At 45.1% G+C, this 1153433-nt stretch overlaps 1 protein-coding gene, 1 non-coding gene and 1 pseudogene across 9 annotated transcripts; 1 reads left to right on the forward strand and 2 right to left on the reverse strand.

The window, feature by feature from the left end:
* Window positions 1–26957: 26957 nt before the first annotated feature.
* On the reverse strand, window positions 26958–905259 carry PTK2 (protein tyrosine kinase 2). Of its 8 annotated transcripts, XM_086966267.1 has the most exons (35): window positions 806422–806677; window positions 756395–756421; window positions 623068–623294; window positions 596479–596645; window positions 551967–552054; window positions 495010–495089; window positions 465663–465725; window positions 453229–453283; window positions 426837–426977; window positions 426387–426464; window positions 395232–395339; window positions 388600–388717; window positions 386793–386861; window positions 383479–383509; window positions 373166–373221; window positions 322457–322474; window positions 317593–317649; window positions 312060–312080; window positions 309879–309976; window positions 286109–286193; window positions 282772–282872; window positions 273812–273927; window positions 271501–271601; window positions 269206–269295; window positions 264566–264770; window positions 186024–186135; window positions 180023–180109; window positions 179167–179304; window positions 175619–175750; window positions 157845–157907; window positions 147108–147147; window positions 143116–143222; window positions 59924–60079; window positions 43243–43323; window positions 26958–28175 (listed from the first exon to the last, which is right to left on the reverse strand). In XM_086966267.1, the coding sequence occupies exons 1-35, from the start codon at window positions 806528–806530 to the stop codon at window positions 27963–27965; spliced, it is 3438 nt and encodes a 1145-aa protein (XP_086822393.1). In that variant the 5' UTR covers window positions 806531–806677; the 3' UTR covers window positions 26958–27962. The 8 variants fall into 8 exon arrangements, with proteins under 8 accessions (XP_086822393.1, XP_086822398.1, XP_086822396.1 ...); XM_086966272.1 differs by lacking the exons at window positions 756395–756421; window positions 806422–806677 and adding an exon at window positions 730605–730810 and having other exon boundaries at window positions 312060–312092; XM_086966270.1 differs by lacking the exons at window positions 312060–312080; window positions 386793–386861; window positions 806422–806677 and adding an exon at window positions 905034–905227.
* LOC147724743 (18S ribosomal RNA) lies at window positions 54773–56597 on the forward strand. The gene has a single exon (XR_015295498.1). It is a non-coding gene; the product is annotated as an 18S ribosomal RNA (ribosomal RNA).
* Window positions 747590–747939, reverse strand: LOC147724744 (protein S100-A4 pseudogene; annotated as a pseudogene).
* Window positions 905260–1153433: the final 248174 nt, after the last annotated feature.

Here is a 1153433-nt window from a genome sequence, read left to right on the forward strand (position 1 = left end):
GAGGGTGAGGCTGAGGTGTTGAGGGTGAGTGAGGGTGAGTGAGGGTGAGTGAGGGGTTGAGGGTGAAGGGTTGAGGGGGTGAGGGTGAGGGGTTGAGGGTGAGTGAGGGTGAGGGGTTGAGGGTGAGTGAGGGTGAGGCGTTGAGGGTGAGTGAGGGTGAGGGTGAGTGTGGGTGAGGGTGAGTGAGGGTGAGGGGGTGAGGGGTTGAGGGGGTGAGGGGTTGAGGGGTTGAGGGTGAGTGAGGGTGAGGCATTGAGGGTGAGTGAGGGTGAGGTGTTGAGGGTGAGTGAAGGTGAGGGTGAGTGAGGGTGAGGGGTTGAGGGTGAGTGAGGGTGAGGGTAGGTGAGGGGTTGAGGGTGAGTGAGGGTGAGGGTGAGTGAGGGTGATGCTGAGGGGTTGAGGGTGAGTGAGGGTGAGTGAGGGTGAGTGAGGGGTTGAGGGTGAAGGGTTGAGGGTAGGTGAGGGTGAGTGTGAGGGGTTGAGGGTGAGTGAGGGTGAGGCGTTGAGGGTGAGTGAGGGTGAGGGTGAGTGTTGGTGAGTGAGGGTGAGGGGTTGAGGGTGAGTGAGGGTGAGTGTGGGTGAGTGAGGGTGAGTGAGGGTGAGTGAGGGTGAGGGGTTGAGGGTGAGTGAGGGTGAGGGTGAGTGAGTGTGAGGGGTTGAGGGTGAGTGAGGGTGAGGCTGAGGTGTTGAGGGTGAGTGAGGGTGCGTGAGGGTGAGTGAGAGTGAGGGTGAGTGAGGGGTTGAGGGTGAAGGGTTGAGGGTGAGGGGTTGAGGGTGAGGGGTTGAGGATGAGTGAGGGTGAGGGGTTGAGGGTGAGTGAGGGTGAGGGTGAGTGACGGTGAGGCGTTGAGGGTGAGCGAGGGTGAGGGTGTTGAGGGTGGGTGAGGGCGAGGGTGTAAGGGTGAGTGAAGGGGTGTGAGGGTGAGGGTGTGTGAGGGTGTGTGCGGTTGAGGGCATGTGAGGGTGAGGGTGTGAGTGTTGTGAGGGGTGAGGGTAAGTGAGGGGGTGATGGTGTGTGAGGGTGAGGGAATGAGGGTGTGAGGGTGAGGGTGAGTGAGGGTGGGTGAGGGTGTGAGGCTTATTGAGAATGTGTGTGGGTGTGTGAGGATGTGTGAGTGTGTGAGGGCGGGTGTGTGTGAGGGTGGGGGTGTGTGAGGGTGGGGGCATGTGAGGGTGTGTGGTTGAGGTCATGAGGGTGAGTGAGGGTGTGTGAGGGTGTGAGTGTGAGTGAGGATGTGTGAGGTTGAGGGTGTGAAGGTGTGTGAGGGAGGGTGGGGGTGGGTGAGGGTGTGTGAGTGTGAGGGTGTGTGAGGGTGTGTGTGTGAGGGTTAGTGAGGGTGAGTGTGTTGTAAGGGTGGGGGGGTGAGGGTGGGTGTGAGTGTGAGTGAGGGTGTGTGAGGGTGAGGGTGTGTGAGGGTGTTTGTGTGTTGTGTATTTGTGTGATTGTGGTGTGTGTGCTTGTGTGTGTGTGTAGTTGTTGGTGTATCTTTGTTGTATGATATGTTTTGGAAATGTTAAATAGCAGAAGTGTGACTGTCCCATAATTATATTAACGTATTTAAGTTATTGCGTTCTAGTTTTTTTTGGAATCCCGTACTATTTTGATTGACGTCCGTGTCAGCCAATGAGATTTCAAAATCCTCTCACGTTGCGTAACAATTTACTCGCGTCTAATTGGAAATCCCCATATTGTTGAAAGCGGGTCCCTTGTAAGGAGTGTTGGCTTCGTTGTCTGTTCCGTGCATCGTTCGACAGGTAAGTTGTTTTTTGTTGTTTGTTTTGTGTGTGTATAGTGTTATGAATTATTCGATTTGTTGTTTCCTATTAGTTTTATTGGCATAGTAGTGTCTTTGTTTTGCAACGAAGGATGTTTATTTTGAATTGTCGGCTCTTTATGTATGTAATGCATTGTATCCTATTGTTCAGATTTAATTTTTAAAATGTTTGCTTTTGGTTAGTAGTTGTGTTAACAATTAGAGCAGTGTTTTTTTGTGTGTAATTGTGTAGTATGTTGTATATCTGCGTGAATATTTTATATTGTTTCAACTCTACGTTCTGTTATTTCAGTTATTATTAAATGTATGTTTGTATAGCTTTTTATTTTGATGTGTATGTAAATTTCGTGCTTTGGTTTGTGATACTTCCTCTTCGTTAATAATCAATGCAATGTCTCCGCTTTGTGTTACGATGTATTTTTAAAGCAATATTGTCTTCTTATATATGCTTTCTCCATGTTGCTATCAGAATTCTGACTTATGTCCACATTACTGTAGAGTAGCGATTTTTTTTTTGTATATTTGATGTAATTTCGTGTGAATAAATGCTCGTGTTATATGCGTTCGGCTTTTTGTGTAACTCTTGACAATTGTGTTTAATCCGTCCCATTCCCCGGGTGAATAATGCTTATTTATTCCCCCAATAAAAAGTAGACTGTTTCACATTTGTGTTTGTACATCCTCGTCCTCGCTTCCTGACAGATATTTTTTGTTGTTTTGTTGGTGTTATATTGTCCGAATCATTTTTGTTTTGTGACCTGAAACCTGATAAACATCCTTGCATGCTGTAGCTCACATTTGGGAAGTAGATTTTGTGTGTAACGTATCTGATGCACGACTCCGTTGACCCCCTTTGTTTTTAATTTCGTCCTAAAATTTGTTTATGTCTCAGAAAAGGGCATAAAATTTATCAATTTGTTAAATGCACAATCATTTTTTTTAATAGGGTGGAATAGGAGGCTATTTTTTGAGTCTTTACTTATATTGTGTTATGTTTAGTTTAATTTGATTGTTTATTTGGCTGGTGGATTAGGATGGCGTATTTTTCCTTTGGATTTTGTTTTCTAGGATGTATTTCTGTTGCGTATCTTGAGGGTGTATTTGGAGGGTGAATTCGGCTGTTAGTTTATTAGGGTGGATTAGGACTCTGGATTTCTATGTTGGAGTTAGAGTGTGGATTAGGATGGTTTATTTCTATTCTTCCTTTGGATGCTGTATTTGTGTGTGTGTGTGTGTGTGAGGGTGAGTGAGGGTGTGTGAAGCTGAGGGTGTGTGACGGTGTGTGAGGGTGTGTGAGCGTCAGTGAGTGTGTTTGCTGCATGTCTGATGCTTGTGGATGTCTGATGCTTGTGGATGTCTGTTGCTTGTGGTTGTCTGTTGCTTGTGGATGTCTGTTCCTTGTGGATGTCTGTTGCTTGTGGATGTCTGTTGCTTGTGGATGTCTGTTGCTTGTGGATGTCTGTTGCTTGTGGATGTCTGTTGCTTGTGGATGTCTGTTGCTTGTGGATGTCTGTTGCTTGTGGATGTCTGTTGCTTGTGGATGTCTGCTGCTTGTGATGCTTGTGGATGTCTGACGCTTGTGGATGCCTGCCGCTTGTGGATGTCTGATGCTTGTGGATGTCTGCTGCTTGTGGATGTCTGATACTTGTGGATGTCTGATGCTTGTGGATGTCTGATGCTTGTGGATGTCTGATGCTTGTGGATGTCTGATGCTTGTGGATGTCTGATGCTTGTGATGCTTGTGTATGTCTGATGCTTGTGATGCTTGTGGATGTGTGATGCTTGTGGATGTCTGTTGCTTGTGTATGTCTGTTGCTTGTGTATGTCTGTTGCTTGTGTATGTCTGTTGCTTGTGTATGTCTGTTGCTTGTGTATGTCTGTTGCTTGTGTATGTCTGTTGCTTGTGGATGTCTGATGCTTGTGGATGTCTGATGCTTGTGGATGTCTGATGCTTGTGGATGTCTGATGCTTGTGGATGTCTGATGCTTGTGGATGTCTGATGCTTGTGATGCTTGTGGATGTCTGTTGCTTGTGGATGTCTGTTGCTTGTGGATGTCTGATGCTTGTGGATGGATGTCTGTTGCTTGTGGATGTCTGATGCTTGTGGATGTCTGATGCTTGTGGATGTCTGATGCTTGTGGATGTCTGATGCTTGTGGATGTCTGATGCTTGTGGATGTCTGATGCTTGTGGATGTCTGATGCTTGTGGATGTCTGTTGCTTGTGGATGTCTGTTGCTTGTGGATGTCTGTTGCTTGTGGATGCCTGATGCTTGTGGATGTCTGATGCTTGTGGATGTCTGACGCTTGTGGATGTCTGCTGCTTGTGATCCTTGTGGATGTCTGATGCTTGTGGATGTCTGATGCTTGTGGATGTCTGATGCTTGCGATGCTTGTGTATGTCTGATGCTTGTGGATGTCTGATGCTTGTGGATGTCTGATGCCTCTGTGCCTAACAAAATGAATGTGTGCCCTTGTATAACGTAACTGGTGCTATGTAAAGCACTGCGATACTACGTTGAGTGCAGGTCTATTTGGCGCTATATCAACTGTGATTCTGGGCAAATCAATTAATCTCCCCGTGCCTAACAAAATGAATGTGTGCCCTTGTGTGATGCAAATTACATATGCTGCGCTAAAATTAGCAAAATAAATATGCTGAAGATACTGCATGTGACATGTATTGCGTAAAAAGCGCTCAACTTCAGCCTTGAAAAGCCAGTTTCAGTCTCAGTAATGTTGCCAAAAAGCCTCTTGTGATTCTGGGAAAATTACTTAATCTCTTCGTGCCTAACGAAATGAATGTGTAGTTAACACCACCTTCCCAGTATAGAAAAATACATTATGTGAAAGCATTGGCTATCGTACTTTCAAACAGCAAGCTTTTATAAAAACTTTTACATAGAGCAGGTTTAAACTTTAGTTCTCGCGCCGACGGCACACTTTTATAAAGACTTCACATGAAGCATCTTTAAGTTCTCTTTTTACATTTTGATTAAATCGTGACACTTTATTTGCTTAAGGCGAATAAGCTGAACATTTGCTAACTGTTCCTAAACTGAAAGCAGACATGGTGGCGCCTGCTAAGTATCTTCTAAAGTGTCCCTGTGATTTGTAACAGTTTTTAATCTAATGAAAGACGAAACCGTGTTAATGGCTGTAGGGTGGGGGAAAGGATGTCTTGAAGTGCCTAAATGCAAGCAAATGGCTCTAGGCTGGGGGAAGGGTCTGCTGGACTAAACTGCGTAGGTGTAAGCAAAGCGAACAAATACAAAGGCGAAATGGGATAGGGAATACGTACAAATCTGCTGTACTGATGCAAACATAGTTTAGGGTAGGTGAGCTAGCGAAGGACTCGGTAACATTGGTTACAAAGTCGCAACATAAAATAACAAGACGGAGGGAAGAGAGAGAAGGGGAGGGGGGAGGAGAAATGCAACACGGCGGGCAGGGGAGGGGGCGGAGCGGGTGCCTGGAGTGCGAGGGGTTTTAACATATGGCTGGGGAGTTGCAAAGACCGTAACACGGAGGGGGAGGGGGGAGGAGAGTAGGGGAGGCACGGCCTAGCGGCCGTGCAATCAAGAAGTGAGGGGGCGGAGCTGGGGGAGGCAGTGAGAGAGAGAGTAGGCAAGGCAGGCGGCTGGGGGCATGTGCAGGCGCTTTTAAGCTCAATGCGCATGCGCATTGAGCTTAAATTTCTCGTGCACTGCAAGGAATCGCCACGATTCCTTGCAAGTTGGTTCAAGAGTGGATAAGCCCCCATAGTCTCGCAAGCTCGATGCGCATGCGCATCGACAGGCGAGACCTAAAAACGGAGTGTGAAAGTGACGTCGATTTTCGAGGGCAATCTCCCTAAGAAAAAAGACCTTTTGTTTGGAGAAAACTTGGCTGACATCTTTGAATGGGAGCGTGTAGTAATGCTTTTAATGCTATTTATTAAAGTGCCTCTTTAGTAATGTTAGAATTGTTGTAGGTCATGCATAGAATGTGTGTATGTCACTATGCTTGTGTATGGAGTGCTGGTCAGTCTGGAGTTCGTTTACAAGCTGGCAGCACCTTTTTATCTGTACTGCATATCTTGAGGAATAAAGAAGATTAAATACCAAACTTAATGAGTATTCTTTCACTACAAATTTGGCGACGAGGGAAACCGGCAATTTTATCAAGAAATTGAGATCCTGTTTCATTCAACTCTACAATTGCCTTCCTGGATTCAAGAAAACTCTTCGTTTCAAAGAAAACCATTAGTTTCTCTTCAAAACAGCTGTGCCTCTAATGCGGTGAGACTTTCATTTATCATTTCCCAAAAAAAAATGAAGAAAACCACTTTGGTTAACTTCCTACCGATTCTGCATCTTTCAAACGCCACCGTTTTACAAACCGCTACAGCGGGTTAGCTCCTGCTCCAGCGAGTTTGAACGTCGCGGCATCTTGCAGAACCTTCCTTTGTCATCACGCGTCAGTGCGCTGCTCATCACTGCTACTTGCGCACTGAATTGTGGGTACTTGCGCATTGAATTGTGGGTACGACCCCACGTAAGGTCACGTCGGCGGCCATTTTGGATTGGTTTTATGCCGATTTTTCTTCATTTTCATCGCGTTTCACTTCAAGTTGAATCTGGACACTGGCAATTGCTGTTTTCTGGTATTTATAAACAATTATCAATATTATTTATTTTACAATATCAAAATTAAAGGAAGGTGCTGCCTGCAATATTTTTTTTTTTCTCGGTCCTCAATAAGATAAAACAGATATACATTGATATATATATATTTTTTTTCTTGGCTTGTGTCATTATGCCTGACACTAACAGTGCAACTTCTTCTGGTGAAAAGCCAGTACATGGCTTGAACTTAAATGCTCCAAGAGAGTTTTTAGTTGTTCCTGGTGACCTCCTGTTGCTTGGTTAGATTGGAAAGAATATTTTTTTAACTATGTTGCAAATCTTGAGGATGTTAGTGGACCTTTCACTCCTGAAAGAAAAAAAAGGATTTTATTATTAGGTCTTGGCCTTGAAGGATCAAGAATCTACAATCAATTGGACAAGACTGATAGATCTTCTGGTGACATTGATGTTTTCAATTCAGCACTTTTGGATATCGATGATTATTTCTCTCCTTGTGTTTGCATTGCTGTCACCAGACATTCTTTCTTTCAACGTAAGCAAGAGAAATCCGAATCAGTTGAGGATTACGTTTCCGCACTTAGAAAATTAGCTGTTAAGTGCAAATTTGCTCAACTTCATGATGATCTTATTCGAGATCAAATTGTTATGTACACTAAAACTAAAACCATTCAGAATAAGTTATGGGTTGAAGGTAATGGAACTTTGAAAGAAATTATCGCCATGGTAGAAAAAGCCGAACTCTCAGAACGTTGCGCAAAAGCTTCTCTTTCCAAAGAAAAAAAGGAAACTGAAATTGTAAACAAAATTTCTGAAGGGAAATCTTTTACTAGAAATAACAAAGATTTCAGGTCTACTAATTCTAAAAAAGAAAATTTTGACTATAAGAAAACTTCTGAACCTGTGTGTTATAGATGTGGCAGTCATTCTCACCTTGCTCATTATCCTAAGTGTCCTGCTAGGAACACTAAATTTCTGAACTGTGGGGTTATGGGGCATTTTGCTAAGGTCTGTAAAAGAAAAGCCTTTAAAAATTCAAAAGGTAAGATTGCTTGCATTCAAGAGGTAGCACAGGAATGTACCTCATCTTCTGATGAAGAAGTTCTACTTGTACAAAATGTAGTTAAGAAAAAAGTAGTAATGAACATTTCTGATATTGACTCTAGTAAACCCTTATGCCACGTCTCATTAGGTGGAGTCATGACGCAACTGGCTGCAGATTCTGGATCACCCTATACAATTGTGAACAAGAATGTTTGGGATCAGAAATTTGTTAACCAAATTGGAAGTTGGTTAGAACCTTCTGATATCTCACCTGTTAGTTATACCGACAACACAATTGAGATTTTAGGGTTCAGACTATTAATTTTCAAGTTTAAAGGTATGCATGCCACTTGCAAGCTGTATGTTTCGAAGGATGGTCCTTCAGTGTTAGGTTGGAGGGATCAGAAAAGTCTACACATAATTTTAGATCCCAACAGTAAGGAACAAGTTTTAATTTCTTGCATAAGTGAAGACACCAAGAAATGGGTTATTGATGAGTTTCCTTCTGTATTTACTGGCACTATTGGCAAGCTGAAAGGTTTTACACATCAAATCAGGCTTAAAGACAATGCTATTCCAAAAATTCACAAAGCCAGGAATATTCCTCTCATCATTAGGGATGAGGTTAAATCCGAACTGGATAAATTGTTAAATGCTAATATAATTGAGACTGTTGAGGCAGCTGAATGGGTTTCGCCATTGGTCGTCGCACGCAAGGCCAATGGCAAGGCTCGTTTATGTGTGGATTTGAGATATTTGAATAGTCAAATTTTGGTGGATCAATATCCACTTCCACGCATTGACGAAATGTTGTCCTTAACCAAAGATGCAAAAGTATTTTCCACTTTGGACCTATCAGCAGCTTATCATCAGGTTGTTCTTGACCCAGATAGTAGACATCTAACATCATTTGCTACCCCATTTGGATGTTTTCGATTTAAAAGAATGCCGTTTGGCTTAGCCTCTGCTGCGGCAGTATTTCAGAGACTAATGACCAATCTTTTTGGAAACATCAAAGGGGTAATCTTTTTCCAAGATGATATTTTAATCATGGGAAAAGATAAAGATCATCATGACAATCTCTTGAGAAAAGTTCTTAAGGTTTTAGCTGATAATGGTTTGGTTGGAGAGCTCAGCAAGTGTAAATTTTCAAAGAGCTCTGTTACTTACTTAGGTCATGAAATTTGTGATGAAGGTATAAGACCTAAAGAACAAGTTACTTACCTTCGGTAACGATATATCTGTAAGAAACATTAGTTAGTGTTAGATTCCTTACCTTAGAATATCCCCAGGCGTCAGTCTGGATCCGGAAACTTTTGCGTAGCAGTACCCTTGCGCGTCGGTAGGCGTCGTCTGCAGGCGTCTCCTGCGGCTCCGCGTCCGTCGTTGGCGTCGTGCGCCGTGATGACGTCGCTGGAGTATATAGACGCCGCCTCCGCGCGCTGACGTCAGTTCTTTGTACACAGCTTTTCCGCGCCAGAAGACGCAGAGCCATGAGAGAACCAACACTGGTGCCTTTTGAAACTAGGGCCCTGAAAGGGATGACCTTAACCCTAGGTATCAGTTCGCAGAACGGGGAGGATGGGTGGGTTCGGTAAGGAATCTAACACTAACTAATGTTTCTTACAGATATATCGTTACCGAAGGTAAGTAACTTGTTCATCTGAAAGAAACACGTTAGTGTTAGATTCCTTACCTTAGAATAGATACCCCAGCAATACCAACCCCGGTGGTGGGTCTGCGAACCAATACATTCCTACACCAGAAAGTCCTGGAGGACAGAACGGCCAAAGAAGCCATCCCTCCGGACTTGACTGTCCAGGCAGTAGTGCCTCGCAAAGGTGTGCAGCGAGGCCCACGTAGCCACTAGGCAAATGTCCTGCAAGGGGACTCCCCGGCCCAGGGCAGTAGTAGCCGCCGTGGCCCGAGTGGAATGGGCCCTCAGCCCAACAGGAGGCTCCTTCCGAGCCAAAGAGTAGCACGCTTTGATGCAGAGAACGACCCACCGTGAGATGGTCCGTTTATGTACCGCCCGTCCCTTCTTCGCACCCACGTAGCCAACAAACAGTTAGTCATCCACCCGGAACTGGCGTGTGCGATCCATGTAAAATGAAAGCGCACGTTTTGGGTCCAGACGATGGAGCCGCTCTTCATCCTTTGAAGGATGCGGAGGCGGGAAGAAGGAAGGGAGGGTGATGGACTGCCCGATATGGAAAGCAGAAACTACTTTGGGCAGGAAAGAAGGTCTAGTCCTCAGAACCACCTTGTCAGGATGGATGGACAAGAAAGGAGGTTTGACAGAAAGAGCCTGGAGCTCACTCACCCTCCTGGCAGAGGTGATGGCAACCAGGAAAGCCGTCTTTAAAGTCAGGAGACGGAGAGGGCAAGAATGAAGGGGCTCAAAGGGAGCACACATTAAAAAGGTTAGAACCAGGTTCAAGTCCCACTGAGGCATCACAAACGGAACAGGTGGATACATGTGTGTGATGCCCTTCAAGAATCTCGTTACAATCGGGGACTTGAACAAAGAAGGCTGATCAGGAAGCCTAAGAAAGGCTGAAAGGGCAGAAAGGTAGCCCTTGATAGTGCCCAGAGCAGAGCCCTGCTGGGCAAGAGAGAGAAGGAACAGAAGAACCTCGGAGAGAGGGGCAGAAAGAGGATCCACAGCCTTTGCTGTGCACCATGCCACAAACTTGTTCCACCGACAGGCGTATACCGATTTCGTGGAGGGACGCCTGGCTGCCAGAATTACATTACAGACTTCAGGAGGCAAGTCAAATGGCCTCAACTGCCGCCGCTCAATCTCCAAGCATGGAGGTGGAGACTGGACAGGTTCGGGTGGAGGACCGTCCCCTGTTGCTGCGACAGAAGGTCCTCCTGAAGAGGCAGGCGGATCGGGGGACCGACTGACATGCTGAGTAGCTCGGGATACCAGTACCTTCGAGCCCAGTCCGGAGCCACAAGGATAACTTGGGCCCGGTCGCGCCTGATCTTCTTCAGCACTCTGGGCAGAAGTGGTATAGGCGGAAAGGCGTATAACAGACCGCAACTCCACTCGCGCCGAAAGGCGTCGCCGTGCGAGTGCCGTCTTGGAAACTCCAACGCGCAGAACTGATGACATTGCGCGTTCTCTTCTGTGGCGAATAGATCTAACCAAGGCTCTCCCCATTTCCGAAAGAGGCCTTGCGCCACGTCCGAGTTCAGACGCCATTCGTGATCCATCGAGCACCGACGGCTGAGTTCGTCCGCCCTGGCGTTCAGAGAACCTGCCAGGTGTTGAACCGTCAGAGTCACACCCTGACGTTCCAGCCACTGCCAGAGGCGCAGAGCCTCCTGGCAAAGGGTCCACGACCCCACCCCGCCTTGTTTGTTGCAGTACCACATGGCGGTGGTGTTGTCCGTGAACACCTGCACTACACTCCCGTTGACAAAGGGGAGGAATGCCTTCAGTGCTAGACGAATCGCCCGTAGCTCCAACAGGTTGATATGGAGCCGGGACTCCGCCGGAGACCAGATGCCTCTGATCTCCGCCTCTCCCAAGTGGCCCCCCCAGCCCTGGAGGGACGCGTCCGTCACGACAACGTGCTCCGGTTGGGGAAGAGAGAGGGACTTGCCCCTGACCCAATCGCGGTCCGTAAGCCACCACTGCAGTTGTCTCGCAGTGCCCTCCGAGATCAAGACGTGGTCGGACAAGTTGCCCTGATGCTGGGCCCACTGAAACTTCAGGTCCCACTGCAGAGCCCGCATCCGCCACCGGGCGTGATGCACCAGAAGGATGCAGGAAGCCTTCAGCCCCAGCAGCCGCAGCGTCAACCTGACCGAAACCCGGGATAGCGGCTGAAAGATGGGAATCAACGCCTGAATATCCCGGATCCGCCGTTCCGGAGGATAAACCCGAAACTGCGCCGAGTCCAGAACCGCTCCGATGAAAAGGAGCTTCTGAGAGGGACACAGGTGTGATTTCGGCACATTGATGGACAACCCCAGGTCGTGCAAGAGGTCTGCCGTCATCTGGAGGTGGTGGACGACTGTCTGGGGCGAGCCCGCCTTCAACAACCAGTCGTCTAGGTAGGGGAAGACTGAAACCCCTAACCTGCGCAGATGGGCTGCGACCACCGCCAACACCTTTGTGAACACCCGTGGGGCGCTGGTAAGGCCGAAGGCGAGCACGATAAACTGAAAGTGCTCCTGGCCTACCGTGAACCGCAGGTAACGCCGGTGGGCCGGCAGGACGGGGATGTGAAAATACGCATCCTGCAAGTCCAACGCTACCATCCAGTCTTGCGGGTCTAGGGCAGCCAAGACCTGAGCCAAAGTCAACATCTTGAACTTCTCCTTCCGGAGGAAGCCGTTGACGTTCCTTAGATCCAAGATAGGACGTAGGCCCCCTTTGTCCTTCTTGGGTACCAGAAAGTAGTGGGAATAGCAACCACGTCCTACTTCTGGCCCAGGAACGCGCTCGATGGCCCCCTTGGCCAAGAGGGCCGTAACTTCCCCCTGCAGAAGTTGCAAGTGGTCTCCCGACACACGGTGGTTCTGCGGTGGCATGGCTGGAGGAGGCGTCTCGAAGGGGAGGGAGTAGCCCCTTCGGACGATTTGCAGCACCCACCTGTCCGATGTGATCGTGCGCCAGCGGGCGTGGTGATGGCGAACCCTGCCACCCACTGGCGTCACGTGGGCCTGAAAGCACGGACTAGGAGGATTTGGAGGCAGATGCTGCGGGGGGGGATGTGGTCTGACCCCGCCGCTGTCCCCGACCGCCTCCACGGCGGTTTCCACGGCCGCCACCGCGTTGAAGTGATTGCTGCGGTGCGTGGCTGGCAGCACGTGTGGGGGCGCCCCTTCCGTGGCCACGAAAGGAGCGAAACGAACCCGTTTGCTGGCGCTGGGTCGAGAGACCCAAGGACTTTGCCGTGACCCTGGAGTCCCTGAAGCGTTCCAGCGCGTGGTCCGCCTTGTCACCAAACAGATGACAGCCATCGAACGGCATGTCCATCAATGTGTTTTGGACATCTGCCGAGAAGTTGGCGGATCTCAACCAGGCGTGGCGACGAATCGCCACCGTCGTGGACATCGCTCTGCCTAGCGAGTCGGTCGTATCGAGACCACATCGAATAGAATATCTAGCTGCATCTCGGCCTTCAGCAACAGCTTTGCCGAGTTTAGCCCGCACCTCCATGGGGCATTCTGGCAGCAGTTCCGCGACCGTGTCCCACACAGAGTGGGTGTAGCGGCCCAAGAGGCAAGCGGTGTTGCAAGACCGCAGTCCTAAACTCAGGGACGAGAAGACCTTCTTGCCATATAGGTCATACCTCTTGGATTCCCGATCGGGCGGAGCCGACGGGAATGCGGACTGGGAGGTAGAGGCCTGAATCACCAGGCTCTCAGGGGTGGGGTGGGTGGACAGGAACTTGGGGTCGTCCGGACAAGGACGGTGGCGTCTGGCCACGTTCCGATCAACAGGCGCACCTGAAGAGGGCCTGGACCAAGTGCCCAACAGAACGTCTGATAAGGCTTCGTTAAACGGCAGCAGAGGCTCCTGTGGGCATGACCGCGGTTTGAAGACCTCAGTGAGGATGTTAGGCCTCACGGCCGCGACGGGGAGCTCAAGGTTCAAGGCCTTGGCAGTCCTCATCAACACCACTGAATAGGCAGCTCCCTCCTCCGACGCCACGGAAGGAGGAGAGATAAAACCAGGGTTAGGAGAGTCATCCAAACCACTGGCGCCCCCCAAATCACCTGTCCAGTCCATGTCATACTGACACTCACGTGACAGAGGGTCCTCAGACCCCTCCCAGCCCTCACCGTACTCTACATCATCACCATAGTCGGTGTCAACCATGTAGACCGGCTCCACGGGGTCGACAGGCCCCATCGGCGTCGATCCCGGCGTCGGGCGACGCCGGTCCGGCTCCGCGTCCGGATTCGGTGAGGGTATGGGGACGGTGCCGCCCGGAGCCGGCGCCGGAGCCCCAGTGCCGCCCGAAGCCGGCGTCATGCGGAGGCGGCGCCGGGGGCAACCCCGATGGAATCGGCGCCGGATTGGATGGACGTCCATCCGGCGTCGACCCCGAAGGCCCTAGCGGCGCCGGGATCGGCGCCGCCGGAGTCGGAGCATCCGACGGCGTCGAGGTAGGGTCAGCTGAACCGCTAGGGCCCCCGGACGGGTTCACTGGGCCCGTAGGGGCCGTGGAACCCGCCGGAGGAGATAGGGCCCTCATGGCCATGAGGAACGCCTCTATCTCCTCAGGCGTCGCACCTTGCCCAGGGACCTGAGGGTATGGGGCAGGCCGCGCCGGCGACTCTCGTGGAACCGCGGGGTTGGGGTCACCCGAACCCCCGGCCGCATCGCGCGAGCGTCGGGGGGAGTCGGGGGTACGATGACGACGCCCCGACTTCTTGTGTTTCTTACCTGATGAACTCGACGAGTGATGTCGACTTCGGGAGCGCCCGGCGCGGCTCCGCGACCGCTCCCTCGAACGCTCCCTGGACCTCCGGCCGGACCGCGACCTCTCTCGACGCGGGGCCGACACCCGGAGCTCGAGCAGCTTGCGGGACCGCTCCCGCCTAGCCTTGCTAGTCAGAGCCCGGCAATCGACGCAGGAGTCGACGTCGTGGTCGGGGCCCAGGCACCGGAGACAGAGTCGGTGATGGTCCGTGACCGACATCGTGCGGTCACAACCGTCACAGTGTTTGAAACCGGGCATCCTACCAGGCACAAAAGATAGAAATAAGTTTGAAATAACTTGGTCAAAAGACCGGGTACCGCTCTTCAGATCTGCGTCCACTGGCGCGGAAAAAAGAAGAACTGACGTCAGCGCGCGGAGGCGGCGTCTATATACTCCAGCGACGTCATCACGGCGCACAACGCCAACGACGGACGCGGAGCCGCAGGAGACGCCTGCAGACGACGCCTACCGACGCGCAAGGGTACTGCTACGCAAAAGTTTCCGGATCCAGACTGACGCCTGGGGATATTCTAAGGTAAGGAATCTAACACTAACGTGTTTCTTTCAGATACAAAGTTAGTTGAAGCTATAGTGAATTCACCTGAACCTAAATCCAAGGATGAACTTAGATCATTTCTTGGCTTAGCTGAATTTTACTCTAAATTTGTTAATCAATTTTCACAGAAAACATTTCACATGCGTGTTCTTATGAAGAACAAATCACCTTTTGTTTGGGATGAGAAATGTAGTGCTGCATTTAAAGAAATCAAATATGCCATAGTGAATGCACCTATGCTACAAGGTTTTGACCCGTCCGCCAAAACTTATTTGACCACTGACGCTAGTGGAGTTGGTTTGGGTAGTGTCCTCTCACAGATTTCTCAACAAGGTGATGAAGTAGTTATAGCTTTCGCTTCCCGATCTTTGTCACCTTGTGAGGAAAAGTACTCTGTGATCGAGCGCGAGACTCTTGCTGTTGTATGGGCAATGGAGCATTTTCGTAAATTTATTTGGGGTAAACAATTTATGTTACGTTCAGACCATAAACCTCTGACCAAACTTCTCACTACGGAAGGTTTGTCCAGAGCTTCAGCCAGGATTGCTCGTTTATCCATGAGACTCCAAGATTTCATTTACACTATTCAATATGTTCCTGGTGCAAAGAATGTGGTCGCTGATTTCTTAAGTAGATTACCCTTACCCATGAAGGAAATTGATTTGAACTCTTGGAATGATTGTTGCGTTGCAGGAATTTTTTCTGATCCTCATGGCTTGTCAAAGGATGAGTGGGATTCAGTTTCTGGCAAAGATGGGGTTCTTGAAACAATTAAAATAAAAGTCAACCAAGGTTGGTTTGTCTTAGCTAAAACTGACAGTCAATTGAAGCCATTCTGGGAGGTCAAAGATGAGCTCAGTGTTGACGGTGATTTCTTATGTCATGGTGACAAACTCGTACCACCGTTAGGAGTACGCCAAAAGATTATCTCTTTGGGCCATGAGGGACATCCTGGAATATCCAGGACAAAAAGAATTATAAAAGCCTTGTACTGGTGGCCTGGCATTGATTTGGAGATCGAAAGGTCTGTTCGAGACTGTGTGCAATGTGAATGTTCTGATAAAAGTCAAAAAACGCTTAATCCCCCAATGTCCTCTCTTAGGTGTCCCAAATTACCCTGGGAGAAATTAGCATTAGATATTATGGGACCTATTGTGTGGCAAGATGATTCTATCAAGTTCATCTTAGTCTTAGTAGATCTATTCTCTAGATGGATCGAATTGAAAGTAGTTAACAGAGTCAACACTGAAACTGTTATATCATTTTTGGATGAGTGTTTTATCAGAGAAGGTCTTCCTGCTTCTATTCTAACTGACAACGGCGTTCAGTTCAAATCTGATACCATGAGGGTCTTTATGGAATCATCTGGTATCAAGCAAAGATTTTCTGCTGTTTATCACCCCCAAGGCAATTCTGTTGTAGAGAGGGTCAACAGAGTTATTAAAGGAACCTTACAATTAGCCAACAAGAACAGAAAAAATTGGTATGGCGAACTTGACAAAATGTTATGGTCTTATAGAATCACTATTCATGAAACGTGTGGTGAAAGTCCATTTGGTTTAATGAGAGGCAGATTTCCGTATTCCAAATTAAATCCTGTGTGGATGGGGAGAAGCAAAGAGTGTGCTTGGAATTCTGACAATGTCACAGAGAATATTTGCAAATCTCAGGAGAAGAGCAAAGTGTATTATGATAAAAAACATGGCACTAGGGATACTTACGTTGAAGTTGGTCAATTGGTTAGAGTTAAATCTTCCAAGAAAATTGGGAAGTTACAACCTCGATTTTCAGATCCCAAGACGATTACTAAAGGAATGCGTAATACCGTCTTGTTAGATGATGGTTCCATTCATCACATGAGTAAGATTGCTTTTGCCAGAGGGTCTGATCTTTGTAAAAACAAGAAGGGGGATGTGGGTGATGTTGGTGACTTTTGGTGGTTGACTCCAGTTGTGTCCTTGGATTCCAGCACAGATCCTTCTGATGGAGACAATATTGTTAGTCAGTCTTCAACTCCATTGCCTGGATCTGAGTCTTTGGTCGAAGAACCTCAGAACGCTGGTAAAGAGCCTTGTCCTTTGCCATCTTCTTCTCAAATTCAATGTGATCCCAATCCTTCTGTCGCTGAGAGTTTGCAACCTCTTGTTCTTACCAGAAGTGGTAGAAGTGTTGTTACTCCAAGATTTTTAAATGATTTTGTCTGTAAATAATTCCTTTTGTTGATTTTTTTTTTTTTAATTATTTTAGGAGGAGGATGTGTAGTAATGCTTTTAATGCTATTTATTAAAGTGCCTCTTTAGTAATGTTAGAATTGTTGTAGGTCATGCATAGAATGTGTGTATGTCACTATGCTTGTGTATGGAGTGCTGGTCAGTCTGGAGTTCGTTTACAAGCTGGCAGCACCTTTTTATCTGTACTGCATATCTTGAGGAATAAAGAAGATTAAATACCAAACTTAATGAGTATTCTTTCACTACAGAGCGTTTCCAAAAAGAAAAAAACAAGCGAGATTGGCAACAGAAAGTGACTCGATTGTTTGTTGGCGGCCATTTTGAGTTGGGAAAAAAGGAAACAAGCTCGACCTGTCAAAGAAACAAGCGCTTTGGTTTCGGGGCGGCCAAGAAGCTCAATTTTCTTTGAAAACAAGACTGAATATTGGTGAAGGATTAGTGGCGGCCATCTTGGATTTTTTTTTCTTCTCCCGTTTTTTTTCTTCTTTCGGTTTTTTTGGATTTCGAGAAGACTACAACGTGTGGAGCGGCGGTTTGGCATTGACATTGAAGGAGCTCCAATTCTTCTGGTAAAAGAGAACTGTGTGATCTGTTCTACATTAAAAAAAAAACGAGTGAGCATGGGAGGAAGAGCAATGTCGGAGGAGCTTGATGGAGAAGAGTAAGTGTCACACACTTGAAGCAGTGACTGGAAAGGAGGATCGGAATCGATTCTTTTAGTCCTACATTGACATCTTGAAGCCTGTCAACGGTGATGGGCACACCTTAAAGAGGGAAGGGAGGTGGAACATTGTTTTTAAAGGAACAAAAGTGAATAAAGTTAGAGTGTGTTAAGTGGTATAGGGGCAGCAAGATGCAAAATGTAACTGCACCCCCTTTCTTTCTAGTGGAACCTGGTGAACCACTTATTAGGTGGAAAAAATGGAAGAAAATTTTCGAAAATTACGCGAGGGTGTGTGGTGCGAATTTGAGTGGTGAGAGGAAACATGCCTTATTGATGCATTGTTTGGGCGGAGAAGGCCAAGAGATTTTAGAGACTCTTCCAGTTATTCCACAAGCAGAACAAAGAGGGTTGAAGGAGTATGAGGTATGTGCTAGGCAGTTAGATTTACATTATCTTCCTAAAGTGAGTACCATCATGGAAAGGTATTATTTTGGGTTACGAGAGCAAGGCAAGGAAGAGAGTGTTGAAGAGTACATTACTGCACTAAGAAAGTTGGCATCTAGTTGCAAGTTTGGGGGTTTGGTGGAAGAACGAATTAGGGATCAGTTTGTTTTGAGATGTGTGAGTGATAAAATAAGGGAAGAGTTGTGGCTAAAGGATGAACCTGCTCTAGAAGAGGTGGTAGGTATTGCAAAAAGAGTTGAACACATGTTAAAATGCGTTGGAGAACTGAGCAAGGAGAAAAAGGAAGAAAAGCCAGGTAGTTCTTCAACACAAGAGGTGGTGTGTCAGGCTGTAAAGAGAGATGAAGAGCAAAAGAAAAAAGAAGTGTGCGAGGGTGAAAAGTTGAAAAGGGAGGTTGAAGGTAGTATTCCTAAAACACAGTCAAGTAAAACATTCACTACACCTTTTCAAGGAACTTGTTATAGATGTGGGAAATATGGGCATATGGCAAATGCGAGAGAGTGTCCTGCCCTTAAGTTCAATTGTAATGTGTGTGGTAGAAAAGGACACCTTGGAAGAAATTGCAGAACAAGAGTTGGGAGAGATACGAGGACTGAGACTAGGTTGGTTAGTTTTCAGATTAATGATGGTGTGATAGAACATCTTTCTGATTTTGTGTTGATTGGGGAAGCAAGGGTGTTGATGAAATTTGATTCTTGCTCACATGTTACTTTCATTTCAAACGATGTGTTTGAAAATGTATTTGGAAAAAGAAAATCTTTGTGTAAACCTGATATTAGACCAACAGGTTATCAGGAACACCCCATAAAAATAATGGGTTATTTTTTTGACTGCATTGAATATAAGGGGAGGTATGCTGAAGCAAAAATTTATGTGGTAAACAGAGGTGACAACTTGTTGAGTTGGACTCATCAGGCAAGATTGGGTGTGAGTCTCAATCCTAATGCACATCCAGTTATTCAAGTGCAGGCTGTAGACAATGGTGAGAACAAGTTCGTAAAGAATTTTAAAGAGTTGTTCAGTGAAAAACTAGGATGTATAAAGGGCTACAATCACAACATCAAACTGAAGGTGGGTGCTGTGCCTGTTGTTGCTAAAGTAAGGCGTATTCCAATATGTGTGAAGGATGCTGTAGGTAAAGAGATTGAAAAGTTGTTGTCGGCTGGGGTCATACAACCAGTGGAAGCTACTGAATGGCTCGCACCAATTGTGGTCGCGAGGAAGCCTAATAATGAGAGTCGGCTGTGTGTTGACCTCCAAGCCTTAAATAAAGAGGTCATAGTTGACAAGTACCCTTTGCCAAACATAGAGGAGTTGGTTTCTTCACTAGATGGAGCATGCTATTTTACTACCTTGGATATGGCTTCGGCCTATCACCAGGTTCGGCTAAAAGAAGAGTGTCAAGAGCTTACTAGTTTTATCATACCAATGGGCGCATTCAAGTTTTTAAGAATGCCCTTTGGTCTGGTCTCGGCAGCCTCGGTATTCCAGAGAATCATGGAAGATCTGTTCAAAGGAATACCGGGAGTAAGATGTTATCAGGACAATGTTCTTATCTCTGGTAAGGATGAACAAGAACATGATGAGAGAGTTTGTCTGGTGTTGAAGAAGATGATGGATGTTGGATTAACTCTGCGTCAGAGCAAGTGCAAGTTTGGAGTCAATGAGCTGGATTATTTGGGCCACCACATTTCAAGGAAGGGCATTTGTCCAAAGAAGGATCTTGTTGAAACAATTGAAAAGTTGAAGGAGCCATGTTCAAAAGAAGAGGTGTCATCATTTTTGGGGATGGCAGAATTCTATAATAAGTTTGTCAGAAATTTCGCTGATAAGACTGTTAATCTTAGGAAAATCATGTGTAAAGGTTCTGTATTCAATTGGTCTGAGGAGTGTAGCAGAGAGTTTGATCAGGTGAAGATGGATCTGAGGAATGCACCAAATTTGCAGGCATTTGTTCCAGGGGATCCGAAGTTTATTGTAACTGATGCTAGCTGTAAGGGTCTGGGTGCTTTGTTGTTACAGGTGAGGAGAGACAAAGAGGTCCTAATAGCTTGTGCTTCGAGGTGCTTGAAGGGGGCGGAGTTGAATTACTCTGTCATAGAGAAAGAGGCACTGGGTATATATTGGGCTGTGAATAAATTCAGGAAGTTTGTTTGGGGTTCCTTCTTTACCGTAAGATCTGATCACAAGCCGCTAAAGGAGGTGTTTGAAAAGAAGGGGCTAGACTCAATCTCAGCGAGAATTAGAAGATGGGTAATTTCTTTGCAGGAGTTTGTCTTCAAGTTTGAATATATTCCAGGAAAAACTAATGTCTCGGCTGATTGTTTGTCTAGGCTGGTGGATGTTGTAGAGAGTGGTGAGGAAACTTTGGATGATGATTTGGAGGCTCAGTTAAAGGTGTGTGACGTTACTTTGGGAGCGGTGAAGGAGGATGCGTGGAGAGAAGAGCTGAGTAAGGATGAAGATTTAAAGGAAGTCATTAAGTTGTTGGAAGGTGGAGAGTCTCGAAAATTAAAGAAACCTTGGTCTTTGATTGCTGATGAGTTGGCAGTGGTGGATGGTTTACTCATGAGAGGTACTAGGCTAGTTCCTCCTGTTAATCTCAGGAGTGTTTTGGTGGACATGTCTCATGAGGGGCACTTGGGTATCTCAAAAACGAAAGAACGTATACGAATGGACTTCTGGTGGCCTGGTATTGATTTGTTGGTGGAACGTACCGTTAGGGATTGCTCTTCTTGTCAGGCCAGTGATAAAGTTTTGAGGACAAGATTTTCTCCAATGGTTTGCAGGAGATTGCCTAGGTCCCCATGGGATGAAATTGCAGTTGATATTGTGGGACCTTTACATGGTGAGCATCAAACTCCATTTATGTTGGTTTTATTGGATTTGTATTCTAGGTGGGTTGAGGTTAGCTTGGTAAGGGAGATTACAAGTGAGTCTGTTATTTCCTTTTTAGAGTCTGTGTTTAAACGGGAGAGTTTCCCGAACTCCATTCTGTCTGACAACGGGCCTCAATTTTGTTCAGGGAAAGTTGAGGAGTATTTCAGTAGGTGTGGCATAATTCACAAGAAGATTTCTTTGTATCATTCTGAGGCAAATGGTGCTTTGGAAAGACTCAACAAAACTTTGAAGGAGAGCATTCAGTTGGCAAGGGTTAACAATTTAGACTGGAGAAAGGAGTTACAGAACAGAATTTCAGCTTATCGTTTCTCTCCCCCACTCTACCACAGGAAAAAATCAGTTTGAGCTTTTCAAGGGAAGAGCTCCTAACACTTATTTATGTCCTGCTTGGATGGTTGCAGACAAGGGGGTAAAAAATAATGATCTGGGTGCTTGGAGAGAAAGGAAATTGAGTCTACAAAGGAAAAGGAAAATATATGTAGACAGGAGAAATTCTGCAAAAGATTCCAAATTCATGGTGGGGGAGGTAGTAAAGATTAGGGCTCCTGTGGGCTGTCAAAACTGGTCGAAGTTCTCTGTTCCCAGAACCATTGTGAAAATTTTCAAAAATGCTGTAAAGACGGAGGATGGTCGTATCTGGAACAATAGTCGTGTTTCTCACTTTGGGGAAAAGAGAAATGTGATGACTTTGTTATTGCTCCTGACCTGGGCTCTAAATATTCTCATAAGGGTGTGAGAGTACGCAGGCCTCCTGTTCACTTGCGTGATTATGTCTAGGTAATTTCTTCTTTGTTTTTCCTTTTCATTTTGTTGCCTATTTCATTGCTGGACATGTAAACCTGTTTGGTGGTTAAGAGGGAGAAGTGTAATGACCTGTCTTCCTGGGTGTGCTGGTTCCATGTTGGAACCTAGAGCTTGGAACCATGTTACACCAATGTTCCTAGTCTTGTAAATTCCATATGTGTCAGTTGCCAGCTGACTGTTGGTTGGGGCTGAATAAATATTACTTGATGAACACATCCTGTGGAAATCCTACTTTATTACAGTTCTCACTTCATTTTGCTAAGAATCCTCAGGATTAATGGGATTGGAAGACAAGAGTAAGCAGAGATCCCTTACCATCCTATAGAAAATACATTCCCTCACGATCTCGGTTGTGGAACTCAATTTGCATAAAGCCAGCATTTTCTATTCTGACAAGTCGCAAACAGGTTGGTCTAGACTTGGTTTACCCCCCAAAGATGGAAGACATTGTCCAGGACATCTTATTTACACTTCCACTCGTGGCAGCTGTTCCTGCTAAAGTGTCTGCTAAAATCTTTTGTATCCCTGGGATGTGCTCTGATTTTAACTGCACCTGATGTTTCAGCAGTTGTCTACCTCCAAATCTTATGGGCTTCTTGAGACAGCGGTTTAGATCTTGTGTCGCCCTGCTTGTTGATAAAGGGCATGATGGTGGTACTGTCTTAACTTATTAGCACTGACACTACCTTGATTCGGGGTGGGGTGTAGTCTCAACGTGACTGCCTTAATTTGTGGTGATGTTGAAGGTAAACACCCCATCCTTCTAGGGAGGCATTGGTTGTCACTACAAAATTGGAGGCTTGAGGCAGGAAGTTCAAACCTATGGAAAGATGTTAGGCTTGAGTCCACCAAGGGAGACTTCTTCATGGTCGTAGTGATCTGGATGATGTCCTCAAAATAGCTGCGAGTAGGGAGCCATTATTTGTCCAATTCTTCTTTCAGAATTCACATTTGGAGCCTGCAAAATGCTACCAGAGAAATGCAAGATGACATTATGCCTAGAAGGAATTTGAATAGGCGAACTGCAATGGATTACTTTAAATCAATTTTTATGCTAATAGCCTTACCCTTGTTCATCTGTCTTCTGTGAGATAGGTTTTGTCCTGAATGGTGTCTAGGATGGCTCCCAAAAACTTTATGAATTTTGATGCATGAATCAACTATTTTTGAGGGCTAAAAGTTAAGACTACGTTTCTGAATAGAGATAGACAGACTGTTGTCTCCTTGACCGCTTCCTGGCATGTAGGGGCTTTTATTAAACAGTTGTTAAAATATGGAACTATTTGTAAGCTGCCAGTGGAGCTAGACATTTTGTAAAAATGCAGGGGCCGATTTGAGTTCAAATAGGAAGACTTTGAACCGATAATGAATGCCTGCTACCCTTATTCTAAAGAATTGTCGATGCTCTCCACTCTATTTGCCTGGTAAATTCTTCAATGTGTATGTGACGTACCCTTACCAATTGTTATGTTGTTTAAGAAAATCAATAAAAACTAGTTATCAAAAAAGAATTATTGATGCTTTGGGTAAATGAGAATGTGAGAATAAGCATCCTGAAGGTTGAGGGTCGTCTTGTAGTCTTTGTGGCTCAGAAGCAGGAGGATGTTTTGGACAGCAACCATACGGATTGTTAGTTTAAAATAGATATTTGTTTAACTTCCTTAGGTTTAAAATGGGCCTCCATTCTCCAGTCTTTTTCTTGATCAAGAAGTGGGAATAAAACCCTTTTCCCTTCTAATTGAAGGATTCTTTTTCTATGGCACCCTTCTTGAGCATGGGAAACATTTCCCTATGCATATGTGTAAGATGGAGAGGGGATCACTGGCGGAGGAGGCGTATGAGATGGTCAATTTGTTAATTCCAATGTATGGCCATCGGAAAATAGATCTAAAACTCATTTGTCCATTATGATGAACTTCCAATGAGCCAAATAGATTGCTATTCCGCCCCCAATTGCTTCTGGAACAAACCTGTAACAGGCAAGTTTATCCTGTCACTGCTTCCTACATGTGTCTCTCTTCCCTAGGAAGTTTGCTTCCTCCTTGCAGTTTGTTTGTTGTAGCCGCTGATGGTGGTTGCCTGTACTGCTGTTGAGGGTACTACGGTCTGTATTGTTTCTGAAAGGGCTGGCACTGTTGAAATCGATAAGGTTGGATCATCCTCTGTAGGAGAACATAATCCCGCCTCTTGCCCTTCAAAATGACATTTGCCTCTTTTGCAGCAAACCTACCGATTTTGCGGTGTCCATTCTTAATGATTGTAGCGCCTTATTAATGTGTCTTCCATATAACGCCTCGACATCAAAAGGCAGGTCTAAATTCTTACTCTGGACTTCAGGTCTGAAGGAAATAGCTTTTAGCCATGCCAGTCTGCAGAGGGCAGCAGCATTTGCCAAATGCTGAAAGCCTGTGTAAGCGATATCCAGTGCACAATCATTTTCCGAAGAGGCTTATTCGCCTTCTTGTAGAATCCTTCTTGCTTCTGTCTTTACATCCTCTGGTAACCGATCTATGTAATGAGCAATATCTGACGACATTTGCCGGTCGGATCTGCTAAGGATCGCCTGAGAATTGTCCGTTCTAAACATAGTAGTTGCAATTGAGGAAAAACGCTTTCCTATGTTATCCAGGTGTTTACCCTCTCTATACTGCGGTGTTGATATAGGCGTTGATGAGTTCTTGGAGCGGCACAGAGTTGCTTGAACCTGGTTTAGGATGTCCTATTAAACATGCTGCTGAATGTTCTGGCACCTTACATTATTTTTATCTAATTAGCTAGGACTGCAGAACATGTTGCTTGATTATTCATAATTCTCACAATTTCCTCCCAGATATAGTCTACATCCGGGAGAGCTCTAATGGGTATTCTAGCCAGCTCTTTAAAATCCTAAAGAAAGCAATCTGATTGCTTCACTGGTATTGGCAACTCAAATCTTTTTGCTGCTCACTCCATCCGAGTATGGAAATTCTTAATATTACCAGGAGGGGAGTCCACTGGATGAGGAGCTGGCAGTGAAGGAGTCTATAGCAGGTAATCGTCTCATTCAATAGATGCACTATGGTCGTCTGATACTTCGTCTTCTCGGTCCTCATCAGAGGACATTACACCATCAGGAACTGCAATGCTTGAAGCCAGCATTCTTTTTGGTGTATGCAAAGCCAGGAAACGATGCCATCAAGGAGGGGGTCTGTCGAAGAGCCAGGTTTTGAGGTTTCTTGCGAAGATTGGGAGCGATGTTGTCTGTCTGAGGTGGAGCGGAAGGGCGTTCCATGCTTTGGCCGCGAGGAAGGAGAAGGAGCGGCCTCCCAATCTGGTCTTTCTGGTGCGGGGGACCACGGCGTAGGAAAGCTGGGCTGATCGTAGGGTCCTTTGGGGTGCGTGGAATTTGAGTCGGCTGTTCAGGTATGCTGGTCCGGTGCCGTGGAGGGCCTTGTGTGCGTGGGTGAGCATCTTAAAGGTGATTCTCGCCTCGACGGGGAGCCAGTGGAGTGTGCGCAGGTGCTGGGAGATGTGGCAGTGTTTTGGCAGGTTGAGGACCAGTCTTGCGGCGGCGTTCTGGATCTTCTGTAGCTTGCGGATGAGGTTTTTGTTTATTACTGCGTAGAGTGCGTTGCCGTAGTCGAGTCTGCTGGTGACCAGGGCGTGAGTGACTGTCTTTCGGTGTTCGAGGGGGATCCATTTGAAGGTCTTACGAAGGAGGCGGAGGGTGTGGAAGCACGAAGATGAGACAGAGTTGATCTGGCAGTCCATTTTGAGCTTGGAGTCCAGGATGATTCCCAGGTTGCGTGCGTGGTCTGTGGGGGTTGGCGGGTTTCCGAGGGCGGTGGGCCACCAGGTGTCGCTCCAGGCGTCGGGGTTTGGGCCCATGATGAGTACTTCTGTTTTGTTGGTGTTTAGTTGTAGGCAGCTGTTTTTCATCCATTTGGCGACGGCTTCCATGCCTTCTCGAAAGTTGCGTCTGGCGGTGTTGGGCTCGTTGGATAGGGAGAGAATGAGCTGGGTGTCGTCTGCGTATGACACGATGTTGAGTCCGTAGGTTCTGACGATGGGGGCAAGTGGAGCCATGTAGACGTTGAAGAGCGTCGGGCTGAGGGAGGAGCCCTGGGGGACTCCGCAGGTGGTAGGTGTGGGGTCCGAGAGGAAAGGGGGAAGTCTGAGCCGCTGCGTCCTGCCGGAGAGGAAGGTTGATGAAGGCCTTGTTGGCATGATCAGTGTCTTCATCATCGACAGTGTTAAATCTATTGCCATCGATGGAGATGTTGACAGTTTTCTCGTCGACAATTCCCTGTAGGCCGGGAGATTGTAGGTGGCATGACCGACTATGTTGTCATCACAATCAACAGTGTTGTCGTCGACAGGGCGAATTTCATCAAAAGAGCTGCCTTTGTCGACAGTGTTGTCGTTGATGACAGTTATTCGCTTTACAGTGGATTTCTCTGTTGACGGCACTGAGGAGGGCTTTATGAACTGTAACAACAACCACGGAGAAGGTTTTTGTAGGCTCTGATTTCTTCAGAAAGAGACCGGTCTATGGTCTTCTGTTACGTGTTTGAAGCCATAACATCAGCCTCTTCTCTATCTTTAAATTTGTTTGAGGAAAAAGTACAGCAAGTCTTACAGTCTTTTACCCCATGAAAAGGGTGTAGGCAGTAAATGGAGTCCTGAAAGTGCAGCCTCTTCTTGTAACACGTCCCACAAGATCTGAAAAGAAATATTTTGCTTGAATCTGACATTTTATTTAGTCGGGTTCAAATATCAGATGAAGTCCCTTTAAGAAATATAGTAGTAAATCTATTTTTTATTTGAAAATTCTGGATAAATGAGCAGGGCTCGGGGAGAGTCTCGTCACACGACGTTCTGTAGAAATCGGAGGTAGTAAAGTATCTGTGAAAGTGTTCTTTGGGGTGTTGTTGCCTGATTTGCTGGAGTTTGGTTCTTTTATAATAATGGAGATCAGTTACTGAAGTGAATGTTTTTTTTAGCCCTTCTGGACTATGTATGACATATACTGCTTTTAAATGTACTGTAGGACTCCCACTTTGACAACGGGGAATGATTCAAGCATGTGAATCTATGCAAGATTCAATACGAAGAATTAAATGTTCCCGTGCCCTATTGCAACCTCCTCTACTCTTTTGGCAGCAAACATCCCCAAATCCAGAAAAATGCACAGTACGAAGATCACTGGATACTTTCATTTCCGTTTGTCGGTAACATGAACAAGGGTCTAAAGGAGTAGAGAAAAACAATGAAAAAAAAGTGAAAGTTTTGAGGTAGACAATGACATATCACGGAGAGTTCAAAAGTGAGAAGAAATTGGAAAGAGCAGTGGATCCAACTAGACTAAGTTGGTTGTGAACACAGCTTATATTGTTAGTATTCCTGGCAAATCCTGTAGGTGGAAGCAAATCCCAACTGAAAGGCAAATATATTACTCCAAGATCATTCACTGGTAACACCTTTTTAATAGGTCATAGTAACTGTACAATTCATTATATTCTTCCTGAGAATAATTTATATCCCCCCAACAAACTAAAGGGAGCATTTTTTAACAAATGTGCAATGGAAAATGAAATGTGTGCGGGGTAGGAAAGAAGCACCGCTTTGCTTTTGTACTTGCAGGAAAGAGAGACTTAGATAGGTTAGGAAAGTACTGACATTTTAAAATATTCAACATGGCTTTAATCTTTGTTTATAAATTATATAAAAATGGGAAACATATTGTTACAGAAGTTCATTTCTAAATGCTGTGTTCCACTGCTTGGAGATGAAGCAGAAGTTCCGCTGCCGGAGGAAATAACATGTCCATCTGTACAAAAAAACCTGTCATGTTATTCTTGCGGAAAAGGATGCAGAAGGGTTTCAGTCATGTTCTACCGCTAGTATCCAATTAAATGCTTCACATATCCACATGAAAGGTAAAAGATGAAAAAACCTTTAGTTTTTAAATGTCTTAAGTCTTGAAAATATAGCTTTTTATGTTCTTTCTCTGTAAATTGTGATTAGCATATTGTGACTTAAGTGTTGCAGAAATACAAAAATTCCAGTCTTGACAGTTTCTTGTAGTGTGTGGGCAAGAATTCTCAGCCCTTAGGTGTCCCCGAATTCTCCATACCCCAATACTTTCACTGTCTGCTGCACACGAGAATTTTGGCTCTGTGGTTTCATGGCAGGACTTCTGCGTTCTTGATGCCAAAATAACTGGTTTCCATGATCTGTGTGTGTTTTATACAATCGTTGCTCTTTCACAATGCCTTGTATGGGATATCGAACCATCCCATAACTCTAAAACGAGAGAGGTACGAATATGCTGCCAGTCGTGGCTATCGGACCAGATGTCCCCAGATATCCAGGACTATTTAGACATAATCCTCGCTGCTGGTAGGAGGCTGGATGTCATCCTCGAAGAATGTGCTTCCGTAAAAGATTTACAAGTCAGTCACAAATGTCTTAATGCGGCCTTGAATGTCCAATCATTTTCAACCTGGCCTGATCAATGACATCTAGCAGGTTTTTGGCATCCACAGCCAAAGCGTGAGCCGCAGTCAGCATTTGCTTCTTGTACTCTTGCTGGAGGCTGGTCATTACGTATTGCTGTGCGAGTTTCATTTTGTTGATCAGTTCCGCCAAGTCAGAGTTCAACAGTTTTTGTGCCATCTCAATCTGTAAGAAAAAAAGGCTCAGTGAGTTATGTTTACATAGAAAGAACTTTTTTGAGATGCATACTTAACATCCAGAATTTATCTGGTATAACAAAAAGAAGAAAACAAGGAGCCGGAAATATCCTGCCCATCCATCTAAGAATCAAGACAGACTTTATAAGGTTTTACAGGCTCACCTCCTATATTTCTGCAGAAGGCCAAGCTCCCTGGCTCTTACCCTGCTCATTCTGGAATGCCCACCCTCATCTCCAGACCAAACTGGTGGGCCAGGTACCCATGAGTGGATAAGAAAACAAGTTACTTACCTGTAACTGTAGTTCTCCAGTACTGGAAGCTTGAATAGATTCACATGCCTGAATCATTCCTCATCGTCGAGATGGGAGACTCCGGTACATAAAAAAGCAATACTTAGTAGTATAGCAAACTGAAAAGAGGCCTAGGCCCATTTCCCTTTTGCAACCCATAACCTTTGTTATGTAAAAGAGACCAAACTTTTCCCTGAACCAATCAGAGCTCCTCACCCTCTAGAACCCTCCTGAGAGAACCTTCTACTCCTCAGATTTTCGTGCACTTGTGCATAAAAACACTCTTTGTGCTAAATCTAAGGTAAGCCTCTTAGGGGAGGAGGGTGGGTCGCATGTAAATCTATGAAAGCTACCTAAACTGTAGAAGTACAGGTACAGGTAACTTGTTTTCTTACTCCAGTGTTGGAGCTTTCATAGATTCACATGCCTGAATCAGAATAGCGAGCAGTAGCATAAAGCAAATTTTTTATATATACATATATAGTTACTTAATATAGCATCATTCTGTACATAGTTATTTTAGAATTCTGCTTATAAAAATTATAATCACTTTAAGTAAACATAACAATAGAAAATATGTGCACTTGTAATAAAGACAAAAGGATGGAGGGATTCAAAGAGGGCTCACCGTTACTGGATAATATTCCTCAGCACCGCTTCTCCAACCGCCACATCAGTTTTTTACGGCTGCTTGCAGGCAGTAGTGCCTGGTGAATGTGTGCGTAGAACTCCAGGTCGCTGCCCTGAAGATATCCTGGATAGGCACTCCTGCAAATAACGCAGTGGAGGTGGACACAGCTCTGGTTGCAAGAGCCCAAACTCGCGCGTTCAGAGGTTTCCCAGCAGCTTGGTGACAATATACTATAGCACTGGAAATCCACCTGGCAATCCCACGTTTCAATAAAGGGAAGCCCTTCCTGGGTGCGCTGAAAGCGAGAAAAAGCTGTGAAGGCTTGCGAAAGTTTTTAGTCTTTTGCAAATAGAATTTGAGACATCGCTGGACGTCCAGCGAATGTAGAACTCTTTCCGCTGCTGTTGTTGGTTGTGGAAAGAAATGTTTTAAAACTAATGGCTCATTAAAATGAGTCAGTTGGTACTTTTGGGATACATTTCGGATTAGTTCTGAGAATCATCCTGTCCTCTTTAATTGCAGAAAGGGGTCTTGAATTGTGAGAGCCTGCAATTCCCCCACTCTTCTGGCCGAAGTTCGAGCGATGAGAAGAGCCACCTTCCACAATAGGAATTTGAGATCTGCCCTGTGTATAGGTTCGAAGGGCTGTTTCATTAATTGTGAAACGACTACGTTCAAATGCCAAAGAGGTGGCGGCGGCTTTATTGGAGGAAAAACTCTGAATAATCCCTTCATGAATTGTTTAACAATTCTTGCCGACCTTAAGGATGGTCCCGAAGCAGTCCTTCTGTAGCGTGATTGAACGTTACTTCTTCGACACCAGAGACAAAATCTCTTCCACTTCATTTTGTAGGTTTTGTTCATACTATCCGCCCTGGCCTTGGAGAGGATATCTTTACATTCTTCTGAGATGTTTAGATGCTGAAATTCACTGTGATCAGGAGATAGGCCGCTAAGCGCAAGGATCTCAGGTCCGGATGGAGCACTTGTCCCTAAGACATCGTCAGAAGCGATGGTATTGGTTGGAGGCGAATCGGATGTACCACCGAACGCAGAAGAAGCTCTGTGAACCAGTGTTGTCTGGGCCACCATGGGGACATTACGATTAGTCTGCACGGTTTTCTTGATCTTCACAAGCACTCGTGGCAACAGGGGAATTAGAGGAAAGGCGTAGGCAAAGACGCCTGACCATGCCATAGAAAACGCATTCCCCCAAGATCCCCGTTGGGGAAGCCAGCTTGCGAAGGACCGGCATTTCCTGTTCTCCGCTGCTGCGACAAGGTCTACTGCCGGTTCTCCCCATCTTTGAAAAATGTTGTTCAGGACTCCTTGATCCAACTCCCACTAGTGGCAGGACGATTTGAGCCTGTTGAGAGTATCCTCTTTGATGTTTTGATCCCCTAGGAGATGTTCCGCTGTTATGGATATCCTGTGCCGTAGCGCCCATTCCCATATGTCCTGAGCTTCCTGAGAGAGGGAGAGTGATCTTGTTCCTCCCTGCTTGTTTAAGTAGTGCATTGCAGTTGTGTTGTCCGTTCTTATCAACACAGATGATCCTCTTATGCTTGGCAGGAAAGCTAGCAATGCGAAGAGTACCACTCTGAGTTCTAGTAAGTTTATGTGCAGTTGCTGTTCGTGCAACTTCCAGCAACCGTTGACTTGAAGGTCTTGAAGGAACGCTCCCCATCCTTCTAGGGACGCATCTGTTGTCACTATCAATGGAGCTGGAATTGTGAGGAATGAAAGACCCTGCAAGACATTGCGTTTCCGGGTCCACCATGTTGATGCCTGAACCATGAACGGAGTAACTTGGACAAAACCGTCGAAGGATCCCTCCGCTTGACGCCATTGCAGAGCCAGTTGCTTTTGCAACGGACGCATTCTTAACCTGCAGTGAGGTACAAGGGGAATGCAAGATGACATTGTTCCCAGTAATGACTTGTACTTGCATACTGAAAACACTTTCTGTTTGTAAAATCTTTGAAGAGAGAAACAATTTTTTTAAGCTGCCTTTCTTTGGAGGGGAACGCCTTGTTTCTGTCTGTATCCAGTATTGGCCCCAAAAAAGTGATGCTTTTCGTTGGCTGAAGGGATGACTTCTCTTTGTGTAGAGTCAGACCTAGCCTGACAAACAACTGCATGCAAGCCTCTGTTGATGCTTGGGCTAACGCGGCTGATGGTGCCTTGACTAGCCAGTCGTCGAGGTAGGGAAATACTTGGTGTTTCTGTCTTCTTAGAACCGCAGCCACTGGAGCCAGGCATTTTGTAAAAATTCTTGGGGCTGATTTCAGGCCGTAGGGCAGTACCTATAATTGTTAATGTTCTCCGGCTACCCTGAACCGAAGGTACTGCCTGTGTGAAGGATGGTTGGGGATATGAAAGTATGCATCCTGTAGGTCTAGTGTGGTCATATGGTCTCCTGGATTCAACAGTAGAAGGATGTCTTGCAGAGAAACTATCCTGAAAGATTGCTTTTTGAGATAGGTGTTTAGGAATCTGAGGTCCAGAATTGGCCGACATTTAAGGATGCTTTTCTTGACGAGAAAAAAGCTAGAGTAAAACCCCCTTCCCCTCTGGGAGTTCGGTACCAGTTCTATTGCTCCCGTTCGGAGCATTGCACAAATCTCCTCTCGCATTTGCTGTAAATGCTTGCATTTCTGATGTATCGGCAGTGTACGAGTGGGTTTCTGTAGAAATTCTAGAGTGTGGCCGAATTGAATAATGTTAAGGACCCATTGGTCCGTAGTTATCTGTTACCAATTTTGAAAATAATGAGCAATCTTTCCACCCAGGGGAACATGTGATCTCAGAGAAATCCGTGTAGCCGGAATTAGAAGGTTGTCATTGTCGTCGGGTGTTGCCTTTCCCCTGACGACCTCCTTTACCTCTCGGAGTCAATTTTGTGTAGCCTCCTGACTGGCGCTGTGTATACTGCTGAGATGAAGTGAAGTAAGAGGAAAACGACCCTGTTGGAATCCTCCCCTGTAAGATGATTGCCCTCTACCTTTAGAGCCTCGAAAAGGAGCTTTCCTGTATTGTAGAGTTCCCAATGACGTAGCCGTATCCGTATCTTTTCTGATACTCTGCAGTGCATCATCTATATGCGTGCCAAATAGATCTTAACTGTTGAAAGGAAGGTCCAAGATTTTATTCTGGGCTTTCGGTCTAAATGCTGTTGCACTCAACCATCCTTACTTTCTAGGGCCGGAGGCAGGATGTTCTCCTTGAACACCTCGAAGTTGTGGAATGCACTTCCTCTACAACTCCGGTCCAACTCGAACCTGCTCTCATTCCGCAAACAGCTGAAAACCCTACTGTTTGCTAAATCCACCGAGTTCTAATCTCTTCTGCACCGCCCATCTCTGTCTACTTACTCAGCGCTTGGACGCCCTTGGGCAGCAATCGCGCTTTACAAGTCCATATACAATACAATACAGTACTGCAGCTCCTCCAGAGATCTGAATGCCGTGGTTGCTATGTCCATAGCGCAATCTATGACTTTGGCTGAAGTCCTCTCCCCTTCTTGCAGAATATTCCTGAATACTTTTCTCTTCTTCTCCGCTAATTGATCCAAGTAAGGTAAAAGGTCACACCACATTTGCCTATCGTACCACCCTAGAATGGACAGGGCATTCACAGCTCTCACTAATAGGGCCGACATAGAGGAAAATCTCTTCCCCACATTGTCCAGCCTTCTACCCTCCCTGTCCGGAGGTGCCATAATAGGAGCTGACTAACAAGGAAGATGGTAGAATAGTCATCTTTTCCTGCTGTTCCTGGCGATATTGTAGCTGAGGACGCTCTTGAAATTTATATTCATCTGATACCTCCTCTTGGTACTTCACCTGCAACTGAGACGGGCTACTAGCATAATCAAAAGGTCGGCCATCAGCTTCGTCCCCTTCTGAATCTACTTCCTCCAGAAGGTGAGATGGTACTAGAGGGGACACCTTACTTGGAGAGGTAAGTTCTGGCGTAATTGTCCTTTTCCAGGCCAAAAACTTTTTTTCTGGGATTTTTTACCTCGTTGACGAGCCAGTCGACGAGATCATAGTCGTCGACGCTACCGTCGACGTTGTCGTTACCGTCGTCGACGATCCCATTGTCACTGCCGCCGTCGTCGACGATCCCGTAGACGACGTGGTTGTAGTCGTAGCTGTAGACGCCTTTGTCGTCGCTGAACTGATACGGTCATCGACGGTGGTACTGTCGACGGTGATAAAGCTCTAGAAACAGCTTTTACCTCAGGTTTCTTCGACAACGACTATTTTCTTAGTCGACGCTCCCGTCGACGACGCAGATTTCTCCACTTTCTCCTCAGAAGGTGTGGAGGATGGCTTCTTGACAGAAATTTTGACCTGGGAAGGGGAGATTTTGAGGGCTCTGAATGAGTTTTCATGGTATATTTAACCCCCGAAGCATGACCCTTCTCCTTTTCTTTGTCTGAAGGTGATTTTGAGCACTGAAGACCCTGGGGTGGTCTTTTTAAGGGCCTTCTCAGGTCTTTTCCCTGAGGTATGAGTATGAGGAGATCTGCTCCTTTTCTGAGATCTCCTGGAAGAAGAGAACTCCTCCTCACTGTCACTGGATAAGATCTCCTTCCTAGCTTTCACCTTTTGAAACCAGAGTAGAAGCCTTCCTACACTGTCCCTCAAAGTTTTATTGGAAAAGGTACGACATACCTTGCAATCCTTTGCCAATCCTTTGCCTGATGGTCTGGATAAAGGCAGTAGATGCAGTCTTTAAAGGGGCGTCTGTATAAAGCCTTTTCTTAGAGCAGGAGGCACAAGCTCTAAAAAATAATTTTTTCTCCTTGTCAGCCATGGTAGAAGAAGGAGAAACAGTCTGAAGAATTCCAAATAATTAAATCTGGAGAAGGAAAAACACTCTGGTCTAATATCAATTGAATATACTGAAGAGTTTGAGCAGCGCTCATAGGAGACTCCCTAGCACAACGTGCAGTAGAAAATCTGAGGAGCAGAAGGTTCTCTCGGGAGGGTTCTAGAGGGTGAGGAGCTCTGATTGGTTCAGGGAAATGTTTGGTTTCTTTTACATAACAAGGGTTATGGGTTGCAAAAGGGAAATGGGCCTAGGCCTCTTTTCAGTTTTCTATACTACTAAGCATTGCTTTTTAATGTACCGGAGACTCCTGTCTCGACGACGGGGAATGATTCAGGCATGTGAATCTATGAAAGCTCCAATACTGGAGTAATGAGTGGGTAGTGCATTACCAGAAGGGCCTGTTAAAAGGCTTGTCAATAGACCCTCGTCACTCCAAAGGCACTATACAGTCTGTTACATTCTCATCTCACTCTCTCTGTCATTAAAGTCCTGCCTAACTTATGCTCTGAGGAAATTCTGAGTTGCTAGCTGGGGTGTGTAGAATAATGTAAGAAATCAAATTATTAGACTAGCTGGTAAACACCCTAAGGTATAGGATGGAGGCTAGGGAAGTTGGAGGAGAACCATTACAATCCCTACTTTCCTGCTTGCTAGAGTAAGGCTGTCACAGAAGTCCTATTCCTTGAGAGTGGAATCAAGAAGCAAAAGTAACTAAGGACCAGTAGCTGTACATCAATGATAAGCAAATGAACAGCCTTATGTTGTAAATCAAACATTCAGAAAGAATAGGCTAGGACCTTGAAAACAAGGAGATCATATGTGTAGTGAGTAAATTCATAAAACACAAAATAAATTAACCAGAGTTGGCTACAAGATGCTTGGCACTATTACTCACAAAGGTGGTGTAATCCAATCAATCTAAAATGAGGTATTTCAGTAGGAGGAGATGAACGTCTTTAATCCCTTCCTGAACAAAAGGCATATAAGCAAATTACATATCACTTAGATGGCTACCAACTTGATTACATGGATCAAAAACTGAAAGCAATAAGTGATAAACACGAGTCTAAACTTAGGAGGAATTGATCAGTTTCCTGTATGGGTTGCTCCAATGAATTCATAAGTGACATTTTATAGGAGCTGGTGGTTAAGGAATGCACTTATGTAGATGAAACGAAGTTCCACCATAGGGCTGAAATAGCAGAGTAAGCATAGAATACGAGGGATAATTCAAAAAGATGAAAGAGTTGACTAGCACAGGGCAACTAACATTGAATGGAACCAGGAGCAAAGTCAGGTATTTGTTGCACAGAGCAAAGTATTAGATGAGGTTGTAGAACTCACCACACTGCAGAGGGTTCTTTTGTGTCTTCAAATCAATTGAACGCCAAGTGACTAAACAGTAGGACAAGGTCCAACAATCAACTGCTCTTGGACACAACTATAATGGCAGCTTGGTAAATCCTTCACAATAAAATGAATTAAGTCATCTGCTCTTTGAATTTGCTCCCAATGCACCGTTACTTGGGATGCGAGAACGCTGTAGAGATCACAGTAGAGGAATGCACTGTCAAAACCTGGCACCAATGCTGGAATCAATACCAGAAGAATATAGCACGGACTGACAAAAAGTCACATTCTCTGGGTGCTGGCATGTATCTCCTGTACATTATGCAGTTCACAGCTGAGTGCTTCACTAAAGGGCAACAAAGGATTCAATGACTATGCGGATGTCTGGAGGACATAGGTCAGAATGTTTGCTCTGGTTTCCAAGGCAGGGAGAGGGCACTTCAGCACTTCATCTGAGTCGTGAAGACAACGTAAAAAAGCCACCTCCAGGGGGACACTTCATTTCTGTTTTGGAGAAAGAGTTCAGACCACTTACATTTAGCAGTACTAAGTACACCACTGTCAGAAGTAAAGGAAGGAAGCAAATTGGTTCCTTAACGACAGTCATCAGTATCAAGCTGTACCCTCTCTTGTACCTGAAGGAAATCTGATTCAGAGCTGAAAATATCATGCAGTCTGCCAATAGCATTTGGGGTGAAGAGGTGTCTCCCTGTGTTTCTCTATTTCCTCTTGAAAAACTTAGGCAAAGGTGAGCAACGGCATGTGGAAGGAGCGCTCAACCTGGAATGATCATCGTTGGGAGGGCCATAAAAAAAGTTTGGCATTGCGTTTTTTATGGCTTTGAGGTGAATGAGGCTGCACTGCTCTTGGGACCCTGAGTTATGCCTTTAACCTAGGCACCACAAGCAGACCTCACGGGGTTTGAATTGGACATTTACCCATAACAGTTGGTCATGAACACTGACTTCTTGGGAGGTGACATTCCCAAAGGACTGAAAAGGAACACATTTTGTGAGACCTCTGAATTTCCAGCAAAGTGATCAAAAGATTCAGAGAAAAGCTCCTGATCTGCATTGAAGAGTGCAGAATAAAAAGGAACTGATGTCAGAGCATTGGACAGGGTTCTTGCTATATGGCTCTAGTGACATCCTTCTGGCATCACTTCCAGTGCCGTGATGAAGCCAGCACACTGGAAGCGAAGGGGAGCTATTGACATTTTCAGGATCAGGTAGAAGCATTCATCAGATGGGCCTGAATGTGGCAAAACAACAGCTAACACATTTGACAGAGTCCAAACAGATAATCTGTCAGCTCAAGCTAGGTGCAATGCTCTCAATGGGTTGACATAATATTTTCTAAAATACTACTTGTTGAGGTCACATCTCACTCTTGAACTATTTTGTCTATCAATGCTTGCAAACTTTGCCAAATGTGGAAATCTAAGGTGGAATAATTGACTGTCGCTGGTGAATCAATGTGTTATGTTAAACACAAAGTCACTTGCTTAATCCACATGAAGGCTTACTCTAAATTGGAAAGTAAGCATCCTTGTTGTTCCAGTACAGAACATGGGATATACATCTTCTTTTATGACTCTCTACAAACAAACATTTTAACATTCCTAAGTGAGCAGATCTTTCAATGTCATAGTATTGGGCCTGCAATAAATTCGAGTAAGGCACCAATCTTTTTATGTGGGAGTGAAAGGAGGGTCTTCCTCAGCTCCAGCACCGATTACTCTTTGCTGTAATGTGGCTAATGCTGACAGTGGTTGATCCTCATCAGCCTCGTTTTCTTTAGCTCTGTAGACAACATATGGCTACAGAGGCTTGATTTTATAAAAATATGGAGTCTAGCATGCACTCTATGGCTGGCCGCTGCATGGACAGCAATGCCTCGATAATTCAGGTTCAAATAAGAAAACCCACAGGTGAGCGATTTTCCACGGACCCTATGCACATAGAAAGCATTCCATTACTTTATTTGCCTAGCTATACACAGCACCTCTTCTGTCATGGTGCAAGTGAGGAATGCATTCAGTTATTTCCACATGGGGCAGAGTCCCATGGATTCTCTTTTTGAACTAGCTCCCCAGTCCACCACTCAACTTCTCACTCCAGCACACTTAAAAACACACTTCCTACTTTAGTGTAGTTGTGCCTTAATTTAAAAAAACTTAACGTCTGTTCCCAATCTCATTCCCAATGGAACTAACCCCTAACTAGACAATAGACATTGTGGTTCTGCCCCTCCCAGAATCATTCACATATTTATCAGTCCTCACTCCTTCAATTTAATTCCTCATTCCCACTGAAACCATTTTTCGTTCACGGACTAGCCCATCTTCCTTATTCAGTTTAATTTCACATCCTTGCTTGAAAACGTGTAATGTATCATGAATACAATAGCTATTTTTGCCCCACAGGCCCATTTATGGACATAAAATGGAACCTTCTTTGGTCAGAAAGGTATTTGCTCAAATGGCCTTTCCAGGACATTGGGATCATAGACCGAATGTCCTGCAGTCTTCACTCCTGAGGAAATCCATGAAACCGTACCATATTCAGAATGTCTCAGATGAAAGGGATTGACTGCAAATGAGTCATGTGCTTCTTCGGCACATTGATAGTGAACCTAAATTATATGAGGAGGTTCACCGTCATCTGGAAGTGGTTGACGATTTCCTGAGACGAAACTGGCTTCAACAGTCAGTCATCGAGGTAGTGGAAGACTAGTACTCTAAACCTTCAAAGGTTTTCGGCGACCAATTGCATCACTTTCATGAACACCTGAGGGGCACTTGGGAAACCAAAAGGGAGTATTGCAAACTAAAAATGCTGCTGGCCCATTGTGAATAGCAGGTAGCACCTGTCAGCCTACAGGACGAAGATATGAAAAAAAGCATCCTGCAGGTCCAATGCCACCATCCAGTCACCCTGATCTACGGGACACAGGACCCGGGCTAGTTTAAACATCTTGATTTTGTCCTTTAGCAGGAAGGTGTTGAGATGGTGGAGATCTCAAATAGGGTGAAAGCTCCTTCCGTCTTTGGGACCAGGAAGTGGCAAGCCCCTTTGACCAAAAGGGCCTGCAGTTCCTGCTGCAAGACACACAACTAGCCCTTCGCCAGCCACCTATATGGTGGTGGAAGGTGCACTGGGGTGAAAAGAAACAGAAGGGCATAGCCCTGATGTACAATTTGGAAGACCCACTCGTTAGAGCTGGTAGCTCACCACCCCTGGGGGTGGCTGTGTCCTGGCAAAGACACCGTAAACATGTTTTGATATTGCTGGTGGTGCAGGGCACTGGGCTGCACAGTGCTTTTGATGTCCTGGGCATTGTTGTGATGAGCTGTGATCTTGGCACGAAAAGAAGCACGTGCCTGATGTTGGCAAAACTGAAAACCCAAGGCACATCCTCAGAGGGGGTTAAAAAGCTGTTTGAATTGTCTGATGGTAGCAGCCATAGCATTGGAATGTGCGCTTCTTATACCATTCCAGGTCTGAATCCACTTTTTCCACAAAAAAACGAGAGCCATCAAATGGCATGTCCTTTAAGGATATCTGACGTACGCAAGAAGTGATATACGCAATGCTTGAATTAATCTCAGCCACTGGTAATTACTCGGGCTGCATCCCAATCCATCATTATTTCGCACACAATGCCAACCACGGTTTGAACCCAGCCATATGCAAATCAGTCTTGACCCTGCTCCAATGGTAACAGTTCACTCTGAATTTCCAGGCCAGGTCCTCCCTGAATCGAACATAAACAACCCAGGCCCTGTTTCACCCTAGTTAGGGTTGGTTCCAGTAACACAAGGTGCAATTAACCAACGTATTGACATAAACATGCCACTTAGAGTGGCATACTATAGTATAAAAAAAGTGATGGATGAAATGCCTGAATGGACCTTAGCCACCAGCAATTATTCAGGGCCGCATTCCAGTTCGTTATTTTGCACACAGTGCCACCTCAGTTTGGACCCAGCCATATGAAAATCAGTCCTGGCCCAGCTTTAATACTATCAGTCCAGCCCAAACTGCCAGGCCATATGGTGGGGCCTAAAATGATTATTTCAAGTATTTCTCCCATCACTTTTTTGCATACTTTAAGGATATCTGTACATCCCTGGAGAAGCCCGTAGACCTTATCCAGGCATGGAGCTGAAGCGCCACACTTGTACCCATTTCCTGATCTAAGTAGTCCGTCTTGTCCAAGCTAGAGCGAATTGCAAATTTAGCTGTGTCGCAGCGATCTTGGATAGCTTTGGAAGAGACGCTCTAAGGTCGTCCGGAACTGCAGGTGAAATGTGAGCTACTGTGTCCCATCGGGCATTAAATTGGAAACCTAAAAGACAGCTGCTGCTTCCAGACCATAGAGCAGGGATTGTAGATGAGAAGATACACTTGCCAAAGGTCTCTATCCTTTTAGACTCCAAATCATGCGGGTGGCGGTGAAGGCATTAGGATTAACCTTACTTGTGGACTCCTGCACAACCAACTTCTGGTGTGCGATGTTAAGTGAGGAAGTCATGGTCACCTGGTGCCATTTGCTGGTGCTGAGCGACCTTACTGACTGGCAGTTTAAAAATGGTTTCACCCAGGTGCTCAAGATGGCCTCTGTGAGGGCTTCACTGAATGGCAACAGAGGTCTGTAGATGTTTGGCCCGACTGGAGTAACTGCGTCAGAACATTTGTTGTCACCTCCATAGCGGGTTGTAAGGTCTTGTACTTCTGCATAACAAAAGAAAAGTAGGTCCTTTCTTCCATGGCAGGGCCCAGAGAAAAAACAGGCCATTGTCTGGCAAAGTATTCACGTGACTTATCTTGTAGTACCAATGATCCTCATTATGTTTGGGACAAAATCACCTTACTTACCAAAATTATCGTTATCAGAGTCAGCGCCAAAAAGATTGTGCAATGTCTGTGCCTTACCGCATTGTAAGGGCGAAGTAACAAAATCAGAAGGATTAAGGACTGGCTGCGCTCTGGTGGGATCAGGACGTGGCATTGGTCAAGGAGGGTTCTGCCCAGAGAGCACAGGTTGCATATCCTCCTTTGGTGCAGAAGGCATCGGTGTTGAAGGGAACTGGCGCAGCAGGTTGCACCGGAACTAAGGCTGGCACCTTAGTTGGTGCTGAACGGAGGAGGGCTAGAGGGGCACAGGCAGCACTGAGGGCAAACCTGCCAACAAAAGTCTGACTGGAGGTCCCTGTGCATCATCGAGGCCTGAAGGCATGCCAGAGGGAACCTGTAAATTGGCAGAAAAGCCCAGTAGCTTTTCTATAGGCCTCCACTTACTATGACTTCACCAACCCCAAAAACATAGGGTGCATCGGGACTAGACTATGGTTCCGCTCCAATGCAGAGCAGGAGCAAGACCGGGTTGTTTCTATATGCCCTTGTGTCCTTTTTGGAGTTGAAGATTGGCAGGAATGGGCAGGTTTTTATATTTCTTTTTAGATTTGACCGAAGACTTTGGTCATGACGACCTGCTATGGGAAAAGGACTTCCTTTCAACTTCAACCAGTCACGGCGTGGAGCCTTCTGGTATTTGGTGACAAACAGCTTTGCCTTGTGCTCCCGTATGGCCTTCAGATTCATCTGGGTGCAGTCATCACAGGCTCTGGCCTCCGAACCCAGGCACCAACGGGACACTTCGTAAGGGTCTGTCATACACGTGTTTGCGATAGTCCTTACATGGCTGGAACCACGTTGTCTTAGTGGGTGATATTTCCCATGCACACTGGTACAATTTTACTGAAAAAGGACTGGAAAAGACCAAGGGTAACCCCGGATCTGCGCCAGCAGGCACAGAAAGAAAGCAACTGACATAATTCCGCAAGAGTGGTGGAGGAAAACTGCTTAGGGAATATTCACAACCTGTGATTAGATCCATTAATCAGAATTGTATTTCTTTAGGCTCTTATCTACATTGTCATTTCAGCCTCTTCTAATGGTTTGGCTAAAAGTGTCTGGGAAAACTCCTATTACTTTCTGGACTGCATATGTCTCATTTTCCATTTCCTTTTAACTCAGGATTATGTATGTCTTTCCTCAATGCTTTGGAGAAAGGGAAGAACAGTCTATATTTTCATAGGTTTTGGAGGTTGCCACTGTAGTCTTGGTTCTATCAGCAGCAGATTAACTGGTGTATTATAACAAATTTCCATAGTCCTTGCACACATTTAGCATTTTAGAGTTTAATACAGTGTGGATGTCTACCACAGGGAATATGACCACGTGTAAACCCTTCATATACATGCACCATTTAACAAAATAAAAATCCAAAGAAAAGAGGTGAACAAGTAAAAGAAACAGAAAATCCCAAAACATGTAACTCACATTTTACTCTAGGAAATGTGGATCCACTGGATATGTTTTCTTGAATGTAAATTGACATTCATACCCTGCCAACTTAGGGTGAACAAAGCAAACACAAGGATTAAACCCAGATCTGTGACTGGGGGTGAGTGTCTGAAAAGGTTTGGCGCTCCATCCATCATCTCCTTGTGTTTGCTTTGTTCGCCCTAAGTTGGCTTGGTACTTTGCTCACTTTGCCACCGGTCCCAGGATGCTTGTTTTCGGTCCAGGAAAGACCTGGCTTGGCAGTTCGGGCTGGACTGTTCTCATGAGGAACAGGGTCAAGACTGATTTGCATATGGCTGTGTCTGGACAGGGGTGGCTAAGTGACCTAAAGAACGATGATGGATTCAACCTAGATTTGTGACTGGGAGTGAGTGTCTGAAATGTTTCAGCTCTACGTCCATCATCTCTTTGTGTTTGCAAGGTACAAACAGTCACATAAACCAGAGTACTGAAGGGAATAACTCATTTAATCATATCCAAAAGTCACTTAAAGACTACTAATACAGGGACAGCCTGCCTCCAAATAATGAATCAGCTTTGGTCTAGTGCTGAAATAACCTCAGAAGACAGATCCCCCCCCAAACTCAGTCACAACTACTCAAGTGGGCTTGTGGAAGAATCTCAGCCACTTTAAACGTACTCACGACCAATTTAAACATGCCCAATACAGAGTATCATCAAAGGTTGAGATAATCGTGAGAGGCAGATCCCACCAAGGTCCAGCACAACTAAACTAGACTGGAGGATCACACTTGTATAGTCAATTTAAATATGACCAAAGCCAGCTTAAATAAGCCCTGTAGAGGCAAAGCAGCCTAGAACTGATGAATAATATGTACCCATGGTCTAGGATAATGGCTGAAAAGCAATCAATATACTTGTTTAAGATTCTGAATCTAATTGTTTAACTCGTTTCATCTTTGACTAGCATAGCAGTTGGGGGACTCCAAAGGCATGCCATGTCCTCCCTATCAGACAACATGTAGTCTATTTCTCCACAGAAGCATTCAAGCTCAGGAAAACCTCCCTTCCAGCCACTGCACCAGGCAACCAATCCACAGCTGAGTTCCTAACCTTGTTCACCCCAATGAAACTATGCACATAGACCTGCTTTGCATTTGCTACAACTAATTCTAAAGGTGTTTTGTGATGAAGGTTTTCAGATTTGACACATTGTTTATAATAAACAGAAGAAGCATCTAGGACATGCAACAACATTGGATGCCATCATTTACACAAAATGCAGTACTATGCTATTGCCAGAATGACCAAAAATAAAACAATTAATTTGTACAAATGCAGGATTGTTATCACCTAAGTTGATTGGAAGGTACGTTAAAATCAGTTTTAGGCACATTAGTTTAGCGAACACCATTGTATCTCAAAGACTCAGACTACGATAATAACAGCCCTGCAGTGCTAAATTAATTGCAGATACTGCTCTGATTGAGAATGTATTTCTCAGCAGTACAATTATCCTTTTATAAGATATAACCTAAGATTTTAGTAGTGCAGTCTACACCATTTTACATACTATGCACATAAGAAGCAAGTAACATTACACTGTACCTCTCTGTGAGTGCTTGCAGGTAGAACTGGAATGGTTTCATCTACTGTTGCCAATAATGTTCTTAGTGCCAAACCAACACCCTGTGGGAAAGATTTACAATGAAATCAGAATTTATTAACAAATGCATCTTTCTGTGTAACCGTGAATGCTTTAAAATCCTAACGGAAATATCCCTGACTTTCTAATTTCAGACTGCTATTGAACAGTGAGAACACTATAATGAATTAAACAAATGAAAATGGTCAGTCTTTTCACTGTTACTGAATATCTGAAGCCCCTGTACAGCTCTCAGGGATCCAGTACTTATTTTGGGTCCCTTCATATTTGATTCCAAATATCATTTAACTTCTGCGATGTAAGGAATTGTAACACATTCAACACTTCCACTGTTGCTTCACTGCCCAATGCACCAGTCAGTTAACCTTCACTGAATATGCGAGGAAAAATAAAAGTAGGAATAATAACCAGCTTAGCCGACTGACTTCAAGGTCAAAAATGTTACTACAACATTGGAGTGTCAGTATTGTAAGCCACTCTGCTAGGCCTTTCAATTTATATGTGTTATGAGAATCCAAAGCAAACAAACACTAGTAGGTATGGACTGCAACCTAATACACCTGCGCCCATACTACTTTTAGGGCGCACTGTCCTGGTTTGGGCCATGGTGCAACTTTAAGCGGGAGCGCCAGAGGCAAAGAGGGACAGTTAGCCCAATTAAGGCTTTTCTTATGACAACAGTCTATCGATTTGTCAACATAAATTAGGTTTACACTGCACTTTTTACATACTGAACACAGTGAAAAGTTTGGGTGAAATACGGAGTGAAAAATAAATGTAAACATGCACTATGGCATGTGCTCGAATGTATAGAAGGAAACTTGGATACTCTGCATGGGACTGTGGTAGAGAAAGCTAAACAGCTTTCTAGTGTTGCCAAGGGGGTGGATAATTGCATTTAAATACATGTGATGGCAGGAGAGGAAAGGTATTTTTTCAAGTTTACCATTCACTGAGCTTTGGTGAGGGATACATTTCAAGTGTTTTTCACGTTTAAACAGTAGGGTTGAGTTGTGTTCCTTGACAAAGTGGGTTCCAAGATGGCGTGTATGAAGTCTTTGGTTTGATGAGACGTTTGTGAAGTGGGAAGATAGAGTAGCAGTTGAGAGAGTTGAGCTTCTCATATGCTGTTTTCTAATCTGCTTGATTTTATAGTGAACGAGTGTTCCAAATGCTGCTAGGTTTCTGGGAGATTTGTTTTTTGGGGGATTCAGGGTGAGAGAGCTCCTTTATTACTTGAAAGATTTTTGATATTTATAAAACATGTTTTGACACGTTACTGTGCCAACACAAATCACAAGTTTGTGGTAACGTAAGGGAGTGACAAACATACAGTACTGTATGCAGGATTTACAAACATTACGGCACAGTTAAAAGAAACATCTAACAATTGGGACAGATTCGGAAGTCAGCCATAAATTAGTAACGTGTGTCATCATAGTTTAAGTGGATTATTCAAAAAAAAGAAAAAAAAAATATATATATATTTTTTTAGAACAAAGGACGCCGCACCCAGCAACTTCGATTTTAAGATTTATTCAGTGCCCAGTCTGATACACCAACGTGTTTGTCTTGCGGCCTTGCTCACGGTAGGTGGCACTACTTTTTTGCAACTGTTTATACTATTTCCTGTTTGGATCACTCCCATGAATTCTGAGACATGTAGTTCAAATTATTTAAGAACAGATCACCTATGACAGACATTATCCTGTTGTTAAATGAAATAACGCATTGTACTTTGCAATTCACAGTTATTGAAAACAAACATCGTCAAATGGAAAAAAATCAATGTTATATCACTTTTCCTTAGTTTATGTAATTGAAAAGAGAAGGGTCATAATATATTCCTTAGTTGTGTAACTGTGCATCAAAGCTCGTTTATGTATAGTACATGACTTCATTGATTTGATCAGAAAGCAATAATGAATATTTAGGCAATCTGGATATAGTACCCTACCCCGCAACCCATTTTCCGTTTGAGCTTTTGACATACGTTCCCTTTGAACAATGTTATTTTATATTTCAAACAAAGTAGTATCATTCTATTCTAGATGGACATAAAGTTTCTCATCAAAGTTCATGCCTCTCGGGCTTTTTGTCCGTAAACGTATTATATATTTTGATTCCAATTGGCGCAGTTTCTTTTTCTGATCCTCCAGTCTTTTATGTTGTTCTACAGGGTCTATTGCAAAATAGCTCATGTTACGCCAGTCTCCACCTTGACATGTTAAAAGGTGTTTGGCTGTAGCATACGTTAAATCTTTATTCTTTACTCACTTGATGTGTTCCAAGATTAGCTTTTTTAACATACAGATGGTGCTGCCTATATAGAGCATTCCACAGTTGCACTGAATGGCATATACCACGAACTTCGCTGAGCATGTAATTCTTTGATTGATTTGAATCAATCTCCCCTCTGGATCTCTTATATTTCTTTTGTTTACACCAATCTTGAACGCTTTACAAACATTACACTTCTTAAAGCCATTCTGTTGTTCTAGCCAGATTTGTGTTTTTGCTTTTGGACTGAAGTGGCTTTGGACTAGCATTTCCTAGATATATGGTGCTTTTCTGAAGGTAATCTGTGGACTTGTGCCGATGAGTTTCGCAAAATCTTGGTCTTGTTTCAAAAGGGCCCAGTATTTTTGTACACTTGCTATATGATGGAATCAATCTTGGGATGTGTTGATCATTTTCATGGTCGATTTCATTTGACTCTTTCGGTTTTTTAATCAAGATTTCAGTTTGTGTTCTATTTTCAATTTTCTTCATGCATGTTTGTAGTTCTCTTATTTATTTATTTATAGTATTTCTAAAGCGCTCTGCAACCCTACGGATATCCTGGCGCTGCATGAATATAGTTGAAAACGCTGTGCATCCTGAGTAGAAGGTGGTCCTTTGTTTCCGGTCAGTTAAATTTTAGGGAACAGCCATGTTTTTACTTTTTTCCTAAAAGCCATCAGTTCATCTATTTTCCTGATGGCAATAGGCAATCTATTCCACAGCCGGGCTGCCGCTATACTGAAGGCTCTGCCACCATAGGTGGCTTTCCTGATCCTGGGTATGCTAATGAGGTTAGTGAAGGAGGATCGGAGAGTCCGAGTGGGTTCATACCACTTGAATTTGTTTTGTAGTGGTAGGGGACCTATCCCATGCACTGCCTTGAAGACGGTGCATAGGGATTTGAAGAGGATTCTCTGGTGTATAGGCAGCCAGTGTAGTTCTGCCAGTGCAAAAGTAGTGGAGGATCTTCGCCCTCGGGAGAGTGCCATTTTTGCTGCTGCCGCCTGGACGCTCTGAAGTCTGGAAATCAGGTAGGCAGGTGACTCCAGTAACAGGGCATTACAGTAATCCAGGCGGCTGAGAATGGTGCGCCTCACTATGGTGGCTCTAACTTGTACTGGTAATGCAAATGCTACTTACCAGTATGCATCTGTTCTTGGCATGTAGGGCTGCTGATATTCATATCTGTGCATAGATCGCCACCTAGTGTTGGGTCCGGATGATTGCACATTGTTGTCCTGGAAGAGTCTTCGAAGTATCACGAGATAGGTGGCTCCTCCCCTGGACTACAGTGCGCATGGGCATCGCCTCCATCCCCAGATTGTTTTTAGCCATTGGCAGAGATGGAGTGAAGAATGTAAGTGATGACCATGCTATGAGCATATTGTATGTAAATGAATGAATCCTGCAGCTGCTACAGGCGCCGGGGAGGAGGGTGGGCGATATGAATATCAGCAGCCCTACATGCCAAGAACAGATGCATACTGGTAAGTAGCATTTGCAGTTCGAGGCATGTGGGCTGCTGAATTCATATCTGTGCATAGAATACATAGCAGTCCCTCCATTAACGGCGGCCGCCCGTGCCAGCTGCAGCAGTCTGAAAAAGCGTTTTTAGAACAGCCTGACCAACAGCTGCCTGTTGTTTGGAATGCACGTCTACACAGTAGTGTTTAGTGAAAGTATGTGTGGTAGACCATGTGGCTGCTCTACAGATATCCTCTAAGGGAATGTTACCTAGGAAAGCCATAGAGGCCCCCAACTTCCTGGTGGAGTGGGCCCTCGGTGGGATAGTGAGAGTGCGCTTAGCTTTAGCGTAACAGATCTGAATGCACTTCACTATCCACCTAGCAATCCCTGCTTTAGAGATAGCGTTTCCCTTGTGGTGAGTGGCAAAAGCAACAAAAAGCTGCTTGGTTTTGCGAAAATCTTTGGTTCTGTCTACATAATACATCAAGGCCCTTTTAACATCAAGAGTGTGGAGCATGCGCTCCGCCAGCGTCTCTGGGTTTTGGAAAAACACCGGCAATTCGATAGTCTGGTTTAAGTGGAATTGGGATACCACTTTGGGTAAGAATTTAGGGTTAGTGCGGAGCACCACCCTGTTAGCATGTACCTGGAAGAAAGGTTCTTGGATGGTGAGCGCCTGCAGCTCGCTAACCCTCCGTAGCGAAGTAATTGCTACTAAGAACGCAACCTTCCAAGTCAGAAACTGAAGCTCACAAGAGTGCAGTGGCTCAAAGGGAGGACCCATCAGCCTTGTAAGAACCACATTGAGGTTCCATTCTGGAGCTGGTGGGGTCCTTGGTGGAATGACCCTCTTGAGTCCTTCCAGAAAGGCCTTGATAGCAGGGACCCTGAAGAGTGACAGGTGTTGTCTACTCTGGAGGTAAGCTGCCATAGCAGACAGGTGAATGCGGATGGAAGAGTATGCCAGATTGCATTGATACAGGTGGAAAAGATAGCAAATGATGTTTTGAATGGAAGCATCTAGCGGGTCAATATTGTGGTTGGCACAGTAGATGACAAACCTCTTCCATTTAGCCGCATAACAAGCTCTGGTAGTGGGCTTCCTTGCCTCCCGAATGATGTTCATGCAATCGGGAGGAAGATTGAGGTAGCCAAACTCTAGGACTTCAGGAGCCAGATCGCCAGGTTGAGCTGTTGCGGATCCGGGTGCTGAATGTCGCCATGGCTCTGCGTCAGAAGGCTGGGAGTGAGATGAAGCCTTTGATGCGGCACCACGGACAGTTCGAGAAACGTGGTGTACCATGGTTGGCGAGCCCACGTTGGAGCAACCAGGATGAGAGTCATCGAGTGCTGCCTGAGTTTGCGTGCCACCAGCGGTATCAGAGGTGCTGGGGGAAAAGCGTACGCAAATCTGCCTGACCAGTTCATCCACATCGCATTGCCCTGTGATTGGGGGTGTGGGAATCTGGCGGCGAAGCTTTGGCATTTTGCGTTCTCCTTTGTGGCGAGCAGGTCTATCTCTGGATGACCCCACCTTTGGAAGTACGGTTGGAGTACTGATGGATGTATCTCCCACTCGTGCATCTGATGGCTGTGCCTGCTGAGCAGATCCGCCATTTGATTGTCCTTGCCCGGGAGATGCTCTGCCATGAGGAAGATGTTCCTCTGAATGGCCCACTTCCACATGCTCTGAGCCAGATGAGACAGCTGTGGAGAGTGTGTGCCTCCCTGCTTCTGAATATAGTACATGGCCGTCATGTTGTCCGTCCGGATCAACACGACTTTGTTGCACAGATGTACTTTGAACGCCTTTAAGGCCATGAAGATTGCCATCAGTTCCAACACATTGATGTGCATCTTCCTTTGCTGTAGTGTCCATAGTCCCTGCACAGTGTAATGGAGTACATGCGCTCCCCATCCCTGGAGAGAGGCGTCCGTCGTCAGGATAATCTGTGGGACAGGCTCTTGGAATGGTCGGCCCTTGCAAAGGTTGTGTGGATTCCACCAATGCAGAGAGTTGTATGCCCGACCGCTCACCAACACTAGGTCTGTCAGTTGCCCATGAGCCTGAGTCCACTGACGTGCTAAGCACTCCTGAAGCGGACGCATATGTAGTCTCGCGTGCGGGACAATGGAGATGCAGGAGGCCATCATGCCTATCAACTGCATGAACACCCTCGCCGGAAGCGAGTGTTGGGGTCTGAATCGTTGGATCAGCGCCTGGATACTGGCGATTCTCACTGAATTCGGCTGCGCGGTGGCTGCCAGAGTGTCGATTGTCGCGCCCAGGTACTGTCGCACGTGGGCGGGCTGGAGATGGGACTTCGGGTAGTTCAGAGAGAATCCCAGATCGTGCAGGAGATGAATGGTGCGTGACACGTGGTCGACGCACTGCTGTTCTGTTCTTGCCTGAATGAGCCAGTCGTCCAGGTAGGGAAAGACGTGGACGTGCTGGCGACGGAGATGCGCCGCCACGGTTGCTAGGCACTTGGTAAACACTCTCGGTGCCGTGGTGACCCCGAACGGCAGAACCTTGAACTGGTAATGCTGGTCTAAGATCGTGAATCTGAGGTACTTCCTGTGGGAAGGATGCAGGGGAATATGAAAATAGGCATCTTTCAGATCCAGCGTAGCCAGGAAGTCCCCCTGTTGAAGCAGGGGAAGCACCTGCTGCAACGTGAGCATATGGAAGTGCTCCGAGAGGATGTACCAGTTCAGGGGCCTGAGGTCCAGGATAGGCCTGAGGGATCCGTCCTTCTTGGGGATCAGAAAATACAGGGAGTAAACCCCTGTTCCCCGCTCTTGTACTGGAACGAGCTCTATCGCCCCTTTTTGCAGCATGACTAGAACTTCTTGCTGCAACAAGGTCAAGTGCTCGCCTGACATAGGACGGCTCCTTGGGGGTATGTCCGGTGGAATGGACGTAAGCTCTAGACAGTACCCGTACTGGATAATAGACCTCACCCACCTGTCCGTGGTGATGGACTTCCACGCCGGCAGGAACTGCTGGAGCCTCCCCCCGACCGGTGTTGCATGGCCGGGGGGCAGTGACAAGACGTCACTGTTTGTTGGTGGCGGTGGACCTGGAGCTATTGTTGCCACGTCCCCTGCCCTTGACATTATTGCCTCTGTAACCACCTCTATTTTTGTTGTTATACGAGGCTTGGGTGTTAGTCTTGTAATATTGTGTGGACTGGGATGCTTGTCCTCTTGAGGTGCCTCTGGAGTTTGAGCAGCGAAAGGAACCACTCCGAAACTGCTGACTTTGTAAAGCCCCCATGGACTTGGCAGTTTCCGTATCTTTTTTCATTTTCTCCAGGGTGGCATCCACCTCAGGGCCAAACAGATGGTCAGGATTCACTGTCTGATTCAGTATAGTGGTTTGGATGTCGGGTTTGAACCCCGAAATTCTAAGCCAAGCATGGCGTCTAAGCAGCACACTAGTATTGATAGCCCTGGAGGCTGTGTCTGCCACATCCAACGCACATTTGATGGATGCATTCGTAATGAGTTTACCCTCCTGAATCAGCATTTCCCCCGCCTCCTTGTATTGGTCAGGCAAGTGTTGCAGTATGGCCTCTAACGTGTCATAATGGGCCCTATCATAACGTGCAAGCAAGGCTTGGGTGTTAGATATTCTCCAGATATTAGCTGCCTGTGCAGCAATCCGTTTGCCTGAGGCCTCGAAGATCTTGGACTCTTTGTCTGGGGGAGGAGCGTCACCAGTAGTTTGAGAGTTCGCCCTCTTCCGAGCATTGGAAACGACCAGGGAGTCCAATGGCAAGTGTCCCTTGATATATGTCGGATCCGTGGGCGCTGCCTTATATTTCCTGTCGATGCGCGGGTTGACCACACGCGCTCGGGTGGGCTCTTTGAAGACCTCCGTTGCATGTTTAAGCACCCCCTTCAGCATCGGTAGCGTTTTGACTGACTTTTCGGCTACCGAGAAGGTGTCGAATAAGAAGTCCACATCCACGGGGTCCGAGTGCAGCTCGACGTCGTGGTTAGCAGCAGCCCTCTCTATCAGGGCATTGAAGGCCGCCGAATCCTCTGTCGGGGACGTCTTGGCCGCGAAAAGTTGAGCGTCCTGACCCCCCATGATTAAAGAAGGAAATATTATTGTTGAGACATAATTGATTCATGGTGAGTAGCATGGCAGAGTGTTCTAATTCATTTATATTTCTTTGTCTTAGGAAATATGCACATGCATTTAAGCCCACTGAGTGTTCGGTGGACATGTATAGAGAAACTACGTCGATTGTGGTTAGTAGATAGGACGAATTCCATGATATATTTGAAAGAACACGAAAGAAATCTCCTGTGACTTGAATATACGAATTTAAATTTGTGACCATAGGTGCCAAGTAATGATCAATGTAGGATGAAATATTTCCATAGGCTGAATCACATGAGGACAACATTGGTCTCCCGGGAGGGTTTATCATTGTTTTATGCACTTTTGGCAAAAAATAAATTGTTGGAATAGTAGGATTCTCCTTAAATAAAAATTGACGTTCCTCAGTGTCTAAGAGTTTATGTTCATGCCATTCATTTAGGTTTTTCCGAATTCATCGATCATTTTGTGTATTGGATTTGTTGGTAATTTCCTGTATTTGCTAGGATCGAGGAGTTGACGATATGCCTCTGTTTTATAGTCGTCCACATTTTGTATAACAATGTTACCGCCCTTGTCTGAGGGCTTAATCACTATTTTGGTGTTATTTGCCAATGCCTGGATTGCTTGATTTTCACAGGTTGATAGATAGTCTCTTGTTTTGGTATTTCTCAGTCTCTCCATTTTATCAATTTCATTCATGATAGCTTCTGAGAAGGAGTTTATCTTGTTGCCCGGCGATAGTTGTGGACAGTGATTTCTTTTTTAGTCCACTTCTTTCATGTTGTTTAGTGTGAATCTCTAAGTCTTGAAGTACTGTGATTTCCGTTCTCTCGTCATCTTCCAGCTCATTGGGTAGGTCATATACATTTTTGAGATGGGGTATCTCTTGAATTGTTAGTAATATGGTATCCAAAGGTAAATATATATATATATATATATATATATATATATATATATATATATATATATATATATATATATATATATATATATATATATATATATATATATATATATATATATATATATATATATATATATATATATATATCCACGCTTCCAACATCCACGGATACTTAATCCTTCAAGAACGTAGCACACACAGGGGGTAGTTCCACAAAAAATTTATTGTGGGAACTTTACAGCAACAAGACGCGTTTCGCCTTCGGGCTTTGTCAAATTGTGCAGAGAGCCGAGGCGCCCGTCTGCCTTAAAAGACGTCATACATGATGTAAAGTGCAAAGAAGGACTATGATACATGTGTCAAAGGTGGCCGCCATCTTATGACGGTGTGAATATAACTGAATAGTAATCATACATGCACCTCAGGTTTGAATAACCAAGATATATCGCATGGCCAATGTAAATACATATATACATTTTCAACTACTGTCCATAATCCAAACACAATGTTTATAACGCCCTGGATGGGCTAATATAGTCCAAATACATGCACATAAGTAAAATCACGCCCAGGCATACCTAAAGCACAAACGTCATCACAGAAATCGAGTGCGGAATGGATTATAATACATAGTGCCGAGAGCAGCCGCCCTCTGGTGACATAATCACAATCACAGCATAAGAACACAAGTTATAAATATAACACTTTCATGTGCGCGATAGCGCTCTAAATGAATAAGAATGCATATGTAAAACTCAAATGCTGCTACTACTGTTGCCCATATGACCACACTCAAGTACTAATCACGCCCTGGATGGGCATATTTGAGTTGACAGCTTCAAATATATAGAAATTTCATCTATCAATCAGAATGACACCTATTCATAAGAAATTGTTTCTCATACATAATTTTCATCAAATCAATCATCATATCAGCAAAATTAATAAATACAGGGAAATAGCTCAATGGTACAGTCATTATGTGTAATGTTCTATAGATATCTCGAGATCAGTTCCAACAGTCCTCAGCCCAAATGTACTGATAACTCTTCGTGCATGTTGAGACCGTTAGGATTTTTGCTTTGTAAATCAATTATATACCTGGATTCCAGCCGTCTGAGTTTTAAAAGGCGGTCTCCTGCCCTGATGTTAGCCGGTACACTGTCAAGGCATACATATGATAACAGATCCCTGTTACTTCTGTGCATCCTGTCAAAATGCCTGGCTACAGGGTAGGATTCATCTTTCTTGGCAATAGCACGCATGTGTTCTAAAATTCTTAACTTCACTGCATTAGTTGTACTGCCAATATAATTCAGGCCACAAGGGCAAGTGAGGCAGTAGATGGCATATGGCGTGGAACATGTCAAGAATTTCATTATCCGTTTAGGAGTTGCCAAGCCAGGTACCTTGTAGGTAAGCGTCCGCTTACTAAATTTTCAAGCCTTGCAACAGCCACACGGATAGAAACCACTGAGAACAGGCAATTTCGGGGTTACCGCTGGTGCTTGGCAATAGCTAGAGACCAAATGGTCCCTAAGTGATCTGGCCTTTCTAAAGGTCACTAGGGGATTAGAAGGTAAGTCAGCCTTAATTACATTATCGGTCAATAAGATATTCCAGTTTTTCTTTAATATCTTCTTGACTTGCCCTGCATTCTGAGAGAAAGTAGTGATGAGACGAAAAGACCCATTATTAGCTTTCACTGCCTTTTTAGGCTGTAACAACTAATTTCTTCTCATCTTTTTAGCTCTCTCATAGGGGCGTGCCAGAACACTGTCACTATAACCCCTTATCCTGAATCTCTGCAGGCTGGCGTCGGCCGCCCTCTCGAAATCACCATCATTAGAATTATTCCGTCTTAACCTTAACAGTTCTCCGTAAGGAATGCTGTCAATTAATTGTCGAGGATGACTACTCGTAGCAAAGAGCGTGGAGTTACCCGCAGTTTCTTTTCTATACAATTTGGTCTGCATTTTGCCATCATTGTCTATATATACTGTGAGATCTAAATAATTCACAGAAGTACGACTAATATGACCAGAGAATCTAAGATTCACATCATTTCTGTTCAGAGCATCAACAAAAGTGCTAGCTATTTCTATGGGGCTCTCTAAGATAATGAAAAGATCGTCGATGTAACGATGCCACCCTATAATCCGGTTACTCCACTTGTATGAGCACAACAAAATGTTACTAGAGTTTATGACGTTTAGCCTGAACAACAATATATTTCTTTTCGGCAAACAGTTGTATAAAGAGATGTCCGGAGATGCGATGGGAGCCTGCTCCGCCCCCACCTTTGCGAACTTGTTTGTAGGCTGGTGGGAGGAGCAGGTGGCCTGGAGCAGTGATAATCAGGAGTGGAGTAACCGGATTATAGGGTGGATATACAGAGTATCCACCAAAAAGTGTTATTACTTCTAATGGATACTTCTAACTGGATATTCCTTATCTTTATAATATATACTAAAGCCGTCTGTTCCAAGGCTGTGCCTCGGCCTGCATCTCCATCCCGGGGGAGACGGCTGGGCCCGCCGGTGCCTGTGTGACCGCACCGTTCCCCCACCCCTCCAGTGAGCCCTCCCGTCCAGGCAGGTGGGCTCCTTCCCCTGGCAGGCTCCTGAGAGATGGAGTGTTGCGCGAAGGTTGCCGGTCGGGGAGATAGGCATGTGGCCCCCACTAAGTCATCAGGTGCAGCTACCTGGTGGATCCTGCCAGTAGCATATGCTTGTCTCACAGATTAAGCCATGCACGTGTAAGTATACACGGCCGATACAGTGAAACTGCGACTGGCTCATTAAATCAGTTATGGTTCCTTTGATCGCTCCATCTGTTACTTGGATATCTGTGGTAATTCTAGAGCTAATACATGCCGACTAGCGCTGAACTCCCGGGATGCGTGCATTTATCAGACCAAGACCAATCCAGGCTCGCCCGGCAGCTTTGGTGACTCTAGATAACCTCTGGCCGATCGCACGTCCCCGTGACGGCGACGATACATTCGGATGTCTGTCCTATCAACTTTCCATGGTGCTTTCTGTGCCTACCATGGTGACCACGGGTAACGGGGAATCAGGGTTAGATTACGGAGAGGGAGCGTGAGAAACGGCTACCACATCCAAGGAAGGCATCAGGCGCGTAAATTACCCACTTCCGACTCGGGGAGGTAGTGACGAAAAATAACAATACAGGACTCTTTCGAGGCTCTGTAATTGGAATGAGTACACTTTAAATCCTTTAACGAGGATCCATTGGAGGGCAAGTCTGGTGCCAGCAGCCACGGTAATTCCAGCTCCAATAGCGTATATTAAAGTTGCTGCAGTTATAATGCTCATAGTTGGATCATGGGATCGAGCTGGCGGTCCGCCGTGAGGCGAGCTATCGCCTGTCCCAGCCCCTGCCTTTCGGCGCCCCCTTGATGCTCTTGACTGAGTGTCCTGGAGGTCCGAAGCATTTACTTTGAAAAAATTTGAGTGTTCAAAGCAGGCCGGTCGCCTGAATACTTCAGCTAGGAATAATGGAATAGGACTCCGGTTCTATTTTGTTTGTTTTCGGAACTGGGGCCATGATTAAGAGGGACGGCCTGTGGCATTCGTATTGTGCCGCTAGAGGTTAAATTCTTGGATCGGCGCAAGACGAACCAAAGCAAAAGCGAAAAGCCAAGCGAAAGCCAAGAATGTTTTCATTAATCAAGAACGAAAGTTGGAGGTTCGTAGACTATCAGATACCATCGTAGTTCCGACCATAAACTATGCCGACTAGCGATCCAGAGGCGTTATTACAATGAGCCGCAGAGCAGCTTCCGGGAAACCAAAGTCTTTGGGTTCCGGGGGAGTTGCAAAGCTGAAACTTAAAGGAATTAATGGAAGGGCACCACCAGGAGTCGAGCCTGCGGCTTAATTGGACTCAACACGGGAAACCTCACCCGGCCCAGACACGGAAAGGATTGACAGATTAATAGCTATTTCTCGATTCTGTGGGTGGTGGTGCATGGCCGTTCTTAGTTGGTGGAGCGATTTGTCTGGTTAATTCCGATAACGAACGAGACTCCTCCATGCTAACTAGTTACGCGACCCCCAGCGATCGGCGTCCAACTTCTTGGAGGGACAAGTGGCATTCAGCCACACGAGATCGAGCAATAGCACGTCTGTGATGCCCTTAGATGTCCGGGGCTGCACGCACGCTACACTGAACGGATCAGCGTGTGTCTACCCTTCGCCGACAGGTGCGGGTAACCCACTGAACCCCGTTCATGATAGGGATTGGGGATTGCAATTATTTCCCATGAACGAGGAATTCCCAGTAAGTGCGGTTCATAAGCTCGCGTTGATTAAGTCCCTGCCCTTTGTACACACCGCCCGTCGCTACTACCGATTGGATGGTTTAGTGAGGTCCTCGGATCGGCCCTGCCGGGGTCAGCAACGGCTCTGGCAGAGAGCCGAGAAGATGATCAAACTTGAATATCTAGAGGAAGTAAAAGTCGTAACAAGGTTTCCATAGGTGAACCTGCGGAAGGATCATTAACGGCGGAGGGGCCCGAGTGACCGATGGTGCCAGCCTGAAGCCCTCAGCCGCCTCCTCAAAGCACACACCGTAGGCACAGGGCCTGGACCTGCCCTGGCGTGCCCCAGCTGGCGGAGCGGTCTGCAGCCACATGGGGTGCTTGGGTGAGGAGCGGGACTTGGGAGGGACTCTTCCCCCGGGGAGGGCCTGACCAACGAGTTAGGGACTGCGGATGGGGGGCGGCCCCTGTCCGAGACGGAACCCAAGTTCACCCGGCACGACATACCCTCGGGTGGGGGAGAAACCGAATGGCAGTGCATCCCCAGGCTGGTACCACCCCTCCCTTTAAAGGCCTAGGCGCCGGCTGGGCCCTCCCACGCCTGAGTCCCGGTCCGGCCGGGAGTGGCCTTTCTCATGCGGCAGTGCGGCCTGAAAGAGAAGGGGCCAAGGGCCTGTGAGGGGACCTTTGGCTCCTCTCGGGAGGCGTGTGGGATGGGGAGACACCTGGCTCTTCCCATCCGGCGCCTCCGATCCAGGCGAGGATGGTGATGGGCTAATTGCCAGCCTGCCGGCATGGCTCGGGCCGACTGGCGATGGATGGCTGACGTGCAGGTGGAGCAACCCTCCCTCGTTGCCAGGTACCTGGTTTGACCCGGTCCTGTGTGGCCAGGCCGAGGGGTTTGAAGACTTGTGTAGTCCCTCCCGGTGTCCCCGAGAGGGACCGGCAGTTGCGGGGAAGCACTGCTTCCGTCGCACTGGGAGTCCTCTTCCTCGCCGGTGGGGGGGGGGGTGGGGGGGTTCTCCCTGGCCTGGCTAGGGCTCAGAAGCTGTGACCGGCCCAGGGCTTCATCTCTGTCCGGCAGGCCCCGGGGTGCATGAGCCCCCCGTTCTGCAAGCCATCAGAGGGTCCGGGCGCTGGGGACGGGGGTCCACCGGGTCCTGGTGTGGCTTTCCCCTGCCTGGCTAGGGTTCGGAAGCTGGGACCGGGCCCGGGCCCAGGGTTTGAGCTCCGTCCGGCGGGCCCCGTGGTGCGTAAGCCCCCCGTCCTGCAAGCCATCCGAGGGTCTGAGCGCTGGGGACCCCCCTAAGCTGGGACCGGGCCCGGGGCTTGAGCTCCGTCCGGCGGACCCTGGGGTGCGTGAGCCCCCCATCCTGCAAGCCAGCCGACGGTCCGGGCGCTGGGGACGGGGGTCCACCGGGGCCCGCGGAGGCTCTCCCCAGCCTGGCTAGGGCTCGTAAGCTGGGACCGCCCCAGGGCTTGAGCTCTGTCCGGCAGGCCCCGGCGTGCGTGAGCCCCTCGTCCTGCAAGCCATCAGAGGGTCCGGGCACTGGGGACTGGGGTCCACCGGGTCCCGGGGTGGCTCTCCCCGGACTGGGTAGGGTTCGGAAGCTGGGACCAGGCCCTGGTCCAGGGTGTGAGCTCCGTCCGGCGGGCCCCGTGGTGCGTGACCCCCCCTGTCCTGCAAGCCATCAGAGGGTCCAGGCGCTGGGGAGCCCTCCTAAGCTGGGGCCGGGACCGGGGCTTGAGCTCCGTCCGGCGGGCCCCGGGGTGCGTGAGCCCCCTGTCCTGCAAGCCAGCCGAGGGTCCGGGCGCTGGGGATGGGGGTCCACCGGGACCTCGCTGCTTTCAGAAGCAGGGACTGGGCTGCGGAGCATGGGTGGCTGCCTTCATTCACTACGTTGTCAGAGAGTAGTTTTCTGCCCACCCCTACAAAAGAGCCTGCTCCTCTTAACGCAAGATGGATAGGTGTTTCTCTGATAGTCGTTCTGTTGTGGGCGGAAGATGCAAGGGGTCTAAAAGGAATGGAAGGGCATAGCTTCATTAAACGACCTTAACATCCACTTGCCAGATGTTATTTGTCACCCCACAGGGTAGTCGTGTGTCACTATGTACAAACTAAAGTGGCCTGGAAGCTAATGGCACAGGGGTGGGGGGAATATTAAGTTTGTTGCCCTTTACAGCCTTGGTGTTGCCAGTACATCAGACCTCTGGAGCAGTCTCAATAGGGACAAAACTGTTGTACTGCTTCGCAGGGGTAGTAAGCCCTAAAGAACGCTCATGGCCTGACTTTCCATGATGTGCTCCTGAGCATAATCAGCCTTCTTGCTACAAATCCACAAAACAGAATATCCATCAAGGAGGCTTGCGTGTCTGGCACGGATCTATGGCCACCGTCAAACTGCCTGTTCACCTACAAGCAGGAACAAAGTTTAAACCAAGGTAAAAAAAATAGTTTAAGTAACCTGTTACGAAGAACAAGAGACCATAAGTATAATTTCCTAAAACAACAAGGCTATAGATGGGGAGAAGATTTAGCTTAGAATTTCAAATTACTTTACCACTATTAATTAGTACAAGAAAGCAAACCTTCTTCGTGGCAGAATCTTTAAAAAAATAGTTACTGTTTCAAATGAGGTGCCAGAAACACTGGTGAATTAAATCTTGGCTTCATGTTTAGTGCACAAGTTAGAGAATATATTTCGCCACCTAGGAATCTGAGCACCACAGATTGAAATATTATATTGCACCAAAATAAAATACACTTTCCAACCTTTCCCTCTGAGTAAAGGACTGTCTTGGTTTCATGACAAATAAGAGAGCAGGCATAGAATGACATCTGGTGCCATATGGACGGAATTTAGGGATTACCCATTCCGTATTGCAATTAGGAAATTGCAATTCCCAATGTACAAAAACGTACCAGTGTTAAATAAGGATTCCTAATGGGTCGCAAATCAGGGTACTTATAAATAGGAATGGTGGCCTGCTCGGGTCAGCAGACCATCATGTCTGTGATTGCTTTTTAAATGCAGCCTGTTTTCCGTAAAGGACAACTGGATGCGTTTTAAAAAATAAAATTAAACTTTGTTTCATTTAGTAAGAGTAGGCAGTGGTCCCCTGGACCACTGCCTGCTTTTACAAAAAAATTTGTTTCAACATTCACTACATTTCCGAATTGTTACTACCACTTTTTGAGGTGCGGTAAAAAATAAATGTTTTGCAACCATAATTCGGTTGATAAACATTCATACATAGCACAGCAATTACATTTTTAGAAGGAACATCCTAAACCTGCGCCTTCCAAATACAGAATCATTAAAAACAAATTCTGATTTGGTAACATGTTACCGAATCACACTTTGAAAAAGAATTTCTGTGGTTGGAAAAGGCTCAATTCTGCGAATCATGTAGTTTTCAACCGCAAAAATGCTTTTGTACATATGGCCCTTGGAACTAAAGATAACCACTGAAAACATTACAGTGTATGTACTTTATGAAAAGATCAGCTTCATTGCTCTGAAACCAACCAAAAATATTGTGGAAAACACAACACCATCTCCTTACCTTCACCATTGGTACGTACTCCTCTGGAGGCGCTGGTTGAATCCTACTTGACATTTCAATCACAGCTTTTACCAGCCCCGTCACGTTCTCATACACTTTGTCATTGGTCCGATCCAGGTTTGCAGTAGGTGGAGGGCTAATTTCTTGTGGCTGGATCTAAAAGAATAAATAAGACAGGATGATGATGATGTACAATCCTCTCTTTACAGCAGATATCCCATGGAGCACATTTAATCATTGTACAACAAAGTAAAAAAGAGAATAGAGCAGAAAGGGTAATCACTTGAGCTGTAAGGAACATCTTGTCGAAATTGAATTACACCTTGCAGGAATATCTTAGCACTTGCGGTTTATCTATAAAAAATATAAGAATTCATTTCTTCAGGGAAGTAGAAAACGTTAACTCAATCCTAATTTTCATCATAGACATGCCCTGGATTTGCAAAAACATCAGCTTCGATTGTTTCCCAATATGTAAAAGTAGATAGAGCTGATATGAAGTGCAAATGGCACAAGGCCACTGACTTCGCTAGGACGAACAAACCAAATAAACAATGAATGTATCATTCTGGTTCAAAGTTTATGATCAATTGTAATTGTTGGAAAGTGGGTTATTGGTAGGGGCAAATGTAGGTCTGCCACTGGCAATAAGGCCACTAACACATGATAGGATTTAGCATAGGTCTTAGAAAATTATTCCTATGCTAAACCTTTGGTAACATGGCTGCGAGCAGACAGGCTTACCTTCAAAGACAGGTATGTAAATCATTTATAAACACAATTTCAGTAAATAATTAAGAAACAACACAAAAAAATCCCACACCAATTTATAAAAATAGGTAATATTTTTATCTTTTAATTGACACCAAAACGAAAAAAATCCACTGTAGGGAACCAGAGATATGAATTTATATAAGATTAGTCACTTTCTACTGCTTAGAAACCAACAGTGCCCCTTTTAGTCATTTCGTTTTCTCTGTCAGGGACACTCCTTCATAAATTGTTCTGAAGAATTTTCTCACCACTGCGGTGGGCCACCTTCTTCAGGAAGCGGGATCCAGTTAGAACGCCTTCCTGGAGTTCTGCCTGCAGGTCCAAAGTATCTAACACACAATACAAGGTTCTGGAATCTCCAAGAGGGTCCTTGAAAGTGTGAAACTTCAATTCCGCAATCCAATCCACTGGAACAAAACCCTTACAAATCCACTGGTACTACAGGCTTTGAATTCTTTGTGGGGCTGTCCAGGTGAGCTCTGTTAACCTGTAGCTTGCAGGGAGTAACCGAGTCATTTTGCAGCAAGGTAATCCACAGGGCTGCAGTTTCACTTGGTGCAGTCTTCAGCGGTCAGGCTTTAGCGTTCCTAGCACAGCAAAACCTTTTCAGCAGGGCACTTCTTGCTTCTTTCAGTTTCAAGGTGCAGATCTTGAGGGCTCTGCCCCTCTCAGATACTCATTCAAAATTCTCTGGGTCAAGCACCAGGTCACTTCTGACCAATGAGAGCAGGGCAACTCCTCATCGTTATGACCACATCCTGTAGAGTGTGGCATTATTTGGTCCCAGAGTGCATCATTCTTCCAAATCCATAATGGCTGATTTTCCAGCAAGGAGGTAAGAGCTCGCTAAACACACCCCCTGAGATGGCTTATTTCCATGGACTCTCCCCCTACCATCTGCACATACCTTCCTTAAGCCTAGCCCTGACTCTGGGTCAAGAGTGTCAGAGTGAAACTGAAACCCAGGCCTTCTGTTAAGATGAAATGAGGAAGACTGGAGAAGGTTTCATGGCATTTATTGCAGAGAGAAGAAACTGGCATCCAAGATCCTCGACGATCCGACAGAAACTGCCAAAGATCGAGTCTTGTCAACCTCACATTCTAGATCACAGAACACAGGGCATTCTACAATGAGGTAAGATAGAAGGGCACGAAGACATAGAAGTGAGTATAGATAAGGACTACATACACATCCTCTTCCCTAATGAAAGAACTAGATAAAAAACACATTAAAGCTCAAAAGATAATAAACAGAACTTACTTCTATGAAGTAATATAAACTTGCAAGTAAGAAGGTGGTCTGCAAACCCTGCCGACCAAGTCAGCCGAACCCACAGGTTCCTCAAACCCCAAAATCTCTGGTGGAACCCCAGGGGAGGAACAAGAACCAGAATCCTGAGGAACAACCTCTTGTGGAGCAACACCATGTGGAGCAGAACAAGAACCAGAATAACCACTCATCTCCCTCCCCACAACATCATTGTTTTTATCAGGAATGAACAAAGCACCTGAACATTCATCATCAGAAAAAGTATCCTCACAAGGACCCTCCTTAATCAAATCACCCTTTCTCTGGTAAAGCGCAATCCTACGCAGATTCCATCTGTGACCACCCTCAACCACCACATAATGTTTAGCCACTTTGATAATGCGGCAAGGAGCAGAGAATTTACTCAAACCAGCTCTAACCCTGCCAGATTTAATCTTAATCCAATCACCAACCTGAAACAAAGACGTTTTCAGGAGAAGTGCCATCAGAAGCGACCCAATCTTTAAGCCAAGAAGGAACCAATTTGGAACCAGGTACCCGACCTCTCATGGTGACAAAAGTGGAAACATGAGTAACACTATGTTCAGTGGACCGATAGGCCCACAACATTTCATCAATCAGCTGAATGGGGGACTGCCTGTTAGCAACAGCTAATTGTAAGGTACCCTTGACCAATCTATTGGCCCTCTCAACAATGCCATTACCCATAGGGTTGTACAAAGAAATGCATGAGTGTTTAACACCCCAACGCTCAAGAAAACAGCGCATCTCACCAGACGTCAATTGTGTCCCATTGTCCGTCAACAAAGAATGAGGAACACACTCTTCAAAGAAAATTTTCTCGAAGACATCAATAGTGGACGAGGTGGTAATTTCCCTGACAAATTTCACAATAAGCCAACGAGAATGCACATCCACAATGACGACAGCAAAGCGGAAATTTAAAGTGAGGTCTGACATAGGTCCAATGAAATCCAGACAAATAAGATGCCAGGGTTTACCAGGATCAGGGATGTGACCAAAATTCTTTTGAGCACCAATTCTCAATCTTTTTTCACTCTCTTTGCATAACAAACACCCTTCAACCCAACCACGGATTTGGTCGTCCATGGCAGGCCACCAGAACTCTTGTTTGACTCTTTTTATAGTCATGCCCTGACCAAGATGCCCCTCATGAGCGATCTTGAAAATTTGAAAACGCAAACCAGAAGGAGGGACAAACCTCTCACCACGCAAAATAACCTCCTGACCACACACAGAGAGCTCATCCAGCAGCTTCCAAAACGGCCATAGAGGGATAGAAACCAAACTTTCCCGAACAGCACTATTCCTGATCAGAACAATAACTTGTTTTAGAACTTTGTCATTTTGCATCTCTTTAACCCATTGCTCCATAGAAAAGGTACTGCCAGTAGTCTCAATGATCTCATTCACTCAGGCAACAGCTTCCTCAGATGAAAGTTTATCCATCAAAGCTTTATCAACAACCTCCCAATCCAAAGACAATCTGGATAAACAATCAGCCTGCTATTTCCTCCATCCTTGAATAAATACCACATCATATGAAAATTCCTGCAACCTAGCAGATCCTTTTGCCCGCACCACCAGCTGATAGAATCTTCATTAGGGGTTTATGATCTGTTTTCAAACAAAAACGTAACCCCCACAGATACACTCTAAAGTGCTCAGTACCCCATGCAGCCGCCAGAGCCTCTTTCTCTATAACTGAATAATTCCTTTCAGTTTGTGTCAAAGTCCTTGAAGCGAATGCATTAGTTCTCTCCACCCCCTTTTGAACTTGAGAGAGCACTGCACCTAAACCTGTAAGACTAGCATCAACAGTCAAAATAGTTTTGCAGTTAGAAGTGAAAGGAGCTAAAATCCCAGCATGACAAATCTTCTCCTTTATACTTGAAAATGCTAATTGTTGTTCCTTGGCCTAACAGAATTTAGCACCTTTGCGCAACAAACATTTCAAAGATTCCACAACATCAGCAAAGGATTTCACAAATTTTGAATAATATTCAACTAATCCTAAGAAAGAGAGCAATTGCTCCTTGTCCTTTGGATGAGGAGCATCTCTAATAGCCAACAATAAATCATGCTTGGGAGTAAAAACCCCCACTAGAAACAGTGTAACCAAGATATTCGATTTTCTCAGTCAAAAACTTGCACTTGTCCTTGTTGACTGTCCGACTAATGTGCTCCAAATTCCAAATTACTTGTTTCGCTGTAAGTGCTTTGGAAAAAGGATGGAGCTTAATTTGATGGTATGCACTCCTTAAGTCGATTTTTGAGGAAAATTTGGCATTACCAATTGACTGCAATCATTCGTTAATATTGGGCAAAGGGAAAGTATCCATTACAATATCTCTATTAAGAGATCCTAAATCAATGCAAAATCTCAAACGGCTGTCCGCCTTGAGGGTCAAAACAACCGGAGAAATCCATGTTGACGCTTCAATAGGTTCTATCACACTAGACTTCAAAAGGTCATTCAACAAATCCTTGAGTTTACCTCTAACAGCGAAAGGAACTCATCTGAGTTTGTGTTGAATAGGACATGCATTGGACTTGAGAATGATTTTATGCATATACCCCTTTACACAACCTAATCTATCTTTAAAAACCCTGTGGGCATTTTGAAGAATCTGATCAAGTTGAATATCTTCATCAACAACCATAATTTGGTTAGGTGCCCTGGGATTGATAATGATATTTAGGTCAAACTGGTGCATCCACCCAGGAATGGGAGGACCATCCTTGGATACATACACCTTGCCTTCAACACACCTAGAACCAAATTTTATGAGACCTTTCATGAAGCCTAGAATGTCAATAGGTTGGCCCTGACAACTCACAGGATTAATATCCTTGATAGACAAGGTAATATCATGCCACAATGAGTTAAAAATAGATTCAGGTATGATAGTGAACATAGAACCAGAATCTACCATCAGGGACACATCCTTGCCACACACATTAAAGTTGGCAGAAGGTCTAATAAGTCTCTGAGAATCAACTTCAGAGACCAAACTGAGATCCAAATCTTCACCCAAAGCTAGAATCCTTTTGGTCATATGAAGTTCTTGAACAACATTTACTTTCGATTTAGACTTCAGAGGTTTCTGAACTTTTGCACATACGAGAATAATGGCCCTTACGACCACACTTGTTGCAATTCTGATCTAAAGCATAGCATTTTTTTAAATCAGAGGAATGGAACTGACTACCACAATGAGAACATTCCTCGTTTCTAGATTTGACAATGTTCCCTGAAAAACTCCCTACTCTTCTTTTAGCAACTACATTACCTTCGCAGTCATCTTCAACACTGGTGCTAGCAATTTCATTAGATGACCTGTCTTTTTTGCTTATTTCCTTAATACAAATTTGTGACTTTTCAATGACTTTGGCTAAGTCTATAGCTTCTTTAGTGTGGGGTTCTTCGCAGCCCAAAGTCTCTCCTGAATCTTTTTATTCATACATTGTACAACCAGCTGGTCACGAATTAACTACTCACACATGTTCCCAAACATACATTTCACAGAAAGTTCTCTCAATCTGGAAATAAAATCATCAATACTTTCGTTCTCAAGTTGAGGTTGGGTATACATTTATACCTAGCCATGACAACATTGACTTCTTTAGCAAAACGAACCTCTAATCTCTTAATAGCCTCAAAATATTCATTGTCCATAGGTTGTCCGTTGGGACCCATAGCAACAGGAAGATATTTGAATATACGTTGACCCTCACTCCCCAAAGCGCTCAAAATAAGTGCCTTTTTCCTAGCAGAAGAAAAACAAGCATTGGAAATGCAATAGGGCTCGCATTAGGAAAGTTTGAGCTATTGGTATTATAAATGAATGTTTCTATTTATGCGTTATTTTTTAAAATAGCTAAATTAATAGCTTTGTCATTTACAATGCCAATAGTTATAACTTTCGCAAATGTGACACCTATAGCATTTGTAATGCAACATGTTTTGTATTTACGTGAATTAGATGTATTGATATTACAAATAACAATGGCTTTTAATTTTTTTAAATAATTAATACTTAAATAATGTATTTAATTTGTAATGGCAATAGCTTAAACTTTTGTAAATAACTTTTGTGAAGATTATGTTCAGTGTTTTTTATTGTGACGAAAATCCAAGAACAGAAGTGAAATATTAACATCTTTTTGTGATTTGTAATAAAGCTTGAAACATTGAGAACAGATTTGAACCAGTGATACTGTGGTGGTGCTGAGTGATGCTGTGGTTGCGCTGAGTGATGCTGTGGTGGTGCTGAGTGGTGCTGTGGTTGCGCTGAGTGATAATGTGGTGGTGCTGCTGAGTGATAATGTGGTGGTGCTGCTGAGTGATAATGTGGTGGTGCTGCTGAGTGGCGGTGCTGAGGTGGTGCTGTGGTGGTGCTGTGTGGTGCTGTGGTGGTGCTGAGTGATAATGTGGTGGTGCTGAGTGTGTGAGAGGGTGAGTGAGGATGTGTGAGGGTGAGAGGGTGTGTGAGGGTGAGAGGGTGTGTGAGGGTGAGAGGGGGTGAGAGGGTGTGTGAGGGTGAGAGGGTGTGTGAGGGTGGGAGGGTGTGTGAGGGTGAGAGGGTGTGTGAGGGTGAGAGGGTGTGTGAGGGTCAGAGGGTGTGAGCAGGTGTCTGAGGGTGAGCGGGTGTCTGAGGGTGAGCGGGAGTCTGAGGGTGAGCGGGTGTCTGAGGGTGAGCGGGTGTCTGAGGGTGAGCGGGTGTCTGAGGGTGAGCGGGTGTCTGAGGGTGAGCGGGTGTCTGAGGGTGAGCGGGTGTCTGAGGGTGAGCGGGTGTCTGAGGGTGAGCGGGTGTCTGAGGGTGAGCGGGTGTCTGAGGGTGAGCGGGTGTCTGAGGGTGAGCGGGTGTCTGAGGGTGAGCGGGTGTCTGAGGGTGAGCGGGTGTCAGAGTGAGCGGGTAAGTGAGGGTGAGCGGGTGAGGGTGAGCGGGTAAGTGAGGGTGAGCGGGTAAGTGAGGGTGAGCGGGTAAGTGAGGGTGAGAGGGTGGGTGGGGGTAAGTGAGGGTGAGGGTGGGTGGGGGTAAGTGAGGGTGAGAGGGTGGGCGGGGGTAAGTGAGGGTCAGGGGTGCGAGGGTGGGTGAAGGGGTGTGCAAGTGTGCTGAGTGGTGCTGAGTGATAATGTGGTGGTGCTGAGTGATAATGTGGTGGTGCTGAGGGGGTGAGAGTGTAAGGGTGAGAGTGTGTGTGAGGGTGAGAGGGTGAGTGAGGGTGGGGGTGTAAGGGTGAGGGAGGGTTGGTGAGGGGGTGTGTGAGGGGACGTGGGGGTGTGAGGGTCAGGGTATGTGCGGATGAGGGGGGTTGAGGGTGAGGGGGTTTGAGGGTGAGGGGGTTTGAGGGTGAGGGTGTGTGAGAGTGGGGTGTGCGAGGGTGTGTGAGCGGGGTGAGTGAGGGTGAGGGGGTGAGAGGGTGTGTGATGGTGAGGGTGTGTGAGGGTGAGGGTGTGTGAGGGTGAGAGGGTGTGTGAGGGTTTGGGAGTGTGAGGGTGTGTGAGTGTGAGGGTGTGTGAGTGTGAGGGTGGGTGAGCGGGTGTGAGGGGGTAAGTGAGGGTGAGAGGGTGGGTGGAGGTAAGTGAGGGTGAGAGGGTGGGTGGGGGTAAGTGAGGGTGAGAGGGTGGGAGAGGGTCAGGGGTGCGAAGGGGTGCGAGGGTGTGTGAGGGTGAGGGGGTGTGTGAGAGTGAAGGGGGTGTGAGGGTGAGGGGGGTGAGAGGGGGTGTGAGGGTGAGGGGGGTGAGAGGGGGTGTAAGGGTGAGTGGGGGTGTAAGGGTGAGAGGGGGTGTAAGGGTGAGTGGGGGTGTGAGGGTGAGTGGGGGTGTGAGGGTGAGTGGGGGTGTTTGAGGGTGAGTGAGGGTTGTGCACAGAGGAGACGAGTAGGGTGAAAAACGGAGCCATTGCTGGGACTTTTCTGGTAAAATACTTGATGAGAACCCAGGCCAGTATATTGCTGTCTTCTGCGTGCACGTCTGTGAAGTCTGCGGAGCTCGTACCTTATAGGTGCCCGCTGGACCTGTGTAGGAGGGGTGTAGGGAGTCAGGGAGGGTCGGGCAGACCAGGGAATGAAGGACGAATAAGGAAGCGCTGACACTTGATTAAGAAAGGCTCCATTTGTGCTCCGAGGGTGGGGAGGGCTGGTAATGCGAAGCAGGACGGGGGAAGCTAAATTATAATGCCGAAGCGAAGGTCAGCATTCACCGTCATTATCTTCTGTCCCTACCGTACTGATGTGGACTGCGGACCACTTCGAGTCTCCCTTTCTCCCAATCCCTATTAAAACAAGCTTGTGTCCACTTTGGTCTACTCCGACGAAAACAGTGGAGTTCACTCACTGTTTGGAAAGGAGGGGGAGGGAGGAGTGAAAGGAGGGGGAGGGAGGAGAGAAGGGAGGGAGAGAATAGAGTTGGGTAGAGTGGCGGGGGTAAAGGCAAAACAACGAAAGCAAAACCAGCGCGACATTCATGAAAGAGCACCGTCCTGGGGCTCCAGCCTCGACTGTCTCACAGCAGAGCTGAGGAGTCAAGCGGGTGGAGAGGGAGGGCTGTGCTGGAGCCTGATGACTAATTGGGGGAGAGGAAGGGAGACCAGATAAGATACGCAACAATGAATGTGAAACCAACGCGGCGCTTGTAAAAGGGGCGCAGTGCTGATAAAGTATGTTGACACATTATCCTGCCTGCAATAGTAACGAGAGGTAATATCGTATTTCTCCTGCAAGCTCACGCACTTTAAAGTCACCACATGCCTACCGGTAATAAGGTACATACGGTTGGGGAACGTATGAAGTGAAGAGCTTCTAACAAATGTTTTATGTTTGAGGAAGTGCCATCAGAGAAATGCGTAGAAAGGAGACACGGCCTGGCGGCAGTGAAACTGAAAGCACGGCCGGCCGACGTGAAAAAGCCTTTGATGCAGCAGGGGGCAATTACGGGAAGAGAATGGCTGGGCTGGCGGCACCAAGCTGACGATTTGATGCTGTGCACGCGCATTTTAACTCATTGTGCTTGCACAATGAGTTAAAAAGCACATGCACTGCATGGAATCGCCAGCGGTTAAACTTTAGATAAGCCACTATAGAGCTTCGCCAGCTATGCGCAAGCGCATCAGCAGGCGAGCCCTAATTACCTCCATCCAAAGCTACAATATAATTTTTTTTTTGTAAAATTTTTATTTTGCAAGGTTTTTAAGTAGAAGAAGGGGAGGAAAAAAAGGCAAGAAAAAGAAGGAGAATGAGAATAAAGGAACAGGCGACATTCCGCCATAAATCCCCACACAGGGGGTGCTGGAGAACATTACTGCAAAGAAAAAGACCAAAATTACATCAGAAGGGACGGCAACTAGCGTTGTCAAAAGCAATGCAAGTGTTATTGTTCGCCAAGCTCCATCGATCGGGAGATGCACCCACGTCTCAGCAGCTAGTTCAAGGTTCTCAGAAGTAAGGGGTGTCCCAATCATGATCACAATCATAGAGGAAGGCCGTGCAGTCCGTCTTCATATGCGATTTGTGTCGCAACCAAAAGAAGATCAACAATCCCAACTCAACACCCCACCCACCCCACTTCCCCCCCAGCCCCCGCCCTGTCCCTAGTGGTGGCGACCATCATGCATTCAGAACATCATCATACAGGCAGGCGATTAAATTTGGAAGAGGTGTAGCGCACGAAGAGCTGAGGGGCAAACTGCAGAAGGCAAACCTCGAGACAAAAACCTAACCAAGGGTCCCCAGTTGAAAATGAAGTTTTTAAATTTCCCCATAAAGATATCTGAAAGTCTCTCCATACTCAGTAGTCGCCACAGCCGTGCATGCCATAAAGAAATGGCCGGAGCTGTCGGGCTTTTCCAAGCGGCCGCCAAAGTCAATTTGGCCGCCCCCAGGCATAGCCATATAATGCGTTTATCAGCTCTCGTTTGATGTTCAACCTGCGGATCTTTAAGTCCCAACAGGACAAATTCCATTGAATCCGGGATTGGGTAACCCATCACATCCTTGATGTGGGAGAGGATCTCGGACCAGAATGGCCGGATGGTGGGGCAATCCCACCAGATGTGGCTGAAGTCAACCAACATCCCGCAGCCTCGCCAGCACTTATCCGAGGTCGTTGGAAATATCCGATGTAACTTGGATGGATACAGATACCAATCAAATATAAGCTTCATATGAGCCTCTCTAAGATCTGTGGAATGATTATGTGCCGCCACATCTCGACAGAGGCTCCTCCATTCGTTGTCAGAAATGTCCCTCCCTAATGTAGTCTCCCAGTGGTCCATATAGCGAGGTCGGGGGGACACCGCGGTGTCTAGTAGCAACCCATAAAGGAAGGAGATCGTCCCCTTCATGGTGGACGTGCGAAGAATAAAGGTTTCAAACTTCGTCAATGGTCTAGTAGCGGCATCCACCACCCCAGGTGACGTCGCCCAGTGGAGGAGCTGAAGGTGACGAAAGCACTCAGTAGGCATAACACCATAGTCCCACATACAATTATGGAAGGTAAGAGGCGTTGTACCGTGAAACAGGTGGGTGAGGGCCCTACAACCACCCTCTCTCCAGACACCAAAGGGTCACAATATAATTTTTTAACATACATAACCAATCTTCCCAAATAATTTTAGGAGGACCAGGAGTTGGTAGAAACAAAGGAGGCATGATAACATTTGAATTGGACTCAGCCATTGTGAAATGAAAGGAAAAGAAAAAAAAACAAAATAGGTGTGCAAATCACCGTGAAAGTGTTGCACGAGGATATTATTCAAATCACACTGCAAAGCGTCTCTGTGTTGAAGAACAAAAGTCGGAGAGGAGCCAAAGTGAAAATTGCAAAGCGTCACTGAGTTTGTAGGAGAAACTAAATTTCGAAGAGATAAACAAGTTCAGGATAAAGGTGTGCAGATCACCGTGTAAGTGCTGCACAGGATAACAAAAACAAAAAAAAAGGAGAAATACCTTGTAATTTAAAGCCAAAAACAGAAGAGCTGGAAGAGTTTCAAACGTAGGTCCAACAGGAAACCGCTCCGAAACTCGAGGGAAACTGACAAGAAGGTGGTCTGCGAACCCTGACGACCAAGTCAGCCAAACCCACAGGTTGCTCAAACCCCAAACTCTCTTAACAACTTCCCTCTGCCTTTGAACAGCATAGTTTACGACGCCACCTCCTGGCCTGGCATTCCTACAGACCAGCACACTGCCCTCCCAGCAGAGGAGTTCTTTATCACCTCTTCGAGGCAGCCTGGATAATCCACTTAACTCTAACCAATCAGGGCAGACCACTAAAAGGCTGAATTTGGACTTACAAACAAGAAAGTCTTATAACTTCTTGTATGTACACTTTAGGAGAAACTCAACAATATAATATTGTTGGATTTACTACTACCATTCTGGGAAGTCTTTGAATGGTCCAGCTAGTCCTCTCCTATTAATATTTATTAATCAATAACTTCCTACCATGCTAACCGGGTAAAATGACTTCGGCCAAGTTTCTAGCACCAGGGCTTATGAAAACATATTTTATAAGTATTTCCCTAATCTCTACAGGACCCCCAGCCCCTGTGCAACTAGGGGAGACTTCAGGGGTTCTGAATCTGCAGAAATAATGCAGATCCTCCTTAGCCAGTTCTTCTAGCATCAAATTCAAATTTGAGCAGCTCTTTAATACAATTTGGGGAGTGAAATGTAAAATGTCACTTTACCCAGGCATATAAAAACTCATTTTATAAGGATGTGCCTTATAAATAACTGACCCCTCCCCCCCGGGATACCTTGGGGTGACCCTGGGGGGGGGGGGGGGGGGGGGGGGGGGGGCGTAATATGCAAAAACATGGTAGTCATTTTTAAGGGCCCCTACCCCCAAAGTCGAGCTTGGGCACAATCTAAGGTTTAAAAGCTGTCCTGGCAACCAGTGATGCTTTTAAACTGACCTCAGGCTTTAGCACTGCACACATGCTGGTGCAGAAAATCTGCTGGCCTCTAAACTGACATGCCCCAGAATACTGGAGACTTCTAGGTAGTTTCAATCCCCTGCACTATTACATACTAGGGGCTTATGGGGGTAGGTCATGCCAATTACAGGGGCACCCCACCATACCATAGTGTACCCTAGTGTATGTTGGGTGTCTTAACTGCATTCTAATGTGTTCCTTTTAGCTTGGCACTAGCCCTGGGCCTGGTTAAACAGAGCACAGGGTCAGTCAGAGTCAGTTACCACCAGTTCCAGTCAGGAAAAAGTTGGGGGGTGCCCAGAGCACAGGATGACTTTGCAACAGTAATTCAACACAAACCATCATCACAACTGTCCACATATTGAAAGTAATTCAATTGAATAAATTTAATGAAGAAAAACAAATTACACACTGCTTAGTTTACTATTAAATGAATACATATAGGATCTGGGCAAAACTATCTTTGCCTTTGATTTAACACCTGAATTCTTGCATGCCTGAGATGTATCATCTGTATATGTGTGAAGAACTTAACAAGTCCCAATAACTCAAATGCTATGTTTTCAAACAATAGGAATGGATATTGGTGTAGCAAATAAAGTATGACGATTTGTGAAAACACGACTGTGCCTTTGAAAATGAAAAAGAAATGTTTCTTAACAATATCTATGGATGTATCTAATTGTATGTTTTCTCTGTATAGAATTGTTTGTCCTGATGAAGGTGATATTGCAATACACCGAAACGCTGCGTCGACAACTTTGACAACTCTGAACTTTGTGATTTTTTAATGTTCTATGTGTAGCAGCACATTTTTAAAAAACAACACATACTTTTAAATGTATGGCACTGTACTGATGTTATCTAACATCTATTTTATTGATTTGTAATTGTTCAATTTTTAAACATCAAACAATGTTTTTTTAATTTCTTGTTTTCACTGTGTATTTAACATTGTATACCTTTCTAAGCATTTGGCACTTTGAGTTATGAGGGGAATATACAAGAGGGCTTTTCAAGAGTTGAATATTGGGACTTGTTAAGTTCTTCACTTCTATTCTCCTTGTCCCGAAGTGGATTAATAAGGAGACCTCCCTTTTTCTTTTACTTGTGACTCATCTGTACATGACCTCAGAAAATCATGGGATTACTTGTGGTTTGTATTATGAATCATGTAAAGAGAAAACCCAACATCTGATGAAGAAGTACAACAGACAAAGCTTTAAAAGCCTGGTACTATCTAAAAAAAAACGACAAGTGCAAAAATGAATCAAAATGACAAATACAAGATGAATCAAGAGGTTTAAAGTACATTTTCAGGCAATGCATTTTTAATAGCACACAAAGCTTAAGGCCCAACGCAGAGTCTTTTGGAAGGGCCAAATTTAATCTAAATAGTGTTGCGCCTCCTGATGTTTGAAGAAGAGCACTCAGTTAATACCAGGAGTACGGTACCATTGCTACGACATTTTAAAATTATCACCAACAGATTGATAAAACACCTTACACATGCTGCCTGAAAAATGCTCTATCAGTAGTAAAACAGGTTTAAAATGAAAAGTTTGAACCTCCTGTATCTAAGTCTGGTTTTGCATCAACATGACATGATGCTTTCAGACCTCATCTCATTGAGATAACAAAAGCTTGCTTAAGAAATAGGTCTAAAAGACAAAGGCGACATCCTTTCTAAAGGACTTTTTATGTTTCAAGGTGGGGCTTCTGCACCCTACATTATTTCATAGTTTCACATCTAAAAGGAGTGTTTATGATGTTGATCTATAGACCATCTTTTTTTTAAATATAAATCTTTTTATTTGCATAGAAAGAAACAGAGGTTGTCACTACCAAGGTTACAGACATATCATCAGTAAGTATCAGAATCACAGGGCGTACAGTGTGGCCAAATCGTAATCAAGTTCAGGATGAGTGCTGGATCTCTCTAGTCAGATTGTGGTCAGCTCTTCGTCATGGACAGTACATGGGGGTTCACAAATATTTCCCCTATACTCATTCCAGTTGGACCATTTCGCCAAGACCATCTTAATAACACACCTTTTGTGCTCAACAAACAACTAACTTTTCAGTTGTGTATCTAAAATATTCACTGTTTGTCAGCATCTTGCTAAATATTTAATCTTAAATCTTCTAGATTCTTGGATTTTCATGGTCTAAATTTCTCTATGCTTACTACTTTGCCCTGAAGCGTCATATTTTTAAATTTGAAAACATTTAGCTGAATTTTAGACCCTGTAAAGCAGAGGTGGAGTTTGGCCACAACTAACAGTATTCTAACCAATATAATTTGCAGTAAGATTGAGTAATTTAAATTTTGATTTGTTGCAGTATTTAATTTTTCACTGTAAGGGAACTGCAACAAATGTGATCATACTGCACAGTTTAGACTATGGAAAATGCTATGGGAACTCACTATCTACAGATACATAGAAACATGCTCCACTGAAACACTGGGTATTGAGTTGTGGGGCTTTATGGATCCTATATGGTGGGTCAGCAGGTTGTGGCAGCTCCTGTTCCTCACTGGGGGCGTTGGATTTGCGTGTGGCTGCAGTGACTACAACTGTGGTTTTTACTGGACTACTAGCGGTGCTCCTGCATGATTTCGATGCAGACACCCTATTACCTTTTTAACATTGTTTTTCTTGTTTATGTAAACTTATTTTAAAAACACATCTTACTGCGCACTTACTCCCTCTTGTGTGGCCTCCCCAGCCCCGGTCCATCATGGCTGCTTGTGCCGATTGTGTGGAGGGCGGGCGCCATCTTGGGTGTAGCCTGAAGGCTGCCAGACCGCAGTTAGCGGTCCAGCTGCTCGGGGGTGACTCCCATAAATTGACAGGATTCCCAGTGCTCGCTGTGGGTCAGCAGGCGGTGGCAGCTCCTGTTCCTCACTAGGGGCGTTGGATTTGCGTGTGGCTGCAGTGACTACAACTGTGGTTTTTACTGGACTACTAGCGGTGCTCCTGCATGATTTCGATGCAGACACCCTACTACCCTTTTAACATTGTTTTTCTTGTTTATGTAAACTTATTTTAAAAACACATCTTACTGCGCACTTACTCCCTCTTGTGTGGCCTCCCCAGCCCCGGTCCATCACGGCTGCTTGTGCCGATTGTGTGGAGGGCGGGCGCCATCTTGGGTGTAGCCTGAAGGCTGCCAGACCGCAGTTAGCGGTCCAGCTGCTCAGGGGTGACTCCCATAAATTGACAGGATTCCCAGTGCTCGCTGTGGGTCAGCAGGCGGTGGCAGCTCCTGTTCCTCACTGGGGGCGTTGGATTTGCGTGTGGCTGCAGTGACTACAACTGTGGTTTTTACTGGACTACTAGCGGTGCTCCTGCATGATTTCGATGCAGACACCCTACTACCCTTTTAACATTGTTTTTCTTGTTTATGTAAACTTATTTTAAAAACACATCTTACTGCGCACTTACTCCCTCTTGTGTGGCCTCCCCAGCCCCGGTCCATCACAGCTGCTTGTGCCGATTGTGTTGAGGGCGGGCGCCATCTTGGGTGTAGCCTGAAGGCTGCCAGACCGCAGTTAGCGGTCCAGCTGCTCGGGGGTGACTCCCATAAATTGCGATGTGTCCCCGTGCGCGCAGCGGACGCGTCAAATGCGCGCCGAAGTCGCGCCTGAGTCAAGCCCGTCTGCGCCCGTCCGCGGCCTGACGGGGCTAGGGGCCCGTCCTTATGCCCGTTTCATCTCCTACTCCTCCGAGGGCCTTAAAGCCCTACAAGGTAACTGGTCGCTTCCGACTTCCACCATCAGTACCATCTCCACCCTTGGTCTTACTCCTCCATCTGCGCCGCCCCGCCTTTCCCCTCCTCTCCCCTCTCCTTCCCTGTCCATTATTTTGCTCAACACCAGGTCGGCGGTGAAACACCATCAAGATCTGTTTGTCCTACTTGATTCCCACAAACCGGACATGCTGTTTCTTACCGAGACATGGTTCTGTGAGTCTTCCCTGCCATCCCTCTAAGCTGCCCTCCCCCCTGCGTACGCGGCCCTCCGGGCCGATCGCTCGGCAGACAAGAAAGGGGGTGGCGTGGCGCTCATTGCTAGGTCGGAGTTTAACTTTCAACTCCTCCCCTCCACCACTATCGACTCCACCGAGCACCTCGTGGACCGCTCTTCCACCTTCTCTCCCCCACTCATTTGCTTGTTAACATACCAACCTCCCCAGCCCACTCCTTTGTATTTACCTGCCTTTCAGGACGTACTGGCCACGCTGGCGGTTAATCATGCATCAGTTTTAGTATTAGGTGACTTTAACTACTGGCCTAATGATCCCTTTGAATGCCCAGCCTCCAAGCAATTTACAGAACTACTTCAAGCACTGAACTTTACTCCCCACATTAAAGTCCCGACACATGTACGTGGACACGTGCTAGACCAAGTTTGGTCCCTTAATTATGCCATCTCTTCCATATCAGTGTCCCCATGCCCATGGTCGGATCACGCCCTCATTTCCTTTTCCCGACACCTCGACCCTGTTACTAAGGTCCCGTTGGTAAAAAACACCTGGGCACGGAACTGGAATCGCGCTGATCTTACCTCACTATCATCCTCCCTTTTAAACTCCTCACCTGACCTGGCCGGCTTACCCTCCTCATCACAAGCCATTGTGATTGATACCTGGCTTACGGGAGGCTGTAACACAATAGCCCCCTTGCGCCGGATATCAACCAAAAGACCTAAGGAGGCGAACCAGTGGTTCAACGAAGACCTAAAGGAAAAAAAGTTGTCCCTCCGGCGAGCTGAGAGAAAGGAGTATTGTCCCCTACAGAAAACGCACTACCTCACACTATTGCAGGAGTACAAAAAAGCTATCTTGGAAGCCAAAACTGCCAATTTTTCATCAAAAATTCTAGCGGCAGAGAACAACTCGAGAGAAATCTTCTCCATTGTTCATGATTTAGCCTTCTCAGAGAGGACCATCTCCAAACCCCCTCCTACCCAATCTCTGTGTGACTAACTGAACCACTACTTTCTGGACAAAATTTCCAATATCAAGATTAACATTCCCCCCCCCTCTTCGACTTATGTTGATCCCCTCCCTCCCACTGTCCAATCCTGTCTACTCTCGATTCCCCCTCTCACGGAAGAAGTCTTTTTGGAAATACTCCCTAAAGTTAAGTCAGGTTCCCTTACCGATATCTGTCTGGCCGGTATTCTCCAACGGATCTACTCCGTCTGCACTCAGCCCCCGATCACCTTCCTCAACAGCTCCCTTGCACAAGGGGTTGTAATCCCAGCCCTTAAATCGGCTTCTATTGTGCCTATCTTAAAGAAACCTGGCGCCGATCCATCTATCCCAATTAATTACCGACCCATCTCCTTGCTGCCCTTCCTAGGCAAGGTGCTTGAGCGACACGTCACCTCGGTACTTAGCGCCCATGTGGAAGCTACCGGCGGTTTGGCGTCTTGCCAAGCGGGCTTTCGGCCCAGGCACTCTACTGAGTTCGTCGTGGTGTCGGTCAAGGACAAACTCAGGGAGGGCTTGGACCAGGACAAACATCAGGCTTTGGTGCTCCTCGATCTCTCAGCCGCTTTTGATACGGTGGACCACTCCATCTTGCTTTCACGTATCAGAGCGGCGGGAATCGGGGGCTCAGCCCTGGTCTGGCTTTCGTCCTTCCTGCGGGACCGCACCCAGGCGGTCCGGCTAGGGGATTTCACTGCAACCCCCCTCAAGATCACTTGTGGTGTCCCCCAGGGTTCCTCTCTCTCCCCTCTTTTGTTCAACCTTTATATCTACCCTCTTATTTTCGCGCTCCAGCAGCTGGAGGTCACTGTATACAACTATGCAGATGACCTCCAGCTCGTCTTCAATCTCTCTTCTTCTTCTCACTCTATCTCTAATTTTCAAACCATCATGATCTTCATCAGGGACTGGATGAGCCACAACCATCTGAAGTTGAACCCGGACAAAACCGAGCTGGTCCTCACTGGTGGCTCCTCCAGTCCCTGGACTACTTCTTTCTGGCCCTCTTCCTTAGGTTCCCCGCCCACTCCCTCTCCCACAGTCAAGACCCTAGGCATCAAAATGAATAATCACCTCACCCTTCACTCACAAGTCAGCTCTGTCGTCTCTTCCTGTTTTCTCACTCTTCGCACTATCCGCACTGTCTCCCGCTTTTTCTCCCCCTTGGCACTAAAGTTAATCATGTCTGCCCTTGTGATCTCCCGGCTGGACTATGCCAATGCCCTGTACAACGGCATCCCGGCCTATAGCCTACGAAACCTCCAGCTTGTGCAAAACCAGGCAGCTCGGTTAGTGTACGGCCTTCCCCGTTCCCACCATTCAACGCCACTTCTGAAGGCGCTACACTGGTTGCCTGTCCGGCAATGTTCCCTCTTTAAAACCGGCTGCATGGTCTTTCAAGCACGCCAGGGATCAGCCCCTGCCTTCATCTCTTCCTTGATAAAAGAATATGTCCCCACCAGGGAGCTCCGGTCATCGTCCCAATCCCTCCTACAGGTACCCCGCTTTAGGAGGAAGAAGTGGGGAGGGTCCAATTTCTCATTTCTGGCACCCACCTTTTGGAATTCCCTCCCCGACCATCTACGATCGGCCAAACATTACTCCCTCTTCCGAAAGGACCTGAAAACCTTTTTGTTCAGCCAAGCATTCCCACAGTAAAACCTGTTTTTATCTCTTTGCCTCAGCTCTCCATGCCTCCAAAGCGCCAAGAAACCGTTGGGTGTACGCTGCGCTATATAAATATTTTAAATTCAAATTCAAATTTATATGAACTTATTGCAGACAAAGCAGACATTTTGCAATTTGAGAGTTCCATTCAATGGGGATCTGTTAAAGGAATTAAAAGTCATCACTATTAACCAAGTCCACCTTTTACCATAGGTGCCTCTTCAGTGGGTTTGTGGCTCTAATGCCTAAGATTCACTGGGATTCATGACCGTCTCCAGACAAAACACTGGCCTAATCTGTGCTGCTCATCTCATCTTTAACCAGACAGATAGGAGGATATAATGCCTCAACACGCGACTGTCCTTCTACACCCCCACCCGCCAACTACGATCGTCCAATCAAGCCCTCGCAGCAATTCCGCGCATCCATAGATCCACCATGGGGGGGAAGATCCTTCTCCTACTTAGCGGCCAAGACCTGGAATTCTCTCCCCACCCACCTCCGCCTTACACAGAACCACCTCTCCTTCAGAAAGCAACTAAAAACCTGGATATTCGATAAATAAAGTACGCCCCCTCCCCCAAGCGCCTTGAGGCCCTCTGGGTGAGTAGTGCGCTATACAAATTTTCGAACTTGAACTTTGCAACAGCTAATATGAGCCTGTGGGTGACTTTCAAACCATATTCGTAGGACAGACAGACAGACAGACAGACAGACAGACAGACAGACAGACAGACAGACAGACAGACACACACACACACACACACACCCCTTCTTCCTCGCACCCCCTCATATCTCCCATAAATGCTATGGTCGGGTAAGCTAATTTACCATAACCGGTGCTTCAACCAGGAGAGGGACCACTTAATGGAAATAATGTGTAAATGTACTCTACATATCCCAAAGCAGATTACATGAACTTCAGGTAAGAGCTGAAAATGTGCTCCATCTGTCAAGTGCATGACCAGGGCTCCTACTACCTGGCCATTGCACAATGTTATTTTCTTGGAAGCTTAGTCCACTTCCCCATCTGAAAGTGCACTTAAAATTGGCTGCAGGGCAGTACACGTGCCAGACAAAGGCAACAAATGGAAAAAAGATACATAAGGTATACATTTACTAAATACATGCAGGATTCTAAAATGCACCAAAATTCATCACTTTTCTTGGAGAGGTAGTGTGAGCAGTTAAAAGTATAACACCTTTGCATCTCAGAGGAAAGTTTAATTACACCAACATCCTCTACTAATTCACACGTAAATAAATCTGCAGGTGAATGTCAATTGCATCGAATGGAAGGCCATCTATTTCAGCTGACTTTGTAATGCACACAATTATTTCAGCCTGCTGTCTATTTAACCCTTTCGATGCTGATGACGAGCTCAGCTCGTCATCACCCACGGGTGTCGTGTGCTGATGACGAGCTGAGCTCGTCATGAATAAATGGCATCAAGAGTTTCCCAGCACAGGGGGGGAAAACGCCCAGCAGCCATGTGGTTAAGGAACCAAAGCTGATGCCAACTTGGTTGGCTTTGTATGGTTACAATTACAGTGCTGAGTGTCTCTGTTCATAAATGGCAACTTCATATAACTTACCACGGATGACTCCTGGATATGAAAGAGAGGACTCAAATTAAAATATGACAATCACGGTGGTATGCTAGACAATAAGGATCTTTTAGCTTGAGGTGTGGTCGATGGCCATGTACTTGTCTTTACCCCATTACTCCATCACTCTAATTTCAAGAAACTTGGTTTGATGTCAGAACCCCTTTTTCACAAGACGGGTGCCCAAAGCAGAACTCTGCCAGGCCAAATAAAGTATGTACAATAGAACCACCAAAAGAGGGGCAGAAAGAGGATCAGCAGCCTTTGCTGTGCACCATGCCACAAATCTGTTCCATCTACGGGTGTATATCGTTTTTTTGGAGGGACGTAGGGCTGCCAAGAAGACATTACAGACTTCGGGAGGAAGGTCTAAAGCTGTCAACTGCTGCCGCTCAATCTCTATGCAAGGAGGTGGAGACTAGACAGGTTTGGGTGAAGAGCCGTCCCCTTCTGCTGCGACAGGAGATCCTCCTGAAATTACAGTCTGAACGGAGGCTCGATGGTCATGCTCAGGGGGCTGGAATACCAGACTATTTGTCCCAATCAGGAGCCACAAGAATGACTTGAGCCCAGTCGCGCTTGAGCCTCTTGAGCACTCTGGGCAGAAGTGGCATAGGCGGAAAGGTGTAGAGGAGGCCAACGCGTCACTCCAGATGAAATGCGCCACTGAGCGAGCGCTGCCTTTAAAACTCCAACGCGCAATACTGCCGACATTGCGAATTCTCTTAGAAGGCGAACAGCTCTTACCAAGGGTCTGCCAACCGCTGAAAGAGACCTTCTGCCAACTTCGGAGACGCCATTCGTGATTGACCAGGCACTGACAGCTGAGTTTGTCCGCTCTGGTGTTCAGAGAACCTGCCAGGTGATGAACCAACAGGCATATGTCCTTCTGTGCCAGCCACGTCCAGCGGCAGAGAGCCTCCTGACAAAGGGTATACGACCTTACCCCACCCTGTTTGTTGCAGTACCAGGGAAGGAATGGCTTCAGTTCTGGTCTGATCGCCTGGAGCTTCAAAAGGTTGATATGGAGACCTTACTACGCCCGAGACCAGATGCCTCTGATCTCCGATTCTCCCAGGTGGCAGCCCCATCCCAGGAGTGACACATTCGTCACCACTGTCAGATTTGGTTGGGGAAGGGGGAGGAATCGGTCTCTGACGCAATCTTGGTTCGTCAGCCACCACTGAAGTTGTTGCGCAGTTCCCTCAGATCTGGATGTAGCCGGAAAGATTACCCTGATGTTGCGCCCACTGGAACTTCAGGTCCCACTGCAGAGTCTGCATATGCCATCTGGCATGATTCACCAGTAGAATGCAGGAGGCCATGAGGTCCAGCAGCCTCAGAGTCATTCTCACCGATATCCAGGATAGAGGCTGAAACATCGGCATCATAGCCCGAATATCCCGGACTTATTGTTTAGAGGGTAGATCCGAAACTGCAATGTATCCAGAATCGCTCCGATGAAAGGGAGCGTCTAAGACTGAATCAGGTGTGACTTTGGCACATTGATAGTTAACCCCAGCGAGTGCAGTAGGTCCGCTGTAGTCTCGAGGTAGGGCGAGCCTGCCTTTAACAGCCAGTCGTCGAGATAGGGGAAGACTGGAACCCCTAATCTGCGCAGATGAGCTGCGACCACTGCCATCACTTTCGTGAACACCCGAAGGGCACTGGTAAGGCCAAAGGGAAGCACTGTAAACTGAGAGTGCTCGTGGCCCACCGTGAACTGCAAGTAACGTCTGAGGGCAGACAGGACCGGGATATGGAAATAAGCATTGAGCAAGTCGAATGCTACCATCAGTCTAATGGGTCTAGGGCAGAAAGGAACTGTGCCAAAGTGAGCATTTTGAACTTCTCCTTCCGAAGGAAGAAATTGAGGGTTTGGAGGTCTAGGATATGACGCAGGCCTTTGCCCTTTTTGGGCACCAGAAAGTAGCGAGAACAACCACCACGTCCTACTTCTGGCACAGGGACCCTTTCTTTGGCCCCCTTGGCCAAGAGAGACGTAACTTCCTTGTGAGGTATGCCAAATGATCCTCTGACCTATGGCACGTGTAGGAAGGTGGATACCTGACTATGGTTGCCCCCAACTTTTTGCCTGGTGTTTTGCTGTTTTTTTCGACTTAGTTGACCTGGGACCCTGCTATTCAGGGCCCCAGGCCTACTGCTCTATATGTAAAATGGATTCCATGTACCTTAGGTACATATCCAATTGGTACTGGGCCACCTTATCAGACCCTGTAACTCAGGGCATAGGTGTACCCAGGGCCTACCAGGGGCTGAAGCATGTATTATTCCACCCCTGGCTGGCCATCTAAATCTGACACAACTGGCTGCACGACAGCTGGGGCAAGGTGGTGTAATCACCCTTTGCTTTAGATATAGTATACCTATATCTAACCCTAAAATGGACACACAGATTCCTATCAGTCACTCCTATGGCAGGCCTTGACAATCCTGAAGGCAGAGTGCTTGGAATCGTGTGAGATGGTGCTCTGGCATGAGCTGAGCCCGTTTGCAGCTTGCGGAACCAAGTCCTAATAGCTGTTCCATGATAACGCATACCATATACTCTTAAGTGCATTATAATCCTCGCGGTTAAATGCCAACTCTGGTATCGCTTTATCAAAACATGTCGAGTAAGGTGTCGTACGAATTGGAATACTAACCCCTCGCCAATTCTGGCGACGGGGTTAGCATTCCACCCTTCTAGAGGGACACGACATGTATGTAACTGTGAACCCCGGTTAAAGTTAACTCAAGCCTCAGCATCAAAAAATGGATGCTGCCACCACAGACACAAGTCTGACCCCCTGCAGCTGGGAGTCCTTCCAGCGAGGGGAGCTTGGACAAAGGGTTTCCTGTCAGGGGCGGTGCTAGCACCATCCCAGACAGGGTTTTGAGTATCCTGGGTAGGCAGGGCTTTAGAGGAAGGTGACTGCAAGTGGCACCCCGGTGCTCACTATGCATCTGCCGGCTAGAACCAGTTCCAGGGGCACACCAGCCCCTGAGCTGGGGAAAGTCCGGCATGGGAGAGGGGTGTAACCACCCCCCTTCCTGGTCCCACCCCTAGGGCAGGACCTAGTCGCGTACCCACCCCTTTCTTTAGGATAAAGGCAGGAGCGGGACCCTTCCAAATTAGATCATCTTTGAATCAAGAAACTACTTTCTACGAAAGGAACTCTCGACTCTTCTCAAGATTTCTCCCTTGTGGCTAAGGAGTAGTCACCCTGCATCCGCAGGCACCATCTAAGAACTCTGCGGTTTGCTGCACGTCCTTCCTCCGGAATCCGACCGACCAGCATGACGAGACCCGGCTTCCCTGGCACCTCTGACCTCTACCTACCTCTACAGCTAAGCTGAGAACCGTAGGTGCGACGAGACCTCGAGGGACCGGCCATCATCAGAACTGCACGGCTTCTATCCAGCACGACCGCCGAGGGATCCTCTGGTGAGTGCTTTGGGGTCCGAGAAGCCCCGACCCTGAGCAGCTCCAGCACCGAAGACCAGCCCCCCAGCATCCACGAGATCTGTGTGGGGCCCTTCTGCTTTTTGGCTGCTCACCGCGTTGTCTGGCTACTAGCCCGCTGGCTTGTGGCCTTCCCGACGACGACCAACGACGACAACACTGCTGGTCTGGTTGCTCCAGACTGGCCCTTGCTCCCTCCCAAAAGAGGAGCACCCCGGACCCTCCTGGTCCACTCCAGACGCCATTTTAGGTCCACCGTGTGGGCTTGAATTTGCCAAGACTTGTTGCCCCAATCCTGGGTCCAGCGACGTCGACAGCATCAACCATCGTGGGACAGCTCGCACCTCCATCCTGGTCGCCGACAACGCCTCCTGGTCCGTGAGACTGCAGAGCCCAGCGCCGCCCACTCACCTGGTCGAGGTGACTACCATCCGGTGCCATCCTGGTGCCCATCTGATCACTGGCTAGTGGTTAAGAACTTGGTCCCCTCTGCTTTCAGGTGTCTTCCATCTTCGATCCAGGCTTGGATCCACCGAACAATCTTCACTGGTCGCCTGCCAGCAACTCCTTCTTTCAGGCTCCTGGTTCGTCAACGAGGATTCCCGACGTCTTTTCAGACCTATGCAGCCGCAGCCCCTGGGCTAGGTAACTTCGGCATTTCGGTGCCCCAGCATAGCCTCACTATCCAAGGGTCCAGATCCACTGTCGTTTTCGACCTACCTTGTCGGGCTCGCCCGAGAACACCAACTTTGCTTTTACTAGCCTCCATAGACTTTGTCCCGCATCCCGAGTGAGAGTGCACACTCTGCACCCGAGTCCCCTAGGCCTCCTACTAGTAATCTGAAGGTTCAGTAACGTAGTCCTAGCGATTCCAAAGCCTATTAGTCCAGTACTTACCTGCTAGTAATTTCGCATTCCACTTCCATAGTATATGGTTTTTCGTGCCCCTCGGGCATTTGTGTAAATTGTGCAACTTAAAGTATTTTCGTAAGAGTTTTGTTGTGTGCTTAGTAACCTGTCCTCATAAAGAGTACAGGGCTGTTGTGATCTAAATAAATACACTGTTTATGTTCATAACACTTGTGTGGTGTCCTTTCACTTGGTGTAACAGCTGGCTTAACACGCCCTCTAGAGTATAGCCCGAAGACCGCTCTTGTCCATGCTACTAGGATAGCTCGTCTATCGGTTGACTTACAACCAATCACCATAAGGGTTGTTTGGACTGATACATAGTGGTCACTAGAATAGTGAACACTGAATATCAGGCCAACTTCTCACATTGGTGAGCAGCGGTTGGGATTTGAGCTTGCTGTTGTTTTACCACACGTATCCTAAGAATATCATTGTGAAAGATCACATAAGTATTTAAGGTACATATAACTTAGCTTAGAATACTCTGAGTTCTACTGAACCAGCTGTTGTAGTTCAACAAGGCTTAGCACACCGTGACTACAACTCTTAGCAAGGGATCAGTAGGCAAAACAAATAGTGTAGGTAGGTGCATCACTTACACCACACTAGAAGCAGGTCTAACCACGGAGAGTCTTCAGAGACCCCTCTTGTGGTTGTGGACCCTCCACAGGTCCCTTCCAGATATGCTGCTCTTAGCTTCCAGGAGATGAGACAAATCTGTACATCCAGGAAGATAAAACAGGGTTCTAACCCTACCATTCCTTTTCTGATTGGTCTCTTAGAGACTTATGATGCCAGGAGGTCTGCCAACACAGATCCTTCTCATCCAGATGGGAATCTGCCCCCCTTAGAGGGACCCTTTACTAACCCGGACCACCCCCTCCAGGCAGCAGATGATGCTGAGGAGGAGGATGAAGAGGAGTTATCAGAGGATGAGGCAGACAAAGGTCAGGTAGAAGTCAGTAGACTTACTAGGACCAACTTAAGTAGGCATGAGAATGGACTTGGGGGACCCCCAGGGCCACTCTCAGGCAGACTTAACATTGGGAATGGACGAGATAGATCTCTATCCAGAGGCTCTAACAGATCCATTCGAACCAATGGCTCTCAGACCTCTTCTCATAGAGGGATGTCATCCCCTAAGAGAAGGGAGCATGAAGCTAAGATGAGGGAAGCCAATCTGAGGATTGAAAGGGAAGAACTTGCCCTGGCCAAAGAGAGGCTTGCCTTTACTAGAGAGCAAAAGTTAAGTGGGTTAGATCTCACTGGTGGCAGCATTCTCCCAAGAGAAAAAGACAGGAATTTAGACACTAGACACCTGAGTAAGATAGTGCCCCCCTTTAAACAAGGGGATGACATCCACAAATGGATAACTGCTTTGGAGAGGGCTTGCACTGTACAGTGTGTCCCCCAGGGTCAGAGGGCAGCTATCTTGTGGCTCTCCTTTGAAGGCAAAGGTAGAGATAAGCTCCTCACTACTAGAGTTGAGGATGCTAACAATTACCAAGTCCTGAAGAATACACTGGTTGATGGGTTTGGTTTAACCACTGAACAGTACAGGTTGATGTTCAGAGACACCCAGAAAACTCAGTCCCAGGATTGGGCTGACTTTGTTGATTGTGCCACTAAGGCTTTTGAAGGCTGGCTACTGGGAAGTAAGGTTACTGATTTCAAAGGATTGTATAATCTAATTATGAGAGAGCAAATCTTAAGTAATTGTCAGAACCAGTTATTACACCAGCACCTGGTAGACTCTGATCTGACCTCTCCACAAGAATTGGGTAAGAGGGCAGACAAATGGGTCAGAACCAGGGTCAGGCCTAAGAACCAGGGTGGTGACCAAAAGAAGGAATCAACCAAGCCTCAAGAGAAGGGTGGGAATAAATCTTCTGATCAAACCACAGGGCCCCAAAATTCCTCTGAAAAGGGTGGGTCCCAAACTTCTCCCAAAACCCAAAAGAAACCTTATTGTCATACCTGCAAACAGGTAGGCCATTATAAAAGTGACAGCAGTTGCCCAAAGGCCAACAACAATAAGGAGAACATACCCCCAGGTAATACTCCCAGACCTCCTGTTACCACTAGTGGTAATCCCCCAGGTGGTGGGAGTGGCCCCAAGAATGTAGTGGGCATTACCTTGGGAAACCAGGTGGATTATGGCCTAGCCAGATCCCCCGACACAACTCTTGTCTGTGAGACTGGCATGGGGTTTGCCAACTTCACTACTGGTACCCACATTTTGGGGAAGTATAGACAAGAGCCCTTTATCAATGGTCAGAAAGTTGAGGCATACAGAGACACAGGGGCCAGCATCACCATGGTGATTGACCATCTGGTCCCCTCTGCTCAACTGACCCCTGGTTTCATTTATCAGGTGACAGACGTTCATGGAGTGAAAAGAAGGCATCCCATGGCAGTAGTCGAGCTCAGCTGGGGTAATGTCACAGGGCCCATGAGAGTGGCAGTGACAGACACCCTACCTGTAGATTGCTTACTGGGGAATGACCTAGAACTCTCAGCATGGGCTGAGGTGGAGCAAGAAACCCACTCCAGGATGATAGGCCTACCCAGAAAGGTTAGTGGGCAGTAATAGCTACAGCCCCAGTCCAAGCACCATTCCTCCCTGAAAAGGTTGGAAGAGCAGTGGTAGCCACTGCCCAGGCTCAGACAGACTTTCCAGAACAGGATAGGAGGGCTGTGACAGTCACAGCCCAAACACAAACTGAGTGCCTTCCTGAAAAGGTTGGTAAGGCTTTAATGGTCTCAGTCTCTACTCAAACAGATAGTGGGGTTGTGAAGCCTGAAACAATGGATCACTCCACCCAAACTGAGAGCATTGAGGAGGAAGAAAAGTCTTCCCCCTCCCAGACACTAGGTGAGAGCCAGCCTCCTCAGGGAACTGACTCTACCCCTGGTGAAGGAACTGCCCCAGAGGTAGTCAGGCCTAGCCTGACAGAGCCCCTGATGGCAGTGGACCCTTCCCAGGTGGGACCCAGTCTGGAGCAAGTAGCCTGCACCTCTCTACCCTGCCTCAGTCAGCCCAGGGCTGTGGAGGTCAGGGAGGCCAGTGGTGGACCCCAAAGGGCCCCCTGTCCAAAAGAACTTCCCAATCAACAGATTAGGATCACTGAAGCTAGTAGACCTAGCCAAGTGAAAATAAAACAGACTCCTGAGGGATCCCCCTTAAAAGTAGTTAGGGACCTCCCACAGCTGGACACTGTTGGGCACAGCCAAACATGGGGCCTATAAACCCCAAACCTGACCTGTCCCTCCAGTAAGCCAAACAGAGGGACTCAGCCTCCAGCTTTAGGTAGCCAGAGGTTGACCCTGAGAGCTCATAGCAACTCAGTACTGGAAAGAAAGGCACATATGGTGGATGGTGATTGGAGGAAGTTGAGCCCAACAGTAGTGGAGTCTCACTTCAGTACTCCCTTCCCACACCAGCCTTTTACTTTACCAAAACACACCACAGGTAGTGATTCCCTATGGTGGAGACCCTCAGATACTCTTAGGGTGAGGGGTTGCTTAGTGGACCATGATATAGGGGGTAACCATGCCAGTGCAGGTACCACCTCATATGGCCACTCAGGCAATATAGGCTTACCTGGTCAAGGATAGCCTTATCTCCTTTCGTTTGGGGGGGGAGTTGTGTAGGAAGGTGGATACCTGACTATGGTTGCCCCCAACTTTTTGCCTGGTCTTTTGCTGGTTTTTCGACTTAGTTGACCTGGGACCCTGCTATTCAGGGCCCCAGGCCTACTGCTCTCTCTGTAAAATGGATTCCATGTACCTTAGGTACATATCCAATTGGTACTGGGCCACCTTATCAGACCCTGTAACTCAGGGCATAGGTGTACCCAGGGCCTACCAGGGGCTGAAGCATGTATTATGCCACCCCTGGCTGGCCATCTAAATCTGACACAACTGGCTGCACGACAGCTGGGGCAAGGTGGTGTAATCACCCTTTGCTTTAGATATAGTATACCTATATCTAACCCTAAAATGGACACACAGATTCCTATCAGTCACTCCTATGGCAGGCCTTGACAATCCTGAAGGCAGAGTGCTTGGAATCGTGTGAGATGGTGCTCTGGCATGAGCTGAGCCCGTTTGCAGCTTGCGGAACCAAGTCCTAATAGCTGTTCCATGATAACGCATACCATATACTCTTAAGTGCATTATAATCCTCGCGTTTAAATGCCAACTCTGGTATCGCTTTATCAAAACATGTCGAGTAAGGTGTCATACGAATTGGAATACTAACCCTTCGCCAATTCTGGCGACGGGGTTAGCATTCCACCCTTCTAGAGGGACACGACATGTATGTAACTGTGAACCCCGGTTAAAGTTAAGTCAAGCCTCAGCATCACAAAATGGATGCTGCCACCACAGACACACGTCTGACCCCCTGCAGCTGGGAGTCCTTCCAGCGAGGGGAGCTTGGACAAAGGGTTTCCTGTCAGGGGCGGTGCTAGCACCATCCCAGACAGGGTTTTGTGTATCCTGGGTAGGCAGGGCTTTAGAGGAAGGTGACTGCAAGTGGCACCCCGGTGCTCACTATGCATCTGCCGGCTAGAACCAGTTCCAGGGGCACACCAGCCCCTGAGCTGGGGAAAGTCCGGCATGGGAGAGGGGTGTAACCACCCCCCTTCCTGGTCCCACCCCTAGGGCAGGACCTAGTCGCGTACCCACCCCTTTCTTTAGGATAAAGGCAGGAGCGGGGACCCTTCCAAATTAGATCTTTGAATCAAGAAACTACTTTCTACGAAAGGAACTCTCGACTCTTCTCAAGATTTCTCCCTTGTGGCTAAGGAGTAGTCACCCTGCATCCGCAGGCACCATCTAAGAACTCTGCGGTTTGCTGCACGTCCTTCCTCCGGAATCCGACCGACCAGCACGACGAGACCCGGCTTCCCTGGCACTTCTGACCTCTACCTACCTCTACAGCTAAGCTGAGAACCGTAGGTGCGACGAGACCTCGAGGGAACGGCCATCATCAGAACTGCACGACTTCTATCCAGCACGACCGCCGAGGGATCCTCTGGTGAGTGCTTTGGGGTCCGAGAAGCCCCGACCCTGAGCAGCTCCAGCACCGAAGACCAGCCCCCCAGCATCCACGAGATCTGCGTGGGGCCCTTCTGCTTTTTGGCTGCTCACCGCGTTGTCTGGCTACTAGCCCGCTGGCTTGTGGCCTTCCCGACGACGACCAACGACGACAACACTGCTGGTCTGGTTGCTCCAGACTGGCCCTTGCTCCCTCCCAAAAGAGGAGCACCCCGGACCCTCCTGGTCCACTCCAGACGCCATTTTAGGTCCACCGTGTGGGCTTGAATTTGCCAAGACTTGTTGCCCCAATCCTGGGTCCAGCGACGTCGACAGCATCAACCATCGTGGGACAGCTCGCACCTCCATCCTGGTCGCCGACAACGCCTCCTGGTCCGTGAGACTGCAGAGCCCAGCGTCGCCCACTCACCTGGTCGAGGTGACTACCATCCGGTGCCATCCTGGTGCCCATCTGATCACTGGCTAGTGGTTAAGAACTTGGTCCCCTCTGCTTTCAGGTGTCTTCCATCTTCGATCCAGGCTTGGATCCACCGAACAATCTTCACTGGTCGCCTGCCAGCAACTCCTTCTTTCAGGCTCCTGGTTCGTCAACGAGGATTCCCGACGTCTTTTCAGACCTATGCAGCCGCAGCCCCTGGGCTAGGTAACTTCGGCATTTCGGTGCCCCAGCATAGCCTCACTATCCAAGGGTCCAGATCCACTGTCGTTTTTAACCTACCTTGTCGGGCTCGCCCGAGAACACTAACTTTGCTTTTACTAGCCTCCATAGACTTTGTCCCGCATCCCGCGTGAGAGTGCACACTCTGCACCCGAGTCCCCTAGGCCTCCTACTAGTAATCTGAAGGTTCAGTAACTTAGTCCCAGCGATTCCAAAGCCTATTAGTCCAGTACTTACCTACTAGTAATTTCGCATTCCACTTCCATAGTATATGGTTTTTCGTGCCCCTCGGGCATTTGTGTAAATTGTGCAACTTAAAGTATTTTCGTAAGAGTTTTGTTGTGTGCTTAGTACCCTGTCCTCATAAAGAGTACAGGGCTGTTGTGATCTAAATAAATACACTGTTTATTTTCATAACACTTGTGTGGTGTCCTTTCACTTGGTGTTCAAGGGGTATATGTGATGGTATAACAGCTGGCTTAACACGCCCTCTAGAGTTTAGCCCGAAGACCGCTCTTGTCCATGCTACTAGGATAGCTGGTCTATCGGTTGACTTACAACCAATCACCATAAGGGTTGTTTGGATTGATACATAGTGGTCACTAGAATAGTGAACACTTAATATCAGGCCAACTTCTCACAGCACGGAAATGCGTTAGTGTCACACCTGAAGCGTGATACTTGGCAGGACTGAAGTTCGCCTTGTGGATCGGTTCAAAGGGTGGACCCATCAGTTTGGACAGTACCAAGTTCAGTTCCCAAGGGGGCGAAGGGGGCCGAATTGGAGGATACACCTTGTTAAGGCCCTGAAGGAAGTCCTTCACCACTTTTAACTGAAATAATAAGGGTTGTGAAGGCCAACGCCTATAAGTCGTAATGGCCGCTAGGTGCACCTTAATGGAGGAGAATTTCAAACCTGTTCTTGCAAGGTGAAGCAGATATGGCAAGATTACATGATCTTGTCCCCTGGTGGTACTACAATCATTCTCTACACACCATATATAGAAGTGTTTCCATTTGCATGCATAAGAGTGCCTGGTGGAAGGCCTCTTTGCCTCTTTCAATATAGACATGCAGTCTTGTGACAAACCTAAGTGTCCATACTGGAGGACCTTAGCAGCCATGCTGCCAAGTTCAGTGATGGAAGGTTGGGATGTTGAATCCTCCCGTCCATCTTGGACAGCAGGTCTGGTCTGCACGGCAGCCTCTTGTGTGGCTTCAGTGACATATGCAGAAGATCCGGGTACTACCACTGCCTCGGCCATTCTGGAGTAATCAAAATCATTGTGGTGTCCGAGAGTGAAAGCTTGGTCACCACTTTCGGGATGAGAGGCAGGGGTGGAAAAGCGTACACAAATGCCCCGGACCAGCTGATCAAAAGGGCATTCCCCTTCGATCCTGGCCGTTAGCATCTTGAGGCGATGTCTTGGCATTTTCTGTTTTCTTAGTCAGCAAAAAGGTCTATGCTTGGATGGCCCCAAGCTTGGTAGATGTCGTCGACCACCTCGTCGTTGAGAACCCAATCTTGCTGCTCTGCGAAGTGGCAACAGAGTGTCCACTTGTGAATTCTGCTCTCCCAGCAGATGAACTGCTGTGATGGATAGTTTCCTCCTCAGCAGCCAGTTCCAAAGGAACTGTGCTTTCAATGACAGAGTCCTTGATCGAGTTCCCCCCTGCTTGTTCAGGTAGTACATTGTGGTGGTATTGTCGGTTTGTACTAGGATGAAATTCGCCTGAATAGACGGAAGTAACGCCTTGAGAGCCAGATGCACCGTCCTGAGCTCTAGCATGTTGATATGGTACAACTGCTCTTTCGAGGACCATAGGCCTTGCGCCTGAAGAGTGCCCATGTGGCCTCCCCATTCTGTTAGGGATGTTTTTGTGATCAGAGTCTGAGCAAGAGGAGCTTGATGGAACGGAACTCCTACCTCCAAATTGCGTCTCTTCATCCATCACGGAATCAACGCTTTGGCAGCCTTCGATAGACAGATCTTGTCTTCCCAGCCCGACGACCGCTGATTCCACTGGTCCTGCAGATCCTGCGGTAGAGGACTTATTTTTCATCTGGCATTGGGCACCAGAAAAATGCATGATGCCATCGATCCGAGCACAGATGCTGTTTGTTGCACTGACAACCAGTCGCTTTTGAGAATTTTTCTGCACTTTTGGATGAAGGACAACTAACTGTTTCTTCTCCGAAGGAAACACTTTTCCTTGCTCGGAGTCTATCCGTGCCCCCAAGTAGTGGATAGTTTGAGTGGGTTGCTGCGTCGACTTTTGATAGTTCACCTGTAGCCCCAGCTTTTGACAGAGCTGTAGACACTGTTGGAAAGGATTCTTCACTCCCAGTGGAGTTGGTCCCTTGATCAACCAATCGTCTAGATAAGGGTAGACGAAGATGCCTCTGCGCCTCAGAGCAGCTGCTACCACGCCATGCACTTTGTGAACACCCGGGGAGCTGATTTTAGTCCGAAGGGCAGCACTTTAAATTGATAATGGGATGTTCCGACGACAAATCTCAGATATTGCAGGTAATGTTGATTTATCAGTATATTGAAACAACAAGAGAGGTAGGGATGAAGGAACACTTCTATTGCCCAATTAATAATTCTAGAACAACAAAGGAGTAACAATGAAAGGGGAGAAAACCAACCCAAGATGATCTTGACTCAGGGTGACAATTCTCAATTCATGTAAGGAAAAACAATAGGAAGAAAAGTAAGTAAACAACGTCAGGCTGTATGACTCGATGAAAAATCAACTTTTGTTGAAAAGTAGAACCCCCACTCATCAACATAGTTGCTGACATGTTTCATCATAGGGTTCCACCAAGGAGACCGAATGTCTCCTTGGTGTGCTACCACGCCTGAATACAGCAGAGCTGGTGTGTATAGGACGTGTGAGGTAGTGCTCAAAAGACTAAGTGAGGTTAAAAAATGGCAGACTGAACTCCTAACAACTTTAATGAAGAGCCAGGCCACTATTATTAAAAACAAGTGATTCGGACACTACTGTCTTTAATCTGAGCCAAATGTGTCCTGTGATATCCATAGGTGTACACGTTTCTGCTTATAATTGCCTATTTGGCAAAGCTTTCTTTAGGACCAAAGTTGAAAAATAAAAAATCCCCAGGCGGTCTACGCACCCTAAGGCGTACCCTAACCTTTAGGATGTTTGTGCATGTAGAGGTAAACTCACGGTTTTACCCGATGTAGGTAGTCTCGGAATTCCCAAGGCCTACAGTTCTGAAAGAAAAAAACTCATATTCAAACAGACAGTGAAGGACAAACGATCTTGACATTACTAACACCACATTCAGTTTGTCAAACATATAACGTCCCAACAATCAAACACCCTGGTGTACTTACAAACTCATTTACAGGGTATAGTAGAGCTTTTATTAGGAAAGGCATTTCTTTATGAAAAACCCCCATCTGCCTATTTGGTGGACCAACCTTTAGTCAACCATCATTAGTGTAGTGGAAAATAATCACCCCACAAACCCCCAATATAAACTTGTTGTAGCATTTTCTCTACAACAATGTATCAGGGAAATTTTGGATTGCCTCCTTCACACGGAGACACCAAAAATACGTGGGAAATATTATTCATAATTTGTGCTACTTCCTCTAAAAACAAAATTAAAGAAGGAAAAATACCCCCGTCAAAAGAAGATTATCGCACCGCTCAATCATCATCCGAGCCATCTCCTTGTCGGTGTGCGGCCCAAACAGCGATGACCCGGAAAATGGAAGCTTGACTATTCGGGATTGCGCCTTTGGCTTCAGAGCTGTTAGACAAAGCCATGACGATCTTCCACAAATTCCGTGTGCGTACGAATGTGCAGAGAGCGCAGCCCCATCCGCCGCCGCACTTATTACTTGGTTCGCCACCAAGCTGCCTTCTTGTAGGACTTCCTCGAAGTCCTTCCGGTACTCCTTGTGTAACTTCTCAGAGAACCGCTGTAGTGAATCCCATAATACTCTATCGTACCATCCCAATAGAGCCGAAGCACTTGAGACCCTTAACATGAATGAGGAGGTACCACATACTTTCCTACCCCATGAGTCCTGCTACTTGCTCTCCTTGTCCGGAGGGACTATAGACGAGGAGACAACCAAATGTGTTTTTCTGGCTGCAGCCACAATCACTGAGTCCGGTTTTGGGTCTGACTTTAAGAATTCAGGATCCTCTACCGACGGGCGATATTTCTTGAGAATTCTCGCCTGAGCTGTCTTGAGGGTGGCTGACGTGAGAAAAATGTCCATTACTGGTTTTAGCAAGCCCGGCACCAGAGGCAGTAATGAGCGAGAGGGCACCTTCTGATTCAGAGTTTCAAAGATGACTGAAGTAGTACTCTGTTGGACAGGCATGGGGATGTTTAGTTTGGAAGCCCCCCTGGCCAGAACGTCCTGAAAGGTGCTTACGTCATCCACCGGTGATATCCTCGACGGTGGGCTATCCGTGAGCATGGGTGAATATTCTCTTTTTGAGGAGTACGTTGAGGAGGAAGGAGGAGTTGGGGACCTGTGCCTTCTCCTCTCACTGCGAGATCTTGACCTCCTCCTAGGTGCTGGTACCGGGGAGTGAGTCCTCGCTCTTCCTCTTGGAGGCGACAGCTCTGCGGCCTGAGCTAGCCGAGCCAGGGGAGACCTGTGAGCCAGGCTGGATTCTTTTCTCACCTCCATAGGATGAGTACGATCCACCCAATGATGCAGGGGTTGCAACCATCTGGGGAGAGATGAACAGATGCAGGCCTCTGTGTTCTATCAGGTGACAGTGATGGAAATTTCCTCACCTCCTGGTGAGCTTCTGCAGCCTGATGAGAATCCGAGTGAGGCCCCTGGCTGCTTGAGGATGAGATCACCACCTCCGGAGTACGAGACCTGGAGATGTACCGGTGTGAACCTGCTCTCGACATCGATGAAGGAGATAAAGAGAGAGTCTTGCTGGGGCTGACACAGACAGAGACCTCTGTCTCGACGTTGCTTGTGAAGGGGATCTTTGCTTCGACGCCGATCTGGAATGTGTGTGCCCCATCGTTGACTGTCTAGACTGAAACCTGCGTCTCGAAGTCGACCTCGATCTTATATCGTATGTATTTGCTATGCTGCACACTCGTTTATCCTGGTTATGTTGATTGATCACTAGTGCCACTCCTGCACTCTATAACTTACTGTATGTATATGTTCCTATGTTCCTATGCACACTCTTACATGTGGGCTATGCTGATTGATCAGTAGTAATACTCTTGCACTGTGTAACCTACTGTATGTATGTACTTGTTTTCCCGCACATGTGTACCACTATACTACATTCCCCCATTCCCTCCTAAACCATCTTCGCAACATGGATCCTATCGGCAATCACACATATAAAATCAACTACCCACCGTCACTCACCAAAAAAGCCGCCTAACGCTTTAAACACAACTTCCTGAGGTCACACCCTGAAACGCCCTTTGCTGACACCTACTTTTCACCGGTCAATGGATCCCTGAACACTGATATCCTATTCCATACCACACGCAGAGCGCAATGGAGAAAAGCGTTCTTCACCCTACTCACCGTCTCCTCCACCAGGAAATCCGCTCACAGCCTAACTCTCTCCATCACATCATCCCAACTCTTTCCAGGCAGAGCCACCATCACCATTTACAATAACGGGATTATTCTAGCTCAATCCACAGACAGGAACCTGGAACTGCTAGACAACCTGTTCCCCACCTTCAAAGAGCACCTCTCCCATCCGCGGTCCAACACTCATATCCCCTCCAGTCCCACCGACCATGACCTCACAGCCACATACCCCTCAATGAGGGTCACACCTACCACCCCTGATCGCCCATCTCTCACCCACAACCACTCTATCCCAGTTCAGCACCATGCAGTTGTAACACACGCCTCAAACAAAGACACAGAGCGCTCCCCCACATACTCCACTCACACCCCCACCCCTTTTACCAACCCCCAGACCTCCACACATACCATCAACACTCCTCTCACACCTACAGCGGGCATCATTACTCCGCTCACCCCTAACAGCACAGCTCTCACACACAACACTCCTAACCTAGTCCAGCACCAGGACAACACGCACTGCGACGAATCCCCCCCTTCATCCCTCCCCATTCTCAGTCCCCATTACCCTCTAGCCAAACACACCTCCTCTCTTAATTTAACCCCCCCCTCCCCACAACAGGACCATCCCCTATCCCATTTCCCCTCCTACTCTCAGCCCCCATTACCCTTCCTGCTCCCCAACCACGACTTTCAATCTCCCAGCATACACCCTGACCCCCCCGCCTACCACCAATGCCCTCACTCTTACCACCAACCTCCTCCCTACCTCATCCACACCCCTCCCGCCCAAAACATCTCCCCTCCCTAACACCTTCCCGTACACTAACACAACGCATACCTCCTCGTACACCAGCCCACGCTACCACCTGCACACGAATTCCCTGGTCAACCATTCACCTCCGACTGCCGCCCCCACCTCCACCACCTACCCCACGATGGACATCATCATGGCCACCCTCACTCAGATCAAAGAAGACATACACAACATCAAGGAACTACTCGCCACCCACCCCATGCACCCAGCACCCACCTCCCCTCCCATCTTGTCCCCTTGCCCTCCAGCTGACTCCCCCCACTCAACACGCCCCAAACCGGGCGTCAACTACTGCCCATAGGCGCAGCAACTGCCCCAGTCTCCCTCGTCGCCCCTACAACCCCCCTCACACAACTACACCTCCCCGCCCAACGGGTCCCCCACGCTTCCGACTAACTCTCTCACTCAACTCTCCCCCAACCTGAACTCACTCCCAGCTAGCAATCGCAACAACCGCCCCCGTCGCACCCACAACTCTACTTCTGACCGTGACACTCTCACCCTTCTACGCTCCTACGACCCAGCCCCCCAAAATCACATAACCACCCCACACCTCAACATTCCCACGATACACTCAAATCCCCTTAGACCCCCCACACTAAACAGCAGATTCTCCATCCCCAATAACCTCAGAAAAGTCCCTCTCTCGCTAGAACAATCTACCACCCGCATCACACCTCGTCTCAAATGCACCCTCCTCAACTGTAGATCGGCCTCGAAACACTCTGCCGCAATTGCTGATCTACTCTTATTAACGGACCTTGACCTAATCATCCTGACCGAAACATGGCTAACTGAATCCTCGACACCTATAATGGACATTCTGGTCCCTCCCAACTACCACATTATCAGGCTAGACAGAACAGGCAAATTAGGTGGTGGAATCGCATGCATCTACAGGAATAACCTCTCTGTTCAGAAAGTCAATTCTACTTCCCTACCATCCCAAACAACCTGGGAATACATCTGCCTTGACATTATCAGTGAGGGCAAACCGATATGTTCTCTTCACAGCATCTACCGCTCACCCAGGGACAACTCCAACTCCACCTTTTCTCAACAAATCATGGATATGATCTCAAACAATTCTGGACGGCAGCTCACCCAAATATACCTTGGTGACTTCAACCTCCACTGGAATGATGGCAAGGACGCGGTGGTAAATAGTCTTAAAAACTTCCTCGATGCCCTCAACCTCACCCAAATATGTAACAGCCCGACCCACGAGAAAGGTTCTATCCTCGACCTGGTCATCTCCAAAGAGGAATCCATCCAACTCGACTCCATCCAACCCTGTGACTGGTCAGATCATCACACTGTCACATTCTTCATCAATGAAAAAGTTAACCCGGCTCAAGTATCCAAGCCAAAAGTCTGGAAAAGAGACATGAAAAAACTCAACCCAGACTCTCTGCCCCCTAACAGGTGCAATATCCTACTGCCACCGGCAGGCGATTCGAACGTTCAAACACTGACTGACCAGTATCTCAACGCTATGACCTCCATAATTAAGCTTTGCAGCTAAAAAGAACCTCTACTAAAATCTCCAAACCATGGTACGACGGGAGACTCAATGAAGATAGACGAGACATGCGAATGGCAGAGCGTACCTGGAGATCAGCTCCATCGGCAATGCACCTAAAAGACCTAAAGGAAAAGAGAAACGCCTACTTCAGGAAAATAAAACGCTCAAAATCAGACTTCTTCAGCCTCCAGCTCGACCAAGCAAAAAACCGTCCGAGAAAACTGTTTGAGCTAATCAGATCACAACCCAAGGATCAACCCCAACCACTCATCACTGCGCGTGAGGTGCCTTCCTGTGAAGACTTCGCTGCTTTCTTTTCCCAAAAAACGGACAACATAAAGAGCGACCTCCTTATTGACGCAAGCCTCTACTCCAAACCACAGTGCCTAGCAGCCACTGAACCAAAAAACAATGCCACATGGTCAACCTTTGGCACATACTCAGAAGAAGAAATTGGCAAACTGCTCAGCACCCTGAAACCATCCAATCACCTCACGGACCCCCTTCCTGCTGCAGCAGTTAAAGACTTTACCCCCTTGCTTATCCCTCTCTGGACTAAAATTATCAACAGCTCTCTCCAACAGGGAAGCATACCTGACTCACTAAAAGTTGGTCAGGTCACACCTCTCCTAAAGAAACCTACAGCCGACCCCTCTGATCTCAACAACTACCGTCCCATTACCAACATTCCCACCCTCGCCAAACTGCTGGAAAAATGTGCACAACTACAATTGGCCAAACACATTGATCAATTTGATCTTCTCAACCCGCATCAATCAGGCTTCCGAGCAGGGCACAGTACAGAAACGGCTATGACTCACATAATTGACGACGCACTTCAAATGCTAGACCGGAACGACACCTGCCTCCTCATCCTCCTTGATCTCTCCTCAGCATTTGATACTGTTAAACATGAGAATCTACTAGAGCTCCTAAACACAAGAATGGGCTTATCTGGAACTGTTCTCAAGTGGTTCACCTCCTTTCTTCACAACAGGTCGCAGAAATTCAAGAGCAACAACAGGATGTCCACGCCAATACCCGTAACGCTAGGTGTCCCCCAAGGATCCTCGCTATCCCCAACTCTATTCAACCTAGTCATGGAACCTCTCACCACCTTGCTACAAGCATCCAATGTACACTTTCACATGTACGCAGATGACACCCAACTCTATCTCAAATTACAGTCCCCCAAGGACATCTTGCTCCTGAACTCAACGATCAGATGCACCCAATCCTGGCTGGCCGATAATCATCTCAAACTCAATGCCCTGAAAACAGAATTCCTTCTGATCGCACCTCCAGCGAAGGCCTCCACCACTCAAATTTGGCTTAAAGACCTAACTGCACTCAATGTCCAACCCACCATCGTGGACTCAGAAAAATCCCTAGGCATAACACTCGACACCAATTTGAGCATGCAGCAACATATCAGCAAGGCAACAAAGGGAGCAAACTTCTAGATCAACACTCTGAGGAAACTTAAACCCTTCCTCCCAGCCAAAGACTTCCAAACTGCAGTACAAGCACTAGTCATCCCTCGAATTGAATACGGCAGCATCGCCCTCTGTGGACTCCCCCTAACTACAACCGCACCCCTAAGAGCTTCTCTAAACGCTGCAGCGAGACTCATCACTGGGTCAAAAAAACACTCCCATATTACGCCGGACTTGAGATCCCTGAACTGGCTGCCATTTGAAGCTAGAATACATCTGAAAATCGCCTGCCTGACACACAAGGCGGTACATCTAAACTCACCCAGATACCTCGCTCAGAAACTGACAATCTCTGGAGGAGCTAGAAATACTAGAGGCTCAAACAATCTTCTGTTGAAACCTCGAAGATTCCGGAAGGAAAAAACATATAAGCGCTCCTTCTCGGGAATGGCGCCCAGGATCTGGAACTCTCTCCCGCCCGAAACAAGACTTATCTCTTCCACCACACTCTTTAAAAATGAAGTAAAAGCTATCCTCATGGCTAAATACACCTGAACTACTATCTGTTAGTACTCTGCACCGATCTATACTACTTGTTTGACCCTTTTGATTTTGCATTAACTGCTCTATTACTCACATGTGTGGCCTTGTAGCCACCTATTTGGGCTTAGTTGCCACCTTCTTGTATCATTTGACCTATTGATGTATCTGTTTAACCATGCTCATGTACTTCTCTGTGTAAAGCGCTCTGATATCTGCAAGGATCTTGTCCGCGCTATATAAAACTTTCAAAATAAATAAATAAACATCCTTCGACGGAGTACTGCGCCTCAACTTTGACTGCTGCGCCTTGACGTCGATACTTTTCTCGCTGATGTAGACTCCTGCCTCCACGTCGACCGTGCTCTTTTCGACGGAGGACTGTGCCTCGACATCGACTGATGCCTCGACGGAGACCTCTGCCTCGAGTCCAAGCGCAGACGTCGAGACACAGCCCTGTGCCTCGACGTCGAGAGTCTTTCCTCCGACGGAGACTGGTGCTTCGACATCAATCTTCTTTCCTTCAACGGAGGGCTGTGTCTCGACGTCGACAATGGAACCGACAGAGACAGGTGCCTCAAAGTCGAGTGTCTTGCTGACGTCGATGGAGGGCCCTGCCTTGGCGTCGCCGATAAAATGTCCGACGATCCCTGTCTCGACGGCGATCTACGCTGAGACCTCGAAGAAGTTGACTTACATCTCGGCGTTGATGATCGGTGTCTCGACGTCTACCGTCGGTGAAGAGTCGACAGCGGAGGATCTTCTCTAGACGCCGGACGCTGATCCAACGGCGGCAGGATGTTGGCCTTGGATGTTGAAGAGCGGCCCTCCTGCGGCCGGTCCCTCGACGACAATCCCACAGCCGGGTCCTTCGACGTCGAGCTCGCGCCCTTTTCTTCGACTTCATAGGAGACCTACCTCTTTCTCAGAGGCCATAGATCCTGATTCTCTCCCTGTCTTTGAGAGTTCTTTTCGACAGCTTCCTGTAGTGGACATGAGGAAGGAGAGTAGGAATCATGCAGACAGAGAATACACAACTCATGTGTGTCTGACTTGGCCTTCTTCTAGCCACAGCCAGGGCAAGGGTCGAATAAAGAAGGCATTTTTGACAGAAAAAAAATCACTTGTCTCACAAAAAAATGGGTAAACCTGCACTCCAATGCCAAAAGACGTCGGGTGAGGCCAAGAAAACCCCAAAAAATCAGAGAATTTTAGACTGAAAAGCCTAAAAGTAGAGAGCTGTGACTCCAGGGTCCTGACAGAAGGAGCTGGAAAGAACAACTGACCCAACTGTCACCCCTGAGGCACGATGGGAAGCTAGGGGTCATGGCTGCCTTACAGGCACAGTGACAGTTTTTGTTGAAAATGCTTTCATTTTCCATGCTATTGTTTTACAGTGCAGCCTTTAGGCTAACAATGTCTGCTTATTTGCAGGTTTTTGCTTTTATGAGTGTTTTACTCATTAAAAGACTGAGTTCAAGTACTACTTGCCCTCTTGTGTCTTTATGTATTGGCAAATGCAGTCTTTATATGTGCAATTACATTGTTTAGCCTCCATTGGGGGCTGCATTGGTGTGGGAAAAAATGATATATGTTTGTATATGATATATGTTACATATATGGTTGCCATATATAATTTTTTTTATTATTTACCACACATGGGCGGGAATATTCAGTGCTTATGAATATTGTTGAGGATGTCCTGGAAGAGAACAATGGTTTAACAGCAACATTCTTCAATATCAATTTTTTAACCAATGACTATCAAGATTCCAGCCCTACAGTACAGACCACAATATCATCTTCAAATATAGTTCCCAGCATACTGAGTAGTTTGATAAAGAGCCATACTGGAAAGTGTACTGCAGTAGATCAATCAAGATCAGGACTATGCCTTATCCAGCACATGTACGCCATCATGGGTGCCAGACCTTAGGGAGGGATCTCCAGCCTCAGGTCTATCTGATGAGTAACTATTATGATCTGAACTCCTGTCTCACCTCAGTATTGTTGAGGTCTCCATCTTTATCCTTCTGTCATCTTGCACTGCTATCCGAGTGGACAGCATACCACGCTCCATCAGCGTCTGGGCAACCCTTATCTGTTAGATGTCCAATGTTATTGTTTGCGGTAACTGATCTGAGAAGACACCATGGATTTCTTGGCTGCAGTATTACCCCTCTTGAGCCAGTCCCAAAGAACTGCAGGATGCATAGAGAAATATGATCTCCCATCATGCAGCACCCACAGCTTGGCTGGATAAATCAACATGCACTTCAGTCCCCTAGCTGTCAACTTCCGTTTTACAGAGTTGAACGATTACCGAAAGTCTTTGCACATTTTGCGTGTAACCAGGGAAACTTCTTATGACATGATCCTCGTATCTCTGGTCATCACAGCTAAGTGCATGTTGCTCAATCACATATCTTTCTAGATGTATGCTATGATTGCCCTTGAGTAGGAGCTAGGAGGGGGCACGGGTGCCAGCGCCCCATGAGCTCGTTCTACAACAAAGGAAGTAAAGAAGCCCTCAGGATCCAAAATGCTTCTACTACAATGTTCTAGGAATTGTTCTGTGTGTTTGCGGTCAGCCCGTTCCGGGAATCCAACAAATCTTAGATGATTGTGACAGGATCTCCCCTTCACGGCTTCCAGTTTAGTATTCAGGTGGTGAAACAAGTCCCATATGGAGAGACCCACGGTCGTTAAAGCCTTCATTTCAGTTTTTAGAGCTAGCCCACACTTTTCCGTGACAAGCGAACTTTCAGTAACTTTGGGGAGATCTATGCACAGGATGTGCACTTCAATTCAGACTAAATATATTTTGTTCTCCAGAGTAAGTTGCAATCTTTCTAAAGCACCCAAAACACAAAACGGTATGGTGGCTATGTAGTGCTTTGTTTACATCAGTGTTACATGCACAAATCACGGATACCTAAATTACCAAGATTCTGATGTAGACGGGAGTAACACAAGAGAAGAAGAGAGACCAATCTTTTTTGGACGAAGTCTCTCTTACATAATGGGACATGCTTCATCATAGGCAACCTCTCCCCACCCTGGTAGTACAATACTTCCAGGGTGGACCCAACCTCCTACTGGACCCGATGAAGGGAGGTCTTAGATAAGACATTTTCCTGGACAATATAGTGGGATCCAGATAGAGTTTAAAGTACCTAGAGGTAACCAGATTTTCACCTTTCATAATGGTAACCTCTGGTGCCTTTAAAACAAACTATGTGATGAAATGAGAGCACAATGCCTCCGACAGACTTTCCACCTTCCATTGTCCTATGAGTGGGAAGAGGTTGCCTATGATGAAGCATGTCACATTATATAAACGAGGATTCCTCTCCCAAAAAGATTGGTCATTTAGGTATCAGTAATTTGTACATATAACACTGATGTAAAAAGCATTAGATAACTGCCATACATTTTTGTGTTTTTACCTTGGGAGGACATTTGGTAGCTTATAATCTCCTTCCCCTCTTCTTCTCTGTGTTTTGAGTTCTTTCTAAAGCAGCCAGTACCTACGTACATGTGATGCTGGATAGCTGGGGATCGTCTTGAGACTCCCCCTGCTGTGACACTTACCCACCGGAGAGCGACGCTCTCGCGATATCGGAGAGGGATAAGGACGCCAACAGTTTCTGAAACCGTCCGCCGAGGCTGATCGAGGGGATGAAGCCGAACTTGAGAGACGCGCTGATAGTTGTTTCATCCGGTGCTCCCGCCGCGACTTCGGCTCCAACTGTTGGCACACCTCACAACCAGTGGTGCTGTGATCTTCCCCCAACCACCACATGCAAATGAGGTGAGGGTCTGTCTCGGACATAAGACGCCCACACAATGTGCAAGTCTTGAAGCCCGAAGGCATTTGCACACTCCGGATCTGCGTTACACGCGGAAAAGGAAAAAACTGACGTAGAAGCGCCGGGGTGGGACTAATGTGACTTCGCTGACGTCACGTACGCGGATGATGCCTGGGTGGAGTCGCGTGATGTCGTTCCCCCGGCGCGCAGGATGGTGTGACAAAAAGTTTTCCGGATCCAATCTCATGCCTGGGAATAATTCTATGTTAAGGAATCTGCGGCTAGTAGTCTCTATTAGATCTAGGCATTGTAGTGCTTGTATGGTGCCCAGATAATCTAGAAAAAACACTATGGGCCCGTGGAAATATGAGTATCTTCTATCTGTGGGGTGTTTGTGACACCACAGGTCTGAAAGACCAATCTTAGCAGTAAAGCGCAATAGAGGGGTATCCTGTGGGGCCATCTGTGGTGTTCTGGATCTATCTAAGTCCACCACCAAGACACCGTTCAAGTCACCTCTCCCATTACATGCAGCGTGGAATTGGCTTCCAACAGAATCTCAGTGAGTTTAGTCATTGAGAATGATTGCAGCCTTGAGGGTGCATACACGCTGAGCAGGGTGTCATCAGTCCTTCCTCAGAGCCCTTTCACTCCCACATATCTGATGTAGGGGTCTATCCACTGCTTCACTACCTGAAAAGGGGGGGGAGATTATTTTTAATAAATATAGCCACTTCACTTGAGTCAATAGTACACTGGCTTGTGTCAGCGAAGTACAAGTCACTCTCCCCAGAAATTGACAGTGTCCCCTGGAAGTGAGTTCCATCTAGGAGGATGACATCTGGCTTCAGCCATTTTAAGTACTGGGCCACCAAATCCCTTTTTACTTTGTCAACCAGACTATTATCATTTCATGACAAACCGAGATTAGCTTGGTGTCCAAGGGTTGGTTATATGCCTTGTCAGTGTATAGCTGCTTAATATGTTAATGCGTCCCAGTCTAGGGCTGTATAGCAACCAAAACTTCTGCACTTCCCCTCCCTGAACAATTAGAACCCTAACCCTCAGAAGCAACCCACACCCCTCCACCCACTTCTCCCCATGAAACCCACACGAGTGTGAAAAAATAGAACCGCTCATCAGAGGAGAATGAGAGGTCGGTAGCCCACCATCTGTCCCAGCAACTTAGTTCCGAAAAATATAGTGTTGTAATCTGCTTGGACTTTCCATATATGATAAATATGCTATTTTTGTTTATTACATGTGACAAGACCATGCATTCAGAAGTGGAAGACAATTATTTGTTGATTTTTTTTCCATGCAGGTAAGTATAGAAGAGTTTAAAGGTGATATTCATGTCAGGATTGGCGTGACATGGAGGACCTGCCTAGACGCTGGACTACAACTCCCAGAAGGCTAAGGGAAAACAGCCAGCGCCTACAAGAAGACGCGTTGCACGCTAATCCAGCGGCCGTAATTCAGGATTGAGTGTTAGAGAATTTTCCTATGCGGTTGGAGGTGACCGCTGTGGTCGAGGTGCTCTGGCAGAGCACGTTCGTATCGGACGAAGAAGGACGGTGAGGGCTTCATCAGTCAGGGGGACAGCGGTACAGAAACCGCGGACGTCCTGTTTTCAGATTGAGCGTTTGATTGACACGGCGCAAGAAGCGGCGTGTTCCTCGCCGACACTGATTTGGAAGGAAACTAAGGATCTAGTTTGTAATGGTTTTGGGCAGCAGTCAGGAATCGCGGATACCGGTATCCTGGCTCAGAGACCGTATTCACGATAACAGAGGACAGCAGTGAGGTAACCGTTCTTGACTGTTATTTGAATTAAGGAGCAGCTGGAATTTCGTTTTCTTTTGCATAGATATCCTAATTATAGTGTATTAGGCAAGTGTTGGGTATTCACTCTGATCCTCAGATTCTTTCTGCTAAAAATTTGGATTCAACTGAAAAATCAGTTCTCTTATTTCTTTTGTGTGACATTGGGATTTACTTTTTGATTGATTCATTAATTAGAACCGGTGAGCATTGCAGTTCCTTGTTTGCATGCGTGGTCCAGATAAGGTTCGTGAGAGGTGGAGGTGATGTCTGTAGAGGGTACAAGTGTGTTCTCAAATATATGTCTTAATATATTTGTAAAGGATTATCCAGAGGAAAAACATAGAGTGTTATTTCTGCGCCAACTACAGGAGTTAGTTGGTCAGTCTTTGGATAAGGTATTTACATCCTATTTAGTGAGATCACATGAGAGTAGACACATTTAGGTATATATTGTTGATATATGTTCTTTCTTCTAGGTTTTCATCCTTGCTGTTCCCTCCCTTTCCTATCCCTCACTTGATCGTTTTGATACTCTGAAACATTTTTGTTGGAGTTCGGGGATGTCAAGGGGTGGACCCAATAGTGCATCATCCCTGAGGAGTACAAAAACCTGACAATTCACACCCTATCTTTTGGTTTCTATATTTTTATAAATGATTTTGATCTGGAAGATGGTCATCTTCAACAAACGTTTTGTTTAGCCCAACTATAAACATTTGTTTTCAGCTAACTGCTTGAATTGAGGGTATGTATGTTAGCGACATGTGCGTCACATTCAGTTAGGTAGCCGATTTTCAGCAGGAGATTTCAGGTAGTTGTGTTTGAAAAAAGAGGTTCCAGGTGTGGCGTGCAATTAAGATTGTGGCTGAGCACTGTTCAAGGCCAGTGAGGAGATCAGGTGGTAGGGATACAATAACATGGTAGATAATTATTTAAATTCCAAGGAATCTTGGTATTATGCACCTTCCATACATTTTGTGAATAATCACAGCCTCTTTAGGTAGAGGCAGTACAGTTAATTGTGTAGTCACACAGATGAAGAATAGGGCTAGGCCTGGGGCTTGCATATTTATTTCTCGCCCAGTCTGGGATACAAGCAAGCATTGGCTTTGGGATTGACCTGATTGGAAGGGAGAGAAGGTGTATGTGAGGGTGGATGTAAGGTACTGCAAAGAAAATCAAGTATGTGTAGGCTGGTAGGCACAGTATTAGGTGAGTGGATGTCCAAGACGAGTGGGAACTGGTCAAGGAAAGGAGAAGTAACATGTGCAAGAATGTAACTGTAAACCTGGGGAACTGAACTTTGTAAGGAGAAATGCCCTAAGGAATGGGTGTCAGGAACTGGTGGCTGTGAGGCAGCGATCTACTGTCAAGTACATATCGACAGCACGGTTTTGCATGAAAGGACAAAACAAAAGGACATCTCATGGCATTGGAATCAGGAGTAGGAAGGACGGAAAGTATGGTAAAAGAAAGCCATCTCCCAAATTAAGATGCAGCATTGTGTGAGGAGAGGGGCACTCATTTGCTTAATAGCCAAGTTTAGTGAGTTCAGGGTTGAATAGGAGGATCTGTTGCAGGCAGAAAATGGCCTGCATAAGTTAGTTTAGGGTCCAGAAGATGCTTAGTGCCCGAGCCAGGAACAGGGGAATATCTGGCATGGCATTGATCGGGCCTGTTGGCAGTGCAAGTTCGGCATCCAGTGGAAATGGGAAGGCGAAGTGAGCCTGCACCACCAAAGGTCTGCAGCAATTTATGGTAGAGAAGAACTACAAATTATCTGGTCTCAGCATAGTGGCCACAAGAATCAACAGTAGGGCTAGAAAAGCATCATACCCTTTGGATCTTCTGATTTATAGCCCAAAAAGCGTGGATGTGTTGAGCCCTAAAGTATAGTGACGAGGACAGAAAGGATGACAACACCTAACATTTTAGCATAGGAACTTCCACCATACAGATGTATTCTCATGCTGGTGCTGTGATTTGTAGAAATAGATAGCTAAGCAGGGAAAACTTTCATTAGATGTTTCTTATGGAGAAGGGAACTGATCACAGAATATGCTGTGATGATTTGGGCCTAAAATCGCTGCTTTGTCATGGATACAAACCATCCATTTGATTTCAACCTGAATGCAAGAGAGAGCAAGCTCAGCCTGATCTTAAATAAATGTATTTTCTTTGAATTTTCTGAATGATTTTGGACGGGTGACATAAGCAGGCTAGGATCTAAATAAAATATAACAACAACATGTATGTGGTGTTAAGCTAACTTATGAGTAACGCACATTGAAACTATGATGAATGCTAATAATGGTATACAGACACACACGTAATGTGCTTACCCGCCATGGCTAGTGTTGAACGAAATGAGGGGAGGTTACAGAAATTTACCAGAGGAAAGGGAAAAAAGAAACACAATATTAATAAATCCAGCAAAGAAATGCAACAAAATACTGTGCAGCAACAAGTTAACAAATAAAAGCATACAAAAATAATGCATTCAATTAAAAATGAGCACCTTGGAGTTAGCAATCATACAGTCGGTTATGAAAGCAGAACATATGCCACATGTTCAAAGCACGGACCTACATATACACACACACCTTGGTTTGTCATGCAAGCATACTAACTGTATATGCAAGATCAACTGAAAGCTGCATGCAATGCTTTGAAAACAGGCAAAGTGTGAAAAGTTTAAGGGAGAACGAATTCTTTTTAAATTAGAAAGTAATATGAAGGGAAAATGGCCCCATATTGAGTGTGCTGCCTACGAGGGGAGTGAAATAGTCATTGTTTTCAAATAATTCCTTCACACACTTTTTTTTTTTTTTAAACCTGGCTCATCTCTCCAAGCTATCCAAAAAACCTTGTGTCACGAGGAACACAACTCACTTTGTGTTTGAAAAATAAATTCCTTATAGGAAGTCAAAACCCCAGGCACACTGAGATTTTAAAAACAATATTCAGCTTTCTTGTTCCAACCACTGGCAGTTGTGAGTCAGGGAAAAGTATTTACTTTATTTTCCAGACATGCAAATAAACAGGAAATGCTAAGATGAGATGGCTGCCTTTGAAGGGGATAGGCTGGTTTGCATGTGGAACGTATGGAATATATACAAACAGCATATACAATTTGAAGTTGTCCGAAATAAATCAGCTCAGGTAAACCTTTTGTCAAGAACAACAAGTGAGTTTAATCCATATCTCCATCCAGCCAAGACATGTAGGCAAAGCCACAATAAAGGACCTGACACCAACAAAATATGCTCCTACTTTGCTAGAACTATGCTTGGTGAATACAGCAACATGCTTCACCCCCAGCATCTTTCTAAATACATATCAGTAGAGAATTGTATCAGCCACCATGGCTAAGTACTTAAGGTATGATACAAGCATTCATAATTAGCTTTTCTAAGTTCCACTACCATTCGTTCAATATAGGACAATTACAAAAGTAAAAACTACTGTGAGGGTGGAAACAAAACATGCGAGAATGAATACAGGTGAAAAGCCTTCGGAGCAACACCTGTCCAAAGTGGTTGTTTTTTTTGTCTAGGAGGTAAGATCAAGTAACTAATTTACAGATCGCAGGGCGATGCATATGCCTCTAAAATGTTAGGGAAGCAGTTTTCACTCTGATAGGATGGACAAAATGTCTGGACTGTAATCTGCAGTAAGATGCAGCATCTTATGAAATTCAGCTGCTAGCCTGTTATAACGGAGACACTTTTTGTAATTATTACATGTAAACCTGTAAACCTGTAGACTTGTAGAGCGCGATTGCTGCCCGGAGGCGTCCAAGCGCTAGGGTAACCAGAAACTACCGAAGAGCAGATGAGGAGGAAGCTAGGGATTAGTGGGGGGAATTAAACAGGAAAGTCTTTAATTGTTTACGAAACACAGTGAGGTTGGGATTGGCTCTGAGATGTAGTGGCAGAATGTTCCAGGTTCTGGACGCATTGTAGGCGAACGTCCTTCCGCCTGACCTGGATCTTTTTATTCTTGGCGCCACTGCTAAAAAGGTCTGGCTGGAGCGAAGGCTTCGGTTGGGAATATAGTGAGTAACTAGATCACGTGAAATGCTGGGGCCTGTGTGTCCCAGAATGCTTGGTGGGCTATGCACATAGCTTTAAAAAGGACTCTCTGCCGAATCGGTAGCCAGTGAAGGCTGACCAGACCGGCCCTCACTGATTGTCTCCGAGGGATCTTGAGCAGTAAGCGCGCTGCGCAGTTCTGCACTATCTGCAGTCTGCGCAGAGTGTAATCTGGGGCGCCTAGATAGAGCACATTGTTGAAATCGAGGCGTGAGTGTATGAGGCCTTGTATGGCCACCTGTTTGGCTTCCAGGGGGAGGAGGGGGAAGATTTTATTTAGCATCCTCATGATGCCAAAACAGGTGGCTGATAGTTTTGTGGCTTGAGCGTTGAAGGACAGAGATCTGTCTAGCCACACTCCGAGGCTCTTAATATTGTTCTTGGGGGCTGGGGGGGCCCAGACAAGGAGGCCACAAGGAGGGGGGAGGCCAAGATCTGGGGGGCCTAAGAGCATCAGCTCTGTTTTAACCCCATGATGAAGACATCCAGGTCTTCACCTCCTCTAGGCATACTCTAAGCCCACCTGACGCAGGCCGGGTAGTCTCCTGCGCCAGTGAGACCACCAGCTGCGTGTCGTCCGCATAGGAGATGATCTTAACTCCGAATGGGCGGACGACATCAGCCAGTGGCCTCATATACAGGTTGAAGAGTGCGGGGCTCAGAGAGGAGCCCTGAGGAACTCCGCACTTTAGAGGTCTGCTAGAGGAGACGGACTCACCCTCAAAGACCCTGAAGGATCTGTTCTCCAGAAAGGATTTAAACCATGTCCAGGCTTTGTCCTTGATCCCGGCGCAGGACAAATGGTCCAGTAGGGTGTCATGACTGACCGTGTCAAATGCCGCGCTTAGATCAAGGAGGATCACTGCCACTGATCCTGCTTGATCCAGGATTTTTCTAGCTTCCTCGGTGACCATGAGGAGAGCATCCTCGGTCCCGTGTTTCGGTCTGAAGCCCGTCTGGGTGGGATCTAGTACGTGATGATTTTCCAGGAAGTTCACTAGCTGTTGATTAATATATTTTTCTAAGACCTTACTCACCCATGGGAGCAGGGAGATGGGGCGATAGTTGGCCAAGTCAGACGGGTCTAAATTGGGTTTTTTAAGCAGCGACCTGACCATGGCCTGTTTCCAGACGGTCGGTACAGTGCTGGAGGTGATGGATGCGTTTAGTACCTCCCTAATAATAGGCAGGGTGATCTGAGAAGCAGCCATTATTATGTCTGGTGGAGCAGGATCATCCGGCGATCCGGACTTAACACTGCGCGCTAGTGGTTCAAGGGTGGTAAGGTCTAGGGGGACATGGTGTGTTGAGATAGAGAGTTGGATTGGGTAGATGAGTTTATTTTTTTGGGGGGGGGAAGGCTGAATAGATAGTGTTTACTTTCTGATAAAAGAATTCAGCGACATCATTGCAATGAGTGACGGATTTCTCGACCTGCAATGCAGGAGGGGGGGTTCGTTAACTTTTTAACGATCTGGAAGATCTCCTTAGGTTTGGACTTGGCCTGTAGAATTTTTTCGGCGAAATAGGTGGACTGGGCTGCTTTTATTTGAACTTTGTAGTCTCCGATAGATTCTCGGTAGCGAGTTTTATTGTCTGCTGAGTCATCTAAAAGCCAGCGTCTTTCCGACCTTCTACATAGGCGTTTCTTGTCCCTGAGAGCCTGCGTGTACCAAGGGGCAGTTTTTTGGGAACGCTTCAGCATAGTCTTGCTCATTGGGAGAGTAGCGTCAAGAGTTTAAATGATCCAGTTGGCATAGGCTTGATTTGCTAGGACAGGGTCTTTCTGATCACTGGGTTGAGAGCTGGTGAGTTTGGTAGACCAGTTGTCAACCTCGAGGCGCGACCAGGCTTGCCTGAGCCTTGAGGTAGGGGCGGGTGACGGTGGTTTGAACGAAGTCCAGCTGATGGGGACCAAAAGGTGGTCTGTCCAGGGCAGAGGGATTGGTGAGCCGACTAAGAGGTCGGGGCAGTTGCTGAAGACAGGGTCCAGCAAGTGGCCTTTGGCGTGAGTGGGGGAGGTGACACGTTGGGTGAGTTGCAGGGCCGCTAGATCGTCTGTCAGGGTGGCGGCTGTATGGTCAGAGAGGGAGTCGAAGTGGAAATTGAGATCACCTAGCAAGGTGAAGTTAGAGGTGGTACTGACTCTATCGGCCACACTGGATGGTAATATTTCATGGAACTGCTTGGGGGAGGCCGGGGGGGCGGTAGATAAGAGTACCAGAGAAGCAACTGTTGGGTGAGAGTTCGATATTAAAGCCAAGACTCTCACAGTCCGGGATGGTTTCAAAGGTGATTCGGCAGTGATATTCAGCCGGATTCATGAAAAACGGGATTTGCGATTCTCAAATAGCGAAAAATTGCGATTCGCTATTGAGAAATCGCAAATCGGAATTCATGATGTTTAGCGATAATAAAATGCAATTCGCACGCATGCGCAAATTCCGTTTGCGATTAACGATAATCGCAGAAAAATCGCTATTTTCGGCTAAATCCGTGTCGGGATTGCGATATCGCAAATAGCGATATCGCTAATTGCGAGATCGCAAAATCGCGAGATCGGGAAAACGGGAAGTCGCATTTCGAGCACAGTGATAACATCACAACCAGGAAGCAGCCAGTTCCCACCCCCATTCACCACAGTGAGGCAGACCTCGAGTCAGCAACTGTGAGAGCTCCTGCCATTCTATTTTTGAATCCTACTCTGCAACAACAGTGCTGCCATGTCTGAGGAAGCTGTTCCTGGCCCCAGCAACACCACAGGGCGGAAGAGGAAGCTGAAATTTTCAGAACAGGAGCTGGAGCATTTGATAGAAGGGGTGGTGGCCAACCACTCCAAACAGTTTGGCAAGGACTCCAGGAGGGTGCCGGAGCAGGAAAAAAGGAGGATCTGGCAGGGAATAGCGTTCACCGTGAACTCCGTGGGTGTGGCCGATAAGTCACTGGACGAACTTAAAAAAAGATGGTACGACCTCCGAGGTCGTGCCAAAGAGAAGGTGGCGGAGCGCCTTGGAGAGGCATCGGGCACTGGAGGGGGAGGACCTACAGTCCCTCCAAACACAGCCTTGGAGGACCAAGTGGAAGACACGCTTGAGAGGGAGGCGTGCATTGGATTCACGCGTCTGGACTCATCCCGCCCCACCCAAGACACCCAAGGTAAGTGGCATGCGACTGCGACCCTGTCCCCTATGAATGTCCATGACCATATAGGCTCCCATAATGTTCCATAGTCATGCCATTGTTGCACATCAGGTAATGCCCTGAAGCATTGTGGGACATGTAGTGTGGCCACAGTGTAGTAGTACCACAATGCAGCCAGACAGGTTCCAAAGTATGCAAAGCCATAGCCAGTCAGGGAATGTCACCCAGCATGCATGTAGCAACTGCACGTCTGACAGATACATGCAACTAATGATCGTCCACTTACCCTCACAGGTGGCGCTGAAAGCAGCGACAGCGAAAGGCTGCTAATTGATGAGGAGGCCCATGATGAGGTGCCGCCACAAACACAGGCACCAGCCCCTGCCGCAGCAACAACACCAGCAGCCAGGTCCACCAGCAGTGTGCCCCCTGCGTCTGGCGCACCAACTCCAGCCGCAGCCAGGCCCACAACTAGTGTGCCCCCCGCCGCAGCCACACCAACTCCAGCCGCAGCCAGGCCCACGACTAGTGTGCCCCCCGCCGCAGCAACTCCAGCCGCAGCCAGGCCCACGACTACTGTGCCTCCAGTCCCTGCCGCACCAGCAACGCCTGCTGTGACACCACCAGCAGCTGCTGCTACAACATCAGGGCCTGCGACAGCGGCAACACAGCGGCCAGCCACTGTGTCAGGGCAGCAGAGCAGGCGTGGCAGGTCTCGCCAGAACACCAATGCAGCAATCAGCAGGAGGGGCAATGGACAGCGGCTGGCGCGAATGAGCGTCGAAAGATGCATGCTGCGTATTCATCAGCGGCAGGCACGGCAGCAAGGCGCCATACAGCTACAGCTGTACAATATTGGGCGCAATGTGGCCGGAATGGGGGACCGCATGGACCGCATGACGGCGGCCATGGCAGGTGTGGGAATGGCCCGCATGACTGCAGCCATGGAGGCCAACACTGCAGCGATAACAACTCAGCACAACGCAGCACGCCGGCGCCACCATCAGCTATTGACCCGGCTGGCGGCCTACACCAGGTCCAACTATGTTGTAGGCAATGCAACAGCACAGTTGTCGCGGCAGTCCCTTGCACAGCAGCACCAACTCATCCAGTGCTGTGAGGATGTGACCAGGGTCCTGTAGCACCTGACCACGGCGGTGACAGCACTACACCCTCCTGCTCTACCTGCCACTGTCGGGGGTGATGATGTCAGTGAGGGGATATCGAGCATGAGCAGCCACTCTGCCTCACAAGTCGGGCCACTCAGGCGCAGCACCAGGCCCACGGCAGGTACACGTGCCCCGGAAGAGGATGAGCCTTAGAGGCGCTTGAGTGGTACGCGCAGGAGGCGCAATTGACTACATATGACTATTACAGGCACAGGCTGAGTATAAGCCTGCCCTGTCCTTTCACACAGCAGTATGCAGTAATACTGTTAGCAATGAAGAAAGTTAAAGTTGTACCATTATTGTGAAAGAAACAATTATATTTATTTTTGCAGCACACATTAGCGTTGTGTCATTATTACATTTTGCATGCATTTGAGATTTGTGGGGTGAGGGAAGAGGGTGCACTAGAAACTGTTCACTGTGATGTGGTTGCGACGTCTGTGTCCTTCAGCTGGGTTCTCCCCGCGTGCATGGCGCGCATGTGCAGGTGGCCGGTTGTCCCCTTCAGATTCACTGCCAGAGATGTCGACAGGTATCCGGAGCTTGGTTGCAATGTTATGTAGTATTGCGCAGACAGCCACAATGCGGCAGCACACTGCAGGACTGTAATACATGGCCCCACCTGTCTTGTGCAGTATGCGGAACCTGCTCTTGAGCAGCCCAAATGTCCTTTCTATGCAATTCCTTGTCCGTATGTGTGCAAGATTGTAGCACCGTTGCTGGGGTGTAGCAGGGTTGAGGTATGGGGTGAGGAGGTATTCACGGAGGGCGTAGCCACTGTCACCTGAATGAGAGGAGCAGAGGGTAATTGCCTGTGCTGCGCTGCTACCTAATAGCAATGTGACATTGACGACAAAGTGTACTTACCAAGTAGGTGTCCTTCCCCAAAGTCTCCCCTGGCCAGTCGTGTGTGGAGGCCGCTGTGCCGGAATATGAAGGAGTCATGGCTACTCCCTGGGTACTGGGCCACAATGTCAGTGATGTATGTCTTAGCATTGCAGACCATCTGTATGTTGAGGGAGTGGTAGGACTTGCGATTGCGGAACATATACTCCGTGGCAGCTGGTGGGCAGATGGCGATGTGGGTACAGTCTATGCATCCGAGTACATGTGGAAAATGGGCTACATTGTAGAATTGTAGCTTGGTCAAGTCCAAATCCTGTTGGCTGGTGCGAAATTCGATGTGACGGTGTAGCTGGGTGAGCATAGCGTCAACAAAAGTCTGGAGGCAGCGTGACATGGTGGGCTGGGATATCCCCCCAGCAGCCGCTACTATCCCCTGAAAGCTCCCGGAGGCCAGGAGGTGCAGGCTACACAATACCTGCACATGTGTAGGCACCGCATTGGTACGCCTTGTTGGGTGCTGCATCAGGGGGTCAAGGTCCTGTATTAGCTGCATTATCATTTCCCCATTCAGCCTGTATTTTGCATATATCTGCTCTCTGGTTTGGCCCAGCAAGGTGACCCGCTGGCGGAAAATCCTGTCCTGGATCCTGCGTCTCCTCCGTGCTGCTCGCTGTAGCCTTCGACGCCTGACCACCATGTACATTCTTGGCATTGTGGAACTCCTATGCTGCTGCTGATTGTCCTTATGTGTGATTGGTCAGGCCTGAACCTGTTACTGATTGGCCAACGGTTTTTTAAAAGAAAATTTTTAATGGCTTTTATGGTTACCACCTGCTTTGAGTTGTCCTTAATTTGCGCCACGCAAACTGCGATTTTTGGGTTTTTCGCTATTTTTCATGAATGCCGATTGCGATAGTATAGCGAATTCGCAATTTATTTCGCAGAATCCGTGGATTGTCGCATTTTCCGATTCGCAAATGCTCTCCTACCGGGATTCTGCGAATATAATTGCGAATTCGCTATTATGTGTTTGCGATTTCGCTATTTTCATGTTGAATGCCGATTACGGATATTGCGCCCGCAATTGCATTTTCGCAGCGATTGCGGGCGCAATTTTGCTTCATGAATCAGGCGGATTGTTCCTTGTAGATAATAGCCAGGCCTCCTCCTCTCCCTTTAGGTCGGTCTTGCCGTGTGATTTGGAAGCCAGACGGTAGAGCATCTACTACCGCAGGATCGGAGTCGGAGGTGAGCCAGGTTTTCGTCAGGAACAGTATATCAGGAGTGTATTCCTGTAACAAAAGTGCTATTTCAGCGCTGTGCTTAGGCAGGGAGCGGCAATTTAGTAGGAACATGCGAAAGTCGTGTGTGGCCTCAGGGCTAGGTTTGTGTTTGAGGGGGAGGCGGCAAGTGGGGCAGGTTTGCGGCAGATCCTCGGCTGGATAAATATGCCGGTGCAGACACTGTCAGAGGGCCTTAGTCCATAGAAGGTTTCTATGTTGTAGCATCTGTGCTGTAGTGGCTGAGATGCAGGGGGGGTGGACCAGGGCCCGGACTCGGCGCGGACGAGCGCAGACGAGCTTGCCTTATGCGCACCTTCGCCATGCATTCGTCGCGCCCGCTGCGCTTCCGGAACATGCACGTATTTGTAGGGAGGGAGCAATGCAAGAGGCGTGGCATCGAAGTGGGCGTGTCCCAGTCAGGGAGAGGGAATGAAGTTGGCGGGAAAAGGGCGATTTTGCCCTTACCAGTGCTCGTTTTTCAGCAGGAAAGGGTGCCTGCACACTACAGTGACGTGACAGGGAAGGTGAGTGATTTTAAAAGCAAAGTGAAATTTTTCAGTTTTAAAACAAAGTTATGCTCAGTTTCCTTGCGAGATGTAAGAGCTCTAATAATGCTGCTAACTTTTACACCGGTAGATGATACCCAATAACTATTGACCCCACTCTTTAGCAGAATACATCTGCCTACCAGCATTTAAGTTATTCAATGCAAATAAATCGAAGTGAAGATGAAATAGAAGCTGTTGTTTTTTTCTGTGTTGGTAAAGAGAGACCTCTTTAGACCATGGACCCGTCCACTATTGAAAAGAGATAATTGCCAAATCCTGCCACTTAAATCTTAAAATCCTTTGAGTTCTCTCCATGCTGTCAGAAAACATTAAACACACAGAAAGACTTCTACTATAACACATTCACTGATAGTTGACTATTGCAATTCCCTCTCTGTGGGTCTTCCCAGGATGTGCTGGCTCTCCTTTGGAAGAAACCAGCCCAACCTATTAAAATCATATATATAGGATGTCTTGAATTTTTCCATTAACTCCGATGCCTATATCTTCCGATGTCGTACCCATTAGGCTAATTGGAACAGATCTTAACAGGCTGATCAAAATGGTCTTTATATTTTGACCAAAATACAGATAAATGCTGGCATTTTAGTGATGTGTCGGAATGTATGCATTGCAAGAGCTAGCCTTACAGTTAAATTCTGGATCAGTAGAAACCTAAACAAACATTTTTCAGGCAAGCCCAGATGGCAGGCATTCACAAAGTCGATCCTAAAAAGCATAGAAAATGCAAGTAGCATAACCCAAAACTGAAATAAGATGACATACTTTTCCTGGGTAGTTTAATTTAGTAGGAGCATGCAGACACTACAGCGTTAATTTGTGTTTTGAAGGACAAGTCTTTGACAATCTTAAGGCCCACGTTTTTACCAAATTGTCAGGATTAAGTGGAAACCCAAAGTTTAAATGCCAGAAATGTGTTCCACAAGGAGTCAGGGCCACATATTGAAATTTCTGTTTTGTCCATGTTTATTTTAGCAAGTGTTATCTCATCGAGCTCATCCAACAAGACAGTGCTGAATCTCTTTGCGTAAAAAACTGAGTGTCGTTAGAATACATCATATAGTCCAGGCCAAAGAATTCTATAAGAAGAATCAAAGATCGAACATAAATCTTTAATAAAATTGGGAATAATAAAAAGTCCTGGGGGGACAGAGCATTTCACCTGAATTACTTTAGTTCCATTAGTGGCGATTGGTAACAAGTAACTTCGACTTGCCTGAAACGAGAGAACCAAGCAATGGCAGACTCTGAAAGGTCTACCTCTGCCAAATAGTCAATCATGATAGCACGATCGCCTGTGCTGAATGCTGGAAGTCTAAGAGGATGAGACCTGTTGGATGTCAACTGCCCAGACTCCGCCTTAATTCAAGATGAAGACCAAAGCAGTTTCAGTGCCCATCTGAGGTCTGAACCCCAGTTTGAGACGCATTTAATAGATTATTTTGTACTAAGATGTTGGAAAGCCACCTGGGAAGATATGGCTCCCTTTTTCAGCAAAGGTTTGACTATACTTTCTTTCCATTTTACTACAACCTGGCAAGAATGACAGACTGTCAGCGTCACTATTTCTGCCATGCGAAATTCTGGCAGGACAAATTTCAAGAATGTCTAGACTTAACAGTAGTTGGATTGTATTATCCTCATTAATGGTAGGGATAAGGTCCTCTTCGGAGATCTCGTGCCTTGATTGATATAAGCTGCTGAATGTCACCGACTGCTATATATGAGCGGTCTCATGGGTCAGGTTAACTGTAAAATGCTCAGCTGCTCAAGTTGTGAGGCCTGCACTATATAAATATGTTTAATAAATACAAAAATGGTTTTAACTTCCTCAGAACAAGGATGAAAGTCTAGTTACAGGAGCAGCAGCATATTAAATTATAGTTCTGAATGAGACACATTGGGTGCCAGTGGAGCAGAATCACCTGCTTATTAAGCATTCGAGTCTGTCCATAAAGACTTTTGGTCAAGGAAAAGATATACTCAATGAATTATAGTGGTATAGTAACACTGACAACATCCTTTCCTCTATAGTCTCAATGTTTCCGAATTTCAAAAACGGCTAAGAATGTGAAATAGGGTTAGGTTGGTTAAGGAGAAACACTAAACATTCCATCCCAAAAGAACAGTGTTGCTACTCAAGACCTGGCTTCAAGTCTTAGGTCTTCCAGATAAGTTGCCGTACTTCTAATAATCCTTGCATTTAGCACAAAGTAGTCACTTGTGGTCATTTTACAGTTAACGAAATAGGATTTGTATGATTATTTTTGATTTTCAGAGTTCTTCTGACAACCAAAAAGTAAGATGGTGCAACAAAATCTGAGCCACTAACACCTATTAGAGATGATCTTTTTAAACCTTAGGACATTCCTTTACCACCACCTACAGTCTTCAATCCAAAGGCAAATATTTAACATGTCAACTATTGGTCTCCAGTTACAGGACTCATTAGATGCACAGGACTGAGCTGCAAGTGGACCCCTTAGAATTTAAATGCACTCAGGCACCTGTTCCTTAGGATTTCCTAAGAGACATGTTTGAAGAAAATAGAGGTTCAACCCATGGATTTAATCGTATTGGACATACAGGCTTCACTCAGAGAGGTGTTCATGGCCTCTACATAGAACATCCCCATTGTCTGCATCTGATGACAAATATACAGACTTCACCAAAGGAAAATATCTATATTGCTTGAGATGTTTGCAAGGAAAGTTATGTGCAAAGCAAAACAGGCACCTACGTTTCTTTCCTAGAACCGTGCTACTTAACATTTTTTTTTTTAAACACTGGGACTTATCTGGCTCTCCAGCCCTCTTGACTGCAACATAAGTCTGATGAGTCTATAGTCTTTATCCTTTTCTTTCCCCTGCATCATCCACCATTGTTTACTACACGACCTCCAATGTCATAGATCTCTGTGGCTCTAGTTTCAATTCAGCAAAGTCAATGGGTCACAGTTTCCCAAGCTGTGGGTCACGACCCACTGGTGGGCTGCCAGACGATTTCTGGTGAGTCACAAAAGAGCAATAAATAAAAACATCTTTACAGGTTGTATTTATGCATCAGACAGAGGTCAATGAAAGGCTATGTCTTCAGACAAACTACTTATTCTTTTAAAATGGGGATTGTTTTTTTTACTTTTCTTTCTCTGATTGTAAAGTATACTATGTGACAATCTAACATTGTACATGGAGTGTGAAAGGAAAGGTCGTAGGATGTCATTTGTTGTAACCCAACAAAATGTAAATAGACGTAAAAGAACTGTACGCAAGTCAGAATCTATCAGCAGTTTAAAATAGCAAACATGAAGCACATCATTTGTAATTTTGAAGTGTGATGGTACGTGATGCACACATAATAAATATTAACTGAAACCTGATTCACACACATTTTATTTGGGTGCTATTTTAGTTGTCATTTCAATGGAAAATGTGCTTTCTGTAAATTACAGTGCACTACCCCACAATGCTTTCATATTATATTTGCAATAGGGTGCTCCAAAATGCTCCGCTACATCCATACCACTGGCTTGCAGAATATATTTGCTACACTTTGTGAGAAGATAAGATTTTTCACAATCCCAATGACATCAGTGATGTGACATTTACATTAGCACCCCTACACTGAAAATTGTTCCAGCACCATTTGTGCAGAGACACTTAACTATGTCTTTAAGTTCAGTTTTCAAACAAACCCTTTTCCCAAGCAAGAAACTGGGTGTTCCTTCCAGAACTTTTTCGTGCTGTTTTTTTTAACTTCACAAATCCATTTCAACAGGGAATGTGCTCACTATATGTAATCCTACTCAATCATCCCACTTGTATATGATTTTCACACAAAAACTGATGACGAATATGGTGGGGGCCTAACGGTAAGATCTGCAAACTTTGGATCTGGGGGGTCCAGGTTCGAGGTTTGAGGTTGACACGGGCAAATCACGTAATCTTCCATGCTTAATTAACCTGATGCTGTGTAATGTAATCTGGTGCTCATGTAAGGCGCTCAAATGTCCTTGGGCATCAATATAAATATATATATATATACACTTTTTTTTCACTCGAAAATACACCACTAGCCTTTCCTTTGAATACAAAAATGACTGAGAGGCCTTACCCCAATACTGTGCTGCATAAAGGTTCACTGGTATCAAGATTTTACAGAAACCTTGTGATTTTAGTCAACTTATGTCTAAGACCAGCACCCTGCTCTGAAAAGTGTTCTAAGTCTAGTGCAGTTCATCCTCTGCCACTTTTAAGGCCAGATCAATATCTTGGCCGAGTGTGATAAAGACATGTTGAAGGGCGTGGTCAAGGTCATGACATTTACAAAAAATTGCACTTACGGAAGAACGCAAAAATAAAAAAAGTATGTGTACTGGATTCTGGACTAAAACATTTCAAGCACCACGATAGGCGTCACCAGTGCCATCTTTGATATTAGCGTGGCACTTCTTTAACATTAAGTTAGTCAAAATATGAATAAATTTACAAATTACCAGCAAAAAGAGCGATACGAGAATAAATCTGGAAGAGCAGCACAACTCTAGCACATTAGGGTTAGAATGAAACAAGTAAATGATGGTGAGTTACAAAGGTGACAAACATGGAGTGGGCACTTTGAGATAGAAGGGATGTATATACACCTCTGGTCCTTGGGCGCTGCTCAAGCAGCCTTAGAATATTTTCTAAAACTGGTCATCAAATGGAACTATTTGCAGTGGAAACTGGATGATGTATTTCATTACAGAGGAAATTTAAACTTAAGAAAATATAGGTACATAAAATAGAATCATCTTCCTCTGAAATACAAACACTGGAATCGCCAGAAGGGCATGCAAACTTTTTAGAACATTGCAAATGTAAGTAGGAATATGCTACTTACCAGTATGCATCTGTTTTTGGCATGTAGGGCTGCTGACATTCATATCTGTGCATAGATCGCCGCCTAGTGTTGGGTCCGGATGATTGCACGTTGTAGTCCTGGAAGTATCACGAGATAGGTGGCTCCTGCCTTGGACTACAGTGCGCATGGGCATCCTCTCCATCCTCAGATTGTTTTTCGCCATTGTGGCAGAGATGGAGTATAGTACAGTAAGAGATGTCCATGCGAAGAGTGAATGCTTCGGCTGCGATGGGCAACAGGGAGGTGGGTGGGCGATATGAATGTCAGCAGCCCTACATGCCAAGAACAGATGCATACTGGTAAGTAGCATATTCCGTTCAAGGCATGTGGGCTGCTGAATTCATATCTGTGCATAGAATGTATAGCAGTATCTCCCTTAGCGGTGGCTACCTGTGTCAGTCGCAGCAGTCTGGAAAAAAGTTTTGAGAACAGCCTGTCCTACAGCAGCTTGCTGTTTTGAATGTACATCTACACAATAGTGTTTTGTAAATGTATGTGTGGTTGTCCATGTGGCTGCTTTACAAATTTTGTGTAAAGGAATACTACCCAGGAAAGCCATGGATGCCCCTAGCTTGCGTGTGGAATGCACCCTAGGGGGAACTGTTAAGGTGCGTTTGGCTTTTAAATAACATATTTGGATGCACTTAACGATCCATCCTGCTATACCTGAGAAAGCAACAAACAACTGTTTTGTTTTTCGAAATGCCTTAGTTCTGTCTATATAGTATAGCAGAGCTCTTTTGACATCTAGAGTATGCAAGGCCCTTTCAGCTACTGTCTGTGGATTTTGAAAGAACACTGGCAGTTCTATGGTTTGATTTATGTGGAAATGGGATACCACCTTTGGCATGAATTTAGGGTTTGTTCTGAGAACTACTCTATTTGCGTGTATTTGGATGAATGGCTCTTGAATAGTTAGTGCTTGCAGCTCGCTAACTCTTCGAAGCGAAGTAATGGCAATAAGGAAAGCCACCTTCCAAGTAAGAAATTGTATTTCGCATGAGTGTAGTTGTTCGAAAGGTGGTTCCATAAGTCTGGTTAAAACAACGTTCAGATTCCAGACTGGTGAAGGTGGGTGTCTTTGAGGAATTACGCATTTTAGTCCTTCCATAAACGCCTTAATTGCAGCTAAATGTATTCTGATGGATGAATAGGCTAAATTGCAGCATTGTAGGTGCAAGAGATAGCAAATGATGTTTTGAGTTGAAGCATCAAGTGGGTTTATATCACTGTTACTGCAGTAAATGACAAAACTTTTCCACTTCGCTGCACAACACGCCCTGGTAGTGGGTTTTCTTGCCTCCTTGATAATGTTCATACAGTCTGGAGGCAAGTTTAGGTATCCAAACTCTAGGATTTCAGGAGCCAGTTCGCCAGGTTCAGCTGTTGCAGATCTGGATGTTGGATTTCTCCATGGCTCTGAGTTAGGAGATCTGGTGTGAATCTCAGTCTCTGATGAGGCACCACTGACAGTTCTAGGAACGTTGTGTACCATGGTTGCCTCGCCCATGTGGGAGCAACTAGGATTAGCGTCAGTGAATGTTGACGTAGTTTGCGTGCCACTAGCGGTATTAATGGAGCTGGGGGAAAAGCGTACGCAAATTTGCCTCACCAGTTCATCCATATTGCATTGCCTTGAGACTGTGGATGTGGAACCTGGCGGCAAAGTATTGGCATTTTGCGTGTTCGCTTGTGGCAAACAGATCTATCTCCGGGTGTCCCCACTTCCGGAAGAATGGTTGGAGCACTTTGGGGTGAATCTCCCATTCGTGCATTTGTTGACTGTGCCTGCTGAGCAGGTCGGCTACTTGATTTTCCTTGCTGGGGAGGTGCTCTGCCATGAGAAACATGTTCCTCTGAATGGCCCATTTCCACATTGCTTGAGCTAGGTGCGACAGCTGTGGTGAGTGTGTTCCTCCCTGTTTTTGAATATAATACATAGCTGTCATGTAGTCCGTCCGGATCAACACAGTTTTGTTGCACAAGTGTGTCTTGAACGATTTTAGGGCTAGAAAGATTGCTATCAACTCCAGAAGGTTTATGTGCATCTTCTTTTGTTGTACAGTCCAGAGTCCCTGGACTGTATAATTTAGGACATGGGCTCCCCACCCTAGTAGGGATGCATCCGCGGTTAACAATATTTGTGGGACAGGCTCTTGGAACAGTCGACCTTTGCAAAGGTGTTGTGGATTCCACCAATGCAGAGAGTTGTATGCACGACTGGTCACCAACACTAGGTCCTGTAATTGCCCCTGAGTCCGATTCCACTGCTTTGCTAGGCACTCTTGGAGCGGACGCATATGTAGCCTGGCATGAGGGACTATGAATATGCACAAGGCCATCATGCCTATTAGTTGCATAAACACTCGAGCTGGTAATGAGTGTTGTGGTCTGAACTTTTGGATCAATGTTTACATTCCGTTGATCCCTGCTGCGTTGGGATATGCTTTTGCTGCCAGTGTATCTATTGTTGCTCCCAGGTACAGTGGGAGGGTTGCAGAAGCGATTTTGGGTAGTTCAACGAGAAGCCCAAACTGTGCAGGATATGGATGGTTTTTGACATGTGGTTGGCACACTGCTGGGCCGATGGCGCGTGTATTAGCCAATCGTCCAGATATGGGTACACATGGATGTGTTGCCTTCTGAGATGTGCTGCCACTGTAGCTAGACATTTGGTGAAGACGCGTGGAGCTGTTGTGACACCAAATGGTAGGACTTTGAACTGGTAGTGCTGTCCTTGAATGGTGAACCTGAGATACTTTCTGTGAGCAGGGTGTATTGGTATATGAAAGTATGTGTCTTTGAGGTCCAGAGTTGCTAGGAAGTCTCACTTGCGAAGCAATGGTAAGACTTGCTGGAGAGTGAGCATATGAAAATGCTCCGACAAAATGTACAGGCTGAGGGGCCTGAGGTCCAATATTGGTCTGAGAGACCCGTCCTTCTTTGGAATTAGGAAGTATAGGGAGTATACTCCTGTTCCCTGATGTTGTAGTGGGACTGGTTTTATGGCCCCCTTTTGCAGCATACTGACGACCTCTTGCTGTAGCAATGTTATATGTTCCTGTGACATTGGACGGTGCACGGGTGGTATGTTGGGAGGTGTTGAAGTGAGTTCGAGGCAATAGCCATGTTGGATAATTTGCCTGACCCACTTGTCTGTAGTGATATTTAACCAGACTGGCAGAAATTGTTGTAATCTTCCCCCGACCGGTGTTATATGGTCTGGGGGTAGTGCCAAGAAGTCACTGTTTGGTGTTAGTGGAGGATCTATTTGCATTGCCTCCACGACCCCTTCCTTTGGTGTTATTGCCCCTGTATCCACCCCTGTTGGTGTTTTTGTTGTACGTGGATTGCGTATTGGTTTTGTAGGTGGAGGATTGCTGTAATGTATTACTTCTGTCTCCTCCTCTATAATTGGAGCGACAAAAGGAGCCCCGGTGTTGTTGGGACTGGAGAGCTCCCATGGACTTCGCTGTTTCCGCATCCTTTTTCATTTTGTCCAGAATCGAATCAACTGCTGGACCAAATAAAAAGTCTGGGTTGATGGGCTGATTAAGAATAGTGGATTGGACTTCATTGTTAAAACCTGAAATGTGAAGCCATGCGTGGCGCCTTAGCAGCACGCTTGTATTGATGGATCTGGCAGCTGTATCAGCCGCGTCTAGAGCACATTTAATTGAGGCATTGGTAATGAGCTTCCCTTCTTGTATTAGTTCATCTGCCTGCTGTTTATAAGGGTCAGGTAAGTGTTGGAGAATTTCTTCTAAGCTGTCATAATGCGCCCTGTCATATCTGGCCAGCAAGGCCTGTGTATTGGCAATTCTCCAAGAGTTTGCTGCTTGAGCTGCTACTCTTTTGACTGATGCCTCAAAGATTTTTGACTCTTTGTCTGGAGGAGCAGCCTCTCCGGTAGTTTGGGAGTTAGCCCTCTTACGTGCGTTGGACACCACTAGGGAGTCCAGGGGTAGCTGCCCTTTTATGTATGTAGGATCGATAGGTGCAGCCCTATATTTCTTTTCAATTCTAGGGTTAATGACCCGTGCCCTAGCAGTGTCTTTAAAAATGTTGTGTGCATGTTTTAAGATGCCCTTTAACATGGGGAGTGTTTTTACATGTCTCTCAGATGTTGTGAGTGTATCAAAGAGAAAGTCTTCTTCAATGGCATCAGAGTGCATATCTACGTTATGGTAGGTAGATGCTCTATCAAGTAAGGAATTAAAGGCCACTGTATCTTCAGTGGGTGATGGATTAGATGGGTAAACTGCTGGTTCGGTAATGGGCAGAGTCCCCTCATTATCTGGTTCTCCTCTTGCACCCCATGGCTGTAGGTTGGGGTCTCCAGTTGGGTTTTGTGGATAACCAAACCCCACGTCTGCATCCTGATCTTCATCTGGGTTGTAGTCAGGTGACATTGGGGCATATGGGGTTATAGGCATGGCTGGATTGATAGGTTCAAAAAGGATAGGAGAGGTAGCACAGTCTCGTTTCTTTTTGAGTGGTATTCTAGGAAAGTTTGCTATTGGCAGAGGACTTTTTTTGTGTACACAGTCACTTTGCCAGTTGCTGGGTCAATATACAGCTTTGACTGGTCCTCTGTGGAGGGGTCTGGGTGAATAAGCTCTCCCTCCACAGTCCTTGCCTTTGGTGCTGTAGCCTTTGGTTTTGCAGATTTGGGGTCTGTAGGTTTATTAGGTTCGACCGCTTTTGGTGGTTGGATGGGTTTTTGATGTTTCTCGACACTTTTTGTCGGTTGGATGTCTTTAGCTGGCTTCACCCCCTTTTTTGGACTGAGCGGTTTGGTCGGTTTGACAGTCTCTTTAGGTGTTTTAGGCGTATGTGGTTTTGGCTCAATGCCTTTTTTTTTCGGTTCGAGGGGCTTCGGTTCGACCGATTTGTTTTTGTCCACAGTAGGTTTCACTTTCGGTTCGACGTTAGTTTTGGGCGTCGGTCTTTTACTTTCGTCAATAGTGTTTTTCCCTTTGTCGATATTTGAGGCTTGTTTGCTCGATTCAACGTACTTTTGTTTTGAGGTTGATTCGACGTGCTTTTTCTTTGGCGTCGGATCGACGTGTTTGGGCCACGAAGTGGACTCGAAGGCTTTTGGCTTCGAGCTCGACAGGTTTTGTTTTCGATGTCGACTCGACGGTCTTTGGCCTCGAAGGCTGTGTTTGGACTACAGCTCGAGGACCTTCTGCTTAACTACTTTTGGATCAACGACATTCGGTCCGAAGCGGTGTTGTCGACGAGTTTCGGTTTCAATGGAACCGGTGCCGTATGGCGTGTCTCAGAGAACTTTTCAAATATGTTCTTAGCAGGGCGGTACGGCGGGGCTGTAGAACGAAAGTGTTGATCTTGGCTAAGGCCCACTGGCGATGCCTCAACCGGAGTCTCTGATATTCGTGTAGTGTCTATATGGGGCGGTGTACTCACGGTTCGCCCCTCGTCGTCATCTGAGTCGTCTTTAACAGCTACGATGTAGTCTTGATCGTATTTCTCGAGATCGACGATTTCTTCGTCCTCCTCAAAGTAATTTTCGGACACGTGCTCAGAGTATTGTTCTTCGTCTTGATCCGATTCTTCATCGCTACCTAGTTCTTCCTCATCGTCGAAGATGTTGTCTGGTTCTGGTGCCGACCTCTGCATTTCTAGCCTTGCTGCCCGTCGATTCTGGATAGTTTTTTTCGACCGGAACTGGGCACAAGCTAGGCAACTATCTTCCTTGTGGTCCAGAGATAGGCATTTGTTGCACACGGGATGCTTATCAGTGTGCGGGAACTTCGAGTTGCACTGCGGGCAGTATTTAAATGGACTTCGTTCCATCGACGGTCGGTCCACGTGGTGTCGAGAAGGCCTAACGGCCCGATTCGACGACCGGAGTGCAATAGATGTTACTGAAGTGTCTCGCTACCGAGCACTAAACAATACCGACGGAACCGAAGGCCTTTTGGCCTTTACAGAAAAGTTAGTCAATTCCAAACTTGGAATGTAGGAAAGTACATCCGAACCCAATGGTGCAAAAAAACAATCTGAGGATGGAGAGGATGCCCATGCGCACTGTAGTCCAAGGGAGGAGCCACCTATCTCATGATACTTCAAAGACTCTTCCAGGACAACAACGTGCAATCATCCGGACCCAACACTAGGCGGGGATCTATGCAGAGATATGAATTCAGCAGCCCACATGCCTCGAACATAAATGTTTCGGAAAAAAAAGAAAGGAGTGTGACACCTGGAAAAAAAATGAAAAAGCATATCATGCTCACACATAAATGCATCTTCGAGTACTAAGTGGGAATCAGTAGCTGGCAACCGAACAGGAAAAAATATAAGTCAACTGAGCCATTATTTTTTCCCTCGCAGTATGTCTTTCAGTCTGATGCCACGGACTTCCGATGATTCACATTTGAGATGTCAAAACGCTTTCTGCTAAAATAACGCCATACTGGACCAGTAAGGAGAGCAATTTATATTATTTTCTACACCACTATAGCATTAGTATAATTACTGCTTTGTGCAAAAGGAATGCGTTACTTACCTGTAACTGCAGTTATCCAGTATTGGTATCTTTCAAAGATTCACATGCCTCAATCATTCCCAGACGTCGGAATGGGAGTCCCTGGTACATAAATAAAGTATATATATATATATATATATAGGCAAAGGGCCTCACATTAGTAACATATCCATGTCCTTTTGTAAAAAGGACCAAACTTCGTAGCAGAGCCAATCAGCTATCACCACCCTCTGGAACCTTCCTGGAAGGAGCACTAGTCCCTCAGATTTTCGTAAGCACAGTGATAAGTTGGTGTATTACTGACAGAACGAAGGTGAGCCCTTCCAGGGGAGGTGGGTGGGTTGCATGTGAATCTATAAAAGATACCAATACTGGATGACAGCAGTTACAGGTAAGTAACGCATTCCTTATCCAGTATTAGTGTATCTTTCATAGATTCACATGCCTGAATCAGAGTAGTAAGCAATGATAAGCACATTTCGGATGGTACAGTATCATAAATTCACCAGATGGTAACATATCAATGTGAAAACATAGAAAGTACCAAAATGCAATTAAAGATAATAGTAATGAACATAAGCGAGAAATGTGCGTATACACAAGAGGATGGTGGGATGAAGAGAAAGACTCACCTCTAATGAAATAGACGATGGAGCACTGCTTGTCCCACTGCTGCATCCTTCATGAGTTCTGTATCCAAGCAGTATTGCTTGGTAAATGTATGCGGCGTCTTCCATGTTGCCGCTCTGCAGATGTCTGTAATCGGTACTCCTGCAAGAGCGCAATGGAGGTCGAAATCGCCCTAGTGGAATGAGCTCGATCCTTGGAACGCAGGGCTTGTCCTGCTTGCTGGTGACAGAAAGTAATAGCTGCAGAGATCCATCAAGATATACTTTGTTTAGTTAGTGGAAGACCTTTCCTAGGTCGACTGTAAGCCACAAAGAGTTGGTAGGTTTCGCGAAATGTCTTTGTTCTGTCAATGTAAAATTTAAGGCAGCGTTTAAGATCCAGAGAATGTAGAGTTCTTTCTGCTGCCGTTTGAGGATTTGGAAAGAAGGATCGTAAGACTATAGGCTCATTGAGATGAAAGTCCGAAGGGACTTTAGGCACAAACTTAAGATTTGTTCGTAGTATAACCCTGTCGTGTTTGAATTGAAGGTAAGGGTCTTGAATTGAGAATGCATGAAGCTCACTTACTCGCCTTGACGAGGTAAGGACTAGAAGGAGTGCCGTTTCCCAGGAATGATACTCAAGATCAGCTCTGTGTATCGGCTCAAAAGGGTGTTTCATAAGCTGGGCAAGAACTGTTTTAAGTTGCCAAGTGGGAGGTAAAGTCTTCACATGAGGGAATGTCCTGAATAGGACTTTAATAAACTGTTTAATTAACCTACTAGACCAAAGAGAAGGGCCTGTAGAGGATCTTCTGAAACAAGATATTGCTGCCAGGTGAACTTTAACGGAAGCGTGTGCAAGACCTGAATTCGCCAGATGGAAAAGGTAAGGAAATATTTGTTCTGGAGAAGATGAAAGAGGGTGTATCTTTTTTGACTTGCACCAGATGCAGAACCTTTACCATGTTAAGGAATATGATTTGTTGGTACTGTCGGCTCGAGCCCGAGCCAGAAGTGCCGTGCAGGCCGGAGGAATGTCTAGGTCATGGAATTCTCTGAACTCAGGAGCCGAGCCGATAATTTGAGTGATGCTGGATCCGGATGTTGGACTTGTTGCTGGCTCATTGTGAGAAGAGAGGGAAACGGCTACAATGGGATCGGCGGTTCCAGGCACAGAAGATGAAGCTCCGTGAACATATGCTGGCGCGGCCACGGTGGAGCTATCAAGACGAGAGTGCAAGGTTCCGCTTTCAACTTCCAGAGGACCCTGGAAATCAGGGGAAATGGAGGAAAAGTGTACGCAAAGACATTGAACCATGCGATCGAAAAGACATTCCCTAGCGATCCCTTTTGGGGTCACCAGCTTGCGAAGTATTGGCATTTGGCGTTCTGCTTGGTAGCGAATAGGTCCAGGTGAGGGGTGCCCCATTGGGAGAAAATGCCGTTGAGAGTCCGTTGATTCAACTCCCATTAGTGGCACATTGTCTGTTGTCTGCTTAGCGAGTCTGCGAGGACATTGTCTGTTCCTGGGACGTACTCTGCCTGAAGGGAAATGTTGTGATGAAGTAACCAATTTGAGATTTTTTGTGAATCGTGAGAGAGTGTCAGAGAACGAGTTCCTCCCTGTTTGTTTAGATAGTGCATTGTCGTGGTATTGTCCGTCCACACAAGCACTAGAGAATTTTTGATCCTTGGAAGATGCCAAAAGAGCTAGGTAGACAGCTCACATCTCGTGGAGATTTATGTGAAGTTTCCGCTTGGAAAGGGACCACTTTCCGCTGATCTGGAGTTCCTGGGGGAAAGTTCCCCAACCTTCCAGGGAAGCATCTGTTGTGATGGTATGTGGAGAAGCTGGAAGCAAGAAAGGCAAGCCTTGCAAAAGGTTCTGAGGGCGAATCCACCACCTTAGAGCTTTGACCATGTGAGGGGTCACTCGGATGACGTCGTCGAATGACCCTGTACATTGGACCCATTGAGCAGATAGCGCCTCTTGAAGAGGGAGCATGTGGAGGCGACAGTGTGGAACCAGTAGAATGCAGGAAGACATCATCCTGAGCAGGGATTTGAAGATGCGCACTGTGAGATACTTTTTGGATCTTATGCGATTTGCCAAGGAAACAAACCTGTCTCGCCGCTCTTGTGAGGGGAAAAGCTTTCTTCTGGGTCGTGTCGAGAATAGCGCCCAGGAAAGTTATACGCTGAGAAGGTTGGACGGACTTGTCCTGATTGAGAGTGAGTCTCAAGCGATCGAAAAGCTGTAGACAGGCGTTGGAAGACCTGGTCGCCCCTTCTAGAGAGGGTGCTTTGACAAGCCAGTCGTCTAGATATGGAAAGACTTGATGGTGTTGCTGTTTGAGATATGCGGCCTCCGGAGAAAGGCATTTCATGAAAATGCGTGGCGCCGATTTGAGTCCGAAAGGCAGGACCCGAAATTGGTAGTGCCTGCCCGCCACAGCAAACCTCAGGAACTTCTTGTGATTCCAGTGGATAGGGAGGTGAAAATAGGCATACTGGGGGGAGGAGCCAAGCAGGCATTCGAAATGGCCGCATAGTCGCTCGGCTCCGCGAGCCCTTTCGCCCCACACGTCTATCCTGACGTCTATCCTAAGCCGTGAAGGCATACTTTGCTAGGAGAAGGAAAACGAACACCTACCGTTTGTTCCCGGAGCTCCGGTGTGCAGCGGATCCTGAGAACTGTCCCCGTCTGCTCCGCGGCCTACGCGGTGATGGGACCGGGGCGTTGCCTCGGCGGGGCCTCCGGCCGCGGCGGTAGCATCAACGGCCGTTGCTGACGATAAGGGGCCTGCCGGTGGGTGCCGTTGACGTGAAAGACCGCTTCTGGCGGTGAAGACCCGGTCCGCTGGTCGGCGACCCTCGAGGAGCAGTGGGGTGGCACTGGATCGGAGGGGGCGCTTGACTCCTGCCCCCCTCCCCAAACTTTGTTGCCCGGGCATAACCAAGGTCTGCCCCCGATATTGGCGGGCGACTCCCGGGGCCCGGCCGGGACTTTAGCCTTTTGGTGGCTCTCCTTTCTGGGGCCTGCCCCACAGTTTGTTTGCCCTGGAGACGCATCCCGCGGTGCCCCCGTGGTGAGGCCTAGTCCCTGAGTGTGGAAGAGGGACGGGGCCTGCTGGATCAAGATGGCGGCTGGTGCCCTCCTCTACGACCCGAGTCCAAGTTGGACGGCTGATGTACGGATGGGGCCGGGAGGCTCGCAACACACGAAGGAGTTCATTTCCCGAGACGTGATAGCTGCTTTAACAGTTTTGCACGAAACTATGCTTTGCCATGCTCGAAACTTGGGCGGAAGAATGGACGCCATTGTTGTTTCGCAGTCCTTGGTGGCCACGCCCGATTCCACGGGTCTGCCGGTGAACTTGCTGCTGAGCCCATGGAGGAAGTTTCGGCTCCGCAGGGGCCCCGGGGGACGCTTGAGGATCGGGCTCCCGTGCCCGAGCGGGCCGACTTGATTGCTCGTCTGGATGTCTCTTTGGGACGCTGGTCCAGCTGGCGGCTGGGGGTGGAGTGCTGTTTTTCCTCTCGGACTGGCCTGGTCGTGTCGCAGCGGTGGCTGGACTGTGTGACTTTCCTCTCCTTGATGGCGCTGTTTGTGAGCTTCGGGAGGCTCCCGGGACAGGCGTTGATATTGTCGGATCTTTGCTGTTTATACTTTGATGGGCTTGGATTGTTGTACTCTTCTATGGCTGCGCCCCAGCCGGACTCGCTCATACTGTTTGGACCTTCAAGATTGTGCAATAAATTGATTAATGAGAGGACTTCTGGCGGTGCCACTGCCAGACAGGGTCAGGGATGATGTGTTAATGGTCTATTGGAAATATTATTTACAGACGGTGCAGTGGGTATGTTCGATCGATATTTCATCGTGCTTATGCTCGGGGTTTGTTATTCTCCAGTACAGTATTACTTTCATCCTGGGATTTCCGTTGTGTAGGGGTGAAGGGCGGGGCCGGGCGGCACGATGAGGGCCCTCCTCCGCTTACTTTTTTCGCTTTCTTTCTCTGTCTTTCTATATTTCGGGTCTCTATTAGGGCGACAGGCACGCTGCTGTGGGGGGGGGTGGGGAGGGGGTGGTTTGATCGATATTTGTTTCTATGGCCCTTTAGTCTTTCTTCCTTTTCAGTGTCGTCGTCACTCATGCTCTTTGCGGTATGTTTGGTGTTAAGGGGCGGGAGTTAGACTTGCTACCCGATGGGGCTATGCCTACCTTTCTCCTGCTTTGTATATCTTGCCCCCCCCGATGACTCCTTCATATCACTATTGTTTGCAGATATCCTGATTTGCACATTATTGTGGGACTGTGTATGATTGTGCGACACCTCTTTAGTTTCTTATTTAGAAAATGAACCTCTTCAATCCTGATTTTCAGCTGTTGTGTATGATTACAAGCTACGCACTGTTATTTTCTTATCCCGGGTCTCGAACTGCTATAATTACGTATAGTGCTTGCTTTACTCCCGCTATGTTTAGCGGCCGGCCGGGATGGTTGTAGGCCCATACCTGTAATTGCATATACTACAAATAAAGGTTCAAAAAAAAAAAAAAAAAGAAAGAAAATAGGCATACTGAGGATCTAAGGACACCATGTAGTCGTTTGCGTTGATAAGTTGCAGCACCTCTTGAATGGACACTATGCGAAACGACTGCTTCTTTATAAATTTGCTGAGACTTCTCAAGTCTACTATTGGTCTCCATTTCTTCTCCTTTTTTCGCACCAGGGAGTAAAACCCCTTCCCCCGTTGACAAGGAGGGACTCTTTTTATAGCTCCCTTCCGGAGCATCAGTGAAAGCTCCAGGAGTAGAAGACGTACGTTCTTGTGAAGTATAGGTCGGGGAGGGGTTTGAGGAGGAATTTTTATGAACTCCAGCGAGTGTCCAAATTGAACCAGCTGGAGGACCCACTGGTCTGTTATCTTTTTCCAATTGTGCAGAAAATGAGAAATTCTTCCTCCAACTCTGGAGGGTGGAAAGGAAGTGGAGACCGGTGGCAGTGAAAAGTCATTGTCGCCGAGCAGCGTCTTTCTGTCAACCACCTTTTCCTCGAAAGGAGGACTTAGTGTAAGGCGAATGTTGTCGCTGTTGACGCTGCTGGTACTGTGGCCGATACTGTTGATTGGAAGAGTAGGAAAATCGGTAATGCTGCTAGTCTCCTCTCGTAGAAGACTGTCCCCTTCCTCTTGAGCCACAAAAAGGAGGATTTTTGAATTGAAGGGTACCCAAAGCTCTAGCCGTATTGGCATCGTTTTTTATGCCCTGAAGAGTGTCATCGATGTGTGTGCCAAATAGAAGCGGACCGTCGTAGGGCATATCAAGAACTTTAGTTTGTACTTCCAGTCGGAATGCCGTTGCCTTTAGCCAACCTTGGCGTCGTAGTACCACAGCACCGGCCAGTTGGGGAAAGCCAGTAGAGGCGATATCCATCGCACAATTGATGATCTCGGACGCTGAACGTTCGCCCTCCAGCAAGATCTTTTTTGCTTCTTCCCTTGAATCGTCCGGCAACGCCCCAAGTATGGGGCAATGTCTGCCCACATCTGTCTATTATAGTGTCCTAACAGTGCCAAGGAGTTGGAAGCATGCACGGTTAATGCTGACATGGATGAAAAACGTTTCCCAATATTATCGAGCTGTCTACCTTCCTTAGCTGGAGGAGCGGTCCGCAGTGCGGAAGATTTTTAGATTTCTGCTGAGTGGCCTGTGTGATGACCGAGTCAGGTTTGGGGTGTCTGGACAGGCATGCTGGAGCGGTTCCGGAGCCCTGTATTTCTTGTCCAGCCTAGGTAGCACCGGGGGTAGAGAAGAAGGGTTGTTCATAATCTTTACACCCTGGTCCCCTATGTAATCAATAATAGGTATAGACCTGACAGATTTTTTTGAAAGGTTCCTTAAAGTCATAAAGGAAGAAATCCGGTTGGTGGGAAGGCATAGGTATTTGGAAACTCTGTGCCACTCTCTCTAGGATGTTATGGAAACCCCCAATATCGTCAGGAGGCGAGTCAGCTTGAGTAGGCACCAGGGATGATGGACAGGGAATTACGCAATCATCCCACTCATCATCTGTTTATTGGGAATCTTGAAGTTCCCATTCCTCATGTGGATCCTCCTCCTTGGCATCCGTGGAAGGTGGAGGCTGTGAAGTGGAAGGGCCAGGTTGTAAAATCAGGGGCGAAGGCCGTAGTCTTGGTGGCGGAGAGGTTACTGGAGGAGGTGGAGACGTAGCCGAAGTTGGAAACCTCTGTTTATAATCGGTGATTAGAAATTGGAGGTCAGAAACCAGGGACGCCGGTAGGCAAACCATAGGAGGTGGAGGGAGATGGCACTCTTCAGGATAATCCACCTGGTCCTCCTGTTCTTGATCAGCATAGTCCGAGCTGTTGTGGTACTTGACGTGAAGTTCAGATGGGCTTGTTGCAGTTCTGAACATACTGCCATCGTCAGAATCTTCCTCCTCCACGAGGTGAGTAGGTGGGAAAGGCTGGACCCTACTAGGTGAAGTCAAGGTCGGTGTCAGCGTGCGTTCTGTGTCTTAAGGTGGACATACGCACTATGTATTTGGGTTCTGTTGTAGTCGACGAGCCCGTTGACGGCGAAACGTCGATGGGCACCACCGGTGTTAACGTCGACGGAGCTCCCGTCGACGGAGCTGTTGTCGACGGTGTTGACATTGCCTATGGGGTCCTCAACGACGGTGCCGTCGGAGTTGGAGTCATCGTCGACGATGGGGTAGACGTTGACGGAACAGCTTTCGTCGACGTGGACACGCTCGTCGGTGATCTTAGTGTCGACGCTGGCTATGACGTCGACGATTTCTTTATTTTTATCATCGACGAGATAGACCTACCAGCCGTCGACGATGAAGTTGTCGTCGGCGACGTGGATAAAGTTGAAGACGCTACCGAAGTTGAGACTGTCGTCGTCGGCGAGGTTACAGTCAAAGATGTAGACTGAGCCACGGTTGACGAGGCCATCGTCGATGAGGTGAAAACAGGCTTCTTGAAGGTGTGAAGAGCTTCCTGAGGAGAAACCTTTGCTGGCAGAGTCTTAGAATGCACCTCTGAAGACTTTTTGTGCGTCTTCTTTGGAGGTGGGTGCGATGAAGGTCCTGGAGAGGCCACTCTAGGTCTTTTCTGAGAGGAGTGTGAAGACTTCGAGGAACAATCACTCTCCTAAGAGGACACAGCTGGGTCTTTAAGCCTTTGCAGCCAAATTAAGAGGTGTCCCTCCCGGTCTTTGAGGGGTTTTGAAAAAAAGGTACAGCATACCTTACAGTCCTTTGAAGAGTGATATGGGTAAAGGCAATAGAGACAGTCCTTGTGTTGATCATCCACATGAAGTCTCTTTCTACCATAGGAAGCGCAGGACCTAAAAAGGCCTTTCTTAGGAGTATCTGCCATTAAGAACCTGAGAAATACACACAGATGAAAGAATTTTGAAGAAAAGAGCACTGGAAATCCAGAAACCAAGGAAAGCTGAGCAGAGCTCAGTGGAGACTCCCTTAGAACGACAAGCGGTAGAAAATCTGAGGGACTAGAGCTCCTTCCAGGAAGGTTCCAGAGGGCGGTGATAGCTGATTGGCTCTTCTCCGAAATTTGGTCCTTTTTACAAAAGGACATGGATATGTTAGTCATGTGAGGCCCTTGGCCTATTGCTATATATATGTCTGAGCCATTACTTTATTTATGTACCGGGGACTCCCATCCCGACGACGGGGAATGATTTAGGCATTTGAATCTATGAAAGATACCCTAATACTGGATAAGCTTAGTTTAGTAAAACAACTGTTTTAATTCTCCAATATTCAGACGCTTTGGAAACTTCAAAAGCTACGGAATAGTTTTCTTAAAGAACATATTTTTGCTAAGCATTATGATTGACTCTGGTTAGCCAGGTGCTTGATAGTAGACAGTTTCAAGGTGGAAACAACATCGCTGGAGTGTGTTTTGGAGGCAGAAGGGAAGAAACCATCACCAGCTCAAGAAGTGGGGAACTGCATGTGGCTATTAAAACAGTTGTGTACCCTGCTCCCAGTTCCTCATGTAATTCAAAGGTTAAAACACTGTGGGGAACACAAAATTGTTGTCTTAAAAAAGTATTTTCAACTGTCTGCAACTGTTTCTGATTGGTGTACCCCTAAACCTTACTCCCTTGAATCCCTTTAGAGGTACATTTGACGTGGTAAACCTGCAATAGTTCATTGATGAGTCTTCTGCCCAATCTGGAAGAAAATTTAATAAATGCTGCATTGGACGCCAGCTCAGGGAACAGTCAAACAATATACCCAAGTATGAAATTACCCTGGTCTTGAGGTAATGTGTGACTTCCCAGCATAAAAGATTGCATTAGATTTGTTAAAGTAAACTGATACATCCTGGCCTTCCATGAATGCAGCAAAGGAGTCCAACAGTGCTTGCAGTCCCCTTGCAGTTTTGGCAATTAAAACTGTATCGTCAGCATACAGTAATACAGGCAGTGGACGAGACCCAACCCATGGGCAATCGGCATGAGTGTCTATCAGGGCCTGCTACAGCTTGTTTATGTATAAGGTAATCAAGGAGGGGGTAAAAATACACCCGTCTCACCCCTCTTCCAATGTTAACACCTTAGCTGCGTGTAAACATCCCTCCCCAGTGCTGCGCTGTCCATTGGAACCAGTGCTGAATGGACGTCCAATGGTCGTGCGCAGCACTGGGGAGGTAGCGCTGCTGACGACCGTTGGCCGTCAGCAGCACTTAAGGGGTTAAAACAGGTGCATTTCAAATCTGAAGAATAACGCACCAAACCCACAATATTAGCGAGGAGGTCCCTTAAAAAATAAACAATGTCCCCGTCCACCCCTACAGATAACATACGCTGCCACAATTTGTCTCTGTTAACCCGATCAAAGTCCGAAGTGAGGTTCATAAAAGCTAAATGGATAGAACCTGAGCCGGTAACAGTATGTTTGTTGATGACCAGATATAGAGTCAGACATTGGTCCACTGTCGACCTGCCCGATCGAAGACTATACTGCACTTCAGATAGAATATTGCTTTTCTCCATCCACAACACTAGTCCACGAGTGCCCGTCCCACCACCTTAACCACTGAATCAATCAGTGAGAGGGGCCTATAACATTGGGGGTTGTCCCAGTCACTCTTTTTAAATACAGGTACAATAATAAAGGTAGCCCACGGCTGTGGAGGGCCCACACAACTGCAGCATTTAAAGTTTGGGTCAATACTGGAGCCTAGACTTCTGTCATTATTAAATAGGTCTTGTGGTAGATCATCTGTTCCTGTGCCCTTTTTCTGGGATAAACCTTCTATACCCTTCTTCACTTCATCTAAAGTAAATAGCAGCTTGGAAATCCCATCCTCCTGATTACCTTCATTACCATCGTTGGTGAGGAGAACACTGCTGTACATTCCCTCAAAAACTAAAATCCAGCTATTTTCACTGATGTGAGAGTAAAGAGATGCTATGTCATCAGATGCAAATAGGGGGTTGTTAATAATACTCCAAAATATGTCGCTACTTCTCAGCGGGCTTGCTTCTAGAAAGTTATCTATTGCTTTTTCTCCTAAAGCATTCTTGCGTGTCCCAGTTTCTGCCCTGTACATCTTATGGCAATTCTCTATGAGGGCAGAATCCATGGGATTGGCATTTAAGGCATGTTTAAAATGGTATAACGCTTAGGAACAGATCATATCAAACCATTTAGGTGCCATATTGCCCTGCTAGTGGCGCGGGAACATCCAAGTGAGTGGACATATCGTGAGAGATGAGTTTGCCCACCACCAAGATATCTCTGGGGTTAGAATCACTAGTCAAACAGATTGTAAACTCAGTTTACAGTTAGAAAAATGGGGTTGATTAAAGCTTTCCAGCACTACTTGCGATCATCTGAGCCTTCGCTCCTGACTGGCTACTTCACACATACAATTAATCGCTAGGGGAATGACTCGCACTGCCTCTGATCATTGTATGGATAAGCAAACTGGGCTCCGCAGGATTGAAATATGTCATGTGTTAGGGAAAATGGGTGCTGAAACAAAAATAAAATCAATGATTGTATCGCTCCCTCTGCCTGTAAAGATGAGGCTTCAATCCGGTGCATTAGAAGCAATAAGCTTGTCAAAGGAAAAATTAAGATTAAACGGATTAAGAATCCCATTTAACACTATGCCTTGATGAGAATGTTCCACATGCAAACCCCAGGGAGACATACAATACTGGGTGCTGTTGCCTGCTGCCTGAGGATATTACAGACATCGTGCAACAGGCCTTTGACAATATAAAATTCAGCAACAGAGTTTTCACAGACCCTGCAGAACAGCATAATAATGTTCGGAGAGCGGAAACCCCAGTAGATAGTACTTCAAACCTTCCTTCAACTGCCAGGGATACGAAAATGAGGGTCTACCGGCCTGGGACTCAGTGGCAGGAGCAAAGAAAGACATGTATCCCTCCAGGAAGAAACAGTTGGTAGTAACCCAGGTTTCTTGTAAAGAGATGACCACAAATCTTCTAATAAATTCATCAAGTTATCCTCCTTAAATCTGGTCAAAAGTCCTGCAATGTTCCAGCTTATTAAATTCAGCATCTTGAGATTGGATCCAGCTAAGTCCAAAACAGGGGGTGCAAGTGGAGACAGGAAACCATTGCTTAAAACATCCTGCACTATTAGTCACTCACAAGCATCAAGGGAACTCTAGGGAGCCTATCTATTCGAAATGGCCATCTGGTAGGAAGCTGAAAGCTCACCATGCTGCTCCTGGGCCTGATACTTTGCAGTGTGGAAGGGAGAAGACAGAGCCTCAGGCCTAAAAAAAAGCCCAAAGGGCTAAGATTGCAGTAGAGATGCTGCTGTTATATGCATGCTCAAAGGATGCAAGAACTCTTCCCGCAGCTAAAGGCCTAATAAAATTTATTATCAGGTAGTCCCCCTCAGATACTTTCACGTCTTTTCCAATCCAATTCACCCTCTTTACTGAGTTAATCCATAACATAACGTGTGTATTTGTAAAGCGCACGTTCACCACTACGGGTATCTTGGCACTTGACAACAGATGTTTGTTGTTACCCAACTCAATGGTACTCATTTGATCGACCTCAGATGGATGAAAGGCTGAGTGGACCCACTGGGATTTGAACCTGTGACCATGAGGAATAAACACAGGCCCCTGCATTAGACCCGGCCAATTAATCCATCCACCTTCATGTGCACACAGAGAAGAGTGCATCACCAAACAGTGAGTTACCTTGTTCTTTAGTTGGATATGGTTCTATGAAATAGGAGGTTTAAGCAGGGTCAGATTTCCCAGCACCACAACGTATGGCGTAGCTTCTGGTGGGAGGTTAATGACCACATCTTTGTTAGAATGAAAAAGGAGCGCACATCTTACATTACCAAAGTTCCCTACCATCACTCCCTGCAAGGGATGCTGCAAGTTTTTACTGCCAATGTTGGACCTGCCTGGCCCCTCCGAACTAGGAACAAAAACAGCTTTAGCGCCCACAGCCTGTTGGGGGATTAAATTGTCCTGTAGAGCGGGGACTGACAACAGTGGGGGTTGCAGTGTCGAATCTATGTTGTTGACATATTCTCACCTTATTCCCTGGATCCCACTCCTGACAAAAGAGGTCACAGCCAGGAGGATAGCCACTGGGAGAGAGATGGTTGCTGGTGCTTTGGGAAGTGTCCAGGGCAATTTACAATTGATTCTCTCAGTTTCTATTGCCACCAGCCGGTCAAATATTGGTTGCAATTTGCGGTCCACAGCACCAATACTTTTCTTGAAGAAAGCATCAAATACTAACCCCCTCTAGTCTTTGTCAGACACATCCACCTCCATCGTCTTGGTGGTGGATAATCGGGCGCATAGATTTGGAGCAGGTATCCACCCTCTTTCTTTTCCCTGCATACCAAATACCAGCCATGGAATCCAACAGTATCTCAGGTTCCAAAGGAAGTGGGACTCTGCTAGGCCTCGTTGGAGCTCCAGCAGTAGGCCGAAGTGAGCCGTATGTAAGAATAATCAGCCCCTGATCCAATAAGGAACGGGTCTCCAGTCGTAATCCCAGCTAAGGGTGCAATCGCAATTGCTCTAATTGATGGTAGTGGAGGGATGGGAAGAGATTTCCTTATTGAGAACCACTACAGCACGCTGCAAGAACCCTCCCAGCGATGTAATAGTGTTAGGCTTCGAAGTATCTGCAAGTGCTTTACGTTTTCCTATGCTCAAGGAAAAGTGTCAAAACAAACGCTGGCAGAAAAAAGAAAGAAAAATAAAATAAACAGAGTGCGAGTGTGTGTTGTTTTGGAGGGGTGATCCAGCCCACCCTCCTTCAGGTGATGTCTATGCTCAGGCACGTGCCTGTGGTCTCAGTTGGCGCATAAGAGCAGTGCAGGATTGCTTGCCCCTCCTCTTGGGCAAGCGGGCTCCAGGTTGTTGGAGTCTTTAGGGAAATCATCAAGCGGGTTGAGGGCATCCTGCTCCACGGTTGACACTTAAGCGTGCATCAGGATTGCTGGCCTCTCCTTCTCTGCAAGCGGACTTGTTTGTTAGGGATCCCCAGGAAACGCGGAAAGCAGGTTAAGGGTGTCTTCGCCTTCTAATGAGTTTTTTGTTGATACCTAAAATATTAAGCTGTTGTGTGACTGGGTGGTGTGTACTCCCTGAAGTAAGCCCCACGTATTAGGAGCTTCATCAACTTCTCCATCTCCTTCCAATGAGATTGATTGTCCCTGGAGAGGCAGCCCAGTTACATGCCCCATGCATTGGCCTTTGTTTTCTGGGACCTCTTACTGTGAATGGAGCCCTTTCTTGCTGCAAAAAAAAAAAAAACCTCCAACCCATGGCTGAAGGGAGCTGCTGGAACAAAAGCATAAGCAGGAAATAGGAGTCCAGGTGCATTTAAATGAATTGGCTCTGGAGCAGCATTCTCGACTGTCCATGCCGGATTGCAAGAAAAAACACTCTAAGGTAAAGCTTGTGTGCTGTTGCATTTCGGACAGATGGTGAAGTCTTGTGAATCCAACTTCTTTGACTAAAAACAAGTTGCCAATGTCCAGATCCAACAGACATTTGCAGGAGTATGCAGGGCATGTGTATTTACAGCAGCAAATGGCCCTTAAATAACTTCAAAGCCTGTGATCCAGTATGAAAAAACGCATTATGGTATAGACCCATGTTATTAACAATATACTCAACAAAGAAAAGCAAGACATGACAAATAGGTAAGATTTACCAATATGGGAAATGTCAGACTGTGGTAAAGACAAGGCGAGATTCAATGGAGTTTTCCCAATATCAAATGTCGACAGGAACCCAGTAAAAGGAGGGGCTAATATTTCTAAATCCACATATCTCGCTCAAAGAGGGATTTAGTACAGGTGAGATGCTGAAAACTGACATTTGTTAGGAGTCTGTGTTAAGTGGGCATAAGCAAAACTGAAAGATCTTGAGTGGGGCATCTCATTATCTACATACAACTAATGTACAATTTAATGAAGTTATTGGCCAGCTGACATGTTGGGTGCCTAGCATGCTTGACATAGCCGTGATGTGATTAAGCTACAACATTTGCTATTGTACAGTTTGCATTAACCCCTTCACTGCGGCGGCTATTCCGGCGCAGTGCTAAGGGGGCCGCGCGGCGGTCTCGTGCTCGTGACGGAACCGCTCTGTCACGGCATGCGGGTGAGCTGTGCTTGTGACGGAACGGTTCCGTCACGGCCCCGCCCGCGCTTCAGAACGTCAGCGCAGGCGCGGAATTCGCGCCGCGCAGGCGCGGCGAGCGGGCCATGACGGAACCGTTCCGTCACCAGCACAGCCCACCCGAGGCTCGTGACGGAACGGTTCCGTCACGAGCACGGGAGGGGTTAAAACCCTTCAGGTCCATATCAATTGCAGATTCTTTAACCACGTGTAAATCACGACAGCAATCACTCATTAACGACTGAAGTTTTTTTCTTCTTCGATCATGTAGTTTTCAGGCTATTTTGCCTAATATTTCAGAGACTTGGCTGATATCTCAAAGCTGTTGCCTCCTTCAGCCTTTTTTTTTTTACATGTAAAGAATGCTATACATACGATTCTGAACAAAGCTGTCATCCCTTCGTTGACATATAAATAAATTTACCTTTATTCCTTCATTATAGCCGTCTACTGGATTGTTAAGACTTGCAATGCTACCCAGATGGCTTGGGGCTCCAGGACGAGGTGGTTTCTTTGGTGGAGCTGCATGATCTAGTGAATAAAATGTGTATATGCTCAAACTTGCTCTTCGAGGAAATTAAATAAAATATTTCAGATACAATTCTTCATATGGCAAAAACACAAAAATGACAATACAGCAAACAGATCAATAAAGGATATTGTTTATATTATACCCATATCCCAGTCTAGTTAAGCTTAATGGTCCAGAGAGGTCTCCAACCTTTTGTGTAATAAGAGCTACTTATGTTCAAGAAAAGTCATCCCGAACTACTGTGTTAGGGTAGTGATAGGTAGCACCCCATCCAGACTGTCTGCAGTGATCACACCGGTGTATTAGTCAGGGTTGTCTGCCCTAAAGTAAAACAGCACCATCAATTTTTAATACATTTACATGGGTAATAAAAACCATTCATAGCTACAACCCTCCAGCACCAAAATCATAATATGAGTAATGTTGGACCTATCCGCGGCCTTCGACACGGTCCACCACAAGTTGTTGGTGGACCGGTTGAGGGCCTGTGGAATTCAGGGAAAGGCACTAAAGATCTTACAGGCCTTCCTCTCCAACAGAACTCAGTCGGTGGCCCTGGGAGACTGAATCGCGTCCGTTTGTGTTGCCCTGTGGAGTTCCCCAGGGGTCCTCACTTAGTCCCACCCTTTTTAATGTTTACGTTGCGACCTTTGCCCCGGTGATTCGATCGTTTGGTTTTCACCTTACAGCATATGCGGATGACACACAGATAGTGGTGTCACTACTACCCGGCAACACAGACAGTACAGCAGACAGGTTTAGAGGTTGCATGCATGAGGTGGGCTGCTGGATGGCTCAAAACTGTCTAAAACTCAATTCCACTAAGACAGAAGTGCTGCTCTTTGGTGCCAGGGACAACTTCTGGTCCCCGACATGGTGGCCGGATGAAATGGGACCTCTCCCCTCCCCGGTGGAAAAAGTAAAAAATCTGGGCATACTGGTGGACGACTCTTTGTCCTTCAAACCCCAGATTAATGCACTATCCTCCTCTATGCACTACATCCTCAAAACCATCAGGAAAGTTCTTCCGTATTTGGAGAAGGAGCATAGGAAAACTGTTGTTACTGGTCTAGTCCTTTCAATCTTGGACTATTGTAACAGCCTGATGTTAAATGCCCAGCAGAGCGTTCTTAATAAACTCCAGTTATTGCAAAACGCAGCTGCCTGCCTGATCACCGACACCCCCAAATTTGCATCGGTAGCTCAGGACTTGGTGAACCTTCACTGGTTGCCAATGCGCAAGAGAATTGCTTTTAAAGCACTATGCATGGTCTTCAAGGCCCTACATGACATGGGTCCTAGATACATGAAACTGCTCTTCCGTTGGCATAAACCAGCTAGAACCCTGAGATCTGGGGAACTGGCGCTGGTTACGGTCCCCAGAGTTAAGAGAGCACGCTGGGGAGGCAGGAGCTTCTCCCTCGGGGCGGCAGAGGCTTGGAACAAACTGCCACTCTACCTTAGACAATCCTCGGACCTGATGGCTTTTAGGAAAAAGCTCAAGACCTGGCTCTTTACTCATTAAGCTCTCAGCTACCCACTTACACTGGTTCAATTATGCTAGCGCCAGGACTCCTCCGGGTAACAGAGCGCTCTACAAATGTAAAAAATAAAATAAATAAATAAATAAGTAATACATCTCCCCAACTCAAATAATATCTTTCAACTAACTTTGAAAATTAACCATTTTTCTCCAATCATTATCTTAGGAGTTCTGAAAATATACATATTTTCATCTCAAGTACATGCATTTTAGTATTGGGAAACTAATAATTCAACAATCAAAACTTTCAAATTTAGTAGTCTGGGCCGCACAGTTGAGAGCTACTCACAGGTAGCTGGAGAGCTACTGGTAGCTCATAAGCTACTTGTTGGCGATGCCTGGAGACAATTCATTCTCCTGCTGAGGTAATCAGCTAAGACTAGCGAAACTACACACAGGTTAGTTGTGATATAGAATCTTGCTATACATACAACTTTTAAAATACTGACTTGCATATTCTGGGGAGGATCACAAAACTGGAAAATTCAGACACTATCAGATTTACACAATTCTAGCTATTCCAGAGTATCTCTAAATTCTATTTGGTTATCAAAGGACAAAATTGAACTTTAGAGGGAACCGAAAGAATTGGGCACGGGGAAGGAGTGCATCTCTGTTAGCCAGGAGGTTTTTTTTCCAGTATAGGCTCTAAAAACTCTAAATGGGCCTACAATGCAGGTTTTAAGCTACTCGTAAATCCAAATTGTGCAATGTCTTCACTGGGCCTATAAAACTAAGTAGGCAGATCTTTAGCTGTTGATTAAGTTATATGTTAACTAAGGTTAAGAATCTTGACTTCATCGTCGACAACAACCTCTCTCTTAAGCCTCTGGTGGCTACGGTCACAGCTACCTGCTTCTCTGTTCTCCAATGGCTCACGAAGATGCTCTGGCTAATCCCTCCAGTCATCCAGAGAACAGTGAAGCAGGCTCTGGTGACGTCCAGATTGGACTATGGCAATGCACTATACCTGGGCGCAGACATCATCGATCCGTCTCCTGCAGATCATTCAGAACGCGGCCGCTCGTCTTCTTTTTCCGCTGCCTAGATATGCTTCAGTTTCATTGCTGCTTCACAAACTACAGTGGCTTAGGGTTAATAGGCATATCAAATTAAGGCCTTATGCTATATGTTCCGGGCCAGACATGGCTTGGCCCCTTCATACATTCAAGGCTTGATAAAACCATATGTGACCACCCAACAGTTGAGATCATCCAACCTCTCATTGTTTACAATGCCCAGGTTTTGTCTTGCTCGCATGAAGGGTCGCTTGTTTTCCTACCTGGTCCATAAAATCTGGAATTCCCTCCCGGTTGCTCTTAGGAACTGTCACTCTCTGCTTATCTTTCGCAAGAACCTGAAGACATTGCTTTTTAGCGGTCATGTCTGACTTTCAGCTATACAGGTTGCGGTTAGCTGCCCACATCGGTTCTACTTGCTTCCTTGTCCAGCGCCAGGAGACCCTTTTTGGGTAGTCACGCTCTCTATAAGTTTCCATAATAATAATAACAACAGTATGTCAGAAACACTTAAAAATGAGAAGAGAGGGTGTGCTATGTGCGCCATGTCTCTAATGGAAAATGTTAAATACTGATATGGTAAATAATTATGTGAAGGCTTACACCTGTCAAACAATTTTAAATACCTATGATTGAATAAGCTGGCTTGCTCACCAGTTCCGCAGACCGATCAACTGTCTCCGTTTTAGGCACTGACACTGCTTCTCCTTGTCCTCTTCAATTGGCCAAACTGTTCTTAGGTCCTTGACATAAAGTCCAATATGGCCTACAGGGCCTGTTATTATGCAATGAGAACACTGTCCTTGTTTGTGTCACAGAACATCCTTAAACAGGTGCACCGGGCGCAACCAGGGACAGTGTATCCTCCCCTGTAGTAACCTTAAAGGATGTAGAAGTTTTTTTTGGGGGCGGGGCGGTGTTGGACAACCCAAGATATTGCGTGCAGTGAAAAGAGCAGCAGGCAGATGGCTTCTGCAGGGCACCCATTGCCTTAGCTGTCTCTGTGTCCTTCTTAATTTTTTCCAACAGCCAATGAACTTGTGTTCCAAAGTGGTGCTCACCGTCAAAAGGTTAGCTAAGGAGATGTTGCACCCCTAGTTTGAAACCAGACATGTACAGCAACGTTTATAAGCATAGGACTAGCACAGTGCTATTCATGCCAAGATGTAAAATGACAAAGGACTTTTACCACTCCAGGCACAGTATTACAGCTTTGAACAGGGGTTGCTTATATTCATTTCAGATTGGCTTGGTTGGTATTTTACCAATTCAAAGCTGTAATATTTCTTCATTCTAGCAATGAATGCTCAAGTCTGTCTTACCTGGTTTACCGACTGGCTGGTATATGTGCTGGTTAGCAGTCTGTTAAAAAAATAAACAAAATTACAAAAACTTAAAATCTAAGTCTGATTATTTTAGTCACATGCACCACAATCATGACATTCTAAAATAAACTGGCATGTAGCAATCCTGTTTTATTTATGTGTACTATCAAACCCTTGAAAATGTCCTTGCAAAGTGTTCCAACCACAAACATTCCAAAGCATTTTCTGGCATCCCATCATTCTGAGGCCTTGCGAAGGACACAAAAACAAAGGTCTGTAACTGCATACTGGATCAAACTAGTAATATGACAGAAGCGGGGGTACTTGTAACAAAAAACTGCACTGTTAAGAAAAGACAGTTTTTGGGCGAAGAAAAATGAAAGCTTGGCTCGAATGCCAAATGGTTGGTAGATATTGAAAATTGGCTGGGCATTGATGTGGGTGCTAAATAAACCTAATGGACAATAGAGGAATACATTCTCCTCTTTCTCCATCTCTCTCTGACACTGACACACACACACACACACACACACACACACACAGTTAACCTATGTCGAACAGGCCCCATGCCAAAAGTTGTTGGACAAGAAAACAAGTTACTTACCTGTAACTTTGGTTCCCCAGTATTGGTAACTTTCATAGATTCCCATAGCTTGTATCATTCCCCGTCGACGGAATGGGAATCTCGGTAACAAAAATAACACAGCAGTAGGTACAAAAGAGAAAGAAAAAAGGTCTAGACCTCATTCCCTTTTGTAGCCTATCCGCCTCTTTTTGTAAAAGAGACCAAACTAAGCATCAGCCAATCAGAAGAGCCTCACCCCATAGAACCCTCTTGAAGGAACCTCAGATTTTCGTAGCCGTTGTGTAACAGTAACCACATCTGCTGAAGGCTGAGCTTTCCCCGGGGAGGAAGGTGGGCGCATGGGAATCTATGAAAGTTACCAATACCGGGGAAGCAAAGTTACAGGTAAGTAACTTGTTTTCTTGTCCCAGTAATGGAACTTTCGTAGATTCCCATAGCTTGTATCAGAGTAGCTAACAGTAAGCAATAAAACACATTATGTGACACAAATATGAGAGAACCACATTGATTTACTGAGTACTTTGTGTGGAAAAAACAGTATGTCTAGCTGCGGAAAATCTACACCTAGGATTACTGATGCGCACAGTGTGTAAACATCATAAACCAAAGATTACTTTAAACCGATTGAGAGTGAACAGTACCATTCCCTCCATTTAGACTGGATCTCTCCAAATAATAAGTAGTAACATTTTAACAAAGTAGGCGTGGTTCCTGCAATCATGCAAAGTGTCCTTTCATAGGGGGATATCAGCGATAATACAGGCCAAACAGTTTATGCCTAGAACTATGAAGCAGGTTTTGCAGAGATACTCTCATTGAAGAAGCAGTTACTTTATTTGTCAGAAGCAAGGGAGAGAGGTAAATGGGCCTAAGAAGCAAGACTCAAAGATGTACCTTTATCAAGTGTACTTGTTATGTAGGAATGTATTGGATAGGCACCCAGGATAGGGATTCCATATAAAGGGATAATATGTGCAAAATATCCTTGGTGATCTTTCATGAAGAAAACTAAGAAAAAACATTATGACTCCAGTAGTTGCCAATATTTATAACACTCTTCATAAGTATTTAGGAGAGAAAATCTGCTGGCAGCAGACAGAACCGGCTTCGCTGTTTAAAGATACCTACAAATGTATCTTTTTTTTTTTTTTTTTTGTAAGACGTTTATTTCAAGTTTCAAGTTTAAATGCTTTATTCGACAACATGGTCATAAAAGCTTTCATCCCTATCTAAACATAATAAATACTAATCTAACAATAAAAGACATATTAAATAACATGCAATATTGCTTTGTTGGCGAATAAGTCTTTAAAAAAATGTATCATTAAAAAGAATCATCACAGTCCAATGGAAGTTCATGTAGATCATGGGGGTTTTAAAGTGCGTGTGCGTATTATCCAAGCCCAGCCCAGGAACTTGGCGACTGCTATTACAAGTTGAGGGGCACAGTTTGATTTCAGGACCCTGTAAGCCTCGAGGCACCTCCTTGTGCCCAAGTTTTTGCATGCAGGTTTCAGCCATCTGCTCCTTGGGGCAGCGTATAATGGGCATACGAATAAAAAGTGCAAAGTATCTTCTGCATGGGATTTGCAATAAGAGCATGTGCTAACATTATCGGGGGACCATTTTACAGTAAAGGCGTTTAGGGGTAGGGTGCCAACTCTGAACTGAAAGAACAGTTTCCTATCTAGAGGCTTGGAGATCAAATCCCAGAACAATTCAAACATAGGAAGTGTTTTTATGTCTAAGAACTGGGATGTCAAGGCAGGGGATTGGCTGGAGACCAATATGGCATTATTTATCATTTCCCAATATAGCTTTTTTAATACATTCTTGGAAGGAAAGACATCTGGGTCGGTTTCGGACCACAAGTGTTCGAGGTGCAATTTTTGAAGTAGTTTCCTCACCTCTTTTAACCAAACTACTTTATGAAAGGTATCAGAATTGACAACATCCAATAGGGCAGCGGCATAGTGGCTCAGTTCCGGAGTAGTTTTTATACGCCTCCAATAAAGGAGGGGGCGAAGTCTAATCAAGTCCTCAATCCTTTTTCTCCCCAGATCATAAAGGAGAGGGGTGATGGGAGTACTCTGGGGGACTCCGATTAAGCCTCGGAGAAATTTATTTTCTGCCGCTGATAGAGCATTCAAATTGGTGAAGCCCCAAAGTTCTGACCCATAAAGACATGCACCCAGCACTTTCATGCCATAGATCTCCAATGTTGGCTGGATTGGTTTTGAAAATGAAGTTTTATACTTCTTTGTTATTACCCCTGCCAACTGATTGTATTTTAACATTACAAGGTCCATATGAGATCTCCAATTCATACAAGCATTCATAGAAATGCCTAGATAGGTGAAGGCGTCAACTTCTTCTAAGAAAGCCCCATTGTAGACCATTTTCCCCTTGTATTTCTTAGAGGGATTCAGGTTCATAAATTTTGTTTTAGATGTGTTTATCTCTAAGCCTCGGATCCGGCAGAATTCTCCAAAAGCGTTTAGTGTCTTTTGTAGACCGCTGGGGGTCCGCGAGACCAGCAAGGTGTCATCCGCGAACATAAGTACTGGTACTCGCTTCCCATCCAGTAATGGGGCATCCGTCGGAGTTTGCTTCAGGAAATCCACGATACCGTTTATGTAGAGGGAGAATAACGTGGGAGCAAGGACGCAGCCCTGCCTTACTCCTCTCTCCACAGGAAAGGTTTCCGTGACCTCCCCCTGGGTTCCCCATCTTATCCGGGCATAGTTATTCTCGTGGAGTCTTACAAGCAAGGTTAGTAATTCCGGGCTTATTCCTAGATCCCTTAGAACATCCCAAAGTTTTTGTCGGGGAACTAAATCAAATGCGGCCTTCAGGTCGACAAAAACAGCGAGCAGGGGACCATTTAGCAGGGTGACGTTCTTCCAATAAATAGTTAGAAAATGGAACACTTGATCAACAGAGCTGGTTGAAGGGCGAAATCCAGCTTGGTAAGGCGAAAGGATGTCCTTGTCAACTATCCAGGTTTGTAGCTTCTTTTGAACCAGCCTACCCAAGACGTTTATTAATGCTCAAAGGTACAGTACACATAGCAAAGCCTACAACCCTGCGGGCCGGCTGCAAATGAACGGTAAATCGTGGGGGTGTGGGCCAACCTAAAAAGGGCATGTCACTGCGTCCCTTGTGTCCCCGGTGTGCTAGGACATGGAGAAAATAATCACATTTTCTTAAGTCAAGAAAGGAAATGTCCATAAATGACGCCTTATTTTTTATTTTTTTCTAGAACTGAGCCATGAAATCGGCAAACTAAACAAAACAGTTCGTATCGGTGTGTCCCAATGTTCCTATCGCGGCTTCCCAACCGAAGTCTGTCCCACAGGCACGGTGTTAGTAGGTGCCACCTCTGTACGGTGCGTTGTTTGCCGCTGCCGTTACAGTGCAACTGGAGGTCAGAGGTGTGCGCGCACAAGTGTGCCTGGACTTGGAGTGGGACAGCCCCTGCGGGCCATGGTGTGTCTTCGGTCGCCGGCCTTGTTAGTGGATCATGTGGCATTCAGGTGGAGGAGCCTTGCTGTCGGTGCGGCTACCAGCGTCCACGCCTGCAGTCGCCATCTGTAGTGCCGTCAGCGGCTTCTGCCCACTTCAACACGGGGGGGCAGAGAGGCCACCGTCCGTGAGCAGGGGTCCGATACTACAAACATGTAAACATATATGTGATAGTGGGTGGGAGGGGGGGGGGGGGTGGAGTGTGCTTGCGGGGGCGTTGTCAGCGGCTTTGTGCTTGGGGCGCGCTGCTGGGCAATGGCCGCTGATGGGCGCCTGCGTGGGTGTTAGGTCGTGTCCGAGGTTTACGCGCTGGCTGTTTCTTGTCTGCGTCAGGGGGGGGGGGGGGGGGTGGCGCCGCTTGCGATGATTCCTGCAATACAGCATTAGCCCCTGGGACCCACCTCTGGCCTCACCCAGTCTACGTGAGCCCTCTGACAGTGCCCTCCCCCTTCAGGGACCCCAGGATGCCATCCCAGAGCTGAGCGATCGGGAACTGCCGCAGGCCCGCTATTTCTTCCCGGTGGAGCGCCGTGCCTTCCGCTCCGGCCCAGGTTGTAAAGGAGGCGAACCAGTGTTTTGGGGTGGGTGGTTCCCGCCGCTTCCAGTATCGCGTAATCAGCCGTTTGGCCGTAACGAGGCCCAGATCCCAGAACCGTGCCTGCGTTTTGTTTAGCTTGGTTCTTTTATAGAGGCCGAGGATGCACGCCTCCCACGTGTCCGGCAGGCCCGGGCCCGTGCTGTGATTCAGGAGTGAGGTCACCTCCCCCCAGTACGTGGTCAGGGTTGGGCAGTGCCAAAGCATGTGCAGGATATCTGCGCCTAACAGGTCACATCTGGGACAAACAGCAGTGTCAACTGCAAAGTATCTGTTTATTCTATCTGGCGTTAGGTATGCCTGGTGCAAGATGTATAGTTGGATGACACGGAAGCGGGAGTTGCGGGGGATCTTCACGGGGCTAGCCAGTACTAGGTTCCACTCCTTGTCCGTCCAATCCCTCCCACGGTGCGCTGCCCATTTAGCCCTAATCTGCTGCGTGGGTTTTTGCGTGTGAATAAGAAGCGCCTGCGCCAACCAATGTGTGATGTGCGAGCCTCTGCCCATTACATGTAGATATTGGACCAGGTAGTGCATCGGCGGTTCATCCTGGATGTCACCCCAGGAGTCAGTGTATGCCCGCAGTACCGATGCATGGAGTAGGAACTGCCCGGCCGGGAGTCCCGTGGTGTCAGATAACTCCGCAAATGAGAGCAGGGCTCCGTCAGAATACAGGTCACCCATGGTCTCTACTCCAGCCGTGACCCAGTGGTCCAGATTGCGCTGCGTAATCAACCCGCCCCTCCTGGGGGTGCCCAGCAGGGGGAGGGCAGGAGCATATGGCCTGGTATTGTGCGTCAGCTTCAGGCTGCGGAGAAAACATTTGCGGGCCACGGCCACATGCATGGGCAGGGGACGGGGCCCCTTGGTCAATGGGTGAAACAGGGCGCAGGTCTGGAGATGTGTCCACTGGTAGTCCGCAGTGGCCGTATCGTCCAGATGTGCATCGCTGAGCCAGTACGTCACCCATTGGAGCTGTGCGGCCAGGTAATGCAGCTCCATGTTGGGGACAGCCAGTCCTCCCTCCGCGGTCGGGGAGTACAGTTTGGCCAGCGCCACTCGAGGTCGCCCCGTGTTCCAGATCAAGCCACGGATCATTGATTCCAGATCGCGGAATATCCGCGTGGGGACATACGTGGGGATATTCGCGAAGTAGTATAACAGCCTAGGGAGCGCTATCATTTTAGTAAGAGCGATGCGGCTGGGCACGTTCAGCGGAAGGGTTTTCCAGAAGGACATCTGAGCTCGCAGAGAAGAAATGGCGCGCACCAGGTTGCCCTCTAGTAAGTCCTGTGGGTCTCTATAGATGTGTAGTCCTAGGTATTTAAACGTGGTCGGGTACCAAGCGAGCCTGGCCCCTCCAAGATGCACATCGCATTCCTCCTGATCACGGCTAAACGAGTATGCCCCGGACTTGGCCCAGTTGACCCTGAGGCCCGAGACCTCTGCGAAGGTCTGGAAGACGTCCGATAGCTCGGCTGGCACCGCGGTGAGGTCCCGCACATAAAGCAGCAGGTCGTCTGCGTAGAGTGAGACTATGTGCGTTCCGTCAGCCAATGGGATCCCCCATTCCGCTCCTCTGTCCCGTAGCAGCGCTGCCAGTGGTTCGATGGCTAAGGAGAAGAGGAGGGGGGACAGGGGGCAGCCTTGCCTGGTGCCTCTGCGCACCCCGATCCTCTCCGACAGCAGCCTTCCCGTCCTCACTCGGACACTGGGTCTCTGGTAGAGCAGACCGACCATGTCGGCAAATGCATCTCCCACCTCAAATCTGTCCAGCACGGCTCCCAGGTATGGCCATTCTACCGAATCGAAGGCCTTCTCCAGGTCCAGGACCAGGCACCCCGATCTAGGCCAATGCGTCAGAGCCGCTTCCTGAATCCGGAAGAGGCGGCGTAGATTACGAGACGTGCTCCGCGCCGGCATGAAGCCATTTTGATCGGCGTGTATCAGAGTAGGCGCCTCCAGGGCCAGGCGGCGGGCCAGGAGTGAGGTGAAAATTTTATAATCAGTATTTAGCATGGCCAACGGTCTATAGGACCCCATGAGTGCGCCATCTCTGCCCGGCTTCAGCAGCGAGACCAAGTTTGCCTCGTTAAGCGAGTCTGGGAGCGCTGATTCTTCCATTGCTGTATTGTACAACTTGAGCAACTCCGGAACCAGCGTGTCTGAGCACGCCTTAAAAAATTCGGCGGGCAGTCCATCCGGGCCAGGTGATTTGCCGTTGGACAGTGCGAAGATGGCCTCGCGTATTTCGTCCGCGGAGAACGGCGCCCCCAGGGCGTCCTGTTGGGAGCCTATAAGGGAGGGCAGCGGGATGCCCGACAGGTAGTCTGCTATGTAGGCCGCAGTTACTCTCAGTTGCGACTTATATAGGGCCCGGTAGTGTCCCACAAACGCTTGGTGTATCCTATTTTGGGTGTACACTAGGTCTCCCTCAGCCGTGCGGATGACGGAGACCGGCTCCGTGCGTTCCTCCTGCCTGACTAACCAGGCCAATAGCCTGCCGGGCTTGTCCCCGTGCTGGTGCACTCGCGCCGAATGGGCCGCAAAGTTGACGTGCCGCAGCCGTTCCAGTAGCGTTTCGTGCTCCGCCCGGGCCGCCTGCAGCCGGTCACCTGCACCCTCCACCGCCTCCTGCTCCCCGCCGAGTAGGTCCGCCTCCACCCTGCGCAAGTCCTCCTCCAGCTTCCACCGTATGCTCCCCTGTGTGCTCAAGCAATGTCCCCGTACCACCACCTTGAATGCGTCCCACTCTACTCTCGGGGAGGATGCTGTATCTGAGTTGTCTTCGAAGTATTGCGCTACGCTGGCCTGCAGGGAATCTCTGAAGGGGGCATCTAGCAGTAATGCAGCCTACAAATGTATCTTTATGACCTAAATGTCTGCGTACCACCAAACACCAGACCTTGAACATCTTTAAGTTAACAGTGTAACTAAATAGGGAGCTATCATAAAGAACTTCTGTGAAACCAAAAAATGGTAGAACTTCCATGGACAGAGTTCGACAGAAAGTCGAAGTTTATCAATTAATATACAAGATATATATATATATATATATATATATATATATATATATATATATATATACACATACATATACATATATACACACACACACACATCTCATTCTATTAGGTGGGAAATCCAGCAATATTAATGCGGGTGCATTAGCTAAGTCTGATTATGTAATATGGGGCCTTATTTGCAGCGAGCTCCATCAAAGAGGGCCTAGATGCACCCCGCAATCCAGGAAGGAGTAGAAAGAGCCTTAGTCTCAAAACTCTTCAACAGGTAACATGCCACAGCAGGGTGAAACCCCTTTAAGTAGTGCCCATCCTCATTGCTCTGATGTGCTTTCCTGACAAAGACATGTTAATGGACAGTAGGGTGAAACCCCTGCACCCCATTCCCACAATGCCTTACGTGAAGAACTCAACCGAACCACTATCACAATCCACCCCCTCCAAGAAGACGCAAAGCGGCCAGTCAACATCAACTGAAGGCGCTTCCCTTAGTGGTGAAGTGGCATGTCAGCATTGTGCAAAACACCTTCCTAAACAAACAGCTGGTTGTGACTGTGTACCTTTGTGTATTACTCGTGCATATATTTATGAGTAGGGTAATTGAGAATAAATGTGGTTACTGTCCTTAGCTGATGAGCTAAGAGAGGAAGGCATTTTTTTCATACTCCTGCAGCACTACTGTTCACCCTTTCAATTCACTTCTACTCTAGTGCAAGGGTGCAGAAAGAGCCATCTTAGAAGGAATTAGAACTTCCAAAAGCATAAGAACTGGCTTATGTGGCACTGCAGTTAAGTTAACTTACTGCGGAAAGACCTGGTTTTTAGCTGTGAGCTGCCCTCTTTCCCCTTAGCCTACAATCTCGGTCAGACTCTGCCTCTGCATTCCCTAGTGTTCACTGAACTGTCCAAATCATCAGGAACACTCTGCTGCTTCAGATCAGAAATAGGGTCCTGAGGGTTCGGAAAGCTTAAAACAAACATATAACCTTCATATATCACTTGTGATGGCCCAATAAAACGTTCCTTTCGCCTCTACAGAGTTGATTCATGTTTAGATATACCTATCAAGTATTTTTCTAAATATTTGCTAGATATTTTATGAATGCTAAAATAATATTATATGGACCAGCAGGACATCCTTTTTATGAGAACCATCCTATTTTATATGATTTTCCGGAGACAAGTGAAATTATCAGCTAAATCACACACAATGGCCTACAGATTACACACGTTTTTCCAAACAAAGTATTCATTATGATCCAACATCACAATTATCCAATTGCATATTCATCTGTTTTAGGTCTCTATTAATAATAAAAGAATAACCCAAAGAGTGTCTTTGGTCAGTTGCTTAAAATTCCTTTATCTTCACAGTGATACAGCATCACAAACAGATGAGACACTTGAAAAATCCAAAGAACCGAGTTCTCACAAACATGTACATGCATAACCTTTATTTGCTATAAAACGCTATAATGGAAATAGACTATATATCTCAGCATCCCAGGTTTTATATCTTATGAGAACAGAGGCACAGCAGTGATAAGCAGAATTTCCCAGGAGCACACAATTTCACTAACTGGGGCAGATAGGTCAACCTGTTTGACAGTGAACAGCATCTCCCCTGAATACACCGCTGAATTCATGGACACAGTTGATGTGGTGAAGAGCTGGCGTCGTCATTTGAACAACACACTGACTTTATTAAGAAATTAATTTTCCTTTAATACAAAACACCGATTAATCCAATAGTCCAATTAGTATTTCTACCTGAAATTCAAAACTATAGGCATTTTGTGATTTTCTTGTATGTTTTTCAAAGTGGATTCATTAAAAAGCTACATGTTAAGTGGTGGGCGAACGGTTTGAAGCCCCTTCGACGCGATGCGCTCCAAGTTGTTACTGGATTAAACATCCACCATACACTACCCGTACAACAACATCTTGAGACAACACCACGGGTTAAGAGTTCTTTGGCACCAGTCCCAGCCCCGCTCCCTGTCTGGATGCTTAAGTCCTGGGAAACTGACTTCACCTCCCAGGCAGCCACATTTCACATGGACCATCACAACTGAGAATGTGTTCTAAAAATAAGTTTTAAAAAAACATTCTGAGGAAACCGATCTCATTCAAATATCATTACAAGGCATTCCTTATTCCCATTCTGATTTCATAGTAAAACAAACTTCACCACTTAATAAACAGGGAAGATAACCATTGAAGTCCATTTTATTTGTTTTTTCGAGAACTGTAGTCTTAAATACAAATAGAGTAATGACTGAGATATCACTTATAAAAACATGTACTTGAGCTAATGGCAGCAACAAGAACGAACACGTTTTGCTCGGTCTTTTTTTGTTTTACATTCCATTCATCAGCAAACACACTGAAGAAACCCAGATCCGAGCACAACACAGTAGCTATTTCTCTGTATCACTACTACCGCATTTCCGCACAGAAAAAGTACTACAAACTCCATGTGTGAAGCGGCTCCTGCATACGTTTACAACACTGTGAAGAGGGATCTGAAGGGAGAGAAGGTGAAGCAGTACTAGGAAGAGGCGAGAGAAGGGAGCAGGCACCAGACAAAAGAGAAGGAAAGGGAAATGAGAGCGAGGTAAAATGATTAAGCATAGAATAGGACACAAGAAAGATTGGGAGGCAAGAGCGAAAGTGTTAAAGGCGCGTGCAGGCACCAGAATTAGAGAAAGAAGCGAGAAAAGGGCAAGCAAAGGAAATGTGATGCGAAAAAAAGTGGACTGAGACAGAGGTATTAAAGAGATAGATGAAAAACAGGAGGGAAATGAGGTACGACATTAAGAGGAACGGAAAGCAAAAGAGAAATACACGGAACCTGCAACAGTGGATAAAGAAAAACATAAATACCATACTGATGAGAAGACAGCAGAGAGTACGTGCGGGAGGGAATGAGATTAAAAAAGGCTAATTTTGAGAAGGGGAGAGGTGCAGTAATACAGTGGAATGCGGCATTGGGGTCCACTTACCGGGCCCTGGAGGCCGCCGTCCTCTCGCTCGATGCTGCCTCTCGAGATCCTCCCGTCAGGCTTCTAAAGGAAGACAAAAACGGGGCCGGCGTGAAAACAAAACAAAACAAAACAAAAAAACGAAAACGGCAAACATCAACGCCCCTCAACCCCCGAGCTGTCACAGGTGCAGAGGAATCCGCCCCGTTTCCGACTCCCACCCTCTTCACAGTGGCGCACCCGCGCAATCCCGCGCTGCCCAATACATATATTTAAAAAAAATAAAAAAATAAAAACGCACTCTACCATTTTCATAACACAACATTTGAAATGCTGCATTTGGGCAGCGGACGCGCGGTTCTGTGACTACTTCACAGCGAAACGACCAAACACAGGGTAAAAAAAAAAAAGCGAAATGTTTCCCCGTTTCCTGCTGGGGGACGGCTTAAATGTACTTGGCTGTATCTGCAAAACGGCAAATGGGCCCAATTACTGAGGCGCTCCAAACATTGCACAAGCCTTTCGAGGCAGTAAGCGCGAATGAAGAAATCTGGACACAATATGAGTGCAACGACCAAAATTCATATTTCGCTGCCCTTATGGTGTGCTGGGAAGGGAAACAGAAACGTGATTAATGCTGCCGAAATCCAGAAATGTTTGGAGCAGCGAATGATGCGGTCATTGAGACACTGGGCTGCCACTAATGTTTAGTATTCGCTCCTCGGATGTTCATGCGTCCTTCTGATGAGCCAGGAAAAAGGAATTAGTCATAATTATGTCGCAAAAGAGCACAATTGCTCTGAAACCAAGAGGTCCACTATATTGCAAATTTCTTTCGACCGATCCCGATGACGAAGATCAAAACTGACACGTCAGCCCCAAGGGCTGATGTCGAAATGTTATGCCGTGGAATGCACTTCTTTGGAGGTCACCCTAACACTAAAAGAACATTACAGCAAAAATATGCAGTAATTACAAAAAACAAAAAAACAAAAACATACTAAACCTGCGAGCTGAAAGAAGTGAGTCTGTCCATATGGTAGATGGGATTTCTCCCAACCTAAGGCCCAGTGGTAACCTTCAGGCCTCTAAAAGGATTTAGTATACAATTGTTTTTAGGTACTAAGACTTTCCTCACAGTACAACCCTAAACCCTAGCAAAATTGTATTTTTCTAAATTGTTCCTGATTATAGATTACAATAACACATTTTAAATATCTAAGAAAACACTAGTCTCTTTCCATTATAGGCAGTAATCCAAATCAATGAAGATTCTTGTCAGGTGCGACTACTCACCCATTAGGGTCTCAAGGTGCTAAGTGTGGGGAGAGGGAGAGTTAAAGAGCCAGGTTGAGGTCCTTCCTGATTTGCTGAAGTGATGCTGATTGCCTGAGGTGTAGAGGCAAAGAGTTCCATGACTTCGCAGTGAGGCAAGAGAAGGATCTTCCTCCAGCCGCAGTGTTGCAGATCCGTGGGATGGTGGTCAGGCCAGTTGGGCGGAGCAGAGATGTCTGGTTGGAGCGTAGCAGGAGAGGCGGTGGTTGAGGTATGCAGGTTCGGCATTGTTGAGGGCTTGTAGGCGTGCATGAGGAGATTGAAGGTAACTCTTTTGTTGATAGGAAGCCAGTGAAGGTCTCTCAGATGGTCAGTTATGTGGCTGCGGCATGGGATGTTCAGGATGAGTCTTGCCGAGCTGTTCTGGAAGTTCTGCAGTTCCTTTAGGATTTTCTGGGTGGTCCCGGCATAGTGTGTGTTGTCGTAGTTGAGTCTGCTGCTGACGAACGCATGGGTGACCGTTTTCCTGGACTCAGTGAGATCCACTTGAAGATCTTATGAAGCGGGCAGAGCGTGTGGAAGCAGGAGGAAGAGACAGTTGATTTGGCAGTTCATTGAGAGTGAGGAGCCCATGATGATGCAGAGGTTTCGTGCGTGGTCCATGGGTGTGGGAGGTTCAGAGCCGTGCGGGCCACAAAGATATGTCCCGGGCGGAGCCAAATATGAGGACTTCGGTCTTGTCTAAGTTGAGCTTGAGGCAGCTGTTCTTCAGCCAGGTGGCGACTGCCTTCATCCCGTTGTGGAACTTGCTCTTGGCAGCTGTGGGTTTGTCTGTGAGGAAGATAATTAGCTGGGTGTCGTCAATGTTGAGTCCGTGGCTTCTGGCGATAGCAGCAAGCAGGCCATGTAGATGTTGAAGAGGGTGGGACTCAGGGAGGATCTCTGAGGCACTCCGCAGCTGATCTCTGTGGGATCCGAGTTGAACGGTGGGAGTCTGACACTGTGTTCAGCTGGTGAGGAAGAAGCGGATCCATTCTAGGGATTTGTCACGTCGTGAAGTCTTGCACAGAGGATGTGGTGTGAGACAGTGTCGAAGGTGGCTGAGAAGTACAGGAGGATGAGGGCAGCAGTCTTGCCTCTGTCGAGGAGGGGGCGGATGTCGTCCGTAGCAGCAAGGAGAGCGATCTCAGTGCTTTGGTTGCTTCTGGAGCCCTATTGGGAGTGGCCCAGGATGCAGTTAGTTTCGATGAACTCGGAGAGTTGGCCATTGAAAATGGTAGCTAGGGAGACCATTTTTCTTTTGACTAGAGAAAAATCATGACAAAAGTCTTAAAAATATTTTTTTCAGAAGACTAAAATCGATTAACGAGTTTGAATACTAATTTTTAGGACAAACTAGAGCCTATTTGTAAACATAAAAGCTAAAGAGAACAAAAGTGACCTAGATATGAGCAGAAAGTAATGGTTTCTTATCTGTACTCACAGTTCTCTCAGGGGAATCTCCATTTAAGTCATAAGCACTAAATAGGCCTGCCCACGTGGGGTGGTCAGATCCCTGAACATGGCCGGGACTATTCACTGCTTATTACCATCAATGGAGACTCCCCGGAGAGAGAAGGAATAGCTTCTTAGCTGTAATCCCAGTTCTCTCTCAGGGCAATCTCTACTGAAGCCATAAGCACTGAATAGTCCTGTCCACGTGCAGTGATTCGATCTTCACACACAAACGGGACTATTCAGTGATTATGGCTATCAATGGAGATCCCCTGAGAGAGAATATTAGATTACTTTCCCAGTCTAAGATAACTAACAGCTTTCACCTTACAGGCTGCATCAGAGATGCAAGTGGAGAACTGATACAGAACCAACAAAGAGACCTTTCGTGAAAGTGGTAGTCCCTTACATGCAGCATCAGAGATGTGAGTGGAGAACCAATATAGAACAGACACAGACCTTTTGTGAAAGTGTGATCCCATACAGGCAGTAACAGAGTTGCAAGTGGAGAACAGATCAGCAAATGCTTATGATCGTGCAGGGGTCTGGAACAAGCTCTATTGAACTGCCTCAAACAGAGTAAAATGACTGCAAGCGCAGAATCTATTGTGAGCAGTAATGGATTCTGCAACTGAGAAGTGAAACCAAAGGTCAGATATGCACCCATAGGCCTCCCATAAGCTGCACCACCGTCCTAACGATGATGCACAAGTAACACAAGACTTCCTTGCAGCAGGAACAAACACTACATCAGAAGCACTCAACAGGAAGTGAAGTTGATAGTTTAAGATAACCAATGCTGAAACCTGTTAAGGTCAATCAAAACTTTATACCTTCTTTGCTACCAATAGAGTGTGGCTTGCGTCTCCGGGTTAGGTTACTGGGTATTCAGAACTCTTAAGTGTCCATCCTGGAAATTGAAATAAGCTTCAGTACAATACTTTGGGCTCAAACAATCTCTAGATGCGTGTCTAGGCAGGATAGACACATAAAATCCTTGATAGTGGGTTCCTACAGTGTATGCAAGACTTCAGTTCAAGAGCTGTATTGTTTATTCAGGAGGTTTCCCACAAATAGTGAGGACTACCTTTGCTTGCTTTTATAACGTGTTTTCACCTCTCCAGTACACAACAAACTATTCTTGATGCTTCAAAAACCACTGAAAACAATGGGCCCATATTTTGTACCAATCCTCAGCAAACTAGAAAAATACATCTTAAAGACAAGTACTGGCAGTACCGGGCATTTCCCCGGGAGGGTGGAGGGCCGCTTTTGTTACTAGGGGCTGGTTTTGGGGCAGTGCTGCAGTTTTAAAAGCACTGCAGAATTCCCTGTATATTCATAAGTTTTCAGGCAACGATACAAGTTTCAAGATGACTCTGGTGATTAATGCACTTGCCGATCAGAGTTTAGTCTAGTGGCAACTTTGACTCATCTAAGGTAGTGCAGGGCGTTAATATGCCTGCTGCAAATAGCATGTACTATGCAGATCACAGAACAGTAGTTTATCTGCATAGCTCAGTGTACTGCTGCTTTTGTCAGTTATCCTTTTGTTACTGTGCAATTCATAAATTACAATCGTAATGTAGGTTAGAAATGTATATTTTTGTCCCAGTCTTTCATTATCCTAATTTAGCTAAAACAGGTTTGTTTGGGTAGAAATACATTCTTATCAGTAAGGTCAACCCTAACCACTGTGTTATATTCTGAATCCTAAGTGTGTGCTTCCTCAGACCAAACACTCCTAAAAAATGCCTAACACTATGGATGACATGTGAATCCTACACCTTGTAGTCCCCTTTGCCTTACCAACATTTTCTACACACTAATTTGCACATGTATGATTCTTTGCATGTGTGTGTAATGTAAAGTGCTCCAAAACCCTACACTGGTATGAGGCACTATAGAACAAATGAAATACATCTGAGAGAAGGGATATGGAGAGACGGGAAGCACTGTTGGAGGGTGATAGTGAGGGAATCGGTAAAAGGCCCCAACAAAGATTGTCTATCCTTTGCACTGTAAAATCATCCTTTGCTGTGTTTTAAAAACGAAAACAATTGAATATATAATGAAAAATGTGTTGTAGAATGCAACTTTATCGTAATTTTCCCCCAAATAAATATTTAGGGAGTGAGAACCCCAAAGCACCTTTGTAGTGGTCAGGCTCGCTCGCTAAGCTCCATATGGGGGCTGGTCTGTCAAAATTTGCCATAGTGGCTTTTGGTTCCAAGTACGGCCTAGCTTACAGCTAACACTGGTCACATCTTTTGTATAAGAGGTGCTTTAAAACTGTCGCAAATAGCTATACTATGCTATACTATTTTGATGTTATTTTACTCTGGAAACAAATTTGCTGGCTACACCAAAATAGGCTAAATTAACAGAGAATGAGTCGAGGAATGCGAGGTAGTGAAAAAACGAATCCCCAAGCTTTAGCTAAATATCCATAAAAGTGGAAAAAGAAATGGATAATCAGGATTCCCTCACAGTACGTTTTACTGCTTTCGGTGCTTTCCTTTCACCATTCAAGTCCATTTGTTTACTGGTACAACAGAGTCTGGTTAGCGCATGGGACCCAGGATGCTGTTTCAGAAAGGGATACAATGTGAGCATTCCCATAATCTCCAAAGCATAAGCATGAACAAAGGGCTGACTGAACCCACTGGGGTTCCTGACGAGCAGGGCCAACAGCAATACGTGCTATTCTACAGCTGCAACATTTTCTGCATAATTATTGATTTGCCGCATGTGAAACATAACCCATCATTGTCTGCAAACTATGAAGATTTCAACAAAAAAATGCTTCTAGCTCTAACAGATCAAAAGTTACTAAAACTGCTACCACATGTATTGCAGAGGTGCAGAAGACCTTTTGTCGCAAAGAGGCAGCTTGCATTTCAATCGCTGATTCTTTATATTATGACAACTTGAATAAATTAGGTTCAGAAAAACTTTGTTATATATTGGCCAGGATTGGTGACAAGATATAAATTATGATTTAGGGATTTAGAACAGATATAGCATGTGATTATGTCTTCATTAAAAAGGTCAAACCAGAAACTGTGGTAACCGAAACTATGCAGAGTTGGCCTTGCTTTCCTACACCTAGGCAAAAATAGTGTCTAGGCATTCTTCAATGCTTACAGATGACATCTTTATTACATTTTTTCTGGTGCAGGCCAAAATAAATCAATCCTATGATACATCAGAGATTATTTGGCATAGGGTGTGTATCCTGAAAACATTATCTACACTTGCTGAATGTGTATTTATTAAAACAATGTTAGTTTAACAAAACAATCAGATACAGTAGCTACTGGTTTATGCACTTCAGGTGAATTCAGTCTCTTCTCTCCGAACAACATCTGGCAACCACCACCTGTGCCACTTCAGAGTTTAACACGGACTACTATTAGTCTTTGTATATAAGAGCTGGAAAAGTCTCCACCCAAGTCAACTACAACAAAATCACGAAATGCAATGATAAATCCCATATCACCACATACTCAGAAGAGCACATTTGCTTCTATTAAAATTCTAAAATTGACTTCACACTCCTTACCACGATCCACAAGGGGATACATAGCTATATGAAATCTCCACACATATGGCTGTCACAAGAAACTGAGAACAAGTGAGAAAAGGATGGAATCCAAATGAGTGGTCTTGAAACTACTTAACATATGGAACTCTGTTGGATAAGATGGAAAATATACATAGGTTGATTTACTAGAAACCAAGCACAATGAAGGAAGGATGTTTGGCCCTGAGTGATTGCTAGAGGGTTCAATTCAAGCATTCCACCCATCACCTTGTTGATGTTGCAGTTGCCGCCCCACATTTGTCCCAGCAGTTTGGGAGCAGAACCTTTCCCTGCTGCTCCAAAAGAAGATCCTCCCGTAGCAGTAGCCTGATAGGTGGCAGATGCTCATGTCTAGATGTTTCAGGTACCACACTCTCTTGGCTCAATTTGGAGCCACTAGGCTTGGTCATTCCTGATGCTATTCAGAACTTGGAGCTGCAGTGGCACAGCCAGAAAGGTATACTGGAGTGCCGTGGTCCACTCTTGTCTGAGTGTGTCTTTCTGATAGAGCATTTTTGGGAATTTCAATGCAGAGAAGTTTTGACACAGCACGCTCCTGATGTTGACGAAAAGGTCCATCCAGGGCTCTCCTTATTGTTAGATGATGTCCTGCGCCACCTCGGACACAACCGCCATTTATGATCCACAATGCGCTGCCGTTTGAGCTCGTACGCTCTTTCACTTAAAGATCCCTTAGGTGGTTCTTGATCAGGGAGATACCCTGAGGCTCCAGCCAACTCCATAGCCACAGGGACTCTTTGCACAAGATCCCAGTACGCCCTGCTTATTGGGGTATTACATGGCAGTGATGCTGTCCCTGAGAACCGGCACTGGCATTCCCTTCATGGACGGGCCACCAATGCCAGAAGCAGGGCCCATAGCTACAATATATTTACGTGGAGCTGGGTTACTGTCGGAGACTAGAGTCTTGATTTCCACCTCTCCCAGATGACCTCCCCAGCCCAGCAGTAACACATCAGTCACTATTGTCAGCTCTGGGTGGAGAAGTGAGACGGGTCTGCCAATGGTCAGGTTGTGGTTGAGCAGCTATCACTGCAGATCTTGTGCAGTCTCCTCTGAAACCTGGATGACATCAACCTGTTTCCTTGGTGCTGGTCTCACGAAGACTAAGATTCCACTGTAGAACCTGCATGTGCCACCTGGTGACAAAGACAAGAAGGCTGCCTGTAGCCAGTAAGCCTCAAGGTGCTCTCACCATGATCAAAGCTGAAACATTGAGATCATAGCCGAATGTCCTGTACTCACTGCGAAGGAGGAAAGGTTATGAATTGGCGCATGTCTGATACTGCCTCTGCCAGTGTGGTTGTGGGCCACTAAGGGGAAACTAAAGCAGTTTGGGGGATCGAGAAGAACATTGTTGCTGGTGACCTGCACAATGTCTGCTTGATCCCTGTCCCTGTCCCTATCCATGAAAGGACTGTGATGGCTTTTGGGGAGGTGGTGGGGTCTGCCATTGTCTATCCACCAGCCTTGGAAGGAGCAAAGCTTATCAGTAGGAATAGAAAGGAGAAAGAAACACGCCGCTGCTTTGGTTTCCTTGAAGTGCCCGAGAGCAGAATCAGTCAGTTCACCACATAGGGTGACCCATCAAAAGGCATATCCATAAGGGTTGCCTGCACATCTCCAGAGAAGCCAGTAGATCCCATGACGGCAGAGCACCAGACTAGTGTCCACTGCATGCCCCAAGCAATCAGGAGATTCAAAGCTAGCCATATTACATACTTGGCTGCATCCTGGCCGTCCTGAATGGTTTGAGCCAAAGAGGCTTGAAACTGCTCTGTGACTGCTGGCAATATGTAGCTAGTCATGTCCCAACAGGCAGACAGCATTGACTGACCTCAATGTCAAGCAGTCTGAAAAGAACATTTGTCTCTTGAATACCTCAATCCTTTTCCACTCCCTGTCTGGAGGAGTGGACTGGTGGAAAACTGGACCAGCAAACTCTCAGGAGAAGGATGCTGTGTACGAAAATCTGTCTTGCCAGTTGCCAGTACATGATTTTTAGCCACTTGCTTGTTTACTGGTGGGCAAGTGCAAGGATTAGCCAAAGTACCCATTAGGGTGTCAAGTGAGGGTTTCATTAAATGGAAGTAAGGGTTCAGATGAGCCTGTCCCACAGTGCACAACTTCAGTTAGGACATTTTTCTTGACTTTATCAGAAGGCAGCTGTAGGTCCAGGACCTCAGTCAAAGATCTAATCAGTACAGCAAATATAGCACTCTTCTCCATTAGGGGGAGGAGGGGCAAACTCAACTGTGCCTCAAGGGAAGTATCAAGCCCACTGGCCTTCTGCAAGGCCATAGTTACACTGTAATCATCGTAATGTTGGGGAGGAGGTCTTGGAGATGGAATGGAAGTCAGCACCAGAGCCGTGTGGAACCTGGCTGGGGCCTAGGGGCTCAGATGGTGCAAAGTATGGGTTTATCAGTTGGCTCCTCGATCAGGAGTGAGATAGATTGGCCCTTGGATCCCCTCCCAACTCCCTTTGGACAAAAAGTGGAGGGATGGAGTTGAGTCTCGCTTTGACTTCTTATGCTTCTTCTTTGACTTGGACTATGACTTGCAGGATGGTTTTGACCATGAAGACCGGTTACTGGAACTTCTTCATGAGTGGGAGTGGGTCCTTGCCTTTGTCTTGGAGCAGGACTTACGCAAGGTCCATGACTCCTTTTGGTATTCTGTGACCATATAACTTCGCTTCATTGCCCTGGGTCATATTCGGGTGTATGAGGGCACATTCTTCACACATCTTGGAGTCATGCTCTCGATCCCAAACACCAGAGGCAGACCTCATAAGGATACATCACCTACATCGGTTTCCAACAGTCACAACACGGTTTGAGGCTGTAATCTTTGGTGAAGAAGTAAACTAGGGGGAAAAAAGGTTCTTTAACTGACGCAAAAGAGAGCTGAGCTTCAGATCTGTGTTTGAAGGCACCAAAAGACAGGACTGGACATTGGCGTCCAGGGGTGGAGATTATATGAGGTTCCGCCCTGCCACTTCTGAAACATAATTTGGCAAATGCAGAGTTGCAAAATGCCATTTGGCAGACCACATAAGCACTGCTGTGAAAACTTCCAGATCCTTGGAGAATATAGCGCTTGGAGAATATTCTGAGGAATCTGCTGTCGTAAGTTTCTAACCGAAATTCCACGTTGGTATACTAAGGCCTACCCTCTCAAGCCAGACCATTAGCATTTGTCTAATCTTGTTATGTTACTCTATCCCTCTACCGTCTTCCCTTTGTCTATCTACTGATGCAAAGGAGTCTTTCCATCCTGGAATTCCCCCCGCTACTGTCTCATGCTGGGGGTTTAGAAATAATCTCTTATTCGATGTCAGAGGCACGTGTAACCCACCCCCCCAGAACTAACATTAAGCCTTCAAACGTTCTTAGCAACATTGTTCATGTCCCTGTATTTCCTTCTGCAGAGGGAAGAGACCAGTTCTTGTGGGTATGTTGGGTTAGTTTCCACCAGACTTTGACCACCTCTGGCCATCTCATCATATCATGCTTGGGAATAGCAGAGCTCTAGTTGGGATACTTCAGGGGCGGCGCGGCCCCATCTGAGTCTCCATGGCCGTCACTGCTCCAGCTGCTCGTTTTGACCCATATTCTTCCTGGATATCTTCTCGCAAAGCGGTGGCCAACCTCTGGGTGTTGCAGTTGTTTAAAAGAGTCAACGTAGCACAGCCTGTTCTACATCAGCTTGTTGGCTTGCTAGAACATCCACACAGTGCTTTGTGAAGGTGTGCAGTGTTGACCATGTAGCTGTGTTGCAAATGTCAGCTAGCGGAATGTTGCATGGTAAAGCCATAGAAGCCCCTATTTTACGAGTGGAGTGTGCTCTAGGGGTTGTAGGTAAAGTTATTTTGACTTTAACTTAACAAGTTTGAATGCACTTAACTATCCATCTGATGATTTTGAAATTGAATATAGGATTCTCTTTTTGTGGGGGTTAAAAGGACACAAAAAGTTGTTTTGTTTTCCTAGATGCTTTAGTTCTGTCAATGTAGTACATGACGGCCCTTTTGACATTTAATGTATCGAGAGCCCTTTATGCTACTGAGTCTGGTTGTGGGGAAAAAACTGTCAACTCAATTGATTGGCTGAGATGAAAGTGAGATACTACAGTTGGAAGAAATTCTGGGCTGGTCCGTTGGACCACTCTGTCTCTGTGGAGTTGGAAGAAAGGTTTTCTAAGTTAAGGCCTGGAGCTCATCAACCTGTCTAAGTGATGTGATGGCGATAAGAAATGTCCCCTCCCATGATAGAATTTGAAATTGGTAGTTATGTAGGGGTTCAAATAGGAGACCCATGATTCTTGTGAGAACAATGTTAAGATTTCAGGATGGGGATGGTAGAACTGGAGGTGGAATCACCTTTTTAAGCCCTCTGATAAAGGGTTTAATAACAGGTACTTTGAATAGAGACCGGTGATGTCTATTTTGTGATTAGACAGCTATCGCTGCCAGGTGTAATCGTATGAATATGAAGACAGGTCCAGAGATCTGTAAATACAGTAGATAACAAATAATGTTTTGTACAGTGGCATCAAATGGATTATTTTTTTTATTATGACAGTAACAAACAAATCTTTTCCATATGGCTGCATACCATATCCTTGTGGTGGGTCTATGTGCCTCTTTGAGAACAGTCATCAGGTGGATAAATGAGATATCCGAATGCTATGACCTCAGGAGCCATGTCGCTAGGTTGATTGCTTTTGAATTTGGATGCCTGATTTCCCCATGGTTCTGAGTGAGAAAGTCCGGCCTGATGGGGAGCTTGTTAGGGAACTACTGAGTTATCTAGTAGCGTTGTGTATCGTGACAGGCGGGCCCATGTAGGGGCTACCAGTATGAGTGTGAATGATGTTTGCCTGAGTTTCCGAACCGGGAAGGAGAGGGAGAGATGGAAAAGTGTAGGCAAATATCTCTGCCCAATTAATTCATAGAGCATTGCTCTTGGGTGTGGGAACTTGGAGTCAAAGTCTGGGCATTTTGCGTTGCCTGCGGACAGATCTATTTGTGGAAATCCCCATTTGTGGAAGTAAGGGAGAAGGACTTGGGGGCGGGAGGGGGGGGGGGTGTGGGGGGAGTTCCCATTTGTGGACTTGTTGCTGAGGTCCACAAAATTGTCTCTTCCTGGAAAGTGTTCCAGTAACAGATGCATGTTATGACGTAGAGCCCAGTGCCAATTGGACTGAGATAGGTGTGAGAGCTGTGGAGTGCCACCCAAACCCCCATTTTGTCTGGTCCGTCTAGACTAGAACAACCTTGCCAATGAGGTATAGTAGGAACACTTTCAATGCTAGGTGAACAGCTTGAATTTGTAGGTAGTTGATGTGGAGAGCCTGTTGCTTGGAATCCCAGAGACCATGGGCTGTGAGGTATTTTAAGTGATCATCCTAGCCTGTGAGAGATGGGTCCGTTGTCTGAGTGATTTGGGGAACAGGGTCTAGAAAAGGCCACCCTTTTAACAGGTTTTTGGTGTTCGGCAACTGCAGAGAGTGATGTTTGCAGCTGTATATCAACACTAGATCTTCTAACCCTGTGACTGAGACCTCTGTTGTTCTAGGCCATAGGTACTTGTAAACATTTTCCCAAGGGCTACAAAGGTGGGGGCAGGAAGTTGGTAAAAAGGTGTGTATAGGGGAAGAGAAGCATATATATATATATATCTAGTGGTAGAATTGCACAATGTGAAACCAGAAAACCAGGAATTTATCCCACCTTCCACACATTGCTAAATTGTGTGGTCTGGGGCAATTGTTTTATTCCACTTTCTCCCCTTCTTCTTTTAGTATTACATATAAGAGGACTTCGAAATACAAGACTTCAGTATGTGTGCTGTACAAAACCTTTTCCTGTTTTTTAATCAATAAACTAAAACGTTATTCATGTATAATCGGAACCTGGCCCACCTTAAGAGTGCACATAACTGACTTGCTCTTAGTTTTCTAATGGCATTCTAGTCAGTGCCGGGGTGAATGTTTCTAAATTCATTTAAACTATCACTTAAAATAAAAACTTATCAATTCATTGATTAAGGTTGTGCATGTTACTGAAATACACTTTTTGAATTTTGAAGAGACTGTATCATATTTTATACTTTTGCAGCAGATGGCTTAGAAAATTAACATGTTTCTAAAGTTAATTGGTGCAGGACAACCTAGGTACTTCCTTTCTTTAACTTCAACTAACCTTTAAATAAATGCTGGCCTGTATAAATAAAATCTTTTAATGTTAGTGCTGAGTCGAATGAAAAGCAGCCCAGTGCTGTTGTTAAGGGGGCTGCATGTAATGGTCAGGAGAGCCGCATGCGACCCCCGGGCCTTACTTTGAGTATCACTATGCTAGGCATTCCTGTAAAAAATGCATGTGAAGTTGAGCATGTGGTAGTATTGTAATACAGGAAAATATCATGCCTAAAAGCAGCATGACTGCGAGTTGATTTGAAAATGGATATCAATGTTTGGATATTCTGAATTCCTGTTTTATTGTGATATACTAATCCTAGTTGTGTGTTTAGGATTGCCCCGAGGTACGGTTGGATTTGTTGAAGTTGAAGGTGAGATTTTGTTATACTGACAGTGAAGCCCCGCTGATGAAGTAGATCTATGGTAGCTTGTGGGTGTTGCTGGCACAGATGATTTGTACTGACTTTGATGAGCCAGTTGTCCAGATAAGGGAAAACATGGATGTTTTGTCTGTGCAGATATGCTGTTGCAGCTACTACTACTTCTACTATGCGCTTGGCGAATACCCGTGGTGCAGTAGTGACCCAAAAGGTTAGGACTTTGAATTGGTAGTGCTTACCTGCTTTTACAAATCTCAGGTATTTGCAATGTGCTGGGTGTAATGGAATATGGAAATAGGTAGCCTTTAAATCGAGGGCTGCGAGAAAGTCGGTTTGTTGAAGGAGTCGGATCACATTTTAGAGTGAAACCATATGAAAATGTTGTGACAACATGTAGTGGTTTAGGGGGTTTAGATTTAGAATAGGCTGTAGAGATTTGCCTTTTTCGGGGATTACAAAGTATATGGAGTATACTATTGACCCTTGATGGTGTAGTGGGACGGGTTGTATAGCTCCTTTAAGAAGAGCTTCCACTTCCTGTTTGAGTAGTGTTTTATGTTGTGGTGATAACTTGTTGAGTGCGAGGTGGTATGGTGGAAGGTACGGTAATGAGCCCCAGACAGCAGCCATATTGAATAATGTCCAACAACAACTGGTCTGATTTTATTGACTGCCACATGGGTAGAAAATCCTTTAGACCCTTGGTATTGTTACTCTTGTAGGAGCCCCTGCCGTAACCTCGGGAGGAGGGATACTGACTTTGGCCACGTTGGTACAAGGTGGAGGTTTCTGAACTTATAGTTTTGGAGCCCCTCACTGTAGCTGGAACGGCAAAACAGGTAAAGGAGTTTGAAGGGTCCCCATGGCTTTTACTGTTTCAAAGTACTTTTTAATTTTCTCTAGGTCCTCGTCAACCTGGGGCCCAAAGATTTGTTCCTTATCAAAAGAAACATTTAGGATGCTCTGTTTTACCTCTGGCTTAAAGCCAGAATTACGCAGCCAAGCATGGCGGCAGTGTAGGATGCTTGTATTAATTACTCGCACCACTGTATCGGCAGAGTCTAGGGCACAACCTATATAAGTGTGAGAAATACGTTTTTCCTCGGCGACAAGTTCTTGTCCCCTTTTTCTGTGCTCATCTGCGAGATTTTGGAGGAGCACTCCATCTCATTCCAGTAAGCATGGTCGTGTCTGTCCAGTAATCCCTGTGAGTTGGCAATACAGCAGGGTTTTGCAGATTAGGCCTCTACTCTTTTCCCTGCTGCGTCAATGTGCTTGTTCTCCTTGTTGAGGTAGGGCAGTCTCCCCGCTTGCCTGAGTGTTTGCTCTTTTACAAGCACTGAGGACTACTAGCGAGCCAGGTGGCACTTGTCCTCTGATATAAACAGAATGTGAGTGAGAGGGCTTGGATTTTTTGTTGACCAGGTGTGTTATTATAAGGGCCCAAACAGGGTCTTTCAAAATGTCTGTGTGACGCAGCGTCCCTTTTAACATTGTCAAGTACCCCTATGTGTGGATGATAATGTTTCAAAAAGGAAATCCTCCTTTAGGGGTCTTTGTGCATTGGACGTCATGGAAAGAAGCAGCCTTGTCTAGTAACTCCTGGTATGTGGTGGAATCATCAGGAGGTGAGGGGCACGCTGGATATAAGTCAGGATCAGTGTCCCCATACCCACGGACCACGCCTGCAACCTTGGCATCATACTAAACTCCTCCCTCACCATGACCAGACAGATAAACACAGTCTCCTCCATGTGCTTCAACACCCTTCGCAAGACCTTCAAATGGACTCTCCCCCCCCCCCCCCCCCTACTCGAATCCAGAAAGGCCGTCACCCACGCACTCATAACCAGCAGACTGGATTACTGAAACGCCCTCTAAGCCACAATCAACAAAGCTGTACTTTGCAAACTCCAGACCATCTAGAACACAGCTTCCGGACTTGTCCTCGGCATCCCACTACAAGACCACATCACCCAGCACCTAGGGGACCTCCATTGGCTCCCCGTCAAAAAGTGACCTTCAAGCTGCTCACTCACGCCTACAAATCCCTCCACGACAACGGACCGCGCCCTGGCCGAAACCCCTTGCATTCGCAGAGCCAGAACAGGAGGAAGAGCCTACTCCTAAATTGCAGTCAAGACCTGGAACAAACTCCAGCTCAGCATCAGACAATCCCCAACTCTGCAAGCATTCAGGAAGAGCTTAAAGACCTTGCTCTTTGGATTAGATGGAGCTGCGCAACACCCCCACCTACCCCAGCGCCTTGAGACCGCCCCTGATTGATTGATTGAGTAGATGAACTGGCAAACTTGAGCAGGCCATGGAGAGTCACCCAAGGGTACACTTCCTTGGTGCTCAGCAACAACTAGAGGGAAGGAAAACACCATTACATTTACAATCCTGGCATTGCTCCTCTCAGGAGCGGGGCTGAAAGCTGCTGGCTTTGGGCTCCTTTGGAGCAGTAAGCAGATAAAATGATGAAAAGAAGGTTACTAGTGGACCCTGCATTCTTGCGGAGACATTAAAACCAAAAGATCTGCAGGAACCGTAACTCTTTCTTCGCCGAAGACCTCCTGCATAGAGATTCCCAATATTTATCCACGGGGACAATGTCATGCCAAAATTCTGGCTACTCGAGAGATACACTTATACACAGTGAATTTAAATATCACCAGGGTGTCATGAAAAGATGGGAGGGCTGCAGCATTGTGCACCAAGACTTGATACCCCTGGTCTGCAACTTAGGAATCTGTGGAAGATCTAGCACAGGGAGCATCAAGGTTAGGCGCTACAGAGAAGTTCTATCGTAAGACGACGTTACACACAGTGCACGTATTGTGAAGGGGCATCCTGTGGGTTTACACAGAGTACTGGCACTGATAGTACACATTGATAGCGCTTCCTTCTTGTTGATGGATTCTCCCAGCGCGAGCACACACACACACCAACACACAGACACGAGGAGAAAGGCATCTGCACGCTTCAAGGCTGGTTTCACTGACAGGAAGTTACAATGCTGATAACATGGTGTTTTCCAGGAGCCATATCTGAGTAACTGACAGCATGTACACACACGCAGTCTCACACACACACACGCAGTCTCACACACACACACACACACACACACACACACACACACACGCAGTCTCACACACACGCAGAAGGAGGGAATTGTAAAACTCCAACATCACACCCAAAAGGATTAGGAGACACTGACAATGTACGAACACATACACACACACACACACACAAGCATTTGGAGGCACTGCACTGTTAATGCACGAGCGGGCGTACACACACAAGCATTTAGAGATGTTGGCTGCATAAACCGACATACACACATAAAAGACTAAAGACAATGACAATGTACTAACAGTAAAAAACTGATGACACCCTGGCAATCGTGTACACGCACACACGAGGCACTGACAACACATGCACTCACCTACAAGTAGATTATGAGACACAATGTATGCAAACAAACAAAAATACAAACTTCTAAAATGTCATACACAATTACTAAGAAAATAAGGACAAGCAACAACCATCTAGAACTCAAACAAGCATTTAACACTGCTTTTCCTTAACGTGATTAATTAAAGTAATTTTATAGACGACGCACATTATACGTGTGCTCTGATGACCTTCTTGCAAATAAGCACTTTCCCTGACCACTTCTACAGAACAACAAAAAAGCTTACGTTAACACAATGTTTATTTAGAGCAGAAGTAGTTATAATGGTTGCATATTCTGGGGACAGGAAGTTTCCTTTTCCCCAATACAAGCGAACCCCTGCAGGTCCCAGCATGCACCGCGCTGAAACACGTGTGTGTTTCCACAATCCTTATGAAGTCATGGGCACAATGGATCCCTTTGGCGCGGTCAGTCCTGGTTATCAGGGAATTTTGCTGCAGAAGCATGGTGTTTTAAGAATCTCTGGCTGGTGGTTGTAACCCCCACCCTCTTGAAGTCTCTCTGTGATTCGTTCTATGTTGCACTGTATTTTTACAGGCAGCAAAGGCATGCTGCCGTGGTACTTAAAGATAATGTGAGGCAGGAGTCGCTGATTATAATTAAAAAATGCAAGCACAACATCCATGAAGTGGGCGCTGGGCGTGGCCTAATGCGCCTGGTAGAAACAGGAGACCCTTAGCGATGTGGCTTAAGAAACAGAATTCCCGCCTTTGCGCCAGGGAAACCGGGTTACAGTCTTGGCGAGGACTGTACGAAAAACATGGCAATGGTAAAAAATACATTTAAACTAATAATACATATACTTAAACAATGGGTGAATGTGTATATTACACGACCAAAGAAGAAACCATGCAGAAGAAAAAGAAAACGAGCGGGGAGTGCATGGAACAGGCGGCCTCAGAACGTGTCTGATGAGATGCAAATGCACCATGTGTTTGTTAGGTTGAAAGCCAATGCAGGAGGGAGAAGTGCCCGGAACAGGCATCCTTGGAAGCATTTGATGAGTCCGGGTTGGGGAAGTGCGTAGCTGTCATGCCTGCAACGCCAGCTGGGACAAAAAATTAATTAACAAAAGAGTGCTTGGAAACTGTAAATAAAACTGAGGGACTACTGCAGAAATGAATTTTTTAAAAAGCAATATTTCCAAAAGAAAGTCAAAGGAGCCAATTAAAAAAATTAAAGCCCATATTCTCTATACAGCATGTATAGGAGAGACAGCGCAAGCGCTGCCTAGGCGAGACCTAAAAAATAGGTGCAGCAGGACTGTACGCGTACCTATGATTCACGTTAGATGTGACACTGAGAAGCAAATCCACCCACTGAGTAGATTAATAGACAAAACCAGACATGCTCATACCAAGAATCTTTCTTCTTTTTCCAACCAGCGTTGATCTTCCTCCATTTCTTGTTGTTGCCGTATCAACCTCTCCTCCATTAGATGGGTAGGTAGGACTTGCCCGATGCTCCTCATGTCCAGGCTTCCAGAATCCTAAAGAAAAAGCGAATGTGAATACAAGCGCAACATTTTTTAAAAAACATAGAAATAACAAAACTGTTATTTTGTTTTTTTATACCCTTATTACTGTGGGCGTCTTGCAAGGAGTAAAAATATGATCCATATTGCATGTTAAGAATACTGTATTTTTCAATTACTTTCATTCCAAACTTTAGTATTACATAAATGTCTTGTTGCAAGCATCTTAACCCTAGCTATTAGTCCTGCTTTTAAATACTCCAGTCACAATAGTTTTGGGGGTTTTGCAGCACGCAGGGACTACTGCACCACAAGGCGGATTAATCCTTTTGCCACAGATACCCCATGGCCTGACATACTTTGGTTCTGAAAAATGAGCACCAAGCATACCCTTTCTGCACTGTACTCAGTAGTGAGAAAAGCAGTTCAAGGCTTATCAAGAAGGTAGAGTCGGTGTACGAAATAATTCAAAAACCATACAACAGAACTCAATAATGACTGTTCTAGCTGGTGGTTAATTTTAAGAAAAGGAAAATTACTTTTTTACACCAACTATGTAATACAAGACAAACAGATAATGCAAACACAGGGATCAAACACGGTACTACAGGTAAAGCAATATCGATCAATTGAGACAAATATCAGATGCAGGCTAACAATGGGAAATGCTGGCTGGTTATTGTGACTATAATCCATGGGCCACTGCCTTAAAGGTAAAAAAATAGATCCATTCTCAGTTTTAAGGCACTCATGTCCTCGGGCAGTTAGCATTTACTGCGGAGGTAAAGCGGTCTCCATGAGCAAACACCTTGCTAGATAGGCTGTGAGCAGGTGGCCACATTCTTTCTCACTCATCACTGCCAGTGGAGTTGCAAATCAGGCCCAATTACATATCCCAAACCACATGGTGATGAAAGCCCACCCACAGGTTAGGTGCCTGAGTCGCTGGTGAATTAGTCTGGGGTCCGGGTGGGTCAAAGACACAGCACAAGCGTGACTGCAGGAAGTGGTAAAACATCTTTGTGTTGGAGCAGTGTGACAGTTTCACGAGGGAGGGACAGGACCACTCAAACACTCAGGTAAGCTCCTGCAAAGTTCCTCCTGGTTGGGTGGTCACAAACAACGGTCATGTTTTGGATCTTTGGAGCAGCACACTCGACTCAAACAGGGTAATGCATGAAGACACTCCAGCCATGTCCTGGAATGTCCCTGCAGCCAGTCAGTTTCCTCTTCCTGGTCACATTAGCTGGGCTTCTCTCTGGGCAGACTTCACCCTGCATCCGCCGACCTCGCCCTTGCCACCGTCCCCCGCATCAGGAGAACTACCACTGGTGGCAGATCATTCTCCCACCTCGCCGCAAAGTCCTGGAACACCCTCCCCATCCTCCGACGGCAAACCGAAGAACTACTAACCTTCAGGAGGCTGCTCAATACCTGGCTGCTCGAGCAGTAACACCGCCCCCCCCGCGCCTTGAAACCCTCACGGATAAGTAGCGCGCTTTACAAACGTCTTGACTGATTGATTGTGATTGATTCCTCTCCCCTCTCAGCAGGCCAGGTAGACTTATTTTTAAGACAGACTCAAGGCTCGCCTCCAGCCAAAGTTGCAGACTTTCAGGCGAAATACCTAACCTCAGAGAGTCTAGCTGTTATTATTGACAGATCCTTGGATCTCAAGAGTTTCCATGACACCCTGCAGAGTGTCACCTCTTCATTCAGAGAAAAATCAAGCGAACATTTGAAGATGTTTCAAGCTCTCTCTTACAGTCCTTTTCTGGACAGGGATATGTTGGTTCCCCTTTTCTGGAACTGTTTCACTCAGTTCTTGTATCCCCCTAGAGTAGACATATCATTTGTCTTCAGGTGAATGCCCCACAACAAGGAGTGGGGTGTCTCAAGGAACAGCAACCAAAACAAGAGGAGTGAAGTCCTCAAACACAACAGTTATCTACCTTTTGCACAAGCACCTCAGAGAAACAAAAGGCTCATCCTGGCCTACAAACACGACCACTGTTTTCACTGACCAGTACCCTCCAAATATTCTAATGAAAAAGCTTAGTAAGGTCCAGTCAGGCAGGCCAGTGCTGGAAGGTCAAAGCACCTGAGTTCATTTTAATGTCTGGTGCTTCAGTAAAGCATCAGGAATGTTAAAAAATATACTTTGCTCATTTGGGAGCCAGTTATCCGGCCTCCATCTTGTGCCATGCGTTATGTGAAACACTCCAAAATTGAACTCCGCCCTTGTCCCATAACCACACACTTTATTGCCATACAGATTCATAATACCAGTCACCTGATACTCCTTGCAGACACACCATACACACAGGATTCAGAAATTAGCCCGGTTAAAGCATCTCAGCAGAACTTTGAAGAGCGAAGCTGTAGACTTCCTGCTTGCTACGAGGGACAGGAACAAGGCTTTTCTGGTGATAGAGAGATTAATGGTATTCTGCCACCACAGTTAAGCGTCTGAACCAATACATGATCACTAGTCACATGTAAAAAGAAGCCATACTGGATATGCCCCAAAATAACATCAGAGGCCCTATTTCGGTCTACAGTATCTTTTACACATACAAGGTTTGTGTGGATGCAAGATATTTGTGCGCTAGGCACTAAAAATCAAAATACCATGGATACATGCAGTTTGGCAACTATGGGCAGGCAGCGCCTCAAGTTTGCAAAACGATGCAGAAGATATCCTCTTTCAAATTTGGAAAATGACAGAAATTAGGGACAGTGAAATTAGGGAGAGTGCAACATAACTATTGGACGAAGTGGTATAGCTAGGATTATAATTGTGTTTTAATGATCCACAGCCAACAGCTGAGCAACGAGACGGCATCTCCTAATAGGCATCACTTCTATTAAAGTTAAATTCTGGGGTTCTTGGGAGTTCACTCCCCGTCCCTCCCCAAGAGAGTTGCCTTGCTAATAGACTGCTGCCAATATTCCTATGTGTCAGCTAGTTTATCAGTAATGAAGTTGTACCTAGTAATAACAGCTATTTAATATGATCTGTATGGCTACCATCCGCTTATCAGATATGTATAACAAGATGTACTTGTAAACACACGAGTGTCATATGCATGGCCTTCTTTTGTTATAATCTGGTACAGACTTCAATAGAACATGTTCCAAGAAAAAGAACAAAAATAGTGGTGTTCAAGGAGATTTTGCCTACCCACAACTGGTCCTTGTGCCTTGATCCTGGGATTATATTTCTAAACAAATGTAGCAGGAGTGTATTGTGTAATGTGAAACTTAGACTAATCCTTTTCTAAGTCACACAAACATAAATGTTTTTTTCTATTTTCTTTATTTGCCATATCTTTCAGATTGTGAGATAGTGGCAAGTTTAAGAATGTCAGACAAAGCACAATTTTTCATTCAAAACAATACAGCTAAATATTAACTGAAGCATATGTTACCTCCATGTTGGGTTGCCACATGGAAACTTCCTGAGTCCGATGATAACAAGAATCAATATGATCCATTAGGGATGCCTGACCAGGGTATATGCTTCCAGACATTGCTGGCATTCCATGGGAAACTGGATAGCCAGAGACCTAAACAACAAGAAAATGTAAACATAAAAAAATGTCAATAATAGGACTGTTCGTATGAAAACGTAATGATAGATGCCAACAATGCATCATAGTTAGACGTAAACGTGTCAGATGAACAAGTTACCTACACAAAAAGAAATACGAAGAAAGGACTGGCGCTGGCAAGCCTTGTTCATACAGCAAAGTGGTTGGAAGCTGGCTCATGGATATTAATGAGAGGGCTAGGGTGGGTTGCTATGAGGATTACATTCCAAAGTGGGAAGCCTCACCAAAGAAAGAAGCTTGAACTTTATCAGATCGAACGGAGCAGAACTCTCTTGCTTAAAAGAGACTTTAGAAAACCGGCAACTCTCAGAACCCTACTGCATCACCATTGCATGAAATTGTTTGAGAAAGTGACACCCCGTTATCATGCAGGACACTCCGTTGTTTAGACTGCCACATTCAAGTAGGGGGCAGCGCCTGGCTGAAGTGGGCTCTGACACTACAAAAGTCAGTAGGCAAGCAGTCGGAATTCCACTGAGTGGCTATAGTTTAACTTAAACTTCTATACTATCTGCTAACTGTGAGCTGAAGAGCTTGAAAACAAGGCCCCTAGAAATGTGTGCAAAGGACACAAAGTAAAAAGTGTTTTTCTCTTCTCACACACATGAAGCAGAAACCTCAGAAATCTAAAAAAAGGTTACATAAAAGGATTTTTAAAAAGAGTAATATTTACCTGGTAATGGTTCGGCTGCACAATATGCTGAGGACTGGGATAAAACCCTTCACTGGACCGTGGACTGGGGTAACCTGGTCTACTCGGCTGAAAATGAAAACAGTACTTTAAAGAATGCAGCAAAGGAAAACATCTGAAATAATGCATTGGAAGATGTGTCATAATAACATTCTATTAAGTACATATCAAACTGAGGAACTGGTCCAACATGTCACATGATTTTGTTGTTGATGTCATATCAAAAGTAACAAGTTTTCTTGTTTCAGCATATATCAATTATTTAAATAGCACAAGCAACAAACTCAAATATTTCTTCGTCCTAATAGCAATAATAACCTGTATAATGATAAAACGGGACTGATTTCCTGCCCAGTTTTGAACCTGTGACCAGAGTGGCACAGAGGCTTTTCTTCAGCAACAATGTTACCCACTAGGCACCCTGCCAGCTCTGTGTCCCGCATTTCCTGAGAAGGAATCTGAAGTTCTTTGGGTGTGGGAATAATTACGGTGACTAGAAGAATAGCTAAACGCTCCCATATACTTACTGAAGTTAAATGTGCAATAGATCTGAATGTGAATTTGGGCAGAGGTTTACTCTCTGGCAAGGATAATAGTGTAATAATCGTGAAAATCCATCCAATTTATAAAGATTTAAGGAGGAATGTTTGACAAATAGAAGCAGAGAAATAAGTGTTACCTACACAGAATGCAGTAAAACCTTTGTTATCACGGTATGCTGATAGTTAGCAAACTTTTTGAGTAGCTTCTGCACGGAGTCAGATTAGAAAACTTGGCATTGCTGTAGATGGCAAAGAATACTTGTAAGTCCATTGTAAGAAAATGAAGGGTCTTCATGGTACCAGGAACAGAGTTCAGTACTAAGTCCATTCATTAGTGACATTACACTGGAGGTGGAATGAACACAGGCCTATTTAAAGAAAGTATCAAGAACTTCTAATGACTTTACAAGCGAAGCCTAACACTTTCTGCTTCCATACTCGGAGGAGCGTACAAATTGGTAACCAAGGTTTTTAGATGCCACCAAACAGGACAGTATTCTTGAGGTTACATCATCTCTGGGCCACAAAGTGGTTTGATACTGTAGCAAGACCCCAAAGAAATCAGGACTAGTCGTTAGGTGTAATAAACCGAGCAAAATATAGGACTGAGGAGCAGTTCTAGCAATGTAAAATGCTATCCTCCAACTGAATTGAAGAATTTTACTTGCCAACGTTTTTGTGCTCATTCGCACGTGGCAGGAATCATGTTACTTGAGGTAACATTATAGATAGAAGCGTCCCCTCATTGTATATACACAAAAGGATTCATTTGAATATTACCTTTGGTATTGTGAGAGAAAAGTCGAAGCTCATCGCTTCCATTTGAAATAAGGTTGCGTATTGTCAAGTCACTCAGAGAGTGAATGTTGCATTTTGCTGCGAGCAAAACATTTTATTTGATCAAAACAATTAGGATGAGTTCAGTAAGCAGACTCACCGGTGGTAAATCGTGACTTGTAAATCCATGATAACAAAACACATACAAGTGATATTTTTGTGGTCATTTTCCAGTCTACATAATAGTTATCACCCACTACAAGACATAGCAAGTTAAATCCAGATATAAACCCAAATGTTATCATTCAATCAAGCCATTTCTACAAACTTGACAACACAAAATACTGTGGATGACACAGAAAACAAGCATTTGCAATGCAATAGGTCTCAATTTGAACTATTGGCATTGGGCCGGAACGATTTATGGTTAACAGTTCAGGGAGACTGGGTATAATTTTGGTAACCTAGTGTGCCGGATAAAAGGGTGAGGGAGGTTTACGGTTGAAGACAACGCTCCTTACTATAGTGGGAAGCCGGTACGATTGAGTTTGGCTGCCACATGCCACTCATCACATGAAAGTTGAAGTCCAGTGAGGTGAATGATGACCTCAAGCCCTGATGAAATTGCCGCAAAAAACGAGAGGCAAGAAAACCTGTTGGCCCATCTTTAAATGGTCTATATGTGCAATTCGGTTTTAATTTTGAGTAAGGCTCATGATTTGGAATAAAATTGAAGTTTGGCATATGTGAGCCTTAACTCAATTTTATTTGGGATGAATTGTGTCCTTTCCACATCACGGGGCCTGTTTTAAACATATATATTACAGTCTGCACCTCTTTTTTCTACATTGGACACATTTTTCTGTTTCTTCTTCACTGGTGAGAGATTCCGATGATGAGAAACGTGGAAACTAACCAGTAGCTCCTCTGGTGAAGCGCACATGAGGGACTCTCTCACCTCCACACAATTTTTTGTTTGCTTTCATGCACTTTTTTATAAGGGGGAATGTCTGCAGTGAGGGGACTGGTAAACAATTGTTTTTAGGAATGGTTTTCTGGCAGTTGGGACTGGTAAATTTCCGGTAACCAGCAGAGGGTTTGAGGACATAGAAGTTTTTGTTCCCCCCTCCCAGTGTCATTAAGGAAGCTGTGTAGATTCGGTGCACTTCTTTGTCAGGTCATTGTGATTATTGTGATTGTAAATGACAATGTCTTTTATTAATGTGTTTTGAAAACCTGCATGTGGTGCCTTAACACTCACTTTGTACTTATAGTTGGAAACGTGAGACCTATTGAAGTAAATAGCTTAGAACAAAGCGAGTGTTAAGGCACTGCATGCAGGTTTTCAAAACACAAATAAAAGGCATTATTATGTACAATGTCAATAGCTCAAAGTCTTGCAAATCCAAGCCCTATTGCATTGTAGATGCTGGTTATTTGTGACAACGCATGAGTCTCGCGGCCAGAGCTGCTGACTTTGGAGCTGGAGAACCAGGTTTGAGCCTCGGCATCGGCTCAGCAGCCTGTGATTCTAGACAAATCACTTAATACGACCATGCCTAACAAATAATGAATAAGTCCTTGTGTACGTAACTGGTGCCCATGTAAAGCGATCCAGTACCTTCTGGTCGAGTTTGCGCTATATAAATCTGCAAAAAAAAAGCATCACTTGCAGTATCATACGTATGGCTGCGGAAGATCACTGACCCCCTTTCAAAACACACAAATAATCTGAAAACGTATCAGCTTATCAGCTATGCATATAATTCCTGAACTGTAGGTGTGTTGTTCAAAAGAATACAAATCATTCAACACAAATTGCAGAACAAAACCATGAGCACAATCGTTACTAATGGGAGTGGCTTTTCAGGAGTGCTTTGTGAGAGGCAGACAGCGACGAAGGATCTGCGAGTTAGCGGATAAGAGCGTTCCTCTACTTTTTGTAATAAAGATGGCCATCTTGGAATGCTGATATTTCGCCTTTTGAAACGCGAACAGTTGGTGTCATGAACATTAACTACATTTTGAAACTGGTACCTGAAGATATAAACTTTATATGCAACTAATAAGTGCACCCCGTAATAACAGTACGCATTTGAAGCTCTACATAGTGCTGAACAGTCAGCGAATTTGAATAGCACAGACATTACCCAGAGGTGTCAGAGAGCTACAAAACGCAGTAACAGACTGCATATTAATCAACACTTTAATGAATGGGTGGTGAGGCAGCACGCCGTATCTACATGGGGACCGAGACCACGCGTATGCACGGGAACCAGAGCTACACATGATGGTTCCGGAATTATAGGCTTAATACTGCCCATTGCTCGCAGGCGAAAGGAATATACTACTGAAGAAACTAGTCATCAACACCCTTACAAATTCATTTAAAGGTGAATTGATGGACTATAGTTCTAGATATCATTCTGGATAATATTTTGTACTACAAGTGATTACCATATTATGCCCTGAGGAAGTCATTGGGTGAATACCCTTGACGAAACACGTGTTGGCGTTCTGACGTTTTGGCGTTTTGACGTTTTGGCTGTTGTAAAACTATATCAAGACTGCATTGCTGTTTTTACAAGTCCACGTGATCATCTGGATTGGATAATAAAATAAGGATTTTTTTCACAACTTGGCTATACAGATATGGACAATCATTGTTTGAATGGACATTCTTTGTGAATTTTTCAAGATACGTATATTTGTGCTCAGGGAACTCCACAAAAACTTTTGCATATTAATCAATTTCATCAGCAATAAAAATAAGGTGATGAGATGTGAACAAGTAAGAAGCTAAACAAGATATTGTACAATGTCAAAGGCAAGTAGCAATACAACACAGTATACAAAGGTGGTCAGTCAGAGATTTGAATAGTGCGGACATTACCCGAAGGTGTCAGAGTGCTACAAAACGTCAGTAACAGACAGCATAGTGCGCCGATGCTCGACCTAAAAATTACTAAGGAAATTTAGGTCTAGTGAGCTGTTCCAGTTTTAATGAGACATGAACATGTTTAATTATATCTGTGTATTATATGATGGGCGAAGGTTGGAAAATTGTCCAGGCATATCTAGCATGGCATGAAATCATTCAACAATTTTGGCAACAAGCAAATTGTAGCAGATAGGATTTATAAAGTCGAATTACTTTCATTTTCCGAGAAAAAAAAGTATAGATCTTTATCACATTTGAACTGGAGGGTGCTTTAATGTGCGATTACCTCTGCAAACAACCAAGTTTGATATAATTTCAACCAGCGACCAAACCGAGAAGAAGAGGACACGTTTCATGAAGAAGGGACACCTCTTTCCTATTGGGCATTCTCAAATGCATTTGCAGTTTTCACGAGGCTGCTACCTAAATCCACTGCTCTCCTTGTGAAATATATTTTCTCAAGTTATTCCTGATCCTTCTTTCTTATATTGCAACCTCTTGCCATACAGAACTGTCTATTTAAAGAGCTTTACTCTTTACGGGACACTGATTGCATTTAAGAACATTAATATCTATTCCAGCTCAGTTATTCCTTATTCCCTCTAGTATACACACAAACACATTTCCGTGTCTGCCTTCATTTCTGTCAAGATGGCTTTGTGACTTAACACTCGCTACTGACAGCTGCAGTGATCTGAAGGTCACTAGATCGAATCTGTTCTGTTTAAAGGCAGATTCAACCTTCCATCTTTCCAAGTTTGCATGCAAAAGTCCACTGGAAGAGAAAGACAGTAATAAATAGAAAAGGACAGTGACGGGGGGAGAGAGAAAAGGCGGAGAGAGAAAAGGCAGATAGAGACCATGAGAGAGTAAGAAATTAGACATATGCAGAGAGAGACTCAGAGGACAGAAAGAGTGCAATAACGTTGAAGAGAATGCTGTTGACAAAGGTATAGAGACCAAGAGAGAGGGGCAGAGGCCATGTGATACTGAGGGAGAAAGAAAAAGATAGGTACAAAAAAGAAAGCGAGAGAGGGAACGCGCGAAAAGGCAAACCAGAGAAAGAGTGAAAGAAAAAGAGGCTAATAAGAGACCGTGAAATTGAGAGAGACACAGAGAAAGCAAGCGAGAGGGCTAAAGTCTAGGGTCTGCATCGCTTAACATCACTATTGTATGACAATTGCCTTAAAACGCAAAATTAGGTCCTGTCTGAATCACCGTGCAGTGAGGACACTTGTACAGACTAATATAGTAGACTTAAACTTCCGTGTGAGATTAGCTGTGCAACATTTGTTTACATGGATGGGATAGAACTACCCGAAGTGATGTGATTTCATGGTGTTGGCCTAAACTCAATACAGCTAGTTATAAATAAAATTACAAAAAAATCTCAGCAGGGACCATTAAGTAACTGAGACATCTCAAGGAAACAAAAGCTGCATTATTATTCACCAGAATGTAGTTCTCATATAGTAGACATATACTTAAAAACATCTGTCTACTTAGATAACATTGGTATTTAGTAACAGCATAGAAGTGCCTCCTCTTGGCACAGCAGGAGTAGAGGGTGGATGCAAACCAACTGAAGAGATGGATGGAAATATGAATAAATACAGCAGCACTTGTGGCAGATACAAAGCACTCCCTCACACGTCCTCCATCTTAACTCCAAAAAGGGTTATGCACCCTGTGAAAGCAGGGCAAGTGTGCTATCCCACAGTACCTTGGGAGGCGCTTCTTCAGAGCCACCAGAATCCCAGGACACCGTGATCTGCCGCCTGGATTCCATCCTCATCCTTTCCTCTTGCTGCAGTTTCTCTTCCTCCAGTATAGTGCTGTGAAGACGAAAAAACAGGAATGAGACTGACATCTCTGCAACAGATTTCCATGAGAGGCAACTCTAACAGAATACTTCACCATACCTGCACTATTTATTTATAACGTTTTTTATAGCACGAACAAGACCCATGAGGGTATCGGAGCGCTTTACAAGGGGAGGGATTGGATACATCGCTATAAGACATAAAAAAGTGCATTTACGACATAAAATATAAACATAGAAGAGTATCAAAATCTAGGTGCACGATCTCTTTGGGAGACGAGACGGAGGAGGTCGTGATCAATGAAATAAGAGTTCAACAGGTAAGTTTGATCAATAGGGTGACGACTTTTACTGTGACCATTTAGACATCAGGAACGATTTCACTATGTTTAAGTCTCCGTAATATGCTTAGTTTAAGGAATCGGGAGTGGGACAGAGAGACATGGACCTGGCAAAGGAAACAAACAGTGAAGCAGGACGATATAAACCAAGACACAAAAACACTGCCACTGGGACAGGGAAACACAGACAGGGAGATGAAGCAACAGAGACAGTGCAACAGAAATGCAGAGACACTGGGACAGAGATACTGCAAAACGAGTAGAGGTGGACACCTTCATGGAATCAGAGACAGTAGGACATGGGAAGAAGGAGACAGGAATGCCAAAAATGGGACACGTCACCCAATAATTAAATATGGCATCTTGGCGCAGAAGACTGCCGACCTCAATGTACCGAACTGAAAGATGTGCTTCACAATCACCATGGACCATTAACAATAAACTTTAGAGGAACTGGGGACTGCATAAGGGCTGGGACTTCCCATGCATCCTATGCTAATCAAATGCACATAACAGGTTATTAGATCTTCAAGCACTTCTTTGACATTCTAAGCATCTGGAGGAATTGGCACTAGAGTCATGTTATCCTGCAAATTACTGACGCCTGCCTCCTAAGCAAGGACTTTCAACGGAGAGGGCCTGCTTTCTGTTCTCCTTCTGTCCTCCCCCTCTGACGCATCGTGCATCCTCTATCGCAGTACTTTCAGAATACTGATACTGCTAGACTCTCCACTGACAGAAGTCACCTTGGCACTATTCTGTGGCCTTACTGCACCATATGTTGCAGGAATATCTGGTTCCATAGCTACACGTTTACCTTGATGGCCACGGTAGTTGCTAAAGTGGAAACCTACTCCTTTCATGCATCTCTGTATCGTACTTTAGCATCATTCTGGATTAAGTCTGCGCACTGAAAAACTGTAGTAAATTAATCTGATTTGACCACAGCCTGCTCTGACCACCCTCTCTGCCCCCAACGGGTTTAAAGATTAGTAGAATCGTGCAGTATATAACTTAGGCGGGCGCATCTCTGAAAGAAGGGGAACTCTGGGGATAAGCACAGAGACCGGGTCTGTGGTCAGAGGGATGGAAAGTAGCTGCTATGAGAAAGACTCTGGCGCGTGCCTGAGAGCTCTCCGTGCGCCTCCTAATAATCCACAGATGGAAACAGAGGCAGCTCTGAGCCAATTTTACCGGAGGCGCAACTGCAGATTGAGCAAACCTTTCAAATAAAAACGAAAAGACTATTTGCGCTTCTTTCAAAAGCGAATCATTGGCAAAGCTAATAGGTCTCGCCTTGTGGTCTGAAACGTAGTGAAGTAGTACATGACTTGTGTCACCAAACCAGACACCTTACACAGAGTGTATTTTCTTCAAACGATATATCAGGTTTTAATCACTGAATAAGTTTTACTTTAGAGGGTCGGATATCCCTTTCACGAGGGGAGGGGAGATTAGGAGACTGCACCACTTAGTGAGTAAATGTGGTACGGGCAAGGAAGCAGATATGATCTAGTGGGGCTGGGTGGAGCCGTGATAACTCCTAGAGATCACACAGCTTCGGGTACAGATATGGTGAGGTGGGCTGTTTAAAGCAGTGAAAGTTGGAGGCCACATCGCATAGGGAGCAGTGTCTACTGGGGGTGCGCTGGCTCAGTCAGACCTGCATTCAAGCCTGACTTCCGAAAGTCAATGACTACAGAGAACAGCTTAAAAGTTAAGGACTCGGTGCTGAGAGCTACGGTCTTCCTGCACATCGCAGGTCTGGATTCTCTCCAGACTGACTCAGCCTTCACTCCTCTGAAGTGAGGCCTTTCCTCTGGTCCTGGGGCAGCCTGTGCTTTATTCGTGGTGGGAACTCTCGCACTGTTCTAGGAAACTATTGCACGCCTTCCGCATTTTGCTAAAGAATTTTTGCTTCACTTGCAACGGGAAAAAATATGCAACAAGAAATCACAAGTTCATAAAGGGACAAAAGAATATATTTACTGTTCATACATCAGTGGCGTGCCTGCTGTAGAGAGGGCTCTCACCGCACCCTTGAATCCAGCGCCTAGAGCCCTAGACAGATGTGCGGTCTGCCACGCACAGTCTACAACACACAAAACAGAAGGCGAGAATCCGTGCGAGCGCAGAGATGTAACATGTTGTTCACCCTTTGGTATTACTGCTCGGGGTACAACTTGGCGAATACCGTCTCGAATGCGTGTTCACACCTATTCTCAAAACACACACTTAAGCTTAACTGACAACATCATTTATTATTTGAAGTGAAATGCACAAACATTTCTTTCACCGAGCATGCATTTTGTTCTGGATTCTTTCAATTATAGTCATGGAGTAAAATAAACGGTGTACACTGAAATAGGACTTCACAGCGGAGAATTACGTGCTTTGTTGACAGTTTTATGAATATTCCGAGAGGCAGAACCATCAATCCATCCTGGTCTATGCGTAGGTTGAATAAAAGCTATAATACTCTGCAGATGTCTCTCCTCCGGGAACCTAGCGCCCTTCCGCCCCTCCAGGTGACTCTCTCCCCAACAGCTGTATCCCGTCAGACTTCGCGCCCTTCCTACACCCTCCAGGTGTCCCCTCTCCGGTTATCACCCCTGCCCGACGTGCCGCCGCCTCAGAGCGCCCGCCGCGCCTCCTCCAAACCCGACAATGTGTGCTAAACCCCAGGATCCCCGCCAGTCGCCTCACCCCGCCCCGCCACCCCGAGGAGTCAGAAAGCGCTGGTTACCTTCGAGGCGCCTTCTTGGCCTTGCGTCGAGGAGCCTTGAACCACGCCATGGAGAGGAGCATCGCTCGGTGCGGCCGCGGCGGGATCAGCGCTGCTGGCTGCCGGCTCCGGAGGCGGCCCCTGGATTACTCATGAGAGGCGGAGGCCGCCGGGCGGCTCTGCCTATGATTGACTGCGGAGGGGGCGCACCGTCCCTTCAGTGGCACCGCGGCCTGGCTCCCAGAGCCCGCGTCAAGATGTTTTATTTTCAGACGAGGAACGAGCGAGCGGCTCGCATTCTTGGAGCGGCCTGGCTGACAAGCCTCCCCCTGCAGATGGAAAGCAGAGCCCGCCTGCGTGCGGAGAGGAGAAGCGCAGGCAAAACAGCTCCCGGGGAGCACCTGCACCGCAAGAGCAATGTCGGGAAGTATGCACCGCGCGAGCGAGGCGGCCACTCCGCGCGGCAAAGGCAATAACTATTTAACAGCTTGGTGGTAAAGTGCACTTTACAACAGTCGTTCATAAAAGTACACCGTTCGCACGGCATCTCCGCCCACTGCTGTACCACACTCACGACCCACTACACTCATCTGTGCGTCAGCGTCACATATACGTATCACTCAGCCCCTATGCACTAATCCAAGGGTTTCCAACATAGGTCCAGAAGGAGCTAACCCATATATACCATGGAGCAAGGGGCCACTATTTGCTGGGTCATCTATCCAATGAGTCAGACCACAAGTCCAGGTAACTGTTTACATAGTCTAGGAGTATAACCACATTAAGTAGGCTTCATTTGTTAAAGGGTCAATTTCTTTCAAATGAAAACTCTCACCCACATTTTGTGAAAGGCTGCGCCATAGGATTAGTATTCATCCTAGGTAATTGCAGCTAGGAAGGGTTCAACTGTAGTCCAGGACTGTTAAAAGAAAATACTGGGATTGCAAAAGAGTGAAAAACACGTTATGATACCCACACTGTTTTCATTAGGATACCTTCAACAATATTTAAAACAAAAGTATAGGTGTAGTGCCATCAGAATTGTTCCCGCATACACTGAGTCAACATGTTTCAGCCACATCCAAAACCTCTCGGTGTAAGTGATTTTCATCAGGACAACACAAGTTTTTTTTTAACCTACCCTAAACTCACCCTATCTAGTGCGGTTACATTCCGAATGAAAGTATAGAAAAATGACAAATATTTTACAGGGGAAAAAGTCCTTTTTGTATTTCTATAGTCCTCTTTTCCCTAGATTATAAGGAAGAAAGCCTTCCTGGGATGGAGTTGAGAACTTTATCTGAAGTCAGTCTTTAAGGTACCTTGCCTTCCAGTAACCCATGTCCTTACCCATGGTTCCTGTAACAATCAAGTAAAAGCTCCTCAACTGTGGCTGAGCCCATCCTAGCAACAGTTACATAAGATGAGATACTAACCCAATGAAGAAGCATGCCACAACATGTGAGTGAGGGTTTTTATCTAGAAGAAAAGGGGCATTTTTACCAAATTTAATCTAATTTCTAGACGATGTAAACAGTTTGATGGACTAGTGGTATGATTTTCAGGATAACCAGTGCGTGTGTAAATCAGTTACATTTACACAAAATTAATCATGGTGATATTGGGGGGCGTGGCTTCACTGTGCAGCGAAATGGGCGAACTTCAGCGTGGCTCCGCCGGCCAAGCCTGACAAATCTGGCAAATATCAGATTAAAATGCCGAATGCCAGGGGCTACTCACTGCAGAGGGAGCGGAGACCGACTTAAGGCTCATCGGGGCAGGTCGTTGGGCTGAATTTCCTTGGTGACCGAAGCACTTGTTGAGGGAGATTTTGGGCTGACGAGGGGCCTACGCAGTTAATGCAGCCTGGGAAATGCATGGGAGCTAGCCCTGCAGCACGGTTAGATGAGGTCCGGGACCGGAGAGCAGCCTTGGTGGTGTTGGCTGACCACCCTCCCAGCTGATCAAGGAAGATACGGAGGTGGAGACAGGGTGTACCACTGCCGTTGCGGGGTCCCTGGGGGTGGCCGAGGATCGGGCCGCACCTGAATTCCCTCAGAGACCAAAGAATTCGCTGGAGGAGATCCAGGGCCGACAGGGGATCTATGCGACTAATGCAGCCGGGACTTTGAGTGGGCGTCAGTCCCACAGCACGGTCAGGCGAGGTTCGGGACCGGGAAGCGGCCGAGGATCGGACCACACCTGATTGCATGCGTGAGTGGCTGAACCCTGTTCTCGCCGGAGGCGGCGTTAGAGATCGGACTGCGGAACCAGCCTACAGTTGCAGTCGAGAAGACCAGGCGCCAGGGGTGAGTGCGCATAATTAACATCCTTGCACCTGAGAGACAACATGAGGTAGCGAGGGACCACTGTGGCCCTGGACCCGCTGGGTGTACCGCCATTTTGTGGAGCAGCAGTGCTGCCTGTGGAGACAGCTTGCGCGCTGCTGTGGCTGGACGCCCCGTGCTGGGTGACGGAGACAGAGGAGGGACAGACTGATATGGAGAAGAAAATAAGATACATGGACAAAGCGCTGGCTGTAATCCAACAAAAGAACGAGGATTTGGAGGCGAGATCGAGAAGGAATAACATACGTATAATGGGGATTGCTGAAACAACCAACATCCAGAACATGGAGCAGTATATAGAAACCATGATGAGAGAAATATTCGGGTTTGACTTATCCCAAATGTTCCCTATAGAACGGGCGCACAGATCACTGGGCCCCAGACCACGGCCGGGAGTGCCGTTGAGGCAGATATTGGCGAGAGTACTCAACTACAGGGATCGAGATATAATACTCCGCCTAGCTAGAGAAAAGGGCGCCATCCAATATCAAGGGAATAACATTGCACTGTACCCTAACTTCACGCTGCAAGTACAGGCAGCCCGTAGAGAATTCATTCCGGCAAAGAAAATATTTCAACAACTCGGAACAAAATATGCACTGATCTACCCGGCCAAGCTGCGTATCCAGGGTCATGGCAAACCGACCTTCTTCACGGACGCTAAAGCAGCATTGGCATACGCGAAACAAATGGAGAAGGACCACAAGCAGCAGAAAGCCTCAGGTGACGGACAGTCGGAGGACAGGCTCAGCAACAATGATTGACTGTACATGGACCACAATAAGTGTTGGTAAATTGGGTGGCTTGGCTGAGGTTCAAAGCTCTGAGTGCTGAAGATGCCTGGTAAGATGGGTGCTCGGCTCTCATGTAGAGGTGACATACTGCTTTATATAATTTAATAGTCTCCCTGGCGAAGTATGCAATCTGTCCATGATGGGGGGCCCCAGGGTGATTGAGCGTGTAGCCTATAGCTCGGCCACCCTGCCACAAGTGCAGGGGAGAGTGCCGGCGACCTCACGGGCCCCGCAGGATGTTTCCCTTTCATTGGGTGCCTCCTATAGATGGTTTATTGTTATGGGTACAGGGTGGGGGGCTTACACAGCCTGTTTGGGGGGTTGGTGTGGGTGGGGGGGAGTGATGGGGGGACAGTTGCCTTTTTTCGTATTTCTGAACTACACCGAAATGCACACATTTGCACACATGATGGATGTCTGCCATGTACTGTGATATGCTTCTGTTTGCAGAGGGATGGCGCTTGGTTATATCCGCATGAGTTAACAAACAACACCAAAACGCATCCTGGCAGCAGGTATGCAACAAACCTAGTCTTCTGTGAATAGACATGCCACAACACACTAACACAAACTCACTAACATGCCTTACGTGGAACGTCGGAGGGCTAAATGATCCCAGAAAGACAAGGCTGATCCACTCTTATCTCACACGGCATATGGTGGATATATGTTTCCTACAGGAAACATTTCACAAGCATGTCAGTGGGGATGCTTAGGAACCGAAGATGGGAGGTGGTAGTGGAGGCCGGATATTCCAATTACTCTAGGGGAGTAGCGATACTCATGCCCAGGGGACTACACTTGCGTACACACAACACGGTAGTAGACAGAGAGTAGATACATAATATTGCAGGGTGAGCTATATCATACCCCAGGAGCACTGGTTACCACTTATGGCCCAAACACAGACATTCTGGAATTTTTCCAACATATATGGCAGAAGATACAAGCTTTGGGGAACACTGCGATTCTGTGGGGAGGAGATTTCAACGTGGTCCTGTCGACGCAGGTAGACAGGGCTCATCTCGCGCACATCACTCAAAGGCAGCAGCAATGATACACAACATTATAGAGGATCTCCAGTTAGTAGACTCCTGGAGGGCCCTACACCCATCAGTTTGAGCAGGCACCTGTGTTACACACCATAGGAATGCGTGGTCCTGCCTGGACTACTGGTTGGTCTCTAAGGACCTTCACACCTGGCTGGCGGATGCCACACATCTTTCCCGCACTTTCTCAGATCAAGCGCCTGCCCAGATACGACTGAGCGTGCCTCCCACATACGACCAGCCATTTACATGGAGACTCCCCTCTAGCGCTCTGTTAGACCTAGTTTTACGCGAAGAATTGTGCAATAAGATTACTGAATATTTCACGCTAAACAAAGGCAGGGTAGATTCGCCGGTCAAGCTTTGGGAAGCCTTCAAGGTTGTCACAAGAAGCGACCGCATAGAGCTTAAATCTGGTGTCCTTAAAGATATCCGTAATACATTTAGCAGACTTGAGCGAGAAATTCGAGTTGGAACACTCGCAAATGGTTGGCCCATCCCCTGAGATTACAGCACAGATAAGATCTAAGCTGACAGAGTTCCAGGACGTAGCGGAGAGGGAAACACCATATTTAAATAAGCATGCGCAGGCTAGGCGATACGGGGAGAGTGAGAGACCGGGGAAGACGCTAGCAGGACTACTCAGCACACCTACAGGGTCCAATTACATAACTGAAATACATACGGGCAGTCATGAAATAGTTAGAACAACACCCGACATACTGAGGGAAATGGCCCGGTTTTATAAACAACTATACACCTCCCAAACAGATCCGTCGCAAGCAGACATAGTTGACTATCTGGATGATATATCGCTAGCCTGGTTCAACAATGGTGCCCGGGAGTACATGGAGCTACCAATTACAACAGAAGATGTTAAGCAAGTCATAAATAGCATGCCATCAGACAAAGCCCCCCGGGGCGGACGGCTTAACGGCAGCATTTTATAAAGAATATGCCGATATCCTAGCCCTCAAACTATTACAGGTATACCTGGAAGCAATGGAAACTGGTGTACTCCCTCCGACACTTCGTGAGGCCACCATAATAACCATTTTGAAGCCGGATAAAGATCCAACCAAGCCGGACTCCTACCGCCCGCTATCCCTGATAAACTTGGACTCCAAAATATACGCTAAATTGATAGCGAATAGATTACAGCCAATGCTACCGCAGATAGCGCTGCCAGACCAGTCGGGATTCATACCAGGCCGTTCCACTGCCCACAACCCGAGGACGATTTTTGGTGTACTCCATTACCGTGCCCCCATGTGCAGGCAATGGCGGCACTCTTGGATGCCACAAAAACGTTTGACTCCCTAGAGTGGAGGTTCCTCTTTGTCTTGCTGACACGTCTAGGCCTCATCCCCATATTTATTAAACAAATCCAAATACTATACACAAACCCCACAGCGAGGGTCAAGATCAATGAACAGATATATGAACCCTTCAACATCACTAGAAGAACACGACAGGGCTGCCCACTGTCGCCACTATTTTTTGCTATAGCCACAGAGCCGCTCACGGCCAAGCTCCGACAATACCATACACAGCAAAGAACTCTTAATATCGATGTATGCAGAGGACATGACTATATACCTGACTAACCCTAGAGACAATTTTGACGCAGTAATGAGGGAACTGGTACGATACAGTGGACTGACCGGGATCCCGATTAACTGGAAGAAATCAGTGATGCTGCCGCTCACCGATACCACAGCCCCGTTTGACTCCAAATTCCTGGTACCATGGGCCGATGGGGAGATGAGGTATTTGGGTATTCGAATAAGCAGATCTATGCAGGAAATATGGTTGGCTAACTACGGAAGGGCAATGGACTGGCTGGAGGGCAAGATACCAAGAAGGAAGGGTCTCCCGCTGTCCCTGACAGGGCGTATAGCTATTACAAAAATGGTAATCCTGCCCAAATTTCTATATTTATTCGTGAACAATCCAATGCCGTTAAACGTCCACTTTTTTAAACGGCTACGTTCAAACATATTGGATCTGATATGGGCGGGTAAGCAACCTCGCATCTCTTGGAAAATACGGACGCTGCCTTTCATGCAGGGGGGGTTGGGTGCCCCGGACTTCGAACTGTATGCATTTAGTGCGCAAGCGCAATTGCTGCACTTTTGGCACCACCCTACACCATTCCAACCGCACATGGCGATAGAAATAGACAGAATAGCACCACTTCTGCTTAACACGGCCATATATAAACCATATAAACGTCCACAACAGGAAATAGACACAGTGGAAGTAGTGAGATGGGGGTGGAGGGGCATCGCAAGGAGGGCACGACAAGAGGAGCTGTATGCACCATCTATGCCCATAGGGTATATTCCACTACTGAGCCCCCTACTAGACAAAGCAATTAAAATGAGGGCGAAAATCCACAAACTAGAGAAAGGGAGTGACCTATTTCCGGAGGGCGAATTTCTAACACTAGTGCAGATGTGCGACCCACAGCCACCCACTGCGTCAGACATGCTCTTTTATTAACAGATCAGGGCAGCATGCAGATCCAGGTGAAAGGAGTTTCTGGGCGAGCCGCCTACCCTGCCTGCGCTGGAGAATGTCTTATTGAATCCCTCACCCCGCAAACTCATCACACGCATCTACAGCATCACCCAGGGTGAATCTCCAATTACTTATACTACCTCCAAAGCGGAATGGGAGGGGGATGCTGCGTTAACTATTACTGACAAACAGTGGCAGTTCTGCTGCCCCCAGCTGGAACGCCTTTCACCGAATTATCGATTGAGGCTTATCCACTTTAACTTTCTGCATAGATTATATCGCACACAGTCACAGCTGCATCGCATAGGCCTACACCCAGATGCAGGGTGTTGGAGATGTGGCGCCCAGAACGCCACATTTATTCACCTAGCTTGTGACTGCAGACCCGTAGCGCAATATTGGACAGACGTTTTTAGGCATATAGGGCACATAATAAATACCTCATTACTGGCAGCACCGAGCACTGTTAGGGTACGTGCAGGAAATTCCGACGGAACACGGGAAACTCACGGTCATGATGCTGATATTATCGTAAAGACAGGTGGCAATCCAGAATAAGAAGAAGCAGAATCCTCCTACGATAGCAGACTGGGTTAGGGCTGTCACGTATTGCTAGGACCAATTATCCTTCTTCTGGGACCTGATGCCAAGTAGATCTCGGCCATCAGACATATGGGAACCCTTCGCTAACTGGTTGGGATCGGGCGGAATAGACCTCCAAAGGGACTAGGATAAGGTTGTCGGCTGGGAAGACCCGTCTGGCCGGACACCAATGATAACATGAGTGGAGTTGGGACATGGACGTGCACATTGGTACAGACTGAATGGGTGGCAAACAGTTGACTAAGCGCAGACTAGGGGAGTGTCAGTGGCATGGCAGACTGAAGGTCATATTTGAAGGGGGTTACCTCTTGAGTTGACAGAATGGCATTTGGGAGGAGGGGGGGGGGAATAGTGGTTAAGTTGGTTCTTATGTTTCGATATATTAGAAAGTGCTGCATTTGACTTCTTCAGGTTTGATGTATACTGGTCATAATCCGCTGCCTGCCCTCCGGGATGTTGGCCAAACAAAAGCTGTGTACTCTCCTCCGGAATGACATGCCGCCGGCCTCAGGGTTGTAGGCACATGGCAGTGTAAACTGAGAAGCACACAATAAAGTGTTAAAAAAATCATGAGGATATTCTGAATAGCAGTTATAGCTCCAGCCCTCTGGACCCACAATGAACACCCTTACCCTAGCCTGTCAGAAGCTAGGTCTTTTCTGCTGTACACTGCAAATACTTTGCTTTACCCTAATCCAGATTGAACTAATCACACAATTATTGTAGCACTCACAGTGCTACGAGGCTGCTCCGGTGCACAGACTGGCAGTTCAACTTTGAAATAAGCCCTGGTATGCACACATTTCTTTAACTGAAAGTGACTTTTAAGGTTAGCATGTTCAGTGGGAGGTCGTCCACAGCTGTGACTGAGACACAAGGTGACTGTAAAATGACCACAATTTTCATGGATTGTAAACACTGAATGAAACGCTCAAGTTTGCGCCTACGGGCATAAAGTGTGTCAGTACAGGAATATGCCCAGGAGGCTCATGGCTGTGAATCCCACCCCTTCCAACTCAACCGAATCAATAAGATATGATTTGTATCTAGTCTCCTTGGTTTGGGGAACACACAGGTCATATTTATTAACACAGGTCATACTTATGAACGCAAACATAACATCAAAACACTGTATCATTGTTATTTCAAGATATCATAAAAATAAATCAACATGACATTTTAATCATATCATAGACCATAGCAAATGAGACTCTACTACCCAACAGTTGCATCTTCTTAAATCAACCCAAATTATTTACATCTATATAAAATTTCAGATTGCATGATATGATTACACAGCGCTCAGGCCCATTGTGATCTCTTCTACTTGGTCCATACAAGTGAAACCATCGGCATCCCTGAGGGTGGTCCCCAGGCCCTCTCCAACCAGACCAGCCAGTAAGCTGCTCCTCTTCATCAGGCATCAAGGGGGTATCCCATGCTGTGGACCAGGAGCTGCAGCACCATGCCGTCCGCTGCAGGGTGAAATAGTGAACCTGCATCCCCAACCCAGTGTGACGTCCTTGTAGAAAGAGGCCTGTCTGACCACCAGAGTGATGTCCTAAAGGTAAGCTGCAGAGGTGTGTTAAACTTAAATATTAGCAGTTGGTGTGGCCTGCTACCCCATCTAATCACTACCTCCTGTGCCCAATGCCTAACTCAAGGGTATTGATCGGAGTTTGCGCCATAGAGCTGGCCCCAGCTACTATGGGTTCTATGGCTGCAGGAGGGAGCCAATTTTACCAATATCATATAGCCCTATGCTACCTACAAATGTTTGGGGATGAATTAATATGAAGTGCTGTTGGATCATTCCTAAAGCATGCTATCCGTTGCTGTAAAAATAGTGTTTTTAAGTTTTGTACGTTTTATGCGAGTCTTTGACTAATAAAATTTAGAATGTTTTGGATTTGAAAACTTTGTTGTGTTAGTGTGTTTAATCCCTTGGCTGCTGGGGTAATTTTCCTGCTGTGCTGGGGGGCGCGCACAGCGCCCCGGTGCTCATGACGAGCTGAGGTCGTTATGAGCTACAGTGCTCCTGACGAGCTCAGCTCGTCACAGCCACACCCGTTTCAATAGAACACTCAGCACAGCAGGGGAATTATCCCAGCGTGCGAGCGTTCTAATGGCCATGACGAGCTGAGCTCGTCATCAGCACACGAGCTGAGCTTGTCATCAGCATGGGAGGGGTTAATATTGTTATTGTAGTGGTGCATTAATGTTTTGTTTTCATGAGTTGTTAGGTTATAGTTTTGTTGATGAGTTCTGTGCCTTCTTGTATGTTTGGCACTGGTGTGAGTGACAATGTTTATTGATCAGTTAATTGAAACTTTTTAAAATTAAAAACCAAACCATGACGAAACCAGCTAGCTCAAACCACAGTAAAATGTATCAATCCTGGTCTTCTTACTGCATGTCTCTGGAAACCGTGCTTCCCCTGTCTTATGCTCATTTCCAAGCAAGTCACTTAAAAGTTACTGTATGTTTTCTAGATCCCCAACTCAGTGAGCATGACAATCATGCATGCCCACTGAGGGTTTCTCAGTTTACATGGATTGAGAACCTAGAGCTTGGTTCTGAGGTCAAGGGGGGCATGCCTGATGCATCCCTATTTCACAGAGAGTGGCTACTGCCCTCTCTAACCAGGCTGAGGTAGCTGGATAGTGGTAGCAGCAATAATCTATATTCAGGTATCCTTGTATTTTAAGAAGGTTGGGTTACCAGCACTAACTCTGCTAGGAGGGACCCTCTTCCACTTTTCTGTTGGGGGATTATCAGGCCTCCTGGTCTGGAGTTAATTAAAATGATTCTCTTGGGAATAGCCCGGGTGGGCACAAGGGGAGACAGTATGTCATTCTTTGCATGCCTTGGACACACCATGAACATGCCACAAATGTGCCTCACGACTGAAGGGGCACCCATGATTCAAAAGTAGAAGACCCTTTGATTGGATCAGCCCATCAATCACAGGTGATAAAAGTCTGGCATTAGTTTTTAATTTTTGCTCAAGATTGGTCTATCGCTTACTCGCTTACCCTTGTCGCTGTTGGAAGGGCTAGGGCAACCCTCTACAAAATGATGGCACTCCCCCGCTTTATATATGTTTTACAAAATAAGCCACATATAGCGAACCCGGGATATTTCAAGAAGGTTGCGACTGAACTCTTAGAGGAATATCTGAGTAAAAAAGCAATATCACGAACCTCTCGGAAAATATTAAATAACTCCCCAGACACTTTGGATAAATTTAGAGCCAGATGGGATGGAAGATGTGGGCAGTCTGGACAATGAGGATCGGCTGGAGGCACTGGCGTCCCCCTGAGAAGTGGTGATCCGGTCCCAATTAAGACTGATTCAATTGAAACTACTCCATAGGGCATACCATACACGAGCTACACTAGTTAAAATGAACAGACTTGTCTCTGCACTTTGTCCCAAAAACTGCGGTCAAGAAGGCATCTTTCTACAACTATGGTGGAACTTCCCCAAAATAGGAAAATACTGGAATAAGATTGCCACACAAATGCAACAATTATGCGGCAAAGACCTAGAGATACTACCAAAAAGTGCCTATTAAACGTCTGAGGCAAAACAGACCTCACAATGGGAGAGAAACTTTGGACCACACTAGGCATTATGATAGCTAAGAGCAACATAGCACGCAAATGGGGAGTCGAGTCCAGTCCGATGTTCTATGCGAGCAGAAAGGGTGGTCTATGAGTGTAGGGGGTGCCCACACAAATGAACAAAGATCTGGGGGAAATGGAACAAAAGCAGGGGGATGCCCTGTCAACTAAAGCAAAACACCGGCAAACCCGAAGACACAGCATGGTAACGCTCTGGGGCCGGGGCGAATCCCAGTAACTGAGAAGGGAGGTTTTTTGTGAAAGCAGAAACCTGCATTTGTTTATATATCACAATTGTGAGATAAAAGCCCTGCAATGCATATCTCGTCACTTGTAAGTTAATTTTTTTTATTGAGAAGTTGTCGCTGCCTTAATGGTGTATGGTTTCAAAATAAAAAACGTATTTTAAAAAAAAGATTGATAAAGCAGCCAGCCCACGCCAGGCCCGTCCAAGGAAGCCAGTCAAGGCCCGCGGTGTGAAGGCAAGATAAGAAGCTTGCTCACCGCACCTGAAACTTGAAGTATTTTCTATGACTGATGGATTATGCTGCAAAGGAATTGGCCGGTTTGAGATGGAGGAAGAGCATCTGCAGCATCGGTCAGAGAACCTACTGTTCCTGGGAGGCTTGTGGAGCTGGCGCTTTTAACAAGGAAGTTGCAGACAGCGGCTTAAGATAAGGAAGCTTGCAGAACATCAGCAGAGATAAAGGGAGACAGGGAAGCTTGATCCCAGGCCTTGAAAATGAGATCACTTTTCCCAGACACACCCCCCCCCCCCCCCCCCCCCCCCTGTGCTGTGGGAGCCTGTGTGGTACTTCCAATTACAATCTGCACAGCTGGTGAAGAGTGTCCGGTGTGCCAAGATATCAGGAACCTGTGATCAGCCCAGATGCCAATAGAGCTATGTGCCCGCTCAGGATGGGAGGGCACTTCTGTTTCTTTGGGTGGGAGGTTAAGGGCTGATAAAGAACATTTTACGTCACATCAAATGCTGAAACTGTATAATTTCAATATAAGGATTGGTATCATGGCTTCAGCTAATAAGAGCAACTCTGTGCAACATGGTTTGTAATATGCAATGCCAATTGTCCGTCTGCATATTAACTGTGTTTTATGGTGCTTAGCATCTAGGACCTATAATACTGTTTGGGGTCAGAACTCTGGCCCAGAGGGTTGTAGAGACATCTGGGATTCACTGTTTATCCAAGTTTTATGTGTAGTATAATTTTCTTGTGTATATTAAAGTACTTTTCTTTTTAAAAAGTAAATCACTGACTGGACATTAATTTTTTTTTTTTTTTTTTAAACCTTTATTGGAAAATTAAGGAGATACATGCGCAAGCCCACAACCAACATGGCCGGCCGCAAAGACAGTCATTAAAGACAGGAGAATCGTAGGCAATAGGTCAATATACAAACAGGATAATTCAAAATACACTATAAGGACTGCGGGGTGCGCGACATAGAATATGAGGTTTTCGTTTTTAATTTTAGAAGAAGAGAGGGGGCTGCAACAACAAGGACTGCACACCTTACATAAAGGACAAAAAAGAAACAGGGGGGACGTACCCCATTTACAATCGGAGATAGGCTATGACTCCAGCAACTATACAATCAAAGCAGCCACAGCGACAAGACTAAACGATAGCAACGGTGCAGAAAGCAACTTTACCAAGTCCGATCCCCGAGAGCCCACCCCCAAAAACAGGAAACAAAGGCGTATTGAAATGCCGGAAATAGAAAAAAAAAAAAAAAAAGGTGCGAGACCCAGAGACAGCCAGCCCCACTAAAGAGGAAGACCCTCCCAAAGCCGGAAAAGAGCGATAGGGACCATAGAACAAAACAAACTAAAACAACAACCCCCCCCCCGCACCCGCCACCCTGCACCCCTGTAATGGCTACGGCCTGACCCACTAACAGCGTGCCTGTCGCCCCGGAACTGCCCCACAGAAGGGAAAATATAGAGAATGGAGGAGGAGAGAAGCAGACGCGCTCCCGGGCACCCGGTGCCCCTCGCCGGCAATTAAAACATATAGGTACAAGGGGTCATCATTGAGCAGGGTATACACAGTCGGGACCACTACGAGCGGAGCGTAGGCTGTAGCACGCCGGAAACAGGATTGAGCACAAAACAGTACAGTTTGCCCCCCAAAGCATCAACACCCACTGTAGTAACAACGTCATGAAAGCGGTACCCCTTGCAACCAAAGTCACAAACAAAGATGAAAGCCAACCTATAGCAGTCCCTCGGCCTCTCCCATACATGATATTATATCAGCACAGAATGTGAACTAAAGCAGCAAGAATCAGATCAAAGTAACATGTCGCAAGGGATAGAGTCAAATTGGCGCAGCATCAAATAAGACAACGTATTGCGCAGCCCTCACAGCCCCAGCACAAAGGACGATGACCCAGAGGGGAGACATTTATCCTTGTCCAGTCTTGCTTATAGTACCAGAACAAGCGACAGTACCAATCTCCAGCAAGTGCGACGGGCAAGACCTGGCAGTGAGACAGGCCTTCCACACTCCATGCAACGAAGCAACACAGGAGAACCACAAGTCAATGTCCAAATACGGTAGGAACAGCACCAGGATCTGAAGCAACAGGTCTTTGGAAAAGGGTATAGCGGCCAGGTCAAGGCTAGCGTCTCCAGACTGTCCGGTGCATCCAATAGTACACGTATGGAAAGTCCCAAGGCACAGTGTTCCCGACCCTCCAGCTGCAGTAGTAGGCGCCATCTTGAAGCATCCGGGCGCCAGAGATGGCGTCTCGCTGTGCATGAACGGGTCAGCCGATCTCATTCGCTCCACCGCGAGGGTCATGTAATCCAACTTGCCCCCCAATAATCGGGCGCCCTGCACCAAGGTGTCATGAAGGGCAGCTAGAGAGGCCAGCAAAGCGTCCAGGTGCAAACCAGTTCCGTGCCCCCCGTGTATCATGGTCCCCTTCTCCATAGTAGCACGGATCAGAGCAGGTCCGGTGTGGGGCCGTGGCACAGGCAGCAGGGCAGCGAGCGGTGTAGCTCCCCCGGCAGGGCCACCAAGATCAATCAAAAGGCACCGCTGGAGGCAGTGCAGCTGAAGGGCGGCTCGCAAGAAATTCGGGAGCCTCCCGCCAGAAGCGGGACGGTTAGGGAAACACCTCTCGGCGGAGAGCAAGTGAAAATCGTGTCGCACTATCCGTTTACACGGGGGCACAGTGAGAGTCTCGGTCCCCACACGTAGTAACAGTCCGCCAATATAAGCCTGCCAGAAAAACCGCCGCTACACGCCACCTCAGAGCTGACCGGTCCCTCCAGGCCAACGGCGGCCGTTGTTGTTCACTCGGGGACCAGCCTCACGAACTGGCCGAGTCCCCGGTCTCAGGGCTGCTGCGGGCCGCAAACGTCGCCGACCATATCTCGCCTCCACAAGCAGGCACGAACCTCGGGATTGCGCCCTCGGTGATCGGGCGCTTTCATATCCCCGTACACTCCGTCTTGCCGCGGTAATTCACGCAGGATGTGGTCCCGGGAGGAGATGGTGATCGGAGCCGAGGGACTAGGCGGCCATTGCGGTCGCCGGCTTGGCTCCTCCCCCGACTGGACATTAATTTTATCAGCTGGTAGTATGGTGTGCACTGTATTCCGAATGTCTAACCCCTCTTTGAGTAAGCTTGGACTAATCTGTCTCGCTACCCTGAGAGAGTCAAGTACTGGAGAGGAGTACTTGGTTATTCAGTTTTGAGCCCACTAGTACTGAGGCCCCAGGACACAAGCGGGGAACACTCCAGTCGATGTGATTGAAGCCCATGAACACCCCGAGTGCCCTAGTGCCCAGGAAGCCGGGTCTAACAATCCGTAAAATACAATTTCATTAATCCAGTCAGCCAAAGCCACAGTCAGCCCTCAAAATATTGATTACTGTCTCAGATATTAAGAGATACTCCGTGAGGGCCGCAATTACATCCTTGTTCAGTACGTACAGTGCAATAAAGTGCAAGTGAATGGTTTGGCAAACATGTTGTGATCAAGTATGCCACTGGTCATTCTTTGTCTCCCAATTGACAACGATTTTGAGGTGCTCTCAGGTTAAATGGGCTTGCCAGGCAAATGACTGCACTAATTACTTGAGATTTGCGTTGGTGTGTGTTCATAGATTTTTGGTTGTGGTGTGTTGGTGCACGACTGAGTTAGTGTTCTCTGCTGAGCAGCTGGCTGTTATGTGTATGTGCTGTCTTTGGTGTTGTGTTACTATATCATGCTTTCTATTTTGGTGCTGTTGCATTGGCTCGCGTTACTTTTTTGCTGTGTTGTTTCGGTGTGCTGTGCTTTTCTGGGCTGTGGTGTTGTCTTGATCATATCTTTTTCGTTTTTATGTGTTGTTTTTGAGCTATGTCATTGTGCTACGCTCTTGCTGTGTTATGTTGTCGCTGTGTGGTGTTATTCTGCTGTATCGTGTTGCTGTGTTAGGTTGTGATGGTATGTGTCATTATTTTGTGCTGTTATATTACTGTTTTGTTAGGGATTTTATTGTAATTTGGTGATGTTTTCATGTGTTGTGCTTGTAAACCTCAACTAAATTAGTTGCTTAAACGTGCACTAATACTAGTCTTACAGTACTGCTGTCTGAAACTCACTTTCATCATGTGATGGTAAATGGTGTTTGAGCCAATAACTGCACTATTTACCACCAAGCATAGTGCTTTTCGAAAATGTTTTGAGGTTCTGCCTGTAACGCTAACAAAACAACTGTTCTGGTTTACCAAATTAGTGAAAAAGAGACTGCATTTTAAAATAACTTAGAGAGTAAAGACTCTAATTGCAGAGAGCAATTAATATGCATCAAGTCTCACATATACTGCAGTAAGAGCACTCAGGTAGGTAATACACCCACTGCAGCGATCTGTGTATAATCTACGGATCACAATTTTGAACCATCATAAAATACCAAAGAAGGCTTACACCCCTACTGCTAATCATCGCATGCAACGTGTTCGTTTCATTTCCTACAAAGTCTTCTTATCGGGTAAATGCTTCTTTTGAACAGCATCACATTTGCACAGCATAGTAAAATTTATCAGTAGACATGTAAACAAAGGGCTACGTTTAAATATTTGCAGGTTTCGTCGTAATGTTTTGTTTCTTCTAGCTCAAATCCAGCAATTGTCAAGTGGCAAATCATTGCATTGTGTGTTATTTAAATAGTCATTACCAATTACATTTCCGTTTGGCACAGAGAGCACACGTTGCAACACAGCTCAGATATTCCATGGAATTGGCCATTACCCAACTCACATTACCAACTATAGTAATAAAAATTCCCAGTATATCAGTCATAAAACGCACATGCATACACAGGTCAGAGGCACTGTTTATTTTTGGATCTTAATGTGACACAACACCACTTCTCGTAACACAGTTTACCTCTCCAAGACAACGAACAACCCCCAACCCTAACAAAATACCATAGTCTTTTGCTTCATACACCATCTCACAACTTGCAAGGCATACACCGACCTTTCAGATACAGATATTCGAACTGGTTACACACAAACGCAAACACATACTCCAAGCAATACTAACTTACAAGTACACAAATTATTGACCGCATCTACACTCCAGATAATGCCACTCAAACAAAAAACAGACTACGGTCTGGGAATAAATATCTGATACCAGGGCATGAAAGTATTCACACCCAAAAGCACTGCGAGGCAATACTAATTGCCACACAGCGCCATTCAAATTTCTGTTCGCATAATAAATGAGATGTTCTGTTATTGAGATTTATAACGTGCACGATTACCCCAAGGCGCTAGCTGAAGAGAGCAGCCCCTAAAAGAAAAACAGTTTAAAAAGCCAGCTTTTAAGTTTCTTATGGAGTCTAAGATGATTCATAGTGTGTTGGAGGTCAAGAGCCAGAGAGTTTCAGAGTTCTGCTGATAGGTAGGAGAAAACCATCGCACCAGATCTAGACCTCCTTGGTTGTCCCAACTCAAGCTTGAGTTGGAACACTGTTCTTTTTTCTAACTTCTAACATTCCCCATCACGACTTAACTTCTTGACTCGACTATGGAGAAAGCCTTTACTTGCATCATCCGCACCCGGTCAGGGTGTTTCATGAAAGACTTCACACTTCCACATAAAAAGTCACTGACGCTCACTTGCCAGTGCTTTGTTACCACCACTGCTTTTTTTGTAGCCACAATAACTCATTTCAAAGCCAGCTGTACAGTCCATGGCCTTCTTTTATGCATCCGTAAAGTCAACCAATACTACACATCCCTGAAAATCTTAAGATAGCAACACAAGCCTCATAAGGACTCACACTGTGCACAAGGCAGACAGTTCTATTTGCACGCCACAACACTCACTTATCCCAATATAAGCTATTCATTGCCCATTCTTAAAGTTTTGACCTCCATGGACCCCTACTGAATCTCTACTGACGCCGGGGACCCCTGCCTAAGCAATTTGAATGTCAAAGGAATACTTATAAATACGGAGCATAGTATGCATGACACAGCACACATTTTGAACTATTTTATTTCATTTTAAACCCAGGCAAAAATCGAAACTTAAGGGAAGATGAGAGCTTCTGAAAAATGAGGTTTTCTTTTTAACAGAGGAGGCAATATGCTAGACTCTGGAATATCACTTTTTTGTACTTAATTTAATGCATGCCCTTGTTTTTGGCAGTGCATACCAGTGCTTCCATAGAGTCATCCATACTGGATTCCATTTGCTATATCTGATCGAATTGTTCCTCCGAATCAATATGAAGATACCAACCTAATTTTTTGCTTCCAATATCAAATTCCTTCGTGTTTACAGAACATTTTAAAATGTTGCCTTATGTTCACAGACATTATTAACCTGCTCATATTGCTTCATTTTCTAAGCAGCTGCGGACCCCCTGAGTGGGTGTCACAGACCCGGATTGAAAAATGATGCTACAGATAATCGCCCTGCCTCCGGATTATTGACCATTTAATCAGATGCTTTCCAAATTGTGTTCTTCGTACAGTGGACGTTGCATCTAGCCTCCTGGTGGCAGAATCTATACGTTCAATACACTAGACCAGATAGCATTAAACCCTAATGACTCCATTTTGAGACACGTGTTGTGCACATAATATTAACAGTAAAGCGTATAACGGTAGAACTACAGTGCATCAGAATGTTGCACTTAAATTCCAGCTGCGGCGCACATGGCTTCATTGAATACTGGTATGTGGGATGAACTGGCACAACTGAAAACAAAAGTCAAATATGTTCTAAAAACACCAGCTCAGGCACATTTGTGTTCAAGTAATTAGATTCGTATTTCGCTAACTCAAACAAGGTGAGGCTATTTCTCAGAACAAATAGAAACATAATTAATTCAGCAGTAACAGTCCTGACACAATGTTCAATTGAATTTTACTACCTTGGTGAACATCTTTGACCACAGGGGTCCATTTCCCTTGAAGGCCTGGTGGGTCCAGCAAAAGTCCAGTTGCCACCGGTCTACTACTTTTCGATCTCAACTAAACCAGTGGTTCCCTATGGTGAAGGCTAGTGTTGCCCTTGAGGCGATTAAACTGTACTCCGATGACTCTCCTGGGTCCAGTGGACTCGGTCTCCCATGCTGCATGTCGGCCGTCAGTAGTGGTCAAGAGATTGTGGTCAGGACATGTAACAGTAACAGAATGTCAGCCAATTGACTCTTGGAGTTCCCTTCTTATGTCTGGGGCTCAGGATGACCAAGGACACAGTCTTCTCTAGCTAGCCAAGGAGCAGCAACTGCAGTCCAGTCTTTGGTGCAGCCTCTCTTTGCCAGGTCCAGGGAACAGCAGGACAGTACTTTATCGGTCTTCTCTCCAGTGCAGACGTGAACTGATGACTGGGTGCCATATTTATGCCCAGAAAGTCCTTTCGGAGGATGAGGTGGCAACTAGCCAATGGGCTACTAGGTCCCTTTCTGTCTCATGAGCACTTTCTGCGATAAGTGGCATCTACCGATCACAGAATGCAACGTTCTTCCCACTTCCAAGATGGAAGGCCCTCTTCTCAAGTTTGGTAGCTCACCTTAGAAGTGTGGCTACCTGAGGGCCACACATCTATGTAAAACCTGGTTTGACTACTGTTTTCGCATTTGTCCCTGTCGCCCGCCTGGCTACCAGAACAAAAAACAAAAGGAACCCCTTGTGTGTCCATTATTTGCCCTTCAAAGGCAGCTTCCCATTTAAAGGTCGCTTTTTGAGCTCACACCCCGTGTGGCTTCCTGCCAGGGAACAGTGACATCTCTTCCAAGGCAGCCTAGGGTGACATAATATTAAAAATAGAGGTATGTACTTTTTCGTTAGTTTAAATGGGAAAGTTGAGTTAGCATTTTAAAACCACTTTACCAGTCTGCAGTGGCAGGCTGGGAGACTTATTTTGTCACACTTAAGGTGGCACTGAAAGTGCAGTAGCCCCTGAAGGACACTAACTTACAAGCCCTGGGTACCCCTGGTACCACATACTAAAGACTTAAAAGTTAACTTATGCCAATTGGGAATAAGCCAATCCAACATATATTTTTAGGGATTAGAGGACTGTCACAAAGGTCTGGTTATCACATCTCAGTGCAAAAACCAGCAGCAGCAGTCCAAAACTTTGGGGTTGATCATGCAAAGAGAAGCATTTCCTTACATTACTGAAGACTGGGGTGCGTTTACGCAGTTTCCAGTTTTTGGGTAATCCATTTTCCCCAGTAAACCAGCTCTCAAAAACAAGTTTAATAATAAATCATGGATTTCTTTCCCACTTAATGTCCCCTGTCAGTGGCTGGATTGTAACTGGCTCCATCATGACTTGTAAACCGTTCTTAATGACTTGGGCAGTTTAGCACAGCACATCTAACGCATGCAAAGTAGAATTATAAAATTCAGAAGCCTTTCTTGTGCGGGAAAGAAGGCACAGTCACCCCATGAATCACTCGGCCTTGTCTTTGACACACACACCTAGGCCCAGCTCCTGGGGCGGATGCGCCCATCACATTCTCCACTCCCTGTATTTTTCTTGCCCCCTGTCTGAGGCCCTTCCATTCCGCAGCGCAGTCACTGTTTCACTTCAACTTCTTGCCCTGTGCTGGTCTCCCCCTTTACAAACAGCTCGGCGGCACTGTCCATTCCCGAGAGCCCTCATCTTTTCCTTCCACTCCTTCACTTCTACCCGTCTTCCCTCTCAGACAACCTTCCCACGAGGGGCCACGGAGGTCACTGAGGAGCAGGCCCGGTTCTAGAGGGTGTGCCAGGCCCAACCAAAGAAGATCCTGGGCCACCCAAGGCCATTCAGAAGTGGAAAACCAGGTGTGCATATCTGTGCCAGCTTTCCTGCTGGCCAGCAAACCCGAAAGGCTGCTACAGCTCGAGTGGGACTCTCTGCAAGCCACAGAGTAGGCTGGTCCATTGTCATGGGCAAAATGACAATGGGCCGACGGAGGAGGCACAGCATGGTGCATCTCCACCCATCCCAGGCCCCAGGAGGCGACTTTGATTCCTAGGGGAGCTCCTGATGCTCTTGAGCAGCACAATTAACAAGTCATAGGCGGGGGATGTTGCCTTAAGGCCCTACACCAGGCCTCAAGGATCGTCTAGAAAAGTTACTGGGGGGTTGGCTAGTGCCAGCATTCTTAATTTAAAAACTGTGCAGGGACAAAAGTTTGAGATTGGAAGTTTCATTCTAATGAAATTACATCCATTTATAGATTGGGGAGGGTGCTGTACACAGCTAAGAGTGATGGAACTTCAGGAAAAACTCTAAGGACTGAAATAACTTTACATTTAACCGCGGCAGAAATTCCGCCGCCGAGCGGCGGTTTAGCGGAGTGGGCGCGTCAGCCAACGGACGTTCGAGCACTACAGAGGTGGTGCTTGCGACGGCCGCTGGCCGACAGAAGCATCGAAGGGGTTAAAGACAAGCATTTGTAATGCAATAGGCCTCGCATTTGCGAGAGTTTGAGCTATTGACTTTGTAAATGACACTGCCTTTTATTCATGTGTTTTGAAAACCTACACGCGGTGTGTAAACACGCACTTTGTACTTTGCAGGTTTTCTTTGCTCATAAAAAAAGGCATTGTAATCTACAATGCCATGTTGCATTGTAAATAATATTCTACAAACTATCCTTTCTGTGCCTTCCCTCTGATGCCGTTTTATGACATTCTCTCCGTTTCCACAGCTCCTTGCTGAACTTCCCTCTCTGCATTACTTATACAGTTTAAACAGCAATGTAGTTAAATAAAGCAATGCAGCTGTACATACGCTTTTGGTGTTTGGATCTTTCACCGAAACACCAGGCTGCAGCTAGTGAATAAATAATCCACGGTCCTGGCAAGCGTTTTTGAGTGTGACATCACAAATATCGTCTTAAATAATGGTTCTGATGACAGGCTAGGCTGAGAGAGTAATGCTGGTGAAAATTACAAGCAGCTCTCCCTACAGGGAAATAAAAGGATAACTGGGACTTAATCCTAAATTACATTCAAGTTGCAGATGCCTGGTGCGCAGAATGGCTGCTGTCGTGAAGCTCAGTAAAAGTAGCTGGTCGGGGTTAGCATGAAAAGCACTCTATTGCGTCACCACTTTTTTTATTGTCATTAACATGGTAGTCCCGACTCCTCCATAGAAGAAAGACTGCTGTGCATGGCAATAGCTTAGAGTTGCAAAGCAACTCACCTGACAACTCAATACTAGCAGTTCAAGCATGTTGTTACTTCTTCCACTAAGTGGGAGATGTGAATGCTGGAAGTATTACCACTACAGGGAAGGCTGCCAGGGCTCGAATGGCCATTGTGGAATATCTCAGAAAAAGCTTGCATGGCCTCAAAACAGATGGGATAATACCCCTGGCCAGGTTGAGAAAGGGTTTTCAGCTTGACGGGCAACATGAGATATGGCCTGTATTGTGTGTGTTGGTTACCATAACTAGTGGGTTTCCTTGGTTTTGCACTTTTGTCAAAACCATAACTTCGTTTTTAACTGTGTTTTTAATGAAGATGTGCATAGAAAGAGAGGATAAATAATTGTAAAGCCTGCATTATTTTATTAAGTAAGGGTGGGCAAAGTTGTCAGATGGCTTACTACGCCACATTTTTAAACTTCAGTGCTTTGCAAACTGCAAAGCTGACAATTCTTTTTTTTAAAACATTATAAACTGCAGAGATGTGCTGCAGCAGGAATGTTTCTGCTGTGGCACATGAGCAGAAACAGGCTGCAGCTAATGTATGTGCTGCGTCCCTCCCCTTCCACAAAGCCAGAAGCGAAGCAGATACAGCGAAGTAGGTACCTCGTTGGATGGTGTTTATGGTGTTAGAATGGCAAAAGTTGACAGTGTAAGTATCTAAAATTTAAGATTTCAGGATTACTTTGTACCACTGCCCATTCATCCTCGTGGCCCACCCATCCTTGTTCAAGGCCCTTGTAGTGTTCTTGAAAGATAACTGTGATTAGAACTAAGAATGTGGAATGTAAATAACTCACTCTGATCTAGAATGTAGACAACAGTCACTTGACGGTTGCAGGAGCTGATGTTGGATGGGGTCGTTTAATTAATCAAAAAAGGACTAGCTGGAATGGGGTTGGTATGATATTATATTATAATCATAATAGTGACTCAGTATTGTTTTGTCAGAAGGAGATGGCACCTGTTAGGTGTCTTATGAAAGCCCTCACCCACCAACCTAGTTGGTGGCATGCTTCATCATCGGGCCCACCCAGTGACACCTAGCGTGTCCCGGGTGTGCTACGACGCCTGGCTACAGCGGAGCAGGTATGTCACTGTGTGTGCGGTGAAGGGTGTTAAGTAAGTGAGTTTAAAACGGCTTGGCGGGGGTCCCAGTACCCAAAGGGTAAGAACACTTTATTAAATGGGCCTCCGCCAGCGGTTAAAAATAAGGCAGTAGGACGTTAGAGGCGGGTTACGACCTCCTAAGTCCTTTGATGTGTCAACATGTTTCAGCCAGTGCCTTATCTGTAATCTGGCTTTCTTCAGGACTGATAAAAGTGTGTGTAGTTAAAATTAGGGGATGTGTAGTGCAGGCTATGTGTCTACACGCCCTAAAGTGTATCTAACTGTGAGAGGGGGGATTCCCTTCTCAAGATCACGCTAGTTTTAGGTAGGTATGGCTTCAAGGTTATTGAAGTGGCATGGGGTTGACCAGGATTTCTGGTCAGAGCCGGCGTGGGACCTGTTGTGCCTGTGTTGTGTCGTTACCTGCGTGAAGAAGTTTGACCCCAACACATCAATCTGCATTATTCAGCATTCTTCACCCTAATTTTCCGGCCGATGGGGAGCCTCGGTTGACGTGCCTCACTCAATTTTGGACATTGGAACATCGCGAGTACAGTTTTCTCACGCTGTATGAAGAAGGAAAATTGAAATTGGCCCCGCGTGGAATCCTTGCTCCCTTGAGGATAGCGCAAGCCTCTTTATTGCTGCGTTAGCGCGAGCCTCTTCATTGCTGAGTGGAACCTTCCCTTCATCACGTCCCTGCTCTGTCTCCCCGCTTCATTAAACGTAATGTCAAGACGTAGCGTAGTGGGCATTTTGAAAAAGAAAAAGAAACCCCTGTAGTTTCTTGCTGCCTAGCAAAGCGTATTGCCGGTGATACGCACACCTTCTATTTAAGCGTTTCGCCGAACTTATTTAACTTCTAGATAAAGCAATGGTTTATTTTGATGTGCATTCACGGTGATGCGCACACCTCTATTTGTAGGTGGTTTGCTATTTAATGCACGATTACGGGGATGCGCACACCTTATCTTGACATTCTATAATAATTTCTTTCACCAGACAGCAAAGTATTTATACACAACTGCGCAATGACGGTGATGCGCACACCTCTACGTGCAACAGTGATATGAGCTTTTATGGTAATGCGAACATCATCACGGATTAACTGATATATATATATATATATATATTTGTATTTACAACTGTGCATTTACGGTGATGCGCACACCTTTATCTACAACACTATCTTCGTTTGTTCAATAGTAACCGGGGGGTTCTATGTTTGACTAACGATTGACAATACAGCACATTCAATTCAAATGATCTAGATTTAAAATCCTTTCAACGTTTGTGTTTACTACTTAAGATTTATTACATTGTTTTATTATATCTACATTAAGAATATTTCTTTGCTCTCTTTTGGGTTTAAAAAAAATATATAAATAGTATTTTTTTCCACCATGCAAAATTTTCCTGCTCCGACCTTTTTCTTGTCGTCACCAGGTGAACCCACAATTCCATGGATTATGGGGAAAAGGTATTTAGTCACTACGCTCGTGTTTGTGGAACATCTCTCAGTGCTGAGAGAAAAACTTCTCTCTTAATGCATTGTTTGGGATCTGAGGGGCAAGAGGGCTTTGAGCATCTTCCAGATCTATTGGATAGTGATTCAACGGGTCTCAACGAGTTTGAAATTGCTATAAAAAAACTTGACTTACATTATCTCCTGAAGGTGAGCACAGTCCTTGAAAGGTATCAATTTAGGAGACGCATGCAAAAGAATGAAGAAACCGTTGAACAATATATAACAGAACTACGCAAGTTAGCTTCTACTCGTAATTTTGGTCCTTCATTAGAAGAACGTCTTAGAGATCAAATGATGTTAGGTTGTAATATAGATAAAGCCAGAGACAACTTATGGCAGAAGGATAATCCTTTATTGCATGATGCTGTTACCATAGCAAAAACATATGAACATGCAAAAGTATGTCTTAAAACAATTCGAAAGGATAAAGTCTCTATTGACAAAGGTAACAACTCTAAAATGAAAATATAGTGACAAAGAAAAGAACTTATCAGATATTGCAAAGTCCAAAGGTAATAATTCTTTAGATACATATTCGAAGAGTTTTCAGCCTACTAGATACTCTCAGCCAAATACTTCGAAGAATGTTCAAATTAAATGTTTTAGGTGTGGCAATTCAGGACATGTAGCAAATTCTAAAGATTGTCCTGGGTGGAAAGCTTTATGCAATTCATGTGGTCGAAAAGGTCACTTTACAAGATGTTGTAGATCAAAAAGGGAACAAAAGAAGATTAAAAAAGTGAGTTTATTTGATGGACCGAGTGAAAGTTAAATTTGTCAGGTTAAAGGGTCGGGTGGACACGTAGATGTTTTGATAAATCATGCACCTGTCAAAATGTTATTTGATTCAGGGGTAAAAGTAAAATTAATTCTGAAGAATTTTTTGATCAATATTTATTAGATAAGGTTGCTATAATGAAACCTGACATAAGACCAAGGGGCTACAGTGGAGAAATCATTGATCTGCTAGGCTGGTTCTGGGGGACAATTGACTATAAAGGAAGAATAGTTCCTGGCAAGATATACATTTCGATGAAAGGTGACTCACTGTTGAGTTGGTTTCATCAACGCGATCTGTATGTTCTGTTAGATCCAAATAATAATCCCTCTGTGTCTAAAAGATATGCCATCTGTCAGTCATGTGACACAAGATTGTAAAGACTGGGTGAAAACATTTCCTGGTGTTTTTGATAAGAAATTGGGGTGTCTTAAGAATTAAATGCACCAAATCAAAACTAAACTGGGTTTTCTTCCTAAAGTAGCAAGAGTTTGTGATGGTCCATTGTTGGCAAAAGAAAGTATGAAGGCTGAACTTGACAAATTAAAGACAAATGGGAAAATAGAAGAGGTAGAGGTCGACTGAGTGGCTTTCTCCCATCGTTATGGCCCGGAAGGCCAATGGGGAGGCAAGACGCTGTGTTGACTTGAGGTAATTGAACAAGGCAGTAGTTGTAGATCACTATCCATTACCAAATATCAATGAGATGCTGTGTTCTCTCAATGGGGGTAAACATTTTTCATCTCTTGATCTTTCTTCGGCCTACCATCAGGTCAGATTACATCCCTCTTCTCAAAATTTAACTGCATTTGTTACACCCTATGGTACTTTAAAATTTGTAAGGATGCCTTTTGGCTTAATTTCTGCTGCGTCTGTATTCCAAAGGGTTATGGAACGTGTCTTGAAAGATATCAAGAGTATAAAAATATATCAAGACGATGTTCTTGTTTTCGGTGTGAATTCTGAAGAACATGATAGCAGAATGAGATCAGTTTTGACAAAACTAAATGAAGCTGGTCTAACTTTACGAGCTGATAAATGTAAATTTGATGTACCAGAAATCGAATATTTAGGTGACTTTATCTGAGAGAAAGGAATTAAGCCTAAAGCCTCTTTAGTAGATGCTATTTGTAAACTCAATGCTCCCCAGAGCAAAGAAGAATTTTATCATAAATTTGTACCAAATTTTGCAGGTGTGACTAGGCATCTTCGTGATCTTCTAAAGAAAGGATGTGAATTTGAATAGTCAAATGTTTGTAACAATGAGTTTGAGAATCTCAAGAAATCTCTCAATCGTGCACAAGACCTTAGCAGTTTTGATCCGAGAAGAGATTCATATTTAATGACTGATGCTTGCCCAAAAGGCCTAGGAGTTGTTCTTTTTCAAAAATCAGAAGGGAAAGAAAATGTGGTATTATTTATGTCTAGATCTCTAAGAGTGGCGGAGTTTAACTACTCTGTAGTAGAGAGAGAAGCTTTAGCTATATATTGGTCTATTCGTAAACTGAGAACATTTCTTTGGGGAAGCAAATTTCAGGTCCTAACAGACCATAAACCTTTGAAAGAAGTTTAAAAAAAAAAGGAATTGATTTTGTTTCTCATAGCCACTGCAGGAATTTGATTTTCTTGTTTCTTATCTCCCAGGTACATCTAATATGCTTGCGGATTGTCTATCAAGACTTGGTACTGGACGTGAGGAAAATTTGGAATGTGATTTGTTTGGTGGTGAAGAATTTGAGGAAGAAGTCGATGTCCGTTTAGTAAGTGATGGTATTGTATCTGAAACGGATTATAAGAAAGCTTTGCTTGAAGATGAACTTCTACAGAAGGTCATAACAATGATTTCAGCAGGATGGTGTGACATGAGACAATGTGATGATAACTTGATTGGTTTTTGGCAAGTTAAGGATGATTTATCTATTGCAGATGACATTCTTTTAAAAGACAGCAGAATAATTCCTCTGCGTGCTTTGTGGAATACTTTATTGAAAGCTGCTCATGCCAGTCATACGGGAATTGTAAAAACAAAGGAGAGGTTAAGGGGAGCATATTGGTGGCCTGCTATGGATGTTTGGATTGAAAGGGAGGTAAGAAATTGTTCAGATTGTGCTTGCAGTGATAAGGTACTGAAGTGTAGAAACCAACCCATGGTGGTGAGGGAACAATCTAATGCTCCATGGATTGATATTGCCGTTGATATTTTAGGCCCTATTAAATTGAAGTCACGTGATATGTATGTTTTGGTTTGTCTGGACATGTATTCTCGCTGGCCTGATGTTAAAATCGTAAACTCTATAGAGTCTTCAATTGTGATTCAGTTTCTGGAGAGTCTGTTTGAAAGAGAAGGTTTTCCAGTGTCAGTGCTGTCTGATAATGGTGTACAATTCATCTCTGCTGTGGTTGAGGAGTTTTTGTCATCCAGAGGTATAAAACACAAGAAGGCAGATCTTATCATCCGGAGAGCAATGGAGTTGTGGAAAGGTTTGCGAAGGTGTTAAAGGAGACTCTGCAACAGGGTGTTGCTACTGGCGGAGATTGGGAGTTGGCTATGATGAGAAAAGTTAGGGAATATAGATTCACTCCACACTTATCCAAAGGTGTTTCACCTTTTCGTTTATTTAAAAAAAGGGTAGCCAATGTGGAGGTTTATCCTTCATGGGTCTCTGCCAAAAGATTGTTGGTGGATGAGCACGCTGATAGTGTGACTGGGTGGAAGGAAAGAGAAACCATAATTAAAGAGAAGAGGAGGAAATGGTATGTTCTGAGGAAAGCAGTCAAACACACAAAGGTTTCCGTGGGTGACTGGGTAAAGATAAAATCCTCGTTTGGGAAAGGCAAAGTCTAAATTTAGCATTCCCTTCAGAGTCATTCAAGTTTTCAGAAATGCCGTGAAAATTAGCAATCACAAAGTTTGGAATTTGAACAGAGTGGTTAAATGTCATCCACGAAATGTGTCAAATGATTCTGAGGTGGTTCCATCTCAAAATAATGTTAGACCTCGCAGAGAAATTCAACGTCCTGCTAGATTTCAAGACTATGTCTAGATATTTTCAAGGCTTTATCTGAAAATTATGTTTGTCTTTTATACATAGCACATTTCTCAAATCTTATTCAATGTTTTCCTCACTCTTCTTGGTTTTCTTTAGTTGTTGTTAAGAAGGGAGGTAATGTAGTGTTCTTGAAAGATAACTTTGTGATTAGAACTAAGAATGTGGAATGTAAAAAACTCACTCTGATCTAGAATGTAGGCAACAGTCACTTGACAGTTGTAGGAGCTGATGTTGGATGGGGTTGTTGTCCTCAGACTTCAATAAACGTGATTTGAATTCATCTATTTAGTATCCTGTAATCTACTTCAAGTATAACTGGCATACTACAGCCCTCCCTGAGCAAGAATCCTAGAGCCGGGCCTGCAGAGGAGGGGGAGCTAGAGAGCATGCATGTATCCCGCAGGAGGAACAGCATCCAAACCAAAGGGCGTCTTTATATCACCAGCGAAGTTTGCATTGTGCAGTCAGACTTATCCCACCCGTGTGGCCAATCTCTTTAAAAAAGCAAGCATTGGTAAAACCAGCAGGCCTGCCATCTGAAAGCATGATTTTTTTAAACGAGTTTCAAACATTTAAATGAAACAAAAACTCGGCAAGCAAAAGAAGTATAGAGATAACGGAGTGCTCCAGCAGGCCAAGCACCAAGTTGGACAGATTTTTAGGCAGCTATACACAGCTCATCCAGCAAGAGGTCGTCACTCACATTGAAAGACAGCCAATGGATGAAGGGGGATGACTCCTTGCGCCTGGCTCTATGGTGCGAAGGGAGGAAATAAAATTAGAATAACACCTGAACAGACTTGAGGGTGAAGACAGCACACCAACGGCTCCTCTATGTGTCAATACACATTTTTTTGTGGAAACGCGAGACTAGCGAGTTAGCTACATCTATCTCAAGGCCAGACCTAAAGTTGTTAACACTGATGGATACCTCACTAGCCACTTCACACAGCCTCTGCCTAAAATGTATGCAAAAGGCAGTGCATCGAAGACCGCAAAGGTGCTTATTAAGGCACGCGCTGGGATAACCTGCTCAACATCATCTGCTCTGGTGACCACCGACTAACTTAGGGTGAACTTGTGTGGATGGAGCTGGCAACGCGGGAATCCGTTCTGGAAAGCCTCCATCTGAGGAACTATATTCCCCATCCCCCCGCCCAGTCTTCTTATCTAAATATGCCACTGGTACCTCTGTATACCACTCAATCAGCTATCATCACTGGCTAATCATCCCTCTGTCCCAATGCTGCAGCACAGGAAGTCGCACATTCAGAGCTGTAGTATATGTAAACACCAGCAGTACCATCAAACACCTGTGACTACTACTTTGACAGCACACAAAAATTAACAAAACTATGAGTACATGAGAAAAACCTAGAGCGTCCTATTGCGCGTTGAGAAGAACAATGAAAGCCAAGATGTCCGCCAAACATGCCAGCTGATTACTTTCCCAAGAGAGTGCCCAGGGGTTGTGGGAAAGAGCCTCTCTTCATCAAAAACAGCTTGGCTGCCGCCGTGGAGCCCACCCTGGAACTGTATCATTAAACAAAAAGCATAACTAAATAACCGAGGGGGTAAATCTAATAACCAAATGCAAGTAAATCCGTTTCAAAAGCGCACACAACCTTGTTTTGTCAATGAGAAGAGCAGTCCATATAAGGAGTAAAGACACTCGACGCCATTCGTGAGCTGACCTCTGACAGCTGTTTGGGATCGCTGGGCCAGCTTAATAAATCATAGGTCACAAGTCAGAAAAAGACATATTTTCCCAAAGGAGGGGTATTTTTAGACGGGAAAGCACAAAAACGTAAGCAACAGAAACTGTTCTCTGGCAAAACACAAGCATAGCAGAGACAATCCATCTTAGAAGAATGTTTTATTCCAAGCAGCCAGTAAAAGGTATTAGAGCCAGGAACACAATTAGAAAGACATTTATTATGACAGTTCGATTTTACTAACCAGGAGTTTATGCTTCTTGTGTACCTTGGATCTGGTGTTTATCCAGCAGTGAAATGTGACGCCAGGTATCACAAATCTCTCAAAGTCAGATGACTTGGGCCAGGCTCCGCCAGACATTAGTAATTCTCGCCGTTCGCGTAGCTTGCATCAGAGAGAGAATTCCATCTTTGTCATGGAGACCAGAGGCGCCATTTTGGGAGAATACATCTCTGAATGAGACATAAGATGGGGGAATGTCTTTGGAGCTATCCACTTGGCCAGGACTTCAACTTAGTTCGGAAGAGTCCTTAAACTAAAAGTGACAACCCTAGGAATCCTATTTTTCCTATTTGATGGTAGCACTGGAAGCGATGTCACATATTCTTTCAGCAACATGGCAATTAACATTCAATAAGTGAGATTTGAGGCCTCTTCATCACTGAATGCTTGAAAAAACCATACAACTATGGATTTTCTCGTCCCCGCTATTATTTACTCTGGTCATGGAAACCTTGGTGTGCCAACTCAGGGTTGAGCTTTCAAGCTGGGCGATAGAAGTCAATAGAAGGAAATACCTAATGTCATTGTATGCAGAGAATTAATATGATTTCAACGTACAATCAGGCCTAAGGGTCAATAAACAAAAGGCGCTTATGACTGCGTAATGGGACGTTATCAGTATTTGTTGATTCTTTACGTTAACAGGCACCGGTTTGATTTCACTTTTTCCAACATAACGAGCCTAAAGAAATATGTCTTTAAAAAACATGGATTTTATCTGAACAGCACTCTGTGGCCATACTATTAACTTATTTTTGCCATCACAGTAGAACACCAACTATGTGTAAATAACAGAGCAGACCTCAAAAAGCAGTACACCCCAACTTCTAGTTAATTGTGCTCTTTGGAAAAAGCAACCTTACATGCAGCTACTGCCCTTTAACTCAGTAAACAAGGGCCTGTGCCTCAAATCTCAAAAATAATTCCAATCTAAAAGTAAAGGACAACTCTATACAGTTCTAAATTTCCAAACTAAAAGCTATCTGGCAGGTTTTTATTTTTTCTCTTGGACACGGTCAAATCATTTTGGTGTACAGGTAGTCGCCGAGGGCGAGGTAGTTGGCTGAAAGGTAGAAGCACCTATCAAAGGTGGAAATTCTACTTACTAACGAACTACAGTGTTTACTGCACAGAGTGAGCTGCATACTTATTGACGGTGGTCTAGTGCTTAAGGTGTGAAACATGGAAACGTAGGTTTTAACCACATGCGTGCGGGGGTTATTTTTGCGCTACGCGGCTTTTTTCCAAAAGCCGCGTTACATGACGAGCTCAGCTCGTCATCAGCACACGACCACTGTGGCTGATGACGAGCTGAGCTCGTCATCAGCATCGAAGGGGTTAATTTCAGCAACCCCTGCTAAACCCAATTTCATCGCACTGTGAAATCCAGGGCAAAAAAACATAGCTACATGGGATGTATATATATATATATATATATTTTTAACTAGATTTACTGAATGTTTCAATATACAAACATACTGATCACAGTTACATAAGGAACTAAAACCATCGTCTATACAGTAGGGGTGGACGATAAATTCCACAATGAGATTTTCTCTGACGTGCGACACACCAACGGTAAATTGGCGAGTTAGATTTGGAGCTCTCATGCGCCATTTTCGGTCACTAGGAGATGACCCAGCGAGATGTCCCCGATGCGGAAGGCCACAACCGTTCTTGGTCAGAAAGATGCCACTTGAATAGAAAAATACTCTAGTAGAAAATCATTAGAGTACAAAATCTACTCGAACAGCAGCAAAATCAACTCGAGTAGCATGGCGCGGTGCCATTTGCGCTGATTTTTTAGCACAGAACAAGCTCCTTGGGCTAAAAATCAGCGCAACATGCCTTATTCCGCCTGTTCGCTGAACTCTGCGAATCTCACTGAGTTTTAAAGTAACTGTGCGGAATTCCGGAGTGAAACTTCACGAGTTCAACCCACCCCTACAATACAGTTCAATTATAACAGCTGAGCAGTTGTTTAGTGAGCAACTCTCTCTCAACAATTATACATTGCATGTCCAGCCCTCAACACCCATCAATTTACCCATGCCCCAATAATCTAGTGACAGCAGTTTAAGGGGGGTGTATTATTGGGAGGATAAATAAATAAGCATATCGCCTATTATAGTAGACATTATATGCTAAGAGTGCATGGTCAGGAGAAACACAGTAAGGATTTAAAATGTAATGCAGTGGCTGTGGTTGTCTGTACAAATACAACTTTATTGCACAAGTTACTACTTGCAGAACAATATATCTGTAAGAGACATTAGTTAGTGATAGATTCCTTACCGTAGAATATCCCCAGGCGTCACGCTGGATCCGGAAAGTTTTTCATCAGCAGTACCCCTGCACGTCAGTAGGTGGCGTCTTGCGGCTCCGCATCCGTCGCTGGCGTTGTAGGCGCCGACGTCAGTTCTGTACACAACAGTGCCATGCAAGAAACTGACCACTGGTGCCATGAAGCTAAGGCCCTGAAAAGGATAACCTTAACCCTAGGAATCAGTTTGCAGAACGGGAAGGATGGCTGGGGTGGTAAGGAATCTATCACTAACTAATGTCTCTTACAGATATATTGTTACACAAGTAGTAACTTGTGCATCTGAAAAAGACACGGTAGTGATAGATTTCTTACCTTAGAATAGATATCCCAGCAATACCAACCCCGGTGGTGGGTCTGCGAACAAGATTACATCAGAAAGTCACTGAGAACAATATGGCCAAAGAAGCCATCTCTCCGGACTTGACTGTCAAGGCAATAATGCTTGGTAATCGTGTGCAGCGAGGCCCATATAGCTGCCTGACAAATGTCCTGCAAGGGAACGACAAGTGCCAAGGCAGTAGTGCCCGCCGTTGCCCTGGTAGAGTGGGCACGTAGCCCCACAGGAGGCTCCTTCTTAGCCAATGAATAGCATGCTTTGATGCACAGAACAACCCACCGAGAGAAGACTTGTTTGTGTACGGCCCAACCTTTTTTTGGCGCCCACGTAGCCAACAAAGAGCTGGTCATCTACCCGGAACTGTGTGCGCGCTTCAGATAGAACGAGAGCACACGTTTTGGGTCCAGACGGTGGAGCCTCTCTTCCTCCTTGGAAGGATGCGGAGGCGGAAAGAAGGCAGGCAAAGTGATGGTCTGCCCGATGTGGAATGGCGTGACAACCTTTGGCATGCAAGAAGAACGGGTCCTTAAAACCATCTTGTCCGGATGAATAGAAAGGAAAGGATGTTTAGAAGAAAGGTCTTGGAGCTCACTCACCCTTCTGCAAGAGGTGATAGCTACCAGGAAAGCCGCCTTTAGAGTGAGAAGACGTAACGGACAGTTATGAAAGGGCTTAAAGGCAAAGCACATCAGATAAGTCAAGACAGGATTTAAGTCTGATTGAGGCATTTTAAAAGGCACAGGAGGAAATGTGTGTGTAATGCCTTTGAGGAAGCGATTAACAACCAGGGACTTGAAAAGAGAAGGCTGATCTGGAAGCCGTAGAAAGGCAGAGATGGCCGAAAGATAACCTTTGATATTGCCCAGAGCAGAGCCCTGCTGTGCCAAAGAGAGAAGGAACAGAAGGACCTTAGAAAGAGGGGCAGAAAGGGGATCCACAGCCTTTGCTGTGCACCATGCCTTAAATTTGTTCCACCTGCAGGCGTATACCGTCTTAGTGGAGGGACGCCTGGCTGCCAGAATGACATCACAAACCTTTGGGAGGAAGGTCGAAAGCGGTCAACTGTTGCTACTCAATCTACACGTCTGGAGGTGGAGGCTGGACAGGTTTGGGTGGAGGACCGTCTCCTGCTGCTGCGACAGAAGATCCTCCCGAAGAGGCAGTTGGATCAGGGGATCGATCGCCATGCTGAGTAGCTCGGGATACCAGTATCTTCGTGCCCAATCTGGAGCCAAAAGAATAACTTGGGCCTGGTTGCGCCGTATCTTCTTCAGCACTCTGGGCAGAAGTGGTATAGGCGGAAAGGCATACAACAGACCGCAGCTCCACTCGCGACAAAAAGCATCGCCGAGCGAGTGCTTCCTTGGAAATTCCAATGCGCAGAACCGATGACATTGCGAGTTCTCTTCGGTGGCGAAAAGGTCTAACCAAGGCTCTCCCCATCGCTGAAAGAGACCTTGCGCCACGTCCGAGTTTAGATGCAATTCGTGATCCATCATGCACTGGCGACTGAGTTTGTCCGCCCTGGCGTTCAGGGAACCTGCCAGGTGTTGAACCACCAGGGTGACGCCCTGGTGTTCCAGCCATTGCCAGAGGCACAGAGCCTCCCGACAAAGGGTCCATGACCCCACCCCGCCCTGTTTGTTGCAGTACCACATGGCGGTGGTGTTGTCCGTGAACACCTGCACTACACTTCACCGGACAGAGGGAAGGAATGCCTTCAGTGCAGCTCCAGAAGGTTGATATGGAGCCGGGACTTCGCCGGAGACCAAAGGCCTCTGATCTCCGCCTCTCCCATGTGGCCCCCCAGCCCAGGAGGGACGCCTCAGTCACTACTACGTGCTCCGGTTGGGGTAGGGAGAGGGATCTGCCGTTGACCCAATCGCGGTCCGTTAGCCACAACTGCAAATGTCTCGCAGTGCCCTCCGAGATCAGGATGTGGTCGGACAGGTTGCCCTGATGCTGGGCCCACTGAAACTTCAGGTCTCACTGCAGAGCCCGCATCCGCCACTTGGCGTGATGCACCAGAAGGATGCAGGAGGCCATCAGCCCCAGAAGCTGCAGCGTCAACCTGACCGAGACTTGGGATAAAGGCCGAAAGATCGGAATCAGAGCCTGAATATCCCGAACCCGCTGTACGGGGGGATAAACCCGAAACTGCGCCGAGTCCAGAACCACTCCAATGAAGAGGAGCTTCTGAGAGGGACACAGGTGTGACTTCAGCACATTGATGGAGAACCCCAGCAGGTGCAAGAGGTCGGTCGTAGTCTGGAGGTGGCTGACGACTGTCTGGGGTGAGCCCGCCTTCAACAACCAGTCGTCGAGATAGGGGAAGACTGACACCCCTAATCTGCGCAGAAGGGCTGTGACCACCGCCATCACTTTCGTGTACACCCGAGGGGCCTTGGTAAGGCTGAAGGGGAGCACGGTAAACTGAAAGTGCTCGCGGGGCCCGAAGGCGCCACAGCGGGATCCGACGGAGTAGAGAGCGACCTCATGGCCATGAGGAAGGTATCTATCTCCTCCGGTGTCTCGTTCAGCCCAGGGACCGGCGGGTATGGAGCTGGCAGCGGCGCCTGCGGCTCCAGCGTAGCCGCGTGGGCGATGTCGCCTGAACCCGCTGCTGCATCGCGCGAGCGTCGGGGGGGGGGGGGGGGGGGGGGGGGGGGGGGGGAGGGGGTCGGAAATGCGATGTCGTCTTTTCGACTTCTTGTGCCTCTTACCTGAGGACTTGGAGCCCGACAAATGGTGTCGACTCGCCGCGCTTCGCTGACTGTGGCCCCGCGACGTCCCTAGACCTCCTAGACCTCCTCGACCTGGACCATGAACGGCGCGGGGCTGACTGCCGGAGCACGAGGCACTTACGGGACTGCTCCCGCCTAGCCTTCGACGTCAAGGCCCGGCAGTCGGGGCACGACTTTTCGTCATAGTCGGCCCCAAGGCAATACAGGCACAGGCACCGGCCATGGGGGCCAGTAACCGACATCGGTACAGGGCTTGAACCCAGGCATCCCTACCGGCACCGATAGTCTTACGACTCGAAACAGGATCAAAAAGACCAAAAAAGTTAGTCAAAAAGTGACTAAGAAGTACTACTTTTTCCGGATCTGCGCTTGCTGGGGCAGAAAAAAGAACTAACGTCAGCGCGCTATGGCAGCGTCTAAGTACTCTGACGATGTCATCACGGTGCCAACGACGCCGATCCGCAGACAACGCCTACCGACGCGCAGGGGTACTGCTACGCAAAACTTTCCCGATACAGTCTGACGCCTGGGTATATTCTAAGGTAAGGAATCTAACACTAACCTGTTTCTTTCAGATGTATTTGACAGCAGGCACATTAAGCCTTTATGCTACATTAGGCGTCAAAATTGTCTACACAAACACAGATCTCTTCAGCAAATGCATGAACGACCAGAGTTATCTTACCATGATCAGCCCCAGAAAATTGCTGGGCATGCAAAGATGCTTTACCATGCAAGATATTTCAAAATGCAGTCTTTTTGTGACCAATTAATTAAGCCAGAATAGATTTACTGTCCCGCTTGTCCTTGTCAATGTCTTTGTGCCAAGAGTTTAAAAAAAAAATAGAAATGTGTAATTTTACTGGGACACTTCACTTTTCACAACTCCGCCACTCCAGCCTCCACACCCTTTCCACAGTCACACCCTGACCTCCGATTTAGGGATTTCCGGACAAAACAGTTCTAAGTTCCAGCACGGCTTAACAGGGGGCACCTTGGGTAACGACCTACTCCTAACCTCTGCTGGTCAAACCCAAAACAAAACTTGAAACAGCTTCCTAAGCTTTCCTCCCTGCAACAAGCGTGCCATTGTTTGCCCCGCCAGCGCTGCACATCGGCCTCCTTCGGCGCTGTCTCAGATGTACCATGTTGGCATGGTGCCCTCATTCCACAGGCAGGGGAGAGGCAGGTGGTTCAGGAACAGAGGGCTGCCGGGGATCACTTCAGGTGAAAGGAGGTGGTTGAACACTGCCCCAGCCTGTTACAAGATGCAGCGATACCCACCTCAGTAGATTTACGCCTGCCTCATACCTGATCTTTAACTCTCGCTTAGGGTTTACGCTGGCATTCTGTAGGCTGTAGGTATAAAAAACAGAACGTGCATTTGTAAAGCGCATGTTCACCAAAGTGTATCTTGGCGCTGAATTACAGTTTATTGTTACCCAACTCAACGGTACTCATTTTATCGGCCTCAGAAGGATGAAAGGCTGTGTGAACCCGCTGGGATTTGAACCTGTGACAATGAGGTCGAACAAAGGCCGCTACAGTGAACGGAATAATCCACTAAGCTACCACAACCGACTAAATTGTGCAGTAAAAGCTGAGGCGCCAGGATTGTGAGGGCTCGGCTGCACCCCCATTATTGCTGGCTTTTTACTATCCGGGGGTGGAGTTCTTGCTTGTATTGGGGTCCAGGGCACTCTTGCTAGTGCTGAGTCACTGGCTGTAGGTTTTCAATACTGTGCTTCCCCCAGCGCGTTCGCTTGTTTACACCACAAACACTCAACACAGTGACACCACAAACACTCTTACCGCCGTGAGACCACACACTCAACACAATGAAACAAGCCTACAGGCGCCGGTGGAAAACCTGCAGGACCGGAGTCATAATCTCAACAGGCCCAACTCGGCGGTTCATTCTCTCAATATCAGACACTAAAATGCCATTACCATCTGAGATCCTAACCCTTTAGCGCCAAAAACATCAACAAGGTAGCACAAACGGTTACACAAGAGGGTATTCATTTTGCTTACCACATGCCCCATCAACCTTCCAGCACATATTACAAATACTTGACGGTCACATTATGCTAACATAACTCAATGTAAATCACTTCCACAGACACAACCTAAATACTTAATGAATGATGCAGCGCAGCCTGCGGAGCGTCGCCCCCGGCGCCCTGTGACGCGGTGGGATGGGCGCCGTGCCCTCTCTTGACTCACTGCAGTGCCAGTCCACCCCGGGCTGCGCCATTTCACGCATCCTCAGACGGCCTGGAGTCACCGGCTCCCGGTGGACAGGCGGGGGCAGGCCTTGGTCTCCAGAGGCGAGGCTTCGATATATAGGAGTCATTGCGCAATCATATGCCAGCAAGCAGTCTATCAATATTTGTAATCGAGTACAGTGGGTTAACACGTCCGCAGGAGCCGTGGAGTTTACAGGCCACGCACTGGAATCCCGGGAGGCGCAGGCCTTCATCCTACCAAGTTCGATAAAATAAGCATTAGGCTGTTGCAATCGCGCGTAATCTGGGCAATACACGAACAATTTCTACGAGATCCCATAAGACCAGGCAGGGTAGAAGGAAACAGTGGTGAGTAAATTAAGTTCACTCAAGTACAATTGTATCACACGCATGAGCAGAGATATGGATGAACGCTTGAAACCTATCAGCTAGGCGAGACCCTCATACCGCGCATTATTTTACCTTGAGCACTATTATTCTCAGGCCAGCCTTTCTGAAATACAGCATCGGATACAGCCGAGGATAATACGATTACATATTTTTCGGTGTCCACATTGTTAACTGACATTTGCTCTATTATATTTTTTGTGTTTTGTTGCTTTAATACATGCCACCTGGTTTTAATGTCCCCTAGGGTTTTATTATTTCCTTCGATCGGGCGTATTGGGAAATGCTCACGAGCCCACGGCCTGCTGCAAGTGGGGGAGGTTAAAGCTGGCCTTTGCTCGGATAGCGCTTAAGGCGGAACCAACTTTAATGGGTCTGTGTGTCAAACATTTGCAGGGAAGGGAAAGTTTAAGTTGCGCCATAAAAAGAAAAAAAATGCAAATGTGGATGCCATCAGGCTTCAGAAACGGTTCAAACAAATGTAGTTGGGATAATTCGGAGGGACACTGCTGCAGACGGACCCTGCCCCGCTCTGGAGGTCGCCGCCCTGGGCGTTGGCCCAGATCGCACACGCTGAAGGCCGGCCCAGGCGCCGTAGAAGCGAGGGTTTTGCCGAGTTCGCAAGCGTTCTATCAAAATGACAAAGCAGGTCTGCAGTGCTGGGAGAGCCCCACATGGGGCCTGGTTGAACAGGCAGGCTCAGAAGTTGCACCGAGCTGCCTCTTCTTGGATGCAGGCATGGGCGAGCTGAATGGCTCCTGACGCTGGCTTAGCACGAACCATCATTTTGGATACACTGGTGCGCGGGGATCAGCAGTGTGTTGAGAAGGGGCCGGACTGGTTTCACTTTCTGGGGATCTCACAATCCATCATGAGCCCCTGGTCACTGGAGACCAGCTTCAGAGCAGGCCGCTGCTTTCTCCAGACTGGGCTATAACTGGCAGTCACATTAGCCTCTCAGAGGCTGCGCCCTTAAGAAATATACCTGCACCAGCGTCAGAGATGGAGACCGCTTCAGCGCGTGCTAAGCTGTGCCCTCCTGTTGCATACATTTAACTCGGCCTGTTGCCCGAATGGTACCCAAACCATCTCACTAGGGAGAGATGTCTAGCGTTTACAGTTCTGAGGTCCAGGCCCTTAATGTCCCTGGCTTTCCACTTAGTCTCGGTTGATCCTGGGTAGATCACGTCACAACCGCATGCTTCAATTTTCTCATCTGCCAAAACAGTATTTTTTTTAGACTCATCCTAGATGTCAGTCCAGAGCGCAGCGGGAAACAATGAGTGGACATTTCCGCTTTCGTTTGCTCCGTGAATGCCCAGTGGCAATTACCGACAAAGCAACATTAGAATGCTCTCTGCCCCAATAATCCTAGGCACGGCTTCGCCGTCCACTCGTCATCATTTTACAGATTTCTGAGAAAGGCACTGTCAGAAAAGAGCAGCAGTTTCCAGGGGAAATAAAGCGGGAAACCACAGAATAGTCTGCGAGGAGCAGGGGCGGCGGCATTACATCTCTCAAGCAGGAATGCTAGAGAGAGGAACGGAAAAGCAGGAGGCCCGAGAGCTGCACAAGTAATGTCCAAATGAACATGAAGCCGGGATTCACTGCCCTTAAAAACTATTTCCCACAATGCACGGCAGAGAAAAGGTAGGAGGACTGTGTGCACCTATTGGACAAGCACATATTCAATCAATCAATCATAACATTTGTAGAGCATGCTACATACCTGGGAGGGTTTCAAGGCGCTAAGGGTGGGGGTAGGCAGCTACTGGTCGAACAACCATGTCTTGAGGCGTCTCCTTCAGGTCAGCAGGTCCTGGGTCCTCCGTTGATGGGCGGGGAGGGTGTTCCATGTCTTTGCAGTGAGGTGGGAGAAGGATCTGCCGCGGGTGGTCGTTCGGCAGATGCGGGGGACTGTAGCGAGGTCGGCGGAGCGCAGATGGCGGTTCGGGGTGTTGAAGGACAGCGTTCGTTGAGATATGCTGGTCCGGCGTCGTGGAGTGCTTTGTGAGCGTGGGTTAGGAGTTTGAAAGTGATCCTTTTGTTGACCGGGAGCCAATGCATGTCTCGTAGGTGGGTGGTGATGTGGCTGTGGAGTTCGAGGATGAGGCGTGCAGAGGCATTCTGTATGCGCTGGAGTCTCCTCTGGAGTGTGGCCGAGGTTCCTGCATTGAGTGCGTTGCCGTAGTCCAGCCTGCTGCTGCTATTACCTCTATATGTGTGATGGCGTTGTAGATATACCCTGTGTGAATAACCATAACCGGTAATGAGAAATGGTGAAACTGTGCCGCCAACTAAGCTTGCGGGGTAAGCCTATGGTGCCACAGACACTAAGTCTAGCAGTGCTACAAAATCAGGTGAGCTCCACCGGCAGTGATCACAACTGTACCAGAGAAGGTCCAACTGCACCAAGTAATATGGTCACTGTGCAAGGGAATTAACGACACCAGTCTGGAGAATAAGTTCACCACAGCAGACAATGAGGTCAATTCTATCTGGCAAAAACCGTACCGCATCCCCTCCTGCGTCACTGAACAAAGTAAGGTCAAGTCCATTGGTAGTAACCCAAATGGACCAGAACAAGCATAGCTATGTCAGAGAATACTTCTAAACTGTGCCAGAGATTGGCCAAATTGTGACAACCAATAAACATTTTGCAGGAGAATATGAGAAACTGACATAGAAAAAAGAACCTGCCTCAAAGGATGTGTTCAAATGTATAAAGAATAGCATCAACGTATCTTAAAGAACCCAAAACTGTGCTTATACAACAAACTCAAATGCGCCAGCACAAGAGATCAACTGTACAAGAGAAGAAGCTCAGTCGTGAGAGGATAAACCCACCGTGCCAGACTATACAAGCAGCTGCTCCATGAGCACCTGTGTCAGATAATACAACCAGCTGCACCAAATATTACAATCAGCTGTACGACAGATGATACAACCAGCTGCACCAAATATTACCAGCAGCTGTACGACAAATAATACAACCAGCTGCATCAATTATTACAACCAGCTATATGACAAATGATACAACCAGCTGCACCAAATATTACCACCAGCTGTACGACAGATGATACAACCAGCTGCACCAAATATTACCAGCAGCTGTACGACAAATAATACAACCAGCTGCACCAAATATTACAACCAGCTATATGACAAATGATACAACCAGCTGCATCAAATATTACCACCAGCTGTACGACAGATAATACAACCAACTGCATCAATTATTACCACCTGCTGTACGAAAGGGGATACAACCAACTGCACCAAATATTACAACCAGCTGTACGACAAATGATCCAACCAGCTGCACCAAATATTACCACCAGCTGTATGACAGATAATACAACCAGCTGGACCAAATATTACCACCAGCTGTACGGCATAGGATACAACCAGCTGCACCAAATATAACAACCAGCTGTACGAAAGAATAGGACCATCTGCACCAAATATTACCACCAGCTGTACAACAGATAATACAACCAGCTGTACCAAATATTACAACCAGCTGTTTGACAAATGATACAACCAGCTGCACCAAATATTACCACCGGCTGTACGACAGACAATACAACCAGCTGCACCAAATATTACAACCAGCTATATGACAAATGATACAACCAGCTGCACCAAATATTACCAACAGCTGTACGACAGATAATACAACCAACTGAATCAATTATTACCACCAGCTGTACGACAGAGGATACAACCAGCTGCACCAAATATTACCACCAGCTGTACGACAGATAATACAACCAACTGAATCAATTATTACCACCAGCTGTACGACAGAGGATACAACCAGCTGCACCAAATATTACCACCAACTGTACGACAAATGATACAACCAGCGGCACCAAATATTACCACCAGCTGTACGACAGATAATACAACCAGATGCACCAAATATTACAACCAGCTGTACGACAGATGATACAACCAGCTGCACCAAATATTACCACCAGCTGTACGACAAATGATACAACCAGCGGCACCAAATATTACCACCAGCTGTACGACAGATAATACAACCAGCTGCACCAAATTTACAACCAGCTGTACGACAGATGATACAACCAGCTGCTCCAAATATTACCACCAGCGGTACGACAGATAATACAACCAGCTGCACCAAATATTACCACCAGCTGTACGACAAATGATACAACCAGCGGCACCAAATATTACCACCAGCTGTATGACAGATAATACAACCAGCTGCACAAAATATTACAACCAGCTGTACGACAGATAATACAACCAGCTGCACCAAATTTTACCACCAGCTGTACGACAGATGATACAACCAGCTGCACCAAATATTACAACCAGCTGCACGACAAATGATCCTTTGACTGCGGTACAGGTGTTTTTCAAATAGCTTTAACATGATCTTTGGGTGTAATTCCTTCAGATGAAATGCAATTTCCTAAGTTCTCTACTTTGTCACTTGCAAAACAACATTTCTCTATTCAGAGTGCCAACCCCTTCTTGTGCGAAGCCTCCCAAACGTTCCACAAATTTTTGTTATGTTCCTCCATGTCCTTTCTAAAAACAAACATGTCATCCTGGAAAGTGACAGCTCATTTAATGTTTTAAAGAGTCTCCTTCATAATTCTTTGGATTGCAGTAGCGACGCTGGCTAATTCAAATAACATGTGTTCATACTGAAATAAACCCTCCATGTAATTTAAGTGGTAAGATACTATCTATCTGTAACACTACCGCTAGTGCTGGTGATAAGCACTAGCCAAATCTAAAGTGATGAAAATTGCATCTCCAATAAAAGTGAAACAAGTTCATGGATATTAGGTAAAGGGTGTTGATCAACCCATATTGCCTCATTCAACCTGCGGAAGCCCACCCACAACCTAAGATTAATAGAACAACAGAAGAGGCCCTTTTACATTGTTGGTTTAATGCTGGATGCACTGCCACCCATAAGCGTTTAAAGCTTGCATTAAAATCTACCCCACTATGCACTATGGTTGTTCGTAGAGGTAGATGGGCATAAAAGAACATACCGGAGGCTAGGAAAAAGGAAATAAGAACAAAAGCCTGGGAAGACTTGACAGCCGCTGCCTCCTTAAGGGACAGCACAAAATTCTGTGAGGTAGTAAATCACCTTTTCTGCTCAGATTCTGACACCCCCAAGATTGAAGTTCTGTAGTTCAGTGGGTATCCCATTTTAAAGAAGTTTTCCTAACTAATCAGGAAGGTCGACTCCACATTGCTGATCCACCTGGGCCTGTAGAGTAGGATGTAGCTCAGGCCCCTTTGCTCAGCTCTATTGAATTGAGAGAGGTAGTTTTGTCAATAAACCGTTCAGCCCCTGGACCCTGATGGGGTGCCAGTTGATGTCTTTAGATCAAACATTGGCACTGGCTCCCCGTCAGCAAGAGCATCACGTTCAGACTCCTCACCCACGTACACAAGGCTCTCCACGACTTGGGCCCCAAGTACCTCAACAACCGCCTGACCTTCTACATGCCCACATGCCAGCTACGGTCGACCAGCCTCGCCCTCGCCGCCGTTCCACGCATTCGCAGAGCCACCGCTGGGGGACGATCCTTCTCCTACCTGGCAGCCAAGACATGGAACTCCCTCCCCATCCACCTTCGGCGAACCCAGGACCATCTCTCCTTCAGGAAGCAACTCAAGACCTGGCTTTTTGAGCAGTAACGGACCCCTCCCACCCAGCGCCTTGAGACCCTTACGGGTGAGTAGCGCGCTATACAAATGACATGATTGATTGATTGATTGAAACATATACATTTGGGGTCCGGCGTTAAACGTTTTAAGGTGCTTAGTGGAAGCCCACATACCCAAGTTGTGGCGCTCTGCCACCTCAATTCTCCTTTTCAAAAAAGGAGATAAATCAGACCCGGCCTGCTATAGGCCAATCTCTTTGACTGATGCTACTGCAAAAATCTTGGGGAAGGTAATACTGGCCGCCTAGAAACTTGGGCTACTGAGAATAAAATTTTAACCCCCATTCAGTTTCAATCACAGCAGTTTGGGTTCAGACCGAGCATAGGCACTATAGAGCAATCATTAAACCTGCACCGTATACAACTAGCAAATAAGTAAAGGCAAAAAGGTGCATTGGATTTGGTCAATTGGGTAAAACATTGGGATTTAATGCAGAATACAGGGGTCAAACATGATCTCCTTACCTTAGTAAAACGTCTGCACTACAATTTGAACGTAGCAGTACACTGTGGACCGCAGGGGGAATTAACATCCCAAACATCATCCTTGAGAGGAGCAAGCCTGGGCTGCTTTCTAGTCCTGTTCCTACTATATTTACATGGCATAACTAAACACCTTCCACAGGCTGGGGCGGACGTGCCCACGATAGATGAACGCTCTATCCCCATACTTCTTTATGCAGTTGATGCGGTTCTGATTGCATGCATGCCAATTGGTCTCCAGAAGCTGGTAAATTACTTTATGGAGTACAATGAATGCCTGGATTTCCAAATGTTTCATGCAAAATCTTATTCCATGACATGCAGGTCTATATACACAAAAACAAAGCGCATGAGAATATGGGGGTGGGGGGTCTACACTTACAAAGACAAATCAAGTTTGCTACTTAGGAATAACTTGTAGCTCTACTCTAGATGGAAGGCACATATTCAAACGAAATTCTTATAAATGGGCAGAAATACGGGAGCCATCTTCCGTTTTTCAAGGATTCTAAATCACAGTCCCCTGCCTGAGATGATGGCCTTGCTTAAATCAGAATGTATTACGGCTGCTGTGTGGAAGTTCCAAAATGTGGATAAACTGCATACTGAAAATTGTTTTAATCATAGATCCTGGCAGTGCCAAAATACACTGCCAATTTTATGTACCACAAGAAGCTGGGTATCACGTCTATAGGGGACCAGATATAAAGCACCCCACTCTTGTGGATCAAATGCTGGCTGAATCCTAAGAGCTGGTAGAGTTTATCTCTGACTGCTTAGTCTTAAAAAATGTTAAAAGAATCCTGTGGTTGGTTAATATTAAATCTGTTTTCCTGAAATTGGGCCTTACTGATATGTTCACACATCCCCGGGGCATTAAGGCCGATGCAAAGGCCATTGTGAAATAATTTCATGCAGAGTTTTGTAGGGACAAAAGAATACAGAGCGTGTTCAAAATGAGGTCTGTGGAGTTGTATGCCCATATATCAACGGGCACTAATGGCGAACGTTACGTGATCTGGATTGATAATACATTTCACCGCTAGTTGTTAACATGTTTTAGACATTCTTATTCATTTTAAATTTGCTTTCCCGTCACCATGTACATAGAATTATGAATTACCCCCATGTCATTGCACCAATGTGTCTTCACAGAGCACATGCCACTTCACCTTATTTTGTCCTTTATACTCGAGTCCAAGAGTTGCCTTCCTAGTTCCTGCACTGTGTCCGGCAGGAATTACAATTTGTCTGCCTGCAATGGAGTGCTTACAAAAAATTGTCTCAAAAGACTGGTGCCATGCAGTTCTAAATTTTGTTAAGAGTGCGCTAAATATTCAAAGACGCTATGAGCGGATAACCTTTTAATTTAGCTGTAAACCATATTTTATATGATTACTTTTTATATTCCCTTTGAGTACTATTGTTAGTTACTAACAAATGCTCATGTTTTCGTCCTTTTGAGATAAATCTTTTAAAATGACTATTTTTAAAGAAGTAATATTTTGTCATGTTTTTTTTCTATAGGTTTAATGCTTTCATAGCAAATATGCCGAATAAAGTTGAATTTGACTTGCCTGGCCTTGGCATTTTATGAATGGGCATTTAAACATACTTCGTCATTTTCATATTTTGGGGCAATTGTAGTGGTAACACCCCTTCTTCATAGAAGAGGTGGACCTTGAGCAGACATTGTGCAAGCTTCCCCCAATCAGAGGAGCAGCACTGCACAAGCTTTCTCCATCTCAGGATAGATACAAATTGGGCAGGAGCAGTACTTCCTCAAAGAAGAGATACACAAAGGCAGTAGTAAAGCATACTATCCTGTCTTGCACGTGCATTCTTGCATTCCCAGCAGGCCAGATTCAGCAGGTCAGACTAGTACAAGCTTTCAATGCTCGCAGAACATGCACAGTTAGCATGAGTGGCATGTAGGTCACAGACCGATATCTTGAGCGTGTGCTTAAGTCACTGAGACGAATGTATGATGAATGAGTAAGTTAATAAGTCAGTTCTGATGCCATTCTCATGTGATATTCCACATCTAAAACCTGATGGTCCAGCTGCTGTCGCTCGGTGACAGGTGTTTGTGTTGATTCTTTGGTTTTCTACATATTGAGGACTTGCTGTAACCAGGAGGCCACTGTTTTTGAAGAAGCACACAGTAAGTAACTATGCTTTAAACAGGCACACAGGTGCCAACCTATTTGAAAAAGTTTTGAATGCACGTACCTAAAGCTGTGCAATCCCTGATGGGTGCTGCACCTGATCAAAATATTGAGAGCTGTCAGCGGCCATTTGTACATGTGTGAACGTGTACCCCCAGTGGCGACATCACACTACTGAAGTCTGTTCTTCAATGCAGAGGGCCCTGCAGAGTGAAAGGGGTGCGGGGGTACGAATCCCTCAGACACAGTTGATGTTCGTGGTAATCTGCTCTTCTAAATCAGCACCTATAACAAGAGATGTGCTTAGAAGGATGATTTCTGGCGTGGACAGTAATCCTAATGCGTCGTTATATTGTGTATTCTTGTTTATTGTCACTCATTTAACTTTATAGCATTTGGGCGCTCCCTCGTTCCTTCTGGGGTCTGGTATTTGAAGATCGCACTTTACATTCAAGACAGTGGTCGAGGCGCAATGTTTCAGTTTCTTCCTGGTGGACTTTATTCTTCTGTAGTGAATACATCATCTGACACTCATGTGCTGCTGCGTAAATTTGTTTCATGGCATAACTCTCGATGTACAAACGTACTCAACAATCACCAATGACCACCTACTCTCAGGTTTCAGTTTTGCGTTCTGTCTTTTTGGCTCCTGTGCGCAGCTTAAAAAGGCCAGCACTGAAGAACATGTTACTTACCTGCGGTAACAATATATCTGTCAGAAACATTAGTTAGTGATAGATTCCTTACCTTAGAATTACCCCCAGGCGTCAGACTGGATCCGGAAGCAGTACCCCTGCGCATCGGTAGGCATTGTCATGCAGCTCCAAGTGCGTCGGAGTCGCCGAGATGACGTCGCTGGAGCTATTTAGATGCGCCCACGCGCGCTGATGTCAGTTCTGTACACAACTTTGAGCAAGGAACGCAGAGCAATGCAAGATACTGACCACTGGTGCATTGAAACTAGGGCCCTGAAAGGGATTACCTTAACCCTAGAAATCAGTTCGCAGAACGGGGAAGATGGGTGGGGCGGTAAGGAATCTATCCCTAACTAATGTTTTTTACAGATATATTGTTACCGAAGGTAAGTAACTTGTTCATCTGAAAGAAACACGTTAGTGGTAGATTCCTTACCTTAGAATAGATACCCCAGCAATACCAACCCCGGTAGTGGGTCTGTAAACCAAGATCACACCAGAAAGTCACAGAGAACAGAACGGCTAAAGAAGGCCTCTCTCCTGAATTGACTGTCAAGGCAATAATGCTTAGCAAAAGTGTGCAGCGAGGCCAACATGGCTGCCTGACCGACGTCCTGCAGGGGGACACCACGTCCCAATGCAGTAGTAGCTGCTGTCGCCCTGGTAGGATGGGAGCGCAACCCCACTGGAGGTTCCTTTTTAGCCAGAGAATAACAGGCTTTTTATACACAAGACGACCCAGCGGGAGATAGTACTCTAGTGTACAGCTCGGCCTTTCTTGGCACCTATGAAGCCAACAAAGAGCTGGTCATCCACACAGAACTGTTGTGTGCGATTCAGGTAAAAAGAGTGCGCACCTTTTGGGTCTAGACAGTGGAGCCTCTCTTCCTCTCTGGGAGGGTGTGGGGACGGAAAGAAAGTGGGCAAGGTGATTGTTTGCCTGATGTGGAGTAGAAGTGGTATAGGCGGAAAAGAGTACAGTAGACCGCATCTCCACTCGTGACGAAAAGCGTCACTGAGCGAGTGCTGCCTTGGAAATTCCAATGCGCAGAAGAGATGACATTGCACGTTCTCATTGGTGGTGAATAGATCTAACCAAGGCTATCCCCACTGTTGAAAGAGGCCTTGCACCACTTCTGAGTGAAGACGCCATTTTTTGATCCATCATACACCTGTGGGTGAGTTAGTCAGCCCTGGCTTTCAAAAAACCTGCCAAGTGTTGAAAATACAAGGAAATGCCTTGACGTTCCAGCCATGTCCAGGGACGCAGAGCCTCCTGACATAGGGTCCATGACCCCACGCCGCCCTGATTGTGCAATACCACATGGTGGTGGTGCTGTCTGTTAACACCTGCACTACTCTCCCCCTGACAGAGGGAAGGATTGCCTTCAGTGCAAGTAGGATCGCCCGGAGCTCCAGAAGATTGATACGGAGCCTGGAGTCCGCCGGAGACCAGAGGCGCCTGATCTCCGCCTCTCCCATATGACCACCCCATCCCAGGAGGGACGCATCCATCACCACTGTGTGGTCCAGTTGGGGAAGGGAGAGGGATCTGCCACTGACCCAATGTTGGTCCGTGAGCCAGCACTGCAACTGCGGTGCAGTGCCCTTCGAGAGCTGGACGTACTCGGACAGGTACCCCTGATCTTCTTGAGCACTCTGGGCAGAAGTGGTATAGGCAGAAAGGAGTAGAGGAGGCCAAAGTTCCATTTGAGACGAAAAGCGTCGCTGAGCGAGGGCTGCCTTGAAAACTCCAATGAGCAATACTGTTGACATTGCGAATTCTCTTTGGAGGTGAACAGCTCTAACCAAGGCTCTCCCAACCGCTGAGAGCTTCCACCAAGTCTGGAGATGCCATTTGTGATCGACCAGGCACAGACAGCTGAGTTTTTCCGCTCTGGTGTACAGAGAACCCGCCAGGTGATGAACCACCAGGGATATGTTCTAATGTTCCAGCCACGCCCAGAGGCGGAAAGCCTCCTGACAAAGGGTCTACGAGCCTACCCTGCCCTGTTTGTTGCAGTACCACATGGCGGTAGTGTTTTCCGTGAACAACTGCACTACTTTCCCTTTGAGACAGGGAAGCAATGCCTTCAGTGCTAGCCTGATTGCCTGGAGCTTCAAAAGGTTGATATGGAGACCGGACTATGACGGAGACCAGATGCCTCTGATCTCTGCCTCTCCCAGGTGGCCACCCCATCCCAGGAGTGACACATCTGTCTCCACCGTCAGATGTGGTTGGGGAAGGGGAAGGGATTGGTCTCTGACCCAATCTTAGTTCGCCAGCCACCACTGAAGTTGCTGCGCAGCTCCCTCCAAGTTCTAGACATAGTCGGAAAGATTACCCTGATGTTGCGCCCACTGGAACTTCAGGTCCCACTGCAGAGCCCGCATATGCCATCTTGCATGACTGGTCAGTAGAATGCAGGAGGCCCAGCAGCCTCAAGATCATCCTGACTGAAACCCAGGACAAGGGCCGAAAGATCGGAATCATAGCCTGAATGTCCCAGACTAGCTGCTCGGGAGGATAAACCCGAAACTGCGAGGTGTCCAGAACCGCTCCCACAAAGAGGAGCGTCTTAAAGGGAATCAGGTGCGACTTCGGCACGTTGATGGAGAACCCCAGCAAATGAAGGATGTCAGCTGTACTCTGGAGGTGGGAGACAACTGCCTGGGGCGAGCCCACCTTCAACAGCCAGTCGTCGAGATAGGGGAAGACTGAAACACCTGATCTGCGCAGATGAGCTGTGACCACCGCCATCACTTTCGTGAACACCCAAAGGGCACTAGTAAGGCCAAAAGGGAGCACGGTGAACAGAGAGTGCTCGTGGCCTACTGTGAACCGCAGGTAACGCTGGTGGGCCGGCAGGACAGGGGATATGAAAATAAGCGTCCTGCAAGTCCAACGCTACCAGCCAGTCTTGCGGGTCCAGGGCAGACAAGACCTGAGCAAGTGTGAGCATCTTGAACTTCTCCTTCCGGAGGAAGTGATTGACTTTCCGAAGGTCTAAGATAGGATTCAAGCCCTTGTCCTTCTTTGGACCCAGGAAGTAGAGGGAGTAACAACCACAACCTACTTTTCGCGTCGGAACGCGCTTGATGGCTCCCTTGGCCAAAAGGACCGCAACTTCCTGCTGGAGCAGCTCCTAGTGATCCCCTGACATGCAGTGGTACTGAGGTGGCATGGCTGGAGAGAGGGGGAGGGAGTAGCCCCTTCGAACTATCTAACACCCACCTGTCCGAAGTGATGGTGCGCAAGTGAGGGAGATGATGGCGAATCATGCCACCCACTGGTGTTTGGTGGGCCCGAAACACCTGACTAGGAAGGTTTTGAGGCAGTGGCGGCAGGGGAGGTGGTGGACTGACCCGCCTGCTGGTCCCGTGACCCACCTCTACAGGTCCCAGGTCCACGGCTGCGCTGAGACTGTTGCTGCGTAGGCCTGTGGCTCTGAAACAAACGTGTTTTGGTGCCCCTTCCTTGGCCACGAAAGGAGCGAAAAGAAGAAGGAGTGCGTGTGGCCTAAAAGCTTAAGGACTTGGCCACAGCATGTGAGTCCTTAAAATGCTCCAACGCACAATTTGCCTTGCCGCCAAAAAGGTGAGTGCCATCAAAGTGCATGTCCATCAGAGTGTTCTGGACATCCCCGGAAAAGCCAGTTGTCCTCAGCCAGGCGTGACGGCGTAGCACCACTGCCGTGGAAATCGCCCTGCCCAGCGAGTCGGTGGTGTCAAGGCCACAATGAATTGTCAACTTGGCTGCTTCTCTCCCCTCAGCAATAGCTTGGGAGGGCAGAGTCCTGGCCTCCTCCGGACACTGAGGCAGCACCTGCGCAACCGTGTCCCACACAGAATGGGAATAACGGCCCAAGAGGCATGCGTTGTTCACAGACCGCAGCCGTGAACTGGTGGAAGTAAAGATTTTCTTCCCAAACTGTTTCATTTCTTGGATTCCCTGTCCGGAGGCGCGGAAGGTAATGCGCTTGGGGATGTAGAGGCTTGGACAACCAAGCTCTCAGGGGTAGGGTGTTGGGAGAGGAAAACGGGGTCCCCCGGGTGGGGCGATGGCGTTGGGCCACGTTCTTATCCACAGGAGCCGCTGTGTTGGCCTGGACCAGGTGCCCAAAAGAACGTCCAAAACTGCGCCATTAAAGGGCAACAGCGGCTCTGTAGAGGAAGATGCTGGCCAGAGCACTTCTGTCAGGAGGTTAGTCCTAAACGACCACTGTAGGGATCTCGAGGTGTAGAGCCTCAGCTGCTCTACGCAACACCACAGAATATGTACCACCTTCCTCCGTAGCCACGGTAAACGGAGACAGTGTGCCAGGTTCTGGAGTAAAATCTAAGTCACCGGCATCCTCCAAATCCTCTTCCCAGTCCGGGTCTAACTCGAACTGGGCTGCGAGAGGGTCTTCAGACCCTCCCAGTCCTTCCCAGCCTGCCAAACAGGCGGAAAAGAGGGAGACGCATGGAGAAAGGGATAAAAATTCCTTAACAGCGTCAGAATCTGCATCGATCGATCGATACTGGTCCACCACTGTCTCCACGTCGGGGACGGCGTCGGCCGGGGAGTCGATGGAGGTCGTATGAGGCCAACCGACATTGGCTGGGATCCATGCATGGATCCATGGGGTTCTCTCGGCGTTGAGACCGGAGTTGTTGACGACGTTGGGCCAGGGCTGATGACGCAGAAGAGCGAGGACCCCCAGTCGGTCCCGAGGGGCCTGAAGCCGTGCCCAAATACGCGTGCCATGGCAGACAGGAATTCCTGCAGCTGGGCCGGAGTCGCTGATGGACCCGGAAAGGGCGTGTAGGCCATCGGCAACTGCTTAGGCTCCGCCAGAGCTGCGGGAGTGGGTGGCACCACCCACACCCTCAGCCTCAGCCGTGTCGCGCGACAGGCAAGGGGAAGGTGAAGATCGACAACGCTTTTTCAACTTCTTGTGCTTTGCCTTACCTGACTTTGAGTGTGAAGACTTTGTCGAACGATGGTGATGGCGGCTCCGCGACCAGTCCCTCGACCTTCCACAGGACCGGGACCTTGAACAGCGCCGAGCCGACTCCCAGGCCTCCAGCAAATTTCGGGACGGCTCATGCAAAGTTTTCAGAGCCATACCTCGGCATTCAGGGCACGACCCGAAGTCGTGGTTGCACCCCAGGCAGTAGAGACACTCATGGTGAGGGTCCGTCACCGACATCGTGCGGGGACAAGCAGCGCAAGACTTAAAACCGGGCATCCCTATACACCAGGAGTCAAAGACTCGAATAACAGACAAATGTCCCAAAAAAACTCAGTCAAAAAGTGACTGGGGGTATCGCTCTTTCCAGACCTGGAGCAGAAAAAGAGAGAACAGAACTGGCGTTAGCGCGCGTGGGTGCGTCTAAGTAGCTCCAGTTGACGTCATCTGGGCGACTACGACGCCAACGATGCTCGCTGAGCCGCACGAAGACACCTACCGACGTGCAGGGGTACTGCTGACGAAAACTTTCCGGATCCAGTCTCATGCCTGGGGGTAATTCTAAGGTAAGGAATCGATCACGAACGTGTTTCTTTCAGATTAGTGTCACACATGACGTACTCATGGAGGAGCTATACCTTAACATCGGCCGAACGACGCGGATGTGTTTCGCACCAAATGTAATCCATGACAGACCAGGCTGCAAAGCTGCATTGAGGAGCAGCAGGATTGTCAAATAACTTAAATCATATGTCCGGGCCCGTATGTACTCCTTTCCTTCAAGTATAGGGTGTGTTTTAGGTGCACTTATGGTAACGTTACATGAGGTTCTTGAGAGATACCATTCTATTTGCCCAGTCTGTAGTCCGGCACTGTGGTTGGTTGATACGGAATAAAGACGAGGACACTGCTCCTATCTTAAGAGGTCGAGAAAATGTCCAAATTTGGCAATAACATGCCAGATTATTTAATTGACAATTCAGCAGCCTAGTCCTGCGCGTTCATTACACAATGCATTCGTGAAATAGAGCCTTGGTTCTCTTCAATTGCCCTTTGATTTTCTGACAATAAATTGATATTTGGAAGTTCAAGACTTTTTACCGACATTCCAAAAAGAGCAATCTGCAATCCTTGTGTGCGTGGAGGAGGCGAAGAGCGAGAGGATCGGGTCTGGCAGAGGGACAAGACCATGCCAGGTTTATCCACCATCCTCTTGGCTTGTCTATCATATATGTTCCTCCAATTTTAATGTTTTCGTAGGGATGCTTAAGGCAGGTTCTCGCCCATTGCATGGCCCCAACGGGGACCATTTCTAATATGTATCTAATGAAATTGGGAATAATTGCTTTGTCGAAGAGCCGCTCAAAGTGTCACATGCATGACATTGAAGTGTCACACAAATACAAGTAAACCACAGAAATGTCACTCACAGGCACACTTAAAACTTGGCAGCTATGGGTGAGTAGCATTATTTCGACAAGACTGCACCATTTCAGAGGTGGGGTCGGCTGCCTGCACCCCGTCTATCAAAGCAGAGCACCGTGGCCCAGGTCTTTAGACAGCCTCTGGTCGCGCTGGCACCAGCTGGATGGCAAGGAAGGCAAGGCTGAACTCAAACCGAAAGGAATGTTCAGAGTAAAACCCCTCGTTCTGACTGGCTGACACCCAAGTCTTGCAACAAGAACAGCCTGTGGCGTACACACGAGCAGTTGCCTTGGAAACCTGCGAGCATGGACCTCAAATTCAAGAAAAATATTGCACAACTTCCCTTTAGCAGTACCCTCGGTTTATACTCATTTTGAAAAACAATGTTCTTAACTATTCACGTGTGCAGTGGTTATCAGTGATTTGCTATGCCTTCGGCTCTACTAACAAGCTGCTTCAGAAAACTCCGGATTGCATTTTTTTAATCAAATTCTGCAAACAATCTAAACGCCTGCAGAACAGTCAAGTTGTTATTATCTGGCAGATGTACACTTCCTTTTGCTGAATATGCATAGTGTTCGGTCTTGACTTTTTAAAAAACAGAATAAACTCCCCTGCAAATGCGACAAATTCTGCATATACTGAGTGGCATAGCATAGGCCTGTAGGAAGCTGGCTCCTTATATAGAATACCAAAAAGAGGTATACTGTTCAAAGAGCCCAAGTATTCCCTTACAAGTGGACATGGGCTTGCTCTGACAGCCCCAAGGTGCTCTTCTAGGGGGCAGTGTGGTCGAGCTGCCTTGGGCCTGATCATGCAAGGTTAAAGATCTTCTGCTGCAAGTAACCACAAGCCAGAAGCTCTGCTAAGGGTAATGCTATGACATTACAGCGATGCAGACATTGTGGCTGAATACAGGGAGGCGCTAATGACTTGGTCAGACACCAAAAGGCTTTCAATCAGAACTTCTGTCCTTCTGCAGATCATCAGCAAACAAACACCTGCACTGTCTCCCATAAGACTTAACCAGAACGGCGTTGCAGGGCTGAAATGCTAGCCTTTTTCAAAGCTGCTCACACAGCTCTACACATTTTCTTTACTAAGATATCCCGCCTCTTGCATCACACATTTTCCATACTAAGATATCCTGCCTCTTGCTTCCTCTGTCTGGTGGAATGATTGTCTCCAGGGCCAAAGCATGCCACTTCCTAAGAATTGCGGAGTTTGATTTTGAATCAGTTTTCAGAAACGCAGTCTTGCACTGGTGGTCTACACTTCTTTAGAATCTAGGGGGCTGTTTTTTTTCATTTGCAGGTGTGATAAATGAAGCTTCTTCAACTGCTGCAAATCACGGCATCAAGGAAAGTTATGGTACGGATTACATTCTCTTTTGTAGGGTTTCCATAATTACAGAGATTGAGGATTGTGAGATTTCTAACAGAACGCTGAGTTTTGCCGCATCTCTCAGAAGAACCTCCTTAAATCTTGAGATATTGTTTACAGGGAGAACCTGAAGATGATGTTGGGATGTATGAGTTTGCAGTATACTAGTTATAGTGTGTGACTGAATGCTTGAAGAGGACGACGAAGGTGACCTTCTTTATGAAGATAAACTATCATGGGATGGCGGCTCCACAGCAAGAATAATACCAGATTTTGGAGTATACACAATTCGAGAAGCCTTTGATGTCAAAATGTTTGATGTCAAAGGGTGTGATGCCTTAATCTGGCGTGGTATTGTTTCTTGTGCTGCCTCCTCTCTTGGGCCTCCCTCTAGCCGATCAATGGGTCAATAGCTGTATCCCAGCGGAAGGAACCCCTACACTGGGTCACTGGCTGCTTTGCATCTCCTATGCCAGGGCACCTAACTGGGATAGCTTCTAGATAGTGATAAAGAAGTGGGAAAACACAAAATTCCTGTCAGGGAAAACCTATAATCTCAAAAAGGCATCAAGTGAACACTTTCAGGGAAGGATGTAGAAAAATCTTTAAGAACAAAACTGAATTGTAAAATCCTACAAGTGGTCTCATATCCCAAAATCTAAGCATGATCTGGCAAAAATATAACTGGCGCTCGCCATAAACTGACAGTAAGGGGCACTGCTACACCGTGGACCGAATTAGCAAATCTCAGGCCCATCTCCCTGCTACCGTTTTTAGGAAAACTTACTGAGAAATACATAAACCGACATCTATCCAGCTACATTGAAACAGCTGGCGGCCTAGACTATTCCCAATCTGGTTTCAGGCCGAAACACAGCACAGAGTCCACCCTCCTGTCTGTTACCGACGACCTGCACATGTTCCAGGACAAAGGCTACTCTGTGATCCTAGTGTTACTAGATCTGTCGGCAGCGTTCGATACCGTGTCACACAACATCCTTATTGACCGGTTGTCGAACGTAGGTATTAAGAACAAAGCCCTTGCCTGGCTAAGGAGTTTCCTATCCGATCGCACCCAGACCGTCACCATGGGTGAATATCGTTCAGCGGAGGTAGAGATTTCAAAAGGGGTGCCACAGGGCTCTTGTTTGAGCCCAACACTCTAACATCTACGTGGCACCCCTGGCAAGAGTGATGCGCAAATTTGGTTTTATCCCCGTGTCATATGCGGATGACACGCAGCACCTCTTTCCCTTTCAAAATCTCACCGCTGAACTAAGGAACTCCTTCTCTGCAGGCATGAAAGCCGTTGCACAGTGGATGTCAACCAACTATCTACAGTGCAACGTCAACAAGACGGAAGTCATGCTATTCGGAGAGGCCAAAATACTGTGGACCCCGGATTGGCGGCCATCTGATCTTGGTACTGTCCCAGAGCCTAAACAGGTCGTCAAAAACCTAGGGATCCGCCTCGATCAAGAACTGTCGCTTAAGCAACACAGTAACTTTGTGGCAGGCTCATGATTTCACATCATTAGCATGCTGCGAAAAATCTTTCCCCTGCTACCAGATTCTTTCAGGAAAATCCTAGTGCAGGCCATTATTTTAAGTCGAATTGACTATCGTAACGGCTTGCTTCTCTCCGCCAATGAGGGAGTGTTGGCTAGACTCCAGGTAGCCCAAACCACGGCCGCCTTGTCCTAAATGCCCCTCCAAGAACAGCATCGAAACCACTCCTTAACAAACTGCACTGGCTCTCCATCCGACAAAGGGCAAAATTCAAAATATTCTGTATCATTCACAAAAGCATAAACGGACAAGGCCCTACCTACCTAGAACAGAAATTCACTCCCTACATCCCCTCTAGATCGCTCAGATCCAGGAAAAGTCACTTACTGGTAGTACCTCGTGCCAAAAAAGCCAGGCACGGAGGGAAAGCCTTATCTGTTGCAGGACCCGCACTGTGGAACAGACTCCCTCTGACCCTCAGACTTTGCACTGAACATCTGAAATTCAGAAAACACCTTAAAACCCTGTTGTTTATAAATGAGATCTAGCTCCACCTTTACTCCTTCCTCTGTGGTTGTCAACCGGCCCAAAAGCGCAGAGATACTCCAGTTGGAGTCGATTCCAGCGCTATACAAACTCGCAAATAAATAAATAAATAAATGATGGGATAGGGAAGGGTTTCAACTCTACTTGACTGCTACCTATCTGGCTGCATTTCTCTCAATTTCTGACATGTTTATGAGGAGAATTCAGGAGACGCAAGTTAGGAACAGCGGCGGCTTCTAAGCTAAGGAAGAGGAGCCTTGCCCCACTGCTCTGCAAGCAGTAGTTAAAGGAAAATGATAATAACCAATGTTATTATCATTTTAGTTTTCCATTTCCTGGTGTGGGTGGGGCTGCTCTGCCGACAGAGCAGGGGTCAAGGGAAGGAGTGGATTGCCAACTCAACGTGCGCATGAATGTTTGGACGGGCAAACATTTATGCACACTTTGCCTGTTATCCACCTATGCTCCATTACAGCCGGGGTGAAGAACATGACCAGGCTCCCTTTCCCTCTCGGAGTGCCAAACCACGGCACTCAGACCATTCACAACGCTGCACTGCAGCATTGTGATTGATTTCGAGGAGGCTGGGAGCTTGTGTGGTTCCTGCTGCCGGACTGCAGACAAGAAGACAAGACGAGGATGGAGGAGATGCGGCGGCTGGCCGTAGCCAGGTAAGTGTTTTTTTTCTTTTTCCATTCCTCCCTCCCCCAAACCGGTAGGAGCCGCTCTTGTTTAGGAATATCCCGCAAAGTAGTTTTGACTTTGACATTAAGGTTTTTTAACCTACAATACACAAATTAGAGAACAAAAAAAATGAAATTTGGAAATTGGTTTGGGGCTAGGGTGCAGTAGTTCGTCCTTTACTTATGGCGCTAAAGGTGTATTTGTTTTCTAACATTTATGATTATACATATATTTAAGTATTAAACAAAGGTGGCATGGTCCCTGTGTAGTTATAATTAGGCAAGACAATCCACTGAAAAGCGTTTTTTTGTTTTATTAATAACTTTAGAGTTCATTTGATGATCCTTCATGAAACTTTAAAAAGAAAAAAACCCATCAGATTTAGGTTCAACATGCCAAGTTTTGTGCAGATCCAAAATGGAGGGGAGGGGGGGAGGGGCGAGGGTTTGGAGGTACGGGGGTTCAAAAAAGTGTTGTTTTTTATTTTTAACTTACACCACAGTCCTTGCTCTTCATTACAGGAAAAACACCAATTGAAAGGAATTACACCAATATTTGACATGAAATCAGAACTTTACTCAAATAAGTGTCTTTATTTGGTTAGATGTTATGTTATGTTATGTTACGACTATTTATTGTGCGCACAGATACTCCAGCCAAGGAGCGTCCTGGCGCAGAGACAAGGTAGCACGTAACACAACAAGAGGCTAAAAACAGAAACTAAGAAACAGCTAAAACAAGAAGGTTTTTATAGCCCTCCGAAAGGTCAGAAGGTCCTCCAGCAAGCGGATTTCAACAGGCAAGGAGTTCCATGCTGACGCAGCCATTACCCTAAACGAGCGGCCTCCCATGCGGCTAAGCCTGAATCTGGGAACCACCGCAAGGGCCAGACCCTGAGAGCGAAGGCTACGGGCAGGGACATAAAAAGACAGACAACTCAACAGGATTTCCGGGCCTGTACCTCTCAAGATTTTAAAAGCAAGGCACAAAACCTTGAAGAGGATGCGCTTCCTAACCGGAAGCCAGTGTAGGGAGCGAAGGACACCTGTCACTGAGCAGAATCTGGGCAAGCCAACAATCGCCCGCGCCGCAGCATTCTGAACCCGTTGTAAGCGGGTTAGTTCAGCCTGGTTAGCCCCAGCCAGGAGAGAGCTGGCGTAATCCAGGCGGGAGATGATAGTAGCCTGGATCACCAGCTGCCTGGTCGGGGCATCAAAGAACTTGAGAACAGGTCTCAAGCCCCTCAGGAGACCAAAACAACAGGCCGCGGTTCTTTTAGTATGGCCTACAAAGGAGAGGCCCGCATCCAGCCATACCCCCAGATTTTTCACTTCCGATACCGGGATCGGAGTAGGTCCCAGCTCTAAGGGCCACCAGCGGTCACCCCACAACTCCACTCCCTTCCCGACGACCATCACCTCTGTTTTAGTGGCGTTTAGCTGAAGGCAGTTGCCTGTCAGCCAGCTAGCCACCGCCTTCAGTCCGGACTGAAACCTGGGGGCCTCAATCTCCGCATCCCCGCTGAGAGTAACCGCCAGCTGAGTGTCGTCGGCATATGAGACCAAAGTAAGGCCCCACTGCCTAGCGACGCCAGCGGTCTCACGTAAGATTGAACAACATGGGACTCAGCGAGGACCCTTGCGGAACCCCCATGGCCAGTGGTTGGTAGTTGGACTTGAAGGGAGGGATGGCAACACAGAAGGAGCGGTCATCTAAAAAGGAGCGGAACCATTGCAGCACCCGACCGCCAATGCCAGTCTCCTCAAGCCGACGCAGGAGGATGCTGTGGTCTACCGTATCAAAGGCGGCGCTAAGATCTAACAAAATAAGCGCCGCCGTTTGACCAGCATCCAACCTTGCCCGGAGATGTTCCACCATCACAAGTAACGCAGTTTCCGTACTGTGCCCAGCACGGAATCCGTTTTGTGTGGGGTCGAGGGCATTGGTCCGAGTCAGATGTTCAGACAGGGCCAGGTTGACGTGGGCCTCAGTGATCTTGGCTGGCCAGGGTAACAACGAGATGGGGCGATAGCTTTCAGGCTTGGAGGGGTCCAGGGTGGGCTTTTTAATGATCGGGGACACCACAGCTTGTTTCCACTTAGATGGAACTATTCCCGTTTCCAAGGAGAGGTTGACAAGGGAGCATACAGCTGTACGCCCCATAAAAGCTTGGTCTCGGAAGAGAGCAGGCCTTACTGGATCGGATGGAGACCCAGATTTGACTTGCAGCGCAAGTTTGTCAAAACCATCCAAGGTGAGGGGGGGGGGGAAACAAGCAGTGTAGTCTGATGGTGGAACCCATTAATACTTTCCTCAGTGAACCCTATGCTAGGGAATGTCCTATATATAGCTTGGACCTTCCCCAAAAAGTAAGATGCAAGGGATTCACAATGGGAAAGGGAGCTTACGGTCGTAGATGTTGTCCGCTTCGCCGTGAGATCTTTTACGGCCTTAAAGATAGCTTTTGACGGATTCGGACTGTTCCGGAATTCGGTGGCATAAAAAGCCACACGAGCTCGGCAGATAGCTCGATGGTAGAGCTTAACGGACTTGGCGTATGCAGCTTTTAGATCAGCCCCATAGGTCTTCCTCCAAGCCCTCTCTGCTCGTCTACAGGCACCCTTTAGGGCCCGGAGAGTGCCATCGTACCAGGGACTCGACTCTCTGGGATTGATTTTAGTTGAAACGATAGGTATCAGAGAGTCCAAGGCCCTAGTTATCCATGAACAGAAGAGGTCATACCCCCTTTCCACATCCGTCAAAGGGCCCAGCGGCTCCTCTAATAGAAGACGATGAAAGTCCTCTAACCGAAGCTTTTTCCAAGCCCTCTTCTGAACCCGTCTAGCCGTAGAGATGGAAGGAGTGGCCGAAACAGGGCAGAGGGTGGACACCAAGAAGTGGTCTGTCCATTCCACCGGGGAGACGGAGGTAATTTGAATCCCCGACAGATTGGTAAACAGGGGATCCAGAATATGCCCCCCCAGGTGGGTAGGCTGGGAAACCATCTGGGGAAGTTGAAAGGCCTCCAGGTCAGAAGAGATGGAACGCACTGTCAGGCCAGAGAGGGTGTCGAAATGTAGATTTAGGTCACCCATGATAGAAAAGTTGGCACAGTCGGCGACCAAAGGGCCAACAATATCAGGGAAGGCATTTCTGAACGCCACATCGCTGCCGGGTGGGCGATAAACGACCATCCCGGACAGGGTAAACTCAGGGCTGACAGAGACCTTGAACATGGCACTTTCATGTTTAGGGCACTCCAGACGCAAGGGTAGATAGATTTTACCACTAACGCGATACCCCCACCCCTAGACAGCCTATTCAAGGTGTACATAGAATAGCCGGGTGGGCAGGCTAGATTGGTAATAGCGGTATCAGCGTCCTGAAGCCATGTTTCCGTCATGGCAAATACGTCTGGAGCTTCCTCCTCAATGAGGTCATAGATGTGCTGATAGTGTTTCAGCGCAGACCTGACGTTTAAATTCAGGATCTTCAGAGATGTAAATCAGTTCATAAATTTAGTGTTAGTAAAGTGCTGGAAAGGCATAACATTTATTGGAGATTTCTAGGTGCACCTGTTGGCATCCATGTTGAAGATGCAGGGACCCTTGGCTTATGGCAAGGGGCATCAAGTAAATCATAGAATATAAGTAACCTGTTAAACACTGGGACCTAACAAACAGCCCTCTGTTGCTGGTAGACGCATTACACTTTACTGTTCCTCTTAAGTCAAGTTATTCTGCAAAGTATAGATTTACTAGTCCGGGGAGAGGGTGGGGGGATGGGGTGGGGGGGGGGGGGGGGGGCAGGGGACGTGCAAATAAATACAAATTATCGAACAGTAGGGTGTCAACTATCAGTTTGAGAGAACTAGTGTTAGATCACATAAACCTACTTTGTAACAAGCAACTTCAACAAACATGAACAATTTACTGAAAAGCCTTTGATGAGAGAGAAACCGGTCCCCGGAAGCTTGTCTCCTTCCCAGTATAAGAATTGGCTTGGTAGTTTGGTTTGCCCTGTTCCCATCATGCACTGGGACAGGAACAGACTAATTTGCATATAGCCAGGTTCTGAGCTGGGATGGTGCAGTGAGCTAAAAAACTGTGATGGATCAAGCCCTGATCTCTTGACTGGGTAGGAGTATTCTGCATCATTCAGAAACTCTGCCCATCACCTTTTCCAAAAACGATTTTATCCACACTAAGTGTGGGAGGGTATACTCAGACGTGAGTCCCTTGCCCATTGCACCATCAGAATTCAAGCAAGCCGGGCCGACGACGGCTGAAATGCCAGAAACCGGTCCCCGGAAGCTTGTCTCCTTCCCTGTATAAGAATTGGCTTGGTAGTTTGGTTTGCCCTGTTCCCATCATGCACTGGGACAGGAACAGACTAATTTGCATATAGCCAGGTTCTGAGCAGGGATGGTGCAGTGAGCTAAAAAACTGTGATGGATCAAGCCCTGATCTCTTGACTGGGTAGGAGTATTCTGCATCATTCAGAAACTCTGTCCATCACCTTTTCCAAAAACGATTATGTAGGATACATTCACAGGTAAAATATAACAGGTCAGTATATAAAAATATACAATAATTTTTTCAAACATAGAATTGCTGTTGCTCTTTGCTGCTCCCATACAATTCCTCTATCCTGATTTGTATTTATCCAGTTGCAATATGTTTAAAAGTGCCACTCAACATGGTACCGTACAGTCAGTAACACAATTTTAGCGAAATTTCAGATTCCTATCTAGTCAAGGATTATTTAAATATTCGTAAAGCAGCATGCGTCAAAAACTCCCAGAATGAAACCGGTATCTAAAATTCTTCCTCTCACACTACAATCTGCATTTCTCCTATTAAGACCTTCATTGTGCCCAAAGTGCACATAACACCACAGTGGGGCCTAATGTGGGCCTAAGCACAGGGAACCACTCCAGACCTTTATGCCATTTGATCACATACTCTAAAGTACTGTAATATTTGAATAACTTCTCTTCACAGGTAATGCAGTTCAAGAAGTAGGTTTATTGACCACAAATGATACCATCCATCCAGGCCATCATCAACTGACATCTGGCCCTAACACATGATTACATCATTCAGCTCTAGAATTATATGACATGCTACCATAGAGGTTACCTACATAATCTACTACCATAGAGAGTTATGTAGGATATCACACATCTCTCTTTCTTAATTTGAGAAGAAAAAAACAAATTACAACACCATAATAATATAACTACATAACATTATGACAATTTTTCAATCATAGTCATTTACCACTTTTCAAACATAGTCTTTTAAATGACATGGACGTCTTGTGGATCTAGATCTTCTTAGTTCTCATGAAGATTAATCTAAGTTGGATGTTTTCCCATCTTCTTCAACCAAATCTTCTTGATCCTGACCTCCTTCCACCTTTCCTTTCCTTTTGACCAACACCACTCTATTAAGGTTCCAAACCCGATGGTCCTGAGTTTTAACTGCATTTGTGAAAAGCTTGATGACAACCATGGGATCCATATATTTAGAATTTCAACTAGTGACAATGCCAGAACGTCTAATGCCAACTAAATCACCAAATTCTACTTTAAAGGACTTAACAGCATTCCTTTTATCAAAGTACTTTTTCCTAACTTAGCTTTTTGTATTACCTTATCCAAAACCTCTTTATGATCATATTTTTCTTCTTTACCTTTAGCAAGTGCATATTCGTGAACCCAAAATGGTTCAAGTAAAGTGTTTGGTTCTCTGCCTCTAAAAAGAAAAGGAGTTTTACAAGTTGTAGAGTGTGGAGTAATCCGATATTCCTCAACCTTTTTGGTCACCTCACTACTCCAATCTAATAAATGAGATTTAGCCAAATTTATCGACTCCTTAATCACTCTGTTATATCTCTCCATCATTCCATTCCCTTAGGGATGATAAAGAGAGCTTTTCTTATGTACAATTCCACATGCATTCAAGAATGTTTCCATCTCTTTCGTAACTAATTGCATCCAGTTATCAGACAATACAGTTTTTGGCATGCCTACTCTTGCAAATAATGACCTAAGACATTTAATGATGCTCTTAGATTTGATGCTGGTCAAGAAAAAAACCTCAGGCCACTGAGAAAACAGATCAATGAAAACCAAGATGAAAATGTAAGATTCTTTGAAATGTAAAGGACCTACTAAGTCAAATGCTACATCGACCCATGGACCTTTTGGATGGTTTCTTATTATCATAGGTTGTACTCTAGTCATTCTTATCACTCTTCTTACAAGCATCACAATCACGTATGATTCTTTCAATCATTTTATCCATTCCCGGCCACCAATAAGTATCCTCTCTTTAGTTTTGGTAATTCCAGGGTGACTTTGATGAGCCAAGTGAATTATATCTTTCCTAATATTACAAGGAGGAACAAGTTTGGTACCTCTAAATAGAATGTTCTCATCAACACTCAATTCATCTCTCACACACCAGAAATGTTTAGTATTCTCAGAGTTTTTCTTTACATTATCCCATTTCACCCTAATTAAATCCATGACTTCTTTCATCGTGTTGTCAGATTGAACTTCCTCTATCCAGTTTCCTTTTGAAAGATATTAAAAATCAAGAGCACACACCCTATCATATACGTCATCAAAATCATCCTCAATTTTATACTCAGAAGATATCAGGCGAGACAGTGTATCAGCAATCATATTATTCACCCCAGGAATATACTTGACTTTGAATGAATACTCTTGGAGACTAATAATCCATTTGGTAATCCGACTTGAAATAAGATCCAAACCATTCTTCTCAAAGATCTCTACCAATGGTTTGTGATCTGACCTACCTTCAAATTCAGAGCCCCATAAAAACGTTCTTAGCTTTTTAATAGCCCAATAAATGGCTAAGGATTCACGCTCCACCACAGAATATCGGCTTTCCGTATCCTTCAAACCTCTTGAAAGAAACATCACAGTACTTTCGCCATCAGAATTAATCTGTTGTAATACCGCCCCTAATTCTTTCTCACTAGCATCCGTGGTTAATATGGACTAACACCTAGGATCAAAGCTTTTGAGAAAAGGCGCACAACAAAGTTTATTTTTTACTTCCAAAAATTCATCTTGACACTCCTTTGACCACACAAAACACTTTCCTTTCCTTAATAATGATCTCAAATTAGAGGTCATATCAGAAAATCCCTTTACAAATTTAGCATAATATTCAATCATGCCAAGAAAACTCATAAGCTCTTCCTTGCATGTAGGAGCGGACATTTTTTTTATGACATCAACCAAATCTTCTTTTAGTCTAATACCGTTAGCAGAGATGTTGTGTCCTAAATGATTGAGAGAGATCAGAGCCAAATTTACATTTCTCTAATTTCACAGATAAATTACTGTCACTCAATCTACCTAACACAGATCTGAGGCGCTCATTGTGTTGATCATCATCATCATCACCATATATGAGGACATCATCTTGATAGATGCACACACCTTCCAGGCCTTTCAAAACTCCTTCCATAACACGTTGGAAAACTGAAGAGGCAGAAATTAGCCCAAAAGGCATTCTTTTGAACCTATAAGTACCAAATGGCGTTATAAACGCTGTGAAATCCCTACATGTCTCCTCAAGTTCCACCTGGTGATAGGCTGAGGTCAAGTCTATAGTGCTAAATATCTTTGCCCCACCCAATAACGTTAACAGCTCGCTAATGTTAGGCAACGGATACCTGTCCACAATTACACACTTGTTCAATTGGCGCAAATCAATACATAAACGAAGGTCACCATTTGGTTTGTGTGCAGCGACCACCGGAGCAAGCCATTCTGTTCCTTCCACCTCCTCAATAATCCCACTGTCTTTTAATTTAATGATCTCTTTTTTCATATCATCTTTTACTGCTATAGGTACATTCCTCAGCTTGCAAGAAACCGGTGTAGAATCCTTCTTAAGTTTAATTCTATGTTTATATCCTTTGAGGCACCCTAATTCATTCCTAAAAACCTTAGGAAATTCTTTTTTTGAGAGACTTAGCTAAATCCACACAACACTTTTTCCACCCCTTGACTCATATCTCTCAACAAAATCTGTTGATTAAAGTTCGGGTCTAAATATATTCCCATCTCTCCTTGATGAATCCAGCTGATGATGCTGTCACCCTTCTTTGAAGTGTAAATTTTACCAGAAATCATCCTGTCTTTATATTCTATTAACCCGTAAAAATAACCATGCAGTTTGATCGGCTCACTACCGTACGCTAACGGAATTATATCAGGTTTTAAAATGTTGATCTTTTCTTTTAGCATAGAAATCATTAGAGATGATAGTTATTTTCGCACCTGAATCAAAACACACGGGTGTCACAACCATCCACTTTGATAACATTTCCAGGAAATGGCTTAGATTTTGTAGATGACTCATTGCTCACAACAGACACTATTTGCCCACATTCATACTCTTCCGGGCTGGAGGTACTCTCTTCATCATTGAATACTGCAACCTTTTTTTTACCTTAGGATTCAATTTACTCTTGCAAGCAGAAGAGAAATGACCCTCCTTTTTGCATTTCTTGCAGGTATTTCCCAGAGCAGGACACATCTTATTAGCTAAGTTCCCAATCTTATCACATCTGAAACATTTTAAAACTACATTGCTACCATTATGCTTATCCTTCTTTGCATCCTCTTTTGCGTGAACATTACTTTTACTAGACTGACCCTTTGTCATCCTGTTGCTTTGCCCTATTGCCTTTACTACTTGAACATTATTTTAATTTACATTATTCTTTTTGATAATGGCTACACATTTTAATGAATGTTCAATCCGTTTCGCTGCCACAATAACCTCATATAGAGTTGGCTCATCGCGTAACCATAACTCTTCTCTAATTTTATCCATAGAGCACCCTAATATAAATTGATCACTGTTATGCTCATCCGTTAAACCTTCAAATTTGCATGATGATGCAGTTTCAGTTTCATAAACTTTTATTCGATTATCAATTGTATAATCATAAAAAGTACATACAATAGAAAAGGCTTTTCAGCGCATAAATGAGTTTAAAAAATGAGTCGAGATATAAAAGAACATGCTAAAAATAAAATTTGCAGTTCTGTATGCTTCTAGTTAGCTTTGAATATTTTGACGTATTGTTAAGACTGCTTTAAGAAAAGTCACTATAAGTTTAGCTTCATGTGGCGTGTTCAGAGACTGCAAGAAGAGAAACGGAGAATAGCATTGTCTATGGCCACTGGATCGGAGAAGTGGAATAATCCACGTTTTTCGTGGAAGTTTGTAATATTTGCAAAATAAAACAACGTGGATCGTTGACTGTTGGGAGATTCCATCACATGGACAGTACATCAAATCACGGGACCAAATTTGAGTTTCCGGAAATGAAACTAAACGGAAAAAGATGTTAAAACGAAGTCTTGTTAATCAAAATTTTTCGTGGTTTGATAAGAAATACGTCAAATATGCTTGTATGCCTTTGCCAGATTGTTGTGCCCAGATTTTTTCATTAGATGGTTTTAAGATCTCAGCTTGGTTCCGTAACTCCCTCAAGTGACTCAGACACATTGATTTTAACTGTTTCCTGGAAATGATGATGCTAATCTCCTCAAATCAGTCAAATACGTTTCAATACTTTCATCCTCCTTCTGTACTCTTTTCCCAAAATTGTACCGCTCTAAAATGGTACTAACCTTGGGAAGATAATGTATGTCCAGTTTACGAATGCAAATTTCATATTCATTGAGACCATTAGACTCTGCAGGTAGCAATTCAGGGAGATGGTCAAATACATCCTGCCCTTCAGAGCCTAGACAATGCAGCAAAAGAGCAGTCTTCCTTTCGGGACTCAATGAAGTGCCACAAACCTTGTCATAACGTTCAAATACACCTTTCCATTTTTCCACTTGATGGGAGGATCCCCTGGACTCTCTAAAAAGAAAGGCGCTGCAGTAACGTTCTGCATGTTTAACCGAGATGAAGGAATAATTTCAAGGTATAATAAATATACACCTTATTTAAATTTTATAATGAATATTTTAATAAATATGCACCTTCGTTAAGACTCTAATATCAGAATAAATGTATTTCATACGTATGATTCTGTTAACGAGTAAATATTGCGAGGTAACTATACCACAAATAAATACTGCAAATTAACTATATCACAAATTCCACAGAAAGCAAAATTATAAGATCGTGGCGTTTGTTGAATCAACATAAATACATGTAAAATGTAAAACCTTAAACCATGGAAGCGTGCGAATCGCTGTAAAAGAATACAATTTAATAAAGCAACTCGCACAAGATCTTTCCTCTTCCTCTCTTTTTTTTTTAAATAGGAGAAAGCGTGCAAATTGCTGATAATTAAAACATTGGAAGTCGCTTCAACTTAGATAAGTCACTGTCATAAAGTTATCAAAACGTAGTACATTAAAGGTTACCTCCCAAATTTTAAGCATGTGAGTCGCTGCTGATGTAGTGTACTCACAAAAGTATCTTAAGCGTGCGAGTAGCTGTTGACAAAGTGCTCGCATTTTCCTTTGTTCTGCGAAGATTACTCGAACAGGAAATGCCAAATCCCTGTTGCTCTTGGAAACGCAGTAATTCTCGGTAACACAGTAATGACGGATTACGCTACATCTGAGCCCCAGCAATGATGAAGCCGAACGTTGAAACACTTAACAGCCTCACGCGGAACGACGTAAGCGCAACGTCATGACATGCGCATACCTCAACAGTAAGTAAAAACACAGAGGCGTCAGAAAAAACGTGCGCAGCGTCAACTCACTGAGAGAATGGCACACAGAATGCGGTAAATTTGAATGTTGTTTTATGAATGTTTAAAGTCCGTGCCTGAACTGTATTTTTTAAATGACGCTTCTTCGATACTCCGCTCATCCATTTAATTCAACTTCCAATGTATACTCCGATTATCCACAAAATAATAACACTAGTGCACAATTTCTTGGTTTCTCTCACATGCGAAAAGCAATGAGGCAAAGCACATCGAAACGCTCCCAATCTAATATGTCAATCCATGAAATACATAGTTCCACGCATACATACAGATGAACATGTGCCGAAATTTGCTCCAAACACAATTGAAACTAAGTTTGCCACTGAGTTGAAACGATGATCCTTCCCTTTCCAGAAATAAAAGATAAAATCTCTCACCGCATGAATAATCAGAGTCTTTCAGGTGTTGAGATCCTTTGTAGAGTTGCCGACTACGCCAGTGAAATATTTGAATAACTTCTCTTCACAGGTAATGCAGTTCAAGAAGTAGGTTTATTCACCACAAAGGATCCCATCCATCCAGGCCAACATCAACTGACATCTGGCCCTAACACAGGATTACATCACTCAGCTCTAGAATTATATGACATGCTACCATAGAGGTTACCTACATAATCTACTACCATAGAGAGTTATGTAGGATATCACAAGTACCTCCTTCCAACAGCCTCCTGTGTTCCTTGCTGTTCACGGACCACTTCACACTTGTCTCATACTAAGAAGCTTAGACGCCCCACGGTTTACAGCAGTATACAAAAAGACATAACTTTGGCAGAAGGTGCGTTTGTGCATACCAATTTAGAAAAAGTACTTTAAAAAAGCCATTTGAGGTGGTGTAGGGAAAGGAAAATGCTACTTACCAGTATGTATCTGTTCTTGGCATGTAGAGCTGCAGAGTTACACACTGTGCATAGATGCCACCTAGTGTTGGGCCCGGATGTTTCCAGTTTGTTTTGTTGTAGAAAAGTCTTTGGAAGTCACAGGATAGGCGACTCCTCCTTTGGATGATAGTGCGTATGGGCATCGGCTCCATCCCCAGATTGTTTTTCGCCATTAGGGAAGTGATGGAGTTGTACAAGAAGTAGTGACTTCCATGTGATTTGTATCTAATTAAGATAATACTGGAACAGATACAGGTAGCCGGGGAGGCGGGTGGGCGTGTGTAACTCTGCAGCTCTACATGCCAAAAACGGATGCATACTGGTAAGTAGCATTTTCCGTTCGAGGCATATGAGCTGCAGATTACATACTGCGCATAGATTGTATAGCAGTACCCACACCTAGCGGATACCACGAGCATCTGTTGCAGTAGTTTGAAACAGAGTTTTTAGTACAGCCTGGCCCACAGTGGCTTGTTGTTTAGTTTGCACATCTACACAATAATGTTTTGTGAATGTTTGCGGTGTAAACCATATAGCTGCTTTGCATATATCACCTAGGGGAATGTTCCCTAAGAATGCCATTGAAGCCCCTATTTTCCTTGTAGACTGGGCTTTTGGAGGAATTGTTAACATATGTTTGGCTTTCTGGTAACATATTTGTATGCATTTAACAATCCACCTAGCTATCCCCGATTTTGATATGGGGTTGCCTTTATGTGGTGGTGAAAAAGACACAAAAAATTGTTTAGTTTTACGAAAAGTTTATGTCCTTTCGATGTAGTACAGTAATGCTCTTTTGACGTCTAAGGTGTGTAGAGCTCTTTCTGCGAATGTTTGTGGCTGCGCGAAAAAAACAGGCAGTTCAACAGATTGATTTAGATAAAATGGTGAAATGACTTTTGGAAGGAATTTAGGATTAGTGCGTAGAACCACTTTGTTATGATGCATTTGCAAAAAAGGGTTCTTGAATGGTAAATGCTTGTAGTTCACTGACTCTTCTGAGAGAAGTAATAGCTACTAAGAAAGCTACTTTCCAAGTTAGGAATTGCACTCCGCATTTATGTAATGGTTTAAAGGCAGGTCCCATTAACCGTGTAAGAATAATGTTTAAGTTCCACACTGGTGAAGGTGGAGTTCTGGGAGGGATTATTCTTTTGAGTCCTTCCATGAAAGCTTTTATAGCAGGTACTCTAAACAGAGATAGATGTTGTCTATTTTGTAAATATGCTGCAATGGCAGCAAGGTGTAGTCTGATAGACGTGTAAGCTAAATTACACTTTTGAAGGTGTAATAGGTATCCTATGATGTGTTGAATACACACAGCTAAAGGATTTATGTGGTTGTTTTGACAGTATATTACAAATCATTTCCACTTAGCAGCATAACATGCTCTCATAGTGGAAGTCTGGCTTCTTTAATAACTTTCATGCATTCTGGAGGCAGGTTGAAGTAACCAAACTTAATGACTTCAGGAGCCAGATCGCTAGGTTGAGCTGTGCTGGGTCCGGGTGTCTGATCTCTCCATGGTTCTGTGTTAAGAGATGTGGAGATAGGCTTAGTTTCGGGTGTGGTACCACAGATAGTTGCAGCAGTGTGGTGTACCACGGTTGTCTGGCCCAAGTTGGAGCTACTAGAATGAGTGTTAGGGAATGTTGCTGTAGCTTGCATATCACTAACAGAAGTAGTGGGAGAGGAGGAAAAGCGTAAGCAAATTTTCCAGACCAGTTCATCCATAGTGCATTGCCTTTGGCAGCGGGTGTGGATATCTGGCGGCGAAGTTTGGGCATTTTGCGTTTTCGTGGGTTGCGAAGAGGTCTATCTGAGGTTGTCCCCACATTTGAAAGAACGGTTGAAGAACTTGTGGATGAATTTCCCACTCGTGGATCTGCTGTGTCTATCGACTTACCAGATCTGCCATGGTGTTTTGTACTCCTGGAACGTGTTGGGCTAAGAGGAAGATTTTTAGTGGTAGAGCCCATCTCCATATCTGCTATGCTAACTTAGAAAGCTGCAGAGAGTGTGTTCCCCCTTGTTTGTTTATGTAGTACATGGTTGTCATATTGTCTGTGCGGACTAAGACAGCTTTGCCTGATACTTGTTTTTGGAATGCTTTTAGGGCTAGACAAACAGCTAGTAACCCCAAGTGGCTGATGTGGAGTAACTTTTGTTGCGGTGTCCACCTGCCTTGCATGGTGTGATGCAGTAGGTGAGCTTCCCAGCCGGAGAGCGATGCGTCCGCAGTCAGGATTATCTGAGGAACTGGCTCTATGAACTGTCGGCTCTTTGAAAGGTTTTTGGTGCTCCACCATTGCAGAGAGCGATGAGCCAGACTGTCTACCAACACTAGGTCTGTTAATTGACCACAAGCCTGGTTCCATTGGCATGCTAGGCACTCTTGAAGTGGACGCATTTGCAGTATTGTGTAAGGTAATATAAATATGCAAGATGCCATCATTCCTATGAGCTGCATGAACACTCGAGCTGGAAGCGAGTGTTGCAGTTTGAATTTTGTTTGGAGAGTTTGTACACGTGTTATCCTGTTTGGAGAGGGATAGGCTAGTGTTAGTTGGGTGTTTATTGTAGCGCCGAGGTATGTGTGAAGGTTGCAGATGTGACATGGTGTGATTTACTGTGAATCCCAAGTCGTGAAGCAGTTGAATAGTAGCGTGAGTGTGTTGTACACACTGGCTGTATGAGCTGGCTTTTATGAGCCAGTCGTCTAGGTATGGTAAGACGTGAATATGTTGGCTTCTTAAGTGTGCTGCTACTACTGCTAGGCATTTGGTAAACACCCGTGGCGCTGTTGTAACTTCGAATGGGCGCACTTTGAACTGGTAGTGCTGCCCGTCTAGCACAAATCTGAGATATTTTCTGTGCGCTGTGTGGATGGGAATGTGGAAGTAGGCGTCCTTGAGATCTAGAGAGACAAAGAAGTTGTTTTGTAACAGGAGTGGAAAGACTTGTTGGAGTGTGACCATATGAAAATGACCCGACTGTATGTAAATGTTTAGAGGTCTGAGGTCTAGGATAGGTCTTAGAGACCCGTCCTTCTTTGGGATTAGAAAATATAGGGAGTATACTCCTTTGTTTTGCTGATGCTTTGGGACTATTTCTTTTGCATTTTTCTGCAGGAGGGATATTACTTCCTGTCTGAGCAGTGTTAAATGTTCTTGTGACAATGGATGCTGCTTGAGTGGTATGTTTGGGGGGGGGGTGTATGTTAGTTCTAGACAGTAACCTGATTGAATTATTTGAAGCACCCACCTGTCTGATGTGATGTTTTCCCAGGCTGGTAGGTATTGTTGTAGTCTTCCCCCGACAGGAGTGGAATGGGGCGGGGGAAGGGAAGTCATTGGGCGGGGGTAGAGGCAGAGCGGGAGTTGTTCTTTTTATCTCTGCCTTCATTATTGTTACCCCTGTACCCTCCCCTTTGGTAGCCCTTACTATAGGTGGATTGTGTAGGGGCTTTGTATGAGGTAGAAGGTGTGTCTGAAGAGTAGCCCCTGGTGGCGCCTCCATAAGATGAGCGGCGAAATAAACGTCTGGGAGCCTGCAACTGCAGGGCTCCCATAGATTTGGCTGTATCTGTATCCCTTTTCATGTTTTCAAGTGATACATCTACATTGGGTCCGAATAAGTGTTGCTCATCGAAGGGTTGATTAAGTATAGCACTTTGGACTTCAGGTTTGAACCCTGATATGCGTAGCCAGGCATGTCTACGTAATAAAACACTGGTGTTAACTGCCCTGGAGGCGGTGTCCGCTGCATCAAGTGCACACCGAATAGAGGTGTTTGTAATATTTTTTCCTTCTTGAATAAGCTCATTTGCTCTATCTTTGCATTTATCAGGGAGGTGTCGCATTAGTGATTCTAATTCGTCATAATGTGCCCTGTCATATCTTGCCAATAATGCTTGTGTACTGGCAATACGCCACATGTTTGCTGCTTGAGACGCAGTTATTTTCCCTGATGCGTCAAGTAGCTTAGACTCTTTATCTGGTGGGGGAGCTTCACCTGATGTTTGTGAGTTTGCTCTCTGGCGTGTGTTGGAAACTACAAGTGAGTCTAGTGGTACTGGACCTTTAATATATGATGGGTCTGAAGGGGCAGCTTTATACTTTTTCTCTATTCGAGGGTTAATGACCAGAGTTCTGACTGGGCCCTAGAAGACTTCAGGAGCATGCTTAATCACTCCTTTAAGCATTGGTAAAATGGATAAAGACCTTTATGCACTATCAAAGGTATCCATTAGAAAGTCTTCATCTACAGGGTCTGTATGCATATCTACTCCATGATATTGCGCGGCTCTGTGTATCAACTGATTAAAACCCATAGTGTCTTCTGGTGGGGAAGGCCTTGAGGGGTATATGTCATCTTGAGGGACATTTGGGACGTCTGGGGTGTTATAGTCATCCCACGGGTCAGGTGAGCCTGGAGGAATAGATGGATCATCTATGTTAGCCCCTATATCATCAGAGCTATCATCCCTATTGTCATCGCCTGGTATGATAGAGGATGCAGGGGAATGTTGTGGTAAGGGAGCAGGTGGTGATGGTATATGTGGAGGAGGAGGGGAAGGAAGTCTTAAAGGCGAGGTAGCCATGTCCTTTTTCTTTGAATGAGGAGCTGGCGCTGGTGTATCCAGTGGTCGCTTTTTTTAAGCTAAAGTTAGCTGCCCAGTGATTGGGTCTTTAGCTAGAGTCTTTTTTGCAGGGTCTGGATGAAATAAGTCCTCTGCAGGAGGCCGATCTTTTGGTGAGGAGGGAGGCTCTGGCACTGAAGCGGTTTCTTTTGTTTTTTTGACAATGTCCTTAACCGGAGAAGCAGGAGTCTTTTTCAGCTCCGATGATTTTTTAGGCTCCGGTATATTTTTGAGATCCAATGTTTTTTTTCGGTTCCGTTTTTTTTAATCCAAAGCGGCTTTGCTTGATTCCGACCTGGGTTTCGGTGCCGAAAGAGTAGCGGTAGGCTTCGGCGCCTGTGGTTTGGATGTCGGCGGGGCCGGTGATGTTGTCTTTTTCGGTGCCGGTAGGTGTGTGCCGGCACTGTGGGAAGGCCGACTCGAGCCAGAGTCGCCTGAAGGCTTAGTTAGATTCTTAGCAGGGCCCGAAGGTGGGGCAGTAGAAGCAGCGTGTCATTGTGTGCACCCGAGGGCGTGGGAGTGACCGGGGCCTTTTTTAGATGTGTTGAGGAAGGGTCGGGGTCGACGATCTTACTTACGACCCGCTGTGCTGGAGTGATGTCCTCGACTTCTGAATCTTCTGCCTCGGAGTTGCTGTTGAGGTCGTGTTGTTCTGGGACATCGACTTCTTCAAAGATGTCGTCCGGAATCGGAGCTGAAGATCAAGCCATTGTTCTCCTAGCTCTTTCGTCCCAGATAGCCTTTTTGGAGCGGAAAGAGGCACAAGTGGAACAGACTCTGGTCTCGTGCTCTGGGGAGAGGCAAAGGTTACACACTTCATGAAGGTCGGTGTGGGGAAACTTTGACCCATATTGAGGACACTTTTTAAATGGCGTCCTTTCCATGAGCTGGAGTTGAGGCCTAGTCAGGCCCGAAGGCCGTCGACGATTTTCTATAAGTTGGTGAGGATTGCGCGCTGAAAGAAATCGGTTCCAACACGGTGCGCTGGAAACACATCCGAGCCCGGTGGCGGAAAAAAACAATCTGAGAATGGAGCTGATGCCCTTGCGCAGTATCATCTAAAGGAAGAGTCACCTATCCCGTGACTTTCAAAGACTTTTCTACAACAAAACAAACTGCAAACATCCGGGCCCAACACTAGGTGGCCATATATGCACAGTGTATAATCTGCAGCTCATATGCCTCGAACATATATCTATTACTAAAGTTCCTCTTTAAAACGAACAAAAAATAAATCAAAACACTCCTTACATATATTCGTTTTCCTCTAAGCATTCAATATAAGTGTTACCAAAGACTCGTTGACTGATAGTACTCGAGTGCACCATTCCCCTTACCTAAGTTGTGCTTTCAGCTCTGTAAACCTGGGCCTTCGGCTGGGGTCATAAGCCCAACACTTCGTCATAAGGCTGTAGAGAGTGGGAGGGCAGTTCTGAGGCATTTGTAACCGTTCTCCATTCTCAATTCGACCAATCACATCGTTGTTCTTCACTCCTTGGAAGGGCTTCACACCATACATTAAAATTTCCCACATGCACACACCTTTAGAGAAAGAAAATGCAATTGAGTACAAAGACCACTGAAAGAGCATACACCTTTTAGAAAATCACATTTAACGGGAAAGAATTTGCTCTAACAGCAAGAGTGCATCAGCTGAAAAGAATGCACTTGTGAATCAAACAGGAGCAGTTAACTCCAAAGGAAGGTGCTTTAGGTAAAATAGTCTCAGACATCTCCAACAAAAGGCATTACACAATATGTAAAAACAGAAATAGGGGTGTTAATCCCTTCCCTCCAAAACACTGACTCACTATTGCAAATAGTTCATGGAAAATTCAGTCATGCATACATTTCAGGGAGATGTAGCGGAAGTCACTGGAATAGCCGGTCATGTTACCTGTGCATTCATTTCTCAAATGTGGTTATTTTCTGTATATATATTTATCACATGCTGACCATCCTCCACAGTTAGAAATGAGGCACTGACTACACATAAGAAGCAGCACTCTTTTCTGATTACTTTACACATGTGTACGTGTTATTTTACAATCAATGCTTGCCCCTGCACGCTTTCCATAATTCGCTTGGGCACACAGAAGGCACTGGTCAATGCAAGGTCAATAAATATTCCCCCCATATGCCCTCCTTATTGTATCACTGGCCAATGACTGCCACCTCCCCTGCCTCTACTAAAGGACCAATCTTGCCTCTGTAAACGTCATCTTCAGTGTATTACAAAAAGTGGCAATTTGGTCCAGTAACAAAAGTGTTTGTGGAAACAACATTTGCATGGTGAATAAACCAAGGGTTGTGAGTAGTCCATATTGCTATGTAATGGTAATGTATATACTTATTACCCACTGCCCTCAATAGGTAGTGTGCTTCAGGATTATTTGGAACAGCGGTTTCATCTGACATTTGGCTTCACTGTTGAACTTGTCTTTGGAGCTTTGAGGTATTGGCGATTTAGCACACTGAATACACTTCATTTATACGAAGGGAGACAGAGAGAGCGGCAACAGAGTAAAATACCATGAAACGCTATTACCACCTTAAAGCATCCCAAATCACCATAAGCATACCCTTCTCTTTATTTGAAGGGACGGGGCTTAGTTTAAACGATGCCTGAATTTCCGTGAGTGCTTTGATTAGAGACATTTTGGGGGTGAGTTCTTGCTTGATTCAATAAACACGACAGGTTAGGGGTGAAGCTGGAGGGATGTCCTTTGAGGGTCTGCAGAGATTTTGAAAAGATAGTGGAAGGGGGACATTTGAATTCCTCTTTTTAAAGTGCACAGTAGCTTTTCTTCATACTGGAAAGGGCGGTCTTTGTTCCACGACTATTAATATAGAGCTTGACGTGGGGCCAAGGAGTGTTGTTTGAGGCTAGTCACTCCAGACTGCGGGAAACATCCAACCTACCTTTTAATGGCCCATCTGATGACACAATCGTGTGTGAGCCAAAAGTTAGAATAGAGTTGAAAGTTATATATCAACAGTCACCATCATTAATAACATCTTGGTTTTAAAACCATGTATGCTTAAATTGACATAGAATATAAAAAAATGTTATAATCCATACGGAGAGGACCCAAGTTTGTAGGTGTGCAGAAACTCAAAAGGCTCAGCTATTTTGATACAATCTCAGGATAGTCTTTAAGAGTTCAAGTGAGTGAGATTGGTAAATCGGTTCCGTGCAATGTTGAGTGCAAAATGCAAATTTGTTATCTGACACTATATTTTAGTGCGACATGCGCCATCATATCAATTTTTAAAACAAAGAATATTTCCTGCTAAAACATACTGCAAAAACACAGGTGCCATGAGCAACAACTGCTCAAGATCTGGCAATTCTTCTTGTTACTGCGCGGTCGAGGTAACATTTTTTTGCAGCGGACACCACATAATTGAGGGATGAGGCATTGTGGTGCAATTTCTAAAATTTTGTGAAACAAGTGTATAGTGAAATTCACAAAATTATGTTAGTGTGATTGAAGTATCATACAGTATTTGTCCTGGGTGTCTGCTGGCGAGGTAACAATAGCGTACAGAAGTATTACTTAAACACAACAGATGATAGTACTCTGGATAACTGGCATTTTATCCTATGCAGACTAGGCTCCTTCCCTTGCTCCACCATGTTACAAGACATAAAGGACTGCTAAGGAGAGAAATAAAGTTTAAAAAAAATTCTCAAGTGCAATGTATGCCGACGCGACATGCCCTAAAAAGCAATGCCTCAGCTAGGTTTGGGGAAGAATTACATAGACTTAGGGGGGAAAAACTGGTTTTAGGCAACTTCCTAAAAGAGCGTCTATTACATTGAAATGTGAGGGAGGAAGGCAAGGCATTACAGAGTTTGGCTGCCAGGTGGGAGATGTTCCTGCCTCACCACGTAGCCTTTCTGATCCTAGGGACGGCGACCAGATGAGCATTAGCGGACCTTAACCTCATGCGCGCTAGCGGAATTCCGCTCGCACGCTGAGATTTTTTAAATCGCATGTTACGTGACGAGCTGGGCTCGTCATCAGCGTGCGAGAAGGCTACGCCATGACGAGCCCAGCTCGTCATCAGCGTGGAAGGGGTTAAGTCACGTAGGGGGACATACCAGACATACCTAGTCATGAGTCAATTTCAAATCAAAGGAAAAGGGAGTAAGTGATCTACTTCTCTCACACAAACTTACTAGACATCCTCCTCCTTCTCTTCTCATCCATCCCTCACAAACACAAGGAGCACAGGGCAATTATGAAAGGGCTTTTATGTGATTTCATAGAAAAATTAATTCAAAGAATACCATTTTTGTGAAAGCATTTAATCTAGTTAATCAATATTTTAAAGTTGACTGGCAATTACTATTCGGCAGAAATCAAATCAGAGAAATTACCTTTTACATGTTTTTTTTTAGGAAGATCTAAATGTCATTATTATCTATTTTTTGTGTTCTTGTAACAACCTTTGACTAGTTGCCTTTTTCATTTACCCCACCCTCACATCTTGTCAATGGGTGTCTCTTTTACCTGCCTTTTCTCCTTTCCTTGCTTTTTTTCTCTTCTCATCCCCTCTGATCCCATAACAACTCATTGTTTATGCTTTTTGAGGAGAAGGAAGCCGTTTTTTTAATGCCCCATTATGGACCTGGGTTCCTTCTCCTAACCATTTCTCTAACCTACATCACTCTAGAATTGTTTTCTAACCTTGCTTTAATATTAGAACTATGTTCCATAACCTGGATTCAACCGTGTGGTCCACAATGCTTCTCTTTTAAGAAGGGATTTGCTTTAGTTAATTTTAAATATTTTTTTTTTATGAACTCTTCTTGGTTTCTTTTTTTATGTTAGACCAAAATGTATGTATGTGAATGCTCGACCAAAATGTATGTATAGGAATGTGAATTTCCGCTAAATGGGTTTTCAATTATTCACGTTCTCAGAAGTCGGAAACTTTGTTTCCATGACTGTATAAACCACATTAAAGGAAGAAAATGTTAGTTACTGAAAGTGACTACGACTATCCCTTCATGGATTTCTCAAAATGATTGCCTTTTGACATATTTATCATTAACAGAATGGAACATTTTTATATTTAGACTGTTTAATTGCACTTTTTAGCTTAAGAGTGGGATGACCCACAATATCATTTTGTCACAAAGGCAGCAAATTATATTATTACTAACACGTTATAAATTCTTGTCATAGTTTTTTGTACGGTCTAAAAGTGGACTTTCGAGGGAGTGGTGAGGAGAATACATATGCTGATTGACACACTCAGTATGTAAGTTGCTGAACACACAAGGACTGGATTTTGGCACATGGCAGGAGGCAACACATTTGACCACATAATTAACAGATTTCGGGTTATTTGAAAGGACATGCATGCCCATTTATGCAATGCTATCATTTTCTGTAGAGATCTTCCAAGGAAACCTCAAGTGATTGAACTCCTGAGAGGGTTGGATATGAAGGGGGCATGGACATATGACAAGTGTTCTCGGGATCTATGTATCATCAGCCCACAATGATGCCCAGTTTAATATTTATTCGAATGAGATACGTGCAAGATGGATATACATTCTCCTGCACTCACCACGTAGGAATAAGGATCAACTATACAACTTTAAGGCGAAATAGATGCAGCATTTGCTTCTGGGTTCCAAGTGGGGTGTCTGCCCCAAAACACTGATGACATTGGGGTAGGATACTCTGGTAAGACGTCCACTGAGGTGTAGCAGTGTGAACAGTGTGAGGAGGAGTGTCACCGTACCACATGACAGGGCTTTGTTCTTGAAGGCCTTGATGACTTACCTTAAATGAATCTATAACAAGTATTCTGGTATGCAGGGTGGAGGGATTTTTTTTCTATTGGTTTTTATTTTACTCCAACCCAAGAGACAATTTACTTCAACATACCAAAAAAGGCAATTTTTAAACCAAAAATACATGAAACTTTCGTGAGCACTATATCTGACAAAACTTACCAAACATCCACACATCACTAGCTGAGGTAAAACGTCTAAAGTTGATGGACTCTGGAGCCATCCATTTGATGGGTAATTTCCCCTTGGAAGCTGAAAAAGAAGACATTATGAGCAATGAAGACACTTATTGGTGGAAATTGAATAGCAGCTCTGCACTTCCTGATTATACGTGACAGCACCAATTATAAAAGCGGAAGTGCTGAGATTACTGCAATATTTTGATCTTAAGTCACTTTAAAGGGGATAAAAACCTCATAAGAACCCTTTGTGGTTGCAATCCTGGGCACATCAGAGCATCGGGCTTAAAATGCAAGAAAGCACATCTTGCACCAGTTCTGCTGATATTAATTAAGGACTGAAGCAAACTGACTTTGCGCATTCTTCTGTAAATCTCAGAGAATCATATGAGGAGCAGGGACAACCCTCCCAAATCTTCCAGCACCCAGGCAGCGCCTTACCAGGCTAACGTTTATTACCGCGCCTTTACAACCAGAGAACTGTTCAGACATTATTGACATTTATTTACACCAACAAGAAACATCTATTTGACGCTGGTATACTATATCCAGAAAAATGAGGGCGGCGTCAACTGAGATGAAAAGACGATATCATGAACTGTTCCATTATGAAGTGGCATAATATAGCCGATCTGGAACTTTATTTCTATTGTTTCAGATAGTGACGAATTTGAAAAGAAGGAAGTATCTCAACTTATCACCGTGTGAAATTAATATCTCCACGCACCATGGTAACATTTCAATTCTTTTGCGTTGTGGGTGATGCCATCTCAATTTCTCCTAATTTTATGGAGAATTTTTTTACTTATGTCGCATTATTTATTTATACTCTTACAGAATTTGTAGTGCACCCTTGGTTACACCCTTGTCCTGATGAAGACCCCGATGTAAGGCCTCAAGTACGCCTACTGTCGTAGCGTGGGGTCGAAACGTCGACGGCTACCTTAATTTCATCTCAGTTGACGCCGCCCTCATTTTTCTGGATATAGTATACCAGCGTCAAATAGATGTTTCTTGATAAATAATTGGAAATTCGTGATTCCATACTTTGGCTCAGGGATCTGAAGCCGATTTAGCTTGTAAATAATTTAGGATTTTGAAATATTTGCTTGTCACAACTATTATTATTCCTTATCTATTCCTTTTCTTCTTCACAGCATCATGCTATTTCACTCTTTTCCTTTTTTCTTGGGGCACTGTTATCATAATTTTATATATTGTAGACCTTGCCCATTGTGATTAATTTACAGTGTGTTTGCTTTAATTCTTTTGTTATTGTCGGTGTAAATAAATGTGAATAATGTCTGAACAGTTCACTGGGACCCTCATTTCATATACCATATAGCACCCAGGTCCCTAGTGACTTATTTGGGTAAACCCCCCTCCCCCCCCTTTCTCTTATTTACAACCAGAGAGCCATCTGTCTATGAACTAGCTTTGGCTTCAGTGATTGAGGGTTCTATGAAGAAAAATCAGTGAAATTGAAGACCTGGCTTGAGTGCTCAAGCACCATATTGTGATGACACCATTATTACAATGTCATAGTTTTTAGATGTTATGGGGGCTGTAGTTGCCCAACATTCATAAAATACACACTTCTACCTTGTAGACTACAGAGTATATCACAACGCCCTAGACGACACCCTCAACAAAGACACAAAAGATAAGGGATTTAACAGTAGTAGGCAACGCTCACACCCCCACACATTATCAGGCCCCTGTTCATACAAAACATGGACTGAGCACGGTTAAGCTCTAAAGTCGCTCACTTATAAGTGCAAAGCAGACACTGAATTAAGTGTAGTATAATGTGAATGGACTTGCAGAGACAGACTTCGGCTGAGGTTCACGGCGAAGATCAATGGCATATTTTACACTAAATCTGGAGAAATTGTAATGATTTATGATTTATGCATTTAAATAAGTGAAAGCAAAGGCAAGCAAAAACAATAACCATTATACGCTTTATTAGGTGGGTCTGTACTCTCCAAACAACAAATCTAAACGAATTCACTTCTATGCCTTGGGATGACTCTACTCTTTTGAGAAGACAAATGCTCTACATAAGTTAGGCTAAACACTGTTAAAAGAGAAGACCTAAGAATAAGTACACTTTTATTGTATGCTTTACTATAGATGAGCTACAGTTGAAGTGTTATGCTGGGCCTATACTTTCAATCCGTGTCATGGTATTCATCAGGCCAACAAGACTTAAAAAAAAGAAAAAAGCAAGCAAAAACATGCTACCAGAAAATGCAATTAGAAAAGAATAGGTTACCTTTGTAGTAGGTACTGTCTTCCATATACCGCGACAAACCAAAGTCGCCCAACTTTACGCAGTCCGTGGAAGAAACCAGTACATTTCTAGCAGCAATATCCCTGAAAAACAAATGGCAAATTCTATGCAAGATTGAATACTTCGAGATTCGGGAGTTTATCAAGGTCCATCAAAATATGCGACTGAAACAACACGCCTGAAAAAAGGTTGTGTCTGCTGATGTAATTTAAATACCTGAAATAGGCGTTTCAAGATTAAGAAAGGCTAACATATTCCCCAATGCAAGACACGTTAACATTCATGAAATACAAAACACTCTAAAATATTGATGGCATAGAAAGCAGAGTACTTGGCAGAATTGTGTCAGTATAGTAGCTATCACTTTTCTAGAGGTGGGAGAGTCACAGCCACTGAGCTCATAGGCTCAAATAAACTAAGATTTGGCAAATTCATCTTAATGAAAGTGTGGTCAGCTTTCCTGAAAATGATAAGTAGGGAATTGTAAACTCAATGCTGCAGTGTAATCATCCGTGAAATACCTTGGCCTTGAAAACAGCCAGCTAAAGCTGTCTGCACCAGACACTAACAAGCACTGACAAAGCAAATAGCTCTCACTTTAATAATGAAAGTGTCAAGGTGTTGGCTTTGCCAATGTTTGTCAAGTATTCTTTAAGAAAAGTAAAACAACAACAAATTCAAAATATTGTAGGAAACTAAAACACGGAACAGAATTAACAATGCAGAACAGTTTCAGAATTTAAAGGGAATCTCTTGCTAAGGTCGCATTTACTTCCCATAGGATTCAGCCGTTTGGTCCTCTGTAGTAGCCAAGAGAGCAGGTTTATGGGCTTCAAGGATAAGGGTCATGCAAGTACATCTTTTGCAACAGATGCTAGCTGAGTGAGCGTTGAAAATGGCCCTTACCCTCGGGCCATAAAAAGTTTATGTGCCAAACCTTGTGCTTTCATACAATATGTGGAATGCAGAAGAGGAAATAAAAACATTTGAAGTCAGCTCTTCAGCCTCACTGCAGCATAAATATACCCGCTGTTGTGCTTTTATAGACAAGCTGGGAGGAGAGGGAGCAGTGCAGGGGAAGGCGATAATTAGATGGGCTGAGCAGTACAGAAAAGAGAGAACAGAGCTAGAAAACACATGCACTCCGATTAAGTGCTAAAATCAAAATAATTTTTTTTCCCTAACCCGTGCGGGCGTTCGACGAAGTGGACGGTGATGCGTTGGTCGTGCACAGCACCAGGGAGGTAGTGCTCGCGTCGGCCGACGGGAGCACTTAACGGGCTAAATGTGGTGAAAATAGGAAGGATACATGTCACCAATCAAAAGGATTCTAAAGAGACTATGTTTCGGTAGAGGGACAAACACAAAAAGAGGAGAAGAGGTGGGTAAGCCATTAATTAGAGCAAGCAAATGACAGTGACAAAGTCAACCACTCATAAGCAATGGACGGGATGCAAGTCCACTCTAAGTTCAAAATAGAACTTTCGCAACCAGACAGCTTGTGGTGACTGCAAGGCAAGATTCCTAGAGCACTAGTTGAAATGGCATGTGACCATTCTCTTCAGCCCTCAAAAATCAAAGCTAGCTAGTGCAAGCTGGAGAGGATGCATCGTGGAGTGTGCACTGAAAGACTAAGCTTCTCCTCTCTAATGAAAGAAATAGTAATACCTCGCCTTTGCCCAGTCCTAAGGAGACCTTCCAAAAGAGAAACTAAGAACAGGACAAAGAGTCTAATATGACCAAAAAAAGAAGAAGAATACTTCAAAAATAGGAGATAAAGTGTCCCATTTGATTTAAATTGACTTCATGAAGGGATGCTACATAGCAACCTTTTGGTCCTGATGAAAGCCATCGACACATAGGGCGCAAAGTTGACTGAAACATGTTGACCTGGCTCTTCCAGAGATAGATGTGAGACACACCTAATGCCTCTTTTTCACATCCCACATTTTTTAATCATACCACTACCTTTGATCTTAATAAAGTGAGTCCTTTCTAAAGGTAGGAGGTAGTTTTAAACCTTTTTTTTCTCACCTGGTGGAACCCTTATGGTCTCTGATTCAAGGGACAATCCCTCCTTGTGGAGGATCCAATGATGTAACGATCAGTGGCTAAGTATACCAATGGGAGACATGCCTTTGGCGGAACAACACTGTTGAGAGCCTCACAACAATTTTGGTTTGCCCCTCAGCCCCCCTTCTCAACACAACTCTTCCACGCCTTTTGATTTTATTAATTTTCTTCAGCCACCACCCCTCAACAAAAAGACAGCAATGGTGTAAGCATACTGTACCTATGTACAAATCTCTTGCTCTCCAGGTAGGCGAGCGCCGTGCTGAGCTGGTATGCATACAGAATCAAAGAGGCCAGATCCAAACTGTACTTCCGCACTTGCAGGAATGACCTTAGCTTTTTGGGTAAAGAAAATAAACAAGGTGTCAGATTGCACACACAAGCAAGCAATTCAGTAAGAAACAGCTTTTTTACATCAACCACACAGTTCTGACCAATGCACCTTTCTTTGGCATTTATTTTTTATCCTTTAAAAAATCTGGTTTAAACGCATAATCATACAACAACAACCACTAGCACATAACCTTTCATAGCATAACCATGTCATCATACCTGCACATGTGCATCATATGGAATGCACAGACATCTAACAGAGCAATTACTCTCAGATTGTGCTATTAGTAAGGCGTAGCAAATTCATAATTGTATGGATTCACTACAATTTCAGCTTATAAAAACCCTTGCCTGCATAAAAAACCAATTCAGCTACACGCATATTACAAATATTTTTTTTAAGCAGCATTCCTTTTCCAACATGCTTAAATCAAACGTGGGTGCTGAAAAGTCTTTGAGAATTCGGCCATGAGTCTGCACAACTTATGAGCAATATGAAAAAATATTTACTCTCATCCCGTACTTCCTCAGGACCCAGTTTACAGTCTTTGGTCCGCCTTAGTGACAAAGGATCAACATGAATCAAAGAGGACACCTAAAACCTTTGCCATGCAAGCTGAGGTCAGAGTCACAGAAATTATTGGATATCCTGTAGGAATCAGTAGATGGTCATACCCTCCCTGAAATGATGCAACATCCACGGCAGGCGAGACTGAAACATACCCATTATAAAGGAAACTGAACAGAGTGAGTGAGCTAGTGAAGGAGACATCAAATAGACTCTTATGACAAAACCTCAAGCTTTGTGAGAGAATGGACGGAAAGGGAAATTCATGGGTTCTGTCAGACACAAAAAAAGCTTGGTAACATCAACTGAAGCCCAATAAACAGTTAATGGCTTAAAACAGCATGATGCGGTGTGAGAATGGTGATCCACACTGAATGGAATTAAAGACCAGACAAGTGCTACAGGACAATAATTGCATGGCCTTTTGCTGGAAATCCCAACATACATTTTTTAGGCGAATCGGCTGTCCCTTACCTTATTATTAAAAATAACTTCTGCAAACTTGAAGCTTCCTAGTCCCAGCAGGAGGAATGCTGTTATTTTTCCACCCAATCATATTGTTGGAGAATGTAAGATATCATGGATACATGTCACTTTTTTTCAGCAAAGCGGGAACTATGCTATTTGAGTTCAGAGATAGGATTTAAGATCTCTGCCACATTTAGGTCATACATAAGCAAAGAAATGAACTATTGGAATTTAGAGTTGGTTCAAGGAATGATGCCATCAAAGGCTCCAAACAATTCATTGTCAGAGGTAAAAAAAAAAAAATACATGCCACTAGTGCATTGTGCGTTAGATATTTAATGGGCGATAAAATAAGGGTGTTAAAAGGGCTATAGAATGCAGTATTTAGGAGATTATGCTGAAAGAGATGTGCACTAGGGTGAGTGGAGGATGCCAGAATAGTAAAATGAAAGGGAGCATCGCCTATCTATGCCATGGACAATGACGGAGCAACAGAGACTATTATCGATAAGGAACACATGATCTCAATCTACCATCCCTCCTTTACTGCATATTTGGCTCTTCCCATTTCTTTCACTGCTGTGATGAGAAACCATTCCATGGTCTGATCAAAGCAATTAGTATATATTTTGGGGAAACACACAAAGGCAGCTGCTAGCATCTCTGCGGACTGGCCGCGCCATGTTCTCTGTGGCATCTACCACAGCACAAAGGTTATTAGGGGACACAAAAATCTGCCCTCAAATGCCACAAATGACTTAGTAGGAGGAATTACCTACTGGGTATGTTACAGTAGGGGCCTTCACTGCTACCAAGAAAGGGGAATGGTCCCACTGTTCACTAAAAGGGAAGAAAACTATCTGCATGCCCCTCAACAGTTCAATAACAAGTGGAAACAATGCGTTTTCGTGGTCTCCAATGTTCCAATTGAGTGGCTGGTAATTAAGGTTAGTTTAATAGAGAATTTAATTATGAGCAAAACCACAAAAAGTTGCCTATTTTTATAGATTCATTCCACTGCAATGCATTTACTTGTTTTAATCTTTGCCTGCAGTGTTCTTTTTTAATATAATTTCATCATCTGTTTTCCTATTTGAAGTAGGGTAACCAGATTTAGAAAACCAAAAACTGGGAGATATTGCATAAATAGAATAAGGACTACAATTTTGCATCAACTGAGCGGCAAAGAATGTCAGCGCTTGTCAACATAGAAACACAGTCGAGGTTCTAAGGAAATAAATAAAAAGTCAATTTTTTAACCCACTGTCAAGCATGTTATTTACATTGCTTTCTAGTAAGAGTTGCCAACTACTCATGCTTTGGAACACACAAAAACGAGCCTCCCACTGTTTTAAATGCGCACAAATCTGCCAAATAAGGCCGCATGGTCACCCTAAGCCGAAGTTACTACTTGAATGGCAGACTCTTTAAAATACGAGGTGAAAGCGAGTTCTTTTTTAGGTCGAGCATAGCGCAGTATGCATGCCCTGCTCTAGGAGATGACTTTTTGGAATGGGTCTGCACTTTTGCAACACTCGTGCGTGTGGTGGCATCCACCTTGCGGGAGCGAGCAGCGGCGCGCAGAGGCCATCTGTTTCTAATTCGCGTGGCCGTGTGTGCTTGTTTACATTTGCCTGTCTCGAAAAAAGCGACGGAGAGTTTCACTTTCCCTCTCTGGCCCCTAGCGCATGGTGAGTACTTTATCTCTTTACTTTAATTGTGCCCTGCTCTCGTTGCTTCCCTTTTAGACCCCGCCTGCACCGCTCTCCGAGAAGCAGGACACCTCTTTTGTTCTCCCTTGTGACTGCGAGCTCAAGACTTCAGTTCCCACGCTGCTCTGCTAGGGCCGGGGAAAGCCCTCGGTTTGGGTGCGCTAGTTGCTGATCATGCTCCAAGTTGGGCATTGCGCACTCTCCCACTGGCGCTGTTTGAGTAGTCCCTGAGCCTTCCACTGCGAGGCGCGCTCACCCGTAACATACTAAGTAGACGTCACCTGAGCGCGAGGGAGATTTATTTTAGGGTGTGCAAATAAGACAACTGCTTTATTCTTTTGTCCCGCGGCCGCAGCGGTGAACCTTCAATTAACACCTTTTGGCCCGAGCGGTCCCCAAGGAAGTATGCGGCGCACCTCGGATTTTGCTAGACATAAGGTGACCTTGTATTTTTAGCGGTCAACTAAGGGAGATCACAGGAGATCTCCCACACATGCAGCCCAATCATTATTCCTGCAAGTCCTGCAGCTGCCGTGCGCGCTCGCGGGCAGCTGCACGTGGCTAACTTGCACCTCTGGGATTTTCAGTGTGGGCCCTTCCTCCACCCACCCACCCACTGTGCTGTGGTAATGCCTCTATATGCCGTACCCTGGGGCACTAGGTCTTGCGGATACATGACTGGTGAGTCCTTCACGGAAGCCCCGCGTCATCATTTTGGGACTCAGTAACTACTACAGTCTGTGTAGGAGGCGTCCAGAGGTTTCTGCGGTCTACATGGCGTATTGGGTACCGCAAAGGGTATAATAGAGAGCAAGAGCGCTATGGCCTGTGTTTTTATGGTGATATATGCATTACGATTATTGTGTTCTTTTTCCCTAAACTGCTGCATTGCATGCCCCGATACTATGACACATATCGCTTTGATTCCTGTTCATTCAGGATAATTAGGACCATTTCCGAACCTGCACCGTACTAATAATAATACATGGTGATTTATATGTTTTCTGCTATAACCATACACAAGGTAACAAAAATGCTTATAACGCTTTTTATTATAACTTTGCAACATGCTGCACAACAGCCACACTACTCTACAGCATATCTTAAATACACTGGTAAAGCCAATAGCTCAGACTAAGCACTTTTAAGATCCAAACGGCGAGACCTAATTGCTATGTCAATGCTTGTTTCATCTAGTGTCTGTCACATCACTTTCATCTTAAATAGCCGAAGGGACAGTCCTATCCATCTTTTCCAAACTGCAAACTGATTCCATTCACCAGGTTAGATTCGATTAGATGTGATCGCTGTACTTCTGTTTATTGTCCCAGTAGTGTGGATTTGGTTGCTTCCTGCCTTTAAAATCTTTGCGAGTTGTACACAAGTCAGGTGGCAGAATTATGCGAATCTTATGACTGATCTTAAACCATTTACTGGCATTCAGACGGCGCACCTGCTAGCAGAATAGCAGGTGCGCCGTCTGAATGCCAGTAAATGGTTTAGGATCCGTCATAAGATTCACATAATTCTGCCACCTAGTGGTGAGATCCAGAATTATAATGATCTGAATAACGTTTTATTTTCTTCTGTTTCACATCCACAGAAAAGCAGTAATCACGTGGCAGGGACAGAGCTACTGACAATGTTAACTATATCACTTCAAACGGATTAGCAAAGCTGTGCGCCATCTTGCATGTGCACAGACAGAGGTGGCTTGCAAATGTGTGCAACGAGTGCCATGAGGTAGCTGTACATTGGCTCTGTAAAGTGGTCTTGAAATTGCTTCTGTAAAGATGTCTTGATAGTGAGTCATATCGTGATTGCATTACTCCTCTAAAGCACATCCTTTTGATGCACTGCTTAGCTGTTTAGCAGCTGTGCAAGAATTCCGTTAAAAGCGATGAACAATCCATCAGTATATGCCATATGCAGCCTAGCTTCTGGCTGTGCTTCAAGAGGAAAAGTAGAAATGATTTTGTTTTATTACTATTGACACCACCTCAAAAACAGAATTATCTCTCTTTCCATTTGAATCACATGGAAAATGCACTGGTTTGATCAACAGAAAAATCTATTATTGTTACCGAGGTTCTGAAACAACATTAGTTAAGGTCAATTTACGAATAAAGCCTGATTTTCTCTCAACCTCCTATATTGATATTATCACAGCCAGAAAAGCGCACCCATAACTAATACAGAAACGTTGCATCTGTCTTCTATTCGGGTTCAAATTGTCGAACTATTTGTCAAGTTAAAGAAAACACAAATCTCCACTTTAGCAATGGATAATGGACTGAGGTAGGGACAGTCAGAGGGCTGAGCGAGAAGTTGTTGCTGTGAAGATTTCCTAACTCTCCGAGAACACCCTAGCCAGTAGTGGCTCCTCTGCCAAGGCGGGGGAGCGTCGCCCCACTGCTTTGAAGCAGTGCAAAGGAAAACATAAAATGATAATAACAGAAGTTATCATTTTATTTGTAGAATTCCAGTTGCCAACAGGTTAGGGCGGGCTGGGCTCCATGACGTCGGGAAGAAGGAGTGGCTGCTGCTGCTGCACCTAATGTTCGCATGACTGTTTGGCCGGCTGTCTCGGTCACTGCCTGCGAGGAGAACATGTACATGGTCCCTTTCCCTCTGCTCAGACCAATCACAACGCTATCAGCAGCGTCGTGATTAGTCGGGGGATTCTGGAAGCCTGGGTGCTTCCTGTTCCTACAAGGAGAGGCAATGGCTGGCGACAACAATCAGCAGTCATGTTTTCTTTTTTTCTGTATTTTCTAAACCCCCCCACTTTCCTCTGCCCCCTCCCCCACTACAGAGGACGCTATCCGTGTGTGGACCACTGTTTTCCAGTAGCCATGGCAATAAGCTAGAAGACCATCCTATGGCCTTTGAGTAGGGACGAAGGAACATGTGGTGGACACAGCACAGATCTGTGTGGGAAAGGAATGACTGGAGTCTACTTTGATGCCCAGACTTCTAGATAACGGGATGGACACAGGAGAGGAACCCACATCACCAGGCCACCAGGCAGGGGACCAAGTAAGAGAAGAGGGTCCAAAAAGTAAAAAGTAAAAAAAACAACAACAAAAACATACTTATCCGAGCTAAACAGAAGACAACTGAGATTCATACATTTGTCCCAAAACAGAGACACTACTTTAAATTGTGCTACAGCGTAACATCCCTTTTGGAAAGGGCTATCGTCAGTGTTTGTCATCTGCATAAAATACTATTTAGATGCCACTGATTGCATCAATTTAGCAGGTGGTGTTATGTATACGTTAAAGAGGGCTGGGATAAGTGCCTCCGTAAGGCAGGTCTATAGATCCTGACAGGAAGGGAGATGGAGAAACCGTCTGAAAACTATTAGTTGGGAGGGACAGGAGCTGATCGTAGGTGGCTTCACAGATACCAGAGTGGACAAACAGTCAATCAGTACAGCACATTACACTGCGTTGAAGACTGCGGACAGGACTAGGAAAATAAGGGTGGCCGAAGAGCCTCGGTCCAGACGGGCTTGGATTACTTCTAGATCAGCTGAAAGAGTAGTTTCTGTGCTGTGGTGTTGGCATAAGCTTGACAATGTATGTGTCATCCAGGAAAATATTGATATCCAGATAACTAGATAATAGCCTATTTATTTATTTTTCAAAAATAGTTTGTGGGTAGTGGCAGCTGAACTGCAAGCCTATAGTTCGATACGGTGGTGGGATACGAGGCTGGCTTCTTTAAAAGGATTACATGGGTAGATTTCCAGATCAAGGGGACAAAGGAAAAAGTGCCTGAAAGACTAAGCTGTTGCCTAAGAATGGGACAGATGGATGAATGTCACTTAGCTAAGTTAAAGGGAGGGCAGGGGTTGAAAGAGGAATAGGACTTGCACTTGCAGCAAACATACAGTTAATGAGCAGAGTAGACCGGGCTAGTGCTCTCTATCTGCGGTCACATTTCTGTGAGCAGTCTCTCAGTCCTGCAAGCCCTTGACAGGGTGGTCTTTAACACTTCCAGAAATAAGTATGTGACTAGAACATGCCTTTGCTCACATCCATCTATAAAATGTAAAATAGCCCTTGATTGAGTCTACTCTACATTTATCTTGCCTCCTAATCATGCTGGATCTGTTTGCAGCCTTTGACACCATCAAACATGCTACACTATTTGACCGTCTAAAACTTAGGATGGGCCTCTCCGGCACCGTGCTAAAATGGTTTTCCTCCATCTTACACAACAGATCGCAGTGCATTCTAATCAATCACACTTTTTTCGAGCAGTCTCCGCTATTGCTGGGCATCCCCCAAAGTTCTATCCTCTGCCCGACACTGTTCACCTCTATATGGAGCACCTTTCTGAAGTCCTCAAACTCTCCCACAACTCCTACCATATGTATGCTGACGACACCCAACTCTACATGAGAATAACTTCCAACGAGGACATCCACACCCTTAACATCAATAACAAAAATGCAACAATGGCTAATTTGGAACCACCTCACTCAATGCCCTTAAAACAGACTTCTTATTGCTCCACCCACTACCACTCCTATCGTCAACAACTGGCTCCCTCTTGTCTCTGCCTTGAATTGCACTCCATCGACTGCGCCAAATCCCTAATTATAATACTAGACAAAGTTGTCTCCATGCAAAAACACATCAGAGCCATCACTAGAGGAGCTGACCATCAAGTGCATATCCTTAGGAAACTACAACCTTTCCTCCCCATGGCTGATCTCACAACTGCGACTCATGCACTTGTTCTCTGAAAACTTGACTACAGTAGCACTACGTGGGCCTACCGAAAACTTCACTTGAACCACTCAAGGATACCCTTTATGCTGCAGCTAAGCTCATCACGGGTTAAAAAAAATAAAGTGATACCATCATTCCTGACCTTCGTGTACTGAATTGGCTTCCCTTCGAGGCCAGGATGCATCTCAAAATCGCCTGCATGACTCGATTAACTTTATTCAACCTTAATCATTAAGATCATAAAAGTACAATAGGTCATACATACATATTCAATTATATAACTCATTTCCACAACATATTAATAAATATAGATAGAAACTGAATAAAAAGAAGCTAGGGTTAAAAATATACTATTAAAAGACATCTAAATTCATCTAAACTATAGGAATATATGCAAAGCAGTGCCAACATCAAGTAAAGTGCAAGTTATGGGCGGACCGATCTCCGATTTACTAAGCGCAAACATAGATAGGAAGAGAGAGAAAAACATACATAACTCAAAGCACTGCACCACAATACCTCCTCCTACCTATCCCAGAAACTGTCCATATCGGGAGGAAATAGATCCTCCAAAAGGATGAGCACCTTGCTTCTCAAGCCTCAAAAATCATAGAAAAAGAAAATCTACAATCGTTCCTGGAACGGCCCCAAACATTTGGAACTCTCTACCCACGGAGATCGATGCAACCCATCCACATGCCTCTTCCAGAAAGAAGTAAAAATGTTTCTATCTAACAAATTTCTTTCTCACTTGGACTAGGCCACTGGTACCCCTTCCCCACACTCGCCAAGTATCCTGCCCATCACTACCTGGGGGAAAACTATGCTTCTACTCTCCTCACCCTGCAACTCCCACCCTCTTCTACTAACCTAGCTTTCACATATTCGACTGTATTTTGTTTTATGTACATATTTTATATTGTCACTTTGTATTTGTTATTTACGATTATGTAGCCCGAACAATTGCTGTTATTTTATTTACATTTTCCACAGTACATCGTTTAGTTTTTTTATCCTTATTATGCATTTTTATTTACTCTTTATGTTCCTCGTGTTATCGGTTGTGCTTACTTCGGGTCATGTTCACGCTATATAAATAAAAACACACTTTCAGAGGCGAATGACTTAGTTTCCTATCCTGGCCACAAGGTGGCAGTGTTCGCTTGCGTTTTGGATGCAAAATAAATGTTTAAAAGTATGTTACATGTGTATCCGCCAGTGATTTCTCAGATGTTCATTTGTCCACTTTACAGAGAAAACATTCTTCAGCTATAAAAGCAGCAGTCATCTTTGATCAACACAACAGACCCAATATTCCGCAGTACAGAGCGATGAGCAGGGGCGGCCTCCGTACCTCTCCCAGCGTGCACAGCTCCATGATGATCCACACCGGGTTCTCCGTTATGACACCAATCAGCTTCACGATGTGCGGGTGGTCAAACTGGCGCATGGTCACTGCAGGAGACAAGCACACGTGCTGATTTGTACCACGAAGTGTTTACAAGTTCGAGTGGCATCTCACAGTCATGAAACAGATATCGGGGGCTGCTTTTAAACGTCCTTTATGTGCACTACGTATATTATTCACAAATCTTTCTGTCGGAAGTAAGGTCTTTCTTAAAGGCATAGCCCTCAAGCGGAAAACCTGCGAAAACCTGAGCATTAACTGGGTTGCAGTAAAAGAGAATATATTCAGACTGGGAGGTACAGAAGCAAGATGGCCAGGGGAGACATTAATACTACAATGGCATTAAGCCCGAATGTATACATATTTAAATAGAATTCTCCCGGATCTGTCAGACTAAGTGGCAGAGTGGAAATGGGTGGAGAGGCGAGTGGGGTTGGCTGTGGAATATGGGAGGTGATAGGGTCATCAGCGCTGGGGTGTGTCACTGGGGGAGGTGAGTGGGAGGTTGATGGTGGAGCCTCATTGAGTGAGCTTTATTGGAAAGGTCGCAGGACGACGAATGACTGCTATTTCAGCACAGCTCAGAGAAATCATAGGTGCTAACTTCTTGCTGGCAGACTAAGCTCGATACGCGAATTGTCCAGAACGCCAGGGCCTGCGGCTTGCAAAGGTTACTTGTCAGAGGGTAGGTAGATGTGTCCAGGGGTGCCTAAAGTGGTGTGTGTGGGGATCAGCTAATGACCTCAACTAGGATTTATAGTGAATTTTAAGAACGCACAGTAGACTAGCCCTTCTAGTAGTGAATTTTAAGAATGCAAAAGATGCTGTTTCTGCTGAGAGGATGTTGTAGCTGCTCATTTTAAGAATACACACTCTTCTAGCCCACTAAGAGGCAGCTGCAACAGTTCACTGTGGCTCATAAGTAGCAGACTGATCACAGCCATGACTATCTGGACGGTGGCAGATCGCACGGATGTGCAGCATATGGTATCTGGAGAGAGGATACTAAGGGTTCTTCAAGAGGAGGATGGCGTTTGTGGATCTGAGCGCAAATTTAGCGCCCTGTCCACGTTTCGCTGTACCACACACTCAACTTAGGACACCAAGCACAGACAGCAAGAGTGCACCTAACTATACAAAAAAATGCACTTTGCTTAGCGCATGCATGAACCATGACAGTTTGCATCAGCGCTTAGGAGAGCACATTCACAAAAGCCAATGCTGCAGATGGCAACAGCAGCTTTGTCTCTCACTAGACGTAGACCAGCCTCTGTTTGAAGAGGGGGAGGCACCCCCGGCAGACGGGTGCAGTACATTAATACACCTGCTATTAGAGGTGTGCCTGGGAAGTTCCTGGGACCCCCTTTTGCACCCTGGCAAGTTCCGCCCTCCCTCGAGCACACCCTGACACGGCACCATTTCATATGTGGTGCACAGCCAGTGTGCCTACAAATACCTTCTTTGCGACTGCTTCTCCTTCATAAATGCAGACGCACGGGGCTCCCTCGTTTGCACGGGGCCATACATTGTAGTTGGGGCTGGGGAGTGTGTGTGTGTGTGTGTGGGGGGGGGGGGGGGGGAGACAAGCAGCGGTGGCCCTTGTCTAATATCAAAGAGCCATGGGGATGCAAAAAGCAGCGCAGACGCCCACTGTGCCTCATAGCACTATCCGCAACGTGGCCCCCTGACTGGAAGAGAACGGCGTCAAATAGGCTGCTTGGTTTAATGGAGGGAGGGAAGTATGGTACAGATCAGCGTAAGGAGGGGGTCAGCCTAGGGAAAGAAGGACCATCCAGTGGGATGAAAACTAGAGACAGGAGAGCGAAATGGGAACAAGCAAAAGGTCCAAGTGCTCTTCAAACTTGAAAGGCAATGCCAACAGGGAGGAGTGGAGAGCGTCAGTGATAATGACATCAGCATTCAGGAGCCCTGGGGAGCTCTGAGCATCACCACGAGGCTGAAGGACTGGCGGAAAGTTAGGAAGAGTAGAGTCTAGCACTGGCGGCACGTGTGAGCATGGTGTGGGGCCAACTGCGCTGATGACTAAAGATACAGAACAGCATTCGTGGTGTGCTGCTGCAATAACAGGTGAGGACAGTTTCTGTGAAGTGTAGCGCCCAGAAGTCTGAGTAGAGAGTATTTAGCATGTTGTTTGTAAACGGACAGTGGAAGAGTAGGCTGCACATGATACATATCCGTGGCCAACACATACGCAGTCCTCATATTGCGAGATTAGGAAACAAGGGATGTAAAAAGGAATAGATCACAAAACGAGGCTTGTGAACCTACGCACCTCCCACCCGTCACAACTCCCAACTGCAGATCTGACTCTCCCCTCCCTCACTTGGGAGGGAGATGAACTCCCACCCTACCCGACCCATTTAACAAACCTCTTATACACCCTCAGGAAATGTCCTGGAGCCTTAAATGCAGACAGCACCAAAAAGAACTCATAACCTCTTGCAAACCTTGCTAGATCTGCCCTCTGGGGCAGTTTGTGCTGCGCACCTATATACATTCAAACTAGGGTGACAAGGTGTCCTGCAGCCCCCGGACAGAACCAGGTAGCAGGGTAAGTGTCTGCATCCCTACTCTGCTGCCTTGCCCATCCATACACCGCAGAAGGCATTAAAGATCTGTGGCCAGAGTTTGAGGGCACTTACATCTTACTGGCCTTCCCCTGGACTCAATCACAGGATGGTGGAGGGATAGGGGTTGTTCAGGAAAACATCATTTTGCAGTACTACTGTCAACCAACTTTTAACAGAGGATGGCACCATTTTGAGGCCATATTAATTCTAGAAAAAGAGCCCCAACCAGTTTTTTTCCAATTGCCTTTACGATTTCTTGTGTATTTCTTTACCATATCCCCCTTTGCCTCATAGGTTTTATAAGTAACTTTCAGGAGCTTGAAGTTTACCATTGGAAAAGCAGGACTACACGTCCCAGAATGCAACTAGAACAAAGAGTAACAGAGCAGATCTTTATTATCCTTTCTTTAGGGCTCCCATAAGCCTCTGAAATGTGAAAGTACACAGTCTCCGAAACACTGGTCTTTTTTTGCCTGTGTTAGGTCTAGTTACCACTGGAAGTCTGTAGATGTGCCCGCAGTCCTTTGCTGTGTATTCTGACACTGTAATCCTTTCTATGTCTAGCGTTGGTACCAACTTATAGTCCTATTTCAATGCTACATTACGGTTTTGGGTTTGAAAAAATGGTCACTAAATTCATACATGCAACAAATTTAGCTGAAATGGAGGGCGCGGAGAAAAGTGATACTTACAGGCTTCTTGTAAGAACTTTTCCCTCACACTGTCGGAAGTACAGTTTTTACACGTCTTGATGGCGACAGCCATGGCGGGGTTTTCCTGTACAGCGAAAAGAGACAGTAAATAGGGATCCACATTCGAAGACAGCACAATAAACAGTTCATATGAATGTCGAGCTTCACCCTAGAGAGAGAGACGACTCACTGAAAACGGCATTGTAACCTTCATAAAAAAAAGACTTTTTGCAATTGAAGGAAATGGGGTTGAATACAAATGCACCCCGATTGTTTGTTTAGACCACTTTTCAAAACAGTGTGCTGTGTTAATTATATTTAGAGCAGCATTTTCAGCTAGTAAATACCATCCAGTTGTACCTCAGTGCCTTCACAACCATTCAATTTAGTTGGCACGGAGAAGCCCGCATAGTGAGAATTGCAAATTACTTCCTTTCTTGCCAGATGTGCTTCCCCCGCAGGCAACGTTTTACAATACACAGAAGCGAACATTCACGAGAAAAGGCAGGCATGTGTTCGAACTGGAATGTTACTGTGTCCATACTGTCCACTCTCAGCCTATGAATAGCTTCACAGCACACATTCAGCACGACCCAGGGGGCCTGGTGACTATGAAAGCTATGTTTCTAGGCTGCACGAGCATACACCCTTTGTTGGCACGTGGCTAGGTTCGCCTCATCAGTCCATATGCATCAGTTACATCCTTAATGACTACTAGGGCTTGCCAGTGAGCTTTGTAGTGTTTGTGCCTGTGCTGCACATTAAGAAGTCTTTCTTCTCTTTCTTCTATGTGCAGCTGGCGGCTCAACTAGAGTTGAAGCGACAACAGCAGGGCTCGAGTCGGGGTACCACGCAGGTGGACGGCGTCCCCCCACTTATTTTAATTTATTTTACCAGGTGGACGCCGTCCCCCCTGCAAAGATGCCCTTGCTAAGGAATCGTGTATTCTTGCCATTAACTGCATGCAAAAACTCAACAAATATAAAGACGGGGCGGGAACGCCCTGCGGTCCCACCACTGACTGTTCCCGATAGAAGCTGTAGTTACAAGCATGGTAAGCCCAGGGAAGCTATTCACAAAAAAACGCTACATCCCCTCCCCATCCTCCGCCTGGGAAGGGCTCTTTGAACAGCCTACAGGTACTGCTTTTTACGTTTTTATCTAACTCACTAATGTGACGGGCGTAGGTGAAGTATGTAATGCCATGTTTACAGATGTATATAGGACTGCTCAAATAACATTGCAAGAGTTGATTCTACACCCTGCAAAAAACCCTTGGGTCCACAGTGCTAGGCTGCCTGTGAAATTACAGAAACATCTTTTGTTTTTTATTCTTTTTCAAAATACATTTTCAAATAAAGGCTCTCTTTCTTCAACATATATGTACTGCACTGTAGGACTAATTTACATAGATGTGTTTTCGAAGTGCAGATATGTGTGAAAGGAGTGCTCGAATTTTTATCTTTCGTGACGTCACTTCCGGCCGTGACGTCACGACATGCCTTTGAGCATCCCCCCACTTCTATGTTTTTACATTTCGTGACGTCACTTTCTGTCGTGACGTAACTTCCTGTATTTGAGCGTCCCCCCACTTCTTTATTTAGGATTTGTGCCCTGGACAACAGTCTTTCTTCCATACCCATCGCTGGCAGACTACTATCCAATCATACACTCCCTCTAGGATTCGTGGCAAAGCTGAGGCCTGCACTGAGAAGCTGCACTATGGTCTGAGTTTATAAAGCAGGAGCTTCAGGGTTTCTAGCCACTGACTTGAACTGCCTTGCTCAAACCATTAAGTAATGTTTGCACTCTGCGCCTCTTCTGTCTTGACACACCTAACTTCTGAAACGTCTGCTTGTGCTGGGACTGTAGCATAGGTCAGGTTCTCTACGCTGCTTAGATCCTGCACTCTTTTACAACATCTGCATTCCCCAGTGTCAAAAGACAATCATGTACCTAAAAAGGATTCCCCCCCCCCAAAATGTCAATAATCTGACAGAGAAAGCAGTAACCATGGAAACCTGGACACTTTAGGGGGAAAAAGTTCAAAGCAGTGGAATGTTTGAACTCTTTGCACAAGGAAAAGAAAGGAGTGCAAACAGACTCTCCAAGAATTGAATATTAAGCAATGCTTCAGGATTTCCAAAGGCAAACATCACTATCTGGGTCATGAAACATTAACCACTTGAGCCAATCTAAAAAAGTTCCATGGTTCCATGAGACGTGCGCAACAAAGACGCATTATGGTAAGGTCGACTACTGACAAATTTGTCTGAATGCATAATACAACATGTCAAAATCCCTACCAAATGTGACATCCAAAAAACACATACAAGTCTACAATTACAACAATCAACATACATACACATTTACAATAATGATCAATCAATTACATAAAAAAGAGGTCAGCAAACTTTACATAAGCTAAGACCCATTAATGTAACTTACACAATTTTCGCTTGTCTCAAATGGACACAATAATCTTCCATGATAGTGCTTCTCCTGGTTCAATAGAATCACGAGGGTTCATATGTACATCTTTACAGCGGTGTTTAAGGATATCAGCATCATAAGTATACAAGTCAATCCTTTTTGGTGAAGGAAAGTAACAATGCTATCAACCAGGACCAGGCGAACCTCAGAGACGTGAACCCCGATAAGATGCTCATCACAGAAAGATGCAGAGTTTACCTCTGTGTACTGGTGTGATACCCTTAAAGGGGTCAATAGAGTAAATCGTGCCCAAAGCAGCTACAAATATTGATGCAGAATGACCCTTACATGTGGCCTCAATTGACCCAAACAGAGAGCACTAGCTCCATCCTATTTCGCAGGGTATATAGTAAAATGCCTCAATTGGGTTCAATTTATGAAACTGAAGAGCGTGCAAGGATGAGCTTGTCTTGTAGAACTTAAACCTCTGAACTGCATGACACACGCAGACACACATCAATGCACCATAACCTGTGCAACAGACAATTCAGGCCCCAAAAACCGAGGCCAGGTAACTCCTAGGAATCTTTAATAGGTATTGGCCAACTCTTAGCAAACCATGAATAATGATCATTTCAATGCCCTCCCCAAAGGAACATCAGGTGCACGCTTCCCTCCATCTGGGAACACAACGAGGCTACAATCTCAGCATCTCGATGAATAATCCAATAGACACCAAGTCGCTGATGATCCAATTTCCTACCGCTTCCTAATATTTCCCGAATTCTTCCATTAGAAAATGCAGTTGCAGCATTTTTATTTCCCTGAACAGATGATTAGCCTCATCAGCACTACAAGGAACCACTCTCTCTAAAGTTTACCATTTCTAATTGGATAATTAAACGTGACTAACTAAATGGACAATTTCCATTGAAAAACGAGGATTGTGTTTTGCAGGCTGTGCGCTTTTCCTCGGAACAGCAATAATAGGTAATTGTATTTACGTTTCAGATTACAGCATAAGATCTACAGGCAGAGCAGGGGCAGCAGAACCTTTATACAACAACTGCATGCAGGGAATTTATTTTATACTGTTCGTTTCGACATATATTTTGAAATTTACTAATAGTATAGTGTGCGCTGATTCGTGATACTCATCACAAAATTAGATACCTTAAACAGCTAACAAAATCTTATCACCCGGGTCCCAAAGAGAACGAAATGCATGTTCAAGAGCTGCTAAAAAGCCAAGGGCGTGAAAGACACACTGACCACATGTAAATAACAATAAGATAAAGCAAGGGAAATGAGGAAGTGGACAGTGTTCTGGTTTACATTTGATGGTGTGTTCTAAAACAAGATTAGTAGTCAAAAGCAGAGGCACTTCCCCGCTAAGGCGGAGGGGCGTCGAACCACTGCTTCAAAGTAGGCAAAGAAAACAAAATGATAATAACGGAGCGTTATTTTATTTTTTGGATTGTAGTTGCTGCCAGGTTAGGGTGGGGTGGGGCTGAGCTTCGCGCGTCACAGGGAGAAGGAGTGGTTGCTCTACTCTTGTGTGCATAACTGCTTGGGCTGGCAAACAGTCATGCGCACTTTGCATTTTCTCCACCCAGGTTTCATTACAACCTGGTAGGAGAACACGCCCAGGTTTCCACTCCCTCTCTGAGCGCCGAACCACAGTGCTCAAACCAATCACGACGCTGCCATCAGCAGCGTCATGATTGGTAAGGGGAGTCTGAAAGCTTGGGTGCTTCCTGTTCTTGGTTCCTGAAAGAGGCAACAGCAGCTGGTGACGGTAACTGGCAGGTTAAGTTGTATTTTTTAAATTTATTTCCTACCTCCCCCCACCACCGTCCCCTCCCCCGCCTCAGTCTCCTAACAGCTGTCACTTGCCCAAAAATAAGTGTTCGTGATGCACATTGTTTTTCCATTACCACATCTGCCAGCTTCTTGTAAAATGTCAAAGTTATAAAAAGTCAACATTCGGTAGCGGCCCGTCCTTAAAAGGTGGAGGAGCCATGACCACCCACCTTTTGGCTGACATGAAGAGTGTCTGTCAGGCAGAATAAAGGTCAGCCTGACAGACACTCTTTATGTTCGGGTCAGTCAGTCAGGCACTAAACATGCGCTAAATGCGCAGGCGCATGGCTGCCTGAGCTGGACTTTGCCGGCTTGAAGATGTCACCGCTTCTGTGGGCACGACCTTGTCAGTTTGACAAATCGTTTGGAGGACTTCCCCTTCATAACAAGTGGGAGCGTCACTGATAACTTTGGACCCGGGCGCTTCAGATTTAAGCCCCGAAGTGCCCAGGACAAGTGTCTATCATGGACGCCTCATCACAGAGTGGTATGGGGTCAGCAAGTACCCTATCCCATTGTGTAACAAAGTTGGGACAGCCAACGCCTCTCACTGGCTGACCATACAGGTCGACCAGTGAGATGTGGCGGCAGTCCGAATCCTACAGGAACCTTGAGGCCAAGATCTCTGCTGGAGTGGTAGGTTATTTTTATTGCAATGTTTGAAGAGTGCGGGCATGTGTGTGTATTTGTGAGTGGGTACTGTGAATAGGAGTGAGTGTGCTCGTGAATGGTAGGGTGTATGTGTGCACACTAGTGAATGCATGGGTGTCAGAGTCAGTGTGCATGTAGATGGGTGAGTGTATGTATGTGGCCTACCTGCACCTCCTCCTGCATGAAGGACCAGCCACCACTGCCACGTTTCTGACCTCATACATTATCTTTTTTTTTTTTATTTATTTATACGAAAACACATGAGTCGGTTGAGACAGAAACACAGAGAGAGAGAGAACAAAAAAAACAACAGTGACAGAGGAAAACAATTTGTTCGATCCAGTACATCTCCAACAGTTGACATTTTGCAGCAAAACAATAGAAAACGACATTATAAATTAACAAAGTTATATACGTGACAAACTTAATTAAATCCACCAGGAAATTATACAAAATCAAGATAAGTCCCCCCATTTACATCTCGAGATAGTTTGTAACCAACCCCCAAATCTGTTCCCCAATCTTCTTTCTACGGGAGCTCTTTAAGGCATAGAGACTATGTTCCATATTGTGTATTGAAAAAAAGCGAGCCCGCCAGGCTTCAAAAGCGGGCGGTTCTTGTTGCAACCATGCTGATGCAATACATAGCCTGTACACTGCAGTTACTAAAAAAATAAGTTTAGCATATTTCTTCGAGATACTAGTATTCTCTGTGCCCATTTCAACACCCAGTAATATCTGTGTTACTGTTAATTGTATCGGGCTACCGACTATTGCCGAGACACATTTTTCTATCTGAGACAACACGGGAGCTAACACAGTGCATGTACAAAATATATGGACATCATCCGCTGAGATAACCCCACACCGAAAACATTTACCTATAGCATCACCCGACCATTTAGACACCTTATCTGGGGTATAATATAAATTATAAATTGATTTAAAATGTTGAGCCACCAACTTTGCTGACAAGAATAAATCTTTAGCCATAACTAACGAAGTTTCTATTTGGATGTCCTGTCTGCCTAGTTTAGCACACCATTTAATATTCTGTTGCTCAAGATCATTTTCTTTAGTGTCTAACAAATGTTTATATAGTACTCCGATTCTTACCCCTTTCATAAGAGCTTTTGGCCTGTTGGTGGGCGGTCAGGAAGTTCAATCCTTATCTCTGGGGTAGTCATTTCACTATTCGTACTGATCACAGTCCCCTGGTTTCTATTTTGTCCGGGGAAAAAATTAAGGAGCACACCCCTAGAATTGCGAGACTGTCCACTAAGCTTCTTCAGTATGATTTTAAGGTTGTTTATCTGCCAGGCTCAAAGAATGTCAGAGCCGACTATTTTTCTCGTTTTCCTTTAACTGATAATGACTCTGAGGTTGAAAAAGATGAAGACCTTGAGGATTGTTTTGTTGCGGGTCTGGATCTTGAAGGCATGTGTGCGATCAGTGAGGGTGAGTGGAAAAAAGAGTTGTTGAAGGATGCGGTTCTCCTACAGGTTGTCGACTATCTGAAGTCTGGTTGGCCCAAAGAGAAGAATGTTACTGGGCTTTTCCAAACTTTTGTCAAGGTTGCTGACGAGCTCACTGTTGAAGATGGCATACTCATGCGGTGTGGGAGGCTTATTCCTCCTGAGAGCTTGCGGAAGCGTCTGGTGCACATGAAGGGCATTTAGGGAAGACTTTCACCAAACGTAGGTTGAGAGATGTGTTCTGGTGGCCACAGATGGACGTGTGCGTTGATTCTCTGGTTGACAACTGTGTCATTTGTAAGTCCTCAGATAAAAGTCATAAGGTTAGGTCTCCCCCTATGGAGCCTGTTCAACTTCCGGAAAGGGCGTGGGAAAAGATTGGGGTTGATCTGGTCGGTCCTTTTTATCTTTTACCCTCTTGTTCCCGCTTTGCCATTGTTGCCATTGATTACTACTCCAAATGGCCGGAAATTCGCTTCGTCAGTGAAGCCTCCTCTGCTAGCGTAATTTCTTTTTTGAAAGACATCTTCTTGAGAGAGGGGTTTCCGTCTGTTGTCATGACTGACAATGGTGTCCAATTTGTCAGTTGTGAGTTTGAATCTTTCCTCAAACAAGGTGGTGTGACACATAAGAAAAGTTCCCTTTACCACCCCCAGGCCAATGGTCTCGTTGAGAGGATGAACCGTGTTCTCAACAACTGTATCCAGTGGGCCATTGCTAGCAAGTGTGTGGTTGAGAATGCTGTGCGTTCCATGCTATGGTTTTATCGTACAACAGCTCATTCTTCTACTGGGGTCTCCCCCTTTGAGCTCCTGAGGGGTAGGAAACCCTCCACCAAAATTTGTCCGGGTTGGATGTCCAAGTGGGTAAAAACGAATGTTATGGATGGAGTTGATGTTTTTGTCAGAGACAATGTTTCTGAAGCTCAGAAGAAGCAGAAAACCTATTTTGATGAAAGGAAGAGGTCTGCTGCCCTTGACATCTGTGTTGGTGATGTGGTTCGGATTAAAAATCCTGTCCATGTCACTAAAGGTAGGAGCAAATTCTCTCAACCACTTGTAGTTGACAAGGTCTGTGGAAATGCTGTACGTGTAAATAATAAGGATTGGTGGAACATCTGCAAAATTGTTAAAATTAGTAGTGATGATGCCTACACTGATGTTTCTCAGCCCAATCCCAGCTCTGTTTCAAGTGACAAACGTTTTAGTACTGTTGCTATCAATGATAATGGCAGAAATGTTGTTGATGCTTCTGTTCCAGGACCTCGCAGGAGTCATAGAGTGTGTAAGGTTCCTGCCAGGTTCAGATAACCTTTTGCTTCTGTTTTCTCCTTCACTTCCAGCTGTGTTTTCTTCCTTCTCCTATTCTCGTTCTATTTTTCTGGCTACTTCTCTCCTCTTTTCTCTTGCTTCTTTTGTTCTTTTCTTTTCCTTTCTCCTTTCCTTCTCCTAGTACGAACGCTTCCTCTTTTGTTTTACTGAAAAGAGGATAATGTAGTATTCACTGTTTTGTGCCTTCCTGGCACCTGTAGTTAGAACCCTTGTGTTCTCATGTTCTATGGGTTTGTTGTAGAATGTTGCCTTCTGGCAGTTGATAGCTTTGCCTGCTGCCTGTCGCTGTGCTTCTCCTAAGCTGAATAAACTTGAACTACAAACCAATCCTGTTGTCCATCCAACTTCAATACTACAGTCTTCAATTAAAGAATCCGGTTTGAAATTACCTCCCAAATCCGTTAAATAATTACGAATCTGTAAGTATTTAGCGAAATGGTCTCTAGGGAGAGAATATTGTTCTCGTAATTGTTCAAAAGATTTACAATAACTAGCATCATACAAATCCTCCACCACTCTAATACCTTTCTCCCTGCAATTAAGTACAATTCTATCCCAGATATCTAAGGGTAGGAAAAACGACAATAAAAATGGGGTATACCAAGTTATTTTCCCAAGGCCCAGTAGCCTCCGAACTATATGCCAGACCTTATTTACAGCTGTCATTGTCTTAAAACGAGTACGTTTGTAGTAGCTTTGTTCAAGATACTTAAATAAACAATTCTTGACTTTTACCCCCAGCAGCATTTGATAGATCGATTGAGAATCTGCAGGTCTTGCAGGATCTTTTCCAGTTAGTAAAATTCCTATTCCTTGCAACATACAGGCATAATAATAAAGTGTGAAATCTGGAACCGACCAACCTCCCACCTTTCTTGGGAGAATCATGAAGCGCCTAGCCCTTCTAGCCTTCCCTTCAGACCATATAAAGCGCATACAAACTGTCTGCAGTTGTTCCAAACTGGTCTTCGGGACTTCTAGGGGTATACATCGGAAAAAATATAGAATTTGAGGCAGAATCAGCATTTTTAATAAATTGCAACGACCTACAGGTGTAAACATTCTGCCTGGTCTAGTTTTTTCTTAGCACTAACTAGGAGCTGATCCCAATTAGTTTTAACTAAGGCAGTTGTACTTGCCCGCAGCGTGACTCCCAAATATACCACCTCCTGACAAAGTCTAGCATCAGTGTAGTTTGATATATTTATACTGAGTAACTGGGTTTTTGCTGCGTTTAATTTGTATCCGGATGATTTACCAAATTCTAGGGCCAGATGTTCTATAGCCTGCATTGCCATGATAGGTTTGGACGTGACCACTGCTACGTCGTCAGCATAGGCTAGCACCTTAGCGTGATATATATGTACTTTTAATGGAGTAATGTTAGCATTGGAGTCCAGCATTCTTAAGAAACGCTCAATGTATAGAGCAAATAGTAAGGGGGAGCAGGGACACCCCTGTCTGGTCCCCCTACCTATTTGCACTGCTGCTGATTCCAGGCCCATGGCATTAATCCGGGCTACCGGTTGCTGATACAGAACCTGTATTGATTTGATGAACTCAGGACCGAAACCACGACTCTTCAAGTTATCCCACAGAAAGGGCCAAGCCACACGGTCGAAAGCCTTTTGGGCATCCAATAAAATTAAGCAAAATGGTTCCCTGGTTGCCTTAGCATAATCAAGTAGTGTTATCACTCTTCTAACATGATTAGTTGTACCACGTTGTGGAATAAATCCATGTTGTATTTTGGAAACAAGACCCGAAATAACCCCAGAAAGCCTATTTGCTAAAATCTTCGAATAAATTTTACCGTCTACATTTAGTAGCGATGTAGGGCGATATGACCCCGGTAGATTTGGTGGCTTGCCCTTTTTGTGAAACACCACTATAGTCGCTTCTTGCCAAGTTTTAGGTGCAAATCCTTTCTGTGCTGCGAGCATCGTTGTCAAAAGGTCGTTTTTTAGAAATGCAAACATTTTTTATATTTTTCTAAGGGTAATTTATCTGGGCCAGCAGCCTTGCCCAATGCCAATCCATTTATCGCTGCTTCCAATTCCTCCAGAGTGATAGGCGCATCTAACCTTACCCTATCATCTTCCAGAAGGTCTTTCGTGCAATATTGCCTAATCAATGATGCGGAATTGCCACTATCATACACATCCCCCTGATAAGACCTCATACATTATCAAAGGATTTATACAGTGTCCAAAATCAGGCTGGTTCGATTGCTAATGCCCTCAAAAGATTGTGCCCAAGTCCTTCCTTTCCAAGGGAAAGCAACAGGATCACTAACAGTGTTATTTGACTCTTCTTGACTCTAAAACAAAGTGTGTCTTGACATTGAATCACAAGTCTCACAACTGATGTCCCCCTCGCTTCTCTTACCTCTTTCTCTGTAGGTAGCAATAGCAACACTTTTCTAGATCAGAAACTCTTAAACCCTACATACATGATTTTGACCTCCTCAATCTTCAGGACACCTGCAAGTATTGAACAGTATTACTACCTTTCTTACGTCCCAGTACTGTTAACCCATCTCTTAAGCAAGATGTCTTTCCTTCTACTTTAAAGATTAGTCCGGTTGCTCAACTGCTAAATAATTTTAACTAAACACTTCTGATCTCAGCAGCTTTAGATGAATCAAGACTCTACAGGTTTCAGGTTGAATGATCATAGCAGCTTTCATTAGAGTCATCTCATACAAACCGAGGACCCCTAAGTATTTCTGGCCCTGTTGCAGCATCGAGGATGGACAAATTCCTTTACAGCAAAAATAATGTAATAGCCGTCAGCTATGGTCATTGCACCCCTAGAATGACTGACACATTTGATCAACGTTCTATCCTACACTCTTAAACGAAGCGATCTGGATGGCAGCCTATGTCTTTCAGAGCTTGTCTTTTTTCAAACCATACTCATCCTGTTCTGGTGTCTTCCTCCTATGGAACTCCCTTTAAATCCTCTTTATCTCCATTAATTTTCAACGTTCACACAAACCCAAAAGATTTGGTCGCTGGATGCTGTATTTCCCATCCAGTAACCAGTGAACGCCATTCACCGCCTGAACGGATACTTCTTTTGGACTGAATCGGCAATATCCTCATTTTTTCTGAAAAAATCAATGTTCAGAGAAACTAATTTCCAATTTTCTCTTACGACAAAGTGGTTCTTTCTGTTTAATTTCCATGTCTGATATTTGGTTTGGCTGCACTGCACACAGGCTTCCAGTTAAGAATCTCACACATTCCATTTTCTTCATATAACTACGAAGACTCAATGCACCCAGCCCGGTCTCGATAGAGCAACATCAAACCTTTCTTCCATCCCATCATTTATACAATCTCTAGAAAGGTTGCCTAAGAATGGGAGTAATGCTTTGATTTGCCCAAATTTGCTTTTTTACCACAGCCAGTCTCTTTTTCAGGTCATGGCTGGTCACATTACTTTTAAAAGCCCCATGTCTTTAAAACCTGTTAACATTTCCAAAAGGTGGACAGTCTGTAGGCTCATGCTCCCCTCCAAGCAGGTCAATTATTTGGTTAAATATCACGAGTACTGAGCAAGTTATGTCCATTGCAGCACCACTTCTGTTGTGAAACCTGCACCCGCTTCATCTTCACACGTCCACAAGGCCTTGTGTTACTGGTCTTGGATGCTGTGGTACCACTCTAATTATTAAGATTTCAGGGCAGAGGGCAAAATGACATGTACACAGCTGATTGTTACCTCTTAAAAGAACACTATGAATACACTACACTTTTTTCTGATTTCCTTTGTAAGTTGACTTGACTGGGCCACGCAATGGAATATGACTCAACGGGCTAGCGAAGGGAAACTGATGCTTTCCAGACTGAAAGGGTGAGAAGCTAGAAGGCCACCTGAGGAGCACTGAAAGACATTCATTTGATCTGGTGTTTTCAGTTATTGTGAAGCTGCTGTCTTGTACAATGCTGCAATGGGAGATGCGGATGGGGTTACTGAATGTTCAGAATTGTTCAATATACTGCAGGAGGGGACCCTCAAAGACCTGGGATAATCATGTAGGATGAAATTATGGTGAATTGAAAATCCTGGTCATGCCTAGTAAATTATATATTATTATAGATAGGTTGGGAGCCTGGTTGGCTCTAAATTTCTTGAATTGATTGTTGGGGGCTTCCATTTTGGAATGATTATGGAGCGGTTGCTGCTCTTCCAGGTCTACTATATTTAACAAAATCCAATAGCGCTGTTAAATCACTGCATTCAAGTACATGACGCTATTAAACACGTCTTGTTCCCAGCAGTCTACTTAGCTCCAGACTTGCATGTTTATTGTTATGACACTTTCTTGGTGTCTTTTTGCCTCACAAAAGCTGCATTCATTTATGTTGCTCTAGGTGGACATATTTTGATTTGTGACATCCTTCCTGTTCAGAGGGGATAAGTGTATAATAAAGTACTTCAGTAGTAGTATGAACAAGGCCCGACACAGATACTCAACTGTGTGGCTAATGCTTCTTTATTACAGACCTTCTTGAGTATTTTTGAAGTGGCGTGATACATTTATTTTTCTTAAGTTGTAAACAATCAAAACCAAATTCAAGTCCTCCTCTCCTACTAAAGGTCCTGTGACTCTACCTCCAGAAGAACACATAGACACAACTCTTAATTTGATTCAAAGGTGTTCAAGGTTATTTACAACTCAGGAGTTCTAACCCTTTAGTTATATTTATCTGCGAAAATACTGGTTGGTCACAAAGTACTTTCCACAGCGAAATGTGCTGCTTCTAGTGCTGCAAAGAACGGGTGTTATTGTTACGCACATCATTATTGTTACCCAAATAACTGGGACTCTATTTCTAATTTTCAGGACAACGCAGCAGTATTGGAAAGGAGACCAGTGATTATGAAGTAACTCACCGACCCAGCTAGTGAGCACATAAAGATACCTTATAAGACAATCAAAGATGCAGCAGTACCCAAATAAGTATTGTGTGAGCAAATGTGGGGGACGTTTCGATTAACCTTTACTTGCACCTGTAATGATGAAAATATCCTGAACAAAAAACAACAGGCAATTCTTATAGTAGGAAGCCATTGCCCCAGAAAAAGTCTGAGCACTAACAGCCAACATACAATTATGGCCATCGTTTTTAAAACAAGAATAATTAAATCATTGTAAATAAAAAAAACAAGCTAACGCCCTTAGAGCAGTATTACTTAACAAGGGAATATTATAGCTGAAGATAACAATATCTGGGTACATAATGTCTCCATTCAAAAGAGAAGTAACATGTTGGATGGTCCAGTATTTAGTCATTTTCAAATGTGAGAACGTCAGAAAAAAAGAGTGCCATCACAAGCCAAGATAAGGAAGTATAGTCGAGTCGACCTGCAAGCAGCTCAATTTGAGGCATCTTAGCAAATGGACCACAGGGCACATAACAAGAAGGGGATGAGCCAAGCAAGGCTCAATTCTGGCTTGGACTCGGGATCTGGTCCACCTTTCCTATCCCATGGAAAATGGCATGATGAAACAGAGATGAGTCAATCATTCTAGGCACTACACATCGCCTATTGCAGTAAAAAAAAGCAGAAAGACTGCATACACAAAATCTAAAAATCAGCTTTTCTGTTGTGTGTGTCTGCAATAAATTTCACATGCGTCTCATTGAATGCTGTGGGAAATCAGATTTCCCTTTGTTTTGCTAATTAGCGCAATAACAGTCAATGAGGTGCTGACCTGCCCCATCCTTAATGCCGGTTAACTCAGGGGAAGGCAGTGATATTAACATCAATCAGTCTCTGCCCTACACTACGATTGTTATAAAAAAAGACAATTTGACATATGTGTAAACAGCGGCGGCTCCTCCATTATGGCCTAGGAGTGTCGCCCGGCCTGCTTCAAGTGCAGCAGGCACACACATTAACAAATTGGTAATAAATACCATTTTATTATGTGCTGTGGGCTTGCGCTGTTACAGCACGAGAGCAGGGGCAGCACCGATTAGTGCAATTCCAATCTTACTTCAGCCCTTGCCAGTGTGCATGTCAGATTGGCAGACTGTCTAAAGCAGGCCAATCTGACATGAGCACTTCAGAGCTAGCAATCCCTGGGCTGAAAAACAGGTGAGGGATTGCAGCAGCAGGTCCCCAGTTTCAAAATGAGTGCTGGGTTAGCCTGCTCCAACCAATCCTGGAGCTAGGCTGCAGCTCTACGATTGGTTGGTTTCACTTTGCACAAGGGAGGATGTCCTTCCCTTTCCGCCCCATGTCACAGCCAAGGAAAAAGCCAGGAAAAAGAGAGACGGCAACCATACCCTTTGTGCCAGCAAATGCAACACACATATTGTGAGTTTTTTGGGCATTGCACACCACCATATTTTAATGTTGACGACTGCTACTGTGAATAAATCTAGTCAAATTGAACTAACACGAGATTCCTATGTTTAGTGAGCATGTGTTAAGAAGTAAATACAAAGAATTTTCCACTCGAGCTAATGGCACAGAAAAAGATAATTTTTCTGTGGCTAAAAAGAACAATATGTAATTAGGTAAACTGGATTCAAATCCCAGCTTTCCCACTTGATCAAATTGTTTGATTCTATGGAAATCACATTCATTGTGCCTCATTTTAAATGTGTGGGAAATCGGAGATCAACTTGAAGGAAATCAGTTCAGGATGTACAGTAAATAATGAATTAATGAACCAATACCTAAAGCACACAGCCTCTCCTTGGCGCTTTGAAACAAACAACCTCTATACCCCTGCTTCAGTATGCTAACGCAATAAGACAGGTTTTCAAAAGCTTGCAGAATTGAAGTTTATTATCTCTCATCCGAAGCTGAAAAGGAAGATTGTTCTAGGCTTGAACTGCCAGGAAGGAGTACGAAGAAAGAGCCCCCCCTCTTCATTTGCTTGATTTTTGGGATGCATAACAGCCTGCATTCACAGAGCAAAGATTGAGAGGACAGTAGTGTATGAGTCTATTAGATAACTACCTGGGACCAAGGCCATAAAAGGCTCAATGCGCCAATACCAACATTTTAAACAATATCCTTTTTTTAGGTTTCGCCTGTCGAAAGCTGTGCAAGCAGCGTTTCGCGTAGGCGAAATATTTTGAGTTACAGTATGGCTGTTTGTCCCGCCCCTGTTTGCCATTGGCTAGCTCCATAAATGGAGGCTAGCCATTGGAAAACAGAGGCGTCCGTCATTCTGCGAGGCGACTCGTGGGCGTTCCTGAGATTTTTTTCTCATCCGGCCCCGTTTATCACGTCAGTGCGGCGGTGGGCGGGGTTTATTTTTTTGGTCGTCAAGGTTTGTTTTCGGCGTTTCTCTTAAGATGGCGGCCGGGCAGTAGCTTGTTTGTACAGGTCAAGACATTAATATGTTTGTGCCGTTAACCCGCCCCCCTCCCGCTGTCCGTTTGCCCGTTCCAGACATTATTATGTTCGTGCCGTTAACCCGCCCCCCTCCCGCTGTCCGTTTGCCCGTTCCCGACATTATTATGTTCGTGCCGTTAACCCGCCCTCCTCCCGCTGTCCGTTTTTAATGCTCGTTTGTTGTTGTTGCCATTCTGGTCACTCCCTGATGGGAAGGGGGGTGGCCTCAGGTCCGATTGCGTGAAATGTCGGGGTTTTTTAGCCGGCGAGGTCTTTCAGACCCGAGATGTCACTTCTTGAAAGGACTCTTGGGCACAGGCTTCGAGGTGCGGACCCAGGCCCCCTGCTTGCACGCTTTACGCCGCTTGCGGTCAGCACAGCTGAGCCGCAGATGTAAAAGCAGAGTGTCCAGGGCGGCTTGGGTGCGCACAGGACACGGATTGTAGCTTTGGAGTCTCCGGCATTATGGGACAGACCTTTATGGCTTTTATCGATATCTAGCACTTAATTTATTTGCTCCTTACATGGGAATGTTGTGCGCCGTTTGGTAAATTAAAACAATAATTTCTGAGCACGGATTTCTCTTTCTGGTAAGAACCACGGCTCGGCGCTAAAAGTGAAAGCCGAGCGTGCCCTCTGGAGCTGGGGGCCTGCTCCCCATTACCAGTGACTGCTGGTGAGTGTCGGCTCGTGCTGTAATTGTTGTGCTGGGACAGGCAGCCGCAGGGCAGAGCGGACAGCGTGTGTTTGAGTGGGAGGCGGCGTGTTACGACATGTCGAGCCGAGGACTTCCAGCCTCTAGACAGGAACCCACACTATCAGGGCCCAAAATCAATACGAGCTCCGCCCCTTTCCTCTTGCGAGGCACACACTGGATTGTAAGTTACGCTATATATACACACACACACACACACACACACACACACTCACTCACTCGTTCCTCAGTTAATTTATTTTACATCTTTAAAATATTTTCTCACACTTCTGTCCAACAGTCAGTTTGTCTTAAGCTCTTTCCGCTAACCTTTCTAAACATACCTCAGGTAAGGGGCATATATTGTTTATATACTTGTTTATTACGCTGTTGCTTAGCTGGGCGAGAAAGTGTTTGAGCTCAGGCAGCTGCCAAAAGACAGCTGAACCTCTCTTACGAGACGGCCGTCCAGGGTATTGACTTTGTGTCATTTCGTAATTCGATTAGTCGTCATTGAAGTGCCAGTGCCCTGTTAGCCAGTTGGACACTCAGAAGTGACGTACAGCGGGTTTACGTGGGAGGTAAAGGTAACAACACCACTGCTGCGCTTATGTTAAGAATATTAGCAAGAAAAGACACACTAGTAGCCTGTTTTCCAAGACTCAGTATCGGCACCCTTTGGCCTAGACGCGATGACTCTCTGTGGTTTGCAGTAAGACGTGCTCCACATTACAGGGATTAAGGAAGGCTGCCCGCCTGCTCTGCACAGCCCAGTGCAGGGGTGGAGTTTGCCGTCTTTCATGCAATACATTTATGAGAAAATGAGACCGGGAGCATCAATGTCTATTTAAAGATGAACCAAGCACCGGGTCTCATAGCGCTTACACCCTGCCCACGTGCTTGGGATAACTTTCTAGAAGTGGCTGGGCTGATGGGGCAGAGCGAGGGTGCCCTGTTGCCACCTTAAAGTGACCGAAATGCTAATTGCTCAGCTAAATTCTCGATTTTCATAGCACACAAAATATGTGAAGGTTAAAAAAAAGTCAGACAAGATATAGGCAGCAAGATACAGGCACACCACATTGCGTTCTGCAGGCGTAATAGCTCGTACACTATGGCAGTCTCTGGGTGTGTGTGTGTCTGTGTGTGGCTCTGGGTGTGTGGGTGTGTGTGTGGGGCTCTGGGTGGGTGGGTGTGTGTGTGTGTGGCTCTGGGTGTGTGTGTGGCTCTGGCTCTGGGTGTGTGTGGCTGGTTCTGGGTGTGTGTGTGTGTGTGTGGCTCTGGGTGTGTGTGTGTGGTACTAATTGCTGTCTGCTGAGCTCGTCCGTAGGGTGCAATAGGTCTCACATTTGCGAGAGATTAAGCTAATGGCAATGTAAATGACAATGCCATTTATTTATCTGTTTTCAAAACCAACACATAAATACACATTTTGTCATTTACAATGCCAATAGCTCTAACTTTTCCAAAGGCGAAACCATTGCATTGTAAATGCTTGTTTAACAGGCAGTCAGTGAAGGTCTCAAGATAAGGATGGGTCAGAGAATAAAGAGGAATCTCTTACCACCCCGGATAGCCCTTGAAAGCACCCTGGGCATCGGAGACCTCATTCTCAAAAGATTGGAACAGGTGCATGTTACCCAGGTAGGAGACTATCTTCATATGACTCCACCAAGTGACCAAGGTGACATGTAGATGTTAAATAAAGCAGTGCTCAAAGCAGAGACTTCGGGTACCACGAAATAAAGAGCTCAGGGGGCAAACAAGTGATGAGCAATCCACACTTCCTGACTCCTATTGTCTAAGAAGGATCGAATCCAGGCCAGATCCGACTCCTATATCCTCCAACTTTGTAGAAGAATGCCGCAGACAGATCCAGTAAAATCAAAGCTAGGCTCCATTTACTGAAGTTTATTTATTTAAAAGGTTTTATATAGCGCTGCTAGACCCGGGGGTATCAGAGCGCTTTACAAGAGTTTGAAGGAGGAACAGGAATAACATTTTTTTTCAATAATAAAGCATTCAGACCGTTTAAACTAAAAAGTACAAATTGGTTGATAAAAGTTATGTTAACAGCTATGCAAAAACAAAGCGCTATCTACATACATAATATGGATATAGGTAATCAAAAACTTTAGCGAGTAATAAGTAATTTGGCTTTGGTAGGGGGTGAAAAATAGATAGGGGAGGAAGTATAAATGGAGAGAGACTATGGAAGGGGATAGGTGAGAGTAGGTGAAGGCAAGGAGGGGAATTAGGGGGGAAGGGAGAGAGTAGCACAAGTGAAATATGTAAAGAGGTTAAAGGTAGAGGTGGGAGACAGGAGGACAGTAGAAGGGAACCTGACAGGGGGAAGCAGAGTGAGGAGTCGGAGGCGAGGGTTAAGGACTACAACATTTGTTGAGAAGGTGCAGTTGGAGTTTTTTTTAAGCTGAAGTAGGAGGGGTTACATCGCAGGTCTTTAAGGAGGGCATTCCAGATGTTTGGGGTGTTTCCGGAGAAGGAGCGAGATTGTGTGATTTTCTTTTAAAAAAAAGGAGGGACTAGGAGGAAAGCGTTGGTGCTTCTCATTGGACGGGAGCAGCCCGCTTTGTTGAGTGTATTTGAGCGGTACAGAGGGGTGTTTTGATGAAGGGCTTTGTGAGTAATGCAAGCAATCTTGTAGGAGGATCTGCCTTCGATGTGAAGATATTTGAGTGCTTTAAGGCCAGGGGAGATGTCGTAAAAATGCTTGAAGTCGGTGATAAGCCTGGCTGCTAGGTTGATCACAGATTTGAGTCGGGCTAGGTGAACTTTAGGTGTTCCGGATAGGATAGCTTTATCATAGTTGATTCTCGAGAGGACCAGTGATTGGACAACCGATTTGAAGTCATCAGCAGGAATGAAGAGTTTAATTTTCTTGAGATGACAGAGAGTAAAGAGTGCTCCATTAGCTGAGTTTTTTATGTGGGCATTAAGAGTTAGTCTGTTGTCGATGGTGATACCGAGTGATTTTACTGAGTTGGATAGAGAGAGCGAACAGTTAAGGGCATTAAGGTCGGAGATCTAAGTTTGGATGGGGAGCGGGTTGTTTTTTGGAGAGAAGAGAATGATTTTGTTTTTTTTAGGGTTGAGTTTGAGATGATTGTAGTGGAACCAGGATTGGATCTTAGTCGGGGTGTTGTTAAGGCGCAGAACATCATAGTGGGATTTAATCTTATAGTAAAGTCGAATGTTATGGGCATAGAGGTGGTAGTTGATTACTGCTTGTTTTAATATGAGGATAAGGGGTTTCATAAAGTGGTTGAAGTGAGAGGGAGAGAGAATAGATCCTGAGGGTCACCTAGGGAGACAGTTGTAGGGTTTGACAGGCAGTCATAAAGTTTGATTTGTTGAGTTCTGTGTTGGAGAAAGGAGGCAAGCCATTTGAAGACAGGACCATTGAGGTCAAAGCCAACTTTGAGTGTGTTAAGTAAGGCAGAGTGGTTAACTGTATCAAACGCAGCAGAGGCGCAGAGGAGAATTAGCAGGCAGATTGCTGGTAGTGATAAATGTCATCGACTATATTAAGCATGGCGGTTTCTGTACTACAGCATTTTCTGAAGCCGGATTGTACGGAGTCCAGTAGGTTGAAAGTGTCGATGTGTTTATCCAATTGGAGCAGGGCACATTTTTCAAGGGCTTCAGAGAGAAGGGGAGGTTAGCGATAGGGCGGAGATTGTTTGGGTCGTTAGGGTCAACATTGGGATTTTTGAGAATGGGAGTGATTTGCCCGAGTTGGAGGGAGACAGGGACACACCCCGTGGCCAGAGAGGAATTGATGATAGTAGTCCAATATGGGGAAATGATGTGCTTCAGATCTTGGACAAGGTTAGAAGGGAGAGGGTCTTTAGCGTGAAAATATGGTTTTAGTTTAGCAATGATGTTAAAGACTTCGGGTTCGGTTACGGGGTGGAAGTTATGCCAGGAGGCATTGTTTTTTAGTTGTGAGTTCAGGAGGGGAAGTAACGAGCGGGTGATGGGAGTAATCAGGGGATAGGGTTAATAAGGTGGGAGATTTTGAAGCAATTGGGGGTTTGTTGGGATCTGAGTTTAAAGGATCGATCAATTTTGGCGATTTTTTCTGAGAAGAAGTCAGCAATTTCTTCGCATCTCTCAGTTGAGGCTGTCAGCTTTGGGGGGAGGGGGGGCAGAGGATGTTGAACAGTTCTCTGGGTCTATTTTTGGCCTGATCAAGTTGTGTACGGAAGATGTTTTCAACCAAAGACATTACTTACAGTTTGGCAGACGGGTTACTCCATCACAACTTGGCAGATAAACCGCCTGCCAAATTACAAGTTCATAATAGTCTATGACACTTGTACGGTGGACCGGATATCTTCCACGTTTTGACAGAGTATCCCATTAGCCAAAAGTTAACTACAGCATTTAGTTTAAGTGCCACTCTCTTCATACCTCTAGCTGGCGCAGTCAAAATGATGTACACAATGTGTATGGTACCGTGGAAATAGATACAATCTCACCATCATTTCAAAACAATTGTGGTTTGACCAGTGCTCCATTCACAATTACAATCCGTTACCTAGAGCCACATTCAAGGATTTGGTATCATTTTGTGCTCATTTGTGTTCTCCCTTTCTAACACTAGCCTGTCTACCAAGAGATGAACCTGAATGCTTCACTGATATTGTGAAAAAGTTTGTTTCTGAAGCTTAAAAAACCCAGCCCATAGCTGAAAATGGCCCTCATTTCATAAGCAGCACCTGGCATCTTTGGTAGTCTACATCAAGGAAAACTTGTTTCAAGTCATATTGCATGAACTGTATGGGTTTGACTAAAATAATTTTAACTGATGAATTGGTTTATATGTATAATGAAGAGGAAATAGTAGTAAAAGCAATACCTTTGGTTGAACATTGAACTTGGTTGATTTTGATAACGTGAGTTATTGTGTATTTCGTACAAACCTCGACAACACTTCTGTATTTAACCATAAAGGCTTGCACATTTCTACCACAGGAAAGTTAAGCAAGCTAAAGAATAATGACTTGCAGCACACCTAATATCTCAAACCATGGATCAGTAAGGAAGGATGAATCATTACACCTTTAGCATTGCAGTACCATGGGCATCATATGACCACCAGAATCTGGAGAAAGAAATGTATGACCGTGACTTAGTGAAGCTTGCTCTGCCTTTCTTGCTCATGTGGTTTAACAAAGTCGCTTTGCTGGACCTGTACCTCTGATTTAATTAAGTTTGCTCTGCCTGGCTTGCCTTCTGTCTGCCATTCACAGAGGTTTACTCAGTAGCTGTGATCTACAGAAACTTTCTCTTCCTCTAACATACCTTTGATTTAAAGAAGCCTGCTCGCCCTATTCCCTATGTGTGAATTACTGCAATACCTGTCCCACAATTTAAAAATATACTTTTTCTGCCCTACTATTGTAATATAAAGATACTTGCTCTACTAGTTGGTCACCCATGGTTAGAGAAATGTGCTCTGTCTCTCCTGCACCTGAAGTTCAGAAACACTTGCTGGAAGTGTTTAGAACAGAGAGTGTAGAGTTGAGTGCACTATTTGTCCTGCACTTCTTGTTGAGGAGAGCTTGCTCTGCCTGTCCTGCACTTGAAGGTTAGACGCCTGCTGTATGTATACTGCACAAAAGGTTTAGAGACAAATGCTCTACTTGTCCTGTACTTCTGGTTGAGGGGAGCTTGCGCTGCCTGTTCTGCACTTGTAGTTTAGAGACGCCTTAGGTATATGTCCAGCACAGAGTTTAGAGACTAGGGCTCTACACTTGTCCAGCACCACTGGTGAGGGGTAGCCTGCCAGTCTGTTCTGCCTGTCCAGGACCTATTACTTAATGAACCTTCCTCTTCCTATGGTTAAGGAATGCTTGCTCTGCTATCCCTAGACATAGGGCTAAAGGACTGCTCCGCCTGCACCTTTACTATGGAGAAACTTGTTTTCCCGTATCAACATTGTAGAGTAGCCAGCACTGCTATCCTGTGATCTAGGGAAGCCAAATGTGTCTGTCTTGCACTAACGATACCACAAAGCTTGCGCTCACTGTAGAGCATTCATAGTTTGGAGCAACCTGATCCAGCTTTTCTGTATCTAGAGTTTAGGGAAGTTTCTACTCATATGCTTGTTCACTTTTGCAGCCCATAGTATCTAGAGAAGATAGCTCTGCATTGCAAGCACCTATGGATTATAGAAGCTTGCTGTGACCGCCCTGCACTGATGGCTTAGTGATTTTTAGGGCGCTCTTATGCATGCCCTGCAACTGCAGTTCAAGGAAGCGTGTGCACCTGTCCTGCATCTAGGGAAGAATTCAGCTTATACCCAGTCATTGAGCTGTTTGTGTGCTCCCTATTCTGTGGACAAGAGCCCCCGTCCTCTGCTCAAGAGCTGCACTCCGACAGCTCTGTAACAGGCAATAACAGTGAGGTGTCTTGCTTGAACAGCAGAGTACCAGGAAGGGGCATTGAGCCATCCATCACCATGTTTTTTACTTACTATACTGGATGAGTATGTTACCTCAATAGGTCTTTGGGCTCTGTTTATCATTGTAATGTCCTTGATTACAACTTTATTACTTCATGTTTTTTGCCAGCGCTTCTTTCATTGCTCTCCATCCAGCTCTGCTTACATTCTGCCTCATACAAAGCTACCACCACCTCACTCATACTTCAAAGGGATAGCAGGCAACAACCCTGTCCAGGAGCTTGGGTGAGCTGGCAGTGAGTACACCTAGGAGGACAGCCCATAAGGAGAATAACACGATTTCACGAGATGCCAGAGTATCTGAAGGACCATGGATGGTCAGTTACATGACCTTCAGACCAAGAGGTCTATATGAAATTTTCAGTTTACATTTAAGGCAGGACTCTAGCTATCATATCTGTAGCAGGTGTATTAGCACCATGGCACGGTGGCATGAGGCAAACCGGAATCTCTAAGAATAACAGCCTTTAATTACACTACATTGCAGCTGGGGAGTTGGGTGGTGGGGCATTTTCTTCCCTTGCACTGGGATCTGTGGCGCTTTTTCTACGCATTTGACTGGTATGAGAAAGCAAGATGCAGGAATCGGAAGGGAAGATGCAGTAACAGTAGTCATAACCCAAAGTTTATATTGATTATAAAGTGTGTTAATAGTGGTACATTAGACCACAGCATCAATGAACTCTCTAACCTAATTCTACAGATTTATGTCGAAGGTCACTGAGGAAGGGCGTACCCTATTTCTCATGTTGGAGAGCGGGATCATTAAACCATGTTGGAAGCAATGGCCCAAATTCAAGGAATGGAAAACAATTACTAATTCAATGGACAACATTTCTATTGGGGAAGGCGGACAATAAAGGGGGAGTGAACAATATGGCCCAAAACACTACATACACATATATATATATATATATATATATACACACATATATATATATTCTAACACCAGTAATTGAGTGACCAGAATGTGTGTATATATATATATATATATATATATATATTCTAACACCAGTAACTGAGTGACCAGAGTGTATGTGTGTGTGTATATATATATATATATCCATCCATCCATCCATCACAAAGTAGGCAAGAAGCTGGAGGTAACACTTTCATAGTTATGGGCAGGATTGCACTTACAAGCACAATGAACAATCTACAGGGAGCGGAGGACATTTAAAGTTGTGCAAAACTTTTAAGCACTGCAGAAAATGTTGATCTAAATTACTTCCTCCATTAGGTTTGCTCGTGTGCAGCCGCAGTTATGGTATTCAGAATAATGACAAGGTATTCATTGTTTACAATTAAAACAATGCTCTTGAAACATTTTATTGTGGGTATAAAGGTTCTGCCTTCCTGCTTTATCTTTCATTTTAACCAGCCGTAATGGTACTCGCATTAAATAAAGATAGAAATACAAACACGTATTACATGGAAATACCGCATTTATTGCAATAACACTTACTGGACTCATGTAAACTCCTTGATGTACATCACCAAACTGCCCTTCACCAATGCAGCGGCCGAGTTCGATTCTATCCCTCTGAATTTCATAATCCCTGGCTGTAAAAGTTTTACATTGAACATCAAAACACATTTTAATAACAAGAACCAGCAAAGATGCCATTTTATAAATAAGCATAAGGTCTTACTTACTCTTCATGCAATATTATTTTATTAAGGTCACTTGACATCAACCAAAGTAAATACTTTTGAGAACTTCAAATATGACTGCGAAAAAAACTCAGTGTATGGAAGATGAAACAGGGACATACAGTCTAAGAGGCAACAAATAAAATAGTAAAGCTCTCACACTCTTTCATAACATAACCCACCAGGAACCTATTCATAACCCCTAACATCCCGTCAGGCATCATTCATTGCATATATCTTTTTGAAGAAGAAAGCATTTCTTTGAGTGATCTTCACACTGACATATAATGTATGACACACAACTTACTCAATAGACAATTAATTGGGAATTTAAAAAAAGGAAGCTGTATAGACCCCACTTTTAAATAAAGTGTTCATAAGCCTTTTAACCTCTTGTATGCTTCGGACGGCCCCAGGCCGTCCGATGTCAGGTGGGCGTGTGCTGACGACGACCGTCCGACTCCCGCCCACTCAATAAAACCCCCGCACAGCATGAAAATTCACGCAGCGCAGAAGGGGTTTAGTAACATACTAGTGGGCACTGGCATTAAATGTGTATTTGGAAGCCATCAATCATTTGTAAACTATCATTTCTATTGACTTGTCATTGATATACACGTGATAGAGTATGCCTTACTTATACGGATATAAATAGTTAAAAGTTGCAAACAAAAAGTTTCATTTTTTTGAAGAGCAAGTCCGTAGTCAGTCAAGCTGTGAATTCTACTGTTTGTAAACACTAGGAAGACATGATCAAACCAACTACGTGTATACAACCATAACTTCACCGTAACGTCAGTGCTTCTAAGATATGTGTAAGCTTTTCACTTTAACTAACCCACTGAGAATGCTGAGGTCAGTGCTAGGGATCAACAGCTACTGTTTAAAAGTAATTGAAATAATATCTAGAGATTGCACATGCATGACCCCGTAACCTGTAAGAACCTCATCTTCCACAAAAGAGGTTATCTTGCTGGTTCTTCAACCTACAGATGAAGCAAAGCTGTGAGGGCATGGACAAGGGACGAGTAGATGTGGACAAAGTCTGCCTTCAATACCGGAAAATTACAATTTCCTTTGCCACACTTTTGGATATTGTCTATCCCAACCAGCAAGAACTAAACCAGAGTCAGAATTTATGAGCTGGGGTGAAGGTATTAAATTAAGCCTTTAGGAGGAAAGGTAGCGAAGAACACTCAGCCAACAATGTATCTGCTCTGACCTGAGACAGCCTGAACTTCTAAGTAATCGATGGAGAGTCACATCAGCCAAGTTGAAATAAATACTTCAATTTTGAAGACCGGTAACCTGGAAGTCAGAATTTAAGGTGAGATAAGGAGAGACGCATTCTTAAACTACTTCATGTACTGATCAAGTCTGGGGAGGTCATGCTTTGTTCTTATTGGTCAGTGAAATGAATAGAATATAAATAATGCCCTTCAAACGCCTTCATTTGAGACAGGCCTTATGGCTGCAAGCATCACTAAGAGAACTATGACCTGCTTTCAATTTTGAGCCAGGCACCCAACATGAACCTAGTCTGGTAGTGAAGAAAAATGGGCACTCGCAATCGTCCAGTAAATATGTATTATTTAATAATCAATCAAGACCATTTTGGACAATGACCTGGATGAGAGAAAGAGCTTGTCAGGATTTTACCTAAATGCATAATTTTTGTCTTGCAGTATTAATATCTTGTAGGCATGGAGGGCAAGGATAGAGTAGTATTGCTAGACTTCATAATTTTATTCAGCAGCTTTTGATATGAGTGGTGTTACTTTAGCTATGTAAACACAAGAGTCATGGTGAAGGTAGTGCAGTTCTTTCGAAGGCCACAGCTTCCTCTTTCAAGTCCCCATCAAATATACACATTTACGTAAATAAAATGCAAAAACAAACACTTCTTAAAAGATGAATAAGTCAAAATCCAAAGAAAAAAAGGTGTAGCATTCTGCAAATGACAAACGTAGGTGTTTTGAGGAAATCCTGTTACCTTCTTCTAATCCATAGCTCTCTGCATTGCATTCAGAGGAAAGATAAAACTGACTTTTTAAATCTCAAAAAGAACTTGCTTAATGAAAATAAATTAATTCCAGGATGTGTTAAAACCAAGATACATCAACAATATGACAAAGAATACTATTTTCCAAAAATAGGCTGTACCACCAACTAACCATAAATAGTTACAGCGAAGAAGTGGTTTTACAAGTTACTTACTCTGTAAAAGGAGCTATTATCCAGTGAGTTCTCCTGGCCACTGGTTGCCGCCAGAAGGAAACCATAGCAATTACACAATGTTCACTGGCACCTCATCCACACCCACATGTTTTGGTTCTACGTCATATTACCAAGTGGTGGGCCAAATGTGGGATTTTCCTCTTAAAATATGAATTGTTCTAATGCCTTTAATATAGAAGATGCAAATTGTGTATGTGCTAAAAAGATTTTGAATTATTCACTGATTGACTTGTTGAAGTTTACTCCGAGGCCTACCACTGTGTTGTTAAAATGTCGAGTGGTACTCCACAGGAGAAAGAACAATCGGTGAAGACCAAACAGACAATATGGTCTGTAATAGCTATCGTAAGTAAGTCAATATTTAGTGGCATGTGGGCCAGCTCCGTAATGGCCCAGGTTATACCACCTGCTTATCGGACATATTAAGAGCTACAGTATCTCAGAACCGAAAGCAAAGATCCTAAAAAACACTTGCAAGCCAGAGTACTTTCAAACACCATATGTATGTATTTTTCTTTGATTTTATGGCGCTTCTATGGCCTTCATGAAAGCACTTTACCATTGCAAATGGCACAATAAAGAAATACATAAAGTAGAAAATAAATGGTAGAGCCAGGAGGAAATTGCGAAGGAGGCAGTTACAAAGAAATGAAGTCCTATTTAAAAAAATAAAAATAAAAATGAAGCAGGTTATAAAAGAATGCTTAAAATTTCATAGTCCATACTGTGGTTGCTTATGCTAAAGGACTGTGACTCAAGTGTGGTTGGAGCAGACTGGGAGAGGGAATAATGGGGGGAAGTTATCAGGGAAGGGGAGCTCAAAAGAAACAGTGGAGATTGACAGGCGTCAAAACCAATACTGTTTAAAAAGAAGGCAGTGGGATCACGAGTTACAACACTGACTGTTTACAAATTAATTCAAAAGTAGTCTGTTAAAAGATGTTTTGCAACTGGACAAGCGAAGAACAAAATGCTCTCTTGAAACATATAACTTTTCTAAAGACAGGAAGGAAAAATCCCCAAGTACGTCTATTTAAATTAAACGTAAACCCTCAGTGCACAACATATTTCAACACGTGTCACACTGTAAGAAGGACCCTCTAAGCAGATTTAATAGAAACCAGAGAAACAGCTTTCCATTGCAGCGTTGTGATTGGCTTGGGGAGGGGAGAAAGGCTGCCTGCCTCCTGTTCCTGCGGAGGCAGGAAAGCAGGAGCAGACACAGCAGTGATGACGTGGGACCCGGGAAAGGTACGTTTTATTTTATTATGTACCCCCTCCTCCCTAGGCAACCCCCCCTTCCCTCATGACCACTCGCCTGTACCAAATGCATAGAAGCACAAATGGAAAGAGAATGAATATGCAAGTCTATTTGATTTGTATCGAAAGCCCTCACTCACCAACCTGGTTGGTGACATACTTCATCCTCGGGCCCACCGGGAGAAGCCGAATGCCTCCCCATTGTGCTTCAACACCAGGTTACTGCGGAGCTGGTTACTTGTGAAGATTGTGTAAATGTGATAGGTTATAAATGTACAGATTGTGTCTCACACAAACATTTTTTTATTCGGTGGCCAATCCGACATATTAAAAACGATGTGTTTGGAAATTACGAAATTAATTGTTCGGCTATTTCCACTTAAAGTGGGGTCAACATGTTTCTGCCCTCGGTGTATGATTTACAGGGCATTCGTCAGGACCGTGGGGAGTGTACCTCGGCGGAATGGGCACGCTAAGGCTCACCCTTACCTGAGGACGTGAAAGTTAAAAAGAAGTGTAAAAAGGTGCAACACAACCAACACGTTTATGGGGTAAATTACCTCAAAATAAGAGGAACCTGTTTAGTCTGCAAAAGAAAAATTGACACACATATAAAAAGACAAAACACGTTATTAATTTCAAAGCATCGCTGGTTTGTTGAAATTAAACCATGCTCTACAAAATGTGCTTCTGACTACCAGAAAGGTGGTTGCCAAATGGTAACTGTAATAGTATCTTACAGTGATAGGTGTACTAGCACTGAAGAAGAAGGCTGGTGGGGATACATGCAAACTGTTTCACATAAAGACACCTGCACGCCTATTCTGGCGTTCTAGCGGTAATAGTGTGGGTTGGAGATCAATGGGCCACTATGCAGTGCATGTGGATCAAAGTGACTTTACTATAACCCAGCAAATTCGGTATAATAATTGCAATTAAAAGACTCTCACTTCTAAAGTAAAAGATCCACGCCCCATAGGTCTCGGGAGGGGGGAGGAGGTGAAAATGGCACACCTTGTGGGAGGAAGAGCCACGTACACAGCAGATTGAAAAATGCCCTGTAAATCATACACTGAGGGCAGAAACATGTTGACCCCACTTTAAGTGGAAATAGCCGAACAATTAATTTGGTAATATCCAAACACATCGTTTTTAATATGTCAGATTGACCACCGAATAAAAATCTTTTTGTGTGAGGCACAATCTGTACATTTTTAACCTATCACATTCACACAATCTTCACAAGTAACCAGCTCTGCAGTAACCTGGCATTGAAGCACACCAGGGAGGCATTCGGCTTCTCCCGGTGGGCCAGATAATGAAGCATGTCACCAACCAGGTTGGTGAGTGAGGGCTTTCTATACAAATCAAATAGATTTGCATATTCATTCTCTTTCCATTTGTGCTTCAATGCATTTGATGAATTACACTGTTCTGTTTAATTTGACTTACCTGGGGGACTGAGAGTGTACTCTAGCTTCCCTCCCTCTCTCGTTGATAAGAAACACTCGCCTGTACCACCAACCCCACGCCCGCACCCTAACCCATGAGCCATGCCGGCCGCACCGGTCTGCTTCCAGCCCTGAATTTTTTTTTAGAAAAGGGACCGAGATGTGCATTCTTGAGGACCCGACATTATATCTTCTACTTGCTCCTTGGTTGTATGTTATAAACAAGCACTTTAATGTAAACAATAACCAAAACTGCTTATAAATTACCCAGCCATTGAAGATTTTGTTAGTGTAGAGTAAAACGATACAGAGACCCCAATGATATAATAAAATATGTTATTTTCAATGCAACCTAACCTAATATATCGACCTCAGAAGGTTGAAGGACTGAGCGAGTGCCAAGAGGAATGTCAACAAACTTTGCGAATTGCAAAGTGATCTTTTTTTCGGAGTGTTAATGTTGAAATTTATTTTTTTTGTTTCACTTTTAAAAGTGGGTAAATAAAGCTATAGAATGGGAGTGTTACAACTCTATGGATTGAATCATTTAAAATGATGAATCCCCAAAGTAGTTGGAATAATTTGGATGGAATTGCAATTCGTGTTAAATAGGTCTAAAAGAAAATTGACAATTTTTTTTTATTAACCCTTTCGATGCTGATGACGAGCTCAGCTCGTCATCACCCACGGGTGTCGTGTGCTGATGACGAGCTCAGCTCGTCATGACAGCAGCAAAATGGCAATTTGCAGCACAGCGCAAAAATCACTGCAGCAGCGATGCGGTTAAAGAAAGAAAAGCAAATCATTATGAAAATGTGTGTTTTAATGTGTGGCAGGGATGCTTTTGGCATAGGTGCAGGGGGAACAGCTGCACCGCGACCTAGGAGTATGAAGGGTCCTCTGTACCCCTTTATTTTTCAAGTAAAGCAGAGGATTTACAGACAACCTTTTTTCTTGGTGGTTGTAGTTGTGATTTACACAGCAAGAGGAGTTGCCCTAGAAACGAGTATGAAGGGCACACTGGTTCTCGTCATGTTACAGCAGTTGTTTTGTAACCGCGTTTCCTTGATTCCACAAAGAGCAATAACTGGAGGTAGAAAATGAAAAGATGGACAGGTTTGTGAAGGTAGAAAGAGGTGCAAAAAAAGAGGGAGTATTATGGTGTACATGGTGATGCATGATGGCAAGGATTAAAAGTAACGCATACTTGAGAGGATAAACAAACTGTCACCGGAGTTTAACAGTACGGCGTAAAAGCAGCTAAATAACACACTTTGAAACACTAGCAGCAGAGTGTACCAAGTAAAGAAAACTCACAGACAAGAAAAAGAAATTATGATTACAGTAAATAAGATCACGAATAACAAGCAGTTACGAGAATATACATTGCTGAAGGGCAACAAGCCATAGAAAAATGTCTAAATGTAGGCAAACACACACACAGGGACCACAATAGGAAAGAACAAACATTTCTTCCCACATTTCTGCAGTAAATTTTTTTTGTTTTAGTTTTAAATAAACTCAGGAGCAGCGGTGCGCACCCCTCTCCCTTTAACCCGCATACCCCTCATCATGGATGGTTTTTGCTGGCATTTTTTTATCTGTTCGCAAAACGACCGAAGGAGGCCCTGCCCGAGAAGGAGTTATTTTGGGTGCCCCTGGCCCTTGTTAATCACAAAGGGGGTAAAAGCAGATGGTGCTGTGGTGTCCACGTGACAAAGCAGGTACATAAAGCACGGCGCTCGTCAAACAGGAGCAGCGCTGAGTGAAAATATGTTAAATCTCTTCAAAATAAAAAACAGGTGGGCGTGCTGTGCAGAACAAAAGAAATGCGCGCCCGCCATACTTAAAGAAGATAAAGCACGGCATGCCACTCTGATCATGGGAAACTCAAAGACTTCAGACAGACGACAGCCAAAGTTGCAACCACAGCTACATAAATAAAGAAAATTGTGTGCCAAACATATTGCCGATAGTGAAAGCATTAATGTAGTGAGGCAGTCTCCAAGTAGGGAACAAAATAGGCACAAGGTGGAACAAATGTAAACATTCACCAACAACAGCAAAGGGATTTCGAAAAACAGAGGAAACAACCAATGAAAAGTGCTGGGTGTGTTCAAAGCACATAGAGTGATTACCGCATGTCTCGAAGACCGCGTATGCGAATTGCCTAGGCTCCGCTTAACAAAAAAAAGGCAGGTTCCTCTGATTTCAAAACAAAGCAAAACAAGGGGAAATGCTTGTTCACATCCTCAAGTCATCTCACGCAGGAGGCTTGAGTGAGAAAGGGTAACAACTGGTCAAAAAGTTCGACAACCCTTTGACTCTTACCTTTGCTGGCAAATATTGGTGGAAATAATGTATTAATAGCTCTGCTGCATCACATGATTGATTATTAATAATCTGTAACGTGTGATGCACAAGTATGATGTCGATTTTATTTATTGCTGCAGTGCTATGCCCGATGCAAAAGTAACATTGAAAGTGATTTATAAATGTTAGAAGTTATCGCCTGTATTGTAATCAATACATATTTTATTAAACTGCATACAGAAACATTAGAAGTAGCTTACTTACTGGAGGGCATAGTGTAAGTATCTTCTTCATCTATAATTTCAGCATAGTCATCAGTTTCTGTTGAAAAAATAAAAGAAATGTTAATGGCAGAAAATGCATTATTATTTTGCATCACTGCATTTGCTAGGGTGCTTTTCTTGTGTAGGGAATACGTGTGCACACCTCCCACGTGAATGCATTTTCCATTGGTTGTAATGGAGATGCTTTTCAGTCTTCTCCACTAAAGCCGAGACAGTCTGGCACACTAGTTTGACCAAAATTGATAGATACAAGTGTGCAGAAGAAGCGCAGGGAATAATTATCGAAAACATCCTTGTAGCTAGTATGAAAGGAGGTAGGGCATACAGACTGAATTTGTGACAGTCCTTGCATACTACCTCAATGAACGAATGCAAATTTACGCTAGTGCAGGAAGACAACAAAACTGCTCAAGAGGTGCCTTTACAAACCACAACTGCATTAGGAAATAGTGCTTCGTTATGGTGGCACAGACCTGCCAATGGAATGTTTCTTACTGAGAACTCAACAAAGTGCCCCTAAAAAACTTTCCTTGCTCCATTTCTTAGCTCCTATGGCTGCTTGTGTCCACTACTCCTTCCTTTGGGTCTTTTACATATATCTATATCCTGTTGAAGACCCTTTCATAATGACAGGGTTGAAACGCCAACGGCTATTATATACTTGAACAAAACAACTCTTTGAAATGTGTAGTAAACCTTTTATGGTTACCAATCAGTTTTATCTCTGTGGTATTTGGTACGCACACATTTACATCTCAAGTTAAGCACCATGTGATCCACTATGAGCACTGACCCCTATTTTCCAATTTTGTAGCTATGCATTAAAAAAAAGCAACTTCTGAACCTATCACTAGTTAACTGTTTTATATCATTGGAATTCATTGATTTGGTTGATCACATTTCTTGATCCTACGACTCTTGAAAGTATATATTCAAATAACACCATGATGAACCACTTTTTCAAGGAACAATTTTCACCTAGGGTCCTGTGGTATATTACGCTGCTCTTGCTTTTCTTGTTTATGAAAGCAATAGCCAAGATCATCTTGTGCTTAAAAAAACCTATCCTTGTTGGTAACACATATTACTTCAAAACAAACTGCTAGCCTCTCTACAAGCTGCCCTGTGCTTCCTTGCCTCAGTTAAATATTTAGCAGGAATTTTGCTTCGATCTTTAGCCAGTGTGGTTATCTCATACCAAGGTTTCACCAGTGACCTACATTCCCGAAAATCAACATTCATCAAGGAACGACTGTAAACAATCTTAGAAGACGCCAAAGTTAAAAATAAACACAAATGCTAGCCTATACCACTTTTAATCTATTTAACATTAATCGCCACACCCAGGAAGATAAACATCCTAAAAACATTACTGAAAGCGTTTCAATCGGCACTACAGGAGCCACATTAAAAGTACACTATAAAGACCATATCAAGGCCCAACAACTGAAGAATACACAAAGAAACTCAACAATGGTGGACAACAGGAACCACACCAAAGTACAAAATAATAAGCACCCAAATGGAACTTACTCTAAAGGAAGGCTCTCAAACGGTGCGCAACATCATCCACTACTAAATGGTGCACAATAGGAAGAATCTCAAATGGCTTGCACCATAGGAAGGACTTGAAATGGTGGACAACAGGAATAAACTCAATGGAGCACAACAGGAAGGATCTCGGTACATAAAAGAAAGGTACACAATACTGCACAATAAGTCACACCTTAATAGTGCACTATAAAAACCTTGACAAATCACAAGGGTACACCATACAACTGCCTCAATGGCTCACTACATGAAGAGCTTCAAGGGTGAAATTCACCAGATGTGGCTGGGTCGGACTGACTAGGTCAGTGTTGGTCCCCATCAAGGTGATCACCCCACTTTTCAGGACACCAGCTCTGCATGTCCAATGGCCTTGGCTCCAGGTTCAAATTTCTCCCCAATCGAATTCTAAGCTGCAAATTACAACTGCCCACAAGAAATAGTTCTTCAAGCAAGATCTATCTCTTTCTTACACTCAATCAATCAGTTAAGTCTGCATCCAAAACTCTGCCTCCATCAAGCCACCAGACACAGCTTCAACAAGACAAGCAATGTTCTTGGTGGACACTGAGCTCTTCTCCAGACAACGCACCTGTGAAGAGAGTAATATGCACATCGATACAGTTTTTTGTCACCACCTCAGCCAGTGCCCTTACAAGGATGTTAAAAACCAGGGGTAGTGGTGATTACTCCCTGCTAAACTCCAGGGTCAGGGACAGGATCTTGTGTTGTTGGTCTCGGATAAAGGGATCTAAATCAATGGCACGCTTTGGCAAGGGTCGTGCCATTTTTTGACCATCTATCTCTTGTGATAATACTAGGTGATGGCATACATCAAATGCAGCTAATAGATAACATACTTTTGTCTGATCGTCATCCGTTACCAAAAAACAATTGAGAGATTCACCAGATTAGACTGCAAAACCAGTTTTAAACCACATCTTCTTCAACAGGCACTACCACTGACACCAATGGTGTAGAACACAGACTTGGCTTCATTGTCAAAAGACCCAGTGAGTAATGCATGACCTTTTACTATGATACACTATAGTTGCCAGCTCACTGGCCAGTCAGTGTTCTAATACCCTTTCACTGTTTTCGGGCCTTCTGTGACAAAATGTTTGTTGTAGTTTATAGTGCCGCCTGTAAAGGTATCAACCCCAATGCTATATCCTAAATAAAGGTATTACCAATCGAAAGTTTCAAAAATACAAAATATGGGCTAAAAGCAATTTCACCCATATCTCTATGCATCATGACGGGTATCATATGCATGGTTATAACTCAAACATGTATCTGCTACTAAAGAGCTTATTCGTAGGCTTGGAATTAAAAGTATGATATATTTCTAACTAATGAAATAGATTTCACTTCAATTTCATATGTGGAGGAACAGCCACAATGTGTGTTGAGGTGTTCAATATTTGGTTGGAAAAAGCCTGTCTAGTAGGATAAACTTTGTTTAATTGTTGTAAATGAGTTTACGTTTAGGTTAACCTATGAATACCGTGCACCAATAGTGTTGTAAAGTGATATGCTATAAGAGTGTGGATTTGCCAGATGATGAGTGTTGGGTGAAAGAAAGCCTTTGAAGTTAATCATTGAATTTATAGGTAATGTAGTTTTGAAGAAAACAAGAGCTTCCAAAAACTGATACAAATATACTACTAAAAATTAAGAATCATGTATTCTCTTTGGCTATCAGGCCTGAAAAGAGGGAACCACCTCTAGCCAGCCCTGAAAGTACACCGGGGTAAAAGAAAAAATACATGAGAATCTTTGCCTTGAATATCAGTCAATCCCTTGACACATGCATATTTACCTATCAAAGATTTCCCATTATAGCCAGCCAGTCAGAAGATTTAGGTCCCCATTCCAGACACTACTAGTCACCCTCCAATTCCTGTACATACAATTTGGCAATAGAATTATAAATGACAAAGACTGTGTGCATGGAGGAACTCCCTTCTACCTCATCTTGTGTGGCTTACTTTACATTTCTTAAAAGGCTTCATTTTTACCTCTTTTGAGCTACTATTATTTTCTGCAAAGGCGCTGCTCTTCACTGAATGCATTAACTTCTTGAATCTGTGTCTCTCTTCCAGCCTGGTTGCTAAATGCCTACAAATGGTTCCGCTCCAGTTACCTAAAAGTTACGGGCAGATCCTCACTTCTACCTCAAAGGCTTCACTATTTTCGTACATGAAGATGGCTGTTAAGAATATGGTCAATAATGTTCCAGTTTCGAGCTCAAACCATATTTTCTTCTTTCTTTTTCCAACTATATTGCTTGCCCTGTCTAGTGCTATGAGACAGTTCCATAGTGGTAACAAGCATTCCGCAAAAAAACGAAATAAATTGAAAAATAACAAATATGCTAAAAACGGCATCGTATCAGTGGCTTTGAAATAAGGGGATCATTATGGTAATCAATGGTCAGCTTGGTAGGTAGTTGAGGTGCATGGAACATAATGCAGTTAGCTTGGTAAGATGATGATAAATGTTTTTTTTAAGTAACTCTTCATACTGCACAATCAGGAGGATGGTCAATAACTGGCTTTACTATTACCTAACTGAATAGTATTCAGTCTACTGATCCCAACAGGTGAAAAAGCGGAGTTGCCCAGATCACAGAAGATATCAGCTAAGATCGCGTAACTCATTGACCCATTTCGCTCACAATTTGATGTTGTGGTCATGTACCGTGAATGCACAGCAGAATCTCGGCAAGAAGTTCTAGACAGCATTTCAACAATGGAAACATCCATACACAGACTGGAATGCTTTGCATCAATTTGCTTGTGTACGGAGCCTATCTGTTGACTTTTATGACAAGCTAGAATAGAAAAACTTTTCAACAAGTCTGAAGTGAATTCATATCACCTTACATCCATCCCTACTTCCTTAATTCCCTCCGCTCTCTCAGGTGTTTGCGGTTAACTGTCCTCTTGTGTTAGTTTACTGTTTGTTGGTCTGCTTCTTAGGCAAAGGAGGTTCCAATGATAATGAAAAATAGTTGCACTCAAACTTGCATTCATTAGAAGCTTATATTTTATAGAAAGTGTAAGTCAGCAAAGAGGCAGCAATGATGTTCTATTGGTCTGGCACTGGACAAAGATGCAAACTTACCTGTGTAAACATGAAGGGAGGCAATAACACAGTTTGGTATAGCTATCAGTCCTTCACAAGAATAAACACTTGCAGAAAATAAATTAAGCACATAGATGACAAGCACATTCAAGTTATTAACACAAACATCTGACAAAGCTTCATTATTAAAACACAGATAGCATTACCGTCCCCACTAAATTCATCTGCAGATCCAGGTGGCATGCAAGGAAGGAGCAAGGAAGGAGCAGAGAAGGAGCGGGAGAAGAAAGGAAAAACACAGCATTAATATCAGCAGTACATTATTAATGATACACAGTTCAATATATCCCAAGCTGTAACTGACAATAAATAGAAAAGCAGAGTTTAGGTCCAATGACAAATTACCATCATTGGTATCTTCATACACATGCACATAAATTTGAAGCTTGATTGGTGAGAACATTCTGCCAGAATAATATAATAAATGTTGACTCTTTAATTACGCATTATCAGGGAAGTCCAGCAAAAAGTGTACATGCACCTGCATGCGTCAGTAAATGAAAATTATTACAGAGGGCAACAGCAAGGCATGCACAATCCGCAAAGCAGAGTTGGAAAACACAGTAACAAAACTTGAAGTGTGCAGATAGCAATCACTGGAATATGAATCTCACACACAGAATAGATATTCATTAGTAAGGGATAAGACAAGCACAAATGTAACTGCTCACCAGCTAGTGCCAAAATTTCAACACACTTTGTTGTCCCCGAATCGTCATTTTAGGATACAAGATAGATTCAATGGTGGATCAGACAGGATTGGCAGGAGACACTGGTCGATAGTTTATATGGAGCATTTGGCGCAGTAACTTAAAGTAAGGGGTTCAGGGGTACTTCTGCCACCGACAGCACAACTTTGGTCCAACTTTAACCTTAACATTATATCTCTTTTGGCCACCTTCTTTGTTGAAAATACTCAACATGTGTTTTCACTTCTGCCTCCAGGTATGATGCTAACGAGATAGGCTCCCACTGATGAGTTGATCATAATAAGTGCACAAATATAGGTGCAAAATGTGCACCCTCTATGTTACCTTTCTGTGTCATGCAGTAGTTCGAGGGTGCACAATTTGCAGCAAATTCCGAGTCGCAGACATTAAAATGGAGAATGATATGTAATTGTACATGGTTTTCCTGGTTCTTAAATATGTTGTGCAACTGGCAGGTTTTAACTGAAGCAAACCATGCAAATAAACACCAGGGTTGGGCGCAATTTTTGTACAATTAAAGATCCCATATCAAACACAATTTAGAATTTGCTTTAGTAACAAGATTAGCGAGCGAACAGGTTATGAGGGCCAAGTGTGTACAAGTATATAAAACCTTTCAAGACAGGCCCATAACCAAACAATGATGAACAAATCTTGTCAGGATAATTGATTTATGTTATTATTTTCCCTTTAATTTATTTGCAAACAGTAAATCTGCATAAATATTAACCAGAAAGCACACACAATGAGAAAGCATGATTTGGGATACTGGGATTACATTCTATTCAAATGGAATTCTAGTTCTACTTCTGTAGCTTCTGAGGTGATAAACTCATATGTTAATAAAATAGTAAGAGTAGCAAGGATAAGATAAATGTTGTAACCCAAACTCCCCAAAAGTCAGTAACGCTTACCTGCTAGTTTGGAAATCTGGATGAACAAAAATTTATTTTTAAGTAATTTATTTGTGAATCTCTTTATGCACCAGCCACAGAATGAAGTGATGTACTGAAAAAGGTTTGTGCAGGTTATAGCAGGCTGAGGGTATTGATCCATACTGAGGCGGTTGGGGACTTTATTAAGTAACTGATTTCTTTCTTTTCTGGGATCACAGAACTCAGTGAAAAAATGCCATTTCATTGTTATATCATGAGGAGAGATGATGGCATTTAGCTATTGTACAGCCGCTTCGAGCACAAAGGAGGACGCCTGTACCAAAAGGACTGCAAGTCCCAGGTAGCCTGCTGGTCTCTGCCTGCACCTGAACCGGCTTGCCTGCCTGCTACTATTTAACTGCTTGCAGCTCCCGCGTCGCAGGAGCCGCTTCGAGCACAAAGGAGGACGCCTGTACCAAGAGGGACTGCAAGTCCCAGGGAGTCTGCTGGTCTCTGCCCGCACCTGAACCGGCTTGCCCGCCTGCTACTATTTAACTGCTCGCCGCTCCCGCGTCGCAGGAGCAGCTTCGAGCACAAAGGAGGACGCCTGTACCAAGAGGGACTGCAAGTCCCAGGGAGCCTGCTGGTCTCTGCCCTCCCCTGAACCTGCTTGCCTGATGCTACTATTTAACCGCTCGTCGCTTCCGCTTCGTGGAACGTGCGCGGGCACGCACCGGACGAAGCACGGGCCAAGGGCGGGCCCGTTTGAGCCCATTAGAGACCGGATGAGGAGCGCTGGACCCCCCCCCCCCTCTAAATCCTGCCGCTCGTCAAGGTTAGACCTCATCTGCTTACTGCTGTCGCCCTGAGGGCATTAATATTTTGGGTCTCTTGCTGCTATTATGCCCAGACCACGATGAATATTCGCGAGGGGAAGGGGAGAAGCGTTCTAACTGGTGGAAGTGTTGGCAAGGACTATGGACCAATTTCTAATCGGAGCCAATTTGGTCCTAGCCCACGAAATTGCCATGACTGAGCGACGCCTATCTCTAGATCCTTTGCAGTCAAAACGATCATCACTGGGTGGTTTGATGTCTGCATGCTCACCAGATCGTTGTTTGGTCATAGACACTGACTCACTTGACTTGGCAGGAGGCGTTAGCCAGTCCCTGCACGTGCCGCTGGACACTTTTGCAATAACAGAGGCTTCAATTAGTTCTCCGTCTGTTGAGGTGGTGCATGTGGGCACAGCATGTAGCACATTTTCACGTGTTACTACAAGGTCTGTGCCCAAATCGAATACTCAAATTATGGAACCATCATCAGAGCCAACTACAAAGAGGAAGTGGGGTGGGGGCCCACAAAGGCAAAAAAATGCAAAGAACCAAAAGACTAAAAGAAATGGTAGGACTGTGACTTCAACTCCCCCAATCTTAACAGAGTCTCAATCCGCTATTTCTACCCTAGGTGTTTCAAACATTGACCCAGTAGGTGTTCCCCCGCCTGAAGCCTACGAGGCTCTATGGGTCAAAGTGGGGCTTTAATTTCGGCATCCTTATCCCCAATAGACTGACACTGATCGAGGAAAGACTAACTAATTTTGAAACGCTTGTTGTATCCAACCTTGGTACTATTGAGAACTCTCTGGCAAAAATTAATCGGCCCTCTGAAATTTCAACAAACATGTTGTGCAACCCTATAATCCCTAACCCCCCACCCACTATTCCTTCAACATCTAATTTAATACTTCCATCATCTAGTAGGAATGGTGGGGTTGGCACTGATTCTGATGTTGGTGTAGTGTTCATGGGAGGCTATGTGGGTGAGACAGGGAATAAGTCTAGTGAATTCGCCCAGCTCATTCCGAGTAACCAAAGGGTGGAGGGAAGTTTAACCTGTGTTAGGACAGCAAGTAATATCCTATCAGACCACTCTAATCGTGGTCTAGACAATCAATGTATTACTGTCCCTGGGTCTTCTGGTCGTGATCCCCCAGCAGTGCATTATGGATTGGCCCATAGTTTGGTCGAAAACTAATCTATAGTTTACATCTCCCACTGGCCGCCGCTCCTTTAGTGGTGGTTCTGAGGAATGTACCGACCTTACAAGCTGGGCAGGTGGAATCGACAGATCAGTTAATGACCAAAACAATGCACTGGCTTACTGTACAATTGAAGGAAGTTGGGGTATTTGCAATCAATTGATAATGGCCAGACGCTCATTGTGGTTTGGACACTCCACTAAGGACGGGCGGGGTGATTGTGTGGTTGATAATTTTAACAACGAGCACATGGTTAGGCTTTTATTAGAGCACCTAGGGAGTAGAAATCAAGGGTACCATTTTGAGAAAATTTTCCTCCTGCCTTTACGTTTTTTTTTTTTTAATCGACCCCAATACTATTCCCTGTCAGGAGGGGGGGGTTCGATGTGCACCCTATAGGCCCATAAGCAGACCCTTTGACCTAAACCTAGTCAACAGATTTGCTCCTCTGTCTGGCTTGGATGCTTGTGATTGACTGTTACCTGTAGTTCCACCAGTGACAGAGAACCCTATTATTCAATTCAACGCTTCCCCTGTGGTAGACTCAAGCCCTCAGCAATAACTAGTGGGTCAGTGCACACTAAAGATCTGATACAGAGAGAATGAAGAGAAGGATTACCTCTCAGCACACTAAGTATATTATCATGGAACATTGCTTGACTACTATCGAAGACTAGCTCCTCTTATTGGTCTACTTTTATAGAGACCTATGAGATCATTGCTTTTCAGGACACGTGGTCTTTGAGTACGATTTTTGGGCCTGGTTATTTGGTCTTAGGTAAACCAGCAATTGCAACTTCTAAAGGGCAAACCTCAGAAGGATTAACCATCTGGGTCAGACAGCTGGCGGGTTATCAGGTAGAAGAATTTGGGATTGATAATCCAGACATCCAGGTTATTAAAATAAGCCCCGAATATGAGCCCAACCTTATTTTGATTAATATCTATGAAAGATGGTGGGTGGGAAGGCCTCACCAACCATCTCTAGCCTGGAAACTTATTTTAAATCACTACAAGGGACATGCAATCGGGTTATTGCGGGGGATTTCAACTGCAGGTTCGAGCCACTCGGCATAGAGGACGGAAGTCTTACTAGTGTTATGTTATGTTACGTGAATTTGTACTGCGCACAGCTGCCCCAGCCAAGGGGCGTCCCGGCGCATGTCAAGGTAACACGCAACAACCACAGGAAACACAACAGCTAAAGAGGAGGAACCAAGTTAAAATAAGAGAGTTTTAATAGCCTTACGGAAGGAAAAAAGATCCTCCAACAACCGAATCTCCACCGGGAGGGAATAGTGATTGGATGCTATTTGGGGTGTTCAGTCCTAAATGCTCCCCCAATTAATAAATGGACAGATGCAGCATTTCTTTACTGTTGTGCCATATTAAAAAGATGTTGTCAATATGTCGTTATATTGACAACATCTTTTTAATATGGCACAACAGTAAAGAAATGCTCGAACAGAAAATACTTCAACTTAACACACAGGATGAAAATCTGCAGTTTACTAAGACTATAGAAAACACGAAGATTCCTTTCTTGGACGTTTTAGTAAAAATAGAAGATATGGAAATTCAGACTGAGGTATACCATAAAGTGACAGATAAGAATACAGCTTTGATGTACAACAGTTTTCATCCTAGAAATCTAATCGAAAATTTGCCGTATTCACAGATGTTGAGAGCCAAGAGGATTTGCACGGACACGCAATCACTTGCGCAAAACTTGGAAATCATCACAAACAAATACCTGGATAAAAAATACCCTGAAACACTTTTGGGTGACACTAAACACAAAGTAGCAGAAAAAACCAGGGAATCACTATTAACATCCACAACTAAACCTGAGAAAAAACGCCAAGTCTTTGTATCAAAATATTCTACCAGTTCCCGAGAAATCAAAAAGAGCATTAATCAGCACTGGGACTTGCTCAGCAATGAAAGTGATTTTCAAGGACAATTCAAAGAAAGACCCATTTTTGCGTATAAAAGGTCCAGAAATATCAAAGAACTGCTAAAATCACCAACAAAGAACCCCCAAGAAATTTATCGAGGCACAAGGAAATGTCACAACTGTGTACAGTGCAATAACGTAAAAGTAAGTGACACTGTAAAGCACCCCCACACAGGGGAAACCATTAAAACAAGGCACAATGCAGACTGTAATTCAATGAATCTGATATATGCCATAAAATGCCCCTGCGGGCTTCTGTATATAGGCAAAACAGAACGAAAGATAAAAACACGTATATCAGAACATAAAAGTACTATACGTAATAACAATCCCAATAGCAGTTTGGCAGTACATTGGACCAAAAATAGGCACACTATAGCACAGCTTAAATTCCAGGTGCTCGAGGTAGTTAATTCCACCCCTGGTAAGGATTTGACTAAATCATTACTGCAAAGGGAAGTATTTTGGATAAAGAAACTAGATTCTCAAGATCCGAAAGGGATCAACGACCGAGTAGATTTAGGATGTTATCTGTAATAATTGCTCCATAGTCGCCTGCGTGCGACCTGTGTTCTATATGTAAAGGAAAACACGAGAATGTAATTATGCTGAAATGTCATGAGTTCTAAAATATTTTTTTGCATGGTATTGAATGTTGATATATAATTCATGTAAACCACAACTAACAGCACACACCTTTAAGCTATTCTTTCTTTCTATTTTCAACCCTTATCTATCTTTTAGCAGTTACATACTACTTCTGAAGTTAACTCGCCTGCTTACAAATGGCGGGCGTATACACGCAAGAACCCCGTAGCATAAGCCTGAGTCCGTTTTTAGTATCGGAATAAAATGTACCGCACACGCATGCGTGACCCTGCACCTAGAAGCTAGCACGAACTCCGGCGTCTCCCAGCGGAGTTCCGCGGAGTTATCGGAGTAGTGAAAGGTAAGCTACATCCCTGTAGATGTTAGAGTTTGTATCCTTCTACGGAGCAGTCACTGAACTTTGTCCTCCGTATTTTTTAGCACGAGGATTAATCCGATGAAGCGTCCCATGATGCAACACGGCAATCTCATTAAGACTAACTAGGATCAATACGTAAACACCAAGGTACGACTGGTTTGTAGCACCTCTGTAGTAAGAAGTGTAAGTAACCGTGAAGTGACAACTCAGTGGTATTTTCTGTGCATTTCAGAACCAGCTCAGATACTAGAACGCGCCCAGTGAAGTACTATTGATTCCAGGTTTACATAGAGTTGAGGTTGGTAACAAGAGTGCAAGGGCACATACTTAGTTAAGAGTGTGCGACACGGGTAGTACACATATCCCCCGGGGTTACGAGGGCACAGTGTATGGCATAAGGTTTTCTTTCTTTTTTCACCAGTCACATTAAAATACGACGCAGCAAGTTGTTCTCTTTCCGCCACTTTTAATCTTTCTATTTCTTCACTTCAGTCATTTCTCACAATAATAGCATGCATATAAATAGTTGCACACAGATTTATGTTGTTTAATATTCTTTGACTGCATACTCTACATTGTTGAAGGACCTCAACAAACAATATGAATTATTCTGATTTTTTCTAGATACAGCCCCTGAGGAAGGGCCAAGGGGCCCGAAATGCATAGGGCGTCGAAAGCAAGTTTAAAAATGTTAATGCCACAATTAGAAATGTAAAAATGTAATCCAATGATACTTACAATTGGTTATCAAGTGATATACTTTTTGAAGAAAACAAGTAAATAATAATGAAGGAAACTATGCAATGATTGTTTGGATTATGTAATGAAAACCTTGCCCTTGTTCCAAGACTGCCCCTACTCAAAATCCTAACTATAACACTAAAACACACCAATACTTGCCCTAAAACCTAACCCACGACTATCAATAACCCTAACTTTTGCTCTAGTCTGATAGGAAGTAGTGGTGTTCTCAGAAGCTGTGTTTTCAAACTAGCGCCTTCTCTGTAGTGCCATGTAAATGCAGTGGATTTGAAGTAGTGGAAGCACACATACGATGCGTCCGATTGCCTTGCAAATTCAAATTTGTAATTCTTTTGAGTGTCTGGAACCGGGAATACCATAGAAAAAGACTACTGCCCTAAATGGGAGACCAGCCAATTCGGATTTCCTGAACCAAGCATAATCCATGCCCTCCTTTTAGAAGAAGGTCAAGCTGGCACTTGGTCAATGGGACACTGTTGCACTGTAATGGGAGCTCTTTCTTTTTGTTGGTGAACTTCTCTGAACGTTATTCAATTACACTGAATGGCCACAATTTTTCTTAGAAGCAGATAGTGCCATTAATATACCTTTGAGAGTCCGATGTGTCTTAACCGTAAGTCAAATATAACATGTCTTAAACAAGCCAGGTGCAACAATTCACTCCTCAAAGCATTATTCGTGACTGTCCCAGGCTTGCTCACTAAGACAGCCATGACAAGCACAACAAGAAAATATCAGCTTGTTTCTTGGCAAGCTGCCCACCCACAATCTTAGACAGCTCCTGGGATAGCTCCATGAAGCTATTACTTCTCTTTTTTTTAATTTTTCCTTTGTAGGAATCCGTTGGTTATGACGCATCACACCAGGGGCTGGTCAAGAGCTGCATGTTCTGGTAAATAAATGCAATGTTACTATGCTTCAAAAGTGAAAATATCAAAACTTTCAGCTCCAAATCTTTACCACCAACCAATTAGCATGGAGCAAAAGGAAAATGCTACTTACCAGTAGGCATCTTTTCTTGGCATGTAGGGCTGCAGAACCACACACTGTTGCATTAGATCACCATCTGGTGGTGGGCCCGGATGATTACACTTTGTTGTTGTCTTGGAAGAGTCTTTGTCTGCTAGGTGACTCCTCCCTTAGACCGTAGTGCGCATGGGCATCCACTCCATCCTCAGATTGTTTTCGCCATTGGGCAAATGATGGAGTTGTATCATTACAGATAAGGATGACCATGTATTGTGTATTTAAATAAGATAATACTGGAACAGATATGAGTAGCCGGGGAGGCGTGTGTGGTTCTGCAGCACCTACATGCCAAGAACAGATGCATACTGGTATGTAGCATTTTCCGTTCGAGGCATATGGTCTGCAGACCACACACTATTGCATAGATTGCACAGCAGTTTCTCCCTTAGCGGCGGTCACCCACATCTGTTGCAGTAGTTTGAAATAATGTTTTTAGTACAGCCTGGCCCACACTTGCTTGTTGTTTTGCCTGCACATCTATACAGTGGTGTTTTGTAAATGTGTGCGTAGTAGACCATGTGGCTGCTTTACAGATATCATCTAGTGGCATGTTTCCTAAAAATGCCATAGATGCTCCTATCTTGCGGGTAGAATGAGCCCTAGGAGGGATTGATAGAGTGCGTTTTGCTTTTTGGTAACAAATTTGAATGCACTTAACAATCCATCTGGCAATGCCCGATTTAGAAATAGGATTGCCCTAATGTGGAGGAGAAATGGACACCAACAGTTGTTTACTTTTACGAAAAGGTTTTGTCCTATCAAGGTCGTAGAGAATCACTCTTTTTACATCCTATTTATATAGAGCTCTTTCTACAACCGTTTGTGGTCGTGGAAAAAATACTGGCAACTCAATGGATTGATTGAGATGGAACGGTGAAATGAACTTCGGCAGAAACTTTGGATTTGTCTTGAGAACCACTTTATTATGATGAAGTTGTATAAATGGTTCTTGAATTGTTAATGCCTGTATCTCACTCACTCTTCTTAGTGATGTAACTGCTACTAAAAAAAACAACTTTCCATGTAAGAAACTGTAACTCACACTTATGCAATGGTGCAAAGGGTGGACCCATAAGTCTTCTGAGCACAATATTTAAATTCCATACTGGAGAGGGTGGTATTCTCGGAGGAATTATTCCTTTAAGTCCTTCCGTAAACGCTTTGATGGGAGGTACCCTAAACAATGACAAATGTTGTCTGTTTTGGAGATATGCCGCTATAGCAGCAAGATGTAACCTAATTGAAGAATATGGTAAATTAGATCTTTGTAGATGTAAAAGATAGCATATGATGTTTTGTATGGAAACATCTAAGGGGTTAATGTTGTTATTTGTGCAATAAACAACAAATCTTTTACATTTTGCTGCGTGACATGCACTAGTGGTAGGACGTCTTGCCTCTATAATGACATTCATGCAATCAGGAGGTAAGTTCAGATATCCAAACTCTAAGACCTCAGGAGCCAAATCGCTAGATTGAGCTGCATTGGATCTGGGTGCATAATCTCTCCATGGTTCTGTGTTAGTAGATGTGGGGAGAGTTTTAGTTTGTGATGTGGTACTACAGAGAGCTGCAGTAGCATTGTGTACCATGGCTGTCTCGCCCACGTTGGTGCTATGAGAATCAATGTGAGAGAATGTTGCCTTAGTTTTCGTACCACTAATGGAATTAGTGGGAGAGGTGGAAAAGCGTACGCAAATTTGTTTGACCAGTTCATCCATACCACATTGCCTTTGGATAATGGGTGTGGGTACCTGGCGGCGAAGCTTAGACATTTGAAGTTGCTTTGTGTGGCAAACAGATCTATCTCTGGTTGTCCCCACATTTGAAAAAATGGCTGAAGAACTTGAGGATGAAGCTCCCAATCGTGTATCTGTTGTCTCTGACGACTTAACAGATCTGCCAATTGGTTGTGAACTCCTGGTAGATGTTCTGCTAACAGAAAAATGTTTTGAGGAATGGCCCATCTCCAAATGCTCTGCGCAAGCCAGGAGAGCTGTAGGGAGTGTGTTCCTCCTTGCTTTTGAATGTAATACATTGCTGTCATATTGTCTGTCCGGAATAGTACAGCTTTGTTTGTTATGTAATGTTGGAACGATTTTAGAGCTTGGAAGATTGCTAGTAACTCCAGATAATTTATGTGGAGTACTTTTTGTTTCGTTGTCCACGTACCTTGTACTGTGTGACTTTGTAAGTGCGCTCCCCATCCCGTGAGAGATGCGTCTGTGGTCAGTATTATTTGTGGAACAAGTTCTATAAACGGCCGGCCCTTAGAAAGGTTTTTGTTGTTCCACCATTGCAGAGAGCGATGCATCCGGTCGTCTACCACCACCAGATCTGTTATTTCTTGTTGAGCCTGATTCCACTGACCTGCCAAGCATTCTTGTATGGGGCGCATTTGTAGTCTTGCGTATGGTACTATGAAAATACAAGATGCCATCATTCCTATCAGCTGCATGAACACTCGAGCTTCCAGTGAGTGTTGTGCTTTGAATTTTTTTATGAGATTTTGCATAGCTTGTATTCTCAGTAAGTTGGGGTATGCTATTGTCTTGGAGGTAACTTTTGTGGAACCTAGGTACTGCTGAGATAGGGATAGCTGTAGATGTGATTTCTTTTGATTCACTGTAAACCCCAACCTGTGCAGTAGGCAGATTGGTTGCTGCATGTGCTGTACACATTGGTTGTATGACTTGGATTGTATTAGCCAGTTGTCTAGATATGGAAATACGTGAATATTGTTCCTTCTTAAGTGTGCTGCTACCACTGCTAGACACTTTGTGAATACTCGAGGTGCTGTTGTCACTCCGAAGGGGAGCACCTTGAATTGATAGTGCTGACCTTCTAGCACAAACCTTAGTTACTTTCTGTGAGACTGATGAATGGGAATGTGGAAGTAGGCGTCGTTGAGGTCTAATGTGGCAAGGAAGTCGCCTTTCTCTAGTAACAGTAAAACCTGTTGTAATGTGACCATATGAAAATGGTCTGAATGTATGTACTGGTTTAGGGGTCTTGGATCTAGAATTGGTCTGAGAGACCTGTCCTTTTTTGGTATGAGAAAATAAAGGGAGTAAACCCCTGTGTTTTGATGTTCCTTTGGTACTGGTTCTATTGCATTCTTTTGAAGTAGTGATTCCATCTCTTGCCTTAGTAGTAAGAGGTGTTCTTCTGACATGGGATGTTGTCTGGGTGGTATTGTTGGGGGAGTGGAAGTGAGCTTCAGGCAATAACCTGACTGAATTATTTGTCTCACCCACCTGTCTGTGGTGATGGAGTTCCAGACAGGTAGGAACTGTTGTTATCTTCCCCCGAACGGAGTGGAATGGTCTGGGGGGATGGAAGGGAAGTCACTGCTTGGGAGTAGAGGCGTTGTGATTGTTGTTGCCTCTGCATCTACCCTTATTGTTGTTTCCTCTATACCCTCCTCTATAGTATCCCTTACCGGGCGAGGTTTGGTTGGGCTGTTTGTAAGTAGAGGAGTTGTTGTCAGTTTGAAAACCCTTTGATGCGCCCCTATACGAGGAGCGACAAAAGGAAGGTCTATAAGCTTGTATTTGTAAAGCTCCCATTGATTTTGCGGTATCAGTATCTTTTTTCATCTTTTCTACTGCATTGTCTACATTTGGACCGAAAAGATGTTGTTGGTCAAAAGGCTGGTTTAATATACTGGGCTTGTACTTCTGGTTTGAATCCAGAGATTCTTAGCCATGCATATCTGCGCAACAGTACCCCTGTATTTACTGCTCTAGATGCTGTGTCTGCAGTGTCTAACGCGCATCTTATGGATGTATTAGTTATGACCTTGCCCTCTTGTATCAAGTCAGCAGCCCTAGCCTTATATTGTTCTGGCAGGTAATACATGAGTGTCTCTAACTCATCATAATGAGCTCTGCCATATCTTGCTAACAGAACTTGAGTGTTAGCAATCCTCCATATATTGGCCGCTTGTGAGTGTGCGTTTCCCTGAAGCATCTAAAAGCTTTGATTCTTTGTCAGGGGGTGGAGCATCCCCAGCTGTCTGCAAGTTGGCTCTTTTTCTCGCATTTGACACCACCAGCGAGTCTAGTGGCAACTGTCTCTTAATATATGCAGGATCAGAGAGAGCTGCTTTATATTTCTTTTGCAGTCTGGGGTTAATTACCCTGGCCCTGACTGGGTCTATAAATATTTCTGCTGCGTGTCTTACCACTCCATTAAGTATTGGAAGTGTGGTAGTGGTTTTATGTGATGTTAACAGCGTATCCATAAGAAAATCCTCTTCTATTGGATCTGTATGCAGGTCTACTCCATGGAAAGTAGCTGCTCTATGGATGAGTTGTGTGAACCCAATGGTGTAATCTGGTGGAGATGGCCTAGACGGGTATGCCTCGTCCTGTGGTAGATCTGGTGCATTGTAATCTTCCCATGGGTCACCTGATGACCCAGCCATATCATCTGGGTCATTTATGTCATCCATTTGCTGATAACTCTGTTGTGAGTATGTATCCCCATAGTCCTCCTCCTGTGGTATTATACTATGTGTGCTAGCTGGTGAGTGCACAGGAGAAATATCTGATAGTATTTCTACCTCGGATGGAGGGAGTCTTATAGGGGAAGTTTGAACATGTTTCTTTGGAGGAACAGGAGATGGTTTAGGACAGTCCATTCTCCTCTTTTCAGGCACTGTGTACACCTGTCCAGTCTTTGGATTAATTTTTAGAGTCTTTTGCCTTACGTCAGGCTGGAAAAGCTCTTCTACAGGTAAATCCTTTTTCGGCGCCGATTTTTCTGGTTCGGAACCATCTGGTTTAGGCTTCACAGTGTCTATTACCTTTGGAACAGTTGTTGATTTCGGTTCCGAAGACTTTCCTTGTCTTTTCTTTGGATCTGTACCTTTCAGATCCGATGCTTTGGCTGCCGAGTGCTTAGACTTGTCCGCTTTTGGTGCCGAAGTGTGTTTCGGTATGGAAACCGCTTTCGGGTCGGCTTTTTAAGTTACCGGAGTCGTCTTTGTTTCGGTAACCTTTGGAACCTCTTTCGGTGCCGAACTTGGTTTTGAAATCTCTTTTGGTGCCCAACTTGGCTTCGGTTCGGTAACTCTCGATATCGATAGGTGCTTCGGTGCCGGTGTTGACGTCGGTTTAAGCACTTTCTGCTTTTCAGGACCGACAGATTGACTCGAGCCCGAGTCGACTGGAGGCTTTCTAATACTTTTCGCTGCCGAGCCTGAAGGCGGGGCGCGGAAGGTTTCGATCGGTGTGCACCCAGTCCCAATGGGAGGGGTGGAACCAAAGCTTGTCCCAGTATGGGGGGATGAACAGGGTGGACGCTGTTACTCACGACTCATCTTTGGATCGATCCTCTGCTCCAGAAGCTGCGTCCTCTGCTTCGGAAGCAACGTCTTCTTGCTGTTCTTCAACGTCTACCTCGATCTGTGCCTCGTCTATGATGAGGTCTGGTGTCGACGACAATGACTGCTCCATAGCTCTTCGAGCTCGACGGTCCCCGATTGTTTTCTTGGACCGAAACGAAGCGCAGGCCTCACAGTCTCGACTCTCGTGCTCTGGAGACAAGCACAGGTTGCAAACCTCATGCAGGTCGGTGTAGGGAAACTTGTGTCCACACAAAGGGCACTTCTTGAACGGTGTGCTTTCCATGAGCCAAAGGCCCAATGGCGCAGTTGGGCCCAACGGCCCCAAAGAGCGCTGGAATGGAGAAGTGGATCCTCGCTTAGACGCGGGCGACCGGAATCAATGTCAAAGATGATATTGATGTTGTAGATTGATTATGGATTCAAGAAGAGATCGGTAACGGGACCGAACGATGAACACATCCGAGCCCGATGCGCACTACGATCTAAGGGAGGAGTCACCTAGCAGACAAAGACTCTTCCAAGACAACAACAAAGTGTATTCATACGGGCCCACCACCAGATGGTGATCTAATGCAACAGTGTGTGGTCTGCAGCCCATATGCCTCGAACTGAGCATTACCATTACTGTAGTAGCTCCTCCAGAAAATGACCACTGTGCTGGAATCACGGGTACTTTAGCTGCCCCTCGCCTCTAACCTTTCATCGCCATCTTGTAAAAAGACTGCAGCACATGAAATACTGAGCAATTTGCGAGGAGACGGGTCACAGCCTCTCATTGCCACCCTGTGAACAGTTCCAACTATCCCTGGTTGGCATAGCACAAGTGCAGCAGTCGTGAATATGGGGGTGTACAGGGGCCACACCTTGTCTCTCACACTCACAAGCTCCCCAACTTTGTTGTGCCTAGGAAGGCAAAAATGTGCGACGGATACCCGCAATGCTCTTAGAGCAACACTAGTAGCCAGAAAGGGGCGCAAGGCGCTTAATGGGCAGTTCCACAGAATGTACAGGAGTAAGTCTGAATGTGCACACAGTGGATATGAGCGGATCATGGATGCAAACCAATGGGCCTCACTCTGTAACTTAGCAGACAGGGTGCGGACCTGAACCGTCAGAATGAATTAACACTATGCACTGAGAGGAAAGAGAGAGTGCTGGAGTAGGCTTGGTATCCTACCCTGCACTGAGGACTCAGACTCCTTGAAACTGAGAGGCTTATTCAAGAGAGAAGGAAATTGAGGAAGAATACGGTGAGCTGCCAGTCAAAGACTGAAAAGGTATAGTTGAGAACATAAACAAGCATTGGAAATGCAATAGGTCTCGCATTAGAAAAGTTGGAGCTATTGGTCTTGTAAATGAAAAATATTTTATTTATTTGTTGGTTTTTAAAATAGCTAAATTGATAGCTTTGTCATTTACAATGGCAATAGTTATAACTTTCGCGAATGTGACGCCTATATAATTTGGAATGCAACATGTTTTGTATTTACGTGACTTAGATGGCAGCTCTGGTCGTTAGGCCACATCTTTATAGAGCAGGAGAGTGCAGCAGGGGAGAGAAGCACAGCAATGCAATAGTTCTCGCAATAGGAAAGTTTGAGCTATTGGTATTGTAAAGGACACATTTTTTATTTATGTGCTTGTTTTGAAAATAGCCAAATTAATAGCTTTGTTATTTACAATGCCAATAGTTTTATCTTTCGCAAATGTGACACCTATTGCAACACAATATGTGTTGTAGCACTGAGTGGGGTGAGGGGTGTGAGGGTGAGGAGGTGTGAGGGTGAGGATGAGTGGGTGTGTGAGTGTGTGAGGGTGAGGGTGAGTGAGGGGGTATGAGGGTGTGTGAGGGTGAGTGTGTGAGGCTGAGTGAGGGTGATAGGGTTGTGAGGGGGGGTGAGGGTGTGAGGGTGAGTGAGGGTGTGTGAGGATGAGGGGGTGAGGATGAGTGAGGGTGTGAGGGTGGGTGAGGGTGTGAGGGTGGGTAAGGGTGTGAGGGTGGGTGAGAGGATGTGAGGGTGTGTGATGGTGGAAATGCAATAGGTCTCGCAGTAGAAAAGTTTGATTGAGCCATTAGTATTGTAAATAGCAATTTTTTTTTACATAGATAAATTAATAGCTTTGGCATTTACAATGTTAATAGTTGTAACTTTTGCAAATGTGACATTTATAGCTTTTGTAATGCAATATGTGTTGCATTTCTGTTATAAGAGGTCTATTTCGCGCTATATGAAACTCTGCAAAATAAACTTCACCGTTTTTAGCATTTTGATTATGCCATTTCATGTCTAACTTGAAAGTGCAAAAGGCACGGGGTAATGTGAATTGGAATGTTACTTCTTTTTTCCTCTATTTTGGCAATGAGAGTGACTCCTTAACTCTCATTCTGTGCTTGCCGGCTGCAGAGCACTTCACTCGGTAGTTTGCACAATTAAGTTCTATTACTTTTAGAAGTTACGAGCTGCCCTGCACTTAACGTGCTATGAACCTCGCCCCCAGATTAAGGAAATTCACACAATCAGAATGATTCTGTTAATTGTTAATAGCGGTACTGCACTGTAGGCCGCAGCAGTGTTAAGGCAGTTGCTTGTATTGAGCATACTAGAAAACACTAGTTTGGGCTGTTCTTTGGTAGGTTGTGCGACAATGTGCGCATTTTTTTTTTTGCATTGATACCACGCCGTAGCAAAACCGCTACAGCAGGCAGCTCACCACGAGAGTAGCATCGCATGAAATCTGCGTGCTTACTTGACTCGACTTGACGCCGACTCAGCGCGGCGTTGAGGTAGGCATTGATCAGCACATCATTGACCAAATTTTAGTTGTATGCAAGACTAGTATCTGAGTGGTAGTAATTAATATTATAAAGCACCAGCTACGCTGCTAGCCTGTGTCTAAGAAAGTATCATGGCTGCGTTTTTTGTTCTGTGGCAGATTATGGTATATAAGACTTGTTTTGCAGTACGGCTGCGTTTGTAGTCATGGCGCATTTGTACAGCACTAAGTAAATATTGACAAAGGCTATTTGAACGCTAATGAATTATAATTACAGAATAGCTTATTACTGCAAGAAAATACGTTATTTATTAGCATTTGCTATCGCACTTTGAGGTGGCAAACTTTCATCATAGACAACAGCGCTCAACTTTAAGCTCGGAAAACCTAGTTCGAGTCTGAAGAATGTTGCTAAAAAAGTGTCTTGTAATTTTGGGCAAATTACTTCATTTTCTTGCGCTTAACAAAATCAATGTGTGTCTTTGTGTAACGTAAGTAGTGCTATGTAAAGCGCTCTGAAACCCAGTTCAGTTTGAGTCTCGGTCGCGCAATATAAAAGTCTGCAAAATAAACGTAGTTTCTTGCGTTAATCGCAAGCTTTAATTAGGACTTAACATGAAGTTTTTGGAAAGTTCTTTTACCATAGGCAAGAAAATACGTTATTTATTAGCATTGGCTATCGCACTTTTACGTAGTAAGCTTTCATCATAGACTAAAGCGCTTTATTTTAAGCTTAGGGAACACAGTTCAAGTCTCAGTAATGTCGCCAAAAAGCCTCATGTGATTCTGGCCAAATCGCTTATTCTACCTCTGTCTAACAAAATAAATGTGTGCCTTTATGTAATTTAACTCATTGACCAAATTTTAGTTGTATGCAAGACTACTATCCGAGTGGTATTAATTAATATTATAAAGCACCAGCTACGCTGCTAGCCTGTGTCTAAGAAAGTATCATAGCTGCGTTTTTTGTTCTGAGGCAGATTAAAGTATATAAGACTTGTTTTGCAGTACGGCTGCTTTTGTGGTCATGGCGCATTTGTACGGCACTAAGTAAATATTGACAAAGGCTAATTGAACACTAATGTATTATAATTACCGACCAACTTTCTACTGCAAGAAAATACGTTATTTATTAGCATTTGCTATCGCACTTTTACGTAGTAAGCTTTCATCATAGACTAAAGCGCTTTACTTTAAGGTTAGGGAACACAGTTCGAGTCTCAGTTATGTCGCCAAAAAGCCTCTGTGCCTAACAAAATGAATGTGTGCCCTTGTATAACGTAACTGGTGCTATGTAAAGCACTGCGATACTACGTTGAGTGCAGGTCTATTTGGCGCTATATCAACTGTGATTCTGGGCAAATCAATTAATCTCCCCTTGCCTAACAAAATGAATGTGTGCCCTTGTGTGATGCAAATTACATATGCTGCGCTAAAATTAGCAAAATAAATATGCTGAAGATACTGCATGTGACATGTATTGCGTAAAAAGCGCTCAACTTCAGCCTTGAAAAGCCAGTTTCAGTCTCAGTAATGTTGCCAAAAAGCCTCTTGTGATTCTGGGAAAATTACTTAATCTCTTCGTGCCTAACGAAATGAATGTGTAGTTAACACCACCTTCCCAGTATAGAAAATTACATTATGTGAAAGCATTGGCTATCGTACTTTCAAACAGCAAGCTTTTATAAAAACTTTTACATAGAGCAGTTTTAAAGTTTAGTTCTCGCGCCGATGGCACACTTTTATAAAGACTTCACATGAAGCATCTTTAAGTTCTCTTTTTACATTTTGATTAAATCGTGACACTTTATTTGCTTAAGGCGAATAAGCTGAACATTTGCTACTTGTTCCTAAACTGAAAGCAGACATGGTGGTGCCTGCTAAGTATCTTCTAAAGTGTCCCTGTGATTTGTAACAGTTTTTAATGTAATGAAAGACGAAACCGTGTTAATGGCTGTAGGGTGGGGGAAAGGATGTCTTGAAGTGCCTAAATGCAAGCAAATGGCTCTAGGCTGGGGGAAGGGTCTGCTGGACTAAACTGCGTAGGTGTAAGCAAAGCGAACAAATACAAAGGCGAAATGGGATAGGGAATACGTACAAATATGCTGTACTGATGCAAACATAGTTTAGGGTAGGTGAGCTAGCGAAGGACTCGGGAACATTGGTTACAAAGTCGCAACATAAAATAACAAGACGGAGGGAAGAGAGAGAAGGGGAGGGGGGAGGAGAAATGCGACACGGCGGGCAGGGGAGGGGGCGGAGCGGGGGCCTGGAGTGCGGCTGAGGGAACTGATGTGCACGCGCTTTTAAGCTCAATGCGCATGCGCATTGAGCTTAAAAGTCACGGGCACTGCAAGGAATCGCCACGATTCCTTGCAAGTTGGTTCAAGAGTGGATAAGCCCCCATAGTCTCGCAAGCTCGATGCGCATGCGCATCGACAGGCGAGACCTAAAAACAACTGCAAGCTACTCCTTAAAGAGACAAGCTGCCAATGCATTTGCCTCATGCCAGAGATCCTTACTGACATGTACACAAGACAACTGCATAACGTGAAATTAAACGGATATATACATGACATTAAAATTATAGTTAAAGTTGGATGTGGCCGCTACAAACCACCAAGACAAAAAAGGTCAAAGTTAATATTCATCGGAGAGGTGGGGGAAGCGCTTCACTTCAGACTTGAGATACCTGTTTGAAATTAACTTTCGAGACATGTCCGGAAACCACCTTATCCCACAGAAACGCTTACACCGGACTCGAGGAATGTGACGGTGCACAAGGGGCGCTTTCAGGAGATATTTGGAATCTTGGAACTCGAGTCAAACAACAGTGTGCGCACTGTGCTGCTCCAGAAAAGCGAAAACATTAATTCAACTGGACATGTACTCCGGGCTTCTTACGATTACAGTTTCCTTCCTATGAATTTTTTTTTTCCAAAATAACTAAATATGCATTTTACATGTTATGAAACAAAAAGAATTACTTGAAAGCAATTACTTGCAATCCTTTCAAAGATGGAGACGAATGGTTGGAGGTTAGGGGCAATAAAAGCAGACGAGGCGATGTTGCCTAGTGGCTAGAGCTGCTGACTTTGGACATGGGTAAACTGGGTCGAATCCCTCCCGGCACACCTGCGAACTGCACCACTCTCCCACTGTCCAGGACACAAATTAAACCTCCCCACCTTCTGCCTGCTGCATGATCATGTCTCACTGCTAACACAAACAGCCTGTCCCAGCTTACTTTAATGTTCACTGCTGTTCTACGTCACTTGTATTCTCTCCACGTTTATTTCCAAGAGCAATCACAGTACACAGTGCAGGAAAAAACTGATAAAACCACTGGATAAATAAATAAATAACACAATGAAATGAGCCTTAATAGGAGAACAGCAAAGTTGATTTGAATGGGCTTCTTTGTACTAAAGAAAGAGTTTATAATAAATCGACAGGAGACACTGTAATTTTACATACATCACTGTCCGCTGTCACCTTTGCATCTTAAGTTCACGTAAGGTCATGATGCCCATAAATAGCTGAGTGGGTTCAGCGGTAGCTCACGGGCCTGGGAGTTACAGATTTGAATGTGAGAAGGGTAGATTCTGCTTCTCATCCTTCTGAGCTGAGCACACTGAGTAAGTATCTCGAGTCCGGCAATTATAACTTCAATAATTGAGGCGCCCAGTAAAAACTCAATCTCGGATGTAAAACTCAATTAGATGTATATCACTGGACAGGTTCATCCACAAAAAAGAAAGGCAAAAAAAAAGGTTGGGCACCTCACTCGAGAGTATCCTGAACACGGTGCTTTCTCAGAAGAAACTCTTACAACTGACCTGGTAGGTTAACAGAGGTGATCAACAGGAGTAAACATTGAGGCCAAAATTTTTGGGTGACAGATTACAGGTCTTGCTTTTTATATGCGGTCATTAACATATTTCCACACTTTCTACTTATTTCATTTTAAAGCAGTATTACACATTTTTTTCTCCTGTAGATGAGCAATATGTATGGTATACGAGAAATCATATTTATTACATATTATACGGCATGTATAGTATTTAGGGGTGTGTATCGAATATACGAACAGCTGCAAACTACCATGCTAATATTATAACCTACTCCAAGCACATCTAACCTAAGATCTGTGAAACTTCATCAGGGCTGGACAGGCCCTGTGGGAGACCGGAAACCCCCTGGTAGGCTGAGAACCATCAGGCTTTGTCTAGGGGAGGATCGACGAGAAATCATCACCTGCCCAGCATGCGGGGCACTTAATTTTACATTGGGCAAGTGTACACTCTCCTCTCCAGCCCAATTCTCCTGGAGGTGATCACTCATTCATTGGACTTATTACAAGATGTGGCTGCTACTTCACTCTCAGTATAGCACTGAACTTCTCCTAACCTGCCCTGTACAGTTTCCAGTCCTTCAATATTAGGACCAGTCATTTCCACTGCATATCTGGGCCACCCCTCACTACTAGAACAGAAAGCAACTCTCAATAAAAGCAAAACGCACATCTTCACACTCAAAGGCAAGGGATAAGCATGAAAAAGGCAAGAATAGGAGGTGAACAGACCTCTGCTCCACCACCGCTGAGTGCCTCATCAATGAGTTTGTACTCAACTTTAGACTCTTCGGTTGGCGGTTCATTTATACAATGACACTAACACGAGTCATTCCAAACTCAACACACATACTTCTATTTGTAAACTACCTGTTCTTCCTACAGTCCCATAAACTAAACACCACAACAGTTTCTCTATTACACTTATATATGCAACCAAATGCACTGATCAAGACCTCTCACGTGACTTCACAGAGGATATCACAAATTACATCACCAACATCACTGGTCACATCAATAGGACAATAGTCACACACACAACAGACATTCTATTGAGTAATTTTCTTCTACTGATTACATATAAAGTTAAGCTAGATGCTTCTTCTGGAAATTATACGTACAAACAAAGGTTTACATATGGACACTCTAATGTAATTAATATCCTCTCATGCATTAAATGCAGGCTTAACCCCCTCAGTAGTACTGTCAACATGATGCCGTCACGGATATTTTTAAAAAGTAATGTTGTTGTGGTCACAAAAGCAGCATATATCCTCAAAGACATTAAATGTACACAACTTACATCAACTCAACCTCCAATTCAAGTCTGAAAAGGAATTGGAAGTGGATTTCTAGAGCGCGAAGCTACCCATGGGCGTCCCAGCGCTGGACTCGTCAGATTGTGTTTGTGATCAGACTGACCCAGGGGAACAGCCAAGTTTTCAATAGTTTGCGGAAAGCTAGTAGATTAGTTTCCCTCCGGATGTTGAGGGGTAGGGAGTTCCACAGCCTAGGGGCATTATATGAAAAGAGACGTCACCCTGATCGTGCTCTTTTGATTCTGGGGGCGCTTGCCAGGGAGAGGAGGTCAGATCTTAGCTTCCTGTTGGCTTTGTGTGGTTTGACCAGGGGTCTCAAGATAGGGGGTCCCTTGTTTTGAAGGATTTTGTGAGTGATGCAGAGGGTTTTAAAAGTGATTCTTTCAGATATTGGAAGCCAGTGTAGGGAGTTAAGGGCGGGCTTTGCAGAGCATCGGTGTTTTGTGCCTGTAAGCAGCCTGGCTGCTGCGTTCTGGACATGTTGGAGTTTGTTGATGACCGATTTCGGAGCGTAAAGGTATAGAGCGTTTCCGTAGTCCAGCCTCGACATAATGAGGCCCTGGATGAGGAGTTTCCTGGATTGAGGGGTATGAGGGGGAGGATTTTGTGTGCAGTGCGCAGGGGGCCGAAGCAGGTTCCAGTTGTTTTCCTGGCTTGTGTGTGGAAGTTGAGGTCCTGGTCGAGCCAGACACCTAGGCTCTTTAATTCTTTTTTATGGGGTTGGGGTTGTTCCCATGCAGGGTAGCCACAAAAGATTGGTGGGGAGTTTGGATGGATTGCCTAACAATAGGATCTCTGATTTCTCCCCATTTAGTTTGAGGAGAGATTCGCTCATCCAGTTAGAGATGTTAATGAGGCACGCGGATAGGTTTTCCTGACACTGGGCTGACTGGTTTAGGAAAACAACCAGTTGGGTGTCGTCGGCATACATGACTACCTTTATGCCGAAAGGTGCCACGATTTCCTCCAAAGGTGACATATACACGTTAAAAAGTGTGGGGCTTAAGGAGGAGCTCTGAGGGACCCCGCATTGGTGAGGGAGAGCTCTGGATCGAGTGTCTCCATTAGCGACCTCAAAGGTTCTATGCTCTAAGAAGGATTAGAGCCAGGCCAGGGCACTCTGCTATCTCCCATGGGTCAATCCTATCCTCACTGTATTGCAACGCATATACACAAACCATAGCTCCGACTCTACAGCATTCAAGGGCTCATTTTTACATGTACTTGGATGGCACAAAGGCCATGTTTAGCTTGTCTATAACCTTAGTGACAACGCACCCACAGAACAAGATGTATACCACTTATTAACTGCCGTATTGTAACATGCAGGTGAATGTATGTCAATTTCCTCAAGTTAAATCCACCTAAAACGGAGGTGCTGCTAATGTCCATTATCCCATCTTCCTGGCTACAACATGCTGGACAGAGTCTGCAACCTCTGCCTTCCCTGGCAAACGTGGTACATAATCTTGGACACCCACCTTTCTCTCTTAAATCGCAAATAACTAAGAAGTTAGGTTTATGTTTTAGTCAACGCAAAATGCTTTGGAAACTCCTAACTCTACATCAGCAACCAGAACATTCCAGTGCCAGCCGCCCTAATCCAGTCTAAACTGGACTATGCTACTGTCACTTATTTGGTTCCGCCTGAAAAACCCAACCATTGCCTCCAACTTGTGCAAATTGCTGCCGCCCGTTTAATATCAGGCATCTCAAAACGTGTTAGGGCATCTCCCATTTTAAGGTCTGTGCGCTCGCTACCCAGTTATTCAAGAGTGTCCTTCAAAGAACTCGCACTCAAACACAATTCCAGACCCTCACATTCGTCCTTTTTTGATGCTTTTATTCGAACTTTACCAGCTTAAGAAACCTAGCATCAGTGTGCTCTATAAATAAACATAACGACTGAATTCAAGCAGTACCACTGCGGACAAGGCGATGGCCTTGCAGAAATGATGCACATAACAAAGGCTGCTGGGCAGGCACTTTGAATTAACAGCAACGAGATGTAAGGGCTGCAGTTTCTATGTCAGCACCTAAAAATTCTTCAAGAGGTGCACAGAGAAGAAACACTGCTGCTCTTACAATGAGAATTAATCCATACCATCAGACAATAAATGCAGTAGCAAGGTTGAAGAACCGATGCCAGCAGCTAGAGGTCCTCGCAGAAATTAATTCGATAACAAAGACTGTGTTATTCCACTCACAAGCAATACATATGTCTAAATACATTCAATGAGCTGTGGTACTGGTGCAAAACATCCTTGTAGACATGACACACTTTCGCTATCATCAAACAGATGTGAGGTGTCATCTCTTGAAGGCTGTGTGATGTCACAGATAAGGCATTATGTGACGGTATCTATGATGTCAATCATTATGTCATTTGTCAGACTATCTGTAAAGTCAAGTGTGGAGTTGTCGGCAGGGTGGAGTTCTGACTTCATTGCTAACCAAGTCTGCAATTTCAGTGGGATTTAAGCAATGGACAAAACCATAATTGTGATGAGGTTCCTACCGAGACACGCATACGCCCATTCATATTGGCTAAATCATTAAAAATTCATGCAACCTAGAACTAAACAACAAGTATCAACAATAAAGACGTCCTTATCCTCGTTCAGGAGGCTGCCTCCTTTGATCTGGGCATACTGAAAGGTAGCATGGGGCAGACTCTGGGAGCACTTTAAACCAGCTAGACTAATTTCTCATTGACTCTTACAGGCAGAAATGTCTGCAAAAATCAACAATACCTAGGAATGGATACACTGTGAGAGATGATAGGCCTCCTACCAATAGGCATGTACTTGTAAGTTGGAGCAAATAAGATGCATTTCGAACCTCAAACTAGCTGCACATAATGGCCCATGCTCAGAGACTGTAGTTGTGGGAAGATCTCCGCCTACTGCTCTACTATCAGCTGAACTGAGGACTTACCCTTCCATGGTCCCAACAGCCTGGGCCCTGGAGCTTATGATCTAAGGACATAAAATGAAACATTTTACAGCTGACATTACGTGTTTGGAACACAACGACTTAGTTAAACATGTAGTTCTGATCCTTCGACAGCTATCCTTATACCACTCACAATTTTTTTAAAGTTTTGTGCCACATACATTTGGCACAGGAGACAATTTACCCTGATACCGGCAGAAGACATTCCCTTACTACCAATAGAATTAAAACCTTTGTTTCGTTAGTTGTCATTTAGTAAACACCGTAGCCACGCGAGGCAGAGCTGTGTGCAGAGGTATGACCATAAGATCTAGAGACGTCAGTCTGTGCAATAACCTACCCAGACGGATCTGCTGATAATCTTCAAGCAAGAGGAAGCCCACCCTTTAAAGCAATCATATCAGAATTGATACTTAATCCATTCTCATTTACAACAGCTGCATTTGCAACAAACTATTGAGAAGTGAACTGCATGTGGCTGCACGAAATACAAATACCAACAAATACCAGAAAGAACATACAAACTAGATGGTATGTAGTTAAACTGAGCTGGATTTACATCTGTGGTGTAAATTAGTACTTTATTGCTTAATGTGTGAGGAATATAAAAGGAGAAGAGGCAACTACAATAGAAGATCAGACCAAAAAACACCAGCAGCCTCATTCATAAATTCTAGTGTTTAGTCGGGCTAAAAGGCGATTTTGTCTGATTCCAATATTTAAACTGTGCGTAAATTTCACAATGACCCGTGGCTTTCCATCGCATACATTTCTTCTGGTAATAACAAAAAAAGAAAAGGTTGACATTGGGAAACATGGACAGTTTTCACGTGCTGGAAAAGGGTTCCCATGGGTTATTGATCACTCTCACCTGGAGAACTTGAATCAGGAGGAAAAAGTGCCTAGGAGCACAAATGCAGGGTGTGCTATCAGTACCCTCATTGGCTGGTACTCACATATCAATCTCAAAGATGATCAAAGTGGGAAGTTTGCGCTCAATAGAAAAGGTTTATATGCTGGGCTATAATGGTGCAAGGGGGGTGCAACAGTAGTAGTGGTATCCCACGTTTGCTGCAAAATTCAATGACAAAAGAGGCCCCTCTTAAAAAAAAAAGCAAGCATTGGCATAGCCAATAGATCTTGCCTTTAGGACCTTATAAGTGTTTAGTCAGATATATTGGAAATGTTTTTAAGGTATGTTGTAGACCAATGTAGCTGCTGTGTTCGGTACTGTTAAGTTTGTGTGCAAGTTGTGCTTTGTGTAGTGACGCTAAGGGCAGTGGCATGGTGCGGGATGTAGTGGTGAGTTGTGATATGATGTGTGTTGGTGTGATGTATGTGTGTAGTGTGTTTTGCTGGTGTGTATGTTGGTGGTATATATCCTGGTGAGCTGGGGAAGCGGACACCTACTGACATCCCGTTCTACTTCTATAAGGCGCTGAGGAGCAACGCTGCCCCTTCCCGTGTTGCTGTGATGAAGAAAGGGGGGTCAGGACGAGTGCAGCACCAATGCCAGGTGCTGCTGGGGGCGAGTCACAGCTCTGTAGTAACACACACAAGCTGCGAGGAGATGTGAGAAAACACGGACATTTCCTCAAGGACAAATTGCAGCTAAATACACATCAAAAATGAGATTTGGTGGGCTAGATTTACACAGGGCGTGTGGCCGCTGAAGCTACGGGGTGGGGGTGGGGGGGGGAGAAGAGGGGAGGGGCTAACAAGGAACATTTCAAAATAAGTTTGTTCGGAAGGGCGGTGAAAGTATAATAAGGCACCCTGTAGCGAAGGAGGTAACACAAAAACATAGGAAAATAATACAACCAAACGATAAGAGGGGTCTATAACAGAAAGAGAGGAACAGCGCTGGACTTACGGACCACTAAAACGGGACAACTTGCGAGGTTTGTCCTGGTGGGCTGGGGCAGTTGACTCCTACTGACATCACGTTCTACTACCAAAAGGCGCTGAGGAGCAACGCTGCCCCTTCCCGTGCCGCTGTAATGAAGAAGGGGCGGGGTCCAGACGAGTGCAGCACCAATCCCCGGCGCTGCTGGGGCGAGTCACAGCTCTGTAGTAATACACACAAGCTGCGAGGAGAGGTGAGAAACAATGGACATCTCTCAAGGACAAATCGCAGCTAAATAAACATCAGAAACACGCCTAAAATAAAGAACAGCGTACCGCGAGTGGTGGCGCGCTGTAAGGAAGAAAAAAACGAGGAAAGCAGCTGCCACCCTGCCTACATAGAAAGTCATGTATAGAGACAGAGAGAGCGAGACCCGGACAGTAAGACAGGGACAGGCATACATAGGTATGCAAGCATAAACAGGAATAGACAGAGACAGAGCGAGACAAGGGCAGCGAGACAGGCTATACAGATAAGTGAACAGAGACAGTGAGAGGTGGACATATAGACAGAGAAGGGGGGCTTGGGGGAGGGCAGCCGACCCCTGGGAGGTCTCCTACCCCGGGCGGTTTGGGAGATCTGGGTGGGGGCTCCCCTTCTAGCAGATTCCATTTGGGCTCTTTTTGGGCTGGTTTTTAGTTGTATTGTGCGCTGCCTATAAATGGGCGGGGCTCCTCTTTTCGGGCACCATTTTGGGCTTAGGTGACCTGGTGGCCGGTTGATCTTAGCTTATTTTTGTCAGAGTTTTGGTATTTCTTACCTTTCTTCTTGTAGTTCTTCCCTTCTCGCTTACTATGGCTGGTGAGGATTATCGAGTTTTGGAAGCTATCCGTCTTCTTAGTGAGGCGGGTCGTTTGGACCTGGTTATTGGTGATCGGGGTCAGACCGAGCCTCCGCGACCCCAGCGGGAGGCTTCGGCGAGGGTGTCGGCTGTGGTGGCAGCGTGTTTCTCCCCAAAACGCCGGAGACAGGATGGGGTAAGTGACAGGGGTCGCTCCAGGACTCGGCGGGCGGGGGCGAGGTCCCGTCGGGGGAGTGATTCGGGGTATTCGGATCCGTCTGTTTCTTTAGATACCTCTTTGGTCGAAGTGGTTGGGGAAGGTGATTTTCCTGCTGTAACGGGGGAGGTTTCTAATGTTGGTTTTCGTGACAGGGCGGCCTATGCTCCTGTTTTGCGAGGCCGTCGTGCTTCCAGGCAGCGTGGCTGCACGCGTCGCTCGGCTTCGGCCTCCGCGGTGGCGGGTTCTGACGTCACTGGGGGAGGGGGGGGCGGAGGCCATTTTGAATGTGGAAACTGTGGCGCAGCTGCCGTTACGGAGCGGTCAGGTTCAGGTGGTGCAAGAGGTTGTCGCTCCCCAGAGCGTTATTCGTCAGCACGTGGTTCAGGTTCCTGTTGCGGTTGAAGGTGGTACTTTGAGTGGTTCCATCGCTCGGCCTTTAGTTTCAGGGCCTGGTGTGGTCACGTCTGAGAGTTCTGGTGTGCTTGTGCGGGCTTCAGTGAGGGATCGGAGTAGTCCTTTATTGTTTTCCCCCTCGGTGTCTAACAGAGGGGAGGCAGTTTCTGTATGTAGCGGTTCGTTAGGGGAGGGGGAATGGGCCCAGATGGGCTTGGTGGAGGGAGCTGGGCGGACTGATGGGTCTTTCCTTGGGGGGGACTTATATGGTACTGGTATCCCTGCAGGGAGTTTTCGCCCGTCGGAGGTTGTAGAAAGTTTTCCCCTTGGGGGGGAGGGGAGTGGTGATGGTTTTGTTCAGCAGGGTCCTGTTGAAGGGGGTTCTTTCTATAGGTTGTCCGGGGATTTTCAGTTTCCTAGTCTGAGTATGGATTCGGGGGCTGCATCTCGGGGCTCTCTTGGGGAAGCGAGGGTTCAGGATTCTTCTGCCCAGGGGCCGGCGTCGCAGATTATTCAAGCCTTGTTGGATGTTAGTTCGGATGAGGAGGTCTGCCAACCGTCTCCTAGGCTATGTGATGCTTTAATAAGGAAAGGCGCAGGTGGTTCTGGGACTTTGGAGGAAGCTGGTAGGGGTTTTGGAGGTCATGTTGGCGGGTTGTCTTCTGTTCCTAGAGTTGGTTTTAGTGAGGGACCCGGCACACCAGTCCGGCCTTTTTCATTACAGGTGGGAGTTCGAACTGGAGCAGCAGACTTGGCAGGGCGGCAAGCAGCCCAACCACGCCGAGGAGAAGTGCGGGTGGAGCCTGGCGCGGCACGTCCCATACCATCGAGGGATCCCGCCGCGGCCATTCCACGCAGGTTCAGTACGACCTCGATGGCCCCAACGAGGGATTTCGACATGGGCGGTGCCTGCAGGTCAAGCGCGACCTTACCAGCCTCGACGGTGGAACCCAGCGTTTTCCATGGGAGCGGGTCATGCGCGACCTCTCTTGTGCCACGTGGTGGTCGTAATGATGCTTTCTCTTTTACAGGGAATCAACAAGTTGTCAGTGGTATCGGCGGAGGAGTGTATAGGCGGGTTCAGTCGTCCTCCCCGCCAAGGTCAAGCGTGAGGGCTGGTAAGGCCCATGGTCGGTCTAAAACGGTGTAGTCAGTACAGACTTCGTTGGTTGTAAATGCCCCTTCTCAGTTAGATGAATCGTTTATTTTAGACTATGATGAGGACAGCCCTGAAGAGGGCGAAGTTCGAGAAGTGGTGTCTGGGGGGGGGGGACATTCTAATGTTTCTCACAGTATGTTACAGGCACAGGTGGTACGGAGTCGTGCGGAATCGTCAAGGCCACGAGTGCTCGGCCCCTCGGTGAGGGCTCCTCGGAGGGCGGACGACGGTGCACATCCGGAGTGGAGGACGGAAGCCAGTCAGCCTCCTCTATTATGCCCAGGTGAGACTGTGGTGCATTCTGTGCGGCCACACATGGTTTCTATTGGTGTTGGAGTGGACCTGATATCTAGTGAGAAGGATGGTAAATTATACAAAGGTCGTGTTGTCAGAGACCAAGGTGTGGGTACAAATGTTGATGAAGTCAGTACAAGTGATAAAGTGGATAGTGGCACGTCCACTGTTGGTTTGGGCACTACTAAAAATGTACTACACAGCAAGGAATTGAAAATTAAACAGTTGCCGTATATGGGTGTTACGAAGCCTTTGGGGGCTCATTTAATGCTCAGTACGAAAGAACGGATATGGAACGGTGAGTATGTGGAACTGTTAAAATTGTTGCACAGGGAGGTTCGTGCTAAAGAAGGTTCCAAGGAGGAGGAGTTTGAATTGGCCAAGCGCCCTAAGGTACCACTAACTATTGAAAATTGGACGGCGGCCTTTTTAATTTATGCCAGCGTCTATTGTGAAAAGTTCCCTGAGCGCTGCGTTTCATTGTTTAAGTATATGGATGTTATCCGTAAAGCTCAACTTACTAGGAATGATTACGCTTGGGCTCAGTATGATTAGGAATTTAGGGCGCGCATGGCATGGGATCCTGAGGCAAAATGGGGCGAGTTAGACACTGACCTTTGGCAGCATACCATGGGTTCGTCCGCCACTGGTAGAACGGTGTTTACAGCCAGTGGTCTTCCTTTGGTTTATCGTCCCTTTCAGTCTCGTCCTACCCGGGGAGGGGTGGGGGCCAACTCTACCACCCAGTCGCCTACAGGCACGTGTTGGGACTTTAACAGAGGGACATGTAACAGAGAGTTCTGTAAGTTCCGTCACGAATGTTCACAATGTGGTAGAAAGAACCATCCGTTATCCCGATGCTGGGGTCCTAGGCCTTCCGGGGGTCCCCAGGTTTCCCAACAGAGTTCAGGGACTTTCGTTGCACCACAGCAACCACCAGCTCCCAGGGGAGGGAAGTCTTCATCCGGTGCTGGGCCCAAAGGCTCGTACACCGGTTAATGTGGATAATTTGGCTGCCGCTTTGCGGGACTACGAGCCCGCCGAGCTGCGGTCGGTTTTGTTATCGGGTTTCCAGATTGGTTTTCGGTTGGGTTACGAAGGACCGCGTTTGAGACGTTGGTCTAAGAATTTGAAGTCGGCAGGCGAACACCCTGCAATTGTACAGACAAAATTGGATAAGGAAGTGAGTGAGGGTAGGATGGCGGGACCCTTTGATGATTGGCCTTTGGCGAACCTGATTGTATCCCCTATTGGTGTGGTCCCCAAGAAGGAGCCTGGTCAGTTCCGGCTCATTCAGCATTTATCGTGGCCTGAAGGTGAGTCTGTAAATGATTTCATTGACAACGAAGCTGCATCGGTGTCTTATTCTTCTGTGGATGTAGCTATGCAATTGGTTGTGACGGCAGGCCCTGATGCTCTAATGGCAGAATGCGATATCAAATCCGCATTTCGACTGCTTCCAGTCCATCCTGAAGACTGGTGTCTTCTGGGCATCCATTTTCTTGGAAAATGGTACGTGGACAAAGCTCTGCCAATGGGTTGTTCTATGTCCTGTGCGTTGTTTGAAACTTTTAGTACGTTTCTGCAATGGTTTTTTACTAGCCAAAGTGGACATGAACTGGTCACGCATTATTTGGACGATTTTTTCTTTGTGGGTACAGCAAATTCGCTGGTCTGCCAAGATGCTCTCACAACGTTTCAATCCTTGATGAGTCAATTAGGGGTACCATTGGCTCCTGAAAAGACCATGGGTCCTTGCGCGACCATGTCTTTTTTGGGGATTGAACTTGACTCACATTTGATGCAAGCTCGTCTTCCATTGGATAAAAAACAGAAAATGCTTGATTTGGTCGGAATCATGTTGAGAAAAGAGAAAGTGTTTGTGAGAGAGATACAAGTTTGGCTGGGACACCTGAACTTTGCCTGCAGGGTGGTCAGGCGGGTAGGACTTTCTGTAGGAGGTTGGGCAGAGCTCTGTCTGGTCATTCCCTTCCACATCATCGGGTGAGGCTGTCTGCGGGGGTTAAGGAGGACTTACGCATGTGGATCTTCTTTTTACATTCCTTCAACACGGTGTGCCTTTATGTCGGGAGGTGGATTGGTGTTGGGATGTACAGATATACTCTGATGCTGCAGGCAGTGAAGGTTTTGGTCTTTACTGGCAGGGAAAGTGGTGTGCCCAACAGTGGCCGGCACAATGGAAGAATGGTGGCAGAAGTATTGCCTTTCTGGAACTTTTCCCTGTCGTTGTGGCCGTTACTTTATGGGGTACGGCTCTGGCCCACAAAAAGGTTCTTTTCCGCATCGACAATATGGCTGTGGTACAAGTAATTAATAAACAGTCGGCCAGGGATCCCCAGATCTTGAAACTTCTTAGAGTGTTTGTGTTGGGATGTCTGAAATATGATATCTGTTTTCGGGCCCTGCATGTTCCTGGCGTGGACAATGACATTGCGGATGCTTTGTCTCGTTCACAGTGGGAGAGATTCCGTGGGCTTGCTTTGGAGGCAGACGAGGAGCCGACTCCCATGCCGGACCACCTGTGGACGGTAGGCAACACCGGGTCCTTCAATTGGTTTTAGGTTCTTTGGCTCCTTCCACGAGAACGGCGTATGAGTTGGCCTGGAAGGAGTTTTTGGAGTCGGGTGCATATCGGAGGGAGCTGGATTGGCAACGGTCTGAAGATGTGGTTCAGTTTATTTTGTGCATGATGGACAGGAATTTATCCAGAATTACTATTTCTGGCAAACTAGCAGGTATTTCCTTTGTGGGTAAGCTTTTGTGGGGATACTCTCCGTCGGCCGGGGAGTTGGGTAGGAGGATGTTGGAAGGGTGGTCCAGAGAGAGGGGTTCTGTGCGAACTCTGCGATCCCCTTTGTCGTGGCAAAAGCTGTTTCAGGTGATTTCTGTGCTTCCGGTTGTATGTTCTGATGGAGTGGAAGCTTGTTTGTTTGCCACTTTGATGGTGTGGATGTTTTTTGGCGCGTTTCGTGTGTCTGAATTGCTGGGCACCAAGTCCTCTCCTGGCCTTCTGTGGGGGGATGTTCAGCTGTCGATCAGGGGAGTCCACGTTTGGCTCTCTCATTCAAAAACAGATCAGAGAAGTGCGGGTAAGGGGGTTTGGTTGGAAGCGGTATCCCCTCCGGAAACATGCCCTTTACGTTGGGCTCACTGCTGGAAGGAAATGGCGGGTGGGGTAGTGGACCTCCCGGTTTTTCGACATTTGAATGGTTCATGTGTTTCTACTTATCAATTGCGCATGGTACTGCGAAAAGCGCTGCGTCATATTGGTTTAGATGGGTCGTTATATGGTACTCACTCATTTAGGATTGGGGCGGCCACGGAGGCCTTTCACAGGGGTTGGTCGAGGGAAGAGATCATGGGCCTGGGGCGCTGGACTTCTAATTGCTTTTAGCGCTATGTTAGGAACGAATCTTCTGGAGCGCAGGCGTCTTCTTCTGTTTTTCCTGTCTGATTCTGTTTTCTTTTTCAGGTTCTGTGGCTGGTCCTCGGGCTGCTTTCCTTACAGTGTGGATCGTGGGCCATTCCTTCGTTAAAAGGGCTCAAGTGCAAGCTCGTCAAAGTTATTTTGGTTCATCTTTGGGTTTTAATGATCGTTTATTCAATGTGGTGTGGAAAGGGAAAGGGGGCATGTTATGGAAGGAACTGATCCCTGCACTTAATTCTTGGTTAGTAGGTGGGGTTTGCCCGGATGTGTTGGTTCTTCACCTAGGTGAGAATGATTTGGGTTCTGTGAAGGGGGTTGTTCTGCTTCGGGCGATCAAAAAAGACTTGGCTTTATTGCATAAACAGTGGTCGGGGTGTCACGTTTTGTGGACAGAATTGGTGCCAAGGAGAGTTTGGAGGAATGCGGTGAAGCCGAAGGCGGTGGATAAATCTCGGAGGAAACTGAATTTGGAGGTTTCTAGGTTCTGCAGGGACCTGGGTTTCGGTCGTATCGTTCACGGTGACATCAAATACGATGCGGTGGAATTTTTCAGGGGTGACGGTGTACATTTGTCCCGAATGGGAATGGATTTGTATCTTCTGGAGCTGCGGGAGGTTTTGTCTCGCTGTCTGACCGTGCAACAGTTTGTAGGTGAATAATGGGTTGCTTTGGGGTTTTGAGGTTTTTGGCTTGCCCCCTCTTTTCGTGTGGTCTTCCCCCCCCCCCTGTTTTTAGGATTATGTGGGGGGGCAGAAAGGTGGGGCTCTCTCCTAATCAGTCTTTCCCCCCACGGCTTTCTGGATGGCGGTTTGCTCTGTTATTGTCAGTTTTGGGCCAGGTTTGGACCCGTTAGTTGTAAAGTCGGATCTTGTTGGGGGATGTTTCATACTGATTGAGGTTGGGTTCTGAGAATATGGGTCGGGGGATATGATCAGTTGGTTTATAATCGGCGATGTGATATTTTGTATTTGATAAGGTGATGTTATAATGTTATTGGGGTTTGTATGGTTTTATGTGTTTGGGTATGTACGGGTGGGGGCGGGTGTGATGGAGGGTGTGGGGCGGGGTTTGGGGTTTGGAAATAAAAACGAACAAATCTTGGTTGTGGTTTTAGATTGTGAGGCGGTTGCCGAGTTTGTGTATTTGTAAATGTGCACCTGTTCCAATAAAGCGGCCTTTTTCACACTACAATGGTTTTTTGGTCTGCTCACTCTCCCCCACCCCTCTCTCCCAAGGGGGGCTTGGGGGAGGGCAGCCGACCCCTGGGAGGTCTCCTCCACCGGGCGGTTTGGGAGATCTGGGTGGGGGCTCCCCTTCTAGCAGATTCCATTTGGGCTCTTTTTGGGCTGGTTTTTAGTTGTATTGTGCGCTGCCTATAAATGGGCGGGGCTCCTCTTTTCGGGCACCATTTTGGGCTTAGGTGACCTGGTGGCCGGTTGATCTTAGCTTATTTTTGTCCCTCCCTCCCTCCCTAGGTTGGGGCTTTTTCTTCTTTAATTTATTATTTGTTTGGCTGCTGTTTGGGACATGTGGGCATGGGGTTTTGGCTTTGTTCCTTTGTCGCTTGGGACAGGTGCGTGGCGGTTTGCTCTGTTATTGTCAGTTTTGGGCCAGGTTTGGACCCGTTAGTTGTAAAGTCGGATCTTGTTGGGGGATGTTTCATACTGATTGAGGTTGGGTTCTGAGAATATGGGTCGGGGGATATGATCAGTTGGTTTATAATCGGGGATGTGATATTTTGTATTTGATAAGGTGATGTTATAATGTTATTGGGGTTTGTATGGTTTTATGTGTTTGGGTATGTACGGGTGGGGGCGGGTGTGATGGAGGGTGTGGGGTGGGGGCGGGGTTTGGGGTTTGGAAATAAAAACGAACAAATCTTGGTTGTGGTTTTAGATTGTGAGGCGGTTGCCGAGTTTGTGTATTTGTAAATGTGCACCTGTTCCAATAAAGCGGCCTTTTTCACACTACAATGGTTTTTTGGTCTGCTCACTCTCCCCCACCCCTCTCTCCCAAAAAGAAACAGAGACACTGTGAAAGACAGACAGACGCTGCGGAGGAACATGGCAAGAGACAGATAAACAAACAAAGTCATAGAAACCACGAGACTGAGGTGTGGACACAGAAAGACACAGAGACAAGCAGAGGCCCCTGGAGAGAGAGGCCTTGACAGAGGGTGCTGGGAGTCACACCGACAGGCACAGCGGCTAGAGGCGGCAGGCGTAAGGAGAGCACTTCTCCACACCGTGTGCAGAGAGCAGCCCCCGCTCTAATCTTGCAGATAACATGCACTGTTAACATCGCATTATCCCCAGATACACAGGATCACCGGTGTCTCTGTATCTCAAGAGCACCTTTCTCCGAGTCGGCCCGTGTAATTCTTTGCATTATTACATGATTAACGGGAACACCTCTGGATCAGGTTACAGTAGCCGCCCTGCGTACCCACAAAACGGAGATGTTTTCCAGGCCGTGGTCGCCGTACGCGAAAGTCTGTTTAGCGGTCATACAAACAAGGGTCACCCCTGGATGAACAATTAGATATGTTAGAACTAACCCAGATGCTGGATTATAAACTGCAGTTGAGAGTAAGACAGGGACACACTGGTTAGACCGTGCATTGTAACCGTGCACAAGACTGTGTGTGTGTGGTGTTCTGGTGTGAAATGTTCACAGATGAGCTGTTGTGTCCGCAGAGGCAGGCAAGAAGCGCTGTGAACACAGAGTCTGTTGTGCATCCCTCCCCCTTCAAGCAATGTGGGTGGGGGAGGAAAAGAAATAAGTAAGCGTGACCCTAATTTGGGTGACGTCCCCTAGTCACAGCCGAGTCCCAAAAACCCTGGGTTGTAGAGTTAAGTGATAATCTTTCAAAAAAAATTTCAAAAAGTTTCTGTTATCAGATTTCTTTATTCTTTCATCTGATTTTGTGTTCAAATCTTCAAATTAATCCAAAGAAAATGGTCATTGACATCCAATGTATATCCAGTATCATATTGTCCAATGCATTTCGGCTATAACCTAGCCTTCATCGGGGACAGGATTTATTGGAAGAACTCGTACCGGGTGTTCATTACCGCCGGTCTGGAAAGCTGACAGCTTCCAGACAGGCTTCTGATAACAGAAACTTTTTGAATTTATTTTGAAAGATTATCACTTAACTCTACAACCCAGGGTTTTTGGGACTCGGCTGTGACTAGGGGACGTCACCCAAATTAGGGTCACGCTTACTTATTTCTTATCTATCAGTACTCCTAGACGGAGAGTACACCCTAGAGCACGCAACAACGGATTAAAATTTAATGAACCTCAGTGTGCAAGCGTGACACACTTTTTTGGTGGGGGAGGAAAGCCATCCATTCTTGCACCGTATCAACTGTACATGACTATTTTAAATTAGGCAATGAACCCCCCTCTTACTCATAAATACACACATCTTTCCGTTCACTGTGTATAAGTGCACAACCCCCGCGTCAAGCGGCGTCAGCAGGCGCGGTCCCCAAAGTGAAAGCGGATCGCGCTACAAATAACAAACAAAGAGAGTGGGAGGGACTGCAAACATGGAGCACAGTCTGCTAATGAAAACAAGCAGCTCAAGAGGAGTGGTGGGAGCGGGCACAGGAATGCATCTGCCGCCTTGCGCGCGGCAGCTCCCTCCCGAGAGCCAACATTACAAAAAGAGGTGGGACATGCACCCGCCTTTAGCCATTTGCGTGCTTTCATTAGTGAAAGACACATGCAAAAGCCAATTCGATGTGCGGGAGGAGTCAGACCCACACGGAGAAGTTTAGAGTACTTACAAGAAGCTTCCCATAGAGCAGCGCATGCGCGCTGCACTAGGCTCGACCTAACAAACTTTGGCAAAACTGAAAGTCTTCGACCTTGGGACGTATTGGTTTTGCCAATGGTTACTGATACTGTGAAGGATGGCTTTTAAAGAATTTAAAAAACAGCACCCGTTTGTAGGCACATGCATACCAAGCATGAGTGCGCCCACAAAATGTAGCAAGCACTTTTTTTCTATTTTTCTATTTGCCAAGGGAACTCAATGGGGGCAACACAGGAGGGAAAGAAAGTAAATATGGGAGGGAGATGCGCGAAGTACACCGGAGGGAGCAGTGGGAGGAGTAAGCAAAGGTGGGGGAATTCTGAGGGGGTGTGCGAAGCAACACAAGGAGCGGAAGTGGGGGAAGCAGCACAGAGGGCACGGGCAAAGAACACTAAGTGGAATAAACCGAGAGAGAGGAAGGTGGAGAGAGAAAATGAATGAGAAAATGTGCAACATGGAGGCACAGGCGAAAAAGAAAGGTAGGTCGCGGGAAATGCGCATGAGGGCGCAGGAACCACACTGGAAGCAAACGTGTAGAACGGTAGACATACTCGAGGGAGACTGCAGGAAAAGAAGTGCAATTGTGAGCGTGAGTGTGAATTCTACCGGCTGTCCTGCAATCGGCAGCGACGTGGGAGGGGTAGGTGCCTAGAGGCTCTCCTCTAGCAACTAACGAGGCTCTCCTCGCTGGTTGCTAGCCCCACCAGGTCAGCCGAGGTGGCCTTCTCCAAGGGATTAGCGGTTCCTGATAGGTCCCCAAGGAATACATTAACTCTGCGACAACGTACAGGTCGTATCTCCGATCTCTCTGAAATCAGAGGGACCGTTAGCAATTTATGAGCTTTATAGGTCCTGATGAATTGCCTTCTAGGCAAGAAACATGTTGACCAGCTTCACACTAAGGGTTGAATAAGGTTTGATCAGATTACCCATCACTCCTTAATACCCCTTATTCCTTTTAACAAAGCAGTGAGCCACACTATTAAAATTGCTTAATGGACTCGACTGACTTTTTTTAGAATTCACACTCACGCTCACAATTGCACTTCATTTAGGCCCCTTACATTCACACACCCGTTGGCAGGAAAAAAAGATCTCCACTAAAGTGTAGCCCTCCTGGGCTACCCGACAGGCATTGCACCGCCAGCCTGCCGTAGGAGCAGGATGCCAATGATGACGCTGGACGGTCACCGGATGGGATGACAGTTGTTGTCCAACCGGTTACTTGTGTGAGGTATCCTAAACTTTCCAACAAGGGTTCACACTATGCACTTGTGTGTTCTTAATTAGTGAGAGAAATGTCATTTTGAGCCACTTCTTTGGCCCCCTCTGGGAACTCTGCACAATTTTTTGTTGACTACTTTCTAGGACGAGTGCATTGGACCCCCCCAAAATCGTCCATCTTTTATTCCCCCTTCTTGATACAAAAAAAAGACTGCAGGAAAACACACGCACTCTGAGTGCTTAAACAGAGTAGTTGAAAGGGAAGGACAAACCCAAGATGATTAAGTGAAGTCACACATGCTAGCGTATTAGATGCAAGCAGATGAGATCAACAATGAAGCCAACCAATAACACATTTCTGGCAGGCTCTAACCCTCCTGTAATATAAGAAATGTCTTGCAACACACAGCACCTGCACTGTCTTAGACAGGACCTAAAAAAAAGCTAAACTGAACAATGAAAAACATTCTCAAATACAAATGCGTTTACATCAACATTTCTTTTCAAAGAAATTAAAACATGAAATGAAGTATGCGGGCTATTCTACCAATGATGGAGGAGAAATCACAAATGCATTCACGTTTGGCTCAATAGAATTCAATATGAAGAACAGCGTAAAACTATACTGCGATTGTCACCTGATATTTTTAGATATTCTGAATTCAGAATACCGTAAGGATTCATGAAAATACTATCTATTTGATAGCAGAAATCTCACAAATAACTGCCAGCATTTGATTTAGCAAATACCACAAGTCTACCTTACAACACATTACCAATAATTATGCTTAATGCTACAACCGAGTGTGTTTCAAGCAACCCCTGAAAATAAGAATATTGTTTGGCAGCAGGCCAAGCCAGCTACTGTTTTAATATTGTAGGGACAACCGTCTTCAGTGTTTTTCTTTTTAAATGTAATTTATTTTGCACGGATGTCATTTTCACAAGTACTTCATAACATGGCGAATCATATCTGGTTGATACAAATAAACATTGGCTTGCAATGAAAATATTAAATTTTTTAACGCCAGGTAATATCCTTCCCGTGGCTCTTCCCTCTAAGTTGCAGAGTTTTCTTTCTAAATCCTTTTCCACTGTCGGTCACACTATCCCTCAGTTACCAACGCCGCAGCTATGGCCACACTGACACTAGTTCTGATTCTTTAAGGAACGAGTTTCCCTTTACTGACATTTTTACAACGAAGTTTGAAATCGTGGGTGGATATAAAGAAGACATTTACACATACGCACTTACAAAACAAAAGTGTTAAACGGATGAACCATTCATCTTACAGCCTTTGTCAAATGAGAGAATTAGAATCCAATGTTAGACACCATAAATATCCTCTATCTTACATAGTCCTCATGCCACACTTCTGCATTTAATACACAATGTAAACACCAGGTTTTATCCAACTCAATACTACTCAATTTATCAATGTAAGACGGGTAGAGCGTGAGTTGCCTTTGTCGGATGAACTCAATTAGCTGCCTTGCCAGCATTACCTGATCACAGGTACAGTCCTGCCTTAGTTCATCTTCAAAAGCTTCACATTTTGATGCTGATAAATTGACACTGAGTTGGGAGGTAACACTGAAATGATAGTTGTTAGACCGGTCAGCCTTACCAAATGGTCTTCCCCTAAAACGTTTTGTCCTCTCCCCTCCCGTTTTGTTGAATATGTTTTTGTAGGCCTTAGGAGACTGTGCACTTTAATATTGCCAACAAGTTCTACAGTGCTTATACAAGTCCCTTGTTAACCTCATGCGCGCGGCGGCTTTTCCCGCTGTGCGCTGAAGTTTTGTAAATACTGCGGTTCATGACGAGCTTAGCTCGTCATGAGTGTACGAGAGGTGTACCTCCTGACGAGCTGAGCTCGTCATCAGCGTGGAAGGGGTTAAGTAGTATACCATATACCCAGGGTCGGTAAATGAACTTAAGTAGCCCTTTAAAACATGTCTCAGGCCTGCCATTGCACCGTGTGCAGTTTTAAACTGCCAATTTGACTTGGCAAAATCTACCTTTTGCAAATCCTAAAACTACCTTTCTAATGCATACAAGTCACCCCTAGGGAAGGCTCTAAACATCCCATACGCCAGGACACATTGTATTAAAAAAGTTAAACATGGGCTTTTACGTTTTATATGTCCTGGTAGAAAACTCACAAATTTGTTTTTCACTACTATGAGGCCTACCATTCCCATAGAGTAACAGTGGGTTACTTTATTATATTTAATAAGTGATCATTTTTGTTTAAGACAGGTAGAAATATCATGTTTGGTGTCTAAAGAACTGTAATTTAAAATCTTCAATAAGAAGGATTTGAAGTCACACTCCTGAAAAAGCCACTTTGAGAAAGTTTACATACAAAAGGTGTTCGCTGAAGAATTATTTATACATTATTCAGTAGTCAACTGGTTAGAGGCGGCAGACCCGAGAGCAGAGGACGGCCCGGGACCAGGGTTCGATTCTCGGCGCGGCAGGTTTCTGGACCAGGGTCAGCGGACTCGATAATTCTCTCGCCTCGGTGCCCACTCTGATCAGCGATCACACTCGGCAACTCTGGGCATTAGCTTGCCTCATCTTCACTAACGGCCCCACCAGACCGCCGGGGATGCCTGGTCTCACCCTGGAGATACCCATTAAGGGACCATCTCTCAGGGAAGCCAGGAAGGGTTTCGCAGCGGTCGAAGCGCCTTGGGACCCTACGGGTAAGTAGTGCGCTATATAAATGCCAATACATTTACATTACATTTACATAACAAGTATGCAACTACTTATCACAGTTCAATCACTATTGTATTCTAACACAGGTTTATTGTTATCGGAATAGTTAATATATTTTTATATAAATGCATCAAAATATCATAAAAAATGATTGTCCAAAGACAAGACAATATATACAGCATTCTATACAGCAGTACATCTGTATAGCGACACTGGTGCCATCCTACAATCCCTTCAAGCTACTAATATACATTAATTACGGGGATATAGGGGAGTGCAAACTCCTCTTAACAATCGAGGTTCAAAGAATCCACAGTCCCAGTAGTTTAAATCCTTATCTTTCAACTAGCTGGAAATGACTGAAGAATGACAAGATGTAATCAATGGTGTGCAGGAGGATAGACTGTCTACGTTTTGGTCTTAAGGTGGCCCAAAAGGTCTGTGAGACAATCATCAGGACTCAGTGTTGAAAGCGAATGAATTAATCCTGCAGGCCCTTGCCTTCAAATTCTATTCCTGCAGAAAGGATCACCAGATGCCTTATGCATCGAGTAAAACTGCCCAAAGGCAATTTTGTAAAGGGTTATTCAATTTGAACTCCGATACAGACCATCCCAACAACTTCTTGAAAGCAGCCAAGAGGTTGTTGGAACGGTCTGTATCAACCAGCAACCGAATTTCTCACAATAGTCAACTGTCTACTATGAATGTACTTTGTGCTGTGGTGTACTTAGTAAATATGAATAAAGGGAGGGTAGTAGTGGTCTCTTTAATTGCACTTCTTACAGACCGACCTATGTAAACCGTGGGCATAGGGTAGCAAAAAATTTCTCAAGTAATGCGGGGTGGTGAGATCAGGTTATATAAACCCTACTACTCACTGTGTAACTTGCATACTGGATCCATAGAAACAGAATGTAAACAAATATTTAGCAAAGAAAACTCAAGCCCTCAGACAGTGTAACAGATTAGTAAAGAATCCAAACTTTGATGATTCGGTAATCAAAGATAGATAGTATGATTTATTGTAAAGTCTTCAGTACATTCAAAAGTTCACAGTTTCTTTCTTCATAGACAGCCAAAGAAACTGTACTTTCGAATGTACTGAAGGCTTTGCAATAAATAATACTATCTATCTTTGATTACCGAATCCTCAAAGTTTGGATTTTTACTAATCTGTTACACTGTCTGAGAGCTTGGGTTTTCTTTGTTAAATACTTAGTAACTATACTTGCATAAAGTTTGATAAAACAACAGAGCAAAGAAAGCAGATGCATCAGTATCACTTTACTTTGGAAAGGTAGCACTGCCATTATTATTTTTATAAATATCAATTGCCTTGGGCAGGAGGCTTCGGGCAGTTCAAGTAACAGACATTATTACTACTAAAATTCAAACGCCTAATTGATTTTTTTCAACCACAGAAAGTCTGGAAAGGGAAAATAGACACAAACTCAAACCGGCAGAGCGCTGCCTTCTGAAGAAGGCACAAAAGGCTACTGAGCCACGTTATTCACTAAGCACAGATGGCCAGTTAGGTCTGCATACCCCAACACTTGTGAATAAAGTGTAATCTTGGACATATTCCTCACAGGGGCCATTCACTGCATACCATGTAGGCCTGTAATGGTCAGGTGACTGTGCAAACAAAGAAAGACTACCACAGCGGGTTCTAATCAATGGCTCTTCTTGTACAGGTCTCAGGTTGCCTACAGTGCATGTTAAGAATGTGCCTTTGTGTAGTGGGTTATTTTTCATGCGCCCTGCAGAATTCCCCTGCCGAAAAAAAAACACATTTTGACATACATTAATCTGCTTGGATTCTTGTAATTGTCCCAATTTTAGATCTCTAGGTGAATTTTCAGCTTTTTGTGGAGCGGTTCATGCTGGGATGTCTATGGGTCGCCATGCGCTCTATAAATCACAGTATACTATAACGTTTCCCTCAATACAATTACCAATGTACATGCTTGATGCAGATTAACCCCTTGCGTGCGGGGCGTATTTTCCGCCTGTGCTGACTCTGCCTTGCGCGGGCGGAGTCATGACGGAACGGTTCCGTCATCAGCACAGCTCAACCGATGCTGATGACGGAACCGTTCTGTCATCAGCATGGAAGGGGTTAAACATCGGTACGTTGGCACATGGCTCACTAAGACAACGAACACACAACATTCCTGACCATCCTGCAATGAATTGTGAATTTGAAGATAGAGGATGAGGTTAGAAAAAGTATTCACTACCCACACAGAGAAGAGATTGGCCTATTTATGGACAAAATCTCTTATCCAAACTTCACCAGCAGCTAAAGTGGGAGACCATGTATTCTGATTTTTATCAGGACACACGGGATGAACCGTGTCAAGAGTGATCATCCTGGCTTGAGGCTTGGTCCCAGGCTAGAATCAGTACATCTACAGGTACTAGAGCTAAAGTACTGTTGGGGTCTTTGGAGAGTTGGTTGTAACAGAATTCTGCTCTGTGACTCTGGTCATGCAAGTCATACTGGAAGAGGTGTAAGTGGCTCAGAGGGGTTTCAACTGGGTAGAACAGTAAAGATTTGACACAATTGGGAGACAGTCTCTTAGAAAATGTGGGTAGCCAATAAAGGTAAAGAAACTACTAAGATGCTGAATAGAAGAGTGTGAAAAACCAATCTGGGATTTGCTTCCAGCAGGTGGTGCTTTCTCCAACATCACCCCCAAGACATGGAACAACATCCCTCAGGACATCAGAGCCTCCTCCTCACTTTGAGTTCCGCAAGAAGCTGAAGACCTGGCTCTTCATATAAGCACCATGTGGACCACAATCGTACACACCTGCCAATGACCTGGATACCCTCTTGGGTGATTAGCGCGCTATACAAGCCAATATAGCACAACATAGGAATGGGGTTTCTATTTTAGAGAATCTCTGGTAATTAAAATGTTGTCTGTAGAGTAGTGGTCTGCAGTGGACACTGGGGGACTCGGAGGACAGTGCTGCATTACCCCGATGCAATATTAACCAAAACGTAGTTGACAACTTTTCAGAAAATGCTTCAGATAGCGTGATCTTGCTTATGCCCAACGTGGGCTGCTAAAATATACTTAGGGGCCATTTGAGTGTGGTGTGCATAGAATGGAGTGGCATTCTACTTAGTGGCGCAACAAGATAATGGGGCCCCTTGCAGAATGTTGTGAGTGATAGGTTTTAGGCTGAAAAGAGGTGCCATGGAGGGACCCCTGAACGGTGTCAGGTCCCATGAAGGATGGGCTTCCCATGCCCACAGGGGCCTGTTACACCAGGTACGACTACTTGAAAATAAAGATGGTATGTGGTGGTTTTCAATAACAAGTTATAATTTTATAAGCTGCGTTGTCAGCCAAGCAGAGGCAGGGCTTTAACAGACATTTTCAAACCTGCTCTGACGGTGATAAAATTCGAAGATAAATAATGTGACCGTTCTGACAAGTAAAATTGCCATTTCCTCATATTTAGATTGAGTGGACTTGAAAAGGGAAACTAGTCAGCATTCTTAACAAGACATTTGCACATTTAAACTTTCTACTTGTAAATTAACTGAGCAGTGAAAACATAGGTGTAGCTATACAGCAGGGGCCTCCCACCTTTTCTGTACTGGGAGCTATACTTATGTTCAATGAAATGCATTGAGAGTTACTAATATTATTATGTTGTATAATCTCCATTTTTTTAATATGTATATTAATTCAACCAAGCAAAAGCTTTCTAATTTGATAAGCTGGGCTGCACACAGGTGAGCTACTCAGAGGAAGGTGGAGAGCTACTATAGCTCACAAGCTACTGGTTGGAGACCCCTGCTATACAATCTGTGTGGTGTGTAGATAATCAATAGTGTTCAATCTGTGTGCTGCACACCACAAGAGATTCTTTTAGTTGTCCAGGTTACTGGCCAGGTAATTCAGATTTAAAGTGTGAATTGGAAAGTCTACTGCAACAATAGACATCAGTAAAGACTTAAGAGCACAGACAAATCCTTGGGGTGATGCATGAGTCACTGTCATACGCACAGCCTTTGGGAGTCTGGAAGGAGGGCTCCCATGGAAAAGAGTATCTAGAAACGACTCCCCGGGACAGAAGATGTCCCATCACAAGAGACAGCTTCTAAACAATGAGTCGGAGGTAACCAAAGTGGAGACATGAGGACTTCCAATGTGTGTAGTTACAAAACATGTTCTAAGACCACAAATGTGCAAACAAAGCACACAACAGTGAAATCAGAACGCATAGCTGTGAAGACTGACTGTGGGACAGGCTTCATTGCCGGATGAGGCCGCAGATCCAGTGCTGATGTCAGTAACTAAGTACAACAAAGACAATCTGACAGCTTCTTAACGTCTGATGAAAGATGGACGTCAAGGATTTCCACTCCCACTGCTCCCAAATCTTCCTGGGAGACTTCAACCTCCATTGGAATGATGTAAATGATGGGGTGGTCAATAGCCTCAAATCCTTCCTTCTTGACCTTAACCTAATTCAAATCTGTGACAGCCCACACATATCAAAGGAGCTACCTTAGATCTCGTCATTGGTAGGCCCAACTCCTGCCTCCTCGATTCTATCCTCCCGTGCGATTGGACCGACCACTATTGCATCACTTTCCGTATCTTGGATTTGGTAAAAACAAATAAAGCCCAACCCAAGAACCCTAAACAGCTGAAAAGATGCCTATTGAATGTCAACCCAGTTGATCTGACTTCTCGCTGTGAAAACATCCTGCCCTCTCCACCAAACATGTCAGATGTCCACAAACTTACGGCCCATTATAACCATGCAATGCTGAATGGCCTAGATTTGGTTGCCCCACTTCAGCTCAAAAGAATCCCCTCCAAAAGCTCCAAACCATGGTTTACCGATAGTCTTAATTCAGAAAGGAGAAACCTAAGACTTGCTGAAAGGTTGTGGCGGTTCAATCCATCCCTTGAGCATCTGCACCACCTAAGATCCCTGAGAAGCCCCTATAATAAACGCATCAGATGCTCTAAGGCCACCTTTTTTAGAACTCAGTTAGACCAAGCAAAAAAACGTCCCCAAAAATTGTTATAACTCATCAAGTCCCAAGCCAACAGTCATCCGAACTCTGAATCACTGGGTCTAGGGACATTACCCATTGCAAAGAATTCCCAAATTTCTTCATAGATAAGACCAGTAAGATTGAAACAGAACTACGATCAGCCTTTAAACACCGGTCTATCAGCCCACCTACCCCCCTTTTCCCACTTAGTAGCGAGTGCATGCTCCCGGCGTTATCACACCTCCCCAAAAATAACGCCTCCTGGAATCTCTTCCAAACCTTGGATAAAGGCACTGTACGCAAAATGCTGGCGACTCTGAAACCTTCCAACCACTACAATGACCTGTTGCCATCGATCCTTTTCCCTGTTGTTAGATCCTCCCTATTAACATTGTGGACTACGATTGTCAATGCTTCACTGCGGCAAGGTGTTATTCCAGATTGCCTAAAAATGGGCCAAGTCACTCCGATTTTAAAGAAACCTACTGCGGATCCCTCAGACCTTCAAAACTTCTGCCCGATCTCCAACATCCTCACCTTAGCAAAGCTCTTGGAGAAATGCGTGTTTGCCCAACTTTGCAACCACGTCGACTATTTCCAACTCCTGGACCAATGCCAAACTGGTTTCCGCTCGGGCCATAGCACAGAGTCGGCCCTAACGCACATCGTTGATGACGCGTTAAGAATGTTGGACCACAATGAGTTGTGCCTACTGATCCTTCTTGACCTTTCGTCAGCATTTGACAGTGAGACCAAAGGACCAAAGGCAGCAGACCAGGTCAAGCACTACGGATCATTTAGTTCTCAATTTTGGATGGTGCAAACTTCTTCCAACACCCGCTGCCGTAGGGTGTATAGATTAGTGAAATACAAAAAACAAAATGGAAGGTGCACTCAAATAAAGTCAATAGAAATGGTAATTTAAAGTATCTTCTTTATTCAAAAGTATTCATGGAGCATAGGCACAGCCAACGCGTTTTGTTCCTCTTGCCTTTTAGGAACTTCGTCAGGGTGAGTTCTTTGTACAAGGTGAGCTGGAATCAAAGAAGTCAGGTAAGTATAGATCAGAAGTGGCGGTAGTTCGGTAGATCAGAACAGAATAACCTTTAAACTTGGAAAAGTGAGCCCCACAGGGGGTGGCCTCGAGTAGATCCAGTCGGTATTCTAAGGTTCAGGAGAAGTTTGGAAACTAGAGTCAGCCCCACGACCTAAGTAGTATTGGATGTGTTAGGATTGTATCCTCTTCAACACAGTTTCTAGTATAAATCTTGCGGAGCATGTAACTTTGGGTCCCACGAAACCGACCTCCGAGATAAAGGAGTCGAACAAATTACTTAAACCGCCACCAGTCCGGAAAATACCCGAGTATTTGTGGCAATAACCACGGAGCACCTGTGATAGGGTGACCGCTCCAGAAGTTCTGACACAACCGACTCCTTTATCTTGGAGGTCGGTTTCGTGGGACCCAAAGTTACATGCTCCGCAAGATTTATACTAGAAACTGTGTTGAAGAGGATACAATCCTAACACATCCAATACTACTTAGGTCGTGGGGCTGACTCTAGTTTCCAAACTTCTCCTGAACCTTAGAATACCGACTGGATCTACTCGAGGCCACCCCCTGTGGGGCTCACTTTTCCAAGTTTAAAGGTTATTCTGTTCTGATCTACCGAACTACCGCCACTTCTGATCTATACTTACCGGACTTCTTTGATTCCAGCTCACCTTGTACAAAGAACTCGCCCTGACGAAGTCCCTAAAAGGCAAGAGGAACGAAACGGGTTGGCTGTGCCTATGCTCCATGAATACTTTTGAATAAAGAAGAAGATACTTTAAATTACCATTTCTATTGACTTTATTTGAGTGCACCTTCCATTTTGTTTTTAGCATTTGACAGTGTCAAACATGATACTCTAATTGACCTCCTGGAACACAGGATGGGGCTGTCTGGGCCTGTGCTTAATTGGTTCTCCTCATTCCTTCTGAATAGATCCCAACGCTTCAAGGTGAACCAATCCCTGACCCATCCTACACCGGTTTCACTGGGCATTCCCCAAGGTTCAGCACTCTCTCCAAATGCTCTTTTATCTGTTCATGGAGCCTCTAACAGAAATGCTCAAATCATACAGCATTCTCTATCACATGTATGTGGATGATACTCAGCTATACCTGAAGATCACCTCCCCTGCGGACATTCAGGCCCTTAGCTCAGTCTTACTGGAAACACAAAGCTGGATGATACGTAATCACCTGAAACTAAATGTTCTAAAAACAGAATTCCTCCTTATCTCACCCCATAAGCAATCACCGGACACAGTGGTTGAATCAGCTTTCGGCTCTTAACAGCAGACCTGACCTCGTTGACTCTGCATCCTCGCTTGGTATCATACTAGACAAGAGGCTGAACATGCAAAAACACATCAGTTCACTCACCAAAGGAGCGAACTTCCAACTCAGCATCCTTAGGAAGCTCAAACATTATCTCCTTGCTCATGACCTAAAGGTTGCAGTACAAGCATTGGTGATAGCAAAGCTGGACTATGGCAGTGCTACGCTGCGTGGCCTGGCCGGAGTGATAACTGCTCCCCTTAGGGTGACCCTCAATGCGGCAGCCAGGTTAGTTACGGGCACAAAGAAATTCAACCACATCTCTCCTGACTTGCTAGCCCTGAAATGGCTCCCCTATGAAGCTCGGATACAGCTGAAAATTGCATGCATGACTCACAAAGCCATCCTCTACACCCCGATGTACCGCGCTCAGAAATTGGAACTCTCATGTGGTTCAAGAGCTTCTAGAAGCGCCAGCACGCTACTACTCAAACCACAAAATTTAAAGAAAAATGAACAACCTATAATCAATCATTTTCAGGCATGGCGCCAAGGATCTGGAACCCTCTTCCCCCCGAAGTCAGGGTGATCCTTTCCTCTGCCCTGTTCAAATCATAAGTTAAAGAGCTCTTGATGAAAAAATATCTGCCTCAGACCTCCTTCCCCACTTGATCCTCGACCTTTTGATGCTGCCCTGTGCCCTAAATGCTATGTTCTTGAGACTGGTGGACAATCTATATATTTGTACCTGTCGATTTGATGATTATTTGTGTGTTCCAAGTACTCGTACTTTTTGCATAATCTGTAAAGCGCTCTGATACCCTCTGTGGTCCTGTTCGCGCTATATAAAACTTTCAAAATAAATAAATAAGGAAGGAAGAGGACGGAAAGGTCCTCAAATCAGTCAAGAACAATTTTTTAATATTAGCATCTTTTACAGCAGCAAGCTCCACCTCCTACTGAGGAGGCAAGGTCAAGAGCGGTAGACTGTTCACCTGATCCTGCTATGCCAGGCGCCAGGATTCAAACTATCAGGATTCAGAGGACATGTCCTGGGCGCCAGGGGCAGGTCTGATGCCCAGGCCTCCTACAACACAATATGGCACTACGTTTCTGGCTGCACAAAAAAAGGGGCTGAACACCTTAGCAAATCTGACAAAGCAGTCATACATAGTAATAAAATGCTGAATGTTAAAGAACTCCATGCAATCACACAAAAAACGACAGAGCAATTTGTCCAAACTTGATAGAGTGAAATACAGATTAATAGGGAGGCTGCGGGAAGTCACTTAATACATAAAATGCAGATTTCACAGGGTGAAAAAAGGGCAGGTATTGCATGAATACCAATGAAGACAGACCCAAACACTGCAGACCCAGCGCTGGCGCAGCTCATTAACCTGGATAGTTTAGGGGTGAGTCAGTACAACTTACAGACCGTACCATCCGTCGCTGACATTTCTTAGATTACTCATGCTGGCTGGGTTTACTTGTATGATCAATCGCTGCTCTTTACAAAAGTACACACTACACAATAGTGTCGCTCAATGTCGGCCATTCTGACTCAGCCCTGCTGCTGATAAGGCACGGCTCCCATCACTCTTACTGACAACACTTTCCAAGGAGACATAATACAGGGCAGCGTGCAGACTACGAAAAGGCCAGACGTGGCCTTACAACTCAATGAGAAATGGATCCCCTCTGCAAGGGGACAATTAACCTCAGGCCTACAATGCTCCACTGTGCCACGGCCTTCACATTTCACTTCCTCTGCACAAGGCAAGTGGAAGTGAAACAAGCCAGCCTTTGAGTTCAAGCTTCCCATGCACCACGGGTAAGGAGTGTGCCCCAGCTGTCAGAGGGCTATAAATGACTTTTTTATTTGGCGACTTGCTTAACTGTGTCTCACATAAATGGCATGGGGGTGGGAGATATCTGTATTCTGCAGGGCCGGTCTGCACTGCTGTAAAGGGTATTTTAATGCATGTCTTTACCCTGTCAGGGAAGGGGGTCTCCTTCTGTGCCACATACTCATAAAAAACTGGCATACACCTAGGCAGAATATGTCATACGATTCCGAGAACTGCTGAAGATCCACGTGTACAGGAATTTGTCACTGTCTATGAATTTATACAATTTCAGGACATCTTGTGGGGGACTTTCGTTAAAACTGCACACTATTTGTAACAGGCATGCAAAATATCGATGTAATACATCTTAAAACTAACTATTTCTTAGGTAGAGAAAAATCAAAACGGACTATTGTTCAAATAGAACATCAGAAACTGCATTACTTTGTGGCGCGTGAATAATATGCAATCCTGTTACAAAACACAATTGTATTCGTTTTATCAACCTCAGAAGGATGAAAGGCTGAGTCTGGTCTGCCAGGAAGGGCTGGCTGCTACTCGTTTATCTTAATGCACTCCTCCCACACACAACAAGGGCTACAGTGCATGTAGCTTTTGAACTGTGCATTTACGTGCACGAATGAATAAAACTGAAATCAGCTCGGATTTATTGAAGAATACTAACAATTCAGTAAATAACGCTAAACGTAATGCTAAAGCGAGTTCAAATGTTCATAGGAAAGACATGCATTCTGTGGCTGTTTGGAGCATGATGACAAAATATTTGAAAATGTTTTGACATGTAGCGACGAGCTGGCTGTTTCAAAAGGGCATTTTTACTGGGCAGCGCGGAAACAGCCGGTCAGCTATTTAGCCGCTCTCTCAGACACACAAAAAATGTACACTTCACCCAGCCTCGCAAATGAAAAGAAGCGCCTGCTGCACCGACTCAACATGCATGAAATCAATATGCCATACAACAAATACGTTTCTTGGGGGGTGGGAACAACCGCGGCAACTAGAAGTTAAAAGCAATCATCATTGTCGGGAAGTCACCTGAGGCTTACCTGAGACGGAGACGGCGTGCGTGCGGACCCCCTGCTGCTTCTCGTTGTTGGCCAGCCTGCAAGAGAGAGGGAGGAGGCTGTGAATGGAGATCATTCTCCCGCACACACACACGCACGCACTGGCTGCACTCACTCGAACAGGGCACCTACTGTCAGCACCGGGCGCGAGCCGCTGCAGGCAGGCAGGGGAGGGAGGGCGCGAGGCGGCGGAGAGGGAAGTACCACTGGCGGCCCTAGGAGGGGAGCGCAGGCCGCGGCAGACGGGGAAGTTGTGCAACACGTGTCTAGGGCCGGTTTCTATGCGCCGCTAATGTCAACAGTTTACATAAGCGGGCAGGGCTGCGGTGCGAGGCACGGCGCGGCTTCGGGTGTGAAGGGCTTGTGTCAGCGCTGCAGCTCCGGGAGCTCGCGCTGCTGAATCTGCTTCTTAAAATGGAGTCCGAGAACCTATAAACAGCTGGCTCGGAGTCCGGCTGGGGCCTGCACTCACCGGGCACTCTCGGGAGTGTCAAGTGCACGCTTCAGAGCGCGGAGCAGCAATCCTGGGAAGGCTGCAGCTCCTGCAGATGGAGAGTGCTGCTGCTGAAAGCCAGAGGGAGCGACATCTTTCTTTCAATAAAAAACACACTCTTGGCAGCGAGGACGCACAGATCCCCGTCCCTCCTCGTTGGGCCTGGCCTGCGTCCCCCGCCGGGCCTATAAACACGAGCGGCTGTGAAAAGGATGACGTGCGAAGAACAGAGACTCGCCGTCATCCACGGCTCACTTATGGTTGCACAACTTCGCAGACCTCAGAAATATCAACGATCACTGGAAAAGAAACCCAAGGAAACGTGCACCATTATCCATCTGGTATAGCGCTAGAGGGGAAAGTCAAGCACCCCGCGCACTGATTTTTACAGGGACCGGGAGTATTCGGCACGGTCACTGCCAGGGTTGATCCAAATCTTGCTGTCAGTCACTCTCTCACCCTTTCACACCCGTGTCTCCCAGGCTCTGCCCTCTCACCTGTGTCAGTTATTCATCCACCAGATGGGCCGTGTAGCAGCCCCCCACCCACACTCCGTTTCTGTAACACATTTACTTCACCGCCATTTCTTTTGATACATTTGCCAAACTTCTCCCCCTGACTCCTTTAATCTCTCATTGTTTGTAACCATCACCGAGGGCTCCCTTGTCAGTCACAACCGTCTCATGCTACAGTCTCTTCTCCACCTCCCTTGCATCGCCTGCTTACACGGTCTGCTCGCAACCTTCCTTTCCCCCGTCATCTTTACTCTTGGGGAATTTAGGGAGCCCTTTCAGATGGAAGCAAAGTCCTGTGTCCGAACGGTGGCACCTGATGGTTCCTGAGGATACAGGAAGGACATGCCTGTAGCGCCTGGAAACAATTCTGAAACCTACAGAGCCAGACTCTACTCCCTAAGTCACTGTGGATGCTGACTGGGAATTAAACTGGGACAACACAGAGCTCCAAGGGAAGGAGTTACCATTCATTCACTCAGGCCTTCAGGAAATATCTGCACTGCATGCCTAAAAAGTTTCAACTTAACATAAAATTCCATTTATTTGAAAGACATTTTTTACCCAACCGTGCACTGCAGAGGTGACATTAACCCTAACCAATGTCTGTTTTGAGAGTGGACCTCACTGTGGTACATCCTTTATTCCCTGGACGGTAAATTGTTTCTCTAAAATGGTAAATGCAGGGCTCCTGTCCTGGAGATTGACTTTGAAATCCCACTAAGCGAGCTTTGGAAGACATTTGCTGCAAGGGACTGCAAACACCAATGGCAATCCACAGACGGGATATGTGTTTGTCTCCTAGGGTTCCTAATTGGCATTTAAGTTCAGCTTGAGCTACACTGGAAAGCAAAATGTCTTCATGCATCAAGCTGTCTGATTTTTAAATCCTAATACATGTCCATATCTAAAACAAAAACACCAGTTTCACTTCAAGTGTTAGGGATCACGCGTGCTTTATTAGTCGTGATTTTTCAAAATACTTCAATATAAATCCAGCACCCACAACAAACTTCTAACAGCTTTGCACTTGGAAAAAACGAAAGCATAAATATACATTGTTTTACATCTGGCTTGCTACACCACCCCTTGATCTGCCTACCTCATACAAACAAGACAAAGTGAAGGATAGTGGGAGAAAGACAATGCCAAAACAGCTCTTCGTCCTCCCTGCTCAATGGTGTAAGCAAGATAAGACCTGAAATACCAACATTTTAACATATGGCTGCTCACAATTTACTGGTCCCAGCTCTAAAGTATAAAAAAATCTATAAAACCTACCCCAATCCAGGTTACCATGATGGAAAAGAAGAAACACTCTTTCTCAAGTGTTAGTACTCCACAAATATTCTACAGTACGTGAAAAATGGTATCCCTCGTTAAGCAGCAACACAAACTCCATCTGAAGGATTTCCAACAAATGTGGTGCCACAAAGCTGTCGCTAAATTTCCAATGGACTCTACGCAAATGCTATGACAGAAGGGTACCATTTCCTTGCAGCGGACCAGTGATTTACAACCACTTAAACAGGCAGTCTATGTGACTTCAACATCTGTGCACTAGGCATCTTGGCAGCCCCCCCACCCCCAATTCCTGGAACATTAAGTTGACTGCTGCCACCAGTTAACTACTGAGGGTGAAGAGATGAGAACACTGGATAATCATCGGTACAGGAGAAAAACAAGCATTGGCATAACCAATAGGTTTCACCCATGCAACCGAATGACTTTGTCAATGTTTTCAGTCATGTTGCACAGCAGCACTGCTGCTGTGCTGCATGGTTGGAAGTTGTTTTTCTTTGTTATATTATTGCTGGCGGGCGCCAGAAACATTTTAATGCAAGCCCCTCCAAGATGCCTCCCGCCCTCCTGCCAAGTATTTGTTTTTTGTGTGTGGTTTGACGCAGCCAGCGCTGCTGGCATCAAAGCTTTATTCTTTTTAAACTTTCAGCTACACCATGGCTAAAAACATTGACATAGGTAATGGCGAGCATGGGTGATGCCTGTTGGCTTTGCCAATGCTTATTTGTGGGGAGCATTCTAACCACTAATAATTCCTTGGCCGCTCCCATTCTTTATGCATCAATCACATGTGCGCCCACAGCTGACAGAGCTGTAGAAGTACACCTGTGATCTGTGCTTGCTTATTTAACCTTTCAACACGGGACAGGAGGAGGCACGCAACCATGGAGTGAAACAAAACAATTTAGGACGGGAGGTGGAAGGAAAATAAAGCTGAACGGGCGGGTGGGAGGCACCAAGCAACAACACAGGCAAGCAACATTGTGGGCAGTGGCGGTTCTGCATTAAGGAGGAGGAGTGTTAGTGTTGCCCCCGCCCCCTGCCAGGACAGCAGCAAACATGAAAAATAAAATGGTAATAAACAGATTGTATTACTATTTAAGTTTTAGTGCAGCCAGGTCGAGCCAATTGTTAGGGCGGGCCAAAGCTGCAACAGTGTGGAACAGGAGGGCTGGTTGGGGCAAGCAACAATGCAGAACTGGAGGGCAGGAGGGTGGATGCAAGCAACAATGTGGGACGGGATGGCGGGTGAGGGCACGCAACAATGCGGGACGGGAGGGCGGGTTAAGGCACGAAACAATGCGGAACGGGAGGGTGGGTGGTGGCAAGCAACAATGCGGGAGGGCGGGTGGGTGGGGCAAGCAACAATGCGGGCCGGGAGGGGGGGTGGGTGGGGCAAGCAACAATGCGGGACGGGAGGGCGGGTGGGAGCAAGCAACAATGAAATGAAATATACCAGTATTTGTAAAGGGCACAGCTACCTCTGAAGTGGTGTTCTGGCGCTGGGGGCCCTCGGGAAGATTAAGCAAGCTATTGTCCAGGGTCACATGGTGCTGGGCTAAGGGATCGAACCGTGAACCCGTAGTCCCGAGTCAGGCACCCTGGCTGCTGCGCCACACGTTTTCCAATGCGGGACGGGAGGGCGGGTGGGGGCTAGCAACGTGGAGTGGGACAGAAGGGGGTGGGGAGATGGCCTGCAATTATTCACTCTTATGGAGAACTGCAACTAAAAGAAAAAGTAAGCTCCTAAAGGCAAGCGCGAGTATTGGAAGGACACTGGGCAAGGAAGCAATACTTGGGCTATGCTCCAGGGCAGAGAGAGAGAGAGAGAAGAGAGAGTAAGAGACAGAGACACACGACCAAGAAGAGAAGCTGGCATGCCCTGACCAAAAGAGAAGCAAGGAATTGCGAGTGACGTTGAAGCCAACCAATGGTAAGCAATGAGCTGGCTTCAAAGCCCCTGCAAGCTGTAAGCATGCGCTGTCTCAGATGAGATCTAAAAACTATACTGGTGAAGATTTCTGTCCTTCTAAGTTTTATTCACCATTATCCATTGCTTCTAAACCCAAAATTCCATTTGAAAGATTTATCCTAAAATAACACGCTGTGTTGTGCTGCACTATGATTGACAATGCTGTAATAATAAAGGATAACATGGGCGATGTAACCCGCTGAGAAGTTCAATTGGCCACAAGGAACAGATCAGAAGGAATATTTTCTGGCAGTCGCAGTAAGTTAAATAAACCCGTAGGATGGACATAGGATCTTTTGTGTAAAGCATACACCCATCTTAACTAGCAGCAGCTGAGAGGTGTACAATGCAGTGCATTCTACATGTTCACTCATTCTCGCTTTTGAATGCAGAGGAGATGCATGGTGGCTGTAAGCTACCTTTTACAACGGGTCTGTGCTTCAAAACCTACGAAAAGGCGGATCCAATTTGGAACAGGCTTGCAAAGGATAACATCCCCTGCACCTAAAGTTTTGGCAAATTTATTATTCTTCAAATTGCAAATCCAGACACTATATTGTTCATTTATTCGAATATACCAGTTTTGGGCGCTTAAATAGCAAAGACATCCAGTAGTATAATTAATAACCGATATTTCACAAGAAACCGGAAATATGGAAAATATGAAGCAAGCTTATCTAAATTACTCAGCAAAAAAGCACACACTTATTATCAAATAAAAAAGATACTTAATATAGAAGGTAAGGGCATGCCTGTAATGCTGGTTTGCCAATCTATACCGCGTATCACCCTAGAAACTACAGCTACCAGACTAGCCTAATTTTACATTTATTGTCAAATCTGACGTGGAAAAAAAACCTGTAATCTACCAGATTACATTCATTGATGTTTAGTGACAAAATTCACTGCTCTGAAATTAGCAGCATTAGTTTCAACACCCCATGGCATGTTACTCGAATATAGTGTTTACCATTTATACAGGGCGCTGAGTAAGTTGGTCTTTCCCTTAGTGTCCCTATAAAACATATTATTAGTATTTGAAAATATACACTCCCGAAATGCTGTAAGGCCTTGGAAGCGCAAAGAGGGATCAAGCCCATCACAATTACTCATTAAATCGCCAAGCCTTGTGGCTTCAGCAGTCCACATTTAGACTTTAAATCACAATCATTGAGTTACTTCGCAAGAAAACCCCATTGGAGGGGAACATGGGAATGAGGATGTTTATTCTTCAGAACAATTCTGAATACACTCTCAAGAGAAACTAAGAGTGGAAACAAAAATATCATCCAAATATCAGAAAGTAATAAACATGGCTCACCTAAACCACAAAGCCACAACAGCACATCAATGCAACATGCTTAATACAGTAAAACATTTTGCTCATACATCTTAAAACGCGTAATAATAATATTTACCTGGTATTTGTAAAGCGTGAACTAATCACCCCTAAGGGACTCAAGGCGCTGGGTGCCATCTAGAAGATTAAGCCAGCTATTGCCCAGAGTCACATAGTGCTCGGCTGAGCTGCCGCCGGGATCAAACCATGAGCCCCGTGCTCCGGAGTCAGCCGCCCTTGCCGCTGCGCCACACCCCTCCCGTATGCTATTTGTTCCTCGCAAACCGTAACGCTTTCCTCCAACAACCACTGGTAATTTCACTGGGAACAGGACCCTGGCTTGTATCCCCAAGTTAATAAAGGTCTTTCACAATTCCTGCAAACAATTCCTTTTTAGGTTGAGTCTAGCTGGCGCGCATGCGCTGCTCTATGGGAGGCTTCTTGTGAGCACTCCAAACTTCTCCGCGTGGGTCGGACTCCTCCCACACATTGGATTTGCCTTTGCGTGTGTCTTTCAATAATAAAAGCACGCAAATGGCCAAAGGCGGGTGCATGTCCCACCTCTCCTCCAAAGGTTAACTCCCACGGTGTATTGCTCTCGGGAGTGAGCAGCGGCGCGCATCCTGGCAGCTGCATTCCTCCCTCGTCATGGATCAGGTTACTAATTAAACACAGCGCAGTCGCTTTCACTTTAGCGTCCGCGCTTATTGTTTTGTGTGGGCTTGTTTCTAAATGTCCTGTTTTACTTTGCTCCTGCCCCCCTTCCTACCATGTTCACTATGCTCCCGCCCCCTTCACCATGTCTTTGTCTCATTTGTAGAGCGGTCCGCTTTCACTTTGGGGGCCATTTCTTTAAAACAGGATTGCTTCTTTAAAGTGAAGTATTTGTTATTTGTAGCGCGTTCCACTTTCACTTTGGGGACCGCGCTTGCCGACGCCTTCATTATCTTTAATTCTTTCATTTATACAAAGTGTCTGGTGCAAGCCGGGGGAGCATTTTCCTTTTGTCGACACCAGAACAATACAAGTGCATTGCGGTGTACCTTGAACTCCTGCACCGCTTCCTCCACGGGCACAGCCGCGTGGGAGCTGTGCTCGCAGGACAGGCTGCACACCACGCAGATCGCCCTCTGGTCGTCCCTGCAGAACAGCTTCAGCCTCTTGTCGTGCTTGTGGCACGGTAAGTGGCTGCCCTCTGATGGAGGCTGAGTCGCTTCAGCTGGTCTGCCATGGTGCCCAGCTGCACGTTGGCTCTCAGTCGCTTCGTCGGAGGTACGCTTGCACTGCGGGCACAAGAAGTTTGCAGACGGGCCTGCCACATATTTTGAGATAGATGGATGGCAGAAGTTGTGGCCGCTGTCCAGGGTCACAGGCTCTGTGAAGAAATCCAAGCAATTGGAGTAGGTGGCGCCTTCATGGACGATCTCCTCAAAGTGCCCGGCCGCCATGGTTCAGGCCAGAAGCAGCTGCCCTGTGCGTAGGTGAGTTCACCTCGCATTGTTTGCTGAGCCTCTCAAGGGTGGCGGGAGTGGCGCTGCTATAAAAATGATGTCTCATCTCAGATGGTACTTTAACCTGCGTATTATTCAGACTGATTGAATTTCAGATAGATAGAGGTTCAGTTTCAAATAGTGGAGAATTGCATTGCATCAATTTTAATTCCCTGTTCGCTCAAAGGATCAGCTAAATTTGCTCAAGAACTTAGCTTAAAAGAATGCACAACCATTCAATGGTTCTAATTTTCCATGCTTATAGTTGTGAGACCTGGCATTCTTGGCGAAGTTTCCTCAAATTTTGTGCCTCCCAACCTCCTGTTTTTGCTGACTTCGTTTTTTCTCACCTTAGGATTCTGTACACTTTACCACCGCTGACCCGTGCTGAAGTACTTGTGCTCTTCCCCTTAGTTGTTGTCAAGAGCCTGTAAAGGCCTGGAGGTTAATGTTACAAAATTGAACTGGAGACAAAATCAAATATTTTCTTTTGTAACTGGCAATTTCTGTATTTGTTTACGTTAAGTGTTAGTAAATGGGTCAGCTCTAGTGCATATTTAAAAGTGATTTTTATTTATGTTTGTATTCAATACCTAGCAACACAATACATAGGATAATGTGCTGCATACCTAAACGCTTATACGGTCCCAAAGGCGAGACCTATTGGCTATGCCAATGCTTGTTTGTTGTTGTAGCCAGTCACACATACGGCAAATCCAAAATCCGTTGGCCATGGTAGGCAATCTGTTCAGTTGCCAGCTCCAAACTCACTTCTTTCTGGAAGTTGTCTCACATGACAGCCAAGACCGTACTCCAGCACTGCTCATCATCTTTTGCACCACTAGACAGGGTTGATAACGTCATGCGTCTCACCCAGTTCCATCCATATCTGGTTTGCCGAGAACTAATTTCCCTTGAATGAGTTGGACTGCAGAAAACAAAACAATGAAAACAGAAACTCTTGCTAGACAAATTCGATGCCATGTCTTGCAATATCGATTTACTGTGGTTCTGCGTTGATAACATAGAGCTGTCGCAGACAAAACCAATAGAGTTTGTGCAACCATATAGCTAGGATGGGGGAGGGGGGAGGTGTAGCAGTGTTCAGGAGGTGAGGGAGCATGGTAAGCTTTGAGAGCGAATTGTATTGATAAAAGCTCAAGGAAGTTGAAGTGACGATCCTGATATTGTGAAGGTCACTTACCCTGCATGGTCTGGTGGTCTATGTGAGAACTCCCTGTAGGAGAGAGGTGTGTGTTATAATAGTCACAGGCGTGGCTGGGTGCGCGAAAGGCCTGCCTTGCATCACCTTCGTAGGTGTCCACCACTGTAGAGAGCTTTGGCCTGAAACAACACAAGAACTTCGCACTCACCCTGAGCTTGTGACCATTGGACCGGCAAACACTCCTACAAGGGTCTCATGTGCAACCTTGTTTATGCGATTACTGCAATCCATGAAGTCATCATGCCTAGCAGCCACATGGAAGTGAGAGCCAACAGTTTGATTGAAAATGAGTCGGTGTTTGTTGTAGGTTGGCAACCCTTTGCTGAGTTGGATAGGCCTTGGGTAGGATCTAGTATGTAGTCTAGAAAATGCAGTATCTAAGAAGGCACAAGATGGGATTTTGTGGCATTTATTGTGAAATCCAATGCGTAAAGCACAGATTCTGTGGACTGTATATTAGGTATTTTATTTAGTTGCTGCTCTTGATCAACCAATCGTCCAAGTATGGGAAAACATAGATCCCGTCTCGACGCAGAAGGGCTGCAACCACTGCAAGATATTTGGTGAATACTCTTGGAGCTTTGGCAATTCTGAAAGGTAGAACTTTGAATTGATAAAGATGACCACTTACCATCAAGCGCAGGTACTTGCGGTGCACAGGGTGGATAGTGGAAACACACGCCTGAGAGTGAGCTTCGTCATTAAATCTCCTTACTGTAAAAAAAGGCTGACCTTTTTTGAGGGTGGTCATTTTGAAGTGTTCTGAAATGATTTATCGGTTGAGTGTCCTGAGATCCAGTATTGGTCTGAGGGACGCCCATAAACTTGCAGTTTCAGTTTCTTTTTAAATTAATTCTACCACCTCATCAACCTGCAGTCCAAGTGATGATTTGTGCATGGTAACCGAATTATAGCATTAAATGACATACATTTTATACAATACGCACCTAAAATGGACTTCTTCTCATGACACAAACACTACAGGACTTCTGGAGATGTTAGCAAACAATCCCAACGTTATGGCAAAAAAAAAAACAGAAGGAAACACACCTTTAATGTGCAGTAGAGAAGAAACATTCTCTCCGAGCACCATCAAGTCTGGCAGGAGGTTCAAACATCCTGTGATTTTGGGCAAATCACTTAATCTTCCCGTGCCCAAGAAATGAATGTGCCCGTCTGTAATGCAACTGTTGCTCATGTAAAGTGCTCTGATATTTTTGGGCCGAGTTTACGCTATATAAAAACTACAAAAAACAGGAGGGCTCCAACCCTAGAATTGAAGTTGCAGCAGAAGCAGTGGGGATGCAGATGTTTACAGCGGAAATGCTGCTTCTGAGGATCTGCGACTGTTTATACCCTAAAAGCGTCAATATCTGTTGAAGACAGGCTATAAGCAGTCCTACCTTTAGCCTCGGATATGATTCTTAAATTTGGTTGGAATCCTTGGAGATCACTAGTAAGCTTTCCTTACATTATATTTTTCTTATACTCAGCTTCTGCTTAGACTTATATTCACGAATAGGAACTCAACATTTTACATGAACAAAGCAGTTATACTCCTTAGCACCATGACCGGAAGATGTCCTAAGATACATTTGAATTTCTGAGGTAAGGGCACTACATAGCTAATAAGTGCAAAACAGATCAATTTACCAAGTTATAAAAAACTTACCATGATAAATTATCATTACTTAACGCCTCTCGATAATTCTCCAATGAGCGGGAGGGGTTTGGACGGCCCCCGGCCGTCCTTAGCACATGCCCACGATCACGTATGATGGCCGGGGGCCGTCCTAAGCACCCAAGGGGTTAATATATTTTATTTATATTTACGGATACAGTCGCACATTTTTGCCAATACAAATGGTTTGTTAGATCCGTTAAATTTGGAGCAGGAATCAAATTAGACTTTATTCTTGAAATGAAAATAAAAAAACATACAATGCTTTAAACAATACTTACTTTGGTATGGATGGTAAAGCCCTTTCGCCCTCTACAAAAAAAATACAGCAAAGGAAAATTATAAAACAAATAACGATCTTTTACTTATTACTACTAAATACTTTTTACATCGAAAAGTAATTTTTTTTTACTGCATTCCCATAACTTCTACCCCTTTTAATGTTCCTATTGTCTTTTTCCTCTTCTTTCGCTTTTTGACCATTTAATGTTTATTGCATTAAAATGTTTCTGGCTTTTTAAATATTTATTTTCTTAACAGGGATACAGCTCCTGCAGTTTGTTCCTTTTCTCTTTCCCTTCCTTGTGTGTTTGCTCTCTTCTCTCGCTCTGTTCCTGAGAAAGGGAAATGTTCCTATCTGCTGTCCCTGATTGTTCATTTGTCTACAATTTTGTATTTTGAAGTAATTCACTTTTTTTATTTTATTTTACGTAGTCACTTTAGAAGAGTTACATTTTTGAAGTACTCATTTTTCACGCAGCACTGTAGAAAACAACACAATGAAAACTTAAACTCTTGCAAAGTCGGTGCAATGTCTTATAATGTTGATTTACTGTGCTTCTATGTGGACAACATGGCGGTGTTGCAGACAAAACTAATGCAGCATGGGCAACCATGCTCTAGGATGGGGGGTGGTGGTGAAGTGCTCAGGAGATGAGGGAGCTTGGCAAGAAACTAAAATAAGAAGGCAGAAATGGATAGCTAAGGGGTGATATTTCACGGGAACCAGCAGTATGCTTACTAGGAACTTTCTGCTCATGCAGAAATGGAATGGGCAGAAAGGAGCCACCTCACTGCGGCGACCAGAGGTGGCAGGAAAGTGTGGCGGCCAAGGGGGTCTGCCCACCCACATAGAAAACATAATGAGGGCGCAGGAGAGGGGAAGGTCCAGCACCCTATGTTGTCATTCCAACCGTAAGCTGATAAACTTCGACCATGACACGCTGAAGACGACCCACAGCAGGTATGAAAGAAATGCATGCACACCACATCCAAATACTTCAGATCATGCTTGATGGCCGATCTGCCTTACTTCATAATATTTTTACCTTCATCCTGCTGGTCATCCATCTAGAACGGGATCGGTTTTGGTATCTTTTCCTACTGCTGCCCATCATTTTGAGTAAGCAGCACTGCCACACTGTCTGCGCATGTGGTAATGGATGATATCTCAGAGGTCCTCCTGCTATGCCCTCCAGTATCCTGTTGCCCTTCTTCCCCAGCACTAATAGAACAAAGACAGCTATGAAGGGATGCCAGCATTTGACTGCAGCAACCTAAGGGGCTGGTTGAATAGCCAGCATGCATGCTGGCAGAGTGTGGGGCCCTATAACTTTTATCTTGCCTCCAGCGGACTACCAGCTTCAAGGATGGGTTATTGAAGACGGTGTTCCTCTTTTACCAAATGTGGTCACCCAGAAACATGGTCAACAATGACCATCTCTACTTCTGCTCCAAGGTAAAGATGAATCCTGGATCTTCAGCTCCGACTGTATGGTCAGACCAAAATCAAAGGCACTGTGCGCATCAGTGCCACATAGGATACTGTGAAATTGTGAGAGGCTTCGCCTGAGAAGATGGCAAAGCCCTTGGGGGAAGATTTTACTCGGCTCCTTGACCAGAATTTTGGGTAAAATATTACTCATCTCCTAGACCAGAATCCTTCTGCAGAGGTACATCCTTCATAATGTTTTTTTTCAACCATACATTCCAGTAGAGGGGCGTTTTATTCCTTACCAGACCGTTAGGCCACAATCCCCATACTATTTCTCCATTTAGCCACCTGAGGTCAACATCCATTGTTTGCTGACCAGTTTCTGAGCGGTCTTCTGAGATCTAGGAGTTATATTCGTAATCCATGCAGATCTATTACACCACATAATGAATTCCTCCGACATCCTCATTTTACCTGGGAGGAGTGACCTGGAATTAATGTATCTTTCTTTCAGCCTAACGCCATCTCTTTTCAGGACGTGATGTTTATACTCCCTCTTTTTCAGCTTTTTTTCTTTCGTCTCCTTGCCTTTCCTGCACCTTTCACAATCTTCTGCTGGTTTTTAATGTTTGACAACAGGGCCCATATTATGTTAGATGCTCCTAGTGCTGACAATGATGAGGGTAGCGCCAAATGTATTGACTGTTTAGTTTCGACGGAGGTGGTTGCAGTCATTGACTTGGGAGGCATCAAAGATCTCATCCCGGTGATACAGCCATTAAACTAGGAGTCTGGCTTGACAGCTTGAAAGCCCATCATGTCAAGGAGCGCATATGGGTGAAGCTTTGGTGGTAAATTGATCCCTCAACTGAGAAGCACGTCATGGCATAGCTGTACGTTAATGGAGGTAGTGGTCTGAGTTAAAGGGATTCGCCTCCCTAGACTTTCCTGTATACGTCCCAAAACGGGGGGTTTAAACTAACGTGGAATCCTACAAGAGGGGACAATTTAGATACCACTTTGTGCTGTTTTTTTTAATTGTCTAACACCTCTACAGACCTATAATACATAGATATTACTCTAATTATCATCTCTTTCTTTGTTCTTGCAAAAAAAGCATTGTCATATGCATGTTATGAGATATGGTCTGGATGACGGGAGTCTACAGACTCCAGCTGTGGATCTTCTTCAGAGATTTAACTCTGACCACAAGCTTTAAATAAAGCTGCTTTCTTGGAGGTTCCATTAGAGAATTAAAAAAAGTACACTCTGCTTAGTTCCGGAGGCACTAGAGGACTACAAGAAATAAACCTACAGGCAGCAACAAATCTCCCCCCCCACCCCCCCCAGTTAGGATTGACTAAATTAAACGAGCAATCCCATGCATTAACGCATGCAATACGAATCTTCAAAAAGCAGAAGCTAGATGGAGGAATTCCCATACATCAAAGTGCATTGGGTGAACTGTGAGCTCCAGGGCCTGTAGCAAAGCATCTGCTTTTTTCTCAATGGCACAAGATGTTTTACTGAAGGTTGCCCAGCTTCACGTATCGGAATGATAAAGGAGCATGTGAATCTATAAAAGAGCCAATGCTGTAGATCTAGCCCGTTCTAACACCAACTTTACAACGTGTTAATTTAATGCTTTTCAGCATGAATCTGTCAGCGCATCAGACCATTATCATCGAAATAACAGGCTGAAAATTAAAAAATCTAATCTAAAATACAAATGGAATAAAAGAATAATTTGCACATTTGAAACATCCAAAAGATTAAACGGAAAATATACAACATGCATGAAGTCATGCTGGCATGAGAAACAGAAAGGCACATTTACAAAATCTAATCTAATACAAAATTCAACTATTAAAACAGATTTACCACATATTTGACCAAACTTGCGCGTTTTCCTGGCATCTGCTTTCAACGTTTCACCATTTAAGGTTGCTGCTGCAGGGAAATTTAACAGGACATCTGTACCTTATTGCAACTGTGGTGGACACATATAATGTAATAGTTGAGGATGATGCATGTCTGCTCTGTTTTGGAAAGCAGAAAAAGCAAGAACCGCCTACCCCAGGAAACTAGTCCCTTAAAGTTCTCTTATTTGCAGCATAGTTCTGAGTGGCCATCTACCACAACCCCACCATTCTAGAATTAACCAAATAACCGTAGGTACGTAGGGGGCACAGCATTAGATTATGAAAATACATTAAAGTGTATTAAAAAAATGATGCCTGTTCTGGAAGCCTGACAAGCTTATCGTTTTAAATGTACTGCCACTTTTTCGGATGACCTTTCTGACAGGCAAGTATAGAATCCCCTCTCATTGGGCAAATTGATGGGACGTTCTGGCGGGAAGAATACATTTTTGCGCAGTTCCTCATAAAAGGATAATAGCTTGCAACGGCTTGTGTGTTACCAATGTCTGGGAACTAGCCAGGAGCCCTGCAATCAGAACCGTTTTGTACCCCTTCCTAGGACCTCTGTAGCCTACCTACCACAACTACAGAGATCTCCGAAGTTAAAGTATCAGTGAGCGGGGGCTACGTCTGTTCGAACTCTTACTCTATTTTATCTATCTAAGTTATAAATACTCATAACAAGAACATCAGCAGAACCAAAGAACATTTAATTAGATGCATATCTTATTTTTTATGTGATTTTTATATTGTCTATCTTTTCTAAGTACGCTACGGAGAAAAAATAAGACGAAAGGAAAAAAAAAACATGGCCCTATGTCTATCTGCTTCTCTACGAAGTTCTTACATGTTATAAGTGCATTAGAGCCCAAAAACACTTCAAGTTTTTAGGCACAACCAGCGGTATTTCAGGGGCACTGACACAACTTTGTGTTTCTCCTGCAACACTATGCATCCAAAGAATGGGGGTTCAATTGCAACAAAAAATGGAACAGTCAAACAAAAAGGAGTGGATAGGAATGTCAAAAAGTCCGACTAAACAAGTCAAAAAGGGGCACAGAGAGGATTGAGTAAAAGAGAATAGGTAGGCAAGAAAAAAAAGCAACCCATTCTCAGAAAAAAATGAAATCACGTATCAATAAGAAAATATATAATCTAAATTTTTCAGGATTGATATTTGAACAAAGAATCATTAAAGGGAAACCGTTTGATTCATTGTGATAATTTTATAAGATAAATACGAAAAAGCTGTTCTAAAAAAAAAAAGTCACAAATCTTCCTAGTTAATTAATACATGTTCTGTGTGTTTTGGGCTCTTACGTGACACTGAATATATTATAGACAAAAAAAGTTACTAAGTCACTAAGTGGAAGGTCACTGAAGGAAACACATGCTATCTTAGTTAACTTAAGGTGCTCTATTTGGAAGGGTGCAAGTACATTTGATGCAGAGATGCTTAATGCCAATATATGTCCCAAAATGCAAGCTTAATACATTCAGCATCGACTTTTCTTAGTTTACTTGGACCAAACCATAATCTTGTGCAAACTGTGTGAAGACCTTGCAGAAGTCAGCACACAGTCCTGATAAATGCCGATAATGTTAGAAGGCAAAATAATTATCCGTACTAACAGCATGCACTTTTTAACCCATAGAAAAGTTTCTTATCTGTGATCCTTTACAGTTCAAAATTTGTCTGAGTGGCTGTGAACCTGGCGGATGTCTGAGCACATCTTAGATGTGCACGGATGGCCGAAGGGACTTACCTTTCTGCGGCCGAATGATAAAGGATTCCGTGGCGCCGTTCACCAGTCGACAGTATCCATCGATCAAGTCCGCCATGTTCTCAGCAATGGTTAAGGACGGCGCTGTCACTGTCAGAGGCTAAGGGAAGAAAAAAAAAGCCAACAGAGGCACGATTGTTGAGAGGCACCGAAAGGAACAGCCGCATCATTACATCAGAGCCCTTTGGAGACATGTAAACAGAAAACAGAGAGATGTGGTGGGGAAGGAACTAGGGAATCTAGGAAAACTACTTTTATATATAAAAAATGGCAAATGAAATATGGACACTTTGATCTTTACAATGGAGCACTGGGAGTTCTCTTTCATTTTAAACATTAGCTATAACAAGCATTGGTAATGCATCGATTTAGCCTATGTAATGCATAAAGAGCTGGTTTCATAAATCATCATCAGGGAGGAGGAAAGAGCTCCCTGACAGGTAACACTTGAGTGGAGGGATGGTGCGCAGCGAAGGGCTTTAAGTGGGAAGAAAAATCTGGGTGGTCTCCCATAATGTTAGACCTCGAACCAGGGCTACAGTAAAGGCACTACAAAGACCATAATGCCTTGTGCGGGGGTTGCATCGTGTGCTATCCCATACTGCCTTGCGAGGGATCACCTGATACCAGGGGAGGTTCTTAAGCTATCAGATAAGTAATGGCGGCGCTTGGCTTTCCTGCACAGTCCTGAAGTATCCTGCCTTGGATTCCCTGTTTTCCTGCTTCGCCTCCACAGAGTCAAGTTCAGCTATTGAAACGGATTCCCCGTTGCTTTGGCATATTCAATGTTGTAAGCTGCATGTTGTTTGTAGCTTTTGGTACATCTGCCGAGTCGTGCCTCCTGTCACCCCTCCCTTGCACTTTGAGTCGCGGCGATTCTACAGCGGCTTACCTGGAGACCCGCTTTGCTTTCCCAGTGTGCGCGCTACCTTCTCGTAGCGGACGCGCCTGATTTTCCTCACGTACGCCGATACTTGGCGTCCCCATGGAATAACGGGCAGACGCTTCCTTTTTTTTATGTTTTGAAAACTTTACTCGAACAAACTTGTGTCCAGATCTTTGTTGGTGGAAACGCCTGGGTAACACGCATCGTTCCTTAGCGAGTGACTCACCCTGAGACTTTTATTGCTACTGGTGAATTTGTCTGGATAACACGCTTCGTTTCTTCGCGTGTGACTCTCCTGGATACATTCCGTTGCTCCTCTGACTTAGACATTGTTGCGCAACGAATTCATTACAAGACATTTGGACATTGTGTCAATTTTCACAAGGACTCTTGAAGCTTTTTCGTTCTCACATTATTGGGAACCTATGTTTCTTTTTGGTGCATAGTTTGCACAATCCTTTTTTATACAAGAGACCAAGACCTTAGGTATCGATCCTTCTACCTGATGTTCGCTGGTGAGTATGAGATAGCACACAGTGGGGAGACAACATTGAATACGCTTAGTATATTCTGTTTTGTTATTTACCCGAGTAATTCTTGTTTTGTGTTCTCCTCCTCTGCAGTGATTCCACCATATTCCTGTGAGAGCCTTTCTACCCCCCACAGCTTATGGCTCTTACCTGCGGACATATTGTCCTTGTTTTTTTCATTTTCTGAAGTGGTTTTTTCCTCACTGTGTGTTTCTGTAACACAGAGAAGGAAACACCTTTGGGAAACGTGGAGGCATAACTTCGCTTCTGGGGTATTGGTATTCCTGCCTGGACACTCCTTGCGCCCGACACATAAGGGCGTGGCAGAGGTAATTAAGGGCGTGGCTTAAAACACATAATAGTGCTGCCCTACTAGTATTTTGCTGCTTCTATCCAATCATCCAGATATATAAGACAAGTACCATCACACCTACAACAAGCCAGGACCATTGGCTTTGTCAATGGTTGTAAACTGCATAAGAAAAATAAGCAACAACTATGACTTTTGGCGCAGCAGCCAGGGTGCCTGACTCCGGGCCACGGAGTTCACAGTTCGATCCCCGGTGCCAGGTCAGCCCAGCACCATGTGACTCTGGGCAATAGCTCGCTTAATCTTCCCGAGGGGTCCCAGCACTGGGAAACTACTTCGGAGGTAGCTGTGCGCTTTACAAATTCAAGCTTATTATTATTATTATTATTATTTGTTGTATATAATATTGAAAATGCTTCCGTTCTTGCGGGTGAGATTGTGGCAAAGGCTAGAGCTACCGACTTTCGAGCTGAGAAAGCAGGTTCGAGGCTCACGTCGCCTCCACATCCTGTGATTCGAACCACGAATATGTCCTTGTGTAATGTAACTGGTACTCATGTTTGCTCCCAGTTTACGTTATATGAAACTGAAAAATGAGTCTCTTTGAAGGTACATCAAAAGCATTGACGGGTTAAGCTTTTTTTCCCCCCACCCTGAAGGTAAAAATTGAGAGCCCGGTAGGGAGCCATCTCAGCACCTGCTTTTAAGAACTGACGGTGCTCAGCACCGACAGGACTCTGCCCATTTAAAGCCCTGGCTTAGTGGCTAGAGTTGCTGACTCAAGAGCTGGGGATCCCATTCGAGTTCGGCTGCGCCGCACAACATCCTGTGATTCTATGCAAATCACTAAATCTCTCCGTGTGAAAAACTGTTATATAAATTTTCTGCTATAGTAAAGTGCAAGACCCACCAAAGTAGATGTTAACAGTATATGGGCGGTGGGAAACTTATAAGAGAAGCAGACGAGAAACAAGCATTGGTAAATGCAGGAAAAATATGCTACAGCCAATAGAAATGGAGGAAAGGTAAGTGGCACGCACAGGAACCAATGAGAAGCCAGGAAAAAGAGGAGACAGAATGTAAGTTCTTCCTAAGTTTTTATTATAAATAGTGTTTAAGCACAGTGCAAGCGATGTGCTGTCAAAACCTAAAAAGGAACATCAGATTTTCCTTTTTTCACTTTAAACATTAGCTCAGTGGGTATCTAGTGCCTGAAAAACTCTCCGCTGGGAAAGCTCAAAAACACGAGGAAAAAAAATAAGAAAAAAAAATAGAATGATGTAGAGCATAAATGCTTAGGGATTACTATACAATGGCGTTTATGGGGCATGAAATAACAGAAATTGACCTCAGCAGCACAGTGATGCCTTTATATGGTTGCTACATCATTTCTAGAATTATTGCTAGCTACTCTTTGGCATAAGCTGCTGAGCCACCAAAATGAGTGGTTTGCAAGGACAGCTAACAAAACGTGTTGATCCAATCTGATGTCTTGCGCTATCTCTAAAAAGATGAATATGTGAGAAAATTCAAGATTTTTACACCTTTTATTGGATTTGCAAACAGAATACTAAGGTGGTACAATGCATCAGGTTTGAGATGAACAGCAGACTTTTTTTCTCAAGCAAATAAAAAATAAAAACATCGTCATTCAGTCCAAAAGCGACAACATGGGAACAACAAAACACTTAAATATCTAACAACAATGCACTCCTGCAGGGTGTCGAGCACTGCCAAAACATATGGAAGTGCAGAAACAGAAGGGGACACTTGTGGGGTGAGTATTCAGAACTACTGTTCTTTTTCACAGCTGGATTTCTCAGGAAATCAGAGCACGTGAACCTCCTAATCGCCCCCGAAGAACAGACAAAAAAACTAAGACCAATGCCCCCTGGTTCACTTCCGATCTAGCTACAACTCATCTATCTTGTAGAAAAGCCGAACGAAAGTGGCGTAGTACGTACAATAATGCTGATCGACTTTCATATATTCAGTTGAGGAAATTATACCATTCCAACATTAAAACAGCTAAAAAAAATCTTTTATATGAACGCTATTAAGGAGTCCAAACAGAAACAAAAAACACTGTTTTCAATAGTGAAGACGTTCACTCAGCCCAGAGCGTTACAACCTGAAATTCCCCCATCTCAAGAGTTTTGTAACAAAATCGCCGACTTCTTTGAGGAGAAAATCGACGCCATCCCAAAAACATTTCCTCCTCCTCAAGCAACTCAGGTTTCAAGCAATTCTGCTCAGAAAGTAATTCCAGTTGGAAGTCTTAAAAACTTCACACCGGTTAGTCTAGATCAAACTAGAGAAGTTATCGTGGCATGCAAATCTGGATCTCCCTCTGACCCCTGCCCCCCCAGAATTCTCCACCAACTCATTGACGTGGTGAACCCAATCATTAACAATATTGTTAATTCCTCTCTTAGCACGGGATCTGTGCCTCGTTTGTGGAAGCAGGGAATAGTTAAACCCCTGATGAAAAATCCAACAAATCCCCTTCCTAGCTCACTAATCTCCGTCCTATATCGCTCCTCCCTGCTCTTGGAAAGATCACTTAACAAATGGTTTACAGAGAACTCAAAAGGTATCTCGAAGTGCACAACGTACTCCACCCCCCAACAATCAGGCTTTCGCCCCCATCACTCTACAGAAACGGCACTGATTGAATTAACAGACTCGATAAAGCTGCTGCAGGATCAGAAGAATGCCGTCCTCATTCTTCTAGACCTCACAGCGGCGTTTGATACCATCTTGCATTCCATTCTGATTAGCAGATTGAAAGATATAGGTATCTCTGAGCTGGCTCTAGCATGGGTAAAGTCCTTTTAACCGACAGATCTCAAACGATCGCTCTAGGTCCTTTCCTCTCCAAAGAGAAGAGGGTTTCATCAGGAGTTCCTCAGGGCTCCATCCTGAGCCCCCTCCTCTTCAACATTTACCTAATTCCACTCATATCTCTGATTGAGTCATTCGGCATACTTGTAACATCGTATGCCGATGATACGCAACTCATCGTGCCCTTAGAGGATAACTCGACTAAGGCAGAACAAAACCTCAAAAACTGTCTGAAGGCCGTCTTCCACTGGATGGATATAAACCATCTAAAATGCAACTCCAGCAAGACAGAGATCCTCCCGATGGGAAAAAACACCATCTTCAGCCCAGGACTATGGTGGCCGGAAGATTCAGCTGCCCCCCCCCGACCGTAACAACTGCAAGGAATCTCGGTGTCTTGTTTGACACCGATCTGTCCTTCGACCAACACGTCAGGACTGTGGCTGGCCGATGTTTTGGAATCATAATGTCTCTAAAAAAGTTTTTTGACTTTTTACCGTTAGACTCTAGAAAAACCGTAACAGTGGCCCTAGTACTCGCACGCTTGGACTACTGCAACGGTCTCCTGGCTGGAGTAAAGAAGGCTACAATTAAAAAACTTCAAAGTGTACTTCACACCGCAGCCAGATTAGTTCTAAAGCTTCCCAGAAAATCATCAATATCCGCAGCTTTAAAATCCTTACACTGGCTCCCACTTCATAAAAGAATATTTTTCAAGATTCTTATTGTTGCCTTCCGGGCATTCAATTACTCCGGCCCAAAATACCTCACCAGGCGTTTCCCCCACTACAACCCTAGCAGATCCCTGCGCTCCTCCCATGACAATCTAATCCTTCCAGCTAGGTTTAATCTGAAGACAAAAGGTGGCAAAACCTTAAATTACCTGGCCACTAAAGCTTGGAACCTCATGTCCAAAAACCTGAGGTTCCAAACCCAAGAGAAACACTTCAGAAAATTGCTAAAAACCTGGATCTTCAACCTTCCCGACGATTACACAATGGCAGCCATCTAATTCGCTAGCCACTATGAAGTAATTTGATCTCCTACCTGGAAATCAGCGCCCTGATGCTCCTTCCGGAGCGACCGCTGCGCTCTATAAATACCCACACAAATTACAAATTACAAAATAAGAGCATGATTAAGTCTTGTGCTCTCTTTCAGACTGACATATCCCTTTTTACAGGTAATCAATACTAACAATGGCTGACATGGGTCGAAAGCCCACATCGACTGGGACAAAATGCTATTGACTAGTCTAGCGGACACCCCCTTGTACCCGAAGTGAACATTACCACATGTATCACACACTGAAGGATCTATATGTTCTCGGGCAGCCTGCATGGACGTTTAAGGCAACACATTTTAAGAAAGCTCACTGTCTAGCGATATGTTTCCAGGATCAAACCACCCAAGCTGTACCATGGCCAGGTTATTAGTGTACGATGCCTCAGCCAAACCCAGAAGGAAGCCTTCTCTGGACACACTCAAGAGTCTGAAACAAGCCTCACGGCACATGAAAGTGCACTGCCTTTAAATAATTGAAGCTGCCACGGCTTGGAACTCACTTCCTCTGGCTCTTCGTAGTATGCAAGACTTCTGTCTATTAAAAAAAAAAAAAAATTGAAGACTCATCTTTTTGTTTAATTTCTGGCACTCTTCCCCTCTCCAGGCTCGTGCCGGGACACTCCTTGGAGTATCTGTGTGCGCTATAAATTTAAATAACATACCATTTGTAGCTGGATTAAAAAAAAAACTACAATTGACTTTAACTACAAGGTACCATCTGTGAATTCTTCACCCAGTCAATGTGATCACTAACTGTTCTCGGCATTACGCAGCACCTTTTGCCTGAGGGACAATGCTTGCACTCTGTACACTATCCCGCTTACGTCGTACCTTGTAAACCTTAAAGTCAATGGATATTTATAAAGTTCCACAAACCCGGAGGTATGCAGGTGCTGGCACGGATACTCAAGGTTTGAAGCTCTTTCTAAACATGCCTGATCAAGTCACACTTCTGCACAAATTGCTCCACGGGTCATACCTCAGGTGCGCCTGCTATTTTGAGCTGCAGCATCCCTTTCCGGTCCTTCTCTTCGCTGTTTGAATACTGGATGGTCTGGACTTGGTTTAAATCTGCTAGATGGGTGGGCTATTAAAAAACAAAGAAGGCATATGAAATATTAACAAAGAAAGATGAAATACAACAAAATCATTATATTCACACTGCAAAATACAATTGTATATGGGTATTTAGTGGAATCCTGACGTTTCACTGCCCTTGTTCGAGTTAGCTGTCATCCCACTACTATGCAAGGCTAGCATAAAACTAAAAGAAATTGCATATTTGAAAGTGAGGCTAAGAAAGTGCATATTTATAATTCAGCTTAAAAAAAATGCAGATTTCCAAGGGAGACGAAGACATTTTACGTATTTATTAAAGGTTTGGGTGGGGTCTTTACCATGGCCACTGGTACTCTGCCATGTCTTTGCTGCATTTTGGTTAGGATTTTTTGGAAAGGGGCATAAAGTTCCCTGAAAGGGCATTCACCAGAAGAGATAGCAGGCTACAGCATATCGATCAGATCACAGATACAGCAGACTAGCCGCCTCCTACTTTAATGTCAGGCTGATTACTTAGAACTTCGGTGCGACAGTTTCTGCAGGCATCTCAGAAAACATAGTGAACAGTGCACAGAATCCATAAAGTGCAAATTACCTTACAAAATCAAACCTGAATCAAAAATATATTTACAGGTAATTTATTTAATAAGCTCTTGCGAGGGGAAATAATGTATATTTCCCTCAAACAAGGAGCATGATAAAAATAAATGTGCAGGGCATGCTGCGAGTCATTCCAGTCTTTCCCATCACAACTCGTGCCTTGGTTTCTTTCTGCTGCCTGACCAGGCGCCCTGGCTCTGCCGCTGCTGCTTTCATGGAGCCGGATGCTGGCATGCTTCTCCCATCTAGTGGCTGCATCCAGATTAGCGCCAACACATCTCAACATTACTCAGCAGAGCGCCTCATCAGACCCGCACTGACAGGAACATCAGAAGTCTCTGGTGTTTATTTATAATTCAGCCCACCAGCTCTTGCAACATTTGTCGAAAGGGACATTTACCTTTTATGAATTTAAAAGTTAAAAATGAACAGACCAAAACAGAAGAAACAATCACACGTGCGATGGAGTTGCATCTGCAGAAGATGGGGGCGAGGAGAGGGATAGTGTTAGGCAGAAAGAGATAATGGTAATAAAATAATATGAATAATGATATACACCAGGCGTAACACAAGATCTCCCCTTTCAGCAAGCCGCAGGCTCTTTCTGTTCACAGTATTAATATTTAGCTAGCTGCTCCCTTGGTAGCCTTTCTGCTGACGTTGACTGTCAGGCCCTAGGTGCTCTGTCTGTGACTTACTCCTCCCCCGACCCCAGTGAACCCACGGCAGCTCATGAAGGGACATCACTGGTACAGGGTCTCCATGCAGGGTTACTCTGCTGACGAGGAGCCCTGCTCTTCTCCGGCTGCAGTGGTGGGATCCGGGTCCTTGTCTCACAGCGCACACAGCAGGAAGAGTTCCAATAATGTACTTGACTCCAAAAGCATCAATTCTTTTTCTAGGCGTGCACGCTGCCGCGCCTCATTGCGTCCCAAAGGTACCCAGGACTTGCATATTTCAAAGATAAACAAGACTACGGTATGTGTGTTGCAGAGAGGCTATCCCCTCTCCTCAGCGCAGTAATCCATCACTCTGTGCCAGAGTCCTCTTCTATCCATCTTAGTTCAGCACTCTTTAGACAACTCTCTGTGGCCAACGGTGAAGGCCCCCCTTCCTCAGGATTCATGATCTGACAGGTAACTTGTGGCATGTGCTATGCTCTGCGCAGTCTAAGTGGAGAGAGTCCTCAGTACTGTCTGTCTCGCAATATGAAGTGAGTATTCTAGTTCATGAAACAGTGCTTTGCGATGGAGTGTACAGAGGGGCATGCTGCTGCTTTGCAGATTTCTGACGGTGAATAGGGTTCCGACAGAGCAGCAGCAGCAGTTGCTTTCCATCTACGGGACTTCTGCTCCTCGAAATATCAGGAACATTACTGATTAATGCTACTTTTAAAATCCCCGTTAATAAAACTTGATTTCAGATTACTCTTTCTACGAGCAGAGGGCTGTAAGGCTACACAAAACTGTCGTGAACTTTAGTGCAGATGTATTATTTAGTTTTGGCTCAAAAATGATTCACTGCTTTCTATCATCTGGTGCACCTAAAGAATATCTGCTGATAGGCGGGGGTGAAAAACGGCAGCAGCAAAGCAACGTTTTGATGAACATGGCCTCAAGTGCAAGGATCCCAGTATGTTTTGAGGTTATTGAAACGAACAGTGCCATCATTTTCAACTTTTCCCAGAACGAATCCCGCTATTGTTCTGTTGAAAACGAAGGGTGCAAAGAATCCTAGACCCCTGGAACATGGGGCGAAGCAGTTGGATATGGTCGAGGTGTATTCATGTAGACTGGTGTTGCTACAAGGTCTAAGGAATGCTTCTGCTCCAGCAGGTTTGCTTGCTCTCGATGGTTCAAGAGCCTCAGACAGAATGCACAGTGACACATACACAGAGCTGAGCTATTCAGTAAAGAATGAGGCTCTGGAACACAGCGTGACCAAACACGGCCTTGGTCAAACCAATAAGGATTAGTTACTTACCTGTAATCCTAGTTCTCTTCCAGGGGTATCCTCATCAAAGTCATAAGCATTAGAATATTCCCGCCCATGCGCGGGACCCCGGAAACAATATATTATATGTGCCCCACATATATATAGACATATATATATAAATATATATATATATAAAAATAAGCAATTGCAGCCAAATAAAACAGTAGAGCTGGAATATACTGTGAAGAATTTCCACCATACATGTGTATTTGCATTAGAAACATGAGAAACAACACCAATGCTTGTTTAGAAACTGTTTTAATGCTTAGAAAGCAGTAGAAATTCTTATAACACACTGTAAGCATATACAGCTCCCAGGCTGAATTGCAAATACCCAGTCTAAAAAGACTGAAAAGCTAACCTGTAGCTGAATGTACTAAAACTGACGCTGTGCCTTTAAGGCACCTCTGCCCCTAGCTTCCCATCATGCCTCAGGGGTTACAGTTAGGTCAGTTGTTCTTTTCGGAGACTGAAAACCAAACCATGGTAATAACAGGTTAAAACATCTCCTACTTAATAAACAAAGTCCTTTGCCCGGGGAGGCGGGAGGGTTGCTTATGACTTTGATGAGGATACCCCTGGAAGAGAACTAGGATTACAGGCAAGTAACTAATCCTTCTCTTCCAGGCGATCCTCATCAATAGTCATAAGCATTAGAATAGAGTAGCGAGCCTCACCTCATCCCTGCGGGCAAAGGAATCAACAGATAACATTCATATTCGTAGGCCCAAACAGTAGGCCTTATTCTACCCAAATAGGTTTCTCAAGGAGGCTTGCCCAACGTGAGACTCCGCTCTGGAATCAGACTCCAGGCAATAATCCCTTGTAAAGGTATGGACTGATTTCCATGTTGCAGCCTTGCATATTTCTGACATAGGAATGTCATGTAAAAACGCTATTGTGGCTGCTTTTCCTCTAGTGGAATGAGCTTTGGGTGATTGTAACAAAGGTTTGCCAGCCAGCTGGTATGCTAGCCTGATACAGGAGACAATCCATCTGGAGATGGATCTTTTGTTTGCTGCAAACCCCGTCCTCATTGAACCATAATTGACAAAGAGTTGGTCTGTCCTTCTGGTGTCCTTCGTCTTTTCTAGGTAAAACTTTAGTACCCGTTTAAGATCTAACGAGTGCAACGACCTCTCAGCTGGGGTCGATGGGTTAGGAAAGAACGAAGGAAGGGTAATCGTTTGATTTATTTGAAAATCCGAGACCACCTTTGGAAGGAAAGATGGATGAGCCCTCATTACCACTCTGTTGTGGTGAAACACAGTGTAAGGTTCCTTGGTGCAGAGTGCTTGTATCTCGCTAACCCTGCGAGCAGAGGTTATTGCCACCAAGAAGGCCGCCTTCCAAGTGAGATGCTGCAAGGAGGCCTTGTGTATAGGCTCAAACGGTGTAGACATCAGCCTGGAGAGAACCAGGTTCAACTCCCAGGGAGGAGAAGGATTTTTCACAGGGGGATAGACCTTCTTTAACCCCTGAAGGAAATCCTTAACCACTGGGACTTGAAAAAACGATGTTTGTGTAGGTGATTTCCTGTACGCTACTATGGCGGATAGATGAACCCTAATAGAAGCGTATTTCAACCCTGATGTAGCCAAGTAAAGGAGGTATGGAAGGACTACCTCTTCTTGTCCTTTGGTGGGATCAAAGCCATGGTCCTTACACCAAATGAAAAATCTTTTCCACTTGAACGCATAAGACGCCCTTGTGGAAGGTCTCTTTGCCTCTCTTAAAATATGCATACATTCCGGAGGCAGATTTAAGTGTCCATATTGCAAGACCTCAGGAGCCATGCAGTCAGGTTCAGCGACGGGAGGTTGGGATGCAGGATCCTCCCGTTCATTTTGCTCAACAGGTCTGGCCTGCACGGCAGGCGTCTGTGTGGACACAGCGACAGATATAACAGGTCTGGATACCACCATTGTCGCGGCCAATCCGGAGCAATCAGGATCATGTCCATGCTCGATCTGATGAGCTTGGCCACCACCTTCGGAATCAGTGCCAGAGGAGGAAACGCATAGGCGAACATTCCTGTCCACTCCAGCAGGAGAGCGTTCCCTTGCGTCCCTGGCCGGTGGAACCTGGACGCGAAGGCGTGGCATTTGGCGTTTTCGTCGTCCGCAAATAAGTCTATGTCTGGACGACCCCAGCAACGGAAGAGTTCTTCGACTACTTCGTCGTTTAGCACCCAGTCTGGCTGATCTTCGAAGTGCCTGCTGAGTGCGTCCGCTTTTGTGTTTAGCTCGCCTGGGAGGTGCACTGCCACCACCGCCAGTCCCCGAGCCAGAAGCCAGTGCCAGATTGTCTGGGCCTCCAGAGACCGAGGGCGAGATCGAGTTCCTCCCTGCTTGTTCAGATAGAACATAGTTGTAGTGTTGTCCGTCTGAACCAGGATTTTGTCCGTTGTTATTGCTGGAAGGAACGCTTTGAGCGCCAGATGAACTGCTCGAAGCTCCAGCATGTTGATGTGGTATGTCTGGAGGTTGGTCGACCAACGACCTTGAATCTGAAGATGACCCATGTGAGCACCCCAGCCTTCTAGAGATGCGTCCGTTACCACAGACAGCGAAGGAAGAGGTTGCTGAAAAGGGACTCCCTGCAGGACATTCCGAGGGCGAGTCCACCACTGTATGGAGGTCAATGCTGCTTGAGACAGGATGATTCGATCCTCCCAATCTCCTGTCGCTTGGTCCCACTGATCTTCCACAGACTCTTGCAGAGGCCGCATCCTCAACCTGGCGTTTCGGTATTAGGAAGATGCAGGACGCCATGGAGCCCAGTAGAGATGCTACTTCTCGCACCTTTGGACGAGGAAACTGAAGTAACTTTTTGCATTTCTGCCCCATGGAAGATAGTCTCTCCTGCGAAGGAAACGCTCTTCCTAACTTTGTGTCTAGAACTGCTCCCAGATAGTGGATAGTTTGCGTGGGCTGCAGGACCGACTTTTCTGTGTTCACGTGGAGGCCGAGCCTGTGTAGTTGTTGGAGACACAGGTGACAGTCTTTGGTGGCTTGACGAGGGGACGGACTCTTCAAGAGCCAGTCGTCTAGATATGGGTACACAAAGAGACCTTTTTTGTGAAGACATGCTGCTTCCACTGCCATGCATTTGGTGAATACCCTTGGTGCGGATTTGAGTCCGAAGGGAAGCACTTTGTACTGGTAATGCTTGTTCCCTACCAGGAATCTCAAGTACCAAGTACTTCCGATGACCTGGTGTTATAGGAATGTGGAAGTATGCGTCTTGTAAATCCACCGAACACATCCAATCTCCAATTTGTAGATGAGGACATATCTGATGAAGTGCCAGCATGCGAAACTTCTCTTTGACCACCACCTTGTTTAGGGTTCGAAGATCCAAAATCGGTCTGAACTTGTCCTCTTGTTCTCTTTTGGGGACTAGAAAATATCTTGAATACACTCCTCTCCCCCTTTGGGATGGGGGTACCTCTTCGATTGCGTTTTTCTTTAAGAGGACGTTCACCTCCCTTTTGAGGAGTTTTAGATGGTACGAGCGAGTCTTTTTTGGAGGTATCGGTTGTGGTCTCTTCCGGAAACGTAGCGCATATCCATTGCGCAGTATATTCAGCACCCACCGATCTTTTGTGATGCTGACCCACTCTGCCAGGTGTTGCGAAGCACTTCCTCCCACTGGAGTGGGTAACGGCGCCAGAGGAAGCCACTGCTCAGGCCTTGCCTCCTCTAGGCGTGGTAGAGGACTGATGATGTCCGCCTTTGCCTCTGCCCGATTTTCCTCCTCTGTATTGCGCCTTCCCTTGTGGCTTGTTTTGAGACCATGGAGGGGTTTGAACCCTCTGTTGGCCTCCCCGGTTCTTGTTGGTCTTGAAGCGTCGTTTGAACGGCTCTTTCTTTTTCTCCAGACCAACCGCCTTCACTGTGTCCAACTCTACTTCATGCGGGTCATTTCCTGATCGGCATGCTCCCCGAAGAGTGAAGATCCGGAAAAAGGTAGATTGAGGATGCGCTGCTGGGCATCTGGTTTGAGACCAGTTAAACGCAGCCAAGATGATCTCCTCGCACATACCCCATGTGAGTAGGCATGTCCTGCTAGAAGGGCGTTATCTGCTGATGAACTAATCATTTGGTTCGCCACCAAACAGCCCTCCGTCACTGTCTCCTCAAAGTCCTTCTGGTCCTCCTTGGGCAATTTCTCCTTGAATCGTTCCATGGAGTCCCATAGGGCTCTATCGTACCTTCCCAGAAGAGCTGATGCACTAGAGACCTTCAAGGATGAAGCTGCTGTGCTGCATACCCTGCGTCCCCAAGAATCTTGCGTCTTGCTGTCTTTGTCAGGAGGGACCGAAGAAGAAGGAGCGACTGTGTGATTCTTTTTAGCTGAGGCTACTATGACGGAGTCCGCCGCAGGCTCTCCCTTAACAAAGATAGGATCTGAGTCGGCCGGCCTATATTTCTTCTGGATACGTGCCGGTACCGCCCTGATCGTTGCTGGCGTGAGGAAAACCTCTTTGATTGGGTCCATTATCCCTGGAACCAATGGGAGTAAAGGCCGGGTATATGATTTGTGATGAAGGGTCTCAAAAATCACAGTAGTGGACACATCTGGAACAGCCATCTCTATATTAAGTTTGTGAGCCCCCCTTTTTAAGACGTCCAGATACGTGTTGACGTCGTCAAGCGGGGAAGCTCTGGAGCGAGGGCTGTCTGCCAGCGTTGGAGAGTAATCCCCTTTAGAAGATCTAGATGAAGATGAAGAAGAGGATGATGGAGTTCTCCTTCTCCTGTGGTGAGATTTCTCCTTCCTCACTGGTGATCTTCTCGGTCGTTCTTCCCTTCGAGGAGAACGTGATTTTCTCTGATGCTCCCTTCGGGGAGATCTCGACCTCTCCGCCCGTTCCTCCCTTCTCGGTGTTCGAGATCTGGGCTGCTCCCTCCGTGGTGAACGGGAGACCCTGGGGGTATGCGACCTTTCCGCTCTCCTCTCCCGAGAGCGTGATCGGTGCCTGATAGGACTCTGTCTGTCTGCCTCTTCTATCAGTCTCTGAAGAGGTGACCTGTGGAGTGGGCTTACATATCTTCGTAGCCTCTCTGTCGCTCCAGAATCCTTCCACTGGCTCAACGGAGCATTCCATCTTGGCGAGAGTCTTGTCTGTGTGACATACCTTCGCTGGGGCAACGGACTCCTACTCCTAGAAGAGGACCTCGATGAGCCAGAGGTACTTAAGGAGGAATGGTGAGAAGCCGATTGCGTCACTAGAACAGTTGAAGGCACTGAAGGAGATCTTCGTCTCACCGGTGTTGAAGGACGTCTCAAAAGTCTTTCCCTCGACGTCGAACGCCTCTGCGGAGTCGACGGAGTGATAACCTTCGACGTCGAATGCCTCGACGATGACCCGTGGTCCCTCGGCGTCGACGTTGAGCCGACGACGGAGTCTTCTCCCTCGACGTCGAACGGCGTTGCCCTGCCTTCGACGGAGGTCTCGACGTCGAACGGCGTTGCCCTGCCGTCGACGGAGGTCTCGACGTCGACCGACGTTGGTCTGCCAGCGACGGAGATGGCAATCGACGTTGTCCTGTCGTCGATGCCCTCGACGTCGACCGGACACGTGGCGACGGCGGAGGATTAGACATCCTCGACGTCGAGCGCCGGCGCGCCGTCGATGATGATCCCTTCCTCGACGGCGAGCGACCGAGGGGGCTCTTGCTCCTCGACGCCGAGCGGCTCCGTGGAGACGTCGGCGGAGGTGTCACACTCTTCGAAACCTGTCGACGTTGAAACGACGGCGAGTGTGATCTGTCTCTCGACGCCAATGGTTGACGACGGCAGAGTTGACTTATGTCTTGACGCCGATCTTCTCGTCGACGGTGATCTCGTGGCTTCTCTCGACGCCGATCGTTGCCTAGTTGACGACGGCGGAGCTTTCTTCGTCGTCGGTGAACTTCTTTTCGACTACGTTTTCTTCATCGACGCCGGTCCCGACGTCAACGGAGTTTTCTCTCTAGAACTGTCCATCAGATGTTGTTTTTTCAGCGCCGAGCCCGGCGCTGAGGTTGATGGACGCTCTGACTTGCCTTTGGAGGGAGTTCTGGGTCTCTTTGAACTCTTCCTCTCTGTAGATCTTCCCCTGATGGATCTCTGGGCCAGACCATCGAGCCTGTTCCTTTCTCTGTCTTTAAGAGTTCTCTCAGACAGGTTTCTACAGTGTGAACAGTCTTTGGGATCATGATCCTCTGGCAAGCATAAAATACAGACCTCATGAGAGTCTGATTTTGCCTTCTTGTGGCCACAAGAAGGGCAATTATCAAATAGTGTGGGCATCCTGACAGGAAAACCTCACAAAAAATCGACTGCTAAGCAGTTATTTACTTGACACTGTAGTTAAAAGTCAAAGTAAATCAAAAAATTGTTCTTTAGAAGATTTTCTGTCTGAAAAAGGCAGAAAAGTGTGGAGCTGTGTATCCAGGGTCCTTCCTGAAGGAGCCGGAAAGAACAACTGACCTAACTGTAACCCCTGAGGCATGATGGGAAGCTAGGGGCAGAGGTGCCTTAAAGGCACAGCGTCAGTTTTAGTACATTCAGCTACAGGTTAGCTTTTCAGTCTTTTTAGACTGGGTATTTGCAATGCAGCCTGGAAGCTGTATATGCTTACAGTGTGTTATAAGAATTTCTACTGCTTTCTAAGCATTAAAACAGTTTCTAAACAAGCATTGGTGTTGTTTCTCATGTTTCTAATGCAAATACACATGTATGGTGGAAATTCTTCACAGCATATTCCAGCTCTACTGTTTTATTTGGCTGCAATTGTATATATATATATATATATATATATATATATATATATATATATATATATATATATATATATATATATATATTTCCAAAAAGATGCCCCGTAATTGAAGACGCACTCACAGTAGATGTGTTCTTCAAGAACTTTTATTTTCAAAACCGGCATTTTTCTTCCCAATAAATCTTGTTGCCTGACGCGTTTCAGAGCAGCTTGCTCCTTTCTCAAAGGCATGCTGGCAGTTTACGAAGCTTCACACACCCTCTCTTCCCCTCTGCATATTTAAACAGTTAATTACCCTCCGGTGGGTTCCTTTTGAATTGCGCTGATGCTGCATGCTGGGATTCGAAGTATGTGCAAAGTTAATTCTCACCCACCGGAGGGTAATTAACTGTTTAAATATGCAGAGGGGAAGAGAGGGTGTGTGAAGCTTCGTGAACTGCCAGCATGCCTTTGAGAAAGGAGCAAGCTGCTCTGAAACGCGTCAGGCAACAAGATTTATTAATGTTATCTCTAATGATTGAGATTGTTCATATATTATGGTACTTATTTTTGTGGGGTACCTATTTGCAAAGCACTTGAGTCACGTTTAGTGTTGTGGATTAGGGTGAATAGTTATATTAACTCTTGCACATGTAAACCTCCTAAAAGGGTATAACATGGTGAAGCATGAGTATCTCCCCATTTTTATAATTTTTGACCAGTGTGTTATTTATATTATAATCAAGTCACATAATAATCACATTTTTTGATTAATTATCTGAATCTCAGGTTGGTTCAGATTACACCTTGATTTTTTCCTTCCCCCCTTTTTTCACACTAGGTGGTCACGTTAGGGGTCTTACACGCCAATCGACTTGGGTTTGTGAGCGGGTAGAGTTCATAATGAACAATGAATACGATTGCGCATCATCATCTGATTTTGCAAACAAACGGAACGTAGAATCTGTTCAGGAGTTGTAAATATCAGGAAACAGCAATTTTGATGGATTTACGTGTATATATTGTTTAGCAATAACTACATAATAGTATTGTAAATTGACCCATTGTACATAGATTGTACATATGAATATTGTGATCAGTTTATAGAATGTAAATAATCAGGCATGTTTATTTCCATTTTTTTGGTCTGTTTTTTACTCCTGGATGATATGCATTAAGTGTTTTTTCAGTTTCAATCATTTTTCCCGCCCTATCTGTTGATTGGTAACCCTTTATATACATTTTCATTGGTTTTGTTCGTCATGTGATCAAGGTCACCGTGGAGTGACCGAAACGCGTCATGCTGGCAAATTCGTGTGAATAAACCTTGTTGAAATTTCACCCTTGCGCTGTGGAGTGGTCTGTACCTGTGGTATCCGGTGTGGCAGATTGGATCTTGGTCCTGGTTTGAGGCAGCGGAACAGGACTGTGAAGTGCATTTCATTCGGAAGGCATTGGATCGTTGCCTTCCTTACGGACCCTCCTTTCAACTGGGCGTGTTGGTTTCTGCGATCCAAGCGGAAGCACCCCTGCAATTAACCCGGAAGGAGTATTGTAAGCAGACAGCCCCTCGTCAGGCAAAATATCCCATCGTTGCTGGGAGACCGGGAGCCGCCGTCCGTGAGTCCCTTGTGGGTCGGAGGACACCGAGGAGACACCGCCGGCGTAATTCCGTGGTAAGACAGCGGATTGGGATTGTTGTGTAGTTTGAAGCAACTGTGCCATTTGACGAGTGAAAGGAAACGCGCTTTGAATACGATCGCCGGTTGCGTGCAAATCTTTAGCAGCCGGTCATCCCAAGTTTATTGGTTGTTCACACGCATCATGGCCACGCCGGCAGAAGCCTTACGAAACCGGGAGGCTCTAGCCGATGCTATGTTTGACAATTTACCCACTCCCAACAAACGTAATGAACCTGTGACTCATAAAAATGAAAGTGTAGATTTGAAAAGCAAATTAAAAAAGCTGGAAAAACTTCTTAGAACGGAGACCACAAAATGGTGGGAAAAACGGTCTTTGCAGAAGTATCAAGAAGTGGGCCGGGTCCCTAGGGGGTTGAGGATACTAATTGCACCATCATTCGAAAATCCCAACCCTCTAATGCTAAAGGAATGGGCAACAGGAAACCTTGACGCTTCAATGAATATGGTCAGTTTACTGATCAAATACGCTGAAATTGACCGCAATGATATCTTGCAGGAAATAGAAAATCTGAACAAAGAATTGGAGACTGATAAGGACCAAGAATTAATCAAAAAAACAAGAGAGGAAATTGATGTTAGACTCGCCAAGCATCAAGAAACTATCAGCACGCGGAAACAATATAAGTTTGCACGCGACAAACAGGACTACGAGACGGGTAGAATTTTTACTTTTGCTCGAAAATTTGATAATGTGAAAAGACAAGCGATGGCACAGAAGGTAACCGCTCAAAGCACAAGCAGTAATCAAGTGGTGGAGTTGTCTGAACCTGAGATGAGTTCGGTCACCAGTGGCAGTGAGTCTGAAGACAACATCGCTGGGGGGTCCAACATGGGTCCGGTACCCACAAAATACACGCCCTCTGAGGAACTGGGTTTTATGGTCGAGGACAGATTCAAAACCTTGCGACCACAAACCCGGCAACAGCGAAAGATAAACGAGCAGCAGCAAACAAAAGGCACAGTGCAAGGAGACGATGCAAACGCCAAAGGGAAACCAAAGCGAGGGAGAGGAAAAGGAAAGAAATGGTAGATTCTCCCGCTTCCCTTTCATCCACTGTGTCTTCTACCACCAGTTTTTCAGATAATTGTAACCGTCAAGATCAAATATCGAAGAACATGGAGAGCAATACTGTTATTAATTTGTCTGAGGTCGATCTAAACAAAGCTGAATTACAACTTCTGTCACTGGGTCTGTCATATTGCCCCAGAAACTCATTCAACTATGTACAGACCAGGGTGGACGTATTTAAATTCATACGGAAACTTAAGCTCAAAAAGCATTTCAAATTGTCCAGTGCGCAGTCTAAAGCAACCAACATCGTCAGTAGCACTCAACCCTCCAGTGTATTTTCTATTTCTGATACCAAAGCTCTGGTGGTAGCACAGGAACTGGCATTGGAAGAGGATTTTGTATCCGGGGCGACTCAACAAAATCTGAGGAGGGCAGGTATCACGACTAATCTCCCATGTGCCACCAACTTCAAACCACCATCAACGTTCTGCCCTATAATGCCAAAGGACAACATAGATGCATTTGGGGACATGGTGGTAGAAGAATTGAAAAAGCTACAACACAACACCACACGCAAGAATAGACGTATGAGATATCTGGAGAAGGAATATAGCAAACTCATCAAGAAATTAAGGAGTGACTCCAATCTCATAATAAACAAAGCGGACAAAGGAGGTAACACCGTCATCTGGCCTCGAGACCAATACACGGCGGAAGCAGAACGTCATTTAAGCAATACATCCTGTTACAGAAAAAGCAACTTTATAGACATTTTGCGCCTCAAGGATAAAGTACATAAAGATCTGAATGAATGGAGGCGTGAAGGTCTTTTAAGTAAACAGGAGCTTGCCTTTTTGAAAAATGAATTCCCTATAACCCCTTTCTTTTATTTGATACCGAAGATACACAAACAAGTAACTCCAGTGCCTGGCCGGCTTATTATCTCGGCCCAAGGCAGCCTGTTAGAGTCAGTATCTCGCTATGTAGATCATTTTCTCCATGAATTTGTGGAAGCACTACCGTCATATATCAAGGACACTGGACATTTTTTGTCTAAAATCAACGATGTATTATGGGACAATGAATCGGTATTAATAGCGCTAGATATAGACTCGCTCTATACTAGCATAGCACACCATGATGGGCTGAATGCGGTGAAATATTTTTTAAGTAAACGTGACATTGCCTTTACCCAACATAGTAACATGCTGCTGAAGATGTTAGAACTCTGTTTAAATAACAATTACTTCCTGTATAACAAAGAAGTATATCAGCAGCTAAGAGGAGTGGCCATGGGGGCATGTTTTTCCCCCACTTATGCATGCCTGCATGTAGGGTGGTGGGAGGAACATGTCCTCAGGGGGTCTCTGGAGGCCAAATTTCAAGACAGAATATCGCATTTTTGGCGCTTTATTGACGATGTTTGTTTGGTGTGGAGGGGGTCTGTGGATTCAGCAATTGAATTTGTTAGAGAGATTAATAAGAACCAGCTCAACCTGAAATTTACATCACAAATAAGCAAGGAAAAAATTCAATTTCTGGACGTTGAAATCTATGTCCAGAACGGGGGACTCCAGACCAGGCTCCATAGAAAGCCTACAGCGGGCAACTCTATTTTGCACGCTGGTAGTGCGCACCCAGGTCACCTCGTGAAAAGCATCCCGTATGGGGAATTCCTGCGTATTCGCAGGATTTGTAGCTCTGAGGAGGACTTGATAAAGTGCCAGGCAGAAGCATTCCACAGATTCTTGGCCAGAGGCTATGACTCCACGGCCCTCAGGGAGGCAATGACTAAGGCTAATGAGCTCAACCGAGCAGAATATCTTAAAACAACCACAGCCATCAGAACTAGACAGGAAGGAGCATCTGAGGTCCCTGATAGATTGGGATTGATCACCACTTTCAATAGTGAGGAGAAAAAATTGAGAGGCATTCTCAGAAAGCATTGGCCCCTATTGAAAACTGACATCACGATAGCACCCTTATTACCTGAAGAGCCACTTTTAACTTTCAGGAGGGCACCCTCGATGCGGGATGCCTTGGTAAGATCTAGCCCAGAGGTTATCCCCAAAAAGGAGGGTCTATTTGATAAGTCAGGCTTTTATAGGTGTATATCTTGTAGGGCCTGCAACTTTGGAGTCTCCACTAAGGAGTACAAAACTGCATTTGATGTTTCCCCCATTTCCATCAGGGGGCATTATACATGCCGGTCCGAGTTTGTAGTTTATGTGCTCCAATGTACTTGTGGGCTCAGGTACGTTGGGAGCACTAAACTACAGGCCTTCAATCGAATACTCCAGCATCTCAGGGCCATAGTAAATGCAGATGACAAATATCCTGTGGCTCGTCATTTTGGCCTAGTACACCAGAAAAATGTAAGTCACCTCAGCTATTTCATAATCGATGGAGTCCCCAAAAACATCAGAGGGGGTAATAGGGAGAAATCCCTCAGACAGTTGGAAAGTAGGTACATCTTACTACTGGACACAAGGATCCCTAATGGACTGAATACGGGGGAGGACCTTCACTGCTTTTTATAATATCATGGCAGTAGAATTAGCTTTGCTGATTATATTTTGTGTAATATTTAGTCCCTCCATATGTCCTTTCATCAGCTACTTCTATCTCTGGGAAGAAAAGCTCAGTTATAATGTGTATGTAAGAAATGGGGTCAGTCCATTGTTCACTTTTTTCATTGTGCATAGGATAATATTATTATCTTTGCACTTTATCGCTGTCTGAGTGTCTTATCCCCTACCGATAGATCATTTCCCCTCTCTTGTATATACACCTTCCATCAGGCACATCATTGATTGTAATTTAGACACATCTGATTGATTCCATCTCGAATTTTGTGTGTACCAGCTGAAAAGAAATGTCCAGACTATTATGTTTTGGTACCCTTAAGGCACTATGTCTTAATGTTATCTCTAATGATTGAGATTGTTCATATATTATGGTACTTATTTTTGTGGGGTACCTATTTGCAAAGCACTTGAGTCACGTTTAGTGTTGTGGATTAGGGTGAATAGTTATATTAACTCTTGCACATGTAAACCTCCTAAAAGGGTATAACATGGTGAAGCATGAGTATCTCCCCATTTTTATAATTTTTGACCAGTGTGTTATTTATATTATAATCAAGTCACATAATAATCACATTTTTTGATTAATTATCTGAATCTCAGGTTGGTTCAGATTACACCTTGATTTTTTCCTTCCCCCCTTTTTTCACACTAGGTGGTCACGTTAGGGGTCTTACACGCCAATCGACTTGGGTTTGTGAGCGGGTAGAGTTCATAATGAATAATGAATACGATTGCGCATCATCATCTGATTTTGCAAACAAACGGAACGTAGAATCTGTTCAGGGGTTGTAAATATCAGGAAACAGCAATTTTGATGGATTTACGTGTATATATTGTATAGCAATAACTACATAATAGTATTGTAAATTGACCCATTGTACATAGATTGTACATATGAATATTGTGATCAGTTTATAGAATGTAAATAATCAGGCATGTTTATTTCCATTTTTTTGGTCTGTTTTTTACTCCTGGATGATATGCATTAAGTGTTTTTTCAGTTTCAATTATTTTTCCCGCCCTATCTGTTGATTGGTAACCCTTTATATACATTTTCATTGGTTTTGTTCGTCATGTGATCAAGGTCACCGTGGAGTGACCGAAACGCGTCATGCTGGCGAATTTGTGTGAATAAACCTAGTTGAAATTTCACCCTTGCGCTGTGGAGTGGTCTGTATCTGTGGTATCCGGTGTGGCAGATTGGATCTTGGTCCTGGTTTGAGGCAGCGGAACAGGACTGTGAAGTGTGTATATATATATATATATATATATCTATATATATATCTATATATCTATATATCTATATATATCTATATATCTATATATCTCTCTCTCTATATATATATATATATATATATATATATATATATATATATATATATATATATATATATATATATATATATATATATATATATATATATATATATATATATATATATATATATATATGTCTAGGGCGGGAATATTCTAATGCTTATGACTATTGATGAGGATCCCCTGGAAGAGAATGTTTAGGTACAGTATAGCAAGAATATCAAGCTACAGATGGAAGGATGTCTGAATGGACTGAAACAGAACCTCCAAGGACAAGCTCACCTACCAAAGATTTAAAATCAAACTAATGTAAAAACAAGCAATTAGAATTGGTACAAGCACCAATAATTGCATCCATACAGGGGAGGTAATGCTTTGTACAGAGCAATTGTCATGCAATTTATCCTCGGCTATCAGCTTTGACTTCTTGATGCATTTGGTACAGCAGACGTACAAGTCTTACAATAAACCTGATCTTTATTAAATGCAGCAGGTGTATCCTGCCACCCTGTTCCACGAGGCAGTGCATTACCATGGTGATACTTTTCTGAACCAAAAGTGCTCCTTCCATGTACCCGAGTCAAGTTGTTTTATTCTCTTTAGTTCCAAAGGAATGACGTGGAGCTTTATTTATTAGGTAAGGGAGTTTTTTTGGCGTGCTCCTGATTCGATAAGGGAAGATGCTGTTGCTATCACAAGAGCAGGCTGTCACAACTGACAGTTCATTCCTTCAGTCAGAAAGCTGAGTCTGGAAGAAGAACTGATTAGGTCTCTTAAGGACTGAGACCGTAAGCTCAAGAGAATTAAGGGAGGAAGACAATGACCCCTCCAACAACCCCCTCCAGGAGGTGGATGATGACAACATGTCAATTTCTTCCAGTACCAGGTTAATACTTCCAGCTAGGGGATTCTCCCACACAAAAAGAACCAGAGCTGTCACTTGAAGAGAGACAGCTTGAGGCTCAGTTGGCCTTCATAGCCTTAGAGAATGACAAGCTAGAACTAGAGAAGAAGTGGGCAAAGGAAGAAGAGAGAAGAAATGGTGACAGCAATGAAGATTTTGTGATGTCCAGAATTGGTGGGTTTGATCTTAGGTTCCCCAAAGGGGTTGTCCCTAGGTGCCAGGAGGGGGATGACATGTCGGACTGCATTTGAGGGGGCCCTTGAGATGAGAGGGATCCACTCAAAGTATTGGGGCTCACTCCTGTGGGAATTGATCCCGATAGCCAGGAGGAATAGGCTCCTGGCCATATGATGAGGCAAAATCTTACTCCCACATGAGAAAATGTCTATTCAAGAAATTTTGTCTCACCCAGGGCAGTATTGGGTGAAATTTAGGGACACCCAGAAAGTAAATGCCGAGTCTATGTAGAAATCTCAGTAGAGGCACTAGAGGTCTGGATTGAGGGAAACCAAGTGAGTACTTATATGGGGCTGTACAATTCATTAATGAAACAGCACATCCTGACTCAATGTGTAAAAGAGAAGTTACTCCGGTATCTAGTGGACTCTAAGCTGTCTACTCCCAGACAGCTGGGGGAAACAGCTGATGAGTGGCTGAGAATCAGGGATTCTAATCAATACCACAGGGTGATCCGAAGAAGGGAGGTCGGGGCACCCCTGAAAGGGAAAGCACAGGGGAACGAAGATGAATCTCAAGAGTCCTCAAAAGACACACAAAAACCTACGCAATGAGGGGGCCAGAGCCAATCCAACTTCAAAGAGAAAGGTTATCAGGGAAACCCTTTTTGACCGTGCAAAGGCAGGGACGTTCTTTAACCCTTCAAAGGTGGGTAGATGTTTTCACTGTAATCAGTCAGGACAAAAAAGAGGAGATACTGTCTGCACAAAGAAGCCCCCCACTAGTGGGCAGTCCTAGGGGATTGTCAGTGTAGGTGTGTGGGTGGAGACTGTGCCAGAGATGGAGAAGGCTGCAACTTTATTGTCCTTGGGTTGGGTGGAAATTGCACCTCTTGCCTCCCAGCTTGGCGAGGTACAGGCAGAGAGGCCTACAATCAATAAAACTGAGATTGAGGCTCTGAGGGATACTATGGTCACAGATAAAGTGGTTTCTCCAGAGCAGATCATACCAGGTGTGTATCACCAGGTAACCTATGCAGACAGCAGAGACAAACTCCATCCCATGGCAATAGTGAGATTGGAATGGAAAGGTATGACATGCCCTAAGCAGGTAGTTGTGTCTCATGCGAAATGATCTTGAAGTGTTTAACTGGTCAGGGGTGGAGAGAATGGTCCATGCAAGGATACTGGATCTCACGCTGTGACCAGGTCACAGACTCTCCACTAGGGAAATGATGGACACGTGAACCCTGAGACAATGGGCCAAGCATCCAATGACACGGGAAAGGGCAATGGGACTGGTGAACCACCCCAAGGAACTCCAGAGGTGCAACAGGAATCTGGCCCTGAGGGGAAGGATCTGACCTTTGAGGTAGGGATTCCATCCCTGCAAGGTCTGTCCAATTAGGCAGAATTGACAGGAGCCAGAGGACCCTCCAGAGAGTAGTTTTGTCAAAGACAGAGAGCTTTGGCCATGTAATCTCATGGCTGAGAAAATAACCTCTTATAAAGTATTTATGTATCAGTTTATGTACGAACACACTTTTTCACTATTAAAGTCGGAAATAGGGTGGTATGTTATGTTGTTTTTGGTAATAAAAAATGTAACAGTATATGTTGCGTCACATAATGAAAATTGGTGATATTCCTCACATTCACATTTAAAAATAGAGATACACCCTTCTCTCATAAGGAAATAAAGCCCTGGCTTATACCATGGCTGAGAAGTGGATGTTTTGGGAGGTGTCAAAGGAGGAGAGAATGTGAATTCGAATCAGTAGAGCATTATATCCCTGTTGGATGCCTTATGCTATTCCTGGTTAACTCTAATCACCAGTCCTCAACAATTGGAGGACATCTTTGAAAGAAGATACTAAAAGCTACAGCGATGCTAAGCATGACAATATATTCTTCACCACGAGCACGTCATCACACTAACTGAGCATGCATCCCAGGTTGAACATGTATTTCATTTGGATCCATGCATAGAACTAAACACAGAGAAAACGTTTATTAATTGCTATGTTATTCGGTCTCATTCTCCTGCATGTACTTTCATTGATGCACAACAGTTAATGAAAAGTTAACTGCAACCAATGAAAAGAAAACTATAAAACTACTTCTATTAAGAGGTTTTACAACTCAGTCTGTCCAAACTGGGTTACAGATTCTGGTACTAGAGGCGCAACATAATTGTTAAAGTGTATACAGGAGGAGAACAGATAATAGCTGTAAAGATCTGAACAGCAAGAACACAGCAAGACAACATGGCAGATTAGTTTAGTTGGATTATCCTTAAATAGATGAGATTACCTCCCAAATTAACGTTTCACTGCCTCCCTAGATCTTGTACTTCCACTTAGGAATAGGGAGAATAAAAACGGCAAACATGGTTCAGCACCATGGTACTCCGCAGAGCTAAGAACACTCCGCAAAAATTGCAAAAAGGCCGAACGATTTTGGAGAAAGACGTGGCAACATGCCAATAAAGAAGCCTACCAGTCTGCGGTCAAAATTTACAAAGAGGCTATCAAATTAGCCAAAGCTTCCTACTACGACACACGTATACAAGAAGCATCTAATTCAGCCCGAGAATCTTTTTTGATCATCAAAGAGCTGACCAAGGTCCTCACCACCTCCTCCTCCTACACCCCCAAAGTTGACAGAAGTAACGAGCTAGCCAACTTCTTCAACGAGAAAATCACCCGCATTCTGGCCTCCCTTCCTTCCCCTAGCACTCCTAGCCTCACGGAAAGTAGCACTTCCCCCGAACCACCTGGAAGCATCTGTCGCCCCTCGCTTCAGACCTTCCGACCTGTCACCCACGCAGAGGTTGAGCGAACCTTAGTACAAATGAAAAGCGATCTCCACTGGACCCAGCTCCCATTAGGTTCCTCAAGACCGTTGCCTCAGTAATTGTCCCTACCATTACGGACCTCATCAACTGTTCGTTCGCCCATGGAACCGTCCCCGACAGCTGGAAGAGTGCTGTGGTTAAAGCTCTTTTGAAAAAACCCCAGCTAGACCCTTCGGACCTGTCTAATTACAGGCCAATTTCCCTGCTCCCTGCCATTAGTAAAGTCACCGAGAAATTGGTAAACATCCAGCTATCACAATTCCTCGAAACAAATAAACTACTCCGATCGTCCCAAACCGGATTTCGCCCAGGCCACGGAACGGACACCGCACTCCTTGCGGTGATTGAAGAGGCAAGGGGGCTATTAGATTCAGGAGGATCAGTGGCAGTGATCCTCCTGGATCTAAGTGCAGCCTTCGACACGGTCAGCCACCGTGTCCTCCTGAGTAGACTGGCAAATGCAGGACTTACCGGGACAGCTATTAAATGGATCGAATCCTACCTGACAGGACGCTCCTTTCAAGTATGGGATGACAGCCACCACTCATCCACTCTCCCACTCACTAGCGGCGTCCCCCAGGGCTCGTCTCTGAGCCCGACGCTTTTTAACGTCTATATGGCCCCCCTCGAGGACGTGGTAACGCCATTTAACATCAAAATGGTAAGTTACGCTGACGACACCCAACTAGTCGTCTCCCTGTCCCAGCTGCTTGACCACCCTGAAAATTTGACCAACTGCCTCACAAACATCCACAACTGGATGAATGAATCATCATTGAAATTGAACGGGACTAAGACAGAGGTAATGCTACTCGGCAAGCAATGGTCAACCATCCCTCCTTCGATATGGCCCGATGTGTTCGGTGAAATTCCCCCCCCCAAATCTGAAATCAAGACTCTCGGGGTATGGCTAGAGCCACAGCTTACAATGAAGACCCAGGCAACCAAAACCTCGGGCACATGCTTTGGGCTCATGCGTATGACCCGCAAAATTCTGCCTTTACTCCCTCCTATGTCAAGAAAGCTCCTGGTCCAGGGCCTAGTGCTGTCCCGTTTGGACTACAGCAATCTGGTCTACTTGGGAGCCCCCGAGTCTACCATCACGAAACTCCAGCGTACACAGAACGCGGCAGCACGTATGATTACCAACACCCCCTTTAGAACATCCGCCAAGCCAGCCCTTAAAGCCCTACATTGGCTACCTGTACGCCAAAGGGTGCACTTTAAGGCAATGTGTCTTACACATAAGCTGTACAACGGATCTGGCCCTGCGATCCTTAGTAAAATGATTACGCCTTATACAGCTACTAGATCGCTACGATCTCAAAATGAGAATCTAGTCTGCACCCCCAGATTCAAAAAAGTTCGCACAGGAGGCCGTCAATTTTCAGTCCAGGCAGCCAAGGGCTGGAACGCACTACCCCGCGCCCTCAGACTGGAAACCAACCACCTTGCGTTCCGCAAAAAGCTAAAGACCCACCTGTTCCCCAAATAACTTCATTCGGCTTCCTCACCGCTCAATAGGTTTCAAGCTACATAGCGCGGGGATGCCCTTGGGTCACCAGGCGCTTTAGAAATCGCTAAATAAATAAATAAATAAATAAATAAACTTGTCAGAAGACAGTTCAAATTTTTCACTCTTAGACACAGGTACTTCACAAGGTCCAAAAGAACACAAAAGACGTCTTGTCACTCAAAACATATTCCTTTGGCGGGAAAAGATTTGTGGTACTGGATGTTTTCCTGTGGATCTCCTTAGTTCAACACCAGCATAACACACAAGACTTATTTCCCTGCCATAAAAATCTGAAAAAGTGTTTCAACATTCAATGTTACTTTTTCCCGCTTGCACTGGTTGGGTGTCTCGAGGAATTTTGCGAAAAGATCTTCTTAAGGACACTTAGGAATAAAAGAAAATACATATTGGTCTGAGCTTCTTATTGTCAACAAACATTTGCTCTATATCACTTTCATATGACCAAAACACTATTGTCTGATCTACGTTTGATCAATTTGGATTATTGCAATAGTCCACTAGTCTGGTTTCCTCAATGTGCACCTTAAGTGAGGCAAGAACCTTATAAGGCCCTACTAAGCACATGCCAGCAAAAACAGTGCAACTCAAACTACTAGTTCTGGTACTTTGGTTTTTAAAGCTATAAACGATCTGTCTCAAGCTAATATCTTGAAGGCAAACCAGATATTCAACTTTGTGCAAAATTCATGCGCTAGTTCATGATTCTTCTCACTGGAGCTATTGAACCATACCTATACAATCACTTACTGATAAATTAAAGGAGGAGATAGGGAATGAGACAGAGTATTCTCTCCAAGGACCAAATGTTGTTAAGACCCCTTCAGGTAGACAGACAACTGTGCCGACAGACCAACAGAGGCCATAATAAAAATGTTAAAAGAGGGTGCCCGACGGGTACTTCATGTCTTGAACGTAACTATGATACTAGCACCATCTTTACATACACACGTACATATGAAGTAGTACAGTGAATAAAAGGCTAAGAAAATACAATGGATGCAAAGTGATATTGAAATTAAGATCAGTTACCTGAATGGGAGTATAATCAGGCAAGGCAACTTCAAAGTAGGCTAAGGCTGGTTTCAGTCTGTCTTTTATTATTTGCAGGGGGGAGGAGGGAGTTTGCTCATCATGAATTACTGAGATAGAAAGTTTGCTGGAGGCATGAGAGAATTCTGAAAGGCTATGGTACATCTCCACTATTAACATTCAATATCTGAATGAGCATAACTTGAAGTATGGAGTGACAAAAGAGACATGCTTATTTGCCTTTTCTCGGAAGAGGGTACGTTATGTATAAATATTTTTTGGGCTTAGAAGATGCACCCGGGTGTGGCCGAGTGAAAAGACTGGTTCAAGACCCAAATGGGCTGCTGAGTGGAGTTCAGCTTTCAGAGGAGCCAAATAAGTTGCGGGAAGACGAGTCTGTACTTGACCTGTACTTCAACTGGCCCATGGGTTTGAAGATATAATTGGGTAGGAGGGTTTGCTCTGGTAGAGTTGGTGAACTGTATAGCAGACAGTCATGACATAATGATAGGTGAAGATCAAGAATAGACTGATAATTTGTCCAAGTCTACCGGAGAAGCGCAGACACCTATCCAGATAAACTGGCCTAGCTAGGGTCTTGTGGAAATTGAGAATCAATGGAAAATAAACAGAAGGAATTCGGCTTTCGAAATATTCAATTTAGGTGGGACTGCTCATCTACATATATTTCTAAATTGACAAAGAATAGCTTCAGGCACAAATGTCACCCAGGACAGTCCCCTTCAAGTGGAGCCTCATCTAATATTGGCAGAAGACTACATGTACAGATACAAGGCTGTTGGTACCAAGACCAAGGCCCGAGAAACTCTAGATGATAGCAGTAAATGTGCAACTCAGGAGAACTAGGTGATCACTAACTGGTTCCAACCAAAGAGGAAGGAGTAGAACCAGAATGGTCCCACCAATGCAGCACAGTTTACCTGAATGCAAAGCAGTAGTTAGTGCCACCAACCTTTAGCAAAAGATCCTGGAATTTAAGGTCAAAAGAAAAGCTGAAATTGGGAATGAATGTCACAGTCCAGAAAATGTAGGTACTTTCAGTTAAAGTAGTGTAGTGTTTTATGGAAATAACGTCTGGGCAATTAACTAACTGGTATTAATGCTTTAAAACTGAACTTTCCTCAACTGACAAATAATAAGCAGTGTGGAAGGTAAAAGCATAGAGCACAGGATAGGCATCGTCTGGATTTTCAATTTGAACTTTCTGAAATTACTATAACCAACTGAAAATAAATAGAACATCTCCTTCAAAAAAACATTTAGAGTTTTCTAGCTTACTTCGTGTTGATGTGCAACGAACCAAAGGAAACAGTTTAAGAGGAATTGCAGTTTAGTAATTTTATTGTTAACTATTTAAAATCTTACAATAAAAGCCGAAACATGTCCGGGACTAAGTATTTAACCTCTTGGCTGCTAGGCGTTTTCCCCCTCCTGTGCTGGGAATTACCATTTTGCTGTTTTCATGACGAGCTCAGCTCGTCATCAGCACATGACACCCGTGGGTGATGACGAGCTGAGCTCGTCATCAGCATCGAAAGGGTTAAATTGCAAAAACGCTACATCCATGAACTTCTCATAACAAGCAGACATTCGGATGTCCTTTTATTCAAGTGATATCTCAGTGCTTCTGATGAACTGTGGATGCAACTCATCAAAAAGCAGTTAATAAGCCTTCTCTGACAATTCGCTAGCAAATTAAGACAAATTACATAAAGCACATGACAAAGTCTTTCCTTAGAAAGACACCATCGATTGGCTCTCATTCATAAATTATCCCAGGGTGACGTAAATTCACATAAAGGTAGTAACACAATCCTAAAACGAAGAAAGCTATGCCTCCTTTTCCCTTGCCAATGGCATCCTCACAAGATTTGGTAACATATTTTCAATATAGCTATGCTACATACAACTTGATAATTGTTTTCAAATAATTATTAATGACACTGCTCAATGAAAGCTTCATATTTCTTTTTTTTATTGGCTTAGAATTTTGAAAATACGAGGTATGCTATAATCTCTACAGATGTAGACACCATACACACAATCTTTTAAATAAGTTGCCCACCGAAAGGACGACTCGAAGTTCTTGGATATTTCCAGCCATAGTCCAAACTTTAAGATTTTATACGGAGCAGAAAGTAACAGTTGTAGAGAAAAGGTGAAAATAATTTAGGAGACTGGTGCTGCAGATTAAATGCTAAATGTCAAATCACATAGAAAACCAGATCGAGGAAGTCTGAAAATCAATCTGAAAGCAGAACGACGAATTAAATCCAACCATTTTACAGTGTAGCCATGAATAAGAGAAGGGATACATTTAGCTGCTGTAACAGATGGAATTGTGATAATGTCAGGGAAATATAAGCGGTTATAAAGCAGACGCATGTCATCTATACTACTATTATAAAGCGAGAACACAATCCTTTGAGCCAGGTAAACTCGGGAACCACAGCGCCAATCAAAACACAAAACACCCAATACATCATAGGAAACATCAGGGTAAGCAGATGGACATAGGCTATGTACCATAAAAAAATATACCTTAGAAGGGCAAAGTACGTTCTCTCAGAAAGTAGTCCCTTGGAAGTAGAGCCATGTCTGTGGTGGGCGTGTGCGTTTTATGCGTGCTGACATCACAATCACGGGTCCGCTATTTTAGTAAAGTAGTAAAGTGCTCGGAGAGCGGACAGGAGCGTGGCCAGAAGCGGACAGGACAGGAGCGCCGAATCGACAGACTCCGGAGTCCGACATGCCAAGAGCGGACAGGAGCGTGGGCAGAAGCGGGCTGGAGCGCCAAACCGACAGCCTCCGGAGTCCAGACAGGAGCGTGGGCAGAAGCGTGCAGGACAGGAGCGCCGAACCGACAGACTCCGGAGTCCGACATGCCAAGAGCGGACAGGAGCGTGGGCAGAAGCGGACAGGAGTGCCAAACCGACAGCCTCCGGAGTCCGGACAGGAGCGTGGGAAGAAGCGGCCAGGAGCAAGGAAACGGGGGCAAGGAAACAACACCCTGCGCACGTGATGCTGGAAAGTACGCTCTGCTGCTCCCGCTGCTGGCCGCTCTGCTGCACGTCTCATGCAGCGGTGCTGCCCCCAGCCCCCTTCTGCCCCGGACAACGTCGGGGCGGGCTGCTAGTGCATTAATAAATGTGCTCTTATTTTCAGATGTACAAAACTGATTTTTTTGCATGGCGTCCTCACAACTCACACCCCAAATATTTATATTTTGCATTCTATCCTGTATCGCATCACCAATATACGAGGTAACTTATCCTGCAATATTCCTGCTAAGTACAAGCTCCACAGATTTTCTGTTGCTAACAAATAATAAGTTCTTACATTTTAGGCTCTGAAAGAAATTAAGGAGTGCTGCAAACCTAGAGCTGTGCGATCCATTACATTAGTATAATCAGCAAACTGAAATACTTTCATACAGCTTGTACCCAGACTGGGAGCATTGGAACTTGCTTTCAAAATTTTAAATACTATGTCAGCTGTGTAAAGGGTGAATAACAGAGGTGTGAGGAAGCGATCCTGTTTTTCTACGCCATTTGTCGAAATACTCTCAGAACGGTGGCGGCTTTTAGCCAGCTAAACATGGTACTATGTATTTCAATACAAAGATAGGATAGCTGTCTGCAATGAGGATGGAATACCCCACATTGTGAATTTAGACCACATTATGACTGAGTGGAATTTATAGATATTGTCTTAGCGTAACATGGCGGCAACCATGTTGTAAACCACTGCTAACAAGTTGTGCCCATCTCTGATGTGTAAAGCCTCATCCTCATACCCAGCATTGTAGATGAGAATTCCTCAATAGCTTCAACAGCTGTGAAAAGTTTAATATTTTCAATCAGTGTAATGGTCAAGTGTGTACTATCACACAATTTTAGTTTTTGCACCTGTTTAGCGCCTTTGTTTAGGTTTCGTCACACAATCACCATGGGAGCTGTGTGTAAAAAAGCAAACACATTTCTATTCCACACATCTGTGCTTTGGCTTTTATGCTCACTGGGTTTCAGCCAGCTCTATGATCCACAAAATAGTTTTCTTCTGTTAATTAACATTTTCAGACTTACTCGGCATGCGCATAGATTTCTTTCAGACCCTGATAAACTCTATCGAAAGTCAACCAATCATCAATGAAACAGATAAACTACAGTGTTGCTAGTAGCATTATAAATCAACACTGATAGTGCTTAGGTGATAGCTAAATTACTGCTATTTACTCTGAACCCCATTTGATGGAGAGGAGGTAAGTTTAATTCATTGGCATATTTCTCAAGAGGATACATGCATTCTAACGAGTCATAACCTCCAACAGGGCTATCAGTTTTTAACTTTGTACTAAACTGTGGTCGCTTTTAATGTAAACAGAATGAACAATAAATCCTCTCAAACAGGGGTTAATGATGTGAGCTTCAAAGTATACAATGGAGATAATCACTTGGCCCAAAAAATAAAATACACTATCAGAAATCCCATTAGAGCCTGGGACACAATCAATTCTAGAAGATTTAATCAGTCCTTTACCGCTACAGTTATAATGGAATGTTCTGGAATAAAGAGTCTCAGATGGCAGTGCCATCAACATTTAACATATTTATATGTCCCCCCCACAACTTACCCAGAATGTAGCGTCCTACAGGTGGCTCCTAGATCGCCGTTTAATTAATTAATGACCAGAATCTCTTTGGGCAGCCATCTTTACAAATATGAAGTATGGTTTCTCACTGTCTTTCAAATACTCCCCTTATGGGCCCACTATAATGATTTATAGTTTTTGCTAAATGCTTTAATCCTAGACAGTGAGACCAGTGTGTCTGGCAATTTCCTAAGCACCCTTGTTTTTTGTTAACAGATCCCATTTGGCGTATGATGCGTGCATTGAACCCTTTTGCTCATACATTGCCTCTTTTGAAGTTTCACATCTAGATAAAGGCCAAACTTCATTTATAAGAATGTACTAAACCAAATGTGGCAACCTGTTATACCTTTAGGGAGGATCGTTACTCACAGTTTAAAAAGCTAACAAGCAATTTGGTCATTTCGTAAGAAGCTAGCCTAGCTTTATCGTGCCCTCGCTAAATCTCCAGACTGGATGTGCTTAACCTTATGAATGAATGTAAGGCACCTATATTTCTAATTTCTTTATACCTCGGAGTAAACCTAAGGATGCAAAATGATCACTGTTGTATTCTATGAATTATATCAAACACTGAAAAGTAGTCAAAGGCGGACACAAATGTATAGTCCAACACCACTTTCCTAAAGGAACAATAATATGTATAGTTGATAGGAACACTCAGCCCATCTCCCATTTAAAGTTTTAAGACTTAACAAATGGAGTGGTGTTAATTCCCTTTTAAGTCTCTGCGCCAAGAAATGTATTTTAGGCAAGGTTGAGATTAAAATCACCAGTTAACAGAAGGCAAACCTTGTTCTGGCCAGTAGACAGCGAATATATAGTATGTCTGAGCTCTTGTGCATTTTTGACTGTTTTGAATGTTTTTACAATCATAACATCACTGAGAAGAGTAAAAAAAAAACATTCCACCATTTTTGTACAGTCTACATACGTTGTGCATACTTGCAGAAACATTCACTTGTGCTTTGAGGAACCCCTCTGACTCCTGAGAGACTTTCCGTCTCCATCCATTATGGGTCTCTGTTGTACTACCCTTCTCAGGTTGACGGACAATAGGGTTACAGCGTAGAGGGGCTGGATTCTCCAAGAGAAACAGTGCCATGCACTCTGGTGTTCTAGTTGATTTCCGGGAGCCACTCGAGGCCAAAATGTTCTCTCCCTGGGCCCCTCACTAAGTGAAATTTCTATGGGCAACCTCTCACAGTGTAGACTAACTCTCTCGTACTCCATAAACAGCATCACCCCCCTCACCCACTGAGTCAATGAGGGGGGGCTTGGGGTGTGCCACCCCTCAGCAATTTCTCTCTTCGCTAGGACAAAAACCAGGGAGCTGTTTCCTCGTAAGGTCCACTTCTCCCAGGAGGCCTTGTATGTAAATGTAAATCAATATGTGGAAAGTCCCATACTGTATGGAAAATAGTGCCCCCCCCCCCCCCTCTCCACACCGTAAACACATAGGGGACTTCACCCTGCCCATATTGAACAGCATTTGCCTATGATAATAAACCCCCTGGAGAACCTACAGTTGTATGAGTCTTAAGCTCTTTTTTATAGTCACCTTCCTGGGGTGCATCAAGGCCGCCTCCCAGTCTATGTCCTTCATTGGGCTTAGGTCCTCCCATTTATCTCTAAGAGCCCGCACTTTGTCGGGTCTATTATTTATGAGTGTACGATGTATGCTGGAGATGGCCTTGAATGTCATTTACTCAGAGAGCATTCTACTCTCCACAAGGCTGATTCTAGCACCTCCTCCCAGTCCACTCCTGTGGCATGTAGTGCATGTCTAACTTGTAGGTATCTGAGGAATTGTGCGCCTCGTAATTGCATCTCTTACCAAAAGATCTAGGAAGGATTTCAAACCCTCCCTTCCCGCAAGGTCGCCGAGAGTTGAGATGCCTAAGCGGTCCCAGGGCTTCATGTCAGGAAGCTGTCTAAGATTTTTGGCCAACCAGAGGAGTTGTCCGAGTAAACCTTCCCTTCCAATCCAACGAAGCTGTTGCTTAATCCCATGCCTTGAGAGAGGCCTTTGTTGGACCAGGTAGTGCAGATCTGGCGTGTCCTTCGTAAATTTAGAGTATATGGGACTTATTTTCCATCAAGTGTCACTTCAGTCTATGAGCCGGGTCATCTCTAGGCGTGGAGCACCATTCATTCATGGCTTGCAGTTCAGCTGCCCAGTAGTATGCCCTGAGGTCTGGCAGTGAAATACAGCCATTTTATACTGATCTGCATTAAGTGTGAAGAGCAATGCGGGGGGCGCCCCATCTCACAAGAGGATACACACAGCTGTCTCCACCCTTGCGAAGAATGTCTCCAGCATGGGCCAAAGGAAATGCTGAAGTATGTATAAGAATTTTGCAAATGCTATCCTTTAAAAAAAAGGCTGCTAACCATAATCGAGAGGCACAGACGTCTCCAGCGGGCCATGTCTTTCCGGAATCTTCAGTATACCACCTCCAAATTTCGTTTGAGGAACAGTGCACGCTCACGTGTTATTTCGATTCCCATGTAGCGAAAGATCTCCGTCGTGACCACCCCCCTCAGGACCACCAGCAAGGTTATCGCTGGTTCAGCGAGATTTAACAATATGTAATCTGCATATAATGATACTTTTAAATATTTGTTTGTTACTTCCGGGAAACTCACTATGTCCACCCAAATTCTCCGCTACATTGCCAGCGGCTCCAGACATAGTGCAAATAGTATTGGCAACAAGGGGCACCCCTTCCCAATAGGAACTCTCTCTAAATCACCTCGTTGACTCTCACCCGTGCCACAGGGTGGCTCTATAGGAGTCATAGCCAGCTACAGTACTTCGGGCCAAAACCTAGTCTCTGCAGGACCCAAATGTTATACTGTCAACTGATGGAGTTGAAGGCCTTCTCCACATCCACCACGAACAAGACCAGGGGCCACTGCATGGCACTGATGTGATCTAGTCAGCAATAGAGTTTCAGCAGGCTCTGCCAGGTATGAAACCAGTCTGGTCTCCGTGCATCAGAGTGGGGATGACGTGCACCAAGCAGAGCGCCAGTACCTTTGCCAGGAGTTTGACCTCTGTGTTTGAAAGGAAGATTGGTCGGTAGGATGTACGCCTTTGAGTTTTTCCTGGCTTGGGAAGTACTACAATCGTTGCATGTCGCAGATCCGGGAGGAGAGCTTCCCTTCGGCAGCATTGCCAGTATATGAGGCTCCATTATTGAAAAATGTACGTTTACAGATCTCCGCCGGTAGGACATTGGAGCCCTTATTCATTCTTGGACTCCTCTTTAGCTGAGAGATGCAGATAAATATTGAACTAGAACAGGGTGCCAATGTCTCCAGTCCCTTTAAAAGTTAGTTCTACAACCGGACTACATCTACTTTCGACATCAAGGAACATCAAAGAGCTTTCATGAGCAACTGAGGTAGAAATATATACACTCAACCCTCCGTTTGTCCAACCTTTCAAGCTGCCCCACAGAGCATCTCCTAAAAAAACAATACCCCAGTAAAGGAGTTATTTTATTGACCGGGGTTTCATGGGTATAACATAGCTCATATTATGAAATCAAATTAGTGTCTATTTATCTTTAAAAACTAAAGGTAAAACTGCACGTTCCAAGAAATAAGACAGATGCAGTGGGTCGAAAGCACTTTAATGGGTGCAATAATACCTGAAATAACTGTTAGTTAAAGTCGTGCTTTGTGTCTCAGGGCTAGCCCAATGCAATCTTCAGTCTTACAAGTAGTCAGGACAAACATAAATACAAACAAACATACAAACACGGCTTAAGGGGCTACAGCTGAAAAGAGAAAAAAATGACATTTTGTAAAGTCACCCTTAATGTCAAAAGAAGAATCAAAGATAACCTGTTAATTGTGCCTGAGAACACCCACTGGAAAGTTTAACCAAATTAAGTTAGAGATTGAGCACCGCAAAGATACTTACATTTGAACCTTTGTCTGTCAGGTAACTGATTCCTTCTTCTGGGCCAATGGCCAGCTCGACTGAGATAATCCAACTGGACTGTGTATGTGAAGGTAAAGATAAAGAGCAGGAGACAAAAACAATGTCTTGTTAGCACGAGGCCATAAACAGCATCTTCTGTGCTTTCGTTCTAAGTGGATTTTTGAAAATGACTTGCCTTGCTAATCAACTAGTATACTACTCACTCAACACTTTGATTTATCAACACAATCACTAGCTTTTTGAGTATTTATTTACAGCTCAGTCGATGCCAGCATTTGTTTCTTTTATTTATTTTTAAAAAAGCAGAAGCAAAAATACCCCAAATCTCTTACAAAATAACTAAGGACCCAAAATCTCTTACAGAACAACAAAACTGAAAAGCACCACTTGTTTAGCTATACGCGCTGTTTAATTGAGTTTTATACTTACACCCAGAGCACATTTGAAGCATTCCTTGTCAAATCTGTAAACCGGAGAGAGGATCTCAAAAAATTTCAAAATACTTTCTTCCCGATTTAGGTTGGCAAATTGTCGAAACGTCTGCTGGATTAATTTCCTTAGTGTTTTTGCCTACAAAACAACAATAGTTAAAAACTGTTGAATACCAAGTTAACTGAAAAGGTAACGCTTCCTTGGTATATAAAAACACTCTGATGGAAGTCACTGGCTTGACGCATTATTGCAGAAATACTGAATAACAGACAATATGGGTGACATCTGCTCAGTATGCAAACCATTGTCAAAACCATGGTGTGATAATTATTATTAGTTTATTAGTGTGTAGTATACGATACTTCCCCCTCCAAACACATTAAGCAGATGAAAAGCTCCACTCCCACATGTAAGTATGTAATTGTAATGTGTAAATTAATTGAACCACCCAATAATTATTTTGGAAAAAATCCATTACAAAATACACAACAGCATTTCATTCATAATCGATTTAAAATAGAAAAGAAAAATTGAGGATTTTTTTTGCAAATTAAGAGGAAACTAGGTTCATAAACTCAGAATATTGTACATATTAAGAAATAATACATAATATTGCTCTTCTATTTTAAACATATATTAGGTTTAGAGCAGGATCGAAGACACAACCTATTCACTCTTGCCCATCTCTGATCACTGCTATGCAGTGTATTGTTTTTACTATGTACAACAGATATAAGTGCAGCCCTGAGTAAGAGTCTGGAAATTATTATAAGAGATGCCTAGAACAAAAGGAAAATGCTACTTACCAGTATGCATTTGTTCTTGGCATGTAGGGCTGCATAACCACACACCATTGCATTAGATCACCATCTGGTGGTGGGCCCGGATGATTACACTTTGTTGTTGTCTTGGAAGAGTCTTTGTCTGGTAGGTGACTCCTCCCTTAGACAGTAGTGCGCCTGGGCATCGACTCCATCCTCAGATTGTTTTCACTATTGGGCAAATTATGGAGTTGTATCAGAATAGATAAGGATTACCATGTATTGTGTATCTAAATAAGATAATACTGGAACAGATCTGGGTAGCCGGGGAGGCGGGTTGGCGTGTGTGGTTCTGCAGCCCTACATGCCAAGAACAGATGCATACTGGTAAGTAGCATTTTCCGTTCGAGGCATATGGGCTGCAGACCACACACTGTTGCATAGATTGCACAGCAGTTTCTCCCTTAGCGGCGGTCACCCACATCTGCTGCAGTAGTTTGAAATAATGTTTTAAGTTCAGCCTGGCCCACACTTGCTTGTTGTTTTGCTTTCACATTTACACAGTAATGTTTTGTAAATGTGTGCGTAGTAGACCATGTATCTGCTTTGCAGATATCATCTAATGTTATGTTTCCTAAGAATGCCATAGATGTTCCTAACTTACGGGTAGAATGAGCTCTAGGAGGAATGGATAGAGTGCGTTTTACTTTTTGGTAACAAATTTGAATACACTTAACAATCCATCTAGCAGTGCCTGATTTAGAAATAGGATTGCCTTTATGTGGAGGTGAAAATGACACAAACAGTTTTTTAGTCTTACGGAAAGTTTTTGTCCTATCGATGTAGTATAGAATTGCTCTTTTTACATCTAATGTGTGTAGAGCTCTTTCTGCAACCGTTTGCGGTTGTGGAAAAGATACTGGCAACTCAATTGATTGGTTGAGATGGAACGGTGAAATGACCTTTGGCAGAAACTTTGGATTTGTTTTGAGAACCACTTTATTATGATGAAGTTGTATAAATGGTTCTTGAATTGTTAATGCCTGGATCTCACTCACTCTTCTTAGTGAGGTAACTGCTACTAAAAAAGCAACTTTCCATGTAAGAAACTGTAACTCACACTTATGCAATGGTTCAAAGGGTGGACCCATAAGTCTTGTGAGAACAATATTTAAATTCCATACTGGAGAAGGTGGAATTCTGGGAGGAATTATTCATTTAAGCCCTTCCATAAACGCTTTGATTGCAGGTACTCTAAACAATGACAAATGTTGTCTGTTTTGGAGATATGCTGCTATAGCAGCAAGATGTAATCTGATTGAGGAATACGCTAAATTAGATCTTTGTCTGGATGCATAATCTCTCCATGGTTCTGTGTTAGTAAATGTGGGGAGAGTTTTAGTTTGTGATGTGGAACTACAGTGAGCTGTAGTAGCGTTGTGTACGATGGTTGTTTGGCCCATATTGGTGATATGAGAATCAATGTAAGAGAATGTTGCCATAGTTTGAGTACCACTAATGGAATTAGTGGGAGAGGTGGAAAAGCGTACGCAAATTTGTTTGACCAGTTCATCCATACCGCATTGCCTTTGGATAATGGGTGTGGGTATCCGACGGCGAAGCTTGGGCATTTGTAGTTGAGGTGTGTGGCAAACAGATCTATCTCTGGTTGTCCCCACTGTTGAAAAAATGGCTGAAGAACTTGAGGATGAAGCTCCCATTCGTATATCTGTTGTCTCCGACGACCTAACAGATCTGCTAATTGATTGTGAACTCCTGGTAGATGTTCTGCTAATAGAAAAATGTTTTGAGGGATTGCCCATCTCCAAATGCACTGCGCCAGCGGGAGAGCTGTAGGGAGTGTGTCCCTCCTTGCTTTTGAATGTAATACATTGCTGTCCTATTGTCAGTCCGGACTAGTACAGCTTTGTTTGATATGTAATGATGGAACGATTTTAGAGCTTGAAAGATTGCTAGTAACTCCAGATAATTTATGTGGAGTACTTTTTGTTTCATTGTCCACGTACCTTGTACTGTGTGACTTTGTAAATGCGCTCCCCATTCAGTGAGAGATGCGTCTGTGGTCAGTATGATTTGTGGAACAGGTTCTATAAACGGCCGGCCCTTGGAAATGTTTTTGGAGTTCCACTATTGCAGAGAGCGATGCGTCCGGTCGTCTACCACCACCAGCTCTGTTATTTAATGTCGAGCCTTTGGTACTATGAGAATGCAAGATGCCATCATTCCTATTAGCTGCATGAACACTCAAGCTTGTAGTGAGTGTTGTGGCTGGAATTTTTTGATGAGTCTGCATAGCTTGTATTCTTACTAAGTTGGGGTACGCTATTGCCTTGGAAGTATCTATTTATTTATTTATTTATTTATTTATTTTTAGAGTTTTCTATAGCGCGAACTTGAACCGATTAGGTTATCAGAGCGCTTTACATAGCACCAGTTCCGTTACATGTTATCACAGCACTTTACATAGAATCAGTTACGTTGCACATTTCAGGAACTTGAACCGATTAGGTTATCAAAGCGCTTTACATAGCACCAGTTCCGTTACATGTTATCAAAGCACTTTACATAGAATCAGTTACGTTACACATTTCAGGAACACATTTCTTTTTGTTCTAGTGAATAGGGTTATCTCTTCACACGGGGGAAGGGATACACCTGGCTATATTCCAACAGTCACACAGGCGACTAGTCGTTAAAGCTATAACTCTAATCAAGGGAGGGGATACACAAGGATACAATCTAAAAATCACATGGATACTAGTCATTAGAGTTATCTTCTATCTACAGGAGGGATATGACTGGAAACATTCTAAGGGTCACATAGGGGTGGTAGAGAGTACAAAGGACCACTGCAAACACTAGTGATAAGAGTCAACTACATACACATAGGAGGGATATGACTGGTTAAACTCTAAGCGACGCATAGGGGTGGTATATGGTGTCTAGGAGACTAGTCATTAGAGTTATCTCTATATACATAGGAAGGGATAAGACCGGATATACTCTAATGGACACATAGGAATGGTAGATAGTACAGAGGTCTACTGCATACACTAGTGATTAGAGTTATCTATATATACATAGGGAGGGGATAAGACTGGATATACTAGAGAGTCACATAGGCAAGGTATATGGTGAGCAGAGTTCCATAAGTGTGGATATTGTGGCACCTAGATACTGTTGAGATAGGGACGGTTGTATATGTGACTTCTTTTGATTCACTGTAAACCCTAAGTTGTGCAGCAGGCAGATTGTCTGATGCATGTGCTGTACACATTGGTTGTATGACTTGGATTTCATTAACCAGTCGTCGAGATATGGGAATACGTGAATGTTGTCCCTGCTTAAGTGTGCAGCTACTAGTGCTAGACACTTTTTGAACACTCGAGGTGCTGTTGTTACTCCGAAGTTGAACACCTTGAATTGGTAGTGCTGACCTTCTAGTACAAACCTTAGGTACTTTCTGTGAGACTGATGAATGGGAATGTGGAAGTAGGCGTCCTTGAGGTCTAATGTGGCAAGGAAGTCGCCTTTCTCTAGTAACGGTAGGACCTGTTGTAATGTGACCATATGAAATTGGTCTGAATGTTTGTACATGTTTAGGGGTTGTAGATCTAGAATTGGTCTGAGAGACCCATTTTTTTGGGGTATGAGAAAATAAAGGGAGGAAACCCCTGTGTTCTGATGTTCTTTTGGTACTGGTTCTGTTGCATTCTTTTGCAGTAGTGATTCCACCTCTTGTCTTAATAGTAAGAGGTGTTCCTGTGACATGGGACGTTGTCTTGGTGGTATTGTTGGAGGATTGCAAGTGAGCTCCAGGCAATAACCTGACTGAATTATTTGTCTCACCTACCTGTAAATAGTGATGGAGTTCCAGACAGGTAGGAACTGTTGTAATCTTCCCCCGATCGGAGTGGAATGGTCTGGGGGGATGGAAGGGAAGTCAATGTTTGGGAGTAGAGGCGTTGCGGTTGTTTTTGCCTCTGCCCTTATTGTTGTTCCCTCTATATCCTCCTCTATAATATCCCTTACTGGACGAGGTTTGGTTGGGAGGTTTGTAGGTAGAGGAGGTGTTGTCAGTTTGGAAACCTTTACAGGCGCCCCTATATGAGGAGCGACGAAAGGAAGGTCTATGGGCTTGTGTTTGTAAAGCTCCCAATGAGTTTGCCGTATCGGTATCTTTTTTCATTTTTTTGAGTGCACTGTCTACATTTGGACCGAAAAGATGTTGTTGGTCAAATGGCTGGTTTAATATACTGGCTTGTACTTCTGGTTTGAACCCAGAGATTCGTAGCCATGCATGTCTGCACAACAGTACCCCTGTATTTACTTCTGTAGATGCTGTGTCTGCAGTGTCTAGCGCGCATCTTATGGAGGTATTAGTTATAACCTTGCCCTCTTGTATTAAGTCAGCAGCCCTAGCCTTATATTGTTCTGGCAGGTGTTGCATGAGTGACTCTAACTCATCACAATGAGCTCTGTCATATCTTGCTAACCGAGCTTGAGTGTTAGCAATCCTCCATATATTGGCAGCTTGTGAGTGTGCGTTTCCCTGAAGCTTCTAAAAGCTTAGATTCTTTGTCAGGGGTTGGAGCATCCCCAGCTGTCTGCGAGTTGGCTCCTTTCCTCGCATTTGACACTACCAGTGAGTCTAGTGGCAACTGTCCCTTAATATATGCTGGATCCAAGGGAGCTGCTTTATATTTCTTTTCCAGTCTGGGGTCAATTACCCTGGCCATGACTGGGTTTTTAAATTTTTCTGGTGCGTGTCTTACCACTCCATTAAGTATTGGAAGTGTGGTTGTGGTTTTATGTGACAATAACAGTGTATCCATAAGAAAGTCTTCTTCTATTGGATCTGTATGCAACTCTACTCCATGGAAAGTAGCTTCTCTATGGATGAGTTGTGTGAACCCAATGGTGTAATCTGGTGGAGATGGCCTAGACGGGTATGCCTCATCTTGTGGTAGATCTGGTGCATTGTAATCTTCCCATGGGTCACCTGATGGCCCAGCCATATCATCTGGGTCTTTAATATCATCTATTTGATGATAACTGTCTTGTGAGTATGTATCCCCATAATCCTCATCCTGTGGTATAAGGCTATGTGTGCTAGTTGGTGAATGTACAGGAGAAATATCTGCATGTATTTCTACTTCTGGTGAAGGAAGTCTTATAGGGGAAGTTTGAACATGCTTCTTTGGAGGAACAGGTGATGGTTTAGGACATTCCATTTTCCTCTTTTCTGGCACTGTGTACACATGTCCAGTCTTTAGATGAATTTTTAGCGTCTTTTGCCTTACATCAGGTTGGAAAAGCTCTTCTATTGGTAAATCCTTTTTCAGCGCCGATTTCTCTTTTTTGGAGCCGACAGGTTTAGGCTTCACAGTGTCTATTATCTTTGGACCGGGTCTTGGTTTCGGTTCCGAAGACTTCTCTTGTTTTTTCTTTTGATCTGTGCTTTTTGGATCCAAAGCTTTTGTTGCCGAGTGTTTAGACTCGTCTGCCTTTGGTGCCGAAGTGTGTTTCGGTATGAAAACTGCTTTCAGGTCCGCTTTTTTAGTTACCGGAGTCGTTTTTGTTTCTGTAACCTTGGGAACCTCTTTCGGTGCTGAACTTGGTTTCGTAACCTCATTTGGTGCCGAACTTGGTTTCGGTTCGGTAACTCTCGGTATCGATGGGTGTTTCAGTGCCCGTGTTGACTTCGGCTTAAGCACTTTCTGCTTTTCGGGACCGACAAACTGGCTCGAGCCCGAGTCGACTGGAGGCTTTTTGATACTCTTCGCTGCCGAGCCTAAAGGCGGGCGAGTCGGAAGGTTTCGATCGGTGTGCACCCGGACCCGAAGATGGGGGTGGAACCGAAGCCTGTCCCGGTATGGGGGGGTGAACAGGGTCGATGCTCTTACTTACGACCTGTTGATCAGCTGGAAGAAGATCATCATCTTCGGATCGATCCTCGGCTCCGGAAGCTGAGTCCTCTGCTTCAGAAGCGAAGTTTTCTTGCTGTTCTTCGCCGTCTATCTCAATTGGCAACTCGTCAATGATGAGGTCTGGTGTCGACAATGATGACTGCTCCATGGCTCTTCGAGCTCGACGGTCCCGGATTGTTTTCTTGGACCGGAACGAAGGGCAGGCCTCACAATCTCGACTCTCGTGCTCTGGAGACAAGCACAAGTTGCAAACGTCATGCAGATCGGTGTGGGGAAACTTGTGTCCACACTGAGGGCACTTCTTGAACGGTGTTCTTTCCATGAGCCAAAGGCCCAACTGCGCAGTTGGGCCCAACGGCCCCGACGAGCGCTGGAATGGAGAAGTGACTCCTCTCTTTGACGCGGGCGACCGGAATCAGTGTCGAAGACGATATTGATGCTGTAGATTGATTTATGGATTCGAAAAGAGATCGGTAACGGGACTGAACGATGAACACATCTGAGGATGGAGTCGATGCCCATGCGCACTACGGTCTAAGGGAGGAGTCCCCTACCAGACAAAGACTCTTCCAAGACAACAACAAAGTGTAATCATCCGGGCCCACCACCAGATGGTGATCTAATGCAACAGTGTGTGGTCTGCAGCCCATATGCCTTGAACACAGTATTATTAATGGTCATGTCAACATAGCTAGCGTCCTCCAGGGAATATCAATCTAGAATACAGCTTCAAGTGGAAGAATTCTAGAATGCTTTTAAAACAGATACTATTTTATGGAAACAACAGTGGTCCCATGCTTACGTAATACAACACACCAAATAAATATAGACGAAATCGCTTCTATATTTTCAGAAGGGCATGTCCAGCCGGACAGAGGTCTTTCAGGTTTACTTAATAAACAAAATTCTTCAAAAAATAGACGTAGGAATACCGTCCACAATGCCCCTATGTGGTACACAAGCCTGTGCCCAACACTAACGGGGTGATCACAGTTGAAGAAAATAGGAAAGGTTCAAGGCAAAACAAACGTTTTTCTGTTTCCATATAAATTGTACAGAAAATATCAAGCTGCACCATTACATGAAATCAACCAATCAGATTTGTATCGGGTGCATAAGCAAGTCGACGGCGTTTCGGTTCCATCAAGAAATCATAGGAACCATCATCAGGACAGTTAAATACTTTGCCTTTACATTAAACCTCAATTTTGCCGAGGCGGAGCGCGTTAGGGCACAGATAGTAATTACTTCCTTGATGCCCGGACCAGTCGCCCACAATCAAGCGTCAGGTTTGGCCAGTTTACGCGATCGTAACCGGACGACGCCAGGGCAAGCCAAATGCTTCGGTCATGGAGTGTATCCCTGGCGCCAGTCATTTCTAAACCGTATGACGCCAGGGATACACTCCATGACCGAAGCATTTGGCTTGCCCTGGCGTCGTCCGGTTACGATCGCGTAAACTGGCCAAACCTGACGCTTGATTGTGGGCGACTGGTCCGGGCATCAAGGAAGTAATTACTATCTGTGCCCTAACGCGCTCCGCCTCGGCAAAATTGAGGTTTAATGTAAAGGCAAAGTATTTAACTGTCCTGATGATGGTTCCTATGATTTCTTGATGGAACCGAAACGCCGTCGACTTGCTTATGCACCCGATACAAATCTGATTGGTTGATTTTATGTAATGGTGCAGCTTGATATTTTCTGTACAATTTATATGGAAACAGAAAAACGTTTGTTTTGCCTTGAACCTTTCCTATTTTCTTCAACTGTGATCACCCCGTTAGTGTTGGGCACAGGCTTGTGTACCACATAGGGGCATTGTGGAAGGTATTCCTACGTCTATTTTTTGAAGAATTTTGTTTATTAAGTAAACCTGAAAGACCTCTGTCCGGCTGGACATGCCCTTCTGAAAATATAGAAGCGATTTCGTCTATATTTATTTGGTGTGTTGTATTACGTAAGCATGGGACCACTGTTGTTTCCATAAAATTGTTCCCCGAGGTCCCTGCCTGACTTAATTGGGGTCCCTTGTTGTTTAAAAGTGTTTAAAACAGATACTGACACAAAAATAACACCATATATCACTGCTTTCTCCAGGATAAGTAGCACCAGTTTTCTCCTCACATAAAAGGGTCAAGAAAACCTGGATCCCTGGAAGATGAGGTTTGGTCCATTGGCTCCAGGCTGCTGACCATTGAGCGGAGCATCTCGCCTTGTCAAGAAAACAGGATTCGGGACACTTGGGCGTCTCCAACGAGTAGTTGGTGAGCTACCAATAGCTCTCCAGCTACCTGTGAGTAGCTCTCCTGAGTGCAGCTTATAATATAGAAGCTTTTGTTTGGTTGAATTATTTTTTGTATACCAGAATTAAAAAGCATATTTTCGATATGAAAGTGTTTATATTTTTAGAATTTACAAGCCGATATATGGGGAAATTTTTTTATTTTACATTTCCAAAATCAATTTAAAGCTATTATTTGAATTGAATAGGTGTATTACTCATATTAGTACCTTATTGCCAGGAGGATTGCAGCTATGATCGTTATGTATTACCCATGTAGTTGCATTCTGTTATAATCTGCTAACCTTGAGGTGCATTCTGTGCACATCTCCATTGTTCCCTGCTTTGCTCAGCCAGTGTGTGATGTCATGGAATGATGGTGAGTGACTGGAGGCTGGTTGGCAGTTAGATAGAGTGGGCTGAGCAGACAGGATGATGCTCCTGGTGGAGTACTTACTATGTAACCTGTAATCTAACCTATAAGCTCTTCAATAAACCTACAACATGTTATTCTACACAAACTAGCTACCTGACTCCTGCTTACCAAGAGGGTAACATTTGCAACACTTTCAAAATTGATAGTCCTTTTAGAAATGTACTGCTTGCAACCCCACCTAATGCGCTGATGTTATCACTGTTGACAATCCTGGATGGGGTGGTCACTATCAAATCACAAACATTAGTAGCTCGGTATGATTTTCATTGAACCTAAGTAGCTCTTATTACAGAAACGGTTGGAGACCCACCCATGAGAAACACCACTTAGGTAAAGAGCTATTGCTGGCATGGATCCTGCAGTGATATACACCCATCTCGAGGACCCCACCCTCAATCTTTGGTCCTCTAAAACAGGATTTTCTAAATGTTTCGCGTACACTTGGTCCCTATTTCCTGCCTATATGCTTAGGTGGTGCTGAACATCTGCTAAGTTAATTAGAGGATCTCCTTACCTCATAGTTTTGTTTTATATTCTTTGCTTGAAAAGGCAGGCTGGCCGAAACCTCCAAAATAACATTTTGTAGTTTTATATACAGAATACAGGTACGCTGAGAAAAATGCCCTGGTCTGTTTGTTAACTGGCATATCTTGCAGGTATTATTAAGTACTCAGTCCTTCAGTATGTACAAGCATGAGGTATCCAACGTTTACCTTGGACACAAACTCAGTATTTGTGTGTTTTAGTCTGAAACTATCTTTTATGTTGACTCAGAAACCCTCACACCATGATTTGTTAACATTTCAACTGAATTACACATTTCTTTTAATAACCAGTTATGACCTGAAATTTCCATTTGAAACTTCTCTAAGGCGATCATGAAACTTCACTGGCTGATCTGGTCCAGACTGTGGCTGCATGGCAACCTTCTGCCAACCCACAAGTGAGTAAATACTGTCTTAGACGATATGCACTCTGCTCTACCCACACAATTAGAACTGATGCCACCCTGGGCCCAAAGAAGAAGACGCTCTAAGCTATAACCAATAATAATGTGCCACCCGCATTGTGCGGTATGTTTAAATTGCACCCAAGCCGCATTACTTGGTATTAATGTCCACTCTAAGGGCAACGCGAAGAGGAAGGATAAGACACGAGCTGCTTAGTCCCTCTGATGCCCAATGCCCTAGTCCTGCCTGAAGATTAAAACACATCACATAAGGTCAGATTACTGTGTCACGTGACGGAACATATGGTATGGTATACTGTGGAATCTAAAGTTCAGTAGACTCTTAATTTCAACCATTTTCCAGTTTAGTTCAAAACCCTTTTGTCAAGTCAGCTTCCTTTTCTTTTTTTTACTTTAATTAGTTGTAAGAAAACACATGATCTCGTCAAAGCAGCATCTCTGACCTTAATGTAATCGTGTATAAATTGACTCATCGTTTGTAAGTGTTTCTTCTAATGCACCTTCCATTTTATTGACTTACTGGCTGCACCAGCTCTTGAACTAATGAACTATAACAGAAAGTTAAAGGGGCCATCAAGTAAAGAATGTCTCAATCGGTCTCGAAACCCAAGCAGACATCAAACACTAAAAGCAAATCCTAGAATTCCTACTCCTGGTAAATGCTGGTGGTACCGGAGCGGCTAAATAGACCTGCTGTGCATGGCTTCTGAAGGAAACGTTTAATGTGAACAAGTGGACCATATCTGTTGCAAGCAGGACCAGGTTATTTGGGGGAGGAATATACAACAAAATATTACACATGGGAAAAATGAGAGTGACATGACTGTATTCACCTCACGGTTCTAAGCAACATCATTGACAAGTCAAACTTCACTCGTTGTCTTGTTGATGTCACTCATCATCCACCAGGGAATAACATCCCAGTTATTTGCCATTATCCATCTATAAATCTGCATGTACAGTTTCCATTCGAAACCTCTATAGTGAATATCAGACTCTACATCTGGCTATTCATTGCAATAACAGTGGGAAACAAAAACTGCTGCCCACTGTTTCCAAGTCATAAAGTAATTTCAGGCAGCTAAGACGGGGCTCTCCTAGAGCCTCAGAGAACAGCACTGGCTCTAAGACAGCTTCAAGAAAAGATGAGGGAGAGTGAAAGTGTAGACTTGGTTTTGCTGATGATGACTAACTGGAGATCCCTGGCATGCGTGGTGGGGATGGGTGCCGGTCCTACTTTTTTAGTCACCAAGGAGAGTCCCACTGTGAACTTCTCTTCCTGTAGTTCACAATTTCGGTCCTGCAAGAGTTTAGCGTCTGCCAGTTGGTTTTCATCCAGCAGGGTACTATCTCCGCATCTTGTCTGTGCAGGAGAGAATGGGCTGTATGTCATCGGCGTAGCAGAGGACGTTGATGTTGTGAGAGCTGAAGATGCAAGCTAGAGGTATGATGTATGTGTTTAAGAGGGTGGTGCAGGGAGGATCCTTGCGGAACTCCACAGAATAGGTCAAGGGCGTCCAACATGAACGGTGAGAGGCTAACTGACTTGGTCCTTCCAGTCGGAAAGGAGCAGATCCATGGCATGCTGCACCCGCACCAGTTTTACCAGGTTAACAAGAGCCAACAAGCAAGCAATAGATGCGGCGTGAACCTCTGCAGGACTATCACACTACCGGCCTTTGGAGATCAGTCACAGAGCCAGCAGCTCAACGGAAATGTGTGATGAGGTAAACACAAATGAGTGAAATCCTCCCTCTGTGAAAGGCACAGGGGCTCACTGCAACTGACAATACTAAAACAGACTACCTTATACTCTAACGCTGATCTCTCCTGACAGTCATTTCTAAACCGTATAGCGCAGGAAGCTGGGCTTCTCAGAAGCAGGGGCAATATGTTATAACTTGATATAACGCAAGGACTCAACCTCGAAGGGGCATCTCAGCACTTGGATAGCAGATCAATTAAGAATCAACCAATAAAAAAGTCAGGTCTTAAGAGGTCTTTTAAGCCTGAAAACTCGTTGCATGCCCTAATATGAAAAGGATCGACCACCGTATTTTAGACTTCGAGTGCGTAGTGGGTGGAGGAGAAGCTGGTTACTTGATCTGAGGTTTCTTTGGGGAACATAGGGGACTAGTTTATTCTTCAGATATCTCAGTCCTTTGCCTGACCTGGCTTTAAAGGTCAGACAGAATAGTTTAAAAATTGTTCTTTTCTTTACAGGCAGCCAATGAAATCCCCTTAGCAGGGGGACTGACTGTGTTCCCGGTGGCTGTTTATTAACCATTCAGGCAGCAGTATTTTGCACCACCTGTAATTTCGATAGAAGAGATTCGTTGAATGCTGCGAGTAGTGCATTTTAATTATCCCGACAACTGATTATCAGCTCCTGGACTAGGGTCTTCCGGGAGGACACCGAAAGCCACTGGAATACCTTCGTAATGAGGCACATTACCCCAAAGAACGTGCCACAGGTAGGTATCACCTGCTCTTTCATCGATAGTTTACCTAGATTTCTTGCTGTATTTTTAGGAAAGGGAGCAGGGCCGAGCTCGATGGGCCACCAATCAGTTGTCCAAAGGAACAGTGCCTTTCCAAACACCAAAATCTCAGTTTTATTCCAGTTCAACTGAAGGCAGTTTAGGGACATCCAGGTAGCAATGTTTCTCATGAATGTAGTAAAATGTATTTTGACATTCTCTATCTGTGTTCCAAGGGCGATGACCGGTTGTGTGTCGTCCACATATGAAAGTATTTCAGAGCCAAAGGACTTAACCAGCTGAGCCAAGATAGATGTAGATATTAAAGAGTGTGGGGCTCAGGGTAGAGCCCTGAGGCACTCCCTTTCCCAGGGACAGAGTTTGAGATTGGAAAGGACCTAGTATAATTTTTTGGAGTCCTGTCCTTAAGTCAGCTAGCCAATTCAATGCCGTGCCATGAATTCCCATCTCTTGCAGATGCTGAAGCAGGATGGGATGAGACATGGTATTGAATGCCGAAGACAGGTCAGGAAGAACCAGCATCGCAGTTGTACCTGCATCCATGGAAAGGCTGAGCAAGTCAACTACCGCAAGTCAACTACCGGGTGGGACGAAAGCCCGATTGAGAGGAGTCAACCATATGATGTGTCTCTAAATAAGAGGAAAGTTGGCTATTGACATGAGATTCCAACAGCTTGCTAATCAAGGGCAAGAGAGAAATAGGACCGAAGTTTGCCAGGCCCATAGGATTGGCCGATGGTTTTTAAAATAGGTGTAACAAAGGCAGCTTTCCAATCCTTAGGCACCGTGGCTGATGGCAAAGATAGGTTACATAGAGATGTAACCAATGGTGCAAGAGAAGTGGATAGCATGGCTTTGATATGATGGAGACAAAGATCTGCTGGAGAGCCAGATTTTGTTTTAACTAAGAGATCCAGTACTTGAGTATATCTGATCAATTCAAATCTTTCTAATATAGCCTGAGAGTTATTACCGGAAAAATTATTGAGTTCTGAGTATATTGGCACCAACGTGTTATGAAAATTGCGATAGATATTATCTATTTTTGATTCAAAGTGCGAAACCAGGGAGTCACAGAGTGTTTGGGAAGCTATTGTGGCTGAACTGCAGGCAAGAGGTTTAGATTTCTCCTTTAAGAATTAAAAAAAACTTTTGCACATGTTCCTGCTTGGTCAATTCTGCCTATAGTACAGAGTCTTCCTCCTGATTTAATTTTTTTGCTTGGTAAGCTCCTAGCGCTTTTTTTATTGGTGTCTGTGGGGGGCGCCTTTCGAAGACCTCCATATACGTTCTTATTTCTTACAATTTTATTTGTCAATTTTTAATTCTGCCATGTACCAAGGGGCATTGGATCTGTACAAGTTAGTCATATTAGTTTTGTAGGGGACGACTATGTCAAGAGCCCCAGAAAAGGACTCTGAGAACTCATCCCAGGCCACATTGCTGTCCGGTATATTTTCCAAATCTGGGGATTTAAATACAGCTTGAAAGCTGGCTGAAGATAGCTGCTTCCAGGATCTTGTTCTAACATTTTTTCCTGTTTGAGATTTTGTAGGGGAATATTTAAAAGAGCTATTATATTTGAATAAATAGTGATCTGTCCAGGTGAGAGCTTCAGGTTCGTCGATATGTATATACTGGTAATTGTAGAATAAGAGGTCTAAATTGTGGCCGGCAGAGTGCGTAGGGCCAGTTTTTGTCAAATGGAGATCGAGCACAAGCATTTTAAGGTTAGACAACAAGTTAGAAACATCTGGATCGGATGCTAGCTCAGCATGGTGATTAAAATCTCCAATTAGAAGGAAATTAGGCGAGGATAACACATAGGGAGCCATTATTTCTGTTAACTTAAGACTGAAGTATTTCTTAGGGCCCGGGTGACAGTATACTATAGCTCCTTTCCAACTCTCCACCGTGGGGAAATTCACGTGCCAAGAAACTAACAGCTGAAACTACCAGCACTGGAAACCCAACCTCTGTGATGGAGGAATTACTTGAAGTCATCAGTGCTTGCATTTGATGTATATCAGAGTAATAAAGGGAAAAAATATCGTTGAAGTACTAGTAGAAAAAAATAAGAATTAGAAATAACGTGCACTTAATCACTGAAACACAGATTCCTTCATTCATATTCTCTCGCTCTCATTCTCTCTACGCGTCACAACGACACCCCTGGCTGAACTGCAGCAAGGTTCCTTCGCACACATACTCCCAGCACAGGCAGCAGCAAGTTATATATCACATGCACACACCTCCTTCCCCTAGGGTAAACAGAATTTTAAAGCCAAAAAACAGAACATTTCACAAAAATAGAAGGACTACAATTTTACACAGATCGAAAACGCTCATCACCATAGAATTAGAGAAAGGCAGTGAGAACATAAATACAATGCACATTTTACAGCCAGTATCATGCCTCTTCATTACATTGCTGTAACGTCTATGGAAAACATAAAAAGGCACCTGCCACCGTTTTCAGTTGACCCTCTCTGAAAACCTGGATATGAGGTAAATTTCCCACAATCTGCTGGGACATTTGGTGAAAAACGTGGACTGTCCCAGCAAATCCAAGATGCCTGGTCACCCTACTACTACTCCACTGCAAGCTTGTCTCATACACCGAGCACAGGCACAACACTAACAGCTAACACTGCAAGGTTCCCTTACATAGCACGGGAGGCACTGTAAGCCACCCACACACATGCAAACATTCAACACATGCAACCCACACAAGAGACCGGAGGGCCAGCGCACACGCTCTCCTTCCCAAAACATCTCTAGAATCATCGAGGTTAAATTCTATGCCCTGTCATCGCCCCGTAACCAGGGAGCAGAAATGAAATCTGCAGGCCTAATGAATGCTGCCTCTTCTCACAGTGTAAACGACCAACCTGGGTGCATGTCTGCTGTGGGAGCAAGGAAGGTGGGCTCTAGGTGCCAAACTACTCAGACGTCTGTGCTAGTTACCCCTTGTATGTGGAACAAGCATTTACAATGCAATAGTCTCGCCTTCGGAAAAGTTAGAGCTATTGGCATTGTAAATGACAAACTTTTTATTTATGTGTCGGTTTTGAACAATGATAAATGGCATTGTCATTTACAATCCCAATAGCTTAATCTCTCGCAAATACTAGACCTATTGCATTGCACCCACACACACACACAGAGCCACACACACAAAGCCACACATACACACAAAGCCACACACAAAGCCACACACGCACAAAGCCACACACGCACAAAACCACACACGCACAAAGCCACACACGCACAAAGCCACACACGCACAAAGCCACACACACACACACACAGCCCACGCCAGTCTCGACCTAAAAACGACAACTCCAACAATGCACTGCTTTGTAAAATAAAATTAGCCTGGTTCGCGAATGTCTATTGATAAGGAGTCATTTTGCAGCAAGCACTATGCGATTTATTAACTAGTTTGTAGATTCTCTTCCGCAAGAAACGCCTCACTATACTGACTAGATAGTGAACGCTGTCCTCAGCTCAAGTCTGGAGTCACACGATCTCTTGGTTTACTCTCAGACTCATTCCTCTTGGAAAACCGTCACTTCCGGTGCGGCAGAGATCGACATCGGCAAAAACTGCATGTTGCCTGGCGTGGCGGTCCACAGTAGCTGGACGTTCAGTTCTGGGTCATAAGCGGAGGTGATTTCTTCTGGTGAGACGAGTTGTCTTTTCCGGGGCGGGTCATTACAGCTAATCGTACACCTTATAGACGGTACAGTCATTAAGACTTCGTGTGAACGCCACTTTTCCTGCTAATCATTGGGACCTGGCTTTCTGATTGGTTCCTGTGCCTCCACTTGTCAATGTCAGGAAGTGAGTACTTCATACAATGAAGTTGGCCGGCGTAGAAAACGGAATAGCAGAGTTTTTATTTTTAAGTAACCGAATCGTGAGGTAAGGTTGTGTTCAGGAACTGCCCACACCTATTCCATAGTGATGAGATTTGTTTCTTGGGGGAGCTCGGTTGCGTTATGTATGGGTTGTGGGTGCTCTTGTGTAAAATCACCACAGAGCACAGATCAGTTTCCAAAGGTCTATTCAGGACTCGTAGGACGGACTCCCCACATGCCCTTCCCCGGAGATCCGCCCCAACGTTCCTCCCACGACGCAGGCACATTCTACCCCACGGTTTTTCTCGATCGCAAAGCCTTGCACAAGCTCTACCCTCGAGTTCGTCATAACAGGGAACACGCATCTTGCAATCCCAAGGAAGACACCTTTTTTAAAAACCGACACTGAAATGTCTTTTAGCCAGCTTCATGATGCGTTCTGTGGACCGTAGTTACCCGCAGCGCTTTCAGTGGGGAAAAAATAAGTGCAGGTACTCAATAAAACGAGCTAGGTTCGTGACGTTTCAAGCCCCGTCCTTTTCAGACTGGGGGGGGGTGTTTTTGACTGAGGACGTCACTGAGAGGAAGAAAGTAAAAAAACAGGCCCCTCAATCCGAAAAAGACGGGGCTTAGAGGCAAAGAAAAACGTCACTGGGACCTCTTCTCCAATGGCTGTCCGCTGTTTATGAGGCCAGCCAATGGAGAAGAGGGGCGGGTTTACCCTCGCTACTGACAGACATTAAGTCTCGCTGGCGAGACTGCAAATGCGCGCAGCCTAGGCCAGTCTCGACCTAAAAAGTGTGCATGGCCTCTGGTGCTGGGTGACAGCACATCCTTTCCCCGCACAAAGCCCAAAGTTTTTAAAACAACAACCCAATTTTTAGAAAGTCAAAAATGTGCTACCTGCCTAGCTTTAATGGACACGAGTTGGACGTTTTTAAATGTAACTAAAGCATCATATCGTAGCAAACTGTTGTTTACAGACAGCACATTTTCTATTGAGATGCCACTAAAGTTGCACAGTCATACAGTTTTACTGATAATACTATATTGCACACAAATTATGTGTGTAAATCGTGTTTCAGTTTTTATCATTTGTGCATCACCAAGTAAAGTGTCTTGATTTGTTTTGATCCTATTAAAATCTTTCTTTTTCCATCACACTCCAGAATTACAAAACAATATGTGCTTCATTTATTTTTGCTTTCTTCTCTGCTGAATCTGTACAGTTCATTTACAGGCATTTATATTTTGTTGTGTATTCCCCCAAAAAATGACATCCTGCAGCCTTTTCTTTCACACACCCTGTACCAGAGCAAGATTGTCGCATAATTCTCTTTTACTCGTCTTTCTCGGACGGCCCATAAAAAAACCGTAAGCAGTAATTTATCAGAAGACACAGCCTGATATTCAACCTCTGTCTCTGAAGTGCAGCCAATGTGACACGATAAATACAGAATTTAAAGGCATCTTTATTTATTGCTTGTAGTTTTGGCGACTCACCAAAACCCGGCAACCCTCAGTTTGGGAAACACTGCTCTAAATTGAGGAGAGAGGCCTGCAGAAAAAGCCTAGGATTAGGTGTGCAATGCACTGTCACTGTCCAAAGCAGGAGTCATTAAAAAAACGTGGCCTCGTGCTGTTGGGTAACAAGGGCGCATATCTGCCCCAAAGACCACCTTCATGTAAGGCCCCCCCTTCTCCCAACTGGTGGAAGCAACCCTGGGCAAAGTTCTCTCCCTCACTTCAGTTAGACCAGGGCTCTTCAAAGTCGGTCCTGGAGGGCTGGATCCATGCCAGATTTTTAAGATAACTACATTTATCGCTAGACAAAGGGAGACCTCCTTAGCCTGCATACTGGAGGATCAATGCTCCATGCATTTAACTGCTCTTCAATGTGGCACATAAACATTTAGAAGTCTATGTAGAATACAAACCTACAGGGTACAAGCCTGTCCGACTAAAACAATATTAATACAATATTCCACTTTCCTCACTGCAGCCACAACTAGAAAGAGATGGTTTTAAGGGCATTCCTACATTTCTATTGCTAAGTTCCTTGTTTAGGTTGTTGGTCGAACATATGTTTGTATAAGTAAGATGCTTACAACATTAAGAAAAAGTTAAGAAATGGAAAATGTTCATTGACAAGATTAATACTTGTTTATTTAAAGTGAAATCTAATCCTGCCTTACACATTTAAGTGCGAAGTAATGCTTGGTGTTAATGGATAAATAGCAATGCAAATCAAATAGTTAAAGAGCTTTTAATTAAAATATTTTGTCTGCTTTTTCAAAATCAGCACCATTTTGTGATTGCTGCATTATTAATGAAAACTGATAGATTACTTGAGCTGCCTAATGCAAGGTCAGAAGAGGAATGTGGATCCATTCCATCGGTTTAATGAACCTTCGAGACAAGGATAAAGAAACGTCTCTGGACAATCCACAAACAATTCTCCAAAACTTCACTGGTTGCCTTCTACTCATATGCGATGGGCACCCCAAGAAGTCTCCCATTCCAGTAAAACGTCGCAGTATTTTTCCAGCACAAAATGAAAGAAAGGGCAAATACAGCAATGTGCTCAGGGGTTGCTGTTTAAAGGTGTGCCGGCTTTGCCACCTATTAATGCTAGATATATGTTTCTGCTCCTATGCTCTACGAGCCTGTAATGTATGATATCTAAATGCCAGACGGGTCACTGTATCACAATGAAAGAAAATTCTGAATACAGCATCTATACGTTTTATCGGCCTTACTTACACCTGTTGCACACAAAACATTGCACTGCTGCCTATGAGAGAATACAATGAAGATGCCTCGTTGGTAAACTGACTGCTGGCTACATTCATCCTGTACCAGAAATCAAGTGTTAATTCTTCGGCTGCCCAGAAAAGGTTATTTTCCTCTAATAATAGTTTTCAGCTTAAAGCTATCCTACACTGACACGCTGTGTGTTATCCCACCGTCTAGTGACCGGGTCTGGAAAATCACTCTGCAACCTGTAAATTATACATTTGATAACCGATCTCAGGCTTAGAGTGAATCATGACAACGTCAAATGCCACCTTCCGCATCAAAATGCTTTTCAGGTCTCGCCCTGGCGAAAGAGCGCAAAGCGCGTTCTCGCCGCGAGACCTATAGCTGTCGGCTCAGCTTACAACGATCCAAAGTGGAGACAAGAGACTGGCACGCGCAGCATGCCAGAATCGGATCAGGCCGCGCGTGTGAACACGCGCTCCGATTCCGGCATGCTGTTCACACACACAATGGATCTGGACGCGCACACACATACAGACAGACGCACACACACACACGCAGACATATGTAGAAACACGTGCATACACACAAACACGCACCCACCCTACCCCCCCCCCACCCCCCCCAACAACTCACCGGCTCTTTCTGCTACAGGCTCTGTAATTGCGGGGCTCCCTCAGCTCACGGGAGCCCCGGACACTGCTACAGGCTCCGAAAACGCGGGGCTCCCTCAGCACTTGGGAGTCCCGGAAACACTGCAGCACCCTCCATGCCCCAGGCAAAGTTGGCCGCACGCATGCGCAGTGCGTAAGGACTGCGTGTGTGTTCCCGTGAGGTCGCGCGCAACGTGCTAACAAGAAGAATCACCTTGTTTTTATTGTGAGTGACCTATAGCAGCGACAGTGCATTTTTAAATTGCCTACTTGCATCCACGCCACTTCGCGACACCTATATTTTTTTTGTAAGTGTTTCTGTCAGGCATGGGAGACACCTCGAAATATGACGAATCTGCGGTTTGGGGAGGGGAGACAGAGCAGGGGACAGGCAAATATCAAAATCGGTGCTTTCTCGCGCTCATTTTAAAATCATTCTGCACTCGTCGTGGAATTAAAATTTGTGACATTTTATCTCTGTGCATTCATCATGCGGTGCCGTGCGGGAGGAAGAGGCTTTGTGCTCAGTTCTGAACCTCGCTCTCTCTCATCCCCTCTCTCTCCCGTGTTGCTTGTTTTACCTTTATTTAAAACCCCCCTCTCTGGTTTGTCTTTCTCTTTTCAGTTTTATTTTTTCGCTGCCCTGTCTTTTTTTCTCTTTTTTTTTTTCAATTTCTCTTTTCTTATTTCTGTTTTAGGCTCATTCGTTCTTTTTGTGCCATAAGGCTTCATAACGATTGTATTTTGCAGCAATTATAAGATAAATATCGGAAGCCCAGGAATGTAGCACTCATCACCGGCATCACAGGGCAGGTAAGAGTGTAGGTGCAGCATTATTGCATCTAGTATGGCCCGACTTAATGTTTTCTTTTAACTTACCTATGCATTCCTTTCCCATTAATGACATATGCTTCCGTTCCTGGGTTCACATCCAGTTTAAAGCTGCTTTCTGGAAGCTGTAGTCTTATTTAACATCAGCTGAATTGAGCTGTTGTATTGCATGATTATATTATTCAAAATACATAATAAGTATTGTAAATATGTGTTTCTGGATGCTTGAAAGATCATATTCCGCCCTCTAGGACAATTGTGGTTCGGCGATGTAAAGCAGATGTACCATCTGTAAAGTCCCGATAAATTCAAATCGAGGACAAAAGCGGGACATCAGGTAGTGGTGGCCAGTTGTTTGGTGTGGTTAGTTAACTAGTGTGAGGTCTTTAGTTATTCTTTTTTGTAGCCCAGGTTTTATTTATTAAAACCTTTTTTTTCACTCATCACCTGCTGCTTTGTGGCGATCCCATGCTTTTGCAGTCTTTCATTGAAAAAAAGATAGTGGAATTGTGAGGGACATTTATTTAGTGCATACCAGTTGAGTACGTAAAATGGATTTATTACCCTCTTCGTGAATATATTTAAAAACATGGTGATCTGCTTATGTAACGGATGAGTGGCAAGTGCAGATATGGTGTACCTGCTGAGTCAGCCAGCAGTTGATCCCAGGGCTGTCATCATCAATTTTCCACACCTCCTCAAACCCCCTCTCGCCCCCACACACCCTCGCCCTCACACACCCTCACCCTCACATACCCTCACTCACACACCCTCTCATCCTCATACACCCTCTCACCCCTCAAACACTCTCACCCTCACCCCCACACCTCCTCACTCTCACACCCTCTCACACCCCCTCACTCACTCGCACACACTCACCCTCACACACACTCACCCTCACACACACACACACCCTCACACACACACACACCCTCACACACACACACACCCTCACACACACACACACACACACACACACACACACACACACACACACACACACACACACACCCTCACATACAAACCCTCACACATACAAACCCTCACACATACAAACCCTCACACACACTCACCCTCACACACACTCACACACCCTCACCACCATAGCTTAATAAAACATAGCATAGGATAGGAAAATATAGCATAGCATAACAAAACAAAGCATAGGCTAGCAAAAACAAAATATAGCAAAGCATAGCATAATAAAACACAACAAAACATAGCATAAGAAAGCATAGCATAGCATAAGCAAACAAAGCATAGGATAGCAAAACTAAACATTGCATAACAAAACAAAGCATAGGATAGCAAAACTAAACATGGCATAGCATAACAAAACAAAGCATAGGATAGCAAAACTAAACATTGGATAGCATTACAAAACAAAGCATAGGATAGCAAAACAAAGCATAGCATAACAAAACATAGCATAACAGAACAAAACATAGCATAACAAAACATAGCATAGCTTAACCTCATAGATGCTATTAAACATTCCTCCCCAGTGCTGCGCTGTCCATTGGAACTAGTGCTGAATGGACGTCCAATGGTCGTGCGCAGCACTGGGGAGGTAGTGCTGCCGTCGGCCAATGCACCGAGGCAGCACTTAAGGGGTTAACAAAACATACCATAGCAAAAAAAAAAACCATATAATAGCATAGCAAAACATAGCATACCAAACACAACAAAACAGACGCAGAGCATAGCATAACAAAACATAGCATAGCAAAACAAAGCATAATAAAAGACAACAGAACATAGCATAGCATAACAAAACATAGCATAGCACAACAAAACATAGCATAGCATAACAAAACACAGCATAGCATAACAAAACACAGCATAGCATAACAAAACACAGCATAGCATAGCATAACAAATCCAAGCATAGGATAGCACAACATAGCATAGGATAGCAAAACAAAACATAGCATAGCATACAGCATCACTCCGCACCACCACAGCATCACTCAGGGGCACCAAAACATCACTATGCACTACCACAGCATCACTGAACGCTACAGCATCACTCGTTCACCATTACATCACTCAGCGCCACCACAGCATCAACCTGTGTAACCATTCAACATCATCTGGTTCAAATATGTTCTCTCAATGTTTCAAGCTTTATTACAAAAGTAACAAAAAGATGTTAATATTTCACTTCTGTTCTTGGATTTTCGTCACAATAAAATACACTGAACATAATCTTCACAAAAGTTATTTACAAATTAAAATAACTTTTATTTAAGTATTAATTATTGTTATTTGTAATATCAACACATGTAAACACGCAAATACAACACATACTGCAATATAAATGCTATAGGTGTCACATTTGCGAAACATATTACTATTGGCATTGTAAATGGCAAGGCTATTAAGTTCGCTATTTTCAAAAACAAAACATGAATAAAAATGTTGTCATTTACAATACCAATAGCTCAAACTTTCCTAATGCGAGACCAATCGCATTGCAAATGCTGGTTTGTTGAGCCTGTACTGTACTATCAAATATTGATAATCGCTCTGTTTTGATAGAGCATGTCTCTAAAATGTAACACATCTTTCATAATATATTAAATATTTTCATTTTTAGAAGCTTTTCTAGTGCTCTAATACCTTGGAGTCTAGCTAGCGCTATGTAGAACTCTCAAATAATTAATTAAAACAAAGACTCTTTCCAGTTTCCAGGCATTTGTTTTTAACGTCCTACCCCTAGTAGTAAGACTCAAAGCAGCCTTTTTGCGGCATGGTTCAGATCTGTATAAATCCAAAAACTCAAGTGAATCACAGTCACATGGATTTAAATTCCAGTAGAGGCTATCAGACATTGATGTCCCAATGCATGATGTGCTGTGTCTGGTTTAAGGCACAGGTTGCATAGCACTCGACACTATAGCTCCCGTTTCTTCAACACGCGTGCTGTGACTGGTGCTGTGAGGCCTTGTGCTATTCAATGCAACTAGACAACAACTAATTTAACTGTGTTGGTAATTAAGTCTGGTGAGGGTTAAGCAGCCAACGTTACACACAATAACGCAGGGAAACACCCGTTACAACGCAACTTTTACAACGCACTACCATTACATCGCAACTTTTACAACGCAGGTACCATTACAATGCATGCCATTACAACGCATGTCATTACATAGCAAATACTATTACAACGCATGCCATTACATCGTAAGTATAGGTAAGTATATATTTTTTATTTTATTTTACATTATTTTATTAATTTAATTATTATTAAAAATAAATTAAAATATTTATTTATGTATTTTTATAAAATTAATTATATATATTAATTTAAGTAATTAAAAAAAATAAGTAAGAGTATAGGAGTATATGTTTTGGGGTACTGAGGTATATGTTTTGGGTTTTTGGGTATTTTTAGCGTTCAGGGCTGGGTTAGGTTTTTAGGGTACAGGGGTATTTTTAGGTTTTAGGGCTAGGTTTGGTTTTTGGGGTACAGGGGTATTTTTAGGTTTTAGGGCTGGGTTTGGTTTTTGGGGTACAGGGGTATTTTTAGGTTTTAGGGCTGGGTTTGGTTTTTGGGGTACAGGGGTATTTTTAGGTTTTAGGGCTAGGTTTGGTTTTTGGGGTACAGGGGTATTTTTAGGTTTTAGGACTGGGTTTGGTTTTTGGGGTACAGGGGTATTTTTAGGTTTTAGGGCTGGGTTTGGTTTTTGGGGTACAGGGGTATTTTTAGGTTTTAGGGCTGGGTTTGGTTTTTGGGGTACAGGGGTATTAGGTTTTAGGGCTGGGTTTGTTTTTTGAGGTACAGGGGTATTTTTAGGTTTTAGGGCTGGGTTTGGTTTTTGGGGTACAGGGGTATTTTTAGGTTTTAGGGCTGGGTTTGGTTTTTGGGGTACAGGGGTATTTTTAGGTTTTAGGGCTTGGTTTGGTTTTTGGGGTACAGGGGTATTTTTAGGTTTTAGGGCTTGGTTTGGTTTTTGGGGTACAGGGGTATTTTTAGGTTTTAGGGCTTGGTTTGGTTTTTGGGGTACAGGGGTATTTTTAGGTTTTAGAGCTTGGTTTGGTTTTTGGGGTACAGGGGTATTTTTAGGTTTTAGGGTTGGGTTTGGTTTTTGGGGTACAGGGGTATTAGGACTTTAAATAAATTAAATTAATTAAATTAAATTAATTACAATATTTACAATTGTAAAATTAATTAAATTACATTATTTAAATTATATGAAATTAATTACATTTTTTATTTAATTTATTAAAATTAAATATTATTGACAATTTATAAATCAATTAAATTACATTAATTATATTAAATTAAATTATGTTAATTATTATTTTAATTTTCTTAAAATTATATTAATGTAATAAATTAAATTATATTATTTACTATTTATAAATTAATTAAATTACATAAATTAAATTAAATTAAATAAATTACATTAATTACAATTTTACTATTAATAAAATTACAATAATGAAATTAAATTAAATTAATTACTGTTTTAATTTTTTTAATAATATTTTTATTAATTTAAATTAATTAATTTAACTTAATTACATTTTTTTTAAAATATATACTTACCTATACTTACGATGTAATGGCATGCGTTGTAATAGTATCTGCTATGTAATGACATGCGTTGTAATGGCATGCATTGTAATGGTACCCGCGTTGTAAAAGTTGCGATGTTACGGTATGCGTTGTAAAATAACGCGTTGTAATATCATAGATCCAATTACGCAAGGTGTGTCCTTCTCTACCCCTTCTTATCCACCAATGAAGTTTAAAGCAGTGATTTCCTTCAACTGGCAAGATACTCAGGCTCTTATTCACAGGACAATCACTGTGTAGTCGAAGCCTTACACACCGTTGAACATGCATCAAAAGGTAATATGTTTACTACTAAAACGTACAGAGAGATCAATGAAATATATACCACACAAAGGCATCTGATAATCAATTTGTGCTAATAATAAACACGACACCTATTGCACACAAAATATATTTAAATTGGAACTCTACTGAATATGGGCATCTGATGCATACTTTTTTTTCTTGCACAAGCGTAAACATTTTTTTTAAATTAAGTAACTTGTAAATGTGATCTGTTATCTTTCAGGGCAGCACGCAAACACCTGTAAATTGTAGAAAGCTGCCATCTACCTGTAAAAATGTTAATTTTCTATTTTAGCAGAGAAGATTAAGTTTACTACAAATAAGGTAACACCTGTACAAAGTAATCCAATATGAATGCACGTGCGGCACGATTGTTATGTACAAACTAAATGGCTCATCATTACATTTGTGGAACAGCCTGTCGCAGAATATATTGCTTGCTTTTTTTGGTGTACGAAAAATATTTCTGGGCAACACATTTCGCATCAATTCATATGAAACAATGAGAATACCTTAACAGAATCCAGTAAACTCTTCGGGAAAAACCTCTTCAACCCTACGTCTTTCCTGAAACACAGAAATAACATGTAAGAAACCTCAAAGTGCCACAAAAGTTGTCATACAAGTAACGGAATAAATGCTCATAATACCCATTCCAAATAGCGAAGAATCTTAAGAGGGATCTTTACATCCATATCATTAATTGATTTGTTTTAAATAGCGCAGCAAACCAACAGGAATGACACTGCCTTGAGATATATCGGCCACATATGAACGAGTACACAGGTCAGGGCCTTCTCAACATGAAACGTGCAGACAATCCCCATGAGTAAAGTACACTGTAGTAGAAGAATGCATTTTAGACTATCTGCTTTATGGACCCTCTGCCCTAAATCTCACTGCATGAGTCTCACTCATTGTAAGCTCTATTATAATTAGGGCTCCTGCTTTTATGGTATTTCTATTTTTAACATTTCCGTCTATATTTATCCATATTTAATTGTTGGCCAACTTATTGGTATTTCTCCTTATTTATTTTCTGGTTAGCGAATAAACAGAGTCAAAAATCGTACATTTTCACAATTATTTAACTGATAAACATGCATTCATACTTTGATGCCGGTCACAGTGTAGCAAATTCAGCAGCCAATATAGCAAAACACTATAACCGCAGGTAAATATTAGCAATTTACTACAAATTTACTTTAACTTATGCCTGTATTTAAAGATATCTTAACTTGTTCAGAACTCCTCATGCTGTCTATCTGTTCATCTGCTGTATTGGAATTCACAGCAGGCAGCATGGAAAGTCCCTCATTACAAGCACAACTTTCAGTATTTTTCCGCTTTAAAAAATAAATACAGACGGGAAACATTTCTTTCTGTCTGTATTTATCTGTAAAAATCAGTAAAAACAGAAAACTAGGAGTCTTATTTATAATGGATTGCCCTTCTGCAAGACCAAGTCTCATTACACGAGTCTCACTCAGTGTAAGCTCTGTTATAATGGACTGGGAGTGCTAACCACCAGTGTCTGCCTTTTAAGACAGATAAGAGTCTCTAGGCTGGCTGCATGTGAACATGTATTTATTTATTTATAAAGTTTTATATAGAGCAAACTTGATCCCGAAGGATATCGGAGCGCATCACAAATTGAGGGAATGAGGTTACATCAGTACGAGAGGCGCATGTGTGCGAGTGGAGTCTGTGAGACTACTGTCTAGCTCAGCCCTGTACCTGTGTAACGTAGCTTGTCGCAGAACAAACTCTTTAGCGACTTGTACTGACCTGGTGTAGGCCTTATAATGTGTATGGGCATTGACAGTGTGAGAAGGGACACCTGTAGTGATTACTGAAGTGTGTTTGCTTCTATGTATTATGGACTATGAGAAAAATCAGCAGCAAACTACAGTTTCGGTATTGTGAGGCCTAGTGACTAGTGTGACACATTAACTCCTTGCATGCTCATAACGGAGCCACTCCGTCATGAGCATCGGTTGAGCGGTGCTCATGACGGAGCGGTTCCGTCATGGCCCGCTCGGCGCGCCTGCGCGGCGCGAATTCTGCGCCTGCGCTGGACGGTCCATTGAGCGGGCGGGGCCATGACGGTACCGCTCCGTCATGAGCACAGCTTAGCCGCGGCTTGGGACGGAGCGACTCCATCACGAGCATGCGAGCGCCACTCGGCCCCCCCCGCCCCCCTAGCGCTGCGGCGGAATTGCCGCTGCAGCGAAGGGGTTAAAATGAACTCAGCGTGCAGATTCAATGACACTGTTGTCATATCTGTGTTCCTTTTGGAGCTTGAGGGTTCTAATCCTCATGGAATCCAAACCTAAACCTCACGGAAGCCAAACTGGAAGAGGAGTATTGATGTGACAGCATTGTCAGTACGTGCCTTACTTGAAGATATTAACCTTTGCTGCAATCACTCCGATGACAGCAACCATTTTGTGACATCATTATTACTGACATCATTATTACTGAAACAGAATATAATGAATATAATGAAAAGATGTATCCAGCTGTCGTTAAAAAATATGCACCGTTGTAAGTCTGCTATTGCGGAGCATGATTGACTCAAAGGTTAGTAACATCTGCAAAATGGAATTGCTCTTGGTAGCTGGGATGGGTGGAAATTGATCAAGAGTGTGCTGAGGTGGAGAAGATGCTACATACACAGATAGAAACTCTGCCAGACTTTACTAGGGCTGTGGAGTAGGCCGGTTCATCACCAAGTGACATCTTGCGATGACAGAACAATTTAAGCAACCAGTAAGGTGTAACCTCCAGGTAACTGCTGTTGCCCGCAAGGTACTTGAACAATAAAACTCCGCAAATTTGAAGATTAAAAAACGTCAAACATCTGACTTTTTAACATATCTATGGACCGTACATGAAATAGCAACACAATGGGTGAGAAGCAATAGCCCCTTACATAACATTTGCATGAGAAACTTTCAAAGTTACAGACAAGCATTCAGGCTATTTTCAGTCTCTTTAGGAAAATTATGTTCTCGGCCAGTGCTCTGAATTCTATACCTTATCCGCATCGCTGCGGCGGTCATTTTTGCGCTGCTCGGCTTTTTTACAAAAGCCGTGTTACATGACGAGCTCAGCTCGTCATCAGCACACGCCCCCCGTGGCTGATGACGAGCTGAGCTAGTCATCAGCATCGAAGGGGTTATTATACACGTTGAAAACAACAACTGATTATCTTTTATATTCAAATGCATATTTTATAAATAAATTCATAAAGCACGAAAAACATAGTGTGAACACTACATCAATTCAATGAACAACGCGATACATCTGGTTCTAACAGAGACCTGCCGAGTTCCTATAGTTAACATTTAAATCGCGCGAAGCGAGTGCCATCTGCGCCGGCTGACTGCTGCGAGTGGAACAGTTGGTTTGCCGTAGGAAGCCCATTAACAGTACTCAAGGAGGTTTCTAGTCATCAAATGGAAGAAACGTCCTCTAACAATGTTCACATTACGTCCGTCACAAGAGGACATTTTTGCCAGCTTGCCCCTATATCCCAAGTTTTGATGGCGCCATTCTTTGTGCCATAGTGTCACATATACAAGTCCAAAGGGCTTTCAAGCAGCCACAACTGCACTCCTGCATCAAATGGAGATAGTGCTCCAAAAGAAGCGCTTGGGCTATTAAAAAAAAGCTCACTAATATTATACAAATTTACTTGAGTCTTGAACAAGCTCTTGGTGTCTAAGAGGGTGTCTGGAACCATCCATGCTGCCATGCGGTCTAGACTTGCCCCTTCAGATGTCAAGGGTCATCATACCACAGCAGACCTCCTAGCTCCACCCTTATGCAACTTCCTTGATGCATAGCTGACTCCAGCACCCAGTCCGGATTAGGACTAGGGCAGCAAATTGCTGAGCAGAGTATACAGTGTGGTCAGAGGGACCAGAAGAAATCACAAAAATCCCTTGCCAGGCCTTGAGGCTCTTTTAGCTACGACTTTCATGTGGCAGCACTATCTAAAGCAACCATTCCAAACTACCCTCTCCACTGCACATGTTAAACCAGCCTAAGAAAAAAGAGAAACACTAGCAAATTTATAGACACTGGAACATCTCTAGATCCAGGATCACCTAAAAACGAGGATTACTAGGTACCAGAACTTTTCAATGCTTATTATAAGGCTACAAAATGTTTATATTATTTCTCGGGATAAGCTTGGATCTGTTGTGCTACAAATGTACAGTTTTGGTAGGACAGTGTGTTTCATGTTGTTCTGTTATTGTGTACTGCTACTTACACATGCTCCTCCCCTCCCTCCAGACCGGTGTGGTTCCTCTACAACACAGCTTTCCAAACTTTTCAAGTTGGGGACACACCTTTCAGACAATCTTCATTTTGCGACACAGTAATGCAAGCGAGCATAGCCAGCGAGCCCGAACCCCCTAAGGGGGGCACGGGGGCTGGGAGAGGGCATCGCCCCGAGAAAATTCTGAAAAAATAGTGGGCAAATGGTGCATTTTCAAGGAAATGTGGGAAAGCTGGAAGGTTAATAAAGCAATTGTGAATCTGTTCTAACAAAGACAGTGACTGGCAAAATTAGGTGTAAGCAAGGTTAGGTTTATGCCTGAAACAAGAATATAATCATGCACACATTGACACATTCCCCAGTGATTTACAGCACAAAAAGGGCGGGTGCACGCACTGCCAAACCTTTCGACCATGCACAAAGTCCACCTGCTGCCTTGCTGAATATGAGTTCCACAAAAATGTGTTCAGGCAGGGGGAATTGTGAGTGGTAAAACAATCATGCAACTTATCAGCCAGTCTCTGCGCATTGAATTCCGGTGGGTCCGCTTTCCTCAGCGCATCACCATCACTTCCTATCTCCCTACATTGCTACACTACCACCCTCGGTGCCACTCTGCCTCTCTAGATAGCATAGCAGGCACCCTAATATGCTTCATTAGCATCGCATACCACTACCAGACAGCGCTGTACTTTCACCACAGTGCTGCACTTACACTGTCTTCACAATTATTTTTATGGGTGGTTTAAAGCGTGGCATGTATTCTGAGGGTTTTGTTAGCTTTCTAGAAAGGTCCTGGTTATTTTTTTTTAAAGAAAGGTGGTGTTAGGTTTTTTCATGCAAGCAGCAAAAGATTTATTTGATGAGTTGTGTATTCAATTTATTTCTGTTTAGCGGACAGATTAATTGAGATCTCAAAGTCAGGTACAAGTTGATACGCATGGCGACCTTCCTTCGTGCCTCTTTCTTTTGAACCTAAGATCGGGTGAAGCTTTGCTGGTTCTCACTTACTACCCATTTCCTATACAAGGACTTGTGTGGCGGGAGGCACAGCCCAGTGCTGTGAAATAAAAAGAAGGCTATCCAGACGTCAATTATTACAGCAAACGCAAAACCGACTAAATACCATTCTCAGTGTTTGTATTCTTCTATACCGCCCCGCTAAACTGAGTTCAAGATCGAACATCAAAATGTTTCCAGTATTCTATAATTGATTTCTGCACCCCCAGGTTTCCTTCAGTACAGCAAAGAATGAAGCTTCCGGCAGTCCTTGCATGAGCGAGCATAAGTTTGCTCAACAGACGACTCATTAATCTTTTCTGCAACTATTCACAAGGACCAATGTACCTCGCACGGTCTGTTTACCAAGGTAATTCATTAAGTAGTTAAAAGCAACAAGTGCTAATTCAAAACTGTTCTTCAATAACAACATTGTAATTTGCAGAAATGCAGGTACATAAACATGAACACCGCCTGTGTTCCGGAACCAACAAAGTTAGAAAAGGGTATTTATAGGTTCAAGTTTGTATGTGATTTTTACAGGGTTTTTATAGATGATTTTTATAGTCTGTGAAATGGCGTAAGTCGTGAGGTGCTTGACTGAACGATGCACAAAACAAGAAGATAATGGAGTGACCTGCTCCCTAAGATTCCAGTTGTGGCTCTGTACTTCCCTTCTATGTGATGTTGGTAAGTTTTTTTTTTCCTCAAGGTGCTTCAGTTAGAGGCACTGTAAATTGCGTGTGCACTTGACTTGTCACTGCTTCTTTGCTTAAGTGGTTACCGTTCCTGTTGCCGAGATCTGTATATAACCTACGAGGGGGCCAGATAAAATTGGGGGCGCAAAGGAGAGAAAAGGGAAAGCGATAGAAAAGGATTGGAAGTCTAAAGGAAATAAGGAGAGTGAGAAAATAAACACTGCAGTGCTATAGAGATGTGCAAACCTTTACACAGAAAGAATAAATTTACTTTTACAGATTTAATAACCACCTACACGGCTCCTAATGTATTGATACGGAGTCTGTCTTTGCAGAATTCAAATCCGTGATTCTGCAGCCGGCATGCAAACCATTGCGCACTCTTGGACAGGATGCTGACAAATGCTCCGTCTCTCACAATGTTAACACAAGAGCTTTGTTCCTCAAACCCCAGGGCAGAAAACAACAAACTGTTATGAGCGCACAACAGAAAACGAAGTTACAGGCCGACAAACTTACCGAGCATCTGGGATGGAGAGCGGAGGTGGTCACTGCGTCGCAAAAGGGAACAAGACCGCACGCTCAGCTCACGCTCGCCTAACGCTTCTCCTTCATTGGCTTACGGCATCACTGAATCCAAACATCCAAGAGAGCAAGTGCCCTGATCTAGCCACAGACGTCATCGTGCAACACACCCACACTGAGTCGCGACACAGTTTAGTAAGCTCTGTTGTACAACATACATACAGTGGTGGCTGCCAGCAGGGACAAGTGGTGATGCGGAACTATAAAACAAATTGAAAAGATAACTTACCAGCTGCCTCGCCGTTTCGGTGCTCTTCTGCTCCTGATCACAGGTTCCCAGACTCTTCTGGGCCAACCCAGACAATGCTCTCATGCTGGTAATACTAATACCACAATGCAAAAGGGGATGATGGACGGAGCGTTAGAGCAAATCAAACACTCACCCCCAGTCAACTGATCTGGGTTTAATCCATCACCATTCTTTAGCCCACTCTGCCACCCCAGTTCAGATATGGCCATATGCAAATCAGTTTGACCCTGTGCCTCATGGGAACAGTCCAGCCCGAACTGCCAAGCCAGGTCTTCCCTGGACCGGAAACAAGCATCCTTGGACCGGTTTCAAATTCATAATCCTCATCAGCCAGGCTATCTTGAATCCAGTGGCCAAGTGAGCAAGGTACTCACGTCTGAGCATACCCCGCCAACTTAGGGCGAACAAATCAATACTAATACCAGCATGAAAGCAGCGCTGGGATTGAACGGAGAGGGCTGGTTTTACACTCCCAGAGGTACTGGGAGCCTGTATCTTGAGCACAGAGCCTGTGCCTGATGTATCTCTATCCAACAGCTTGGAGATATCTAAGTCCGCATGAGGGTTTGGCTGTGATAAGACAGCTGGCCAAACCATCATGCGCACTTGCAGTACCCTGTGCCCACTACACTTCCTGCTGCTGCTGTCAGAGGATGGCCTCACCTTCAAGACTGGGCTGCGGCTCCGCCACATAAAAGGAAATGATAATAAAACTGCTTTATTACCATTTTATTTTACATGCTATTATCTGCTGGATGAGGCAGTGGGGTGACGCTCCTCCACCATAACAGAGGAGCCACAGCTGCCTACATAGTAAAGTGTTACAGTCGTGTCTATTAGGAGCCTACATATCATAGAACAATGCCTCGCCTGACCCTAAGCGAGGCGATGACACAAAGAATACAAGTTAGTTTTGCTGCCTTCTTTGCAAGAAAGATGCAGTGAGAATTTCACAGTGAAGAAAGACTCTTTTTTGTATAGGTACTGACCATTATGCCTTATCAAACCAATGGTCAAAGGAAAGAAACAGTAAACATTTCCCCAAAATATCTGATAAACCTTGGCAATGTTTTCACATTTCTGTACAATCTATAGGAACGTTGAGGAAATCTCAGGATACCCCAGAGAAGATGCTGATCAAATTCAATCAAAATAGATTATTTCGGTCAATGACTGTAAAAAAAACTGAGGGACAAGGTCTCGACATAAAAGTTAACACAATATTGCGAATGCAATTTACAAAATGTGCCAACATTAATTTTACACAATGAAACAAGAAATAAAGGATTAAGATATGCCGCGTCCTAGACAGCCTTGCACTATATACCCATCTGAAAATAAAATGAAATTGCCTTGAGTTTTTAAAACTGGCAGCTAAATCTATTCTTCATGGGCAACTATTACTAAGAGATGCTCTAATAAATCCAGATAACCCAGAAACGAATTTAAAAAAAAGTATTATTAAAAGATTTCGAAAAGCAGGTTTTCAGTTTCGGTGATGATGTAGAAGATTCATATTTTTCGATTCAGTGCAAGCAAGAATTACATTATCAACACATGGCACGCGCTGTTTTCATTATTGGCTACACGGAGAATCTGGTTTACAGAAATATATAAGGAGTCAACCATGCGCCGCCCTCTGCAGAAAGTCCCTTAGTGGGTGCAAATATCAAGGTCTCTGCTCACAAACGCTCCTCACTGGCTGCCTGTGGTCTGATGGGCTGGCCTCTGCCCCCCTTGTCATCCTAGCGCACACATGTTCACCACGTTCAATTATAGGTACAAGAAGAGAGCCTTTAGAGGGTTAGTATGCTGGGATAAGCAAACAGGTCTCAGCGCTTTAGGCCCTCGGTAAGTGCAAGCACCGCTGCTAGGCCGAGGTGGCATCTGCTGCTATGTGCCCTTGGCCACAGACTTCTTCCTCTATCTCTCTGATGCTTCTGCATGCTTTCACTATAGAAAACATATGTGTAATTGCCAATCTTTCCAAAATCTGGGTATTAGAAATTTTAAAAAACACTTGAATTTTCTGAAGAAAATTCCGAACCACTGCTTTGGAAAAAGCATACCTGTTACCTAGCAAGCCATTACTTATTAAAAGTAAAATTGCAAGCACCTAAGATGTAGCAATATTTAGCGCACAAAAGAGCCTGCTTTATTTATTTATTTATTTATTTATTTATTTATTTATTTATTTTATTTATTTAATTTGTATAGCGCGTTATAACCACCGGGGCCTCTAAGCGCTGATTGTCCAAATTACCTAGTAAGGCTCAGCATATTACTTGATCTTGGCAGTACACCTAGTGGCTGCTCCATGCTTGTTTAAATAAAACAGTTTTTAGCTTTTTCCTGAAAGTTAACAAATTGCGTTCCTTCCTTAGATCTGGGGTCAGTTTATTCCACAGAGCTGGGAGTGTTTTAGAAAAAGCACGTCCCCCTACCGTGGCCAATTTAAACCGGGGTTAGGATAGGAGAGTAGCATCTGATGAACGTAAAGTCCTGCTCGGCGTATAGAGGGAAATTCTGGACTTTAGCCTACAGCTGTGATGCACACGCCGCAGGTGATGATCATACACACCATGACCGGTTTGGAATGTTACTAACACCATCAAGGACTACGACTGCGTTGAAAGGTTTGAAAATCAAGGTAATACTCATGCAAAGAAGATATACAGAATATGACAAATGTTAATTGTGATAGGGAACCACTGCTTGTTTCCTTCAAGAACCGTCAATAGCCTGTCAAAAACCATGTCATGTTGGTGATTCAAAGCACTCGCACTATGGGCCACATCTATCAACCTAGTTTGCATTTGCAAACAGTGAGAATCTCTAAATTTGACAGTTTGCAAATGCAAAATAGCCGTTCACGATACATGAAAGGCTTTGGCAGTTTATTTTAGGTAGATAAATTTTTTTTGCGATTACCTAAAATTGCAACTGTAAATGGGGAATTGCAATTTGCGATTCTCTAAGCACATGTACCAAGCCTTTCCTAAATGCAATCTGCATTTAGGAAATGCTATTACCACTGACTCCAAGTCGATGGTAAACATGTGAGATTTTTTTAAATGCACAAAAAATGCAGTTTTCAAGTTGTCATGCAGAACCCCATACCCTTAGGGCATGTGTGCGCTTTACAAGTGCACTTTTTTTTCGGCGGGTTGGGGGGCGGCATAAGGCCCTGGGCACCCTTGATTTGGAATTACTTAAATTGTGATTACCGATTAAGTAATCGCAAATTAGGTAATGAAAAACCATTCACACTTATGGGCGTTTAGTCCCATAGGAACAAATTAAATAGTATTACCTAATTGTGAATACGACTCCTTAGGAATCACTATTAGTTAATCGCTATTTTTTACATACCGTTTTGCATTCCTTAAATTGCGAATACCTAAAATGTGCTATTTAGGGAATGCAAAATGGATTTTTGATGCATGTTGCTCCATGTCTCCGATTCATCACTCTGTGCCCTAGGGGCGAAACTGAACTAATTACACAAACTGCACAGATGCTGTGTGGCAGTTAAAGTGGTGACTAGGTACTGGAAAGAATGACCATGATAGTGGGGAATTTTGAAGTGAGATGTATAAGAAAGGAAGCAAGTCTCGCTGGCCGTATCTCACGATCAGATGTAGGGTGTGAGTGATGTGCAGTCCATGGTGGTCAGAAGCAGGTGCTACTGAAGCAGATGATTTCTCAGCTCCTTGAGGGAGGGCTGGTTACGGGGTACACAGCTGTTGAAAGTACATGGGAAGTCTGCAGTTGGTAGTCAGCTACAACAGCTGCCTGCTAGAGTAACCTGTTTTAGAATGCGTTTGATGAGTGGGGTGGTCAGTGCAGGAGCTGCTGACACACGTCCCTTGTTAGCTGCAGGAGTGCAGGCTACAGGGGTACACAGCCGTAAGAAGTACATACGCAGTGTAGCAGATAGTGGTCATCTGCTGCAGACACCTGCTTTAGGATGTGTGGGCTGTGAAGTGGGTACGCAGAGGCAGAAGCTGTTCCTGTACATGGGGTTTACTGCACGTGCTGCTGGCCATAACATCCAAGTATATGATGTGCTTGGCTGTGCATGTCGGTCAGATGCAGGAATTGGTGGTTTGTCAGGCTAAAAGCTGCCCTGGCTCTAAAAGGTATTTAAAAACAAAAGCTACTGCTTCTGCAAGCTTCATTCAGTTGCAGAAGAGCTGGGTACAGATTAGCTCATCTGTGGGATCTTTAGATTGCGTGGGTTGCTTGAAGGCAGCCGTTATTACAGTCGAGTTCTGATGTCACTATGCCTGCTGCCAGAGCCCGCAGCAGGGGTGAAAAGGGCAGGTCAGGTAATGGAACAGTTTAACCCTATGAAAATGTAATGTTGCTTTTCTTTCCTCTGCACTACTTTCTATTTTTCTAGGTTACAGTGACAACCAGAAAGAACATGTTCATTTGTTGCACGCCTTAATTATAGAAAAGTTAGAATCTTCTTTCATGTTCCTACACATTCCGACCTACTGCAGCTCTTTTAAAAATGTGTCTGGTATTGAACTGTTTCTAAAATCTTTCTTGTAACAAATATCTAACAGGTTTTCGATGTGTGAGGTTCTATTTTTAGGTTTACAAATGTGCTTCTCTCTTTCATATGAAAATGCTATGTATGCACCAAGGTTTCCAATGGTTTGTGGGAAAGGTGAGACCGTGGTCATGGATTATATGTGCTAAAGTACTCCCTGCTATACATGAGGATATTGCAAGTCACCTTGGAGTTCGCTTAGTTTCTCTAGATTATTTTGAAACTCCTAAGTGACTTGCAATAACCTTATGATGTACGTCAGGGGGTACTTTATACCTTACATAATAAACAGTGCATGTTCTGTACATCTGGCTGTAAAGGAGAACCTTGACAATATTGAATACCAATACAGCATGCACATTTCTAAGCACTCAGCAGTGGAACTTAATGAAACCTTTAAGAAAAAATAGAATTTGTATCAAAATGATCAAATGGGAATTCGCTGGCAGTCTCACAATTTATCAAATGAGAAAAAGACGCCAAATGTCTGATAAGCACAAGTACAAAGGGAGGACACATAACAGGTAAGAAATATTGTCATCTATGATTTCCGGAGGCATAACTAACCACGAGCCAGAAGGCCTAGTGGTTGGCATACGTCACCAGAACCCTAAGATGTATATAGAGGACAATATTAGCCATGTTTTCTCGGGTGCATTTTTTCTATTGCATTATTTTGGAGCATTTGAGTGGGCCACATAAGGTATGCAAAACTAGAGACAGGCAAAGCTATAACGAATAATGAAATCTCTTTACCATCATTTTCAACAACACGAAACTGCTGGCCTACATCTTTGAAGACTGTAGCATCATTTTTTCACATGTATGTGGATCACAACCAAACTAAAAGCACTCCAAAGTCAACAACAAGCAGCAAACTGATGGAAGCAATTCTGCCTTGAATGCACCAGAAAATTGCTCTGCTGCAATGCGTCAAGTACAGAGATCCTGCTCATATGCTCAGGTAACCAAATGACTTGCAGCATGCACTGGTTTCCCTTTCCAAGCCTTTATAAAACATATGCATCCAGGGGCAAAGTTCCAATTAAGACGTGCACTTTAATTCTCATGTTAACTGTGGCACTATAATGCTAGCGCTGGTTATGACCCATTAGGAATTACTACAGCATCCTCGATAAATGTCTGCCTTTCGAGTGTATCTCCAAGCTCCCACACATCCAGAACAAGATGAGAGGCTTCAGTGGTTTAAAATGCCAAGGCCACATTTTGATCTCTGTTAGCTGCTAATGGACAGTGCATTTAGTACATCATGTGCTGAGGTAGACACCACGTGCGGAAGGTGACACTGTAGCCAAAAGTGCAATTAGGTCTGTGTCTGGAAGTAGAAGGTAATGAAGTTGGCGAAATTAATGGAAGAAGTATGCATTAAAGTAGCATTATCAGCTGAAGAGGCATCATATGCTGGAGTGAAAACCATGAGATGAAGCGGCCACTATGTGCCGAAAGCAACCCACTGTCAAATTATGCTTTAAAAGGGACCCTTTGAATTAAAATATTCCGGAAGATTAAGTATTTGTACCGTAACATAAGATAATACTTACTCTAATACTTCATAATTTGACTTCTTTTCAAGTGCATTGCCTCTCATTTCCCAATAGGACCGCCTAAAAAGAGAGATCATTATAGTTAGTTATAATCACTTTGGAAAAACATCAAGCCAGAAATTAACAATCCTACTAAGCATTTTAGGGGTATGTATTAATGTTTCACTTAAGAATGTTGGTATATATATATATATATATATATATATATATATATATATATATATATATATATATATATATATATATATATATATATATATATATATATATATATATATATATATAAAGTAATTATGTTCTATGATAGTTCAGGGAGTGATCTGATTACATTTAGGTAAGATTAAGTGACCTAGACGTTTTAGCTTTTTTTGCTCATATGGCTGCTGAGGTTTTTAACACTGATTCGTGAGATGAACCGAAAGCTCCTTTCAGATCATCTATGAATAAGGTTGAGTTGCCCAAACAAAACTTCAAAGGGACTGAACTCAAAAACCTTCTGTGAAACGTCACTGTAGACAAATAAGAGTATAGGAATAACAGGCGAAGATCCTACTTCATACTTAGGCTGTTGGGCAAAGATCTCATAATTCCCCTTAAGGGTATTGTTGAACCATTTCACCAACCCATTTAATTGTGGATGGTGCAATATGAAGAACCATCTTGCTTACGTAAAGCCAAATAAGAAATCTGTTTCTCTGTCAGAGATCAATCTCTCATGGAATCTGACCCTAGAAAAGATTCCCATGAATGACCCTTACTATCAGCATAGAGGTGGTGCCCCTCAGAGGTACCAGCCTGGAAACCTAGTAGCTTAGTCCACAAGAACGAAGATGTACTTGTTGCTAGAAACTCAGGGGGAAGTCAAAGGGACCAACAATGTCAATATCCATTCAATGTAATGGCATATCTACAACAGGCAGTGGCATCTATGGTGCCCAGGTCTTACCTTCTGACTTACAACTCAACTGGATTGACATTTTTCAATGCTATGTGTTGAGAGGTTTGGATAAAGTACATTTAACTCATCACCATCCAATCTTAGGACACAATAAATTTAAGTTTGAAATCTCTGTATAACAATGATAAGAACCACGGATGAAGGTTGTGGGGAACTTATTATAATCATCATGATTATATTAAAGAAGCTTTAAAACAACTGAATGATGTGGTCTGCTACAAACGAGCTACAAAAATGGATTTAAATTCATGTGAAACCAAGTTAACTATGATATAAACTAAATGGAAGAAGCTTGGTATACTTAATGATGATGAGTATCGCTATCTCTATGTAGCCACAGCTAGAACTCTTGTTATATACTTTTGGCTGAATTCACAAATGTATTAAGTCATCCCTGGTAGACCAATGGTCTCTGGTAATTCTTTAACCTGAAGAGTCTATGAATTCCCCAAGATACATGTTGCACATTCGTGTAAACCCTGCCCTTGTATATTAACGACACCATACATTTTCTGACATCCCTTTCTGACATCATTTGGGGGAATGGGTTACTTGTCACAATGAATGTGAAATCATTATATACATACATTTTACAAAAGACGGACTATATAGAGTATGAAACAATATTTTAACAGTAGGCCTGCAAACCTTTTGTCACACGCAGACAAGATTATGGAACTTGCTGTATTTCTTTTGAATCCTAACTTATCTTTACGAGAACGTACCTTCCCAATAGATAAGAGGTACAGCAATGAGTTCGAGATTTGCTCCTTCTTATGCTTCTCTTTATTTGGGATGGTTTGAGAGGAAGTGGATCCTGAGGACAGATCTTCAACAACTCGAGAATAACATACTACTTTAGCTGCGCTTCATAGAGGACACCTTCTTGATATGGAAGAGTGACCCTGAAAATATAAATGAGCCCAATACAGAGATAGTGTCCGAATTTGAGCAAATCCAACATCTGCTTTCCTGCCTGTGAGGTACATTTTAGAACATGATACATTGTAAATTGTTAAGAAAGTCTACATTTGTGAATAGTCTACTATAAGCCTTATCTGCACATTTAAAGTACCAGATTAATAATATTCCCTATGGGGAATTTTGACAAGTAATTAGACTGTATATCTAATGCTGCCTATAATCTAGAGGCAGAATCTATAAAAAATGTTTCTTGGAGAGAGGATATGATGACATTATTATAGATTAAACAAGCACTAGAGCCTCACTGATTGACAGACATGACTTACTTTACAAACCGAAAAAAAATAAACTTGTTGATTTAGCAAACAAGGTGCGATTCATCACAAATTACAGTCAGGAGAGTTCCCAATTTTGCAAGCTTATTAACAGACATTGGTACCTAGTGTTACTGGATACCCATGCTTCAATAACATCTCCCCAAAACTATGAATAACTTTTAAAAGGGGGTTACTCCTAAACAATATGCTGTGCATTATGCACTGGACTAGGCTGTGCTTGTAATTCTTCGTGACATTTCAATAAAAAATATTGTTTAATACAAAAACATGCTAAGGTCAAAAGGGATGATAAAATATTGAAAAACTTCTGCAGCGATTAGGGACTGTCACATTTACAAGGGTTCTTTAGATGGGACAACTGTATTCAACAGGCAACACATGTTCTTTCAAAGATACCCAATGGATCTGAGGATATATTAATGACTTCATGAGCCATCTGCCATTCCTGCTTTGAGGGTGAAGCTGTGCCCTAAGAAACCCCATGCACCGCTAGGGAGAGTACACCTCCCATCGAGCCTCTGCCTGACTCACACGCATAAAAGCGCAACGCGGCGAGTGTAGCCACCTGTCGTTCCTGCTGTGAGGGCGAAGCTGAGGCCTAAGAAACACCATGCACAGTTGTGGAGACTACTGCTCCCATGAACACCCTGCCTGGCAGGCCAAGGCCGGACCCGTCCATGCCTGCCAGTCATCGCCCGGAGGAGGCTAGGCTGGACCCCCTCTCTAAGCCATTTTTTTTGGGAAGTATTTGTGATTTCGAATAAATCATAAGGTGACCATTACTAATGAGTACGCAAAAAGTGTCCATCCAAAAGACTGGGGGGGGGGGGGGGGGGGGGGGAGGAGGGGGTAGACTGCTAACACCCTTGATTAATTTCTCTCAAGGGCAGCCAATGTACTGTTACAAGAAATTGAACTGGTGGAGTGTCGCCTCTCATTGGAGGAGGGCAGAAGAGGCATGTACCCACTAGTACCTCTCCCAGAGGTTCTGCTCGAGCCGGCTGGGAGGGAAGATTCAAGCGCACTCTCTAGCTGTCCTCCTTCAAGTTTGCATGAAGTTGACTCTACCCCATTATCAGACAACAGTGGAGCCACTGGTCAAGATAAAAGAGGTGGTGGGCAACCGAAATCAAAGAACTCGAAGGTTACCAGAACGCCCAAGATTCCCAAAGGGGCAAAGACTGTTGACTCAAACCTGTCTGATAAAGATACCTCGTCGAAGAATAATGAGGACTTTTTTGTAAGACTAGAAAACATAGCATTTTTGTTGCTTTAGCCGTTATTGCACAGATTAACTAGGATCAAAGAAAGTTTATCTACCCTCATTAATGGTGGGATTCGCCAAGAAGGGGGTTTAAACCCATTGTCTTATACCGTCCCAGTGAGAGTGCCCAAATCACAAGGGAATAGCACAGGGGATGAGCTAGACTACTTTGCACCTACTTAGCTCTCAGATGGCCCCTGATTTTTGCAACCAACGATCTCAATCATCTCCGACCATTGCACGCTCTGCAAAAACTGCTTTAGGGGACAAAGTAAGAGATGATAAAACCATCTGCTAATTTAAGCAACAATGAAAATGGGGGAGGGGTGGAGTGGCCCCTATGATAGCTATGGAAACGGCAAGGCAGGAAATTGTATCAATCATAAGACCTCCCCCCAGCTGCCTCACCTTTTGTCTTGGTTTTGGCAAATGTCCTGGAGCAGAGAGAGAGAGACACAGAGGGTAGCGACGGAACAGCTTATGCCCAAAGCACTTTACTGGTTGACAAGCCATGTGAGGAGCCATGTAAGAAGGGTTGGTGGTCTGGATAGACATATTAGCATACCGAGGAGAGTGGGTTGGGGTTCCTCCTTAAAAGAGCTAACGGGAGATTGTGTAATAGTTCACTTTAATGATTAATGTGTGACCTGGAATTTGTTAAGGGGACTCCCAAGCGCTCCTCTACCAGGCACTCAGAGTTTGTGCTCTCACTGGATTATTTTTATAGTTCCACTTTCCCATTGTCTTTTGAGTTCATGGGAGGTCCCTTCCATATGCCCCGTTCCACTCCCTTCGCCAATATAGGCCCTGTTAGACCAGGGATAAGGGTAGAGAATTGTTTTGCCGCCATGGCAGACCTAGAGTCTAGCGATTGACTGATTCCTGGTGAGACAAATTGTAACTTGGCCAAACCTAATGTTTCAACAAACCAAATAGGAGCAATGCCTATACGGGTATCCATAGGAGTAAGCAACATATGTGTAAAATTAGCAACCCGGTAAATTGCAGGTCTTGGTCCAAAGTTGGGCAACGTAGAGTAGATGTCCTTTTTGCAGAATCAAGACATACTATGTTTTCAGGAGACTTGGGCAATAGACCCAATATTTGTGGACCGATATCGATCATTCCAAACTGAAGTAATCCCTTCCCTGTCAGGAAGGGAAAAAGGTGGCTTTCTGACTCTAATAGCGAATACACTGCCTATTAAGATCAAAAACTTTGAGAGCCCATGTCCCCACTTTCACATTTTGTTATATGAAGGGCAAGGAGACTGCCGACTGGCTATTGATACATTTTTATAATAATAACTTTGGAGGGGCATGGCAGCTGTGGTGGTCTCATTGGAAAAACAGATCAATAGAATTGGTAGAGCACTGGCCAAAAAATGCACTAATATTTAGTGAGTAAGGGACTTTAATGTCCCTCCCTGCAAGTATTCAATGGACACTGTTATTGCAACTTGAGGGCAATGCAATTTAGCATTTCACGCACCTCATATAGGGTAACTGTTTAAATAGGATGCTATCTACTAGGAACTCGGAAATAATAAATAAAGTAGACCCACGCCCAAGAGGCTTTGCAAAGACATTTGTATGTATTAAGTATGAGTCCACAATTGACTTTGCTTTAGCCTCTGAATCCCTCCGTGGAAAAATTACCCAAACCGACTCTAAATTTTCCACCTTCAGTGATCAAGCAATTCTTTTTTTTTTTAATGACTTGGGAGGGCATCAATACCGCTGTAACAGTAAAGGTGCCAAAGCCAATTCTGGTCAGAAAGAATGGGTACCAACTAAAATGGGACAAAATTAACAAGGAGAAAGTGGTCGCACAGATTTTGTCTAATAAGTTGCAGACGGTATTAAGGTGTTTGGATCCCGATTTATACCCCGAATACTTACCATCACTGTTCTTGGAGTCACTTGGAGAAATCAAATTTGCCCTGACTCGCTTTAAATCACCCAATGAGGCCCCTTTAAACCGCTGGTTTAATGTGGCTTGTTCAAAGCCCTTAAGAGATCTGCATAGGGCTTTTAGAGTGTCACCTAGAGACCAGGCTCAGATAAAGGACTGTGTAAAGTGTACAAGATATCTCGAAAATCCAGGGAAAGGGGTCTGAGGGAAGCTGCTTGGGAAAATGTGGCTCAAACTGCTACTACTAGGAGCAATAAAGAATTCTGGAAAGTGATAAACGCTCCCTTTTTAAAAAAACCAACGACGAGCCGATGTTGGATACCCACATTAGTGAGGACACTTGGGTGGCTCACTTTGGACAGATTTTCTGGGCAGCGGACGAATCCTTGGCTGATCCAGTCCTAACAGTGGTAGCTCCAACAGAGTATTTCATATACTTAATTTGAGTGAAGTAAGTAATGGGTTGGCTAAGTGCAGAGGTGCTAAAATTCCATGCCCAGCTGTTGTCCCCAAAGACTTCTTTCTATCGCACCAAGATCTTTGGGCCCCGAGCTGACCAATATCTTTAATGTTATATCTAAGTTTGGCCCCTTATGGAAAAGCAGCATAATAGTTCCAATTTACAAAAAGGGAGACAAAGCTAAACCACATAACTATAGACCTATCTCCCTTTTGGATAGTACTTCGAAATTGATGGGATGTTTATTGTTAAATAGGCTGGAGGATTGGGTCAGGGAGAAAAACATCCTGATTCCAATGCAGGATTGTTTTCAAAGGGGTAGAGAGACGATAGACCAGTGCTTGATCTTGAGACAGGCTATCGCAAAATATACCACAGCCAAGACCAGACAGATTTTATTGGCTTATGGATTTAACAACCGCATTCAATTGTGTGAGCCATCCTAAATTATGGCTAATAATGGAAGCAGTGGATATAGATGTAGCAATAATCAATTGTATTCGCCAGATGTACTCACAAGCCACAGCATGTGTGTGTTACGGTAAAAATGGGGAATGCACGAAATCCTTTTAGATCACGAGGGAAGATAGACAAGGCTGCGTCCTTGCCCATTTTTCTATTTTCGATTTATACTAATGGAATTGAGGCAGCAGTTGTATAATACAGTCCCACTCCTGATAATGGCACATGCAGACAATGCAGTTCTATTAGCAAGAACTGGGGTGGATCTACAAAGTCTTATTGCGGCCTATGTGGACTTCATGAAAAGCTTGGATCGGAGGGTGAATTAATCAAAATCCTCTGTATTAGTGACCGGGACATCTGCTTCCCAAAAAATCCCATCCTCTCACAAAGGGACCCGAAGATTGGAAGTGGTGGACACCTTCCTAATCTAGGGGTATCGTTTGACAAATAAAACAGTCTTAGTTAAATATGGTGGCCAATAGGGCCCTAGTATTGGAAAGAAGAATGGTAGCTATTTTCAATTTCACAAAAAAAGTGGGATCAAAACCAATTGAGCCTATACAAAAGTTATATAGTGCAAAGACCATTCCCGTCGCTACATATGGGGCAGGGGTGTTTGGGGAATGGGGGCTATTGACTCCCTCCAAAAGTTAGAGGATGGATTCTTTAAGAAGGCTGTGTCCCTCCCTGGTTCTCCTTCAAATTACATCTGCCACATAGAACTTGGTTCACCATACGTGACAGACACTATCAGGCTCGCACCCATTCTGTTACGGCACTCGATCTGGAGAAGGGATACTGCTAATTTAACTCAAATTATAATAAAAGACTTTATCGTTGGATAATGCGCATAAGATCATATGGTTGCATGTAAAATCCACACTAACATCATTAGGACCAGCCGAGCTGTTCACTAACGCCAGTACCTGCCTGATATTTTCCAAAATAAGATTAAAGGCCATATTTGATTTCAAGGCAGAATACGAGAGAAAAGAATAAAATCACTTGAAATCTTGCTATGTTATGTTAAAAAAATTTGTAGAGCGCAGCTAACACCTTAAGGTTTCTTGGCGCTGGTGCTGAGGGCAGTAAAAGAGACGTGAGAGGGAGAACTAATTGTAGGCCTCAATGAAGAGGAAAGTCTTGAGAAGGGATCTGAACCTGGTGTATGGGGAGGGCAACCTAAGAGGAAGGGGAAGGGTGTTCCAAAAAGAGGGAGCTAAAAATGAAAACCTGAGGTCGCCATGCTTCTTCCTCTTGAATCTTGGAACTGATAGCAGGGCCATCTGAGATGACCGGAGATTGCGAAGAGGAACATACGGGTGGAGAAGGGAAGAAATGAAAAGGGGACCGTGACCAGCAAGGGATTTAGAAATGATACAGCCTAGCTTGAACTTACAGCAAGCAGAGACCGGAATCCAATGGAGACTTTTTAAGAGAGGGCGGACATGTTGATCTCTAGGTTGGCGGTAAATCAGGCGAGCGGCCTGATTTTGGATCAACTGGAGTCTCTTGATTTGATAGTCAAGGATGCCTACATACAGTGCATTTGCGTAGTCGAGTCTGGAAATGACTAACGCAAGCAAAGCCAAGATAAGAGCTTCGGTAGTGAGTAGGCGAGAGATTTTGCGGATTTTCCTGAGCTGGAAGTGGCTAGAGAACACTACTGCGTTGATCTGGGTCATCATAGAAAGATCGCTACTAATGACGACTCCCAGACTTTTGGCTGAGTTAACTGGGCAAGGGGAGCTGCCCAGACTTGCCGGCCAAAAGGATGGTTGCCAAGGGTTGGAGGGTCCCCCGAAAAGAGCCAGCTCGGTCTTGTCGGGGTTGAGCTTCAGATGGTTTGAGCTCATCCAATTACTAATAAAACAAAGCGTGGTTTGAAAAGTGGAGATTGATTCATCTGAGGAATCAATAGTGAAGACCAATTGAATGTCGTCCGCGTAATTGAACGCGGTGACACTCAACCCACGAAGGGAGCGGATTAGAGGAACCAGATATAAATTAAAAAGAAGAGGGGACAAAGAGGAACCCTGCGGGACGCCGCAGGTCAGCCCGACCTGAGTGGCGGAGAACTGGGACAGTCTGACTGCTTGCTGGCGTTTGGTCAGAAAAGACTGAACCCAGTCCAGGGCGGTACCCTGGATGCAGGCCTCTCTGACACGGTCGACCAAAATGCCATGGTCGACCGTGTCAAAGGCGGCCGACAAATCCAGGAGAACCAGGGCCTGACAGATGTTAGCGTCAGCCCCTCTGCGCAATTCCTTCATCACAGAGAGGATAACCGCCTCTGTGGAATGCGCAGGCATGAACCCGGCCTGCTGGGGGTCCAAAAAGCACGATTCCTCAACAAAAGAGCTGAGAGTTTGGGTTACATGTGACTCCAAGACTTTACTGAGGAAAGGGAGAAGGGATATGGAGCGAAAGTTGCTCATGATGGAGGGGTCTGCCGAGGGTTTCTTCAAGATGGCAACCACCTCGGCCTGCTTAAAGGAGCAAGGAACCTCCCCCGTGGCAAGAGAGTTGTTCAAAAGGGCCAGGGGGGATTCAGGGCAGGCGATAAAAGCTTCCCGAAGGGCCGAGGGGGGGGGGGGGGGGGGGGGGGGCAACAGTCGCTAGGTGAACCAGAAGAAACTTTGTGCAGGAGGGCAAGAAAATTGTCTTTCGAAATGAGGGGAATCTGAGTTAGGATGCAAGTGTTGGGATGGTGGCAAGAAACAGCAAACAGAGGAGGGACTGGCGGGGCTTGAACAAAAATCTTCCATAATGTTATGGTAAACAGTCAAAATATCGAGTAAAAAATATTGAATGGACATAATATCGAGTTTAAAATATAGAATGGACAAAATATCGAATGGACAGAATATACACATCAAAAATATTGTTTTTAAGGTAAGTAATGTTATATCAAATGTTAAAAATATAGAAAGTTAAAATATCGAAGTATATAATATAAGTAATTAAAATGATCGAATTTTTAATAATATCGAATTTTTTATAGTGTTTTTTATGTTATTATATGTGTGAAAAGTGTGTATTTATGTTATAATTTATTTTAATTAATGAATTTTGTTTTTAAAATTTTTGCGTAATTTAATTCTGTAGCGGGTGGTGGGTTTATATGGGAATAGGTTGGGAAGTAATTTAATTATAATCAGACCCTCCAGGATTTCGCGGCAAACCGCGAAATCGGCACTTTTGTAAAAATGCAGCGATTTTTAAAAAAGTGCCCGCGAAATCGGCACTTTTGTAAAAAGTCCGCGATTTTTACAAAAGTGCACAGGAATGCAGGGAAAAGGTTTATGAGGGCACCGAGACCAGCCATAGAAACAGTGAGGCAGGGGGCTGCCCTCAGCATCCAGAAAGGAATGGAGAATGTGAGGCCAAAATATTAATATATGTTTGGTGATTTTAAATCCGAGGCTGTGACACACGGGCCATTAGTCATTCATTTTGCCTCTTTGAAGTCCGTGTGAAAATCCTTTCTCTGATCTAGGTCTAAAGGCCAGCGGCCGCAACTTGCAGTCTGCATTTTTCAGTACGCTGTTCTCAGCGCAGGGGCAGACAAAACAGAGGGGGTGCTCACTGGGGCCCAGGCCCTCTGCCTGAGTCCGCACTTCCAAAGCCATGCAAGGCTGTTTTAATAGTCGGAAGTGCAGGATGCTGTGAGTCTCCTCTCCCACCGCGAGGAGAAGAGACAAGCTCCTGCAGCCAACCCCAACAGGCCATAATGTGCACATCATGTGTGGGTCATCTGGAGCCGGCGCCGGGGCCAAGCTGCCCTGCGCATTGACAATAGGGATTGACAAATAAGATCGAGAAACACAAGCCGGGGATGATCTTCAATCAAAAAGGAAATAGCGCAGTAAGTGAGGATAAAGAAAGAGAGACACACTAGGCATTAAAGGCAGACATTGGAAGAGTTGGGATTGAGGTACAAGGAGAAAGAGGGGCAGGTGTGCTGGAAGCACTTGTGTCAGAGGAGGTATTAGACCTCCCTGTGTGGCAGACAGGGCAGAGAGCATATCTTCCAGGATGTTAACCAGTTTAGACAGTTGCCGAGTTAGATTTGCTTTAATACACTTAGAATTTGTGGCTCGTCATCCTGTGATTCTGAGCAAGTCACTTAATCTCCCTATGCCTATAAACAATGCATGTGTTTGTGTTGTAATTGTGTAGTGTGACTGGTGCACATGTGAAGAGCTTCAATGCCTTCGGGTCTAGTTCGAGCTAAAATTAAAAAAAACACAGAAGAATGCACCAGGAGGTTAAAACTAAAAACAAAGTCTCAACATAAGGAAAGACAAATTGATACCCACTTACTTGTTAATTTGTACAGAGTGAAACCAGAAAATTTGGATAAAATCGTGGCTTCCATGCTGAAATTGTGTGATCTTAGGCAAATATTTAATTTCACCACGGTAGGTTCTGGAATGTCATTTCCCATGAGATGCTCCCAGGCCATCTTTGATGGGCTTCTCAGAACCTATACTAAAGCAAATGGAGGATTGCATTTCCAAGGAATAACAGCCTTCACCTCTGGGCTGCTTCCTCTGATACTTATCTCAGGTTGCCTATTTCAAAGCGTAATGCTCTGCTAAAACAGTTTCCATTGAAATAAGGCTGAAAATGAATGATTATGAGTAAAATAAGGTGCCGAAAAAATGCCGCTAAATTTCCCTATTTGTGCCGCTAAATTTCCATATTTGTGCCTCTAAATTTGCTAATCCATGCCGCTATATCCTGGGGGTCTGTATAATTAAATATGTAAATGTATTTATTGGTATTCATTTTTAACTAATTGTTAATTTATATTTGGCAATTACATTTTAATTGGCAATTAATTTTATTTAATTGATTAATTGCTAATTATGTTAATTTTACGGATTTATTTTCTGTAGCGGGTTGTGGGTTTATAGGGGAATTGTGGTGGGAAGTAATTTATTTATAATTAATTAAATATGTAAAATTATTTATTGGTATTTATTTAGAATTAATTGTTAATTTTTTAAGGGTATTTCATTAAATTTTAATTGCCAATTAAGTTTATTTAATTGATTATTTGCTAATTATGTTAATTTTACTCATTTATTTTCTGTAGCGGGTTGTGGGTTTATAGGGGAATAGGGTTGGAAGTAATTTATTTTTAATTGATTAAATATTTCAATTTATTTAATTGTATTTAATTTGAATTAATTGTTACTTAAATTTTAATTGTTAATTAATGAATTGTTAATTTGTAATTAATTTGTATTAATAGGTAACTAATTGTAATAATTAATTTTAATTTGTAATTGTAATTGATTAATTATATTATATTAAATTGGTAATTACTTTTTATTAATTTTTTATAGATGTTTATTTATATATTTTTTAATAATATATGAAGTATTTACTTTCCCTACTGTTCCACTCTCTGGAGTGGGAATGAAATGCGTTACTTACCTGTAACAGCAGTTATCCAGTATTGGTATCTTTCATAGATTCACATGCCTGAATCATTCCCCGTCGTCGGGGTAGGAGTCCCCGGTAAATAACAATAGTAATGTCACATAGACATATACTTAGTACTAGGCCAGTGGCCTCACATTAGTAGCCTATCTAGGTCCTTATGTAAAAAGGACCAAACTTTGGCCAGGAGCCAATCAGCTACCATCACCCTTCTCACCTTCCTGGAAGGAGCCCTAGTCCCTCAGATTTTCGTAAGCACAGTGCTAAGTAGTACCTACTGAGAGGGAGAAGGTGAGCCCTTCCAGGGGAGGCGGGTGGGTTGCATGTGAATCTATGAAAGATACCAATACTGGATAACTGCTGTTACAGGTAAGTAACGCATTTCTTATCCAGTATTATGGGTATCTTTCATAGATTCACATGCCTGAATCAGAATAGCAAGCAATAATGAGCACATTTCGCATAATACATTCGTAAAGACATAGTAATCTTATCACAAGTTGTTACACAGTTTACATGATACTCACAACCTGATAAGAAATGTGCGATAAATTACCTGGAAGGTGGGATGATAGGAAGAAGGCTCACCACTAATGAAATAGATGACGTAGGACAGCCTGCCCCACTGCTGCATCCTTCATAAGTTCAGAGTCCAAGCAGTAGTGCTTGGTGAACGTATGTGGTGTCTTCCATGTCGCCGCTCTGCAAATGTCGACAATGGATACCCCAGCAAAGAGCGCCAAGGAGGTGGAAACCGCTCTAGTGGAGTGTGCTCGTACTTTTGAAGGCAGAGGGTGGCCCGCCTGTTGGTGACAGAAGGCGATGGCCGCTGAAATCCATCTGGAAATGCTCTGTTTTGTTAAAGCTAAGCCTTTCCTGGGTCTGCTAAATGCAACAAACAATTGGTTGGACTTTCGAAATTGCTCCGTCCTGTGAAGGTAAAATTTGAGACATCGTTTGAGGTCCAATGAGTGAAGAGATCTTTCAGCCGCAGATGATGGATTCGGGAAGAAAGATCGTAGGACAATAGGTTCGTTGAGATGGAAAGAGGACGGAACCTTCGGTATAAACTTAGGGTTAGTCCGTAGAATGACCCTGTCGTTCTTGAACTGGATGAAGGGGTCTTGCACAGAAAAAGCCTGCAGTTCACTCACTCTCCTTGCCGACGTGAGCGCCAGCAATAGAGCTGTCTTCCATGACAAATATTTTAGATCTGCTCTGTGGATTGGCTCAAACGGGTGTTTCATTAGTTGAGTTAGTACCACATTTAGTTGCCATGTAGGTGGAGGTGCTCTAACTGGAGGGAAAGATCTGAATAATCCCTTCAGAAACTGTTTGATTAGTCTGTTGGTCCATAACGAAGCTCCACACGAAGATCGTCTGAACCTGGAGATGGCCGCCAGGTGGACCTTTATTGAAGCGTGTGCCAGTCCAGAATTGGCTAAGTGGAGCAAGTAGGGCAGAATTTGTGCTGGAGTAGAAGTGAACGGATGCAAATTCTGAGCTCTACACCACAAACAGAACCTTTTCCACTTGAGGGAATACGTCTTATTAGTACTTTCAGCCCGAGCCCGGGCTAAGACGACCCTGCATTCCTGTGGAATATCTAAATCCTGGAACTCTCTGAACTCAGGAGCCAAGCTGATAATTTTAGAGATGTTGGATCCGGATGCTGGACTTGTCCCTGGTTCATTGTGAGGAGATGTGGGCATGTCCTGAATAGAATTGGAGGTTCCAGCGATAGAAGGTGTAGCTCCGTATACCAGTGTTGGCGCGGCCACGCTGGGGCTATCAGGATCATGGTACAACTCTCTGCTTTCAGTTTCCGCAGAACCCTGGGGATCAGGGGAAACGGTGGAAAAGCGTAAGCAAAGACGTTGCACCATGTCATCGAAAAGGCATTCCCTAGGGACCTTTTCTGGGGAAGCCAGCTTGCGTAATGTTGGCATTTCGCGTTCACTTTCGTCGCAAAGAGATCCAGGTGAGGTTTGCCCCAACGGGAGAACACCGAGTCGAGCGTCTGCTGGTCGAGCTCCCACTCGTGGCAAAGTGAACGCTGCCTGCTTAGCGAGTCTGCCAGGGTGTTGTCTACTCCTGGGACATACTCTGCCCGCAGAGAAATGTCGTGTTGTACCAGCCAGATCCAGATTTGCTGAGATTCTCGAGACAACGTCCTGGATCGAGTACCCCCCTGCTTGTTCAGGTAGTGCATTGTGGTGGTGTTGTCCGTCCTCACAAGCACTGGGGAGTTCCTGATACGGGGCAGAAATGCTCGAAGTGCCAGGCGCACTGCTCTCAATTCCAGCAGATTGATGTGGAGTTGTTTTTCTGCCACTGACCATTGACCGTGTACTTGCAGTTCCTGTAGGAACGCCCCCCATCCTTCCAGTGAAGCGTCTGTGGTTATCACATGAGGAGAGACTGGGAGAAGAAAAGGGAGACCCTTGTTTAAGTTGTCGCCCAGAAGCCACCATCTCAGAGCTTTCTTCATGACCTGAGTGATCCTGATCCAGTCGTCGAAAGACCCTGTAGATTGGATCCACTGATTTGTTAAGGCTTCCTGTAGAGGCCGCATGTGTAGGCGACAGTGAGGAATGAGAAAAATGTTGGAAGACATCATTCCTAGCAATGATTTGAATAGTCGAACTTTGACTCTCTGCTTGGCCTGAATGTGGACAGCCAGAGTCTTCAGCTTGACCTGACGTTCTCTGGAAGGAAAGGCTTTCTCTTGTTGTGTATCCAACGTTGCTCCCAGGAAATTGAGACGTTGTGACGGTTGGAGAGTTGACTTTTCCTGGTTGAGTGTTAAGCCCAGATTTTTGAATAGATGAAGGCAGGCCGAAGAGGACTTGGCTGCGCCTATCCGAGTCGGAGCTTTGATGAGCCAGTCGTCTAGGTAGGGAAAGACTTGGTGATGATGCTGGCGAAGGTATGCCGCTACTGGTGACAGACACTTCGTGAAGATGCGTGGAGCTGACTTCAGGCCGAATGGTAAAACCCTGAACTGGTAGTGCCTGCCTGCCACTGCAAACCTCAGAAATTGTCGATGACTCTTGTGAATGAGGACATGAAAATAGGCATCCTGGAGGTCTAAGGATACCATATAGTCTTTTGGATTGAGTAGGTGTAATACCTCCTGGAGGGTAACCATACGGAAGGACTGCTTCTTGAGGTATATATTTAGGTTTCTCAGATCCAGTATTGGTCTCCATTGCTTCTTCTCCTTTTTTCTGACCAGGAAGAATCGGGAATAGAATCCTCTCCCCTTCTGACCTCGAGGAACTCTCTCCACTGCTCTTTTCTGGAGCATTAGAGAGAGCTCCTGTTGAAGTAGGCGTAGATTCTTGTGCTGCATAGGACATGGTGGGTTCGGAGGAGGATGTTCCACAAACTCCAAAGTGTGTCCGAAGCGAACTAACTGCAGCACCCAACGATCTGTTGTAATTTGTTTCCAATTGTGAAGGAAGTTGGTAATTTTTCCTCCAACTGCGAATTGTGGAGAAGAGGTGGAGGTATGCTGGAGAAAGCAGTCATTGGCGTCTGTAATTATCCTTCTTTCCTCCTTTCCCTCGAAAGGACGACTTGTTGTAGGAAGCTCGTCCTTGTTGCTGTCTCTGCTGATATTGAGGCTTGTACTGCTGAGAAGAGTTATAAGCGGACTTGTAACCTTGATAGCTGCCCCTATTCTGCTGCCCTCTACCTCTGGATCCTCGAAAGGAATTAGTTTTGTATTGTAGGGTGCCTAAGGCTTTCGCCGTGTCGGTATCCTTCTTAATACCTTGCAGCATATCATCGATATGTTCACCGAAGAGCAGTTCGCCATCAAATGGCATGTCTAGAACTTTGGCTTGCACATCAGGCCGGAATGCTGTGGCTTTTAGCCAGCCCTGGCGTCTCAAAACCGCTGCTCCTGCCAGTTGACGAAATCCTGTGGAAGCGATATCTAAGGCCACATCGATCATCTCTGAGGCAGAGCGTTCGCCCTCCAGCAAAATTTTCTTAACCTCTTCTTTCTGGTCTTCTGGGATTGCCTCTAGATATGGAGCTATATCTGCCCATATCTGTCGATTGTAGCGACCTAGTAATGCTAGAGAATTTGCAGCCCTGACTGATAGGGCGGACATAGAAGAAAATCTTTTGCCGATGGCATCAAGTTTTCTCCCCTCTTTATCAGGAGGCGCTGTTATTGCCGCTGACGGGTTGCTAGACTTCTGCTGAGCGGCCTGTGATATAACTGAGTCCGGTTTAGTCTGGCCAGTTAAGCATGCGGGAGCAGTGTCTGGGGCTTTGTACTTCCTTTCAAGTCTAGCCGGCACTGGAATGAGTGAGGAAGGATTTTTCATAATTTTAAGTCCTTGCTCCCATATATAATCGATTACTGGGATGGATCGAACAGATCTTTTGAAGGATTCCTTAAAGTCATGGAGGAAACAGTCCTGCGTTTCCGAAGCTATTTGGATGTTGAATCTCGCAGCCGCTCTCCCTACTATATTATGGAATCCCCCTAAATCTTCAGGGGGAGAATCATCCTGTACTTGCTCTGGGGATGCCGGATCCAGGTTGGCGTTATCATCAGAATCCTCATCATGTATTTCACCTTCCTCATCTTGGACTTCATCATGTCTCATTTCTTCCTCATATTCATCCTCATCTGAAGAAATTTGAGGAGGCAATTTCTCTTGCTCCTGATGCACAACCAGCGGAGGTGGTCGCTGGCGACGTTGAGGAGCTGGAGCTTCCTGCTGTGCTGGCACTCCTGAAGCAGGAGCAGAAGACGGAAATCTTTGCTTATAGTCTGAAATCAGAAACTGTAGGTCAGAGACAATTGACGCCGGAAGGCATACCATAGGCTGAACAGTGGTATGCTGTCGAACTTCTTCTTGAATTGTCACCTCTTCAAGATCTTCACAGTCTGAACTCTCATGAACCTTGATGTTAAGATGAGAGGGACTGGATGCTATGGGAAACATGTTCTCCACGTCAGGGTCTTCTGTTTCTAGAAACTGCGTTGGCAGCAGTTGCTGGACTTTGCTAGGTGAAGTCATCTCTGGTGTCACCATGCATGATGACATCTTAAAATGGGTATAGGAATACTTCAGTGATGGAGAGCCCTTTAATTGTAGATTCATTGTAGCGTCTGATGGAGCGTCTACAATTGTTGACATTGTATCATACATTTTCATCGTCGACTGCATCGACGTCGATGATGTCCTCGTCGACGACAATGCCCTCGTCGACACTGCAGAAGTCGACGACGATGGCTTCGTCGACGGTGTCGTCGTCGACGAGCTCGTCGACGATGGGGTCGTCGTCGACGGTGTCCTCGTCGACGGGGTCGTCGTCGACGGTGTCTTCGTCGACGACGGTGTCCTCGTCGACGACGGTGTCCTCGTCGACGGTGTCGTCGTCGACGGTGTCCTCGTCGACGGTGTCCTCGTCGACGGTGTCCCCGTCGACGGTGTAGTCTTCGTCGACGAGGAAGTCTTCGTCGACGGTCTCGTCGTCGACGGTGTCCTCGTCGACGGTGTCTTCGACGACGATGAAGAACTCGACGTCGACGATGGGTTTTTCGTCGACGCTGGAAGCCTTGCCTTCGTCGACGATGAAGCAGACGTCGACGGGAGCGTCGTCGACGGTTTTGTGAGAGGAATAACAGAAGGTATTGACCTACCCATCGTCGACGACGTTGTAGCAGTTGAAGCCATGGAGAAAGTAGACGCTGTGGATGTCGAAATGGATACTGTCGACATCGTCACAGGCAGGCCAGAAGATACCACAGCAGGCTTTTTGAAGGCTGTCATCTGAAGAGAAGGCTTGACCTTAGGATGACCCTCCATAGATTTTGGCTTCTTGTGAGGAGGCACAGCAGACTGACCTGGAGATGTCTGTCGAGGCCTTTTAGGAGAGGAGTGGAAACTTCTGAAGGAACACTCACTCTCACCTGAGGAGACTTGGTCTTTGTCCTTCAGTCTCTGGAGCCACAGAAGCAGTCGCCCTTCCCTGTCTTTCAATGTCTTGACCGGGAGAGTGCGACAAATCTTACATTCCTTGGCAGAATGTTGAGGATAGAGGCAGTACAAACATTCCTCATGCTTGTCCTCTATGTGTAGCCTCATTTTACTACATGAGGCACATGGCCTAAAAAGTCCTTTTTTAGGAGTAGTAGACATATTAAATATCAATACTCCTTTTCCAACTGAACCTGAAGAAATAGTAGGCAAAAAACCAAAGATATAGGAAAAAACCTGAGCAGAGCTCAGTGGAGACTCCTCTGCACGACGTGCGGTAGAAAATCTGAGGGACTAGGGCTCCTTCCAGGAAGGTGAGAAGGGTGATGGTAGCTGATTGGCTCCTGGCCAAAGTTTGGTCCTTTTTACATAAGGACCTAGATAGGCTACTAATGTGAGGCCACTGGCCTAGTACTAAGTATATGTCTATGTGACATTACTATTGTTATTTACCGGGGACTCCTACCCCGACGACGGGGAATGATTCAGGCATGTGAATCTATGAAAGATACCCATAATACTGGATAAAGTAATTTTTACCTCTACGCTATCCAACGTTTACCCTACTGTTGCACTCACTGGAGTGGGAATAGTAATTTTTACCCCTATGCTATCCAACGGTTTCCCTACTGTTGCACTCTTTGAACTGGGAATAGTAATTTTTACCCCTACGCTATCCAACGCTTTCCCTACTGTTGCACTCACTGGAGTGGGAATAGTAATTTTTACCCCTACGCTATCCAACGCTTACCCTACTGTTGAACCCACTGGAGTGGGAATAGTAATTTTTACCTCTACGCGATCCAACGCTTTCCCTACTGTTGCACTCACTGGAGTGGGAATAGTAATTTTTACCCCTACGCTATTCAACGCTTTCCCTACTGTTGCACTCTTTGTAGTGGGGATAGTAATTTTTATCCCTACGCTATCCAACGCTTTCCCTACTTTTGCACCCACTGGAGTGGGAATAGTAATTTTTACCTCTACGCTATCCAACGTTCACCCTACTGTTGCACTCACTGGAGTGGGAATAGTAATTTTTACCCCTATGCTATCCAACGGTTTCCCTACTGTTGCACTCTTTGAACTGGTGATAGTAATTTTTACCCCTACGCTATCCAACGCTTTCCCTACTGTTGCACTCACTGGAGTGGGAATAGTAATTTTCACCCCTACGCTATCCAACGCTTACCCTACTGTTGAACCCACTGGAGTGGGAATAGTAATTTTTACCTCTACGCGATCCAACGCTTTCCCTACTGTTGCACTCACTGGAGTGGGAATAGTAATTTTTACCCCTACGCTATTCAACGCTTTCCCTACTGTTGCACTCTTTGTAGTGGGGATAGTAATTTTTATCCCTACGCTATCCAACGCTTTCCCTACTTTTGCACCCACTGGAGTGGGAATAGTAATTTTTACCTCTACGCTATCCAACACTTTCCCTACTGTTGCACTCACTGGAGTGGGAATAGTAATTTTTACCCCTACGCTATCCAACGCTTTCCCTACTGTTGCACTCTTTGGAGTGGGAATAGTAATTTTTACCCCTACGCTATCCAACGCTTTCCCTACTGTTGCACTCACTGGGGTGGGAATAGTAATTTTTACCCCTACCCTATCCAACGCTTTCCCTACTGTTGCACTCACTAGAGTGGGAATAGTAATTTTTACCCCTACGCTATCCAACCCTTTCCCTACTGTTGAACTCTTTGGAGAGGGAATAGTAATTTTTACCCCTACACTATCCAACGCTGTCCGTACTGTTGCACTCATTGGAATGGGAATAGTAATTTTTACCTCCAAGCTATCCAACGCTTTCCCTACTGTTGCACTCTTTGGAGTGGGAATAGTAATTTTTACCCCTACGCTATCGCTTTCCCTACTGTTGGCACTCACTGGAGTGGGAATAGTAATTTTTACCCCTACGCTATCCAACGCTTACCCTACTGTTGCACTCTTTGGAGTGGCAATAGTAATTTTTACCCCTACACTATCCAACACTTTCTCTACTGTTGCACTGACTGGAATGGGAATAGTCATTTTTACCCCTACGCTATCCAACACTTTCCCTACTGTTGAACTCTTTGGAGTGGGAATAGTCATTTTTACCCCTACGCTATCCAACGCTTTCCCTACTGTTGCACTCATTGGAGTGGGAATAGAAATTTTAACACTCTTGCTATGCTACGGTAATAATATTGTATATTTTTTTAATAATATTATGTTAATATATATGTTTTAACAAATAATATTGTATTATTTTTTTATAACAAATTAATTATTTAATAATTGTAAGGTTATTTAAGTATTTTTTAGTTATTTATTTTTAAGATTTTTTTAATTTTACATTAATTTTAATAAAATCGATATTTTTACAAAGTACATATTTTTAAACAATATTTTTTATTCAATATTTTTGTACTTACCTGTTTGTAGATAGGACTTCGATATTTTTGTGGTCGATATTTTGGAGTCGATATTTTAAATACCTATATTTTTGTAGTCGATATTATGTCAGTGATCCAATGTTATATCACATGACCCCGCCCCTTATGGAGGGGGGTTACTCATGTTTAGACAGGGTGGGAATCCTACAACAGATTTATCTTGATGAGTTTTCGACTAAATCTAATCCCACTGATATTGGGCTTCCCTTCTAAGAGTTACTTTTTTAGCGAATTAACAGCATGTACATGTAACAGTAGCTCTGAGCAGACCGATCTATTCTCTTTCTGTGGCTTATGTATTTTGCCTCTTCTGCGATGATACTATTTTAGCCAATGTAGTCGTCCTCTTTACTTCCTTAAAAAACATAATAATCCGTTTATTTCTTCCATGTTAGCCACATTGCTCCGGTCCTTTATGAAATGGAGGAAATTGTGTACAGTTGGGAATCCACAGACCATGTAAGAGGTGAATCTATTTAGATCAATCATCACTTTATAAAGTTAACATCTTGGAACTCTTAGGGGGGAATTACCATAAGTTAAACAAAATCTTCTTTTGTAAGGGAATTAGTATTCCCTAATAAATTTTAGTGTGAGGGTAGTATTGTTTATAATTGATTTTAGACATCTTGTGAATAACACATCCTTCGGGAACACATTAGAATAAGGAATATTTAAATATGTACGTGATAATTATATCATGAAATAGCACATAAGTGACTGGATAGCTTGGCTGACACCGCGTAAGGTTTTAAGCATTCATACCACCTATTTGTGGTACCAATTACCTCTTTTTTCTACATTGTTACGCTTGATGAGTTCACCATATGGAAACCACAATGTCATTTTAACTTTGTACTTTGCACGGTCATATTTTATGAACTGTTTTTTAATCTTGTATTATACTTTTATGATCTACATTTGAATTAGATCAAATAAAGTCATTGAACTGAACTGACTTCATGAACTGTATTTCTTCTTTTTAAGTGCTTAGAATCAAATGGTCTTGTAACAAGATGTACGTAGGTTCTACAATCCGATCTGTTAAAAAGATGGATAGAGCACTTTAGAGCTTTCAGGAAATTCTGGTATCTGTATACATACAAAACTGAAAGTAAAAACAGTATTGAGACATCAATAATTTGGCCATCGGCCGCATCAAGAAAAATGTAAGGGGAAGAGATATAGAACAAGTACTTAGGAAAACAGAAAGTTTCGGAATCTATATGTTGCCAACAAACATATATGCTTTCAGGGTGCATGACGAACTGCACACATTCTTTAGGGTTTAATAACGTAGAATGGACGTTCACCCTCTCCCCACACTGATTAATCCAAGTGAGAATTGGCACACAATTACTGTAATAAAATGTATCATTGGAACTCATTGAATCCAGATGCATGTATAAACTCATCATTGTTAAGTGGAAGCAATCGAAATAGGCTTAATATAGTTCCGACCATTAGCATTATATATATATAAATATGATCATCTGAGTATGAACAGTTTTTGCTCCAAACAGATTTTTAAATGAATTTTGTTCATTCGAAAGCTTCTAAAAGAATCATACGTCACTAACAGAACAAAATGTTCCCCTAATGTCTTTTGTTAAATGTGTAATGATGCCAGAATTTAGGAAAGCAAACAAGAATGGTTAATTCTCGTAAAAACTAGAGAGCTGGTTCACTATGAAGTTATCAAAAAACACTATGGCCGCGAAAAATATGGCATAGAAAATACAGAAATCTACTACAAAACAGGCTTTCGATGATTCCCTTCCTGTTGCTAAGTTAAAACATTCTAAGTAAGTTTAATATATATTTAACCAATAGTAATTGCACCATATCCAACCACATGATTTACAAAATAGATGGAACCAAAGTGGGAAGCATTATAAGAAATTATGTCAGCACAACGTGTGCTTTCTGACTCCAATATAGTACCCGTGGAGAGGGTTAGTTTTCTGCGCTTTCAGATCATCTCACTGTGAATTACTTTTTGTTCCAATCTTTATCTTTTGATCAACTTAGAATTTAAAACGAATTTTGTCCATTGGAAAGTTTCCAAAATAATCCCAGGAGAACATTACGTTCCCCTGATGTCCAATGCTAACTGCACAATGGTGCCAGAACAATGGAAAGCAAATAAAAATGTTTCATTCTTGTGAAAACTAGAGCACAGACTACAATTTATCTGTGTAGAGTACTCTCAACATGGTGTTGCAAAAGTAAAGTAGCAGCCAAGAACACAAACTCTATGACCGCGTAAAATGTAACGTTGCCAACATAGTAATCTATTAAAAAATAAACTCTCTAAGATCCCTTTCATGTGCATGGTATGGTCTTCACAGTGGCAGATACAAAAAGGCTGGAATCAGTAACAGCAACAGCTAACTACCACAGGATTTCCTGGGAAGGGTCCATGTTGCCGCTCAACTGATGAGAATCTTTGGGGACCATTCTTCGATGGAAAAGTTTTAATAACTACATCAACAACACTTAAATATACTAAGGGAACACTGTGATCTTTATTTTTAGAGATCATGTTTGGACCGGGCAGCCATTCTAAAATGTTATTGACAATGTAGATCTAGGAATGAGTAAGGTCCCTCCTGCCTCCTTTAAAAGAACCAAGAGGGCCCTTGTCTATTTCGTTTACCCGACTAGCAATTACATACAATAAAGCCTGGCAAGCGGCAAGCTTTCCCTAAAATTAAGAAAATGAATAAATGTATAAATCAGATTAACAACCATGCTTAAGTTTACATTTGAATATAAAAATAGTTTGGAAGAATTAAAATTAATGTGATCAAAAGTTGTCTTTGCCGATCTAAAGGACATTTTAAGTTACTGTTTATTAAGTACTAGCAGCCCGTCCCGACGTTGTCCGGGTATGAAATGCTGCCGGACGATTGTCGCGCCCATTGGCCACGCCCCCAGAACACAAAATATTGCCCAATAAAAATGACCATAACAAATGCCTAAATCTTAATATGGGAGCGCCCTCCATAGAACTTCTGGCGGGAGGTGTGTCTAAAAGTGTATCTCGATGCTGGCCTTCAATGAGAGAGACCTATGCATTTTTCAAATGGGTAGTGAAACAATAGGAGTATGTTGCTGGAGATGTGGCCCGCCGTGCCAGAGTTGTACTTACCGGGGGAGGGATAGGCCTTTTCTTGCTATTTCTGTGGAGGCGGGCCTTGTTTCCGGATGTGCGTCGCGTGAGGCCTGTGCGCAACAGAAGAGGTAAATCTCCAATGTGCGCAGCAGGCGTCACCGGACGATAAAGCAAGATTAGATTTCCTGCACAATGGGCCCTGTTTGCGCTCCTTCCGGCCCTTGGCAATAGCGCCATGCCTGACCTACATACAGTAAAGCAGGTGCATGGCACTGGGGGCGCGGGGCCAGCACACACGGAGCTGGAATGTACGCTCGCTTTTTTTTTCGTAATGCCGCGCCCCGCACACGCCCACGCCCCCAGCACAGTATATGAGACATGGCATGAAGGGCAGAACGTACCACATGTTTTCGTAATGCCGCACCCCCAGCACACGCCCACAGCACACGATATGAGACATGGCATGAAGGGCGTAACGTACCACACGCCCCCAGCGTTTGTCACGCCCCCAGCACACACCCACAGCACAACGCAGATACGCCCACAAGGGACTACTTTGCTGGCATGGTTGTTTTACCTTCTAAATGTATATGGTGGGCGTCTGCATAGCCTATGTCCTTCTGCTGCAACTGCCCTTTCCAACGCTATATTGGGTGTTGTGATTGGTGCTGTGGTTACTGAGATTACCCGCCTCAAAGGTTTGGGCTCTCTCTTTATTATATTAGTATGGATGGGGTCTGCTGTCAACTAAACCTTTTTATGTGAACTCAAATTTCATAAACTGTATCTTTATGAACATTATTAGTAAAATGTGCATAATCTCTCTATTTTGTTTCTTTTCCCTCTACTCTGTGTTTCTATGAATCTCCTTTTCGACTATCGTTTTTTCTTTCAATTAATCTCTTCATATGCAATTTCGCACTATTTTTTATTAATTTGCTTATCAAGTAGTATAAATCAAAGCCTGTATAGAACATGAGAGAATAGAATTTCCCACATATGATTCAGTAAGACCTGTTTCTTCATATCCAACCAAGAAAAGATGTTTATTTGGAGCCATTTGATGAAATGAATAAAAACAATAGGTATTTAAACTCTTAATGGTTTTACTTGTTTATAGGATTGTCTTCTTTGTGTAAATCATGTCGTTTAAAGGTTCTGCAGAACTTCTGTACCCCTGCACACCTCTAGCCATTAAACCAAACCGTCCAACCTATCCTGAGCTTTCTAATGCCCAAGGGTCCTGCCCAGTCTAGTGGTAACAGAAAGGTACTGTGCACTAGGGGAACGATTAGTTTCTGTCTGGCTCCTGGCCCAGGGTTCACAGGCTTACTCACCCATCCTCTCAACCAAAATACCTTCCAACCACTCCCTGGCTGACCTGTGCAGGTTTGGGATATTTCATCTCAATCATAGTCCAGTAAATACTTGTATCTCTTATGGCAGGAACCTCCCATTGATGTCTACTTCTAAGCCAAAGCCCATGGTAATTGGATGGATGTTTTAGGGCATCTGGATCTTTTAGCTAAAGGTCCATAGCAACTGGGCTTAGAGTTGTGGGAGCCTTCTCGGCTCCTATCATCCAGTTAACTCACTACCCATCGTGGGGGCAGATGGTACAGGATATTTACTCTGGAAGCTTTTGTGTCATGCCCTTCTGTGGCACATATAAAAAGTCACCACTTTGGGCATGAAGGAAACTTTCCTTACTTCCTTGTTTCTGATTAAGAAACCAATTTCAATTCTGTTTGTGTTCCATCTTGGACCTGTGGGAACTGCCCTGCCCCTCACTCTCCGATTTAAAAACATTATTTGGAGAAATCCTCTCCCCTTTTGTTTAGAATTGTAGTGTTCTAGACCTTTGTTTACCCTGTTAGCTAGCCGCCTATCAGCAAACACTGCAAGGATGAAACAAACAAAAGGTCAATGACTTTCACCTGGGCCTAGGGACCGAGGTCCAAAAGTTTCAGATCAGCCTAGACCGGTGTGTTCATGGCCCTGGTGGTGGTGTCAGACATCTCATGCCTGCTTAAGGACCTCAGTTCCATTGAGGAATGCCGGTTTTGGTGGAGGAGACAAGGTGAACACCAACACAGACATGTCCTCATTCTCTAGAACGGGTGCCAATGTTCTAATGAACAGAATCAAAAGTCTTTCTATCATCACAAAGTACAGTGGTGGTGGGTAAAAGTGTTTGTGGTGATCAGAATCTACCAAAACTGAAAGGTCCTTTCATATCTGCTTCACAAAGCATGGCTTCCTCATTTAGAGGTGGTCAGGGAGAATGATTATCATTGTCCACCCCTGAAGAGATACTGGAATGATGTGAGTGGACACAGAGGGGGCACATGCACTGGCCTCTGCCCGCTGAAAGAGACTGGGCATTGGTAAACAACCTTGATCCCGCATGTTGTTACAACGCGGTCGTTACAACGACCGCGTTGTATTAACGCGTACCATTACACAGCAAGTCGTAACAACTAAATGCAGAGGGGTGAGAAGGTGTTGGATTTAAAATCCAACACCTTCCCTACTGTCCGCACAGACTTGAGTTGGAATAGTAAATTATACTATTCCAACATCCAGCGCCCCCTCTGCAAGTCATTGTTACGACTTGCGGGGTAATGGTATGCGTTGTTACAACGCAGTCGTTGTAACAACCGCATTGTAATAACATGCGGGGTAAAGGGATGCGGGGTCAAGAGGCATATTCCTCCAAGGTACAGGAAGCTGGATAGTCCATTGTTGCTCCACTAGGTGGATATCTAGGGAGCGATATTCCACTCAAGCACTGTAGGATACATTTTTTGTGGATTCCTCTTAAACAACACTTCTAGCTCGCTGCCTCAGTGGTCTTACCCTTCGCAGAAGCCTTCTGCTATGAGCAGGAGTTGGGTTCATATAAAGTGGAGGAGATGGACAGACCCTTTCAAGGTATTGACCTCCAGAGATGGTGCTGGTCTCTACTGACTGGTGCAACCACCATATTCACCATAGCACATAGAGACCAGGTGGAGGGAGGCATATGTGTCTCACTGATGCTACAAGAGCAGCGCTGTGCTCAGAAAGAGTTGCGAACTATCTAATGCTACAACAACAGCTCAGCACACAGATGGGAAGTGGGACTCGCAGTAGCAACCAAATCACAAGAGTAAGACATGATTTGTTCTCGGTTTCTTGGCAATAAGGATCACCCTCTTAGACAAGCAGAATCGGATGAAACAGGGTCTGATGTAGCACGTTAATTATATCACTCGCACATGGGCCGTAAGGAGATAAAAAGGGGCTTGAACCGGGAGCCCTGCTGATTCAAAGGGTACTTTGCATTGCCGCCAGTTTCTAACGCTGTGTCCGATACCTCTTTCTAAAAATAAAATCGAAAATTGCATGCACATGAGGTGGGACCATGTTCTGATAACGACAATGTGGTCCCAGATACTGGAACGAATAAACCATGATAAGATAACTTGAGTAAATGCAAGAAAATTATAACACCATTGTTTTTATTCACAACGTGTATCGTAAAAAATCATTCATAACAGATGTCTGGGTCGAAACGTCGACACTTCCTCCTGTGTTCAGCCTCTTCCCTGATTTATCATTTGTGATTCCATTCTGTTTGATGCATGATCTTTGAACTAATTGATGAATTGTATTTTCCATTGTGTTAATCAATTATTATTTCTGGTTTATTCAGGTCTTAGTGACCATTGTTATAATTCCCATTCAATACCTTCACCATCCCATCACTACCCTTCCCTGTCCAACTCTTTAGGGGCATTAAATGTGATTTACTATGTATTTATTTTATGAATGATTTTTTACAATACACGTTGTGAATAAAAACAATGGTGTTATAATTTTCTTGCATTTACTCAAGTTATCTTATCATGGTTTATTCGTTCTAGTATCTGGGACCACATTGTATCAATTATTCACCCAGGTCCCAGCGACTTTCTGGGTTAAACCGTGTTTTTACAGCACATGTTCTGATAACAGCAGAGATCACACACTTGCAACTGATGACTGCTCTAAAAATAACAGATTCATGGGGTATATGGATTTGCAGCTCTAAACGGCTGGAGGCAGGATACCAAATTCAGAGAACTGCGCCAATCTACCTGAGCTGAAGGAAGAGTATACAGGGTTACACAGGGGCACCAGTCCCTCTTATGGAGCAGAAGTGCACAAGAAAAGCAAGTCCTAATGCATACGTATGGAAGAGAAAAAAAGGAACCAGGTGTAGCGTATAGAATTGGGCATGTCCAGAAGTGATCCGCACACAAGGTATTGTACGTGGAAAGTTCTATTGATCAGCAATAGAAGCAGTTGCTTGTCTCGATACTGGGTAGCACTCAGTACCCTCAAGTTGATAATGTGAGAGTATGATAATGATGCATTCTAAACTCTGGAAGCCCAAAACTACTAGGAGCAATCAATATATTAAGTTTCGTAAAGGATACACCTAACACTGGAGTATGACAGGTGTTACTTCGTTTATATATTTCAATTATTTGGAGAGTGCTGTTATGTATGGACGGATGTAAGCAAATGATTGCAGGTACTCTACCACTGTGCCTCAGGCATGTTCTGTCAATACTAAATACAACAGGATTGGACAATACTGCAATCACAGCAAAACTGAAATTATGTCTAGTGCCTGCAGACTTCAGAAAAGAAATTTTACTTATAAATGGGAGAAGGATGAATGAGCTGAAAAGACTGTGGGGGGCAACTAACTGAACCATCCGCATACAAAGTAATGCAGATGCTGCTTTCACTGGGATCAGGAAGGAGGGAGGTCTTGGTACGGTACAAAACTCTACTGAATATTGCAAAAAACGCTTTGATAGACCTAGCGGAGAAATGGTCAGTTGGTCTAGATTGGGTACTCCATGACTGTCAAATGACGTTGAGCTGCATGGCCGAAAACTTAAGAATGTACGCTTTAAACTAATTCACTTGAATTATCTGCACAGACTGTATCTTACTGCGAGGAGGACATGCAAGATGTACCCGGTATCAAGGGCCTAATCCACTAGATGCAGCCTCCTGGATGTGGCGTTCCTACATATCGTCTAGACCTGCCCACCAACAGCAGAACATTGGGGGAAAGTTATAGAGCTACTTTCCGACTCTAGTTGAAACCTAAAGTGTGCTTGTGAAGTTTAATGCCAGGCCGAGAGAGAAAAAGGTCAGCAATAAATGTACAGCTGTCGCATTAGTACTGGGCAAGTGGAGTATACCAATGGCTTGGAAGTATACAAGACCACCAAATGCTTTTTGCTGGTTGTCAAAAGTAACATACTGGGCCTACTGGAAAGCACAACACTGCACAGGGATCGATAAAGAAGGTTAACACCTTGGCTGCTAGCAGTTTTCCCGTACTGTGCTGGACATTCATATTTTACATTATTCATGACGAGCTCAGCTCGTCATCAGCACAGCTCAACCGTGCATCATGACGAGCTGAGCTCGTCATCAGCATCGAAAGGGTTAAGGGAACTTAAGGGAGCTAGACTCGGTAAGAACTACTCACATTCACCGAAAGAAATGAGTGACAAACAGATAAGAACTCCTAACACATTTTGAGGGCACACTGACATGGATGCTACCCCAGGGGTAGTCCTTTTGCGACACAACACACCTATGGCACAGCATACTATCACTGCCCTGCTAATAACCCGAGACCATGCACACGCTGTGTTTTAATATTCTGCCTTTGGGAGGATGGGGTTCATTTACCTTTTTTATTCCACACGTGTCATTAAAAACTAATAGAGGCTTCGGACGCTTGACTACAAGGACCTGAACTGTGCACGAAAAGCCTATAAGAACTGCCAACCTTAAATCAGGCTATCACAAGGTGTAACTCGTTAGTTTTACAAATGCCTCAGCTGTACACAATCTGTGAAATAACAATAACGATATATTTTTTTAATGAAAACCTTCAAGAAGATATATATTTTTTTAAAGTAAGAGCAATCTCACCGGATTTCAAGGCAGCCTAACTTCAAAGCAATTTCTTGGTCCACTTGATCTGCTATTTCCATCATGTAGTCATTTTTTACCTACAGAAAAAAGCAGAACTGTTGAAGACCGATAACATTTTCATTAATGCAATTTGTCACAGTTTTTTTTGTAATATGGCACAAGCTGAAAAAGATTTCTTGCGTACAAATAAGGTAGTTAACGTCATTACTTACGTGAAATAATTCTTCACAAGTTTATTTGACTTCTGCTGCAATAAACCAGCGTTCAAGTGATGTAAGAAGCCTTGTGCCAAATGTAGGCAGAGCACAATATTAGATGAACGATGATTAAGCCAGCCATAACATTTGCATCCAAAACGCTTCTGAAAAGTCTACTATGGTCATAAAAACCCGAATATTTTCCAATTTTTATACTAATTGACAGACTATTTGTTTCAATCAGTTATCATTAGCTAGTAGAAATGCTGTCATGTCTACTAGCCGCCAACTTTCTCAAAAACGTTTTTAAAAACAACAATTACATTAAAAAAAACATTGTTTTTCCCTACAATCCTTACATCTTCAGGACCGGTCTTAAATATTTGTATTGCTGGGAGGACAAGATCGTTGCCCCACCTACCATATCCCAGGACACTACACTATGGTGTTTAGTAAATAGGTGCATCTTGGGCGGAGGTGAGGGGCTTCCCCGGTCACCTCACCACTTACTTTCAAGTGTTTTCTTCTTAATCCCAGGACCTAAGGTATCGGGAAGAGAAAGCATGAGAGCTTGTAGGTGCTTTCCCTTTTCTTCATGAACCTATCAGCTCTGAAACCAACCCCTCTTTCCCCTGCTTCAGGACATGCCTGAGGAACAGGCCACATAAAAAAACAACTGTGTTGCCAGATATGATGCATGACGACCAATGGGGATTCAGACCATGTTGGGAGCCAAACTCTACCTTACTGAATGAACATAAGAGAATACTTTCTAACTGCGTGAGACAAATGTAAATTAACTGCATTAATCCTACTGGGACCACCAGCAGGTTGACCTACCTTATCCACTCCACAGCTTCCGTTACCGACTAAATTAAACTAAGTAGTCAACAGATCAAAAGTGGGCGTGGGCAAACTGGAGAAATTACTTAAATTAAGCTATGCTCAGATGCTCCTCTTAGGTGCGCCAAATAACGAAGGGTACAAGACATTTAGCTAGTTTAAACTAGGACATTGAAACAGGCACTAAGCCTGACAAAATCCAACTATGCGAAATCAGGCTTTTGGGACGTTCACTGGCTGATGTGAAACAAACTAACTTTAAACCCCTCTCTGTGGCTCAAAAAGTCTTTTGAAGATGGAATCCATGCTACCAACCCCCTGGTAGCCAACACTGCATGATTTGGCAAACCTTTCGGTGATTCAACTGTTTTTCTCCAGGGATTGGAGCTATGAGACTATCTGCCCTCTCTTTATTTGCAGCAGAATGCTGGGTATGACTTACATGTGAGTGAGTAAATGCTATTACTGGATGCATTCAACACACTTTACTGCCTCTGGGCGTAGGCATAGAAGTGACTGATAAGCGACCCCCGGGCCAACCTCATCACAGTTGTCTGCAAACTGTCACCAGGATCTTATTTCAAAGAGAAAAAAAAAACTTTCCTTTGGGAAAAATGTTTCTGGTGACTATACTTTTGAATATCCTCCCAGACATCAGATTGGTCGGCAAAGCTTATCCTTCAAAATGGCACTCCAGAGGTGGCCCATGCAGGTTCAGCTGCGCGCCCACCGGACATGACATCGGAGTATATTCGGCATCAACTGGAACACTGACACCTGCTTCTGTAATTTTTTTTTCTGTACCCCAGAGAGGCATTTAGAGGGGAGCCAAGAGAGGACAAAAGAGAGTGACACATACCCTTCTATTCTGTGCATGGGGAGAAAGCAGTTTAATATTTTAGCTACCAGTACCTTAGGAAAAGCTTCCTGTAGAGGGCGATGGGCAGGGACACGATGGGCACTCTCCTCAGTGAAGAAGCTTGGACAGCCAGTCCTCGATAAAATTAGTGGCATCAGAGCCCTCAGACTATTCCGACACACCAATAATGAGGATATTATTGTGCCAGGATCATCTCACCGCATCTTCTATCCCAGCCTTCCCAAAAAAAAAAAAAATGTTTTATTTAACAGAGCAATAACTTGCTTGTGGAGGTCAACTGTTTGTGGTTTAAGATCTTACAAGGATGTTTCACTCTTCTTCACATGTTCCAAAAGCTTTAATTGGTCATCTCATAACAGTGCCAACTGGATCACCACTGTTTCCACTTTATTTTCCACTGCAGCTATAGCTCCCACGATGGGTTGAAGGATCAGGACAATTTTCTCAGGTGAGGGGTAGCCTAATTCAGCCACTGCATAGAGGCTGCAGGCCTATGGGACGTGCCCTCTAGTTTATCTTGCGTCATGGTGTGGTCTATGAGAGAGGGAAGAGGTTTTCCAGTTCTGAGTCTCCCCACCACCTGGGAGACAGCTCAGAGTCTCCCCACCTGGGAGAGTAATGGAATATCTGGAGTGCAATAAAGTCTCTTACACACCACCTGGTGATGCACTCGGATGGTGCTCAGTAGGCAATGACGGCAATGTCAACATGATCCGCCATGGCAGTCTGTGTCATGGAGACCCATCTTACCCCCAGATCAGTAGAGAGCACGGCGGTGAACAGAGGGTGCACAAGCAGTCTTAACCTCCGGCAAACTGCCGAAGAGGTAGGCACCCACCCGTGCAAGTAGGTGTCTGGATGCTCTGGACCTCGTTTGACATTAAGAGCCCGATTTAGGGACTAAATACAAGTAAGTCACACACTGCACTCAGGGTCAGTTCACAACAGGGAAGACCATCCATGAAGCTTGTTGCTGATCGGCCTATAAGCGCCCATGAAGCAGGTTCCGCAAAGTGGTTAATGTGCAATCTTTTACAGAGTAGCAGTGGCTAAAGCAATCATTCATCCTTTGAGACGTGAGGTAATTGTCTGCCAGGAGTGGTACCCGCCTCACCCAGGAGGGTGACGCAGGGAGGCATCAGCTGTCCATGGAGTCAGAATCACTTTGCAGGTAAGCCAGAAGGTTTCTTACGCAGACAATGTAAGGTCTGTGCCAGGAGCAGGGGGCCAGGTCATGGGTCGCATAGACTTGGGGTGCATAGCCCATGAGGATTCTCTGATGTAGGGTGCCCACACCCCGTAAGTGCAAATAATGGTAGATCTTCAACATCGCAGCCTCTTCAGGCCTGGGCTTAGGGTCACAGATACAGGTACAGATTCTGCAAATGAAGGTGTAGTTCACTTTTGCACCAGAACTGAGTAATAGGAAGAAAGCCAGGCCCAGGACAGGCAAAAGCCACAGGTCACACAGTGGTATGGTCTAAGTGTTGCTGTAGGGGGCTAGTCAAGATAGAGGAGGGCCTGCCGCAAAGATTAACTGGGTCCCCGAAGGAGAAATATCAATGGTGACCCTGTGGTGTATGTAGAGTATGATACCTCCTACACTGTCTCCGGGGGCCACCAGGCTGGGTCAGCTCCAAAATCACACACCCATGCTGTGCAGATGTGCACTCATGTGCACAGGCCCATCCGCACGTGTAGGGGGAAGCAGACTGTGGCTAGGTGACCGTCAGCAGCAATTTGTAGTGGTTAGTGGGCAATAATTAATAGGTAGGGGCGATATGAAGGTGAGGCTGCTTTCTCACAGGCGTACTGCGTAGAGCCTAGGCCACGCACTACTGCGACCAGCCACACGCACTGCTTCGAATGTCACAGACCCCATAGTAGGCTACGCCTCAACCGGCACGTGGAAGCAGCTTATTCAAAAGGAGCTACCAGCGCCAAACTAAGGTGCTCTATTGGGAACCGACAGCTCCAAGCGTGGGAGACCCAGGGACATGTCCAAAGGGTCAGATCGCCTGTACGCCCAGTCTATGGCTCAGAGGAGTTAAGATTAGGTGGGCTCGGTTGGGAGCTCACTTAGAGAGCGCCAACCATCTTGTGGCATCATGCCCCCTTATCAGGGCCAAGACGTTGCTACTCTTCTATTTCGTTCACACATTGATATCTGCCTATTTTGCCTGCGGAGCTTGATTTCATTATTGCCAACTGTCTTTATCATTGTCTCAAGGTTTCGCTTCTCCTCAATACTTGTTGATTTCGCTGCAGGTTGCCAGGCTCTGGCTGTCTGAATTATTTACTTCAATTTTATTTTGGGGACATTTAGCATGCGTCTCTGAAGTTGTGTTGAATGACACTGTTATAAAATCCTGTAGACTCCAGTATATCTTCAAGACAGATATCTATTACTGGAAATGAGCCCATGACCAGGTCAGATTCCGGTAGCTCTGAACGACCAGCAGCAACTGCTCATTCAGAACCATGGACATCACTCTGGAAGTGGAATGTGAATCAATCATACACAACAGCAGAGAGCAGAACATATTCATTGCATGAGGCTACTATCTCCTGACCTAATGAAAGGTGAATGGAACATCACCCAAGAACTGTCGGTGATCTTATTTGTAAAGGGGATCATAGAAAGTACAAGAGCATGCAAGTGACCTAAGAAGGCAAATGTGACTTCTCCATATTTCTGTCTGTCCTTGCCTTGCATGCACTATGAATTTAAATTCTTTGTAATCTGATTGGTTTGTTGTGAAAACAGTCATGAAGTGCCTTCACAACCCTGTCATAACCAGTTTTAGGTTAACTCTCCAAGTAGGACACACCGCAAATTATAAACTTCACGCCCACAAAATATATATGTATTTTGATTTTTTGTGTGTTACATTACTTCTGTACCTTCTAAACAGTTGTTATATTCTCATAGCTACACTACCCTGGAAGCCCCCCACCCAAGCTCTGTATTAACTAAATGTGGTTTGAAAATTAAGCAAAGCTGCAGCATCGAAATATTCGTATTCCTCTGTGCCCTGCATTGACCTTCATTTAGGAGGGGTGCTTTGTCCTCATTTTCTGAACTCACATTTTTTTGTCATTCATTGCCTTCATTTTTACTGTATTCTCTTATTTTCATCTGCTCCTATTTAATATTCCTGCTAGCGACCGTTAATAGTCTGGCCACTAGATGGTGCTTTCACCTCAATCTGTAATAAGCATTTTGTATTTTCTGTGGTGAAAAATTCTATGTGTATGTTGAATTGTACTCACACAGTGTTCTGTGCAAGCAAAGTGCCACCACCTCGTCATTCTGATATTACTTGTGGGTGATCTAAAAACACCATGATTTCGTATATCATTATGCAATTTATTTAAGGGCTTTTTGTACAGCAGAAGTCACTGGACATACCCACACGGCATATTATATTAGAGAGAGAATGGTTTAGGAATAGATATAGTATTTATTTATTTGCAAAGCTTTATATAGTGCTGGCTAGACCTGGAGGTATCGGAGTGCTTTACATGAGGATCAGCGAGTTACAGGTTACATAATTACATAGCCAAGTATATACATGGGAGAAACACATGAGATTACATAAGTGCATTAGAAGAGGGGTGGAGAGAGTCATGGCAGAGGAGGGCTTCAGGCGGTCTAAATTTACTCTGCAAACCCTAGTGAGGACATCTAACGTACCCTACTACCTAGGACGGAGAGGTACATTCTTGACTGGTTCAGAGGTAGGATCTCTTCTAGAATGAATGAATTTATGTCTAACCGGCCGGCCAGGGTGAAGAGTGCTCAGTATTCGTAAAGCCAAGCAAACGATAACAGCAAAGGCAGAACTGGTGCTAACTTACTAGCAGCGGGTTTCCTTCCTCTTGACTTATTGTTTATGTTTAGGACTAAACACGTGGACGGCCACTGATTTGATTATAATTAGGACTTCCGGTTTTATGGTATTTATTTTTCAACATTCCCGTCTGTATCCATATTTATTTATTTGCCCACTTTATCTATATTTATTTTGTCTTTCACGTACAAATTAAGTTGTATAACTGTACATTTCCATATTTAAGTGATAGACGCAGGCTTAAACTTTGATGTCTGTGGTGTTTTGGTTATTTAAGCTGCCAAATATTACATAACAAAATACCCACAGGTAAATATTAGCATTATAACACAAGTGTATGTTGACATGCCGTTATTTAAAGAAATTGCATTCTGTTTTTTAAAATTCCCACGCTGTCCATATGCTCAGCTGTTGGCCTATAATTCATGAAAGACAGCAGTCGCTTAAAAGAAGCCCGATGTTCTGTATTTATCCACTTTAAAAAATGAATGCAGACAGAAAACACATTGTTTTCTGTCTGTATTTATCTGTAAAAATCTGTACTAACAGGAAATTGGGAGCCTTAATTATATAATTTTACTGTGCGTGGTGTTGCTCTTTTTTTTCTAATCTTTCGATGCGATTGTAGTGCGACCGTAGGGAGTTGGACAGAATCCTCTGGGTGACCATGGGCAACGCAGGCCAGAAGCCCTCCGAGGCCACACACACCTCACGGGAAGGGTCGCGCGCCAGCACCTCACAGCCATGGCTGTTCCGTAACGGCGGGCAAGCATAACAGGACACGCCACAAACACCGCACACGTAAAATAACCACCGTTAAAGATGCGTTTAGGAGGGGCAAATTACAGGACAGAAGATAAACTGGGTAGAAAGGTGGTGGCTATCGAACGATATTGCCAATTGGGTAGGCACGCAGAAGACTTCTCATTAACACAATTTGATATTTTTAAAACAAATCTGTCAAATATCAGTGGGTCATCCTGGACCACGTAAAATGATGCATCTGTATTAATGCTGTAAATCTAAGAAATGCCTATGCACACACCAGGAGTAAGACACACAGTAGTGAAAAAATTATACAAACATGCGTATACACTGTCAAGACAACATAAGTAATCAGAAGTAAAAGCAATCGCTGTTATGATTTCCGAATATTTTAATGGTTCCACAACCAGCCGACACGTGTTTTGTCGCGTTGGTACAGTTCTCACGCGACTCCTCAGGGCTCCGACGTGTGTGTAAAAGATTGAAAGGTCGCTCCACTGGTGATAATTCCGCCCCGGCAGGGCACGTGACCAGAACAGGTTGAATCCTAGGTAGTAGAGAATGAGTATTTAAAGGAAACAGTAAAGGTGAAGTAAGATGATTGTTCTCCAACTGAACTAAGCGACTCGGGTAAAAGTCGCACAGAGTATGCGAAGTGAAAGTAGTTCTAACAAATAGTAGGTATCTTCCAATAAAGGCGCTGAGACAAGCAGCTCTGGTAGAGGTCGCGCTCGTGTGGCGATGATCAATGTAAAAAAAGTCCGGGAGTTGGGCCAACTCGTAACGCATGGTTGGTTCCTTGTCCCATTACAGAAACTTTACTGTGAGTGATCCCCTCCGGTATTCGGTTTATTGCAACAACTTCCGGGCTTTTTTTATATTGATCATCGGCACACGAGCGCGACCTCTACCAGAGCCGCTCGTCTCAGCGCCTTTATTGGAAGATACTCTGTGCGACCTTTACCCGAGTTTCCTTTAAATACTGATTCTCTACTACCTAGGATTCAACCTGTTCAGGTCACGTGCCCTGCCGGGGCGGAATTATCACCGGTGGAGCGACCTTTCAATCTTCTAGACACACGTCGCAGACCTGAGGAGTCGTGTGAGAACTGTACCAACGCGACGAAACACGTGTCGGCTGGTTGTGGAACCATTAAAATATTCGGAAATCATAACAGCGATTGCTTTTTACTTCTGATTACTTATGTTGTCTTCGACAGTTTATAAGCATGTTTATATAATTTTTTCACTACTGTGTGTCTTACTCCTAGTGTGTGCATAGGCATTTCTTAGATTTACACTGTTGCATGTCAGCTTTCCCTGACATACATAAAAGAGTGGTTAGGGGGGCGTGGCTAGCAGCCGATGATGGCGGCAGCAACCTAGAGAGGCTCCCGTAGCAAGGCGGCTTCCCGCAACAATCCGCATGCCAATCCGCGCACTACTCAGTCCGAAGAGGGTGTCCTGGGTGCGGTGACCGAGCGGCACCGGCACAGAAAATTTGGGAGTGCCTGGACCCCGGTTTCGGGGCGAAACTTCATCTCCGTCCCTTGGGCGAGACGGGCCTGGTGACACGAGGCGAGCATCGGTGTCAAGTGAATCCTGAGGCCGGGCGGAAGTTCATCCTCCCCGGCGTAACCATCCGGAAGTAGCCGACGACGCCATCGCCCGACACCTTTGGCTGGCGATCCTCCCCGCCGGCTGCTCTACCCCTCCCGTGGAGTACACGGTGACGCTGGGCATCCGTGCCCCTTGGCTGCGCTCGACACGGACCGGGGGTCCTGCACAGCACCAGACGCCATTTTGCTGACCTGGCCGAGGCCGCCACAGCTCCGCGGCGGCCGGCGACACTTGCATAGCACCAGCGGACTTTGGCCTCCCACCAGTTCTGAACCCCCCCTGCATTCCTCTCCCCCCCCCCCGTGGACAGCGACGGACCTCCGGCCCGTTCCAGCCTAGACTTTGTCTCATTGGACGGCAATGGCGGGGAAGGGACAACGGCAGAATGCTGCTCAGGCGAAGCTTGGGAAATATGCCTACGAGGGCCAGTCGGCCACACAATCTGAGCAGCGCAAATCATTGGGGAAGGGCGCTGACAATGACGGCGCTAAAAAGGCCACGCTGGACGACGTACTAAGGACACTGGAGCAGGTGCAGGCCACGGTGGGTTCGACCGCGGCGGAGGTTACCCTGATCAGAGCCGACCTCCAGAAAATGAGCGAAAGGGTGAAGCAGGTGGAGGTGGTGACCAAATCTTTAATAGAAGACGTTTCGGACCTGCAAGTGGCAATGGAGAGGCTGCAGGCGGACAATAAACTTTTGAAAAGTAAGCTGGATGACCAGGAGGGGCGCTCTAGACGCAACAACGTCCGTATTTTGGGGGTCCCGGAGTCTGAAACGAAGGGGGCCATGGACCTGTATGTTGAAGACCTTATAAAGACCAAACTGGCCCCGAAGGGACTATCCAACTTCTTCACAGTAGAACGGGCCCACCGGGTCCCGGGCGGGACGCCTACCCCGGGTGCCGCTCCGCGCCCCATCTTGGCGAGACTCTTCAACTTTCGAGACCGCGATGCAGTCCTCCAGGCCGCTAGGGTGGCACCGCCCATCCAAATCCAGAATTCAAGGATTTCATTCTTCCCCGACTACACGGCGGAGGTCACCCGTAAGAGGAGGACTTTCCTCGAAGTTAAAAAGTCGCTTCGCGACCAAGAACTGCCGTACTCCATGCTGTTTCCGGCCCGGCTACGAGTGGTAGCGGATAAGAAGGTCTGGTTTTTCGATTCAGCAGAGACTGCCAGGGAATGGCTGGATGGCTGGCGCACAGTGGACCGCACCTCTAACCGTCGACGCAACAGATCGGGGGGGACGAGCCGGCGGGGCTCCCGCTCCCCATCCAGGAACAGCGAGAATGGATCACCACCACAGGACCAATTGGGAGCGGCTGGCGGCAAATGAAGAGACCACAAGGGACTACCGAGTTACTCCTGAACTTTACTCCCACTGATTCTCCATTGAGCCGTTAATGGACACTGGCCCGGACGCCCGAGGGCTGCAAAGGGACCGCCTGCTTTGGGGGACACTCTCCCCCGACGTGCAAGTACTCTGTTTCAGCTATGGGTTAAGCGCTCTGCTAAGTTGGGGTGGCGGGCAGTTTTGAGTCCGTTTGGCAGGGAGGCAGGGTGGGGGGTGTTGGGGGGGGGACTTGTTTGGTTTTACGGGAAATTCATGCTATCGATCGAACAATGTAGAATGTACGGTGCTGTTTACTGGAACGATGCTGGGAGGGTGGGCCATGTGCTGAGGGTTCTGGCCCCTGAGTTTCGATGGTGGTGGGTGAGCGGCTTAACGTGATGCTGGCGGGTGAGACGCGATTGGGCAGCTCCTCCCTCAAGCTTCTGGCATGGAACGTGCGTGGTTTGGGTGATAAAGTGAAGCGAGGCCTTGTTCTGTCCGAGGTCAAGCGACATAAACCTGACCTCATACTCCTTCAAGAGACCCATCTAATGGGTACTGCCACCAAGGCCCTGGACAGGCGAGGGTATTCAATGTTGGCCCACTCCGAATTCTCCACTGGGTCCCGGGGCACGGGTATCCTACTTAGAAAATCCTCAACTTTTATCACCATTAGCACAAAAACCGACTCACAGGGCTGTTTTGCTGCGGTGAGTGGTCAATGGGAGGGGCGCCCCCTGACAATAGTATCAGTGTACATCCCGCCGTCCTTGCACTCAGTGATGCTGCCTGTCCTGGGCGATTTCCTACTGTCCCTCCCCGAGGGTGACACCTTGTTAGGCGGGGACTTTAATTCCCCTGCCGACCCACTACTCGACAGGTTCCCCGCACCCGCTCTCCCCGGGGGTCCCTCCAGATTCCAAAGGTTCCTTGAGGCGTTGGGGCTGGTAGACATATGGCGGCACGTCCACCCTACATTACGACAGTACACCTTCCATTCCACCGTCCACAATAGCCTGTCCCGCATTGACCACTTTTTGGCGCTTGGGGATGGTTTGCAGCGCGTAGAAGAGGTGCTCATTCACCCAAGGGGCATCTCGGATCACTCCCCACTGACTCTCACCATCACTTCACAAACACGCTCACGCCACCGCATCTTCCCGATGCATGCCTCATATCTTAAGGTACCGAAGGTCCGGAAGGCACTGCAGACCGCCACAACACATTACTTCATGGAGAACGAGCCTACCGCAGCCTCGGCTGAGGTGCTATGGGAGGCCTATAAGACTGTCCTGAGGGGGCAAGCCATTAGCTCCATAACCTCGTATAGGCGAGAACAGGCGGCGGAACACTCGGCGCTCGAGATACGACTGCATGACGCAGCCGCTGCCCATGAAACGGACCCCACTGACGACACACTGCATGCGCTCACGCTGGCCCAGCGTCTCTATACAGACCACGCTCGACACATTGCACAAGGTCACATCACTGACACGCAAAACCGAGTGTATGATTTGGGGGACAAAGCAGGGAAAATGCTGGCCTGGCTAGACAAAAGAGGCGGGAGTGCCAAGGGGATTCAACAGGTTAGGGATGACCTGGGGAACATTCACACGGACCCAGCTCGGATAGCAGAAGAGTTGGCTGCCCACTTCGAGAAAGTCTACACCCCGGAGCGGGACGTCACGGCCATTGCGGCCCAAAGCGCACTGTATGATCTGCCCATCCCGGCACTGTTGCCCGAGGCGGCGGCTGAGCTTGAGACGCCTTTCACTGCTGACGAACTGCGGATCGCCATTGGGGCCCTGCATACGGGCAAAGCGCTCGGACCAAACGGCATCCCAATTGAGTGGTTCCAGGACCGCACTGCCGTTCTTAGCCCATACCTGCTTCGAATGTATGAGGAGTGCCGTACTGCGGGGGTACTCCCGTTAGACCAACGAACGGCCACGATAGTGGCTATCCCCAAGCCTGGCAAACCTCCGGAGGACTGCTCCTCCTACCGCCCTATATCCTTACTTAACGCAGAAAGTAAAATTCTGGCGAAACTGCTGGCAAATCGTCTCCTGCCCCACCTCTCTGATCTAATTCACCCGGACCAGTCCGGGTTCATGCCCCACAGGAACACCTCACTCAATCTACGACGGGTGCATGGGGTGTTGGCCAAAACGGATGAACTCGATGAACCAGCGGCCATCTTGGCCCTAGATGCCAAGATGGCCTTTGACATGGTGGAATGGGCTTATCTCTTCGAGGTTCTCCAGTACATGGGTTTCGGCCCTGTCTTCATATCTTGGGTTAAACTGCTGTACACCATGCCGGTAGCGCATGTGGTGGCGAATGGCCACATTTCACGCTCCTTCCCGCTCAAACGCGGCACTCGGCAGGGCTGCCCTCTTTCACCCCTGCTATTTGCACTGTCGCTAGAGCCTTTGGCAATCCGCATTAGGACCACCCCCTTGCTCAAGGGGATTCAATGGAGGGGGGGCTGGGAGGACCGCATTTCGCTCTACGCGGACGATATGCTTGTATACCTGACGGACCCTGACCATGGCATCCCGGCTCTCTTACGTATCTGCAATGCCCACGGGGAGGTGTCGGGCTACACCATTAATTGGACTAAATCTGAATTATACACCCTGGCGGGCAGCCCACCCGCGGTTGGCTCTGACTGCCCCCTGCGATTGGCCGGCCCGTCCTTTAAATATCTAGGTATTCATGTTACGAGTGACCCGACGGAATTCGAAAAGTTGAACTTGGAGCCGCCGCTGGATCGCCTCAGGCGAGATGCGAGCTTCTGGGCAGGGTTACCACTAACGATGCTGGGAAAAGCAGCCCTCTTTAAGATGAAATCCCTGCCCCGCTTTCTGTATATACTGGACAACACCCCCTTTGCGGTGCCCCCCAGGTATTTCAAAAAGGTGGCGGCGGTGGTCTCTGGTCTGCTATGGCACAATCGCCCGGCACGGATAGCTCACGCCAAGCTCTGTAAAGGTTGGTACGAGGGTGGCATCGCACTCCCTAACCTTCAACTTTACTACTGGGCGGCTCAGCTTAGACCGATTAATCAATGGCTGCACGCATCACAGTCGGACCCTGCATTCCAGGCGGATCGGGCCCAGCTAGGGGCGGGTACCCTGCTGGCCCCGCTCTATGACAAGCGTAAACTCAGGTTGTTGAAGGGGCCCACTAAGATCACGGTATCCGTCTGGCACGCAGCCACCGCTGCGCTGGGCTGGAAAGATACTATCACTAAGCTCACCCCGCTTTGGGATTCACGTGCTCTGGGCAACCTTCGGACCAGCAAGGGGTTCTCCCGCTGGGACGACATTGGCATATCAACAGTAGGAGACATGTGGGACCATGGGGCTGTCATCACGTTCGACCGCCTGAAGGAACTCTACGAAATGGGACCACATGAAACCTATCGGTATGTTCAAGTGCGTCATGCTCTGCTGGCGGTTATTCCGGTGGGGTCAACTCTCCCAGAGTCGTCCCCGCTAGAGGATCGCCTCTTAACTGACTATATGGTGGAAAAGGCCACCTCCCTTACCTACCGGAAACTCTTGAATAATTCCCCAGACCCGCTAGTGCCTCTTAAGGGAAAATGGGAGCAGGAAGTGGGGGAGATGGATGAACACGAATGGAACGAGGCACTGGCATCCCCTAAAGAGGCGGGCATATCCTCTAGAATGAGACTCATCCAACTCAAGGTTCTGCACAGGACATACTACACCAGGACATTGCTTCATCACATACAGCGAGCCCCTGACCCCTTCTGCTTGCGCGGCTGCGGGGAGGAGGGCACACTACTCCATACACTCTGGGACTGCTCCCTTATACAAACATATTGGTGTCAGGTCATGCGCACCGTCTCACAAGTCCTAGAGGTCTCCGTGCTTCCAGAGCCACGTCGCTGTCTTCTTAATGTGTGGGAACCAACTGACCTGTCCCGACATGGCCGCCTCTGGGTGACGATTGGTATGATGATGGCGAAGAGGGACATTGCGCAGCGCTGGGGGGTGGCAGATCTGCCGAAGGCCTCCCAATGGTGTGTGAATATGGATAGGGCCATGGTCACGGAGCGGGCGGTGTATTTATCCAGGGGGTGCCCGGCCAAGTGGAACAAAGTTTGGTCCCCATGGAATGTTTACCGGGGTGAGATCTGTGAGCCACTCCCTGAAGGGGACACACTGGAGTCGGATGAGGACGAGTGAATGTGAGGGGAGGGCATGATGGTGGGAGGGGGGGCTGCACTGGGTGGGGGCGGTATAACGGAATGGGGCGATTGCTACGGTATTTACCAAGAAGTGCAAAGCGCTATTTGAATGGACTCAGAGCCACACTTCCACCTGAATAGCATTCAGTTTCCTGTGTCGATGGCAACGTGATTTCCCGAAGTTTGAATGTTTTCCTTTTTTTTTAGGTATAAAACAGAAAACGAAAACCTCATAATTTGGCATGGACCATTCGCAACTCCTTCTTCACAATTTCCTTTTGGTGCTTCATCCTCAAGTCCTCACGACCGCATGTACTGTGTTAATGCATATTTATTGCTTATACGCTTAGTTAGCGGCCGGCCCGGTTGGGTTGTAGGCGACGAGCTGTGTACTAATCTGTGAATGGCTCAATAAAGGTTTTAAAAAAAAAAAAAAAAAAAAAAAAAAAAGAGTGGTTAAGGGGTTTTTCCATTCGCCAGTTGCACCACACTCAAGATTTTCCCCTCTACACTTTTTGCGTACAGTTTAGGCAGAGCGCCCTCTAATATACTCTGTGCTTCTAGCTAAACAGCTGTGTGCTGGGATAACGAGGCAACAGAGGTCTGTGGATTTGGCCAACAGTTCAATTAAGGTTGTTGGTGGATATAAAGGGCAAAAACGAGAAGTAGAAGGGATAAAATGGCAACAAAATTCTGTAGGTGGAGATTAAAAAGCCCAGTAAAACCATGCGGTTGTGGCTAGCAGTCAGTTGAAGGTGTGTGGCTGGCGCTAAAGACTCAGACTGTAGGGATGTTCCAGCAACACACTGAAATACAGCAGAAGCTGATGCACATTTAAACTATACAGGAAACAGCTGAAGCTATAATGAAAAACTCTTTTGTGGGTTAAATCCCAGAAAACAGACCTACGGTAGGAGTAGTTTCCCCATAGATGAATGAACCCGCAGTCAGGCAGGGATTAGTGCTGACAATTCACAAGAAATGTTTCCTGTACAAAATACTTGTGGTATCTGGTTCTCAGTGCTATACATCTTTCCTGCTTCTCTGCCTTGCTGCTCAGTCAGAGAGTATGGGCTGTGGAATGTTGGTGTGTGTGGGGTAATGGAATGCTGTGAATGCCTGGTTGTTGTGAGTAAATAGAAATTTTCAGGTAGTCAGTGTGTCCCCCCCTCGCACCCTATCCATGTACCTATGCCACATGTATGTCCCTGCTATCATGTAATTCCCTTCCCGTGCCTGTCATACTAATGCCCCTGCATTTCCGTCCAATGTTAGCATGTCAGTTGTTAGGCCTTCCATGTATGTAATGTTAATTCCGTACTCAGGCCTACGTTTCCAATGCATTTACATGGTGCACTTTTAAATATCGCGAAGCACACGTTTTTGTGGCTCAGTCGAGCCAGGCCCTGAATTCAGGCTCCGAGCCTTTTCTGTCTCTGTAAGCTGCAGTTTAGGTATGCATCCCTGACCTCTACCTTACTTCCTGCCCAGCCGAGCGGTGCCCGGCTCGGCCTGGCCTCCCTGCCAAGACGGTATTTTGCCTACAGTTATCTGTTCAGCCTCCGCAAAAACACATTCCAGTCTAGTGAAATAGGTAAACATATTTCCGCCTGCAGAGCATAGGGCCAAGCCTTCCTGTCTCCTTGCAAGTAATTTACTGGACCCGTTGCCATAGTAGGCTTATGGCCCCGCGCATTGCACGAAGACATATATGCACCCCCTAGCACTTCAGTGATGAACGGCCTCTGCCCGAGAGACCTTTTACTTCAGACAACACATCCTCTAAACACAAGATATCCGATATGCCAAAGGTGCAGGTCGTTCTGACATCCCAGACTCCAGACTCCTCTACTAGTGCTAAAGTCAAGCCCCCCAGCTCTCCCCAGCTACACCTCAATCCTACGTCATGTTCAGTTGCGCGCACATGTAGGGTGAAGGTTTCTGCTGACCCTGCAGACTTTCTCTATGCATCCACCCACCTATGACACCTCTGTGACTCATCTGGTACACGCCTCCGTGTACGCCTCCTTACACGCCTTCTTTCACGCCCATATGTTCTTATCTCTCTCTCTGCACTTGTTACGCCTACTGTATTCATTGCAATTGCACGATTTTACTATATATAATGTGTGATGTTAATAAAACGTTAGATATCCCTTCATGAACCTTAGTGGTGATGGAACCCGATTCTCAGTGACTCGAGTCAACATAATTAAAGCCCGTATGACTCAGATACCACGGACTCTGCCTCTCATTTTTATGAGCTATTCTTGTTGTTATTAATGTATAGAAAAATAGACCCGGTAATTTTTTTTACCACATAATCTGGCGCCCGAACAGGTACGAGTCCCCTTCCCCACGCGCCGGCGATGTAACGCAGGCCCCTGACCCCTTCTACAGCCGTGACGGACCCCTTTCTGTGCACATTCGCGGGTTTTCCTGCTAACTCCCTCAGGCCCACGGAGGAGACGGAGACTGCGACCAGGCATCCACACGAGGCGGTGAGGAATGCGGACTGTCCCGACCAGAGCCCAAGCCGAGAGAGCAAGGTCCGAGGTATCCGGAGGCCCACCTGTTTCCGAGGCGCATGCGTAGCACCAGAAGCCGTAGCAGTCCAGTCCAGTGTCGAGTTTCCGAGGCCTTCAGTTCTGCTTCCCGGTGAGTACCGTTGTTGGGAACGCATAAAGACGGGTTCATTTATTTGAGCCCGGTCAAGACGGGTCTGGGTACACAGATCCGTTATAGACATGTCCATGTAGGTTGATACGGTATGACGTGTCTCTTTATGGGACCGGTATGACTGTACTGTTCTAGCAGTGCATCCAGTATTCTAGTATTGTTTTTCGAGATTTTCAGAATTGTGTTATTCTATGTACCAGGAAGTATCTGTTCGCAATGTTTTAATGCCGTGGTATGAATGACTGTTTGCAATTTGTTTTCGTGTTTAATGTGTTTTCGTTCAAGTTAGTTCAAACATGCCGCTGTTTTCGAAATTACGTCAGATAGGAACCAGGAAAGGGATACTCGAAGAGGCAGTTCCCGTCCCGCCTAGGGATACTCCCGGACATTTTATGTACCATAAACATGGCTTAGATGCCATACTATACTTAGATTTATGGGTTGACTACACCAAGGATCTGGAAGAGAAATATAGATGGCCTGTCCCAGGGACATGGGATGCTGATTGCATCATGAGAGTAGAAGAAGCACTGTGGAAAAAGAAAGCCAAACAATCCCAGAAAGATGCCATAGAGTTGTGGCGTAAAGAAGCGACTAGAAGAACAGAGAAATAAATTAGGAAAGCAGAGAGAAGTAGAGAAACATCAGAAAAAGCCCAAGAAAAAGAATTACTAGAAGAAGGTGAACGAGTTAGAGCCGAACAATTAGACCGACAAAGAAATGCCCTTATTAAAGGCATGTACCCCCTTTTCGCCGAGGGCCTACCTAGGGTGACCCCGGAAGTACCCAGGAACTTACCACCACCACTGATCCAGACTACACTCCGTAGCCATAAACAGACCGCAGCGGACATTTTCCTTTCTTCCTATTTAGATGACGCTGCTCCAGAGTATGTAAATGTACGTGTACCACCTACTAATCCTCCTCCCAACCCTGTTAATAACACGGCTCCCCCCACTGTTCCTCCTGTCATTGGTCCTACCAATCCTTTCCATACACCTGAAACCCAAGATCAACCTGCATTACCAGTAACAACGTTACCAGTAACTACACAACCAGCAACACAACCAGTAAAGCCCGACGCAAGCCTAGGCGACCCCAGTTTGGGAGCGGCAGGAGGAGGCCCCTCCACCCCGCCTCAGATAAAACGATCATCACTACGAGAACTAGCATTACAGCGCACGCCAAAAGCAGTTACATACGCAACCCTTAGACAGTACCTTACTGATTGTATATATGACCCAGTACCAGGTGAAGGTCCAATGCTTATATATTCATTACGTGTACGACGCGTTGCAAACTATTTGAGTATTCTACCAGACATGAAGGAACATTTAGACAGAATATACCACTTCATCAGAACGGGGGAGGGACCAGATAGTATTCACGAGGCCATGGCACATAGGAAAGTGGAGGTTCAACGTATGATCTTACAATTTTTGATAAATTGTTTGATAAGGGAACAAGACCAGCCAAGTAAAGATAAAGAAGAGATTAAAGTCCTGACAAACTGGAGTGACAACATATCTGCTGGTAAACATGATAAACAGAGTTGTGTAGAAGCCATGTACAGAAAGATTCGTAAAGAAATCCTTGAGATGCACGAGAGGGAACGGGCGGAGAGAGAGGCCGAGAAAGAGGATGACGGAGTCTCAGAAGACGATGATGTAGAAATTGAGAACCCAAGTAAAATACATTACGTAGGTAGGGCAAGACCCTTTGATAGACCCATATGCCCAGAATGCAAGAAACGTTTTCTTTCTCCCATACCAGAACAGTATTCCCTTGAACACATATTCAAAGCCACTGACCAAGCATTGAAAAGACGGGTAGGGAGTAGCGAACTTAGTACCATGCATGAACAGGAACTAGCCCGGTCAGCAGTACAGTGGGCCGGCAATACTAACGTATATAAGGATGACGTAGTAGCGCAAAAATTTTTGAGTCTTCCTCCGGAAGAACAGCGATTAGCTGGTATGTACATGATTCAACATCTCATTACAATGTATGAGAGTCCGCATTCTGATCCAGGTCCCCTATATAAATTATTGGACGATTTACTCCTAGCAAGATGGAGAGGTCTAGGTACTGAATTAATTAATGTCATTCTAGAACAACGACATAAATACAGGACTTTCCTGACTCCACATTTCGTTCCTGTTCCACATCAAGAAAGAAAGACCTTTTACATAGACAGACAGAATCCCTTACGAGAGGTTCATCCCGTTAGAGACAATGCGGGTGCGTTTCATCGAGTGTACGTTTACACTCCCTTGACGAAAATGGAATTATTGGAAATGAAGAAATTGCTGCCCTGTCATGATAAAGATCCAGCAGGGTTCCACCGTGAATTAAAAGACATGCCCCGCATGGGAGAGTATACATATGCTGATACAATTAAAATGTTAAAAGTCCTGTTACCTGCAGGCATTTTACGAAAAACTTAAAGAAAAAGAATGGGAGGTGGGAGAGAAAAAGATTAACTGGACAGAATTAGAAAACGAGGATAATACACGAATCCCTGGTACTGGTCTCGGGGATAAAGCTAAAGAATTACCCGAGCTATTGATACAAGTTTTGCCAAGATTATTGGTTACCAAAAAGGAAGATTGGGATGCCATTTCAGCCTGTAAACAGAAACAAGATGAAGACACTAGTGATTTCTATTCTAGATTTGAGAAATGTTTTATTATTAATAGCGGCCTGAAGACAAGTAGTGAATCGTATCCACATCTGTTTGTGACCAAATTAGTAGAGAATTCCTTACCCCAGGTTAAAAATAGAGTACTAAAGGTTGAGAGTACCTGGCAAGCTAATAGCCCTTCCCAAATGTTACAAATGTTACAGTACCATCAGAACCGAATTAGAGAAGAGCAGGAACACGAAAAGAGACGTATGAAAGACACTAAAATGAAAGTATTAGTTGCCCAATCAGTTCCGGCTGCTGATGGTCAGAGAAAGGGCGCGCCACCTGTAAAAGGGACCTGCAACTACTGTAAACAGCCAGGTCACTACATAAATGAATGTGCCGTCCTGAAACACAAAATAGTTACAGGCAAGACGAAAGAAAGACCGCGTCCTCCTAGACAGGAACACATCCCGTAGAACACGCAACCTCCACAGAACGCCCAACAGACAGTAGCCGCACCCCAACCCATTGCTGCCACACAACATGTTACACAGCAAATGTACCAGTATGCACAGTCTGATTACCCAGATTATCAACAGTATTCATGAAACGGCCTAGAGAGGGAGGTTGACTTGCCCCTTATCGAGGTTCCTGTAGATCAAGAGGGTCCCTATGTGCATAGTCATGTATTAGGGAAAGACAGAAAATTTCTGATTGACACGGGCGAGCAGAACTACCATCAGTTATGACGAGGTTCCAGGGGTACCCCTCTCAGGCTCACGAAATATTTCCCTTGGATTTTCAGGAAAGCCTATTGTTAACGAAGTGTCAAAGCCAGTTTCCCTAGAAGTTGGTCCATTGTCCCGCACTACAGACTTGTTACTTACGAAATCATGTCCAGAAAACTTGCTTGGTATAAAAACGTTGAAAGAACTAGGAGCAGTGATTTGTTGTTCTCCGGAAGGAGTGAGATTGTTTTTACGTGATTTTAAAGGACATTATGTGTTGAGAGATTTTGATCCAAGATTACAGAATGTACCACAGCATTTATGGGCTCAAGGTCCGACTGATGTAGGTTACATGCACATTACACCATACCGTGTCACACTCAAACAAGGAGTTGTACTGCCCCGAATCCGACAATACAAGTTACCACCTGAGGCTGTAGTGGCCTTACTGAAAATTGTTGACGAACTAATTGCACAAGGAGTGGTTGTAGAAACTGACTCCAATGTATGTAATTCTCCTATCATACCGATTCTTAAACGAACTGCCCCTAATGCACCACCGGTCTACAGACTGGTGATTGACCTTCCAGAATTAAACAAATGCATAATACCCCAGTACCCAGTGGTCCCAGACATTTCCTCCCTATTGACTGCAATTGATTCCGAAGCTGCGTTCTTTACTGTAATTGATCTCAAGAACGCCTTCTTTAGTGTCCCGATCCATCCGGAAAGCCAGTATCTTTTCGGATTCTGTTTAAATGGCCGAAGCTTCAAATTTGCAAGGGCTCCTCAAGGGTTCACAGAAAGTCCTAGTATTTACAGCCAAGCACTGAAACGACAACTAGACAGTATTCACATGCCTCCTGACACTGCCCTGCTCCAATACGTCGATGATCTATTGATCACAGCGCGGACAGAACAAGACTGCGAACGTGCATCACTGACAGTCTTATATTTCCTGGCCGAAAAGGGGCATAAAGTGTCCCCTTCGAAGCTACAATTCTGTGCCCAGCAAGTGGTATACCTTGGACACTTGCTGTCCAAGAGGGGTAGACAGTTGACACCTGACCGCATTCAGTTAATTGCACATCTTCCACAGCCCAAGACACAAAAGGAAGTATGGGCCTTCATTGGCCTCACTTCTTACTGCAGACAATGGATTCCTCAGTATGCATATCTAGCCAAACCACTCATACAGTTGACAACACAGGAGGCAGCGACTTCGACTGTCCTCCCTTGGACTCAGGAACATACACTTGCATTTGATGAACTGAAGAAAGCTCTAAGTCAAGCACCTGTTTTAGCGACACCATGTTACAGCAAACCTTTTACACTTTTTGTCACTGAACGCGATGGCACAGCATTATCTGTTCTTACACAAGATCACGCAGGAAAACACAAGCCTTGTGCTTATTTTTCTAGTACATTGGATCCAGTGGCCCAGGCTTTGCCTGCGTGCCTAAAATCAGTTGCAGCAACAGCTCTAGCAATCAGACAAAGCGACTCCATAGTGTTAGGACATCCCCTGACAGTACAGGTTCCACACTCCGTGGAAGTTCTCTTAAACAGGACACAGACACAGCATCTGACCATAGCAAGACTGACAGGATATGAACTGACACTGTTCCAGCCACACATAGAGATCAGACGTTGTAACATATTAAACCCTGCTACACTGTTACCCTCAATCACAGCAGACCCTACACCACATGACTGTGTGGAAGTCATTAACACAATGACGAAACCAAGACAAGACTTGACAGACATTGCATTGCCTGACCCAGACCTGACACTTTATGTGGATGGTTCATGTATGAGAACAAACACGGGAGAGTTAGTGGCCGCGTATGCAGTGACCACTGATACTGAAGTCATAGAAACACATCGTATTGACACCTTGTCTGCCCAAGCAGCAGAGCTCATTGCTCTGACCCAAGCCTGTATACGAGCCAAGAACCTGAAAGTAAATATATACACAGATTCACAGTACGCATTCGGAGTTGTTCACGACTTCGGTGTCCTCTGGCAAGAAAGAGGCTTTTTGACCTCTCATGGAGCCAAGATACAGCATGGTCCCCTCATTCAAGCTCTGTTAGATGCAATACACTTGCCTACAGCCATAGCCATCATGAAGTGCAAGGCACATACGAAAATCACTGACACTATTTCCCAGGGTAACGACCTGGCAGATCGAACAGCCAAACTTACAGCACAGACTCATACAGACATTCCAGCTGACACGACAAAGACCGAAGTACCTCCACTGACGAATTGCATGACAGTCAGGGACCCCACACAAGATGTACTCGACATACAGACACATGCCACTCCAGACGAAATCAAGAAATGGACTGAACAAGGAGGGGTCCAGACAGATCAGGGATGGATGACAAAGGGAAAAGCCACATGGTTTCTCCCCGACTCTATGGTTCAAGCTATCATTAATACAGCACATAGTCCAGCACACTTAGGAGAAAAAGCCATGTTAGACAGCATACAGAACATTTGGTCCAACAAACATTTACGTGCAGCAGCAAAACAAAGTACGTACCTGTATGATCTGTTGTCAGTTCAACCCAGGCAAAGGCATTCCCGTGGAGCAAGGTGGATTTCATCCTCCTGACCACCCTTTTGAAGTCCTCCAGATGGATTATATCCAGATGGACCGATGTCGAGGATTCAAGTATGTCCTAGTAGTTGTATGTGCCCTATCCAGATGGACAGAAGCGTACCAAGTCCCAGATTACACTGCTGTGACCACTGCCAAACAGTTGGTCCGTGAATTCTTCCCGCGATACGGCTTGCCCCGTGTTGTGTACTCAGATAATGGACAGCCATTCTCCTCTGAATTAATGAAACAGGTATCTCTTCTGTTAGGGTACCAGTGGAAGTTCCATTGCGTACGACATCCAGAGGCAGCTGGCCTCGTAGAGAGACACAATCAGACTCTGAAAACACGACTAGCAAAGATCTGTGCAGAAAAAGGCGTAGATTGGATGGTAGCCTTGCCGGTTGCCCTCTTTTACATGCGTATGGTAGCTCATTCCAGAACCGGACTATCTCCTTATGAGGTTGTCTTCGGTAGACCACCAAATATTTGGGGTACACCTATGCCTAGAAGAATTACACACGTTGACAGTAATATGCTGACAGATTACCTGGCTTCCTTGATGTCTGCACTACTCTCTTGTCGTTCACAGGTTGCCGCCGCTTTCCCAGACAACACCCAGGTTAAAGATCACACCATTGTTCCAGGTGATCTTGTCCTTGTGCGTAATTTCGACCGGTCAAGCCCCTTGGAGCCGCGTTGGAAGTCACCGAAACTTGTGCTACTGACGACGAGGACAGCTATCAAAGTGGAAGGTCGTAAGGGCTGGATCCATGCCCATCATGTAAAACGGTTTCATGGTTTTGGCTCAGGAAAAGATTCCAAAGACTGTTGTGCGAAAGACTCTGAGAACTGTTCGGAGATAACAGACACTAAACTCCCTTTGCTAGAAAAAAACTCCGCAACAGGAGTATTGTTCCAAACTATGGTCTAGTAAGTCAGGCAGCGTTTAATTGTTTAAGTCCCCCTCGGGTGAAGCGGTTAGACAGGTTCCTGATATGTATGAGACTGTAGACCCAAATAGTGAGAGAGATAGACAGAGACAAATGAAAATGAAATATTGTAAAAATCTACGTAGTAGATGCATTGTTACCTTGCTTATTATGTTTTTCCTAAGTATTACGATTATATGTATAAGCTTGACACTACATGTTTTCTTTCCTCCTCTTAGTTCACATGTACATTCTTCTTTCAATGATACTGTAGAGCACACATTCAGTGACCTGCCACCTCACGAACTATCCTATCGACTAGCACTGCGCAACAACACTTTTATCCGTATGTTACACCATTCTCACCAGACCAGCAATGTCACGAATTGCTGGGTATGTGGCCGACTCCCACCTTACCAGAAAATGAAGGGAGCTCTGCCCCTCTTTCCTTATCCGTTTTCACACAATGGTTGGTGCGGAGCATGGTTTGCTTTAATGTCCTCACTAAACAGTAAGTCCACAGTTTCCCAGGGCGATTGGATATGGGGAGACCTGAATACAGTCATGAATAAAGCATGTTTCCCAGACAAGGACGGTCTTCCCCAAAGGACAGGAACCGATCTAGAAAATTAAGTGTACGATTTAGGAAATTTTTCCCTTAACCTTATGATTTTGAACGTCCAGTCTGAGACTAATTCAGATTTGCCGTTTATAACCGTCTTACCAGTGAAAGGCGAACTATGCGTTAGAAAAAATGGTTCAGTATATCTAGGACACAGTGATTGTAATACTGTGGTCGAATTCAGTGATAAAGGAAAGTCTACTTTCAAAGCTTCCCGCCATTCCTATTTTATTTGTGGTCAGACAGCTTATGTACGTCTGCCCTTAGATTGGGGTGGAACATGTTATATTGCATTCCTACTGCCACCAGTTTTTCTAGCCCCATCCGACTATCATCGAGACTCCCGACTCGTACATGTAAGACACAAGAGGGAGATCGAGTCCCCAATTGTTGATCAGACTGAGACAACATTGGAGCAATATACAGATTTCAATAAAGGATTCTTTTTCTTCATAGGTCCCATTCAAAATAGTAAATTAATACGTAGATTAACCAGAACTTTGGAAGCAGTAGTGAACGAAACTACTTCTGCCTTAGGTAAACTGACCGACGAGCAGTCTGCCATGAGACTTGTTGTTCTTCAAAACCGCCTTGTTCTTAACGTCATCTTGGCCGATAGGGGCGGAGCTTGTAGAGTGATCGGCTCCAGTTGTTGTGTTTTCATTCCTAATAACGCATCATCAGTGTATTCCGCAATAACAAGGCTTCATAAAGTAGCTCACCAGAATCCTGGCACCTGGACTTGGTCCGGTTGGCTCTGGAGTGTGATATCAGCCTGGGGATGGAAAGTACTGTCATTCCTAGGACTAGTACTGCTTTTAGTCTTCAGTTGCTGTCTCTGTCTGCAATGTGGCCCAGCGATTTGCGGCTTGTGCGCCACTGCTTGTATTCCCCGTCCACGTTCACGTTCCCGTGCTCGAATGAAAAAAGACGAGCAAATGATGTTATATGAACAGATAGATGGTCTCATGAAAATAGATATATCCTAAAGGGCGCAGTAGGGGCCAAGGAGGGAATGAGGAAATAGAAATTTTCAGGTAGTCAGTGTGTCCCCCCCTCGCACCCTATTCATGTACCTATGCCACATTTATATCCCTGCTATCATGTAATTCCCTTCCTGTGCCTGTCATACTAATGCCCCTGCATTTCCGTCCAATGTTAGCATGTCAGTTGTTAGGCCTTCCATGTATGTAATGTTAATTCCGTACTCAGGCCTACGTTTCCAATGCATTTACATGGTGCACTTTTAAATATCGCGAAGCACACGTTTTTGTGGCTCAGTCGAGCCAGGCCCTGAATTCAGGCTCCGAGCCTTTTCTGTCTCTGAAAGCTGCAGTTTAGGTATGCATCCCTGACCTCTACCTTACTTCCTGCCCAGCCGAGCGGTGCCCGGCTCGGCCTGGCCTGCCTGCCAAGACGGTATTTTGCCTACAGTTATCTGTTCAGCCTCCGCAAAAACACATTCCAGTCTAGTGAAATAGGTAAACATATTTCCGCCTGCAGAGCATAGGGCCCAGCCTTCCTGTCTCCTTGCAAGTAATTTACTGGACCTGTTGCCATAGTAGGCTTATGGCCCCGCGCACTGCACGAAGACATATATGCACCCCCTAGCATTTCAGTGATGAACGGCCTCTGCCTGAGAGACCTTTTACTTCAGACAACACATCCTCTAAACACAAGATATCAGATATGCCAAAGGTGCAGGTCGTTCTGACATCCCAGACTCCAGACTCCTCTACTAGTGCTAAAGTCAAGCCCCCCAGCTCTCCCCAGCTACACCTCAATCCTACATCATGTTCAGTTGCGCGCACATGTAGGGTGAAGGATTCTGCTGACCCTGCAGACTTTCTCTATGCATCCACCCACCTATGACACCTCTGTGACTCATCTGGTACACGCCTCCGTGTATGCCTCCTTACACGCCTTCTTTCACGCCCATATGTTCTTATCTCTCTCTCTGCACTTGTTACGCCTACTGTATTCATTGCAATTGCACGATTTTACTATATATAATGTGTGATGTTAATAAAACGTTAGATATCCCTTCATGAACCTTAGTGGTGATGGAACCCGATTCTCAGTGACTCGAGTCAACATAATTAAAGCCCGTATGACTCAGATACCACGGACTCTGCCTCTCATTTTTATGAGCTATTCTTGTTGTTATTAATGTATAGAAAAATAGACCCGGTAATTTTATTTACCACAGTTGAGTGGCAGTTGGGAGTATGGGCTGAGCAGCAAGGGAACTGCTCCTGGTGGGGCTCACCTTATGATCTACATCTACCTTTAATAACATCTATGATCTTCATCAATAAAGCTGCTTCATTGATCTACGCCTTGGCTACATTTACTTATTTTACCATTATGTCAATACTACAACCTGCACATGATTTTTGCAAACAAAAATACTCAAAAAGTAGTGATAAATAGTGCAGTGAAGAAGATGTGTAAGTGTTGTAAATTACACAAACACAAAGTGTGAAGTCAGAGTTACATATGATCCGAGCTATAAACACTAACAAAGCGCTCCAACACCTTTCGCTCTGTGATTACACTGTTGAGGCTCAGGAGGAAGAGCTGGCGGGGCTATTTCCTGCCCTCTCCGTGATTTGAGTGTGCAGTGTGGCATTGCGTAATGTCATTGCTATCTTTGGCCTAATAAAAACACTCCAGCTGAAGTAGGGCCCTGGCTTCACCTCCTGGTGCAGGGCGGGCTATGATTTATGGCAGGCATGGAGGAAGGGAGGGTGGCATGATCTCGGCTGCAGCTCCAGCCTTGTAAGGTGCCCCTGCTATTACTTTTGATCGCGAGGCGATGCGGTATAGGTGATGGTGGTATTGGTGGTGCTGTTGGTTTTGGCACTGGTGGTGGTACTAGTGGAGGTGGTGGTATTGGTGGTGGTATTGATATTAGTGGCGGTACTGGTGGTGGTGGTATTGGTGGCGGAACTGGTGGTGGTAGTATTGGTGGTGGTTGTGGTACTAGTATTGGTGGTGATGGTATTGGTGGTGGGGTATAGGTGGTGGTTGTGTTGGTATTGGTGGTGGTATTAGTGTGAGGTATTGGTGGTGATGGTGGTATTGGTGGTATTGCTGGTACCTGTGGTATTGGTGGTGGTAGATATTGGTGGTGGTGGTATTGGATTGGTGGTGGTGGTGCTGGTGGTATTCACATTGGCTGTGGTATTGGCATTGGTGTGATATAGGTGGTTGTGGTGGTGGTGGTGGTAATAATTTGCATCAGTGGTGGTGGCATTGGTGGAGGTGGTATTGGAGGTGGTGGTATTGGTGGTGGTACTAGTGGTGGTATTGGGGGTGGTGTTATTGTGGTATTGGTGGGGGTATTGGTGGTGAAAATGGTGGTGGTGGTATTGGTTGAGTTGGTGGTGGATTTGGTGGTGGTGGTGGTGGGTATTGGTGGTGTCAATAAAACAGGCTTTTGAAAACAACCTGTCAGGTGGCTTTAGTGCAGATGACATGTATCACAGATGTGCTGTTGTCAGCTTCAGCCCATTAGCACATGGAATTCACATTACTTTATTCGCTAATCATTTCTAAATCCATTTTACTAGGGGGGGGGGTGTGATTTGAAACGGAAAAGAGATAATGACGGATTAAAGTGATTGAAAGCAGGCGCCCAGGTCACGGGACGGCCGTGCTGCTTAAAAAACACACAAGCGGTTTCAGCTGAAGCAGCGCATGTCCGGCCTGCAGTAAGAGAAACACAAAGTAAATAGTGCTTACAGACTTAATAACAGGTCCTGTGAAACAACCAAACTAAAGGGGCCAGTCACCATGGGAGGGTACAAATGAAGACATGGTCGTACTAAGGAGGGACTAACAAGCCTATTAAGGCATCCAAAGGCAGCCTTTATGAAAGACAATGACAGAGCCAATAAAAAATATGGGAGGAGAGTGGGGTGGCTTCTCTCCCATACTCTACTACAGAGGAGAGTGGGGTGGCTTCTCTCCCATACTCTAATACAGCAGTCTCGCAGAGCGAGGAGCGGATGCGTGCTGCCGCTAGGCTCGACCTACAGAACCTGCAAGAGTGAAATTAAGGGACAGGGAGGGTCTTGTCATGGTTGAAAGCAGAAACGCCTGTAATCTAGACTACGCAGCCTTGGTACTCGCAATCCTGGGATTAGTCAGCGCTGCCTGCAGGCTTCAGACAAAAAAACTTTGGACACCAGCACATACTTTTCTGGCTTGGCCCTGCCTGAAGCTCAGCTGTAGGAAGCAACATGGACAGAGAGAGCTCTTAGATCATGATGCTCAGGCGCCCCACCAAGACCTTTAATTCCAAATATTCCGAATTATGAAGTCCATTATGCAAATATTAAGAGCAGGCCGCCTGTGTTATCCTCAACGACCAACAGGCTAAGAAGCAGTATGATGCAATTTAAGCACTGCTACACTAAAGGGATGGAACATCCAATGTTAGACCAAGCAATCTCAAGATTACCGCGTGGAAGCGGATTATTTAAAATCCACTGGTGCAGGGGTCACCCTTCATCCACGGGTTCTTAACAAGTAAGGAGGAATCGACACTGGAGTGAAGTACAAACCACGGGCCATTTATTAGCACTCATGATTGGGGGCTCATCCGTCAAGAACCATAGAGATACTCAAGGAGGAAGCACACTGAACATGGGTTACATGGGTTTTTATAGCAAAAGATCACAAACAAGGTACGCCCAGAGGTAAATAGAGCTTTGGGAAAAACACACAAATTAGGTAACGGTAAGAATCAACAGCCTTGGTGTCTTGTGCAATTGTCACGTCTTAAAACTGCACAACAAGATATGCTATCTGAGTAAACTTTACTTGAGGCTTAACCATTGTCTGAAAAACACAGAGCAGACGCCACCTGTTCTTTTGCGCTGACTCTGCATGTACACACAGCCTACAATGGCCCAATCTAGATTCTTTACTCATGTTTATACAGATGCGGTCTCAAGGATAGAGCAGGGCTGGAAGTAGGGCAGGGGTGAAAAATGGATGAGGCATAGCTTAATCAAAAAATGAGAGAATCAGATTTTACATTTTAAAACTGTTAATGAAAAGGCTCACAGCTCCAACCCTGTCCTGGTTGATGCCTCCAAGGACTGCGGGCAAAACTCAAGCACCATGCAGATTAAGGCATGGTCAGTGCACACAGCGAGCACAGTTTAAAGCAGACTGTGGTGTTGATGGTGAATCAACTAGACTAGAGACAGAGACGAGCTGAGAACTCCCCATCCAACATGTGTGCTTTAATTAACTCTCGTTTAGCCAGGCTTTGTGTCTGAATCGAAGGTTTAAGCGCATGCACATCACTTCATAACGGCTCAAGTGATATGGCATTCGGTAATAATTGGAGAGGGTGACCTGTGTTATGTGATCAAGGGTAGAGGTAAAAAGGTGAACAACAATTTATATACTTGTCAGTTTTAATATTGATACACATTTCCCGCTAGGCAGATATTTTGGACAATGATCTGGGGTAATTTTGTTGTAAAGCTGACATATGGGTAAGGATGCTGCTCTCATCTGTAGGTGTATTCACACAAATGAATATTTTGCCAAAATTCTAGTATGCATTTACAAACGCGCTTGTTGCACCCCATATGTAACATTTCAAAATGTCTAAAGTCATGAGGACTATGCTATTAAGATGAGGTTTGCGGCTGAAGAAGTACACGTGCAAGTAGGGATGGTTACGAAGACAATATCAATTACAAATGGATAGACTAAATGCCAAAGATTCATATAGCTATTTCTTTGCAGGGCAACTCCAACATACTGTACATTGTATGACAGAAAAGAAAGAATGAAACGTTAAAATAATAAAAGAACAAATTGCTTAATCTGGTATGTCTAATCTTGTCATACCAGACTTGGCTACATTCATACACGGCACACCAATGGGCTACATAGTCGTAATATAGAGGTGCATGCTTACGGTCAAATGCCTATATAGCATACTGGATTAGGTACTGAACTCTGCGCACAGCAACACTAGGCACTACTCTCCTTAGATTCTTAAGTAGCAATAACAATCTAGGAAACTCTTTAACAAATGATAAACTGATTTTTTTGACACAAAGAGGAAATGGAGCAACTTACAGTAGCTGCCTTTAGTTATGTTATGCTATATTGGTTTATCTAACGCAATAATCAGCCGAGAGGGTATCAGGCACTTGGGAAAGTGTGTAGGTTTGTCATTTCTACGTTGCTTATACGAAGAGCAAGGTATTCAGCTTTGTAACGGAACTCAAAAAGTGAGGAGGATGCTCAGATGTGTTGAGGGAGATTGTTCCAAGTTTTGGGTGCGATGTAGGAGAATAACGGACCTCCATTTTTGCTTTTGTGGATGCAGGGAGTGTGTGCGAGTGGGAGTGAAGCATAGCAAGTATCTGGTGGGCTGGTGTAAGTGTATGCGGCTGTTCAGGTCTTCTGGTATTGTGTTGTATACGGTTTTGTATGTGTGCGTGAGGCGTTTGAAATGGCTGTCTTTACAAATGGGGAGCCAGTGAAGCTTCCTAAGGCGCAGTGTGATGTGTGTGCGGCCTGGGACGCTAAGTATGAGTCTTGCAGCTTGATCCGTTTTACGAGATTAAACCCACATGGTAAATATTTGTTAATTAAGCTTTACTGCTGACCAAACCATAAATGGGCCTGAGGTGGTCAAAGAAACCTGCACCAAGTGTGAAGAGGCAGGTTAGAGAAGTGGTTCCATGATGTGACAGGGAAGAACACTACAAAAGCCCGGTGCACCATAAGCTCTAGATCCTTCCCTTGTGTAGAAGAGTGGCTCACTGGTTAGAGCGGCAGACTCTGAAGCAGAGATCGGGCCCGGGACCAGGGCTCAAGTCCCGACGCGGCAGGGTATTGGGCTCAATGTCTGCGGACTCGATAATTCTCACCTCGGTGACTATTCTAATCATGGGTCCCACGCTGCAACTCTGGGCAATAGCTTGCTTAATCTCCACAACGGCCCCTACAACACTGGAATGCCTGGCTTCACCTTGGGGGTGCCCATGAGGGGCATCTCACAGGGAGAGCCAGGAAGGGTTCCACAGCGTTATACAGCGCCGGGACGCCCCGTTGGGGCAGCTGTGCGCTTTACAAAACACTACATTTACATTTCCCTTCTATCCCTACACTATCCTTTTCAATCCAAACAGCAGACTAACATGTCCACCATTCAAATTACTCTCATATTTCACTATACTAATTCACCACTAACACTGTATGGGTTCCAGAGTAGCATGCTAATTGCTGAAAAAACAGCACTTCAATACCCCATCAAGGGTAGCTAGCACTATATAAATGCAAACCTTTATCCCTTCTCTATTCCTCCGCTATCCTTCTCAATCCAAATAACTGACTAACATAGCCACCACTCAAGTTACTTTCATATTTTCACTATACTAATTCACCACTAATCCTTTATAGGTTCCGGAGTAGCGTGCTACTCGCCGAAAAAGCGTGTCGATGCCTCGTCAGGGGTAGTAAGCGCTATATAAATGCAATTACAATACAATGAGCAGCTTCCATAATGTATATGGGCTGAGTACAGTGACTATATGTTGAGGAACCCAATATTGAAAAGATAAGGGATGATGTTGAAAGATTAATTTAACTGAAACGGACAAACCTACAATACATGCAGTATCCTATTTTATGTTAAAGTGACAAGGATTGTCTTGAAATTGGATACATAGAAAGGCCTAAATAAGTACCTCAAGTGATGGAAGCTTTATACGACGGACTTACAATATATGCAAGAATTATATGCAAAACAGTAGGAAGGCTCAGCGAATTGAATGTTCACCACTGATAAATGCAGCTCACGAATTCGAATCCTAGCCTGTTAGCCTTCCAATTTGGGAAAATGGGCACCATTATATTAAAAAATAATAGCAACCGAACTTGTTATGTATAATGTTTAAAAATTGCAGAAGTGAGATAAAAAGCAGTATGCACGAAAACAAATGATTATTCAGACTGTAAGCACATTAGGTGATTAATATGAGCATGTAAATATTCGTTACTAATAAATAACACTAAATAATAAATGCTTTGGTATAATGGAGTTAATGGGTGCTGTGCAGTAATTTAACAACACAGTGGGCATGAGTTCATCAAGGCATCTTCTGTTCACCAGCAAAAAGTGGCAGTGCACCAAGGACTACCAGTAACATAAGAGCGCAAAGGGAAGCATACATCATGCACAAGTGTGGTCGAACTCAAATTACTCACACACTTGTTGCGAGAACCGAAAATGATTTCACATTTAATACAAACTCCTGTAGTGTTGTATTATTCATCAGAACAACTTGGTTCTAGATTAGCAGGTCCCAACAAAGAGTTGCCATTTTACAAACGTAAGGCTAAGTTCATGGCCCTCTGCATCATGTGTTTGCCTCCTGGCGTAGGGCGGCCTTCTGTGAGACTGACACCAGATCCCAAACGGCCTTATGCTGGGCACCAGGCCATATAAAGCAAATAAAGGACTGGGCGCAGCCCCCAAAGGGCGGAGAGCAGAGAGGAACCTCATAGAGATGTTACAGAGGCAAGCATGCAGAAAACAGACACTGACAGTTCAAGTAGAAAAGAGACATTCGAACAAGTGGAAATGTTACTGGAATGAATGAATGAATAAATACATTTAAATATTTGGAAAGCGCTACAGCTTCCCAAAAGGGGGTCCTGGCGCTAAAAGTAAGATAGATACAACAGCATGTTAGCTTTGTTAATGCGCATTAACCAGCCATGTTTTCAATGTTCCCAAAATTGAGTCTCTGGGCAGAAAAGAGACACTGGATGGAATAGCTGGACAAGTAGGCAGTCACTGCATGATCAGAAGACAGACACTTGGATGAATGAAATCCACAGACGTGGTGAAGCAGGAGAACAACATTGGCTGCAGGCACTGTCATCTATCCCTCACTCGCTTACAACAGCTGTGAGATCTCCTTTAATGTTATGCTGACTAGACAAAAAATAACTTGATTGGCAGAAGATTCTCTCACAGGTGAACATGTTGAAGAGTGAGAGAATTCCGGACAGGCAGAAGAGACACTGATGCATGTAGAGGTGTTAAGTAATCAAGTTTAGATGGGCAGAAGAGTAACTGAAAGATAAATGGGCATTTGGAAGGGTGGAAAAGAAACTTGGAAATATGGGCCAGTAGTAGTCTGATCATACTGAATAGGCTGAGGAGAGACTGGCATCTCGTCAAGATATAAAGTAGGAATTTGGATAGGCAGAAGCAAGAGAATCGGACACAAATATGAAATACATGGATATTTACATATGCAAAAGACAGACATGGACCTACAAGGAGGGAAAATAGCGATACGGATAGAGAAGAGACCGACAGATAAATAAGGGAATGCAGAAAGAGACCGAGGCACATTTGAAAAGGCAGGTAAGATAAATGGCCATCTAGAAAGGTAGAGAGATGGAAAAAGTGTTGGTACTGGAATGTGAATGTGGTGACTTACCTTGTTCCCTATGGGGAACTCTGGCGTGGGTTCAGTTGGCAGTTGCTGCCCGGTGTTCCGAGCCGACAGATTAATAAACAAGAAGCTCCTTAACTCGGTTTTTGAGTTTCTTCAGGGGTGACTGGTTGGTCTGTCGGATCCAGCGTCCTCCATTGGATCAGTTGTGCCTCATCCATGCTGTCGAGGCTGCCCGGGGAGTGTCTGCTCCAAACCAACTGTTGCGTGCTGTGTTGTAACGGCAGTCATTGTTGATGCATTGTTTCCACTGCTGTTTAATGTGGGTGAGCGCAGCAGTGTTCTTCTCCTGCCGCCCCTTGGGACTGCAATTTTGAGAAGTTGCGCGTACACATCTTCACGGCGGCCGATGGGGTTCGGCATTGTGGCACTGCGCCCGATCTACTGTACAAACACAGGTTACGTCTGCTACAGAGTGACCATTTTAAATTGGGGTCATCTTCTTGCCCGCCTGACTCCAAAGCTACTTATGTGAAGGACAAGTTGGGGGTACTTCCCGATTCTAGTTCTGTTCACAACACAATTCTAGTTCTGTTCATAACAGGAGTGTTTCATCCAGAGTAAGAACTGCTCCTGTAAAATTTCAGGATTATACCAGATATTAGCCACTGTTTTGGCTGTTGGTATTCTCAATTCCTTGTATTAACACCTTACCCCCGTGGCAATTCCGCAGGGTTGCGGGCGTTCTATTAAGTGGGCGGGGCTGAGACGGTCGTTGGCCGTTCACAGCACTGGGGAGGGAGTGTTCCTGTCCGCACGGAAGGGGTTAAGTATGCCTTAAAATTAAGTTTCTGTTAATGCTTTTCTGTTCTTTTTCCCTGATATTGTGCTTTATGCTTTTCATTATTTTGTGAAGAAGGGGGTGTGTTGGGACTGGAATGTGAATGTAGGCGCTTGCGGTGTTCCCTGTATGGAACTCTGGGGTGGGTTCAGTTGGCAGTTGCGGGCGGGCATTGGGAGGCGACGGATTAATAAACAAGAAGCTACTTACCTCCATTTCCGAGCTTCTTTTCAAAAAGACATACAAATAATTAGGCTAAGGGCCCACTACGTACCCCAAGAACAACGATTTACAAAAAACCAGGGCAAAATAAAACAAGCATTGGCAAAGCCACGAGGCTGGCAGCCAATGCCATATCTACTGGCTTTGTAAATGCTGATTAAAACAAGGGGACTAAAATAAAGGAAATAGCCTCCAGGATAGAAAAGCTGTGCTAAAAGGCATTACAGAAAAATCAGCGCGACTTCTTAGAAAGAATAAGAACAAAAAAAATACTAGGAACATCTGTTGACTGCCAAAAGAATCCCAAATGTTGTGGTTAAATTTACAACTTCACTTCAAGTTATAGCAAAAGCCAGATTCTGCATTAGGATTTAAACAGAAAGAGCAAATGTTAGTTAGAATGTGTGCTAAAAATAGAGTTCTAGGCACAAAAAAAAAATACAAAATAGACTGCACCAGCAGCAATCATAAGAAGGCCTGAAAGTCAAGGAGAAGTAGTTGGACTGACAATGTTGGCAGGCTTGCAAAACATGACTTCATGCCCTCGAGTATTTCATTTTAGCCTAATTAAAAGCTGTGCTTTCTGCAGGGCCACTGGCCCGCTAAGCCTACACACACACACTCTGGTAACAGCATGGAACAGAAAGTGAATGTCCTCTCGTCGAGAAGCCGTGCATAATGACTGCGGGTGAAAAGTGCAAGTGTGGATAATGTGCACACAAAAAACAACAAATGGGAGGAGGGACGGGGAAAGAAGAACAAACACAGATGTTAGGTTACTTGATGTTTGTATAGCCACATACTGCAGTGTGGTAATTCCGCTGTACATGATTTAGAAGCAATGAGAATGTAAATAGGCCAGAGTCTAAGTATAAAATGAAAAGGTAATCTCTTTTGAGACTGGAGGGGACCTGTCATAATAACAAAATCCCACCCTAAAAGCTCCCTCCCTTATTATCCGCGTCTTGCCAGGGACTGACTTTATGCAGGCCAAATGAAGGCGTTTGAACGACCACAGCCTACCTACCATGTGCATGTTGTGTCAGTGAGCTGAACTCGACCTATGTGCTGACATGAGGGATGTGCACATACTATCGCATATCATTCCATGTGCTGCCCCTGCCACACACATTTAAGAATGAGGGGCTAGAATTAAATATTTTGGATCCAACGCACACTGTTAATCTTCATTTCGTTTCAAGAAAATTTCCTAAGCAAAAACACTGATCTCCATGTTTCAAACTATCACTGTGGTGAAAGTGTCCAGCTGACAATCAACCACAACACCACTCTTCACTGCCCTATACAAGTCCCTCCATCCACAATTCCAACCCCACTTGCGTAGATACATTCTGAATAACCAACCACATGCGCCCACAGCTAAAAAAATAATTTCACATGCACACAACGAAGTGCACCTCTGTTTTGGGACTGGTCCTCGAGCAATCCAGAGCTGCAAGTGGTGGTGCACACTTCCACAGCTCAGGTAAGTGCTGATGACGTGCACTCCGAAAGCACAGTACAGCAGCAGCTCCCACCATGTGTACCTATGTTTCATTCACACGCATGCAATACAATACAACAAAGCCGTGTTGGCCTTCTGCTTGAAACAACATTTCTTGACAAGGTTACTGTTGCCACATTGAAGGTGATATTTTTGGTTGGCGAGGAGGGAGATGGTTTTAATTGGTTACATTATTCAGGGCCTCAGGCCCCAATATGCTGCCCTGGGTACCACTTTCATCCGTTTTTGATCCACTGGATATCTCTATTGGGACTCTGTTACAAACCAGAGAAACTTAAAATAATAAAGGAACATAATCGTTAGTCTATAGGTGTCTAGATCGAAGAACATTTTGGGGTTTGGCTAAAGGCCTGAATAAAGCAAAGCACGAGAAATATAAAATGGTTTGAGGCTCGGTGTAGTCAATAAAAGTTGTGTGGAGTTGGCACCTGCGTTATATTTTCGTACTGCAGAACGCTAAAGCCCTGATACTGAACAACAGTGGGTTACACTGCTCTGCTCCTTAACAACTGCGGCGGGAAACCAGCAATAATTCCCATTAAATGTGGCCGGCAGGCACCAGTGGGAGAGCGTCATCCGGGACTGCCATGAATAAATCGGGACACGTTCCTGCCGCTCACTGACTGACTGAGGCATGGTAGGCTGCCATGAGACTCTCCAGCTCGGAAGGCAATTAACTCTAATAAAATGAAATAATTAGAGAGCTGGATGCCCCATTTTCCTTTAGGCTCCCAGATGGTATGCTCTTATTATTCAGTTCATAGACAGATAAGCGGCCCCATTTGCTGACATAAATCATGGGCATGAAATGTATCCAGTCTCTCAATTAAAAGCTTTAAATATAATTTAAATATAATAAACGAGTCTATCTCACAGCACCCCTGCCTACTCGATCTCTTACCAGATATGAATAACAACCGCCTTCTGTGTATTTCGCGATTGTGACACATATATGGGAAGAGAGTGCTGCAAATCTTCATGCATTAACCAAAGCAAACTCTTCAACTTCTCATCCCATTGCGCCAGGTGATGGCCTCTTAGCCCTAACACAACAGCACAAGTGTCCCGGTATTCAGTAAGTGCAGACTTGGATACCAGTCCGCAGTTTGAGCAAGTACATTGAATTCGAAGCATAGACACCCAACAAGAGACTGCATAATCAACCAGAAGCCACTCGGAACCGCCCTTCATCATTTGGCATTCCTGTTGGCCACAAGAATTGGTGCACCACTGGTTCAGATGGGGGGTCAGTTGGTATAACCTCCTGAGAACCAAGTGATGGCCAATAGTGGTAGAGTGTCACAAACTACCGATCAATTGAATAAGAAATGGTCATATTGACCATTTCTACATCAGAGTAGATATTTGTTAAATCTACTTATGCTGCTCTTTTAATATTGGTGGAGCAAGCATAGAACCGAATAAAGTTGTCTTATTTCTGCTCCCTCACCCAATTTTATACATTTTTTCACTCACTTATCACACCCCTTTTTTCACAGCACTGCAAATCAGTCACCCCCTTATTCAATTGATGGGTAGTTTGTGACACTCTACCACTAGGAATGCCAAATGATGAAGGGCGGTTCCGAGTGGTGACGGATGGATATCCTGTGAGTGATCACTGGTATCCACCAATGTTTTCTATCACTGTTAGATGAGTTGACACTGTTCTATTAGTTTAATGAACCACACATAGACTTTGTAGACCCTCTGACACTCTTATGTTTTTTTGCATTCAGTTAGGGAATGTGCCTTTGCCTGGTCTTTACAAATCCCTTAGGTCCTCCCCCTCCTTTTTGTTTCCTTTAAACAACCAGAAGGCCAAATCTTCCACTAACCCGCTGAGCAGCATCATATCCAACAAACACCATTGTGCCCTCCACCGCACCTTCACCCACAGCGTCTTCACAAGTTGCTACCCACTTCCAAGTGGAAACCTAGTTCTCCTATGACAACATTCCCCACCCTCCCTCGTCTCACCACCATAGCTCCTCAGGTTTGAACATCTCTGGAGTGTCACCACGAAGGAACGGTGCATAGCAGTCAACCATGAAATCTACCAGATGGTTAATAACTCCTGCACTGTGCCTCTCCATCATCAAGAGTGTGAGCAGTGGCACTCACATCACATGCACCCGATCACCGCACTCCAGAGACAAGTCTTTGCTCAGCTACCACCTCCATGCGCTCAAAGAGCCTCCCTCACCTAACTTCCAATGCCTCAATTAACGGGCAATCACATCAGGGAGAAGGCTCATGAGCTTTAAGTTGTTGGGTGAACTCTCTTAAGGAAATAGGAGATCAAAAAGAAGGGAAAATGTGGAACGTCTGTTTACAGAGGTCAGGACAATGTACTGGATCAAGGATAGCGACTCGTTGTATAAGATAGATAAGATGCAGAAAAAAACTAAGACAGTCTTGAGAAGGCGGAGTTAAATTCTGTGTAACATGTGCACACAGTTCTTACACTCCAAACACGACGCACATGCATGGAAACAAAACACTCAGCTAAGCAAAAACTTTTACACAGAGGAGGCCTATAGGCATTCTCATTGAAGGAGACAGGTAAAAAGGCTAGTCACTTCACCAGAGATAATACTCCACCGCCAGTCCCACAAAAACCAGGTAGCAAGAACAATACTCACAGAAAGATGAACGTAGTGGGAGCCCTTCCATCTCACTTCACCCACCCCCAAACCCGCGACCTCACAGAAAGGCAGTGGGGTCTGAATCCATTTAAAATGAAGGCCTCTCATCGATCTTGCATGATCGTCAGGTTCACTTGTTGAAGAACAAAGATGGCGGAGTGGACAGGAGGAGACGTCAAGCTTGGCAGCATGCTCGCCAGAGCCATGGTGGAAACTTTTAGTCCCAACATTAAAAAAATAATGAGATTGGACTATTTTTTCCTGCGGCACAAACATTTTATTGCTATTGACTTAATCTTTGTGCCATGGATACAATGTTCTAATCAGCACATATATGCCTGCTACTGCAGAACAGCAATTTTGATAGGATTAATTAAACTGTATTATTAGATGCATTAATCATACTTAATTTTAAAAATGTGCTTCCACATACATTTCTCAGAAATATTGTAACTGCTTCCATGCACTCTCGAAGAAAACGCTTGACTTTTTCATTGAATTCACCAAATGGCTGTGGGTGGTTTGAATCCACTATAAATTCAGTAAAATGCCTCGCTCCAACCCTCTTGTACTATGCTGGCCAGAGGAGCAGCTCCCTGATAAGGCATGACTGCTCTCAACACGGTATGCAGCGTTTAGAACGCAAGCATTACAACGGAATACCTTTACAACGCGGTTGTAACAACGAAAGTTGTTACCACGCATTGCACTGGGGGGCGCTCAAGGATAGTAAATGATTTAATTTTCTATCCCAACACCTTCCCTACTATCCACTGGGACTGGTGTTGGAATAGTAAATCAAATTGTTCAATTTTGCGCCCCCCCAGCGCAATGCGTGGTAACAACTTTTGTTGTTACGAACGCGTTGTAAAGGTACGCGTTGTAAATGTATGCGTTCTAACGTCATACATCCCACAACACACGTTCTTCTAAGAAATAAGAGAGGTTACGCACTGCATCGAACTGCTTCTTCCAGCACCAACTGTTGCCGAAAATAAAGTCTTTCATTCACAGCTCCATGCTCAAATTATGGCCAGAGTCTGTATTTTTGTCCACCTCGATTGTGGAAATGCTTTGTATCTGGTACTGCCCGAAGAGAGGAGAAAATGTTATCCGTTTGATAAAACAATTGAGAAAATCTCAACTGGTCATTGAGGCCAGCATTGGCTGCCCATTCACATTTCTTTTTTGAAGGTGCCTCACATTATCCACTGGGTGAAGAATGGCACTGGCCCCTCTTTTCTTCACAATATGTTTTTTGTTTCCACTCATGCCCCGTCTAGACGTTTGTGCGGGCCATCACATGGGCTATTTATGCTGCGTTTTCAAAGAGATGGGTGAGGTGGGCGTTCCTTGCAGTATTAAAACCTAAACGCTGAAATTCTTTTCCACTTTCCTGCTGTAGAATTGCTGACTGAATGGCCTTCGGTAGTCCATAAAAACATATCAACTTTGCTGATCTAGGTTTACAGTACTTGCTGTTCTTCTGTACAGACTCCGCTTTCAGCTCCAAGAGGTCTAAGGGTAAAGCGCTTTTAACAAATGTACCACAATCAATCAGGTCAAGGAACAGAGGCAAAGTATCTTATGCTATTAAATGTCTATGGCATGATAAGTTGGCCTGTGCAAGTAATGTGCAGCACTCCACAAAACCATTACAAATGTTAAAATACTATTATATATAAATATATATGTTGTTTTGAACACTGTTCTTTGCTTCATAAGCCCTAAATAAAAGATGCAATCTACACGCCTACCCTGCAGAATAAGTGCTTAAGCATCTAGAATCATCAGGAAGTAATCCAGGTCTGGACATTTCTGCCACGAAGACGTCGTGCAGGGACAGTAAGGCACCTGTAGTGCAGGTGCAGCAGCGGTGAAGTGGGGTTGAGACTGTCTTAGTGTGATAAGTTTAGGGCTAACAACCACTCTCGATTACAGCTCACAAATACAGCCACTGACATTAATATGCAAAATCAGCCAGTTAGCACAAGGATCATGCTACATAAATCCTCAGCCGTGTCCAAAAAAAACCTCACAAAACAAACTACAACCCATAGACCACACAACAGAATAACTTCTGTGGGCTATGTCTTCCTGCCAGGTACCAGTCACTCATTCCAACCACTCACCGTCCTCAAATCACCTTGAGAACTCTCCTTCAAATATTGCTAACCACAAGAAAGAGACATCCACTGGGGTTTTAAAATATGTTGAAATGGGTGTGGTATAAAAACGATAAGTCTGTATTTTAAGATGAATTGATGGATCTGTATGAACTCTTCCAATAAAAAAAATCAAGAGAAATCCACAAACTGCTGCCAGAGTCTTTGTCTCCCTATTCAATTATTAATTGTACCAAGAAACCGTTCACAAACCAGTATAATTAACTGTATGCCTTTACAAACCAGCTCCTATCCCCACAGCACAGAATGAACTGTAACCTCTGGGCCGCACAGCCATCACAGCCACTCCTGTGCCCAAGCTCAATTCCTCCAACATTTGTACTTGCTATGCGATAGAATAATCAATGATACACAGGGGGTTGAATCCTGCACATTAAAAACACAAGACGTATAGGAATATGCATATTGTTATTTTACAAAATTAAATATAGACCCGTTTTTTACCCGATCTTACACGTCCTTTGTTTATTCAGAAGGCCTTGTGTTCAATTTCCAATTTGCAACTTTTGCATATGTAAATTTCACAAGTCTTAATGAGTAGCTTACTTGTCTAAGCCTTGCCATTAGGGACAGATGAGATGCCATTTGCATGCTTCAAATTACTTTCTAGACTTCCACAAAGGTCTCCAATCAACAGTCGTTAAGATGACAAGCATTTACTTGGCAGTGCTGGAATGTAAGGCCACGGCTAGGACATAGCTGTCAGCACTCCAGAAACAGAGCAAAGCTTTCTGTGAAGCTGGCACACTAATGTAAGCAGGGGTTGATGGTGCCAGCTGGGGCAATGAAGCCTGTGACACCTCTACAAATTCTTTATCCATTTATTAACAAATATCGTTTACTCATGGATACATATAAACCATAGACACAAACAATTATTTTAACTCAAACATCAATAGCGTTGACGTAAATATTCAATCAATGAAATTATTATAATTTTGTCTTTATAACTCACAGTCCTATGCAATCGATAATTACAGTAATTAATAAACTTCGAGAACTAATGGTCATCATTTCTTCTAAATACACAGAAAAATGGCACATGAAATAATCATATGCAGAAAGGACTATAATTAGTATGCATAAAGAAAGCAAGTCCTTTATCTTACAGTCCACGAACCTGTGCACCAAAATATTGCTGAATATCCAAGCCTAGATCTCATTTCATTTTCTTTCAGAGGACAACTCCAGGTGAGGGCAGCTGCTACAGTAAATACAATAAATACAACTAGTCCTTTACATAAAAAAGTTCTGGAAATCTACCTCGACACATTCTATAAAGCTGCCTTTCACGACAACATTAAACACGGAGTGTAGTCGAAAAAGATTGACAAGGCATTTAAGACCAAAGCAATTAAATAATGTAATACTGTTATTGCCATAGCACCTTTATCTACCCTTTAGCAATAACTTCAAACTCAACTCATGTTCAGTTTAATAAAATATTTGGTTAAGCCAACTGATTGCAAATAGCAACAAGCATTTACAATGCAACGGTCTCGCCTTTGCAAAAGTTAGAACTATTGGCATTGTAAATGACAATTTTTTCATTTATGTGTTTGTTTTGAAAACAGATAAATAAATGGCATTGTCATTTACATTGCCAATAGCTTAATCTCTCGCAAATGTGAGACCTATTGCATTTGCGCGCGCACACACACACACACACACAGCCACACACACAGCGCCACACACACACCCAGAATCACACACACACACACACACACACACACACACACACACACACACACACACAGAGAGCCACACACACACCCCGAGAGCCACACACACACCCCGAGAGCCACACACACACCCCGAGAGCCACACACACACACCCCGAGAGCCACACACACACACCCCGAGAGCCACACACACACCCCGAGAGCCACCCACACAGACACACACTCAGAGCCACAGACACAGAGCCACACACAGAGCCACCCACACAGTCATACAAAGAGCCCCATAGCATAATTCCAAGAGCCAATGTAGTTTAAAAATTACTTGTGAAGAAGCATCCGGGGCACTTTGGAGGCGCCGACAGCCCCCACCTATCTTGACAGGTCACTCTCCACCCTTCTTGACTGGTCACTTTCCACCCAGCTTGTTATGCCACTTTCAGTCCATCGTGATGTATCACGCCACCTGTCATGACAAGTCACTTGTCAGGCGACCCTCCATCATTCACTTTCAGCTCTTCCGGACAGATTGCGTCCACCCATCCTGACAAGTTACTCTGAGACTCTCCTGACAGCTGCTGTCCTCCAGTCGTTGTGACAGCGTGCACCCATCCTGACAGGACGACTCCCCCTGCAAAGTGCTCGCAGCACTCACTCCTCTCAGGGGCAGGGGGCACAGCTTCTTGAAGCGGCGGGCAGCACTGTAAAAAAAGGCATGTATTCACCAGGAGCAGGGCGGCCGCCAGGGGCGGCAGTGGTGCCCGGGGGCGGCTGCGGTCCATGCCAGGGCAGGAGGCTGGGTGCTGCTGGAGGCGCTGCTACCGGACAGGGAGTTCTTCTGTGCTCTGCCCCGCGGCCTCTCACTGCCCCTCCTCCTCCTCTCCTAGCCCTCCCTCCCTTCCTCCCGGCAGCCGCTCGCGCTTCCTGAGCCTAGGTGCGGAGGTAGCGGCCGGGCTCCCCGCCGGTGCGCTGTGCACAGTGTGTAGAGGCCCGGGGCACAGGCAGAGCTCGAGCCGAGACAGGCGGCGCACAAGAGAGCGGGCTCAATGCCACAGAGGGGCGCTGCATAGCGGAGCGCGTCGAGGTACTGATGCTGTGCAGCGAGGGGGCATACTGGAGACATTGCACGCTCGAGGGCAGAGACTCTGAGGTGGGAGGGGCGGGGGCGTTGGGGTGGTTAAAAAGGAGTGAGCAGTGGATCACCCCTAAACAGAATGGGAGACACTTTGTGGGGTTAGAGTGTGGGGGGGGGGGCAGCTCTAAGGCATCGAACAGGGGGAGAACCCTGAATGCAACTGCAGGAGATTCCCAGCAACACGCTGGGACCGTGCGTAAGCCGGAAGGAACACACGGGAACCAGGGACAAGAACCCCAGGTTCGAGCCGAGAACATAGGGTCCCTTTGCGAAGTGTCAGGAGGGCTGAGAACACGGGCGGCCCCAGCAACAAAACTTGCAAGAACTGAGGGCCCAGTAAAGGCATCCATTGGGAGATTCAGGTGCAGGCTGCAACAGCGGCTCACCCCCAAGAGCCCGGAAATAGCCCTGGGGCCGAAGGGGGGTTAGGGACCCGGAATTCAGGCTCCCCTGGAGGAGTCCAACAAGGCAAGAGCCCAGAACTAGGGCTGGGGCAGAAGGGGGGGGGGGGGGGTTGGGGACCCCGAAACAGACTGCGGAGTACAACGAGGGAGCCTCACACCTAAGAAGCCTCTCTTTATCTGGCTGCCAGGAACCTTTCCCTGCCTGGGCCAGCCCCTGCTGTGCCGGCTCCACTTCATGTCTTATTTTTATATCCCCCACCCCCCGCACAAAATCCGGAGACACTTGCACTTGCCCACACCTGGCATCCTGCCCCGGGCAGAGCAGGCCATCCCTGCCAGGTCACATTTCTTCACAAGAAACTTATTCAAAACATACAAACGTTGTTTTTTACGTGAAACAACAAAGGCGTGATTGTTATGAAGGACGAAGTGAAGAGTGAAGAATTTCTCTCTCTCCCCCCATCCCATATAAAAACCCTTCTGGGCCCTGGAGGGACCTCATCGACACAGGCCTACAGCACAGGCGCATACCAAGAAGGTACTGTCAGGCTCTAGGTACACACATTATATATAGTACAGCGCTAGGGTCGTCTGCAAAGCCGCCAAGGCGTGCGTGGGACAGTACCAGAGCGGCCCGCTCTCAGGAGACCGACGGCACGGACGCCTGCAGCAGAAGCTCGGCGCTGTCAGGACTTCACGGACACCCAATCCCCGGCGCTGTCGGGAGGACAGTACTGACGCCCACACCGAGCCTCGGTGCTGCTGAAAGGGCACTTGTGTGTGACGTTCTCTTCGTCCGGTGGGCACAAAAAGTGCACCCACACGTTCGAGCTGGCCCTGTGGCACTGGTGACTGCTAAAGACAACAGCACTGGTAGTTTTCAGCCAGGCCACAAAAGTGGTTACAAGCAATTCAGCCACATGGGGTTAACTACCTCCGTTCGCTTTCACTTTTCCACTAAAGACTATAAGTGAGGTGATATAAATTACCGTCAGAAAATAACCTGAAAAGGCGAGATCTCCATAAAGACACCAGTGCACCCCCCAATTTGAACGAAAGTGAGTTGAAATGCCCATGTGCCCTCATAAAGGCCCCTACCCGCTTCAGCACAAAAAAGAGGTGCCTCACCCCCCTACCTTAAAAGCAATCCCCACACTCCCTTTTGAGATGGAAATGACAAAAGCCGGCCCTTCACTGGCTCTAATGGCAGAGTCAGATGTGAGCGCACGGCGGGGCTCCTGTCGAGGTGTGTACACCAGGTCTGGAGCAAGCAAGCCTCAGCCCTCTGGGCACATACACCCGCCTGGATTCGGGTGGATGGGAGGAGACAGTCTTCAGTTAGTTAGCATGGCACCCCAAATAGCGTTTGAGCCAGCATCTGAAGCGCCGAAGAACAAGAATTGGCCATGTTAATTTTCGTATAAAAAGTGGAAAAGAAAAGTAAACAAATGGCGCAGAACAACAGAAGCGAAACCAGTCACCATGACTCACTAAGTGGTGGGGTGAGGCCGACCCGTGTGAGTATAGTGGGGCGTGGCAATGCGCAATCTGGAATCTGCGCAAGCTGCCTGCTCTCGCACAGCCCAAATCCCGCAGAAGCATAATCCAGCCCAAATCGTGTTCCGACCTGCCCACCGAGCTCCATCACTGAACTGAGGGGCCAAGCAGAACATATCAGAGATCATTGATGCAGTACTGGACGTGCTCAGCAGACAGCAATTACTTGCAGACGAGTTCTATAACACAACAGTGACACTGCTAAATCCAACGCTTCACAATAAAAACAGAAATGATACATGAGAAGATTACGAGTGAACAAATTACAAAAGCAGACGTTAAGTTACATGAGCCAAAGTGACAGTTGTGAGCAAACAAAATACACGAGGTAGCAAAAGGTACATTACAGGAGGAATATACGAATTCGAAAGTTTCAAACCGGCATCCCGGAGCAGCCACGTCCGCTGGTTCAAGACGGCACTGCGGAGCTTCGCAAGTAAGCTACTGCCCGGGCGCCATCTTCGGAGGAATGACAAAAACAAACCTTGGAAAAAATAAACAAACGCCCACCGCTGCAGGACGGAGAAAAGGGGCGGAGCTTTAAAAAACCAAAGAAACTCCCACGAATCTGCTCCCACAATGATTGACACATCTCTCTTCCAATGGCTAGCCTCCATTTATGGAGATAGCCAATGGAAGAGAGAGGCGGGTTAAAGCCACAGTACTGGAAAACAAAAATTTCGCCTGCGCGACACTGCTGCGCAGTGAACGCCAGGCGAAACTTAAAAACTGGTCCAGTTTTCGTTTTTGTGGATCCAAAAGAATGCAATTCCTTAAGGAATTGATGAGAACAAGAAAAAACAATGGGCAAAACTGCGTTTGGGGAATCCAGAAATCTCCCAGGTGTCTCTACGTTTCAAATATTCATAGACATCACATTTCTAAAGAGGTTAAAAAAAAGTGACAGGTGTTAGCATGTCCAAGTAAATCATGGCAAAGTGCCCAAAAAACCAAAATGTAAACAGCAATATGCTACCTTGAAATCAGATTTCTTAGGTCTGCAATTCCTTATACCAGCAAAACACTAATATCAGGCCCTGCTCAATATGGGTGAAAAAGCAGCACTTTTCTTTAGAAAGCAAAGTTGGCCAAGTCTTTGCATGCCATTCATATTACTTCCTTCAAAATGGTGGAAGATGCCAACATGGGACAGGGCCCTCAAAATAACAGCAAAGAACAAGTATATCAAAGAAAAAGCATCCCAAAAGGGTGTGTTTACACAGGCTAGGGAGTTTTTAACCAGCTGAAACTAGACTGTAAATATTTTCATTCTCACTGAAGAGACTAGAAAACAGAGGAAGTGTAACTTCATTAACCAAAGCTCAGACTGAAAACAGATCGGACATAGTTATATCAACGATCATACACTCTGTGGTGAGTAGCACAGAGCACAAAGTTGCTATTCAGAAGGTGTTGGTATTAAAAATACAGAAAAATAAGGCAAATCGCACATGAATAATGACAAAATTACAAAATGTTAGCAGCTGGAACAGAGCACCTTTTCAAAAAATTAAGCAGTTTCTAAGGCAGCGGAGTCCCGGAAGCAATGCATCCCTGCCTGTGGAACAGATCTGATGGTCAACAATTCTCAGCACACACCTGCAGGGTTCAAAGTGTCCAATCATATTTTCTCTCCGTAACAGACCAAAGGACTTTCAATGGACATTAGGTCATACAGGAAGGGAGGGAGGGAGGGTGGACTAAGGGTCACGAGTACATGCTGGACCAGTGGTTACTGGTATATCTAGTTCAGTTTGCTAAATGCTTTTGAGATTGAATGCCCAAAAATAAAAAGGTTTTTATGGAGGCGGATGTTAGGTTAGCTAGGTTACAATAACCAAGAAGGCTGTTTAGCCAGGCCAGTCCAAATTGTGCATCCAATTAAGAGTCTGCATTCAAACAACAGTACTTGCAGGATGCATGTGAAGTGGCCATTGGAGTAGCTATGCACACTGCATCCTGAGAGGCACAGTACTGGAATGCCTCATAAAGCTCATGTACATGCACAGCCTTAACAGGTGGTATATCCCACAAAAAACAGCAGTTAAGGACGTCAATCAACCATTTGTAAAGCGCAGCACTGTCACCCTGGGAGCATCTGGGGGCTGTTTCTCTGTCAAAGAGCCAGACCTTGAGTCTCTTTCTGAAATCTGCCAAAGAGGAGGCTATACAGAGTTGGAAGGGAAGGTTGTTCCAGGTCTTTGCAGCGATGCTGGAGACTTCCTGGCGGAATAGACAAGCATTTGCTGTCTGCCAAAAGTATGTACTTTGAAAATTCACAAAGCGCCTCTCCTGTAAGCAGAAATCCCATGTATGCTGCAGGTAGATGAGAAGATCACTACTAAATTATGAACAGTAGGGGCCGCTGTCAGCATTGGAAGACAGACATTTTTCAAAAACAGGAAGACAAACATTAATCATGGGGGAAGTTTAAAGCACCTTTGGAAGAAGGGCCTTGACAGTATGGCTGCCTGAACAATCAGCTGTCTAGTGGACGAGTCAAAGTAGCTCAAAAGGGGCTTCAGACCCCGTAGAAGGCCGTAGCATGTACCAGCAATCTTCTTAGTGTGTTCCTGAAGGCTAAGGGTTGAATCCATCTATACCCCTAGGTTTTTCACCCTGACTTAGGGGTGGGTATGTCCCCCAGGGTATTAGGCCACCAGTTCTCGCTCCAAAGCTTGGTGTTTTTAACTACCAACAACAACTCCGATTTGTTAACATTAAGCTGGAGGCAGTTGGCGGTCATCCACTCCCCGACCGCCGCAAGACCGCTCCTAAATTTAGGGGCATTCTGAGTGGAATCATCGGATAGGACCACCACCACTGCGTGTCGTTGGCGTTAGAAACAATGGAGAGGCCCCTGTCCCTGGCTATCCCTGCCAGAGGTTGTACATACAGATTAAAAAGTACGGGACTCGGGCAGAGCCCTGTAGCACACCTTGTCCAAAAGACTGAACACGTGAGAGGACGGGTGGAGCAGACACCTGAAAAGTCCTTTCAGAGATGGATGACCAATAGTCACACTGTTGAACATGTACTGAAGCAGTCTCAGTGACCGCTTCCAAAGCCCTCATAACAGGTTGACATCGAACTATCCATCATCTTCAACCAACTCCTCAGGACCACGACAGAGCCATCCCACAAACCCAGCCGACAGAGACAACTAGACTATATCAGCGAGTAGAAAACAAATAGGAACCGTGACACCTTAGGTTAAGAATACGAAGCAATGATTAACTGTCCCTGAGAACAGTAATCTTAACTGAATGAAACTCATGCGAATTCCTTCTAGTCTTTCGTAACATGGCTCCATAACAAGACTGCTCCAAATCACCTTCCACCCCGATTCATCTTTGCAGTGGTGTCAAGTCACCAGTTCAGTCGAGAGGCACATCCGGACGTATTTTTCAATTAAACACCTCGACTCCCAAAATTATACAGGGACTGCCCAGTCTGCTCTTGCACATTCCATCTTATCCCTCTATTGATTTTAGTAGATTTTTACAGCGAAACCCGTTAATTTTTTATGTTCTTCATTTTATTGTACCATTTCATAAAAAATACTCTTAATTAATGCTAATGGGGCATTGTGCTTTCTTATTGTGCCTTCCTCGAAGCCAACAAATCCCTCGACCCCTCACAATCTGGCTTCCGAGCAAAACACAGCACTGAGACCGCCCTCATCGCAGCAACAGACGACATTCGAACTCTACTGGACAATGGAGACACAGTCGCCCTCATCCTCCTCGACCTCTCTGCAGCATTCGATACGGTCTGCCACAGCACCCTTCTACAACGCCTCAATAACATCGGAATTCAAGGAAAAGCACTTGAATGGATCACCTCGTTCCTCACCGGAAGAACCCAGAGAGTCCGCCTTCCTCCATTCAAGTCCGAGGCCTCTGAAGTCATCTGCGGCGTACCTCAAGGATCCTCACTCAGTCCCACCCTATTCAACGTATACATGAGCCCCCTCGCGGCCATCGCACGCCAACACAACCTCAACATCATCTCTTACGCGGACGACACTCAACTGATCCTTTCTCTCACCAATGACCCCAGCACCGCCAAAACTAACCTACACGAAGGAATGAAAGAAGTTGCCGAATGGATGAAACAAAGCCGTTTGAAACTGAACTCAGACAAAACAGAAGTCCTCATCTTAGGTACATCCCCCTCTGCTTGGGACGACTCCTGGTGGCCGGAAGCCCTCGGAAAAGCACCCATCCCGACAGACCACGCACGGAACCTTGGCGTCATCCTGGATTCTTCACTCTCAATGAACAGACAAGTCAGCGCCGTATCCTCTTCCTGCTTCAACATTCTTCGCATGCTCAGAAAAACTTTTCGCTGGATCCCCACCGAAACAAGGAAAACAGTCACCCACGCTCTGGTCACGAGCCGACTGGACTACGGAAACACCCTCTACGCAGGCACCACCGCTAAACTCCAAAAGAAACTCCAACGAATCCAAAACGCCTCAGCCAGGCTCATATTAGACATCCCACGCAACGAACACATCTCTGGTCACCTTAAAGACCTCCACTGGCTACCCGTCAATAAGAGAATCACTTTCCGACTGCTTACCCACGCACACAAATCACTCTACGACATCGGACCAGATTGCCTCAACTCTCGACTGTCCTTCTACACCCCCTCCCGCCAATTACGCTCTTCCAGCCAAGCCCTCGCCACTGTACCTCGCATCCACAAGACCACCATGGGAGGCAGATCCTTTTCATACCTGGCTGCTCAAACATGGAACTCACTCCCCGCTTACCTTCGCCTCACCCAGAACCACCTAGCGTTCAGAAAGCAGCTTAAAACGTGGATATTTGACAAATAATCCCCCTCCCCTTCCTTAGCGCCTTGAAACCCTCTGGGTATGTAGTGCGCTATACAAATTTTTTGACTTGACTTGACTTGAATGATTGTTTGCCACATTCTTTTATTAGGTTTTTATCACAATTACTGGTAATTTCAAACAAAGGGTAACCATCTAACCCAGTCGCCCACATGTAAGGATTTTAATTAATAGAACATGAATAAACTACTACTCCTGAAGCAGTCTCCTCGGATTACAGACTTAGACTTTCCACTATAAATTCCTACACAGTACATATTAGATACCACTTGATACGATTGGAAAAGGTTTGCCAAATGGCTACATCTTGGTCTTGGCTACACCAACTACGCCAATCTGCAGTCATGAACCATGTGTAATACATCTATGGTTGTGAACAGGATGAGACAATGAAGAAATGAGAAAATAAAGAAGAATACTAACACACAAGATTTGGACTGATACTTTCTCGGATTGACTTTATGTTTATAACTTTGATTACTCACTTGCCCTTTGCTCGGGAACGGTATCTTGTTTTCCATGCATCCAGAGAGCAGGTTAGAGGTGGCCCCTGAAAACCTACTAACTCTGGTGGGATCCTGAGCGGTTTTTGCCAGCCTGCCACCTGACACACTCTTCTGACCTCCTAGGGTGACAGCCTTTCGCTGTCAGGAGACACAGAACAAAATCTTGTCCGGGTAAAGGGTGTCACACTCCCTCCCACAGGATGACCTGACCTGTTGATTAACATTCCTAGACCAGCAAGCTTTAAAAAGCTGCTCAAGCTTTAAAAAGCTGCTGCTTTTGAAATGTGAGTCTGGTTCTCCTCACAGAAGAGAAGCCAACCCCCTTTGTTCAGAGCCCCTTTGGCACCTGGACGGGCAGGAAAATTAGTCAGGTAGGCGTGCCAGCCCCCAGCTAGTACTACCCTTATGGGTGAGCTACACTGAGGTGGACACAACTTTTAAAAAGTAGCCATCTTTGTGATGACATACTTAGGAATTCTGGGACAGGGTTATGCCCACTTCCCACAGGAAGTGGCCATATAGGGGGCGTAATGACCCCCAAGGATCAGCAGCCCATTGGCGACTACCCTAAACTCCCCTAAATTGAATATCTAGGAAAGCCCCTGGCACCAGAAAAGCAGATCCTCACAACCTGAAGAAAGAAGACTGACAAGAAGAGTTGCACAGCAAGAACAGACGACCCAGCAACTGACTTGGCACCAACCCTGCCAGCCTGCCTACTGACTTCACCCATCGCACCAAAAGCCAGCTTGTCCTACAGCTGCTGAGTCCCCAGAATCTGGAAGACCTGCCAGCCTTCGCCCAGGAACCCTGACCTCCCAAGGGATAGTGGCGCAGACAGCAAAAGAAGGACCAAGAGGACTCCGGCACTGCCAAAACCCCACGCTGCCAAGCACCACTAAACACAGGCCCCTAGCCCGTGTAAGTGGACCAACTGTGTCAGCCTGGTACCCAGGCCCTCAAGGTACTGATTCCACTGTGGAGTGACCCCCTCGAACATCGCCTCCAACTTCTGTTGGCAGTCCCCCTCAACCACAAATGTTGCTGGACAGAGAAACCAGACACCCCAAAGACCCTCTGCACCCAACTGCCCCATCCCAAGGAGCAGAGCACCAAAGGTGTCCCCACGTCCCCCAACATCTCAAGAACCGAAGCCACTCTGTTTCACTGGACTGGCCCCTCAGTCCCCTCCTGCAGCCTCTTTCTACCACGACCGTTCTGCAATTTATAACATTAAGCACCAGACGATGTTTTGCACCTCTGCACCTGGCCGCCCTAATGCCGCTGGCGGTGTTCTGTTGGTGCTGCCTCGGACCTTGCCCACCTCTCACCTTAACTCTTGGAGAAGGATTCCATACGTTGCTGAGAAGAACTGGTTAACCACATTTGATTTTCCTCCCATTGGGTTAACATTCCAGAACTAGGAAATTGCACTGTGTCGACTTTTTGAACTTAAGAGAATTCATATTTAAAAACATACTTGGCTGAATGATCTTCTTCTGATGCCTAAACATATATAAAGATTCTTGCTATATTTATGAATTGGTGTGGATCTCCTTCTTGAGTCGTGTGTCTCCTTTACTGACCACTGTGCAAATTATGAGATGTCTTGTACTCCTCTGTGATAAGCCTACGACTACTCGACCACACTACCCCTTAGCAGCACACCTTGGGCTAGCCATAGCAGGCCCACCGTTCACTCATAAGGGAGCCCCTGGTTCCTTTATATGGTACATCTTGTTTTGATATATTAATTCAAGAGTCAGCTTCCATCAACTCAATTTTCATTTCACTGCAAAAAAATCAGCATCCAATAACTGGGTTTTTTGGTTCTGAATAAAAAATGATTCCTTATAACAGATTTCTCAGTAATCTCTAGTAGGCTACATACTGGGAATGTGCAAGTTTGCTACTGCAAGGTCGTTTGACTTGATATCACTACTCAAACACAGCCAGTCCTCACTGACCAATGTCTGCCCTCATAGCTTCCTACACACATTCAACCAGAATACTGCTCTTCTTGCCTGTCAACGTACAGGACCAAGACATCCCAAGTGATAGTTGGAAGGAAGCTTGACCCCAGTGTGGCGGGCCAGCAAGGCTGGTAGCATTGCTGTTGTCAAGGTCACAGACCCCATGCTATGACCTAGATATCCGGCTTCCTTCTTGACCCTTGGTCTCTAACCAGATTGAAGGCTGCAAAGGACAGCAGGAACAAGAACAGTTGTTACCTTTCTGTGTGCAGTGGGTAACCCGTCTGCAATCCTGCAGAGATAAATTGGGGCTTAGCAAAAGAAATAGGAAATGTAAGTGCTGCCAATGAGCGGTCCGTGTTTGCAGTCACCCATCCATAATAGTCCACATAGAAGTAGTACTCCTAAAAGGATTACTGTTATCCAAATATGTATCATAGTTAAGCTCCCTAAAAGAATTACATTTCTTGGTTTGTAAGTCAGAGTCAAACTACCTTGTTATGCACAAAGCGCTATACTGCCTGCACTGAGCTGTTCATGTTTACCCTAGTTATACAACCATTCAATAGCGCTGTACTGGTAAGCCAACATTTCCTGAAGGTGTTTGGCCTTTTTTTAAAAAAAAATTCTAATCTGGGTGGAGTCACGCACCCGTCATTAAGAACACAGAGTAGGGCCCGAGGGCACATATCACTGCTTCATATCCTGACTTGAACAAGAATGCCTCGTCTGCCTAAAGACACACAAGTTAAATGAGAACCGATTAAAAGCAAGCCAAATGTGCAACCCAAGCCTCAATGATGTCTCATAATTGGCTTCTTTATAAAAATAAAATAAAAGATTTGGTTGCACAGCTACTTCATGAATATGAAATATAAAATTCAGCACCCTCTGGGTCTGGGGTAATATCGTGCAAAAAGTCCCGCATCGAGCCACTCTAATAACATTAACTTCATTACCTACATTTATTGACAATCCAAAACGGGTACAAAGTATTAATTCGATAAATACATCCGAAGTCCGGTTCGACAAATAAAAGAAGTGACCGCTTCCGGAGGTGTCAAGGGCACGCGCCCGCCGCCGAACGCATCTCCGCCTGGAGGGCGAGCGGGTCGCGCGCCATCTGCACTCAACGGTCCCTCGAAGGTCACCGTCCCCGCGCGCCCCTCTTGATCTCGGTCGTGACTCACTCTCTTCACCTGCGGTGAGCTAATTACAGAGGCGTCGGAGATTAGCGGGAGTCAGCAGCCCCTCCGCAAGCCGGTGCTGCGGACAGAAAGGGAATAATTGCGCCTTCTGTCACAGAGGCGGGAGGGAGGCTGCAGATGTCACCGTGAGGAAGGAACGTTCTCTCAGCGCCGCTGTAACGGCCGTCCAACGGCTGCGCGCGCGCGCAGGAGCCGCCCCAAACCGAGCGGGGTTTGAGTCAATTAAACCCGCTCTGCCTCTTGATCTCCCAGAAAGCGAAAACCAGGCTAAAGGGTCTTGGAAAGGAGCGAAGGTTGAATGAAGTCGGCTGCAGTGGTGTAGGAAGGAATCCAGGGGCTTCCCTGCAAGGAAAATGGCCCCATTTGAGCGGTGCTGGGGTATTTCGATACAGCAATTATGATGCTGTGGTCCCCGGTGCCACTGCACCCGTTACATTAATAGTAGCTTCTCCCCTCTTCTCTAGCTTTGCAGTGTTAATGTGGCGGCCTAGCTGCCACCTGGCCCTCGATTGAAGGTTAATGTGGGTTAAGTATGTGTTTTTTAAGGAAGAGAGCCACTAAGAATGCTGGGTCTTGGGAAAACTGGTACCCGTTACATTAATAGTAGCTTCTCCCCTCTTCTCTAGCTTTGCAGTGTTAATGTGGCGGCCTAGCTGCCACCTGGCCCTCGATTGAAGGTTAATGTGGGTTAAGTATGTGTTTTTTAAGGAAGAGAGCCACTAAGAATGCTGGGTCTTGGGAAAACTGGTACAGCACATGCATATTGCAAAGACCACCATGCCATTCTCACTGTGGGATGTACGTAACTAAAAGCCTGATTAGTCGCCAGTTCCTGTTTGCTTTTAAAGGCCAGGCCTTCATATCTCTCCTGTAGTGTATAAACTAGCAAAAACATATTTTCTGAAACCCAGTAAGTAATTCAATGCTCTGATGTAAGAAAGAGGAAAACCAGATTCTGATGAGAGCTCTGACAGAAATTGACCCACTGCCTCCCCAAGATGTCCAACAACACAAGGACAGCTGATGGATGGTGATTCATGGTTTATCATCTTGCCTGCCATGTACCTCCCCGCCCACGTTCCTGCAGACCCAAGGGGGAATGTGAGAATGCAGGTGCCACTCTCGTACTGCCACCAGCTGTTTTCCAAGTATTCAGGGGTGTTAAAGGAGCACGTAGGGAGATTTACAGTGGCGGATCCTCTGCTAAGGCGGAGGAGCGTCGCCCCAAAGGAAAACTAAAATGATAACACCATGGTATTATCATTTAATTTTTCAGTACGGGCTTTGTTATGTTTCTTTAAGGTGCAGGCTGGGCTGGGCTGATCACAGAGGAGGGGAGGAGTGGTGAGCACTTTATAAGTGCGCTTGACGATTCGTCCAGCCGATTTGGCCCGGCCAAACAGAAATGCACACTTCGCATGTTCTCCACCAGACTGTATTGCACAACCGGATGGAGAACATACACAGGCTACCACTATCTGTCTGAGCGCTGAACCAGGCTGCTATATTTATGAATTGGTGTGGATCTCCTTCTTGAGTCGTGTGTCTCCTTTACTGACCACTGTGCAAATTATGAGATGTCTTGTACTCCTCTGTGATAAGCCTACGACTACTCGACCACACTACCCCTTAGCAGCACACCTTGGGCTAGCCATAGCAGGCCCACTGTTGCAGCCAATCACAACGCTGCTGTCATGCTGACAACAGCAGCGTTGTGATTGGCTTAGGGGAGTATGGGAGCCTATGTGCTTTCCTGCGTCGACCGAAGAGGACAGAGGAGAGGTGGCGGCCGGCAGGTAAGTGACATTTTCTTTTTCCCCCTTTTTTAAGCCCCCTCCCCGTCCCCCCACTACTGCCCAGTAGCAGTCGCTACCGAGGGAGAAGTCAATGTGGGACAGGAGGCACAACCGGAAAAAGGCGGGGAGCAATGGAGTCGCTTGAGGCAATGAGGGAAAGAATTAAACAATGCAAAAGATGGTTAGGGAACTAATGGACGAACTGGGAGCAGGGGAGGGACCAAGGCAGCGTGCGGGGGCAGGTATTTACGGGTGAGGCAGCACCCAAGCGATAGAGCAAGAAAACACATGCACAAAAGTAGCTCCCTGAATGTGAGCAGTCGAAATAGACAATTCATTCAATCAAAAGGATGGAAGTGAAGCTATCCTCCAGGGGAGGGTCAAACACATAAAGAGGAAGGAAAACCATCAAATAAGAAACAAGCAAATAAATTACGAGAAACCCAACCAATGGTAAGCAACGGAATGTCAAAAAGCGCACTTTAAGTTTTACGTATGGTCCATAATCAGTCTTTTGACAACAGACAGCTACAAAGCTATCTGTGAACAAGACCTAAGAAATAAGCTAATGTGGAAACACATACATATTCAGGACCTGTTTGGAGTAAATCAAAACTATAAACTACTTCGAGAGAAATTATGCAAGACCTGTGTATTCATAATGACCTCTCAAAATATCATCCTCTAAAGTACCCGCTTTAAGGAGAACTGGGAATAGGAGGCGTGCCACCTTGCTGGTCCCACCTTTCTCTTCGCACTAATATTATACTGTTTTTAGATGTCAAGAAAAAGGAATGGATTTAAATATGCAGTGCGTTTCTTCCAATATTTTCATATGCTGCAGGTATTTACTAAGTTTTAAAGATACAGTTTTGATAGACACTTGTATATACAATATGCACAGTACGGGAAGCAGAATTTGATCTCCCAAACGTAACTGGCTCTAAGAAAACATTACATACAGATTGCAGTGGCGCGGCTGAGAGCTGACAAAAAACGAATCACAGTGCAAGGTTTCGAAATGCTGAAATTACATGAAATGAGTACCTGCTGATAGAAGAAATTCAAAGTGGGCTTGTCTTCTGTAAACTGGTTTAAAAATCCTTTTGGCAAATACCGGAGTCGGAGTTCATATCTGCAGGGAGGAAAAAAGGGACATTAATATCTGACTATGTAAATTAGCAAAACATTTAAAACATATTGTAAGAAAACTGTATGATGTTAATCCCTTGCTTATAGATCCCAACAAGAGATCTTCACTTCATGGCGTCCAACTACAAAGAATTTGCCCAGAATTTACCGAGATTCGCTCAGGTCTACGGTCTTCCTTGGTAGGCATGCGTCGATAATAAATGCACATTTTGAGGACCATCTGATTGAAACTTCAAAGGTGGGTTGGTATGTGAAAGAAAGGAGTTTAGTCAATATTTCAAGACTGTGACCATAGTTCCCTTGGCGTTTCAATGTAATACCTACTATGGCATCAGTCTTTGGATCGTTCCGTGGCCCATATTTAAGCACCTTTGCTTTAAGATACACCCAACGAAGGGGGCCAGACACTGGTAAGAGTGTGCCACTGAATTTTGTGCACTGTCGTGTGGAGCTAAACTAAAAGTAGCGCTGTTACAAATTCTATTTTTCATACCCTTTCTGTTGACTAGTTGAGGGACCTTCAGGCGTCCTATTCAGAACCCTGAACGACGAGTGCTGAGCCACAAAGCCCCACCTTGTGCCTCCTCTTGGCCACCTTCTCCAGGCTTTCCTTTAAGCACACAGAATTGCAGCACTACCCAGAACTCAAATGAATGTAGCTTTAAGATACATAAGATTATGACTAGAAAAAACTGCAGCCATTATTTTATATAAGATTATGACTAGAAAAAACTGCAGCCATTATTTTATAGCGACTTGTGCATAAGAGTGTATACTGCAGCCAGTGAGTGAGGTGCGCAGCCCACGAATTCCAACTCATGTAGTTATTTATTTTTTTTAACTAAAGAGACAATTACTCGATGAAGGGATTACATTAACGTGTACTGGCAATGTTCGATGACCTCCATTATGGTATATGTGTATAGTTTGCACCAACCTCAATTAACAAACCAATCAAATGATGATACCATTCATCTTAAAACTACTCCGACGTTATCATGACCTTCCTGTTAGCTACATTGCACCATCTAGAAAGTCCCCATAGGACGGGGGCCATTTTAAATTAACCTAAATTATTACAGAACACAGTGCCACTGCAAAGTAGTAAACTATGTGTTCCATTCACTTGAGAGTAAAATAGAGATTCAGGTGGGAGAGATGTCAACACAATCAAAATCCAGCCCCATTATGAAGGCTAATAGAGCACTCAGGCAAAAGGATGGTATCACAGCTCATCATACATAGTAGTAACCCTGGGTGTGGGACTACGCTACGCTCGCGGAGCATGCGTAGTTTGCACTACTACGCGCTACGCGAAATGCACATAGCACTGTGCAAAGGCACGTAGCATAGCAGACTTTTTTGCTTGCTCGCGGTTCTCAACGTCAAGTTGGCGACTGCGAGCGAGCAAAATCAACATCCCGGCGATACTTTTTCCTCGTTTGCAATCAGCAACATCAAGCTGCCGATCGAGAAGGTGAAAAATATACCTCCCGGCGAGATTCTCAACGCGGGGAGGTTAGGTTTCTCATTGCGAGTGGTCGCGTATACTCGCGACCGCTCCAGATGTGAAACTACCAGTCCACGTTGAGAAAGCTGCAGCTCGAGTACAAATCTACTTGAGCGGCAGAAAAGGACTGCTTGCACTGTGCAAGATGCCGTTTGCAATGATTGCACAGTGCGGACAAGCACTGTGCAATCAGTGCGAACAGCATTTTCCCTACCGCACTACGCAGTTCGCATAGCTTGCGTAGTGCACTTCACGCAGCACCACTACGCAAACTACGCCCAGGGTTACATAGTAGTAAAGACAGGAGTAAATACATGCAGTCACAAAGGAACACTAACAATTTGGCAGCTTCTCACAAAATTTGGGACTGGAACTTGGGGCTTCTGGTTTCATACCGGAACCTACATAACAGTCACAAGATTGCCCCTTTGTTCCATACATTTACGAGGTCATGAGCCAACATAGATGGTCCTAAGTATGGAAGATGCGCCCCTGGGAGATATGTTTCTGTAGGTATAACATTAAACAGTGATGTATTAGAAGATGACTAAAAGTGGATCAAATCTGAGATGAAAACACATTTTCTTTCCCTGCTGCGATAGAGGACCACAAGGATCATGTGCATGTGTGACCCCCACAGAGCGAGCAAAATATCCTTATGAATGACATATAAAAACGAATTAAAATGGGTTTCACACAGATTTAAGAAAAATGAAGGTTTTAAAGTTGGAAAGTAAAAAGATTCGAGTCAGCCTGAACACTAACTCCACTTCCATACAAAGCCCTCAAACTAACCACGGTTTCCAGGTATGGATGTTTTACAAGCCTTCAAACATAACACATACAATTAAAGTATGTACTGGTAAGAAAAACAATGAACCAACACGTTGTTAACAAAAGGGTTAAGCTAGGTTCAGAGATCACTCACTGACCTTTCAAACAAGTAATATTATGAGTGAGGTCTCAAACACAGGCATCAAAGCCATATGCCCTACATCTGTGCAGTCCTGATTTACATGCCCCAATTTAGCTTACAAAGAAACATACTCTTCCGTTTAGCACAGTCTATTATTTCAATTTTTGAAACAAATGAAATAAATATCAACTTTGTTGCGGTCCTTTTCTATAAATTCGTTACTATTGCTTAATGAACTAGACAAAATAGGAGTAACCGAACTACCTCAATGGAAAAAGCAAGCATCTTATTACTATTTTGCAATATCAATCAATCAATCAATCAATCAATCAATCAGGGTACTTGTAAAGCGCGCTACTCACCCGTGAGGGTCTCAAGGCGCTGAGGGGAGGGGGGGGGGGTGCCGCTACTGCTCAAAGAGCCAGGTCTTGAGGAGCCTTCTGAAGATGCAGGGGACAGCGGTGAGGGCGAGGTAGGCGGAGCGGAGCTGGCGGGTGGGAGTGTAGAAGCGGAGTCTGCTGTTCAGGTAGGCTGGTCCGGCATTGTGGAGTGCTTTGTGTGCGTGGGTGAGCAGCTTGAAGGTGATCCTCCTGTCGACAGGGAGCCAGTGTAGGTCTTTCAGGTAGGGGGTGATGTGGCTGCGGTGGGGGACATTGACGATCAGTCAAGCGGAGGCGTTTTGGATGCGTTGTAGTCGTCGTAGGTGTTTGGCTGGGATTCCTGCGTAGAGTGCATTGCCGTAGTCCAGTCTGCTGCTGACGACGGCCTGTGTCACCGTTCTTCTGGTCTCTGTCGGGATCCACTTGTAGATCCTGCGGAGCGTGCGGAGGGTGTTGTAGCAGGAGGAGGAGACGGCATTGACCTGCTTAGACATGGAGAGGGAAGAGTCGAGGATGAATCCTAGGTTGCGTGCATGGTCGGTGGGTGTCGGTGCTGTTCCCAGTATGGTCGGCTACCCGGAGTCATCCCAGGCTGAGGGGGTGGGTTCGAGGATAAGAACCTCCGTCTTGTCCGAGTTCAATTTCAGACAGCTGCTCCTCATCCAGTCGGCGACGGCCTTCATTCCCTCATGGAGGTTTGTTTTGGTGGTGTGTGGGTCCTTGGTGAGGGAGAGGATGAGCTGGGTGGCGTAGGAGATGATGTTGAGGTCGTGATGGCGGGCCACTTGTGCGAGGGGGGCCATGTAGACGTTTAACTGCGTCGGGCTGAGGGATGAGCCCTGGGGGACGCCGCAGATGATGTCGGTGGCTTTGGATCGGAAGGGTGGGAGGCGGACGCTCTGGGTTCTGCCGGAGAGGAAGGACGTGGTCCAGTCAAGGGCCTTCTCTTGGATCCCGGCTTCTTGGAGGTGTGTCTTTAGAGTGCGATGGCAGACGGTGTCGAAGGCGGCTGACAGGTCCAGGAGGATGAGGGCGGATGTTTTGCCGTTGTCTAGTTGGCGCCTGATGTCGTCTGTGGCGGCGATGAGGGCTGTCTCGGTGCTGTGGTTTCGTCTGAATCCGGACTGGGACGGGTCCAAGATGTTGTTGTCTTCGAGGTGGCGGGCCAATTATTTGTTGACAATTTTCTCGATGACCTTCGCCGGGAACGGGAGCAGGGAGATGGGCCGGAAGTGCTTGAGGTCCTTGGGGTCCGCCTTGGGCTTCTTGAGGAGGGCGTAGATTTCGACGTGCTTCCAGCTTTCCGGGAATGTCACTGTTTCGAAGGAGATGTTGATGACCTCAGGGACATGTTAAACAAAAGTTTGGCTAGTGCTTATCACCTCTGTAAACTTACGTGCCCAAGTGATCCCTAGAGGTTGCACTCAACATTTTACATTTCATTTCTATATCTTGCACTTGCTTTATTTCCAGTCAGGCTTTATGCTGCTCTCCAAAGAGTTAAGATTTTCCATTTTGGTTAAACATTTTCTTAACAAAGAAATCAACAAGGTGAAGGAAAAATCCACGTCTAGCTCATCTCATACTTTTCACCGTGCCATAAAAAGCAAGACAAAAAGTATAAGGCAGGAGGAATAAGAAAGCGAATTCGAAGAGCACAGAGGAAGAGGCAGGAGAGCCTTTATGTTCTATACAGATGTCTTTCTATTGGAATTGGGCACAAGCCATCAAGTTAGTAAACAACCTTTTGCTTTTACAATTTCTTTTTTCACTATTCATGTAATTTGTATGCTCATGAAAAACAGAATGCAATACATATTTTCTTTTAAGCCAAAGCCCTATTTTTCAGCTTTAAAAAATGTTTATTACAGCATAATGTGTATAATATTACATAACAGCAATTATATAAATCCATTAAACAAATGTAAGCAAAAAGTATGGCAAAAAATTAGCAAGAGTGCACAGGAATCAGGCAAACTGCTACATCGTGAGAAACTGATGCTTTTATTGCTTCAGATTTGTTGCAATTTTTCCGAGTAAAATAAATGCTAGGAATGTCAGTTTTGCATTTCGAGTAATTACGTGTAATTTTGCATATTGTTTTGCTACTTTTTACATATTTATGCAATTGGTGTAAATTTCACACACCCTTAGTAAAAACGAACATGTTGCTTCTCTTTGATAACACTCTTTCTGGTTGATACTCTATGTAACTGCAGATTCCACACACTATCAGTACCCAGACTGAATCTGAAGATTTTTCTCAGTAATTCCCTCGCGCGCCAATAGGTGGCACTCTGTGACAGGTATCTCTCCTCATGCACTGTGACAGGAACAGACTAATTTGCATGTAGCCAGGTTCTGAGCTGGGATGGTGCAGTGAGCTAAAAAACGGTGACGGATCAAGCCCTGATCTCTTGACTGGGTAGGAGTATTCTGCATCATTCAGAAACTCTGTCCATCCCCACCCCCTTTTCCAAAATAGGTATCTCTCCTCCGCCCCCCCGAAAATGCCAGGGCTGCAATATAACCACCACCTCTGCACACTGACGTCTGTTTCTTTCTGATATCCGTCCGTGCCGTTGGACGCAAAACCATCAATATTCAAATCGTGCCAGTGTGAAGCTTTCCAAGTGGAATCTTTTAAATATGGATCAAATAAGTCCATTCAACAGAACGGGGAGGAGGTTTGGTCAGTAAAGAATCTCCAGTTAGATAGAGTATCCACCGGAAAGGGCATTGCTGAAGGCAAGTAACTTTTTCTTCTTCTAGATACTTCTAACCGCAGATTCTTCACCTTACAAATAGACACCACTGCAGTACCTCCGCAGGTGACAAGTCTGCGGAATGGCTCACATCAGAAAGTCTTGCTGGGGAGAACAGGCAAAGTGCCCCTCCCGCAGGACCTGGCTATCCAAGCAATAGTGCCTAATAAACCTGTTGACTGACGCCCATGTGGGAGCCTGGTAGATGTACAATTCAGGCACTCCAACGACCAGCTAAGTGGTGGTAGCCTTAGCATGGTGGAATGAAACTGCAAGCCTTCCGGAGGCTGATTCATGGCCAATTAGTAGCAGATCTTAATACAAAGGACACCCCACCAGGAGAGGGTCAGTTTCTACACTGCCTTTCCCTACTTTGTTCCCAAAAACCCAAAGAAGAGCTAATCATCCACTCGATGGTCCCTGGTGGGATCAATGTAGAAGCTCAGAGCTTTCTTAGTGTATAACCAATGGAGTCTTTCTTCCTCCTTTGATGGATGAGGAGAAGCAAAGAATGCTGGTAGAGTGATGGACTGCAAGACGTGGAACGGTCTGACAACTTTTGAAAGGAATGCCACCTAAGTCCTTAGCATTAGATTGTCCTCAGCATTACATTGTCTAGAAAGGTGGTGGTGTACCGTTACAGAACAGAGTGTGCTTGTAGCTCACTTCTGTGATGAGCTGCCATGATTGCTATGAAGAACAATATTTCAGGTTTAGTAATCTTAGAGGACAACCATGCAATAGTTCAAATAGGGTGCACATTAGAAATGTGATAACAACATTCATATCCCACTGGGGCATCACAAAAGGTTTTGTCGGAAAAATGTTGGTCAGCCCTATTAGGAAATGCATCAAAACAGGTAACTGTAACAGAGATGGCTGATCAGATAACCACAGAAAGGCTAATAGGGCCAACAAATAACTTTTATCTATGGCCACAGTAAGGCTTTGCTGGGCTAATGAAAGGGAAAAAAGAAGTTCGTCTGATAAGGGGGTTTACAGTGGCTGGGCATGCCTAGAAGAACACCACACAACAAAGCTCGGTGGAGGGATGCCTGGTTGCCAGAATTACATTTACCACCTCAGGAGGAAGTTCAAAAGCAATAATCTGTCTCCGCTCAATCTGCAAGCATTGAGGTGTAACTTGTACAGGCTTGGGTGCAGAACCCTGCCCTTTAACAACAGAAGATGGTCCCAAAGAGACAACCGGATTGTAGGTCAGGAGTTCATGACCAGAAGTTATGGGAACCAAACGCTCCTGGCCCAATCCGGAGCCACTAAGATGACTTGGGCCTGGTCGTTCCTTATATTCTTCAGAATTTTGGACAAAGGTAGAGGTGGGAATGCAAAGAGGAGCCTCAAGCTCCAGTAGAGGAAACAAGTACTGCCTTGAGAATTCAAACATGCAAAAGTATGGACCCTGTGCATTCTCGGCAGTGACCGGAAACAGCAGGATGGCTCCAAATAAAGTGATTATCGGTAAAAGAGTCAGGTGTGACTGACACATTGATGGGAAAAAAAACAGGGACGTCAATAATTCGGCTGTGGGCGGGAGGTGATTCACAACCGTTTGAGGTGAGTCTGCCTTTAGCAACCAGTCCTCCAGGTATGTGTCATTCCTAATCTCCTTATATGAAAGCAACCACCGCAAATTACTTTCATGAACACCCGAGGGGCACTAGGGAGCCAAAAGTGGAGCACGATGAACTGAAAGTGCTTGTGGACTACCTAAAACGCAGGTAGTGTCTGTGGGATTACAGGAAGAGGACGTGGAAATAAGCATCCTGCAAATCCATTACCACCATCCAGTCACCAGGGCAGACAGAACTTAGGTCAGAGTGAGCATCTTTAACTTGTCCTTCTTGAAGAAGTTTTTCACTGGACATAGGTCTAGAATAGTGCAAAGTCCTACGTTCTTCAGCACCAGAACAGGTGTAGCAGTCAGTCCCCATTTCTGATGATGGCACCCTCTCTAAGGCTCCCTTCTCTAAGAGAGTGTGTACCTCATCAGCAAAATAGACAAATGGTCCTCTGGAAGCAGCTATGGTGAAGTAGACATGTCTGGAGGGGTGGATAGGAAAGGTAAGGTGTAACCATTCGGGACGATTTGTAGCACCCATCTATCTGATGTGACACTTTGCCATCAGTGGAGGAAATAACTTATCAAGCCTCCAACCGGATGACAGTGCACCACTAAGGGCAAACTAAAGTGGTTTTTCAGTGACTGCAGCAGGAGACAGGAGATTGGGTAGTTTGTTGCCCCTATGGGCCTGGATGATGTCAGCTGTACCCCTGGCTTCTACCCCAAAAAGCTTGGAAGGCCTGTTGCTGCAGAGGCAGGTTTTGCTGTTACTTCTGAAGCCTCGAAGGGGCAATACTGTTGGAGGAACTGCTGCACCGGCACTAAACGACTCCAGGAGCGTGGTGCAGCCTCTTTGTCTTTATAACGCTCCAAGGCCAAGTTTACCTTGTCTCAGAGAGACGGATGACCTAAATTGACAGGGCCATTTGTGATGTTTGGACTTCACTTGAGAAGCCCATGGATCTAATCCACACATGGCATGAAGCACCACGCTGGTACTAATCCCCTACCCAAACAGTTGGCAGTGTCTAGTTATGAATGAATAACATATTTTGTAGAAGTCTTGGCTATCCTGAATTAATTGAGCTTAATTAGCACAGAAGTCCTCGGGGAATGCTGGCAAAATCTCCGCCACGATGTTCCACAACGCATACGCTTAACGTCCTAAGAGGCACTGGAAGCAGGTGATCTAAAGGTAAGGCTTGCAAAAGAGAAGATTGGTTTTCCAAAGACCTCCATGTGTTTGAATTCTCTATCCAGAGGTGTCGAAGAAAAAGAATTTGGGTTAAAGCCTAAACCACAGCCCTCTAAATGACAATGGCAAACAATGGAGACTACACTGTAGTGAGGCCAGGTGGAGAATGAAGGCCAGTGTCATGGAATGTGTCCAGGCCACTGGCATCCTGCAGATCCAAAAATTAGTTTTTATCAGAGATTTGAGATTCATCACTCCCGTTGTCGTCTCCGTGGTGTTCAGGGACTGAAAACTTTTGACAAAGTGGAAGCCTATCCGAGTCAGAAAGAGGATGTAGCCGAGATGGTCGTGACTTTGAATGGAGTGGAGAAGTGTGGCTCAATGATTAGAGCGGCAGACCCTGATGCAGAGGTCTAGCCCGGGACCAGGGTTCAATTCTTGGGCTCAAAAATTCCACGGACCGGATAATTCTCGCCTCGGTGCCAATTCCAATCATGGAGTCCCACTCTGCAACTCTGGGCAATAGCTTGCTTAATCTCCACAACGGCCCCCACAACGCTAAGGATGCCTGACCTCCACCTTGGGGGTGCCCAGGAGTGAACGCCTCACAGGGAAAGCCAGGATGGGTTCCACAGTGGTATTCGTACAAGTGCCTTGAGATCCTTGCTGATGAGTAGTGCGCTATACAAGTATCAATCTTTTACATTTACAATGAGGTTGCAGCGGAATTGCTTTAGAGTCCGAAAGGCCAACAAGCTTTTCCTACAGCATCGGTGATGTCACTGCTGACATCGATGCAAGGAAGCCTGGTGCAGATCCCAGCACTGGAGACGGAGGCAGGGGAGTGGGGGGAGGACGCCGCTGCAATGAGATTGAACCGCTGTATGGGGTTGAGAGGCACACTTGGTCAGAGACGGATCTTCTGGCGGTAACTCGACTGGTGACCTCTGCAGATCTCCGGAGACCAAAGGTGCTGCGCCTATGGGGCCCGACAGATCTGCAGAGGCCCCCAGTAAGGGCTCAGGAAGGGTACCGAAGATGCTTAACATGGCTTCTTTGAAGGTCTGCTTCAGTTGTTGTGTTGTCAATAGGCCCTGAAACTCAGGCAGAACTGGAACCTGGCTGGGGATCGTTTCTGAGGTGGGAGGGCAGAACAGAGGCAGAAAGGTACCTTACGATCTCCCTGAATTCTCTTGACGAGAGTGACAAGAAGTACAAGAAGAGTCACATTTGGACTTCTTGAGTTTTTTTCTTCGATTTGGGCTTATCTGAGGATTCGGAGTGGGAGGCCAAACTTTTTTGGGGACGGCCTCTGGATCAAGAACACATCCACGTCCTCAATGTCAACTGGGCCTCCCAACAGCGCCGGGGATGTAGAGTTTAGCCGTGCTGTCCCGGGTTGCCTTCAAATTCATCCGAGTGCATTTGTTGCATGACACCGAGTCAAGTGAGGAGCCCAGACATATGACACAGACCTAGTGAGGGTCCGTCAGCGTTAACATCAGTTTGTGGCAATCTTTAAGGGTCGTTTTGGGGAGAGACAAGTCCCCTATAAACAGTTTAAAAAAAATATAAAAAACAAGCATTGCAAATGCAATAGGTCTCGCCTTTGATTAAGTTAAAGCCATTTGCTATGCTAATGGTATTGTATAGCAAAGGAAATGGCTTTAGCTTAATGAAAGGCGAGACCAATTGCATGGCTGTTTGGTGATGGCGCCTCCACGTTGATGTCTGTTTTGTTTACATTTTTGGGCAGAGGGGGCATTGGTGGATACAAAAGAGGTGGGATTCCGCTCTCCCCCAAAGGGGTCGGGGGAGCCCCCACATATTTGGCACATTGGTGTGCTGCAGGCATATGTTTCTCTTTTTTCGGGGGTCGTTTATGAGATTGCTTGTCAGATGGTATGGGGGCATAGTACCCTGGGGGCCACGTCTAGACTCCACCTAGTGCCAGATGGACGCAGACAACAGTCCCCATCCTCTCTGTATTTGCGCGGGAGCTTACCTAGTTCTGTTTTTTTTCTCTCACAAAAATGCAAGAAACTTTTCACTTTCCCTCTCATATCAGCACTCTGTTGCGTACTTTGTTTTTTTGAAGACCACATTGGCTCCAAATGCCCCGAAAAACGGCTGATGTCGCGCAGGTAGTTGCCGTCTGTCCCTTTGCACAACCCACCTTTTGCAAAAAGACAAAGCCACACTCTGTGCATTCTGTCCGACTTTTCTCCGCATGTTGTCACCTGAGAATTGTCCTCCTGTCTGTAGGGCTATCTGTGTGATCTTGGGCACGCCGGGAATTAACGAGTAGCGTGATTTAGGGAGATATGAAGCACTAAATATCTGACTCTCAGAGCAACTGCTTTTATACAATGGCGGCGATGAAAGGGGATGGGCGCTGACGGAGACGGTGCATCACCTGTAAATGTCCTGCACCCCCTTGTGTCTTACTACCAGCGACAACACACACATGTCAGCGTGCAGTGTGTCACCCAGTGGACATGGGCTCACAATGGTACTCAGCCCGTGTGTGCGCAAGAGAAGGGCAAGCGGCATGTGATTCTGTGATGGGAACCCTGCTGTGGTGTCTGTCCTGGAAGGGCTGGCTTCACGAGCGCATGGCAGTGTGCGCTGCCAGAAACAAAGATGGCGTGGCCTTGTCCACATGGGCCATCTTAAAAGTGGTCAAGGTGGTAACCTGAAAGCCCAGTTTTCAATCACGTGTCAGCGTTTAACAAACGATGACTCAGACCAATTAAAAACAAGGACGTGCCTTTAAGTAAGTTTGGAAAGTGTATCGATAGCAAAAGGCACTCGCATAGCGAGAGCAAAGCATGCGCTGCTGACGCCAGGCAAGACCTAAAAAAGAAGAAAGAAACGTTTTCTATACGGTGTAAGAAGTTGAGAGAGCGAGCTCTGTATCCACATAGTAAGGTACAGAAAGAAAAGAACGGATGTGGACGCACAGTTGACAGTTATATTGTGGCCCATACATCACCTCTGGGGCAGGACAAATCCGACATTGAGCCACATGACACCACATACCAGCGCGCAAGGGAATTGCTGATAAATCACCCCACATTGAGTCTGGTGCCTGGGAGTATTTACAAGGTGAGGAATCTATGGTTAGAAGTATCCATCATAAAAGTCATATTGATACATGATGCACACTTCAGTGGAGCAAACGAGACAGACATTGTTATAGAAACTCCCGATTTTTATTAAAGCAATAATACATCAGAGACTGCAATCCCCTCTAATTTCCTTATTACGGTCGAGTTGTGACGTCTGTAGTCACCTGCATTAAAGAAATGACTTAGCTACTCAACTGTAATAAGTTACTACAGCGGAGTTCTGACATCACAATTGCTGCTGCCAGCGACCAAGATGAAGGGCAGGCATGGAGCATAATTACAGTTGCAGTTTAAACAATTACAACAGGAACTGGCTTTTAGTTCTTTTGATTTGTTTTTCTAAACAAAAAACCTGATCAGCCGAAAGGAGTTTGTCAACATGTTTATTTTTTTCCATGCTGTATGTCATTAAAAGAAAGATCGTATCGGTTCATATTTCTTCACTGTTTGAGCCAAAGCATTCTTGCTTAAACTGATGTACATTAATAAAAATGTAATATGTTTTTGTAAAAATTACTACTTGCTTTTTGATGTGTTTAATTTTGTAGTACAGGTTCTGCTTTTATTACTCGTCTGCAATGAACATGAAAGAGCAAGACAGCAAGGATATAAGGGGTTTGTAGTAAGGGTGATGGTGACACCAGTATTATGAGGAATAAAATACCCTCTGCCATATATTAAATGATTATTACAAGTCACCGTGGAGTTCCATTTCTTTATGAAAGAACTCGGCCTAGATCCTCTATGTCGTCATGGAATGCCTCGATGACTTGCAATATTGTTATAATGTATGACAAAATGTGCTTTATCCCATATACACATCATTCTTACATTATAAAAATTGTAGTTAGAAGCGTGCAACTGCTCTAAGTCACTTGTGCAAAGAACATGGGTATAAAAAGCTAAATCCTGGAAAGACGTAATTAATCTTTGCAAACAGGCAATATTGTTTGTTAATTGGGGGTGCCCTGTATATACCTCGAGGGGCAGTAGACGCAGGGGAAAGAGCAGCAGAGTTAATGGTTAAACTTTAAGCACACTGACTTTTAATAGTGTAAACCAATCAATAACACTATGCACATCCCTGGCTCCAGCCTCCACGAGTATGTCACATCCGCTTCATTCCATACCCCACTGGAATCACTGATTAGACTGTGCTTTGATAATTATCACTTTGTCACTCAACTGCTGTGAAACAAAGTAATAAGCCCCGCTGCGGCTGCATCGGATTGAAAGCAGTAACACACTTTGCATGTAATTTGCGTAATCTGCCTCCAGAGATATGACGAGCAAATACTGTCAAACAAGGGAAGGGCGCCGCTCTGCAAGAACGCACCTGCCACTCTCCCGAGCCTGCGACTGACCACCGGTCCAGCTCCAGTCAAAGCAGATAAGGGAGGGATGCTTAGCTTGACATTCCTTCATCTGCTAACTTCAGAATTTCATTTCTTTTCTAGATTTAAATGCAAACCCCTACATCATCTAAATGCACTGAAATACTCGGTTGGTGGAGACATTTAGCAGGTCAAGCAAACCATGTCCGAGCAATGTACTGCCAAAAAAACAGAAAGAAAAACAAGCACTGGAAATGCAATAGGTCTCGCACCATTAGAGTTAGTGCTTTTAGAATTGTTTATGGTTTTTTTTTGTAAATGTTTAGCATTTTTGTTTCCTGTAGCCAATGCTAAAGTATTACAAATAAAAAAAGCCATAAACATTTCTAAAAGCTCTAACTGAAATGGTCTGAGAACTATTGCACTGTGTGAGGGTGAGTGAGGGTGAGGGTAAGTGAGGGTGAGTGAGGGTGAGGGGTTGAGGGTGAGTGAGGGTGAGTGAGGGTGAGGGGTTGAGGTTGAGGTGTTGAGGGTGAGTGAGGGTGAGTGAGGTGTTGAGGGTGAGTGAGGGTGAGTGAGGGTGAGTGAGGGTGAGTGAGGGTGAGTGAGGGTGAGGGGTTTTGGGTGAGTGAGGGTGAGGGGGAGTAGTTGAGGCTGAGTGAGGGTGAGTGAGAGTGAGGGTGAGTGAGGGGTTGAGGGTGAGGGGTTGAGGGTGAGGGGTTGAGGGTGAGGGGTTGAGGGTGAGTGGGTGAGGGGTTGAGGGTGAGTGAGGGTGAGTGAGGGTGAGGGGTTGAGGGTGAGTGAGGGGTTGAGGGTGAGTGAGGGGTTGAGGGTGAGTGAGGGGTTGAGGGTGAGTGAGGGTTTGAGGGTGAGGGGTTGAGGGTGAGGGAGGGTGAGTGAGGGTGAGGGGTTGAGGGGGAGGGGTTGAGGGTGAGTGAGTGAGGGTGAGGGGTTGAGGGTGAGTGAGGGTGAGGGGTTGAGGGTGGGTGAGTGAGGGTGAGGGGTTGAGGGTGAGGGGTTGAGGGTGAGTGAGTGAGGGTGAGGGGTTGAGGGTGAGTGAGGGTGAGGGGTTGAGGGTGAGTGAGGTTGAGGGTGGTTGAGTGAGGATGAGTGAGAGTGAGGGTGAGTGAGGGGTTGAGGGTGAGGGGTTGAGGGTGAGTGAGTGAGGGTGAGGGGTTGAGGGTGAGTGAGGGTGAGGGTGAGTGAGGGTGAGGGGTTGAGGGTGAGTGAGGATGAGTGAGAGTGAGGGTGAGTGAGGGGTTGAGGGTGAGTGAGGGGTTGAGGGTGAGTGATGGTCAGGGTGAGTGAGGGTGAGGGTGGGTGAGGGGTTGAGGGTGAGTGAGGGTGAGTTTGAGGGGTTGAGGGTGAGGGTGAGTGAGGGTGAGGGTGAGTGAGGGTGAGGGGTTGAGGGTGAGTGAGGGTGAGGGTGAGTCAGCTACCAGGAGTTCTAACAGCTCTCATCAGGTTTCTACAGCTAGTTCCCCGGTTTTGTGGGCTGGGCATGAATAGTGGGCAAGAAACAGCTAATTATAGAAGGGCCGCTTTTGAATGAATTAATTAATAAACCTTTACATCCTGGCTGCTCTACATACTGCAGGTGCATTCACTCACGGTGAGGCGCTAGCCGCCGGGTAAGGTAGGAGGCGCTTTGTTCCAAAGAGTAAGGTCGGTGTTCCCGGGGGTGTGGCGGGCGCGGGATAAGCTGCTGCTGCAGCCGGCCAGGAGGGGGAGCTGCGATCTGTGGGGAGGAGGAGCCAGTGCTCGGATGGGAGGAGCTGGGATGGAGAGGGGAGGCGCGGGAGCCGGCGCTGCTGAAGGCAGAGGACTGTGATTCCAAACTCGGGAGGCAGGTCGAGCCTGCTACAATGGGGGCCACTGACCGAGGATGAGGAGACGCGAGCAGCAGGCCACCCTCTAGAGGCAAACTGGAGGCGCTCTGTGCGGCACACAGGCACCCGGGCTTCACGTGGGTGCAGCGGGACCCTCCTTACTCTGCAGCAGGACACCTACGCTTTGCAGCCGGGCACCTTCCTTTGGCAGCTGGAATCCCTTCGCTGCCCACGGGGGGGACTTTGCAGCAGGGGCAGTCTGTCATGCAGAGGGGGACCTCTTGACAGCGGGCTACAATCTGTGCAGTGCACAAGGATTCACGACAAGGTGCAACTTCAAGTTTGGGGAGCATTCACCTATCCTCTGTCAAGTTTTGAGCAAAATTAGTACCCGGGAGCACCCCCCAAAATAGTAAGTTCGCAAACTTTGTGCTCTGTTTATGTATCTTACTGGAGGGATGGTTGGTGAGACTGGCGTTTTTGCGTTCCTTGTCTTGTGCTTTCCTGCTGTCCGGGCTGCGCAGCCGGGACTGCAAGTGCAGCACGGAAAGCAGCCAAACTGAGCAGGCGGCAGTGCAAGCGCAGCGACGTGTGCAGCCAACTGAGAAGCGCCAGTTGGAGTGCAGCTCCGCGTGCAGCCGGCAGTGCAAGTGCAGCTGAGGGAGCTAGAGAGCCGCAGACATTCTGGTTCCCAGAAGGATTGAGTCGGCGTGGTGGGTCTCCAACGTGTGTGTGGGGGGTGCTGGGGGTGAGGTAGTGATATCTGTGTTGCGTAAATCTGGGATTAATTTAAAGTGAAGAAGGGCTGTGTGGGAGTACTCTGCATATATAAAGTGTGTATGTTGTGTTTGTGACAGTAACTAAAGTGTGGCGCTTAAAATGTGTGTGGGGTGGGTTCTGCAAAGCCAGGTGTGACATACAGAATGGGTGTAAAGTGCGTGTCTGCAAAGTGGGGTAAATTATATTCTAGGGAAATATCAAGAATGAAGCTCCTCTTCCCTTACTGTTAATTAATACATTTGGATCGTGAAAAGTGCGAGACAACCGATGGCAGTCACGTAATCCTCAGCTTGCAGCAGAGTTCAAACAAACAAAACAAGATCAAGCCACAATTCCCCACACCAAACCAAAAAGGGGGGAAGTGGGGGTTTAAAAAAAAATGCGACACGGCGGGCAGGGGAGGGGGCGGAGCGGGTAAAATAAACAAAAACAAACAAGACAGAGGGAAGAGAGGGGAGGGGGGAGGAGAAATGCGACACGGCGGGAAGGGGAGGGGGCGGAGCGGGTAAAATAACAAACAAGACGGAGGGAAGAGAGGGGAGGGGGGAGGAGAAATGCGACACGGCGGGAAGGGGAGGGGGCGGAGCGGGTAAAACAAGACGGACGTGCACGCGCTTTTAAGCTCAATGCGCATGCGCATTGAGCTTAAAAGTCACGGGCACTGCAAGGAATCGCCACGATTCCTTGCAGTGGATAAAGAGTGGATAAGCCCCCATAGTCTCGCTTGCTCGATGCGCATCGACAGGCGAGACCTAAAAAGTCCGTATGTAAACTACTGGAAAAGACAAGGTGTAGAATTTAAATGAGCCTAGCGTTTGAAAATAGGTCTTTAATTCGTTTGCATCAGCGTCAAAATGAAGAATGAGATAAACTATGATGATGTATACGAGATATGGGTCTGACCTACTGCACCTACCTACGAGTGAAGGACTCAATCTCCTTTTGAGACGACACTAAATCATTCCTGTGTATGCATAAATACATTCACATTACATTATTATATATAAGCTACAGTACAGGTATACATACAGATGTATACATACTTCTCCAAGCATTAACTGTATAGAAATATATTTCAATGCAAATATACACACTTTATGGACATACATATTTATTATATATGTACATCACATGTTCATCCCTATTAGAATTGCACAGGTACTATGCAGGAGCATTGATATGCGTCCCTTACTCTTCTACTTCCCGTCATGTGACAACCTATCAGCTACATGGTGCGCTTCCTGCAGTTGCACGGCATTAGCAGAAGTGCGGTGTGAAGTGCTATTAAATAAATGATTAAGAGTAGGATAAGGGGCATGGTGGGAGAAGATGTGACAGTGACTGGCCTGCCGACTTTGGGGACTGGATTAGAGAGCCTGTTCTCAGCACTTAAACTGAAAACCGTGTAATTCTCGGCAAATCAGCTAATAAACCTGTGTGAAAATATGAGCGATGCTTTGGTTAACCCCTCCCCTGCTGATGACGGAACCGCTCCGTCATCAGCTACGGTTGGGCTGTGAGCGGTTCCGTCATGGCCCGGCCGCCGCGCCTGCGCAGTGCTGATTTCGCGCCTGTGCGGCCGTTGTATTGAGCGGGGCGGGTCATGACGGAACCGCTCCGTCACCAGCACAGCTGAACCGCGGCTGATGACGGAGCGGTTCTGTCACCAGCATGCGGCCGCCCCGCCCCTTTAGCGCTGCGGAGGGAATAGCCGCCGCAGCGAAAGGGTTAATATGTGCAATTCAAAAACAGATTTAAATCACCAATGAATCTGCACGATCTTCTGCGCCCTCATATTGTACAGTGCTCTGCTGCACCTCAGATAGGGTTGTGCAACAAAGATAACAGTAGTTACATTATTATTATTACTAAATGTGTCAGAAATACTTTCGGTGTGCACTAAGGTATGTCGTGAAAATATTTTCATGCAAGCCTGAGAGCTTGAGGAGCAAGTTATAGTAGCAAAACCCAATCTGTAGCAGCATTTATACATAATCTTCTAAAGTATCTAACTTGATAGGGACCAACCAGACATCAACTCAACCCACCCCCCAGGCCTAAGTGTTTCCTTCAATGTATATTATCTGGTTTTGTTCACTTTCATTGTTCAGATTGTGCTTTTCCACTGTTTTGATATATTTTGTTACACAATACATATTTAAGCCTAATCTTTTATTTTAAACAATGGAACAAAGGATTCTCAAGCCGTTGTCTCCCACCCATATTGGTGCCTAAAAGTACTGGAAAATTTGAAGAGCGTCCCATCAGACAACCCTTTCAAAGTATATGTCTCATTAGCCAACTTAAGTGGAAAATAGGCTATAAAATGCACAATTTGCCTCCATTTTGATTTTTTTAAAATTAGGGGTGACTACCCCACACTCCTACTGATGGAGGCTGACTGGTTGGTTCATTTGCTAAAAACCATCTGTGGGCATCGTAGAGGCAGGCAGTGGGCGGTGCCAGTCTGGGAGTAGGTGGCAACCTTCTGAGAACATTTTTGGGCACCTGGATTTTTTATTCATTCATTTATTTTTAACAAATTAAGTAGTGGCCCTGATCAGGCTTCTTTGCCAGGGCTCTAACCACCAACAGTTGCAACTCAAAACACAGCAGGCACAGGGTAGCAGTCATGCAAGAGCACGAGGCATGACCAAGATACTAGATACCTGGAAATCATTGAAAAGGCAAATCCCTCTGCAAGGAACTGGCCTTAAGAGAAATGTGCAGTAATTATAGTGCAAACTTTTATTTCACTGGTTCTGTGTGAACACACAGCATAAAGCAATATTTTTGTCTATAGAAGACTTCATAAGTTGTGCTAAAGTCTCGATCTGCTTTATTGTAGGGACTGAAAATCTATTCTTATAAACTGAATCTGCTGTTACACTATCTACTGCTCCTGTGGCTAGTTTGCGATATTCAGATGGTTAGATGTCTATCAGATGAACGAGTTACTTACCTTCAGTAACAATGTATCTGGTAGAGACACAGTCTGGCTGCAGATTCCTTAACGCCCACCCATCCTCCCAGGTCTGCGAGGACCTTTCAGGTTGGGTTCGTACCTACTGGGTTGTCTGCCAGTGGTCTCGGTCCTCCCCTGTGTTACCCTTCTTCACATTCATTCAAGTCCTGGTTGTCCTATTCTGTATGGTCTGTGACTTCTCCACCCAGTCCTGTCATGGGGTGGTGGTCTCCCTCATCTATCCACACTTGTGCACCCTGGTCCCTTCCAGGGTGGTGCTTGGTCATGTTTCTACCTCCCTCCTTCCCTGCTGCCTTTCTCCATGAGTTGAGGTCTTCTTGACTATCCAGCAGCCAAGTGAACATGCTTAGGGCGTGCAGTTGCAGGTTTTTCTGTTACGAAAGTGTGGTCCATTGACATGGCGGGTATGTTGTTACAGCCCTATGGTCTCTTACCATAACAATCCTGTTGTTGCAGACTACTTGTTATTTCATTTTGGTTGATGCTTGCCTCATGGGAGGGTATGGTTCTTCGCTTATGCGGCTCAGCTCCTTACATGCAGTCTGCTGTTCATGTCATTCTTCTCGTTGTTGTTTTAAATAATTTCACTCTTTTTTAGCACACTGTTCCCACCCTCTTATAGTTTTCGTGCTGGCTCCGCGTTGTGGCGTGGAAAAGTTTCTCAGCAGAAAACTGACGTCCGCGCGCCGGCAGAAAGATCCATGGACGACGTCAGGGCGGAGCCATGCGACGCCGTCTCCCGGTGTGCAGAGGTACTGCAGAAGATTCTCCGGATCCAGATTGACGCCTGGAGGATATTCTAGGTTAAGGAATCTGACGGCTAGACTGGGTCTCTACCAGATACATCATTACCGAAGGTGAATAACTCGTTCTTCACAACATATATTCTGATTCATATCATATTTTACAGTACATCACATCCGATTTTCTAAGAGCTTTGAGAGTTGTGGATGCCTAGGACTGCTAAAGTGAAGAATACAATCCTGTTCCTACGTACTGTCTGGATATCATCTAGCATAAACTCCTTTAATTTATTGATAAACACGTTTTCAGTTGTATACTAAGATCTAGATTTTTCCTATAAGAGTCTGTCGTGAACATCGTGAAAAGTCCACTTGAGAACTTTTCTGTTTTATTATGAGCTTGCTTGTAGATTCCTTTATCTCTTTTAGTAGACAGTTTGACGTTTTTGACACGCACAAAAGTGTTAGTATCATGTCTTTGTCCTAGGCTGACATGTTTTCTGTCATTTTTATTATGGTAGCTGCCTTATTATTAGACGTTTACAGTGCAAGCTAGCATTTTTTTTACTGTGTCATAGGAACACATTATCTACATGTGAATAGAGGTGACCCATTTATCACCATATTTGTTATGTCTTGCTGAGACTTTAGTGTCTCCAAGTATATAACTCGGAGATAAAATCAGATACTATACAATCCCAGGCAACCAACTCTAATTTAGAGGGGCTTTGAGCTTTAACTATCAAGGCAGATGATCAAAGCAGAGGACACGCCAGGTTTGCAGGAACAATTGCCTTGGTTAGGGGCTCCTCCAGGAGAAGTGCAGAGAAATGACCTTCAGTCTTGCAGTGATTATCATTCCAAGGCAAGTCCTGTGATACAGGATAAATAAATAGCCGAGAGAGGGTATACTGTACGGTCTCATCTTGAGAAAATCGATTTATAGGCTTCCTCGTTTCTTGAAATTTTTTAGAAAAGTGCTTATATAAGAGGTTAGGATGGTAGGAACTTCCTAACTATGTCATGAATATTTATATTGTTATATGTGGCCATGTCATGCTTTGCTGCATTCACCTTCTCGTTCTGTGTGATTAAAGTTCATATTTTATGCATTAGGTTTAGATTCTAGAAACACATTTTTTAAAGTTCATTCCCTGGTTCCTAGTGCTATTTTGAGTGTGTTATGTATTTGCAAACATTGGGTGGGAGTTGCACTGTATCCCTGAACTCATCTAGTTGGATTAATCGTGATCCGAAAACACCACCCGCATAGTACTCCGTGGGTTGTTCAAGGGTTGAAGATCAACCGTTTTTCTAAATCGTATTCTTGCAGTGAACGGAGTCCTTGCACCAAAGGGTTAGAAATCAGACCCCTGTGGGGAGGATCCACAGATTGTGATAGTTCCTTGTCACTTGACCGATGAGCTGAGTAAAATCATTAAAACAGCACATCAGCCTTTTAAATTGAGAATAGTGTCAGAAACCATTGGGCAACAGTGTGTAATGTACTCTTGCCAAGATTTAGATAAGATGGGATCGAGACTTAGAGCGCCAAATAAATGATAGGATTGTAGCACATATACCAGATGTTTCTAGAAATGCTAGATTCGAATTAATTTCTATATCCTTCATATAACTTATCTAACACCTGGAAGGATTAACAGGCTCTATGTGACTGCTGCAGCAAAATGCCCTAGATGTGGGAGTTGGAGGCATGAATGTTCTGCATGGTATGGTCCTGCCCTACATTACCGGGGTTCCGGAAGAAAACAATAGAATATATTAATGAAATAACCTAGCGGATATCCCTTGTACACCCTTGGTCTGCCTCCTAGGGGGATACCCTTGCCCCAAAAATAAGAAAAATATTAGATTTATTGATTTAGATTTGATTCTGGCAAAACGAGAACTGACTATGAACTGGAAATCAGCGCATGGTCCGCAAATTACTAGATGGCGTAAGGAAATAGCTAATTGGGCAAGTTAGAGATAAAGAGAGTGCGTGAAAAACTTTAAAGGGTTAAAGCATGGGACACCTGGTGAATAGTTTGTTGGCCTTGGAAGTAGACACAGATTTGTCGAATACGTTCTTGAGTCCTTGCGGGTGAAAGAAGGGAAATCTAGTTTAATACAGATATATTGGGTTTATTTATGATTGCTTTACTTGATATGGGGTAACTGTCGGCGGGGGGATGTTATCGTTTTATAGTAGTAGTTTTGGTGGACCTAAGATATGATTGAAATTTACAGTAGTTGAAATATGCTTGAATGCTTGTAGATGCATGTTATATGAGATATAATGATTATCACTTTTAATCTCTTAATTATAGTTATCTTGGTATTTCTACTTTTCAATCTATTTATTATAATTATCTGTATACCTTTTTAAAGCTAATTATTGTATATGCAGTGCACATCATTTATGATCTGTATTATATGCCAGTCTATTTAACCCTTTCACTGCGGCGGCTATTCTGCTGCACTGCTAAGGGGCGGAGGGGGGCCGCGCGGAGCTCCCGCGCTGGTGACAGAACTGCTCCGTCACGCCCCTCGGGTGAGCTGTGCTTGTGACGGAACGGTTCCGTCATGGCCCCGCCCGCTCAATAGAACGCACCGCGCAGGCGCAAAATCAGCGCGGCGCAGGCACGGCGAGCGGGCCGTGACAGAACCGTTCCGTCACCAGCACAGCCCACCCGAGGGGCGTGACGGAACGGTTTGGGAGGGGTTAATGAAAGTAATAAAAATTAGGTAAAACTAAACTAATGCACTTTAAAGGAATCAGGGCGTGAGGTGCTTAATGGCAAACACCCTGCGGTATAGTGGGGAGAAAATTCCAATAATATATAAAGACAATGGGAAGAGAGAATAAAGCTGAAGGACGTCTGCATTAGCCAGAAGAGAAATCTGTTTTCAGAGCTGAAAGCGTCCTAGTGTGAGGATTCTAGAAGCATGAATGCTCGAAAGGGAATGAAGTGTGGACAGAAAAGCCTAATTGGTTACTAGTTTTTTTCAGGAAAGCGAAATTTGTGCTGCTGATTGTGTGGTACTGTCTGTGTGATTCAGTAAGGACATATCAAATAAACTTACTGCTGATCCATGACCATAAGCAAGTGCATAATATTTTTGCAGTGGACAATCGGGCTCTTGTACATTATTGTACATTATTTATTCAGTTTTATGTAAACATGAAGACAATTCTCCTACCTTTAAAAGGTAGAAATAGATGCTCTGTGAATAAAGGCTATCTGGGGTCTATGCCTAGATGTTTATGAGACTACAGAGCAGTTCTGCATAATTAGTTTGGGGAGATTCCTCATCAAGGAGGTAATCCTAATCCGTGCCTTGAGCAGAAAAGACTAGCCCCTGTCATAGCAGTGTTAAGCATAAGGCATACAATGCATGCGACTGAGTTACTGTGTGGATGACGCGAACCATTGAGCCCTAGCATTTGACTCTGTAACATCAGTGCAAGGTTGAAGAATGGCTTAATACAGATATTGATACAGTAGTCCATGCACGGTCCTGAATGGTCAATAGCAAGAATGACAATCAAGCATTGGCATAGCCAATAGGTCTCGCCTTTGGGACCTTGTAAGTATTTAGCCATGCAACGCATTATCCTGGTTGCTACCTAATCTACCAATACTTCATGTGCCGCTGGTGAATGGGGCGCATAGCCACCAATCAGGCCTGGTGGGGCTTTTTCAGGCCACAAGAGAGTGAAGAAGCTGTGAGGGTCAGGTACCACACTATAGAAAGGCGGATGGAACATGCAGTGCACTTGTAATAGTAACAGACGTAATGTTGAAACGAGTGTGCCTGCCTACATGTTAAAAGATGCGAAGAGAAGGGTACATGTTTAATTGCATAAATGCGCACATACAAGCGCAACCAGACACATATAAAAGACCTACTTTGGCTTCCTGCAGTGGGGTGAAGCACAGTTCATGCACAAAGGGGTTACAGACTGGGGGCACCAGCTTCTGGTCAATGTGACCTCACAGGCCCGACCAGCACCTTCGATCCAGCTCGACCTCATGACAGACGAGGGAGAGGAGATTCCTCGCACCGGGTGTTCAATAAAAAAAAAAAATGACAAAAGCTAGAGGAACTAAAAGCAAAATGGGGACAAAATGAAAGCAAAGAGGGTAGTCTACCGTGCTAATCACTGAATAAACAAGCAGAAAGGTACTGCTGGCTCGTTGGCAGGAAGAACAAGGACAGCAGCCTGTGAGAGGGCACATCTGGATATCAATCCAAACAAGAATGCATTTGCAGTTTAATTTCAGCTTCCTACTTGTTACAACATAGAACATTTTAAACCAGCGTCAATACGAAGCCCTCATTTTAAGCACGGAGGCAGTAAATGTATTCAAGACTACCACAAGATTACTTTACGACATCAAAGACACTTTTGTCCATACCTGGCCTATGATAAACAAAGTATTGTGGGAGTTGCAATCTTTCCAAGAGGTAGCTGGCGGTATGGACAAGCAAACACAAATAAGCATCATAGAAAGTTGTGTATAGAGACGGAGAGAGTGCGACATGAATAGTGAGACAGGGACAGGCACAGATAGATACGGAAGTATAGACAGGGACAGAGAGAGCGAGATAAGGGCAGTAAGACAGGCTATACAGATAAGTGTACAGAGACAGTAAAAGGCGGACATATAAAAAAAGACAAAGAAACAGAGACACGGTTGCTCTGGTCTGTTAGAGGGTGACATGCAACAAGCGCGCCGGCGAAAGTGAAAGCGACCTCGCTAATTTGTAACATGATTCACAAGAGATAGCACCCTGCATGTCGCAGCCCGCTCCTGACAGCTGGATGCCGTGGAAGTAAACATTAACAGGAAAGGTGGGACATGCACCCACCTTTGGCCAATTGCATACTTTCATTTTTGAAAGCCACACGCAAAGGCCAATAGAATGTGTGGAAAATAAAAAACCACACGCACGAGTTTAGAGAAAGTCTGGAGTGATTCCAAGAGGCCTCTCCATAGAGCAGCGCATGCGCACTGCACTAAGCTCGACCTAAAAAGCAGAAGAGCCCGCTTAAACTGTTCTCATACGCCCTTGCAAAGTGTTTGAATGAGTGGAGAAGTGTGAGGCGCCTCAAACATGCCAGACAGGACAAACGGGAACAAAGTTACTATTTATTTATTTATAGGCGCTGAAAACCAAGGGGTTATAGCCCTCATTTGTCATACAAATGGCATTTTGTACTAAAAAGAGTAGATGTAAGTCCATCTAAGAGAACCAAATCCATGCTATATTTTCAGGATAAACATGTGCTATGTTATAAAGTTTCATCTATAAATCACTGTATGCAAATATATCTTATCTGAAAAGCTTAAATCTGTGGCGTTGATTTGCCCTCTTTGATTTACCTTTGGCATACATGATCTACCATCGAAGGACAGTTGGTCTCAGAGACCCAAAACAGACATAAACCTGGCAGGCTGTAGTGAAGGCGAGCCTACGTAATAAATGGATATTACTGACCACATTCAAATGTAATAAAGTTATTTTCCTGAACGTATCCCAATCCTAGAAGCAATCACTTCTCTACTATTCGAGTGTTAGCAGGGGCGAGCAATGGAAAGAAATATCTAACAGTCCTAATTTATAGCAAGGTGCGGCAATTTCCTGATTAGTCATGGACTGATGTGTCCGCAACCTTTTAGAAAAGCAAGTTAACGTGCATTCATGTATTCCGCAAACAGCAAGAGCAAACACATTGATTTACAACAGGGTAACAAAAACCATAACATCAGTACATGCAATCCCATCAATTATGTCAAACCACTAGACGCCCAACTTCTGAACTGGAAAGATCATGCTAGCAGCCAATGGGCATACTGCACTTGTGTTCTTTCGTGTTGCTGCAGTACGCGTTCAGTTATTTCCTGATCAGTGTTGACACTCCTATGTTAAGTTTAAAGGGCATACTCCTATTTTAAGCACTCGTGGGGCATGCACGGAGAACAACCACCATAAATAACTAATGTATAGTCTTTAAAATGAGAAGAAAATTTAAGTGCACCTTACTACGCGATGACATACCAACAAACATTTTTTTTTAAACAAAGCTCTCTAACACACTGTTTTTTGGAGCAGACAGTGTACAGCCTTCCACAGAAGGGATGGTCCCTGGTCGCTTTTACACCGTGATCTCAAGCTGTGGAAAGATCAGTTTTCCTTAAATCAATAAAAACTGCATAACAGGCATGAGCGGAAAAGAAAGGCAAGCAAATGCCATTTTGGTTTGTTCATGAAAAATCAGAGAAATGTATACACACAAGATCGTGACCCGATAACGTGCACTTTCGTGATCAGACACCTGTAATGTTTAAAATACCAATATTTTCTAAGATCCTACTGCATAAAAAAATTTTTTTTTTAAAGATTGCTTTTTTGACACCAACAAGTGCCTTTTGCAGCACACTGGCAGAGTCACCTAAAAGTTGGCACACAACACAATGTGCCACATGCACATTACAAAGGACCCCACAAGGGCCATTATTCTGGAATAACAATTGCTCTCCTCCAAGTTGATGCAAGAAATCTATCTGGCGGCGGCCTGCTCTGTAACCCGGGTGAGGGAACCAGTCTGATTACTGATTTGTTAGAGTAAGTATGCTTTATGCTTCGAATAGATTTAGTGTCTTGGTGTTTGTGTCATTTATCAATCAATGCATCATCGTCATGCTGCAGAATGCATATATTGCCTGATGTCACTGTCCCGACTGTTCTCACGAGGCTTGCGATATGATGTTACTGTCATTATCAATGACCATAGGCTTTTAGTCAATGGAAGCTATTGTACCAGGGAGGCACAAATTGAGCATTTGTATGAGGGTTAGGCTCCTAGGAGCAGGAAAAGCCGATATCTAATTCTATCACGCAATATTGCCCTAATAGCCTTTTCTAAGGCAAGAGACTGCTATGACAAGACACACAGTGTGCCAGCCTTTGAAAGTTTTATTCCAGTAACTAACATAATCAAAATAACACTGTTTTGGAATCAGGGGCAGCTTCTGAATGACACAGGGTATAGTAGCCAGTCATCAAAATACTTTCATTCGGTTATTTAGCCATAAAAAGACCAAACTATGGTGTATTATATCCAAGCGTGATTTGAAAGCGGATTTTCTTCACTGCTTCTTTTTCCAAGCCGTTTTTATATGCCGGAAGAGTCTATGGAGTTATACGTAACTCTGGGATGCAAACTATTATATAATGAGATGGACTTTCTAGAGAATTAACAACCTAAACTTGACAGAAAAGATACTTCCCAAATTTTTGTCTATCACATATCTCTTGACTTAGGATATCCGTGGGATACAACCCCATGCAAGATATGTATTGACAGAGTTTCAACAGAGTGGACATCACAGATGTTCTTGAAAACCCTGTGGAGATCCGTAGTGTGCTGGCTGCTCTTCGCTGTTCAGTGCACTCCGGATAAAGCACACTGACAGGTGAAGTTAAAGGATTTAAATGTATTTCACAATGCAAGCAGCACATGCAGTTCCTGGTATAGGAAACAAGAACAAAAAATTCTGGTGCTAGCATTTGAAAATTCAATGAAGGGATGGGAAGCAGGTGAAAATTAGATTAGAAAAAAAAACAAGCCCTGGGCCTAACTGCTGTGGCCTTAAACGTAATCCACTGGAGAACAGAAAACAGGCGGCGGTTGGGTAACCCTCAGAGCAATGATAAAGGAGTATCCAATACTGGTGACTATGGGGTGAATATGACTCTTGTGTATTAGTGGGCTTGGAAAAGGAGAGGAAAGTGTACTGATGAACAGTTTCGAGCATACACTATTCCTTCATGTTTTTGTGGAAGTGGGTCAAGTAAGTCTTCAGTCGGACCTTACATTGGAAGCATTAGAGGTCTTATGCCAGTTAGTCTTGAAGAATCCGTCAAACCCCTTGCTTTCAGAGCAAAGGACCTTGAAAGCTCAAATCACAAACCCTAAAAACTAGCTCTGTTCTAGTTCCAGCTACCTTATATTGGTGCAGAGCCACAATCAGCAGACAGTCCATGGGAAGGTCAATAGGATATTGAACAAGCATTTACGATGCAATAGGTCTCGCATTTACGAGAGTTTGAGCTATTGACATTGCAAATAACCATGCCTTTTATTTTTGTTTTCGTTTTAAAAACATAAATAAAAGGCATTGTCCTTTACAATGCCAATAGCTTAAACTTGTGGAACTGCGAGACCTATTGCATTGCAAATGCTTGTTATAGAATGTCAGGAGCCATAACGTCAACAGACAACATGGACCAGGACCATAACATCATGATAGAAAGGGGCGATTGCATAACCAATGGACTGTAGGAGATGGGGACATGGGAAGACCAAAACTACCAATAGGCCAGACCAGAGGGTTAAAACTAACAGGCCAATGTGGAAACGGCTAAACAGGTCAATAGGGGAGAGGAATGATTAGCAACCCATTATCAGGAAGGGATTACAAGGATCTGGACACCAATTATGTTGAGAAGAAGGCTAAACTAGTCTGGTCCCCCCCTCCCCCCCCCCCCAAATACAACCCCCGAAGATAGCAGCTGCGAAGCCTGAGTCGGGTGCTTACCTGCATGCTGCTGTCTGTCCGGGGGGTGCTTGGCTTTCCCCCCCGCCACTGTGCTGAGGTCAACTCGGAGCATGCCTATGTCCTACAACATTGCGTCAATCTTGGTCTGCACTGCGGTGCTGGAGGTTTCTATGGCCACGAGGCACGTCCACTTCTGCTGTCCGTGTACGTCTCACGTAGTGTTTCTGTCTTTGCTTTTCATCCTGTTGCCTTGTATTGATCCATCTTTTTGTTTGTTGTGCCTCCCTCTGCGGCCGGTCTTTCCCCATTTCTGTGTTGTCCCTGTGGTGGGGGGCATCAAGGCTCAGAGTTTGAGGGGCGCGGTATTATATTTTGCAGTCTCTTTCAGGGCGCTCATCAGAGTGTTTGAATGAGGGCCACTGTCATGTCCGCGTACATGCTCTGCCCGGCCCCGGTGACTACCCCCGCAGGGAGGGTACTCTATCAGGAGACCTTACCACACAACCACACCCACACACACTCAACCACACACACACAACCACACACTCAACCACACACACACAACCACACACACAACCACACACACAACCACACACACTCAACCACACACACTCAACCAAACACACTCAACCAAACACACTCAACCAAACACACACACTCAACCAAACACTCAACCAAAGACACACACACACCCAAACACTCAACCAAACACACACACACTCAACCAAACGCAAACACACACTCAACCAAACACACACTCAACCAAACACACACTCAACCAAACACACACACACACTCAACCAAACACACACACACTCAACCAAACACACACACACACTCAACCAAACACACACACACACACACACACACTTATCCAAACACACACACACTTATCCAAACACACACACACACACTTACTTATCCAAACACACACACACACTCAACCAAACACACACACACTCAACCAAACACATTGTATTGTAATTGCATTTATATAGCGCTTACTACCCCTGACGAGGCGTTGAAGCGCCTTTTCGGCAGGTAGCACGCTACTCCGGGACCCATAGAGGATTAGTGTTGAATTAGTATAGTGAAACATGCAAGTACATTTTAAGTGGTGGATAGGTTAGTCAGTTATTTGGAAAGATAGCAGATGGATAGAGGAGGACAAAGGTTTGTATTTATTTATCGCTTGTTGAAGCACGCTATTCAGGAAGCCTATAAAGGATTAGTGGTGAATTAATGTGATGAAATATGAGGTAATTTCAGTGGTGGATATTAGTCTGTTACTTGGAGTGAGAAGGCTAGTGGAGGGATGGAAAGGGAAGAAAGATTTGCATTCATATAGCACTTGTTACCCCTGATGGGTGTTGAAGCGCTTTTCGGGTGAATAGCTCGCCAATCCGGAACCCATTAAGGATTAGGGTTGAAAATTAGTATAGTATAAATATGAAATAATTTAAGTAGTAGATATGTTATTCAGTTATTTGGGCAGTATATTAGTATAGTTTAATATGGAATTTGAGTAGTGAACAGTCTGTTAATTTTGATTGAAAAGGATAGTGGAGGGATAAAAGAGTGAAGGATTTTTTTTTGGTTTTTTTTAGGTCTTAGAAGTAGGAAGAGGCTTTTGGGTGAGTAAAAAGGAGTTTTGGAGGGGAGGAGTCAGAGGGGAGAGTTTAGAAAGGTTGTTTTAGGGCATCGGTGTAGTAAAAAGAGGTGTCATGATGCAAGGAGGGGTAGAGCAGGAGAGAGTCTAGAAAGGGTTATTTTGGCGATCATAGTAGTGGTATGGGGTTTGGGATAAATGAGAGTGTGGATGTAGAGGATATATTGATAGATGTATAGGATGAGAGATAGGGTAGTGCATTGGAAGCAGAAAAAAGTTTGAGATGAGTCAGAAGGTTGGGCTAGAAGATATATTGAGCGAAGTATAGGCTGAAAAATAGGCTAGTGCATTGGAAATGCTAAATTAGAAGAAAGTGATAAATATATAGATCAATTAGTACATTGAAAGTATATAGATACATAAAGGATGTAAGTATATTTAGATTAAATATATTGATAGAGGCACAGGATGAGAAATAGGGTAGTGCATTGGACATGCTTTTTCAGGAGAAAAGTAACAGACACACAGATCCAAGTACATGGAAGGTACATAGATGTACTGTTTGTGGGTGATGGTGGATATGTGTGGTAGTTGGGATAGTAGGGTGTGTAGATGTGGTTTGGTTGGGTTGGGTTGGTGGTGCATGCTGGTACATTAATCTGTGCATAGTGTTGTGCGTGGTGTACATTTGGTGTAAGTGTGTTGCTCCGTTTGTGGATGTGGATGGTGTGGGCTGGGTATTGCTAAATGAGATAAAGGGCAGCATTTCTGACCCTGGTCCTGGTTAGTCTCGAACAGGCTCAAACAGGCAACTACCCTTGTCCTCTCCACCCTTAACAGGCTCAAACAGGCAACTGCCCTTGTCCTCTCTGCCCTTAGCTTCGAGGCCCGGGCTGAGAAGCCCTAACCCTGGCCTTTTTTAGCCCTAGTAATCAGGTGACCCCTTCAGCCAAAGGGAACCCTAGCCCTAACACTATCCAATCACAACACTAGCCCTAAAATCTAGAGCCAATAGCAGACCAGGACCTTACAGCCAATCTTAGCCCTAGTCTAAGCACCCAATCAGTTCAAAAACCCTGATCTCTACGTCCAATAAAGGCCTTAGCCCTACCAGTAGTCCAAGCAGCCAATGGTACAGGTAGCCCTAGTCTCTACTTCCAATAGAAAGCGTAACCCTATCTTAGTCCCACAACTAGTCCAACAAACAATCACACCAGAAGCCCTAAATAGCTACTTCCAATTAAAGGTCTAACCCTACCCCTAGTCCCACCCTACTCCCAACAACCAATAACATAGGAAGCCCTAGTCCCTACTTCCAATAGAAATCCTAACCCTAGCCCTAGTCCCAAATCTACAATGATGGAATCACAGACCCAGAAAACAATCAGATCCCTCAAATACCCAACCAATGAGGACATTAACCCTAACCCAATAGAAACACCAGATACAACCACCAATCAGTGTACACATGTGCCAACCACTAGCGGACCATATAAGTTCCCAGTGACCTCAGACAAGGTTTGCTGGCCAGGCAGTTGGAAGCTGCTTCTCCTGTTCAGAATCTCCTAGGAGACAGACAGGCTCAATACACACTTTGGACTTCTGCAGGTAAAGGCTTCACTAACTCGAAATCTAACAATACTGTTTAAATAGTACTTTACTCCCCCTGCTGGCCAAAAAACGAAGTGCACAGGCCCCAGTGAATACAGTTTAAACAGCTCACAGAAGCACCCTCTGATGTAGAATATCCCTGTTGCTGGAGGGGGATCAGGGGGGCTGGCCTCACTGGCTTGTGAACACAAGATGGTGGCTGGGGGTGCACTGTTTTAACACACAGGTCTTAGCACAGAGCAAAGGAGAAATTTGGAGGGAAAACAGATTTTGCACCAAGGAATGAGAGGGACAAACTACAGAGGTTTGACTGCAAATTCCACAATTCAACAGATCAAATGCAAGCAATCAATGGCAGGTGATAAAAAAGATCCAAACACACACACACTCTCAACCAAACATGCACACTCAACACCACGCACACTCAACCAAACACACACGCACACTCAACCAAACACACACGCACACTCAACCAAACACACACGCACACTCAACCAAACACACACGCACACTCAACCAAAAACACACGCACACTCAACCAAACACACACGCACACACTCAACCAAACACACACACACACTCAACCACACACAACCACACACACTCAACCACACACACTCAACCACACACACACAACCACACATACAACCACACACACCTTACCACCACCAAGGGGAGAAGGCCAGGCCGGGTTTGAGGGATCGTGGGACCCCCTCTCCTGGATTTTTAGGATGAATGGTAGTACCTCCAGCTGTTCCACAGTGGTTGTGTCAATGTGCCCTAGGTGTGTGGCTCACAGCTGGATTTATGGTATTGTTTGTGCAGTCTTCAGGACTGTAAGGTGTATATTATGAGGGGTCATGGACTACGCGTGCTGAGGAGTAGGCATTTTGGGACTCCAATTGCTGCCTGTGAAAGGCTATGCGTGACTGTATGTGGTCTAACATGGGTTTATAAATGGCTTTGAAATAGTTGTGTGCAGGTTGGCCGGTGTGAGGTTGTGGACTAGGTTCAGAAGTGTTCTAGTGTAAATAATAGGTTGTCATCGGGGAGTGCTTCTTGCTCCGCGCCCGCACGCCTCCCCGGGCCTTGGGCGCAGCTCTTCCGGAGCCTTGGGTAGGCGCCAGGACCCGGAGAACAGGAGGGTGCGGCGGGAGAAGCTGCTGCCCTGAGGGGCGCCATAAGAAGTTGAAGCTGCGGCTGTCTGGGCAGGCAAAAAAAAAAACTAGTGGTGCGTGCGTGCGCCATTTGCTTTCAATTATCGCGCCTGTGTCTGGGCACGATAATTGAAACCATATGGCAGGAAATGCACGTAATAGACACCAATAGGCCAGGGGTGGATCTATGCGCCCGCCTTTGGCATGCTATTTTTAAAATGAACACGCAGGGAAAGGCCAATAGCAGACCTCAAAACAAAAAAAAACACACACAAGTATGTTTATTTCGAGGGTCCATTTCGAAAACCCGGAAAAAAGGACTCTCGCTGCACGAACACTGCTGCGCAGATTATCGCTAGGCGCGAGACCTAAAAACTATTCTTTAGATTGAAAATGGGTAGCAGACGTGTTTCGTTATGCAGACTTGTAGAGCGCATTATTACCCAGTCGAGTATCCTGGCGCGGAGCCTGGCCACACCTATGGTCTAGTGGAACCAATCAGAAAGCCAGGTCTTAGGCTTCTTGTGGAATTCAAGCAGTTAGGAGGATGCTCTTGTGTGTCGCGGCACGTGACAGTAACAGGTAACAGTGTACATTTGAAAAGCATGACATGAAGAAAAAAACAGGCAGGATGCTACCGGCGATGGGGATGTGCACAGACAAAGCAACATTCTGAAGTGTCGTGAATTGAAAGGAGATGATGCATCGGTGGATAAGGTGCCTTGGTGACACTGGCAGTGTCTTAATAATTTTTACAAAAAGTTGGGTAAATGATTTATTTGAAATTGCCCCGTATAACTATTACATTTGGTGTTGGTGGAATGCTGTACTGCATTACAGTTACATATGCGTAATTAAAATGTATTTAATTTTGAACTGACAAAAGCTACAAACAGTAAAGTTAATTGCTTTCTTTATAAAAACAAATCTAAAACTATTCACTTCCCTCGTCTCCGGGAACTAATTTAAATATTAATGCCTTCTGACATTTGCACCATGTAATGGAATCGAATTACATATATGGCAGCAACATTATGATTATTCAGAACAAATCTCTCCGGTAATAAAAATGTATTGTTTTGCTACATGCTCTTAAACTGTAAAAATTAAAAGTAATAAGACAATAAATATTTTATACGCAGAAACAAACTAAAATCTATTCTCTTGCGCTGCAAGAAAGCCTTCTAAGTTAATCGTCTATAAGGCACAGAATCTTGGTTCTGTTCGATGCAAGTCTGTCACAGCTTCGTCTATCTAAAAATAATGCATACAAACAGATGACGCTATTTAAGTGACTGTAATATTTCAACTCAAAGAAAGAAAACGAATACCATTTTGACCCAAACATCTCATGTCACAGAACAAGCAAATTTAGAAAGCCTAATTCTCGCTCTAAACTAGTCCTTTTTAACTGAACACATGCCCATTAATCAATTCATCCTCCTATCCTTTCATCCACCATTTAGCTTACCATCCTTCCATCGACCCTTTCATCCAACCATCCATTTAATTCACCCCGACACCCATTCACCACTCCTTCCATCCACACGTCCTTTCATCCGCCCCCTTTCATCTTTCCATCCTTTTATCTAGCAATCCATTCCCACACCACGCCATACCATTCACAGAGCCACCCATCCTCTCACTGCTTCATCAAATCATCAATTAACCATCCCATCCATCCTTCCCCTACAGTTGTTCAGCCATTCTTTCACCAGCTGATCCATTTGGAATATTATGGAACACAGAACCCTACAGACGATAGCTTGTACTGCAAGTTGCATCACATTCCAAAAGAAAACGGGCAGCCCCAATGACGACATTAAAATCAAAGAAGATCTTCTGACAGAAAGGAAGTCTAAATAAAAAAAACTACTAAATGCTGAGTAATCACTGTGTGTTGGACCTGAAACAATGGAGATTACCACAACAGGAATTGTAGTGACACCTAATACTATTTTTTCCAAAGTAAGACATTTCAATGGAGATAAAAGGGAATCAAAAACATGCTTGTCAATGCATGTGTATAAATGTCACCCAACTTAAGGTAGCAGTACTATTCCAAATCACCTGTCAACACAAGTACCCATTATCTGCACCAAACAAAGTTCTCTCTCACCTCTGGCAAATCAATCCCTTGTTCAGATATCCGATAACTCGCTCAGAGTAGATGGAGTTATCTTTCAACTGTCTCAGAGGCCACAGGTGCCACGTATTGATGACGCTGTTGCTCAGCTGGCTTAATCTTTGCTTAGGGTAGACGGGAGAGTAAGTGCCCACCTGTCAAAGCCAGTAGAACATCCCCTACTTATTACAGTAGGCAAAGCTACCTCGCAGGACACACACTGGTGGTACCCCTTACCTTTGGCTCAACTCGTGATCCGCTGACTAATATCTTGCCAAAAGTAAACAGCAGAGATACTGTTTCTCGGTCATTCCAGAGGTAGACAGTACAGCGATGTGCTGGTCTGTTGATCTAGCCATGGACAGGTTTGAAGTCAAATGTCTTATCACACTAGTTGTACGTCAGTCTTTGAGTAAATCCATTTATCTATCCCAGGGAACTTAGGACGTACAGTCTCAAGGATCCCCGAGTAACAGGGAGCCAGGAGCTGGTGGCCTTGTGGCATGGGAACCTCAGAAGCAACCCTGATGGGACAGGGAAAACTAAAAGACAGATATAGACAAGAAGAGTTTGGAAGGACTCTGGCACTGAGTGACACTAGATCAGGTACCACTGGACACGACACAGGGACATTGCCTTCAAGATCAACAGTCGAGCTAGACAAAGTAGACCTGTTCCAAGTACATGGAGTCAGTGAAACATTAACCAAGAGTAGAATGTTTCCATTGGAACCTAGATCAGAACAATACACCACAGTTGAGAAGTAGAAGCACTAGAAAAGACTCTGCTTTCAAGTACATACTTAAGTCTTTTGGAAGGGAGTTAGACAAATTAACCGGAGATAACAAAACCACCACAGAAGACAAATGTTAGGTGAAGAACAACCAGGCAGAGAAGCCTACTGCGCACACACAACAGTCACACAGGTTGGGCTCGAACGACCTACCATGACTTTCTGAGCACCTCCATAAGGATAACCCACCAACTTGAAATCACCCATTCTCACTATTGAGAACTACTGAAGGATGGACCTCAAGCCACAACCCAGGGTGTGTGCAAAGCCCAATAACACCATGCAAATTGTGATTGCTACGCTGTCAAAAAACAACATATCACTTTGACAATGTCTTAGTTTGCAAAATAATGAATACTGCCACAGAAGTAGATGCACTTTCATTATCCAGAAATGTCCTTCAAAATCAACACCACAAAGAACAAACAACTCTTTGCAACTGAATCTCAACTAATGGTGTGAAAGGAGAAGACATGAAAATAATTGGTACACTAATTGCAGTAGGTGAAGCAACAATTAAAGCCACACTATTTATTTTGTGTCTTGTGGCATCGGAGCACATCTTTCCTGGCACAGCTAGCGGACATCCACTACAGAAGTGTGTGGCAGTCAAATAGGGTATCAGAGCTGTGGCCCGCTTTATAGTGGTAAGAAAAGGGACAAACAGCAGGTATAGTCAGAAAATTATTCTGTATCGCAGCTCAAAATGCAACAGTGACCCCCAATTATCGACTGCATGCAACTCAACACTTTGTTTCACTGAGTCAATATGGATCTCAAAGCCTCCCCTCCCTCAACAATGGCATAAATAGAAGGACTCTGCAGATCTGCTTTATGCCTTGGTACTTTTTCTTATATACTTGTTTTAAGAAAAGGCATTTAACCGAAATCAGAATGAAATAGGGTAAATATTTGCAGTATAGTAAAAACACATTGTAGACACCTCATCCTATTAGGAGAATTGTTTGCCATTAAAACGTTGTGGAAATATACTCATATGTACTTCAGTGTCATCAGTTTTCATATGTCACTGTCTGTACCAATATACTTTAAAATCAAATGTGAATGTTGTTTTTATTGATTTGAAGGGTCTTTTAGCCTCAATTATGCTCATACTTTCTAGTAGGCCCAGAAGGCATTTTATTCAGAGTAGAACACTTCCACATTTCTGCAAAGTGTAACCTTGTTTTCAGCGTTGGCAGTTGGAAGGGAGATTTTAGGAGAACAATGAATTTAGTATTGTGCTCATGAATGAATACTTTTTCCTCGAGGACATCTCTTGCTTCCTGAGGGAGAAGATCCTTCCAACTGCTCATTAGATACGTTTTTGCAGAAAGTAACAAGTTACTGTCACATGATTAGGTTCCATAGAGTTGTACTGAGAAAACAACAAATACTAAATTCAATGTAATTTATTTTAGCATTAGGTTCCAACTGACCCCTTTTTTTTAGCAAGAGCTCTGGTCCTCTGACATGGCAATTGTTTTATTGCATTGAATGCATGTTAGATTAAATGGCTTACGGAAACGTAATGTTTTATTTTCAACAAGGTTATAGTTACATACAATCCATGTGCAAGTAAGAAGCGTTTTTCTCAAGACAATTTTGGTTTACTGATGTAATAAACTCGAATTTGACCTTTGACTAGTACTACATGTGTGAATGTGTATGTATTAGTACAGTAGCTCTAAATGTGTTATTGGGTCATATTTCGGTTTCATTGCCATGGTGCAGTGAAGGTTCCCCCTGGTTTTAGTGTAAGAGCTCAACTACTTGGGTTTAAGATAAAACTTGTGAAGAAACTGGTAAGTCCAAACTGGGAAAACCCTCCAGATGGTGAGTAAGGCTTCTTTACAATCAATAACCTGAAGGTGGGGGGTAGTGCTCGATCCATACATACCATTAGGCACCAATCAATAAAATGAGTAATCAAGCGCCTTATAGGGTGCAGAGCTATGTGGTGTAGGAACACTTGTTGCAAAGAACAACTTTCTAAGGAAAATTACAGGGCTTCCCAAATCCACACCACTAACTGCATGTAGGAAGGAGCAGAGAAGTGTTAGAATAAATAGGCTAGCAGCACCCAAGCACTCTTGTAAAAGGGAGGCTTGCATTTCACCCCGTGTGAACCTGGAAGGTTTATTTGAGGTGATTCATTTTATGATTATGAACAGTTTTCTTAGATTTGGTATATCTTCAAAGCTTCCTTAATTTTGGGCTTGAGCTGTCACAAGGTCATAACTGAATCTTTATCTTTAGATGCAAGCACAGTCAATAAGATACATTTTTTGAGCCTTGCAAATGTGAAGACTCCAATTGGTTGTTTGATTCTAAAATGGGCAAAGAGGTTTGCAAAGATACCATTAGTCTCGGGAAGAAAGGAATACATTGAAAGCTTCAATAACTTTTTTCTTCTCTCTAAAAACAATTCACCTGGGATTCCTTCAATCGAAAAGTTTCACTGATAATTGGAGTATGATGTTCTCTCACTACTGTTGCAGTAACAAAAGAAATATAGAAAAAGAACGCCATCTTCTTTTCCTTTGTCCTCTTTACCCTGATTTATGATATAAATAATGTGCAAGAGGCTGATGTGAAGAATCAAATATAGAAACTAGCATTAAATAAAGGAACACATATTCAATAGTTCAATAATGCACAGCAAATTACTTTTGGTGGACCTGGTGGTGAAGAAAGTGGACAATAGTACAAGTAGTCTAAAAAGAATATTCTCCATATCTGCAGGTAATAACGGCTGTCAATAACCTTCCCCTTAGTTAAAGGTTCATAATGAAGGGGAGATATTTAACAGCCGCTATTGCACTGCAGGTGAGGAGAACAAGGGTGTGAGCACCCTTGCTTTTGGCAAAGGCAAGCCCAATCAGTTGAAGGAAAATAAATTATGTTTGAATATATTTTTGTACTTAGAAGAGGCGGGGCGTGGCCAAGGTGTCATCCAGATAGCACGTGCGAAGCGGTCTCTCCCGCTCTGGCCGGCCTTGCCCCTTGTTAGCACCTGGCTTGTGAAGCTCCTGTGGGCTAAATCCTGACCGGAAGCAGAGTTGAGGCGTTCGAGTTCCCTTTGTGAGGCAGACCGGCATCGAGAGCGGACGGAGGAGCTGGGAACTGTCCGACAGCGTAGCAGGGCAAGTCGGGCTTAGTCTCAACTGCGACCTACATGGAGACTGGTGAGGCGGAGGCCCTAAGGTAGCGCTGGACAGGGGGTAGCCGTTCTCTATCCTCCTCCTGGAGATTCGTTGTGATCTACGAGGACCGCCTACTAAGAAAGCTGGTGACGAGCTGGGCAGTGGATAGGGCAGCAGCGCGGAGCCCGTCCGCTCGAGTGACCAGAGCGGGCGTGAGACCTTCCAGGAATAGCTGTCCCAGAGGCCGGGCGTGCTCCGGCAAGGCCGGTACTCAGGAGACATAGACCCCTCCCAACGCCAAGAGGGATTGGAAGCAGAAAGGAGGCGTTACTGACCTTCAGCGAGGCGGAAAAGCGACAAGGGCCAACGAAGGAAGGAGGAGTTGGCCAACAGCATAGCTGGGCGGATCTGCCCTGATCTCGGCGGCCGCCTACATCGGGGCCGTCAAGACTGGGGACCTGCGGTGACATCGGACGGGTGGAAGCTGCTCCCCGCCCCTCTCCTGGAGAATCGCGGAGGGTGGAGATGGGGAGCTGGCGGCGTGCCGGACTGCGTTGGGGCCCGGAGCAGGAGCGAGTCCCCGAGGGCAAGGTAGCGGAGACGCGCTGACCAGGAGAGAGAGCGTGTGATGGACGACTCCTCACTGGACCCAGACACAGGAGAGAAGGTTATTCAGGTGGAGGAGAGTCTGCTGCTTTGTATGCCAGAGGGCATGCCCAATGCAGACAGGAAGGCAGGAGGTGCAGTTCTACGGGTAGAAACTAAGATATTATCCATGCCTGTTTCCCATATTACTGGTCACGTCTCAACTTTGCATTCTAATGAGAGTTAACTAGCAACCCACATTTTCAAGAAACGGACACCCTCAGGTTTGTGGTGCTTCACGTGTTGTTTTAAAATAATTGAGTTCTCTCTTTCAGATGATACCATGAAGAAATACTATCCTGCAATTTATGTTTTACAACTTCTTCAAGACTATTTCTTGGGCCTACATTTAATCTGTATCACAAAGGAAGGGCTGGCAAAGGACCTTTAGTGAAGCATTTAACCCCTTCGACGCTCATGACGAGCTCAGCTCGTCATGAGGTACACCTCTCGTACACTCATGACGAGCTGAGCTCGTCATGAACAATGGAGTTCCACATAAATCAGCACAGGAGGGGAATACCATCAGCATTGATGGTGTTAATGGAATATATAAAACCCATCCTGTTCTCTTTGTCTTGTAAATTTATAGCCATCTGTATTTATATTTTCATTAATCCACCTGCATGTTGTATGCGGATTACAGACAGTGACAGATAAAAGTGTATACAAATGATGGTAACACAGCTGTGTTGGTGAAGATTAGGAGGAGGGGATCAGTAACAAAAATGTCATGTGCTTTCATTGTCAAATGTGATGGGATGTGAACCAGTTACAGACCTACCTGTTGGCAACTGAGAAAGCAGAAAAAGTGACATAACAAATGGATGTGTACTGCAAGGGACTCTATGGTGTCTGAAGTAAGAGGTCAGTCTAGCGAGTTTAATAATGGATGGGTTATAAGAACATGTGACTGGCTCGAAAGGAATAGCTACTGCTGAAGTCATCTCTCTATGTATGGGCATTCATCTCATTAAGTAAGTGACCACCGTCTGTAAGCTCAAATCGATTTAACAACCTCATCCGCTCCCTAGTTCCCACTTAGCAATAATTCCAGAAATGTCTTTTTTTTGTTAGAAAGTCAGAAATCACTCTAGATTAATCTATTAGTTCAAAATATAATCCAAAGTCTACATGTCCAAGTGATTTGGTGGAACAATAGAATACTAACTGAGGCATCGTGTATTCAGAGAAGGAAGCTTTGCGGTTTAACTGCTGGACACAGAAATGTAGATGATGAAATATTATAGAATTAGTTAATTACAGTAAGGGAGGGAAAAGATACAAGGCTGCTACGGAAAAATGATTACCAACATCAATAAGAACCAAAGACAGTGGCTACAGAAGCCAAGGAATTTCTTGAACAGTGACTAGTGGTTGCTCAAAGTGAAAAATAGGGCCACTGTGCTTTCATCAAGCCTGGCTAGCATCTTTTAAACAATGAGTTTAGGAGACAGTCCGAAAGTAATGCTCATTTCAAATATCTCTCAATGTCCTCAGTTTGAATGTATTTTTATGTATATTCAAGGGTCATACTTTCATACTGCCAGCACGACTTTGGCTTGTTACATCTGTATTTAGGGAAAGGTGTAGACACTGTTGATAGTTGCCTGAATTTCATTGAGCCTTTTACCTTTCACTAACGTTTTAGCTCTCTGTGGTTGAAAGACCACTTGTGGCCCATAACAAAACCTAGCCCCAAAGTGGGGTTTGGGGCCGCCCATTCCTTGCCATTGGTTGGCTTTCTTGTCAGTCTCATTTGTTTGCTTTTTATTCAATGGCTGTCTCCCACTTTATGAGTTTGGTCCTCGCTTGGAGCAGAGCTTCTTCACCATCCTTTTGATTCCACTGCTCACATTCAGGGAATTACTTTTTGCTTTTGACACTCCATGACCCAAAGTCCATGTTAAGAATTGGTACTGTCCACAATAGGACAAACACATGCAGCAATGAAAACATAATCATCAGATACAACACCCTGCATCATCAGTCCTCGTATATCAGGCCTCCTTCTGTTCATTCCCAGTCCAACCTGTCAAATGGTACTTCCATTACAATGTCCATAGTAAGAAACTAATAGGCCTGTGCAAAATGGTGGAAAATTGCAAGGAATTAGGTCCAGTGGCCACAAGCACTCTTTACCTCCTAGATTTCTTGCATTAACCAAAAATCCCAGGAACTCTTGTTGCACTCTGCCATACAAAATGGATGCCACTGCTCTAATTACATGGCAAATAACACTTTAAATCCTGCAAAGAGTGGTAAACTTCTACTAAAGGGACTTATACCAGATCAAGTGTTTTGTACACATTACTTCCTTTATCAGGGACAGAAAAAACTTTAAAATTACATTAAAGTCTATGAATAGAATAACTCATACCTATAAAATGTACTTGTTCCAATAATCCATTATAGAAAATCTCAAACGTCTAGGGAGACTTTTTGTGTGGAGCCCACAGCTTTCCTAGAAAGAATATCCTGTAATTAAGGAACATATTGGGCGCCCACACGACGGACAATGCTGTCTTAAATGAGGTCATCATGTTATTTCAGATGTCGCATCAATGATATCACAGAGCATGTAATGAGTGATGTAGTATTTAGTTTGTTTAGGGTACAAGTTTAAAGGTACTTGAGATAACTATAACTGGTGAATTTCAGTGGTTTTGTTAGATTGAAACAGTATGTCTTCATAACATCTTAATCAAACTATAACGTCCCTCTAAACTTTGTTTTGTGCGGTGAATTTCTACGTTTTTGTTACCATAAAGTAACATGTTATTTCTATGCCTATTATGTCACTTTAACATTTGGCCAACCCCCTCCCTCCACCAATCCCCCTCCCCACCAGCAGCAAACTCCACACCACACATGCCTTTAGCCATGCTTGGTGTAGGGTAAGAGTCCACATGCCGCCCTCAATTGAATTCTGTTGCATGCAATTTCCACCTAAGAGTTGGGTGCTTGTGTGAGCACTGTTCTCGTGCTTTGGTGCGGTCGGAAAATACTGGGCCTCATCACAAGTTTTTCATTTGATTACTATTGAGGTCCTATGGCCAGAATAATAGTGGACTGCAAGTCAAGTGAGAAAGTACTCCTATTTAGCAGTTAAAAATAAATAGCACTTAATAACGTTAACATTGAGTTAAACATTTAAGTAAATAGAACCTTTTTTTTAGAGGCAAGTATAATAGTAAACTAACACTATGGTCACCAAAGAAACCTCAAAGATCGTGCATCTTCTGGACTAGAGTACCAATCTCAAATGTTATTCAGTTCCCTCGGACTAGGCATTAAAAAACAGTTTAACAATGAGCAACTACGGCGCTCTGGGCTGGGTTCAATCAAGTTTAGAAGCTGTCCAATCTCTTCTCTAAAATAGGGGCTTGAGTGACTGGCTCAAATATAGCTCAGAGGCTTCATATCTAGAATTAGCCCAGCTTGCAACAGCTGTGCACCCTTCATAAAGCAACATACCACTCCATCACCACACGCGAGACACTAAACCAACACTCACTTAACAAGTAGCCTGGCGGGGGGTGAGTGTCCGGAATCACCCAGAGACATAACGCCATCACGACTAATTAAAAGAAAAAGGACTGAACAAACCTGGGGCCCTCAACAAAAGTGTCAGATGCATGGGTCTTTGAGAAGACTCCATCGAAGAAAAGCACGAGGCACTCCAGATGAGACCAATACCTATGCGAGTAACACAAGACCGGCATCTAATTCCAGTTGCCCAATAAAGGCATGCCCATAAGATGGCGAGAAACATACCACTTCTTAAAATCTGATTTTAACAATCAAGATAAAATGTATTGAAACAGCTAAAATAAAATAGGTGAGCACCAGTATAAACTCTCTGAGTCCTTACAATTGCATTAAGCAGATGAGGACATTTTAATATGCTCATCTATTTCGTCGTCCTTGGCTAAATTTGATTTGGACTAAAGTTTAGAGAAAACTGTTCAACTTTTCTTCATCACCACTTCAAAGCTGAATCCTACAATCACAAATGGTGGTGGTGACATCACAACAAAATTAATTTATTATTAGATCTATGTGCATTTTTGAAAATGTTTTCCCTCACAAAAAATATAAAATAAACACATGAAAACTCTCCCAGACGATTCACAGGAATAACAGTTATAGCACTACGTGCCATAGCATTTTTTATTTTCTTGACAGCTGTGCTTTAGAATTAGGTTTAAATTGCTACCAGACAGGCGTTCTCTTTCCTTATTCTAAGAAAATGCACAATGGCTGGGCGGCACGGCATCACAAAAGCTTGCAAATCCATTTCGTCCCAACTATGTGTGTGAGGAGTTCTGTCTCTTATGTGTTTTCTTAAAATGTCATGTGTGTTGTTATTTAGCTTTAAGTGCTGGTATGGGAGCGGTGACTCCCAACTGTATAACAAGTCTGCTCTTGTGCTATTTGCACAGGGTTCTGTTGAATATGTTCTGTAGGTTGTGTTAATGAAGAGAGCACCTAGAGCCTCGTGATAGCTGGTAATGACATATCTGTGTTGACCTGTGTGCATATACCATGCTCTTTTGTAAATGTATTACTGCACTAACCTGTGGAACATTCTTGAGAAAAAATACTTATGGCCGTATCAGTGTAAGATAAAAAAATAGATTAACAAGTACCATTTACTCTAACAAGAAATATTGCAACAGAGTGTGCTGAACCTAAAATCCCAAATTCTACACGAAAGGATCGACAATCATAAAAAAGAAAACAGTCAATTATTTTCAAATATTTTAAAAATTACCCGAAGCAAGGATTAAAAAACAGAAAACTGAAAATTGGCAGGAATTGTGAAGCAACAGTGTTTCCAAGAAAGAAAGTAAAGAGATTGTGGAGGGCAGATAACGGTGACTCTGAAAATGGCGTTACAGCTTTTCTGTTTTTCCTGTTACTGACATCATGGAGCCAGTCCAGCTTTTGGAGGCCAATGCTGCACAGAGGCTCGAGAACAGAGTTACCCTGAACGAGGATCACCAGGAACATTATTGGGCACCTTAGGATAATTCAAAGGAACTGCTATCTACCAAAGCTCTAATGGTGGAGATTTAGCACATTATTAAGAAGTCTGAACAATGCACCCCAAGCCAGCAATGCACAGCTACTTTAGTCCCGCAAACGAAATACCTATGCCAGCCCTGTTTATAGCCTGTATGACCAGATCTTAACTGCCTTGCTATGAATCCTCTAAAACAGGGTTCTTTAAAGTCAGTCCTGGAGGGATGGATCCATGCCAGATTTTTAAGATAACTACATTTATCTAAATGGGGATATGCTAAAAATCTGGCACGGATCTAGCCCTCCAGGGCCGACTTTGGAGAACCCTGCTCTAAATTCTCTGCCCTTCTCCAATGTACGAGTGATCTATGGTGGTGGTCATCATCAGAGAGAAAGTTGACGAGAGGAGGAAACAAAGTGACACAGGCTGGAAAGCCAAGCACTGAATCACTTCCTTTGGAAAACAGTTTTGTTAAATAAAATAAAATGGCACACGTTTTCCGCTTGCTGCTTAAAACAGTGGGTTGCTAAAGAGATGAAGCAAAAGCACAGAATGTGTTTCGTCTTACTTCCATTCCTCGGGCGGATGTGCACACTCGTACTTCTCCCGCACATGGGACACGCCCATGTCGGGGTGCAACCAGTGGACCTCCTCCGACAGCAGGTGGCTGAGCCGCAGCCCGTAACACGACACGTTCTTCACCTTGTGGCTATCTACAATCTTCTGAATGATGCCCTAGAGGAGGAGAGAAATACACATTCTGCATGAGAACCTAAACACTAGAGGTTTGGAATGAGCATAAAAATGAATCAATTAGACAAATTATTACACAAGGTATAACCCGCTCAACACTCAAGCAGCAAATTTATTTGGCTTTGATGTTTTGTTGACAGGTTCCAAATAGAACACAGTTCCTGGGTTTACAACAGACAAATGCAGATAAGTATGCTGAGCAAAAGGCACTAACAGTGGATATATTAGCTCTCTGAGGCCACAGTTGGTTACTTACTTATAGCAAAAAGCCCAAATGAATAAATAAATAAACTGAGTTATCGGCCTACTAACACATCTCCGGTTCAAAGTAACCTGAAGTTTCGGGGACGACAGAAGACTCACTCCGCCCTCTTTATATCCAAGAAGGTAATACATACCCATCACCCACTGTTCATTTCCAACCTCTTCTGGTATGAGGTTTGAGACCATCTTTTACTACCACGATTTACTAACCATAGCCTTCCAAAGATTAACTCTAGAGGCCCCATCACTTCCACTGTCTCTCTATTCTTACCTTCCAATTAAGGCTGCACACATGTATTGTCACCCAAGGCACGATGACGCTTGCTAAGACTTTCTTACCCATCTCATACTCAGAACAAAGTGACACTAACTGGACACTGTTCGGTACTGTCCTAGCTCCGACTCAGTGGCACATCACAATCTACTTTACACAAAGAGTATGTGCTGGTGTACGACCAGAGTGAGAGCGACTCTTGGTGAACTGAAGTTGTTTACTTAAGAACAAACTATGAAAATGTAATTTGTAAACATACTTTAAATATCAGTCACTTAATACTAAGTGTCACAGTCTTTCCAAACTTCTATGGACATAGGTGGGTTTTCTTCCCACTGTAGGATATTACCTTCTAGTCCACCTTTCAAGTAATTTTTACAGGATTGATACAACCTCCTTCTAGGAAAATACTTTTAAGAGGCTCTCCTTCCTGCCTATTCTTTAAAGGAATGGGTCCCTGTTCCTGGGAGAGAGGCAAAAAGCCACCCGTCAACCCCTGGCTGTGTCTAGGAATGTTCTGCGCGTTCGTATTTTCTTTGCAGCCTTTTAAGGGATTGCCTGGATATGGCTCCTCCTAAAACCTTGCCTCCATCCCAGCGACTGGGTCTTCCCTCCTCCTATGGGCGACTCACTTACCCCACCGCTTCCTGTTTGGCTGTTTCAGAAAACAGAGCATCACTGACACGCCCTGCCTCCTTCTCCTGCCAGACTGGGGTGATGTTCTCATGCTGACTACTGTGTCCCAGTGTCTGTTCCTTTCAGGGAACTACCTGATGCATCCACCCAACCTGCGAACCCAACATACTACTTTCTGGGATCTTAGCTACACGCGAATAATGAGCTCTTTATATATTCATTAGTGATTTCTCTTGTCTCTGCACGTCTATCTTTGATTGATAGTGAGATTTTGTGGTTATGTTTGTCCTAACTGCTAAATTAGGCATCTGTATCAAATTATGCCAAATGCATAGTGGCCCTTTATAACCGATCTCTCACTTGGGGCATGATGACACTAACTGACCTGACGTGTTGCACATCTCTCAATGTATGCACACTGAGATAATACCTCAGCTTATAATGAGTGCATGGCGACACACGGTCACGGTGACACTGAGTTCCCCTCTGAGGTAATGGCGATATTTACTAATACATCTTACACTACTATTATACAATTCATATAGATAGACATGTTTTAAACATTTTAACCCCTTGCATGCTGATGACGGCCCCCGTCCGTCATGCAGCACGGTGGGCGTGTGCTGATGACGGCTGGGGGCCGTCATGAACCCGCCCACTCTTTAGAAGTGCCGCTCAGGCGCAGAATAGCGCCCGCACGCAAAAGGTTAAAAGCCAGACAGCCTCCTCTGCTTTGACGGACTGGTTGAGGCAACTGTGGTCGCTGATTGCTATGGAGATGCTCTCATATGATCTGCTAGATGAAAGGAACACATAGGAGCTTATATGAAAACTGCTAATAGATTATCTTGAAGTTCAAACATCGTCACTAGCATGCCTTAGAACATCGAGACCCCCTACGCTTCTGGAGGACCCTTAATTCCTGGTACTACACTGTGTTGAGGGAATGATGGGACGTTTTGATGATACTATGAGGCATTATCGAATACTAGAAAGCGACTTTGCCTCTGCCCATGCATGAGGCAAAGATTTGGATTGCGGGGCAGAAGGGTGGCATAGAGGCCGATTGATCACACTGAAGGTGTTTATTGCCTAAGAACAATTTAATTTTCGAATGAGCCAACTCCGTAAAAAAGCCTTAACACACAATAACTGCTTTTATATTAAGTACGAAAAACACAATTATTTTGTTTATAATTAAGTAAGAAAAACAATGTTTCTAATACTGCTCGCAATAGTACTGCTTTAACAAATTAGGTTTTTATTCATCTTCATTGTAGGTCCATTACATTTGCATAGACAATTTGCGTAACATTTTAAACTCTCTAAAACATAATGAACAGAAGGTTGGATTCATCATCGCCTTTTGAAGCTCCTCTATCATTTGCCAAGGTCGACCCCCGACATTAATATCGAGACATAGTTGCTGCAGCCCCTCCTTTAAAGGAGTCCTCCCTTTAACCCCTTGCATGCTGCCGCGATTCTGCGCCTGTGCGGCAAAATCGCTAGTGGGCGGGTTTATGACGGCCCCCAGCAGTCATCAGCACACGAGCACCGTAGTGCATGACGGATGGGGGCCGTCATCAGCATGCAAGGGGTTAAAGAAACTTCAAATGAAGCCACTGGGATTCTTTCATAAGGGTATTCCAATAGATAGGGAACAACCCCTTTACATCATAGCAATGCACAATATCAGAATACAAACTTTGCTCACATATTTATTTTTTGAACGCCTTTTAAACTAAGCTAAGGTAGAATATGCAGCAATGTCATCCCACCAGTCAAATTAGGTTTGCTCCATGCCGTGTAAAAAAAAAAAAGGGGAACTCAAACTCTACCTTGCATCTTTATGGAATTCGTTTGGTATAGCAAGATGAAGAGTTGATATGATCAGATAGTGCAGGAAGTATTCAATATTTGTCCAAAACCATTATTAACAACGCTAGTCATGAAAGATTCTGAACACAAATGCTCTTGACAGACAATCGCCTTCTGACCGTCCGGAATGCTTTTCATATCCTACCCGCTACTAGTTCAATATAAAAACTACTTTCCTTTGAGAGTAACATTCCAGACTGAATAACAAAGAAGTAAGAATTAACTCAGATAGCCTTAGGAGGCTCAACTTACACTTCCCCACAGAGACAGCAAGCCATTGCTAGTAGGCATTACTGAAATGGTGCTCTGTACTACATGGGTGATTCACTGAAAAGATCAGCTTCTGGTACTTAGGTAACTATTGTTTATCCAATACCCATCTATTTCTTTACTATGTTGCAGCTCTTTGTAAAAAAAAAAACATAATATTGCGTTTATGTACATTTACTTGTAATATGCTCAATAAAAATAAAAATTGATGGCTCTTTTGCTGACGACCTACTTGGCAAAGTTCTAGCAATAGGAGATTGTAATTATACAACAAAATAGTTATTTGCTGCAAACCCATTTTTGGGCAGAAGTATGACATTACTGCAAAGAATTTCGCGGATCGGAAATAGATTTTGAAACATCAGATACTTGGCACGAGGTTGAATATTAAAACAAAAAGATTTGCTAATATAAGGAGTTCTACAATTTTGTAATATATCCACTAAAAGGGCATCTCCAGAATCAATTTTTTAATTAAAATAATCCCCAACAATCAACCCTGCCTGAGGACAACAGGTTACCAAAATCTATAAATAAATAAATATATATATATATATATATATATATATATATATATTACATATATATATATATATATATATATATATATATATATATATATATATATTCTAACAAAGAGATGCCAGACGCTTGGAGACCCACTCTCATCACAATTCTTTATTACCGCAAGGCAGCGTTTCACCACAGGACGGTGGGTACAGCGATTAATTCTGCCAATGATCCCGACGCGTTTCAGGCTCCTTCCGCCTTTCATCTGGGGGATGGCTTGTGAGGAAGAGCAGCTCACGGGTGTTTTCATTCATGCGGCAATCAATAGTCCCGCCCAGTGGGCGTGTGCAGGCAATGCACTCTGGTAGCTGTGGTTTCTGCCGATTAAAACCTGTAGTAGGGCAGGCTGCTTTCAACTTCCTAAATGTTATTATTCCCATAGTGGAATCACTGTGTTCCGCCATTCCGTGGTACTGCAAATGTTCACCTTGCTGGGATTGCGATGCTCTTTTAGCTCCGTGTCAGTATCGGCGCTTGACCTGCTCGTCCGCAGGGAGGGGTTCTCCGCGACCGTGGCGGGCCGCACAATATTCTAACAAAGAGATGCCAGACGCTTGGAGACCCACTCTCATCACAATTCTTTATTACCGCAAGGCAGCGTTTCACCACAGGACGGTGGGTACAGCGATTAATTCTGCCAATGATCCCGACGCGTTTCAGGCTCCTTCCGCCTTTCATCTGGGGGATGGCTTGTGAGGAAGAGCAGCTCACGGGTGTTTTCATTCATGCGGCAATCAATAGTCCCGCCCAGTAGGCGTGTGCAGGCAATGCACTCTGGTAGCTGTGGTTTCTGCCGATTAAAACCTGTAGTAGGGCAGGCTGCTTTCAACTTACTAAATGTTATTATTCCCATAGTGGAATCACTGTGTTCCGCCATTCCGTGGTACTGCAAATGTTCACCTTGCTGGGATTGCGATGCTCTTTTAGCTCCGTGTCAGTATCGGCGCTTGACCTGCTCGTCCGCAGGGAGGGGTTCTCCGCGACCGTGGCGGGCCGCACAATATTCTAACAAAGAGATGCCAGACGCTTGGAGACCCACTCTCATCACAATTCTTTATTACCGCAAGGCAGCGTTTCACCACAGGACGGTGGGTACAGCGATTAATTCTGCCAATGATCCCGACGCGTTTCAGGCTCCTTCCGCCTTTCATCTGGGGGATGGCTTGTGAGGAAGAGCAGCTCACGGGTGTTTTCATTCATGCGGCAATCAATAGTCCCGCCCAGTGGGCGTGTGCAGGCAATGCACTCTGGTAGCTGTGGTTTCTGCCGATTAAAACCTGTAGTAGGGCAGGCTGCTTTCAACTTCCTAAATGTTATTATTCCCATAGTGGAATCACTGTGTTCCGCCATTCCGTGGTACTGCAAATGTTCTCCTTTATTTTCTGTGATATTGTGGATCTATAATATATAGTGTGTTGAGACACTGCTGAATTATTTGGAGAAATATTTATATGTCCTCCTTTTTGAAAATAGTGATATTGGTGTGCTCGGGTGTTCTGTCTTTGCATGTATGACCTAGGTTCGGCTGATTCCTAGGACTGATTGACACTTTGGTGGGTAGGTGTCATACACCTTCAGAGCACCCCGGCCATAGTCGCCTTTGATTAACAGATTTTTTCATCATAACTGGCATGACACTGGGATGTGCGGCTTAATCTAAGCAAAAACCCATATTCTGTGTATGTAAATTCCCTTAACAAGATATCCGGTCAGTTCACATTTTTGATACCCCTGCTACATTATCTCGATCTTAAAATGTTTTTCAACAAACCACCACGTTGAGGGAGCAAGTTAGGGGCGTTTTCCTCCTACATCACACAATGATTATTTGTGACTATATTGGGCTTAACCTCTCACATTCCTACCTTTACATAGGTGACGGAGCAGTGATCGAACAGGACTGGACATACTTTCTATGCAATCATTTACAATGCTGTTTCTGCCAATCTAATTCTGTAAGTCTCAAAATTGGCAGCATGCCTGTTCTACTGCCATTTGGTGACACACTTGGCACACTGAAACATTGTTTACTCGCAGCATCTGCTCATCAGGTTATAAGGTACAGGTAAGCTGGGTTCAGGTAGCGATCACTCAATGGTGGTTAATACCGGAGAAATGTGTTATTCCACTGTCAACTGGCACCCAACACAATTAAAAGTAAGTTGTGCAGATGGTTAACACAAAGTGTTCTGCTGTCTTTGGGGCAGTCACGTTCAAACAATCCTCCAGCATCAGCTCCCCAGGTTATAAGGTACAAGTGAAGGGGTGCGAGTGGCTATACCACAATAATGGGCAGTGGGCGGGGTAAACGCACTTCAGTACTCCATTTTCACCCACCAAAATACCGCTGCCCTGACATTGCACAAGACTTAATACAAAGTCACTAATGCAGAAGGTTAAAACCCAGTCTCCAGTGCCCATTGGAGCTCCCCGAGTTAGCTTAGTCTGTCGTAGTTTCAGGTAAGAGGCCTTCACATACATAAATCATGTACCCATTGTCATGCCAAAATAAATGCAAAATATGAGTTTCATGCTTCATTTTCAACTTACTGACAAATGTTTATCTTCTGATGTGCTGATGGTTGTACCCTATCTAAATGCCTATAACATGTACACCATAGGTTCTCTAGGCATGCTACTGGAAGTCTGTCCTTTAACATCTTACTTTACACATCCAGGTGAATGAGCGGCCACATCACAGGCTGCCAAACAACTGACAGGACCAGTGTGATACCAGTCTTGTGAATTCTAATGAGGCCATCAAATGCACAATTACAAAACTTGTTGACTGACATTTAACCCCTTCGATGCTGATGACAGCCCCCAGCCGACATGCACTACGGTGGGCGTGTGCTGATGACGGCTGGGGGCCGTCATAAACCCGCCCACTTGCGATTCTGCCGCACAGGCGCAGAATCGCGGCCGCACCCAAGGAGTTAATAAGACAGAATCCCCATCAGCCACAACATTCCCTGCAAAGGTGATGCAAAGTATTACAAAAACCAAACTGCGTCACAAGAAGAAAATACAGATCAAGCAAATGAAAAGTCTCTGTAATATTTTTAATAAAAAAAAAATCGAATTATTCCTCCACACATCCACTAAATACTGGTGTTTTCCGTATTCCTGCCAATTCTAGGTCTATTACATAGGTAGTGTAATCTCTGCACGACAAACTCTATCCATTTCTAGCTGCTGCATTGTGTTTTAAAGACTAAGGGCCATATGTATCAACAAACCCTTTTGCGATTCCTAAATAGCGATTTTTAAGGAATCGCTATTTAGGAATCGCAAAATGGTATGTATGAAGAAAGTCGCTTTTTTTAGCGATTCCTTAATCTTCCTTATTTGCGAATTCACATTTTGCGAATTCGCAATTAAGGAAAAATTTCCAATGCATTCCTATGGGCCAGAAGGCCCATAGGAATGATTGCAAAATAATTCTCAAATTGCGAATTCGCAATTTGCTAATCGCAATTTGAGAATTATTTCAAGGGTGCAGGGGTGTCTCAAGGACACCCTGCTGCACCCCTGTAAATTACATGTGTGTGCATATGGCGCACATACAAGCCCAATGGGCATGTATGTGCGTCATATGCCACTCTCACAAATGCACAATTGTGCATATTTACAACAAATCGCAATTACCACCAACTACAAGTTGGTGGTAATTTGCGATTTCTGAACCTGAAATCGCAATTTGGAAAAGCTTCATACATAGCATTTAAGGAATCGCAAATTTGCGATTCCTTAAATGCTTAAGCAAAAAAAGGAATCGCAATTGTTTGCGATTCCTTATTTTGCTATTTTTTCATACATTAGAAAATCGGTAAAAAGGCCGTTTGCGATTCGCTAAGGAACGAATCGCAAAAGGCTTGATACATATGGCCCTAAGTAGATTTATCTCAAACATTCTCTGACTCGGCGCCCAGATCTCGAGAAACGACCCTTAGAAAGCCACTGTCGTTGAAGCAGCTCTTATTCCTGAATAGTAAAGCACCTGCTTAGACACACACATGATTCACGTTTTCATTCATTTTTCTCAGCCTTATTTTTGGTTATAACTTCTGGTCCTATGAACAGGTCCCAGTCCAACTTGATTGTTTTTTCCATCCAGCAGAGTGTTGAAATTTGTTTTGATTCTTTTTAATTAAAGGCTAGTATTTACTAATTGCTTGTTTTTATTTTATGAGAGAGCCGACTCAAACGTTCCATTAATTTAAAATGAATTATGTTTTATGGGTTGTATTATGCCATGCAATGTCTTTCCTTCTCCGGCACCCTGGGCTTCTCTGGCACCCTGGGGGCAAATCACACATTGTGAATTAATTAAAATGAGATCATTGTGCAGAATGATCTGCTGCCAGGCATCACAGTGCAGCGATTCCTCCCTTTTCTTTCTTGGTGCACAGAGGAAGGCACTGGATATTATGGCCTGGGAAGTTCAGGTGTTGCTTCTTCCTGGTCATGTTCCTGGCAAGATTCAGTCTTCCTGTTGATTGTCGACCCAAAATAAAGAACAAGCATTTACAATGCAATGGTTTTGCCTTTGTTAAAGTTAGAGCTATTGGCATTGCTCTTGACATTATTTTTATTTATGTTTTTTTTAACATAAATAAATGGCATTGTCATTTACAATGCCAATAGCTTAATCTCTCGCAAATGCCACACACAAACACCCACAGAGAGCCCCCCCACACACACACACAGCGCCCCCCCACACAACCACACAGCGCCCTCCACACATACACCCACACAGAGCCCCCCCCACACAGAGCAGAAGTATGCTACATTTAATGCGAGTCACAGGGCTTTAGATGTCATCCACAGAGGATACCAGACCCTTCTGGTGTGCATTAGTTATCATTCTGCGCAGTCTGTATTCGATCCATCAATCTCGGCGTCACTGGAGAGCGCGAGATACCCGGAAAAATAAAGTGCGCGCGCATGACGCAGCCCCCACCTCCCAATCCTGACAGGAGCCGTTCAACACCCCCTTCGTACGCTGCGCTAGCCTCCAATTTTAAAGAGCAGTTTAGCTAAGAAATGGCACTTAAGTGAGGCACACTGATATATCCGCGGTAAACACAAGTACAATAACCGAGAATATGAAAATATATTTTTTTTAAACCCAGCAATAGAAGCTAAAGAATTGAAGCACTGAACATACAAAGTAAACTGTCGTAGTAGGTGAATGCACAACAATACACAGTGGGCAAAACTGGACTGCAAACCACAGGAAGACTGTCACAGATTGGGACGTCCTCCAGGATGTGAACAGGAGATACCACGCCACCAACAGAGATAAGAACACCACTTCGCCGAGGACACAAAGCAAAACGCACTTTAATAAAAAGCTGCCAACAACAACATTACTGTTTAAGCCGGATTTGTTTATTTTTATCTGTGTGCCTGCCAAAAAAGCTGCATTTCTAGCGCGACTACCACGCCCCGGGTAAAATTATTCCCTATTCTGCTTAAAATAACGTTTCCCATTCAGTGAAGTAATTTTCGGGGGGGGGGGGGCGGTGGCCCCTCCACGCTGAATGTGTCCTTTTATCCATTTCAAAATTCTGTCTCCACTCCAGAAAAGGACTGTGCCACAGTCCCCGTGCTGCGAACCGACTGAGCTCATAAGCTACATTTAGTTAAGAGTATGGACATTGTTTGGGGAAAGGAAATGGAGGGGGAGTTGTGGGGGTAATTTCGGACTTGCAATTAATGCACATTGGTTTGGTCCGTTTGCGGATGAAAACCACTACAAGTTAAAAATGCCTTATGGGGGCTAGATATTTTTTGGGAAGAGCAGTCAGCGGATAATTCACATTGTAATCATCTTGAAAGCAAGAGATTGGACAAGGATTTGGAGGGCCTGTAAGGGAATATATCAACGAAGCCTCCAAAGAAATCTTACCTAAAAGTGCAGATTTTTTAGAAATCATTCAGTAGAAACTGCACATGAGGTCTTTTGTCCGGGATGAAACCCTGCCAATGACTGCCTGTTAGCAATCCAGTTCGCCATTGGATTCAGGCCAATATTGTACAGGTGAGGACGAGGCGAGAGGGCTCGATGAGGAGATACTCATTTTGAAGGATTGTGTTTCAAGGGGTGGCAGGTCGGACAGTCTTGAAATTGCTGCAGGTTTATGAAGAAGTTCTTCATAACTTCTCAGGAGAGGTTAGGTCAAGACTGACGTGTGTCTCACCAGCATACGGACGGAGTAGTTAACACAGGCTCTGACTATGTAGCATCATTCTGATTGCCGGGCAAAGTATTCGGTCAGAAAAGCAACCAAGTAAGGATGAAATGCTGAGACGGCTCACACCTGATTCACAATTGTGTCTGCACTGGGACCACCACCCCACTCACCCCGTGCAGACACGTTATCTTGGCCCACTGCGGCCACTCTACCCGGTCCGTGCCCAGCCCGCCCATCACCCCCAGAACCGGCCCATCTTTAACGCCCGTCACAATTCGTCCTCGGGACTCCAACTTCGACTCAAGAGACGGACATCTTTACCCCCTGACACTGCGCTCCACCCCGTGAGCCTGCACGTCACCCCGTGACCCTGCGCTTCTTTGGTATCAATAGGAAAATTCTATGGTAAAGGGGGCGAGAATAATAACAGAAAATTCCATTTAGAATCATAGCCTACATTTACTAAACCGACCTGGAAAGAACCCAAACTTGAGCAACTTACAAAAGCTTTCAATCCAATTGAATGCATTCGAGCCTTTCCACTGTGTTTGACACGTGATGCAGAATTTAATCCAGAATCAGGTGTTACCTTACTATTATGAACTGTAACATTATCACTACGATTTGTACAAAATCATTGTCAGTAGACTGCGTTCTACTTCCAGGAACACGCAAAATACTTTGAGATTTCCAACTGTTACTAACTTTACTTTCATAGACACAGCACGGGTCGTTCTAGAAGTGCTGGGCCCACGTGCATCCCTGGCTCAAATTAAGCACTGACTCATGCGCTCTCCTCGGTCTACTAAGCTGAATCTCCTTCACTCGCTCTCTCGCCCCCTTGTTCCTCCCACTCCACCCACGGATTGTTCGTGTTTGGCTCGCCCCCACTCTGTGTGTCCTTATGTCCAGCTGTTCAGAGAAGCCCAGCTGAGGGCCTCTAGGACGTCAAGGGGTTGAACACTCGAGTTGTAATTCTTTGATTACCCCCCGTCGGTCTGGCTCCTGTGTAAGGCGCTTTGCTTCTCCTGTAGGTCTGGGAGGACACGTGTGAGACTCTGCCCCAGCTCTTCTAGCCTGGTCTGACCCGAAGGAAGCCCGGAGCCCAGGGATGCCTGGAAGACCCCCCTCCCGCTCTTGTCGGTCTGGCTCCTGTGTACGGCGCTTTGTTTCTCCTGTAGCTCTGGGAGCAGAAGTGCGAGACTCTGCCCCAGCTTCCAGAGAAAAGAAAGGCAAGCTCTCCCCCTGATCAGCACTGGTGCCATTTCTAAATCTAACACAAACAGCAACCCGAGCAGAGCGGTCCAAGCACTGGAGGACACCACAAACCCTCTGAGTGAACGCTGCACCCAGCACTCCCCATGGCCCACTGCCCACTCCCCACGGCCCTACGCATGGGAGACGCTGCGTGCATTCCACGTGTTCTTTTCAGCCAAGTCATAAAAAAAAAAATCAGTCTCAATATTGTGACGCATGCCCCCGTTACGAGTGCTCGCTTAATTCAGATGGGGCCAGTAACAGCAGGTCCCGGGATCTGCATACTAACGCAAATCCAGCTGTGTATTCGGAGTGCACATTAATTGCTCTGCAATTCACCGAGACAGCACTGGGGCACGTCGTCTAAGCAGTTTTTACAGCTATTATTTCCCGGGCCTTTCCTCCCACGAGCCTCAAAGCCTTGAATGATTGTCCTAGTCTGCTCTGGTACATGCACACGTGCCACCGTTGTGTCGTGTAACGAAACGTTCTTGTGCTAGAGTAACTGCCATGAAATGCAGTGTTATACCTCTAATTGTACTTTGTACGCTCGTGTAACCTGCGCACGTCACTTTCTTCCTCCTGCACCGTATCGACTGCTACCTCTTGACATTTGGTTGCTCTCGATACATGGACAGTCTTCACTATTGCTTCATGTAATGTACCATTTGCTTTAGTAACATGCTCATTTGTGATCTTCTCCTCATGACCATTCCTGTTCCTATTGTGAAGCGCTCTGACCCCTAGGGGTAAAGTCTGCGCTATATAACAAGCGTAAATAAATAAATAAAACAAGAGATGGTGCAAACTCCATCGATGGGGCGTTGTTTTATCGCATTGTTGCCCGGTATGAACCCAGTTTCACTGGCTTTGATGTAGACGGGGCTAACTACTTTTCCCCAAAACTAGGGCCGCAGGGTATTTGCAATGCTAATAAACATCTCCACGAAACTGTTTGAATGGTGCAAGGCCAAACTTTGGAAACCTTCCCAGTAGACAATGACGTTAAATGTGCCCTAGAATAATGGTCATTGTTCACTAGCAGGATCAGAAAACAAGGTGTTAAATATACACAGCGCGATAAATCTCTTCAAAAGCATTAACTGGCTCATTGAATATATGTTCCAATAGTTGTCAGTCTGTTATTCAATTATTGCACAAGTTCTTTGAGGAGTTAGCAAAGATGTGTTAACTTGCAAAACTGAACCATGATAATAAAATACCTTGTAAGAGACGTGTGGGAGAACAGCTGCTAGTTCTTAGAGACCTGTTTCGCTAAGTGGCATATATATATATATATGTACTCGGGTCTAACTTCCAACTGATGCAGAGGTCACGACATTACCAGACCCACCTTCTACCTTTCCGGGGTGACCCAGTGCATGTCCCCCAGCCGGAAGTGAAAGTGAAAAAAGGGGGGCCAGATGTCCGCACCCGCGCCATTGCCCTCATGCGGCGGGCTTCTGTGCATGGCTGCCCACGCCCGAGGCAGTTTTCCCCGATCACCAGTTCACCCGAATACACGAGCAGGTGCCAAGATAAACTTGTATTGTGGCACGAACAGTCTACCCCGCTGCCAGCTTATACTAACCGTTGCGCCTGAGACATATGCAACGAGCTGCACAGAACCTAATTAGTGATATACTGGGGCTGCATTCAGGGACCACCACATGAAAGCAGTGTCTGGCCATCCAAACCACCTCAGCCCTTCATTCCTAGTGCAGTTTAACTGTGTCATCACATAACTGCCTCATCGGCGAAGACCTGGAGCTGCGGTGCTGCAACCGCCAGCCCGCACTGCTACAACTAATCTATTATTCTAACAAGCATACTACTGAGAGGGGGTCGGCGCTGCCTGAATTTATTGCTTTCAGCAATCCAAGACACCACAACGGGCCACGGGGAGGTGGCAATCAGTGTCAGTTGTGAGGGTAAAAGGTGCCGGGCAAGCCAGCAGACACCCGGAGGGACAAACCGCCCGAGGCAGATGTTCCGGGCACCGGGATCGCGGACAAGGGAACCAGTCCCATCCCCGTGCTCTCCCCCCTCCCCTTCAAACATTTGGCATCAGACAACTCAAGGGACCCAGTGACTCGGCTGGGACGCCCCCGGCTTGCCACTGCCCTTGCCGGTGGGGGGTGGGGGGGGGGGGGGGGCAAACACACAAAGTGGAACACACACTGAGACCTGCAGCGCTTTTCCGGGTGATCAAGATGCAGTTGTTAAGGTGCTGCGGGTTTAGGGGCGTCCTTTATTTACAAATGAGTGGGAAGAGACCGCTGCTTCCCGCGGCTGTCCCACGGGGCCCCTGACACAAGTTGAACCCCCATTCCCAGCTGCGAACACGTGTATTAAGGAAGTCTCAGAATCCCGTTCTCTCCCGCACGGACGCAGCGCTGGATTTCTACAGTAAAATATCTAGGAGCTTATTTCAGGCCAAAGTCACACACGAGACGGTGGAGGGGAAAGACACTCGCCCTGCGCACGGTGCTTGGAGGGGCGTGAATGATATCATGGCCGTGGGGAGCCCGCACGAAGCGGGCACAGGCACCCCCTGGCCACGTGGCCAGCTAACGGACACCTCCGCATTGCCGGAGCAGTACGGAGAGGTCGGGAGCCCACCCCGCCTCTCTGACCTCGAGATTGAGCAGTTTACATGCCCCTGGGGCTGGCTAGGTCGTGCGGCCAATTTGGATCCCGGACGGGATGGCTGCCGGCCCCGTCACCTGGCAGCAATCCGCTGGGCTCGGCCGTGGGGGAGTTTGCTTATCCCCGCCCGCCTTAACAAAGAATAAGATTGACCCTCTGGAGCCCAAATTGATAAATCACCCGCAGTTGTTGAATTGCTCTTATTCAACAGTTGTTACCCATTGTTACCTAACAAGGCCTCGGGCGCTTTTCGTGGGCGGCCATGGTAAAGTCACAGCTGTATGGCATTGCGAGCGCCCTGACGCCTTCGGGTAAAGTCTGAGCTATATAACTGCCTAACTGACGTAGCTAGAACCCTGGGATGCTACAGTCCGCCCTATACAACCGCCTAAATGAGGTAACTAGAACCCTTGGATGTTACGTTACTGAACACCCGCCGGTCATCCTAAGCACCCTGCCGCCTTACGGGTAAAGGCCCAGCTACATATCATTGCGAGCGCTCTGACACCTTCAGTTAAAGACCGCGCTATACAACTTGCCTAAATGCTGTAAATGTAACCTCGGGATGTTACGTCACTGAAGACCCGCGGGTCACCCTACCGTCGTGTTGCTGTAGTTGGCCACACAATGCACGGCCATTGTTGCCCTCATCGCCACGCCTGCTATGGCGCCTAAAGGCCTCAGGACGCCTCCCGTGAGCGGCCATTGTCACCTTGGACCATCGTATTTTCTCGCACAGTGAAACCCGCTCGGGTACTCAGCGGTCCCCGTTGCCCGGTAATGGATGTCGCTGTAGCATTTTCCACCAAGCCCGGCCATTGTTAACCTCATCGCCTTGCCTACTATGGCACCTAAACGGCTTCGGAACGCTTTCCGTAAGGGGGCATTACAAACTTTGCACCATCTGCTTGTCCGTCCCGTTCCCTACAGTGCCGGCAATGCCGGACCAGACTCGGGGGCGTTCCCGGCGTCGCGTGACGTCGGCAAAAGCCAAAGAATGTCGGGAACGCCCCCGTGTCTGGTCCGGCATTGACGGACAGGCCCCTCGTCCAATGGCAAGGCTCCATTTACGGAGCCAGCCAATGAATGAGGAGGGCCGACCCAAAGCACACTACAGTTCTCATCAGGTTTTCGCCTGCGCCGAAAAAGATGCGCAGAGCGCATCTTTTTGGCGAGGCAAAACCTAAAAAATAATCTGTGGTTTTCCTTAAAACAGGGCACGTCGGACTACACAACAGGTAAAGTCAGTAATTAAGATCCGTACGGAATAAAATACCATTAAAAAAAAGGAGGGCAACACAGCTCAGTGGGGGTCTCCAGATACCAGTAATGATTAAGTGGGAGTCCACAGAAGTCAAAAGGTTGAGACCACTGTTTTAGCACTTTACCTCTTCACTGAGTCCTTCTACCCGGTCTCTGTGTGTCAACAGAATCTGCACACCCGTTTCTATCACAAGATTTTTGAAGGACATAGAAATATGTTGACTTCACTGTAAGGCGAGTGTCATTTGTATTGCTTAATTAATAACACCTCTCATGCATTCGTCATGCATATACAATGCACCAGTTGAAGCCAGTGTGTTATACTCCTGGTCACCAGTCAGGGGTATAAAATGACTTTTGATACAACGCAACTAACTTCTACGTAAAGTGATTGATTGAACAGTTGATTAGGTCGATGGGCGCCATTGGCACTCCAATCCGATGGGGTGGGCCGGCGCCTTGGCACGGCAGAATATGCCATGCCACTTTCTCTTTAATTTTCTTTTACCAGGCGTAACGTGGAGCCCTAAAAAAAAGACCTCATAGATACAAATGCACTGGTTGGTTGAAGGTGAACTTTGGAAAAGGGCACCTGCAAAGAAACCTTAGCACTATTACAGAGGGTGTGGAATACTGCCTTAATAGCAGAAAGCATCTTTTACATATACAGTAAGAGAGGATACCGGAAAAAGCATTGCAGTGTTTATTAGATGCTTGCAAAACGTCTGGCCGTGCACAGCGAAAAATGTTGGGAATTTCTTGGTTAAGGCGCTGACATCCTCCATCTTTCTACAGTGGGTGTGAAATCATGGTGGATCTGTGGGTGAGGTGTAGTAAGAGGGTAACCTTCCTTCAGTCAACGAATAACAACTAAACCTGCCCGCAGGTGGCCGTCCGTGCATAAGAGCTGAGGCGAATAGATCCACTCTCTTATGTTCATGCCCAGACCCCCAGCTGAAGCCATTTGTTCTGAAAAACAAGATTAAACTTGAGATTCCTAAATAAACTATGCAAGCTGTCTCATGACAGCAATCAAGGCAGGGAGGACAGAGGTATGGAGCAGAATCCAAAAACAACAGCTGTCAATACCAGTTTGTACTACCCTTGAGAGGCGGCAAGCATGGAACGAGGCTGGCACTGGACGTGGGCGGCGAGTGGAGGCATTGAGCCAGAGAGCACCGGCTGAAGGTGGCTTTTAAGGACAGCCACAAGTGTCACACCTGTGTAATGACATGGCTGTACGGGGCGATTCAAGAGCACACTGGAGTATCACTGCATCGGCTGAGGGATCAGTGGGATTCAAGACTCGCAGGGCGCCTATAATGAGGCAGACTGCAAGAGAGCCCTGGAGTATCGTAGAAAGGTCTTCAGAAATGGCAACTTCCAATTTATACAAGATAACATTTTATACAGAGGTATCTCAGGCCCCAGAGGCTGCATTGGGTATTTGCTTGAGCTCCCGCTGACTGTCCCAGATGCCGGGCTGATCAGGCAAATATTTTTTTTACCATATGCTCTGGGCTTGCCAGGCGTTGGAGGGCTATTGGAGGGACGTCACAGAAGGTATAGTTGAGATCAATGATAAGCCATGACGAGAAACTGTTTAAGCTTGTCTGTTAGGCTGTTATCAACAGTCACTATACGTTAAGCCACTACAAAATACACCGATCTAGCATTTATACTGGCCAAAGAGCGATCACAATATGACTGGAGACACCACCTGCACAGCGGGGTGCACAGCGAGGAGATCCGGAATATTGGGCTGGAGTCAAGAGCAGCGAACTGCAGAGGAAGGAAGCACTGGGGCTTTGCACTGCCTTTTGGGACCTAGGGAAGGACGATTAACATCCGCCATGACAGACACATCTTACTGGGTCTGGTAAACCCTATGGGAACCTCCCCCATACCCCCTCAGTTGCCTTCTCCCAGGAACTCCTCATTCCTTCTACAGGCTTTGCACTGTCAAAGAAGTCCCATCCATACTGCTTCCCGCAGTGTTGCCCAGGTTACTTTTTAGTGATAGGAGGCCTCGTTCCGTTGATTGGACGCTCTGCCTGGCCAAGAACAAGTGCATACAGTAGTCACTTTGTGGGTATGGTAGCTCTGACATCCAGATTACGTTTTCTAGCGCTGAATCACTAGGTTGTTCCTGAATGGGTGTGGAGGGGGAGGGAATCTCATGGGAATGACAACAGTCGTGCCTCTCTAATGTAAATGCTGACGGGAACGTGACCTGACTTTTAGGCCTTGAACCAAAAAAAACATTATACGCAACTAGAACTATGCATCTACCATGAATGATATAACTCCTACGAGGGTACTTTCTGTACTTAACGAACTTCTCATACACAGCTTTTTTTTTTTAAATAACAGGTGTGTCACCACTGTTGTGTGGGCTTTCCTGATAGCCACAAGTATCACACTGCTGTTGTGCGAAGAGGCACTGAAAGACTATTAGAAACAGCTTCACTCGGGTCAGGGCTGTTGGCATTACCCCGAAACAGTTGCCATTGTTCCCAAATTTTTACTGGATGCAGGAGATTGTTTCGAGGAGGGACTGGCATGGAGTTCTCCAGGTCACTGTGCTGGGGTTAGTCACTGGACTGCTCCCTGTCCCAGAGGCAGCATGTAGGGAAATATCCATCTCTCCTTCCTCCCCCTTGCAGAGGACACATCCTCCCAGTGTAGAATCTACCACAGGAAGAACTTGTCAGGGAATGCCGTCTCGCCCTGCCCCCTTTTCCATTGTACTGGGACAACTGACTGGTAGAATCACTCATGTTGCTTTTTTCGTGGGGTACCCAGCCCCAGTGAAGGAGTAACCACTCCTTTCCTATGAAATAGCTCAGTAGGAGAATGCACCTCTTATTTGCTCCACAAAGGAGCATCAGGACAGGAATCCACCTTCCCGATCTCTTCACTGTGGCACCACAACTAGGAAACACGCTTCCTCCTCTCATGAGCCGCATCCTGGAATCCCGCTCACTACTCTTGAGACGTATTGGCGAAAGAGACCACTTCCATGTCATGAAGGCAGAACTAGTAGGTATTATTCCTCGCCCATGCTCCAACACATCGACTACCTCACCCCCATAAAAAGCAGGCCAGGCCAAGGGTCCACAGACAGACTATCAGATTTCTGCTCTAGCCTTTAGGGACGCTGCGACTCCCCAACCTTTCTAGTATAATCCCCATTTCTGCTCCAAAGCATCTCTTGAAAAAGGGTATCTTTCCCCGGGCTCTCAGCTTATGGAAACCCTTTTCTAGGCAATCATGTTTTCTACACACACGCTCTCGGAGCAATGTAAAAGAGAATTCTGTTCTAACGTGCAAAAAGTATGATGCTACGTAATAACGCTCATCTTTCTATTTTTCGGGGGGAGAAGAGGTCCCACAGTAGAAAGTAGTCACCAGCAATACCCCAAAAACCTCCACGCACATCACAAAAACCACCAGTTGTCAGATCTTCCTCCAAACTGCCCCCATGTGATATAGTTGCCCTAGCTTGTGCATTTCAATAAACAACACATTCAAAATAAAGGAATTTTCATCTCATTCGAGCTTGCATCTAAAAAATAAAACGAAACCCAGAGCTATAGAAAAAGAACACAGAAAACACCTCGACTTTGAGAAAGCCATTTACCCAACTTCAAACTTCCAGGTGCATTAACCATTCAACAAGCAGAAGGAAAGCCAATGGGTCTTGCAAATGCAAATGATCAGATTTGGCAATTTTTTTAGCTATATTGTACAACAGCATGGCTCAAAGTTAAAAATAAATAAAAGCATTGGCACGCGGCCAGTGCTGGCCATGCCATAGCACTATTTTTCCTACTGCTGGGGAAGGGAGGAAGCAAACACAGAGGGGGAAGCCAACAGACAGCAGCGGGTGTGGAAGAAAAAAAGCACTATGATGCAGCCAGTGGTGTCCGGGTCATGGCACTTTGTTTGTTATACAGGTGGGGGGCTAACATTTACAACAGAGGATGGGAGGAGTCAACGTAAGGAGAGAGGGCGAGTGGGGGCAGGGCAAGTCAACATGGACAACGAACTGAGGAAGGGTGGGGCAAGCCAACACGGACAATGAACGGAGGGAGGGAGGGTTGGGGCACGCCAACACGGAGAGGGGCAAGCACATGAAGAGGAAGGAGGCCTACAGCAGCAGACCAATAAGAAGCAAGAACATGAGAGTTATGGTGAAGCCAACCAATGGTAAGCAATTGGTGGTCTCTAATCCCACTGACAGAAAACAAAAGGACTCGAAGAGATCGCACAAGCGCAGTCTAGGCAAGACCTAAAAACATAAGCATCTGCTCAGTTATAAACATATCAGCTTAAGCAAATGAAAGAGCAGAAAAAAAACGTAAGACCGTGCAAAACTCTGTTTGTTCTATTCCAGAATTCCTGTGATACACTGCTTTCATTTTTAAATCTCGCCTATCACGACCTATACCTAGAGCTTTGAGTGGGCTTAGAGCCCAGCCACTGCTTACCATTGGCTTGTTTAATGGTCACTAATTTCTTTGCTTCTTATTCAATGGTGTCCCCACCCTCCATGTTGCGCCCTTCCTCGTGTGCTTCTTTTTCCCTGTACCTCACCCACTTTTAATTTTATGTAATTTCTCTTCCTGTTGCTCCACCCCACCTGCTCCTCCGTGCGGTCCCTGAAACCCTTGAGGACTAATCACACTTTGTTTAAAATTTGGATGGTCCACCAGCTATTTGCTGCCAGACAGCTTCACAGTGCATACAGCACTTTCACGTTAAAAACAAAAATGTATTTACTGATCAATGTGACATCCACAACCTTCGATCATCAAAAAAAAGATAAACAGGAAGAAAGAAAATGGTGCACACGGCATCACACATGCACATACCAGCATCATGACTCGACAGGGGGCAGCAGCATCATTGCACCTTTATTTTTCCACTATACTGCACAGCATCTGTAAAAATATTTTGCTTTTTCCCAATGCTGCACAGCATCAGCAAAAAGCATCTACAAATTCAATAGGTCACCTAGTCGAGACCGGCTGGCTTCGTCAATGCTGTTCTTACATCTCAAAGTTTAATGCGTTTTAGCAAAGTTAATAGGTTTGGCATAACTTGGTCAGGAAGCTCTCATGAGCGTCCTTACTATAAAATCCATATTGTACTAAGTCACTGTGCATACCTTGAAAGATATTTCATACCAGATATATTACTCTAAGGTGTTTCCTTGTTTCTTGTAAGCGTTTCGTATTAAACCAACCTACCAATAACCCTTATCTGATTCAACTGAACCCAGAATTATCAGATCCACTGAAAACTACTCCGAAGACTATCAAGACTTCACAACAAACATAGTACTGAACTAAGCCAATATTTTTTAAAGTAGCAGCTAATGGCCATCTTTCTTTGCTATGACTTTTGAGATGGTGAGCAACTTATGTTAGCAGTGACCTGCATACACATAGTAGTTTTAACACCGTTCAAGTGTTTACCGACATCATGCCTGAAGATCTGAATACGTTCAACATAGTATTCTATCTCATCCTCATTCTGCACCTCTGGTACGGCTTCAATATCTCCACTGTTCTTTAATCTTTTCAACCTACAAAGGCCACCCAATCTTCTCGTTTTCCTCACACTTGTGTCACTAAGGCTTAAATGGGTCAATCAAGTGAAAAGCTCACAATTGTGTGTACCCATCTGTTAGTTTGTGGCTTAAAATCAGCCCACTCCTTACCTCCCCCCATAAACTAGACATAACTTTAAATTTAATTTGCAAATGAAAACATTCTCTAGAACTTACTCTCGTTTCTATGGAAAGATTATTTTAAACTTCCGAGCCGCATCATATCTTGTTTTAACCACAAAAGGCAGTCCATGATAAAGCAGGTAGAACACTAAGCAATCCACACCTTGAATAGACAAAGTAATTGAGAGAGGCACAATCAGCTAGTTCTTTAAATTATCTTAAAATATTCTATATGTCTAACAGCAGTACATCAATTCTCTGATCATGATGCCCACTAACCTGACTAAAAACTAATCTCCACATAAAATGTGAAATGCGTCTCATCCATAAGTACTTGAACTAACATATTCCTGTAAATGTATTGAATTATCCTCACTAACACTACCCACTCTGGGCAAACATATATCCAAAGGACTAATACAATGTACATTACGGTGTCTAACTACAGAATTGCATTCCTCTCAATCTATGACTAAGAAACAAAGCCATCTTTGGAGACTACTTAAAACCTTCGTCGGGTCCATGATGCCCACAGTCATGCAGCACCAAAGTTCAGGGTCTAGAGGCAGTTTAAGCCATAATGTGATGAGCTACATATAATAACCACAACTTTTTTTGTTTGTTCACTAGATGGCGAAAGTTTTTGTGAAATGACTTTCATCAAAATGAAATTAATACTGATGCAAAGTCTCGGGCGAAGGTGCTTTATTATTACATCTAGGATGTTCCTGGCATCCCTTCTACCAACTCTTTTAGTAGATCCTGAAACACATAATAGGCCGGCTGTCTTGTTTCAAGCGTCCTTTCCTTCTGGATATTTTCCAGTAATGTGTATTTTCAAGCGTAAGAGCTTAGCCAGAAGAGGTCTTGGGCACTGATCTGGGCAAAGTGCCACATGTGACATTAATAAACCTTAATTTACTCTTCGTACTCTCAATATTGTAAAGTGGGTCCTCCTGTTCCAACGTTAAGATTCAGGATGTGTTTTTTTTTCTGAATACGAGTAGGTCCTTTGAACCCCTTTTTCCGAGCGGTCTGCTGCCTGTTCGTCACCCAGCTTGGAAATATGCTTCTTAATCTCAGCCGTTTTGCTTAAAGTAGTCTCAAAATCTAGTCTAAAATTTCCAGAAATTCCTGAACATGATAGCACAAAAAGAAGTAATGATATATTGTAAGCCAATGGCCGCCACCCCTACATAGTATGTAATCAACATATAGATGCATAAAATACACCTGAAGAAGGGATGTATGAAGTTCAGCAAGTTAAGAAAGTAAAAGAATAGCAACTTGAATTCATACAACAAAACATAAAACTTATAAGGGAAGCAAGTTGAGTAGTTTGATACATCTTGATCAAAAGCATAGGCATACGAATTAAAAAATAAAACAGCCACCAAATCATCCAACAAAGCAACATAAGGTGAGAGGATCATAACAAAAACAAAATGATCAGGAAAACGGAGCACCATAACCAAAACAGGATGTGGCAGCAACCAAGGATGATACTTTGAGAAAGCTCAGAAAGAAGGCAGCACTTTAATTGCCTTCATGTTTTCAACAAATATATCAAATCACAGTGTTAAAATTATATTTTAGCAATTTGATATTAAATAGTTGTAGGAATGCTTTTGAGATGGGATCCAAGTTTCCTGGCTTAGATTCCACTTCAAACCTTATACAACCTTGACTCTAACTTAGACGATGATGCACAGATGATGGTGTGAAAATGCTGGTGTGAAGATGATTCGGAAGTCCAGTGCTCGTGCATTAAATATATGTTACCCAGCTGTGGTAAAACATCTGTCCTTCACTTTCTCTGCCCTGTTTTGCTTCTCGCATTCTTATTCTTTGGTGACCCGGCTTCTAGGGTTACCTATGATTCGTTCACCCCTTTAAACGCAGATTACAGAATACAGTGCAATCTTTTGACAACTGCATGTATGTGGGCAATGTCAAAGATCTCCCACAGCTAAGAGCTCAGAGAAGAACTTCTAGGTATACCAGAGTGGCCACACTTGCTGTTCACTTTTTAGGTGGATTTGTGTGCTCATGTGAAGGATGCCATGATGAATGCAGCAGACTTGTACAGCTATGAGAGTCACAGAAACATGTAAACACCTGAAGAAAGATGGGCCCCTATCTTATTTCTTTTTTAATGTTGGGGTAGTTGGCAAAAAAGGCCTGTTGGCGACCTCTAACACAATTTTTACTATTCTGCAGCTTAATCACAGTATCCCATGATAGCCACACTGGTTAGTCAGTAAGGGTGTATCATAGTGAGTGAGGTTGAGATACATGCTCCATTCTGGATTTCAATAATTTGGGATTGTGTTAGCTTCTTTGTATAACAGCTAAAATCTCCACTCATTGAGACCGACCCAATGATAAAACCTAAATATGCAAATACTAACACCAAGTCCATAGGGTTAAAATGGCTGTGTTAGGAAGCAAGCCCCGAGGAATGATGCTGTGATGCATACATATTTTAGTGTGCATGAAAACAAACCCTCCATGCAGTGCTCTACTGCCATCAGCTCCTATTAGCCATTCACCAATCCACTGGCTTCAGGTTAGATCCCGAACAGCATCACACACAAACCAGATTAGGCGTTCAGACCAGCCCTTATGGAAGAAAGAATCCAGTCAATGATGTCCTGTCTTGAGATCACATGGCAGGGGTCAAGTCGGGGTGCAGAGGGGACCCCGTTGGGTTTACCCAAGGGCGAAGGAGGCTGAGCAGTGTTACCTTGTGTCCCAGCACTGCAGCTGCTTGCTTTTACAGGCACTGGGCACGTGTACCCTGGCTTTAGGGTGCCCTCCCCCCTGGCACCGCCCAACCCAGCTTCCTACGTGCAACTTCACCTTTATCTGCAAGATAGGGCCAGTGCGGGCTATAATTGAATCTCCTACCTTATGTCAGAACCGAGAACTTCACGCTCTTAACCCTTCGCCTAACATCAGCAGAAAACAAAAATGCATTACCAGAAAGTTTTAAAGTTAAAAAATACCCCAAGTACATTTTGTGTACACTCTAAACGCAGTTTAATAGTGATGATAAACTATGTTGCGTACGTCTGTTTAAAAATAGTGTCCCTTTCTGTCATTTCTGAGCTCAATTAAACACAAGTATGTGGAAAACCTACGTGATATATTGAAAAATAAAACCGACTAAAAAATGTTCTTTTCAAATTTCTTCACGATTATGTGTACTTCTTGTTTTTGTTAAAATAAGCCAGTTAAATTTTAAGTGAGGAATATTACAATGGTATGGCTTTACTTCTTGTGACGTCACTATGAATAACATATGCTTTTTAGTCCCCAAACTTTTGTTCACTGTACTTGTGTCATGTCACAGGGTGAGAATGTCTGATCTTCAGCAGAAAGGAGGTCCTTTGTCCATGTGACAATTCTGCTTGTCTTTGTGAAGTCTAAAATCAGCGGACATGGGATGAGTCCATTAGATACAACTGTACCATAGTGTTCTACCCGGGTCGCCAGCCTGTACTATCCTCAATGCTGGAGCATCACTTCCATGTCGTCCTCCTCACAATCGGGGACACAACTGTATTCAAGGTCCATCAAGACAACAAATCAAGATGATTCTAGAAAAAATCTCAGACTCCTGTTTCTATGATATTCACTCTACTATGAACCAACAATGATATACCCTAGCAGACCTCCCTTCCTGACAAGGAATTGGGAGTGCCCAAGCCGCTCACATGGCACTCCCAAGTTCTCATCATGAGTACATATCTCACTTTTCTTGCCTCTGGCTACAGACAGCTTTTAGCTTTAGCCGTCCGTTGGCAGCACTAATGCAATCCATACTATAAATACAGAGTTGCAGCACACTGCAGACATGTTCTTTGTACCATTAAAAATACATCGTAAGATGAGCGGCTAAAGCAACTTTCTTTTGACAGCTATGCAAGCATGAAAGCGCCATGTGCAAGCTCTGTATATTACAGACAATCCAGGGGTGTTGACTTTGTCAGTGCTTGAATTCTGTGCCAGCAAAGCTTCCCTCGGAGAACAACTGTGCCAATAACTCAACTACTGCAAGGCAGTAGTTAACCCTCTACGTGATCTGGACCAGGAAAAGAGTACCACACTTGCTCATTTACACTCATGTTGAAGGTCCCCAAAATAAAGAACACTGGGGGACAGAAAGAGTTGCTGTCCGGTCTTCTTCTCCAACCTCATATACTTACCTCAATTTGTTGACTTCCTCTTTCTTGCTCCTTATTTACAATGGTGTTTTAGGCACACCTTTCATATGTCTCACCACTGGCTAGTCTTTACCAGCAGAGTGTAAGCCACCAACCCAAACTTTTAGGTCGGATTTTATAATTTCATGTTAGACCTATTTCTCTTGTTTGAGTGGTGATTATTGATGCTACACGCACGTCATTACATCGCTCTTTGTGTCTATTAGTTAATATCTTGTTACGTTTTTAAATACCCCAGAAGAGATCTTTCCTGTATTCACTAAAAAATTCAACAAAACTTTTAGAACCAAAAAAAAAAAGTGTAATATACAAGGCACTTATTTTTTTAAGGACCTAATGACGATTAATATTACGTACATTACCGGCAGCAAGCATACTACTTCCACTCTGAGACATAACTGGATAGATATTTCACAGAATATAAAGCTAAATTAACTGTACTGCTGAATAAAAAAAATCAATGCACAGGAACATTATATGTACCAGAAAACGTGCTTGTGGTTTGGGACTAGAGCTCATTCATGAGGCTGCGGTACTCTTGTTTTTTTTTTCTCGGATGTGGAAAACTCCTGATCCAAGGCAGTCACTTCTAATTCCAGGAAACACTTTGCATTTCAAGAGAATGCTAGAAGTTAAGGGAATCGTTTTCTTTGCTTCGCTTATCGTTGCAAATATACAAATACTATCAAATTTACTGGTAATGTTGTGAATATCATGTCAGTGAAAAAAACATGGCATCGGTTTCAGAAGAACAGGCAAATGCGCAAACCCTGCATAAGCAGATTCCATTATAAAACACTGCCACCACCTTTCCCGCCTGTTCTGTGTCTGAACCTGGCGTCGCCCTCTCCGACACCTTCAATATGCCTCACCGACACTTCTATGCGCCTCACTTAAATAGAACACCAACCTCCATCGCGCGCTCATTGCCAAATTGCATTTGTGCTATTTCCATGAGTCCACATATCTCAATGTGTCTCCCCTTTCCTTTCTATTTCACGTCACTTAAATTCCGGAACAATAAGAAATTACAATGTCAAGACCGGTCAAGTGAATTTTCCACGATTGTTCACCCACCTCCTGGAAAATGAGCAGGAACATCTGCTGCAAACGAGCAGCACGAAACAAATTAAACATTTCTGTTGTCGTTTGCACAGGCCGGGTGCCAACTTACCCTGACGTCGGTGGCATCTCCGTGTCGGATGATGGTGGCCCACGTCATTGGCTCATTGCTGCTCTCGAAGTAATGGAAGACCTTCAGCACGCGCTCCATGGCCCCGGGGGAGCGCTCCAGGCCCGCGCTCAGGCGCGCCTTGGCGCTCGAGCCGGGCGTGTGGTTCAAGTTGGGGTCGAGGTAAGCGGCCGCCATGTTCTTGCTGGGTGCTAGGTGTCGGTCATATTCTGAAAGAGGCGACAACACAGCGTTAGTGTTAACTTGCCAGATGGAGCGTTAAATAGGTATACATTTGGAAAATGAAAACTTTATTTCAAGGAACAATTTACATCTTGCAGCCTTCATTGTTAGACCGTTATGGAAAAGTTAGCATTCTAAAGCTGTACATTTCTGTTTGCCTGTCAGCAGTAACTGCAGAGGTCCATTTTAATGGCGTGCCAGTTCACAGTGGTGGGTTAGGCAGTGTGACTGGTTAGTCTGTGGAGGGCAGTGTGCATGGAATAAAGTTTGCAAAAACTATTAGCCGGGCTTTAATTGGGCCGGGTCCTGCCGACGCTGAGCACCAACAGTTCTAAAAAGCAGGTGCTGAGCCGGGTCCCTCCATTTTTGCCCTGACCCTCAGGGTGAAAAAAAACCTCAACTCTTCAACAGTACCACTGCTCAGAAGCCTTTGATGTTACTTCACAGAGACTCGTCTTAGTTCTTTTACAGTCTCATCATTTCAGAACTGTATCATTTTCAATAATATATACAACAAAGCCATAGTTGCTGCTTATTTATCTTTGGCAACTAACAACCTTTGACAAAGCCAATAATCCTGGATTGTTGTAGGTGTAATGTTACTTGTTGTATCTTATATGTGGACGCAATGACAGAAACAGCAAAATACCAGTCGGGTGTCACATTATGCCAAGCACGATTATTGGCTAACATGATTTTCAGGCACGCACTTAATTACATTGGCCACGCCCCTTTGAGAGCCCTCCTGGATTATAAGAATATGTTAAGTCCGGTGAAGGTTGCCCATCTGAGAGCTGCCCTTTGCCCCAGACCACCACAAATCACAGGTGCAGGTTATCTGCCCAATTACCTAACCCCTGAACACAACCCAATGCTTGAAGTTCAAGAGCACTTCGGATCCCACTCAACTAATCCCCAACAAACCTCTGCAGCATCTGCAGGCATCCCTGTCTCTCATTACTGGCCAGTGACTAGTGGGAGGAGATTAGGCATCGGAGATAAAGGCAAGTAGGACATGCACAGGGAGTAGAACTACAATGAAGAATCCAATTCAAGCAGCACAAGGAGGACCACAATTTAAGAGATTCTATAATAGGTGGAGAAAGCACAGTGCGATATTTTGTGCACCTGAGGGTTGAAGTGAATAATAAAGTCTGTTTCTGTAGGCACAGACTGGGCAGAGTGACGGTCACCCTGGAGGACAATGAGGGGACCCTAGAAAAAGAGTAAGTAGGACAGTGGTCTGATGTACCTAAGGGGCAGATTGCGGGGGGACATTGCTTAGTAGGACAGTGTAGGGAAGCAGACAGGGCTCAGTATTAACGTAAAGGAGAGCAGAGGGACTGCGACAAAGACACCAGGACCACAGGGAAGACACTGAATATGATACAAACAGGAGAGAGTCTGGACTCCCTGGCTCTCAAGGAGAAAACAAATCAACCTCTGCCTACTTCACCTCTTCAAACTGACAACAGACGCTTTGTTTACATTGTTCAGGGCACCAGATATCAATTTTAAAAGACAACTTTGTGATTGTGCACAGCTCCGCCATGTGAAATTATTCCTCTGTATCTCAGATGGTAATATACCTTTAAACGTATCTAACTCCACAAATGATATTTACAACACATTTTTTACACCAAATCTACATTTCACCTGGTAATTTACAACATATTACAATAAAAACGCAATGTAGGAGCTTACTGTAATGGGCTTTTAGGGTTCAGGGTAGTGAGAACGGGTAGTAAGGAATTTATATGGTACTGGGTAAGTTAGTGTTAAGGGGTAGAAGGTGTTTTTTTGTGTTGTTGGAAGAGTTAGCAGATATGGGGTGGAAATTAGTTTTTAGAATTTAGGAGTAGTAGTAATGGGTTTTTAGAGTTCAGAGCAAGGTAGATTTAAGGGCAGGTAAGGTTTTTTTTTGGTCTTGGTAAGGGTAGCCTTAAGGGGTAGATGGACAGCGAGTCCACACAAGACGACGTTAAGCAGGTTTATTTATGCTGATAGATGAACATCTGAACATCCACCAGGCTGGGCTCCTACTGCCCGCCGCTCAGATCCAGTTCGCGTTCCACCGCCAACATTCTAACCATATACCTGGGAAAGAAGAGGCTTTAGGGTTCAGGGAAGAACGGCGTTAAAGGGTTGTGGTCTTTAGGGTCCAGTGAATGGTAGTGTTAAAGGGGTAGTAAGAGTTTAGGGTTCGGACATCAGTAACATTAGAGGGCAGTAAGGGATCTGTAGGATTCAGGAAAAGGTAGTGTTAAGAGGTGGTAAGGGACATTAGGGTTCATGGAAGGGTAGTGCTATTTTTTAACATGCAAATATATACACATATACAGGGCTCGAGTCGGAGTACCACGCGGGTGGACGGCGTCCCCCCACTTAGTTTACCAGGAGCTTGATAACTGGAGCAAATAGAGCCACACATTCACTCTTTGGCCTCTCTGGAGCGAGATCTCACGCCAGGGAGGCCAAAGAGTGAATGTGTGGCTCCATTTGCTAAGGGGTGAGCGAGGGAAGGCAATGAGTCTGATGGTGCAAGCCACCTTCTGTGACGTCACTTCCTGTTGTGACGTAAGCGACCCCCACTTCTTTTTTTTATGACTTGTGCCCTGTACATATATATGGGTATATATTAGGCCAAGACACAATTTAAAATACGCTGTCGTTAATTTGGTAGATTTCGCATTATGCTTGTTATATGAATTCCTGAAATTGCACTATGACGCTACTTCTCATTATCATGCACTACTCGTGGCAAACATTTTCAGTGAATGGTGCTATTCACTATAATAATTTACCACGCACGTATGTGAACAACAGACCGCGAGCAACTGTTAGTTGTGCTTTTACTAAATGCATCTGAAACTCAAAAATTGATGCAAGGGAGTAAAATATAGCACGAAATGACAGGTTTGCATTTCACGTAAATATGTGCGACTTTGCACCATTTTGTCTCAATTACGCAAAAGCAAATTACACCAATTTCACACCCCCTTAGTTTATATGTATGTATAGTTAAATAGATAAGTATACATGTGGATGTGAAATATTGCAATTTAATTTTCGTGTTTGGGTTTGCTTGGTAATGATAAATACCACTGTTTGGATGTGCGTTTTAAGTGTACCCCTTGAACATGCGTGGTAAAGTCATACATGGTGTTGGTGTGCAAGGTGCTGACCTATTCAAACAGATTGTTTCTAGGAGCTTTAAAACACTGTTGCTTAAGGAGTGCCATGAACATACAAGACTACTACATTTAAACTAAAATAATGGGAATAAAGGCAGGATATAATTTCGCTTCAGCACCTTTTATTAATAGAACAATCATTGGCAAAGCCAATAGGTCCCGCCTATACAAGAGCTACTGGCTTTGCCAATATGTTTTAGCCATGTTGTTTACCAGCGTGGCTGCTGTTCGGCATGGCTAAAAGTCAGTGGCATAAAGTAGAGTGTTGGGTAGTAGAGTGGAACGTTATGGAGTGGCGTAGGGTGTTGTGGAAGGAGCAGAGTGTTGTAGACTGGAAGTGACAGAGTGTCATGGACTGGTGTGGAGCTGCGTTGAGTGGCGTGTTGTAGACTAGATTGGCTCAGCAGAGTAGAGTGTCGTGGAGAGGCATAGAGTAGTGTATTAGAGTGGAATGGCAGAGTAGAGTGCTGTGGAGTGGCATACAGTGGCGTGTAGTAGAGTGCTGGAATTGAGCCAGGCGGAGTAGTGTGTCGTAGAATAGAGTGGAGCATAGTGGCATGAAGTGGCGTACAGGGAGTTGTGTAGAGCATCGTAAAGTGGAGTAGTGTCGTAGAGTGGTATTGAGATGAGCAGTGTGTCAGAGTGGAGTAGAGTTTAATGGTGTACAGCATCATAGAGTGCAGAGTCGTAGAGTGGCCAAGAGTGAAGTGGCGTAAAGTACAGTGGTGCAGAGTAGATTGGCATGGAGTGCAGTGGAGTAGACTGCACTGATTTCGAGTAAAGTGGTGTAGAATGCATTGGCACAGAGTGCAGTGACGTAGATTAGAGTGCAGTGGAGTAGCATAGATTACAGTGGTGGAGAGTGAAATGGCACAGGGTGGAGTACTGTGCAGTGCCGTACAGTGCAGTGACAGTAGATTGTTTCACAGTGGAGCAGTGTAGGATAGAGTGCAGAGGTGTAGAGTGACAGAGTGCAGTGGCATAGAGTAAATTGGCACAGAGCACAGTAAACTGGCACCGTTGAGTGGTGCAGAGTAGAGCTAAGTAGCACACACTGCAGTGGAGTAGTGTAGCATAGCATAGAGTTCAGTGGCGGAGAGTGCAGTCTTGCAGAGTGGTGTCACAGAATGCACTGGTGTAGAGTGCAACGGCATAAAGTGCAGGGCAGAGAGTACAGTGTTGCAGAGTAGAATGCTGTAAAGAGCAGTGGAGTATAGTACAGTTGTACAAAGTAGCAGAGTGGTATAGAGTGCGGTGAACCAGAGTGCTATGATGTAACGTGGCGTAGCATGCAGTGGTGTAGAGTAGAGTGTTGCTTATTAGAGAATAATGGCGCAGAGTGCAGTGGTTTGGAGTACAGTAGTTTGGAGTAGAGTGACGAAGAGTGCAGTGGCGTAGAGTAGATTTTTTCAGAATAGAGTGAAGTGGCATAGAATGGAGTGGTGCATAGTAGGTAGACTGCAGTGGCACACAGTACATTGTTTCAGAGTAGAATGAAGTGATGTAGAGTGCAGTGGTGTAGAGTGCAGTGGTGTAGAGTGGAGTGGTGCAGATGAGCGGTGTGTGTAGAGGCATATAATGCATTGGCGTAGAGTAGTGACCGAGTGCAGTGGTGTAGAGTAGAACGGTGTACAGTTAATTGGCATGGAATGCATTGGTATAGAGTGCAAAGTAAAGTGTACAATCAATAATGTATGTAAATGGAATCACCTAGTGTATTGATGTGTTTTGATAGTTTTCAAATATTTGTTTCAACCACGGTTCTTAATTACCCAAAAAAGTGACCTAATTTTTTCTTTCCTTATTCTAATCCATTCTGCAATATGATCACAGTTCATACTGTTGTGAGCTAGAAAAAAAGATTTTCGTTTCCCAGCAGGATTGTCACAAAGAAATATTTCACTTAGAAGTCAGAGAAAGAGAAATAAACATCAAGCTCCGAGCACACACACCCTCACCCCCATTTAACTTCTGTCTTGGTATGCACAGCAAATGTGACAAGATAAGAACAAGATTCAAATGCCTGTTTACAGAAAAGGAGCACACAGAAGGATACCGTAAATAAGGTTAACCCCTTCGGTGCTCATGACGGAGCGGTTCCGTCATGAGCGCCGGTTGGGCTGTGATTATGACGGAAACGTTCCGTCATGGCCCCGCCCGCTCAATAGAACGTTCAGCACAGCGTGAAAATTTGCGCCGCGCTGAAGGTGTTAAGGAATGGGCAACGGGACTAACTGAAGCTTGCCACCCTAAACCAGCAAATAGAAAGCAAGAAAATATGAGTTACAAACCACAAAGCCAATGGTAAGCAATGGGCGAAATGTATTCCCACAGAAGCTTTTGAATATCCCCAAGATGTTGTTAGCAAACTAGTTCCCGGTTCCCAGTCCTGCCCTGATGATATGTATCCCTCATCGGCGTTTTACGACTTAAAATGGTGATGAGGGATACATATCAACAGGGCCGGACTGGGAACCAAACCTGGCCCTGGCAAACTGCTTGGCCGGCACCCAGGATGGGGGAGGGTGGTGCGGCCGAGCTGTTTGCTACACCCGGCTTTGTCAGATTTTGTTACAGGGGGCCGATACTGCCGGCCACAGTAAGAAAAATACCCCCCAGGGGGCCAAAACCGGCCCCACCCTAGCGGCCCACCTAGGAAATGCCCAGTGCCCGATACGGCCAGTCCGGCCCTGTATGTCATGGAGACTGGAACACTAGAGTGGAACAGGGATGCAGCCAAGTTGACGGGGAGCAGAGCAACACTGGAACATACATAGTGGGACAGGGAGAGGTGGATTTACAAACTACTGAGGCGGGGAAAGGTGCTCTCTGGCAGAGGCAAGGGGAGGAACATGGGCCCTTTCACAAGAAACGGGGACAAAGAGACCAAGATGTAGTCACGGCCAGTGAGTGAGGGACACAACCTGAACACAGACCCACACAACAGACATGGGAACCAGGCCCAGATCGGGTGGGCATCTCAACAATTTGATATGAGACACGGCTAATGAGGCTGAAACAGGTCCGGCAGCACGAGACTGCGCAAAAGTCAGGCGTTGTGGTTTTTAAATGCTGGAAGACATTCCAGGAGGACTATACAGTGTGACACAGTGCTTCAAAAGGCTCAAATACAACACCCACATAATTTGTTCCGCTCTTTTTGATGACAGAGCTGCTGAAAAGATTTGTGCAAACTAGAAGTCATTGGTTTAAGTCAAGGACAGGCCTATGCTCGGTTTCCAGTTTCACAAAGCGAGAACCTTGGGCCAGAGTCTGCACAACACCAGTTATCGTTCACAGCTGCGAGAGGCCCTGGCAGCCGGCGCTGCATGAACACTATATCAAGAGTATTATTAAGGAACCAGCCTGGCATATTCCCAGAGCGGACCTTCTGCCACTTCAAATGCTCATCTCCTTGTGATGTATATGCCCCTGGCGACTTACCTGGAGGTCTAACTTGCTACATCAAACTGCTTGTCTCAGCCAATAGCATGCCTCAAAGGCAAAGCCCCTCTGTTAACCAGCCCTCAGCTCGAGAAAAAAAAAAATCTCTCGCTTTGCACTGTGCTTAGAAGCCCTGTAGGTAATATATGCTAACAAAAAAAAAAGGGTGGGTATTGGGTGAAGGGTCTCCTGATTAGACTAAGGCAAACATCACAAACAACCCACCACATTTCACCACAAACTATTTCTAGGATTTAATAACAAACACGAGGTGGTCACAACACGCCTGCAATCATGTGGTGTACCTGCATGAGAACAATCTGCAGGTACTCGCAGCATACCTCGTCTTCTGGGTACGACCCTAAAAACAATCCCCGGGTACTCACTCTATACCGAGGTACTTGAACTGTACCTTGCCTCCAAGCCTTCTGGATACTACCCTAAAAACAATACCAAGGCTACTAACCTAAAATCAATCTCCAGCTGCCTAGAAACATACCTCGCCTCCAAACCTCTGGGCACTACCATAAGAACAATCTCCAGGTACTCACACCGTACCTCTTCTCCAAGGCTTCAAGATACTATCCTAAAAACAATATCCAGGTTCTCACTCTATACCTAGGTACATGCAGCATACATCGCCTCCAAGCCTTCTGGGAACCAGCCTAAAAAATATTTCCAAGTACTGGCAGGCATTTAAATTGAGGCTACTGGCAGACTGTCCTCGAGGACTAATTGCAGTGGGCATTCTCCGAAATGAATATTTATGAAACATATTGGCATACCATGCATCTTAATGGGAGGTCTTTTGCATAATCATTTGTTAGACTGAACGCCTCGCTCACCCTGACCTCAAGAAACATCGGCGCATTCCATCACTTCAAATGAATGATCAGTTTGTCAAATTCACCCCTATACGGTTTGTTTCTTTTTTAAATAAAATTAATCTGCAGGTCTATTGTGCTTTGTGTTGAAAATAAATCTAGCTGCAGGTGAGGTGAGGCAAGCGGGGACATTATATGCAGGTTAATTGCTCTGCACGCTTCTGCCTCATTAATTTGACGGTGATTCGCCCGGACCTCATTGTCACGCTCAAGCAGCGGATGGGGGTGGAGGACTCACAAAGCCTTTCACTGTTCCTTTCCAGCAGGGGCTGCACCACGCCAGTCAACAGTCGTATGTTCTAGAAGAGGTTACAGAGACCCAGGCAAACAGGAAACAACACTACAAAACCAAACAATCGAGGATGTTACTTATCACATACATAGAAATCCAAAAAGTATGCATGAATTAGTTAGAGTGGAGAGTTTTTTTAGCATCTGGTGTACTGTACGGGCGCCTCTGTGCATGCAGTAGTTGCAAAGGGCTGCTAAAAGGTGTGTGAGAGAATATATATATACACACACAAAGACTATATTATAGATTTATAATGATACATTAAATTATATATAATTATATATACACAGACATATATGCATATATAATTATATATGTACACAAACACACACACACACACACACACACACACACATATATATATATATATATATATATATATATATATATATACACGGCTTTAGCTCTACTCTAAGGTATAAAGTGCTATATAAGGAAAAGATAGACATTAAAATTGAAAAGATAGGAAAATGTGTAAGTTATGTTTTGAAGCACAATCAACAGCCATACAAACCACAGCTCACACACCAAATGCAATGCTCATGGCCTCACCCTTAATGAAGCAGATGGTACTACAAATGTTGGAAATCATCTTATAGATGAAATTACATATCAAACTACCCGTACCATTTTAACGAAGAGGACTATGAATGTACTAACAATTAGTTTGAGTAAGTTTTGTTGTTTAATTACATTTCGCTTTTAGGAGTGGTCATTTATTGGTATAAATAGCCTGAGTTTCTAAGTTATGGTTCACATGGCTGTTGTCCACGTTATGAATGATCTGTTGATAGGGTGTGAGTGTTTGATTGGTTCAGATGCTCCGTCCATCACCACCCCCTTTTGTACCGCTTTATTCCCCATAATTTGGCAGGGTATGCTCAGACGTGAGTTCCTTGCTCACTTTGACACTGGATTCAAGCAAGCCTGGCTGAAGACGGCTGTAATGCCAGAAACCGGTCCTAGGAAGCTTTAATCAGGTCCAGGGAAGGCATGGCTTGGTAGTTCGGGGAGGACTGTTTGCATGAGGCACAGGGTCAGACTGATTTGCAATGGGCCATGTCTGAACTGGGGTGGCAGAGGGGGCTAAAGAACGGTGATGGATTAAACCCAGATCTGTTGATTGGGTGTGAGTGTTTGATTGGTTCAGATGCTCTGATCATCACCACCCCCTTTTGTACCACTAGTTCTAGTGGGCACCTTGCACCAGTCTAATCGACCCTTATGGATGGTGGTTGTAAAGTCAACCTTATAGAAAGCTATCCTAGTGGTAGCATGGACCAGCAGTCATCAGGCTAAGACGTCAGAGAACGTATTAAGCAAGTTGTTTTACCAATTATAATCCCTTGAGTACCAAATGAAAGGACACAACACAAGGTATATATCAAATGTATATGTATTTACTTTAAACACAACCCCTCTGCACTCTTTATAAGGTCAGAGGTAAAAGTACAATACAAGTTACTCAATTAATATACAATAGGTTGCACAGTATACGTTATGCCCTAGGGGCCTCACAAAGCATATACTAAAATAGTGGTATAGGAACTACGAGAGAAGAAAGCAGGCCAGGGGCCTGTGGAATTGCTGGGGCTACTCTAAACAACCAAAGGTTAGGAAGTAGGAGGCCCACGGGAGACGCGTGCAGTGTCTAAACACAGCTGCGGGTTACCATTGACTTTCTACGGGAAACAAAGAAGTTACAAATTTACAATTTAAGGCCACTTCCAGATGGACTACGATGGAACCCTTTTAAACTAGGACACTTCGAAAGTCAAGACCCACGGGAGCACCGGGGTACTCGTGTTACCTCATCCAGGGAAGCCGGGTGCATAAGTGTCTTTTCGTGCCGGGTTTCGTCGTTGTTTTCAATGGAGAGCTGCAAAGAAGTGCTGCAGCAGACCAGAGCAAAAGTGTCTGGGTGGATCCAAGGGTGGATCGAAGATCTGTAGAACCTGAAATCAGAAGGGACAGAGTCTGGGTCACTTGCCAGTGACCAGGGCGGCGATAGAAAGATGTCCCCAGATATCTAGTGATTTCAGGTGAAGATGTGAAGTTTGTCTCTTCAGCTATGAGGACCAAGAGGCGGCGTCAATGACAAGGAGCTGGATTCGAGCTGTACCACGAAGGATCTAGTTGACTGCGGTGTCGGTATCGGACTGGACCCAACAAGCCTTGGCAAACTCCTTGACCACAAGGGAGATGTCTTCCAGTCGAAATGGAATGTCGAAAGTTCAGGATATATGTTTCAAAGTTTTGTCCAGGATAATCTAAAGTCCTAGTGACTGGGTTCCTATACTTATACTAAGTTAAGGGGCTGGACTACCCTTAAGGTCCCTCCTATGGGTGGAACTGGGAAGGGGGTGGTTACACCCCTTTCCCTATGTCCAGTTTCGTGCCAGAGCTGTGGACTGGATGACCTGAAAGTGATGGGTCCAGATAGCTCTATTTTGAGCCCCCTACTTTTTAATCTGTATCTCCGTCCTTTGGCAGAGGTAGCGGACAAATCAGGGCTTACCCTCATGACCTATGCTGATGATTCGCAGATTATTTTCTCAATGTCTCAATCTAACCCTTCTGCTCCTTCGTCTCTTAAGCAAGGTCTCCACGATATTTTCAGCTGGATGTCTAACAACCAGCTGAAACTAAATGGAGAGAAAACCGAGGTCCTCCTCTTGGGGAAAAACCAAGACTTAAGGAACTCCACACATTGGCCTTCCAGTTTGGGAAAACTCCCCAAACCAGCCACCCATGTACGTAATTTGGGGGTATTTGTGGATAATGCGGTCTCCATGAGACAACAGGCCAACAAGGTTGCTGGCCTTTGTTTCACCATCATAAAGTGGTTAAGAAAAATCCTGTGGATGTTGCCTCCCGCGACCCAAAAGACCGTAGTCAATGCCCTTATAACTTCTCGGCTTGACTACGGCAACATCCTGTACCTTGGTTCAAATCAAGCTGTAATCAGGCGATTGCAAATGGTACAAAATTCAGCCGCCAGACTACTTTGCAAGATCCCCAAAACCTCCACGTATCAAAACACCTGAGGGACCTACATTGGCTCAGGGTTGAGAATCGGATCAGGTTCAAAGCCCTGAGCTACATGTTCAGGATTAAAGTCGGCACAGCGCCTAAATATCTTCAAGCATTGGCCCGCCCTTATTTTCCCAAACGAAATCTGCGTTCACTTTCAGCAGCAAATTTTTGTGTACCTAGGTTCAAACTAGCACAAATGGGTGGGAGGTCCTTCTCTCATTTAGGACCCACCCTTTGGAATGCACTCCCTTCACACCTCCGCAAGGAGGAGAACTATGCCATGTTTAGGAGAGGCATCAAGACCTGGTTGTTTGAGAAATAAATCCTGCTTGCTCCGTTTTCCACTACACCTATCTTTTACTGTGTCTTGGCGCCGGGAAAAACCTTGTTGGGTAGCTACGCGCCTTATAAGTGTATAAAATAAAATAAATAAAGGGAAACATTCAGAAATTCTGCTAGAGAAACACTGGAGTCTTTAATCCCGTACCACCACTCTATCAACCACAGACAGACAAAGGCCAACGTAATCACTCCCACAGCACTGCTCGTACTAGCCGATGGTGATAGATTGAAGCTTATGCTACCTGAAGTAACCTGTACAGAGAAGAAATAAGCATTACCTGTATGTTTTACTCAGGGTCTTGCATTGTACGGTTACGTGTACATATTGTAAGTACCACCCTTATGTTTTATTCACATTCGATTTACTCTGCTACCCTCAGGCCATGTAGGCGCTCAATAAAACTCTCTAATAAATATGTAATGGTGTATGTTGAGATGTATATGATGTGAAGTGGTTTAAATGATTTAAGTGATGTGATTTGATGTGAAGCAAGTTTTGCAAGCGAGCGAGATGTGACTTTTGCATTATGATGTCAGTAATAGGGTGTGAGCCAAGTTTAAAGCGAGGCAAGGGATGCGATGAGGGTTATATAGAGTAAGGCACATGTCTTACTTTATGTGATGAACGATACCTGTGATTTTTCTGATTGCGAGTGAGTGGTAGCAGGTTAATAGAATTTTTTCAGTTAAATTTCATCCTGTTTTGAAAAGTGTTTCTTGGAGAGGCAGCCGGCCTCACAAACCCCGCAGCAAAGAGGAGGGGGTAGTCCGAGGGACTTTCTAGGCCCGCATTGTGCCGCCCGATCCAGATTAAAGTACTCCTCTGTTGGATTTAGCTTAGCCGCCCGATCCTTCTTCCTCCATTGGGGTGAGTTGCATCACTCGTCTTCCCTCCTTTATATTGGGATGTTCTGCCCCTCACTCCTTGAGGGTAAGGTGAATTGTCTTTATATCCCAGGTGACTTGTGTTGTTCCTTTCAGTCTTGTGTTGCCCCCTCTCGTACTTCCTTGTGGTGGTATGTGTCCCACTATGTCCCTCAGAGTGAGCAGTGTCCCTGTTCTTCCATTTGGATGAGCAGTATATTCTGACTCCTTTGGGCTGAGCGGTGCCCCTTTTTTCTTCGAGGTGAAGTTACATCGCATGTAACAGCTTCATTTTTTATGCACTAAGTAAAACTTTACATTTGAGGGAGACGTTAGCCAAATCCCCAAGATCGTTGTTTTTCAGGTAGCAGTGCTATAATATAGATTGTCTGCCCCCCTTGTTGCGATTGCTTTCCTGCCCCCTCGTTGTCCTTGCTTTTCTGCCCCCTGCCACTCGCTGTGCTTGCTTTTCTGCCCCCTGCCACTCGTTGTGCTTGCTTTTCTGCCCCTTCTTCCCTCGTTGTGATCGTTTTTTTCTGGCCTCTGTTCCCTGTGTGGGGCTCTCTGTGTGTGTGGGACTCTGTGTGTGTGGGGGGTCTGTGTGTGTGTGTGGGGGACGGCTCCGTGTGTGGGGGGAGGGCTCTGTGTGTGTGGCTGTGTGTGTGTGTGGGGCTCTGTGTGTGTTTGGGTCTCTTTGTTTGTGTGTGGGGGGCTGTGTGTGTGTGGGGCTGTGTGTGTGAGGCTCTGTGAGTGTGTGTGGGGGGGCTCTCTGTGAGTGTGGGTGGGCTGTGTGTGTGTGTGTGTGTGTGTGTGTGTGTGTGTGTATGTGTGTGTGTGTGGCTCGCTGTGTGTGTGTATGTGGGGCTCTGTGTGTGTGTGTGTGTGTGGAGCACTGTGTGTGTGGCTCTGTGTGTGTGGCTCTGTGTGTGTGGCTCTGTGTGTGTGGCTCTGTGTGCGCTAATACTCTCTACTACTCTCTAATGCTCACCTATTGCCATTGTAAATGACAATACCATTTATTTATGTTTTAAAAAAAACAAAAAATTAAAAAAATGCCATTTGCAATGCCAATAGCTCTAACTTTAACAAAGCCGAGACTATTGCATTGTAAATGCTTGTTCTGAGTTTCTATCTACCAGACGCTTTGCCCCATCCACCCCTTGTAGCAAGAATAAAGAGCATACTTTCAACTTATTTACATCCTCTTCCTGCTGTGGGGATTAAAAAAGGAACTCAGGGCTAAAACAGAAAATAAATGAATAGACGAACAACAACTGCCTCAGACTATAGCCGATCTATTCCCTTTAATAGAATTGTACTTGAGTGTCCATTTAAACTGCAGTTCCCGTCATAAAGACAACCCGTCTAGCCTGTAATAGTTTCTAAAAAATGCGACAGGCATCAAAACGTAATGCGGGCCAGGCATTGTGCTGGTTAGAAAATTAATGTAATGTGCGCTATATAAGAGCATAAGCGAAGCAAAGCAATTGTATGTCACCATTTCCCTTCTTTGGTTGACCTGCTGCCCAAACCCCTGCAGGCGCACATGGCTGAGTATGTGTTGTTACAATATAAATGGTGTTATTTTAAAACAAGTCACAATTACTGACTTTGTCAAAGGGTCAGAACACTAAAAAATAACAAGCATTTACAATGCAACGGTTTCTCCTTCGGAAAAGTTTGAGCTATTGGCATTGTAAATGGCAAACTTTTTATTTATGTGTTGGTTTTGAAAACAGATAAATAAATGGCATTCTCATTTACAATGCCAATAGCTTACTCTGTCGCAAATGCAAGACGTATTGCATTTGCACACACCCTCCCACACAAGAGCACCCCACACACACACACAAGAGCCCCCCACACACACCACACAAGAGCCCCCCACACACACACACAAGAGCCCCCCACACACACACACAAGAGCCCCCCGAAACCGTTGCATTGTAAATGCTTGTTACCTGTGTTCTCAAGCACGATGGTACCGGAAGGAAGCATAAAACAAATACCAGAGGACTGGCATATATCTGGGCTAATTGTCCCCAGGTACTACATAGAGACAAGTATAGATGTGCAAGTAGAGACAGCATTATTCGATAGTGGAGTTTGGTAGTGGCACTCTTGAAAGCAAGCCAACCAGCTACATATCAAGTGTTTAGTTCCACACGTACTAATTGCCATGAACTATGGGGTTAAGGAAAAGGTTTACAGTGACATTGATCCAAGGATGAGAAACTACCTCGAGGGTGTAGGGAATAAATCTAAGGTAGACAGCAAGTCTAGACTAAGGAGGCACTGTATCAATTCAATCACGATGCGGTGTAAATCCACGCTGCCCCCTGCAGTGCTCAACTGGCACGGTGAAGGGCTGAAAGTATGGTAATAAGGAGGGTAGACATTAGGGCTTACGGAAGAACTCAATTTCATTGGAGGGTGACACAATGCTAGAACTTTTTACATCCTCTGAACCTTCATCACATTGAGACGCTGTAGTATAAACACTCACCTATCAGTCCAAAACTAACAAATCAGATACACGCACAGCTGCAAGCCATGCATTTGGGAATATATATATATATATATATATATATATATATATATATATATATATATATATATATATATATATATATATATATGTGTGAAGTGAACAGAAACAAAACCATTCGATTTATTGGCCTAGGAGAGGACAGGGGTGAGGAGGGGGTGGGAATGTTTAGAATGCTAGTTCCTGGGAGGTGTTGGGGGGGGGCATGTTATTCTGGCATACAATTTATAAATATACCTTCGCTACAAATACTGTTACTGCAATTTAAAATCCTGCTACCACTGCTCCTACTGTGAATACACCTTCTGTAGACTGTATAAGTTGTAACGATCAACCTGTGATTACAGTATGGTACAACTATATGAACCCTACAATTTATGATTCGCTGTCGCGCCGGATTGTTAAGCATGAAAATTATTAAAGTATGTTTTTAAAAAAGGAGGCACTGTATCCAGTTTTTCCCTGGTTTAATCTGATCTAGCTGCGTTTATTACTTAGACATCACATCAACAACAAATATTTACTCCATCATAGCAGACGCCCAAAGCATCTTCTGATTTTAGTACTAGAAAACTCAGTAAAGGAGCACGTCTCTGAAATGTGTTCGTAGAACTCGACCACGACCAAAGAAGCCCTGAAATATGAAATAATGAATCGCGGAAAGCAAGATGGTGTAGGTTTCATGGCTGAATCCCCAAAATAAGGCTGTGACTTTTAGTGTTTGAAAGTGAACTTTACAGTTCTGGGTAGGCAACTCTGAGAATTACGAACAGGTACATAAACACATGAATACCAATAGTGTAACTAAACGTACACACCAATACCCATTTGGCTGCCAGAATGCACCCCGGAATAGTAGATAAAACCTTTTGAGAAGAGGGCAGAAAAGCCTTATACTTTTGCTTTCTTGAGCCCGAGGAGCACGTGTATTGATGAGATGTACAGGACAGAGCCATCAAGAGTCCAGAGTTCCATTAAAAAAAAATAGGCACAACATAGCCGAACAGATCTTGTCAAACTGCCCCTCAGTATTAACCAACAAGAGACAGTAGTACCCTTGCTTTCTCAAATCAGGTGAGCATGTACAGGGGACCTTTCAAAAAGCCATGGTTTAACACCCTACTTACACGGAGGAGTACTGGGAACCCAAGGCATGCATAGACAAAGCTGCAAAAAAAACAGTCCACCACCCAAATCCCCCCCACCCCCATGTCCCTCCCGTCCACCCCCTCACCCCCCCCTCTCCCCTCTTCCCGCTTGAGAAACAACCTAGAAAGCTTCCAGCGTGGTTAGAGCCCATCGCTAAACTTAATTAAAGGCCGGACGATAGGATCTCGTTTGCACTACACCATCCCTTCCGTCAACATGCTAATATAATTTTCGCGTCACAAAGCAGCAAGTTAAACACAGTGGGGCTGCTGTCAAGGTCTATTACTTTCTAATGTATTTACTGCCCAGTACTCACAGTAGGGGAGATCTCTGGGTGGTTAGGCACAGAAGGGGCCGACCAGCATGAAGGGCAAAGGAGAAATAGCCAATGTTTTACCCAACAGAGGAATCTATAGGCGACATGAGAACCGCGCATCCAATCCAAAACAGTGAATTCGGAAGCGTCCCTTGTACACGGAAATAACTGTCACCCCCTTGATGCAGAATAGACAGCAGACTTCTTTTATTTACACGCCAACTTACCAAGAAGTATTTTTCTGATAAAGAGATACTTTAACATGAGTCCTGTTCCATTAGGGACATAAAAATGTCCCCCAAATAAGCTGAACCTGCAAGAACACACAGATTGTGGAAGGGAGAAGTGTTCTCCATACGAGACGCATTATTGGTACAAAGCATGACCTTGCCCAACAGAAAGAATCAAGACCTTGACAGAGTAGACCAGCTACACGATTAACAGTTTTACAACTTCTCTTAACACAGAAGTGCCACAGTTTTACGCAAAAAAGAAAGAAGCAGGAAGTATATACACGCTGCAAGGGTGTCATTGGTGCACAGACTGCGGGGCCATTCATGCCTAATAAAAAACAAGCACCACGAGCACAGGGAGGGAGGGGGGCGGGAACGGGCACAGGACGGGGGGGGGGGGACGGCGCACGGACTGCGGGGCCATTCATGCCTAAATAAAACCAGTAGATATACATGCACAACTCTGCTCTCACCGCGCTCTCCGGTCCGCCCCCCCCCCCCCGCCGCCGGGGGGCTCCTTGCGACGGCGGCAATCTGTTGACTTCTCCGGCAACGTCCTCCGCTTCTTCCGGGGCTCCCTCCAGGCAGGCCACGGGAGTCCCGCGTGGGCCGCCATACTTCTTGTGGGCCACCGTCTTCCTTCTTCCCCCGGGCGGCGGGGGGGGGCACTTCCGGCCGGCCGCGCTAGGATTGGCCGGCCGGCTGAAGAACCCCCCGGGCGGGGATCGAGCAGGGAGGGAGGGAGGGAGGGAGTACACAGTAAGTGTTACTTGCATCATTCCGCGAATCGGACACACACTCGCCTACACACCTGTGATTAAAGCGGCTGGACAGCGAGAGTGAGGTATAGCGCCTGCACCTCGACTTTGGCCTGGGCGCCTTTCGCGGGACTGGAAATTGAAACCTGTGTCGTCAAGGGACTCACTTGAGTGCAAAAACCCGGAAAGCCGGGTCGGAGCTGTACACGCCGTGCCGACATCACCCCACCCGTACCTGCACGCATGAGAACCGATGTAAACAAAAAACAATAATTTAAAAAACGCATTCCGACCCAACTCGAGAGGACCGAGGGCTCCCACTACATGGCATATATTAAAAACACACACGCTCCACCTCTCCTCTCTTGCTGTGTGCTCGACCCAGCGCGGCTCCCGGGGCAGATCCTGATGACGCGGCGAGGCTCCAACCAACGGCGGCGCAGCTCACGGGGACAGGCCCACTGCAGCGGCCAATCAGAGCGCGCCTCTGCCGACGAGCCTCCGAAAAGCCACCAATGCGGTCGCAGCCCCTTCGTGCCTCGGCCAAGGTGCCGAGCAGCTGCCGGTTGACCCCCGGGCGGGACGGGATACCACAATTTGTGAGGACAGGGGGGGGTGCGGGGGGGGAGAGGACGAGGGGGGCGGGAAAGGACACGGACGTCGGGAGGGAGGCGGGAAACGTGGGGACGGCGGGAGGAGGGACACAAGGCAGGACAGCAGCAAGCACGGCCCGGCCGGAGGAGACTCGGGGGCGTTCCCGGCGTCGCGTGACGTCGGCAAAAGCCAAAGAATCTCGGGAACGCCCCCGTGTCTGGTCCGGCATTGACGGACGCCTCTCTGTTCCAATGGCTAGCCTCCATTTATGGAGCTAGCCAATGAAGCAGAGGGGCGTGTTCAAGTCACCCATACTAGAAACTACAGATTTCTCTGGAGGAGGAGCCTAACGGCTCCGCCCCCCAGCGAAACCTAAAAAGTGGGCCTATTGCTTTTATGAAGGTGTCAGCATTTCAATATATATATAAAGCAGACAAATTGTCTGTCAACAAATCACCTATAATTATAATAAAATGTAGATTTCATGAATTTCGACGAGGCAATGTTTAATGAAAATGATTATCAGAAAAACTTTTTAATAAAGCTTTATTAGAAAAAATACATTAACATGTCTGAGACTTTCTTTTAAAAAATTTCAGCCCACAAAATGCAGCCATAAAAACAACCACAAGAGGGCATGCACTCCAGCTGAAGAGCATAGATCTCAAGCTGAGCATACTCTCAGTACTTAAAAATATGGATAGATGACCCCAGAGACTTACTGGCTTTCTTTTCTTACTGTTGCTGGGGGACTGCTGCATTCCCTGACGCCCCCTCAATATTACAAAAAAGTCTTAGAGGCGCCCCTGCCCCTTCTACAGGCACCATCAGGATCTTAAAAAAAAGTAAATAATAAGCAGCAGGGAATTATGGGGCGCACCATGCTGGGGCTGTGAATAGTAAATGAGAGGCGTCTGCCTCATTTATTATTCCTTTGGTGATTTTTTTTGTTTTAGTTTTTCAGTGGACATCCAGGGCACCCACATCTTCACTTTGCGGGGGAGCCCTAGGGCCTAACAGTCTTCCTTCAAGCACCCAATGGGCTGCGTAAGAGCTGGCAACATGTTTTTATTTTATTATAAACCGAGATGCAAGGTGGCCACCACAACCTTTTAGTTTTTTCAATCGGAACATGGTGGGTGCCCAAGGGCCCTCACAGGGGGAACACCGGGTTCCCCGCAGCCCTTCAGACACCCTGCAAGTAGACCCATTTACGTAACAGAAAATAGAACTGTAAAAAACGCTTCCAATGTCAAATGAGACAGTAATCTGAAAATAAGATATTGGCTTATAAATCCATCGACTTTCACTGACAGGTACAGGTGACGAACAATAACGACTGACTTGGGCTCTCACAAATGGAAAAGAATTGCTCTGAAATGTCCCAATTAGAGCAAGACCCGAGGGGACTGTGAAATGTCACAACCAGAGATGCCAGGTATCTTGATTGAATATTTTTTACCTATGTCGACCAGGCTTTACTTTATATTTATATCATAATGTATTGTTTTACTGGCTTTCCCTTCACTTTAGAACAAACTGAGACAAAAAGGGAACTGAGTGAGATATCAGCATCACCAGAAGCCACAGTACTGGACTTGGAAATACAAAGCGACAGCGTCCAGCTCAGTGGCCGACCATTTTATGTAATCAGCAAATTCGATAGCGTGGAGTTGTTTGGTGAGATCACCTTCACTGCAGGCCTTAAATGTACCCCATCATGGAACCAGCATTATTAGGATATCAACAAGCGTAGTAATCTATCTCAACTGAAACAAAAGACCAGAATCCTCTTGTTTACCATCCATCAGTAAATTATGCAGTTTTCAGTCTTTATTTGAAGGGGAAGGCACAATTTTAAGAGGAATTGCACAAAAGGTCACTGGTGGAAATACATTTTGCAATGAACAATAGCTACATCTCTATGTGGTTCGTGGCTACATCTTAGAGCAAAAGTACTTTTTGGATGAAGTTGCAATGATGTGAACATATTGAGCCAAAATGGCAATTGAAGCGAGTCTTCTTAGGGTCCTCAGAGGTTGGTGTGAGGCTCTCAGAAGCCTCCAGCCCACTCATACTTGGGTAAAAAAAATACCTCCCTCCTCCATCTGCTCTTCATGTAGGCATCTCTTTATGGGCCCATACTATCTTTAAATTTTTTCAAGCAAACTTTCCCTCAAGCACAGTTTTTTCCAACAGCATACACCAGTGGGCCCATAACTTCTCCAAACTTCAAAAGTCGGATTACTTGCGCTTCAATAGTTGCTACCAACATCTCCCTGGTGCCAACATTACCCTCCACCTCATGTAAAGGAACCAGTTGTGTATAGGCACATTAATCCTTTCTTGGACATACAAGCAAAACCAGCTGAAGTAACAGGGCAACACCCTCACTGCTGAGAGAGTGGCTAATTCATTATTTGTCTTTTTTTCTGGGCGTTTTTGTTATTTTGAGGTGCTAGTTCAGAGCGCAACGCCTGTCGCCACCTTTGTTGTTTAAGTTATGCTAATTTTTGGTGTACTCCAGTTTGAGAGCCCTTGCCTCTCTTTCCTGTGCATGTGTCTGCTTGTCTCAGTATGAATGCCTCCATCACCATGTCCCATTGTTAATCCCTGAGCCGGGTTGTCGCTCCTTGTCCCAGTTCCAGTCAGAGCACATGCATTCTTCCATCCTGCAGGCTGGTACTTTGGGTGACTTTTGTATGCGAGGTATGCTCTTGCGTTCAACCACCACACAAGATACCGCAAAGTACAATTTGTATACCAGTATAATTTCACATCATTTTCATGATAATTATACGTTTCGCAAACACAAATTTCACCCAACCATTGTCTAAGCGAAGGCAACATTTAAAATGATTTGCTAAATTACACAGAAAACACCGTCCTCAAACATCTTTGTCAAATCATTCTCCAGAAGCGCAACCTCTTTCTAATATACTGTACAAATAATAGAAGCAGAAAACCCAATGGCATTAAAATCCCTCATGGCTTATAGCATTTGATGATTTCTTAGTAATATTAGTTTCTTTACTCCCATGCAAGCTTAGGCATGATAAATAGTGCTCGTGTTTGATATTTTTTCCGTCTATGTGCCTTCCTTCTGCCATTTCCGTAGGCTGTCTGCAGCTGCACTGCACTCCCACAACAAAACTAAGACAACTTAATAATGCTTTTTCCAAAATTAAATATTACCTGTTTCATTTAATTCTAACTTTTCACTAGCTACGTGAAGGAATGAACGAGCAGCAGTAGGATGAACATGCGGCTGCTTTAACACGCTTCACTAGGGCTGGAATACTCAAAAGTGGCACAGAGTACAGGGTACAAACTTACAAGTGACAACCTTGCCAGAGGCACACCTCGGCTTCAGGAGGCCACAGTACTGGACTTGGCAACAAAAGTGACAGCTTCCAGCTCAGTGACCATCGTGTGCGATGAGCAAATTCGATGGCGTGGAGCTGTGCGGTGAGATCACCCTCGCTGCAGGCCATGAAGGCACCTCACCATGAAACAAGCACTGGGATCTATCTCAACTGGAACAAAAGACCAGAATCCTCATGTTTACCTCCTATCAATAAATTATGCCGTTTTCCCGCTTCTGGCTTTATCTAAAAGGGGAAGGCACAATTTTAAGAGGATTTGCACAAAAGCTCACAGGCGGCAATACATTTTGCAGTGAACAATAGATCCATCTCCATGTGGTTGGCGGTTACATGGCCAGCGCATCTGCACCGGCTTTGTGTAGCCCAGGCGGGTCACGGAGGGGGACAGCTTGGATCTTCAGAGACGATGGATGGTCCGCCTTCACTTAAACATCTCAACATTACACAACCAGATCTCAATGTCCTAAATAAATGGCGCAGCCTGTCCACCAAGCTTTTTTCCTGTTAGGAATTGGATGGAGGGGCGGCGACAGCAGCTGCGTATAATTTCATTTACTTGAGAGAGCTTTGCTGAATATTATCTCACAAGATAAAAATTAAGTCCTCTTTGTGTAAGGAAAAAAAGCCAGCATTCGATTATCCAGTGGCTCAATATTTTATGCACATATTTTATGTCTAGACACAAGTACGTGCAATCAAAGAAGATTAACCAGAGTGACCTGGTACAAGGACCGGTCCACCTGCAACAACTGCGACAATATTTGATCTTGCAAGGACAGTCGGAAGACTGGGTTGAAGGAAAAATAAATATCTTAATGGACAGGGATGCAGCTGGTACTCAAACGAAAATAGACTTTATAAATAAGGCCATTGAAAAAATACTTTTTCCCTAATAAGTTACATGGGCATCTTTCTTAAACCACAAGGGAATGCCTTTTTACCAAGCCTAGGAACAGGATGCATCTATATTAAGGAATTATCTTTTTTCACAGTGGTGTAATTAACAGTATTATTATTGCCAAAATATTATTCTGTACCATTTTTTTTATCAGCAGGTCCATTTCTTTAGCACATGTTTTATCTGACTGGACAGAGCTCGATTCACGTCAGAGTTTGGGGACACTATGTACAAGTTAAGGACGAATTAAAGGCAAATGCTATTCTATATTCCAATTAAGATAAGAAGTGTCAGTAGAAGTTCAGAAAAGGCACCCAGGACCCTGTCACCACATCATATTTTCTTCCATAGAGGCACAAAAGAGAGAATGATTACCAAAGGAACACTTTGGGTTGAAATGGCTGGAGCAATAATTTCAAGTTGTGTATACATTGTATTGGCTTAGCTAAAAATAAATAAAACACATTTGCCAGGTGGCCCTTACTGCATAAGTCTCTACTTCAACAAAGGCACTGCTCCTACAAGGCTTTCATTGGGACTTAAAATGCTTTAGTCAGTTGCATGAAGTAATGAAAGCGGTATAATGGAAAGCATCTACTTATTGCTTGCGGTGCTGTTTTTTCCCCTAAGCGTGTAGTGATGCTGCAGCAAGAGCTTGGAGAATGCAAAATAGTTAGACACCGACCTTGTAAGCACAGAAAGCGGAAAGTGCAGCCTCTGTGCACATGTATGCAGGAGTTCGTATACATCATCATATTAAGGTCCGACCTATTGGCTTTGCCAATACTTGCTTGAAAGATGGCTGTGTTGTTTCATTAGAAAAATTAAGAATCCATATCTTTAGTCGGTTTTGTTTACACGGTTTGCACAGCACGAAGCCAATCCTTTCACAAGTAGGGTCATACTAGCCTAGTATGTTCAACATCCTTTATTGGCAACTCTGCATGGATATAATATTAACACAGCCATCTCCAAGTGGCTTCATCAACTGTCTCCTCACGAATCCCCCACCCATACAATCTCATTCCACCCAGTGATGTGCAATGCATTCCAAACATGGAATGCTACAACAGCACACATCTTCCATATGTGAAATAATAAAAAACAACATTACAACTATATACAAACTATGAAAATTATAACAAATCTAAAACAGCATATAATCTCTAAATCTGTGAGGAGTATGAATGACTCTTCCTAGTCTTCCCATTCTACTAGAATCTACACCAATTTGTTCACAAGTTTCTTTATTTTGCCTATCAATTCCTACTTCAACTTCCACTTCATCCTCTACCTCATCCTCCCACAACCACTCGTCAAACATAGCTGTAGAAGTTTACCTAACATCCTCCTCCTGTGCTTGTTGAATGTTCTTACATTTGGCCAAATGACTCATATGCCACACTCTTCCATCACTCAATCTCGCTGAATTTTTCAAACAGTCCACCACCTTAAATGGTTTTGAAAATACACTCTCTCCTTTAGCAACCTTTACCCACTTTCCTTGTTTTTACCCAATCTCCAACCACAAGAAGTTCTTCCATCCCCAAGTGGCTTCTTCAACTGTCTCCTCACAAATCCCCCACCAGTACAATCTAATTCCACCCAGTGATGTGTAATGCATTTCAAACATGGAATGCTACAACACCACAGGAATGTTAATTTTCTTGAAAGGAGTAGTAATTAGGGAGGTTCAGATGCTAGAGAAAGCTAAGATGTAGAGCACTGCATTCAATGGGCCTCATTTTGTGGTGTGGTCTCCTTACAGAAGATCTGTCAACCTCATTCACGGATTTGTTCGAAGACCCCTGGGTCCACCTGTGAAAGAGCATTCCCATCTGATAAGCAAACCAACCAAAACAAAAACAAGAGCTTGTTGTTTGTGCAGCCGCCTTGAAGTAAAGTAATGGTGGATGGAAGGAGTCAAACCAGTGCAAGTCACACAGACTTCTGCAAAAGGACGCGCTCCAGAATCGAAAGCTTCTGTGGAAGGAAACAAAAGCGGACAACAACACCAACAAGTAGGGTATCTCCCATCACTCTAACTCCATGCATAACGACTGTCGACCAATCAAACAGTCATGAGAGAAAAGTGGAGTCATTAAATGGTAACAATATGTCATGGCACATACAAAGAGGGTCCAAAAGGCATTAAACCTGCTGATAATCCCCAATCCCATTTCACTCAGCAAAGACCAATGCTTCAACTTTATGGGAAACCAAGTGTGAGGATGACCTCACCATTCGAATTACCTTAAAAACGTCATATTCCCATAAGAAACAATGCATGTTGGATTCCCATTGGCCTTAATGTGCCTGGAACCTATTCAGTTCTTTAATTCACAAATCCTCAATTAATCAAATGTATGTCAGTAAACTGATCTACTAGCTTTTTATGTCTTGTTTGTTGACAGAAAGATTATGTTACACTTAAAGCAATTTTCATTTAAGAAAGACAATTTGTTTCATAAATCAGAGCTTTTTTTAATGCACATCTCGAAATTAACAAAATAGTTGTATTATAGAATTGGCAATTATAATTAGCGATATTATTTGAAAACCTAAAAATGCCATATTGTTCTGAAACAGCAATTATTTTTTTCTGGATTCTTCGAATGTCAGATGCGTATTGAGTATTTAGGTTCCCAAAGTTTATATTTTGAAAAGTTAATGAAACAAAAAGGCCTCTTTGTGCAGTCGTCATAAAAGGAACTTAATCTGCTTTAATATGACTACAACTTTTCTGCCACTCGGGTTGCAAGGGATGCAAAATTGCTAATGTGTTCAATGCAAACCGTTTGATAGGCACACCTCCTGATATAGACTTAGTGAAACACAGCTACTCTACACCCTTTACTGGAAAACAACATCCATCTACATACAAGGTTTGAGGGATTCCATGTGATTTCAGACGATTTAGGTTGGGGGCAATTACCAGAGAATATTCGCTCTCCCACAAACCACCTCAGCTTTAGTAAAAGATCAAAAAACATGGTCACCTAGAGAAGCTTTCCTAAAAGTTAACTACTAACTGGATGTGTCAATATGTCAACTGTTGATAAATGTTTCACTCGCACTTTTATCCTTTGTTCTATTGCTGTTGGCCACTCAGAAATGATTTCTACTACAATTCTTCTGAAGCATATAACTTTATATGCATTGGACTATGTATGTTTGGTCAAAGGAAAAACTATACTGGTTATGAAGAAATTCCAATAGAAATTATTAAATGGCATAAAACCACTAGTCCAAAAAAATAACAAGAATCAACTATAATGCTCACCTGACAGATTATTAGATGTTAAAAATCCTGCATAGAAGCAATTGGAGAAATTGTAAACTAATTGTAACTGTCAACTCGAACGTTCACCTGGATGGTTTCTTTTAGATTATTTACTCAAAATTCTCTGCTTGCTAGCCCCCAAATATCGAAAAGGGTGGGTAAATCGAGAGCATGTTACTACTACAAATGCTGCTAAGATAGTTAAGAGGGATAGGAATTAATTTGCCTGCTGCAGAGATCCCTGTGGTACCTTACGGCTATGTTATCAGCCAATTAATGTACCCTTCAATCCTTCAAAGGTCAGAACAAGAATACCACTGGGTTGAACAGATGCCCATCTGTGAGGTTTTTTTAGGACTAGTAGTAGCTGTTGCTATACTGCTGCTAACCCAGACAGTTAAATCCCAACCACACATACACAAAAATTACAATATTGAAGAGGAGACATATAGTCAAAACGATTCACAGGGGTCAGCTGAAGTCTTGGGGATGTTAGTACAAACAAACAAAAAGAAGGTATATTAGTAGAGCAGATAGAGTCTATCTATATTGAATGTCTGTGGTAAAAATGTACACTGCACGTGTAAGGAAAGCCCGCATTTATAACGATGTTAGTGTCTGGGGTGATTAGGTCCATGCATTTAACGGTTGCATTTGCCAAGTGTGTTATTATTGCCTGCAAAGATATATATTTTATATAGTTCCAGGTAGAAACACATTTATTCAGTCTTGCCAGCAGCATACACATTAGTCCCGGACGCCTTTTCGACTTCATTGCCTTAATCATAGGGAAACGTGAAACGCACAAGACGCATATATTTCAATATTCATTTGAATGTTGTTCATTTGACATCTAGGAAAACCTTTCTGTTACGGAGCATTGCATAAATAAAACCCCAAGCCTTATTCTGAAAACAGTCTTTGATTAATTCCATTTTATAAAGTGGAATCCCTTATTATGGAGTGTAGTGTAATGTTCATTGCTTTGTCGTGTTTGAGCCATCGTGTGGGAGAGTGGTATTTTATGTTATCAGATTAAGGGCGAAGCAAGACAGGACTAAAGTCAGTGAATTGGCGCTGGGAAAATACACAGGGAACAGCATGAAAGATTACATGCAACACAGTGAGAAGAGAGTGCCATATTACGGGGGCATTCCATAAGCCGGCGTGCTTGAATTTGGATGCCGTATTGTTTGAAGCAGTGGTTGAAGGAGTGCAGCTTTGTGTCCTAAGGTCCTGTTTAGGTGGAGCCTTCAAGATCGTGCATGAACCGTCTGCTGCGAGATATGTTGTGGACTTGCTAAAAGCAGAAAGGGGGGACTGCTCCCCCACCTCCCCCCATTATCCCCCCCATTATTTACTATTGACTGGCTTCTTGTCACACTAATTGGCGTACTCCTTATTCAAGTCCCTGCTTTGTCAGTCAAGAATTTTGAAAATTGGAGGTGCATTATTTAGCGTCAAAGCAGCTGAATAAATCTTTACATCAACAAGTACGAATAAATCTTTACAAATATCAGTAAGAAAAAGGTAAGGCACCAATAAAAAGACACTATCAAATTTTCAAAATGTACATAAAAATAATGTACATTTATACAGCACATAAAATATAAGATCTTGTGACTTCACTGTGCTTATAGAGATGCACAAATACTTAAATATATATATTAGAAGAAACACTAAAGTGAACAATAGGCTGAGGAGGCCAGGAGACATTACAAGCCATCACTTAATGTAGGCCACGAGACGCTCATGGAGATATACAACTTTTAGTACTAAACAGTCCATATAGTCAAAAAGAAAGTATTGACGGTTTGGCCCCAAAGACTTATTTCACCAGGGCCATCATCGAGAAAGGGCTTACCTTTTCCTACTGATAGGTTCTGAAGAGTTATCGGGTTTGCCCCGTTTTAGGTCCTGCCTAGGCAGCGCATGCGCGCTCTCTTCGAAACAGGCTGTATCTAGATTGTGGGCTTCGGCACCTCCCATCTTTTTCATTGGTTCCTGTGACTGCCTTTCGTAAATGCCTGCTTTTGTCTGGTGAAAATGCTCAATAGTCCGTCTTTTTGGTCTTCTGCAACCTCTCATGAGGAATGTACCAGTTACATGCAAAATTTCACTTGTCCCAATATAGCAACTGCTAAAGGAACTTTTTTTTGTTGTCTAAGAGCAGTTCACACAAGGGAGATTTCTGTGTTTACACTCCTCTGAACTTTAAACAGTGCTGTAATTCTTATCTTCTCGCATTTGCTTATCATGCGAAAACCGAGATCAAATGTCAGACATGGTTTCCCCGAGGATGAGTGCCAAATCGCACCCATTCATTACTCTAGCTCACTCTGCAACGAATCTCAGGGTGCGGCAATTCCCAAAGTTATCAGGTAACAAACAAGGGGCGCTACTTTATAGCTTCACAAAAAAAAGTTTGTGTTGTCATTAAAGTTCGCTACAGGTCCGCTCCCTCCCAGCTAAAGCTCCCATCTCCTCCGCAGCATGAAATGCGCAACCTGGTTGGCTGGGAGCCGGGCTTGTGCTGGCCAATCAGGCCTTGTTTATGCAGGGGACTCTCACAACTCCAGGCTTTGTCAGAGACATAGATGGGTTTCTGTCTGTATTTATTAGTCCAAATCAGAACAAATTGGAAGCTTAATTTATAAGCCACTTCAATTTTCAAATACCACGAATGGCACCTGCTTTGGCAGTTAGGACGACTAGTTTTCCTGGTTATCAAGATTGAGGCGATCCTTGTAACGATGGTGCTTTAACGTAGTAAAAATGTGTGCTACCTTGCCAAACACCACCTTAGCCATTTTCCAAAACAAAGAAACGTTTTATCCTGAATCTTTGTCCTTTGTGTATAACTTCACATTTGACTGAGTGGCAAAATACTTCTCTTTGCCTGGTTGATTGTTTGCCATCACACTGTCACTCTCCGTTGTACCGAGGCAGTACGATCTTGCTCAGTTTATCCTTTTTGGATATGTTGTTCTGTTAGGCTCACGGAGTGTTTTCATCACTGCACCTGCATTGTACAGGTTCTCACTTTGGGTGAATCCTATTGGACTCAAAACCGAAGGAGGACAGCTAAGCATTATCACTGCCCGCGTGCATATCACTACCGAACGCCGAGATATTCCTCTGGAGTGATTCATGTGCTATAGCAAATGTCAAAATAAATAAATGTGTACCATCAGTGAAATCACACTTGAAAGGTGTGCATCTACCAGGGGTGGTTGACTTTTCTTTCCGATCTGCTGTAAGGAAATCCATGAGCGGTCATCAAAGGGCCCAGCACATAGCTTGCAATGGCCATTAAAGTCTTGGCTAGTCTCAATTTATTTATTGGCGAAAGAGTCCGTCGTACCTCTGAGCAAAGTTTTCAGCGTAGAAAGTGTTTCTCATTTTTTTCTCCAAACTGGTCTCGTGACGTTTTAAATAATTGCTTAGCTATCTTATTTTGTAGAATTTTAATAACAGATGCAAATTTGCTAAAAGAAAAAAAATGTGGTACCACACAGTGGCAGATCATTACAAAAGCAAATTGTTTCTGGTTCAGCTGATTGCTGTATGCCTATTTTGTACCGGTACTGATAAGGTGAACATGTTCAAACTGTATCAGTGTGTTCAAAAGCCAAAATAGCTAAATAATGCAATCATGGACCACACTGAATAGTTTGGTCCACTTTTCCTGCCTAATTCCAGTGGCTCTGGTAATCTGTTGTCTCCCAGCTCTAAAGTGAGACTCACCATCGTCCCCTATTGAAGCACTTTAAAAATGCCTTGTCTGAGTGCACTGCTTGAGAGTTGCAAAGGGTGTTTATGTAATGGAACTGGTGCTCAGCAGATGTTGTAGCGCCCAGGATAATGTGCTGGATGGCTAAAAACGTATTAGGTACCAAAGGCGCGACCTAGTGGCTATGCCAATGCTGGTTTGTGTTACATAGCCCTTTGAAACCAGTCAATGGGGGGAAATAAATCCTCCGGTTGTTTTTTTTCACATCTCCCTCTGCAGTCTCTTAAAATACTAGCATGTTTTCCAGTGTGATACAAAAAAAAAATCACATACCTGTATTCACATTATCCAAGCACAAGGGATGTGCAAATACGTTCCAAAGAACCCCTGTTTTGGAGAGTATCTCGTCCTGGAGAGGGTTGGGTGTACGTACACGCAGTTAAAATAAAAGGATAAAGGATACGTTTCCACAGCAAGCTTCACTTTTTCCAAAGAGCCTTTTCTGGTCACGTTACACCTTGGCAAAGTGGAAGGTTTCAGTGGCCACACAATGGCGGCGGCATGAGTCATGAGGGGGACGGGGGGAGGGGCGGGCTCGCCGTCAGCCCCACGGGCCCAGGAGCAGCATGACATCATGGACTCTGAAAACAATGCGGCCTCGAGGGGTGGGAACAATGAAACCCGAGGGACGAACCGTGCAGACGAGGTAGCTCCTATTGCAGGAGAATGAGAGCAGGCATGGCCGCCCCCGGGGGCGGTGGGGAGCGGGCTTGCTTCTACTGACTGGGCTCAGCTGAAGAACTATTTAACAAATGCGATCTGTGCGGAAGTGGAGTACACAGGCTCGAGTGGAACACCATTGTGTAATAAATACATACATACATACATATATATATATTTTTTTTTTAAATAGCCGGGTCTGGTGGCTCAGTGCACTAATGCGTCTGCTGCAGGTGCCTCGTGGTCACAGGTTCAAATCCCGGTGGGTCCACTCATCCTCAGCCTTTCATCCATCTGAGGTCTATAAAATGAGTACCATTGTGTTGGGTAACAACAAACATCTGTTATTCAGCGCCAAGATACACGTAGTGGTGAACGTGCTTATGTTATTACACATACTGCGTTGAAGTGTGCACTCACTTTTTGCGTAAAAGGACCTGCTTAGCTATTCCTTCAGTCCGATACGTTTCAAAGAAGTTATCAGATGCTACACCTTACATACATATATGGTACCCCGATTCCTATGCTTCCAGGGATCACACGATTTTGGTTAAATTGAGAAAAGAGGATTAGAAAGCGGGTTTTCGGCGTACCAAGTCAGTGTCAGCCAGCAGACGCGGCCGCTCACAAGTCATTAACGAGCAGGCCTTGCCTTTAAACACGTGCCCCTGGCGAGCTTTCTAGCAGAACGTGTAGGGAGGCCTTTCTGAAAGGATGTAGCTGCCAGTGCAGTGACATACTATGGTAGGCATCACGCCAAGAGGCAGCTGACAATATAAACAAAGATGTATCCTGACCAGTACAGAACAAAACCTATTCATGGCTCGGACTGACTGCAAAATACATCGCCTCGCCCATCGGCTGCCGCACGCGGTCTGTTTTAAGGCTCAATTAGAGATGTCGCAAGTCTTGATTTAAGTTCAAAGTATGGACTTAACCCCTTCTCCTCTTTTACTTTTTATGATCAACCAAAAAGCATTACGGTGGAATCACAATGCAGATAGATTCTTTTCGGGGGGAAAAAGGAGACGATGTAAGCTGCCGACTTTGGAACTGGAGAACCAGGTTAGAGTCCCGGCGTCAGCTGAACACCCTGTGATTCTGGGCGAATCTTTTTGTGCTTAAAAAAAAAAGGCGTCTGTCCTTGGGTAATGCGGTGCTGACGCAAAGAGCTCCGATGCCCTCGCCTCCGTTCGAGTTCGCGCTACGTAAAAGTGCCAAAAAAGGTCTCGACTTTTGGGCAGTTTCACTGACTTCATGTACTTTAGAGGAGTTTGAGATAGGGGAACCTCCCGCGATGGAGAGATGCCATACGTAAAATATGGTACAACCGATACAATAGGCTGAGGGATATAGGCGACTGCACCAGAATGAATAGAAAGGCCACACGGCAGGAGTAAAAGGACGAACAAAAACCAAAGCCTGCAGAATCGACTATTGTTTATAATCTTCCTTCAGACACTCTGGCTAATAAATAAATAAGCATCACTGAGCTGGGTTATCTTAACACCTGTTTTTATTCACTACTTGTGGTAAGCGCTAACGTACATTATTATTAGGAACAGACAAGGAGGCTGAACCCCTTTCTCAGATTTCCCAGTTCTTGGCAAGGGATGTGATAAAGGTCTCTGGAGGACAAGGCTCCATTAAGGCTGAGGATGGCAAGTTCAGAGCTCATGTAACCCTATTCCTAGAACGGATGTGGCTTATGAAGCCCTGCCCTGTCCATAAAGTTCTTAGGATGAGGTTATGTGCTGAAGAAGTCGGGGTGTAAAAAGAGATTTTTCAGCTATTTCAACGTGACCAGAGTCAAACAGTGAGTCAATGGCGAGTAGGGACTGACTGGCTGCATCTCGCCTCTTGGGCAACCTCTATACTTTCTGTGCATGTTTCAGCATCTTGTGTGTCAACCTACACTTCATGAGCAACAGTGGAGAGGGTCTTGTCCCAGCGGATGGTATGCCCCATGAGGGGTACTACTCATCGGGCCGAGAGCTTCCAGCTCCTTGTGCCTTGGGCACGAAGGGAAAGGTGCACAGTGTGTGCTGCAGAGCAGCTGTAACAAAGGTACCCTACCAGGAATGGGCCCGATGTCTATGGCAACAATCAACTCTACCAGATGGATTTGACGGCTATGTGGGCGTTTGATCTGCTGCCTGCATTTAGCATGAATAGGTTTCCATTTACTGCATGGCTCTATGATGGATGACTTGTTCTACACACTGCGCCTGAAAAAATAGAACACGCAAGGCTGGATTTTTGGGTACGTGTATTAAACTGGGAACACTATCATTAAAAAAAGGTTACATTTATTTGAGCAACTGATGATAGCTATAACACGGCAATTGTAAACGCGATTAGTATGTGTGTATGTATATATATGTGTGGTTATGTATATGTGTGTGTGTGTATATATATGTGTGTGTGTATATATGTGTGTGTGTGTGTGTGTATATATGTGTGTGTGTGTGTATATATGTGTGTGTGTGTGTATATATATGTGTGTGTGTATATATGTGTGTGTGTGTGTGTGTATATATATATATATATATATATATATAAATATATAACTTTAACAGCTGGTCAGTGAATCTGAGTAGCCAACAAGTTTATTTTTTAAATATAATCTCACCCCACACCGCTAGAAGCGCTGTGAAAACATTTGTCTCTCTCTAATGACGCTCTGTAACTTCAGCCTTTTTGTACAATGTGTGTGAATTAATTAAATCTTTTTGCAGAGTTGTACGTGTGTCACAACACCCTCTCGAAACCCACTCTCGATATGTTTGAGATTCCTTTTCTGTACCTCTGGCCCTAGAGAGTGAAAGCAAAGGCGTGGATGCTTCAGAATGTAACAGATATCTTATAAATAGTGTGCCACCTGGGGTGAGAAAAACATTTGCAAGGCGGCAAGACACTGAATCCTGCTGTCTGAGGCTTGCAGCCTGAGCCATCTACCCATAGACAGCTGTCACGTGGATCTGAATGCGCCTCGCCCTTAAGAATACAACTTCCCAAAGCAACCTCCGTGTGATGTCTGGGGATGAAATATTAAAACTTTAATCTGCAGTTTGTAGAGTCAGGAGGTCTTGGCCTAGATATTGCTGGATACAAATTTTGGGATAGCTGTTCTTTGTCAATCAATTAATCAACTCGGTTTTATAAAGCAGGGCTACTCACCCGCAAATATCACAGTTCAGTGAGGAACTAACTGTGTTAGTATCACAACTTAACTAAATGATACTCCTTTTACCACGGTGGAACGAGGAAGGATGAGAAGCTCATCTTAGTTTTGGTAACAACGTTATGCATGTTTCACACTTCTTTCCACAGTAGGTGCATAAACGAACAGACCTATCTTACTGCCTGAAGAAACCACAGATCTCCATGAAAACTGTAGGAAACGCATCCCCAGTCCTAGGTACTTTGATTTGTATCACTGGATGAATTGGGACTTTAGCTGGGACTTCATGTCTTTGTAGATCTGGCTTAAACTTGTTTATCACAAAAAAGACGGGCCCCACTACTCCAACAGACTGGGTTCGATGTACAATTTCATGTCAACAATAAAAAATCCCTTGGAGGAATCAATTCATTCTATTCAAACATTCAACACTTCATTTTAATCGGGCTCATACGTGCATCCACTCTCGTCTTAACCCCTTCGACGCTCATGACGAGCTGGGCTCGTCATGGCGTAGCCCAGCTCGTCACGTAAAGTGCGTTTTTGAAAAACCCAGCGCGCTAGCGGAATTCCGCTAGCGCGCATGGTGTTAAGAGGGACCCAAAAGACAATTTCAACCAATTCGTTTTTAATACATCACTCCAAGTGAAAAAGTTTAAACAATTTATAAACAATTCATATTTAAAAAAAAAAACAATAGAAAAATATTGCACGGAATATCATAAAACATTACAGCAAGAGAGACGACACATAAGACACACACATTTGTCATTCGAATGTTGTTAATTTGAGTATAATCAATAAGAAATCATATTCTCCGAGCTTTTTTTTTTTACTATGTGGCTCATTGTTCCACAAATTTAACAGACACAAGATTGTTTGTTTACCAATTCTTAAAATTAGACTGTGGGCTTTGGTTCCTCAAACAAGAGTATCTTCTCTCTCACATCATGCGATTGGCTACTTGGTGCATTATTCCACCTCATATGGAGTGCTTGCACCACAGTGCACGAGGGACTTATTTTACATTTTAAAGAAAAATTTAATTACCTTCAGTAATATGTCTGATGCAAACATAATCATCCTGCTCATTCCAACCCTTTGTTATATCCTCCCCTGCGTCAGACTGGTCCTAAAAGTTTTTTTCTTCCAGCAACAGCTCTCCAGAGCCGCCATGTGGCACCAGGCAGCTTACCTGCTCTCCCTCCCCTCTGGATATACCAAACCCAGTGTACAATGGGTGTCACCATCTGCGCTGACGCAGTTCCAGCTAGTGTTTTCACGCCCCAGCGAGGTGTGCAAAGAGGAACTGAGAGATAATCAATGGAAGAGACAACAGGAGTACGCAACACACGTGGATACCTTAGGATAATATTATATATACACACGACGGCACTGACTCATCTGGGAGGAGGGGAGGTGAGGTGGAAACTGCAAGAGAAAGATGTATCCACCAGAAATATCACAGCCCACAACAAGTAACGTGTTTCTCATATCTGCAGAAACTAAACTCCAGAATCCGCTTTGAAGCATCTAAGCCATCACTGACCAGATCCGAGAAGGGCTCCTTCATGTGAGATTAGAACTGCTGGTATGGACAATACCAACAAGGCTTGGGCATAGACGCCTACACAGCATGTTGCATTAATAATAAATAATAATAAAACCATTTATTGAGCGCCTGGTTACACTGAACAGTGTGTCCCCGCGCTATAGAACCCCATCATTAAACCATCAGACCAGCCAGATCAGTAGAATCTCTAACCAGACATAGACCGCTAGTCTTTAGGGAAGAGATGCGTCTTAAGTTTCAAGCGGAATCTCCTCTCGGAGGGTTCCATCCGCAATTCAAGGGGTAGTTTATTCCAATAGGAGGCCGCTAAATAACAAAATGAACGGCCGCCCATTTTGGCTTTAAAAATGCGAGGAACTGAAAACAGCATACTGCCCAGTGATCTTAAGTGACGTTTTGGGCGGTGGATACTGAGGAGCTTGTTCAGATAAGGGGGTCCTTTCCCTTGTGCAATTCGATGGGAAATGCACATGGCCTTGAAAAGTATACGCTCCTTTATAGGAAGCCAGTGCAGTTTGGATAATGCATCCTTTCCTGAAGCTCTGCGTGGGAGGTTGAGAACTAGGCGGGCAGCCATATTCTGGACTCTTTGTAGTTGTTTCAGACCTTTTTGGCTCAGCCCTATAAGTAGGGCATTGCCATAGTCAAGATGTGGGGTGACTAAGGCATGGACAAGGGATTTCCTTGTACTCATCGGTACTAGGTCCAGGACCTTGCGCAGGATTTTGAGAACTGCGTAACATTTACCAGTAACCTTTTCGATATGCTTCGCATACGAGAGTTTGGTATCTAGTATCATTCCCAAATTCTTGGCTGAATCCGTAGGAACAGGGGTCTGACCAAGTTCTGCTGGCCACCAGTCTGATGACCACGCTGAAGGAGCTTTACCAATGAGCAACACCTCAGTTTTGTCTCCATTCAGACGCAAACAGTTATTGTTCATCCAGCTCGCTACAGCTGAGAGACAAGCTGAAAAGTTGATAGCTGTCTCTTCTCCATCTTGACTGAGCGTAATCATTAGTTGCGTGTCATTCACAGTACAGCAAGTGAGGGTACCTTACACAAACATTTTTTTCCCCACTGCTTTTAGTCGCTTAGACTCCACATCTTAGAGGGCAAATGGGAAGACATGAAGGTTCAATCTTGAAGATGAAACCTGAACCACAGACCTCTCAACTTGCAAGGAGCGTGAGGGCTGAACTTGCACTGTGGGGATTGGACCTGAGCAGGTCAGCTGAGAAGTAGGAAGTTTGAGCTGGATCTTTTGCAACTTTGCAATCAACTCAAACGATGAGAATAAAACTAGCTTTGGAGAACAGCAGAGTGACCCTGAACTGTCCCTGGAACACAATAGTTTCCTTGAGGAATAGGGGATTTCTCCATATTATGGCATTTTTTGAGTTTCTTGAGGCTACACCACTTGGGACACTGTTCCCCATCACGAAGGGGTGTGGTTTGGCACATCACTGCAGACATTAGCCAAAAATAACTTGCCCTCCTGCTCTCTGATGGATTTCAGATGCAACCATTAACAAAAGTCTCATCCGGCACAATCTTGATCAGAACCAAAACACCACATGCAGATGTCTTATGGATCCAATAGAAATTGGTAGCATTTGGCACTTATTTGAGTGCTTGAATGCTGACATCTTTGGACAAGATAACTTACCAAGTCGCATGCTGATACTGAGGAACGTTTGTAAGTAAAGCACCAACAAAGCCCTCCAGACAGCATTGATGGGGCACCGAAAAACAGGCACTGATGGCAGCGCACAGGTTGGCACCAATTATATGCTGGTGAGGTCATTTACAGTGGGCGGAGTCTTGGCTGTAGCCAAACAGCAACACTGGAGATCTACTGTTAGGGAAAACAGATTTCTTGACCAGTCTGATGATGCAGCGGGCCAAGCAAGGGCACAGACTCCAGTTGAAGATACAATGATTACGTTTATTGCTGTAGCATGTCAGGATGAAGCGTTTCGCCCACAAGCCTGTGGTCTTGATCACATGCATGTATGTATGTATGTATGTATATTTTATCCTCTGCCACACTTAAAAAAAAAGTTTTAGTCAGGATGCTAAATTGGCAATTGGCTTTGACAATTCTTGATTTAATTTGTGGAGGAATTCTTGTTTAAACTTCCTTTTATTTATCTCTCAGTGCAGCGCCTGCAAATGTCTGCCAGACTGCAAATCTTGGCACTGGGCTAGCACTGAGGGGAGCTATAAATATTAAAAACTGGATCAATGTGCTGCAGACGGTAGGGTGTGAACGGGATCTCTTTCCTGTGGGAGAGGGGATAGAAATTAAGCCATAATAGCGAACCAGGGCCGACGCGGCCAAAGCCAAAATGTCATGCAGAATGAAAGCCCTCCAGAATTGAGACGTTCATATGCGCTTAGTGGGAATTCTGAACAATAATAGGAAATATAGACTGCATCGTTTATTTTATTAGCCAAGCTGACCTGGAGGGACAGTGTGAAAAAGGAGCAGAAAAGTTCTGGTCTTTAAAGTCTGAAGATTTATCGAAATTGGACTTCCCTTAGGAATGACTCTGGGAAAAGGCGCGGTAACAAGCCCAGGTAGACTTAACCTACCATCTCTGTGACACTCGCGACCGACTGAGATCACCTGCTTATGTTGTCTAGGGGCAAAACTATAATACAAAAGTGAGCTTTTTGACAACCTGCCAACAGCAAAATGAATACAATTCCGAGAAGCCCAAGCACCAACGCTGCATCCTTATTCAGACATTGGCTGGTGCATCGAAAAGAAACAGGCTGGGTTTTCAGATTCAGAAAATTGGTGCTATTCTAGTTCTTAAAAAACTCTGCTTTTAGTAATCAGAAACCTAGGCGTAGAATCGTCTATACGGTGGATGCGTCATACAAGAGAGGGAGGCACTAAAGTTCCAGGAAGGAGGATCAGGAAGGGAAGGCTGGACTTGGAAATACGTCCCTCATGAATCCCATGCAAGCACTGGAGCGAGGATGGAGCCAGCCAATAGCATTAGGTGAGACCTGTGTCTAATTTACAGGTGGACGGTGTGAGGCGAACCCGCCTTCCATTTCACAAGGGCAATAAAAGGAGTACCTGTGATCTGGCCACCACCAACTGTCGTTTTAAAATAGACAACAATCAATTCAGATTGTAGCGAATGCCATATGCATTCTGCATTCTATATAGATTCTAAAAAAATATATATATAACAAAAATAATAATATCCAAGCAGCACACACTTTGATCAAGAATACTTTTTTCAGCTCATTCTGCAATGAGAATTCTAATGGGACAATAAATGAAACTCGTTTTTAAATGTTAACTCAGTCCTAAAAGTCACCTTTTTCTATGCACCTGAAGCAACAATGCAAGATGGAGTATACGAGTAAAGAGTACTCCTTGGATTAAAGTATCTGTAGGCCCTTTGCAGGACAAAGTATCAAATGTAAACACCAGAGCAGGGACGACCATGACTCTCACTTGGTGTTACACGTTTCAGTCCTCAGAGGGTAGTCGCGAGATCTAGAGACCTAAAAACGAATAAACTGACCAAGCAACCATAAAATAAATCTGTTATAAACGTAGACATAACCTTACATTCAAAATACCTTTTCCAAATCGGGGTTTGAAACCCCTAAGGAAAAAAAAAATCTTCAAGAGGGTCTGATTTGAGGTCTTGTAAATTGAAGGTTTATAAGACTCGCATAAGAACCTCTTAAGTAACCCCAATTACAGTCTATCTACAGCTCTACTCACCTGTAATAAACAAATGGCGTTACTACACTATGCTCTTCTCTAACAAGCTACTGTGTCATAGGTTCAAAGGCTATCACACTCACCCTTAAAGAGTGACAGCAACCTAAACTCACAATTCATTCTGTATCCTCGGCCTAGAAGACTGCTCCGCCTTCGTATATCCCCTTCAGGAATAAGATAGTCTTCCTTAAAAAGCGCCTGTGAAGCGAGCCGTCCCACGTGTGAGCTGTCTTACACCTGACCCTATTCTATAAGTCCTCAGGCACAGCACTGTGTGCTCTGCAAGAGGGCTTCCATGCTGGGAAGCCTGTGAGTAGCTATGCGCTTTATAAATCTGCATAGCATATGACTCAAGCGTACATACACAGGCCGATGTGTAAACGTGCACACAAGCAGATGCGTTATCGTTGGAAACTGTGGACTTCCTCCACAAGCAAAATACGAATCTCAAGCTGAAGGTCTCCATTTGATGGACTGTGCCATCACCCATCACACCCATCAGATTACCTACAATCCAGGAGTCAATGGCCACACCCCAAACCACGATCACCTCAAGAGAGACTGAGGCCACAAGACATGTAGAGGACTCCAATCTTCATACGGCACCTGCCTACCTGCATGCCGCAAATGTTGCCTTGATGATACAAGGGTCTACGCCTCGCTACAGTGACTCGGATATTAAAGAACCTTCAAAACATCTCAAAAGAACATGGACAACAGTTCCCAATCTAGAACAAACCACTCCCTGCAAGACCACCCAGAAAGAGATCATAACAACTTCAAGGGTGTAGTATCAAAATACACCAGCTTCTGAGTAAGGAGTTTACGCCAGCCTGCGGCACTGGAGCCTATTGGAAGGGATGAGTCTAGAGTGGGTCAAGTACAGGTTAGGAAGAGCGGGAGGATGTGCAATAGGAAAGAATGAGCATAAATCTACACAAAGGGTAGAGAGGACTACCTGGCCTAGCTTTAGTGATTTTAAAATTTGTTTAGTTTTGATTATATGTATTCCTAATGGTTTTAATACGCTGTGCAAATAAAGATATGACTTCATTTGTGTTCAGCATTTCAAAACAACCTTAGAGTAACAACGTGCCATAGCGCAACACGCAACAGAAGAAAGGGGTACAAGGAGGCAGAGACAGTGAAACCGGCACACGGACATGGAGGGAAAGTGAGGAGAAGGAGAGTTGTACATTTCTTGTGTTACTCACTCCTTCCGGTTAAATATGCTGTTTTTTGGGGTTCGCCTTCAGGAAATGGACCAGGACTGCTGGATGGACAGAAGCATTGTCTGGAGTGGACACATCAAAGAGGGTCGAACTCTTCTCCTCTTAAATCCCAACTATCCACCCAATGAACATGGTAACTATCGCCCACAAAATGACCAAATCCATAATATCGAGTGGGTAGTAGACTCAGTGCGATTTGTAAATTGACAAGGGCCGGTTGGGGGCACACTTGTGAGTTTGCGATACGGGAACTGCACGTCGTCAGCCTCTGTTAACAATAGACCACATCTCTGCTGTACCACAGGGCATGCATGGAGCTCAAGCCCATTCAAAATTGACAGCAAGTGGGAGCCTGTGAGGTAAGGCAGGAACTATAATCAGGGTCGAGAAGGGTCCATGCTATGTCCGCACACACTTGTATAACACTGAGGGGCTTCATAGCACAAAAGATGTACAGATGAGAAATGGTGGTCATGGGGGCTAAGAAAGAAATTCGATTGCCACATAGAGTAAGGTATCAAGGAACAGGGATATTTTAGGGAGGGTAAGCTGAGAAAAAGGTTAAATAGCATGTTTTTGATAAAATAGCAATGGTGCCTGGGCTAAGGATAACTGATCTCAAATCCAACATTCCACCCCAACCCGTCCATCTAAGTTACCGTTGTATATAAAACCTTCAAAATAAATAAGCAAGCCCCCCTCCTGCTCTCATCTCATTCCATCAGTCTTTAAGAGGATGCACCTGGGATATTACCAGCACTCACCTGGTTTATCTAGGGCTGTAAAGTCTAGATGTAGTGATATAATGGGTTCAAATGAAATCGGATGAAAGAAGGGAGGCCGGGCACCCATTCTTTGTCATGGGCTAAGATACCAATGGTGTGCGTTGCCACGGTGATGCACCAAACAATTGCCATAAGTCTTGGGCCTGCCAGTGCTGGACACAGGAATGTTTATGGCGTTGTATGTTCCATGATAATAGGACCAGGAACCCCAGAAGCTGCAAAAAGTCAGCTTTTCAATGCCCAAGAAATATGCCAAATCCAGAAGACATGCCCGAAGAGAGCAAATGGGAAGACAGCAGCAGAGAGACAAAGATCTCAAGGAGCAGGGACCAGCGACAGGAGGAAGCAGTACTGTGGGGTATGGTAAAAAGTAGTGTGTCCATAGTCATAGTAAGTGTCAGACAATAAGCTTCGAGTGATTTGAAAATAGTTTCCACCTTCTGACTCGTCCACCCCTGTACTAATGATAAGAGATGTGATCTTGACTTTAAGCCATTCAAATTAAATCCAGCACCTCCGAGTTAGAATTCAGAATTGCTGTGTCTAAAGAGTACAAGCCTCTTACTGAGTGACATCACACCAGCAGCAAAACCCCAACTCCAGGAGCGTGCTGCAGCACGCGTGACAACTGTATGGGAAGTCATCCTTCTTTAACTCCACTCCAAAAGATCATGGTCTTTGCTGCACCTCTGGAAATTTGTAATACCATCCACACAGAGCTCCCATTCAAGACCTTCAGCAAACTCCAAAGGGATCTGAATTTGGCAGTGACTTCTTAGTACTTGGCTGAACTCACTCCATCACTCCTTCTCGGAGAGCTCTTTCGACCAATCCCAATTAAAGACAATGTGGCTAAAGCAAAACGCACTTCAAGAAAAGAGCAAGACTTTTTTGCAACAATAATCCAACAACAAACCCAACCCCTGTTTCACTGACCATATGAAAACACACTCAGCGAGATAGAAGTGCTGTGTTGGGAGATGCTTCCAAGAACAAAGCTTCTCTGGATCCCATGCCCATTCATTTCAAGACCAAAGACAACTTCCAAAGGGTTTGCAGGGGGCAGGAGCCATACGTGATTACCGCCACTTACCACCTCCTGATGTCTTCCTTGTGATTTAACCAACTGTGTGTCCGTATGTAACGTAACTGGTGTTCAAGTAAAGCGCTCTGATACCTCTGGGTCTAGTTAGTGCTATATCAAACTCCCCAAAAAAAACTGCCCCTTGAAGACCCCTGTCCGAGTGGAACACGGCCTCCTCACCTGGAAAGACTTGAATCACCTGCTTAACCACCTTTGTGGTAAATGAACTGCAAAATGTGTGACCTTGGTCCATCCACTAAAAAACACAAAAAAGGAACTCCCTCTAGACCTCAAATTATTCTACGCACAACTTAATCTCACCAAGACAAAATTGTTTAATCAATAAACAAATACTCCAACAGTTACACAAATATATAGTTTTATTTAATTTCTTTTATCAAAAATGTTTTCATTATCGTACTTTTTTTAATAGGTTTTCGTTTTCATCATCAATTATAATTCATCCATAATCACAAAAGGGAAAAGACAATAATTACAGAATAAATAATGCAAACCCAGGTAGAGAAATATAACCAAATTCACACACCACCATTCAAACCCTCCTCACACAAACCCAGACAGACCTTCAAATTCATAACATATCTGGGGAACTCAACTACAGAGTGACAATGTAATTGGAAGGACCAAGTACAACAACTGCAAAAGCAGGATGTTATCAAGGCTACCCTAGGTTGAGCTGTTAGTTGGAATTAAAATAAAATTAGACTTACTTGCACCTACTTAGGTGAACTACTTACGAACTATATGTACCAAAATCCTCAGGGGCGATCCGGAGGAAAGGCTAGCGGTGTGCGATCCATTGCGGTTGATTCTACAAATGGGCTCCCTTGAGCCTTTAAGCTGACGCGCTTCTGGATGACGCACCTGCGTGACGGTTAGGCATCGAGGCCTGTGACGGTTACTTGGTGGCCTTCTTTTCCACCCCAACTACGTTCTCTACTGATGAGGGAAGATATCCCGAAACCCGGGCCATGTCTCAGGTCTAGAGATCTTGAGAACAACAAGTACTTACTTGCACCTACTTAGGTGAACCACTTACGAACTATATGTACCAGAATCCTCAGGGGCGATCCGGAGGAGGGGCTAGCGGTGTGCGATCCATTGCAGTTGATTTAGCATTTCTAAATCTAAGACTGATGTCACTATATCATCATTCACATCTGCGTTAAACAAATTCTGCTAATGAGGTCGTATGTTTACCTATTGTCTGATTTAATTACTGATCATCCTCACAGGCATAAATAATTAGCGTCTCATTTTGAATCTTTTCCCACAATTGGAGCAGCCATGTTTAAATCTGAATTGCACTGCAAAAATAAAAACTTGTATTTGGGGACGCATGCACTATATGGAGGACCGTCCGAATTATGCTGTTCTGCCACGGCTGCGTTTTTTGCATAACTATGGATTTGTTGCATTTGCCAAATAATCCATCATCCGCTGCAACATCCCAGATTTTAACCCCCCAAAAAAACTGTTCTTAACTTCAACAGATAAAAAGTTATTAAAAATGCAGTGACACGTGGGGATGTAGAGCGGAAGGCACTTACTTAGCAAAGGTTGAATATTCACCTTCCAGTTTGCTGCATTTGGGTGTTAAGCTAGTACTAATAAGGTGTCGAGTGTTTACGTGTAAAAATGACAAAATAACGCACTCATACCATCACAACATTTGCTGCATTATGCTGCATAATTTGCATTTACTTGCGGCACAATTTGGTCCTCCCTTGCCGCATAATTCCAGTGGACCCGACTATATGAATGATATACAATAATGCCATTCAATATTTGAGATAGAATTGGCCCTGCTAGCTCCATAGACACTGTGTACATATTCAAGCCACGAGCATTTGTCGACCTCACTTCCTCCACCAAGCGCCAGGCCGTCATGCGCACTGACGGGGCTGTCTCAGATCACAGATGGGTATTTCTCAGCCTCCCCTTCAGCGGTGGAGGGAGGGGCGCAGCCTCCACATGACAGGCAGGAAGCAAGGCTAAGACCCTCTGGGATCAGGAGAAAGGATGCTCTCTCTGCTTGTAATCCGAGAGTGTGCGCCAAGGGCAGATCAGTGCAGGAACCGCTCCAGATGGGTTCATCTGCAGGGAACACATCTGATTCTGTGAGACCTGGTCACAAATCTCTCCCTGGATCACATGGTGAATCAAACTAATCCCTGGCAGTCAGTGTAATGAGTCCAGCCGGGGCTGCTGGTACAGGGCGCGTAATTGATGCGGAAGCTGATTACCAGGACACATGCTCAGAAGTCTATTGTGGCCCTATTTAATCAGGCATGATAATACCAACCATAAGCACAGTCAACATGGACCACAGATTGTCCCTGGTCATTAATTACTCAAATGCACACTTTTTAAGAATGCTTTCATCTGATTCTTCCTAACTTGCCTCATCTTTTGATGGCTACCACCAACTGACCCATCACCAAACAAACTGAGCAAAAGGTGACCGGTCAGTCAAACACAATTAGCAAAAGGATGGCGCAATCGAGCGCGGAGTGCGCAGCGATTTCTGGGTACGGGATGAAGTGAGCAGCTTCAGAAAAAACAGGGCGAAATGTTCAGCGGCCCACAAAGAAATTGCTGATCCATTCATAAAGCGGGATTTAGCTCAAATCCTTTAAGATCTGCGCAACAAATGTTTGACCTCGAAGAGCTGTCCCATAGATTTTACTTCAAAGCTCCAGTCCTTTGGTAAACAGCATTAATAGTAATGAGGATAAACATGTAAATGTAAATGTATTTGAGCTTATATAGCGCACAGCTACCCACAAAGGGTTTCCCGGCGCTTGCTTAGGGAACCCGTCCTGGTATTCCCCTGTGAGATAACCCCGGCAGAGTATCCACAAGGTGAAAGCCAGGCATCCCGCCGCGAGGGGCCGTTGTGGAGATTAAGCAAGCTATTGCCCAGAGTCGCAGAGTGTGAACCCGTGAGTTGAGAAGGCACCGGAGCGAGAATTATCGAGTCCGTGGAATTTTTTGAGCCCAAGACCCGCCGAGGCGGGGAATTGAACCCTGGTCCAGGGCCGATCTCAGCTTCCGGGTCTGCCGCCTCTAACCCCTGAGCCACACTTCTCCACAAACATAAACATGCATTGGTAAAGTCAATAGGTCTGGGTTTAATGTGCTAATGCATGCAATGTTTGCACACTCGACAAGCAAGGGAAAGAGACACCTACAGAGGCAATAGCATTAGGCAAGCAATGAATACTCCACTGGGCTGAACCAGGACGTCACTGACAAATTCACAAGCCAATCGCTGAAAGAGGCGGGGCAAAGTGAGCATATGGTTGAAAGAGGCGGAGTCAAAGGCACCTCTATGAATACTGTCAGCAGTATGTCAGTGTGACAGCTGGACTATCAAAACCAAGACCTAAAAAAACTGATGAAAGTTTCAAAGTAGCCCTCAACTGCCCTTTACAGATGCCTGGTCCAGTCCTGAGATTTATAACATAACTGGTCTCAGATGAAGAAATTAAAATAAGTTAGAGGAATGTTGTACTTTCATGACTTCTCCAAAGAGATAGCAGTACATGATCTCAAATAAGTTCAAAAGCTCTGTATTGTAACGAGTTCATCTGCTTGGGCACTTAATTTTTTTTAGTAGTAGCAGTAATGGTCTACAGCGGATCAATAGTATTCATACTTCCGCATGTTTATTCAAGAAGGCCATCCTCGTTTCCTCACATTATCTGGTGCTCGGGGAAGTGGGGGTTGGAGGATATGGGAAGGACAGTGAAGGGGTCAACTTTTAAAGTAAAAACATTTGAACTTCAGCTTGAATATGAAGGAAAGTTCGAGAAATTGCTTTCCACAGTCGCAGACTTCTCATATTAAATTATACAAGCCACCTTTTACACTCAGTAGTGACTGTCTACTAAAATATGGAAGTGGACTTTAGCCCACTAGACTTCCTCCATGGTGGTTTAGTGTCCAGAAAAAAAAGACTGAAGTTGTATCCTAATAATTTCGGACCCCAGCCCATCGAATCCTTACACAGAATAAGTTTTCTTAAAATAGTGTTGAACACAACTAACTTGCTTCTTGGGGGATAGGGCTGCTTTGTGTGTTTGTGATTAACTGATTTGGAAACAGTACAGAGAAGTCACAAATGCAGGACCAGAAATTGAATTCCACTTGTCCCAGCACAACACAGCAATGCTACGGACCACAAATCCTGAATTTTTAACAATTTAAATTCTAATTTGATTACCTAATAATGACCCCTTTCCCAGGCCACATAGGGTAAATTGTCCCATAATGAAGTGCTGACCTGGTTCTGACAGTGCTCATTCACACATACTTTGCTGAAACCTGTAAACACTGCCAAGGCCACTTTTACATCCAATTAATCGTCATCGTATACTGGTAGGGCTAATTCTGGTACTCTGCTGACGAGAGGAAGCTTATACAGCTCTGTTCCCACAAACCCTGCACCCGAAGCAAATTTCACATTCTGTTGATCTACTGCCAACCTTGAAAAAGAGACCGTGGCCCATTAGGGTTTACCATCATCTTGGCACTACAGGCATCCATTACCATATAACCAATGCTTATTTGTCCTTCCACTACACCTGGCTCCTACATGGCTAGGTGACTGTGTTCCATACTTCGATATTTTCAAGTGCATATGCGGTTTTATGGAAATGCACTGCATTAGGAAAAGTAGGAGTGGGTCACCACAAAAAAAGGCAAATAAAAGCCACAGTGTATGCCATGTACACCAATGGAAACATGGGCGAAAGGTGAAGCAACTGGGATGTGCCCAGTCAGTAGCCTTGATTATGGATGAATATGATGCCGAAAGTGGCCCAAACTGTTGAGTACACAGGCCAATGTCAGGCAGGACCCCTCACAGGAGCACCAGCAGCTCCCCACCGAGCACCCTAAGGATGCTACGAGCCTCTCTCACGAACAGGGTAGGATATTTCCTAAATCATGGGTCATGAAATGACAAAAGATCCTTGTAATGTAATTAGGGTTGAAAGCTTTAAAACTGCTCAAAATCTCCTCCGCAGAGCTCTTTGGGTGAGTCATTGTAATACAGTCATAAATATCTGTGTTTCTGTAGTTGTGTTCTTGTGGAGGGTCAGAAGATGGGGGTGAATGCCAAGAAACCACAAAATGCAATATATATAATAATAGTTTGCAGTTTCTTGTGTTTTAGGCACTGTATAGAGCTGCATCCATTTCCAAAATCTATGAACAGTAGACCTTAAGAGCCAGCCTGCCGTTGAGGATCTAAAGTGGTATGCCTCATAAGAGCAACACGGTTCCAAAAAATGAACAACACGACCGAAAGAAAGGTTAACATCAGCACTGTTACATCCTGGTGCACAGTAAACAGTGTATTTCATCTTAATCAGGTTGTTTCAACAGCGGGCTTGGAATCAACCAAGGTTGTGCAATGTTAGTCCATGAGGGATGGATTCTTGCGCGAATATCAAGATATTCACATGAAATACATTTACATCCAGTAGATCTTTATATAAATTATGTACGCTGTGAACGATTATCTTTAAAAATCTACCAATGCTTTGACTTGGCTGAATCATCACTGGATACCCTATAATTAAAATATGGACCTCTTCAGATGACAGCAAAAAATATATATAGTTTGTGCTCCTGACGCCATAGAGGGGCTTCAGTAGGCAACGGCCAAAACCTGCCTGGCACTGCCAAATCTTTACAGCGATACAAGAGAATGCTATTGCTCAAGTGGGATATCTGGCCATCACCTGGTGTCTCATAAGTACTAAACATTTGTCTGTCTTGCTTGCCAAGAATCTTTGTGGCCCTGGCTGCCTCCAACTAGAACATGCTGGCAGATCACCTCCAAGCAGTCAAAAGGGAGACCCTAAAATCCACTCACTACGGCTCCTCCTCTTGTCTATATGCCTTCTGGCTCCGCCTCCAAACCACGGTAGCCTTAATCTCTCTGAATGGCTTCCTATATTCTGGGCACCCATGAATGGCACCCATAGATCTTCCTCCTGCTTCAAATGCATGGCCAACATCTCACTTCAATTGCCTTTATACAGCTCTCACTTGCGGGACCCTTATGTATCCAGTGAAAGCCATAGACAGCCTGAGAGCATCCACCGTGACTGGCTGTATGCCTCATCTCTGGGTTCTTCATACTCCCACCACCTGCAAGGGTGTGAGGATATGGACTGATGGTAACCAGCACTTACAGCAGACAGCTCCATTTTCGTCCACAAAGTCGGGCACAATGTGAGTCAACTATAAATTAAACGCAGGCACTCTTATCTCACACACCTCTTTCTCTATAATATGCTTAGGGGCAGCGACCTACCGCACCAGTCACTCAACACACCAACAAAAAACTAACTACATAGGACTCTCTGCAATGTCATCATTCATACAACCAAGCACTTCCCCACGGGCTATAATTCTACATCAGTCACTAAAGCGCCGCCTGGTTAAAAGTATGAAGCGCTACATAAATACCACTACAGTACAATACAATGAGGATCAAGACAATAGTAGGAAGCCGGAGTTTGACTTTGCAGGAGCAGTTATGCCCTTGAAACAGAATTAAACTACGATATTGAGAACAAACAGTTGGTTGGGATACACTCGTTGCTTGTTTTTGCAGTTTTCTATGGAGTGGGCCTATGCCCGGGGCACATCATTATACAACTAGACAGACGAGTGTTAAGTGCACAAAAGTACAGACCATAAAGTAAACTAAACGAGGAAAGAGATCCTCATGCAATTTTAATATTCAATTTCATTCGTGTATTCCCTTTGGAATTACAAGGCAGTGTGTCAGAATTTTGAATTCAGAAGCTTTAGAACACGCAGAGATCAGGGTTGCAGGAGGAACTATATTTAAAATACTGAGACAATAAAAAAAGACCATCCATTTACATTGTTTTTTATAAATAACGGCAAATTGCCACATTTTTTGTATCCATTTGTCGTTGCAAGGTTGGCCTGGTATTTTTTGGTATGGCATAAACCAATACCTTTTTTGAAAAAAATATATATATTTACGTGCTATACATACGGACCTGGATTTTCATTCATCTCTTCATCAATTGGTATGCTGTAGTGTCATTCACATTTTGCTGTCGCCCACCATACAGCACGGGTTAAGTTGTCAGCCCATGTGAGCCACTGGGTTACCCGACTGAGTGAATGCATTCAATTCTTACACAACACCCTTTACTGCCAGGGGCTACTGGTGCAATATGTGGTTTTATATATAAAAAAATATCTATAGTATGAGTTTTTCAGACAATGCTTGTTTAAAAAAAATGCTGCCTTCATATAAAAAAAGAAAAAAATATATCACACACTAATCATGTATTGACAAGGCCAAAAGGTCTGCAGCCGATGCCAGACACATTTGCTTTAACCACCGCCTGTTTTTTGTTTTTAGGTCTCGGTAATATCCGGTCTGCCGAAGGCAGACCGGATGTCCGAGAATTATTGTCTCTTAATGTGGCAGCTTAAACCCGCCTCCTCGTCGTCTCACCTCCATTGGCTGGCTTCCTAAATGGAGGCCAGCCATTGGAGGAGAGAGCCACCACTCTGATTTAGCTCCGTCTCTTTCGGATTCGGGGGCGTAAGTTTTGCTGTTCTTTAGCTCGTGACGTCGTCCGTCACTCAGGACAGCAAAACACGCCCCCGAACCCGAAATTTTTCGGAGCTTTGGGCAGCCATTTTTTATTTCTCGTCTGCCAGTGAGGATCGTCATGGTCTCGTTCCCCATTTTCAATGAGCTTTTGTTAGGATTTCTAGCCCCTTCCCTTCAGCGCCCTCCTCTGCACGTCAGCCTGTTTCGAGCATCCACCCGCCTTTCAGCCAGACACACACTTCCGTTTTCCTCCAGACCATGGTAAGAGCGGCTGCGTGCAAAGATGTTCGGAGTCGCCCGCAAAAATTAAACTGTGATGTCCGACCTATCCCTGGAGGCTCCTGTTGCTAGGCCGGTCTTACACTCCCGGTCCCTGGAAGGTGGAGAGGGTAAAATTACGGGTCAGTCTGCATAACGAGTGGGGATTATGGGTGCGGCCAGAGTGTGAGAGTTCAGTGGGGCTCCGTGAAGGTAATGTGTCTGAGGGCAAGAGAGGGGGAGGGTACAGCGCCGAGTGAGGGAGAGCACAGCTTCGAGGAGCGCAATGTGACCGAATTAAAGAGTTGAGGGGGGCAGCGGGCATCAAGCGGGGGTGAGGGGAAATGTGAGGGTAAACAACAGGATCACAGGGAGAGAGGGGAGAGAAGGGAGCGCGGCCACCCCACCTCACTGGCATATCCGCACCCCCATGACCCCTCAAAGCACCACTGTCCCGTCCGAACCCCCCCCCCACACCCCTCCTCACCGGGCCCGCACGGCCTTACCTCTTCTCACTCTCTAATGTCACTGCCTCCACCTCACCCCGCCTCGACAACCCACGCTGTACCGTAAGGGTTTCTATCGCCTCCGTCGCCTCTTTAAACCACCCTTCAGCTGTACCCCACCCCCTAACCCCCATTAGCGCGGCCACCCCTCCTCACCTCACTGGCATATCCGCACCCCTGTGACCCCTCAAAGCACCACTGTCCCGTCCGACCCCACTCCCCCCCCCCCACACCTCCTCCCCTGGCCCGCACGGCCTTACCTCTTCTCACTCTCTAATGTCACTGCCACGGACCCCCCCCGCCTCGACAACCCATGCTGTACAGTAAGGGTTTCTATCACCTCCGTCGCCTCTTTATACCACCCCTCAGCTGTACCATCCCTACCCCCACACTTCCGTTTTCCTCCACACCAGGGTAAGAGCGGCTGGGTGCAAAGATGTTAGGAGTCGCCCGTAAAAATTAAACTGATGTCCGACCTATCCCTGGAGGCTCCTGTTGCTAGGCCGGTCTTACACTCCCGGTCCCGGGAGGGTGGAGAGGGTAAAATTACGGGTCAGTCTGCATAACTAGTGGGGATTATGGGTGCGGCCAGAGTGTGAAAGTTCAGTGGGGCTCCGTGTTGGTAATGCGTCTGAGGGCAAGAAAGGGCGAGGGTACAGCGCCGAGTGAGGGAGAGCACAGCTTCGAGGAGCGCAATGTGACCGAATTAAAGCGTTGAGGGGGGCAGCGGGCATCAAGCGGGGGTGAAGGGAAATGTGAGGGTATACAACAGGATCACAGGGAGAGAGGGGAGAGAAGGGAGCGCGGCCACCCCACCTCACTGGCATATCCGCACCCCCATGACCCCTCAAAGCACAACTGTCCCGTCCGAACCCCCCCACACCCCTCCTCACCGGGCCCGCACGGCCTTACCTCTTCTCACTCTCTAATGTCACTGCCCCCCCCCCCTCCCTCCACCTCACCCCGCCTCGACAACCCACGCTGTACCGTAAGGCTTTCTATCACCTCCGTCGCCTCTTTAAACCACCCCTCAGCTGTACCCCACCCCCTAAGCCCCACTAGCGCGGCCACCCCTCCTCACTGGCATATCCGCACCCCGTGACCCCAAAAGCACCACTGTCCCGTCCGACCCCCCCCCCGCCCGGCCACTGCCCCCACCCCTCCACCTCACTCCGCCTCGACAACCCACGCTGTAAAGTCGCCTCTTTATACCACCCCTCAGCTGTACCCCCCCCCCACCCACCACCCCCTAACCCCCACTCAGCCCGACCGGACTCTCTTCTTTCTCCATCTGTTCTAACTGACCTCATGTACCCTCACTGTCTGGCCCACCCCTTTACTTCCACCCAACTAACTCTTACCCTATATACACTTGCTTCACAGTTTCCACCGTACCATGTACCTCCACCCACCCCGCTCCTGCCCTGTATTCGCCTTCGCCTGCCTCACCGTCTGGACCACCCACCCACCCCTCTCCTGCCCTCGGACCCCACCTGCCTCAGTCTGTTCCACCCCTCTACGTCTTGGGTACCTCTAGCCTCCCCTCTGCCCCACCTCACCTGCCTCGGAGCCTGTGCCTCGATTCACCTGCTCTCCACCTCACCTGCGTCGAAGCCTGTGCCTCTCCTCACCTACTCTCCACTTCACCTGCCTCAGAGCCTGTGCCTCTCCTCACATGCTCTCCACCTCACCTGCCTCGGAGCCTGAGTGAGAGAAGTTCCATTAATAGGTTCAGTCGATTTCGCACGATTTACAGCCCTGAGCTGCAAGTATGTGAAATCCTGAAATTCTGGCGCCTAGGATGTGCATGCAGTTTCTGCTAGAGGTGGAACCCACAGTTTAAAGGACAATTTGCATAGTCTGGAAGATTGGATTTTCAGTAGAGAGCGCCATTAAAAGCATGCACTGAAAAGATAATTAATTTGGGTTTTATATTGCGAGTAGGCTTTACCACTATTGACTAACACAAGCAGTTCAAAAGCATAGCTTTGGCAGTAGCTGGTGAGCTTCCCTCTAACAGCAGGTGCAGCATGAGTTTAGAGGGAGTGCTTGCTTCCCCACGCACACAATCGGGGCAAGAGGGCTTGATCTACGCCTGATAACCACGGACTATAGACATTGTTGCATTTACCATAGACTAGTTATTTGACTTTATGTGAGTATCTTGGAGCCCTCGCAGCGACCAGGCCTTCCTGGGCCTACGTTGGGCCCCCATGGCCTGGCGCGTCCGGACAGTGCAGTGCGTCTGTGTCTGGAGCGGGCTGGAGTCTGCGGACATGAGTGGGCTGGGCAGCGACTGCGAGGCCACTAAGCGCTCTCCAGCGAGACCGTTAGATAGGACCGGATCTTCCAGTGTTCGGTGAAAGGAGTTGTGTGACTCTTTCAGATGACTTACACTTTTGTGTGTGTGTGTGCGTGCGTGCGTGTGAGGGGGGGCATGTGTTTCTTCACGGCCGCGATGACCATGTGGTTCCGTGTGGTTATAGCTACTCTAGGCCAGGCTGTCTCTGATATTGAAACGGACAGTGTGAGATTTACTCGGGAAGGTGGACAGTGTGTCAGATACTTAGGATGGAGTGCAGTGTGTCAGTTACCCGGGAGCGAGGGACAGTGTCCGTTTCCGGGTGAAAGGGACGGTGTGTCAGTTACCGGGTGGGACAGTGTATCGGTTACCCGGAGGGAGGGACAGTGCGTGAGTGACCTGGGATTCAGGGACAGCGTGCCTGATACGGGGGTGTGCTATGGGCGGTCGGTGGGGTGCGCCCGGTACCTGGGAGAAGAGAAGGAAGGCGGGCAGTGTTTGTGTTATATCACGGTGGGGACTGTGTGCCTGCTGATTGGGGAGGGCAGTTTGTGTGTCACAAGGAGGTGACTGCGCGGTGTGTCTGTTACCTTGGAGGGAGGGACAGTGTGTGTCAGTTACCGGGAGGGAGAGACAGTGTCAGGTACCGGGTCGGAGGGACAGTGTGTCAGTAGCTGGGAGCGAGGGGCAGTGTCAGTTACGAGGTGGAAGGGACAGTGTGTCAGTTACCAGGAGGGAGCGACAGTCAGGCGCGCAACACCCATTGGGCTCACCGGGCTTCAGCCCCCCCCCCCCCCCCCCCCCCGTCGCCTCCTCTGCCCGGGCTAAGATTACACGCACTGAAATGGTGCAAGATAGCATCCGATCGGAGAATGATTTTTTTAATGCTTTCTGAGAGGCCCAGCAGCCCGAGCCAGCCAGCCTCTGCTTCAGTGAGTGACCTCCTGCCCCCACCTCTTGTTTTCCTTTACGGTGGCGCCGCGAGGTGAAATCCTTGCCTGAAGGCAGGGATTTCACCTAAGCACTTGATCTCTTGTGAGCATGGGGTGTGAAGTGCACAGCAGGGGGAAAGGGCTGGCCAGTTAAGGTGATGCTTTTCCTTTGTAAAGGAATTTCTGCTGGCGTCATAGCCCATGGGGTGCTGTCTGTGCACTTGTATAGATGTGTATTTCATACAAGTGCGCAGACAGCAACCCCTGGGCTATGACGCCAGCAGGAATGAATTTACAAAGGAAAAGCATCACCTGCACTGGCCATCCCTTTGCCCCTGCTGTCTGTGTACTTGGATGGAATTCACATCCAAGGCGCTGCTCACCAGATAAATGGTGAACAGGGCCATGGATCTTTCTATTTTCGCATCCAAGGGCACCAGGGAAGAAGCAGAGGAGGCCCAGGCAAGGAGAATCCAGGAGCCATTTGACCCCCACCTATCTACTCTGAGACCTTCGAGGGACTGGATGCCAGGACACAGTGCTGCTGATCAGCCAGCCTCCACAGTATAGTATCAGAGGAGCAGGCAGCAGTTTTTTATTTATGTAAGTCCCAGTAACTTTAATGCATTTTTCAGTACAGCATTACCTACTGCCTGCATGTCTAGGTTACTTTGAATGTTGTTCTTGACTTACATACATAGAAACGTCAAAGAGGACAGTCCCCTCCAAATATGCAAATGTAGTGTAAGTTTGTAGTGTTCATTTTTTTTTGTGTGGTGGTAGTGGGTAATTTTAGAGTTCAGGGTGGGTGTGGGTTTTAGGGTGCCAGTGAGTACTTTTATGGTTCAGGGTGGGTTACGGATTGGGGTGCCAGTGGGGAAATTTTAGGGTTCTGAGCGGGTATGGGTTTTGGGGTTCCAGGGGGCAATTTTAGGGTTCAAGGTGAGTATGGGTTTTGGGGTGCCAGGGGACATTTTAGGGTTCAGCGTGGGTATGTGTTTTGGTGTGCCAGGGGTAATTTTAGGGTTCAGGGCAGGTGTGTGTTTTGGGATGTCAGGGGGCTATTTTAGGGTTCAGGGTGGGTATGGGTTATGGGGTGCCAGGGAACATTTTAGGGTTCAGCGTGGGTATGTGTTTTGGTGTGCCAGGGGTAATTTTAGGGTTCAGGGCAGGTGTGGGTTTTGGGGTGTCAGGGGGCAATTTTAGGGTTTAGGGTGGGTATGGGTTATGGGGTTTCAGGGGGGAATTATGGTTCAGGGTTGGTATGGGTTATGGGATGCCGGGGGGAATTTATGGTTCAGCATGGGTATGGGTTTTGGGGTGCCAGGGGTAATTTTAAGGTTCAGGGTGGGTGTGGGTTTTGGGGTGCCATGGGATTAATTTTAGGGTTCAGCGTGGGTATGTGTTTTATAGTGCCAGGGGTAATTTTAGGGTTTAGGGCAGGTGTGGGTTTTGGAATGTCAGGGGGCTATTTTAGGGTTCAGGGTGGATATGGGTTATGGGGTGCCAGAGGGGAATGCATGGTTCAGCATGGGTATGGGTTTTGGGGTGCCTGGGGTAATTTTAAGGTTCAGAGTGGGTATGGGTTTTGGGGGGCAAGAGGGTAATTTATGGTTCAGCATGGGTATGGTTTCTGGGGTGCCAGGGGTAATTTTAGGGTTCAGGGCTGGTATGGGTTTTAGGGTGTGAGGGGGTTAATTTTAGGGTTCAGCGTGGGTATGTGTTTTGGTGTGCCAGGGGTAATTTTAAGATTCAGGGTGAGTATGGGTTTTGGGGGGCAAGGGTGTAATTTTAGGGATCACTGCGGGTATGGGTTTTGGGGTGCCAGGGGTAATTTTAGGGTTCAGGGTGGGTATGGGTTTTGGAGTGCCAGGGGTAATTTTAGGGTTCAGGGCGGGTATGGGTTTTAGGGTGTGAGGGGGTTAATTTTAGGGTTCAGCGTGGGTATGTGTTTTGGTGTGCTAGTGGTAATTTTAAGATTCAGGGTGAGTATGGGTTTGGGGGGCAAGGGTGTAATTTTAGGGATCACTGCGGGTATGGGTTTTGGGGTGCCAGGGGTAATTTTAGGGTTCAGGTGGGTATGGGTTTTGGGGTGCCAGGGGTAATTTTAGGGTTCAGGGTGGGTATGGGTTTTGGGGTGTCAGGGGGTAATTTCAGAGTTCAGGGTGGTAATGGGTTTTAGGGTGCCAGGAGTAATTTTGGGGTTCAGTGTGGGTATGGGTTTTGGGTTAATTTTAGGGTTCAGGGTAGGTATAGGCTTTGGGGTGCCAGGGGGGCAATTTTAGGGTTGGTATGAGTTGAAGGGTTGTAGGGTTTTAAGGAAATGTGGGTGGGTGTGTGTGTATATATATATATATATATATATATATATATATATATATATATATATATATATATATATATATACACATGTTACAAAAAAAATAACCCATTTACAGGGATATATAAACCTATATACATATATATATGTAGCGTTTATACTGTAACATAGTTATATTTTAAAACAAACTTTCACCACGCATATGCTTTTGTTGTAAAGGCATATGCGTGGTAAGAGTTTGCATTGTAATGGTATTGTGTTGTAACAGCACTTGAGTTGTTGAGTTATTACAACCGCGTTGCAAAGACATGCATTGTGATGGCCATTTTAGCTCCGCCCCATTGATTAACATTAGCCACGCCCCTTCACCTGCCATGTTAGCCCCCCCCGAAATTAAGACCTAGTTGCGCCCCTGGCGACAGTGTGTGAGTGACCTGGGATTCAGGGACAGCGTGCCTGATAGGGGGTGTGCTATGAGCTGGGCGGGAAGAGAGGGAATATGGGCAGTGTTTGTTATATCATGGGAGTGAGGGACTGTGTGCCTGCTGTTTGGAGAGGGCAGTTTGTATGTCACGTGTAGGGGGCTGCGCGGTGTGTCTGTTACTTGTGAGGGAGGAGGGAGGGACAGTTTGCCAGTTACTTAGCGGGGCCTGGACAGTATCTGGGAAGGAGGGTCCGTGCGCCTAGTGGGGAGGGAGGGTGTTTGTCGGTTATAAGGAGGGCCTGGACATTGTATCTGTAATAGGGGGTGGGGGGCGCGGGAAGTTCTGCAGTGTGTGTAATATGGCGGAGAGGACCCGCTGCCCGGTGAAAGCAGTGTAGCTGGTACAAGGGTTAGCAATGTGTCTGTTATTGCTAGGAGGTAGTGTGTTAGTAGTACAGGGCTGTCCAGCGTAGGCGCAAGAGGGCTTGATCTACGCCTGATAACCACGGACTATAGACATTGTTGCATTTACCATAGACTATAGTTATTTGACTTTATGTGAGTATCTTGGAGACCTCGCAGCGACCAGGCCCTCCTGGGCCTACGTTGGGCCCCCATGGCCTGGCGCGTCCGGACAGTGCAGTGCGTCTGTGTCTGGAGCGGGCTGGAGTCTGCGGACATGAGTGGGCTGGGCAGCGACTGCATCTGTTAGGGACAGCCGCAGGCCAGTGGCTGTCACCAAAACTTTGACTAGACGCACGCGACGGTTCGCCTTTACAATGTACAGTGTGTCTGTTACATGGTCTGGGGGAGGGCTGCAGAGCGCTGGAAAACAACCCCAGAAGGGGCTCTGATCCGTCTGTGGTGAGGAATGCTCTTTTTCTGTATTTGTGTTTATAGTTTTGCGGTTCAAGTAATCGGAATTGGTTAGACTCCATCCCCGGAATGGTATAGCGCACATTCTGCCATATGTGTGGCCTCATGGCGCATTTAGCGGTCCATAGCTCCCCCCACGTTTCGGTGTTACTATGACAGACACAGGTCAGGTTCAGCTCGTCATGCTGTGTTCTGGTCATGTTCCTGGTTAGGAGGCGCCGCGCGTCTTGTTCATTGTTGAGCTGTGGGTGTCGGATTACGGTGTTTAAGGGTAAAGGTCGGCTCCGCCCACATTGTTCTGGTGTTTCCACGCAATAAAGAAAAGATTCTGGTAATGCAGAAAGGTGTTGCTTTCTGCCTCACCACTTTTACCATCTACCAGCCGCTACTGAAACAATTGGTGCCTTCAGCCACGTGCTGTGTTGGCTGCTGCCCCCTATGTCCTGATGATGATGACCTTGTTATAAATGAAGTGTGGAGCCGAAACGTCAACTTTTATCAGAGGACCGTTGCTTATGACTTTTCATTCAATAAACTTTTCATTTGAGTCTTGTATTTACAATTGTGCTTAAGATTAGTTCCTTGGCTGTATATATTGTAAATACGCACTTGTGACCTTGATTCACGTATGTCACTTTACACTGCACCGTTTGTGGAGCACCTCAACACGAAATGTGCTATCTAAATTGTGATATATTGAACAGTCACAAGATTAATAACCTATATGTATACACTGCACCGATAATAATTATTATACGGTTCTCATTGGCTTAGGGAGGATAGGCCTTCTCCCCTCTCCAAGGGGATCACTGTGTTCATATCTGGTCTCTTCTAAATAGCCAGGGGGTCCCTGCTACATAGCTGTGGGCTGACTGTTCTCTAAAGCCCTGGGCTGTCTGTTGGCTGCGGGCTGTCTGTTGTTTGTAACCGTGGCCTCTCTGTTCCGTTTGGTTGTGGCCTGTCTGTTCTACATACATCTGACTAGCTGGCCTATATTGCCCTGTTTGTTTATTTGGGGCCTGTCTGTTCTATACACATCGGGCTAGCTGACCTATATTGCCCAGTTTGGTTATTTGTGGCCTGTCTGTTCTATATACATTGAGCTAGCTGGCCTATATTGCCCTGTTTGTTTATTTGTGGCCTTTCTGTTCTACATACATCGGACTAGCTGGCCTATATTGCCCTATTTGTTTATTTGTGGTCTGTCTGTTCTACATACATCAGGCTAGCTGGCCTATATTGCCCTATTTGTTTATTTGTGGTCTGTCTGTTCTATACACATCAGGCTAGCTGGCCTATATTGCCCTGTTTGTTTATTTGTGGCCTGTCTGTTCTATATACATCAGGCTAGCTGGCCTTTGTTGCCCTATTTGTTTATTTGTGGCCTGTCTGTTCTATACACATCAGGCTAGCTGACCTATATTGCCCTGTTTGGTTATTTGTGGCCTGTCTGTTCTATATACATCGAGCTAGCTGGCCTATATTGCCCCGTTTGTTTATTTGTGGCCTGTCTGTTCTACATACATCGGATTTGCTGGCCTATATTGCCCTGTTTGTTTATTTGTGGCCTGTCTGTTCTATATACATCAGGCTAGCTGGCCTTTATAGCCCCATTTGTTTATTTGTGGCCTGTCTGTTCTATATACATCGAGCTAGCTGGCCTATATTGCCCTGTTCTGTTTATTGGTGGCCTGTCTGTTCTATATACAGCGGGCTGGCAGGGCTATATTGCCCTGTTTGTTTATTTGTGGTCTGTCCTACATACAAAGAGCTGGCTGGCCTATATTGCCCTGTTCTGTTTATTGGTGGCCTCTCTGTTCTACATACAGCGGGCTGGCAGGGCTATCTTGCCCTGTTCTGTTGAGTTGTGGCCTGTCTTTTCTATACTCAAAAAAAGGGGGGGTTCCTTTCTGTGTGTTCTACTTCTAAGTATTCTCACAAGAAAACATCTATCAATTTTGTTTTGACCCAATAACAATATTACTCAGCCCACAGTTTATGTATTAATGAAGTATTCTACTGTAGGTTTATCAAAAACAGCTTTTTATTAAAATTTATCACAATAGAGACGCATTTTTAAACATAAATAAAATCACATATATGTATTCCATTTGTCATAGAACAAAACATTTCCAATAAATAATACAATCAATTACACAATCTGGGTTCTCGGAAGACCAATTAAAAAAGATAATAGGAGGTTCTTCCAAAACTATTAACACCATGACCTTATCTAAAGGAGATGAAGATAAGTGGAATAAGCTGTCTTTTCTATATACAGTGGGCTGGCTGACCTATATTGCCCTGTTTGTTTATTTGCGGCCTGTCTGCTCTGATACCACTTTGGTCAAACATGCCATTGGTGGGTGTCATTTGAACTGATGGGGGGAATGGACTCTTTGTTGGGTGTGTGTATGCGGCTTATGAGTTTCTTCCATACCCTGCAGATCATTATACACCTGGGACCAGCATAATGTGATACAAAGTTAATGCTCTGTCGATGAGTTACTCCGCACCTGTGATCAGTGCTTCGCTGCCGAAATGCTTTGGGGTTAGATTCTGGGCACTTATTGTCAGTAATAACCCGCACTGCACTGTGTGTCTCTTTCTTGGAGTATAATGACACAGAGAAGGTGGACTTTGTTTGAGAGGCACCCATGCCAACGTACGCACCACGCCACATTGGTCCCAGGGAATCACTCTGTGGCCAGTGTGTCCCAAAGCGGTATGGCCAGGGATGTGGCCTGTCTGTTCTCTATAAGCACAGCCTTTCCATTCCACAATCTATAGTCTGGTTCTTTTATACAGATGTGGGCCGTTCATTCTATGAGCAGGGCCTGTTTCTACAAAGAACACACAAAGAACACTTACTGCCCACATATGAGGGGTCTACATAACAACCCGCTGGTTAACAACCAGCGCTTCCTTGCCCCCCAGCTAGGTTAGCACTATACTATATTATATATATCTTCATAGTCCTTTTTGAACCCACCACCTGCCCTCCTGCTGCTCACTCTCTCACTACCTCACTCTCTAGCTCACAACTTCGCTCTCTCTCTCTCTAACTCACTACCTCAATCACTCTCTATCTCACTACCTCACTCTTTCTATCTCACTTTCACTCTTTCACTACCTCTTTCTCCATCTCACTACATCACAACATGACTCTATGCTTATATCTCACTACCTCACAACATCCCTCTCCACCTCACTCTTTCACTACTTCACTCTCTCTCACTACCTCACTATCTATGTCAATACCTCACTCTCTCTCTCTCTCTATCTCACTACCTCACCCTCTCTCTGCTAATGCAATAGGTACCACATATGCAAAAAAAAAGCTAATGCCAATAGAAATTACAATGCCATTTATTTAGGGATACAAAAAAGATTAAAAAAATAATGAGCAATGAGTATAAGCAGAGCGGGGTCAAAACAAAACACATACACCCAAGCATGCACGCACACACACACCCACATGTTAGAATACAACCAGCAGGAGTGCAAGTTTTTTTCACTCACACACAGATCAGCAGTACAATAAAGACAGCAGCGCAGTTTCCCTCACACACAGACTATGTCCCTATATCGCCCCAATACTTGGATCACTACATCGGCTACTGATTAGGAAGATAATTATCTTCACATCCTTCCTTATGATCCACTCCTTTATCCACTCCTGTGTGTGTGGGGGGGGGGGCTCTGTGTGTGTGTGTGTGTGGCTCTTTGTGGGTGGTTCTGTATGTGTGTGTGTGTAGGTGGCTTTGTGTGTGTGGCTCTGTGTGGGTGTAAATGCAATCGGTCATGCATTTGCGAGCGATTAAGCTATTGGCATTGTAAATGGCAATGCCATTTATTTATGATTTTTAAAAAAAAGTCATGAGCAATGCCAATAGCTCTACCTTTAATAATGCCGAGACCATTGCATTGTAAATGCTTGTTTTTTAAACAGAGGAGATCTCTCTTTCCTACCACACTCACCTTTTCTTTTCATTAGAATGGTGTTTTCCTGTTCAATTCCCTTTGCTGCAGCCGGGGCACTATGCACACACCTGGTCCAGACACATCTGTACGGAGTTAAAGGAACAAGGACTTTATGCAGACTGGAGCCCCACGCCAGGCCGGCTGAGGCCACAGGCTCTGCGGGTTGGGGGCCCTAATGTCTAGAGAGCTGCAGCAATTTACATTAAGTCTGAATAAAATCATGAGACCTCAATGACCTCTTTGGGTGTCATTGGTATCTCTGTGACAGACTGTCAAAGAGACAGTCTTTTCGTACCTGCAGAGTAGATGGGTCTGCTCACTTCTGCAGGTGTGCTGTGCACTCAGGCCTTAACCACCTGAGCAAGACACCTTGAAGGCTCTGTACTCGGGTCCAACACAACTCTGCATGTGTGCCAAGCGCTCAGGCCTAACTCACGCAGGCACATGGGAAACCTTGCACTCAGATCTAGCACACCTGTGTACGCGCGCCAGGCACTCAAGCCTAACTCACCTATGCAACTGTGTGGGACAACTAAGGTGCCATGCACTCAGGCCTAGCACACCTCAGCATGTGTTGTGGACTCAGGCCTAACCCACCTTTCCACCTGTGCAGAACACTATAGATGCTGTGCAATGAGGGCTACAATATCTCTGCTCATGTGCTGTGCACTCAGCATAACCTGGGTTACGCACTAGGAGCTAGCACACCTCAGCACATGCGCCGGGCACTAAGGCCTAAATGACCTGTCTGGTAACACCCAGCGGCGTTTTTTTCATTAGGACGGAGTGTCACCCCACCACCCGCTACAAGACACGCGCAGCAACGGTGAATTTTGTTGTTGTTGCCATTTTATGTTTTTTAGTATTTGCAGCTGCAGCCTGCCCCAGCAGAGTGTGAAGCGGGGCGTGACCTCTGCTGCCGATTGGCAACATGGAGGATTCAGAGTGGTGGCCAGATACTCCAAATTGCATATGTCGGTTTTGCCGGCTGACTTGCAGCGGCCAGCCTGACATGCACACGTTGAAGTTCTCCAATTCGAGCTGTGTTAAAAAACTAAGAATAGAGTAAGCACAGGCCTCCAGGGCACGAAGAAGCGTCCAGACAGTCCACTCCATCCAATCCTGGTGTTTCTCTCATGTTGGTTGAAAGCATGAGAGCAGCGTATGGATTGGTTAGGGGAGTTAGCTCTTTAACTCATGCTCAGAGCCACTGACTGCAACAGAACACTTAACACTGAAAACGCGCAGCCCGTAAATAACAATTAATTTTATATAAAATGTAAGTGTAATGCATGTCAGTTATTTCGTTTGTGTTCATATTGCATGATGCTGGTTTTTACTTTTTTTTGCTTTTGGGAATCGGTGAGGCTCTTCGCTCGCCTCCTCACTTTCAAGTGCTACCAGCCGCCCCTGGCAACACCTTAGGTGCTGGGCACTCAGGCCTAGCTGACCTCTGTTCATGTGGGGCACAGTGATGCCTTACACACAAGCTTTGCTCATGTGTGGGTCACAGCAGGTGCCGTGCACTCGTGGACGGGGTCACTAGGTCAAATCACACAGAGCTCTTGGGTTTCTCCAGATCAATCAGGTGAGTTTAAAAAATATATATTTTAAGACTTAAAATCATACATTTATAAATCGGATTAAAGCACCAAAAATCACGAATGCACGGGAAATCGCTGGACTGTATGAACTACCCACTCCTGGACCCTGGAAACTCGAGAGCTGTGACACAAGCTATCCGAACATGAACCATGAGGTCTGCCTGCCTCCAGCGCACCGAGGAAAGGGCTTCAGTGCGCCCACAACCGCCGCTCACCATCATATTCACTGTGACAAAACACCCATTTTATTGTGCCGAAAATGATTCCGACATTAATTCACATATTCCAGCTGTTATCAGTAAGAAGAGCATGTTCAGTCAACGTTAATTGCAAGATTTTACACAATTAAATACCAACAAGGTGCCTTACACACAATAACAATGTGTGTCACACGGGCGGGGAAGCCAACAGAGAGGAAAGATTATGGTGAGGGGTTTGGGTCGCAAATGAATGGATAAACACTAAACAAATCTCGTCCTCCCCCCTTAAAAAAAGGCTGAAATCTGACCGTGACTAACCAGATTTTAAACAATGCTTTCAACCTGCTCATCCGGTGCTGGGTTACAACTATATGAAGAGAACAAATATAATAAAAAGGTGTAAAGAAAAAGGAGTTTTTAACACCTCTGAAGTGCACGAGCTGCGATGCAATCGAACACGTGACACAGACGCACATTGTTCTTGTTGTCAAAATGACAAAACGTGCAATTTATTTTCTATTTGCAGAAACAGCTGCTGCAGATCGATTTCAAAGACTTCCAGCTGCAACCAAAATGTTCAGAAAAAAAGCAGTTCGCGCCGTAAGAGCCGAAAAAGAAAATCCCTCTTCAGCCCCCCCCCCCCTCAATATTTAGTAATTCAAAATGGCTTCCGAGCGCAGTAAACCAACCCACGTGCTTCTTCTAAAGTATATTTGTAAGCACACGCTCGTCCTGGTGGGCAAGTTGGTGCTGGAAAACAGATCTTTATTGCTACCGAGTACCGACTTAATTGCACGTATTTTATCACCTATGGTGGGTAAAAGGCTGAGTGGTCACACCAAGATTTGTACCTATGAACAAAAGCAGATTCCTGGACTGAATAAATGAGTCCACTGGTGCCCCAGACAGTGCACTGAGCATTTACCAACGTAGAAAAAAACACCAATACGTGTATTGGCTTGATACAGACAGGACCGTAAGACTATATCTACCATGTAGCGAGGTGACTTACCCAGTCCTGGTTTTCCTCTCACCAACACAACGCAAGATGGATTTGCAATTTCAATTTTGCAAAGTCTGTACTTGCATACTGTTGGTTGATAAACCAGATGTAGCTGGAAGTTAATCTCAAAACACGGGCAAAGTTGACAGCTGTCCAAGACCAGATTTTAGAAAGTTGGGGAGTACATATTTTCCCATCAAACACACAAAAGCTGATGGGAGGAATGCTTGCAATTACTGTAACCACAGGCAATCACCGCTAAGGGTAGCAATCCAATCCATTGTTTTTTTGTCCACTATGTCACCTCAGATTAGAGCCAGACATATGTAAATCAGACTTGGTCTGGCTTCAGTAGGAACGGCCCAGCTCAACCTACTGAGCCGGGTCCTCTCTGAAAATAACACAAGCAACTCCATAAGAGTTTCGGCCTGGTTGGGCCTCTTCAGTCAGGAGCAGCTTGGTTTCAGTAACATATCCAGTGCAGGACTTATGTATGGGCATCCAGTTAGCTCCTTAGGGCATTACATCAAACACACAAAAGGTGAAGGGCGGAATGCTTGCAAAAAGCCAACCACAAGCAATCACTCAGGATATTATTCCAACCCATCGTTTCTATGCCTAAAGAAACCACCTCGGATTAGTCCCAGCCATATGCAAATCAGCCTTGGCACTGCTCCAACAGGAACGGTCCACTCTGAACCGGCATGGTGGGAAAAAAAACAAATAAAGATGGACCGGCCTGCTGCCCTGAGTAATTTCCAGTGGCTGAGAGTAATTCAAGTATTCCACCCAATCACCCTTTTGTATTGTACATGTGTTCTCAGCCAGCAAGAAGTTGGGGGAAGGATGGTAGACTCAGCTGATTAAGAACAAAAAATGTAGCTGTATTGTAAAGGAAGCGTACCCAGTATGCAAGACGAACAGCATAAAATACACAGAGGAGGGGAGGGTTACAATGCAAACATTATTTTACTATATACCTGTCAACACTGGACCGCAAGCTTAAATTTATATAATTTGAAAGGTGAAACTAAAGTCCCAGAATGCAACATGGTATAGTTTTTAAAGGCTAGGGCTGCTTTGGTTGCATAGAGCAGGGGTTCACTTAACAGCCAAGTTAAGGATAACTAAAGTGGAGAATTTCAAACATACTGAAGGGTTATATTTTAAAAAACGCAGAGAAAGGACACTGGCTGCCAACTAAAGCCCTGTTCCCAACCAGATGACTAAAAAATAATCAAATAGCAAGCTCGTCCTTCATATGGGCTTGAAATAAACATATTCCTTCCCTTCCGAAATACTATAGCGCATTATGTTTTCAGGACATTGTTTTCTTGCTGCTCACTGCCATGATCTAATGTATGATTTCATCTTTATTTTTTCAAACCACACCTAAGCAAGGAACACAATGCATGTACATACATAAAATGCTACGCTATTCATCTGAATCTATAACATACCACACAAAACTTCAAAAATAAAATTACGTCGCTTCTGGTCACAGGAAAGGCTTTCGCCAGTCCTACGTTTTTAGCCACCAGTAAATTGCAGGATAATCACACCGTTAAATGAGAATCTTCAAGTCCCTAAAATTAATCCGCTGAGTTGTTCCCGAATTGTGATGGGGCCGTAATACCATTTACTGTGTAATATGGTGGAATATGAACGGAAATGGTAAAGTCACAGATGTGGCTGTAAATTTTCCTGAATGTCACATGACATATTCCTAACTCCCAAGATGCCCCTGAATCATGTCAGACAGCTATATCCCAATCCTCGTTTTTAAGCAACACTGCTTCGCCTTCAGGGCGTGTATGTAGTCTATCTTCATTAAAAGCATGGGCTTGGAACTTTCAACAGGATGAGAGCAGTTGGTTAAAATGCAAGGAATGGCTTCGGTGGCACACTTAAATCCGCTCTATGACGTAGTCGACAGGAAGAACTTGCATTTTTGATTTTTATATTTTCAGAAAAGACATAAAGAACATGCACAACAAAAACTGTGCATGAATTTCTCTCTGTAAAACAGAAAAAAAGATTGTGAATTCATTTACAAATGCTGGCCCTGCTGTTAGTCTTTATATCTTCCATTCTTTTGAGAATAAACGTTTCAAAGAAAAAGGCTAGGGCCTAATGGTAAAACTAAACGTTTTCATGGTCTAGTCCCTAGTGTGAAGTTTCTTTCACCACGAATGAACAAATATACATTTATTGTGCAATGAAATAAAATAGTTACAAAAATTACAACCATGACGTTTCTTTCACAAGGATATGTACAGAAAGAAAGGTGCAGGAAGAATGAGGATGTGCAAGGGAATGAATTCACACAATGAATTTGAAAGTTTTTTTGTATTTTTTTTTTTTTACTTTGGGCAGAAAAGTTTATATGAATAATAAATGCTTGCCCTCGTACTCGCAAGGTCAGTATACTTAAATAAACGCATCCCGACAGAAAGCAGGTGTTGTTTCTTTTTCCTCAGATTAGTGCTGACCTGCGCTGCTCTGTTTTTCGGTAGCGCATGCTCTGCGAAGCATGCTGTAATCAGGTATGGACTTGGAGCTCCGCCTACTCTCCCCCCCATATTTGTAATTGGCTTGCGTCATTGTCCACTGTGAACTGTGGCTGTTCATTGGTCAATAGGCTCAGTATCCCTCCTTAGTACTGACTTGTCTCATTTTGTAACCTCCCATGAGGACACCCAGTTACGGCTGTTGTCAATCGGTAGGCTTTAATTACAGCCTCCGAGCACTATTTTCTCAAATAGCTTTGTCCCACCTGTTGTTGCAGGCAGGACACGCTCTCTCCTAATGCTTTAAAAAAACAAATATTTATAGCACGGGCACCGAACGCATTTGCAATGCAATAGGTCTCGCATTTGCAAGAGTTTAAGCTATTGGCACCGTCAATGACAATGTCTTTTATTTATCGGTTTTAAAAACAACACATACATAAAAGGGCATTTTTATTTACAATAAAAAAAGCTCAAACTCTCATAAATGCGAGACCTATTGCAATACAAATGCTTGTTTTATTTGAAGATATTTTTGCTAGAATATTTCATTACTCTGCACTTGCTCGTACATTTTCATTTACACTACAAGCTCACTGACTTTAACTTATTAGACACAAAAGTCACTGTCGGTTTTAGTTAACTTAATATCAAACTTTCTTGACAAGGGCACGAGTTCTGGCTTTTTCTCTGATCGTAGGATCTGGTTTCTCGTTGGTTACTTATTCAATATGACATGGTTATTTGATAATTTCTTTTTAAACTGGATCAGGATTGTTTCTTTTGACAATTTATGTGCCAAGAGGATAAAATTGATTTTCTGCTCTGCATTATTTTTTTGCTGGCTACATTGCTTTTATAGCTACAAGGCTAAATTGGCTCACATAATTATATGCAGTGAATAAATCAAACGATAAAAAGATCAAGTGAAAGCCTTTTGGTACATTATTTTTGGCTTCGTTTTAAATTCATTTTGCATTCTACTGGTTTTGCGGATCGGCCCTTTCTGATAGAAGTGTTGACACTTGCGAGCTCACACATACAAAGCAGTACCAGCTTAACATCCATGGCTGCAAGACTGTCATGCATGACGGGGGCAGATGCATACTATGCGTAAGACAGTATGCCAAAATTCGAGCAGGAGGCACTAGCTATCATCGTTTGCCAATAATTTTATTGGGTGTTCACTACTAACACAAACTACTTGGATTTTCTCTTATGAAGATAGCAAAAGCAATAAGGTATTTAAAAAAATCTTTTTTTCATTGAAACGTTTGGTTTTGAGTACCAAACACTGCACCAATGGGAGAATGGGGGAAGTAAATGTGGCTGTGCAGGTAACCGGGGCCAGTGTTTTGGTAAGCTTTGCAGGTGTGAGTGAAGAGTTTGACGTGTGTGTGTGCTTGTGTATCAGGAACCAGTGGAGTTTCCGAAGGCGTGGGCGGTTGAGGACTAGTCTGGATGCTGTGTTCTTCTGGTGAGCAGGTTGGTTATCTTTGCGTATAGGGTGTTTCCATAGTCTACTGTGCTTGTGATGAAGGCTTGGTTGATAGTTATCCTGGTGTTGTCCAGTAACCACTTGAATATTTTCCTCAGCATCCTTCGAGTGTTAAAGCAGGAAAAAACCATTGCATTGACTTGGGGGGTCATGTCTAGTTTGTCGCCTATGATATTTCTGAGGTTTCTTGCTTGTGATTAAAGGGTGGGTACATGGTCTGTGGGCCACTAAGTGGAGCCCCATGGTGAGGCATCTTTCCTTTGGACCACCGCTTCGGTGTTGTCTGTGTTCTGTTTAAGGCACTTGGGGACAACTTCGACAATATATTTGGTGAACTTGTTGCTGATGTTGGGTTGTTAGTCCAAGTGAGATAGTATCTATTGCGTGTCATCGGCACAGATGAGTATATTTATGTTGAGAAACCATATGATGTCTGCTGGAGCAGTCAAGAAGATGGCGAAGAGTGTGGGACTAAGCGAGGATAACCATGGGACTACACAGATACGTTCTTGTGTTTCAGAAGAATAGTTGACCTTGTAGGTTTCGTCCAGGGAGGCGGCAGGAGATCCAGTCATCCCTGCTTCGTGAAGTTGTCAGATTAGAATGGCATGGGAGATGCTGTGGAAGGCTGCTGATAGGCCTAGAATGATGAGGGCTGCGGTTCCCCACCTGTCAGGGATCATCCTTATGTCATGCGTTGCTTCTAGAGGGTGGTTTCCGGTGTCTAAATCCGGATTGTTTGACATTGAGAAGCTGGTGTTTAGCAAGCTGCTCGGAGAGGCATTTGACACAGCTTTTTGCCAAGACTTTGGCTGGGTAGGGAAGGGGGGGGATATTGATTGTAATTGGTGAATTTGGTCAGTTGGCTGAGGGTTTCTTCAGGGGGGCGTTGACGGCTGCATGGTTCCATGGTCCCAGAAAGGTGCATGTACTAATGGAGGTGTTGAAGATGGGGTTGAGGGCCTCGCTGATAGAGATCACTCCTTTGTCAAAGGAGTGATGGGGGAAGCGGTCCGCCGGAGTGTGTAGTCTTCATTACTGTTAAAGTTTCCTCTGTGCTAATGGGGTCCCATGTGGTGATTGTGGCCTGCATGTCAAGACTTCTAGCCGAGCTATCCTAGATAAACCCTGGCAAAACAAACTGAGCCCTTGGTTGTTCCAACAAAGATATTATTACGCTGGGTAATACTAAAACATAATTGCAGCGCTAAGAAACGTCAAAAACTTTATGGGCTATATAACTTATTATCTATGAAGGAGCACCAAAAGACCACCATCACCTATATGCCTGTCAGAAAGTACAACTACAGGATCCATTTCTCTATAGTGCAAACACCGAAACCTCTGACAGTCAACACAACACATCCACCCTCCTTGCATTTTCAGGTCACCACAGGCACCAGAATGCCATATCTTTCCTGCCAGGGATGCAGCCAGAACCAGAAGAGCAGCTTAGATAACACTCAAGGGAAGTGTGCGTAATAGGATTTAATGACACTGAATTTACACCGAACTCCCTTTCCAAGGGGAGGCCCAAGTGGGGGTGAGTAGACTGTGCACTTTGGCCCTGTGTTAGTCGCCGTGTTGTGGACGCACTTCAGAATGACAACTGATCCAACGCTTCCGGTTCCTGGAACCGATAGTTTGATGCTTTTGGGACAGGGCGCGCAATATTACGTCATAGATAGGAGGGTAATTAAAAGCCATTCTTCATATATGTTTAAGCCAAATTATGCGGCACAGTGATGCACATTTTATGATAGTTTAACACTGTCCGAACATTGGTTGTACCTCGTTATACCAGTTTAACACCCAAACATAGTAATAAGCCCCAGAAAGGAGACGAGCCAACTTTGCAAAGGGCCTCCCAACAACGCAGCAGCGTACGTCTGACCGTTTAAGCTAGAAACTAAATTGCTTTTTAGTTTAAATCAGCAGACTATGAAGCACATGAGGGATTATGTGGATATTCGCTAATTATGTGGAAAACACTTTGACTGCAGACTGGCCTAATTCTTGGTCCTGCCTATAGGGGAAGCATTTTGGTCTGTGCGCGAGTCAGCAGAGAGCTGCTGCTGCTCTTATACCCTCTTACGTCGCTGTGCCTCAGCGCGTGACGGCAGAAAGAGGAGTGAGACGCAAGCAGGCCCGGCTCTAGGAATTTTTATTTGGGTGGGCCAAGAGTCCTTCGGGTGGGCCACTGCGGTAGTCGTGACTCGCGGGGGGTCACGCGCAGAGGTCTGGTGGGGAGGGGTTCAATTTAATAATATTCATTTAAAAAATAAAGGAAGCAGGCAGGCAGGCTCTTACCCCTAAGCCAATCACAATGCTGCAAGCAGGGCTGTGATTGGTCAGTACGCCACCCAGCCAGGGGCCTATGTGGTCCTGGCCTGCTCACATGTACAAACGCTATTGTGCAAGAAGGTATTAAGAAGGGGCGTCCCTTCCTAATAGTGAGCCGCATTTGTATGTTTCATTGTTTTGCGACCACAATTAAAGTCACAAAACACTCGTAGTTTACCACCTACTCCAAGTAGGTGGTAATCCACTTGAAAGAGGAAGGGGTCACCAGGGGAGCCCTCCCCCTTTGTGAAAGGATGTGAAAATATTTTTTAAGAGCAAGCAGTGGTCCCACGGACTGCTGCCTGCTCTTAAAAAATGAAACGGACATTTAATTTTTCTTTTTTAAAATGCATCCCATGTAAGGTCCCTTTGATGTGAAAAGGAGGTTTCTGAGGTGGGAGTATAGGGCAAGTAACACTACTCAGCCTCCCTCGTTGCCAGCCTTCAGAGAGAATCTCTCTTCATTACTAACGCCACCTGACCCCGGACTCTGCAGCACACTCCCTTCCAGCCCTGATTATCTATTTCTCTTGTGCACCTTCTCTCACAGCTAACCTTGGGCCCCAGTCCCATATCAGCCACCATCCGGATCCTTTTTCATTATTCCTGGTAAAAAACATTAGTAAAATCCCCCTCAAACTTAAAACATTAAATATACCAGTAAATATAATTAGCACACACTTTAAAGTATGTTCCACAGTGGCCCTAATGACTCGACTGCTAATTAAATAAACATAAACAGAAAGGCCATGACAGGGCCGGCTTTAGCGCTGGTGTGGTGCCCCACCACTGACCTCTTTCTCGATATCTTTACTACCACCCTCCAACAGTGCCCGTCATCTCTCCATAGTCTTTCTCCCTCATGACCACCTCCTCAGACTCTCACACTACCACCCTACACCGGTGCCCCTCATCTCTCTGGAGCCCCCCGTCCACCTCAGGATGTTCTTCTTGGATTCTCTCATTGCCACCCTCCCATATTGCTCCATAGCCCCTCCCCCATGACGACCTCCTCGGATTCCCTCACTACCACCCTCCACCAGTGCCCCTCATCTCTGCATAGCCCCCCCATGACCACCTCCTCAATTACCTCACTACCACCCTCCAACAGTGCCATCATCTCTCCATAGACTCTCCGCCTCATGACCCCCTCCTCAGACTCCCTCACTACCACCCTCCACCAGTGCCATCATCTCTCCATAGACTCTCCCCCTATTGACCTCCTCCCCGGATGTCCTCATTACCACACTCCAACAGTGCCCCTCATCTCTCTGTAGCCTCTCCCCCTCATGATTCCCTTCTCAGACTCCCTCACTACAAGAGCACAAGTTGTAAAAAAGAAGTGGGGGGACGCTGTCACCGTAAGTGACGTCTCAAAAGGTGCCGAGCTCCTCGTCCCAGAGAGGCCAAAGAGTGAAGTCCAGCTGTTTGGCAGGGGATACGGCGTCCCCCCGGTAAAATAAGTGGGGGGACGCCGTCCACCCACGTGGTACCTCAACTCGAGCCCTGCTCACTACCACCCTCCACCGATGCCCCTCATCTCTGCGTAGCCCCCCATGACATCCTCCTCTGATTAGCTCACTGCTACCCTCCAACAGTGCCCTCATCTCTACACAGACTCTCCCCATATTCACTTCCTCCTCGGGTGCCCTGATTGCCACCCTCCAACAGTGCCCATCATCTCTCCGTAGCCACTCTCATATGCTTTTCATTTGTTGTATAGCGCTACTCATAGTGTAAGGTTTCACAGTACTTTATTTCATGCACACATTATGCAGAGACAATGAATCATACAAATATGTAAATCAGCCTATAGGGAATATCACATAAGCCAATGAGGACTACCAGGTGTAGGATTCACATGTCAGCCACACTGGTGAGCAGTATGTTTTAAGAGGGATAGGTCTGGAGAAGCACAAACTCAGGAGTTAAAGCGTACCCCTGTGGTTAGGCTTTGTCTTTACTGATAAAAATGCATATCTGTCCAAACAAACTCTTTATAGCAACATTAGAATAATGAAAGAGTGGGGAAATTCTAACTATATCGCAACACAAAAAAAATTCTAATTATACCATTCAGGTTTGTATGCAGCTCTTAGAATACAGTTCATAGGTCACTGTCCTATGTTCGATCTGTAACTTCTGAACTGCAAGTAACAAAAGGATCTCTATGACAAAGGCAGTAACCCACTGAACTATCCACATAAACTACAGTTTATCTACATCCCAAAACTAGAGATATACATATAAACCCACGATCAACAATCTGGAAGCAATGTTTGTAAAAAATATATAAAACTATTTATTCATGTTAGCATCATAAATTACATGAATCATTTTGTACCTAGTCTTAAACTACAAATATTCTTAAAATCAAATCTAAAATAATTAATGACATCATTTACATTAAAACAATTGGCTATATTAAAAATGAGAGTACATCAAAGAGACAAAGAAATAGGTCATTAAAATGCACACCTCCGTGGTTTCACAATAATGAAGAGCAGAACCCGAATCTGCAGTAGTTCTAATTCTGCAATTCCAGCCTATACACGGATTGTGTTTCTGAGAAGTGTATCGACGCGTTTCAATGGTACACCCTATAACACCATCTTTATCTTTATTAAGAATATGTGTAGTTAAAGACTAGGTACACAATGAATTATGTACTGTATGATGCTAACATGAATAAATAGATATATACGATTTTACAAACATTGCTTCCAGATTGTTGATCGTGGGTTTATATGTATATCTCTCTCATAAGAGTGGTGAGAACTTGAATGTAGATGAATGAGGCGAGCATGTGAGTGTACAGACTACAATATCTATTGAGGTCCTAATGCTTTCTAAAGGAAAAACCCTTTCGGAAACACTATTGTATCGAACCCTATCCCTTTGGAGTTAAGGGGTCCCTCTCATTTCTTTTCTCTGTAGAGGCCACACAGGAGCAACCAACCATAAACTCACAAGGGTGTGTAAACACATGTAGCCAGGGAGCTCATTGGGGTCTGTCCTTGAATGACTGCAGTAACTGCAGTAAGGGAGGCATGTGTGGCTTCTGGAAGTGATGTGAATCTCATGCCGTGCAGTGGCGTAACGCAAAATGATGCTCCGCCTCCTCCCCCGGGCAGAATGTCGTGTGGGGTCCCTAAGACTTTGGTATCATACAGATTTTAGGCCTCATGCTGAATGGGGACCCCCGAAGGGGGAGGTCCCCCTAGTCCACTTTGCCGGCAGAGGCCTGCGTTGCGCCTCCGGAAAGGAGCACGAGTAGTCAGGTGAATTGACCAGAAGGTTTAATGTGAGAAGAGGTCAGGGGCTGTTGTTCCCGCACTAGCCCTCTGCCTTTCCTGGCCTCTACAGGGAAGTCAATAAAGGAAGTCACCCATAAACTATCCGCCCTTTACCTGGATGCCCTGGCTGGGTACCCTGGGATTTGCCTGGCGAGGAAACACGGGTCAAGAGAAACCTCCACCGCCTTCTCCAAATGGACTGAGAGTGCTGGCCTGCAAGAGGCCAAGTATAATAGGTTTTCATTAGGTCGCTGGGCAGGAACTGGTGAGAAAGTGCTACAATATATTTCTATATACATTTGGGGCAAAATTCACAAACTTGATTGTTAGATGCGGTGTTTTTCATGGGACTACATAGGTGAAAGATTACAAGCATAGCTGATGAATTGTTTTGGGGTGAGAAGGCTCCGCCATTTTGGTCCCACTGAAATACATAATAGTGAAAGCCTGTTTCTGAGAGTCACAAAAGGAACAAATATACATGGTGATATCAGATGTTAAACACAACATAGAGTGGTGTACCAATTTTAGGGACTGAGGTGAGTCCTAAAGTGCTTTTACCCGGTGATAAATGATGATGATGATGATGCTCTGCTGGAACATGATGAACCACGTTTGAGAAAAACTGTTTTTGTCTCAAGTTTCTCATGGAATTTATAGAAGGTGGTCTAGAAGCTAAAATGAGAACAGATTTTCTGAAAATTGACAAATATCTTTTTCAGTCATGCAAGAAAAAAAAGTCTGACATGCCGAATAAAACATACTTCCACAGCAGCAGCGTGTCTGTTGACACCCTAGCATTCTACTGCATCATCCCCAGTGGCGTAGCAGGGAGGGGTGGTGGGGAGGGTCTGACCCGGGCGGTACGAGTTTTGGGGCAGCAGCCTCCCCCCCTCTCTTCCCTGCGGCCGCCAAGAGACGGCGAACATGAATCACCAGCCCCCTCCCCCTCTTACATACGACCACAGAAGGGTGGCCAATGCAAGGACCGCCAAGGGCACCCAAAGGTGTAGCTATGCCACTCAGCATCCCGCAGTGCTCCAATGAATAACTAGGGCACCAACTGTTAAATTGAAGAAAGACACTGTAGATAGGTTGATGTAGTTTAATCTTCAGTAAGCAGGTACACAGCCAGACAGGTAGCAGAACAGTCTTCAACTGAATAACCAAGAATACATATGACATATGTAGAACACAGTGACAGTGTTCCATAGAACATGGAATGAACACAATTAAAGAGAAACTACATAATACACAACATAACACATCCCCTTCAGAACACAATAGAAAAAAACCTAAAACTAATACCCATCATCCCCTTTCTATAACAGAAAAAAAATAAAAAAAAAATAAAAATAATTTTTTTTTTAAAAACATGTTTTTCACAATGGAAAACTTTCAGAGATATAATCAGCCAACCAAACAGGAGGCTTTTTTTCACGCCTAGAAGACCTGATGACATTCAAATCTTCTTGACTGGCAAAACCTGAAACACCGGGAACAGGCAAAACTACCAAACCATCTTGATTGGCCAAACCAGAAACACCTGGAACAGCAAAATTGGAGCAATCAGCAACAAAATCTTCGTTAGGGACATTTACATTAGATGACTCAGTAGAATTTGAGCACGTCAAATCTTCCAAATCAAACAAATCGGAGGATTTGCTAAAAGAATCAAAAGGAGCTGCAACAAGCGAATCAGAAGATTTGTTAAGAGAATCCAAAGGATTAGAACACTTAGCTATCCTTTTAAGATTCCATACCCGTCCATCAGTAAGACGAACAGAATTATTCAAAATTTCCACAACCTGCATAGGCTCATAAAAATGACTTTCAACCTTAGGAGATTTACCAGGTTTCTTAACTCTTACCCACTGTCCAATAACAATATCAACATCTTTCACATTATGCTTGGCATCATACCAAACTTTACTCTTGAGATGTGAAGACTGACTTTTTTCCTTAACAAAATTTTCAGACCAATTAACAACATTAGATTTAAACAACCATCCAGGTGTGAATTTTGTTCTTGGATTCCTTCCACGCATAAGAACAAAAGGAGGATAACCCGTGGCTTCACAAATAGAGGTTCTATAAGACCAAACCATTTTCAACACTTGAGTTTCCCAGTCCTTGTTATAAGCAGACATCTGAATAGTGTTTTTGATAACCCGGTTGAAACGCTCAACCATGCCATTGCTGTTTGGGTTATACAGAGCCGTGGTTTTGTGTTTGATACCTAATCTATTAAAATACTCTTTTGCTTTACTGGACATAAACTGAACACCATTGTCGCTTAACAAAACAGAAGGAATGCCCTCCAAGGTGAAAGATTTGTCTGAAAATCGCAACACAGTATCAGTATCAGCTCTATTCACAATTTTTACAAAAGGCCACCTTGAGAACAAATCCATTAACACCAAAATGTACTTCTGCTCATTTCCAATGGGACCCATAATGTCAATAGCTGTGTGCTCCCATGGTGAATTGGGTCCAATCATAGTACCCATAGAAGGCTTGCACAGCACTAAAGATTTATCAGCAGCCTGGCACGATTTACAATTCCTGACAAATCTATCTATATCACCATCCATTCCAGGCCACCAAAAAGAAGTCTTAACAGTGCGTTTAGAACGAACAATGCCAAAATGCCCCTCATGGCATAAAGCCATGATAGACAAACGCAAAGTCTTTGGAGGTATGACTCTTTCTCCAAACCAGATATTACCATCTCTAACACTTAAATCAAATCTAACCTCCCAAAAAGACTTTAAGGGATGTTTACTATCCACTCTCCTTGGCCAGGACTCAGCTAGATGCGATTTCACCAAAGTTAACTCCTCATCTTTGAGATATTCATCGTCCCACTTTTCCTTCAAAATGCCAGCACCTTCTAAATCCTGAACATAAGCCACCTGAAAAGAGTTCCACAACTCATCCTCACATTCCTCAAGCTGTTTTGGCATTCTAGAAAGAAAATCAGCTATACAATTCTCTTTCCCAGGTAAATATTCCATTTTATAACAGAAATCTTGCAACTTGATGGCAAGTCTAGCAACTCTTGCAGAAGTATTAATAGTTCCTTCAGTGGTTAAAACCCTGAGTAATGGCTTGTGATCACAGCGTAAAATGAATCTTGTACCCCACACAAAAGCTCTGAAATGATTTACAGCCCACACACATGCTAAAGTTTCTTTTTCAATGGTAGAATATTTTTCTTCAGTAGGCGAAAGTGACCTGGAAGCATAAGCTACAATTTGTTCCTTGCCATTCAAACCAACTTGAGATAAAACAGAACCTAAACCTTTAATGCTTGCATCAGTAGTGATAATGGTTTGCGCCTCAGGATTAAAACTTTTTAATGAAGCGATGTTAGTGATGCAGCTTTTTATGTCCTCAAAATCATGTTCACTTTCCATAGACCAAACAAACTTAGCTTTGTTTTTCAACAGTTGTCTAATATTGTACGTTCTGGTGGCAAAATTTGGAATATATTTAGAGCAAAATTCTGCTAGGCCTATAAAAGATCTAACATCATCCTTTCCTTTGGGAGAAGAAGCACACTTGATTGCATCAATTAAATTAGGTTTTGGTCTGATACCATCACAATCAATGACATGACCTAAATAAGTAACATGATCGCTGGCAAAGGTACATTTGGTATATTCTACAGTCAAACCTTTAGCATCTAGTATACTCATAACTTTTTCTAAAGAACTATCATGTTCTGCCTTATCTTTACCAAAAACGAGAATATCGTCTTGGAAAAACTTTGTGTTCTTTACAGGGGAAAACAACCTGTGCATTAAGCGCTGGAAAACAGCTGCAGCCGAAGCCAAGCCGAAAGGCATTCTCTTAAATTGAAAACATCCTTGAGGGGTTATAAAGGCAGTGTACTGCTTGCTGTCTTTAAATAAGGGAATCTGGTGGTATGCGGCAGATAAATCAATTGTGGTGAACCATCTAGCTCCATCAAGTAAGGCTAACATCTCATTAATTTTAGGCAAGGGGAATTGGTCCACCACAATATTATCATTAAGATGGCGTAAATCCACATATAATCTCAATTTTCCGTTTGAACGTTTCACCACAACTAAGGGAGAAACCCAAGCAGATGCTTCAATTGGCTCAATTATGTCAGAAGAGACCAATCTATCAAGTTCAGATGCAACATCCTTTCTCAAAGCGATTGGTACGCTTCTGACTTTATGGATTTTCGGCACAGCAGAATCTTTTAAAATTATCTTATGCTCAAAATCCTTTAGTTTCCCAATTTTCTTCTGAAATACAGAAGGAAATTTCTTTAAAAGTTCATCACCTGTTTTAGTGCCTTCATCCATCACCAACACTTTCTCCACAGAATTGGGATCAAGAATTATATGTAATTCTCCTTGATCTTTCCATCCCAACACAGATGGTCCTTTTTTAGAAACATACAACTTGCCATGAGATTTGCGATTCTTAAACTCAAATTTCAACCAACGAAAACCAATAATATCAATCTTTCCACCATTATAACCCTCCGGGTCAATATCCGACGGAGATAATTTTGGACCAATCCTGTCAATGAAAGAGTTACGCCAAACGTCTTCATTGACAATTGTATAGGGTGAGCCAGAATCAGCATATACCCTGACACGCACGCCACCAATGTGCATCCAACATTCAGGTTTATTGTCGACCAATAAACATCCATCACGAATGTTGAGAAGAAGTTTCTTTTTTAAGACAACTGCACACTCAGAGGCCTGATCATCACTACTGGAGGCGTTGTCGTCAGAGACAACGTCCTCTTGAATACATTTAACTGTTCTGGTCCTTCTTCTACACGTTTTAGTATAATGACCATACAGTCCACAAGCACCACATTTACTCTTTTTAGCCGGACATGACTTAGCAAAAGCCAAATGCTCAGAACTCCCACACCTATAACATTTTGGAGGTTCACTGCTATTTCTAGGCTTTGTACATGTTTCATTCTTTTGTTTAAAACTACTGTTCTTTTTTGAACTTGAATTAACCTTGGCTATAACATCTTTGTTAAGAGTTTCAGATTTCAAAGCATTAGCACATCTGCTGGAAGTTTCTGCCTTACGAACTAAAGCTAGAATGTCATCTAAACAAGCATCACCATTCATCCAGAGACGTTCCTGAATTGCAGGATTATTAGCATGCATGACGACCTGATCACGAACCAAATTTCTGAAATCCAAGTGGTAATTTTGTTAAAACAAATTAAGATTGTCAAAACAGTACCTTAAATCGGTTGTTCAAATGTCCGAAACCGATTAAAACAACACGAGTTGTTCAAACTGCTTGCTGTAACTCGAGTGTACAAACTTCTTCCTGTAACTCGAGAAGGCCTGCCCAATCCAAAATGGCCGCCGCGTATGACGCGCCACGTTCACGTAGAACGTTTGACGTGGGAATAATGCCAAGAATCTTCAAAGAAGAAGAACGGAGGTGCGAGCGTGAAGAGAGGGTCGCGAGTATTCAGCACTGCAGGCAGACTCGCGCACCGATCAAGAACTGCATTTTTCAAATAGATAACGGTGGGTACTTTGAGACATAGAGCGCAGGAGCGTAATATTAATAAAAATGCCGATAATAACACTCAGACAGCGCTCACCAAAAATAGCTCGAAGTCCAGCAGTCCTTCACTGTAGTACGTCTTGAAGCACTTCCCAACGTCGTCTCTGCTCACTGATTTACGTAGAACAAGCTTTTTATTTAAAAAAAAAAATACTTGAAGAAACGAAGCTTGAGATCCCGATCGTCGCCACTTGTTAAATTGAAGAAAGACACTGTAGATAGGTTGATGTAGTTTAATCTTCAGTAAGCAGGTACACAGCCAGACAGGTAGCAGAACAGTCTTCAACTGAATAACCAAGAATACATATGACATATGTAGAACACAGTGACAGTGTTCCATAGAACATGGAATGAACACAATTAAAGAGAAACTACATAATACACAACATAACACCAACATTCTGTATTTATGACAAATGTTTGGCAAAACAGAATGCCGTGTTTCTAGAATCAGGGTTGTGAAACCGAAAGCATCTCCGACGTAGGAAACGAAGATCAATGAATACAATGGATTTCATTTTTTCATAGAAATTATAGTTAGTGCTCTAGAAAGCTAAAATGAGGACACACTTTCTATAAATTCTCCAATATCTTCCTATTCCATGTCAGAAAAATAGTCTGGCATGCTGACTGAAACATACTTCCATCAGAGGCGGCAGTCAGTTAGGTGACTACCGAGTGTTCTACTGTAGTTTCACAACTACGGCGCTAATATTCTGTATTTAAGACAACATTGAGGCACCCCTGAATGCCATTTTCTTGTAACAGGAATTGCTGAGTTTAAATACATTTCTGTGGAGCAGGCTGAAGTAAAATGGCATTAAGGAGTTAACGCAGGTAGGAAAACTGCTGTCTAAAAAATGAGGAGATGTATGGATTCATAGTTATTGGAGGCATAATATATTTTTAATGGGGTTAAAACTAGATGAAGAGAGATTCCTACTTATGTTCATAATCCCCTTTCCACATCTGTTTACTCAAGCTATTGTTTGATATTTATCCTAATTTTAAAATAGATCCATTTCTGTAAACATTTTTTTTTAATCATCCATTTAAGTGTATGTGAGTAGATTTATTTTAAGAGGTGAAGGATGCTATTTACAGACCGATCTCATAATACAAATTAATAAATGTGAGTTCTAATCCAGTGTGTTTTCCAAACTGTGGATTGTGAGCCCTTTGTGAGTCGCCACCCGATTTTTGATGGGTATCAAAAATCCACCCAATAAATAAAGAAACCTTTAATTTCTATATTTATCTTATCACATTAGCTGCATTTTAAGGACTGAGCTCAAATGGACTAGGTCTTCTGACGAATTACTGCTTATTTTGTATTTAATTTTATTAACAGGCAGTGGATGTTTATAAACTCTTCTCACTTTGTAGTCCGAGAAGGAAAAATAAAGTGAATTATGTGATAATCTTGCTGGGTACAGGAAGAGTGCAAGTAAAGGCTGTAGGATATCAGATTGTGTAACACAACAATATGTAAATACCTGTACAATGTGAACTGTACACACGGAGCAGTTAGGAAAGCAAAAAGGAAGAACCTGTTTTTCTAATTCTGAAGCGTGATGGAAACAAAGGTTTTATTAGGGTCGAAACAAATTAAAACACTTTACTTGGTGATGCACAAATTATAAATATTCACTGAAATACGATTTCTGCATATTAACATTTGTGTGTAATTACGTTTCAGCTGGTTACTCACTGCTGTAATTCAGTGCAAATTTAAATGGAAAAGGTTTTATCTGTAATCAGTGCTCTAGCATACAATGGTTTCGTTACATTTAAAAAAACACCCACCCCATCATGTCCATTAGAGTTAGGTAGGTCATGAAAGTTTGTCATTATAAAAAGTTTGGGAAACAGTGCAATCAGTAGTGAGGGCATCAGAAGCACTGCTGCATAGACATTTTTTTTCATTTTGCTTTCCCCCCATATCTCATTAGTAGAGTTGCAACTCCCTGCATGGATGTGCACTGGCTTAGCTATAAACCATTTTTATTGCAAGTTTAATGCAAATAAATGAAACAATGTATTAAATATATATGTATTTTCTATAGAAAAGTGTTTATGTACATCATATAAACTGCAATATTCAAAGACAATTAAACATTTTAAAATAATTAGCATTGGGAATCAGTGGAGAAGTGTGGCTCAATGGTTAGAGCAGCAGACCCTGATGCAGAGGTCTAGCCCGGGACCAGGGTTCAATTCCCCGCCTTGGCGGGTCTTGGGCTCAAAATTCCACGGACCTGATAATTCTCGCCTCGGTGCCTATTCCAATCATGGAGTCCCACTCTGCAACTCTGGGCAATAGCTTGCTTAATCTCCACAACGGCCCCCACAACGCTAAGGATGCCTGGCCTTCACCCTGGGGGTGCCCAGGAGTGGACGCCTCACAGGGAAAGCCAGGACGGGTTCCACAGTGGTATTCGTACAAGCGCCTTGAGACCCTTGCGGGTGAGTAGTGCGCTATACAAGTATCAATTTCAATTTTAGATGAAACGATCACTGTAGTATTTTAAAACACTGTGAACACTGTAGGAACACTTGGAAAGGGATGTTTTTGAGGATTCGCTTATTCCAGGTGCTTGTAGCAGCTGGGACAAGATGTACATATTGAGGTTTGTGTGCTATGGAGTCTCCAGCTAGACCCCTTGCTTCCCTAGTCTGTCTTCTAGGGAAGGAAGTGGAGCGGTCACTCGACTCGCTGGTACCGGCCGGGAGCGCATCCAAACAGCTTATGCCAAGACTGACTCTGTAAAGCATTTATGCTCGCAGCTTCAGTCCTCAATGTAGCACAGCGGCGGCTGCCATAAACAACGGGTGGTGAGGTGGGTGGGTGGGGTTGTGCAGGATGCTTTGTGGGGGGGGGGGGGGGGGGGGGGTTTACAATATGGTTTTTTTAAATGTACCTTTTGCTGCCACGGCCGGCTGTCTCCAGTACCGTTTTTGCCGCCTCCACACTTCCTGGGTCCCAGCAGCCCCCTGGATCCAGACTCCCACCCAATCCCCGTGCTGCAGAGGAGTGCAGGGATTGGTCTGAGCAGGCAAGAACGACGAACTGTTCAGACCAGGGAGTCTGTGGGGTTTCTCCAGCCTGGCTGTTCAATGCAGCTGTGCTGGAGAAAATCTAAGTGCGCATGTGTGTTTTAGTCGGCTAGATACGGCCATCTAAAACAAAAATGCACTCTTATGGAGTGCACTAGCACTCCTCCCCCCTTACATACCTCGGCCACGCCCCTCCCAACACCACTGGCTAAGAGCCGGCAAAAGTAAAATAAAACTATGCAAGAGCATTGTTTTATTTTACATTTGCTGACTGAGACAGACAGTGGGGCAACGCTCCTCCGCCATTGCAGAGGAGCCGCCACTGATGTAGAACTGTATATTATATAATCCCTCATACTTGTGGAGACACTACCACTTCTCAAAAATGCCCTTTGGCCTGGCACATCAACCTCTGGGCAAGCAAGGCATTAGGGCCGTGCGGTAAAAACAAACAGTACCCGACACCTCTCACAACAAACACGGATTGAGCGGTAAACATAGTCTGCGCTCCACTGGTTTATTGAAATGAGCTGTAGATGTATTCATATTTTTCAGAAAGCGATAATAAATCCCTATTTTTAGAGTCTGCGTTCTCCATAATCACAGAAGAGGTTGTAAATGTGAGAAATACATTCACAATCGCTGTTCATCTAGGCCGAAATGCAGGAAAGTGTCAAGTACATCACACATACATGACTTACTTACAGGCTGCCGAGCAGATTTCGATTAGATTTGTGAAAGAAATGTTTGCATTATCATTGACGCCAATAAATCTGTCTTCCATCTCCGTGGCTTGCACTGTGAACAGAGTATGTGTTAGGATCTTGTTTAGAAGAGGGTGGGCGGCTGAGTGGAGTTGGAGAATGTGCGGAATATGATGTGTGTAAAAGAAAAGTGTATTTTAATAAGGGACTTGGCAGCTGTTGCGAGCCTGTGGCCCTGTCAGTCAATATACAAAGATACTCAGAAATAAATACTTAACCAAGTTAAAAAAGACACGACTTTATATTTTTTTTGGCGACGAGGATGGGATAGGAACACACCTGTGCAAAGCATAATGGGTAGACCGGTCGCCGATAGGAGATGAGTCCATGCGTGATAAAGGGGACATAAAAGATGAAGAAATAATAATGAATGAATTATTTAATGTGACCATTTCTGAAGAGGAGTGGATAGAGGTATTTGGAAAGGAAGTTTTTTTGAGTGAGGTAATGGACAATGTCAAGAAGGGTTGGCCACAGGCCCGGTTCTAGCGGGTGGGCCGGGTGGGCCAGGCCCACCCAAATATAAGCCTGGCCCACCCAAACAGTAGCCTTGGCCCTCAGTAGTGAGGGCTGAAGGCAGGCGCGCAACGCGCAAGTCGTGTGTGTCAGCCCGGACCGAGACAGCTTTCCCGGGCGCACACACACAGACAGTTTTAGAGATTATCGCAGCACTGCACCCGAGTACTTCACAGGTCTTTGAAGACCATGTTAACGGACCTTTGGTAACCTTTACCTTTGCCTCTACTCGGCTCAGGCGAAAATACATTTGTTTATTCTTACTCACCTTTCCTAACCCCTGCAGTGGCTTATCACATCAGGCTGTGACACAAAGTTTGACTAATGGATTAGGTAAGAGAATGTGTTACTACATTTTTTTCTATTTGAAATCTGCACAGGCCCAGCAGGACACATACTTCGTGTGTGCTTCATTTAAACGTTTTTATCTTAATCATGGCCGGTGCAGGACAACAATAAGACATTACAAAATGCCCAGATAACGCTGGTGATTAATGAACATTCTGGAGAGCAATCAATTGTTTGTTAGTAGTTTTTAAATGCAAATGAACTGTATTGTATCTGGATAGCTCAGTGGGTTACTGCGTTTGTCACAGAGACCCATGTGTTACTTGCAGTTTAGAAGTTACAATCGTATCATAGGACAGTGACCTATGAACTGTCATCGAAGAGCTGCCTACAAACATGAATGGTATAGTTAGTACTTCTCATTTTTTGTTTTGTGATATAGTTAGAACTTCCCCAGTCTTTCGCTATTTTAATGTTGCTAAAATGAGTATGTTTGGACAGATATACATTTTTATCAGTAAAGCTGACCCCGTGGAATACTCTTTAAATCCTAAGGTTTTGTTTCCCCAGACCAAACCCTCTTAAAATATCCCACCCACCAGTATGGATGACATGTGATTCATACACCTTGTAATCCTCATTGGTTTATGTGACATTCCCTATAGACTGATTTACATACTTGTATGATTCATTGTCTCTGTATAATGTGTGTGTGGTGTAAAGTACTGACACACACTACACTGATATGAGTAGCACTATACAACAAATGAAATGCATATGAGAGAGGGGCTACGTAAAGATGAGTGGCACAGTTGGAGGGTGGCAGTGAGGGAATCCGAGGAGGAGGTAGTGGGAGGGGCTATGGAGCGATGAGGGGCACTGTTAGAGGGTAGTGAGAAGGGCTATGGAGCGATAAGGGGCACTGTTGGAGGGAGTCCGAGGAGGAGGTCATGAGGGGGAGTTGCTACGGAGAGGTGAGGGGCACTTGTGGAGGGTGGCAGTGAGGGAATCCGAGGAAGAGGTCATGGAGTCGAGGGGGAGAGATGAGGGGCACTGGTGGAGGGTGGTAGTGAGGGAGTCAGACGATGAGGTCATGAGTGGGAGGGGCTACAGAGAGATAAGGGGTACTGGTCTCCAAGGAGGCGGTCATGAGGTGGAGGGGCTATGGGGCTATGAGGGGCACTTGTGGCGTGAGGCAGTGAGGAAATCTGAGGAGGAGGTCAATAGGGGGGTCATGGAGGGATGAGGGGCACTTTCGGAAGGTGGTAGTAAAGGTATTTAAGGAGAAAGAGGTTATTGGTGTGGCGCCAAATAAGACTTTCGCATCAGCGATAAAGGCGGGCCTGTAATGGCCTTTCTGTTTTTGTTTATTTAATTAGCAGTCAGGTCATAAGGGCTACTGTGGAACATACTTTAAAGAGTGTGCTAATTACATTTACTGCTATATTCAATGTTTTAAGTTTGAAGGTGATTTTTCTAATCTTTTTACCGGGTAAAATGAAAGTGGAGCCCAATGGTGCCTGATATGGGGCTGGGGCCAAAGGTCAGCTGTGACATAATGTGCACTGGAGAGGAGTAGTGGATATTCAAGCCTGTAAGGGAGTGTGTTGCAGAGTCCGGGGTCAGTGGAGGTAGTAACGAAGAGGGATTCTCCCTGAAGGCTCACACAGAGGGAGCCCGAGAAGTGTCACTTGCCTGATACTCCCACCTCAGAAACCTCCTCTTCCCATCAAAGGAACATTACATGGATAAAACACTTTTTGAGAGTGATAATATTTAGAAAGAGATTTGGAAAAGAGTGTGTTTTACTGGGCCTTGCAATACTAAGAAGAGACAAAGGAGGGCCCTGAAGGAGGCCTGCCCAGAAATATATGCAACAAATTGAGCCCGCAGTGGCCCACCCAAATTCACCCTTGGCCCACCCAAATAAAAATTCCTGGAGCCGGGCCTGGTTGGCCAAAAGGCAAATTGTCAGGTGCCAATCTGGATGCGTACAGAGATGTGGGCCCTGAGTGATCAATTCTGAAAGGTGTACTTCGAAGAGCGCAAGTCTTCACTGTACTGGAGGCTCTGAGGGTGAAAGTGGTCGAGTTGGTGCATGAAGGCCACATTTGTATGCATGCAGTGAAAAGGAGAGCGAGGGTTACTTACTGGTGGCAAGGGATGGACCGGGAGGGGGAGAGATATGTAAGGCAGTGTGTATGTTCCGTAGCCAGTGACAAGGTTCAGGTGACTGTGCCAAGTTCCATAAACGCTGTGCCAGTTCCAGAAAAGGATTCGTCTAAACTGGCTGTGGATATTATCGGACCTGTGAATGTCAATAGTAGTCCGGAGAAATATTAAATAGTGGTAGCACCGGGATGCTCATTCTGGAACGTCAGTTGCACTTTACAAATGCCCTATTCATTCATGTATTCATTATTACTCACGGTGGCCAGAGGAAGAGTTTGTAAGTGGCATTTTGTTATCTTTGTTTTGTAAAATATGTTCTTGAGAGAAGGGGTCCTAAATGAAGTTGTGCCCAATAACGGTCCAGTTTGTGTCACGTGAGCTTAATGAGTTCATGAATGAATTTGGAATCAAGCACATCACCCCTTCACTAGAACACCCTAGAAGCAACGGCCTCGTGGAGCGGTTCAATCGTGTGATAAAAGAAAATCGACAAGTATCAGCTGTCAATGGGTTAAATTGGAAACAAGATTAAGACTCTCTAGCGGCCTGTAGTACCACGCCTAATGCAGACACTGAGGTGTCACCTTTTAAATTGCAGAAAGGAAGGGTGTCAGGTTCCAAAATTAACAGTGTGTGGATGGTCAAGCAGGTTCCATCAGAAGATATTTTGATGAATGTTGGAGAGAGGAGTAGAAATGCACAAGAGAAATACATCAATGTGAATTCACAAGAGATGATGGTGAAAGACGGTGTTATGGTAAGAGTCAAGAGCCCGACGAGAAGAAGGGGCAAAAGTTGTTTTCCAAGTCCTGTAAGAGTGAAGACAGTCAAATGTCAAATGTCAAAGGCTTTTATATAGCGCAACAAATCACCAAAAGAGGTCTCCGGGCGCTTGGAGACATGTTGTGACACTAGAAGGGAAGTACTGGAATAAAGACCTTTTTGTGAATTGTTGGACTAAAGGCAAGTTCTGTTCGGATCTTGTTTAGAATAGTGGGGCCGGTGGGGTGGAGGTGTAGAATGAGGGGATTATGATGTATGTAAAAGGAATGTGTGTATTTCATTTAGGGAGCAGGCAATTGGTGTGAGTCCATATTCGAAGATACTCACAAATAAATACGTTATAACCAGTGCTTTAAATGGGTCGGTACTGTCCAGTACTGAGTACCAGCACTTTTTTATTTTGAGAGGTAGAGTACCGGCACTTCTAAAAAAAAACGTGATACTTTTAATTGGACAGTACCCGTACTTCTTAGAAACAATCGGGTATTTATGTATTTCATGCAGTTTAATATTGTTCTATTTCAGAGGGGTGAGGGTGTATTATATCCTCTCCCTCGCTCTTGCCTTTGTTTAGCCGTCCTCCCTTGGTTGACCTCCGGCTTCAAGTGTATTGGTTGTAATTTATTCACGCTAATAAACCTTGCCAATTACTAAGCCTCTCAGCCTTTAAGGTCACACACGTTCTCAGCGTCCACTTATATTGCATTCGACGCTATGTAGCTGCTCAGACGAATAATGCTTCCCTTCTAGGCGCATCTGTTTGGCCGAGTGGTCACAGATTGCACATTCATAGAGGTCCCCTCAGCCATTCATCCTTCTAAGGTTGATAAAATGCGCCCCACCGAGTTGGATAACAATAGACATCTTATCAGCGTCAAGCTGTTGCACTGGGAGTGAACGTGTTCTTTGTAGACTTATGTTTATGTAGTAATAATCACAAAATACACACGGCCTCTGTCGGGTCATCGGGAGGACGCAGTGAACCGCATGATTCCTGCTGGTGGCAGCCACATGACCGGATGTAACCTGCCTGTGGCCCGCCCACAAAATGGACACGGAGGAGGGTTTCCTCCAATGACTTAAGATACATCCACAAGTAAACAAACAAAAAACAGCCGCTCTGGGAAGGCAAACAGCGACGGCCTCTCATTTATGTCTCTAAATACACAACACAGGAAATTGAACTCGCTCTGGGGACCTCGGCGTCACCAGCTCCACCAAAGAGTATAGCCCACAGCTATCAGACCCAAGCTGGCCTGGGACTGAAACACCAATATATACTCATGGGTTTAAGTGGGCCGGGTCGCACCGGCAGTGTTTTTGAAAGGGGCCTCGAAACGCGTCCCTATCGGGTTCTGTTTTGTGCCCTGGCACAGGCGGTCCGTGTTTTTTCGAGGCACATAGATGTGTGCTGCTCACACTGCTCATTTCTCACTAGTGGAAAAGTTACGGCGTGACGTCATGCCAGGTGAGCCCTGTAGGGGAAGGGAAATCCTTTACAGAATCATTTTCTCTCTGGATTTCCCTTCTCTTTTTGAAACAGGAGCAGCAACATTGTCCGGGTGTCACCAGGGCTTTAAATGGAAGCTTTTTCAATATTATATACAAGCCATGGTTGCTGCTTAATTATCTTATGCAACTAACAACCATTGACAAAGCCAAAAGTCCTGGATTCTTCTAGGTATGATGTTACTTGTATCATATATCTGAATGCAAGAAACAGCAAAATACAAGTTGGGGGGCACACTATATTAAGCACAGATTTTTAGTGTACGTGTTTTAGGCCAAGCCCTTAATTACATTGGACATGCCCCTTTGAACACACCCTAGTTTTTTCATCCCACTTAAAGCTCTGAATATACTTCTATCAATGCCGCCAGATTGAAACTAAACATCTTTCTCCTGAAATGTCAGTAAAGACGCTTGGAAACCCCCTCAAAACAGTGCTTAACTTGAGCCGCTGGTTTCGGGTGCTTGGCGCCAGCACTTAAATGTCAGCACCGGCTCTAGTAACAATTCACCACATGGTGGCACTGTCTTTAATTTTGAAATGAGCACAACAACAGTTTATTAAGCCAATATGCATTGAAAATGAATAGTACTAGCCTCTCAACCATTATTATAGGTTTGTGTGACCTAAAATAATCAGAATTGTCACACTTGTAGGAGTGAGATGGCTAGGCGCTATGTTGGTAATGTCATTGGCAATGATGACAAGGGCAATGTGTGGTGCAAGCTGCAGTGGCCTTCCGAGAAGGGCCCTGGCATTTAATTATTTACAAATTAACCACTGCCTCAAAATGATCAATTCACTTCAGTTCTAACTGTATTTTCAGCGGACTTCCTACGTTTTTTTGTTATGAGATGGAAATCTCACCTTAAAAACGTAGGGTACAGCACAGTGGCGATCTCGGATGACGCAGAGTTGTCAAACACACATCAACAATGTTAGTCACGACCCTAGAAAGGGGAGCAATTTTAGCATTCGCCTCAAGGTCTGAGGATTTGCACGTGTCCGGTGTGGGGCAGTGCATCCACTGGTTGGCCCCCATCCTGTGCCAAGTGAGGGCTGGGCATGGCTACTCATTATGTTTCATTAAGCAGGGAGTCATACGAGTAAACAATAATTGAGCGCGATAGGATATAGCCTAACGGTTAGAGCAGTCGACCTCGAAGCTGGGGAATTGTTTTCGAGTCTCGGCAACGACTCTCAACATCTTGTGATTCTGGGAAAATCACTTAATCTAACGAAACATTACTGCTGTGTTCTTGTGTAACGAAACTGGTGCTCATGTAAAGCGCTCTGATACCTGATATCTTCCGGTCTAATTCACGCTATAAAAAAATCAACAACAAAAAAAAATCATTTCATTTTATCTCACAGTTTGCGCCCACTGCTTCGCTCTTCGCCAAGCGACCTTTCCATCTACGTACAACCCTTTAAGTGCCTGAAAGCCCTTTGCCTAAAAGTTTTGGCGCAACTAAACATAAATAAGGCGCACAAAACAGCATCTTTGACTGTAAAGTTTACATTCTGATTCCAAGAATCACGATAAGTGATTTTTTAGAATCATGACGTGCACAAAGTGGTGCAGAATATTCCAGTATGTCGGATTTGCACATTAATATTGCGTGGGTAAAGGGCAGCAAATAATGAGACTGAGGGTGACTAAGCAAAATGCGTGGAAATGTCACAACCCGTTACTCAGTGTATTCACAAGCATTTTGCTAGGCTCTGCCCCATGCAGAAATACTCAAAGGCGTTACAAAAATAAAATCGTAGTGTTTTCAGAGTTTTTACCGAAAAAGAGACAACAATATTTTCCATATGAAGGCCCACAAAACATAATGGGCAATTGAATACAGTATGTGTAAATTCTGACCAACAGACATAATCACGGAAACGTACAATAGATAAAGAGCTTAACATGCTTGTGAATCCTCGCAAAGACAGAAGTCTACTCTTAGGGGGTTATTAGGATTGCGGATTTTCCGCATCCTCTGGGCCGGCGTAAGCCACCGCCGGCCCGGAGGATGCGGAAAATCCGCAGCAGACCCACCAAAGACCCACCGCCACATTAGGATGGCTGGTGGGTCCTGGTTTCCGTCCGCAGCTTTTCCGCCGCGGCTGGCTTACAACCGCGGTGGAAAAGCTCTAATATGGTGACTGTGTCTGTCAGACACCGTCCGCCATATTAGGATGGGCTGTTTCAGATGATTTTCCGCGGCTGGTTTTCCGCCGTGGAAAAGCATGTGCAACTTCACTGCGGGGGCCCGTTGCGGGCCCCCTAGGTGAAGGGGGGTGGGGGGTGCACATGGGGGGTACCTGCATTTGTATGCGGAAAGCGGCAGGCACCGCGCGGTGCCTGCTTCTTTCTGCATACAAATGCAACACCTGCATTTTTAACATTGCTGCGGGTGCAGCTTGAAGCTGCACCCGCCGCAATGTTAAAAATAGAGGATGTGACCGCCAGGGTGGCGGTCACATCCTAATTGCACAGGAGGGAACTCCGCATGCCATGAGGAGGTTCCCTCCTACTCTGGGGTCGCGGACGGACGCAAGTCCGTCCGCGATCCTAATGAGGCCCTTAATAATGAAAGAAACATAGATTTCGACTTCTTGAGGCAAAGCTTTTAAATCTGGGCAACAATAGTTTAGGGTTGACTGCAAGTGTGTCGACTTCAATAACACTGAAGGTAAGAGTGATCCCCGAAAACTAAGAATTGGAAGACAAATAGGGATTATTACACTCACTGAAGAAAGCTCACTGACCCACTGGGCCTTAAAACGGCTGAAACATGTCAACCTCAGATATCTAGGGCCATTGCACCCTGTGGCATCTGACTGTTTTTAACCTTGCCAAAGGTCCTTCTGATCCAACAAGATATTTGGATCCAGCCGGCAATTTTAACTCGCGCTTAGTCCCTTGGCCCCACTAGGTGAGTAGGGTGTGGGTCAGATGATGAAGCAGGCCACAGGTGGTACCTGTGGGTGAGGACCGAACACAATATACCAGAGATGTGCAGATCAAACTGATTCACCTGGGTGTTGATCTCACACTCTGAAAAGGTAAACTGTGGGTCACACAACAATCTCGTGGAACATAATGGGATTCAAAAAGATAGGTTAACCCTCTTTAGTGCAATTACTTCACACAGTGTGGGGGGCTGAGGGTTATTTCCCAATTACAGCTTCTCGCTCCTTCATAGTGTTGGTCTTTTTCTGCAAAAAACGCAGTTAAAGATATGTGACTCACTCAAAGTGTAACATTATGAAAACATTTAACGATTATAGGTAAGTGCGCCCATCTGCTGCAAGTAAAACGTCTTGTGTCACTCGATTGTGTTGGTGAGTGTGCAAGGAAGTCATTGTGAACAAAAGGACACGCTTCCTTTTCCTGTAATTTTATTTGTGTTATCCCGGCCTTTGTCCTGTTTACCCTGTGCTTGGTGCACCTAAGACTTTGTTTATGCTAGTAATGCAGTTTTAAGCATGGGATTGAGGTGTTGCACCTGCAGGAGCGCAGCAAGGATGCCATGAACACTGTTGCAAGCAAGAACTTATGCTCACATTGGCTGCTGTTGAGGTAGGAAAAGACAGCAATCCTCAGGGTTTAAGGGGCACCTCAGGGCTCTGGGCCCGGATGCCACTGCAACAGCTGCAACAGTGGCAGCTAAGCCCATGTGCGCCTGTCCTTATTACTAAAATGTGAAGCAGAATAGGTCTATACCTCACCGTTAGTATAGATACTAAAGCAATACCTCCTCAGGTGCAAGTCAGTGGAGTGAACTCAGACCAAAAGATCTTGCAAGCTGAGAAATGTCCTTCCCACAGGATCTGGTTATAAAGGCAGTCGTACATCGTGAACGTTTACACAGATGTTATCAATTCGCGCGTTGCATCCTACCAGATTTTCAAGACAGGCACTCCGCATCTCAACAGAGTGGTAGGAGCCTGAACCCTCAAGGAGTGGGCCCCTCAGGCGTTCCAGGAGTTGCTTCATGGCCAGTGCAGAACAGGTCTTAATGCAGAGAACTATCCAGCTTAAGAATATCATTTTCTACATATTCTTGTCTTTAGTCTCCCAAGGGAACCCAGCAAAAAGCTTTTCATTCACCCTATTGTCCTATGAGCCTCTCCTTCTCTTTCCAGGAATGATGAAGGGCAACGTTTGCTGGGAGAGTGATAGACTCCCGAAAGGGTCAAGGAGTCATGACTTCCAGCAAGAAGGCCACGCGAGTTCTCAGTACCAATTAGGCCACAAGGAACGTGGTATAGGTCGGCTGAAAGAGAGAGCCTGGACCTTGCTCATGGGACAAGCGGATGTAATCGCAATGAGGAAGACAGTTTTTAAAGACAGAAGAAGCAATAAGCAGCTCGCATTGGCTCAAAGAGAGTACACATGAGAAAAATCAAGACCAAATTAAGTTTCCACTGTGGCATCACATACTGTTCGGGAGGGAACTGGTGCATTAAACCTTCAAGAAACCGCATCACTACAGGTGATTTAAAGGACAGTTGGTCTGGCAAGAGCAAAAAGACTGAAAGGACTGACAAATGACCTCTGAAGTGCCTACTGCAAGGCCTTGCTGAGCCAAAGACAAAAACAATAAAACAGCAGACAGTTTGACTTGCAAAGGGTCTGTTTTGTGGACTCTACACCAGGCAATAAATGTGTCCTGCCTTCCCAGTAGTTTGACTTTGTAGAGGGACGCTTGGCAGCAAGAATGACATCCACAAACTCAGGTGGTAGATTGAACTTAGTCAATTGCAGCTGCTCAACCTCAAAGCATACAGGTGTAGAATGCACAGGGTCAGGTGCAGAACCCTGCCCTACTGCTGCGACAGAAGATCCTCTTGGAGTGTCACTCGGACCAGGGGACAGACACTCGTAACTAGAAGCTCCGAGTACCACACTCTCCTGGAGCAGCCCGAAGCCACTAGGTTTACTAGGCCGGGTCTCTCCAGATCTTCCTCAGAACTTTGTACTAGAGAGGCAATGGCGGGAATGCATACAAGTGTCCCACGTTCCAGTCCAGCCAGAATGCATCTCTTAACGAGAGATTTTGCAGTAACTCCAAAGAGTAAACGTTTAGACACCGCACATTTTTGACAGTGGCAAGAAGAATTAGCCAGGGTTCCCCCCGCTATCAGAAGATGCCCTGCACCACCGTGCGATGCAGCCACACTTTGTGATTCGCCAGGCTCAGCACGAGGAACTTGTATGCACTGACCTGGTCCTACCAGGTGGTTTACAATCCGGGATATATCATGACCATCCAGCTAACTGCAGATGAGCAGAGCCTCCTGTACCCCTTCGATGCAGCTACAGTACGATCTATTGATCCCGGACCTCAGCTTCTCATCTCATTACAACAGCAAAGGACACTCTTTCTTCCGCTGGGGGCCCACAGGCAAAAAATAACTCTGTTTCAGGTGGAAGTATCAAGTCCACTGGCATCTTGTGAGTCCATGTAAAAGATAGAACTGTTCTCATCACCGAGATGGGGCAGATCATCCGCATCCCTATCGTCATCTCCGAGTGATGGGAAGCTTTACTTGGAGTCGTATCCATAAAGGCCATTGAGCCTCAAAGGGTGTGTCTGCAGCAATGAAAGCATCGGATCAGACTCAGGTTGAATGGGAAACGAGTGCGCAACTGAGGATTTGGAGAGTGACCTCGGTCAGGTGCACGCCAACACTGGTTTAGGGCAGACATCGGAGTCTGCTTGGGATTCTAATTCTACTTCATCACTGGCGTCGATGAACGAAGGATTGACGTGGGTCTCGAAGCTGGGGTGGAAGTCTGCACTGGGGTCGGTGCTAAAATTGTGAAGAGTCTCAGGCGTCACAGAGGATGGATCCGCCGTTGTTAATCGGACCGGGAGTCCCTGCCAATCCTTGGGGTGCGAAGGTGTGCCAGAAAGAGCCATAAGAGTACCAAAGATATCCAGCACGGCCTCTTTAAAAGACCCACACCTGCTGCCAGATCAGGAGCGTGATTGGCACCTTTATGGCCTTGCTACTTCTCGCTAGAGAGTGCCAGGATGGGTGGTGTCCTGCTTTGCCTCCTTACGCTTCTATTTTCTTGAGGACTTCAACCACAAAGATAATTTCTCAAGGGAATGGCTTTGGGAGGCGGTCACCGCCACGGACTTGGAGTGGGACATAAGCGAGGCCCAGGGCTTTCTCTTGTGTTCAGCAGCATATAGCTTTGCAGTCTTGGATCAACTTCAAGTGCCTGAGGGCACACTCATCACACAATTTGGAGTTGTAAACTTAATCAAAACACCAATACACACCTCCTGCTGGTCTCTGACTGATATCAAGGCAAGCTTATTGTTTTAAAAGAGGATGTTGTTCCTTTGCACACTGGATTTCGTTTCAGGAGGTGGGGGGGGGGGGAGGTTTCATCATATCCCGACGGAAGTGGGACCAGAACTCTGTATTCACGATTAAAGGCACGGAAAGAAAGGAACTGACGTCAGCGTGCAGGCGTGGCACTTACATGTGGCGACATTCTGTCCTTTCTGAGGCAGGACAAGGCCTACACAGAGCTGCATCACACCACATAGCTATACATGGGAGCACTGCTACGAAATGTTTATGGGTCCATTCTAGCACATGGGTAATATTATAAAGGTGAATTATCTGCAGTTAGAAATACTGATCAGTTGGACACCCAAGTGTTGGACACCCAAATGTTGCTGGCCGCATCACGTAAACCACCACTCATTACACCTGCCTTTATTTTAGAGAACGTTCCTGTGAGTCCTTAAGAATTACATCACCTGAGAATTAGGATTTCAAGGAAAACAGCTGCATTTCCAATCAATTGTAAAAACACATTTTGAACTTTAAGTTAAAGACATAAGCAGGCTTTCGACAATAGTTGTGGGAGGTCAAAAAAATCCCTGTTGAAAACCAACTTTCTACAATGTTGTCCTTGTATTGGTTCCCTCCAGGATCAACTAAAAATACATCCTCTAGGTCGGTATACCTAATTCCACTTAGCCTTTGTAAAATTTTCCACTTAAGGCAGATCGACCGATCTCGTATCCCGGACAAGATGACGTGCTTTGTTAGCTAAAATTTTTAGCGTATCTTTCATATTGCTTCTGCCAGACTACTTGGAATTTCCGTGAAGTACTGTAGCTGGAGATGAGTAAATAGGTCAATCTTAGTGGTCCCCCTGAATGATTTGAAGATAGGCAGGATCTGAAACAAAGACAGAGACACTGGCACAGAGTATGGCAGCTTGGGTTTAGAAGGATCACTCTCTTCTAGTGACATATCTCGACATTGAGCTGTTGCGTCAAAGGTACTTGTGGAATTGATTGGTCCCTTGGTGGTTGCTTGGAGACCATTTGAGACAAGTTGCCCAGAGGCTATTCAGATGCTCATTAGTTAGAGTCAGCATTTAATAGTGTAACCTTGTGCAGTCTGGGAGCAAGCGTAACATCGATGCTACTAGGTTTCTTTCGAAAATAAAATAATGAATTTTCAAGCCACCTTCTGAACCATTTGGAGGTGCTTCGGCTTGCATTCTCGGTGGTGTGCATATATACCCTTGGCGTGATCAGGCAATATACTAACGTGACAACCCCCAGTGTGACAATCTAAAAGTATTCAGGACAGGACATTTCTCCATTGTCTCAATTGATTGAAAGTCCTATGTGGTCACCTGACCTGCGGCGTTATGAAACCCTCTTCCTGTTCAAATCCACTTCATTGATGGGGACTTGTCTTTTAGTAAAGGGCTGCGACGGAAAGTCTCCACAGGATATGTTGCACTTTATGTTTTTATGTAGATTTTATGAATACCCAAGTAAACGCTTTTTAATTGCTCTTTTAAAGAAACTAAATTTTAATCAGATACGACCAGCCTTTTTATATTTACAATTGCTGCACAGTGATAGTGTCCTCCAAGTTCTCGAATTTTTTAAACTGTCTCTTAAATTGCGAATCTGTTTGGACCAATGACTGATGTGATTACAATGAACTTGAGCTCTAAGGACCTAATGTAGACAGTCTTTTTAACATCTGTAATCATATTTTTTTTTATGTATGTACTGTATGTCTATGCACTTTTATGGTTGAAACAAACCGAATAAAGTCTCTTTTGAATTTGAATTTGAATAGTTAAGGGCTGAAAACCTTTCTCCTTTCCAGAGCTTGCGAACAACTCTCTCTGGTTCCTATCCTAGCTCTCCCTTAGCACCCTGATGCCCTCATGGGTGACAGAGTGTGTTAAAAAATTCTTAAAAAGATAACTATCAGTGCAGGCACCAAATAATTTTAGAAATCAATACAGAGAAATAAGATTTTAGTTAAGCCCATGTAATTTTTTAGATAAAAATGCATTATAAACCTTCAGAAATACTGAATAACAGTGAAAACTGTTGCACCTTTTCTTGTGCAATCAATTACAAATATGTCTCACCACGGTTAAATGGCCTTTCACATTATGCTGTGTAGGCATCAGACTTGCATAGCGGACTGCAGCTTCTACAGTTTTTCACCCCATCCTCTGTAAACTATAATAAATGTTGGTCAAATTCATAGTTATCCGTAGGATGAGTTCTAACAGACCAAACCAACTAGTCACCTAGTCATCTCGGTTTACTGAGCGGTGATGTGCGACTCCAGTTATCCCTTCTGAAGGGTTATCACCGTTTCCACCTGGCTTTCATTACAGCGAAAGGGCCTGTAGTTGAGCAAGACCTGGACATTTTTAATGGACAAACTTGATCAACATCAGCACCAGACAGATCTATGAGTAGGACCCATATTTAGGCAAAAGTCAGAAAATCCAAAGAACAAAGAGGGATTAACAAGTTGTATAGAGCATTTACTAAAAGGTTATTTCTCTTTTGCGCCAATGATTACGCGTTCTGGGAATCAAAACTGAGGAATCTTTGTCAGATATACAAAGAACATTACTCACCCATGTTTCACACGGGTGCACATTTGAGAGGGTACATCTCCAAGCACAATTCATAGAATCAGGAATGGCAGATGTTTGCCAGCACAAACTACATTTGTCAATGAGGAAATCCTGCCAGCACAGAGCTACTGCTACAATATTAATTCAGGGTTTAAGGAAGCCACTGCCACAATATTAATTCAGGGTTTAAGGAAGCCATGTGAATGCTCCAGTGTGGGTCTGCCTGTAAACGTAGGTGGACACCCACAATATGTAGATAGTCACACACATCCTGCAGGAAATTTGCATCCCTGAAACAACAAACGTACGCCTGTCACAGGCAGGAGTAACTGATTCCTGTCAAATAATGTGAAGGGAGGACTATAATATTCAATAATTGAATTGGGGTAGAAGTTTCTTCGCATGTGAAAAATATTTTTGCCATACAGAAAACGAATCATGTTGAGGCATTCCCACATGCAGGAATTTCAATCTGGTGGTAACTCTGCATGCCTAAAAGTACATACTGGCTAAAAGAAATTTACGACTGCCAGACTTAAGGTACTGCTGGATCCTTTATTAATCTCCAGAAAGTTAAAACCTTGAGCCAAATGTAACAATAATCTCAAGGAATAAAATGTCAAAGATTTTCTACAATACATTTTTATGAATTGGGACCTGAATGCATCATACGTGAAACCAGGTAAGAGCTAGGTGGGTTCTTAGAAAAAACTTAAAGAACATCGCTTGCAACTAGAGTAGAGTGAGTGCTGCTCTATTCACTTAACGGTGGTGTAAATATGGATATTACCCAACTGTATGCCCTTCATAGTAGTAGGCTTATTCGAAGAACCATGCCTGTGTGTCTTCAACTATGACATGGATGCCATTAGGCATACTCAACCCAATATCTGCGCACACAAATGGACCGGATCTCCCAGAGGAGGAAGGTGGTCCAGGGGAATGAGAGCAAAGCAGGCGGTCAACGTTTGCCTCCTCCATCCTAGGTACTGTAAATATACAAAGTAAACATGACCATCCGAAGGGCGCTCCCATAGGGAACTGCTGATTGTCCGCAAGCTCTTCATTCACCGATTCATGTCTCATAATATGTGATGGACCACCCGGATTCACAAAAAATTGTTAGTTATGGCGTCACATGACCCCCAGGGCGTCATGCTTCATCACTGGCCGTGCCACATTCACAGAGAAATTTCTAGAGGTGAATGGGATTTCCGTAGTGACGAAGACTACTTTTTGTGGGGGTGAGCGGGATAATGAACTTAAAGTAGACCCAGGAATTTCTATTTAATATGGGTGAGCCTGAGGGATTGTTAAAAACTGCAGCAACACACAGGACTAATCATTTTCCCTACATCAATGTAGGGCATAGGGATTTTTAAGTTCTCTAGGTCATGGTTCCATTAATACCCCCCCCCCCTCTGCCCTCCCAAAAAAGTACTCTCCGTCACCATGGGGAGCCCATTCACCACTAGAAATTTCTATGGCAAATGTGGCACGGCCTGTGATGAAGCATGACGGCCAGTGGGATGTGAAAGGACATGCCTAACACTTCTTTGTGAATCCAGTTGGTCCTTCGCGCATTACGGGGCCCGACACTGTGAATGAAGAGCTCTCAGATAATGGCCAGTACCCTATGAGAGAGCATTTCAGTAGGTATTGTTTGCTTTGTGTACTTGCAGTACTCAATCCAGTCTCAAATATATTCGAAGCATTATTGTTAGCATTATTGTTAGTGACCATATACTGTTCTATGCAATCTTCATTCCTACTCATGTAAAGTGGCTCTGATCCAAATGTTATACTTGTTCCTCAATAAATAAAAATAAATTACACTAAGCATTGAAGATCTACTGGGGAGAAAATAAAACTCTACTCATTTTATGGTCAAAATCCCGCTTTTCGAGGTTTATACTGCAGAAAGCGATCTCATAGTCTTTAGGGGAGCTCTGAAACCATGCTGCTATGGCATATAATGCTCCAGGGGCCATCGATAGGAAAAAAAATACATTTTGTGTTGGGAGTCACTGTTGAATTGTGGTAGTTTAATAATTAATGAGCTCAATTACAACACAACTAGTGAAGCGAAATTACAAATGTATATCTAATGAAAATTAATGGCAGGCCCAATGCACAAGGCCCCTCCTCGTAATATGCTTCCTTCTACGATTTCTGCAGATTTCTGGCTTTCATAAGGTTCCAAAAAACCTCCAGGAGTATATATAGGAATCAACACACATTGTAAAGTGGCCCAAGTAAACAAAGCTTTAGGGGCTACAAAGGCAGGATGTGTTAAACCCCCTGAATCATATGGCAGTCAGCACACACTACTCCCTATTCTGGCTAAACCCCCCTGTGCACACAAGGATGTCGAGTGATCTGCATAATTTCAGCATTCAAAGCGAGCAACAGCACAATGTCGACAAGGACAATACGTCTGACTGTGCCCACAGAGATGGGCTTTTTTGTGTTGCGATGTTGAAAGTGTAATTAATTTCTAACATGTTTTTTTTTTTAAAAGAAGAGTGTGCAGTCTAGAACCTTATGATGGGCCCGATTCACAGAACTAACTTAAGACAAAATCCTAAACTTACTACCATTTTCGTATTCACAGAAGGCACTTACTCATTTCGGTATTCACAGAAGTTAGGAGTTCTAACTTTAGGACTCCTAAATGCCTTCTGTGAATACCGAAAGTCTTAAAATTAGGATTTTTCTCAGTTTAGTAGTAGTAAAGTTGAGAAAAATCCTCATTTTAAGACTTTCGGTATTCACAGAAGGCATTTAGGAGTCCGAAAGTTAGGAGTCCTAACTTAACTACTACTAAACTGTGAAAAATCCTAATTTTAAGACTTTCGGTATTCACAGAAGGCATTTAGAAGTCCGAAAGTTAGGAGTCCTAACTTTACTACTAAATTTAGAAAAATCCTAATGTTAAGACTTTCGGTATTCACAGAAGGCATTTAGGAGTCCTAAAGTTAGGACTCCTAACTTCTGTGAATTCCGAAATGAGTAAGTGCCTTCTGTGAATACCAAAATGGTAGGAAGTTTAGGATTTTGACTTAAGTTAGTCTCTGAATCGGGCCCGATATGTTTCCAAAGAATGAGTGAAGATAACATTTTAGTTTAATTTATGTCTGTGGTGTTGATGGGAACTCTGGGAGAGTCAGATGAGCATTTAGTGTCTTCTCTACTGTCAGTGCAAATTTAGATACTAATCACAATATATACAACTCCTTGTTCGCAAACATTTCAGAGCTTGTACTTTCAGAAAAGGTCACAATCTACATACACATTTTTCATGGCACATGGGCTCTTAAAGGTACTCTCTTGGTCTGCCAAAGGAAATGTGCCGCACATTGTATTCTTTCCTGGAGTAGGCCACACAAAGTAACACTTTGTGACATATGGGGCACAGAACCAAGCAGCTGTATAAGTCGGAATCTCATGGTTATACAATATTAGCAAAACATCTTCTGAATCACGGAGTTAAACAGGTCTCTACCAAACCTAACAGAGCACAAATTAAAGGTAGCATTGTCAACCCCTAAGCATCTACTCCCTATACTGGGACCATGAGAAGTTTTTTTACCACTTCAGCAGGTCAAACAGCACCTGAACAGCCAAGGTGCTGTCTTACTCTTCAGATTTGGTATACAGCTCTCCGTAACACGCAGAACAAGGTAAGCTGGCAGCGCAAAAAGGATCCTTCGAATGTAGGAAACAGTGTTGAACACAGAGCCAGAAATGTCAGACTGAGAACTACGGGCACAAATCTAAGCCCACAACTGTGGCTGCCAACCTAGTGGGCATCTTGAGGGAGGACCCCGTCTTGTCTGCCTTCATCGTCACGTTTGCATCATCCTGATGGACACACCAAGGTACGGTCTTCATTAGCTACACCAGTAAGAAGCATAGGAATATGCCTCTATGTTAAAGGGACAAAAACAGCATTCTGTAAAGGCTGTGAAGGTGCACATGGAAACACACTGAACATTCAACACTTACGCTTCAAAATGTGCATAAGCCACTCATACAGTCACTAATATTACATCGCCTCTTTTCCCCCAAACTTAACTACGCAGAGGACCACGGATGGAAGACTGTCAAGAATCATGCTCAGGCGTGGAAGTTAATTTTGAAAAAAAGGTCATACTTTCTCTCCCATCCTAAAGATATTCTTTCAGAAGTTAGCTACTCGGTGCATTTATTGTCTGATCTTCAGACCAGAATAGAAAGTTTAAAGATCTTAGAAGTACTGTGCTATCTTTATAAGATGCAATAACAGAATAAGTTTGCCAAATCACCACTGTTCATTGGGCATACAAGTGCTAGTGATCAGTTAATATGGAAAAAAATAGTCCTTCCAATTGAAATCTGGCAGTATGATGAAAGAAAAAAAAACTTAGATTGTGAAGCGGTAAATGATTATAAAAAGAGGACAATGATCATGAAGACGCAAACATACCAGCAATCACTGGCAAATTCAACCAGACACAAATCCACAACAAAACTGAACAAATTAAATATGACATCACCGCGGCAGAGTCTATTTATTTACCACAATGGCCACTGTCTCAATGACTGCAAATAGACAGAGTGCGGGAAGGATTCTGTTCCTTATCCTTGCTCCACACTTTCGAGGGATTCTTCTGATCAGACAAGCAGAATGCTGCCAAGACAGTCAGCCTTAAACTGAGTGATTACAAGTAACAGGGTCAAACCCATAGAGTCTAAGGGACCTGGGTAGATATCGTTATAAAGAGAGGGGGTCCCTGACAGAAACACAGATTGTCACATATACTTAAAACATCTGATGAATTCAAAAATACAAAATTAATAAATGCAAAAAAGTGTTTATTCAGATTTGCATGAATACCTATTACTGGTTGAAATTCAAATTATACTCAATTAAACACATTTCAAAATGGATATTAGATACACGTGCCCACATACACAACGGGGAGGGGGGAAGTGAGGGAAGTGTGAAGGGTAGGGTCAAAGGGTATTGCAATTCATTCTGTGACAAGTTTAAATCACAATTACGGAAGGCGAGTAAACGTGGTCCCTATAACCAAAGGGCCACAGTCTGAGGCTCTAATAAAGAGTCCAAAAATTTCACACCGAACCAAAACTCCGCTTCAGCCGATAGGGTCTTGTTGGGGTAGGAGATTGGTCGTAGTTGTGTTGTCTTGTCGACGTTTCGACCCGAACTGTGTGTAGGGAAATTTTCTTACGGGGCGGGTCTTCTTCAGGACAGAAGGGTTGTGGGTGGGCCACCTCCTAGAGGTAATGCGGACCGCATTACCTCTAGGAGGTGGCCCACCCACAACCCTTCTGTCCTGAAGAAGACCCGCCCCGTAAGGAAAATTTCCCTACACACAGTTCGGGTCGAAACGTCGACAAGACAACACAACTACGACCAATCTCCTACCCCAACAAGACCCTATCGGCTGAAGCGGAGTTTTGGTTCGGTGTGAAATTTTTGGACTCTTTATTAGAGCCTCAGACTGTGGCCCTTTGGTTATAGGGACCACGTTTACTCGCCTTCCGTAATTGTGATTTAAACTTGTCACAGAATGAATTGCAATACCCTTTGACCCTACCCTTCACACTTCCCTCACTTCCCCCCTCCCCGTTGTGTATGTGGGCACGTGTATCTAATATCCATTTTGAAATGTGTTTAATTGAGTATAATTTGAATTTCAACCAGTAATAGGTATTCATGCAAATCTGAATAAACACTTTTTTGCATTTATTAATTTTGTATTTTTGAATTCATCAGATGTTTTAAGTATATGTGACAATCTGTTAAACTGAGTGATGGCCACTAAAGAGCAGGATCGTATGCAGGGGCCAACATCAAGCATGATTGTTCTAAATGTCCTACACTGGCTACCAGTTGGCGCCCGGAATAAATTTGAGGTTCTCTGCAATGCCCAGAAAATTATCTTGAGAATTTGGCCGTATGTAGCTGAAACAATTTGCTCCACGCCACACCCAGCCACAAACCTCTGTTTTAGCTGCTCGACTACCATGTCTGAGACTGGATTTTTTTTCATCTCCGCACTTCGTCTTCCCCAACGATATCAGAACCAAACCACTTGCACTTCAGGAAACTCTTCAAGCGGAACTATTCACAATCACATTCTCCTACACCGCCATGATCACAGTATCATCAGCCATGGGAACCTTACCCTGCCTGATCTGTAGCATCTTCCCCACATTGAATTTTAGCTTCAGAATTGGTACACCTTTAATACTTCACTAATGCAATTTGAAGTAAGCAAAAGTTTCCATCCTCGCCAAATAAACAAATAAATGAGCTAGGATGGGTGGAATGGGCCAAAAGACTATGAGCCAATATAGTCTGTGACCTTTCAGAGACTGATCTGAATGTCTGGGTGCTTCATCTCTCATTACCAAAATTATGATTTACAATAAAATACTTATCATTAGGCAAACTCCTATGTTTAGCAAGTTTTCTTCACAAGGTCCAGGCTCAGACGGACAGACAAATCATACATCAATTAGCTACAAAGACGACTATTGGAACATCCCTTTTTTCTTCCCCATACAATTCCCCCTTTAAATTGAATATATACATATTCAAACATTAGGATTTCAATAATAATTACTCGAAATAACAAAATAACTTTCTTTTCAGTGGTATTATGTTTAACGAACTCCATGCAGAGCAAAAACTGAGTCTGGAACAATGTGTGCATAGCCACTACACATTAGATTACACTGAGTTGGAATTCAGCCAAACTTTTCTATTTCTCATTATCTGAGTCAGGAAGGTCACAGGAAATGTAGCAAGCAGCTCCTGGATCCTGGATGCAGTGCAGAGGCCTCGCCTCTCCCAACATATACACTGAGACATACAGACATACAGAGGAGAAATCCAGCCTAACGTTGCATGGCCATTCCATTGGGCCACGAGATCGTCTTAGCCTGTGCAGTAGCGAGCTTGCGGTGCAGGCACTCAGAAAGCATTGAGGTTACGCCTCTTCCGCCATATTCAATAATAAAGGTTTCAACCAAACACTGGGGTTAGGAAAGGTCTATAGCCAAGTGACAAAAATAAATGAACAGAAATACAAAAAAAGAAGAAAATATATGAAAATTTGCATCTTAACAGAAATAATATTTATATCATATACAAATAAAGTCACATCAGAAATATCTAATGCTTATTGGTTTTGTATACAGTTGGACTTTATATATCATTTATATCTTGTTTAGAATATCTCTTGTTTTCACTTTAGATAACCATAAAACAATCTGTTCATTTATTTTTGTCACTTGGCCTAACCCTATTTCTTCCCTATGTATAGCAAGTGCAACAGTACTATATAGGGGTCCCCTTTTTCCAAAATATTTGTTCAACCAAACACTGTGATGCCTCACTCCGCCAGACACTTGCATACATCAGGTTTTGCGTCGACCAGCATGAGATCACAGTGGAAGAAATGGGACTATCACAAAGACCACCCAACATCGATACACAACCATTAAGCTAACGTTCCCCTACATAGGCAGCTATTTATCGACAGCTTCGTGCAACACTTTTGCAATGTTGCTTACGGCTTACAGTCTACTTTTCATCAAGTGACCAACCAGCTCAATTCAGCTAAATCAACATGATCAATCGCTTCTTCTTTTACACCAAACATCATTCGATCTCGCAAACACATTTTACTACTTGTTTCCCATATCTATTGAAACTGGGCTGGTCCACTGGAATAAATATACTGTATTATTTTTATAACAATCCCTAAGTCTGTACATAATTCAATGATACAGCTATGGGTGGGGATACACAGCCCATGTGCCTGTGATTCAAATCTAAAACTCCCAACCATATGCACACTGCAAATCCTCAAAAAAAAAACCTTCAATACCACAGCACAACTGCAGGGGTCAATTCAACAGCTGCATGGAGAAGAAGTAAAGTTGCTCGACAAGAACCTCAAGACCGGAGACTGCATTTACATGAAGGCACCGGATCACCAGACACCTATGCTCTGCCTCACTCGCTGAAGCCTGGTTCTTCATATAAGCACCTTGGGCACCTCACACCTGCCCAAGCGCCTGGTACCCGCGCTTTACAAATCGATATAACACCACGTAACATAAAAGGGAGGGGGTGCACGGGGAAGTTCTAAAACATATGAGAGACCTGGAGGGAACATATGAGAGACCTTGAGGGAACGAATGAGGCTGACAGAGGAGGGGTTGACAGACCGGGTAGACCAGAGGGTCCCAGACCTCTTGAAGTACACAGAATTATTAAAGCAAACTTGCCTGTGACGCTGGTGTGTTCCAATTAGGGTTAGAAAAACAATAAAATCAGGGGAGACTGCTTTCAGACTTTTTCCTAATGGCGACCTCTTTCCATCCGGATCTATTTAATTTGATCAAATCTGAAAGGCACCCATTTCCTCAGACGTACCTTTTCCCAAGTCAAGCAAGATCTGATTAAACAGCACTAAACGTAAGCACGCACTTAACCATCAATACTCTAATTTCATTAACTCAAAGACGACAACACTATAAGTTATTTAAAACAAATAAATCCATGAGCATAGATTTCCGCTGGTCCATTAATGGGATTAGATGCTACATTCCACTACCTGTCTGCATCCCAGGATGGGAGAGTTGGGAAAGGCGGATGGATCCATAAGGCACAGCATCTTTTGGTGTGCTTATGACAAGCCATATGTTTTGAAGTGGGTTCAGCATATCGCCTTCAGCTGACCACACTGTGTCAATAAAAAACGTATGCTGCAGATGGCCTTTTCAACACACATCATGACGATGCAAATTGCCTGGGGAGGCTAACTCTGGTTTGTCGTCCACACCCTGAGGTTTTGCAAATTGCAAAAAAGGGTTGAAATGCGACATAAAGCGGCTTTCAGCTACAGGCCTCATATTTCTCTCCCTCCGCTTGCAAATGTCAACTTTGGGTGAGTGCCTTTGTTTCAGAGAGGCGCTGGTTTTCGGCAGGCAAGATCTTTCATTGGTACATTGCAATATATAGGCATCTTGTAAGAGATGATGTCACATTTCAAAGGCGCAACCATGGTAACATAGCCTTTTTATCCCACTTCTGGCAACCAGGAGACCCTGGTAAAAGGACAGATCAGAGGTGGGGGAATGGACGCCAAGATCAGGGCCAACCATGGGTTCAAAGCCAGAGCAGACCACCCACTAAAGGTATTTTCAAGGGCAAGCGCCAGGTGCCAGGCAGTCCATATAAGCTTCGCAGATGGCTCTACATACACGCTTGCTTGGGGTTGACAAAATGACTTCACTCACGGTCCAACACTAGTTCAAGTCAAGATCATGATAGTTAAATGTTGAAGAATTTAGGAAAAGGTGAGGAAAGAAAGGAGGAGAGGATACAGAGAGTGCAAGAGGAGCAAAGATGGGTAAAATGACCTGGGGTGAAAAGCGGTAGAATGGAAGTAAAGGTAGTGAGAGACATATAGGGCCACACGTGGTGCAATGAAGGTACTAATGAGGAGAGACATGTAGGGTCACAGGTGGTGGAATTAAGGTAAGGAAGAAGGGAGATGTGTAGGGTCACATGTGGTGGAATGAAGCTAAAGAAGCGGGCGATGTGTAGGGTCACAGGTGGTGGAATGGAAGCGAAAGAAGTGGAGAGATGTGTAGGGTCACAGGTGGTGGAATGAAGGTAAGGAAGCAGAGAGATGTGTAGGGTCACAGGTGGTGGAATGAAGCTAAAGAAGCGGGCGATGTGTTTGGTCACAGGTGGTGGAATGGAAGTGAAAGCAGCGAGAGGTGTGTAGGTTCACCCAGGAAAGGGGTTTACTTGAGAGGGTGGTGAGAGATCGCTGCGATACCTGAGGTGGAATAAAGGTAAAGGTGGTGAGGGACTTGTAGAGTCACATGGGGCGGAATGGGGGTAAAGATGGTGAGCAATGTGTACGGTCACAAGGGGGGAGTGAAATGGGGACAGTAGTGTAGAGTCAAAGGGAATTAAAGGAAGTCAAGGTGGTTGGGGGAAGGGTCACGGGATGTAGTATCTATAAAGATACAGACCACTATAGGGTAACTGAGGTGGAAAGGGAGCAAATAAGTGGGAGGATGGGAGTGAATGACGAGCTGTGTAAAGATGGCGGCAGAGGGAGGAGGCGATACAGGGGGTGAATGGAAGCAAGAATGGGAAAGCAGCCAAGAGTGACAGGGGGAGGAATGCAGGCAGCATTCACCGTGCCCTTCGGTGACATTAAAAAAAAAAAAGAAAAATCACTAGCAAAAAAACACATCACTTGGCATTACTCTGCAGAATAGCTCAGGACGTGTTTGTGCATCGTAAAAACTGAAAATAAAAGTTAAGCGTTAAAGTCTTTCAGCGGAGCCTAAAACCATAAAATTCAAATCTGTTATTTTCTATTTAGTGAAAAACTCGGAAGCAAATCACGGAAGAGCAGTATGCCGAATAACTCTAAACAGAACGTCAAGCGGCAGAGACTGACATCTGTTCTGTTTGTTAATTAAATGCACTTTTTCTCTAATCCTTTCATCAAACATGCCCCCCTAGAGACCTGTCTTGTAGCGCACACACACCTCCACCAACGTGCACACAAACACGGAGAAGCAAGGAATGTCTGACACCCGAAACAAGCACACTTGGACCGGGACAAACACGCGGCGCTACCTCGGCTCCAGCAGACCGGGAAGGGGCCGCAGCCGCTCCGCTCCATGCAGACGGCACCTGCCGGCTGCAGCACCATGGGCGCCGGGCGCAGGGGCGCGGCCGGCCCGGGGGTCCCCTCGGGCGGGGGAGGAGGCCGGGGCTCCGTCGGATCGCATCCAGGCCCAGCGCCGCCTGCGGCAGGAAACGCGACGACCTTGGCGGGCCCCGGCGGCCGCTGCAGCCGCCTCCTCCTCCTCTTCGGCGGGCTCCGGGGGAGGACGGGGGGCGGGCCCGTGCTCCGGCACAGGGCGCACGGCGGGGACGACCAGGGGACCGGGGCTGGCTGCCTCGGGGAGCGAGGGAGGAGGAGGCAGCGCTGGAGATTAGCAGCCACCTTATTAATATGCTAATCTCACGCTCCTGCCTGCCAGCCTCTGTTTACAAGACCGAGGCATGCACAGCCACAAACCGGCTCGGCTGCAAACCGAGCCAGGGCCCGGCTGGCATCGGAGAGGGGGCAGTGACCCGCAAGCACCGCCACCCCAGGGCTGGGCATCAGCTTTATCATCATAGTGCAGGGATTCCACGTCACACAGGTGCAGCACACCTGTCATCTCTACCATGCACGTGTCTACTAATAACGAAGTCCACTCGTGTATTTTTTTAATCAAATGCATAATAACAATTAATAATATTGCAGTTTCTTTTCCAGATATTTGCCATTCAGGCGCGCACACAGTATTAGCCACTACATAAGAAATCACACAGCACCGTTCATCATAACTAAGGGAAAGTTCAGTGAAAGTGACTACATGCATTATAGCAAACAACGAGAGCGCGAGGCAGATAGTGCTGTTCATGAATGTAAACACATCCGATTCAGGTCGGAGGGATTTAATCTCCCTCTATTCTCCTTCCAAATGTCGGAGTGTTCCCAACATGAACTTTACTTATGACATGACATCGAAAGATGACATGTTTTTGTCTCTGTGCCTTAAGTGATTAATTATAGCCACGTGCAACACTGCCAATTGCAGCATTTTTCTAACACAAAAATTGTGTGTTTCTGGGCACATCAGTGTATTTTTCTATGTTCAAGTTTCTTTACCAGTAAGACGTACAGAGAAATAAAGAGAGTGAGTGTGTACCTAAAAAACGAAATACGTTCCAGTTAGGTGTGGTAATAAGAAATTAGCTTATGTTAAAACAAAACAAAAAAATCATAGAAAAAACAAAGGATTAATTGGCATTACAGTTAGATGTTGAAATGAGATAAGAAACAAACTTTAAAAACCGAAAAAACCCTGAAATTCACCAGTTATAGTTAGCAGAGCCAACTATAACTCGTGTCTCTTCATGCACTGCTTATGACCTCACATATTACCTCTTTCAGGACATGTTAAATGACATCCCGATCCGGTCTCTATAACAGCAGTCTACAGGGTTTGTGGACTTGGAAGTAATTCAAAATACCAATTCAATTTGTTTTTAAACGTTATCTTTACACGATTTCTTCAACTTGTACATATCCTTACACTGTTTCTTCTACTTGTATATATCCTTACACTATTTCTTCTACTTGTATATATCCTTGCACTATTTCTTCTACTTGTATTCAGGCTTACACTATTTCTTCTACTTGTATTCAGCCTTACATTGTTTCTTCTACTTGTATATATCCTTACACTGTTTCTTCTACTTGTATATATCCTTACACTATTTCTTCTACTTGTATATATCCTTGCACTATTTCTTCTACTTGTATTCAGGCTTACACTATTTCTTCTACTTGTATTCAGCCTACCACTATTTCTTCTACTTGTATATATCCTTACACTATTTCTTCTACTTGTATATATCCTTGCACTATTTCTTCTACTTGTATTCAGGCTTACACTATTTCTTCTACTTGTATTCAGCCTTACATTGTTTCTTCTACTTGTATATATCCTTACACTATTTCTTCTACTTGTATATATCCTTACACTATTTCTTCTACTTGTATATATCCTTGCACTATTTCTTCTACTTGTATTCAGGCTTACACTATTTCTTCTACTTGTATTCAGCCTTACACTGTTTCTTCTACTTGTACATATCCTTACACTATTTCTTCTACTTGTATATATCCTTGCACTATTTCTTCTACTTGTATTCAGGCTTACACTATTTCTTCTACTTGTATTCAGCCTACCACTATTTCTTCTACTTGTACATATCCTTACACTATTTCTTCTACTTGTATATATCCTTGCACTATTTCTTCTACTTGTATTCAGGCTTACACCATTTCTTCTACTTGTATTCAGCCTACCACTATTTCTTCTACTTGTATATATCCTTACACTATTTCTTCTACTTGTATATATCCTAGCACTATTTCTTCTACTTGTATTCAGGCTTACACTATTTCTTCTACTTGTATTCAGCCTTACACTGTTTCTTCTACTTGTATATATCCTTACACTATTTCTTCTACTTGTATATATCCTTACACTATTTCTTCTACTTGTATATATCCTTGCACTATTTCTTCTACTTCTATTCAGGCTTACACTATTTCTTCTACTTGTATTCAGCCTACCACTATTTCGTCTACTTGTATATATCCTTACACTATTTCTTCTACTTGTATTCAGCCTTACACTATTTCTTCTACTTGTATATATCCTTACACTATTTCTTCTACTTGTATATATCCTTACACTATTTCTTCTACTTGTATTCAGGCTTACACTATTTCTTCTACTTGTATTCAGGCTTACACTATTTCTTCTACTTGTATTCAGCCTTACACTATTTCTTCTACTTGTATATATCCTTACACTATTTCTTCTACTTGTATTCAGCCTTACACTATTTCTTCTACTTGTGTATATCCTTACACTATGTCTTCTACTTGTATTCAGGCTTGCACCATTTCTTCTACTTGTATTCAGCCTTACACTATTTCTTCTACTTGTATATATCCTTACACTATTTCTTCTACTTGTATTCAGCCTTACACTATTTCTTCTACTTGTATATATCCTTACACTATTTCTTCTACTTGTATTCAGGCTTGCACCATTTCTTCTACTTGTATTCAGCCTTACACTATTTCTTCTACTTGTATATATCCTTACACTGTTTCTTCTACTTGTATAGATCCTTACACTATTTCTTCTATTGTATATATCCTTACACTATTTCTTCTACTTGTATTCAGCCATTCCAAGATGGCCAAACCATTGATTTCCTCATCTCCAAGCTCACTCATCCTTGTAGACAACTTCCGCATTCCCTTCAGATCTCCCTTTTAAGTTGCATGCATGGGGTGTCAATCCAGACGTCTTCTATGTTCTGCTGTTGGGTGTTTGTGTACCCGCTGAGTTGGGGTTATCTGTTATGTGCTTGTGACTTCTCATATTTGCACCATTAATTTAAATTAGTATCTCTTCTATTCTGCGCCCTATTCCACTCACCGTGATATATTTACCCTTTCTTTTTTGCAGATGACTTACCAACCATGACTTTTTACTTGATATGTTAGTGTCTCTACCATTGTTTATCCTTGCATAACTTTTGTTTTGTCTTCGCATATTCATGAATCCTAAAACTTCATTAGAGCCTGAATACTTTTATTTACAGGTTCTCTCCAGGGTTTTGTGTACTGATAACATTGCATCAGACCTTGGTGAAACTTGGTGAGCCTTACCTTTGATCTGTGCAGATATCTGCATGATACCATAGCTTAAGTTGTAAGGTGACTTGAGGTCTCTTTCTTTGAGTGGCTACCTGTGGTGAACGAGGTAGGATTGACTTGCCGATCCTGGATCAGTCACCTTCAGGTAGTCATTTCATTACTTCGCATGTTGAAGTATACTATATAGATTGTTACACTTACCAGCCTTAATTTGAGCCCGTGGTTTCGGGTGCTGAACACCGGCACTTAATTGTCAACACCAGCACTTATGTCAGTCTGCCACCAGGTGGCGCTGTCTGGCTAATTTAGAGATGACCACAACAGTTAATTATTAATTCAATTTACTTTAAACATGACAATTACCTGCCGCCCAAGTCATTCTTATAGCCTTGTTGACCTGGAATAGTCCGAATTGTTGCACTTGTACAAGTGTGACGGTTAGTAACTATGGGTCACATGTATGAACACATTTTCACATAGACACAAAATGGGTAACACCCTTTGATACATCTGGCCCTATGTTACTATCATTGGCAGCATGGCAGGGGCAATGTGTGGTGCAAGCTGCAGTGGGCTCCTGACAAGAGCACTGGCACTTATTAAAATAAAATAATAATAATTAAGCACCACATTTGGCTGAACCCGGTTCTGTGCATTAGGTGTTTTCCACTGTTTGGTTGCTGTCCTTTCACATGCAAAAACAACAGTTGATGGACAGAATGCAGAACAATGTAATACATTCACCACAGTAAAGAGATCTGGGCCTAAATCCATTGTTTTTTTTGCTCACCATGCCATTCCAGTTTGGACTCCGCCATATGCAAATCAGTCTTGACCCTGTGCCCCATGGGAACAGCTCAGCCCGAACTGCCAAGCCAGGTCCTACCTGGACTGGAAACAAGCATCCTAGGACCGGTTTCGGGCTTTCAGCCCTCTTCAGCCACGATAGCTTGACTCCAGTGGCATGGAGAGCAAGGGACCCACGTCTGAGCATACCCGTCTCACTCGGGGTGACAAATGCAAAAACAACAGGTGATGGACAGAATGCAGAACAATGTCATACATTCACCCCAGTACAGAGATCTGGGCCTAAATCCATCGTTTTTTTGCTCACCATGCCATTCCAGTTTGAACCTAGCCATATGCAAATCAGTCTTGCCCCTGTGCCCCATGGGAACAGTGCAGCCCGTACTGCCAAGCCAGGTCCTCCCTGGACTGAAAACAAGCTTCCGAGGACCGGTTTCAGCCCTCTTCAGCCAGGATAGCTTGATTCCAGTGGGTGCATTTCTGTGCACTTTATTATGAATTACCTTCATATTACTCATACAGATGTATACACTTATGTTTATTTTCAAAGGCTCCATCTTTACTGTCTCATGGATTGCCTCTACCTGAGGCCAAAATGTTGCCAACTTTCCCACATCGACCATGAGATTCGCATTTGATGCTTAATTTTTGACATTTCAGGAGCTTTACACTGGGACTAAGTGGTGGATACACAATCTCAGACATCTTCTTTGGTTTGATGCTATTACTAGTTGATTTGGCCTTGTTTGGACTATTCTTTGACTGTGCAATTTAATATTGAACAAACTAAAGTGTAACTCCATGTACTGAACAATCATCTGTGTGTTCTGTAGCATTGGATGACCCTACTTTATACGAAAAATAAATTGTTGTATTTATCAAATACACCAACGCCCTCATAATTATTTCATATATAAGTCGCATTATATGTCTTTGCATACAACTTATTTTCATGCTGATTGGATTCTCAGTGACCAATGCTTTGATTTACAGATTCTATCCTTTGAAATTATTTCTGCATGTTTATGAAAAAAATTTTTTAAAGTCTCCTCTGGAATTATGGGTTGTCCTATTGTGTTAATAGCATATTCAAAGTGGAGTATACGCCCAACTCTTTTGGGCGACCTGCACCAAACTAGCCAGGTCGCGGGCAACAGTATCAAAATGATCAACAGCAGAAATAGCTCCTTTGGCCAATCAGAATAGCATACCCATCTACAGCTATCTATCTGTATGTAAATATTTTTTTTTAAATGTTTGGGTACCGCTGGTGTGACCAACTATTCAGATATACCTAAAGTTTTCTGAACAATTATCCCTTCATGCCCAACCAAAGCACCTTTTAAAATAATAATTTTTTCAAAACGTCTGAATATATTTACACCAGACCACAAAAACTAACATTTTGACGTAAAGTTCGAATTTTTTTTTCAAATTTGGTGTAATTCCGTACTGCTGTTTTGTCTGCATCAGAAAGCAACGTTTTCTATGGAAAAAAACAATTTTGGTCCCCTCTTTTTCTTTGACCGGCACGATGGATGAGCACAAAGCTTTCTATGATATGAAGGAGCCAGTTGGATGCACTTTGTTTGGAAAGTTTTGTGCACTCATCAAATGGTGTCAATGTTTTTAAACCCTTCCATGCTGATGACGGCCGGGAGCCGTCATGGCACACAGTGCTCGTGTGCTGATGACGGCTCCCGGCCGTCATGACGGCGATTGGAATGTGCCGCACAGGCGCAGAATCGCGGCCGCGCCGAAGGGGTTAAAGAAAAAAAAAATGTCTTTGCTTGGAAACTGACCTGACTATCCCTAAACACATACACATAAATACAGGTAAAAACATAGATAAATCGATAGAGATGCACAAAGTATAATAGCTAATACTATTGTTTAGTGTATGGCGGGGCCATGGCTCACAAGAGACGAAGCCTCGAGTGGGTCACGACTCATCTCCCCTCCCTTATCAATGGGAATAGAAATTCTATGCATCTGCAAAGTTTATGGCATGACTCCGCCCCGCCCCCCCAGTTGTTTTAGAAAACAAATATTTAACTAAAGCCAGGATGCAAGGGGTTACATTTTTGCAGTATGATAAAAATCATATTGAAGAATTCATGTGACCATTACAATTGTTTGCATATGTAAAGTATTTGTAATATGCAATCTGCAAAACAGTAAAAAGTGTCTTCGTCCTGTCATTTTTGCTGCACTGCGGTAATCAACTCAAACCTGACCTTTGCAGTGTGGTAATAAACACTCAAATATGCTTTATCAGTACAGTTGCTCTAAATACCGTGCCATTGGGCCACATTAGTTGTCATTGCCATGGCACACATACTTATACTGTGCATTTTCATGTGCTTTGAGGAGCATAGAAAGGTGTCATGAATCGTGAGACGTAAAGCAACAAGAGTCAGGGCACCTCCCTCAAAGGTAATAAAAAGATTTTACGCACAGCACATCTGCAATTATGGCTGTTTTTTCATGTCTTGAAGCTATAAAATGCAGGTATGTGCACAGAGTCATAGCACAAGGGGTTTAGTTTGTCCAAAGAGATAACATTTAATTAAATAGGCCGAGTGAGTTGGGCGTCATTTCTTTTCCTCTGTGATGAGAAAGTATTAGGAGACCTGTGAGGAATTGCACTTTATTTTTTCACTTAGTTAGGATATATACTGGAGTGGTAATATGGATTTTGTTCTTCCCTCTCTAGTAACAAATGTGCAAATGTTCTTTTATTACTACTTTCCCCCAAATAACACCACATTCATGTTCACTGGCGCACCGTAAACCGATATTAATGGTATGAAACCCTTCATCATTCGGTATAAGGATACTGCAAGTCACCGTCGAGTTCATTGTTGCTTGGAGGTAACTTTCATCATACGTATTACAGAAGGGGAATTTAATTCCTTACAATACAGGGCAACAAACTCACCCCTTCCCCAACCGCTTTTATGGGCCAAATCTTCTTTAACATTTTATATTCCAGTTAACAACTCTTATAACCGGGGGCCGGCGTAGAGTGCTAGTTATCTATGCAAACAAACGACAACATGAAACTCAGGAACTGAAAACAGAGTATCTAGGGGTGGAGTGTCCATTACATCCCCTCCCTTTACTCCTTCGTTCCACGCCAGAACCAATTGCTTATTCTTGTGAAAGACATAACACGGTTACAGATATGTAGAATAAATGTAGAATTTGTACTGTGACAACAAGCGCAGGAATATGTACCTTGCAATTGGTTGCAAAATATATCTTAAGCAGTTCATGTTACTTTACAACCAGTTATACTTTACAACGTGTGATAATATGTGGTTAGATTTACGCCACCTTGTAAGGAACTCAACCAGTGCAACAAAGACACTACCACAAAGGGTTCTATATAAGCAGACTGTAAAGTTTCATGGAAAACCAGTGAAGAACTACTTATTGCTCGTCTCATTTAATTAAACAGCAGTTGTAATTCTGGTCAGTGACATGACCTTCACACTGCTGACTGACAGTCCACACTGAAATGTAAACTCAAGTGTAATACCTTATTAAAGTACAGCACCAATGTTAATTTCTAATTACAGTCGAACAGACATGTCACAACTAGACTGTACTAAGAATATTAGAGTTAGCTCAGTACAGTCAATACAGAATTCTATCTAACATATGTACACACACAAAACTTCTCTGTATATATTGTATATATTATCGGTTTAGGTGTTTTATTTCATAAAATGTGGTGGTATTAAAACGCATTTCTCAAGGCCTCGCGAAATGTGGGCGTGATTCGACCCGGTAGCAAGCATTGGCAAAGGAAGCAAGAGGATTAAGAGAATTTATGAAAACACATTTCACATGGACTCCTACAATAAGGAAAACCTGTCACAGGTCCCTGCGAAATATCGGTTTCATCGTACTAATATCATTCATAACCCACTCTGACAGGTTGTATCAGGGTCCATTATTTTATCAACATTCTGTTTATGAAGGGTAAACAAATCTTGAACTTTCCAATTCCAAACAGTACCCATGGTAGGCAACACCTTGTGTAGCAGAGCTTCACCAACCACTCCTTGTTATACACAGGATGTGATACTTTTTTAAACAAAGCAAAATGTGTTTTTTCTAAATTTTTACATTCTTAACTGTCTGTCTTCCTTCTAGTGCAAGCAATCAAACAATATAGTCCTGTGTTTACTTATTGTTTCTATAACCATTTCGTTTTTTTAGGGGGGGAAAAACAATTTAAGCCAACAACCCCCACAATAAACGTAATATATATTTAAAAAAAAAAAAAAAATGTAATGTGGTCTTCTTTTGCTATCCCAGTGTGCTGGTGACCGTTACAAACCGCTCAGCCATGTAGTTTATGTCCTCAGCAGAACTCATCAATGAGAATATAGTTCTAGGGCTGTGTGAAAGGCTCATAATTTGCTTTTGCATAATTAAGCAAACTTTCGGCAAAATTACACAAAATGCAAATCGGTCATTTAGTGGTGTATTTTAACATGAAATACGTCTTGGTGCCAATTCTTGATGCAATGTCGCATTTTGCACAAAAAAATGGTTAAAAAAAAGCACCCCAAGCCACCACCCGGTTAATTTTCTTGTTCCTGCATGTTCGCGGTTCAATGGCTCTCCTCTAGGACACATTTTAACCATGAATGACACAGAATTACCGGATGTGGCATAATGGTGTATTTTCGGGAATTTGCATAAGAAGCATAATATTAAATTCCCAAAGTTCTGATGGTATCATTTTTATTTCGCCCACGCATATATAAGGCCAAAACACATGATAACCACCAATCTATCCAACCAACCACCCACCCACCCACCCCCACAGAGGACTACAGTTTTGTGTCAAGGATCACTTATTTGGATCTAAAAGAGCAGGTGAAAATACTTAGAAGTAACGTGTCCTGGTGCTACAGTTAACGGCTACCCACTAGGCCCAAGACCTTCAGTTTGAGTAAAAAAGAATACTAAAAATATAATCAGGGCCACTGAAATTATGTGGCAGGAGAGGGCCAAATTATTCGGCAGGGTTGAGTAAATTATGCGACATGAAAAGGCACATTATGCAACATAATGCAGCACATTTTGTAATAGTATTACTGTTATTTCGTAATTTTTAAACGTGGTAACACTGTCTGGGCATTGGTTGTGCCCCATTACTACCTGTTTAACACCAAAACATAGCAATAGGCACCAGAAAGCTAACTAGTCAAGTTTTGAAAGGGCCTTCCACCGTGCTGGAAAACTTGTTGCTGCATCTTCAATAATTTTTTTACCGTTTGAGCTAGAAACTCCTTTTTGAGGGGTTAAAATCTGCAGATTATGCGGCATGTGTTGGCTTATGTGGTAAATGCTGTAAATCTATAGTTATGCAAAAATCGCTGAGGCCGCACCATCGCATAATTCCAGTGGCCCTGAATATAATGCAACTGATTTGCTTGTCAAAGCATCCCCTTGCAGCTGTCAGAATGCATAACAAAATCTAGGCTTTTCGTTAGTACCACATCTAGCTGCCCTCAAAGGAACTACTAGCAAAGAATGTCTTTTTCACTAGAGCTGGTGAAAAGGTCAACACAGATCCTTTAAAGTCCTGACTGAAAGAGGTCGAGCGAGCTGCAGCCGGGGCATTTTCTAAATTCCTTAATGCTTCGAGCGCGTGAAGGACAATGCTAGAAGCAACTCTACCAAGGCTGCCCATTCACCCGTAGTAACAACGGCTCGCTGCTAAAATGGCGGCCTCCACGGCAGACAACACATGACCTGCACAGATGACTCTGCAGAAATGATGCTCTCGAAATGTCACGGCGGGAAAATAAACTATCTGCCAACAGTACAGTACAGTACGCTACTCGACCTCGCTCTAAACTCCAAGAAACAACAAGGCTATTCATGGTCCACTTATACTTGTTGTCAATCATCAGCTCCAAAAAACAGGCCTTTTAGGAAGTGAGAGCGGCTTTAAAATAATATTTTATTGTTAACTAGATATATATAAAAAAAGTAATTACTCTTAATGCTGTTGGGGATGGCATCCTAATGTGACGGTGTTTTTTAATATAGCAAGAGCAGAGTAGAAGGATATTATATATAGATATAGATATATATATATATACACAAACATAAGTCAAAGTGTGAAATCCCGGTATTGTATAGAATGCCTAGGTAATGTATAGAATGCCTGATGGTTTAGAGGCAAACTATGAAAAATAAGTTTTTTGTGAAATTGTTACATACTTTTCCTAGGCATTCTATAACATTCCTAGGCATTATACAGAATGACCAGTACCATTTAAGCAAAGGGTTAAAAGGGCACAAGATGAGAAGCCTTTATTAATTAATACGCATTTGAAACTGAAAGAACAAAACTACGAAATAAAGCACAGGATATTCTTACAGGAAAACAATGAAAGCAGAACTGAGATTGAAGTACTTGTTACACTAAGTAAGGCCGGAGTAACACGCGGAATTGCACTCACTTTTATTCTTCACACGAAAACACCTTATATTTTGGCACTTTGATCTTGTACATACATTTCACGACTTAAAGAAGAATGTGAACAGAATATTGTTACCCGTAAAACACAAAGCAGAACTGGCATGACCTACAGAATGCGAACAAAATATTTTTACTGGTAAAACACAAACAGGGCCGGACTGGCATTTGCGGGCACCGGACATTTCCCCGGTGGGCTGGAGGGGTGGGGGCCGGTTTTGTGGCCGCAAGGGGCCGCTTTTCTTACAGAGTGCCGATTTTGTAGCAGCGCTGCAAACTCGGCCCTCTGTAAGAAAAGCGGTAGCAGTGCTTTGCAGGTAACAACCCCCTCCCCTCCCATTACCATGGCCGGTGGAGAAGCAACTGCCAGGGCTGGATGCTGGTCTCAGTCCGGCCCTGAACACAAAGCAGAACTGGAAGGACCTACTTGTTGCAGCACAAAAACACCTTCTATTTTGGCACTTTGATCTTGTATATACATTTCACGACTTAAAGAAGAATGCTAACAGAATATTGTTACCGGTGAAACAAAGCAGAACTGGCATGACCTACTTGTTGCAGCAGGGAAGGCTAGAGTGACATTTTGAATTGCACTTAATTTTCTTTTTCACACAAAGGCACCTCATATTTTGGCATTTCGTCTTGCACATACACCTGACGAATCCTTGGCCGCTTCCTGTGGACTGTGAAATAGCTGCAGATCGGAGAGGTATTTCGTGGTCAGGAACGTCTTCAATTCTCATGAAGTTCTTTGGACATACGGTGAATTGTGATCTGGCATAAAGTTGCTTCAAGATTCCTTGTGCAGTTCCAAGTCGGTATAAGCCATCTTCGGTCACGTTCATAACAACTGCCAAGAGATTGCTTGAGTCACCCCACCCTTTGTCGACGTCGGGAATCGGAACTTGCACAGTGGCACCCAAAGGCACATGAGGATTTTTTTTTTTCAGAATCCCTTTTAATTTTTTTGGCCTGAATCTCAAGGTTCGATTTCGATTCCATTTTACTTTGGATAGCTTTCTCAATATTGAAGCAAACATTGCACAAAATGCTAACCTTCTACTTCATCGCCATCGTCTTTAGGAGAATGTCCATAGATGGCATGAACGTTTCGGCCACACTTTCGACATTTATGAGCACCACTAGTTTCTTTTAAGCAATGTGTAAAATATCAGTCATTTCATATTTTGATGTTCGATTTTTAGGCATTCTATACATTACCTAGGCATTCTATAGAATGTGGGAATTCACACTTTGACTTGAACATATATATACACACACGCACATACATACACATACACCGTGCTTAAATGCTGCGCTAAGCCATAATCAGTTATATGGATTACTGGTATAGGCAACAAATTTATAAAAATGACCCACAAAACTATGTTCTAAGTCTTTCCCCACTACAGAGTGACAGATCAGTGGCACAGGGAGATCACGTCATTTGCGCAAGATCACACTTATTTATATAAATAAGCGTGATCCTGAGCAAATGGCAGTTACAGACAGTTCTCTTCGGTCCAACCAACGCCCCCTTGCTAATATTACATGATATTTCTACATCATCCAATTTGAAAACCGTAATTTTCAAGGAGACGCGTGATGGGCAAGACAGTCATAAGGCGCGGCCACGAGATGCCAAAATTAAAATTATCTAGTACCGGCCAAGTATATTTCCATGACCTTTTAACCTCACTACTTTACACTCCGGTTTAACGATTCCAAACAAGAAAAAAGGTGCAGTTTTCTAATAAATAAAAAAAAGTTACAGGTGTTTAAATTCATAATTTTAATTTTTAATCTGCAGTAAATTGCCGCTGTGTATATATTTTGGTTCATGAAGATTTATTTTCTCAAACTCAGTGTGATTTTGTGGGTGATATGTTGTTAGAGTTTTCTCTCTCTAGAGTCTAGCAGGTATCCCAAAAACGAGAATAAACCTCGCGACAAGTCCAACTTCCCTATGCGAATGTCTTCAGGCATGTATCAGGTCCAAGCAACAAAACCACCTTCGTGGACGGATCCCTCATGGATAGCTGATGGTATACAAAGTGCTACTCCTTCCATCAGCTCCGGAAATTGGCCATTTTTGTCATACTACAAACTCCAATTTATAAACAAGACTTTATAGAAAGATATAAAAAAAAATACAAATGTCTCTTTGCAGACCACAGCCTATTTGATGATAATCACTTAACGTTCAGATCATGAAGATAAACACTTAAGCTAACAGATGTACTGATAATAATTTTTTTTATGGCACTTCACATGGAACCTCTGACTCTCAATTATATTTTATTGGTTTTTAGAAAAAATAAAAAGCAATACCTCAGGTATGTGCAGAGGCCAACAAACAGTGATAAGTGGTTTTGAACACTGAATGTTTGCTGCAAGTGTCTGGGGCGTGGCTGCTGTCGCAAGGCGATAGTGGAGTGTAACAAATTAATGAATTTATAGTGCATTATTAACAATAAGCAAAATACTATTTTACAGTTGTTTCAGCAGCTACAGGCTGATTTAGAATAATTGCTTTTGAAATGAGTTTCAGGATGTCTATGAGTGTATTTTTCTAGTGTATTTAAATTTGGCCACCTTTCTGTGTAAAACGTCATCTTCACCAAGATGGAAGACATGTCACTCATTCTGTGGTTCTCTGCCCTCCTCACACACATTCTCTTCCCACTAGCGTAGCAGCACACAGTCGAGCTGAAATGTATTGGCAGATTTTCACTGTTCTTGTTCTGTTAACGTTGAACCTTCCTCAGTTCAGATATAACTTGAAACATGTGCTGCTGAGTCTTCCGTTTATTCACTGAGACCTATTCATTCGCACAGGCTTTCATTGCCAATGTATCTTGTTTTATCCTCACATCTCCGGATGATGTTAGCATGGGGTGTGAATTATATCCTGAAGTGACTTAATGCCTAGGTGTTAGGGTAATATGACGTTTATTTTCCTTGTGCTCTGGTTTGAGGAATACATTATATATTCACTCCCACCATGATAAATCGGCAAAGTTTCCATTTTCTGAAACCCATCTGTACGACAAGCACTGGAAGTTGCCACCTGAAAGGTCACTGGGAAGAAGGGACATACCTTTTAGTGTCATGATGTAAGGAGCTAAACAGAATTATCATGGGCAACCTCTGGCAGACATAATGGGCAAAACTTAGCATAGACCGCTCATCTTTTAAAACCCAGGTTGCAAAACCTCTGCTGCCTTGCTGTTAAACAAGCTGGATGTATGACTCTTGGACATACCATACTGTGGATGAATTTAGTCTTCTATCCTAGACCATCAGAAACATACATGGCCCACCAGGTACAAAACTTGAGACGCACCAATGATGCACCGTAAAAGACAAACAAATGAATGAAGGAAGGAAGGAAACTTGAAACGGGAGGTACCAGTGAGAGGGACACAGGAACTAGAAGATGGAGGGCCAGGTACATTAGACAACCTGAGCTGCTAAGGAAACCCCAGGACAGGAACAAATGAGAAGCAGGAACTGAAGGGGAGGTCACAACAACTGGAGTGAAGCAGGTTGGGTCAACCCTAACTCGGTGTACAATATGAATGACCCCAAAAAATGGTTCCAGGGCTGGGTCGTATCACCCCAGGGAAACAACCCATAGCCTCCATCATTCTAATATGGATTTGGCTGCCAAGTCATGGGAACATACCACTCTCGGAGTACAAATGTGGAGAAAATCTGCATATTCTAAACCACACTAGGCCCTGTATCCCTCCAACACCCCCTACAAGACCTTCTGTGGGCAAACATACTACCACCGAATCTGCACTGAGAACCACTTACCGGGTCAGTGGAAAGGTTAGGATGCATTGTATCAAAACTCTAAAATGCAACACAACATTCACTTTCCTGTATTGATATGTCGCTTTGGATAGCACTTGTATTTCAAATAGAAAAAAAACCTACACAATACTGGGGAGTCCTGCACTGATCCATATAAGCAATCTTTTGGTAGGTAAAACCATGCCTGAAAAGTAGCCTGCTCAAACATATAGTAAATTGATAGAGGTCCAGGGGAAATAATTATTTGGTGGCAGCCATGATAGACGACCTATTTTACATAAACGCATGCCCTCCGTGTTAAAGCTCCAGCTATCTCATGCACCTTCTTTTAGCTGTTCATGGACTTCCTCTGTAGTGGTCTTTTAAACTCAAGTCCCCGAGAGGACTCAACGGCAACATAGAAGGTTGTAAGCATCATGCCATTCCCTCAGAATCCTAAACCTAGCAGCCAATACCGTCCATCGTATCTGCAGAACAAAGAGTCTGAGCCAGACCAGGCTTGCAGAGGCCTCCAAGCGCATACCTCTAGAAGCGGAGTCAGCGGAATGGATTACTAATGGAAAGCCAAAGCCATGCTATCCATCTGGAGATGGAAGGATTCATCTGGAGCCCAAGCCGACACAAGATCAATATTAGGCGGGAACCAATACCCTTTTAACTATCGGCATCCTTGAGCAAAGACCCAGATCATTAATTAGGAGCCGGAGCAGGGCAGCAGAATTGGACAACCTAATAATCAACGCGTTACGGGGGAGGTCAGGTGAGGAATAGCTGAAGCCCTTTTTACCCAGAATGATACATTTGTGAAATTCTGCCATTTTACCTCAAAAAAAGTTGGTTTCAGAAAACAATGTGTGTATTTTATACGCCGCAAAATGTAAAACATTTTCATTTAAGTGACATACTGTTCTCTTCATTTGTCACACTTGACTAATAGCTCCAGGGACAGGCCCTACATGAAAACACAAAATTAAAGCTGGTTCACCTAACCGACATTGGCGCTGTTAATGCCGATGGTATAATGAAAACAGCAGGAAAGGGGGTGGAGCCTTTCAACATATCCAGCCCCTTTTATAATAAGGTTTTATCAAATATTAGGCACGTACATTCTGCTCAGGGATGACTGACAACCAACAGTTATTGCTGGCAGACGCTAATGAGACCTTTGTAGTTACCAGCAGTACATTACTACCTTTCAAGAGGTAATGGAACAAAAATAATAAAAAAAATGAACAAATACTAAACCCTGGGAGCAGAACTTTCAGAAGTCAATGGCTATACTCTAGTTAGGCCATGTCAAGGGAAGAAAATTGTAATGAGAAGAAATTAAACTAATTGCCCTTCATTGAAGCTATTTTGCAGGGGGAAAAAGCCAGTGCAGTCAATTCGTTGCAATACAAGTTTGCTGAAGCATGACCCATCCCTGCACACCTGAATGCAAATGGTGAAGCGCTCTCCAACTGGAACTGCATTTGCAAACAAATTTGCAGAAACACGCCTACGGTTGATTACATTTACCTTGATCCGAGAATGTGATAAATTGGGTGTTAGCCCTGCAATAAGGCGGTGTAGATCTAAAGCTGATAAATCACTTGAGACCATAGTTAATCTCCACAACATTCCCACTAATTCAGTATTCAAGGCCCCTACCCAAAAAAAGAGAACTGGTGACTTGGTATGCAGGCAGCATCCCTTCGTCATTTATATGCTAGCAGTCTCTTGTTCTCATCTAAAGCGGCTAAACAGGATCACAGCGAAATATCCGCGATCTGTGGAGGCGAGCATGGTGCTCACCGTAGGGTGCGGCCGTCTGGTACTAATAGAACATCATCCCCGTCGCTGGAGAAGTATGAAGATGCCTCAGAGCAAAAACAAGGCACTATCTTTGAGTAAACATTGGAATATGGTATTACGTGAAGGGCATGCCTACGGACAAGTAAATAGGCTCATTTTCCAGTGGCTACAGGCGCGCCTTCACCTGGTTGTAGGCCAATCTCGCCTACACTGGGTAAGGACAACCCTCTCCACAACCTACGCACCCACACTACATCCATTGACCTTAGAGATGCCACATTCCTGGATATTGCCCGCCACCACATTTCCAGTCTTGGGCTCCCATTTAACAATCTAATATGTTCTGGGAATTGTAGGCACGGCGGGAAAAGAATATTATTATTTTTTTATTTATATTTTTTATTCAACTCAGACCACCATTTTTAACAGCCTTCTTCCATTATCATACTCCGAATAGACAGAAACATGGCAAACTCCTTGTAGGTAACCTTGTTGTCACCATCCATGTCCATCATTTTCATCACTTCTTTCACCGCCTTCTCGTCTTTCCCAGAGCCAGATAAAGAAGGGAACTCAGTCTTCACAAGAAGTTGCAGCTCTTTCTGGTCGAGTTCGCCACACTTGCCATCTGCGCCAGAGCATTTTTTGAAGGTCTGGAGCATGACCGCACAGAGCTGTTCCAGAGTCATTATAACTGGTGCTTCGATCTCAACCACAAGCAGGAAGAAGGCACTGGCGGCTGGAAACAAGGTACTCCGTGGACGTGGTGCTAGGTAGGAACCCCACCTGATATAGACAACTTTTCAGACGATATATACTGGGAATGGGGCTGTCTTGCAGACAAGATTTTTCTTCAAGGTTTGAGAAACAAAAATCGTGTTGGAGTGGCTAACTAAACCTGGGTCTTTTCAAGGAAAGATTAGAATGGTGCTAAATTTCACTTTTTATAGCGTTTCACACTTGTCATGCTTGGCTATTTCTCTTAACTAGGTTTATCAGTTAACTCGTTTGGTGAAACACAGCATTAAAGACAACACTTGCGCTCAGTACAACAGTACAAATGGTACTGAACATCCCCACAAACATCTAAGGCATCACTGACCTGTCCATGTATCCGGCTATCGATTAGAACCCCCCCGCCCCCACAACACTTGCACCCAATATACAGCGCAGAGCAACATGCAACAGAGCACATCAGAAAGAACGCCTCATACGCACATAGCTTGAAAATGCAACACACAGAGACTCACAGGCATAGAACAACCTAAGAGCCAGGCACCAGGAGGGTGGTTATCCTAAGAAGTGCATAAGCAATAAATAACAGCCTCTAGTACACCTCTCGGGCGCCTCAAGGCACATAACTTAACAACATGGCACATCCACCGCTCAATGAACATGACCGCGCCAACCATGGATGGGCCAGTTCCGCATCAAGAACATATAATCAGAAGTAAACTCACGCGGCAGCCTATGAAGGAAAACCCAGGGGCACACCGGAGGCATACCAGACAGCTGAAAGCACTACGAGGCCTTACTAATGGAAGACTAGGCACTATACAATAACTAGCATGACACAACTCTGCTTATCAGTTGCTCAACCACTTTAGCGAGACTGTAACATTAGAGTACAGCTTTTAAATGGGTGCAATAAAATTATCTTTACATGACTGTCTGGCTATTGCCAACAAGCTTTCATTAAAGTCAAGTGTAATGAATAGATTGACAACTATTGCTTCTAAAAAATAGTGTACGTCTTAGGTCTAGCCTCGAGCCAGCTTTAGCCATATCACCACTCGTATTACTAACAAATATCATAAAGACGTACATATTTACATATATACTGGGGGCTCGAGGGGGCACACAGCATCATAATCTCAGCCTCCAGCTTTTGGTGGTGGTAAAATGTATTTCGACATCTGCTTTTCAAAGACAGTGGGAACAGATTAAAAAAATGCGTTGATGTTTATAATCTCACAAATGCATGCTTAGAAAAAAAAATATCTGCGCAGTTGTGGCTGCACGCTCACCTGCCAGCCACTCCTTAAGTTCTTGGGGGAGGTGACAATTGTATTAATTTCATTATTGTGAACAGACATTAGGAGCAAACACAATGTTATCGAACGATTACGAAAAATCTTTATTTCGGCAAATGCCATAAAAGAAAACCGCAGTAGTACATTAAAAGCAGTGCAATAGAGAACAATAGAAAACAGTACAAGTAGCAGCAGATTGATCCTCAAGATAAAAACAGTTCATATAAGCTCGACACAAGAAAAAGCGTACAGTGATTAAGAAAATAAATACATTTCATGAATGATTTAAAACAGAATAAAAAGACAGTATGAGACCGTAGGCACAATTAGGAGCCTGCACTTATGCCACATGGCAGCCAGAAATTTTGAAACAGCACATACGGTCGGGCCAGTTGTGTCGGTTTTGAATATTCTAAATGCATGCAAGCAGTGTTTGAGAGTTAAGTTTTTACATAGGGGAACAATCCAGTAGTTCCTAGCCTTGCAATACCATGGGCAAAAAAAACAACACATGTATTTCGGTTTCAGTGTCACATCCACAAGCCAGACAATTTTTTGGAGTAGAGGTTGACCACCATCCAGTGAAGGCTCGCAGTGGAAGTACACCATGTCTCCACTGAAGATATAATTTTTTTGCTAAGACAGGATATCTGTCATCGAGGAACTGCTCAAATAAGTAGAAGTCTTTATTTTGCAAAAAGGAAACTGTGATTGAACCTAGGTGGGAGTTGAATAATGCAGCATTCTGTCTGTCTGCACGGAATATATGTGTTAACTGCACGGATTATATGTGTTAACTGAGTGCAAGACAGTCGTCTGCAACCATTCTCTGGGTCTAACCACAATTCAGGACTCTCTAGCCTGGTAAATTCCTTTCTTATATACGCGAGCCAGGGAAAGTTGCCTGAGCCTGTAGCAGTCAAAATTTCCTTGAGTTCCTCTCTGTAATGTGTAAGCTCCGGGGTAACCCAGAGCCTACGCCAGAATCTCAGGGGTTTTATGGCTAGCTCTTCATCAATAGGTCCAATTCCCAAATCCAACCTAAGAGGAAGCAGTGGGAAGCTAGATGGTAAGGCCAACAATCCTCTTAGAAATGTATTTTCAGTTTTGGTGATTTCAGACCTATTACAGAATCCCCAGAGTTCTCCCCCATACATGATAGCTCCCCTGGCTTGTGTTTTGTAAACCTTCAATGGTGGTCACACAGGTTTAATAGTGGACTTGTTGGATAGCCAAAGAGTTCCGTCGGAGAGTTGCGCCAATTTGAGTTGTGACTTTATCTGCTGGGGTCGCCATGTCAGGTTTTCCTTTAAGGTCACCCCCAAGTAGTCAAAAGTGTTTACCCTCTCTAGCATATTTTTCCCTAAACTTGTGTTTGGACGTGAGGTTCTTGGTGGATTAAAGATCATGAATTTTGTTTTTGAGGTATTGATCTCCAAACCTAACTATGCAGAACTCCTGAAAGCCATCCAAAATTCGCTGAACACCCATTGGGGATTTGGAGAGCAAGAGAGTGTCATCAGCGAACATGATCGCTGGGACCCTGTTGCCTGCCAATTTTGGGGCATTGTTGTTCTGGATTCCGTTAAGGTGGCCAATTACCCCGTTAACGTAGAGGCAAAACAGGGTCGGTGCAAGTACGCAACCCTGCCTTACCCCCCTACCTACTGGAAATCTGGATGAAAGCTTGCCATTTTTTCCACATCTGACTTGGCCATAATTAGCCTCGTGCAACCTAAATCAATATGATCAGGAGATGTGTAGGAACGCCAAGGTCAGCAAGAACAGCCCAGAGTTTCCCCCGAGGTACAAGATCGAAGGCTGAACACAATATAGAGGCTGCCGCCCTCAATTCTCACCGTTTTCCAATACAATAATTGTAGACGGAAAATTTGGTCAACGGTGGAGGTGTTCTTTCTGAACCCTGCCTGGTAGAGACTAAGGATTGCAGACTCATAGATCCAGTCCTGAAAAAAGATCCCCTGGTAATTTGTCCAACCCTGGGGCTTTCCCTGAAGCAAGTTTCGAGATAGCATTACAGGCACAGTGAACTCTATCACCTCCATGTCCACCGGCAGAGTGGGGAGGGCGAACGGTTCCCTATGTACACTCAGGGAGGCCCAGCGTAGAGTATAACGCCCGATAGTGTCCTTCCCAGGCCTCTGTGGCTATGTTCGATTCAATAGCTACCTTTGGCGCAGTACATCCATTATTGATAATGGACCAGAATTTACGTGGGTCTTTATTTGCCAGCGCCAGTGATAGTTTGGACCATTTCTCTACGTCCCACTCTATCTTAGCACATTTGATCAAATGTTTATAGTGTGTCCTCAAGATTTTAATAGCCGGTCTATTGTTCTCTTTGACTGCATGCAGTAGCTCAGATTTGGCCTTCCTTCATGCTGAGTTATACCAGGAATGTGGGGGGCGCCTTTTTTACTCTTCCCGACACCCAGGGATTAGGAATCTTGCCCAGATTTCTCAATAGATCCTCGTCGAGAGATTCCAATTTACTGTAATACTCTGACGATGAAGGTTGATTAATTAATGTCACAACCTCCGTAAATAAGTGGATTACAAGGCTGTACAGTTTCCCTAATTGATCAGGGTGTTTCAATAAATTTTGCCATTTGACTCTACTTCTGTCGTTGGAAACAATGAGAGTCTCATCATTAGCACCGGAGGCTGAAGAGCACTTGCTACTGCTGTATGGTAAGCCCAAATCTAAAATTAGTGCGTTATGATCACTATCTGCTCTATCGAAAACAGTAAAATCATTGACAAGTGGCCATAACCTGGTTTCAACTAAAATATAATCAATAAGAGACATGTGTCCAGGCTTATTATAAGTAAATTTAGCTGGAATGTCCGAAAGAGTTCGGCCATTACATGCTCTTAAAGAATTATTTAGGGTGAGTGCCGTCATTTGAATCGCCAACGGTGTCCAAGCCTTAGGTGGTGGGACCTGGGATAAGGGTATCGAACAGTGATCGTCCTCTGAAGTCAGCACTTCATCATTTAAGCCTTTTAGGGATTCAAAATGACAGTTAAAATCACCACCGACCACCAAGCGAGTATCACTCTGGATGGTGGGAATATAGAGGGCTAGGTCCTCAATGGTAGTAGACTCATTGCTTATGCCGACAGGTTGAGAATAAACATTGATTATTGCAAGTTTCGAAGCATTAGGGCAGGTGAGAACTACACATTGGATGTCTCTAGAATGGGTCTCTATAGATTTAGCACTACAGCCAAGATGGGTACCAACCCAAATAATCAGGCCCCCGGAGGGGCGGCCTTTACCACCCCAGGCTGCCGGCACACCGAATGACGCGAAACCAGTCCGGTGTTGCACGGTACAGGCCCACGTCTCCTGAAAGAGACATACGTCAGCGCTATCTACAAAAGAGCTCCATTCTGGGCAGCTCAACTTGTTTTAGAGCCCGGCCAGATTCCAAGATAGTATTTTGAGTGAATCTGGGCGCGTGCCCTCGTCCAGGCCACCAGCCGAATTCGTACTTCCAGCATTAGTCTGGGTCACTGGACACACTGTAGTCACCAGTTGTGTGTCATCCAGTACTGTCAGATTCCCAGAGTCTCTACCACTAACAACAGAATATTGGCTATTACTGGGACAGGGTAGGATTATTTCATTCAGACCATTCAATCCCTCCAGCCTCGCCCCAGTTAAGCTCGGCCTGTTCCCTTCTTGAGAAATTTCTCCCAGTATTCCCTCAACCCTGACAGATTCAAGTGAATCCCACTTTGTTTTACCCGAGGTGCGCCCTAGTCAATCAACCAGATCCAATCCGCTGTATCTATTATGCAGGGAAATTGTCGCAGGGCCAACAAATTCAACAGTTTCCCCTCGTGCGGGTCCGTCCAATCGGCGACCCACCCGTATCCATGGTTGGCCGGAGCCAGTGTTGGTATGTAGTTGTCCCGGGGGATAGAAATATGCCAGGGGGAGCGGTTGGATGGCAGTTGCAAGACAAGGGTGAGGCCATTGGCAAATGTGGTGTACTGTCTGTGTTTTTCTAAAATTTATCAAAATGCAATCCCCCTTTACATCCTTCTCCCTTTGGCCCACCCATGACACTACGAACAAATAAAATGTCACTAGTCACGGCTGGAGGGAGTGGTCTATTTTTGTTTAACCAATCCGTGACTTTATTTTTGAGTGAGGTATAAGATTCCTCACATGCGTTCATAAGCTCCGGAACCCCAGCTAGAACCACCACATATGGGCTAGATTGAGGCGGCAAATCAATTGTCACTGGCTTGGGGTTACTAGTGCGTTGTTTCTGTTTGGGTGCCTTGGGATCAGGGCATGTGTTGGAATTAAGTCTTATGTTTAAAGCTTGCCCCGTATTACAAACAACACCCGCACTCCCTCTCATATCCCTCTCCGCTCTCCCAACATCTCATACAACAGGATCTAGTATGACTGGCCTGCCCACCCCCGCATCATTGTGGTTTGAGAGTGCTGGTCTAACTATACCTGCAATAGTGCCCATAGTATTTGGACCATCAAGAGCTACAGTTGCAAGTTTATCATCGGCTTTGGACAAATTAGCGACATCCCCTACAATGTGGGTTAGAACATTGGTTACAGACGCTAAACTAACTTCAATAGTGGCTAATCTAAGTAAGGTAACAAAAGATCAGTAAAAAAAGCCCACATTTTAACCCCAAAAGCATCATTTACAGAAGGCATTTCGGGAGATACTGGGTCGGGTGGCGCCCGTTCAGGTGCACCTAATACTTCTTCCAATTCTTCAGAACGAACTGGGGATGCCCGCACCATTTCGTCCAACCCCAGGTTCATAGTTTTACTGCGACTGTGGTTCTTTTGAAGTGCTATTTCCCTTTTCCTTATAGTTGCCCCCTGCTTTAGCAGTGAATGATCTTTTCTGCTCTTTAAAGTAGTAGTCCTTGATCTTGTTAAAGGGGGCGATGCCTGTGCCGAAGCCATTGCTTCTATGGCTGTGCTTGGAGAGACCGTCGCTGTTAAATTGGCCACGATAGAAGGGGAATTGTTGCGGCAAGATAAATCAAGTACAAGTGGGCTAAGTGGAATACATCCATTTACATGCGGGACAGGGTGAATATGCCCATCAAGAGATAGCCTCCGCTCTGTAACCGCTATCTCCTGGTCCAAAGCTTTAGATGCTTTTGTGAAGAAATAATCCAAAGCCCCCATCATACCTGCACTATTCATAGTTGGCTTATCTTTAGTAATGCCAGACGCCATTGCAAAAGCTTGCGCAAAAGTACCCAGCACTGTGAGGTTTAGAGTTAGTTAGCTTACCAGGCGGAAGTGGTCCTCAATGTCCAAGGCAGTCGTTAGAGGGTGGGCCCAGCCCGGCCTTCTCCGGCCTCGAACGGGCTCAAACAGGTCTGCCCTTGGCCCGGGCTTTGCCCAGCGCGCGCGCGCGCGTCACACGATGCGCGGGGGCTAGTTACCTAAATAATGGCAGAGGGAGGAGTCTAACAAGCTTCAGGTGTTCCAGGAGGTGTAGCGGGCCCAGGGGCTGATGGGACTCTTAGTCCTTCAGTCCGTCTCAGTAGCATGGGTGGCGAAGGGCAAGATGTCAGCGTCCTTCGTTCCCAGCCCCTGGCAGGAATCGCCTCCCAAGTAGCAAGTTGACCCCACAGGTCAGAATGGCAGCAGAGTCCGCGCTTGTCCCCTACAGCGCAGCGGCACCCGCGCCAGCGGGTGCGGCAAGGTCTTAAGTGGTGGAGGGAGGGCGGGCTAACAAGCTTCAGATGTTCCAGGAGGTGTAGCGGGCCATGGGGCTGATGGGACTCTTAGTCCTTCAGTCCGTCTCAGTAGCATGGGTGGCGAAGGGCAAGATGTCAGCGTCCTTCGTTCCCAGCCCCTGGCAGGAATCGCCTCCCAAGTAGCAAGTTGACCCCACAGGTCAGAATGGCAGCAGAGTCCGCGCTTGTCCCCTACAGCGCAGCGGCACCCGCGCCAGCGGGTGCGGCAAGGTCTTAAGTGGTGGAGGGAGGGCGGGCTAACAAGCTTCAGATGTTCCAGGAGGTGTAGCGGGCCATGGGGCTGATGGGACTCTTAGTCCTTCAGTCCGTCTCAGTAGCATGGGTGGCGAAGGGCAAGATGTCAGCGTCCTTCGTTCCCAGCCCCTGGCAGGAATCGCCTCCCAAGTAGCAAGTTGACCCCACAGGTCAGAATGGCAGCAGAGTCCGCGCTTGTCCCCTACAGCGCAGCGGCACCCGCGCCAGCGGGTGCGGCAAGGTCTTAAGTGGTGGAGGGAGGGCGGGCTAACAAGCTTCAGATGTTCCAGGAGGTGTAGCGGGCCATGGGGCTGATGGGACTCTTAGTCCTTCAGTCCGTCCTCAGTAGCACGGGGGGCGAAGGGCAAGATGTTGGCGTCCTTCGTTCCCAGCCCCAGGCAGGAATCGCCTGCCAAGTAGCAAGTTGACCCCACAGGTCAGAATGGCAGCAGAGTCCGCGCTAGTCCCCCACAGCGCAGCGGCACAATATCAAATCCACTTTGGAAGTGGACAAATGACAAAGGAATAAACTCACAATCTTGCCCAGAGTACAGCTTTCCTTTGTGTCTCTACTGTTTGCACAATTTATTTAACTAACAATTCACAAAGACATACCTTACACATTAAAACCATCCTATCACAAACTGGCGCAGAGTGATGACGTCACGACCAAGACTATTGAGGAAAGTTTCTCGTAACTCTGCCGCGAGCCAGTCATTTGGTGCAACAAGTCCTCTGCTCAAGTCCCCATCAGTATGCCCCCCAACTCTCCTCAGTATGTTAAAGGGAAGTGTCTAAAACACAGGAATAGAGGATTCTGTGTATGTAAAGCACTCTGCTGCACCAGGATACAGGTGCGCTGATGGCAACGTCAAGACCGCGTGGCAAAAAGTCGCGCAAGCGCATATGTGCGTATTTATGTGTTAGTAAACGTGAACTTCAACAATTTTAATAAAATAGAAAACATCTGATAGGAGTCCTGCAAAGGATCCGAACTATCCATTCTTGCGCACGCAATGGGTTAAAAGTACACGTCACAAAAAGGTTGCGACTTGAAATGATTCAGTATGGAAAGGCAGCCACGCGCGTCAGCACGCGGGAGAGGACATTAAGTACCATTTAATGACGGAACATATCTTACCTGTCGCGAAGGAGGCCCTTGAAATATCTGCAAGAGATAAGAAGAGATTTCTTGCTTTAGGAAACATTCCGTATTTCGTAAGTGTCCAACCAAAGATGAGTAATTACATGACTTATCGAGAAATTACAAAAAACATAATTAGCATAAATTAAGCAACGTGCACGATTACAAATGGTATATTTTTTTTTTAGTTTTTGGCAGCCCGCATCTGAAACATGGAACACGTAAAGGTTCAGCGGCCGTGTCCTAATCTAGGCTTTAGAGTTTCTATATTGTGGAGCAGGCCTGGTCACAGGGTGCATTGTGCTTTAAAAAAATTATACAACACTCTATTTGGAGACACCGACGGAACTGGCACGGTTAGCAAATTTTGCACAACAAGTTCATGGAATCATAAGCAAAGACCCACTACTGGTCTAAAGGCAGTCGAGTCGGAAAGTTAAAGATTGTGGCGATATATCAAATCTTATTGGTTTTATTGTTCCTTGTTAAATCAGAGTATTTCGAAATCATCCAAATGAGATGTGATGTGGGTGTTTTAACTATGAACTAATAAGATTCCCCACGGGATTTCATAACAATTTTCATTAATTGAAACAAACACATTTATTTATTCATTCATTCACTGTACGTGGCTGGCTCCCGTTTATACCCAGGAGGACTCTCTATGTTTGCTGGTAACATGCACACATGCCCCCATCTACCATAGTAACACTTCTCAGCACAAATCAAAGACATAGAAATAAAGCTGCCAAAAGGATCCATACCACTTGACCTGGGTTTTTTAGCCAAGAGCCCTTTCCATGCTGGGAATTTTAAAACCATGCATTTAATACTCAAACTGAAATCCCAAATACTAGAATGAGGCTTGCTGGTGGCTACAACCCCACTTCTGGCAAAAGGTGTCACATACGGCACGGGACACTCTTGGCAACTATGAAAGAGCGCGCGATGGAGAACCTGCAACATCTGATGCTACAGCTGTTCTCATCAAAATAACATTTAACTAGAAAAATATGCAATTCCCATACAGAAATGACGTAATATGCTGCAGACCAAACTGCAAGTAAGCCATACAGGTCTGGCGACATCACACTACTCCCCATGCAGCCTACGTCACGCCGATTCACCTGGAGGCAGTCCACTACTCGAATGCTAGTGGATCACTAACTCCATCACACCTGACACAATTCTCTCCTGCTCTTTCACGCCCTCAAGTGGTCACCTCTGGAATCTCCCATCTCCAAGACTGCCCGTCTCACACAACACACCATTCACCTGCAGCCCCCCTTCCTACTTCTGACGGAAGAGGAACTGTCTGGCAAAAGCAAAGTTCTGCGAGGCCAGCCCCTATTTCTTCTCAAGCTACCTGGTTCAAGAAAACTCTCTTTCAGGCAATGCCCCGAGAATCGGGACACTCATCGGATTTTGGTAAGATTACCCCCTAATCCCAGAGCTTCAGATTTAAGCCGAAATAACACCTACTACACCCTGCTTAGACCACTCACACGTCTACAAGACTCGAACGTCTCGCTGACTCATGACATGTTTTTCTGTGTCTGGAGTTTAAATATATATATATATATATATATATACATACATACATACATATATATATATATATATATATATATATACATACATATATATATATATATATATATATACATACAGCCCGTCCCGACGTTGTCCGGGTATGAATTGCTGCCGGCCAGTACTATATTGTTTTGTAGGCTTTCGTTTTAATAGCATTTCTTATCTGTGACAGGCCTGTGAAACGCTCCAATTCACAGTGCACTGCCGACGCGTTCAGTAGTGTGTGAACTCGAGTTTCCCTACTTAATTTTTCCTTGCAATATTAGATAGCGTAAACTCGACAACATGGCATGAGCACAATCTACATTACAGAAGAACACATTAATTTGTGGTAGGCACGGGGAGACAACGCGATTTTCCTGGAATCACAGGATGTTGAGCTGATGCCGAGATTTGAACGTAGCTCCCCAGCTCTAAAGTTCGCAATTCTAGAACTTGTGGCGGGAGGTGTGTCTAAAAGTGTATGTCGGTGCTGGCCATCCATGAGAGAGACCTGTGCATTTTTCAAATGGGTGGTGAAAAAATGTGAGTATGTTGCTGGAGATGTCGGCCGCCGTGCCACCAATGTACTTACCGGGGGAGGGTAAACACCCATTATTCCGCAACTTTCTTTCCGCATACCATCACTCCGCATACTTCCATTACGAAAGTCCCATGACTCCGCAATGCCATTATAACGCATGGCATTACATTTTATATGCTTTTACCACGCATACATTTACAATGAAATTCGTTGTAAATGCATGAATAGTAAAAGCATGTTTTTTTAATGTTTGGATAAGGTAAGTATGGGTATAGGGGTATATGTTTTGGGGTACTGAGGTATATGTTTTGGGGTGTTTGGGTATTTTAAGGGTTCAGATATAGTTTTGGGTTATGGGGTGCAGGGGTCGTTTTAGGGTTTAGGGATAGGTATGGGTTTTGGGGTACAGGGGTATTTTTAGGGTTCAGGGCTAGGTTTGGGTTTTGGGGTAGAGGGGTATTTTAAGGGTTCAGGGCTAGGTTTGGGTTTTGGGGTACAGGGGTATTTTTAGGGTTCAGGGCTAGGTTTGGGTTTTGGGGTACAGGGGTATTTTTAGGGTTCAGGGCTAGGTTTGGGTTTTGGGGTACAGGGGTATTTTTAGGGTTCAGGGGTAGGTTTGGGTTTTGGGGTACAGGGGTATTTTAAGGGTTCAGGGCTAGGTTAGGGTTTTGGGGTACAGGGGTATTTTAGGGTTATGGGTAGGTTTGGGTTTTGGGGTACAGTGGTATTTTTAGGGTTCAGGGCTAGGTTTGGGTTTTGGGGTACAGGGGTATTTTTAGGGTTCAGGGGTAGGTTTGGATTTTGAGGTGCAGGGGTATTTATAGGGTTCAGGGCTAGGTTTAGGTTTTGGGGTACAGGGGTATTTTTAGTGTTTAGGGATAGGTTTGGGTTTTGGGGTACAGGGTATATTTATAGGGTTAAGATGGGTTAGTGTTTAAGGGTGTTGGGGTATTTTAAGGAGTAAGGGTGGGTTTTGATTATGGGGTGCAGGGGTATTTAAAGGGAGCAGGGTGGGATTAGCACACGATATGAGATATGGCATGAAGGGCGGAACGTACCACACGCCCCCAGCGTTTGTCACGCCCCCAGCACACGCCCAAAGCACAACGCAGACACGCCCACAAGGGACTACTTTGCTGGCACGGTTCTTTTACCTTTTAAATGTATATGGTGGGCGTCTGCATAGCATATGTCCTTCTGCTGCAACTGCCCTTTCCAACGCTGTATTGGGTGTTATGATTGGTGCTGTGGTTCCTGAGATTACCCGCCTCAAAGGTTTGGGCTCTCTCTTTATTATATTAGTATAGATATAGATATATCTTACTTATAGCAGGTTTCGGCCAGCTCTTAATCAAATCAAATACAACTTTATTCGAACTTGATTACATAAGTCATGAAGGTACAAATTCATTCTAAAATTACAAAACACATACTATGACCATATATACAAAGTTAAAAATTTGAGTCCAATCAAAGTTTATCAAGTTCATAATAGGCCATTTCATAAAACCCAACGGCCAGCACTCAATATATTGTTCTGAAATCAAGGCATTCACATTTTTGTTCTGCCCACTACACAAAGTATGGCACAGTGAGTCTGCTCACGTCAGACATTAGCTAACTTCACTCTTAGTGACATCATTCTGCCCTTCCCAAAGAGCACTGCAGAATTCACAGCAGTTCTGTTCAGTGCTAAGGACTACGACAATATGTGCTTTTTGAGACCCACATTTTTTTTTTTGCTTAGTCAAATGGTTTTAAAAAAAAATTGATGAGAGCCTGGCAGCTTCCCCAACAATAGTTTTACTAAAACCATGACAAACAAGTATTGGTAAAGCCAAAAGGCTGGCACCCACCAGATCTACCAGCTTTGCCAATATTTGTTTACATTATGCTACGTACCTCCTGATGCATTTGTGCAATACCCACTGATGCGTTTGTGCTATACCCACTGATGCATTCGTATTATACCTACTGATGCATTCGTATTATACCTACTGATGCATTCGTATTATACCTACTGATGCATTCGTATTATACCTACTGATGCATTCGTATTATACCTACTGATGCATTTGTATTATACCTACTGATGCATTTGCTTTAAACCTACTGATGCATTTGCTTTAAACCTACTGATGCATTTGCTTTAAACCTACTGATGCATTTGCTTTAAACCTACTGATGCATTTGCTTTAAACCTACTGATGCATTTGCTTTAAACCTACTGATGCATTTGCTTTAAACCTACTGATGCATTTGCTTTAAACCTACTGATGCATTTGCTTTAAACCTACAGATGCATTTGCTTTAAACCTACTGATGCATTTGCTTTAAACCTACTGATACATTTGCTTTAAACCTACTGATACATTTGCTTTAAACCTACTGATACATTTGCTTTAAACCTACTGATACATTTGAGTTATGCTGACTGACTCATCCGTGTTATACCTACTGGTGCTTCCGCGTTACGCCCACCGATGCAGCCGCGTTACGCCCACCGATGCAGCCGCGTTACGCCCACCGATGCAGCCGCGTTACGCCCACCGATGCAGCCGCGTTACGCCCACCGATGCAGCCGCGTTACGCCCACCGATGCAGCCGCGTTACGCCCACCGATGCAGCCGCGTTACGCCCACCGATGCAGCCGCGTTACGCCCACCGATGCAGCCGCGTTACGCCCACCGATGCATCCGCGTTACGCCCACCGATGCATCCGCGTTACGCCCACCGATGCATCCGCGTTACGCCCACCGATGCATCCGCGTTACGCCCACCGATGCATCCGTGTTACGCCCACCGATGCATCTGTGTTACGGCCACTGATGCATTCGTGTTATGGCCACTGATGCCTTCGTGTTACGGCCACTGATGCCTTCGTGTTACACCTACTGATGCCTTCGTGTTACACCCACTGATGCCTTCGTGTTACACCCACTGATGCCTTCGTGTTACACCCACTGATGCCTTCGTGTTACACCCACTGATGCCTTCGTGTTACACCCACTGATGCCTTCGTGTTACACCTACCGATGCATTTGTGTTACACCCGCTGATGCATTCGTGTTACGCCCACTGATGCATTCGTGTTACGCCCACTGATGCATTCGTGTTACGCCCACTGATGCATTCGTGTTACGCCTACTGATGCATTCGTGTTACACCTACTGATGCATTCGTGTTACACCTACTGATGCCTTCGTGTTACACCCACTGATGCCTTCGTGTTACACCCACTGATGCCTTCGTGTTACACCCACTGATGCCTTCGTGTTACACCTACTGATGCCTTCGTGTTACACCTACTGATGCATTCGTGTTACACCTACTGATGCATTCGTGTTACACCTACTGATGCATTCGTGTTACACTTACTGATGCATTAGTGTTACACCCACTGATGCATTTGTGTTACACCCACTGATGCATTCGTGTATTCGTGTTACACCCACTGATGCCTTCGTGTTACACCCACTGATGCCTTCGTGTGTTACACCCACTGATGCCTTCGTGTGTTACACCCACTGATGCCTTCGTGTGTTACACCCACTGATGCCTTCGTGTGTTACACCCACTGATGCCTTCGTGTGTTACACCCACTGATGCCTTCGTGTTACACCCACTGATGCCTTCGTGTTACACCCACTGATGCATTCGTGTTACACCTACTGATGCCTTCGTGTTACACCCACTGATGCCTTCGTGTTACACCCACTGATGCCTTCGTGTTACACCCACTGATGCCTTCGTGTTACACCCACTGATGCCTTCGTGTTACACCCACTGATGCCTTCGTGTTACACCCACTGATGCCTTCGTGTTACACCCACTGATGAATTCGTGTTACACCTACTGATGCATTCGTGTTACACCTACTGATGCATTCGTGTTACACCTACTGATGCATTTGTGTTACACCCACTGATGTATTCGTGTTACGGCCACTGATGCCTTCGTGTTACACCCACTGATGCCTTCGTGTTACACCCACTGATGCCTTCGTGTTACACCCACTGATGCCTTCGTGTTACACCCACTGATGCCTTCGTGTTACACCCACTGATGCCTTCGTGTTACACCCACTGATGCCTTCGTGTTACACCCACTGATGCCTTCGTGTGTTACACCCACTGATGCCTTCGTGTGTTACACCCACTGATGCCTTCGTTTTACACCCACTGATGCCTTCGTGTTACACCCACTGATGCCTTCGTGTTACACCCACTGATGCCTTCGTGTTACACCCACTGATGCCTTTGTGTTACACCCACTGATTCATTCGTGTTACACCTACTGATGCCTTCGTGTTACACCCACTGATGCCTTCGTGTTACACCCACTGATGCCTTCGTGTTACACCCACTGATGCCTTCGTGTTACACCCACTGATGCCTTCGTGTTACACCCACTGATGCCTTCGTGTTACACCTACCGATGCATTTGTGTTACACCCGCTGATGCATTCGTGTTACGCCCACTGATGCATTCGTGTTACGCCCACTGATGCATTCGTGTTACACCTACTGATGCATTCGTGTTACACCTACTGATGCCTTCGTGTTACACCCACTGATGCCTTCGTGTTACACCCACTGATGCCTTCGTGTTACACCCACTGATGCCTTCGTGTTACACCCACTGATGCCTTCGTGTTACACCCACTGATGCCTTCGTGTTACACCTACCGATGCATTTGTGTTACACCCGCTGATGCATTCGTGTTACACCCACTGATGCATTCGTGTTACACCTACTGATGCATTCGTGTTATGCCCACTGATGCATTTCAGGTTTGTACCCACTCTTTATAGGTTCATGTAAACACTCATTGCCATTATCCTGCATCACCTTTTGTGAAGGGCTCTCGCATCCTGTGGGTTTAGTGGGGGAAGGGAAACCGTGCTCATTCCAAGGTCGCCACTGCCAACGCAGATTAGCATGATTTGTCATTACAGCATCAGCACCAGTCACACTGAAAAGCCTAATCACGTTCAAGAGACTCTTCTAGAAGAAATATTTGCGAAAACCTTAAGTATGACGGCTACAGAAAATCTTTGAGAACACAATTAAGAAATGCATCGTTTGCGCTGTGACAGCACAATCCCCATATAGAGTGAAAAACGAATAAAAGGCTATTTAAATGGGTTGAATGGCAGCATAATTATTCAACATTCACAATAGAACGCACGATGGAATATCAAACGTGGAAAGGATTGTGCTGGTCCATTAGAACATTCAAGATGGCCGCGGTATGCTGCATGTTAGAAATGCAAGGGGTCCAGATGGGGCCCGGTCTAGCACAATGAAGAAGGTCAGAGTGGCACTGACATCACGACCACGCCATCTTCAATCACCCCCTGGTGACAGCAGCGGCTGCCAGACACAGGGCGGAGGCAGCTGTACACCCACCACACAGAGGGGCAGGTCACCCCGATGACCCCGGGGCAAGGGGCAATTATGGATTCGCTTGTAAAAGTAAGGGGCTTGTATTAAGACAGTGCACCGAGACAACAGCCCTAACTGCTTGGGGCGAGTAATCTTGCCTCATGGAGAGGAAAGGAACCTTACAAGGAGTTTAATAACCATCCACGGCTTGCATTGTCCCTGATTTCACACCTTGGTTCAAGCGGTCCTTCGTCTGAGGTCCCAGAGCTGACTCCACACACATAGCTTTCAACTCTGGTAATGTGCACCGGTTCTTCTAAGAGGGCAAAGCCCTCTTTCTAGCCTTGGGGACATGTGTATGCTAAATAAGTCAGAAAACTCACTGTTCTGTGTATCAAGGGCGCCTTACTCTGCATTCTTCATTCCACTCAGAGGAGGTGAAGGGAGGGTGGACAGAGCTGTACAGAAGAGCAGAAACCCCTTTTCTTGGCTATAGAGTGGGTCTGTGGCTCACTGTGTGGCTCAATGGTTAGAGCGGCAGACCCTGATGCAGAGGTCTGGCCCGGGACCAGGGTTCAATTCCCGCCTCGGTGGGTCTTGGGCTCAATTTCCCCGGACCTGATAATTCTCGCCTCGGTGCCTATTCCAATCATGGAGTCCCACTATGCAACTCTGGGCAATAGCTTGCTTAATCTCCACAACGGCCCCTACAGCGCTGGGATGCCTGGCCTCCACCTTGGGGGTGCCCAGGAGTGGACGCCTCACAGGAAAAAGCCAGGAAGGGTTCCACAGCGGTATGCGTTACAGCGCAGGACACCCCAGTTGGGGTATTAGTGCGCTTTACAAGTACAAATTCTTCTTCTTTTTCTTCTGTACCAGAGAGAGACAAGTACAAGGATTTTAAAGAGATTGCTGGAGCAGAATGACGTCACATATCATGATCGACTTTAGGGCTTGGTAGGATGCCTTTCTAATTACTGAGACTGTCTACAGTTGGTCCCCCGTTGGTCTGGAAGGAATCCAATTTGGAAAAGCCAGGAACTGGGGAGAACCTACACCGGGGCTCTTGAAACTTTGTTTAAGGTCCCCTCAATCTTTGGCGGGTGGTGATCGTCACGGATTGTGAAATGATCATTAAAGTGCTTTGAAACAAAGGCCCAGTGGAGACTGTACTAGTGTACTGTGGAATTGGGGACATAGTTTTGAGCCCATCTCGTCGCCTTTTCCCAATGATCCATGCGGTTCTTATTTATGGCAATCATGGCCACTCTCTGATCACGGCGTCTCTTCTATCACTGCCCAATCTTGAATCATAACACATACGTCAGCCTCCGCCTGTTTCGTCACTGCGCCCCTCTCCCCGAAACTGGTCCTCTCACATGTCAATCACTTTCCAGTCACTTCCCCTTCATCAGGTCAGCATTCAATTATCCTATCCATTAATATCTCTCTCACATCTCACTACCTAACTTACAGAATAGTGTCCACCTTTCCTATCACAGCCTCCCCCTCCACCAGGAACCTCTTGCTCCAATATTGCCCATTGTCAATGTCTACCTCTGTTTATTTCCTACTCCCCTAGCTTCTCCTGTCAAATCTCATCTCTCCTATCACACCCTCCATATTCAGTCTTTTCCCCTTAATTTTACTTTCTCCCGCAGATCACTCACTGCACTTCAAAGCTATATATTGTGTCTGTGTCCTGTCATTTGCCACCTAACAGCCACTGCCCTTCTGACCTGCCAGTGGCCCCCTAACTACCATTAACCCATCTAATCTGTCAGTGTCCTACTTTTATTGCTACCCACACTCCTGTCCAGTCCTGGAACAGGAGCCTTAAGTGACCACACCTCCTGAATGATGTTGTCGACTCCTGAGGGCAACCACATCAGACCACTGAGCTGGTGTCCCCTCAGCCCTCTGGATTGAACGGCGAGGCAGAACAACCTTACCCACTGAAAACACTACAATGCCGGACCACATGGCCGGCTCGGGATATCCTGGACTAGTAGTGGAACCGACTCAACACACACAAATTGCCCTTTTATATCAAAAGTACACTTTCAGCCAGGACTCAGAAACAAGCTCTGCCTGTGCAGAGACTATAGATTCGAATTAGAAGCAACTAATATTCAATAGGGAGTGATAAAGTGAAGTGCATTGCTTCTATCTCCGGTTATAATGAAATCTAACGCATCCACATTTGTGAAATGGAAAGGGAGAAGGGGAGGAGGCGATTGAGATGGAGAAAGAAAGATGATCTACCATTAGGGCAAATGTTTCAACCACCCCTCCCCTTGGTAAGATGGTGGTCAGTCGGCGCTCGGCCTCCTGGCAGCTGGTGCTCCTCCTCCCTTCCGCTCTACAGCTGAAGAAAGGCTTCCCCTGCCACAGCCAAAGCGGTGAGTCCCTCTTGGGACACCGTAGTAAAAGTAACCGGTGGCAGCCTGCAGGAACCAGAAAAGTCAAGTCTCACACGGTCTGGGAGTAACAGTACTGTATTGGGGACTATGAATTTCCACAAAATAAAAGAACCAAAACTTAAGTTAGAGGTGCTTCCGATAGGATTGGAGGAGGCACAAGGAGGATACAGAGTGGCTTTACTCTATAAATTGAAGCCTGTTCGAGATATATCTATCTAATATATATCTATATCTATGTGACAGCAACTCCCACTCGTGGCGGCGAGGAAATAGAGACAGACCACAGTTTCAAGGCAAGTTGATTTATTGGAACCTTCACATCCAACAACAACGGCAGATGACGCGTTTCGGGCTGGCAACAGCCCGTGTATGTATGTATGTATGTATGTATATATATATATATATATTATATATCAATCACTCTTTCGTTGCCCCCAAGAGTACGCCATCCCTGAAACTTAATTTTCAACAACTGATGACCACAGCCACAACAGGTTAACAGTTCAAAACATAAGGTGCTACAAGGGACTTGTTTCAAAGACGTTGACTCTTAGTTAACAAGTGGTTTAACAATTTCCACCCTCTCGTATCCACAGGATATCAGATTTGTTTCAAAGCAAAATAAATGCAAGGAAGGTAAAGATAAAAAAGAGAGCTAGAGAAAGTGGGTTTGTTCTGAAATAAATCTTTACTTAATAAAAATGACAAGGGATGGAAACATAAGTGAATTCAAGCAAAAAGAGTCATGAACTAAGAAAGACAATAAATTTCTCTATAATTCATAACCCTGAGTATCAGCTCCAAATAATTCAAGCAAACAACCCAGATTAGACAATAAAACGTGGTTGTAAGATGGCGTCAGACGACAGCATTAAAGGAGATGATAACTAGATGTCGACGTTTCGGTCTTGGTTGTGTTCATCGATAAGACCATCATCAGGACGATGTTATGTTTCAATGCTGTAAACAACTCCCTATATAAAAATAAATCAATTATTATTATAAACCTATTAAAAACTAATTAAATTAACAATTTTATCAACCCTACAAAAGCTCTGTACACATATAACAAGAAAATTGTAAAATATATAAAGAACAGTATCAACCCCTTCCCGGTGATACCTTTATACAGTCTAAAGATCAAATAAACAGTCAATATGACTGAGTCCAAGGTAATGCGGATATTTAGGTGTAACAACCTGGATAAAGCATTCCAACCAACATTTATGCATAATTTTAGTTTAAAAACAATATATAACCCTTACTTGGAGAATCATAAGCCAAGAATTAAAAAAATGTGAAAGACTTAACCTTAATGAATATCATGATGGAAACCCTTTAACATGTGCATTCTTCCATTTGTATCAAGACATCTTTTCAAGGGCATTTTCACAGATGATCTGAAGACATACTTCTTGAAATGCACCTAATGTTAGGTACCTCATATAGGCAAAACAACATTGTCTTGAATTGGCAACAATTAGAGGATCGCACTAACAAATAATTCAGAACAAATCTTATGTACTTATGGGCAAAACTTCATTTTTATATTTATATTAAGTGGAAAGGTTAATGACACCACACAAAATTATATATACACTCGAGTTTGTCATCATAAATCATATTCTTATGTCACAAAATTGAGCATTGAACTCACGCTCTGGGCATAGATAATTATCAATGTCATACCGGAGAGTGTTTAGAAAGGGCCGCATTAAAGTGTTCAGGCGGTCTGTGGGGCAATCTACAGGGAGAAAAAGGACCCAATCAGTCTATATGACAGAGACCGATGGTACATCGAATTCAGATGAATTAAATAAAAAATTACCTTTTAACAAGGCGGATGTAAGCCCACGTTTTTCAAATGTATTGGATAGTCCAGGCCAAATAGTGCACTGTTCTATCTGTAACCAATGGAGTTAATTCATATTAGGACAGTGGAAACGCAAACTAGTATGTGTTACAACTTTTGGGACTTCCACGAACTCCATCAAAAAAGTGATTTCCAAGAACTGGTCTCTGCTCTCAGACTTACCTGAATTGACTGAGAAGCCACTTTTTGCCTTCAAGAGAGCTAAAAATCTTAGAGATAGACTAGTCCATGCGTACAAGCACAAAAAAGACTCTAACCTTGTGGACAATATGCGACAATTGAGTCCCTTGCAGGGACATTACAAATGTAATCATTGTCTGGCATGCAATACTACTTCCAACATCAAGCAATTTGAGCTCAACAACAAATGCTATAAACTTAGGAATTTTTCGAATTGCAATACGACAAATGTCGTGTACTGCATTGAATGCCCATGTGGCATGAGGTATTTCGGTAAGACAACTCAACCTATTAAAAAAAGAATCCTGCAACACCAATCGAGGATTCGCTGTCATACGGAAAATGCTCCACTGGTTGAGCACTTTTCTCTTGTAAACCACACTGAGAATGATTTTCATTGGTGGGTTGTAGAAGTCATTAAACCCAACATTCGTCAACCGAATGTAGATCACCTACTAACTATTAAAGAACAACGCTGGATTTGCTTAGCCGACTCGGTTAAAAGGGGCCTCAATTCCTACACAGAATGGCACGCGCTTGCGTGCCTTAGTTCAAAGTAGTAAGCAAACTGGAACTGCTGGATATGTCCTCCGTATGAAGATTAGGAATGTTGGTTTAATTAATGCTTGTTTAGGGTTGAATATGCACCTTATGTGATCGTTTTTGTCATCCTAAATATCATAATTCTGTTGTAACATCACCCCCCCTTTGTTCGACTAGTTTAGATTCTTTCCCATTCCAACATGGCCCCCATCTTTTTACCACACGATTTGTCCACCGTTAGTTTCTGGCATTGTTACCAGTTCCAAAATGGCGGCCTGTTTGAACGCGAACAAGATCCGATTTTTTCGCCATTTATCTATCTTTACATGCCCGTTACTCGACTAGACTTTGAATCATCTTGGTTGCGCTCATAATTTAACATTTAAGCGTCAGAGAGCATTTTTTCGCATTATAATTGTTTTTCGCATTTCAATCACTTCCGGGTCGGCCAGTATAAACAACCCCGGCCATTGGTTCAGTCTGTGTATTAAGACGAACCGATGGTGATTTCTCCGTGTTGCTGGAGTTTTTGCAAAAGTAAGTACACCCAGAATCTAGATGCGAGGCTTTGCGCTTTAGATCAATATTCCTATTCATGGTTTTTTCATGCTCTTAGTCCTTACTTAAAAATCGTTGAGCCCCGTTACTTCTTTTACTCACTTAGTACTCGAATTGTTAACCACTGCGCAAAGTCTCCTTTTCCTAACAGCGATTTTTTCGGATATGTAGACTAGTTATATTTAGTATTCCTATGCGTTTCCACTGTCCTAATATGAATTAACTCCATTGGTTACAGATAGAACAGTGCACTATTTGGCCTGGACTATCCAATACATTTGAAAAACGTGGGCTTACATCCGCCTTGTTAAAAGGTAATTTTTTATTTAATTCATCTGAATTCGATGTACCATCGGTCTCTGTCATATAGACTGATTGGGTCCTTTTTCTCCCTGTAGATTGCCCCACAGACCGCCTGAACACTTTAATGCGGCCCTTTCTAAACACTCTCCGGTATGACATTGATAATTATCTATGCCCAGAGCGTGAGTTCAATGCTCAATTTTGTGACATAAGAATATGATTTATGATGACAAACTCGAGTGTATATATAATTGTGTGGTGTCATTAACCTTTCCACTTAATATAAATATAAAAATGAAGTTTTGCCCATAAGTACATAAGATTTGTTCTGAATTATTTGTTAGTGCGATCCTCTAATTGTTGCCAATTCAAGACAATGTTGTTTTGCCTATATGAGGTACCTAACATTAGGTGCATTTCAAGAAGTATGTCTTCAGATCATCTGTGAAAATGCCCTTGAAAAGATGTCTTGATACAAATGGAAGAATGCACATGTTAAAGGGTTTCCATCATGATATTCATTAAGGTTAAGTCTTTCACATTTTTTTAATTCTTGGCTTATGATTCTCCAAGTAAGGGTTATATATTGTTTTTAAACTAAAATTATGCATAAATGTTGGTTGGAATGCTTTATCCAGGTTGTTACACCTAAATATCCGCATTACCTTGGACTCAGTCATATTGACTGTTTATTTGATCTTTAGACTGTATAAAGGTATCACCGGGAAGGGGTTGATACTGTTCTTTATATATTTTACAATTTTCTTGTTATATGTGTACAGAGCTTTTGTAGGGTTGATAAAATTGTTAATTTAATTAGTTTTTAATAGGTTTATAATAATAATTGATTTATTTTTATATAGGGAGTTGTTTACAGCATTGAAACATAACATCGTCCTGATGATGGTCTTATCGATGAACACAACCAAGACCGAAACGTCGACATCTAGTTATCATCTCCTTTAATGCTGTCGTCTGACGCCATCTTACAACCACGTTTTATTGTCTAATCTGGGTTGTTTGCTTGAATTATTTGGAGCTGATACTCAGGGTTATGAATTATAGAGAAATTTATTGTCTTTCTTAGTTCATGACTCTTTTTGCTTGAATTCACTTATGTTTCCATCCCTTGTCATTTTTATTAAGTAAAGATTTATTTCAGAACAAACCCACTTTCTCTAGCTCTCTTTTTTATCTTTACCTTCCTTGCATTTATTTTGCTTTGAAACAAATCTGATATCCTGTGGATACGAGAGGGTGGAAATTGTTAAACCACTCGTTAACTAGGAGTCAACGTCTTTGAAACAAGTCCCTTGTAGCACCTTATGTTTTGAACTATAAACTGCCCAAGCCTACAAGGGTTTATTGGGTTTCCCCTGTGAGAAAACTTGTTTTGGCGCAGATCATTTTCTGCTGCGGGTCACTTTTCAAAGTGGTTTTCCAAACAGTGAGACTGCTGTCTCCATTGTCCTTAGATTTGGTGTTAGTCGGCAACGTACATGTCTGAAGCCGAGACACTTTCCTACACAGATGAATACATCCAGAAAATCTCTTCGGGTCCATCACTTCTAGGTAACAAAGGACCTTCAGTCCCATTACCGTGTGAATCCGATTTGAATCAGTTGGAGAGATTACGCAAAAAATTAGTTCGCACAGAGCTACATGCTAAGTTTTTAACTGATTGCCTTAACGCCAATATTATACCTACTGGCCTTCAGATTAGAAACATCCCAATCATTTTCACTGAAGACGAAGACTTCAAATTACACTTCAGTTTTGCTTCGAATAAATGCTCACGCACCTGGATGGTGCTGAGCATAGAGACAGCTCTCAAACACATTAAAAATCTGGTCAAAGACATTGAAGCACTTGAGCTGAAAATTAACTCAGATTCCAGCATTGTGAATGCTAAAGCATTGTTAGATAAAATCTCACAGACCATTAAGGACTTTGAAATCTTTAACCAACAAAAAAAGACGTCTAAACTACAACTAGACATAAAAAGATATAATAAAGAAAGGACCTATCCTTATCTCAACAAAGATTTCTATCAACCGCAAGGACAACAGCAAGGTTCCTTTCGTGGCCACCCTAAAAGGGTCACCTTTTCAGGCACTGATTCGGAGTCTGAAAACGAGGTTGGACCTGAATACCAACAAAGAGGGGCGCAAGAACAACCATCTACATCACGACAACCTTTTTTAGGACAGGGCCAGAGAGGACAAGGCCAACCAGTCCGAGGCCAACTGAGACAATCGCGCAGAGGATGGGGTCGCAACAACTATACCCCAGGGTACAGACGAACCCGGAACCAGTATTACGAGTGGTAGGAGAGAATGTAAGTGTACCAATATTTAACCTATCCTCTCACTCCCTCTCTACTGATGAAATATTTGTTCTTTCACAAGGATTATCTTTTGTCCCCACGTACAAAAATGAACTGTTCATTACCAAATTAGAACTTTACAAGTTCTTTAGAACTGTGCGCCTTAAAAATTTCTTTGCGAACAGGGATTCAACTCAAACGGCCGATGTGACTGGGCTACGCCCGGCTTCCAACTTCTTTCCGACCAACAATCAAATCGCTAAAGAAATCATAACATTCGAAAATGTTGTTTTGACTGAGATTGAACATCTTTTTAAACATCCTAAATGGGTTCCGTTTAATCTTAATAAAGCACAACAGCAAGCCCTATTACATCTACAATCCCTCCCAGATACCATCTTTAAACCTGCTGATAAAGGGGGTGGGATTGTACTCTGGGATGAGAAAGCATACGACTCAGAACTAGAAACACAACTTTCGGTGGCGGCCAATTATAAAAGACTACCAGGTAATCCAACAACACAACTGGAAGTCAAAATCCGAAATCTATCAGCTACAGGAGTCAACAGTGGTTGGTTAAGTGAAAAGGAGGCAGCTTTTTTAATCAACAAAGCTCCCACAGTCCCGGCAATATACATACTGCCTAAAATTCATAAGAGCATAACCAGTCCCCCTGGGCGTCCTATTGTGTCAGGGTGCAATTCTATTCTTAAGCCCCTGGCACAATATGCAGATTTCTTCATCCGCCCTTTTGCTACAGAGAAAGAGAACTATATAAGGGACACTATTAATTAATTAATTAATTGTGGGTTTATATAGCGCTAGGATAGACTCCCGGAGGAGTATCTCCGCGCTTCGACCGCTGCGAAACCCTTCCTGGCTTCCCTGAGAGATGGTCCCTTAATGGGTATCTCCAGGGTGAGACCAGGCATCCCCGGCGGTCTGGTGGGGCCGTTAGTGCAGATGAGGCAAGCTTATGCCCAGAGTTGCCGAGTGTGATCGCCGATCAGAGTGGGCACCGAGGCGAGAGAATTATCGAGTCCGCTGACCCTGGTCCAGAAACCTGCCGCGTCGGGAATCGAACCCTGGTCCCGGGCCGTCCTCTGCTCTCGGGTCTGCCGCCTCTAACCGGTGAGCCACACTACTGCACTGGCGGTTATAAATAAAGTTGAAGGCATCCCCTTTGACAGTGACAATGAACTTCTGGTAAGTATGGACATTGAAAGTCTATACACAAACATCCCTCAAGAGGAAGTGTTAAACATCTTACTATCACTTCTGGAGAGCAGGGAAAGACCGCATCAGGTTCCCTCTGCCTTTATCATTGATTGCCTGCGAATACCTCTCTGTGAAAATTTCTTCATTCACAAAAAAACCTTCTACCAACAACAGAAGGGAGTAGCCATGGGCGCAGTTTTTGCGCCCGATATAGCAAACATTTATGTTTCCAATTTTGAAGATACATTCGTGTATGGCTTTAACAACCCATTCGTAACCAACCTTAGATGTTGGTTACGTTATATAGATGATATTTTTTTCATTTGGCATGGAACCCCTCTAGAATTGAAGAAATTTCATGATTGGATTAACATTCAGAACCCCAATCTTAAGTTCACTCTAGTTTCGGATAAATTGAGTATAGATTTCCTTGATATCACTATTAAAGTGACTGAAGAGAACACCCTGTATACGACCTTGTTTACCAAACCTACGGCTAAAAATACGCTGCTGAAATATGACAGCTGCCATCCTAAGGCCTTGCGGGATGGTTTGCCCTTTGGGCAGTTTTTGCGTCTTCGCAGAAACTGCACAAGAAGAACCGATTATTTCAAGGAAGCTGGTATATTGAAACAGAAACTACTTGCCCGAGGCTATCCCAACAGGCTTTTGAAACATTCTTTAAAACGAGCCTGGTACAATAATCGAGAATCACTATTACAAGTGAAAGCCAAAGCTACAGAACCAAAACTAGTATGTGTTACAACTTTTGGGACTTCCACGAACTCCATCAAAAAAGTGATTTCCAAGAACTGGTCTCTGCTCTCAGACTTACCTGAATTGACTGAGAAGCCACTTTTTGCCTTCAAGAGAGCTAAAAATCTTAGAGATAGACTAGTCCATGCGTAAAAGCACAAAAAATACTCTAACCTTGTGGACAATATGCGACAATTGAGTCCCTTGCAGGGACATTACAAATGTAATCATTGTCTGGCATGCAATACTACTTCCAACATCAAGCAATTTGAGCTCAACAACAAATGCTATAAACTTAGGAATTTTTCGAATTGCAATACGACAAATGTCGTGTACTGCATTGAATGCCCATGTGGCATTTCGGTAAGACAACTCAACCTATTAAAAAAAGAATCCTGCAACACCAATCGAGGATTCGCTGTCATACGGAAAATGCTCCACTGGTTGAGCACTTTTCTCTTGTAAACCACACTGAGAATGATTTTCATTGGTGGGTTGTAGAAGTCATTAAACCCAACATTCGTCAACCGAATGTAGATCACCTACTAACTATTAAAGAACAACGCTGGATTTGCTTAGCCGACTCGGTTAAAAGGGGCCTCAATTCCTACACAGAATGGCACGCGCTTGCGTGCCTTAGTTCAAAGTAGTAAGCAAACTGGAACTGCTGGATATGTCCTCCGTATGAAGATTAGGAATGTTGGTTTAATTAATGCTTGTTTAGGGTTGAATATGCACCTTATGTGATCGTTTTTGTCATCCTAAATATCATAATTCTGTTGTAACATCACCCCCCCTTTGTTCGACTAGTTTAGATTCTTTCCCATTCCAACATGGCCCCCATCTTTTTACCACACGATTTGTCCACCGTTAGTTTCTGGCATTGTTACCAGTTCCAAAATGGCGGCCTGTTTGAACGCGAACAAGATCCGATTTTTTCGCCATTTATCTATCTTTACATGCCCGTTACTCGACTAGACTTTGAATCATCTTGGTTGCGCTCATAATTTAACATTTAAGCGTCAGAGAGCATTTTTTCGCATTATAATTGTTTTTCGCATTTCAATCACTTCCGGGTCAGCCAGTATAAACAACCCCGGCCATTGGTTCAGTCTGTGTATTGAGACGAACCGATGGTGATTTCTCCGTGTTGCTGGAGTTTTTGCAAAAGTAAGTACACCCAGAAGCTAGATGAGAGGCTTTGCGCTTTAGATCAATATTCCTATTCATGGTTTTTTCATGCTCTTAGTCCTTACTTCAAAATCGTTGAGCCCCGTTACTTCTTTTACTCACTTAGTACTCGAATTGTTAACCACTGCGCAAAGTCTCCTTTTCCTAACAGCGATTTTTTCGGATATGTAGACTAGTTATATTTAGTATTCCTATGCGTTTCCACTGTCCTAATATGAATTAACTCCATTGGTTACAGATAGAACAGTGCACTATTTGGCCTGGACTATCCAATACATTTGAAAAACGTGGGCTTACATCCGCCTTGTTAAAAGGTAATTTTTTATTTAATTCATCTGAATTCGATGTACCATCGGTCTCTGTCATATAGACTGATTGGGTCCTTTTTCTCCCTGTAGATTGCCCCACAGACCGCCTGAACACTTTAATGCGGCCCTTTCTAAACACTCTCCGGTATGACATTGATAATTATCTATGCCCAGAGCGTGAGTTCAATGCTCAATTTTGTGACATAAGAATATGATTTATGATGACAAACTCGAGTGTATATATAATTTTGTGTGGTGTCATTAACCTTTCCACTTAATATAAATATAAAAATGAAGTTTTGCCCATAAGTACATAAGATTTGTTCTGAATTATTTGTTAGTGCGATCCTCTAATTGTTGCCAATTCAAGACAATGTTGTTTTGCCTATATGAGGTACCTAACATTAGGTGCATTTCAAGAAGTATGTCTTCAGATCATCTGTGAAAATGCCCTTGAAAAGATGTCTTGATACAAATGGAAGAATGCACATGTTAAAGGGTTTCCATCATGATATTCATTAAGGTTAAGTCTTTCACATTTTTTTAATTCTTGGCTTATGATTCTCCAAGTAAGGGTTATATATTGTTTTTAAACTAAAATTATGCATAAATGTTGGTTGGAATGCTTTATCCAGGTTGTTACACCTAAATATCCGCATTACCTTGGACTCAGTCATATTGACTGTTTATTTGATCTTTAGACTGTATAAAGGTATCACCGGGAAGGGGTTGATACTGTTCTTTATATATTTTACAATTTTCTTGTTATATGTGTACAGAGCTTTTGTAGGGTTGATAAAATTGTTAATTTAATTAGTTTTTAATAGGTTTATAATAATAATTGATTTATTTTTATATAGGGAGTTGTTTACAGCATTGAAACATAACATCGTCCTGATGATGGTCTTATCGATGAACACAACCAAGACCGAAACGTCGACATCTAGTTATCATCTCCTTTAATGCTGTCGTCTGACGCCATCTTACAACCACGTTTTATTGTCTAATCTGGGTTGTTTGCTTGAATTATTTGGAGCTGATACTCAGGGTTATGAATTATAGAGAAATTTATTGTCTTTCTTAGTTCATGACTCTTTTTGCTTGAATTCACTTATGTTTCCATCCCTTGTCATTTTTATTAAGTAAAGATTTATTTCAGAACAAACCCACTTTCTCTAGCTCTCTTTTTTATCTTTACCTTCCTTGCATTTATTTTGCTTTGAAACAAATCTGATATCCTGTGGATACGAGAGGGTGGAAATTGTTAAACCACTCGTTAACTAAGAGTCAACGTCTTTGAAACAAGTCCCTTGTAGCACCTTATGTTTTGAACTATAAACTGCCCAAGCCTACAAGGGTTTATTGGGTTTCCCCTGTGAGAAAACAACAGGTTAACAGCTTTAATGCAGGTACAGAGGCTTTACACGTTTTGAACTTGCGTTCTTGTTCACAAGCCGAGGAACAGCAACATTGTAGGAAACTTAATAGCCTTTAAATTGAATTCCTGCCTCAATGGGCGTGTCTTTATGAGCGTTTTCGCCGCTAAGCATTATGGTATTGGCAGTTTCTACATTATTAAAACCCATGTGGGTGTCCCGATGTTCCATACAATTAAAATTAAACCACAGTGGGGGGCCTAAAGTTTAAAACACTGAATGCACTGTCCTTACCCGTCCTTCAGTGTGTATATGCAGACATATACATATACACAACTATTCTAGGTTGGATCGTTCCCCAAAGCCTAGCAACATATACCATCCGCTGTTTGTCTTGGCTACAATGGCCGCTCGAGTTGAGCGTGTCAAGCTAGCCTGGTCTCATCCTCAGAGAGCCTGTTAAATAAGTTGAATTTGATGATAAGCAGCTCAATGCCTCACTCCCCCTTAACCACAGACATTTCGTCCCTATTGTCAGCCTTCCTGAATAACAGAGGAGCGAGAGGCATCTTACCACATGTGATTGAAACCAGACAGAAGATCCGAAAGGGAGGCGGCGAGCCAGGATGGAAATTAATGGCTAATACATGTGAGTCAGCTCTGAGCATTGTGAAGCTGCACTCGCTGGTAGTGAAGTGACTTGGCAAGACGTGCTTTCCAAGGATCTCTTCACTTTCCCTACTTACAGAAAATCTTTGAGAGCCTCATGCCAAGTTCAATTTACGAGTAGTCCAGATTCGTGAAACTGGTCCTGGCCTACCTGCTGAAGTAAACGAGCAAATTGTCCTCAGTAGATACCACACTGGAAGCAAACACGCTGGTAATGAAAGGGCATCAACATGGGAAGGATGTCTATGAAAATGGCTGAAGTGTTAAATATGTTAGAATCATTGTATTTATTTACACAGTTAACCTTGATCGATATTTAATTGGTTTGAAACTTTGATGTGAACTGTATTTTTGTTTTTTTAATGAAAAAAAGATTACATTGCAAATAAGGTTAAGCTGTCCCTCCACAGTGGCATGTACAGGCTCAGCATTCCTTCCTTCTTTCTTTCTAGGAAATTGACTTTTCAAGTTGCCAACAGGACCTTTAGCAGATTTTAAAGGCCAAACCCAAAGAGGCAGCAGCCTAAAAATAGTTCCTTGCCTGTTCTACATTACAAGAATTTGATTATTAGTTTCCCAGTTTCTGGAGGGAGAAGGCTTGCTCAGAATGGTCACAGTGCGAGGTCAGTGTTAACATGACACCTGGGCGTTTCTATGCTAAGAGATGTGGGATGATCCATTAAATGCAGCTCAGGGGCTTTCTTAACCTATCTGTAAATGTTGGGAACAGGCAGGGTCTTGACACAGCACACTACACTACAAACCCCTTCGGGTTTTTTTCTGGATTTTAAGAATGAAAAGAAAGTATATGCAATGTGATGCGGAGCACTTAGCGCCATGTGTGCAGTGGAGGTAATCAGTGCCCCGGTGTTATTCCTGGCTCAGAATGTGGAGGGGAAGAGTGTCTAACAGTAGTAGGGGGTTAAGAGAGAGGAGTTGAGAACTGGTGGCAAAGTTCCCAGGGAGGCGCTGCAACAAACAAGCCAGCCCTGAGCTGTTCACTGAGAAGGACCCCCCTCAGACTCATGCCCAGAATGCAAACTCCAGCGGAAGGCAAAAGCCACCAGCTCGTCCTGACGCCGGGGTGCGCAATAAAAGGGCTGCTTGGCGGGTCGAAGTCCGGGTGTTGCGACTCTCAGTGCTCAACGCGTTGCGTGAAAATGAAACTATTGTTACCACAGTCCCACCCAGACGGGACCTAAAAATACCCTTCAGATGGCATAGGGGTAAATAGTTCAGGGCAGCCGTCCTCCATCGCCGGGCATTTTGTGCAACCAATTATAAAACGCCTGATTATAAAAAGGCTTGGGACATTTCCTTGCAAAACAGTGTGCCCTGAAAGCCACAAGCACTATTTTCTCAACGTGGCAAATGGTCTAGTTACAGGGGGGTTCTTATGCCCTATGTTTATGCTGGAGTAAGTGAATAATTCTGAACTTTTATGTAAATCACATACCATCAAACTGGCAACAAATCACCAAACCATAGGAAGCAGCTGAGCGATTACATTCTGAAATCAAACACGAGCAATAATGCCACATAGCGTAAACAGCCTTGATAAAGGCACCCGCTGTGAAAGCTATAAAAAACGAGGAATGCAGCTGCCAGCCAGTGCACCGCTGCTCGCTCCCGAGAGCAAAACGCCGGGGAAGTGAACATTTGAAGAAGAGGTGGGACATGCACCCGCCTTTGGCCGTTTGCATGCATTCATTATTGAAAGACACACGCAAAGGCCAATCAGATGTGTGGGAGGAGTCCAACCAAAACGGAGACCTTTTGAGCTCTCACAAGAAGCCTCCCATAGAGCAGCGCATGCACGCTGCGCTAAGCTCGACCTAAAAAAAGCAGTATGTCAAGCTGTTAGTCCAGATGCCTATCTATTTGTCAGGCAAAAAGGCATAAGAAGAGCAAATTTGATGAAAAAAATCTGAGAGCAAAACAGTAAACAAGCACTGACAAAGGTAACTCACAAATACACATGGTACAGCAAGGTACTGAATGACTAACTCGACCAATTGCTTCAGTTTGTGTAGCAAATATATGACTCTAGTATTAACATGCCTAAAAATTCTATTTACAAAGGGGCCACATAAGAATTGGGGCACCAGAGGAGACACAAAGGAGAGCAGGCACAGGGACCCCCTACACAAGGAGACACCCGGGGCACATTCTAGACTCGAATAGAATTGTCCTCAAATGTTTTAATGCCGCCCACAGCCCCTCGCTCCAAATAATGTAATTGGTGGGTTTTTTTGCAGTTTAATATAGCGAGAACTCCACCCGAAGATATTGGAGTGCTGTACATGAGCACAGATTACATTACACAAGGACACATTTATTTTTGGTAGGCTCGGGGAGATTAAGTGATTTGCCCAGATTTACAGGATGTTGCGCTGACGCAGAGACTCGAACCTGGTTCCCCAGCTCTAAAATCGGCAGCTCTGGTCGTTATGCCACATGCTCTCCACAGTTATTCCTTATAAAAATTCACTCATATACAGGATTCCCACCACGCTATTGGTAGCCATGTAGTCATATAAGCGTCCATAGATTGACCCTACCTCAGAAACGAGGGGTGAGAGAGTAAAAGTTCTTTCATTTGGAGGCTAGCCAACAACTATTTCTCTGCCAGAACATGACTGACGAAAGACACAAGTCTGCTCTGTTTTCTTTCACTAAGTCACAATGCTGTTTTTCAATGTGATGTTTGTGTTCCTTAGCGAAAAACCAAGTACTTCTCTTGGCCAGGGCCTCGCGCCTCTCTGGAAATGTTATAGCCCCCGCCTGCCCCAGAGTAAAACACAAAGGACACAGTATGCATGGGATGAGAGGTACAGAGGGAGATGGCATAGCTACAAGGATGCGGCGAGAGCCAAGGAGGGAGCATGGAAATGAGGACGGTAGGGGCAATGAAAAGGGTAGGGGCACAAAAGTTCCAGTAGAAGAGTCAAGACACGAAAGAAGAGAAGGGTGGTAGGGGTGGGGGGGGTGGGAAATCGAGCACAGGGCTCCAACTCCCCCCATCAGCCCATGCAGACACACATTCGTAGGAGGAAGGATGAAACAAATTACGCTGAGGGCCAGGCATTAGGATCTAGCCATTAAAAGGTCAGGCAACAGAATATAGCCATCAAAGGGTCAGGCAACAGCCTGACACTATAGTAGGCGTGTCCAGTTGAAGTCCTGCTCTCTCATCAATCGGCTGGCAGACTTCAAAAGTTGGAACAGCTGCTGCGCAACAGAAGAAAAGCCAGGTCACAGAAAAGGAAAAGGCGGACTGTACTACAGGGTCGAGCACATGGCTCCTCTTGAGACCCCGAATTCACAGAGGAAGGGGGGGGGGAGCTGAAGTCCAGGAATTAGACTGTGTTCATCAAGGGGGTCAGCAAGAGCAACCTTCTCCTTTTCTCACAGGTTGCCTGCCCAGGGTTATATGATTATACCACGACTTCAGTTACCACGCATGGCTTTACCACGCGAATTTTACCTCGCAAGTGGCTTTACCACGCTGGTATTTACAACGTTGCATTTGTCTACGAGTAGAAACGTCTTACCTGCACGTCTTTCTCCTCGAGCCCTTACTTCCATCCTCCTTTGAAACAAACGTCAAAACACGTACACCGAAATAAAAAAAGGACTGTTTTTTTGACGTACACAGCACGTCTTTGGGGGAGGCTCTTTCCTCTTTCTTTTAATTTTTTTCCCGTTTTTTTTGTTAAACTAATCTGCTTGTTTTTTTTGGGGGGGGGAGACCCCCCCCCAGCCCCCCCAAGCTCCCCTCCGAGCCCCCCCCCCTCCCTCTGCCCCCTCATGCCCACGCTGATCGACTTCAAGGAATACCACGTCTCCCCCCTAGCCCGTGGTAAAGACGTCGTGGAAGGAACCCTGCGTGGAAGGCACCCTGCGTGGTAAGTGTCACGTGGTAAACGTGAGTAGTGGTAATGCCTTCGTGGTAAATGATGTTTCCCCCTGCCCAGAGGATGTTATGGTATCTGGTGTTCTGTGCCATACATCCTAACCATTTCCCTGCCTTGCTGCTCAGCCAGAATGCATGTGTTGTGAGTGGATATGTTGGAATGCTGGTGCGTGTGATGTAGTGGAATGTTTGGGATGCCTGGTGAGATGAGTGTCTGTTGGAAGTATGGGGCTGAGCAGCAAGGGAGCTGCTCCTGGTGGGGCTCGTTCTAAGATCCTATTTGATTGACTTACTTGATTATTACCATCTTTATCTTCATCTATAAATCATCCTCCTGTTACCTACACCTCGGCATCTAATGGACTTATTTATATTATAACAGATGTCTTGCCCTACTAGAGAAGCTGCAAAGCCTCAAAAGTTGGATAAAGCCACTGCACAGCAGAGGGAATAGCCAGAGTACAGCCAAGGAAAGGGGGACTGAACCAATGGGTTGAATACAGGGCTCCTCGTGCCTACACAGCCCGATATTCACAGAGGAATCAAGGAAGAAGCAAAGCGGAGGGCCTGGCACTGGGCTGTGGCCATCACAAGGTCAGGCAAGAGCAGCCCAGTATGGTCCTTTTCTACAATTGGCCTGTCACGAAGAAGTCCCGCTCTCCGACCTAAAGTGATCTCATCAATATGGTCGGTAATGCAAGTTCCATGTGAAATGTTCCATATTATTTTGATTCATTTAATGTTCTCCTTGTGAACTGCCCATTTGTTTTGCTCCATGGAGATTTGCTGCCTGTGATGTGCTTCATTTGAACTGTGCCACATAATTTTGCTCAATGGGATTTTCTTTATACAATTTGCTCCATATCATTTTCTCTCCATATGATTCTGTTCATAATTTGCAATTCCTGCATTGCTTAACAAATTCAACCACAGCATGTTGTTGTAAATAGGATGGTCATAGATGACAGGATACTTCTAGTTGATTACAGGTAGATTTATTGTAGGACTACTGTCAGCCATATTACAAGAAGAATCAATATACAACACATGTACACCAAAAATGAAGACTAAGTAATCCGATCAGATGACAGGACTTTTATAATAATACCTCAGAGATCGTTTTCCCTTCAGCTCTTTCCCAAAACACCATGCAATATTAAAATAAAACAAGCACCTTAACCGCAAATCCACAAACTCGCATCAGGGAGAAATAGCAATCTGGGACTATCCAAACAAACCTACTCTTTTTAACAAATGCAATAATATCTCAGTCTTAGATGCACACTCTATGCTCTTTCTTCTCAGTCCTAAGAATTATTAAAATTCCACATTGGAACAGGCTAATCATCGCTGGCTACCAAAATCAGGACCACAGTCTTGACATAACTTTACGGATAAAAGTCAGAACATGAGCTAGTCCTCTGACCTACACCTGCACATGTACACTACAATGTGACACACACTTATGGCTCCTCTAGCTTCGGTCATCAGTAGACACACCAGCAAGAACAGCTCAACCATGTCTGGTGTGGTCCGTGAAAACCGCAGCTCAGCACCTCCCACCCGCTTAACCACACAACACTTTTACTTACTCACCCACTAGAATGTGTAATCAGCCATCTTGGTACCAACCCGCAACACACCAAGCACACCCAAAGCTGAAAACCATCTCACTCAAGCTCCAACAGAGAACAGATTAGGACTCTTAGCTAGGCAAAGTGCACAAACACCTCAACCAGGGCAGACAGACTGAAGTCAATAACCTTCCAGCACAATCACCAGCCCTTCTAGTAGAATGCACACTTCATCCCACACCTCCCTCCCACAAATCTAGAATGATCTCATTTAACAGGATTCAGGCGTACCCCGCACTTAATGTCTTCACAAGCCCACCCATGCAGTTTTGACAATCCACCCTATCAAACTAAAAAATAAACCACACTCTCTCATGCGAATGAACCAACACCATCTCATCATACCAATGTACCTTCTTAAACTGTAGGTCTGCTGCTCCGTACTATCCTAACCAGGAGTGTGGTCAGGATAATTCTTCCAATGGGAAGAAACTCCCTTCCCGCCCTGAAAAAAGTTTTACTCCACCACTTGTCAGGAATACATTTCCAGCCTTTCCGGGTGGTAATTGGTTGGTGATGGGAGAACTACTATCCATTAAAAGGTTAGTGTATGGGTGGAAACAAATACAGAGAACATTTGAGCCCTGTAAGCAGCACACACTGCCGACTTCCAGCCTCTGTAAGTAGAACTGCTCAAATGGTCACATGAGGAAATCCTGTATTAAGCAAATAATAACAATCTTTTGCGTGTGTAAGCCAACCTATACGTGTAAGTAGCCCATAAGATTACCTGGCAGTAACCCGTAAATGCACAGACATTAATGTAGCATTTACCATGTGCTCGTAATATGGAAAACAAGGCAACTGTGGCACAGTGCGATGAAGGGATCTGCCCAAGAATTTGCTCAAGTACAGAAAGTTAATCCTCAAATGTGAATTGAGCTGAAATACAATGTGAGATTATTTACAGTGACATTTGCTGAAATCAAGTGAATGCTTAAAGGTACATTTGCTATAACCGGTCATAAGTCCCATCCGCAGAAACTAAAGTGAGTAAGAGAGCAATGGTGTGTCCTGAACTCTGCTAGGCTCAGACGTCCAATGCTGCCATATTCAGAGGCCTACTGTGAACAGAAAGCTAGCCTCAACACAACACAGGCAGGGACTCTTTATACGCAGGGCCTGTGAATGTTGAACGATTTGAGATCAATACAGCTATGGTATATTCAGAGTCTTGTACAATCAGAAAGATGCATGACTGGAGCCTTGCAAAACACAGACCCTGGCCCAGTAGGAGCCCTGGCATAATCAGAAAGGCTGCTGCTCAGGTGTAATGAGACAACTGTGAAAATGTGTCACTTCATCCAGTGCCCTGGGCAGGTGGTTATGTTATAAAATGACAAACTCCCTTTCAGGTTGCAAGTTCTGTTAATGTTAGTTATTACATAGATGATATTCTAGGAAGCATAGGATGCAGGCGACTGACTCAGCAGTGCATGTGAATTTCAGGGTTTTGAGTTAGTTTAACTTTGTAGAAGACCACAGAGCCTGCTTACCTGCAAGTGCTTCTGGGTGTTCAGGTGAATTCTGGGAATGGTTTGTCTAACTTGCATAGGGGGAAAATGCATGCTTGCCACAAACCTGTCAGACCCTCGTGATCCAGGAAGGTGGAGCTGCATCATCTACAGGTCTTGGGGGCGGCGCTGTGGATCAGCGGATGCAAGGGACAATGGGCCTGTATAGAGTGCCTATCAGAAGGACTTCAATGGAGTCTGTGGTATGGCTTGCAAGGGCACTGTCCACAGTATTCCCTCCTATGGCTCTCTTGTGTCACAGTATTTCCTCCGAGGGACTATTTTAAGAGAAATAATTCCTACCAATAGCACATTCCTTACAATAAAAACTTCAGGTTTTTAAGAGTGCTTCATACCACTGCTCTGCCACTTACTTGTAAGCTCTGTGAATAACAGGTGTTACCATTATCAAATTTATATCGAGAAAGGCAGCGCACGTCTTATTGCCAACTCTAGATTTAGAACAATAAATAACTGTATTTCTCTTTAGAGAGACCTTAAGAAGCGAATTTGCTTCTTTTTTTGTATTACAGTTCATCTACCACAAACCACAGGATCCCATAGTAATGAGAGATAGCAAGCATCCTTGTGTTAACAGACGGGCATGACCACAATTTTAACTTGACCACAGGCCTCTTTCAAAAAGCTACAGTCACACCGTCTCCTTATGAAGCACAATTTTCATCAACAAATATAGAGATATAACATGCAGTAAGAAACGATGGTCAGCAGCCCATGCTTCTTAGGCTATTTTAACGCATGCACGTTGCATCTTTCCAAAATCCCCAATAAAGCATATACACTTACACATTTCTAATGTATTTTCTTCTAGCTCCTCCTAAATGCTCATAATACTCCAGTTTATCCCTCTTGTGTTACAATGCTCCCTCTTGTGTTACAATTACCATTAACAATTCTCTACATGAGCCTCGAATAGCCTACGTCTCATCAACACCACCAAATGACAATATGTTAAAATATCCAGAAAAATGGTCTACTCCGCGTAACAAATGACGTCTTTTTTAGGTTGAGCTTACTGGACAGCGCACGTGCTGTCTGTTAGAGGCAGATTGTGGCTTACCAAGAACACGGAGGGGTTTGAAGCCCACCCATTGCTTACCACTGGATGGCCTTCTTTGTCATTCGAAGTTACATGCTTCTTATTTGATTGTCCCAGTTTGTCAATCTTGTGTTTGTCCCACCCGCGGAACATTGCCTTTTCTGATTGGCTGGCATCACTGCTTGTTTTTCAAGCAAAACTTTTTTTTATGTGTGAAGCACTCCAATAGAGTGCGGGTGTTTTTGAGCCCTCTCCTTCATGTATGGCTCTCCTCTTACACTCTGTGCTGCTCTTTGTTGCCCAATGCTCCCCCCTGCCACCAGCCCCCTTGAGTTCCACCGGTTGCCTTTCCCCATTGCTTCCCTACCCCTGCGTGTTATCTCCCACCCCCACCCCCATATTGGTTCCCTCCCAACACCTCCTCCCAGTTTGTCAACTCTGATTTCTAACTAAAAAGGGGGTGAAAGTGCTTGGGTTATTTTGTAAGCGACTGCAAATGTGGTGGGCATGCCAACCAAAAGACGGGCAGTAGTGTCAAAAACTTGCATTTCTTGTTTTGTTTTTTTCTTTTCTTTTACCTTTAGCCACGCTGCACAGCTGTACAACTTGGCTAAAAAACCATTGGCAAATCCAATAAGCCACGAAGTTTAGAGTTCTTGACTTTGCCAATACTTGCGATGTGAGTGTAAGGCCAAAAGTGGGGTCTGACTAATGTCTTTATTTCATTTAATATTTTTCCTTTTTGTACAGACAACTCCCCAATCTGAAACCTAGAAAGCTGGAGGGTGGGGTACTTTTTCTGCCCTCTAATGGCCATTGAATACTTCTCACAGAGGCAGCCCTTACTCGTTCGGTCCTTAAACAACTACAGGCTTCCTACGAGAGCCAAGGAGTGCAAACCTTTCGCAGTTTTGCTCTTTATGCAGCAATGAAATGCTGCTCCTCACAGACAGGGATGATACAACCCCTGTCCTTTTACAAAGGTAAACGAGTAAAGCATAAAGAGATTTTTTAAGACACCCCCTACGGATTGCCCCGCTCTTCAGCCATCCTCCGCCCTTCAGTGTTTTTAATATTTAACCATTCTATGGCTACGGAGAATTTGAAGTTTCTTAAATCCTCAAAAGCATGCTTCTGCTTCTCATCACTTTAAGGCACAAATATAAAAGAATGCAACATTTCCTACACATCTCTCAAGGAAGCAGCGATGACTCACGGTCTGCGGGAAACGGAGTGAGTGAGAAAAGCAAAAGGCAGGGCGTGCGGAGTCAACTGTTGCTCAGCAGAACGGTTTCCTGGCAACAAAGTTGAGAGGATGTCCAACTACATTAAAAAAAAACACTTCGTGTATTCTATAAAAAAAAGATATACACATACATACATTATATATATATATATATATATATATATATATATATATATATATATATACATATATACACACACACACATATATATATATATACATACACATACAACAAACTCCCAACTGCTCTGGACGCAGTTAAAGCGGGCGTAGACCTCCAAAAGCAATCCCTCGAGTTAGAAAAGACGAGCCAGCACAACAAAGATTTTCAGTTGTAGCAGTGCATTTTAATCGGCAGCAAGTAGTGCAGAGCAAGTGCCCTGTAGTTATATATCTATACATTTGATTTGTTATGTACAGCTGCACCAGACAGCACCTCGTTGCCAGGTCAAAGAGCGTTATCCAATAAACGACGACTAATGGAGTCTGGGGAGAGGGACACGTGGGATAGAGCTGGTTACCAGGATGGTCGAGAAGGACATCAAGTAAGGCAGAATACCAAAGTATACACACATTGGATCTGTGCAGCTAGAAGAACCAACAGGAGTGGGTCAGCAGGTCTAAGGACGCTTGAGAGCAGACCTTGGTCCTTATTGGCTGCTAACGGTTTGTATGACCAATGCAGCTGTCAGGCGTTTTCCCGAAAAACATCTGGAAATAAAGTTGCGTACTTGGATGTGTGGCTTTAAGATCAAGCATGGGGGCTACACGGCTCCCAATGTTTTAGCTGTGTTAACTTGCAAGATACTGCGACTAGAACAAGGGAGTGTGAGGATCGTAGTATGACGCAGATAACCCTATGACCGAGAATTCTGTTTCCGCTATAGTGAGGCATAACGCGCATTTTTTAAGAAGTACAAAGTGTGCACGTATTCACCAACTGATCTGTACCCGCTTCCTGTGATAGACCAGCAATACGAACAATATTCAGTACTTGTAAACATCCCATGGTGACACCTTACCAGTGAAAGCAATGCATGCAACGTCTTCCAGAAGGGCGATAGCTAAGCCGCTATGTACCAAGAAAGTCTTTTTCCATTTTCCCATAACTCTGGAAGTATTAAAGCCACATTAAGAGGAGGGACTAGAGATTTCTCTTGGATAAAGTAGTTCTTTTTTTTCAGCCACATGCTGACATTCTGTCAATGGGCAAAAACAACGATGCACCGGAATGCCGACACACGTCACTAACTGGGGCTGGCATTAAATCAAGCATTCCGCTTATCACTTTTCTGTTTTCCTCCGTGTAACCCTCTACCACGCCTCACAGTGCTGGAAATGCCAGTGTACAAGGCTCAGACCATTCGCTGGACAACACTGCAGCTGGAGGCCTCCAACCTGTCTATGCATGTCTGTGCTCTGCAGCAGCCAGGTAGAAGGCCAAATGCAGCATAAGAGACAGGCCTTCCTGAGTTCTAGGGATACCACACCCCACTAACAGGAGAGTTAGAAACGAAAAAGGGGACATTGTTTGCTCATAGGCCTGCCTGGCAGATTTCCACTCTTGAGTAGCCTCGCTTACTAGGACTGCAAGTTTTGGGGATGCAATAAACCACAGAAATGAGCCTTGGGTTTCACTTCTCTGCTTGGCCACATCCCTACCTGACAGTCCTATCTTACCCAACACCACAAAGGTCATAGTGCCTGTAGTGGCCTACACTAGCTTCTATTTTTGGGGTCTGGCAATTGGAAAAAGGCACTGAAAAAAACTTAGGTTGGTATAGCACAGAGGTTCTTAATCTGTTGTTCAGAGACACCTGGGGGCCCACTTAGCCTAGCCCACGGGGGTCAGCAACTGCTTAGAAAATTAAATAATATTAACAGATTAATAGAGACAATATAAATAAGCAAAGTGTACATTTTTAAAACGGGCTGTAAACATTCAAAAATTTGAAATTGTTACGTAACTTAGGGCTAATAGTCGCCAAAAGAGACATTGCCAGACACTACAGAGCCACGGACCTGCCCACACTAGCAGAGTGGAGAGCCATTATGGACCTATACATGGGAGCAGAGAAGACAAGCTTTGCGGCCAGAGGAGGCCCCAAAAAGTTTACTGAGACATGGGCGCCATGGCTGAGCTACTATGACCTAGAAATAGAAGGGGCGGGAGTTAACAACATGCACCCAACTACGCAAGAGTAGAATATAATCAGTGGCTCCCATCACTCTTAACGCATATCTTATTAAGAAGGAACACCACTGGGTACGGGAAGTGGGGGAGAGGGAGCAATTTCTGGAACGTACTTTTGTATCTCTGTTCCCCTGAAGTGATTTTTGGGTGTATTAACGTAAAATGTACTGTGTGCAATGGTTCTCCTGCTGATGCAATGGCTGGCGTTTTCTTTTGTGGGAAATTAAAATAATGAAAATATTAAAAGAAGAATTTGAAATTGGAGGCTAAAAATTAAGTTAGTATCCTCATATCAATTCGTGGGAGCAGTGCAAGTGCATCCAGCAGAATATAGCATGGACTATTGGTGGCCTTAACTGAATGTAGAAAGGTCCATCCAACCTTACCGAAAACACTAAAATGTTGATTTTTGTATACTTATTTGTGAAATAAATTACATTTTTCATCATTTGTGTATATGCTTGATGAATTTTTGTTTCTGTACTTTGTGTATTATTTTACGGTTCAAATCAACAATGCTTATGCTGGGGTCTCCAGTTTACAATAGTGATCGGTGGGTGTCACGGGGGTCAGATTCCAATAATGATGCAGTGGGGGTCCCCGGGTTCCTGTAATAATTAAGTGGGAGTCCAAAGATATCAAAAGGTTAAAATCCACTGATTGCAGCTGGAGATGTTAGCTCCTAGATTACTGCACCATCTCTTCATACTGCACAAGATTTATGATGTTGCAGCACCTTAACCCCCATCACCATAGGGCTTCAAGACAACCCCTTTTCATGAACCGATAACCATTTTACTTAATTTTCCAACAAGAAATCCAGTAAAATATAACAAAATTAATATATTTATTTTCTGATCATATTCTATATTATGTTATGTCCTCTAACATCTTATGTAACCCCCATTGGCACAAGGAAGGCATCGCGGCACTAAACCGTTCACAGCGTGCTTGGTCTAGCCACGTCATGGCAACCTCGAGACTGCAGATGTGTACCAAAGTTTATACGGGTATGAAAGACGAATAGTGAGCACTTGGTGCAAAATGTATTCTTCGCAACTGATCGGAGATTCATTGCAAAGATGGGAGTGCTACCCCTTCACTTTTAGTGGAGAAAAAAGTAAAAGGCACCACCTACACAGTGTGTAGGCTCCACTCAGAAAGGTGGTGGTACAATGTACACCAGTGGGTGCTACTAGGTAATCAACATGAGTACTGAAATACAAGTACTTCCATATACACCTATGATCACTAACCCAAAAGAAAACAGGTAGATTGGTGCTTAATTTGAGCCTGTGGTTTCCAGTGCTCGGCGCTGGCACTTAAATGTCAACAGCAGCGCCTGTGAGAGTCTGCCACAAGATGGCGCTGTCTGCCTAATTTATAGATGACCAGAACAGCAGGTATTTATTCATTTAATACACTTTAAAAATTACTATTACCTGCCACCCAAGCCATTCATATAGCTTTGGAGGCCTGAAATAGTCCAAACTGTCGCACTTGTAGGAGTGCGATGGTTATTAGTTGGGTTGTTACTATCTTTGGAAGCATGGCGGGGGCAACAGTGGCATCCCGACGAGAGCACTGGAACTTTTTTTTTTACAAATTAAGCACTGACTGGTGGATTACTTTCTTCCCTGCAGCGAACCTGCAATGTTGGTTTCACTGCGCCCAGGATCACAGGCTCAGTAGCCAATTTCCTGATTTAGTAATTTCTACATAAGCAGGCGTATCTGGGTTTGTCTAGCCGTTTCCACAGGCACCCAACCTGTCCCACGCAACTACCCCACTTGTATCACGAGTGCATAGAAACTCCCCAACGAGCCAGAGTTCCTAACAGAACTGCTTAAGGGGAGAGCCCCCATCATGTGGGCACACAAATCTACCTTTGCAAATCACGTCCACAAAATGTCTTCCCTCTGTAGGACAATAGGATTTATCTTGTATCAGTTATCACACCTTGTGGCATGTCATACTGCACCACATTCCCACAGGGCTTGAAATACACAGGGACAACTAGCTGCGTTACTGGGGGTTGACAGACTAAAGCAACAGAGCTCTTAATAGGGTGGCACAACAGTGTCACACTTCTTCACAAGCCCTCCCTTCTTGACACTCAAGTGAAGGCTTCCCTCCATGATCAGACAAGTGCACAAAATATGGCCATCTTTTACATGTCTGCTGGAAAGCTCACTTAAAATATAAAACAACTCGACAGGCGTGCAAAAACAATACATATTGATTTCTATGGATATATATGACGTTGACAACACCGGATATTTGTATTTATGAGGGCTGTATTGTACGGTTACACGGGGAAAAAATGTATGAAAACGTCAAGGAAGATGCCACTACAGGACATGTATACACGGTCAAATGAGCAGATATTTTTCAAGTTTCAAGTTTATTTATTTATGATAACGGAACTCAATTGAGGTCCACATAATAATTCAGGCAAACAGAAAAAAACAATTAAAAAAAAAAGATTTTTTGCTCAAAATACATGATATCAATCTGTTAATATAACGGCAAAAAACATTTAAAATAGTGAAACAATTTAAAACAAAACATTTCATTTGGAGGGTTAAACATTGCTTCAATGAAATTGGAGGCTGTGAGAATACCCATTTGGAAACACATAGGTCTTAACCATTTACGTCTAAATACCATAAGTGCCGGACAGACAAAAATGACATGATACACGTCTTGGGAATTGGAATTACAAAGATCGCAAATGTCGGAACGGCCATACCATTTAGACAGAAGACAATTCAGAGGGAGTAAATTATGCCTTAACAAAAGGGTAAATCGCCGAACTCCATGGGGGAGATTCCAATATATGTATGGCTGAGGTTTTTCATTAGACAAATACTACTGATAGGAAACATTCCTCTCTTCAATTTACTTGCCCCTCTATCTACTCTGTAACCCAGCTCCCAAGAAGCCGACTTTAAAACCGACTTCAATTGGACTGCGGATAGTGAAAAAAGACCTAATTCATCCAACTGTAATAATGTAACTGCCTGTCGAAAATTCCTTACAATTAAAGAATAAGCATTAAAAGTGCCCAACAACTCATTTTTTATGAGATGCCTCAGCGTACCCGGCATTCCTTCAGCTATGTTAAAAACCAAACGCACCACACTCGCAACTGCCTGAGCCCAGGAACTACGCAAGCCGAATTCCTGTCTCAAAGAGGACGTGGAATTCGCAGTACTTACAGAGGTGAGGTTACGTAATATTTTTCCTTCAGTGGAATCCAAAAAATTCCAATTTGACATATCTACTGTCTCTGATCCATACAAAAGGGATGCGGGGATTTTTGCACGGAATACCTCGAGCAATATAGAGAAGTGCCTTCTACCTGTCGCCTTATAAAGAGAAACAAGGCTCTTCCCTTGAGCAAGAGCTTTCCTGCTATTGTTCTCGATATGGGCTGTGTCACTTAGACTACTCGTGACAATCTTTCCAAGGAAAGGATATGATTTGACTACTTCTAGTCTTTCGCCCCCAACCGACCAGTAGTAATTGTCATATTTGGATTTTTTCCTTCCCCGGAAACACATTATTTTGCTTTTTGAAATATTTATTTTAGGAAAATGGGCCTCAGCGTAGGTGTTCAGGGCATGTAGGCGACCATTCAAACCTTTTGGGGTAAGGTCCAAAATTAAAATATCATCCGCATACATTAGGCACACTATTGGAGTTCCCCCTAAAACTAGAGCAATGCCATTACTAGATAATAATAAAGCCTGGGGGAGGTCAGCTATGTATAAAGAGAATAACAGAGGAGCCAATAAGCAACCCTGTTTACGTCCATTAATCGTGGGAATAACCCTAGGTAGTCCTCTCTCACCTCCCATTAATACTCTGCACCAAGTATCTGTATGCAGAGCAATAACTAACCTTAATAAGCTAGAGGGCATCCCTAGATCAAATAACTTACTCCACAACAGAGATCTGTCCACCTTATCAAAAGCCGTAGAGAAGTCAATAAAAGCACCATATACACCTCCTCCACTGACTATGACTGGAGAGCGGTAAGATTGTCTAGGGTACCATGTTGTTTCCTAAAGCCGGTCTGCTCTAGCGGTAGTATTTCTGTCGAAGATACCCAGTCATTTAAAGAATTAAGTAAACATTTAGCAAAGACCTTACCAATGGCATCTAGGAGGGTTATTTGCCGGTAATTTTGAGGCAAATCTCTTGCCCCCTTTTTAAAGAGTGGAACCAATATACTCCCTTTCCAGGAATGCGGGATGATGCCTTTGGTAAAGCAAAGTTTAAAGACTGGATATAGAATTTTTCCCAATAAAATACTATGAGTTTTTAGCACAGAAATAGGAACTTCATCTGGGCCCATTGCACCAGATGTGCGCAGACCCTTAATGGCGGAAACGATTTCCAATTCAGACGGGGGACCATAGGGTAACAAATCCTCCTGTAGCTTACCGGAGTCAAACATCACATCATTGCCACTATATAAATGCTGAATGAAATCAACCCAAGACTGCTCATTAATGGATATCGGTAAGGGTCTAGATCTTAGCCCGCATCCTTCTCCAATTAATGACCAGAAGGTTTTAGCCTGTCCACTTCTGGATGCCTCACGGAGTTTAATCCATAGGGCATCTTCTTTCTCCCGTTTTAATCTGGCCTTTATCCTATTTCTCCTTCTTCTTAAAAGAGCTATCCTTTGGTTGCGCTCGGGAATAAAGAGGAGGTACTGATCCCTAACCAATTTATTTATTTCTATGTTTAAGTAACGGAGGTCAGAGGGAATTTTTGGAGTTATCTTCCCAGGGGGAGACTTTTTTACTTTAGATTGTAAGGTATGTAAAAAGGAAGAAAAACACAGCAGCTCTCTCCCTTCCCATAGGAGTAAGTTCTCTACTGTGTGTTCCAGTATACTGACCAAGCTTTTAATTACCCCTGGATTCCAATAACATTTCCCTTTTTTAATATTTAAGTTCAATAAGTCCTCCCTGATATTCCATGCATCCCTGAGAAATGGTGTTGCATTTAATTTGACAGACAAAACATTATGATCACTGAGATCAGTGACAAGTACAGACAAATCCATCAGAGAACTAAAGAAAGAGCTATCTACTATCATATAATCAAGGATCGAGCCACCATTCCTTGATTTATGAGTACAATGAGCGGGACTATCCGAAGGAAGCCTTCCATTAATTATAATACAATCCACTTCGGATAAACTCTCCAAGATTAGTTTCCCTTTTTTATTAGTTTTAATGTTCTCTGGAAATATGGCTTTTGGTATCAGGAGTGTTTCCTCCTCTAACTTATTCCTGAATAGTTCCAGGGCACTATTGGATATTTTGCCATTTAAATCTCCTAATAATAGAATATGAGGGGGAGACATAGATTCCTGAAGATTCTGTATAAAAGAACAAATCGTCTTTATACCGGCGTTATGACATACATCTGGAGGTATGTAGGCGTTTATTAGCACAAGAGAATTCTGAGGGGCATCCATAGCTAGATTCGTTAAAGTTATTGCCTAAAATAATTTATTCGGATCCAGATAATGGGAATAATTCCAATTAATTTTATTGGACAATAAACAGGCAAGTCCTCCCTTCGCACGCCCTCTCATAGAAGGGGTGGCACTACCCTCTAACACACAAAAATCTTTACCCACCGGAAACTTCCCCACCAACCAGGTTTCCTGCAGACAGATCACATCTGCTTCTAGAGAATGCAAAAATAACAACTTTTCTGGAGTTTGTGATAGGCCAGCAATGTTCCACGATATTATTTTTAAATCAACGTTAAAAATGGGAATTCATTCTAGATGTAAAACCGGATTTATTTGATAGAATAGAGGGTAACCAACTCCACTCCAAATCGGCGTCCTTTACCGTAGTTTGTTTTATAGGCTGAGGGTAATTTATGATCACTTGGCGCTCATTTTTTAATATACATATTTTTAGTTCCTCAGGCACTATAGAGGATCCATCTGAGGGACCGGCATTTATTCCCTGAAATGATAACATTTTTTAGGGTCTTCGGCTTCCTATTTTGACCGGAAAGAAGGGATCAACATCAATCCCCCTTATTTTAAATTCCTCGGCCCATTGTAAGACATAATTTGTTATCAATTTGGAGTAAAATTTTACCCGCGCAATCTTTCCACTCTCTGCATTTATTAGTGTTATCACATCTATATCTGCAGATTGAATTAATTTTAGGCTCTCTATTTCACGAAAACAATTAACCAATGCGGATCTGTTTAAAATAAGATCTGGGTCAAAAAGATGTATGAAGTCCAAAAAAAGAGTGTCCACATTTTCTCTATTCTTAGGCACCATCTTGGATTCATAATTAGTTACAACCACATCTGAAAAAGGGATAGCCAAAGGATTAAGAATAGATTTTAATTTTAGATCAGAAATTGGATTTGATTTTGGATCATTCACCATTTTGATCTGTTCATCAGAACATGGCTGAATTGAGTGAATTAAAGATTCATGTTGTGACTCTGTGGGGGCCAACTTCGTGATTCCCACTGGGTCATGTGACGGATTAGATTCAGGGACCTCCAGGTTAGAATTTTCCAAAGAGGGGTCTTGATCACATTCAAAGATGATTTTCCTATGCCTTTTTTTATAAATTCTACGATGTGGTTTTCTTTTTTTGCCTCTTTGTTTTTTTGGTACTACTGTTGTGGATTTTTTCTCCTTTATCGGAGAGATCTTGTTCCGGGGAACAGTAGGGGTTGGAGTTTCTTTGTTTGTCTGAGAAATAAAAATAGGAAAGATGGGAGGTAAAATCCTAGTCGAATTATCGTCTGGAATCGTCAGAGCCTCAATCTCTTGGTCAATAAGTGCCACACAATTACCACTAATTGGATTCACATTCCTATTTATGGGAAGTTCAGAAATAACCGCTGTGTGAGTGTCAATTTTAACCAGAGGATCTGAAACTGTGGCAAATAGGGGAACCTCAAAATTTGTTTTAGTGCTCGTTTCCTCATTAACTTCCTTACTGGGATTTTTTGTTGCAATAGCTATTTTTGGAGGTGTAACAACTTCTGATCCTTTTTTATGACTCAGTAGCGCCTTTAGAATCAGGGTTACTGTATCAAATACACTATCCGACCCACTAACTAATTTTTCCAGAAGCTGTAGGATAGATAAGATGAGCTGCTCTAGAGAGGACAAGGATTTAGATATTACATTATCGTCACGTAAATAGGGGTTAGGAGGATCTTTATTTCGTATGTGGACGGGGCTAGGAAAAGAGTTCACTTGAGAGATGGAGAACTCAGAATTTTTTGAGGGAGTGCTACTAAAAATATGTAATCTAGGAGTTGCTACAATGTCTTGTGTCATAATAGAATTCTGCACTTTAATTAATCGCTTCTGAGACTCTAAGTTTATATCTGGTAAAGTGAAATCCTCTGGCAGAAAGTTTGGAGGAGGAGATGTATCAAGATGAATTTTTTGGTCTGCCTTAAGAGGAAGAGGGAAGTTATCTACTACGGCCGCGGCAGAAGAAGCAGAGATGTTACCTAAATCTGCAACACTTACTGCTTTGGCTTGGGTTTCAGACAAAAAACAGGAGTTTCCCACTTGATATTTTTCAAGATTGCACATGATAGGACAGGAGAGAATTGTATGCTATGTATCATATAACCATCCAGTGATAATGGGTTGCGACGGACGGATATGTTGGGTTCTACAGGCTGAGGTGAGGACGTTAAACCTGCCCTGGCTGAAGGTGAATAGATAGTGTGTAATGGGCACCCCTACAAACAGATTTTACTTGTTAAGGAAAATGGTACCCAGGTTTAAGCAGCTACATCCATGATGCAGTACGAAGTAACATCAACAAGTCTTTCCTCAAACAAAGTGCAGAAATACCAGAAAACTAACATTCTTCAAATTCTTTTTCAGTTTTCATACAAGACCAAAATATTAAAATACCCAACCATGACATCTTAGAGAAAACATAGTTGTCCATAACTATGAAAATTCATCCTAATCAGCCAGCCTCAAAACACAATAACCAGATGCAACTGCTGGGGGAGTTCAGGATTTTAATGAGATAAATGTGTATAGCTTCAAATCCCTGCAGGAACAATCCAATCTTTCTTGCGTCCTAGGTCGATAAACTGAGGACCATCAAATAAGGCCATAGTTACACTTCCAGCTTATAAATTTGCAAAAATAGTGGAAATAAAACAAGCTTTCATCAACACAAAGATAAACACACTGGGGTACGGAGCCTTTCCTTACCTAAAAACTGTGCTAAATTATCTTGTTTTAGAGTGCTTCATACTGCACTGCTGTGGTTTCCAGGCGCTGCAAAACAGGTGTTGCTATTACCCAGTTTGATGGCACTTAATTTGATAGCCTCAAACTGAGCTCTCATTACTGAGGTTAAAACTCATGACCTGCAGCACATTTCATAGGCAATCCTTCAATTCAGTGAGGCCCCCTGCAAGCATCAAGTAACCAGATGCAAAAACTGACCTCACATCACCAACACTAAACAAGCTCAGGCAAAGCCAATAGGTTTTTCCTATGAAAGACATTAGCCTATCTTTATTTTTGCTTTGCCAGTGCTTGAAGCTGATACTGTTCAGTTTTGGAAGAAAAAAAATGGTGTGTGCCCATGCATATATCACAATGCTGACGCCCATAAACAAATCAAATTAAAGGTGTGCAATAGTGGCCTTATAAAAAGGAGAGGCCGTGTAGAAAGGTGCATCTGTAGGGCACTCCTATAATGTTTAAAATGTGTGTGTGTGTGTATATATGTATATATATCATGTTTTTAAAGGGCCGGGGAGAAGTGGGGGAAACAATAGAAGAGCTGAGTGTAGGAAAGAAACAGAGCAGGTTAAGGTGGCTTAGTGGACTAATCCCACCACTGCATGGGGCCTGTGTTCAACCTCATGGTCACAGGTTCAAATCCCATGGGGCCGCCTTTTATCCACCTGAGGTCAATAAAAGGAGTACCATTAAGTTGAGTAACAAGAAACATCTGTTATGCAACGTCAAGATACCCTTGGGTGCGCTTTACAGATACAGGTTATGTTATGTAAGGTGGGGACATGAAGGGGAAAGACACACACAGGGTAAAAGGCAAAAAACACATGCACTCCCATGGAGTGTAAAATCAACAAAAAAATACTTCTATCATTATTAGCAGTGGGATGATACAAGTCATCCAATCAAATAGATTGTAATGACATAGAACAAGAAGCAAAGGATAAGAAGAAAGCAAATGTAATAGACAATAGATCAAACCAACCAATAAAAAGCAGGTTGACCCAAAGCCCGCTTAAAGGATTGGTATTGTAAACAACAGGTATGTCGACAACAGACCGCCTGACAGCACTCAGCTCCATCTGCTGCATAGAAGCTTAACTTCTGCTCTGTATATATTCAAATTGGACAGGTCCGGTTACCACATTTCAAAAAAGTGCACATGCATGCTTATCACTGTCTGCGCTTTAGCTTGGTTTGAAGGTAGCTGCCCCATCAGCTGGTCAGACATCTCCCTGGATGAAGCCCCTGCTGAAATGTATTTGGTACTCACGAGGCACTGAATGGAATCCAAGAAGGAGTAATGGATATGTATGTATCCAAGGTAGTTATAAATAAGTGCTATTAGAGTGACCAATGACAACAAGTACATAAGTGGATAAGATAATCAGTACATTAGGGTTTCTGCGGAACATTCAAGTGTCGCCAGCTCACCGGATTACGTCAAAGGAGGAGGACACCAACTATAGTGACAGCATGCAGCCCACATCACTGGCCAAACAGAGGGCTGGTATTGGCAAACCCAGGCCGTCTTTCTTAAATTCTGATGTTCCTGGGGTTTCTGGTGTTCCTGCAGTCAATTATTTCACGATAATGCTCTCTAAACTGGTCATTAATCCTCCCTATCTTTTAGGCCTGCCTGGTGAATCAAAGGACAGATCAATCAACCAATGAGATCTTTATTCAGATTATACAAAGAATACAAACAATTAACATCAAATACATTAACAATGATTTTCTCATGTAGGAACATCATAGAATGATTAGATAGAGAGCTCAGTGCAAAATGGTGTAAAGTTATGTCAAAGACCTGGTTTACAACACTTGGATTAATGAGGTAATCATCTAAAATGCAGGTAGAATGGAAAAAACAAGACAAGCGTCATAATACATTCATAGCAGCTCTCTCGTATTGGACAGTCCTCATAAATAGATAAAAAAACATACAGTGCAAATTTTGGATGCAAGAATTACATCAGGAATTACATCAGAGGCGTAATTAACACTTGTGATCAAGGGAGTAATCTGTATAATGTGCAAGTAGTCACAAGAAATTAAAGCGAAACTACACAAATATAAAAGAATAATATAAAAACCATTGTACAAAAGAATCTTATGGGCAAATGGACGCAGGGGAAATTATCCATATCTAAAATTGGTCTTCCTCATATCATATTTCAAGGTGGGTAATTGACTTCCGCCTCCTAATTGAGGACTTACCCCCACATGCATCAAGCATTTTTGGAGTCGCAAGCGGTGCGATTCCTTAAAATCGGCCGTTTGCGATTCCAAAAATGCTTTTTCAGATGCATCATTATTTTGTGATGGAAATCGCTAATTTTGCGACTTTCCAGAATGCGATTGCATTTAAGGAATCACAAATTTGCGATTCCTTAAATGCAATGCATCATTCTTTAAAAAATTGCGATTTTGAAGATTGCAAGTGCAAATTACCACGAGGTTGAACCTCGTGGTAAATTGCAAAAAATGTTTAAAATGTTCTAATTTACATTTTAAACAATGTCATGTTACAGACACACATGTCCTTAGGACATGTGTGTGTGAAACATCCATTTAAAAAAACATTTCAGGGGTGCAGGGGGGGGTCCTTTGGACCCCCCCTGCACCCATGGAATGCATCAACATTATGCGAATTCAAAATTGCGAATTCGCAATTTCCATTGATTCCTATGGGCCTTTTGGCCCTTAGGAATCAATGGGAATAGCGAATTCGCAATTTTGAATTCGCATAATATTTGCGATTCGGTAAAAATTGCGATTTTTACCGAATCTGAAATATTATGCACTTTCTATGATGCATCCCGTTTTGCGAATCCATATTTGCGATTCGGTAAAAATCGCAAATTTGGAAACGCAAAACGGGAGTTTGATGCATGTGGGGGTTAATGTATATCAAGGTTGCACAACCGGTGAAAACATCATTCAATTTACATAGAAATTTAAAAGCCTCTTGGTAGTAAATGACCTTATTTGATAATAATAATGAGCACAATACAAATAATCCATTTTTTTTGCAAAATTTACAAAACATGAAATGTATAGCGACTGGCTTTCCATTGCATGGACACTTATATTTTTTTGTATCTATGCCTCAGATTTTGGGAATGCGACTAGGTAATGAAGGATCAAAAATGTAGTCTGGTTAAATAAAATCTGTCCTGAGCATCTGTTACAGTAGTCGGGTATCCTTGTACCCCCTGTTGTAAGGTAACTTGCCAGTATCTATCTACGGTTGGCTTCACTCTTTCATGCAATTCTCCATCAGCCTCCCTTTTCCCCATATAAACGGTTCTCAGTTTTTTCTTACTACATTGAGGACTCTGGCGGGGCAGTGATGCTAATATTACCAAAACACAAAAAAGATGATGGATGGAATGTTAAACATTTTTAAACATTCACCCCCAGTCACAGATCTGGGCCTAAATCCACCGTTATTTTGCTCACCACGCCATTCCAGTTTGCACCCAGCCATATGCAAATCAGCCTTGACCCTGTTCCTCGTGGGAACATTCCAGCCCAAACTGCCAAGCCAGGGCCTCCCTGGACCGGAAAACAAGCATCCTAGGACCGGTTTCGAGGCATCACCCCATATCAGGCAGGTTAGCTTGAGGCCGGTGTAGCGAGCACAACCCATATTATAGCCAATTTCCTGCAATAAGTTGGACAGATACCTGCACTTTCCGCACTTTATTTACAGATTATTATGAGGCACAAGTTTCTTCTGACATAGTTCCGTATCCAAACTATATACCTTCAGTTCGCTTTCCCAGTTAAAAGGTACGTGGTTTCCGTCTCTACCTGACTGTCACTGTGAATTCCCAGCGGAACAAAGCACTACGCACTTTTTTCTTTTTTGCACATTTTACACGCACAAAGAGTGCGGTTTCTCCGCCCTATATTACGAGCATTAAAAATGAGATCCCATGTTGCAGCCTTTACTTATGTGCACTGCCTGGGAAACGAAACCGTTATACACACTGTCTTAAATTACATGTTAAGTGCCATAAAGGTACGATTTTAATATTGAATGACTCGTTTATGGTATAGATGTCTTTTACTACCGGTCTTTAGTATATTTAACAAGTGTTTCCCTCAATCCTATGAATTTCAATAATGTATATGGTTTTCTTTTATTTGCTATGACTTTTATGGCTCAGTTGAGCCGAATAAAATATTTTGGCTGACTGGCAGCTCATTTAAAGGCACTTTATTAAAAGTCAAACCAGGTTGTGGAGGATGCAGAATGAGGCGGGGGAAGGGCAGTTCCTGTGGAGAAGTGTGGCTCAATGATTAGAGCGGCAGACCCTGATGCAGAGGTCTAGCCTGGGACCAGGGTTCAATTCCCCGCCTCGGCGGGTCTTGGGCTCAAAATTCCACGGACCTGATAATTCTCGCCTCGGTGCCTATTCCAATCATGGAGTCCCAATCTGCAACTCTGGGCAATAGCTTGCTTAATCTCCACAACGGCCCCCACAACGCTAAGGATGCCTGGCCTCCACCTTGGGGGTGCCCAGGAGTGGACGCCTCACAGGGAAAGCCAGGATGGGTTCCACAGCGGTATTCGTACAAGCGGCTTGAGACCCTTGCGGGTGAGTATTGTGCTATACAAGTATCAATTTACAATTATTTTTTTATAGCAGTCCTACAACGACCCTCAGGCCGGGACTGGCTTCACGCTAGACACCCCCAACCTGGATTGTGCAACAGAGCCAGACCAGCTCCGGAACTCTCCCGCCAAGATCCAGAAAGATTACGAAACCTTACTAAGCGCTGTAAAACCAGGACCGTTCCTATTATTCCTGACACCACCCTCCCCCCCCCGTTCCCACCCCCCTCCCTAGATTATTCTACAACACACACTTTCCACCCATAAGGCAACATTAAATGCACCACCAGGAGACCAGGCGGGGATGGTACTTGTGGACAAGTGAGACCATCTACCCAGTGGCGGCTGGTGACTTTTGAAAAAGGTGGGGCGTAAAGGTTGTGCGTGAGTTACCGGCGGCAAGAGAGACTGCCGCCAAATGAGTGGTTCAGGGAATTTCCCCCTAAGAACATTTTGAAAAAAAGAGTGGCCAAACGGTGCATTTTCAAGCAAATTTGAGAAAGTAAGTTGGTAAATAAATCAATAAAAAGATTTCATATGATAATGACATAGTAGCTGCTTATCCAGTATATCTACAGAACTTCATAACAGACCTTGCGATAACACCTCTGAATATGCTAGTGAAGCATCTTACATCTGATGCTGCGATGGCAACAGTACCTCGTTACAGGAGCAAGACTTACTATGTGTCAGTGGAGGTTGGTGAAGTCTGACAGAAGTGAGCTGAGAGGGGGGCACAACATTTTTATGGAAGTCTGTGGCGATTTACTTAGCATTTTTTTATGGGGTTATATTAGTTCTCAGGCTGATTGACAGAACAGAGTTAAACATGTGGGGGCCAGGCAAAGTTATTTTCATTTTAACAGCAAAGTGCACTGTTTACAATATATATTTTGTGAATGGGGGAGATCAACGCTGGCTCCTTCATAGGCCTAGCAAAAAAGAGCCACATGCAGGCAAGTCTGCATCTGCAGTGTTTAAAGAGGAGACTCCCTTGCCGTTACCATAAATAAAGTCAAAATCCATGGAAGTCTGAGACTTTTGACACATCAGCACGCTACCATAAGGGCCTGCACATTACCCCAATTATAGAGCATATGTAAAGAGACAATAAAGACAAAAGAGAGTTGATCAGCAGTTAACCACAGAAGCTTAAAAACACAGGAGTTTACAGTACCCTTTGATTTATAGCGAGGCAAGATTCCCTGCTCTTCACTAGGGCGAACAAAGCACACTTTTTTACAGTTCGCTCCGTTGAAAAAATTTAAATAAATTTTGTCACACTTCATCTAAAGGACAGGCCAGACATTCATTGTAATGTAAATAGTTTATGCAGTGTGTCTGAGTCATGGGCAGCAATTCGTACCCTACTGCCTAGTGGCAAGAAAAACAAAAGTCACTTTTCATAGCAGGGTTTAAGGTGGTAGTAGAGTGCTTTACATGAGCACCAGTTACTTTACACAAAGACACATTCATTTATTTTAAGGCACGAGGAGATTTAGATTGTGATTTGCTCAGGATCACAGGAGGTTGAGCGGACGCCGAGACACAAGCCTTGTTCCCCTGCTTGTAATTTATAAATAGTTACAAACACAATATATTATTAGCAGCACCCTTAAAAATAAACTGCACTAGCCTACAGCCGCATATTTGAACACTGGCGACGGCGGCATTGGCATTAGAAACACTTAAACTTAGAAAAACAACAAAACAGAGTTTACCTTTTGTTTTACTCTGTGGCCCGCCGCTTCTGTGACTTGGAATGTGTTTGTAATTTCGGCCGGCCCGGGACATGTCCAGAGGCGAGGGGGACTCACGAGGTGATGTGCAAAACCGGCAATGTGCACCAAGTGAAGTGACAAGGGAGGCAAGAGCAGAAATGGCCAATCACAGTATGGCTATGATAAAGCCATACGGTGATTAGTCATGTTACATTGCTGGCCTTTGCAGAGATGTATTAATTGGATTACATGACAACGAAGCCTGGCAAAGGGAAAATAATTATTGCCAAACTGCACCTGGTGGTAAATTCACTACGGTTAAACCATTGCTGGCGTTACTACCCCTGCCCCTTTAATCGTAATTTCTCTTTTAATTGGTTACATGTTTTAGAACTCCAATCCCCCCATTGCATTTATTCACATTGAAGCTCTTCAGTTTTCACACTCGCGCAAAGATGAACATATTAACTTTCATCTAAAGAGCACACTCCTTTATTAAAAAAAAACACGAAGTGACTAAACGAAACTGTAATAAAACCTACCTTAACCTTTCATTTGCAAGATGATTTGGAGGGGTCTGCTAGGCGCGTTTTAGCTGCACTGGCTCCTCTTGTAGAATTCGGAAGGCCCGGACCGTTAATCTCTAATCTGTTGTAGCTCCCATGGTGGCAGAGCAGCTCAGGCCGGCACTTCAGTCCGAGGCTGGCAGACAGAGAGCTTGAAAGGCCCGGGCAGCAAAATGCTCAGTTCAGGGCGAGCGCCATCAGTAAAATACAGCTCTGTTTCTAGAGGAAGGGGGGACGCGTGCCATCACTCTCCTCGTGACTAGTCTGGTGTTCTTCTTGAAGCAATCCTCCTGTCCACGCCAGGGCGAGGTGACGTCCCAACAGCGCCGGCCAATCACTGACTACATAGAGCAGGGCTAATATTGCCCATAATGAGACCCGGCTCCCCCGGGTCTCTGCCTGTGTGAGTGCATGGAGAGGAGGAGGAGGGAAGGGGCTACTGCGTGTGTGCGCATGCGTGGGCAAGTCATAAAAATGACTTGTCCTAAATGCGCACACACTGCTGCTGCCCCCTGCCCTCCCTGCCACGCTGCTGCTATCTGCCAGCCCAGGGCCTGCCACTCACTGCCGGCGCAGGCCCGCCCCCCACACCTCCGTGATGAGCGACGTCACTATAGTTACTGACCCTGTCCGACCTCAAGGAAATAAATGCACGACTCACTCGGTAACGTAATTGTATGTATGCAGTGACGTGACGGTCGTCCATGGCTAGTGGGGCAACGCCCCAACGCCCCCAATGGACGAACCGCCACTGCATCTACCTCACCCTCTTCTGTGCAATCAACAGTCCTCAGCAACAAGACACCTAATGCTGCCCACACAGTATACCTAACAGAATAAACACTCAACCTCCCAATCATATGCATCAGGCAGGGCACAGATAGGCACAATACCTCATCCTCACAACCGTGTACATCATCTTACGTGCAAGAGCATCAAGTCCTCAACAACACAAAAAGGACACAAGCACAAAACACAATGCTGCCTGCAGTCATACGACAATCCACCGACCATTTCTACTAGGCCACACTAGTTGTACAACACAGCAAGGACACAACCAGGCGCCCCTGAAAGGGGGGTTTCATACACGGGGTGAAGTGGAGCCCTCTGAATGAATGCGCCGGGTGCAATCACGCCAGGCACCACAGTAAACACACAGCTCCACCGGGCAGAGTAAATAAAAGCCCCCAGTGCAGGGACAGCGCACACTAAATGTCTCCATTAAAATGAAATGTGGCAGCTTAAATAAAAAGACCCATTGCGGTGACATCGAACACAAATAAATGTCCCCACTGCAATGACACTAGATGAATAGCCCCATCGCAGAGATATCGGGCACAGCACATGCATTAAACGAATTGTGGCATGTATTTATCATATTTATAGCGCGGCGAGTTCACTCGAATGAATCTAGGCGCTAGTCACAAAAGGATAAAAAAACAATCCATCTACACCATCCAAAGAAGAAACTAGCAATCTGCAGGAACCAGCCGCAAACCTGAAAACTCGTCTTTTCCCTGCTGATTAGTACCTGGTTACCAGGGCGGTGTGGACTGACAGACACGGGCGTCCACGGGGCTGCAGGCTGCTGCGCGAGAGAGTGAACCCGATTAAAGGTATGTTTAAATCCTGTTCTGCCTCGTCATGCCGTCTTTACCGCCTGGCATCTATAAAACGGCCAAGGCCAGTCCACCTCCGATTACTCGAGAGACCTTCACTGCCACCCACCCCTGCGCTGCAACCAGAGGGAAGCTGCAAGTGTCAGGGCAGGCGGCTCAGGTGCAGCAAGGAAGCCCCGATAATGGATCGATGCTGCGGAGTGAATGAACGGCAATAAGAAGAGGTTAGCACCGACGGGCTGGCGCGCAGCGTCCCGCAGAGCATGGAAACCACAACAAACAAGCACTGCAAGCAGCCGCAGCAGTTTAAAAGGCAGCACTGGTGGGGGGAGGTCCGGGCGACTGTCAGAATGCGCTCTGGAGCGAGAAGTGTGAATATTTGGCACCGTGCCTTCTTACCATAGTATGTGTGTTCCATCAACGCCCCCACGCATGCACACAGCTTCCCCAGTAAGGCGGGATTCGGTGTCGGGAGCCGGTCCTTGGCGCCCCGGTACCCGGCTGGCATCTAGTATGTTGCAGGGGCTACTGAAGTGCACCTGAAGTGGGGAGAGCGCTGCTTCTCCGCGGGCAGAGCGCCATCCGAGTGAGGGGCAGGCCTCTTTTGTGTCCTTTCACTCAGGCAGGCGTCAGCAGACAAAGGCCTCCCTCCATCAGAAAGTCAGCCGGCTCCAGATGACGAGCCGCCGAGCCGCCAGATGGGCAGCGCCTGCCGGCAGACCCGCGCTCACCGGGGGGAGGAGCGCTGCGGAGGGACGGCACCGCCCCTCCCTGCCCCAGGAGGGCACTCTAAAGGGAAGCGGGAGCGCCCCCCTGCTACCATACAGGACTCTAACGCTGCGCCCCAGCAGCAATACCGCGCGCTAACAGGAGTGTAGTGCCTTCTGTGCCAACAGGGCTACACAACGCGAGGGTTAGCGCCCACACCTCTCCTACAACGCGCTATCGGGAGTTTAGCGCCATTCTGTGCCAACGGAGCACTGTCAACGCGAGGGTTAGCGCCCACACTCCAATACAGGGCTCTAACGCTCCGCTCCAGCTGCAACACCGCGCGCTATCAGAAGTGTTAAAACAGCTGTGCGTCCACAGGGTACTCTTAAGGGGAGCGTTAGCGCCCCCTGCTCCCATACACGACTCTAACGCAGCGCTCCAGCAGCAATACAGCGCGCTATCAGGAGTGTAGTGCCATTCTGTGCCAACAGGGCACACATAACGCGAGGAGTAGCGCCCACACCTCTCCTCCAATATACAGCGCGCTATCAGGAGTGTAGTGCCATCCTGTGCCAATAGGGCCACACAACGCGAGGGTTAGCGCCCACACCTCTCCTACAACGCGCTATCTGGAGTGTAGCCCATTCTGTGCCAAAAAGACACTCTCAACGCGAGGGTTAGCGCCCACACTCCAATACAGGGCTCTAACGCTCCGCTCCAGCTGCAACACCGCGTGCTACCAGGAGTGTTAAAACAGCTATGCGTCCACAGGGTACTCTTAAGGGGAGCGTTAGCGCCCCCTGGTTTAATAACACGAGCGCTTTCATGAGCTTACTCTATTTCCGCCCTGTAGGGGAAGCGTAAGAGCCAACCACACACTCCAGTGCCAGCGTGAACACCTCCAAGCCTCCATAGCGCGCTCTAAAACACCGACTAACCAGACCGGTAGCGCCTACCTGTTCCAACAGCAGACTCGGATGTAAGCGCTAGCAACGCCGTCTCTCCAATTTCGCACTATAAACACGATTACTACCCCTCCCTGCTCTGATTTTGCATGCTGAGGTAAGCGGTAGGCCACCTTGATCCAATATCGCACTCCAGCGCGCGCGGGTCAGCCAACTAACCCCCCCCCCCTCGGTGTGAGGAAGAATGGAGACCTCTCCAGGCACTCTTCCGGGATGGCTAGCAAGGGGGTGTTCTAAAGTTCAGCACAGTAGCATCCTAGTGCGAAAGGGCCCTTTCAGGCCGGGCACCAACGTCGAGTGCTGGGGCTCACAAAACATTCACATATTTCCTACTAAGCCCTGCGCACACCGGCGTCTGGACACAAATCTATTCAGAAAGTCAAACGCTTCCAAGCATGTCCATTCCTTTAAATACCACCAACACGTGATACTGGAAGCTGCCGGGTTTGCTTTCGTGCCTAGGATGGCTAATAATTTGAATACGCAAGAATGAATATGGGCAGGGCCAACAAGAGCCGTTGATCCTTCTGGGGCCGGTAAAGTAGGTACCATGACACGTGCAGCATGCAAAGCACTACACGCGATAGTTATTAAAAAAATACAAGACGGCCTACAACTGAAAGTGATGCTAAAAACATGTAGGAAATATGACACCGTTAGCAATAGCAATACAGCCCCATGAAGTGTTCTGATCCAAAGTACTACACATGCTTATAACCTATAGAAACTGGTACTTGTTTGCTGGCAAGATTGCTCAGCGAGTTAGGCACCTATTATTGCTGATATTTGTGTTGGGTTCGGAAGGTGAAATTCTGGCACGGCCAGTTCAGCCAATCCATCTCAATGGATCAATAAACTGGGGACATTTAAATGGGGCATCCTAACACTACGTAAAAGTACAACACCGGTACACTTATGGTGTTAAAAGCACTATACAAAATTATTGATATTTTATCACGTGGGATGGTCTCTAGAGGCATTAAACATAACAACACGTTTACTTGTAAAGTGCACCTTCACCCTGGGCATCTTGGCGATTAATAACAACAGATTGATCCCCATCAAAATTGTACTCATTTTATCGAGCTCAGATGGATGAAAGGCCAGGAGTGGACTTGCTGGGATTTGAACCTGTGACCTTGAGGTTGATCACAGTCCCCAGTAGTGGAGGAATTAGTCCACTGAGCCACCAGACCCGACATAATAGCAGCAGCTAATGCTTCGCCCACTGAGCTACCTGACAGATGTACATATGCACTACACACAACACGCTGTTTCTGTTGTGTGCTAAGCGTACACAACAAAGCCAGTGGTGAGCTAACGTCATCGGTGCACGCAGAGCCCGTGATTCCGCCCCACACCCTCTGGCGCCTTTTCAGAGAGGGATGAAATGGATACCACCTTGAGTGCAGTGGGCGGATGAGTGGATACATGCACTCCTTGTAACCAACACTCAGAGCAGCGTCGGTGATGAATGCCTTCTTAAAGTGGGCAGTGCCCCCGGCTTCCTCGCGCTCCCAGCCCGCCCGCAGGCGGGTCCCAGGGGCCGTCAGGGCCACAGTGCACCAGCTGAGGCCCCACAATAACGCTCGGCCTGACGGGGGCTGCAATGCGTGCAAATTGTCCAACAGCTGCCAGACAGACGTAACCCAACCCGAAAAATTGAGGTTTTCGAGTTGTAATGAAGGGAACATTATCATTGTAAAGCTTTCGACCACAGCGCATTTTAAAACGTTAGGTCTCGCCTGTCGATGCGCATGCGCATCGAGCAAGGCGAGAGTATTGCGAGTTATCCACTCTTTATCTGCACTGCAAGGAATCGTGGCGATTCCTTGCAGTGCCCGTGACTTTTAAGGTCAATGCGCATGCGCATTAAGCTTATGCGCATGCGCATTGACCTTAAAAGTCACGGGCGCGTGCATGTCCGTCTTTGCTTACCCGCTCCGCCCCCTCCCCTTCCCGCCGTGTCGCATTTCTCCTCCCCTCTCCCCTCCGTCTTGTTTATTTTACCCGCTCCGCCCCCTCCCCTTCCCGCCGTGTCGCATTTCTCCTCCCCCCTCCCCTCCGTCTTGTTTTCGCTACTTGTTTTCTGTGGGCCCTTAACGCTCTGTCAGTGGGGGAAAGTCTTTGTTGTCAGTTGTGGTCATTAATCATCAATGCCGCCGGTTGCGCCAAATCCCCTGGTTCTACGCTCTATGGGGGTCCCCCAGACACCCTGACAATGGGGTCGCACGACCCATAAGACTTCGCCCTCGAGGGCTCCCACCGGGTCTTCTCAGCAGCACCAGGTCTTTCTTCCACCCTGCGTCCGCGGCACCCAGCAATGTCGGCCGCCAACTTTAAGTTATCCTCACCAATAGGGCAACCCGGGGCAGTGAAGAGTCGCAGGCGCCGGTGCGTTCAGCAGGCGCTCCCACTACACCAGCCCTTAAGCGCCAGCGCCTTCTCTGCAGCGATGTCCGGTTGTGAGCTTGGCGCTCTGACTATTCACCAAACTCTAGTCCGCCGTATGGTTAGGCCACTCCGCACCAGGCCGGTCCTCCACACCGCACCTCCTGCACCTGGTACGGTCGGCCACCGAGTTTACTCTATTCGCCCCAGCACGCTGATCAGCAGACTTACTCGCTATCTTTGTCCCCAGGCATCAGCACTTTCTCGGCAGCGGTTTCAGGCAGCTGGCTCTTCACTCGGCAGGTTGGCAAACTTTAGTCCGCTGCTTCATCCGCCGATGTAGGCCGCCCCTCGTTGCACAGCACACCTGGCGTTCAGCTCGGCAGAGAAACACCGGAGTCAGTCCAATCTGCTTTGCTAACCTTCAACTGGTAATACACGCCATCTGGGTACAATTCAATGAACGGATTATGGGGAGAAGGTCTCACCCTCGGAGCTCCGTCAGACTGGACGTCGGCAGCAAGGCACGCCCCCCCCCCCATGCTATTTTCAAGATATTTCTGGTGAGTGCCATTCCCCCGTTGTAAGTTGATTTAGTTCCAGACTAAATTAGCCAGGGTGTTTGCAGCTGCTGCTTGTAGATTGACAGAGCTTTACGAATGCCTCTGGCCTGGCAGTCACCTTACGATTCTCCATAAGCGTTCTTTCCGAGGTGGCAGGTCATATAAAGCCTTCCATAACTGTTTTTTATTGATGTTTAACTTCTAGTAGTGCAAGATAGGGAATCTTGGTGCCATTATTACTAGTAGTGCAAGCTAGTTTGTTCACCTCTGCTTAACTGTTTCCCTGCTCATACCGCGTATTTCAGAAGATTCAGTGAACACGAAAACGAGAGCTTTGTGTATTTGTTTTTGAGTTTGCTATCCCTACTTAATGTTGGAATATATTCATTGTACTCACAAGCATTGCATGGCTTATTTAATTTATTTATTTATAAAGCGCCAACTAATACCCAAAGGCGTAAGATTTGGGCCATCCTTTTGGGGTGCCCCTGCCCTTCCATAGGGCCACCACAAGCATCAAACTATATGCAAAACAGCCCCCGCAGTGCATTGTGGGGTACTCCAGTCACAAAACAATGAATATTTTATGGGCGGCCTTGCCACAGACTCTATTCTTCTGCAGCCTTTCCCTGTTTAGCATGGTTTTCTGGTTCCCTGAGCTGGCCTTCTCCTCCGCCTGGCTCCTGGTGCTCCTCTCCTGCTGCAGGAGGCATCTTGCACAGCCCTTCCACTACCAGCCAGCAGAACATCTTCTTGCTGCACTCCCAAGCCGGAGAGCCTCCTGGCTGTCTGCGAGAAATCATGGGGTGGCCATGGAGTGCAGATTTTCCCCCAACTGCTCCTCAGGGGTCATATGGGGCCCAGCGTGCCTGGCACTGCAGAGACCCATCTAGCCCTGGAGGATCAGCTGAAAACAAAGTCTTTAGCCCATCTTGTAAGGCATTGGGTGGCACCGGCTTCTAGCTGTCCTTTGCCTTTCAGGTCCAGTATCTTCTCTCCGATTCCCTTGTGCAGAAGTTTATAAGTGGGACTAGAACGTTTTAAATGCCAGGCACCCCTAGCCAATCCTAGGATGCCACATCATCCTTACATCCCTGACCCAATCTTCAGCACAGCATTCTGAGACAATCCAAAATGTATGTTGTCAAAATGTATCTCCTCTCTTTTCTTCAACCCTCCTTTCTTTCTCCCCTCTTTTCTTCCTCTCCTTTCTTTTCTTCCCCCGTTTTTTCTTTCTCCTATTGTTCTTTCTCCCCGCTCTTCCCTTTCCTCTCTTTTCTACCTCCCCTCTTTTCTTCCTCCCCTCCCCTCCCCTCTTTTCTTTCTTCCCTCTTTTCTCCCCTCTTTCTCCCCTTTATTTCCTTCTCCCCTACTTTCTCACCCTCTCTTTCCTCCCCCCCTTTCTTTCCTTTCCCCCCTCTCTTTTCTTTCCCCTCTCTTTTCTTTCCCCTCACTTTTCTTTCCCCCTCTTTTCTTTCCCCATCACTTTCCTTTCCTGAGGAAATGCGATGCAGCTGCTGGAACATACATTTGTTTTCTGCAGTTGTGTATGGAACTGGCTAAGAGCGGTATTTCTTATTAGGGAGTTCACTCTTTGCTATGGTGATACCTGTACGCCTATCTATATGGCATTAATAACCCCCATTGCTTGTCCTTTCCAATCCCGGAGAGCTCATATTTCAGTATGACATCTTCACTTTGAGTTAAGAAGGTTATAGCTCACTTGGTTAATGTACCTAAAGTTAGAATTTCATTAAGTTATCACCAGGAATGTTTATAACACTTATGTGACATAAAAAACAAGCATTGGCATAGCCAATAGGTCTCGCCCTTGGGACCTTATAAGTGTTTAGTTATCTAGCACAATATCCTTGGTGCAACAATATCAAGTGTTGCATGGCTAAACACTTATAAGGTCCCAAGACCTATTGGCTTTGCCAATGCTTGTTTAGTTTTTTTTTTCTAAAAGCAAAAGCACATGTGCTAAATGTTATAGTTGGTAAAGACACCGGAAGTTCCTCAAATGACGGAGAAGCAGAAAAATGTACCATCAGCCAACCATCTCTGACAATTAAAGGTCATCAGCCAACATTGAAGTTTAAATAGTGGTTTTTCCAAACACCCACACTCACCCACACTCACCCACACTCACCCACACTCACCCACACACACTCACCCTCACTCACCTTCACCCTCACTCACCTTCAACCCTCACCCTCACTCACCCCCACTCACCCTCAACCCCTCAACCCCTCACCCTCCCTCACCCTCAACCCCTCACCCTCACTCACCCTCAACCCCTCACCCTCAACCCCTCACCCTCACTCACCCTCAACCCCTCACCCTCACTCACCCTCAACCCCTCACCCTCAATCCCTCACACTCACCCACACTCACCCACACTCACCCGCACTCACCCCCACTCACCCCCACTCACCCTCACTCACCCTCACTCACCCTCACTCACCCTCACTCACACTCACACTCACCCACCCTCACCCACCCTCACCCACCCTCACTCACCCTCACTCACCCTCACTCACCCTCACTCACCCTCACCCTCATGCTAAAGATTTACAAAAAAACCCATTAACAATTCTAAAAGCACTAACTCTAATGCTGCGAGACCTATTGCATTTCTAATGCTTGTTTCCACTGTCATCGCTTCACATTACACAGGAGGCGCTTTACTCAGAACGAGCAGTTCAGGGCTCTCAGCTGCGGCGCCCCGCCGATGACCTTCAATGCACTTCCGGGGTAGAGCGCGAGGCTACAGGGGCCACGAGCCCTCTGGCAAGGAGGCCACGCGCAGTCTTATCAGCCACAAGGGGCGACTGCAACCAGGAGGGAAAGGAGAGTACACAGAACACACATAAACACGACCCTTTATCTATATATGTGTTCAACTTTATCAAAATATCTTTTTTATCAACTGATTTACTTTGATATATGATCCTGTTGTGTAAATTTCGCGATATCTGCTCTGTATTCAATATAAACCAATATGTATTGAAAAAAAAAAATATGAAAACGATGCAAGACAGGCACAACACACTAAGACCCATTGAGGGAAAACAGCTTCAAGACCTAGCCCATGGCATTAGTGCGGCATGAAGCGCTATATGTGACAGTGGTTAACATAGAATAGTGTTCCTAGTGTTTATAAAATACAAAAAAAGTGAAACCAAAATAGAAAAAAAATTAAACCAGGAACCGTTCTAAATTTTTTTAATCGTTTGTAAGTCACTAAATTGAGGCCTATACTATAGCTTACACACACATTGTTACGGTAAGTACTACTATTATTGACCTCACGTCTATCTAGCGCTGTAGCTAATAATTAGGTTGCTGTGGTGATGGTAACATATTTGTCATGCAATATATATACACACATATATATACATATATATATATATATATATATATATATATATATATATATATATATACACACACACATATATATAATATATATACACACATATATATAATATATATATATATACACATATATAATATATATATACACATATATATAATATATATATAATATATATATATATATATATATATATATATATGTATATATATATATAATCTCTATATATATAAAAAACATGCAATACAATGGTCCTGAACCCTGCTTTACACCCAAGAGTCACTTGAACTCCCAGATAACAAAGCTGTGTGTCACAAATCGCTTGTTCGCGCCACTTGGGCACCCCCCCCCTCAAGCTTGAAGTCATTCTGAAGCCACTGAAGTTGTATGCCTTGTGCTAGCCTTTAAAAAGTCACCAAAACATGATCAGTCCAAGTTCACAAAGATTGCCCAGAATATCCACCGAGTGTGCCGGCACAGGCCTTCTCAGAGGCTTGAGTCTGGTGAAAGTTACCAAACATTGAAAACCAAAAGCCTGTGAATTATACGAAAATATTCTTTAAGTATTCAGGACACAATGTAGATACATTTTAAACATGAGTAGGATAATAAGATATTTCGCTGTCAGAGTCCTCTCCAAATCCATTCGGACATGGGTTATAAAAATGGTACCCAGCAATGAATGCCTTCTAACAACAGAAACTTCCAGGAAGTTACATAAGAGGCCTAAACAGCACAACAGGGATTAGTCTGTTAGTACACCAAACAAGCAAAGCTGACAAGCCTGTCGAGAGCTGCGAGAACAATTACAAAACATTACCTTAATTGGGATTTAATGCCCTTAATGTTCCATCGTCCTAGTTCGGTTCAAACCTAGTTTGAAACCATACAGCAAGAAGTGACTTGAAAGCATTCACTTAACAAGCCCAGGCAACGTCAATAGGTCTGGGGTTGTATTACACGAATGCCCCGGTGGCACAACAGGCGTTTGCACCTGCTTTGTGCGCCCCGTATCACTTTGGTATTACAGAAAGGGGCACAAATGCTTGTGCGTCGCTACCGCAGTACAGCTGGCACGCTCATAGCGCCAGCGCTCTCAGAGGGCATTGCCTCATTTGCATGGGGGCATGGTCCAATGCAAATGAGGGAATCTCTTTGCCTTTGTGCCCGTGCCGTATTATTGATGTGGGCGCAAACATGCCTTTAGAAGGCGCACTGAAAGTGCACCACAAAGAGGTAGCACACTTTCAGTACGCCTTCTAAATACAGCCCTCGAAAGGGATAAAAAGGGGGGCCCATGGACCCTCCAGGCATCCCCTTGCAGGCGGATGCAGTCACTCACTGCACTCACCTGCAAAATGATCTCTAATCCCTTTTAAAAGTGAAGGCGGATTGCCGCTTGCACAGAGAAACACGTAGCAGCTTTAAAACAGCTGCTCCGTACTTAGCTTGAATGCGCTGCCCTGGGGGCAGCACGAGATCGTGGCGACCCGAGGGCAGCGCATTCTTCCTGATAGGGTGCAGTTTCCATGTTTGCACCCAGCGCACCAGCCTCAAGATGCGCCGTGGCGCAGAAATGGAAAGTGCGCCCGATCTGTAATACTGGCCTTCATGTTCAATGCCAGCCTTTTTGTTTTCTCAATGCATGGTTTGTTCTTCCAAATGTTATTGTTGGGGAAGCTGCTGACCCTAGTTTATCCCATAACGATTGGTTAATAGCAGAAATATGATTTTAATCTTGGAAACACACATTGCCACAGTATAACTGGAACTGGCACTGAAGGAAACTATTTTCTGTGCTGCTTATGAAAGGGCACAATACTGTCACTCAAAGTGGAGTTAGCCAATAGCTGAAGTGGGCTTGCCCACTGCCTCATGCTGAAGGGGGAAGGGAGAGAGAGAGAGGGAGGGAGAGAGAGGGAGAGACAGAGGGAGAGAGGGTGAGAGAGACAGAGAAACAGAGACAGAGAAAGAGAGACACAGACAGAGAAAGATAGACAGAGACAGAGAAAGAGAGAGAGAGACAGAGAGAGACAGAGAAAGAGACAGAGAAAGCGAGAGAGAGACAGAGAAAGACAGAGAGACAGAGAAAGATAGAGAGAAAGAGACAGAGAGAGAGAGACAGAGAAAGAGAGAGAGAGACAGAGAAAGAGACAGAGAAAGAGAAACAGAGAAAAAGATTGAAAGAGAGAAAGAGAGAGAGAGAGACCAACTCAAGTACATCTCTTATTTCTTCTAACCATACCCCGATTCCCGGATACACAAAATCAGATTAGGGATATTGGGGATAATTTTAACATTCATCTCACAAATCTCACTAACAATTCAGTTCAGATGTGCTCCCCCAGAGAGGAGGTACAATCCACTGAGCCACATTAAGTGGCCAAGTGCTGATCCGATGTTTAAGTATGCCACAGGAGACCCCTCAGTGGGCAAGGGTTTCTTAAAAAAACCTTAAGGGATTCCAAGTTCTATTCGTTTTTTTGACGCAACCCATGCTCCTCAAATTTTTGTAGTATAATCATGCACTTCCCTTTGATTCCTTTCGGTTTACGATTGGAATTTAAGTGGAGTTATAAATCGTACTTCTACCCCCAGCCTCTTTTTTTGATTCTTTACATGGGTACTGAAACGACAGGGATTGCCGAGAGGTTGGCGTAGGTACAGTTTTCAACAAGCTCTAGTTCGCCTCTGGTTACACTGTTCTCAATAACAACTTGTACAACAGAAGTATTTCGGAAGTGATAGAGTTTAGGAAGGCTAAGTGTAGAAGGCTACCCATTCTATGTCAGAACAAGAGCAAAATGAAACAGTGTAATTTTTACTCTACTCACCAGCTGCACAAATACCCAAAAAGTTGAAGACAAATTTTTAATATCGGCTTGCTTTATTTTAAATCGAGGATTTAAAAAAAAAGTGGTGTGCATTTTTTAAGAAATACAAAACATTACTTTGAAATTTAATTACACTTGGTTTTCCAATCAAAAACAATTTCCCCTTATTTCATTTTTAGGTTTGACATGTATAGTGCTTGCGCCATTCATGGCAAAGATATTTTGTCTTATCCTTCTTGAAGTGGCCTTATTCAGTGGTCGAAGTGGGAAAAAAAGTAGGGTAACTGTGGGTGCAGAATCAGGGGGCGGGAATAACCGAAGATTGAATCAGTGGGCGGAGTCAGGGGTGTGGCTAGAAATGGCAAACCATACCAATTTTTAGTACGTTTAGCATTTCACTGACCAGTTACAGCTTATAATGTTATTTAATTAAAACAATGGATAAACATGTTTATTTGAGGTTTAATTCAGGAAAAAGCAAACACTCATAGGTAATACATTGTGACGGGGCACATGGGTCCGAACCTCAAGCTGAGACAGAATGGTGGACCGCTACCCCCCTCTTACCGTGCCCCTTATCCCAACAGAGTACGCCTGGTTCGTGGACTGAAGAGGAAGAGTCAGGCTGGAGCCAGTTCGTTAATACGGACGGTCCCTTTAATACATCGGACCACAGAGACGAGACTCCGCCCCCTGAAAGCGGCACCACGTCAAAAGCAGGAAGTACAGAGAAGACGGCGGACGGCGTTTTCCCAGAGGCGGCTAACTTCGTGGAAGAAGACGGAAGATACAGGAGTCGGAAGAGAAGGAGCACGACACGCCTGGAGGCCAACGTTTCCACGCTGCGCCCCGCCACGTTCCCACAGGAGGAGCGTGGCTCCAAGAGGTACGGGGCCGGGTAGCGGGTTGGGTCGGGCGGAGGAAACAGCCTTAAGCGTTCCTGCAGCGCTGTGCTAGTAACCTCCCTACCCTTTTCACGAGCACTTCCCCTCCCTGTTGTTCACTTACTGTTAAAGTCTGTGAGTGTGCACAAGTTCACAGCGGTTCTTCCCTCACTCCTGGCCCTTCTTATCGTATCAGCTTTAGTTCGATTCCCTTACCCTCGTTTCTTTTCTTTGCCGGTACTGGAGCGGACGTAAGAAGACGACGCTGTACCCCAGAGCCAGATTGACACCTATCCAAGTGTTAACACCGGAGAAAGAAGTATTTCTTTGGGACACTTTCCACGGCAGGACGTTGGTTTGCTTTAATGAAAAAAACCTATATACCATTAAAGCCTTCGTTAAAACCACTGTTGAAGGCCCCAGTGTTCCTGTTTTCACCGAGTACTACTGTAGAGCCCACAGTAACTAGTTCAGTCTCCAACGTTCCGACCCCCTCGGGACATACATGTTTATGTAAAGCGTGCAAAATATAAGCAGGAACAACATGTTACTTTAATGCTTTTACTTTCATTGTTCAGAAATCCAGGATTATTTTTTGTCTCAAACATTGAGGTCATGAATACAGGGCTCCTCCTGTAGACATGTATTAAGCAGGGCTCAGAAGAGAAAGGGACTCTTCAGGAGAATCTAGACTCACGGAAACCCACAAAGGCTCCTTCATATTCATGTCAGCCAGCTAGCTGCTCAATCACAATATGGCAAAAATAATAACTGGTGGACAGAATGCAGAACAATTTCATACATTCACCCCAGTACAGGGATCTTGGCTTAAATCCATCGTTTCTTTGCTCATCATGCCATTCCAGTTTGGACCTAGCCATATGCAAATCAGTCTTGATCCTACATCCAATGGGAACAGTCCAGCCCAAACTGCCAGACCAGGTCCTCCCTGGACTGGAAACAAGCATCCTAGGACCGGTTTCGGGCTTTCAGCCCTCATAAGCTAGGATAGCTTGATTCCAGTGGCATGGAGAGCACGGATCTCACGTCTGAGCATACCCGTCCCACTTGGGGTGACAAATGCAAAAATAACAATTGATGGACATAATGCAGAACAATGTCATACATTCACCCCAGTACAGAGATCTGGGCTTAAATCCATAGTTTTTTGCTCACCATGCCATTCCAGTTTGGACCCAGCCATATGCAAATCAGTCTTGATCCTGCGCCCAATGTGAACAGTTCAGCCCGAACTGCCAGGCGATATGTATTCAAGTATCCTTTCATTCGGGAAGTGAACACAAAGCAGCACCCACTGAACTATGCACATAAAATATTCCTCTTTGAAATACATGGTACATGTTCTTTGCAGGAGGCATATTACCCCTCTGCGCTACCTTAGATGAGTAAAACAGTCACTAGACAAAATATGCTCCCATCTCTCTCCAGCAGGTACATTGATCACCAAAGTTATCTTGGCACTTGTATTGTTGACCGAAACCTGCTGAATATAAAAAGAACTTTGCAGTGGTTTTTAAAACTCCTGCACTTGTACAAAACTGGTGCCCCCAAACTAAACTGGCCCCCTGCCCTTCCAGTCGCCCTGGGAAACGCCTGCTCCTGCCCTTTCACTGCTCCTGTCCAGTCAGTACTCCTGCTCATGCTCGATCAACACTGCTGCTTCGTCATTTCCCCGCCCCCTCCCTTCTCCTGGCCCCTCCCTTCTCCTGCCCCGTCACTTCTCCTGGCCCGTCACTTCTCCTGGCCCGTCACTTCTCCTGGCCCGTCACTGCTCCTGCCCTGTTCACCGCTCCTGCCCTGTTAACCGCTCCTGCTCATACCTAATCACTGCTCCTGCCCTGTTCACCGCTCCTGCTCATACCTAATCACTGCTTCTGCCCCGTCAGCACTTCTGCCCCGTAGCCTCTCCTTCCCTGGTGCCTTTCCTTCCCTGGTGCCTCCATTGCCCCGTCGCTTTTCCTGTCCCGTCACTTCTGCCCCGTTCACTGCTCCTGCCCGTTCACTGCTCCTGCCCCGCCACTTCTCCCCTGCTCACTGTTCCTGCCCGGTTACCGCTCTTGCTCATGCCTAATCGCCGCTCCTACCCCATCACTTCTCCTGCTTCGTCGCCACTCCTGTCCCGTCGCCGCTCCTGTCCCGTCGCCGCTCCTGTCCCGTCGCCGCTCCTGTCCGTTCACTGCTCCTGCCCAGTTCACTGCTCCTGCCCAGTTCACTGCTCCTGCCCAGTTCACTGCTCCTGCCCAGTTCACTGCTCCTGCCCTGCACAGCACACAGTTAAGCTGATGACATAATTGTTAATTCCACTGCTGTAGTAGTATTGGCAGGGTTAAACTTGCTGAGGTGCAGATTTAAGATGGCAACACGTTTTAGACGGTTTGATTTCATACTGGAGCAATTCACTGAGAGAAGGCCATATTGATAATGTATCATATAAGTTAGAACATCTCGAGATGACATTAGCATAGAGGGTGTTAACCCCTTCAATGCTGGTGACAAAGCCAGCTCGTCATGGCGTTACCTGCGCTGCGCGCATGACGAGCTGGCTTTGTCACGTAACGGGGTTTTTAAAATTTTCAGCGCGCACTGGGAAAACCCGCTAGTGCGCATGCGGTTAAATAAAATCCTTCAACCTCACTGATCTAGAACTCAGTTATTGAGCAGGCCACATTACTTATTAAACTGTTTTACTTTGCTAATTGATGTACGGGAGGTGCTTTGATGCACAATTCAATTAGTGGGAGAACTGTACAAGGAACATTTTTGGGGTGTGACATTTTGGGGTACGGTTTTGCTCCCACATGTACCTCCTGGGATTCTACTCCCAGACCCCAGGTTGGTATTTCCCCCTTGTGCACTGCTTGTCCCTTCCTCCATGGCTTCATTTTCATAATAAAACTCTTGGCCCACTCCTTGTTGCTTCCTCCCCCCTACTCCTCCATTACTTCTCCCTTACACCCTGGATCTAAAATATATTATATATATATATATATATATATATATTCATTTGTCAGGCAGTAAATTGTTACCAACCTTCTGCAAAAGCACTTTTACACACCAAGTTTTTTTCCTTTGCTGAACCACAATCTCAGATCAGTCAATAAAAATAAGAAAATAACGCCCATGTGATTCTGTAGTCATGCACATATGAGGACACAGGCATAACCGTACAGTATGATGCATTTGCATCAACAAGCCCCCCTCCAATGCCAAACATCAACCGCCAAAAGTATTGTGCCTTTTACAATGCTGCATCGCCAAGACACAAATGGCAAAGCCAGGGGGTCACAAAGGCAAGACCTTTTGTCTTCGTCAACTCTTGTTAGATCCGGCCGAAAGACTTCCTTATCCAACTCAACAGCCTTATGTGTTCCAAAACAAATTATAATCAAAATTCCTATCCATATACATGCATCAGCTTTCACCCCCCCCCCCCCTTCATCCTTTGCACTGTTCAAGTGCCAATCACATTCTGCTCCCACCCACCACAGCAAATAACCATGGGGCAATGGGTCAGGCCACTTAATCCACTGGTTGACTAGCACCGGCAGTGATGGCGTTTCACCTGCTCACGTGTGTGCACCTGCATGACAAAGAGTGCAGTGTAGAGCCAGGGTTGGTACATCTACCAGCTGCACTTCCTGTACCTCTCTGAACCCGCTTCCTGTTTCAGACAGCTGACAAAATGGAGGGGTCATTACTTCAAGATCTCAATGGTGTCAAAAAGCTAAAAGGTAGGAAAGGGCTTTTGAATGCATATTCCAGAACATAAAACATTATATTATATTTTATAAGGAGTGTTTAACGGCTTCACATAAAAGGAGGCGGCTGCTCTAAATTCTCTAATTGCAGGGTCATTACTCAGCGAAAGGCGGCCCCATTTGTTCTGACACATCGAATAAACACTTCCTCCAGTCATCCTGCGAAGTCTTCCTGCCTGCTACAAACACAATGCTCAGATGACTCATGGCACATTTCAGCCCGGGTGAATTAAATGAAACGTGCAATGCAAAAATATGTTAGAGCCACAGCTGTTGAGGGTAGGAATGAAGCTACACATACAACCTGAACTCAGCAGAAAACCGCAGGGCTTCAACTTAGCAACCGCAGCACAAAAGCAAAACGTGATTTATAACATCCAAGTCACTTATCGCCATCAGCCTACAAGGAAAGCAAAGAACACCTACCGCGCCTCCTATCAGAGAGGTTCAAGGACAGATTGTGCTTTAGGGCGGCTTCATTTGCATAATACGTCATATGTACAACAAGGCCCAGAAGTGCATTTCAGTGGTTGAGAAGCACAGCTCTGTTGGCTGTGTGTGGCTGTAAGAGTATGGTTACATATGGAAAGTGCCTTGCTATTGACTGTCATTACCAGAAGGCAGGGTAATTATGTGGCAAAGGAGGACCAAACTCCCTGCCTGCCTGATCATTTAATTTGAGCACTGGAATCTTTCAACTGATCAATGATAGACAGTAAACAGGCAAGAAAGCCATCAACTTCATGCATTGATGCCAGCCAAGCACCTGGGGCTTCCTCCCATAATATCAACAAGAAAAATACCCTTGGGTACAACTAATACTTCAATAACAATCTTTCACTCACACATCACCCTTCAGTCATGAATAATTTGGCATAAGAATACAATGGTTATTAATACAAGAACACCACTTAATCATAAAAACCTGAAATTGCTTTTATCACAAAGTGTACATTTATTTATATCAAGTAATCAGTTATTAACATTAAAAACAATCCAAATAATACAGAAACACATAAAAAATGTATATCCACAATACCAAAAAGAGAAAGAGACTCAAGGTCCGTGATGTTGAGACTAACACATCGGAATGTTAATTCAATGGAATCTTTATCTAAGAGTCAGAATCACATAGACCAGTCCTGACAAATTGTCAAGACTAAAATTTCATTAGGTCTCTTTTTCAACCAATGTTTCGATAAAAATTGATCTAGATAAAGCAATAAAAACAATTTTACACACCGATTGATATACCATTTTCAGGCTAAATACTGCATATTAGTTGTACCCAAGGGATTTTTTCTTGTTGATAATTGTTGGTACCCTGTCCCTTGGATAGTTGGGCCATTCCCTTCTTTCTTACATTTCCTCCCATAATACCCAAGTATGCACTGAAAATTCAATTTTGTCAGCTAATTTACTGCCGCACACATGGATATCCTTTCAAACAGACATTTCGAAACCACCTGAATCAAACCAGTAAGGATTTTCTGCCTGCAATGGTCAACCTTTGCATCCTTCATTCAGTTCCATTGGTCCTGCCAGGGTCTCATATTCCTGCAGTTTGTCAACGAGCCAAGCTTCCCCATAGTTGCAAGGAGTTTTGTCTGAAACACAGTCTGCTGGCTTCAGTTCCAGGCAGTGAATAAGAGACTTTGAAATATGGCTGTCAGCACACTCGGCAGGTGTTTCATCGCACATGGTGTTCTAACACTTACTTAGCGGTGTCGTATCCTCGTCTAGATTTATTTAGATAACATATACACTCTCTCTCTCTCAACATACCCAACCCCCTTGTTTGGGCCCTTTTTCTTCAATTCACTACACATAATATATTGTACATAAGCTCGCTTCCTGCCTTACTCCCATCTTACCAATTTTTGTATCCTCCCTACCAAGCAACTTCAATAGAAAATTTACTTCATCCTAATTTTTATGTCTTCTCCCTCTCAAGCAACTTTCATAGACAATTTACTTCTTCCCAATTTTTATGCCTCCTCCCTCTCAAGCAACTTTTATAGACAATGTACTTCATCCTAATTTTTATGCCTCCCCCCTCTCAAGCAACTTTCATAGAAAATGTACTTCTTCCAAATTGTTATGTCTCCTCCGTCTCAAGCAACTTTCATAGAGACTTAGCATCTTCCTTACCCCACCCTCTCCCACTTTCCCTTCACTCTACCCCAGGCTCACTGAGTGCTCGGGTTCCTCAGATTTTAGCGGCCTGGAATAGAGGGATGATGTGCTGGTAGCATCCTAGGGTGTGTGGCGTCAAGAGGGGTCAATGCACGTTAATGTCCAGTGACACTATGCACAGGTGGCGAACTTTCAATAAAGGCTAGGACATGGAATAGTGACTGCTGACAGATGTTGTTGATCCATCAAGCAGGACAAAAAAGTAGTAGTCGCCACTGGCTGCCATGAAGATGGCAGAGTCTATATCTTAGCCAATCGCTATCTCGGTGCTGCCGCGGGGTCTGTAACCTGAATGGTAATTATCTAGAAGGGAGTTAGCTGCCGATTAGGTCCTGTAACTAGATGGTGTCTTTCTTAGTTATTTATCACTTGCATATCTTTTTCAGTAAGGCTACATGGGTGATTTACAGACAGGTGGCACGATCAAGATTTATTTTTTCAATTCAGTTAGGTAGCACTATCCAGGTTTTCCCCCACACTTAGGGGTACACAGTGATTTCAAATGAAACTAAAGCAAAGGAACGGCGGGTTCAACGATTTGGCAGAATATCTTTAGATGTTTACGTTTCATTCACTTTCAAATTCAAAACAGGTCCATTTCTACTGCAGTCCAATACTGTGACTCTGGAATAGTCTCAATTTATCCTGTCTAAATGGCGCTCTGATGACTAGGGTGAGAATTAAACTTTCAATAAACCCAAGGTGAATGCACTGTGGTAAAAAAAATGCAGGTTCGGACATATTATAACCTGCTGCTGAGGGCTTTAACAGTTGTTAAAAGCTCTCTCTCCAAGTCTGCCAGGACCTATATATAACAGGAGTGTAGGCATTTAACAACCATTACAGCCAAGCCAGAAATGTACGTTCTATAATGCCATTAGGACTTTCCACCGAGGCCAAACTATTCCAAGATAAACATGGAGAAACTAAGAAAAGCATTGGAACATTGAAGCAGAAAGCATGTAACAGCCATTATTGACCCTGTGCCACTCAGCGGTCTATAACGTAATTTCCGACATGCCAATATTCTAATAAAACCATAGTCAATATTCTGGCGAAGCAGAGCCTCTGGTGTAAATAAACTACTTTGTCAAGAACATTCTGGCTGCAGGGATTCTTGAAATTTCTCTTGAGTATAGACAATGAAATAATTTCTAGCACATACTTTCCTAATATCTGCCAACATATCCCCAAGAAAGGTCCCACGAAGGCCAAGGGGACAGCGGTACTACATCTTCCTGATACTATTTTGGGGTTACACTTCAAAGAGGGCCAAGGGACGCTGAACTATGCAAGTCCAACTCAGCACATAATGTAGCCCAGGAACAGGCCATACGACAACTGAGACCCAAAGCTGAGGACCTCTTGTCAGCCTATTAATATATATTGTATTCTCCAACAGATGGACATGGATGATGATGGAAGGGTGGTCGGTATGCAGTACATACTTCACTGCGGACAAATGGCAAATGACCAGACCAGAATCCATGTGGGACTTATTTTTACATCTAAGCTCGTTCTTTTGGTGACCTAAGAACATTTGGACAACTGCGGCAACCAGAACAGCTGCTTTGCAACTAGGCCATCAGCTCCCAATATGTGTTCTGCACTCTTGACCTCAACTTACCCGATGAGACTTGGGCTGGTCAGTGGCCACGGTAGAGGCAACAAAATGCAGAAACAGAGCCCTCTTAGGGGACTCTGAGGGACACTGGCATAAGAGCGGGCTAGGTCTGTGGCTTAATGCATACATATGATGATCAAATACTCTCCACCACCAATCCTATGCAAACAAAAACAGAAGTAGTAATTTCAGGTAGTATGGCAGCCCAGCAAACCATTAGAAAGAGGGCATGCATACAAGATCCCTAAAATAATAATTTTGTCTTTGGGCACCCAGGATTACATCCAGAATACAACAGAATTATGCCGAGATCCAATATCCACCTAAAACGGGTCCAGAACATTAATTTGTACCATTATCAGATTTTAATGGTGCCTGTTAACTCAAACTACTAATTCCCTTTCACCACCCTTCACCACTTCCACAATATAGGGGGAGAGAGATCTTATTTTTAGTAAATGCACATGAGAACACCACGGCAAATCAAGAAACCGAAAACCAGGACGAGCATTAAAGGAAAAGGTTAAGGGGTTATCCTCTTTGAAAGACAATTTTGTTGAAAAAAAACCTCGACTGCAGCCAACAAAAGAATGGACTAGCCTTTCAGCTGCTGTAATTACAAAATTGATTTCACCAGTGCTCGAACAACCAATACATTTCCCTAAAACAGATTGAGTAACTTTATAGTTACAGACGCACAAACTCTTCACTTGGCTTGGTTTACTTAAAGTAAAAGCAAATTCTAGATTTAGGTACAGGGTTAAAAAAAATGTCAAAACTATTGCATTAAGGCATGGCTGTTTGCTCACTGGTCAACTGCATCCACTGCAGAGACAGGGACAGATTATTATTCTAGCAGGTGCACTCGGCCTTTCATCCTTGCATGTTGATAAATTGAGTATCATTCAGTTGCAAGTTGACAAAATGATTATTATTCAGTTGGGAAGGAAGCATTTGTTATCTGTCAAATGTAATAGTGCCTAGAGGCTTCTCTGGGCGAACTTGCATCCAAACACCCCTGCTTGGTTTGCTTTATTCTTACTTGAGTTTCATCATGTGATGCAGTAGTGCAGCAGTAAAGTCAATCAAATGTCTAAGAGTGCTTGGCCATATCGGAATCCGCCCTGTTTCAGATGCAAGATAGGTGTATGACTTACTCTGCCCCAGCCCAGTTGCCATACGAGATACGATTGGCTAACAATTGAGTAATTGGTCCAACATGTGCCTGAATCAGAACCAGCGTTCCTGAGGCAAGCCAGTCATGTGACAGGTCATGTGACCAACCCGTACCCATCCCTACTGGTCTTTTACAAGTGATCCTTGTAAGAGGCTGGCCTTTGCTCCCTCTTGTCAGCCTTTCACTGGTAGTGCTGGTGTGTGACTGGCTCTGCTCATCTTTCAGAGATGATGCTGACCGGTGACAGCAGTCTGCAAAGCAGTCCCATGACACGTGTAACAGCGGTCCAGTCTCTTTAAGAAGCAGCACTATTGCCTGCTGGGAGTTGTAGTTAGCTTTTTTCCATCATTAGTGTGTGCTTCTAACTCTCTATATGTGGCGTGCTGCTTTTCAAGAAGCTAGAAAAGGTTGCAATTTGCACTTGGCATGGGGCATCGAAGCAGACACTTGACTGACAGCTCCCTAGCTACCAATCTTTCAGATCATGTTGGCGAAGGAGTCATGCATGCAATAAAACGGAAATTATACTACTACCAACACAAGTTAGAGAAGCATTTGTGAAGTAAAGGCACGTATTGCTTAAATTATACACAATTTATAACGCTGTATCTCATGCGGTTACCATGGACAGATTTGATTCCTTCTCAGCACATTTAAACACACATTTAAGACTTCAGGGACAGCTGGCTTTAAAGAAGTCCATGCCTGCAAAATTAATATTTTGAGATTTGGAGTGTAATCCCCAAAGCTGGCAAGGTAGGGGGACGCACCCACGCAACACCTGAGAAACATAACACAATACTGAAAGAAACCTCAACTTTTGAAAACAGCTCATTGATAAGTCCGCAAACAAAACTTTATTGAAGATGGCGATTTCAACATTTATTGTGCTTCAATCAACGAATAGACGTCTCAAGCTAACAATGTGCCCTAGACAGTGTAAAGCGATACAAAAGGGGATGATGGACTGAGCGTTTGAGCTAATCAAACACTCACCCCCAGTCAATTGATCTGGGTTTAATCCATCACCGTTCTTTAGCTCACTCAGCCACCCCAGTTCAGACATAGCCATATGCAAATCAGTCTGACCCTGTGCCTCATGGGAACAGTCCAGCCCGAACTGCCAAGCCATGTCTTCCCTGGACCGGAAACAAGCATCCTGGGACCGGTTTCGGATTCATAATCCTCATCAAGGGACTCACGTCTGAGCATATCCTTGAAGTTGACCCCATCATAATTACCTTTGGATGTGGATCGAAGCAGTGCTTTGAATGGGCCAATACTGTCCGGTACGAAGCACCAGCACTTTATTATTTTGAGAGGGAGAGTACCAGAACTTCTCAGAAACAAGCAGGTACTCTGGTACAGAGAACCCGCGCTTCTATTTTTCCATTTCAAGCACGGATCGAAGCGAACACAAATCCCAGAGACGCCAGTCTTCTCAGTGACCAACCAAGAATGTCTATCACGCAACTTATGGTTTGTATGAAATGACTTCATAATAAGGATTCTTCTGAATGCTTAGTGGAAACTTTACATGAAGCTTAAAAAAGTTAAAAATAGTCCAGTAGTAACATCTAAACAGACCTTTGAAAAAAGCAGCAAAAACTCTGAATGGAGGGAATGATGTAGTTTGGAACAAGCCTATGACTAAGACCTCAAAACATCCCCTTCTTCGCTGAGACAACCAAATTTGAATTTAATGTTAAATTTTCCCATGAGGCAGAATGCACTATACTCCACATATAGGCAAAATGCTATGGCGGAGGTGACCGATCAGACAGAGCAACAGTTAAGTATCTAAGAATTACAATGGAACGATGGCAAATCATGATGGCTAGAAACAAATGACCTTAAAGTAAGGACATTGGTATATTGCATTTGAGCAAAAGATTTTATGAAAAACTCTACATCGCAAGATCAAAATTAAACATGAACCGATTAATGAATTCAGCTCCGTGCCGAGAATTGAATTTGTGGTTATAGTCTTAACCTGGGGGGACTTTCAAATCCTATGGCTGAGGAAGGGACGGACGGACGGACTCCTTTCTGAAAGGCTGTTACAAAGCATAAGCTCCTTGACCAGGCAACCTTCTGCCTAAGTTCTATATAACATTTCAAAGTACATATATTGCCAAGCTGTCCTCGTTATACTCATCTTTCCATCTGTCCAGTCTCCGTCAAGGTCACTTTGCTTAAGTCTTCAATACTCCCAAGTAGACAAGAGGCCTCCCTAATTGCAATTAATTACCATTCAATCTCTCGGTCAAGGCCGACTGCAACATCTTCTCCAAGATCCTTGCCTATGAAAATGCCTACCCTTTCCAATCAAACCTGAACACTCCTAAAATGACTGTTATTCACGAATACCATTCATTGCCTAGCTCGAGAATTCAACCGAAGACTGGTGCGCCATGACCTTCACTGCTGAAAAGAAACTGGAGAGGCTAGAGGCACAGATTTTGGCTCTATCGGAATGGAGTATGGGAATGGCAGAGTTTCTCTTGTTAAATTTCTGTGGTCAAAAATCTAGATCAAATTATGATCTCAAAAGAAAATGCTCAATAGTTCTCAATGGTTTCTTCCACTCACTTTGAAAGATTACAACATAACTCTACCTTAGCCATCAATTCACCTTTGAATTTCTGGCCAGAGATCTGGTTCAGAATAATATGTTCCACCACAACAGCCATCCACTACACAGTCAAAGTTCTCCACTGCACACAGTGCACTTTGGTCTTCAGATAGACAGCAAACCAGGTCTGAACCAAGACAGAAATACTGTTGTTTTATTTGTTAGCAGTGGTTCCTGGGACCAGCATGTTCTAAACACAAAGCTGAAACTGAGCAGAATAAGAGAGGGCGTGTTTATATTCTCTCACAAGGTTGGTAGTCGCCCACTGAAGGCAAGGACCGAAATATACAAAGAAAGGGATTTAGCAACTGCTATCTTTGGGGAGGCCAGTGGGGTTATACACAGAGCCAACCCCTGTAGACTTAAGATTCCCGGTTTCTCCATCTATTGTGCACACCTAGATCAGTGTCATCCTTTACATTACACAAGTAGGCTGGGTTGCACTTCCTAGAGGATATACTAGCCTCAAAACCCCTTTTAGTTTGGCAGTCTATTTGGGCAAAAGAAGAACCACATTTCACCAAGTCTATTATATCGGACTGTCTAGCCCTGCTCCATGCTATGAAAATACCCTCGTTGTTTTAGATCAATGATCTTTTTAAATTACTATTTGTTTTATTGATTTGGTCTAATCCTATTGGCTGTTCATCCTTAGAGAAAAGTGCAGAGAAAAAAATGCCCTTTTTAATCACAGAAAGGAACTCGGAATGCCCGACGAATTCAATAAGCACACTGTGGCTACCTATAGATCATATAGTCTGTCTGAGGGATGCCAACACTATCTGACATGGGTAACTAACATTCAGCATCGCTTTGTGTTAGTTTGACTAAGACTAGGCATACATAGTCCACCATCTTGTTGCCTTCCCTGAAATTCAAAAGCACCCACCTGTCTTAACACCATGTCCTTGCAATGGGGCGTCAATTCAAAGCACATGGCACTGGATCTTATTTTGTGGTTTTTATAGGGGCTTAAGGAAATACTATTTGAAACCACTCGAGGGCAATGTCGGGGATCAAAGAGATGCTCTAAGGCTTATATTTGCACTAGAGAAACTCTGGTTTGTGTTAGAACTGCACATTATATTTGAGGCACTATAGATTTTAGAAGAAGCATTATACTGTAACTTATTTTATGTGGGGGGGGGTGCTAAGACGGTTTTATTTTAGTCTTACTACTGTTGAGTATGTATGGATTACTGACAATGCACGCACTCTATATACGTGACGTCTGTACACTGTATGTATGATATTGTATTAGTATGTTTTTTCGATATGTAGGCAGTTTAAGGTTTTTACTATAGTTTCAATATCACTAACGTTTTTATTGATGTTTGTACTTTTATGGCCTGTTGGCTTCAGGGCCGAATAAAGACTCAACCAACTGACATACAGAAATACTGTGCATAGGTCAACTCCATTCACAATATCATCCAACATTGTTCCAAAATGAACCTTGAAGCTCTTGTGATCTAAACACTAGACTATCATACGTCAGCTCACAACTCCCTACTTTATAATCTCTTGTGCTTCAGAGGACGCACAGTGAAGTGGAAGAACCAGACACTCCAACCTAGCCACAAAGTTGAATATGCACGCTCACGCAAACCGACTTGAGGATGCTCCTCACTGGAGCAATGCAACCTAAATCAAATATAATTTAATCATCAGCATAGGGATTTTTGCATGTCGCTTAAAGACCTCGAGCCCTCCACCAGAGAGTAGACATCTCGACTGAGGAGCTCTCCAATCCCCTTTAAAGTATCAGCATTCTATGCAAAACCCACTCCTCTGATCCTATCCACACATGGCTTAACCCCTCCATTTCTTGCCTTTTTTACTGCTTCAGTTGATTACTCTTTTACCTTTTCCCTGACATTTACCTTCCTCACTAAATTAGACTTAGAGAGGTCCCTCCGCTCTCCTACGTTTCAGTTTCATACTTCCTAGATGTACGCTTTGATATAACCTTTAAGCCCATTGTCACTATTATGTTCCTCATTACATTACACGTCTCTTGTTGTTTTTGTAACTATTTCCAAAAATTCAATTAAAAAAACAATATAAAACGTGGTCAAACCTGGCTGTTAATAGGGGCTCAGTGCAATAACGGGGCAAGATGCTACATAAGACTTAAACTCAAGGGCAGCTGCATGAAATTACACTGCTTCGATGTATTTGTAAATTAGATACTTCATCTTAGCAACTATGATTTTCTGCTTATATGGGAGTTGCTTCAAACTTAATAGAAGTTGTCTGGGGTTTGCCTTGGTCAGATTTGGACTACACAGTGTATGCGAGAAGATTAATATAGGCCAAGTTGAGGAAACATGTCTCCTATGGCAAACCTATACAATAATAAAATGTTGAACAAGATACCTGATATGTCCCGCTATTTCTTCCTCCATGAAACCGCGGCACAGTGAAATTCCCTCGTCCACTGTTCCATGCGCTGCCATCAAAGCACAGATTCAAATAGTATGTCGGTGGAATTCACAAGCCCAGAGCAGTGAGGTTCTTGTTAAAAAGTTTGTCGCAGGATGAAAGTTGATTCAACTCCCTGTGAGCAAGTTGTAGCTTGAAGAGGATTTTCAAGTTTTACTAAGACATCCATGCTGATTTTTTGACTCTATTCTGGCTAACCACCAAGAGCTGCAAAAAACGCTGGTTAGCAAACAACAATTTCTTAACCACTTTATAAAGCATGGAGGCAATATTTAAGCTGCTGGTTGCAACGCAGTCCTGGAGAAAGCCCCTTCTAGCCTCTTACTTACTAGCGTGTAACTCAGGAAGCATTTCACAGCATGAGAAATAATCAGCTCATAATTTAAGTACTATATATGCGCTGGTCAGAAATAACGTAGCCTCAGTGACTGCACATATCGCTGAACGTCTTGTAAAAGTTCAGGCTAAACAAATATGAAAACATGTACTGGACTTCATTAGCAAGCAACAACAGAGCATCGAATTCTACCTTAAAATCAGAGGAAGGCAAGTGACACTAGGGGACTGCAGTTTACAGAAACTGCATCTGCTGAACAATGTTTTAGCATTTGGTTTTGTTTTAAGCACCACTTCCACCACTGCGTGTCTGGTGGCTTAGTGGACTAATGAATCCACTGTAGAAGCATGTGCTCCACCTCATGGTCACAGGTTCCAATCCCGGTGGGTCCCTTCAGACTTTCATCCTTCTGTGGTCGGTAAAAGGAGTACCATATAGTTGGGTACCAATAAACTTCTGTTACTCAGCGTCAAGATACCCTTGGAGGAACATGCGCTTTACAAATACACGTTATGTTTTCGGCAATGAACGTTCCCTGTCTGCAAGGGGTGCCGCCCCGTACAAATGAAGGCCAACTGAGAACCTCAAGTTCATACCAAGCACCAGCGGTTCTCTAATGCCTACAGAGAACACTCATCTAGGTCCCAGATGAAGTTTGGATGGGACCTTTGTCAGAAAGCTATATGAAGATCTTGTGGTGCATCTGGCACGGCACCATCCACATATTTGTATGCAAGCAGGTGCGAGCAACATGCACCTCCGACATGATGTTAAATTAAGAACTTTGAGTAAGGTTACAGATTGCGTGACAGATGCAGAGTGCTTGAATGAGGACTTCGTGATGGATGCTGGTCACAAACTAAGGGAATGATGATAGTTTCCTGAATGGGGACTGCATGATCGATGTTCGTTTCGGATATCGTGATGGATGCCGATTACCTGAATGGAGATTATGTGATGGACGCTTGTTCAGGATTGCAGGACGGATGTTGGGTACCTGAATAGAGATTACGTGATGGGTGCTGGTTATGGATCTTGTTGCTGGTTACCCGAATGATGAATGCATGATGGACGCCGATTGTCTGAATGGGGATTGTGCGAAAGGTGATAGCTGCCCACATTTTGCGACTATATGTGATGGTTACTGATGGTCAAAATGGGGATACCAAGACGAATACTGGTTACCAACATCAGGATACCATGACGAATACTGGTTACCCAATCTGGGTTATCTTAACTGATGCTGGTTGTCCACATGGGAATTATCATGACGGATGCGGTTTCCCAAATTGGGTTATCATGACGAATACTGGTTGCCCAATCTGGGTTATCTTAACTGATGCTGGTTGTCCACATGGGAATTATCATGACGGATGCGGTTTCCCAAATTGGGTTATCATGACGAATACTGGTTGCCCAATCTGGGTTATCTTAACTGATGCTGGTTGTCCACATGGGAATTATCATGACGGATGCGGTTTCCCAAATTGGGTTATCATGACGAATGCTGGTTGTCCACATGGGGATATCATGACGGATGCGGTTTCCCAAATTGTGTTAACATGACAAATGCTGGTTGTCCACATGGGAATAACACGATGGATGCTGGTCGCATGAATTGGGATGTCATGACGGACGCTGGTTGCCCAAATGGGGATGATATGACGGATGGTAGTTGTCCCCTTGGCGCTATCATGACGGATGCTGGTTGCACACATGGGAATGATATGACGGATGGTAGTTGTCCCCTTGGCGCTATCATGACGGATCCTGGTTGCCCAAATGGGGATTGTGTGACGGACGATGGTTGCCAGTCTGGGGGAATGCAGGACAGATGCCTGTTTCCGAACTGGGGATTGCTTGCGGTGGTCAAAGCTCCCCGAATCAACTTCAGAAGAGTTACTGCAGCCCCTCACCTTCAAGAAAGCTGTGGTTAGAAAAAAAAAATGCCTCACTGTAAATCATTCAGCGTGCAGGTAATTTAGTGCCAGGTGTGACTGCGTCTCCAGGTCGTAATGGTCTTAAGTGCTCCTTAGGTTAAGTCTATTTTCTTCATAATTGCTTTTAAAGTCGCTAAGAAGCCCAGGCTGAAAATGGAAGGTATTTGTCCCAGGCAGAAACCAGCACGCGGATGACACAGGGATAAAAATGAGAAACACCGTGCCCAAACCTCCCCGATGCACAACTCAAGATACTTACAAAACTGACATTAAAACACAGAGAAAAAGCAACAACAACAAAAAATACCTAACGATTCAGAAAAGCAAAGACAGATAATTTCGACAATTCCCCTCCAGCAATCCTGATGTTTTTGCACCAAGGTTGGGGGCAAACAGTGGGCGGGGAGAGTATACACCCGTTATCTATATTAAGAAGCAATTTTCTTAAATTTCTTTCGACAAGTGTGTCAAGCTTCCAAAGATAGAACTCATTACTAAACTGAAATGAAGGCATTCAGCATACTGGTCCGAGCACAAGGTTTGCACGGAGTCCAAGTAAAGATGCGACAGCGCCGAGAGGCCACACCAACAGCAATACAGAGCTATGCAATTGTGGCTAACATAACACAACATTCAACAACATCTCAAGTGCAAGGCGAAGCTAAAACAACCTCCAGCCAAGCATGGAGGACTCGCAGGAGGGCGTGCACTGCGACGGCGTCCGGTTACCACAGGCTATTAATGGACATCTATTTTAAATCCTCTTCAAGTTCTGCAGGGATTTGCTTGAACCCGGTGGCGCACGTGCCCGCGCTCTCAGTTATGCCCCCCACACACACTGGGGTGCTTCCCCCACGCCTCGCGCGGCTACTCACCCACGCTGGCGCAGTTTAGAAACCCCAGCACCTGCATGGTCCTCGAGGCGCCCGTGTCCGAGCCCAGCTCCTCGCGCCGCAGACTTCCGGCTTCTGGGCTCTTCTGGCGCACAGCAGCAGCGCGCGGGCCAAGCAGCTCCCTCTCAGTCCCGGGCAAATCAAAACACGCCCGGGCGCGGAAAAATGCAACGCAACCGAGGTGATAAGGAGGCGACGGCGGTGCGCCCTCTCGGAGAGCCCGCGAGTGACGGAGGAAGCGGCCCAGGCATTAATTACGGGGGATTTAATCCTCCTCGCTGCACTAAAGAGCTCATGTGCGGTGGGTGTCGTGTTTCCCCGGAACCACAGGCACAACAAACACCAGTCAGACTCGGAAGACGCATCTGAAGGTTTGAAAGCAGCAGCGGGCCAGGATCACACAGCAAGGGTGCGGGTCTGCTGCTTAAATTATTTAATGTCTTTTGTTTTGACCTGAACTGCGGGTTCAGGTGAGTGCTTGAAACAGAAGTGTAATAGTGTCAGTACTCACTACCCGAGAGTGCCGAGATGGGCAGGTATTCTCCTGGTAAATGTGAACTCTCCCTTTCAGACTAAAACGTGCATGCACTCAATACCTTGCCCGTTTCAAACACAGGTTCGTGTGGCCCTAGACATTGGACCAAATAGTGGTTATATGGGAATGTGCAATGTTTGTAACATACATATATATTTTACTCCTTCACAGTGGGGACTTCTTCAGCGTCTGCACAGGTGTATTTACTTAAGTAAGGTATAAGGATTCAAATGTCAAACACATTTGCTACCCTATAGCATTATCTGCAGTCTACATCGCACAGTTGTGATGATTTAAAATATCAAACAGCTTACTCAAAAGAAACTCATTTTATTGAAATGCTATTTTTTCCAGGCTAGGTCTCAAAAGAAGATGCAGAAGCTTGTAAGGTTTCAGAGATCTGGCCCACCACTGACTGCCAATGCTCACATGCATCCTCTTCAAGGCTCTATGCGTTGCACACCAGGCTGTTATTGATGCACGGGCAGTTTTTCTTCAATCCAGGCTCTGTACATGCCATCAAAGAAGCAACCTCAGACTCAGAACATCCACTGATTTTAGCCACTTTAGGAATTGAAGCCTTGGTGGAGCTCTGTTTTCAATACAGACTAGGAAGGTCTGAAATTCACCCCCTCTCCAGACCACCTCGAATTCTGAAGCGCCTAAAAGACTTTGTTGTTCCAGGCTCATATGGCATACTACACACTGATCACCCAGCCTGAAAGCAAACTCCACCAGATGGCCCCCTTGTCCATGCCACCCCTACAGATTCAATAACTCTACCTGATGGTAGGAACGTGTGCTCTCTACAACCCGTAATCCAGAGGTCTACTTGGGGGTAATTATTCTAAGAGTTACTTTATCAGTATTACACTTTTCGGCAACACTGTCAGGCTGAAATGGTGTGCCAAGACTTAAGGCACCATCTGCGTGACATACATGACACCTCTGGAATGATACTCAAGACACACAAGAACATACACTCTACAAATCATGCACAGCCAGACCTGGTGTTCCATACAAGATCATTACTGTGCTTCAAGGCCGCACCAAAGGTTGTAAACCCAAATAGCAAAGCTAAATGCAACGCAATGCATACCTGTATGCAAACGCCCGCCTGCCTATACCCAGTTCACTTTTCATACAAGGCAGAACTACGTCATAAAAAATTCTTTACAAACAATACCACACTTGTATAAAAGAAGGAGCACCATGCCATGGCTGATGAAATTACCTCCCACAAAACTTAAGCCAAGACATGAAACACCCTCCCACTGAGCCTACGACAGACCCAAGACCTGCTGACCTTCAGGAGGAAACTCAAGACCTGGCTGTTCACTCAGTAGCATCCCCCCCAGCGCCTTGAGACCCTCGCCGGTATGTAGTGCGCTTTACAAATGATTGATTGATTGATTGAAAAAGAGGATTTTCAGTGGGCCGTGCTGGCAATCACAATACAATCATTTATATAGGTAGAAAATATTTTGATCCAGGATCATCCTAGTGATGCTGTAAATGATAAAAGAGGTTGGCGTGTAAAAACAATATTTCTAGCTTCTACATCCAATTTTCCATCCTCTCTTTCCGTTGTCTTCCTACTGTTGATTTGGTTTCTTTCAAGGGTGTTTTAGCCATTCCACACCTTCTATCCCCCTCAACTCCCTGCTTTACTTTGCATCTTGCAGCGTAGTTGTTAGCCCTCCCTGATCTACTCTGAATCTTCTTCACCCATCTCGCCTTCCCTCACACCCAATCCTCGCCAGTGGCGGCTCCTCCGTTAATTAAGGCGGAGGAGCGTCGCACCACTTCTATTGCAGCGGTGAAAAAAAGGAAATGATAATAAGATGTTATCATTTTCTTTCAGGAGTCGGGCGGGGCCGGCTTTGTGACACCAGAGCAGGGGACGACTGGTTTGCACTCCTAAGTGCACATGACAGTTCGTGAGCCCCTCTAGGGCCGGCCAAACAGTCAAGCGCACTTGGCACTTTCTCCATTGGGCTGTCCTGCACAGACCTGTGTAGAGCATGCCCAGCCTCCCCAGGCACTGCCTGAGCGGCCACACAGGACGCTCAGGCCAATCAGGACGCAGCTCCTGCAGCGTCATGATTGGCTGGTAGAGCCCGGAAGCATGAGTGCTTCCAGCAGAGTAGGAGTGGCGTGCGGCGGAGGGAGAGGCATGCGGCGGAGAAAGTGGTTTTTATTTTAGTTCAAGAGGGAAACTCAAAACATAATAAAAGGAGAAACTGCATAAGGTCTAACGCATTCTGGGAAGAGGGAATCAAAGATAACCTCGGGAGATGCCTGCTTTTTGATTCAATCTTTCCGAAGGCAGTCACCCAAGTGTGCCAGTCCATTGGCACCCGTAGGTCTGAGAAGTTAGCACTGTGGTGAAAACACAACACACACATTAGGTATAGCAGGGAAAAGCTACAACTTCTTATAAACAGTGTCGCAGTGAGTGTGAGTCAGTGTGTGAATGTATTTCTTTCATTTAGCAAAAAGAAACACATTCACATCTCTTTGGACCTGTCAGCTTCAATCTTTCACAATATTACTATATCTATCTTGACACCATAAAACCCACCCACACTTTTGAACCCAGTTCTTCAGGGAACCAGGATGAACACACCCACAAATCTGTCACTGTCAAATAACTATGCGCACAGGAATCCAGGAATGTCGCGCCCAGAGGCCTTGCCAGAGGTCTACTTTGACAGACAAGAAGTGTAGTGAAGAGCTATGTAATGATGGAACGGTTCGCAGCAACCGGTCATTCTTCAAACTCCATTTAGCTTACCTAAAAACAAACATTGCGAGTACAGTCAACTTCACAGAAAAAAAATGGCAAGAACAAATAATAGGAAACGATTGCAAGCCTTGCGGTGACTTTTAAACCCTGCACTGTTTTTGCAGATGCTGGCCAGCGTGGCAGGACCGTGGCGACTGAAGTGTTTGAGAAAACTGGAAAAACGATTATCTTCCTAGAAGCTATGTAGGGTCTCGCATTAATCACTCACTAGGATTTGATCTCTCAGGCATATAAGAAAACTGTTATGTTTTACTTTCTGCAGACCTATTCGGATCTGGAAACATTCTCTTTTTATGCTTTTTCTTACTCAGTCATTGCCAGTGACATGCCGCCAACACCTATGCATGGCACAGGACTTCGACAAAATGGACCGCCTTTATAAGCCCATTGTTTCTCGATTTTTTTTTCTATAAATGGTATGTCCATGGGCGTCGAAAACTGAAAAAAGTCCTTCCCTCGTGAGGTCTCGAGAAAAGCATTGCACACACAGTCTTGCCAAACACACAGCCTTGTCAGAGTGCAGAATGCAGGCTTCTAGGCGCTAAAACACTATCTTCACCTGGATCTTTTATTTTACCCTCTTTTGACCTACAGCTTGTATATTGGGCATGACATCTTAACACCTCCATACTGTGAATCAGAACACGTGTGTGTACACACAAAAATACACATATGTACGGATACTTGTGCATCACAAGGGTGAGGTAATGGAGCGCTGTTTATAGAGGGATTAAAGCAACAGAGTGCAGGCAAGGTAAGCTTACAAGCGAAGAGGGGACTAAGAGACGAATTTATAGTTGAGTGGGTCCTGTTCTTTGCAATATGCAGTGGTTTTGCCTTTTTTGGGATGGTTGGTCCTTGGAGCAGAAGGTTCAGAGCTTCTTCTTGCAGAAGTAGACTGAGGTCACATGACGAGCTGGGTGCCTGATCCTTGGTGGGCAGCTTCAGTAAGTCCATGATGACTATTTGTGAAACTCAACCTTCTCCCAGCAAAGTGCTCTTGGCTTTGAAGAACACAAATCGCAAGGAAGCAATCACCAGTTGTAAGATCAAAAAGCCACGTTTTGACCTTTCAACAGTAGAATAGCACCTTGTAATCTTCCTTAAGTGGAAGGGACAGGACACTCCAGATTCTGGAGCCCAGCACCTGGAATGAACTGTTCCCAATTCTGGCTAATCTGAAAGATGGAACAACTTAAAGCATTTGGAGCAGAGGTTGAGACTTGAGGAATGTGTTTAAGTGTCCCTTGTAAAGTGTTCCCTTTTTAGGGCTGGATTTACCTGCTGCAGTCGGCACACAATGTGATAAAAAAGAGCTTTAAAAAGTGCTACTAAGAGGGGCTTAAGCCACATGTTAAGTACCCCAAAAACTGCATTTGACGGGGCAGAAGCGGTGTGCAGTCTTTATCTTGGAAGGGTTATGCTCAATGCAGCAAGACCACGTTAGATATGGGGACAACCCAATGATCAAGGCTACAGGTCTGATCTGTGTACTAAAGTTGTGACAAAGACAGTAGGCCTACACATTATGAAAAGTGCATATTAAAGCCAGTAGGCATTTACAGGTGGATTGTTATTATACTGTGTTAAAGCCTATGTGTCACATGGGATGTGACCGAATATCACGGTGGGCAAGGGGGTTTCGTTACCCCTCTCCCTGAAACACCTGGGTGGGGAGGAGATATGCAGAGTGTTAATCCTTGCTAGACCTTTAATTTTGTATATTTGCATTTTTATGACTGTATGCCTTGATGGGTTGCCTTGTCTGTGGTCTCTATCCACCTACCCCGTGCTCTTGTGTCTTCAAACGGTTCAGCGGTTAGCATCAGAATACCTGTTGGTGGCAGAGCGCTTTATAAATTCTATAAATGAATAAAAACACTCTGACAAACCCCAAGGGCAAAAGATTTGCTGCGGGGTGATCCTCAACAGGACTTTTTAAAAAGAGTAATAAATTGCTTTGCCAACTTTAGCTTTGTTAATGGGCAATGTTATGACTACAGTGACCTTGTAGGATTGCGCACACTCAATTCAGTAGTTCTGTAGGTTATGGTGAGGGCCACGGGAATTATGCAGCAGGGGAGGGCCAAATTATGCGGCACATTTAGGGATAGTATTACTTCCTTATTTTGAAATTTTTAAACTTGTTAAGACTGTCTGGGCATTAGTTGCAACTCATAAGTACCAGTTTAGCACTCAAACACAGCAATAAGCTACAGAATGGTGACCAGTCAACCTTTGCATAGGGCCTTCCACTGCGCGGCAACACGTATCGCTGCTTTTTAGTAACTTTTGAACCGTTTGAACTAGAAACTGTTTTTTTTGTTAAGAACTGCAGATTATGCAGCAGATGATGGATTATGTGGCAAACGCTTCAAATTCATAATTATGCGATTATCGCCACATCCGCACAATCTCATAATTCAATTGGACCTGGGTATGGTGGCAAAACCTTTGATAAGGGTATAGTGGAGTGGTGTGGCTCACTGGTTAGAGGCGGCAGACCCGGAAGCAGAGAACGGCCCGGGACCAGGGTTCAATTCCCGACGCGGCAGGGTCGTGGACCAGGGTCAGCGGACTCGATAATTCTCGCCTCGGTGCCCACTCTAACCAGGGATCACACTCGGCAACTCTGGGCATTAGCTTGCCTCATCTCTACAACGGCCTCCCACATTCGCCGGGGATGCCTGGTTTCACCTTGGAGATACCCAGTAGGGACCATCTCACAATGATAGCCAGGACGGGTTCCCCAGCGGTCTACAGCGCCACGACGCCTCAGGGCAGCAGTGCTCTTTACAAGACACATACATTTACAGGTCTGATTGTTTAGTTGAGAAAAGTTAAGTAAGATGCCATAGGTCTAAACTGTTTATTTTGAAGCGTTATAAATAACAGTAGGCCTCACTTATTCATTGTGAAAACCCTATGTAAAAGCCAATAGGTATTTATGGGGCAGATTATTATTGCACTGTGGTGAAGCATGTGGGCATGGAGTCTTGGATTTCTGTAGAATGCAAGGGTTTTTGTGTCGGCTACCCCATTCACAAACCATGGGGGATGAAGCTTGACACTTTAATAATCCTTACTAACACCACTTAGGAGGTTAGCCAACTCTAATTCTGTACACATTTGCAATCTTATGATGGTATGCCTGTGATTGCTTCATAGGACAGCTTAATACAACATGCCTGAGCGTGTGATGGAGACAAGCAGTGGATAATGGTAGGCCTGATTGGCATAGCGACACGTTACACAATGACCCACAGGTATGACCTCTTTTTTATGAATGTTACTTCAAAGGGAGTACGCCAGAAGTATTTATGATAAAAGCCATATGTTAAACCTGTTGGCCTTTAAGGGTGGATTGTTACTAAACCGTGTTAAAGCCTACAGACAGATATTTTGTTACATGGAATCGAATAATTTAACTTAGTAGGTGAGGGATTTGTTGTTGCTCCCCGAACAAAGCTAGGAGGTAAAAGATTTGTACTGTTTGAATCCTTATTAGGCCCAGTAAGAGGGTTTGTATATTATTTTCATAGCTATAATTTTGTACTTATTTATAATTTGCTGTTTACCTTGAGGAAAAGCTTATGCTTAGAATAGCAAACTTGGGCTGCTCATGGTGGCAAGGACAATCGCAAAGGTTATATGTTTGATCGCTTCATTGGGAAAGGCCATGTCAGACGCGATAAGTCTGCTCTGTTTAAAGATATGAAAAAGGAACAGGCCTTTAAGGGTGGATTGTTATTACACTTTGTTAAAGTCTGTAGGCAGGAACTTTTTGTTCCCCAGAGTTTGATATAGCGTAAACGTGACCCGAAGGTATTAGGTATCAGTGCACTTTACATGAGCACCAGTTCTTACACAATAACACATTAATTTTTGTTAGGCGAAGTTGTTATGTTACGAGTTTCACAAATTACTTTACTTGGCAACGGTTTTGGTTTAGTGTTTGTAACCCCCTTGGACTAACTCTAGGGATATTTGATCTGCACAGTAATAATCCACTCCGGCCCTGTATTAAAAAACTCATAAACAATACATCCATATATCATATACAAAGACATTCAATCAATATGTAGAGGGGCTTTGGACCAGCTTTATCCTGCAAGTGGTCTGTTCTGCTTCTGGCCAGGACCGCATATAGCATGGGGCGAAGGGTGAACCCAATTCAGACACTGGCTCTACTGCACTGAGAGTGAAGGCATTTTGCCTCATTACATGTCCATGTGCCTACAAATGAGTGCTCTTCATTGCCAGGTATAGAGTGCTTTAGTTTTCTATTTCTCCTTTCATAGTTCCTCTTTATTTAGTTCCTTTTTTTTACAGAGCATCATACAGCCTCTACGACAGCGCTACCAGGCGCTTACTTGCTGTTTCATTTGCTATGTGTTGTTTCCCTTGTAGCCACTGCTTCTAAACTGAGCGGCCATCTTGGAATCCACTGGGCATAATTGTTTACCCTTACAAGATGGCAGACATGTTTAGAAGCAACATGTCAGCCATATTGAATCTGTACAACAATACACCATCCACAATATGAATCCAAGATGGCTACCCAGTGTGATGTTTCCTGAATGTCATCTTGGAATTGTAGTGTGCACAGAGTATCTGTGTTTTATTGCTCCAAAGCGATCAACGCATTGTTTTTAATCATAGTACACTTGCTGAAACTTCAATACAGCATAGCAGGGCAGCCTCCTCTGCTGCTGTCCTCCATTTGCGTATTGCAAGCATATGGTCACCATGATTATGCACCATCATGTCTTCTACTTTTAAGTTATTTTGCATACGCCTGTTGTGTTTGTGAGTGTGTTTAACTGTGGTTGGATAAGAGGATGAATGCAAAAATGAATAATTGGGTGGATGAATTGATGTATGATTGCGTAAATAATATAATTGACCAAGTGCAAGCATGATGATGACTTACTGAGTGCTTAAACTCACCAGTCACTAAAGAAGCAGTATCATTTATAAGTCAAACCTACTGGCACGTTAGCTCCTTTCTTTATTTTTTGTTACTTCAAGACAGTGTTTTGTGTTCAACACCAAAGCTCTTGACCATGTCTGCTAGGTAAGATAATGTGCTTTCAACCACTGTTTTGACTATGATGCAACAGATGTAGATGGGGGTTTTGGGCTTGGAGCTGAAAAAAGTGTAGTCCATGGAGTGTGCATATAACTTATAAATTCCCCATCCCTGGAGGAGTCTTACTGATGCATGGAAAATGCTCCTCAGCGGTGCATGGTAGATGTTTCTGATGTCAACGAGCACAGCATTGCTGCCTTCTAGGTGAAATAGTACAAGAACTTGGTTGATAGTTCTGAATGCGGGCCTCAGCTAGTACATCCTTGTTTGTAGACGTTAGAACCAGTGTCATGAAGTCACAGTCTCTTTGCCAATGTAGAGGGTGATGCTGAGGCTGTCATTGATATGGAATCCGAAACACTTTGTATTGTGGTCAAGTTAGTAGTAGAACCCATCAAGAGTCAGTGCCTTGAACCATTTTTTGTACTAGAGCATATTTATTTCCTTTGAGAATTAGGACAAACTACGTTTTTAAGGATCTCAACTTCAAATAGGTTTTGTAATATTTATGCCTACGTGTTGGCAAAACAACTGCTTATTAGTTTACCAATGTCAGATGAGTTTTTATTTTTTTAAGATAGAACAGTATGTAATCATAATAGAAGTGGATTGTGATGTTCTTGTAAAACAGGAGTGTGACCATTGCAGGTCACTGAGATGTATTCTGGTCTAGCAAAAGCTGTTTTGGACAAAGCAGGTATCTAGTCACCAAAGTAACAATTTAAAGAGCACAAGTAAAGTGAGTGTCTATTGAGAAGAAATGAGACTTCAAAAAGCCATTCAATACAAACTAAAAAAAATGTTGTGCTCTTTTTTCGACAGTGCATGCGTTTTAAAGGTCGAATGTGGTAATTGCCGCTTTGTGGCAATTCATTTTTAATGTACCAAGCTCCAACGCTCTTGGATGACCATTTCATAATACAAGACATGGGAGAATCAGAAGTTGCAGGATTATGGAGGGTACTGGGCAAAGCCAACCTGCACAATTCAATTTATGACATTAACATCCAAATAGAGGCATGCTAAGGGCCCTTAACTGTAAATAAATCAATAATCAAATGGCCACTAAAAACAACATAGAAACGTTCATCAAGAGACTACACACCATTGTCATTTCATAGTGTGCCGCTGGTGGCCCAACGTGGACCACACGTAGGATGAGGAGAATAAGTGCTGAAGGATGGCGATAAGCAATATCCACACACTCATGAAAAGCAACAATGATGCCTACACCAGACCTCCTTTTACTTCTAGTATACTTTGGCCCAAAATCAATTTCTGCTACATAAACAAATGGCCAGACTAAAATGCGAAGGAAATGACACTTGTTCGGTGCATGACTTTAAACTCTTTACATGTGGGTTGTAGGATATATATATATCTAACTACAATGAGCCTTCGTGACTGCTTAGTATCCCTTGAGAAACGTATAATTGTTGAACGCAGCAAACAATCTCTCGCAACCCACGCACCAGTTGAAATACTCATGGAGAGGCTAACATAAGATGCAACACACCTCGCTCCCTTCAAAACACATCCAAGACCCATACACAGGCTTGTCAGTAGGCATGAAAAAAGAGACACAAAAGAAAAAGAAACTAAAATATATTATAGTACTCCCACTTTGACAAAACCACATCAAATGAAATAACCAGAGAACATTCATGCTTTAAGACCCTGTATCCTTCAGTCTGCATGTCAGTAACCACAACCATGATACTCCTAGAATGAACAGTAACACAAATTAATACGGGAAACCACAGAAACCTTAGTGTGACACAATCAACCAGATGACTGCAAAATATTTGAACAACAACAGATTTACTTGACAACTGCAGCATGTACAATCATTCAAGAGACATCATATTAACTCTGGCATCTCCAACAAATATATGGGACAGCGGAAGTACATCCAGGTAACCACATGCCACCATAACATCCGGGAAGTCACCAAAAAATGCATTATAAAAATTGCACAACAACCACAGAGAGGAACCAGGAACTAAAACGTCAGCCTTAAGTAACACCATGCAAAGCAAAATCATCAATCAGCCAGTAAAACCATAGACAGAAACCCTCAAAAACTCTGCCCCTAGAACCAGTGAAGGCTGCTACTTAATGGCGTCAGATACTCATCTCATCACAGTCTTTGCTACTGGCCATAAATTCATCTTTTCATTTTTCCCCACTGAGCTAGGCCACATCCAATGTGACTCATCAATACAATAGGAGCTACAGGGGGAGAAAGGCCAGGCCGTCCTGCACTCAGCAAATTATAAACAACAGAAGTCCTGACCAACAGTGTATACACCCGATACAAACATTTTCACATCAAATCATTTGGTTGCGGAGACTCCTCATTCCTGTCGTGTCATGACGGAGCACTAAAGATGCCGGAGGGACTCGGCAGGGGGGACTAGACTTTGGGCAGTTACCCCATGGGCACGTGATCGGCGGACGCGTCGCTCTCCAAAAGATGGTTGCAGGTATGAGGAGTCTCCGCAACCAAATGGTTTGATGTGAATCTCACTTGAAGTTTGTTATTGGAACCCCAACAGCCCTGAAGAAGTAGCATGATTATATTGCAACGAAACATGTTGGCTTAAGAAAATTGACTATAATTTGATTGAAACCACTTTTAATTGGGAAAGCTTAAAGCACTTAATAAAGTCATGTCGAGCTAGTAAGTTTTACTGGTTTTTAAAGGTAAAAAAAAAAAATGTAACTTGATACTTGTATAGCGCACTACTCACTCGCAAGGGTCTCAAGGCGCTTGTACGAATACCTCTGTGGAACTCGTCCTGGTTTTCCCTGTGAGGCGTCCACTCCTGGGCACCCCCAGGGTGGGGGCCAGGCATCCTTAGCGTTGTGGGGGCCGTTGTGGAGATTAAGCAAGCTATTGCCCAGAGTTGCAGAGTGGGACACTATGATTAGAATAGGCACCGAGGCAAGAATTATCAGGTCCGTGGAATTTTTGAGCCCAAGACCCGCAGAGGCGGGGAATTGAACCCTGGTCCCGGGCTAGACCTCTGCATCAGGGTCTGCCGCTCTAACCATTGAGCCACACTTCTCCCTGGTGAGAATTATATGTTTGTGTTCTCACAGGGGTCCAATGGGTATCTGTAAAGACATTATGCACTGACAGTTCATTTACACTTGGGTTATGCTGTCCTTTTCTACTTCATTGGGTTTGAGATTTTCACAACAGTACACACACTTTTCTTTTGTTATTTGGAGAGAAAGTAATCTATGATGATAAGTGGGTATGCCGGTGAGTACCAGCCAGCAGCCCCCTTGGTGTTATGACCGTGAGGTGCTTTCTCTCCTTTCCCACACTTTTTCTTTACTTTTGGTTGGGATAAGCCCTATGATGTTTCTATGACATTGGTTTTATAAATTGATGCACCACACACGTTGATTAGTGGCAAGGAACACATCTATGAGGGAGTTGAGAAGTATTGCAAGCCCCTTCAGTATCTAAAATTGTAGTATCAGGTTTATACACTGTTGGTCACACATCCAATGTGGAGACAGACGCTCCTGTACCCCTTACACCATCCACAATGCCCAGCACACCCAAAATTCAACACTCCACTGCAAGGATTGAATCATAGTAGACTGCTATGATGCAGAGTCCCACTCCATCATTGTTTCAACCAGATGGCCGACCACAAGGTCCATTGGAACCTGGTGTAGAGGTATTTATTGGTGCATGCCCCTGAGAACATAGCTTACGAGAACAGGAGATTCCTCAAGGCGTTTGAGAAGCTGAGGTGTTCGTATACCTAATTATGATAGAACATGAGCTATACTAACATGGTGCTACTGTCTGTCGATAAAACGTATGCAATGAAATTGAGATACGTGGCAAATTATATTTGTGCGAACACTCGTAATACCTCGATGCCCCATGTAGCATGTACATTATGATTACGCAAATAATAAAGGACATTAAAAAAAAAACATACTGAAACAGTATACCCTAGGACACGCAAACACACGAGCTTAGCCTCTGCTTTTAAATTCAACAGCCGAAAGCAAATCACATTTCCTGTCAGTTATTTTTTATTGACAACCCATACACACTATATAATTGGATGGTTTGCTGAATCGAAACTATAATTTGCTTCAGTTCATTTTTTTTTTTTTAGCAAAGGTTCTTCCACAGTACAATAAAAATATTTATTAGATAAATACTTCCTTCTTGTGGAGCAGCTTAGTATGATTATGCATGTTATGGCCTTCCATGCAGCAACGCCCGCACACCATCATTATCCTCCAGTCTGTATAGCCATGCTATATTATTTGCTACACAGTAAAATGTTGTATAAGATGCCCAATATTTTACTTCGGTAAAAAGTTGTATATGGAAAGTGAATTGTTGTATTAGCTTTGAATCACGCATGCAGCTTTTAGCGATATTACCATTCTAAGGCGACTGTGCATGAGGAACAACACAGCCAAAGCACCTTTGGCCAACTACAGTAGACAACAGCCTCTCATAGGTGCCCAGAACAAAGGTACTCATCACACAATTCTACCCATTTCAGTCACCCCATAACAATCTATGATCCCCATATACATAAGTTCAAAAAAATATTTAAACAACTGTTTCACCAACTGTTTCACCAACTGGACAATATGAAGAGCACAAAATACTTATTGAAATACCGGGACCTATGTGCACAAGAAGTAGCACTGATTGCAGTTTGCTTAAAAAATTAGAACCTCATAGGTCTGCTTTAACAGCGTCCCAAAGTGTGCTTTTTTCCAGAGCATCTAATTACCTCTTGGATTCCCCAATTACTAAACTTCTCAGTAGAAGTGGGGGCTTACAATAGAGAGTCAGTATGGATATCAGGTATCCTTAGTGTGTAATAAAAAAAAATACAAATATAAAAGCTTGAACTCACAGGGCTCTATACACCTCCCTCCAATGGAGGGGACCATGATTTCATCAATACCTTACCCCCAAAACAACCTAAAAGAAAAGAATCAGTACCCACCCAAGCTACCATGAGTAACCATTGAGCTCAAGGCCTGCTTGATATTTTTTTTTGTGACATTCACAAAAAAGGTTGCAGGAAAATTGCTTGGTAAAGAATGAAGGTGGGAAGCGCAGCAAAATACATGAGGAATGACAGAGTGAATAGAGCAAGGACGTGTGTGATATGCACATGGTGATTTCAGAAAGATGCAGGAAGAAAATGGGCGTTGGGCGTTAATTTGCAAACAGAGGGGGGCGTGGCCAGACAGGGAAGATGGCGGACATCTAACTGTGATGTTTCCGGCCAAGGGCTCAAATCTCTCAACTATCCGCCCTGAATACTGCACATCTGCCAGAATACTGCTTAGGAACGTAACCGCTGGCGCGGCGGCTGCCGGTTGAAATGCCCCCTGCGACTGTTGGAGGGACTGGGCTCATACACGTGGTCCGGCCTGGAGCCTGGCCTACACACTACACGGGGTCGCTAGTCTGGGCCCGGGAGTGGCTGCCTCGCTGTTACTTGGATGGGACGTATGTCCTCCCGGGTGCCGGACCGACTGCCTGGTGAGCCCGAAGTATACCGATTGGGCGGCAGAGCCTGCGCAGAGCTGCGTGCCGGAGGTGGCTGCCGTCGAGGTCGGACAGTGAGCGGACTTGAAGGCGGTGCACTGCGAGGCTGTCATGAACACTCAAGCCTTGCAACTAGCGAGAAGGCCTAGGCAGTCACTGGTAGCCGGAGTGCCTTGGCTAGTTCCCCCACTTCCCTTCCTTCTCTGACCTGGCAGATTGGATAACGGCAGCAACCGCAGAACCTGGCGACACCACAGATGCCGTATGCTTGGTCGAACACACGTTTAAGGTTGGCCCGCTGTATTGGGATAATTTTGACAAAGGTTTGAAGAGTTAAGAAGGGCACACTTGCACACAAGATACAACACTAGCTAAGGAAGGGCTAAGGAAACAGAAAGGAGTACCACTAACTCACACACTCAACATAAATGATGACACTGTTCTCATATAAATTTACAACCTTTAATGTGCGGGGCATGGGCTTTACCCACAAACTGCATCGTATCCATGCACAGGCGTAAATCTCAAATAGTGTTCCTGCAAGAAACACACCTGAATGCCTCTGTGGCCTGTAAACCCTGGGAAAAATGGAGAGGGCAATTACAGTATACAACATATTCGGAATTTGCAAAGGGTGCAGCTGTGTGGATCAGGGCGGGAGTTCATTTTGAGATACATAATCAGCACATAGATGGTGATGGCAGATACGTGCTGGTGAGAGGAAAGCTGGATGGCGTGCCTGTGGTGTTGGCATTTACGCCCCCAACTCAGAACAAGAAGCCTTCTTAATAAAAGTTAGTGGGGCGCTACCGGACTGGGTCAACTACCAGTGGATTTTGGGTGGAAGTCTTGCACATGCAGGTAGATTAATCGCACCCCCCTCCCATGAGCAGCTGCAATACGACAGACGAAAGCGCTGGAGGCTTGGATGCAAGGATGGGCCCTAATAGACGCATGGTGTCGTAAAAATATAGAAGTGCACCAATACTCTTTCTATTCCCCAATATATACACTGCACACACGAATAGATTGTATCCTATGTACCCCCCACCCTGCTGCAGCAAGTAATAGACACCACATACTTAAGCAAAACACTGTCGGATCATAGCCCCCTTGAACTCACTCTCATGTGGGGACGGATACCCACACCGGTCCCGACATGGAGATTTAGCCCCCAATTGCTTGAAGATGGTGCCTTTAGAGCACAATTGTCTAGAGTAGTTGGTGAGTTCTTTTCCCAAATGCTGACACTGCCTCTATGCCTATAATAGAATGGGAAGCGTTCAAGGTGGTGGTGAGGGGAACAACGATTGGTGCCGCAGTAGGAGCAAGGCATACAATTACCAGAGACCTTGCTGAAGTGGAATCCCAGCTTGGAACCCTAGTGAAAGATGCTGTAGCATCCCCGTCTGGAACTGAGAAACTGCAGAAGGCGCGCATAGAATACGCTGAGCTGCTGGAAGCATTACGGGAGATAGACTATCGTGCATATACTCAGAGAGTTCACCCAGAAGCGGATAAAGCAGGCACACTGCTAGCGAAAATAATCAGTGACCCCCACTTCAGCCACACCAATACCGAATATTCGCTCCCCGCTGCGGACCACAGCAACTACCCAGGTGGAAATAAATGAGGCATTCCGGGAATATTATGAGTACCTGTATAGGGGTTCCCCCATCTGCGCCTACACAGGAGATCCATGACTTTCTCCAGGACGCGCAGCTTCCTACCTTGACAGCTCAAGACCAGGAAGCGCTGACATCACCAATTACTGCAGCAGAAATCCAGGAGGCGATTAGGGATCTCCCACAAAATAAAACCCCATGGTTGGATGGCCTCCCTGTAGAATTTTACACAGCACATGCAAAAGAGTGAATACCCCACTAGAAAAACTATACACGGTGGCGTTGGACAAAGGTCCATTGCCCCCGAACACGATTCAGGCGCTTGTAAACTCCTTGCCACAGCCTGGCAGAGATCACACAGATATTACGACATATAGGCCCGTATCACTTTAAGACACCAAATCTAAAATATTAAGTAAAGTGTTGGCGGGCCATCTGCTCCCACAACTCAATAAGCTAATACACACGGATCAGTGTGCGTTTGTTCCGGATAGGAGTACGGCCCACAAATCACGCAGACTAAATCAAGTGATGTGGGCTCTCCCGGAGCAATTTCTGCATGCAGGCTGTCTTTCATTAGATTTGCGCCAAGAGTTTGACACTCTAAATTGGGACTATATGCTAGCTGCCCTGGACAGATTTGGAGATTCCTGCGGAATACCGGAAATGGGTTAAGCTGCTGTACACCGCCCGACAGCTCGGGCACAAACGGGTGCACATCTCTCTAACATGTACACGATCCATAGGGGTACTAGACAGGGATGCCCACTTTCGCCCATACTCTTCGTTCTGGCATTGGAGCCTTTAGCACAAAGATTACGTAGGACGGCCGCAGAGTGGAGCATGCCGATTGGACCAACGCAATATCATTATATGCAGATGATATTATAGTAGATGTTAAAGATCTGCACTCCGGATTCCACTCTATAGCGCCAATATTCACTCAATTTAGTGCACTGTCTGGCCAGGCAATAAACTTTGATAAATCCCTTGCCTAGGAATGACCTGCCCAACATGCTATTTCTACTGCATGCTAGCATGACCAGTTACGTCAGAAGGACCTGGGCCCCGGAGGGACAGAAACCTCCAACACATGACCTTGTACACATGTTACATTTGATTGGGACAGGGAGACACCTAACAAAATGGCTCTACATACGCATAAGGGTGACTGTGCCCTCACCCCTCACTATGCTGCAGATGAAGTGAGATACAGAATTGGGAGAGGTCTTAACAGGCAAATAATGGGAGTCCCTTCTTGCCTACCCAAAAGCAATCTCACGCAATGCACGCTTTAAATTCATCCAATATATGATCACCCAACGAGCATACCTCACACCTCACCTCTTACACAAGATGTTTCCCACAGTGGCAGCGATCTGTCCCCGGCGTGTATAGGCAGATGTCGACTTCGTCCATATGATATGGGCCTGCCCCGCACTTTCTTCATATTGGACACAAATAGCGCAGACACTAAAAGAATTGGTAGGAGGGCAAACATGGAACACAGCTAAGAGCGGTCTACTGGGGCTTTACCCACACACCAGGGGATATAAAGTACAGGCGCAATTTCCAGATCTAGTGTTTATACTTGCGAAGAGACTAATAACTAGACGATGGAAAGCAGTAAGGCCGCCAACACTCGCTACCTGGTGAGCCGACGTAGAACACGGGGCGATACGGAGAGAAGAAAAACGGGGGATGCGAAAAATACCCATTGCTATGTCCTGGGATATATTAATGGAGGCCTTCAAAGCCCGGGAATGGGACGAACAAAATAGAGATACAACCAATGCACCTGTAACACCAAACAATCATGCCACGCCAATTATAAGCACTGGGGCAAACGGCAGGGGGTCTGTGTCGCTGATGCAGAAGGAGTTTGAGTGGAGCCCAGCGATTCCTGTAGCAATCCCATACATTACACCGAAGCATGCTCAGCGTGGACAATAAACTCTAACAATAGAAAGATGTACCCTGACTTCACGCATAAACAAAAGTGATTGTTGTTGCCCAATTAGTTAACTCTTTGGGGGAGGGGGGAGGGGGTTATTAAGAAGATCTCAGTAGTAATAGGGCCATACTAGCACGGACAGTGACCTTTAAAGAATGACTCATGAAGGCCTCACGAACAAGCTGCAGATCCTGCAGAATGCAGCCGCTAGACTCATCTCAGGAACACCCAAGCGTGCATCTATCAGTGGAGTAATCAAAGACCTTCATTGGCTGCCCATGAGGAAGCGGACCAAACTCAAGGCCTTTGCCTTGTTTTTAAAGCATTGCAGGGCACAGGACCGAAATTTCTGAAGCAACACTTCAACTGGTACATACCCAAAAGGACTCTCCGTTCATCTGAGGCTAAACTGGTGGTCACTCATCGGATAAAGAAGACCAATTGGGGCGGTAGAAGCTTCATCGCAAATGCAGCTATCGCCTGGAACGCACTACCCTCCCAACTAAGACACCAAAACAATATGTTGGCTTTTAGAAAAGCTTTAAAAACCTGGCTTTTCATAAATTAGGTGCCAACTATGAAGACTGTCTCTCTTTCCCAGCATTGATCAGTAGGCTTCTTTATCCTAGCACCAGGACACCTCTTTAGGTAACAGCTGCGCTTTATAAATGCAATAAACATAAACAAACAACTTAGTGTACAGTTATAAGATATTGTCTGTAACAATTATTTTCCTTTCTTCAGCAAAGGAGCACTACTACCTATGTACTAATGTAAATGTAAAATAAGGGTAACCAAACCAAGACAAAAGCATTGAGTAAAGGGCGAATCTTGCACACATTGCAGTAAAGGGCCAGAGGTGGCCAGTTTCAAATCCTTGGGTTGCTGGAGGGTGTCAAGCTGGAGAACATGCTGCCAACGCACCAACAGATTCTTGACCTGGTGACCTCAAGAAACACTGACCCAGTGCCACATCTACGAGCAGCAGGAGCCAGGTCCTTGCACTTCTTAAAAGGACAGAATTAGAACCTACTTAATGAAATTGGATCTAAAAACGTACAAGAAGTCAAAACATCAACAAAAAACCCCACATTGGCCGCGCATGCGCAAATCGCAGGCAGCGGCCACGTTTTTCGCCAGCCCCCACATTAGCAGGCTCGAATCTGCACGCAGAGTGCTTCTGCGAGGGAGTCATGTTCATCCGGCGAGCCTGTTTGTTAACTCCGAGCCCGAATTACTAAATCTAATTTTGACAGGGAAAACCAAACAATACAGTGATTCTTCTGACACGCCGCCAGTGCGCTGGGCTGTGGTTTCCGTAATATATTTAAATAAATGCACTAGAAAGAAAGCTATGAAACCACATCGGAGACGCACTTAGAGGCAGCCGGCTGCACTCTCCAAGGTCACTCAGGAACGAACGCCAGACGGATCAACAGCGCCACTGGAACCTTCTAGACTGCCTTCATAGCGCTGCATTTCAGGCACTGTGGAGATACCACACACGTATGACAGGCGAAGGGGGTGAGGCCATAGGAATAAACGTACCCCCAACCAGGGTCGGATTGAGATCGCAATTCGGCCCGGGCACTGACGAAAAAAGTGGCCCACATTCAAGAGGCGTGGCCCATATTTAAGGGGTGTGGCCCACATTCAAGGGGCGTGCCCTTTCATGAAACACATGACAAGGAATGAAAGTGGGAGGATACTGTTCTTGCACACGACACAGGGCCAAGGTGACAATGGCCTACATGCTGAGCAACTAAAAAAAATAGCAAGGCCCCTTTTTGTCACAAAATTATTCCAGCCCTCCAGCACAGGAGCACCTGAAAAGCAGCAAAGCCCCTGCTAATACTAACCTACTCAGCCCTCCCCAGACCTTCAGCTCAGGAGCACATGAACAGAGGTAAGGCCCCTGCAATTAGTAAATTAATCAACCCTCCAGGCCTTGGGAAAATGTCCTGGCAGGGGAGCACAAAACACAGCTTTCTGGGTCATCCAAGGTAGCCAGGTAGCCAGGGGGGATGCTGAGGTGAAGCTGGTGCATGGGAAGTGCCTTCCCAGTGTGTTCTGGCAGTTTGAGTATTTACCATTTACTGTAGTATTATCCTTGTACCTGTGTATGGTACCCTTTTGTAACATGCACACGTCACTTTTCTCTTGTAACACACCGTTTGCTACCTCTCACTTTTGTTTGCTTTAGATACTTGCACAAGTGCCACCATTGCCTACGTAACGTTTGTTTTTGTGCTGGAGTGTCTGCCATTAATTGCAGTATTATACCTCTACTTGTATTTTGTACGCTTTTGTAACCTGCACACATATCTCTTTTTCCTCCTGTAATGTATTGTTTGCTCCTCTTGTATTTTGGTTGCTCACTATTGTCACTTTTGATTCATGTAACTTAACGTTTGCTTTTGTAATTTGTCCACTTATAATTTTCTCCTCATGTATTATTGCTGTTCCTAGTGTGAAGCGCTCTGACACCTTCGGGTAAAGTCTGCGCTATATAAAATCGCATAAATAAATAAATAAAACAAAAAAATCCCAAACATCACTAGGCCCCCACAGCAAGACCCATTCTTCCTCACCCACTATGCCCTGAATGTGATGGGCTGTGGGCGAGGTGTTAAGACTAACACCGTTTCTGGGCTGCATGGGCGCCGAGGTGAAAATGGCTCAAAGGCCTGAGAAACACCTGGCCCCCAGGGAGGCCGATTGTTGCAAACAATCACCCCTCCCCAGCCCAGCCACAGCTTGATTGCTTGGCAGGGTAGGGGTGAAGGAGAGCCCACAGCTGACAATCGCTGTCTGGCCGCACAGCGAGGCTGCTTTCATTTTCTCAGTCTCTGTCTCCATGCACTCTGAGGGCCGTTTTTTTTTTCTCCCCTTTCCTAGTCCACTCTCTGTGGACTGGGACAGGGGAGAAAAAAAACGGCCCACAGAGGGCACTGAGGCACCGGCCCTTCGGCCCATTCCCGAATGCCCACCTTGCCAATCCGCCCCTGCCCCCAACTAAATGAGATAGCCCTGGCGGCTACTAAATGCAGCAATACGAAAAAAATATCAGTGGAACCAGCAGTGTAACCCCTAGAAGCCTACATTCCTGTCATGAGCTACAAAGGTGAGACTGGAAATGCCATCTCTTAAACAAACAAATTAAGGAGTTGTAAAACTGCATTTTTAAACAAACATTTGCAATGCAATAGGGCTCGTATTTGTGAGAGTTTAAGCTATTGGCATGGTTTATGACAATGCTTTTTATTTATTGGTTTTGATAATTAACACAAATAAAAGGCATTGTTATTTACATTTATAACTCGAGTCGGGGTACACACAGGTACACGGTGTTCCCCAACTCTTTTGACAGGATGGACGCCATCCCCCCTGCCAAGAAGCTGGGCCCCACAGAAATAAGCTGAACGTGTCCCAGTGAAATTTTTAGACACCGGGACACGTTCAGCACGTGACGTCATGAGGTAATTTGCATATTCTCACTCACCCCACTTCTTTTTTTAGGACTAGTGCCCTGTTTACAATGCCAATAGCTGAAACTCTTGTAAATGCGCAACCTATTTCATTTTAAAGAAGCGCCCGCCAATGTCCCGGGCTGCTTGGAAAGCGAAAGCGTGCATGCCGCGCTGAATGTTGCAAGAAAGCATGTTGTGCCTGCAGTAGGAGAAACTCAAAGAAAAGAGTGCTTACAGACTAAATAAAGCATCCAGTGTAACAACCAAAGTAAAAGGACCAGTCCTCATGGGAGGTTACAAATGAAGACAAGGAGGTACTATGGAGGGATTAAGAAGCCTATTAACGAATCAGAATCCAGCATTTACAAAGGACAATGACGCAAACCAATGACAAATATGGGCAGAGAGTGGGTGGAGCTGCAACTCCATGCTCAAACACAGCATGCCTCGCAGAGCAACACATGCGCTGCCCACGCTCGACCTAAAAAGGCAACTATTGCATCCAGCTTCAGGATACCTGCAAGATATGCATTTAAGTACTGCAAGACTCATGAACAGTCAGTGTTAATCATAAAATAATATTAAAAAGCTGTCCCTCTGCATGTCCAACCTAGAGAATCGTGGTTGAATAATGGAGATGTTATTCCTGATCAAAGAATCTACTGTAGAGAACTGTCCATACACAGGAGGAGGGCCTTCTTCAACGCAGTTCACACACAGGCCTGTGGAAAAAGATTCTGAATGAGTGTTGGTCGCAGAGTTGCAGTCAACTCTACTCAGGATCTCTTCAGCCCTCTCACTCCAAATAAGAACCACTAACCCTACCGGACCTAACGTTCTGCATCACCACCCTCCGCTTCCACGGTTTTCCAGACAATGCCACAGTGGGCTCACATGGCACACTGTCATTTACCAGGAGTCAAAGGGAGCTTTAAGATTCAAAACGCCCAATTGGCATATACATTTTACAAAGTCTTCATGTTAGTTCAAGATATAAACCTCAAATAATGCTTTTTTCCCTCACAGGACCAAGTACAAACCGGTAAAATCTCAGCGGTCAAGATGGGATGAAAAGGTGGGAGTGTGCACCATCTTCCCAATGTGGATCTGGAACACTGCTTTCAGGGGCACCATCCAGGACATCATTGGACACATGTGTATGGTGTTGGTTGCGTAAGTTGAACAACATATTTGAACAACAATGCCGCTTGGAAGAACTGAATGCCTAAACACAGGATAAACCCAGCAAAGCAGATTGCACAACGACATACGTGGTTACAGAAGCACCAGCAGAAGGTGAACTGGGTATATCGATAAAGGGACACCACACACCTTTTTTTGAAACTGTTATTATTTATAAGATTTCAAATCTTCGAGATTTTCACAGTCTCTGGGGATCTGCATTAATAGAAATAATGAACACAGTCATCAGATTTTACATTTTATGTTTAAGGATGTACATGGAATAAGGCGGGGACTCACTTTTTAAATTTTTAGCATTTTCAACATTACAAGTATGAATAGTTTTCTGTACAACTCGTTATCTCACCATACCAGGTTCGACGAACGCAGGGAGAAAACACTCCAGGCACGCGAGCAATAACAGTTCACAGTATCTAGGCTTGGCAGTTATAGGCCTCAAAATTAGATATTCAGGCAACTCTATTATGCTGCCCCTAAAGATGAACCATTATTTATTTTCAAATATTTTCTGCTTTTTTAATTATATATATATATATATACATACACACACAACGTATACCAGAATCAATAAACATAGAAAGATAATAATAGTAAATGGGACTTCACATGACAAACTAAGGAGCTGAATGAAAAGACCAATGTAGAAGCAAAGGTAGAAATACAAAGATTATAAAATCATGAATTTGCTTAAAGGAACTAACAAACAGATTCAGGGGAGTGAGAACATCAGCTAGGAAAACGTTCTAAAATTGAACGAGGAGGACTTCACAAGTTCAGTATACTTTTTAAGAGTAATGAAATAAGGTCACTTCTCTTGTGCACAAGATCTGAAACGGGATCAAGATGTCAACAGGTTTCCATATCTTGAAAATGTTCGAGTAATTTGAGGTCTCAGATTAACAAAATGCAGCACAGTTTCTACCAACTGTTATCCAAGCCCACAAGTGAACCTTTTAAACCTAAATTTAGCATGCTGCTGACTATTGGCTAAAATTATCTGCCTGTCCACTTTTAAACTTACCTACATAGCCACAATATATATATATATATATTAGCATACGTGTGCCATGAGGCATTTATTTAACAAATACATTGATTTTACTGCTAAAAAGAAATATGAACCCATGTGTAATGTACAAGTGAAAGATTCCTTATTTGGTATTTGATTTCTAGAACACTAAGCAAAACAAAATTAACAACCTTTAACAAAGTCAGTAGTTCTTGACTTTACAATGTGAGTGCCACGCTTTTAGCTTTAGCAATGCTTGTTGTAAAATTGTGCATTTAATTCAATATCTACCATCGTTAGAAATGACCTGATTTGTTTTTCAAACACTTTTCATATACAAATCCCTGAACAGGTTTTATAAAGCCTGTTGAACGCTACTGAGCTTACAAATAACACAGGACTAGTTATGAACACTTAAAAGAACATAACAGATCTCAGAGGAAGTGAATAAGGAAGCATCAACATTTTAAAGTTATCACTCTCCACAAGTCTCAAAACTGAAACAAATGCTCCTGCTATTTGACACTCCACATCAGCAGAGCGGCGCCCCCCCAGCGAGGACATTGCCTGCAAAGGTGATTGAATTTCGCGACGGGGAGAGAGGAGGTAGCATTGCGCTACCCGATAGGACAAAGACACAGGTGGTGACGGAACAACACTTTCCTGGCTACACTGCTAGGATGTATGGAGCGGTGCCAAGGGAAGGGGACATCTTAGAATGTTTGGAACTCCGCTATTAAGCAGGGAATCCACACTGAACTACACATCCCAAGATGCAGTCTGCCAGGCGCTACAAGCACAAACACCTGCAGAGGGGAGGTGGAGTCGTGAGACCGTCCTAGAGGGAGGGGTCCCCCCCAATGAGGTGTAGGACTGTCCTAAAAGGAGTGGCCAGCGATCCAAAGCCCACACGAATTGCCAGCAGCCTGTGGCATCGGCACTGAAGACGGCCAAGACGGCCAGAAACGCGTCTGCCCATAGAACCAAAACGCATCACGGACTGCAAGGAAATGTGCTGTAAGGTTTAATACAATTCCTACCTGGTCTGAGTCCGGAGCGGTGTCCCGCTTACTTTCGACGGAGGGTGAGCAGTGGATGTTGTATGTTTTCCGGTTGGCTGAAACCGGTGGGGCACGCACTCTCGGTCAGGAGCACCGCATCGTACAGCAAAACAAAACTTTGGACAGTACGAGGAGTACAAGGTGCGGTGCGCCCCCAGCGAGGACATTGCCTGCAAAGGTGATTGAATTTCGCGACGGGGAGAGAGGAGGTAGCATTGCGCTACCCGATAGGACAAAGACACAGGTGGTGACGGAACAACACTTTCCTGGCTACACTGCTAGGATGTATGGAGCGGTGCCAAGGGAAGGGGACATCTTAGAATGTTTGGAACTCCGCTATTAAGCAGGGAATCCACACTGAACTACACATCCCAAGATGCAGTCTGCCAGGCGCTACAAGCACAAACACCTGCAGAGGGGAGGTGGAGTCGTGAGACCGCCCTAGAGGGAGGGGTCCCCCCAATGAGGTGTAGGACTGTCCTAAAAGTAGTGGCCAGCGATCCAAAGCCCACACGAATTGCCAGCAGCCTGTGACATCGGCACTGAAGACGGCCAAGACGGCCAGAAACGCGTCTGCCCATAGAACCAAAACGCATCACGGACTGCAAGGAAATGTGCTGTAAGGTTTAATAAAATTCCTACCTGGTCTGAGTCCGGAGCTGTGTCCCGCTTATTTTCGACGGAGGGTGAGCAGTGGATGTTATATATATATATATATATATATATATACTAGCATACGTGTGCCATGAGGCATTTATTTAACAAATACATTGATTTTACTGCTAAAAAGGAATATGAACCCATGTGTAATGTACAAGTGAAAGATTCCTTATTTGGTATTTGATTTCTAGAACACCAAGCAAAACAAAATTAACAACCTTTAACAAAGTCAGTAGTTCTTGACTTTACAATGTGAGTGCCAAGCTTTTAGCTTTAGCAATGCTTGTTGTAAAATTGTGCATTTAATTCAATATCTACCATCAATAGAAATGACCTGATTTGTTTTTCAAACACTTTTCATATACAAATCCCTGAACAGGTTTTATAAAGCCTGTTGAACGCTACTGAGCTTACAAATAACACAGGACTAGTTATGAACACTTAAAAGAACATAACAGATCTCAGAGGAAGTGAATAAGGAAGCATCAACATTTTAAAGTTATCACTCTCCACAAGTCTCAAAACTGAAACAAATGCTCCTGCTATTTGACACTCCACATCAGCAGAGGGAGCACATTAATGATTTTGTGGAAGGGACATACCTCTTATTCAGTCAAGCTAAGCCGGCCTTCAGCCTCAAGTGAGTGCAGCAGCCTGCCAATCCCGCAACACCAAAAATACTGTCTGTGTGCCGAGGCCGGGGCTTCCATGCAATATGTGGAACAAAGGACATAAATGAAGCAAAACTGATTACAGTCTGCTCATCACACTCAAACCCTGGCAAAAGCAGACCTGCTTGTATGCTTTTACAGATGAGCTGCTAGGGTTAGGGATGAACGGTATACAACGTTTAGCACAGATTTTTTACCACGCACTACCATTACAACGCAGGCATTACCACGCATACCATTACAACGCATTGCGCTGGGGGGCGCTCTAGGATAGGGAATACGTTTAATTTTATATCCAACACCTTCCCTAGTGTCCACGGGGACTGGAGTTTGAATATAAAATTATACTTACCACTATCCAGCACCTCAAAGCGCTATGCGTTGTAACGGTATTCGTTGTAAATACCGCGTTGTAAAGGTATGCGTGGTAATAGTATGCGTGCTAACGTCATACATCCGGGATGAACACAGAGTGTTTGGGGCATGGAGGGGTGAGTGCGGGTGGAAGTGGCCCATGGGATTACAAGAAAAAATATGAACTTCCTTGGATTGCTTAAAGAAAAAAGTAGTTCCCTGATGTAAGCAAAGAAATTATACAAATAGTCCAGACAAAAGGAGGGTAAAGCAATACTAAAGAGAAGAAAAAAATACAAGAAGTGGGCTGAACTACAGCCCACTCGAAGTATTGGTACTGTCCACAATAAGTTTTCAACAACAGACAACTAAAAGCTGTCTCTAGGCAAAACCATGGTAGTATAGGGTCATTATTGTTCAAAGTAGGAAATGGAGCAGTTAGTCAACGTTTTGTTCACACCTACGTATGACATTTTTTATTTTTGTGTTTTATAGAGTGAAAACTTGACCCGTTAGGGTATCAGAGCGCTTTACAGAATCATAGAGTTGTACAAAAGGCATGGAATCATAAGACTATACAATTGTTTGGGAGGGGGCGGGGTGCTGGATACATAAGCGATAGAGGGATACATATGTACAGTTTACATTACTGTTACTCAAGACAAGGCCCCAGGTTTCTTGGTGGGGTGACTAGGACATACCCTGAGCAATTGCCATTACTGTGAGTATTTCATTAACCCGTTTAGCGCGTCGAACATTCCGCCCCAGTGCGGATGTTCGATTGCGCTAACGGGATTCGGACGTCCAACGGTCGTGCGCAGCACTAGCGAGGTAGTGCACGCGACGACCGTTGGACGTTCGCAGCACTTAAAGGGTTAATGAACTATGGAAATCAACAAAGACCATTAGTTGAAAATTGGTTAAACAACAAACATATCATCTCATGTGGAACAAATCTGATTAGGAAGAACAGAAAACTGCAAACATTTGAATGCTATCTGATTTGGCTTTAAAGGCGTAAAAAGCTAATGGCATGACCCAAGAATCAAATCATGCACACACACTAATCGTACCCTTTGACTTGCTTACCAAATCCGCTTTTCAGACTCTCTTCTAAAATCTACAAGTGATAACATCTAAAGGCAACTGCTTTATATTCATAGACATAAAAGACACTGGAAGCTATGGATTTATATGTATTAAATGATGAAAACCATCAAAAGCAACTGTAGATAGTATACTGACTAATGTGCTACTGTTTCATAGAAAATACAAATCATAAAATAAAAGTTAAAAAAATACAAATCAAAGCTAATTAACTTGCAGCAGGGTTTAAATGGTAAAAAAACATATGATAAATCTTCAATAAACATATCAAAAAACACCAGGAACGCCAGGAGATTCAGGCTATATACCATTCGCGAGGAATGGCAGCCATCTTGAACATCACCCTTGAAGTGAAAGATGAACAGCTTCGTCATTACCCCTGACTGATCAGCAACCTTTGACAGCGATGCATTCCAACTCACTGAAGGAGTCGAGTTTGCCCTTTCTTGAACAAGCGGTAACTTCAGGTAAGACTGTGACTCTTGGGTACCAAGGATACTAACTTTAGTAACAAGTATTCGCCCTCCACCCATTATGATTATGGACATGTGTGCTCCTGCTGAGGTACTCCAGTCTCACATTTCACTGTTTTGGTCAATGATCCGCTGAATGCTTTGTGTGTCACTGCTGTGGAAATGATGTTCAGATCACGAGTACTACTGAATCAAGCCACCACTCTTGATCATTATTTTGATGACCTCGCCAAACTTTAAAACTGGATGAGTGAAAATGGACTGCAACCGTCGCGAGCAAAGAACGATTTGAGTTGTGTTCCACCTGACAATTTCATAAATTGTCAGGATCTCATTCAAGTATGACTCACTTTCTCCACAATTGCCATAGCGGTGAAGCAGGTGAAGAATTCAAGTCTCCTGTGCAACATTGTCGACCTTGCAAGGTACACAATTTGGCTACTCAGAGTTCTGCTCGCCATTCACACTTAATCAAGTAGTCTTTTAAGATGAAGGTTGACAGGGAAATATACTTAGTTCCTCATCAATCCAAAAGTCACATGGTAGTTCCGGAGTGGGTCGTTGCCAGATGGTAACCAAGAGGAAACATTTGTCAACTCCATGCAATCAATATCTATGAGAAACTCAGTCAGGGAAACCACCCCTAAATTTAGAGCCCCTTGGAGACCAGGACACATTGCAAGATCTTTATGTCACTGAGCCAACATGAAGGAGGCCAGAGGATTGAAAGGAGAAAAGGTAAACCCCAGAGCTGCAAGGAATAAAACTGCAGATCTGAAATAGACTCATTACAGACCTCATCACCCTATTCACTACCCTTCACCCACTGCCCAGAATGCAAGTGACTGAGGGTGAAGAGCAGAGGCAGGATGTTTATGGGATTAGTGTACAACATCTGGCATAATGTTAGTTTAAAGATGGCGGCACCACTCCCACTGATAACCCTGGACCTGTCCGATGAGTATTCAAAGTCAGGCTCAACCGGCTGAAGGAGATACCACTGTGAATGACAGTCCGTAGCATCCAAACCTACCAGTGCTACCAAACCTGCTGGTCTTCGATAACCCCTGGAGGTTTTGCTGGCTCTTTTAGACTTACCAGGGTGCTCCATAGACTCTTTTGCTGCCTATCAGAACCCTACTTGAGTCGGTGACTTTACTTCCCGCTGTTGCTTGTGTACACTATTTTTTTCCAGCATGTTCGCTGCCGCTGTGCATTTGCAGTCAACTTCGGATAAGTTGTTAGCTAAATTAAATGCTGAATACCAGTGTGTCGCATCAAATTTCACAAAACCTAATAATGCCTTTCACTGCCTCATGCACATCACAAGCGAACTGTTGCTTGGCAGCGCTGACACATCTTTTTGAATTCCTTCAGACACTTCTCAGCATGGGGTGCTAAAAGGGCTTGTTTGTATCGTTGATGTTAGTGGTTAAGCACTTCCTAAATTAAATTAAATCTAATCAGCGAAATACAAATTGCATTACGAGAATTTATTCACATGGCAGCAATGTCACCAGCGGGAGCATAAAATTGAGACTGAGCTTAGCCATTTTCTTATTCTTTAGCATCAAACCAATACCTTAGAGCAGTAATAGACATAAAGGTGTGTGTGCACAACGCACATACGCAGAGCTATAAACTGGGACAAACCAATTTGACTGATTAACAATGGAACGACATTCAACTTCATGGAACTCACGGGCATAAATCAACATTTTGCGATACCAGTAAAAGCCACAAACTGACAAATCATGGCAGAGATGAGATGATCCAAAATAACAAATAAATTAACTCCTCTCTTTTATTTGGTTATGCCACAAAGACCTGCAGGCTGACATAGGTAACTCTAGGTAGACGGGGGTTCAAAGCCACCAGGAGGCCATGCATCATGCCATCATTTACCTGATAAAATTGAACCCATTGCTGGACCCTTCCCATGATAGTTGACTATGAAACAACATGGTAACAGCATTGTGGGATCCTGTTTTCACATGATAGGTCTCCTTCGTAGGATATTCCCTTTCCTCCCTGACTCCTACAGAAGAACTTTGGTTCAGGCTCTAGTAATCAGCCGTCTTGATTATTGCAATGGTCTCCTGGCAGGTGCAAATGAAGAGGTACAAGATCGTTTGCAAGTAGTGCAGAATACAGCAGCCAGGCTGGTTCTTAATGCCCCCCCTAGATCTTCATCCAAACCTCTGCTGAATAAACTTCACTGGTTGTCCATACGTCAACGAGTGAAGTTTAAGACCTGCTGTATTATACATAAAGGTCTACATGATTTAGGACCGGACTATCTGGCAAGAAAATTTGTACCATATGTTCCTACTCGCACCCTTAGGTCTAGTGAACAGCTGCTGCTGAGTGTACCCAAGATCAGTAGAACTAGACTGGGTGGTAAGGCCTTGTCTGTGGTGGGTCCTAATTTGTGGAACGCGCTTTCACTCTTACTGAGACAATGCCCCGACCAGCTCCTTTTAAGGAAACAATTGAAAACTTTCTTGTTTAGTCAATATTAGCTAAGCAAGTCTTTACTCTGGAACTAGGTAACTGTTTTGGTGGGCTTTAGAATTTCAATGCTACCTCCTCTATACTTTAACGCCGGCTGTCTCAAGCGCGGAGATACTCCTACAGGAGTTTATTCCTAGCGCTATAAAAACCTGCAAATAAATATAATAAATAAATATCAAGAGTCAGAACTAAGATTGACGATAATTAATAAGACATAAAAGATAGCTCATACAAGCACTGGAAAATCCAATTGGTCTGGGTTTAATGTGCTAATGCATGCAGATTTGACACATGGGAGCAGGGCACACAGACGGGAGCCAGCAGAGAGAACATAGAGGGATGCTGTTGTAAAGTAGCCCCCTATGCAATTCTGAACTCTGATGCAGGATAATGCAAGCAATTGAGTGGAGGCAGAAAGATACACCCAAACAGTCAAAAGCAGTAGATGCAAGATGAATACGCTACTAAGCTGAGCAAGATGTACCAGTCCAGCTGCTGAAAGAAGTCGGCTGAAGAAAACCAATGGATGAAACGGGTGGATCCAAAGCCCATTCTTCATACATTGTAAGTAATAGGTCAACTTGACAACTGTGCTGTCGAAAACAAGACCTAAAAAAGGGACTGCCTGGAATAAGCCTAACATCGATCCCCGGAAGATCTCAGTTAACACTTGCAAGTACAATATATATATATGAACTGAATCGCACAATCAAGCCAATAATTTGCATGAGTTCCCCATGTAGCGCTTGCAAGAAGATATTCTAATTTAGTTATCCGATCCAAACTTAAGGAGAATAAAATATAGGAAATTTAAATAAAAACACATTTCCACTGGTAGTAATCCAATAATTTCTACTAGCAGTAGGACATAATACCTTAAGACAACTACTTCAGTATTTCTTTAATGTGAATGTAGTCAGGTTTAGATGGAGAAAGTTGTCCATGCAGAACACACAATATCCTTCATGGAGTAGAGGCCTGCTCATTGTCTAGAAGGGGAAGGAAGGAATAAAAATACTCAAGAAAAATTATTAGGCGCAATCGTGTCATAGCACATAACTTTATCAGGGGACACAGCTCCAGTACCCGACACATGAACTAGTCAAACACCTCTGAAAACAGGCAAGCCATGAGTACTATTTGCCTATCGTAAACATGACACTTAGCCTGCCAGAAACCGCCAGTACAACACAATCCACAGCACTCGTCTGGGGGTTGATATAAAGCTCCAGGGAGTCAGAATTTAATTCAGAAAAATCTATACAATGAAGTCTAACAACAATAGTGTTCACGAAGCACCCACCACCAACATTCATCATAGCCTCTCAAAATTACATCATGCAAGAATTCACATAGAACATGAAACACTTAACACTCTACTCAACAGTACACATACTCACAACTGCTCTCTCCATTTTATTTCATCAGCTGAAAATAGACTGTCTCAATCAAATGTGATGTGATGACACACAGATGCCAAGTCAAGTCAGTTAACACCGGTCCTTTCCCCAACAAAGCTACCCACTCACCAATATTGGTTAATAGTAATCTATTAACTAGTAATCTATTAACCACCACCGCCTGTTAGCTCCCCAACACAAATGCGTTACCTGCTACTACCACACAGCTTGTATGTAAACCAGAATCTGCCACCCAGGATAGAGGCATGCACAGCACAAATTGAATTATACAAAATCATTCTCATCCCAAAAAGGAGGAAACTATTCAGAGACCAGGCCTATGCAAAATAAATAAAAATCACATGGGAACAGGCGGAACACCCGATTCAGGAAGACTACCAAGATGGCCAGGTAGCGATCTTGTTGAAACCCGTAGAAAGTATCATCACTCGTGACTGCTCGTGATGCCGACAAAGTTTCTTGAACTCCATAAATAACCCATAAGATTTTGATATGGAAACATGCAATCCATAGCCTCTCCCACTAAGAAAGTTCCTGAGCAGCTCCTCACCAACTAGCATTCATCACATGGTCCCACCATTGCATCTGTTAAGAAAAACGCTTTCACATGCCACTCAAGCACAACTAAAAACAGCTGTGCTCTCACCCACACTCTCTCCTACCCCTGTCCCCAAGGGAAAAATGTTACCACCTTCTTTTCATAGGTCAGAGGTAGATATATTCTCCATACCGCTCACAGTCTAAATTAAGGTTGAAAGCCACTCTTTCATACAGGTGCGAGAGCAGAGCGCCCCGGCGGGTGCAAGCCTTCTGTTGTGGGTGTCCAGGAAATTCCTATCAGGGTCATGGTCCTTTCCTTCTCTGGGCCTGTTTCCAAATATACCAAAAGTATGGATTTTGTGTGAGATTACCTCTTGGCTGACTAATTGTAACCACCCTTTCAACAGCTCCTCCCCTATGACAAGAACTGCTGCCAGGTTTACCAACCACTGTGTAATCCATGACACCACCTCACAATCTTGCAGGCCATCACAAGAAGCAAGACTTCTTGAAGCCTCCAAGATAGTCAGGGTGTTTGAGACGTTTGCTCACGAAAGCACAGTGCACACACAGACACAAAGCACAGCAGTTGGGCAAATACACAGTGCAACATCGAGGCATATGCAAAGAGAGAGGGCAAAGTGGCCATTCAGCTCTGAAAATGTAATACATAAGACCACAGTGGCCACGCAACTATGAAAGACTAAAGTGTATGGCCACAAAAGCTTGGTGCCAAAAGAGAGGTGGTACCTCCCAAGTAGTACCAACTGAAAAACAGGGTTAACGAGGTACATTAAGGGGAGAGCGACTACCTAAAAAGAGGAGGGGCAGACAGCAAAAGGTTGGCCAGAGTAGCATAAAGGTAAGCAGACTGGCAACAAGTTTATTGCTCTGCCCGGAGCATTGGCAATGCCAGTACATTGAATATGCAACAACATGAATTGCAGACAGTCAAATAAGACGAGAACACAAACAGACCAAGTCCCCACCCGCACGCAGATGGGAGACCCAGGAGATTGAAGAGATGGCCACCACACTGGTGTATGTAGCTTCTTATCAAGAACTAGCAGTCCGCCCCAGCGTTGCCTGGGATAGAAGGGGGCTGCATTTCAGGTTTGCGTGCTCTCCCGCCCAGGCCCCCGCCTGCCACGACATTGTCTGTGTCCCGGACAATGTTGTGGCGGGCGGGGGCCGGGGCGGGAGAGCACGCAAACCTGAAATGCTGGCTTCCCCTACCCCCGCCTGCCCTGACATTCCCCAGCAGCCCGTGCCCCGCCCACCCGACCCTGGCTGCCCCGGATTCTTACCTTGCCTCTGCTGCTCACACCGCCGGTCCATATTTCTCCGCTCTGCCACTCACCACCTGTCCGCCGCCGCTCCTCCCCGCGCCATATCCGCCTCTCCGCGCCATAGCCGCCTCTCCGCTCCGCCGCTGCCCTCACTTCACCGCTCCTCCCCTGCGCACCATGTCCGCCGCTCCTGGGACGCTGCTCCTCCCCTGCTCCTGACGTGACGACGCACAGTCGCGGCCGGCGCTACTTTGGGGGGATCTACTTTTTGTAAAAATTTAACTTTTTATATAACGTTTATTTAAAAAAAAATTAAACCTATGACCATCTACACACCCTGCCGATTTCAACGGTGTATCGGGTGTGTAGATTGGCGCAGTGGTTCCCGAGTTTACCTTGCCTAAAGGTGCAAGTTCTCTCTTTATAATAGTAGTATAGATGTGGCACATGTAAATCTAAGCTTTATTTCCAACTCGCATGACGGGTCCTTCTCCAGCACCAGTTCCAGGAGCTACTCATTTAAAACTGGACTTCTTCCTTCCACACTCCTAATGACAAACACATTCTAATCATATTCGCACAGCAACGAACCCAAAATCAGTCAATCAGGCACACACGAAGATACAACAAAACCCACTGCTTGTGGGTGTTGCAGCTCCGGTATACCTCACCTGGATTAAATTTGGCGATTAAAATGGTTAAGAGAAAATAAATCAGTCCCCATTGGCTTGGACCATCTGGTATCCTTGCTCCCCATGTATTTACCACATCAGGCTAATTATCCATTCATACCCAAGACACAATGACTCATCCTGATCACCACTTACAAACACTGCTCTCCTTTCAGGCTTGCCCCCAGAGCTTCTGTTCTGGTCTACAGGTGTAAAATCAAAGCAATCTAGTGGGACCTTTTTTAATAGGCAAGATCATTCGTACTCCTCGCCATTAATTTCACAGCGACAGGCAGCGGTATGGTCTGCTACTTAATCAAACAAAAACCTGCGATCTACCTTCCTCCTTAAGTCCAACCAATGGCACGCTTTATCAATCAGAGCCACCAACCTGACCAATCAGATACTAGAGCACACCTTGGCAAGCACGCTGACAAATGTGCCTCAGCCTTGTGTCATGCTCTGGGACACACACTTTTAGGGAAGACAAACAAGTGGCAACCCCCAATAAAGGGGCTGAGATAGTCAAAATAAACGCTTTGCAGCTCTTTACATGCGTTCTGGAGAAATAAAAAAGTTATATATTTCATAAATGGTTACTAAATGACCCACGCCACTAAGCATGCAAATTAAAATTAAAATAACAAAATAAAGGTGGTGCAGCTTTAAGAATAATGCGAGTGAGTATGCTCCAAGTAGGAAAAGCCATTTCCTCCAGATCCTCGGGGACCCGGAAGGAGGAAGGGCATCCTGAATGTACAAGCTGTGTGCCACAGTGCAGCATGGGAAGGAGGTAGGGGAGAGGCTGGCGGGTTTTCATTGACATTAGAGTGTGTGTCTGGCAATGCATTTTCACATAACCACAAAGCGAATTAAAATCTATATCCTGCGAGGAGACTGAAGTCATTCAGACCATACGCTTTAGACTCAGGATGCATCTTTTTTCCACAAAGTGCTGCCGCCCCAAAGGATCCATTAGCTGAACCGAAAGCACAGAACAAAAGATTTTCCTGTTAACCAATTAAAGAGTTTATTCAGGGTGTCTGCTGGTTTACCGCACAATTTCCGGAAATTCGAACAAATCTTTGCTCATTAAATTACATTTTCATCAAATGACAGGGAATGCATAAACTTTTTTAATTGTTACTTGGATCCAACCATCAAACAATAAAATATTTTGCTCCAAATTCGAGCTCTGAAACCAGCATTCGCTTCTGGTTAAACAATGCTCAAAAGTGTAAGAAGAAATTACTAATTAAATGCAGCTTTCAATGTTTATTTTGTACATTAACCACCAATATCCACATTTCCTCTCAGAAATGTGTGTTGTGGGAAAGCCGTTGGACCATGTGGTAAATCAGCGCTGCGGATGTGTGCTTTGGCTTCGCGCCCAATGAGGATGAGCGAAGAAGCACAGAGGCCTACATGGTGGGCGAGAGGACAAAAGACCCGCTCAGCAGTGACAGTTTTTTTGGTACATGAATGCAGGATCTCCAATGAGATTAGATTAGGGCAGGCCAAGTGCACTCGAGCAAGGTGTACACCCACTACCAAAAAAGTGCTAACACAGCACAAATGCACAAATTAGCTCTTGGGCAAAGACACACCACAACAGATAATCAGATGCCACAACAGATAGGTGGATGCATTGCACAATATTCGTTTGAGTCTTGCCCAAACACACACGTGTAACTGGATTGTGGCAACAGCGAACACACACATTACACAATAGCCTTGTGAGGCATGTACATACAGATATATACACCCACACAGAACAATATATCTGTGTCAAAGTCCGCCATCGCAATACGGAAGCAATTATTTTCAACAGACTATCACGAATTAATGAATATACTGGTACATAATGCGCATTTCTCAGTCTCCCAGGTACCTCAAGATGTATGTGGTATGATAAACACAATAACCACAAACCCTTGTTGGAATAAAAGGTTAATAATCTACATTTAGAGTTACCTTGCTCATTTCTTTGTTTTTGTATATGGTTTGGCATTTTTTCTTTCTTTATTAAAATTCAATAAAGACACATTTAAAAAAAAAATAGGTTTACAGTTCCAAATCTGTAGGTTAAAAATACATCATAAAATCAACATCCCTAATGACCCCGGGTACCAGCTTGAACAGTCCGACTCGGTCTCGACGGGACATCATCTATATGGCCCACCGCTCCCCTTTGATCTCCCATAGGTCATCATAGTGATATTCCTGCTGTAGAGGACAGCCAACAGATTCACTGGCTGGGATGGGCGACTGACCCAACAGACCTGTCTTTGGAAGGGACGCTGGTTGGAACCCACAGCGCGGTCGGTGGGCTTTCGTTTTTGGGATCACAGTATTGGGAGATGTGTGGCACGGGTCTTCTATGTACTCACTTCTTCTCAGACCTCCAAACTCAATACACACTTTCCTGTACTCAGTTCCACAAATACCTGCAGTTGAGACACATACTTTATAAATACAGCACCAATTTAATCGGATTGTCCTCAGATTGTCCAGTACTGGATGCGAATAGGTGCTGCCCTTTCTGCGATATTAGGCAGGCCCATACGTTGAGCCCGAGAGTGGCACTTCAGAGTCTTATACAGGAATGTGGCGATCTAAGGGGGGCAGGATACTGGTGGGACTGACTGCACTGGTAGCCAAGAGAGACATTAGCGAGCAATGATACAATGATTAAAAAGATGGATACATTGAATACACTGGATTAAAATGGATGAAAAGGAGTTAAGACGTTGGCAACAAGCAGTAGCGACAGTGCCATGGTTTGGGGCACTTCAGCATTGTCCCAGTGTAGTGACAATGAATTACGTGACACAGGAGCTGGGCACGTCACCATTGAGCACGCTTTATTAAAAACAGGATGTAATGGATGAATTTGCGTTATTAAGGTGTGCAACCCACCCACATTTGATGCCACTTGAAATAAGCCACCCGGCTGTGGTAGTGGGGTGGGAGATTTGGAAAAGATGGCTCTGATTTGCTTCCCCAGGAACCCCCATTCTACCGCACAGACAGCAGATACCGGCAGTGAGGCTTCTTGGCTGTGCATTAAAAATCTAATTTGTCAAATTTTGTCTGACACTGCCATGTGCCTTGCCACGTTTGGCTTTAATTCTCAATGAAAGAAAAAAAGTGTTTAATTCTCAAGGACTGTCGGCTCAACTTTTTTTAACCACACTGAAACAAATATGTTAAACAGGAATGGAAACGCAAGGGAAATGAAAGTAATAAAGTGATTAAGAGAGGCGGAGCCTGGTTGGAAGAATGGACCTTGGCTGATGATTCAGTGAGCATGTGATCCAGAGAGACAGTGTCCATCTAAAAGACACACTAACCCTGAACAAACGCACTTCAGCAAATCTAAATGTATGTCGCTAATGCATTGAGAACTCAGAAGGCGGTGCCCACTGTTAGAATTCCGGTTTGGGGTCCATTAGAACGTCGTTCGTTCATCTCAGTTAACCAGGCACATTGACTACCCTTCAGTTACTTCCTAGAACAATATTCCATTCCCACTTGGGTTGAGTCGCATTAGCGTTATTGCAATCAATCAAACAGCATTTGTAAAGCACAACACTGTCACCCCAAGGGGTACCTGTCCATCCCAAGTGTCCATTGTATATTCCCCTTCAACAGTTGTATGCCTTTTCCCCCTGCAGCCCTGTTACCTTCTAATATACACCTGATATTTAACAGTATTTTTAAAAACAACAAGCCATGATCAGCCCTGAATAAGGGTGATCGGCACCCTTCATATCTCCTCAACAAATGATGGAGCACAGTCACAAGTGTAACGCTCAACTGCAAGATTGGAGATTACGCAAGATTTTGTGACTGAGCTGCTCTAGGCTCATACTGTCCATACAGTGAATATTTGGATTAACATGTCCCTGCTACATTACATGCAGACGCCATTGCAGTCCATCTCACCACTTTCTTGCAAAGTGTTGTGATTTTAGATCCCGCATACTACTCAACATATGCACTTTCTGTTTTAACCCCTTCTACGCTCATGACGAGCTCAGCTCGTCATGAGGCACGGTGGAGCTGTAATCATGACGAGCTGAGCTCGTCATAACGGCAGCGGAACGCCCACGCAGGGCTAATTCCCATCCTGTGCGGGGCGTTCCATTGAGTGGGCGGAGTTGTGACGAGCTGAGCTCGTTATGAGCACAGCTCCACTGTGCAGCATGACGAGCTGAGCGTGTCACGAGCACCGTGGCGCCGCGCGTAGCCCCCTACCCCCGCACCGCGGGGAATTAGCCCCGCGTGGAAGGGGTTAAGGCATATTGTAGGCTTACCAAGAACATATGGGGCTTGCAACCTGCCCACTGCTGACTATTGGCTGGCTTTCCTGTCACTCTCATTTGCCTGATTTTTATCCATGTCCCAGATTGTCAATCTTGTGTTGGTCTCTCCCAAGGAACATAGCCTCTGTAACATCTCGCTGTTAGTTGGGTCTTATGCTTCCCCTGCTTGCTTTTCAAGAACTACCTTTTGGTTAAGCACTCTAAAGAGTGCAAGTATTTTCCAGTTGTGCACCTCATATAATTCTCTTGCCTCGTTCCCCGTCACTCTCTGTTGCCCACCTGCATCTTACCATCCCCTTAATGTTGTACTTGTTCTTGTGTACACCTTTGTTCTGTCATGCCCTTGTGCCCCCCCCACTCGCTGTACATTACTCTGTCACCCGTTTGCTCCACCCCAGTGCTCCACTTTGCTCTCTCTGTGCAATCTGCTTTGCCCCACCTGCATACTTTGTGTTGCTTCAGCCCCGGCCCACACCCCCTGTACGATTCCTTCCCCCACCTTTATGTTGTTTCTCCCCAACCCTAAAAAAAAAAAGAAAAACGTGTGTGCGTTTTTTTGGTTTAGATACCGATCCAAGTGACCGGCCGCGTCAAAAGGTTTAAAAATACATTCCCAAGCTATGCAAAGCAGTATAGATAAAAACCATTGGTAAAGCCATAGGTTCCAAAGGCAAGCCTATTTGCTTTTCCAGTGCTGGTTTTAAACGGTTCAACACAGCTCTTCTGCAAACCTGCCCCAAAAGGAGATGCCTTTTTGGATACCTCATTATAAAGGAGAACACCAGTTGGACAGCACCTATGCGTCAGGGTCAACTGTACCTGAATGAGGTTCCCCAACCACAAAACTGGTATCCTGGCAGTAGCAGGTGCAGCTGTATTGTTGTTTGGGCACACACTTCTTTGGCATAGTGAGCAACAGTTTTATTTTATATGAAATGTACTTGTACCCCAGTTTTCACAAAGCTACTGGTTTGTATTGCGTTTTGAATATACATTGTTTTTCTCTCAGTATTTTCTCAACATTTGTCATTATAATACATGGGATTCTGCAATCTCCGAATAAATGAGTTTCTAATTTCTTTATAAATCAACGACTTGTTAAAAAGCTAGTCGCCAAGTTATTATAGTTGAGTTCTGACATCACAATGCCTACAGCCAGAGCCAACATCCGAGGTGAAAGGCCAGTCAGATCACGTACGCTGTTTAACGCAATGAAAATGAAATGTTGCTTTTCTTTCTTCTACTCTATTTTTCTAGCTTAAAGTGACTGGCAGAAAGAACATGATTATTTTTTGCATTTGTTAGATAATCTTGAAAAAATTAGAATCTGATTGCATGTTTCTACGCATTCTAAACTACTGCAGTCTTTTTTTCAACAGACTGGTATTGGACTATTTTTAATATTTTTTTGCAACAAATATCTAACAGGTTTTTGATGTGCTAAATTTTGCACTAAAGGGTCTATTTTTATCCTTCATGTTTGCAAACATGCTCTCTCTTTCATATGAAAGAGCTATGCACCAAGGTGTTAAGTGGTTTGTGGATACGGTGATGGTGTCACCCTGTAGAAGATGGAATAATTTACCCCCCTGCCATACATGATAATGATATTTCAAGTCACCTCAGAGTTCCGTAACCTTACCAAGGAACTCAGCCTTCAGCCTCGTTCCCCTATATGGCTATGGAACTTCTCTGTGACTTGCAAAATCCTTATAATGTACGGCAGGGGTTACTTTATCCCTTCTATAAAGTATTTATGTGCACTGCTATGTGTAGTACCTTTGTTACCTTTCCTAAGTGAAAGAAGATTGCCTGGGCACTTGACCCCTTAAACCCATCACGATCCACAGGTCTTGGACTCTCAATCACTGATCTATGAAGTTAGGAAAAAACATCAAAAACCTGGACAGCAGGGTTAAAGAGTGAAACAGTAAACAGGCGAGGAATACAAGCACGAAAAATGTAAAGGAACAAAAGATTCAGAAGGGGCCAACTTATCCCAACACCTTCATTATATGAAAAGCCACAGGTCCCATTACAAGACATAAACGTTAGGTCTGCGCACTAGGAAGACAAACCATAACGCAGTGCACAGGATATAAATAAACAAATACAACTGGGTAGAAACAATAAAAGTATAAAAAAGCCAGTCTTTGCCTTATTTTCTGCAATATGCACCGGTAGCCCCTTCCTCCTAACTCCTGCCTATTTCTCAACAAATCCTTGTGTTCGATTCCTACTTCAGGTTTTAGTACCCTGCCTCCTAAAAGCAGTGAAGTTACAAAGGGGACTATAGTAATACTATAACAATTTAAAGCATAACAAATCTGAGACCGGTCATAATAGAATGGTGCTTAAAGAAATTATGCTTTTTGTAATGTTGTCCTCCCGTGGGGATAGCGTAGTGATGGGAATACGCACAATTCTGTTTTTGGCACTCTAGGTGCAGGTTCCTTAGACTTAGGGAGTGCAAGATTGAAATGCAATGAATGTTGGGTATTTGCTCCGGCTGTGGGGATGGGGGCTGCGTTTCTGACTAACTAAAACATTAAGCAGTGCCAGGAAGTCCACGAGTACCTATCTAGCAGACATCACACTCGCTAGGGCAGCTCAGTCTCTTCTTGAATACGAAGAGTACGAATGAACAGCTTTGTATTTGGGACCCCAAGCTACTACCAAAAGCTTGATTGGCCAGAGAGCACCACAATCTCCTAGCAAAGGCTTAATTGGCTAGACACCAGCAGAATCTCCCAGGAAATGCTTGATTGGCCAGAGAGCAGGAGAATCTCACAGCAAATGTTTGATTGGTCAGAGATCAGCAGAATCTCCAAGCAAATGCTTAATGGCCAGAGATCTGCAAAATCTCCCAGCATGACCCTTATTTCCATGAAGAGTCCATTTGTAAGGCATTCATACATTGTCCTGTCAGTGGTTACCAGGCAACATTCAAAGCAGGTACTGTCATTTACCACTGATGTCTCAAGGTCCTTTCTGCTGCTGGCAACGAGGCAGGTGGAAACACTCTTGATGCAAACCACAGGACTCATCTGGGATATGTGGTGTTAAGATGTGCGGGCACGACAAATGCCTAGAAGGAGGGTTCAGACAGATGTGAAATTGTCATTTGACTTAAGCGATTGCATTTAACTATATGATCTGACTGGAAGCAGAGTTGGGAAGGGTACCCCTTGTTGAAGTGACTTACAGAACCTTTTAAAATTAATTCCATGTTGGTGGATTGCTTCCAGAATGTGATACGTTTTGCTGCGGACTAACCAGGCGATATATGTCTGCTTTGTGTCAATTGTTTTTTAGATCTTGGCTATGCAGGTTTATTCAGGTTAAGGGCATGAAGCTTTGCCCATCTTTTTAATAGGCTCCTGTCCCTTATAAATGGTGGCTTTTCATTGGTCAACAGGCTTAGTAGTCCCTCCTTAGTACCGCCATTTCTCTTCTTGTAACCTCCCATGAGGACACTCTGTTACATGTGTTGTTATCCGGTATGTTTTAATGACAGCATCCGAGCACTATGTTCTTAAAGGGCTTTCTCCTGCTTGCTTTTGCAGGTAGGACACGGTCTCCCACAAGTTTTTTTTGTTTTTTATTACCGTGGCATGCTTCGGCACTAATAATGGCTGCTGCGCTTTCCTTTTGTGATCACCGAATGCGGCTGCATGCCTTTTTAAAAATGCATTTACTTTTTTTTTTTTTTTTTTTACAATGGAGACTCCCGTGCTTTAGCTTTACTCATCAAGCTAAAGCGCCGTTGCCGCGATTGCTTCAAAAGTAAAGAAATAGATTTTTTTCTATTTCTTTACTTTTGAAGCAATCGCGGCAACGGCGCTTTAGCTGAAGATGTTCAAAGCCTTAAGCGCGAGTGCCGCCATTGTTACAAAAGTAAACAAATAGAAAAAAAGCATGCTGCAGCCATTTTTGTTTCTATTGGCTTACTTTTGTTACAATCGTGGCTACTGCGCACTTTAGCTTTAAACAACTTAAGCTAAAAGACATGTGCCGCAATTGCTTCAAAAGTAAATAAATAGAAAAAAAATCTACTTCTTTACTTTTGAAGCACCCGCGTTTGAGCTTACAATGTTCACAGCAAAAGCGTGAGTGCCACAAAGGTCTCGCATTTGCAAGAGTTTGAGCTACTGGCACCGAATATGAAAAGGCCTTTTATTTATGTGTTCAGAAAAACCTGCAAGCGGTGTTTATGCCCGCTTGCATGTTTTCAAAGCACATAAATAAAAGGCATTATCATTTACAACACCAATATCTCAAACTCTACCAAATTCCAGACCTATTGCATGCTTGTTTTAATTGAAGTAAAAAAAATATGAATTCCACCCACAAAAAAATAACGGTTTTAAGGTGCCAAAAATGGCTTAACCGCATCGCTGCGGCGGCTTTTCGCGCTGTGTGCGGCTTTTTTTAAATTACCGCGTTATATGACGAGCTCAGCTCGTCATCAGCATACAAGCGCCGTAGCTGATGACGAGCTCAGCTCGTCATAAGCATCGAAGGAGTTAAGCAATATGTCCAGTACATAATTAATCGAGCAACTTGACTCCTGTGGCAGCTTATAAGAGCACATAGTACAAAAGTAGACATTGTATTGTCCTAACTGGTCTCCAAAAACAAAGTCACAACAAACAGGGGGAGTCTTGGTGGCAAAATGGCTATAACCCATAGTACAGAATATTAGGGACGGTATGGCAGGTTGCAAATAAAAACTGTATATGCAGTGTGGCCATCCATAGGACTTGCAGTACCCACTGGATTCATTGGTACCCAGTTGCAACAGATTTGGGCTTATGGTCCAGTTTAGATTTTACACTTCAGTATCCCCAAGACCAAGCGGGCTAAAAGATGTTTCATAGTTCTAGAATTAGGGAGACAACAAGGCTCAGCCTGTGGGACTTTACACAAAGACCAACTGTGAAAGAGGAAAAAACAACTATTACATACGGGAAAATACATTATACAGGCTCCTGTAAGGTGAGGTAGTCGTATGGGGCAGGACAAAGCGAAAGAGGTTCATCACACTGCATGTGCTGGAACATGTCCTATACATCCTCAACTCTTAAAAATAGTTTATTTTAGCTCAGTCTGTCCTGCTGACTTACAAGATATCCCTGGCTGCTGGACGGCTTACTTGGTAGAGATGCCCAGCTTACAGGTATCCGGGTTCAGTCCTCATTCTCAGGGGATCACAGCTACAAGCACATGATGAGGACGTTCATCCCTACATCATCCATTTAATGTTATGGAAACTCACCTAAGCATAGATAGTCAGGAGAGACAGTATCCCTAGTTGAAAATCTGGCATTACACCTTACAGCAGAGGATGGGCATTGACAAATGAACATAAAACAAAACTCAGATGAAGTATTCACCATGTGAGAGAAGATTTTCACCTCCATGCACAGTCGATGCAACAGCATGTTTGTGGGACCAACCTTACCGAGCAGTTGCACTCTCTAGCCTGTGTACAAGATAATCTGCGTCTACTATTGATGGATATAACATGCTCTAATTAATTTTTCACCTACAGGTAGCAAAAGAGAGATGTTCCTGAGAAAGAAGTGTACAAACAAGGTAAATGCTACTTAACTATGTAAATGTGTGTGCAAGCATATAATGCTAAAGTACAACTAGAGAACCAGTCCATGGTAACTCTGTGAACTGGGTTCTGAAAATTATAATCTACTGGTAAATTAACTCTTACGGTCCACAATCGATGGAAAATGCAAGCTATTTTTAGATGGGTTGCCCTCTATCCAAAACACAAAGGTAGATGAGGCGAGGAGTCGGTTATTTAACAACACAGAATTAAGCGGCCAAATGCTAGAAGAGCTCTGGGCATACAAACCTACTATGGAGAGACTAAAGGCATGCTCCTAATGAGAGACCTACACCAACTGATGCTTGGCACACACAAAAATATGGTACCTGCGATGTTGGGTGTTTCACATTAGACGCCCACTACAAGTATGCAAACGACCCACTGTGTTCAGGGTACACCCGTGAGAACCCCACATCTAGTAAGATGCTCATATGTCCAAAATCACTGTAGTAGCTAATGTGGACTTGGTGAAAACCGGGATGTAGATGTTTGTGAGTTTTATATTATTTTTGCATAATTAACAATGGGCAGAATAGTAAGCTATGCTCGAGTTTACGTGTGAGCATTTATATGATGCGGTTTCCTTTTAAACTATTTTGATATGATCTGTTGAAGTGCATTTCCTTGGCTTACGCCAACTAGGCCTAAGTTAGTCATCAACGCCATCTTTTTCAAAATGGACTGTGCTCGTTCACGGTTTATTATTTTGGCTGCACATATTCAAGCAAATCATGTCGATTTCCGAATGGCATTGTTCTTGAATAAAACTCTCTAGAACGGGCTCAATAATGTTTAACCCCTTCGCTGCGGTGGCTATTCCGCCGCAGCGCTAAGGGGGCGGGGGGGCTGCGCGGCCACGCTGGTGACGGAATTGCTCCGTCACCAGCCACGGTTGCGCTGTGCTCATGACGGAGCAGTTCCGTCAAGGCCCCACCCGCTTAATGGACCGCTCAGCGCGGCGCGGAATCCGCGCTGCGCAGGCGTGCTGAGCGGGCCGTGACGGAACCGCTCCGTCATCAGCACAGCGCGACCGCGGCTGATGACGGAGCAGTTCCGTCACCAGCGAGGGAGGGGTTAAATTCTCAAGGTTTCTTCCGCCTGCTCTTAGTATGGCATTCATTCACAATAGTTCACTGTTGTTTTGTAACTTGTATGTTCTGACATTTCTGGATCACATTAGCGTAGAGGGGGCTGAGTCAATATTCATATAGAGATAGTGCTTAGGTGGTAAGAATGAATGAGATTCTTGATTTAACAGAATTGTAATTCTTTTGCTCACACGAGATGAATCTCAACGTTCCATTCTGTTAAATGAGAAGATTTTCTATATAAACCCTCAAAGTTGTCGGTGAGCCAGAACTCCTATGAGCAGGGTTGGACTGGCCAATAGGGCGATCAGGGAGTACCCGATTGGTTGGTCTGTGGGGCGATTTCTTTGCACTCGTCAGACTTTTTTTTGTGGCAGTTGTGGGGCCAGTTTTATGACCAGGTGGGCTAGTTTTTACAGGTGTATTTTCTTAATATTACCACTTTTTAGCTATATGCTGTGCGAATGGGGGCCTCTTTTATTTTGGTGCCCAATACTATTTTTTTATCCCAGTCCGACCCTGCCCATGAGCCCTCATCCATGCTACTAAGGATGCTGTCCAATTTCTTACTGATTTTGCTGCTCATTTGGCACTTGGACTATTTTTGATTTTGCCTGTTATTCTGTACTGGGAGTCTTCATGGCAAACTTTATGCATCTGTACTTCTACTTTCTGTATTGTACCTTCTGAATTTTTATAATAAATCATAACAAATGTTTTAATTCCACCCTTGAATTCACTTATTCAGCTAGTATTTTCAGAATTTAATGTGTTTTTAGATGCTGTTTTACTGCTTATCTTTATATTATAAAGGGGAGTTTAGAATCCTGTGACCATTAAGTTAGAGCGGCCCCAAGAACAGCACAGGGTAGTCCATTCTGAAGCATCCCAGCTTCTAAAACCATGACACCCTTCCCACTCGCACTATTTCCACAATTCCCACCTATATTATATATCAATATTTTATTTGAGGGGGACATTTCCTGCACCTATATTTTCTACCACCAGCCACATACCTTCCTCCCCAGCTTTACACCTTCCATTTTTACTCCCGCCTACTCCTGTGCCTCCATCTTTTCCACTTAATTTACTGCCTTGTCTTTCTGCTATCTCCTGTTTGTAAGCATCAAAAAACGCCCCTCCCACTGCCCTCTGATGCAGCCACAAATTTGAATCCGTTTTTGTCCTTTAAACATACATTTTAAACGGAAATGCAGCGTTTTAAAATATTGTCACTATTCTTAACCTCTTACATTGTTTTCCTCTTCCCAACTTGTTTTCTTGCTTTTTGATACTATTTTTAACAACCAACCGTGCACATTCAGTGCCTGTTAATAACAACGTCCCAGGAAAACAGCGAACAACTACTAACAGCACAAAGATATGGCTTAAAGAGGCAGGAGCAAGCAATGACAATCTACCTAGAAACTTCTTGTAGGAAATAAAACGAGCGTTAATGCTGGAAGTGCAATCACCTAATGGTGTAGGATACGTGGCCTACACTCAGAAAACCTTAAACAGATTTAATGCCACCTTTATTTGCTCCTTAGGAAAATACTTTTAAAACTTTTGTAGAGGTAGATAAAAGTCGGAAGCTACTAAAAGTCATCTTAATAATATATTTTCTAAAACATTTTTTACAACTCTATTTTGTCATGGACTGTGCCACTACTTTGCAACAAATAACGTATATATCTTCAGAACTCCTGTGCTGGTTAATTGTATAATACACCATTGTTTGCCTTGGTCTGTGCCTACAGGACTGCAGCTCTCGAGGAGGACTTGTAGGGGCAGTGTCCGACAAACTTATAATGACAGACAGTGTATTACATGGAAGGATGGCGCAAAAGCCAGGGCCACTGGAATTAAGTGAATATGCGGCTGTGGCGATTTTTGCATAATTATAGATTTCCCACATAATCCATCATCTGCCTACACAATCTCCAGATTTTAACAACAACAAAAATACAGTTTCTAGCTCAAATGGTTCAAAAGTTACTAAAAATGCAGCGACAAGTGTTGCTGTGCGCTGGAAGGCCCTTTGTAAAACTGGACTGGTCACCTTAAATGTTGCTTATTGCTATATTTGGGTGTTAAACTGGTACTAATGAGGTGCAACAAATGCCCAGACAGTGTTTCCAAGTTTAAAAAAATTAAGAAATAATGAAGTAACACTCTTCTAAAATGTGCCGCATTATGCTAAATAATTCCAATAGCCCTGGTTAAAGCACAGAAGTGAAAGTACAACCATCGACGTGGGACGTGACAGCACGATCAAGCCCAAGTGATTAAATATCTTACTGGGCGAGTCAGAAATTCTGGAATGGATCCAGCCTTTAGAGACTTACTTTGGACACTCCTACTTCAAAAGTACGTCTTATAGTTTCAGGCAAAATAGTAGAGAATTGTTATGCTAAAAGCGTTTGTATTATTTATTTAAATAAATCCTTTTACACATAAGATGATTTTGGGTGACTGATGTTAAAGTCCAGCTGACGTTATCTAAACAACGGTCTAGAACGCCTGTTGGTGACTTTAGTGGCGAGGGATGGGTAAAGAAGACGGGTTTTCCTCTACTCTGGACCGACAAAACTTCAAAAAGTGTTGTTGTTTTAATTAAAAGCAGTTTTCTATTTCGAACTCAGCAACTGATTTATTGCAGCTGTTAAAAGTAGTTTTACAAGTATTTGCGAGACGCTCATACCCTTTAAGATCTGACTGAATTCAAATGTTTACATCTATTTGATTTGAGGAGCTTCTATCAAATACACTGAGAACTGATTCCCCTCCAGGCATCATTGGAAGAAGACGTCATCAACACAGTTTACAGAAAATTTAATTTCTCGCCTGAATTATTAAAACCTAAGAGGTTGACGCCAGAGGGTTCCAGCTGATAAAGTGGAAGAAGCAACGGCAGTTAAAGGCCAAATGAAGCTTCATGCAAGATTCCGAAGTTACACTCGGCTGTGTTTAGTACCCGTAGTTCAACCCTGGGATGAGTTCTGCTAAGACTTGCACTGCGATGCCCCCTAGTGGCAGGAGACTGGTACATCTTGGAATGGGAGAACCGAAATACAAGGTGGTGCTGGGCACGTCAGCCCTGAGCCAGTGAGAGGCGTTAGTTTACATTGGTGAAGAAGGAGGTCTTCAGAGTCCGTGATTGGCCGTGGTTTTAAGGAGGTCGGGATATGTGTTTTGCAGTTTTTTAGAGCATGGAATCCAAGTTATTATGCTAAAAATAATACCAGTTTTTCTGGACAAACATTAAATTAAAAGGCCAACCAAGTCTTTTTTTTGCAAACAAATTTTATTGAGGTTTTAAGAGTCGTCAGCAGTTAACAAAAATATCAAAATCCACTCCCTAATACTTCCTAGCTCAACGAACATTGCATACATACATACATACATACATACGTAGTTAAGTCGCATACATTGAAGACTATTGTACATTTCAATATTCTGCCTTATCGGTACAAAGACATAGTGGAAAACTAGCCAGGTTTAAAGGGAATAGCCCTCACTAACTAATGACTTCCCCAAGCTGTAATTACACTATAACTCACTTCGTTACTACTTTAACTAAAACCACCTCCTCCTCAGCGGTAGTAAGCACTATATGAATTGTGAATGGAGGCCCAGGAGAGATGCTTCAGGAAAAAATTAAAAACGTTCCTCTTTCCCCAAGTATAGTAGGGTAGTGGGTATCTGAATCCTGGCTAACTCTACCGCAGCGCGGGGACACGCTGGTATAAGTGTAACCATTGCACTTTATAAATGGACCTATTATTTATTAGTATTTTTTATTTTGTGTAAATACAGGGAAAGACCAACACATCTGACGTTCTTACAGTGAATGCATATCTTGTAAACAGGGACTCAAAGGGAAAAGCTACCTTTCTTAAGTATGTGTGAAGTGCTAGCAATGTGTGAGCCTTTGTTTCCCCTCCACTTCATTGGCATCAGGTGTGAGGCTCCTGACTGCTCCCAGCCAGGAGACTCCAACAAAAGGAGGCCTGATGACCCCTCAGATTCGGCCTTTGTAACAGGCCCATATTTAACAACACAAATGCCAATACTGTTCTTTTACTTATAGTTTAATCAATGCGACCATATTGAAACTTCAAACAACATGTGCTGAAGGCTCCTAGTTCTGTCTGAATCAATCTATTTTTTACTATTTTTTATGCCAGAAGAAGAATTTTTTGATTTTTAAAAACATTTACATTTTTACATCATAATTGCAACACAAATATCACATTAAAACATTCACATATACAAATTCCTGATTTCCCCATACAAACTCTATCTCTCTCAGAACACTATCAATCCTCTCAAAAACAAGATCAGCACCATCTTTTTATGCATAATTCAAGCTTGATTTTGATATTCTTATGGCTTGAAACAATGGTCTACCTGTTTCGAACTCTTGTTGGATGTAGAGTTCTCTTCAGGACACAAAAGCTTCTCTTGACACGCTCTAATCAAACCGACGTTGGAAAATCAGTCTAGAATGATTGCGACGGGCAAGACGCCGAAAAAGATTGCCGGTGTTCCAACGTCGGTTTGATTAAAGCGTATCAAGAGAAGCTTTGGGTCCTGAAGAGAACTCTACATCCAACAAGAGTTCGAAACGCGTAGACCATTGTTTCTAGCCATAAGAATATCAAAATCAAGCTTGAATTATGCATAAAAAGATGAAGTGCTGATATTGTTTTTTCTATGGCATTGTTAAAAAAAGACTGAACGGCAATTATATTGTAAATAGATAATGTTAGTTGTGAATGGAGTGTATGAATGTTTGAGTGTTTAAAAAAGGTGATTGAGAGGGTTGAGAGTGCACTGAGAGAGATAGAGAGTTTGTATGGGGAAATCAGGAATTTGTATATGTGAATGTTTTAATGTGATATTTGTGTTGCAATTATGATGTAAAAATGTAAATGTTTTTCAAAATCAAAAATTCTTCTTCTGACATAATAAATAATAAAACATAGATTGATTCAGACAGAACTAGGAGTCTTCAGCACATGTTGTTTGAAGTTTCAATATGGTCGCATTGATTAGACGATAAGTAAAAGAACAGTATTGGCATTTGTGTTGTTAAATATACGTCAGTGGCTTGGCCTTACTGTTGGGAGCCCAAACCCAGTAGTGGTATTATTTGTTACAGGCCCAGCAGGAGTCTGAACTAAGAAAGCCCCCGCCCACTTGCACGTTGTTTCAGATCGAAAGCAGACAAAACGGGCAGGCGCTGCTGAAAGTGTCCCGGTGTTTGCAAATTACACCGGGACGAATTTAGCATATTTTTCAGTGGGGCTACACTTCTTGGCAGGGTGGACGGCGTCCACCCTGTGAAAATAGTGGGTGGACACCATTCACCTATGTGTAACCCCAACTCCTGCCCTGTGTGTTACTATGATGTGTCCAGTGTATCATTTGAATGCGCAAAGATAAATACAAATAAAATGAGCTTTAAAAGAAAACTGGAAACGATCAAGAACGCCAGGTATTCTGAAGTACAATAGAGGATTGCTCCAAAGTTAGAGTTGAACCCTGTGTCACAGACAGCCACCTTCTTCTACTGACTACCATCGGTCCTCCTCGTAACTTGTATTTTGGGAGAGTGATTGCTAGGAGATGGGGATCTTAAGGCCAAAGTCATCTGCTGAGTCCATACTGTAGGAAAAGTGGTAGCGCACAAGACAAAAAGGAAGACTCCGGGCGAAGTTAAGTTCTGCCATGAACTTAACATTCATTCACAAGATGGCACGGACAAGGCAAGTAAGAGAAGCCAACTAATACCATATATATATATATATATATATATATATATATATATATATATACATACACATACACATACACATACACACATCCCCACCCCATGCTCAAGCTCTTTTCGAATGTACACTGCCCTTCAACGAGCTGAAAACAGCCCGTTCGCACACAAGGAAGGCATCATCTGAAATAGGCACGAGCGTTATACGATGCATGTCACGCTCGTGTCTATTCCATTACAACAGCACTATACGAAAAGTACAAAAGGCGCACAAGCGTAACAGACATGTCACGCTTGTGCATGTAAAACACCTTCACACTTAAACCGTTTTTTTACGTTAAAACATATTCCTGGAACCTCATGGGTGGTCGACATGACCTTAAGCTCCTAGGTGCATCCCTGATGATGCACTTTCCAATCCTTGAACAACGATACCATATTGAGATTCCTGACTTTGGGCCCGCTCCCCCAATCCACTCGCACAGCCTTCCTGAAGACTTTAATGACTTGTGTGGATTCCGACCAACCAGCAAATCCCATTACCATCCATTCTTCCTTTCTTGAAGCCAACCATGTCACCACCTTCTCTACCTGCCTGCTTACAGCTCACTTCCCCTTCCTCCAAGTCGTTTCTCATTTTAGACTTGGACTCCTGCACTCTGCTTCGATTCCCTTTAAAATCCACCTCTGCAACCTCACCCACAATTTCTTTTTGTTCTCCAGCCACAAGGGCACTGGCCTAGTGCTAGGTTTCCACCCTCTCAATAATTCTAAAGGACTCACAAAAATCACAGAATTGGGAGTGGGCTTATACGCCAGAAACAGATTTTTACGCATTAATCGAAATTAAAACCTCCTTTCACAGACAGCTGAATAGCTTCTTTGACCATACGGTTGAATCTCTCAACCTGACCGCTCGCCTCGGGATGGAACACAGCAATTTTCTAATGTGTCTCTCCACACTTCTATAAATAACCCTCCATATATTTTCTGACAAACTGGGGGTCATTGTCTGTTACCACTTCCTGGGGAATACCTTCTCTGCAAATAATGTAATCCAAGAACTCAACAAGAACACAACAACATTTTCTGAAGTGACTTCCTTTACCATTTTAATCATCTCAAGCCATTTTGAGTAGTAATCAACCAGCACAACCTCAAATGCCACCTGTCTTGGTAACATAGCAAAAGGGGCAATAATATCCAGACCCAATTTTCGCTGCTTCAGGAAACTCAACCGGCTGTGAATTAGTAGTCTATGCTTTAGCCGATCTGTCCCTAGAAGCACACTCTCCTCGCATCTCCTCGCATCTTTACTTGGTGTTGAACAAAAACATCTATCCCCAACCACCAATACCTTTGTTCACAATAACTTTTATCAGATTAAAAGGAAGTATGAACTTGTCCACTCGCACCATGATACAATTCTCCAAAGTAAATTCTTTCCATCGCTTGTAATAACCCATCAATTCTCCTGGAATCTTTTACCTCTGGCCAACCTCACAAAATAAACTGTATTACCTTGTTCAGCTCACCATCCTACTCCATCTCCTCTTTCCATTTAGCTTCGGGAACAATAGGGTGTTCTAAACCTACCAAATTGCTATCTTGTAACGTAAATGCTAACTTACATTCTTCCATATCTGTCTCATTGGGATCATCTCCTGGTACTGGTAACCTTGAAATGCAATCAGCATGCACTTAGATCTTTCTGGGCACATACTCCAACTGATACTGAAAACTTTGCAATCTAGAGGCAAATCTGGCCAACCTCGCAGTCATAGCTCCCCCCCACCACGGGCCATCACGTGTGGCCTGTGGACCATCTTAATGATTAATTTTGTCCCCCATAAAAAGTCTTAAAATGTTCTGCTCCTCACCCCTCCCCACACACACACAGGCCAACAACTCTCTCTCCATCACAGATTCATTCTTCCCAGCATCTCACATAGCGCTTGATGCATTCGCCACAATTTACTCCTTGCCATGATCTCTCTGCATCAACACACCACCCAATCCACAGTTACTGGCATCGGCCATCACAACACATTGCTTCCCATTCATAAAATGTTTAAGACTTGGTGCGTTCACGATCAAAGCTTTCACAACATTAAAAGCTGCAGTCATACCTTCAGTCCATGCATACTTTGCATTCTTTTTTAAGAAGCACCTGAACTGATCCACTTTGGATGTGTAATTAGGAATAAACCTTGCATAAAATTAAGTTAGTCCAAAGGCCACTACTTACTGCTTTTTGCGGGTGGGAACAGGAGCATTAGGGATGTTTTCCACATGATTACATTTGAGTTTAATACCCCCACCGCTAATGCTATGCTCCAGATACTCCACTTCACATTTCTTAAATGTATACTTGTCTGAGCGTAGCGTTAGACCCTTTGATTACAGAGCCGCTAAAACCTTCCTTAAGTTGTCATCATGCCCTTCTGTCTTTTGCCAAACACCAATGTGTCATAGTGAAAGGCTATTGTGCCCTTTAAACCTTCAAGAGTTTCTTTCATTAGCCTTTGATGAACAGATGCTGTGCTAGCAAGCCCAAAAGGCATCCAGCAAAACCTAAACAATCCTCTGGAGTGATGAAAGCTGTAACATTTTTTGAATCATCATCTATGCAAACTTGATGATATGCACTAACCAGATCTAGACCCGGCTAAAGTGGTAACCATCCCATGTAAATTAGGAAGAGGATGGGCTTCCATCCAAATAGCACTTTTAAGGCTGCAAAAATCCACACAGAGCCTCAGTTTCCATGAAGATTTAATTAAAATCCCAACCGGAGACCCCGATGGGGATGACTCCTCAGACTCAATAATGTTCTTCTCACACATATCACTCAATATGTTCTCAATTTTGCTCCTGTAAGACAACGATACATTCCTCACCCTAAGACGTCTAGGACTAGCATTGTCACACAATCTAATGCGATGCTTAATCCCCTGGTATTCACCCAACTGGTCACTGAAAACTTCAGGAAATTACGATTTTAACTCACGAATGAATCCATCCAGTCCTCCAGTTATTTCTCCACAATTGACAATGGAAGGATTCCCAATCGTGTACATGGGAGGATCAGCTTTTGGGTCCAATCTAATACCCATGTCTTCTTGGTGTGAGCAACCCAACTAGGATTGTCCACTCCTAGCCAAGTAAATCTTCCCATAAGTGCGACATCCAAAAAACTTTAAATTTGCCAAAACATACCCTACTAAGCCAATTTTATGACCTGTATAACAATAAGGTACCACATCTGGAAGCAATAAAATGTTATTGGGCCATTTCTCCTTAACCATAGCATGTGATATAACAGTGTACCAAGCGCACGAATCCACTAGCACACATAACAACCCCATCAATTGTAATTTCACATGAGGGAAATGTTGCTATACTTTTCCCCCCCACTTATGTTCAAAACAGTGTTGATATCCTGTTCAAAATTGTCATATATGTTGTCATTCTAGTTCTGCAGCAAATTCACTCTCCTGGGAGCTGACCGGCCCACTCTACTAAAATGCCTCTTCTTATTGCATCTGGAACTCATTTTATCTACTGCAGGACAAGTCACAGCAAGTGATCTAAGCACAGAAACATAATACCCCATGGACTTCTTAGAACATTGTTTACTAGAATAAAATATAAATCTCTCCATCACAACATTAGTTTTTCTACCATACAGTAAACATAACTGTAAACATTAACATTGCCAGGGTTACCCAATGCTGTAAGCACTGTATAAATGCAATTACAATACGTGTTGGGTAATTGCATTGCACATGTCTACAAAACGGATCACAGGCTCTTTCCATGAGGTAGCCCCTTTGCAGGGATGAAGGGCAGCTCTCCAGATCAGGGAGACAAAGTGGCTACATGAAAGGCTGCAGAACTGTTAAGTTGTAGAAATTCTGTTCAGGCCTCTACCCCTAATCACCACTCTGAATCCTTGTACAACTATCTTTGGTTGTGTGCAGATGTGGCCTGGCAAAAAGACACTCACATGGAATGTAACAGCCTTTTGCAATGAGGAATAACAAGATGCTACAAAAATTCACCCATACGGGAGGGGAAATGGATGCACTAGGCGACCTCTTGATAGATTAATCAAAGCACCCAGTACCTTTGTAATGTTACAACCCTGCCACAATGTGGCCACTGAGCATACAATACACATTCATTATCCGGTGTACTCCTTTTGCTCTTGATGTGTTTGACTCTTGGACATTGCTGGATCATGGCAAGATCTTGGGAACTTTTTTTTTTTTTAAAAGACCTTTATTGTACACTCACAGTATGACACAGCGTAGTGCCTACAACCCTTCGGGCCGGCCGCGTCTGGTATTATACCTTATCAAGATTAGAGGATTTACACAGCCCAATAGCCGACAACCCAGAGGTTCGGCGGCGTGGCAGAAGAGCATTCGCACATTCTAAACCATTCATGGTACGAATAAGTCCCAGGTCTATGAAAGATTCTGTTTTTTTTTCCCCCTATAACATTGGAGTCGTCTAACCCTGTAGCAAACCTTTCGTGTTTAAACCTGTAGTTGTAACTTTTCTGAACTTTAATACAGATGCATTTGTACATATAGCAAAGACCGTGAGACTACTGCTCCATATATTTTGACAGTCATATAACAAGCAGAATATACCAGGTAATAAAAATAAACTTGTGCAGTATTAACCAATACCAGTGAAGAGGGCAGCATGAGTTATAACAGTTAATTTCGCCTCAAGAAGCCACTCTCCATCACCATTCCATGCCATTTATGCAATCATCCCCCATAACCTTTTCTGCACACTACTCACAGCATACCATCGTCGAAGCAGAATCCTTATTTGGAAACCAGGCAATCCCATCCATTTACCCGTCAGGTAACAGAGCATAAAGTACAGCATAGACAGTCCACAGTGTATGGACCCATGTCCTACCCGTCCATAGCAATATCCGCATCCTCCCGGCTCCCATCATCTGATGGATCTATGGTAGCCGTCAAGTATCTCCTTAAGATCTTGGGAACTTTACCTTCGGATTCTAGAGTGAGACTTTAGGACCTGTAAGATGGGGTCTAACGCTCCATCCAGGAAAAAAATTGACAATCTGGTTCAAGCAGTAGTAGTACTTAAACAGCAGAGGTCATCGAAGCAGAAGAGGAGGATGCCAGGAAGCCAACCTATACGATACTGTATTTTAAGACGTAGAATAGAGTTTCTATTTGGAACAAGTCTAAGAAGCTGCGTCCCCTTTCAGTGGATTTGGTAATAGACTAGGAAAATTCCCTCAAATACACCAAATGACTAAAAAGCAATTTTAAACTAATCTCAAAACTAAAATAAAAAAATCTTACATAAACTACTAGTGTTATTCTTTGTGCACATGCCACTTATTGAGCCTCAGATACATTAATTATTCCCATAAAAGAACACCTGCTCATCTTTAGCCTTCAAACAACTGTCCTAGACTGTCCTAAATTTTGCAGACAAAATTTCTTTATACTCCAAACTCCCAAGCGCACAGCATCAGTTTGCATTCTCTCGAAATAACTGAGCGCCAATGTCCATTTAAGAAGCATTATTGCAATGGTTTCATCCTTCAGTTGTATATAATGATTATGCCATATTTGTTGCAAAATCATAACTTTGATACATTTGTCACGAACTTAAAAAATAAAAGGTTACAATATGCAACATAGAAAACCATGCAAGTAACAGATTGTGTTCCAATTATGTCATTTCAGGTTGAATGGAGCGTTCACAAACCCAATCTATGGATTACACACAGTATAAGCTTCTGGCAACTGGCGGTATCAAGCCATCGAGAAACTCTGGGACAATCAATTGGGTAAGGTATACAATTCACCCGCAAATAGTACACTTGTGTGCACGCAACACCAGAAGCAGGCAGAATAGATCAGCACTATGGGGGAAAAAACTAGCAGGCAGCTTTCACACATCAGTACCTCTGGTAAGACATGTTTGGTGTGGCTGCTATGTAGAGACACATTCCCTTGCTGGAAATCACACCCCCCTGGTAAAGCAAGCTGCAGACACAGGGGAAGACAAGCCAGGGCTTTCTTTAGAAAGCGTATCCTCACCTGGCCGGAAAACATTAAAGGTGGTTATGAAAACTCGAAGAGTGGGGCCTATTCACATTTATACTTGTTAATATAGCACAGACTGAGCCCTATGGGGTACTACAGCAGAAGAGCTTTAAGAATGAATGTGCCTTGATACGTGCATAATACGCGCATTACAAGGATACTGCAACGTGCCAAGGTGTTCTTTGCCAAGTAGATGCACAAAGCTGGAAGCTGTGGCTCTATGAGGTCACAGGACTCCAAGGTGGCCTGCAATATAATATTAAATGTACAGTAGGGGGTATAACATTTTATAGAATAAGGGGGTGTTTCCAGCTCTAACAGTGTTTTAACTTGTCCTAGGCATGAGGTGTCTACCCAGGCTGGTGGCTGTATTCGTATTCCGAGTCTTTTGGTTTTGTTTTTACATCTACAAGAGCAAGACAAGTTACAGAACGTAGGAAAAATACAAAATGGATTGGATGCACTGCCCTTGCCTGTCGAACTGAGAACAATGCACCCAACCAGTGCCAGACGTATGCAGGTGGTTGCAAGCAGTGGGCACCAGCTCTCATTTTTGGGAAACGAGGGCTTTTTTTAAATTTAATTACCAGGCAGAAAGTGTAGGGGGACAAGAGAAAGAGGCAGGGCGTTGAATGGAGACTGGGCAGCCCGGTGGTAGGCTCCTAAGTACACCTTTGGACTCCTCTCACTTATTATTACACAAATCAATGCACCTTACCTAAAAGGGTTTTACTCCCAAACCAGTCCAAGTTGGCTGGAGAGCAATAGGTACAAGCTCGTCTCTGCCCGTCCATGTCTGAACTGCACCAGAAACCCTGATCCTCCTTCGACTCACCACTACCCCGCTGCTCTCCTTCGCACTCTGAACCCCAGACGCCACACCGCCCTCTGCTGGCGTGCCACACACCACAACACAACACTGAGGGGGCGTTCACCTGGTCCTTCTGCCACTTCACCAGCAGCACTGCTCCAGAAACTCCTGCATTTACAAAGAACATACTCCCAACACCCAGCCCCACACCCAAACACCTACCAACAAACACTCACAACCCTCACACCCCAACATCATGCATGCTCCTTCACACCCACCCGCTCGCTCAGCGGACACAACAAAGTGATCTGGGACCTGCTGGATGATGCCTCCCGGAACTCCTCTTCCTCAAGGAAACATTGCTGACCACAGCTTCAACGCCGGAAATCGCTGCTGCCATCCCCGATGGATACAAGATCTCCAGGCAAGACCGCCTAAAAAGGCCAAAGGGAGGAACTGCCATAATTTATAAAGACACCGTCAACTGCACTGCCTCAACAGAAGACTGAACAAACTAAATGGAATACCTCTACTTTAAAATATAAATCACACCCAATTTCACCCTGAGTGGAACCATGGTTTCTTGCTCCCACCCACCCTCCACACCCAAACTCCTGAGCCGGCAACATTACGGGCTTTATTACCCCACTAGTTCTTAACTCCATTGCAATTTATCCTACTAGTAGACCTCAGTTTTCATCTAGAAGACCAGAAGGACCACAAATCAGCTGCAATCCTTGACAGCCTTGAAAACGTGAGACAAACAGGACCCCACCCACGTTTCCGGATACGTCTTATCTCTCTTCTTCAGACCCTTCAACAACATTACGATCAACACACCAAGACCTGTCACCTGGATAGACTATACCATAGTCAGTTATACAATCAACATCCATCAATACACAAGAACCCCCACAGCGGGCCCAGTGCGAAAACACTGGAACAACAGCAGAGCAGGGCTTTGCATCTTACAAAACACTGCTCCTAAAGATTGGAACAACCTCCCGCAACACATCAGAGCCTCCTCCTCCCTTCTTGACTCCGCAAGAAGCTGAGGACCACGCTCTCTCAAGCCCACCGGGGTCAGCCTCAGGCTCCTGGATACCCTCAGGGGTGATAAGCGTACTATAAAAACTGATAACCGACAATATAATGTTTGCCCCACTTCCTTCCATTTGGCTATCTCACAGCCTTTGGATTTTTGAAAGGTTAGCAAAGGCTACAAGAAGGCCATAAACCTCAGAATTGGGTGCGAGTTTGCCAGGACTTTCCAAATGCATGTGAGAACAGGCACACCCTCGCCATTGCTGCTCCGCTGGCCACTTTGCATCTTCTGGGATTGGTGAAGCAGTCGGGGGTACACAGGTGAATGGGCAGGCACTGGTCTGCGGAGCCTTTTATATCGTTTTCATCCTGTAAATTGACACAGATCCCCTCTTGACTCACAGCATGGAAGGGAGAAGGGCAGCACTCAAACACCTAGAAGCAATGACTAGATGAAGCGGTAACATCACTACTAAACTGTAACAAGCATTTACAATGAAACGGTCTCGCCTTTGCAAAAGTTAGAGCTATTGGCATTGTAAATGACAACATTTTTATTTATGTGTTGGTTTTGAAAACAGAAAAATAAATGGCATTGTCATTTACAATGCCAATAACTTAATCTCTCGCAAATGCCACCCACACACATCCACCCACAGAGTCAGTCACACAGTCAGTCAGTCAGTCAGTCAGTCAGTCAGTCAGTCAGTCACACAGTCAGTCAGTCAGTCACACAGTCAGTCAGTCAGTCACACAGTCAGTCAGTCAGTCAGTCAGTCATTCAGTCAGTCAGTCAGTCAGTCAGTCACACAGTCAGTCAGACCTCTTCGCCCCTTTCTTTTCCACACCATTACAATGAACGATCAGCCAATTCCCATGATTTTGAATAGTGGTGTTCCATTTACAACTCATATTTTCCAACGTGGTTCGGGGAGGAAAGTTTACCCGATGCCGGGTGTTGCCTAGTTCATTGCCACAAGGCTGGCACACCTTCCCAAAGCTGGACGTTAATACACGCGCCTTCTTCAACAAGCCCTGACAGAAAGACCCACAAGTCTGCAAATGGGAAGCCATGTGTCCCACGCTGAGCTTTTGTTTCCTGTGACCTGTAGTCCCTGCCCCCTCGGCACTGGGACCGCACCAGCCGGGTGCTCCACAGTTAACCCCGATCTCCAGCTCTCGCTGCCACGAGGCGTGCCGCTGAGATGTGCAGCAAGTGAGAGCTGCCGCAGTGCTAAGGCAGAGCTGCTCCGCCTGCACGCGACAGACAGCGGAGGCTGCTGGCGGCGCGTTGTACCTGCTGGATCCGCTGCTATCTGCCGGGCTCTGGCACCTGAGCCCACCAGCGGCAACTTTATTACCCGAACCCTGTGAAAACACTTTACTATATTAGTTTTGGTGCCGTGGTTTCGCCACAAGATGAACATAGGTTGTGGCACAGTTTTGTGGAACAGTATATAAGGCATGCCCACAGCTAGCTCGTGTTGGGTGTAACTCATCGGGCAGCTAAATGTCGGGCCCCTTCATTGTCGATGTATGAGGGTGCCCGTCACTAATTTCAGTGGCAGTCTCACGTTCTGCAAATACCGATTCCATAGTACTGAAAACCATTTAATACGGTAGGAGAAACGGTAAAACAATAATAATTACAAGTACAATGTGACCACATGCAACATTGAAAAAAAGCGCTCGGAACAAGCTCCGGACTTCCTGCTGGCATAAAAGGTTCCTTATCTTCTTTATGGGGCCATCTGGCCCCATAAAGAAGATAAGAAAGCTTTTACGCCAGCAGGAAGTCAAGTAAGCTAGTCTGAAAAGGACAGGGCTTACAGAGAAAGAAGAACGTCACTAGGACTTCTTCTCCAGTGGCTGGCCACCGTTTTGCATGAACGGTGACGGCAGCCAATGGAAAAGATGGGCGGGGCTTTACCTCGCTAGTGAAAATCCCTCTATGTCATTAAGTCTCGCCAGCTCGACTGCACATGTGCGCAGTCTTTCGCAGGCTGAGACCTAAAAAGTTATTACCAGCTCATAACATAATTTTCTTCAGGCAAGCAATTTGTGGTATCAGAATGCACATTTATCAAAAATGGAGGATAGCATTTTTTAGCGAAATAAGTCTACAATATACAGAGGAAGAAACATACAACAATTAATTGAAAAGAAAGTTGTTTTTGCTAGTTTTGCTAGGAACTTTGGCCCCCTTTGACAATACCTTAAACTAATTTTCAGTGGATCTTAAAAAGTTTAGTGAAGATTGATCAGCGACGAGATGCTGGGGAGTATAATCTCAAAAACTTGCGCTTTTCTTCCATCAGAAAGGGAGCTTTTGTTCATGGACACCTCGAAGTTGTCTGGGGTCCCCCCCCCCCGCCCCCTGCCCCCCCTGCAGGTAGGTACAGATGCAAAAGCCAAATCTTTGCTCAGACCGCATTTGATTGACTATTACATTTGCCCCAGCAGCCATTACTGGATTCGTAGATCAAAGATGGACCTGCAGACTCCATTCGGTAAAATAATTTGATGGCCTTCGGAGTCAGGCATTGACTTTTAACAGCAAGGTGTTGATATCCCCTCTCCAGGAAATGCTGGGGTGAGGCTCAGAAGAGTGCAAAATAATTTTGTACCAAGTATGAAAACCTGCCATCGGGTCCAGAAACTCACTTCAAGTCCGAAAACCAAATAGCAAAATTTATATTAACTATTTCCTTTAGCCCATCTCTGCCCACTGCTGTATATACTGCGTACAGGGCATTGTGACAGCTTTTCATATCTCTGTTAAGATAACATAAAAGGTCATATGATCATTTGTGATAAAAGAATATCAAATGTACTAACAGCACTGATACAAGGGTACTTTCTGGAAGTAGGAAGGGACAACTGGGTAATTTTAAATTAATACTGCTTGGGCATAAACTAATTATGTATCCATATAATGTTGGTGAGGAGATCCATGTTATGTTATTGAAACCGTAGACATTTTGTTCACGGGTCATAGTGTGGATGACCTTTATATGTAGGGCTCTTGGTTTTAATGGTATTTATTTTTTCAACATGTCATTCATTATTTATCCATATTTCTTTTTTGCCCATCTTACTGGTATTTTCCCGTATTTATTTTGGGCTTCAATAACAAATGGAGTCTAAACATGGTGTTTCCACATTTATTTAACTGATAAAAATGCACTCATACTTTAAAACCGGTTGTATTTTCGCAAATTAAGCAGCCAATGTAGCAGAAAACTACACCCACATGTAAATATTAGCAATATGACCAAATATATGTTAATATATGCCTACATTTAAGTAAATCCAATCCTGTTTTTTTAACTTCCCACTTCCCATGCTGACTCAGCTCAGATGTTGGCTTGAAATTCATAAAGGACTGTGTCGAAAGTCACTCACAAAAAGGACAATTTTCTGAATTTTTCTGCTTTTAAAAATAAATACAGACAGGAAACACATTGTTTCCTGTATGTATTTATCTGCAAAAATCAGTAAAAACAGAAATTTGGGAGCCTTAATCATAGCAATCAATGGAACTCAAGCACTTTTTAGGTCTCGCGTGGCGAAGACTGCTCACATGCGCAGTATCGCTCGCGAGATTTAATGACTGAGTAGCGAGGGTTAACCCTGCCCCACTTCTCTATTGTCTGGCCTCCTTAACGGCGGCCAGCCATTGGAGAAGAGGTCTCAGTGTTGTCATTCTCTCCATGTAAGCCCCGTCCTTTTCGGATTGGGGGGCGTGTTTTTTAGTTTTGTTCTACTAGTGACGTTCTCAGTCAAAAACACGCCCCCCAATCGCAAAAGGACGGGGCCTAGGTAGAAAGAAGAACCATTTGTCTCTAAGCCCCGTCCTTTTCAGACTGGGGAGCGTGTTTTTGACTTGTTTACATCCTAGAAAGAAAGTCAAAAACACGCCCCCCAATCGCAAAAGGACGGGGTCTAGGTAGAAAGAAGAACCATTTGTCTCTAAGCCCCGTCCTTTTCAGACTGGGGAGCGTGTTTTTGACTTGTTTACATCCTAGAAAGAAAGTCAAAAGCAAGCCCCCCAATCGCAAAAGGACGGGGCTTAGAGACAAATGGCGAGCGCTTGTTAGAGCATGAGCCCTAGGATCCCAGTCCTCGTCACGGTCATTATTCTTCTCTTGATTACCTTATTCCTGCCACTCAAATTGAAGAAAACAGAATATTTATCCTACGTGACGTTTTAATCACGTGACAGTGAGTCGCAAGTATTATGTATCTTCAGGTTGCACGCTCTTTAGTCTTTTGTCTTTGTCTAAATAGTTAGCCACGCCCGTTCACATCTCATCTCTCGCCGCTCTCTCCTCTGAAACCAGTGGCGATAAGAGTGGCGGGGCCAGAGATGGTGAGTACCGAGGAGGTTAGTCGTTGACTGTGTATGTTAGTGTGAAACGCTGCTTCTCCTCTCACGACGGCCAACAGCATGGCTGTATTTTTATGTGTCCGGGAGGTGAGTAGTGAAGGCGCCAAAGCGCTCCCATCCGGCATACGCGTAGCCGATATACTCACTTCAGTATGTACCGACCTGCAAGTACTGTAACGTGTATTGCATTCGGGAGGGTTCAGTCGTGGCTGGGAAAGTGTGTCTTGTGCTTTACAATCTTAAAATATTGCCACACTACGTCAGTCTTGTGGTGATGTTCTCCAGATATACAACTGTTTATTGGAAGGGGCACCAGCGTTGAAGTCTTTTTCACTTATGCCCTCATACCTTTGTGCGGTTTCTCGCCCTATAACACTTTTAACCGTACCCCAAATTAAAATACACAGCCTCATTGCACATTGTACAATTAGACAGATCTGGTACCATTGTATCGACTTCTGCCCCCAAAAGTGTGGGTCAGTTGATGCAGTTCTCATGTGCGCACACTTTGCTTGTGACCCAAAGTGATGAGTCGTTCTAAAATTCTGTACATATATAGGCGCGTTTTTGTTAATAAAATAGGTATCACTGAGAGGGTGGGGATGTTGTGCTCATTATGTGCAAGTCTCCTTTGTCATGTTATCCGTCTGATGAGTTTATAGTCCATCTTGGCAGGGATTTCCTGGAATAGAACACTGCTCCGCTGTATCCGTCACTCCAAGTGTGCTGTTTAGCAACATGCTCGGGCATCTGAAGATCTCGTTCACGTGCCCCCCATAAATGTTTTCTTGCAGCTGTGTGCTCTATGGAGTCCACGTCAGCCGGACACCCCCTAGGTGGATTCAGATCTCCTTTATATAAAGCCATTTTGATTACATCGATGATGCTACGCAAGTGAGAATACCGTTACACACGGAGTCAAGGTTTGCAAGAGGGAACAGGCATACTAAGTGACACAAAAGCAAAATACGGAAGTCTACATTGAATGGACAGATAGATCCACGTGCATATCCCCGAACAGTTAATACAGAAATGCCTTCTTATGGAGTTCGTTGTATCACTTGATTCATTTCATTATGGTATTGCTAGTATTTTATCGTCAGCTGTGATTGCCAGCATTACGCTGAAATGCTAAATGACAATGTTTCAACCCAGATTTACACTATGTGGGAGGGGCTTCCTATCACTGAATAAGGCTTCTGGTTGCACAATAGTAGTCGTGTGACCCCCCCACCTGCAAATACTCCCCTCCCCCGCTCCATACTGCAGGCTCACATCCTCTCTCGGGGCAGAGGAACGAACCCCTGCCCGTGTCTAGGGATGGAGGCCCGCAATTGCCAGGCCCAAGACGGCGACCTCTAGGCCGTTCATCCAGACCAGAGTTCTTCAAGCCCCCTCTGGATTCCTCAGGCTTTCACGGGCTCTCAGTCAAGGGCAAAATATCACTGCCAAGGGTGGGGTCTTTATCCGTCCCTGGGACCTTTAAGAGAAGGACGGCGACAAAGTCAAATGTCAGGCAAAGCGGAAGTGACATCGCATCATTTGGGCAGACCTCTTGACCCACCCATAATCATGTACCAGCCTCCTCTTCATGCAAAGGAACTATGGGATGGAGCGAATGTTCTAGAAAGCAAGCAAGTTCCTTAGCTCGCACCCTCTTCACTCCTCTCGGGGCCTTCAAGACAGCTGAGACCAGGTGAAGAAAGAGCAGTGTGTGGCTCTGTGTGTGTGTGGTTGTGTGTGTGTCTTCTGTGTGTGGCTCTGTGTGTCTGTGGCTCAGTGTGTCTGTGGCTCTGTCTGTGTGTGTGGCTCTGTCTGTGTGTGTGGCTCTGTCTGTGTGTGTGGCTCTGTCTGTGTGTGTGGCTCTGTCTGTGTGTGTGGCTCTGTCTGTGTGTGTGGCTGTCTGTGTGTGTGGCTCTGTCTATGTGTGTGTGGCTCTGTCTATGTGTGTGTGGCTCTGTGTGTCTGTGACTCTCTGTGTGTGTGTGTGTGGCTGTGTGTGTGTGTGGCTGTGTGTGTGGCTCTGTGTGTGTGGCTCTGTGTGTGTGTGCAAATGCAATAGGTGTCGCATTTACGAGAGATTAAGCTATTGCCATTGTAAATGACAATGCCATTTATTTATCTGTTTTCAAAACCAACACATAAATAAAGTTTGTCATTTACAATGCCAATAGCTCTAACTTTAAAAAAAGGCGAGACCGTTGAATTGTAAATGCTTGTTTCCGCATGCTCTTGGTGAAGCAATTTGTAGGTTCTCTTTGGAATGGCAGCCTTTCACATCCATGGAAACTCTATGAGGATACCTGTTGGCTGTCACTGAAACTTCAACATTTCAGGTCATAAATGAGTTTGTCAATTAAGTTGTTTCTTTAATTAATTAATTGTTAATTGAGTAATATGGTTGTGGGGGTAATTATAGCGGAGAATTGCTATTTTTTAAAGATACATATTAGTAAAGAATCATACTATCCCTTTAACAAAAGGTCCCTGTGTGTGTTTTTTTCACCCAGTCTTTCAGAGGTTTTGAGGTTATACTCAGAAAAACGTTATTATTGTAAGGTCGCAAAAAAAGAGCACTTTTAGTACCCCGCAAGTATTCAGAGTGTCTCATAAAAGTCCTGGCATGTTGGTACACATAGGCAAAAAAATCGCCCTTTAACTGTTGGCTAAAATGCTGGCCTATAGGGACAGCCCTACCCACAGATTAACCTAGACATACTCCAAGTTGATCGTTTTTGAGGTACCAAAGCTACATGCTGGAGGAAGAATTGTTAAATCCTAAAGCAGTTCATCCGGTTTCATCGGAAAAGCGCTAGCCTTGCAGTACTTGCCAGGAAAGACAGAATATGAGCAGGCAGATGCCAGCAATCTACTTATAGAGAACTTTCCACAATGAGCGCCTTTTACAGGTTAAAGATGAACTCACTGGACAGCATCTTTGAAGCAGAGACGTGGCGACCGCCTTCACCTTGAACGTGCGTCTGAGGCTGAACTGAGGAGACAGAGATAATACAACATAAACTAAAAACTTATGAGTTCTAGGCCCTGGCACAGCAGAATCTGCCCAACTGGTGGTTTAGCCAGCTGGCCATACACAATTAGTGAATTTACAATATAAATCAAGGCAGACAATACTTTCTGCTGGTGCTGCTGTTGCCCATAGCAAAAGATTTGCTGCCATTTCCCTCTGGTGCCGTATTTTCTGCTACAACACCAGACATCAGGAATAGGCGAATTAATCCAGGGCACCGCAGTCAAGACATTTAGTCTTCAAGGTCAGGAGCACAGAAAATGTGGGCTAGAGCCAACAGACTTACTTGCTTATGCCTACTACCCCTCCAGGCCTTCAACCAGGAATCTCGAGCCACCTCTGTCCTCTGCTTTTCTTTCAATCTGACTCCAGGTGTAACCCATCTATTTGCAGTCAGCCTTCAGGCCCCAGCTGCATGCGTTTCTTAGCCTTCCTCTTTTCCCTTGAGGGTTCTAGGTCAGGGCGCGCCTGGTGAACCACCAGAAGTACATCTTAAAGGTGCCAAAAGAACCCTCTGAAAGAGTCTTCAGTGGACACTCAAGCAACGAAACTGCATTTTGCAGTCTCCTTTGCCAGCCACAGCCAAGAGAAACCACCAATATTTGACTACACTGGCGGGTAACGCAATTCTCCATCTTGACCCGACATTCACAAAAGCAAGATACTAGAGATTACGCCATTTACTGGGAGGTTTGAAGCGCAAGCTGTTAATGTACAGCTAGCCAAACACAGGTGTCACAATTTCATTTGAGAGATACGTCATTCTTCGAGAGGATGTGGCTTAATGGCTAGGGCGGTCAACGTCAAAGCTGAGAACCCGGGTTCAAGTCTCGGCAGGGAAGGTCAACATCCTGCGATTCTGGGCAAATCACTTAATATCCCTGTGCCTTACAAAATGAACGTGTTTGTCATCTGTAATGCAACTGGTGCTCATGTAAAGGCTCAGATACTTTTGGGTCGAGTTTGCACTATATAAAACTCTGGAAAAAAAGGGAAAAAACGCTACTATTTCTTATTCATTTAGCCACTTTCGGAGATTCTATTTGTTACTGTCAACTTTCCATGCCTATTTGGCTAAAACCCATTTCAATTTAATTAAGGGTGTAAATGATAAATACATTTTGATGGACCCTCAGGATACTGGTAACCATTTCGACATGTAAATACAACAGTAAAAGATGAGATGTAACGAGCAACATATATTCGAATGGGAAAATAATATATTACAAATGATTGTGGACTCTAAGAGGCGAGTGGCTGGAAGGCCCGGTGCACTTCGCTGACACTTGGCCTTAATTTAAGATGACGAGTTGGAATATATGAGTTTTTCAGCCTTTTGAGCTAAACATAAATGAGTACTGTTAAGAATATCACCTTTGTACCAAAAGATATAACCAATACAACTTAATTTTGAGGGAAGCCTTGCACTCTGATGCGCAAGACTAAGGGAATTTGACAACTTAGTAAAGTTCCCGTTGCAAGTTCTGGTGCGAGGTTTTAGTTTGTGCCACTGAGAGGCATATATGTCCAGGCGACCCCTGGCCTCATCCCTAAAGACAAAGCCATGTTTCATCCTCTCTTCCGAGAGACATACCTCAGTTCAAGTGTGAACTGGGGTAAAGAGGCGGTGTATATCTTGCTTTGGGATTCATCACAATTTCCATGAAGACACCAACACATACCTAGTACCTTGCCACCAAGCTAGCTAATAATAAACAAACCAGAAGGTATGTTCTCGTGACGCCAGGAGACAGCAGAGATGTATCACAAAAGTGCAGAGCACACAAACCTGGCTCAGTGGAGGCGGCAGGTTTGGTGCAATACTACAGAATTCAGCGTATTCGGATGCGGCAAATAATACTTTCAGGTTATGTTTGACTAGTAAACAGCTGAATGCCTGAGAGTACAGAGCGCCATAAGGTTCATTCATTTCCATTTAGCCAAATCATAAGGTGTGGATCAAAAAAGAAACATGATGCATAAATGATTTGGTGCACTTGTCCAGCGATGTGCAGTTGGAAAACATTTTGGGTCAGAAGAGTTAAACCATTATGGCAGCATGGTAAAATATCTATATGGCATGTGTCCCAACTCAAGCAATAAATAACATCTTATAAAAATGATACCAAATCATAAATAAACTATTTTTTAAATGTTATATCCTTAAACAATAGGTTTAGCAAATCCAATACATTCCAACTGCATCTTTCCTTTATGGGTATCAGAAATTCTGCTGAGCAGTAAAAACAGGCATTAATGCGGGTAAGGGACGTTTTTACTATTTTTGCTGATTTAACATGCCCATTTCCACAGCACGGAGCTATAACTCTGTCATGATTAACACAAACAAGCACTTGGCATCTCCTAGTGGTAACTGCTTGGAGAACCATACACTGACTACTGGGAGTTTTGTCCTATGTTTTGCTAAGCACCACCACGAATATGTTAGGCCAAAACCTAATATCAAATGATGGCATACTGAAACAGAGAAAAGATGATGCACAGCAACCGATTTCTTACTAACCTCTAGATGACATCAGAAATGTGTGGTAGGTGGCACCGCCTCAACTTTATGTACCAGAGAAAGGTAGGATCTTTTGCAAACAAAGTTATGCATTATGCAGCTCGGGTTCGTGTCTATCATAATACAAGTCAATCTACAAACAGGCGCCAATGGTACACGAGTGAGTAAGTGTGCGTGCAAACAGTAGGAAAATCCGATGTTTTTTTTTTTTAAAGCGAAATGCGAGCAGGCTACTTGAAACTGGTGAATTTAGACTGCTCAGGGTTCACTGGAAATACCAAGGAGCATGACGTCTACATGCCAACTCGCCTCACTTGCATGGTATGCTCTGATGTCTTCGCCAGATGTGAGGGTTTTACAACCACCGTTGCCAATTTAAAATAATAATAACAAAAAAAAATTAATTTCATGCAGGCAGGGCTCAAAGACTCACCGATCGGAGCACTTAACTCCAGGGGGGCGATAAAAAGTGAGAAATCGCCACACAGGCCGCAGTACCTCCTAGACAACGCATGAAGACCTGAACCCTTAATATAGAACACATGAGGCACCCCGAGAATTGCTTTTTTTATTGAGGGGAGATATTTGGGTTTGAAATCATGACGTGAGGGCAAGTTGTCTCATCTGCCGCGAAGTTTTACTTCTCAACGCACAATGTGCACACAGTTTAATAAGGTGCATAGTTTACGGATGTGCATAACAGATCAGCGTAATTAAGAAGTAATACATTTGTATTGGGTAAAGACATAAAGCTACAACATAGCAACAATTAAATGTGGTATGGAAATGCAGCTCACCCAGAAAGAAATACCTAAAGATCATAGCTTTACTGTAAAGATATAGATTCTTGTGATTCGTGTTTATTCTTGGGGCATTCCAAATGCCCCCTGACCCATCCAGGAAGGCATGGAACTAATCTCTGTCCCTGACCAAGAACACATGTCTACACTTCCTGGCGCTGGGAGGTGTGTGCAGGCACTGCAGTTACCTCACACCTAGCATACTTGGCATCTCACCAAGCATAACCCCAGGCTAGATGAACACTGCTACACCTTCCAGAACTGTCCAAAGCAGCTGTTAGTTCCCGTTAGAAGCGCTGCCACTGCCACCCCGCTGTGAGTGCATCCCTGCCCTGTGAAATAAGGGGCGATCTGAAGCTAGGACTGGTCCCACCACCCCACCCCTTCCCCACACACACATCCTGTTGGATTTCCCAGGCTCTTCCTGGGAAGAGCATGTCAGCTGGACACTGCAGAGCGCGCCTACACCCCCTCCCAGCCCCGCCAACACACGTTTTGAACCATTTTCCAGTCAGCCAAAAAAATCAGTGTGCAGAGCGGCATTGAACACAATGGGCTGCCTCCAGCACGGTTCACAACTGAAGGGAATGGAGCAAGGATCAGGGATGAGGCTGGTCCAAGGGGGGCAGACACAAGCACCCCGAGAGGGGGCGGCACAGAGGCCCATGCCCCATCCCGGTGGGGGCTCCCCGAAGCCCCGGCGGGCTCTGCTCACCTCCTATCCCAGCTGGTGCGGGGGTCTCCGGGATGCCCTCGCTCCCTCCTCCGATGCCCGCTCCCTGCGGGTCCGCCTCTGCCCGGGTGCCCCGCGGTCGGTGGGTGTCTGGGAGCCGCCGGTCCCGGGTGTCCCCCGTGCCTCCCTATCCGGTGCACTCCTGGCTTCGGCGGCGGCGGCAGCAGGGCCCTCCCCTCATCCCGCACCGCGCTGCAGCCTGGGAAGCGTCATCCCGGGAGCGCTCCTCCTCCCTGCGCCCGGGCCCGCCTAGCGCACAACATGGCGGCAGCTGGGGCATCTGCGGGGGCAGCTGGGGCTGCAGGGCACCCATCCGAGGTGCCCGTGCGGTGAGAGAGGGAGGCGCGAGGATCCGTGCCCAGGGGTACCAGGGTGCCACCCCATGCCCACAGCACTCATCGGTGTTTCTCATCCCTGGCACAGCTCGGAAGCCACCTTCATTCCTTAAAAAGTAAAACAGAACGAATCCAACCCAGGTTCATTTTTTATTCGTAAAATAACGGCAGGTAATAAAAACACGTTTTAGCACAGCCAATTATAGGCCTGGCTTTTCTATAAGGAACAGTATTTCATCCAAGATTGGGCAGTGGATGAATACACAGCTCATAGGTTTCGCATTTTCTCTTTGCCTTCTGTGATTTGTAGAGTACTTGATCACTTTGCGGAATAAGGAAGACAGTTCAGAAGAAAATAAAAGACCGGGGAAGCTTCTCACACATCGAAGTGGGCATCTGAGAGCTCTGTGCATGTTAGAATGAGGCAGAGGTTTGACGACTGGATGGATGAATGGATATGTGTTAGTTGTAGTTTTATATTGCACATACATATTATACAGCAGGAAAACATCTTGTTTACGTACCTACTGCAGAGCTGATGCAATGCAGAAAAATCTGAAAAATCTAGTATGTACGATAAATAATTAGATAAACAATATTCCAGTTGGTGAAAGAACATAAGTCTACCATTGTTTCAGCCAGCGGTTCAAGAAATAATCGGGGCGAAAAAGAAAGTTCAAAGTAACATGTAACGGCTGAGTGCGTGAATGAATAAAGTTAAAACAGTGTGCGTTTAAAAAAAAAAATCCTTTCCATTTTTTTTCCAAGCGATTGAAATGTGCACAGCCAAGTACTTGGCTGCATCCAAAATAAAAATACTCCATCATGGCTGTAAAGAGGAGTCCAGCACTTCACAGCCTCTAAACGTCACTCATTTTGATCCCAAAACTCTGAAGACTGCAACAGCACATGGAAGAGAGGTTGGCACGAGATGTTTACAAACTTGGGGAGGGGCCCCTCTACCTTGCAAACCAGAGAACCCGCACTACTCATCCAGTAGAGCAGACCCACCTTGCAGCCTTTTCTTCTTTAGTGTCCCTTCTCCGCACTATGGGGTGCCAGCGCCACGAAGCACTGGATGTTTATGGCATAGTGAACACGTGTACACAGTGGACAAGCGCGCAGGCATGGAGCAAGAAGTTACCAGATACACAGGTATAGAATAAAGGAAAGGAATGTAGTTCAGTGGACAGTAACATCAGCTTCACCGCCATGGTAGTCAGATGGACCTGATAACGTTTAAAATAAAGCATAGCAGAATGAACATAAAACATACTATTGCAAATTTGGTGCACATTAACAATACTAACTTAAAACACCAGTGAGAAGCAGATTTATCTCAGAGTGTTTTTTTTCTTCACATTTTAAATCCTAATCGCTGGACCAGTCATGGATTGGAGCAGGAGGTGTAAACTGCCAGCATATTGCAGAGTTTGCTCCATTTAAACTCCTCCTAATTCACGAACAGGCAATGCTGAACAGAAGAACGCACAGACAAGCAACCTTCACATGCGGGGCCGGTCCTAGGACTTTTGGGGCCCCAGGCAGAAAGGGAATGGGCGAGGCCCCCTAATTAGCATACACCGTGAAATCACAGAAAATTTCATCGTAGGAAGTGCAATCAATAGACTATTGTTGAGTGACTTTGCAAGAGACAACTTTCTTGGAACGAATATCCGTTAAACAAAAACAAATATTACACTTATAAAATAAGCATCTATATTTTACAATTCTATTAAGTGGAAATTCATTAAATTAGTCACACTGAATGGAAAGGGTTGACCTATGTCTCTCAGATGTTAACAATTTGTTTCCCGGGGGGCGTGGCTTGGATGGCAAGGGGTGTAGTTGCCTAAGTCCGGAGCTCCGTCAGACCCTGGGACTCTAACGCAATAAACAGCGCGAAGCCGACACCGTTAAGCAGATGAAACGGCGCTGAGGGTATCAGAACGAAACAGGAGCAAGAAGGAAGCAGTGGAGACAACAAGGAAGGGATTAAAGGCCAGATGTATGAAGCTCAAATGGGTTCGCAAACGCTGAAATTCGCAGAATGTATGTAGCAAATTTCAGTGCAAAATAAGGAATCGCAAATTTGCGATTCCTTATTTTGCGATTGCATGTGAGGAATCGCAAAATTTGCAATTCCTTAAATGCAATGTATGATGCAAAAAAAAATGCTAATTGTCCCTAAGGAATCGCAAATTACCACCAACTTCAAGTTGGTGGTACTTTGCGAATTTCTTGAAAAATGCCCATTTTTGCATTTTTCAAAGTGCCATGTGATGCACATACATGCCCTTAGGGCATGTATGTGCACCACATGTGCACCCATGCTTATTTCAGGGGTGCAACTGGGTGTCCTTTGGACACCCTTGCACCCTTGAAATTATTCTCAATTTGCGATTCGCAAATTGCGAATCGCAAATTGAGAATAATTTCACATTCATTCCTATTGACCTCCTGGCTCATAGATATGAATGGGAAATTATTCCTTAATTGCGATTTGCAATTTGCTAATCGCAATTAAGGAATTTTAAGAAATCGCTTAAAATAGCGAATTTCTACATACATACCATTTTGCAATTCTCAAATAGCGATTCCTTAAAAATCGCTATTTGAGAATCGCAAAAGTGTATCTTGATACATCTGGCCCAAAGGCACCAAAAATCCCATCTTCGCAACAGACGAAAGAAACGCACAGGAAACAAGATGGCGATGGAAGGAGTTACAACCGAGTAACGAACAAGGAGACAAAAGGACCGCTGAAAAAGCCAAAAACCCACACAGAAGGTCAGTGGGCATCAGGAGCTATCGCAAACGCTAACGCTAACGCGTCACCATTCCCCTCCAATCCCTGCCAAACAAAGACACCGGGCACCGCAGAACAAAACCGAAAGTGAAAATACAGCCTGGGCGCAGCCATATTGGTAGGGGCAAAAAAGAAAAAAAAAACGCTCTAAGCTCTAGCCGGTGTAACTAGAAAGGAGCAGAGGGGGAAAATATAGGAAGCGCGAGAAAAGTCAAAAGACACAAAGAAGAACAGTGATCAACAGGGGCACACAGACATTAATACCAACGCTTTACGGGCCATCTCGTCCCCCCAAACCCCGTCCAAACAAAACAAACGATACCGAAAGCGAATATCCTCCGGGGCGCCGCCATCTTGCGGGAGGGGCAAAAGACGCTTTGTGGCCATAACACGCGGGGAGTGTGGGAAAGAAAAACAAATATATATCAGGGGGGGAAGAGAATCCCAGCCGCCTAGAATAACTGTGCCAAGAGCGTGTGCAGAGCACAAGAGGGGCGAACAAGAGCACAAGACCACGCGAAGATAACACTCCAGACAAGGAGTGGCCATTGTGCTAAGAGCGTCTCGAGCCGAATAAGGGGATAAAGACAAGCCCAACAGAAGGCGCACAAGCACGAGACAGTAACCAGACAGCAACAACAGCGGATACACCGCGATAGATCAAAGCGTGTGAAGTGCACAAGAGGGGCGAGCGAGAGCTTTGGCGCACAAGACCTCGCAAAGATAACTGTGCCAAGAGCGTGTGCAGTGCACAGGAGGGGCGAACGAGAGCATTAGCGCACAAGACCACGCGAAGATAACACTCCAGACAAGGGGCGCCCAGCGTGCTAAGAGCGTCTCGAGATTGGCTGAGACCAGTCGAATCAGGGGGCAAAGACAAGCCCAGCAGTAGGCGCACAAGCACGAGACAGCAACCAGAAAGCAAGAACAGCGGATACACCACGATAGATCAAAATACTGCAAATGCACTTAAGCCAGCAAATCAATAAGAAACGAAGCAACAGGAGAGAGAATACGCAGGCTAGCTCAAGATACCGGCTGTGACCAAACAGAACCAGAGACCATAACCGGCTACGCTAGCAAATAAAAAAAGCAAAGCGACTCGCAAATATCTACCGCGGACCAAGACTGAACAGACAAGGGCAAATAAAAGTGAACGAGCCCTTAAGCCGTAATCATAATATCAGCCCATAAACGCTAATTCCAAACACAAGACTCACACCAAAAAGGTCACCCATAGCTCGGCGACAAAAAATCCGAAACCCCGCGAGCCACTAAGGAACTAAGAAAAAGGGCTGATAATGAAGGCAAACTGTTGCAACAGCAAAAGAAAAACAGACCGGAGAGCAGTACAGATTCCCCCATCAAACAAAGAGCGGACATCAGTAGCACACTGGACAGTATCCTCAAAAAACTAGCTGAAGTCCACGACCTGGCAAAGAACACAAAGAAAACAACAGACACGATACAACTAGAACTTGCTGCCATCAGAGCGGACATCCACGCAACCAATAACAAGCTAGAAGCAGTGGAACAAAGGGTTAGCGATATAGAGGACAAATCACAACTCACAGGAAAGGCCATTGGGAATATCGCTAAAGCAACCACTGAGCTCCGCAGACAAGCAGCAGAATTCAAGGACCGAAACAGGAAAGGCAATATAAGAATCCTGGGAGTACCGAAAAGAGAAGAAGACAAGGCAGGCTCATGTGTATCACTAATACAGAACCTCATCCCAAACCTGACAAACCTCAAGTTCGAGGGTTCATTCGAGCTAGACAAGGCGTACAGAGTTCCAGCAAACAGACAAACAGGAAGAGCAGGCCCAAGACTGATAATATGCAGAACACTACGCTCACACCAAACGGACGCCATATTCGGAGTAGCGAGGAAGAACCCCAACTTGCTATGGAACGGTCACAAGATCATCCTCATGCAGGACTACTCGAAAGCCACAGTCGATATCAGAAAGGGATTTTTAGCTCAAAGGGACAGGCTGAGAAAAGAAAACATCACCTTCTCCTTTGCAGGCCCTGCAAGATTCAGAATATACAACAAGGGGATCACACTAACTTTCGAAAACCCAGGGGAACTGTCACGCTATCTACAGGGTCCACCCTCACAGGAAATGGAAGCTTCTGCTCTGGCAGGAAAAAGAAGTGCCTCACCGAACTCACCAACAGACTAAGGAAAAACCGAGCAGTAGTAGTATTGGGCATCGATATAGGCCGAACCCATGGCCTGACAACATAAGCAATTCGGTGCACGTACACGAGAGATAGCTCATGAAGAAAAAGTCACAAGACTACCTCATATAGAGACTATCACTGCAAAAGACTGTACAACAAAATCTACCTCAGAGAAAATCCACTGCGCAACAGAACAATATATCCTTTAATATGCAAGCTCTAGAAAGATGATGTGTTCCTAATATCCCGGGGTCAGGGCGGGGCGGGAGGGACCTTGCTGTTGCACGTCCGAAGTACCACACACTAGCAGGAGGGGGGGGGACGAAGGGGGGGGAGGAGAGGAGGGAAAAGGAGGAGGGGGTGGCCATGTATGTCTTGTTCGTCTTGTTGTGATTGTTCGTCCAGTATGTCCAGTCCATGTCCCTGTCTCTGTGTGCGCCAAACTGGCAGATAGACCATCTGGATCACTGACAACACCACACCCAAGGATTTCTAAACACGCAGCTAGCTCACACGCCAAAAGGGCGGTTTTAGGTCACCCACGAGGAGCCCAGGTAAAGCCCGCTGCATTACGAACAATGACACTGAATAACAACAAGTCATTATCAACAGATTTAAAGATTATCTCCCTTAACGTTAGAGGTCTAAATCACCCTATCAAGAGAAAGAAGGTATTAGACTATTTAGCTAAGACTTAGGGCGACATCATCATGCTACAAGAAACCAAACTCTCCACAGTCGAAGCGAGCAAACTCAGGGCTAGATGGATAGGTCAGGTCGCATGCTCACCGGCAGTAGAAAAAAAACGAGGGGTCATCACAATAATCAGTAGCAAAGCGAACATAACAATCGAGAATGAACGGTGTGATAACGAAGGCAGACTACTGATCACGCAGCTGAAAAGAGGGGAAGAAACAATACTAGTGACAAACATATACGCACCAAACACCGACGACACCGCATTCTGGGAGGGGATAGAAAAAGAATTAGAGACCAATAATTCACACAACATGATGGTCATAGCGGGCGACTTCAACCTGGCTCTGGACCAGACCCTAGATAGACAATCAAAAACCCAATCACGTACCCCTACGTCCCACAAGAAGTTAATGAACATATGTAACAGATTCAACCTAGTAGAAACGTGGCGACTGCAACACCCCGATACCAGAGACTACACCTTCTACTCCAACCCACACAACTCCTACAGCAGAAAAGATTACATCCTCATCTCGAGCTAACACACACACCTAATAGACCACACAGATATTGCAGCCAGAACGATCTCAGACCACTCCTACATCAGCCCACACCTCACAGGGAGACACAATTAACACTTCACCTATAGATGGCGATTCAACAACTTCACCATGGCAAAACAAGAAGACAAATGCAGAATCCAGAAAGCCATTGTAGACTACATTAAGGAGAACAATACTCCAGACGTAGACCCAAAAATCCTGTGGGATTCCCTTAAGGCGACCATCAGAGGTACGCTAATAGAAATCAAGGCGAGAAGGGACAGGGAAGCAAAAGCACAGCTGACCCAGATAGAAAATGTCATTAAACTACTAGAAACGAGACACATTGGGGACACATCAAACTCAACCACACTGATAGAACTCGCAAAGAAAAAGTATGAATCCAACAGAATCATGAGCGAGCGTGTCGAACTATGGATAAGAAAGTACAAACAGATCAACCTCTGCGAAGCAAACAAGGCAGGGAAAATCCTAGCATCATACCTCAAGCACAAGCAAAGACAACACTATATCCCCTCAATCACGGACACTAACAATAAAATGCACACCCGACACAAAGACATCCTCCACACATTCATGGAATTTTACAAAGATCTCTACAAAAAAGATGACAACCTTGATCAAGAGGGAACCGTGGCCTATCTTGAGAAGTTAGACCTACCCAAGATATTGACACAGGAAGCAACCGTGCTAGGCCAAGACATTAAAGCACTCGAGGTCTCGGCTACTATAAAGGCACTAAAAGACAGTAAGGCCCAGGGACCGGATGGTTACACAACGCCGTTCTACAAATCCTTCCAAGACCAGCTACTACCGGTCTTGACAAAAGTATTCAATCACTGCGGAAAGGAGGGGGAGGTAACAGACATGATGGCACAAGCCAATATAATCGTCATACCCAAAGAGGGGAAGGATTCACAATGGCCGAAAAACTACTGCCCCATATCCCTTATAAACTTAGACTGTAAAATATACGCCACAATTCTAGCCACAAGACTTAACAAAATACTCCCACAGCTGATATGGAACACACAGGTCGGCTACATGAAAACTCGCATTTCACATGACAACACAAGACTCATCATGTCATGTCATCTGTCATCGAACACTGCTCTAAATCTCACAACTCGGCAGTAACAATCACACTAGATGCAGAAAAGGCCTTTGACAGGGTGTCCTGGCAATTCTTAGAAAAAAGCATGCAAGCATACAACCTGGGAGAAAAATTCACAAAGAAGGCCATGGCTCTGTACAAAGGCCCCAAAGCACAAATTGCAATCAACGGAACGACCTCAGCCACTTTTCACCTTCAAAGAGGGACTAGACAAGGCTGCCCACTATCCCAGCTGCTATTCTTACTGGCACTAGAACCACTGATCAGAGACATCCTAGCTAAAAGAAACATAGCGGGCATAACCATTAATAACACCACAGCCAAACTGGCAGCCTACGCGGACGATATACTGATAACAACGGAAGACCCCTCTACCTCCATACCTGCCCTCATGCACACCATAGACACGTACGCCACCCACTCAGGATATAAACTAAACAGAGACAAATCAGAGTGTATGCCAATGAACATATACATGACTAAAGAGGTATTAGGTGACTCAGGACTAGCATGGGAACCGGGATTCATCAAATACCTGGGAATCCAATTCGGGACAAATCTAAGAATCACCCTCGAACAAAACGAGAAAGCTACCCTAGAAAAGATCAAAGGGCTGCTGGAAAACTGGTCGCCCAAGTTCATCACCTGGTGGGGCAGAATAGACACAGTCAAAATGATGATCACTCCCATTGTTAACTACCTTGCAGGAATGCTGCCCCTAGCCCTCACGGACGACTTCCATAAAAAAATAGATCAATTGCTAAACAAATTCATCTGGCGGGACAAAAAACCGAGAATAGGCCTCCAGAAACTGAGACTGGAAAAAAAACTAGGTGGCCTCAATGTGGCAGACCTGAGAACCTTCCAGACAGCCTTTATAGCCAGACAAGGGATGCACTGGGTAGTCCAGAAACAGCAATACACTCCGACCTGGCTATTGCTAGAGAGGGCCATCCTGAACAACACAGATCCCCTAGCCCTCCTCACGACCAACAAACAGAGACTAAAAGGGAACCCGATTTTCAAGATAACGAAGCACGCACAGCTCAAGGTAGACCAAAAGCTCGAGGTTAGCATCAGAAACTCGATGTGGGTGTCACTCTGGGCAAACCCCAAAATAAAATACAAGCGGAGACCCCTCGACATAACAACATGGAAACAGCGAGGATTCTCGCACCCAGCGCAGCTGGAAGAGGGGGGAGAGCCCCACACTTTCAACAACCTAAAGGAAAAGTACGCCCTCCCAGACATAGAGCTATACAATTTCCTAGCCATCAAAACTGCCATCACTAAATCGAAACTAACCAAGCAGACACCATCAATCTTCCGATTCATGGCAAACATAAACAAGACAGGACACCAAGTTTCTCTCCTGTACAAACTCCTCCGCCCGGCCTCCTCCAATCTCAACGCCAAGAACAGTAGCTACTGGGAAACGCAGATAGGCTCCAAACTCACAGAACAGCAAGCACACACCATGTGGGCTTCTCCAACTAAAAACATGATATCGCCTGTGCTAGCCCAAACAACATTCTGGCTGCTGCACCAAGCGTACTGGACACCAGCTAGACTTGCAAAGATAGGTCTGAGAGAAAAGGATCTCTGCTGGAACTGTGGTAAAGAAAAGGGGGACCTCGCTCACCTCATCTTCCACTGCAGCAAGGTGAGTAAATTCTGGGGGAAGGTGTTCGACTTTACTAACAAAGCCCTAGGCTGCACTCTGAAACAAGAATTTGCAACTATAACCACAGCACACATCACTACAGATCTAGCCACACAACAGGACAGAAACCTCCTAGACTTCCTTCTGACAAGTGCATCAAAAACAGTGCTGGCCAAATGGAAAGACACCACAAAAGCTACTTTCAAAGGGTGGCTGAATTGGGTGACGTACCTAAGAGGGGCGGACAACACTGCACTGAGACAAACACCCTGGAGGAAGCCAGACAGAGGGATGTGGTCAACCTTAGACAAATTCCTAAATCCGTATAAACCGCCATAAAAAAGCTCACTGACGCAAATCCTGCGCGAAACTCCATCAAATACAGACGGTCAATCCACAACCACCAGTCAAACGCATTTATGTTATATGTTATGTTATTTGTTAAAAACTGGTGAAAGAGTCAAAAAACATAAGACCAACACGCTCATTGCTAAATGTTCGCAAGCATACCTGAACAATTGAACAACTATCGCGACACAGATGGAATAAAAACCGGGGCGTGTCTTCGGCGATAACTATCATCCATTATATGTAACTAGCAGCCCGTCCCGACATTGTCCGGGGATGGCCGATGTTCAGTGTTGCCTTTACTTTTTGTTTGCATTAGTAATGTGTGTTTAATTCATCCGCAGGTTTTCATTGAGCCACACCTAACTTTGTTTTGCTGTCCTTGTTGAGAGTGTTCCCCCTGTGTGCGAATGTTGTTGTTTCCCAAATGTTGTAATTTGCGCCGCAAGTGCAGCAAGTGTTACAGTGGTCGCTCAGATGTTTTTGCCTGAAATTGCTTGTTTGTGAAAGGGGCTTTTCTTGTTTACGTTTTCGATCCCTTTACTAATGTCTTTTTTTTTGTTTTTATCGGCGCAAGTACTGGCAATGTTCCACTGATAACGCAGAGTGTTTGAAATTCGGAGGTGTTTGTGTAAGTTTTACATTTTGTCCGCAGCATACGTAATTATTCGGAGCCTTGTGAGTAAAGTCTCGTTCATGTTCCGTCGATTGGCTTTCTTGTCTAAGAAATGGGCGCCTCTTGTTTACGTTCCTCCCCCTGTGACAACGTTGTCGTTTGTCAAATGGTTAAACATTTGTTATATTTTTGTATCGCAACTTGTGTGTGTGTTAATCATTGTGTGTCGTGATTGGTGGGCTGTGCGAAGCAACGCGAATGATAGGCGGCCCTTTTTGTAAGCCTGCCCCCTGTGGCACGGTATTATTATGGAAGGCGCGCCCCTTTTTGGATGTCATCCCATAAAGGCGTTAATGTTTGAAGGGTAACGCCGACGAATGCGCGAATGTCGAGGCGAGTGATAGGCGGCCCTTTGCAAATGCGCGGGATGCACAGTTAAGTGTGTGCCTTGCACAGTGAAATAATTGAAATCGCATTTGCGCAATGCACATTGAAGTGTGTGGCGAAGTGTGTGCCTTGCACAGTGAAATCAGTGAAATCGTTTGGCATATGTTTATTGTTTGTACTTTGGGCCATGCCCCTGTAAACGCCCACATCTTTTGTTTGACACGCCCCTCTAAACGCCCACATCTTTTCTTTGGCACGCCCACGCTAACGCCCACAAGGGACTACTTTCCCACTTTGGGCGTTTTTGCTTTTTTAACGTATATGGTGTCCACATCTATAGCCTATGTCCTTCTGCTACATCTCCCCTTTCAAATGGTGTATTGGGTGTAGTGATTGGTGCAGTACTTTTTGAGTTTACCTGGCTCAAAGGTTTGTGTTCTCTCTTTATAATAGTAGTATAGATGTGTATCTCTGTACATTGTCATAAAAAATCTAATAAAAATATTAATAAAAAAAACAAAAAAACTATTTGTTTCCAGATTAGTGCATTAGCTACTCATTCGGTATTTATGTAGCGCAAATCAAGCCGAAAGGCTGCTAAGCCCTGTACAGGGCCAAAGACACATTCAACACGTGATAGGAGTAGATGGTTTGTGGATCATGACTGATTCCTGATTTTGTTTATTTTTTAAAATTGAGTATTAGCTTTTTCCTAAATTGGAGCTGACTTCAGGCTGTACAAATGGATATGGTAATACCATTCCAGATCCTTGGGCATAGATGGGAAAGTCCTTTTTCTTGTTTTTTCTCTTTTTAGCAGATCTTCTTCCGCCTGAAGGTGACCTTGCTGCGGGTGTGTGGAGAGCCACTGGAAATGCAAGCTTGTCATCCAAGAAGGCAGGGGTGTCAGTCGTATAGTGCAAACCTAGCCGCAAGTAGCGAAGCACTGTACAGGGTCAATGGGAAGCATACAGTAAAGTAGTGACAGGAAAGGTAGCTGGTTTGCGGACTGTTAACACATTGTGATAACATTGCAGATAATGCAGCTGAGATTGAAGATGGTTCAGGCTGGCCAGGAGGACCTGTAGGGTTCCATCACAGTGTTCTGATGTGGTCATATTTCTTCATGCCCTAGTCAGGTGTGCCGCAACATGTAGAATGCCTTTAAGAGGGCCAATATGGATTACAATTACAAGATGGTTTCCAGATACCCAGCGCAAGACAGGGTATGTGCAAAAAAGATATGAAAGCAAATGAAACAGCTGAAAATATCTTAGCTTCTATTTAAGGCACCAGAATACAATCATATTTAGGCTAAAGGGGTTTAATGGCATGTGCCATGAGCCATGGCTGCAACACCCGTATCAACCTCTGAAGTCCTTAAATGTTCTGATGCTAATAATAAGTATACTCTTACATGATTCTAAAGCGCATTTCATTTTGTAAATCAGCATGATGCAGATTCAGTCAACAGATTAGAGATACATCTCGTCTCAGTTGATTTCTCCTAATTTTGAACAAAACCTGGAAAGCACACGTTTAAATACAATTAAATAGTGCTGCAAGCCAGGCCCACAAGCCGGTCATTTCCTTGGGCCTCGGAGCACTAGACTATGGCTGCTGGGCCCTTGGGAGAGAGGCAAGACCTCCAGGGCTGTGTCTGGTAAGTATTTCACCATCATGTTAGTATTTTCTCGTCGAAAACAGAGTAAAAAAGCAAAACATCTCAATAGAACTTCTAGGGATATAACAATATAAAACAAAATATCCATGCTTCATCAGCTAAGTAAAATCTCTCAAATTGGAAGTTCAAAAAAGATCAAGACAAATGGTGTAAGCAGGGGTCTTCAAATTGGGGCAAGGCTCCCCTGGTGGACCTCAATTTATAATAGGGGGGTATCAGCCTTAGCAGTGGCTGAGATTAATTTAAGCAATCCATCCTTCACTTTTTTATATACTTTAGTGAGACGCCCTAAGTAGCACAGGTATGCCCAGACGTGGGCCCTGTTGACATTGTGTCATTGGAACTAAGCTATACCTGGCTAATAATCCATAACTAGTGCGGCACCTGTCCTGCGTTGCTTGTGTTTTGGGTCAGGGAGGACCAGGCCTGGTAGTTCAGTCTGGACGGTTCCCAATGGAGTAGGATCAAGACTGATTTGCATATGGCTGGGTCAAAACTGATTTGACATGGTGTGCAAAATAAAAATGGAGTGGTATGCAGCCCGAGTAAATGTCAGTTGCTTTGATAAATTCAAGCATTCCTGTGAGAAGTTGGCCTGGTATAGGCTATCTATTAATTAAAGTGGGCACTTTGCACCAGTCCAAACAACCCTTATGATGTATAAGGTCAAAGATAACCTTCAGAAAGCTATCCTAGTGGTAGCTGTGGAGAGCGCCTTCAGGCTTAATCTTGAACGAATGTAAAGCAGCATGTTTTACTAGAATATCATCTCCTGAACTGATTAAATGAAAGGACAACCACACAGTAGTTGAAGGGGTGTGGCCTGTCGCGAGGTGAGATGGCCGCACTGTAAGTGTTGCTCCACTGGCCGCCGTTTTCATTCTTCCATGATCCTGCTCTGCTCGCACCACCCATGACCACAGGGAGCATCGAGAGAGTGGCGAAGGGCTGGGCCTTGCCTCGGTGCCACTCCGCCCAAAGCTGGAAGCCCGGGGAGCTGGATTTCCGACCGCTGCCTCTTAGCACTTATTATCATAATGGTGGCCTCGCGGCCCTGATCGGGACCGCGGCTGCACTAAGAGGCATTGTGGCGCGGTTGAGAGCCAGTGCGTGTCATATTTGACTGCACCTGGGGACGCACAGATGGCAGACGAACGTCGCGGTGGCGGCGTGCTGAAGACACTGCTGTCCAATCTTCTAACGTCCCCCAGCAAACAGAAGGGGAGAGCTTTCTTACATGGGGGAAGTGCACAACGCGAGTCCCCGGCTCCACAGGTCAGTGTAGGCCCCAGCGCACAAATTGGCCGACAGTGACAGTTGACTGGATAAGCAGGCGCTGAGACTGGGGGAAGCTGAGCAACGAATATCTGACACCGAAGATGGACTACAACAAGTGGCGGCCAAAACTTCAGATATCGAGAAGATCCTGACGCTCATTAGAGACAAAAATGAGGACATTGAAGCGCACTCTCTGCGCAATAATGTGCGCACTTTGGGCCTGCCAGAATCAACAAATGTGAGGCGGCTTATAGATTACGTTGAGGCACTATTTAAGGTCGTCTGCGGGGCTTATTTATTTATTTATTTATTTATTTGCAGGTTTGTAACGCGCTTGAATAAACTCCAGAAGGAGTATCTCCGCGCTCCAGAGACAACAGTGGCAAAACCAAGGGGCAGTAATCCTGAACAAAGAATCATATATGATTAAATCTTGGCCTAGCTAGTTTAGGCCTGAAACAAGAAGGTTTTCAGTTTTTTTCTGAAGGCAAAGTGGTCCGAGCACTGCCTTAGCAGGAGAGGAAGTTTATTCCACAATGTTGGGCCCACCACTGACAGTACTTTACCACCCTGTCTGGCCCTTCTAATCATGGGCACCCTCAGAAGCAGCTGATTACTTGACCTAAGAGCGCGTGTGGGAACATAGGGAACACATTTTTTTGCCAGATAAGAGGGTGCTAGGTCATGTAGTCCTTTATGTACTATGCAACATATCTTAAATTTCACTCTTTTGGTGGACAGATAGCCAGTGAAGTTTTTCTAGCAAAGGTTTAGACGGGGATCTGGGGGGAGCGTTGAGGACCAACCTGGCCGCAGTATTCTTTATCACTTGAAGTCAGTCCAGTACCTCTTCATTAGCAGATGCCAGGAGGCCATTGCAGTAATCGAGCCGACTAAGTACTAAGGCCTGGACCAGAGTCTTTCTAGTGGAGTCTGGGAGGAGCGGAAATACCTTACGGAGGAGTCCTATCATATGGAAACAGGACCCCACTGTGTTATTTCCATGTTGTTTCAAGGTCAACTCCTGTTTGAAGCGAACCCCAAGGTTCTTGATTACTTGCTTTGGTTCGGGAACTGGCCCCAGATCTAATGGCCACCAATCAGGGGACCATAGTATCTTGGCCTCACCAAAAAGCATAACCTCAGTCTTACCAACGTTACACTGAAGAAAGTTGGAAGACATCCACTGGGATACTGCTTTCATCCCTTCGGAGAAAGATCGCTTAACCTCCAAAGTCAGGGATTTAAATGGGAAAATCAGCTGGGTATCATCAGCATAAGACACTGGACAAAAACCAAAGGTTCTCATAATATTGGCCAGGGGGGCCACATAGATGTTAAAAAGAGTTGGGCTCAAACAGGAGCCCTGTGGCACCCCCTTGGTGATCTTAACCTCATCCGACCGGAACTCACCCATGGTGACACATTGAGTGCGGTCGGAGAGAAAGCTCTTTAGCCAAGCCAGTGCCATGCCCTCCAGTCCACTCTCAGCCAGTCGTTCGATCAAGATCTTATGTGAAATAGTATCGAACTCTGCCGATAGGTCCAGCAGTACCAGGACAGCTGAGATACCCTTGTCCTGGTACATACGGAGATCATCAGTTACCGACAGCAGGGCTGTTTCGGTACTATATTTCGGCCTGAAACCGGACTGAGAGGGATCCAGGCTTCCCGTTTGTTCCAGGAAGTTAGACAGATGTTTATTGGTGTGCTTTTCGATGAGTTTACCCAAGAAAGGGAGCAGGGAGATAGGTCTAAGGTTGGGCAGATTGTCCATGGAACGGAGGTGTTCTTCCAGATGGGTCTTACTAGAGCCTTTTTCCACTCTCGTGGGACACAGCCCATGCTAAGCGAGAGGTTGACAAGGTTCTGGAACCTATCAAACATGCTGGCTGTTGAAAGGGCCCACAGGTCACTCGCAGCTCGCTCTCCGCCAGGAGCACCGCCAAGACCCATTATAGCGGGCTTCTCAACTTCAGGGATCGCGACGCAGTACTGCAAATAGCCCAACAGAAAGGCACCATCAAGCACCAAGGTAATGAACTGTCATTTTACCCAGACTTCACGGCTTCTGTACAGGCGGCTCGCAAAGAATTTCAAGGGGTGAAAAAACTGCTCATGAAAGAACAAGTGCCCTACGTAATGTTGTACCTGGCTCGTCTCCGCATAGGAGTAGAAGACAAGGCAAAAATATTCACTAATCCAAAGCTGGCCATGGAGTTTGCTATAAATTTGCGAAGCAAGCAGCAGCCTCCTGATCGCACGTCGGACATAGACAAATAGTCTCACTGAACCTTGTGTAGTTCTAATCACCATTGCTGCCAGCAAACCTGAACAGCACTGTTGGCTACCGGGTCGCTCTTACTTCTCTTTTTTCCTAAGAATGCTGTCGGAAGGTATTATGACATCAATAACTCAATATGATAATTCAAGTCTCACATATGACTTTATCCAGCCATGTTGGTGTGTGCTAATTCGTTTTTATACTCATTATCGAGCTGCCAGGCCGTAAGAAATATACCTGTCGGTGACTGTGCTCTTAGGTTCAATCATCTTTATAATTGCACAAACGAATGGCAATCCTGCCTATGACACTATTTTTTCTGTGTTGAGAGTATATGTTTCGCTTCTCTGTTGTCTTTTAAATCGGCTCTAAGACAATATTTCCCTGTCTGGTGGCAGGTAGGCCATTAGCAGAGCCCTTTAGTGGGAGTGGTGGGTGCCGCTTTGTCCCCTCTATGAGAATACCCCAATTTGCACCTGTTGTATTATTTCATTTGTTGGGGGTGGTTATTGATTGGGGATTATGGCTTTGGCGCTTTGGGGATGCCAAAGTGGGTGGGGGTTAGGGGGGAAATGTTACTGCATAGGATTGTTGCGAGTTTAGAGCTAACAAGGTCAGACGTGATTAAATGTTCATCTAAGCCTCTTGTATACTGTAGACTGCTAAATGCTCAACAAAGTTGCTTCTTCGTTAATAGACAGGGTGGGTGAAAGCTATAACTATCTAACATGGAATGTACGAGGCCTTAACACCCATAAAAAGATTAGACAGGTAATGGCATACCTCGAAAGACACAAAATTCATATTGCCTTGCTGTAGGAAACGCATCTGTGTAAACAAAGAGAAAGCAACATTGCACGCAAATGGGCAGGATATAAATTAGCGTCATCATTCTCGAGTTACGCTAGGGGAGTCCTCATTCTGATTAAAAGAGAGGTGCCCTTCCTCCCTATACTATCACACACAGATGACAAAGTTCATTGGGCTATGGTACACAGAAAACTAGGCAATACTTTATTGACAATAATTAATGTGTACGGCCCAGTAGTGGATGATACGCATATTTTTGTGCAGCTTCTGGGATTGCTGCGGACATGGCCAGAAGCCGCTGTTATCTGGGGAGGGGACCTCAACACGCATCTTGACCCAACTCTAGATAAATCCAACCCACAGGGAGCGCAAACTGTCAAAGTAGCACAGTGCATCCGAGACGCCATAGCGGAGACGGGCCTGGTAGATGTCTGGCCGCTCCGAAACACTGGGGCAAAGGTGGGCACGCATATCACCCCTGCCTATCACCCCTGCCTACAACAGCTGGTCCAGATTAGATTACTGGTTATTAAATGAGGAGGCAAATGGCTGGGTCACGCACATACAAAACCTGCCACGCACCCTATCGGATCACAATCCAATACAGCTCAACATACAAATTCCAGCAAATGTGCACCGCCCCTTCACATGGCGCTTCCAGGCCGAAGCCTTGCTAGACCCTGTATATGAAGACGCCATTAGGCAGGCGATAACACAGTACTTTGAGCTAAATGTAGGTTCTGTTGAGAGTCCTGCTACGTTGTGGGAAGCATTCAAGGTGACAATTTGCGGGGTCTGCATCAATACCACCTCTGGCATCTTAAAGGACATCAGAGGGCAGCTCTCCAAAACTGAGCCCTGAACAGCAGGCTTCCTCCCATGAGCCTCTCAGCACTAGACAATAGCTGGTAAGCTTAGGAGAGGATGGACCTTTACAGACCTTCCCAGCACTGGATCATGGATGTGTGCTGCATGAGAGGAGAGACTAGAGGCAGAGTAAGATATACATGGACAGTGATGCAAGAAAAGTATACTGTATAGTAAAACACAACCATAATCTGGGTGCATTGGGTTCAGGACATCTATGAGCCCTGGTGCCACTGCACCTGCTGCACCACTGAAAGGTACACCCCTGAGAAAGGTCCCCAATGAGCCTTACACTGTACTCCTGCTCTGCTAAGCTCATGGGCTGTCTTCTCCTCCTGAGAGTCCAACCCCGGCCGGCTGGTACCATGGGTGCTGCTGCAAATTAAAGTGCCTTCACACTCTAGTCTACTGGCTGCACAGTTAAATAAAGCCATCATTTGGGAACACTGGGCACTTAATACCCCTGGGCCCAGTATCACTGCACCTGATTCACTGCTGATAGCAATACCCCTAACCGATGGCTATGCCGGGTAGAAAAAGGAATCTGTTAGGCCCTTCTAATTAGCATGCAACATGAAATCACAGGAAATGACATCACAGGACAAGGACTTTGACATCGACCTATGCACAGAGCCATCATACAGAGCTGTGAGACAGTTTCAATAGGGCCTAAGGGAGGGGTCCAAGCGAGGCACCACCCCACCTCCTGGGCCCCTCAGGCATGGTCTAGTGCTGAGAGGATTAGGGGAGGGAACCCACAAACTCATGGGCCTTGCAGCACAAACGCATGGCTGCAAGGCCCAGGGGAGAGGGGCCCTCCCTATGGCCTGGTAATGCTGCACCATGTCTACAAGGCATAGGGTAGGGGCCTCCACTCTCCCAGGCCTTGCAACCATGGTCTAATGCTATGAGGACTAAGAGAGGGGACGCAGGATAGGGGAGCCCTCTACCATTGGCCTCACAACACTTGTGTAGCACTGAAAGCCCAAGGGAAGGGTGTTCCCTCCCATAGACCACCCCACCATGACCCACAGCTGTGAGGCCCTTGGGAGTGTTGTCCCATCATCTGACCTCACTCTATGATGTAGTGCCGCAGGACCCTTGGGATGTGGCCCCACTGTCCAAGGCTTCACATCCAAGGTCTTGTGCTACAAGACCCATGCAAGCAGAGTCCCTTTCCCTGGGCCTCACAGCCATGGTCCCCAGCCATCGCTTCAAGAGCCAAGTAGGATGGCCAACTTTCCGTTATTTAATCTTGGGACAATTTATACCTTTGGAGAAACACTGCACGCATGGAGACACATTTTGTGTGCAGAGACTCCAGAAGATGATTATTGGGGAGCAGGGGAACTAAGAGTCACATAGCAGATTTTTGGGGTTTCATTTAAAATTACCCCTCTAAAACAGGTCATGTTAAAAGATAACTCAGCTGGAGATTGAGTTTATCAAGCGTGATTACGCTTGATACTATATTTGAGTTGTAATCTCTTTACCACCTCCTGGAGTAAGTCTTGGATGCTCGCAATAGCAGATTTTAAGCAACAAGTTTAGAAAATGATCTCTGGTATTCAAACCGAATGAAATAGTCTTAAGCTTTAAAACTCCAGTGGTACATGTCATATCTACCATGCATACTGTCCAGTAAGTGCCCACTGCCACAGGACCTGTTACAACCGTACATTTTAACCATGGAACTAGGATATTTGACATCAAATCTCAGTTTATTGTGGAAATAATCCACATCTTCTAAATTGAGCAGGGCCAATAACAGAGTGGCAATTCCATGGGAGTGGCAACCCCTTCACCTTGCCATTAGAATCACTGACACCCCAGTTGTGGTCTAGTGGACTTTTTGGAGATATGGACCAATGAGACATGTGTTTTTTAATCCCAGCCTCCCATTTGACTAAATTGTGTGCTCTTGGGCAATCATTTTTCTGAATTTATTGCCAGGGCCACTGGAATTATGAAATTTTGTGGCTGTTGCATTTTTCGCATAATTATAGAATTGCAGCATCTGCCACATAATCTATCATCGGCTGCATAAACTGCAGGTTTTAACAAAAACAATTTTTGTTTCTAGCTCTAATTGTTCAAAAGTTCCTAATAACACAACAAAATCTGTTGCCACACAGCTGAAGATCATTTGCAAAGCTGGATTGATTAACTTTCTACTGCTTATTGCTACATTTTGATGTTAAACTGGTACTAATTAAGCGCAACCAATGCCCAGGCAGAGTTAATAAATGCAAAAATGACAATATATTGAAGTAATACTATCATAAAATGTGCTGAATTATGCAACATGCTATTCCTTTTCTTGGTGCATAATTTGCTCATCCCTTCAGCATAATTTGACATTCTCCTGCCAAATAATTCCAGTGGCCCTGCTTATTGCTCTGCTGCTCCCTTGTTGGCAAAATTGGTAGTATTTTATTTCAATGTAAAAAATACTAGTCACAGAGAAAAAATGTACTGAATATTTCCTGAGAGAAGGGCCATGCCCAGTCATATGCAATTGTAATCTAAATGAGGTACAGTGGTAAAAATATAGCCTTTGTACCAAGTAGCTAAGACTGCAGTCCTGGGTCGACTACTTTAACAACTGCTTCTGAGCAAATAACATGTGCCTCGTCCACTGATTTGACAATAGGCAGGACTTTGAAACAGGCTTCATGTGAGATATAGACACCAAAGACGTACTCCCTGGCTCTGCTCTAGGGCCAGTTTGAACCACCAGTCCATAAAGAGCTGGGCTTTTACTTGGCTTCTGCCTGCCACCCTACGTCTATCCAAGATGTGGATTATGGCTATAGCTGCTGACTTTATAACTGGGGAACCAGGTTTCAGTCATGGCGTCAGCTCAAGATACTGTGATTCTGGGCAAATCACTTAATCTCCCTGTGCCTAAAAAAAAATGTCCTTGTGTAATGTAACCGGTTCTCATGTAAAGCACTCCAATACCTTCGGGTCACGTGCACGCTATAAAAAACTGTAAAAAATGGGTTTCATTCCTCGTTCAAGACTGTTTGCATCTAGGGTTGGCACCTGGCTTGTTTTCTGTCCCGTTTTGTTCCGTTTCATGTCCAGGCTGGTATAAAAATAAGCCAATCACCTAAAGCCTGCCATTTTAGCCCTTAGCTGTACATAATCAAAACAGCAAATTTAAACGGAAAACACACTTAAATCTGTACTAGAGCTTCGTTCGATACCTGGGTAATAATTACGGCTCCAGGTTTTATGGTATTCATTTTTTAACATTTCCGTCTATTTATCCGTACTTATTTTTTGGTAATTTTATCTGTATTTATCCACATTTATTTTTGTCGCTAGCAAAAAAAGACGCTGAAGCAAGTATTTTTCCAAATGTATTTAAATTGACTTGCACTCGGTTGTTATAGGTTGTTACAGCTGTTTTTGAAATTGGAGCCTATGCTAAGTGCACTTTACATATTGGGAGCAAATGTCTTCCCTGTCCTCTAACAAAAGATGCATGAATTAGAGGTATTGATTAGGTCTCGTTTGCACAGCTGTCTGGCAAAATGTCAACGCATTACTTCCTCTTTTACTCACATTTTATCAGCCATCACAGAGACTGTCTGCTCGAAGAATATCAGGTAATTTTTAGTGTGCACTAGAAGACGACCTACCTCACGAGGCATTGTAAATCACCAAAATATCTCAAGAATCCTGCATCTTTAGCTGTAGAGAATAGTGTTCTGATATGGACACTACAGATAAAATGTAAAGCACAGGCAGTGCAACAATCATTTCTGTTATTATTTTTTATTCAAGTGCTACTAATTTTTCACACTCTAGCTTCGATTGCTAAGTAAAACTAAGTCATGCTAACTGACTTGCACACCTCTCACTATGCCTCCCTTGCCCCACAGCGTGCATACTCACTGAGAGATGCATCCAGGCTTTATGCTAATTGCAGTTGGAGGCATATCTTCCCTCTTGTCCTGCCACATCAACCTCCTTCCCCCTCCCATACAACAAAAAAAACAAAAGGTTGCAGGGGCTGCAGACGATGTCCTGGGGTGTTTTCACACCTCTTAAAGGACATCAACTGCTTGCATTGCTCCAACAATTTACCTTGCTTGACCACCGCTGTGATGAGTGCTGGAGGGTTTCTGCAGATAGAGCGATTCCAGCTGCCATTGTTCACCCCTCTCCAGAGTGATAGTTCAAGGGCAGCTGTTTCCGATTTCTCTCGGCAGCCCCTGTGCGCCTCTGGCATGTATTTCATAGAGGCGCACAGAGGCGGCAGGAGGAGCTGTAATGTATGGGGGTCACCCCAATGAATGTTCCACACGTGGTTGCTGTTTTAACTACTTTATTTACTTTATGCCCTACCTAGAGAGCGCCGAGCCGATCTGCCGTTTATGTCGGCTTTCGCGCCTCTAATGCGCTATGCGCGCGCAGCCACAATATGGCCGCCAGCACGTCACGTTGTGACGTGACGTGTGACGACTAGACCGCTACACCATATATCTCCCCTTTTTCCAAACAATGAAACTGTTAACTCACAGTCCGCCATCCATGTCAAAGTCTCGGAACCTCGCCGGTATCACCACCGCTCTTCCCCTTCGGGTCAGTCTCACCAGAGTGGACAGAGTCTCCCTTTCCTGAGTCTCTATGTCCGCTCCTCCATTGCCTAGTGCAGCCGCGCTTTCATCTCGTCTCCTCATGTCTCCTTCCCTCTCAGCCCTCTGGCTGCTGTCATCAGTTCTCTCTTCCTGCTGTTCTCCTCTTCTCCGGTCCAGTTCCTCCACGGCTTGTTCCTGCTCCACGTTTCTTTCCTCCATGTCTTCTAGGTCCGCTCCACTTTGGTCCCATCTTAGGACTCTGTTGCATCTTGCCATGCGATCCTGGGACCACACGTTTCCATCACTTAGCAGGGCCGCTCTGCCTAACACTTCCTTGACCTGCATAGGCTTACTGTATTTACTGTCTCCTTTTCTTTGTAGCGTGGCCAACTTTACTCGCACCCATTCACCTTTTTGCAGATCTGTCTCCTTCACGTTTTTTCGGCTGTTGTAGTGTCTCGAGTAAATGGTTTGCGCTTTTTCCAAGTTGGCTCGCACCACTGCCGGGGACCACTCGCTCGTTATGGTTTTTTCCTTCCATACTCGGTTGTCCCGCGTGAATGGCTCGTGACCCCTCAAAATCTGGAAGGGACTATATCCTGTCCCTGTGGGGGTGATTCTGTACGCCCACACCATGTGCCATATCTCCCTTTCCCAGACTTTGTTGTTGGAGATAGCTGCCTGGACCGATCCCATCACCACTCTGTTAAATCGCTCTACTAGTCCATTACCAGCAGGATGGTAGATGGACGTGTGTTTGGCTTGAATACCATTCCCCTGCATGAAGTTGTTCCATTTCTCTGATCTGAATTGGGGGCCATTGTCGCTTAGGATGGACTTTGGGATACCTTCCCTCACGAAGGTGTCCGACAGGAATTTTATGATTGTCTCGGTGTCCATCGCCTCATCAACTTTCAGCTCTGGCCATTTCGAGTACCTATCCATGAGGACGCACACGTATTTATGGACCCCGTGTACATCCAGGATCGGGCCCAGGATATCCACTGACAGCTCTTCCCACGGATTCTGCGGGGGGTCAAATTTTCCTATAGCCGGTCGTAGTGGTTTGAGTGTTTTATCTGCTCCTTGACACTGGGGGCAGTCCCGGACATGTCTCTCGGCCCTTACATCCATTCCTGGCCACCAGTAGTTTTGCTTGGTCCTCAGCTTCATTTTTCCAATCCCCAAATGTCCTTCGTGGAGTATGTTCAATAACCTGGGGATGATGCCTGCTGGGGGGATGACCTTCTCCCCCCTGTACACAAACACTCCTTGGTCGTACATGGACAACTCCTCCGGAATTTCATAGAATGGCTTGAGGTCTTGACGAGTCTGTCTTTTGTCTGGCCATCCCATTATGATGTATGATTTCACATTCTTTATTGTCTGATCTTCATCATACGCTTTTTTCCACTCTTGGTTATCTATTACTCTTTCCTGGTCTTCTGTTAGTGCCACTAATTCTTCTGTCCCTGCTTGATCTTCCCCGCTCTGTTCCCTGGTCGCCGCTCTACTCAGATAGTCCGCCACTCTGTTCCTACTGCCTGGGATGTATTCTACATCGTATCTGAATTCTAGCAGTTTTAGGGTCATTTTGGAGATCCTGGGCGTTGCATTGGCATGTCGGCTGGATGTCAGCACTTTCAGTAGGGGCTTATGATCCGTTTTCAATTGGAACCGTGTGCCCCATAGGAACTGCCTGAATCTGGTCATTGCCCACACCACTGCCAGCCTTTCTTTTTCTATCACACTGTACTTCTTTTCCGTTTCGCTCAGTGTGCGGGATGCGAAGCTAAGTGTCTCCATTCTTCCTTGACCTCGGTCTTGCATCAAGACAGCTCCCAGCCCCTTGTCACTGGCATCGGTGGTAAGCACTGTTTTACCTTGGGGGTCATATCCTTGGAGTGGTACTGCTCCTGCCACCTCTTTCTTGATGACATCAAATTCACTTTGCTCTTCCTCCGTCCAGCGGAACTCGTTGCTGTCTCTCGTCAGCTGCCTCACGTGATGTGTCTTGGAGGCGAAGTGCTGCACGAACTTGCTATAACATTCCGCCATGCCCAAAAACGATCTAACCTCCTCTTTGTTAGTTGGTGGCGGTGCTTCACAAATTGCCTTCACATTCTCTGCTTTCAGGGTCACCCCTCGTACCCCTATTTCGTGTCCTAGGTAGGTCACCGACTCCATTCCTATCCTGCACTTGGTCCATTCGGCTGTGAGGCCCTTACCCTCTAGGATCTTTAGCACCCTGCTGAGTTTCACATTGTGATCTGGTTTGTCTCGCCCCATTACCAGGATGTCGTCCTGAAAGTATTCGACGCCGTCCGTGTCTTTAAACAGTTGGTGCATCAGCTTCTGGAACACCGCAGCCGCCGAGGCTAGCCCGAACGGCATGCGGCGGAACTGATAGCACCCAAATGGGGTGATGAACGATGTTAATTTGCGGCTCTCAGGGTGTAGTGCAATCTGGTGGTAGGCTGAGGTCAAGTCTATAGTGGAGTACCACTTGATTCCCCTGGTTCTGGCCAGCATCTCCTCGATTCTAGGCAAGGGGAACTTCTCCACCACAATGTTCTTGTTCAATTCGCGTAGGTCGACACACAGCCTGACCTTCCCGCTTGGTTTCATGACTACCACCAAGGGCGCCAGCCATTCCGCGCACGTGATAGGTTCGATGATCCCTTTCTTTTCTAAGTCCTGCAGCTCCTCCTGTACTGCTTCTCTTACTGCCAAAGGCACATTTCTCACCTTGTGGGCGACTGGTACGGCATCTTCCTTCAGGATTATCTTGTGTGAGAATTTTTCCATCCTTCCTACTGTGCCTCCAAATACTTTGGGGTACTCACTTTTCCATTTGTCGAGATCTGGCCAGGTTTCCAGTTCAGTGAGTAGTATTTGTTCTTTTCCCCCAGGATCCAACTTGATGCCTAGGTCGCCTTGGTCCAGCCATCCTAGGACCGAGGGTCCTCTCTCCGATATGTAGAGCTTGCAGAAGGCGGAACGGCCTCTAAACTCGAATTTTAATGTTCTGAATCCTGCCATGGGAATGCGGTCCCCGTTATATGTGACTGGGCGGATATCCAGCTTCTCCAGTTCTGGGCCTAGATGTGGTGCGAAGCTCTCCTCCCACACTGCTCCTTGGACGATGGTGTAGGGCGAGCCCGTGTCGGCCACCACGCTTATCAGCACTCTCCCTATCGACATTTCCAGTACATGTTTCGTCGTTCTTCTACCATCCACACTCAACACTTGGCCGTCCACGCTCAACACTTGATCATAAATGCACAGTACCATGATGACGTCCTCCTCCGTGCCTTCGTCCCGTTCTTCGCTTTCTTGGCCGATGTATTTTACCATGCCTTTAGAAGCCTTCCTTCGGCATACCTTCTCATAGTGGCCCACAATGCCGCAGTACAAACATTTGGCGCGGAACGCCGGGCATTTCCTGTCATGTTCCTCATGGGACCAGCTCCCACATCTGTAGCATGACTTCTTGTTGCTTCCCGCATGTTTTCCTGGAGGGCCCGGGTTGCCTTGCCATTTGTGGGGTCCCTTCGTCGACGATCCCTTGAACTTGCTGTCTCTGCGGGGCTCTTCTTCGTCGATTTTATTTACCATGGTGCTGGGCGCCATTTCCTTTTTTGTCGCCTCCGCGCACCTGCGGCCAAACTCTGCCCTCTTGACTATCACCATTACTTCCTTCAGCGTGGTGTCCCCGCTGGCCCACAGCTTGTCCTGCACCGCTGTGCACGTGGTGTGCATCACCACCTGATCCTTGATGAATTCTTCTTCCCATGCGTCATACTTGCATGTGGACGCTAGTTTCTTCAGGGCCGCCACGTATTCCTCTACTTTTTCACCTGGCCGTTGTTTCCTTTGCTGGAAATTGAACCGGTCAACCGATACACACACTGCCAGCCTGTAGTGTTCGTTCAGGTCATCAATGGCGTGGGCATATACATCGTCGTCCGTGCTTCCTCTTTGTTTAGGCACCAGGCTCTTGTAAATTCTGAGTCCTTCTGGCCCTAGGTGGAGTAGTAGGATGCGTTTTTTCCTCTTGGGGTTGAACTGCTCTTCATTGTCGTCTTCTAACACCCCTATGAAATTGTGAATGTACTCTCTCCAGTCCTCCCACTTCATCAGTGGTTCTCCGGGTCTGGGTAGGAATTGCACTGGCGCCATCGCGTATCCCTCTTGCGCACTCATCTTCTCGCTTTTGAACGTGGGTATTGTGCTTCCTTGACCACTGGGGCTGCCCGGTGTGTTGTCTAGCTCTTGTTTTTCAGTTTGTGACTGGGGACCTTCTGTGTCTGCCCCCTGTGCCTGGGGACCGTCTGTGTCCGCCCCCTCGCCCTCTCTTAACGTAGCCAGCGCGGTTCTCCTCGTTCCGCGGTTCTGCATGTGATTTGGCGCGCTTTGCTTTGCGCCTGTTGGGTCTGTTCACTCCATCCCTCGCGCACTTGTCCTTTCCCTCTGGGTTTTTGGGCTCTTCCACGCTCTCTAGGGTAGGTACATCGTGTGGTTGCTTGTTGGCCTTTCCTTGACTCTGAGCCTTCCTTGGCCGCCTGGTACTGTCGCCCTGCTTCCTGCTGAGAATCTTCCTTTCACCGGTGTAGGAGATGTTTCACTCGGTTACTTTCGGTTTTTTTCCCGATTTGGTTCCCTTTGGTGTGCAGGGGTTCAGGATCCCGCCCTCGTCGCCATTGTAATGTATGGGGGTCACCCCAATGAATGTTCCACACGTGGTTGCTGTTTTAACTACTTTATTTACTTTATGCCCTACCTAGAGAGCGCCGAGTCGATCTGCCGTTTATGTTGGCTTTCGCGCCTGTAATGCGCTATGCGTGCGCAGCCACAATATGGCCGCCAGCACGTCACGTCGTGACGTGACGTGCGACGACTAGACCGCTACACCACAGGAGGATTTGTTGTGTTAGTGTTAGTATTTTTCCATTAAAAAAAGTTTTCCATCTATATTTACATGTAAAAATCAATTTAACCGGGAGCCTTAGTAATAATTAAAGTAAACAAAGACAGAAACAAATTAATACATAAGATTTAAGTGCGTATTGTGTCCCGGCCTATGCCGGCAAATGGCCTGGATTTTTCTCTTCGGAAGGTGGCAACCCTATTTGCATCCCAATAGTTGAAGGTGATCCTGACCCTGCATGGCGCCGGCCCCTCCTGTGCACCAACGCCCCCTTATAGACACTGACAAGCACCTCTTTCACAGCTCATCAAGGCTGAAAGAGTGAAAGTTGCTTGTCATTCTGAGGGGCTGTCCTATATTCTTGGCAGCGCTACACATGCCTGCAAGGCCTAGGAGAGAAGTGCCCACCCCTGGCCCTCGCAGTACTGGTGCATAGGTGCGGGGCCAGGTCAGGGTGACACTGGCGTGAGGCCCCATGTTGGTGGGCTGAACACGGGGCCCCAGGCATCTGCCCACGCTCCCATGCCTAGTGCCGGCCCTGTTCACATGACCACTACCATGTTGAAGAATGTATGATGGTACCACATATGCAACTCAAAACTTGGCTATTTGATAAGTAACGAACCCCCCCCCCCCCAAGCGCCTTGAGACCCTCCGGGTGAGTAGTGCGCTATACAAATTTTTGACTTGACTTGACATGTAATACATCATGTAGACCTCTAACACTTGTGACATTACATCGTAGACCTTTTCCACGTATGCTTATACATATATATATATATTTCCTTTTTAATAAAAGAATGTTAAAATGACATTATAGTTTGGTATGATAGTCATATCTTACTTCACAGCATGGGTACTCACAAACTTTCTCTCGGGGGCCAAATTTACACTGTGGTTTGTGTCTGAGGGCCGCACCAGTGGGGGCGGGATCAGTGGGGGAGGGGTCGGGGCTTGAGCAACAAAAATAAACTGACCATGAGGTTAATCACTGGTCACTGCAGCCAGTGGCGTAACGAAAGTTGAAGGGGCCCCCCTGCAAGGTACACAGAGGGGCCCCCCTCCAGGTTTAATCCGGAGCTATCAAACCTGAGTACTGTCAGGGCCGTAGCCAGCAATATTTATTTTGGTGGGCACGGCCCCCAGCTAAGATAAAGAAGTGTATGTGGAGCAATTTGAACTGGTGCTGTATTGACAGTGAAATTTAAAATCAACCCCAAAAAAATTCATGCTGTTGTTCCTTCTCAGAAGTGAAAAAGGGTGACAAATGGGTCATTTTAAAGTCACAACTGAACATAGTTCAAAAAGATCCATACAGCAGAGATAGAAATGACCATCATGGAACAAGTGTAAATAGAAAATTAGTGTCAAGTGTTGCACATAATAGCACATTGAGCCAGTAAACTTGGCTAAAACCTGATAATATTTAAATGTAAGGAGGTTTGGAGTTTCAACCGCAATGGACTCTTATCATGAGTTGTGGCATGTGGAAAATCACAATCAAATTGAATCAACCATGTTAGCCAAAATAAGCCCCAATTTAATTACAGTTTTATAGAGGATTTGGTAATTCTCTCCTAAAGGACAGTTTGAGAAAATTGGTGCCAATTACGCATTTCAAAGTACAATTGTCCGAACATTAATATAAATGAAAACTGGATAGCAAAAATAAAACCTTCCTGGGTCAGGTTTGTAGTTTGTAGTTTGTACTTTAAGGGATCAGAGGGTAAATATATTTGATATGACCAAATAGTACAGTTAATAAATGTTTTACAAGCATATTGATTTCAAAGTTATATGTTCTGATGGAGCACTCATGAAATATGCGAGTTCATGGTGTCCCTAGCAAGTCTGGCCTACCACCTCAGTGTTTCTAGTTTACCTCCACCAAAAAACAAGGAGAAAGTGGAGGGAAAAGAATGAATTTCCATATTCAGTTTACATATCAAATGTCCAGAGCGCTGTAAGGGGTAGATGCATTTTAGAAACCGCAAATTCGAAGGGCATATTAATTGTAATAGCATTTTTCTTTGCTTCTGTTTTCCACTTACTTTCACTTTTCCATCTGCCCCTTCTGAATCTACTACACAAAGCTCACAATCTCAACCTGTAGAAAGCAGAGTTATACGTCTTACAAGCTTGCAAAGTAGAGCTGTATATTTTGCAGACCTATATAATTTATAGACCCAAACAACCATACAACAGAGCTACAGCCTAGGTTACAGACCCTTACATGTGAGGCCAATACACATATTACACCATTCATACAAGCTACGGTCCCAAAAAGAAGTTATGATTATCAATCTAATATAAGTTGTAAATATATATTTTAGATATTAACTCTTACATTATGATACAGTATTTTAGGTTTACATCTGTAACCAAGGAATTCAAAAATCAGATATTGATGCATAAAGTCTACAGGCACATTATTTTCTTCTGTGGTTGGTGTAATACAAACACCAGTAATATCCTAATGATTTAAAGAACGAAGAATAGTGGTCCAAATGGGAGAAATAGGTATCCAGTCCAGTCCTGTTGCCGATTCGATTGATTTTATGATTAGTTTGAGTTTGTTAAGTTATGTATTAAGGAATTCACCAAGGGATACCTTTTGCGCAACACAATATATTCTACTCCTCTCAATGCCACAAAATCAAAGTAAACTCATAAATAGAAAAGACTTTGATTCAAGATCAAACATAATAATAAGAATTGTGAAAGAAAAGGAAAGTATATGTGTGTATGAAACTTGAAACACCAAGGGGACCTCCGTAAACACACTACAGAAAATAAGTACCTGACCTCCGTTACATGCATTTGTCTGTTTGCCATTTGAGCGCATTGCTATTGGACAGAGCTACTAGTACCAAAGGTCCAAATCCTGGACAATGAATAGAGACGTAAATCTTAGTATAATTTTATGGTGAGTTGTATCAGAAAAAAACAAGATACCTAAAGTAATACTGAAGACACACAATCACAGTGAAATACGATATATGGTTCTATCAACCATAGTGCTTTCCTGTCCCTAGTAAAATGGACAAAAGAAACAAAGTCAACAAGAATTCAAATAAACAATATAAATCCATCTCCAAAATGGAGAAATTAAAAATAGTAATGAAAACTCCCCCTAAAGTATAATCAGTAAACAAGAGACTGTGCAGTGTAAAAACAAATCAAGTGCTGTTCTTCAATTTACAAAGAATCCAATCGAACAAGCCCACAATCAGGCAAGCTGAATGTTTGTAGCCTTGATAGGCTAAAAAAGACAAACAAAAAATGGATTCATGGAAAAAGCGGCCAATATATAAAAGACTGAATATGTTGTCAGATGAAAGGTAAAATCCAATGTAGACTGCCCAGCAATGTAACAAATCCAAATTAGTGTAAAGCATCTTTGGTGCGTGCGAGTAGAGATTCTAAAAGAGCATGATTCTGAAAAACAAAATCAGGACCACAACTGGAACGGTACCAAGCTCTCCAGCTGTGCCATCATTTGTGCCGCCATTCTGACATGGTGGAGAAAGGCAAAGAGGTGAACGGGAAAACATGAAGTGCTATCAGGCAGTAGCCAAATAAAACAATGAATCTGCCCTTTGCAATGAAAAGCCAAGCAAATCTGGAAAAATTGGAAACAATATTAAGATAAAAACTGACCCAGTATGACACGTCAATGTGTATAACAATAGAAATGGGAGGAAGCACGGTTCGTAGAGACAGCGGTCTTCTCCATCTTCTACCAATGAAAACCAGAGGCATTCAATGACATGAAAATCTAAGTAGGTTAATAACTGTTCAGCTTCCATCTGTACTGCTGCCTGAGAAAAACACTACAAATGATCTACTTGTCTAAGACATTTTGATAGCATTACGATGTCATGTGTGAACCACGGGCGGCTCCTCTGCTATGGCGGAGAGCGTCACGCCACTGCTTGCTCGCAGTACTAGAATCTCTGCAGGCGGGCTGCTCTGCTCTCTGAGCAGACCAGGGGAGGAGTGGTTTTCCCACTCCTGAATGCGCAAAGACTGTTTGGTTGGCCCTTTTGGGCCTCCCAAACCAGTCATGCGCACTTGGCCCTCCTCATGCGGGCTGCATTGCAGCCTGCATGGAGAATATGCACACCCCTCTAGACCCTGGCTGAGCGTCATGTCACAGTGCTCCAGACCAATCGCAATGTTGCATACAGGGTTGTGATTGGCTTAGTGGAGGGAGCCTGGCTGCCTGCTTCCAGTCTCTGTCGGGGGCAGGAGAGCAGGAGCGATGGATGGATGGATATGTTTTTATATAGCGCAATATCACCGCCAGGTCTCAAAGCGCTTTGCATTGGGAACCCGTCCTGGTTTTTCCCTGTGAGATAGCCCCAAGGTGAAAGCCAGGCATCCCGCCGCGGGGGGCCGTAGTGGAGATTAAGCAAGCTATTGCCCAGAGTTGCAGAGTGTGAACCTGTTATTCGAGTTGGCACCGAAGCGAGAATTACTGAGTCCGTAGACATTTTTGGGCTCAAGAGCCTGCCGCGTCGGGAATTGAACCCTGGTCCCGGGTCTGATCTCAGCGTCCGGGTCTGCCTCCTCTAACCAGTGAGCCACACTTCTCCACTGAAGATGCCGGACCCAGCGAAAGGTAGGTTAACTGTTTTTCCCAGCGCGACCCTCCTTCGCCCGCGCCCTCCCGCCCTCAAGCCATGCCGGCCACTACTGGTGTGAACCCTTAAAGTTCAAGCTCATTTGGCTAAATAAATAAACAAAATGATCATAGTTGTGTGGAGGGGAAGTATTTTTTTGTGGAAGGACACAACGGCTGCTTAATGAAAACATGTACTCCTCCCTCCCAACTTGCCAAAGCCCCTCTCCTCGTGATTATCTGATTATTATCTGGAGACAGCTGCACTGTCAAACCAGACTATAAATATACATATATGATTTTGGCGAAACATGTTAACGGGCTCATCTGTAATGCATACTACTACGGTTAATCAAATGTCGCTTCAGGAGAGGTATGGGGTAAGAGATAAAACCAACCATAGTCAGACTCAGAGGATCACAAATATATCAAAAGTGGTAGTAAACAGCCAGGCATTACTTCATGGGCATTTAATTCCAGCTTCAACTGGCCTGGCTGTGGGCAGCAGTTACTGGATCATGTACTACGTGGTGGTCCACACTTCAGTCCAGTTATATTGTAAGATGGGAAACAAAGAAGTACAGGGAAAAAGTAGCTTTTAGCGGGGTTATTTTTCCTCTCACAGAGATACAAATATGGCGGGAATTGCACTGGGATGCAAATTTGGAGGGACTTGATATTGCCTCCATTTCCTTTCATGGGCATAAAGGATCTTTCCTCTGATTGCTGCTTCCCTTCCTGGACTAAAGACTGGTCAATTTAGGGTTGTTGTATCTAATTTTAACTGCAGTAAAAATGTTAAATATGCTGGATATTTTAACATCCCATAGATGAATTGATCTAGTAGTATTAAACATGGTTGGTTGATGCAGTGTGGGAGAGCCTGTCATGGAGTTATCAATGTTCATTACCTTCTCATTCTTAGCTTGGATGGGGAGTGGTAAGAATATCAAGTAGGAAGGGCGCATGCGCACAGGGTCAATTAGACTTGTTAATACGTGCTAAAATGAGCACAACCACCAATTGGCACTTTTTTAGCACCTGCTCACTTTAGAGTCTGTGAGTAAAATAGGCTTGCTCCCATTCTGCACAAATACCACCAAGTTTTACCTTGGGGTAACTCCTCTGAAAAACTATGTGCAATTGCTATTAATCCCTGCAACATGGGTGTAGACACTCATCCCCATTTCTTTGCACAGAGGTATAATCGTGGAACGACACCCAGCAAAAAATGCTACTTGAGTTGGGTTGGTTTTACATCAGTTATTACTTCATGGTTCTAAATAACCCCATAGATATGTTATTCTGTATTACACGTTTTTAAGTGTTTACTTTTCAATGCATTCAAATGACTTTTCAACGCAAATAGAATTGACTCATATCACTTTGCCTTTATTTCTCTTTTCTTCTGAATCGTCTTGTCTGGCCGCCCTGCCTTGGAGACAAACCATTGCCTGATGTGTGTATTCAAATGAGGGAGATACATTTGACTCGGCTTTAAATGTAATGGATCAAATACATTCTGTTGTCAGTCCTTAGACTTTTCAACTTCAGATTCTGAAACATTTCATTTATTTATTTTCCTTTTCTGACAAAGTTCACATCATGAATGCCTTACTTGGTCCACATAATGCACTCTGTCTACAGCTACCTGCTTATGCTCTTCTCAAGTTGCAATTAGTGCATGTTTCTTCTGCCAAACTGGGATTAAGCCGGAGGAGAATGGATCATGTTTCCCCAGCGTTGGTCTTTTTCCACTGGTTCCCTCTTAAACAAAAAGTTCTCATTAAGTCTTTCTGGTTAGTACAAAAAGCTCTCTATGACCCTGGACCACCTCTTTGTCATACAGATTTACTTGGTATAAAGCTAGCCTCAGTTCCAGATCCAAAGATGTATGCTAAATGGAATGCACTTCCCCTACCACTAAGATCTTAATACTCTCTTTTGCAACTCAGGAAAGCTTTGAAGACTTGGTTATTTCCTCATCCTTCCGAAGAGGAGGTAATATTGGCTCCTCTTTTTAGTGTTTAGCATTTGTTATTTTTTAGCATCAAGTTACCCAAGTGGTGAATGTTTGCATCTAAGCGGCTCCTCCACTAGGGCGGAGGAGCGTCGCCCCACTGTTTTCTCGCAGTGCGAGAAAGCCAGAATATAAAATGGTAATAACTTCGGGTTATTACCATTTTATGTTTCTTTCTGCATTGCAGGTGTGCGGGTGGGCAGAGCTGCCCGGGCAGGGTTGGAGTGGTTTCTCCACTCCTGAGTACGCATGACTGTTTTGGTCGGCCACCTCGGGCCGCCCAAACCTGTCATGCGCACTCTGAACTTCTCCATGCAGCCTACATGGAGAACATGCAATCCCCTACAGCCCCTGGTTGGACAGTGCTCTGACCAATCACAATGCTCCTCTGGAAAGTTGTGATTGGCTTAGGGGAGGGGAGGGGGGTTGCCTGCTTCCTGTTCCTGCCGGAGGCAGGAGAGCAGGAGCAGACCGAGCAGTGAAGACGCGGGACCCGGGCCGGCAGAATGGTAGGTTCTAATTTTTTTTATTTATTATTCAACCCCCTTTCGCATGTCCCTCCCTTCCCCTCATGACCCCCCTTCCCCTCGTGATACCCTCTTGACCCCTCTTCCCCTCGTGACCCACTTCACCGCGTGACCACCCATTCCCGTCGTGACCCCCCCATTCCTCTTGTGACCCCAATTCTCTCTTGACCCCCTTCCCCTCGTGACCCACTCCCCTTGTGACCTCTCACCTCCCCAACCCGCGAGCCATGTCGGTCGTGACTGCCTTTGGATGGTATTGATGTGACCTTCTTGTCCAATGCATAGCCTTTATGATGAGGCGGGGTGGCCTCCTGACATATGGCCGCTCCGGCATGAAAATAATGTAATCAGAATAGTTTCCACCCCCGGTGGGCAGACCTGTCATTTTTATAGAACTCCACCAGGGTGAATTGCAGAGCAGCGCCCATCCTTCATAGCTGCCCACCCAAACTGTATTTTTAATATTCATAAACACCTGGGCCATAGTTTCGGCCTCCCCTAAACCCATGGCCAGATCAACCATCTTCCTGTGGCCAATGTGTCCCCAGGGATGGTAGGTGTGTAAAATAAAAATGGGGTAGGAGGTGGCTCATCCTGGCATCGGGCTACACACTCTTCCCCTAAACCCAACAGTTTGTGTGCACCAATAGGGGGCAGATTGGGGGATTTACCCCTAATGTGCCCTCTGGGTGTGGTGGGCAGAAATTCCATTTGATGCCAGTGATAGATTCTTTAAAAAAAGAAATAGGGTGGGAGTGCTCAGTCTAGCCATCTGGCTAAACCCCTCATCCCTAAAGCCCCAACAATCATTCTGCCCTGTGGGTCCTGGAGCCTGAACATACCACAGTTACCCTTAGGACAAGCAAGAGGAAACTGGTATTCTTTAGTACTCATTTTGACATATGGGTCGCCAGAGAGAGAGTAAAGACCATCTGTTAGAACCGGCTGTCTCTAGTTGGCAGAGGTATGCACTTCTGACAAATAGGGACACACCTTTTCTAGTCAGGGCAAGGGGATCACACCCTTTGATAACCCCTGCTCACCCCCTTGGTAGCTTGGCAGAGCAGACAGGCTTATCTCAGAGGCTGTGTGTTAAGCATTTATGACCACATACAGTAATAAAGTGAATACACTACAAATGGACACGACACAGTAGTATTATAAAAATAAGTATTTTTATATAAGGCTTAGCACAAGACCAAATAACGACAAAAATGTACACAATCTTAATAAATACTCGGGGAGGGGAAAAAGGATAGTTCAAAGGTAGTTTCTTCTTTAGCACAAAAGTCTTTAGTATCAAAAGCAAATCTTCTTCTTGGCAATACAGTTCTTAGCAACAGGGTAACCCACACGGGGGCTACACGACGTCGAGGCAAAGCTAATCCGAAGGTTCGGCGTCGACCGCAAGGAGCGCTACGTCGAGCCTGGAGTCACACAGACCCCCAACAACACAGTACCTTTGGAAAATGAAGCACACGATGATCAGCGGCGTCGAGCAATCCGGCGCCGCGTCTTCGGTGTCGATCAGGCCTCAGCAGGCGTCGTTGTCGATGATGCGGTTGCACAGAGTGAGCAGCGCTCACGGCGTCGAGAGGGCACGAGGGCGATGCGATCAGCAGCGGTGCAGACACGAGGTCCCTTGGAGCTGGAGCCGTACTCCTACTCACTGGCGTTGCTGCTGGCGTCGGTCGGGCCCGGCGGCCGGTCGTCGAGGAAGCGGGACACTGGGGCCGTTACCCACTACGTCGAGCTGGATTCGGCGACGTCCGTCGGCGTCGAGATTGCTGGCTCTTTCAGAGGTGCTGGATTCACAGTTCCAGCAAATAGCACTTTAAGCAGATGAAGTCCTTTAGCCCTGTGACTTCAGCAGGAGACTGGCACTCTTCCAGTCCTTGGAGATTTTCTTAGCAAGCGTGAGAGTACACACACAGTTCCTCTCTCCTGGTTTCCTTGGCAAAAATAAAGAAGCACTGCAGGATTCCCCCCAGCAAACAGCACACTGGCAGAAGGGGTAGGCAAGTCCTCAGATCAGCAGGCCTCTTGTCCTTGGTTACAGGGTTCCTTGTCAGAAGTGATCTAAATTGTTGGTTCAGGGGTCCTTCTCTTATACCACTTTTCGGCTTTGATCCCTTTGTCCATGCAGGGGGATTTCCCAACATCCTGGGTCTGTTGTGGGTGGAGCCAGGCAGAAGCACCTGGCTTATTCACTGAGCAGGGCTGGGTCCTCAGACGCCCAGCAGGAGGTGGAGCCAGCATTGACACTGGCAGGAGCAGAGCTATCGGCCTCCTGGCAGGAGGTGGGGCCAGGATCGTCCATGGCAGGCACGGAGCCATCAGCCGCTTGGCAGGAGGTGGAGCCAGCATTGTATCAGGCAGGGCAGGCTATCAACAACTACTCTCCCCCTACTCTCAACGCAAATGTCCCACTCATCCCACACTGACTCATCCAGACCTGTGGAGCCACCCAGCTCCTGTCACACACACGCAAGACCAGCAGAAACCAGATATGGTTAGACAAGAAAATAGCTACTTTCTAAAAGTGCTATTTTCAAACCCAGAGTCCAAAAACCATCCACACCAACGGATGCGTAATTAAACCCCGAGTTCAGGGATACCAAACTCGACATTGCACCATGCTCCCCGAGCCAACTAGGATCATAGCATTAATAATCCCGGCGGCCCATTCTAACTGATGGAGAGCAGGCGACCTCGCAATAGTGAAGAACGACGATGGCTGTACTTCACTATTAGGACATGCCAACTTGGTCAGGCGTGTCCTACCTTATACTTACAACGCACCCTGCCCGTGGGCCTACCATAGAGGTGACTAACATGAAGTCAAGGGAAGGTTTGAGGGGCTGGCAAGTAGGTATACTTGCGTAGCCGGCGTGACAGTACCAGACTGTACGTGGGTCTCGCAATGACCGACCCGTAGACATTCTTTTACGAGGCCGCTCCTGTGGGTGGCACAACACGTGCTGCAAGCCCACGAGCGGCATTTGTATTTACAAGCCCCGGCCCTCCTGGTGCACTAGACTAGGGACTGACAGTAAACCAAATAGGCCAAACATGGATACAATAGATACATCAATTTGACATAGGGAGCACTTGCGCTGTGGCACTGATCAGCAGTGGCACAGCGCCCAAAGCATATACCAGCAAAACATCGTAAAACAGTGGAGGCAAACAGAAAAAATGGAGGAGAGACTCAAGCCAATGATGTCAGGTCTAACACGTGTCCCCTCCAGCTGAAATGTGGGGAGAACTACCCTTGACCTAGGGAGTCCTCATCACTAAGGCGGAAAAATCTGGACAGACCATCAGCATTGGCGTGATCTGTACCAGGGCGGTGTTCCACCGTAAAGTCCATCCCCTGTAGGGAAATGGACCACCTCAACAGTTTTGGATTCTCACCCCTCATTTGCATCAACCATCTGAGGGGCCTGTGGTCTGTCTGAACCCGGAAGTGAGTCCCAAACAGGTAGGGTCTTAGCTTCTTCAGCGCCCAGACCACAGCAAATGCTTCTCTCTCTATCGCACTCCACCTCGTTTCCCTGGGAAGTAACCTCCGGCTGATGAAGGCTACAGGCAAGTCTCGGCCCTCTTCATTTACCTGAGCTAGAACAGCCCCCACGCCATGCTCTGAAGCGTCCGTCTGGACAATAAATTCTTTAGAAAAGTCGGGTGCCTGGAGTATAGGTGCTGTGCACATTGCAGTTTTCAGGGTGTCAAAGGCCGTTTGACAGGCGTCAGTCCAGATCACATTTCGTGGCTGCTTCCTGGAAGTCAGCGAAGTCAAGGGGTGCACAATGTTACCATAATCCTTGACAAACCTCCTGTAGTAACCCGTGAGACCTAAGAAGGCTCTCACCTGAGTTTGGGTTTTGGGCGGCGCCCAAGCCAGGATGGTATCAATCTTGGGTTGCAGGGGGGCAACCTTGCCGCTCCCTACTTGGTGCCCCAAGTACACCACCGAACCCTGCCCAATCTGGCACTTACTGACTTTGATTGTGAGGCCTGCTCCGCGCAGGGCCAACAACACTTCCTGGAGGTGGTGCAAGTGTTCCTCCCAGCTGGCGCGGAACACTGCAATGTCGTCCAGGTAGGCGGCACTGAAATCCTCCAGTCCAGCCAAGACCTGGTTGACCAACCTCTGGAAGGTGGCAGGGGCATTCTTCATCCCAAAGGGCATCACCCGGAACTGGTTTAGCCCATCTGGGGTGGAGAATGCGGACCTCTCCTTTGCCCCATCAGTCAAGGCGATCTGCCAGTACCCAGACGTTAGATCAAACGTACTAAGGTACCGGGCAGCCCCCAACCGATCGATGAGCTCATCAGCTCTGGGGATGGGGTGCGCGTCAGTCTTTGTGACCGAATTGAGTCCTCGGTAATCCACGCAGAACCGGAGTTCTGGTGAAGCACCAGGCGCTGCAGCCTTCGGGACCAAGACCACTGGGCTGGCCCAAGGACTGCTAGAGGACTCAATCACCCCTAACGCAAACATTTTGGAGACCTCCTCCTTAATGTATGCTCTAACCTTGTCAGTCACCCTGTAAGCCTTGTGCTTCACAGGAGGGCTGTCTCCGGTGTCAACGTCATGGACACACCAATGAGTGACACCCGGAACCAAGGAAAACAGATCCGGGAATTGTCCCAACAGGTGGCGACAATCCTGTTTCTGCTCAAGGGTCAGTGTGTCAGAGAGGACCACACCATCCACTGACCCATCTTGCTCTTTAGCACACAGGAGGTCAGGAAGAGGCTCACTCTCCTCCTCCATTCCAGCATCTGTAGCTAGGAGCATGCCCACTTCGGACCTTTCTAAGTGGGGCTTCAAACGGTTGACATGCAGGACCCGCAAGGGGTTCCTGGGAGATTTCAAGTCCACCAAGTAGGTGACATCGCTCTTCTTCTCCACAACCTTAAACGGTCCAGTCCACCTGTCCTTGAGCGCACAAGGTTCCACAGGGGACATGACCCACACTTCCTGACCAGGCTGAAGCTCTACCAGAGTGGCATTCCGGTCGTACCAACGCTTCATCTCCTCCTGGCTGGCCTCCAGATTTGCCTGAGCAAGTTCTCTGAAGCGCCGAGTCTGGTTCCGAAAGGCCAGCATGTAGCTGTATACATCCTGGGGAGGTTTCCTGGGAGATTGCTCCCAGCCTTCCTTGACCAGACTCAAAGGCCCTCTTACCGGGTGACCATACAAAAGCTCAAAGGGGCTGAACCCTAGAGACTTTTGCGGCACCTCTCGGTAAGCAAACAACAGGCATGGCAAGAGGACGTCCCATTTCCGCCTCATTGGTTCTTCAAGGCCCATGATCATGCCTTTCAGGGTCCGGTTGAATCTCTCAACCAGCCCATTTCCTTGAGGGTGGTAAGGAGTGGTGAACTTGTAGGTTACCCCACACTCCTTCCACAGAGACTTCATATAGTTCGAAATGAAGTTGGTGCCCCGGTCTGACACCACCTCTCTGGGGAACCCCATCCGGGAGAAAACACCCATCAGTGCCCGTCCCACCACGGGGGCCGTCACTGTTCTGAGAGGGATGGCTTCCGGGTACCGTGTGGCATGGTCCACCAAGACCAGGATGAACCTGTTGCCCAGGGCTGTCTTGGGGTCCAGGGGCCCAACAATGTCAATACCCACCCGGTCAAAGGGGGTACTGACCACTGGAAAAGGTTGGAGGGGAGCCTTCTGCTTCCTTCCACTTTTCCCACTTGCCTGGCAAGTGTTACCAGTCTTGCAATGGATGTCTACATCCCTTCGCATCTGAGGCCAATAAAAATGGGTGACAAGCCTGTCATAGGTCTTGTCCTGCCCCAGATGTCCAGCTAAAGGAACGTCATGAGCCAAACCCAGTAGGAAGGCTCTAAAGCGCTGGGGTACCACCAGCACACGGGCTGACCCAGGCTCAGCAGCCTTAGGCTCGCTATACAGGAGGTCGTTCTCCCAGTACACAAAATGTGACCCTGACTGATCACCTGAGGATTGGGCTGAGGCCTGCTGCCTCATGCCCACAAGAGAAGGGCACACCTTCTGTTCGGCACAGAATTCCTCCCTGGAGGGACCACCATCCTGCTGCCAATGGGTCAGCTCGGGCAGGTCTCCCAGTTCGGCAATTTGTTCCCCTGTGGGCTCCAGGGCATCCCCCTCAGGGTCTACCTCCTCCTGGACCACGGGAACTACGGGGGCCGGTTTCCCGCGCCTCCTGCCTCTTCTCTTTACAGCTGGGTCCTGGGCCGTACTTTCAGGCTCCGGGACCCCATCAACACCCTTACTCGCTGTCATCGATTGAGTGGTTGCACACACCCACTCTGGCACACCCAACATTTTCAAGTGCGCCTCTCTCTCCACCTTAGCCCAAGGGAAGTCTTCTAAATCATTGCCCAGGAGACAATCGACAGGCATGGCGGGCCTCACAGCAACTTGAAGAGTACCTGAAACTCCCCCCCATTCAAAGGAAACCTGAGCTACTTCACACTCTTTCTGGGAGTTGTCAGCAGCTATCACAGGGTAGAATGCGTGGGGAACCACCTGCTCTCTGGACACCAAGTGACACTTGACAGCTGTCACACTCGCTCCGGTGTCTCTGAGAGCTTCCACTCTATGGCCATTAATGGTCACCCACTGCCTATATTTACTAGTGTTACTAGGCAGAGGGGGTGGAGGGACCATTTGCATGTCTCCTAGCGAGACCAGGGACATTTCTGCGGGACCCCTCCCACCATGGACAACCATCTCCTCCCCTCCCAGGGCTACACTCGCCAACTGACGGGGGGTGCACTCGGCGGTGCATTCGATTTCTTCATGGGACACTGGGGATCGTAATACCGGTGTCCCACCTGCCCACAAGTGTAGCAGGTTAGGGGGCCCCTATGAACAGGTTTACCCGTCGGGCCCCTGGCTTCTTCTCAGGGGGAGGCTGGGAACCTTTCCCTTGGTTCCCTTGGGGATTACTTTGGGGCCCTTTCTGAGACTCCTTCTGTTTACCCTTGTCCCCCCCACTCTTCTGCTGGGGACCCTGCCCACCTTTGGCTGAGTCTCCCACTGGACCCTTGTGGACCCTGGTACTGACCCAGCGGTCCGCCTCCTCAGCAAGTTTTCTAGGGTTAGATATCTTGCTATCAATAAGGTGCTGGCGCAGCTCTGGAAAACAGTTATTAGACAAATGCTCCCAAGCAAACAAATCATAAAGAGCTTCATAACTTTCCACTTTGCTGCCCTTTACCCAACCATCCATGGCTCTGCAAAAATAAGACACATATTCAACCCACGTCGTACCAGGCAACTTCTTACATTCTCTAAAAGCTTGTCTGTACTTTTCTGGGGTTAGGCCATACCGCAACATTAAAGCATCTTTCATATGAGCATACAACATCCTATCCGCAACAGGCAGGTCTAACAGGGTATCTCTCCCCTCATTCACAAAGCGACCCCACAACCCCGCTCCCCAATTCTTCTCAGGGACCTGGTGGGCCAACAATGCTAGCTCATATGCTTTAAACCACTGACCAATATCTTCGTTCCTATGATAATCTTTTATCACATCCTTGGGGAAGTAAAACTTACTTTCTGCAGGCCCAGATGGAATGCTGCCACCAGAGGGATTCAATTCTAACTTCTTAGCTTGGATATCCAACTCCCTCAACTTGGTTTCACGCTCCAAAGCTAACTTCTCTCTTTCAAACTCTAACTTTTTGATCTCCAAATCAGCTTCTCTTCTACCTCTTGCATTTTCTAACTCCAACTGCCCATTTATCTTTAGCCTTGCCATTTCCATGTTGTATGCACGCTCCTTCGCCCTTTCTTCTCGTTCTTCAGGGGAAAGACCTTTGGAGGAAACACTGCTTCCGGGAGAGGACTCGGGCCCATTCGCTGGCGCCTCCTCATCCCCTTCCACTGGCGGTACCACCACCGGATCAGTGGGATCTCTGGACTCCAACCAGGCCTCCAGAGCTTTGCGAAAATCCTCTTTCCTTTCGAGGCCTGTTGTAGGAACTTGAAGCTGCTCGCAAAAGTGTTGCAGCTGCTTTTTCCTGTATTTCTTCATTTTCTTCCTATCAAACTCCTCCACAACAACAACAACAGGGGTAGTGACTCCGTTGTCACTCATGGTCAAAACTGGCAGTGTTCAAAAAAATCAAGCTTCAGAAAAGCGGAGAACCAAAAATAGGATCCTTCCCAATTAGATTGTGACTGCGCTATGGTCTGCTTTCACTATGTAGCGCACACTAATCACTGCACATGGGTCATAAATGCAAGGTCCAAATCCTCACCGCTGCATCCAATGTTAGAACCGGCTGTCTCTAGTTGGCAGAGGTATGCACTTCTGACAAATAGGGACACACCTTTTCTAGTCAGGGCAAGGGGATCACACCCTTTGATAACCCCTGCTCACCCCCTTGGTAGCTTGGCAGAGCAGACAGGCTTTTCTCAGAGGCTGTGTGTTAAGCATTTATGACCACATACAGTAATAAAGTGAATACACTACAAATGGACACGACACAGTAGTATTATAAAAATAAGTATTTTTATATAAGGCTTAGCACAAGACCAAATAACGACAAAAATGTACACAATCTTAATAAATACTCGGGGAGGGGAAAAAGGATAGTTCAAAGGTAGTTTCTTCTTTAGCACAAAAGTCTTTAGTATCAAAAGCAAATCTTCTTCTTGGCAATACAGTTCTTAGCAACAGGGTAACCCACACGGGGGCTACACGACGTCGAGGCAAAGTTAATCCGAAGGTTCGGCGTCGACCGCAAGGAGCGCTACGTCGAGCCTGGAGTCACACAGACCCCCAACAACACAGTACCTTTGGAAAATGAAGCACACGATGATCAGCGGCGTCAAGCAATCCGGCGCCGCGTCTTCGGTGTCGATCAGGCCTCAGCAGGCGTCGTTGTCGATGATGCGGTTGCACTGAGTGAGCAGCGCTCACGGCGTCGAGAGGGCACGAGGGCGATGCGATCAGCAGAGGTGCAGACACGAGGTCCCTTGGAGCTGGAGCCGTACTCCTACTCACTGGCGTTGCTGCTGGCGTCGGTCGGGCCCGGCGGCCGGTCGTCGAGGAAGCGGGACACTGGGGCCGTTACCCACTACGTCGAGCTGGATTCGGCGACGTCCGTCGGCGTCGAGATTGCTGGCTCTTTCAGAGGTGCTGGATTCACAGTTCCAGCAAATAGCACTTTAAGCAGATGAAGTCCTTTAGCCCTGTGACTTCAGCAGGAGACTGGCACTCTTCCAGTCCTTGGAGATTTTCTTAGCAAGCATGAGAGTACACACACAGTTCCTCTCTCCTGGTTTCCTTGGCAAAAATAAAGAAGCACTGCAGGATTCCCCCCAGCAAACAGCACACTGGCAGAAGGGGTAGGCAAGTCCTCAGATCAGCAGGCCTCTTGTCCTTGGTTACAGGGTTCCTTGTCAGAAGTGATCTAAATTCTTGGTTCAGGGGTCCTTCTCTTATACCCCTTTTCGGCTTTGATCCCTTTGTCCATGCAGGGGGATTTCCCAACATCCTGGGTCTGTTGTGGGTGGAGCCAGGCAGAAGCACCTGGCTTATTCACTGAGCAGGGCTGGGTCCTCAGACGCCCAGCAGGAGGTGGAGCAGGCATTGACACTGGCAGGAGCAGAGCTATCGGCCTCCTGGCAGGAGGTGGGGCCAGGATCGTCCATGGCAGGCACGGAGCCATCAGCCGCTTGGCAGGAGGTGGAGCCAGCATTGTATCAGGCAGGGCAGGCTATCAACAACTACTCTCCCCCTACTCTCAACACAAATGTCCCACTCATCCCACACTGACTCATCCAGACCTGTGGAGCCACCCAGCTCCTGTCACACACACGCAAGACCAGCAGAAACCAGATATGGTTAGACAAGAAAATAGCTACTTATTAAAAGTGCTATTTTCAAACCCAGAGTCCAAAAAACCATCCACACCAACGGATGCGTAATTAAACTCCGAGTTCAGGGATACCAAACTCGACATTGCACCATGCTCCCCGAGCCAACTAGGATCATAGCATTAATAATCCCGGCGGCCCATTCTAACTGATGGAGAGCAGGCGACCTCGCAATAGTGAAGAACGACGATGGCTGTACTTCACTATTAGGACATGCCAACTTGGTCAGGCATGTCCTACCTTATACTTACAACGCACCCTGCCCGTGGGCCTACCATAGGGGTGACTAACATGAAGTCAAGGGAAGGTTTGAGGGGCTGGCAAGTAGGTATACTTGCGTAGCCGGCGTGACAGTACCAGACTGTACGTGGGTCTCGCAATGACCGACCCGTAGACATTCTTTTACGAGGCCGCTCCTGTGGGTGGCACAACACGTGCTGCAAGCCCACGAGCGGCATTTGTATTTACAAGCCCCGGCACTCCGGGTGCACTAGACTAGGGACTGACAGTAAACCAAATAGGCCAAACATGGATACAATAGATACATCAATTTGACATAGGGAGCACTTGCGCTGTGGCACTGATCAGCAGTGGCACAGCGCCCAAAGCATATACCAGCAAAACATCGTAAAACAGTGGAGGCAAACAGAAAAAATGGAGGAGAGACTCAAGCCAATGATGTCAGGTCTAACACCATCCCTTTCTGCTTCCCCTCAGGTGCAGAAAGACAGGTGCTAGGGGGTGAATGGCTGCAGTGCAGTGCCAGGATGGGCAAGCCCCCCACCCCAGTCTGTTTCTCAATTTTTTCCAGATGGTCTGGTCTGACCTCCCTGGTGTGGGGAGATTGATGGTACACACGTCAGTCTGGCCACCAAGAGGGGCTGGAAGCCCTCTAGACTACCAGAGGAGACAAGCATTTACAATGCAACGGTTTCGCCTTTGCAAAAGTTAGAGCTATTGGCATTGTAAATGACAACATTTTTATTTATGTGTTGGTTTTGAAAACAGATAAATAAATGGCATTGTCATTTACATTGCCAATAGCTTAATCTCTCGCAAATGTGAGACCTATTGTACCCTACTGGACGAGCTCAGCAGACAGCAATTACTACCACACACACACACACACCCAGAGCCACAGACACCCAGAGCCACACACACACAGCCAGCCACACACACCCAGAGACACACACACACCCAGAGACACACACACACACACCCAGAGCCACACAGACCCAGAGCCACACACACACACACCCAGAGCCACACACACACACACACCCAGAGCCACACACACACACACCCAGAGCCACACACACACACACACACACCCAGAGCCACACACACCCAGAGCAAGCACAGCCAGGTGGCAGGGAAGCAAGCACAGCCAGGGGGCAGGGAAGCAAGCACAGCCAGGGGGCAGGGAAGCAAGCACAGCCAGGGGGCAGGTGAGCAAGCACGGCCAGGGGGCAGGGGAGCCAGGGGGCGGGGAAAAGGTTTATTGGTCACCTTTCTATTATTCATTACTATATTTTAGAGCGGAGCTTGCATTATTGAGGTGCAACCTATGCTCAGACATTGTTAACAAGTGTAAAAACTGCAAAATAATAAAGTAATACTACTATAAGTACGTTTTGCACTTCTCTGCCTCAGGACAGCATTGCCCAGTAAATGGCGTAGCGCAAGATGACGGCCCCCTCTTACAGAATGTGATGAGAGACCCCTCTGCCCCACAGGGGCCTTTTGTTACGCCCCTGAACACAGAAACAATATTACTAAACCGCAAGATTGCGCCTTTGCCATTCCAACGACTGTGACAACGACAGCTAAGTATATCTCACTAAATCGTTATCATGCTCTATATTTTTGTAGTCGTATACAATATTACATGTGTAACACATGACTGTGATGCCATCCACGCGACCATGTAACTAATCCCCATTCCTCTGCCCCCTGGCCGGAGGAAGCAAATGTTTTAAGAATTTATGCTTGACATGTTTGTAATTCGTGCAAGAATAAAACTGATCGACATAGACTGAAGTGCGCACCGCACCCCTCCAAAACGCGAATGTACATTGCCTAGGTTTGTGATTTATACAGCGCTTCCATGTTTCTAGAGTAGTAATCCACAACAAGAGCCCAGAAACTTTCAGCGTTACACATAGCACTACACCAGCGGCCCAAAAACACGTTAACAGCAGTTTTAGAATGCAAGTTATGAAGCGCTATTTAGATGCTAAATGCAGTACAGTTGTGGCGTTGCAAAGAACAGCGAACTTACAGTGGTCACCGCCAGTGCCTGGACGCCCAGGAACAGGCCGAGGAGCACACAGAGCAGCTGCAGCGCCTTCATGGCGAATTCCGTTCCTCTGTGGTGAGGAAAGGGGGTGCTCTTTTCAGGCACCCAATGTTTTTTTACTCCGACCTGTTGTCGGTTTTGCATTTATGTCCTGCCTTCCGTCCTATTGGAAAGAGCTCCGATATCCCTCGGGATCTTGATGGTGCTATATAAAACTTTATAAATAAATAAATGTCAGCAGCAACGTGGCTCTGCTCAGCCCCTAGAAGGGCAGCGAGAAATCTTGGGAGGCCTGGTCACGCCTGCAGTCACAACCGAGGCTTTACAGGGTTCACCGGTGGCGAGCCGTGCATGCACCCAGGATCACCGTGCAATATTCACTTACACAGAAACAGGCAGAGCAGGGAGGACGGTACATGAAAGAGGCCATTGGGGGCGAGAAGGCAGGGCATGTTCATGGTTCATATCAACCTACACCTTAGGTCTGCCATCTCCGTACTAAACATGGACAATAGAATGCGCAGTTAGCAGGGTCTCGGGGGACAGTCTTGCCCCTGTAAAGTCCACATTCAAATTCTGGTCTGTGTGTGCAATCTGCCGCAGCAAAATCCCAAAACGCGAATATTATACGAAGCAACATGGAATTCCGAAGGGAGGCCGATGCCGGCGCTTTGAGGCGCTTTTCTTTCCAGCTCAGGGCAGGGGCAGCTTGAGCCCGGTGTGAGCGAGAGGGCACCTTCCTTCAGTAAATATGAGATGGTGCACCCCTCCACCCCACTGTCCACCCCTCCACCCCACTGTCCACATCTGCACTCTCGAGCCAGAAGGAACAGGGGTCAAAGGGTACTAGAAAAGGCCAGGGGGCGGGCACAGCTCCTAGAACTATGAGATGAGACGCACGCATAGCAATGAGGGCTGTGACAGGCGCTCCCCAGCCCCCGCCTAGTACACAAGGATATGTACACACACATTTCACACTTGTCGTGCTCTAAGCGCTAGCTGTTTAATAATGTAAACAGTGTTTACCTCACTCAACGCCAGCACTTACACAGAAACAGGCAGACCAGGGAGGACGGTACATGAAAGAGGCCATTGGGGCGAGAAGGTAGGGCATGTTCATGGTTCCTGTCAACCTACACCTTAGGTCTGCCATGTCCGTACTATACATGGACAATAGAATGCGCAGTTAGCAGGGTCTCGGGGGACAGTCTTGCCCCTGTAAAGTCCACATTCAAATTCTGGTCTGTGTGTGAAATCTGCCGCAGCAAAATCCCAAAACGCGAATATTATACGACACAACATGGAATTTTGAAGGTGCTTTTCTTTCCAGCTCAGGGCAGGGGCAGCTTGAGTCCGGTGTGAGCGCGAGGGCACCTTCCTTCAGTAAATATGAGATGGTGCACCCCTCCACCCCACTGTCCACATCTGCACTCTCGAGCCAGAAGGAACAGGGGTCAAAGGGTACTAGAAAAGGCCAGGGGGCGGGCACAGTGCCTAGAACTATGAGATGAGACGCACGCACAGCAATGAGGGCTGTGACAGGCGCTCCCCAGCCCCCGCCTAGTACACAAGGATATGTACACACACATTTCACACTTGTCGTGCTCTAAGCGCTAGCTGTTTGATAATGTAAACGGTGTTTACCTCACTCAACGCCTGGAGCACCAGCCCGCCGGTTCTGGTATCACAGAATGAACGCCTGGCAAAGCCCAGCGGCCCACACGCTTGTAAAGCTAAGCAGGCGTGGTGACACCGGTGCGCAGAAGCTATGTATAAACGCGGCCCCTGCCGCCCTGGGGCATCCCAGGGGGCCGACTTTGAAGCTGGGGAACCGGATCGAGTTTGGCAAGAGGCGGAAGCATCCTGTGATTCTGGGCAAACCACTTCATCTCCCCCTGCCTAGAAATGAATGTGACCGTCTGCAACACAACCGGTGCTCATGTAAAGCGCCCGGATAGCTTCGGGCGAGTTTGCGCTATATAAAACAAAAGAAAGAAACGAGAAAAACAAGGTCAATTTGAGATTCGGGGGCGTGTTTTTCATGCTCTCCCCTTCCCATTGGCTGGAAGGTAAAATTCCAGCCAATGGGAAGAGGAGAGGGCGGGACTTAAAAAAAGACCCAGAAACGCCCCTGAATCGCGTCAGGACAGAGAAAGAGTGATTGACAACCAATCTCTTCCAATGGCTAGCCTCCATTTATGGAGCTAGCCAATGGAAGACAGAGGCGGGACAAAGCCCCATACTGTAGGAACATAAGATTTCGCCTGTGCGAACGCTGCTGAGCAGCGGACGCCAGGCGAAACCTAAAAAGGAGAGGGATGGGGCACTGGGTTGTCTTGACATCATGCTCCACCCCCAGACATCAGACAGCATTTCTGCCCCCAGTCAAAGTCAGAATGGAGGGTTGATACCCACTGTGCCAGCCCATATGTCACAACTATACCCAAAGAAATCTCAATTTTTTTCTCACTTGTCATGGTGGCTGGCTCCAGTATTTGAGCTCTGAGTCAGTCTGAAACAAGGGAACTTTACCAAGTCTGGTAGTTCTGAAACCTAGAGACCCAGCGAAATCCAGGGTATGTGGCGTGCTTATACCCCAGCGCGCTTTCCTATTAAGAATGCTCTGCCAATGTCACAGTATTGGTTAAAAAGGTCTATTTTTCCAATATTTATATGACAGAAAACTATGGCACTTTCAGCCATACATGTCTTACCACATGTATCCTGATTGAAACTCTGTCTCCCAGGTTGGGTGGACATGAGACACTTCATAGAAGCAGTCTAAAACTCTAACCATGCGAATGCCTTATTGACATCAAATTGACTTTACATGGTCTAAGTTTTGACGAGTTTTTGTTTGTGGGCGATAGACCCAGCCACACAAGTGAGGCACTGTTTTAAGCAAGAGAAGTGTCTGAAGGCTAACTGGCAGGAATTCTGTGGATCCCCACAGAATCCTGAATATTGTCTCCCAGATATGTGAGGAAAATTTGTGATTTTTGTCAAAGTTTTTAATTTGCAGGGCATTCTGGGTAAGTATAATACCTCTCGATGATCTACGATGATAGCGTGCGAGGCAGTTCACAGCTCTTAAAAAATCTATGCCGCCACCACCAGTTGTTCCTTAACCGGGAATCTGTATTTCTGCCATCCAAAGCCATTTAGATATTACCACCCGGTGCTACTAGGATGATGCAGGCACTGATTACAAGAGCCCTAGAGGGGGAGTAGCTGCTATTTATTGCACCCAATAAAGCCCAACTCTCCTCGTTTCGTCATTTTTCATATCCAATAAATAACATCTATTTGGAGAATAACATGTAGATTTTGGTGCTACCTGCACCAAAATGTGCATATCATGGTAAATAACGTACTCTTTTCCCCTGGTAAATTCCCCTGGGTTTAACCTGTTGAAATTTAGTGAAGGGTTAGCAATTAATTCATCATTTTACAAATCAATTAAACCCTAAATTTGAAATCTATTTTTGCATTGCTGCTTCCTTTATATATAGGGGTTAACTATCCCTTGCCATACATTATAAAGATATTGCAAGTTACTGAGTGGTTTCGTGATCATGTACTTTATAATGTCATAGAACTCTGAGGTGACATGCAATATCATTATAGGGCATGGAGGGTGACTTTATTCCGTATAATACATGAACACATCACTACCCTTCTCATCATCTGCTTAAATCCTTAGTGTGTTGCTCTTTCACGTGAAACAGATAGGACTTTCTCAGACACGAAGAGACTGTAGAACAAAATTAAACCCATCAAAAAGAAGTTCGATGTTTGTTGCAAAAATATATTAGTATTAGTTTAATGTAAATCAGATTTAAAAAACCTTCTGGCTCGGAATGTGTAGAAGCATGCATAGCGATTCCCTCCTTCCTACGGTTACCTAAAATGTGCAAAGCAGACACATATTCCCATAAGTATTTCCTTTCTGCTGATCACTGTTCGGAAATCAAATCAGTGGAAGGACAAGCCAAGTTTTATTTCCTCTGTTTAAAGTGCAGCTGAAATAAAGCTCCGTGACCTACCACTAAAGCTGCTGGCTCTGTGATGTCAAAACCCAACTGTAATGAATTATTACAGTTGAGCAGCTACATCCTTTCTTTCTCACATGTGACTGGAGACGTCACACAAAGCCTGCAAATGCAATAAGGAAGTTCGAGAAGGGCTTTTATTGGAAAGATTGCAGGCTCCAATGTACTATATTAACCAATTCACCCGTACGCTTTGAACCTCGAACCTTCGTGCACAGCGCTCCGAAGTTGTCAAGGGCCTATTAACAGTTATTTAAAAACACATAAATGAATACACGAATACATCTATGCATTTTGTTCAGGTGGAAAATGAAAGTCGGAGTGACGCTGTTTCACCGGTTCGCTTCTGTGCTTTTGGAGAAAATGGCCACGAAGATTTTTTCCTATTCTCCCGAGCTAAAATGTCAGGTTATTTACATCTTATTTGGAATTTTGCCTCTATTTCAAATCTGTCACTCGGGGAGAAGGAAGTCGGATTGCTGAAATGATTTTTGTTCTGCACGGGGGTCGCTCATACGCGGCGTCATTATTTTGTTGACAGGTCTATTTCGGCCTCCGTTCTCTGCGCCGTAGCTGTTCTCGGAGGCGGGAACCGCTGGCGGGGTCTCTGGCTGACCCCACGTGACCCTGTCAATCAGAGATCACTCCAGAGTGACACCGCTGACACCAGCCATCAACAAGACCGGGTCCCATGGCCGCTGTCTGACCTGAGCAGCATGGGGAGGCAGCCACTGCCTCAAGTTATGTTTGTGGGTTTCTTCAAGTACATATCCAAGCATGCAGCGGAGACTGCGAGCTGTGCACCTCTGTATGCAGGGTCCCTTCCTATGTTTATGTATCTATGTATGTAGGGTCCCTTCCAATGTGTATGTATCTATGTATGTAGGGTCCCTTCCCAGGTGTATGTATGTATGAATATTGGGTCCCTTTCTATGCGTATGTATGTATGCATGTAGGGTCCCTTCCTATATGTATGTATGTATGCATGTAGGGTCCCTTCCTAGGTGTATGTATGAATGAATGTAGGTTCCCTTCCTTGGTGTATGTATCTATGTATGTAGGGTCCCTTCCTATGTGTATGTATCTATGTATGTAGGGTCCCTTCCCAGGTGTATGTATGTATGAATATTGGGTTCCTTTCTATGCGTATGTATGTATGCATGTAGGGTCCCTTCCTATATGTATGTATGTATGCATGTAGGGTCCCTTCCTTGGTGTATGTATGAATGAATGTAGGTTCCCTTCCTTGGTGTATGTATGTATGTATGTATGTATGTATGTAGGGTCCCTTCCTAGGTGTATGTACGTATGCATGTAGGGTCCCTTCCTATGTGTATGTATCTATGTATGTAGGGGCCCTTCCTATGTGTATGTATCTATGTATGTAGGGTCCCTTCCCAGGTGTATGTATGTATGCATGTAGGGTCCCTTCCTAAGTGTATGTATGAATGAATGTAGGTTCCCTTCCTTGGAGTATGTATGTATGTATGTATGTATGTATGTATGTAGGGTCCCTTCCTAGGTGTATGTATGTATGAATGTAGGATCCCTTCATAGGTGTATGTATGTATGAATGTAGGGTCCCTTCAATCAGGGGTTTATATAGCGCGCTACTCACCCGTGAGGGTCTCAAGGTGCTGGGGGGTTTGGGGGGGAGCGGCTCTGGATCAAAGAGCCAGGTCTTGAGGTCCTTCCTGAACGTGTGCAGGGTCAGGGAGCATCTGATGTTCACAGGGTCGTTCCAGGTCTTAGCTGCGATGTAGGAGAAAGCTCTCCTGCCAGTTCTGTTTCTGCGGAAGCGAGGGACCTCTGCCAGGCCAGGGCGAGGTCGACGGAGCGGAGGTTCCTCTTGGGTACGTGGAAGGATACTCTCTCGTTGAGGTATTTGGGCCCTATGTTGTGGAGTGATTTGCAGGTGTGAGTGAGCAGTTTGAAGGTTACTCTATTTTCGACGGGTAGCCAGTGGAGGTCACGTAGGTGTTGGGGGGTCATGTGTTCGGGCAGAGGTGTTCCGAGGACAAGTCTGGCTGCGGTGTTCTGGATGGTTTGGAGTTTGTGTAGAAGAGTTCTGTTGATTCTGGTGTAGAGGGTGTTGCCATAGGCAAGTCTGCTGGTTATGAGTGCATGGGAGACGGTCCTTCTGCACTTGGGGGGCAGGGGGGTATCCGTTTGAAGGTCTTACGGAGGACCCGAAGACAGTTGAAATTGGTGGAAGTGACAGCGTTGATCTGATGTTTCATGGAGAGGGAAGAGTCAAAGACGATGCAGAGGTTCCGAGCGTGGTTTGTAGGGGTGGGAGGGTCACAAGGGCGGAGGGCCACCAGGTGTTGTCCCAGGCAGAGGTGCAGGGTCCGAGGATGAGGACCTCGGTCTTCTCTGAGTTGAGCTTCAGACAGCTGTTTTTTATCCATACTGCCACTTTCTTAATTTCTTCCTGAAAGCAGAGTCTGGTGTCTTTAAGATTCTTCGTGAGTGAGAGGATGAGCTGAGCGCGCCGGCGTAGGATACGATGCTGAGCCTATGCTGTCTGATGATGGCGGTGAGAGGGGCCATGTAGATGTTGAAGAGCGTAGGGCTGAGTGATGATCCCTGGGGTACTCCACGGTTGATTTCTGTGGGTTCGAAGAGGAAGGGAGGTAGTCGAATCCTCTGGGTTCTGCCGGAGAGGAAGGATTGGATCCAGTCGAGGCCAGCTCCTTGTATCCTGGCATCGTGAGGTCTGGCTGCGAACGTGCGATGTGAAACGGTGTTGAAGGCTGCGGAGAGGTCTAGAAGGATGAGGGCCACAGTGGGTTCCTGGTCAAATAGTATGCGGATTTCGTCAGTGGCAGCGAGGAGGGTGGCCTCAGTGCTGTGGTTGCTGCGGAATTCAGACTGGGAGGCGTCTAGGATGGAGTATTCTTCGATGAAGGCGGTGAGCTGGGCGTTTATGAGTCTCTCTTTGACTTTGGCTGCAAAGGGGAGGAGAGAGATGGGCCACTAGTTTTTCAGGTCCGTTGAGTCAGCCATTGGTTTCTTGAGGAGGGGAATCACCTCCGCCAGTTTCCAGTCATCTGGGCAGATGCCGGATCTGAGGGAGGCGTTGATGGTCCGTCCTAGTTCGGGTGCGATGGCGGCCGCGGCCCTGTGGAATATGTGCGTAGGGCAGGGCTCTGTTGAGGCTCCTGAGTGAGTTTCTTCATGGTGTGGTGAGTTCGATGGTAGCGGGATCCCAGGTCGTGATGGTCGGCTTATCGGCAGTGGTGGGTAGTGGGGATGTCCGGCACTGGTTGGCTGAAGTTGTCATAGAGGACCTTGATCTTCAGGTGGAAGTAGGAGCTGAGATTGTCGCAGAGCTCCTTGGAGGGTTTGATGTCCGTGGCTTCGCTGGTGGGTTTGTAAACTGCTGTATAACGTTGAACAGTTCCTTGACGTTGGTCGCGTTGGTCTGGACTGTGTCTCTTATGAAGGTCCGTTTGGTGTCTCTAATGTGCTAGTGGTATTCCTTCAGGGCGCTCCTGTGGTTGTTCCGTGCTTCCGAGGTTTTCTGGTTCTGCCAGATCTTCTCTAGGCATCTGCAGGAGCGTCTAGCTTCTTGAAGTTCTGGGGTGAACCAGGCGGCTTTCCGAGGGCGTTGCTTTGCAGGGTGTAGGAGGGGGCAAGCTTGTAGGCGCAGCAGCAGATCCAGCTGTGGAATTCCATGGCTGAGGAGTTGGTGTCGGTCGTGGTGCTGGGTGGGGTTTGAAGGAGGGTGGTGTTGAGGTGTTCCTCTGTAACCTTGCTCCAGTTCAGTTGTGGTGGGCGCGGGGCGGGCGCGGGTGCAGTGGTGGTGTAGTAGGTGAAGTGGACGCAGTGTCGGTCCGTCCAGTAGGGCTGGGTGGGGTGGCTGAAGCGGATGTTGTTCCTCCCGTGAAGATGGGGTTGAGGGTGTGTCCAGCTCTGTCCGTGGGCGTGTTGACCAGCTGCTTCAGTCCGAGGTTGTCAAGGTCGTTGAGGAGAGTGGAGGAGTCGGGGTTGTTGCAGTTATCGAGGTGGAAGTTCAGGTCCCCGAGTAGAATGTAGTCAGTGGAGGTGATGGCCTGTGGTGCGGCGAGCTCAGCGATGGTAATAGCGGGCTGGGTGCGAGGTCCTGGCGGTCTGTAGATGAGGGTGCCGCGTAGAGTCATCCTGGGGCTGGTCTGGATCTTGAAGTGGAGGTGTTCTGTGTTGGAGTGGGGGTCACTTGTGCTCGATGTGGAGAGTCGGAGGGGGTCTTGTGTGCGATGGCGAGACCTCCTCCTGGCCGGTGCGGGCGGTCCTTTCTCTGGATCTAGTAGCCATCGGGAATGGCAGTGGCAACGTCGGGGCTGGAGGTGGCTTTGGTCCAGGTTTCCGTGAAGAAGGTGACGTCGGGCGAAAGGGTGTTGATCAGGTCCCAGATTTCTACGTTGTGTCCGTGCAGGGAGCGCATGTTGAGGAGGATGCATGTCAGGGTTTCGGGGGTGCGTGCATGAGGCGGGTCTTCGGCGACAGTGGGAGCTTTGTCGAAGGTGAAGGATCTGTGGCAGGGTCTGCACAACAACTGGCCATGGGTGGTGTTCGGCGAGGCTCGTGCGCAGTCGGCGTGTCTTCCGGGATTGAGTGTGTGGAGGGTGGTTGAGTCGTAGCAGTGAGGCCTCGGAGAACCAGGGTTCCTGGTGTTGGTCGGGTCACAGACAGGCGCAGACGGGTTTGCCTTAGGCGTGCCTTTAGTGCGTCCGCTGAGTGACCGTGCAGTGGTCGGCATTAAGTAGGGGAGGGGGGCGGGACCAGAGGTAGGGTGGCGGGAGCGGGCTGTGTCGGGGGCAAGGGCAGCAGGCGCAACAGTGGCGGGAAAGAGTATAACAGTACACAGTAAAAAAACACTGTAAACAACACACAATGGACCAGGCAATTAAGGAATAATAGAGTAACGGGGGATTACTATACAAAACAGAATGGCAGGCAGAAGGGAAAACACCTGAGGCATGCTGCCGGTGCGAACTCTGCTTGTGGAGGGGCCCTGAGCCAGAGCAGTGCGACTGCTACCCGGAGCTGCTGAGGATTGCTGGCCTGGACCAGAGGTCAAGGCTTTACACCCTTTCTATGTGTATGTATGTATGTCGGGTCCCTTCTTAAGTGTATGTATGTATGTATGTATGTATGTATGTATGTATGTATGTGGGGTCCCTTCCTAGGTGTATGTATGAATGTAGGGTCCCTTTCTATGTGTATGTATGTATGTGGGGTCCCTTCCTATGTTTATGTATGTATGTATGTATGTATGTATGTATATATGTATGTATGTATGCATATAGGATCCCTTCCTATGTGTAGTTATGGATGTATGTATGTAGGGCCCCTTCCAATGTGTATGTATGTATGAATATAGGGTCCCATCCTATTTGTATGTATTTATATATGTAGGGTCCCTTCCTATGTGTATGTATGCATGTATTTAGGGTCCCTTCCTATGTGTATGTATGTATGTATGTATATATGTAGCGTCCCTTAGCATGTGTATGTATCTATGTATGTACAGTACCTTTCTAGGTGTATGTATGTATGAATGTAGGGTCCCTTTCTATGTGTATGTATGTATGTATGTTGGGTTCCTTCCTACATGTATGTATGGATGTATGTCTGTAGGGTCCCTTCCTATGTGAACGTATGTATGAATGTAGGTTCCCTTCCAATGTGTATGTAGCTATTTTTGTAGGGTCCCTTCCTATGTGTATGCATGCATGCATGTATGTAGGGTCCATTCCTATGCATTTTAATCTATGTATGTAGGGTCCCTTTCTAGGAGTATGAATGCATGTATGTAGGGTCCCTTCCTATGTGTATGTATGTATGCAGGTAGGGTCCCTTCTTAGGTGTATGTATGCATGTATAGTATTGTAATTACATTTATGTAGCGCTTACTACCCCTGACGAGGCGACAAAGCGCTTTTTCGGCGAGTAGCACGCTACTCTGGAACCCATAAAGGATTAGTGTTGAATTAGTATAGTGACATATGAAAGTAATTTGAGTGGTAGATAGGTTAGTCAGTTATTTGGATTCAGAAGGATAGCGGAGGGATGGAAGAGGGAAAAAGGTTTGCATTTATATAGCGCTTGTTACCCCTGATGCTGTGTTGAAGCGCTGTTTTGGGGAGTAGCACGCTACTCTGGAACCCATAAAGGATTAGTGTTGAATTAGTATAGTGAAATATGAACGTAATTTGAGTGGTGGATAGGTTAGTCAGTTATTTGGATTCAGAAGAATAGCGGCGGGATAGAAAAGGGAAAAAGGTTTGCATCGCTTGTTACCCCTGATGGGGTGTTGAAGCGCTTTTTTGGGTAGTGGCACGCTACTCCGGAACCCATAAAGGATTAGTGGTGAATTAGTATAGTGAAATAGGAAAGTAATTTAAGTGGTGGATATTAGTCAGTTATTTGGATTGATAAGGATAGCGGACGGATAGAAGAGGGAAAAAGGTTTGCATTTATATTGTGTATGTTACCCCTGATGGGGCGTTGAAGCGCTTTTTTGGCAAGCAGCACGCTACTCCGGAACCCATAAAGGATTAGTGTTGAATTAGTATTGTGAAATATGAAAGTAATTTGAGTGGTGGATATGTTAGTTAGCTATTTGGAGTAAGAAGGGTAGCGGAGGGATAGAAGAGGAAAAAAGGTTTGCATTTATATAGCGCTTGTTACCCCTATGGGGTGTTGAAGCACTTATTTGGTGAGTAGCACACTAATCCGGACCCCTTAAAGGATTAGTGTTGAATTAGTAAAGTGAAATTTGAAAGTGGTGGATATGTTATTCAGTTATTTGGATTGAGCGTAGAGTGTATGTATGGTATTTTCCTATGCGTATGTAAATATATATGCATACATGGTCCCTTCCTATGAGTATGTATGCGCATGTAGTGCCCTTTCGATGTGTATGTATGCATGTATGTAAGGTCCCTTTCTATGCCTATGTTTGTATGTAGGCTTTCTTCCTATGTGTATGTATGCATGCATGTATGTACGGCCCCTTCCTATGCGTCTGTATGTATGTAAGGTCCCTTCTTATGCGAATGTATGTATGTAGGGTCCTTTACTATGTGTATGTATGCATGTATGTTGGGTCCTTTCCTAAGTGTATGTATGTTTGTATGTATGTATATAGGGTTCCTTCCTATCCGTATGTATGTAGGGTCCCTTCCTATTCATAATCATTTTCACAAAAAGGCTTTTTAAATCTTTCATAATTAATGTCACGGTAGAGTGTTGCTAGGTCGACCATGACTAGAAAACCAAATCGATAGGACACTGTGCATGATTGTTTTTTGTGTAGTCTTTACAGGACGGGAAGCCTTTGTATTTCACTCTGTTTACACAGGCAGAATCTCCATGGATAGGGAAGGGATTCTGAGTTAGTGGAGGGTCCCTAGAAGTATGCTTTTGCATAAATCTACACCGTCAATTTTACTCTGCAAATAATTCAAAAACATCTGAACAAAATTAAAGCACATAGCACTTGACTCCACTCAGTGCTTTTTCCGGGTTATGGTAAAATTCTTTCCAAATGTTGTCAACATTGGCAAATTGTTTCTCTGCAATGATCATGCCCTTGTTTTATGCCCCCATTACACACTTCAATCTTTCTTTGTGAATCACTTCCAACACTGTGGGTGGGTCAATTTTATTGCACCATTACCCTGGTGGCTACCTTTCCCGAAAGCTGAGTCCCACAGAAAATAGCTACATTGTAATGGACAAGGAATTGCTATCAGTCAAGGTAACATGTGAGGAGTGTCCTCATTACCTTGCGGCATTGTGTCATTGTGTAATATGTACATATGATGGTGCCATGCTGTGTCCGTTCGGCCCAAGCCTTAACTGCTTGGAAACTACCATTGGCTTCCTTCTTTACTAACGACGAGTTTGTCATTCTAAAGGACCAGCCGGCAGACAAGGCAGAAGGAGGCCTTATCCTGAAAAGTATTAAGTGTTAAAGAAATGTAATGACTTCTGCTGCACTCCCAGTTGCCTAAATTTGGAAGACAGATTTGTTTTTTCATGAAAACTGTAAACGGATTAGAAGGTACCACTAGCCTTCCATTTGCATCTTTCAAGTGAAAAGATCAACAAAGCTATAACATCTCCTGGTGACCTGACCAAGTGGAGCACAATAGACATGTACCCAACAGAAGCAAAGCAATGGATCTCAGAAGAGCACAAACAGGAAGAAGAGGGTCTAGCCTAACACAACAATGGACTGTATTAATCCATCCCGGGACTGTGCTGACTTAGGGCTTAGATCATGAAGATCAGCCAGTGGGACATTCAGGCTGCCAGAATGCGAGCTCTTGTACAGTGCTCTTTCTGGTGGACTCACTTGAAATCATTAACTAAGTTAGAATATGTGCAAGAAAATTTAGAAACTTGGAATGGACTTAGAAACTGAGGCGATAGATTTAATCAACTCATACTTAACATTGCACTGTAGCTGTTACCTGACGGTTGCATATATTGTGGTAATTCTTATGAAAACCTCAGGTTGGGCTATCTCTTTTATGATTAGGGTGCGCACCGACCTCCAGTTCAGCACAGACACTGTTTCCAGGCCTATTTTTAGGGCTCGTCCTTTCCTAATCCGCAGGAATAGGAAACAAGCCCTAATGCAGTCAAACCATTTCTTAAGGCCAAGGGCTCTCAGAGGATTTTGGGAAGTGCACGCCGCCTCGTGCACGAGCTTGCCTGAGCCTTCTGCCTATCAGCCTGCCAGTTCTCCTCCCCTAATTATTCACTTCACTTGTGACTCCCCACATCAAAGCCTCAGCCTCCCTCCCTTGCCATTTGCTTCCTAACCAGCCTGCCTCGCATAATTGCATCAGACCCGACACTTCAAAGGAATGCGCCCCGAGAGCCACTTTCACGGCCGTGCATTTCTCTTCCCACCTCCCCACAGCAATGCCAGGAGCTTGTTCTTCACTTTTTCTTGTTTGTGAAATCTTGCGTTGTTCATAAATACATAAACAACATGCTTTAGACGTCTTCTTTTGTCCTCAACACTAACACAGAAGTTACCCTGGTGCCTCGCCACATGTCCAATTGCTCTTTTTCTGGTAACACCACGTGCACAATAATTGAGTTAGGCTGGCGCCCATTGCTACAAAAGAAGTGCTTCTAAGGAAGGGCTTCTCCTCTGCATCCGTAATGGCATTTTGTATATAAAGTTGCCTTTAACCTTTATGCTCTATATGTCGTTAGGAGCATTTTGTGCTAAATTGCAAGCACAGCATGCGTGTGGTCTTAAAAAACACATGTGCATAATGTGCACGCAGTTAATTTGCCATTATCACAGCATATTAAAAAACACGTGCGTAATGTGCACGCAGTTCATTTGCCGTACCAGTGCCTTATAAAACTATTTACAAAAATGCTGTTCTGCTTATTTGCATAACCAATATGACGCAATGATATACTAATCCAGTCCTGACGCTCAGCCACATTTCAAATTAAACGCGCAATTTTTCAGATGTACATTTTCGATGCTTAAAATTGCATTAGCTAAAGTTGCGATCTAGCTTACGGTTCTCATTGTTAATAGCATTTTGCCCTTAAAGTTACCTCACCCTTCAGCTTTAGCTGTTTTAAAATACATCAAGGCAGTCAATGTTGTGCGTCCAGCTAGCGCCATATAGGTGATTTGTTTCTCTTTCTTAGCGCCTCAAAACATAGCACTTAAATTGCTATGGCCCGACACATTTCTAATATTTGCCCTTCTTGATAACAACTCATGCAGAATGCTTATGTTAGCCTGACGCCCATTGCTACACAAAAACTGCTTCTGTGCCAGGCATTGTGCTTTGGCGTACATACGTTATTAAGCATTTTTACAAATTTTGGTTGAAAATATATGGACGCAGACAATATTGCACATCAATCTGTGAACGCGCACTTTTTCAGCTGTACATTTTCGATGATTAAAATTGCATTAGCTAAAGTTGCGTTTTACCTATGTAAGCTAGCTTCCGTATTTGCACTTTTCGGCTTTGACAGGTTTAAAATACATTGACTAAATTTACGATCTAGCTATGTATGCAGCTTTTCTAGCGCGTTTGCAGTCTTTAGCTTTAGTTATTTGAAATACATCAAGGCAGACAATGTGGCGCGTACAACTAGCGCCATATTGGTCATTTATTTCCTTCCTGCTAGCACCTCAACACTAACAGTTAAGTTACCCTGGCACCTCGCCACATGTCCCATTTGTTCCTATCCTTGTAACACCTAGCGCACGATAATTGAGTTAGGCTGGCTTCCATTGCTACAAAAGAAGTGCTTCTATAGAACGTCTTCTTCTCTGCATCGGTAATGGAATTTTGCATATAAAGTTGCCTTTAAGCCTTCTGCTTTATATGTTGTTAAAAGCATTTTGTGCTAAATTACTAGCTGGGGCGGTCACCAGAAATCGGACCAGAGAAGCCCGGTGTGGCTTGGAGCACTTACCTTTTCCTCCAGCGGGACCCTGCCAGCTGTCTCCCCCTGCCGCCGCAGCCCCTGACATCGCGCTGCGGCAGCCGTGCGGGGGAGACTACAATCCCCAGCCTGCCTTGCGGCAGGAAGCCGCGGGATCTCACTTCCGCGCCAGGAGGCGCTAATAAGTCCCTCAGCGGTCCCAGGGGAGCGGGTGGTCACCAGAAATCGGACCAGAGAAGCCCGGTGTGGCTTGGAGCACTTACCTTTTCCTCCAGCGGGACCCTGCCAGCTGTCTCCCCCTGCCGCCGCAGCCCCTGACATCGCGCTGCGGCAGCCGTGCGGGGGAGACTACAATCCCCAGCCAGCCTTGCGGCAGGAAGCCGCGGGATCTCACTTCCGCGCCAAGAGGCGCTAATAAGTCCCTCAGCAGTCCCGCGTCGCGGGAGCGCGCGGGAGCGCCGGGCTAAGCCCGGGCAAAGGGCGGGCCCTCTGTGGCCCTCTGTGGACCGATTAGGACGGGACGGGCCACCCCCTTGTAACTTCTGCAAAAGGAGGTATAGTGTACACACTTTATTTTAACTTTTGTTTGCAACATCACTATTTCCATTGTGATCATGCCCTGTAAGGGGGGAACAAGCCCAGCTGCGCAGGGGTGTCATGTGGTGCAAATGCACCAAACGCTTACCACAAGCTCCCGGCCTACTGTGCTTGTCACATACATAATCTGTCCTTGTTACTCCCCATCTAGTACGCTATCTCCTCCGCTAAACTCCCCAAGAATGCATAACCTGTCCCCGTGGGATGAGCTAAACAGACTATGCAAAACAAAATATGTCAGTGTGGACTCACCCTCTTTCGCCAAAGGCACCCGCACTACAAATACTAAAGGCAGTATACAGGAAACCCCCTCTTTATTGAACAAAGTCAACACACAAGCCTCTGTACTTTCATGGTTACTACCCGTCAATAGAGAGCATGATGATGACAATGCCGAAAGGACTCAATCCAAATCTCATATACCAACTGTAACCCCTGTGTTGTCTGTTCATAATCTCCCTACCACCATGGAGACTGATGTCAAACTGGACGAATCAATATCTTATTCCCAGATTTCTCTTCTGACTCAGATTGAACTACTTGTTAAAACCATCATTTCCCCACTAACAGAAAAAATCAACGCTATAGGGGAAAGGCTCTTGGGTCTCGAGAACAAAATCACGGCTATCCTGAAACCCATCGATAATCCTGTAACATCGAACCGACCCCAGCCAACCACCACTTTCCCACCAGCTAAGCTATCTGCCATCCTCAAAAGCAAGCAAGTCACCCCACAATTCCCTATAATTTCAGGTTCAACAACTTTCAAAGCTCCTTTCAAACCTGTTATATCAAGGCCCTCAGAGGTCAAGACAGTACGCAATGTACCATACATACACCTCCCGCCACAAGCCGCGCCATATGTGTCCGTCCTCACAGGAGTACCATCACTTGCGTTGGGAAAAGCTGAAAGTCAGCTGGACCTAATGAACAAAGTTATATTCTGGATGGGAAGAAATAGACCCCTACCACCGGACAAAGATGGCGGAATCCTGAGTGTGAGAAGGGTGGGCTGGTTGGGCCCACTACCAAAAAACATTCCAGGGGACTTGGTACTGGTTAGATTCAGGAACCGGATCATCGCACCATATTTAAGATCTTGTCCAGCCCAAGAAGGCGATGGCCCAATACAGATTTGGGACCTACATGATTTCTATCCCTGTATGCCAAATATCCCCCGGTTAGGAACAACAATAGCCTACCACCACCCGCTGGGTGGGGAAGTCCAGGTACCCAGTGGTATTAGTTTCCCTGTTGCCAACAGATTTGATTATTTGTACAATTGTCGCAACTTTTGAGTTCACTCACCTTAAAGGACAAACCTGTGTATCTTTACCCAAGATAGGGATAAACCCCTTGAAAAATATGTCTCACCACTGAATCCTGAGGCTGGGGTTATGTCTTTTTTTGAATGTGAAGTTATGTTATTGTTGAATGTATATATTTATTTTTAATGACTGTCATTTTTTGTATGCTTTCATGATTTAAAAAAAACAAAATCGAATAAAGCTTCTATTCATTCATTCATTCATACTAGCGCAGCATGCATGTGATATTAAAAAGCACATGTGCGTAATATACACGCAGTTCGTTTGCCCTTATTTGTGCATTATCAACCATAAAATGAATGCTGTAATGCTTATTTGTATGCCTATTATGCTGCAATAATGGACTAGTTATCCGTTTCTTAGCATTTTATATGTAGCTTTTCTGTGGTGAGCCCTATAGTTTGCATTGTTAATAGCATTTTGTCTATAAAGTTGCATCACCCTTCAGCTTTCGCTCTTTTTAAATACATCGAGACAGTCAATGTGGCGCGTCCAGCTAGCGCCATATTGGTGATTTATTTCCCTTTACTAGCGCTTCAGTAACATTTGTAAATAAAGTTGCCTTTAACCCTTTTGCTCTATATGTTAGGAGCATGTTGTGCTAAATTGCTAGCACAGCATGCGTGTGGTATTAAAAAACACATGTGCGTAATGTGCACGCAGTTCATTTGCTGTTATTACACCATATTAAAAAACACATGTGCGTAATGTGCACGCAGTTCATTTGCCATTATCACACCATATTAAAAAACACGTGTGTAATGTGCACACAGTTCATTTGCCGTTACTAGTGCATTATAAAACTATGAAAATAAATGCCGTACTGCTTATTTGTATACCCAATATGACGTAATGATATACTAATCCAGTCCTGACGCTGAGCCACATTTCAAATTTGTTACCTTCATGGTAACACGTCACGCACAATAATAGTTAGCCTGCGCCTATTGCTATAGAAGAAGTGCTTTTATGGCTCCACACCACCGCTCAACTCCACACCACCGCTCAACTCCTCACCACCGCTCAACTCCACACCACCGCTCAACTCCACACCACCGCTCAACTCCACACCACCGCTCAACTCCACACCGCTCAACTCCACACCACCGCTCAACTCCACACCACCGCACAACTCCACACCACCGCTCCATCCATCCATCCCCCCTCCATGCATCCATCCCCGCACTCCATCCATCCATCCCCGCTCTACACTCCATCCCTCCCCCGCCCCACACTCCATCCCTCCCCCGCCCCACACTCCATCCCTCCCCCGCCCCACACTCCATCCCTCGCCCACATTCCATCCCTCGCCCACACTACATCCCTTGCCCACATTCCATCCCTTGCCCTCTTGCCCTGCCTCTCTCTCGCCCTCCCTCTATCTATCTTTCGCCCTCCCTCTATCTATCTTTCGCCCTCCCTCTATCTATCTTTCGCCCTCCCTCTATCTATCTTTCGCCTTCCTCTATCTATCTATCTATCTATCTATCTATCTATCTATCTATCTATCTATCTATCTATCTATCTATCTATCTATCTATCTATCTATCTATCTATCTATCTATCTATCTATCTATCTATCTATCTATCGCCCTCACTATCCATCGCATCACCACAGCATCACGCAGGGGCACCACAATATCACTATGCGCTACCAGAGCATCACTGAACGCCACAGCATCACTCAGAGCCACCACAGCATCAATCTGTGCAACCATTCAACAACAACTGATTCACATATGTTCTCTCAATGTTTCAAACTTAATTACAAATGTCACAAACATTTTTTAATATTTCACTTCTGTTCTTGTATTTTCATCACAATAAAATAAACTAAACATAATCTTCCAAAAAGTTATTTGCAAAAGTTTAAGCTATTGCCATTATAAATTACAATAACTTTTATTTAAGTATTAAATATTGAAAAAAATACAACCCATTGTTATTTTTAATATTAATACATCTAAGTCATGTAAATACAACAGATAGTGCATTACAAATGCTATAGGTGTCACGTTTGCAAAAGTTAACACTATTGGCATTGTAAATGACAAAGTTATTAACCCCTTCCATGCTGGTGACGAACCCCAGCCGTCACGCTCTGCGGCGCTCGTGTGCTGATGACGGCTGGGGTTCGTCACGGCCCCGCCCTGTTCTTTTGTTTACCGCACAGCGACGGAAACGGCCCAGCATGGAAGGGGTTAATTTAGCTATTTTCAAAACAAAAACATAAATAAAAAATGTGTCATTTACAATACTAATACCTCTAACTTTACTAATGCGAGCCCTATTGCATTGCAAATGCTTGTATTTTGTGGGGGCCTGGGTGGTGTCGTCTTGTTTTCCTTCCATTTATCTAACTAGACTAAGACACTTGAAACCAGTGATTTGTGGGTGAAAAGTTCAGGGCGGGAGACAGTGTCCACAGCGCCCTGAAGTGAGAGGGTCATCCTATTTGTGATGACTTTGGAAGTGGTTTGCTGTCTTTCGCACCGATACCTATTTCACTGGGTCTCCTGAGGATCACTTTGTAGGAGGCGAGCATGCACGCGTCTCTCACATGTACTAAGCGTGTGCAGTGCTGTTGGATCTCTACAACTGCATACACCTCTTTCTTTATCATGATCTACCCTGTAACCTTTGCAAGCTCTCTGTCAACCATCGGAAGTTGCAGCAAGACTTGTCTTCAACCTGCCCCGCCGCACCCACATCTCACAACATCTCAAAGAGCTTCACTGGCCACCCATACATAAGTGCACCCAATTCAAACTACTTCCACACACATACAGAGCATTACACACATAGGCCCCAACTACCTCAGCAGCCGCATGCACTTCCACCACTCTTCTAGACACCTCCGATCAGTCGGACTTTCATTAGCACATGTGCCCCACTGTCGTGCCCACATGATGGCACTAGGACCCTGGGGACTCAGGGCTTGGGGACAGGGACACCGGACACCACATCCGGTCAGGGGAGGGGATCAGGGGCAGTCAGGATCTGGACCTCGGGGCAAGAGGTCAGGGCACATAGCGCGCTGTACAGAAATGCGATTCTAAGAATAAAGGAAATGCCTGCTGGACCCTACCGTCTCCTGTGTACTTCATGAGGGTCTCTGACGTACAAATGGCGACGAAGGCGATCACAGTGACCTGCGTGCCCATCGATGACAAGAGCGTCCCTTGTGTCGGGAGTGCACCGTCCTGCCCAGAGGAGAAGCTGACGTGAGTAAAACGAAGAAACGCAGCGACGCGGGAGCCCACCCCGACCGCTGCGAAGATTGCCCGATTGTGCCAGTAAGCGCTGAGTGAAGAAGCGCGAAGTTTAAAGGTCCGTGGCGCGAGCTCTCGTGAGAGTCTCGTCGGCCATTTTAGAATCAGGCGCAAGGACCAATCAGGAGGCAGGAAAGCACCGGTGGCCATCTTAGAGTCAGGAAAGAATCGGATTGGCCGCGAAGTCCCGCAAGACTATCGGCAGCCATCTTGGAACCAGGCAAATAGACCAATAGGAAGCCAGAACGGCTCGGCGGCCATTTGAAGGTCAGGAGGAGATCGATTTTCGAGGAAAAGTGCCGGTGTTTCAGAAAGAAACACCCAAATAAGCACATTAAGAGACACACAAAGACGAAAAAGGCTAATAAAGGCAAATAGAGAGGCAACAAAAAAGGAAAAGTAATAGAAAAACAGCACCAAGCACGCACAAAGCAATAGAAGCAAACAAAGTTTAATAAAGGCAATAAAGAAGGAAATAAAGAGATAAAAAAAGCCAAAGAAAACAAGGAAACACATGTAAGAAGAGGGAAAAGAAGCAGAAACAAGAAATGACAGACCCAAAACCAAGTGCGCAATATAGAAGATCACTGCCATTCAGCCTATCTGAACCGCAAACAGGGATAAGATGGGAGAAATGGCTCAGGCGTTTTGAAAACTATGCAGAGGCAACAGATGTCACAGCGGCCAAAAAACGAGGACTGTTTCTAAAACTAGTGGGTGATGAGGTCAAGGATCTGCTGGTGACACTGCCAACCGAGAACATTGACACCTATAACAAACTAAAAAAATGCCTAACGGACAAGTTTGATCCGCAAAGAAACGTGGATTTTGAGAGATACAGCTTCACGATTGCTTTCCAACAGGCTGATGAATCACTAGACGACTTCGCAACGAGGTTGAGGAAACTAGTGACCCACTGTGAATTTGATAAATTTGATAACGAGCAGGCCATAAGACTACTAATCATCGCAGGCTGTCGGGACATAGAATTCCGAACAAGAATACTAAAATAACCGATAGCCCTAGAGAACATCCTCGCACTAGGGAGGGCAGAAGCGCGAGCAACAGCACACGCACAAGAAATGGAACATGGCAAAGGAAGAGGTGGAGAACAAATTCATCGGATGGCGAGCAACAACAAAACAGGAAACTGGAGACAAGACAGAGGTGACCAGGCAGGGAGGAAGCCGCAAGAAGGAACGTGTTACAGATGCGGACTAGAATTCCCACACCAAGGCCAATGCCCAGCATTTGGCCAGACGTGCAGAAAATGCAATGGAAGAGACCATTACGCAAGCGTGTGTCGAGGAGGACAGTTCAGGAACGGCCGTGGAAGAACGAGCAGAGGAAAAATGCCGACCCGGAGACATATCAGGCATGTCGAGACTGGAGTGAGAAGTTCATCCGCAGAGTCAGGGGAAGATTGTGAAGAAGAGAAAACAGAGCGGCTGTACCTCATGGCAGAGGTTAACACAGACTCAGAGGAAGATGAGGAAGAGTGCGATGAAACAATATGCCTGGTGGACAAGAAGAAAATAAAGAAAACGGAGTCGGTAACAATAAAAGTGGGGCCACACAATACCACATTTGTCTTGGACAGTGGCGCAACGTGCAATATCATGTGCGTCTCTGAGTATGAGGAAATGAAAATCAAGCCGACCTTGAAGCCGTCCCGAGTGAAAGTCTTCACATGGGGGGCAAACCGACCAGTGATCAACCTGGGGAAATTCAAAGAAGAATTAAGATACAAGGATCAAAGGCTAACGGAACAGATACATGTGCTCAAAGGAGACATCCCCGCGCCATGCTTGTTGAGCAACGTCACAGCACAAGTGATGGGGCTGATGGAAATGACGTATCACATGTCAGAAAAAAAAACATTCTAAAAGAATATCCCAAGCTGATAGAAGGGTTAGGAAAACTGAAAGGACGACAGATAACGTTACACGTCGATGAAACAGTGAGACCAGTTGCGCAACATCACAGAAGGGTGCCCATACACCTACAACCACAAGTCGAGGAAGAGCTGGAAGCCCTCTTAAAACAGGACATCATAGAACCAGCGGATGGACCGACACCGTGGGTGTCACCCATCGTGGCCGTCCCAAAGAAAGACAAATCGAAAATAAGAATATGCGTGGACATGAGGATCCCGAACAAGGCAATCGAACGTGAGCGACACCCAGGCCCACACCTAGACGACATGATTAGCTGTCTCACGGGTACGAGAAGATTCTCAAAATTGGATCTATGCAAGGGGTATCACCAACTCGAACTTGACGCTCAGTCGCGATATATCACGACATTCTCCACCCACCTAGGGCTATTTAGATACAAGCGTTTGAGTTTCGGGATCTCATCAGCTGCGGAAATTTTTCAAGAGACAATTCGTCAAGTCATCAGGCCGGTCAAGAACAGCCTGAACTACAGTGATGATATCCTGGTGTTCGGCAAATCGGACGAGGAACACGACACTGCCTTAAGAGAGGTATGCTCACATCTAGAAGAAGCAGGCCTAACGCTAAATGAAGAAAAATGCGAACTGGGGCGGAACGAGCTGCTGTTCTTCGGTCACATCTTTTCCAAAAAAGGAATGCGGCCAGACCACAGCAAGTTGGAAACATTGGAAAAGGCAAAGAAGCCCACAGACGTGGCAGAAGTGAGATCGTTTCTGGGGCTAGCAAGCTACTGCGCGCGCTACATTAAGGACTTCGCCACCGTCAGCGCACCACTGAGAGAGCTGACGAAACAAGGACAAAATTTTCGATGGACCAGCGAGTGTGACAAAGGGTTCGAGGAGATAAGAAGGGCAGTGACAGCAGTGGATCATCTGGCCTACTTCAACCCGAAGCTATGCACAGAGCGGACAGTGGATGCAAGCCCCGTGGGGTTGGGAGCCATTTTAGCACAACATCAACCCGGGAGAGATTCCCCAAGACACATCGTCGCGTACGGGAGCAAGAGTCTGACAGACGTTGAGAAAGGATACTCACAACCCGAAAAAGAGAGTCTGGCGGTAGTGTGGGCCTGTCAACACTACCACATGTTCGTATACGGAAAGCCGTTCATGATCGTAACGGATCATCAGGCCTTGATCACAATATATGGCAACCCGAATGCAAAGATACCCCCAAGAATAGAAAGATGGGGAATCAGGCTCATGGACTACAATTTTAAAATCATCCACAAGCCAGGGAAAGAACAACACCCAGCAGACTACGTGTCAAGGCACCCCCTACCACAAAACTCGCAAGCGATCACAATGGCAGAAGAGTACCTAAACTTTGCACTGAAACTCAGTACACCTGCGACAATAACAGTGAGTGAACTGGAACAAGCAACGAGACAGGACGGCAGCATGCAAGAGGCAATGAGGATCAACAAGGCACAACGATGGAGACACGTGAACAGTAACATGTGCGTAGGTAAAGGAGTAGACAAAGAAGAACTGCTGGCATTCAAAAGAATAAACGAGGAATTGTCAGAATGTGAAAACGGAACAATAATGAGAGGCACTAGAATAGTGATTCCCCAAACGCTGAGAAGAAGGACAGTGGAATTGGCGCACGAGTCACACCGGGGCATGGTGGCCACCAAAAAGATGCTGCGGGAAAAGGTGTGGTTCCCGGGACTTGACAGCATGGTGGAGGAAATGGTGACAAAGTGCCACGTATGTCAAATAATAGGACCACCCTCAAAACCGGAACCACTGAACATGTCTCCGCTACCAAAAGCGGTGTGGACAGAGCTGGCAGCAGACTTCAACGGGCCTCTAGAAACAGGCAATTACTTTCTAGTCGTGATCGATGAATACTCAAGGTTTCCCATAGTAAAGCCAGTGTCATCGGCGTCAGCGAACGCAACACTGCCAGTGCTGGATGACATTTTTGCGGCATGGGGTTCGCCACAGACATTAAAAACAGACAATGGCCCACCTTTCTCAGGCGAAGAATTCAAGTGGTTCATGGCGTACCTAGGCATACATCACAGACGTATAACGCCCCTGTGGCTCAAGCAAACGGGATGGCTGAGCGATTCATGGGGACCATCAAAAAGGCGGTGCAAAGAGCGAAGCTATCCCAAATATCGATTGGACAAGCCTTATGCCAGGTACTTAGGGAGTATCGGAACACACCCCACAGTTCCACGGGGGAGATGTCCAGCTGAATTGGTAATAGGGCGAGTGAGCAGAACAAGACTGCCGCAGATAAAGGAAGGAGAAAAAGCGGACCAGGCAGACATCGCCATCAGAGACAAGGGGCAGAAAGTGAAGATGAAAGAATACGCGGATCAAAGAAGACATGCAAAAAACCACAAGATAGAGGAAGAAGACATGGTATTTGTGAAACAGCGGCAGGTGAGGAAGTGGGACAGCACGTTCGCAAAGGATCCGCTAAAAGTGGTGAAAGTGAATGGGCCCATGATCACAGCTGCAGCCGGCCAACACCAAATCACTAGAAACAGTTCCCACTTTAAGGAAGTGAAAACCAAAGAAGAAGAAGACACGCCAAAGCAAGAACAGACCAGAGATACATCGCAGGAAGACCCATCACCAGACGTCGGAGAACAGCGACCAAGGAGAGAATGCAAAAAGACCAAGAGACTAATCGAAGAGATGTGAGGGTACTATCCTTCCACACATCTCTCAGCATATTCCGATGTATATCTCTCTCTCTCTCTCTCTCTCTCTCTCTCTCTCTCTCCTCCCTCTACGCTTCTCTATCACTGCCATGAGCCATGGGACAATTGGCAAGAAACTTTTGTTCGCAACAAGGGGGGAGATGTCGTGCCCACATGATGGCACTAGGACCCTGGGGACTCAGGGCTTGGGGACAGGGACACCGGACACCACATCCGGTCAGGGGAGGGGATCAGGGGCAGTCAGGATCTGGACCTCGGGGCAAGAGGTCAGGGCACATAGCGCGCTGTACAGAAATGCGATTCTAAGAATAAAGGAAATGCCTGCTGGACCCTACCGTCTCCTGTGCACTTCATGAGGGTCTCCGACGTGACACCCACAAACACAAAAACAGAACAGGAGTTTGCGCCTTCTCTCGTATCTCCCCCAAACTCTGGAACAACCTGCCTCAGTACATGCATGATGCGAGCCTCCTAATGCTTCTTGAGTTACGCAAGAGGCTGAAGACCTGCTGTTGGAGTAATCTCACCATGGGAGTCCACCGCCTTACCTACCTGCGAAGCGCCTGGATACTCTCTTGGGTGAAAAGTGCGCTATAAAAATAGACATAACATAACAGGGCTTGCCTCACCTACATAAAACCGCAATAATACATATGAATAAATAAACACTGTGTATACGGTTTTATACAAATAAAAGGATTTAAAATAACAGAAAAGGTTAGTGCAAAGAAAACATATTAGCCAGCTTCCCAGCAGCTACGCTTTTTTAGTGAATGGGACTTTCAATCCCATGCGTAGGAGCCGAACATCGCAGGAAAGAGTTAAACTACAAGTCCCAGAATGCGGAGAAATTATAGTTTAACAAAAAGGACTGGCAGCATGGGGCAGTGGGCTGAACTGGAAACATATGTATCCACTTGAACTTAATTTTAAATAATAAACAAATACAAGTATGTACTCAGAGAGTCTGGCACATGGAAATAACACCCCTGCTCAGCAGCGTGAAAGAGAACGGCGGGCCGCTCTGCAATTCATGAGGCACCGGCAGAAATAATAGCCTTATTATGCAAAGCCATACTACTTGGTCTGCAGGAAACAACGTCCACTGCTGTCAAACAAGACGGAAAGTTTGCACAGTTACAAAGATTCACATCATAGCTCATTTATTTTATTTGTTCGGCATTATAGCGCTTCGAGCTATCGTTCTGAGGGCTTTAAATTTGAACGCGCGCAGAGGAAAGTGCGTCATGTCATCTGGCGAAGCACCGAGAGAACCTATGTTTAACTTAATGAGTACGAATTACTTGATTAGCCTCACATACGACTAATAATAACGCTATTTTAATTATTCAAAATCAAATCGGTTACATCTCGAGCCCAGCCCGTCACTGTTTAGCTACATATTTGTTTTTACAAATATTTATGTACAGACAGCTTATAAGTCCCGGCTTCTAGTCATGTGCCAGCCCAGCACCATGCTAGTCTGTGTGCCACTGCCAACCTAGCACTGTGCCAGCCCCCCAGAGGGCGCCAGCTGCCGCCAGGTCCTCTCGTCTTTGCCAGCAGAGCTCTTACAGCACCTGCCTGTCACGGTGCGCAGCTGAGCTCCTGTTTGCCCCCCACCCCTGTATAGGGCTATCATATAATAGTTCATTTAAATACTACCCTATTCACAGAAACATATTTCAGGCAGAGTGCTAGATTTTACTCAATAACTAGGCCTTTGGACTAGCCCTTGTGTGTGGTAGTAACGTTAAGCTACAAGCACGATGACGACATCACAGGAAATTGGTTCACATAATATTTGACCCAATGATGACATCTTAGGAAATTACAGCACACGATCAAACTTTGATCCCAAACTTCGTTCCGTTACAAATACTTAAAAACAGCACATATATCAAACAAAAAATGGAAAATAGTGCACACTTTTCCCTTTAATAGAAGAGTGTAATTCTCTATTAGCTCAGACAAATAATGATACCTGATGGCTATCACCACCATTACTGAGAGCAAAACTAGTGAGACTAATGGTATGTTACTAAATCAATATGGAAAGGAATGTTATAAAAATTATGCTCTTTTTTGGCAAGTAATGAATCGGTCAAAAGCAATGTCGTAATATTGTCATTTATGATGTTTAAAAAAAAAATGAAACATTACAAAATTCCCGTTTTCACAAAATATTGAACTGTAATATGATATATATATATTTTTACAGATTGAAATATTTAAGGAATTTTATTGTGACATATATTTATCTTGATGCTTACTAGAGAATCTAACAGAATGACACTAAGAAATTGAACTTAGGTATTATTTTTTTTAAAGAATATTTTGTTTACTTATTATCCTTTTGGTGCTGGGTGTTTCGTCTTTACCATTTTTCTATTTTTGGATCTTTCCCTTCTTTTCGGAAATTCTCTTGAAACCTAGAAAATTAATCATACACGCCACTTCCTTTTGAATAATGTGTGACTTGCTTAAAACTTTTGGTTTCCTTACACCCAACTTCCTAAATTAAAAAATCTGCACTGACGTGTAGCTTCTGATGACATCACAATAATCTACTTAATAAAAAGTTCTTGATCAGGAGATGGGGTTCAGTTCTTGTTCTTGTCCCTGTGCAAACAACAGTTTTCTTAGACATCAGAAGTCCAAGACGGGCAACATTTATCACATCCCCAGGAAAATACTTCAACAAGGGCACCTTGGTGCATTAAATACCAATTCCGCCTCCTTTACAAGTTAAAAAGTGGGGATCGGAGAGGTTTATTTCACGGGGTAATTATATCACCCCGGGATAGTGTACTTTTCAGGTGTGGTAAATATCTCACCCTGATCTGACCTGTCCAGGATCGGAGGAAAAGTAGCCTGGGTGCGTCGAGGTACTGCTAATACATCTCTCCATCACCAACCTATGTACATTCTTGGCATTCAGGAAAGGGCTGAGAACCTGGCCTTTTGCCTCATAGGTCAATGTGCACACTGTGATCGGAAAGACAGTAACCAGAGCCAGGACACCCTTGGGTAACCATGCGCTCTAGAAATGCAATTAACATAACATAACAACATGATCAAATGTGTTGACTGGGGTACTTTCCTTTAATAGCCAGTACAAGAGCTGTTCTTTCTGCATATCTCGTCTCCCCCACCTTGCTCTACATAGTGATATCTGTGCTGAGGGACCAATTCTGAGTGCTTAAGTTGTGCGGGCACTGTAGAAGAAGAAACAGAGTTCACCTTTTTTTAGTTTAAAAACCTGTATTAATCAATAGTCAATATAAAGATAAAGAAATACAGTATAAAATGTCTTGCCAAAAACAACAATTATGGCAATGTGATGGGAGGATAAAAAGTTCAAAAATTAAATAATAATGGGAAAAAGGTAACATAAGGAACATACGCTTTTAACTCTTTTCATTCATGTAGGGAATTAGTAGACAGAAAGGGGAGATAAGACTAAATTGAGTATAAGGTATGTCGGCTACCAAAGAAAATGAAGAGCAGTAAACTTAAGCATATGAAAGCATAATAATATTTTAACATAGGGGTGTGTCCTGGTCCCGAGCCTTTTTAATTTGTACCTTGCAGACCTAGGTAACCTAGATAACCACTTGTCAAAAGTAAATGGCCATCCTCCGAAATTGGCAGATAATCACATACAGTATCTGCAATATGCAGATGATATAGTGGTCTTAAGCCATACCCCTATTGGTTTGCAAAGAGTCATCGACCATCTGATTATCTACCTAGACCAACAGGGCTGGAGCTAAACAGGAAAAAAACTAATGTGGTGCACTTAGTCGGCCCAAGACCTAAAAGAAAATTCAAGTGGTTCGCCAATTGTAAAGAAATAGAGAAAGTTGGTAGCTATAAGTATCTGGGTATCAATTTAGGGCTCTGCATGTCCTTCAAAGATCAAAAAAGTGCAATAAGAGCAAAAGCCCAAACTTTAATTTTTGCCTATAAACAGCTCCAATTAAAATTGAGTTGCCCATCTTACAGTCATCTTTTAAAAACAATGGCAGCGCAATTACTTCCTGCATTGGCTTACAGACTTGAAATATGGCATGGTCGGGAATCCGGAATTTTAAACGAATTACAAACAAAAGTGTACAAAGCCGTCTTTCATCTCCCAAGAGCAGCGTCACCAGCAAAGATTCGCCTGGAATTTGGACTCCAAAATCAGACATTCCAGAGGCAATCTGTCTTTGTGAAATTATGTTGAAAATTTCGCTCATCGGAACACGGCACCCTGAATAATCTATGTTGGTCAGTAATAAAGGCCCAGTTTGATGAAAAAATCCCGTATTCATGGGGTGAATACCTAAGAATTGTTCTCGAAGAACAAAGCATTCCTGAGGCATGGGATAGCAAGATGGAGAGGGTGGCGTTCAACAAAGTGTGCAACGGCTCCGCAAAACAAATATCTTTTTTAGAAGACAAAAACACAATGGTAAAAAGGCGACATTCCTGGACAGTGATAAATTTATATGTAAATTTAAAACCTCAAGCCTATCTAGCAGTTCATTTTAATTTATTACTGAAAAAGAAGTTTATGCTGTATCGGTTTGGGGGATACGAAACAAAGGATTTGCAACCAAGTTGGAAAGGGAAATACGACAATGCAACTTGAAGATTATGTGGATATCACAAGTAGTCCCTTTGCCACATGATGTGTGTCTGTCCAGCAGTTGGTGAAGCAAGAAAAATGCTCTTAAAACCTTCTTAACAGAACTTAATATACATACCTGCAGGCAGACCGTTACCTGTTGGGCAGGGGGGTCATCAAATATCTTAATCTGTAGAGGGGTAAAGCTTTTAAACATGATTGACTCACTTTTTAAAAAAGCGGACATTGAATCAGGAAATACGGTTACTAATGAATTGTAAAATCTCGAATTTATCCAGACACCATGATGCACTTTATCGTGAATACGGTTACTAGATGAGTGGAATAATTTTTTCCTTTTGTATTTATTAAGATTTAATGATATATATTTTATTGTGAAATTGTTTTTTAACATACCTTGTAGTAAATTTTAAAGTGTTACATTTTATGGTTGCAAAAAACTAAATAAAGATTTTCTTCTAGTATTTTAACATAAGATACAAGCAATAAATACACGTTTAAGGACAGAGAATACAACATTTCATGGCGGTTTAAAATTTTCTGATGATATAGAACTCGTATTCGAAAAATGTATATAGCAATTATCTAGAAAAAGTGTCACCGGTAGCCAAAAAATATTCTCTAAACAGAGCCTACCTTTGACCAATGATCCCTTGTTCGAAAGAGAAATTCATACCATGTATGAACCCAAGCCCCACCACCTCCTAAGCTCTGCCTTATCTCATTTTACTCCTTTTTAGGTCTCGCCTAAGCCACCCCGCGAGCACTGTGTCTTCTTATATCTTCTTCTTCGTGTCTTCTTCCTCTCTTTGTTTCTTTCCCTTCCGTGTCTAAAATTTCCCTCCTCTATTCTTTCTACTTCCGCTCTTACTTTCTCCTTTTCTCTTCTTCCTCCACTTTTCATATTTAATTTTCTCTACTTTTGCTCTCCCTCAGCCCATGCTCTTCTCCCTTCACCCTTGCTTCCTCTCAAATGTCTCTCTGCCTTCACCCTTCACCCTTCATCTCACACTTTCACTCTTGCCTACTCTTGTTCTCACCTTTTCTTTTCTCCCTCTTTTCTCCCTCTCTTCAGATGCTTCACCCCCACACTCCGTTACTTTTGGTCTGGGTGCTTCTGCCCCCACCAGCCCCCCACGTTGTGCGTTTTAATTTTTTTCTTCTGTTTGCCAAAACCTCCATGTTTGTTCTCTCCTCCCACGGGTCCCTGCTGCTGCCTTCTCTCGGCGTTGCCTGACACTCGCTTTAACCTACCTTGCTCTGGTTTATTGCCCCTAACCGTTTTTCTTTCCCCAAACCTTTTACCCTATATGGCAACTGTCAAAATCAATATGCCTGTCTACACTCAGGATATAAAACAGAGCGTAACCTTTATACGGTCATATTACAGCCCCGTTCTTCATGGGGAAGCAGCCTTCTCACTACTGTCTCTGCCGCCACTTAGTAACAGTAAAACAATGTTAATTAACAAAGATAAAATGCATATTTGCAGTTGTTACCACTCATAACATAATTAAAATGCACAAATTGATAAAGAAGCACCCCACGCCATGGTAACATTTTTTGAATTTTTCGTTTTCCCATTCAACTTGGATCTAAAAATAGAAAAAAAGGCACTCATGTAATTTTTTAGGTGCATGTTTTCTTGGTGTGCGCACCTACAAAATGACATGCAGGTCGCTCACGTTTTTTTCTTTTTTAAAAGCCATGCTGCACAGTATTGGTGATTCTGTACAACTCGACGTGCTATCAATGTCGCCATCGATTTGCCTCTTGCTATGTTCGTTCCCCCACAAGTGGAACATCCCCTCAACCTACCCTTTCATCCTTGAACTGTAACGTTCGCACCTACTTGGCAGACAAGTAAACATTAGCAAAGCATGTCTAACTCACGTACATTTCTTGTTTTACCTTACACACACACACCCCACACACAACCCCACAGACATCCCCACACAAAACCCCACACAAAACACCACACACAACCCCACACACAACACCACACAACCCCACAAAGACACACACCCAGACCCCTCCACACACAACCGTACACACACACACACAACCCCCCCACACACCCAGACCACACACGCACAACACCAAACACACAACCCCCCATAGACACAACCCCACACACACACAACCCCACACACACAACCCCACACACACAACCCCACACACACAACCGCACACAAACAACCCCACACACACAACCCCACACAAACAACCCCACACAAACAACCCCACACACACAACCCCACACACACAACCCCACACACACAACCGCACACAAACAACCCCACACAAACAACCCCACACAAACAACCCCACACACACAAACCCACACACACAACCCCACACACACACAACCCCCCCACACACACAACCCCCCACACACACAACCCCACACACACATACACACAAACTCACACACACACACACACACACACACACACACACACACACCCCACACGCACCCCAAACACACACCCCACACACACAACTCCCCCCACACACCCCCACACCCCCACACACAACCCCCACAAATACACAAAACACAACCCCACACACACAACCCCCAACACACACAACCCCACACACACAACCCCCCACACACACAACCCACTATCTATCTATCTATATATCTATCTCCCTCACTCTATCTATCTATGCGCACTCACTCTATCGCCCACACTCTATCTATCTATCTATCTATCTATCTATCTATCTATCTATCTATCTATCTATCTATCTATCTATCTATCTATCTATCTATCTATCTATCTATCTATCTATCTATCTATCTATCTATCTATCTATCTATCTATCTATCTATCTATCTATCTATCTATCTATCTACCTATCTATCTATCTATCTATCTATCTATCTATCTATCTATCTATCTATCTATCTATCTATCGCCCTCTATCTATCTATCTATCTATCTATCTATCTATCTATCTATCTATCTATCTATCTATCTATCTATCTATCTATCTATCTATCTATCTATCTATCTATCTATCTATCTATCTATCTATCGCCCTCCCTCTATCTATCTATCTATCTATCTATCTATCTATCTATCTATCTATCTATCTATCTATCTATCTATCTATCTATCTATCTATCTATCTATCTATCTATCTATCTATCTATCTATCTATCTATCTATCTATCTATCTATCGCACTCACTCTATCTATCTATCTATCGCACTCACTCTATCTATCTATCGTATCATCACAGCATCACTCAGGGGCACCTCAACATCACTATACACTACCACAGCATGACAAAACGCCACAGCATCACTCGTCGCTACCACAACATCACTCAGTGACACCACAGCATCAATACTTGCAACCATTCAACAACTGGTTCAAATATGTTCTCTCAGTTTTTCAAGCTTTATTACAAATGTCACAAAAAGATGTTACTATTTCAGTTCTGTTCTTGGATTTTCGTCACAATAAAATACACTGAACATAATCTTCACAAAAGTTATTTACAAAAGTTTAAGCTATTGCCATTATAAATTACAATAACTTTTATTTAAGTATTAATTATAAAAAAAATAAAAACCATTGTTATTTGTAATATCAATACATCTAAGTGACGTAATTACAACACATATTGCACTACAAATGCTATAGGTGTCACATTTGCAAAACTAATAACTATAGGCATTGTAAATGACAAAGCTATAAATTTCAATAATTTCAAAACCAACACATAACTAAAATATTTGTCATTTACAATACCAATAGCTCAAACTTTCCTAATGCGAAATCTATTGCATTGCAAATGCTTGTTGTGTTTGGTAAAAATCACTATATGAAATTCAATAGCAGCAGATGAAGAGGGTGATGGTTCACTTCTTTTGCACTGACAATCTCTAATTGGAAACAAAACCAAACCTCCTCTCTAACCAAATCTTTTTGGGCTTTGCTCAAAGACCTTGAATAACATCCCATCACATCTCAGCCATGACTCATCAGACACAAACTTGAAAAAACACCTGTAGATGAAACAACGATCCATCACCTGACAGGTTCTTGTTCACTCCCTCAACGTGAATCCTTGACTAAATGTACATAGCAGTGCTTAATTTGAGCTGGTGGTTTCCAGTGCTGTGCACCAGCGCTTAATCACCAACATCGACGCTTTTCATGAGCACCTGTTAAGGACATATTCATATAGGCATGGGGAGATTAAGTGATTTGCCCAGAATCAGAGGATGCTGAAGTGACGTAGAGACAAACCTGGTTCTCTAGCTGCGAAGTTGGCAGCTCTGGCTATTACGTCACATCCTCTCCCTGCTTTTATGGTTAGTAGTTGGTTGTCTTTTGGCAGCGCTAACAGGAGAAATGGGCTGGTGCAAGCTGCCTCCTGATGAGAGCCCGACACCTATTTTTTTTACAATTGAACCACTGGTGCATGGTGTTCTGAAATCCATCTGTTGGTTGGCTAATAGAAGTCAAAATCTTAGGTTAATGTAGATGAACTTGTAGGCCCTCATTTAGAGCCCACTGGGCCATTAGTTGTCTTACTGCAACTTGTAATTGTGATTTTACCAAAATTTAGGCATGGGGAATGAAATGCAGAACAGTTGTGCACATTTAAAAAAAAGACAGAGATCAAGAAAGAAATGAATTGGTTGGCATTGGCGGCGGGGGAGGGCCTGGGGCTCAGCGACTCCGCCCCTACTCTGTGACTGGAAAGCTGACCTAGACTGGTGCTGGCGGGCTCAAAATATAGTCTACTAAAGTAGGGGCTGCCCGAAGTAGTGGGAAGAGATCTGGGGAGCATGGCAAGCCTAGAGGGGGATTTGATGTTGATGGGGCGGGTGGGTGCAGGGTTTGGATCTTGTCCATGGGCCGTACAAGGGCTCTCGTAGTTTTGATTACTCTACTGCTCTACAAGGTTGTTCTCTGTCATTTGTAGTGTTGTCCATGGGCCGTACAAGGGCTCTCGTAGTTTTGATTACTCTACTGCTCTACAAGGTTGTTCTCTGTCATTTGTAGTGTTGTCCATGGGCCGTACAAGGGCTCTCGTAGTTTTGATTACTCTACTGCTCTACAAGGTTGTTCTCTGTCATTTGTAGTGTTGTCCATGGGCCGTACAAGGGCTCTCGTAGTTTTGATTACTCTACTGCTCTACAAGGTTGTTCTCTGTCATTTGTAGTGTTGTCCATGGGCCGTACAAGGGCTCTCGTAGTTTTGCTTACTCTACTGCTCTACAAGGTTGTTCTCTGTCATTTGTAGTGTTGGTACTATGTTATTCGACGTCCAGATGTGAATACTTCTGTGCTGAACATGTTTGCAATAAAAACAATTTAAATCAAAAAGAAAGAAATGTATCATAGTTGAACAACCTTAAATATTTTAAGATCTGAAAAGTCACTTATAGTGCTTTAATCTAACATAAAACTTCCTTTCTGCTGATGTTAGACTTTGTAGAATTTCATCAGACATCAGGTAATTACTGGTATCCTGTTACATTTATGGAAAAGCAGAGACTTCACCTCATGATCTCCTGCTTTCTTAGTTTAATAGCTTTAATATCAAACCTTGTCACCTCCAATAAATCTGCCTACCTCCGATCACATGACGATGACGCTCCTTCGTTTCTTAATGTGAGGATTGTAAAATTGCAGTTGCAAACAGATCAAATAGCAACTTTTAGTCTAATGTATTGATGCCTGTAGTATGTAATACAACAAGCACATGGCAAAGCCAATAAGTCTTGTCTTTAAAAGTGAGCACTTATCTATCGGCATTGCCAGTGTTTTTTTGTAGCGCAAACAAATGATGGACGGACTGCTGAATGAATCAAACATTCACCCCCAGTCAAAATATCTGGGTTAAATCAATCATTCTTTTGCTCACCACGCCACCTCAGTTAAGACCCAGCCCTAACGGTGGATTTAAGCCGAGATCTCTGTATTGGGGTGAATGTTTGACATTGTTCAACATTCTGTCCATCAATTGCTCTTTTTGCATTTGTTACCCGAGTGGGATGGGTATGCCCAGACGTGGGTCCTGTGCTCTCCATGCCAATGGAGTAAAGCTATCCTGGCTGATGAGGGGTGAAACCCCGAAACCAGTCCCAGGATGATTGTTTCTGGGAGCAGGGTCAAGACTGATTTGCATTTGGCTGGGTTTAAACTGGAATGGCATAGGGAGCAAAAACAGTGGATATAGGCCCAGCTCTCTTTACTGGGGTCAATGTTTGACATTGTTCAACATTCTGTCCATCAATTGTTCTTTTTGCATAGATTTTTTGGGAATGCACATTGAAAAATATACAACAAAACAAGCAATGGCAAAGCCTATAGTCATGCCTATGCAAGAGCTATTGGCTTTGCCAATATGTTTAAGCTATGTTGTACACCAGCCTGGCTGCTGTTCAGCATAGTAAAAATGAGTGCAGTAAAGGAGAGTGGCACAGCGTGGAGTGACACAAAGTAAAATAAAGTGGAGTGTAATGGAGAGGCGTGGAGTGGGCTGGAGTGGTGTAGAGTTGAGTGGCATGAAGTGGAGTGAAGTGGAGTGTCATGGAGAGTGTTGTGGAATGTCATGGAGAGAGTAGAGAGTCGTAGAGTTGAAGGGCATAGAGTGGAGTAGAGTTGAGTGGTGTAGAGTGGAGCAGAGTGTCGTAGAGTGGACTGGCATAGTGTTGTGAAGTGGAGTGGTGAAGAGCAGAGTGGAGTGGCATAGAGGGTGTTGCATAGAGTGAAACAGAGTGTTGTGGAGTAGAGTGGTCAATCAATCAATCAATCAAGGACTTTGTAAAGCACGCTACTCACCCGTTAGGGTCTCAAGGCGCTGGGGGGAGGGAGGGGGTCGCTACTGCTCGAACAGCCAGGTCTTGAGTTGTTTCCTGGAGGAGAGATGGTCCTGGGTCAGCCGGAGGTGGGTGGGGAGGGAGTTCCATGTCTTTGCTGCCAGATAGGAGAAGGATCTTCCTCCGGCGGTGGCTTTGCGATTACATGGGACGGTGGCGAGGGCGTGGCTGGCGGACCGGAGCTGGCGGGTTGGTGTGCAGAATGCGAGGCGGTTGTTGAGGTACATGGGACCCGCGTCGTGGAGAGCCTTGTGTGCGTGGGTGAGGAGCCGGAATGTGATTCTCTTGCTGACAGGGAGCCAGTGCAGATTCTTCAGATGGGCAGAGATGTGGCTGTGGCGGGGGATGTCCAGGATGAGTCTTGCTGAGGCGTTCTGTATGCGTTGTAGTCTTTTCTGGAGCTTGGCTGTGGTTCCGGCGTAGAGGGTGTTTCCGTAGTCCAGGCGGCTGGTGACAAGGGCCTGGGTGACCGTCTTCCTGGCTGCGGTGTGGATCCATCGGAAGATTTTGCGGAGCATACGCAGGGTGTTGAAACAGGATGATGAGACGGCGTTGACTTGCTTGGACATCGTGAGGGAGGAGTCCAGGATGAAGCCCAGGTTGCGTGCGTGGTCTGTGGGTTTGGGGGCGGTGCCCAGGGCAGGTGGCCACCAGGAGTTGTTCCAGGCCGAGGGGGACGGTCCCAGGATGAGGACTTCCGTCTTGTCTGAGTTCAGTTTCAGACGGCTGAGCTTCATCCATTCTGCGATGTCCTTCATTCCTTCCTGGAGGCTGGCTCTGGCGGTGTCCGGGTCGTTAGTGAGGGAGAGAATCAGCTGTGTGTCGTCGGCGTAGGAGATGATGCTGAGGTTGTATTTGTGTGCGATGGCAGCGAGGGGGCTCATGTAGACGTTGAAGAGGGTGTGGCTGAGCGAGGATCCTTGTGGGACGCCGCAGATGACTTCGGTGGCCGCGGACCGGAATGGGGGGAGGTGGACTCTCTGGGTTCTGCCGGCGAGGAACAAGATGATCCATTTCAAGGCCGCGCCTTGGATTCCGGTGTCGCTGAGGCGTTGTATTAGGGTGTGGTGGCAAACCGTGTCGAAGCCTGCTGAGAGATCCAGGAGGATGAGTGCGGTGGCTTCCCCGTTGTTGAGCATAGACCTGATGCCGGTGGCTGCGATGAGGGCGGTATCGGTGCTGTGGTTCGCTCGGAAACCGGACTGTGATGGGTCGAGGGATCCGTTCGTCTCGAGGAAGGCGGAGAGTTCTTTGTTGACCGTCTTCTCGATGACTTTGGCAGGAAAAGGGAGGAGCGAGATGGGTTGAAAGTTCTTGAGGTCCGTGGGGTCCGCAGTGGATTTTTTCAGGAGGGTGCTGAGTTCGGCATGCTTCCAGCTCTCCGGGAAGGTGGATGATGTGAAGGAGCTGTTGATGATGTCCCGGAGTCGGGGTGCGATGATGGAGTCTGCTTTGTTAAAGATGTGGTGAGGACATGGGTCGGTGGGGGAGCCGGAGTGGATGGTGCTCATGGTGCAGGCGGTGTCTTCGGTGCTGACCGGGGTCCAGGCGCAGAGAGTGGCGGTTGGGTGCGCTGGTTCGGTGGTTGAGTGGTTGGTCTGTGCGCCGAAGCTGTTGTGTATGTCGGCAATCTTGCGGTGAAAGAACGAGGCGAGTGCTTCGCAGAGGTCTTGCGAGGGTGTGATGTCATTGTTGCAGGCGCTGGGGTTGAAGAGCTCTTTAATGATGCTGAAGAGTTCCTTGCTGTTGTGGGTGTTGTTGTCCAGACGTTGTTTGTAAGTAGTTCTCTTGGTGGTACAGATCAGTTGGTGGTGCTTGCGGGTGGCGTTCTTGAGGGCTGTCATGTTCTCTGTTGTCTGGTCTTGGCGCCAGGTTTTCTCCAGGGAGCGGCAGGTTCTCTTTGAGTTGATGAGGTCGTCCGTGAACCACGAGGCTTTCTTGCTGTGGGGTCTGCTGGGTGGTTTCTCAAGTGGTGCGAGTTCGTCGGCGCAGTCGGTGAGCCATTGTGCGAAGTTGTGGGCTGCTTCGTTGGGGTCCGTCGTGGTGGTGGGAGGGTTCTGGCTGAGGGAGGTGGTGAGCTGGTCGGCGGTGATCTTGCTCCAGCTTCTGTGGGGGGGCCTGTTGCGGGTGGTGGTGGGTCGTGGTTTTCTTGAAGGAGAAGTGGACGCAGCTGTGGTCTGTCCAGTGGAGTCCGGTGGAGTGGCTGAAGGCGATGTGCTTGCTGGAGGAGAAGACTGGGTCAAGCGGGTGGCCGGCGTAGTGGGTGGGGGTGTTCACTAGTTGCTTGAGTCCGAGGTTGGCGAGGTTGTCCAGCAGGGTGGTGGTGTTGCTGTCATTGTTGTTCTCCAGGTGGAAGTTGAGGTCTCCTAGGAGGATATAGTCTGGGGAGGTGAGGGCGTGCGGGCTTACGAAGTCTGCGATGGCTTCGCTGAATTGAGTGTGTGGTCCCGGGGGTCTGTAGATTAGGGTGCCTCTGAGGGTGGTTCTGAGGTCGGTGTGTATCTGGAAGTGCAGGTGTTCGGCGGCTGTGAAGGTGTCTTCCGAGTTGGTCGTGATGCGGATGGTGTTTCTGTGGACGATGGCGATGCCTCCTCTGGTTTGGTTGGTGCGGTCCCTCCAGGTGATCTTGTAGCCGTCCGGGATGGCTATGGCGATATCGGGGGCTGAGGAGGCGTTCATCCAGGTTTCGGTGAGGAAGGCGACGTCTGGTGCTGTTGTGTCTAGGAGGTTCCAAAGTTCGACTGCGTGTCTGTGGACGGAGCGGGTGTTGAGCAGGATGCACTTAAGGTGATTCTTGCTGGTGGTAGGCTTGGCGGGTGCTGGCTCGGGACGGATGCCGGTGAGTTTGCACTCTTGGCAGGTGAAAGGTCCGTAGGTGCGTTTTCGGGCTGGCCAGGTAGCAGGTGGGGTTCCGGCCGGTGTTGAGTGCGTGGAGGGTGGCACTGTCGTATGTGTGTCGGGCACATTGGCATCGTCGAGATCCAGGGTTCCTGTCGCTGGGCGTGGTCCAGGCACGGACGGGCGCAGACGGGCTTGGCTTAGGCGCGCCCGCTGCGCGGGCGCTGCGCAACCTCCATAAGGGGGGAGGAGGGAGGGAGGAGCAGCTGGGAGGCAGGAGCGGGGCGGCCAATGGGGAGCGAGGGGTTGGGGCCGCGGGGAGCGAGCGGCGGGAAAGGGACGCGAAGGCAGGAGGGGGCAAGGGGGACGGGTACGGCGGTGCAGAGGGGTCAAAGAAGAAAACACGGGGGCCAAAAGAACAGCCAAGTCGCTCAACTCAGCTCACGGGATACAAAAAGAGAGAAGAGGGGCAGACAGACCACACAGGCACTGAGGAGGCAAAGAAGCAGGCACGGGGACCAACGAATCGGACAAGACACTCAATCAGCTCACGGGGTACAGAAATAGAAGGGGGGCAGACAGACCACACAGGCAGAGTGAGCGCAGAGTCGCAGAACTGACTGCAGGGCAGCTGGTCACAGGAGGGCAGGGCTGGTGTGCAGCAGAGTAGATTATCATAGAGTGATATAAAGTGGGGGTAGTGTAGGAGAGTGGAATGGAATACAGTGGAGCTGAGTTTTGTAGAATGGCATAGAGTAGAGTGGAGTGGCATAGCGTGTCAGAGAGTGGGGTGGTATAAAGTGGAGTGGAGAGGAATAGTATGCTGTAGAGCAGAGTGGAGGAAAGTGGCATGGAGGGCACAGTGAGAGTTGCATAGAGCATCATAGAGTGGAGTAGTGTTGTAGAGTGGCATAGAGTGGGGTAGAGTGTTGTAGAGTGGAATGACATAGAGTGGAGCAGCGCTCTTTGGAGTAGAGCATCATAGAGTGGAGCATCATAGAGTGTACATTCTTAGAGTGGAGAAGAGTGGCCTAAAGTGGGATGTAGGCCGGTACAACGCGTGCTTTTACAAGGCGTACCGTTACGACGCAGGTTTTACAACGCAAGTCGTTACAACGACTTGCGTTGGGGGGCGCTGGATAGTGAATAGTTTAATTTACTATTCTAACTCCAGTCCCCGTGGATAGTAGGGAAGGTGTTGGATAGTAAATAAAACTATTCCCTATCCTAGAGCGCCCTCCCTCCAGCGAAAGTCGTTGTAACGACTTTCGTTGTAAAACCTGCATGGTAATGGTACCACATTGTGAAAGTTTCGTGGTAAAGGAGGTTCCCCCCTAGAGTGCAGTGGTATAAAGTACAGTGGTGCAGAGTAGATTGCTGTAGAGTGCAGTGGTGTAGAGTGCATTGGCGTAGAGTGCAGTGATGTAGAGTGGAGTGGCATAGAGTGTGGTGGCATAGAGTGGATTGTTTCAGAGTAGAGTGAAGGGGCATAGAGTGTGTAGGTTCAGGGTAGAGTCGAGTGGTGCATCATAGAGTGCAGAGGTGTAGAGTAGAGTCGTGTAGAGTGTATTGGTGTGGATTGCAGTGGTGCAGACTAGATTAGAGTGCCATGGAGTGACGCAGAGTGTAGTGGCACTGAGCTCAGTAGAGTGGTGTAGTGTTGAGTGGTGCAGAATAGAATGCAGTGGCCCACTGTGCAGTGGCATAGAGTGAAGTGGTATAAAGTAGAGTGGTACACAGAGCAGTGGCGTAGAGTACAGTTGTCGTAATTTGACAATGACTGGGTTAGCGTTAAGCTTTGCTACACATTATTCCCTTATCTTGACCATAGTTGTTAAACGCCATTTTGTATGTTACGGCGGCCATTTTAGAGAATGCGTCGCCTCGTGGTCAGCATGCCCTTTAGTCCTTTCTCCGTACCATTGACCACTTGAGTTTGCCCAGCAACAGGCTATTTTTAGTAATGGTCAAGCCCGTACATGTGCAGTTCCGACTGACCAGTCATCCCTTAGGAATGTTCCGCCAAACTGACCAGTGGTGTTGTAACCCCTCCCATGAGTTGGCTGTGTTCCAAAAATGACCATATATGTACCTAAAACTCTGTAACCATGTACCGCCCATCTTTTAATGTCTGTAAAACTGTATAAAAGAAGGACTTGCACCGATGTTCGGTGTGATACTTCTTGCATTACTGAAGGGTGCTGTAGGAATGTACCACCACCCCATGGGGTCTTAATAAACTTGTCTTTTGCATTTTCTAGTTTCCGTGCCAACTGTTCTTATGGTGTAGAGGGTATTCTGCGGAGTATGTAGGCCTGGAGAACCCAATACCACACAGTGGTGCAAAGAAGAAAAGAGAGTGGAGTGACTAAGAGCGCAATGTTGTAGAGTGGCAAAGCATGCAGTGGAGTAGAGTGCAGTGGTGTAGATTAGAGTGGCATTGAGTTCAATGGTAGAGAGTGCAGTCTTGTAGAGTAGAGTGTTGAAGAGTACGGTGGAATAGAGTGCAGCGGCAAAGAGTAGAGTGGCGCAGAGTAGAGTGAGTAGAGTGTTGTAGAGTAGAGTGGTGCAGAGAGCAGTGGCATTGAGTACAGTGGGGCAGAGTAGAATAGAGTGGAGTAGCATGCAGTGACATAGAGCGCAATGGTGTTGAGTGGCTTAACATGCAGTGGCTTAGAGGGCAGTCGCCCAGAGTATTGTGGCGTTGAGTTCAGTGATGGAGAGTGCAGTCTTTCAAGGCTATGTGGAAGAGTGCAGTGTTGTAAAGTGCAGTAGCGTAAAGGAGAGTGGTGCAGAGTAGAGTGTGCAGAGTAGAGTAGTGTACAGAGCAGTGGTGTAGAAGACAGTGATGAAGAGTATAAGAGAATGGCGTTGAGTGGAGTGACGTAGAGCGCAATGGTGTAGAGTGGCATAGCGTGCAGTGGCGTAAAGTGCAGTGATACAGATTAGAGTGGCATTGAGTTCAGTGGCAGAGAGTGCAGTCTTGTGGGGTAGAGAGCAGTGGCGTAGAGTACCGTGGCATAGAGTAGAATAGAGCGGAGTTGTGTGCAGTGACATAGAGCACAATGGAGTAGAGTGGAGTAGCAAGCAGTGGCATAGAGTGCAGTGGCTTAGAGTAGTGTGGCGTTGGGTTCCGTGGCGGAGAGTGCAGTCTTGCAGGGTAAAGTGTCGTAGAGTGCAGTGTAGTAAAGTAGAGTGGCACAGAGTAGAGTGGTGCAGAGTAGAGTGATACAGATTAGAGGGGTGCTGAGACCAGTGGCATAGAGTACTGTGATGCAGAGTAGATTAGAGTGATTTTTGATTGCAGTGGCGTAGCGTGCAGTGGCATGGAGTAACTTTGCATAGAGTTTTGCAGAGTAGAGTATAGTGGAATAGAATGCAGTGTTGCAGAGTACTTGGCGTAAAGTGAAGTGACGTAGAGGGCATTGGTTTTAGGTAAAGTGGTGTTTAGTGCATTAGCGTAGAGTGCAGTGTTCAGAGTAGAGGGGTATAGAGGGCAGTGGCATAGAGTAGAGTAGTGCAGAGTAGAGTAGAGTGATATTGAGGGGCGCTGCATAGAGTTCAGAGTGTAGTGTTGCAAAGTAGACTGTGGTAGAGTGCAGTGGTGTATAGTAGAGTGGCCTAGAGTGCATTGGCATGGAGTGCAGTAGCACAGAGTAGTGTAGAGTAGAATGCCATAGAGACCCGTGGTGTAAAGTACAATGGTGCAGAGCAGAATAGAAGGTGTAGACTGCAGTGGCGTAGAATAAAATGTCTCAGAGAGCAGTGGCGTAGAGTAGATTGTTTCAGAGTACAGTGGAGAGGTGCATGGTAGAGTACAGTAGTGTAGAGTAGTGTGGCTTAGAGTGCAGAGTAGATTACAGTGGAGTAGTGTGGATTGGCATAGAGTGAACTGGTGTAGAGTTGAGTGGTACAGAGTAGAGGGCACTGCGTGGCGTGCAGTGGCATAGAGTGCAATGTTGCAGAGTAGAGTGGCATAGAGTGCAGTGGCAAAGAGTGCAGTGGTCCATAGTACAGTAGTGTGGGGTAGAGTGCACTGGCGTAGAGTGGAGTGACGTAAAAGAAGAGAGGTGTAGAGTGAAGTGGCGTAGATTGGAGTGTTGCAGAGTAGAGTGCAGTGACGCAGTTTGGAGTGGAGAGGATGGGGTAGTGTGGAGTGTTGCAGAGTTGAGTGGAATATGCATGGTGTGGTAGCACTCTGCCATTACAGACAACACATCTTCAATTGAAATGAGCATTACATTTGCACAGACATACAGTTTTAATGATAATCCCCTTAATGGTATAGAGAGTAAAATCCTTGAACAGGACTGGCTTAACCACTTCTCAACAGTTTTTAATTCAATCAAGAGAGAATTGCCTATGATAAGGTAGTGGAGCCTGACCAGCAGCTAATAAAGGAGGACTGGTTAGCTGATTTTATAAGCCTCCCCTCTGTCACTGCAGCTATTCAGAATGCAGCGAGTGGCAAGGCTCTAGGCCCTGATGGGGTCTTAGTAGATCTTTTTAAGCATAATATTGGCTTCTGTGCCACCCTATTGATGACTGTCATGAGGGCAGCAGTAAGGGACAATTTCATTGAGTCCTGCAGTATGGCTATAATTATCCCAATTTTTTAAAAGGGTGATCGGAATTCCCCAACCTGTTACTGCCTAATATCACTCACAGCCAAGGTCTTGGAAAAGGGCGTTTTAAAAAAATTGGAGGATTGGGCAGACTCCACCCCCTCTTTTTCAACTTTGCAATATAGTTTCCCACCACGTTTAGGGACGAGCGAACAAGCTCTAAACCTAAAAGTTATTTGGGGAAAGTATGTCAAAGCCAGGAGAGGTGCCCTTCATATGGCATTTATGGACCTCTCCTGTGCTTTTGATTTAGTTGACAGGAAGAAACTGTGGATTTTAATGGAACAGGCAGGTGTGGATTCCTCATGGTTGGATCTGATTAAGCGTATGCATTGTGACACAACTATTAAAGTACGCTACACATTGAATGGGGTTAATACAAAACCAATAAGGATGAACAGAGCAGTGAGGCAGGGATCTATTATGGCCCCGTTCCTGTTTTTATTTTTCATTAATTCTCTCGATACATTTTTAGGGGCCTGTAGTCAACAAATACCGTAAATCGGCTCTCGTGCAGTGCCGGTTCTCTTGTATGCGGATGATGCAGCTCTTCTGAGGCTAACTGCAAATGATCTACAAAGCTTATGAAAGGGTTTCAATGATTTTATGAACAATTTAAATCTTAAGTTAAATCACCAGAAATATTTTATAATTTTATAATGACTTGTGGCCCCAAAACTACGAAGACAAAGCGTTTTAATATTGGAGGAATCCCAATAGAAAAGTTATCAACTTTTAATTATTTAGGCCCCCTGATACTAAGGGTTCCTGGGATATTTTGATTAATAAGAGATCACAAAAGATGAAAGTATCTGGGGATGTGATCTTGAGGTTTGCCAAAAAATTGGGGCACAAACCAATCAGGGAGATGCAGCTGTATAAAAGCAAGTGCTTATCTCTTGGCTCCTATGGGGCAGGAGTGTGGGGTTATGCAGTTACAAGGAAGCTATTGACAGTAGAAAATAAGTTTTTATGCAGACGTCTAGCATTACCTAAAACTACCCCACATTTTATCCCACATGCAGAATTAGGGATGGTATTTCTGGAAGCCTCTATTGGTAAAGTCCCTCTATTATTATGGGTTAAAATATGGAGCAGTGATCAGGCTGGTTTCTCAAGAGAAGTTTTGAGGGACTGTTTGAATTCTCAACAACATGATTGCCATTCCATGGATGGCCTTTGTAAAGAAGGGCTTTTACTATCTTAATTCCCCAGAAGGCATAGGCCCTTAGACAAAAGGAAGGGTGAAAGAGACTTTTTTCTTCCTATACAGAAGAAACCGGAATCGAAAAGTCTCTTACCTCCAGTGCCATCATTAATGATATGCAAAATTTGACTGCTCCTGGAACTGAGTCCTATTTATCGTGGATAAGCAACCTGCAGTACATATTTTATCTGACAAGGCTATGATTCAATCAGATTCATCACCAAGTTGCGCTCCCTCTGGCTGATTTTTGGGTTGACCTGGATATGAAGTGTCAGTGTGATGTCAGTTCCACTCAGTCTACTGCGCACTTTATGTTGTTTTGCACACTGTACGGCTCAATTAGAGCTCGATTTCTATGCCCAGCTCTTTTGAACAGTCACTTTACCTCATGCAAAGAGGGATTAAGATGTTCACAATCCCTGGCTACCCCAGAAATCTGCTATGCATTAGTTACTTAAGTGCTGCTATGAGAATTAGGAAATCTTACGCAATGTAAGTTTGTTACTGTGATTTTAGATTCTCAGAATTTTCTTTTTTAAATTGATTATAAATTTTGTATTTATCTTATGTGTTTTTAGGATCAGTACACGGTCGAATAAAGATTTGCTTGTGTGAATTAATACATGAATGAATGAAATATGTATTTGCAAAAATATGCACTAGGCATTAAAATTGTAAAAGTAATATAAAGTAAAAATTGTGCAGTCTAAAATTAGTTTGCGCATAGATGTAAATATATAATTAATAATGCCCCCTCAGAAAAATAATTTTAAAAATTGAAAGAAAAGCAGAGTATGGCCTTCCATCTTTGACACTTAAGTGCACTACTTTTTAAACAGATGAGCACAGTGAAGAGAGCCGATCCTTAAGTGGGCTGACCCATTGCCCAGTGCTACATACAAAATATGAATGACACTTGAACAGACTAATGGATAAAAAGTGCTGAATAAAACTAGGGCTGGAGAGTTGTGTGCGTGCGTATTTTATTTATGGTTAAACAACTTTATTGTTTTTTCCAAGAACAAGCACCAACAATACGACATTGGAGAATGCCAATAGTAACGTAGAACAATTAAAGGAGCGAAGACATTGCCTTTAAACCCCACCGTACAGCAGCAAATATAAACATCAAGTGTAAAGTTCAGGCTACTCCATGGCACCCAGCCATTTGCCCCACACCCTCCGGTATTTGTGTGTGCGTAGTTTTATTATGATTTTCTATTTGGAAAATTTGAGAGCTGTGAGGCAGTTGAATCTCTTTCTAGTCCAGACCTAAAAAGAGTCGCTTGCATTTCTTGTCAAGGGCGCTCTCATTGAATGCACGTCTGCAGTAGTCATTTCAATATATGACTTAAGAAATTCAAATTTAGAATACTTATTTACAAATAAAGTACATATTTTAAAATTAAAACACATACAAGCAGGTATGTGTCACTCAGAAGTATGGATATGTGTATGTATGTATGTATGTATGTATGTATACTTGTAAAGCGCACTATCACTGTACAGGCATCTTGGCGCTGTATACCGCTGTGGAACCCGTCCTGGCTTTCCCTGTGAGATGCTCCCTACTGGGCACCCCAAAGGTGAAACCAGGCATCCCAGCGCTGTTGGGGCCGTTGTGGAGATTAAGCAAGCTATTGCCCAGAGTTGCAGAGTGGGGACTCATGATTAGAGTAGGCACCAAGGCAAGAATTATCGAGTCCGTGGAGATTGAGCCCAAGACCCTGCCGCGTCGGGAACTGGTCCTGGCCAGACCTCTGCATCAGGGTCTGCCGCTCTAACCATTGAGCCACACTTCTCATGTGTACAGCATGCCTATCCCCAGAAATAAATAGTTGATGTACAGACTTATATAATAAATGGGATCATTTGAGCTGTGTTCAGATAAAATAAATGCACACCTTTCAAAAGTACAGATATGCAAACCAATAGAACACTGTATTTTATTATACCCTAATTATGATTGGATAATTCCAGTGGCCCTCTACATAATTTATAACATATCACAACATAATGTTTAACCAGACATATCTGGAGGACCATTTGGTGGCGCTTTTATATTGGTAATTTTTTAACCCTATTGGGTCAAAACATTTTTAGGTCAAGCCTATCAGACAGTGCAGCTTCCTGGCCTCAAAAGACCTATTGTGGGCTTACCTGGGCTGAGAGCCAGCCCTTGATTACCGTTGGTTGGCTTTATTGTAACAGTCCTGTGCTTGCTTCTTATTCAATGGCTTTCTTTATTGGAGCTTTCTATCTTGTTTGCCCCTCCTCGGGAGCATGCCTGCTTTACCATCTGTCTGATTGGTTGACTTTTATACCTTCCACTGCTAGCTATTAGCGAACTACTTTTTTCTTTCGTCTTAAGCACTCCAATTTAAGTGCATATGTTTTCCAGCTGTGTCCCTTGTGTGCTTCTATTCGCCTGCCCCACCTGTGCTCTCTGTTACTCTCTCTTGCCTGTGTGCTTCTCTACCCTCCCACTCTCCATGCTGCTGTCTCATATGTGTGCTTCTCTCCCCCAGGGCTTGTGTTCCTCTCTTGCCTATATGCTTTCTGCCCCCACTCTCCATTTTGATGTGCCAGCCATAAGCTTCTAGCTTCTCACCTGCACTCTAATTTTCTCTCTCGTGCACATTGTTCTCCCTTGTTTGCTTCCACCGCCATGTAGCTTTCCTCCTCCTCCCACCCTTTGTGTATCTTTGTCCTTGCTCCCTCCGTTTAGCTTCCTCCACCCACCTTGTTGCTTTCCCAGGCTGCCTGCTCATTTAAAGAAAATGCTTTATCACTACTTTTTGGGTCGAAGCCTACCAGAGAGCGCAGCTGTCTCATTTGCTAACGATTTTTATGGGTATTCTGAAAGCTTCCCTGGGAAGGCATTCCGCCCATTGCTTACCATTGGTTTGGTGGTTTATAACTCACAGCTGCTTTCCTTCCATTTGGTGGTTTTATTTGTGCTTGGATATCCAGCTTGTGTTCATCCCTCCCGTGGAGCACAACCAGTTTACTGTATCCTTCAGCGTGCTTTCTTTCTGTAAACATGCCTTTAAATCTTGTTCTTGTTACATTTGCTGTGCATTCAAAAACAGAGGTTACATTTCAGGCTCTGTCTTTTGAGGGAGTTTGGTGTTTACTTTTCTTTCTCTGACTTTAAAGTGAAAGAACTTGTTACAATCTTGCTGTAACAAGTAAGGCTTTTTCTAGTACACAACAAAAATTAAATGTGCTGATATTTCAGAATATATCAGAAATAGGAAAGTACAAAATAAGCAATTTTTTTGTAATTCTGAAGTGTGGTGGAAAAAAATAATTGCATACGATCAAAACGCATCAGTACACTAGGTGATGACATTTCCACACATTATCATTTGTGCGGAGTAAAACTGTATGTCAGTGCAAATGTAATGGTAATTTAAATTGAAAATGTCTGTAATGGTAGTGTGCTACCACACCATGCATATTCCGCACTACGCCACTCCACTCCACTCTACCCCACTCCACTCTACTCCACGCCACTGGACTCTACTCCATGCCAATCCATTCTATGACACTCCACTCTACTACATACTACTCAATTGTATGACTCTCCATGCCACTCCACTACACGCCACTCCACTCTATGAAATGCCTCTCCACTCTATGACCCACCACTCCAAGACACTTTGAGACACTCTACGACACGCTACTCCTTGCAATGCTACTCCACTCTCTACACTCGTCGACACACCTCGCAACTCTAATCTATAATACCTTAATCAACGCCACTCCACGCCTCTCCACTTCACACTACATACCCCACTCCAAACTATTCCATGCTACCCTGTTCCACTCCAATCTACCCCCAATCTATTCCACTCCAATCTACTCCACTCCACTCCAATCCACCCCACTCCAATCTCCTCAGTCCACCCTCTCCCCCAGTCTAACCCACTCCACTCTAATCTATACAAATCTACCCAACTCCATTCAATCTATTCCTCTCCACTCCAATCTGCCCGACTCCATACTTCCGCAGACTAATCTACCCCACTCCTTACCAATCTATCCCACTCCAGTCTAGCCCAATCTAACCACTCCAATATAGCCCAATCTATCCCACTTTAATATACCAAAGTCTACCGTACTCCAGTCCAATCTACTCCTCTGCAACCCAACCAATCAACACCACTCTACCCCAATCTACCCACTACACTCCACTCCAATCTACCCAACTCCAATCTACCCACTCTACTCCAATCTACTCCATTCAATTTCAGCCTATTCCACTCCACCCTAATCTACCCAGCCCAACCCTCTTCAATCTACCACACCCCACCCAATCCACCTCACTCCAATCTACTCCAATCTACCCCACTCCACTCCAATCTAACCCACTCCACTCCAATCTAACCCTCTCAACTGCAATCTACCCCACTCCACTTCAATCTACGCCACTTCAGCCCAATCTACCCTTTCCATCCTAATCCACACCACCCCACTCCAAACAACCCCATTCTACCCCTCTCCAATATACCCCACCCCACTCCAATCTGCCCCAGCCACTCCAATCTACCCCACTCTACTCTACCCCAATCCACCCACTCCACCCCAGTCTAACCCACTCTACTCTGATCTACCCAACTCCACCCCAATCTACCCCAGTCCATTTTACCCCATTCCAATCTACCCCACTCCTCTCCAATCTATCCCACCCTACTCCAATCTACCCCACTTCGCTCCACTCCAATCATGCCCTATCTACTTAACTCCAATGTAGCCTAATCTAGCCCTCTCCAATCTTCCACAGTCTGCTCCACTCCACTCCAATCTACCCCAACCTGCCCCACTGCAATTCACTCAATCTACTCCACTCCACTCCAATCGACCTCACTCCACTCTACCACAATCTACTCCACTGCAATCCACTTCAGTCTGCCCCATTACAATGTGCCCAACTCCAATCATCCAATCTACCTCACTCCACTTCAATCTATCCCACTCCACCCCAATCTACCCCAATCCACCCACTTCAATCTACCCCACTCCACCTCATCCCAATCTACCATACTCCAGTCTAACCCAGCTCACTCCAATCTACACCCATCTACCACACTCCACCCCAATCTACCACACTCTACTTCACTCAACCCCAGTCAACCCCACTCCACTCTACCCTACTCTACTCCAATCTACCCCACGCCACTTCAATCTACCCCATTCACCCACAAACAACCCCACCCTATCCTTTCAAATATGCCCCACCTAACTCCAATCTTCCCCAACCTAACCCTATTCACTCTACCCCAATCGACCCCAACCCACTCCAATCTTCTCCACTTCACTCCAGTCTACCCCACTCCACTTAATGTAACCCTCTCTACCCCACTCCAATCTACCCCACTCTACCATGCTCCAATCTACCTCACTCCACTCATATCTACCCCACTCTACCCTACTCCAATCTACCCCACTCCACCCCAAACTACCCCACCATATCCCTCTCCGATATACCCAACCCCACTCCAATCTACTCCCCTCCACTCCACTCTACTCCATACCACTCTAACCAAATCCACCCCACTGCACTCCAGTCTACCCCTATTCAACTCCACTCCAATTTACCTCACTCCGCTCTACACAATCTACCTCAATCTACTTGACTCCACTCTACCCTAATCTACCCCACTACACTCTAACCCAATATACCCCATTCCAATGTACCTCACTCTACCCCCCAAAATTTTAGCCATGCTGAACAGCAGCCACCCTAGTGTGCAAAATGGCTAAAACACATTGACAAAGCAGTGGCAGCTCCTCCACTAAGGCGGAGGAGCGTCACCTCACTGCTCTTTGAGCAGTGCAAAAAACAAAAATAAAATGATAATAATGCGGGACTCAAAGCCAGGTCAGGGCGGGCGGGGCTGAAATCGCCAGAGTTCTTAAAGACCCATGTCTTTGGCCTGCCCTCTTGTGCCGACCAAACAGTCATGCGCACTCAGCGGCGTCACTAGGGGTGTGCGGGGGGTGCGGACCGCACCGGGTGACACCTGCCTGACACCATCGTCATGGGGTGACACCAATCTGCATTCTGCCTACAAGCAACAAATACTGCAGTGCACGCAGCCACGCATGCACCACCTAACATAGTAGTGAAGATGGTGCGATGCGCGGCGGCGTAACAAATTAATGGGTCCCAGGGCCGTCAGTCTTACTGCGCTACCAATGACGGCCCTGGGCCATCCCCTGCGCTGTGCGGAGTCCTCTGACGTGCACCACTGCCGCCACCACCACGCACTTAGACAGTCTCGGCAGGGGAGTGCTAAGGGTTATTTCCAGAAACCCTACGGTAGGGGCCCAGCCACCAACACAGTGGAGTGATTATATTTAGCACGTTTGATTAAATAAGGGAAACAAATGCTGCTTCCAGTCTTTCGCTTTCGTTTTTGCTTAGCTGGCAAGATGAGCAGAAGGGAGATAGAAGGAACTCTTCTAAAAGTAATTTCATGTCTGGTATGGCTTAGTTTATATGGAGGCCTCTTCGTATTAATGGACAGATGAAATGTTATAACGTGTTGTGGGTGGGCAGACGTCCTGGGGAATGATACTTATGTGATTCGAAGCAGGAATTGGATGCGTTTTTTTTATTTCTTGTATTGTATAACTTACATAAACTTGAAGTGAGACCAATTTGTAATTTTAGCATACATCTTTTTAGATGTATAGTATTATTATATTATTAATTCCATTTACATTTTTTGTCATTTTTAACTACGTGTTGGTTGTGATGTTTGTTTTGCCTAGTCGTCAACCTATCAAACAAATACATTTAAACTGAACTGAAACTGAAATATATGTTTGTGTGTGCGGTTTCACTATAAGTAAGCCTCGAAATCGAATTGCTTTTTTTAAATGGAAAAGGTGTCAAATAATTTTCAACTCAGCATGGCCCATTTTAGTGAATGAAAAATTGATTCAACATCTGCAAGGACCTAAACATTGTTTTGCCTAGAGGAATCCTAGGGGTGGCTAAAAGTGAGGGGGGCTGGGGAGGCAGGACTCCCACCAACATTAGAAATGGCTAGTGCAATATTTTTCAAAAACCGAAAATTAAGATGCTGCTCTCCTTTCACGGACCAGGCAGCAGCTTAGCTCCTAGACTGTCTGGCGGTCTCACAGGGAAGCTCTGAAAGCCCCATTTACTTTCAGTCTCTGGGTGCTCAGAATGATGCCCTATGGCCACTGGGTAGACTTGGCAGACAGTGTCCCACCAGTGTTTGCTCTCCCTAGCGCCAGCAAGGCTTTCACTTGCCTTGGAATCCCTCTTGGGAGGTGATTGGGGGTGAGGGGGGATGGGGGTCGGAGGGGGGCATGGGGGGAGGTGCTGTTGCGTCAGTGTTTCTCTGTGGACTGATAGTTCAGGTTTCTAGTTGTGGGCGGGGTGCCTTCACTCACTCCAAGACGAATTGCACCTTGGCTCTGACCACCAAGGGTTATTGTAATACATTGGCATGTATAGCTCATCGAAGCCCGGGGAGACACGGGGATCTGTGTGGGGGTGCTCGGTGTTCTCTGTGCAGAACGTTACCTCGCACCGCCTTCTCAGCGTTATGCTTAATCAGTAAATTATCTTTGAAACAATATCTGCAGCCCCGAGCCATGCCCACTGTTCTTAAAAGAAGTCGGCCATATTGACTTTACTGTGTACATCCTGCCCTCTTGGCTGGCCCTCCCTGTCCCACTCTGCCCTCTCTAGCTGGTCCTCCCTGTCCCACTCTGCCGGTCCTCCCTGTCCCACTCTGCCCTCTCTGACCCTCTCTGGCCCTCCCTGTCCCATCCTGTCATCACTGGCTGGCCCTCCCTGTCCCATCTTGCTCTCTCTGGCAGGCCCTCCCTCTCCCACTCTGCCCTATCTGGCTGGCCCTCCCTGTCCCATCTTGCCCTCTCTGGCTTGCCCTCACTGTCTTATCCAGTCCTCTGTGGCTGGCCCTCCCTGTCCCACTCTGCCCTCTCTGGCCGGCCCTCCCTGTCCCATCCTACCCTCTCTGGCTGGCCCTCCCTGTCCCATCTTGTCCGAGACCTCGATGGGGGATAACTCCATACCAGACATTATTGCTGCCGTCCCTGAAAACTACGACATTCACTGGCAGAATCGCATAGGGAACACCCGAGGGGGAGGGGTGGCTATAATTTTTAAGAAACATCTAGCAGTGACTAAAATACTGGCGGAGTCGGCTGATTTGGCCGACTTGCTGGCGATAAAAATCATGTTTGATAACATGTGTGTTACAGTTCTCACAGTCTATCGCCCTCCCAACGCCACCCCAGGGTTTAATGACTCCTTTATGACCTATGTCTCCGACATGTGTTCTAGATATAGAAACGTCATAGTTACAGGAGACTTCAACTTTCACTGGGACAAAGATAGGAAACAGCCAGGGTCCAGCACCCTAGAGACAACCATGTCCTCTCTAGGTTTCAGGCAGCTTGTAAATGCTCCCACCCATATAAAAGGCCACACCCTAGATCTAATATGGACCACAGATCTTAGGGTGGTACTAGCTGCAATCCTCCCTTGTATGTGGTCAGACCACCACCTGATCTACTGTGATATCCCTCTAGATACCATACTCCCACGCCCAGAACCGAAAACCAGACTGACCCGCCAGTGGAAAAACGTAGACCAACACACACTGACTACATCACTTAGAGGAACTGTCCAGCCAATAATACTTAATAAAGATGTAGATCAGGATTGTAAATACATGATGGACTATTTGGTAAAGGCCATTGATCAGATAGCCCCTGAGAAACCTCAAACAAAAAACAGTGGGAAAAAGGGAGCCCCTTGGTTCACACTTGCCTTGAGGGACCAAAGGAAGGCCCTGCGTAATATAGAGAGAAACTGGAGGAAGAATAAGGACACAGCTACTTGTGAACAATACAAGATGGCGTTTCGTAGCTACAAAAAATCTATTCGGACAACTAAAGCCGCATTCTATGAGGTCCGTATAAATAGGGCGAACAATGTTCAAAAGGAAACATTTAAAATCCTGAAGGAACTAACAAAAAGAGCCCAGGATGCAGAAAGTAGCATAGACTGTGATACTTTCCAGAATTTTTTTCTGGATAAGGTCGATAGTATCATGCGCCAAATAAAAAGCATGGGGTGCAACCCAATTGAGCAGCATATCGCTCTAAATCCAACTACCAGCTGCTTATCATCATTTCCCCCCATAGATTCACTAACCCTCGAATCATTGATGAGAAAGACAAAATCTGGCTCCCCAGCAGATCCATGCCCTCCAAGTATTTTCTGCTTGGCAGGTCCAATCCTAGAGGACCATATCCTAGCTACATTGAATAAATCGCTGAGTACTGGCAGGCTCCCCACTAGCTTCAAGGAAGCTCGTGTAAGACCGCTACTAAAAAAAGTGGGGGCAGACCCCAATGTCTTAAAAAACTATCGACCCATATCCCAGCAGCCCTTCCTGTCCAAAGTACTCGAGCAACATGTACTAAAATATATGTCAAGCTATCTGGAGTCTAACCATCTACTCCATGAGAGGCAGGCAGGCTTCCGTGCACATCACAGCACCGAGATGGTCATGCTCTCGGTGCTGGACGAACTCAGAAGGATGGCTGACAGTAAAAGACCGAGCACCCTGATTTTGTTAGACCTATCAGCGGCGTTCGATACTGTCAGCCATTCCATTCTGTTGAATAGGCTGGCTGGGTTTGGGATTCAGGACGTAGCCCTTCGGTGGCTGGAATCATTTCTATCTGGGAGAACCCAGAGAATCCAGATGGGAGATAATGTATCAGGAGTGGGAAGTCTGACTTGTGGCGTCCCCCAGGGCTCAGCTCTATCCCCACTCCTGTTTAACATATATCTACAGCCCCTGATTCATACACTAGCGGGGATGGGCTGTCGGGTGTTCAACTATGCCGACGACACACAGTTGCTGCTGGGCATAGATGACACAGCACAAGCCCAGTCACACGCTCAGGACATACTTAGATACACGGTCCACTGGATGTCCACCAACCAGCTTAAAATTAACCCCGAAAAGACAGAGGTGCTGGTAGTACCATCCAAGTGCTCCTCCTGGAGTGATGTGTACTGGCCCCAGGAACTGGGCCCAACCCCACAGCCAGCAGCCACGGTAAAAAGTCTGGGCATTAAATTGGACAGTGCCCTCTCAATGACCAACCAGGTTTCCACCGTGGTTGGCACTTGTACAGGTCTTCTAAGACAGTTGCGCAAACTAGTCCCTCTCCTCTCCCAGTCGATGCTACGCACTGTGGTCTCAGCCACCATAGTATCTAGACTTGACTATGGCAATGTGCTCTACTTGGGCCTGCCAAAAATGCTAACAAACAGGCTTCAGGTAGTCCTAAACGACGCCGCTAGACTTATTTTTAACCTTCCGCGGAGAACACATGCCTCTCCACTACTAAAAAGTCTACACTGGCTGCCAATTGGACAGAGGTCCGTTTTTAAAAGCCTTTGTATAGCCCACAAAGCCATCTATGGGAAGGCCCCGACCTACATCAAGGAACGGATTGAGATATATAGACCGGAAAGAAATCTCAGGTCCTCTGATGCCAAACTCCTTGTATGTCCTCGCTTTAAACTGGCCACAATGGGAGGGAGATCCTTTTCGGTTTTACTACCGAACCTTTGGAACGCCCTGCCTGAGACACTCCGAAAGGAGGGGAATCTACTCCGTTTCAGGAAAGCCTTGAAAACAAACTTGTTCAGAACAGCACTCAGCTCAGCTTAAGTACTCCCCCTTTTCGATATCCCGGATGTTATGTTCTGTGGTCAAAGCGCCCTGAGACCTGTAGGTGACCCGGCGCTATACAAATCCACAATAACAATAACAATAACAATCTTGTCCTCTCTGGCTGGCCCTCCCTGTCCCATCTTGTCCTCTCTGGCTGGCCCTCACTGTCCTCTCTGGCTGGCCCTCCCTGTCCCATCCTGCCCTCTCTTGCGGGCCATCCCTGTCCCACTCTGCCCTCTCTGGCTGGCCCTCCCTGTCCCACTCTGCCCTCTCTGGCTGGCCCTCTCTGTCCCATCCTGCCCTCTCCGGCTGGCCCTCCCTGTCGCACTCTGCCCTCTCTGACCCTTCCTGTCCAATGCTGCCCTCTCTGGCTGCCCCTCTCCATCCTCAGGCCTCTTAGAAGTCACTGCCGGCAGACACAGTGGTCTCCGCTCGGCTACTTCCCCTCTCATCTCTCTGCTATTAGCTGGTACAGATATTTGGCACCACGCTTTCATCATTAGAGCACCCGTGGCCCTCTGGTCCCTGCCACTTGTTAATGGATAGCTTGCTCTAATGCAACCTCAGGACATGGAGGTCTTTGAGCACTGAGATTATGCCCCCTCGTCCCATTCTATCCCCAGGGCACTCTACTACTCTTAGATCACTAAGGATAGACAAAGACCGGTTTTTCCCTAGGCACTGTCACCAACATACTCTTATTTCTAGTATAACTCACCCCAAAACGATGCAGACTCGCACCTACTAAATTGTAGGCATCATAGATTCACACCTACAATTTGTACAGTTGTGTGAAAAACCTGTTTCCTACTTATTTAGTTCCCAAAAAATAATTTGGAAATAAGGCATCCAATCCAGAAATCTGTTTGACCTCCTGATAACAGGTTCGAGGTCTGTAAGCTCCAGCCAGCCTTTCATCCATCTGAGGTTGATAAAATGAGTACCAACAAACATCTGTTATTAAGTGGCAAGATGCCTCTAGGGCCAAAGGTGCACTTTACAAATACAGATTACAGACTAATTTGGTCTCTTATCAAAGCCAGACCCTTACCCTAACAACAATTCCCACACAAATGTAAACCTTAATCCAATTAGTCAACATTCCTTCATAACGTAGCAGTTAATCATAACCCTAATTTATTACACATATTTTGCAATTCATTTTTTTTTATAATTAAGCCTATTTTGTTTTCCATGCTAGAATTTTGTGAAAACCCATCCACAGACAAAATCAAAATTGGCAAAGCCAAGAGGTCAAACCTTTGAAAGTGGTAGCTGATCTTTTGACTTTGAAGTGCTTGTTGCCGATTCTGATCAACTGCGACTAACGCAAAAAAAAAACAAGCATTGGCATAGCTAATAGGTCTCGCTTTTGGGACCTTATAAGTATTTAGTTGTGCAGCACAATATCCTTGGTGCAACAATGCCAACCGTTGCATGGCTAAACACTTATAAGGTCCCAAAGGCGATTACATTTACAAACGTTACTTACCAACTGTGTCCACTGGCGGACTCGGAGCGGAGGAGGTCCATGCGGTAAGTCGTGAGGGGGTGACACCATGAGTTACCCGCACCGGGTGACACCAACCCTAGTGACGCCACTGTGCGCACTTAGCATGTTCTTTACCTGGCGGTGTTGCACAGCCCGGTTGAGAACATGCTCAGGCTCCCAGGCATTGCCAGAGCGGCCAAACAGGCCGCTCAGAACAATCACGGCGCTGCTCATGAGGCGCCATGATCGGCTGGGAGAGTCTGGGAGCTTAGGTGCTTCATGTGCTGAGAGATGCGGACAGAGGAGAGGCGTGCAGCGGGGAAGGTACGTTTATTTTACTTTTTTATCCCCGTCTCACCACCCCGTTCCGAGGCAGCCGCCACTGTGCCAAAGCCAGTAGCTCTCGCAAAGGCATGACCTATTGGCTTTCCCATTACATCAGTTGTTTTAATTGTTATTAAGTAAATAAAAAAAGAATGTGCCCAGTGCCATTTTGTAGGCACGTGGATGTCCTCACGTGTAAACATGACATGGCTGCAGTGCCTTTTCCTTCGTTTCTTCAATTGTGCTGTACAGCATCGCCAAGCACCATTGACAAAGTCAATAGACCCCAAAGGCACGACTGATTGACCATGCTTGTTTTTGTTGGCATCTGCAATTATGCGGATTAAAGTGTATAATGAGTTACGTGTAACAAATCCAAAAGTTTGCAAAAAAATGCATTATCTACTAAATCGCAATCGCATCATTCCAGCGACCCTGCAAAGATGACAGTTTAAATGAACAATTAAAAGTAGTGCACTCTAAGCTATAATCTCCCTGAAAGATTAGCACTAGAAGGACGAACTCACCAGCTGCTTTGGAACGCAACCATATTTTTGCCCGTTAGGCCGTGTGGAAGTGCAGCTTGGTAAAAGTGAAACATCTCTTATCATTTCAAAACACGTGGCGGTCCATGTTGCGTTGAACGTTCTTGAAAGAGAACAAGTAAAGCGGGCCGGCGATAACCACGTGCCGGAGATTTGTATCACTCTGACACCCATCGGAAAAAATCTTAATTAATCAGATCTGTCGTCTGCAATTTTTCCGGCTTGATTTAGAAGTTTTAAGGACAAGTCACTTCACAGAAACTGCAGGCCCATAAGCCAAGACTGCGGTGTAGTTGCAACTTTTGTCTACTTTGATGTCTGACTCCAACTCTCTGTAATGAACATTAACCTCAATCTTCTTCAGCTTTCCAATGCAGGTGTGCTTGTTTAATTTACCATCCTCGCGCCCTCAGGAGTTTTAGTGGCAAAACATAGGCTTTCCAGCTCTGTTTTATTGTGTTGCCAACCTTCAAAAATACATTTTATTGGAATATAACAATGTTGGCAAACGCGAGCAAACCGGTGTCACTGCAGCAGTCACCCACCCACCCCACACACTGTCTTCTAAACACTGCCTCATCTGGAAATATAACCAGTGCCCTACCCTCTTTTACAAACAAATACACTGCGTTAGCTAACACCCACTGCCTTCAGTAAACCAGCACAGTAAAAATAGCCAGCACCGCCCTGGCTTCAGGAAACCTGTACCACAAAAGCATTCCTTCCCTACTGTCTGTCACACACGAACATCAGGGCAAAAGCAAGCAATACCGCACTGTCTCCCCCTAACGAGCACCGCAGCAACAGCTAACATCCTTCTACTTTCAATAATCAAACACTATACCAATAGCCAGCAACTCTGTCTTCAACAAACCTGTACCACAGCAGCAATGCCCCCTGACTGTCTGACACACACAAACACCAGGGCAAAAGCAAGCACCACTTCACTGTCTCCCCCTAACGAGCACCGCTGCAACAGCTAACAACCTTCTGATGCTTTCAATAAGCAAACACAATAACAATAGCCAGCAACTCTGTCTTCAAGAAACCTGTACCACAGCAGCAATGCCCCCTGACTGTCTGACACACACAAACACCAGGGCAAAAGCAACCAGTACCTCACTGTCGCCCCCTAACACGCACCGCCGCAACAGCTAACAACATTCTGCTTTCAATAATCAAAGACTAATCTATAGCCAGCAACTCTGTCTTCAACAAAACTGTACCACAGCAACATTTCCTCCTGATTGACAAACACGAACCCCAGGGCATCAGCAAGCAATACTTCACTGTCTTTCACTAAAAACCACCAAGCAAAGGATCTTGTCTCTTTCCAAATGTCTTGAGTGGCTGTGGGTCAGAGTTTTCCTACAATAATGTTTGTGGATCTTCTGATTCTAGGTATATTCTTTTTGGTCTAGGTTCTCATACCAGCAAGTCATCCTGTGTTCTTTATCTTCTGTCTTTTTGTGTTTGGAACATGTCTGTCCCTATCTTGCACTGTTTTTGTTGTTTGCGAGTATCAGCTCTGTGTTACTGTTTGTGATGTCCCTCAGCAGTGAGTCCCAATGTCCCCTGTATCTATGTCTCCCTTTCTCCCAAGTTGTACTGACATCAGAGCCTCCTTTGAGATTCTCTTTCTCAATAAAAAATTTCTCTGAGGTTCCCTTCCCCAATACTTCTTCATGTTCTCTTGAAAGTCCCTGTCATCTGAGAAAGGGATAGTTCTGCTGTCAGTGTTCAGAAAACTGACAAAAACCTGGCTTTTTAACCTTTAATAATTCCTGCTTCTTCAGCACTGCTCACATGTTCTCTGATTAGCGCTAAGACGCCCACGGGCATATGCGCGCTTTATAAAACTACAAATCAAATCAAAATCAAATCAGTGTCCGGTGAATCTGTGGTCTGCTGAACCTATTTCCGGTAGGTGCTCGTCTATTCCCTGCCTCAGTGCTTGGATAGTCTAAGGACTATGTCTAGATGTACTGTGAGGACATAAGGACCGTGCTGATTTCTTTCACTAATTAATATATCTACATGCAAGGTAAAAAGTTATATTTCAAAGTTGTAGCAAACAACAAAAGGAAGAGGACCTGGGACATACCAGTCGCTCTTTTCCCAATAGAGTTGGGGCTTGAGGAAGAGGAGGAACACCAGGGTTTCAAACTCTATCCGTCTTTGAGCTCCTGGCACTCTCCCATCCCAGGAGAGCAAAGCCTAGGCAGTCAGATCTCTTGACCAGGTCTTAGTCTCTCAGTTTGCTGCCCCAAATATTCAGCAGTTGTCTGGGCCTCAGAGGATTATGCAGATGCCAGAAGCTAAAGGAGGGCACTCTGTTTGGTTCATTTTTCAAAATTCGGAAATCTTCTGAGGTGCATGTTTTGGACACTTTTAACGAGTTTATAATGTCGACCCAGTTTTTAGTGCTAGAAGCTTGCTTTCTGGTACATACGAAGTTTGTATGATCATATGTATGTATGTATAATACTTACGGATTCCGACGACAGAGTTTACATTTAAAATGAAGTACCACCGCAGACGCACACACAAATGGGAGAAGTCATGAATTTCTAGGAACAACACACTTTGATTGTTTCTGGGTAAGTGGGACAATAGATTGATATCTGTACGGTTGCCCTTTGTGAGTGTTTCTGTTCAGTCCTCTACTCGTACACACAGTCACTCATCAATACAGCCACTGATATATCTATAAAGGTACTCACACAGCGCCACTCATCAATATAGTTGATCACACACCTAGTCAGTCACTCAAAAATCAATATCACTGCCATTTACTCATTATACAGTTATAAACACACCAGCTCACTTATTCATACAGATACTAACACATACTTACTCTCTTTTTCAACCACTGACACAAGCACACACTCATCCATACAGCCACTCTCACAATCACTCACTCTAACATATAGTCACTTATATATTCCAACACTCATATATACTGCCTTTTACATATGTAGTTACTCATACATGTCCCTCTGACACATCCATTCACTCACAAACACAGCCATACACACACTCACCCAACCATACAGCCCCTCACAGACACACTCAAGAACCCATAGTACCAGCGAATCACCCACTCATACATCCATGCAGGGACTCACATACAGACAAACACTCAGGCACCCATACAGATACTCAGATAATCAATCAGTTAGTCAGTCATTAAGTCTTTTTTTGCGATTCTTCATCATAAAAGACAATCTATAACAAATAATACAAAATCCATACCAGATAAAATTCATCATATACAATGTAAAATGGAAAGCTCGTTTCTAAAATCCAATAGTACATAATATATAGTATGACATTATAAAACTTCCATAAAATAGAATTAAATATAGAATAGGCAATAGACTTAGACATATCTAAATATAAAAAGCGAGAATTAAATCATTAATATAAAAATCTCTCATATAGGCTCACCAATCCTGTAATAATTCCCAGCTATAGATCCTATATTTCCAAACCATGATTTCAATTATTCCTGCTGGCTATACCCCCCCTTTTTAGTCCGGAGGACCCACGACCAACTCAAAAATGTTGCTACACCAATTACGACTGGATTTGAAGTATCATTTTTCAATATTCTGCTTGCAATCAGTGCTGATCTTGTTCCCATAAGCAAACAAACAGGTTTTAACCATACGCACCTAGATTAATGGTACGCAGGGCAGGCAAATAAAAAATGATCAACGGTTTCAGTGTGATCTGGACAAAATACACATTTGTCACTACCAGCTGCGTTCCATCTACTGGTTAACCATCGTAAAGGTAGTGTACCTACTCTGAGTTGGTGATGCAATTTGCAATCAAGAGGCTTAGTAATAGTATCCCAATAGTCTTCCAGGGAGGGTTCATCCTTTGTGTCAAGGAAGACTGTTGTCAAAGAACTACTAACATGGGAGGAGAATCTCCTGACTTTAATAATTTCCCAGTACACAGCACTATAAACTTTTTTTGGTTGGAACACCGCTGTGTCTGGATTAGCCCAAAGTTCCCCCATCCCCATATCTGTCCACAATGACTTAATATCAACCAGCCACAAGATCTTATGTGAACGACGCAAACCTTTAACTTCCACCAGGGCTTTAGCATACATAGAGAGCTCTGGAGTGGTCCAAAGACGTCGCCAAAATGCCACGGGTCTGTAGCGTGCCACATCCTCAACTACCTGGCAACCAAGATCTAACAATAAAGGGATGCATGGTGAGGATTGGGGTAAGCCTACAGACGACCTCAAAAATGTATTTTGTGCGTCAATAAGTGGGGACAGGTTGTTGAACCTCCATAGTTCTGCACCATACAAAATTGCCGGCAAAATATTAGACACATACATTTTAAAATGGGGGCAATAGGCTTTGTTAGGGACAACCTGTGCTCTTTAATCAATGCACCAGCTAGTTGGGAGTGTTTTAAAGCTAACATGTCGATTTGGGGCTTCCAGCTCATTTTATCGCTGTAAGTGATTCCCAGATAAGTAAAGACTGAAGTCTGGTCCAAGGGGTCGCCACCCATATAAACCTGTGCTCTAACAGACTTTGTCCCATGTAGCACCATGAACTTGGTTTTCCCCACGTTGACCTCCAGCTCATGTTCGCGGCAGAACACCTCAAAACGAGACAGTGCCAGTTGTAATCCCTGTCTCGTCTTGGATAAAAGCAGGGTGTCGTCCGTGAACATGAGCAGTGGGACTTTTATGCCTGCTAGTATTGGCACGTCAGTTGGGTGATTTACAAAGTACTGGACCACCCCGTTTATAAATAGAGAAAACAGGGTGGGCGCCAGCACACACCCCTGTCTGACTCCTTCACACACCTCAAACCAGTCCGTAACCTCCCCTGGTTTACCCCAACGTACCTGGGCGTAGGTATGTTCGAGGAGTTTAACCAAGATAGCCACCATTTCATTAGGCATCCCCTGCTCCAGAAGAACTTTCCAGAGTTTTGCCACAAGATCAAAAGCGGATCTAAGATCCACAAAGGTCGCAAAAAGCATGCCCCCGCCTAAGAACACCTCCTTCCAATACAATAACACAAATCTAAAGGCCTGATCCAGGGTCCCTATATGTGACCGAAATCCCGCCTGTTAGGGAGTTAGGTTGTCAGCTACGGTCATCCAACACTGTATTCTCCCGAGTACTAGTCGTGCTATTATTTTTTGAACTGCATCGATTAGACTAATCGGATGATAATTGGCCGGAGCAGAGCGGTCACCTTTCTTAAAGATTGGTAGTATCGCTGCTCCGAACCAAGAATCTGGAACCGATGCACCACTAGCTAAGGCATTAGCTAACACAGTTATGTATGGGACCCATAAATCCTGCTCATGCTTAAATAAGTCTGACGGAATGCAGTCGGGCCCAGGATCTCTGCCACTCGTAATCAGTTCCAGCACAGACCTCTTTATGTGCAAATACCAATGGTACATCATAACTAGGGGGAAGAATAACCTCGACATTACCATCAAGAATCTTAAATTTATTTTTCAAAGTAGGTTACCCAGTGCTGCGGCTCAACATAGTTACTTGGGGTCAGTAGTTGCGAGCAAGGGGGGCTAACTTCCCAGACTTTCCAGCTTACCACAAGGCGTTCCAGTTGAGGCAGGCCTCTTTTTGGCTACAAGACCCTACCGCCCCATGTCCTTTATGGGCCAAGTTTGAACGCCTCCTTCTCTCTCCCTTCACCTTTGCTGAATATCTCTCCTTTTCTCGTAAACCCACCTCTATTTCTACTCCGATCCATAAGTTTACCACTAAACTGCTCCTCTCTTCCACTCACGCACCCCCTAATACCATCGCTGATTTCCTTTCCTCCCCTATATGGCATAATACATCCTTACTCATCCGTGACAGACCCTTTTTCTGGAAAACTTGGCATACCCGAGGGTTGCAATGGATCTCCCAACTTTTTTCTCACTCCTCCATCCTATCCTTTGACACCCTCCGCTCTCTCCATGACTTACCCGCCTCCTTTGCCGGTAAATACCACTTGCTTACAAACGCAGTCTTAACAAAATACAATAGCCTCTCTCAGCCCTGCTCACCTCCTACCTCACCTACCTCCACTTCCACACTTCATTCCTTTTTACGTACTGCACCAAAAGCAGCTGCAATTTACAAATATCTTCACACCGGTGAGACCCCCAGGTCTAAATCTAAAGTGGAAGAATCCTGGGAGCATGATCTGTCTGTCTCTTGGTCGATTTCCTTTTGGGACAAAATTTGGATCAAGCTCCGCAAATCTTCCAGAGCAGCAACCCTCACTCAGACCCTGTTCTTTATTTACAATAGGCTTCTCTTCACACCCTCTGACCTCCACAAACGCTTCCCTAACACTCCCCACACATGCTGGTCTTGTTCGTCATCGCAAGCTAATTTATTTCATATGTTATTTCTTTGCACTCATGTACGTAATTTTTGGCTGCAGGTTTGGGCTCAAATTAATTTAATATTCCACACCTCCATTCCTTTTTCTCACACACATATCTTTATGGGGAGCCTCTCCCCTTGTTGGGATGATGTTGATCTAAAACCCCAGATCATTGACCTATTACTTGCCGCAGCCTTCCAACAAATAACGGTCAACTGGAAAGATTTTTCCAAGATTTCCTTCAAAGCATGGTGGTTTAATGTATGCCATAATCATAGACTCGATACTGCTCATGTTTTTCCGGCATGTATGGCTACAAAGCGCATGGACTTGTGGACTCCTGTCACACTGTATCTGGACTCCTGTAGTAAACGCCTGTTTCATCCTTCGCCTCCACAACAGGAAGTTCCTAAACCTCCTTAATTGCTCGATACATTCCACTTATCCTCTACTGTACCAATTTTTTCCAACGTTCTCCTGCTTTTCATATTTTATGATTAATGTGTTTTCTCTTTTCCTTTCCCTTCTTTCTCACTTTTGCACCCAGATTTCTTTGATTATAATGCTTACATTTGTATGATTATTTTATTCTGCTCAGATTTTTTCACTTGTTACCATGTTGTACTTTGTTTTGACACCTGGTTTTCTATCTTATTATCATCAAATAAAATTTTCTTGAACTTAAAAGTAGTTGCGAGCAATTCCCCCACTTTAATAGGTGCCAAAAGTGGGTCATATTGCGACCGTAACAAGCCTGTAACAACTCCTTCCAACGGTCTTCATCCCACGTTTTCTTGGCTTCTTTCTGCACTGCATTGTAAGTAACCCTATATCTCTTAATATTATTGTGTGCCCTAGACTTAATAGCTATCACCAAAGCTTGTTGGGCCTACCTACAACTATTATTATACCATGAGCTAGGCCTCAGCAATTTGTCTTTATTGCGTGGGAGTTTTTTAATAAAATACCTTTTGAGACCCAAAAACAGATCACTATGGATGCTCAATAACTTAGCATTGAGCACCTCTTGTGACTCAGTCGTTGAGTTTACACATGGAACTTGTAACCATGACCCTAATATCTGCACGAACCCTGTCATTAGTGGCTATCTTAGGCCACCGAACCCTTCTTTGGTCGTTAGAAATAGTTACCATATCCTGGACTATTGCATCTTCGCACGTGGGGGATCTACTAAAACTGCTGTCATTAACTGACAAAATCAGAGGATTGTGGTCTCTTTTTGGGCTACTCTCGACCGCCATATCTAAAATAATCGGCCACATCTCCACGTTAACTAAAATGTAGTCAATGCGGCTACCAGATCTACCGTTATCAAACGTTTGCACCCCCTGCCTATCTGACTGGGTCCTGCCATTAACCGCCCTCAAACCCTTGTCCAGACACAAACCTTTCAATTGGAGTTCAGCCTCGGACCATTTTCTAATGGGTTGTAGGTCCAGCTGTGGAATGCCCTAATAGCATTCTCAGCTTCAGTGAGCCTACCATCATCCTAAGCTCAAAGCACGTGTTAAAATCGCCCGCAATAATCCTGTAACTAGGGTTAACTGTTAGGGTTTGTGCACAGCAAAGAGCATGTCCCCTCTCATTGCACTAGTGGTCTCTGTAATAGCGCTCTTTAAACATACTACTGAAAGCCGTTCTTGTTATCTCAGCCCCTCCCTAAGACTTCTGTGTATGTTGCTCAATGTATTCACAAGTTTGGACATTACTATCTTGTTTGCACATTGGACCTTGCTTGTACCGAGGCTTATTTAGAAAACATTGGACCTTGCTTTTACAAAGGCTTATTTAGAACACTCCTCCCTAGGCCGTGTGTTACTTCAACTCATTAGCATAATAATTGAAGCTCTGCACACCTGCTTGTGAGAACCACACCCAGTTTTTCGAACCACACCCAGCTCTTCGAACCACACCCAGCCCTGTCTATAAAAGGCAGCCCCTGAGCTTCACCCAGTGCTTGTGCTCGTCTACCTCCCACTTACCTGAGAACAGATCCTTCGGCGCTGGCACTCCTGCTCTCTCCAGGCCTTCATTGACTTCAACGGGCTCGGCTTCTGGCTCTTCCTTCTTTTGGTTTCCGGCTACTTCTTGCCTCAGCCCCTCTTCTGTCCACTGCAATCGACCTGCAAAAGAGAAAGAGGTCAAGGTTAGACTGATCAGTATCCCTTTTCAGCAACAAGTAAGTGCAAAACCTTTTATTACCTGAAAGAACTTTATCAGCGAATTCTAGATTCATGTAAAGACAATATGGAACAAGATATCTCCCACGAACTTTGTGGTTCAAACCCTTTGTTACAAGAATACTTTGTGGAACTTTGTGAAACAAACATTGTTTTACATGGAACTTTTTAAAGAATCGAACAGAGGAAACCATTGACAGCAAGGCAAACAGTAAATCAAGGACTTGCACAAATTACCTGCTGTATTTTGATGTAAAAGTACAGTATTTGTTTTATAAAAAGTCTGGAAATGTGTGAAACGTGAGTTTGCTGTTAAGAATTTAGGCTTTAGTTATATTAAGGTGAATGTTAGACGTTGGTAATTCTGATAATGATATTCGTTTGATTTTACAGAAGTTTTACAGTAATAGAAAGCACATCCCAGAACAGTAACACATTCCAAACCTGGAAGCTTGAGACCAGGATCCAAGAGGTACTTTTAGAAGAGAATTTCTAATAAGATTAACGTTTAGTCAGGAACACATTTAGGGATAGGTTGCACTTATCTGTTCTTTGTTTATGTTTCATTAGGCACCAGTTTCTACAGAAGTCAGAGAGGGCTGCAGATTTTAGCAGCTCTTCTACAGTGGAAACGCAAGTACGGTGTTGTCTCTCTTTTTTTATTTTATCCACTTCCCCCCTTCCCTTGAGCTTCTAGTTCTTAGTGCACTGTTTTAAAACTAGTGTGCTGGAACAAGCAGTTTCAGGGTGGGTCGGACTGTCTTCAACCTCCATCAGAACTGAACAGAAATTCAGGTGAGCTGGGCTTTGACATTAACCTCCTGATTCAAGTGACTTTCCAGGATTGAATCAACCGGAGAGCTCCTACCACCCGGAAGACCCCTCCCATTGACATTATATATAAGCACATTGAGGCCCTTGGGTGATCTAACCCGGATGGCCATAATGTCATGGCTATTGATGGGAACCTCATCCACCTTTAACCCCTCACATTGCCGTACCCAAAAAGTCAGCCCACCAACTGGTCTGACCCTCAGACCTTTGACTGCAGGTTTAAAAAGGTTTATGTATCCCACATGAAACATGCCCTCCACAGCCCAAGTTTCTTGAAAGGCCCATATATCTGTCTTCTCAATAAAACTAGCCCAGTCCAATGAATGCAATTTAGATTCCAACCCAGCAATATTCCATGAAGATAGTGTTGCGGAGGGTCTTGTTAAGCATGGTCTTACCACCGGGCAGTCCTCATGAATAACAGAGATCACCCGCTGGACCGAACTCTGACGAGTTTTACCTCCACTACCAGTAGAGATAGCCTGAATGGGTTTGCACCCTCCACCCAACTCATTGTGACTACCAGGTGGGTACCCACCTGTTATCTTTTTAACCTCATATTCTGAAACCTCTGGGGAGATATCATCTCTACTCAGTCAATCGTTATCCTCTAAAGTGGATAATAACTTGAAACGATTTCTAGTCTGTATGGGATTATCAACCATACTGAAAGCCCTATAGGAAACCCAAGGCTCCTTAAATCCTGGGGTCCTGCCACGCTTATAAATAAAACCTGAGGGTAGAATTTTAATATCATCAGTAGCGGGGGGATAGTGGGCAGCCAGCTCGAAAATATGTTGTACAAACAAGGGTGACCTGAAACTCAATACCTCACAATCTCCCACCAAAGACTTTTGTGCATGACCAATCCAATTGATACGCCTCACTATTTTGAATTCATCAAACAATGCCCTATTGATACCAGACTTTTTCCTCAGGAAGTAGAGAGGTTTGTTTTTAAGGGTTGTCCAATGTTCCTGAGTATCTGCAGGAAGTGGGGGTACGTTTGCTAGAATAATAGTGTAGGGTGTAGCCTCGGGGGGAAGGTGGAGACTAGGAAGCATAACAGGACTCCCTTCAGGTCCTTCTTCGACCCTTCTCCCATTACCTGCTACCTCATTCCGCTGCAGTGTTTGTGTTTGTGCCATAGTGCCATTTTTAGAGTTCAACCTAACAGGCTTTACAACACTAGGCACCTGTGGGACCTGGACAGTGCATACTTGTGCGTTTGGAGTGTCACCGATTTGCACAATGGCTTCCCCCCTATAATATGCACAGTGCACCCCCATTATCCTGTAGTGTACAGTTAGTTGGAGTCCTTTGCTCACTACAGGAAAAAAAAATTTCAATTTTACTAAGCCTCTCCTCTATTGAGTCGAGCCTTTTGAGAATGGGTGCAATAAGGGCGGCTAGCTGATCCTGTAATATTGAACACAAAGTTTCATTATTAAACTGGAAGTTATCACTAGCAGGAGGATTGTTTACAGGAGCAATAGCATTTGTACTCCCAAAAACATATACCCCATTAGTTCCTACTAAGGCAGTTGCGACTTTTTGAGTTGGGCAACAACCTTTCCTTTTTTTTGTTGGTGACTCAACCACTACACCCCCTAGTGCTTTCCTCCCCCTTGTCTTAACCATAACTGGACTCTGTGAACTACATTGTAACAATGAGGCATCAGGTACAAGGGGCATAGGCATCTCAGTAATTGAGCCAGGTGAGGAGCTCTCACCAGAGCGGTTCACTACAGTGCTCGTTTGGGGAACAGGTAACTGGGCATATGGCAACGATCCACCACTTGATAGAACTGGCTCCAAAGAGAGCCTACGTTCAGTTGCCTGGATCTCATGAATCAAAACTGATTCGGCTCGGTTTAAAAATGCATCAAGTGTGCCCACCAACCTATCCCCTACCTTCCGTTTACTCATGACAGTAGAGTTAAGCGTATGAGGAACACCCAGGAGTCAACTTTAGCAGTTTTACCATGCACAACAAGAAGAATTTAAAAGTCCCAAATATATAGCAGTCTTACGAGACTCTGCAGGAGAAGTTAGAAATGTGGTGATTTTTAAGCGCCTCCTGGCGCTGGTCCCTGACGCGTTGTCCCCGTGATGCCGGAGACTCTGGGTAATGTAGTTCCCAGTCACCTCGGCGTCCTGTAACAGCGGGTGAACAGCAACAGCCCTCACAGGGCAGCAGGAGGCAAGGGGCCCAAGAAAGGACGAATCACGCAGCAACAAGGACTATGGCCGTAGATCAAGAGCGCATCAATCAATTGATTAATATAGACACTCATGTAGTTACTCACCAACCAATGCAGCCACTTATACACCAATTGACAGACTTATACAGATATTCACACAGATTAGTCACTCACCAATGCATTCACTAAGACACGTTTAATCACTCACTTATACAGTCAGTCACAAACCCAAAAAATCATCCATACAGACACTCATACACCGTCTCATTCTTCAATACACCTTGGCGTATACATAGAAAATATTATTAAACTTTTCAGAAACACTCAGTCACTGGATGATGTCATCAGTGATGTCATTGAGATGTCATCAGTGATGTCACTGACCATGTCATGAGGGATGTAATATGTGACATCATCACCGGTGCATTGCGGGGTCGCAAGTTATAGTTCGCTCAACTAACTATAACAGCCGATTTTCTCTGGTTTTGTACGAGTGAAATGTCCAACTAACTATAACGTCCCTGTAACCTGTGGTTATTTCAGTGAATATATATATACATTGTACATCAGCTACGGATCAGCACTTCAACTAAGCAGATTGAGTTTGCTTCTTTGCACCACAACCTACTAAGGCAATAATTAAAATAAAATACAAAGAGAACACTTGAACTTACTATAAGTTTAATGGTACCGCTGCGGGACTTCGTGTACCATCATTCTGCACAGAAAGAAACTGCACTATGCAAATGCCCACTAGAGACTGCTGTTGTAAAAATTCCGGAAATAAAAGGAACCGGATTCAGAAGCAGTGAGTGTTTCAAGCTTTCTTTTTGAGCCAATGAGGAAGGGGCGATAGCCCTGAAAAACGTTGGCAAAAGCAAAAGCAAAATAATGGGGTGCGAAAAGCGGGCTGCTAAAGAAAACTGCATGGTTGGGAGAAGCCGAGTGCGCTCCTATGCGCAAGGGCACATTGGTTATATATATATATATATATATATATATATATATATATATATATATATATATATGCACCAAACAATTCCCACCACTTCCGGCGTGCGGCGAGGAAGGAACTCAAACCACCACAGCAAGTCAGGCAAGATATAGATTTTATTTGCGTTTCTTCTTCAGCCTGCAACGACGCGTTTCGGGCTTCAGGAGCCCTTGATCACATTCAGCAAATATTGCGACCGTTGTGGTTTTATACATTTTTTTAACATCAAGTGTACACACCCCCCTACACTGAATGGGCTGCAGGTCACATGATTGATAGACATGAAGAAAAGACTACCAACTGAATATACGTCTTTCCCAGGTTAATTTACAATAAATAGAAAACACAATGATACTAACGGCTTAAATGCAGGTTTTAGATTCTATGGCATAATGGTCTTATAATTGCAACCATAAGGCGAATTGATATATATCATCAAATTTAAAATAACAGGATGAATCCATTTATAAAATTGTTTCCAATAATAAGCCCACTTTGGGTCATTTATACAGCCTCAAGGAAATACTGCTTTGACCAACTAACATATGACATACGTAAATTACACCATGTGATCATGTATTCAGGGTAAGAATAATGTGAGTCCTGCTAGACCATACAAAGTTCCAACGAATTTCTGCATAAAGTGCTGTTTCTTGTGCTGATAGCGCAAAAAAGGAAATAAGTATAAAGTGTTCGACGTGCAATTAATGATAACAAACTGGTCAATTAAAAATCCATAGCTATACATTTCTATATACACATAAACATATAATTTCATACAATTCATCATTTCAATCAAAGTTTGCCAGTGTACATATTACATCTGGAATGAAGTCATATAATATATGTTATGTTTGTCACAAGTTAGTATAGACTATTTAAAGGACAGGAGAGAGTCATGGGAGCCGTCATGGCAGAGAGAATGTATCGGTATATAACTGGGCTAAGAGCTAGATGCAAAAATAGCTTACTATTGTGCAGTGTGTAATCACCAAAAGTGTGAATTTAATAAAAACAGAGCAAGTCATTATACACAAAGTTCTTATAAGACACAATAGTTTTCTAAAGATATGTGTACATATCTTCCGAATTATTAAGACATCTGGGCCACTTGCTGTCTAACTCCAATATAAATTTCGTCTCCAGCTGTCTTAGCTTTCTCTCTCTGTTGCCGCCGCGTTTAGATTTAGAAACCACGGCGATAACAAAATAAGAAAGACAATTGATGTCTTTATTTTGGCACTTGGCAAAATGCCTGGCCACGGGATAGGCAGCGTCGTTGTGAAGGATGGCCCTCAGATGTTGTAGGATCCTGACATGCACCTGTAGCTTTGTGCTTCCCACATAATTGAAACCACAGGTGCATGTCAGGATGTAGACAGCAAAGTCCGTTTTACAATCAAAACTCCCCTTGATGGATACAGGGGATGTGTTAAAAGGGGTCTCAATTTTAGATTTGCTGCAGCCAAATTTGCACGCCCGACATGTGGAGCATTTTTTAAACCCCTTTGTGGGTTGAAGCCATATTGTCGGTTTTTCTGGTTTCTGGAGAGTTTTTATCCAGATCATTGCCCATAGATCTTCCCTTTCTGAAAGTTACAGCGGGGGAATAGATAATCTTTCACCCAGGATATTGTCCTATGCGCAAGGGCACATTGGTTTCAATATATATATATAAACAATCAGACAGCATTTGCACTTTAAATGTAATTATCTGTACCTTTTGCAACATGGGGCGAATTCAGGGATTATCCCGAGATGTGTCTTGCCCACAAAATGTCGTCTATGTCTATGATTTTGCGTGACATGTGACCGTAACCTGCCAATGTGATTGTATTTCACTGAGCACTAGCACTTTAAATATTGCCTCTTCCCCAGCGTGCGTCATGTGATCAAGGCCTCTGTGAAGGCCGAAACGTCATGCTGTGGTGTGCCGCTTCCTCGAGGAAATAAAATTATTGCTCACTGCACCTGAGGTCTCCTCTCTCCTTCCTGCGCAGCGGTTTCCAGGATTGGGCTCCGGGCGAGAGGTAGCAGGGTTTGTTACATATATATATATATATATATATATATATATATATATATATATATATATATATATATATATATATATATATTGAAACCACTATATATATATAGATATATATATGTATATATATATATATATATTACCTACAACTACAAATATATATATATATATAATATATATATATTGAAACCAATATATATATATATATATATATATATATCCAAATCGAAAAAGGGTCGCCCCTGTGGAAGAGCCCGCTGTTTGCGGTTTCTTGTATGCAGCTGCCTCCTGAAAATAAAAGATGAAATTGTACCTACCAGCGGGCTCTTCCACAGGGGCGACCCTTTTTCGATTTGGATATATATATATATATATATATATATATATATATATATATATATATATATATATATATATATATATATATATAACCTACAACATTCTATTGGGAATAACTTTTGCGCCGGTGGATGAATCTTTGTGAATTTTTCAAATAAGATGGCCCGTTACGCTCCGCTCCTTCCTTGAAAGTGTCGGGGGGATTCGTCAAGCAGTAGCCGAGAAAAAAGGGGGGTCCCAAACGTGTTTTCCCCATGTTAATTTCTATCGGACGATTAGACATGGCTACAGCCCGAACCGCTGAACGGAATTACACCAAACCTGGCAAAATGGTAGGGACTGGTACGCAGTAGGGCCTTCTGTTTAAATGGTGTAAATCCCTCCAGTAGTTCCTGAGAAAATCAAAAGAGAAAATATAAATATATCTATAGCAACTTACTGTAAGATTACTGTAAGCGTACTGTACTCTGTACCTTTCCGAGCACGAACTGAATGCTAATTGGCTCTCAACTGTCTGTCAACACTCCAAACCAGAAAGTGTTGGCAGCTATCTTGTGCCTCGGTAGACTGAGGCACAGGAAAGCAGAAAAACAAACATGTAGAACTCAAACAGGGGGCAGGGTAGAAGCACCCTGACCCCCTAGGCCTGCTCAGGGGGTCCCACAAGGCCCCCAGGCCCCAAAAAACATTTAAAAAAAACATACATCATCGCGGGGTACGTGCACCGTACGCGTACCGTACGCGTACCATGCGCGTACTTACGCGAACGGTGCACGTACCACGTGATTTAAAAAAAAAAATAATAATTTGGGGGGTCCTTGTGGGAACCCCTGAGCAGGCCTAGGGGGTCAGGGTGCTTCTACCCCACTCCCTTTGCGTATTTTGCACCTTTGTTTCACTGCTTTCTTGTGCCTTGGTTCTACCGAGGCACAAGATGGCTGCCAACACTTCCTGGTTTGGAGTGTTGACAGTGGCAGCCAATCAGCATGCCTTCCCGAGAAAGCTGCATGCTCATTGGCTATCAACACTTCTAACCAGGAAGTGTTGGCATCCATCTTGTGCTCGATAGACCGAGGCACAAGAAAGCAGAAAAACAAACGTGAAGAACACAAAAAGGGGGCAGGGTAGATACACCCTGACACCCTAGGCCTGCCCAGGTGGTCTCACAAGGACAAAAAAGGGCCAAATTTTTTCTTTTTTAAACCTGGTCTGTTTTTTTAAAAATTACCCCCCAGGGGGACCAAATCGCGGAGGCATAGTGATAAAGAAGTGTGGGGGGTCCACAATCCCCCCCACACTTCCGCGGGGACCGCCGCCCCCCGGGCAAAGCAACGCAGCCCCTTGACGCATACTGGAGGCTCCTGGTGGGCTAGTTGGCCCCCAGGGACCCCCAATATGCAAGAGGAATAAGTTCCTACTATGTCATTTGAGATGTCATCAGTGATGTCACTGACCATGTGATGAATGATGAAATATGTGACATCATCAGCAGTGGATTGCGGGTGCGCGAAATATAGTTAGTACAACTTACTATATAGGAGCAATTTCAATGGCTTTGTATGAGTGAAATGCCCAGCTAACTATAACACCCCTAAAACTTATAGTTTTTTGAGTGAATATATATCAAAGTGTGCTGCAATATATATATATATATATATATATATAATATATATATATATATATATATATATATATATATATATATATATATATATATATATATATATATAAGCAAACAACTTGTCCTGTCGCAGCGGGAGCTCGTTCCAGTCGGTGCCAGCGATGAGACCAGGACAGTGTTTCAAATTATTCCATACCAGAAGAAAATCGCTGCACACATCTTGGTATTTCATGCAGTTATTTTATTTTGAAAATAAAATAACTGCATGAAATACCAAGATGTGTGCAGCGATTTTCTTCTGGTATGGAATATATATATATATATATATATGGAGAAGTGTGGCTCACCGATTAGAGTGGCAGACCCTGAGGCAGAGGTCTGGCCCGGGACCAGGGTTCAATTCCCGACGCGGCAGGGTCTTGGGCTCAATGTGCACGGACTCGATAATTCTCGCCTAGGTGCCTGCTCTAATCATGGGTCCCACTCTGCAACTCTGGGCAATAGCTTGCTTAATGTCCGCAATGGCCCCGAAAGTGCTAGGATGCCTGGCCTCACCTTGGAGGTGCCCAGTAAGGAGCATCTCACAGGGAAAGCCAGGAAGGGTTCCACAGCGGTATACAGCCAAGATACCTTCTAGGTGAAAATGCGCTTTACAAGTATACACACATTTACATATATATGTTTTAATCTAGTATATGTGAGTATTGATGTATATGAGTATATGTGAGAGTGAGAGATTGTAAGAGTTCCTGTTTAAATAAGTATGTGTTTCTATAAGTGATTGTTAAAGAGAGTAAGTATGTGTAAGTTTCCTTAGAAGTAAGGTGGTAGTGTGTGTATAGCTGTATATGCAAATAAATGGATGATCAATAGTTTATTTGCATGTGTGATTATGTGTGTGAGTAACTTTTGGATGACTGTCGGTGTGTAACAGGTTGTATAGGTATTTCACTACATATGATGAGTGAATATATGTATGAGTGACTATATAGAACTGTTGGTGAATGAGTGGATGTGTATATAGATGGTGGTATTACTGAATTGGTTGTTGAAACTGGTATGGGTATCTCTATTTTTTGAAAATTTTTGTTTCTATTTTTGAATATGTGTTTCAAGGGTTACATTACACTGAAAGGAGGTCTGTCACTCTGTCACAAGGATGGTGTCATCAGTGATGTCATGGGTTATGTCACTGACCATGTCATGAGTGATGTAATATGTGACGTCATCAGCAGTGCATTGCAGGCGCGCAAGTTATAGTGAGTCCAACTAACTATAACGTGGGAATTTCAATGGTTTTATGTCAGTAAAATTTCCAGCTAACTATAACTTGTGTGAAACCTATGGTTTTATCAGTGAATTTAATAGGTTTTTCAAATGCTAATTCCTAACTATAGCTAGTGTGAAACCTATGGTTTTTTCAGTGAATTTCAAAGGTTTTTTAAATGCTAATTCCTAACTATAACGTGTGTGAAACCTATGGTTTTTTCAGTGAATTTCAAAGGTTTTTTAAATGCTAATTCCTAACTATAACGTGTGTGAAACCTATGGTTTTTTCAGTGAATTTCAAAGGTTTTTTAATAGCAAATTGTTGGGCTACATCTGGCTGATATTTGGGCTACATTTGTTTTTTTTTGTCTCTGGTGGCCATCTTTGGGCTACATTGGGCTACATTGGGCTACATTTGGGCTCTAATATATATATAGCCCAATGTAGCCCAATATATATTTTTTCAAAGTTAATTTTCGTAAAAACCACTGGAGCATATATCTTGAGACATAGCAAAGGCACATTGGGGTACCAGTCCCTACAATTTTGCCAAGTTTGGTGAAAATCCATTCAGCCATTCGGGCTAAAAGTGAGTTCGACACCCTATGGAAATTAACATGGGGAAAACACCTTTTGGGACCCCCTTTTATCTCGGCCCCCACTTGACAAATCCCCCCCACATTTCCAGGGAAGGAGCGGAGCGAAGCGGCCCACGAACTTTGAGAAATTTGCGAAGATTCGTCCACCGGCGCCAAAGTTATTCCCAATAGAATGTTGCGGATTTCCTATGGAAAGTAGATCCTAACTATAACTACCTACTGGCGACCGCCAGTAGGTAATATATATATATATATATATATATATATATTCTGCCCTAGAGGGCTTACTGGATTTCCTAAACTTCTGATTACGGCACACCCGAAGTTACAAAAATTACACAGATTGCAAACTTATTCTTAATTAATTAATAAACATATCCTTCAGCATCGAAAAATCCCAAAGATCAAAGCAAAGATCAAAGCATCATTGCCCCAGTGAGCTAATCTATCTTTCTTTGCAATAGTATTATTCACATATCTTTCGTGGTAACTGCTGCTATTTGTCACTCCTAAACATTTCTTCAACTCTGCAATTATTCAGCACATTCTACAAAAAAGAAAAACATATAACATGAATAATGAAAACCACATACACTAACAGTGATTAAAATTATCATTAAAAACAAGCGTACACTTAAATCATTAGAAAAATCATTTTTCGGTCTACAGGACAAATTGTGTGGACTCTAATGCAGTTAAAACACTATTGTTGCTATCTACTCCTAGTTAACAAACTACAGTTAGGCAAAAAAGGGGGGAGAGAGAAAAAATCTCACTGTTGCAGCGTTAACAATACCTTATTGCACTTCTACCCCAAATGTACTGCAAGTTCCTCATCACAGTTGTGTCCTGAAGGGACCAACGTTCTATATTGTATGATGAGCCTTGATTCTAATCTGCGTAGACACTGCACTCTATTACCTCCTCTCTCGTTGTGTTTAATCATGTCTAACACACAGAAGCTGAGTAAATTGGTGTTTTGATCATGATGATTCTGAAAATGCCGGGTAATTGGATAGGTTTTATTACCATTTTTGATGGCCTGGAGATGTTCTAAAATTCTTATTTTTGCTTTGTGAATTGTGCTGCCTATATATGTCTACTTGCATGGGAAGAACAAATCTACGCATTTTGCTATGTCGGGGTCTGTCTGCAATATTGGCCAAAATGTACTCAAGCCTTTCTTTATCATAAATGCTTGATTGCTGTATGTTGTAATGAAACGCGTAGTTTCATTCATCAGGTCTTTTACTTCCTCATCTTTCTCAAGTAGTAGTGATTCCCTCGTTCTTTTTGCCACCACTGCTCTCGCTCTCTCTACAGTTTTTAACGAGTAACCACTGGATAGAAACCTCTCAGTCATAATCTTCTCTTCTGACTCAAAACTCTGTGTGGTGCTGCAATTCCGTTTTGCTCTCAATAGTTCTCCCACAGGGATGCTCTGAATGAGTGAGCTCGGATGGCAGCTGTTTGCGTGCAGAAGACTATTTCCTTCTGTTGTTTTTCTAAGTAATGCTCTCTCTAATTTGTTGTTTTCTACTCTCAGTTCTAAGTCAAGAAATTCTATGCTGTTTCTGGACCAATGACTTGTAAATTGTAAATTGTAGTCATTCTCCTTCAAGGAATCTACAAATGTACTTGCCGCTACTTCAGACCCTTTCCACACTACAAAAATGTCATCTATGTAGCGTATTCACTTTACTACATTCTCTTTGAACATAGATGACCTATATACTTCCTCCTCTTCCCAATATCCCATGAAGAGACGTGCAAAGCAAGGAGCAAAGCAGGTCCCCATAGATGTTCCTAGGGTTTGCTTATAGATGTTATTGTCGAAGAGGAAGTAATTTTGGGTTAAACAGATTCGCATCATCTCAATCAACATTTGCGTGTGGTATAGATGCGAAATGGATCTTTCTGAGAGAAAATGTCTACATGCATTGAGACCTAAATAATGAGGGATACAGGTATACAGACTAATGGGGTGCAAAGAAGCGGGCTGCTAAAGAAAACCGCATGGTTGGGAGAAGCCGAGTGCGCTTCTATGCGGAGGGGCACATTGGTTTCAATATATATATGTATATATATATATATATATATATTGATGGCAGCTTTTCCACCGCACTATGATGTAAAATAAAGCATTGGATACCTGACTTTCGCCTGGGCGTGCTGATTCCTGGTCTGTGTGCCTTTCTGTGCAGCTAATCACTGGTGTAGACGGGCTGGATACACATATATATATATCTATATATATATATATATATCTATATATATATATATATATAGATAGATATATATATCTATATATATATATATATATAGATATATATATATATATATCTATATATATATATATATATAGATAGATATATATATGCGCAAATTATAACGGCTGACAGTTTCTGCTTTTCACAATTGCTCTTTTATCATGTTTAAAATGACAAAACAGGATTGCGAGTTTGGTGATGTACCTTTAATGCCCGCATTAATCCCGTGGTGACAAATGTTCTATGCGATTACTAATTAATTCATGCTGTCTGCATTTTGCCGGTATTATGAGCAAACTAACATGCAAGCATTGTGCGTAATATTTGTTTTCATTGTTATGCCTTACCTGTATTAGTGCCAATTTTCGGCTGTGGACAGCATCTATATGACGCTTTTGGGCCGTTAGTGAATCACATACATTATAGTATGTTTTTTATGTTCATGCATCAGTTAGGTGGGAAGGGTTTTTTAAGTGAAGCATTATAGCATACCAAATTAGATTGACAAAGGCCTCTTAAAGGCTGAAACGCGTCTCTCCTGGTGCTTGGGATTGAGGGCAACAAAAACTAAATAAAGTGATGCCGAATCCTGAACCACTTGTGTCCGTGCTTCCTTCCATGGTGTTCCCGTGGGAGGTGGATTGTTTGTTTAGTTCATATATATGTGTGTGTGTGTGTGTGTTTTCAAGAGAGTGGTTAAGAGAAGACAATAGTATCCCAGCTGTCGGGGGATGACAGAAATTTCCCTTTTTTTCTTATGCTCCCTACTAGCACAGATCATCCCATTTCATTGTCTCTTTCACTTCCCCATCCAAACTCCTATTTTTACTTGTATGTATAGATGGTCAGGAGGTATGCCAGCACCTCTTTCCAGTTGCTCATAATCGTATCATGTGGTTGCTCAAGGGGTGGAGATATTGAGGGGGGGGATTTGGACCTCTTTGGTAGGGGTTGTTCAGAAAAAGAAAAGCGGACTCATGATTTTCCTACTGGACGGCTGCAATTGTATATTGCTATAGGATTTTCCATTCCTCATAGTTACCGCCGCCCAGCCTCCGGGATGTGGGCATACAGGCTGTGTGATGAGATCCTGGGAGAAGAGTGCGGTACAGCCGCCAAGTTTGGAAAAGTAGAATGTGGAACATGTAACTTTTCTACTGTCTGCAATAAAAATATATTAAAAAAAATAATAATAATTAAAAAAAAGGTATGCCAGCACCTCTTTTTATGGTCTGGATTGACAGCGCAGCTGTCGACAAACTATTATGTGATCATCACTAGAGAGGGGCTGTTGGTCCGCCCAAGCCCACATGCTGAAAGCCAGGAGTACATGTTTTGATTGGGCAGACGTTGTGTGCTCAGGGACGTAGCTTCAGGGGGGTGTTTGGGGTGTCACATCCCCCTTAATAGATGTCTTTTCTTGTAAATAGTTGGGTATAGGTGATTTTAGTCGGGTATGGTGAGGTGTCTGTCGGATTTCACTAGGAATTTTTGTACACACAAACAAAAACACACACACACACTCTCCCTGTATCTGTTTTGAAAGTCTGTAAAATGTTGATAGGTTTACAAAAATGTGGTTTCTCTCATTTAGGACCCCTACCAATCTGCATTCCTCTCCCTTTCCAATGCCTCTTAAGCCCCTCTCATGCACCCTGCCCACGTATAATGTATTTTATAATTAAATGCCAGCGTGATTTTTAGAAAATCTGAAGTTCGCACCCCCCAATCTTACTGACCAAGCCACTCCCTGTGTGTGCTTCCACAAAAAAAAGTATATGCCCTCCATATAGCATTGACAATTTTTTTATTTATTTATCCAGTTTCCTAAGCCTGTTCTTTCAGGAGCACATAAATGACGTTGGAGGTTCAAAGAGTCTTAGCTAACTAGATCATTTATGTTGTTTTTCTCTAGCAGCTCCACATATGGGAGAAGGGCGGTCCTTGACCTACACGATTTTTAGGTCTAGCTTGACAATGCAGCTGCCACCTGACCTTCAATCCTACACAATATCATTCTAAAGTTATTTGCTTCTCCAAAATGTCAAACGTATTTCAATGCTATTTGCTTGTAATGCTTGACATTACCATGCAACATTTCTTTAAAGCCTGATTCATTGGCATTGTCAAAGCTTGTTTAAAAGAGGAGTATTTCTACAGCATGGCATGCCGGGCTCTGGATGGCTGAATGTCAAGTAGTGTTTCAGCAGCAGCTGGAGGAACAGTCTTACATTTTCAAATCATTTAGCACTGGGGATTTGGAGGGAGATCTGTGAGAAGCCATTTTCGCTGCCACTGCAAAAGAAGCCTCTTCCAAACCTTTTCACATCTTCATTATCCAGTGAGGCGCCGCTTCTGCCCGCTCATTGAACTGAAGCAGCATTCCTCTCGCTAGCTGCCCGATGAGAGATGTACTGGCTGGGCTGCATGCAGCAATGGTTGTTGGCAGGGTGTTTTCAGTGTCTGTTCTTGTGCATGTAGTGTCGTCTTAAGGATTTTTGGGGCCTCGGGCAAGACATATTTTGGGGTCCCCTGTTCATAATTTTACTGACCATTTTCTGCCTGTGCTGTGTGATGGCAAACAAGCTTTCGGATTCGGGGTTCACACATAAACAGTTACAATATGTCTTTCCAGGGCCCGCAGAAACCTTTTTGATGTCACTGGGCAAAGACAGTGAGAGGCTCAGAGATAGAGTTAGGCATAGAGGAGAGAGGCTGAGATGTGGAAATAGAGACGGGCTAAATAGAGAGATCCTTTTCAAAAGGGGCCCCTTGGAAAGTAGGGGCCCTGGGCAATTGCTCACTTTGCCCATCTCTTAAACATCTCTGTGTCTTTCTAATATGTGTCTTTCATTCCTGTGAATGATAAAAGGGCGAAAAATGTGTAGGAGGGGAGCTGATGTGCACTGCCAGGCAGGACGTCAGGGTTCAAGCACAGTTTCGACTGAAGCTGGCCTTTGAACATTGGAAACAATTTTGTTTGAACAGCAATTGCTGCAACAGGCAACACCCAAGGCTTAGTTACATTCCCAAAAGTCACAAATAAAGCTTACTACAGACTCCTGGTGGAATTATAGGATGTGCTTGCAGGGCTTAAAATGGGCAGGTTTTGTCAGGCGCATGCTCTTCTTAAGTTGAAAAAGTGAGTCCCAGCACAACTCACTAGGGTTATAATGAGCGAGAACAGGGATTTCTCAGTAGCACAGATACACTCTGGGAAAGTGGTGTCTTTTTTAAAAATATTTCTATTTCAAGCACTGTCGACATGCAAAAAGGGAGTAAAAAAAACTGTAGACCAAATATAATATCCACCTGCTCTGATAAGCTCCCACTACTAGTGTTGGTGCACAAGTGTTTGCTCTAGAAAAATTAATAGGGCCTGATTCACAAATGTAATCTGAGACGAAAGTCTAACTTTAAGACTTTTGGTTTTCACAGAGGTCATTTATGAGTTGTATCTTTACGTCTGCAGTCAGGCCGGAATCTCCGTACCCGGGCCGTACTCCCCGCACCCAGGCCCTTGTCTCTGGTTGGGGCGGTACTCTCCGGCTCTGGTCTTACTCTCCGGCTTGGGCTGGGTTAAGTGTACTCAATGGGCCGGAATACAATTTCTTTTACAAAAAGTAACATTAGGAACATGTGATAAATGGTAGAGGAGGTCATGAAAATCAGTTTGGGCAGGGAATAGGGTGTGGCAGGACAATACATTATATCCCAGAAAACTTTGCTAAAATTACCCTCTCCACTCCAAAACCCATACCCACCCTATAGCCTAAAATTTCCTTTGCCATCCAAAAACCCATACCCAACTTAAACCTTAAATTTGTCCTTACCACCCAATAACCCAAACCCACCCAAAACCCTAAAATTATTCTTGCCACCCCAAAACCCATACCCACCTTAAACCCCAAAAATGCCCACCCGACCTAAACCCTTTCTGAAAAAAAACACAGTTTCCTAATATATATATATATATATGGACTGCAATTACCAGCATGCATGTGCCTGGCAGGGGGAAAGCGCGAGTGGCCAGCACTACATCCACTGAAGGAGGAGCATAACATCGTTATAAAGGGAGCGGTTTCCATTCACCTGCACCTGGTTTGCCATCAACAGAGAGCGCGGAGCCCCTGGAACAGGCACTGATGAGAGCCATTGGAAGGCTTGAAACGCGCCTGCCAAAGCGTTTCGAGGGACTGCCAGCACTACGCGCATGTAATTTTAATAAAGCCCTTACCTGCTACTCCGGAGTGTGTCGTGCTTTTTCCTGCTGAGGAGGAGGCGTTGTTCCCTATGTTAAGTCGGCATGCAGGTCGCTGACTAACGGCACACACTCTCGGTCTGGTGCACCGTGTGAAGACCAGCAAATCCTTTGTATTTTTGCATGAACTGCAAACAACACGGAGCCCCCCCATAGCGGCGTAAACTGCCACCAAGGCGCGATATGGGTGCTATGGGGAGAGAGGAGGCGAGGACCTTCGCCTGAATAAGGAGTAGAGGAAAAGACTTTTGGTCAACCTGCTGGGCACTCGAGCTGGTCCGCGGCCCATTTCCAGAATGATGGGACACCACATGGTGGGGAGCTTGCTCTGTCACTGTACAGACACTCCATTTGGACTGCAATTACCAGCATGCATCTGCCTGGCAGGGGGAAAGCGCGAGTGGCCAGCACTACATTCACTGAAGGAGGAGCATAACATCGTTATAAAGGGAGCGGTTTCCATTCACCTGCACCTGGTTTGCCATCAACAGAGAGCGCGGAGCCCCTGGAACAGGCACTGATGAGAGCCATTGGAAGGCTTGAAACGCGTCTGCCAAAGCGTTTCGAGGGACTGCCAGCACTACGCGCATGTAATTTTAATAAAGCCCTTACCTGCTACTCCGGAGTGTGTCGTGCTTTTTCCTGCTGAGGAGGAGGCGTTGTTCCCTATGTTAAGTCGGCATGCAGGTCGCTGACTAACGGCACACACTCTCGGTCTGGTGCACCGTGTGAAGACCAGCAAACCCTTTGTATTTTTGAATGAACTGCAAACAACACGGAGCCCCCCCATAGCGGCGTAAACTGCCACCAAGGCGCGATATGGGTGCTATGGGGAGAGAGGAGACGAGGACGTTCGCCTGAATAAGGAGTAGAGGAAAAGACTTTTGGTCAACCTGCTGGGCACTCGAGCTGGTCCGCGGCCCATTTCCAGAATGATGGGACACCACATGGTGGGGAGCTTGCTCTGTCACTGTACAGACACTCCATTTGGACTGCAATTACCAGCATGCATCTGCCTGGCAGGGGGAAAGCGCGAGTGGCCAGCACTACATCCACTGAAGGAGGAGCATAACATCGTTATAAAGGGAGCGGTTTCCATTCACCTGCACCTGGTTTGCCATCAACAGAGAGCGCAGAGCCCCTGGAACAGGCACTGATGAGAGCCATTGGAAGGCTTGAAACGCGTCTGCCAAAGCGTTTCGAGGGACTGCCAGCACTACGCGCATGTAATTTTAATAAAGCCCTTACCTGCTACTCCGGAGTGTGTCGTGCTTTTTCCTGCTGAGGAGGAGGCGTTGTTCCCTATATATATATATATATATATATATATATATATATATATATATATATATATATATATATATATATATATATATATATATATATATATATATATATTGCAGCTCAAAAAACACCAAGCGTCGCACTCCCAGGCTGGTGCTCCCGTTGCGAGGGTGCACTTGCAAATTCAGTACTGCTCCACCTCCCAAAGCGTAATTCTCCCGCAGGAAGAAGGAAGCACTCACGGAGGTACGTTATCACAAATGTAATTACACCACAGCAAACTGACGCGTTTCGGTTGGAACCTTTCTCTAAGTTTACCGAACCGGCAGATGCGCCATTATTTTAAACATCCGGGTCATGAAAATAAACATAGGACATACCTATAGGGAGAGGAGAAAAGCATAAGCGCCATCTTGGAGTGTCTAAGTACAACAGTTAATAACATGACTTAAACATTCTAATTCCGACCTGGATGGGCAATTATATCAAATACATCAATATAAATAATATGAAACCCAATATTCTGCACATCTATACAGAAATTAATTAGGTCAAAGTACGTATGTACAAACGGCTAAAATTAATCTGCTTTACCCCTTAACTCCCCCAAGGGATTAAAGATATAAATAAATTCAAGCAATCAAGCCCTGGATGGGCCAGTACATAAATGATTCAACCATGGAATCAAGGAGGACCCTTACTCCTGTCAATTCATTAAATGGACAAAGACAAATACTGAGGCCTCAATCTCAAGACATGATATCATAATTACTGACATATGTGGCCCGAAGAATGCCTATCCAAGTAGAGCTACTATACATAAGGCTGAACGACTATAAAAAAGTCCAAATGCCTCAAATCATACATAATGACTATAGGACCAAGTCCAAATAATCTGTAACAAAAGCAAAATCAAATTAATTACAGATCAGATTAACATATTTACAATACAGATCATCAGCTTCATTTACCAGTAGGGGTACCAAGTCGAGTGCAATTGCAGCTAAAAATTCATAGTCGACAATTGGTCCCAATAAGATGCCTCCCGACTGATCTACTCCAATTCTCTATTCCCCCAGATGAGATGATAGTTCTTCATGTATGTTCATACCCAGTGGCATTTTGGTCTGCAGATCAATTATGTACCTGGACTCAAGTCTACGGAGTCGGACAAGCCTGTCCCCTCCTCTCTGGTTTAGTGGTACATGGTCCAGGCCAAAAAAGCTTAACAGATCCCTGTTGCGCTTATGTGCTTGATCGAAGTGGCGCGCCACCGGGTACGCCTCATCGAAATTGGCAATAGCGCGCATGTGCTCTAAGACACGCATCTTTAGTGGATTGACAGTGCTGCCAATATACCGCAGCCCACAAGGGCAAGTAAGGCAGTATACGCAAAAGGGCGTGGAGCAAGTTATAAATTTGTTGATCCTGCGTTGTATCCCCGTATTAGGGATTGTGTAAGATCGTACTCTTTTACTAAACTTGCACGCCTTGCACTTCCCACAAGGGGAAAAACCACAGATTTCACCAAAAGCATTGGTCTTAGGGGACCCGATTAAATGACTCTGCACCAAATCATTCTTAATAGAACGTGCCTTGCGATATGTAATCTGGGGATTGGTGGGTAGATCATCCTTGAGTAGGTGATCAGTCTGCAAAATATGCCAGCTTTTCTTGATGGCCTTATTAAGAAAAGCGGCATCCTGGGAAAAGGTGGTTATGAGCCTGAATTTGCCCCCACTGGTAGCTGATGTTTTCTTTTCCTTGCTTTTAAACAGATCTTTCCTATGTGTGGAGTTGGCTCTTTTGTATGCATCAATGAGAAGTTCCTCTCCGTACCCTCTCGTCTTAAAGCGTTCAATGCATAGACTGGCTGCCAGTTGAAATTCTTCATCATCCGTGCAATTGCGTTTTATCCTGAGTAATTCCCCATAGGGGATACTCTTGACAAGACTCACAGGGTGATTACTGGTAGCTCTCAAAATACTATTGCCCGCTGTGGGTTTACAGAAAAGTTTGCTTTTAAGTGTCCCTCCCTCAACATAGATCGTCACGTCGAGGTAATTCACAGTGGTTTGGCTCACCTCAACCGAGAATTCTAGGTTTACACTGTTTTCATTCAATCTCCCCATATAATGTTTAGCACTCTCAATTGTGCCGTTCCAGACGATAAACAAATCGTCTATGAAACAATACCAACTGATCAGATTTTGGGTCCATGAGGTGTTGTCTGCCCCCCAGACCACCTGCTCCTCCCACCAGCCTACGAACAAGTTCGCGTAGCTGGGGGCGAAGCAGGTGCCCATCGCAGTCCCTGACAACTGACGAAACAGTTCTGTCTGGAAAAGGAAAATATTGTTAGTTAGGCAGAATTGTACAAATTCCAACAACATTTGACTATGCCTCATAAATTTCAAGGGTCTCTGGTCTAGATAGTACTTCATGGCCAACAGACCATCACCATGGTCAATAGAGGTGTAGAGGCTAGTAATGTCCAACACCATCAGGGTATAGCCTTCCTTCCACTCAATCAAACTCAGTGTTTCCAAAAAATCTGTAGTGTCACGGATATGTGACTTCAAAGTCAGAACAAAAGGTAACAAAAAATAATCCACAAACATAGATAAGTGCTCAGTGAGACTCCCCTGCGATGCAACAATTGGTCTCCCTGGGGGTGCAGTAGGGTTCCTATGCACCTTAGGGAGGTGATAAAATGTGGGAATGATGGGATTAAGGCGTCGAAGGAACATGTATTCTTCCATCTCAAGAAGACCTTCATTATGCCATTTTGTGATAAGCACATGATAGTCATTGACACTTGTCTGATATTCTCTCTCTGTTATCCTTAGGTACGTGGATTTGCAGCCCAGTTGTCTCGCTGCCTCCTTATTGTAATCCTCCTTTGTTTGCAGCACAATGTTCCCACCCTTGTCCGCAGGTTTATATACTGTGTTTTTATCTTTGCACAGGGATTTAAGGGCCAGGTTCTGTGCGTTAGAGAAATTACCAGCATTATCTCTTTTAGTGAAATATTGTTTCTTGCGGAATGCTGTTAGATCCTTTATGACGGCATCTGAGAACACATCAATGGCATCATATGCCAATTGAGGGTTAAAGGTAGAAACAGGTTTAAACGGAGTGGTCTCTCCTTCTTGTGCCACTCCTGTAGCAGAGACTTGTTGTGACCCACTCAGATCAGTGTGGTTCTCCGTTTCACTCCCATCATACAGATCCTCCAGTACCATAATCGCACCAAGGTCTCTGGTTGCGAGGATATCAGTTGCCAAAGGTCTCCTTATTTTCCTCTTCTGTGTCGTGGATTGTACCTTCGTCTTAAAAAACTTATGCAATTTAAGCTTGCGGGTAAATTTGTAGAGATCTATCCGGGTTTGTGCAAATTCCATATGTCTACGTGGGCAAAAGTTCAAACCTAACATCAACACTGATTCTTCAGTAGCCGTCAGGGTTTTATTAGTGAGGTTCACAATGGTGTGGCTCTCTTCCTCCATCACTTCCGTTTGTTGAACCCCCTCCTGCTTCGTGTTACTGGCGGTGAGGTTGATCTTTTTGCGCCCCCTCTTTCCCCCGCCTCGTTTTCCTTCCGCTCCTCTTTCCAGGGGTTTGCCCGCCCCCCGCCTCGCCGAGACTGGTGGATCAATTTGAACTCCTTGCGAAAAGGGGTACGGACACGCCCTGATCGTAGGCGTCCCGCAATGTCATCTTCTGAGGATCCATTCTCTGCAGCTGAGGATTCCGAGGTGGCAGGTACCTACGATTGTGATGCAGGGGCAGATGACGTCTTCTTCATTAGCTCCTTGCGGGATGCGTCATACTTTTTCGCGAATGTTAAGACCCTGCCCAGGGCATAATCCTCTTCGTCTCTGTCGAATTTGCTTTCCTTCCGCAGCTTAATTTTCTCTTCATATGCTTTAAGTCGTATTTTCATCTGTTCCTTAAGTTCTGTCACTTTGTCTTGGTCCTCTTCCTTAGATAGTTAATTCTCCAATGCTTTAATATCTTCAAGTGCCTTATCTCTATCGCTCCATGCGAACTTTACTAGCAGTCTTAGGCTTTATGTATATATATATATTCACTGAAAAAACATAGGTTTCAGGCACTTTATAGTTAGAAATTAGCATTTAAAAAACTTTAGAAATTCGCTGAAAAACCATAGGTTTCAGGGACGTTATAGTCAGTTGGACATTTCTCTCGTACAAAACCATAGAAATTCCCCCGTTATAGTTAGTTCAGCTAACTATAACTCGGTCCCCCGTAATGCACTGCTGATGATGTCACATATTACATCATTCAAGAAATTGTCAGTGATATCACTAATGACATCGCTGATGACATCTCAAATTACATCACGTTGGCCTTCCCATAAGTGAACCACGCCCAGAGCCCCTACGCTCGAGTGGCGTACGTTGCTCAAGCCCACTCCGCTTCCGCTTCCGCTTCCGCTTACAGGGAGGACAACACAGCTATATGACCGAGATCTTCCCCACTGCCTGAGGTAACATGGTTGCGTCCACTGTCCACAACACTACAAGCACCTAGCAGTGTATGGACACATGGAGAGGTCTGTTCTCTACATAGTGAGGTCTGTCCAGCACATCACTGCTACACTTGGCATTGTGTGCATTGTTAATAGATTTGTGACTTTCCTTCTTCACACATACTTGGTTCCCACCTTTCCCAACATTCAGCTATTGTGTGGCTAAGTGGCCATGCTGACGTGCCAACGTGTCTGACAGAGCGTCGGCCCTCACCCTGCCACAAGGTCACGGCTGTGACCGCCGGCCTCCTCGACACAGGCCCCCTGCGAACCCAGCGGCACAAAACCACAGAGTTATGTCTGTACAGACTACTGCCTTCGATGTACACTGCGGACAGCAGGGCTCACAATTCAGCCCGAGTCACGATTACAGATGACGCAGTCCAGTAGGCAACAGACATTGCTACCAGTGCGGCCCTATCAGACAACGCATCATCGCTGGCTGTGCACACGCTGAGTGCTTCAGGTGCCACTAACTCAGTGCACCACAAGTCACTGCCACATAGCCTTATTAAGGCAGTATTTATTAGGCAAAAGACATTGCTCCCAGTGCGGCCCTCCCGGACCACACATCATCGCTGGCTGTGCACACGCTGAATACTATAGGTGCCACTAACTGAGTGCACCACAAGTCACTGCCAATTAGGCTTATTGAGGCAGAATTCATTAGGCAAAAGACAGTGCGGCCCGCCCAGACCACGCATCATCGCTGGCGGCGCACACTCTGAGTGCTTCTGGTGCCACTAACTCTGTGCAGCTCAAGTGAATGCCATGTGGCTGTTGGCCCTTGCTGACCACTGCCTCCGGCCTACACTGTGGTCAGCAGGGCTGACAATTCAGATAGAGTCGCGATTGCAGATGACGCAGTCCAGTAGGCAACAGACATTGCTACCAGTGCGGCCCTCCTGGAATACGCATCATCGCTGGCTGTGTACAAGCTGAGTGCTACAGGTGCCACTAACTGAGTGCACCACAAGTCACTGCCAATTAGGCTTATTGAGGCAGAATTCATTGGGCAAAAGACAGTGCGACCCGCCCGGACCACGCATCATCGCTGGCTGCGCACACGCTGAGTGCTTCAGGTACCACTAACTCTGTGCAGCTCAAGTCAACGCCACATGGCTGTGGGCCCTTGCTGACTGCTGCCTCTGGCTTACACTGCGGTCAGCAGGACTCACAATTCAAGATTAGTGCCGATGCCAATTGTGTAAGAGAGTATAATCGGTTAAGAAGACCAAATGCTCCTAATCTGTGCAGCTCAAGTCAATGCCACGTAGTTGTGGGCCCTTGCTGACCACTGCCTCCGGCCTACACTGCGATCAGCAGGGCTCACAATTCAAATTCAGTCTTGATTCATTAATTGCACAGTCCAGTAGGCAACAGACATTGCATCCAGTGCGGCCCGCCGGACGACGCATCATCGCTGGCTGCGCACACGCTGAGTGCTTCAGGTGCAACTAACTGTGCAGCTCAAGTCAACGTCACGTGGATGTGCAGCCTTGCTGACCGCTGCCTCCGGACTACACTGCGGTCATCAGGGCTCACAATTAAAATTGAGTCTTGATTAATTAATTGCAGAGTCCAGTAGGCAACAGACATTGCTTCCAGTGCGGCCCGGCCGGACCATGTATCATTGCTGCCTGTGCACACACTGAGTGCTTCAGGTGCCACTAACTGTGCACCTCAACTCAATGCCATGTGCCTGTGGGCCCTTGCTGACCACTGCCTCCGGCCTACACTGCGGTCAGCAGGGCTGACAATTCAGATAGAGTCGCGATTGCAGATGACGCAGTCCAGTAGGCAACAGACATTGCTACCAGTGCGGCCCTCCTGGAATACGCATCATCGCTGGCTGTGTACAAGCTGAGTGCTACAGGTGCCACTAACTGAGTGCACCACAAGTCACTGCCAATTAGGCTTATTGAGGCAGAATTCATTGGGCAAAAGACAGTGCGACCCGCCCGGACCACGCATCATCGCTGGCTGCGCACACGCTGAGTGCTTCAGGTACCACTAACTCTGTGCAGCTCAAGTCAACGCCACATGGCTGTGGGCCCTTGCTGACTGCTGCCTCTGGCTTACACTGCGGTCAGCAGGACTCACAATTCAAGATTAGTGCCGATGCCAATTGTGTAAGAGAGTATAATCGGTTAAGAAGACCAAATGCTCCTAATCTGTGCAGCTCAAGTCAATGCCACGTAGTTGTGGGCCCTTGCTGACCACTGCCTCCGGCCTACACTGCGATCAGCAGGGCTCACAATTCAAATTCAGTCTTGATTCATTAATTGCACAGTCCAGTAGGCAACAGACATTGCATCCAGTGCGGCCCGCCGGACGACGCATCATCGCTGGCTGCGCACACGCTGAGTGCTTCAGGTGCAACTAACTGTGCAGCTCAAGTCAACGTCATGTGGATGTGCAGCCTTGCTGACCGCTGCCTCTGGACTACACTGCGGTCATCAGGGCTCACAATTAAAATTGAGTCTTGATTAATTAATTGCAGAGTCCAGTAGGCAACAGACATTGCTTCCAGTGCGGCCCGGCCGGACCATGTATCATTGCTGCCTGTGCACACACTGAGTGCTTCAGGTGCCACTAACTGTGCACCTCAACTCAATGCCATGTGCCTGTGGGCCATTACTGACCACTGCCTCTGGCCTACACTGGGGTCAGCAGGGCTCAAAATTCAAATTCAGTCTTGATTCATTAATTTCAGAGTCCAGTAGGCAACTTACTTTAACGTCCAGGAAACCTACATACTTCGACAATGTATTCCATACATATTTCATCTTTTGTTCCATACACCTACACTGCAGTCAGCAGGGCTCACAATTTGAATTCAGTCTTGATTTATGAATTGCAGAGTGAATTGTACTCTATGTCCTCGGATTTTGTCAAGAGGAAGTGATAAAAAGGCTTCCTCGATGTCTGTGCTGACTACTGCCTTCCATCTACACTGTGGACAGCAGGGCTCACAATTCAGATCGAGTTGCGAATGCAGATGACACAGTCCAGTAGGCAACAGATAATTGCTCCCAGTGTGGCCCGTCCACATCACGTATCATCTCTGGCTGCGCAAACGCTGAATGCTTCTGATGCCACTAACTCAGTGCTCCACAATTCACCACTACGTGGCCTTATTGAGGCAGAATTCATTAGGCAAAAGACATTGTTCCCAGTGTGGCCCGCCCGAACCACGTATCATCGCTGGCTGCGTACACGCAGAGCGCCACTGTTGCCACCAACTCAGTGTACCACAAGTTAACACCACCTGGTTGTGGGCCCCTGCTGACCGCTGCCTCCGGCCTACACTGTGGTCGGCAGGTCTCACACATATCCAATCCAATCCTGTCCTGAAAGGACACGCCATCATCGCTGGCTGCGCATACGCTGAGCTCTTAAGGTGCCACTAACTCTGTGCATCACAACTCATGGACCCTTTATGATTGACTTTCGTGCTGTAGACACCGGACGCAACAATGTCACCTCAGACAGCAGGAATTTCCCCAAGGGACATTAACAATTTCTTCACATGAGCACGCTCATCTCTGGTGCCCCTACCTCAGTGCACCACAAGTCATGGACCCTTCACTATACAATCTTTTGTGTGTGATTTAAGATCTGGTGCCCCTACCTTAGTGCACCACAAGCCATAGACTCTTTATGATTGAATCTCTGTGTGTGATCCGATGATCATTGTTGTAGTTGTTGCCAGCACCAACCATTTCCTGACAAGCACTGTCGACATGCAAAAATGGAGTAAAAAAAACTCTAGATCAAATATAATATCCACCTGCTCTGATAAGCTCCCACTACTAGTGTTGGTGCACAAGTGTTTGCTCTAGAAAAATTAATAGGGCCTGATTCACAAATGTAAGCTGAGACGAAAGTCTAACTTTAAGACTTTTGGTTTTCTTGACAAAGACAAATACTGAGGCCTCAATCTCAAGACATGATATCATAATTACTGACATATGTGGCCCGAAGAATGCCTATCCAAGTAGAGCTACTATACATAAGGCTGAACGACTATAAAAAAGTCCATATGCCTCAAATCATACATAATGACTATAGGACCAAGTCCAAATAATCTGTAACAAAAGCAAAATCAAATTAATTACAGATCAGATTAACATATTTACAATACAGATCATCAGCTTCATTTACCAGTAGGGGTACCAAGTCGAGTGCAATTGCAGCTAAAAATTCATAGTCAACAATTGGTCCCAATAAGATGCCTCCCGACTGATCTACTCCAATTCTCTATTCCCCCAGATGAGATGATAGTTCTTCATGTATGTTCATACCCAGTGGCATTTTGGTCTGCAGATCAATTATGTACCTGGACTCGAGTCTACGGAGTCGGACAAGCCTGTCCCCTCCTCTCGGGTTTAGTGGTACATGGTCCAGGCCAAAAAAGCTTAACAGATCCCTGTTGCGCTTATGTGCTTGATCGAAGTGGCACGCCACCGGGTACGCCTCATCGAAATTGGCAATAGCGCGCATGTGCTCTAAGACACGCATCTTTAGTGGATTGACAGTGCTGCCAATATACCGCAGCCCACAAGGGCAAGTAAGGCAGTATACGCAAAAGGGCGTGGAGCAAGTTATAAATTTGTTGATCCTGCGTTGTATCCCCGTATTAGGGATTGTGTAAGATCGTACTCTTTTACTAAACTTGCACGCCTTGCACTTCCCACAAGGGGAAAAACCACAGATTTCACCAAAAGCATTGGTCTTAGGGGACCCGATCAAATGACTCTGCACCAAATCATTCGTAACCCCTTCGCTGCTAGGCCTTTTCCCCTCCAGTGCTAGGCCCTTTTTTGGCGATTTGGGGTAGTGCGCGCTTAGGCCCTTGTAACTTTTTGACCACATAAGGTATCCACGCCACATTTGCGTCCTTTTCTTCCAACATCATGTGGATTCTAAAGGCGCCCAGGGTTTGTGGATTCCCTTGGAGGGGCCCCGGAAATTAACCAAAATATAGTGTTTTTTTGTTTTTTCAGAAAAATGGGGAAAACGGGCTGCAAATGAAAGCCTCTGGGGTTTTCCCTGAAAATGTTATCAAAAAAGGGTTTGTGGGGCTGAAATCTCCATTTTCTCAGCTTTTAGGAAATGACAGTCTTTTGTCAGAGAACCGACATTTTTCACACAGTTTTGGCATTTTTCTGGGACATAGCCTATTTTTGCTATTTTTAGAGCTTTCCACCTCCTACCAGTTAATGGTAGAAATGAGTTTGAAAGCAATAATGGATCCTAGAAAGCTGTACATTTTCAAAAAGTAGACAAAATTCTGAATTCAGAAAGGGGTCATTTGTCTAAATCCATGAAGGTTTCTTTATAGAAACTAACAGTTAAATATTGGAATAATTGAAAATTTGTTGAAAAAAACAGCCTTTTGTCTCAACGTTTTCACCTATAACTTTTTCTAATTTTGACAGCTCTTGGAAAGCAATATACCGTTACATCCGTTAGACCTTCCTGGTTGTGGGGATATATAGGACTTGTAGTTTCACCAAGAACCCGACGAACCCAGATCCAAAAACTGAGCAGCAACTTGCAATGGTATTTTTTCATTTTCTGGGTATAGAGCACTTTGTCTTGGAAAATGTATACATGGAAAAATCTGTATGAAAGACACCTATGTATTTCTGAATTGGGTACAAAATATAGAGTTCAGAAACAGTATATAATTGCTAATTTTCAAAATTGGGAATACTCATACTAGCATGAGAATTATTGGTCATTTTTCAAAATTATTTTTTTTTACACAATGTCTTTCATTGAAAGGGGGAAATGTGCAAAAGCTCAATTGGTAATAACAGTTGATTTACAAATCTGAATTACCCCAAGTCTCCCGATAAAAACGGTACCTCACTTGTGTGGGCCGGCCTTGTGCCTGCGACAGGAAACGGCGCAAAATGCAACGTGGTGACACCTAAATTTTGCAGTTACAAATTGACCCTTTTTTAGCAAAGTGCCTACCTGTAGTTTTTGCACCCTAGCTCTGCCGGCACCTAGGGAAACCTAGCAAACCTATACATTTTTGAAATGTAGACACCCAGGGGAATTCAGGATGGGGTGACTCGACTGCCTACCACCCGGTCTTGTTACCCAGAATCCCTTGCAAACCTAAGAATTTGACCAAAAAAAACACATTTTCCTCACATTTCTGTGGAGGAAAGTTCTGGAATCTGCTTGGATCAACAAATTTCGACCCACCCAGTGTTCCCCCAGGTCTCCCGAAACCAATGGTACCTCACTTGCGTGGGTAGGCATAGTGGCTGCGACACGAAACAGCGCAAAACGCAACATGGTCGCACCTCAATTTCCCAGTGAAATCTTGCGCTCTTTGGACAAAGAGACTACCTTTTGTTTTTGAGCCCTAGCTCTGCCAGCACCTAGGGAAACCTAGCAAACCTATACATTTTTGAAAAGTAGACACCCAGGGGAATCCAGGATGGGGTCACTCGACTGCCTACCCCCAGGTTCTCTTACCCAGAATACCTTGCAAAGCTAGGATTTTGACAAAATAAACACAGTTTCCTCACATTTCTGTGGTGGAAAGTTCTGGAATCTGCGTGGATCTAGAAATTTCCACCCACCCAGCGTTTCCCAAGGTCTCCCGAAAAAAATGGTACCTCACTTGCGTAGGTAGGCATAGTGGCTGCGACATGAAACAGCGCAAAAAACAACATGGTCACACCTCAATTTCCCAGTAAAATTTTGCACTTTTTGGACAAAAAGACTACCTTTTGTTTTTGCGCCCTAGCTCTGCCAGCACCTAAGGAAACCTAGCAAACCTATACATCTTTAAAAAGTAGACACCCAGGGAAATTCAGGATGGGGTGACTCCTCTGCCTACCCTCAGGTTTTATTACCCAGAATCCCTTGCAAAGCTAAGAATTTGACAAAAAAACACACATTTTTCTCACATTTCTGTGGTGGAAAGTTTTGGAATCTGCGTGGATCAACAAATTTCTACTCACCCAGCGTTCCCCCAGGTCTCCCGAGAAAAATGGTACCTCACTTGTGTGGGTAGGCATAGTGGCTGCGACAGGAAACAGTGCAAAACGCAACGTGGTCACAACTCAATTTTTCAGTGAAATGGTGCACTTTTTGGGCAAAGAGACTACCTTTTGTTTTTGAACCCTAGCTCTGCCGGCACCTAGGGAAACCTAGCAAACCTATATATTTTTGAAAGGTAGACACCCAGGGGAATTCAGGATGGGGTGACTCGACTGCCTACCCCCAGGTTCTGTTACCCAGAATCCCTTGTAAAGTTGAGAAATTTGAAAAACAAAATACATTTTCCTCACATTTCTGTGGTGGAAAGTTCCGGAATCTGCGTGGATCAACAAATTTCAACCCACCCAGCGTTCCCCCAGGTCTCCCGAGAAAAATGGTATCTCACTTGCGTGGGTAGGCATAGTGGCTGCGACAGGAAACAGTGCAAAACGCAACCTGGTCACAACTCAATTTTTCAGTGAAATTGCGCTCTTTTTGGGCAAAGAGACTACCTTTTGTTTTTGAACCCTAGCTCTGCCGGCATCTAGGGAAACCTAGCAAACCTATACATTTTTGAAAAGTAGACATCCAGGGGAATTCAGGATGGGGTGACTCGACTGCCTACCCCCAGGTTCTGTTACCCAGAATCCCTTGTAAAGTTGAGAAATTTGAAAAAAAAACAAATTTTCCTCACATTTCTGTGGTGGAAAGTTCCGGAATCTGCGTGGATCAACAAATTTTCACCCGCCCAGCGTTCCCCCAGGTCTCCCGAGAAAAATGGTATCTCACTTGCGTGGGTAGGCATAGTGGCTGCGACAGGAAACAGTGCAAAACGCAACCTGGTCACAACTGAATTTTTCAGTGAAATTGCGCACTTTTTGGGCAAAGAGACTACCTTTTGTTTTTGAACCCTAGCTCTGCCGGCATCTAGGGAAACCTAGCAAACCTATATATTTTTGAAAAGTAGACACCCAGGGGAATTCAGGATGGGGTGACTCGACTGCCTACCCCCAGGTTCTGTTACCCAGAATCCCTTGTAAAGTTGAGAAATTTGAAAAAAAAACAAATTTTCCTCACATTTCTGTGCTGGAAAGTTCTGGAATCTGTGTGGATCAACAAATTTCCACCCACCCAGCGTCCCCCCAGGTCTCCTGAAAAAAATGCTACCTCACTTGCCTGGGTCTGCCTAGTGCCTGCGACAGGAAACAGTGCAAAACGCAACGTGGTCACAACTCAATTTTTCAGTGAAATTGTGCCCTTTTTGGGCAAAGAGACTACCTTTGGTTTTGGAACCCTAGCTCTGCCGGCACCTAGGGAAACCTAGCAAACCTATATATTTTTGAAAAGTAGACACCCAGGGGAATTCAGGATGGGGTCACTCGACTGCCTACCCCCAGGTTCTCTTACCCAGAATCCCTTGCAAAGCTAGGAAATTGGAAAAAAAACGCATTTTCCTCACATTTCTGTGGTGGAAAGTTCCGGAATCTGCGTGGATCAACAAATTTCCACCAACCCAGCGTTCCCCCAGGTGTCCCGAGAAAAATGGTATCTCACTTGCGTGGGTAGGCATAGTGGCTGCGACAGGAAACAGTGCAAAACGCAACGTGGTCACAACTCAATTTTTCAGTGAAATTGTGCACTTTTTGGGCAAAGAGACTACCTTTTGTTTTTGAACCCTAGCTCTGCCGGCACCTAGGGAAACCTAGCAAACCTATATATTTTTGAAAAGTAGACACCCAGGGGAATTCAGGATGGGGTGACTGGACTGCCTACCCCGAGGTTCTCTCACCCAGAATCCCTTGCAAAGCTAAGAAATTGGAAAAAAAACGCATTTTCCTCACATTTCTGTGGTGGAAAGTTCCGGAATCTGCGTGGATCAACAAATTTCAACCCACCCAGCGTTCCCCCAGGTCTCCCGAGAAAAATGGTATCTCACTTGCGTGGGTAGGCATAGTGGCTGCGACAGGAAACAGTGCAAAACGCAACCTGGTCACAACTCAATTTCTCAGTGAAATTGCGCACTTTTTGGGCAAAGAGACTACCTTTTGTTTTTGAACCCTAGCTCTGCCGGCATCTAGGGAAACCTAGCAAACCTATACATTTTTGAAAAGTAGACATCCAGGGGAATTCAGGATGGGGTGACTCGACTGCCTACCCCCAGGTTCTGTTACCCAGAATCCCTTGTAAAGTTGAGAAATTTGAAAAAAAACCAAATTTTCCTCACATTTCTGTGGTGGAAAGTTCCGGAATCTGCGTGGATCAACAAATTTCCACCCGCCCAGCGTTCCCCCAGGTCTCCCGAGAAAAATGGTATCTCATTTGCGTGGGTAGGCATAGTGGCTGCGACAGGAAACAGTGCAAAACGCAACGTGGTCACAACTCAATTTTTCAGTGAAATGGTGCACTTTTTGGGCAAAGAGACTACCTTTTGTTTTTGAACCCTAGCTCTGCGGGCACCTAGGGAAACCTAGCAAACCTATATATTTTTGAAAAGTAGACACCCAGGGGAATTCAGGATGGGGTCACTCGACTGCCTACCCCCAGGTTCTCTTACCCAGAATCCCTTGCAAAGCTAAGAAATTGGAGAAAAAAACGCATTTTCCTCACATTTCTGTGGTGGAAAGTTCCGGAATCTGCGTGGATCAACAAATTTCAACCCACCCAGCGTTCCCCCAGGTCTCCCGAGAAAAATGGTATCTCACTTGCGTGGGTAGGCATAGTGGCTGCGACAGGAAACAGTGCAAAACGCAACCTGGTCACAACTCAATTTTTCAGTGAAATTGCGCACTTTTCGGGCAAAGAGACTACCTTTTGTTTTTGAACGCTAGCTCTGCCGGCATCTAGGGAAACCTAGCAAACCTATACATTTTTGAAAAGTAGACATCCAGGGGAATTCAGGATGGGGTGACTCGACTGCCTACCCCCAGGTTCTGTTACCCAGAATCCCTTGTAAAGTTGAGAAATTTGAAAAAAAAACAAATTTTCCTCACATTTCAGTGCTGGAAAGTTCTGGAATCTGTGTGGATCAACAAATTTCCACCCACCCAGCGTTCCCCCAGGTCTCCTGAAAAAAATGCTACCTCACTTGCCTGGGTCTGCCTAGTGCCTGCGACAGGAAACAGTGCAAAACGCAACGTGGTCACAACTCAATTTTTCAGTGAAATTGTGCCCTTTTTGGGCAAAGAGACTACCTTTTGTTTTTGAACCCTAGCTCTGCCGGCACCTAGGGAAACCTAGCAAACCTATATATTTTTGAAAAGTAGACACCCAGGGGAATTCAGGATGGGTCACTCGACTGCCTACCCCCAGGTTCTCTTACCCAGAATCCCTTGCAAAGCTAAGAAATTGGAAAAAAACGCATTTTCCTCACATTTCTGTGGTGGAAAGTTCCGGAATCTGCGTGGATCAACAAATTTCCACCCACCCAGCGTTCCCCCAAGTCTCCCGAGAAAAATGGTATCTCACTTGCGTGGGTAGGCATAGTGGCTGCAACAGGAAACAGCGCAAAACGCAACGTGGTCACAACTCAATTTTTCAGTGAAATTGTGCACTTTTTGGGCAAAGAGACTACCTTTTGTTTTTGAACCCTAGCTCTGCCGGCACCTAGGGAAACCTAGCAAACCTATATATTTTTGAAAAGTAGACACCCAGGGGAATTCAGGATGGGGTCACTCGACTGCCTACCCCCAGGTTCTCTTACCCAGAATCCCTTGCAAAGCTAAGAAATTGGAGAAAAAAAACGCATTTTCCTCACATTTCTGTGGTGGAAAGTTCCGGAATCTGCGTGGATCAACAAATTTCCACCCACCCAGCGTTCCCCCAGGTCTCCCGAGAAAAATGGTATCTCACTTGCGTGTGTAGGCATAGTGGCTGCGACAGGAAACAGTGCAAAACGCAACGTGGTCACAACTCAATTTTTCAGTGAAATTGTGCACTTTTTGGGCAAAGAGACTACCTTTTGTTTTTGAACCCTAGCTCTGCCGGCACCTAGGGACACCTAGCAAACCTATATATTTTTGAAAAGTATACACCCAGGGGAATTCAGGATGGGGTGACTCGACTGCCTACCCCCAGGTTCTCTTACCCAGAATCCCTTGCAAAGCTAAGAAATTGGAAAAAAAAAAAAACGCATTTTCCTCACATTTCTGTGGTTGAAAGTTCCGGAATCTGCGTGGATCAACAAATTTCCACCCACCCAGCGTTCCCCCAGGTCTCCCGAGAAAAATGGTATCTCACTTGCGTGGGTAGGCATAGTGGCTGCGACAGGAAACAGCGCAAAACGCAACGTGGTCACAACTCAATTTTTCAGTGAAATGGTGCACTTTTTGGGCAAAGAGACTACCTTTTGTTTTTGAACCCTAGCTCTGCCGGCACCTAGGGAAACCTAGCAAACCTATATATTTTTGAAAAGTAGACACCCAGGGGAATTCAGGATGGGGTCTCTCGACTGCCTACCTCCAGGTTCTCTTACCCAGAATCCCTTGCAAAGCTAAGAAATTGGAAAAAAAAACGCATTTTCCTCACATTTCTGTGGTGGAAAGTTCCGGAATCTGCGTGGATCAACAAATTTCCACCCACCCAGCGTTCCCCCAGGTCTCCCAAGAAAAATGGTATCTCACTTGCGTGGGTAGGCATAGTGGCTGCGACAGGAAACAGTGCAAAACGCAACGTGGTCACAACTCAATTTTTCAGTGAAGGTGTGCCCTTTTTGGGCAAAGAGACTACCTTTTGTTTTTGAACCCTAGCTCTGCCGGCACCTAGGGAAACCTAGCAAACCTATATATTTTTGAAAAGTATACACCAAGGGGAATTCAGGATGGGGTGACTCGACTGCCTACCCCGAGTTCTCTCACCCAGAATCCCTTGCAAAGCTAAGAAATTGGAAAAAAACGCATTTTCCTCACATTTCTGTGGTGGAAAGTTCCGGAATCTGCGTGGATCAACAAATTTCCACCCACCCAGCGTTCCCCCAGGTCTCCCGAGAAAAATGGTATCTCACTTGCGTGGGTAGGCATAGTGGCTGCGACAGGAAACAGTGCAAAACGCAACCTGGTCACAACTCAATTTCTCAGTGAAATTGCGCACTTTTTGGGCAAAGAGACTACCTTTTGTTTTTGAACCCTAGCTCTGCCGGCATCTAGGGAAACCTAGCAAACCTATACATTTTTGAAAAGTAGACATCCAGGGGAATTCAGGATGGGGTGACTCGACTGCCTACCCCCAGGTTCTGTTACCCAGAATCCCTTGTAAAGTTGAGAAATTTGAAAAAAAAACAAATTTTCCTCACATTTCTGTGGTGGAAAGTTCCGGAATCTGCGTGGATCAACAAATTTCCACCCGCCCAGCGTTCCCCCAGGTCTCCCGAGAAAAATGGTATCTCACTTGCGTGGGTAGGCATAGTGGCTGCGACAGGAAACAGTGCAAAACGCAACCTGGTCACAACTGAATTTTTCAGTGAAATTGCGCACTTTTTGGGCAAAGAGACTACCTTTTGTTTTTGAACCCTAGCTCTGCCGGCATCTAGGGAAACCTAGCAAACCTATATATTTTTGAAAAGTAGACACCCAGGGGAATTCAGGATGGGGTGACTCGACTGCCTACCCCCAGGTTCTGTTACCCAGAATCCCTTGTAAAGTTGAGAAATTTGAAAAAAAAACAAATTTTCCTCACATTTCTGTGCTGGAAAGTTCTGGAATCTGTGTGGATCAACAAATTTCCACCCACCCAGCGTCCCCCCAGGTCTCCTGAAAAAAATGCTACCTCACTTGCCTGGGTCTGCCTAGTGCCTGCGACAGGAAACAGTGCAAAACGCAACGTGGTCACAACTCAATTTTTCAGTGAAATTGTGCCCTTTTTGGGCAAAGAGACTACCTTTGGTTTTGGAACCCTAGCTCTGCCGGCACCTAGGGAAACCTAGCAAACCTATATATTTTTGAAAAGTAGACACCCAGGGGAATTCAGGATGGGGTCACTCGACTGCCTACCCCCAGGTTCTCTTACCCAGAATCCCTTGCAAAGCTAGGAAATTGGAAATAAAACGCATTTTCCTCACATTTCTGTGGTGGAAAGTTCCGGAATCTGCGTGGATCAACAAATTTCCACCAACCCAGCGTTCCCCCAGGTGTCCCGAGAAAAATGGTATCTCACTTGCGTGGGTAGGCATAGTGGCTGCGACAGGAAACAGTGCAAAACGCAACGTGGTCACAACTCAATTTTTCAGTGAAATTGTGCACTTTTTGGGCAAAGAGACTACCTTTTGTTTTTGAACCCTAGCTCTGCGGGCACCTAGGGAAACCTAGCAAACCTATATATTTTTTAAAAGTAGACACCCAGGGGAATTCAGGATGGGGTGACTGGACTGCCTACCCCGAGGTTCTCTCACCCAGAATCCCTTGCAAAGCTAAGAAATTGGAAAAAAAACGCATTTTCCTCACATTTCTGTGGTGGAAAGTTCCGGAATCTGCGTGGATCAACAAATTTCAACCCACCCAGCGTTCCCCCAGGTCTCCCGAGAAAAATGGTATCTCACTTGCGTGGGTAGGCATAGTGGCTGCGACAGGAAACAGTGCAAAACGCAACCTGGTCACAACTCAATTTCTCAGTGAAATTGCGCACTTTTTGGGCAAAGAGACTACCTTTTGTTTTTGAACCCTAGCTCTGCCGGCATCTAGGGAAACCTAGCAAACCTATACATTTTTGAAAAGTAGACATCCAGGGGAATTCAGGATGGGGTGACTCGACTGCCTACCCCCAGGTTCTGTTACCCAGAATCCCTTGTAAAGTTGAGAAATTTGAAAAAAAACCAAATTTTCCTCACATTTCTGTGGTGGAAAGTTCCGGAATCTGCGTGGATCAACAAATTTCCACCCGCCCAGCGTTCCCCCAGGTCTCCCGAGAAAAATGGTATCTCATTTGCGTGGGTAGGCATAGTGGCTGCGACAGGAAACAGTGCAAAACGCAACGTGGTCACAACTCAATTTTTCAGTGAAATGGTGCACTTTTTGGGCAAAGAGACTACCTTTTGTTTTTGAACCCTAGCTCTGCGGGCACCTAGGGAAACCTAGCAAACCTATATATTTTTGAAAAGTAGACACCCAGGGGAATTCAGGATGGGGTCACTCGACTGCCTACCCCCAGGTTCTCTTACCCAGAATCCCTTGCAAAGCTAAGAAATTGGAGAAAAAAACGCATTTTCCTCACATTTCTGTGGTGGAAAGTTCCGGAATCTGCGTGGATCAACAAATTTCAACCCACCCAGCGTTCCCCCAGGTCTCCCGAGAAAAATGGTATCTCACTTGCGTGGGTAGGCATAGTGGCTGCGACAGGAAACAGTGCAAAACGCAACCTGGTCACAACTCAATTTTTCAGTGAAATTGCGCACTTTTCGGGCAAAGAGACTACCTTTTGTTTTTGAACCCTAGCTCTGCCGGCACCTAGGGAAACCTAGCAAACCTATATATTTTTGAAAAGTAGACACCCAGGGAAATTCAGGATGGGGTGACTCGACTGCCTACCCCCAGGTTCTCTCACCCAGAATCCCTTGCAAAGCTAAGAAATTGGAAAAAAAAACGCATTTTCCTCACATTTCTGTGGTGGAAAGTTCCGGAATCTGCGTGGATCAACAAATTTCAACCCACCCAGCGTTCCCCCAGGTCTCCCGAGAAAAATGGTATCTCACTTGCGTGGGTAGGCATAGTGGCTGCGACAGGAAACAGTGCAAAACGCAACCTGGTCACAACTCAATTTTTCAGTGAAATTGCGCTCTTTTTGGGCAAAGAGACTACCTTTTGTTTTTGAACCCTAGCTCTGCCGGCATCTAGGGAAACCTAGCAAACCTATACATTTTTGAAAAGTAGACATCCAGGGGAATTCAGGATGGGGTGACTCGACTGCCTACCCCCAGGTTCTGTTACCCAGAATCCCTTGTAAAGTTGAGAAATTTGAAAAAAAAACAAATTTTCCTCACATTTCTGTGGTGGAAAGTTCCGGAATCTGCGTGGATCAACAAATTTTCACCCGCCCAGCGTTCCCCCAGGTCTCCCGAGAAAAATGGTATCTCACTTGCGTGGGTAGGCATAGTGGCTGCGACAGGAAACAGTGCAAAACGCAACCTGGTCACAACTGAATTTTTCAGTGAAATTGCGCACTTTTTGGGCAAAGAGACTACCTTTTGTTTTTGAACCCTAGCTCTGCCGGCATCTAGGGAAACCTAGCAAACCTATATATTTTTGAAAAGTAGACACCCAGGGGAATTCAGGATGGGGTGACTCGACTGCCTACCCCCAGGTTCTGTTACCCAGAATCCCTTGTAAAGTTGAGAAATTTGAAAAAAAAACAAATTTTCCTCACATTTCTGTGCTGGAAAGTTCTGGAATCTGTGTGGATCAACAAATTTCCACCCACCCAGCGTCCCCCCAGGTCTCCTGAAAAAAATGCTACCTCACTTGCCTGGGTCTGCCTAGTGCCTGCGACAGGAAACAGTGCAAAACGCAACGTGGTCACAACTCAATTTTTCTGTGAAATTGTGCCCTTTTTGGGCAAAGAGACTACCTTTGGTTTTGGAACCCTAGCTCTGCCGGCACCTAGGGAAACCTAGCAAACCTATATATTTTTGAAAAGTAGACACCCAGGGGAATTCAGGATGGGGTCACTCGACTGCCTACCCCCAGGTTCTCTTACCCAGAATCCCTTGCAAAGCTAGGAAATTGGAAAAAAAACGCATTTTCCTCACATTTCTGTGGTGGAAAGTTCCGGAATCTGCGTGGATCAACAAATTTCCACCAACCCAGCGTTCCCCCAGGTGTCCCGAGAAAAATGGTATCTCACTTGCGTGGGTAGGCATAGTGGCTGCGACAGGAAACAGTGCAAAACGCAACGTGGTCACAACTCAATTTTTCAGTGAAATTGTGCACTTTTTGGGCAAAGAGACTACCTTTTGTTTTTGAACCCTAGCTCTGCCGGCATCTAGGGAAACCTAGCAAACCTATACATTTTTGAAAAGTAGACATCCAGGGGAATTCAGGATGGGGTGACTCGACTGCCTACCCCCAGGTTCTGTTACCCAGAATCCCTTGTAAAGTTGAGAAATTTGAAAAAAAACCAAATTTTCCTCACATTTCTGTGGTGGAAAGTTCCGGAATCTGCGTGGATCAACAAATTTCCACCCGCCCAGCGTTCCCCCAGGTCTCCCGAGAAAAATGGTATCTCATTTGCGTGGGTAGGCATAGTGGCTGCGACAGGAAACAGTGCAAAACGCAACGTGGTCACAACTCAATTTTTCAGTGAAATGGTGCACTTTTTGGGCAAAGAGACTACCTTTTGTTTTTGAACCCTAGCTCTGCGGGCACCTAGGGAAACCTAGCAAACCTATATATTTTTGAAAAGTAGACACCCAGGGGAATTCAGGATGGGGTCACTCGACTGCCTACCCCCAGGTTCTCTTACCCAGAATCCCTTGCAAAGCTAAGAAATTGGAGAAAAAAACGCATTTTCCTCACATTTCTGTGGTGGAAAGTTCCGGAATCTGCGTGGATCAACAAATTTCAACCCACCCAGCGTTCCCCCAGGTCTCCCGAGAAAAATGGTATCTCACTTGCGTGGGTAGGCATAGTGGCTGCGACAGGAAACAGTGCAAAACGCAACCTGGTCACAACTCAATTTTTCAGTGAAATTGCGCACTTTTCGGGCAAAGAGACTACCTTTTGTTTTTGAACGCTAGCTCTGCCGGCATCTAGGGAAACCTAGCAAACCTATACATTTTTGAAAAGTAGACATCCAGGGGAATTCAGGATGGGGTGACTCGACTGCCTACCCCCAGGTTCTGTTACCCAGAATCCCTTGTAAAGTTGAGAAATTTGAAAAAAAAACAAATTTTCCTCACATTTCAGTGCTGGAAAGTTCTGGAATCTGTGTGGATCAACAAATTTCCACCCACCCAGCGTTCCCCCAGGTCTCCTGAAAAAAATGCTACCTCACTTGCCTGGGTCTGCCTAGTGCCTGCGACAGGAAACAGTGCAAAACGCAACGTGGTCACAACTCAATTTTTCAGTGAAATTGTGCCCTTTTTGGGCAAAGAGACTACCTTTTGTTTTTGAACCCTAGCTCTGCCGGCACCTAGGGAAACCTAGCAAACCTATATATTTTTGAAAAGTAGACACCCAGGGGAATTCAGGATGGGTCACTCGACTGCCTACCCCCAGGTTCTCTTACCCAGAATCCCTTGCAAAGCTAAGAAATTGGAAAAAAACGCATTTTCCTCACATTTCTGTGGTGGAAAGTTCCGGAATCTGCGTGGATCAACAAATTTCCACCCACCCAGCGTTCCCCCAAGTCTCCCGAGAAAAATGGTATCTCACTTGCGTGGGTAGGCATAGTGGCTGCAACAGGAAACAGCGCAAAACGCAACGTGGTCACAACTCAATTTTTCAGTGAAATTGTGCACTTTTTGGGCAAAGAGACTACCTTTTGTTTTTGAACCCTAGCTCTGCCGGCACCTAGGGAAACCTAGCAAACCTATATATTTTTGAAAAGTAGACACCCAGGGGAATTCAGGATGGGGTCACTCGACTGCCTACCCCCAGGTTCTCTTACCCAGAATCCCTTGCAAAGCTAAGAAATTGGAGAAAAAAAACGCATTTTCCTCACATTTCTGTGGTGGAAAGTTCCGGAATCTGCGTGGATCAACAAATTTCCACCCACCCAGCGTTCCCCCAGGTCTCCCGAGAAAAATGGTATCTCACTTGCGTGTGTAGGCATAGTGGCTGCGACAGGAAACAGTGCAAAACGCAACGTGGTCACAACTCAATTTTTCAGTGAAATTGTGCACTTTTTGGGCAAAGAGACTACCTTTTGTTTTTGAACCCTAGCTCTGCCGGCACCTAGGGACACCTAGCAAACCTATATATTTTTGAAAAGTATACACCCAGGGGAATTCAGGATGGGGTGACTCGACTGCCTACCCCCAGGTTCTCTTACCCAGAATCCCTTGCAAAGCTAAGAAATTGGAAAAAAAAAAAAACGCATTTTCCTCACATTTCTGTGGTTGAAAGTTCCGGAATCTGCGTGGATCAACAAATTTCCACCCACCCAGCGTTCCCCCAGGTCTCCCGAGAAAAATGGTATCTCACTTGCGTGGGTAGGCATAGTGGCTGCGACAGGAAACAGCGCAAAACGCAACGTGGTCACAACTCAATTTTTCAGTGAAATGGTGCACTTTTTGGGCAAAGAGACTACCTTTTGTTTTTGAACCCTAGCTCTGCCGGCACCTAGGGAAACCTAGCAAACCTATATATTTTTGAAAAGTAGACACCCAGGGGAATTCAGGATGGGGTCTCTCGACTGCCTACCTCCAGGTTCTCTTACCCAGAATCCCTTGCAAAGCTAAGAAATTGGAAAAAAAAACGCATTTTCCTCACATTTCTGTGGTGGAAAGTTCCGGAATCTGCGTGGATCAACAAATTTCCACCCACCCAGCGTTCCCCCAGGTCTCCCAAGAAAAATGGTATCTCACTTGCGTGGGTAGGCATAGTGGCTGCGACAGGAAACAGTGCAAAACGCAACGTGGTCACAACTCAATTTTTCAGTGAAATTGTGCCCTTTTTGGGCAAAGAGACTACCTTTTGTTTTTGAACCCTAGCTCTGCCGGCACCTAGGGAAACCTAGCAAACCTATATATTTTTGAAAAGTATACACCAAGGGGAATTCAGGATGGGGTGACTCGACTGCCTACCCCGAGGTTCTCTCACCCAGAATCCCTTGCAAAGCTAAGAAATTGGAAAAAAACGCATTTTCCTCACATTTCTGTGGTGGAAAGTTCCGGAATCTGCGTGGATCATCAAATTTCCACCCACCCAGCGTTCCCCCAGGTCTCCCGAGAAAAATGGTATCTCACTTGCGTGGGTAGGCATAGTGGCTGCGACAGGAAACAGTGCAAAACGCAACCTGGTCACAACTCAATTTCTCAGTGAAATTGCGCACTTTTTGGGCAAAGAGACTACCTTTTGTTTTTGAACCCTAGCTCTGCCGGCATCTAGGGAAACCTAGCAAACCTATACATTTTTGAAAAGTAGACATCCAGGGGAATTCAGGATGGGGTGACTCGACTGCCTACCCCCAGGTTCTGTTACCCAGAATCCCTTGTAAAGTTGAGAAATTTGAAAAAAAAACAAATTTTCCTCACATTTCTGTGGTGGAAAGTTCCGGAATCTGCGTGGATCAACAAATTTCCACCCGCCCAGCGTTCCCCCAGGTCTCCCGAGAAAAATGGTATCTCATTTGCGTGGGTAGGCATAGTGGCTGCGACAGGAAACAGTGCAAAACGCAACGTGGTCACAACTCAATTTTTCAGTGAAATGGTGCACTTTTTGGGCAAAGAGACTACCTTTTGTTTTTGAACCCTAGCTCTGCCGGCACCTAGGGAAACCTAGCAAACCTATATATTTTTGAAAAGTAGACACCCAGGGGAATTCAGGATGGGGTCACTCGACTGCCTACCCCCAGGTTCTCTTACCCAGAATCCCTTGCAAAGCTAAGAAATTGGAGAAAAAAACGCATTTTCCTCACATTTCTGTGGTGGAAAGTTCCGGAATCTGCGTGGATCAACAAATTTCAACCCACCCAGCGTTCCCCCAGGTCTCCCGAGAAAAATGGTATCTCACTTGCGTGGGTAGGCATAGTGGCTGCGACAGGAAACAGTGCAAAACGCAACCTGGTCACAACTCAATTTTTCAGTGAAATTGCGCACTTTTCGGGCAAAGAGACTACCTTTTGTTTTTGAACGCTAGCTCTGCCGGCATCTAGGGAAACCTAGCAAACCTATACATTTTTGAAAAGTAGACATCCAGGGGAATTCAGGATGGGGTGACTCGACTACCTACCCCCAGGTTCTGTTACCCAGAATCCCTTGTAAAGTTGAGAAATTTGAAAAAAAAACAAATTTTCCTCACATTTCAGTGCTGGAAAGTTCTGGAATCTGTGTGGATCAACAAATTTCCACCCACCCAGCGTTCCCCCAGGTCTCCTGAAAAAAATGCTACCTCACTTGCCTGGGTCTGCCTAGTGCCTGCGACAGGAAACAGTGCAAAACGCAACGTGGTCACAACTCAATTTTTCAGTGAAATTGTGCCCTTTTTGGGCAAAGAGACTACCTTTTGTTTTTGAACCCTAGCTCTGCCGGCACCTAGGGAAACCTAGCAAACCTATATATTTTTGAAAAGTAGACACCCAGGGGAATTCAGGATGGGTCACTCGACTGCCTACCCCCAGGTTCTCTTACCCAGAATCCCTTGCAAAGCTAAGAAATTGGAAAAAAACGCATTTTCCTCACATTTCTGTGGTGGAAAGTTCCGGAATCTGCGTGGATCAACAAATTTCCACCCACCCAGCGTTCCCCCAAGTCTCCCGAGAAAAATGGTATCTCACTTGCGTGGGTAGGCATAGTGGCTGCGACAGGAAACAGCGCAAAACGCAACGTGGTCACAACTCAATTTTTCAGTGAAATTGTGCACTTTTTGGGCAAAGAGACTACCTTTTGTTTTTGAACCCTAGCTCTGCCGGCACCTAGGGAAACCTAGCAAACCTATATATTTTTGAAAAGTAGACACCCAGGGGAATTCAGGATGGGGTCACTCGACTGCCTACCCCCAGGTTCTCTTACCCAGAATCCCTTGCAAAGCGAAGAAATTGGAGAAAAAAACGCATTTTCCTCACATTTCTGTGGTGGAAAGTTCCGGAATCTGCGTGGATCAACAAATTTCCACCCACCCAGCGTTCCCCCAGGTCTCCCGAGAAAAATGGTATCTCACTTGCGTGTGTAGGCATAGTGGCTGCGACAGGAAACAGTGCAAAACGCAACGTGGTCACAACTCAATTTTTCAGTGAAATTGTGCACTTTTTGGGCAAAGAGACTACCTTTTGTTTTTGAACCCTAGCTCTGCCGGCACCTAGGGAAACCTAGCAAACCTATATATTTTTGAAAAGTATACACCCAGGGGAATTCAGGATGGGGTGACTCGACTGCCTACCCCCAGGTTCTCTTACCCAGAATCCCTTGCAAAGCTAAGAAATTGGAAAAAAAAACGCATTTTCCTCACATTTCTGTGGTGGAAAGTTCCGGAATCTGCGTGGATCAACAAATTTCCACCCACCCAGCGTTCCCCCAGGTCTCCCGAGAAAAATGGTATCTCACTTGCGTGGGTAGGCATAGTGGCTGCGACAGGAAACAGCGCAAAACGCAACGTGGTCACAACTCAATTTTTCAGTGAAATGGTGCACTTTTTGGGCAAAGAGACTACCTTTTGTTTTTGAACCCTAGCTCTGCCGGCACCTAGGGAAACCTAGCAAACCTATATATTTTTGAAAAGTAGACACCCAGGGGAATTCAGGATGGGGTCTCTCGACTGCCTACCTCCAGGTTCTCTTACCCAGAATCCCTTGCAAAGCTAAGAAATTGGAAAAAAAACGCATTTTCCTCACATTTCTGTGGTGGAAAGTTCCGGAATCTGCGTGGATCAACAAATTTCGACCCACCCAGCGTTCCCCCAGGTCTCCCGAGAAAAATGGTATCTCACTTGCGTGGGTAGGCATAGTGGCTGCGACAGGAAACAGTGCAAAACGCAACGTGGTCACAACTCAATTTTTCAGTGAAATTGTGCCCTTTTTGGGCAAAGAGACTACCTTTTGTTTTTGAACCCTAGCTCTGCCGGCACCTAGGGAAACCTAGCAAACCTATATATTTTTGAAAAGTAGACACCCAGGGAAATTCAGGATGGGGTCACTCGACTGCCTACCCCCAGGTTCTCTTACCCAGAATCCCTTGCAAAGCTAAGAAATTGGAGAAAAAAACGCATTTTCCTCACATTTCTGTGGTGGAAAGTTCCGGAATCTGCGTGGATCAACAAATTTCCACCCACCCAGCGTTCCCCCAGGTCTCCCGAGAAAAATGGTATCTCACTTGCGTGGGTAGGCATAGTGGCTGCGACAGGAAACAGTGCAAAACGCAACGTGGTCACAACTCAATTTTTCAGTGAAATTGTGCCCTTTTTGGGCAAAGAGACTACCTTTTGTTTTTTTAACCCTAGCTCTGCCGGCACCTAGGGAAACCTAGCAAACCTATATATTTTTGAAAAGTAGACACCCAGGGAAATTCAGGATGGGGTGACTCGACTGCCTACCCCCAGGTTCTCTTACCCAGAATCCCTTGCAAAGCTAAGAAATTGGAAAAAAAAACACATTTTCCTCACATTTCTGTGGTGGAAAGTTCCGGAATCTGCGTGGATCAACAAATTTCCACCCACCCAGCGTTCCCCCAGGTCTCCCGAGAAAAATGGTACCTCACTTGCATGGGTAGGCATAGTGGCTGCGAAAGGAAACGGTTCAAATTGTACGGTGGTGAATTTACAATACCAAATTGCAAAACAACCTTGATTTTTGGGGGGGGGGGCACCTGCGTTTTTGGCCCGGGGCTCGGTGGTATTCTTTGGAAAGTACAAAACCCAAACAGTTCTGAAAAGTAGACACCCGGGGGAGTCCAGGAAGGTATGGCATGCGTGGGTCCCCGAACGTTTTCCTACCCAGAACACCTTGCAAACCTTAAAACTAGGTAAAATAATCACTTTTCCAAACTTTTTTGCGTGGGATCACCGTGCCGGCAAAAATGTCCTACCACCCAGCGCTGCCCTTGTTCTCCTGAGTAAAAGGATACCTCACTTGTGTGGGTGCCCCAAAGCAGAACAGGCCAAAAACGAATGTTGAAAAAAGTAGTATTTCAGTGTTACAAATTAAGCCCCCCTGCCTTAGTCACAGGCCTTTGGCCCACCCACACAAGTGAGGTATCATTTTACTCGGGAGAACAAGGGGAACGCAGGGTGGTAGGACATTTGTGCCGACACGGCGATCCCACGCAAAAATGTATGGAAAACTGTTTTTTTAACCTAAATTTGTGGTTTGCAGGGATTTCTGGGTAGGAAAACATTGGGGGACCCACACATGCCATACCTCCCTGGACTCCCCCGGGTGTCTAGTTTTCAGAACTGTTTGGGTTTGGTAGTTTCCAAAGATGCCCGCCGAGCCCCGGTCCAAAAACTCAGTCCCCCCCCAAAAAAAGAAGGTAATCTTGCTATTGGTTATTGTAATGTCTCCACCGTACGATTTGGACCTTTTCCTGTTGCAGCCACTATGCCTACCCACGCAAGTGAGGTACCATTTTTATCGGGAGACCTGGGGGAACGCTGGGTGGGAGGAAATTTGTGTGAGCCCAGTGACGCCACGCTTTCCCACACAAAAAAAGTGTGTCAAAACTGATTTTTCCATCAAAAATTGAGGTTTGCAAGGGATTCTGGGTAAAGGAACGTTGGAGGATCCACGCAAGCCATACCTCCTTGGAAGCCCCCGGGTGTCTACTTTTCAGAAATGTATGGGTTCGGTAGGTGTCCCTAGATGGCCGTCTAGCACGGGGCCAAGAACCCAGGTAACCCCTCTTGCAAAAACTGGCGGTATTGACATTCAATACAACCAGCTTTTGCAAGAGGGGTTACCTGGGTTTTTGGCCCAGTGCTAGACGGCCATCTAGGGAAACCTACCAAACCCATACATTTCTGAAAAGTAGACACCCGGGGGCTTCCAAGGAGGTATGGCTTGCGTGGATCCTCCAACGTTCCTTTACCCAGAATCCCTTGCAAACCTCAATTTTAGCTAAAAAAAAAAATCAGTTTTTTCACACTTTTTTGCATGGGAAAGCGTGGCATCACTGGGCACACACAAATTTCCTTCCACCCAGCGTTCCCCCAGGTCTCCCGATAAAAATGGTGCCTCACTTGCGTGGGTAGGCATAGTGGCTGCAACAGGAAACGGTCCAAATCGTACAGTGGAGAATTAAGTTTTCAATTTGAGAGCGTGTGATTCAAGGAAATTGTGACAGACAATTTCAAGTTTGCAGGAGATTCTGGATAAAAATCAACAATAGAATTCACCAGAAAGACATGACCATATACTTCCATGGTTTAACAATAATAACTAAATTTAGTAAGTTATTTATGGCTATAATGTACACCGTAACAGAGTTACTCAAAAGTCAAACATTCAAGGCACGGCTAACTATTCCTCAAAGACACACACATACAGGTTGGATTTGGCACGAGGGCGAGTGATGGTTCAGTACATAAAATTTAATTAACAAGATATTTCAAAAAATGAAATGCTCTGTCAATAAATAAATGCATAAAAACCGAACCAGTGACTCGCAACTCGTGAGCTGTAAAGCCACGACAAGGCACCAACCGTTTTACAGGCCATTCACGCGCCTTTCATACCTGATACAAACCAGACCATTGACACCATCCGGAAAGAACAGCAACACATTACAACAATCACAATAAGGGACAAGGTACACCCTACTTCAGAAAGAGATAAAAGACAAACATTACTGCACAGCCATCAAATCCGCAAGCACACACACATTCTGGTTGGATTTGGCACGAGGGTGAGTGATGATTCTGTACATACAATTGTATTTGCAAGTAATTTCAAAAAAATGAAATACACTGCGTATAATTGAAAGTATGATAAACTGAACCACTGACTCACAGCTCGTGAGCTGTAAAGCCACGTCAAGGCACCAACCTCTTTACAGGCCATTCATACACCTTTCGTACGTGTGACACATACAAAACATTCACACCGCCAGCCGCGGACCCATCACATTTCAACACTCACACCAGCGCCATTCAAGGGCCCATCACTTTCACACGCCCACATTTCTGACATTTCAACAACACAAAATGATGGACTGCGTGGAGTGTCACTCACCTAGCAGTGTGTGTAGTGACCAAAGTAACTACTCACACACCGCCAGCCGAGCGCCAGTCCACCGACACCACCACCCAAGCACCAGACCATGCACACCACTAGCCAAACACCACTCAGCGCACACCGACAGCCAAGTACCACTCCACACACACCACCAGCCAAGCAACACACCACGCACACTGCAAGCCAAGCGGCACTCCACACACAACGCCAGCCAAGCACCACTCCGTGCACAGACAGCCAAGTACCACTCCACACACACCGCCAGCCAAGCGCCACTCCACGCGCACCACCATCCAAGCACCGGACCATGCACACCGCCAGCCAAACACCACTCAGCGCACACCAACAGGCAAGTACCACTCCACACACACCACCAGACAAGCACCACTCCACGCACACCCCAAGCCAAGTGCCACTCCACAAACACCGCCAGGCAAGCACCACTCCGTGCACAGACAGCCAAGTAGCACTCCACGCACACCACCAGCCAAGCGCCACTCCACACACACCACCAGCCAAGCGCCACTCCACACACACCACCAGCCAAGCGCAACTCCACACACACCGCTAGCCAAGCACCACTTCGTGCACAGACAGCCAAGTATCACTCCACGCACACCACCAGCCAAGCGCCACTCCACGCACACCACCAGCCAAGGACAAATCCAAGCACAACACCAGGCAAGCGCAAGAGCACGCACAAGGCCAAAAAAACACCAGACCACGCACACCGCCAGACAAGCACCAGTCCACAGACACCGCCAGACAAGCACCAGTCCACAGACACCGGCAGCCAAGCGCCAAACCATGCACACCGTCAGACAATGGACACTACACGCAAACCAACATCATACTTTAGTTTTTTTTTGAAAATAAAAGAAAAACAAAAACAAATTGCAAATTGATACAAATCTACTAACTCAACAACTACACTAAAAAGACTACACAAATGCAAACTTTGAAACTGAACAATAAGACCAACCAGTTCACTTTACCACTCATTGATACTCCCAAAAATTCTTTTGCGTGTGGAACAATCTATAACAAGCAGGTACACACAGCCCGGGGTTTGAAGGGCAGTCAGGGCAGTACATACAAACCTCCTTCCGCAAACCTCTTCGCCAACAGACTCTACATCTCCGACTGGGAAAGTCTTTTGAGGTTGTAAGAGGAATTTGACCAGGAAAATGGCGATCTTTCAATCTGGCAATATCCTCCACCACTCCAACTCTAGGAACACTTGCCTGTTCAACTAAAACAAGGCTGCCTATTACGGACTCCTGAAACTTTTCAAAAGTAATCTTTGACTGGGGACAAGATTTCTGGAACACAACAAAAGCATTAAAGGTTGCCAAGTGGAAAAGATGGATAGCCAACTTCTTGTACCAAATGTAAGCCTTACGAAGAGCAGCATACGGTTCCAACCTCTGATCTACTCTGTCAACACCACCCATGTACTTATTGTAGTGAATTATGCACACAGGTTTGCGCACTTCTGCAACCTGACCCCAAACAGTCACCGGTTCAGTGCTTTCATCATGTTTTGTAGTCAACATGTAGACATCTCTCCTGTCTGAAAACTTCACAGCTAGAAGCTTCTCACAACGCAATGCACTACACTGTCCCCGAGCAAGCTTCTGACACACAAGTTCTTTTGGGAAACCTTTACGGTTTGAGCGGATTGTGCCACAAGCAACAGTGTCCACTTTGCCCAATTCCCTGAACAACCGCACACCAGTGTAGAAGTTATCGACATACAAATGATGGCCTTTGTTAAAAAATCCACGACCAAGTTCCAACACAATTTTCTCAGTCACTCCAAAAGTCGACGGACAACCAGGGGGGTTAATCCTGGATTCCTTACCAGTGTACACCCTGAAATTAGAGACATATCCAGTCTCACTGTCACACAGCATATACAGTTTGATTCCATAGCGTGCCCTCTTACTAGGAATGTATTGCCGAAATACCAAGCGGCCTTTGAACAACAGCAAAGACTCGTCCACTGCAATTTCTTTCCCAGGATAAAAGATCTCAGAAAATCGATCAACGAAATGATCAATGACAGGCCGAATCTTGAAAAGACGGTCACAATCAGGGTGATCTCGTGGCAAAGCAAGACTATTGTTAACAAAATGCATCATCCGAAGCAGAAGCAAATACCGATCACGACTCATGACTGCCGGAATATATAGCTGTAGCCATCAAGGGACTAGTAGACCAATATGAAGCCATTGATGGTTTCCTAAGCAAGTCCATCAAAAAAGTTAAACCCAAAAACTTTTTCATCTCCTCCAAATTTGTGGGAGTCCACCGGGTAGCTCTAGCGTGGGGCTTAAGGCTGGCACTGTTCACCCTCAAAAAATTTTCAGCATACAAATTAGTCTGCTCTACAATCTCTGCCACAAACACATCATCCATAAACAACTTGAAAAAATCAATAGGCAAAAAGTTTTCTGTGTTCACCCTACACCCTGGAACACCAGTAAATTCAGGCAATGCCGGCTGCACCATGCCTGGTGCAACCCAGAGGTCAGAACTTTCAACATCAAGTCTTGCAGCCGCAGGCTGCCGCCCAGCTGCCTCTCGTCTCACTGCACCAACTGGAATACTAGCAACCCCAGGCTGCAGCCCAGATGTCTCTTGCCGCACTATTGGCACAGGAATGTCCTCCGCAACCACAGACACAACAATGTCCTCTGCAACCACAGGCGCAGCAACGTCCTCCGCAACCACAGGCACATCATCCACACCAAAAGTAGCTTCATCAGCACTCAGAGTGTCTTCATCATCAGATGAAGCCATGTGTAGAGAAAACTCACTACCTGAATCTTCACCTCCCACCTCTGGTTCAGAATCAGAGTCAGACTCTGGACCATGGTCAGAGGAAGAATCAAAAAGCAATCCAACAACTTGCTGAGCAGTAATCCGGCGGCTAGCCATTATCCTTACAAATAAAGGAGTCTGCACAAACAACTCAACAACCCCAACACTGCGCAAAGTAAGATAAAAAATGTAAGCCTTTTTCAAAAAAAACTAATTTAGAAAATATATACAATTCACTTACAAGACACAACTACACTCACCAGCACCTACTCTGCAAAGACACAGCAAAGAGGCAATGATATCCCACTAGAAAGAAGAAGAAAAAAAACTTACATCTACAGAAGGACACATCAAAAACAAATGCAAAACATGTTTTACAATCACAACAAACAGAAACCAAACATACTCATATTTTACTACACACTTTGCAAAAAAATACAATCACAGTACAATTGAACAAAAAAGAGGTCTCTTACCAAGCACATACAACTACAGAAACAGCAGAACAACAGAACCACCAGTAACGGAACCACCAGTAACGGAACCGCACACTGCAACACTCTAAAGAGAAAAAAAAAAATACACATTAGAAGAAACAAAAACAACACACATTACAACAGGCTATGTCACAAATGGGGGGTCTGTCCCCAAGGGGGGGAGATTATAAATCATTATAAACGTGGGCCCCCTGGAAGCAACCCTACGGAGGGCAGAGAGCCCAAATAAAGACACGGCAGAACATACTTTTGAAATGGGCACAAGGAAGCAACCCTTGGCCAAGGGGTCGCTCCCTATAAAAAAAACCTGAAGTCTAGTGGGCTTTTCTACCCCCCCCCCCTGGATCCATAAACGGTAAAAAAAGTTGAGGGTGGGGCAGAACAGTCTACAATATTTATAATGCCCCCTGGAAGCGACCCTTCCCCAAGGGGTCGCTTCCTTTTCAAAATACAAACAAATCCCTGGTGACTAGTGGGCTTTTCTGCCCCCCCCTGGGTGCAGATCGGCCAAAAAATGGCCAATCTGCCCCAGGGGGGGCAGGAAAGTCTGAAACATTATTTATCCCCCTAAGGAAGCGACCCTTGCCCAAGGGGTCGCTTCCTTTATAAATATACATTATTCCCTGGTATCTAGTGGGCTTTTCTGCCCCCCCCCCGGGTCCAGATGCGGCCCAAAAAACGGCCAATCTGCCCCCAGGGGGGGCAGAAAAGTCTAAAAAAAATATTATGGCCACAAGGAAGCGACCCTTCCCCAAGGAGTCGCTTCCTTTTCAAATAAAAACAAATCCCTGGTGACTTGTGGGCTTTTCTGCTCCCCCTGGGTGCAGATCGGCCGAAAAAACGGCCGATCTGCCCCAGGGGGGGCAGAAAAGTCTGAAAAATATTCTATGCCCCTAAGGAAGCGACCCTTGCCCAAGGGGTCGCTTCCTTTATAAATAAATAAAAATCAATCCCTGGTGTCTAGTGGGCTTTTCTGCCCCCCCCTGGGTCCAGATGCGGCCCAAAAAACAGCCGATCTGCCCCAGGGGGGGGCAGAAAAGTCTGAAAATTATTTTCCCCCAAAAGGAAGCGACCCTTGCCCAAGGGGTCGCTTCCGATTTTAAAAAAAAGTAATCCCTGGCTCTAGTGGGCTTTTCTACCCACCCTGGGTGTAGATCGGCCAAAAAAACGGCCGATCTGCCCCAGGGGGGGCAGAAAAGTCTGAAATATTATTTTCCCCCAATTGGAAGCGACCCTTGCCCAAGGGGTCACTTCCAGCACAAAATCAAACAAGACAACACAATCCCTGGTGTCTAGTGGGGCATTCCTGGTGCACGATCGCGACGCTGTGCGCGATCGTGCACCAGGAATGCCCTGCATTGGGACATCAGGGGAGAGGAAACACAGTTTCCTCCCCCCCGATGCCTCAAGGCACCGAAAACCGCCCCCCCCCGCCCCACCGGAGCACCAAACACGCACCTTGCTCCTGGACGCGCTGGAAACAAATGGCTTCCAGCGCGTCCAGCGCTTCCTGATGACGTCGGCGCGCGCTGTGCGCGCTGACGTCACCAAGAAGCGTGGGGGGGCCAGGGGGTGGCAGCGGAAGGTCTTCCGCTGCCACCCCTGCAAAAACAACTAGGATCCCTGCACAAGGGCGGGAGCGCCAGCGCTCCCCCCCAGGGCTGTACTGATGACGGAGCGGTTCCGTCATCAGCACAGCCCAACCGATGCTGATGACGGAACCGCTCCGTCATCAGCATCGAAGGGGTTAATAGAACGTGCCTTGCGATATGTAATCTGGGGATTGGTGGGTAGATCATCCTTGAGTAGGTGATCAGTCTGCAAAATATGCCAGCTTCTCTTGATGGTCTTATTAAGAAAAGCGGCATCCTGGGAAAAGGTGGTTATGAGCCTGAATTTGCCCCCACTGGTAGCTGATGTTTTCTTTTCCTTGCTTTTAAACAGATCTTTCCTATGTGTGGAGTTGGCTCTTTTGTATGCATCAATGAGAAGTTCCTCTCCGTACCCTCTTGTCTTAAAGCGTTCAATGCATAGACTGGCTGCCAGTTGAAATTCTTCATCATCCGTGCAATTGCGTTTTATCCTGAGTAATTCCCCATAGGGGATACTCTTGACAAGACTCACAGGGTGATTACTGGTAGCTCTCAAAACACTATTGCCCGCTGTGGGTTTACGGAAAAGTTTGCTTTTAAGTGTCCCTCCCTCAACATAGATCGTCACGTCGAGGTAATTCACAGTGGTTTGGCTCACCTCACCCAAGAATTCTAGGTTTACACTGTTTTCATTCAATCTCCCCATATAATGTTTAGCACTCTCAATTGTGCCGTTCCAGACGATAAACAAATCGTCTATGAAACGATACCAACTGATCAGATTTTGGGTCCATGATGTGTTGTCTGCCCCCCAGGCCACCTGCTCCTCCCACCAGCCTACGAACAAGTTCGCGTAGCTGGGGGCGAAGCAGGTGCCCATCGCAGTCCCTGACAACTGACGAAACAGTTCTGTCTGGAAAAGGAAAATATTGTTAGTTAGGCAGAATTGTACAAATTCCAACAACATTTGACTATGCCTCATACATTTCAATGGTCTCTGGTCTAGATAGTACTTCATGGCCAACAGACCATCACCATGGTCAATAGAGGTGTAGAGGCTAGTAATGTCCAACACCATCAGGGTATAGCCTTCCTTCCACTCAATCATACTCAGTTTTTCCAAAAAATCTGTAGTGTCACGGATATGTGACTTCAAAGTCAGAACAAAAGGTAACAAAAAATAATCCACAAACATAGATAAGTGCTCAGTGAGACTCCCCTGCGATGCAACAATTGGTCTCCCTGGGGGTGCAGTAGGGTTCTTATGCACCTTAGGGAGGTGAGAAAATGTGGGAATGATGGGATTAAGGCGTTGCAGGAACATGTATTCTTCCATCTCAAGGAGACCTTCATTATGCCATTTTGTGATAAGCACATGATAGTCATTAACACTTGTCTGATATTCTCTCTCTGTTATCCTTAGGTACGTGGATTTGCAGCCCAGTTGTCTCGCTGCCTCCTTATTGTAATCCTCCTTTGTTTGCAGCACAATGGTCCCGCCCTTGTCCGCAGGTTTATATACTGTGTTTTTATCTTTGCACAGGGATTTAAGGGCCAGGTTCTGTGCGTTAGAGAAATTACCAGCATTATCTCTTTTAGTGAAATATTGTTTCTTGCGGAATGCTGTTAGATCCTTTATGACGGCATCTGAGAACACATCAATGGCATCATATGCCAATTGAGGGTTAAAGGTAGAAACAGGTTTAAACGGAGTGGTTTCTCCTTCTTGTGCCACTCCTGTAGTAGAGACTTGTTGTGACCCTCTCAGATGAGTGTGGTTCTCCGTTTCACTCCCATCATACAGATCCTCCAGTACCATAATCGCACCAAGGTCTCTGGTTGCGAGGATATCAGTTGCCAAAGGTCTCCTTATTTTCCTCTTCTGTGTCGTGGATTGTACCTTCGTCTTAAAAAACTTATGCAATTTAAGCTTGCGGGTAAATTTGTAGAGATCTATCCGGGTTTGTGCAAATTCCATATGTCCACGTGGGCAAAAGTTCAAACCTAATATCAACACTGATTCTTCAGTAGCCGTCAGGGTTTTATTAGTGAGGTTCACAATGGTGTGGCTCTCTTCCTCCGTCACTTCTGTTTGTTGAACCCCCTCCTGCTTCGTGTTACTGGCGGTGAGGTTGATCTTTTTGCGCCCCATCTGCCCCCGCCTCGTTTTCCTTCTGCTCTTCTTTCCGGGGGTTTGCCCCCCCCCCCCGCCTCGCCGAGACTGGCGGATCAATTTGAACTCCTCGCGAAAAGGGGTACGGACACGCCCTGATCGTAGGCGTCCCGCAATGTCATCTTCTGAGGATCCATTCTCTGCAGCGGAGGATTCAGAGGTGGCAGGTACCTCCGATTGTGATGCAGGGGCAGATGACGTCTTCTTCAATAGCTCCTTGCGGGGTGCGTCATACTTTACCGCGAATGTTAAGACCCTGCCCAGGGCATAATCCTCTTCGCCTCTGTCGAATTTGCTTTCCTTCCGCAGCTTAATTTTCTCTTCATATGCTTTAAGTCGTATTTTCATCTGTTCCTTAAGTTCTGTCACTTTGTCTTGGTCCTCTTCCTTAGATAGTTCAGTCTCCAATGCTTTAATATCTTCAAGCGCCTTATCTCTATCGCTCCATGCGAACTTTACTAGCAGTCTTAGGCTTTATGTATATATATATATTCACTGAAAAAACATAGGTTTCAGGCACTTTATAGTTAGAAATTAGCATTTAAAAAACTTTAGAAATTCGCTGAAAAACCATAGGTTTCAGGGACGTTATAGTCAGTTGGACATTTCTCACGTACAAAACCATAGAAATTCCCCCGTTATAGTTAGTTCAGTTAACTATAACTCGGTCCCCCGTAATGCACTGCTGATGATGTCACATATTACATCATTCAAGAAATTGTCAGTGATATCACTGATGACATCGCTGATGACATCTCAAATTACATCACGTTGGCCTTCCCAGTAGTGAACCACGCCCAGAGCCCCTACGCTGGAGTGGCGTACGTTGCTCAAGCCCACTCCGCTTACAGGGAGGACAACACAGCTATATGACCGAGATCTTCCCCACTGCCTGAGGTAACATGGTTGCGTCCACTGTCCACAACACTACAAGCACCTAGCAGTGTATGGACACATGGAGAGGTCTGTTCTCTACATAGTGAGGTCTGTCCAGCACATCACTGCTACACTTGGCATTGTGTGCATTGTTTATAGATTTGTGACTTGCCTTCTTCACACATACTTGGTTCCCACCTTTCCCAACATTCAGCTATTGTGTGGCTAAGTGGCCATGCTGACGTGCCAACGTGTCTGCCAGAGCGTCGGCCCTCACCCTGCCACAAGGTCGCGGCTGTGACCACCGGCCTCCTCAACACAGGCCCCCTGCGAACCCAGCGGCACAAAACCACAGAGTTATGTCTGTACAGACTACTGCCTTCGATGTACACTGCAGACAGCAGGGCTCACAATTCAGCCCGAGTCACGATTACAGATGACGCAGTCCAGTAGGCAACAGACATTGCTACCAGTGCGGCCCTATCAGACAACGCATCATCGCTGGCTGTGCACACGCTGAGTGCTTCAGGTGCCACTAACTCAGTGCACCACAAGTCACTGCCACATAGCCTTATTAAGGCAGTATTTATTAGGCAAAAGACATTGCTCCCAGTGCGGCCCTCCCGGACCACACATCATCGCTGGCTGTGCACACGCTGAATACTATAGGTGCCACTAACTGAGTGCACCACAAGTCACTGCCAATTAGGCTTATTGAGGCAGAATTCATTAGGCAAAAGACAGTGCGGCCCGCCCAGACCACGCATCATCGCTGGCGGCGCACACTCTGAGTGCTTCTGGTGTCACTAACTCTGTGCAGCTCAAGTGAATGCCATGTGGCTGTTGGCCCTTGCTGACCACTGCCTCCGGCCTACACTGCGGTCAGCAGGGCTGACAATTCAGATAGAGTCGCGATTGCAGATGACGCAGTCCAGTAGGCAACAGACATTGCTACCAGTGCGGCCCTCCTGGACCACGCATCATCGCTGGCTATGCACACGCTGAGTGCTACAGGTGCCACTAACTGAGTGCACCACAAGTCACTGCCAATTAGGCTTATTGAGGCAGAATTCACTGGGCAAAAGACAGTGCGACCCGCCCGGACCACGAATCATCGCTGGCTGCGCACACGCTGAGTGCTTCAGGTACCACTAACTCTGTGCAGCTCAAGTAAACGCCTCATGGCTGTGGGCCCTTGCTGACTGCTGCCTCTGGCTTACACTGCGGTCAGCAGGACTCACAATTCAAGATTAGTGCCGATGCAAATTGTGTAAGAGAGTATAATCGGTTAAGAAGACCAAATGCTCCTAATCTGTGCAGCTCAAGTCAATGCCAGGTAGTTGTGGGCCCTTGCTGACCACTGCCTCCGGCCTACACTGCGATCAGCAGGGCTCACAATTCAAATTCAGTCTTGATTCATTAATTGCACAGTCCAGTAGGCAACAGACATTGCATCCAGTGCGGCCCGCCGGACGACGCATCATCGCTGGCTGCGCACACGCTGAGTGCTTCAGGTGCAACTAACTGTGCAGCTCAAGTCAACGTCACGTGGATGTGCAGCCTTGCTGACCGCTGCCTCCGGACTACACTGCGGTCATCAGGGCTCACAATTAAAATTGAGTCTTGATTAATTAATTGCAGAGTCCAGTAGGCAACAGACATTGCTTCCAGTGCGGCCCGGCCGGACCATGTATCATTGCTGCCTGTGCACACACTGAGTGCTTCAGGTGCCACTAACTGTGCACCTCAACTCAATGCCATGTGCCTGTGGGCCCTTACTGACCACTGCCTCTGGCCTACACTGCAGTCAGCAGGGCTCACAATTTGAATTCAGTCTTGATTTATGAATTGCAGAGTGAATTGTACTCTATGTCCTCGGATTTTGTCAAGAGGAAGTGATAAAAAGCCTTCCTCGATGTCTGTGCTGACTACTGCCTTCCATCTACACTGTGGACAGCAGGGCTCACAATTCAGATCGAGTTGCGAATGCAGATGACACAGTCCAGTAGGCAACAGATAATTGCTCCCAGTGTGGCCCGTCCACATCACGTATCATCTCTGGCTGCGCAAACGCTGAATGCTTCTGATGCCACTAACTCAGTGCTCCACAATTCACCACTACGTGGCCTTATTGAGGCAGAATTCATTAGGCAAAAGACATTGTTCCCAGTGTGGCCCGCCTGAACCACGTATCATCGCTGGCTGCGTACACGCAGAGCGCCACTGTTGCCACCAACTCAGTGTACCACAAGTTAACACCACCTGGTTGTGGGCCCCTGCTGACCGCTGCCTCCGGCCTACACTGTGGTGGGCAGCTCTCACACATATCCAATCCAATCCTGTCCTGAAAGGACACGCCATCATCGCTGGCTGCGCATACGCTGAGCTCTTAAGGTGCCACTAACTCTGTGCATCACAACTCATGGACCCTTTATGATTGACTTTCGTGCTGTAGACACCGGACGCAACAATGTCACCTCAGACAGCAGGAATTTCCCCAAGGGACATTAACAATTTCTTCACATGAGCACGCTCATCTCTGGTGCCCCTACCTCAGTGCACCACAAGTCATGGACCCTTTATGATTGAATCTCTGTGTGTGATCCGATGATCATTTCCTGAGGGCTGGCTTACACTCGCCCCACATGCATACAGCACAGACGTCACTGGTCATGTGACCCTGGTAATAAAAAGGGGCCAAGTCATGTGCCAGTAGCAAGTTCCACTATCTATCTAACTGTGTCTGTGTGTTCATTATGTATGCATGATGGCCCTGGGCCCTACCATATTACATTGTGCTGTTGACTGCGCATGCAACCATGTCACCTCTGGCAGTGGGGAAGACCTCAAATATGTAACTTTGTCTGGGTCATTCTATGGGTACATGGGTAGATACTGGATGATTAGAGTACTGCAAGAAGAGTGTATGGTGAATTTATAAGTGCTTGGGGATTGGCGGAGTGATTAGATAAGTACATATGTTGGCGGAGCCTAACCCTCGGGCTAGAGCTTGACTCTAATTGGCTGCCAACCAGTGGCATCCCCGGTGGAGCATCAGGATTGCAAACCAAGCCTCGGGAGAGCTGATGCTACGCACGGAGCGTGAGTAGCACTGCGCCGGTTCCTGAGGCACACGCCTTCTTTGCTACGTGATCCCCACAACCTTTGCTCTAGTACCCTGGGTTCCGGCCCACTAAAATCTGGACCACTGGCTAGCGGAAATACCACATAGATGCATGGAAACCCGAGTCCAGGAGCTTGGAATTCTCATTGTGGTATACTGCATTTTCATTCAGTGGATACCCTCCCAGGTCGTTATTCTCTGGATGAAGGAATTCTGACTGTTGGATCTCCGGAGTCCCTTCCATTGGATCACCTAAAGCGAGCTGCTGGGTCCATGGAGAACTGGTAATAAAAGGCCCAGAACATGGGCGTCCGCAGAAATGTTTCCCGGGGGGGGCAACATTTTAACTTCTATATCAAAAAGGGAGGGAGTTAAGGTAGTTGATCAATGGATCGACGGACACGGTTTTCCACACAGGAAGGTGGAAGGTCCAGTTACAGCTTGTGTCCGTTTCTTGCACTAGGGAAACAAAAAGGAGGTTGCTGCACTGTTCCTATGGAAAGTGAGGGAAGAGTTAACTGGCATGACCACAGATGTTAGAGTAACATCCTGGGGCATCCATTTTGTTGGATGCCCCATAACCCCCTTAACTTCATCACCATCCTCCGACATGATTGAGCACAAGTATTAAATACATTTAAAAAAAATCTAATAAGACAAAGAGCTTAAATAAACAAAGAAACCCATAGGGGGAAGAGAAAATTCTTGGGAGGCGCCACAGCAGATGACATGGCAACTACAATAAAACAGAGGGAAAAACTAAAAATGGCCGGAAATAAACAAAAAAATTCTAAATCAGATTGTTGTGGTTCTAGAGCATGGGTACTCACAAACTTTATCTCGGGGGCCACATTTACAGTGTGGTTTGTGGCCGAGGACCACACCGGTGGAGGCAGGGTCAGTGGGGGAGGGGGGGGGGGGTCTAGAGCAACAAAAAAAACTATGCCAATGAGGTTGAACACATGCCCCTGCAGCAGATGCCTTCATCCACTGAGCCACCAGACCCGGCATACACACATCTTTCTTTCGCTCTCTCTCTCTCTCTCACTCTCTCTCTGTCTCTCTATCTCCCTCCCTCTCTCTCTGTATCCCTCCCTCACTCTATCTCTGTCTCCCTCCCTCTCTTTATCTCTCTCTATCCCTCTCACTATCTCTCTCTCTCCCTCTCTCTCTCTCTCTCTCCCTCTCTCCCTCCCTCTTTCTCTCTCTGTCTCCCTCTTTCTCACTCACTCTGTCTCTCTCCCTGTCTCCCTCCCTCTCTCTCCCTGTCTCCCTCCCTCTCTCTCCCTCTGTCTCCCTCCCTCTCTCTCCCTCTGTCGCCCTCCCTCTGTTTGTCTACCTCCCTCTGTCACCCTCCTCCCTCTGTCTGTCTCCCTCCCTCTGTCTGTCGCCCTCTGTCTGTCACCCTCTGTCTGTCTCTCTCCCTCTGTCTGTCTCCCTCCCTCTGTCTCTCTCTCTCTCTGTCTCCCTCTCTCTCTGTCTCCCTCCCTCTCTGTCTCCCTCTGTCTGTCTCTCTCCCTCTGTCTCTCTCCCTGTCTCCCTCTGTCTCCCTCCCTCTGTCTCCCTCCCTCTGTCTGTCTCCCTCTGTCTGTCGCCCTCTGTCTGTCGCCCTTTGTCCGTCACCCTTTGTCTGTCTCCCTCTGTCTGTCTCCCTCCCTCTCTGTCTCCTTCTCTCTCTCTCGCTCCCTCTCTCTCCCTTTCTCTCTCTCCCTCTGTCTCCCTCTGTCTCATTCACTTTGTCCACTTGTGGGACACCCCCGCGCCGCACGGCCACCAGCTGCTGCGTGTGCCCCTTGCCTGCCCTCTGCCTCGCTGCTGCCTTGTTTTGCCGATTGCCGGCGGGCGCCGCTGCGGTTGTTTTTGCCCTTGTTTTGTCCAACATTTGTGCCTGTTTGATATAACTTTGGTTTTCTCCTTGTTTTCCTTGTTTTGTCGTGAATTTGTGCCCGTTCTGTATAAATTTTATTTCCCCCGTGTTGTGGTTTCCTTCCTTGTTGTCCGCCTACCTCGCCGCCCTCCGCCCTCCCTTCCCGCCACCGCCGCTTTTCCCCGCCCCTTTTTCTATTCTGTACCCTCCCCGCTCCCGCCTCCCAGCTGCTCCGCCCACCCGCGCACTTGGCCTTAAATGGCGACCGTGCGACGCAGGTGAGTGTGACCCACTTGTGGGACACCCCCGCGCCGCACGGCCACCAGCTGCTGCGTGTGCCCCTTGCCTGCCCTCTGCCTCGCTGCTGCCTCGTTTTGCCGATTGCCGGCGGGCGCCGCTGCGGTTGTTTTTGCCCTTGTTTTGTCCAACATTTGTGCCTGTTTGATATAACTTTGGTTTTCTCCTTGTTTTCCTTGTTTTGTCGTGAATTTGTGCCCGTTCTGTATAAATTTTATTTCCCCCGTGTTGTGGTTTCCTTCCTTGTTGTCCGCCTACCTCGCCGCCCTCCGCCCTCCCTTCCCGCCACCGCCGCTTTTCCCCGCCCCTTTTTCTATTCTGTACCCTCCCCGCTCCCGCCTCCCAGCTGCTCCGCCCACCCGCGCACTTGGCCTTAAATGGCGACCGTGCGACGCAGGTGAGTGTGACCCACTTGTGGGACACCCCCGCGCCGCACGGCCACCAGCTGCTGCGTGTGCCCCTTGCCTGCCCTCTGCCTCGCAGCTGCCTCGTTTTGCCGATTGCCGGCGGGCGCCGCTGCGGTTGTTTTTGCCCTTGTTTTGTCCAACATTTGTGCCTGTTTGATATAACTTTGGTTTTCTCCTTGTTTTCCTTGTTTTGTCGTGAATTTGTGCCTGTTCTGTATAAATTTTATTTCCCCCGTGTTGTGGTTTCCTTCCTTGTTGTCCGCCTACCTCGCCGCCCTCCGCCCTCCCTTCCCGCCACCGCCGCTTTTCCCCGCCCCTTTTTCTATTCTGTACCCTCCCCGCTCCCGCCTCCCAGCTGCTCCGCCCACCCGCGCACTTGGCCTTAAATGGCGACCGTGCGACGCAGGTGAGTGTGACCCACTTGTGGGACACCCCCGCGCCGCACGGCCACCAGCTGCTGCGTGTGCCCCTTGCCTGCCCTCTGCCTCGCTGCTGCCTCGTTTTGCCGATTGCCGGCGGGCGCCGCTGCGGTTGTTTTTGCCCTTGTTTTGTCCAACATTTGTGCCTGTTTGATATAACTTTGGTTTTCTCCTTGTTTTCCTTGTTTTGTCGTGAATTTGTGCCCGTTCTGTATAAATTTTATTTCCCCCGTGTTGTGGTTTCCTTCCTTGTTGTCCGCCTACCTCGCCGCCCTCCGCCCTCCCTTCCCGCCACCGCCGCTTTTCCCCGCCCCTTTTTCTATTCTGTACCCTCCCCGCTCCCGCCTCCCAGCTGCTCCGCCCACCCGCGCACTTGGCCTTAAATGGCGACCGTGCGACGCAGGTGAGTGTGACCCACTTGTGGGACACCCCCGCGCCGCACGGCCACCAGCTGCTGCGTGTGCCCCTTGCCTGCCCTCTGCCTCGCTGCTGCCTCGTTTTGCCGATTGCCGGCGGGCGCCGCTGCGGTTGTTTTTGCCCTTGTTTTGTCCAACATTTGTGCCTGTTTGATATAACTTTGGTTTTCTCCTTGTTTTCCTTGTTTTGTCGTGAATTTGTGCCCGTTCTGTATAAATTTTATTTCCCCCGTGTTGTGGTTTCCTTCCTTGTTGTCCGCCTACCTCGCCGCCCTCCGCCCTCCCTTCCCGCCACCGCCGCTTTTCCCCGCCCCTTTTTCTATTCTGTACCCTCCCCGCTCCCGCCTCCCAGCTGCTCCGCCCACCCGCGCACTTGGCCTTAAATGGCGACCGTGCGACGCAGGTGAGTGTGACCCACTTGTGGGACACCCCCGCGCCGCACGGCCACCAGCTGCTGCGTGTGCCCCTTGCCTGCCCTCTGCCTCGCTGCTGCCTCGTTTTGCCGATTGCCGGCGGGCGCCGCTGCGGTTGTTTTTGCCCTTGTTTTGTCCAACATTTGTGCCTGTTTGATATAACTTTGGTTTTCTCCTTGTTTTCCTTGTTTTGTCGTGAATTTGTGCCTGTTCTGTATAAATTTTATTTCCCCCGTGTTGTGGTTTCCTTCCTTGTTGTCCGCCTACCTCGCCGCCCTCCGCCCTCCCTTCCCGCCACCGCCGCTTTTCCCCGCCCCTTTTTCTATTCTGTACCCTCCCCGCTCCCGCCTCCCAGCTGCTCCGCCCACCCGCGCACTTGGCCTTAAATGGCGACCGTGCGACGCAGGTGAGTGTGACCCACTTGTGGGACACCCCCGCGCCGCACGGCCACCAGCTGCTGCGTGTGCCCCTTGCCTGCCCTCTGCCTCGCTGCTGCCTCGTTTTGCCGATTGCCGGCGGGCGCCGCTGCGGTTGTTTTTGCCCTTGTTTTGTCCAACATTTGTGCCTGTTTGATATAACTTTGGTTTTCTCCTTGTTTTCCTTGTTTTGTCGTGAATTTGTGCCTGTTCTGTATAAATTTTATTTCCCCCGTGTTGTGGTTTCCTTCCTTGTTGTCCGCCTACCTCGCCGCCCTCCGCCCTCCCTTCCCGCCACCGCCGCTTTTCCCCGCCCCTTTTTCTATTCTGTACCCTCCCCGCTCCCGCCTCCCAGCTGCTCCGCCCACCCGCGCACTTGGCCTTAAATGGCGACCGTGCGACGCAGGTGAGTGTGACCCACTTGTGGGACACCCCCGCGCCGCACGGCCACCAGCTGCTGCGTGTGCCCCTTGCCTGCCCTCTGCCTCGCTGCTGCCTCGTTTTGCCGATTGCCGGCGGGCGCCGCTGCGGTTGTTTTTGCCCTTGTTTTGTCCAACATTTGTGCCTGTTTGATATAACTTTGGTTTTCTCCTTGTTTTCCTTGTTTTGTCGTGAATTTGTGCCCGTTCTGTATAAATTTTATTTCCCCCGTGTTGTGGTTTCCTTCCTTGTTGTCCGCCTACCTCGCCGCCCTCCGCCCTCCCTTCCCGCCACCGCCGCTTTTCCCCGCCCCTTTTTCTATTCTGTACCCTCCCCGCTCCCGCCTCCCAGCTGCTCCGCCCACCCGCGCACTTCGCCTTAAATGGCGACCGTGCGAACGCGCAGCGGTCACGCGCAGCGGGCGCGCCGATTGTGCGCCGAAGGCGCGCCAAAGGTAAGCCCGTCTACGCCCGTCCGCGACTGGACCGCGCCCAGTGCCAGGACCCCTGGACCTCGAAGACCCCGACCGACCCGCCTGACGTACTCCGCCGCCACCCTCACCGCTCTCAACACCGGCCGACTCCCAGAATGCCATCAAGCCTCTCCACGACGTACCCACGGACCCTTCAGCTGCCACGCCTGCAAGTTCACTTGCATCCGGACCTGCCTCGCACCAGCACCCACCAAGCCGAACACCAGCAGCACCCACCTCAAGTGCATTGTTAGACGGACCGGGAGGGTCGGCCGAGATTACGGGGAGAGGTCTCCAGGGAGAGCCGTCTCCAACGACTGTACAGACAAGTAACTTCCCCCCCACAGACGGACACCACACAAGATTGAAGGTTAACGAGACTTTATATGCAATTCTTAGGTTACGTTGGTATGATACAAGGAGGTCTGGACTCAGGGGTCCCCTCGATTCTAGTCTTTGGTTGAGGAAAGGGGTAGCGGGACAGTCTTAGTTACCAATGAGTACAAAATAGCTCTCAATCCTCGAGCTCGGCGTTCTAGATGATCGGGCCGTGGAGGAGCCAAGCAGGTCCCGAGATGGATGAAGGAAGGACGACGGTCCGCGGCGGAGCCTGCAGGTCCCGGTGAAAGATGACGGTTACAACGGTCCGCGGCCACGCCAGCAGATCCCGACGACGATGAAGGATGAAGGTTACGACGGCTGTGGCAGCGCCAACAGGCAGGACGATGGTGCACAGGACAGAGCTATGGCAGCGCCAGTAGTCCGTCCAGGATGAGTTCCTCTTTACGTCTCTCGACTCCAAGATACAACTGCCTTCCTGCTCTGGAGCTGCCCCAGTTATAGGGCTGGTGTGCTTTGATGTCCGGACCCTCGCACTTGGAGGTCGGGAGGTCCGGGATGAGGGAGTCCAGACACCCAGCAGGGGGGTGGAGCCAGCGCCCGGGGAGGCGATGGGCGAGCGGCACTTGGCGGGGGAGAGCCATCGGCACCTCTTTCTCCCATTGACTTGCCAAGTAGCCCGCTCACCTCCTGGGTGGAGGGTGGTGCCGGAATGTCTGAGGCCGGGCTAGGCCCCGGGTTGAGGTCGATCGGGGGCCAGGCGGCCTCGTGGTGAAGTGTCCAAGATGGCGGCCCGGGCTGGGCGCGTGGGCCGGCAGTGGATCGGATCCACGAGGTTAACGTGCTCGGGGGCAGGGGTCCCTGAGGGGACGGAGGACGTGCAATGGTGGTGTGTGGTACTTGCGTGACTGGGCTCGGGCCTGGTTGAGCCGGGGGAGAGCGGCCCTTCATGTGGCCTGTCCAACATGCGTCCCCCCCAGCTGAAGGCGGGGAGAGTTACCCATCCTCTTGGGGACTCTCCTCGTCGAGGCGGAAAAACCGGGACAGGCCATCCGCGTTGGCGTGGTCTGACCCAGGCCGGTGTTCGACTGTGAAGTCCATACCTTGCAAGGAGATGGACCAGCGTAGCAACTTTGGGTTTTCCCCCCGCATATGCATCAGCCACTGCAGGGGTCGGTGGTCGGTCTGCACCCGAAAGTGGGTGCCAAAAAGGTAGGGCCGGAGCTTCTTGAGGGCCCATACCACAGCGAAGGCTTCCCTCTCTATGGTGCTCCAGCGTTGCTCCCGTGGTAGGAGTCTCCGGCTGATGAAGGCCACCGGTTGATCAAGGCCTTCGGTGTTCACTTGAGACAGGACCGCCCCAATGCCCTGGTCGGAGGCGTCCGTCTGGACGACGAACTCCCGGCTGTAGTCTGGGGCCTGGAGCACAGGAGCGGAACACATGGCGGCCTTCAACTGTTCGAATGCCGCTTGACACTCTGGGGTCCAGTTCACCTTCTTGGGCTGATTCTTTGACGTGAGTTCGGTGAGAGGCCCCACTATGGTACCATAGTCTTTCACGAACCTTCGGTAATAGCCCGTGAGGCCCAGGAAGGCTCGTACCTCGGTTTGGGTGATAGGGGGCTGCCAGTCCTGGATGGCGGCAATTTTCAGCTGTAGAGGGGCTACTAGGCCGCTTCCCACCTGGTGTCCGAGGTAGGTCACAGACCCTTGTCCAATTTGACACTTGCTGGCCTTGATCGTGAGGCCAGCTCGCTGAAGGGCTTGCAGCACTGCTCGGAGGTGGTGGAGGTGCTCGGTCCAATGGTGGCTGTACACAGCGATGTCGTCTAGGTAGGCGGCGCTGAACCCTTCGAGCCCCGCCAGGACCTGATTGACGAGCCGTTGGAAAGTCGCTGGGGCATTCTTCATGCCGAAGGGCATGACCGTAAAATGGTAGTGGCCATCGGGGGTGGAGAAGGCAGAACGTTCTTGTGCTCGGGGTGTGAGGCCGATCTGCCAATAACCTGCTGTCAGGTCGAAGATGCTGAGGTAGCGGGCAGCTCCCATTCGGTCGACCAGTTCATCTGCCCGGGGGATGGGATGTGCGTCCGTTCTGGTGACTTCATTCAGGCCCCGGTAGTCGACGCAGAACCGGAGTTCTGGTGTGGTTCCGGGGGCGGCTGCTTTGGGGACCAGTACGACCGGGCTGGCCCATGGACTGTCTGAGGGCTCGATGACCCCGAGCGTGAGCATCTTAGCCACTTCCGCCTGGATGCAGGCCCGTACCCGATCAGGTACGCGGTAGGCCCGGTGGCGGATAGGAGGGCTGTCTCCGGTGTCCACATCGTGCACACACCAGGAAGTGACACCTGGGGTGAGAGAGAACAGACTGGCGAACCGTGACAGGAGGGCTTGGCACTCTTGGCGTTGTTCTCTGGTGAGGGTCTCCGAGAGTCGGACCCCATCCACGGAGCCGTCTTGCTCCTGGGTCCGCAGGAGGTCAGGGAGAGGCTCGGAGTCGTCTTCAACCCCATTGTCTGTGGCCATCAGTAGGCTGAGTTCTGTTCGTGCAAAGTGGGGTTTCAGTCTGTTGGTGTGGAGGACTCGGAGTGGGTTCCGGGAGGACTCCATATCGATCAGATAGGTGGCAGGACCCTTGCGCTCGATTACCTTGAAGGGTCCCGTCCATTTGTCTTGGAGAGCGCATGGCTCCGTGGGGGACATTACCCATACCTGTTGCCCCGGCTCGAATTCAATGGATGAGGCGTTCTGGTCATACCATTTTTTCATGTCCTCTTGACTGGCCTCTAGGTTGGCTTTTGCTAGGTCTCTGAACCGCCGGGACTGGTTGCGGAGGGTGAGGAGGTACCGGAAGACATCTGGAGGGCTCTTGGCCGGAGGCATCTCCCAGCCTTCTTTGATCAGGCTGAGCGGCCCCCGCACTGGGTGCCCATATAGCAGTTCGAATGGGCTGAAGCCTAGGGATTTCTGTGGGACCTCTCGGTAGGCGAAGAGGAGGCACGGCAGCAGCACATCCCACTGGCGACGGAGGGGCTCTTCCAATCCCCCGATCATCCCTTTTAGCGTGCGGTTGAACCGCTCAACAAGTCCGTTCCCTTGGGGGTGATAGGGGGTCGTGAATCGGTAAGTGACCCCACACTGTTGCCAGAGGGATTTCATGTATTTAGAGATAAAGTTCGTGCCTCTGTCGCTGACGACTTCTCGGGGGAACCCCACACGGGAGAAGATCCCCATCAGGGCCCGGCCGACCACTGGGGCTGTCACGGTCCGGAGAGGAACAGCCTCAGGGTAGCGGGTGGCGTGGTCCACTAGCACCAGAATGAAGCGATGGCCTTGTTTTGTACGCGGGTCCAGGGGTCCCACAATGTCTATTCCGACCCTCTCAAATGGGGTCGTGACTACTGGAAAGGGTTGCAAGGGGGCCTTTAGTTTGCGGCCGCTCTTCCCACTGGCTTGGCACGTGGGGCAAGATCGGCAATGCTGGTGCACATCGTTTCTCATTTTGGGCCAGAAGAAGTGGGTCACTAGGCGACTGTAGGTTTTATCTTGTCCCAGGTGCCCTGCCAGGGGGACATCGTGGGCCAGGTTTAGCAGGAAGTCTCTAAAGCGGAGGGGCACTACTAGTACTCGGTTGGCCCCCAGCTCGGCGATTCGTTGCTCGCTGTACAACAGATCATTGTCCCAGTAGACCCAATGAGTTCCGGAGGTATCCCCTGCGCTTTGGGCGAGCGCTTGTTGGCGGAGTCCCTCGAGGGAGGGACAGGTCTTCTGTTCCTGGCGAAATTGTTCTTGTGTGGGTCCCCCCTCTTGGGCCCACTGGTCAAGGTTAGCGAGGTCGGAAGGTTGAGCAGGTTCGAGGGGGGTGTCATGGTCGGGGGTCTCGGCTGGGGCGACCGGAGGCGGTGGCGCCGGCCATTCTGGTTCTTCCGGGTGATGGTTGGCACGGGCGGCCATGGACCGGGTGGTGACGCACGCCCAGTCCGGGACGCCCAACATCCCCAAGTGTTCTTTTCGCTCCACGGCTGCCCACGGGGAGCTCTCCAGGTCATTTCCGAGGAGGCAGTCCACGGGGGCGTCGTCTCGGACCGTCACCTTCAACATGCCGGAGACCCCTCCCCACTCAAAGGGGACGCAGGCCATCCGACACAGACTTTCCGAGTTGTCGGCTGATCGCACAGGGCAGAGAATGTTCGGTAGATATTGTTCTGGGGTCACCAGGTGACAGCGGACGGCTGTCACACTGGCCCCGGTGTCCCGAAGGGCTTCGGCCCGTTGTCCATTGATGCTCACCCATTGGCTGTACTTCTGGGTGTTAGCGGGTAGGGGGACCCGCGGGACCATGTCTCTTCCCCCTAAGCACGCGAGAGTCATGGCGGCTGGCTCCCACTCTTGATACTCTTGCTCGTCTGTTTCTTGTTCCTCGGAGATCTGTTCTTCCCCTAGTGCCGCGGCGGCCACATGGCGAGGTTTTGGACTCTGATACTGCGGGCAGCTTGGGTCGTTTGCATAGTGGCCGACTCGTTGGCATCGGTGACACGTGACATTGGCTCTGTACCCCGGTCGCGCCGGGGTGCTGCCCCGGTTGGCCGGGCGGGTGGTGCTGGTAACGGGGGCGGCCGGAGTGTTGTCTCTTCCTCGTCCTTGGCCCCCTCCTCCTCCTCTGGGTCGGTGGTGACCATTGTTGTTCCTGTTCTGCTCGTAGGACCCATTCCGGCCCACTCTGGTGATCTCCCACCGGTCAGCTTCGGCTGCGAGCTGCCGGGGATCGGTTAACTTGCTGTCGAGGAGGTGTTGGCGTAGTTCAATGAAGCAATTGTTGGACAGATGCTCCCATACCATCAGATTGAACAGCTGCTCGTAGGTCGTGACGTTGTTCCCTCTGATCCAGCCTTCGAAAGCTCGGCTAAAGTACGTTACATAGTCCACCCAAGTTGTACCCGGGATGCGTGTGCAGTCTCGGAACCTCTGACGGTACATCTCGGGCGTGAGGCCATAGCGGGTGAGGAGGGCCGCTTTCATATGGTCGTAGGAGGTCATCTGGTGGTCTGGGAGCTGTAACAGGGTATCGCGGCCCTCATTGAGGAATCTGCCCCATAGGCCGGCTCCCCAATCGTTTCTATCGATCCGGTGCGCAGTCATAGCGATTTCATAGGCCTTAAACCATTGCTGGATGTCGTCCTCTCGAAAATATTCTCGGACAACATCCTTGGGGATGTGTACTTTTTTCTCCGTGGTCCCTGGGGTGTGTGGTCTCTCGGGCACCCCTAACTCTTTATTCTGCTTGCGCAGGTTGATCTCGGCTAGGTTCCGTTCGTGCTCGTACGCTAGTTTCTTTTCCTCGAGCTCCCTTTGTCTCTGTTTCTCCTCTCTTTCTTCTCGGAGACGTAGGTGCTCTAAGTTTATTTTTTGTTCGGCCAACTTGAGTTCTACGTCCATCTTGAGTCGGGCCATTTCTAGCTCGTGTAGTCGGGTTTTTTCTCTTTCTTGGATCTCGTCTTGCGAGAGACCGGTTCTTTGCCCTTCAGGGGCCGTGTTGGTTTTTTTCGCGGTGCTTTGCTCAGGGGCTTCGGCATCCCCGGTCTCTGCCCAAGATTCTAGGGCATGCTTAAAATCGTCCTTGGTGCTTAGTCCGGTGGTAGCGATACCTAGTTCGATGCAGAACTGCTTTAGTTCACGATGGCCGTACTCCTCTAGTTTTTCCATTTGGAACTTCTCAGTTGATCCGCTCTCTTTAGTTGTCATTGTGGTTCGTTGTGGGGTGAGCTACTCTCTGTACGTTATGCGGTGATTCGGATCGCGCCGCTGGCCACCAATGTTAGACGGACCGGGAGGGTCGGCCGAGATTACGGGGAGAGGTCTCCAGGGAGAGCCGTCTCCAACGACTGTACAGACAAGTAACTTCCCCCCCACAGACGGACACCACACAAGATTGAAGGTTAACGAGACTTTATATGCAATTCTTAGGTTACGTTGGTATGATACAAGGAGGTCTGGACTCAGGGGTCCCCTCGATTCTAGTCTTTGGTTGAGGAAAGGGGTAGCGGGACAGTCTTAGTTACCAATGAGTACAAAATAGCTCTCAATCCTCGAGCTCGGCGTTCTAGATGATCGGGCCGTGGAGGAGCCAAGCAGGTCCCGAGATGGATGAAGGAAGGACGACGGTCCGCGGCGGAGCCTGCAGGTCCCGGTGAAAGATGACGGTTACAACGGTCCGCGGCCACGCCAGCAGATCCCGACGACGATGAAGGATGAAGGTTACGACGGCTGTGGCAGCGCCAACAGGCAGGACGATGGTGCACAGGACAGAGCTATGGCAGCGCCAGTAGTCCGTCCAGGATGAGTTCCTCTTTACGTCTCTCGACTCCAAGATACAACTGCCTTCCTGCTCTGGAGCTGCCCCAGTTATAGGGCTGGTGTGCTTTGATGTCCGGACCCTCGCACTTGGAGGTCGGGAGGTCCGGGATGAGGGAGTCCAGACACCCAGCAGGGGGGTGGAGCCAGCGCCCGGGGAGGCGATGGGCGAGCGGCACTTGGCGGGGGAGAGCCATCGGCACCTCTTTCTCCCATTGACTTGCCAAGTAGCCCGCTCACCTCCTGGGTGGAGGGTGGTGCCGGAATGTCTGAGGCCGGGCTAGGCCCCGGGTTGAGGTCGATCGGGGGCCAGGCGGCCTCGTGGTGAAGTGTCCAAGATGGCGGCCCGGGCTGGGCGCGTGGGCCGGCAGTGGATCGGATCCACGAGGTTAACGTGCTCGGGGGCAGGGGTCCCTGAGGGGACGGAGGACGTGCAATGGTGGTGTGTGGTACTTGCATGACTGGGCTCGGGCCTGGTTGAGCCGGGGGAGAGCGGCCCTTCATGTGGCCTGTCCAACATGCATCCTACTCAACACCCGCTCCGTCCACAGACATGCCATCGAACTCTGGAACCTCCTCGACACCACAGCTCCAGACGTTGCCTTCCTCACGGAGACCTGGATGAACGCCTCTTCAGCTCCCGACATCGCCATCGCCATCCCAGAGGGCTACAAGATCGTCCGGAGGGACCGAAACGCCAACCAGATGGGAGGAGGCATCGCCATCATCCACAGGAGCACCATTCGTCTCACGACCAGCACCGACAACTCCCTGACCACCGCCGAACACCTGCATTTCCAGATCCACACCAACCCGAACACCACCCTCAGAGGCACCCTGATCTACCGACCCCCTGGACCACGCACACAATTCAGCGAGGACATCGCCGACTTCGTCAGCCCACATGCCCTCCCCTCCGCTGACTACATCCTCCTGGGAGACCTCAACTTCCATCTGGAGAACAACAACGACCGCAACACCAGCACCCTGCTCGACAACCTCGCCAACCTGGGACTCAAGCAACTGGTGTCCACCCCCACCCACCTCGCCGGACACACACTCGACGCTGTCTTCTCATCCAGCAAGGACATCGACTTCAGCCACGCCACAGAGCTTCAATGGACGGACCACAGCTCCGTCCACTTCACCTTCAAGAAAACAACGACCCACCACCACCAGCAACAGGCCGCCCGCAGAAGCTGGAACAAGATCACAGCAGACCAGCTCGCCACCTCCCTGAGCCAGCACCCTCCTGCCAGCTCAGCGAACCCCAGCCAGGCCGCCGACAACCTCACGAAGTGGATCAGCAACTGCGCGGACGAACTCGCCCCACTGAGGACCCCGCCCAGCAGACCCGGCAGCAAGAAAGCCCCATGGTTCACCGACGAACTCAAGAGCTCCAAGAAGAACTGCCGAGCCCTCGAGAAAGTCTGGAGAAGGGAACCGACACCGGACAACAGGACCTCCTTCAAACTTGCCACCCGGAAACACCACCAGCTGATCCGCGCCGCCAAGAAAACAGCATTCAAGGACCGGTTGGACAACAACGCACACAACTGCAAGGAACTCTTCAACATCGTCAAAGAGCTTTCCAACCCCAGCGCAGGAAACAACGACATCACCCCATCGCAAGACCTCTGCAACTCCCTGGCTTCATACTTCCACAACAAGATCGCGGACATACACAACAGCTTCAACAACCAACCAACGCACACCATGACCGAACAACCACCCCCCACCACCACCCTCCACGCCTGGACCCCGATCAGCACCGAAGACACCATCCGCACGATGAACTCCATCCACTCCGGATCACCGACCGACCCCTGCCCTCACCACGTCTTCAACAAGGCCGACGCTGTCATCGCACCCCACCTGCGAGACATCATCAACACATCCTTCGACACCACCATCTTCCCCGAGAGCTGGAAACACGCCGAACTCAGCGCTCTACTCAAGAAACCAACAGCGGACCCCACCGACCTCAAGAATTACCGCCCCATCTCGCTCCTCCCGTTTCCAGCCAAAGTCATCGAGAAGACCGTCAACAAGCAGATGGCCGCTTTCCTCGAGACGAACGGATCCCTCGACCCCTCACAGTCCGGCTTCCGAGCCAACCACAGCACCGAGACCGCCCTCATCGCCGCCACCGATGACATCCGAGCCCTGATGGACAACGGAGAAACAGCGGCCCTCATCCTCCTGGACCTCTCCGCGGCATTCGACACGGTCTGCCACCGCACCCTAGTACGGCGCCTCAGCAACGTCGGAATCCAGGACAAGGCGCTGGAATGGATCATCTCCTTCCTCGACGGGAGAACACAGAGAGTCCGCCTACCACCGTACAAGTCAGAGGCCACCGAAGTCATCTGCGGCGTCCCCCAAGGATCATCTCTGAGCCCCACACTCTTCAACGTCTACATGAGCCCCCTCGCGGCCATCGTACGCAAACACAACCTCAGCATAATCTCCTACGCCGACGACACCCAGCTGATCCTCTCCCTGACCAACGACCCCGCCGCCGCCAGAGCCAACCTGCACGAAGGGATGAAAGAGGTAGCCGAGTGGATGACGACCAGCCGCCTGAAACTGAACTCGGACAAGACGGAGGTCCTCATCCTGGGCTCCTCTCCCTCCGCCTGGGACGACTCCTGGTGGCCTCCCGCCCTGGGCACCGCACCCAAACCGACAGACCATGCACGCAACCTGGGCTTCATCCTGGACTCCTCCCTCTCCATGACCAGGCAAGTCAACAACGTCTCCTCGGCATGCTTTAACATCCTACGCATGCTACGGAAGATCTTCTGGTGGATCCCCACCGAGACCAGGAAGACCGTCACCCAGGCCCTCGTCACCAGCCGACTGGACTACGGCAACGCCCTCTACGCCGGTACCACCGCCAAGCTCCAGAAGAGACTCCAGCGGATCCAGAACGCCTCAGCCAGACTCATCCTCGACATCCCACGAACCAGCCACATCTCCGGACATCTGAGAGACCTTCACTGGCTCCCCGTCAACAAAAGAATCACCTTCCGCCTCCTCACCCACGCACACAAAGCCCTACACGACCAAGGCCCGAGCTACCTCAACAGCCGAGTCAACTTCTACGCTCCCAAACGCCACCTCCGATCAGCCAACCACGCCCTCGCCGCCGTCCCCCGCATCCGAAGAGCGACTACAGGAGGAAGGTCCTTCTCCTACCTGGCCGCCAAGACCTGGAACTCCCTCCCGACCGACCTGCGCCTGACCCAAGACCACCTCTCCTTCAGGAAGAAGCTGAAGACCTGGCTGTTCGAGCAGTAGCGGCCCCCCCCCCCCAGCGCCTTGAGACCCTACGGGTATGTAGCGCGCTTTATAAGTGTCACTGATTGATTGATTGATTGATTGTCCGTCTCTCTCTTTCTCTATCTCTGTCTCCAACCCTCTCTCTCTCTCTCTCCCTCTGTCTCCCTCCATCTGTCTGCCTCCCTCTGTCACCCTCCTCCCTCTGTCTGTCTCCCTCTGTCTGTCTCCCTCCCTCTGTCTGTCGCCCTCTGTCTGTCACCCTCTGTCTGTCTCTCTCCCTCTGTCTGTCTCCCTCCCTCTGTCTCTCTCTCTCTCTGTCTCCCTCTCTCTCTGTCTCCCTCCCTCAATGTCTCCCTCTGTCTGTCTCTCTCCCTCTGTCTCTCTCCCTGTCTCCCTCTGTCTCCCTCCCTCTGTCTCCCTCTCTCTGTCTGTCTCCCTCTGTCTGTCGCCCTCTGTCTGTCGCCCTCTGTCTGTCGCCCTTTGTCCGTCACCCTTTGTCTGTCTCCCTCTGTCTGTCTCCCTCCCTCTCTCTCTCCTTCTCTCTCTCTCGCTCCCTCTCTCTCCCTTTCTCTCTCTCCCTCTGTCTCCCTCTGTCTCATTCACTTTGTCTGACTCTCTCTTTCTCTATCTCTGTCTCCCACCCTCTCTCTCTAACTCCCTCTGTCTCCCTCCCCCTCCCTCCCTCTGTCACCCTCTGTCTCCCTCTCTCTCTCTCTCTCTCTCTCCCTCTCTGTCTGTCTTAGTCTATGCCTCTATCTGTCTGTCCCTGTCTCTGCCTCTATCTATCTGTCTGTCCCTGTCTCTATCTGTCCCTGTCTGTCCCTGTTTCCCTCCCTCTGTCTCCCTCTCCGTCTCTCAGTCTGTCTCTGCCTGTCTGCCCCTGTCCCTGTCTCTGCCTCCATCTGTCTCTGTTTCCCTCCCTCCCTCTCTCCCTCTATCTCCCTCCCTCTGTCTCCCTCTCTCTCTGTATCCCTCTCCCCCTCCCTCTGTCTCTGTCTCTCTCTATCTCCCTCTCTCTGTGTCTCCCACTCTCTCTGTCTCCCTCTCTCTGTCTGTCTCCGTCTGTCTCCCTCTATCTGTCTCCCTGTCTGTCTCCCTCTCTCCGTCGCCCCCTCCAGGGGAAGGGGGTCGCATGGCCCCCCTTCCCCTGGCGACTTCTGATCCCGGGGACCCCATCCTCTGGGGCCTGGCCTCTTCGTTGGGGACCGTGGGGGGTAGCCCCAATGCCCCTACAGTTCCGCTGGCTCCCGCCTCCTGCGGGAACCGGCATTGCTTTTAAGCAAGGGGAACTGCTAACATGTAGCTCCCTTTGCCCGAAAGCAATCCTGCTTTGCTTCATTGAAGCGAGAGCAGGTTTTCCTGCTCTCGCTTCAATGAAGCAAAGCAGGGTTTGCTATGACAGGGCGGGAGTCATGCTCCCACCCTGCCAGAGCAAACACAATGTCCTGGGGGTGGGTACCCCGGGACATTGCATGAGCCGGACCTAGGGGTGGTGGTCTCCAGGGCTCACAAGGGCTCCAGGAGGGGGCCCGCACTGCCCCTCTTCCTCTATTTTCAAAGCCCAGGGAGGTGGTGGTCCCTGGGGATTCGGGGGACCTGCGAGGCCCCATGCATATTTAATTAAAGCCCCGGGGGTGGCGGTCCCCAGGGCTTTGGAGGGCCTCGGAGGCCCCCCACTAATTACAAAACAAGATCCGGATAGGTGGTGGTCCTCTGTGCGCCCTCCCGCACCTAATTTATATAGTCTCAGGGAGGTGGCAGTCCCCGGGGCAGCGGGGGCCCTGCAGGCCCCCTCAATATAATTAAAGGATTGCCCCCAGGACCTGGCCCACCCTTTGGCTCATTTAAATGAAGTGGGGGAGCCCCCGATTCATTTTTGAAAAACAAATTCGGCCAGATTCGCACACCCAGCGCGCATTCGGATGTTTTAAAAAAAAAGAAAATGTTTTGGGGCCTGGGGGTTCTTGTGAGACCCCCTGAGCAGACCCAGGGGGTCAGATGTTTCTATCCTGCCCCCTTTTCTTCTTTTTTTATCTTTTTTCTATTGTTTTCTTGTGACTCGGTGCCACTAAGTCACAAGATGGCTACCAACACTTCCTGGTTTGGAGTGTTGGCAGCCAATCACAGTGAAGCTCGTGGTTGTGGCAGCAAATCACATTGAAGCTTGTGGCCGGAAGGGTGAGCAAACCCACTGCAGCCCCAGATATCGAAACTTTTATTTTTTGAATTTTTCAGCAACTACTGAGCGGATTTACAACATTAAAAAAAAGTTGCTTTCTGAATCAAGCACTACCTTTTTGCCAAATTTTGTGTAACTCCGTTCAGCAGTTCGGGCTGTAGCCTTGGCTAAAGATTCCTATGGGATGTTGATTTTTAGACTTTTATTTTTTGAATTTCTCAACAACTACTGAACGGATCTACAGCATTAGAAAAAATGGTCGCTTTTTAAACCAAGTGCTACCTTTTTGCCAAATTTGGTGTAATTCCGTTCAGCAGTTCGAGCTGGAGCCTGTAATAAAATTTCCTATGGAAATTAACATGGGGAAAACACTTTTTGTGACCCTCCTTTTTACTCAGCCCCCGCTTGACGAATCACCCCCAAACTTTCAGGATAGGAGCTGACCTGGATAGACCTTTTTTTGGAGAATTTCACAAAGATTTGTCAAAGTTATTTGCAAATCAAAAACCGCTTTTCCTATGGAAACTAGGGGGCATATTACCAAGCAATAGCGATAATTATCGCTATTGCTTGGTTAGAGACAAAAATTTATCACCAACTTGCGGCGATTTTTATCGCAGATAAACCTTGGTATTACCAAGGTTTATCGCAAATGAGATAAAAATCGGCCGCAATGCATGAATATCGCTGAAAAGTCAGCGATATTCATGCATTACCGAGCTAATGCTCTTAGCCATGTTATCCACCTACCATTGGATAACATGGCTAAGAACTGTTCAGGGCAGGTGTTAGCTTTTGGAGATATTCACACTTAGCGCGAATACCTCCAAAAGTTGGTAATAGGAGATAGCGATGTTAGCGACTGTTTCCAGTCGCTAACATCTTGGCACGCCCACTTCGCATGTCATTAGTGATAAATTTCTCTGACATGCAAAGTGGGGCCCAAGATGGTCGCTATCTCCTACTAGCTGTCGCTAACTGGTGTTAGCGACAGCTAGGTAATAGGGAGATAATTTTATCTCCGCTTTCTTGGCTTTTAAAGCCAAAAAAGCGGAGATAAACACCCTTGATAATATGCCCCTAGGTTCTAACTATAACTACCTACTACATTATACTTACATTTAAAACGCATACGCCGAAATATGTTGTAAAGGCATGCATAGTAAAGGCATAGGTATTGTAAAATCCTGCGTGGTAACGGTTCTGCGTGGTAATAGCACTCAAGTTGTAATAGCTGCATTGTAACACCAATGCGTGGTATCCACCGCGTTGTAATGGCTGTTTTCCATAATATTAATTCTTAAGCTGGTTATTTCTTAATTTGGTTCTCAGAAAAGCTTTACGTGTTAAAAAAAGTGAAGTAAAAAATTCAAATTCATCAGGTAGTTACAGCCTAATTTCAGGCTCATTATTACCTGGGTCGGTTGAGGCTCATTGATCCAGGTCTGTAGGCAAGAGTTCCGTGTAGAGTCATTCTGGGGTTGATCTGGATCTGGAAGTGGAGGTGTTCCGTGGGGGGTGAAGAGGTCGTTCAAGATGGAGGTTGTCATTTAGAGGGAGCTTTTGAGGAAGATGGTGAGTCCTCCTCCTGGGTGCTTGGGGCTGTCTTTCCTCTGGATCTTGTACCCGCCGGGAATGGCAGTTGCGATGTCCGGTGCGGAGCTGGCATTGGTACAGGTCTCTGTGAGGAAGGTGATGTTGGGCAAGAGGATCCTGTAATGTTATGTTGTTATGGTATGGTATGTAGCTACGACCAGGGCAAGATTGCGGTCGCTATTGTGGCCAAGTGAGTGGCTTGTGGACTGCTCTCCTCGTAGCTTTCCTACCGGTGATCATTATCGCATCCACCGAGTACACGGCTTGCTGAAGTCCCTCGTGTACGGCTGTGATGCTCTGGTGGTTCCTCCGCGGTCTCAGTGTTGTAAACCACCAGCTCCAGTGTAGTGGATCGTCCCTTGTGAAGCGTGGCGCCGCTGCTGCCTGGCGGCGTCCTCGCAGCAGGACGAGCGAAGGTAGTGGAGTGTGCGGAGCCGGCGGCGCTTTGATCTGCTGCAGCTGTGCCGGCTTGGATCGCGGCGGTGAGCTTAGAGCCTGGGTTCAGACTGCAGAAGCATCTTCGGCTAGAGCGGTTCTAAGTGGAAATCGATTAGGAGGAGGAATATCCCCGAAGGGGAGCACAAGAGGTATAAAGACCCGCGGGGCTGGTGCAATCACCAGGGCTACGGAGGTGCCTAATATGGGGGCAGGTACAATGGCTGCGGCCCCCATGCAGGCGGCTAACGTAGTTGGCAGAGTTGGAGGGGAAAATGGGGGATCTACAGTGGAACGGTCTCGGGATGCTCTGGGCATGGGCAAGGGGGCAGATTCTCGAGCTCCGGTTGTGGAGGAAACTGCAGTGCAAGGCGGCAGAAACCGGCAGCAAGGCACCCCCCAAAAGGAACGCACCGTGCCTGCTATATTTCAAAAGAAACCGGCAGCCAAAGGTAAGCCGGTGAATCAGCCCCTACAGCTAGCACCAGGAGAGGCAGGTGATATCAATGCTACAGCGGCACTAATTGTATCTGCTGCGGAAGGTGTGGGGGCTAATACCATGGTGCCCGTGGTGGGGACATTAAATGTCGGAGAAACCCCACTGTGTATGTTTAATACAGAGAGCACAGAGAGCAGCGGGAATTCTGTGATTGATAGGCTGAACAATGCTGAGTCTGCTGGCTGCGGTGGGAAATTTTACTCCATGTCAGACCTTTCAAATATATCAGAAAATGACAATGACAATGATAATGTGATTATGGTTGGTGATTGGGGGGATGAAATGGAGTCACACCCGGATGATGATGAACCCTCCTCGGAGCACTCTCTGAACCAAGAAACTGTTAGAAAGGCACAAGATCTTGGTAATCCTCTGTCTCAAGAGACTATGATCCCTGTTGGCAGCTTACCTGGGACAGCTCACCTTCTCCTCAGCCTGACCATGTGGAAATGAATGCCAGCATATCTGGGGAGCTGGACGGGGAGGTGACGCTAAATACCATCTACAAGGTGATTATGGCCCATCGGGAAGAGACGAAGGCTGAAGGTCTCCGTACGCAGGGGGTGGTCCACAAATTACAAAATATTGTGCGCCGGATAGCAAAATCATGCGTGGAAATAACAACACGGATCGTGGAGGCAGAAGAGCAGATCTCGGGGGTGGAAGATCTGTTGGCACAGCAACAGTCGACTATTGTAGCTCTACAAAAAACTAAAGAGGACACAGATTGGAAGCTAACGGATCTCGAAAATAAATCAAGACGGAACAATCTCCGCAGAACGTCAGACAATTTATTATTGAAATGTTTAAAGAGGCCTTCCCTGATTTTAAGGGCTAGAACTGGGAGACTGAGATTATCAGGGCACATTGATTCCCATTTATACAACGTGCGAGAAAGGGGGGGTCTGGAGGGCAGGCTGATGATATGCCTAGGGCAATTTTAATTTGTTTGCACAATTATCTTCTGTGTGCAGCTCTATACGATCTGGCTAGGCCAGATAGGCGTCGGTCTGGCAAGGGGTACAAATTTTTCGTGCGCCCCGATTTCTGCCAGGCTACAGTCCAAGAAAGGTGGAGACTGCGGCAGCTGATATCAGTTTTTTAGGCCAAAGGCGGTCAGGCTTTCCTTCTAAACCCCGCTAAGTTGAAAGTAATCTATAACGAAAAAACCCAGTATTTAATGTAAGAGATCGCTGCACAGGATTTTCTGAAAACAATGTGAAGTCTATAGTATATTTTCTTTTGTCTGTTAGTGCTGTCTGTTATTCTACGGGCTATCTCTTTGGCTTTAACTTTTTTTTATGGGAGATCCTTCCGGTACGCCACAAACAGGTGCATAATGTAGAAATGCGATGCAAGTGGTGTACATGATTCTGTCTGTGCCTTACAAGATAGTACACAAGTTTCAGTGAGCACAAAAGTGGTGCAAATTGTGTAATTATTTATTTTCTGTCTTGCAATTTAGTATTTGGTCTCATGATGTGCCACGGAAGGGTGCAAAGCTGAAAGGATGATTTATGATGTGGTGGGTGGATCACGGGTGGGGCCTACAGGGAGGGGGCAGCTCACAATCACTGAGGCCATGGTCCTTACGCCCACAATTGGGTGGAGGAGGATGGGGGAGGGAAGGGGAAGAGGGTGGGTAGGGGGCAGGTGTGTGGGGGGCGGGAATGGGATAGGGGAAAACAGAAAATAATCCATGAGGATACTATTCTGCGGTGTTTGAAAAAGGGGGCTCTCGGCACATATGCTATAAGGTTAAACATACAGGGTATACAGATGGGGTTGAGGTATTCGGCTTGGCTCTCTGAATGTTAGGGGCTTGAATCATCTTAATAAAAGACAGCGGGTCGCAAGCGAGTTGCAGGTGCTGCAGTGTGACTTGATATGTCTTCAGGAAAGAATTTATGTAAGTGCTACCAGTGGATCACTGGGAGCATCCCCATGTGCACACCATCAACCTCCTCCCGAAAACCTGTTTAAGGAGGATTCCACTCAATGTTTTCTTCAAGTTTACTTTTTTATTCCATTAATTTCTTAAGATTCCTGGTGAATATCATCACATTGTTTTCATCTTTTTGGACATAACATCATTGCACATGGTTACTCCTATGCATTTCGGGAAAAACGAAGCCCTTCCTCAGGGAGTAGCACTAAAAAATCAAAATGTAGCTTGCATGAGTTTTTATAAAACATCACAGTGAATAATGAAACAATTCAACCCAAAAAGTGTCCATGCGTGAATCTCAAAATCGTGATATGTGCCAAATGTGTTTTAGTGCCTCAAACAAACTCAGTAAACCAAAAAAAGTCAAAACAAACTTACATGATCCTATTTTTACGTCCTCACGATCTATACAATAAAAAACAAAGCTTGTCAAGGTCAATTCAAAATAACCTCACATTGTCTAAATTATATTCCAATCTTAATTATATCCGAATCACCACCTTATGATAAATGTTCCTGTTCTGTGCTGCGGTTAAAAAATCTCAGCAACGTTTCAAAACGGGACGCAGTAGCGTTTCCGTGTGTGTTTGAAGGGCAACAGCCCATTGGCTAAGTACGCGATCACATGATCGCGCCAAGAATGAAACTAGAAAAAAGCCTTTAACTCAGGTAGTACATCAGAAAACGAGCTACTGGGAACGGACTAAGGCATCATTACAATATTTTGACAAAAACATTGGCGCATAATGAAACCACTATGACTAAGCCAACAGTAACCAAACGAACATTTTTGGCTATGTGTACCAAAACATACGCTCACCTAGTGAAAAAGGTCCAAAATATACAAAACGATGTTGTGGGGATGCAAAATGAAAACGTGAATGGTGCTATAAATAAAATATGAAAAATGCTCATATGCATTTAGATACACAGACATATTTACAAATCATTCCAAGGAAAAGTCAACCCTATGGTTGCTCTGTTACAGATAACATGCTAAATCGATTCGGTCATTGAGACCATTTGGCTTGCTTGAACTCAGTCTTTGTATCCAGACATTCTCTCTCTGCAAAAGATATTTATTGTTATCTCTTCCTTCTTTTCTTTCGATACATTCCAGTATCATGAATTGCACCTGGGATATATTGTGATGTTCTTCAAGAAAGTGATTGGCAATTGATGACTTAATATTGTGTGTGCGAATATTAAATTTATGTTCCGTAATTCGGACTTTTTTTTTCCTTTCAGTTTTCCCTACATAAACCTTCCCGCAGGGACATTTCAGAAGATAGATAACATTGGATGTATCGCATGTTGCTGTTACTTTGACTTTTTTTACTTGTCCTTTCATAGGATGGTTAATTTTGTTGCCCTTAATTATATTGTTGCAATTTCCACAATGTAAGCAAGGTTTGGTGCCTTTGTACGTTGTTGTGGGTAGTGACTTCTGTTTTAAAATTTCTCCCAAGTTGCTGCCTCTAGTGTGTGCAAAGAGCGGAGGTTTCGAAAAAATAGAGTTGAAGTCAGGTTCCAAATTTAAAATAGGCCAATGTCGTTTGAGACTTTTTTCGAAGCTCCAACTCTGCGTTGAATATTTGGATACCACCACTATCCTGTTATCGTCTGGTTTTTTTATGTTCTTTGAGAAGATCAATTCTGTTGATGTTGTTTACACGTTCTTTGGCTTCGTCAATTATCTTTTTGGGATATCCTCTGTTCGAAAATCTTGTGCCCATCTCTTCAATCCTTTTTTGTGCTTGGTTATCATCCGATGTTATTCTCTTTACTCTGGTCATTTGTGAAAATGGTAGGTGTTCCTTAAGGGTCATTTGGTGAAAACTGGCAAAATGCAACAAATTGTTTCTGTCCGTAGGTTTACTGTAAATGTCAGTCTGTAACCCGGTTTCTGTGAGTATTACCTCCACATCCAGGAAGGTCACTTTCTCGTTTGAAATTTCCCACGTTAATTGTACCCTTTCGTCAACGGAATTGAGTCTGGTGAGAGCTGTTTCAAGTGTTTCCCTAGAGTTCTTCCAAATTATAAAAATGTCATCAATGTATCGGATGATCAATTTATAATTGTTACGCCATTCTTCTTCGGCAAAGATAAGTAACTCCTCATAATCTTTCATGAAGGTATTCGCATACGTTGGTGCAGCCGAATTTCCCATGGATGTTCCTACTAATTGTTGGTACCATTCTTCCTTATATTTGAAATAACTCTGATACAGAGTAAAAATCATCAGTTCCATGAGAAATGTTTGCATGGCAGGGTCTAAATCTGTGTTGATTATGGCTTGTTCCACTGCTTCTATTCCTAAAGAGTGAGGAATAGAAGTGTACAAAGATCTGACATCAGCGGTGCATAATATTAAGGTCTCTTGTTCTTCTACTGTCACTGTTTGTAATTTGAGAAGGAAGTCAGGGGATACAGATGGGGGGTAGAGGTATACGGCTTGGCTCTCTGAATGTTAGGGGCTCGAATCATCTTAATAAAAGACAGCGGGTCGCAAGCGAGTTGCAGGTGCTGCAGTGTGACTTGATATGTCTTCAGGAAACCCATATAACTTGGGCTAAAAGGAAGTTACTTTCGGAGCTGGGCTATATGGTACTGGTCAGCACTGAGCAATCTATCACATCACGGGGTGTTGCAATTTTAGCAAAAAAACATATCCACAGTAGGGGTGGAACATTGGCTGATAAACAAGGGAGGTAGGTCGTTGTTGAATGCATTAGTGGGAAGCAGAAATTCACGATATGCTCTATTTACGGCTCAAATTTTGATGAGGCTCTGATTCTAGAATGGCTTAACGTAGAACTGGCCCTATGTCCCACTCCATTGTTTGTTTATGGAGATTTAAACATTCACCTCGGCCCTAAATCCTTACAGGATGTGAGCTATAGGTATAGTGGGAGGAAGCCAAGGGTATTTAATGCGCTCCAATCTTCTGGACGCTCATGGTCTGGTTGATGCCTGGGCTACTTTGAGGAGGGATGAGCCTGGGTATACCTTTTATTCTTGACCCCACCAGAAGCTTGTAAGGTTGGATTATTTTTTCACTCTGAAGCATCTATTGCTGGATGCTGGAATACAGGTATACCCACGGGTTACTTCAGATCATGGCCCTCTGGTGTTAACTTTAGCATGTGCCCGGACTGCATCTGTACCACGAGGTTTCTCTTTCGATAGGAAATTATTGTTAGATGCTAAGATATTCATGTATATGAAGGAGTGGATCAAGTGTTTCTTTCGGATCAATCACGGCAGCACAGGGACAGGGTGTGTCTGGGATACTTTCAAGGCTGCATTCAGGGGGGAAGCCCTTAGCTTCGGTCTGCATAAGCAAAAACAACTGAGGACCATATTGCAGGAATTATATCTAGCTTTGATAGCGGCAGAAGAAAAGCTTATGTTGGGGATACAAGGTGGCTCTGATATTACTGATCTCTCAACTGAAGTGCAAGGCTAAAATTAATCTCCACTGGAGCAAAGAGTCAGCGAAGAAACACCTAAGAAACAATTGTACTATGAATATGGGGAGGCTAGTGGACGGTGCCTCGCACAAAAGCTTAGATCAAAAGAGGCCGCCCAGAGAATTAGGTCAATGGTTGACTCCAGAGGGAATCTTGTGGAATCTGAGGCTGGGGTCCTTGAGGTGTTCCATGATTTTTATGAGACCCTGTATACTGGGGAAAAGTATGATCTGCAAAGGGGGGAGCCTCTGATACAGCGGTTTTATGACAACAACTTGGGGTATTCGGAGGCAGAGATGTTGGAGGCCCCTATCACTCTGGAAGAATTAAAAAAACTGTAAAAGAATTAGCGTCCGGTAAAGCGGCAGGACCGGACAAACTCCCACTTGAGATCTATAAAACCTTTTTGGGAGTTTTGAAGCATGATATTTTGGCCACATTTAGACTAGCTCAGACAGGTGCGTCCCCGTTGCTTGGATGAAGCCAGTATCGTAGTATTTAAGAAAAAAGACAAACCTCCTGAACACCTGGCTTCATACCTCCCAATTTCTCTTTTGAACGCTGATGGAAAGATTTATTCAAAAATCCTCGCGACCCGGTTGGCAGAAGTTATAACACCGTTGGTTTCGATCTAACAACACAGATTTATCCCCAAGCGGGGGACGACGAATCATGTTAATAGAGTCATAACATTGCTGGATAGTGCTAATTGTAGGGGGGATGCGTTTAGTCTTATATTATTAGATGCCAAGAAGGCTTTTGATCGGGTCGCATGGGGATTTTTGTGGGTGGTGATGATCCGTCGGGGGTTCAGGCAGCAGATTGTTTCTGCCTTGCAAACGCTAGATCGTCAACCTGTTGCCAGAATTTGTGTAATGGGTCTAGAATCAAAGCCTGTGCAAATCACATGAGGGACAAGGCAGGGATGTCCCTGCTCCCCCCTATTATTTTCCTTATATATTGACCCGTTTAAAAAAATGCTAGAACACAGCTCTAGGATCGAATCAGTAATATTGAGGCAAGATCAATATCTCGTTTTCACTTACGCAGATGATGTCGCTGTAGTAACACCCAACCCATCAACAGCTATGCCTGAAATAGAATCACTTGCTGCACAATACAGGGCTGTGTCAGGATACAAACTAAGGGGTTCATTAGGATCGCGGTTTTCCCGCATCCTCCTGGCCGGCGGAAGCCACCGCCGGCCCTGAGGATGCGGGAAAACCGCTGCTGAGCCTCAAAAGACCCACCGCCATATTAGGATGGCGTGGGTCGCCTTCCGACCGCGGCGGAAAAACTTTAACATGGCTGTCGGTGTCTAGCAGACACCGCCTGCCATATTATGATGGTGTAAAATGTATGCTTTTCCGCGGCGGCTTTTCTGCCGTGGAAAAGCATACAGACCTTCACTTCGGGGGCCGGTTGCGGGCCCCCTGGGTGAAGGGGGGGTGGGGGATGCACATGGGGGTACCTATGGTACCCCCCTGCATTTGCGTGAACAAAGCAGCAGGCACCGCGCGATGCCTGCCGCTTTGTGCATGCAAATGCACAACTTACATTTTTAACATTGCGGCGGGTGCTGCTACAAGCAGTACCCGCCGCAATGTTAAAGATACAGGATGTGACCGCCAGGGTGGCAGTCACATCCTAATTTGGACGGAGGGACCGCCGCTGCCCCTGCGGACGGACCTTCCTACTCTATGGTGGCGGACGGACTCAGGTCCGTCCGCCATCATAATCGGCCCCTAAATACATATAAGACACAAATTCTTTGTGCGAATATAGAGTCATTTGAGGATCAAAGGGTCTTGAACAAGGTGGCTTATCTGGGGATCACGATTCGGATATGTTTAAGTGCACTGGTCGAGGTTAAATGGGCAAGACCGTTGGTGGCAGCACGTAAACAATTGAATCAATGTGATTGTTTTGCATCTGTCCATGGTTGGTAGATGTAATGTTCTTAAAATGTTAATCCTACCGAAAATACTATATTTCTTTCGGTCTGTGCCCTTGGAGATTTCCCGGGTCAATCTCGCTTTATTACAATCTCTATGTGCCAGGTTCTTATGGGCTCAGGGTAAAGCACAAAGAGCTATGCGGTATATGATTCTGCCACTGCTGCAAAGGGGTTGGGCTGTCCCAGATTTTACGTTGTATTATTATGTTTGTATGCTACAGCATATGAATATATTATTAACTGGGGCAGAACCGACCGGCATGGCTGAATCCCCTTCTATTTACCAAGTTCTGTTGGGCAGCGATGCAAAAAATCGACTCTATATTGATCCTGATAGGAGTTACTATAAGCGAACTAGATTTAAAGTTCTCAACACTGCCTACAGGGTGTGGTCAGCTGTTAGGAAGAAGTATAAGATGGAAAGGGTATCTTGGTGTATCCGGCTAACTGCAACCACTCTTCTGCCATCGGTATTTTGGGATCGGGTGGTGGATAACTGGCGAGACAAAGGGATTTGCTATGTTGGAGATTTATTTGTTGACGAGGGACTAATGTCTTTTGATATGTTAAGGGAGCAATTTCACCTGTCCTGGTGTGACTTTTTCAAATATTTAAAAAATTCGGGACTACTTGCTTAAAGCCCGATGGGAAATTCAAGCTAATCCCCTTATTGAGGCAGTGAGGAAAAGCGCACGGATTGGCACACAATATACCATGTTACTGGATACTTGTGAGAATGATCTTGAGGCCCAAAATCGTAAATGGGACATTAGGTTGGGGTGCTTGGCTAGAAACTTTGATCGAATTAGCTAGGAGATTGTTTTTGTCAACAAATCTCTCTGCCCAGCACTATAAGACAGTTTTCGATCTATATTATACCCTAGTTAAAATATCTAAGTGGGGGGGGGGCTAATGAGGGTAAGAGCTTTCGTTGTGGGGTTGATGCCGCTGATGTGCTACAGGTCTTTTATATATGCAGGCATTTAAGCACTCTGTTTGGTCATATAGAAAAGTTTTTAGCTGAGATTTGGGGGGCCTGTAAAATTATCTGCAGCTCAGGTATTGTTAGGGGTGGTGGGGGGGATCGGCAACCGATCAATTAGCTTGTACATTTCGATATTTGATCTTTCTAGCTACAGCCGTGGCTAGACTCTGTATTGCCTCAATGTGGTTGCAAAAGGATGCTCCTTCTTTCGAACTATGGAGAGCCAGATTTTTATCAATGTGTAATATGGAGTACAGCCTGTATGCTGTGAAAGGCAGACGGAAAATGAAATTAGGTCGTGAGATTTGGGGCCCAGTTGTGGCCTACATGGATGCATGTCTTATTTGTTTGTGGTGTTCTGTATGTGCCTTGTTATGTGCCCTAATGGATTTTCAATTAAACATATTTTTTTTAAATGGTATGTTATGTAAATTTATAGATTTTGCATCTCCTCCGGAAGGGTATCCAGCAGTGGTACTTGCTGAGACGAATGTCATTGGTGTGCTAGTTTGCTTACGGTCTGGTTCTGGAAGTGGTGTTTGGAGAAGGGCCACGGTGTCTGCGCAGGAGGTGACCCAGTTGTTGAAGTTGTCAATGGAACGGGAGAGGTATATGTTTTGGTTTCAGGCAAGGATGGAGAGATACAAAGCCATCTGTGGAAAGTTACCTGAGTAAATTGATATTGTAGTCTAGTGAGGTAAATTAATTCAGTAAGGCACCTACATATGCCCCTAGAAAGTACCATCTTGCTTCTTCTTTCAGTTTAAGGCAGATCAGTCATTAGAGATAAGGCCACTGGGATTATATTAATGTATGGCCGCTGGGTTTCTACATATTTATGAATCTATCCCATTTGCCATATAATCCATCACCTGCTGCATCATTTTTAGATTTCAACAAAAGAAACTTTCTATGTCCAGCAAGATCAAAAATTGCTAAAAACTGCCTCAAGTGTTGTTGTGTAGTGGCAGGCCCTTTGCAAAGAATAACTAGTGACCTTTCAGTTGCTGAGTACTATATGTAGGTATTAAACTGATACTAATGAGGTGAAAGCTCTGCCCAGACAAGGTTAACATATAAAAATGTGAAAATAAGGAAGCAATACTACTACCAAGAGTGGCACAATATTCTGCATACTTTACATTTTCTTGCTGCATAATTTAGTCAGCGATGCGGCATAATTTGGTCTTTCACTGTCGCATAATTCCAGTGACCCTGGTTAAAGTCTACCCTGAGTTTGCCCATATATGCCAGAAGACTTGTTGTTCTGTAGATCATGGCTGATGCTAATACTGTGTCATTCTAAGATGGATGACACTTGTGCTCCCCATGACTCTGCTCTTTGGGGCAGTGTGCCTCTGCTCACGCAAGCCTGGGCTTTTGGGGAATACTCTAATCAAGATTTCCGATCAGACATGAATAAGAGAAAGTCCTGGGTGCAGACCTCCTCTTGTAAAGCCGAAGCATTGTTTAGCTAAACTGTCGCATGTGTGCTGTTGCAGCGCCTGACAGAGCCCTTAAGTAGCCTAACGAACCTTGAGGGGACGCCCCTGCAAACTACATGGAGGGGGCCCCCCCTCAATGGGGAGTTCTTAGGCCAGGGTTCTGTGCTGAGGGGGGCCCCTGGAGCTCAATACCTCCCTGTGAAAAGCATCTGTTACCACACAGTCAAAAACTGCACATGGCTTAGCAACACACTCAATACCACAATTGTGTCATTACCACAAGTTCCATTAAAACGACTTGCTTTAGGGAAGCACTGGACTTTGGAAAAGTTACAATTCCTTATTCCAACCTCAGTCAGTGTATCAGTAGGAAAGGTGTTGGACTTAAAATCCAACACCAGTCCAACACCGTATTCCCTAAAGCAAGTTGTTGTAATTATTTGTGATGATATGGAACTCGTGGTAACTTTATTAGTCATGGTACTGACTGCATTGTAAAGGCACTACGGTGTAATGCCTGCATTCTAATAGATGTTTCCCCTGCCCGTACTCGGGGGCTGCGGATCCCTATGTTACGCCACTGGGGCCCTTTTCTGTTAGAATCGATATGAGTCTTGGCAGGACGGTAGCTCAATATTACTCAAGCACCTTCAATTGTCTTTCCAGTTTTTGGAAACTTAAGGGGCTTCAGAGGACTGACGGTTTCCAGGCCTTTTTGGCACCCTCCACAAAGCATATCGGCCTGAGTCTTTTTTAATAATAAGAACAGCAACTTATTTTATATGTAGAGCTTCATTCCTCACTTCTGCTGTTTCTAAGCACTGTAAATAACAGATGTTACTATTACCCAATTTATGGTACTCATTCACAAACGTTCTCACCTTTTTGGTTTAGTGCATTATTTGTATTTGGAGTTGACACGTGTCAGAAAAATGCTTACTGTTTTGTTAGTTTTTCAGAACAAATTCCATTAAAAAAACACAGGGCCATATCACAGGGCAGTAACTCTCGAGCTCATTAGTTGGGGCGTACTATCCAGTTCTTGTAGGAGGAGTGTGAAATATAGCCGTAGAGGGAGAAGTCCATGCTAAATTTCCAGGATAACTGATTCCCGCTATTAATCTCAATTTAAGATGGATGCGGAGTCCAGCATCGTTTCTAATCAAGCCCTGTTGTGGTGGACGCAAAAGACACACAGATGATGCACAGAATGCAGAGCAAATCAAACATTCACCCCTAGTCAACAGATCTGAGTTAAATCCATTGTTCTTTTTCTCACCATGCCACCCCAGTTTAGACCCTGCTATGTGCAAAACAGTCTTGACCCTGTGCCTCATGGGAACACTCCATTGTACTGGAGTCAAAATATTCTGGCTGTTGAGAGGTGAAACCCCAAAACCTGTCCTCGTATGCTTGTTTCCAGTCCAGGGAGGACCTGGCCTGACAGTTTGGTCTGGGCTGTTTCCATTGGACGCAGGGTCAAGACTGATTAGCATATGGCTGGGTTCAAACTGTAATGGCATGGTGAGAAAAAAAACAATGGATTTATGCCCAGATCTCTGTACTGGGGTGAATGTATGACATTATTCTGCATTCTGCCCATCAAATTTTCTTTATGCAACTGTTGAGGTGGACATCTCGATTAGTCTGCCATGGATAGGACCCTCTTGGACCCACTTTGAGCACCCCTTCTGGAACATGATCCATCAGCTTCTGCCTCAAGCTGTATCCTGTAGCTATTACAAGTATTCCTTTATCGCTGTGGATGCTGGTTAGTCTCATCACTGAAACTGCATAAGAATAAAACACAAGAGAAAGTCCACTAATCTGTTTAAAGTGCACAAAAGCTATACAATTGGACCATAATACAGCTCGGTTGTGGGTGCAAAAACCCCAATCACACAATTAGAAATACTGTTAGAAACTGAAAATCGAAGGTCAAGTGTAGGAACACCAGGTCCACAATCTTCAGTTTCTAACAGTAGTGGGGTACTTGGTACCAGGTCTTCTTATAAATAATACGTGGTGCATTCAGCCCAATTAGAGGAAGGCACCAGTAGGGAATTAATTCTCAAATTAAAAGCTTCGTGGGCTGCCAGCAGCACAAACGCTGTACAGCCCACTTCAGCTGTCTTTTCTCAGTAATGCAACTTCAATAAACGTAATATGTCCATCAGTTGATAAAAAAAATATCCCTAACCGTCATTAATTTTGAGAGCGCAGGTGGTTCTGTTTAACCAGACCAGAAAAACGGCTGTCAGGCCATCTGTTGCCCGTCAAAAATGTAATCTGCCATCTGACGAGAACCAGCGAGCCAACCAGCCCGGCAATGTGTCAAAATTGAATCTGGGCGCTGAAGACGGGGGTTATTAAGAGCAGCAGCAGAAACAGGCCGGGGAAGGGCAGTCCTGCCCTCGAAGACAAGTGTTCGGTTCTTTCCGTCCCCAGCAGCACCAGCGAGTGCGTATGGGCCTTGCCTGGCAGGCGTCCTAATATGTAAATTCTAAGCCACCCACCGCGTCTGCTTGCTAACAGTAACAGAAGTGTGGTCGCTGAACGCAGGATTATTTTGATAACTGCACGCGGAGGTGGAGCGGGCGCGCAGGGGCCGATGGGAAGTTAGCTGGAAGCAGTGGTTGCTGGAACAATTTATAGAGTTGCGGTGCTGGCCATCAATAACGCACACCTCACAAAAGGCGCTAGGGTTGTGAAAATTCAAAATGTAGATTTTGAACCACATTTTCAGAAATGCGTAGCTAAATGTAGAAAATAATACAATGTATCTCTGTTCTCTATAGGTCATAATGGAAGATGCAGGTAGGCCTTGTTACTGATTGTAATACATATGGTATTAGCATTAAACTCATAATGCGGGAACACAGTAATATGTGCTGGCACTGGGTCTCTCGACAAGTTGCACTGCACTTTAAATATGTGATTACGTGTATAATGGAAGGTAGATCATGGCGTTGTATGCCTGCAACTTGCCAGTTCTACCAGAATAATACGGTACATTTTGTTTTTCTAATTAGTTAATTTTAATTTCAAATGAGACAATAATAAATACGAGCAACTTCAGCCGTGTATGAGTTTTATTTTAGTTTGAACCCGCCTGACTCTTTTTTGCCATGTGTTCAATTTGCTCCTGGGACGTTTGAAAATACTTGCTAAGGTTAGTTTTTTACTAAATGTTTTAGTTACCTCTGGGTTAAAAGTCTCATGCTGTGGTCTCCGGCTTTCAAACGTACTCTGCAGTTTGTGAGAGGAAAATAAAAGATGGGGCTCCATGCTAAAATAAGAAGCAGCATTTATGAGAAATTATCTTTAAAATCACAACAAATGCTTCCAAAGGAAAAACATTTTGTGTTCCTCCATATGGTTCCTTCTTCATCCAGAATCCTTTAAGGTTATCTGGAGGTCCTGGGTCACCTCCCACACCCCTAGTTTTAGCGCCTATGGCTGGGAGTATACATAAAACATGTTTTTTACTGTAAAATATTCAAGTGTTGAGCACACCTTTATCGCAAACAGTGCATGAAGCAGACCTTTTTTCAACAGTTTTAAGGTCGCATGTGCCTGGTATTGTTTTCTAAACGGGGCTTGGAGCTTGCCCATTGCTTATCATTTGTTGGCTTCATTGTCACTCTTCTTTGATGCCTCCTAATTGGCCAGTGCGTGCTGATTTTACAATCTCTGGTTTTGTATGGAGCATGGACCAAGTACTGATTGATTTACTTTGATTAATGTCCTTCCGCTGTCCCTCTAATGCTGGTGCTGTGATTTAGGTACTATTTTTATTTTTACTCTTCCTGTCCATGTTGTTTATTTCCCTCCAACCCTTCCCTGTTGTCTGTGTTCCTTCTTCCACTCCTGCTCAACCCCGTTATATCATAGAACTTTTTTAAACATCATGTTGCTCCCGCCCACATACCCTCCCATTGTCCCTATTACCCATTCCCATCCTCCCTCCCATTGTGTGTGTTGCCCACCTCCATCCACCATAAGAAAAAAAGCATGATGAATGTGGCTAGTGGAGTCCATGTCATTGCATTTTTTTTTGTAACTCTACTTTTAACCATGTGGAGCCGCCACGCTGCTGTACAATATGGCTAAACATTGGCAAAGCCAATAGCTTTTGCATAGGTGCTTGTTTGTAATTTGGAGCTGTGCGCAGAATAGCAAACTGTGCGCCAGGTCAACATTAAGAGGGAGCGGAATAATGTATGTGGATTACCTGGGGATATGCCCACTATTCTCAATGTATTACATTAAAAGGAAATAACCTTTCATCCACTATATTGACGTAATCTCTGGGGTGCATAGTAAATATAACTAACCAGATGTGGAGGTAAGAAAAGTAATGATATACTTTTCTTGATGTAGTGGTAGGTGATGTCCTGCATTGGTAGTGAAATAAGAGAGAGATGACCCCACTAGTTCCAGGGAACAGAGTACATTAGACAGTTTAAGCCTCTAGAGAAATCCCTGGAATCAAGCTGTGATCAACCTCACACCATCCTTTCAACCATTGCAACATACATCCAACACCCATATAGAGCCAAACTGATTCCCAAGTATATTCACACAGTAAAATGTAGTGCTTACGTTATTGTATTCAATATAAATTCTCTTTTCTTATAAAGATGTCTTTTAAAATTTGGAAAAAAATGAAGCAGTACAATACATACATTCCACTCTGTGTGGTCATTTTTAGTAAGTTATACAAGCATGTTAAAAAAAAGGCATAAAACATAAATAAAAAATATAACATAGAAATAACACCCCACTTAGAGAACAGTTATAATGGTTTGTTTAAAACTCCATCTGATCCAATAGCCCTATATATTTGAAAGGAACCAATTGTACAGGAGTTTCCTTGTATCGCAAAGTCCCTTGGCTTTTTTGGATTCCTTTATCTCAACACAGGCGTCGAAGCATTTCGGTGGTTGGAACCAATAGATATGGGGGCACCTTCTTCAGGACAATATTGCATATTGGGTCACTTCTTTCATTAGGCATTGTTATATCTATACACATAAAAAATGGAAAAAGGATCCGCTATATATATATATATATATCCTTACATTGCAACATTCCTCATAAAATCACCCATTATCTTAACCCCCTTACACTGTCGGGATCATATTCAAACCTAGATGTGTATTTAAAACAAGCATTTACAATGCAATGGTCTCGGCATTATTAAAGGTAGAGCTATTGGCAATGCTCATGACATTTTTTTAAATATTTTTTTAAAACAAATAAATGGTATTGTCATTTACAATGGCAATAGGTGAGCATTAGAGAGTAGTAGAGAGTATTCGCGGACACAGAGCCACACACACACACACACACACTGAGCCACACACACACATATAGATGTGGTGGATGTGATGGTGGACGTGGTGGTGGATGTGATGGTGGATGTGGTGGTGGATGTGTTGGTGGTGGATGTGGTGGTGGATGTGTTGGTGGTGGATGTGGTGGTGGATGTGGTGGTGGTGGTGGATGTTTTGGATATGGTGGTGGTGGATACGGTGGTGGATATGGTGGTGGTGGATGTGGTGGTGGAGGAGGTGGTGGTGGAGGATGTGGTGGTGGAGGATGTGGTGGTGGAGGATGTGGTTGTTGGAGGATGTGGTTGTTGGAGGATGTGGTTGTTGGAGGATGTGGTGGTGGAGGATGTGGTGGTGGAGGATGTGGTGGTGTTAATGTGTTGCAGACCATTGTGAATGTTGTGCAGCATGTTTAGAAGTTATACGGTATAATTAAGAAAGTGTTGAGACAACTGACAGGGAATCTACCCTGTCCAGTAAGAACGAAAGAGCCAGAATGGATAAGGAAACAAGCAGAGTCAGATTTATCACTAAATACACATCACATAGTGGCAAAATTTTCAACATATTCAGGAAAAACTGGCATCTGCTGACTGAAATAGATGGCCTAAAAACCCACGTAGGTGACAAACCTTCCATTACCTATAGGAGAGGCATTTCCCTACGCAGAGAATTGTGTCCAAGCTATGTAACCACTCCGCCTAATAACAAAAATTGGTTAGCCCCTAAGCCCCCAGGCTTCTTTGTATGTGGAACCTGCAATGTTTGTGAGATGGGCAAAAACAAGACCACCACCTTCTCATATAATAATGACCGCCAATTTAGGATTACCCATTTTTGTAACTGTAATACCACCCACACCATTTATGTCCTAGGATGTCCCTGCGGGCGTATATATGTAGGCAGCAGTATACGACCACTTAAACTGAGAATCCAAGAGCATCGCAGGGCCATTATAAATAGAGACAGTAGGCATCCGATAATGGAGCATTACAATTTAGAACATGCCAATGATAATGCATTCTGGTTCCACGCAATCCAGCATATTCCGCCAAATAAAAGAGGTGGGAATAGAGAGCTGACCTTAAGGAGAGAGGAAGCTAAGTGGATATGTCGTCTTAAAGCGATCAATCAGGGACACAACTCGGACAATGAGATGCACTACTTCTTATAATATAACATTGGGCCATCCCTGTAGTATCAATTCTTTGGCCTTTTTTGCCCTGAGGGAGCAATCCCTGTACCCTGTGTTTACCCTGATATTTTGCCCCTCTTTTAATCACCCTGGTTGAGGTAAAAGGGAAACGAATGCTTCCCACTGTGTATCCCAGCTCAGGTAGAACAGTAATGATTAGATTCTAAGTATTAGAGTAACAACCTGTACTTATGCTCTTTGCGAAATTTGATTTGACTCGATTATGATTCGTTGTATTGATGATTATAATTTTTGAATGTTTTATTTACATTATGTGTACCGTGTTTGCGCACACTGGTCATACTGATTGGCAATTGGTTTCCCCTCTATTTCTATCTTTTTCTCTAATTTTACTTATATCTCTTGCTCTAATCGCCTTTTTTCCTGCTCATTTTGCTTTCACAAAACTCGGGAGGCATTTCCTGGAATTGCGTATACATGTGGATGTATACCTCGATTTACATACATAATGCAGCGTGGTGAAATTTGAACTCCATAAATTAACGATTGAACTTAGATACACATAAACAGACTCAATCATTTATATATATAATTGGCCATTAATCCTCTTGGTGACATCTGGGCACATGGATGTGAGCCGTCAGTCCTGGTCTTTTGGACTTTCTGCATTCGTAGTACATTTCAAGATGGCCGCTAAAGTGGGACGTTGTTGAGTCCCTTCTCTATGTCCTCGTCCCCTGCTGCAGTCCAGGGAAACCCGGGCTGTCTGAATATCCACAGGTGTGTGTGATGATACACCATGTGACTGACGCGCGTTTCTTTAAAAACAGACCGGAACAGTGCTGCACTTAGCCGATCGAATCCGTCATGGGGACATTGTACTGTTAGGAGGCTCTTGAGGTAAGTTTGCGCTACCCTTTGGACTTTTATGCCCACATTCGCGCTTACTCGTATGGAGGGGATATTAGCACGAACTTTCCCATAACGTTTGCGTGTAGTGCCGATGCACGTTCGTTTTGTTTCTATCACTTATCTCGTGTTGTTAAATATTTCTAAAAGTAGGGAAGGGTTGGGTCCTGAACGCCACCATCCTGCCTTGTGTTTCCCCCCCATCGTCTATGGGTATTGGTTGCAGCGTTGTACTAATGTTTTCTGCTTCCACCCCTGCACCCGTTTTTATTTAATTTAGTTGTTTCCCGCGGTGTTATAAATGCACTTTACTGCAACAGTGGGACGTGAATACACATTTGTTTAAAGAGCGAAATGCAACCGGTTGGGTTTGCACATACTGAAATGGAAATTCTTTGACTGTACGTGGGAACTGCGGTCGATATGGCACATGCATGTTGAATTTACATATGCATCCCGGGCCATATTCCTTTGCACAGTTTACTGTTGAGTGCCATTATATTAACTTGTTATCTTATAATTGGCTTTCACAGCATAGGTCCATCAATGTGTGAACTGGCTTTTATTAACACGGTGTTCTCCCAATTCAGTATTTACTTCTGTTCAACTGGAATGACACGTGTGTTCTGTGCCCATCGAAGACTGTACTGTTGACTTGATGATTAGCCAATGACCTACCTCTCTGGATTATTGATTCAACTGTGTGGGGGTGTGACCAATATAGATTATTATATGTATATATGTATAGAAATCCCTTCTCTCTTTCCATTTCAGCAATTGTCTTGGCAGCTTATTATGGTCTGCACACATACTGTTCTTTGGATGCCATAACCCGTATACTATACCTGTGAGTAATTTTATAATATTGACCTAATCTGGAATGTGAACTGCCGCCCGTTTTTGTTCATATAGAGAATACGTTCGCTCTGAGACCTGTCCATATTATATTACCAGTCTATATTATATGGCTCACCACTAACCAACATTGGAGTACTAATCCTGATGTGGAATTGATTATAATCCACCCCATTTTCTTTTGTTTTCTGATACAGTGGAACTTTATTCTCTTGGATCACTTGTGTCTGTTATAATAAATACCTTGACGTGGATATAATTCTATCCGGATAACGGATTTTTGATATAGGGTAAGAAGTTACAGTGCCCCTTACAACTTACCAGGACTTTATCATAGGACCCCTGCTCATATTTATCTCTTGTACCATTTTTTAGCATCTTTACTGGCCTAACGATCCCATTGACGTTATTCCTCATCAATTCAAGTTCTGATCTAAACTCTCGGTGAGAACATTCATTGTATATTATTGGTTCGGGCTTTGGCTCTTCTGGGGTCTCACTTATTGGTAATTTCTATTCTGTTTTACTGTTCAGGTCTTCCTCCGCTGCTCTTTTCTTCCTCTCCTGGGTACCATCTAACGGTTATCTCTGTCTGCCTCACCTGGGTATCTTTATAAATTGTCACACTTGGTTCTGGTTATTTATGTCTTGTATGGACCATTAAGTGTCATCGATCCTGTGTTCATATACCTTAGACCTTAATGCAAGATGTGTTACAGAAAATATAGGATTTAATATTTGTGTTTATCTTTTGTCTCTTGCCATCTCGTCTCACGAAATGTTCTACTTCAAATGAAGTTTTTAATCTTGTCTTGTGTTTTTTAAATGTTATGTTTATATGTGTAATTAATATTGGTGTATTTCTGTGTTGCTTTCAGCCCTGACGAAGCTCCCATGGTTGGGGAGCGAAACGCGTTGGCTGTCCTTTATATGAGAATAAAATTTATTTTTGATACTACATTGTCCTGGCTACTTCATCCTTGGTGCTGCCTCCGTTCTGTTTCATAAATCTCTGTCTGGATTTCCAGTAGGACCAAAACCGCAGCAGGTCCTGGAGGTTATCAGCACAACATTCAGCATAACAGCTCCAATTGGACATAAGAGGGACATTAGAAAATAGAGGTGCTTACTGCAAGATCCGCTGTGGAACTTTTCTTTGGATTTAAATTGGATCAACTAGCACTCTTTTCACCCGTGACATTTGTGAATTTTGTACTATGGCTAGATACAACGATGGACGAGAAGAGATGGCTCTTAACTTGTTTGGACCCAGTAATCCAGCAACTACACCGGCCCCGGAACAACCTGGCAAAAAAAGTTTAAAGACTCTTTTTTTAAAACTAGAGAGACTACGCAAACTTGAGTTAAGTAGATGGTGGGATGGTGTAACTCTGACACAATATCTGGAGAATGGGAAGGTCCCTAGAGGACTTAGGATACTCATATTTCCCACCTTTGAGGATTTAAGTGAAGACCTACTCAAAGAATGGGAGAGCAATTTGGAGGGAGCATCATCTACTATGATGAAAATATTGATCAGGCACTCACTAGAAAAGGGCGAAAAATTACAGGCCGAGATTGAGCAAGTAGAGAAGGAGATTGGGGAGATAGGAGAGAAGGATTTAACTGAAAAGAATTTTGCCATTTTGAAGAAGGTAATGGATAACCACCAAGTTTATCTTAAAGAGAAAAAATTACGCAAAATTAAGAGGGATGACCGTGACTATAGAGATGGTCGCATCTATACCTTTGCTAAGAAATTTGATAATCTCCCAGGTCCTGATGACAAGAAAAGATCTAGGGAAGATAGGGATGACGGTGATGACAACCAGTCAGTTAGCAACATCTCCATGTCATCGACTAGCAGCATTACTTCCACCACCACAATACCAGACGTCCCTTTAGGCGAGGGTGCAACGTCGTTCCAGAAGGAACTAGCAAAATTAAGAATGTCAAGCCGTCTCCAACAAAAAAGGGAACAACCAAAACCAGGAGGGGCGGTAGGAGGTGGAAAGGAAGTAGGAAAAACCGACAAATCTGTGAAAACCAAGAAGTAAATAATACTGATAATTTGTCAAGTAATGCTGATGGTATACAAGACTTAAAAATTGTGAATTTATCTAATAAAATTCTTGATGCTACTGATATGCAAGTACTGAGTAAGGGACTGAATTTTTGTCCAACACAAATGGGTGATCTCACTGATGTACATGTCGACCTGTTTAAATTCACCAGACTCCTTAAATTGAAGAACTTCTTCTCCAATAGACCCACAGATAGAGCTGTCCCTAATAACCGGATGGACGAGAGTGAACACACTGTGGGCTCCATCCGCGCTGTCCACTGTCTCATGACACTGGATGAGGAGGAACAAATTAACATGCCTGCCCTTATGGCAGAATTGGGTATCGATCAAGAAATCACCAACGACAGTGGTCTTCACCCTAGATCCAAATTTATTCCCACGTTTGGCTATCACCCTAATATAGATACCTTTTACAAAAAGGTCACTGAAGACCTCTACAAGCTTGATAATTCTAACCAACAATATATTAGAAACAGGTCCAATATAACTGACTCCCAAAGAAAAGCCCTTAAGAATCTCAAAGATGATCCTGATATTGTGATACGAGAGGCTGATAAGGGGGGAAGCGTGGTGATTATGAATCGGGTCGATTATTTTGGTGAAATCAAACGGCAACTATCTGATATAAAAAATTATAGGGAGATAAAAAGCAATCCAGTACCACTTGTTGTGAATACCATCAACCAGAGACTATGTGAATGGAAGGATTCCTGTTTACTAACAGAGGATGAATTTAGATTCTTACATGTTTCCAATCCCTCTTATCCTTGTATATACATTCTCCCGAAAATTCACAAGGAGGGGGAGGGGTTCCCACCCGGTAGACCCATCATCTCGGGGGTGGGCTCACCCACCGAAGGCCTATCCCACTATGTCGATTTAAAACTGCAGAAATACGTGCTGAGCCTCCCCTCCTATGTTCAGGACAGCAAGGACATTTTGACTAAACTGAATGATTTTGAGTGGTCGGATGACCTTAGGTTCGTGACACTAGATGTCACTAGCCTTTATACATGCATTGACAGAGTGTATGGGAAACTAGCGGTGCAATCTTTTTTGGATAGAGAAGATGCCCAGCTCTATTGCCAAAATGAAATGATAATGCAGATGATAGATCTTATCTTGCTCAACAACTATTTCCTCTTTGATGATCGCTGGTACCAGCAGATCAGTGGTACCGCGATGGGTTCCAGGTTTGCTCCTTCGTATGCCTGCCTCTTTATGGGGTGGTATGAGAGGGAGCATGCCTGGGCCCGATGTGCCTCCCCCTGGACCAACAACATCGTGTTCTGGGGGAGGTACATCGATGATGTGATATGCTTGTGGTCTGGAACTGATGAGGAACTTACCAACTACTTTGTATATCTCAATGATAATCCATACAATGTGAAGTTCACCATGTCACATAGTAGTACCAGTATTAACTTTCTGGACATCACCTTTTACGTACAGAATGGTCGTGTTCAGAGCAAGTTATATCGAAAGGAAACCTCATGCAACTCTGTACTACATGCTTCCAGCGCACATGCCAGTTCGGTAATCAGAAATATTCCGTTTGGCGAGCTAGTCAGGGTTCGCAGAACTTGCAGTGAAGAGGACACATTTAGGGAGAATGTCAATGTGACCAGACAGAGATTCTTGAAGCGAGGATACGATCAGCACACTATGGACAGAGCGGTCAATAGAATTGAGACAACTGACAGGGAATCTACCCTGTCCAGTAAGAACGAAAGAGCCAGAATGGATAAGGAAACAAGCAGAGTCAGATTTATCACTAAATACACATCACATAGTGGCAAAATTTTCAACATATTCAGGAAAAACTGGCATCTGCTGACTGAAATAGATGGCCTAAAAACCCACGTAGGTGACAAACCTTCCATTACCTATAGGAGAGGCATTTCCCTACGCAGAGAATTGTGTCCAAGCTATGTAACCACTCCGCCTAATAACAAAAATTGGTTAGCCCCTAAGCCCCCAGGCTTCTTTGTATGTGGAACCTGCAATGTTTGTGAGATGGGCAAAAACAAGACCACCACCTTCTCATATAATAATGACCGCCAATTTAGGATTACCCATTTTTGTAACTGTAATACCACCCACACCATTTATGTCCTAGGATGTCCCTGCGGGCGTATATATGTAGGCAGCAGTATACGACCACTTAAACTGAGAATCCAAGAGCATCGCAGGGCCATTATAAATAGAGACAGTAGGCATCCGATAATGGAGCATTACAATTTAGAACATGCCAATGATAATGCATTCTGGTTCCACGCAATCCAGCATATTCCGCCAAATAAAAGAGGTGGGAATAGAGAGCTGACCTTAAGGAGAGAGGAAGCTAAGTGGATATGTCGTCTTAAAGCGATCAATCAGGGACACAACTCGGACAATGAGATGCACTACTTCTTATAATATAACATTGGGCCATCCCTGTAGTATCAATTCTTTGGCCTTTTTTGCCCTGAGGGAGCAATCCCTGTACCCTGTGTTTACCCTGATATTTTGCCCCTCTTTTAATCACCCTGGTTGAGGTAAAAGGGAAACGAATGCTTCCCACTGTGTATCCCAGCTCAGGTAGAACAGTAATGATTAGATTCTAAGTATTAGAGTAACAACCTGTACTTATGCTCTTTGCGAAATTTGATTTGACTCGATTATGATTCGTTGTATTGATGATTATAATTTTTGAATGTTTTATTTACATTATGTGTACCGTGTTTGCGCACACTGGTCATACTGATTGGCAATTGGTTTCCCCTCTATTTCTATCTTTTTCTCTAATTTTACTTATATCTCTTGCTCTAATCGCCTTTTTTCCTGCTCATTTTGCTTTCACAAAACTCGGGAGGCATTTCCTGGAATTGCGTATACATGTGGATGTATACCTCGATTTACATACATAATGCAGCGTGGTGAAATTTGAACTCCATAAATTAACGATTGAACTTAGATACACATAAACAGACTCAATCATTTATATATATAATTGGCCATTAATCCTCTTGGTGACATCTGGGCACATGGATGTGAGCCGTCAGTCCTGGTCTTTTGGACTTTCTGCATTCGTAGTACATTTCAAGATGGCCGCTAAAGTGGGACGTTGTTGAGTCCCTTCTCTATGTCCTCGTCCCCTGCTGCAGTCCAGGGAAACCCGGGCTGTCTGAATATCCACAGGTGTGTGTGATGATACACCATGTGACTGACGCGCGTTTCTTTAAAAACAGACCGGAACAGTGCTGCACTTAGCCGATCGAATCCGTCATGGGGACATTGTACTGTTAGGAGGCTCTTGAGGTAAGTTTGCGCTACCCTTTGGACTTTTATGCCCACATTCGCGCTTACTCGTATGGAGGGGATATTAGCACGAACTTTCCCATAACGTTTGCGTGTAGTGCCGATGCACGTTCGTTTTGTTTCTATCACTTATCTCGTGTTGTTAAATATTTCTAAAAGTAGGGAAGGGTTGGGTCCTGAACGCCACCATCCTGCCTTGTGTTTCCCCCCCATCGTCTATGGGTATTGGTTGCAGCGTTGTACTAATGTTTTCTGCTTCCACCCCTGCACCCGTTTTTATTTAATTTAGTTGTTTCCCGCGGTGTTATAAATGCACTTTACTGCAACAGTGGGACGTGAATACACATTTGTTTAAAGAGCGAAATGCAACCGGTTGGGTTTGCACATACTGAAATGGAAATTCTTTGACTGTACGTGGGAACTGCGGTCGATATGGCACATGCATGTTGAATTTACATATGCATCCCGGGCCATATTCCTTTGCACAGTTTACTGTTGAGTGCCATTATATTAACTTGTTATCTTATAATTGGCTTTCACAGCATAGGTCCATCAATGTGTGAACTGGCTTTTATTAACACGGTGTTCTCCCAATTCAGTATTTACTTCTGTTCAACTGGAATGACACGTGTGTTCTGTGCCCATCGAAGACTGTACTGTTGACTTGATGATTAGCCAATGACCTACCTCTCTGGATTATTGATTCAACTGTGTGGGGGTGTGACCAATATAGATTATTATATGTATATATGTATAGAAATCCCTTCTCTCTTTCCATTTCAGCAATTGTCTTGGCAGCTTATTATGGTCTGCACACATACTGTTCTTTGGATGCCATAACCCGTATACTATACCTGTGAGTAATTTTATAATATTGACCTAATCTGGAATGTGAACTGCCGCCCGTTTTTGTTCATATAGAGAATACGTTCGCTCTGAGACCTGTCCATATTATATTACCAGTCTATATTATATGGCTCACCACTAACCAACATTGGAGTACTAATCCTGATGTGGAATTGATTATAATCCACCCCATTTTCTTTTGTTTTCTGATACAGTGGAACTTTATTCTCTTGGATCACTTGTGTCTGTTATAATAAATACCTTGACGTGGATATAATTCTATCCGGATAACGGATTTTTGATATAGGGTAAGAAGTTACAGTGCCCCTTACAACTTACCAGGACTTTATCATAGGACCCCTGCTCATATTTATCTCTTGTACCATTTTTTAGCATCTTTACTGGCCTAACGATCCCATTGACGTTATTCCTCATCAATTCAAGTTCTGATCTAAACTCTCGGTGAGAACATTCATTGTATATTATTGGTTCGGGCTTTGGCTCTTCTGGGGTCTCACTTATTGGTAATTTCTATTCTGTTTTACTGTTCAGGTCTTCCTCCGCTGCTCTTTTCTTCCTCTCCTGGGTACCATCTAACGGTTATCTCTGTCTGCCTCACCTGGGTATCTTTATAAATTGTCACACTTGGTTCTGGTTATTTATGTCTTGTATGGACCATTAAGTGTCATCGATCCTGTGTTCATATACCTTAGACCTTAATGCAAGATGTGTTACAGAAAATATAGGATTTAATATTTGTGTTTATCTTTTGTCTCTTGCCATCTCGTCTCACGAAATGTTCTACTTCAAATGAAGTTTTTAATCTTGTCTTGTGTTTTTTAAATGTTATGTTTATATGTGTAATTAATATTGGTGTATTTCTGTGTTGCTTTCAGCCCTGACGAAGCTCCCATGGTTGGGGAGCGAAACGCGTTGGCTGTCCTTTATATGAGAATAAAATTTATTTTTGATACTACATTGTCCTGGCTACTTCATCCTTGGTGCTGCCTCCGTTCTGTTTCATAATTAAGAAAGTGTTATAACCATTTGTCACTTTATATATAACCTAGAAAACATTATATACATTTGACGTATCCTAATAAAAACTAGAATTAACACCAAAAATGTGTTCTAGTTTTCTTTATGCAAGGAAGGGGGCAGTGGGGGGAGAGGGGGAGGTATAGGGAGGGGTGGGGTAGGAGTGGAGTGGAGGTGCAGGGAGGGAGGGGATGGGAGGAGGGGGAGTGGAGGTGCAGGGAGGGAGTGGGTGGGGAGGGTGGAGTGCAGGTGGAGGGATGGGGTGAGTGAGGGAGGTGGAGAGATTGAGGGGAAGAGAAGGTGGGAGATTGGAGGTTGAGGGTGGGTGGTGGGAGTGGAAGTAGAGGGAGGGGGATAGGAGGTGCAGGGAGGGAGTGGAGGTGGGAGTAAAGGTGGAGGGAGGGGAGTGGCGTTGGTGGTGGGAGTGGAGGAAAGGGAAACAGGAGTGGAGGTGGGGCCACTTTTCTGCGGCAGTGGTGGGCAGGGGGGAATGCTGGAGGGGGATTTACAGTGAGAGGTCTTTGCCATGAGCCCCCCCACAGCTGTGTCTGTGTTCTTGCAGGGTGTGGGAGGGCTCAGAGGGAAGGGGGGGAGACACAAACAGGCAGACTCTCCTTTGAACCCCAGCCCCGCCTCCGAATTCCTGTGTGCCCTCGCACCCTCCTCCAGCGCCCCTCCCCCTTCAGACCAATTTACACATCCTCCTACTGGCTCAGAGGGAGGGTTTGACTTAAAGAAATATTGGTTTAACTCCGAGAGGCCCCGGCTTGGGGGACACCGTTAAAGGGCCGACTGGAAGAGGGCGCATTTGTGATGCTTAAAAACACAACTTTCAGGGGAAGCCGTGGTATACAGCTATGGTTTCACAGAGAGCGCACAATGATGAATCGTGATGAAATAATATTATGATTAATTCTCAAGATACAAACAATTTTAACACCTTATAAAAAAAACTACCGGCATACGTTTGTATATTAAAGGAACGCATTATAGCGATAACGAAAACATTGTAAAAGTTGAATTACAATTATTCAGATCATTATTGTTAGTAAAGGCAGCTGTGCTATTAATCATTATAATATCGTACAGTGTTATTGTTGCTAATATTATGTTACTGCATGGCGCCCCTTCTTACTCTGGTATGGGGGTCGGGGCAGAGGTGCAACTAAAGCCAAATTTCTGGGGGGCTAAGAAAAAATTTCGGGGGGGCTGAACCTTTCATCAGTAGGCAGTGTGGGGCTGCAGGGGCTCTTAGAAGGGGTGAAACAACTGCAAGGCCTAATTAACATTTAAATCGTCTTGTAACGACCTGTGAAACGTTCGGGTGCGGCTCTGTGTGTGCCCGGGATCTGTCTCATCCCGGGCTGCCACACATGACGGGGGGGGGGAGGCTGAAGCCCAGTGAGTTCAATGGGTGTTGCGCGCCTGGGTCGGGGGCATGAGCGTTGATTACACAGTCACACGAAGCGCCTCCCGCGCTCAGTCCCACCATGTAGCGCCTCCTCGGCGGTTCCTGCTGTGAATGCCCCATGCCCCCTCTCGGTCAGACTGCGCCCTTCCTCCCTTGGCATATCCAATAGGTCTCGCCTTTGGGACCTTATAAGTATTTAGGTATGCAGCAGGCCCCGAAGGCAAGACCTATTGGCTTTGCCAATGCTTGTGTTCTTAAGCCTCCTACATTTGGTCAGAACAGGGGAGAGGATATACAACAAAGGGATTGACAAATGTGTTCAGGATCACACAATGCTGACTAACTTCAAAAGACCTAAGAAGCACCCAGGTCTCCTCAGAGGCACAAAGCGATATGTAAGTGCAGTAAATTAGCCTTTATCATCAATCCTGCCGGTAATGTTTTGAACTAGAGTGTGAGAGTGCAAGCGCTGCACTAATCTCCAGCCCGCACGTGTCTATTAGATGCTGTGCATCAGGTAGGCTGATCCCGTACGTGAGCAGCTGGGCTGCTGTGCAAGCCATTCATTTGGGAGGCGTGTGCGTGGGGAGCCGAGGAGTTCTTGATAGCAGGCTCCCAGCAGCAATCCTCGCGCTCAGCTGCACATGTCCTCTCACTCAGACATAAACATCCCTAAAGAGAAGCATGGATGGGAGCAGCGTGGCTGTGGGCTTCCCTGGGACAGATATGAACAGGATGCCACAGAGTTAGAAAGTTTTCCTAGGGGTTGTGGCGGAGATCCCTCGCTGCACTAGGGGCACCTCTGCTTCAATGAAGGAGGTTGCGGAAACGCAGCAGTCCTGGGACAGGGCACGGGGAAGCCCCGTGATCGGCCCTGGGCTGCCAGGCTGTTATTGCCAGAGCGTTCAGAGGCTGCAGCCTCACGCAAGGATCTTCTGATCTTTAACAGCTCGGACGGGGAGACCCGGGAAAAGATGTACTGCCGATTCTGCATACTTAACGAGGACTGGGAGGAGGGAGGATTGGGGGAATGAGGGTGGAGCAGGGTATACAGGGAGCAGGGGGAAACAAGCACTCACCGGCTGGGGCGAGGAGGCGACTTCTTACGGCGGCGGTCGGGGGGGGGGGGGGAATGGCCTAACAAAAGCGCCACCATTTCCGCGATTCGCTCCCCTCAAGGCCTCGGTGACGCCCCGCTGGCCCCATCTGTGCATTATTCTGTTTTAAAGACGACCCTGGACTTTTCACCCAGACTGGATATGTCGACTCTAAGGAGCAAACGTGACCTGGGGGAGGCAGCGAGGGGGCACCAGGATGGTTCGGAGTCTGACAAGACCCCAGCCGGTCAGTGAGGTTCGCTCTCTCTTCTCTGCCTCATTCACCACTTGCTTGTCTCAGGCAGTCTCTTTGCTAACCACACACCACTCTACCCCCTCCTCCGCCTGTCTCTGGGTATCTGTCCATCTCACGTTATCTCTTAATTTGCCTCCCACACACCGCCTATTTCCACCTCTCACCAACCTTCCTTCAACCCTCTCATCACATACCCTTGCCGTTTAGCCTGGCTCGCTTCTCTTTGCTTTGTCTCTAATGCATTGAATGGCGGCCGGCAAGCTCCGTCTTTTCAGATTTGGGGGCGTGTTCGGTGGGCGTGGCTAAAAAGTGGAAAGAAGCACACTGAACACACCTCCAAATCCGAAAGGGACGGAGCCTATTTGGAGTGATGGCTCTCTCCTGCAATGGCTGGCCTCCATTTAGGAAGCCAGTCAATGGGAGAGAGCCAAAATTAGAGGCGGGATGAAGAGCCCCTCTAAGAAAGATAAGATCTCGCTACTTCCGGTTCTGACGAACCGGATAGTACCGAGACCTAAAGAGGGGAGAGAGGAGCACAAATCTACTACCTACATGTAGTAGCAGTTATCTTCAATGGTCCTGCTTTTATCCCCAAATAATCTCAAGATGAAGGCAAGTTGCACCAACTGCATTTACGTTGAATTGCGGAATATATCGGGAATTTCTAGAAGTTACCAGTCTTGACCTCACAACAACCATTCACATTCCATTGACACTCAATATAGTTTTTATATAGTCTCCTATACTGATCTTAGAAAATTTCATGGCCGTTACACTTTTTGGAGGCGATATATATATATATATAGCTGATCCTTTTTCCATTTTTTATGTGTATAGATGTAACAATGCCTAATGAAAGAAGTGACCCCATATGCAATATTGTCCTGAAGAAGGTGCCCCCATATCTATTGGTTCCAACCACCGAAACGCGTAGACGCCTGTGTTGAGATAAAGGAATCCAAAAAAGCCAAGGGACTTTGTGATACAAGGAAACTCAAGTACAATTGGTTCTTTTCAAATATATAGGGCTATTGGATCAGATTGAGTTTTAACCAAACCATTATAACTGTTCTCTAAGTGGGGTGTTATTTCTATATGTTATATTTTTTATTTATGTTTTATGCCTTTTTTTAACATGCTTGTATAACTTACTAATGACCACGCAGAGTGGATTGTATGTATCGTGCAAAAGTTTTTAATACATTGATTGTTTGTACCGCTTCGGAACTTTTTTCCAAATTTTAACAGACATCTTGAAAGAAAAGAGAATTTATATTGAATAAAATAACATAAGCACTACATTTTACTATGTGAATATACTTGGGAATCAGTTTGGCTCTATATGGGCGTTGGATGTATGTTGCAATGGTTAAAAGGATGGTGTTAGGTTGATCACAGGTAGATTCCAGGGATTTCCCTAGAGGCTCAAGATGTCCTGCATTGGGCACAAAGTGATTCTCAGCAGCCCATCACTGGGGCTTCGACTGCTGAAAAACAAGGCTGGCTAGTGTTGATTCCATCTCATGCCACTTTCCTTCACCTCTTTTCTAGGTAACAGGTCGTTCCAAGTGTTTGACGGTCAGACAGTGTCCTCCAGCATACCCCTGAAGTGTGGAGTCCCCCAGGGCTCCTCTTTAAGCCCCGCGCTTTTTAATATCTACATGAGGCCATTGGCTGAGGTAGTCCGTCTGCATGGAGTTAAGATCATTTCCTATGCGGACGACACCCAGCTAGTGGTCTCATTAGCGCAGGAGGCTCAACAGCCACTTTCAGGTGGACTAACAAAATGCTTGGAGGAAGTGAAGGCCTGGATGACTCTGTCATCGCTAAAGCTCAATGGTGACAAAACGGAGCTTATGCTCCTGGGCCCTGCTGACCCCACCCTTTTCAACTCATTATGGCCCACCTGTCTAGGCCCCCCCCCCCCCCGGCTCCGAAAGAAAACATCAAAAGCCTAGGGGTATGGTTGGACAGGAGTCTTTCACTTAACACCCAGGCCACAAAGCTCTCAGCCACCTGCTTTGGACTGCTCAGGACACTGAAGAAAGTTTTTCCTTTGCTCCCAATGGAGGCAAAGCAGATAGCCATACAGGGCATGATACAGTCACGATTGGACTCTAACAACGCCCTCTATCTGGGTGCCCCCGAGTACACACTAAAGAGACTACAGCTGGTACAAAACTGCACTGCCCGCACTCTACTGCAGATCCCACGCAGAATGCCAGTTAGAACGGCACTGACCAGCCTACACTGGCTACCAGTGCGTAAGAGAGTCACTTTTAAGGCAATGTGTATTGCTCACCAGGCCTTTTGGGACTCGGGACCCCAAATTACTCGAAGCCTAGTAAGCCAGTATCGTCCAGGCAGAGACCTGCGATCTAGCCAGGCTTTTATGGCAACAGTCCCCAGAATTAAAAGGACAAGATCAGGGGGAAGGATGTTTGCCTTCAATGCCGCCAAGATCTGGAACTCCCTTCCTTCTCATTTGAGATCCAACCCTGACCTAGCCTCTTTCCGCAAACAACTAAAAACACACCTGTTCAATTCTTCTCAATAAAACCCAGCTCTCCTTCCCTCTTCCGGTTCTGCAACCTCACTCACCTTACCAACAGGTTCCTCTAGCGCTTGGACGCCTCAGGGCAGCAATTCGCGCTCTAAAAAGCCACTTTCATTTCATTCATTTCATTTCTGTACACTTCCACTTTGTCTCACTGTTTCAGGCTCTTTTACTTCCATGTGTTTGCCCTTTGTGTCTCCCTTTACTGCTTTTCTCTCTCTTGCTCTGGGTCAAAGTTTGATGATGAAAAGTAAGCCCTGGTTTACAAAAATAAGTGATGGTACCCATCACCTACAACCACCTGAACAATTTAAGTACCAATATTGGAATAGGAATGGATTTAGGCAGTAGGGTCTGACTCGCATATGATTTCTCGAGGTGTAAATATCGTTTATGCCTTAAAATAGGCATAACGTAAATCTGTGTAATTTGTACTGGCTTTGCAAAGTGCTGTACATGTGTAAATGCATACACTGTTCAGGTGTAGTCTACTCATTCAAAGGTAGATTACACAGCCGAAGCATTTTACTTCAGTTTCTCCTCGAGGGATGTCAGAGGAGTTGTCGGAGGACCTCCTATGCCAATTGTGTGAGCCCCATCACAGACTCACCTCTGGGGTGGTTCTCAATCAGTTGTGCCGGCATTTCTCACCAGCTACACCTGAAAGATCCAGGTGTACACATCACCTGCTTTTGAAAGCCTGGGAAGTGCACACGTTACATCAGTTTTACAGGGTATGCATTGTAAAGGGAGAAAAGCTTGAGAAACAATTTAAAACTTGAAATAAAATTTAAAAAAAGTTTAATTAAACCATTTCCACATTTCCTATTCCTTGATATGAGGACTACATGTCATACATAGACCGCAGAAACATCGAGTTTGGAAAGCAGGTGTAAATTTTGTTTTGGATGACACCAATCATTTAAGCTTGTTTTTGCACTATATATACGTATACAGTACCGCATCCAGTGAACAATGATATTACTGCTTGTGATGTTTCCCGGGTGTGGTATTTTGATCTCATTATGAGCTTCGCACCTTACAGTGGGGGTATAGACCAGCAATACTGCATCGTACTCTGTTATGCGGAATATTGTAATTGTCCCCTGCAAAAAAGACACCCGGTTTTACATTGTGATTTTTTTTGTGAAGAAACACCACAGCAGGCCTGCCAACTGAAACAAAAATTTCATATGTGAGGAGGGGGCGGGCGTTGTAGGGGGGCGGGGTCTCGATCAGAGAAGTACCGCCAAAAGATGAAACAAGCATTTGCATAGCCAATAGGTCTTGCTTTTGGGACTTTATAAGTATTTAGTTATGCAGCACAAAATCCTTGGTGCAACAACACCAACTGTTGCATGGCTAAACACTTATAAGGTCCCAAAGGCAAGACCTATTGGCTATGCCAATGCTTGTTTTTCAGTATTCCTCAATGTTTCAAAGAGGGCAGCAGTCACTCTGCTCCTAAGGGGTGCCTGAAGAGTAACTAAATGGAATTTTACAGCTCTATGTCTCATAGAGGAATAAGCCACGGAGAGGGGGGATACACTGACAAACTATTTAAACGACAGGCATGCGAGAAGAGCGAATAAGGCCAACGTTAAGTGTCTGCTTGGTACACAGTGCATGATAAGCTCCGCAGACCACGCACAAGCTGATGCAAAGCCTAATCACAGTAAAATTGTATGCAAATTTGAGGACAGCCTAATACATTACACTGCGTTTGAACACACCAAAAAGAGAATGCAAAAATAGATTATGGGTACAATTTAAATGAGCAGTAACAGCGAGTCCTGGGGGGAACGGATATCATGCCTGTGTGTCACCCAACCCAGCACCGTCAAAAACACCATAGCCAACTATACAAGCAGGCACTTTCTTACGTCAGTGTATAAGGAGGCAGTGTTCATCTGGCAAGAAGTTATGCGGCCAAAAAACCAATCGAAGAGCTTTGCATTTCGGAAGATCGCAGTATATTATAAATTACGTATTATGTCATTTCAGAGGCTTGAAGAAAATAAAAGTTGAAAATATCATGCAAATTGCTGCACTCTGGACGAAGGTCACATGCAACCCTTAGGATTGTAGGCTGGCAGTGGAAAAGAAGAAAGAGAAGCCAAGATAAACACAATCTGTGTAAGCAACAAGCGCAGTAAGCATTAATGATGCACTTTCCTAGAGGTGGCTTCTAAGTGGTGGAATGGACCTCACAATAAACTGACAATATGTGCCATGTTGAATAACACTTTGGTCTTGATATTCAATGCCGTCATAGGGGGTATGGAGGTCCCCTGTACTTGGCTGGGCGCGGAGATTGTTCCAATATACAAAAAGGGATCCCCTCTGCTCCCAGCCAACTACAGGCCCATTAGCCTCATAGATGTCTCCCAGAAGTTATTCGGGAGGCTGATATTAGATCGCCTCCAAAACTTGATAGAGGAGTTTTCCATTTTGAGCCCTTATCAGGCAGGATTTAGAAGAGGGGTATCCACTTTGGACCCGTTATTCCGCCTGAACCTCCTTTATTGGAAGACTGCGGCACTGGAGGGCGGCAGCTTGTACACGGTATTCGTTGACTTGCGTGCCGCCTTCGACTTAGTACCTAGAGACAGACTTTGGTCTGTACTGCTGGAGATGGGCATCCCGGTGGATATCTTGAATATCCTGATAAGGTTGCACCAGGGAAATTTTGCACGTGTCAGGTGTGGGAGAAACGGGGCATTATCTGATAAGTTCTCCGTTGACAGGGGGGTGAGACTGGGATGCGTGCTTGCACCGACTCTGTTCTGCCTCTTTGTCAACGGGGTGATAGCCCACCTGACTAGGATCAAGGACATTGATGCTCCCAAGTTGAACGGCAGCTGGGTGCCCGCAATAATGTTTGCGGATGACACCCTGCTGCTGTCAAAATCTCCCATGGGAATACAAAGAGTCCTGGATGGGTTTTCAGTATTTTGTGTGGAGCGGGGGCTTGAGATCAATGTGCTAAAAACCAAATTCATGATTCTCAACCCCCCGCCCACAACGCGCCCAAACCCTATCTTAGGTGGAACGAAACTAGAAAGGGTTTCTACCTTCGAATATCTGGGCGTAACGATCAACCAGGATATGACCTGGGACACACACCAGGCAAAGGCCAATATGAAATTGGTCCAACGAACGGGTGGGATTTCCAGGATTCTAAATCAGTCGACTCACAAACCTTTCAGTGCAGCCCTAGAAATCTACAAAATGCAGGCTAGAGGGGCAGTCTTATATGGAAGTGAACTATGGGGCTATTGCCCAGTTCAAAACCTACAGGTCACCGAAAATAATTTCATCAGGCAGATGGCGGCTTTACCCCTAAGTACCCCGCTCCTTCCACTGAGACTTGACCTCGGTCTAAGATCCATTGAGGAGGAGTTGGGATTAAGACCAATTACCTTCTGGCGCCGTTTTTGGAGTACGCCAGAACTTACGAGTTACAGGGACGAGCTCCAAGAGATTCTCTCTCTACCTAAGTCAAGAAAAAGTCCATGGCTAAGTTACATTAAACTAACATATGAGAAATTAGGTAGACCAGAATTATGGATAGACCCGGCCAACACATGCAACAGGATTCCACGAAAGCTCTTAGTGACAGAGTTTCGCGAGATGAAGCTCGCAGCCACAGTGGGGAAATTACGGGAGGGGTCCCTTACAGAACAGTTTCATAATTGTTCATGCTTTTTTATACCATTTTTAAATGTTTAAATGCCACATGGATATTATTGTGAGTTTAAAATGTATGTATTTTTTCTGCATCTTTTATGATCTAAAAGTGATCGAAATAAAGATTGAAAATTAAATGAATAACACCTGGATGGGGTAAAACAGAATTAGTACTCAAGAGTGAGATGCTGACTGAGCCCTGAACTTGAGTTATGTGAAAGGCTAGCGGCAATAAATGAACCTAACAACACACTGAGAGAAACAGGCATCTGCAGGTGTCTAATATTATACTGAAACAATAAGGCAGGTGCAAGTACAAAGGTGCAAAAACTAAATATGGCAAGGGAAAATAATGTGAAGTGGGACAGTCAGCTATTGAGATATCCAGGTTTAAGACGTTAAAAATGTTAGCATATATTTGATGTGCGTACTGTTGGATCATTTCTCATTTTGAATTAACTTAGCCTCAACAAAATTACACACTGGCTATAGAATGTCAACAAAAATATTTAAAAACTAGTAACACGCTGGAACGACAGTGCACAAGTTTACTCAGCCACATGTAATTAGTGTACATGCGACTGTACACATGATGCATACTGTTAGCTCACATAAGATGCCATTGAATCACTAAAAACACCTTGACTGCGAACTCTGTTAGTTTATGTTTTAGTTTCCACAAGCGCTAGATGGATCCAACTTAAAGTTGGTCAACGTAATAACTATACTAACAACAATCTCCAAATCCCACTCACTCCCAATAAAAACCGGCCCTGTAACTAATACACTCATATATGATTACAGAACACACATAATTCCATGGTGATAATGATTTCAGCAATCAGACCCTTTCCCTACAGGCAATGTCGCACCATTTGGTAAAGGTCTTGTCCTATAGGTGTTCTCTGGCATTTTCTGAAATTTATTTTTGGCATGGGCTCATTTCTGCATGCGCTCGTCCCTGTAAAGCAGGAATTCTTCAAATGCTAGAAGCATCCTTTAAAAGGTGGAGTTAGGCCCAATTTAACAAAGCATTCATAATGGCAACAAATTAGTGTAGGAGATGTATGTGATGTGCATTATGAACATTCAAATGACGGCACGCTGGGAACGTGAAATGTGATGTGCTTACAGACGATATGTGTGGACAGCCATTGAGACAGAGCTAATTCATTAAACTGAGAAAAAGATGCACGGACGAAAACGTGTAGAATGATCTCTCTCTCTGAGTGGTTACGTGTCTCTGTCAGGAGGCTGAAGCAAGTGCGAAGGCTGCGATTTGAAAGACAGATGCCATAATCGCTCTAAAAACCCTATTGAGTCACGGTGACTTCACCTGCAGGCAAGAAGCCTTCCGTGGGGCATTGCATGTTTAGATCCCATCACGGGCCTCGAGAAGCACAGCAGCCCGCTCGAAGAATGTGACTAACGTGCAATTCCAATGCTATGTCAACGAGCACCACTCCTTTTTCTCTACAACTAACGCCCCATGTCTCGAGTGTCTCAAACAGATGAAGGAGCAAGCCCTGGCAAAGGCAAAACAACAGAATACTAGTTGAGGGGTGGGAGGAGGCAGCAGCTTGGCACACAGCGCCAGAAGCAAACAATACAATTAGGCAAAGAGCTCTCCCAACATGTTGACATCCGCAGCACACTGCTGTGGGACATCATTTGCATGCTGCAGTGGTTAGGCCTTCATGCAACAAGTCATACAATAAAGTTAAACATAAAATGCACTGACAATACATTTTAAAACAGGCACTTCACAAATTCTATCAAAGAAACGGTTAAATGACTACGCAAACGAGAGGAGAATGTTACACAACAAATGCAAACCTTTACGATTACAAGGGAAACAAGCCTGGGAGTTGTGTGCACGCGCACAAAAAGGAAATAAAAAAGCACGCGAATGGCGAACGCGCGCGGCGACGGCAAAAGTGAAAGTGATCACACGCGCACCATGACGAGAGAGGAATGCCAGATGGCACCTCTGCTCGTCATTGTGCACGTAACCGCACGCTCTATGCCACCCAAAAAGCTGTGGTCGGTTTTTTAAAGCCCACCTACTAAATGTCTCGCCAGGACAGGGCATGCGCTGGCTCAGGCGAGACCTAAAAATCCTTGTAGAGGCTGGTGCCGATGTCCTGGGTTGTTACAGCAGTTTTCAGCTCGGTTTCCCTGCCACCGCATGATATCGGCTCCTCACTGGGTGACAGTGTGAATGGAGCCGTATGAAGGGAGATGATATTGTGTGTCACACGGTGGCAGCATGAGAGTTGGCAGATCTCTCACAGTATGAGGTCATTTTCAGACTTTCAGCTTTGTGGTTCCGTGGTCCCGAATTGGGTTCGATAGTTCGGAAACCCGATTTATAAAGATTGTCGGAAATGGACGATCTTGGTGTCAGCAGACCGCAAATGACGAGTCTAACCTGTCTGAGTGTTTTCGTATGAATCGATATAGGAGAACACTTTGCATTTGAGTATTTAGTTTGAACCCTCGGGTTCCATTTTGTAATGTGGCAGCCATCTTGTATGGTTGCCCTAACATAGGCCCTATGATTGTGGCCGAACGAGTCCTTGACACGTACGCCTTAGCTGACTTCTGGTTGACCTGGCCGAACTGACTCCTCGCCTGGGGCGAATCCTGCTGAGCCAGTTCCTTGGTTAGCAGCTGCACTGATAAAGATCAAAGAACAGGACGTGGTCCGATTTTATGGCCCACCGTTCCCACTCCTCTATCTCCTTTCCATCTGTTTCTGCCTTTCCTTTAGGACATGTTCCTCGATCTGGGTTGAAGGTTTTATGAATGGTTTGTCCGGCCTGATCGAACAGGAAACTAGCATATGTGCGATCGTTTTGGTGGGCTGGACAACGGAAAGTGGGATTAACTTTGACTGTCGTGATTCGCTACTTTTTGAAATGCTACTTGCTCATTGGTTAGTTTTGTATGCACCGAATGTAAATTGTAATGTTGCCAGAAGCGTAATTTTCGGCATAAAAGACCGAGTTTTGTTCATTGAGATGGTGCAGTCTCTTTCGAACTACCCGTGTGTACTTCGTAGACCTCTGTCCCTGGTTGCAACCATTAAACTTTGGTCTTTGATGTCATCGAGAAGTATCCGGTGTCTCTGTTTGCCAAGACAGGGGAATCCGGGGTCTTTGGGTGTTGCCCTGACACCGCTGGGTTTTTGTAATAGTATTGGTTCCGAGAAGACCCAGTACCTCATTTGGCGCCCACGTGGGGCGACTTCAGCGGTACCGGTCCAAGCCAGAGGTTCGTGAGGAGCGTCGTGAGAAAATTCCAGAGGTTGGCCAGCCATATCAGCGACCCCTGTATGTCGACGTGGTTCCGAAGGTCTTTACTGCGAGGCTTCCCGCGTCCCGACGGCTACGAAGGACTGCTGCCCTGACTGTCGCCCTGTTTTGGAGCCTTAGACGTTTGTAGAGCGAGACGATTGACGGGCCTTCTGGTGACGCCATCGACAACTCAGTTAAGTATAAAGGGAGCGTCTCCTAGTTCTTAGTTTGTTTTGTATCCTTTAGTGGATAGCTTTGATTTGGTACCTGCAGGCCCCAAAGCCAAGGGATTTGTGTATTCACGAGCTTATCAATTTTAGATTACCCTTGTTGTTTGAAGCTAGACTAGTGAGCAAGATGCCTGGTTTTAGCAGTCTTAGGAATTTGTTTAGTTGTGGTACGATGAGGGATTCCCGGTTAGAGGATTCGTGTCCGGTTCCTCCGATCGGAACTCCTACATACGAGTTGTACGTGAAGCATGGAGTAGGTCCTATTAGCTATAATGAGATTTGGGTAAAATATACGAAGAATGACGGTGTCCTACAGTGGCCCCGTTATGGTAGTTTTGAGACAGAAGTCTTAGATAATCTTGAAGTGAAGTTGTTCAAGAAGAAAGCCCGGCTGGCGATGTTTGACTCTTTCCGCATATGGCGCAAAGAAGCCAAACAGAAAGAAATTAAGTTAGCGAAGAAGAATAGAAAGGGTATGTCAATGGTGCAAGCCGCCGTTGCATACAGAAATGATGAAGAAGAAAGAGATAGTGAGCAGATGCTTAGAGTGAGGAAGTTAGCAGTAGACAGATGCTACCCAGTCTTGCCAGCTAAAGAGCAGAAAGACGAAAAGGATCTTGTGAAAGACCCTTTGATGTCGCATTTGCTAAATTCACCACCACCTTATATGCAGAATGCTACGGCACCACCACAGCCTATTGTGGCCGTGCAAGCTCCTATTGCTTTGCCTCCTGTTATTCCTCCACAGCCAGCTCCTCCGTTGGTTGTTGTTCCTAATGCGCAGCCTTCTCAAGGGTTGCCCACTTTGCCTCCTTCTACTACTGCTGTCTCTATGCCTGTTCCGACTATGGATCCGACTACTACTGTTTCGTCTCCTCTTGTCCTTCCGACTGTTCCTTCTCCTAGACAGCGGATGACTGCTGCCTTTTCTAATTTCCTAACTCCTATTTTGGGACAAATGGGTATGTCTCCTATGAATGAGCGTAGACAATTGCGTAGTCAATTGCCCGATACAGATGAGCGAGTGGTTCTAGACCATATGACACGTAGATGGGTGACGTATAAGTCCCAGTATGATCTAGAAGGTATTATGGATGTTTTCCGACAATGGGAAGCACCAAAGCAGCGTTACGTTTTTGAACTCATGTGTGCATTCCTCCATGAACAATGGATGGATGAAGTGGGTAGAGTACCTGTAGAATTATCCCGATTGCGTTCGGAGTTTGCCAAAGGAACGATTGTGAGTCTACCCAATGTTGAGAAAGCGGTATCGACGTTACTGTTGCTCCGTAGCGATGTTCCTACTGAACAGTTGTTTGAGCCAGATTCGTCAGTTAGGAGACATGCGCGTCAATATCCGATGCGAGAGGTTCCTCCAGTATGGAGACCTGCTGATGCTGCTGCTATTCCACCGGTTCAAGCACATTTCCAGCGAGTGTGGGTACATGTACCATGGAAGTGAGCAGAAGTTCTAGCGCTTAAGCAGACTTTACCAGATCCGTGAAAGAATCCGGCGGGATATTATAAAGAACTTGCGCAAACTGTGAGTTTGTGCGTCATGAATTTGGCGGACATAGATATGCTCTTTGGGAATGTTGTTCCACAGTCCATTTGGAATGCCATTCGTCATACAGATCATGATCATGAATTGGGCGATTCGTGGGTGAATCTCGCTGCAGCAAATGATAGAGAAGTTGGAGGTGCTAAGCCTGAAGATTTTATTACTGAACTTCCTGGTAGGATTATTACTTTCATGAAGACTTTAATGCCTGAAGTCCGTGTTAATTGGGATAAATTGCCAGCCTGTAAGCAGAAGAAAGAAGAGTCTGTTTCAGACGTTTTCTCGCGTTTCGAGGAAACGTTTGTCGATCATAGTGGTCAGGATATGGCTACAGAAGGTGGCCAGAGATTGTTTGTTGATAAATTCGTGCACAATCTTCTTCCTCAGTTGTGTACTAAGTTGAAGGATTCCGAGAGTTCTTGGCCTGTTTCTACTTCGGCGCAGATTCTTGCTACGGCTCAGTACTACGAGAATAGGCGTAAGGATGAGTTAGAGAAAGCGGATAAGAAGACTAAGGAATTGAAGACTACGGTTCTTCTACAACAAGCTTATCCACCTCGTCTTAGTAATCAGCGTGACTATCAGCAGCCTCAACAGTATTCGAGGAACTCGCAAAGAGACGAGACTCCTCAACAACAGCGTGTTCAATATGGGCCTAATCAGTGTGCATATTGTAGAGAAGAAGGTCATTACAAGAATAGTTGTCCAGTTTTGCTGCAACGTGCAAATAGTGCTCCTGGTGTTAGAGGTAGAGGTGCTCAACAAGCACCTAGAGGTAGAGGTCGCGGACAGAACGCGCGTCCTTTGCCTCCGCAGAATTCAATGAACAGTTTTGATCAACAGCAGAATTCTTCTGGTAGGTCTACACAGTACTACGTAGATGATTACTATGTTGAAGGCGATGGAGAGCAAGGTAATGATTATTAGGACAGCCATGGACAAAGAGAGGGAGTTGTTTCAGTTCCGGTAGATCAGAGTGGACCTTACGTGGAAGTGATTGCATCAGGTGTGTCAGAGCCTTTTCTGCTAGACACTGGTGCTACGAAGAGTTCTATTATGCATTCGAAACTCCCTGGCGCACCTTTGTCTGGCTTAAATAATGTTTCTATAGGTTTTTCTGGCGCCCCCGTTATGAATCCGATTTCCGTTCCATTGCCTCTTTCTGTTGGTCCTCGTAGGTTTGAAGCACCCCTTCTTTTCACAACAGGTTGTAATGAGAACTTACTAGGCCTTGACTTGTTGAAGAGATTATATGCGACTTTGTACTGTTCACCGTCTGGAGTACATCTTACCTTAGGTGAGAATGTGATTTCTCCGATATATGTTTCGAAGGATTGTCTTTCACCTGAATTGTCTTCTCTACCAGATTCCTTGTGGGCTAAGGGTCCAAATGATGTGGGCCTGTTAGACATTCCTCCATATGTTGTGACGTTGAAGGCGAATGCTCAGTTACCTCGCATTCCGCAATATCGTATTTCAAGCGATGGTGAACGAGCGCTTTTAGCGATCATTTATGATCTGATTGACAAAGGTGTTATTGAAGAGACTCGAGGTAATGTGTGCAATAGCCCGGTTTTGCCTGTTCTAAAGAGAACTGATTCTTCACAGCCTCCTGTATATAGGTTTGTTATCGACCTTCGTGAAGTGAATAAGATCGTTGTTCCGCAATTCCCTGTTGTACCCGACATTACTGCGTTACTGACACTGATTTCAGCTTCTGCTACCTGGTTTTCGGTGATTGATTTGAAGAATGCTTTCTTCAGCATCCCGATTGCCATAGAGAGTAGAGATATCTTTGGATTCTCTTTATGAGGACGAAGTTTCCGCTTTAAGCGCGCTCCTCAAGGTTATTGTGAGAGTCCATCGATTTACAGTCAAGCTCTGAAGACGCAACTTGACTTGTTGGCCTTACCTGATGGTGCGGTCCTTATCCAGTATGTTGACGATTTGTTGGTAGCTGCCGATACTGAAGACATATGTAAGGATGCCACTGTGTCATTGTTGTCTCATTTGTCTGAATGCCATCACAAAGTTTCTCTTTCCAAACTGCAATTCTGTCGCCAAGAAGTTACCTACCTAGGTCACCTCTTATCGAAGGAGGGAAGGAAACTGACCCGAGAAAGAATCCAGACCATTGCGAAAATGAGTGTCCCTACGACACAGAGAGAAGTATGTGCGTTTTTGGGTATTACGTCGTACTGCAGACAGTGGATCCCAAATTTTTCCCTTTTAGCGAAACCTTTGATAGCTCTTACGGTTAAGGATACTCCAAATCCTATTCCTTGGACTGACGAATGTCAAAAGAGTTTTTCTGAACTACGTAATGCGTTGTGTTCGGCTCCTGTGTTGGGTACTCCCGACTACAGCAAGCCTTTCACATTGTATGTCCATGAAAGAGAGGGATGTGCATTATCGGTTTTGACCCAACAATTTGGCGGGAAGCAACGCCCATGTGCGTACTTTTCGTCAACTTTAGATCCTGTGGCTAGAGCGTTGCCGAGTTGCTTGAGAGCAACTGCAGCAGCGGCTGTTTCGATTCGACAATCTGCTGGTTTGGTTATGGATAATACGCTAGTGGTTATGGTTCCACATGCAGTGGATACCTTGTTGAATCGGACGAAGACACAGCACTTGACTAGTGCTCGGTTGTCAGGGTATGAGCTTACGTTGTTAGCGAGCCATGTGCACATCAAGAGGTGCAATACCCTAAATCCGGCTACGTTGTTGCCGATTTCGCTTGAGACAGACGATGATAGCGAAGAGCAACACGATTGTTTCTTGAGAACTGAAGAAGAAACGAAAGGGAGGATAGATCTGAGAGATACTCCTCTTCCTGATTGCAATGATGCCTTGTGGGTTGACGGCTCGTGTTTTAAATTACCAAATGGCGATACCACTTCAGCATATGCCGTGACGACTTTACATACAGTTGTCGAAGCTGCACGTATTCCGTATAATTCTGCTCAAGCGGCAGAATTGATCGCACTTACGAGAGCATGTGTGTTGGCGAAAGGGAAAAGAGTAAATGTATATACTGACAGCCAGTATGCGTTTGGAGTGGCCCATAGTTTTGGACGAACGTGGATTTTTGACATCGCATGGGACGAAGATTCAGCATGGGCAACTGGTGAATGAGCTTCTTGAATCTCTTACGTTACCTTTGCAGATAGCGATTGTGAAATGCAGTGCTCATAGAAAGATCACAGATGACGTTGGTCGTGGTAATGCGTTTGCGGATGAGGTTGTGAAAGAAGCTGCTAGGGATGTGATGAGTCGAATGTATGTTGTGGGTCCAGCGAGATGGGTTCCGGAGAAAGGCATGTGCGAAGACACCATTGAGAGCGTGAAGATTATCCAGAGTGAGGCTTCGGAGAAAGAGTTGGATGAATGGAGAGAGAGTAAGGGTAGGTTGGATTCGAATGGTTGTTGGACTGATTTGTCCGAACATCAAAGATGGTTGCTGCCAAACGCGTATGTGCTTCCAGTTGTTACAATGGCACATGGATTGGCACACATTAGTGTGAAAGGGATTTGCAAGTTGTTGGCTCCGGTTTGGCAGAATGCAGGAATACCCAGATGTGCAGAGAACTTGGTCAAGAATTGTATGGTGTGTTTGATGCATAATCCTGGCAAGGGAACTCCAACACCAGCTGGTCATTTTGCTCCTCCTACGTATCCGTTCGAGGCATTGCAGTTAGATTTTATTCATATGGAAAGGTGCAACAACTTGAAGTATGTGTTGGTAGTTGTTTGCTCTTTTTCTAGATGGGTAGAAGCTTACCCCCTTAAGGACAACACTGCTTTGTCCACTGCCAAAGCTTTAATAAAATAATTTTTCCCTAGGTTTGGATTGCCGAGAATCATTTGGAGTGATAACGGAAGTGAGTTTGTGGGACGAGTGATGAAGAGAGTGTGTGATGGTCTCGGGATCAAGCAGAAATTTCATGTTGCAAATCATCCCCAATCAGCTGGTTTAGTCGAGTGCTATAATGGCACTTTGAAGTTAAAATTGGCCAAAATTCAAGAGAGCACTGGTTTACAATGGCCAGATGCTTTGCCTTTAGCACTTTTGTCCACCCGAATGACTGTGCACTCACGAATGGGTTTGAGTCCGTATGAGGTTGTGTTTGGTCGCCCGGCGAATATTTGGGGCGTACCAAGACCAACGAGATTTAGCGACCTTGAGTACCCTGTTTTGCTTGATTACTTGCGTGAATTGACAACTAAAATGAGTGTTTTACACCAACAGGTGCACGACTCTCTTCCACAAGCTACAGAAGATCCAGGTCACATCATCGAACCTGGTTCCTGGATTTTTGTGAGGAACTTTCAACGTACTAAAAACGAACAACCCCGTTGGACTGGACCCTACCAGGTCCTGTTGTCGACGAGATCTGCAGTGCGAGTTCGTGGGAAACGCCACTGGATTCACGGCTCCCATACGAAGAAAGCACCCTTACCTTTGCCGTACGACAAGTGGGTTCAGGATGGTCTTGCAGATTCAGAAACGGAGACAGTTCCGAAATTTGTTACGTTCAGTGATGCTCGTTTGATTGGGACTAATTCAGAATAGGAGAGCGATCGTCTTTTGCAAGCAGCAATACCTCCTGCAGAGCGGTTGGACACTACCGAGCCTCATCTTTTGTTTGGCGATCAAGAGTTACCTGGAAGAGACAGATACAATTTGAGATCGAGAACTAAGGACAAATAAAATTAATAAAGTTGATTTTTTAATGTTTGTAGGTTAACTCTCCACCAAGGATCTACGTATTTTTGTTTTTCTGAACTGCCATCCGGTTCTTGCTGCTAGGGTTGCGGTTGCTACCAGTCTTGGGAGTGCAAGCCTGAGACACTAGGTCTTGGGTTCTGTTGGTCCGAGGCAGTCTTCCTGGGTTCAGCGGAGGCCCTCTCAAGCAGAATCAACCAACCACCGCGGGCAGCAACTTTAGTTTAGGATGGATTTCTTTGAGTTGGAGAGACCAGTGCAGACACTGACTTTTAGAAAACACATTTGCAAAATAATGTCGAAGAAATGTTTTTTGATACCATGCATACTTTTACTACTGAGTTTCGTAATTTTTGTAACTGGTTATGTAGCATTTGTTTTTAAAGTGACGTCTAATTCCACTGTGCAATCTACACCTTCACCTACTATTTCGTCTCATTCTTTCCACCCTTTGCCTGAATATGAGGTAGTCAGACGTAAGGAGTTCGCTAATAATTCCTTCATACAGCTTTTACATCAGCATCAGTTAGTGATCAATACAACGAACTGCTGGATTTGTGGTTTGATGCCTCATACAGCCGATAAAGGAATTCCTTATTTGGTCTTGCCCTTTAGTTTAAATGGTTCGATCCGAGCTTACAGAACCATGTTCATATATGCCCACAGTGTTGACCCCTTACGTTCACCGAGAGATAATCCGAAGAATAGTCCTATAGCTAGAGGCATAGTCGACATGATTCAAGGGACTAATGCAGTAGAGACTATTCCGAAAGACGAGAGGCAACCATATAGTGGTTGGAGCGTAAATGGATATGGAGTAAGTCTAAGTATTAACCAGCGTGCGAAAAGTCCTCTACCGATCTGGATAGTGCCCCATAAGGGTTACTATTGTCTGCAGGGCAACGGTAAGAATCCGAAAGCTCAGTTAGGGAAGAGCGTTTGCACTGAGACTTACGTGTTTCCGTCTCAGTCTTCCCCAGCGTTCTTAGCGGCTAAGGGTACTTATTTTGTTTGCTACGACAAAGCATACACATGGTTGCCCCATGATTTTTCGGGCACATGTTTTGTTTCCTTTCTGTTACCCCCCACTTTTACAGCTGCGGCAGATTATCACAAGATGAGAATTGCTAGAGGTGTCTTTAGCCAAGAAGACACTGCGGGACAAGAATTGGGTGATTTCTTTAAGGGTTTTCTGCCGTTTTGGGGACCTATGGCTAACAGTAGGAATATTCGTCAGCTTACGAGAGTGGTTGAGTCCACCATAGTTGAGACTGCCGGTGCCCTTGGTAACCTGACTGCTGAGCTCCAGTCGGATAGACTTATGACACTTCAGAATAGAGTTGCCCTAGACGTTATTCTAGCAGATCGAGGGGGAGTTTGTAGATTGATTCAATCGAGCTGCTGCGTTTTTATTCCAGATAATGCTCCGTCAGTCTTCCAGGCCATTTCCAAATTGCATAAAATCTCCGATTCTGTCCATCTGGACAAAGGGGATTGGTCTTTGATGGGATGGTTATGGGGATTGATATCCACTTGGGGTTGGAAGATTTTGATGGTCATTGGGATGGTCTTAGCGATTCTGTTCATGTTCTGTCTCTGTGTACAGTGTGCTCCGGCTATTTGTGGCCTTTGTGCTACTTTGTGCGTACGGAAGCCTGTCCGGAGAGAGATGCATAGTAATAAAATGATGCTACAGAAGCATATCGATGACCTGATGAATATAGATCCAGATTCAGATTAAAATGGGTCTGGGTTTATTGCCTATGATAGGGCAAAAGGAGGGTCTGTGGTTCCGTGGTTTCGAATTGGGTTCGATAGTTCGGAAACCCGATTTATAAAGATTGTCGGAAATGGACGATCTTGGTGTCAGCAGACCGCAAATGACGAGTCTAACGTGTCTGAGTGTTTTCGTATGAATCGATATAGGAGAACACTCTGAATTTGAGGATTTAGTTTGAACCCTCGGGTTCCATTTTGTAATGTGGCAGCCATCTTGTATGGTTGCCCTAACATAGGCCCTATGATTGTGGCCGAACGAGCCCTTGACACGTACGCCTTAGCTGACTTCTGGGTGACCTGGCCGAACTGACTCCTCGCCTGGGGCGAATCCTGCTGAGCCAGTTCCTTGGTTAGCAGCTGCACTGATAAAGATCAAAGAACAGGACGTGGTCCGATTTTATGGCCCACCGTTCCCACTCCTCTATCTCCTTTCCATCTGTTTCTGCCTTTCCTTTACGACATGTTCATCGATCTGGGTTGAAGGTTTTATGATGGGTTTGTCCGGCCTGATCGAACAGGAAACTAGCATATGTGCGATCGTTTTGGTGGGCTGGACAACGGAAAGTGGGATTAACTTTGACTGTCGTGATTCGCTACTTTTTGAATTGCTACTTGCTCATTGGTTAGTTTTGTATGCACCGAATGTAAATTGTGATGTTGCCAGAAGCGTAATTTTCGGCATAAAAGACCGAGTTTTGTTCATTGAGATGGTGCAGTCTCTTTCGAACTACCCGTGTGTACTTCGTAGACCTCTGTCCCTGGTTGCAACCATTAAACTTTGGTCTTTGACGTCATCGAGAAGTATCCCGTGTCTCTGTTTGCCAAGACAGGGGAATCCGGGGTCTTTGGGTGTTGCCCTGACACCGCTGGGTTTTTGTGATAGTATTGGTTCCGGGAAAACCCAGTACCTCAGCTTCAGTCATAAACTTAAGTTTGTGTGTGAATCAGGATTTCTGTGACACTGTGAATAGGACAGGAGTTCCAAAGTTTGGCCACAAGGTAAGAAAAAGAACAACCTCCCAATTGGCATAGAGAGATTTTAGGAACAACTTACAAATGTTTCATGGCAGATCGTAGACTGCGAACGGATACATCAGCTGAGAATTTGTAGGTCAAATACAGTGGGCCTTTATGGTAACTTGCTTTGCGCAGGTTGTACTACTGAATATAGACACCAGCAATATCGTCGTACAAGAAAATTGAGGACAGAATATTGAGGGCAAAATATTGAAAGGTGATGCATATGAGGGAGTATAGATTTGCTATTCCTGACTCCACATCTATATTCCTTGAAGATATATGTACTGCGTTGGTATATATATGTGGAGTTAGGTATAGAAAACCTAGACTTACTGACCTGTCAATATTTTCAATATTCTGTCCTCGTTATTGTGTCCTATCGATATTGTTATTTTGATATTCAAGGGGGAACAATCTTTGTGCATGAATCAAAGCATCTTGAATTCAACACACTTTTGAATAGGGAGCCAGTGAAGGGCTGTCAGATGCTGTTTAACAGAATGATGTTTAAGACTTCTCAAAATTAATCTACCCGCAGAATTGTGTAGTATCTGTAACCTGGTTAGAATCTGTTGTGCAATCCCTAGATAAAGGGAGTTGCCATAATCAATTCTAGACGATATCAAGGACTGAGCCACTGTTTTACGAATGTAGGTGGGTTAGAGGGAAAAGATTTTATGCTCAGATTTTAAAATCCCAAAACAGAAGGCAGCAACAATATTGATTTGTTTGAAGAAGGGTAAAAAAGTTGGCACAATAATTCCTAAATTCCTTCCTGCTTTAGTGGGGAGTGGATTTGTTTCCAGTTCTCTTGCCCACCATTCGGAAGGCCAGGACAAAGTCCTTTTGCAGTAGACCAGGATTGTGGTCTTTTATCCTTTAAACTTTAGCCAATTCTGCCTCATCCAGTCTGCTACTTCAGACAGCAGTGTCTGAAGTTAGCTCTTGTTTCTTCAGCCTGTTTGGAGACAGCTACAGGAATGTGTGTGTCCCACGCTTTGCAACGTGTAATTCAGGCATCGAGAACTGTGAGGGAGATGTGTCCAAAGGAAGGGAGGAAGGTCAACTTGGGGTTGGTATTGTCATGAGTGATTTATGGACTATAAGGCAGACTCCTGCACTTTACAGACATTGTGTGACATTGCGGCTAGAATTAGTTTATTGTACTAGGAATCAAGAGTGTTCATGGGATGTGCTCAAGTTGCTGTGATAGCCACACAGTGCAGAAGGTAGGGGGGGCTGGTAGTCAAAATGGTCACTGATGAAGGAGGCTTTTTTTCAGAGGGAGTTGGCACCTCATGAGAACGATGAGGTGGAGACAGCTTCTGATAGGTTGTTGTTGTAACTCAGGTGTGCTGAATGTTGGGTCATTGGAGGGAGAGCGTGTGGGGGTGGGTTACTGTGTGTACTGTTACTGTGTACACCTGTGGGTGCATATGAGCGTCCTGGGTGGATGGGGAGGGGATATGGCACTCGTATGTGGGGTGTTAAAAGATATGAGAGGGGTGAGGCACAGCGCAACATTGGCGCTAAGCTACAAGAATGGATACAAGGGAAGAAATGGCGTGCCAGAGGCAACAATATGTTTACAAATCCAGAGGTTGTCCCATAAACATATGCAAATATGTGGTATGTGGTTAAACTATTCTAACATGACAGATGCCTAGACGATTTTTTTTTAACATATATAATGTGTCTCCTGTTTTGTATTATTTGAAGTGCTGTGATGGTGCCAGTTCCCTGCTTTGCTTAAGGATTTCAAATAAAAAAAACTATGGTATAAAAAACAATGTGTGGGAGGGAGTCGAGTAAGTTCCACAGAATAAGAAAGTAGTTGCAATCAGGGAAGGCCTAGTGACCATGGAGGCATTTCAGGATGGTGGAGACTGCCTGCTTGACCGACCCCTTGAGGCTGAAAATTGATGAAAGGTTTGCCACTTCCTGTCTGTTCGTCTCCTTTTTAGGTCTCGTGACCTATCAATGCGCATGCGCATTGATAGAGAAGCGAGACTATAGGGCTTTAAACAAACTTTACCTAACTGGCGATTTGGTGCTGTGCCCGTGCGCTTTTAGGTCAATGCGCAAGCGCATTGACCTAAAATGCGTGTGCACAGCATCAAATTGCCAGCCATCTGTTGCCCAGCTTGGTGCCGCTCCACCCCCTGCCAGATCAAAGGCTTTCACGGCCGGCCGGCCCTGCTTTCAGTTTCACGGCCGGCCTGCCGTGTTAAGTGCACTTTTTATTTACGATGCCCACCATACAGCCTTCTTGAGCTGTTCTTTTGATGAATGAATGTGGTTGCTTTGATTTCAATTTTTAGTCACTGAACGTGCGCTGCAATGGATTTCTTTAGCTTAAAAGAATTGTTAAGTTATTGGTCTTTGTCAGTAATGCTCCGTTTCTTTTTGCACAATATATGCAGTTTGCAGAAGCACTATTTTTTGGGCAATGTGTTTTCTTTTTCACCAGCTTTCTTATTTGTCTTTTCATGCTCTTTATTTAGTTGTGTTGGTGACTTTTTATTAATCGGCTGTAGAATGTGCTGTATTCACACAGCTAAGTGGATAGTCTTATTTATTTCTAAATGATCATGGCTGGTTAAGGTTGCGAGTCAGCGCAAAATAAATCATTATTTTATATTGTATAATCCGCACTTGATGCATGCGGGTTCAATGTAATCCAACACCACACCCACCACCACATCCACACCCACCACCACATCCACCACATCCACCACCACATCCAACACATCCACTGCATCCACCATCACCACTGCATCCACCACCACCACCACCACATCCACCACCGCATCCACCACCACATACACCACCACATCCACCAACACTTTAACCACACCCACCACCACTACATCCACCACCCCATCCACCACCACCACCACCCCATCCACCACCACTGCATCCACCATCACCACTGCATCCACCACCACCACATCCACCGCATCCACCACCACATCTACCATCACCACCACATCCACCACCACATCCACCATCACATCCACTATCACCTCCACATCCACCATGACATCCACCGCCACATCCACCACCACATCCACCACATACACCGCATCCACCACATACACCGCATCCAAGACCACCACATCCACCGCATCCACATCCACCACATCCACATCCACCACCACCACCACATCCACCACCACATCCAACACCACATCCAACACCACACCCACCACCACCACATCCACCAACACATCCACCACCACCACCGCATCCACCACCACCACCACATCCAACACCTCATCCACCACCACACCCACCACCACTACATCCACCACACCCACCACCACTACATCCACCACCCCATCCACCACCACTGCATCCACCACCACCATCACCACCACCATCCCCACCCCCACCACATCCACCATCACCTCCACATCCACCATGACACCCACCACCACATCCACCGCATCCACCACCACCACATCCACCACCACCACATCCACCACCACATCTAACACGTCCACCACCACATCCACCACCACCACCACATCCACCACCACCACATCCACCACCACATCCACCACCACATCCACCACCACCTCATACACCACCACATACACCACCACATACACCACCACATACACCACCACATACACCACCACATACACCATAACCTCCACATCCACCATGACATCCACTGCCACATCTACCACCACACCCACCACCACCACATCCACAACACCCACCACCACCACATCCACAACACCCACCACCACCACATCCACAACACCCACCACCACTACATCCACCACCCCATCCACCACCACCACCACCCCATCCACCACCACTGCATCCACCATCACCACCACATCCACCACCACATCCACCACCACATCCACCACATCCACCATCACCTGCACATCCACCATGACATCCACCGCCACATCCACCTCCACCGCATCCACCTCCACTGCATCCACCTCCACTGCATCCACCTCCACTGCATCCACCTCCACCGCATCCAGCACCACCGCATCCAGCACCACCGCATCCAACACCACCGCATCCAGCACCACCACATCCAGCACCACGGCATCCACCACCACCGCATCCAGCACCACAGCATCCACCACCACCACCACATCCACCACCTCCACATCCACCATGACATCCACCTCCACATCCACCACCACATCCGCATACACTGCATCCACCACCACCACATCCACATCCACCGCATCCACCACCACCACATCCACCACCACATCCACCACCACCACATCCAACACTTCCACCACCACCGCATCCACCACCGCCACATCCACCACCGCCACCACATCCACCACCACACACATCCACCACATCCACCACCACATCCACCACCACATCCACCACCACATCCACCACCACCACCACCCCATCCACCACCACTGCATCCACCATCACCACCACATCCACCACACCCACCACACCCAGCACCACTACATCCACCACCCCATCCACCACCACCACCCCATCCACCACCACCACTGCATCCACCACCACCAACACCCCATCCACCACCACCACTGCATCCACCACCACCACCGCATCCACCACCGCATCCACCACCACATCCACTGCATCCACCGTCACCACATCCACCACCACATCCACCACCACATCCACCATCACCTCCACATCCACCATGACATCCACCGCCACATCCACCACATCCACCGCATCCACCACCACCACATCCACCACCACCACCACATCCACCACCACCACATTCACCACCACATCTAACACGTCCACCACCACTACATCCACCACTGCATCCACCACCACCGCATCCACCACCACCACATCCACCAACACTTTAACCACACCCACCACCTCCACATCCACCACGCCCACCACCACTACATCCACCACCCCAGCCACCACCACCACCACCCCATCCACCACTACTGCATCCACCACCACCACATCCACCGCATCCACCACCGCATCCACCATCACCATCACATCCACCATCACATCCACCACCACATCCACCACCACATCCACCACCACATCCACCACCACATCCACCATGACATCCACCACCACATCCACCATGACATCCACCGCATCCACCACCACCACATCCACCACCACCACATCCACCACCACCACCACATCTACCACCACTTTCACCACATCCACATCCACCACCACATCCAACACATCCACCACCACATCCACCACCACATCCACTACCACATCCACCATGACATCCACCGCCACATCCACCGCATCCACCACCACCACCACATCCACCACCACCACCACATCCACCACCACCACATTCACCACCACATCTAACACGTCCACCACCACTACATCCACCACCGCATCCACCACCACCGCATCCACCACCACCACATCCACCAACACTTTAACCACACCCACCACCTCCACATCCACCACACCCACCACCACTACATCCACCACCCCATCCACCACCACCACCACCCCATCCACCACCACTGCATCCACCACCACCACATCCACCGCATCCACCACCGCATCCACCATCACCACCACATCCACCATCACATCCACCACCACATCCACCACCACATCCACCATGACATCCACCACCACATCCACCATGACATCCACCGCATCCACCACCACCACATCCACCACCACCACATCCACCACCACCACCACATCTACCACCACTTTCACCACATCCACATCCACCACCACATCCACCACCACATCCACCACCACATCCACCACCACATCCACCATGACATCCACCGCCACATCCACCGCATTCACCACCACCACCACATCCACCACCACATCCACCACCACATCTACCACCACTTTCACCACATCCACCACCACCACCACATCTACCACCACTTTCACCACATCCACCACCACCACATCCAACACATCCACCACCACTTCCACCACCACCGCATCCACCACCACCACATCCACCACCGCATCCACCACATCCACCACCACCGCATCCACCAACACCACATCCACCACCACACCCACCACCACCACATCCACCACCACACCCACCACCACATCCACCACCACCACATCCACCACCACCACACCCACCACCACCACATCCACCACCACATCCAACACATCCACCACCACTTTCACCACATCCACCACCACCACATCCACCACCACATCCAACACATCCACCACCACTTCCACCACCACCGCATCCACCACCACCACATCCACCAACACCACATCCACCACATCCACCACCACACCCACCACCACCACATCCAACACATCCACCACCACTTCCACCACCACCGCATCCACCACTGCATCCACCACCACCACCGCATCCACCACCACCACCGCATCCACCACCACCACCACCGCATCCACCACCACCGCATCCACCACCACCGCATCCACCACCACCGCATCCACCACATCCACCACATCCACCACATCCACCACCACTTCCACCACCACCACCACATCCACCACCACCACATCCATCACCACATCCACCACCGCATCCACCACCGCATCCACCACCACCACATCCACCACCACCACCGCATCCACCAACACCACATCCACCACCACACCCACCACCACCACATCCACCACCACATCCGCCACCACATCCAACACATCCACCACCACTTCCACCACCACCACATCCACCACCACCACCACATCCACCACCACCACCGCATCCACCACCGCATCCACCACCACATCCACCACCACATCCACCACCACCGCATCCACCACCACCGCATCCACCAACACCACATCAACCACCACCACCACATCCACCACCGCATCCACCACCACATCCACCACCACCATATCCCCCAGATCCACCACCACCACATCTATATATGTGTGTGTGTGTGTGTGTGTGTGTGGCTGTGTGTGTGTGTTTAGGTGCAAATGCAATGTTCTTGGATTTTCATCACAATAAAATACACTGAACATAATCTTCACAAAAGTTATTTACAAACGTTTAAGGTATTGCCATTATAAATTACAATAACTTTTATTTAAGTATTAATTATTTACAAAATTAAAAGCCATTGTAATTTGTAATATCAATACATCTAAGTCACGTTAATACAACACACATTGCATTACAAATGCTATAGGTGTCACATTTGCGAAAGTTAAAACGATTGACATTGTAACCGACAAAGCTATTAATTTTGCTATTTTCAAAACCAACACATAAATAAAAAAAGTGTCATTTACAATACCAATCGCTCAAACTTTCCTAATACGAGACCTATTGCATTTCCAATGCTTGTTGTTACATTACAGTGCCTTATTATATTTTTTTGTTTTTTCCGCCCTGTCTTAGAAATTATAAAACAAACACCAGTGAACACGTTTCAACAGCGGACGATTTTAAGGAAGAAAAGGAGAAAAAAATAACAAATATCGAGCTGTTATACTCATGTAGTATGAAACACATTTCATTCCTCATCACATTCTACTGAAAGTGCTCTGCGACCTCTGACCTCTCCGTGGCCGCCTGGGACCTCGGCCCTCCCTGAGTTGTTCTTTACTCACTGTTACAAGCGTTTTTGGAGAATTACATCATCTATTTAGGTCTATGGACACAATCTGCACGAAAACAATACCATTTTGTGCAGCCCAAGCCGATGAAAAGAAAGCGACATAAACCCCCCGAGTCATCCGACAGCCACCCAACCCCCCTCTCTTTAATACCCTATAACACAGTTACTCATCTCTTAAGTGAATCACCGCCTCCCACACGTCTGTGGCATCGGGACTGTGCAATTAGAGAAGCGGGAAAAGGAAACGGAGTCCTGTCACTAGGCCAGACTGGGACTGTGCTGCGTCAGGGCGTGAATCTAGAGCACACACTGCCCTCTCCAGCCCGAAGACATCTTAACTTACACCAGTGTCGGCATCCGAAGCCATATTAAAGAAAAAACATTGGGGTAAGTAACAGTTAAACCCAAATCGGCACTATTTTGGTATCACTGCACTAAAGAATGGCGCCAACAGTGCTAAATTTGGAATAAAAAAGGGTCAGTGCTGTCGTCAGGATGTCACTGCAGCTTCGACCACACATTGCCCCAGCCATGCTGCCTGAGGCCGTAACAACACAACTATTAGCAACCACACTCCTACAAGTGTGACAATTCAGACGATTCCAGGCCCCCAAAGCTACAAGACCGGCCAAGGTGGCAGGGAAGAATAGTCATTTTTAATGTACATTGAATTACAAATTAACTATTGTTGTGGTCATCTCTATATTTGCCATACAGCGCCACCTTGTGGCAGACTGTCACAAGCGATGGTGTTGATGATTAAGTGGCAGTGCTGGGCACCGGAAACCACCAGCTGAAATGAAGCACTGGTTTTGTGGTGCGGAGCACTGCGCCTCAAAATTTTAAATCAAATACCACAGACTGAACACAGTTTAGTCAGTCACTGTATTCCGCATCATAAAATTGTGTGGTAGAATTAGTTCCACCTCATAAATATCCTCTCTATTAAAGAGTTTACAATAATGATAAAGGGTGGCGTATTCTGTTAAAATGTTAAAGAAAGTTTAAAAAAAAATTCTGTTTGTTCATTTAATTGGGTAATAATAGCAAATCTGCAGACAAATGGTAGTCACCCACCTAGGAAGAAGATTTGAGCCCAGCCTATACCTTGCCACCATAGGGCACCCTCCGAGTTCCAATGAGCTGAAATACCTGTAAGCTTGTTGTAATATGTAATTTTGTGTGAGGTGGCTTCTTTTGAGTACATTCTATTTATTGTGTAAGAATGTACTATAATTGCCAATTTTTGGCCACTTACTGCATGTTAAGCGCAGAGCATCTTTTTCGCCTATTAATGTTAAACGGGATGTGTAATAAGATGCTCCTACCATATTTAAAATTAGATGGATTAAAGTGCTTTGTCTTTTTGTATCTCCTAAACATGTGTTTCACTTTGTGAAGCACTGTTTTCCTGACAGCCTCCCAATATCAACTCATGCCGTCTAAACAATGCACAGGGAACATTTTTAGTGGTTTCCTACATAAATGTTGTGTAGTGTCAGTGCTTAATTTGTGCTGGTGCTTTCCGGTGCTCAGCACCGGCACTTAATTGCCAGCACCGGGGTTTATGACTGTCTGCCACATGGTAGTGGTGTCTGCCAATTTAGGTGCGAGCACACAAACTTCTGTTTATTATTTAAATTTAAATTTCCAATTAGTAGTATTTGCCTCCAAAGCCATTTTTATAGCTTTGGGGGCTTGTAATAGTATGAATTGTCACACTTTGAAGAGTGTGATGATTAGTAGTGTGTTGGTACTGTAACTGGCAGTGCCGCCAGGGGCAACTAACGGTGCAAGCTCTAGTGTCCTCCTGTTGAGGGCCCCGGCATTAAGTCTTTTACAAATTAAGCACTGTGTAGTGTAGTCCGTCCTCAAGATGAGAAGTGCAGGAGTGGACTCCGAACCACCTAATGAGTGGAAAGGCAATTCAGTGGAGTCATTTAGTTGATAGGTGGATAACACAAAACGTAAAATTGAGGAACATATCTATACCACTGATCCCCTGACCATATTATTGTAACTACTAGAAGTGTGTAGAGTTGACTGAACACCATGGGGCATATTACCAAGCAATAGCGATAATTATCGCTATTGCTTGGTTAGAGACAAAAATTTACCGCTGAGCTGCGGCGATTTTTATCGCAGATAAACCTTGATATTACCAAGGTTTATCGCAAATGCGATAAAAATCGGCCGCAATGCATGAATATCGCTGAAAAGTCAGCGATATTCATGCATTACCGAGCTAATGCTCTTAGCCATGTTATCCACCTCCCATTGGATAACATGGCTAAGAACTGCTCAGGGCAGGTGTTAGCTTTTGGAGATATTCGCGCTTAGCGCGAATATCTCCATAAGTTGGTAATAGGAGATAGCGATGTTTCCAGTCGCTAACATCTTGGCACACCCACTTTGCATGTCATTAGTGATAAATATCACTGACATGCAAAGTGGGGCCCTAGATGGTCGCTATCTCCTACTAGCTGTCGCTAACTGGTGTTAGAGACAGCTAGGTAATAGGGAGATAATTTTATCTCCGCTTTCTTGGCTTTTAAAGCCAAAAAAAGCGGAGATAAACTCCCTTGATAATATGCCCCCAAGTGCCTCATTACGAGCATCCCAGAATAATCTCCATTATTTACCCCTCCTAGGATTACTGTTGTCTGGGGTTGCGGTGATTTCAGGAGAGTGAAAATAACAAGTAGTCAATGTTTTTTGTAGTAACATGCCAGAATCAGGGTTTCAGTGTCTGTTCATGCATGTCAGTCTGGCAGTCAGGGTACATACACGAAGCCTCCATTGCCGGCTCGTAGGACAGCGCCTTATTTTTGGCGGATGATTCATTCCCCATTGCGGGATATAACACGGACCACTGTGATCCTTACGGGTAATCTCCCTGCTGCCCAGAAGTGCTGACGCGCCAATTAACTAAACCCCCAATGCGGGCCGAGTTATTTTCTGCCACGTTTTAACGGTATATTCCGGATCCTTGTGACTCGCCCACCTTCAGCCCTACCCTGGTACCGACTACACGGCAACCCACCGTGGTTGATGCCGTGCAATACCTCCCTTTCTGGCCTCACGAGACTGCTTGAGTCCTTTTATCAGGCTATTGTGTCCAAA

The sequence above is a fragment of the Lissotriton vulgaris genome, chromosome 4_1 (genome assembly GCF_964263255.1).
Source record: "Lissotriton vulgaris chromosome 4_1, aLisVul1.2, whole genome shotgun sequence".
Lineage (NCBI taxonomy): Eukaryota > Metazoa > Chordata > Amphibia > Caudata > Salamandridae > Lissotriton > Lissotriton vulgaris.

What these genes read in the sequence shown, in the direction of transcription:
- PTK2 (XM_086966267.1), bottom strand. Translation starts at nt 806,530, where the DNA reads ATGCCAGCCGGGTACCGGGGCGCCAAGGACCGGCTCCCGACACCGAAT. An exon ending in CATCCGCCCGAGGAATGGAA is followed by an intron (nt 552,055 to 596,478) that starts GTAAGACGAAAC and finishes TCCTCCCTGCAG; the next exon opens with ATATGAACTCCGACTCCGGT. An exon ending in TCAAATTATGAAGTATTAGA is followed by an intron (nt 453,284 to 465,662) that starts GTAAGTATTATC and finishes TCTGTGTTTCAG; the next exon opens with GAAAGACGTAGGGTTGAAGA.